The sequence below is a fragment of the Ochotona curzoniae genome, unplaced genomic scaffold, assembly GCF_017591425.1.
Source record: "Ochotona curzoniae isolate NIBS_2020 unplaced genomic scaffold, NIBS_Ocur_1.0 scaffold_4701, whole genome shotgun sequence".
Classification (NCBI taxonomy): Eukaryota; Metazoa; Chordata; class Mammalia; order Lagomorpha; family Ochotonidae; genus Ochotona; species Ochotona curzoniae.
The window spans coordinates 42,595,165-43,634,410 of NW_024467122.1; the positions used below are offsets into that span (position 1 = coordinate 42,595,165).

The following is a 1,039,246-nucleotide window of genomic DNA, read 5'->3' on the forward strand; positions in this document are numbered from 1 at the left end:
AGCAGGAAGAGTGAGTGTGCTGAGCTGCTCATCACTGGCATAGAAGGTGATGGGGCTGGCGTGGTGTATGCAGCTTGGCAGTTGGCATTCCTCAGCTCCCTGCCCCTCACTGCCCATCTGCCCACTTGTATCACTAGGAGGCAGCAGGCAATACCTCAAGTACTTCAGTCCCTGTCAGCCACATGGCTCAACAGGATTGGGTTCCAAACTCTTGGCTTCCGCTTGGCATAGCCCTAGCTGTGTCAGGGATTTGATGAATAAACCAGTGAATGGAAAAATCTGTGTCCTTGTCTGCCTTTCAAAGAAAATAAAGGGTTTTGGGCCCAGCGGCGTGGCCTAGCAGCTAAAGTCCTCGCCTTGAACGCACCAGGATCCCACATGGGCACTGGTCTAATCCCGGCAGCTCCCTGCTTCCCATCCAGCTCCCTGCCTGTGTCCTGGGAAAGCAGTTGAGGACGGCCCAAAGCTTTGGGACACTGCACCCACGTGGGAGACCCAGAAGAGGTTCCTGGTTTCTGGCTTCAGATTGGCACAGCATTGGCCATTGCGGTCACTTGGGGAATGAATCATCGGATGGAAGATCTTCCTATCTCTCCTCCTCTATGTTTATCTGACTTTATAGTAAAAATAAATAAATCTTAAAAAAAATAAAGAAAGTAAAAGGTTTTTTTAATTCCAAAGAAATTGCTTTTTAAAAAATGAAACAAAACTAGAGTCTGAGTGGGCACTGTGGCATAGTGTGTAAAGCCACCACCTACACCAGCATTTCATATGATTCCAGTCTCCCTCCACTCCCCACTAATGCATCTGGGAAAGAAGTAGGGGATGGCACAAGTCCTTGAGCCCCTGCACGCACAGGGAAGACACGGAAGGAGCTCCTGGCTCCTGGCTTTGGACTGGCCCAGCTCCGGCCATTGCAATCATTTGGGAATTGAACTAGTAGATGAAGATCTCTCTCCAGCTCTTCCTCACTCTATAACTTTGCCTTTCAAATAAACAAACAAATCTTTTTAAAAATCAAAACTAGAGTCTGAGAACCATGTGTGATTTGTGTGGGGACCTCCATGTTACAAAAATATCCCATTCTAAATATATATGTATTTAAAAAATCCATTCAGCTTGGGAAAAAATATCCCAGTTCTGTTCCCAGGTCTCAAAGGAAGTGTGTGACCTTGCATCTCACTCACCCCGAGCTCACAGCTTTCCCAGAAGCAGATGGACCCAGAGCTCGGCTTCCAGAAGCCAGTGGACACAAACACCCTCAGTGGCAGGAATGGGCCTCCTTCTCCCACACTTGCTTCCTTCAGTTCCCCTAGCTGCCACTCCTTGGCACAAAGCAAGCTTGTTACCCAAGAAAGCTGAGAACAGCAGTAGGTCCTCATCTTCTCCTAAGAAAAGAATTTCAAGGGTGAGCCAGAGATGGGCAGCAGGCGGCAACCCAACCAAGAGTAAGAAAATAAGTATGCCTGGCCGGCCAGGCGGGCACCTCCGCGAACAACAGAGCATTCAGGCTGGTCTTTAGACTGTGCGCCCACAATGCCTGCTTCTCCCTCTCTCTCTCTCCTCTGGGAGATCCCTGGGCGCAGAATGTGCGAAATTCCTCCCCAGGTTTATCAGCACAGTGTTACTGGCCCAAATAGCTCTCCCTTGGCACAGGGCTGAGAAGATCCCCAAGAGGAGTCCCCAGAGGCAGGCTGGGACCCACTCACAAGGCGAGGGGCCTCCCAGGACTTTTGATGCGTAGATTCTGGCTGCTCCCAAGGCCTGTTTCTCCTTTGTTCTTCGGCACCTCACACACACCTTTAGGCCAGTCAGTGCCTGCTTGTAACCCTAACAGGTTGTAGGCAGTTTCTGTCCATGAGCCATGGAGCTTGTAGGTCTTCGTCGGTCGCACGTTATTTATGTTTTATTGTATGAACACCGGTGACGGATCTCAAAGTCCACCCCCAATCCCTTGATCCCTGTTCTCACCTCAGCCTGAAAACCAGGAAGCTGAAAAGAGCTTGAGGGGCGGGGGGGGGGCCGTTGAGTGACGGCCAGCCACATACTCCCTCACCGTCGGACCCGCTCCCAGGGGGACCCTAATGGTCAGTTCTCAAACCAACGACCACTGGCTCGGCGCAGGGCAGGCGGCCGGGGAAGACGACACTGGCAGGCGCCACGCGGGCCGTCAGGGGGCGCCGACGCCGCGAGGCTGCGCGCCATGGCGTCGCCCCGACCTGGAAGCCCGGGTGGCCGGCCTCCCAGGAGGGGCGGCGGCCCCAAAGCATCCGACTTTCCGTACAGCCGCGGGCCTGGGCGCGGGACGCACAGCCACCGCTCGGTTCCCTCCTGGCCGACAGGCCCCCCTCCGAGCCCGCCGTGACCTCGCCGCCCCGCCGAGGCCCTCGGGGCGCCCTCAGCTCCGCGCGCATCTCGCGGCCCGAGCGGGAGACGTGCTCCAAGAGGGACGTTCGCAGGCCCTCCCCTCCAAGGGCCACCACGGCCTCGGCGGAACAATGGTCGTAGGGGCTGCGGGCACGGCGAGCCGCACCGAGGAGCGGGATGCCGGAGCGCTGCAAGCCCCGCCCCGTCGGCCGGCGCCCTGACAACGCGGGCGGGCCGGGCCGCGCCGCCGGCTCCCCGCCCCTCGGCGGCCAGCGCCAGGCGGGGCCCGGGCCAGAGCGCCGCCGCTGCCGCAGGAGCAGCCGCTGCTCTGCAGAGCGGGGCCGGGGGCCGGGGTCGGGGCCCCCTGCCGCCCACCTCCTCCCGCCATGAGTCAGGGAAGTGCGGGCGACTGGGCTCCTGTCGATGCCACCCCCGAGCCCCCAACGCCCCCCAACCCCTTCGTGCACGAGTTACATCTCTCCCGGCTCCAGAGGGTTAAGGTAAGGCGTGGGCAGGGGGCGTCGGGAGGACTTGAGGGCCGAGGAAGACGGGGCCGTTTAGAGCCCTTGCCAAAGGATGGAGTTTGGGGATCCGGGAAGGGGGTGGTTGCGCTGCTCGCGCAGTGGGCGCCCAAAGGTGCGCACGTGGGGGTGGCTGAAGGTGTGAGCAGGAGCCCCTGGAGGGGGACGCGATGGATCAGCTCGTAGGTGCGGAAGATTCGAGTAGATAAGGATGGAGGATTATAGGGGACCCCCTAGGGAATGCGGGCTACATCCTGCGAAGCTGAAGGACTAGGATGGAGGCTCGGGGAAGCCGGGGTAGGGCGGGGGCGGGTGCACGGCCTCTCCGGGCTCTGGCTCGGAGAGAGGACGGTACTGGACCCGAGGTGTGCATCCCCGTGCCCTTCCATCATCCCCTCTTCCTGTCCCCTCCCGCGCTCCCACCCCCTGCACTGCAGCACCTCCCGGTGGGGGCAGGGATGCTCGAAAGGGGGTTGGCTACAGGAAGTGGAGGTGGTGTTGGGGAGGGAGTGTTCAAGGTGCCTGCTGTCATCACCTCCCCTGAGGCGGGCTCTAGGGGCTAGGTCTGTTTACCTGCTGTTTCCCTGGGAGCGGAGGCAGCATCTGGAGTTACCCTGGCTTATGGCAATCCCTGGTGGGGTGGCTCGAGCGCTTCACCGACACCCTCCCCCTTTTCCTCATCTCCAACCCCCAGTACTTCGGAATGGCTATTGGGCAGTGCTAGGACTGACCAAGGCCGCAGCCCTCTGCCTTGCAGGCCCAAAGTGGAAAGAGTCGTGCACCTGGTTTCTCTTGGAGATAGGAGCTATTTATGGAAAGGGATGTGGGGGAGGAGGGCCTGTCTCCAGCCGATTCCACATCAAACCCAGGGCTAGGCGCTCTCACACTGCTTTTCTCATGGATGTTCTTAGTTACAGTTTATGCATTCGCCTTTATAGGCGGGATCGTTACCCTCTTGCCCTCATTGATGTTTTCATTTCACTTGGATCCCTGCCACCTCTCCTGTTCCCATACCACTCATCACCTGCAGGGGATGATGGCTCTCTGCTCCTGGGTCCTTCCTTGTGCGAGAGTGGGGTCCCTGGGGTCGGGTGGAGCATCGTCTCCCAGCTCTGCAGTGGCATTCTCTCCCACCCTCCGCAGTTCTGCCTCCTGGGGGCACTGCTGGCCCCCATCCGAGTGTTTCTGGCCTTCATCGTCCTCTTTCTCCTCTGGCCCTTTGCCTGGCTGCAAGTAGCTGGTCTCACGGAGGAGCAGCTTCAAGAGCCAATCACGGGATGGAGGAAGTAAGTGGGGGTGGGGGGCCGGTTCCAGAGACCCCTTTTTTGTTTTTCTTATTGCTCCCCCTTTGAGAGGAAGATGGGGGAGGGTTTGGAAGCCAGCCTGCCCAGCCTGGGTAGGTGAGATGAGTCAGCCAGCTCCAACCAGGTATCCAGGACCTCTCCTCTGAGCGATGTGACCTGAACCTGTCCCAGAGGGGCCACCGCCCCCAGTCCAGTGACCAAAAATATCCATGTGGGCAAAAGAGGGATACCCAATTCTGCTGGCTGGGTGAGGGCCAGCACACCCCCTCCACTGTCACCCCGCCTCACTCTGGCAGGACTGTGTGCCACAACGGGGTGCTGGGCCTGAGCCGCCTCCTCTTCTTCCTACTGGGCTTCCTCCGGATTCGTGTTCGGGGCCAGCGGGCCTCCCGCCTTCAAGCCCCAGTCCTTGTTGCTGCCCCCCATTCCACTTTCTTTGACCCCATTGTCCTGCTGCCCTGTGACCTGCCCAAGGTCGTGTCCAGAGCTGAGAACCTCTCTGTGCCTGTCATCGGAGGTAAGAGAGTTGGTGGGGGAGAGGGGGCAGGCAGGGTGACAGTTGCAGGCAAAGAAAAGGGAAAAGGCAGCAGCTGAGATGCATGTGAAAGGGAGAGGGGACAAGTTTTCCGAAGAGATACGGAATGTTGCACAGTGAAATGTAAACCTCCCCCACTTACACGCCAGGCTCCCAGTGCAGGGGCCCACTGAGCAGATGTTGGGGGCAGCCCTGCTCACTTCTCTAGAAGGACAACAGGGGTTGTCCCCCAGGGCATAGCAGTAGCTGGGAACCCTCTCTTGTGAGGAACAGAAGGTTATGTGTGTCCATACCCTCCCTCCGCAATCCATGGGAACCCTGTGACTCCTCCCCATATCTTTTCCCAACCCCAGCCCTCCTTCGATTCAACCAAGCCATCCTAGTCTCCCGCCATGACCCAGCTTCCCGGCGTAGAGTGGTGGAGGAGGTCCGAAGGCGTGCCACCTCAGGAGGCAAGTGGCCCCAGGTGGGTAAGGGTCTTCCGACCTCCCCCGCAGACGCCATCCTCTCCTCCGCCTCCACCCTCCTCACCTCTTGCTGCCTCTTTGGGGTTTTTTTTTTTTGCCTCCCAGGTGCTCTTCTTTCCTGAGGGCACCTGTTCCAACAAGAAGGCTTTGCTTAAGTTCAAACCAGGTAAATGGAAGGGAAGTGGGTGGTAGGGCAGTGGGCAAACGGAGGCACAGATGTGGGGATTCCTGGCAAACCCACAGGGTAGGGAGGGTTGGGAGAGGAAGGACACGGGAGCTGCTAGCTAAGGCTGACAAGGCCAGGAGTTTCAGAGAAAATGACTGAACACCACAGCGCCAGGTCTCACTCGAGAACTGTCCCGGCCCCCTGCACTTGGTGCCTCTGACTGTGTCCATGCGCTAACCTCTGCCTTGGGGGTGGGCTGGGACTGGGATTTAGGAGCCTTCATCGCAGGGGTTCCTGTGCAGCCCGTCCTCATCCGCTATCCCAACAGTCTGGTGAGTCTCGGTCCAAGAAGAAATGGCAGGGGGAGGCAGGGGTGCGTGGCCAACACGGGAACCAGTGAAAACTGTGACTGTTGGGTTGGGGAGGAGGTGGCACCGGAAGTGGGCTGGAGGCCTCTGCACAGTAAGGATTGGCCGACTCCACAAAAGGTGCACTCATCTGCCCCAACCTGTGCTTCTCCCCAGGACACCACCAGCTGGGCGTGGAGGGGCCCTGGCGTGTGAGTTCTGGGGTCCTTGGGACTAGGGATGACAGCAGGGTCTGTGAGAATTCCTAGCCCCTCCTCTTTCACTGGGAACTGTGCAGAAGGAGGCACCCCTTTCTTCTGTAGTCTCCCAGAGGAGCCCGACAGTGCTTTCAACAGTCCCACCCCCATCGTGGCTACTGTCACAGCAGCTCCTTTTTTTCCTCCCCAACGTCTCCTAAGGGCTCTCTCCCCTCGGTCAGCCACCACAAGATGCACTGCTTGCCGTTCCCCTAGCCAGCAGCTCGTCTCTGAGCCTTCACTTGCTCTGCCAGCTGCAGCTCCCCCCAGCTGGCTGTGTGACTAGGCATCTGCATGTGTAATGGGCGGGCAGAACTTTCCTACCCCTCTATGCTCCAGGCAGAGTGGTGAGCACCCTAATCTCTGTTCCCTTAGACTCAAAGTCCTGTGGCTCACAGCCTCACAGCCCTGCAGCATCGTGGATGTGGAGGTATTGGCCCCAGCCACTGTGGGCCGGGCGGGAGGAGCCTGGAAAAACAGGGTGGGAGGGGTCAACCCTCACTTTGATAAGAACTGCGTGTGTCTGTGCTTCAGTTCCTCCCTGTGTATCACCCCAGCCCGGAGGAGAGCAGGGACCCCACCCTCTATGCTAACAATGTCCAGAGGGTCATGGCACAGTGAGTATTGCACAAACTATTTCCTGGAGCTGATACCCAGGGTGGAGCAGTTACAAGAAGGGGACCGACAGGCGGAGTTCTGAGGCCGAGAAAGGGGAGTGAGCAAAGGGACACACTAACCAATGGTGAAATTCAGCAGGGGATAATTAAAGGGGTCTGACCTGTCTCCCTGGTCAACAGCAGGCTCAGCCGGAAGCCCTCAGCGGCTTCTCCTGTTTCCCCTCTCTTTCATCCCGGCCTGCTTCATCCCCTAGGGCCCTGGGCATTCCAGCCACCGAGTGTGAGTTCGTAGGGAGCTTGCCTGTGATTGTGGTGGGCCGGCTGAAGGTGGCATTGGAACCACAGCTCTGGGAGCTGGGAAGAGTGCTTCGCAAGGCTGGGTAAGTGGCCTTGAATAGGAGGGGACAAGCACCCCAGAAAAAAGCAGAGAAGTGGGAGGGAGAAAAGCATTTTATAAAGTAGAAAGATAGAAGGATTTTTAAAAGATAATGGAGTTAAAAACGGGGCGTGGGTGGAGAAACAGTGGGATGTGCAATAATGTAAGAGTGTAGCATGTGTAATAATGCAGGTGAGGAAGGCGTAAAGGACTTTCAAAGGACTGTGAGTTGAACCATCTCAGCAAAGCAAGATCAGAGCATGCGCGGGAAGCACTTTTGGGGCAGCCCAGGGTCCTGCTGCTGCACGGTGTGGCCAGAAGGAAACCGAGTGGCCCTTTGCCTCCAACAATCCCGTTGCAGGCTGTCCCCCGGCTGTGTGGACGCGGGGGCAGAGCCAGGCCGGAGCCGAATGATCAACCAGGAGGAGTTTGCCAGGCAGCTGCAGCTCTCTGACCCCCAGACGGTGGCTGGTGCCTTCCGCTATTTCCAGCAGGTAACTGAGCTAGAAGGCAGAGGGCAGAGCTGAAGGCTTGCTCTTCCACTGATACACGTGGGATGGAAGGACCATAATACCCTCGTGGCGTCATGGTCACATGGCCATCCCCTGGCTTCTACGCTGAGTATCGTAGCAGCTGTGGCTAGATGGGCATCTACTGAGAAACACTGGGAGAGTCACTGTTTTTTTAAGATATGTTCTTGGGTCTGGCACAGTAGCCTAGTGGCTAAAGTCCTTGCCTTGCATGCACCTGGGATCCCATATGGTTGCCAATTTGTATCCCAGCTGTTCCACTTCCCTTCTATCTCCTTGCTTGTGGCCTGGGAAAGCAATTGAGGATGGCCCAGAGCCTTGGAACCCTGCACCTGCATGGGAGACCCAGAAGAGGCTCCTGGTTTCAGATCTGCTCAGCTCTGGCCATTGCAGCCACTTGTGAAGCAAAATATATATATATATATATAATATATATAATATATATATATATTTTTTTTAACTGGAAAGGCAGATTTTAGAGAGAGGAGAAGAAGAAAGACAAAGATTCGGCATCTGCTGGTTCATTCCCCAAGTGCCTGCAACAGCCAGAGCTGAACAGATCTGATCTCTGGTCTCCCATGCGGGTGCAGGGTCCCAAGGCTTTGGGCCATCCTCGACTGCTTTCCAGGCCATAAGCAGGGAGCTGGATGGGAACTGGCTGGTACCCATATGGGATGCCAGCACTCTGAAGTGAAGGATTAGCCTGGACTCTGAGTCTTTTTTTTTTTAAGACTATTATGAGAAAAAAAATGAAGGAGACATCACCAAGCCTCAGTGTCCATAAGTCTCTGAATCCATTTTCAAGAGGCAAAGTTGGGAAACCCTATGGGGCTTTGGGTAAGGGCCTTTTTAAAAACCTGTAAGTTCTCTAGGTGATGCTTGATTTTCTAAAGCATCTTGGCGATCTGTTTCCCAGGAATTAAACAGGTTCTCCTTTCAGATTGCAAAGATAGAGAAGATTGTTAGCATCCATAAGGCCAGCCATGGTCTTCATCTTTCTGCTTTAAGAAGCAAACCGTGCTCCCCAACATGCTCTGAGGAAATAAGCAGTGCCACGCTTATTTAGATGGGGGGCTGATTCTCCTGCTTTCGCCCCTCACTTGCAGCAGAGCGGAACTTCAAACGCAAACGCCACGTGAGAGCTGGTGCAGCAGCCATCCCTCCTGGGTTCTTGTCAGCAGTGGGGCCAGTGGCCTCCTTCCAAGGGTGTTGGACCAGTTCTCCCACATGGGCTGAGTCAGAGAGAACCAGTTCATCCAGCTTGGGGACAGGAATGCCCCTTCTGGGCTGTGTCAGGAAGTTGGTGGTAACTTTGAGGCCTGTCTGAGGGATTCCCTGAACATTCCTGGAGATCCCCTCACGGGCAGCGGTAATGGTGATGGCATAGTCTGAGCAGGCCTGTGACCTCAGACAAGCGTCACGGTTTCTGAAGCACTGTCGGTTTGCGAAGCTAGGAAGAGCAGGCAGGGGCACTGCACCAGTCCCTGCCAAGAAGAGGCAGGGAGATGCCCTGCCCCCTACATTGCCCTCATTTCCCTCCTACTCACAGGATGCCCAGGGTTTGGTGGACTTCCGAGATGTGGCACTGGCACTGGCAGCTCTGGATGGGGGCAGGAGCCTGGAGGAGCTGACTCGCCTGGCATTTGAGGTACTGGATGGGGGGAGGTACCTGGTGATTGTTCATCCCACCCCATGAGACTGGCTGGTGGGTTATGTCCGGTAGCTTATGGAGAGGAGGTGTTTGGCATCCTGCCCAATACCACAGCACTGCAACTGCAGAGCCCCAGTGTCTCCATGCTGAGAGCCCGACAGGAAGAGGGCAGGAGCAAGGAAGTTTGCCATCAGGCAGGACCTTGGCATGGCACTTCTGGAAGGGAAGGAGCAGACCTGCTGGGCAGCTGGAAGCGACAGCATCAGGACAGAATTTGACTTGCCTTCCTTTCTTTTCCAAGCTGTTTGCTGAAGAGCAGGCAGAGGGGCCCGGCCGCCTGCTGTACCAAGATGGCTTCAGCACCATCCTGCACCTGCTACTGGGTTCACCCCGCCCTGCTGCCACGACTTTGCATGCTGAGCTATGCCGGGCAGGACCCAGCCAAGGCTTATCCCTCTGTGAGTCATGGTGCCCCGGGCCCTGCACAGGCACTCAGGTGCATTACTGGTACTGAGGCTTGAAGAAGAAAGCCCTGGGCCAGGCGGGAAGGAGGGGTAGTGTCCCAGGCCTGAGAACCTTGTAGAGGCTATGGCTAGGAGGAACCAGCAGGAGAGGAAGAAACGACCCAAACCTTGGACTGACAAGTTAGATCTGAGGATGGGGGGATGTGTTCATTCTAAGAAAATCACAGGTGTGCCCTCCTCAGGCCCTCATTCTTAGGTCTTTTTGCTTATTTGTCCAGGTCAGTTCCAGAACTTCTCCCTCCACGACCCACTCTATGGAAAGCTCTTCAGCACTTACCTGCGGCCCCCACACACCCCTCGAGGCCCCTCCCAGATGCAAAATGCCTCGTCCCCTGGCAGCCCCAGTGCTCTGGCCAACGGCACTGTACAGGCGCCCAAGCAGAAGGGCGACTGAGCACCTCAGCCCCAGCCCCACCCCCGCGGCTTGAATCCGGCCCCACAGACTCAGGGCAGCGCCAGGAGCCTACCCCATGCCTCAACCCCATCTCTGCTCCTTTTTGAGTTTCATTGTTGATGTTTGTTTGTTTAAGTTGATTTTGATTTTTGTTTTGGTTTTTTTTGTAAGAAACTATTTTATATATAAATATAAATCTATATCTATATCTATTAAAAAAAAAACGAAGCTCAGTCACATTGATGGTATCATAGTTGGGATAAATAGTTGCAGGATACCCTTGGAAGATGCACAAGTTTCCAAAGGTCAGACCCGTTAGCCACGGTTGTAAAGGCAGATTTACAGATAGAAGGAGAGAAAAATCTTCTGCTAGTTCACTCCCAAGTGACCTCAACAGCCAAAACAGCCGATCAGGAACCAGGAGCTTCTGGGTCTCCCGCGCAGGTGCAGGATGGCTCTGGGCCATCCATCCTCCATGGCTTTCCCAGGCCACAAGCAGGGAGCTGGAAGAGAAGTAGAGCAGCTGGGACTTGAACCGGCACCGTAAGGGAGACCCTGGTGCTTGCAAGGCGAAGATTTAGCCACTAGGGTATTGCTCCAGGCCCCTCCTTAGCACAAATTTTTAAAACAAATTTTTCTCATTCCCTGATTGGTCAGGACTCCCTCCTATACAGAAGTCATCCCCTGCAAGAGACTTCATGTCTCCCTCTCATGTTGGCATCTCCTGCCTCATGAACCTCTTTCAACCCTTCCATACTATTCCCTCTTGCTTTGTCTCACAAGAGATTAAAAAACAGCTTTAATACCGTCCTGCCTGAAAGAATCCCATTGAGGCTTGATGCAAATACAGCCTCCTGGCTGGTGGGACCAACTACATAGGATGGCCTCCCTGCCTGCCAGGAGAAAACAAAGCCCCGGAGAGGGGCTATATCTGGACACAATTACAAGAAGTTAGTTAGATTTAGAGAATTAGATTTCTTATCCTAGTGAGACAGCATGAAAAAGAAAAAAGCATATTTTCCATCGACAGACTTAAAGGCAGAGTAAGGCAGATCAGCCTTCTGAGGCCAGATCCAGGCTTGGGAAGAGGCAGCGAGTTCAGTGGTCTCGGGAGATGCCAGACCCCTGTTTGGGGACCCAAGAGCCAGTGAGTCGCCAGGTAAGGCTGGAGGCAAGGCAGGGTGTCCACCGCTACTTCCATGCTTCACACGGCGAAGACGCTCTTCGCAAAGAAAAGCACATTGAGGCTATCTTACAACAGCAAAAAAGATATTTATTTTTCTTGTTGCCACACAACTGTTTCCATAAGTACCATCCCAGTCACTTCTGAACAAAGGAACCACCTGCTCGCCACTTCCACTGGAACAACAAAATCACACTGGGCAGAGGCTGGTTGCCCCTCTACCTGCAGGCTCCAGCTGTGAGCGCTGGCAGGCAGGGCGGGATGGTCCTGCTGCTACTCCCTACTGGCTGCGGCGGCGCTTCTTCCTCCTGCCCGTGACAAAACCGTCACGCCGCCTCTTACGCGGCTGTGACGCTGGAACTACTCCCAAGGCTGAGGGTTCCTCCCCAGAGGCCCCAAGATGTGTGTCTGAGCAGGCTCTCTTTTCAGTAGGGGCTGAACCTCCAACCAGAACTCGCTTGCCAGACTTGGCAGCTGAATAGACGGGCTTCCCAAGGCCTTTAGCCTCTGCCGAGGGAGGTGCACGTGCTTTCTGGACGCCCTGACCTCCTGAGGTGGGCTGAGGGCTGAGCTCAGGGACCCTGGGCTCTAAGCTAAGTTTACAGGCCAGAAGGTTGGCAAAGTGAGTAAGTTCTTCATCTTCCTCATCCAGTTCCTTCCTCTGCTGCCTCCTCTTCTCTTTCTTCTTTCCTCTGGCCCCGTGTGAGCTGTGTTTTTGACTAACAGGAGGGGCAGCTGGGTGTCCCCACTTGGGGGCAGTGCCTGCGAGGCCCTGGGGAGATGTGACGTTGGAAGCCTCAGCTGCGTGAAGCTCTGGATTCTCTTGCAAAGGAGCAAGATCTTCCCTGCCCTCTCCTTGGGCTTCTTTAAGGATGACACATGGGGGGCAGGTAGCTTTACTGAGCCCCTGCTGGAGGCCACAGTCACTTCTAATATCTAGTTTGTCGACCTGGTCTGTGGTGTCTAGCAGGTCCCCTGTCACTTGGCAGGCCCTGGGGAGGGAGGCCTCCGGGGTCTCCAAAGGGAAGCCGTCTGGGCCTGCAGGCACCGAAGACCCCAGGCTGGAGACAAGAGCTGTGCTGGCCAGCAGTGGGGAGCAACCTTCAGGCCAGCAGCCACTGGGATCCTTAAGGGCCTCAGGGCTTTGTGCTTTGTCCTCTTCGGACCTCACAGCTGGGCTCTTGGCCTGCCGCAGGGGTCCTGGGGTGTTGCAGTCATTTTCCTTCTCTAAGGCAGGGGTGGCATCTGTGCCTCCACAGGGATCAGCAGCGTTGCCCATATCCCCTGGTGCTGTGCTCTCGGAGCCTAGGGCCTGGCTGCTTCCCAGGAGCTCAGGTATACATGCCCCATCCTGCAAGCTCTGTATGACCTCTTCAATTTGTAAGGGCAACTCCAGGCTTATGTTGTCCATGTCACTATTCAGCCACAGGTCTAGGCTAAAGGGGGCCCTGTCACCAGCCCTCACCACTGTTGGGGAATGGTTTTGATTGTGCCCTGGAACCACAAGAGGACTTGGGTCAGCTCCCCACCTGACTGTGGAAGAGCTCCCCTGGGACACTTCTGGAAGCTTCTTCCCTTGAGCAAGCACTCCAAGGGCCCCCATCTGTCCTTCCTGCAGCTCCCCCACCTGCTTTTCTGATCCGGGCTCAGGCAGAGGAGCCAGCTCTGTGGATCCAACATCAAAACCAAGAGCTCTCTCAGGCTGGGGTCCTTCCTGCCAACAACCAGGCAGAGCCTCTGAGGTCTTATTGGCCATCAAGCCATACCCAGGCCTCCCAGCACTTCCCACGTGGTCACCCGGATGTGCAGAGAGCTGATTCCCAACCCCTCCAGACCCTTCTCTCTCTGTGCCCAGGGGTGCCTGAACTCCCCTCGGAGCTGCAAGTTGCAACTGCAGGTCCCAGCTGCTGGAGGACAGCGGAGTGGTCCCATCCCTGCGCACCCCCCTTGGTTCCTCAAGGGCTTGCTTCTGCCCACCATGCACCTCTCTCGCCCGCTTTCCTGCAGCAGCAGCAGCAGCCTTCCCAAGACGGACAGCACCCCCAACCCCCCGAGGCCCAGGTGAGGGCCGCTGCCGCCCACCCACATCTTCCTCCTCATCAGAAACAGAAGCACTGGAGTCTGATTGAGCACCACTGCTACTTGGAAACGCCTCCCCATCCTCCTCTTCCAAGGCCAGGATTCGCTTCTGAACCAGCTGGAAGAGAAGAGACAAATCAGCTCTGCCCGTGGCTGCAAGATGGGTAGCCATGTGCGTGGTGGGAGCTGCTTTTTTAGGGCAAGGCAGGAGAGGAAGTGGTTTGAGTGATGATACCTGACCTTTTTGTGCCTTATCCTCATGCTTTGAGCCCTGCCACTCTCCTCTCCTGTTTGTTATAGCCCCCTGCCTTGTTGGTCTGCACCCGGAGCCCAAGCTGTTTGTATCTAGCCACAGCACCCGGGACCATGTGGCATTAGACGAGATCATGCTCTCTCCTCGCTCTAATGCTGCCTGTCTCCCAGGCTTTACCTGTGAGAGAGTGAGCTGTTCCTCCTCTTCCAGCTCCTCCAGCAAGGCCAGGGGATCCCTCTGTTGTTCCGGGGATAACAGATCCTCCAGGAATTGAGGGTTAATGACGGCTTCCACCTGGGGCAAAGAGAGAAAGGTGATGTGTCTGACAGGATTTAACCTGCATGTTTATACCCCTCTTCCACCACCAGGATGGTTATAATCCAGCCAGCAGCTACACACATTCACTTAGTTTCAGGATGAAGCCAAATTCTTACCACCTCTCACAGAATCTCAGATCCTTGGTTCCCCACGGTGTCTACCCCCCCGGATCTGTTGGAAATGAGCTGTTCAAACCCAGCGTACCTGGGAGACAAACACCTCCTGAGAACACAGGTCATCGATATAGCTCAAGAAGTCAGAATCTGGATCCTCCCCTGGCCCTTCCTGCCGCTCCTCTTCCTGTTCCCAGGTTCCACTGGACTCCCCAGGATCATATGTCGGGTGACTCCCCAGTAGCCCTTCCATGATGTCAATATATTCTTTCACAGCTTCTGGGGGGATCTCCTTGGGTGCCTCAGGAGCCGAAGGCTTCTGGGGTTTACGCTGCCGCCGCCGGGGTGCCCGAGCCTTAGAGGTGGTCTTCTTGGGAACGTATACTGAGGGAAGAAATGGCAAGCAGAACAGGAAGTGACACGCGAGCCTTGGCCTCTGCTTCCCAGCTCTAAGGACAGCAGTCTGGGTACAGGATAACTGAGTGCAGCCAGCCGAGGGAGAAGACTGAAAAGCCAGAGAGTCCACGCAGCACTATAGGAGGAATCTCGGAACTCCCTTAGCCAGCCCCCATTTCTAAGCACTTACATCTAGATGAGAATAGTTAACGTGGCCATGATCAATACCTAATTCAGGACAGGGAACCATGGAACCCAGCTTGCTAGGGGGTGTTTTGTTTGGAGCACCAAATGCCAGCCCCTGCCGGGAAGCTGACAAAAGCCAGGGCCATGCCATCCCTAATCTGACTGGCTCCTGTGCAGCCTGTAGTCCACAGCTTCTGCTGGGCTTGGGTAGCCTTACCTGGCTGCTGGCAAACCTCAGGGGCCGGGGGCCCTGGGAGATCACATGTCAGAGGGGCTGCAGGAGGCAGGCTCTGGGCCTCATTCAGCAGCTGTGTGTTCTGCATCTGCTCTTCAGCCTCAAACTCCATGAATCTGCAGAAGGTGAGGAAGCAACAAGCCATGCTGAGATCAGTCCCGTCAGGAACCCAGACACAGGGCAACAGTCACACATGGTGAGGAAGTGCCCCGGTTGAGACAAAGTCCCGCCTAGCTCTGCCACCCAGGGGGTAGTTGCTCACAAGTGGCCCAATAATAGTTCCAGGGAAATCTCATGAAGTCACCCCTTCATACTTGCAGTCATCGCTGAGGAAACTCATTCAGGAGATGGATGATCTAGAATGACCCAGAAGCTTGTAAACTCTAGGACACAACCATGGCTGCCATGTCTATTCCGTAGTTGTCCCATCCAACTAAAGACTGCACACAGCAGTACTTAATACAGGCATGCTGAACTCAGACACACAACAACCAGCAGGGATATCCCCTAAGCAGGCCCCTCTCCTCCAGGCCTCATCTGTACCTGCCTACCACCATAAAGAATGGCTCAATGTTTGAGCCAGGACCTGGGTTGCAATTCCAAGCAATGTCCTCCGGGAGGCAGTGCTGAGACCTGGAAGTCTGGAGGCTGAGAACTGGCAGGGTTAACCTAGGAAGCCTGAGCTGACCCAGAAGACTTGGGGAAGAACGTGGAAGGTGGGCTTGGAGGAAAGGGTTCGTTTTGCTATTCTTACAGCCAAAGAACTGAGGATCATCCTGGAGAAATAGGGGCTAAGCACCAAGGTGACCACCCTGGCCTTCCCTGACCAGTCCCTTCCTAGGATGAGTGAGTGGGAAAGGAGCTTCTATGCCAAAGGGGAGATGGTCCTGAGTTCTGGATTCACAGCCACTTGCCACCTGACCATTGAGAAAAGAAAACACCCTCCCTGGTAGGGTTGACCTCCCATCCTACCCTAAAGCCTGCAGGGTCTGGAGAAAGGGGAGCTTGCAAGAGTAGAGAAGATAGAAAAACAATGACAGGTGATGAGAGCAGGGCGATCCAGCAGACCCTAGCCTAGTCTGCGTACCCTGTCCTCACATCCCTTTAATCACCTGACTGCCCCTGCAGCTTGGCCACACTGCCCCCCTTAGGTGAAAGGGTTCATTGGACTCACTTTTCTGCCATCTCATAAAAGATCATCCGGTCAAAGTTGCTGGTGCGCTCCCACTCCTGTACAGCCCTGGGCAGTCCCTCCTCCAAGGTCATAGTGGGCTTCAGCCGGGCCAGGGAACGAAGCACTGGGCTAAAACCCCCCATTAGGTCAGTCTCAGTCCCATGCTAAAAGTAAGCCTCCCACCCTTGCATCCACCTGCCCCGCAACCTACCACACGCGCACCCCTACCCCACATCACGCCCAGCCTGTTTCCAAGGCTGTCCTGTCCCTCTAAGGGGGAGACTTCAGCCTTTCCCCCATTCATTCACCTTCCTCTGTTCCTTGTGCAAAATCAGATTCCTCTTCCCACCTTTTAAAATCAACCACACTAACCATCCCCTAACTCCCACAGTGCTGTTCCTCAGCTAAACATTAAGAAGAAAAGACTTGTCCTTTAAGCCATAAAATAGGCTTAAGCATGCTTGGAGTCTTGCATTAAAATAATAATAAAGCATTCCCTAAATCACAAGGGTCTCTAAAGGCTTTGTGGCGTTTGTCAGTTTTTCAGCATCTTTGTCTCTAGAACACCAAACACCAATGCTACATACCGACTTCTGGAAGACTCCCGAGTCCTTTTCATGCAGAGAAACTCAGGAGTCTAAAGTCAGACCCTCTGCCCCACCCCCGAACTTCCCTTTGATGTGTAACATTGCGCATGAAAATCACCTGCGGAAGCTTGTTATTAACATGACCTGCAGCACCCTGAGACCCCAGCACCCTGAGACCCCAGCACCCTGAGACCCCAGCACCGTGCACAGAAGCTGAACTATTCTCTGTAGGAGCCCCTACTTTGAACCCCGAGGGTTGAGAGCAGGAATGTGCGAGGACCAACAGTTAAGGGACACCAACCCAACCTTAACAGCCCAGCCCAGAGAGAGGGCGGAGCTGCAGTAAGATGCCCCCTCTCTAGGAACTCAAGGAGGCCTGTCTGTCCCTGTGCTCCAGGGACAGGGCGGCCGTGGCAGTGAGAGGTAGGGGGCAGGGAACTGTTGAGTGCCATCCCTGGGGGAGAGCAGCATTTAGTTGTTTTTTTAATTCAATAAAATGTGTTAATGTGTTATCCAAAGGCTTACATAAACCATTGAGGCTCCAGTGCCTGTTGCAGGGGAGCAAGATGGTCTGGGTGGGAAAGCAGGAAAATTCCCAGAAGATTAATTACTGCTTGATAAATATAATGAGCAGTCAATGACCTCATGCTCTTTAGCTAAGTGGACATTCACTCTTCAGCAAGGACTCTGGGCCTTGGATGAATCCTATTTCTCTTGCAGATTGCCTTTAATTAATCATACAAGTGACCATTTAACAAAGCAGTCCCTCAGCCAGGCACTGTGCATGGGAGTGATTTTCAAAAAACTCAAGGAGAATGTGTATTAAGAAAAAAATCAGTAGATTTAAAAAAAAAAATCCTGCTGCATTCCATTTTTTTCAACAAGCTTCTGGAAGTACCCTCCGGGAATCAGGTCATCAGTCTCCCGGCGACCCTTTAAGGGTTGTATAATCAATTGATCCCTCTTTTAAGAAAATGGAAACTGAGAATGTCCAATGTCTTGCCTGGGATCGCACATCTGCCGGACAGAGCCTGGGTTTTTGAACAGTCAGCTTGACCTTCTTCCCTGTTCTATTCCGGAACAAAACGGGGATGAGAAAAGAAGGGGCACAGCACACAGAGTCCTGGGCTTGACCAGGATGGGCCAGAAGCTGGCTCTAACAGCAGAGGACGACCCTGGCGCTTGAAGCCAGGACCCAAGTTCCAATTAGTGCTGTTTGCTTGAGGATGGAAGGCCTCCTAGAGCTTTAGCCTGAGGAGGTTGGCCTGGGCTGCTGGGGTTCTGGGGTCACTGAGAGGAGACAGCTGAAATTCACCAGGAAGTGGTCAAAGAGGCTGATCCTTATCATTTTCTATTGTTGCTGTTTTCAGCACCTCTATTGCCCTTGAGACCTGCCTCAAATCCTTCTAAACAGCTTTGACTCCAGCCTTGAAGTCCCTGATATTTACCAGCCCTAGGACCCTTCATCAGCGATCACACCCACTTACATCAGAAAGCAGGAAAGAGCTTCAGTGTCAGGACTTTGGGATAAGTGCCTCCCTGCCAAGGCTTTATAGCGCTGCCAGCGACGGAAGTTTTCATAAACGCCCTTGGAAGTATAGGAGAGGGCACCCAGCGGGGGCTTCGATCTGGCCAGAGCAGGCTCTCCTTCCCCAGCTGCCCCTTGGGACCCCAGCCAAGCCTTTTCCAGGGGTACCATGGGTGCCAGATGGGCAGCTGCTGGGGGAGCCTGAGGAGGAAGGGCTGGGGATCCCTCCTGGCTCAGAGCAGCAGCCTTGGCGGGCAGAATGGTCTGCACAGCAGAGGCTTTGACCAAGTGAGGAGCTACGGGGCCCCAGCAGGGGGTGCCTGCAGCAATCCAGTTGAAGGCGGTGGGAGTGAGGACCAAGCTGTGAGCTTGAGAAGACTCAGCTGCTCCTCCTTCTGTCTTGACTGTGAGTGTGACCTTACCAGCCCCCGCTCCAGGGGGGCCAGGTCCCCCCTCCCCCATCATCAACACGGGGCCTGGGAAAGCAGAGAGCAGGTGTGGATTTCCTGGAGAGAATGCTGAAGGCACAGGGGGCTGTGGAGGTGGGTCCCAGGGTGGTGGGTCCGGGGGGCCAGGAGTGGGTGAGGGAAAGGGAAGTGCAGTGAAAGGAGACAGGGCAGCACCAGGTGTCATGGCCATATCCGGTCCCGGTAATGGAGATGCTGTTGAGACAAACAGAAGGAGGGAATGCAGCAGAAGGAAAGGGATGGGAAGACAGGGCACCTGCACTAGCAGCAGAGAGGGCCTGTGCTAGTGGAGCTGCCCCCTTGTCAGCCAGACCCTGCACCCGTGTGGGTCTGACCCTGCCAACCCCACAGGCTGTCCCGCAAAGACAACAGCCCACAGCTGCCTGGGAGCAGTAAGGCAGCCAGCCCAGGCAGGCATGTGGCCCCTCTCCAGGGACCCACCCAGCCCATCAGAAGCAGGTGGTTTCAAGATTAGGCACCCACGTCCGGCTCTTTTTCCTGCTGGCATCTTAGAGACCTCCTTCCTTTGTTACTTCGCCTAAAACAACCAGGAAAGCTGCAGTGGATGAAGCCCTGTCCCCTGACACTCCGCCCACATGCACCCTCCTACTCCCACCCATTCCAAACACAACTCAGAACCCACACACTCTGCCCTGGGATCTTCTGTGGTCCCTACCACCGCTCACGGAAGAGCGGTTCCCAGGAACGGGTATGTGGATTAGAGGTTTGATTCCCAGATAACCAGATAGAGACCCAGAAATGACCAGAGAAGGGACATCTCCAGAGCTTTAAACCACCCTGCACATGTCCAGGTCTGTATGAGGTCCTTTTGCTGGGTGTTCCTAACATCTGAGAGACACAAGACGCTGGGTCAGAGTGAGGAAGGGACCTGAGTGGGGAACAGCCCCTCCTGCAGAGCAGCCTTGTAGTTTCCCGAAGACAGGGGCTACCCACACAACCATATACTTTGTTCATCAGAGCCTGGGCCTCCCAGGACTTTTAACAACAGCTGTAGAAGTGAATTTCAGGGTGCACCCCTCCCCCGTCTCACAAAGATTACTCCTCCAACTAAGAATGTCCAGCTTTGCTGCCTGACCTGCTGAGAGAGTCATGGAAGACACCACAGTCAGAAGCTGTGCACAACAAGAGGCAGGGAAACTATTTTAGGGAAGCCACAGCTCTCATCCCAGGGATGAGCCACCTCCTCCCCTCCCAGATGAGTCATGAAAAGCCGGGGGCAGAGACAGGTGTTTGGCCTAAGGGTTAAGACATCTGCATCCCCCACGGAGTGATTCCAGCTTCCTGCTCCAGCAGTCCCAGCTCTGCAGCAGTGATGGCTCAGGTTAGAGGAGGATCTAGAAGAGTCCTAGCTCTCAGCTTTGCTTGCAGTACGCAGCTGCTATGGGCATTTGGGGACTCGGCTGGTGAATAAAAATCTCTGCCTCTCAAAGAAAAACCGTTCCTACACAGAAAGAGGAGCCATCTCAGAGGCAGGAAGGAACGGAGAGGCTCTGTGCAAAGCCTCTGCCAGTCCTATTTTCAGCAGGACATCTCTCTACATCAGCTAATTCCACTCATGGGCTTTCAAGGCATCCCCCTGCTCTGCCCTCCACCTGCCACTACCACTCTCCCTTCCCCCTGGCATGACCAAAGAGGTGCCACCCAACACAGTTCTCCAGGAACAAAACCCCAGTTCCCTAAAGACAACACAGACATTGGGGCCTTCCCCAGGAACCCTTTCTGTACCACTCCTACACTTATGCCTCTGCCCCTGTGGCAAAGTCATCTCTCCAGAAAACCAAGTTGCAACTGCCATCCATTCTCTAGACTCAGGTGGTTTCCTCTAAGATGCCAGGATCCACCCTCTTCCTTAACCCAGCTCCCTACCCCTCCTCAAGGGGCGGGTGCCTTTGGTAGGGTCTCACATCTTTTAAGTCAGCCCAAAAAGTTTGTGTCCAACGGGAAGTGTCCAATTTGAACGCCCAAGCAGGAGAGCAGTTGTGGGTGGCCGTAGGGCAGTGGGACCCCTCCCTGCCACCTGCAGACTTACTTTCATCTGAGGCCATTCTCTCAGACTGAGCACTAGGGGTGGCTGTCTAGCAGTCCCTGCTCTCCGGGGGGACCCAGAGAGTAACCCACAGGCATCCAAGGAGGGGAGTGTGAGGATTGTATCAAAACAGAACCAGAATGCAGGGCTCCAGGCATTCTGCAGGGGGGAGGGGAGAAGAGCTGGGGAGCAGGGGCGGGGGAGGGGAGGTGTTCTAGTCAGCAGGCAATCCAGGGACTCCAGGGACCCAGAGCATGGCAGCACTGCGGATGTGTACTCCTTTACAGCGCCTGTGAACTCTTCCTCAGATTCCAAACACTGACCCCGCGGTTTTCCCTTTCAGTACCCTCTGCTTCAATTTTCCACCAGCATACCTAGTTTTGCGCCCTTTGTTCTCCACCAGTTTTGTTAACTGACTTGCCATGAGTAGCTGGTGATAGACCCTTGACTTGAATCGGTGATGACTCTATTTTCTAAACTAAATCCAGAGCACAGTGTAATCTACCTAGATAACTTAAGGGCCAAAGAAATAAAATTATTGCGCTGAAGAAATGTCTCAGATACCCGAGGTGCTCAGTACACACAGCATTTCCTTGGAAAGTGGGTCCCCAGCGCCCCTCAGATTATTCTGCTGAAGGCCTCATTATTTTTTCTTAAAAAAGAAAAAACTTCCAGAAAGTTCCTTTTTGTTAAACTATTTTGTTTTAAAAGTTTCAAGTAGGGTATACATTAACGTTTTCCAAAAGCCAAGTTGTGCAAAACAGACTGTACGGCAACACGTTTCCACCCCTTTCCTAGCAGCCTCATTCCCTATGCTGCAGGAGACTCACGGCGTTTCTTCTAATTATTGCAGAGGTATCTGGATCAACTACAAGCAAGCACAAACTACGTTCTTAAATAAACAGTTTCTAGGTCTTTCTCCTTACAAAATTAACATACGTTCGAATGCTTTGGACATTACCAATAACGCCGCGAGGGTCACGTCTTTAGAGTGCTAGGAGAATGTCTACGTTCTTTTACAAATTTTAAAAATTGCTGGACCACACACATCTTACGCTAGTACAAGCTACTTACCGCTCTTAAGAACGAGCGCTGAAATTGCGCTGAATTTCCGTCCGCTAGGACATACTGCGCCCGTCTCATAAGACAACTTTAGGTTGTTTGTTCTACGGAATATGGAATACCCGTCATGCACTTTTTACCGCCAAGAATTTGAAATGGGGCGGAGGAACCAGATATAAAAAGTGGGGTGGTTAGAAAACCTTGTTTCTTCTCTGAGGTAAAGGGACGCCCCATCTGCCGGCCCTCGTTTCTGTGGGCCCTGGAGAACCACTTGAGGGGCTCTGGAGGTAGTTGTGGGTCCTAATATCAAGACAGGAGTGGGTACATCAGGGTGCAGCCTACAGTGGTTCATCCCTACTCCCCTGCAGCGTTTAGCACTGCCTGGCACACGGTGGGCACCTTCACGTGTCCTCCAACGGCCCCCAGGCCAGAGCTGTGCAACTGTGTTACAAGTGGCGTCCCAGGCCCAGCCCCTGCCCCAGCGCGCTCCCTTCTGGCCGCGGGAGGAGGAAACGAGGACTACATTTCCCAGCATGCCTCACACAGACGTCAGGCTCCCGCCGGAAGGAAGCGGAGGAGCGCACGCGACGCGGCCGGCGGAGGAGCTGGGGAGAGCTTCGAAGCATCCAGAACCCGGTGGTCATGTTTCTGCAGTATTATCTCAACGAGGATGGAGAGCGCGTGTATACGCTCAAGGTGAGAAGAGGCGAGGCTGGGGAGTGTGTGTGTGGGGGAGGTGGAGCGATTGGGGCGGGTCCCCCGGAAGAGGATCCCGGTCCCGTCGCGGGGGTGCTGAGTTCGGTTTCTCTCTTCCTCGAGCAGAAGTTTGACCCTCTGGGACAGCAGACCTGCTCAGCCCATCCTGCTCGCTTCTCCCCCGACGACAAGTACTCGCGCCACCGCATCACCATCAAGAAGCGCTTCAAGGTGCTCATGACCCAGCAGCCGCGGCCTGTGCTCTGAGGGCTCCCCGAGACCATGTGTCCTCCACCTCCCGCAGCTCCTCCCGGACTCTGTGCAAAATAAATAAAACCAATGCCCCCATCTCCTCCCTGAGCCGTGAAGCCTTCTTCGGAGTTCGGTCTCTGTCTTGGTCTCTGATCATGCTAGTGTGAGACTAGCATGGTAGCATCCGCCCCAAAGAAAGCTGGTGGAATCCTGTCGGATTGTGAGTGAAGTGGGAAATGAGAGGTCTCGCTTGGTGTGTGTGTTGGAGGAAAGCATAGTAGTCGGTTTTTGTTTGAAGGGTTGGTGGGAGACCTTGCAGCCGCTGGTTCGCTCCTCCCTGTGGTGACACGGGCTCCTGATGGGTGTCCCAGGTGGGTGGCAGGGGTCAGGCACCTGGACCGCCCTCCCCTGCTCCCCCAGACACAGGAGCGGGAAGCTAGATAAGAAGTGGAGCAGCCCTTTTGTTTCTAAAGCCAGGAGGAAGGGATTATGGGGAAGAGGTTGAGTTTCTTCCACGACCATCAGCGTTTGCTGAGAAATACCTCTTGGCACAAGTAACTGGTCTTCCTTGGGAAAATGGCTCGTACCATGGAATGAAGTCGGGACACAGCTGCTCTTTGAGTAGCTTTGGTAAAGTCACTTAACCTGATTAGTCCTCCCAATTTCTCATTTGTCTCCCATCTGTTTAAGTAATACTATTTATATAACATGAAGTGGAATTATAGTATGTCCAACCTTGTGAATCAAATGGGTTTATGCATATTCATTACTCCTCTAGAAATATTCCCAGACTTAAAATTCACATAGGAACTTAAGTTGTTTTTCATACTACTGTTAGGGCTTTTTTTTTCTAAGATTTATTTTATTTTTATTGGAAAGGCGGATATACAGAGAGGAGAGACAGAGAGGAAGATCCTCCGTCCGATGATTCACTCTCCAGGTGGCCGCAACGGCCAGAGCTGTGCCTATCTGAAGCCAGGAGCCTCTTCCGGGTCTCCACGCAGGTGCAGGGTCCCAAAGCTTTGGGCCATCCTCGACTACCTTCCCAGGCCACAAGCAGGGAGCTGGATGGGAAGCGAGCTGCAGGAATTAGAACCGGCGCCCATATGGGATCCTGGGCGTGCGAGGCGAGGACCTTAACCACTGCGCCATCGCGCCGGGCCCTGTTACAGCTTTTTTAAGAACTACTTTTATTTGGAAAGTAGGTTTACAGTAAGAAGGGACAGAATGAGATTTTTTTCAAGATTTGTTTATTTTTATTGCAAAGTCAGATATACAGAGAGGAGGAGAGACAGAGAGGAAGATCTTCTGTCTCATGATTCACTCACCAAGTGACTATTGCAACGGCCAGTGCTGCACCGATCCGAAGCCGGGGACCAGGAACTGCTTCTGGGTCTCCCACACGGGCACAGGGTCCCAAAGCTTTGCGCTGTCCTCGACTGCTGTCCCAGGCCACAAGCAAGGAGCTGGATGGGAAGTGGAGCTGCCGGGATTAGAACCGGCACCCATGTAGGATTCTGGCGAGTTCAAGGCAAAGACTTTAGCTGCTAGGCCACTGCGCCGGATCCAGAATGAGATCTGCTAGTTCATTCTCCAAATGGCCACAATGGCCAGAGCTGAGCCAATCTGAAGGCAGGAGCTTCTTCTGGGTCTCCTGTGTGGGTGCAGGGTCTAAAAGCTTGAGCTGCTTTGCAAGGCCATAAGCAAGGAGCTGGATGGGAACTGGAGTAGCTGGAACTAGAACCAATGCCCATATTGGATACTGGCACCTTCAGGTGGAGGATTAGCCTGTTAAATCACCATACTGATCCCCAGGGTTTTGTTGATTTTTCAATGTTTACTTTTTGACAGGGCAACAGAGAGAAAGGTCTTTCATCCACTGGTTTGTTCCCCAGATACCCACAACCTGTGCTGAGCTGAGCTGAGCTGAGGTCAGAAGCCCTGATGTATGTAAGAGCCCAATCACTTGGCGTCATCATCTGCCTCCCAGTATAATCGGCAGGAAACTAGATCTGTAGTGGAGTAGCAGGATTCCAGCCTACTCTCAGATTTAGGTTTTGGGTCCCAGTAGCTTAACTCACTGTACCCCAAACCAAACCTGGGAGAAAGACTGATTTTAGGGAAAGAAGCAGAGACAGAAAAATCTTCCATCCACTGGTTCACTTCCCAAGTGTCTGCAAGAGCTGGAGCTCTGGAGCTGAGCTGATCCGAAGCCAGGAGCCAGGAGCTTCTTCCATGTCTACCATCTGGTGCAGGGTCCCAAGGCTTTGGGCCATCCTTGACTGCCCTCCCAGGCCGCAGGCAGGTAGCTGGATGGGAAGAGGAGTAGCCAGGACAGGAACTGGTGCCCATATGGAATCCCTGTGCTGGAAGGGGGAGGACAAGCCAGTGCAGCCATTGCTCTGGCCCTGGGAGATTTTTTATTATTATTAATTTTTGATGATGATTACTGGTGTTTGCTGCGGTTACGGCAGTTGGGCAGAGTTTGCATCAGACCCGACAGGTCACTCGGGCCGGGTCCTGAAGGGGCAGTAGGGATCCATCACGTCACGAGGGCAGCAAAGCCTTTGTGGACCAATGACAAGCTCAGGCCAACACTCTACCTAATAGGATCAAAGCGACCCCGCTTCAGCTTCTGCATCAGGAGGGGTTTAAAAGCCCTTGCCTGCTTTTTCTCTCACCTTTCTTAATCCTTCGCAGCCCTCCTCTGCACGTTTGTCTTTCCACTATGCAGGAGAAAACCCCAAGAGCATGGTTCCCTAAGTAAAGATCTTTTGCATTCTTTCATATGTTCGGCTGATATTTCTCTTACATGGGTGGTCAGCAAATCTAACATTTACATGGGTGATCAGGGTGGGAAGGATTGAGGGTTAGGGAAAAGTGGATGAAATCATTATTTCCAAATTTTCTGTTTCTTCTTGTCTCTGGGGGAAGGGGAGAGATTAAGGGGGAAGCCACATCCAGCCTCCCAAATGACCTGGGCTGGGGAACCACCACCCAATATCAACCCAGGGTCCTGATGTGGTACTTCTGACCAAGTAGTTTGGATAGTTCTGAAATGCTGTTGTCACTCCAAGGGTGAGGCAGCCCTCCCAGTGTCCATTGGCTGACATAGTTGACCTTAAGTCTCCATTCACCTGAATTTTTGCTGTCATCGTTTGGCTGGGGTAGTTTTCCAATTTGATCAGTTCTTCCTCTGCTCTGGTACCCAGTGAGCTGCCATATTCTCCATGTGCATCAGGGTCTGTATCCACTGATCTGCCTTTTTCATTCATAGGTGGGCCCAAACAAGCCCAGCATCCACCTCACGGGCTGGCCCAAAAACATGGGCCAGGTGACCCAATGCCTGCCGGATCCCCTGGGAGATGTTTCTTAAGACTTGCATTTCTCATGGAAAAATCATGAGTTATTTTTAATCTAATTCCTTGATATTATAGGGGTTAGAGGCGGAATGGTAAAATACAGCATACAGGCATCCAAGAGATGCCAGCTGGCTTCTTCCTTTTTATCAAGTTAATGCTGTTTCCCAGTTACCTTATTTCTAGCTTTTAGCTTTATTTATTTGAAAAACAATTTTTCCATCTGCTGGTTCATTCCCCAAGTGGCTGCAAAATATAGGGCTGGGCCAGGCCATTAGTCCGTCCCTTCCTGAGAGTGGCAGGAGTCCAGTCATTTGGGCCATCTGCTTCTGCCTTCCAATTTACATTAGCATGGAGCCGGCACAGAAGGCCAAATAGCTGGAACTTGAAACTGGTACTGGAGTGCCAATGTTGCAAGTGGCACTTTAACCCTCTGTGTCATAACACTGGCCTGGTACTAGAAGGATTTTTTTTTTAAAGATTTGTTTATTTTTATTAGAAAGATACATCTATAGAGAAGAGAGAGAAACATCTGTCTGCTGGTTCTCTCCCTAAGTGGTTGCAATGGCTGGAGCTGAGCTGATCTGAAGCCAGGAGCCAAGAGCTTCTTCCAGGTCTCCCACGTGGGTACAGGGTCCCAAGGCTTTGGGTTGTCCTCTACTGCTTTCCCAGGCCACAAGCAGGGAGCTGGGTGTGAGGTAGAGCAGCCAGGACATGACCTGGCACCAAATGGGATGCAGCTCTTGCAAAGCAAGGGTTTAGCCACTGAGCTATGCTAGGTGCTGTGAGGATTTCTTAAGAGTTATAATAATGACTGAAAAGGTGATATTTGAAAATTTTTTTCTTACTTCCAAGCTTTCTATTTCTTCTTTCCATTTCTGAGGGGTGTGTGTGTGTATGGGGAGTGACAGCCCCACAACCATCCCAGTACCCGAGGATGGGGAAAGGCCACCCATTATCAACCCAGGGTCACAAAGTGGCGTACGCACCAAGCATTCTGCCCAGGTGGATGTGATAGTTGTGAAATGCTGTTGATCTCACCGATCTGTGGGTGAGGAATCCCTTCCAATGTCCGTTGGCTAACACAGTCGACCCTGTAGACTCCATCCACCCAGATATTTGCTGTGAACGTTTGACTGGGGTAGTTGTCCCTATGTTCTGTTCTCCATTCTCTGCTATGGTACCAAATGTGCTCTGCAGACCTTCCCCAAAAATATAAGAATTTTCAAATAACTAGCAAAAAGGATTTGTTATTGAAGTTTCCCAAGTCCCAAAGTCAGTAAGTAAAGTCCACTTTTTTAAGTTGAATCCATTCCTTTCTTCTTTATTACTTATTGAAAGGCAGAGTTACAGAGATCTTCCATTCATTGATTTACTCTCCAAGTGACCTTACAATGGCAAGGGCTGAGCCAGGAACCTGGAACTCCAGCTGGGTTTCCCCGGAAGGTGCTTGGTCCATCTTCCTCTGCTTTCCCAGGCGCATTTTCCAATGCTGGACCCAAGTTGAATCTATTTTTATATTTTACAAAAAGCAAAAAGGATTAGCATTTTCCATGTTACCAGCTGCATGACTAAAATGAAAAGACTTTTTTAAAAAAAAGATTGATTTATTTTATTGCAAAATCAGATATATAGAGAGAGGAGGAGAAACAGAAATATCTTCCGTCTGATGATTCACTACTCAAATGACTGCAACGGTCAGTGTTGTGCCGATCCAAAGCCAGGAGCCAGAAGCTCTTCCGGGTCTCCCACGCAGGTGCAGGAGCCCAAGGCTTTGGGCCGTCCTCCACTGTTTTCCCAGGCCACAAGCAGGGAGCTGGATAGGAAGTGGGACTACTGGAATTAGAACTGGTACCCATATGGGATCCTGGCAAGGACTTTAGCTGCTAGACCACCAGGCCAGGCCCGAAAAAACCCTTATTTTATTTTTTTTTTTTTTAAGATTTTATTTGGGACCTGGTGTGGTGGCTTAGCAGCTAAATGCCTCACTTTGAATGCACCAAGATCCCAAATGCGTGCCGGTTCTAATCCCGGCAGCTCCACTTCCCATCCAGTTCCCTGCAGTTGAGGACGGCCCAAAGCCCAAAGCCTTGGGATCTTGCACCTGTGTGGGAGACCCAGAAGAGCTCCAGGCTCCTGGCTTCGGATCGGCGTAGCACCAGCCATTGCAGCCACTTGGGGAGTGAATCTCAGATGAAATATCTTCCTGTCTCTCCTCCTCTCCATATATGTCTGACTTTCCAATAAAAATACATACATATTTTTAAAAAGATTTTATTTGAAAGGCCCAATTACAGAGAGAAGCCTTGCATCTGCTGGTTTACTGCCTAAATGGCTGCAAAGCTTCCATGGAAGCCAGGAGCTTTTTCTGGGTCCCCCTCATGGGTGCAGGAACCCACACTCTTAGACCATGGTCTACTGATTTCCCGGGCACATCAACAGGGAGCTGGATTGGAAGTAGAGGAACAGAACTGAAATTAGAGCCCATATAGGATGTGGCCACTGTAGATGGTGGCTTAACCTTCTGTCCTTCAGCACTGGCACTCCAGAAACCTGGAGGTCTTTTTCATTAATATAGAGGAAAAAAGGCATATTTGCATTAGTATTCCCAGGACTTTTTCCTTAAGAATTTGCCTGAATATGAACATATGAGTCATAATTTAATTAGTGCTAGGAGACAAGATGAGAGGTCTTAAGAAATAATACATTAGAATTAGGCGATATATATAAATGATTTCAAACACATTATGGTAGGAAACCAAAATTGAATGTTGTAAAAATCCATTTTTTTCTTTTATTGTTCATTTGAGACAGATCCCATCCACTGATTCACTGCACAAATCGCTGGAATAGCTGGGTTGAAGTCAGGAGCCTGGGACTCCTGCTGCTTGGGCCAACACCTCCTGCCTTTCAGTAGGAAACTGACATGGAAAGCAGACCCGGGAGAAGGACCCAAACACTCAGATGTGTCACAAGCATCCCATGCAGTTCATCCAACCGGTCCAGCAGTTCTTCATAAAGGAGAGCAAAGTTTGAATACATGGCAGCTTGCCCAAGAGAAAAAGATGATCTTCTGAAAATGTCTTCCTCAAAACCGTGAGCCTAGCTCAGGAATCCCAGGCTGTAGGGGCCTACTTAGTACTGCCAGCTAAGTCCCCACTGCTGTGCTGCTTCTGATCCAGCATCCTGAGGATGTGAGTGAATGTGCTGGATAAAGCAACAGATGATGGTCCAAATGCTTAGGCCCCTGCCCCGGGTGTGGGAGACTAGGATGGAGTTACGGCTTCTAGGCTTTTTTCTGGCCCAGACCTGACTGTTGTAGCCATGTGGAGAATGAACCAGCAGACACAAGGTGTCTTTCTCTTTTGTCATGCTCCAAATTAGGGCTTTTCCATCTGCTGCTCCTCTTCCCTAAAATGGCCGTAACAATTGGAGATAGGCTGGATCACAACCCAGACATCAGGAGCTTCTTCTGGGTCTCCAATAGGAGTGCATGGTCCCAAGGCCCTATGCCATCCTCCTCTGCTGCCCTCTCAGGCCACAAGCAGAGAGCTTCCTGAATGGGAAGCAGAGCAGCTGGGACATGAACTGGTGCCTGTAAGGGACTCTGGTGTCAAGGCAGAGGCTTAGCCTGACCCATGCCGGCCCTATAGCAATTTTTAAAGAAAAGTTAAGCTTGAAGAGATTTTTATGTGTATGAGAGTTTCTCATTTTGTGACCAGAACTGAACTTTGTCAGTTGATAGAAGGGAATGTATTGGCTTGAGCCTTAAATACAGCTCTTAATATATTGCTGGGGGATGATGCTTAGACACTGCCACTTGTGAGAAGCAGGATGCTGGTTTCAGGGCCCAGGGGTTGAATGTAGATGCCCTGATTTACTATAGAAACATTTCAGAAAACTTTGATGGGCAGAGAGGCTGGACTTGGGACATAGGGTTTGAAGCAGCTACATTACCTGCAATGCCAGCATCTCGTATGGGTGCCAGTTCACATCCAAGTTGCTCCATTTCTGACGGAATGGCCTGGGAAACCAGCGGAAGACAGCCCAAGTCCTGGACCTGCCCAACGGGGGATACAGAAGGAACTCCTGGTTCTGGCTTCCTTAAATGGCCATCTGGGGAATGAGCCAGCAGATCTGCCTCTGATTTCAAAATATATACGTAGTGAAATATGCTGAACAAAAATTTATTGAACATTTGTTCATCCATTAAATAAATACTAAAAATATTCTAATGACAATAAATTATAGTAAGGAAAATATTGAGGGTATGCATAAAAGTAAAAGCAGTTTCTTTACTGGAACTTACAGTTAGACTAGCAAGTAAGCACAGCAGTTTTTAAAAGGACAAAAAGAAGGGAAAAGGCATGTGTGGCAAAAAAAAAAGTATACCTTTAAGGGAATGGAGCTTCAAGCTAAATCTCTACATAAAGATTACCCAGAGGGTCATACCTAAGTATATGGAACTGGGAGCTTTTTTTTTTAAGCATCCCTGGTTAGAAGGAAATAGATCTCCAGGTTCTGAGGGAAAGAGGCACCGCCTGCTCCCCGAGAGCGTTTGGCCAACACAGCCCATCCCAGCAGGGAAGCATGTTTTCTGGGGAGCGCGCAGGTCTGGCCCCGCAGCGGACTACAATTCCCGTCGTGCTCCTGGCCCGCCGCGGCCTCCGGCGAGCGCAGACGCGCTGTCCTCTCTCGCCGCCGGCTGCAGAGGCTGGGCGGGGCGCCCGCCGTGCGGGGCCGCCCTCCCACTGCTCCCCGAGGCCTCTCTTCGGACGGTTGACCTCGAATGAGGAACGAGCGGGGCGGGAAGGGGAGGGCTGCGGCGGCGCGGACAGAGCCCGCCGGGCCCGGCGCGGGGGGCGGCGAGGTCACGTAACGGCCGCTCTCCCCGGCATCCCGAGCGCGCGCCGCGGCTCGGAAACAGTTACCGGCTAGTAAACAACAGCTGCGCGCGCACCCGCCTCAGCTGGCGCCGGATCCCGCACCTGCGACCTCCTCCGCCCCCCGCTCCTGCCCGGTCGGGGCCGGCGTGCTGGGCCGTCTCCTCAGCCGGGACCCCTGGGAAGACCTGCGCCCGGGCCGGGGTCGGGCAGAAGGCGCCTCCCGGAGAAACGGGGTGGCCCGCTCTGTCACGCGCCGGAGCACCCAGCGAGCCGGCCGTGGGCTCAGCGGACTAGCTGCGACCTGCCACGACCCCCGAGCTGCAGTCGGAGCTGTCCTGACCGGCTAGCCGCCTGCCGCCTGATCCCGGGGACCTCTCTCTGCCAGAAGAGCGGGCGCGCCACCCCCGCAGACCTCCCCGAGGCACGAATCGGCTCCGCCGTCGCAGCCTCCTCCTCCCGTTCTCCTCCATCCAGTAGTGTCGGTTATTTTTCCCGTTATGCATGTGCACCTCTCCCACCAGACCCAAGTGGATTATCGACCTCCAAAACACCGGGTGGCTCTGCACACTCCTCCTCCCAGCCAGACCTGTGGGGTGTTCACCTGATACACAACAGGTGGCCGGGTGTACACCTTTTCGCAATCCGATCCACGCTCTATTCACCCGGTAAAAGGGTGGGCTTGCATCCTCCCTGCTCTGCTTAGAACTGGGGAACACTCGGCAGATCCAGGACTGCCTACCTCGGAAGGAACTGGGGCGGAGGGCGGCGGGGTTTCTGCAGCTGCTCTGAGGCCATGGCCCTGTGTCCCCAGCCCCGGGCCAGGGGAGACAGCTAGGTCGTGCTAAGGAAGGATCAAGGCTACTTGACATTGGGATCGTTTCAGTATTTGTTTGTTTTTTTTTCTCAAAAGGAAAAAAAAAAAGTCTTAGCTATTGGGGTTGCACTTTTTAAGACAATTGGCTTGAATACTTAATAGGATTCTTATTTGGGGCTCTGTGGTGTGAAGGTGATTGAGGGTTGGTTTTTCTCTTTTTTAAGTTTTCTATTTTTGTCATCAAAAGTAGCTAGTGTAGGAGCAAAATTCTTGTGAGGTTTTTCCTCTTTTGTTCTTCAAAGTAAGAAAGGAAAATGCATCCTCCGGAAACGACCACCAAGATGGCTTCAGTTCGGTTCATGGTGACACCAACGAAGATCGATGACATTCCGGGCTTGTCGGACACCAGCCCGGACCTCAGTTCTCGATCCAGTTCCCGGGTACGGTTTAGCTCCCGGGAAAGCGTGCCTGAAACCAGTCGGAGCGAGCCCATGAGTGAGATGTCGGGAGCCACCACTTCTCTGGCCACTGTTGCCCTGGATCCAGCCAGTGACAGGACTAACCCCCAGGATGTTACCGACGGTAAGTAACAGTGCCATCAGAGGATATGCTGGGCTTTGGCTGCTGCAGCGCGAGCCCCTGGGCTGCTGTTTGCCCAAGGCAAGTCTCCCCAAGTCTTGGAACCTGTTGAAATAGTGGTCTGTGCCCTGGGTAGCCGTGGTGTTAATCGGGGTACAGGAAGCTGTGTGGCAAGAAGGAGAGCAGAGTGTGTGTATGGGCTTCCTCGTTTTTGTCTCCTAAGACTGAATTGAGGACTTTGGTGAATCTCCACACATTCGTGAATTTTTCAGCTGGAGAAGTCTGTGAGTGGGCTCTGTTCCCTAGGCAGCCCTTTAGACGCGTGAAATGAGGCGTTTCTGGCCATACCCCAAATAGCTTTCCCTCGGAGACTTTGGAGGTGCGTTGCAAAGTTGCTTTTTGAGCATCTGTACTTTTACAGAGACAGTGGCACCAGGAGCTAAGCTCTTGGTGGATGGACAGTGGATCCACCAAGTGGATCCACAAGGTGTGAAGCTGCTGAATGGTGGAGTGCTGAAGGGACTTTGAGGGCCACGGGACTCCTTCACCTTGAACTTTGAGGGTATCTTGAGGAATTTCCTGAAGGTTTTGGCTCAGAAAGTAGCCGAGCCCACCCCTGGCTCCCAGGAGCCCCGCAGACTTGCAGGTGTGAAAGCTGTTAGAGTCGGCCTGCTGAGGAGTCTTCATGGGATCCAGCGGAGAGAGGTGGGATGGCACTGGTGTTTCAGATCTGCTGTCCTACTTCATGTATTTCGTTCCATGCTGTCTTCTAACTAATGGAGACTGTCTAGTTGTGCGGGTTGGCCCTGAAGAGTGAGACTCTCAGAATGGTGTTTGCCCGCCCTTCTAGCCTCAGCTACTTTCTTGTGAAAGTGAAGCTGACTTAACATTTTCCGGTGTCAGGAAATACCATTCCTCCTAACCCAGAGGGTTCAGGAGGGCTCAGTGATTTTAGTTCCTTAATTCTGTTTGTGTTTTTCATGTCTGCAAGACATGCTGGACCTGCTGAGTTCATAGTTCCAGAGTTCACTCAGGCTTGACTCATCATTTCTTCTTTTATGGAGATAGAATTGGTTTGTTTCTGAGCTGTTTTCAGCTTCCTGAATAAACATACATTGTTATGTATATTATGTTAAAATCATAGTACAGTATAAAAAATAATTTACCATTTCCTGTTCTTCCAAATTAATTCTAGATACTAGATTTTTAGCTTTTGTTCACCATTCTGCACCTAGGTTTTTTTTTTTTTTTGTAAAACAAACATGGTAAACTCAAACCAATGTGAATTTTTTCGTATTGTAGTTGTCACTGGGTAACTTAGCTGAGTATTGTTTGACTTGTGACTTAGTGTTATGGAATTGTGTTTTTGCTCCCTTAAAAAATGGACTTGCACCGGTAATGTGTCAGACTTGAAAAACAGGATCCTTGTCTAGATTGCCGTGTTTTCAAGCATTCTTTACAGTCTGCAGGTCTAGTTTTATGCCATAAGGGTAAGAGGTTGTTGGGTTGGGTCATGTCTGGGTCAACCTTTGTGTTTACACGAGTGTGAAGTTAAAGCTGGGCTCTCTATCCCTTTCTTATTTAATGTTTATTTTATTTCTCTCAGTTTATTTGTATTTGTTTGAAATGCAAAGAGAGGTCTTCCATCACTCCCCAAATGGCCTCTGCAGCTGGTTCAGAGCCAGGACAAAGCCAGAAGCCAGGAACTATTTCTAGTCTTTCAAAGGCGCAGCAGGGGCCCAAGAACTTGAACCATTTTCTAGCCCCCAAGAGTACACATTAGCAGGAAGCTGGAGATCAGAAGCAGAACAGCCAAGACTGAAGCTGGAACTCAAACCAGCACTCTGATCCTGCCGTTTAGTGCAGCAGACTAACCCAGGCTTCACCCTATGGGCCCCTTAAGTAACTAAATGTTCTATAGTGAGGAGATGAGAAGAGGAAATTGACAACTCAGCCCCTAGTCAGCATTTCCCTCTTTGAGAATATCTTTCTGCTTTGCCAGGGAGCTACCATTTCTCTTAGTTTCTTTAAAAAAAAAGTTCTTAGGATGGAGTCTAATTGTAGCAGGTGAGACTGCCACCTGCAGCACTGGCATCCTATGTGGCTCCAGTTCGTGTCCTGGCTGCTCCACCCTGGAAAGGGTCAGGTAAAAGCAGCAGAAAATGGCCCAAGAGTTTGGCCCAAGTGTCCCTGCCACTCGTATGGAGACCTGGATGAAGCTCCTGGCCCGGGCCGGCTGCTGTGGCTCTCTGGGGAGTGAACCGGACACTGGAAGATCTCCTGTCCCCTCTCTGCCTACCTCCCCCCACCCCCCACCAACCCGGCCCTCATTTCTCTTTCTCCCTCTCTTTCTCATGTCTCTGTGACTCTTTCTTTCAAAATAAATCTTTAAAAATATTCTTAGGAAGGTTATCATCCTGTGATAAATTTCCCTAACCATTAGAGGTAACTGATCATACATATACTTAGTTCACCTTTGGCTCATATTATGTGAGTGTCCTTGTTAAGGCTACAGGGTCACATATGAAGGATGCTGCTATTAAGAAAATCAAGCATTTGATGTTGATCTCCATCTGTCTCTGGGTGCATTAAGTACAGAAAAACAACTGCCTTTCTACAGTTAACTCTCTCCTTTAGCTCACAGTGTATTTATGAATTGTTTACTATTTTAGTGTTTATAGTCATGTGATTTTACACTTGATCTTAGCCAAAAGGCCGAGAAGCAATACAATCATGTGATTTTTTAAAAAATCTTTTCTACATACTTCTGTGGTTCTAATATTGATATGATTCTCCTTTCCCTACAATTCTCATTCCTCCCACATTTCTTCCCATAGAGAAACTTGCTGTCAGAAGTATTTTTTGTTATCATTTGTCTCACATTATATCAAACAAACATGGGGCTTTTTGGGCCCGGCGCGGTGGCGCAAGTGGTTAAGGTCCTCACCTCGCCTTGCACGCCCGGGATCCCATACGGGCGCTGGTTCTAATCCCGGCAGCCCCCGCTTCCCATCAGCTCCCTGCCTGTGGCCTGGGAAAGCAGTCGAGGACGGCCCAAAGCTTTGGGACCCTGCACCCGCATGGGAGACCCGGAAGAGGCTCCTGGCTTCAGATCGGTATAGCATCAGCTGTTGCGGTCACTTCAGGAATGAATCATCGGACGGAAGATCTTCCTCTCTGTCTTTCCTCCTCTCTGTATATCTGACTTTCCAATAAATAAATAAATCTTTAAAAAAAAAAAGATAACAAGCAGTTAAAAGTAGATGCTTCTGGAAATTGAGTTATGGAAACAGAGTGGATAGGAGACTTTGCATTACCTAAATAAATGCCTGAAAGCATGTGAAATATTTTATATTTAAAGTGTCACCTTTAAAAAAAAGCACTTATTTATTTATTTGAAAGGAAAAATGAAAGAGGAAGAGAGACAGTCAGATCCTTCATCTGCTGGTTCACTCTCCAAATGATCACAACAGCTAAATCTGGATCAGCCCAAAGCCAGAAGCCAGGAATTGCATCCTTTCTCCCATATATTTGTAGTAGGGATCTTGGTACTCGGATTGATTTCTGCTAACTTCCCAGGCAGTTGGATTGAAAGCTGGGTTGCTGGGATTGAACTGGTGCTGGATGTATAATGCCAGTGTTGCAAGCAGTAGCTTAACCCACTGTGCCACCATGCTGGTCTCCAGAGTGTCTCACTTAAAAAGTTGGTTTTGGGCCCGGCGCGGTGGCGCAGTGGTTAAGGTCCTCGCCTTGCACGCCCGGGATCCCATATGGGCGCCGGTTCTATCCTGGCAGCCCCGCTTCCCATCCAGCTCCCTGCCTGTGGCCTGGGAAAGCAGTCGAGGACGGCCCAAGGCTTTGGGACCCTGCACCCGCGTGGGAGACCCGGAAGAGGCTCCTGGCTTCGGACCGGCATAGTATCGGCCGTTATGCTCACTTGGGGAGTGAATCATGGGACGGAAGATCTTCCTCTCTGTCTCTCCTCTCTGTATATCCGCCTTTCCAATAAAAAAAAGTAATAAAAATAAATCTTTTTTTTAAAAAAAAGTTGGTTTTGTTTGTTTGTTTCTGTTTAAAGGAAGACAGTCTGAGATCTGATTAGTTGGTTCACAGTCACAAATGTCTGCAGGAGCATATCCTGGGCAGGGCTAAGTGTGCAGCTGGAGACGATCCAGGGGTCATACATGGCTCATCACTGCTGTCTCCCAGGCTGTGCAGCAGGACTGCAGGCTGAAAGCTGGAGTACAGGCCTCCTGAATTCTATGCAGTGCTTTTGCTCTTACCGTGATTGACATTTCTTCCATTTGCTTAATAATCATTTATTTAATTCAAATTAGTATTAAAACCCAAAATAGCAGGTTAGGCCTTGTGACACAGCGTGAGAGCTGGCATCCCATGTGAATGTCTGTTCAAATGCCAGCTGCCTCACTTCTGCTCCAGCTTCCTACTAATGTGCAGTATATGATGACAGATGCTTGGAACTCTACGCCATCTAGGAGACCAGGATGGAGTTCCCGGTTTCTGCCTTGCATCTGGCTCGGCTGTAGCCTATGCAGCCGTTTGGAGAGTGAACCAGGGGTGGGAGATGTCTCTCTCGGTGTCTCTCCCTTTCTCTCAGTAACTCTGCCTTTCAGGTGAGCAAAGCTGTAAATAGTAATAGTATTAAAAACTAGTGCTTGCTTCAGCAACACATATACTAAAATTGGAACGATACAGAGAGGATTAGCATGGCCCCTGCGCAAGGATGACACGCAAATTCGTGAAGCGTTCCATATTTTTGTAAGAATCAAAGCTGTTCTATTCAGTTCCTTGTCTTTCCCACCAAGTTCACTCAGGCTTTTTTTTTTTTTAAATACAGAGAATAAGACCTAACACATTTGGGAAATCTGTCACCATAATAGATTGTACATTGTTATGTTATTGTATTTTAAATTTCCCTAGAAAACTTTAAATACAGATAGAACTTTTGAAAGAAATTTAAAAATGTTGTGAATATGTGGTTGTCAAAACATTCTTCTGAATATAGAAAAAAAATAATGGGAGGCATATGTTTTTTAAAGATTTATTTATTTTTATTGGAAAGTCAGATATACAGAGGAGAAGAGACAGAGAGGAAGATCTTCCGTCCAATGGTTCACTCCCCAAGCGTCCGCAACGGCTGGAGCTGAGCCAATCTGAACCCAGGAGCTAGGAGCTCTTCTGGGTCTCCCATGTGGGTGCAGCGTCCCAAGGCTTTGGGCCGTCCTCAACTGCTTCCCGGGCCAGGCAGGGAGCTGGATGGGAAGCAGGGCTGCCGGGATTAGAACTGGCACCCATATGGGATCCCGGTGTGTGCAAGGTGAGGATGTTAATCACTACTGCTATGCTATTGCGCTGGGCCCAACATCTGTCTCTCTTTTTTTTTAAGATTATTTTATTACTACTGTAAAGTCAGATATATAGAGAGAGAAAGAGAGGAGGAAAGACAGAAATATTCTCTGTCCGATGATTCACTCCCCAAGTGGCTGCAAAGGCCAGTGCTGTGCCAGTCTGAAGCCAGGAGCCTGGCACTCTTCTGGGTCTCCCACGCAGGTGCAGGCTCCCAAGGCTTTGCGCCGTCCTCGACTGCTTTCCCAGGCCACAGGAAGGGAGCTGATGGGAAGCAGGGCCACCGGGATTAGAACCAGCACCCGTATGGGATCTCGGCAAGAACTTTAGCTGCTAGGCCACGGTGCTGGACCCTATTTTTACATCTCTTAAGACTCTAATACAGTTCAGTCTTTCTTTTTTATTTTTTATATTTTGGCAATCTTTTATTTTAAAAGATGTATTTTATTTTGATTGCAAAGTCGGATATACAGAGAGGAGGAGAGAGAGGAAGATCTTCCATTTGTTGACCCCAAGTGGTCACAGTGGCCGGAGCTGAGTTGATCTGTGGCCAGGAGCCTGGAGCCTCTCTGAGTCTCTCACACGGGTGCACGGTACTAAGGCTTCAGGCTGTCCTTGACTGCTTTCTCAGGTCACAAGCAGGGAGCTAGATGGGAAGCAGGGCTGCCGGGATTAGAACTGTTATCCTGGGCCCGGCAGCATGACCTAGCAGCTAAAGTCCTTGCCTTGCACGTACCGGGATCCTATATGGCGCTGGTTCTAATCCTGGCAGCTCCACTTCCCATCCAGCTCCCTGCTTGTGATCTGGGAAAACATTCGAGGACGGCCCAATGTTTTGGGACCCTGCCCCCGTGTGGGAGACCTGAAGGAAGTTCCTGGCTTTGGATCAGCATAGCATCGGCCGTAGCGCTCACTTGGGGAGTGACTCATTGGACTGAAAATCTTCCTCTTTGTCTCGCCTCCTCTCTGTGTATCTGACTTTGTAATAAAAAAATAAATAAATCTTAAAAAAAAAAGTACTGTTATCCTGTGATATACCAGCATGTGCTAGGAGTTTAGCCATTAAGCTACCACACTGGGCCCCAGTTCAGTCTTTTACAATTCAGTAAATAATACACAAGACTGTGATAGGTGAATAGAACACTCATCTACGCAGTAAGAAGTATGTACGCGAGCATGTAGCGTCTGTCTTTGGTGATCACATAGAGTAGCAGTAAAAACGATTCCCACATTATTGTCCCTTTTCAACCAGTATTTATTATGGACTAGGGATTGTACTAAGTGGATGTAAGACTGAGAACAGCAGTCTATTACCTATTTTGAGGAAAGTTACTATCTAATAAAGAAAGCAAAATAATTTTCTGTAAATTGTAGCTATGTATGGTAAGTGCAATAATAGATGCATGCAAAAAAAAATGATGAACTTAGTTTAAGTGAGGCTAACAAGAGGCTGATATTGAAAGATGAGGAGGGCCCGGCGCGGTGGCACAAGTGGTTAGGTCCTCGCCTAGCACGCCCGGGATCCCATATGGGCGCCGGTTCTGGTCCCGGCGGCCCCGCTTCCCTTCCAGCTCCCTGCCTGTGGCCTGGGAAAGCAGTCGAGGACGGCCCAAAGCTTTGGGACCCTGCACTCGCGTGGGAGACCCGGAAGAGGCTCCTGGCTTCGGATCGGCATAGCATCGACCGTTGCGGCTCACTTGGGGGGTGAATCATCGGACGGAAGATCTTCCTCTCTGTATCTCCTCTCTGTATATCCGCCTTTCCAATAAAAAATAATAAAAATAAATCTTTAAAAAAAAAAAAAAGAAAAAAAAAGAAAGATGAGGAAAGATTACAGACTGTGGTCGGACTGTTGAAAGCTGGAGTGAACAGTGTCAGAGGTGGGGCACGTCCTGTCTTACCATGGTTTGGAGCAGAGTTGAAGCAGAGCCAGTTGTATCAGGTTGTTCTGAGTATACCAGGTCTAGACTAGCTATTATGTTTTTGATGAGAGGTCTTAAGAGTTGCAGAAGTAATTTAAGTCCCTACAGCAACTGTACAGCAATGGTACAGCAATTGTAGAAGACAGACATGGAGAGTCCTCAGAAATCTGAAACTTGATCTGTCCTGTGACCCAGCCATCCCTCTCCTGGGAATTGACCCAAGTGAAGTTAAATCAGCATATTAAGGAGTTATCTGGACTCCCATCCTTATCGCAACTCAATTCACAATAGCTAAAGTATGCAGTCCACCCAGATATGTATCAACTGATGGCTAGATAAAGAAAATGTGGGGGCCCAGTGCCATGCCCTAGTGGCTAAATCTTTGCCTTGCATGAGCCAGGATCCCATGTGGGCACTGGTTCGTGTCCCAACTGTTTTCCTTCCAACCCAGCCCAGCTCACTGCTTGTGGTCTGTTAGAGCAGTGGAGCAATTCTTGGGACCCTACACCTGTGTGTGAGACCTGGAAGAGGCTCCTGGCTCCTGGCTTTGGATCTGCTTAGCTCCAGCTGTTAATGGCCACTTAGGGTGTGAAACAGCAGATGGAAGATGTTTCTCTCTGTATATCTGCCTTTCCAATAAATATAAATAAATCTCTTTAAAAAAAGAAAGAAGAAAGATAATGTATGTGGTATGTAGGCATACCTACTTGGTTGTAAAAAAGAATGAAATTCTTGATTGCTACCACAGTAACTGGAGAAGGGTGGAGTTTGCCTCCAACCAAACCTGGAAGGGATGGTGGGATTCTGGCAGGCCCCTCAGGCAGCGAGACCAAAGTCGTACTGATGAAGGTCTCAGACCCATATCCCCCACCAACAAGGGCCAAGGCAACCCCGCTTTTGGCTTCTGTGTTAAGGAGAGTTTAAAAGGGCCCCTTACCTGTCCCTTCCACGCTCTTCCTCTGCAGCCCACTCCTTCACATCTGTCCTTTCTGCTGCACGGGGAAGGGAAGCCCGTGACCGTGGGTCCCTGAAATAAAGGCCATTTCAATTCTTTGCATATATTTGGCTGAGTTATTTCCCTGGTGGCCAGCGGATCTAACATTTGGCCAGCGGCGAATCTAACAATTCTGCCTTTTGCAAAAAAAAAAAAATGGTATAACTGGAAAAGATTATGCTAAGTGAAATAAGCCAGTTTTAAGAAAGTATATCATATGCTTTCTCTGATATGTGGCAGTTAATAAACTACAGAAATGAAACAAATCTTGTGGCGTGATTATCATTTTTAGCTCTTGTTTACACTCCTGTGGAGCAGTGTTTGTCCTGCTCTGTACTTGTTAAATATCGTGGTTAGTGGTGAGTTATACCTATGATTATGGAGTGGATTAAAATTATGTCTTTGCAAAAACCATATATATACTTAAAAAAAATAGCTTCAAAGAAACTTCTAATTTTCTTGCCTAAAACCAAAATAAGCAACTTAAATTATATTGCCAATCCAATGTGACTTTTTCCCTTCTTCTTAAGTATACTTTGGAAATTATATGAATTTTTTAAAAAGATTTATTTATTCTTACTGGAAGTGCAGATTAGTAGAGAAGGAGAGACAGAAAGAAAGATCTTCTGTTTGCTGGTTCACTGCCAAAGTAGCTACAACAGCCAGGGCTGAGCCAATCCGAAACCAGGAGCATCTTCCAGGTCTCCCTTGTGAATGTAGGGTCCGGAGATTTGGGGCCCTCTACTGCTTTTCCAGACCACAAGCAGGGAGCTGGATGGGAAAGTCGCTGGGACACATATTGGTACTTATATGGGATCCCAGTGCATGCAAGGCGAGGATGTAGCCACTAAGCCATCATGCTGGGCCCAAATTATATGAATTTTTGAATTTATTCCTGTCTTACTTTGCCTCACCAATATTAAGACATTTTGTAAAGATTAATGTGGGTTATTAAAGAAAGAACTATTTGGTGCCTTTTTTTGGAGTAAAGAGTATTTGTTTGAAATGCAGGGCTGTAGAGGAGAGGCAGAGAGAAAGAGAGCAAGTGAGCACGAGGTCTTCCGTGCCTTGGTTCACTCCTCCAGATGGCCACGATAGCCAGGGCTGCGCCAGGCCAAAGAAAGCATCTGGAGCATCTTGTGGGTCTCTCACGTGGGTGCAGGGGCTCAAGTTCTTGCATCATCTTCCGCAGCTTTCTCAGGCCTTCAGCGAGGAGCTGCATCAGAAATGAAGCAGCTGGGGCTCACACTGAGCACCATATGGGGTACCATTGTTGCAGATGGCGACTTAATCTACTACACTACAAAGTCCCCTCTTCCCTCAATGTAGTGCCTTCTTAACTGGTTGGAAAGCATCTTTTGATATTGTTTTTTTTTCTATAAAAAAGGCATAACAGTATCATGTGTCCAGAACGTGCTTGTTATCTACCAGAGCTATTTTTCTCCTGTCCGGACTTCATAATCAATGATTTAATTTTATAGTATTTTTAGTGTAATACTGTTTTCCAAAGGTTTATTTTATTGTATTTTTTTTTTTTTAATTGGAAAGTCAGATATACAGAGAGGAGGCGAGACAGAGAGGAAGGTCTGTCTGTTGATTTACTCCCTAAGCATCCAAGCGGCTGCACTGGCTAGAGCTGAGCCAATCTGGAGCCCGGAGCCTCTTCCGGGTCCTCCATTTGGGTGCAAGGTCCCAAGGCTTCAGGCCACCTTCAACTGCTTTCCCAGGCCACAAGTAGGAAGTAGATGGGAAGTAGGGCTGCCAGGATTATAATCGGCATGCAAGGCAAGGACTTTAGCCACTAGGCTACTGCACTGGGCCTTAGTGTATTACTTTGTACTATGAGAAGCGGTCAACCAAATCCAGAAGATGTGAAAATTTACTGAATAACTAGATTTTTTGGCAAATAAATGGTTCGAGGTGGAAGAGAAGTGATGGGAGTGTAGGGAAATCTTACAAATAAGAAGAGGCAGGTCATCAGATGCAGTGACGGATCTGGTTCAGGTCCTGGCTGAACAAAACAATTGTAAACAGTCACTTTTAAAATCGCTGGAGGGCACTCACACCAGCAGTGCCAGGTAGTACCTGGCCAAACCTTAGTCCACTGGCATGTGCAGGAGCCGGGCTAGAGTGCAGGCCATGCTGGGCCAAGCTATCACAGTGACCGGTTTGCATGAGCCAGGGATGAGGCAGACTGAGTAGGACTAGACTGCAGCACCCCCAGCGGGAGTTGGGACTGGGATAGGCCAGGACAGGGAATAGGCTATGCCAAACTAGGTCAGAGCAACCACATGTGAGGTCTGTGGGAGCAGGTCTGGTTAGGGAGCTAAGGGGATGCCTCAACTGGTGAGTACGAGAGCCGGAATGTGGGTAATGGTCCGGGCTGGACATGATTGCAGTGTCCCTTGGCATATGTGTGGACTGGGTCTGGTGTGTGTCACCAGGCTGGACTCCAGCACTCACTGGTGTTTGTGAGAGCCAGAGTGGGTGTAGGACAGGCTGGGCTAGGTCTTGGTACTTGCTGAACCATGGGAGAGCTGTGTCTGGGCGTGGCCTGAGTGTGGCTAAGCTTTAACACCCAACAATAAGTACTGGAATGGTTTTAAGTTGGCTTGGCAAGGCTGCTGTTCCTGCTAGTACAAGAGCTGGACTAGTCTGGGCCAAGGACCCACCATTGTGCGCGAGATCTGCTACTGGGAAGAGATCTGATAGAGGAGCTTGGGAAACTCCTCCGTCAGGATGCAGTCCCTGCAGGTGAGCGCAAGGACTGAAGCTGGCAGAAGCTCAGACCAGGTCAAATTATAGTACCCACTGGCATATGTGTGGCTCAAGTCTGGGGGATAGACCAGGCTGGGTCAGTTCGTAACACGCACTGGCAGATCTGAGAACCAGGTCGGGGTGTATGACAGGCCAAGTTGGGCCACATTAAGGCCAGCTAGGTCACATTAGGGCCAGCACTGGGGGCCGGCTAGGCCAGGCTGGGCTGAGCTACAATACTCACCAGTATGAGCTGGAACTAGGGCAGGCCAGGCTGGATCAGGCCAGGCTACAGCACCTGCTATCAAATGCCAAGATGAGGAGAGCGTTTCCAGACTGGCACACGTGGACTGGGAGGTGGGGCTCTGAGCTTTGTAGGGGGATAGCACAGGCTCCCCTGCTGGGCCACTACTCCCACTGCTGAGTGTGAGAACTGGGATCAGGGGCAGACCAGGCCGGGCAGGGCTACGGATACCTGTTGGCCTGCATGTGAACTAGGTTAAGGGAGAGCCAGGCTGGGCTAACCAACTACCCACTGGTACATGCATAAGCCAGAGTAAGTGTAAGCTGATTGTGCCTTGCCACAGCATAGGTGGCAAGTGTTGGGACTGGAAGCAAGTCCTGTCAAGCTAGACTGCAGAACCAACTTGAAAATGCAAGATCCAGGACTGGGAGTGGGTCCAGTAGGGAAACTATAGACACATCTCTGATGGGTTACAACTCCCACTGGTGAGCATTAGAACCAAGGCTGGGCGTAGGCCTAGCTGGACCTGTGGTGGCGCTGGCATGAGTGTAGGCTGGATAGTGGGGTTAGTTGAGTTGAGCTAGGCTTCAACGCCCAATGATGTGTATGAGAGCTGAATGGGATGTGGGACAGACTGGACCAGTCTGCTTCACATACTGGCAAGCACAGGAAGCAGGACTGGGGGCGGGCCTAGTGGGGGTCGCTCCAACTAGGCTGTAGCTCCTGCTGGTGTATGTGATGGCCTAATGTGTGGTGGGCAAGGATGTGCTGGGCTGAAGTATCCTTTGGTTTACATAAGAGACAGGGTGGTAGATGTGACCTAGCAATTGCAACTGCTAGTGTGTGTCTAGGGTGATGTGTGGGACAAACGGACCCAGCCCCCGTACTGGCAAGCACACACAGAATCAGGTCTGGGGTTCACTTCTGATGAGGTTACTTTGGGAATCCTCCCAAGTGAACTGCTGGACTCAGAACTCCAACTGTGGGAGAATCACAGGATCTGTGGTCTGAGCCTGGAGTGCATGTGTCAGAGCTGGTCCTCCTCAGTGACTTAGACGGGGCAGTGGGCGGCATACCCAAATGCACATGGAGGACATGGAAGTCCAGTGGAGCCTGCAGAGGACATCTGGCATGATGGCAGGAGGAGGGCAGAACAAATTGGTTAACTGCCCCAGCCAAATGGTGTTAGCAACTATCTGGGCATATAGAGTTGGAGTATGTCAGCCCATGGACCTTGGAAGGATTTCCTCATCCTTGAGTTGACAATATCAACAGCATTTTAGAACTATGGAATTATCGAAACTACTTAAGCAGAACCCCCAGAACATGCTGTGCATCGGGACCCTGGAATGATGGCAGGTTCCCCACCACCAGGTACTGAGGCTGTCGGGAGGCTGGGTGCAGCTTCTGCCCTTATCTCGCCCCTTCCCCCCAGATACAGGAAGAAGAAAAAAGAAAATGTGAAAACAGTGGTCTCACTCATTTTTCCTTAACCTTTGACCCTTTCCACCCTAATCTACTACGTAAACATCATCAACAATAAAATAAAAAAAAAAATAGGTCATTTGGTTTTTTTTTTTTTCACACCAGAGTCTTTATGCAGTGGGGAATCTGTCTGCGGAGAAGGGAGAGAAAGCAAAGCAGAGGAAGATGGTCCTGGGAGGAGTCAGAAGGTAGAGCAGATTCCAGCAGGGGAGGTGGCCACAGCGGGGAGAGAGAGAGAGAGAGAGAGAGAGAAGAGAGGTCCCTTGTCACAGTGACAGCAGAGGGATCCAAGGGAGGCAGGCAGGAGAGCAGAGCCGAGTGCGGGGAGAGCCAAGAACCCAAAGTGGGAAGAGCTGATAGCTGGAAAGCCAAGCCCTGGGGGAATTTTTTAAAAAAGATTTATTTATTTTTATTGGAAAGTCAGATATACAGAGAGGAGGAGAGATAGTGAGAAGTATCTTCCGAAGTGTCTTGATTCACTCCCCAAGTTGCCCCAACGTTCCAAAGCCAGGAGCCTCTTCCGGGTCTCCGACACGGGTGCAGGGTCCCAAGGTTTTGGGCCATCCTCGATTGCTTTTCCATGCTACAAACAGGGAGTTGGGTGGGAAGTGGGGCTGCCAGGATTAGAACCAGCACCCATGTGGGATTCTGGTGTGTGCAAGGTAAGGACTTTAACCACTAGGCTATTGCATTGGGACCCTTGGGTGAATTTTTAATGTGTCTTTTCTTAACATTATGGATCAGTGTTTAAAATATGTTTTTAAAAGATCCATTCAATTATTTCTTTTTTTAAAAAAAGATTTATTGGGCCCGGCGCGGTGGCACAAGTGGTTAAGGTCCTGGATAGGAAGCGGATGGGGAGAGTTACAGAGAGAGACGGAGAGAGATTCAGTTTACTGGTTCACTCCCCAGATATCCACAAAGGCCACGGCCCGGTCAGGCTGAAGCCGGGATCCAGGATCCTGGAGCTTCTTGTGGACCTCCCAAATGGGTGGCAGAAACCGAAGCACTTGGACAGAGAATTGCCACCTTTGCCCTGTTGTTCTAATACCCCATGTGAGCAAGCTGCAGGGCTGCATCTGGTGGGTTTATTGACTCAGAATTACGCAAATTATATATGTTTGAAATTATTTTTAATGTGTGTATTCTTGACAGTGGATGTGAAAGTTTAGATAATTGTTCTGTGGATTTACGAAACTTTATTTTGTGAATGTTAAAGCAATACTATCTTAATGAATTGGAAAAACAAGGTGTTCTATGCTAAATACCCTGGTATTTAAGGCCTGGCATGAGAGTTCAATAGCTAAATCCTCATCTTGGAAGCACTGGGGTCCCATATGGATGCCAGTTTGTATCCCAGCCACTTTACTTCCCATCCAGCTCCCTGCCTGTGGCCTGGGAAAGCAGCCGAGGACGGCCCAGAGCCTGGGGCCGCGCACGCATGTGGGAGACCTGGAAGAGGCTCCTGGCTCTGGATCAATTCAGTTCCAGCCATTATAGCCACTGGGGGAGTGAACCAGCAAATGGAAGATCTGTCTCTCTTCTCTGTAAATCTGATCTGCCTTTCTAATAAATCTTTTTTAATCCTAATGTAAGCGCTTTGGTGTGTTTTGTAGACTCGGCAATTTTATTTGAAGGTATGAGCAGAAAACTATGTAACATGCAACATACATTCAGCACCTCTGAAATTGCAAGGTTCAGTAGCCAAATAAAAATATGGTTTCTGCATTTGCTCTAAGTATAAATCTGTCATTTTAACATTTTCAACATCCAACTGAATTTTACTTTTGAAGAGTTTTAAGCTGTTATAAATCATTTGTGGAACTTCAAGTTAACAAGATTTGGAATTAATTCAGTTATGTAAATAAATTACTGCGAGAGGCTAGGCAAATCTGAGATTTTGCAGTTACCTGGAATGTAGTAACAGAAAACTGTAAGGGCTGCATTCTTTCCCTCTTAAATTTGTAGCTTGAAGGTTAAAAAGTACAATAATAGAAGAAAGTGTGTTATTAGGAAATGACAGGTATGTTGAAGTCTGAATTCTAATGATGTTAGTCTTTTTCCTCCCCTAATTTTTTTTTTTTTATAATTTTGTCTCAGAAATGGGTTTCCATCTAGAGTTTCCTTGCTACATTGGAGAGACAGCTTTTGGTTTGTATTTTTATTTTTATTTATTTATTTTTTTAAAGATTTATTTTTATTATCTTTTTATTGGAAAGGCAGATATACAGAGAGGAGAGACAGAGAGGAAGATCTTCCGTCCGATGATTCACTCCCCAAGTGAGCTCAACGGGCCGATACTATGCCGATCCAAAGCCAGGAGCCTCTTCCGGGTCTCCCACGCGGGTGCAGGGTCCCAAAGCTTTGGGCCGTCCTCGACTGCTTTCCCAGGCCACAGGCAGGGAGCTGGAAGGGAAGCGGGGCTGCTGGGATAGAACTGGCACCCATATGGGATCCTGGGCGTGCAAGGTGAGGACTTAACCACTTGCACCACCGCGCCGGGCCCAATCAGATGAAATTTTTAAAAAAAGATTTATTTTTATAGGAAAGTCAGATTTACGAAGAAAAGGACAGACAGAGTTTCACTGATTCACTCCCCTGGATGGCTGCAACACTGGAGCTGAGCTGATCCAAAGCCAGGAGCCAGAAGCTCTTCCGGATCTCCCATGCAGGTGCAGGGTCCCAAGGCTTTGGGCTGTCCTTAACTGCTGTCCCAGGCCACAAGCAGGGAGCTGGATGGGAAGTCGAGCACCTGGGGTAGGGACCAGCGTCCATATGGGATCCTGGGAGTGCAAGGCAAAGACTTTAACCACTAAGTTACCACACTGGGTCTGAAATTTGTCTTACACATAAGAAAACTGAGGCTGACAAGGTTTAGTAAGCTGCTCAAGATTGGAGAAGTAACAAATTGAAGAATAGTGATTTGAGGCAAGTATGACTCTAATCCTACTATATCACCACGCTGCACCTACTGTTGAATGCTAATAGTGATTGGCCATACAAAGACATTTACTAAGCTGTAGTTGTATAGGAGAGTGGATGAAGTGTGAGAGAAATGCAGTTTTCATATTCTGTTAACATTTTTGTAGTCGTTTTGCTAGCCTTGGATACACAAAGAGAAAATTTTAAAACAAAAGGTTAAAGGCAAAAAAACACAAATGTTATAATCTCTGATTAAAATAGGTTCTGTGTTCCTGAAAGAAAGTCTGGTCTAAAGATGTGCCTTTCACTGTCACTTACCTAAGTGATGTGCAAATAGCTGGGACAGTGAGGTATCTGAGCTATACGAAGGAGTATTGATTTCGTTGCATTAGTGCATCTGACTTGAAGTTAATGCGAATTCAGATTTGACCAAAGTCTCAGGAGGAAATCTATTTTAAAATGGAGTCTTGTTACAGGGGAGGTTGAAAAGAGTGATTTATAAAAACATTTTGTTCTCTGAGATGAATTAAATTAGCAAGGGTATTTTGAAGTGTGTTTTCATTCCTTTCTTTATATTTTTTTAGAAATATGTTCTTAGTGTTGACAGTTGCCTAATGTCAGATTTGTTTGTTTTCATGCTAATTTTAAAAAAGTAGACAATGAAAAATTTTTTAAAATTTAACTAAAAAAACACTAAACCCCTGGTTCACTCCCCAGATGGCCGTATCTGCTCTTGTGGAATCAGGCTGAAGCCTGGAGCTGGGAGCCTCTTCTGGGTCTTCTGCTTGGGTGCAGGAACTTAAGCACTTGGCCTGTCTTCACTGCTTCTCCAGGCATTTTTGCACAGAATTGACCACAGCTGGAGCAGCTGGGATGTGAACTGGCATCCACATGGGAAGCTGGCATCACAGGCAGCACTTTACCACAGCACTGACCCTGAGAAGTTCGTTCTTGAGCTAGCAGGTAGTTCATAGTTGGAGTGAAATGCCAGGTACCAGAGATGATCCCCTGGGTGTGTCACTGAGTAACCCGTGGTGATGGCTGTCAGTGCTGCCTTTTGGTCGGTGACTTTTGGGTTCTGTCGTTCTTAGATCATAATGGCAGTAGACTAAAGACTGAACCTGCAGCCAGGAAAACTGGTAACACTAGAAGTTGAGGACTGAGTGCTCAGAGACATTTGATATTGCATGCTCTAGTATTTGGGTCAGAAACTGCAACAGCCACATAGCTATCAAATTAGCTAGCCATCTCTCCTCCTGCTTCCCTCTAGTGAGGAGTCGCCACTTGAGGTCCCCGAAGGAGCGCCTGGGCAGGCAGTGTTGAGTTGTGCTGTCAGAGTTCTTGCCAGGAGGTGGGGATATGAGACTTGTGGGATATCTGAGACTGTTGATACCATTGGGTCTGGCCCTGCCAAGGCAAACCAAGGCGGGACTTGAAATTCAATAAATCTATAGCAGGCGAATTTCCAAAATGATAGTTTTGTGTGGCCTGTGAATGATGTTCTAAGTATCCAGATGGCCCTTGGCAGGGAAACGTTTGACACTTGGTATTAGACCTGCAGTCAGTGTTAGGTTTCCTTTTATTCCATGATTTCTTGGACAAGGCTGAGAGCTTAAGGGCAGGCACAGTGTCTTACTGTGCACCTCACTGCTCTGTCCTGGCACAGACTGGGCACTCAGCTGTCAATATATACACCATTCCTTTAGCCTCAGCAAAGCAGCAGCTTCTCCTGGTGCTTTGAAAACTGTGTGTTTCTTACTCTGCCATATTATCAATCTCTTATGTTTTTGTCATCTTCCAGTGTTTAGCCCTGAAATTGGTCATTTCCAATTCTTCAACAACCTAAAAATTCGACAACCTAAAAATTCTTTTTCATGTATAATTCCATATAATTTTGAGATAAAGGAGTTTTTTAAACGATTTATTTGTTTTTAACTGGAAAGGCAGATATACAGAGGAGAGACAGAGAGGAAGATCTTCTGTTTGATGATTCACTCCGTAAGTGACCTCAACAGCTGGAGCTGAGCCAAACTGAAGCTAGGAGCCAGGCACTATTTTCCAGGTTTCCCACGCAAGGGGCAGGGTTCCAAGGCCTTGGGCCGTCCTCGACTGCTGTCCCAGGCCACAAGCAGGGAGCTGGATGGGAAGTGGGGCTGCCAGGATTAGAACCTGGTGCCCATAAGGGATCCCAGTGCGTTCAAGGCGAGAACTTTAGCCGCTAGGCCACTGTGCCGGGCCTGAGATATAGGAGTTTTAGATGTTAATTCCTTTCCATTGCTGATAGCTGCTCTTCATCAAAGTAATTGATTTATTCATTTAATTCTCTCTGTAATTGTTTACATAGTAAATTTATAATTTGTGACCATCTGTGCCTGTCATTGTTTCATAGTGAATTTAGCTTCCACCTGGGATGCTAGCATCTCATAAAAGCACTGGTTCCTGCCTCAGATGTTCTGCTTCTGCTCCAGTTTTGTGCTAATGTGCCTGGGAAAGCAGCAAAAGCTGACTAAAGTGGTTGGGACCACTCACCCACGTTAGAAACTGGATGATGCCCCTGGCCCTTGAAGTCAGCCTGGCCCTTTTCTGACTTTGCAGCCATTTGGAGAGTGAGCCACTGGAAGGAAGACATCTTTCTCTCTTTGTTTCTCTTTGTAACTCTATCTTTCCAGGAAAAAAACTAATGTTCTTTAAAAGAGTTTGTGCTGGGCCCGGCACAATAGCCTAGTGGCTGGTTAGTGTGCTTGCCTTGCATGTGCTAGGATCCCCTGTGGGTGTTAGTTTGTATCCCGGATGCTCCATTTTCCATCCCAGCTCCCTGTTTGTGGCCTGGGAAAGCAATAGGGGATGGGCCAAAGCCTTGGGACCCTGCACCTGCCTGGGAAACCCAGAAGAGGCTCCTGGCTTTGGATTGGCCCAGCTCCGGCTGTTGTGGTGGCTTGGGGTGTGGATCAGCAGATGGAAGATCTTTTTCTCTGTCTCTCCTTCTCTTTGTAAATGTGACTTTCCAATAAAAAAAAATAAATAAATCTTTAATAAATAACTAAAAGTCTAAGAGAAAAGTGTGCTTGAGAATAAAGTGTAGCTGGAAGTTTATAAATTCATGTTCATTGTGGCTTTGAGGGTTAAACAGCTGCCCGTAGTGCTGGCATCCCACCTGAGTGCTGGTTAGAGTCCCCAGTGCTTCACTTCTGATTCAGCGCCTTGCAGTGTGGCTGAGAAAGCAGCAGATGATGGTGTGAGTCCTTGGACCCCCACATTTCTTGTGTAAGACCCAGATGAACTTCCTGGCTCTTGGCTTCAGCTTTGGGGCAGTGAAATAATGGATCTGTCCCTTACCTTCTATATCTCTGAGTGGCTACATTAAATATTTTGAAATATTTACTTACTGTATTCAGCAACGGGCTGAGAAGGAGATTCCACTTTGTGATTTCTGTAAAAACATGATTTATAATAAACCAGAGATTATAGATTTGAAATTAATGGTTGTTTCCAACTTTAAAGGATCCTTAGGTGTGGCTAAATTTCAGTAGTGGAGAAGCACTCTGAAGGGTGCCTTAAAACTTCAGGAATTTAGGAATTTGTAAGATTTTTTTAAGATTTATTTTTATTGGAAAGACAAATTTACAGAAGGAGAGACAGACAGAAAGAATCTGCCTTCTGCTGGTTCTCTCTCCAAATGACATCACTGGCTGGAGCTGACCTGGTTCGAAGATTCTGGGTCTCCCACATGGGTGCAATGTCCCAAGGCATTGGGCCGTCTTCCCGGGCCACAGGCAGGGAGCTGGATGGGAAGTGGAGCAGCAGGACACAGACTGGCATCCATATGGGATCCTGGTGCTTGCAGGGAGAGTATTAGCCAGTTGGGCCAATGCAGTCATTCGAAGTCAGGACTTTTCTTCACTCGTCACTCCCACTGTCGTTTGCGTTTGCACAAATATCTCGATTAAAATACTGTTGCAATCCTTGTCCAATGTGTGCTCGTGAGTGACAAAAACTGCTGTACAAACAAACAGAAAAAGTGCAATACAAAGGCACAGACAGGTAAATGAATGAAGGCCACTCTATGTATTCTAGAGTCTAGTCTGGGTTAGACTTTGAAGGACTGACTTATTTAAAAGGCAGAATGACAGAGTCAGAAGGAGGTAACAGAAAGCCTGAGATCTTTTTCACTGGCTCACTTCCCAAATTGCCCCAACCGTCCAAAGCCAGGACCCAGCAACTGTCCCCATCTCCTGCATGGTGCCAGGTGCCTGAGTGCCTGCGTCATCCTGCTGCTGCTTTCCTAGGTGCGTTAGCAAGAAGCTGGAATGTGAGGAAAGCAGCTGAAATTGAAAGTCAAAAGCAGTGGGACACTGGTATTACAAGTAATTTTTTTTAAAGATTTATTTATTTTTATTGGAAAGGCAGATATACAGAGAGGAGGAAAGACAGAGAGGAAGATCTTTTGTCCGATGGTTCATTCCCCAAGTGACCACAGCAGCTGGAGCTGAGTCGATTCGAAGCCAGGTACCAGGAGCTAGGAGCTCTTCCAGGTCTCCCGCGTGGGTGCAGGGTCCCAAGGCTTTGGGCCGTCCTCGACTGCTTTCCCGGGCCACAGGCAGGGAGCTGGAAGGGAAGCGGGGCTGTAGGGATTAGAACCGGCGCCCATATGGGATCCCGGGTGTGCAAGGTGAGGACTTAACCACTTGCGCCACCGCACCGAGCCCCATGTCAGGTTTCTAAAATAATAAATAATCGGATTGTGTAGCATGATCAGTTACAGTTTCAAAATCCTACCCCAAATAGATCCATTCATTTGAAAAATGAACATGTTAGCTTTTTAAAAAAGATTTATTTTTGAAAGGCATAAATAGAAAGAGGAAGGTCTGCTGGGTCATTCCCCACGTGGCTGTGTCAGGGCTGAGGCAAGTGGAAGCCAGGAATCAGGAACTCCACCTGGGTCCTCCACATGGGAGGTGCAGCGGCTTGGACCATCACCGGCTCTGTCAGGGAACTGGATCTGCAGCAGAGCGGCCAGGGCTCACATGGCTCACCAGCATGGGATGACCACGTTGCCAACAGGTGCTTAACTTACGGTGCTTCCCACCATCAGGTTTTAATGTAAATATTTCATACCTCTATGAGGATTCGTGTTTCAAACAGCATTCACGACTTTGAAAATACAAAAGAAGTATCTTACAAAGCCTGTTTATGTGAAATGGGGTTTGATCTTTAAGGGATTTATATTGAGATACAAATGTTTTTGGTTTTCGGTGAATTTCATTTTCATTGCATTTTTATAGTGTTTTTATGAAAATTTTCAAATGTACAAAAAATTTGAATGAATTGTATAGTGAACAGTCATATTTCTGTCCCCTAAATGCTACAGACATTTGCTTTGTAACCTGTTTATCTCTCCATTAATTCATCTATTTTAGGGTGTTTCAAATTTATGTGGCAGACCTCTATATGCCTCACCCCTAAAACTTCAGTATGCATGTAGTTAATGTTCTATACGGTTTATAATATATAATGACTTCAGAATGTATCTAGGTTTTTTCTTTAAAGATTTGTCTATTTTTATTGGCAAGGCAAATATACAGAGAGGAGGAGAGACAGAGGGGAAGATCCTCCATCTGATGATTCACTCCCAAAGTGACCACAATGAGCAGAGCTGAGCGATCCAAAGCCAGGAATCAGGAGTTTCTTCTGAGTCTCCCACGCGGGTGCAGGGTCCCAAGGCTTTGGGCCGTCCTCGACTGCTTTCCCAGGCCACAAACAGGGAGCTGGATGGGAAGTGAGGCTGCTGGAATTAGAACTGGTGCCCATATGGGATCCTGGTGCGTGCAAGGTGAGGACTTTAGCCTTTAGGCCTTGCTGCTGGGCCCTGTATCTAGGCTATTGAGTAGGTCAGTAGTTTTTCTTATTATGAGTCATTGTATGAACAGTAGTTTGTTATGTAGTCAAGTGGTGGATGCCTGGGCTGTTACCTGTTTAGGCTCTTAGGAATAAAACTGCTCAAGGGCCCGGTGCATTGGCCTAGCGGCTAAAGTCCTCACCTTGAATGCACTGGGATCCCATATGGGTGCCGGTTCTAATCCCAGCAGCCCTGCTTCCCATCCAGATCTCTGCTTTGGCCTGGGAAAGCAGTCGAGGACGGCCCAAAGCCTTGGGACCCTGCACTCACGTGGGAGACCTGGAGGAAGTTCCTGGCTCCTGGCTTTGGAATGGCGCAGCACCAGCCACTGCGGTCACTTGGGGAGTGAATCATTGGATGGAAGATCTTTCTCTCTGTCTCTCCTCCTCTCCTCCTCTCTGTATATCTGCCTTTCTAATAAAAATAAATAAATTTTTTTTAAAAAACCTGCTCTATACATACATGTTTAATCTTTGTATATGTGGAATTGTATTTTTGTTTTCTCTTGCTTAGAAAAAATAGAGGATTGCTGGGTTGTAGGCTAGATGAATGTCTTTGATGTAAACCCCTTCCTCCAAAAACTGTTAGAATTTTTCCAAAGCTGTGGCATTTTGTATTGTCAGCAGTGTTTAAATCTTTACCAGTGGACTTTAAATTGTTTCTAAAATTCTATTTAATTTGCATCAGAGTTAGTGTGGTCGAAAATTGCTATCCAATCCAGTTTTCAGTACAGTTTTCCTTATAGGTTGCAGGAACCCAACTACTTGAGCCATCACCTGTACCTGCCAGGGTGCGTATTAGCAGGAAACCGGAAGCTGGAACTGGGACCCAGACACTCTGATATGTGAGCAGCCATTCCAGTTCCATGGCTGGGGCTGTACCAATCTGAATTCAGGAGCCTGGAGCTTCTTCAGGGTTTCCCTCATGGTGTACGGGCCCACAGACTTGGGTCACCTGCTGCTGCTTTCCCAGGCATGTTAGGAGGGAGTGGGTCAGAGTTAGAGCTACGGTCAGTGACTGGAACCAGTTCCCATAAAGGATGTCATACTACAGGCAGAGGCTTAACCTGTGCCGCCAGGGTGGCAGCTCCAAATAGTCTTTTTAACTGAGATTTTAATTTGTATTTCTTTGAGGGTTAATGAGGTTGAGAACTTTTTCTAGGACTTGTTAGCCATTTGCAAGTCTCCCCTTTTTCAGTTATCTGTTTAAATCTTTTGCTCATTTGTATTATTTTTTTTAAGGCTTATTTATTTGAAAGGCAGAGTTAGAGAAGGAGAGGCAGAAATCTTTCCTTGGCTGGTTCACTCCCCATATGGCTGCAGTGGCTGGAGCTGGGCCATGCCAGTGTGGGGAGCTAGGAACTCCATGTGGGTCTCCCACTGGAAAGGGCCCAAGTAGTTGGGCCATCCTTGACTGCCTTCCCAGGCACATTAGCACAAAGCTAGATCAGAAGTGGAACAGCTAGGATTCAAACTGGCACCTGGATGAGGCCAGCATGATGGCTCACCAAGCTAATCTTTTGCCTGCAACACTGACATTCCACGTGGGTTTTAGTTCTAGTTGCAGCTGTCCCACTTCTAATCCAGTTCCCTGATTATGGACTGGCAAGGCAGCAGTGGATGGCCCAAGTCTTTGGGATCCACATGGAGCTCCTGACTCCTGGCTTCAGATTAACTCCGATCTGGCCCATCGCAGGTATTTTGAGAGTACCAGCAGATGAAAGATCTCAATAAATGCTCAGGTATGGGATAGATGTGATGCTGGCATTGCAAGCAGCAGCTTAGCCTTCTGTGGCTCCTGCAGCCCCTCGCTTACATTGTGTCATTAGCATTTTATTGTATTTGTCTGTTCGTGCATCTTTCCTGCTGTATGCGTCTCAGGTAAATTGTAGCTATCAGTTCATTTCCTCCAAGTACTTTCAAGAAACATGTTGCTCGTTAGAATTCATATTTGCTGCTTTCTTTCTCTTTTTTTTTTTTTTTTTCAGGCAGACTTTTTAGGTGGGTCTTGGCTGAGTTTTGACAAATGCTTGTACTTGTGCAACCTTAAACTCTTGGACAGAATATTTTCAGGCGCCTAGGAAGTCCTGTCTTACCTGGTACCGGTTCATCTCTGCCTGTGTTCCCCCACAGGGAACATAGATCCCTCTGTTACTGCATGTATCAGTAGTCCATTGTTTATCTCTCAGTAATGATCTTTTGTTTGATTCAATTATGGTTCATTAATCCTTTATTTTATGGAAAAAACTGGGAAGTTTCTAGTTTGGAGATAGTGTGACTAAACTATTGTAAACATTTTTGTTCAATTTCTTTTGTGGAAATATATTTTCACTTTTAGGGGTAAATACCTGAGAGAGGAGTTGCTGGAGCATAGGTTAGGCGCCAGACCTTTTGCATAGCAGGTATACCAATTTACACCTCCAACAAATATGTATGAAAGTTCTTGTTGTGCCACATTCTTGCCATTCTCACTAGTTGTAGCTGCCCTGGTGTGTGTGTGATGTTTTGTAATTGTGTTTGTGTGTTGTACTTCAACTACTTCTCACATTCCGATCTGTCTAGTTACACCCTGTGTGCAGCACTCACATGCCTCGGTCTCTTCTGTACCACTTTCACCTTTGCTTTTATCTCCCGGGCACTCGAGGAGAGATCTGTTTTGAAATAGCTGATCACTGTGGTCCCAACACATCAAGTTGGCAAATAAGTGACTGTTGCAGTAGGTTAAGAAGAATGTGTCACCTTTCTGAGTTGTTTAGTTTGGAAATTCTTTTTGAAGGAAGGAGTGATGGGATCACATTGTACAAAGGCTAATATACACTAGCCGTGCACAGATTTATAAATGTGACTCATTGTTTCCAACTGCCAACTACAGAAGATTAGCTGTGGTTTAAACTTGTAAAATAAATAGGAAAGGCAATATCTAATGGTACTAGATATTAACATACTTGGAACTTAGAATATAATATTGAAATCTTTGACAGCTTGCTAGTTCCTTTTTTTTAAAAAAATGATTTATTTTTATTTGAAAGGCAGATTTCACAGAGAGAAGAGGAGAGAGAGAGGTCTTCCATTTGTTGGTCCGCTCCCGAAACAGCCGCAATGGGCAGAGTTGAGCTGATCAAAAGCCAGGAGCTAGGTAGGAGCTTCTTCCTGGTCTCCTGCATGGGTGCAGTGTCCAGGGACTTGAGCCATCCTCTGCTTTCCAAGACCACAGACAGGGAGTTGGATTGGAAGTGGAGCAGCCAGGACACTCACCAGTGTTTTTCCGGGATGCTGGTAAAAGCAGAAGGACAATTAACTTGCCATGCCATCACACCAGCCCCAGCTTGGTGGTTCTTTCAAGTAAGTTTCTACAAATGAATCATTAGAGTAGCTATCTAAGTTGTTTAATACAGGAATACCACCATCTTCTTTCAGAGATTAAAGGCTTCTCAGGTGGTAACGCTTCTCTCTTGCCCAGGCAGTAAGCATTCTCAATCTTGGTTGCGGTTAGAACCACCCAAACAGACTTATAGGTGGTGTTGTCCAGGTGCTTCCAGAATCATCAATGAGACTGAGGTGTAACCAAGGCATCAGTGGTTTCAAAAGCTCACCAGGTGGTTCCAGGGTGTAGCCAAGGTTAAGAAGCAGTGCTGTTAGGAACCCATGAAATGTGGTTTCGTTAAGTATGCGTGGGTTTTCTGTCTTTGAACCATGTCTGTATCACCTGTGACAAACAGTGGGGCTCTTACGGTGGGCTTCACCGTTTAGAAGTGTTGTGGTTTGAGGACAGGGTCCTTAGCTGAATGTTTCTGTTGCTGTGATGATTCAAGGAGATCATGATGTGCGGCCCCAATGCAGTGCAGGGCACCAGCTGCGGGTTTTCTTGTTTGTTCACTTGCAAGTCCTGGATTACAAACCATCATTCCTTTCCTGGTAAATAAATTCAGCACAGCCTTAGTTGTCAGGTGGAAAGCATTTCTGACGACAAAGCCCTTATATTACATCACCCAAATGGAAGCAGCACAGGGCTCAGCTTACTAACTGTTGCTGAGTGTAGAGGTAGGACCTCTGGCTGTATAGTTAGGAGTCATCGGTGACGGCCTGGTACCACCGTCTGACGAAACATACTAAAATGAAGAAGCTCCTGGCTCCTGGCTCCGGATCAGCTCAGCTCTGGCCTTAGCGGTCACTTCGGGAGTGAATCAGTGGACAGATCTTCCTCTCTGTCTCTCCTCCTCTCTGTGTATCTGACTTTCCAATGAAGATAAATAAATCTCAAAAAAAAAAAAAATCATACTGAGAGTTAAGTATGCTATATCAAGTGCATGCTAAAAAGAGCTGTATTCCTCTCAGTGGAATTTCCTTGGATTTCAACTCTTTTTTAATATGTGATGTTTAAACTCTGCATAACACTCCAAAAAAATTCTTCAGTCTTCCCTTTAAAATTAGTTTGCTGTTTTCAACAAACTTGTCCTTTGGGGAAAGTTAATTTCTCATTGATGTTCCTTATGTATAAGGTCCAGAACTACACCTCGTGAAAAATATATAATATTTATTAATCTTTGCTGAATGTTTCTGTCCAAAGAATTGCAGAAAGCAAATGAATCTGCCTGACCTTTTTCTCCCATGCGCCTTTAAATAAAGAACAGAAGCTTACAGATAGTGTACATTTCATTTTTGAGGTTGGTGTATTGCTAGTCTTGTTCGAAGAGTTCTTTCCGTGTGAAGCAGGAGGGCAGGCAGCGGTCGTGACGGTGAGGGCGCGCACAGGCTCCGTGAAAGCTGCCGGGTCCCTAGTTCTCCCCGCCTGAACGGTTCTGGGGGTTCCTCAGGTTAGGAACAATAAGCAAGGGGGTGGAGTTGGGAGGATTAACACCGTGGAAGGCGTGTCTTGCAACGCCCCACTCCCGCGGAGCCGTCGGTCACGTGGGCTTACAGTACTTCCCGATTCCCAGGCGCTGTCTCCAGTAGGTAGTGGAGCAGGAGCGCCGGAGGCAGGCAGGGGAGCCAGGCTGCGAGGGAGTCCGCCAAGAGGGGAAGGCATTCCCAACTGCCGCAATGCCACACTTCACCGTCACTAAGGTGGAGGACCCGGAGGAGGGGGCCGCAGCTTCCCACTCCCCAGAGCCCAGCTTAACAGAAATAAAAACCCGGATTCAGGATTCAAACGAAGTAGGTGAGTACTCCGTGTAGGAACTTTGGGGACCTGCACAGCTTTCCGGGAATGAAATGGTGATTAAAGCATGAAGAACTCAACATGCTTTCTTAAGGATGGAGAAGTGTTTTTCAGTGGATTGTTTTACCCCCTCTGTATCAGATAACTTTTCTTGCTTTTTCTTCCCCACGCTGATTTGTTTTCCCACAATGAGTTCAGTGTTCCTTAGCACCAGGTGAAATGAATCAGGTGGCAGCATATGAACAGGGTTGTGAAGCAGCAAGAGAGGCACAGAAGTCAGCTCTGTGGAATTGAGAGTTCAGTTTTCACTCACACAGGTTAGATTGTATCTGGGAAAGGCTGTAAGCCCAGTGGCTGGATGGCACTGAAACTGAGTTTGTGTAATATCATAAAGAGGGGGAGCACGGTTCATTAGTTTCGTACCATGGACTTTGTCTGTACTGGTATCTTCTGAAGTTATTCAGTATTTTTCCTCAATTTACCAGCTAAACAGTATTTTGGTAGTGAGTGATCTAGGAATTCTTTCATGAAAGAACCAAACTACAAATAGCTGGTCATTATGGTGACTAGGGTAGCATCAGGTTTAATAAAATTATATGATGAATGTGATTATGGCTGTTACTTTCTCTGAATGACAACAGTTATATTTTCCATGGAAATTGTGGTTTTGAATTTTTAAATGTGCAATTAAAATCTTAGTTATTACGGTATTAAACAAAGTTGTGGTTTGAAGTCCCTTATTCCTTAAGTATGTGAATCGTGAGCCATTTCTGCAGTGTGTGAATAAAGGCTAAGAGGGAATGAACTCTGGGAATTCCTTTTAGTTCCTTGCTTCCAGCTTTGCCCTGTGGTGAGCAGCACAGTGCAGCTCCTTCTTGTGAACAGCTGTTGACCAGCTTTTTTCTTTACCACATGTTAGAGAATTCTGTGAAGAGTTTTAAACACATGTTAAATCAATTGTTAAAAAAGAAATGTTCTTTTTATTTATTTAACTACTTCTAGTGAGAGAACGTGTTTAGGGAAGATAAGCAGGAAGGTTTCGTGTAAACTTTGTTATGTTATTTTCGTTTTGCTGAATAGTCAAGATGATAAGAAGCTGAGAGCAGGTTTAACCAACTTGGAAGTTACACCGGATTTTGTGCACCTTGAGCTCAAAGGAGTTAGATTCTCTGCCAGTCCTACATGTATCTGAAACTACACCGTATAAATGCCTTACGTTTGCCGCCCTAAACCTCTAATCCCTTCTTTTGTCCTCACTGTTGTCTTCAGCACTTTTGTAAAATACAAATAAACGAAGCACACCTGTACCACATCCCACTTCTCATTGTTCTTCCATTCCCTGTTTTAGTTCATCTTTATGAGTCCTCCTTTGTTTGGGGAAACCTGCTTTCTTTGGTTTAGAGCAGTGTTCAAATAATTTAATCTATATACAGTCACCCAGAAAAGCCATAAAAACTTTGATAGTATCCAGCTTTGTAATAGCTGACATTTTTAGGCTTAATTTATTTTCTTACAAAGTAATTGCCTGGAACAAGGAAGATGTAGCAGACACAATCTTAACTTGATTTTAATAAGGCTCCCCTTTTCGTGTTTTCTGTAATAGCCCAGAAAATATCCATTTGAGTAAATTGTTTAGCAGACGAATAACTGCTGGAATATACTGTCAAAATTACACTTAATTTTATTGTAGGTGTAAATTATAGAGAAGAAAGGAGGGGAATGAATATGGAAAATCTGAACTTTTTTTTTGAACTTTTTTTTTTTTAAACCTAAAAATAAAATGTTGAGTTTGACCTTTTTTTTTTTTCCCCCCGGAGCTGTAGCTTGAAATACAGTAAGTTTTAGCTCTTTGTTTTCCTGAGTTTTTTGTTGTTGCTTTTTGAACGTTAAATTGGTGTTGGTTTTGCTGTAAGTAGTTCAAACACAGGACAGTTATGTAACCAGTAACTTTTTTTCATTGTTTTTCCTATATCTGTGGGAGAAAAAATGTGGTGTCATATAACTCGAACGTATTTAGAGAGTAGCTCTTCCTTTAAGATGTTTTCAAAAGATGAGATTTATTTGAACCAGATAGATGAGTAAAACTTATTTTAAGAAGTATTGGGCCAGGTGCAGTAGCCTGCTGGCTAAAGTTCTCACCTTGTATGTGTCGGGATCCCATATGGACACCGGTTTGTGTACTAGCGGCCCCACTTCCTATCCATCTCCCTGCTTGTGAAAGCAGCTGAGGATGGCCCAAAGCCTTGGGACCCTGCACCTGCTTTGGGGGCCCGGAGGAGGCTCCTGGCTTTGGATTGACTCAGCTGTTGCCATTGTGGCCGCTTGGGGAGTGAATTAGTGGAAGATCTTCCTCTCTATATATCTGACTTTCCAATGAAAAATAAATAATCTTTTAAAAAAAGTGCATTAGTTCCTGCTATGTGAGTACCAATGTAGTATAATCCTGTTTTAGTTTCAAAGGAACTAAAGAAATCCAGTCTTTTTTTTTTTGTTAGAATTATTTATTTTTATTGGAAAGAGATTTGCAAAGAGAGAGAAAAAGATCTTCTGTCTGCTGGTTCACTCCCCAAGTAGCTGCAGTAGGATGTGAACCGGCATCTGTAGGCGATCCCAGCACACGCTAGGCGAGTATTTAGCCACTGAGCCATTGCACGGACTAAAATCCATTCTTTTTAATTAATTAATTTATTTATTTATTTATTGGCAAGGCGGATATACAGAGAGGAGAGACAGAGAGGAAGATCTTCTGTCCGATGATTCACTCCCCAAGTGAGCTCAACTATGGTGATACTATGGCGATCCGAAGCCAGGAACCTCTTCGGGGTCTCCCATGCGGGTGCACGGTTCCAGAGCTTTGGGCCGTCCTCGACTGCTTTCCCGGGCCACAGGCAGGGAGCTGGAAGGGAAGTGGAGCTGCCGGGATAGAACCGGCGCCCAAATGGGATCCCGGGCATGCAAGGCGAGGACCTTAACCACTTGCGCCACCGCGCCGGGCCCTAAAATCCATTCTTTCCTAACGTCTTTCTTGACTGTTTTTCTCCTTTCTGTTGTGTCCTTGGCAATCTGGAATCAGAAGTGAACTCACCACCCACTCACTGTGTTGCACCTATTTCTCTCCCATGGTTGACTGATTACAAACTTGCTGAGGACAGAGGCCTTTGTCAGGTCATTTCTGTATTTCCAGCCCTAAGGAAAATGTCTCACACCTCATGCACTGTATAGTGGATAGCTGGGCCCGGCGCGATGGCGCAGTTGTTAAGGTCCTCACCTTGCACACGCCGGGATCCCATATGGGCGCCGGTTCTAATCCTGGCAGCCCCGCTTCCCATCCAGCTTCCTGCCTGTGGCCTGGGAAAGCAGTCGAGGATGGCCCAAAGCTTTGGGACCCTGCACCCATATGGGAGACCCGGAATGAGGCTTCTGGCTTCGGATCGGCATAGCATCGGCCATTGCACTCACTTGGGAAGTGAGTCATCGGATGGAGGATCTTCCTCTCTGTCTCTCCTCTCTGTATATCCGCCTATCCAATTAAAAAATAAATAAATCTTTATAGTGGATAGCCGTACTCTGCCCTTTCTTTACTCACCAAGCACATGTTCACTGCAAATACCACATCAGCCGGTTACAGTTTTCTTTATAAAGAAAACTTTTTAAATTATTATTATTGGAAAGGCAAATTTACACAGAGAAGGAGATACAGAGAAAAATGTCACCTGTCTGCTGGTTCACTCCCCAAGCGGCACCAATGGCCAAAACTGAGCTGATCTGAAGTCAGGAGCCAGGAACTTCTTCCAGTCTCCCATGCGGGTGCAGGGTCCCAAGGCTTTGGGACATCCTTGACTGCTTTCCCAGGCCACAAGCAGGGAGCTGCATGGGAAGTGGAGCAGCTGGGACATGAACCAGAGTGCATATGGAATTCCAGCACATAGAAGTGAGGACTTAACCACTGGACCATCGTGCCTGGCCTAGGTGTTATAGTTTTTTCCTAAGGCTATAAAGGTATATTTCTCCCACAAAGGCAGCGAAATGGCTTTGATACCCAGTCCTACTAATTATTACTAATTAGTAGTAGTGATAATTTGTAATAATTATTACTTGAGTGACTTTCAGCAAATTGTTTAACTTCTGCAAGCCTTACTTTCCTCATTGATGAAACCAAGCAAATAATAGTACCTGCCTGACAGCATGCTTGTGATTACATGCAGTAACGTATATAAGGCTTTGTGGAACACACTCAGAATTTAAGATTGTGTTCTACTTGTCACTAATCATGATACAACTTCTGGTTTTTTTTAATTTAAAAACATTTTTAGGGCCCGGCGTGGTAGCACAGTGGTTAAGGTCCTCGCCTTGCACATGCCGGGATCCCATATGGGTGCCGGTTCTATCCCTACAGCCCCGCTTCCCTTCCAGCTCTCCGCCTGCGGCCCGGGAAAGCAGTTGAGGACGGCCCAAAGCTTTGGGACCCTGCACCCACGTGGGAGACCTGGAAGAGGCTCCTGGCTTCGGATCGGCATAGTATCGGCCATTGCACTCACTTGGGGAGTGAATCATCGGAGGGAAGATCTTCCTCTCTGTCTCTCCTCTCTGTATATCTGCCTTTCCAATAAAAAATTAATAAAAATAAATCTTTAAAAAACATTTTTAGGGCCCGGCGTGGTGGCGCAAGTGGTTAAAGGTCCTCGCCTTGCACGCCCGGGATCCCATATGGGCACCGGTTCTAATCCCGGCAGCCCCGCTTCCCTTCCAGCTCCCTGCCTGTGGCCTGGGAAAGCAGTCGAGGACGGCCCAAAGCTTTGGGAACCTGCACCCGCGTGGGAGACCTGGAAGAGGCTCCTGGCTTCGGATCGGCATAGCATCGGCCCGTTGCGCTCACTTGGGGAGTGAATCATCGGACGAAAGATCTTCCTCTCTGTCTCTCCTCTCTGTATATCCGCCTTTCCAATGAAAAAATAATAAAAAATAAATCTTTAAAAAAAAAAACATTTTTAAAAATTTATTTTTCTTGGAAAGTCAGGTATACAGAGAGGAGGAGAGACGGAGAGAAAAGTCTTCCATCCACTGATTCAGTCCCCAAGTGGCTGCAACTGAGAGCTAAGCTGATCTGAAGCCAGGAGCCAGAAACTTCTTCCGGGTCTCCCACGCGGGTGCAGGGTCCCACGGCTTTGAGCCACCTTCCCTGCTTTCCCAGGCTACAAGCAGGTAGTTGGATAGGAAGCGGGCTGCCAGGACATGAACCAATGCCCATTTGGGATCCCTGTGCGTGCAAGGCAAGGACTTTAGCCACTAGACTACCACGCTGGGCCCATGATATAATTTCTTAAGGGAAACGTTGGAACAGCATGTGATGAAAAGAATGCTACTGAACGGAAGAGGACCCTGGATGGTATCTCAGAGGGGGAGACATGGCTGAATGTTGGAGATCTGGAAAAGTTGATGACAAGCAAGAGGAATGGTTTTGAGGTTGATGGAGGAAAGCGAAGCATGTGTGGGAAATCAGTGCAGGGTGGTGAGCGTATTGACATGGGGTAGGTAGGTGAGATGAGGTGGAGGAGCATCTTGGCTGTTAATTGAAGTGTTATCAGTTGCATTCTTTGTCCCCTCTGGAGCTGTGTGTGCGTGTTGCCTTTCTACTGAGCCTGGTGACCGTACATGGTTTGTCTCAGGTCACATGGCAAGCAACAGTCAGCCCAAGTACTTGGGTCATATTTTGCTGCTTTCCAAGGCACAGTAGCAGGGTACTGGATGGGAAGTAGAGCAGTCTGGACTTGAACCAGCACCTAAATGTGATGTTGGTGCTATGAAAGACAGCTTTAGCTACTATACCACAGCACCGGTTCCATCAAACTTTTAAAAATTCTACATGCTTCCCACCACATCATGATGCCAATTCCTAGATTTTAAGGATAAGTTAGGGCCCGGCGCAGTGGCCTAGCGGCTGAAGTCCTCACCTTGAATGTGTGCCAGGATCCCATATGGGCACCAGTTCTAGTCCCAGCAGCTCCACTTCCCATCCAGCTCTCTGCTTGTGGCCTGGGAAAGCAGTGGATGATGGCCCAAAGCCTTGGGACCCTGCACCCGCATGGGAGACCTGGAGGAAGTTTCTGGCTCCTGGCTTGGGATCGGCACAGCACCGGCTGTTAAGGTCACTTGGAGAATGGATTATTGGACAGAAGATCTTCCTCTCTGTCTCTCATCCTCTCTGTACATCTGACCTTGCAATAACAAAAAATAATAATAAATCTTAAAAAAAAAAGGGATAAGTTATTAGATACCAATGTACATGGGCCACAGAATCTGATAGGAACATTATCAAGCTTTTGATTTTTATGTGTGCATGTATTATTGTGAGAGAGGGAGCTCCCGTTTGCTAGTTTACTCTGCAGATGCCTGTCGTGACTGGGGCTTGCAGGGCTGAGCTTACCCTGGGGCTGGGAACGGATCCAGGTCTCCCCCAAGGTGCCAAGAGCTCGCTTGCTTGGGCCATCACCTGCTGGGTCTGGAGACCTGTGCAGCAGGAAGCTGGAATTGAGATAAAAGCCCAGGTACTCTAACATGGGATGCAGGTGCTCAGCCAGCATCTTAACCACTAAGCCAGATGTCTGCCCCCCGTGAAGTTTTTCTCATCCAGAGAAAAACTGATAAGACAGGTTAAGTTTTGAATGATCCATAATTGTATATTTAAGTTTTTATTTCCATAAGGGGAACGAATATGCATTTTGTACAGATTTAAAAGCATAATGAGGACTTTCTAACCCATCCTCCCTCACCCCCATCCTGCCGCCTCCTTTGTTTCTTATTTTTCTTCTAATTTTTACAATGACATACTTTGTTTACTTTATAATCACAAACTCTCTACCAAATAAGGACTTAAACAGTACGAAGGAGAAACAGCTGCTGCTCCTCAAGCGTTTAGGCAAGGACGGTAATCAAATCCCAAAATGTCAGTGTCACACTTTTTAAAAACTCTTTTTTTTTCTCCTTTAATATTTATTTTTTGGAAAGGTAGAGTTACAGAGAGGCAGAGGGAGAAATCTCCTATCCTCTGGTTTCCCCCTCAGATAGCTGCAACATCTGAAGCTGGGCCAGTCTGAAGCCAAGAGCCAGAGCGTAGGACTCTCTTAAGCATTTCTGAGAAGGTTAATGAGGGATATCCAGTTTTTCCTTGCATGGGAAGATCTTTTTTTTTTTTTTTTGCTTCATGACTGAAGGATAGCCTTTTTTTGTTAAGATTTATTTATTTATTTTTATTAGAAAAGTGGATATACAGAGAGGAGGAGAGACAGAAAGGAAGATCTTCCATCTGATGGTTCACTTCCCCAAGTGGCTGCAACAGCTGGAGCTGAGTGAATCTGAAGCCAGGAGCCAGAAACTTCCTGTGGGTCTCTCCCACACGGGTGCAGGGTCCCAAGGCTTTGGGCTGTCTTCAGCTGCTTCCCCAGGCCACAGGCAGGGAGCTGTACGGGAAGTGGGACTGCTAGGATTAGAACCAGTGACCATATGGGATCCCAGCGCGAGCAGGGCAAGGACTTTAACCACTAGGCTATCACACCGGGCCCTGAGGGATAGCTTTGCTGGGTGTAGTACACTTGGCAGGCTTTGAGTTCCTCCCCTCAGGCATAGCAATGTTTTACTGTTTATTTCATTCACTTAATTATGTATGAATACAGCATTTGATAATTTGTTTACATGTATATTAGACTTACATGCATTTTTGTTGTGAAACAAGCAATTTCAAATCTTGTTCCTCAAATCTTATGGTATCTATGGATTAGACAGATTATAACTGGTGACCTTGCCCTTCCCAGACGCGTGTGCGAGACTGGGCTGTTTCACTTCCCATTGAAACAGGTTCTAAGAAATTTTTAGAAATGGGTGTGTAGTAAAAAGGGAAACTCGGGTCAACACTGTCGGATAGCTGGTCAAGTCACCACCTAAAGCACTGACATGCCATCGGGGCTCCAGTTCGAATCCTGGCTGCTCCCCTTCCTGCTTGGCACCCTGTTACAGGCCCGAGAAAGCAGCAGCAGATGACCCAACTCTTGGGCTCCTGCACACATGTGGGAAACCCCTGTAAAGCTGCTGGCTTGAGCCTGGCCACCTTGGCTGTGGTAGCCACTTGGGTGTGACCAGCAGATAGACCTTGTCTCCATACCGCCACCCCTCTCTGTAACTCTGCCTTTCAAACTAAATAAAAACCAAACCCTCAGGGTCAAACATTTATGCTCGTGAAGTGTACTACTTCTGCCTTCCTCTCCACCCATCACTATTCCAGTCTCCGAAACCTCTCCCTGAGGTATCTGCCCAGTTCTTTTTACTGTGATTTTCTTCTCTTACCTAATTACAAGAATACAAATTTGAGTCTGATTCATACACTTTTTGCTAAGTCATAATTTAATCCACTCTGTATTTACAGGCTTAGTTTGTCTCAAATCATAACTTTGAACAAGTTGAAAGTAACTTATCCTTCAAAACCAGAAATTGGCACCATGATGTGATAAGCATGCAGACTAGAAGTTCAGCAGGGCTGGGGCGTGGACGGAGTGTAAGCAAGGGCTAAACTTTGTTTAGATCTTGATGTTCTTTGACATTTTATCCTCTGATAATCTCGACCATTTGCCTTCCCTCTCTCAACACCGTCATTACTTTTCTTTTAATCCTAGTGTACAGGCCCTCTGTGTCCTGTCTCCTGTCTTTTGCCAGGAAATTGGCTAAGGGATTTAAATGGCAGGTTTGGATTTAGATGAGTCCTTGTTTTTTCTTTTTACGACACCACACTTGCCTCTGTTTAAAGCATTCTTGTAGTTATTTGTGCTTTCTGAATTGGGCTGCTCTGTTTTCTCAGTAGTTACTAACCCTTCTTGGGCTCTTTTTGTCTTCGTAGTATCTTCCCAACTAGGGGAAGGTCAGTGGCTGCTTCTGACTTTCCCTGTGTTGAATTGCCTTCTTCCTTGGTGGAGACTGCTTCCAAGTGAGTGCTTTCAAATGGTTAGGTGAGGAACTTGGCTTAATCTGCTCATCTTGCTGCTCCTTCACTTCTCTAGGTTCCTGAACTCACTGACCACTCACCAGCACACAAAAACTAAGAGCTTTAGGTACTAAGATTGGGTAATAGGGAAAATGGACATACAGAATGGAGTAAATGGACGTAATTGTATTTTAATATATTTTAATATGTATGCCACTAAAGGTGTGCAAGATGTACTTTAGTGCATTACAAAGTGTGCGGTATTGCACTTTAAGGATCTTATTACTCAGAGCAAAGTAAAAGAAAGCGTGTTGAGAAAAATTATATAATCAAGATACAAACATGACAAAAATTGAATGTGGTGCTGAAGTAACAATTCTGTTAGATTCTAGACCCTCGGTAATCACTACAGCCTGTAACTTTTTGTGAAAAAAGGTTTGACCATTATGTTAGAAATAGTGAAGGTAGGGCCCAGCGCAGTGGCCTAGCCGCTAAAGTCCTCACCTTGAATTTACCTGGATCCCATCTGGGTGCCAGTTCTAATCCCAGCAGCTCCACTTCCTATCCAGCTCCCTGCCTGTGGCCTGGGAAAGCAGTGGAGGACGGCCCAAAGCCTTGGGACCCTGCACCCATGTGGGAGACCCGGAAGAAGTTTCTGGCTCCTGGCTTGGGATTGGCACAGAACCGGCCATTGCTGTCACTTGGGGAGTGAATCATCAGATGGAAGATCTTCCTCTCTGTCTCTCCTCCTCTCTGTATATATCTGACTTTGCAGCAAAAATAAATCTTAAAGAAAAAAAAGTAGCGAAGGTAAAGAATCCTCACAAATGTTGTCTCCGTCTTCCCCCCACCTTGTTGCCTTTGCTTATTTCCCTTCACCTGAGTTCTCCTTGCTTCTTCCCATCCCCCGCCTGCCACTTGCAATGCACACTAATGCTCGACTTGATTGCTTCAGCAGCTCCTCCTAGTGTGTTTCCTCCTGTCGGCTGCCCAGTCCGCCACTGCAGCAGACAGACTGGATCAGTCTGTCACTTTGCAGATACACCGTGCAGTGCACATAGTGATCGTATTTTTATCTCTCCAACTATATTGTGAATTGAACAGGTTAAGAGATTGTGTTTTGCTGTTACTTTTGAAAACTGTGATTTTTTGTTTCTGTTGTGGAAAATATCTGGCACTGAAGAGTTAGTGAGTTTTCTGGTCATCTCTCCTACCTGTTGGTTCCTTGGTTTATTCTTAGTTCTTTGTACTTAAGGGTATCAACCCCCTTTTTATGCTGTGAATATTATTTCCTATTCCAACTTTTACAGTTTTGAGATTTAAGATGAAATTAATTGCATATACTTTAATTGAGCAGTTTAATGAGTTTTGACATACCTATATACCCATTGAAAGCATTATCATAATGAAGATAATGAGCATTTTCATTCCCCTTTAGGTTGCCTTGTACACTTTTTAACCTGATCACCTAATTCCTGGTCCCCAGGGAGTCAGTGTTCTCTTTAATTTTATATAAATGCTATCAGACAATATTCTGCTTAATCTGATTGTTTTTATGTGCTATAAATATTTTGAGATTTATCCATCTACTCAATATTCTTTAATTCTATCTCCCATTAATATTTTTAATTTTAGATTTTTTAAAATTTAAAGTACTAGGTTAAAAGCTATACTTCAAAATTTTGACTTAGTTGCAAAATCTGACCGTATTTTTAGAATGAATTCATAAACAGGATTCGTTTTTTAGGAGAGTTCTAGGAATGGCACTCCAGTGTCTCTCTGCGTTCCTGATTTATCTGTATCTGTGTTGGGTAGAATGGCACTGGATCTAATGCACAGGTGGGTGCAAGTGAGGTCAGAGCTCTGTCAGGGACTGCTGGCGCTGGGCTGGTTCCTCCAGGGCCGTACAAGCCTGGAGAGCCTCGGAGCGAGGCAAACAGTGGCAGGTCCAGGAAGCAGCTTGGCTTGCTAGGGTTCTGTGCATTCCTAAAGGGAAGGGGAAGGGACGGGCCAGGCACTGACTCTCCCTTGTCCCTGAGGTTGGAAGATCAAGACCAAGGGCTGGGGGATGGCTACTACTGTTACTTGTTGCTCCTAGAGTAGAGGTGGTCTGACTCTTCTGTTTTCCTTCTGTTTATACAAAGGGAGAGAGATCTTTCGTCTGTTCACTCCCCGGATAGCCAGAAGAGCTCATGCTGGTCCAGGCCAAAGCCAGGAGCCAGGGCTTCCTTGGCATGTCCCGCATGGGTGGTAGGGGCACCAACACTTGGGCCATTTCCTATGCTTTTTCCAGACCACTGGGGAGCTGGATTGCAAGTGGAACAACTGGGACATGAGCTGGTGTCCATTTGGGATGCTGGCATCTCAAGTGGTAGCTTTATCTGCTATACCACAGTGCCAGATTGTGGCTTTTCTGTTTTCTTGAAGCTGCCACCACCTGTGATCCTCCAATAACTAAACCCAAGCTGTTGTGAGGTGGCAAAGGAAGGTACCCCTTCTTAGAAGCAGGCAATCAGAAAGGGAAAAATTATGTAAACAGTGTGTTAGGCCCATGAAGTAGACATGCTGGTAGAGACACTAACTTGATCATGGAAGTAATAATGGGAGAAGAGTCAGTGGGTTATGCTTTGGTTTGGGAAGCCCAGATCCCATGTTGAAACGCCATTTCATGTCCCAGTACCTCTCCTTGCTGTCCAGTTCCTGATAATATGTCCTGAGAGGCAACAGAGAAGGACTCAAGTCCTTGGGCTCCTGCCCCCCACGGAGGGCTGCACTCCTGGTTTCATCTCCCTGAACCCTGACTGGTAGTGGACATTCAGGAACTGACTTAATTGAGAATCTTGGTTTCTCTCTTCTACTCTGGCTTTCAAACAGATGAAAGTAAATAGTTAAATAATGGAAACATTTGAGGAACTTCAAAGTAGAAATTCATGATTTTCCAGTTAGTATTTATTGCCACCTGTCAACCCAAGCAAATACTTGCACATTTGTTTCTTCCTGAGCTGGAATGTAAGCAGCATAATGACAGGTGTTGTGTTGTATGGTCTCATCTTAGTTCATTTTGTGCTGGCGTAATTATTGCTGATCTGTTGACACCCAGTGCTTAGAACATGATCTTGCATATTCTGGTCATACACTAAGGGAATGGCTAAGCATAAATAATTGTTGGCATGGAAGATCAAGTAAAAGAAATATTATGAAACACAGGGTCAGAAATTTAAAAATTAATATCTATTTATTGGAGCCAGTGTTGTGGCATAATGGATTAAGCTACTGCCGGCAAAGCCAACATTTCATAGGGAAAACAGTTCAAGACCCAACTGTTCTGCTTCCCACTCAAACTCTTTGCTAATGTTCCTGGGAAAGTAGCAGAGGATGGCCCATGTCTTTGGGTCCCTGCCCCTATGTGAAAGACCCAGATCAAGTTCCTGGCTTTGGCCTGACCCAACCCTGAGTTTTGTGGCCATCTGGGGAGTGAGCCAGCACATGGAAAATTTCTTTCCCTGTATCTCCTCCTCTTGCTATGTAACTCTGCTTTTCAAAAACATCTTAGTTTTTTTTTTGTTTGTTTTTTGTTACTTGAAAGACAAATAGTTTTATTGGAAAGATAGAGTTACAGAGAAAATTAGGGATGGAGATCTTCCATCCACTAGTTCACTCCTCTGGTGGATGCAGTAGCTGAGGATGGACCAGGCCAAAGCTAGGAGCAAGGAGTTTATTGTGGGTTTCTGACATCAGTTCCTGGGCCCAAAGACCTGGGCAGTCCTTCTCTGCTTTCCCAGGCATGTCAGCAGGGAGCTGGATTAGAAATGGAGTCACTGATGCCAGTACAATGGTTTAAACAGGCTGATCCTCTACCTTGTAGCACCAGCATCCCATGTGGGTGCAGCTTTATGTCCCAGCTGCTCTACTTCTAATCCAGGTCCCTGCTGGACCTGTTTCTGTTAAAAGAAAAAATGATTTTCAAAGAAAAAAGGGGGGCAGCTTTTGTTTGAGTTGGTGTCTGTATGTGATGCTGGCATTGTAGGCAGTGGCTTCTAGCCTCAAAGATTTTTTTTTTTAAAAAGATATGTGACTTTCTGAATCTAGTCATGATATCTTATGTGCACAATATAGGTTCCGTTAAAAATAAAAACAAATGGGCCCGGCGCGATGGCGCAGTGGTTAAGGTCCTCGTCTTGCACGCCCGGGATCCCTTATGGGCGCTGATTGTATTCCCGGCAGCCCCGCTTCCCATCCAGCTCCCTGCCTGTGGCCCGGGAAAGCAGTCGAGGACAGCCCAAAGCTTTGGGAACCTGCACCCGCGTGGGAGACCCAGAAGAGGCTCCTGGCTTCAGATCAGCATAGCATCGGCCGTTGCGCTCACTTGGGGAGTGAATCATCGGACGGAAGATCTTCCTCTCTGTCTCTCCTTTCTGTATATCTGCCTTTCCAATAAAAAAATAATAAAAAATAAATCTTAAAAAAAATAAAAACAAATGGAAAAGCATTAACCAAAGTGAGCATGCTAACCTGAGCCGAAGACTTCAACGTGCAGTAAAGTCCTGGAGAAAATGAGCTAAGACAGACATTCTCCGTGGGGGTTCGTACATGCTTGGACTTTGGGAATTCGTGTTGGAGGCCTTCAGATTCAGTATGTTATACCTGTAACTGTGTGGCTGACAACAGAATTCTTCAGGAGACAGTAGCAGAATATTTACTGATTGCTTAGAGAAAAAGACTTTAGTGCTTAATCCAGTGAAAATTCCAAGAGTGTATCACCTGCTTAACTCTCCTGAGAATATTCAAGAAGGAATTTCAAACAAACAAGTGAACCAGAACAGAGATCACAAGATGAAAAGGGTAGAAAGATAATGACAAATTCTTTGGAAATGTGTTATGTAAATACTAAATAGATTCTAGCCAAAATGTACATGCCTCTGGAGAAAATCTAAAAATATTTTCTTTGTGAAAGTACTAAATAAGTGCAAGGAAAACCTTGGAAGTATGGGAGGAAAAAAGAACTAACAACTTTCCAGATGAAACAAAAGAAAAAGAGCTAGTAAGCACATATAGAGATGCTCAGCATCATTAACAATCAGAAAAACATACGCAGAGTACACCATGTCTCATCAGCTAGGACGCTGGAGGCGACCAGGTGTTCACAAGGACAAGGAGAGATGGGAGCCCTGCTTCTGTGCTGCTGGGACCGGAACATGCCAGAAGCACTTCAGAAACCAGTTTGGCAGTTCCTCACAGTTCTCTTGTTGTCCCAGTAATTAATGTTTTACACGCAAAAGCTTGTACAAGAATATTTATAGTAGCAGTACTCATAGTTTTTGAAAAATTAGAAGCAATCCAGTGCCTGCCGGTTGATGGATGTATACAGTGTCCATGTTCCAGATAATAGAATATTATTTAGCAATAACAAGAAACGAAGTGCTGATACCTCTCATGACATTAATGAATCTTGAAAATATGACAACTGAAAAGAGCTGGTCACAAAAGACCATATGAAGTAGGAGCCCTTTGATAATAAGTGTCCCCAGTAAGCAAATTTATTGAAATGGAACATAGACCGGTGATTGCTTAGACTGGGCAGGGTAGGTGGGAGTGAGAGAAGGATTTTGGTTACTGATGGGTAGAAGTTTCTTTTGCATCCTTTGGGGAGTGAGTCAGCAAATGAAACAACTCTCCCTGTCTTTCAAATAAACGATTTCTAAAAGCCCCATCCTTATTTGCATATGGCTCAACCTTGTACTTGACAGAGCAGACTATATCTTTTTATTGGTTCAAAGATTTGTTTTTATTGGAAAAGCAGATTTACAGAAAGGAGATACAGAAAGAAAGATCATCTGTCCTCTGGCTCACTTCCCAAGTGCCTGCAATGGCCAGAGCTGAGCCGATTCGAAGCCAGGAGCCAGGGGCTTCTTTTGGATCTCTTTCACAGGCGCAGGGGTCCGAGGACTTGAGCCATCCTCTGCTGCCTTTCCAGGCCACAAGTAGGGCGTTGGATGGGGAGTGAAGCAGTATAGGCACTCTTAGAGGTGGAGGGTTAGCCAGTTGAGCCATTATGCTGGCTCCAGATTGTATATTATTTACCTTCCCCAAATTTGAGTGACCTTTTTTTTTTTTTTTTTTTTAAGATTTATTTTTATTATTTTTTCATTGGAAAGGCAGATATACAGAGAGGAGAGACAGAGAGGAAGATCTTCCGTCCGATGATTCACTCCCCAAGTGAGCGCAACGGGCCGATACTATGCCGATCCGAAGCCAGGAGCCTCTTCCGGGTCTCCCACGTGGGTGCAGGGTCCCAAAGCTTTGGGCCGTCCCGGACTGCTTTCCCGGGCCACAGGCAGGGAGCTGGAAGGGAAGCGGGGCTGCCGGGATTAGAACCGGCGCCCATATGGGATCCCGGGAGTGCAAGGCGAGGACCTTTAACCACTTGCGCCACCGAGCCGGGCCCGAGTGACCTTTTTTGACCCTAGCCCTTACCTTCCTCTTTGTTCCTATTCAACATTCATCATTATGCCTGTGCCATAGGACCTTTCTCACGTCCTGTCTCACTTCTGTGTTTCCTACTTTTTTGTTGACGTTTCTCCCTAGCAGTGCTACTATACTTAACCTCCATGTCTCTTTTATTGTCTTTCTTGCCAGCTGTTCTTGGTCTCCCGCATATTTCCTTCCCCACATCTTCACCGTTGCAATGATTGTCCACTGTTAAATCTCGTCTGGCTGCTACGCATACCCATTATAGTAACTGCCAGGGGAGTTTTCCAAACTGTTCCTTCTGCATTCAGAATCCTTTAATGTCTTCCGCAGCCCACAGAATAGTCCGTCCTGCCTCACAGGTGGTACCTGTGCCCTTAGAGGACAGAGCATCCCCAGGTAACAGCTTTCTCGTCTGTTTTCTCTTTTATACAGGCTGCGCACCAGATGCTAACAAACGTTCTTAAGTGTCTGTTGTTGCAACACATTCAGTCTTCTTAGACTGTGTTTTCCTCTAGTGACTAGCATATATTTCTCCTTTAAGACTGAATTCAGGGCTCAGCATGGTAGCCTAGTGATTGAAGTCCTTGCCTTGCAAGTGCCAGGATCCCATATACCGGTTCTAATTTCAGTATCCCCACTTCCCATCCAGCTCCCTGCTTGTGTCCTGGGGAAGCAGTGAAGGACAGCCCAAAGCGTTGGAACCCTGCACCATTGTGGGAGACCTGGAGGAGGCTCCTGGCTCCTGGCTTCAGATTGGCGCAGCTCTGGTCATTGTAGTCACTTCGAGAGTGAATCATCGGATGGAGGATCTTCCTCTTTGTCTCTCCTCCTGTCAGTATATCTGACTTTCCAAGAAAAGTAAAATAAATCTTAAAGACTGAACTCAAAATCATTTTCTTAATAGCTTCTGTGATTGTTCTGGGAAGTGCAATGTGAATATATACATATGTATATACTTGTTTTTCTCTGTCTGCATTTCTCATATAGTGCTTTACATACCTTTGTAGTCCTTTGTCTTACCCCCTTAATGATAGCTAATGTGCTAAATTCATCTTCGTGTATGCTGGCTCCTAGCACTTAATCTAAAAGGTGTGGTATTTATCAATAAGTTGGTTAAGTAGAAGTACAAAGCAAAATGTTACTAATAGTTCAGGAGAAGATTAGAAAGTTAAGGAAAGAGGGGCTGGCACTGCAGTATAGTAGGTTAAATTGCAGTCTGCAGCCCTGGTATCCTGTATGGTTGCTGGCCCAAGTCCAGGCTGCTCCACTTCTGATCCAGATCCCTGCTAATGTGCCTGGGAACGCAGTGGAGAAAGGCCCAGGTACTTGGACACCTACAACCACATGGGAGACCCGGATGGATCTGCTGATTCCTGCCTTTAGTCAGTCCGTTTGAGGAGTGAACCAGTGAATGGAAAACTTTGTCTCTATTTTCCCTTTCTGTAACTCTGCCTTCAAATAAATAATTTTTTTTTCTTGTTATTGAAAGGGCAGATTTGCAGAGAAGGAGAAACAAAGATCTTCCATCTGCTGGTTCACTCCCCAAGTGGCCACAGTGGCCGGAGGTGAGGCAATTCGAAGTCAGGAGCCCGGAGCTTCTTCCAGGTCTTCCACACGGGTGCAGGGTCCCAAGGCTTTGGGCCGTCCTCGACTGCTTTCCCAGGCCACAGGCACAGACATAGAAAGGAAGTAGAGCAGCCAGGACATGAACCAGCACCCATATAGAATGGCGGCACATGTAAGGCAAGAGTTTAGCCACGGTCCTGGCGGCTTAGCCTAGTGGCTAAAGTCCTTGCCTTGAACGCGCCAGGATCCCATATGGGTGCTGGTTCTAATCACGGCAGCCCCACTTCCCATCCAGCTTCCTGCTTGTGGCCTGGGAAAGCAATCGAAGATGGCTCAGAGCTTTGGGACCCTGCACGCGTGGGGGAGACCCGGATAAACTCCTGGATCCTGGCTTTGGATCGGCATAGCATTGGCTGTTGCGGTCACTTGGGGAGTGAATTATCAGACGGAAGATCTTTCTGTCTCTCCTCCTCTCTGTATATCTGACTTTTTAATAAAAATAAATAAATAAATTTTTTTTTTAAAAAAGTTTAGCCACTAGGCTACCACATCAGGCCCTAAATAAATAAATCTTTTTTAAAAATGAGAAAGTTAAGGAAAGACACACTTGCGTTAGGCCTTTTTTTTTTTTTTTTTAAGATTTGTTTTTATTTAAAAGATTTTTACAGAGGGTAGAGAAAGAGGTCCTCCAAATTTCTGGTTCATTCCCCAAATGGCCACAACAGCAGGATCTGGACTAAGCTTGATCTGAAGCTGGGAGCCTGGAGATTCTTCATGGCCTCCCATATGGGTGTAGTGTCCCAAGGACTTTAGCCATCCTCCACTGCTCTCCCAGGCCACAAGCAGAGAGTTAGATGGAAAGTAGAGCAGCTGGACACAAACCAGCATCCATATTGGACGCCAGCCCTTACAGATAGAGGGTTAGCTTGCTTTGCCACTGCATCAGTGCCTAACTTAGGGTTTTGGAAGAAATAAAACTTAGAGGTGTAGAGGAAGTGGAAGAAGTTTTAGATGAAAAGTTATAGAACAAAGGTGTGGGGTCTGGTGTCAGAGTTCGCTTAGCATCCCCAAGAGTGTGGAGCAGAGTTTACCAAGAGCAGCCAGGATGAGGCTGCAGACGCCAGATGAAAAGGGGCCTTAAAAGCCAGAACGAAGTTTTTCAAGTTCGCCCTATAAACCCAGTATCTATTTGTGGATCTCTAAGCCGTTAGCCTGTCTTGTTTCACCATCCTCACTGTTCCCGGCCTGGAGCATTTGAAGTAGAAGCAGAAGTAAAGCCAGAGAAGGCCGTCTTCCCCTTCTCTTGGGGTGCCCGGTCACTACCCCACGCTCCTTGTCAGGTGATAAATAAAGTGTAAGTTGATCTTCACAAGATGACTGGGGACTTCTGGCCCTGCACTTGGAAACCTTCGGGTCTTTTTTTTTTTTTTTTTTTTTTTTTTAAGCAATAAGCAACTTTGTAAAGACAGAATTTTGGTATTAATACAGAGGAAAATACAGGGTTGTTTGAAGATGGAACAGCTGGTGGCAAAAAAATTCATCAGACTATTTTCCGGTAGAAAGAATGAAAATCGAAATGATGGCAGTGCCAGGGAAAGAAGAAGCTGGAGTAGGAACTAAATGGCCTGCTCTGGTGTTAGGTGTGGAGCACGAGGAGTGGAGGGTCAGAAAGTACATGCACAGACGGCTGTGCTTTTATTGTCAATGGCGACATCCTTTTTCCTCAACCTTGACATTGAGGTATACTAAATCCTGTTGTTCTATCGCTGGAGCAGCTCTGTTAGCTGTGTCCTCCCAGGCCCGCTGCTGGAATGCCTGCTGCGTTTCCTCCCACTCATTCTGCCTGATGAGCAGAATCCTTTGGGACTGGGTTGGGTTAATCCCTTTGATGTCACTCCCAACTGCTGCTTCATTTGCATGCTTGTTTTTTTTTTGTTTGTTTCTTTTTTTTTAATAAATAGATGCGATTTATTTATTTATTTATTTTTCTTTTTTTAAAAAGATTTATTTTTATTTTTTATTGGAAAGGCAGATATACAGAGAGGAGAGACAGAGAGGAAGATCTTCTGTCCAATGATTCACTCCCCAAGTGAGTGCAACGGCCAATGCTATGCCAATCCGAAGCCAGGAGCCTCTTCCGGGTCTCCCACGCGGGTGCAGGGTCCTCTCCCACGCGGGTGCAGGGTCCCAAAGCTTTGGACCATCCTGGACTGCTTTCCCGGGCCACAGGCAGGGAGCTGGAAGGGAAGCGGGGCTGCTGGGATAGAACCGGCGCCCATATGGCATCCCGGGCGTGCAAGGTGAGGACCTTAACCACTGCGCCATCGCGCCGGGCCCTATTTATTTATTTTAAATATTTATTTTTATTGGAAAGTCAGATTTAGAGAGAAGGAGAGACAGAGATAAAGATCTTCCATCTGATGATTCACTCCCCATGTGACCACAACAGCTAGTGCTGTGCTGATCCAAAGCCAGGATCCTGGAATCTCCTCCAGGTCTCCCAAACGGGTGCAGGATCCCAAAGCTTTGGGCTGTCCTCGACTGCTTTCCCAGGCCACAAGCAGGGAGCTGAATAAGAAGTGGAGCTAGCGGGATTAGAACCGGCACACATCTGGGATCCTGACATGTTCAAGGCGAGGACTTTAGCCGCTAGGCCACGCTGCTGCGCCCTACCTCTACTGCTTTTCTAGTCCACAAGTAGGGAGCTGGAAAACAACTGGAGCGGCTGGAACACAAACTGGTGCCTCTATGGGATCCCAGTGCATGCAAAGCTAAGCTACCACACCAGATCCTATTTATTTATTTTTAAAGATTTATCTTTTTATTTGAAAAGTAAATTTATAAAGATAAGGAGAGAGATATCCTCCATCCACTGGCTCATTCCCCAAAATGGTCACAATGGCCAGAGCTAAGCCGATCAGAAGCCAGAAGCCAGGAGCCAGGAGCTTTCTCCAAGTCTCCCATGTAGGTGCAGGTATCCAAGTACCTCAGCCATCTCTGCTGGCTTCCCAGACCTGAAACAATGAGCTGGATTGGAAGTGGAGCAGCTGGAAACAGAACCGGTGCCCGTTTGGGACAGTGGCACTGGCAGGCAGAGTCTGTTGTACATGCTTAAGTCATGGTGATCTAATAGTGAGTGTACCTGCCTAACAAATTTATTTCTTTTGCACAATATGCTCATGTTTCCTTACCTAAAATACTGCCTTCATTTTTAGCCTTAGAGAATTTCAGTTGTTTTCCATATCCTTTATCATTTATTTAAAAAGTCACTTCTTTCAAAGGCAGAGTTACAGAGAGGGAAAGACAGCTCTTGCATCAGCTGGTTCACTTCCCAGTTGGTCGCAACAGCCGGGGCTGGATCAGACTGAAGCCTGGAGCTTCATCTGAGCCTCCCACGTAGGTGTGTGCACCCCATGCACTTCGGCCATCCCCTGCTTGATCAAAAGTGGAACAGACAGGATTCGAACCAGTGCTCTTATATGGGGAAAATCTGTCGGGGGCTGGGAGTTTGGAGGGGGATATCCCAAATTAATTTAAAAAAGAGAACTGGTGCTCTTAGGGGATGCAGTTGCCACAAGCAGCGGCTTCACCTGCTTCGCTACAACACTGACCCTGTCCTGTATGATTTTTAGGGTGTTTGCCAATCCTTCTAAAGTGTATATTGCCCCGTTCAATGTGGCCTCTCTTCTTTGGACCCTTGAACTGCTTAATGCAGGTGGGGTGACCGAAGGCCCTGGGCTTCAGTGGCTGCATCACCTTGGGCAGATCATTTCATCTTTCTCTAAGCAAATTTTTGTAGAGTTGGAAAAATTTTCCTTAGGCTACTCTGTAGATTTGGCCAGATAATGGTGAAAAATATCCCCTAAATTTGTTGTTTAGAGGCTCGGTAAGCTCTTTTTATTTTATTTAATTAATTTATTTTTTAAAGATTTATTTATTGGAAAGTCAGATATACAAAGAGGAGGAGAGACAGTGAGGAAGATCTTCTGTCCGATGATTCACTCCCCAAGTGAGCGCAACGGCCGATACTATGCCGATCCAAAGCCAGGAGCCTCTTCTGGGTCTCCCACACGGGTGCAGGGTCCCAAAGCTTTGGGCCGTCCTGGACTACTTTCCCAGGCCACAAGCAGGGAGCTGGATGGGAAGTGGAGCTGCCAGGATTAGAACCGGTGCCCATATGGGATCCCTGCACGTTCAAGGTGAGGACTTTAGCCGCTAGGCCACGCTGCCGGGCCCAAGCTCTTTTTATTTTTATAGATTACTTTTTTTTTTTTTTGCATAGAAATACATGTATTCATCCAACAGCAAGAACCAGATTGGGTGGAAGGCCAGTCAGGAAAAGCCACAGTTCCTGTTATTACAGGAGGTGGACTGAGTAAGGTTGGCTCATGGACCCACTGGTAAGCATGAAACCTGGCATTGGGAGAGGTTCTGATGGAGGAGCCTGGGCAACTCCTCTGGCAGGACACAGACCCGGCAGGTAAACGCAAGAAACATGATAGGAAACAGCCCAGAAAAGGCCATGGAAAGCTACCCACTGGCATACAATTGGCTGACGTGGGGGCAAGACCAGGCTGAATCTGTCCACATCATCCACTGGCAAATCCAGGCACCAGTGTGGGTCGACCTAGGGTTGGTCGCAACAAAGACTAGTGCACATTATGGAATGCTGAGGTGAGGTGGCCTGTACCGGAAGGGACCGCAGCGCCCTACCAGCCTGAGAACAAGAAAGGAAGTGGGCAGAGCCGGCAGGGGAATAAGGGAGGGTTCCTTTGCAGGACAGCTACTTCCGCAGGAGAGCATGGGCTGGGATGGGGGCAGACCAGACTAGGCAGAGCTACCACACCTGTGCGCCTCATGTGGACTAGATCAGGGAAAAGCCAGGCTGGGCGGATTATTCCTACTGGTGCAAACAAAATTAAAGTGGGCGAGGGTTGTTTGGGCTTAGATGCAGCATCAACTGGAATCTGGGAGTGGGAGAGGCCTGGGAGGGAAATAGTGGGCTCATCCCTCTTGGGTTACCACTTCCACAGGACATAAAACTAAGATAACTAAGATAGCGGCTGGGGTGGAATGGGGTGTAGGACAGACTGGATTACTGCTACACTTACTGGCAAACCAGGGTAGGGGGTGGGCCTGGTGGGGGTTATTGTGGGTCGCTCCAACCTAGGCTGCAGCTCCCGCTGGTTTATGTGAGGGCCAAGTATGTGCTGGGCAGAACTAGGCTGGACTGCAACACCCATTGGTTCCAGTGGAAGTCGGGAGTGATAACAGAACCAACCCAGCAACTGCAACCACCAGCTGATTGGAGCGATGGACGGTGCCGGGACCTGTACTTGTTAGCACATACAAGAAGTTTCTTTGGAGATCTTCCTAATCTAAATGCTGGACTCAAAACCCTAACGAAGAAAAGAGAGAAGACAGAACGGGTCAACCAACCATCTCAGCTATGATGGACTATGTCAATCAGTGGATTTTTCAAAGCCCTCATAGTGCTTGGAGCGGCAAGATTGACAGTGATTCATAACTGTTGCAATATCAAAACCACTTGAGCAAGAACCTCAGCGCATGCCCTACATCCGGGATCTGGGGAGGGTGGGAAAATGGGTGGGCCTTCTCCCTTAAATAACCCCCTTTAAACATGAAGGTAACAATATGGAAAACATACTAGTATTATCCACTTTCATGTAGCCCTTGAACCTTCTTATCCTAATTAACTATGTAAAGAATGTCAAAATAAAATTTTATAAAAATTAAAAAAAAAAAAAAGAAATACATGTATTACATTCTATTGTACACATAGACAATACACAGCATCCTGTATGTGGGTGTGTTCACAACACTTTGATTTTTTTTTTTTTGATTGATTACTTCACAATATCTTATTGCATGAGATACAGGCTGTTTGGGGTTGAAATAATATTACTGTTTCAGATTGACATCAATTCATAACAACCACATCAACAACACCAACAACATCGACAACAAATAATTTTTTCTTGAGTCACTGCTTTTATCGCTTCTTTTGAAAACAGAAAACTTGTCAGTAAATGAAATGCCAGGGACCAGCGTGGTGGCCTAGCAGCTAAAGTCCTCACCTTGAACACCCCGGGATCCCAGATGGATGCTGGTTCTAATCCTGACAGCCTTGCTTCCCATCCTGCTTGTGGCCTGGGAAAGCAGTGGAGGCCGGCCCAAGGCCTTGCGACCCTGCACCATGTGGGAGACTTGGAAGAGAATCTGTGCTCTTGGCTTCAGGTCGGCTCAGCACCGGCCTTTGCGGCCACTTGGGGAGTGAATCATCGGACAGAAGATCTTTCTCTGTCTCTCCTCCTCTCTGTATATATCTGACTTTGCAATAGAAATAAATAAATCTTTAAAAAAAATGAAATACCAGCATGCCTGCCATAAATAGGGAACAAGTTAAAAATAGGTGCAGTATTAGCAGTACTAATTTTGTTAGCTGCTGTTTCCAGGCAGTGGCTCTGAGCATACTTAGATTATTACAGCTGCTTTGGTGCACACTTCAAAGTGGTATTTGAACTTTTCATTTAACTGGGTTAATGGCAGGATCAGAGAAGATGGAAATAAGTCCTGAAAACCCCAAATCAGTTAAAATTCCTGAAGATTCTTAGTGCAAAATGAACTTTAATAAACATTTTATTAACCGTACAGTAAATCTTTATGAATGTATGTATTACAGAAGCAGTTAAAACTAGGGTGAGTATCGTGCCGTAGCAGGATTAGCTGCTGCTTAGGAGGCCTACGTCCCATTCAGTTCGCCTTCTCTCTAGCTTGCTCTTTTGTCTGGGAAGGGAAAGGAGGGTCGCCCAAGGACCTGTGTCCCTGCCATCCACATGGAGGACCTGGATGGACCTTCGCTGTGGCATGGCACATCCTGGCTTTTGAGGTCCATTTGAGGAGTGAACCAAAGCGGTAGATAGAAGATCTCCGTCTCTCTCTCTCTCTCTTTCTGCCTGTCCTGTCTGTCACTGCTTTTCAAATAAACAAACCCTAAGGGAAAAAAAATCAAATGCATAAAAATAGCACAGGTTAAATAGTTTACTAAACCTTCCCCCCCCCCAATGTTAAAACAGAAGTGTATTTACAGTTCTATGTGGATGCTTGAATTCTCCCTAATATCTTTATCCTTTCTTTACTGACTCTGAATTCATTTTATAAGCAGGCGTTTCCCTTCCTTTTCCCACATGCTGTCTAGGGAGGTGGAAGCAGTCTTCCCTGCGTGTGCAGTGTTTCTGAACTGTTGAAGCGGGCACAGGATGGCCATCTCTGGTCTCTGTGTGGTATAGCATAGTCTATACCTTCTGGAATGATTTGTTTATGTTGCTGCTATGTGTACCGAAGATTGTTATATTCGATCCTAAATCTGTGCATGCTACTCGCACACATTTCTTATATTACTGCTTTATTAAAAGGGAGTGTGACAGAGAGGGAGGGGAGATCCTTCCTCTGCGGCTCAATCCCCAAATGGCTACAACAGCCAGGGCTGAGCCAAGCCAGAGCCGAGGCCAGAACTCATTCCAGGTTTTCCACATGGGTAGCAGGGCTCAAACACCTAGGCCAGCTGCTGCCGCTTCCCCAGGCACGTTAACAGGAGCTGGATCATAAGCAGAGCGGCCACCGTTTGAACGAGGCACAGTGCTTACTATTGCACCATAGTGCTGCCCCTGCGTGCGTGTATTTAAGTTTATACGCCATTTAAATATTAGTGTAGTATAAATTGATCCAATATAAATAAAATGTTCCTCTGAAAGCCAAAGCAAATTATTTAGCAAGTCATTGTCAACTAACAGTAAATAAGATTAGCGTATTAGCGGTAGATGAGAGACCTGGAAAAGAATTATGTTGGAGGGAAATATAGAGCTTTAAAAATAATATAGATTGGGCCCGGCAGCGTGGCCTAGCGGCTAAAGTCCTCGCTTTGAACGTGCCAGGATCCCATATGGGCGCCGGTTCTAATCCTGGCAGCTCCACTTCCCATCCAGCTCCCTGCTTGTGGCCTGGGAAAGCAGTCGAGGACGGCCCAAAGCTTAGGGGCCCTGCACCTGTGTGGGAGACCTGGAAGAAATTCCTGGCTCCTGGCTTTGGATCGGCATAGCATTGGCTGTTGCGGTCACTTGGGGAGTGAATCATTGGACGGAAGATCTTCCTCTCTGTCTCTCATCCTCTATGTATATCTGACTTTCCAATAAATAAATAAAATTTAAAAAATATAGATTGCTTTACAAGTATCTTCAATTAGAACTAGAAACTACAGACTTATGCCTTATGTGTATAACTTACGCAGTAAGAGTGAATAAATCAACAAAGTCATGTATCTTTCACCAAAAAATTGGTGAATCAAAGCATACACACACACACACACAATGTATGCATTTTAGGTTAAAGTGTTAATTTATGATTTTTAAAATATTTTTAAACTTATAGGTACTAATATTAATATTTCTATATTTTGCCAGATTTCCTGTTTAATTGCTATGTCTTTCAAATCATATGTCCGATCTCAAAATTAATCGAAGTTTAAGAAAGCAGGGATTTTCCTTATGTCCATTGAATAAATTTCCTTGATGGCCTTTTCTGAGCAGTGTTGTAATGTTCAGTGATTTTCTTAGCTGCATTTGGCGCCGTGATGTCCAAGGTCCTGAAGCATCCTGCGGCATGTACCATCTGTGACTTGGGAGATGGGGTTGCTGGGGCACTGGTGCTTACAGGATTATTTCTATAATGGAAACATGTGACTTCTGATTTCTCTGTTAGAAACATAAAGAGTTAAATGAATTATGTTTTTAAATTGTGCTAGAAAGAACCCATGAAGTTTATCTTCTTTTTTTTTGAGTTGGCAAATTAGAGTTACAAGGACAAGGAATGACAGAAATCTTCCATCCCATGGTTCACTGTCCAAATGGCCTCAGTTGCTGAAGCTGAGGCTGATCCAAGACCAGTGGCCTCCTCCAGGTCCCTCCTGTGGGGACAGGAGGCTGAGCACCTTTTTTTTTTTTTTCAACTATTGTTATTTTAGGCAACGTTTACATTGTCAGGGTGAGAAGGATCTAAGGTTAGGGAGAAGTGGGTGTAATCCCTCTTTCCAAGCTTTCTATTTCTTCTTTCCATTTCTGAGGGGTGTGTGTGTGTATGGGGAGTGACAGCCCCACAACCATCCCGGTACCCGAGGATGGGGAAAGGCCACCCATTATCAACCCAGGGTCACAAAGTGGCGTACGCGCCAAGCATTCTGCCCAGGTGGATGTGATAGTTGTGAAATGCTGTTGATCTCACCGATCTGTGGGTGAGGAATCCCTTCCAATGTCCGTTGGCTAACACAGTCGACCCTGTAGACTCCATCCACCCAGATATTTGCTGTGAACGTTTGCCTGGGGTAGTTGTCCCTATGTTCTGTTCTCCGTTCTCTGCTGTGGTACCAAATGTCCTCTGCAGGCCCCAAAGGTCTACCATGTCCTCTTTGTGCACCATGGTCTGCTGTCCAACACTTTATCTTTTATACTGAGGGGTACTAGTTCTCAAAGGTGGGATCATGGATCCAGGAGACCTGGCCATGCTGAACCCCCTGTCCCTGGGGCTCACAGATCCAGCATGCACCATGAAGGTGGGCCAAAGGCCCCGGGCCATGTGACCCAAAACTCTCCAGACCCCTATGCCCAGAGCTCACAGACCTGCATCTGCCACACAGGTGGGCTCATTGACAAGGGCCATACCTCTCCACCCCTGGGCCTCACGGATCCAGCACCCACCACGCAGGTGAGTGAGCCCAAGAACTTGGACCAAGAGACCCAGGCCCCATCAGATGCCCCACCGCTGGGGCTTACAGATCCTGCACCCACTGTGCAGGTGATCCCAAGGGCCCCTCTGTCCCTGGGGCTCACAGACCCAGCACCTACTGCCCCCAGAGTGGCATGGCTCATTTCTCCTCAACATTCACCAGAAGAGCGCTTCAACTTAGTTTGATGCAACCTGCCCCCAGTTCCAGGTTGTGCTGGTTGGTGCTGCAGCCTAGCCTTGCCCAGTCAGGTCCAAGTCCTGGTTACAATGTGAACTGGCTGATGTTGCAGCCCAACTCCGCCCCTCCTGCACCCTCTCCTGGTTCTCAGATCTGCTAGTGGGTGTTATGAAGTGGCCCTGCCTGGCCCACCCCCTTAACCTGACCCACACGTATGCTGGCAGGTACTGTAACCTGGTCTGGTTTGGGCTGCTCCTTGCCTTGCTTCATCATAGCTGACTAAAGCCTTTCAGTCACACTCGAAAGACTTCAGTCCTGTAGAGCCTCACCTGATCTTTGCTCCCACTCCTCCCATCACCTTATTCTTTATCTTGTCATTTTAATCCAGCTTGCTAAGTCTGGTAACCTGGCCACTTTGCTATTCATTGGATACACCAACATACATGCACCTCTTTTTGGTTGTTGCATCAACTATTCCCTCTACCTGGTATGTTCTTTCTACAGATAATTTTTTAAAAAGATTTATTTTTATTTTTATTGGAAAGTCAGATATACAGAGAGGAGGAGAGACAGAGAGGAATATCTTCCATCTGATGTTTCACTCCCCAAGTGACCGCAACAGCTGGTGCTATGCCGATCCAAAGCCAGGATCCAGGAACTTAGCCGGGTCTCCCACACGGGTGCAGAGTCCCAAGGCTTTGGGCCATCTCAACTGCTTTCCCGAGCCACAAGCAGGGAGCTGGATGGGAAGTGGAGCTGCCAGGATTAGAAATGGCATCCATATGGGATCCTGGTGCTTTCAAGGTGAGGACTTTAGCCACTAGGCCTTGCTGCTGGGCCCTCTGCAGATAATTGTATGTCCAGAATCTTCACTTCAGGTTTGCTCAAATGTGTGTACCAGAGGCCTTGCCCACCCAGCTTCCAAGCTAGTATACAAACCACTGCACTACTAACTTTTCTATTCTCAGAATTTTCTATTCTGTTTGCTTTTTGTTTTGTTAATAGCTTGTTTTTCTGGATCTCCTTGATAACAAAGATTTTATTACTACATTTGTTGTCATTAGAAGTGTTTCATACATACAGTTTGTTGAGCATTTATTGAATAAATGGGTAAAGACTTAAAAATTTGGAAGTACTGCTTGAAGAGCTAGCCCACAGCTCTGCTCCCAGTGTGCTTGTCACCAGCTTTGCTGCAGTCGCCCTTGCTGAGGTGGCCTCGGCGGGCTCTCCTACCGCTGCTCCTTTTCTGTTCTTGACTGCCTTCAGCTCTCCCCAGCGAGCAGTCTGCATCTGTTAGAAGGTTAATCACACCTGTTGATAGTTTTCACGCTCTTTACCGTGCAAGACGGGGAGAGTCAGGTGCTGCCTAATTTGCTGATGTCTTTTCCTGCCCCCTCACTTTTCTTGCTGTGCTTTAGTTAATGATGCACAGCTGTTTCCTCTTCCTGTTCAAGGTCCTCATATGTCAGGCTGTTTTTCATGCCGAGCTTATTTTAAACATTGCCTCCTGGAAAGGCCTTCACAGTCCACCCAGTCCACAGGAGCCTCTCTAGCTACTCTTCTTTATTTTCTCTGAAGCACTTTCCAAAATCTACAGTTACCTTGGTTATTGTTGCTTCTCTGTTTCTCTCCTCATATCTGCCCGAGGACAAGAATCTTATTATTATGTATTCCTTACACATAGAAAAATTCCTGGGACTTTTTAGTCGTTGAGATACATACTGGAGGATTACTGAATGAGTGATGAAGTCTTATAATAGTCATTCAAGGAGCTGGCGTTGTGGCACAGTAGGTTACGCTACTGCCTGCAATGCCAGCACTCCATGTCAGAGCACCTGAATAATCCAGCTCCCTGCTGATGCACCTGGGAAAGTGGCAGAAGATGGCTCAAGTGCTTGGGCCTTGCCGCTAGATGATTTTGATGGAGTTTCAGGCTCCTGGCTTTGAGCTGCTTCAGCCCCGGCTCTTGGCAGCCGTGTAGGGAGTGAAACCAGTGGCTAGATCTCTCTCTCTCTTCCTCTCTATCTCCTTCTCTCTGTCACTCTGCCTTTCAAATAAATAAAATCAATCTGTTAAAAAAAAGAATTAGTCATCCAAGAGACCTGAAAAAATTATTAAATCTCAGGTCTGAGTCACTAAGATTAGTTGTATGACCCTGAAATTTGACTTGGCAATTTTGGAAGATTGATGTACTGGAAATGCACGTGGTGCTGAGTGAGCGAATGAGCTTGTGAGTGAGCACGAGGATCCTGAGAGCTCTTACCCTCAGCATATTGTGTTAATTATTTCACTAGGCATATACTATAGAATATTACCTATTAGATGAGTTGATATAGTTAAGAGTACAGACTAGTCTTCTGGTGAATACCATGTTGAAGGGTATAAAAAATGTTTATGTACCATCCATGTTCCAAACCATTTTCTCACCAAATCCCTAAGAAATAGACACTGTTAGTGAAGTACAGAGCCTCTGCCACAGCCTGTGCAACCCATGAATCACTAAATGCATGTGGTTGGGGCTAAACTATAAATCCAAGTTAATGACATTTTCAAGGAAGAGGCATAATAGGCTCAAAATACTGTTGTGTAATATTTTTAAGATTTATTTTATTTTTATTGGAAAGAGAGATTTGCAGAAAGAAGCACAGAGAAAGATCTTCTGTCCACTGATTCACTTCCCAAGTGGCTGCAATGGCCAGAGCTGAGCTGATCCGAAGCCAGGAGCCTCTTCCAGATCTCCCGCATGGGGCAGGATCCCAAGGCTTTGGGCCATCCTCAAGAGCCTTCCCAGACTACATGCAGGGAGCTAGAAAGGAAATGGGACAGCTGGGACAAAAACCGGCATCCACATGGGATGCTGGTGCATGCAAGGCAAGGACATTAGCCACTAGGCTACTGTGCTGGGACCCTGTTTTTAATTTTTTTAATTTATTTTCATTTTATTTGGAAGAGAAGGATAGACACAAATATAGACCATCTGTTGAGTGGCAGAGACCTGACTACTTGAGCCATTATCTGCTGCCTCCATGGTATGCACTGGCAGGAAACTGGATCTAGAAGCAGAACTAGTACTTGAACTCACGACCCCTGGTGTGGGGTGGGCATCTTAGCCACTGTGCTAATACGTCTGTGTGTTTTAAAAAACTTTTTAATAAAAATTTATTTATTTGAAAGAGTGTTGAGGGTGGGGAACAAGGGGAGAGAGAAAGGGAGGAAGGAAGGAAAAAATTTTCTATCACTATTTGACTCCCCAAAAGCTGCAATTTCAAGGACTGGACCAGGGCAAACCTTGGAGCCTGGAGCCTTGTCTTGTTCTTGCTCGTGGTGGCAGGTCTCCTGGTTTTAGGAATCTCTTTCATTGCTGTCTTTGGCACGGTATCAGGGAGCTAGATCCCAAGTGGCTCAGCCTGTATGTAAATTGGCACTCTCATTTGGGGTGCCGGTGTCACAGGTAGTGGCTTAACCTGTCATGCCCCAATGTCAGTTCCTCCCACATGTCTTTTAGAAACAGTATTCTTATTCTATTAAAATGTAAGATAAGTATTCCTAATTCCTGTTTATGGGTAGATTAGAACCATAAAGAAGCAATGATTGATTAGCTTTTTGCATGCGATTCTGTCTAACTGCTTAATTTCTTTGTCAAAAATTGCCTGCAATTAATTTACAGTGTTCATTTTTATCTGTTTATTCATTTAAAAGGTGGAATCACAGAGGGAGAAATAGAGATCTCTGATCTGATGGTTCACACCCCATATCACAATAGCTGGCCCTGAACCAGGTCGATGGTTGGAGCCACTGACTTTTTTAATCTTTATTTCTGAAATTTACCATACAATTCTGTGTAGTCTGGGACTCTCCTTCCCGCAATTTCCATCCCCCGATTGATTTTTCCCATAATGTCACAACTCTTAATAAGGAGTTACAATTCCATCAGTCTGCTATATATGTGTGCCCCAACATTGCTGGTACAGACAATGTCAGACAGTGCATCCATGGAGCCAGTGACTTCTACCCCCGTGGGTAACAGGGACCCAGGTACTTGGGCTATCTTCTTCTGCCTTCCCAAGTGTATTAGCAAGAAGTAGATGAGAAATGAGGTATCCAGGACTCCAACCAGCAATTTGATACGGGATATCAGCATAGCAAGTGAGAGGCAGCTAAACCCATTGTGTCGCAGTGCCAGCACCTACTTTGACCCGGTTTTTCCAACATCCATTTATTTAACCATTATTAATCTCATGTGAGGTTTCTAGTTCTATTAGTTTTATTGCAGTTAGCTCAGAATCTGTTACGCAAGGAGAGTAGGCTTTTCAGAGTCAGAATCAAAGAAATGTGAATGTTGAATTAGTATAATTGTCTCTTGTTCTATCTTTAATCATCTTTGCCTGATTTTCAGTCTGAATGACTTCTTTTACTAATGATGATGCTTTGGATTTTTAAAAATTTGAGTCCAGAAAATTAATGTGTTATGTTGACTAGTGACTTTGGGAACAGCTGTTGTATTGCAGTGGGTTACTGCTTGAGACGCCTAGCAGAACACCTGGATTCAAGTGGCTCCTGTGTTTCTGATACAGCTTCCTGCTTGTGCATCCTCAGAAGCAATAGATGATTGCTCAAGTGCTTGGACCTGTGCCACCCATGTGGGAGTCCTGGCTGGAGTTGATGGCTCCTGACAGGAGCTGGGCCAACCCTGACTGGTGGTGGGCATTTGATGAATGACCCAAGGGGTGGAAGATCTCTCCCTGTCTCTTTCTCTTCTTTGTCACACTGCCTTACAACTAGATGAAAATAAGCATTTTTTTACCCTAAGGGGGGAAAGAAGGTAACTAATGATTTAATGTATTTGAGGTCCTGAAACAACTTTTGTAGTGCATTTAGATAAGGCAGCCAGTAGCATAATAGTCTCATTGACCTGATATCAAAAGCTTCCTGGTTTATTATTGGCTTGGCCATGCCTACTTCTTAGTTTGCATGATTGACTGTTTTAATGGAATTAGTGACTCATCTTTGATTAAGACCTTTCACACTGGGGTTTTGCTGTAAAGGTGCAAGCTAGTCTGCCTGCTTCAGCCTCTCTAGATGCATGGTAGATTGAGGACTTCTCGAGGAAATTTGGAAAAAGAAAGTTACCAGCAATCTAAGAAAGTAAGGCTCTTTTGAAAAACCTTACAGAGGCAGTTTTCCTAGCTTTATCATTTACCCAAGATAAATTAAATGTATTGAGCAAATGCCTACCTGTAAAACCACTACTGTGTATTATTACTATTACAAGTAGATGTTTTCAGTTCATTTTATGATTTCATTTGTTTTGTTTTATATATATATAGCAATTATATATAATATGTAACATATTATATATATATTAATTTGGACCACCATTTTGACTTGTAGAGTATCTCAGGTTTTGTATTATTTTTTTATTGTGAATTATATTAGCTTAACTTTTGAAGGTCAGTGAAGATAGAAAGCTAAAGATTGGGTCAGGCATTTAGCCCAGTGTTTGAGACATCAGTTAAGAAACCCGTGTCTTCTGTCCCCATGCCTACCGTCAGCACCTGGGTCCAGCTTCCTGCTCTGCAGACTCTGGGAGGGAGTGGTGCTGGCTCATGTGCCTGGGGTTCTTGTCACCCACCTGGGAGACCTGAATGCAGTTCTGATTCCCAGCTTGGACTCCGGCTAGGAGCTAATGGCAACACTTTGGGGCTTAACCAATGGATACCTGCTCTGTGAGAAATCTGTATCTTACAAACAAATAAAAATTAAGAATTTTTTCTAAAGATTTATTTATTTTATTAGAAAGGCAAGTATACAGAGAGGAGGAGAGAGAGAGAGAGGAAGATCTTCTGTCCACTGATTCACTCCCCAAGTGACCACAAGGGCTGAATCTGAGCCAATCCAAAGCTAGTAGCCTGGAGCCTCCTCCGGGTATGTGGGTGCAGGGTCCCAAGACTTTGCACCATCCTCAACTGCTTTCCCAAGCCACAAGCAGGGAACTGGATGGGAAGTGGAGCCACTGGAATTAGAACTGGCTCCCATATGGGATCCCAATGCATTTTTAGGCACTAGACTATCTTATTGACCCAATAATTTATTTTTTTAATTTTTATTATTTTTTTAAAGATTTATTTATTGCAAAGTCAGATATACAGAGAGGAGGAGAGACAGAGAGGAAGATTTTCCATCTGATGATTTACTCCCCAAATGAGCACAATGGCCAATGCTATGCCGATCCGGAGCCAGGATCCAGGAACCTCTTCCAGGTATCCCACGTGGGTGCAGGGTCCCAAAGCATTGGGCCGTCCTGGACTGCTTTCCCAGGCCACAAGCAGGGAGCTGGATGGGAAGTGGAGCTGCCGGGATTAGGGATATGGGATCCCGGGGTGTTCAAGGTGAGGACTTTAGTCACTAGGCCACGCCGCCGGGCCCCCAATAATTTTTTAAAGGTACTTTGTTGGTACAAGATTCCCGTTACAGAAAATAATTTGGTTAAAATAAATGTTGTTTTTAAGTACTGTTAAGGCAACTCCTAGTCTTAGGTAAACTTGGGTGTGTCTTTATATAACCAGGAAAAATGATAGCTGGTAAAGTTCAGATACAGGTATCTAGGCATATCTCAGTTATATTAACTGCACTTGGGTTGCAAACCCCAAAACACCATTCACCCTACTTACTGGCCATGATTTTTAAATAAGGATTTATTTAATTTTATTGGAAAGATAATACAGAGAAAAGGAGAGACAGAGAAAGATCTTCCATCCACCGGTTCACTCCCCAAGTGGCTGCAACAGCAGGGGCTGAGCTTATCTAAAGCCAGGAGCAAAGAGCTTCCTGCAGCTCTGCCATGTGGGTGCAGGGTCCCAAGGCTTTGGACCACCGTCTACTGCATTCACAGGCCATAAACAGGGAGCTTGATGGAAAGTGGAACAGCTGGTGCCTGCCTTTATGGGATTCCAGTGGTTGTAAGGCAAGGATTTAGCCACAAGGTCATCACACCGGGCCATGATTTTTGCAAGCATAGCTAGTTTCGTTATTGTGGGTTTGTGGGTCTCCAATTTACTTGTGTTTTAATTTTTATTTTCTCTTTAATATTGTTTACATAGTTGAAAGGGATGCGTGCACTTGTGGGTCTCTGACTAGAGTGGGTAGGTCAGGTGTGGAGGAAAGGGGGTTTTGTTTGTTTGTTTTTCCCTCTTGTGTCTGCTGGGAAAGAGGAGAAGGAGGGAACCACTCCTTGCTGTAAAACTACATCAACACCAGGTCCTGGGGGTCAGTCCTTTGATCCTTAGAGACCCCAGTTGGTAAGAGTGCTCCAAGATTTTTACTACTGAGTGATTTTAGTAGTTCTGAGAAGTTACTGGCCTTGTGATCCAGGTTCAAGGTCTGTTGTTTGAGAAAGTCCACTTTAGTGTATCCACAAATTTGAGAACATACTGCTTGCTAGCTTGGCCAGGAGAATTGTCCAAAACTGTACCTAACCTCCCTGAGTTATCTGAGGAGCTTTTCAGTTTCTGCTCATGGGACACATCCCATGGCATTTCCAGGAAACTCATATTTAACAATTTCCAAAAAAGTCAGATTATATATGGTATTTAGAAACATGAGCAGAGGTCCTCAAAACAATATTTCTGACCTTTCTGTTTGGCAGTATTGTGATGTGTGTTTGGCCTTTCATTAATCCAAGTGTTGATTTTCTTAGCTATACTTTCCTCAACTTTTTGTGGCCCAGCACACTTTAGAGATGTAATACATTTCCAGTAGTGAGACTAGTTAACGATCAGAGTCTTAAAAGGGGTGTTGCCTTAATTTAGGGAGGGACAGGAGATGAGGTGGTAACTCCTTCTTAGCTTCCCCTAGGGTCACTTGTATAGATCTGGTGATGCCATGCTTCCCCCAGTTCTTAATTCATGTGGTTCTTCCCGTGCCATCTATACATTGGTTTCCCTATAGTTAGCCCAGTATTGCTCCTTTTGGAGGGGTAGGAGGAGAGGGAGAGGAGGGTGGGAGAGACACTGATCTGATACAACAGCTTAATTTAGAACTGCTGGTCACGTGTTCGTACTTGGCCTTATGTGCAGAACAATCAGTGTTCCTCATTTAGATGGGAATTCGGTTGAATTTGAAGTAAAAGTTACTGATATGGTGGGGGGGTGGACATCATAGAAGAAGAGAATTTGGAATTTCAATTTTTCAGGGCCAATAAAGGAGGGATATTTCTCTGAAACCATGTTAAAATGTTCACATAGCATGCAAAACATTAGTTGTGGAAATCAGGTTTCTACCTTGTTTTGTTGATTAGGACATACTGGGAGCCAAGGCTGTGACAGCTGGTGAAGCTACCCCCTGTGTTTCAGCCTCACATATAGGCACTAGTTGGAATCCCTGCTGCTCTGCTGCCCCTTCAGCTCCCTGCTAGTGTCCTGGGAAAGCAGTAGAGATGGACTAAGTCATTGGGTCTCTGCAACTGTGTTGAAGACCTGGAGGAAGCTCGGGCTCCTGGCTTTAGCCTCGCCCAGCCCTGGCCTTATAGCCATTTGGAAAATGTACCAGCAAACGGAACACTGCTCACTTTCTCTGTTTCTCCTTTTCTCTATCATTCTGCCTTTCAAATTAGTAAGTAAATTAAAAAAAAGTATGCATTAGAGAATGGAATTTGGTAAGCTCTCTGATTTATATTTTCTGTGTGGAATGCATGAAGCATTGGACTTAATTATCTAAAAATGTATATGTTCGAATTTGTCTAAAATATCATGTAATGTATAAAAGCTTGGGGGCAAGTGTTTGACAAGGTGTTAATACATCTGCAGCCGTATCTGAGTGCCAGTTTCTGCTCCTGGCTCTGCTTCAGTTCCAGCCTCCTGCAGACGTGCAGGAAGCAGCAGGTGATAGCACAAGTAGTTGAATGTCCCTGCTGCTCATGTGGGAGACGTGGATTGAGTTCCCAGCTCCTGTCCAGCTCTTACTTTTGCAGGCAGTTGAGTAAACCGGCAGATGGGAGATCTGTCTTGCTTGTTTGTCTCTGTCTCTGATGCTCTCTGACTTTCTCTGACTTTCTCCCTCTCAGCTTTTCAAGTAAATAAATTAAAATTGGTAAACCTGAGGCCCCGGAGCAATAGCATAATGGCTGAAGTCTTCACCTCGAATGTGCTGGGATCCAATATATGGATGCTGGTTCTAATTCTGGCAGCTCCACTTCCCACCAAGCTCCCTGCTTGTGGCCTGGGAAAGCAGTCAAGGATGGCCTGAAGCCTTGGGACCCTGCACCCATGTGGGAGACCTGGTGGAAGCTCCTGGCTTTGGATCAGCACATCTCTGGCTGTTGTGGCTGCTTAGGGAGTGAATTATTGGACAGAAGATCTTCCTCTCTGTCTCTTCTCCTCTCTGCATATCTGCCTTTCCAATAAAACTAAATAAATCTTTTTTTAAAAAACTTTACAAACCTGAAAGTGGCACTGTGGCTTAGAAGAGAAAGCCGCTGCCTGTAGGTTCAGCATCCCATAAAAGGACACAAGTTCAAGCTTGGCTGCTTGAGTTATAATCCAACTCACTGCTAATGTGCTTGGAAAAGTGGCAGAGGGTGATTCAAAAAATCCTTAGGCCCCTGCACTCCCATGGGAAACTCAGAGGAAGCTCATGGCTTTGGACTCTCCATCTCCGGTTGTTGCAGCCATTTGGGAGTGAATCAGTGGATGGAAGACCTCTCTTTCTCTGTAACTCTGCCTTTCAAATAAATAAGTTAGTTAATTAAACAACTTATATCATATTTACTGTTGAAAAAACACAGTAATTTTGTGTAATACATTGCCTATATATATATTTTTAAAGATTTATGTATTGGACAGTCAGATATACAGAGAGGAGGAGAGACAGAGAGGAAGATCTATCTGATGATTCATTCCCCAAGTGGCTGCAGTGGCAGAGCTAAACTGAACCGAAGCCAGGATCCAGGAACTCCTTGCAGGTCTCCCACGTGTATGCAGGGTCCCAAAGCTTTGGGCTGTCCTCAACTGCTGTCCCAGGCCACATGCAGAAAGCTGGATGGGAAGTGGGACTGCTGGGATTAGAACCAGTGCCCATATGGGATCCTGCCGTGAGCAAGACGAGGACTTTAGCTGCTAGGTCACTGTGCTGGGCCCACGCTACCTATATTTTAATTGGAAATAATATTAAACTTTGATTTGAAGTTAGTAAAAATATGAGGCCAGTACTGTGGCCTAACAGGTCAAGCTGCCACCTGCTATGCTGGCATACTATATAGCATTGGTTTGAGTATCGGCTGCCCCACTTCTGATCCAGCTCCGAACTAGTGTACCAAGGAAAACAGTAAAGGATGACCCGAATGCTTGGTCCCTGCATCCACATGGGAAATGTGGAAGAAGCCCCGGCTCCTGGCGCAGGCCTAACCTCCCCTGGCTGCCTCGGCACTTGGGCAGAAGGAAGCCATCTCTCTGTAGCTCATTCTCTCTCTGTAAAGTTGCCTTTCAGAGAAATGAAGTATTTTTTTTGGGGGGGGGGAAGTTAGTAAAAATAAAATGTAATTTTATCCCTGTTGTTCATAGGTCCCCAATCTAAAACTTTAAACATGTGGAAGGAAGGCAGATACTATCCTGTGCTTTTCAGCTTGTTTAATCCTCCAGGAGAGTGAAGCTCAGTTCTTTTCCGTATTTAGCATCATAATATTTTTCAAGCCTTCAAAATAGGCAGCAGTTGGTTAAGTGTTAAACAGTAACTGTCAAATGCGTTCCATTAGCAACTTTATTGTCACTGATTTTATTTTTTGGATTATTGATTAGGTACAAAATCCAGTTCGGTCATTTTACTTGCAAATCAAATCAGAATGTATCTGCCAGTAGTAATTAATGCTTTACTTAGGTGTTGACTTTGAGCTTCTATTGCCATATATTCCTTTGTCGTTGAAGAATAAAAATGTAATTTATGTCATATATATTCTTTATTTTGTAGAAATATTGCTTCGTCAGACTGGTTCTTGATTAATTTTATTTAGGTTTTTTTTTTTTTAAGTTTTTATTGGAAAGTCAGATATACAGAGAGGGGGAGAGGCAGGAAGATCTTCTATCCACTGACTCACTCCTCAATGGCTGCAATGGCTGGTGCAGAGCCGGTCAGAAGCCAAAAGCCATGAACTTCCAGGTCTCTGGGACCCCATGCCAGTGCAGGCTCCCAAGGCTTTGGGCTGTCCTTGACTGCTTCCATAGTCTACAAGCGGGGAGCTGGATGGGAAGTGGGGATGCCAGGATTAGAACCAGCGCATATGGGATCCTGGTGTGTGTAAGGCGAGGACTTTAGCTGCTAAGCTACCATGCTGGGCCCATGATTGATTTTATTTGTGTGTGTGTGTGTGTGTGTGTGTGTGTGTGATACAGATGATAAAATTTACCATTTTAATTATTAGTAGTGCATTCATAACTTTGTGGTGTTAATTGCGTTGACAAGTATCGTGCTGCTATTACCGCTGTTTTCGAAATGTCTCATGAACCCAGAATACAGCTCTACATACTACTTTTTTTTTCTTTTTTATTATATGTTTGACAATCTTTACATTGTTAATTGGGGTAAAAAGGTTCAAGGGCTATAGGAAAGTGGGTAAGACTATTATTTCCATATTGTTTCCTTCATGTTTAAAGAGGGGTATTGGAGTATTAAGGGAGAGGGACCACCCAGTTTCCCACCCACCTTCCCCAGGTCCTGGATGTAGGGTATGCTCCGAGGTTCTTCCTCAAGTGGTTTTGATGGTTCACCAGTTATGAATCACTGCCAATCTCGCTGCTTGAAGCACGATGAGGTTTTTGAAGAATCCACTAATTGACATAGTCCATCATAGAGACTCAGTTTGCCCAGTATTTGGCTGCCAACATATAGCTGAGATGGTTGATTGACCTGTTCTGTCTTCTCTCTTTTCTTGGTTAGGGTTCTGAGTCCAGCATTTTGATTGGGGAGATCTCCAAAGAAACTTTGTCTGAGGTGTTCTCAGACCAGATTCTTGTATGTACTAACAAGTACAGGGCCCAGCACAGTCCATCGCCCTGATCAGCTGGTGGTTGTTATTGCTGGGTTGGTTCTGTTTTCAGTCCCAACTTCCACTGAAACCAATGGGTGTTGCAGTCCAGCCTGGTTCTGTCCAGCACATTCTCGGCCCTCGCATAAACCAGTGGGAGCTGTAGCGACCCACAATAACCCTTACCAGGCCCGCCCCCTGCGCTGGTTTGCCAGTATGTGTAGCAGTAGTCCAGTCTGTCCCACACCCCATTCAGCTCTCGTACATGTCAATGGATATTGAAGCTTAGTTCCATCTAACCAGCTCCACTATGCAGCCCTCACAGATGCTGTTGGGTGTCTGTCTAGCCACCCCAGCTCCTGTCCTAGTTTTCATGCCCTCCCATGGGAGTGGTAACCCAAGAGGAAGGAGCCCACTGTTTCCCTCCCCAGCCTTTCTCATTCCTGTATTATGCACTCTCCAGCTAGTTCTGTGGTTTGACTTGACAGAATTAGACTCCAGTACCAGCTTCTGCCAGCTGATGCTGTGGCTAAGCCCAAACAACCCTCGCCCACTCTAATTTTGTTTGCACCAGTAGGAATAATCAGCCCAGCCTGGCTTTTGCCTGATCTAGGCCACATGAGGCGCACAGGTGTAGCCCTGCTTAGTCTGGTCTGTCCCCATCCTAGCTCACCCTCTCCTGCGGGAGTAGCTGTCCAGCAAGGGAACCCCCCAATTCCCCGTGCCATCTTTGCCCCCTCCCTTCCTAGTTCTCACGTGTGCTGGTTGGGCGCCGTGGTCACATCCAGTACAGGCAACCTCACCTTGGCATTCCGTATTGTGCACTAGTTTTTGTCGCGACTGAACCTGGCTCAACCCACACTGTTCTGGTGCTTGGATTTGTCAGTGGATGACGTAAACTGATTCAGCCTGGTCTGCCCCCGACCCATGCCAGATATATGCCAGTGGGTAACTTTCCATGGCCTGTTCTGGGCTGTTTCCTATCATGTTTCTTGCGCTTACCTGCCAGGTCTGTGTCCTGCCAGAGGAGTTGGCCAGGCTCCTCCATCAGAACCTCTCCCAATGCCAGATTTTGCCCATACCAGGGGATCCATGAGCCAGCTCTACTCAGTTTTCCTCCTGTCCCAGCAGGAACAGTGGCTTTTCCGCTTTTCCTGACTGGCCTTCAATCCAAACTGGTCCTTGCTGTTGTATGTTTCAGCCCAGCCATGGCTCGTCCATATCCACATATGGCTAACGCATGGCTCAGTAGGAGTTGAGACCTAACCTAGTCCATCCCACATCTACCCTGGTCCTCCAGGACACCAGAGGGTGTTGGAGTCTGGCCCAGCTCGGTGCATCCAATCCCAGTCCACACTTGTGCCAAGGGAGACTACAACCGTATCCTGATTAGAATGCAGCCCCCAGTCCAGCCCATGCACCCTTTGGTTGTCCCTTTAGCTCCCCAACTGGGTCTGTTCCCAGCCATAGATCACGTGCATGCCAGTGGCTCTGACTCAACTTGGCTCAGCCCTTCACCTGTCCTGACTTCTTCCTTAGACATTGTGGCTCCGCATTCCTGACTCACACAGACCAGTAGGTGCAAGAGCCTAGCTCGGCATGACCTGTGCTCCATCCTGGTCGCTAGTTTCACTTGTGGGCTAAGGTTTGCTCAGTCTTGCCCAGTACATCCCAATTGGCACATTAGCCAGCTGTTGCAGCTACTATGCCCAGCTTGTCCGTCCCCCAGGTCTGGACCACATGTTCACCAGCGGGAGCTATGACTCACCAAGGGAGTTTCCCAAGTTCCTTCACTCAATCCATTCCCAGACCCAGTTCTCATACATGCCAGTGGGTTTTAGGCCAGGTTCCGGCAAAGTCTGGCCCTCCTTTGGCCTTGTATGAGCTGGTGAACATTGCAGCCTGTTGGCAACGCCCGCGTCACCACGTACCCCGAGTCGAGCCGAGGGACTAGGGTTATGAGACAGACAAGACAGACAACACACATAACACTCCGAGGCTTATTCTTGTGAAGTGAAGCCCTTTATTCAAAGTCAAACTGCTCTTATATAGTCTGTTTGGCCCCTCCCAGGATTTTCCCAATGCTTAAGTAACACCTAAGCTCCCCCGAGGATGTGCAAAAAGGGGAAGCAGGAAGGAGGGAAATTGCAGTCAAGCCAGGGGCTAAATGTATCAGGCCATGATTTCCCTTCCTGTTACACCTTGAGAACCAAGCTAAGCTGTGGAGTTGACCCTTGGGAGACCGGGGCCTACAGCAGCCTGGCCCACCCCACACCCCAATCAGGATGCACAATTGAGTGCTGCTGCCCTGACCAGTCTAGACTATTGGGGGTTCCTTTACCTGTAGTTGATGGCAAGCTCCTTGGTCACACCTAGCTTAGTCCATCACCACCCCAACTCTTGAACTAACCAGTGGGGTTAGAATTTCCACAGGGTTTAGCCCACACATCCCCCACAGAATCTACCCCGGATATAACTCTCGAGTGCTAGTTAATGTAATGGCCCTGCATAATGTGACCCTTCTCCTGATCCATCATCATGTCAGGTAACAGGATATGACTCTGCTGGACAAGCCCCGAGCCATAGCTTTTCTGTGGACTGGTGTTTGGTGATCAGCATTGTTCAGTGATTTCAAGTTCTTTCAAAGGAAATAGTTACTGTCATTGGGAAACTTTAAGATTGATTCACGTCCCAGAAGCACAGTGGTTTCAACCTGGAGTTACCTAAGCAGCAATTCAAAGACCCAAAACTCCAGAGCTCCCCGGCCAGGTGGCCAACAGGTGTAGCCTGGCACCAAATAGCTCACTGGCCGCTTGGGGACAGCTCACCACGTGCACATGGTGGCTGGCATTTGGGATCCAGGCATGAGACGCCCCGTCCTGAGACCCACCCAGCTCTATATACTTCTAAAGCAGTGGTCTCAGATGCTGCTCCATGTGGCCTCCGGGAACCTGTAATTACTTGGTCTCCATGAAGTTGCCCTTTCTTGAGATTTCATATGAATGGGATCGTGCAAGATACATCTTTTTATCTGGCTTGTTTCCCTTAGCCTGAGTTCGTGCCACTTATCCGTAGTGTGGCTTCTGTGAGACTCCTTTGTAGTGAATATGCCATTATATGCATACACCATTTTCTGTTTATTTGTTCGTCTGTTGGAGGACATTTGTGCTGTTTCCACCTTTGACTGTTGTAATGCTGCTGTAAACAAAAGTCTGAGTCCTTGTTTTCATTTCTTTTGGGTATATAACCAGGAGTTGAATTAATGGGTCGTGTAGTAATTGTTTCATTTTTTGATGAGAGTGATTTTCTTTATTATTCTTTCATTAATGTTTCTTAAGTTTTGTTAATATTTTTAATTATTCCTTCTTTGGCCTTTGTTGGTAATTTTTAAAAAATTGTTTGTTTTAGTCATTCATTTTTTCTTTTTTTTTCAATTGTTTGTTTTTCAGACCCGAGTCAGAACTCCATCACAGGGGAGCACAGCCAGCTGCTGGGTATAGTATTACTGTTGGGATTGACTCTCTAAAGCCATCCTTCACGCATTTGTACTAACAGACACTACCCGCCTGTCTAATGTTATTTTCTGCCCCTTCTTTTTCTAGTTCTCCTCTGCTGTTTACCCTGAACTTTTTCTTCCTGCTATTCCTAACTGTATGAGTTTCAGAAAACTGTTTCTTTGCTAAGATTCAGTTTTGTTACTTTAAAAAGTAATTCTGTGTCATGTGTAGCTTGGAAAAAATCTAAGAATTACAGGCCAGTACAGTGATGTCACAGGCTTGTCTTCTGCCTGTGGCCACGGCATCTTATCTGAGCTTCGTTCAAATCTTAGCCATCCCACTTTCCATCCAGCTTCCTGCTAATGCTGTTGGAAAGTCTTGTAGAATGGCCCATCCTCTGCTTTTTCTCAGGTCATTAGCAGGGAGCTGGATCAGAAGTGGAGCAGTTGGGACACAAACTGGCACCCTTAAGGGATGCCAGCTCCACAGGTGGAATCCTAGCTCTCTATACTACAGCGCCAGCCCTGTACCCTATAATTAAAAAAAAAAAATCTTTTATTTATTTGAAAGGCAGAGCGACAGCAATAGGGGAAGGGACAAAAGAGAGCTTCCATCCACTGTTTCACTCCCAAAAGGCCACAATGTCTGGCATGTTGGTGTTATAAATGCTGGCTTACCCTATTGTGCCCCCTACACCATAACTCAAGTTAGACAGTTATCTTCTGCGTGAGAATTTTAACTTACTTCCAAGTGTATTACTGTTGCACATACTGTAGCATGAGTGCCTTGTACTAAATTCTCAGAGTATATGAGGAATTAATTCCTTACTCAAAGAGTATTTAAATTTTCACAAAAATGTATCAGTGTAAGTTCTCCACAGTAAGGTTATGGAAGAATGCTTGGTACCCTATCTTCCAAAGTAGGTATTATTTGTCTGTTTTTAATGCATGTATAAAGGGAAATGTTTTCAGGTATATTATATATATTTTTTTCAAAACGTGATGATGTTTCTCAATCAACCCTCCCCTTCTCTCGCTAAGACGCTACCTTTTGTGTTCTTTCTTATTCTTTTCAATGATTTTTTTCAATAGCATACTGTTTACATTATAATTACATCAAAATCCAACACTGAAGAATTCAACAAATATTAACTAGGAAACCACCACTCCTCAAAGGTATAGACAGGGGCTGTAATAGAAACAATAATCAGATATCAAAATGTCAGTTTCATGAGTGCTCTGTATATTAGTTGCTCTGTATATTAGTTATTACAGATCAGAAAACATGATGTTTATCTTTTTTTTTTGAACTAGCTTATTTCACTAGATATAATGTTTCCTAATAACCTCCATTTTGTTGGAAAAAACAGGATTTCATTCTTTTGAAGGTTAATGCTATTCCTATAGTTTCTTTATTCTTTTATCAATGTATGCTCATCTGGTTTACTCTGAATCTTAGCTTTTGCAAGTTGAACTACAGTAAATGTGGGAATAATTGGTCCAGGAAAAGGGTTTTTATTATTATTATTCATTATTAGTTTCCATTTTACAGTTTCATAGGTCCTTTCCCTCTCTTCCTCCTCCCCTCTTCTGCTCTCTGCATTAGGGGGATCTTTTTGGTGTGTTGTTGGATTCATTTGGGTATTATTTTGTTCAGTATTTTTGCATCTGTTTTCATCAGGAAGATTGGTCTTCAGACCTCTTTTTTGTTGTTATCTCTTTGTAGTTTTGGGATTGATAAATGCTAACCTCATAGAAGGAATTAGATAGAATTCATCCTTTTCAGTTGTTTCAAATAATTTAAGGCAAATTGGGATTAGTTCTTCCTTAGAAGTTTGGTAAAATTAATCAGTGAAGCTGTACAGTTTTTTTTTTTTTTTTTCAGTCCTTTACTTTTCTTGGGAGGGTTTTTGGTACTGAATCAGGCTCTGTCTTGGTGATTGCTCTGTTGAGGTTTTTTATTTGTCTTTGTGCCTCAGTTTTGTTAAGATATCTGTCCAGTTCTTGTTGATTTCCCAATCTGTTTGTAGTAATTACTGATGATTTTTTTTATTTCTGTTGTATTCACTGTAACAGTTCCTGTTTCTGATTTCATTAATTTGGGCCTTTTTTGTTACTTTGGCCAATGATTACCAATTTTTTTTCTCAATAAAAAAAAAGCTGTTCATTTCATTCATCCTTTGTATAATTTTTAAAGTCTGATTTCATTTATTTTCTGATTTTTTTTGTTTCTTCCTAATTTGTGATTTGGTTTCTTGTTTTCTAGATCTTTGAGATGTGTTAATAGATCACTTATATGGTGGCTTTCTAATTCCTTAATGTAGACACAAATTGTAGTAAACTTTCCCCTTAACACTGCTTTTGCCTAATATCATGTATTTTGGTATGTTGTGTGTCATCTTTATTCATTTCTAGGACTTTTTTTTTTTGCTATACCCTTTTGATTTCTTGTATGTCCCATTGTTCATTTAGGAGCATAATAATCAGTCTGCATAGGGTCACATATTTTCTAGTTTCGTAAGTTGTTAATTTCCAACTTCATTTCATCATGGTCAGAAAAGATGCTGACACTTACTTTCTGACCTAGCATGTGTTGTGTTTATTCTGGAGAAAGTTCCATGCAGTACCAAAAAGAATGTTTTCTACAACTGTGGAATGAAATGTTCTGTAGATATCAGATCCATTTGGTCCATAGAGAAGATTAGTTCCATTGTTTCTTTGTTGATTGTCTAGTAAATATGTCCATTGATCAAAGTCTCCATTACTGTTGTGTTGAAGTTTGTGTCTCCCTTTAAATCCATTAACACTTGTTCTAAATAGCCAGTTGCCTTGGCATTGGGTACATGTACCTTTGCTGTAGTCACATCTTCCTTTTGAATTGATCCTTTAATCATTACGTAGTACCTTCCTTTACCTCTTAACAGCTTTTTTTAAAAAAAGATTTACTTTTTACTCTTTTAGTGTGGCTGAGTGGTCTATGATTTATTTATTTTTTTAATTGGAAAGGAAGATATACAAAGAGGAAGAGAGACAGAGAGGAAGGAAGATCTTCCAGCTGCAACTGCTGGAGCTGAACCAATCTGGGATTAGAACCGGTGCCCATGTGGGATCCTGGATGTTCAAGGCGAGGACTTTAACCACTACACTATCACGCCAGCTCCTTAACAGCTTTTTGTGTTAAAGACTGTTTTGTCTGATCATTAGAATGGATATACCTGCTAATTTTTCCTGCTATCATGGGATATTTTTCCTATCCTTTTATTTTCAACCTATGTGCATCATTGTTAATGATGCAGATTTCTTATAGGCAGAAAATAGATGGATCTTGCTGCTTAGTCTGTTCTATCAGTGTGTATATTCTAATTGGAGAATTTAGGTCCATTGCCTTTATGGTAATTGTTAATAAATGCTGACTCCATCATAGCATTTCCCCATAAACATTCCTATTGTTTGCGTTTCCTTTGTGCTATCACTAGATTTTATGCCTTTATATTTGTTCATAATGATGACTATCATTCTGTTTCTCTGTGTGGCACATATTTACAAATCATTTGTAGAACTGAACAAGTGGTGAAAATTTCTTGAAGGGTTTTTATTTCACTTTCATTTATTTTTTAAATTATTTTTTATTGAAAAGGCATATTTACAGAAAGGAGAGACAGGAAGATCTTCCATCCAGTTGTTCACTCCCTAAATGGCTGCAATGTCCAGAGCTGAGCCAATCCGATCTGAAACCAGGAACCGAGAGCTTCTTACAGGTCTCCCATGTGAGTTCAGAGTCCCAAGGTTAGTTCACTCTCCAGATGGCCACAGTGGCTGGAGCTGAGTCAGTCTGAAGGCCTGAGCCAGGAGGTCTCCCATACAGGTATAGTGTTCCAAGGCTTTGGCCGTCCTCCACTGCTTTTCCATGCTATCAGCAGGGAGCTGGATGGGAAGTGGAGCAGCCAGGACATGAACCAGTGCCTATATAGGATCCTGATACTTGCAGGGGAAGGATTAGCAAATTGAGCCACTGTGTTGGGCCCTTTACCTTCATTTATAAATGAGAGCTTTACTGGGTGCAGTATTCTGGATTGACAGTGTTTTTGTTTTTTTTTTTTTTTTTAAGATTTATTTATTTTTATCACAAAGTCAGATATACGGAGAGGAAGATCTCCCTTCCGATGATTCGCTCCCCAAGTGAGTGCCACGGCTGGTGCTGTGCCAATCCTGAGCCAGGATCCAGGAACCTCTTCCAGGTCTCCCACACGGATGCCAAGAGTCCCAAGGCTTTGGGCTGTCCTTGACTGCTTTCCCAGGCCACAAGCAGGGAGCTTGGTGGGAAGTGGAGCCCTGGGATTAGAACTGACATCCATATGGGATCCCAGTGGTTTCAAGGTGAGGACTTTAGCCGCTAGGCCATGGTGCCCGACAGGACAGCATTTTTCTTTTAGGACTTTGATTATGCGTCTTCATTCTCTCCTAACATGTAGGGTTTCTGATGAGACATCAGCTGTTGGTCTTAATTGGAGATATTCAAAAGGTAATCTGATATTCATGCACATTATAGGATCTTTGTTTTACTTTTGACATTTGAGTGAAATGTGTCGTGGTGGAGATCTCTCCTGATCATGTTTATTAGGAATTCTGTGTGTTTCCTGTAATTGTATGTCTAAGTCTTTCTCCAAATTCGAGAATTTTCTGTTGTTATTTCACTGAATAAGACTTATAAGCCTTTCTGGCTTTCTGTATCTTCAGGTGCTCCTAAGCCATTTGATTGTTTGATAGGATCCCATAAGTCTCAAACACTAATTTCAGTTTTTTAAAATTTTCTTTTTTGTGTGTTTGGGTTCTTTCCAAATATTTGTTTTTTAGATGGAATATTCTTTCTTCTGGCTCACAAAGTCTGTTGTTAAGGCTTTCTATGCTGTGTTTTAATTTGAAATATTGAATTCTTCATTTCTAATATTTAAGTTTCATTCGTCAATATTTCTGTCTTCTGGTATAATTTCTCACTGTATCATGTATCTGTTTCTTTAGCTTATATATTTGCTTCACTGTGTCTTTTATCTTACATTCTTTTGAATTCCTTTTCAGGAGCTTCATTACTCTCTTCACATTCACATTCTAATATTGATGTGTTGTAGTGTTCCTTTTGTGAGTCATATTTTCATTGTTCATGTTTCTTGTATTTCTGCATTTATTTTTAAGCATCTGTGGAAACACTTGCTCATTTTCTTCTCTGAGAACTTTATTCTTTATAACGTCCTTTGTGTGAATTGGTGCAATATCTGCTCCTTCAGCAGATATCTAGAGGTATGTATTGGGTGGGGTTAGGGAACTGGGCCAGTCCTCAAAGGTAGGGCACGTATCCAAGTGACACCCAAGTTGAGCATGGTAGGTCTCCTCTAACGTCGTATGACTGTACTCGCCAGGGAGTTCTCAGCCCCACCCCCTCTGCCAAGGTGAACACAGCACACCCCACCCACACGAGCACTTGAACTGCACTTTTCAGTGTGAGCACAAAACCTTCCGAGATTGTCCTCCCAGCATACAGGGAACTCTGAGCCTCTAGAGCCAGCCCCGGTGATCACCCAAAAACACAGTCACAGGATTCCCAGTGACAAGGTGCAGGGCTCTCACAGGCCTAGGGGGCAAGGGATCTGTTCTCTGTCCTGCGAGGCTCCACATCTGTAGACAGAGCCAGCTGCCGACCTGGCAGATGTTTGTCAGTGCTCTACTGCAGCCAGCTGAATCCAGCTCCTTGGAAGGGTGAGGGAAGAAGGGCAACATGCCCTTGCTTCACAGACCTAAGTTGGCACCCATCTCTTCCCATTCGACTCTCCCAACTTAAAGTCAGTGGGGACTATGGATTTATCCTTCTGACAAAGTTCCCCCACGACTCGCAGACCATGGTAGCCTTCTCTCATCGTGTTAAGATGGCTCTGCTCCCTTCTCGTTGCTGAGCACCTTAGTCAAGAGAAAAAGGAGGAGCAGTGTGCACTCTCTTCACAGGGCTAGATGGACAGACACCCCGCTGCTTTCAAAGACAGCATGGACCCTGAGCTGCTCCGTAATGCAGCATCACTGGTGGCATGTGAGTTGCTACAGGCTCCACTCACCTTGCTCCAGGAAGATGATATCCCAGTAGCCAGCAGCTGTGAGAGTCACCGATGGTCTCTAGCTGCTGCATGATTGTGCTGTCCGCACTGCTCCACTGAGTCTCTTCTTTCTGTGTGCCCTCCACTGCAAACTGTTTTCTAACTGTTCCCTGGGAATGCGGATCCTCCGCTGTTCTGGTATCTTGCCATGGTCAGAAATAACACTGCTTTTCCCTATTCAGTCATCTTGTTTCCTAACCTATCAGTGTTGTCAATCTTAACATTCTTAATTTTACTAGTAAGTGAAAATGTCATCTCTAGTTCTTATTTATACTTCTTTAATTATGATATTTTGTATTTTTTAACATGAACAGCCATTATATATGGACATGTCTTTTGCTTTGTACATTGCTGAATTCTTAGCTGCTTGCATATGTACAAAGCAAGCATGAAAAATGCAAGCTATCAAAAATTCCATAGTAGGAAAAGTACCTGATAGGACTTTTCTGCATATGAAAGCTTCAGGGTGTTAGTTGAAGAAACTGAGATACTTGGTCCTTTTGTTTGTTTTTTTCTTTCTGTGTTAGGGACCTAGAAGAGTCTTGGAGTTGATGTGAACTCTCATTCCTTTGAATCAGTTTTTGTTTTGAACAGTACCTGACACCCTCAGTACGCAGCCTTTTTACGTAAATGGCTTGGCATAAACATAGAAATCTGATCATCAGGGTCCTAGCCTCGTGGTTTTGGGGCTGACCCTGTTGTCTGTTTTGTTGAATAGTTTGTTTCTAGTGTTCCAAATTTAGTCTGTGTAAAAATTTCATTGGGTGTCAGGACCGGGTAAGATTTCATCCAAACATTTTGTCATTCCATGAAGAGTACTTCTTTTCTAGTATTGTTTCTGTCTCTGATACAATACATGATGGAGAAGTACGAGTCGTTGATTTTCTGGCCAGGATCACATCCACAATGGATTTAGACAGGGTAGAGTTGGTACAACTTTGTGTTAGCATGCTAAATTTTGTTCCCTGTTAATTCTCTGTAGTAAAAGACACCAGAACTGTAGGCCAGATGAACAGGTGTATGATTGTGAAAGAAGAGTTTGTTAGTATTACCCCAGATCCTCAAAGTATTCATAGGATAGCACTGCAGGACATCTTCTCACTTGACAACACACAGCTGCATTCAGTTTTACTTTTTTTTTTTAAAAAAGATTTTATTTTTATTGGAAAGGCGGATATACAGAGAGGAGAGACAGAGAGGAAGATCTTCCAACTGATGTTTCACTACCCAAGTGACCGCAACAGCCAATGCTATGCCAATCCGAAGCCAGGAGCCTCTTCCAGGTCTCCAACACGGGTGCAGGGTCCCAAAGCTTTGGGCCGTCCTGGACTGCTTTCCTAGGCCACAGGCAGGGAGCTGGATGGGAAGTGGGGCTGCCGGGATTAGAACCGGCACCCGTATGGGATCCCAGGCGTGCAAGGTGAGGACCTTAACCACTGCGCCACCGTGCTGGGCCCAGCTGCATTCAGTTTTAACAAACCTAAGGTTTGCCCACGGTCTTGTGTTCAGTTTCTTGGGTGAGTCCATCCTGCTATCCTAATTCTTTGTTCTGCATTTATCGGGTCAGATTATCTATTTTGTTCTCTGATTCCCTGAAGAGTGGTCATCTTTTCTGTGTCCTGTCCTAAGTTTCAGCCACAGCTTCAAATTTTTTAAAAGACCAGTTTATTGAAAGAAATTTGAGTTTCTAAAATAGTAAAGGATGATTTGGGTTATATTTCAAAACATAGCTTCTTAGAGACAGCAATGTTAGCTTAAGTAAACCTTTTCGGAGCTCTTGGTTTAGAGTAATTTGGCCTAGTAGGTGAAAAACTGGCTCAATTACCTTCCCTGCTGAATTTAATTTATAATAGCATCTTTCAGGCTTTCCTGTTGAATTGTATTTATAATAGCATCCTCCAGACCTGCTCAGTGTTTTTCCTGTCAACAGGGTACAGTTATTTCAATGCATCTACTGTTCCCACTGGCTGATCAAGTCTCTTGGAAAACTCAGGGTCAAGCTGAGGAGATATATGGGAGGGTGAGACTGCTATTACAGTGAGTCAAGCTGTACACTTAAAATTAATGAAACTTTCCTGTGTATGTGTTTGTGTATAATTTTAATTTTAAATTTTGCAAAAAACATCAGGCAAGTAGTGGGTGTTGATATTTTTACATGAAATTATACAAAATATTGAAGGAAAAAAATTCATCTTCTGCAGTCACAAGGAATAGAAAGCTAACTCAGTACTGCCTCAGTCTGAGGCTTTCAGAACATTGATACTGAAATAGTGGCATCAGATTTCTAACAATGACATTGAGAAAAGCCCAGGCCAATCTTACTTATAAACTTAGAACCTAAACAGAATATTTGCAATCAGTTAAGCAATGCATTTTAAAAAAAGATTTATTCATTTTTATTGCGAAGTCAGATATACATAGAGGATAAGAGGCAGAAAGATCTTTCGTCCATTGATTCATTCCTCAGACAGCCTCAATGGCTAGAGCTGAGCCTATCTGAAGCCAGGAGCCAGGAACTTCCTCCAAGTCTCCCACAAAAGTGCAGGGTCCCAAAGCATTGGGCCATCCTCAACTACTTTCCCAGACCACAAGCAGGGAGCTGGATGGGAAGCAAGGTCACCAGGATTAGAATTTGCACCCATATGGGATCCCGGCGCCTGCAAGCTGAGGACTTTAGCCACTAGGTTATTGTGCTGGACCCAAGCACTGCAGTTTTGAAAATCATTATCACCAAATTGCTTTCTGCTAGAAATACATAATTTACTTAATTATGGAATTAACATAACTCACTGTATTAAAGGAGTAACATTTTAAAGGAGTAACATATAATTTGCTTTTAGATGTACTTATTTCTTTGAAAGTCAGACTATGCAGAGAGAGGGGAAGAGAGAATATCTCCATCCACTGACTCATTCTGCAGGTGGAGAGGACTGGGCTGTGCTGAAGTCTGAGTCTGCCACGTGGGTGCAGTGGCCCATGCACTTAGGCCATCTTCACACTGCTTTTTTAGGCACATTATCAAGGAATCTGGATCAGCAGAGCAGCTGGGCCTCAAAGCAGTACTCATATAGTATGCTGGCATAGTGGGCAACGGTTTAGTCTGTACGCCACACTGCCAACCTCTTTATTATCTAGGAAGGTATAGAAATAACACTGGAATTGAAATATGCCCATTGTTTAAATTCATGAGTTTATAACTATGCTTAAAAATCTGATAGGTTACCATTGGAGTGTTGTAATGAACTGATTTGTTATTCTGAGAAGTGTTCAGTAACAGAAAATAATGAAATATTCGTTGTGCCTTTAACTGTAGCACTGGCTATTCACACAGTTGGTTAAAAGGAATATCTCTTTGTAGAGGTATGCAGCTAATAAAGAATAATAGACTGAGGATATCTCCATTGTGTTACTTTTCATAAATCAAAGAAGCTAGTTATTAACAGTAGTGGCTAACATCTCAAGATAACACTGTCTTCTGCCTGCTTCATACTAGCCAAGACTAGCTGGAAAGAGCAGGAGGATAAAGGAGAATTTTATCTTGGGCCCCAACTATATTAATAGTAACCTTCAAAAGCACTGTTATAGGTATAACAGCATCACAACAATAAAACATTTATGAAGAGGAAAATTTGGTGTACCATTCTTCTGTTAGCAGTGATGCATAAACAAATTACGAAAAGCAGAAATCCAAGCTCCTGAGTAGAACCAGTGTTTCTCCTGCCACTTTTCATTTGAATTATGCAGTGAAATACCAGTAAGTTTCCCAGAAATGCCAGCTTTTTTTTTTGATAGGCTAATGATTCGAAACTTAGATAACTGCAGCCAGTATGAGGTGTCCTCCAAGGAATCATCTTAAGATTCTAGATAATTCTGAAAGAGCCCTGGAAAATGGATTTGGTTCTTAGCTCTTACAGAGTAAAGATTATTTGCTATTTAGACACCTCAGAGGCACCCCTTCCTCTCTGTTTGCCGGGGTAGAGTAGTGACCCAGACTTCTGAAGGCTGTACTTTTCCAAAACACAGTTTCCCACAAAGAGATTTAGGCTGAGAACCCGTTCTAAGCCTTTCCATGTGCTATTAATTTCATGCCTTTCAGTATAACCAGGCCTATTGAGATTTTTGTTCCTTGCCTAGAAAGTCATGACCCATTGTAACTGTCCTTACGATTTACGGAAAACTCTATCAAGCTTTTCCATCCCAAAACACCACTACAAGCTGACCTTGAAAAGGACAATTGTTAGCATACTGTCTCAAACAGTATAAGCAGTCTCCAGGGACATTATTCTCCCCTCCAAAAATATTACACAAACAAATAAATGAAAGCTGGGCCCAAAACAACTGGGAACTAGGCATCTGAAGGTGCTAGCAAATGACTTGGATGAAGGCAGCAGGATGAATCAGGATAGGCTTCTGGCCAACACTGTAAAAGATATGTTGGAGCTTGTATTAATCTGCTTTTTGTTACTTTTACTAAACATCCAAAAGGAGTTTCCTGGGAGAGAAAAACGTTTATTTCAGCTTACAGTCCAGTTTGGGTCAGATAATCCATAGTCAAGTGTATGTGGAAGCTAATCAGTCATGTGAGTGCTGGGGGGGTGACCACGTCATGTGCCAGGAAGCAGAGTGAGCCTTTAAACTCCAGTAATAAGCCATGCCGTTCTCAAGAATCACCCTCTGAGGGCACACCCAGTGACCCAAGGACCTCCACCAACTCCACTTCTCAGACACCATAATTAAGTCAACTCTCCACCCTTAATTCATCAACCATTAACATTGAAATATCAGTTTAAACATCTGGGGCCAGTTTTGTGGCACTGCAATTTAAGCCATAGTCCACAGCTCTGGCATCCCATATGGATGCCTGTTTGAGACCCAGCTGCTCGGATCCAGCTCTCTGCTAATGCACCTAGGAAAGCGACAGCAGATGGTGCAAACCCTTGGGATCATGCACTCATATGGGAGAGATGGAACGATTTTTTAGGCTCTTGGCTTCGGCCTAGTCCAGCCCTGTCCACCATGGCCATGTGAGGAGTGAACTAGTGAATGAAAGATCTCTCCCTCCCTCCCTAACTGCCTTTAAAATAAGTAAATTTAGGGCTCGGCGGCGTGGCCTAGCTGCTAAAATCCTCGCCTTGAATGCGCCGGGATCCCATATGGGCACCAGTTCTAATCCCGGCAGCCCCACTTCCTTTCCAGCTCCCTGCTTGTGGACTGGGAAAGCAGTCGAGGACGGCCCAATGCTTTGGGACCCTGCACCCGCGTGGGAGACCCAGAAGAGGTTCTTGGATCCTGGCTCCGGATCAGCATAGCATCGGCCATTGTGCTCATTTGGGGAGTAAATCATCAAAGGGAAGATCTATCTCTCCTCCTCTCTGTATATCTGACTTTGCAATAAATAAATAAATCTTTAAAATAAAAAAGTAAATTTAAAACTTGGTAGAATTCTTTGCAAATGTATCCATTAATAAGGTTGATAGACTTAACTTGATGGTTAAGACTGTCAGATTTTAAAAACTATAACCTACAAAATTGTGAGGTAATAAATGTGTTTTGGTGAAGCTTATAAATTTAAAGGTAACTTATTATGAAGAAATAAATAGCCATAGATATGTTTGAAATGGTTATACATTCTTGGTGCATTAAACATTTTCTTAAAATGTAATCTCTGGTGAAATTTTTCTCTAAAAGGCAAATTTATTTGATACCTGTAAAATTTTATTAGCTTTCTTATGGTTAGTATTTGTATGATGCATCTCTTTTCTCAGTTTTCAACTTTTGCATGTTCCTTACACCAGTTATTAAGAGTGTGCATTCGATCTTGTTCATTTCAATCTGTCAGTTTTTAAAAATATTTATTTTTAGTGCAAAGTCAGATATATAGAGAGAAGAGGAGAGAGAGAAATGCCTTACATCCAATGATTCACTCCCCAAGTGACCACAACGGCTGGTGCTGCGCTGATCTGAAGCCAGGAGCCCAGATCCTCTTCTGGGTCTCCCATATAGGTGCAGTCCCAAGGCTTTGGGCCGTCCTCAGCTGCTTTCCCAGGCCACAAGCAGGGAGCTGAATGGGAAGTGGGGCTGCCGGGATTAGAACCGGCACCCATCTGGGAACCTGGAGCATTCAAGGCGAGGAACTTTAGCCACTAGACCATGGCACCGGGCCCTGATCTGTCAATTTTTAAAAGATTCTTTTTTGCCAAAGAGTTATAGAGATGAAGAACAGAGAAATAAATATCCCATCCAGTGGTTCACTCCCCAAGTTGCTTTCATGGCTGGGGCTGGGCCAAGTGAAAGCCCAGAGCCTGGAACTCCGTTCTAGTCCCCTGTGTGTCTGGCAGGAGCCCCAGCACTTTAGGCCATCTTATGCTGCTTTCCTAGGCATATTAGCAGGGAGCTGGAAGTGGAGCAACCAGAGTTGGAACTGGTGCTCATCTGGGATACTGTTGTCACAGACAGTGGTTTAACCTACTGCACCACATTCCTGGCCCCAGTGTATTTTAAATTATAATTTTTACTACTGATACATTTGAAGCATCTTACCATCTTTAATTGTCTCACTTTGCTCCTTGTCTGGTCTTCTTCGTTTTTCTAAAATGATGTCTTTGTCCCCAGATAAAGAAAAGAGCATTAGGCACGCTCATATCGCTCTCTTCCTGCTCCGAAGCCCATCATGTTATTTGTACCTAGACAAGGTCAACCAACAAAGAAGGAGCTGATCAAAAAGGATTTGGGAGAACTGTCACCTGCTAAGCATGATGTGATCTCACTCCTTCCTGTCCTGACTGCTCCCCTCCCTCGCCTGACTTTAGTCGTATTACCTTCTCTGCTTTAACAATCTGCTAAGATTGTTTCTGCTTTGACATCTATTGACATTGTGGTTCCCTGTGCCTGAAATGCAGGCTTTTCCTCACAGTCCTCTGCCAGCGATGTGCCCAGCCAGCCCACCAGCAGCTAACAGGAGCAAACTAAATCTTCCCAAGCCATGTTTAATGTCTTCACATTCGTATTTTGAAATAGGCCTCATGTGAATGTTAAGCCACAGAAATTGCATATACCTTCGAGGCAGAGTTGTTGGTTCATTGTGGACAGCTTGCTACTGAGCACCACACTGATCTGATCTGAGGTTGTTTTCCTGTCCCCCTCTTCTAGTCTGCCCAGTACCTGTTTCATTTTCCTTGTTGAACTTAGCACTTCGTAAATGTGCTCCTTTTCACTTGTGTCCGTCTTCTCCAGTACTCTTCCAAGTACCTGGGCCCCAACACCCACGTGAGAGACTCAGGTGGAGTTCCTGGCTTCAGCCTGACACAGCCCCAGCCATTGCAGCCATTGGGAAGTGACCTAGTGGGTTGAAGATTTATGTTTATTCAATTCATTCTCTGTCTTGTCTTTTTGTTTTTGTTATTTTTCACTGGTTACTTTATTTTTTAGTCCAACTTTTTTTATTGTTATTACTATTATTGTTATCATTTTATGATACAATTCCATAGGCTTCTGGTATTTCCCTTATCCCAGCCCCAATTCTCCTCCCCCTCCCCCACCTAGTTCCTCTGTGTCATTACTAAAGTATAGTTCTTCATACACAGTCATGTGTTCATCATTGTGGGCATGGACAATGGCAGAGAGTCCACAATCCTATTGTCAAGATATAGTAAACAGTTTCATTGTAAGTCCATCTTGTCTGGAAGTAGAAATGCATACTACATTGTATCCTTACATCTGGATATGTTAGTCTCCACTTCACAACTACTGTACATCCCCTCAAATGAAAAGTCATAATGCAAAATCAACAATAGAAAGAAAAATAGAAATTTACAATGCGATGAAGCTAAATAACATGTTACTAGATTTGACAGTCTCTATTACACAGCTACTATACACCCCCTTAAATGAAAAGCCACAAAACAAAATCAACATCAGGAAGAAAAAAGAAATTAACAACACCATGAAGTTAAATAACATGCTACTAAATGACTAACATGTAGCTGAAGAAATGAAATCAAAAACCTTCTTGCATAAAATGATGCTACTGATTGATCTGTAGTCACTGAAGAATTTAATCAGAAGGAAGTGTTTTGAAGAGATGAAACTAACAGAAAACATCAAAATTCATGCGATATAGTTTCCACTGATTTTTGTTGGTGAAATGTGTCTCTTCTAGACAATAAATAGATGGGTTTTGTTTTTTAATCCAGTCTATTAATCTGTGATGCTTGATCTTAAGCCGTTTACATTCAGGGTTAATACGTATGGGTGGTACTTTGATCCTGTCATTTTAGGAATGGATTGTTCATCGGTTTAGTCTTCTGTTGTCATTTTACTGGGATGTTCTTCCCGTTTGCCTTTGATTTTCGTAGGTGCTATTCCTCTTCTCTGTCAAGAGAACATCTCTAAGTATCATTTGTAGAGCAGGTTTGGAAGAGGCAAATTCTTGTAACTTTTCTTTGCCGTGGAAGAATTTTATTTCATTTTCAAAGACAAAAGAAAGCTTTGTTGGTTATGTTATTCTAGGCCAACAATTTTTTTCTTTTAGAATCTGGAATATGTCACTCCATTCTCTTCTTGCCTTATAGAGTTTCCTGTGAGAGATCTCTTGTGAGTTTAATTGGCATTCCTTTATATGTCAATTGATTTTTTTCACATGCACATTTCAGGATCTTTTCCTTATGTTCAATTGAAGAGCTTGATGATCATGTGTCTTGGTGAAGATTGCTTTTGGTCAACCCTGTTGGGAGTTCTATGCCCCTCCTGGATGTTGTTTCCCAATTTGTTCTCTAGATTAGGGAAATTTTCCTTTATTATTTCATTAAATATATTGGTAAAACCAGTTTCTCTCTCTGCACCTCCTGGGACTCCAATAGTGTCTTTCAATTCTTGAATACTTTTTTGGCCTGATCCAACTCTGCTTTCAGCTTCTTGTTTGCTTCCCCCAATGACAGCAAATACCTTCCAATTCTGAGATTCTTTCTTCTGCTTGCTTCATTCTATTTTGGAGACTCTCCACTGTACTTTTAATTTGCTTTACTGTGTTCTTAATTTGTGCTATATCAGCCTTGATTTGCTTTATTGCTGCTATTGCTTGTGTAAAATATTCCTTAAATTCTTTGAACTCTTGTATATGCTTCTCATTGTTGATTAGAAGCTTTAAAATGAGTTTTCTGAATTCTGTGTCCCCCATTTTCTCGATGTCTTCCTCAGTTAACTCAGGTTGGCATTGGGTTTTGCTCCTTTGCAGAGGAGTTTTCAGTCATATTCATTGTGTCTTTGTCTCTTCTTTTGCTCTTGGTCATTGTACTTCTGGTTAGTAGAGTCTTCTCCTTGGGGCAGGTTTCTAAGCTCTGTCACCTACAGGTCTACAATGCAATTTTAATTAGAGTTGGTGCAGAACTCTTTGCTTGCAGCCAATTGTGCCACTCCCTCCAGCAAGTTCCAGGTCTGGGTTCTTATGTTAGATTTCCACAAAGAACTCTGTAGCCCCAACTCCTGACTCACAACTTTCCACCTCCTGTGATACCATGCTGAGACTGCACCATTGTCTGCAACCTTTCTCCCACTTCCGGTTGGGGTAGGTCTCAAGATTAGAGACACAACATGTGTCCTATTTAGCTAGATTGTTGGTGATGCTGATCCTGCTGGAACCTGTTGGACGTTAAGTCTGGGTGCAACATGGACCTATTTTGACCTGTACGAAGCCACAGTCTGTATTATTTTCCTGCGGGACCAGAGTAATCCACGAAACTCAGTGAGTTCCTGCAAGCTCAGTACATGCGCAGTTCACTGTTGTCCCCTGCAGTCCTAAAGCTATTGCCACAGTGTACAAAATGGTGCCTGATGTACCACCACTACTAGAGTTCTTGATCTGCTGTCTGTCAGGTCTGAGGACTACCCAGGCCTGTCTTGGGTGGACCCTGTGGAATGCCACATTGCTGCAGTTCACTGAGCCAGAAATGAGTTCACTCTCAGCTTAGCGTATGCTCAATGCTTTTCCTTGCCTTTGCCTCCTTAAGCAAAGTGGTGCCTGATTCGGCTCTAGGGGTTTGACTGGGCTGTGAAATCCACCCTGTTTTCACACTGCCCATCTGGGATCTGCTGCTCTTGTCTCTGCTCCTGATAAAAATCCAACAGACCAGCAATATGGATGGTTCTTTGTCTGGTTTCACCTCCCAAACTCCCAGTGAAAGTCCCTTCCCACCTGGTGGCTGGTGGAGTTCAGATCGCCATTAGCTGAATTCTGCTGGAGTATCAGTCACTACAACACCACACCATTGTGTCTGCTGCTTTCCTGTGTCAGTCTCCAGATATCCCTCTGCTGTTGTTCTGTCCTTTCCTATTTCCTGGAATGTGCCCTCTCTGCTTCATCCTGATTAAATGTTTCTCCATCTGTTTAAACGTGTCTTGAGCGTAGTCTGCCATCTTGATTCCTCTCTTTTTCTTCCTTTCCCTCCCTCCTTCTTTCTATTCCCTTCTTCCCTTCCTCTGTTCCTCCATTTCTTCCCCCATCTCTGCTTTTTAAGTGAGGAAATGTTTGAAATAAACACATGTGGACAAATAATACTTAGAAACCCTGATGTCACTTACAAAAGGCTTGACTGCCCTGGAGGCAGATAGCTTTTACTGCCATGTCAGCAGCAACAGTCTAAAGAATCCATGCCTAGCACCGTATTTTACACTGAATAGGAAACTCAAACACTTGTTTTTCATCCCAGATTTGGAAAACTTGAAAAGTTGGATCATAATGGGCTGGAATCCTAAAGGAATAGTGTCTCCATATTGACTTCTGTTGGACCATATTCTCCAAGTAATGCTGCCTGAGTTGTGCCACACTTAAATAAGATTTGCACGTAACAGTGAGTTATGTTAACAGCAGAGGCAATGAGCCGTTACCTGGTGCTGGTGCTTCTTCTGGTATGAATAAAAAACTAACACTTTACTTTTTTTTTCTAGATGATGGGCATAAGAAAGCTCGAAACGCTTATCTCAATAACTCCAATTATGAAGAAGGAGATGAATATTTTGATAAAAACTTGGCACTCTTTGAGGTAATATTTGGGAGAAGGCTTTAGAACCTTAGGAACAGATATTTCAAGATAGCCACTTTGTACTTCATTTATTTTTAATTGCGCAATCTGGATAATGTAATTATTAATTTTAAAATAGAGTAGTTATTGCTATAACTTGTCTGTAGTTAATTTTGTCTGTATAACCTAATTATGTTCAATAGGCATTAAATCAAATTTCTATGAGGTAACAAAGAAGGATGTTGACTTCTAAAGTATGTGCAACCTAATTCAGCTATGATTTAAATGTTTACATTGGAACAGTGTTCCAAAGTGCACAGCAATGTATTTTCCAACCTTAGTTTGGGCAAAGCTGTCATTTACCTTAAAATTAACTAAACAAAAAAAAAGTATAGGAAGCAGGATGCCATATTAAGAAGATCTGTTTCTTTTTTTAGTTGGCAAATAATGTGTGTATATATTTCAGGAGTACAGTGTAATATTTAGATGTATTGACATGTTGTATAATGATTACATCAAACTAAATGTTTATTCATTTACCGTTTTTGTGGGTAGGGCATTTCAGTTTCACTTTTTTAGCACTTTTGAGATGTGCAGCACGTTATTAAGTATAGTCCCCATGCTGTGCAATTGGTCTCAAAAGCATTCCTCCCCTGTGCCTCACGTTATCTCGTTTCCCTTCCTCCCATCCTCTAATGAACACTATTCTACTCTCAGTGAGTTTAACTTTTTTTTAGTCTCCACATTTTTTAAAGAAGATTTATGTATTAGTTTTTATTGGGAAGACATATTTACAGAGAGACAAAGATCTTCCATCCACTGGTTTGTTCCTCAAGTGACTGCAATGGCCTGAGCTGAGCTGAGGTGATCCAAAGCCAGGAGATAGGAGCCTCTTCTTGGTCACCCAGATGGGTGCAGGGTCCTAAGAACTTGGGCCCTCCTGTACTGCTTTTCCAGGTCATAAGCAGGGAGCTGGATGGGAAGTGTAGCAGCCGGCATAGGAACTGGTGCCCATATGGGATCCTGGAGCTTGCAAGGTGAGGATTAACCAATTGAGCCATCACGCTGGGCCCCAGTTTCCACATTCAGATGTGGAAACAGAGTATTTGTCTTGTTGTGCCTGGATTACTTCATTTAGCATAATAGAGAGGATCTGTTACATGACTGCTGTAGTTAAGAGTTTGATTGGGTCCAAAGCTGAAAGATGACTGGCTTAGTCTAGCCTTTCCTAAGTCCTGAAGGACAGATATTGTAGTTAAGGATCCTATTTCCAGTAGAATGGGAATTATGGGGTAAAGGGATAGGTGCCAGAGGAGGGATATTAGTCATAGGGTGCAAGATTTCAGTTAGGAGGAATACAGTTTTTACATTCTTTATGCAGCACAGTGACTATGGTTAATTTATACTTGAAATTTGCTAGCAGAGTAGATTTTGAATGATGTTACAACACACATGAAAAAATGGTGTTTGAAGGGCTTGTATTGTGGTGCTATTGGTTAAGCTACAGATTGGAATGCCCAGTGACAGGGTTGTCAGAGTGCTTGGGGTCAGACTGAGCTTCTGCTTCATTCCTGCTTCCTGCTGATGCACCTGGGAGGTGGCAGGTGATGGCTGTGGTACTTGGATATCTGCCACCCACACGAGAATGAAATTCCTGCTTTGGCCCAGCTCCAGTCCCAGCCGTTCCTCTCAGGCACTTGGGAAGTGAACTAATAAATGAAAGTTGTCTTTCTTCCCCTCTGTCACTCTGTCTTAGAAACATACAAACAAAGAATTATTTTTTAAAAAATTAAGATGATAGATGTAGTAATCCACTTGATATAAGCATTCTGCATTATGTATACATAAAAGCATAAAGGTATACACCATAAATATAACTTAAAGAAAAAGGTGTTACTTTTTTGAGAGGCAGAGTAGGCAGCAGGAGCATGGAACTGCAATCTGGATCTCCCGTGAGGGCACAGGGGCCCAAGCACGTGGGCCGTCGCGTACTTTCCCAGGTGCATTAGCTGGGAGCTGGTTCAGAAGGGAAGCAGTTGAAACTCAGTTGATGCTCATATATGGTGTTGGCTTCACAGGCAGTAGCTTAACCCATTATGCCACAGCACCAGCTTTATACAACTTAAGCTTTTTAAAAATGTGTTGAATGGATTCGTGTTGTCTTAATTGTGAGGAAGAGGAATAAAATGTCATTAATTTTCTTAAACTTTTAACCAGTGAAATAATTCCTCTTTTGCCATACAGTTTTGTAGGAGACAAGTAATTTTGGTGCTTTCGGTATTTTGTGTAGCTCACTTCTTCCATACTTCTGGCTTTGTAGGAAGAAATGGACACCAGACCAAAGGTGTCTTCTCTCCTCAATCGCATGGCCAATTACACCAATCTGACCCAAGGAGCAAAGGAGCATGAAGAAGCAGAAAACATCACTGAAGGGAAAAAGAAGCCCACCAAGGTGAGACCTTAGAGTGACAAGGATAAATAAAAACAGTCTACAAACCCAGGGCATCACTCTGTGTCCTGTGACAAATGCTTGCTGTATGCTGGGTGCTGATCTGGTCACCAGGGAGAGTGTACAATGAGCTGGCTGCCAGATAGACTAAATTCTAATGAGAGGAAATGGTTGTTAGGCTCTTCTTGCTGAAAATACATAGCATGAAGTGTTAATAAATGCTATAACAAAACTTAAGAGGAATAAACAGACTACCTATTAGCAAGGGTGCCAGGTGGAGGGGGCTGCCACGTTGGACAGACTGGACAAAGCCAGGACGAGTTGATCCTTGAGAAGAGTCCTAACTAATGTGAGGGAAAGAGACGAGCATTCCAGGAGAGGGAAGGCCCTGCCACAGGAGAGCATCATGACTTCCCGCCTCCACCACCTGTCAGAAAGGTGCTGCGTGTGCAACGAGAAAGTACCAGTTTTTCCCAAAATGAAAAGATCAAAGATTGTATGATGCAAGAAGTTCAGCTCTTTGAAAGGTATAGAACATCCCTGGGATTTTTAATTTTGTTGGGTATTTTACTTGCCAACTACTGTGAAAGTGTTACACCAAATTCTGCAGGATTTCTATCAAGTCACACTGTTCCTAAGTAAAAAGGAAATGTTAACAGCTTTGAAAAATAGAAAATTTTTAATTGTTGGAGACACATTTAAAAGTTAACTTATGACCACATGCTTATGTATTGTAAAAAGCATGGAGCTTAAACATGTATACATTCGATCATAATTAAAGTATAGTGGTAGACTTCTGTAAGTTAGAGATTTTGAAGATTTTTTAAGCGTCATTTATTTTTTATTGGAAAGTGATATTTACAGAGAGAAGGAGAGACAGAAAGATCTTTTATTCACTGGTTCACTTCCCAAGTGGCTGCAATGGCTGGAGCTGAGCTGATCCAAAGCTAGGAACTAAAAGCCTCTTCCAGCTGACCCACATGGATGCAGGGTCCCAAAGCTTTGGGCCATCCTCAACTGTTTTCCCAGGCCACAAGCAGGGAGCTGGATGAGAAGTGAAGCAACCAGGATACAACTCAGCACCCATATGGGATCCCAGCATATCCAAAGTGAGGACTTTAGGTTACGGCCCCGAGCGTAAAGATGTTTCTTAAAATTGTTGTCTCTGCTTTGAGATTCATGTTTGTTAGGGTCCAAGTTTTTATGTAAAAGAATAAAAGTGTCTCTCATAGTTGACTATATAACTTTAAATTTGTAACATCTTTCTTTTCAGACCCCCCAAATGGGTACTTTCATGGGTGTCTACCTCCCTTGTCTGCAAAATATTTTTGGAGTGATCCTCTTCCTTCGCCTCACGTGGGTTGTGGGCACAGCTGGCGTTCTCCAGGCCTTTGCAATCGTCCTTATCTGCTGCTGCTGTGTAAGTTCTGCATGGCTCTGGGAGATAAGCTGGAGCATCCTCAAGAGCACATGCACTGACCTATTTGTCAAGAAAACAAAGAATGTTTGGGAAGGACTCATTCTCAACATAGGGGAAATTCTCATGTCAGAATCTGAAGGACTGCCAGTTATTGAGTGCCTATTACTGTCTACTATCTTGTATGTTAGGTACTGGAAGTTGTGAAGCAAGACTTCAACTAAAAGTAGACAAAGTTGTCCCTTCAAAGAATTTGAGATCTAAATCAGTTGATCATGAGCATCAAAGTTGTGACAAAATGTGTTGGAAAGTGTGATGTACTACGTACCATATATGCTGAGAATGAAAATGCAGAGCTACCTAGAGGAGAATTGACTGTCTATTTTGACTTTTGTTGTTTCGAAGGCTCCTTATCCTTTTCCTTATAACAAGAAAGCCTTACTTATTATTTGTAGATCTTCTGCACTTAATACTTTTTGCTCATCCTGTAGTTTCAAGTCCAATTTTTGCATCTCAGCTCTGTGATGTCTCTTACATTCAGCTTTTCCTTTCCCCCAGCCACCACTGTAGCTTGTAAACTGTCATTTAACCAGTTACTCACTGTCTGCACTGCTTTCTGTTAAGCCCAGCAGTATTTTTAAAATACAGTTATGTGATCTGAAGTCTCACATGGTTCCCTTTCTTAATGAACATTATTATTGTATCATAGCTAAACTTTAGTCAGGGTTTAACCTTTTTTCCATGTTTTGTATTTATCCCTTTCCAGTGTAATATACTTTATTTCCTGTTTAACTAGGGCCCAAGATTTTTAATAGCACCTAACCTACTGATTACAATTTAGGGCATTTTAACAGAATATTCCAGATGATGCTGGTGGCTAATGCAGTGAACTGGAGCACATCGTCTCATTTCATGCCATTAGGTTTGACACACAACTCTCCCTGAAACAGTCACTCTGAAGTCCGCAGGTGGGAACTAGCACAGCAGTGTGTAAACACAGTGACAGTCTTCTCCTTTCCCTTTCCCTGCAGACCATGCTGACTGCTATCTCCATGAGTGCCATTGCCACTAACGGAGTGGTGCCAGGTCAGTGGGTCAAGGTTGGATTTCAGGGATTATCGCTGATGACTGTGGGTATATTCTACAAAGCCCACTGTGCAAACTTTAGGGAACAAACCATAGACCACAGTAACAAAATATAGGCCCATAGATATTAATACTGTTGATTGTCAATACTGTTCAGCTGTAAAATCATGTTTTCTGAAGTTGTGATTGTTTTTGTTTCAGTTATATACTTAGTTTATAGTTAGAATGTATTGGCATGGGGGGCTGTCTCATGCCTGTAGTAAAAATGGCAAAGTGCTTTATGTGACACATTAGCTATGCATCATATTCTGTAAAGGTTTAATCTTTTAATTTTAATAAAGGAGAATGCTAGCATTTTAAAAAGATTTATTTATTTGAAAGAGCTAGGGGGAGAGCCTGAGTTTTTCCATCCACTGGGTCACTCCCCCAAATGGCTACAATGGCCATGGATGGGCCAAGCTGAAACAAGGAGCCTGGAACACTATCCATGTCCACCAAGTGGGTGCAGGGGCCCAAACACTTGGAATCATCCTCTGCTGCTTTCCCAGGCACATGAGCAGGAGCTAGATCGGAAATGGAGAGCTGGGACAATATGGTATGCCAGTGCCATAAGTGGTGGCTTAGGCCACTGCACTACAACTTTAGTCCAAGGTTCATTACTTCCCACTGGCAAATCCTTTTGTCATCCTTAGGATTTTTTGAGGCATGAAAAAGTATCTGTCATGCATGCTTTTGTTGTTATGTCTTGTTTACATGTCTCTTACTAATGTACTCACTTTATCCTGTTCACTTTTTATTCTGTCTTATAGCTGGAGGCTCATACTTTATGATCTCCCGGGCTCTGGGCCCAGAGTTTGGTGGCGCTGTTGGCCTCTGCTTTTATCTCGGTACCACATTTGCGGCAGCCATGTATATCCTTGGAGCCATTGAAATTTTTCTGGTAAGTCAGGAATTAATTGTGGTCTGTATTGAGTTTAGCTTTGGGTTTGTTTTGTCCTTTAGCATCAAAGTTCTGAGAGGTGAGCCATAGTCATCAATTAGGTGGCTGACTGCTAGCCTGTTACTGGCCACAAACTGAATGAGGCAGAAAGCTTGAGGTGTCCTTTGCCTGCACAGCTTGTCCCTCCACCCTGTCACTGCCACTCTCCCAAGACGAATTCTTGGAAGCAGCACTTCTGCCAAGGAGGAAAAAAGTAAAATAATGTTGACTTTCTTTGATATCTTTATTGTAATGAAATAAGAATGTTTTTTCATTTCTGTTAACTGGGAATATCAGATAGGTAGGTCTCATGTTAATTATAATTTAATAGAACACTTTGAGTAAAATTATTTAGTCCCATTTCCCCCCCCCCTCTGTTTTGAAATGTAATTTTATGTACTAGCATGTGGGGGAAAAAAAAATCTGTGACGTTCTGTTTTGATAGGCATGGTGAATCCAAACAGGAATTTGACTGGTTCTCCAGCCATTTTCCATTTGTTGTCCTTTGTGAAAGCAATGCAGACCACTACAGACTTCATTTGAACTTACCTCACTTTCTCCTCCTTCTACCTGGCAGGTGTATATTGTTCCCCGGGCTGCCATCTTTCGCAGTGAGGATGCTCTCAAAGAATCGGCAGCCATGCTTAATAACATGCGTGTCTATGGCACAGCTTTCTTGGTTCTCCTGGTACTGGTGGTATTCATCGGCGTGCGCTATGTGAACAAGTTTGCCTCTCTTTTCCTGGCCTGTGTCATTGTGTCCATCTTGGCCATCTATGCTGGGGCCATCAAGTCGTCTTTTGCCCCTCCACACTTCCCGTATGTGCCTGTTCTTTTACTTAGCCATCATGATGCAAAGCCATTGATACATTGGGTGGTGTGATAATTTCCATCAAAATTTCTCAGTGTCTGTGAGATTTGCCCCCGTTAAGTCCCAAAAGCATTCAGGCAGTCTCTTGATAAACTGTCATATGAACCCAGGTCCTTATGTTCCTGTGTAAGAACTAGCGGCTGTTAACCCCGCTTAAGGCAGAGATCAGAGGGATCTTCCCTCCGGAAACGACTGTCTATATTTGTACTGCTCATTAAGGGCTTTACAGTGTGGGTTGTGGCTAATAAGCTTTGTAAAATATCTAAATGCTGGAGTCAGAAGAAACTTACATAAATTTTTCAACTAATTATATGTTTTTATTATTAGTAGTGTAATGAACTTTCTCATAAAATAAATGGAAACAGCCTGTATTATTTGCAGATATTTATGCATGTGGGTAATACTATATCCACAGTAGTACAGATCATAAAGTATTGAAGAAGTAATGGATTTGTGCGGATTTGTGAAGCACAGGCTCCCGTCTTTTCGCTTGGCCAGTGGCATAGGGACCCAACACTAGCTGGTGTTTGTACTCTTACTACAGAGATTGTCTTTGAAAAGTCATCTGAATCATCTTGTCAGACTTACCAGATCGATGTTGACTAAGCCCAGAGTACAGAAAATTAGATTATTCAAGATGAAAAAACAGGGACATTGAAGCTTAATGACTTGCCCCACGTTAGACTCAAAGCAAAAATGTGAACCCTGCGATTTCCTGATTCCCAGTGCAGGGCTGCTTCCATGCCATGCTGTACGATATCACAAATAGATTCCATCACCAATTTTTATTGTGCTCATTAAGGGACTGTGAAGTAGCTGAAGATCCTTTTTAGAGACATAATATTCTAAAAGCAGCATGCTAGTTATAGCTCAACATGGCTGATTCCGTCCTGCCTCGGGTTCTCCTTTGCTTATCCTCTTCCTCTTGGTTGGTAAACAGTCATGACACAACACATCTTCTCGAAAATATTCAAAATAAGACCGAAAATCTAGAGTTACACGTGAGATGAGTCTGGGAAATACTGAGTTATCTAAGCTAAGAAATAGTTGTTCGGTTCATTATGTGTGTGTATAATTAATTTCCAGATTTTAAAAGTAGCTTTGTTACTCCTAAGAGATATTTTACTGTGGGTGTATTACCCCTTTGTTCACTTTATGTCTCTGGGATAAAGAAAAAATAAGCAGTTATTTTTTGTGTTATCCTTAAATACCCTCACTTCCACTGAGTCTAGGCTTAAGTTCAAAAAGTATTTTTTCTTAGGCCATAAAAGTTGTGATTTTTTCGTTGTAGCCGCACTGTCCTTCTCACAAGAGTAGCCAAAAGTTTGACCTTTAGAACACCATTTCCAAGGGGATTATTATAAACATAACTTTTATTTTTTAGGCTCCCCCCCCCAAAAAAATCAGAACATTTAAAAAATAATAACAAGATGACTACAGGGAATTTTAAAAACCAACAATTGCTTAAAATTTTTGGAAAATGAGCCAGCAATGTGTCATTGAACCATTCTGTTTGAATTCTGTCATTGCTACCCTACCACCTGTATAACCTTGGGCAGATAATTTCCTAAATTCAAGGTTTTTTTTTTTAAATAGATTTATTTGTTTATTTTTATTGTAAGGCAGATATACAGAGAGGAGGAGAGACAGAGAGGAAGATCTTCCGTCCATTGATTCACTTCCCAAGTGGCTGCTATGGCTAGAGCTGAGCCAATCCAAAGCCAGAAGCCAGGAGCTTCTGGGTCTCCCATGTGCCTGCAGGGTCCCAAGGCAGGTCCTCAATTCTGCTCCCAGGTCACAAGCAGGGAGCTAGATGGGAAGTGAAGCAACCAGGATTAGAACCGGCACCTATATGGAATCCTAGTGCATTGCAAGTCAAGGACTTTAGCCATTAGGCTATCACACTGGGCCCAAATTCCAGTTATGATCCACAAACGTAGAAATATGTTAGTAGTAACATTATGAGATCCCGATAAGCATTGAATTAACAGAAAATGTAAGTTACCATTTACAATGCTAATTAATAAGTATTAGATCCTTTCCCATGCAGGCAGCAAAAGCTCTTAGGAATAAGATTTTCTGTTTGTTTTTTGCTGTGATAACCCAACTGCCTTTTTAAAGAATGTGCTTTCTTTTCCTTCCTCTTTCTCCCTGTTTGTCTTCACTTAGGGTCTGCATGTTGGGTAACCGCACTCTTTCCTCAAGACACCTTGATGTGTGCTCTAAAGTCAAGGACGTTAACAACATGACAGTCCCATCAAAGTTATGGGGCTTTTTTTGTAACTCAAGCCAGTTTTTCAATGCCACCTGTGATGAATACTTTATTCACAATAACGTCACTTCGATCCAGGGCATTCCTGGGTTAGCTAGTGGTATCATTACAGGTAAGTTAAGAGGGTATTTAGCTGAGGAGATTTGTTGGTTGAGGGGATTTGTCACATTAGCCTTCCACACTGTCTAAAGGTTCTCAGCCATGATGTCACGTCCCTCCTTCAGTTCAACACACGACTTTTAAATCAACGTTTCTGCTTTTCTCTTAGTCCAATTATCCTTATTTACGACTTCCTTGCACAGTGTTGTCTACTAAAATTTACCTCCCTTTAAAAACAGAACCAAGGAAATTACTTTTTTAACCTAGGATAAGCTAAAATATCTTGTTTATTTTTATGAAAGTTCCCTTCTTTTTCTTTCCTGCATTGAAATCTAGAATAGAACTAAATTAGTGTGACCATGTCCACACATGTTTTTCTTTAAAAAAAAAAAATATTTTTTTTTTATTAGAAAGGCAGACATACAGAGAGGAGGAGAGACAGAGAGAAACATCTTTCATCCAATGCTTCACTCCCCAAACGACTGCAGCAGCTGGAGCTGAGCCAATCCAAAACTAGGAGCCAGGAGCCTCTTGTGGGTCTCCCATGTGGGTGCAGGGTCCCAAGGTTTTGGGCCATCCTCGACTCCTTTCCCAGGTCACAAGCAGAGAGCTGTATGGGAAGCAGGGCTGCCAGGATTAGAATTAGCACCCATATGGGATCCTGGCAAGTGCAAGGTGAGGACTTTAACTATTATGCTATTGTGCCGGGCCCACACACACTTTTTTCTTAACTAAGCTAAATTGCTGAAACTCTTTAGATGACAGCTGTCTGAACTGTCTGGTCCTTAAATCTCATTACTTGTAAGCAGTTAACTTTAATGAGTTAGGAAAAGCATTGGCAAGTAATGGCAAATAGCTATGATTTGCAGGAAATTCATCTTTAGTCTCCTGCATTTCTACTACCTTGTGTTACTAAAGTTAACTGCGTTCACCTGAGCCACAGCAGGCTTTCTGTTTTTGTTCATATGTGTTTCATGGTGCAGTACATGTGAGCACATGTGTACATGAGCTCATGTGGAAGAAGCAACTATGCCTTTACAAATTACATAAATGCGAAGGCTAATTTGGAATACTGTTTGAGTAGCAAATGATGTGATTACCTTCGTTTACCACTGCTGCTTATGGCAACCTTTTTTCCTCCCCCACTGCAGAGAATCTTTGGAGTAATTACCTACCCAAGGGAGAGATTATCGAAAAACCCTCCGCGAAATCGTCTGATGTTCTGGGCAGCTTAAACCATGAATATGTCCTTGTTGACATCACCACCTCCTTCACGCTCCTGGTGGGAATCTTCTTCCCCTCTGTCACAGGTAAGCCGAGGCACCATTGTCTGTTTTGGAAGCCGTGAGACCCTGGAAGTTGTTTTTCTCAGGAGACAAAATTATATTCTCAGCGTTTCTACGTGTGCCTGCAGTCTTTGGTAACAGCATGAATACCAAAGTGCCCAAGAACTGAAAATGTTAACTTTCCTTCCCTCTCTCTCCAAAGGGATCATGGCTGGATCAAACAGATCTGGAGATCTGAAGGACGCCCAAAAGTCCATCCCCATCGGCACAATCCTTGCCATCCTGACCACATCCTTCGTGTGTATCCTTTTCCCAGACGCAGGCCGAGCTTTGGTCACGGGGCTGCCCAGTAGGACCAGGGCGGTGAGGATTCCTGTCCTGCGAATAAAGATAACTGCTTCCTACTGCCCTTCCTGCCACATAAAATGACCCCCTCACACACAAAATTCAGTAAAGAGTTTATAGAATTAGTCTATTTATCATTTCACTGATAAAAGGAAATATCCCAGGTATCTACTTTCTGTCGTAGGTAAACAGAAGGTAAACAGCCATTTTCTTAACTCTCAATATGGTAGATTTAAGCAACGTTGTTCTTTTTGGTGCGTGTATTGAAGGGGTTGTGCTCAGAGACAAGTAAGTACTTAAGTTCTGCATAATGGTCTGTCTTGTGAAACATTCAATCATCTCACTTGACTCCAACATCTCAGAAATCCAACTTGAAGCTTTAATTATGACACAAATTAGAAAATACATATAATGCTCCAAAAGGCTGTTGACAAGTAAGGGCTAGTGTGTTGTTGTAATTATGTTAGATGCAGTGAATACAGCGTTGGGAAAACAGTGAGTTTGGATAGTAAAAGACTTTGCTATACATTAGTGTTAGAAAACCAGCCAAAAAATGAAGGAAGGCAAATAAATAGACTAAAAATCTTTAAAGCACTTCTAGCATCTCCTCAGTGATTTCTAACTCTGTTTGACATTCTAAATAAAATCCTAAAAATTGCTTTCTTATTTCCTTTACGGAGTCCACTGAATATGTTTTTCCTTTCCTTCACCTTGGAGTATAAAAAATATTTTGTAGATATTTTATCTCGACAAATATTTCTGCCAAACTTACTGCTGCTCATCACATTAGCTGTGTGTTGGTTGATGGCCTCACCATTCTTCCCTCTCTCAAAATGGAAACATAGCTCTCATCCTAGATATTTCCCATCACATACTTCCCGCATCCATCTGGTCGCTCTGTATATTTCACTTTTCAATGCTGGTAGATCTCACTTTCTGTTCTTTTTATCTCCATCACTTTGTGAAGGCCTTCAGAAAGTTTTGCACACATTACTGTCATTTCCCTTTCTGTTAATAACCTAATCCTTGTACAACTCCCCCAGATTGATTTCTCTAAAACACAAAATGTTTTCAGACAAATGTGTCTGCTTATAAGAGCTTGCCTGAGCCTCTTAAAGACCGATCAGTTTGGTGCCGGCTGTGTGTGTGCTGGATTCAGCCACCTCCTGCAAGGCAGGTGTCCTGTGTAGGTGTCGGTTTGAGTCCTGGCTGCTCCACTTCCAATCCAGCATTCGGCTAATGCATCCTGAGAAGCAGCAGATGATGATTTAAGTACTTTGAGGGTTTCTGGCACCACATGGGAAATACAGATGGAGTTTGGGCTCCTGGCTTGGTCTGGTCCAGCCCTGGGGAATGAACCAGCGAATGGAAAATATTGTTTGTCTGTGTCTGTCTGTCTCTAATTTCCTGCTAAAGCAGACCTTTGGGGATATCAGTGAGGACCCACGTATTTCAGTTCCTGCCACTAATGTGAAGCCTGGATTGTATTCTCGGCTCCTGGTACTTGCCCAGACCTAGCTCTTGTGGGCCTTTGGGGACCCAGCTCTTGTGGGCATGAAACAGTAGACCAGCCCTCTCTATCTTTCTTTCTGATTCTCAAATGAATAAATAAATAGTTTTAAAATGTAACCTCAGATTAGAAAACAGTTTGTTAGTCATTTTGAAATTTTTTAAAATACTGGGTCTTTCTGTAACAAGTAGAAATCTGCCATAAGGAAAAACAATCTGAAGTGTTAATGTAGATGAGTGCAAAAAGGTGTTAGTTGTGTTTTGTGTGGCAGAAAACCAATGCTAGAAGAATGGATTGTGTAACTAGAATGCAGTGTTATTCAAGCCACTGAAATTTTTCCATAGTTTTCAATTACACAGAAAAATGCATCTACTTTAAAAGAAGACATACTATAGGCACACTGAGATCTCACTTTTAAAATAATAATAATAATAATAATAATAATGGACTAAAATATGTGAAGTATTTGAACTGTTAAGATTATGGGTTTTCTTTCCTTTAAAAGATTTGTTTATGTATTTGGAAGGCAGAATTACAGAGAGGGAGAGAACAATCTTCTGTCTTCTGATTATTCCATAAATGGCCACAACTGGGATTGGGCCAGAGCCCAGAGCCCAGCACACTGTCCCTATCTGCTGCATGGGTAACAGAGGCCCAGGCACTTAGGCTGTCTTCTGCTGCTTTCACTGTTAGCAGTGAGCTGGATTGGAAGTGGAGCAGTCTGGACTCAAACTAGGGCTTACGTGGGATGCCAGTGTCATAGGTACTGACTTAAGCTGCTGCGCCACAATAGCTCCCCTTTTCTGTTGAGTGTTTTGTTTTTGTATTTTTCTCTACTTTTTCAAATTGTCTTCAAAAAAAGATACCTTATCTGAACAGATAATCTGTAATTGACACTTAGCTTCTTATCCAACCGTAAGTCTGTTTTTTCTCAGCACAGGTCAAAGGTGCCTTTAAAATTTTTTTTTTTCATGTACTTATTTGCAAGGCAAGAGGACATAGAGGTCCAATACACTGATCCATCCCCCAAATGCCTACAGCATCCAGAGTGAGCTGGGCTGTATCCCTGAGCCAGCAGCATCACTGATGCCTTCCAAGGTTCAAATAAAGATGAGCTGGAATATGGAGCCAGACCTGAGAATCAAATCCAGAATCCTGATGCCAGGTTAAAAATGTAAATGGTCGCCAGATGTCCATTACAACAGTACTTTGATCAAATCTATCTTTACATTTTAAAAAAAGATTTACTTATTTTTATTGGAAAGGTGGATCAGATTTATAGAGAGGAGAGACAGAGAAAGATGTTCCATCCACTGGTTCTGTCTCCAAGTGGCTACAATGGCTAGAGCTGAGCTGATCCAAAACCAGGAGATAGGCGCCTCTTCCGGGTCTCCCACTCAGGTGCAGGGTCTCAAGGCTTTGGTTCATCCTCTGCCGCTTTCCCAGGCCATAAACAGGGACTGTATAGAAAGTGGAGCAGCTGGGACATGAACCAGCACGCCAGCACTTACAAGGGGAGGATTAGCCATTGAACCATCGATGCCAGGCCCTATCTTTACATTTCTTAATGTTCAGTTCTACCTCAATTTGGGATTCCCTATAAAGTGTGAATAGAAAAACTGGGTGAACCTCTCTCCTAAATCTCCCTACTCTGATTTCTTTCCCAGGTTTGGGGATGCTGTGAAGGGTAATCTGGTGGTAGGCACCTTATCTTGGCCATCCCCATGGGTGATAGTTATTGGCTCATTCTTTTCAACATGTGGGGCTGGACTCCAGAGCCTCACAGGTGCACCAAGGCTGCTGCAAGCCATTGCCAAGGATAACATCATACCATTTCTAAGGGTGAGTGACCTTCTCCTGTGCCCTGTTTCTCCTCAGGCTTTATGAAAAATAGGTCTTTGTGAGACTTGGAATTAATTACTAGATCATAACTTCAGAGATGTATGCTTTTAGTTTTATGTGATTGGTATATATGTGTAAAAGTGTAGAATAAAGCAGTCAGGGAGCATTTGCCCAGTATTCCTGTGCCTGATGCTTTCTCTTCTGTGAACAGGTTTTTGGTCACAGCAAAGCCAATGGAGAACCCACCTGGGCTTTACTTCTGACCGCCGCCATTGCAGAACTAGGAATCCTTATTGCCTCCTTGGATCTTGTGGCTCCGATTCTCTCCATGTAAGAACTAGTTATTCTCTTAAATTGCTCTTGCTTCAATGATATTAAAATATATGTTGATTCTCATTAGTCATATGACAGTACTAGATAATAATAGAGCGGATCAAATACAGGCATAATTTCACTTAATAAATATTCCTGAGAACTTAGACGAAAGGTTAACTTTTTAGATTGTCTTTTTTGTTGTTGTTGTTGTTTCTTCTGTACCTATATGACTTCAAGAGTTTGTTGGGTGGGTGACCTTTCTGAGTCGGTGGCTGTGGGTTCAGGCTCAACTGTTGTCCTACACCATGGTGCATCAATGCCTTGATAACAATGCCAGCCTTGGTTAGGGGTGGGGATGTTAGTCCACCACTAGGATTCCCGAATCCTGCATTGGAGTGCTTGGTTCATACCTTGTCTGTTCTACTTCCTGTTTTTGTTTTGTTTATAGTTTTGATTACATAGTTGAGAAGGATATGCATACCCAAGAGGGCCTCTGATTAGGGTGGGGAGTTTTCAGGTGTCTAAGAGGGCGGGTAGATCAATGTTTCAGGTTTTTTTTCTCTCCAGTGTCCACAGGGGCTTGGTGGAAGGGAGGGGAACGTTAAGCTACATCGGCACCCAGGGATGGGAGATGGTCCTTTGATGATGCTTTAGAGACCCCAACATGGAGAAGAATGTTCAAAGGGTATTGACTTAAGTGGTTTTGATAGTTCTGAGATATTGTTGGCTTCATTGCACCGGGGTTGAGAAAGTCTTTCCAAGGTCTATTGGCTGACCTAAGTCCACTAAGGTGCATCCACAGGCCCAGCAACATGTTGCAAAGCTTGGTCCAACCTCTTCTACTTTTCTGTCCTCTGATGAGGTACTCAGTATCCGTTGCTGGTCTAGATGAGCTGGTTATCATGTCCCCTGTGTGCATCTGAGTATGTTTTCCATTTTAGGAGTAGCTGAGAAGTCCTAACCCTGGTACATGCACTCCAGGTTGGATCATATATCTGTGGTTTTTCCTGAGGATGGAGTTTGAGACCAGTGGTCTAGGGGGGATTCTGCCAAGAAACTTCACCTGGGAAGTCCTCGGACTTGATTCTCATGTGTGCCAGTTAGTGCAGGGTCAGGTTCAGTCCATCTCCCACACCAGCCATTTCATGTACTGGTGGGTGCAGTTGTCTAGTCAGTCCCGCCTCTGGCTCTGTCTCCCATGCAAAGCAGTGGGCACTACAACCTAGCTTGGCCCAGGTCCAGCTCATACGCACCCCAGCAGTTGTTGCCGCTTAATAGGGGAGACTCCCAGTAACTCCACCAGGCCTCCCCTGTTTTTGTGCATGCCAGCAGGTACTGTGGCCTAACCCAACCAAGCCCAGGCCACCCTCCATCCCAACCCTTGCCTACAGATGCTTGGCTGCTCCACTTCCAATCCAGCTTCCTGCTAATGTTCCCTTGGAGACAGCAAATGATAGCTCAGCTAGTTGAGACTTGCTGCTCCATAAGGAGACTATTGGAGTTCTGAGCTCCCAACTTTTGGACATTTGGGGAGTGAACCAGCAGATGCAAGATTCAGTCATTCTCTCTGTCTCTCACTCACACACACACACATACTTGAACTTGCTCTGTCACTCTGCCTTTCAAATAAGTAATAAACAGAAAATGAACATTTAAAATACTTGCATTAAGACCAGTGTTGTGATACAATGGCTTAAGCTGCTGCTTGCAAACCAGCATCCAATGTATTTGAGTTCTGGCTGCTCCAATTCTCATCCAGATTTCTGCTAATGCACCTGAAAAAGCAGCAAGCACTTGCCATCTACAGGGGAGACCCACATGGAGTTTAAGCTTGAGTGTCAGCCTGGCTGAAGCCTAGCCATTGCTGACATTTGGGGAGTAAGGCAGTAGGTAGAAATCTCTTTTTCCGTGTCTGCCCTACTCTCTCTCAGCTTTCTAAGTTTTAAATAAATAACTCTTTTTTTAAAAAAAATTAAATTCTATAAATTCTTGAATCCTCATGAAGCTCTGTTATATTTAGTTTTACCAGGAGTTTTGAGTAGGAGTGGAACTGATAAGCTTTCCTCATCTGGGAATTCTAATAAAAGAAGTAAATAGGGTCATCATTGGACAACTTGCAGTATGTGTAAGAAGTGTCAGTCTGCCTAAGACGCAAGCACGTTAAGTTAGATGGCAACGTGTGATTTTACCACACACTGGTGTGCATACCATCTACTCATGATATGAATAGATGTGTTAGCACAAAGAAGAAAAAAAGTTCTGCGCCTTCATTTGTAGTAGTGTTTACTACTGCTGTGTTAGCTTTCATTCATTCCTTCATTCACCTGATGACTTCTTGCCTACCTTACTATGACATTCTGTAATATAACAGAAATACATAAGCAAATGAGACACAGTCTCATAAATCAGGAAACCAGTGATGCCCAGGCAGTGAGGCAAAAGCTGTAATAGCATTAGATATCACAGGAACTCTGAAGCAAGGCATCCAAATAGACTGAAACTCAAGAGAGATGTCCTTCAGAACGCGACATTTGGATCTTAAGTAGTGACCGGCCAAGCAAAGAATGAAAGGAGAAGACTCCAGGCATGGACTAAGCATGAAGACATTGAGGAGGGGCCGGCATTATAGCATAGCAGGTAAAGCTACCACCTGTGATGCCAGCATCCCATGTGGACATTGTTTTGAGTCCTGGCTACTCCACTGCTGGTCCAGCTCTCTGATAATATGTCTGGGAAAGTAGCAGAAGACCACCCAAATATTTGGACCTCTGCATCTACACAGGAATCTTGGAACTTTGACCTGAAAGCAATGGATAATCTTTTGAAAACAAAATAATATTGTGTTCATATCTATGTTTTAAAATGCCCAGGTTGGTATAAAAGGAATATTAAAGAGGCATAAAAGTTGATTACAAAAAAGCTAAATTTGAGCTAGAAATGCTGTTTGGAAAGGGGAAATAAAAGTGTGAACTAAGAAGGTGATAGTAGTAGAGTTAAAAAAGAAGAAGACAGGTTTGGAGATTTTTAAATAGGTTGAATCTTTTTTTTTTAAAGATTTATTTTTATTATTATTTTTTTATTGGAAAGGCGGATATACAGAGAGGAGAGACAGAGAGGAAGATCCTCCGAGTGCAACGGCCGATGCCATGCCAATCCGAAGCCTCTTCCGGGTCTCCCACATGGGTGCAGGGTCCCAAAGCTTTGGGCCATCCTCGACTGCTTTCCCGGGCCACAGGCAGGGAGCTGGAAGGGAAGCGGGGCTGCCGGGATTAGAACCGGCGCCCGCATGGGATCCCGGGCTTGCAAGGCGAGGACCCCAACCACTTGCGCCACCGCGCCGGGCCCAATAGGTTGAATCTTTATGACTGTGTAAGTGAATTTGGAACAAGGGTGAGTAAGGAAGAAGAGACCGTGATGAGCCAGAAGCACTGGAGAGAATGGCTGTGCCGCTGAGAACGTGGGCAGGTGAACGGGTACGTTTATAGCCTGTGTTACCAAGGATTCATGTCAAGAAACAGACTTCAATATGAAAACTTCTCTAGTTACCTAAAATAACCCTCAAAAGAATCACTTTACAATAACAGTCACTCTTATTCTTTGAATTACTATTTTATTCTCACAGGTTTTTTCTCATGTGTTACCTCTTTGTGAACTTGGCTTGTGCCTTGCAAACCTTACTTCGAACACCCAACTGGAGACCCCGATTCCGCTACTACCACTGGTAAGTCCGCTTTGCTTCTTTCCCACGTTTGGAAAGAACCCATCATTGACCTAAAACGCTAATAAATGGTGAGGTGTCAGAATATCAGCAGCTCTCATCCAAAACTCTACCCTCATAGTGAGCTTTTCACTTCATAATGACTTATAACAGCTGCTGAAATTAAAAACCAAAGCCAGGGCCCAGCACGATACCATAGTGCTTAAAGTCCTCAGATTGCACATGCTGGGATCCAATATGGGCACCGGTTCTAATCCCAGCAGCTCCACTTCCCATCCAGTTCGCTGCTTGTGGCCTGGGAAAGCAGTCCCAGGACGGCACAAAGCCTTGGGACCCTGCACCACGTGGGAGACTTGGCAGGAGCTCCTGGCTTCAGATTGGCGCAGCTCCAGCCATTGCGGTCACTGGGGGACTGAACTATCAAATGGAAGATCTTCCTCTCTGTCTCTCCTCCTCTTTATATCCGCCTTTCCAATAAAAATAAATAAATCTTAAAAAAAAATAGCCTTCCTTTTTGCATATTTTATTTCCTTATTTCTCTCTTTTTTTAAAGTTTTATTTTTAATTTTTTTTATTGAAAAGGCAGATTTAAGAGAAGGAGACAGAAAGATCTTCCATCTGCTGGTTCACACCCCAAGTAGTTGGAATGGCCGGAGCTGAGCTGATCCGTAGCCAAAATCCAGGAGCCTCTTTGAGTCTCCCACGTGGGTGCAGGGTCCCAAGGCTTTGGGCTTACCTCGACTGTTTTCCCAGGCCACAAGCAGGGAGCTGGATGGGAAGTGGAGCAGTCAGGATACAAACTGGCGTCCATATGGAATCTCAGTGCATGCAAGGTGAGGACTTTAGCCACTAGGCTGCTGTGCCTGGGCCGTCCTTATTTCTTAGCGCTGGACTTCTGTTGATTTTTGTCTTTACTTGGATTTTTTTTTGTTTTCATTCTCACACTGTCTTCCTTGTGACAACTTCATTTAGTAGCTGGAGTATGAGGTTTAGAGTAACATGATCCAAGTTTGAATCTCAGCTGTTTTTCTGCCTAGTTGTATGTAACTTTCAGCAGAGCATGTAACCATATAAACTTTGACTTTATTTTCTATTGATTTAATTATTTACATGAAGGACAGAGCGACAGAAAAAGAGTGGGAGACAGACAAGTCTTTCATATGCTGATGCATGCCCCAGATGGCCACAGCAGCCAGGACCAGGCCAGGAAGAAACCAGAAGTCTGGAACCCCATCCAGGTCTCAGTGACAGGGTGACAGTGCCCAGAGAGTCTACCACTTCCAGTGCTTTCTCAGGCATTTAGCAGTAAGCTGGATTGGAAGTGGAGCAACTGGGACTCAAACCAGTGCCAATTCCAGCATTGCAGGTGGCAGCTTAGCACTGAGTGGCAATGTGCCCAGGCATCAATATCTCTTTATAAAAAAGATTTATTTGTTTTATTTAAAAGGCAGATTTACAGAGAGGAGAGTCAGAGGGAGAAAGAGACCTTCCATCCACTGGTTCACTCCTCAAATGGCCACAACAGCCAGAACTGAGCTGATCTGAAACCAAGAGCCAGGAGCTTCTTCATGGACACAGAGGCGCAAAGACTTGAGGCATCCTCTGCTGCTTTCCCAGATCGTTAGCAGGGAGCTAGATCAGAAGTAGAGCAGCCAGGACATGAACCAGAATCTGCATGAGATGCCTGCACCATAGGTGGAGGACTAACCCGCTTGTCACCATGCTGGCCTCAGAACCAGTAACTTTAAAGTGCTACATGTAGTGCCTGGTTCTTTGTGAAGTTCTCTCCAACCCATAGAAGCCATAAATGTGCATGCATGTTTAAAAAGTTATCTATTTGGGAAGAGTACTTACAAGGAAAGAGATCTTCCATTTGCTGCTTCACTCCCCAAATGTTTGCACTGACCTGGGCTGAGCTGGGCCAAAGCCAGGAACCTGGAACTCTATCGAGGTCTTCCAGCAAGGACACAAATACATTGGCACTGTCTTCCCCAGGCACATGCGCAGGGAGCTGGATGGGAAATGGAACAGCTGGATACTCAAATTCTGGTGCTCTATGGGATGCTGGCATCTCAGGCACTTGCTTTAATCTACTGCACCAAAATGCTGGTGCCTGTCTTGTTTTGTACTTTTTTATTTTCTCTCATAGCTAAGGATTTTGAGAGTTTTCTAAAAAATATTTGTTTGCTTGGGAGGCAGAGAGTGACAGCTCCCATTGGCGGGTTTGCCACTCAGGTGCCCTCAGTGTCAAAGCTGGGAGCTGAGGTACTCATTCCAGTTCTTCCTGTCCAGTAGCAAGAACCTGATTTCTTGAGCCATCGCTGTTGCCTCCTAGGGTGTGCGTTAACAGGCAGCTGGAGTCAAAAGCTTGAGCCAGGTATTATGCTGAGGTACTCCAATGTGGGGCAGAGGGCACTTAACATGGTCCCTTAATTATGTCCTGTGTGTCCCAGCTGCCATATTTTTGTTGCTAACTTCTTGATCCCTTTCTGGCCTTGCCTTACCAGTGGTGGTTAGTGACAAGACCTTTATCTGGAAAAACATTAGAACTTGAGCTGATGATAAGATAACATCTCTGGTCTTCTTTCTAGCTTTAGCTTGAGTGCGAAGTTCATTGCAAACTTTGTATGTGTCTTGCTATTTTGCTTCTCTTACTGTCTTTGCTTTTACCCTATTTTTCATTAGAACTAGATTAAGCCCCAGTTTAACAACTTTCCTAGTCGTTGTTTACAGTTATCCTAAACCTAGGAAATTAATTCTATATGCAGAAGAACTCCAGTATATGTAGTTTACCTGATCAAAATAAACACTTCCTTGCTCTACCAAGTTTCTCTTGGATACAGTAAGAAAATCAGTGGTAGTTTTTTTCTCACAGGCTGTATTTACAGTTACACTGTCAAATTCTCCTAAAAGTTTTGGGAATATTTGGATGAAATCTGTTATAAAAGATCATAGTTGTTAATACATCTGGCCACATGCTGCTTCCTTGTAAGCAAGTATTAACTGTATTGCTTGTATTACTTCTCTATAACACAAGTAAGTATTAACCATTCTCATGGCTTTCATAGCATCCCTGTCCATTTCTGTTATTCCAGCATCCACTAGTACAAACGATGGGTTGGGGGTCAGTGCACACTCATGCGTGTCTCAGTCATTGTTGTACTTTCTAAAAAATCTTTCTGTAACAGATTGAAATTTTTCAGGCAATCCCTCATCAGCCAGTGTGAGAAGTACTTCTAGCACAGACATTTTTTCTTAAGAATTATTTATTTTTATTGGAAAGGCAGATATACAGAGAGGAGGAGAGACAGAGAGGAAGATCTTCCGTCTGATGGCTCACTCGCCAAGCAGCCACAACAGCTGGAGCTGAGCGAATCCAAAGCCAGGAGCCAGAAGCTCTTTCAGGTCTCCCATGTGGGTACAGGGTCCCAAGGACTTGGGCCGTCCTCAACTGCTGTCCTAGGCCACAGGCAGGGAGCTGGATGGGAAGCAGGGTCACTGGGATTAGAAGCTGTGACCATATGGGATCCCGGGTGTGCAAGGCGTGGACTTTAACCATTGCGCTATCACACCGGGCACTAGGACAGACATTTTTTAGCTGCTTAGAAAGACACCTTTGTGTTTTTGTTTTCCATTTTCTAGGACCCTGTCTTTCATGGGAATGAGTATCTGTCTGGCTCTGATGTTCATCTCTTCTTGGTATTATGCCATTGTTGCCATGGTAATAGCTGGCATGATCTACAAGTATATCGAATACCAAGGGTGAGTGTGGATTTTACCTTGCTCTCTGCTAAAAGTACATAAATGCACTGGTTAGAATAAATCAAAGAGGAAATTTTGAAAATCTCTTGAAATGAATGAAAATTTCAGTATGACATACCAAAACCTATAGGATTCTGCCAAGGTAGTGTTAAGAGAGATATTTTTTGCAATTAGCACATATGTTAGGAAGCAAGAAAGGAACTAAGTAAACAAGCCAAATATTCATCTGAAGGAGTCAGAAGGACAGTAGCAAAATAATCCTAAAATCAGCACAAAAAGAGGATCAATCCTGAATAAAGGGAGGATTTCCAAAGAAGCTATTAAACATACCTTAACAATGATACTAGACTTTCTATCATTGTCTGTAATGCCATGATACACTTAAATAGAATGTTATACTTGTGACTGTTGCTGAAGGACTACACTATTGTAATAATATGGAGAAAAGCAATGGTGGGAGGAATGGGAGGATGCTTATGGAACCGTATCATGACAAATTTTAAAGATGTATATAAAAAAGAGTACTACACATGCCATCAGTATGCGCTTCAATCTTCTACTAAGTGCATATGTCACTTTCAGATTAAAGAACAATTTGTTTCTTGAAATTGTAATTTAAATGTGTGTCTTTGCTCTTCTGCTTTGTCTGCCAGCGCTGAGAAAGAGTGGGGTGATGGTATCCGCGGGCTGTCCCTCAGTGCAGCCCGGTTTGCTTTACTTCGCCTGGAAGAAGGGCCTCCACACACTAAGAACTGGAGGTAAAGGAAACAACTTGACCGCAGCGCTCCATGGCGCCCAGCACACGGGCAGCAGGCAGGAACAAGCCGTGCGGCTCGAGACACTGGTGTAAAGGGCCTGTTCTGATGCATGATACCAACCTCGTGGTTCTTTGGGGCCCTTTTCTCCACGGGATCTGTGATTTTAGTATCTGTGTCTTAACTGTTTTCCCTCGAAGTCTGATCAGTTTCAGATACAACTGGAAGCGTTAAAAATAACCCAAGTGTGCTGACCCTATCATTTCCTCTGATTGCTTCTTTTAGCCAAATTATATGCTTTACTTGGATATGCTGAGTTAAAGATGGACTTGCCCTTTTATTTCTCGAAGCTGACGTGTTTCCTTCCCTCCTTCTCATCTCCCACCCCTCTCCTCCTCTTTCCCCTTTTCCTCACAGACCTCAATTGCTTGTGTTACTGAAACTAGATGAAGACTTGCATGTCAAGCATCCTCGCCTGCTCACTTTCGCCTCGCAGCTCAAAGCAGGAAAGGGCCTCACTATTGTGGGCTCAGTCATTGTGGGCAACTTCCTGGAGAACTATGGTGAAGCTTTAGCTGCCGAGCAGGTAGGAGACCAGACTCACTGGCTCGGTGGTTGGTAGTTAATCCCTTTCCTGAGTGATCTAGGAGAATGCCTGCTTACTGCTGCTTTCGGAACATTCCCAGCCACCCAAATAATAAGATGAACCAGAAGGTAGCTGTTCCCTTCTTTTTCCCATGTAAAGTGTTACTAAACTGTCAGTGTCTTGAGGCTGTGAGCATGTCCAGTAGAGGGCAAGCGCTGATCAGAGCCTCAGAGCAGCCGTGGAAAGAAACCTCTCACCTGCACTGAGGGCAGTGTTCTTCCCAGCCCTCCGGCAGGAGGCAGGAAGCAGCTCCTCTTACACACAGGCAGCAAAAAGAGCAAGCTCCCTTTCCTATTTCTGATTGGCTGTACTGAGTATTAATATTGAACCCGAAGAAGCAAGTAGTTTTCACAATGATGTTTAAAATAATAAAATTAGTTCTGCCATTTGATGAAACTTTCTACTAAGTGTTGTTTTGGAATGCTGTAATAATCTAAAGATCTAGAAATGCTAAGAAAACTTAGTCTGGAATGGTGGTGAAAATCAAAAAGCATCAGATTTCAAGCCAGGACGATTTGGTCGTTACCCCACTGACTTGGTCTGTGCTTTTTGGAGGATGAAATCCACCTCCATGCCGTTGTTCCCTCCCCTTCCCCCTGGGAGGCAGTGAGATTCTCTCCAGTTAGCTTTGCTACATGGAAGTCAGGAAGAATGGCACATAAATAGAAATGTCATTAGTAGTTCCCATTAGATTACAAATAAAAGGGACTTTGTAATTGGAAACTGAAAAAGGAAACTTACTGAGACAGATCTAAAATGAAACTGAATAATCAGATTGAATTTCTGCTAAGATCAGCCAGGGCATGCCTGGGGCTGAGGAAGGCAGAAGACAGCGTTCGGCCTGCTGACTTCACCCTGGCCGATTAAACAGAATGGTGAACACTTACTTCATGCTGATCTCTGTTCTCATTTTTTTTTTTTTTAGTAGTTACACAGGAGGGAAAAAAGCAAAATAGGGGAAAAGGTAAAAATGTAAAAATATGTAGTAAGCCCTTAATAAAAAAGTGAAAAAAGATAAAGTTTCAATGGGCAGTTTTCCCTTTGGGTCCTTTTCTATAGGACGTATAGTGTTACGGATCCTGGCACTTGCAAGATAGGCTCCAGGCCCAGGAAGCAGAGTGTTGTGAACAGTTGGGCAAGAGTTTGGAAATATATGTGGAGAGGGACTACTGGGTTAAAAGGTCTGGGGTGAAGCAATTCACTGTTGTGGTTCTGTGACTCTTTCAGACCATAAAGCATCTAATGGAGGCAGAGAAAGTAAAAGGATTCTGCCAGCTGGTGGTGGCTGCTAAGCTGAAAGAGGGCATCTCCCACCTCATCCAGTCATGTGGCCTTGGGGGCATGAAGCACAACACGGTGGTGATGGGCTGGCCTAATGGCTGGCGCCAAAGTGAAGATGCTCGCGCCTGGAAAACTTTTATTGGTATTAAAAAACATTTGCCATACTAACTGGGGGGACCAAAGAGCAGAGGTAGTTTAACCCTTGTCATTTTGTCCCCACCCCCAGCCTCCTCTGCCGTTGTTGACACATAGTCCTAATCAGACACCACACTTACTGGTAATAATAATAGGATTTTACCCACCTCCTGCAGCTTTGTATTACATTTGTGAATTGTTGATCTCTGTCCAGTCATTCGGTCATTCATTTATTTGAGACAGTCAGAGATCATCTGTCCACTGGTTCAGTTCCCAAATGCCACAACAGCTGGGTTGTACCAGGCTGAATCTAGCATCTGGGAACCAAGTCTAGGTCTCCCACATGGGTTGCTGGAATCTAACCACTTGGCCTGCTGCCTCCCTGAGGCTGCACTAGCAGGAAGCCGGAATAGGAGCCGTGCCTTGGGCACTAGCACTCTAACATGGCTTGCAGATGCTTCAGCTAGCATTCTGATTGCTACACCAAATGGCCAGCCTTCCCAATGGCCATGTTCACATTGATGATTTCCTGTGCTACCATCCTCACAGGAATTGGGAGGATTATCCTTGAGCATCCTCCTGAGACTGCACATACCCACCTTAGAAATGTCATCAGAACATGTAAGGCAGCATACACTTGCTTCTCAATCTAATTCTGTTACCTGCTTGGATTTTCTCAGTGTTTTTTTTTTTCTTAAACTTCATGAGGTACAGTCTGCTAGGTAAATGAGATGCCTTGCTCATCGAATTGTCTGACAGCATTAGCTTTGCTTTGCTGGCGAGGTGGGAAGCAGAGCAACCCTAAGCTCAGCCTGATTCTTTTTTCTCTGCAGGCACAGTTCGAGTGACAACAGCTGCTCACCTTGCCCTACTGGTGTCTAAAAACGTCTCCTTCTTTCCCAGCAATGTGGAGCAGTTTTCTGAGGGCAACATTGATGTGTGGTGGATTGTGCATGATGGGGGGATGCTGATGCTATTGCCATTCCTACTGAAACAGCACAAGGTATTGCAGACAACTTTTTTTTTTTTTTTTTTTTTTTGCTTGCAGGTGGGGAGAGTCAAATACACAGAGAGGAGGAGAGCCAGAGGAAGATCTTCCGTTCAATGATTCACTCCCCAAGTGAGCGCAACAGCCAGAGCTGAGCCAATCTGAAGCCAGAAGCTTCTTCCAGGACTCCCACATGGGTGCAGGGTCCCAAGGCTTTGGGCCGTCCTTGACTGTTTTCCCAGGCTACAAGCAGGGAGCCGGATGGGAAGCGGGGCCACCAGGATGTGAACCTGTGCCCATATGGGATCCCGGCGCACAATGCAAGGACTTAGGCTGATAAGCTACCACACCGGGCCTGCAGACAACTTTTAAAACTGTTCCTCCCTTCTGTCCTGGTTTGTTAGATTAATTCTTCTTTGATGGTGTAATGTTGGGACTAGAATCAGAATTGGGGATTATTTTTGACTCTTCCATGATCTGTTTCACCCTTACTTAGCATCCCATATGGGTGTTAGTTAGTCTTGGCTGCTCTGCTTGCAATCCTGCTCTCTGTGCCTAGGGAAACAATGGAGAAAGACTCACGTCCTTGGGCCCGTGAGGGAGACCTGGAAGCTCCTGGACTGGCCCAGCTCCAGCCATTGTGGCCATTTGGAGAGTGAACCAATGGATATAAGATCTCTCTTTATTTCCCTCTCTCTGTGTAACTCTGCCTTTCAAACAAATAAATAACTCTAAAAATAAGTTAATAGATGCTCAAAAGGCAGTGTAAGGAAAGGGGTTCCGTCTGTGTGCTCTGCCTTGCTGGTCTCAAGTTTGGCTGACCAGAAGCTCTCTGGTAACCACTTCCTTGATGGAATCTCCGACTCCTATAGCTTCTTTCTCCTCGCTGGGATTGGAGAATGAAGTCCCAGCCTGCTAGTCCAGTCTTGGTCATTGTTGTGACCTGTCCATGTCCTGATGATAGCAGGCAGCTGTCCTCCATTAGCATCAGAAAAGACACATACTACTTTGACGATTTCTGGGATTTTAAGAATGCAAGGAAACTGGGACACCAACCAAGTGTTTATTTCACAGTAGCACACCAGCCTTTCTCTTTTCCTTTTTGCTTTTTTTTTTTCTTGTTAGGAAATTAAAACCTACAGTATTGCTCAGTCTTTTGGCCTACTGTAGTTCAGTAGTTAGGAAGCCAGGAACAAACACCCCTTTACTAGAGCAGGGTTGTTCTAGACCCAAATGCCTCATATTTTAGAAACTAACTCCCTTTTTTGCCTTCTAATTCTTCTGTCCATCTGGTGCTCTCTCAGGTGTGGCGAAAATGTAGCATCCGGATCTTCACCGTAGCCCAGCTAGAAGATAACAGTATCCAGATGAAAAAGGACCTGGCCACCTTCCTCTATCACCTGCGCATTGAAGCAGAGGTGGAGGTGGTAGAGATGGTGAGGAATATGAGTTTGAGACAAAGGAGAGTGTCAGTCCCCCACCCTCCACCCTGTCTGCCTACAGCCTCTTCTGGCTTGGGAAATTATTTAGCTAGAAATGTGGTTGAATGTCCTAGTTCCAACAAGACCCTAGTTTGTTGCTTATATAAGTAATGCATGGGTGTGCTGTATTTTTTGATGTTGCTTTTCGATTTTGCCTTTTTTTTTTTTAACTTCATTGCTGTTACACCAAAGCTCAGTGGGTTCTTTCCTCAGCTTAGTGTAGAAATAAACATCCAGACAGAGTTTTATTTACCAAGTGAGCAGGTGAATGTGGAAAAAAGAGGGACGGGGAAGGCATCTCCCAGGAGAGGGCCAGGAGATGGGCTGCCTCTTAAAAGGAGAAGGGGAGAGACTGAGATTTTCTGAAAGGTCTTGGGATTTTAAACATTCTCTGACCCTTCCTGCTCTGTGCGGGAACCTGCAGGGAAGATGTTCCCCATTGGTTGTCTCTCAACCAATCAGGAAGTGGCTGGGCAATTCTAATGCCACTCACTTGAAGGCGTGGCTGAGATTTTAGCATATTTGGATGGTCTCACCAGCCTTTGTATTTTTCTGCTTAATATAGCTTAATTCATGTTTGTGAATATATATGACTTTTTTTTTTATTTGTATAACCTTAGAGTATTTAAAAAAAAAAAAACCTTTTTTTTTTTGCTTTGTATTTTGAGGAGGCATGCTTGTGATTAGATTTTTAAATAAAGTCCTTCAGGGCTTTGGGATTTTATTTACAGCCCAAAATGCCATGTTTCTCAAAGACCGGACAAGACAAAGGTGGAACTTAGGTTGCTACTTTACTTTTCTGCTTTGTTATTGAGTGGGAATACAAACGTACGGCTCATCAGTCTCTGTCCTTGTGCTTTTTGCCCACCCGGAACACTGGCAGCACGACAGTGACATCTCCGCCTACACGTACGAGCGCACGCTGATGATGGAACAGAGGTCGCAGATGCTCCGGCACATGCGGCTGTCCAAAACAGAGCGTGACAGAGAGGTGAGACTGCACTTCCACCTGCCCCCGCCCCGTGACGCCAGCCAGTGAAACGATTGCCATTGTGCTGTCTTCATGGGATACAGTCTTTTTCCATCTTATTTAGCCGTTATTCTACTATAACCCCACTTTGTTTAAAAAATAATTAAAGATGAAACATGAGACGAAATTGGATAGAATACTGTGTTGGACTTTTTCTTAGGCACAGTTGGTAAAAGACCGGAACTCGATGCTGCGACTGACCAGCATTGGCTCGGACGAAGATGAAGAGACGGAAACCTATCAGGAGAAGGTGCACATGACTTGGACAAAAGACAAGTACATGGCATCGCGGGGTCAAAAAGCCAAGTCAATGGAGGGATTCCAGGACCTGCTTAACATGCGGCCGTAAGTTCTCCTCCATACACAAATGTGACTTTGCCTAGACACAGGGAATAGGGTGTTCTTCAGCTTACCCCACATCCAGCTTTCACTGTTGTTTGCCTATATATATTAATTGCGAGTTACCACTGTATACAAGGGAACTATCCTTTCTCCCTATTGTGTGAGTCTGTACTGTGGTCCCAGTATAAAATAAGCAAACATTAAATGAGAAAACCCAGGATGTGGAAATTATTTTGTCACATCATGCCTATCAAGAAGAAAAACTCTGGACCTTGAGATTGACTGTGGCTAGTTTCCTTTTTGCCTGAACTCTCTCTGTTTCTCCCCGACCCAGGGACCATTCCAACGTGAGGCGGATGCACACGGCTGTAAAGCTCAATGAGGTTATAGTTAACAAGTCCCATGAAGCAAAGCTGGTTTTGTTGAATATGCCAGGGCCTCCTAGAAACCCTGAAGGTGATGAAAACTGTATCTTTTCCAAGAGTGGAGCTACTAGTTGGGCAGATCTTAGCCTATTTGTTAGATAAGGTAACTGGGAAAGTCCTCGTGGATGCCCTAGTTTTCTCTTTGAAGAAGGAAACTTTAAAACTTACGCATGGATTCTTGCAGAGCTGTAAAATCAACTAATTTTGGGGGGAATTGGGCATGTAATACATCTTGTTACCCTGCAGACTTTTTAAGGTAATATAATTGCAAAACCACTTCCTCTATTCAGTATAGAATCCTTTGTGACAGTATAGAATCCTTTGTGACAGTTCGAGAGACAGGACACACACATTCTGGCTCCTTTTCAGGCCTATCGACTTGGCAAAGCGTTTCTTTTGGGTGGAGCTGGACAAGAAGCAGTTGAGAAGGAACTACTGTTAGCTGGAGAGAAAGCAGCGATTCTTCAGCAGCGTTAAGGTTTACAAACGGGGAAAAGAACTGGCAGGCGAGTCAGACTGATGAGCAGCTCTTAGAAAGCACTTGGGTTCTCTCCCCGTTGTGGGTTTAGATTACTATTTGGCATTTTTGTCATTTAGAATATTACTGAGTGTCCCAATTTTTAAGGTTTAGAAAATGCCTAACAAATCAGAACGTTGTAGTAAATACACAAAAGGATTATTTCCTAGGGTAAAATAGAATTCAGAATTTCAACTTTTCTGAGTATTAAAGGTAAGTGTGCTCATTCAGCTCTGTGACTAGAAAGATTTGGACGATGATGAAGTCAGGCTGTAAGTGTTCTGCCTGTGTCTCCTTGACAACTGCTACAGATATGGAATTCCTCGAAGTGCTCACGGAGGGCCTGGAGAGGGTCCTGCTCGTCCGAGGTGGTGGCAGTGAAGTGATTACCATTTATTCATAATCGGCTGGAGAACTCTGCTTGACCTCACCTCTCCTAAACGCTTCTGTCCTCCATGGAAGTGCAGCTGTTTGCTACCACTCCCATCCAACCAGATGCTATGTTCTGTACACAGCACACTCAATTCTTGATTAGCTGAGCCTCGCGTTTTCTGCAGAACAGTGATAAAGGGGTCTGCTGTGTGCACCCAAATGATCCGCTGTCCTAACAGAAGCAAATATTCCTTCAACGTCAGAACAATGGTCAAATCCTAAAAGCCATGTCTTTATCAGTAGAAGGCAAGCTAGAACTAACAAGCTGAACCAACAGATGACTTGCTACGAGATGCTAGAATTTCAGCTGAAGACAAAGAGCAAGTACATAACCAAGGTTAAAGCTGGGTCTCAGAAACCACGGCTTGATGACAACACCGCAGGCCTGATAACCTCATCCTGCTAAAGAGATCAGAGCCAAGTGCGAGGCTCCATTATATTTGTGGAGATGGCCCTTGGCAAACCAAGATGGAAACATTTTTAGCAATTTCTTTATTGTACCCACTGCACTCCAGGACTCAGTAATTTTCTAATAGGTACTACTATTTATGGCAGAGACATGGCTGCAGCCTCTACTTCCTCAAAGCACCAGGCTTGCGTATCCAGTGCGTTAGTGTATGTTTCAGCTGTTTCCCTTATTTCAAAACTTACACTGTGGCAGATGTTACCATGGGAATTGTTTAAGGGTGTAAATTATTTCAGGTTCTGTTCAAATGACTGAACCAAGGGGAATTCCAAAGTAGCTGTTTAAGATTTACTGAAATGCAGTCTGGTTTTCTATGCAATACAGGCAAAACATACATCCTATTCTCTAAGAAATACAGGGCATGGTGTGCACAATCCATAGGTTCCCCCTTACTTTCTTTGGATGCTCTTTGTTAGCACAGGTCAAAAATAAGGTATGCTAGGAAGACTAGCTAAAATTCCCCCCAGAACCTCAGACCATCTTTTAAAGGATGAACTCAGCAATGGAATTGGAAACTTTAGAGCCATACACTTTCCATAGTGCCAAAGTTATTACTGAGCTGCTGCTCTCCTTACCGTCCTCACTAAAGTGGTATGAAATTGGCACTGGCCGGCTGCAAGGAAGTGTCTCATGAAGAAACCCATGGCCTCGCCTCCAAAGCCATAGTTAGACCTCGAGGCACTCACCTAGACACACCTAGAGTCGTGTTGTCTGCTTTTCGGTTTTATTCCTCAATTCTGACTACACAAACTGGGCTCTGACCTAAGACGTTATCCGGTCTTTGGCAATTTTTCTTTCTTTTTTTCAAAGTTCTAAACGTGCCAAGGAAACACTTGTGCAAGCTCGGCTTTTTAACTACTACACTGATCAGACATCTGGTTTAGAGGCAGAAGGCAACTCCCTCTGTTCTGTGTGGCTGAGCAGGCCACATATTTAGAGAAACTCTACATGGATGTTTTTGAATTTTGCTCTGTTAATAATAATAAAGTGCCAATCTTTGATTGCCCAATAGGATTTAGAGCAAACTGACCTGTAGGTATCACAGATTATTAATCTGACCCATAAGAACAAGGAAAATCCTTCATTATTGTTAAAGAAACTGAGTTAACTCTCTTAACCTCCAAACCCTCAGGGTAGCAGAGCAGACAGGCTCATTTTTCTGTTCCTTCAGGATAAGGTAGAAACATTGTTTAGCACTGATTGTAACACCCCATTGCTTAGCTGGGGTACAGCAGCAGCAAGGGATCAGCGCCCCCTAGGACCTCAGATCTTACAGATCACCACGGCCAAGGTCAGCCTGACCAGGAATTCCCCAGCATTTAGACACACACCCTGGCCAGAGGACAAGTATGAGCATAAATAAGGCTAGTTTTAGGACAGCTATTCACGGTCAGAACTCTGTATTTTAAAGGGATAAGGGAATCAGTGGCTGTTAAGATAGCCACTACTTCAACCCCTAAAACACAAAATCACTGTTACATGGAAAAAAGGTTATTGGGCCAGACTTACCCTCATCTCTGTCTAGAGCATTTCATGATTGTGTTGCTTATGTTGTCTGCAAAGTGTCTCGTCTCCTAATCACTGCAAATAAAGCAATACTGAAAACTCAGTGAGAGAATGCACCTTAGGGGAAGGGGCTTTGTGTTTCAAGAGGGAAGAGAACAAAGACCTCCTGCCTTTGGAGTAAGATCCAGCTTGCACGTCTTTGACGACTTCACCAGGGCAGGCTGTGGTGTCTCCGTGGTCCTGCTCGCCCTCTGCCTCCCACAGCTGCTTAAAAGCCGAAGGTGGAGCTGCAGCATCTGCTCCATAGGTGCCAGTTCCCTCTCGGCAGGCAGGTCACCGCTCTGTACCTTCCATTGCCTCAGGCTCCTGTGGCCCTTGGATCCCCCAAAGCCTCATTTCCCCCTAAACATGTTAAAATCCCTTATTGTGGGTATGAAAATAACAGTTACACTGTAAGCATATTGACATGCTTTTTGTCTGGTTTATTTTCCTTTTCATCATGTATTATCTGAATTGAGCATTAGTTTCTTTCACATGTGTCTCCAACAGAATTTTTATATCCCAGCTTGTGTTAAATAGGAGTGAAATATTAAGGAAAATAAAGTTGTGCAACATTTTTAAAAGCATTGTTCTCAAACATTTAATTTATTGAAAGGAGATGCTGCTCTAGCTATTGATTTAGCAGCAACTGTTCTTTTGTTTACATAGAATTCTGGTCATGTTGTTTTGCTCTGTACTGGAAACATAAATAAAGTTTTCTACATTATTTTCAGCCAGGGGTTGTGGTAGTTTCTTTGTGACGGCGGCAGAATGCACACTGTCCTGGCAGGAGCTGTCTGCTCTCCGGGGAGGGAGCTTCGGGTTGCTGAAGGAGGAGGTGAAGGAGAAGCAGATCCACAGGCCGCGCGTTTCTCACTCGGGTTATAACAGTAATCCTCCGCCACTGAACTCCATTCTCTGAAAGAAGAAGCAGTACACAGGTGAAGACAGATTGCTCAAACAGCTTTCAGAATCGCTGAAGGTTTGTGGCAAATTCCTTAAGACTCTTAAGCAATAAGTCCTAACTCCTCTGACCATCAAATGGACATGCTACTGTCTGTATTCACATTACAGCAGCTCAGTACACATCCTTTCTTGTGCCTCACCTCAGGGGGTTCAATGAACGCTAGCCAATCTGACGCATGCGTCGGCAGTAATCCCATAGACTGGCACTTGTAAACCGCCAATGCCAAACCCATCAGGTTCCCGATAAGATAGACCAAGCCCTGTAGAAATTTCTGGCTTGAACTTTCTAGCATCTTGAAAGCTGTTGGGATAAGAGAAAGTGTCAGAACCAAAGTAACCTTTTTCCAGTTTGAATCAAGCCAACCATATCTTAAAACAATAGAGACCGTAGAAAACAGGGCCACTGAAGGTGAGCAGAAAATCAAGCTGATTCTCCCATCCATGCCACCAGTGTCACCACCGCCCGGCACGCTCTGACCAGGATCTGTATCCAAGGATTACTTTTAATTCTTAAAACGTAAGGAAGGATCATTATCTCAAGAATACTTACTGGCTGAAATAGCCATCAGTGCCTGAATGGGTCGCCAGGCCATCATACACACCATCATGGTGGGGAAGATGGAGATGGTATTGCCTGCCATGTACATGATGAAGAGGTTCATGGGGATCTGTTTCAGGGGACCCAAGGCAATGTCCCAGCAGCGCTGAAAGAAAATAGGTCATTTTAACCTCTGATCAGGTTACTCTATCACTGATATTAAATGAATGGCATTCATGACTCCTTGCTTGTGACGCAGCTGCCTCCTCAGCCCCCCACCTGCAGCTTTTGGAAGCTCTCTCTTCTGGAGACAAGGCACTATTCACCATCTCCGAGGCTTTGCCTTGTAAGTTTCTGTACATTCTGTTCTGATTTTGGCTAAAGAAAAAATTTCCCTGTTTTGTCTTACACTTCCGCATTTAGCATTATCTCAGCTTCATTTGAAAAAAAACTTCACAGAATGGGAAATTAGCATACCTCAGTAATACAAGGATACAAGACGCAGAATATATGACTAATATTAACAAATGTAACTATGAATATAAAGACATCGCACCCAACAACTGCAGAATTCATTTTTTTTTAAACATGCAGGATACTTACAAAAACTAACCACCTGCTAAGTCTTGGAGGAAATGCCAATAAATTGCACGAGCTCAAATTACACAAAGCATGATCTTTGTTTACAATGCAATTAAGCAACAAATCAATAACAAAAACAACTACAAAATTCCCACATTTGGAAATTAAAATGTACTTTATGATTCAAAGAAATTGCAATGGAAATTAATACTGTTACCTAATAAATAGCACATATGGTGAGACACAGACCTTTGAGAAATGTGTATTCTTACAAAGTATGCCTTAATTTTTTTAAGATTTTGTTTTTTTTGGAAAGGCAGATATGCAGAGAAAAAGATCTTCTGTTCACTGGTTCCCTCCTCAGGTGGCTGCAACACTTGGAGCTGAGCCAATCCAAAGCCAGGAGCCAGGAGCTTCTGGGTCTCCCACAAGGGTGCAGGGTCCCAAAGCTTTGGGCTATCCTTCAGTGCTTTCTCAGGCCACAAGCACAGAGCTAGATGGGAAGTGGAGCAGCCAGGACATGATCAAAGCCCATATAGCAAGGATTTAGCCACCAGGCTATTGTACTGGCCCCCCCAAAATAAAAATTTTTAAAAGTTGGGGCCTGGTGTGATAGCCTAGTGGTAAGTCCTCACCTTGCATGTGCAGGTTCCTATCCTGGCTGCTCCACTTCTCTTCCAGCTCCCTGCTTGTGGCCTGGGAAAGCCTTGGGACCCTGTACATGTGTGGGAGACCCAGAAGAGGTCCTGGCTTTGGATCAGCTCAGCTCCAGCTATTGTGACCACTTGGAGAATGAATCAGCAAATGGAAGATCTTTCTTTCTATAAATCTGCCTTTCCAATAAAATAAGTACATTTTCTAAAAAGTTTAGGAAATGGGTAAATAGGGAAAAAATGGCATCAAGGTGGCAAAAGAAATTAGAAAACTTACAATCTTTTTTTTTTTTTAAGATTTATTTATTTATTGGAAAGTCAGATATACAGAGAGGAGGAGAGACAGAGAAGAAGATCTTCCATCCGATGATTCACTCCCCAAGTGAGCACAACGGCCAATGCTATGCCGATCCGAAGCCAGGAGCCAGGAACTTCTTCCTGGTATCCCACGTGGGCGCATGGTCCCACGTGCAAGGTGAGGACTTTAGCCACTAGGCCACGCCACCGGGCCCGAAAACTTACAATCTTATAACTCTTACAGAAACAACCTATTTTAAAACTCAAACTTTTCTCGGTAAATCTAAGGCAAAATAAAGCTATTCTTACATAAATTCTTCTGGAGAATAAAAACAAGCATCCAACCACCGATATGAAGGGAAAATGTGTATGTCAATTATCCTAAATTCAGTTCTTAAACTGCGTGGGTGTTGGGGAGCAGTAGCTTAAGCTGCTGCTTCAAACATACGGGAGTGCTGACTCAAGTCTCGGCCTCTCTGCTAATGCACCAGGAGCCCAGCATACAAGAGCCGATCGACTGGGTCCCTCCTGCCCCCACGGAAATGTGGGAGAACTCCGGGCTCCCAGCGTTGGCCTGCTCCAGTCCAGCTACTGCAGGCATTTGAAAGTTAGCTGGCAATTCCGTAAGCAATCCTATTCTCATTCTGCCTTTCAGATAATCTTAAAGAGTACATCTTACATGACTTTACAATCCTGGGAAACTGCCTCCTGTGATGTAGGCATCCCACATGGGCACTGCTTCATGTACCAGCTGTTCTGCTTCCCATCAAGCTACCCATTAATGGCCTGGGAAAAACAGTGGAAGATGGTCCAAGCGTTTGGGACCCTGCCACCCAAGTGAGAGATCTGAATGAGGCTAGCCCAGCCTTGGCCATTGCAACCATCTGGGGAGTGAACCAGCAGATGGACAGTCTCTCTCTGTAGCTCTTTAATTTCTAAAATAAATAAATAAATAGATAAATAAATATTTATGTGTGGCTGGCACAGTGGGCAAGCCGGCCATTCCCCTGCCTCTAGTGCGGTTCACGTCCTGCCTGCTCCACTCCCAATCCAGCATCCTGCTTATGGCCTGGGAAAGCAGTGGAAGATGGCCCAAGTCCTCAGGCCCCTGCACCCGTGAGAAGGGACCCAAGGGAAGCTCTTGGCTTCAGACTAGCCCAGATCTGGCCTTCACAGCCATTTAGAGAGTGAGTCGGGTCTCTCTGACTCCCTTTCAAATAAAAATCCGTGTTTAGATGTATAATAACAGCCATCTTCATGAAACCAAGATCATATGGTACTGAATAGCACTAGACTGGCAGAGAGACCCAAGAGGGAAAGAACAGACTAGGCACTATTCTAGGCCTTAGGATGCACCAAACAGAACCCTGCTCCAGGGGAGCCTCAAAGAACAGTAATGTAGATGGCAAGAGTATGTAGTATTTTCACATCATAAATGAATGATAATGGAGAAATAGAGAGAAGGGAAACAGCACACACCATAAGGTCAGGCTGCACTGCCATTTGAGAGAACTAAAGGAGATGAGCATACCATGTCAGGAAGTTATCTGAGGGAGAATTCCAGAAAGAGCAAATGCTAAAGACCCGGGAAAGCCTGGAGCTTGCCTGGCCTCCTTCAGACACAGCAAGGAGGCCTCGGTGATTACAATGTAGTCAACCCAGAGACTAGGTCAAGCCTGACTATGACAACATGAGGGAAGAAAAAAAAAAAAAACTACAAATTTTATGCTGAATGGATGGGAAGCTAGGATGCAAGGTGGAAGGAGCAAGACCAAAAGTGTGCAAGTGGGGACACAAGGAATCTCGGGAGTGAAAAGTAGTCCTCTCAAGGCAGCGACGCTGCCACGGGGGACATGGTCATAGCTCCTCCGATGGCATCTGCTCAGTAAGTGCTTCTCAACTGGCTTCCCAGGAGACACTCAGTAAATCTGAAAACTGTCACAGGCGGCGAGGGGCACTATCGGCATCTAATAGAGGCCCAGGGTGTGGCTCAACACAGCCCCCCACGGCACACGAGTACTCAGCCAGCAGTGAGGCTGAGGTTCAGAAACCACGCTTTTATGGGATGCACTCTATCGCAGCAGTGTACACAGTTGTGCTGCAGAAATCCGCACGAGGGATGGTGCCTGGACGACAGGTGGAGGCGGCGGGACGTTGAAAACAAAGCCAACAACAATCTGACAGTTTGGATGAAATGGTGTAAAAAAGGAGGACAGTACAAGAGGATGAGAAACTGAAGAAACATCACGTTCAACACCACCTTCTGAGCCCTTGCGCTCTAAACGTCTCTTACTTGCCCAGAGCTGTGGTGCGGACATTCATGAGGACCCGAATCCCAAGCAGGCCAGCTCACTAACGTTCAGGATAAGGGCTGCTCTCTGGAGTCACAACCCCCTGGAGGGGAAGACAGGTCCACCTGCCCAAGGACCACTGCAATGCCTAATACCCTGTACCTTCTCCACCAGGATCCGGTCTGTCTCCTGCACGCTGGTATCCGGCACTTGCTTGTCCAAGTAACCGACTGGGTACAGGTTGTCTCCCTGGCCACTACTCCGGTCACTGCGGCCCCTAAAAGATAAGCCCAAAGAATTAAGGCTGCAGCCTCCCACGCTTACATCCCGTTGTCTTCTGTTCTACCGGCCACTGGAATGGAAAACTCTGAGATGCGTGGATACAGGTGAGACCAAGGCTTCAGTCCCTGGCTCATCACCAGGGCCTGCAGGACAAAGAAGCTGCACCGTCCCCCAGCCTAAGGGCGCAGGGGCCACTGTTCACCCTGTCCGGCATCCCTCCCTCATCCCTCACCTGCTGCCTCCTCCAGGCCCGCTCAGCTCAATGGCCCACTTGAAGCGCCGGCCTCGGTTCGCCACCAGGCTCCCTTGGGCCGTCATGACAGCAATCGCTCAGAAAAGCCTGGAAGCGTCCCTTTCGGGACCGTCCACCGGCCACTGGCCCTTAGGCGTCCCTGACTTCACGGTCTCGCTCGGCAACACCACTTCCGGCGCGAGCGTTTAGACGTCACTTCCGCCGCGGGAAAGGCCGCCCGCGCGGATTGCAGGTGGAGTGCGGGGAGCTGGGACGTGTTTCTGCAAAGTTCTGCAAAGTTCAGCGCGTCTGAAAAGCGACTCCTGCGCGCTCCCGCCTTTCTGAAGTGGCTTGTTGTGTGTTCCCTGACCTGAGGGCGAAGTCCGTCCTCAGTACTAAAATGCTTCACCTCCTCGCTCCCTGGGAGAAAAGATTGAAACCCTCCAAGTGAAATCCTGGCTGCGCCACGGATGCTGTGACCCCGAGCGGGCAGTGTGGCCGCTCCCGCCGAGTGAGTGGCCGCCTTGAGTGACCGCTGGACGGTGCTAGCCAGCCCCGTGCTGCACCAAGCCCAGGTGGCCAGTCCAGCCTTGGAAGTGTTCCGAGAGCCTTCTTGTGAATCTGGCTCCGCTGTCTACTAACCTGCTGACCGTGGGCAGGTTAAAAACATTGTTTTAACTGGCTAGGTAAAAGGTGAATACCCACCGCTTGCCTTAGGTGGTGATGGTGGTGGTGGCTGGGTGTTACTGAAAGATCAGGTCATTGTGTGTGGAGATTGGGTTTGGTACTTCTTTGTAGGCACGGGTTATATTTTGGACGTTTACGTTCATTCTTTTTTGTTTGTTTATTACATTTTATGACATCGTTTCATAGGCTCTGGGGTTCCCCCAATCCCTTCCACCCCCGTGGTGGATTCCTGCACCTTGTTGCAGTGTTACAGTTCAAATCAAGTCATGAGTCTTCCATTGCAAGCATGTACCGTGCATAGAGTCCAGCCTCTTATTGTCCAGATAGATTCAGCAGATTCTTGGGGAGACCATCTCTAGTCTGAAAGCAGAGCTGACAGAGTATTATCCTGTCCAATGTAAAGCCACAACATAGCGTTAACAACTAATTACATCATTAAGGGGTTAATTGCCATGGTTTTGAGTGGCTGATATGTTAGACAATGCAAGTTCTTAACCCCAACCTGTGACTACTTCATCGACAATTTAATTTTTAGTTTATACACATCCGGCTGCTATACATCTTAAAATGGTTATAGGGTGCTGTTTCAGCTGTCTCGGGCCTGTTTTCATTTTATATTTAATAGCTTGTAGTATTGAAGCATGATTTAACTGAACTTGGCGTGTTTTAGGGTAGCCCAAACAGGCTTATAACTCTAACAAGGCATTTGTTAGCAATAAAGGTGCAGAATAGTTTTAGGAGGGGTGTGCAGAGAAGTCTTCACCTCCCCAGTGAGGGGTGACTGGTCTTTGTGACCTGCCTTGTTAGGTATATGTGAGTCCAAGCTGACCCTATTCTTGTCTGCTCTAAGCTTATTTTATTGATATGTCTATCTAATCTGATTTTTTTTGAGGGGGGGAGAGGGAGTCTTCAGAGCAACCCTGATGGCCATTGCAAGAGAGGGAGGGGATCCAAAGTTGGAACTGAGTAAGGACCAGAGAAAGCTCCCCTCCTGGGATCCGAAGGAGGTTTCTTCTGTTTCTGAGGACTGACCAGGACTCCCAGCTGTTATTCCGATGTTGAGATCCTGTGAGGAAGGATCTGGGCTTCTTCCATCCCATGTGGGAGATCTGATAGGGAATGGATGAGCTCCGAGTTCTCGGCCTGCGAGGGCACTCCGATTCCCTGTGGTCTCCTTGGCTGTTGGCACACAGTCGTTGGTGTCCCGTTTGCGTTCATTCTTGACCGGTCGCTTTTTTTAATAACTAATGTTGCGATGAACACCCTCTTTTGCCCCTCAGTATAGTCTTCCAAATAATACTTTGCACCTTGCATTGTGCCTACTGTAAAAGTTTGTAGGAAAATTAAATCGCAGGATAATGAGCGTTTTTCGATGAACTTCTGGAGGCTGCTGCACCCCCGTACCTGGGTCTACATGCCCCAGGGCTGAAGATTAAAAGATCGTTAGAAATAATAGACCCTTTATCGCATGGCATTTCAAGTTGAAATGAAACTTCAGAGGATTTAAGTGTTTGCACAAAATGGGTTTTTCAAAGGAAAACCAATATAAGGTTTTCCTATCAATCTAGGAAAGTGGGATTCATTCTAGTCCCAATTCCAAATGATATGGGAAGTCTTAATTTCCTCAAGAAGCAGACACTGACAGATTATTTCTAAGAGAGTAACAGTTCTAAAATGTATTATGGATTTTAAAAACTTGCATATTTTTCTATGTACATGCAAGTATACTCAGAAAAAAATACGGAAAAGTGAACGTAATGAGATATTGGATCATCTCTTTGATTTTTAAATGATTTGCTTATTTAGAGAAGTTACCTAGAGAGAGGGAGAAGAGTCGTTCCCCCACCGCTTCACTCACATGGCCACAGTTGCTGGGCCTGGGCCAGGCCGGAGCCAGGAGCCTCTTCCGTGTTTCCCAGGTGGGTGGCAGGCCTAGGCAGGTGGGCCGGCTGCTGCTGCTTTTTACCCAGGCCGTTATCAGGGAGCCGGATCCGAAGTGGAGCAATCTGGACACCAATGCCCCTATGGGCTGCCAGTGTCTCGGGTGGGGGCTTTTCCTGCTGTGCCATTAGGTCGGCCTCAGATCATTGTTTGAAAATGTGTTTTCCCATGTTTTCTGAATTGTGCCAGTTCTACATTTGTTTTTAGAAAAATGTTGGTATTATTAATTATTATTTTAATCCTAGAAGTCTAGTGTCTTGTTGCTGTTCTAAATACACAGGAGGATCAACTCATGAGCATTTTTAAAGGATTTATTTATTTTATATTAGAAAGTCAGATATACAGAGAGGAGGAGAGCCAGAGGAAGATCTTCCGTTCAATGATTCACTCTCCAAGTGAGCGCAACAGCCAGAGCTGAGCCGATCCAAAGCTAAGAAGAGCCTAGAACCTCTTCCAGGTCTCCCACGCAGGTGCAGGATCATAAGGCTTTGGGCCATCCTTGACTGCTTTCCCAGGCCACAAACAGGGAGCTGGATGGGAAGCGGGGCTGCCAGGATTAGAACTGGCGCCTACATGGGATACCGACATGCGTTCAAGGCGAGGACTTTATCTGCTAGGCTACCACACCAGCCCCTCATGCAGCTGCCTGGAAGACTCCAGAGAGCCTGAGTGATTCGCTAAGGCTGCAATCTGAGCACTGTTACTTCTTCTGGTTCTCCAGATGATTCAACCATGGTAAGAACTGAGAACTACTAAAACCTGTTCATTGCAAAATAACAAGGTTATGTGTCTATCTCTACCTGTGTGTTACAAAGTGAAGTGAAAGGGCCCAGCACGATGGCTCAAAGGCTAAATCCTCACCTTGCAAGCGCTGAGACCACATGGGCGCTGGCTTGGGTCCCATGACATCAACTGTAGGGTGGTTCTGCAATAAGTTGGCTCTCTAGTAACACCACCCTTTCTCAGCAATTACCTTTTCTTCATTCAGGGAACTGTTGTGCAATTTACGTTTTAACAAGTTCTCATTACAGCACGCTTCCCTCCACCTCTTGCTTAGGAAGCTGGGAGGACTGCCATTCCCACAGGTCCCATTTAAGGCTAAGCATGGCAATCACGCATGAGTCATAATGGCACATTACTGCAGCCAACAGGTCCCTAGGTGTGCTCTGCCTGGATTCATTCTGGCTTTCTGGAAAGCAGACTTAAATGTCTCCACATCCAGAGCCTGGAAGACCGATCCAGGTCCCTTGGGTTTGTGTGTTTGCTTGTTTTTTGTTTAACCTATGTGTCAGTTTTGAAGAGCCCAGTCAGTTTTGTCAGTTTGGATGTAAGCCATTGTTGTATAACCTGTGGCTTTTGGAGAATTGTGTCAACGTGGTATCTGCTTCCTCTTCCTGCCCCTGCACCTCTGATGTGGAAACCTTAGTCCTGTATGTTACAGTGTGTGCAAGCAATTAGGGGTAGATGAGCTCACGAGGGTGGGGCCATCGCGATGTAATTGGTGCCCTGTAAGAAGGCACGCCAGACAGGGCTCTTCCACCTTCACCCCCACCCTGCAAGAATGCAGTGAGCCAGAGGCCATGGGCAGGCCAGGAAGGGAGCCCTAAGCCTGCAACTTGCCAGCCTCCTCAGCCATAGGCAACTGAATGTTCTGTTATGGCAGCACAACCACACTAATAAAAGGATGAAGTGGAATTCAGAAGAGTTGAAGAAAGACAAGACGTATCTTTTAGAACATGAAAGAAAGTCATCTTTTAAAATATACATAAAGGGCCCGGTGTGGTAGCCTAGCGGGTAAAGTCTTCACCTTGCGCGTGCCAGAATCTCATATGTGTGCAAGTTCTAATCCTGGCTTCCCCACTTCCCATCCAGCTCCCTGCTTGTGGCCTGGGAAAGCAGCAGAGGATGGCCCAAAGCCTTGGCACCTTGCACCCACGTGGGAGACCTGGTAGAGGCTCAGCTCTGGCAGTGTGGCAGCCTGGGGAGTGAATCAACAGATGGAAGGTCTTCCTCTCTGTCTCTTCTCCTCTCTGTATATCTGACTTTCTAATATAAAATAAAGTGGGTTTTTTTTTAAGATTTATTTTATTTTTATTGGAAAGGCAGATATACAGAGAGGAGAGACAGAGAGGAAGATCTTCCGTCTGATAATTCACTCCCCAAGTGAGCGCAGTGGCCGATGCTATGCCAATCCGAAGCCAGGAGCCTCTTCCGGGTCTCCCACGCGGGTGCAGGGTCCCAAGGCTTTGGGCCGTCCTCGACTGCTTTCCCAGGCCACAGGCAGGGAGCTGGATGGGAAGTGGGGCTGCCGGGATAGAACCAGCACCCATATGGGATCCAGGGCGTGCAAGGTGAGGACCTTAACCACTTGCGCCACTGCGCCGGGCCCTAAAATAAAGTGTTTTAAATAATAATAAATAAAACACACATAAGTGGAAATTTGACTATGACAGAAATAGGAACATTACAGTCCACTCTCTCCTTTCCTCTTAATCTATCCTGGATGTCTTCCGTGTGTGTTCTACAGAGTCACAGAGAACACACGGCATGGATGTGGGATAATTCAGTCCATCAGACCCTGCTTGATGGGCATTTCACTTCTTCCCATTTTCTACCTTGTCCAAAAAATCTCGTTAGGTTTGATACTTGTCAGCAGTTCTGTAGAATCATACAATTAGAATTATTTACTAGATAGTTTCTACATCTAAAACGCTGATAGGTCCAAATAGGCCTTCCAAAATAGCACCAGTTTACATTGCTCAAGGGTTTGTGAACTGGGTTATTTCTAGAGTGTTGTAAATTGTTTGAATAGTGTCCCCGCTATGAACTTCGTATCCACTTGCAGCTTCTGCATCTAACCGTGTTTGGGGCCGGGATCTTTGGGCTATCTTTGTGGATATCTTTGATATCGGTTAAGGTGAGGTCAGAGGGAACTATCGTCTCTGTTAAGTGACTAGCACCTGATGAGGAGAGAAGTCCTGCTGACCCGGAGGGACGAGTGCCATGGAACTGCGAGGTTCAGAGATTGGCATGACAAAGCTGAGGAAGCAAGGGAGCCAGGAAGATGCCGGAATGGTTACTTGCAGAGCCTCCGGAGCATTACCGATGCATTCAGATTGCACGGTTAGCCTCCAGAACTGTGCAGGTCTTGTGTATTTCTGTTTGTTTGTTAAACCACCCAGTTTGTTGTATCTTGTTATGGCAAACATAGTAAATGAATATGAGTGCAAGTCTCACCCTAAGAGACTCCACTCATGTGCACTAAGTTACCTACTTAGAAAGTGCAGTTAAGGGCTGGCATAGAGGGTTCTGCCTCACCTGTGACATGGGCATGCCTTACGAGCACTGAGTCCCAGCTGCTCCTTCTAATGAGGCTGGGAAAGCAGATGACCCACATACATGGGCCCTGCACCCGTGTGGGAGACCTGAATGGGGTTGCAGGTCCCAGCTTCTGCCTGGCCAGCCCTGGCTGCTGCAGGCATTTGGAAAGTAAACCAGCTGCTGGAAGATCTCTCTCTCTCTCTCTCTCTGTAACTCTGCCTTTCAAATAAATAGATTTCAAATAAATGGATTTTTTTACAGTATCCATATGGGCACCAGTTCTAATCCCAGTAGCCCTGCTTCCCACCCAGCTCCCTGTTTGTGACCTGGGAAAGCAGTTGAGGACGGCCCAAACCTTGGGATCCTGCACCCGCGTGGGAGACTCAGAGGAAGTTCCTGGTTCCTGGCTTTGGATGGATGCAGCACCGGCTGTTGTGGTCACTTGGAGAGTGAATCATCGGTCAGAGGATCTTCCTGTCTCTCCACCTCTCTGTATATCTGACTTTACAATAAAAATAAATAAATCTTAGAAGAAGAAGCAGCAGCTCCTGGCTTCAGATCTTCCCGGTTTTGACAGTCCTGATTATTGGGGCCATTTGGGGAGTGAACCAATGGAGGGAAGGTCTCTCCTGTCTGCCCTCCCACTGTATCTCTGCCTTTCAAATAAACAAATTTTTTTAATTAAAAAAATACTCAGCGTATTTGAATATCTCAAAAGTAGAAGTGTGAAAGGTGATAAATTGTGAGATCGGGGGCCTGAGCCACTCGTCACTGGTGTGAATCTCTGGGTCTGGGAGATGATCCTGCTGAGGCTGTAAGCCTCACAAGCTACAGAAGTAACTACACGAGCTCTGAGAGCCGGCCAAGGCTCTGAGCGCTCCGTTACTTGTCTTACCACATCATGCACCTCCTTTGAGGGTCAAGGCGCGTCTGACACTCTTTCACCCTCTTGTTGCAACCACAACGTTGTTTTGCATAGTGGGTCATCAAGAAATTCCTGTTTATAGTGATGAAGAAACAGCTTGAGAGAAAGTGACTGCACCCATACATACTGAATTTTTGTATTGTTGAGGAAGACACGCCTACTTGACCGCATTCACTCTCAGGAAGCATCTGTTAGACGCCCCTTGGTCCGCTGGGATCAGCTCCTGTTGCCATTGAAACAGCATTCAGCCGCGCCCTAGCGTTCTCCTGTGCAGCCACCAGGGTGCGCTGTGGGCTTTCGGCCTCGTCCCCCTCACGCCTGTGCTCCGTGACCCGCGAGAGGGGCGGAGCCAGCGTGGGCGGACCTGCGCGACGCCCCAAGGGGAGCTATCCCGGCGGGCCGCGCGCACGGCGGCGTTTGAATGGCTGTGAGTGAGGCCCGGCCAGGACGCCGAGGGACTCCGAGCGACACCGTCGGCGACCGGGCGCGCGTCGCTCTGCGCCGGGATACCATGAGGCGGAGGTGAGGGCTGGCCGGGCCTTCCAGGGCCTGTGCAGCCCGGCCTGGCGGCGCCGGGGTGGGGCTCGAGGCCCGGTGGGGCCGCCCGGGGCCGGGGTGGGCCGGGCTGGACCTCCAGAGCGGGGCCGGGGTGGGGCTCGAGGCCGGGGTGGGCTGCCGGGGGGCCGGGGGGCCGGGTGGACCCTCGGGGTGGGCCGGGTGGACCCTCGGGGTGGGTGGGCTCGGGGCCGGGGTGGGGCTCGAGGCCGGGGTGGGCTGCTGGGCAGCCGGGGTGGACCCTCGGGGCGGGCCCGGGGCCGGGGTGGACCCTCGGGGCGGGCCAGGGGCCGGGGTGGACCCTCGGGGCCGGCCGGGTGGACCCTCGGAGCGGGCCCCGCTGTCACCTGCCGGCTCCTCTCGGGGTGGAGCCTGCATGTGCGGGCTGGGCAGAGGCCCGGACGGGATGGAGGACGGGTTTTCCGAGAGCCGCCCAGGCCCCGCCGCGGCATTTCCTCCTTTTCCGATGGCTCCTCGGTTTCCTGACAGCTGAGCTTTTGTCTTGCGACACAAAAGCTTGGCATAGCTGTGCCGGAGTTGGCGATTTGGGCTTGAAAACGTGCTTGTGTTTTCTGAAAAGTTGCTCTGTAACAGAACCCAGGGGGTTTCGTTTTGTTTTGTTTTTTAACTACCCTTTAAGTTGGGTTACATTTGGAGATACTTTTTTTCTCCCCTTCGGTATCTTACAGAGTTCCTTTAAAACAGGGATGTCAGTGTTAGAACCTTGGCACGTTAAAAAGTAATTGTCAGAGAAATTCGTTCTTTCACCAGTTTAACTTAAAAAAAAAAAAAACAAACAAACTGTAAGGAGCGAATCCCCCTGATATCTTAGTGTGGGAAGTGGCTTCTTGATTTTCTTCTCGCGTCAGAATTGTAGACGTTGTGGCTTTGGCGGTGATAATAATGGGGATTTATTGTGGACTGGTGCGCCGAGTGGTGTTGGGGAGCTTGGGATAGATACGGTGGTGACGTTTTGACAACGAGGAAACAGGTGACATAACTAAATAACTTGTTTGGGGTTAAACATAAAGTATTTCGAAAAGTTTGTGGAAAGTAGTTAAGATGTGTTTATGTTGGTTCAGTTTTGTTTTAAACCATGCGTAGTTTTTTTTGTTTTTTTGTTTGTTGTCATACTACACGTTTTTCATTAACTTTGGAAGATCCCTGTATAGCTATAATTGGAAACCAGGTAGGCGGACTCCAAACTTTACACTGGCCTGCTGCGTTCTTCATTTGTGGTGCTTTTTTGGCTTACAAAATGCTTTGGTTTACTCCGTTTGTAGATATGTGTGTGAGCCCTAGCTTGCATACACCGGCACTCATTCACTATCCAGTTGCGTTCTTTCTTGCTGACCATACTTCCGTTTGTGCCTGAGTGAAAACCCCATAGAATATTTGAAGTGGAAAATATAAGGCTTGTGTGTTTTCGATGTTAACTACTATGTTATTTCCTATAAATACAAAGAATAGAAACTTATCTTTGCTTGTTTAAATAAGCCGTTATACATTAGTATTTGATTCTTCACACTTATTGAGTCATTATTCTGTTCTTGGCAAGATTATATTCAGCTACTAACCCCATGACAAGAAATAAAGATTCAAAAATTACTTCATAAGAAATGAACAGTTAAGGAGTTAATTTGCTTAGTGATTAAGACATCCAAAAACTCTGCTTATTTGTGTATTTTTATGGGAAAGGCAGATTTACAGAGAGAAGGAGAGAGAGAAAGATCTTCCATCCACTGGTTCACTCCCAAAGTGGCTGCAACAGCAGGAGCTGAGCCAGTCTGGAGCCAGGAGCCGTCCTCCACTGCCCTTCCAGGCCACAAGCAGGGAGCAGCCTGGACACAGCTGGTACCGTTATGGGATGCTGGTGCTTGAAGGTGGAGGATTAGCGTGCTGAGCCACAGCTGCAGGTCTCACCCATAAAGTGTTGAGAGCCTAGGCTTGCTTCACAGCTCGGGCTCCTGACTGCAGCTTCCTGCTGCTGCAAACCCTGGGAGGCAGCAGGCGGTGATTGTATCTCTGACCCCTCTGAGGAAGACCTGTGTGAAGTTCCTGGTTGCTGACTTTGGCCGGTCCTCAGTCCCTGGCTATTGCTGGCTGCTGGGGAATGAACAGTGGATTAGTGCCCTTGAGTAACATCTCTGACTCTTCAGTAAACACTTAGAACTTTATTTGAAAGATGAAGAGACAGAGGGCTTCCATCTGCTCTTACACTCCACAGATGGCCTCAATAACCAGTGCTGGGCCAGGCTGAAGACAGGAGCCAGCAGCTGCTTCTGGGACTCCACATGGGTGGCAGGGGCCCAAGCACTTGGGCCATCTTCTGTTGCTCTACCCAGGCCATTAACAGGGAGCTGGACTGCAACTGGAGCAACCAAGGCAGTAACTGGTGCCCATATGGAATGCCAGCGACGCAGGCAATGAACGGCTTTACATGTTAGGTCAGCGTGTGTGTGTGTGTGTGTGTGTTGTGATGCTCTCCATTAGAGCAGTGAACACAGGCTGACCTGCACCGAGGGCAGCTGCAGAGAGCTCACAATCTGGAGGATTTACCTAGGACACAGAATGGAAATGTGGATGTGAATTGTCGTGAGGGAGCAGTGTGTGCAGGCTTGGGAGTGAAGATGACCTTTCTAGGGATCCTTAGGTCTGACCTACTTGAGGCTCCGGTTGAGTCAGGTTATGCGGGCAGAACTGTGAGGATTGTTGTGTAAGACACGAGAGCTTTAGGCTTGATTTATGTGACCATAAGCCCAGTACAGAATACACTTTTGGAAATTTAAAAACTTTTGAGTTTTCAGCTAGCTACATTTCCACCCCCTGGGTGAATCCCCAGTGTCACACTGTGGGTGAGGGCTGCTGCTGGCATCTGCTAGACGGAGGGCAGGGGACTGATAACCCTTCCACAAGTGGACGGCCCCCCCTCGTTGGAGCTGGGGTTGAGAAGTTCTGACTTGAGCTCAGCTGTGCAGCTAGTCTCTGCTTGCACGTGGGTAGATGAGTGTGAATTATGGATTCTAGGGGCATTAGTTGGGGAGGAGCTGGCAGAGACCTCAAGAAGGAGGCCTTTGTTAGAATCTGGGACTGGAGAGGCAGTGGGAGTGGGAGGAGAGAATGGTGGTGCACAAGTAGTGGTAACGAGAGTCACTTCAATAACATTTTGTCCTTTTTTAAAGTAAAACAACTGATTGATTTTTCTTTATTTGAGAGCAGAATGGAGGAGAAAAAGAGAAGTACAAAAAAAAAGAGAGAGAAAGAAAGCCCTGTCTTCCATCTGCTGGCTCACACCCCAAATGCATGCAGCAGCTGGGTGGGGCTGGGCCAGCCCACAGCCAGGAGCCCTGCCCTCCGTGTCCATGTCCCCCACGTGTCTGGGATCCAGATCCTGGACCTGTCCTCTGCTGTGTCCCGGCGCATTAGCCGGAATCTGCATCAGAAGCAGATCACAATCCAAGCACGTGAATGTGGAACATGGCAGCCCCAGGGGCAGCTTTACTGCTGGGCCACAAAGCCTGCCCCTTTAATAGCTTATGGTTTTTGTGTTAGATTTAAAAGTGATATATGTGTATTGTAGAAAATTGAGAAAGTATAGGGAAAACAAAAATAAAAATCACTTCTAAAACCCCTCAAGTAGAAAGAACAGTGCAGCCGTCCCATTCAAGCCTGTGTATTGATAACTGCTTCCCGGAGGAAACTGGGACTGTGGGCTGGTGTTGTCATAGCTGGCAAAACCACTGTCTACAGTGCTGGGTTCCAGTGTTTCAGCTTCCAGTCTGTCTCCCTGCGAATGGTCTGGAAAGACCTTGAAGATGACCAGAGCACTGGACCCTGCCACCTACTAGGGAGACCCAGGAGAAGCTCCTGGGCCCTGGTCATAGTGGCCATTTGGGCAAGTGAACCACTGGGTCGAATCTCTCTCTCCCTCCTGCTGTGTCTTTCAAATAAATAAAATCTTTTTAAAATATTTTATTTATTTTTATTGGAAAGAAAGATTTATAAAGAGGGGAGGAAAAGGAAGATATTCCGTCCACTGGTTCACTCTCCAAATGACCATAACAGCTGGAGCTGAGCTGATCCAAAGCCAGGAGCTAGGAACTTCTGGGTCTCCCACATGGGTGCAGGGGCCCAGGAATTTGGGCGATCCTCCTGTGCCGGAACAGGCCACAGACAGGGAGCTGGGTGGGAAGTGGAGCAGCCAGAAAGCGAAGCAGCACCCATTTGGGATGCTGGTGCTGCAGGTGGAGTCTTAGCCTATAAGGCTGTGACACTGGTCCTAAGTGCTGAAATGTTAATGATATGTCTGTGGGCTTGCACTCTTCCTCAAATTCCTAAAAAAAAATTTTTTTGTATTTATTTACTGAAACTTATTTTTACTGATTTATTTATTTGCTAAGCTGAATTTCCATTCTCAGCATGACCACCCCTTCCCTTTTAGAAAAGTTTATTAAAAAGCTTCTTCTTGGGCCTGGTGCGATAGCGTAACGGTTAAGGTCCTTGTCTTGAACGCACCAGTATCGCGTATGGACGCCGGTTCTAATCCCGGCAGCCCCACTTCCCACCCAGCTCCTGCCTGTGGCCTAGCAGTCAAAGATGGCCCAAGACTTTGGGACCTTACACCCGTGTGGAAGACCTGGAGGAGGCTCCTGGCTTCGGATGGGCTCAGCTCCAACCATTGCGGCGCTTAGGGAGTGAACCCTTTGACAGAAGATCTTCCTCTGTCTCTCCTCTCTGTATATCTGCCTTTCCAAAAAAAATAAATAAATCTTTTTTTTAAAAAGCTTCGTCTTTTTCTATTAAAATTTAATGAAGACTTAGATTAATTATGGATCTCCACCTTAAGAGATGATAGGGCTACTTTTGGTTTTTCAAACATAGACTAGAAGTCACAGCCCTAAGCTCAGCAGTCACATCAGTAACCACGTGGCTCACTTACCCTTATCTTCTGATTAATGTCAGCAAGGTCCTTTCCAACGGATTATTCCTCAAGGAGAGATCTGTCAGGAGGAGAGAGTTTTTTTGCATCTTAATATGAATTGGTGTATTCCTTCTAAAGGCCTTTTTAAAAGATCGGGGGAAGGATTTTAACTGGAACTGAAGTGCACTAGAATATAAACTTGAGGAGGACAGGACCACTGTTGCGTCTGCCTTGGTTTCCCTGGTGTTTGAAATGGGAGTAACTCAAGGAACTCAAAACAAACCAGTTCATGTGTAACCTAGCCACTTCTCGTGGTAGTGGTAGTAAAGCATGTTACCCACTTTGCTGCCTTGCAGAACTGCTAAGCAGTTATTGCCTTGCTGTGCCTGCCATTGGCAAAGTGTTATCCACTACTTTGTATTCCTTTAGTGCCAGTTATACTTTTGTTGTCCTTTTATTTAAAAAAGCTGTGCCCTATCCATTTCCCATACTACTTAGTATCAAATTTGATATTATGTTTTTACTCTTGTAGAAAACAATAAATCAAATATTGATTGAAATTTGACCCTTCATCTGTGGTGATTTGTGACAGAACAATGGGAAACTAGTATTTTGGCCATTTTCTTTCGATCATCCTGTTTTTACGGCTACCATATGAATAATTAAGTGTGGTTTTTCATCAGAAAATTCCTCCACAGACGCAGTCATTTGGCACAGCTGTCTAGAGGTTGCTTGCGATGCCCACTGCCCGAGTCAGAGTGCTTGGGTTTGAGACCGCATTCTCCATTTCCAGCTTCCTGCTTTGGAGCCTGCAGGAGCAGGAGGTGATGGCTCAAGTGCTTGGTCGCTCACCATCACCTGGGTGGGAGACCTCGATAGAGTTCCAGGCTCTGGGCTTCAGCCTGCCCATAGCCCTGATTGTTGTAAGCATTTTGGGGGAGCAAATCAGCAGATGGAGATCTGGGGCTTTTTTGCCTGCCTTTCAAAAGAAATAAATAAACCATTTTTAAAAATTGCATCACAAATAATCACTTGGTGGAAATGAATCATTCTGTTCCCACACCAGTGCTTGATGACTTTCAATCTGGGTGGACAAGGTTATTTTTTGCTTAATAAATAGCCCCATATCTTAGTGTATTCAAAGAACAAAGGTTTATTCTCACCTTGCAGAACAAGCAAGTTTTCTGTGTTCAGGAATGTGGACAGATGAAGTCTCAGCTTTCTAACCTGTTGCTGCTTACTGTGACACAGGCAAAAGGTGATGGCAGAAGGTATCACCAAAATCAATATTTTAAATAGTCATTTTAAAGGCAGAGTTAGGGAGGGAGGGGGAGAGATTTTTCATCTTCTGGGTCCCTCACCAAGTGACTGTAGTGCCAGGGCTGAGCCAGGCTGAGGCCAGACGCCGTAGGACAGGAGCGGGCGGTGCTGCAGGGCCTCCCCAGGCACGTTGGCAGGAGGCTGGAGTTCACTGTCCAGTGACAGGCCGTGGACAAAAAGCACATCACGTGATTTCCTGACCAGTTCAGGATGCGTAGAGAATGATTAGAAGAAGGTAGTTATTCATGAGGGGCTCGTTTGGGAAGGTGACTTCAGAGCTGAGTATGGGCAGGCTCACCGAGACATGCTGTGATAATTGTCATCAGCTTGAAGGTGTGAGAAACCTATCAGTTTTCCAAAGGTTTAGATGTTTGTATGGATGTTTAAATTAGGACATTTTAATATGCTTGAAAGACTTGATAACAAATTTGAAAGGCCCAAGTAGGAAAAATACCATTCTTACCTGTACTGCACACCGTCTCTCCAGACCTTTGTCACATTTCTTGTGTAGCCTTGTAAAGATTCTCAGTGAATGTGAGGAATCACTCATCCTTTTTTCCCAAGTGTAGCATGTTCGGTATCTTACCTGCCCAGCCTCCACCCCCCCATTTTCTACTGTAAGTTGAAGCCAAGTAAAAACTAAGTTCTTTAAGTTCAAAATGACTAAAAAATATGATGAAAACAACCATTTAGTCTTCCAAATTTTCTTAACTAACTTCATTTTCCTAATATTACTCCCAGCAACTTAATGGATATTCGATCAACTTGAGTCTTAAAAAGAGTGGGGGAAGAAATCCCAGAGCATATGAACTGTATCAGAAAAAAAAAAAAAGAAACTGAAAAAGAATTGGTAATTCTTACTTAGCATCTATTTTGTAATTTTTATGTCAGGATGATTCATTCATAAAAGAGAAGTCTGTTTGATCTAAATTCATTGAAATGCTGTGTCATTATATAGTACCCACTGATTCTCTACAAGCCTATCTTTATTTTCGTGCGTGGTGCCTTCTCATGTTTGACATGACTTGTCAAGTCGGCCTCGGGGACAGGGTGGTGAATCATCGCTCCGTGGGTCAGCATTTTGCACATAGTGAGCCACCGTGGCGGTTAAGCCAGGGGATGGGATTTGTGCGTGTTTCTGAATGTGATGAGAGGGCATAATTTCATGATTTGAACATGAAAGGCTCTGGTACCTTGGTAAATCTATTCCTTAATAGTGGAAAGCAAGTATATAGAAACATCCAGGTGACCCGCGAGAGCATTGGTTTTGTTGGACAGTGTGTGGAGGCACCCTTGTATTTATGTCCATCTTTCTCTTTATTCTTTGTTGTTACCTCCTTACGCTGACCCATGCTCTGTCTGATGTACAGATGCTTTCCAGATGTTGAGCTTTACTCAGATAACACTCTAGCAGGGATTAGAAATCACTATACAAAGGTAAATAAATGAAATGAATTTGTTCTTGCTGTTGCAGTATATAAAAAACATAATGAAATACTTTCTGAGTACAAGTCTTCATTGGGACTCTGAGCTGCCTCCAGCCTCCCACCCCTGCCACTTTACCAAATGGACTTAGGAAAGGAATGTAAGGTTTAGTGAATCGTAATTTTTTTTTATTACGGTTTGACCTTAAACTGTTTTGTTTTTGTTTTTTCAGTTCTTATTCGTCAGGTAAGTTTTACCAGCTTTGAACTGAATCGTAGAGATCTGTGTGTGTTTTGAAAACTTTAGTAGTAGTTATGAAAGTAAATTTTTAAAAAAGATTTTTTTTTTTTATTGCAAAGGCAGATATACATAGAAAAGGAGAGACAGAGAGGAAGATCTTCGGTCTGATGAGTTACTCCCCAAGCAGCCCCAATGGCTGGTGCTGTGCTGATCTGAAGCCAAGAAACCAGTCAGGAGCCTCTTCCAGGTCTCCCACGCGGGTGCAGGGTCCCAAGGCTTTGGGCTGTCCTCGACTGCTTTCCCAGGCCACAAGCAGGGAGCTGGAGGGGAAGTGGGGCTGCCAGGATTTGAACCAGCACTCATATGGGATCCTGACTTGTACAAGGCAAGGATTTTAGCTGGTAGGCAACCATGCCAGATCATATGAAAATAAATTTTTAAAAGGGTTTTTATTTGAAAGGCAGATTTTGCAGAGAGGAAGGATACAAAGAGATCTTCATCTACTGGTTCACTCCCAAATGAAGCAGGGCTTAGCCAGGGCTGAGCTAATCTCAAACTGGGAGCCTGGAGCTTCCTCTACGTCTGCCACATGGGTGTAGGGGTAATTCAAAGAATTGTGCCCTTTATTATCTCTGCTTTCCAAGGCCACAGGCACAGAGCTGAATGGGAAATGGAGCAGCTGGGACCCAAACTGGCACCCGTATGGGATGCTGGCTTTGTATATTGCTGAAAGTTTAATGAGAATCATTGGGTGGGTCTTGAACTATGAACTGTTAGTGTCTGTAAAATGACTGTAGACAGCTTTGTTTGAACTGCTGGCTTCTCTTTCATATTTTAACAAAGCAAATTATAACTGCTGAAAAACATACACAAATCCAGAAGTCTGACTTCAGGATTCATAGTTTCTTGCTGCACCATACTAAATAAGTTTTATAGTTCAATCATATAAGAAAAGTGCAGCTTCACTTGAATTGTCTTAAAAATAAGCCAAAGTATATTATTACCTGTCAAATTTTCAACAATGAAAAAACCTGTGTGCTCATTCTCTACCTCCGTTGGTAAGTGGCTGAATTTGTCTGTGTCTGCCACATTTACCACGTTTATTTAGTTTCCAATTTAGCAAATATAACCATTCAAAATAGGAATTTAGGTAGGCATTGTGCTTGTCCGCATCCCATATTAGAATGTCAGTTCATATTCCAGCTGTTCTGTGCTTCTGATCTCAAAGATCAAGATACAGAGCATGTCTCTCTTCCAAAAAGTTATCCTTTTTCCCTTTGTAGTAAATTTCTTCCTTTTTCCCTCATACTGTGGTATCCACTGATCCTTTCCTTCCTTCCTTTTTTTTCTTTTGTCCTAATTTGAAAGGCATGGTTACAGTTAGAGACAGAAGAACTGGGCAGCTCCGAAGCTGGAAGCGGGCACCTTCTTATGAATCTCCCACGTGAGTCCAGGAGCCCAAGGCCTTGAGCCGCCCTCCACTGCTTCCCAGATACGTTAGGAGGGAACTGGATCAGATCAGCAGCAGAGTGGCTGGGACTCAGGCCTACACCACGTGGGATGCCAGGGCCACAGGCGGAGGTTTAGCTGGCTGTGTCACAGCACAGGCTTCTTGGCTATTTCTAGAGTGTCATAAAAATAAGATTATATAGCATGTAGACATTTAATAATTTTATTTATACATACATATAGAAAGATACATGAAGTGGCACATAGGCTTTTGAGTCTGGTTTCTTTTACTTGGTGTAATTTCTTGAGTCTTGTTGTGTATAGCAGTAGTTCATTTGTTATTAGTGAACAAATGATATTTTTCTTTTAAGGTTTATTTTATTTTTATTGGAAAAGTAGATTTACAGAGAGGAGAGAAAGAAGGATCGTCAATCTGCTGGTTCACTCCCCAAAAGGCCCCGAGGACCAGAGCTGTGTTGATCTGAATCCAGGAGCTTCTTCTGGATCTCGCATGCAGGAGCAGAGTTCCAAGGTTTTGGACTATATTCCTCTGCTTTCCCAGACCATAGGCAGGTTACTGGATGGGGAGTGGATCAGCTGGGACATGAATTGACACCCATATGGGTTTTTAGTGCTTGCAGGATGAGGATTTAGCCATTGAGATACCAAGACAGCCCTTAGATAATATTTTTGGGATAAAAATGGCTTATGCCTATTAGCATGATTTTTTTGTTTTAAATAATAATTTAAAATTATATTTATTTTTAATCATAGTTGATTAGGGTGTTAAGGGTCAAGGGCTACAGGAAGGTGGGTGAGATCATTATCTACACATTTTTCCTTCCTGTATCTGGGGGAAGAGGGAAGCAGAGAAGCCACACCCAGCCTCCCAAACACCTCTGCACCCTGGGATGGAGGACAGCCACCCGGCACCACCTCAGGATCCCCAATGTGGGGTTTGCTCTGAGAGTCCTGCTCAAGAAGTTTCAGTAGTTCAACTGTTCTGAATTATTGCTGTTCTCGCCACTTCAAGCAGGATAAAATCTTTCCAGAATCCACTGGTTGACATAGTCCACCTTAGAGTCTCTGTTTGCCCAGATATTGATTGCCAGCACTTGGCTGGGGTAGTTGATCAATTTGTTCTGTCCTCTGCAGACTCCAATGAACTGCCACATCCTCCATATACATCTGGATATGCTGTCCACTGCTCCATCTGAGCAACTGAGGAGGCTTAGCTTTGACACATATACTCCACGGTCAGACCATGGAACCTGCAATTCTCTTCAGAATCCAGCAATTCAGTTGAGGGGATTCCCATAGAAACTCCATCTGAGGTGATTCCAGACCTGATTCTTGGGTCTGGTATAATCCAGGGTCTGGCACAATCGGTATATCCTAGGGATTGCAGTTGCCGAGTTAGTTCTATTTCCAGCCCTGTATTCTACACAACCGAATGCATGTTGGAGCCCAGTGTGATCCTGCCCACCACACACTTGACCCTCACATACGCCAGTGGGAGCTGCAACCTAGTCAGAGCGGCCCACGATAACTCCCACCAGGCCAGCCCCCTGCATTGGTTACCGTGCCTGCCAGTATGTACAGAAGACTGGTCCAGTCTGTCCCGTATCACATTTAGCTCTCATACATGTCAATGGGTATTGAAGCCTAGTTCAATCCCACCAGCCCACTATCCAGCCCACGCATGTGGTGGTGGGTGCCACTCTGTTTAGCTGTGACTGCCCCAGTCCTGGGTCTCCTGCTTCCTTCACTGGCAACTAAAGAAGGAGGTGCCACTACTTGCCTACTGGACCTACTCCCACCCCTGGATCATGTTCTATCCTGGTGGTTCTGTAGTTTAGCTCGACAGAATTTGCCCCTCCGTGTCAGCATCTGCCAGCTGATGCTACAGGAAAGACCAAATAACCCACACCCACTCTGGCTTATGCATGCACCAATAAGAACAGTCAACCCAGCATGGTTTCTCATTGATCCAGCTTACATGAGGCCAACGGGTGTTGTAGCCCTGCACAGACTTGTATGCCCTCATCCCAACTCACACTCTCCAGTGGGAGTAGTAGTCCAGTGGGGTAGCCCCACGCAGCACCTTTACTGGGTTTGCCCCTCCCCCCTTGGGCTCATATGTGCTGGTTGTGCTGCGACCCATTCTGGTATGGCTTGCTTCACCTCGGCATTTGCCAGTAGGTGCTCTAGTCTGGCCGGGCCCAACACACCTCCAATTCCAGCTCAAACTGGTGGGGGCTACATTCGAGCCCAGCCCAGCCAGCACCCAGTCCCGGCCCTCATGTGAACTGGCCTATGTTGTGGCCTGACCCGGCCTGACCCACACTTTATTCTGGTGCTCGGGTTCACCAGCGGGTGATATGAACTGGCCCTGCCTGGTTCTCCCCCGACCTACACCAAATCTATGTTGGTGGGTACCATTACCTGGCCTGGTCTGGGCTGCTCCTTATCAGCTATATCCCAACAGAGGAGTTTCCCAAGCTCCTCCAGAAGAACCTCTCCCAATGCCAGATCTTGCGCACACTGGTGGGTCCATGGGCCAGTCCTACTTAGTCCACCTCCTCTCCTAGCAGGAATAGTGGCCTTTCCTGACCAGCCTTCACCCATTCCAGTTTTTACTGATTTACAACTAGACACAGCTCACACCTGTCTCAGCAGGGGCAAAGATCTAGCTTAGCCTGTCCTAAATCTACTCTTTCTCTCACATGTACCAGTGGGTGCTGAAGCCTAGCCCAGTCTGACACACCCCATACCCAGTTCACACTTGCGCCAAGGGACACTGCAGCCATATCCAGATCAGAAAGCAGCCACCACTCCGGCCCCCCATACTCAATAGTGGGAACCACAACCCAGGCAGGGCGCCCCCTTAGTTCCCCAACCAGGCCTCTTTCCAGCCATAGATCCTGTGCATGCCATTGGTTGCTCTGATGCAGCTTGATGCAGTCCCTCACCTGACTTGGCCTTTGCCTTGGGTGCTGCAGCCTGGCCTGAGCTGGCCTGCCTCTGGTTCCAAGTCTCGCTGGTGGGTGCTGGAACCTGGCTGTGCTCAGTCTGCCCTTTCTCCTGCACATGTAGACCGCTAGCTGTGGCAGCCTAGCCTGGCATTAACTACACTCCAGCCTGATTTCTGCACTTACTAGTGAGCTGAAGTTTGCTTGGATCTGCCCAGGCCACCCTCTTCCAGAACCAATGTACACATTAGCCAACAGTTGGAGCTATCCTGCCCAGCTTGCCTGACCTGGATTCTGTGGTCACCAGTGGGAACTATGACCCACTAGGGGAGTTCCCCAGGTTCTCCCATTTCGCCCACTCCCAGAACCATATCTCATGCATGCCAGTGAGTTTTAGGCCCTTGCCCAGCATAGCCTGCCCCTCCACCTTGGCCTTTGTATAAGCTGGTGAATATTACAACCCCACCTGCCCCACTCCCTGTTTTAGGATGCACGTGCAGGTGGTACAGCCTAGAGCTGCCCAGGTTATATTTGGCCTCAGTACCTGTCAGTGATTGTAGGTTCCATGATCACACCTAGCTCAGCCCATTATCACCCCAACTCTGGAGCTAACCAGCAGGACTTTTTTTCCCCACAGGGTTGGGCCCACATATTCTCCACAGATTCTATCCCTGGACCTGGTTCTCTTACTTGCTAATTGGTGTCATGGCACAGATCTAGACAGTCTAATGTAACCCATCCCCTGATTTAACATGCAGTCAAATACTGCGATCTAGCCCTACTAGACAGGTCTGCAGCCCTAGCTTTTGCGTGGGCTGACGTGTGGTAGTCAGCAATGTTTCATGCTAACAAGCTGTACTTAGGACTACCATGTGGGCTGGTTTATCAGTCTGACCCACACAGATCTGGTTTCTTCCCTCCAAACCACCAGTTCTCAGTTCCCCCACTTACCTGCAAATACAGTGGCCCTGTAATTGTTAGTCCCTCAAGATTCATTCCTCATCTGCATGCACAGGGGCCTTATCCATGGATATCCCTAGGCAGTAATTCCATCCCCCCAAATTTAAGAGCTCACTGCTGGGTGGCCAACAGATGGAGACTGGCACTAGTAGGTGCTATGGCTGCTTGCAAGTCCAAGATGGCAGTAGTGAGTGGAACCAGGGACCAACTGGAGCTCCCAATAGACCCTTTCACAGTGTACCTACCATGAAGGGAGAAAACTGTGAGGGCTAGGCAAGTCTAGGACTTACTCACCACTTGGCAGCAGTGGCTTGGGCTAGGGTCCAAAGCAATGAGTCCAACCTGGTTCAGGTTTCCATAGCAGCCGCCATGCTGCTGGAAGCTCCTTCCACCCAAGCCCCGAGGTCGAACTCCCCTTAGTCCCTCCCGCAAAGATGGTGGCGGCTGGTAGAGCCAGGGACTGACCCGAGGTCCCGAGAGATCCCTTTACAGTGTACTTATGTGAAGGGAGAAAACTCTTGGGCTTGGCAGCGGTGCCTGGGGCTAGGGCCTCAAGCATTGAGTCCAGCCTGGCTCAGGTACCCTCAGCAGCCACTATGCTGCTGGAAGCTCCCTTCACCCAAGCCCTGAGGTTGAAATCTAAGCATGATTTTTTTTAATCTCTTTTTTTGAAGATTTGTTTTTATTTTTATTGGAAAGGCAGATATACAGAGAAGAGAGACAGAGAGAAAGATCTTCCGTCCGATGATTCACTCCCCAGGCAGCCACAATGGCTGGAGCTGAGCCAATCAGAAGCCAGGAGCCTCTTCCGGGTCTCCCATATGGGTGCAGGGTCCCAAAGCTTTGGGCTGTCCTTGACTGCTTTCCCGGGCCACAAGCAGGGAGCTGATTGGGAAGCAGGGCTGCGGGAATTAGGACCGGCGCCCATATGGGATCCTGGCGCTTTCAAGGCAAGGACTTTAGGCACTAGGCCACTGTGCCAGGTCCGCAAGCATAATTTTTAATTGTATCTCCTGGCCAGGGCTGAGCTGATCTAAACAGGAGCCAAGAGCTTCTTCCAGGTCTCCCACATAGGTGCAGAGTTCATAAGGACTTGGGCCATCACCTGCTGTTTTCCCCCACAAACAGAGCGAAGGATCAGCCCGTTGAATCATTGTACTGGCTGCTAAAATTAAATAATTCTTATAGTAATTAAGGCTTGAAATGTTGGGGCTGTAGTTATAACAGTCGAAATGAGAAGATCAGAATGGATCCACAAAATATTTTGAAGGAAGGTTCAAGAAGACTGATTTATTGGAATGAAGGAGACAGAGGAATCATATAGCTCCAAAATTTCTAGTTACACTGATTTGATGCCCACCATTGTGGGCAGTTGTGGGAAGTTGTAGCTAAGATGAGCAACCAGCTAAGTGGTTGGTTTGAGGGGATTGAAAGTGCTTGTCGGGCCCGGCGCGGTGGTGCAAGTGGTTGAGGTCCTCGCCTTGCACTCCCGGGATCCCATGTGGGCGCCGGTTCTAATCCCGGCAGCTCCCGTTCCCTTCCAGCTCCCTGCCTGTGGCCCAGGAAAGCAGTCCAGGACAGCCCAAAGCTTTGGGACCCTGCACCCGCGTGGGAGACCCGGAAGAGGCTCCTGGCTTCGGACCGGCGTAGCATCGACCGTTGCAGTCACTTGGGGAGTGAATCATCGGACGGAAGATCTTCCTCTCTGTCTCTCCTCTCTGTATATCCGCCTTTCCAATAAAAAATAATAAAAAAATAAATCTTTAAAAAAAAAAGTGCTTGTCTTAAGTATGTTGATTTGGACCTAGAAATGGCAGCCCAAGAAGCCAAATATGAAGAAATCAGAGAACTGGGTCTAGAGGAACCAAAAAAAAAAAGATGAGGGAACTAGATACTGCAGGACAGTCATGCTGTCCTGTGAGCAGAAACCATCAGGACCAGGCTCCGGAGTGATGAAAGAGCCACATGGTGATGAAGGAGGAGCGTGGCTGACGTGGGTGAGCATCAGGGCCATAAAGGCTCCCGTATAGCTCCAGCTGACAGGAGAGAGCAGAGTGAAGGCAGGATCAGAAAGGTGAAGAGAACAGGGAGACTAAAGGGAACTCATTGTAGAAATTTGGCAGGAAAGGGCAACAGAGAAAGAAAATGGGAGTTGATAGGGGAAACCTGAGTGTGTTTGAAAGCAGAAGGGGAGGAATCAGTTCAAAGAGAGAATGAAATCAAAGATTTAAAGGAAAAATGTGTGGAGCAAGGCTTAAATCAAGTTCAAGGTGAAGATTGAGATGATTAGATGAAGTCCTAATTTTTAAAAAGCTAAAATAGATTCTTAATGTAACATTCTCCCTGTGTATTGCCATTTCCACCTGTTTTGCTTGTTTGCGGTAGGGAAGTTAATTTCAATAATCCCATTCAAGTCAGCCTGGCTGTCTCACTTCTGTCATTGCTACCTTATTTTTAATTTGATGTAGAGTAAATTTCATTTAAACATAAATACTAACAGGTCATAGCAGTTACGGAGGCTGACAGCTGTTCAGCAGGAGAAGCAGGAGCTCCTGACCCTGAGGGTTGTCCCAAGGAAATCTCTTTCCCTTCCCCTTCATCGAGACCCCTAGGGAAAGGGGTACATGTTTATTCTTTTTTTTTTTTTTTTGACTGCGGTGGGGGGGGATCTGCCTCATGGAGGAAGCCTATGATTTGTCTTTTAGCCCTATAAAGCAGATGTGCCTAATATGTGCCCATGAGATGAGAGAAGGTTGGGAAGTTGCTGATAGCTTGTGTTCCTCTGTCATCTCCTCAGGAAAATTAATAGGGTCATTTTCATCTTTTTAAAATTTGGTAATTCAGGATTGAAAATGCTGACTCTTGTGTGCTTGGAAGTGGATTGGATTCAATTAATGGAAACAGATGAGGGAGAGCACAGTACTCTCCTAGCTGCTGCAGCGGTGTGTGCTGCACACGGGACGTGTTCTCGCCAGGTTCAGAAAAGGTGCGAGCTTTACATTTTAAAACTCTTTAGTTATTTATGTGGAAAGTCGTGGTTATTCATATGCCACACTCTTCAAGATAACCATATTCAGCACTGGAGAAGGGTTCTTAGCATAAGGCTTCCTGCTTAAGTTTTCAGGAAAAAGAATGAAATTACCTAGTGAATAACTATTAGAATGTAAATAATTAGTGCCCTGTGAAACAAGAAAGCCCAAGTGACCTTGATCTGGAGCTGTAACATAAGGTAATGCAGATGGAAAAGCCAGACAGGTTTCATTTCTTTGAGTTTTTCTTATGAATAGAAAGGGTACGTATTTGAACACTTGAAGCTGCTTGTTCTCTTTGATTTGACAGCCACCATAATGTGTTACATGAGCAGGTCCCTTTTTATCTTTTGGATAATAGGAAGTAACTTACTATGTAAAGAGAATTTATCCCTACATTCTATATGCCACAGTTTCTTTACATTCTGAAGAAAATGTTCATAGCAGCACTGTGCTGCCTCTTATTTATTTTTTTGCTTTTTACATTGTAGGATTTGTTGTCCTAAAAAGCAGGTAGAGGTATTTCATCCATTGTTTCACTCCCCAAATGGCTGCAATAGCTGAAGCAGGGCCAGGCTAGACCAGGAGCTAGATGCTGGAGCTGGAAGCTGGAAGCTGGAAGCTGGGAGCTGGGAACGCTGCGTCTCAGTGTGGGAGTACTTGAGCCATTATGTGCTGCTTCCTGGGCACCTTAGCAGTAGGGCTGCATGGGAAGCCGGAATGGCTGGTTGAACCACCACCCTGATTATTGGATGTGGGTGTCCCTAGTGGTGGTCTAATATGCTGCACCACAACACAGGCCCCCTGTGGTTTATTTAAGCAAATTTAGGTTATGTGAAGTATATGGAATATTTATAAATAAAGTTGATATTTTGGTTTCTTCTCAACTTTGTTTCTGTTCTCCTGCAGTTTTTTTTTTTTTTTGGCTGTTTTTAAATTTTAAAAATTATCCTTTTAGGGCCCTTCACAATAGCCTAGTGGGCTAAAGTCCTCACTTTGCAAGCACTGGAATCCCACATGGATACCAGTTCGTGTCCTGGCTGTTCCACTTCCCATCCAGCTCCCTGCTTGTGGCCTGAGAAAGCAGTACAGGATGGCCCAAAGCCTTGGGACCCTGTGCTCATGTGGGAGACCCGGAAGAACTCCTGGATGCAGTGGATGGAAGATCTTCCTCTCTGTCTCTCCTCTCTGTATATCTGCCTTTCTAATAAAATAACTACGTCTTTGAAAAAAAAAGCAAACAACTTTGTACCCACATTCAGTTATTCCCACTCCTGTCCTGGGCCTAGGTGACTACTAATCTGTCTATACATTGTACTTTATGTACATTCATATAAATATAGTCATATAGTATGTAAGTATTTTGTATCTGGGTTCTTTAATTTAATGGGATGATACATGTATTTCATTCTTTTTTGTTACTGTATGATATTCCAAGCAGCTGTACCATATTTACTCATTCATCACTTGTCATTTGGATTGTTTACACTTTAGGCTTTTCAGTACAAGGTTGTTTTGGGGTCAGTATTAAGGTGCAAGGTTAGCCTCCACCCACAGTGCCAGCATTTCATATAGACACTGGTTCAAGTTCAACTGGTCCATTTCCAGCCCAGTTCCCTGCTTGTGGCCCGGGAAAGCAGTCAAGGGTCCTTGGGACCCTGCACCTGTATGGGAGACCTGGAGGAGGTTCCTGGCTCCTGGCTCCAGATCAGCGCAGCACTGGCTGTTGCAGTCACTTTGAGGAGTGAATCATCGGACAGAGGATCTTCTGTGTGTCTCCTCTTCTCTGTATATCTGACTTTGCAATGAAGATAAGTAGATCTTAAAAAAAAAAGAGAAGTACTTGTAGATTTCAATTTTTTACCTATCAAAACAATTTAATTCCATTTATTCACAAACGTTTTTAAAAGATAGTTTATTTGAAAGTTAGAGATAGCAGGAGAGATAGTGAACCATCCACATGACCGTAGTAACCAGGGCTGGGCCAGGCTGAAGCCAGGAGCTTCATCTGGATGCCAGTTGAATAGTAGGGACTCAGGTAATTGGACCATCTTCCACTGCTTTTCCCAGGCCATTTGTGGGGAGCTTGATCTGAAGTGGAGCAGCCGGGACACGACCTGGTATCGCAGTAGCAAAACACCAGCATCGATTCTTCCACAGAATTTAGGAATTTTTTTTTTTTTACTTTTATTTTAAAGATAGAACTAGAAAAAAAACTAAAAAGAAAAAAATGAAAGATAGAGCTAGAGATATGATCCACTGGTTCACTCCCCAAATGCCTGTTAAATCCGGAACTGAGCCGAATTGCAGCCAGGAACCTAATCTCAGTGTGGATCTCCCTCCGTGTAGATGCCAAGTGTACACATGGAGTCATCTGTACACACGGCAGCTGGCGCCTGAACCCAGGCGCTTTGATGTGCAGTGCAGGAGGCATAAGTGGTAATTTAACTGCAATGCCAAGCATCCACACCGCCACAGTTTTTGAAGTGGCTTTGTATTTCACCAAATGCCATTGTTCTGAGTTTTAGGCTTCTAGATACTAAACTACTTTGTAAATTTCCATTTTATAACTCTTACATTTGATAATTGTTGGTAACAGGGAGATTGACACTGCTTTGGTAAGTGTGTGTGTGTGTGTGTGTGTGTGTGTGTGTGTGTGTGTGTACACATTGTTTGTAACTGGTTGCTGCTACAGAATGAGACTGGAGAGTCTTACATTGCTGAAATATCCTGTGTTCTTTGTGTTTAAAGTTTCTACAAATGAATAAATGAGAATTGTATTTTCTGGTTTTTGTACAAAACTCTGTTACGGAGCCATTGTTGCTTTTTTATATACCTATTAAGGAAATAGTTATTTTACCTTTTGCATTTCCTAATTATTATTTGTATTTTGTTGTCTAGGTACTTAAGAGATTATGGCATCTGAAAACCACAATGTTAAGAAACGGAACTTCTGTAATAATATTGAGGATCATTCCACTGATCTTCCTAGAAAAAGGATTTCTAATTTCACTAATAAGAACATGAAGGAGGTATGTTCATGGGTTTTAGATGAAGGACAAAATGGCTGACTGACCTAGACAGTGAGAGGGTAATGGTTCTGCCTGCTCTCCCTGAAATAAGCAGATTAGTGACATGTCACCATTTGAAATACCCAAAGCTCTAAAATCTTTCTGGCTACTGTACAGTTTTGATGTATTTGACTATTTTACTTTAAGTGGAATTTAAGAGCTGTTTCTTTTTTTAACCATTGCAAGACTCATTAGCACTGCTAAAATTCCTTTTAGGCCCTGTCAACATTCAATTATTAAGCATTCTTGTAGGTTGTAAGTGACTAGGGAAATGAATGTGTTGCTTTGCCAGAAATTCCTGTATACAGTGTCATTGTACTTGATGTCTGTGACTGCAGCATTGGAACAGAGAAAGCCTTACCTGAAACCCTTCTTGCTGAATTTTAGTTTTGTTGATACCAGTCACAGAGTTTACATAACTCTGCTAAAGAACTTAAATATATTAAAATGATTTACGTTCATTTTTCAGGTTAAGAAATCTCCCAAACAGTTGGCTGCTTACATAAATAGGTAAGAGCATCTTTATAGTCTGTGTGAAGGGTGAGTGTTTGTTCTAGCAGCAGAGACAGCCTTGTCCTCAGGCGGAGAGCCCAGGCTGCTGGCCACCTCCTCTCCTGAACCCAGCTTCCTGCTAAGCGGACCCTGAGGAGCCGGGCGGAGCCTGCCTCTTACATGCTGTACCCGGATGAGTGCCCACCTGGGGCTCTGACAGCTGTGGGCATTTGGGAGTTGGCCAATGAGTGGGAGCTCCCCGTCTCTGGGAGTCTCTCTGCCTCTCAAGTAAATAAAAATGGTAAAATACAACCGAAAAGATAGTTTGTGGGAAGCAGCAAATATAAAAAATTGGGTAAAGGTGAGAATAGTAGGGAAATGAAAGTTCTTTTATTAGGAGAATAAATTTATTGTCCAGGTTTTCCCTGATAAAAGCTGTACTTTTCCTTCTAAAGCTGTATTTCATATGTGTTGTCCTCAGCAGTTGATGAAAAAACTAAGTCACAGAAGCTGAGTGATAGGTTCTGGATCATACATCTGTGATTGAATGGAGCATTCATCTCAGATTTGCGTAAAATAAAAGGCACTTTCGGGCCTGGCACAGTGGCCTAGTGGTTAAAATGCTCACCCTCAACGCGCCATGATCCCATATGGGTGCCGGTTCGTATCCCAGCAGCCCCACTTCCCATCCAGCTCCCTGCTTGTGGCCTGGGAAAACAGTCGAAGATGGCTCAAAGCCTTGGGACCCTGCACCCATGTGGGGTGCACCTGGGAAAGCACCTGGCTCCTGGCTTTAGATCAGTGAAGCTCTGGCTGTTGCGCTGCTTGGGGAGTGGATCATCAGATGGAAGATCTTCCTTTATATGTATCTGCCTTTGCAATAAAAATAAATATATCTTCAAAAAACAAAAAGGCACTTTCCATACACCCACTGGTGCTCAAAGTATAACAGGGGCTTGGTGCAGTAGCCTAACGGTTAAAGTCCTCGCCTTGCAAGCACCAGGATCCCAAAAAGGTGCTGGTTCTAATCCTGGCTGCCCTGCTTCCCATCCAGCTCCCTGCTTGTGGCCTGGGAAAGGAATAGGGAATGACCCAAAGCCTTGGGACCCTGCACCCAATCGGGAGACCTGGAAGAGGCTTCTGGCTCCTGACTTTGGATTGGCTCAGCTCCAGCTGTTGTAGCTACCTTGGGGGTAAATCATTGGACAGAAGATCTTCCTCTCTCCCTTCTGTGTATCTGACTTTGTGATAGAAATAAATAAATCTTTATAGAAAAAAAAGCGTAACCCAAGGACGCAGAGGTATCTGAAAGCCGGGTATGAGTGTGTGAGGTCAAGACTGTTTTTGGCAATACCAAGATATTACTCAGTTTTGTTTTGCTTTCTTGCATAATGATTTTTGATATTTGATATCACTGTAGGTTGTGTGCACATGTAGAAATGAGAATCCAGCTATTTGCTCTTAAATCAGACATTAGAGTTTTGGAAAAATACAAAATAGTACCCTTCTTACTGTTTTGATTATTTTGGGCAATAGTATTTTTTGAGTCTTTCAAATTAACAAGTATTTAAACTTTTTTTTGTATTATTCTAATACAGTAAACATCAATAGGTAGTCACATAAAAACATTTTTTTTTAAGATTTTATTTATTATTGGAAAGTTAGATACACAGAGGAGGTGAGGCAGGAAGACCTTCCATCTGCTGATTTCATCCCCCAAGTGGCTGCAATGGCCATAGCTGAGCCAATCCAAAACCAAGAGCCGGAGCCTCTTCCGGGTCTCCCACACAGGTACAGGGTGCCAAGGCTTTGGGTCGTCCTCGACTGCTTTCCCAGGCCACAAGCAGGGAGCTGGATGGGAAGCAGGGCAGCCAGGATTAGAACCATCACCTATTTGGGATCCTGGTGCTTGCAAGGCGAGGACTCTAGCCACTAGGCTACTGTACCAGGCCCAAAAAACAATGTTTTTTGAGTCCTAAATAACTTTTTTTCAAAGCATCTTAACACTAAAATATTTGAGAACAGCCGAACTGATACTTGTTCTGTTATACTCTGTTCAAATTCAATGTATTTCAACCTAGTCAAATAATTTTTAAAATATTCAAACTTGTGGGGCCAACCCCATGGCTGGCTATGAAAGCTCTTCATCTCTCCTTTTCTAACTCTGATTTTCAAATAAAAAATAAATATTTTAAAAGTTATTTAAACTTGTACAGTATGTTTATCACTTTGTTAGACAAAGATTATGTGTTAAGAAAGTGTTCACAGTTTTCTTACTTCCAGAGTGGCCTTTAACTTTTTTTGTTTTTAAGAATTATTTTATTTTGAACGGCAGAATTTGGATGGAAAGAGGAGAGACAGATCTTACCAGATCACTCCTGAAAATGGGCACACAGCTGCAGCTGGGCCTTTCCAAAGCCAGGTGCCAGCAGCTTCATCTGGGTCTCCCAAGTGGGTGCAAGGGCCCAAAGGCTTGGGTCATCTTCTTCTGCTTCTCCAGACTTTGGAGTCGAGCAGTTGGGATTCCCACTGGCACGCATGTGGAATGCTGACATTGCAGGCAGAGGCTTCGCGTGCCACACTACAGCTTCATTTCATTTTAAAGCATCTAGCTAGTTTGACTCTGTTTATTGTATTTTTAAGTGTCGTTTATTGTATTGCTTCTAAATAAATGATAGCTTTTCCTTTTCAAACCTAGTATTTTAAGTTATTGCTTTCAATTCTAATTTTAGTAGACTACTATATTCACAAAACATGGCCTGTTTAAATTTTTCATTTAAAAACTTAGATTTTAATTTTTTATACTTTAAAAATTCTTTTTACAGAACAGTTGGACAAGCTGTGAAAAACCCAGACAAACTACGTAAAGTGATCTGTCGCAGAAAGAAAGTTCATCATCCCTTTCCGGATCCTTGTTACAGAAAAAAACAGTCCCCTAGCAGTGGGGGCTGTGACATGGCAAATAAAGAAAATGAACTGGCTTGTGCAGGCCACCTGCCCGAAAAGTTACGTCATGATAGTCGACCATATTTGATTAATTCCAGTGACTCTGGTTCTTCACAGACAGAAAGCCCATCATCAAAATATAGTGGGTTCTTTTCTGAGGTAAGTAATTTTTCTGTTACTTCTAGTTTGCCTTTAGTTCTACTGTGCTGTTGGGGTCTGTGTTGCTGCGTTCGACCAGCAGAATAATTTTTGTTATCCATTTAATTCAGACTTACTTCAGGATAATAATTCCCCAGAACAATTTTCTAGATTAATCATATTTGAGTGATTTATTCATTTTTCTGTTAGAGATATCTGAGGTGAAATGAAATGTCTACTTGTGGCTATAAATATCCAGAATGACAAGTTGGCCACAGTAGAAATTTAAAGTAAGTTAAAATGAAATATTGCTTGGAAGGTGGATCCCTGGGCCTAGCGTGATAGCCTAGCAGCTAAAGTCCTTGCTGTGCAAATGCCAGTATCTCTTATAGGAACTGGTTCTAATCCCGGATGCTCCACTTCCTATCTAGCTCCCTGTTTGTGGCCTGGGAAAGGAATAGAGAATGACCCAAAGCCTTGGCACCCTGCACCTGTGTGGGAGACCTGGAAGAAGCTACTAGCCTCCTGTCTCCTGGCTTCAGATTGGCTCAGCACTGGCCGTTGTGGCCACTTGGGAAGTGAATCAATGGGTGGAAAATCTTCCTGTCTATCTTGCCTTCTCTCTGAAAATCTGCTGTTCCAATAAAAATAAATAAATAATTTTTTTTTGTAAAAAAAAAGTGGACCTCTGAAGTGGGTCATCTAGACACATTTTGCTGGGCCCTCAGAATTGCCAGGTAAAGGTTTATTAGCAAACCTTCTAATACCTTTAAATTGTAAAATTAATTTCAGAAAAAAGTTTTGTCCACTGTATTCTTAAAACGATATATATCAAATAAATATGTAATGTTCCCCTTGTATAATTAGATCTGTCCAATTCTGAATTAATCACATCAGGATGTTGACATAGTTTATTAAGTCAAAAACTAAAATCTAAATAAACTGGGATGTGAAAGCTAGAGAAGATGATAATTGTGTTTTTAAAGAATTTTATTTTTAGTATTGTTTATGTAGTTGAGAGGGATGATTTCCCATGTGGCTTCTGATTAGGGTACAAAGGGTTGAGATATGGAGGAAGGTGGGGGGTGATGTTTCCTTTTTTTTTTTCTGTGTGCACAGTAGGGAAAGGGGTAGACACCACTCCCTGCTGTTTAAAACCTACACTGTTTTTGTTTTTAAAGATTTATTTTTATTGGAAAGTCAGATATACAGAGAGGAGGGGAGACAGAGAGGAAGATCTTCCATCTGTTGACTCACTCCCTAAGTTTCTGCAACAGCCATTGTTGAGCTGGTCTGAAGCCAGGAGCCAAGAGCTTTTTTCAGGTCTCCCACATGGGTGCAGGGTCCCAAGGCTTTGGGCCATCCTGGACTGCTTTCCCAGGCCACAAGAGGGAACTAGATGGGAAGTGGTTTGCTGGAATATGAACTGGCGCCCTTATGGGATCCCAGCATGTGTGAGGTGAGGACTTTAGCAACTAGGCTACTGCGCCAGGTCCTAAACTGTTGTTTTTTTAAAAATGATGATGATTTGTGTTTGTTCCTTTGAACATTCTTTGTTGAAAAGGCAGATTTACAAAGAGGAGAAGCAGATGGAAAGCTCTTTCATTCACTAACTCACACCCCAAGTGGCTGCAACAGCTGGAGCTTAGCCAATCCGAAACCAGGAGCAGCTTCCAAGTTTCACACGCGGGCACAGGTTCCCAAGACCTTGGGCCATCCACTGCTGCATTCCCAGGGCACATGCAGAGAGCTGGATGGGTAGTGGAGCTGCTGGGACATGAACCGGTGTCCATATGCAATCCCAGGACATGCAAGGGAAGGATTTAGTCACTAGGGTATCATACCAGGCACATGATCTGTGCTTTGACATTAAAAAACATTCATATAGGTAAAAACAAGATTATAAGAAAATAAATAGGGCAGGCATGCGAACTGGAGCCTCTGGTGCATCGGCTGCTTTTGGCTGACGGGCGGGGGAAAAAGCAACTGGCTTCATTTTAGCTCGGGCAGCAAGTGTACCTGTTAGCACCAAGCTTTGCCCATTGGCCGCCTACCGACAAGCTCTGGGAACTTGGGGTTGAATAATTACTGCATAAGGACATCCATGCATAAGGCCACCGTATATATAGGTAAGGATTGAATCTTGAGACAGATAGCCAACAACAGGGTCACTGTACTCGCAGGTAAGTGAGGAGACAGAGAACTGGTGGTTTGGAGGGGAGAGATCGAGAGATCTGTATGGGTCCGACTGTTTACCAGCCACATGGTAGTCCTGAGATGGGCTTGTTAGCGCAGAGCATCGCAGACTGCTACACGCCAGCCACGCACATGCTAGGACTGCAGAGCTGTCTAGTAGGGCTGAATCCCAGTACCTGACTGAGTGTCGGAACATTAGATAGGTCACGTTAGACAGGGCCATGACACCAACCAGCACGCAAGAGAATCAGGTCCAGGGATAGAATCTGGGGAATATGTGGGCTCAACCCTGTGGGGAAAAAAAAGCCTCGCTGGTTAGCTCCAGAGTTGGGGTGATAATGGGCTGAGCTAGGTGTGATCATGGAACCTGCCATCAGTCACAAGTACTGGGGCCGATTATAACCTGGGCAGCTCTAGGCTGTACCACCTGCACGTGCATCCTAAAACAGAGTGTGGGGCACTAAAACTCACCGGCATGCATGAGATGTGGTTCTGGGAGTGGATGGAGTGGGATAACCTGGGGAACTCCCCTAGTGGGTCATAGTTCCCACTGGTGAGCACAAAGTCCAGGTTTGGGGGTCAGATAGCTGGGCAAGATAGCTGGAAAGAGGCCTGGTTGGGGAACTAAGGGGGCGCCCTGCCTGGGTTGTGGTTCCCACTGGTGAGCATAGGGGCCGGAGTAGTGGCTGCTTTCTGATCTGGATATGGCTGCAGTGTCCCTTGGCACAAGTGTGAACTGGGTATGGGGTGTGTCAGACTGGGATAGGCTTCAGCACCCACTGGTATATGTGAGAACCATGTGGGTAGGTAGGGTAGGTGTAGGACATGCTAAGCTAGATCTTTGCCCCTGCTGAGATAGGTGTGAGCTGTGTCTAGTTGTAAATCAGGCTTGGCTGGGCTATAACACCCAACAGTAAAAACTGGAATGGGTGAAGGCTGGTCAGGAAAGGCCACTATTCCTGCTAGGAGAGGAGGTGGACTAAGTAGGACTGGCCCATGGACCCACCAGTGTGCGCAGCATCTGGCATTGGGAGAGGTTCTTCTGGGGGAGCTTGGGAAACTCCACTGTTGGGATATAGTTGATAAGGAGCAGCCCGGACCAGGCCAGGTAATGGTACCCACCAACATAGATTTGGTGTAGGTCGGGGGAGAACCAGGCAGGGCCAGTTCATATCACCCGCTGGTGAACCGGAGCACCAGAATGGAGTGTGGGTCAGGCTGGGACAGGCCAGTTCACATGAGGGCTGGGTTGGGTGCTGGTTGGACCCAGCCACGCTAGAGCACCTACTGGCAAATGCCAAGATGAGGCAGGCGATGCCAGAATGGGTCGCAGCACATATGAGCCCAGGAGAGGAGGGGTAAAGCCAGTAGGGGGGCTGCATAAGGCTTCCCCGCTGGACCATCACTGCCACTGGAGAGTGTGAGTTGGGATGAGGGCAGACCATGCCATGCAGGGCCACCACACCTGTTGACCTCATGTGAGCTAGATCAGGGGAAATCAGGCTGGGTTGAATGTTCCTGCTAGTGCATACACAAGCCAGCCAGAGTGGGTTGGTTTGGTTGGGCTTTGCTGCAGCATCAGCTGGCAGATGCTGGCACGGAGGGGCAAATTCTGTCAAGCTAAACTACAGAACCACCTGGAGAATGTAAGGTCCAGAAGTGGGAGTGTGCCCAGTAGGGAAGTGGTGGCCCTTGCCTCAGGTTGCCACTCAGACTGGTGAGCACAAGAATCAGGACTGGGACAGGCATTGCTAGAGTGGCACCCGCTGGCAGGTAAGTGGGCTGGATAGTGGGCTGGTTGGGTTGAACTGGACTTCAGTGCCTATTGACATGAATGAGCGCTGAATGGGATGGGAACAAACTGGACCAGTTTACATACTGGCAGGCATGGGAACCAGTGCAGGGGGCCATCCTGGTGGTGGTTATTGCAGGTTGCTCTGACTAGATGCAGCTCCCACTGGCATACTTGAGAGTCACGTGTGTGATAGGCAGATTTAGGATGGGCTCCAATGCTCACTGATTTGCATTCAAGATAGGGCTGGGGAGAGAACTGACCCAGAAGTTGCCACTATCAGTGTATGCAACCAACTGTGCCAGGCCCTGTTGGCAAGCACACACAAAAATCAGGGCTGGGATCACCTCAGATGATGTTTTTGTGGGGATACCTCCAATTGATTCACTGGACTCCAAATCCAGCCGTGGAGATATTTGGCATTTGAAATAAATAAATATTACTTTTAAAAAAAGAAAACACAAACTTCTAGGAATTTCTTCCGGATCTCCCACATGGGTGCAGTGTCCCAAAGCCTTGGGCCAACCTCAACTGCTTTCCCAGGCCACAAGCAGGGAGTTGGATGGGAAGTGGAGCTGCTGGGATTAGAACCGGCGTGCATATGTAATCCCGGTGCGTTCAAGGCAAGGACTTTAGCCGCTAGGCCACGCCGCTGGTCCCAATACAAACTTTTTTTTTTAAGATTTATTTATTGTTATTACAAAGTCAGATATACAGAGAGGAGGAGAAACGGAGAGAGGAAGATCTTTTGTCCAATGATTCACTCCCCAAGTGAGCGCAACAGATGGTGCTGTGCCGATCCAAAGCCAGGATCCAGAAACATCTTCCAGGTCTTCCGCATGGGTGCAGGGTCCCAAAGCATTGGGCCGTCCTTGACTGCTTTCCCAGGCCACAGGCAGGAAGCTGGATGGGAAGTGGAGCTGCTGGGATTAGAACCGGTGCCCATATGGGATCCTGGTGCATTAAAGGCGAGGACTTTAGCTGCTGGGCCCCAAACTTTTTTTTTGTATGTGCGTACCAGGTCTTTGAAAATGGTTTGGAGATACAAATGTCAGTCTGTAAAATGTTTTTATTTCTCAGGAATGATACTTGACTTTTTTTGGCTTCTAGAGAATATTTACTTTATATGTACACACGTGTGTGTGTATATAAGTAGTTCTGTTTAAACTTTTTACAATAAATAGGATTATACTGCCACTTTATGTGGAAATCATGTCTCTTCATTTAATCTGGAAAGGTGCTAAGAGGGAAAGCTTTAAGTCTGCTGTTTTTATTCAAATGGCCACAGGAGCAAAGGGTGCGTCATTCCTAAACCCGAAGTCCCTGCAGCTCAATCCCAGGTCTCATGTGACAGGGACACAGCACCTAGGTCATCATGGGCTGCCTCCCAGAGTACACCTTAGCAGGAGGCTAGGTCGCAGGCAGAGGCCCTGGGATGCAAACTGTGCATTCCCTTGTGGGCTGCAGTTGTCTCATGTGGCAGATACTGCCTCTCCCTCTTTCATAAGTTACTGAAAATGGAAGAGAAAAACAGTAGTTAGTGTTAGCAAAAGTACTGATAAACAGTAAATCATTTGTTTATTGTTTTCACCTGTGGGTATTTCCAATAAAAAGGATTAGCCTTTGTATAATTTGACATTTCTACCAAATGATTTAATTGAAAAGAGTTTTCATGTAATTCCTTGTGTTATTTAACAAATAAATTATCATATTTCAGGTTTCTCAGGACCATGAAACAATGGCCCAAGTTTTATTCAGCAGGAATTTGAGATTGAATGTAGCTTTAACTTTTTGGAGGAAGCGAAGTATAAGTGAACTTGTAGCCTATTTGGTAAGGTAAGTGTGGTTGTTTATACTCAGTGCAGGTAATTTTGAGTGCAAAATTGAAAGTGCTTCTTAACGTTATTACTGGTTAAAATTTTAAACCTCCTATACTTAGCTTTAATAGAGACAGTCTGGCCTAATTTATAGTTCTCACTAATCTATGAATAACCAAAATACAGAATACCTGTTTTTCTAAGGTTTTTGTCTGAAAAACTAACAGATGTCACTGTGAAAAAACTTCTTTAAAATCCTCTTTGAGGCTGGTATCATCGTGTAGTAAGTAAACTCCTGTGAGAGCACTGCTTTGTGTATTGGCTGCTCTGCTTTCAGCTCCCTGCTTAAGTGCTGGGGAGAGCCTCCAGAGGCAGCCCTTGTGGGAGACCTGGATGGAATTCCAGGTTCCTGCTTCAGTCTGGCCCAGCCCCATCATTGCAGCCTTTAGAGGAAGTGAACCAGTTGCTGGAGGATCCACCCCCTCCCACCATTACTTGTCTGTAACCCACTCGCTTACTCACACTGGAATGCATGCCCTATCTGGTATTCACTTCTTTGTCTTGAGCCTCCTCATAGACACTGGGACTGTTTGTTAAATTTGTGAATCCCTTGAAAGCAGTGTGAAGATCATAACATGAAAGTAAATTTGGAATTCCTTTTTGTGCCCATAGGATAGAAGATCTGGGAGTTGTAGTAGATTGCCTTCCTGTGCTCACCAATAGGTAAGAGCAGTAGTTTTGCAATGAAATAAATTTAAAGGACAAAGTATGACTTACTAATGTACATATTTTTTAACTTAACATTTATTTCAGTTTACAGGAAGAAAAACACTATATCTCACTTGGCTGCTGTGTGGACTTGTTGCCCCTAGTAAAGTCATTACTTAAAAGCAGATTCGAAGAGTAAGTGCTGATCGAATCAATTTGTTTTTTTCTTCCAGTGTTCCTTTTTATTTTTTTTTTTAATTTATTTATTTTTATTGGAAAGTCAGATATACAGAGAGGAGGAGAGACAGAAAGGAACATGTTCCGTCCAATGATTCACTCCCCGAGTGGCTACAACGGCTGGAGCTGAACCAATCAGGAGCCAGGAGCTCTTCCGGGTCTCCCCCTCAGGTGTAGGGTCCCAAAGCTTTGGGCCATCTTCAACTGTTTTCCCTGGTCACAGCAGGGAGCTGGATGGGAAGTGGAGCTGCCGGGATTAGAACCAGCACCCATATGGGATCCCGGGCGTGCAAAGTGAGGACTTTAACCACTATGCTATCATGTCGGGCCCTCTTCTAGCATTCTTAATGTCTGAGTTCTTATTAGTGCATTGGGCTTCATGAAGCCTTAATAGTTTGTTTTTCCAGGAATTGATAGTATAATTAAGAATACAAAATAATTAAAGCATAATCATAAAAGCATTTGTAGGCCCGTACATAATTAGTTTTGTGAAATAGATCGTGAAAATAGTGAAAAAATAAGTTTATAAGAAGGGAAGAAAGATCAATGTCTGTGTTTTTGGAGAAGAGTATTATCTTTTGTAAAAAGGGTTCTTAGATGAAAATACTTAAATCTGGTCATGTTGTTGTTTCAGATATGTAATAGTTGGTTTAAACTGGCTTCAAGCAGTTATAAAACGGTGGTGGTCAGAACTGTCATCCAAATCAGAAGTCTCCAATGATGGGTTAGTATGTCTAAAAAATATCTCCCACCTAGCCCCTTAACATTTAAAGTTTTCTAAATTAGTGTAGCTTTCTCCTGGTAAATATTTGAAAATTTGAAACTGAATTTACTAATAAAGGCTATATACACTTATATTTACTTTCTCATTTTTCTTTTTTTTCTCCTCCTAGAAATATTCAAATTTTAAAACAACAATTAAGTGGGTTATGGGAACAGGAAAACCATCTTACTTTGGTTCCAGGATATACTGGTAATATAGCTAAGGTAATCTATATTTAAACTTAAATCAGGAATAATATATGGTTCAGATTTCTAACCAAAATAATTGGGTAACGTGCTAATATGTAACGTGCTAATTGGGTAACGTGCTAACATAAAGTCAGTTTCATATTTGCAAATGTTTAAAATCCTCTGAATGTGAATGTGACCTTGTCAGGAGGAACAGGAATTACCTGTTGGATGTTTCATATAGAGCCAAGGAAATGCTATGCTGCAGGGTATTTAATGATCTAGTTCTAATGATTGAGAAATATGAAGTCAAGATTCCAGAGTAGGATGATGCCTGAACTTGCAACATAAGTCAGAAACAAGGAAGGAGGAACACATTCCAAAAAGCAAACTTTAATCACAGAAGAAATTAGACATTGTTGAAGAAAAGAATATGTTGCTGCTATGGATTTTAATACTTAAACTCTTGAAAAATTTTATTGTACTTAAAATACAATTGCAAATAAAAATGAAGAAATATTTCTGCCCTATTACCGGGCATACTGTCATATATAGACATCAGCCAGGAATAGAAAAGTGATGTATGTTTGATTTTAAAATTTCTTAAATGCAGTTTATGTTGTGCACTTACAAAATTCTTTATGGATACCCTTTTAAAGAAGCAAAATAGCATAAAATGTTACTCTGTATGATTTTACTCTGTATAGTCTTTTTTCTTTTTGATTTATCTTTTGAAAGTGAGTGAGAGAGAGAGTGCATTTCAATCACTGCCCAGATTATTGCAAACCAGGAGCCAGGAACTTCATCCTGGTCTCCCATGTGGGTGACAGGGATCCAAGGATTTGGGCCATCTTCCACTGCTTTGCCCCAGTCATTAACAGGGAACTTGATCAGAAGTAGAGCAGCTGGGATACAAACTGATGCCCAGAGGGTGTGTTGGTGTCACAGGTGGTGATTGTACCTGCCACCCCATTACACAAGCACCTTCTTTAGAATTCTTAGTGATAAAAATCTTGGAAATCAGGGCTATTGCCTTGGCGATGCAGATGAAGCCCCTCACATTCGAGTTCTGGCTGCTCCATTTTGATCCAGCTCCCTGTTAGTGGCCTAGGAAAGCAGCAGAGGCAGAAGAAGCTTCTGGCTTTAGATGGGCCCAGCACTTGTGGCCCTCTGAGGAGATCCTGCACCTGTAGAGGAAGAGCCCTTTTTCTTTCTTTCTATTACAATTCTGATTTTCAAATAAAAATAAATCTTTAAAATAAAATTTTAGAAATTAGTTTCCTAGAAGTTTTTTTGTTTTTGTTTTGTTGTGGTTGCTTTATGTTTTTAGAGCATACTATCTTGTCACCTTGCTTCCTGGCGTTTTGTATTCTGGATAATGGCACAAAGGGAGAAGCTTTATCATGACCATGGCTTTAAAATGCCATGTTATTATTGAGGATCAAAGAGTAACTTATAAGTCCAATATGAAGTTCCTTAAGCTACAGTAGAAGCTATATTTAAGCTCTCAAATAATTTGTAGGTCTATGAGGGTAGAAATCAGAAAGACACTGTTAGGAAATTGGCTTTGAGTTTATTTAATACTGTTAACAGTCCTGTGATTGCAGGTTTGTGTGAGTACAGAAACCACAACATTGTCTCAGCACTTAGCAAACATTGAGTAGATGATGTGTGCAAGGCCCTTTGCTAAACAGGTGCAGATTAAAAGTTAAATGAATCATTGTCCTGTCAAAAGGTCACAAAGAGAAACTAAAGTATATAAAGCAACAAAAAAGGAAAAGAAAATGAGTTATAAATATGTATACTTACTATCCTGGCTAATGAAATGTTTTTGTTTTACCCTCTAAGGATGTAGATGCTTATTTATTACAGTTGCATTGAGAGATTTCTACTACTAAAGGAGCATTTGGTTTTTCAAGACATCCTGGGACTATATGATTTTCAAAAATGGGCCTCTTGAGAACTGTGAACTATGGAAGAAATCAAAATGATTTTTTTCTTTTACGAAGCCACATAATGAAACCACTAATGAAGCCCTAAGCATCTACTTCACATTGAAGTGGAATAGTATCCAAAAGGAGCAGCTTCAGCTTCAGTGAGGTGGAAGTGCACTATGAAGATTTTTCACCCTTGCTGCAGTTGAGATCTGTATGGTTATTTGATAACATTGTTGAAGAACTACTGGGTCTTAATGCAGTTATGCATAAGAATATAATTTATACTCTGGAAAAGTAAGACAGGACTTATTACTAGAAAGTACAAAGACCAATCATAGTGGTTTTTCTTTTTTTTTTTTAAGATTGTTTTATAAAAAAACTTAAATGTGTGCAGCTATTTTCTTATGTTAAAAAGACTTTTAAAGTGAAAATATCAAAGCAAATAATCAATATTAAATTTTTGTGTTCATATTGAGATGCTCTATATACAAAATGCCTTAATTATTACTAAGCCAATATCAATATGTTATGATACCAATATCTGTTTAAAAAAATTAAAACTGACCATGCTTCTGGCATGATAAAATCCTGGAATTAAATCAGGGATTTACATTCACATAGAATGTTATTGTTCAGTGTATTCCACTCAGTTTTAAACTTGAGAACATTTTTAGTATCTCTGATTTTTTTTTCTGGCTGGAATCATCATGCCATGTATGTATGTATGTATGTTTTCCTATATAAGAAAAGGTGAATATGTGTTTGTATGAATGTGTAATTGAAAATGTCCATGAAATTAGCTAATTTATATTCACTTTTTATTGTATATAGATTTCTAATATTTTCATTTCTGTATCATTTAAGCTTCCTTCATTTGAGTAAATTCACTAAATACTCCTATTTTTTGCTTTTTTTACTTCTGAGTTTATATGAATTCTAATAATTTCTTTTTACTACATATTTTAAAGAGTTACATACAATGCTTTAGAATTGTTTACAGTTAATACTGACTTTGTACTTTAATTTCCAACACTTTACTACCTCTACTGGTTAGTATAAAACTCCGACAGACTGTATGAGGTCATAAAGTTCCACTTTACTCTCAGCCTGATTTGAAAATGACTTAAGAACTCTAAATCTTACCTATATTGTGGTTCATACATCATCTCATCTCTAATAAACCTGAAAGATGCTGAGCACAGATTCTTTGGAATCAGATTGTTTAGTATTCCTTCCAGCACCTGAATTAAAAGCTTTCCTGTCTATCAAGTTAGTGAGTGCTGATAGGAATCTCCAGTATCTGCCACATTTTAAGAAGGTTACCTTTCACTGAATTTTGTTAAGTGTTCCTCACAGTGAATGTTGGTTGTAGTAATTTTGTTGTTTTCTTAAGTCTTTAGATTTCAGATAACTGCACTTCTTTGATTTGAGGGGTGGATTATTTAATAAACGATTTCTCAGGATGTGCAATTAAGATCACAAACTTGTTTCATCTCTGTGAAACCATAAGATGATGAATTATAACTTTTGTGTGTTGTTATTTTGTTACCACTGTATTATCTAACAGTTTGAACGAGTTAACTCGGTTGAAGTATGGTGCTATGAGGTTAAAGGCAGGAATTTAATCCTTTTATAGGATCGTTAACTTTACACACATACAGAGAAAAAAATACTTTCACAACGAGAGTTCACCTTTCCTCAGGTATCCATCGTGCACATCCAGTTCTTTCCCAAGGGAAGTGGTATATGGAGCTAAGTGTAAAACACTAATTTCAAATAGAAAGCTATGCCAGGTTGCTGGTGTATGTGCTACTATGGACTTTAATATTTGAGATAATATATTCAAAATAAGATACATAAATTCTTTGTAATTTTTAGTTTGAGAGTGTTAATTGGGCAGGAGTTGTCAGATCATTAAATAGTATATTCAGAAATCAAATATCAGTAATCGAACATAAAAAAATAAGGACAAATGCTACTGGAAGACTAAGAAAAAGTATGTTAACACTGAAATTTTATGCTTAAATTTAGGCTTTTTGAAGGCAACTAGACAGTGTTCCATTTTGTGTATTCAGAGCTAAGGAAGCCAGCAGTCTTTAGCTCAAACACAGTATTCAGTAGCACACGATCTCTTCCTGGTTTCTGCAGTTCCCTTAGCACCTACCCCTCACAGTTACTGGGTTGTGATTAGTATTAGATGATTTTAAGATTTTTACACAAGTTATTAGGTAATTTTTGAACACCCTGTTGCTACCAAGCTCTTCTTATGCTATAGCATTTCAATTAGAACAGTGTTGATCTCCAAAAAGAGCCAAAGTGAGTGTGTACGAAGTGTGACTGTTACACTGACCTAGATTGGGACAGTTACTGTCATTGGTCTTTCATTGCTGTGCTGCCAAGCAGTTTACAGCACTAAACTCCCATCCCAGGGTTCTGTGCCTTTTGTGGCTCTTCTGCCTGCTTAGATTTTTTTTTTTTCTAAACTTTACTAACTTTGCAAGCATAGGGATAGGTAGTTTATTGTTTTGCTAAAGGATTTTAATCAAGGAATTTATTTCTATTAGGGATAAAGTGAGTTGCTGTTACAATGAATGATAATAGTGAAGGTTACAAGTTAGGAAGCAAGTACTTTCAAAATTAACTTCTTGGCAGTGATTTTAAAGGAAATTGACACCGGTTATTTACATGAGTCCTAATATGTTAGAATTTGGAAATGTATTTCCATTTCAAAACTCTTAAATACCAATACTGAGCTATGAGGGTTGCTAAGGGATTAAATCCAAATGCCTCTAACCATAGTTGGTGCATGCCACGTTTTAACCTTAATTATGATTCTTTGGTTTAAAGCTGTAACTCTGATCTTTAAAACAGTAATTTTCTCAAACTTAGAATATTAACTTATTTTTTAAATCACTGTAATTAATGCATAATTGATTGGAGTGATGTTTATGAACTATTAAATAGTGACAATAGGAATCATTTAAGTGCTTAGTTGTTTAAGCGGTCTGAAAAAGCAAGATTTAAGTTATTCGCAGTTATTTTTCTTCTTTAAGAATCAGATAGTACTATTATCTTCTGATAATTTAAAGAAAATAGAGTGGCAAGCAGCTGAGTCAGCTGAATCACTATTCATTTGGACTTACTACTTAGCTCTCACTGCAGATGTTTATTTTCTAAATTCAGATGAAAATAGTATTTCTGGATTTGTCTTGGTAAGTATTTACTCCTGCTATAACCCTTATCACTAAATCTAATTCTTCTAACTATATTTTTAAAAAGATTTATTTTATTTTTATTGGAAAGGCAGATAAACAGAGAGGAGGAGAGACAGAGAGGAAGATCTTCTGTCCGATGGTTCACTTCCCAAGTGACCACAACAGCCGGTGCTTCGCCGATCCAAAGCCAGGAGCCAGGAACTTCCTCCAGGTCTTCCATGCAGGTACAGGGTCCCAAAGCTTTGGGCCATCCTCGACTGCTTTCCCAGGCCACAGGCAGGGAGCTGGATGGGGAGTCGGGCTGCTGGGATTAGAACCAGTGCCCATATGGGATCCCAGTGCGTGCAAGGTGAGGATTTTAACAATTACATTACCTTGTTGGGCCCCTAACTACATTTTTATGAAAGTATTTAACACTATTCCTTCTTTTTAATTCTGTTACAGAAGTATAAAAGTCCATTTCTAAACACTGTACACTTAATGTAATTTTATGATTCAGTAATAGTACCAAATCATATTAACAAAAATTAACATTATATATTGGATGCCCATTGTGTATTGAGAACATTCTTCAATGCTGCATCTGCAACAATATATTTAAACATTATCATCATCATTTTTTTAGGTCAAATCATGATTTAAAAGTATCCTCTAAAATCAAACTTCATTCAGTGTTAAGTACAACTTCATGTAAACAATCATACGGCAGTATTTTTTCTTAAAAGTATAAAGTCATAAAATACAAAGAAATGGTTCCTGTGTGCCCAGTAATTCTATAAAACAGCCTCACAGCTGCCAATTTTTTTTAATAGCAAAGCTTGCTATATGTTGTTGCTTTAATGTATAGAGTAGTCATTCTCTGAACTAAGTTTTCAGATGGAAGTCCAGATGAGGTTTCAGACCCCAAATACACTTGAACCAGCTAATGTTGGTCTTAAGCTGTATTCTGTTTTCATTCAGATTTAAACTTGCATATTTTTTATGTTTGGCACCTGCTCAAGGTTGTTGTGACACTGTGAGTTTGCCCAAAGCTAGGAAGAGGTAGCTGAGCCAAAGCACTTTCTAGAGTAAGAAAGAAATAGTGTGGGGATCTGAAATACATTGCACTGCCACAATTACTTCCAGAATTATTCTATTGAAGTTATCAACCAAATTGCAGTGTGGTGCTTGATCTAGAACTAGACATGACATTCTGGTAATCAGGAGTGAAGTTAGCATCTATTTATTTTTATATTTCTATTTTTTAAAAAAGGAAGAAAAACTGATTAGCCGTTTGTATAAACAGCTGAATGAAGAGCTGTCCACCTCTCTTCCTTGGGCATCTCTATATACCTGCAGTTTTGCCTCAACCAACAACTGTGGGTTACAGGACAAGTGTGCTTTCTTTCTTTCTTGAAGAGACTAATCTCCCTTATTCATCCAGATTCCTTTTCTCCCACACAGTAGATTTTAAGAAATCAATTAAGAGGTGAAACCAAATCATTGCAGTTCTTTCCTCAGTGATTCAGAGAATGCATTCTAAGTTTAAAACTCTTATATTTCAAAACGTGAAAAAGTTCTATGTCAAGATTATAGATAGCTTAACAGCGTATTTGTGTGTTCTCTTGGTATAGGAAAGCTCTATTTTGGACTCAGCTGCTCTGATGTGGTGTTCCGATCCTGTGACCACCCCCTTCCTCTGCCTGTCCTTAGACATTGGTGCTCTTCAGAGTTGCTCTTGAAAGCCAAATTTCCCTTTTCACTCTAAGATTATGCATATGTATAGGTTTTAATTTTTAAGCCAAAGTAAACATGTCCTTTAGTTCTATTTTCTGTAAGGTTTTGAAGTATGCCTGTATATATTGGCTCCTGGGAACACTCATTAGGATGCCTGATGGGCATCTTAAATTCAATGTATAAATAATTGACCTAATTTTACAGTCTCCCCTCCATCCATTCTACCTCCACCACTCACACAATGTCTAAAACTTCCTAAAAAGGACTGAAATATCCTAGGTGCTGGGTTTCTGTTCTCGTGGAATAGTCCTAATAACAAAAGTAAGACTACAAACCTCTGAATATTTTGGTCAGTTTTGAGTCAATCATTAAATTTTCCTGATGCAGCCCCCTAAGCTTCTCTCATCTTTCCACACAGTTTCACTTTTTCTTCCATTAACCTAAAAGGTTTCCTGCTTTATTTTTATTTATTTTTATTTATTTATTTTTTGCAGCCTCCTAACTGGGTTCTCTGGCATTGGTCCTGCACTTCTTTTTGTAAGATTTATTGATTTTTATTGGAAATCCACATATACAGAGAGGAGGAGAGACAGAGAAGATCTTCCATCTTCTGGCTCACTTACCAAATGGCTGTAATGACCGGAGCTGAACTGATCTGAAATCAGGAGCTTCTAGGTCTCCCACGTGGGTGCAAAGTCCCAAGGCTTTGGGTCATCCTCTAATGCTTTCCCAGGCTACAAGCAGGGAACTGGATAGGAAATTGAGCATCTGGGACATGAACGAGCAGCTATATGGGATCCCTACAGTTTGCAAGGTGAGGATTTAGCCACTAGGCCATCACGCCGGGCCCCATCGTGCACTCTTAACAACCCATTCTCTGTGCATGCTACCCCAGAACTGTTAATGAAGTACAAACCCTATAATGCCTTTGTTAAAAAAAGATGTATTTATTTATTTGAAAAGTAGAGTGAGATAAAGAGAATAAAACTCTTCTGTATGCTAGTTCATTCCCCAAATAGCCACAGTAAGCCCAAGTTGGGCCTGTCAGGATCCAGGAACTTCTCCTGGAACTCCCACATGGGTACAGGGATCCATGCACTTGGGCCATATTCCACTGCTTTCCCAGGGACATTAACAGGGAGCTGGATCAGAAGCGGAACATACAGGACTCAAACTGGTGCCCATATGGGATGCTGACCCTTCTAGGGAGCAGCACAGCACCAGCCTTAATGGCATTCTTTTTTTTTTTTTTAAGATTTATTTTTATTATTATTTTTTTTATTGGAAAGGCAGATATACAGAGAGAAGAGACAGAGAGGAAGATCTTCCGTCCGATGATTCACTCCCCAAGTGAGCGCAACGGGCCGATACTATGCCGATCCCAAGCCAGGAGCCTCTTCCGGGTCTCCAACGCAGGTGCAGGTCCCAAAGCTTTGGGCCGTCCTCGACTGCTTTCCCGGGCCACAGGCAGGGAGCTGGAAGGGAAGCGGGGCTGCCGGGATTAGAACCGGCGCCCATATGGGATCCCGGGCGTGCAAGGCAAGGACCTTTAACCACTTGCGCCACCGCGCCGGGCCCCTTAATGGCATTCTTTAAGGGTTCTGAAGAAGAGAGTGAATTTGTTTTTTATCCATTCTCTGTTGTTATAACACAATATTTGAGATTGTGTGATTTATAAAGAAATTGATTTCTCCCAGTTCTGGAAACTGGGAAGTCCAAGGGCATAGCATGAACATCTGCTTGCCAGCAGGGAGAGCACCTGCTTGCCACCTCTGGTTCAGCTTTAAAGCTGCCAAGGATCATGGGAATCCTGCACTCTCCCTAGTGCAACTTCCAAAAGCCTACTTCCAAGGGCATAGGAAGTTCAGCACTAAGTTTTCAACACGGAAACTTTTGGGTTATCCAAAAGTTAAACCATACCATACACTTGAGTTTCTCTATTTCTCCCTTACCAGCTGGAATTGTCTGTTTCTGGGAAACAGCACACACCCTCTACAAATACCAGATTGCTGCCCCCAAGTTCCTGAGTTAACACTGTCTTAGCCTTTGGATTCCTGTTACTACAACTCCTCTGGAAGGCCACTCCAGCGCTTGGCCTTTTGGGGGTCGGGGTGTCTGCACTGCTCTGATCAGCTCTGTTCTGCTCCTACACTGCTTATCCAGGTGTTGTGTATGATTTTAGTCCCTCTTAAGCTAGATTTATAACCCCATGAATGCCGATAATGTTCTGTCACATCCCCCAGTATCTAGCACAAAGTGTGGCAAGGAGTTGGCATTTATTTTGAGTAAAATAAATGTGAGATGAGGAAATAATTTAATAGTGCAGAAGCATTTGTGGTGCCATAACAGGTAAAAAGTAGTTCCAGAAGAAAAATCTGGGTTCTCACTTTTTTTGTTTTGGGAAATTGGTTATAGCTGTTCATGGTAGAACCTTAGCTAAAATGTTTAACTTCTCACCCCTTAAGATAGATCTGTAAAGATCAGTAAAACACTAATTCCCAACTGGTGCTAAAACGCTGTCCATGGGGTTATTATCTGGAACATTCTTCTCCTTCTCATCTCTCATTAAAATTAAATTGAGCAGAACAAGATACCAGAGAATCCTCTTAGCTGCCCCCAAATTCTGAAATGAACAGCTGTCTGACTCAATGTCCAACAATCGGGAACATTCTAGAGTACAAAAGGATTCCAGCAAGCCCAAGCCAGACCCTGAGATGGGATCTTATTCCCTTTGACGCATGACAGTAATTATATTTATCATTGTATTGAACGGCTTCTATATTACATCCACTTAGATCCATACAATTCGAGGACCATCCACAAAGCACAGAATCCGAGCAGGCATTTGGCCCCAGTGCCAGGACAGCACTCGAGACCCTCATCCCATGTTGGGGTGCCTCAGGTTCAGTCCTGGCTCTGTGGCTTGCTCCAGCTTCCTGCTCACATGAACTTTGGGAGGCCGCAGGTGAGGGCTCAAGTGGCCGCGCACATAAAGGAGACCCACAAAGAGTTTGCAGGCTGTGGCCTTGACCTAGCCAGTGTCAGCAGTTTTGTGTGTTTGGGTAGTAAACCAGCAGATTGGGAGTGCAAGGCAAGGACTTTAGCTGCTAGGCTATCGTGCCAGGCCCCAATAGCCTTTCTTAAAACATTTTGTTTAATGAGATGCTTCTTTAAAAAACTGTCCTGCTTAAAATATTTTTAGATTCTGTGTTCTTAATTATAAAACTGATCATTGCATTCTGACCGGAAGTAAAAGTCAGTTAGTGCTAGGAAGGAATAAAACAATGATAAATACTAGAAATTGAGATAGGTAAAGTAAATAATTATACATACATATATAGAAAACAGGACAACCTTTGCCCAACCAGTTGCCATAACCAACCGGAAGAATTACTGTATCTCTACGGAATGAAAGGAGAGGTGTTTTTTAACAAATGCTCATCTCTGTAGTATAGTATTTTGACACACAAACTAGGCAAACTTACTCTGCATTGATGAGCTTAGGAGCCCACTTGGGATTGGCTTGCTTTTGTAAAGGAGCATTTAAGTACATGTTCTAAAGAGCTATGGTAAATGCTGCTGTCTGCATTCATGTACTTTTTGCTGATTTTAACCTGGCGTAGTTGGTTTTTCCTTACAGTTATTAAGCCAATTAACACCAAAAGAAATCAAAGAATTACAGCAAAATAAGCTATTATTATTACTCTAACAATTTTAAAAATTGACCCTTTGTCTTTTGGGATTTGTCATGTATGTACTTTTTAGGGTAGAGACAAAATTGGTGTGTTAAAATAACTGCATGTGAGTGTAGCAGTTAGGCTGAACCTAACACTTTAGAGTTTTAAGAATGTATTAGGGCCATGTTATGCCTGCTTAGTCTAATCGAATCATTTTTTGCTGTGTCAGATTCCATGTAGTTAATGAGAGCAATGATTTCATTTTATAAATCTTCAAAATTTGAAATGGAAAAAAATCATTTTGAAGGTTTCTTATAACTCCCAGATGATAATCAGAAGCTATACTAACATTGTTTGAGCTGCAGTTATTTTCTAATTGTTTCATCAATTCAATATTAAGTTTACAACTGAACAATAAAAAATTACAGTGATCTGTTGACATGTACGTGGAGTATTCTTCCAGTCAGTAACTGACGTTCTAGAATACCATTATGCCATTTTAAAATACTAATACACGAATGCTATTATCCATCTTAAGATTTGTTTGGACAAATTATATACTTGTAATTTGGGCTAAGTGGAATAAAACTTTGCTTTTTCTAGGTCTTTGTTAGGCAAGATCTTAATTCTTGAAATTATAAGTTTATATGGAAATTGAATTTGTGTTTAAATGATGTGAAACAGTGCTTTTGTTTTAAATGTTAATGTAGCTGTTAAATAGTGTGGCATTTGAAAAAGTCCATTACTGTCTTTGAAATTAAACACTTTAATTAAAAGATATTTATGAAATGCACAGTTTCCCTGAGCTCCTTGTAGCAGCTGGCATAGTCCCCATTTGCCATATCACATGTGGTGTAACTTTCAAGTCCACTACTTTTGTCTCTTCATCAATCTTTTGTTCTGTCTTTTAAGAAGAAAACAACAGCTGACTATAAAGAAAAGGCTTTCTCTAGAATATCCCAGGAATGTTTAATATAAGTAATCCATGTAAATTGTAAAACAGAGAGCTTAGAAATATGCAAGGGCACTTTGGAAAGTGAAATAAGAAGTTTATTTTGGTGTGCAGATTCTGAAATCCATGCATAGTTTCATGAAGACTTTTCTTATGTACAAAACCATTATAAGATAACTCAAAAAAATTAGTTGGGTACCCAGCACAATAGCCTAGTGACTAAATCCTCCCCTTGCATGCATAGGGATCCCATATGGGCACCGGTTCATGTCCTAGCTGCTCCACCTCCCATCCAGCTTCCTGCTTGTGGCCTGAGGAAAGCAGAGGGGGACGACCCAAAGCCTTGTGACCCTGCACCTGTGTGGGATACTTGCAAGAAGCTCTTGGTTCTAGGCTTCAGATTGGCTTAGCACTCACTGTTGCAGTCAGTTTGGGGGAGATGAACCAGCAGATAAAAGATCTTTCTCTATTTCCTTCTCTCTGTGTATTTACTTTTCCAATCAAATAATTTTTTCCTTGATTTTTTTGGTTTGGCATTCAGCAATTATGTTGGAACAAGTACATTATGTAGAACGGAAAAAAGTTGAATCTGGATTTTTTTTTTAAGTTAGACTAATATAAATCTCTTTTCTTTTACTCATTCTGATTATGTAGTTCTTTGAAGTCCTAGTTCAAATTTTCAAAATTTTAATAATTTTTTTAAATGGTACATTAGGAAGCTGATTTTATACCCCCAGTGAATGTAAGCAGGTATGGTCAAGGTCATGTGTAAAGTTCTCTATTGCATGTTGCTTTGGGATGCTACGGTTAAATGCTGAGTTGCCAGGTACCCAGTAGGCAATAAGATGTTAAGTTAAGTGAAGCTGTCCAGTCAATGCATTGCTTCCTGTAAATTTGTCAGTGTTGAATGCAAAAGTACAGTGTCTGCTTTTAGAATGTTTCTCTATACTAATTTGATTTTAAGCTATTCTAATGAAGAAGAGTTTAAAAGTTTTATTTCTATCCTGTACTTTTTAGGAAAATCCAGATCTAAGCAGTTTCATACTCAAATGTAAAAAGAGTGTGTTACACATATTTTTTAACTCACTTATTTTGCTTAAAAGAGTGACAGAGAAAGGGAAAGAGAGCATCTTCCATTTGCTGGTTAACTCCACAAATGGCCACAACGGCCAGATCTGGGCAGGTCTGAAGCTGGGAGCCATGAGCTTCTTCCATGTCTCCCACATGGGTGCAGGGGCTTGGGCCATTCACTGCTTTCCCAGGCCATAAGCAGGGAAATGTGTCAGAAGTACAGCAGCCAGGACCCCATGCAATGGCTCAACTGGATAATCCTCCCCCTTCAAGTGCTGGGATTGCATATGGGTGCTGGTTTGTGTCCCAGCTCTTCCACTTCCCAACCAGCTCCCTGGTTATATTCTGGGAAAGCATTAGAAGATGACCCGAAGGCTTGAGATCCTGTACCCACGTGGGAGACCCAGAAGAGGCTTATGGCTCCTTGCTTCGGCTAACCTCAGTTCAGGCAATTGCAGTTGGGGCATGAACCACTGGATGGAAGATCTATCTATCCTCTCTGTAAATCTGCCTTTCAAAAAAAAAAAAAAAAGTGAAGCAGCCAGACCTTTTTTACCCAGTACCCTTATAGTATGCTGGTGCCATTCCCTGAGGATTAGCTTGCTACACCACTACTCCAGCAGCCCCAGTGTGTCTTACGCTTTTAAAAACCAATTTCTTCTTTATTTACTGCATGCTGTGTTTCAGTAGGTGACTGATTATAAAAGAGGGACGCTATTAGTTATGGAATCAATAGATCCCAGACATTTATACTCAAAACTAAAGTAATAATTGGGCTTATCAGGGAGTTTTCTGGATATCATCATTTCTGAGTTACATATCTGAGTTTCATACTCGGGTATTAGTTCACTGTCCACACAGTGTGATGTCTTCAGAAGTGGTGACATCCAGTGTGTTAAGGTACAGCTTTCAAAAGGAAGTTGTTGCTTTCTTCCCAGCAAGGTAAGACGAGCAAAGTATGAGAGCTACCCAGAAGGTTTCCTTATGAGAAATTCCAATTACTGCATTTCTGGATCTTCTTATTTTCTTGTGTGGATTAAGAATTTCACAAATTATTTGCCATCCTACTGTTCTTTGGTGTCATACCACTGTTAGTTCTGAGGCAATGACTTTGTTGTTTAACCTTTAATAGCTTTTAGTCCTAAAATCAGTGGCCCATCACAGAGAAATATAATTCACAAAGTGATGCCAAAAATACAGGTTTTTCTCCCTCAAGATGCTTTGCCTCTTGTTATCTTCTGCATGCCGTGTGCATCCTTGTTCCTGTTGAGAATGCGTGTCTGCTAGACCACACACCCTGCAGTGCTTGTAACTACAATCATTCTGAGTCAATGATCGGTAAGTCTGAAGCATTGCTTTTTCATTTTTCCTTTCCTAGGTTGTGGTAGCAGCATTCTTTCTAAATTGTACTTCTGCTTCTTCAGGGCAGAGTCACATTATAATTGTAAACGATACAGGAAAAGCAAAATCAGTTCTTTCAGTATTGTGATGCCATTGTTTTATAGACCAAAAAAAAAATCATTTTTTTACATTTGTGTGTTTTTATCGAAAGACAGATTTATAGAAAGAAGGAAATACAGAGAAAATGATGTTCCTTCTGCTGGTTTCGTCTGCTGGTTCACTTCCCAAGTGGCTACAATGGCTAGAGCTGAGCCCATCAAAAGCCAGGAGTTTTTTCCAGGTCTCCCATGCGGGTACAGGGTCCCAAGGCTTTGGGGTGTCCTCCACTGCTTTCCCAGGCCACAAGCAGGGAGCTGGATGGGAAGTGGAGCAGCTGGGACATAAACTGGTGCCCATGTGGGATCCCAGTACATGCAAGGTGAAGATTTTAGTTACTGAGCCATCGTGCAGGGCCCGACAAAAGATTTATTTAAAAATTATGTGAGCAGCTTGGTACAGTAGTGTGGCAGCTAAAGTCCTCATCCTTGCACATGCCAGGATCCCATAGGGCACTGGTTCTAATCCCGGTGGCCCTGCTTCGCATCCAGCTCCCTGCTTGTGGCCTGGGAAAGTAGTCAAAGACTGCCCAAAGCTTTGGGACCCTGCACCCATATGGGAAACCCAGAAGAGGCTCCTGTCTTCATATTGGCTCAGCTCTAGCCATTGTGGCCACTTGGGGAGTGAATTAGTGGATAGAAGATCTTTCTATATTTGTTCCTCTCTATATATCTGGCTTTCCAATAAAAAAAAATCTTTAAAAAATTATATGAAGGTTGTTGGGGGGCAGTAATTTTGTGAAACTAGCTTTTAAATGTATTCCTCCCACATATACTCTCTCCTCATGCTGCAAAGCCATTTGAGATAAAATACCATTACCTGGTAAAATTGGCAGTGGATAGGGGGTTATGCAATGACTACAGAGTGCCACACAAGATAAAGTTCTGTGTGATAAAAGCTCTGGGGAGGGGTGTGGTTAGCCTAGGAGAAATAGTTTCCCTGACGGTCTGAAATGAACTTGCTGAACTCCAGGCAGTTACCTCTATCCTTCCTTTTCCTTTTAATGATCCAGAAGGAACGATTGTTCAACATATGAAGAGTCACAGATAGAGTGATGGGGGAAAAGGGCACGAGTAGACTGCGGGATCTAGTTTTAGACACTCCAAACTGAGGCTCACTCAGAAAAATAATCGGGGGAAGTAGAGGTCATTTCGTTGGGTTTTGCAGAATGAGTCTGACTATGAAAGCTGACTTCCAAAACAGCTGTGGTCCAAGAGGTCTCAGAGAATTGTACAACTGCTGCCTTGACACCACAGTGGAAGATTTTCTTGAAAAAGATATCCAAAGTCCAGTTTGGAAAGACATTTTGGACAACATTTTGTATCAACTGAAACCTTTCTGTATTCCTGTAGGCTGGGCCAGAGGCTGAGCTAAGTCCTTAAGCCTTAATAAGCCTAAGCTCCTTCACCACAGCCTGACCTGCCCCCAAGACACCTTTTTTATACTTCAGATATTGAAGATTGCAGTATATAAACAAAAGCGCATTGATTGCAAACTCTGACTTTGTGTTTACAGAACAGTATGCCACTTTGTTTAGAAGAGCACCCAGTACACAGCATTGCCTTCTAACAGGATTTGCTGTGTCACTTGATTGCTTGTAATCCATTCAGCACTTTTTGAGAACATTTGTGCGAAGCACCAGCAAAGCTGTAATTGTGTCCCAGAGGCATATTTTTGACTCCCACATTCAAATCTTGTTTTCCACTCTTGAACTTTCCCAGGATTTCGTACCCCTGCACCCAAGACAGCTGGCCTACGTCAGAGCTCTTGCGTCATCAGGCGATTGTATTTTCTCCCCCTCTCTCCACTAAGGAGCTGTATCTGTATTTAAACTCATAAGCAGTTTTCTAATTGTTTGGCTTCTTGATATGAAACATATGTATGTACCGGAATTGTGACATTTTATACGTTATAGAAGGAAGCTGCTGCTGTAATTAAGGACCCATGAAAGAAAAAATGTTCCTGGAGATTAGAATAATAACTAACACTGCACACTAACTATGTGCAAAGAAGTGGGCTGAGAGTACTTACGTGTTAGCTGCTTTTGTCCTCACAGCCACCATGTAGGTATTGTAACTATCGTGACAAAATGAAAGTACAGAGAATATAACTGATTTGCCCAAAGTCACATAGCTAAGAAGTGGCAAAGCAGGCGGTCTGGCTCCAAATTCTGTACTCTTAACTGCTAAGCTAGATTCCTTTCCCAAAATAGAAAGAAAAAGGATTAGGGCAGGAAGAGGATTGACAGTGGAATAGTCTCAGCAAAATTCAGCCAATATGGCATTTGAATAAGCCACGTAAATGTAATTTTAAAAAATCTGTATTCTCCATTATATGTCTAATCTTGTTTCTTTTGTATGTATGTTAAACATTATATAATGTTTTAAATTTAGCACAGTTGCAAAACTTGCACTTTGAAATCTGCAAAACATGTTGAAAGTACTTAAGGATCTACATAAATGGAAGAATATACAATTAACAACTTGAATATGTGGGGTAGGCATTTGGTTCAGCAGTTACATCGTTACTTGCGACATCCCACCTTGGAATGCCTGGTTCAAGTCCCAGCGGTTCTGCTTCTGATCCAGTTTCCTGCTAATGCACACTCTTGAAGGCAGAAGATGGCTCAAGTACTGCCATCTACGTGAAACCAGAGTTGGCAGCTCCAAGAGGTCCCAGCCTTGGCTGAGCAGCACGCATTTGGGGAGTGAACCAGTAGAGAGAAGAATGCCTGTGTCTCTCCCATTTCAAATGAAAGAAAGAAAGAAAGAAAGAAAGAAAGAAAGAAAGAAAGAAAGAAAGAAAGAAAGAAAGAAAGAAAGAAAGAAAGAAGGAAAGAAGGAAGGAAGGAAGGAAGGAAGGAAGGAAGGAAGGAAGGAAGGAAGGAAGGAAGGAAGGAAGGAAGGAAGGAAGGAAAGAAAGAAAGAAAGAAAGGAGAGAGAGAAAGAAAGAAAGGAGAGAGAGAGAGAGAAAGAAATTGTAAATAACTTGGAGTACTTAACTTGGTAGTACTCCCAGAATTATTGAATGCATGTTCCCTCGGAATTTCAGCTGACTGCAGAAGTTGACAAACTGAAACTTGTTTTTATATGGAAGTAGAAGAAAGCTACAGTGACCAAAACAGTTATTAAAAAGAAACAAAATTGGGGTTGCAGTAACAAGCTAATCCTCTGCGTGCTGGCATTATATGGGCATCAGTTCTTGTGCCAGCTGCTCCACCACTAATCCAGCTCTCTTCTGATGGTCTCAGAAGGCAGCAGAGATGGATGGCTCTGGTCCTTAGGACCCTGCACCAGCGTGGGAGACCCTGAAGAAGCTCCTGGCTCCTGCCTTTGGATCAGCTCAGCTCTAGCTGTTGAAGCCATTTTGGGGAGTGAACCAGTAGATGGAAGATCTTGCTGTCCTCCTCTCTGTAAATCTACCTTTCCAATAAGAATAAATCTTTTAAAAATATATAATGGCATAGAACAATTTTATTCTCACAGTTCAGAGAACTAGTAATGAGTAGGGACACAGCAGGAACATTCCTGTGACTCAGGAATAAATCGTTGATTGAAGTAATTGGTATGGTTCAGCTACAGGTGGTGGTGTGCTGAAATCAACTTCTAGGAAAGCTGAGTGGGCACAGCCACAACTCTGCTTCAAGTGACATGATCATGGAGGAAGTGTTAACATCAGGGAAATGGAACAGTGCTACAATTCAGGGTAAGAAAATGCAAAGGGAAGGAAATGGAATGGTGTCAAAATCCTGTAGGCGCCTACAATCATTCTGTGCTTGCTTTTTGTTTCGCAGAGATTTGAAAGTGAGGAATAAGCGGCCGATGTGTAGCCTTGCCTTACCGTAATGGACAGAGTAGGCATCCTTTTGCTGCAGGAGAGCAGCCATCTACCAACCAGTTTCTTTAGGCTTGCCATGTGACTGTCACCGCATAACCTGCTAGTGGCACGGCCAGAAGCACCACAGCACTAGGAGAGCCCTGGGAATGGGCACTGGCGTTCCAAGAGCAGGCATGGGGAAGCCTGGCAGCAATTCTTTTGTGCATATTAAGGAAAAGATCCTTTGGTTATTGTATAGAATTTCTTAGGATTTTGCTTTTTGTTTCAACATAGAAGATTGAAAGACTTTGAATCAAAATTTCAACTGTATTGCTGCTAACAGACTATTTTCTACAATCTTTTTTGTAAATTCTGTTTTTAATTGACATAGAATTTTATATGTTTAAGGGGTGCAACCTGACATTTCATCAAATTGGGCTACTTGATCAACCCACACATTTACAATTCTTGTGAGATGAGAACTCTTCCAGCTGTTTGGAAGCATCAGTACAGTACTGCACAATCTTGAAATGCAGAGAATTAAAGCCACACCTTCGCTGGAGAAAGCCACTGCTGCTGTGTGCACACACTTGCACTACAAGGAGAAGCACATTGTTTAAGGTGGCATAACCACATGCAAGGAGTGTGATTGTTCACATTTCTTGTGTTAATGCTTTTCCTTTTGATGGATATGGCAGGATGGTGGTTGATTACTTTGGTCCGAAGAAAACTAAGAAGGCATGGGCTCTGCTCTGGGACAGACAGATTGGTCAAATATTGATCACCTAGCCATGGGTAGGATTTATTTACTGTCTTCTGGTTAAACAGTTTTATTGTAAAAAGACTATTGCATTCCTGATATTTTACAGTTAATTGAGATTTGAAAGGCTTTAAGGAGAGTTGAAAGCACCAACATGTATGGTAGAAAGAGCCAGACCCTGTTCAGTTTAGCTCTGACTTAACGACTAACTCCTGGTTGCTCCTGGCACCTTCATATGTTTTGAAAAAATTTACAAAATATGGTGGGCTGCTCTTTGGGGTGGTAAAACTTTAAGAACCTATTTAACATATTACCTTTCAGACAGAAATTTCAAAGCATTACTTTCTTTTTTTTTAATCCTTCATAGCAGCTTGAAGGAACCTTTCTAGTGTGGAAGATAATTATATTATTTCCTGATTTAAAAACACTTTGGTAGTTGTCTAATGCCCCAGGATAAAGTTCAGATGACTGACGTGGACATACCAGCCCCTTCATGTTCTCGGCTTTGTTTTTTATCACACCTTGCGATCACATGGCACATGCACACGCCCATCTGCACTGGGCGCTAGGGTTCTCCTTAACCAGCTCACCTGACACTCCCTGCACATCTCACCCCGGGTTGTTAGATGTACTGTTGTCTCAGCAGGAAACACTCCCCCATACCTCTTCCCTTCAATCATGTTCCTGCATGCTCCCCAAAAGAACTCTTCCTTGAAACTTCAAAATTTAGCTCATTTTCCCCTTCTGGTTCTTCTTTGTGTCTGGTGTTCCTCTTTTGTTTCTGAGGGCACCCTATCCTCTCCCCTTTCAGGCACGGGAGTATAGTTGACTACAATGGATCTCACCTGCTTTTAAGTATCCTCCTACTACTTACTATTCAAGGTCTGTTTCACTCATGTTGTATATTTCACTCCCATTCTGCAACATAAATAAGATAGCTGTTGAGTAAACTAGTAAAGAACAAAGAGCTGGGTGTACTAAACCAGAATGTTCTGACAAGTTCCACATGCTTATTTTTATCAGTCCTCCATCCTCTGTGACCACAGCCAACACCTACCACCTGTTCATTCATTCAGAAATAGAATCTCTGTAATGAGACCTTGCCATGCTGTCAATGAGCACATCGTTAGACCCTCGGTTACAGACAAGGGATTCCTGCCTTACACATGGATCATTAGTTGTAAAGCTGCATATTTGGTTGCAGAATTGATGCAAGATACTTGCTCCAACACAATGCTCCTCACAGTTGCATTACTTGATAGATGTGTACTGGTAAACAGTACAGTACTCAGGGGATCTCCAGCAGGTCATGAGGCTCTCAACCAATAGAGAAGGTCATTGACCCCACCATATGGGTTGCACCCCTGATGAGTTTACAGAAATGGCTGGGAGTAGGAAGCCCAGCACCTGTACAATCAGCAGTGACTCCACTGTTAATTCTGGGCCTTTTTCTGTCATCTTGCCTTCACCCTTCCCACTTGAAATCAAAGTGGGAAATAAAAAAAACTTTTTACAGATTAGTGACATTTGAGAGGCAAATATGGGTAAGCCTGAGGAAGGAGAAATGAATTTCTCTATTAGAAATATAGTTGCTGGGCCAGCGTGATAACCTAGTGGCTAAATCCTCACCTTGCATCTGCTAGGATCCTGTATGGGCACCAGTACATGTTTCAGCTGTTCCACTTCCCATCCAGCTCCTCTGCTTGTGGCCTGGGAAAGAAGTGGAGGACGGCCCAAAGCTCTGGCACTCCACATCCACGTGGGAGACTCGGGAAAAGCTCCTGGCTCCAGCCATTGTGGCCACTTGAGGAGTCAGCCAGTAGATGGATGTTTCTTTCTCTCTGTAAATCTGCCTTTCCAATAAAAATAGGCAACAAAAAAAAAGTATATTTAAAATGAAATCATTTGTGGATGCAGCCAACCCACTGCCATTCTTGTACAAGTGTAGCCAGGGTTGACCAGCTTGCAGAAGTCAGGGGGATAGCACCAGTGGTGGTGTCTGGGGGCCTGGGGCTCACGTCCAGGCAGGCAGAGCAAGCTTGGGGATTTTCCTAGGTGCTTCGTCCCTGGCACAGCTTGACATCCCATCCCATCTTGGCCATTATGATCAGATGCTTCAGCCTGACCTATCCTGGCTTCTCACCCCCCACTATTTCCACCACAGCCTAGCCCTGCCCAGTCTGCTCCCATCCCTGGCTCACGGAAACTGGTAGGTGTGATAGCTTAACTCAGCATGACCTGCACTCCAACCTGTCTCCTGCATATTCCAGTGTGCTAAGGTTGACCAGCCCTGTCCAGTCCGTCCCCTTCCAGAACCAACCACACACTTGCCAACAGGTGAAGCTACCTTGAATGGGCTGACCAACACCCAGGCTTAAACCATATGCTCACCAGCAGGAGCTACAGCCCACCAGGGGGTTTTCCCAAGTCCCCCCACCAGGCTTACTTCCAGACTCAGATATCACATGTACCAGCAGGTGCTAGGCTCTTACCCAGCATAGTTTGTCCCCTCCATCCTGGCCTTTGCATGAGCTAGATGTTGTGGCCCAGCCCACCTCACATCCTATTTATATTATCTCATTTTTCTTTTATGATTTATTTTTATTGGAAAGGCAGATTTTCAGAGCGCAAGAGTGACAGAAAGATTTTCCTTCTACTGGTTCCACTCCCCAGGTGGCCTCAATGGCCAGTGCTGAGTTGATATGAAGCCTAGAGCTTCTTCCAGGTCTCCCACACAGGTGCAGGGTCTCAAGGCTTTGGGCCCTCCTTGACTGCTTTCGCAGGCCACAAGCAGGGAGATAGAAGGGAAGTGGAGCTGTTGGGATTAGAACTGGCATCCATATGGGATCCAAGCTTCTAAAAGGTGAGATTTAGCTACCAGGCTATTGTGCATTATCTCATTTTCAAACTAAGTCCTACATTATCTCATTTTCAAACTAAGTCTGTGAGATAAACAGGTACCCTAGTTTCTTTTTCCACATGAGGAAACAGGCTCTGTAAGGTGAAATCACTCAGCCAAGAGTAACTGACATAGTCAGGATTGAAATTCCTATTTACTACCAAAGCTTGTGTGCTTTTTGTTCTTTCTTAAACTGTGCTAAGTGCTAAGTCAGACATGCGCAGAAATTTGCTAGTATTCTAATAGATGACCTGTACTTTACCATTTTGAAAGCTTGCTGATAAGCAACAGCCACACAGGATGCATTGTGCTTAAAAATAAATCTCAGCACTTAGACTCCACTTTGTAAGAGCTCTGCTAGACTGGCTACTGAATCCCAACGCTGCTCAACTGCTCTGAACTCGCAGCGCAGCAGCGCCACCTGAGGAACCTGTCATTGTGCAACTGCCCAGCGTGCTGTCCCCGGCCGACTGAGCCACAGCCTCTGTGGGTGGGCACCTGTCAGCTGATGTTTCACAAACTCACCAGGTGGCTTTGACACACTCACACGGAAGTTTGAGAATCACCATGATCTGTGGATAGTACAGGCGTTTTTGGCTTTGTTTTTTCAAGAAAAGATAATTCTCAGATTTGCAGATTCACTCCAAGCTTTATTCAGGAAGTTTGGAAATGGCTAAATTACAACTCATAAGTTCTGAGTAATCAACCTGTCTCTATTTAGACTAATTGTCAATATCTGTGGTATGATCCTCGCAACTATCCAGTTTTCATTTGTTTCTGCTGACAGACTGTTAATAATAGCACCCCATTCTGCATGCATTTAATCTTTTAACCTGGCATGTGAGAGATGATAGTTGCTTTTCCTGTAACCTCTAGTAAAAAAATCTCAAGCAGTTTAAGACAACTGTTCAGACTCCAAATAAAGAATCACAAAATCCAAGATTAAAGTTACCATGTACAGCCATATGTTACTTTATCTTTTCTGGGATTTCACCCAAGTGTTTTAATGGCCTCTTCCTGTTGGCCACCACATCAGAACAATTACATCTGTCTTAGAGCCTCGTTAAGGTCAGGTAAAAATCTAGTTCTCAAAAATATCATACTTCAGTCCTTCTTTCAACCTCTTTATCAGAACTCCTTAGATATCAGCAAAAACTGGGCTCAATAAAATGACTCCTTGGTTGTGCTTTACTGGAAGTTGGTGGAATGTCTCATATGATGAGTTTTCTCCAAGACTTTATCTGTCAGGCTTCTATAGGTGCAACAGTACCTATAATTATAGGATTTAAACTTATGATTCATTATGCTTATTTTTAAATTTTAGTAATTCTATTCATAGATTTGCTGTGTGATATTCAATTGTAGGAGCTCATATGACAGCAAAAGGAATGTGATCTTACATTTCTATCAAAGCATTCTAAGTATTTCATTTATATCAGTGTTACTAGCATGATACATAGCTGTGATAATCAGACTGAAATCTTTGTGTGGCCAGTCCAAATATTCAAGGAAAACCCCCAACAAATGTTAGATATGACTAGAACCATTCAGAAAGTCCAGGCAAGGAGAACTTTTAAAACTGGTCACAGATGGAAACAATATGACATTAGCACAGAAGAGCATCTGCAGTTCAATTTTAACTAATGGTACAGACCTGGCACATGCAGAGGACAGCGCCTTCTCCAATATCTGTATTCCTGGCACAAAGTAGGAATCCAACTAACTCCTTCCTTCCCCTAATACTTTCAGACTTTTGTCCAGTGAGGTACCTTCTTTTCTGGAATTATAGTTACCTGTTTTTTTTTTGTTTTGTTTTGTTTTGTTTGTCACTCTCATCCTACCTTTACAAGGTAATTTTGCCGCCATGTCTTCAGCGCCATAGTCTCCCAACGTCATCGTTGATGACATTGACATTCAAGTTGATTCTTACAATGTCAACATAGACTTGCATTTACTTTATGAGATGAGTGATGATAAGCATGCTCTAAAAACTAAAAATTGAGCCCACTGGGAAATCGTACACAGTCTGCTTTAGCAATAAGGGATGGAACAACTGACATTTGAACTGAAAAATCCATGTCTTAAAATCTGACTTTTGGGAAATTGTAGGCAAATATAACTCAAATTATATGAAGATTTCTAGTTAGCTGCATCCACATTAACAGATAAAGTATGCAAAGTATTAAAAACCAAAAAGAGCAACAATCGAACATGATGGCCAGCTCTGCCAACACTGGGTTTCAGGCAGCTCCTCTGAAAGCGAGGAATTCTATCTGCCGCAGCCTGTTCCTTGTGGGAGCTCTGCAACCTGCCAGCTATTGTACAGCTGGCATTCCTACTCCTGCAATTCCAAATCTGAGTTTCAACAAGCCAAGGGCAGCTTCTTCCTTATGCACAGTAGATTCTTCAGAACAGGGACCATGACAATAAGAATCAATAAAGCAATAATGAGTATTAATGACGAGGAGTCTGCCTAAGCCATGTTTTTCTGCATACCAATGTAGTCATAAATGTTTTTGTGGAGGAAGAGGTTTACAGACAGGTGATGTCTAGGACCCATGGAAGATTGACAGACTTCTGGTAAACTCATATTGTGAGATAGCTTGTGGGTGCCAAATTTAAATAGTCTCACTAACTGAAATGTAGCTTTGAGCATTGCATGAAGCTTAATTTATTTTTAAAATTATTATTTATTTCTCTTTATCCTGGGAGCCAGCTCCTGGAGAAGGCAGGCCCCTTTTACATGAAACTTCAGAGAGAACTGCTTTGTGTGTGATCCCAAAAACTAAAGGAAAAACATATCTTTAAAAAAAAAAGTAAAGCTACAAAAAAAAAAAATAACAAAAGAAAAAAAAACATATCTTAGCACCTGGATTGGAGCACCAAAGAACCATGCTTTAAGGTCCTAAATGCCGGCCCCTTCTACTTAGCATGTAGTTTGCGAGCCCACAGCGTGAAGCAGTGTCCACTGACAGGTACATGGATAAACAAAAAGACTGTCTTTCATGAGCTGCTGAAAATTAAAGAAAAAACACATCTCTCTATATGTGTGTGTGTATAAATTTGACCTCATGAATGGCAAATTTTGCCTTAAAAAGGAAAGTTAGGGCCCGGCATGGTGGCGCAGTGGTTAAGGTCCTCGCCTTGCACGCCAAGGATCCCATATGGGCACTGGTTCTAGTCCCGGCGGCCCCACTTCCCATCCAGCTCCCTGCTTGTGGCCTGGGAAAGCAGTGGAGGACGGCCCAAAGCTTTGGGACCCTGCACTTGCGTGGGAGACCTGGGGAAGAGGCTCCTGGCTTCGGATCGGCATAGCATTGGCCGTTGCGCTCACTTGGGGAGTGAATTATCAGACGGAAGCTCTTCCTCTCTGTCTCTCCTCCTCTTTATATCTGCCTTTCCAATAAAAAATAATAAAAATAACTCTTAAAAAAAAAAAGGAAAGTTAGAGGCCACTGATATAAAGTCACATTTTTTTAAAGATTTATTTATTTTTATTGGAAAGGCAGATATATACAGAGGAGCAGAGACGGAGAGAAAGATCTTCTGTCCGATGATTCACTCCCCAAGTGACTGCATGGTTGGAGCTGAGCTAATCCGAAGCCAGGAGTCAGGAACTTCCTCCAGGTCTCCCACGTGGGTGCAGGGTCCCAAAGCTTTGGGCCATCCTCAACTGCATTCCCAGGCCACAGGCTGGATGGGAAGTGGGGCCGCCAGAATTAGAACAGGTGCCCATATGGGATCCTGGCGCATTCAAGGCGAGGGCTTCAACCACTACGTTATTGCGCCCGGTCCATAAAGTCACAGTTTAAGACATCACCTGTGACACCAGCATTCCATACTGACATCCATCTGTGATCCAACAGCTCCACTTTTGATCCAGCTCCCTACTAATGTTCCTGGGAAAGCAGGATCATCTAAGTCCTTGGCTTCCTGCCACCTATGTGGGAGACTTGGAAGATGCTCCTGCCTCCTGGCTTCAGCCTGTGCCAGCCCTGGTTGTTATGGCCATTTAGGAAGTGAACTTTTTTTTTTTTTACCTAGGCCAAAGCAAGAGCTTGTAGCTTGGAGCTCTATTCTCAGTATCTCTGTTCTGTTTCTGTGATTCTTACTTTCAAATTATATTATTTGAATCAGAATTTACACAGGATAAAGAGAGGTCCTCCATCGACTGGTTCACTCCCCAAAATGGCCACAATGGCAAGAACTGAGCTGATCCGAAGCTAGGAGCCAGGAGCTTCTGGGTTTCCCACATGTGCACAGGATCCCAAGGCTTTGGCCTGTCCTCTACTGCTTTCCCAGGCCACAAGCAGGGAGCTGGATGGGAAGCGGAGTAGCAGGAATCTGAACTGACAACTGAGAACCTGGCACTACAGGTGGAGGATTAGTGCACGGCACTAACAGCCCCTCAAATAAATCTTTAAAAAACAAACAAACACAAGGCCTGGAATAATGAAATTTTTCCTTTATAAGTTACTTTTTTTTTTTCAGGACATTGAGGCAGGTTACGATGTCCCTTGAACTCCCTCTGACAGCAGTTCATGGTCAAGGACTTCCCGAGGAAACCTCCGAACACCAAATTCAAGGTCTTACGCACGTCAGGCACTCTTTAAAAGTAAAGGAACTGGCTCCAGTCTGTGTGAGTGAAAGATTAGTTAATCTACTTGAAGTAAATGAAAGCCAAAAGATAAAAATCTCTTAAAATAAATGCAGATTGGTGATTAGCACAGCTGGAGTCTCCCAAACATCATCCCACTAGTATTACTCTAATGTCACTCCAGAGTTACTCTATGGAAAACAAAACACTGATTTACAGGGAGATAAAATCCTACAAAAGAGAAGTAGCTGAACATAAGGCCCTTGTTACTCTGAGTCAAGCCATTTAACCCATTACGTCTTGTGCTCACACAGCCAGCAGGAGAGGAAGGGCCTGAGAAGCAACATGATACAAGAGACAGTGGAAGGCCAAAGCCCTCTCCCAAGAGGCCACTTCCGAGGGGTCATGGAAGCTTCAGGAAGGGAGATATATTGCTGAGTCAAACTGTGAGTGATCAAATTGTACTGTAGTTAGCAATTTCTTCTTTTATTTCAAAAAAAAAAAAAGTTTGTTTTTTGATTCTAAGAATGTTGTCAAAAAATTTAGAAACAAAGAATGCTTAAAAAGAGGAAACATTATCTTTTGCTTCTGCTGCTGTAGCACAAGCCTTTATGAACATTCTTGAAGCACAGATCCTGCGCTTTGCTGCTGGCCCTACCCTTGTTCACCCCCTTGTGGCCAGGAGCCAGGCAGCAGGAAGGAAGGAGTAAAGGAGCCTCAGGAATCAACTGACCATTTCTCGTTTCATCTTTGTAGTCATTAAGTAGGTCTGCCTGAATCCATGTGGGCAGGGAGCATCTTGGTAAAAACAGATGAAATCCTTGAAATGGGGTGACTATAAACTATTCCCTTCTTAAATTTCGTTTGGAATACGGGCTGTGTTAACAAATGGATCAACTCCTGCAGCCAAGTGTTGGCAGTGAATATCTGGGTAAATGGAGACTCTAAGGTGGACTATGTCAACCAGTGGATTCTGGAAAGATTTCATCCTGCTTGAAGTGGCGGGAACAGCAGTAATTCAGAAGAGTTGAACTACTGAAACTTCTTGAGCAGGACTCTCAGAGCAAACCCCACATTGGGGACCCTGAGGTGGTGCCGGGTGGCTGTCCTCCATCCCAGGGTGCAGAGGTGTTTGGGAGGCTGGGTGTGGCTTCTCTGCTTCCCTCTCCCCCCCAGATACAGGAAGGAAAAAAGAGAATGTGAAGACAGTGCTCTCACCCATCTTCCTGTAGCCCTTGACCTTTATCACCTTAATCAACTATGTAAAAATCATTTAAAAAGAGATAAAATGAAAAAAAGCAGGGGCTCCGTTAAGAGAAACCTAAAAGGGGTGTCTTGGTGTCTCCCATTGAGCCCAGCTGGAAGCCAGAAGATGGGGACACTGAACTTCTGCAACCTTCTCAGATCCATTCTTCCAGGACAGAAAGCTTAGTTGGTCAGAGCAAAGCCAGCAAAAAATCTTTCTAAAATATTTCAGTATAATTTCTTTTTAAAGGCTTCAGTCCTAGAGCTACATTTCTGAATAATCCTGATATCATTTGGAGTTGAATAGCTATGCATTCCTGTGTCCTACATGAAAGGAGACAACAGAATTTCACCCTAGTCTGAAAGTGGCACACGTGTTTTTCTCCTGTACCTATTGCCTGCAGAAGTGTAACGCTGGCATTGGAGGGGTTCAAAACCCTGGATAGTTTGGTATGCGTGACGGTAAGGTAAGGAAAGAGAGGAAGTCATATGTGCAGACACACAGAGTTCAGCTACTGCTTGTTATTCGTCCTCTTCCACCCCCTGTCCTACTGGAAAAGGACACTTTCCAGCCCCTACCTGGAGTGTTGAGACCAACTGTCTTGGGTCAGCCCAAATATGGGTCTACTTGGCCAGCAAAGAAGGATTACAAAAGGAAAAAATCAGAGCACTTGGTTATAAAGCTATTGTCGTTTCGATACATTTTAACTTTTATACAGCAAAATTAAACTCTAATGGTTAGTTTAGATAGCTATAAGTGGAGTGGTGGGGAAGGAATAACACAGTGTAATCTTTTTTTTTAAGATTTATTTATTTATTGGAAAGTCAGATATACAGAGAGGAGAGACAGAGAAGAAGATCTTCCATCCAATGATTCACTCCCTAAGTGAGCGCAATGGCCGATGCTATGCCGATCCAAAGCCAGGATCCAACGTAACAGGGACCTGTTCCAGGGTTAAACCCAACATACCCTGAGGTAAGAACAGAATGAGCAGATGTTTTCCACCCATTAGCTTGCCTCAGAAATCCAACAGAGTGAAAGTTGGCACTCGTGTTGGATGATAAATATCAACATTACAAAGGCACATGCTTCTCACTAATCATTCTGTTAACAAGAAGTGTACCAGTTTTTTAACCAGTACCAATTATGCTACCTAAAGCAGTTCTCCTTATCCGTGGTTTTTATTTACAGTTTGTTGGCCGCAATCAATTGTGGTCTCAAAATATTAACTGGAAAATCCCAGAAGTAAACAATTAATAAATTTCAGTTTTGAAAACATTTTTTTTTCCTGTTGTTGATTTTGTTTCATGACTTTTCATTTAAGGGGATGTACAGTAACTGTGTAACAGAGCCTCACGTCCAGATGTGAAGGCACCATACAGCATACATCTCTACTTCTAAATTAAGTTGGACTCCCAATTAAACTCTTAAATACATCTTGACAACAGGATGCTGGACTCTGCTACTGTCCATGCCCATAATGTCAGTATGTATTTAAATAGCAGAATGATGCTTATAAAGAACTATACTACTGTGTAAAATGAAGGAAATAAATTGGAGGCGGGAGAGGAGATTTGGAGAGGATGGAAGGGAAATCCCAGAACCTATGGAACTGTATCATAAAATAATAAATTAACTTAAAAAAAACACACACACATTGCTTCACACACACACACAGTTTCTTCTATCCCATGTTTATTCTGAAAATCTCTATAATGGTGGTGCTGAGCCAGGCCATTACTAGGAGCCAGGACCTTAACCCAAGTTCCTCATGTGAGGGCAGGAAGCACCCACCTAATCTACCATCTGAGTTTGCATGACTGGGAAGCTGGAATCTGGACCCAAATATTCCAATATAGTATGTGGGTGTCCCATGTGGCACCTTAACCACTAAGCCAAACGCCCACCCTAAGCCATACATTTTAAACGTCATACTGTTCTGAGCTGTGTGACTGAAACCTCTAGCTGACTCACTCCACCTTGCTCAAGATGTGTGAATCTCCCCTAGGCCAGTGTGTTTGCACTTATACATGTTATCTACCCATTAGTTGTGCAATCTTGTTATCTAATCAGATGTTGTGGTATCACAGTGTTCCTGTTCAAGTAATCCCATACGGGCACCAGTTCATGTCCCAGTAGCCCTGCTTCCAATCCAGCTCCCTGGTAATATGACTGGAAAGCAGTGGAAGATGGTCCAAGAGCTTAGGTCCCTTCCTTGTCTAACTCAGCCTTTCAAATTAAAAAAAAAAAAATCCCTTTCAAAAACCCTAAAAAACTGTATATACTGAGCATTTAAAAAATCATTATCCCGGGCCTAGCGGCTAAAGTTCTTGCCTTGAACGCCCCGGGATCCCATATGGACGCCGGTTCTAATCCCAGTAGCTCCACTTCCCATCCAGCTCCCTGCTTGTGGCCTGGGAAAGCAGTGGAGGACGGCCCAAAGCTTTGGGACCCTGCACTTGTGTGGAAGATCCGGAAGAGGTTCCTGGTTCCTGGCTTCAGATCAGCACAGCACCGGCCGTTGTGGTCTCTTAGGGAGTGAATCATTAGACGGAAGATCTTCCTCTCTGTCTCTCCTCCTCTATGTATATCTGACTTTGTAATAAAAATCATTATCCCCAAAGTAACAGAGTGTAACAACTACTTATATAGCATTTATTTACACTGTGTTTAGTACTAAAAGTAATTAGAGATGATTTAAAGCCACTATACAGTATGGTGTAAAAAGAATCCACCCTGCATCTGATCCTGTGCCTGCGCGGTGGCACGCAGATCTTCGTGAAGACCATCACCCAGGAGGTCGAGCCCAGCGACACCATCGAGAATGTCAAGGTGAAGGTCCAGGATAAGCAAGGCATTCTTCCTGACCAGCAGAGGTTGATCTTCACAGGCAAGCAGCTGGAAGACGACCGTACCCTGTCTGTCTACAACATCCAGAAAGGGTCCACCCTGTGCCTGGTCCTCGTTTTAGGGGTGGTTATTAATTCATCAGGCTTACTAATCCGATTGCCCAGTAATGGCATCACTCCATGATAGCATCTGCCCACCCCAATTTAAGTTTAGAAGTTACCAGCTTCAATAATAGCTAAATCTGTTCAAAATACTAATAAAGGTTTTGTTGCATGGTTAAAAAAAGAGAGAGAGAGAGACTGTTTGGAATACCAACATCTTGTAACGCAGCAGTGCCTGGGTTCAAGTGCTGGCTCCAATCCCAGCTTCCTGCTAACGGGCGCCGTGGCAGGTGACGGCTCAGTCCAGCGCCCGGGTCGCTGTCGTCCAACGCTTTCCACCCAAGTTAACCCTAAGCATTTTCCCAGCTCTTCTGCACACAAGCACTACCTCGCCTCGCAAACGCACACGCCCGAGCGGGAGAATTTACATCCATCCCTTCTGTCTTGGGAAACCTCGAGAAGTTCCTTTCGCCGTTTGCCCCGCGCCAAAGGAGGCGCACTACTTAACATCCTCGCGCCTGTCTCGGTCTCATCACCCTTTACCCTTGTAAGCTGTGACGTCCGCTACGACGCAACATTGCTTTCCTCCGCACCACACACACCTTCTCCACACCGCCTCCAGCCCACACTTCCGCCAGTCCCGCACCCTGCTTCCGCCGCCTTCACCTCGCCAGTCGATTGGCCGAGACGTCCTCCCTGTGATTGGAACCGGCAGCCGTCTCCTGAGTCGGACGCGCGGTGATGACGACACGGGCCGGCGGCGGCGTCTGGGAGACCCGGAGGGCTGCCGGCCTTCGCTGCTAGGTGCTGCCGTCATGGCGGTGTCTCTGTGGGGCTTCCTTTCCGTCGTGTTGCTTCTCTCAGGAACTGCCCAAAACTCAGAGTTGCCTGGGGCTTCTGCCGAGGGAGCGGGAGGCAGTGGGGTCGGAGATCGTTTCAAGATCGAGGGGCGCGCCGTCGTCCCCGGGGTGAAGCCTCAGGACTGGATCTCGGCCGCCCGAGTGCTTGTAGACGGAGAAGAGCACGTCGGCTTCCTGAAGTGAGCGTCCCGAGGGCGGCGGGCAGGCTGGAGGGCGGTCCCCCCGGAGAGCCGAGGGCAGGGCAGGTGCTCTAACGGTCCGTGTGGGGAGACCCGGGGAGGCAGGAGGGCCTTCTCACTTCCTCGGCCCCGCACCCAGAGGTGAGGGCTGACAGGCGTGACCCCAGCCCCGGTGCTCGTGGGCTCAGGCACCTCGTGCCCATGACTGCTCTCGGACCCCGGGGACGAGTGGACCCCGTGTTTCTCTTGCTTTTGCCTCTCGGGTGGCTTTCCTACAACCCTGTCGCCTTTTGCACTCGTTGCCGTGTGTTGCAGATCGATGTTGCGTGGAAAGATGCTAAACAAGTGGGAATACCCAAAGCCCAGAGGACTTGTGGTGATGAGACACGGAGAGCCTAATGTCACTGCTTCTGAATTTAATGAGCCTTGCAGTCCCTGATCGCAGCACCTTTTTGGCTTCGGGTGGGACTGTTGTTCTTTTCGACACTGGAGGGCATCAGGGGATTTGCAGTTTCGCAGTTGTCATTGACATAAGACTAGGATTTCGTCCTCGCTTCAGTCTTTTCTAGCTTTTCCTGGAAATGGAATTTCTGTTGCCATTAAAAGGCAGGGTGAATTTGTTAGCACTCTAGTTTATAAGTAGCCTGCTTTTCAAATGTCCAGGCAAAGTGTGATTTAAATCTTTCCATCACTACTTAGAGAATGGATTTGGAAACGGAAAGAAAGTGTTCAGTGAAGGAGGATGGTTCATCTGCAAGTGGTTTTTGAAAACCAGACAGGTGTGCATGTGCTAAACCCGATTCGCAGATTTGTTCAGACCATCCGTGGGCTCTGAATGAGAGTGCCAACCTCAGATTAATAACAAGTTTTCACCCAGTGTTTTCATGCTGTCATTAGTAACCTGACAGTGTGTTCCTTAGGGCTTAGTGTGATTAGCGGTGCTTTCATGATGCGGGTGTGAGGGATCCTTACAGAACTGTCATGAGTTAACCACTTGGCTTCTCTAACACAGAATGCAGGTATTTTGAAAATCAGCAGAAAGAGAGAAAGGGAGGGAGGAAAGAAGGAGGGGAGGAGGGAAAGAAACGACAACAACGAAAAAAACATTTACCGTTTTCACATAAGAAAGCATGTGTTGGGGCCAGTAACCCACGTCAGAGTGCTGAGCCTTGCCTGCACTCAGGATCAGGCCTTCTGATGTGCCTGGAAAGCGGGGGCCATCCCTCAAGGAGACGTACCCCTCTTTCCCATGGGAGAGACTCGGACCAGGCTCTGGGCTCCTGGCTGTTGTGGATATCAGATAGTGAGCCAGCAGATGGCAGGCCTCTTCATCTCCCCCCTTCCTTCCTGTTGCTCTACCTATCAAATAATAAAAGTCAAATTTTTAAAAAGTAATATATTAATGTTTATTGAAGAAAGTATTAGTAAATAGAGATAACAACCCTTAACATTTTATTGTTTTGTCTTCCCATTTCTATATAGCAGGATGGATTGAGATACAGTGAACTTGAAATGAGTCTTATTGGAAGGAGTGTGGGTAATTTGTACTGTAGTTGCTTTGAATAACTAGCACACAATTTTTTATCCATGCTTGTTAGACTTGACCTATGCTTAGGACTTGACTAATACAAATAAGAAGAATTGATGTTGAGGACTTCTCATGCCATTTCTTGCTGAAACTTAAGCCTAGGCACTCCAATATGGGATGTAGGCATTCCAAGCAACATTTTTTAAAGATTTATTTATTTATTGGAAAGTCTGATAAGCAGAGAGGAGAGACAGAGAGGAAGATCTTCCATCCGATCATTCACTCCCCAAGTGACTGCAACAACTGGTGCTGCACCAATCCAAAGCCAGGAGCCAGGAACTTCCTCCAGGTCTCCCACATGGGTGCAGGGTGCCAAGGCTTTGGGCTATCCTCGGCTGCTTTCCAAGGCCAAAGCAGGGAGCCGGATGGGAAGTGGAGCTGCCGGGATTAGAACTGGTGCCCATATGGGATCCCAGTTTGTTGAAGGCGAGGACTTTAACATCTAGTCTACTGCACTGGGCCCGATATTTTTTTCAAGATGATGTTTTGATCAGAGTGGGAAGTATCCAGGGCTAGGGAAAATTGAGTGTAATTGCGTGTGATCATTGTTTCCAAACTGTATTTTTCTCTCCATTTCTGGGGGAATGGGAGAGATAAGGAGTGAAGCCATACCCAGCCTCTCAACTGCTCCAGGAACCAGTGATGGGGAATGGCCACCCGATATGAACCCGAGTCCTGATGTGGCACACGCTCCGAGGGTTCTGCCCAGTTGGGTGTGATAGTGTCGAGATGCTGTTGATCTTGCTGATCTGTGGATGAGGAATCCCTTCTAATGTCCACTGGCTGACGCAGTCGGCCTTAGTCTCCATTCGCCCAGATATTTGCTGTGATCCTTTGGCTGAGGTGATTGTCCAATATGTTCTGTTCTCCGTTCTCTGCTATGGGACCAGATGTCCCCTTGGGCTACCATATCCTCTATGTGCACAAAAACCTGCCAACCACCACTCCATCCTTTACACTGAAGACTAGTTCTCTCAGCTTGGCCAAAAGATCTGGGCCAGGTATTCCAGGCCCCATTGGACCTCCGTCCCTGGGGTTCACGGACCCAGCACCCATTGTACAAGTAGACCCAGTGACCTGGGCCCTTCCAGAGCCCCCCACCCCTTGGGCTCACGAATCCAACACCCACCTCACAAGAGGGCTGATGGTTCCAGGGCAGATGACGAAGGGCCCGCCAAACCCCTCAGTGCTGGAGCTCATGGGCCTGATACCCATTGTGCAGGCCCAAGGACCAGGCCAGGTGACCCTTCATGCCCAGGACTCACAGGCCAAGCATCCAGCTCACAGGCAGGCCCAAGGACCGGGGGCAGGTGACCTGGGCTCCATTGGATCCCCCGACATGACACGCCTGGTTTTCATGGATTTAGCACCCATCTTGAAGGTGGACCAAAAGACCCAGGCCAGGTGACCCAGCCCTTCAAGCAGCATCTTAATTGCTGTGCAAGATTCCAGGACTCCTGCCCTGTGGAATATATATCTTTTTTTTTTTTAAGATTTATTTATTTTTATTACAAAGTCAGATATACAGAGAGGAGGAGAGAGAGAGGAAGAGCTTCCATCCTATGATTCACACCCCAAAAGACCACAACAGCCGGTGCTGTGTCGATCTGAAGCCAAGAGCCAGGAACCTCCTCCAGGTCTCCCACACGGGTGCAGGGTGCTAAGGCTTTGGGCTGTCCTCGAATGCTTTCCCAGGTCACAAGTAGGGAGCTGGATGGGAAGTGGAGCTACCAGGACTAGAACCAGCGCCCATATGGGATCCTGGCGAGTTCAGGGCAAGAGCCTTAGCCACTAGCCCACGCCACCGGGGCTTCCAGGTCCGAAGCCAGGAGCCTCTTCCAGGTCTCCCATGCAAGTGCAGGGTCCCAAAGCTTTGGGCCGTCCTCGACTGCTTTCCCAGGCCACAGGCAGGGAGCTAGATGGGAAGTGGGGCCGCCGGGACTAGAACCAGTGCCCATATGGGATCCTTGGCGTGCAAGGCGAGGACCTTTACCACTGCGCCACCGCACCGGGCCCTAGAAGGTGAATCTTGAGGACAAATGAAAGATGGCTAGCCCAGTAAAACATTATGTTGTTGTTTACTCTGATGTAACAAGGACATTTTGTCATCATGTTAAGTAAACAATGTGGATATAACCACTATCAATTATTGCTGAATGAAAGAACCTTTTTTTTTTTTTTTTTTGGAAAGGCAGATGCACAGAGAGGAGCAGAGACAGAGAAAGATCTTCCGTCCAATAGTTCACTCTCCAAGTGAGCCGCAACGGCCGGTGCTGTGCTGATCCAAAGCCAGGAGCCAGAAACTTAATTCTGGGTCTCCCACATGGGTGCAGGGTCGCAAAGCCTTGGGCTGTCCTGGACTGCTTTCCCAGGCCACAAGCAGGGAGCTGGATGGGAAGTGGAGCTGCCGGGACTAGAACCGGCACCCATATGGGATCCCAGTGTGTTGAAGGCGAGGATCCTAACCGCTATGCTATCACACTGGGCCCATGGCCTTCATGTTTTAAGAAGCATGATTTCAATTTCTTTCTGTTTAGGAACTTTCTGATGTTATTGATCCTTTTATTTATTTATTTTTTAAGATTTATTTTTATTATGTTTTTATTGGAAAGGTGGATATACAGAAAGGAGAGACAGAGAGGAAGATCTTCCGTCCAATGATTCACTCCCCAGGCGGCTGCAACGGCCGATACTATGCCGATCCGAAGCCAGGAGCCTCTTCCGGGTCTCCCACGCGGGTGCAGGGTCCCAAAGCTTTGGGCCGTCCTCGACTGCTTTCCCAGGCAACAGGCAGGGAGCTGGAAGGGACGTGGGGCTGCCAGGATTAGAACCAGTGCCCATATGGGATCCCGGGCGTGCAAGGCGAGGACCTTAACCACTTGCGCCAATGCGCCGGGCCCTTTATTTATTTTTTCATAATTTTATTTGATAATTTTACGTAGATGATTATGGCACAAAGGGTCAAGGACTACAGGAAAGTGTGTGTAAGATCATTGTTTCCACATTTTTTTCTCTCTCTCTTTTCTGTATCTGGAGTAAGGGAGGAGATAAAAAGAGAAGCCCCAGCCAGCCTCCTAACCATCCCAGGGTGCCCGCCGTGGGGCATGCTCTGGGGGCATTACTCAGGTGGTTTTAATAATTGAACAGTTCTGAATTGCTGCCCATCTCTCCATTCCAAAGCACGATGAAATCTCTCCAGAATCCACTAGCTGACAGAGTTCACCTGTGGTACGAAATCATCACCACTTGATAGGATAATTTTCTATGTCTAGAAGATATAGAAGAAATTAATTAAAAAGATGGATGGTTTTAACTTCATTCATATCTTATAGTTCTGCAAAGCCAAAAAGTAGTAACCAAAGTCGATGGGGGCCTGTTTATAACAAGTAGAACAAATGGGACTATACAACTTTTTATTAAAATTTTATTGTGGAAAAAAAAAAACAACCCAACAAGGTGCAAGTTCAAAGTAAAACAAAATACTGTTTTTTTAGTAGTAAAAATTGTTGGGATTGGCAAAATTAGGGCTAATATTGTAACAAAAATGTATATTGGTATTTTCCCTTGCTTAAGCACTTGGCTTCAGAATAAGGGCTGCACTCCTGTCACCTGTCATATCACTGCTCAACGAAGAATGGAAGTAATTGGTATCAGGGTTCTTTAGCTCAGGTATTTTTTTTATTTATTTTTATTGAAAAGACAGGTATATACATAGTGGAGGAAAGACAGAGAGGAAGATCTTCCATCTGATGATTCATTCCCCAAGTGACCGTTGCAACAGCCAGAGATGCACCGATCCAAAGCTGGGAACCAGGAACCGCCTCCAGGTCTCCCATGCAGGTGCAGGGTCCCAAGGCTTTGGGCCGTCCTCAACTGCTTTCCTAGGCCACAAGCAGGGAGCTGGGTGGGAAGTGGAGCTGCCAGGATTAGAACCGGTGCCCATATGGGATTTCAATAACCCAGTCAGGATAATTAGGGAGACCAGGCTTTAATTCTTTAAAGTGTTATTTATTTATGTGTTTGCAAGTGAGAGTAACTGAGAGAAATCGATCTTCCATCCTCTGATTCATTTCCCAAATGGCCGTAAGAGCCAGGCCTGGGAAACCAGGAGCCTCCCCTGGCTCTCCCCTTGGGAGTACTAAAGGGCTCGGGCCATCTGCTGCTGCTCTTGGAGGTACACCAGCAGGGTGCTAGAGCAGAATGGGGCATCGGGGACTAAGCATTGACTGTGAGGGGTGCTGGCATTGCAGTGGCAACTTAGCTCACTGTACCACAACTGTAGCCCTAAGCTTGCTTTTTTTAATTTTTAAAGCTTGCTAGTATTGCTTTTTGGTCTTTTGGCTAAAATCAAGTGTTAAAGCTTGCTAATTATGTTTATTATCAATTTTTTTTTAGGAATTTATTTGGGGATTATTGGATCAGTTAAAACATAAGCAGATTAAATTATTAATCAAAAAATGACTAAAATAAAATCTTTGTTCTTTCAGGACAGATGGGAGTTTTGTGGTTCATGACATACCTTCTGGATCTTACGTGGTGGAAGTTGTATCTCCCGCTTACAAGTTTGATCCTGTCCGAGTGGACATCACTTCCAAAGGCAAAATGAGGTGAGGGCGCCTGATTTAATGTCACTAAAGGCTAGACTGCGGAATGCCTCATTATGTATTCTTTTTAGAATTTACATTTAAAGTTGACGAACTTTCTTGTATAGACTGAAAATGTTCCTTAAAACGCCCGAGGAACATATTACATATACTGGTTTAAAATAATTTTCAAATTGATCACTATGGTGGAAATGAAAGTTATAAAGCAAAAGAAATGCTTATCTACTAAAAGTGGCTTTTAATTATTCTTTTTACTATTTAAAATTTGAATAAAATTGACTTGGCAAATGAAATATTGTTCTAAACGTAAAGGTTTGTTCTTTTGTCTCTTGGGTTAAGTGTACATGGGTTTAGCACTGAAGAACTGCTGGTCAGTGGGATTCCTGTTTTCAGGTACATTTGTAGTGAATGGATGCTTGAAGCATAGGCTTTAGGAAAGACCCTTATTTTGATGAGGGGTGAGAGTAGAGAGCAAGGTGAGAGTCGCATAAGATCCTCATTTTGATCAGTAAGCGTGCATGGTAAATTACTTTTGAGTGTATATGGAGCTTTTTTTTTTTTTTTTTTTTGACATTACAGCAGAAGAAAATGTAGTGCAAATATGACACGTTTCTTTTTCAGCTCCCCCAAAATAAGGGAAATCCCCAGTGGATAAACTAGAGGCCTGCTCCCTCACCTGGGGCTTTGATACTCTGTAACCAGAAGGCTTAGATTAGCAGTGTGCAGGTGAGATGTAAGCCTTGAGTCTATCCAAGACTTCTTGACTTTGAGCTACTGGGAATAGAATCCAAAAGATCAGACTCTCCGTCTGACTCTCCCCCGAGGGCGAAGCATCTCTGGATAGTGGCGGCCTTGCCGTCATTCATGGGGTGTGAATTCATTACTTTCTGCTTAATCAGGGTACTTTGCAGATGAAGAGCTAACAAGATGCTCCCTGGTTATAATGCCAGACTTTCTGGCCAAGACAGAGGCATGACTGTGGGAGGAGATACACCCTTGATGTCTAGTTACGTAGGTAAATAAAATCGCTGATGATGTACTCAAGGAAACAGTCTGCCTTGAATCAGCAAACATGCTAGACTTCTGAGAACTTTGGATGATGGAATTATGGAGACTGTAAAAATAGCTTAAAACACTTAAAGAAATAAAAGACTTACTACCATAAGAAATGTATGCCAAAATAGACAATGAACACTCACAGAAAGGATAAGATATAACTTCTACAATGGATACGGGCATTGACATTTCAAACTCAGTGGATGTTGACCAAGCAAGCAGAAGTTTGATTGCATAGGGCACAGACCAGAACAACTGTCCAGAATGCAGCACAGACTCAAAAACAAACCTTGAGAACAGCGGAGACAGTTTTTAAGAAGTAGGATGGGTTAGGGTTTTTATGAACTGTAGTCCCATCTGTGCAGCAAATGTAATATTGCCCAAAGCTACTGCAGGGCTTTCTATAATCATTATCGTTTCCTGCGGTATAGCTGTAAGAACTGCGTGCATCCAGTACGCACATTTCAGATTGTCTAAAACATAAAATCCAGCGTTTTTGTATGCTTATAGTAAATTCATTACTAAAAATAACTGAGAGACTTTAAAGGCTTCTATTTTTTAAGAGCATTTATTTGAAAGGCAGAATACACAGAGAGAGAGACAGATCTTCACCCACTGGTTCACCCTTCCCAAATGTCCACAATGGCCAAGGCTAGGCCAGGCTGAAACCAGGAGCCAGGAGGTCCCTCTGGGTCTCCCACATGTGAGGGGCCAACTACTTGAGCCATGCTTTGCTGCCTTCCCAGAGTCACTAGCAGGGAGCTGGATCAGAAGTGGAACAGGAACCAGCACCTCTTAGGGACGCTGGTGTTACAGGTGGCAGCTTAACTGGCTGCACCACAGGCCTAGCCCCAGAAAGGTTTCTAAGAGAACTTTAAATACAAGTTTAGGCGCTTGTCTAACCCCACAGACTGAGTAGTGACAGAGCAAGGCTAAGATTCCAAGTCTGGTATTTTCTTCTTTAAAATTTTATTGAATATTTTAGGCAAGCAGGTAATTTACTTTGATCATATTTTTATGATTATAAAAATAATCAGGAGTTCAGGTCACAAAGCATTTTGGAAAAGACAAAAGCCAAAAATAAGGCTGTTAGTGAAATTACTGATTGTTTTCTTATGTTGCTTTATCAGGGCAAGATATGTGAATTATATCAAAACATCAGAAGTGGTAAGACTGCCCTATCCTCTCCAAATGAAATCTTCAGGTCCGCCTTCGTACTTTATTAAAAGGGAGTCCTGGGGCTGGACGGACTTTCTGATGAACCCAATGGTATGTGTTAGCAAAGTAAAGCACTTTACCAGTCCATGATCTACCTCGGTGCAGTTGATCATTTCAAATTCTTATGAGATAGAAATGTGATGGTTAGATTTTTGGATGAAAGGATGATTTGCAGATTTCAAAGAAATCATGGCTTTGGTAAGATACAGAAAAAAATAGAATTGTCCTGTAGATTTGACATTGAAATGTACAACAGAAACTGAATAAACATTTATGATGATGATTTTGGTGAGTCATACTTGGAGCTGTCGCATCTTTTGTACTACTGGTACTGTCATTTGTTGTCCATCACCTGTTGATGATCTGTTTTGACATCTGTGATAAACAGAGAAGTTCATCTGTGGTAATTTAAGTAGTTGGTACCATGAAAGTGGTCGTAATACAAGGTACTCATGTGCATTCTTTATATAAATGATCTCTTTCTTTTTTTTTCTCTCTTTGAAGGTTGTTTTTGGAATTGTCTGAATTTTGATCATGTTCTCTTCTTTAAATCACAAACAGGAATGTTTGGAGGTTGTTTAGTACTTTATCAGAGGTCTAGGGAGGAGAGGATAGATTGTGTAGGAGACATTACCAGTGTGGCTGCATGTCTTACCTTGTGTGTTCATGTGTTCAGTGCAGAGGCTTGTAAGTCATTTTTCAAAACTTACCTGCTATAGCAGCTGCTTCCTGCTGTAATGAAGGCTCCAGAGAACGTATGTTAATGGGAGGCGGGGTGATAGGGTGTTTTATCCAAGAACCAGAGTCGTAATGGAAAGAGTATCCTACCTGGTTGTCAGGATCGCTAGTCCCAATGCCAGAATGTAGTTCCGAGAAAGTGCCTGGAGAGTTCCATCGTGGACTGTTGTGTCCAAACAGAGTACTCGGGCGCACTGTGCAGTCCGCGGCAGACAGCACCTTGTTATCGGAGTTCACACAGTAGGGTTGAGGTGGTTCATGCTCACTTTGTTCTGCCTACCGTATTTGAATCTCTGATTTTGTTGTTTATTGTCAACCGCAGTTTCTGCTGTAAAGGTGATGCAGAATGTTTTCCGAATTTTTGTCTTCCACAGGTTATGATGATGATTCTTCCGTTATTGATATTTGTGCTTCTGCCCAAAGTGGTCAACACAAGCGATCCTGACATGAGACGGGTAAGGGGCCACTGTCTGCCTGTGGGTTTGTGAGCCATGTGCTGCGTCTGCTTCCTGGGCTGTCCTTTGGCTGAATGCTTGAGTTTTTCATATTTTACTCTAATTCCCATGCCAAACTAAAGATTGTGCTCCTGGTATTTAATTAGTCATTTCTGTGGGACTGCATACATTCATTTGCTTCTCCTTAGCTAAATGGATCTCTTAATATACATAAAACATTTTGTTAAGTCCTAGCTTCCTGTCCTGCCTCACCTGTTAAATATGTGAAATGTACCTTAATTGTGCTTTATCTAATCCAAACATAATGCAAAATGACTGTTTCTTTAACCTAAGTTTACAAAACTCTCTTCAAAATGCATACTCAATTAAAAAAAATTAAGATTCATTTCTGTTTATTGGAAAGGCAGACATGCAGAGCGGAGGAGATACAGAAAGAAAGTTCTTACATCTGCTGGTTCATTCTCCCCAAGCGGCTGCAACGGCCACAGCTGAGCCTATCCGAAGCCAGGAGCCAGGAACTTCTTCTGGATCTCCCACACGGGTGTAGGGTCCCAAGGATTTGAACCATCCTCGACTGTTTTCCCAGGCCACAAGCAGGGAGCTGGATGGAAAGTGGAGCAGCTGGGTTACAAACTGGTGCTCATATGGGATCATGGGGCTTGCAAGGAGAGGACTTCAACGACTAGGCTACCTTGCTGGGCCCTGCATACTCAGTTTTTATGTCAGATACCCAAAGGCAATTCAGCTAGACCAAGGGGGATGAATAGAATAGTTGCTTTCAAATTCTGAACTACATAATTAGTTTGTTCTGTAAGAAAAGAGGAAATTTTGAACTAGGTGATTCAAATGCAGTGACACCAGTGCAGGCACTTGGCTTTGTGGTTGATTAGCCTGATGGTTGAGGCACCAGTGTTCCACTTTGGAGTGCTTGGTTTTGATTCTGGACTCTGCTCCTCACTCCAGCCTTTTCCTGCACCGTCGGAGGCAGCAGTCAGGGCTCGAGGGATTGAGTTGTGCTGCCTGTGTGTGAAACCTGGGTTGAATTCTCGGTTCCTGACTTCGTAGCTCGGGACCTCCGTGGGTACTGGGGAGTGAACCAGAACAGAGGAGTGCTCAGTCTCTCTGTCTCTCCTCTCTGTGTGCCTCTGTGTGTCCTCTCTTGTTCTCTATTGTCTCTCTACCTCTCAAATAAATAAATAAATACTTTGAAAAATAAACCATAGGTCATTGCTGTTATCAGGACACTGTTCTACTCTTCTTCATTAAGAATTGTTAGGTGTGGGCCTGGCGGCGTGGCCTAGTGGCTAAAGTCCTCGCCTTGAACACACTGGGATCCCATATGGGCACCGGTTCTGATCCCAGTAGCTCCACTTCCCATCTAGCTCCCTGCTCGTGGCCTGGGAGAGCAGTCGAGGACGGTCCAAAGCCTTGGCACCCTGCACCCGCGTGGGATACCCGGAAGAAGTTCCTGGATCCTGGCTTCGGATCGGCATAGCATCAGCTGTTGTGCTCACTTGGGGAGTGTATCATCGGACAGAAGATCTTCCTCTCTGTCTCTCCTCTTCTCTGTATATCTGACTTTCCAATAAATAAATAAATCTTAAAAAAAAAAAAAAAGAATTGTTAGGGGTTTCATCATTCAGGGAATTCCAGTACCTTTTCATGGTTTTTTGCTGTCTCCCTGCAGGAAATGGAACAGTCAATGAATATGCTGAACTCCAACCACGAGTTACCTGATGTCTCTGAGTTTATGACAAGACTCTTCTCTTCAAAGTCATCTGGCAAATCTAGCAGTGGCAGCAGTAAAACAGGGAAAAGTGGGGTTGGCAAAAGGAGGTAGTCGGGTGGCTCTGCAATGGCCTTTGCACAAACACAGTAACACTGGGTGACATCTGAGTCTGGAGGGAAAACTGTGAAACAGCTGCTGTATGCTTGAATCATCCCGAAGGTTGATCTCTTACAACTGTTGTGTATGCTAACTTTTTAGCACATGTTTTGTACTCGGTACATAAGATCCAGCTTTCATCCTTTGTATGAGGTCAATATTGATGTCACTGAATTAAATGCAGTGTCCTATAGAAAATGACATTAATAAATTATATGAAAATACTATATGTTATATTAAAATGTCTTAATCCAGAGATCAAATTGTTTTCTGCCTTTTTTTCCACTTAATGTGCCTTTTTTTTTTCTGACAGTTTTCTGCCTTCATTATTTGAGACTTAACATTGATCTTTTCTATTTAAAAAGAAAGAAGTAGTTATTTTTACAGCAGTGTACACCATATTTCTCTGTGTGACCGTACTTTGGAAAGTGTCAGCCCTGCACTGCTATTTGCCATTCCTTCCTGTTTGAGGTGGAGTCATATGATCCTGGTATAGTTTTAGTTTTTGGTGTAAGAATATAGATGTATGGATAAGTCCTGTAAATGTTATTCTGATTGTTATCTATGGCATTCATTTTATTTGTACTGAGTACCAACTAACCATTGTGATTTCAGGTAGAATACAGACATGGGTGATGTTGAAGCCCCTGTCTACAGCAGAGCTCCTTTTGGGTGGGATGACAAATGATAACAGAGAGCAGATGGCCAGGGGAAAGATGCAGCAGGCGGAGCACCTGCTGGTGTCTGAAGATGAAGTGGGCCTCAGAACCCTGTGTGGTAATATTGGTGATCTTTCTCAGAATCGATTCTTGGAGTTGTTGCAATGTAAGTTGCCACTTTCCAGCTAGAAGTATGTCACAAAATTCTTACTTCAGCGAAGTTTTCATTTAACTCTCTATGTTGTAGTGTTACCTTGTTCTCTCCTGTCAAAGAACTTACCTGTTTCTTTAAAATGTTACTACATCAGCCAAAATAACAACAGCAGGATTGGTTCCAAACTGTTACGTACCATTGTTGTTGTTTTATTTTGAAGATTTATTTTACTTGAAAGATGCAGAGAGAGTTTTCTATGCACTGGTTCACTCCCCATTTGACTGCAACAGGCAGAGGTGGACAGGTCCAAAGCTGGGATCCAGGAGGTCATTCTGGGCCTCCCACATGGATGCAGCAGCCCAAGCCTTTGGGCCAGTCTCTGCTTTCTCAGGCTGTCAGCAGGAAGTTGGATTGGAAATGGAGCAGCTGGGACAGGAACCAGCACCCTTATGGGAAGACTATAGCACAGCATAGAATTAGCCACAATACTGACCCCATCACTGTTCATTTTGAAATGAGATAATACAATTTCCATTTAGGGCCCAGCACAATAGCCTAGCGGCTAAAGTCCTCACCTAGCACGCACAAGGATCCCATATGGGCACTGGTTCTAACCCCAGTTGCCCCACTTTCCATCTTTCCATCCAGCTCTCTGCTTGTGGCCTCGGAAAGCAGTTGAAGATGGCCTAAAGCCTTGGGACCTTGTACCTGCATGGAAGACCTGGAAGAGGCTCCGGGCTCCTGGCTTCGGATGTGCTCAGCTCTGGCCGTTGCAGCCGCTTGGGGAGTGAATCAATGGAGAGAAGATCCTCCTTTCTATCTTTCCTCCTCTCTGTGTATCATTTTTTTTTAAATGATTTATTTTTATTGGAAAGTCAGATATACAGAGAGATGTGGTAGCCTAGTGGCTAAACCTTTACCTTGCTTGTACCAGGATCCCATATGGGTGCCTGTTTGTGTCCCAGCAGCTCCACTTTCCATCCAGCTCCCTGCTTGTGGCCTGGGAAAGCAGTTGAGGACAGCTCAAAGCCTTGGAATCCTGCACCCATGTGGGAGATCTGGAACAGGCTCCTGGCTCCTGGCTTTGGATCAGTTCAGCTCTGGCTGTTGCAGCTACTTGGGGAATGAATCAGCAGATGAAAGATCTCTCTTTCTGTCTCTCCTTCTCTGCTTATCTGACTTTCTGATAAATAAATAAATAAATCTTTTTTTTGAAAGTCCTAATTTGAATAGGTAAAGTTTGCACATGGAATAATGACCAAGAAATTAAAACACATTTGGGCCCAGTGTGGTAGCCTAGCAGCTAAAGTCCTCACCTTGCACTTGCTGCCGGAATCCCATATGGGTGCTAGTTCTAATCCTGGCAACTCCACTTCCCATCCAGCTCCCTGCTTGTGGCCTGGGAAAGCAGCCAAAGACAGCCCGGAGCCTTGGGACCCTGCAACTGCATGTGAGAGCCAGAAGAGGCTCCAGGTTCCTGGCTTCAGATTGATGCAGCTCTGGCCATTGCAGCTGCTTGGGGAGAGAGTCATCAGGTGGAAGGTCTTCCTCTCTGTATATCTAACTTTCCAATAATAATAAAGTAAATCTTTAAAAAAAAAAAGAAATTAAAATATATCTGCAGGAATTACCATTTCACTTGGAATTTCACTTGCTAATCTTTATTTGACATCAATTCTAATAGCATATGAATATCACTTATACTCCTTATATTATAGAAATATATTACTTGTGTATGACAATCTTATAACCTCATCAAACGCCTAGGGTGCTTGCAGGTACAGTAATTGTTACAGATTATTTGTCAACACAGGTTGTGGCACGAAGAGCTCGCTGGCTGCTCGCTGGCTGTGTGACTTTGGGCAAGTCACTTTCCTGCCCTGGGCCATTCTTGCCATGTCCTTTGTCGTATTTCCAACATTATAAGCACCACAATGAATGTTGAATGAATAAATAAATGGGCCTCAAGTTTCCTCATCCATAAATTGAAAGATTTGGATTTTTTCCACTTTTTTTTTCTTATCTCAAATTCTATTATAATATTTACCCAGTCTTATTAGTTACTTCTTTCTGTTAATCTTGTGATCATTGCTGACTTCCTGTCTCTTTTACTACCTAGGGTTCTTTCTGCTGTTTCCTATTTAGGACAAAGTGTTTGGCTCTTCTTTAGGGTGTCATTTTAGATTCATTTTATGTATATCTCCTTTTAATCTGATAGTTTCTTTGGTAGCTTTTCACACATGTGAAATTAAATCTGAGTGGTGTCTTTGTGATTAACAAACCCTAACTTCCTGTTCGGGCTCCCTGCGTGACTTCTCCGGGTCAGATGGGTTGCTCTCAAGTTGCAGATAGTCTCTTAGGAATTAAAATGTCTGGATTTGTTTTGAGGAAAATCGGAATGTTACATAACTTGGCTTGAGCAGGGAAATACCTTAACCATTTCTTTCTTTGCGTCTTCCATGACAGAAAAGAAGAATCAACCTGGCGACAGTGTATCACTGGTGCCCATGAGAATGGTCAGCGAAGACAGCTCCTCAGACTTTCAGGAAGTTGGGGTTTGTATTTTTTCTAGAAGTTTTTTTTTTTCTGTTTAAAAAAAATCTATTGAAAATATGCAGTATTTTACAGAAAGATCTGAAAACGATTGTCCTCTTTGTTTATTGCCTTTCGGGTCTCATGGAGACACTTTTGCATAGTTATACAGGTGTGTGTCCCGTTTGTGTTAAACCCAACTAAAGTTGCCCTAAGCACTAAGTTCAGGGATCACATCAGGAACTGGTAGCTGAGTCACTTACTACAATGGAAGGGATGTGTTGAGACAGGCTGTGGTTGTAGAGTGGCCCTCACTGTGTGATTTTTTTTCTCTTTGGTAAATACATCCGTGTTTGTTTTTTTTTTGTTTTTTTTTTTTTTTACTATTAATTCACTTGGGACATAGATGAAAAAACAGACTGCTGCTGTCTGCTCCCACGAATCCCCATGACGTTCCGGAGCAGGCCGGGGCTGGAGCTGGGAGCCGGAAGCAGTCCAGGTTACTGTCGTGGGTGGAGGCAGCGCAACAGCATGAGGCTCTTGACTACTGCTGGTGTCCTCATGAGCAGGAAACGCAAACCAGGAACTGAGGCTGAGACTGAAACGCAGGCACTCGCAGGGGCGTAGGCATCCTCGCACCTGTGCCAGTGCCAACCCCTCATCTCCATCTTACGTGTGATCATTCTTGGGAAAATAGTCATTTATTTCTTAATTTTTAAGGTATGTGGATAGTCAGGTGGTAAAATGTTTTTATTCAGGAAAACTTCAATATAGCTGTTGTGAAGTTTAGATGTTACCTACAAATTATCAATATATTTTTTTTTAATATTCTTGAGAGAAAGATTGAAGTATTTGCAGAGCTGTTTGAGAAAAACAGGCCTCCCAAAATACCAGCAACGATGAGCTCATCTTTGTTCTCAGTAACATAATCCTACTCTGGGTGCACAAGGCAGCTGAAACTTGACACAATGACTTTTCTGTCTGGCAGCACTGAGCTAGCCAGGCAAGCAAACCTGAGACGAGGCAGGAGTAAAGACACTCAAGCCGTAAACAGGGCTAATGACTGAGGCCGCAAAAACTAGAAAATTTTGCCAAAGTGTTCATCTCACTAAAATTTACTAAGTCATTATTAGAGATTCATGCCTGTAAGTCTTTAGGTAATTCTGAAATTTAATCTTCCCATCTACATGAATAGTTCCAGTCCCTTTCTAAAATTTTTAGAAGATTTTACTTATTTATTTGAAAGGCAGAATTTCAGAGGAGAGAGAGAAGTTGTCCATTGGCTGGTTCACTTTCCAAAAGACCATAACAGCTGAACCTGTGCCAGGCGGAAGCCAGGAGACAAATTTTTCTGGATCTCCCACGTGAGTACAGGAGCTTGAGGACTTGGGTCATCCTCTGGTGTTTCCCCAGACACACTAACAGGGAACTGGATTGAAGTGGAGTATGTGGCACTCAAACTGGCACCCCATATGGGATGCTGATGCCACACAGTGGCTTGACTTACTGTGCCACAGTGATAACTCCCCTCTCTCTGATTTTGTTTTTAAATATTGACAAAGATTGGACATTGCAAGTTTACCTTGCGGGATTCTTAGGAGGAGATGTGACCAAAAAGAAATGGGGGGACAGTGCTCTCTTAGGCAACTGACAAAATTGATTTCCAGGGTTCCAGTTTATATACATAGTTTAGCTCAGACATTGGTTACAAATGATCAGGTTTGATGTGCAACTCGTGTCACGTGTGTATGCAGGGAGTTCCAGGAGAGCTAGCGAGGCACCGGGATCGAAGCACCACTGGTGAGACAGTGAGCAGGAGCACTGTCTGCTCCTCAGCACGAGCCTGCCGTGTCCCTTGTGCGTGAGAAGCCTTTTGCCACTGTTCCGCAAATTGATGGGTCTGGATCGATGAATGAAGGGCCGCTCCAGAGACCGCAGCTGAGGCCGTAAGAGCAGTAAGTCCAGTTAGCCCCCAAATAATCCAGTCAGCAAATCGTTTACTCCAACACAGGAGATGTTGTAACACTTGTCGGATGAGTCCTGCCACAGGACCCTCCTCTCAGGGCCTGGTAAGGTTTACTGGCAGCCAAATCCCAAGTCTTTGCTTTAGGAGAAAAAGTGTATCAGAGGTAAAAATCAATAGGTACAGAATCCTTAAGACGTGCATTAAGGCAGCAATAGTAACAATCCAGGCTATCAAGAGTAAGGTTTGACTCCACTTGACCAACAGCTATATCATAAGGAAGTTTTGCACAGGCTTATAAATATCTGATAACATTTTGGCGAAAAGTGTAATCTGTTGGCTTCCACACTGAAGTTGTTCCTGACCAGGTAGAGAGAAAGCTTGTAGGCACAGACAACACAGGCCATGCAAGAAGTTCAGTATCCTGCTTCCAAAAATTTGAATTAGAGGTAGTGTTTATTATTGCAGTGTGGTAGCTGAGAGTCATCAGTACAGCTTGTAGCAAAGAAACCGCGAGGTCCCCAATCAACAAATTGGTATCCTGCATGAATAGAAACTTCACATTTGTCCTCTGCAAGTGGACTAATGTATATCAGAAATATTATAGTATTTCCAGGTGACTATTTCACAAACTGGCTCCCTGCTTGTGACCTGGGAAAGCAGCCGAGGACAGCCCGAAGCCTTGGCACCCTGCACCCACATGGGAGACCTGGAGGAAGTTCCTGGCTCCTGGCTTCGGATCGGCATAGCATCGGCCTTTGCGCTCACTTGGGGAGTGAATCATCAGACGGAAGATCTTCCTCTCTGTCTCTCCTCTTCTCTGTATAGTCATATCTCACCGTGGGCGAATAATTTTGAGAGGGGGGTAAATAAAGGTGAGCATTGGTTGGCTGTAAGAAATCTCATCTTCAGAAATTAGTATTAACGTCAGTCATTGGTGGAGAAGGCAATCACCAATCACACCACCTGTGTGTCCTCAGGCCCCACACAAGGCAATGGCTGTCGGGCCACACTTGAGAATGGCCTTTTCTGCTAAGCCAGTGAAACCTATAGTTGCCTCCTGAAGAGGCCCGTTTTCAAGCCAGTCACTTTCCCCAATGACACACACATCAGCTCCAATGTCAAGTAACCCAGTAAAAGTCCTTCCTTGTATTACCAGATCAAGCAGCGTTTTCTCAGACTCTCGGAGCATAGCGCTGCCATTCCTCCCTGACGCTGACAATTTTTTTCTTTTCGGGGGAACATAAGGTAACAACAGAAGCTGTGCAATCTTATCTCCCCCTTTCAAAGTCTACTCCAAGGGAACAGTCATCACAACAGCAATTTCGTCAGTATAATCTTCATCAGTTATTCCTGTATGGACTGTAATGCCCTTGAAAGAGAAGCTGTTTTGACCCAAAATCAGACCCACAGTCCCAGAGGGAATGGGCCCCTTAGCCTAGAGGAATCTTACACAGACATTGAAAAGGATGTATGGGCAGATCACATGGGGCAGGCAGATTAACAACAGCGCTGCCTGCAGTGGCTCCAGACAATTCCATAATCTTATTGTCCCTTAATTTTGATTGGGAACCAGGGACTTGCCCCGCCCCCCCAGGAGTTTTCCACCAGCACAAAATGTTGCTGCGGTGGTGGTATCTGGGTCCTGGGAGCCAAATCAGGAGTGAATAGGAGAGTCCCATCCTTATCAAGCTTACAGTGGCATTTTTTAACCCAGTGATTGCCTTTTCTGCATCGGGGACTCAGCCTAGTGGAGAAATGTTTATACTCTTGCCCCCTTTTGCCGCGTGTCGCTGTAGGCAGTAGAAGGGGCACGGTATTGTCTTCTAAAATGTCCGGGCTTGTCACAGTTAAAACACTTAGTTCTCTGTTGTTTATTAAGGGCTAGTTTCTCCAGGGCAGCAATTCTGCCCTTATGTTGATCCATTAAATTTCCCTCCTCCTTTTAAGGCTTTGTGATGCTCTGGCAATCTGAATTTGTATTATCATAGGCCAACTGCCCGAGCAGAGAGTTTGTAAATCAGAGCCAGGTACTTTCCCACAAAATCCAAATAACTTTCCTCGGGCCTTGTCAAATTTTTGTATGACTGCCAACATGAGCAGATCCTGCACCAATTTTTTCCCCAAGCCTTTAAATTTACTTCTTGGATGTGTCAGAGCAGGGCCAGAACTAACAGGCTGCTGTGGCACATTGGCCCGTACACCATTGTAAGTATATCAACAGTGATCCCAATTTTTCTAGCCTGTTGACTGAGCTGATTTTTCCCCCCTAGCTTCATCACTAAGCCACATTTGCCATTGTAAAAACTGTGATTTTGACAACACCATTTTTTGCCACAAGATAAAAATCATAAGGAATCCGTTTACCCTGATCACTCCTGTTTGAAAGAAACTCAAACCAAAAGGAGAGGTTGATCCAAAATGAGCACATGCCTTGTTAAAAATCATACATCATGTTAAGATCAAGTCTTGACCACACAGTGTTCCCTTGCTGGTTGAAGGTAACAGGAAAGATTAATTTTAATTCATGCAGCTGGAATACCGCTACGCTGTGTGAAGGCTGAGCCGCAGAGTGTGCCTTCGGAGCCTGCCACACCCTGGGGTGCTGCCTCCATCCTGGCTTTTTTTTTTTTTTCTTTTAAAGATTTTATTTTTATTGGAAAGTCAAACATACAGAGAAGAGGAGAGGCAGAGAGCAAGATCCTCCATCCATTGATTCACTCCCCCAAGCAGCCACAATGGCCAGAGCTGTGCCAATTTGAAGCCAGAAGCCCGGAGCCAGAAGCCTGGAGCTGTGCCAATTTGAAGCCAGAAGCCTGGAGCCTCTGCCACTTGGGTGCAGGGCCCCATGGCATTGGGCTGTCCTAGACTGCTTTCCCAGGCCACAAGCAGGAAGCTGGACGGGAAGTGGGGCTGCCAGGATCAGAACCGGTGCCCATATGGGGTCCCTGCATATTCAAGGTGAAAACTTTAACTGCTAGGCCACTGTGCCGGGACCCTGTCTTTTGTTTTCATCATCGGATGTAATTGTTAACTCTTGGAAAGAACTTTCCTCCCACTCCTCCTTAGTATCACTAGATGGTAGTGGGGGATAAAAAATGTGAAAAGTGAGGCAAGCTGGGCTTAAGGCCCTCATTTTCGCTTTCAATTTCAGGAGCTAGCTACGCTGGCAAGTTTACTTTTGTTTTTCTCTTATAGCTCACTGGGAAAATCTCCCTTTTTGCTCTCTCTACTTCTTTTTGAATTTTTAGGAGCATTGAGGCCAAATAGGGCCACTTAAAATAACAGCCTTTTTATTTTGCAAAATACGTCCTAGGATACTGTAAGAATAGTGTTCTGATTATCAGTTATCTTGGCACTGGACTTGTTAAATGAAACAGTTTTAACAAAAAGACATACATTAAGACAGACGTAGGTGGGCACCACACTCACACAGTTTAGAAACCTGATGGGCCATAACATCTCATATGGGCCTGACTCAAGGTTGTGCTGTGTCCAGTCTTCCTAAGTCCCATCTGAGTACTCCAACAGATCAGATGGGGAGATACCTGCATATGCACAACGGGCAGTGTAGATCCTGCGAGCCAGGAAGCCAGGACTGGCAGCTGGGCTATGTTAATCTTCACAGTGGTCCCCTCACACTGCTGAGCTGTGTTCCAGAACACAGGATGACCACTGCCCTCTGACTGAGGCCTCAAATCTGAAACTTTTGAGTTTTTGAATGCCTGTCAAGAATGCCAGAAAGGCTTAAAATATCTGATAGAAATAGGATTGTTTTGTATGACACAATATAGATTAAACTATTAACATAATGCCATCACTCAAATACTTCTAAAGCAAGAACATAACTTTTTGTTGATTTTAAACAATGAGATCTTAATGAGATGGAGAACATAAAGATTACCTTAACATAAAAGTTTGTAGATAAGAATTACCGCATTGCTTTAGCTATTATTCATGTAATCTTCAATGTCTTTTTCTAAATGTTTAGCCTTCATCCCGTTAATACTGAGAAGCATCACTCGGACAAAAGCCCAAGTGATCAAAAATTGTCCCAGAGATGCTCATCTTTTCTATCTGCTTTAAAAATATTCTGCTTTACTCTCTCCCCAGTGTCTCAGTCTAAGGTCCCTTCATCAGGCAACCGAGCATTATATTCTGACACGGTGTCCCAGCGCTGCTGCAGCTGTGCCTGTGAAACCCCAGCACTGTCCCGCTTCCACAAGCGATGAAGCAGCTCAGTGTAGGGAATATACCTCCCCTTTCCTACTTTCTGCCCCATTTTGTTCCTCCTGCAGCGATTGTCTCTGCCTGCCTGCCTGCCTGCCTGCCTTCCTTCCTTCCTTCCTTCCTTCCTTTTTCTTTTCTTTTTTTTTTTTTTTTTTTGTCTTATTTCAGGTCCCCTATTGTGGCTCCAGTTGCAAGTTTACCTTGCGGGTTCCTAGATCACCGTGTGTCATGGAAGCATGAGAGCACATCCAAGGACTCAGGGGGCAGTGCACTCTGGGTGACTGCCCCTCCGCCTCTTCTTTCCTGGAACTTCTCAACAGGATCCCATGGGCCTCTGCTGTCCCAGCTACCCTGTTGGATGTGTTCTGGCAGACATATTCAAGGTGTACAAAGTGAAGTTTTATATAATATATATTTTGTAATGGTTACTACAGTCTAATTAATTATGCTATGCGTTAGAACCCCAGAATTTATTCATCTGATAGTTTGTAGCCATTGACTGACACCTTCCCCTTTGCAGTTCTCCGAGCTCCTGGCAACCATCATTCAATTCTTTTCTTTAGGAGTTTGGCTTCTTTAGATTCCATATGTAAGTGAGATCATGCATCTATAATCTTATTAAATGCTCATAAATGTTAATATTCTTTTGGCGGGGGGAACTTTCTCTGAGTCACCAATGGGTAAGTGGTGTTCAAACAGAACAAATGCTTTAACTACTTCCCATAGTGCTTCTCTCACAAGATAAACTAGAAAAACTGTGTCTATCCTTTATGCCTACAGGCGCCACATAAACAGCTGACTCTTGCTACCTGTCCGCTTCTCCCACCTCCGTTGGCAGAACCTAGAGACTTGCCCCTTGCCCCTTCCCTGTATGCCTCAGAGAGAAGCACTGGTCCAGTGAAGAGAAAATGGTTTCCAAGAAAACGTAGTTCTAAGCCTAGCTCCCCTCTCTGGTGCCCAGAGCTTCAGGTATCGTGATCCTAAAGATGCTTCTAAAGGCAAGTTTGGCAGAATCTTCACTGACTCTCCACAGGCTTCAAGGTAAACATCTTTGGCCCTGACCACAGTTCCTCCAGGCGCCTCTTGCCACTTTATTCCCACATATATCCTGAATTATTCGGGGTTCCCTAAAACTTTATGTGTTCTCTTGCCTCTGGGCCTTTTGGACTAATTTTTTCTTCACTCTCTACCCCATCCCGTTCCCTTCCCTGTCTACCTTACACCTTTTTCAGACTTTAGCGTAGAAATCACCTTTTACAGATATCTTCCAGGTCCTTATGATTGTGATAAGTGCCTCTGTCCCCTATGCAGTGCTGTCCATCTCAGCACTTGGGTTTACTGGATGACTCGTTCCTCCAGACCCGAAACCCCTTGGTCCGTAGAGCACAGTGATACCACAGCCCTGTGGCCAAGACAGTGCAGGAGGAGATGTCATCTCTGTTTAAAAGAGTTCCCGGGTGCCGACATGCACTGGAGTACAGCTCTGCCCTAGGTGACTGGGGTTCAATCCTTACAGACGGGTAAAGATTAGATCTCCGTATGGAACGAGAAAGATCCTGTGACACTCTGAAGAAAGCAGAAACCAGGAAGCTTACCTTGTAACTTCCCCCTCTTCAGCTATACACATACTATTTATTAATTTTTTTAAAGATTTATTTATTTTTAATGGAAAGGCAGATATATAGGGAGGAGGAGAGACAGAGAGGAAGATCTTCTGTCCGATGATTCACTCCCCACATGACCACAATGGCTGGTGCTGTGCCGATCTGAAGTCAGGAGCCAGCAATTTCCTCCAGGTCTCCCACACGGGTGCAGGGTCCCAAAGCTTTGGGCTGTCCTCTATTTCTTTCCCAGGCCACAGCAGGGAGCTGGATGGGAAGTGGAGCTGCCAGGATTAGAACCGGCGCCCATATGGGATCCTGGCGCATTCAAGGCGAGGACTTCAGCCACTAGGCCACACTGCCGGGCCCCCACATACTATTTATTAAAGAATGTACTGAAACATCTAGACTAGATGTGCCAAGGGCTGATAAGTGATGAATATACCAAGAAGCAAAGCAGTCATGAATGCTGGCTTCAGAGCTAGAGTGAAACAAAGACAGTAAGCAGCCAGACACACTATGCCACCAAGGAACCAGCCAAGTTCCTATAAAAGCTCATACATGGGGAACCGGACTGTTACATAGAGGACATTACTTTCCTAAGAAAGTGACTTACAAAGTAAGATCAAAAGACCACCCATATACAGAAATTACCTATGTTGACAGAAGTGGGATAAGAGCAAGGAGATTCTCAAACCTGATGCTTGGGACAGTAAGGAAGGAGTTGGGCCCAAATGACTTGAACCATGGCCAGTGAACATGAATAAGGAAGTCCAGGGGCAGACATATTGACCAGCATGTCTTCTGACTGCCAGACTCTGAGTGCCAGTTTAACTTCTGGCCTTGGTTTCTGCCTGCCTCCAGCTAGCTTCCTGGTGATGCAGACCTGGAAGGCAGCAGTGGTGGCTCATGTGACTGGGTGCTTACCACCCATGGGGGCAAACCTGGATTGAGTGTCCAACTCCTGGCTTCAGCTCTGACCTAGCCTCCCAAATAGGTAAATTATTTTTAATTATGGAGGAAAATGGTGAAGCCGTAAAGTTTCTTTGTCAAGCTTAAGTGATGAAGTGTAGGAAGTGAATTTTGTATTCATTTTGCTAAAGCATTCCTCTCAGGCTGCCCTTAAGTAGTGAGTGTCCCCTAGTGTACTCAAAGGTAGCCAGAGTAAATTTGTTTGATGTCGGGCAAGCTATTCCATTCTGAAGGAACTCCCTGTGGAAACCTGAACCTGGCTGTGGCTGGCAGGGGTCACCCACCGGCCATGACTGACACTGATACCAAGTCTCTGAAAGCCCCGGGGAATGCGAGGATCCTGATCAGAAAGCCTAGAGTCTACAGTAAACCTCAGGACAGGATGTGAACTGGAGAACAAACAAGCCTTGCCTTTCCCTGTGCCTTGTTCCCCGCCCAGCTGTGGGATCTGGCCATGGCCAGTGGCACAGACAGCGACTCTCCCTTGTCCTCTGGAGCTGCTATGGGTTGGCTGGAGTGGAAGTTTCCACTTCTCAAGGGAAGGTAGTTGGCTCAGCCTAGCTGTTAAACTCTGCTCAAAACAATTTGATATACCTGGGTGTATTACCTCGCTCTGGCTCTCAACTCGGACTTCTTGCTAATCTGTGTTCTGAGAGGTAGCATTGATGGCTCACATGATTAGGGTCCTCCCACCAACAGAGAAGGCCTGGACTATTACTGCCTCCCAGCTTTGGCCCTAGCCAAGGCCTGGCTGCTAGACATTTAGGGAGTGAACCATCAATGAGGACTCTGTTTCTCTTTTTCTTTTGTCTTAAGCACAAAAGAATTGAAAGCAAATATTAGGACTCTACCTAAAAGGTTGATCAGTGTTCACATCACCAGTCATGTGACAGAAACGCATCATGTACCTCCTGAAGTGATGATGTCCTCTCCTGAGGACACAACTCTCATGGCTTTCCTGCCCCAAACAAGAAAAGTAAAACAACAAAGGAACAACAGATAGTCCCAAACTGAGAGTGATACTGCGAAGTTGAATAGCAGGTGCTGATGAGCAGGTCATCAAAGACAGATTAAATGTGACATCTAGTGTGACATGACAGTAGATCCAGGGTGCATTAGATTCTGGTGCAGTAGATCCAGGGTAGATTAGATCCTGGTCCACAAAAGACATTCTTAGAATGAACATCTTATGGATAATTGATAAAACATGAGTACAGATTACCATTTACCTAATAATATAGCAATGTCAGATGTCCTGACTTTTTATTTGTACTATAGCATATAAAATAATCTTGCATTTGAGAAACACACACTGAATGAGGTAGAGGTGTATGGACGTGATGCTTGCAACTTACAACTGAGAAAAAAGGGGCGTGTGTACATACATGTAGCAACACAAATATCGTACATCATTAACAAACGTGATATGTACCAGCTCCCTGCTTATTTCCCGGGAAAGCAATGGAGGATGGCCCAAAGCCTTGGGGCCTTGCACCTGCGTGGATACCTGGAAGAAGCTTCTGGCTTCAGATTGGCTCAGCTTTAGCTGTTATGGCTATTTAAGCAGTGAACCAGCAGATGAAAGATCTTTCTGTCTGAGTTTCCTTTTCTCTGTAAATCTGCCTTTCCAAATAAATCTTAAAAAAAAAAATAAAACAAATGTGGGATGTAGCTGAAGGATATGGGAGGTTTTGTTTTTGTTTTTCTATTGCAGCTTTTCTGTCACTTTAAAATTATTTCTCAGGTTTTTAAAATGTTCGCTTCTGGATCCTTCCCTGTCTTTGCAGTTCTCAACCTGGAGTCCTCACTGAGAACTAACGAAGCGTGGTGTTTACTGGTGAGATGTGAGGGAGAGGGAAATGACTGGGCTGAAGATGAAACACGGAGCCTCTGCCTGATAAAGGGCTGTGACCGGAGCTCTGCCCATCACATTTTGTCACAAACCTATTGTTCCTGCGTGGGGATGGCACTGTGCAACCATCTGGGGAGAGAACCAGTGAGTAGAGGGAAGACTTTCTGTCTCTTTGTTCCGTAACTCTGACCTTGAAAAATACCAGAATAAGTCAATCATACCCTCACAAGCCGGAACATGGTGAGATCCCAAATTCATCTGGATCAAACACACTGAGACCACGTTCTTGTTTAAATGTTTTTCATTGGACCACTGTGTGGTTAAATGTAATGCTATTCCAATACAGAAAACAGCCAAGTTCTCATATCCTTGGCTGTAACTTAGTATTTACAGTAGACAACTGGATATACGAATCCAGAGTGTTAGGTACAGATTTCACAACTGGATATTCCAATCTGGAGGATTAGGCACAGATTTCACAATTACAAAGGGCCAACACCAGCGTTGTCCTCAAAAGACATCAAGGCAGCAAAGCAGAAGCCAGCAATAGCAAGAAGAAGCTTAAACTGAAAATTACACAGAAAACAGATTGCCTGGGAAGCCACCAGACTCAGAGTGGTGGAGAAATGAATCACATGTTGTCAAGGTTACAATGGCCAATAGGTGACTACTGTACATAGCTTACCACAGACAGCTAGAGAGACCAGGGGCTCGGGAGGCCTAAGAGCTCATGTCGGTTCATGCCCTGCCCACTCACCCACCCCCAGGGCCCTGTAGTTTACAGCTGAGGTCCCCATGGAGACCTTATTCAGGAAAGTCTAGTTTCTCTCAGTAGTTTGGGGGTATTTTTGGTCTGAGTCAAGGTGTGTGAGTTTTCTATAAATCATGCTGCCTTTCAAAGCCATGATAAACAAGCAGAGACCACCCATTCATTTCACATGAGATGGACACCGAAGGCTGGGGCCTAAGCGCCTGTGAAGGGTACGAGGGTGTCCCTCTCCGGCTCTGTGTCTTTTTGTTTGCTGGAGCTTGGTCATCTGTCTCCTGAGAACAGTGAATGCCCAACGTGAACTTCAGTTGCCCTTCTCTAGAGGAATTTTCATTTGTGTCAGGAAGGAAAGCCTTTAGCAGAAAGAACTGTTCATCTAGAGCTGGTGGAGCAGGTTTGCTTGTGTGGCCACACCCTGCTGGTATCAGGAAGGGGGGAGTCCGTCTGCCAGAGAACTGCCAGAGAACTGAGCCAATTAATTCAGCTCTGCTAAATGCTTGGCAGGTGTCAACCTGTGCTTCAGAAAGGCTCAGCAGCTGCAGGGCTGTTTCATGTCAACGTCAAGGCCCTGCAGGGCTGGACGAGAGGCCCAGCTGGACCAGCCCTGTCCTGTCTGGGAATCTATCGCCCCGAAGTCTCCCTGGCACCTCCCGTAAGAGGCTGAGTGTGCTCTGCAGTGCCAGGGTGCAGCTCTCCCACACTCAGACTCAGACCCAATTCCCAGGACAATTCAGTCGGCTGTTCTTCCACCCCCTTAGCGAGCAGAGCTGAGACTGAGCTGGCCTACAGTAAAGGACAACGAAGGCTGGGGGCTGTAGAACTCAGCTGCAGATGCAATCAACAGATTCAGCCCTGGGCTTAAGCCCCGCTGTTAATTTCCTGGCTGTGTACCACAGTGCTGCTTTCTTTGTGGCTCTTCTGTTGATGTTATGCACCATTTAATAGTTTCAGTTTCTTGTACAATGCTTTGTTTTCAGAATCACCAAAAAGAAGTGTCTTAGACTATATACACTTAGAGATTACAATTGCTTTTGGTTTTTAATTCTCTTGAGTCTGTTCGTTGTTTTCTTATGCATTACTGTGATCTATGCTTTGTTTTCAAATATGCACTTTTTATTTTTAAGGGGTCATAGCCACATTCACTGCACCTTTCCCAGGCTTCTCATTTTGACTGGATGTAGAGAGGAATGAATGGGTAAGTTGCTTCTAGGCCTTGGTTTGAAAAGCCTAATATAAAGAAAACTTTTCCCATTTGTTTACCACCTCTCTGCTCTTCCTCTCCCCTCTAGCCCTAGCATTGCACTTGCCCTGGAGGTAGCATGGTGGCCTGCTTGTGCCTCTGTGTGAATTGGGGATCTGCATCCGGGAAATTGGGGGCCTACAGAGGGGTTCTTGAAGTTCAAAAGCAATGTCTGAAACTGAGTTCATTTCTGTGGGGTGAGCATTTAGCGGTTCCGATGCCTCAATCCCGTATCGGAGTACACGGATTCAATGCCCAGTTCCTGCCCTGACTCCAGCTCCCTGCCCATGCAGGCAGCGGTGACGACTCAGCTCGCTGGGCTCTTGCTCACTTGCGAGACCGAGATAAAGTTCCCTTCTGTTAACTGTGACCTGGCCTAACCCCAGCTGTTTGAGCCACTTGATGAGTGAATCTGTTGAGTAGGAACTCTGTGCGTCTGCTTCTGAGAGAAGCAACAGTACAAACATTTCTTTTCCACAGTTTTGTTGCAGGTTTTGCCTCGGGAAGAGGTTAGAAAACAGGTCCTCTGAAAACAATGCCAGAAAATAGTGCTTAGATGCCTGCAGAAGGTCTGTACCCAAGGAAGGCCTCCTGAGAACACAGTAGCAATAACCGAGTCTAAGTGGGTACATTAGACTTTTGTAGACAAAAGTTTTCAGTAGTAAAAACAAATTGTGCAATTTGATCATCTTTATTAGCAGACTGGCAGCCCTCCTAAAGGATGGTGTGTGACCAGGTCTCCCAGGATTCTGGGAGAAAGGATGGTTCTGTGGGCATCAATAGCTGTGAGGAGTTGGCACTGGGAATGGAAGGGAAGCGCCAGAGTGCCACCCAGATGTAGGGACAAGAACATACACCCCGCACAGAGCACAGGATAGCTGCAGAGTCAGACCTGATCGGCTTATGAAGGTAATGTGTCCTTAGAAGCCAGCTGAATGTCACTGGAGCCGACAGTAGCCCCGAAGTCCATTCTGCTGTCTGTCCCTTGCACAGGACAACAGACATACGTACTGCACCCTGGGACAGATTTCACGAATGCCCACTGTTCCCTACGTCATGGCTCAGAGTGTCCCACGTTTGCTTCCAATGAAGGGCCATGATTCCATCTGTCTGTGTGTCATGCAAACTCCAGTGACATCAGGTGGCCTTGGTCATAAACAGGAATCGTTCACTGTCACAACCTTGGCTGCTGCTGACTCTCCTTTTGGTAGCAGATCTGGAGATTTCTGAAAAGTCCTCAGGGACTCAAAATAATTAAAATTTTTTTTTAATGGAACGTAAGCAAACCATAAGTAGATGACGGTCAGAGCTGTGAACTGCTCAGGGTAGCTTGCTGTTCCCCTGCCAGTACAGCTTCTCTTCTGCCTTTTTCTTTTTCCATCGACAGAGCAGCAGCATCTTAAAGGTCTTCCGGAAGGTTCTGTTGCAGAGGGCATAACACATGGGGTTGACAGTGCTGTTGACGTAGCACAACCAGTAGCCCAGGTGCCACAGGGTGACGGGGACACACTTGTCGCAGAAGGTGGACACCAGGACCATGATGTTGTACGGGGTCCACGTGAGGATGAAGGCCAGGAGAATGGCACTCAGGGTCTGGGCTGCCTTCCTTTCTTTGACCAGGACCATCCTCTTCCGTTTGGTCATTTGGTGGCTGAGGCTGGGGTCAAGGCCCCTGGCTGGAGGGTCCTTGGACACTGCGAGGGAACAGGGCATGACTTTCACCTTGCGACAGCCGTTACTGGCCTCCTGGGACCCCTCAGCTTTCACCACCAACCGGAACTTGTAGGCCACACATTTCTGACTCTTGGGTCTGTGAGAAGCAGCTGGAGACAGGAAATATTTTGGGGTGTCATAGTCATTTTTTTCAGCCTGAGCTTTCGTGAAAGTTTCCTTGGCCTCCTCAGCACTGAATTCTTCCTGGGGGCTCTCCTTGGGTTGACTCTTGTAGACCACTTGGCAGACAGAGCCACTGGAAGACTTGTCCTCATCCTCTGAGGAGGGGCAGCTGCTGCCAGCGGTGAGTTGCTCGGGTCTGACCCAGTCGACACTAGGGCCAGGGCCTTGCGAGGACTTCCCGGTGGTGGAGGTGCTCCTGCGGGAGGATGACCAGGACACCTGGCTCCTCTCCCTCTGGCCCAGGGGTGGTCGTGGGCAGCGGAAGCAGGACCGGAGCAGAGCCCTGTGTGCTGGCTGCCGCTGCCTCCCCACCTCGGCCACAGAGTCAGAGCCTTGGAGATCGGCCAAGTCCTTGGTCCGCTTCTCTGTTTCCCGGTAAATTCGGCAGTAGAGGATCGTCATGACAGACACGGGGATGTAGAAGGCAGCGATAGCCGTGCCGAAAGTGATGGTGGGCTCAGAGAGGAACTGGATCTGGCACTCATGTGGGGGCACTGTCCGCTTCCCGACCAAGTACTGCCAGCACAGGATTGCCGGGGCCCAGAGCAGGAAGGAGATGAGCCAGGCTAAGCCGATCATGATGCCAGCTCTCTTGGGGGTGCGCTTGGCCCGGTACGTCAGCGGCCTTGTAATGGAAAAGTAACGATCAAAGCTGATCACCAGAAGGTTCATGACGGAAGCATTGCTGGCCACATAGTCCAGGGCGAGCCAGAGGTCGCAAGCCAGACTCCCAAGCACCCAGCGGCCCATGAGGATGTAGGTGGTGTAGAGGTTCATGGAGAAGACCCCGATGATGAGGTCTGCGCAGGCCAAGCTGAGCAGGTAATAGTTGTTGACCGTCTTGAGCTGACTGTTCACTTTGAAGGAGATCATGACCAAGACATTGCCCACGATGGTGACCAGGCTCACCACAGCAGTTACAGCGGCAATGCTGATGACTTCCCACAGCCCGTGACGTTCCAAAGGCTGCTGATTCACGGGGGTGCCGTTGACCGTGCTCGCGTTCTGATACGGTTCCCCTTCCATCCTGGCGCAAGAATTTACATGAGGCTTGAGTTGTAGGTTTTAGATTTTTCTCTCTCCTATCTCACGTGTTAGCCAGCATCTGGAAGAGAGGGAAACATGTTAACTCCATTCATTAGCATGAATTGCTCTTCCACCCATGGCTTACTGTGCGGAACAGTTTTGGTGGTTACCAATGCCCGAGGACCCTTCTTGTGCATGAGGCTGCTGCCCTCTTGTGGCCATTTTTAAAAAGGGGTTGAGATGTTGAGAGTGACAACTAAAAAAACCAAAACCCAAAACGAAAAAACCTGAATCACTGGGGAGCACAAAAGAGGTGCGGGCAGGTGCCTGGGCTCAACAAGCTAATCCTCACACCTGTGGCACCACCACCCCACATGGGCACTGATTTGTGTCCCATCAGCTCCCTGCTTGTGGCCTGGGAAGGCAGCGTCCCCAAAGCCTTGGGACCCTGCACCCATGTGGGAGACCTGGAAGAGGCTCCTGACTCCTGGCTTCAGATCAGATCAGTTCTGGCCATTGCAGCACTTTGGAGGAGCGAACTAGTGGATGAAAGACCTTCTCTATCTTTCCTCTGTAAATCTGCCTTTCAAATGAAAACAAATCTTAGAAAAGAGGTGAGGGATGTGAAATCACCTCAGATTACAATGACCTTCAGGGCATAAACTGTGTTTTTGGTTGTTGTTGTTTAAAGATTTATTAATTTTTTCATTGGAAAGGCAGATTTAGAGATAAAAATCTTCTGTCTGCTGGTTAACTCCCCAAGTAGCTGCAATGTCCGGCACTGTGCCGATCCAAAGCCAGGAGCCAGGAACTTCTTTCCGGCTCTCCCATGCGGGTGCAGGGTGCCAAGGCTTTGGGCTGTCCTTGACTGCTTTCCCAGGCCACAAGCAGGGAGCTGGATGGGAAGCAGGGCAGCCAGGATTAGAGCTGGTGCCCATATGGGATCTCAGCACGTGCAAGCTGAGGGCTATAGCCACTAGGCTATGGCACCGGGCCCAAAATTTGCCCTGTTTGAAATCAAGAAATCTTTGCTTTCCAATTGTGTTTCCATTTATTGTATGTCTTTTTTTTTTTTTTCTCCTTCGATTTTTCCTGAGAATGAGCTTCTCCAGTTCCTAGGCTGCTGCAAGTCAGTTCTCTGCATAGACAGAGGCATTTGTGAAAGGTGGCAAGCTACATGACTGAAGGACTCTTCTCTTTCTTGGATGACAGTTGAAAATGAATATTGGGTTTCAGGCATTATTGTTTTCTGTGATAAACTCCCTGAATCAGTAACAAAATGTTTTTGAGTAAAAGGTGATGTTTATGGAGAGGCAACTCCTGTTTTGGGGGTGGGGCTCAAAGGCCAATGCAGAATCAACATTTATCTGGGATGGGAATCCTGAGCTTACTTGCTTAATTCAGCTTCACAAGATTCCATTGGATCACTGTTGGGTGTGCATGTGTTGCTAGGGCTCTGGCGTTAGCCAGGAGCGGAAGGGCTCATGTCTCCCTTTCAGCAGAAGGCCGTGCATGCAGCAATGGAAGCCCCCATGTTCCCGCCTTGGCACATTCCTTTGTTGTCAATAAATTACAAAGGACTCAAATCAACACAATAACCGAGAGAGGTGACCAGGCCTTGCAGATGCAGGCTCTCCCTCCACAGGTGGCCTTGAGGGCTGCTGAGGCTTTGCAGAAGGTGGGCTTGGACCTTTTCTGAAACAGCTTTTTTCTCTGAGAAGCTTTGTGCCTCAACCTGTCCTTGCCATTCTTTGCTGTTTCTATAGCAACCAAGCGGCATGCTTTGGAGCATCTCCAGTGCAGTGAGATGGGGACAGTATCAAAGCAGCTCACATTGCCAGGAAGAGTGTGCCTGAGCCACCTTCCCCTCCTTCCTGTTCAGGGACAAACCAAACGCAACTTGGCTTGGAACACCAGTGGTGACACCGGGTTGGGTATCAGGAAGAACTTCCAATGATCGCATGCAAGAGGAAGGCAGGTTCTGGCCTTGCCTTTTTAATGTTTAGTCATTTTCATATACTTGAGTTGAAGAGTGACCGAGAAATGGCTTCCCTCTGCAGGCTTACCCCAAATGCTGGGACACAGCCACGGCTAGGCCTGCCTGAAGCCGGGAACCAGGAACTCCTTTGGGGTCTCTCAGATACTTGAGCCGTCATCTGCTGCCTCCCCATGCTGCAGTAGCAGGAAGTGGAATGAGAAGCAGAGTAGCCAGGACTTGAACTGGGCCTCAGCTATGGGATGTGAGTTTCCCACGCAGGGGCTTAACTCGAGCTACCGCGCTCACTCTTTGACTTGCCTTCTTTTGAGAACTGTTTTAGAACAAGATATATCAGGGTCAGTGTGGTGGGGCGGTGAGTGAAGCTGCCGTTGGCAGTGCTGCCATCCCATATGGACACTGGTTCAAGTGCTAGCTGCTGTACTTCTGAACCAACTCCCCGCTGCAACCCGGGAAGGCAGCGGAAGACTGCCACTGTGCTTGGATCCCTGCTGGATCTGGGAGACCCAGTCGGCTGATGGGCCAATAGATGGAAGATCTCTCTCTCTCTCTCTCTCCTCCTTCATGCCTCTTGTTTCTCTTTCAAATAAATAAAATAAATCTTAAAAAAAGAGAGAAGGAAATGACTTTTCAGTGCCTCTGAAGCAGTAACACTTCAAGCAGGATTCTCATGCTTTTGTAACATACTCTATCCTTTGCTGTATTAGATGCCGTGGAGCTATACACAGGGGCCAGCGTGGTGGCTCAACAGGCAGTGCCAAGATCCCATATGGGCACCGGTTGTAGCCCCAGTTGCTTCACTTCCCTCACTCCCTGCTTATGTTCTGGGGAAACAGCAGAAGATGGTTCGAGCCCTGGGGCCCCTGCATCCACATGGGAAACCTGGAGGAAGCTCCTGGCCTCGGGTCGACTCAGCTCTGCCTATTGCGGCTGTTTGGGGAGTGAACTAGTGGATAGAAGGTCTCTTTCTTGTTCTGTCATTCTGCCTTTCAAATAATATAAAATTTTTTAAGAAAAAGAATTATGCAATGGTTCTTGAACTGAAGGACTTAATGTTTTACAGTTCTTAGAATAAAGAGAACATAGGAATAAATTTCAGCCTTTAGATCAGTTTAGGTGAGACAGACCTACTGCTAAGAACACCACATGAATCCGTTGTAATTGTATCCCAGGAAGATGGGTGGCACTGCTTTACGAGAAGGCATAAACTGGAGCTATGTGATCTCTGCATGGTGTCCCCGGCCTAGCAGTTGGTTAAGCAGGGCCCCTTCTGTTGGGGTAGTCTTGTTTTCCCAGAGTACTATGCAAATATTATAATTTTCTTTTATTATTTTTGTTTGAAAGGCATAGCTATAGAGCAAGAGACAGCGAGCGACCTACCGCTGGTTCACTCCCCAAATGCTGGGGCTGATCTTAAGCCACAAGATTGGACCTTCTTCCAGGTCGCTCCTGTGGGTGCAGGGGCCCAAGGGCTTGAGCCATTCTCTGCTGCTTTCCCAGGTGCATTAGCAAGGAGGTGGTGCAGCCATGGATTGCTGGCACTTGAGCTGGTGCCCATCCTGGTACCACAGGCTGCAGTTTTACCCACTCTGCCATAGCACAAGCTCCAAGTATTGTAATTTTATATTTAGATGACATGAGAAAATCTGATAAAGATTGCCAGAAATAGATTTCTGTGACAATCTGGAAATCCAAAACATCTTGACTACATCTCAAACCTAGGCAACAGGTGTAAGGTCAAGAATTATAGGCACTCTTCGTCTTTGAATTCCTAGGCACAGCCTGCTCTTCTGGAAGCAACAATGAGAAAATGCTTTCATGAGGTGGGAGTGTTCAACGGTTATCAAGTGAAGCTGAGAAATCAAGTAAGATTAGGACTAAGCCCTGATCCCTGAATTTAGCTAGCTAGCCTACAGATCATAGGGAACCTTGGCAAGTCAATTTGATGAACTGTTGGGTGTATAACCCTTGGGGAACACCTGAAAAAGGGAAAGGGAGGGGAAAAACACCCCCGTAGATAGCTCCTTTGGGGAGGTTACTATAAAAGGGAGTAGAGAAATGGAATGAAGAATGGGTTAGGGTGTAGGGTAAGTGTGTTTTCCTTTATTATTTTTTTCTTCCTCCTTCTCTTCCTTCTTCTTTTCCCTCCTTCCCTCCCGTCTCTTCCCTCCTTTCCTTCCTTCTTTCCTTACTTCAAAACGCAGCACAATAAAGAGCTGGAGAGGAACAGAGAATCCTTCATCTGTTGCTGGTGTACTCCTCTGGAAATAGCCAGGTTTGGGCTAGGCTGAACTCGGAGCCAGGATCTCCATTCTCATCTCCCAGATGGCGGGCAGGGGCAGAGGCCCAAGTACTTGGGCCATTTTCCGTTGCTTTCCCAGGCACACTAGCAAGTCAGCAGCTGAATTGGAAGCAGAGCAGCCAGAACTGGCACTCTGATACGGATGACAGCATTACAAGCTGTCATTTAAAGAAAGGCAGACATTCAACGTGCCATATGTTAAATGTGGAAAACCCAGTGGAGGGTAAAAATCTGAAGTGCTGGAGAGAGTGAAGGCAGTGGTGGGCAGGCGTCCTCAGATAGGTCAGCAGGGAAAGGAGTGGGCCTGGCCCCAGACCAGAGCAGGGATCCTCCATAGCAGCAGGGGGAGAATTCTCTTCTAACTGCCTCCCTTCCTCCATGAGTGTTCTTACTGTCCCTGCAAGGTAAGCAGCCGAGAGGGGACGGTAGAAGCAGAAAAAGTATTAGGTCATGAATTGTGTACTTTGGGTGTTTGCTCCATTCATTTCTGGGTTCCTTCTCATCCTGACCACAGCCCAGGAAGCCAAAATACCATGAGGACCTGGCGGGCTGTTCACTCTCCCTCATCTCTGTCAGCACAGGGCTGTGGATTCTGAGCTCAAGGACTAGCCCGTGCCAGAGTCCCTCCCACTAAGGCCTGTGAGGATGCAAAACACGTGTACAGGAAAGAAAAAGACAGCTTTTTGAGAAAACATATCGGTGTCTTCCAGCCTGCATTGTTCATAAGGGAAGCGTCAGAAACCATTTCAACTCTTGAAAATCTGCCTGCGTAGAAAGAGGACATTAATTAGGTGACTGTGTCTGTCACAGAAAACTTACATTTGCAAGGAGACGGTACATTTTAATTTTCAGTCTTATCATTTATTTTTCATCAAACAGTGAAAACCTGAGTGTTGTCTTGGATGAGGAAGGTTGTGATTTTTTTGTGTTATTTTGAGGCCTCAAATGCTACACAGAGACAATGTTTCACCTGTATCAGAATCACTTGGAAAAGCAGGCATTGCAGGTCTCTCATCTGCTGAGTCATGCCTCACATGCCCACAGCGGCCAGGCTGAGGCTGGGAGCTGGGAGCTCAGTCTGAGTCCCCTCTGAGTGCCCAGGCCCAAGGATTTGTCCCATCACTGCTGCCATCTGGGTGGGCATTAGCAGGAGGCTGTACTGGAAGCAGAGTTAGCAAGGACTAGAACCAGGCACTCCCATGTGGGATGCAGGTTCCCGGGCACCATCTTAACAGCTAGGTCAAACAACTGCCCCATCTGGTGTGTTTATTAAAGTACAGGTTCCTGCACTGCACCCTGAGTTCTTGAGCCTAGAACAAGGACCAGCAATTTGCATTGGTAACAAGTTCTCAGTCTTTGCTATGTTGCTAGTTCATGTTACAGAACCATTACCTTTTTTTTTTTTTTTAAGATTTATTTTTATTGGAAAGGCAGATTTAGAGCGAGAAAGATCTTCCATCTACTGGTTCACTCCCCAAACAGCCACAACAGCTGGAGCTGAGTCAACCCAAAGCCAAGAGCCAGTAGCTTCTTCTGGGTCTCTCATGCAGGTGCAGGGATGATCCTCTGCTGCTTTCTCAGGCCACAAGCAGGGAGCTGGATGGGAAGTGGAGCGGCTGGCACCCCTATGGGACTGGCACAAATATGGAGTCCTGGTGTGTGCAAGGCAAGGATTTAAGCCACTGAGCCATCACACCAGCCCCGAGAACCATTACCTTTAGGAAATTATTATCTTTTTTTTAAAAAAAAAGTAGGCCATATTTACAAAAAGTATGCAAAAAGTATAGCTTATGTTCTTCCACTAGCTCTGTAATTCAGTACTTCGCTTTCGATATCTCATGAAATTTCATGAATCCTGCCAAGAAGAGAGCATGGAAGTTTTTATTCATGCAATAGCATATGTTTAACATAGGACTGTCAAGTCAAAGCAACACGGGAGCACGCTCCTTCCCTTTGTTATTCATGAGCTTCAGTGCAGGAGGTGCTTGAGCGGCCTTTTCATCCCCTGTGACAGACACTTCCTCCATATGGATCGAGGAACGCGTACTCCGCATGGCTGCTGGAGGAGCTGCAGCGGTGGGCTCCTCCAGGAAGCCTCAGAAGGGGGCCTTGGAATGTTCTGCATCCTAAACACACATGATTGAACTGCAAAACCTTGAATTTACAGGGGGCAAAGGCATTTCTGGGCTGCTTACGGCATCTGCAGCACACACAAGAGGCCATGAATTCAGCAAGTGCATCTTCTTGTCCCTTAAGAGGCTGTGCAAATTAGCTGCTTGATGATTCAGTTTTCTTCAGTGTAAAACAGAGGCAGTGATAGCATTCTGAAAAGTTGCCATCTTAATCACTGAAAATGTATATTTTTCATCGATTCCAAAGGCCAGTGGGGAGGTAGGAGAGTGTGAGAGAGAAACAGAGGCAGAGAGGATGAGAAAGAAAATGAATCTCCATCTTGCCATCCAGGAGTTCACGTCCTAATTGCAACAGTTAAGGCTGGGCCAAGCCAAAGTCAGCAGTGTCCCCTCATATGAATAGTGGCAGGGTCACCTGGTCACTGAAGCAGTAAACACTTCGAAATTAGTATTTAAAAGAAAGACTTGAAAGGCAGTTACAGAGCGGGGAGAGCACACAAATCTCCATTTGCTCACTTCCGACACCCACAATGGCCAGGCGCAATAGCAGGGGGCTGGATGGGAATCGGTGGTGGGGGGCAGCTCACCTGCTACCCTTCAATGCTGGCACAGATTGGCGTTAAGGTGGGCTTCTCTGTCTGGAAACTACCCTCTCCTCTTACCAACCTGGCACGCTCTAGCTCTACTATCTGGCTTTAGCTCAGGATTTTTTTTCCCAAAGATTTATTGCAAAGGCAAATAAGATTTAGAAAAAGGAGCGACAGAAAGATCTCCCCAAACGGCTTCATCGGCTGGTGGCAGCTGAGCCAATCCGAAGCCAGGAACCCTTTCCGGGTCTCCCACACGGGTGGGTGCAGGATCCCAAGGCTTTGGGCCGTCCTCGACTGCTCTCCCAGGCCACAAGCAGGAAGCTGGATGGGAAGTGGAGCAGCTGGGACATGAACCAGTGCTGGCGCTTGCAAGGCAAGGATTTACCCACTGAAGCCTGGGTCGTTGGGAGGGAGGGTGGGAGGAGCAGGATTTATTTCTTATGAAGCCTCAGGCATTTCATTTGGGCGGACTGTTTTTCCCTTGAGAGTTCCCCGGAACAATCATCACTGTATTCACAGCACCTAACTCATCTGTTTACTACACTGGCTTCCTTATGGTCGGGGAACAGCTCGTGGGCGGGGCATACTTTTTTTTTTTTCAGGGCATATAGCTTTGTGCCTGACTCAGAACAGACGAACATCATGAACACTATATACACAGTGCAGGAAAGGGCCAGAAAGGACCGGAAAGACAACACTTGTTGGGTTTTATTTCCAGATCACTTTTTAGTACTTCAGCCGGACTCTCATGCCTCTGCATCAGCAGCTGGTCCTTCTTCCTGTCTTCTCTTTGATTAAAAAGGGGGCTGGACTGAGACTGCCCGAGTTACCACGCCAGTCCCACCATTAACTACACACGCGTTTAACCTCTCCAGGATTAAGCTTTGCTGCAGAGTTAGGACAACAGAATCTCACAGGGTGTTAACAGAGTCGCATCCTCACCTGCCCAGTGAGCCTAGGCTGCTGCAGTCCCGGGCAGCCTCTCCTGTCCCTCCACACCCTGCTCTCCTCTCGGGATCTGGGTCCTGAAACCGCAGACACTCCCAGAGGAACACGTCGGCACAGCCTCAGCCTTGCTGGCATATATGCGTACACCAATAATCCTTTTTCTTATGCAAATGATTTTTATTTATTCTACAAACACGAGTTCCTATTATACAAACTTTTGATGTTTTTTTTTTTACGACCTTCCCCGACCCATTTCTCATGCGCTGAGGCTCCCCGCGGAAGCCCCTCCGGTCCCCCGACTTCGGCGCCCACCTGCGCGGCTCTGCAGCCCCCCGGGCTCCCGCAGGCTCCAGCCCGGCCCCGGGCCGCCCCGCCCCCGCCGCCCTCGGCCCGCACCCGGCGCCTCGCCGCCACCGGGGGCCGCAGGTTCGTGGCTGCTCCGGGCGGCCCGCTTCCGGTGGGACCCGGGCGTCTCCTCGCGGCCCGCGCGCTCGGTTCCGTCGGCCGCGGCCCAGATGCAGGCGGAGCGGGGAGCTCGGGGCGGCCGCGGGCGGCGGCCTGGCCGCGACCGGCCCGGCGGAGAGCGTGACCGCGAGCGGGCCGGCTCCTCGGCGGCCGGGACGAGAGGCGGCTACGGAGACGGAGGCGGCCGCCGGGGTCGGGGCCGCGGCGGCCGGGGAGGCCGGGGAGGCCGAGGAGGAGCTCCCCGGGGCGGCCGCCGGGATCCGGCAGGCCGGGGCGGCGGACCCAGCGGCCCGGTAAGGCGGCCGGGTGGGCCGGGGGACGCGGGTGGGCGGTGCCTGCGCGGCGCGGGAAGGCGGGCCGGGGGCGCGGGCGGCGGGGGCGCGCGCAGGGGCCAGCCTCGCTCTGCACGTGGCGCCCCTGCCTGCTGGCTCCTGGGAGACCGCCTGCAGCCCTGCGTCCTCGGCGCGGGCTCGCCTGTCACAGCAAGGCTGCGTGCCAGGGCCCGCTGCATCCGGGGCGCTGTTTCCTTGATTAACCTGTGGTGGAGTGAGGACGCTGCCAGCAGGTGTAGGTGCCAAGGACCCGGGTGGCTCCACCGCCCAGGCACGTCCGTGCTACTAGCAGCAAAGCTGCCGGTTTTCAGGGGTGTTTGTTTTGTTCACTGTTTGTGCCGAGCCGGGCTCACAGCAGGCGAATAATTAGAGTTTGTGAAATGAACTCCCATATATAGGAGCTTTAGTCGAGAGGGAGAGGATCGGATGTATGGTTCTTTTTTTCATTAAGAGTTTCTCTTTTATGTTAACACGTGTGTGTGTAAGTCAGCTGTTGTCAATTGAGTTTAAATGTTCTGCAGTCAGATCTGAGTGTCAGTACTAACATGATACATGTTATTCACACGCGCGCAGAGGAAGTTTTCTCAGTTTGCATCAGGAGATGATGGATAGGGCAAACTTACCCTTCTTACTGTACATAAAGGAGTGAGATTACAAACTCTTCTGTTACTTTAACATTGGCAGTACAGTACAGTGTTTTCCATTGTTATGTGTACAGATGAAAAAAACACTTTTTAAAAAAGATTTATTTATTATTATTGCAAAGTCAAATAAACAGAGAAAATGAGAGGGAGGAAGATCTTCCATCTGATGCTTCACTCCCCGAGTGAGCGCAACGGCTGGTGCTGTGCCGATCTGAAGTCAGGAGCCAGGAACTCCTTTCCGGGTCTCCCATGCGGGTCAGGGTCCCAATGCTCTGAGCCGTCCTCGACTGCTTTCCCTGGTCACAAGCAGGGAGCTGGATGGGAAGTGGAGCTGTTGGGATTAGAACCGGTGCCCATATGGGATTCTGGTGCATTCAAAACGAGGACTTTAGCCATTAGGCCACTGTCAGGCCTGAAAAATTCTTTTGATGGTGACCAAATTTTGATACTAAAAATTGTACTATGTGAAAGGCCTAGAAGATATCTCTTAAGGTAGTATTATAAAACTTGCATTTAAAAATCTATAAACTTTGGGCCCTGTGCAGTAGCCTAATGGCTAAAGTCCTCGCCTTGAATGCACCAGGATCCCATACTGGCGCTGGTTCTAATCCCAGCTGCTCCACTTCCCATCCAGCTTCCTGCTTGTGGCCTGGGAAAGCAGCCGAGGACGGCTCAAAGCTTTGGGCCCCTGCACCTGCGTGGGAGACACGGAAGAGCTCCTGGCTCCTGGCTTCGGGTTGACTCAGTTCTGGCATTACATCCACTTGGGGAGTGAATCAGTGGACAGAAGGTTTTCCTCTGTCTCTCCTTCTCTCGTGTATCTGACTTTACCAAAAAAAAAAAAAAAAAAAGAACTTGCATTTTCTAACATATTGGCCAATCAATACCTTGTCAATTAACTCCATAATGTTGTAAATTGTTAATGTTATGTTGTGGCTTTTGATTGGACGGGATGATATTCTGCCAGCTCTGCTTTCAGACCAGAGATGGTCTCCCCAAGAAACTGTTGAATTTATCTGGACAATAAGATGCTGGACTCTATGCATGGGACATGCTTGCAATGAAGGAATCATGACTGTATTTGAACTGTAATACTGCAACAAGGTGGAGGAATCCACCATGGGGGAAGGGCATGGGGAAGGATTGGGGGAATCCCAGAGCCTACGAAACTGTCATAAAATGAAATGAACTTTAAAAAATTTTTAAATAATTATAAAATTTAATTTTGGTAAAGTGAGGTAGAAAGCAAAAGTGCAGTGAACTAGAAACTCGACATTGTGAGGGAGGAGATGAGAGAGGCTCATACCCTCCTAGTAGCCACTACACATCACATTTTGTCCTGCAGGCACTCGTGCAAATATGTCCACACCTGTGGAATCACCTGTGCTCACAGCCAAAAGGCTGAGACGTGTTATGCTTTTTGATGAGCAGTTGGCAAAGTGGAAGTCGATATTGGCAGAGTGTTTTTTTTTTTTTTTTTTAATAGCCATTTGAGTTACTAAGCTCACATTAGTTGAGCACTTAGTTTGAGACAAGGGCTGTGAGATAAATAAGTTGCAGTTAGGAGAGGTTAACTGGCTTTTACCCACTGCCATCCCTCAGCCAGGGCATGGCTGAACCTAGATTCTCAAATTGGACTCAAATTGGACTGCGAAGCCTGTTGTTTGGGTTAGTCCTGTGAACATCCCTGGAAAGGCTTTGGGATTGGAAAGGGGGCCGTGTGTGATCCTTTCACATGCCCCTTACACCCCCGTTGTGTCAATCTGGTTATCAAGCTCTCGGGTGAAACCAGCACCGTTTTGGGTTATTGTGGACCTTTGCAGAGCTTTGCTGTTTCTCTCCTCTTTTTTTTTGTCTGACATTCAACTAAATAAATCTTGGGGGAATAAAACTCAGACCCGAATGACAACCTCTGGACTATTTTCCCATTTTTCATAAACCTGAAGCAGATTTGGTGAGACACTAGCTGTATGTAAGTATCTCACCGGAACACAAGTGGGGGGCCAGCACACTGGTTCAACAGGCTCATCCTCCACTTGTTAGCATTGGGATCCCATGTGGGTCCTGGGTTGTATCTCAGCTGCTCAACCGCTGATTGAGCTCCCTGCTTATTGTCTGGGAGAGCATTGGAGGATGGCTCAGATCCTTGGGCCCCTGCACCCCCATAGGAGACCCAGAAGAAGCTCCTGGGTCCTGGCTTTAGATTGGCTCAGTTCTGGCCAGTGCAGCCATTTGGAGAGCAACCTAGCAGGTGAAAGATCTTTGCTTCTGTAAATCTGCCTTTCAAATAAAAATACACCTTTTTTTTCTTAAAAAAAAAAGATTTATTTATTTATTATTGGAAAGTCAGATATGCAGAGGAGACACAGAGAGAAGATCTTCCATCTGATGATTCACTCCCCAATTGGCCGCAGCGGCTGGAGCTGAGCCAATCTGAAGCCAGAAGCCAAGAGCCAGGAGCTTCCTCCAGGTCTCCCACATGGGTGCAGGGTCCCAAGGCTTTGGGCCGTACTCAGCTGCTCTCCCAGGACACAAGCAGGGAGTCGGATGGGAAGTGGAGCAGCTGGGATAAGAACCAGCACGCCTATGGGATCCTGACACGTGCAAGGCAAGGACTTTAGCCATTAGCCCATTGCGCTGAGCCCCTCCCCCCCGCAAAAAAAAAATCTTTAAAAATACCATTTAGAAATGTGATCTGTGGACTCGGCCACTTTTCCTGCTTGAAGCCGTCACGCTGCTTCGGCTGAACATTCTTCACCCACGCTGTCTGGAGGTGTGCCTTTCTCAGTGATCAGTGTTTATCTTCCTGATCCGGTGATCAACGCAGACACCTGAGTTCCCAACTTTCTTGTATTCTCTTTAACACAGTCTTGAGAGATCCTGTGTGATGGCCTTTAAAGCTTATGTCTAACATTTTTACAATCAGTGGTTCAAAGTTTGAAAATGTAAAATTGTCCAACCTATTGGTTTGCTAGTGATCTTGCACCATTTAGTCACATTTTCACACTTTTTGGTGAGGTGATTTTTATTGTTCTTCTTTTAACCTTGTATTTCAAATCCAATCTCCCACAGAACTCTATCCAACATATTTTATACTTGAAGTTATTTTAGTGATAAGCCTTGTGTGTGCTCCTATAATAAATTTAGATAAAAATGTCTTCTGGGGCATTGTGAGGTAAAGTGCCATTTGCGACATCAACGTGCCAGCCTGCTTGTGTGTGAGAAGGCAGCAGAAGATGGCCCAGGTACTTCTGCCCTTGCTGCCCATGTGGGAGAGCTGGATGGAGCTCCTGGCTCCTGGCTTCTACCTGACCCAGCACGACTGCTGTGGCTGTTTGGAGAGTGAACCAGGAAGTGGACGGATGATCTCGCTTTCCCCCACTCTCTGCTCTTCAGATAAAAAAATAAATCTTTTAGAAATGTCTTATTAAGGCTAGGGCACAACTTTTGTTTTAATTTGAATTAAGATTACATTGACATAATTATTAGGCATGATCTCAATATTTTACTATAAAGCATCTCATTTTTCCCAATGAGTTTAGATTGCTATGGATGAATATTAGTGCTAGTTCTCTTCCCAGTTTTTTATTTTATAGATTTAAGCCCCAAGAAACATTGTTCACACATGAAGGTGGATGGCAATGTTGGCGCTTTGCCATACGAATGTCACTCAGTGCTTTGAATATCTTTCTAGTTACATGCTGAACTCATTATTATAAGACATTTAAAATGATCATTCAGCTGACAGCTGGATTAGATTCCTTTTCAATTCTGTTGAAAGCCAAGAATTGGAAACTACCTGATTTGCAAAAGGACTGACTTTTACGTTTTTTCCCCCGTTAACTTCGAGGGGCTCTGTACCATTTGCAGAATATGGTTTCCAATTTTTTGCCATTTTAAAAGATTTTGAAATATTTATTTGAAAGCTTGAGAGGCTTTTATGAAAGAGAGGCAGAGAGAGGGAGACAGAGTGGGAAGGGGAGAGACCGATTTTCCATCCTTAAATGGCTGGGGCTGGGTCAGGTTGAAGCCAGGAGCCAGGAGCTTCTTCCAGGTCTCCCATGTGGGTTGTACGGGATGAGACACTTTGACCAATGATGCTGCTCCCCTGGCTCGTTAGCAGGAGCTGGATGGGAAGTGGAGTAGCCAGGATTTGAATTGGTGCTCTTATGGGACGCTGGTGTTGCAGATGGCAGCTTAACCCCTGTGTTAGAATGCCAGCTCCAACCATTCTTTCTTTATTTTTGAAGTTTATTTATTTATTTATTTAAAGATTTATTTTATTTTCATTGGAAAGGCAGATATACAGAGAGGAGAGACAGAGAGGAAGATCTTCTGTCCGATGATTCACTCCCCAAATGAGCGCAACGGCTGATGCTATGCTGATCCGAAGCCAGGATCCAGGAACTTCTTCTGGGTCTCCCACATGGGTGCAGGGTCCCAAAGCTTTGGGCTGTCCTCTACTGCTTTCCCAGGCCACAAGCAGGGAGCTGGATGGGAAGCAGGGCCACTGGCATTAGAACCGGTGCCCATATGGGATCCCGGGCGTGCAAGGCGAGGACCTTAACCACTGCGCCATTGCACTGAGCCCAAAGTTTATTTATTTGAAACGTAATGACAGAGTTCTGCTGGTTTACTCCCCAAATGGCCGTAAGAGCTGGGCCAGGCCAAAACCAGGAGCCAGGATCTCTATCTAAGGTTCTCCTATAAGTAGCAGGAGCCAAATTAATTAAAAAAAAATTAGGTCATCACCATCTGTTCTTTTTTCCTGGCACATTTAGTAGGGAGCTGGATCAGAGGCTGACGTGGGACTCCAACACAGGCACTGTGATATGGATGTGGGAGACCCAAGTGGCAAAAACATGCTACATAGAATCCCATCCCATTTTTGTCACTTGCCATAATGCCACTGTCTTTATTTCAGCTATTGGTAATAGTGATAATCTAACTGGGGGTGGAGGGGCTGCCTCCACAGGCTAGTCCTCTGCTAGTGGTGTTGGTATTTCATATTGGTGCCAGTTCATGTCTTGGCTGCTCCATTTCTTTTTTTATTTCTTAAAAAAATTATTTTATTTTGGCAATTTTTACATAATTGATTAAGGCACAAAGGGTCAAGGACTACAGCAAAGTGGGTAAGACCATTCTTTCCACATTAATATTGTTTTTTTTCTGTAACCGGGATAAAGGAAGAGATAAAGGGAGAAGCCCCACCCATCCTCCCACCATCCCAGGTCAAGCAGTTTTGATAATTCAACAGTTCTGAATTGCTGCCAATCTCACTGCTCCAAGCGTGATGAACTCTCTTCAGAATCCACTGGCTGACATAGTCTCTTCATGGTTGGGGTTCTGAGATCAGCAGTTCAGTTGGCGGGATCTCCAAAGAAACTTCGTCTGAGGTGTTCCCAAACCAGATTCTTGTGTGTTCTCGCCAGTACAGGGTCTGGCACCGTCTGTCACCCCAATCAGCTTATGTATGTGCTGGTGGTTGCAGTTGCTGGGTCGGTTTTGTTTCCAGCCCAGTCTTCTATGTGAACCGATGGGTGTTTCAGTTCAGCCCGATCCTGCCCACTTCATACTCAGCCCTCACACAAACCAGTGGGAGCTGCAGCCTAGTTGGGGCAACTCCCCATAACCCCCTCCAGGCCTGCCCCCTCCCCTGGTTCCCATGCTTGCCAGTGTGTACCGCAGACTTGTTCAGTCTGTCCCACATCCCATTTAGCTCTCATTCCTGTGAATGGGCATTGAGGCCTAGTTCAGCCAACCAGCCCTACTATCCAGTCTACACACATACTGGCAGATGCTTTTCTGTCTAGCCATCCCTGGCCCTGTCCTGGTTTTCATGCTTTCCAGTGGGAGTGGTAACCCAAGAGGAAGGTGCCCACTCTTTTCCTCCTAGGCCACTTCCACTCCTGGATTATGCACTCTCCATGTAATTCTGTGGTTTAACTTGACAGAAATAGCCCCCTGTGCCAGCCTCTGCCAGCTGATGTTGCGGCAAAGCCCAACCAACCCTCTCCAACTCTAGGTTATGCTTACACCAGTTGGTACAGTCAGCGCAGCCTGGCTTTTCCCTGATCTAGCTCACATGAGGCCCGCACGTGTTGTAGCCCTGCCTGGTGTGGTCTGCCCCCATCCCAACTCACACTCTCCAGTGGGAGTGCTTGTCCAACAGGGGAGCCCACATTCTCCCTACCATCTTTGCCCCCTGCCTCCCTGGTTCTCACGTGTGCTATTTGGGTGCGGCGACCCAGTCTGGCATGGTCCACCTCACCTTGGTATTTGCCAGTGGGTGTTGTAATCTGTCCCGGCCTGGCCCACCCCCAATTTCAGCTGATGCTGGTGAGGGTTATAGCCTAGCCCAGCCCAGTAGGCACCCAGCCTCAGTCGTAATGTGCACAGGTATGTATTATGACCGGTCCTGGCCTGACCCACAACTCTATTCTGGTGCTTGGATTCGCCAGCGGTTGATGTGAACTGGTTCAGCCTGGTCCGCCCCTGACCTATACCAAATGTATGCCAGTGGGTACCTTTCCCTGGCCTGGCACGGCTGCTCCCTATCGTGGTTCTTGCCCTCACCTGCAGGGACTGACTCCCTCTATCTGGGGTCAGGGAAGAAACAAAAGGAAAAGCCCCACCCAGCCTCCCACCCTGGATGTCTGTACTTCTTTGTGAGTTAAGGTTTGCTCGGCCCTGCCTAGTCTGCCCCCTTCCAGTTCCAGCTCGGCCCATCCTACATCCTGTTTTAGAATGTACATTTGAGGGCTCAGCGGCGTGGCCTAGCGGATAAAGTCCTCACCCTGAACTTGCCAGGATCCCATATTGGCACTGGTTTTAATCCCTGTGGCTCCACTTCCCATCCAGCTCCCTGCTTGTGGCCTGGGAAAGCAGTCGAGGCTGGCCCAAAGCTTTGGATCCTGCACCCATATGGGAGACCTGGAGGAAGTTTTTGGCTCCTGGCTTTGGATTGGCATAGCACTGGCCATTGCGGTCACTTGGGGAGTGAATCATCGGACGGAAGATCTTCCTTTCTGTCTCCTCCTCTCTGTATATCTGACTTTGTAATAAAAAGATAAATAAATCTTAAAAAAAAAAAAAAAGAATGCACATTTGAGTGCTACTGCTTTGACTTGCCCAGGCTGGTGTCGATTCCTGTATCAGTAAGTGATGGCAGGTTCCATGGTCACACCTAGCTTAGGCCATCGCCATCCCAACTCACAAGCTAACCAGTGGGACTTGTATTTCCACAGGGTTGGGCCTACATTTTCCCTAGAGAATCCACCCCCAGATCTGGTTCTTTTGCATGCTGGTTAGTGTCTTGACCCTGCGAAGTATGACCTGTCCACTCTTCCACCACTCAGTCAGGTACTGGTACCTAGCCCTTCCACACAGGCCCCCATCCACTGCTCTGGTGTGCACTGGTGTGTGGCAGTCAGTGATGCTCTATGCTAGCAGCCCATCTCAGAATTCCCATGTGATTTGATGAATCAGTCTGACCCAAACAGAACTTATGGACTCTCCCCTCCAAAACCTCAGATCTCAGTCCCCAGGCTTGCAAGCAAGTTGGTGACCCCATCGCTGGGAATCACCCAGAATTCATCCCTCACCTACACTCACACTAGCCTTATCCCTGGATGTCCCTAGGCAGCAATTACATACCTTGCAAACCCCAGAGCTTGTCACTGGGTGGCCAGCAGGCCTAGGACTCACTCACCATGTGGTGACGGTGCCCATGGGCCAAGTCCCAGGCATTGGGTCCAACCTGGCCCTGGGAACTCTCCGCCAGTGGGTTACCACCACTGTGGAGGGCTACTGTCACCCAAGCCGCCAAGAGCGAACTGGCTGCTACATTTCTGATCTTGCTTGCTGCTAATGGCCTGGAGAGGTAGTGGAGGATGGCCCAAGTTCTTGGATCTCTGCATCCATGTGGAGACCCAGAAGAATTTCCTGGCTCCAAACTTCAGACTGTTCCAGCTTTGGCTCGAGCAGCCATTTGGGGAATTAATCAGCAGGTAGATTTCTGTCTCCGCCTTTGTGTAATTATTTTAAGTGAAGTAAATAAACGTTAAAAAAAGAAAAGAAATCCTAGCTCGTGGCTCCATGTCCCTGGTCTGTCTTTCCTAGGGTACTAGAACTAAACCTTGCTGTTTTTCTCATTCCTCCCACCTGACAAATAGTGGCTATTTCCAAAGTACTGGGCAGGGATCTCTAGAAAGGTTTTCTAGGACATTTGACCCGAACCATACCCAAAATGATGTGTTAGCTTCCTTCTCCCCCGCCGGAAGTCAGGTGGTTGTGCATGTGTTTTCTATGAAATGTCAAGCAAATGGGACGGGTGTCTGGTCCATCAGTTAAGTCGCTGTCTGGGGTGTCTGCTTGCTACATCAGGGTGCCTGGGACAGTTTCATATTTCATAGGAGAGACCTCTGGGAGTGATCACATAGAGTGAGCTGTTATCAAGGAGGCAGAAACTAGTGATGCAGTTCTTTAGTGAGATGTGCTGGTTTGTCATTTCATCAGACCAGTTTTATCATTTCTCTGAAGATTTGGTACCTGATATGTAGTTTATTAATTAATTTTTTTGTATCCTGGGTGATGACAGCTTATTTGTGATTAATATGCACAGCATGGTGATCTCCATTCTGTGGTTTATTAAATTCCAGACTCATCTCAAGATGATCTGTGTCAGTCTGCCTCTCCTTGCTGTCAAAATTAACATTGTCCTTCCTCCCCTTTTATATCTGTGTAGAGGATACAGCCTAAGGTTCAAAGTTCTGCAGATTCTGCTGATAAATAACAGAACAGCTCAAGAAAAATAGAAAGACTTTAATATTATCATGCAGAAATAACCACAGTTAATATTTTGATGTTCTTTCATTGTATATGTTTCATTGTATAGCTGGGAGATCCCATAGACTTGTCAGTGAGAAAAGATAATACTGTATTTATGTGAAAACTACAGGATACCTATGGATTCATTTAATGCTGTGTCTTAGTTTTTGTTACTATAACAGAGTACTGGAGGCTGGGGACTTTGTACTGAAAGGAGGCTATGGAAGCTCCCAGCTCTGTTAGCATGGCGCTGCCCGTGTGTGGCTGTGGTGAGGGCCTTGGTGCTGATGGCAGCATGTGCAGAAGGGGGATTCAGGCAGGTGTCAAGCTCCCTTTTGGCAGTATTTTATTTTATTTTATTTTTTCTGGAACTCATCTAGTGCCATGAAACCGCTCTAACCTCTCTCAAGTGGTGCCCTGTGGCCCAATCACTGCCCCTAGGGGCCACCCCTTAAAATCTCCACCACCTCAGTGTCACCATGCTAGAGACCAAACCTCCTGCACAAAAAGGGAACTTTGCAGGGACAAACTGGATCCGAGTCATAGGATGCTCAAAGGATGCAGGCATACGTACCAGGGAATGGCCACTGTCCTGGATCCCATTTTGAAGGGCCTTGGCTTGACTGCTGGCTCTGTCTCTTGTTGATGCAGACCCTCGGAGGCAGTTGTGTGGTAGGTCAAGCTATTGGCTTGCCCCTACCCACTGTGAGGGTTACCCTGGCATCTCAGCTAGTCTGAATTTCTTAAATTACTGTGGCTCCTTTGGCTCAGTTCTCAGACACCTGCTTCCTGCTTGTCTTTTTAATCCATTCTGGGGTTCTGGTCTCTGTCAATCTTTGGATCTATTTGACATTCTCATAGTAAATCCCGTTTCTGCCCAGTTTGCAGCCGAACTCTGCTATGCTTTCCCTCCCCTGCCCTACACTTCCCCTATTTCAAAGCCTTACTTGTCTTCACATGCACTGGCTTTCTCCGTGAAACTTGTGATTTTCCTCAGCAGTGTCGTGTTCTGTGAGTGCAGTATGCGTTGTTTTGTATTTTATCATAGTTGTTTGCTTTGATGTAGTCTTCATTAATTGTAAACCTCTTGGAAGGCCTGCATGTGAGACAGCACTGTGATTGGTTGGCTAATGAGGGCGAGCGTTTTGAAGGTGATTTCAGAGTAAGTAGGGAAGCTAGAGGCAGCGTGTGTGTTTAGGCAGTGCCATCGCGGGCGTGTTGGTAGGGGAAGCCTTTGGGTTTCATTTACCCTTGTTACATTATTTGAAATACTTTTTTTGGTGGTTGACAGCTCAGCAGCTAAAAAACAATTGTTCTTGCAAGAGCAAATTTATATAAGAGCATTAAGTTACATGGAATTTTTGCTGTATTTTTTGTTCTGTTTATTAAGCTTTCTGGTTTAATGCAAACAACCACTTTTGAAAATTGTGACAGTAAAACAAAAATTATAGTGTTTTCTGGAGGTCTTATATTATTGAATCTTTTCTTACTATTTATTTCTGTGGGTGAGGAGGAACCGTTTTTTGTTTCATTTTTATGGTGACAGACTTCAGGTTTCTCTTTTTGTTTGTTTGCTTTAGTACAAAGCTAAACCCCAAACAGGTACAATGAAGACCTGTTTTTGTGGATTTTCACTCTGTCGGGTCCTGCTCCATCCTGCTGAGCACCGAGCAGCCCAGAGGTTTGAGCTCACTGGTTTGATAAGTCCTGAAAACTTAATTCTCATTTTATCTACACCTTGGAGTCCTCGCCGCTTTCACCTTTGCTATATGTGTCTGGGGGTAATCATAACATCAAAATCTTTTCTTTATTATCTATTATCTGCTATGTTTAAAATGATCTTTGAAATATTGAGTAGTTAGTAATTTTAGTATTTCTTTTTTGGAATTGTTTCTGAAATAATTTGCTAAATTTCAATGAGAATTTATTACTGTGTACTATTTGTTCTATAGATAAGATGATAGGATTTGGGAAAATTTTTTTCTTTCTTTTAACTTGAGAATTAGAGTATACTGGCTTAAAAATATGTGAAATTTGTTTATTTTATATAAATACATTAAAAATAGAACAAAAGTATTTGAGAGGCAGAGAGGTGGTGACAGCTCCCATCTGCTGGTCGCTCCCCAAATGCCTGCCGTGGTGAGGCCGGCCAGGCCAGGGAGCCACATGTGGGATTTCTCACAGGTGGCTTACCTGCTGGGCCAGATGTCTGCCTCTCTTCCTACTTCATGGTGTCCCTTCCACCTGTCAAAGAAGCTCAGGATCAACGCTGGGCAGGTCGTTCTGTGTGTCAGTGCTGAGACTGATATCATATATTGTGTTTATTTTGCCACATAGAAAGTTGTAGGTTCTTTACTTGCTTGAAGCAAATGGTGGAAACATAAATTTGGTTCCTTAAGAATATTTAAAATGTATGTTAATTTCCTTGGCTCAGCAATTTCCTGATGGAGACTATTATAGAAAAAAACCCCTCATATAGTATCAAAAAGCAGTATCATATTCAGTATTCACTGAATTCTCTCCTGCTGAGAGTTGATAACACATCCAGAAGTAGAGCAATTTGTCTTTTTGTTAAAATGAGGGAGAGCCTTAGTGACAGAGATGGAGACAGAGGCACACAGACGTGATCTGCTGATTGACTCCCCGAATGTCCACTGTGCTAGGAGCTGCATCTGGGTTTTCCATGTGGAAGACAGGGTTCCTACTCTCTGAGCTGCCACTTGCTGCCTCCCATGACTGCACTGGTGGGAAGCTGAAGCTGGGTGCGAGATTCAGGAACTGTACTCAGACTCTTTGATGTGGGGACTGGAGCACTTAACTGCTTGGTAGTTTGACCTCTGAATTTAGCCTGTGGCCTAGCTATTTGTCTCATGTGTCTGAATAGGTCAGCAGTGTTGTTTAACATAAGGAAAACTTGCAGATTTCAATGTTTTATGTTGGAAGAATTAATGAACAAAATTATGGTATGCCCCTGTAGAGGAGTACTGTGCAACTGTTTTCAATGGGAAAGGTATGGAATAAATGCCCAATGTAGCTGGGAAGGGATATTTAAGTAGTATGGTGTGATTGGCCTTGACTTTGAGACTTCTAACCTCTGGGATGGGATTTAGCTTTTTGTTTATGGCTGATCTGAATGAGTAATGGCAAATGTTTTCTCTCTTAGAACCAATTAAATAATGTATTCCATTAATGCCTTGCTATCTCTCTCTCACACACACACACACACACTGTCCAGTGTGGCAGGTGGCTGAGCTGTATTGAATTGTTTAGCTCTACTGATGTCAGGTTTTCTAGTTTATTCAATCTGTATATATCTTATTACCCTTAAGAAATAGTAATGTATAATAAAATGTGGAGGTGGGAATTAAAAATTTCCACCAAGTAACAGAAGTTGAAGTCTCTTGCCTGGTATTCTGGAGTAGACAGATGTGTCTGCACCACAGCAAAGATATAAAATCACTCTACCTATTCCTGAAGTCCTTGTTCCTTAAACATCGAGACCCCCAAACTGCTGTGCTGTGTGATTTTTAAAAAGACTGGGAAGGGCTCTTTGGCATTGTGGGTAAAGCCACCACCTGTGGTGCCGGCATCCTGTATGGGCACTGGCTGCTCATGACTTCCTGTCCCGCTCCCTGTTAATGGTTTGGGAAAGCAGTGAGAGATAGACCAAGTGTGTGGAGCCTTGCACTCACATGGGAGAAGCTTCTGTCTCCAGGCTTCAAATGGACCAGCTCTGGCCATTGTGGCTATTTGGAAAATGAAGCAGTGGGTACAAGAAATCTCTCTCTCTCTGTAACTCTGCCCTTCAAATAAAAAGCATATGTATTTTTAAAGGCTGGGAAACCTTTATATCCTATTTGTAGCCTCTTCTTTTTTCCTCTCTAAATGTATGGGATATCTTTAGCAAATAAGTATTGATTTTAATTTAGCCTCTCTCTCTCTCGGTAAACATTTAAATGTGAAAAACGTGGAGGAGACTATTCAGTTTCCAGATGGCATTCTTACAGTTTGTAATCAATGAAATATCTTTAATTGTTAGATTCAAATGCTCTTAATAAATAGACCTCCTGGAAAATGTTGGCTGCTTAAAAACGACTGTGAAATGTTGAGCCTTAATTTCTTTTTACAAACACTGAAAGTAAAGTGTTCTTGCTTTGTTTATTTGTTTTTCCAAGAAGTGAACCCTCGGGTGAGCAGTGCCTGCATGAGGCTGCGGTCAGAGCGGGGGTCCTGCAGGCCAGTTCCTCTGTTTAAACACAGCCAATAGCAATCCGGGGTGCTTGAGAGGAGAGCCGCAGAACGTGCGGCCTTGCTCCGAACAAACACCCAACAAGCGCGTGCCAAAGAGTGCTTCCTAGCCACATTCAGCAACGGACAGTTGATCCATCTGTCATAGGAAGACTGAGCCAGACGTTTTAATCCTAAGAGCCTTTTCTAGTTTGAATGGAAGATTTGCGGGCCATCTTAGATGTTTCGCTGACAGCTGCTATGCCGCCAGCAGCCGGAGCCATTTCGGCAGTGAACAGCAGGTGGGGCACACGGGCCAGCATTTTCCCAAATGGGAGTGACATTCATTTCACACTTTGTTATCAATTGAACAGCCATGGAATGCTCACAAAGCTGAGCATGTGCAAACCTTAGCTGATTATGTTAAGGCAGCAGCAGATTTTGACAGAGACTATAATTCTTTGCTACTGTGTTTGACTGTTTTTGATGTTACTTAAAACTGGAAAAATCTGAGAAGCCATGTGTATTTCTCATTCTCTTTTGTGTTACTCCTCCTCTTTTTTTTTTTTTTGAAAAAAAAATTTCTTCATTTTTTTTGGAAGGCTGAGTGACAGAGGGGTAGAACTTTCATCCACTGGTTCAGTCCTTAAATGCTTGTAACAGCCAGGACTGGGTCAGGGTAAATCCTGGAGCTCCCATGTGACTGGCAGGAACCCAAGGACTTCCCTTCCAGGCACGTTTGCAGGAAGTTGGATTGTACACCAACTGGCACTCTGACAGGGGCTACCGATATTAAGTAGCAGCCAAGCCTGCTGCATCACAGCACCCAGCCCCTTGCTCTCGATTGCTTAAAATAATGCATTCTTACCTGTAGAGGAAAGAAGAGTGAGGATACAGAAGAAAAGGAGACAATTCATTTTTGGTGGTGGAGCTTGTTATCTGATGGGTGTAGGAGGCCTTCTCTGCCCGGTCGCCACGTGTTTATGGGAGCCTCCTGTGATAGTTTGCATTTTATCCTTGGGGGTGGTCATTTGGCTCACCAGGACAGCTGGCCTGGGACCCCTGTATCCCGGATCAGAGTGCCTGGGTCCAGGTTCCAGCTCTGCTCCAGAGTCTAACGTCCTGCCACTGTGCACCCTGGGAGCAGCCGGGGATGCTGCCACGCGTTTGGGTTCCTGTCGCTTGCAAAGGAGACCCAGCTTGAGTTTCAGCTCCTGGCTCTGGCTTGGCCTGGCCCTGGCCCTGGAGGACATTTGGAGGTTAAAGCAGAGGGAGGGAGAACTTTTTTGATCTCTGTCCATGTCTCTTCTCTCTGCCTTTCAAATAAAATGTAGCTTCGTTTATTACTGAACAAGGAAGGTCGGGAGTCAGAGTCAGCTTATGTGTACAGTATAGATTTTGTCTCACAAATGGCAAGCTTTGAGAATTGTTCTTTCCTTTGGGGTTATGAGCCCCTTATGATATACTGATTTCTGAAGCAATGTTTATCTTCACAGTTTAATGTATAGTGACTTATTTGGTACTGCAGTCACCGGTACCTCTTGTTGTGCAAACTGACTTATCTGTAAGTACACATTTATTTTAAAGGAGCAAATTAAACAGGTACCTTTTTTAAAATACAGAAATTGACTGTATATGATACAAAAACACATATAATTTGGTCATGTTATTGGAAACTCAGATATGCAGAGAGGAGGAAAGACAGAGAGGAAGATCTTCTGTCCATTGATTCACTCTGTAAGCGGCCACGATGGCCAGAGCTGAGCTGATCCTAAGGCAGGAGCCAGGAGCTTCTTCTGGGTCTCCCACACACAAGTACAGGGTCCCAAGGCTTTGGGTTGTCCTCGATTGCTTTCCCAGGCCACAAGCAGGTAGCTGGATGGGAAGCGGGACTGCCGGGATTAGAACCGGTGCCCATATGGGGTCCTGGCAGCATGTGCAAGGCGAGGACTTTAGCCGCTAGGCTACTGTGCCGGACCTAGGACTGCCATTCTTGACCCACGTGCCTACCTTATTCTGATAGTGTGTATTACCACCAGAAACTATTGCATTGTAGTTTTGCCATGCAGCACTGTGTATTTATTTATTCGTCTGTGTTTGACTCCTGCAGTGAAAGCAGGCTCCCTGAGGGCAGGCAGTCTGTTTCGCTCCCTGTGTTATTCACTGCACTGTAACACTGTAACCGGTTCAAGGTAGGCTTCTCAGTACTTGTTTGTGATTGAATAATGGACCTCTTGTTTTAGCCAAGAATTGCTTCTGATATTCTGGACACATTCATATGTTTTTCTTGTAGCAGGCTGAACCCTTCTCTTTTTTCAGTTGAAAGCATTGAGGGAGGAAGTGGGATCAGGTGGGGTGGGCAGTTTAGCCCTATGTCTGAACCCATTCTACACTTTTGGTACCTGGCTGGACACAGATGGCTGTGTCGCCACTAAGCCATAATACTGCTGCTAAAGAGGCACCTGCTGGAGTTTTACAAGCTTGCTTTCTTCAACTACAGCATGGAGATGTGTGCATTGGGTCCTCTCAGTGGCAGTTGGCATATCTGATGAACATTTGCTTACACTTAATAGCCAAGTCCTCCCAGCTTCTTAACCCAGCATGACTGATGGGATGGCCAGTGGCAGAGATGTGCAGAGGAGTGACTAGAGTAAAACCGCCTCACAGAGATCAGGTAGTTTCAGTTTTCTTTCCTTCCACTTTTCTTAAGAGCAGAAATAGTGACAACGAAGAGCTGAATAAAGGATTGTGTATGGAGTGTCATGGTTTTATAAGAGCAGTGGGGAACAGGCTGGAGCCCCAGCCTGGGTGTGTGTAAGCCCTTATACTGGGAAGGGGCGCCAGAGAGTGGCTGCTTCAGTGAGGCTGAGGGCAGGGTGCAGCCCAGAGGAAGGGAGCCCACTGCTGTCTGTTCCTTAGATTACAGCTAAAATCTATGGTCCAAGGCGTGTAAGGCGAGGACCTTAACCACTGTGCCATCATGTCGGGCCCTAGGCAAATGTTTCTTAGGTGTGGTTGCAAAAGACGCAACTGGACCAAGTGGGCCACCCTGAAGATTCCAAACTTCTGCCCCAGATTGACAACTTAGAAGAAAGTGAAGCCCTGGGTCTGGCTCAGTGGCTTAGTGGCTTAGTGGCTAAAGTCCTCGTCTTGAGAGCGTCAGGATCCCATATGGGTGTAGCTCCACTTCCCATCCAGTTCCCTGCTTGTGGCCTGGGAAAGCAGTCGAGGACGACCCAAAGCCTTGGGATCCTGCACCCATATGGGAGACCTGGAGGAAGTTCCTGGATCCTGGCTTTGGATTGGCATAGCACTGGCCATTGTGGTCACTTAGGGAGTGAATCATGGGATGGAAGATCTTCCTCTCTGTCTCTCTTCCTCTCTGTATATCTGCCTTTCCAATAAAAATAAATAAATCTTTAAAAAAAATTGAAGTGTCATTTGTCAAACTAGGGAGAATAATTCTAATGCAGATACAACAAAGAAAACAAAGAGGAAAATTAAAAATATTCAAATGCCATATCTGTATGTGGCTCCTCCCTCTTGGGTTACCACTTCCACGGGAGGGCATGAAACTAGGACAGCGGCTGGGGTGGAATGGGGTGTGGGACAGACTGGACTACTGCTACACATACTGGCAAACCAGCGCAGGGGGCGGACCTGGTGGGGGTTATTGTGGGTCGCTCCAACTAGGCTGCAAGCTCCCACTGGTTTATGTGAGGGCCGAGTATGTGCTGGGCAGAAGCAGGCTGGACCACAACACCCATTGGTTCCAGTGGAAGTCGGGGTTGAAAACAGAACCAACCCAGCAATTGCAACTACCAGCTGATTGGGGCGATGGACTGTGTCGGGCCCAGTACTTGCTAGCACATATAAAAATCTGGTTTGGGAACACCTCAGACAAAGTTTCTTTGGAGATCTCCCCAATCGAAATGCCGGACTCAGAACCCTAACCAAGAAAAGAGAGAAGACAGAACAGGTCAACCCAACCATCTTAGAACCTCAGAGCATACCCTACATCCGGGACGTAGGGACGGTGGGAAATTGGGTGGGCCTTCTCCCTTAATACCCCCCTTTAAACATGAAAGAAACAATATGGAAAAAATAATAGTCTTTCCCACGTTCCTGTAGCCCTTGAACCTTTTTACCCTAATTAACTATGTAAAGATTGTCAAAATATAATAATAAAAAAAGAAAAAGTATGAAAGTATTTTTGTCCCGTAAAATACTCGTGGGGGCAGCGGTTGGCCTGGTGGTTGGGATGCCTGTCTCCCCCCTGGAGTACTCTGGCTGTCGATCCCCACACTGGCTGCCGTGGACCTGGGGGCCCCACATGGCAGCCCCTGAGTACCCGGCTCCGTGCTTTGCTTCTGACCCCTGGTACCCTCACCGTTGTGGTCACCTAGGCAGTGAAGGGAATTCGAATGCCCCTCTCTCCTTCTCTCAAATATCTTCTGTTTTTCAAAGGGTAAATCATCCATTAAAAAAGAAGGTTGAGATGGACACTGCAGCAAAGGAAGCATATCGATAGCAGACAAGTAGAGGATGGTGCTCCGTACCTTTGTTATTAGGCAGACGTGAATGAGAAACCATCATGGGAGCATGTCTGTTGGAAAGGCGCAAAGACACCGCACCGAATCCTCACAGTTTCTTATTCAGTCAGACACGCACTTGTAGTGTGGCCTGGCCATCCTTTCTTAGGTGTGTATGAGGATACTTCACCAAGTTTACGAAAAGTGGAACTAAAAGATGAGTCTATTTTGAGGCCATAAAACGTTTGAAATGTGCGCACAGGAAAGGACTTTGAAGTGTATGTCATTTCAACCTGGTGATTTTTCCTCTGTAGAAATTCCCAATTGGGGCACTTTTTGAGGCAGATGAGCAGCCTTTTTGTGCCTAACAATATAGCAGAAAGACACCACATTTTTGTTCCTCCATCACTAGAATGTGTATCCTGATAGGATTTAGCATTTTCAGGTCTAATCAGCCTGAGGATTTAGGCCAAGTTTTAAATTCATAGGCTTCTTGTTAGTGTAGAGCAATATTGGAATTTAATTTGTACTTCTTCTCCCATGAAGTGTATTTTGGGAGCATTGGTATGGACCAAGAGAAGGTAGAATTAAATGTGGATTTATGTTTTCAATGAAGCGGAGAGAAATCTCATATTTATTCAAAAGGTAAGGCACGTGTAGTGTTAGTATTGCTCATGGCATGGGCATTTTGCCAAAATGCGGATGGATATTCAGGCTTATGAGTCCTGTGGAGCAGCTTCCAGCGCTTGGCATGGAAGGCCCACTAAATACATAATGCTGGCCCTGGGATTTGCATTTTGTCTATAGCAGAAGCTTTGAGAAAATCCACCATTCCCCAAAGCAAGGTAAAAGCTTCCTCCCTTCCATCGGCGTGTTGGCTGCCCTTTGTTTTAATTAAAAAATTGTACTCTCTAATGTGGGAAGAGCTTCCTAAAGGTCACACTCAGAAAGAGCTGCGTAGGGGAAAGGCCGACGAGCGGATTCTGTCCTGTCGTGGGGGAGAGCAGCTCTGGACTCGCTCGGCCTCCGGAAAGGGCACCTGCCTTTTCTGATCTCTCAACACCGGCTCAAGTAATGGGGATGGGAAGGAAGGACTGGCTGCTGACATGGAGCCGTGCTGTCACTCAGGGACTGAATGGCCAGGGAGCAGGAGAGTCAGCCAAGCACCCCCCAGTGCATTGTGGGGCAGCAGGAGGTTCCAGTGCACGGGCTTATCTTCCTTGCAGACGGCACTGTTACGTTTCATCTATGAAATCTTCGCACTTCAAATCGCCAAATGCAGCTTGTGCAGTAGTTGCCAACTACCTTAAGAGCCGCTTACAAGAGGGTCATTGAGAGCTGCTTTCTTCCTTCATGTTAATGTTGTGCATGTTGAGTGTGGTTTTGGAGATGAAGAAAAAAAATCTCATATTTAAAAAACAGCCCAGCCAGTCCACAAGATGGAGAAGAGATGAATTTTATATACTGAGTTCAGGGAGGAGGAACTGAAAAGGAGGATGAGTTTAAAAGAGGGGCTTTTAAAGGCTGCAAAGCTAGAGAAGGTGGAAGGATACATGGACTTAGTTTATGAAGGTCAGATAAAACATTCAGAAAAGAAGGCATTTTAGCTGATTGGTTTGCGCTTCAGTGGTGACCAGTTGGTCAGGATGTGTATATATCGGCTGTCCTCACACAAGGTAGGCCAATACAAGGAATGGAATTATGATGAATCCATTTTTGTTTCATGTGAAATGGCAAACCAAGGCCTTACTGTCCAGGGCTTGAATTTGGCCCTTGTCTGAAAAAAGAGACCACTAAGACTTATGTGGATGCTGTGTCTCGTGTCGATCCCTAATGAAGCTTACTGCCTTCGGGCACAGGAGAGGAGGATTGTAATTCAGTCCCGGGGCTGTAAGCAGCTGTGCTGAAGGTGCTCAGACCATCTCGGGGCGCGTCAGTCACGGCGAGCAGTGCTGATGGGAGTGCAGTGACAGCTGCAGATGGTGACATTAAAATGCTGATTAGCCATAGGTGCAGAGAGACCTGGAGCGCACCTGTTTTGCATTGTGGCCTTTTTTCCTTCACATTTTGTCCACTTATCACCAGCTGATATCTCTATTTCAATTTGCTCTGAGCCAATTTTGACAGTTTTTGCAAATATTCCTCAACTTCTTTGGTTAAGCATTATTTTTTTCTTTTACTCTTCACTGATTATGTTTACTGCTCTCTTCCCCTGTCCCTGTTCATCTTTTTTAAGAAAAGATTATTTGAAAGGGGATGAGAGAGATAAAGGAGAGGGAGAAGCTGGCGAGGGTAGGAGAGGCGACCTGAACTAGAGGTCACAGTGGCTTAGCTTGTTGCATGGCAGTGCCCACCCTCTGGCCACTTTGATCTCTTCTTTACTGTAAGTGATTTCTTTCAAATTTTGGAGGAGGCCATGGATTTGGATTGAGCCCATCAGACCCAATTTCTATAGACTCAGTAACTGAATCTTGCTGGCTGCTTGTGCAAGGCCCAGTAGTAGCCAGTCAGTTGATTAGGCTGCAAACAATTAACTAGTTAAGCTGTGGCCATTTGGCTGGCTCTCTGACTAAGCTGTAGCCAATTAAATGATCTATGAGTCACTTCTGCTAACCTTTAAATGTTGTCTGATTCCCGTGTAGTTTGGAGCTCTCAGATCTTGCTTGGGTTGTGAGAGCTGCTCGATCTGTGAATTCAATTTCTTTTTGCTTGGGCAAGACCTAGTAAGTATCATTGGTCTAAGGACTTTTCCTAACACTCTTGTCTGTGAACTTTGAAGTTTTCCATGACTGTTATGAACAGTATTCATGTGAGCAAGTATTTGGGTCAGAGCTTATTTACTTGTGGAGTTCGTAAGTTTTGGAGTGGGTACATGGCTTTTTGGTGTGTATTTCATCTGTGTACATAGAACTGTTACGTGAAAGTAAAGACCTGTGTATCCTTCAGGGTTTTGTTAAAATGGAGATAATTGAGTGAATTTTGAAGCGCTAGAAAATGACGTAGGAACAGTGGCTTCTCAACTGGGAGGATTCTTAGGTTGTCCTGCTCTGGCTGGTATCCTGTCTTATGCCAGTCCAGTGTTTTCCCTTTATCCCCCATGGGCAGTCATGACTTTGACACGCATCTTAGTAAGAGCTTTGGCAACTGAGATTGTTTAAGATTTGGCTCAGTGAAGAGCCAAGCTCACCAAAGCCCTGGTTTGCGCATCAGGAGCTTGTTGTTCAACCTGTGATGCGCAGGCCTCGGCTGAGTCCCTCTCTGAGCTTCATCTTCTCCCCAAAGCCCAGGGCCTTCAACCAGGATGAAGATTTTTTAAAAAAAGATTTTATTTATTTATTTTGGAAAGTCAGATATACAGAGAGAAGAGACAGAGGATTGACTCTCCTCTGATTGACTCTCCAAGTGACCGCAGTGGCCGGAGCTGTGCCAGCCTAAAGCCAGGAGCCCAGAGCCTGGAGCCTCTTCTGGGTCTTCCATGCAGGTGCAGAGTCCCAAGGCTTTGGGCCATCCTCGACTGCTTTCCCAGGGCACACAAGCAGGGAGTTGGATGGGAAGCAAGGCTGTTGGAATTAGAACCGGCACCCCTATGGGATCCTGGTGTGCAAGGCAAGGACTTTAGCTGCTAGGCCACTGTGCCAGGCCCAGGGCGATGATGTTTTAAGGAGAATTGTGTCAGTATAACCAGATGCCTCTGGGGGTAGTGCTGTGGAATGGGCTTGTGAAGGCTTCGGTAGAGAACCCTTTCCTACGAAGCAAGAAACGATGCTGTGTAACACTAAAATCTAGTTTTTGCGGCTTGAAAAGAAAACTTAAAGACTCTACTGAACTTGTATACGTTGGAAAAAAGTGCTTCAGTGGCATTAAAAAGAATGATACAAGATGTTGCAGTTGATCCTTTTTTGTTTTGCTAGACTTTGCAGTTGCTGGGTAGCAGTTTTGAGTCATCTTGGAACATTGGGCTAACTGAAATCACATATCTTGTTGGTACTTGGCATCTTGGTGGAATTGAGTACATGGTAACAGGAACAATATATAAAGTCTAAAATGATAGATGTGAGAACAGAGAAGAGGGAAATTCTTGGGGGAAACAGCTTAAAGTCATTGGAGCAAAGATGAAATCTCCATGCTGTCTAAAACGGCAAGAGCGTGGTCTCTTCGACCTCGTTCATCCGATTTGCAGGTGGAGTGAGTGGGAGGGATGGGCGGGGTGGGAGGGAAGGGCGGGGTGGCAGGGATGGGCGGGGTGGCCCACTGGAAGGGAGAAGATGTTGGTAGATGCTGATACTGCCTTGGCTGTGAGATTGTTTTGAAGGTGATGTTTAGAAGTGTGCATGACCTGTTGCCTTTGAACACTTGTGTTGCTTTAAAATGGGACCACTCAGCAGAGGGACCTCTGAAGATTTCAAATGTTTATTTCTTACTATGTGTCTCATAGCTCATGAGCATGCACACTTGGGCTTAGCTGGCAGTGAGTTCACAGGTGTGATCAGTATTGACCTTTTTCCCTAAGGTATTTCTAACAAGAGTAAGTTACATTTTGTAACCCAGAAGATAAATACTGCTGGGATACCTGTGAAGGGAGAGGAGGAAGCATCCAGTGAGTAACCTTACCACACACTAGAGCCCACATCAGCAGCTGGCAGTTTCATAATGGTTGACAGCACTTCTTGGAAATGTTCTGGTGATCTGGTACCTTGTACATCTTTTTGATTCAAAAAAAAAAAAAAACAAAAACAGAAAACCCTGTGACCCGGCGTGATGGCCTAGTGTCTAAATCCTTGCCTTGCAATCACCGGGATCCCGTATAGGTGCCTGTGAGTGTCCTTGCTGCTCCACTCCGATCCAGCTCCCTGCTTGGGGCCTGGGAAAGCAGTGCAGGATGGTTCAAAGCCTTGGGACCCTGACCCGTGGGAGACCCAGAAGAATGTCCTGGCTTCGGATCCGCCCCGCTCTGGCCATTGTGGCCACTTGGGGAGTGAAGTAGTGGGAGATCTTTGTCTCTGTATCTCCTTCTCTCTGTAAATCTGCCTTTCCAAGAAAAATAAATCTTTAAAATGGGAAGTCCTTCCTAGTGCTGTGTGCTGGCTGCTGTTTGGATCTGAGGGTGTGTTAGCCGGGGAAAGTGAGCAGCTGGAGGCATTAGTGCTCAGATTGTTGGTTCTGTTAGCAGTAATGACTTTCATGCCTTTGATTTTTTAGCTGGCTCTCTGAAGCAAAGTAACACCTGTGAGAAAGCGATTACGAACTCGGAAGGAAAGGGCAGATCACGGAGACGCTTTCATCACCCAACAGCAGCTTTGGGGGGATTTTGTTTTTCTCCATTCTCAGTGTCTCCTCCCACTTTTTCATGTGCTGGAGTGAGATTTGACAACTGTTCTTTTTCTTAGCTTGTGGAAACATGGTGGAGTTTCTAGGTGCTATTTGACCAGTGAAACTGTGTCGCAATGAAATGCGTTCTGATGACTTGTAGAATTTATTAGGTATGCTTCTATCCTTATTGTATATATATGTATATGTATAACAGTTTTGTAGGGATTTTATTGGTCGTTGGCCATCTGTTAGTGGGATTGTTTCCCAGCTCCTAGAAGGGAGACACAGCAAGGCTAGCTCTCGGGCCTCACCGCTCCAGAGCACTCCTTTCTGTTGATGTGTGTACAGACACGGACTTTCTTTTGGGCGTTTGGCCCAGCAGTTAACACAAAGGTAAGATGAGCCTGTGTCCTACACTACCATGCCTGGCTTTCATGCCCAGTTCTGCTCCTGATTCCAGTTGCAGCTAATGCAGACCTTGAGAGCCTGCAGGTGATGGCAGAAGTACTGTGGGTTCCCGCCATGCAGTGGGGACGTCTGGATTGAGGTTTTGGCTTCTGACTTCAATCCCATTCAGAGACTTGTGGTCATATGGAGAATGAGCCAGTGGATGGGAGCTCACTGTCTAACAAAAAATTAAATGTTAACATTCTGAAGTCTGGTGTTCTCCATGTGAGCTTTCTTCTGTTTTTTATATTCTGCCCCATTTCCCCACTTGGATTCTATAATTAGCATTACCCAGCAGATTTTCTCCAGAATGAGTTTTGTTTTTTCCTTCACGGCAAAGGAGCTTTTGGCCAGTTAGTATTTGAGAGTTGCCATTGCCTAAATCATTTCGCTCCTTCAGGCACTGCACTCACCAACTGTTGCTGTGTATTGCAAGATGACTACTTGAAACATCTTTATTGTAGAAACTTGAAGAAGGGCAGGGAAGGCACTGTTCCAGTGCCTAGTACAGTGAGTCTGTTTTGGGCATAGCTGCTAACAAAGGTCATCAAGAGTTCAAGAATTTTCCATTTTTTGAATCACACCCCAAATGCCTGCAAGAAAGAGCTGGGCCAGGCCCAGACACCAGAAGCCAGGAAGGCGAAATGGATTTCATTGGTAGCAGGTGCCCAAGGACTAGAGCCATGACCTGTGCACATTAGCAGGAAGCAAATTGGAAGAGGATGCAGGAATTGAACCCGTGTACCTCTGTGTGGGCTGTGATGCTCCAAGCACCATCTTAACAGTTGTGCCAAATGCCTGCCTGTGATAGTGTATTTTTGTTTTTTGTTTTTTTTTTTGGATGCACCTGCACTCCTTATGAATGCTTTTTAGTGTCACATTATGTATGCTGACTGGCCTGGCTTTTCCACTGGCCTCTGAGTTCTTAAGCTTAGGGACTTGTGTTTGTGCACCAAGTACCGGAGCCAGGGCCTGGCACCCACTACTTATGTGGGAAATACATGCTGAGTGACTGTTGGCCATTGAGTAGTACAGGAACAGTGTGTCCCTGTCATACATACATGAATGTACACATCAAGGACCGGCTGTCCTCATCAAACACACATGCATACATTTGGCAGGACAGACATGTAAGATGAGTGCCACTTGGAGTTTCGAAAGGGAGAAGGAAGTCCCCCAAGAGAAACTAGCAAGATACGTGCTTCTACAACATTATCTTAAATGTGTGGTAGGGAGGACAGCACTGTTGAAGCCCTTGGTAGACTGAATCCATTTTGAGTGAAGTCACTAAAAAGGTCTTAGGGAGTTAAAGCAACTTCGGACAAATGATGGTTGTGATTAAGAAATGGGAGTGTGTCCTCATGAGTTACATGCTCGCTTGGGGTGATGACTGAAGATCATCAGAGAACCTTGGGCCCAAGACAGACCAGTCGGCTGTGATCCTCTGATGGCTGGCGAGGATGGGACTAGCGCTGTCTAATTGCCTTCTAGCTCAGTGATTTTTTTAAAAATTTGTTTTATTGGAAAGGTGGATATACAGAGAGAAGGAGAGACAGAGAGGAAGATCTTCCATCTGATGATTCACTCCCCAAGAGGCTGCAATGGCTGGAGCTGAGCCAATGGCTGGAGCTGAGCCAATTCGAAGTCAGGAGCTCTTCCGGGTATCCCACATGGGTGCAGGGTCCCAAGGCTTTGGGCTGTCCTCAACTGCTTTCCCAGGCCACAAGCAGAGAGCTGGATGGGAAGCAGGGCTGCCAGGATTAGAACTGGCGCCCATATGGGATCCTGGCAGCACGTGCAAGGCGAGGACTTTAGCCACTACGCTATAGCGCCGGGCCCTCAGCGATTGTTTAGTTTCTTCTCTGCATGCCTGGAGATCAGATCCAGGCCCTCCTGTGGGTCCTGGAGTCTGCAGATGCTTGCTGTAGTGTTCCCATGTGGCCTTTGCAGTCCTCGTGTGTATTTGATCTCTAGCCTTCTCATAATGCCTACTGGATGTAAATGCCATGTACATAGCTGTGCTTCAATGTTTAGGGAGTAATGACTAGAAAAGCCTATTCATGTTCGGAACACAGGCGGCTTCAGAAATCATTTCCATTTGTGTTTGGATCCTTGATGTGGGCCCGATGGACACAGCAGGCCAATTGCCCTTGTTAATTAAGTTCTCTCCCTCTGGTGACTTGAGAATATTGGGAGTATCTTAATCAGATGAACAGCTATTTAATGCTTTGTGATTTTCTTAGTTTTTTTCCCCCTATTGGAAAGTGCAGGGTGACGACAGACATCAAAACCTGAGTAACCAAGGAAACCAGACCATGCTAGTGGAAAAGGGAGATGAAAATTTCACTGACACGGTTGGGAGGAAATAACCGCCACTTCCACCATTAAGTACATGTGGTGAAACTCCAAGATGGAACAAAGAAGCAGGTGTCATTGAAGCATCCCTCTCCCTTAGGTAATGAGTGATGTGTCGGTGGCTCTGGGAGAGATCAGTGTTTTGCACAGCAGCATTATCCGGGAGTTGTCCAGCTATTCATAAAAAAGGTGGATAATATTACTGTGTGTATGTATAGTTTATATAACTAATTTCAGAAGTCTTTTTTTCTTTTTTTCCACTTTTGGTCTGGTTGCATTGTGTGTGTTTAAGTATTAAGTGGATCAACCAAGTGCAGCCCTACTTTTCCTTCCAGCTCACAGCTGCATCAAGAAGCAAATTGACTTCCTATAGTTCCATTTAGTGCCTTATTTACTGGAAAAATTGTTTATTAATCTTGTTTATAGACTTCCACCTGGCAGTTGGGAATTGCAAGATTGCTTAATTTGGTAGCTTTCAAATGTTTTTAAAAAGGCAAAAAAGCCCGAATTTGTACCTGGAGTTCAATTTCTGAAGCAGGTAAATGGAAAATTCTCTTCTCTTCCCTCTCCTTTCTGCAATGACTCCTTCAGTAGTTTATTTTTTTAAGATTTATTTTTATTTGAAAGACAAACCTACATAGAAGGAGAGACAATGAGATCTCCCATCTGTGGTTCACTCCCGGAAGGCCACAGCAGCAGACTAGGGATCTGAAGCCAGGAGCTTCCTCTGGATCTTCCATGCGGATGCAGAAGTCAGAGGGTTCAGGTCACCTTCTCTCTTTCAAGGCCAGTAGCAGGGAGCTAGATTGGAAGTGGAGCCTCTGGGAGTCAAACTGGCTTCTATATGGGATGCAGGTGCCATTTTGCCATGGCGCTGGCCCCTCAAAGTATAATTTAAAATCACTATTTGTCAGGCTCAACGCGGTAACCTAATGGCTAAAGTCTTTGCCTTACATGCCCAGGATCCCATATGGGCACTGGTTTTTATCCTAGCTGCTCCACTTCCCTTCTGGCTCCCTTCCTACTTGTGGCCTGAGGAACCAGTCAGGGATGGCCAAAAGCCTTGGGACTGTGCACTTGCATGGGAGACCTGGAAGAAGCTCCAGGCTCCTGGCTTCGGATCAGCTCAGGTCTGGCCATTGTGGCTACTTGGAGTGAACCAGTGGTCAAAAGATCTCTATCTCCTTTACTCTGCAAATCTGACTTTCCAATGAAAATAATTTTTTTAAAAAGATTTTTATTTTCATTACAAAGTCAGGTATAGAGAGGAGGAGAGACAGAGAGGAAATCTTCTGTCTGATGATTCACTCCCCAAGTGAGCACAACAGCTGATGCTATGCCGATCTGAAGCCAAGAGCCAGGAACTTCTTCAGGGTCTCCCACACAGGTGCCGCGTCCCAAGGCTTTGGGCCGTCCTGGACTGCTTTCCCAGGCCACAAGCAGGGAGCTGGATGGGAAGCGGGGCTGCCGGGATTAGAACTGGTGCCCATATGGGATCCTAGTGCATTCAAGGCGAGGACTTTAGCCGCTAGGCCACTGCACCAGGGTCGAAAATAAATCTTCAAAAAAAAGTCAGCATTTGTCTAATCAAGATTGCTCTAATTTCCCAAACTACTCTTAAACTGTTGAAATACACAGTTCTCAACAACTTGGTATACGGAAATCCCACCGTCTGTCCCTGTGTGGACCGTCAGCACATGCTAGTGTGTTATTGGTGTATGCTGCCTGTGTCAGCCAGCTTGGAAAGATGAGTACTTGATAGAGACTCAAGGACTTGGGGAAAGAGAGGGGTGTTGTGAGAGGAGTTAACTGAGCGGTAACTTTGCAGGTGGGTTTACCGTGTTCTCTGTTCCGGGCTCCTGCTCTTCCCTTCACCTCCCGCACAGCGGCTGAAATGTGAGGAGTCTGCGTTTTTTTATCCCCATTCTTGCCCCAGTATTGTGGGTCTCTCACCTGTTAGGTATGCTGTTCTGGGACCAAAAGATGATTTTTAAAAATGCCACATATTGTACTGACTTGGCTTTTCACATATAAGGATCGATTCGTGCTTTAATGTGTATCTTATTTACTTAACAATGCTAAATGAAAAAAATCCTCCTTAGGGCACTCATGCTTCTCTTATTCAACCTTTTATTGAAATTTAGCTTCTTGCAATTATTTGGTTAGCACACATTACTAACCTCCAAAGCTCACTGAACTCCTTAGAATGGTATGATTGTTCAAAATTTTTTCTTAGAGTTAACATACTTAAGTGGCTGTTTGTTCAGATGAGTATGTAAGTGACCTTAATTGGGTTAGATACATAAAATAGGCAGTTAAGTATTAATATTAAAATTATTTATTTGAAAGAGGCAGAAAGGACCCTTCATTCATTGGTTCACTCCCCAAGTGGCTACAATGGCTTGGCTGGACCATGCTGAAGCCAGGAGCTTCTTCCAGGTCTCCCAGATAGGTTGCAGGGGCCAAGAACTTGGGTTTGATTTTGCTTTTATTACTTTTTTAAAATGCTGTTTTTCCCAGGATTAACAGTGAGTTGGGTTGGAAGTAGGGCAGCTGGGAATAAACTCAGACCTCTGAGATGCCAGTGTACCTATGACACCATGGCACCAGCCCCTCTCAACTAACGTTGAACCTTAGACTCTTCCTTCAGGTCTGCAAGTTTTGGCTTGACATATAATGATTTCTTTCGTTAGTGAATACTTTTTGTATCCTTATACTTGTTGTTTTTGACCCACTTTTTCTACAGTAGCTTTTTGTCTTGCAATAATTTTTTTGTTTGAAAGTCTATTTGCTTTTTTATATAGTCATTACAGCTCTTTTGGTTACTCTTGACAAAGTCTTTTCTCATCTTTTCATAGCTCTTAACTTTGAATCAGATGTCTCATAGGCAGCTTATAGCTTGATTACTTATACAGGGTGAACAAGTTTCATGTACTTCACAATATAAATTGAGAAGCACAGTGATACTTCTCATCTAACCTCTCCCACCCTGTCTATCCTTATTTTCTAAAATTTAAAATATTATTTATTAGAAAGGCAGATTTACAGAGAGGAGACAAAGATTTTCAATCCACTGGTTCACTCCCCATGCAGCTGCAACAGCTGGAGCTGAGCTGAACTGAAGCCAAGAGCCAGGAACTTCTGGGTCTCCCACACTGATGTAAGGACCCAAGGCTTTGGGCCATTCTCCATTGCTCTCCCAGACCATAAGCAGGGAGCTGGATTAGCAGTGGAGCAGCTGAGAACAGGTGCCCATGAGGGATCCAGGTGCATGCAAGTCGAGAATTTAGCCACTGGGTCATCATGCTAGGCCCTACTTTTAAAATTTTGTGAGATATTTTCAGTTTGGATTTGTTATGCATTCTGCCAGTCTCTGCCTTGTGATTGCATTCCTTGATCTATTCACATTTTTACATTACTAATAGTTGGAAATTCATTTACCTTTTAAATCTTTAATGTTCAGATCTTATTAATAATTTCTTTACTATTTTCCTACACTAAGTAAATATTCTAAATATAGCATTTAAATAGATTATTTTCACTTTTTTTTCAGTCATTGTTTTGGTGACTGTTTCAAGTTGACGTGCATTTTAACTTGCCAGAGTTTGTTTTAGCTTTGTGCTAACTTAATTACAGTGATGGTCAGGAACTCGATTCCTGTGTAGCTCTATTACTGGATTCCTCTTTCCGTGGTACTTGTTACATATTTTGTTACAAAGCCAAGTATGTGTTGTTACAATTACATCATGTTACTTTGTAATGGAAACAAAAAACTAATACCTATCAGGAAGTGAGATTCTCACACAGATACTGAAAATTGTACAAAAAGAGTTTGAAGCTATAATGGGTAAAAACTAGAATTTTGGGGCACATGCTAGAAGTGACTTAGGTACCTGAACCTTGAAGGAAGTTCTGGGAAGGCCTGGGAAGCCAGGAGTGTGCTGCTGGATACAGAGGGAAGGGCGGGTCTTGGCTGGGACTGGTAGGAAACCTAGCCGAGTAGTGTTCCCTTCCCTTGCTCTTTGTTGCTCTTCACCTCCCTCCCTTTCCTGCTGTGTGTTTATGGGGTTGCTGACCTGTGAAAATGCGGAATTGTCCTGTCAGTCCCTATTAGGAGGTTGATGGCCTTTTCCTGACTATTTTTAAAACAACTTCTTAAATTTATTTCTATTGGAAAATATATATCTTCCAGCTGCTGGTTCACTCCCAAGACAGCTGCACCAGCTAGGGTTGAGCAGATGTGAAGCCAGAAGCTTCTTCCAGGTCTCCACCTGGGTACAAAAGCTCAAGAACTCAGGTCATCTCCTCCTCTTTCCCAGGCCATAAGCCGGGAACTGAATCAGAAATGGAGTAGCCAGGATTTGAACCAGCATCCATATTTGGGATACCAGCATGGCAGGTAGAGGCTTAACCCGTATGCCACCATACTGGCCCTTGACTAATGATTTTCCTGCTATTACTTGAGGTGAATTAAGAAGTGATAAGACTAATCCTGTGCTCTGCTGATACACAGCTTGATTAAGAAAGAGGTTGTAATTATTATGATACTTTCAGATATTTGTGCATTTAATGGGTCTGAGTCTCATTTGTCTGCCTGGATAAATGAAGGTTATAGTTCCTTGTGGTAATACAGTGCTTTTCTCATTTTGCTCACACCTTTTTTTTTATAACTGCCTGGGATAAGAGTAAAAATAAACACTTTGGAGAAGGAAATTGGTAGTTTGGCTTAAGGTTTGATTGGTCTCATGTTTAGAAATGCTTAGAAATACCATATTCTGTGTTTTAAAAACTTTCACCTTAGCTTTCTGTAGAATGTAACACTGTTATCCAACTGATATTTTTCTCTTCTTCCTTCTACAGTGGAGGCAAAGTGAGATTGACTCTTGATTATATAAAGAACTGCATAACATCAAGTTACTTTTACTGATTAGAAATCTTTGCCCTAAGTGTGTGTGTGTGAATGTGTGTTGAAGATGATAGCTCCACAGTAGTTTGATTGTATAACAGGTATCTTGCTTGTTAACCAAATCGCGTTGCTGTCATTTCAGGAACACTCCAACCAGTGGCCAATGGCCAGGTATGAAGTACATTCAAAGCTGAGCTTGTAATGGTACTAGCATTATTTACAATTCTCACATTGTTTTTGTCTATTTTTGCATATGCTTTCTTGCCTCTCTGCATCTTGAAGTTTTGCCTACATAGTAGAGTGTTGTCTCAGATCTTTGCCTAATGAGCCAAATATGAAGTCTCCTGGAGTTGCTAAGAGAGGTGTATTTTTCTTGATGTTACATCAGGTGTCTTCTAAACTTGTCTTTTTTAAAATCACTTTTACTACCCTCGTGGTAGAGACTAATGGCAGCTGCTCTTGTCATTGCGTTTGTGTCTGGGTAATGAGCTCCTTGTTCGGGGATTGTTCTGTGGAGTTCAGTGAGTCATGGATCGGCATGAGACCCAGTCCATCATAAACACTTGTGACTACTAAAGGACTATGGAAGGCTCATGAATTCCTGCTGGGTCTCCTGCCTTCCATTTCCGTGCCTGTTTCACTGCATCCATAGCTCCCCAGGCCTTTCAGATCATAATGGTCTTTCAGACCAAGATAATTATTTTGCCCAGGGTTACATTTTTGTCTTGTTTCATGGCCATGTTCTGAGGTTTTATACTAATCAGAGAACCCTCTGTGGATTGTATTTACCCAGTGGCCCAACAGGAGAATATTGAATTTTCCCAGACTAAGCTCTGCTAGTATTTTTACTTCTAGGCATCACCCCTGCCCCCAACACATACTGCCCACTACAAAGCTGCTTTCTTGAGAATGTTCTTGGTATATGGTATTTGTAAGGCTGATCTTGTTCAGTCAGAGATTTTAGTCTGCCAGCATCTTTGTTCTATGAAATTTACAGAGTGGCAGGAAAACAGCAGGTTTTGGGAAGTCTTTGCAATCTTAGTACTATAGTGTCAATTACTGTCTGATTTGGCAAGGGCGTTTTATGATATGTGAGGGCTGAAAGTGATCTTCAGAGTGATCACACCATCGTATCCCAAGCTTATGAAACCTGATAAAGATGATTATTGACCAGAGTTAATTGTTAGATGATGGCTGATGGGAAAATTCTGTGAACTGAAACAATCCCACACCTACACGTTTTTGCGTGAAGGGGTCAGAGTGTATCTGTAGGGAATGGACAGACTTCATCTGAACCATGTGTCCCATTTAGCAAGACTTACGCTGGTTCAGCCACTCAGCTGCCATTTGATGTGAACTACTGTAAGGCTCAGAGCACCACTTATAATGTATTTAAGCTGAAAGATATTCTTCTGTGTTGAGCGTGTATTCTTAAAGATTAGGTTTTTAAAAATTACAAATGGCACCATGGGGAAGCAGCCGCACAGAAGGGGGGTTCTTTACGTTTTACCTGGCTCTGCCTTGTCAATAAGTTACCACTACAATATTAGGGTCTGTGCTACATATAGAGGATCTTAAGGGGAAATGATGCATGGCCTGAATGGGATAGTGACCTGGAAAAAGAAGCTGTATAGCAAAATTCAAGAATTAGGGAAATTTGGTAATAGTTTGACATGAGATGAAACTTATTGGAGAGATGGGAAGCACTAACTTAAACGGCAACATTAAAACTTGGTTTCCAGGAAGAAAGGACTTGTCAGTGTCTAGAAGGCCTGGCAGCATATGCAGTTAAGTGTTAATGATACTCTAGGTGATGGGAATGTTGCATTTCTATTTCAGAATTTAACTTCCTATATTTTTTTTTTTTTGCAAAGCACATGATTAATTTGTTTCTTTTTTAAAGACAAAAAATGTCCATGTTATTAAAATGTCCACTTTTTTACAGATGGCTTATAATACATTCGACTGTATAATACTCCTTCATTCCCCAGTTAATAAAATTTTATGATCTCTTTAGGGATGTTTCTTGGAACTCTGTCTTTAGATGCTACATGGATCTCATGTTAAAAATATGGTATTTGTTTTGGAAAATTTCAAACACACACATAATTGGATGCAACCAGTTTCCGTGTAGGTTCTGCAGCCTCAGCCACTGTGTTAGTTGATTTCACTTTTCTCTACCATTGGGCTTCACTTTCTGTTTTGCAGCAAACCCCACATGTTACTATTTAATTTCCATAGAGCTTAGTATTTACATTTAAAAGGTGACAACCCTTGAAAGATCCAGTACCAGTATTTATTTACTGGGAGCAAGTAGGCAGTGGCTGTACTTCTTCAGTTGACACATGGTGACTGTTTTCTCTGGCTGGGTTGTTTGACTCTGGACCCAGAAAGGTTTGCTGCATTGTATAGGTTGCAGGTTGTGTGGTTAAGTGCATTGCGTAGGTTATGCGCTTGGTAGGCTCTTCTGAGCTACTGGTTTCTCCCTATCGCATACCATTTTTTTCCCCCCTGTAATTTTCATTGAACAAATAGGTCTTCATCTTGTGGAATTTCTCAATCTGCATTTTTCTGCTTACTGTCTTTTTAAAAAAATTTATTTATTGGAAAATCAGATTTACAGAGATTGTCCATCTGCTGGATCACTCCCCAAGTGAGCCGATCCGAAGCCAGGAGCCAGAGCCTCCTCCAGGTCTCAAGGTAGAGGGTCCCAAGGCCTTGGGCCATCCTCGATTGCTTTCCCAGGCCACAAGCAGAGAGCTGGGTGGGAAGCAGGGCCGCTGGAGTTAGAACCAGCGCCCAATATGGGATCTTTTTTTTTTTTTTTAATAATTTAAGCTGTTTTATTTATGCAACATGAGCACAATTCACATATTTCATAAAATTTGGAAGCATAGTGAAACTTTCCAATCTCCACTGCACGGGCACATTTCAGTTCACTTTGCAATCACAAGTTAACACGTACTAGGTAAACAAACAAATAGCAAATAAAGTAGAAGAAAACCCATTTTTCTTTGAATACACACAAAATCTATTAACAGTAGTCAAGTATCAAAATATCAGTGTTGCTCACATAGGTTACAGTTTTTCTGTGCTTTGTGTATTAGTTACCAGAGTCCAGGGAAAACATATTTATCTTTTTTAGGCCTGGCTAATATCACCAAGTGCAATGGTTTATAGTTTGATCCATCTTTCTGTTCTTTTTAATGGCTAAGTAGTACACCATCGCATAAAGATTTGATTAATTAGGCAGTGAGAAAAAGGCAAAGTGAGTGTATTTGGAGAGTTCATTGCTGAGGAACAAAGCACCAGTCAGAACGTCTAATCCTCACTTGAACTTGTATGTGAGCACATGTGTTGTTTCATTCATTTGTTTCACAAATTTTGCTGCTGAGACACAAAAGGACTAGGTCTGAAAGCAACATTTAAAGTACACACCATTTACCTGTTCTCAGTTTGAAAGTATGATTCAGGGTGACGCATAAACAAAAATGTCTGTACTAGTTTGCTAAACTATGCACAAGGAATGCTATATATGTTTATATTTGCTTTATGTGAAACATGCTGATTGAAGGAGACGTATATAGGGCTGGGATTGTGGTGCAGGGGGTTTAGCTCTTGGCTACAACACAACCATCCCTTAGGAGCCCTGGTTCAGGTTGTAGCTGATCTGCTTTAAATAGCCTTCTTGCTGATGCATATGATAAGGTACCAAAAGATGCTCCAGTTACTCTGGTCACTGTGACTCATATGGCAGAATTTCTGGCTCCTGGTTTCACATGGCCCTGGTCTGGCCTGGCCAGAGTGGCTGTATGGGGAATAAAGTCTTCACTCGCAGCCTCTGTCTCTTCCTCTGTTACTCTGTTGTTCAAATATTCATCTTTTCACCTTTCAAATACATTAAATACATACGAGGACAAAAATGTGCATCTGCACACACACATCATCGTCATCATTATTTATGCTAGTTCACTCCCCAGCTGACCACAGTGGACTGTGCTGGACTGGGTTGGGCCAGGATAATGCCTGTATCCTAGAGTTCCATCTTAATATCCAATGCATCAGGAGCCCAGGCAATTGGACAATATTCTACTGCTCTCCTAGGTACATTAGTAAGGAGCTGGAACAAAAGTGGAGACGCCAAAAATTGAACTGTTCCTCTGATGGGGATCACTGACTTTGGAAGCAATTTAACACACTGCCATAATCGTGCCCAAAGAACCTTTAGACAATAAGGGAATTTGCCTTCCTTCCTGAAACTGCCTTGGGCCATCCTCCATTGCTTTCCCAGACCACAAGCAGAGAGCTGGATGGGAAGCAGGGCCGCTGGAGTTAGAACCAGCGCCCATATGGGATCTTAGTGCATGCAAGGCGAGGAATGTAGCCGCTGAGTCACCACACTGGGCCCTGCTGTCTTAACTTTCTAATACCCAAGACTGGAAACATTTCTAGAACACCTCCTAGCTAGATCTTCATTAAAAAGTGTAGAACACATTTATGGAGTATTTATCTGTAAACTGAAAGAGATTTCATGTCTAACCTACAGCCCTTTGCATTAAAGACTTTTAGCCTTATTTAAACTAAATCATGCAGCTGTTAAGATTGAAACAAATTTTTTGTAGATACCAGTTACACATTTGGGCAGGAACTTCTCAGCTTTTATTCTTGATGCCTATGGAAGAGTTCATCCTGAAAAATGACACTGGTATAATGGGTATAGGGGTGCTCTTGAAATATAATTCAATATTCTCAGGTTGGTCTGTGAATTTGCTCTTTTTTGTGGAAGCTGTGTACTTTTTTCTTGAGCTCTGCGAGCTACAAAGGTCAAGGATTCCACTGCCTGCTTATTGATTGTGTCTAATGATTGCAGGTTGGAGATGACAGCGATGCAGAGTCTTACGGAGAAGAGAATGAGGAGCAGGGAAATTATTCTAAAAGGAAGATCGTCTCTAACTGGGATCGATATCGAGACAGCGAAAAAGAGGTCGATAATGAAAGTGGAGAGTCTCAGAGGGGCACAGACTTCAGTGTCCTCCTCAGCTCTGCAGGTACGACTTCCAGTGGCACGTTGTGAACGTTGCCTAGATACCCGTCTTGCCTTTCAAAATGTGCTTTTATAACTGGGAAAACGGGCGAAATGCGTAAGATCTGTTATTTCCTTATAACTGCATATGAATTTATAGTTATCTCCAAGGGTATTATTACCAGGGTAAAGATTTAAAGGATAAAGCTATGAGAACAGAGATACAAAACGAAAATATTTTCAAATAGTTTTGAATTCCTCTTCCCCACACCTTTATGTTGCTGTTGGACTCAGCTTTTCATCTGCCTGTGTTTTTTGAATGCTGGTACCAGAACAGTAATCAGAAGGTGATGCGTTTCCTCCCAATACTAGGGGATAAACTTGTGAGTAGGAAAGAAGAATGTTAAGTCCTGAGCCCCAGAGCAAGGTGTTCAGTGTGGTATCACGATGCCAGGATTAGGTGACACATAGAGCCTAGCCCCTTCAGATAGAGGTTGGGAGATGACATTGGACAGCTGGATTCTGCCAGGGTTGGGAATGCTACATTTGTGTCAAGTGAGTGTTGCTACCTTGTTCCCTGTGTTCTGCCTGCTTATGAAGTTTATAAGCCATTTTCTTTCTAGGTGGGAGAATGGAAATAGGATAAAATGTGGACTGATGAGTTTCAGTTCTTACTGGCTGTCCTGCTAAAAAAAAATGTAGGAGGAAAATTGAAGTAATGTAGTGAAATTAGCTTATGTATTACACGTGGTTGGAATTCAATTAGGTCTATAGTCAATTAGGACAGTATTTGGTAATCAGGTACTACATAAATGCAGGAAATTAAAAAATTCTAACATAACAGATGTGTCCGGTTTGTGATTCTGGTGATGGATTTTGGTTCCGTGTGTTGCTGCTGTTGTCCGTGTTTGCCCCTGCTTTCTGAAGTGCCTTGTTTCTCTGTGATTGGTTTATTGGAAGCCTGTGGCCATCCCAGCTTTAATATGTGTGCACACTGCTTTTCTGCTCTGCTGATGTCTCTCTCGGTTCTCAACACAGCCTGAGTTGTCTTCATGCATGTGGCAGTGTTGGTAATGCTGACTTGAGAGATTTCGTTCTTTGAAAAAAATTACTGAAATGTCCTTAGGTTGCTCTCCTGCTTGGAATGAACTGATTTTCAGAATATTGTCCTTATTTACTGGCTGTGAAATGTCATACTTTTCTAGGTTTTGTGAAATTGCTCCTCAAAGTAGAGATGACTTGGAGTTCCTAGTGTTTCCCATGCTCCTAATGTATGGTGCTGTTTGCCTTTCAAATAAATCTCTACAATTAAAGTCTGACTTACAGGAGGACAGACAGGTCTTTCATCAGCTGGTTCACCCCAAATGGCTGGACCAGGAGCTCTCCCTGGGTCTCCCAGCTGAGTGCAGGGACCCAACAGTTGGGCCATCCTCCTGTGCTAATGCAAGCCAGGTGCATTAGCACAGGACTGAATCAGAAGTAGAGCAGCTGGGACTTGAACCTGCTCCCATATGGGACGCTGGCATTGCAGGTGCCAACTTTACCCATTATGCTACAGTGCCGCTCCCCCACCCCCATCCCATTCGATTTAACTGTGACAAGTTGATTGAATGGTATCTGATTGTGGTTCATGCAATGAATATCGAAGTGGCTCCTGTTTCCAGGCATGGTTTTTAGAGGCTGGTGATGCAATAGTGAACGGAACAGACAAACACTTGCCTCATGGAATATATTTAGAGGGTTGAAACAAAGAAAAGGAAAGCCCAAAATGGTGAGTGGTGATGATAGATTAGGGCATCAGTAAAGTGAGAAGAGCTGTTAAATTTTAACAGAGGTTGAAGAAGGTTGCATTGAAGTAACCTGAGGAAGGGGAGGGAAAAATTGAAGTGACTTGCAGGAAGAATGTTACAGGCAGAGGCAGCAATAAGTGAATTACAGGGAAGGGCAGAGTAGTAGAAGCAAAGTGAACAGTAAACAAAGAAAGAGTGGTTTGATGTGCTCACGACCAGCTATTTATGCTTCTGCCTAATGTGTTAACATGGTGTCTAGGTTCAATACTTGTCTAAATTTTTTGATTGAAACGTAATTATGAAGTGTAATTATTTGTTCCAGTCTAATTTCTCTAATACCTTTTTTCTTGACTGTTATCCAGCAATATTTGACATAATCTCTTTTTTGAGAGGCTTTCTTTCACAGCTCTGGGTGTAAAGTCACTGATGTTGAGTCTGTTCAGTGACTGCCAGTGGTGCTGTCCCGAGTCTGTCTGTCACGTCAGCATTTCCCTCCACCCCAGCAGATGCTGCCGTGTGCCACTGAAGGGTGGACGGTGCCCTCCCTGTGTGGTGTGATCCAAATCTTTTCTCAAATGAGGCCTGCTTGCTTCAAAGTATGCTTCCTACTTTGTTTCTCCTTCTAAATGAGCTGGGCCATGCATCTGCTTCTGACTCAGTATTTTTGGCAAGAGCACACCTAGGTTAATGTGTGTGTTCTAAGGAGGATTTCCACCGCAGCAGTGAATTGCGAAGGCTGGTGATTAGAGTGGATTCCTGTCTCTCACACGGTTGGCGTATGCTTATGTTGGTGTTTTCCCTTCACAAGGTAGTTTGCCTTTTCCCAGTAATGCTGAAGATGCAGCCCTGACACCCTGGAGGCTCTTTACGGATTGTGGGGTGTGTGCAAGGGTGTTTACGACTGCATCCTGTGAAAAAGCCAAGAATGGAAGCTGCTCAGGTGGCCATGGATAAGAGTGAATAGACTATCAGATGGATGTTTTCCTAACATAATAGAGAAAAACACTATATATTCACAGAATGCATCAATATAATTCTGTTTGCATTGAGGAAAAATACAGAAAAGTAAAGCACTGGAGTTGGTACATTTAAATGATAAAACTAAACCCAAGGGCATGGTCATTGTGAAGGTCAGGATGGTAGACAACTGTAATGGGGAAGTGAACAATAGTGTTTGTGGAGGGGAACAGAACTGGTGTGCGTGTGGTGGGGGGTAGGTCACTTGTGTGTGGTTGGTGGTAGCCGAGGTATTGGCCTGGATGCTAGCTAATTGTGTTGCTTTAACAATTCTTTAAATTGTTAATATGTATTATCCATTAAAATAGATCTTAAAATCTCCCAAGAAAAGTGACATCAAAATATTGAAATGGATTTCTAATGCTAGAATTTCAGTTGGTACCGATGACAAGGAACCGTTCAGGGAGAAAACACCTTTTCCTGCACCCTCACCCCAGGCTATGCAAACCCTACCATTGGACTTTCTGGCCATGGGCAGTGGTGTTCTCATTTTGCTGTTGCAGTCGGTATGAGAGGTAGGTGATTGGCTTGGCATTGTATCTTTCTGGTAGCATTGGGCGTGTAGCTGTCCTCCTGGAGGACATTCATTCCTGTAGGGCAGATATTCATGCCTCGGTTTATCTTTTTCAATGGTACTCTTGGAGTTCTAAGTTGGGCTTCAAGAGCTGTCACTGACAGATCTTTAGGCAGTTTCTTCTGCCCTTCACTCTAATTTTTTTTCAAGTGGCGAGTCACTGAATTCATGTCAAGTGCATAGTCTGTACAAGACGTTGCTGATAATGAGCAATAGGAAACTTTGTGGTGTGAATAGAATGTGCTGGAGGAAAGTTGTAGATACACGTGGGAAAAATCTATGTGCAAGTCTGTGGAACAAATGAAAATATTTAGGTTACAGTTAGGTCAGCATAGTTCTATGCATATTTGCATTAAACTTTTAGATATCTTTCAATGTAATGTCATGAAAAGTTGATTCTGGGGGAAGATGACAGTAATGAGCGTGAATAATTTGAAAGAGCAATTAAATGTTTTCCTGGCAGCTGTGCTTTTCTTTTTTTTTTTTTTTTTCAAGATTTTCATTTGAAAGGCAGATTTACAGAGAGAAGAGACAAAGATCCTCTATCCACTGGTTTACTTCCCAAATGGCCACAACAGCTGAGCTGAGCTGACCTGAAGCTCCTGGCTCCTAGCTTTTTTTGGGTCTCCCATGTAGGCACAGGGTTCCAAGGACTTTGGTTACCCTTGCTTGCCCTTTCCAGGCCCCAAGCAGGGAGCTAGATCAGCAGTAGAGCAGCTGTAATAGGAACCATATGGGACGTCGGTGCTTGCAGGCAGAGGATTGGCCTGTTGAACCACCGCACCAGCCCCAACCTGTGTCTTTAAGACCTTGAATCTTGTTTTCTGCATTTTGGGATGGTATTTGCCTTCACTATTGGCTCCTTTTTGCTGTATGGTTCGTAGTTTGTAGTGACAGAGGCTCCTATTACAAAGGCTATTTAGAAGAAGAGGTTCCTTTTTGGTATTTGAATCATCTGACAAAACAAATAGAACTATGCTCACAAAGTATAAAAATTCATTATGATAACCAAAGTTCAGTCTTTCTTACAACTGGATACTCAAGTGGGCTTAGCTCAGTTTTTTCTATTTTAAAGCCTCAAAGATAACGGCAGTTGCGTATCAGCTGTTTGAACGCTGCCCTGTTGGTGTTCAGCACCATTTGGTATGCTCGGCTGCCTGCCGGCTCTCTCTGGCTTGACTGGTCCGATTGCACCTTGTTCTTCACCGTGGTCTACTTCCATTTCCTGGCCCTGGAGCTGCCCTTGGCCTGCAGCAGACCCAGCCTGGGCAGCCTTCTTTCCCCTTTCCATTTGCTTTCAATCTGACAGCACTAGCTGAGGGAGTCATTGCTGATCCTCAAGCTTTCTGATTTTCTCCTCTTCTTCCTCCCCTCTTGTTCTTTCTTCGTCTCCTCCATGGTCTTTGGCTGTAGGTTTACTGGATTGGCTTAATTTAATGTTCAGCTTCTTTCCCAAGTACAGTTATTCCCCACTTCTTTGAGGAAAAGGAAGGTGAAGGGGGTGGGAAACGTTGCCAGCCACTGCTTCACTCCCTAAGTGGCCTAAGTGGCTGCAGCCGGGAACTCACTCCAGGCCCCTGAGGTGGGTGACGGGAACCGACCCACTTGTCATATCCCAGGAGGTAGCAAAGATGGCTCATCAGCAAGAAACTGGAGTTGAGAGCTAGAGCTGGTTCTTGAACCCAGGCAGTCTGGCCTGGGGCGCGCCTGTTGTAACTGCTAGGTCAGAGAGAGGCCTGCTGCCACCTTTTGCCTTTTGAGGAAAGAATGTGTGGATCTTGACTGAAAATCTAGTTGTCTTAGTCATTCAAATTTCAGAAAACATTCAATTAAAGACTTAATCTCAGCATTGTCAATGTTTTTGTTTTCCTTTATTTTCTTGTTCAGCTCTTAATTTAGCTTACACTTGACTTTGCTCATTTCCTTCATTCTTTTGCGTAAAGTAATGGGAGGTCTGTGTCTATGCCAGGTGTCAGGTTCAGTGATCATGGTAAATATGTTGGGCAAATTGAGTATTACCAAATTCTACAACTATTGATTCCTTAGATGCTTGTGCATTCCCCAAGTCTGAATGCTTTCACTTGACCCGTGGGTCTTTCTGTTACATAGTTGGGAAGCCTTTTCTATAAATAGATCTATTTCTACATTATTTTTATATTTATTAGCCATCATAGAGATATTCTTAACAAAGGTTTATTGTTTTGAAAGGCAGATTACGAAGAGAATAGATACAGAAAGAGGGTGAGAGCTTCCATCCACTGATTCACTCCCTAAACACTTCTAATGGCCAGAGCTGGGCTGGCCCAAAGCTAGGAGCCTGGAGCTTTTCATGGGTCTCCTGTGTGAGTATGGGGGCCCAAGGACCTGGGTCATCTTTTGCTGCTTTCCGAGGTACGATAGCAGGGAGCCATCACAGAGGTACTTGGGAGATATTCTGGATCTAATTTTAATCTGTGCTTGTTTTCATGACTTCTGCCATTGATTTGTTTAGTGCTTCCATTAAATTGAAGTCTGTTAGATGGTTTTAACATGTTGAATGTTATTGTCTTCAGAGGCACCCAACTGTGGTTCAGTTTGATTTGTTCCTTTAAAAGTTTTTTTCCCTAGTAAGTGAAAGTTACCAAAATGATACTTGATTCTGTGATGCATTTTGTCCTCCAAGGCAGTCGATGTTTTTGCCATCTTCTACTTTTGACAGCTGAGATGATCTTTGTGGTCCCAGCCTCTAAGAGCTGAGCCAAAGGATCACCAGCAGGGACCATAAGTTCTCAAGCTCCTTTTAAGGCCTGAATGTTTTTTTTTTTTTTTTGCACAGATTATTTATTTAGATTATTTTTTACTGGAAATAAGAGATTTTAGCGAATCTGTTTTTGGGGGCTTAAGTTACATTTTGGTTGGTCTGTTTCATCAACTCTGGGTGCTACACTCCAATAGCTTTTAGTACATTCCTCTCAATTGCTCAGCTCTCTGGTTATCTTTCAGATTCCAATTTCCTTTTGCCAAAAAAGTCTTAATTTTAGGGGAATTGGAATGGAGAGTAAATGGTTAAGATAAATGTGATCAACGGAAGTTGGTTCTGTACTTGATCTAGAAAGCATCTTTTGGAAAGTCTTGAAAGTTAGTATAGAACAGAACCTCTTCCAAAATAAGTCTTAAACTGGGTGAATTCAGAGGCCATGCAAGGGGCAACTCTAACCGTAGGACGCTGACAGCAAGGTCCTCTGTTGGAGCATGGTAACTGAGGTTGTGGAATGAATGTTTAGGTAGTGGGACAGAAGGTGTTTGTCCTGAGTGTCAGATGACTCCCTTGGGTTCTGGTTGCCTGTTAAGAGCCACGTGGCTCTGAGAAAGTGAGTGAAACTCTTGGAACCTTTGTTTCAATAACCAAAACTACTAAATCAAAGCGAACACCTTGCATTTAATTTAGTCTTTTCTGGAGATAATGTGGCATTATTTAAAAACTGATAACCTATTACACAAATATTTTAAAGGTGAAGAAAACGGGTAAGGGTGTACTGTGGGTCGTCTGTGAAGTCTCACCATCAACAATGGGGCTGTCATTAAAATATCCAATCATGTCCTAAAGTGAGTAATTTAGAATGTGAAACACTAGGCCCATTAACTTTTTTGGCAGAATTTTTTTTTTTTTTCAGCAGCCACAGAGGGACAGGCAAGGTTATTTGACCTTTTCTCATTCTATTGCATCTTACCCAAATGTAGCAAGGTAGTGTAACTAGTGATCTTGGAGGGTATGCTTCAGTACAAAAGGCCACTAATGACCCTGTGATAACAAGTGACCTGAAGCTAATCACCTGGCAGGGATATCAAGTTCTGTCATTTGCTGAACATGTACCAAGTTCAGGCATTGTACTGAAGTAAAAAGTGTTATGTAGGAACTTAAAAAATCATATTTTGGTTTAAATACAATAATTGCATGTATTTGTGGGAAACAATACAATCTTAATACACATGCACTAAGCAATATCAGATTTGGGTACTTGGTATATCTGTCACTTTAGGCATTTATCACTTTGGGAATATTAAATCTTTAGCTATTTTGAAATACAGTTAATTGTCAACAAAAGCTATCCTGTGGATATTTGTTTAAATTTCATTAGCTTCTAATCCAGTAGGTAGGATACATTTCATTATTTCTGTACATGTTGATACTAACCCTTGGGCACAATATAGCTGGAAAGCAATTAACCAAATGGCTTTATTAAGTTTTTGCCTAGAAATTCTTCAGATGTAAATAAATTCTCCAATCAAAAGGCATAAAATAAGGTTTTGCTTTTCAACCCATTCACTAATTGTATACTGCATAGCAGAGACTTACTTTACCTTAAAATTCATCTATAGGAAGTGAAGGAATGGATTTTCTACACACTTGGAAACAGACAACACAGACAACAACAAACTTCAGGTTAAAAGGAGACAAATAACAATGATAACGAGCCAATGTATCAAGATAACAACAATTAAGGTATATATGTATATCATTCCCAACACTGGTGTCTAAGTCAGTAAAGCAGCTACTTGGATGGAAGGGAGAACACTAGTTGTCATGGATTTCAGTGCGATAGTTGCACGTTATTCATGGTTTTTCTTCCATGGTTTTAGCTACCAGTGTTCTGAAAATATGAATCTTTCCTGGAATTTTCCATTTAACAAGCTTTTAACTGCATGCTGGTTTTAGTGTGATGGAATCTGGTACTTTTTTGTCCCATCCTACCTGGCATGTGGATTAGCCTTCTGTGCAGAGTCTGTGCTCTGCATACCACCTCCCTGCCAGTCACTTGGCTGTGTACATCATCACACTGGCCGGTGTGGATTGCAGCGCATTAGCTCAGGTAACCGTTACGTAGTCGCCTGACGCTGCATCACAGTGACTGCAACATTTATTTTGCTTCATCTCATTATACAGGTATTGCGTAATCTAACATTGTGTGTAAAGTAAAACGTTTTGAGAAACAGATCACATTCACTTTAATGACAGCATATTTTTGTGATTGTTTCATTTGTGTCCAATTTATAAGTTCTACATACATACCTATGAAAGTTTAATAAAACAATATACAAATTAGTTTGGTATTATATATACTGTGAGGCTCCTGCTAGGGGTACTGAAGTGTATTCCCCATGGATAAGGGGAGACTAACCCACTTTTTACATTGGACAAGTCATTCCGACAGCAAATCAGACAGCAAATCTATAAGAGGTATTTGAATACACTTGAGACTCAAACATTCTATCCAACAGCAACATACTCAAAATATATATGGAACATTATTTTAGGATAGATCACATTTAGGTCAACAAAATTTATACCATCGTGATATATATTTGTGTGACAGCAAGTATACTTAATCACTACAAGTTACAGGAGGAAGAATGGAAAACTATCGTGAGAATGTGGAAATTAAACTGTATACTCCTCAGTAATAGTTGGGTAAAGGAAGAAATTAAAGGAGAAATTAAATACCCTGAGACAAATAAAGATGGAAATACAATGTGAAAACATGGAATACAGCAACAGTAGTAAGAGAGCGGTTTATAGCAACAAATGTTGTAAAGATTTCCGTATTCTACTCAAAGTTACTAGAAAAGGAACAAATTAAGCCCAAAATTGTCATGAGGAAGGCAACAACAAAGATAAAAGTAGAAATATGGAATAGAATGATAGGCTGCTATATTCTCCAAGTTTTCTATTTGGTACCATTGCAGAGGAAGGAGAACAGAGCAAATTAGATAATTACCCCAGCAAGCGATAAAAATCTGGGTGAATGGAGACTTGAGGTCAACTATGGCAGCACATGCACATTGGGAGGGTTGCCACATCCTGGGATCTGTGAAATCGACGGCATTTTGGAGTTGTCCAAATGGCTCCCTGGGTTGGTACTGGGTGGTGGTTCCCCACCCCTGAGTACTGGGACATTTGGGAGGCGGGTGTGGCTTCCCCCTTTGTCTTTCTCCTTCCCCAGAGATGAGAAGAAATGGAGAATTAGGAAACAATGATTTCGCCAATTGTCCCTAAACTTCAATCCTTCCCACCCTGATCAACCATGTAATCATCATAAAAAAATATTTCATTAAAAAGGTTAGAATTGGATTTATAAATATGAATGGAATGGATAAATCCTTTGCTAGACAAAAAGGTTCAAATCAGTGAAAGGGGAGACTTTGTGATTCAAAAGTTTACAGGAGATTACTGTGAACAATGGCTAGATTCCTAAAAATAGGTGACTTTCCAAGTCTAAACCATGAAGAAAAGTCTGAAGAGACTGATAAAGTGTAAGGAGATGGAATCAGCATTTGAAAATCTCTTATCACATGAAAACTCAATACCAGATGATTTCATGGCTGACCTCCATAAACCTTTAAGGAAAAATAATTCTCTTGAAACAAGTCACTGAAGAAGGGAAGATACTTTCAAACCCATTCTATGAGGTCGCTAGTATGATGTATCAAATCCAAATACCACAAGAGAAGAAATTGTCAGGCCAATGTCCCTGATGAACGTAAGTTTAAAAATCCTCAAAATACTAGCAAATTGTATTCATGCTACAACAGAACATTCATCAAGATGAAGTGACATCCCTGGGATGCAAGGTTGGATAACTTACACAAATCCATAAACATGATGTACTATGGTCACAGAATGACGAAAACCAGATCATCTCATTAGATAAAACAGATTTATATGGAAGCTCTTGAGTAGCTAAAACAGTCTTTAGCAAAAAGGCATCACAATACCAGATTTCAAGACTTAGTGCAAAGCAGGTGTCACAAAATTGCAGGACACTGACATCAAAGCGGACAGGACTCAGTGAAGCTGTATGGCGCTCCCCGAAGTCCAGACGTCTACAGCTGACTGACTGGACAGAGGCGCCACAAACACTGAAGACATGATCGTCTCTTTAATAGTTCGGGAAGACTAGATTGAAACTTGCTGTCTTTCTCTACAACTTGGCACAGTCTGGAACATCTGTCCAAGAAACATTCACAGCAGAACAATGAACCAAATACAAGAGTATCTAACAGAATGGGAGAAAATATTTGATGCATCTGACAAAGGGTAAATAATCCAGAATGAGTAAGAATTATCTCAACTAAAATAATTCAGTTTAAAAAAGTGGATCGTCTTGAGTCTTGGCTGCTCCACTTCTGATCCAGCCGTCTGTCAATGCACCTCGGGAAGCAGCAAAAGATGGCCCGAATCTTGGGCCCTGACAGCCGCAGTGAAGACCTGGAAGCAACTCCTGGCTCCTGGCTTCTCATTGGTTTAGCTGCAGCCCTTGCAGCCATTTGGGGAGTGAATCAGCAGATGGAAGGTCTCTTTGTTTCTCCTCCTCTAACTCTGCCTTTCCAATAAACTTTCTTTAATGGACGAGTACAGACAGACATTCTCAATGTTGACAAATGCTCAACAAAAACATGAAAAAAAAAAAACTCAGCTAATCATAGGGAAGTGCAAATCAAAATCACAGTGTGGTATCCGCTCACTGCAACTTGTTATAAAGACAAATGCTAGAGGAGATATGGACAGAAGGGAGCCTACATACACTTGGTGGGAATTCAAATTTGCCAAGTATTGAGGAATGTTATGGAGGTTCCTCAGAAAAGTAGATCTAACACATGACCCAGCCATTCCTCCACTGCGTCTATATCCCGAAGAAATGGTACAACTCATCCCTTCCTCCCCATGTTGATTGCAGTGCTATTCTCTCAGTAGCCAAGACAGGAACTTTTCAATAACCTAGGAGTGAAATTGATGCTAAGAAATATGTTTATTTGCTAACCTGCCAATCTTGTGAGAATTCTTGAGAAATTCAGTATTTGTGACAGGAGCCTGACTGAGAGCGCCACCATCTATTTAACATTCCCTAAATAGTGCGTCCTGGAACTATTCCAGGAGGAAGGCGAAGATTAAATCTTTAAAAACTTTTTTTTTAATTTTTAGATTTTTTAAAAAAGATTTATTTTCATTACAAAGTCAGATATACAGAGAGAAGGAGAGACAGAGAGGAAGATCTTCCATCCGATGATTCACTCCCCAAGTGACTGCAGTGGCTGGTGCTGTGCCGATCTGAAGCTGGGATCCAGGAACTACTTCCAGGTCTCCCACACGGGTACAGGGTCCCAAAGCTTTGGGCTGTCCTCAACTACTTTCCCAGGCCACAGGCAAGGAGCTGGATGGGAAGTGGAGCTGCCGGGATTAGAACTGACATCCATATGGGATCCCGGGGCGCATTCAAGGCGAGGACTTTAGCCGCTAGGCCACTGCGCTGGGCCCAAGATTCAATCTTTAAAATGGTATTGCTGGTGTTTAAAAACAGTGAAATTTTGCAAGGCTTGTTTCCTTCATCTTTTACTTGCTGCCTTTGAATAATAATATGGCCCTAGTATTTACCTTTAAAAGAATAGTTGCAGTCTTGTGTTTAAAAAAAGACGTGGCGTGGTAACCCAGTGGCCAAAGTGCCTTGCCTTGCATGCTCAGAGATCCCATATGGGTGCCAGTTCTAGTCCTGGCAGCCCCACTTCCCATCCAGCTCCCTGACTGTGGGCTGGGAAAGCAGTCAAGGACAGCCCAAAGCTTTGGGACCCTGCACCCATGTGGAAGACCCAGAAGAAGCTCCTGGTTTTGGATTGGTTCAGCTCTGGCCATTCTGGCCACTTGGAGAGTGAATGAACAGGCAGAAGATTTTCCTCTGTCTTTCCTCTCTGTATATCTGATTTTCCAATAAAAATAAATAAACCTGAAAGTTTAATTCTTATAAGGTTTTATGTTTGGGTTATTAAAAATAATTTCATGAATAATGTCAAATAGCAAAAAGTAGTGCTGTGGATTTACTATGTTAACGTGAATTTCCATCCTGATGGCTGGAATACTGTGTGATGTCTGTCAGGAAGGTGCTCAGCACTTGAGTTCTTTGGCAGTTTGAAAAAAATGTATATACACGGTCCAGTGCAGTAGCCTAGTGTCTGGAGTTCTCGCCTTGTATACACTGGGATCCCATTTAGGTGCCGGTTCATATCCTGGCTGCTCCACTTTCTATCCAGCTCTTGTGGGCTGGGAGAGCAGTCTAGGATGACCCAAAGCCTTGGGACCCTGCACCTGCATGGGAGACCTGGAAGAAACTCCTGGTTTTGGCTCAGCTCAGCTCAGCTCCGGCTGTTGTGGCCACCTGGGGAGTGATCCAGCAGATCTGTCTCTCCTTTTCTCTGTAAATCTGTCCAATAAAAATCCACTAATCTTTAAAAAATATGTATGTTGAGGCCAGGACTCTGGTACTGCAGGCATAGCCTCTCCCCTCCCAACCCCCACACCGCCAGCATCCCATATGAGCACTGGTACAGGTTGCTGTACTTCAGTTTCAGATCCAGCTCGCAGCCAGTATGCCTGGGAAAGCAGTGAATGGCCCAAGTGCTGGAGAGATCTTGAAGCAACCTCAGGTTCCTTACTTCAGCCTGGCCCAGTCCTGACTGTGAGGGACAACTGGGGACTGGACCAGCAAGTAGACGATCTCTGTCCTTCCCTGTCTCTAACTCTGCCTGTCAAAATATTAAAAGCCCCTACATTTAAAAAACAACAAACATACTTATTTTGAAAGGCAGAGTGACAAAATAGCTGCACTTTGATCTGCTGGGTCACTCCCCAAACATCAGGGACTGGGCCGGGCTGAAGCCAGCAGCCTGGACCTCCATCTGGGTCTCTGATGTGGGTGACAGGAACCCAGGGACTGGGGTGGTCATCCTCTGCCTTCCTAGCCCATTAGCAGGAAATTAGATTTTAAGTGGATAGCCATGAATGAACAACTTACTTGGGTAATTGGATGTACTGTACTATGTCAATGGTCCCAAGCATTTCCTACCAAAGTTTTTCTCCTTTTAAAAACTTCAAGTCCTGGCAAGATAGTGAAACCAGCAATTTTAGTAATCTAGCATGAATCTGTTGCAAAAAAAAAATAGGAAAAGTGGTTGAGCTTTCACAATATTTTTTTTTGTAGATTAAAACTGACGTTAAGGCCTAATTTTAAAATGCTTAATATTGGGGGCTGGCGTTGTGGCGTAACCAGCATCCCAGATGGACACTGGATTGTGTGCTGGCTGCTCTGACCAGGTTCCCAGCTCATGTGCCTGGGAAAGCAGAGGAAGATGAACCAAGTACCTGGACCCTTGCAACCATCTGGAAGGCCTGGACAAAGATGGCTTTGCTTTGGCCCAGCCCTGGCTGTTTGCGACCATGTGGGGAGTGCATTAGTGGGTGGGTGGTCTGTCTCTGTAACTTAACTCTTCCTTTCAAATCTAAAGTAGATTTTTTTTCTCATGCTTGTTGGATTCTTTCAGAGAAGTTGCAAAGACAATACAGAGAATCCCTAGGTATCCTGTATCCAACTCCCTTTGTGTTAGCATATTTTCCATCTCAAAAATTAACACTGAACATTGGTATGGAACAGACTTTCTTTGAATTTCTCCAGTGTCTCCCACTGAGGCCCTTTCTTTTCCAGCTCATGATACCACATTGTGTGTATTCACATCTCCTTGGTTTCTTCTAAATCTGCGACTTTGTCATTCTTTCCTGAACTTGATGCTTTTGAAGAAGAGTGTTCAGATATGTTTGTAGGACGTCCCTCCATTGGGGGGTTTTTCTGCTTTCTTATGGTGTTTGGGCAAGAATAGCGTCGAGCTGATGTGCCTTTCCTGTCGAGTCATGGCAGTGGGCGAGTTCATCCACAGGAGTCGGTCGCTGATGGTGGTAGCTGAGATCCCTCGGGTGAGACTGAGTCTGCTAGGGCTGTCTGTGCTGAAATTCCCGCTTGTCTCTCCATTCTTGTTCCCAGAAGGGAGTCACTAAGGCTCACACTCAAAGGGCTGGGAATTAAGCTTCACTTCCTAAAGGATGGCTGTCAAGGAATTTGTGGGTGCACGTAGAAACAGTTGAACTTGGGGAAAGATTTTTGAGGCTAAGCAAATATTGTTGCTTCCTGGAAGTTCAGAAGAATCGATGATCTCAAAATGAGGCCAAGAATTGCTTCAGACCAGAGGCCAAGCCACACTGACTGAATATTTGGATCTTTGTGTTTGTATTTTAATTGCAGTTATTCCTATTACATGTGGTGCAGTTTTTATGTCAGTTTTATGAGGCATGAAGCATTTTTACAAGGATACTTGAGAAAGTTCACGGACGGTGGGAATAAAAAGAGAAATTTATGTTGGTGCAAAATTTGAAATCCTCACACAGTTGTTTTGTCATAATACACAGTTCTTATAAACTTTTTGAAAGCCCCTTATAACTGAATGACCGAAGTACATTTTTGAAGTGAGGTAAAATCAGTAATTTATTTTGGTTTATTTCTTGTTACAAAAATGTATTTTATCTTTTACTATTTGCCTATAAAGTAAGAGGCTAAACATATAGCTATATTTGACAAATAAGTGTGTGTGTGTGTATATGATTTTCATATACGTGTCTAAAGTCTATTGCTTAGGAAAGTCTGCCCTAAAGCAGTGTTTCTTGTGTAATTAGGAGTTACAACTTGTAGAAGTTATTCCTGCTGGGTGAGAGGCAGGCATGTTCCAGGATCCAGCAGCTATCCTAGCACTTGGCAAACATTTGGTCTGCCTTGAAGGTGGTGTTTCAGGGCTTTTGTCCAAACTTGTCCAGGAAGGTGATGTGGTTAACATGCTTTTCGATTCATAAAAAGCTAAGCATCATGACATTTTGATATGATTTTTTACTCCATTCCACCATTCAGCAATCTCATAATCTACATATGTTTTTGAATTATTAACAGAATAATTATTTTGGGGAGTGCTTGGGGAGTGAATTATTGGACTGATGATCTTTCTGTATGTCTGACTTTACAGTAAAAATAAATCTTAAAAAAGCAATACTTAGGAATAAGATGTTTAAAAAAAACTTGAAGCATTTTTCAAAGTTTGTACAATCTTTTAGAGAAATTTGGAGATTTTGTTGGTAGTAGGTCAATAACCATCAAATTGGACCGTTGGTACCGGGATCTAGCCTCATTACTGTATTACCATTGTACTCCACAATAGATTCTAATAGTTACTGTCAGAGATGCATTCTTTTCTTTTGTACTGAGCACAGCACTTCCAACCCTTGGGGGGCTTTATACTAGAACTTGGGTGCAAAGGACATGAGTGTTTACAGGGTATGACTTACAGCTACTTGAAATTGAGGTGGCAGTATTCCTATAAAATATATTGGGACCAACTTCTGAATTAGGTTGGCCAATAACTACCTATATTTGGGAGAGAGTGGTCAGGAGAGACATAGGTGTAAACAAAGGTGTTGAAATAATTCATTTACAGAGTGTCTGACTGGGTGTTTAGTACTTGGTAATGTTTTATCTAAATCCAAAATAACTACTGCTGTTAGGTTGCTATTAGGGTATTTTGCTTGTGAGGTAAATTAGGCTCAAGGAAGTTGAGTAACTTATCCAAGATCACATGCCCAGTCTGTGCTAGAACTACAGTAGAACTTCTGTCTGATTCCCCACATCCATTACCAGTTTCCAAATGGTATGGTTGCCTTTTGCAACGTGCAGTTGGCTGTACCCAAATCAACTCCTTTGATACACTATATGGAAAACAAATAATTTCCTTTTTTGGTTGGAACAGTCAAATGATCCTCCATGTCTCCATCCTTTTTTCTAGTGTATGTTGCGTTTAATACCAATAAATGTTTGGCTACTAAAAAAAATGTTATGCTTAGTTGGTGGCTTTTGATCTGGTCATGACAATGGAAACATTACTCCTATCACTTACTTCCTTTAAACCAAAAATCCTGGAAAACAAAAAAGGGATTATTTCAAGCTAGCATTGTGACACAGTGGGTTATGTTATTGCCTGTAATGTCGGCATCCCCTATAAGCACCAGTCTGAGTTCTGGCTGCTCAGTTTCCAATCCAGCTCTCAACTATTGTGTGTAGGAAAGCGGTGGAAGATGGCCTAAGTGTCTGGACCTCTAACACCCATGTAAGAGACCCAGGCCATTGGAGCCATTTGAAGAGTGAACCAGCAGATGGAAGACAGCTCACTCCTTGTCCCTGTCCCCCCATCTCTGTAACTCTGCCTTTCAAATAAGCAAGCTTTATTTTAACTGACTTGTTACTATAGAGATAGATATTCAGGAGTTATAACATGTAAATGAGTTTTCTTAAGTGTTGATAATTAAGCAGGAAGATAATTGTATTAGAAGCTGTGTGTGCTGAAAGTGAAATTTTTCTGGGTCGTATTTCCTTGGAAAATTGATAAGGCATCTGTATTAATAACTTTGATAGCACCTCTTGGGTTTCTTATTCAGATGTCCTCTGCCCACAGTTTTGACAATTAAGAGGGGCTGCTGCCAAGGCTTGGCAGAGGTTTAGAAAAATTTGTTTTGGCAAATTCATACATAAGCTCAGTCTGACCTTAGTAAACATGGCATTTGTTCTTTTATTTTGGCGATCCCTATTTTAAATCTTTAAAAAAAAAAAACTTATTTGAAAACCAGTGCTGGAGAGAGCACTCCCAGCTGCTGGCTCACTCCCCAGAAAACTGCGAATCCAGGACAGGCTTGAGCTGCAGTGGGAGTTCCACCTGGGTTCTCCACGGGAGACAGGGGCCTCAGCTCTGGAGTCATCACTGCCTCCTCTCAGGATCGGCCTGAGCAGGCCAGCAGAACCGGGAGCTGGGAGTGAAGCAGGCGTTCCAGAGAGGGGACTTGAGTTTATCGTTCTTTTCTTAAAAATTTATTTTTGATGATGTTTATGTAGTTGATTAGATTGGGAAGGGTTGAAGATTAGAGAAAGGTGGATGAGACCATTGTATCCACTATTTCTTTTTTCTTCTCCCTGTATCTGGGGAAGGCAGGGGGTTAAAGGGAGGAGACATGTTCAGCCTCCCAGCCACCTCAGTACCCGGGGCTGGGGAATGGCCATCCAGTGTCCTCCCAGGGTCCCTGGTGTGGAGCATGTTCTGAGGGTTCTGTTTAAATGGTTGCGATAGTTCTGAAATGTTGTTGATCTTGCCACTCCATGGATGAGGAAATCCTTCCAAGGTCCATTGGCTGATATAGACCACCTTAGCGTCTCCGTTTGCCCAGATCTTTGCTGCCAATGCTTGGCTGGGATAGTTGACAGTTTGTTCTGCCTTCCTTCTTCTGTTATGGTTCCAGATGTCCTCTGCAGGCTCCAATAGATTTCCATATCCTTCATGTGCATTTGGGTATGCTGTCCACTGATTTGGCTGTCATTGAGGAGGACCAGCTCTGACACATGTACTCCATGGTCAGACCATGAAACCTGCAGTTCTCCCCATGGTTGGAGTTCTGAGTCCAGCAATTCAGTTAGTGGAATCCCCAAAGAATCCTTTTCTGAAGTGATCCCAAACCTGACTCCTGTGTACTTGCCAGTATGGGGTCCAGCTCTGTCTGTCACCCACATCAGCCTTTGCATATACTGGTAGTGGCAACTGCTGGGTCAGTTCTGTTCCAGCCCCATCTCCTATACAACCAATGGGTACTGCAGCCAATTTGACCCTGCCCACGACACATTTGGTTCTCACAAACACCAGTGGAAGCTGCAGTCTGGTTGGAATGACCCAATAATCCCCACGCCCCCAGCCCTGGTTCCTGCACTTGCCAGTATGTGCAGCAGATTGGTCCAACATATCCCACATCCCATTCAGCTCCTGTACACATCAATGGGCATTGAAGCACGTGAGGCTGGGTTAGGGGGATAGTCAGGCTGGACTGACTGTACCCACTGGTGCATGCATCAGCCAGAGTGGGTACTGGCTCGTTGGGTTTTTCTGTAGCATCAGCTGGCAATGCTAGGATTTGGGGGCAAATCCTGTTAAGCTAGACTGAAGAACCACCAGGAAAGTTCAAGATCCGGGAGTGGAAATAGGCCCAGTAGGGAAACTGTGGGCACCTCCCTGATGGGTTTCAACTTTCACTGGTGAGCATGAGGATCAGGACGGGGGCAGGCCTGGCTAGACTGGAGTTGACACCTGCTGGTGTGAGTGTGGGCTGGATAGTGGGATTGGTTGGGTTGAGCTAGGGACATGAGTATCACATCTTGTGGCTTCTTAACTGCTAGACCAAATGTCTGCTTGCTCTAAGGTGAGAGTATGTATTTGCAAATTGTATTTTAGCTAAGTTTTTTTTTTTTTTTTTTTTTTAACACTTTGGAGACTTGAGTGATACCATTTTCAGGGTAAGCTAGATTCAGGTGTCTGAAGGCTATTGTTTTGTAATCAGAATGCTTTTACAAGTTAGTCATTTTCATATTCTTCTTGATGGTTTACTTGCATGTGGTGTAAATGGAATTTGGGGAAATTAAGGTATTTTCCTGTACCTTTGGGCAGAGCAGGGGTAATTTGGCTCTCTGTGCAGTTGATGAGAAATGGGCTGTGTTCTAGGGCAAGGTGTTTTTTTAGGGTTTGCCTCTTTCTGTCGCTTCCTTTTCTTTCCTGTTTGTGTACTTGATTACCTATTAAAACGCCCAAGTGTTTTGTGAACTCACTTATGCTTTGCCACCTCTCAGGCTATCCTTCTGTGTGTTTTTATGAATCACATTTAGTGTTTACAAACTGTGTGGAGACATCCAGGGGGCTTGGTCAGGGCATTGGTCAGGCTGTGGGTTTGGAGTGCTTGTGCAGGGGCCTGGGCTTGCTGCACATCAAGTGGAATCCTTTTAGAGAAGGCTGTCCCACAGAGGACCTGTCAAGTTAAGACATTCTCAGTGTGATGGAATTGCTAACAAAATGATGATTACGTGTAATCTGTGTGGGAGTGTACATATCTGTCAGCCATACAGTGTAATTTCTAAATAAGAATTTGCCACACTTGTTATAATTTTAATGTAACTTCAGCTCCACATGTTTGATTTCCTTATACCTCAGCCTTGCCATGTCTGCTTGCTATGAGCTATACTAGTTTCCTGTGGGATCATGAGGGGGAAAAAATACACTGATTCATCTTGGCTATCTTGAAACTTGTTTCCTGTTATCTTTTTTTTTTTTCTTTAAAGTTGAAAATCACCATGTAAAATTGAGTTGGCTTTCCCATTTTTTTTAAAAAAAAATTTATTTCATTTTTATTGTAAAGTGAGATATACAGAGAGCAGGAGAGAGGAAGATCATTTGTCCAATGATTCACTCCCCAAGTGGAAAAACAGCTAGAGCTGAGCTGATCTGAAGCCGGGATCCTCTTCCGATTCTCCCACGCAGGTGCAGGGTCCCAAGGCTGTGGGCCATCCTTGACTATTTTCCCAGGTCTCAAGCAGGGAGCTGGATGGGAAGCAGGACTGCCAGGATAAGAACTGGCACCTATATGGGATCCTGGAGCATGCAAGGCGAGGACTTTAGCCATAGGCTATTGCAGTGGGGGACTTTCCTTTTGAAACTGAGGCACTAGAGAATTAACTGCTGTTATACACTGAACTCATAGGTAGAATGAATTAGGGGATCAATCTTGAGCTCTTAGATTTTTTTCCGCTACTCTAATCATTAGCAGCTCATAGAATAACAATATATAGCCATGTGCATGTTGTCTTTTTTCTGGGCATTGGAGATCTTCTCTGCATCTGTCCTTGAGTGACACTGGTATGTTACAAGCAATTAAGTCTTTTTCCTTATTCTCAGGGGCACCATAGAATGTTCATAGTGAAGGCCGTCTGGTAACATTTGTGCTGACTTTTTATTTTTCAGATGGGGAAATTGAGGTTCATGAAACTTTGGAGTTTAACCTAGGAGCCTAGAGACGTCTATCTGTTGGGGACTAGTGACTCAAATGAGATACTCCCTGCAGGTTCTTAGACCTTGGGGTTTCTAGAAAGTTCATAGCTGGAGGACCTCCATTGGGATTCCAGATTTTATGGCAGAGTAGGAGTTAGTTCCATTGAGGGGAGCTATAATCAGATTGCTATACAGAGAATAACTAGAATGTTATATTTATTAAAAGGATTTTTTTTCAAAGTTAGATTTTAGAATATTTAAATATGTGAGACCTTCCAAAACAAAGAAGCCCGGAGTGCCATACAAACCAGAAGGTCCATTACCGTGCCTGCGTTTCGTCTGTCTTGTTCTGCTGCACCTGCTCCGTATTCTTGGCCTGGCCTGGCCACTGCTTTGTTTCCCATGTCTTTTTTTTTGTTTTCATATTTTCTCTTGTTACACTTAGGAACTCAGGAGAAAAGTGTTACTCTCTGGTTTTTGTATTGTGGCTCATATTCTTCTTGGAGTTTGAGAGCCATGAGAAAGATGAAAGGAAACCAGATTACTGTTTTACTCAGGTCCTTTGGAGACTAATTTCCAATAGGGCAATATTCATTTGGAGTTTTTCTTTCTCTCCCCGCTCCCCCACCTTTTTTGTTTCCGAATTATTTGTTTGAGAAGTAGAACCACCACTTGGGGTTCATTCCCCAGGTACTTGCATTGGTTGGGATTGGGCTGCATCAAAGCCATGTGGCAGTCGCCCAGGAGCTGCTTCAGCTTCAGCTTCACCCTAAGTTGTGTATTGAGCATAATGAACTGTAGGCGTTCTCATTAGTAGGCAAAACCCTCACTCTCTGTTTCCGTTCTTCTTTAGTTGGGAAGGAGGGAGCTGTGAGGGGGAAAGACGGGGAGCATGAGAGAACCCTCCCATTCGCTGGTTCACTTCCTGAAAGATTGCAGTGAACCCTCCCTGAGGCTGAAGTCAGGAGTCAGAAATTCAGTTTGGGCCTCACAGGTGAATAGCAGGCATTCAACCTCGTTAGCTCTCTCCTGCTGCCCCCCATCTCTGCATTATCACTCCCAGTGGCATTGGGAGCAGGGACAGCATTTGAACCTAACTATTCTGATGCAGAGTGTGGGCATCCCAACAGGGCTCTTAGTTGCTAAGCTAAATGCTTGTGCATCTTTGATCTTTATCTACTTGTACGTTTTTCTGGACCAGTTCATTTGTGGTTTTAAGTAAGAATAGGGAATTTAAAATGTTGACTTCTAGTTTAAACCTGGCTTCACTTATAGGGCTAACCAACTCCAAGATTGTACACTGGATTATAAAGGATTATGGAGAATCTGTGATTCTTCTAGAAATAGTCACATAGTTTCAAGGCTCAAAACTTCAGAGCTGCAGGGATTGACAATGTGGCATAGATTATAAACACACCGCCTGTGACACCAGCCAACCCCCCGGTGGTGCTTGTTTTCTATCTGCTCTGTTTTTGATCCATCTTTTTGCTAACGCACCTAGGCAAAGCAGTGAAAGATGGCGCAAGCAGCTGAGATGCTGTCACTCATGCATGACACCCAGAGAGAAGCTCCTGGCCCAGTCTGGGCTGATGCGGCTGTTTGGGAGTTAGCAGATGGAAAATCCCTCCGTCTCCTTGTTTGTGCTTCTGTCTGTAACTCTACCTTTTGAATAATTTTTTCTTTTAAATTTCACATACATAGAGGGCTGTAATGAGAAGGAAAAGCGGCAGGAACTTGCTATGCTTTCAACGTGGCCTCCAAGGAGAGAGAGTGTAAGGGCACCAGCTGGAATCCAACAGCCTGAACAAAGCTCGAAGTAATTGTGTTGTGCAGTGCTGTTGGTGCCATGTACACAAAGAAGAGGGCAGAGGGGAATTGGGTAACTCCATTTCCTACATTTCTTTTGAAATGTTAATCTGAGGATGTTTCTATGGTATCTCTGAAGGTGAGGCTGTTGGAGATCATTCTGATTTGTTACCTTGAAGGAAAGCTGCTCTGTCTCCCACGGAAGTCCAACCTTTTGTATTCCCATTAAATGTAGATGTTAGGGCTTCTGTTTTTCTTGTTTCTGTTAGAGGAGATGGGATTTTATATTTATTTAAAAAAGATGCATTTATGTGAGAGCTCAGGTGACAGGAGAGAGAAAAGAGAAATCTTGCAGCCACCGATCTATTCTACAGATGATTGGCTGGAGCACAATCCCGTCTGGGTCACGTCAGAACCAGGATCCTGCAGCTCCATCCCTGTATCCCACATGGTTAGCAGGGCCATAAGCACCTGAGTCACCTGCTGCCTCCAGACACATTAGTAGGAGCGTGGATCGAGTAGAATAGCTAGGACTTGGTCTAGCACTCTGTTAATGGAGTGGTAGTGCTATAAGCAGCAGCTTAACTCACTAGGCACAGTGCTGGGGAGGGGGAGAAACAGAGAGGGGGAGAGACAGAGTGAGGGAGAGACAGAGAGAGGGAGAGAGAGTGAGGAGGAGAGACAGAGAAACACTAATGAACTTTGATCTGATTGTTCACTCTGGAAATGCTGTCAAAGACCGGGACCTGAAACGCCATCAGGTCTCCCACACCGCCACCATTTGGGGAGTGACTCAGCTGACGTAAGATCTGTCTCCCTACCCCTGTAACCAGCTTTCAAATGAAATAAAAGTAAAAAAGTGTAAATATTAGGGCCCAGCAGCGTGGCCTAGTGGCTAAAGTCCTCGCCTTGAACATGCTGGGATCCTATATGGGCGCTGGTTCTAATCCCAGCAGTCCTGCTTCCCATCCAGCTCCCTGCTTGTGGCCTGGGAGAGCAGTTGAGGACGGCCCAAAGCCTTGGGACCCTGGACCCATGTGGGAGACCCATACTCCTGGCTTTGGATTGGCACAGCACCAGCCGTTGTGCTCACTTGGGGAGTGAACCATCGGACAGAAGATCTTTCTCTCTATCTCTCCTCCTCTCTGTATATCTGATTTTGTAATAAAAATAAATAAATCTTTTAAAAAATATTAATTCAGTATATAAGACTATTTTAAAACTGTAAATCAAGTGAGCCTTTCCTGTCTCAGATGTCTAGTCCAATAGTTGAAACCAACACCTGGTCAGTGGAGTGGTAGGGTGCTTTTCCCCCGGCCTCTGAGTGAGGCTGCTGGGCTGAAATACTATCCTGGGTGGGAGTAGATGGATTAATATTACAGCATTCATTGGGAAGCAAACCAGCTCTGCCAAATTACTTCTTTTACGAAGAGAGAGATGGTGAGACTCATGGTCACAGCAGTTTGAATTAGAGTAAGACTGTGATTCTATACATAAAAAAAGAATTTCTGGCTGAAGATGACACCAAGGAGCTGGGAAGGTCAGAGGTGTCTATTACAGGGTGGGCCTTGTGCCAGAGCAGGTTTAGTCATTGCCTGCCACAGCCCTGACTGGCATGCCCGTTCCACCCCTGGCTACTGTACTTCCAGTACAGCTTCCTGCTGATGCATCCTTGGAGGCAGCAAGTGATAGCCCACACGTTTTAATGAAAACTAAATCTTAAAAGTCTTGATAAAAGAATAGCAAAATTGATATATATTTTTTTAAAGCTGGGGGATAAGTATCAAAGTGCATTATTAAAAATCAATGCGATGGATGCTGGCATTGTGGCATATAGGTCAGGACACCACCCAGAGCATTGGCATCTCAAAAGGGGCACCAGCTGTTCTACCTCTGATCCAGCCTCCTACGAATGCAGCTGGGAAAGAACCAGAGAATGGCCCAAGTGTTCAGGCCCCTGTACCCACTTAGGGGAACTCGAAGAGGCTCATGGCTTTTGACTTCCGTGTGGCTCAGCCCTGGCTGTTCCAAGCTGTCTGAAAGTGAATCAATGGATGGAAGACCTCTCTCTCCCCCTCCCTCTTGCTGTAATTGTCTTTCAAATAAATAAATGAAATCTTAAAAAAAAAAATCAATAGATGGATTAAAACATTTTTTACTTTAAAGTGAACCTACTTTTAAATTCTATTTTCCGTGAACTTTTCAAAGTAAACTCAGACACTGGTGTTTGAAATAGTTTATTGTAGATTACTTAAATACAATCTCAAGAATATATTTTAAAATGTCTTAAAACAGTTTGGTAAAAGAGACATTATCATTTATGAGATTGTTTTCAAAATAGAAATGACTCAATTTTTGGAGAATAGTTACAAGAATTCCTGACCTACTGGGGCCCTGCTTGAGATCATGACTGTCACAATTATGGAGATTTTTTTTTGAAGGCAGGGCATGATGGTTCTTTTTAAAAGTTGGTTTTATCTTTAATCCGGTTGGGTATATTATTGAGCTGTGCCTGGAGGCTCAAGTTGAGATACTTGATCTGTCTTGTTCTCATGTCAAGTACATGGCTGACTCCACAAACCTGGATTTGGAAGCACACCTAAAATACTTGGAGCAATTAATGGGTAAAATAATGTGAAGAAATCCTGACCAGTATCCAGCGGTTATATTCTAATGATTTCTCAAACTGGATGCTGAATCCTGTTAAGACAAAGTCTCACTGTCTCATTTTTATGCATTATTTCTTGATTGCAAGTGATAGAATTTTCTGTGACCTAGCTAATTTTAGTTAGTGCAAACTACAACCCAAGTTGCAGGCTTCTTTTTAAATCCACTTATAGGGCCTGGTGCAGGGACAGTAATAAAAAACAACCCTGTGAAAAAATGGGCAAAGGAAATGAACAGACATTTAAAAAAAATAGATTCAGATGACTCACAGACATATGAAAAGATGCTCAGGCTCCCTAACCATCAGAGAGATACAAATGAAAACCACGTTGAGGTACCACCTAACTCCGGTGAAACTGGTCTACATTCAGAACTCGAGTAACAACACCTGCTGGTGGATGTGGGGAGAAAGGCACCCTCCTTCACTGCTGGTGGGAGTGTAGGCTAGTACAACCACTGTGGAAATCAGTATGGAGAGTGCTTGGAGAAGTGCAAATAAACCTGCCATATGACCCAGCTATCCTGCTCCTAGGACTATACCCAATAGAAATGAAATCTGCATATGAGAAGGGGATCTGTAATCCTATATTTGCAGCAGCACAATCTACAGTAGCAAAGACATGAAAACAAACCAGATATGTGTCTAAAGAAGAGTGGTTAAAGAATCTGTGATACATCTATTCCGTGGAGTATTATTCAGCTGTTAAGAAGAATGAAATCATGCCATTTACAACTAGAGACCATTTTGCTCAGTGAAATGAGTCAGTCACAAAAGGACAAATACCATATATTCTAATATAAGGAAACTATCATGGAAAGTGTAACTTTAATAACCCGATCTGTACTGGTTGTTTTCTTTTTTTTTTGACTGCATCCTGTGTGTTTTGATGTTTTGATGTTTTTTATTTCAGTGTCATTTATCCCAAACACTTAACTTTTCTCTTGTCAAATTCATTACTGGCTCATGGATTACATGGTAGCATCATTTTTCCCAAGAGATTTTTGTGTTTCCCTTTGTCACCCATGTGTTGGTTACTCAGAGGCACATTTTTTCATGTTGCTGTAATTTGTTGTTGTAGCTGTTGTTCTAATTCATACCAGTTGTTGACCTTGTTTCATGGCTTCTCATTTATGGAAATGTATAGTGATGGAGTACTGGGGTCTACCATATCTAGATGTCGGGGCACAATGCAACATGCATTCCTGCTTCGAAATAAAAGATGGACTCCCAGTGAAACTGTTGGAAATGTGTAGACAATGGGATGCTGGACTGTCTGACACTGTCTGTACCAGCAATGTTGGGGCACACTTAAATAAGAGTGATGGAATTATGACTCCTTAAGAACTATGCTATTGTAGCAACATGGGGGAAATCTGTTCGGGGTGGGAGTTTGGGGGAGAATCCCAAATAAAATAAAATAAAATACAATAAAAATAAAATAAAATAAAAGGGCCTGGCACAATGACTTAGTGGTTTAATCCTTATCTTGCAGGGCCAGGATCTCATGGGCACTGGTACATGTACTGGTTGCTTCATTTTCCCATCCAGCTCCCTGACTGTGGCCTGGGAAAGCAGTTGAGGATGGACCAAAAGCCTTGGGAACCTGCACCTGCATGGGAGACCTGGGGGAGGTTCCGGACTCCTGGTTTCAGATTGACTCACCTCTGGCTGTTGAGGCCATTTGAGGAATGTACCAGTGTATGGGAGATCTTTCTGTCTCTCCTACTCTCTGTAAATCTGATTTTCCTTTCCAATAAGGAAAATATATCTTTAAAAAAATCCACTTGTTTATTTAAGTCCTGGCTCTTGGTTGCTGTACTCCTGTTGAAACAACAGAATAATTAACATTCTACATATGTCAGCAACACTGTTTTGCAAGCTGCATCCTCTTGGGCTAGAAAATGCTATTGCTTGGTACCACTCATACTGGTAATTTCAGATTAGAGTATTTGACATTGTGTGAAATAAAGAAAAAAGTGTATTAAAATGGAGTATAGGCACTGCTGTTTTGGCACTCTGAGTTAAACTGCTGACTTGTGATGCGAGCATCCCATATCAGACTGTTGGTTCTAGTTCTGTCTGCTCCGTTTTCAATCTGGCACCCTGCTAACATGCATGGAAAGCAGCAGAAGATGGTCCTTGGACCATCTTGGACGGAGGTCCTTGGCCTCCGTCACCCATGCTGGAGACCTGGACAGTTCATGGGTGGGTCCTATTTCAGATTGACCTGGGCCTGACTGTTATAGCCATTTGGGAAGTGAGCCACTGTCTGGTATATGGATCTCTCTCTCACATGCTCCTTTAAATAAACCAACCTTTTCTGAAAATAGAGTAGAAGGCATTTGTCTGTTCATCTAGCTAGTAGAATAGTTAGAACACATAGACACTTTGAGGTTTCTGAGAAGTGCAGATGAGATGTAGATCTGTGGAATGTGCAGCTTTCTATCTCAACTCAGCAGGCAGATCTGTTTGTATATGCTTTTTTAAAAAAGCATTTACTTATTTGAAAGGCAGAATATGAAGAGGGAAAGACAAAAGTAGAGATCTGGCACAGTGGCCAAGGCTAGGCCAGGCCGAAGCCAGGAGTCAGGAGCTTCATCTGTATCTCCCATGTGGGTACACCAAACATTGTACCATCTTGTGCTGCTTTCCCAGGGAGCTGGATCAGAAGTAGAGCAGCTGGGATTTGAACTGGTGCCTGTATGGGGTGCTGGTGCTGCAGGCAATGACTTAACTTGCCACACCACAGTGCCAGCCCCTTGTATATGACTATATCTGAGATTTTGTTTGAAAAGAATGTAACACTGCCTAGAAATGTTATGATGTAAATGCTAAAAATATTGAGATATATGCATCTCAAATCAGATATCGGTGAATTTGAGTGTATTGATCTGTTTGCAATGTGTGCCCCTGGGCTGTAGCTGATTATACCCCAGCATGTGTGTTGATGAGTTCTAGAGTGATGCAGACTTGCTGCAATTACTCTGCTTACTTGGAATCTTCTTCTCTCACAGAAATTATAGTACAGCCTTTGGCCTCTGTTCCTGCGGCTAGTGGTCACCATCATTGGCATAAATCTAACAGATACCAAAACCTGAACACCTGGGGCTGGTGTGGTGGCTTAACAGGCTAATCTGCTGCTTGCAGCAGTGGCCTTCCATATGGGCACCAGTTTGAGTCCTGGCTGTTCCATTTTTTTTTTAAGATTTATTTTTTATTATTTTTGTATTGGAAAGGCGGATATACAGAGAGGAGAGACAGAGAGGAAGATCTTCCGTCCTATGATTCACTCCCCAAGTGAGCGCAACGGGCCGATACTATGCCGATCCGAAACCAGGAGCCTCTTCCGGGTCTCCCACATGGGTGCAGGTTCCCAAAGCTTTGGGCCGTCCTCGACTGCTTTCCTGGGCCACAGGCAGGGAGCTGGAAGGGAAGCGGGGCTGCCGGGATTAGAACTGGCGCCCATATGGGATCCCGGGTGTGCAAGGCAAGGACCTTTAACCACTTGCTCCACCGCGCCGGGCCCTGGCTGTTCCATTTTTTAACCTAGCTTTCTACTTATGGTCTTGGGCCCCTGGATCCAGTGTGGGAGACCTGGAAGAAACTTCTGGCTCTTGGCTTTCGTTTGGCTCTGTTCTGGCTGTTGTGGCCATTTGGAGAGGGGAATGGTGCAAGATCTCTTGCTGTCTTTTGTTCTCTGTATATGTGTGTGTATCCTCTCCCTCTCAGGTAAAAAACAAAACAAAACAAAAAAAACAACAACGCACTTTTTAAACATTATCTGAATAGCAAGAGATTGACTTAAGAGTATTGCATAGATTAATGAGAGAATAATAGAGAATAATAATAAAATTATAAGTTTCGTGTCTCTTGCTCTCATCTTTGGATAGAAGCTGATTGCAGTAATTCTTGAATTTCTTTTGCAAAATGCATTCCAAAATTCTCCTGGAATTGCTTTTAAATAAGAGCAATGTAGATACTTTATCTCAATATACTATGGTCACGATGATTTTTATCTGAAATGCAGCAGAAATATGAGGGATAAATTTACAATCTTATATTTGCACAGCTCATAATATATAATATCCCTACCAGATAAGGACTTTTAAAAATAGATGTTATTTTAGTATGACTGCTCCAAAAAAAAAAAAAAAAAAAAAGATTTTTCTGTAGTTGACCTACTGGTGCTGAGGTATATTTTGGATTTTTTTTTACCTTTTTGAAGTTATACTTGTTACCAGGCCTGTATTAGGATATATTTCTGCATTCATTTCGTGCACCTGTAGACTGCCAACTAGTTTTCAGCTTTCCTTGAGAATAAATCGGAAATGGTCTTTACTCTTGTGAGCCTTCACCCATGAGAAATGAAAGTTTCCTGGGAAGGTAGATAAATAGACCTAACAAGATGTTATAAAAGAGGTATTATTATCAAAGTGCTATGGAAATTGCTAGATATGAAAAATTCTTTTGTAGATATTACTATCAGTTACAGGAATTATTGCATACAAAGGACTTTGTCCTTGAAACACACATGACTGGAGATACACAATTGATGAAAGATTAAATATTTGTAGTAACACCATGTTATGTATTAAGCCTGGTGGATTTGGATTATGTACCAACCAGTGTTATCTAGATTATTGTGCCAGGAAAACTCTAGACAGTTAAAGATTTTTTATTGGGATAACAACTAGAAACCAGTTCGACTCAAGGAGCACATTATTCAAAGATATTTTTCTATAGTGATAATCAGTAAGTAAGAAGGCTCATATATTCTGATAAGTGTGACATCAAATAATGGATCCATAGGAGTTTTGGCAGTTTCTGGGTGGTATGGCCTGCATTTCACTAATACTTCTGATGTCGTATGAGACGTGGGGATATTAGGATCTTCAAACAACTGTTGGCTAGCACAGTGGTCATCAGTAACCAGGGTGTAGGACCGAATAAATGCTCTAAGACTTGTCTATCACGTGACCATTTGAAGCAAAGTGTAACTGCAGGTAATAACTCCAGTTTGGTTTATAATATTGTATGGTGCGGTTCCTATTTTTTTTTTTTAACACATAATAAAGGCTCTGTGTCTAGGAGGTCAAGTCACAAATAATTGATCTTTTAAGTTGAAAGTATTGCCAATGTAAGCAAGGGATAAACCATACGTGTGTTTAGTGTGGACTGATTGGTTGTTCTGCTTTGTTCCTGCAGTTACAAAGCAAACAAATGTGACAGACACAGGCAAGATGGTCTGAATATGAGTAACCCGTTTGTAACAGGTTTTATGTTTTCTTTCCCCCTCTCTGAGTCCTGATTTCCAGTTTACTTTTTGCAAAATGTTGTCAGACTTTTGTGGAACACAGTGGTTCCACTGATTAAAGACACTTTTCTTGTTTTACCAGTAAGTTAGTGTGTCTTGGGAAGATGGTGTCCAGCCGCTCCCACCCTCATGTACTTGGTATGCCACATACACATGAGTCTGTGTTGTGACTGGAGAGGAAGTCCCAGGGGTGCTCCCTAACGTCTGTGTAGTAATGTCATTCTGAGACCTTGTTCTCTTCATCCCGGGTCTGTTGGGGATTTTTTTTTTTCCTGAATTCAGTCTCTTGATGAGAATTGGTGTTTCTGATTTGAATCAAGGTGAAGCATTATGCCTATTTCTGTTCTCTTGATTCCTTTCCCATCCCTGCCTGCTTGCTTACTGGTAATTTCCTCTTAGCATTTTTTATCCTGTGTGTGAATCTCACTACCACATTGCTTGTTGCTGCTTGCAGATGATGAGTGAAGTAAACTCACTTGGTGGTGCTTTTCTCCTTAATGGTGCCAAGAAAGAGCCAGATGCAATCTGAGCCTCTCTGTCTAACTCAGTTCCTGTCACAGTACTTTTGTGGCTTGATGAGAGGACATGAAATGGTGGTGCTCACATCTTGCAGCAAGTTTTCACTGATGGGCTGTAATCAGCTGGTTGGTGTCAGAGACCCCTCCCTGATCGCTGGATGTGATGGCATGAACCGAAGGCTCACTCACAGCATAAAAAGCTGGAAAGCAGATCTGCTTTCCTTTCTCAGAGTTGGCCACTTCATCAACAAAACGGACCATAGCGAGGAACAAAGCGAGGAACAAATATATTGGCTCATTGAACTGTTGACTTAAGCTGGAAACACTTTACCATTATGCTAGGATAAATTCATTTTCCCCAAAATGTAAACTAAACATTTGAAAGTTGTAGTAATGCAGAAATAAGCAAATATACATTTAATTCATTTTAGAATAATATGTAGTTCTAGTTTCTTTACATGTTTCCACATAAAAAAATTTCAGGTATATTTAGAAAATTATATTGCTTGCTCTTTCAGACAAAAATGACAAAGATTGATATATTAGGATATGTTTTATGATCTGCAAACCAACTTTTATTTTCCTGTGGTTTAAATAAAAAGCTTGTAGCCTTTGATGATTCATAGCGACCAGAATCTATGATATAGTTAGATGTGGTAGGATGTGGTAGCCAAAATATTTGTTCTAGTTCTGTGAAAGAAACCAGTAGTACATAATCAAACTGATTTGGGCATGTAGTAATTCTCTGTAACAATGCTTCTCCAGAACGTTCAGAATCTTTAAGTGTATTCACACTGATGGGGAAAACTCCCATCAATAAATCACACGGCAGGTATGTGCAGAAAATTCCTTACCGTTGGTATTCGTGAAATGCTAAAACTGAAGTGATTTTTCACTTTTTTGATATGACATTTTAAATAAAGTGATGTGTTAAAAACTAGTTAATGTGTTTTTCACCAAGCTGAAGAAGATGTAGGTGCTTCCAATTTGCTGCAGTCTGTCCTTTGAAAGCTGCTCTTGACACATGGATGATCGATGAGCAGAGTGACTGATGGAGAAGACGGTGGAGACTCGCTGGGAATGAGTCTGCCACAGGTTCATTGCCACCAGGAGACAATGCCAGGAGCAGAGCGCCCAGTCTAGGGTGCTGTGAGTGCGTATGTGACAGCGAGCGAATGAAATTTAGGATACCTCAGATATTACTTTATTAGAAATATAGTATATCTCATTTTTGCCCATGTTAACTTAAAAACCTTTGTGATTTAAAATAATTGGTTAATACTTTTCATTTAAAGTATCCACATTCTGAATCATATTAGTTGATATAAAAAGAGGAAGGAGAGGAAAAGAACCCTTAAGGATTCAATAAAGTCCCATGACAGGAAAAAAAAAAAAAAACCTAAAAAAACCAAACTTTTAGTCATGGCTGGTGTACAAATGAAATATTTGGATGTCTCGAAATATTTTTCCTTGAAACAGGTTGGTATTTTACATCATTGCTGCTTGTGTTTAAATTGCTGATTTCGTTGGTATTGGAAAATGACGGGTAACTTTCTGTAATGACTTGCAGATCCTAAAGATTTATGATATTCAAGGTCATTTATAGCTGTCTTGGAGAGAGAGAATCATATAATTTACTCCCTTAATTAAAATTTGAAGAAGAGCCTTCAGTGAAATGGAAGAATTTCAAATTAGATTATATTTTAGACAAGTATTGAATCATTACTTCAAATATCTTTATTATCAAAGTATTGATTTGCTTTTACTGTTTCTGTATTGTCTCCTTAGGTAATGGAAATATGATCATTTACTATAGAGTTGCTTTGTGATAGCTTTAAGCTTTGAACCCAACTTGCTGACTTTATGTAGATAAATTATTTCCCCATGTAGGGAAGTAAATTCAGGTGAGAGAGGTTTGACAGTTCTTTCCTGCCTCTACACCAGCTAGTCTTTGTGAAAGACTTGCTCCAGGAGTTTTCCAGCAGTTTCTAAAAAGGCACTGTACCCTTTCAAATTTTCTCATGGCTTCACTGGTTGTCTGGATTTTACAGTTAGGATCATGGATGGGAGTTAAAGCTTTTGAGGTCTGACGGCACCAGACCCTTTCTGTTCTGTTGTTAAGTTAGAAAAATGTCACCATCTAATCTGTTCTAAAAACACGCTTGGTGTCGTTGGGTAGGTCAGCCCCATCTGTTGGAGTGTTCTTCCTCAGTTTACTAGAGATTGTTTTCTGTTGTGCGATTGAACATAACATTATAGCTTTTCTCTCCCAATAATTAGAACCAGCCATAGAGCTTTGTTCTTTTGCATTGATGGAAATATTAAAAATGCCTATTTTTGTTTTGTTTTATCATTCGCCCCGGGAAACAGTTTATTTGCAGTCAGTGGCTTTAATGCCTCATTCTGGTCTCTCATGTTCCACCCCCCCACAAGCTATTAATTCAAACAAAATTAAGAAACTGCAAAATGAAGATAAAGGCGAGACAAATGCAGTGAAGAATGAATGGGATTTAACTGGTTACTAGAGAGATTGAGAGAGTCATTTGTGTAGTCCAAGTAAAAGCAAGTGTTTACCTCGGAAGGGTTAAATCTGCATAAAGCTTACAGGAGGATCACAGGAAATTACAACCTGCTGGCTCCGTCTCAGCATCCACAGATTTCATTTTAGTCATCAACATCATATACATTAATGTGAGAAAACGAGCTCTTACCTGGCAGGGGTTTGTTTGAAGCTCAGTAACGTGAACTCTGCCTGGACACCTGGAAGCCTTGTCTACGTGGCTGTCCTGTGTTCTCTTAGCAGTGTCTCTGTGTCCCTGATAATCCTGTTGCATCTGCAAGGATGGCACGCGGTAGAGGAAGACTCCATCAGAATAGGATTATAGAAAAAAGAGAACGCTGCCTCTCCTGATCCCGGCAGCTGATCGCACCACAGACAGTTGTGTTGAGAACTTATTAAGAATCCATTGAATGTTTCATGCATGACAAATGTAGATTGTCTATATAGATGTTTTGCCCTCTGGAAAAGTTCTTGTCTGTGTCTCGGGATCACACACGGTCCCAAGTGTAGGAGCGTTGAAACAGTCATCCGACAGAAGCGTGCATGCTTTCATCCCTGATTTGCTTCTTCTCTTCACCAACTTCTCAGTCCGTTAGCAGCTTCCTTTCTGCAGAGAAGATGAAGCGCTTTCTTCTTCAGTCCTCCTTGGGCGTCTGTGCCACATAGCTGCGGTGCGCTGCTTCATGAATAGTGAGGGAAAACAGATCCAGAAGGAGGCACGGCTTTATCCTGTCTCCGGCCAGGGAGCCTACTTGGCATGAATGAAAAGCTGATAGGAGCTATTCAAACCAGACAGCAAACTGATGGGGTGACGCTTTCGTACATAATAAACCCATTAATTACTTCTGATGGACAGCAGCGTGCCCTGCCAGGAAAGCAGAAAGGGGCAGATGATCGCCCGCGTTTGGATAGGTGCTCTCTGAGCAGCTTGCCACGGGGAAGTGAATCCAGGAAAAGCGGCAGGCTTTGGACTGGGATCAGGTAGAGCGGGCAGGAGTTAAGTGACAGTTAAGTGACGTATTTTTTGGGGGGAAAAAAAGAGCTTAGCACAGAGCTAACTGGAATAAGGTTCCAAAATGTTGTTTTGAAAATGTTTTTCTTTCAGTTTCAGTCTTTTTGGCTGCAAGTGTGTGTGTGTGAAGCTTTGCTATGTATTTTATGCAGATTTTTACTGGCATTGTTTTCATATGACATAGTTTTGTTAAAGAGGCAATTTGAAAAATTTTGTGGTACATTAGATTGAGTTTTATAGGAAGAACAGGACCATCCTTTTTTTTTTTTTGTGAAAGGCACACTTATATATCTTTGGGGCACATGCATTCTGTTGCTTTGGAATAAAGTTTTATGAATCATTATTTGATATAAAAATTTAGAACAGATCTTCATGAAAATTTGTTAATGAAATTCTGATTATCTATAAAAAGTGTAAATGTCAGTGTCATAACTTTTGTGCTTTTTAAATGTCACAAAGCCCTTTCCCTTCTTGTCTGTGCAGTTCTTTAGGACTGCATGTAGATGATATGGTGTTTCATAGTGAAAAATAGGCAAAACTGAAATACATGAACTTCTAATAAACACATTATCCAGATTTAATAATTATCAAATTTTTTCATTGCTGAGATAGTTTAGAGCAAAGATCATGTCAATCTTCAAACCTTAGTGTGCATATTTTAACAATGTGAACACTTGCCCACATGACCGCTGGGCCAGTATCACAATTATTGGGGGTCGTTGCAATCTTCAGTCTAGAAGCTATGTTTCTTCCAATTCCTCCTCAGAAACTGCATATAGCTTGTACCACCCCCCCCCTAGTTTTTACTTATTTGAAAGATGGAGATAGAGGAAAATCTTCTGGTTCATTCTGGAAGTGCCTGCAAGGTGAAAGCCAGTTGCTCCATTTGGGTCTCCCCATGGATCCTGAGGCGTCAGGACATCCGTCGGGTCTCCCCTGTGGATCCTGGGGCATCAGGACATCCGTCGGGTCTCCCCGTGGATCCTGGGGCATCAGGACGTCCGTCGGGTCTCCCCCGTGGGTCCTGAGGCGTCAGGATGTCCATCCGGTCTCCCCCGTGGGTTCTGAGGCGTCAGGATGTCCGTCGGGTCTCCCCCGTGGGTTGCGGAGGCGCCAAGACCTCCATCGGGTCTCCCCGTGGGTCCTAGGGCATCAGGACCCACGGACATCCACGGACGTCCGTCGGGTCTCCCCGTGGGTCCTGAGGCGTCAGGATGTCCGTTGGGTCTCCCCGTGGGTCCTGGGGCGTCAGGACATCCGTCGGGTCTCCCCCTGTGGGTCCTGAGGCGTCAGGATGTCCATCCGGTCTCCCCCGTGGGTTCTGAGGCGTCAGGATGTGAGCATCACTTGCTGCTCCCCAGCATGTGCGTTAACAAGCTGAGACTGGAGCGGAGCTGGGACTTGAACTCAGGCAGTACAGCCAGTGGGTGTCTAAGCAGTCTGTTTAACCCACTGCTCTGTGGGACTTTTGTTTTTCACATCTAAAGTGAATGTGTTGTATTTAATTGTTAGGCATTAGATTTTTAAACATTGACTTCGATGGGAAAAATGAATCTCAGTTGGATAGTATTCATTTATGCACATTTGTGATAGGTTCTCTTGGGTAGATACTAGTATCTCTAGAAGATTATCTTGAACTTTTCTAAGTTAACATTGCATGAGACCAAAAAAGACTCTTAATTTCTTACGTCAAAGATTGGTCATTGCATTGTATCATATTCTGTTGGTTTTTTTTTTTTGGTTTTTTTTTTTTTTTTTTTACACCAAGCAGTAGAGCCTGTGTTTTGGGCAAACTCAAATCAAATGTGTTGTTTTGTCAGTTCTACTTCAGTTGCTGGAAAACACTGTCTTCCTTGCTTATTGTACTTGCTTATCCAAACATTAAAATATTTCAGTGGTGCTTTCACTTTGCCATTTGAATATGATTTAGAATTCTTTACATATCTTAAAATGAAGACTAACAATGTGTCAAATGCAACACAATGTTCAAGAGAACCAAACACTAAAATATTGTATATATTTTTTCCTGAGTGTCTAGTTTTCTTCTATGATTTTTTATTTTCCTATAAAGTTTAAACTCCCAACTGTTTTTTATTTTATTTTATTTTAAAGATTTATTTATTTATTGGAAAGTCAGATATACAGAGAGGAGGAGAGACAGAGAGGAAGATCTTCTGTCCGATGATTCACTCCCCAAGTGAGCGCAATGGCAGATGCTATGCTGATCCCGAAGCCAGGAGCCAGGAATTTCTTCCGGGTCTCCCACGCGGGCGCAGGGTCCCAAAGCTTTGGGGCGTCCTCGACTGCTTTCCCAGGCCACAAGCAGGAAGCTGGATGGGAAGTGGAGCTGCCAGGATTAGAACTGGCGCCCATATGGGATCCCAGGGCATTCAAGGTGAGGACTTTAGCCGCTAGGCCACCGCGCCAGCCCCCAAATGTTTTTTAATAAACTGGAATATTTGGTTGCTAAACTTTTCCAGGATTATCAACAGTATGCGGTTGTGCAATGAATTACTGCTGAAATAGTCATTCAGTTTTTATTCATATTTTTAAAAAAAGATTTATTTATTTTTATTAGAAAGGCAGATTTACAGAGAGAAGGTGAGGCAGAGAGAAAGCTCTTGCATCCACTGGTTCACTTCCCAAATGGCTGCAACAGTCAGAGTTTAATTGATCTGAAGCCATAGGGGTGCAGAGGGGCCCAAGGACTTGGGCCATCCTCCACTGCTTTGCCTAGGCTGTGAGTATGGGGAGTTGAAGTGGAAGTGGAGTAGTTGGAACACCAAATGGTACCCGGATGGGATATCAGTGCCGTTAGGTGGGGGATTAGTCAACTGAGCCACTGCCCTGGCACCTTGTTTCCTCTTTTTCTGTCTCTTATTTTAGCTTCCAATCCACCAGTGAAAATGGGGAAAGTAACATAAGGGGGACTGTTGAAGCATGGATGGCAGATATATTTTCCTGTGCCTACTTAGCTCAAAACACCACTGCAGACGGTTCCCATTCGTTGGGATGGCTGCAGTCTTCTCTCAAGGTGGTCTCTCTTGGCTGTGTTTCCTAGCATCTGGCATGTTATGGTATGAGTGCTTGATAACATTGTCCTACACTTTATGTTCTCAAATTATGCCTGCCCCTTAGATTAGGCTAAACAAGAATAAATGTATGTGTTACTTATGCCAATCATTTTTTTAAAGTTTTTTTTTTTTAAATTTGAAAAGCAGAATTAGAGAAGGAAAGACAAAAATATCTTCCATTTGTTGGTTAACTCCTCAAATGATGCAGTGGCCAGAGCTGGGTTGGTCCAAAGCCAAAAGCCAGAAGCTTGTTTCTGGATCTCCCACATGTTGTGGGGGCCCAAGGACTAGAACCAGCTCCTGCTTTCCCAGACTGTTAGCAGGGAGTTGGATTGGAAGTGGAGCAGCCAGGAATTGACCTGGCGCCGATATGGGGTGCTGATGGCACTGGCAGAGTCTTAGCCTTCTACACCACTGCACTGGCTCCACATTTGTGACACTTATTTGTTGAGAGGTCAGTAAGTAGTTAATGTGACCATTGTATATTGATAAATTGGTTGGAAACTTTGAGCCAGAACGTTTTTGTCTAAGTCACACCTATATTTTTTCTCCTCAGTTGTTTAAAATGTGAGTAGCTTCAATAGCAGCATGATGGACTGAGGACTGTTCATGAAGGAGCACCATTGTAAAACTAGAGGAGGGAAGGAGGGAACTTGAGGGGCGGGGAACGGGAAATCACAGAGCCCGTGGAACTGTATCATGAAATGATAGTAGTAGTAGTAATAATGATGATGATGATGATGTGTGTAGGAAGCTGATGTGCCCTGAGTAGAGATCTAGAACAATGAATGTATTTTGGGTGTAAACCTCTATCCCAAATTACTTGCAGTGGGTAGGCAATACGTGGACTAAACAGAAAAACACTGACTCAACTGGTGACAGATTCAAACCAAAAGTAGGTGCACCTCAGCCATTGTCAGACGTGTTTTTCTTGAAGATTTCTCTCGTTATTCATGGCAGGGATGTTTGATTAGTAGAAAGCTACATTTGATTTTCATAGGATAGGCTTTCAGTTTTGAACAAGGTTATGTCTAGGGGGAAGAGCGTCTTCAGAGACTTGATTGATTGGATGATTGGATGGCTGCTTGTTCTCCCTTGCCTCTTAAATATAAGAAGAAAGAGGAAATGGATTCTTATGTTCTCCTTGCTTATAACAAAGCACAGTTTTCTTTAGTTTAAAAGTTGCAACTTTCACCTCCTAATTTGCAGCTCTTTTTCTTATGTTTAACCTAAACTCTCCGATATATACCATAATAAAGTTTAACGAATAACTTAAAAAGTTTAATAAACTATGCAGATTTTTCAACAATTTAATTTATGACAAGATAGTGATTTCTCTTGTTGCAGGTTTCTTGGTCCATACCTCAAAATATGCTCAAAACTATTTTGAATCTTTGCAACAATTATAATTGCTTCCATAGGGAAAAAAAGCAGTCCCCTCAGTATGTTTTCCTACATATAGTTGATTAGAATTTCTGATTAATGATTGCTTTTCTAGCCACTACTTACTTTTAAAGGATGTTTATGATATATATAACCTCAATCAAGTGTGATGATTTTAAATTAATAAACCAGGAAGGAAAAGTTGCTTTTTAGAAGAATATCATAGATTCACATATGCATTATGTAAAATATGCATTTTGAAATTTCTTGCTGAAGATGCCACATCTTTGTTGATTTAGGTGGGTCATGCTGGGTGCTTTGTTGCATGTTCATTGAAATGCCTGGTGAACAGTGGGTCACTGCTGGCTAGCTAACACTCCTCTGGTACTCACTTCTGATGGCTCTGAGGCAGGGACCGTTACTCTGCCTTGCCAAGGAGGACATTGAGGTTCCTGGAGGTAAAGTAACACGTGCCAGCCCACCTCTCTAGGCAGGTACTGACCAGGGATGTGCATCCGGCCAGGTGCTCCTTTCACTGTGAGAACCCCAGCGTAGTTGGGAAAGGTTTGTGCTACTCCAGCATAACCAATATTCTTTTCAAGTGAGAGCTACAGGTGATCTGGAGAGCAGACAGTATCTGAGAAGCAACGTTTGAACTTAGGATACAAGTAATCTCTTCTTCCTGTCTTTTGAATTTAAAAGGGGGAGATTATTTTTTTTTTTCCCAAAACTGTATATTTTGTGTATGGGCTCTGAAACATTTAAAAATACCAGCAGTTAATGTTCACTTAAAATTTTTGAAAGCTAAATGGGATGCTATAAAAGAATATGAACTGGATTGGTTGTCCTTGAAAATCAGTGATTTGGAAGCAGTTTCTTCATGTATCCCATCCAGGTAAACTGATCGCATTTTTTTCTAATTCAGACCTTTGAAAGGATCATTTTTAAACTTCCCAATTGATTCCTCCATCCAACCATACACCTGTCTCTGTCGCAGGACTTAGCCTGTGTTCTGGGATCTGGCGCTTGCTGTCTAGCCTCCTTCAGGTTTTGACTTTAGCCACTGCAGACAACCACTAGAGGGCTCCAGACCACACTGGAGGAAGGTACGGTTTTACACGCCAACTCCAGGAAGTGGAATAAATGTGGTCCAGCCGAGATTATTAATATTTCTCACGAAATGTTTTTATGTGCAGCTTATGTTCTAGGCCTTAGAACAATACCATATCCTATGGTAGATTAAAACCAAAAAGGTAAGTAAGGTCTCTGCCCTTGAGAACTGTACAGTCTAGTGGGCACAGTGACTCACCAGCACTCCAGTACACACAGTTCACATACTTGGAGATCCCAATTACCAGGAGCCTTCAGATATCCAGGCTTCACAAAGTGCCAGCAGTATGCTTGGTAATTTTTAATGCATAGGAAGTTGGTCCTGCTCTCCCTCCCTCTCTTCCTACCTGTATGCAGTAGCCTGTATTTGTCTTCCAAGTGCAGTTGAATGGGTTCCTTTCTGGTGACTGGTCAAAGAGATGAAATCTCATCTGCTTATATAGTGTCTGCAACTCTTGCTGGGGCTCTGCCAGGGGCAGCTGACAGCAGCCACACGTGCAAGTGGGAAGGTGCCCTGAGAGTCCACAGGGCAGAGCCAGGTCCTGTGCCTCCCACTGCTGGGAGACTGGCATACTGATGCAGATGGACCTGATGCCTGCAAGGTGCCGTCCAGAAAGTGAGGATGCAGCTTACTTTGTGATGTCAGAGCCCTTTGCGTGCTGCTGCTGTGGATCCCCTGCTGGGGAGTCAGCTTGAAGGAGAAGCTGGGAGGGTGTGCTGCATGCTTGAGTAGCCTTTCTACTCCCATGTTTTTGTCACCTGCACTTGTGAGTAGGGGTTTCACAGGAGCCCTTGGTGGTTTCAGTGGCGATGCCTAGAGCTGCAGACTCCAGACCATGTCTGCACTGGCACAATGACTTCACGTGGGGAAGTGGCAGCTGGGGCGTTATTGGCCAGCACTGCATCCCCAATCTGTGCTCTCCTCCTTGGAGAACTAGAGCCCACTCTTCGCCCTGCCCTCTGCCCCCAGATGAGAGCCTGGCTTGTCCAGGAACGGGCTATTTGGCAGATGCCCTGGGATGCTCTTGCGTGTTGTCATGTCCTTGCCCATTCACACCCGGCCTGTTGTGGGAGGATGTTTGGTTCTACTTGAAGTTCAGTTGGTTGTTCCCACAAAGAAGCGTCTTGGGTAGTCAAAAAGGAGATGAACTTTGAGGTCACCCTACCTTCACGGATACTGTAGCTGAGGTCAGGGATTACCTCGCTGGCTGAAAGCTGACGTCCTTCTCCCAAGGATCCCTGGTGAGAATGAGCTGCGCTTGCTTTCTGATAATCCTCATTCCTGCATCTTCATCACTGGCAAGGCCTATTCTCTGGCACAAATAGGGTTATTTATGGGGGGAGTGCTCTGGATTTTGTCTTGTGATATTGTTTGCAGCAACTTTCTCAGAGTCTATTATTTTTAGGGAGACCTAGGGCTTCCCATTCACATTGTACTTTGCACTAGACTTTTTTTTTTTTTTTCTTAAAGCATCTGAGTGTCAAATCGCATCTCGTGTCTGTTAGGGGTATTTGAATAGAGAAGTGCCTCATGGTAATGTATGTATTGAAAGTTTCTGAGTAATCTGTGGACAGCACATAGCCCAATGTCTGGCATGCAGAGGGTAAGTACTCAGGAGAGATCAGCAGTTGTCTTACTGTGGGGCTTAGTTTTACTGCTGGAAGAAACGTTAGAGATAGTTTAGCCCAGGCATCTGTCTCATACAGTACATTTCATGGTCTTTCTCATGCAGGCGGTATACATGTTTGGGGGTCGTTCTCCTTAATGTTACATATTCAGTAAAAATGTGACTTAGTCATGATCAACTTGATGATTATATTGACTCATAAGAACTTTTCTGTGATTAAGTATCTTCAACAAAATGATGATTGTCAGTTTTATTTAAATTTGAGTGACATCGAGCAACTAATAAGCAAAATACTGTACCATAATTAGTGTGTAGAAGACCCAGCAATTTTAGCTTTTTTTTATCTGCAACAAGGATTCCAGAGAAAACCTGAAAATGATAGATTGGTTGCCAAACAGTCTAGAATTGTGGGTGAGGCACTGCAGTGTAGCTGCTGCTTTAGATTCTGGCATCCTACACTGAAGTGTCTGGTTTGGGCTCTGGCTCTGCTGCTTCCAGTTCCTCCTCTGGGATGATGCCCCTGGCGGCGGCAGGTGATGGCCCAAGTGTTTGAATTCCTTCCATCCACACGGGAGATCTGGGTGGAGTTCCGGGATTTGACGTTCAAGTGATGAAGGCATTTGCAGAGTGGACTAGTGGATGGAAGGTCTCTCTCCCTCACACCGCCTTTCCTCCTCTGCTTTTTAAAATAGTGTAAAATATTGAATGTACATGCAAGTTAAGCAGTTGGCCCCCCAAGACTCACAGTTGAATAAGTAGGAGCGTCAGGATTCAAAGCTAAACATGCTGACTATGAAGATGTTAATTTCAGAATTTTGGGGGCCAGTGTTGTGGTATAGGTTAAGCAGCCACCTGCAATGCCAGTTTGCCATATATGGGCTCTGATTTGAGTCTCAGTTGTTTTACTTGCAATCCACCTTCCTGTTAATGGACCTAGGAAAACAGTGACAGATTGGCACACGTGCTTGGGCCACTGCATCCATGTGAGAGATCGGAAAGAAGTCCCTGGCTCCTGACTTTGGCTCAGTGTGGCCTCGCCTCGGCCATTGTGGCCATTTAGGGAGTGAATCAGTGGATGGAAGATCTGTGTCACTCTATCTGTAATTCTACCTTTTAAATAAATCTTAAAAAGAAACCCACACATTTTTAATATTTGTGAACAAGTGCCATTAATCTAAGCAAATACCAATAGTGGTACAGGCAAATAAATCCAACAGAATAGTGTACCAATATCAGATTCTAAAAAATAAAAAACTACAGAGCTTTGAATGCTAATAATTATTAAAGAGGAGATTGATTTTAGAAATAAATATATGGATGAGCAGAAATAAGTGAGTTTTTTTTGGCTTTAAAAATATTTTGACAAAATTTGTAGGTAGAGGTGTGTTTTTTGAAATCATTTATTTAAGTGTGGAAATAGCCTTAGGGACCTTAAAGAGAGGGGTCATTGCCTGAGAGGGAGACACCCACAGGTGTGGGCATCAGCTCCTGGAGTGGAAGAGGTTTGGGGAGACTTTCAGAATTGAGGCAGTTTTCATTTAACAGTTCCACAGGCAACTTGTCAGAAGATAAGAAAAACCCCAAGATTAGGTAGAAAGGCATAAAGCTATTAGATCATGCCTAGAATGGAACTGTAGCACTAACATGGCGTATACGTTTCAATCTGGGCAAGGATAAGTCATCATAATTTTTTGATGATATACAGTAAGATAAGGACAGGATTATAGTAAGGTTTGAAGGCATGCAACCTCCAAATTTTGATATGCTTTGAAAAGGGTTCTCTGAGTTCCGTGAGCGTTAAGAAGCTAAGGCATTGGCTGACGAGTGAAGAGGTGATTGTGATGATCCAGGGAAACTGATAATGTGCTAGACTCAGGTGAAAACAGTGCAAAAGAAAGCAAGTGGGCAGGCAATAGGCATGCTCCGAAGGCACCAGTGCTAGAATCAGCTCATGAGTCAGATGTCTGGGTAAGATGGGTAACGGAGCGTAAACATGACCCCCAAAGTCTGGCTTGACTGAGGACAGGGATGGACTTGGCTGAGTTTGTTGGAGCTGGACAAGGAGTAGGTTTGGGAAGAGGAAGAAGAGAATAAATATTGAAGAGGGTGGGTTGGAGCTGGCCATTCTTCTCCAACACTTGAGGCATGGGAAGAAATACCCCCTTGTGTGTTATCTTTGTGAACAGGCCCGTGCCTACCCTATCCTTTTGTTTTTAAATAACTTTAAACCTCATTTTGTTTTTTTTCCTTTTCCCATTCTTTTATACGTAAAATAATAATCTCCTTGCAAGTATTTAAATAACGATAGAAGATCTTCTATGAGTAGTTTTTCATAAGTCAGATTTCTTAAAAATATTTGTTTTCTTGGTCACACTGGTTCATAAGCAGAGAGGACTGTCCTCGGGGGTCAGGCCCCTTGGTTTCTTGGTGAGATGCCCAGCTTTGGAGGCACTGACCTTGACCGGAGGATGCGGAGCTGGCAGCTAGTTGGCAGTAGATAGCTTTGAGCAGTAGCCCAAGGGCTCAGAACCTTAGCTGATATTTCTTCCCCAAGGAATACTGCTTACTTGGTCTCCCACAAGAGAAAGTTTTTAAGGATTTATTTCTTTGAAAGGCAGAGTTACAGGAGGGAGTGGGGCGTGGAGACACATGTAGGGGTTTTCCATCTGCTGACTCGTTCTTCAAACTTCTCTAACAGCCCAGGCTGGGACAGATCAAAAGCAGGACCCAAGAACTCTGTCCAGATCTAGTGGGGGCCCAAGCACTTGGACCATCATCTGCTAGCTCACTGGCTCATCAGCAGGAAGTTAGATGAGAAGTGGAGGTGCCAGGACTTGAACTGGCATTCCTATGTGGAATTTGGATGGCCCAAGGAGCTGCTCCTCTTTCTGCTGTGCTCCACTGTTTGCCCCTGGGTAGCATCTGAAAGAAGCTTTTGGCACCAGAAGGGTAAATTTCAGTTGTTTTGGGGAAGATGAAAGGCTTGCTGTGTGCTAATAATAAATATGGTCCTGAGGTTATACATGAAACAATTTCTGATGCCTCTAATGGAAGTAGTAACAGCACCTGACACACACACGCCTGGCTTCTCTCTCTTCCCCCTTTAACCCAAGTGTTCCAGTTGCCATACCAACCTGATTATGGTGGTGCATTTGCTGCTGTCATCGAGGTGGGATCAGCACTTCCATGATAAGCTGCAATTTTGGGATTTTAAAATTCACCGTCACGTTCATGGACGTGACATAGAAAATTCTGCCTGTCTTGATTTGATTTTCCCCCTCCTGTGTTGAATAAGGGCCTGTGCATCTGGCATTCGAGATTCTTTTGTAAACATTTTTTATTGCTGGAGGACCTCCCTATTTCTGTGAAAGGTTCTTCACTGCGTAGGGAGGCAGTTGAGAGGCTCTGGAGGGCCAAATGCCAGGCATAGGGTTGCATTGCTCAGTGACTCTCACAAATGTTGGCAGTCGGCGACATCTTTTGCCTCGTGGTGCTCTTGAACTCCAGCTGCCCCTGACTGGGTTTGTGTCACTGTGTATTTGATGTGCATCTCTTCTTCCGAATTAGCTTTCTGTTGTCACATACTGCATTGCAGAGGTTGGTTTGTCCCAACTCCACTACACCAGGCAGACACCATGGTTTCTCCAGGACAAGTTAGCAGCACTTGCTGAGCAAGATCAGCTTTGCCTCTTCCCACTGTTCGCTGTCACTGCAGTCTATCAACCCCTTGACCTTTTTGGTTACTTACTCCCGGTGCTTGGACTTAGTGACCTGCTACAGGTTTGCTGCTGTTTGAATAAATCAGCACTCCACTTTCTGACTGATCTGGACATGGATGAACAGGGAGATCCAACAGGGGAAAGGAGAGTGTTCTAAGCAGAAGGAGAATCCCAAGGACTCAGAAGCTTCCTGCTGCTCGTCCTCACCTCTGCTGATTTACTCTCTAGATGGCTGCAATGACTGTGGTTCCCCTGGGAGACTGGAACTCTATCCGTATCTTCCACATACTCGGTCTGTCGTTCACTGCTTTCCCAGTCCCATTAACAGGGAGCTGGATTGGGTGCAGAGCGGCCAGAAATTAAACCAGTGCTCCAGTATTGGGTCACAGCATTGCCAGCAGTGACTTAAGCACCACGCTATGATGTCAGCCCTCAGGGAGGATGCTTTGGCAAAGCTAAGATAAAATGTCACTGTCACTCCAGAAACACTCTCTTCTTTCCTTCTGCCCCCTTCTTCAGGCCACCACAGTTCTGATTTTAGATACTATTGGTTAGTTTTTTTCTATTCTTGGACTCTATACAAACGGGATTTTCTGTATTTTATCTCTGGCTTTTTGCATACAATGTAATGATTTTGAGATTTGTTATGTTGTTGAATGTAGTTTATCTCCCCTCCTCCCTTTTAAAAATTATTTTACTTGAAAGTCAGACTTACAGAGAGGAAGTGGGGAAAGAAGGATCTTCTGTGTGCGGGTTCACTCCCTAAATGGCTGCAATGGCCAGAGCTGGGCCTGTCTGGAGCTGGGAGCCAGAGTGTCTTCCATATCTGGATGGGAATGTAGGGGCCCAAGGCCTTGGGCCATCCTCAGCTGCTTTCCCAGGCCATAAACAGGGAGCTGGATTGGAAGTGGAACAGCTGGGGTTAGAACCAGCACCCTTATGGGATGTTGGCACATGGGCCTAGGATTAGCTTGCAGTACCATCATGCCAGCCCTGTTTTATTACTGAGTATTTTTGTATCATGGGATTAAAGCACAGTTTATTGATGTTGTGGATAAACATTTGTTGGTCCAAATGCCTTGGGCCCCTGCCACCCTTGTGGGACAGCTGGACGGAGTTCCTGGTTTCTGGCTTTGCCTGGTCTAGCCCTGGATGTGGTAGGCATTTGGGGAACTGAACTAGCAGATGAAGTTTTTCTCTTTCGTTCTTTGCCATTGCCTTTCAGATAACTTAAAAATATAGCTTATCATTTGCTTGGAGGACATGTGTTAGACACTTTCTGCGTGCCAGCCTCAGCACAGCCCATCGCTCTCAGGAGCTCCCGGGGAAGACCCATTCCTGTACTGGAAGAACATACACAGTGGTTCTGAAAACTGCTCTTAATCCTAGCGCATCCGAATGCTGTTATTTTGCGAAATTCTAAACATCTGAGACTCAGGAGCAAAGAAGAAGAAGAAAAAAAACCCAAACCACCCCATTTGAAATCACTGGGGGAAAAGATGAGTTTGTCAATGAAATAGCGTGGAGCCACATGAACTTTTCATCCGGGGAAATGTACTTCAAACCTCAAACCACAGAACAGAATCAAGTCTCTGCTGGAAAGGTTACTGTGAGTCAGTAAACTCAAATACAGGGACCAGTCATTCACAGCTTCTCTGCCAGCAGGGTGGGGAGGGTATCTTTAAGTGTGATGCACAAAACCTAGAAACCTTGAAGGAAAAGGTTAATTTGGGTAAAAATGGAGAATGTCTATATAGTAAAACTCACTATAACCAAAGCTGAAAGGGGAGTGATGTGGAGTGAGGGGGTGAAGGGGGGGTGGGGCCGTAACTCATGTTGCAGAGAACATGTATGCAGTCAGTTTGACAACTTTGTTTAACAACGGGCCAAGGTTCTCTGAGCAGACTGTTCATGGATCTGAAACATGTGAAAGATGTTCAGCCCACTCTTGAGAAAAGATGCAAATTGATGAAGCTGAAACACGGATCTTTGGTGATTAGACTGATAGGCGTCAGAAAGACTGATGAGGCACTGTGTTGGCTAAGGTGGAGTGTGTAGGGTTAGAGAGGCACAGCAGAGAAGTAAGGGCGGCTGTCAGAACCAGGCAGCTGAGGGGAGGAAGGAGCCAGCACTTTGACAGCAACTGGGATCCATGGCTGGCAGACCAAGGGAGAAGGGAGAAGCAGGGAACAGGTTCATCACAAGTGGGAGCTGGGGCCCGGTGCTACAGCCTAGCGGCCAAAGTCCTCGCCTTGAATGTGCCAGGATCCCATATGGGTGCTGGTTCTAATCCTGGTGGCCCTGCTTCCCATCCAGCTCTCTGCTTGTGGCCTGGGAAGGCAGTTGAGGACAACCCAAAGCCTTGGGATCCTGCACACATGTAGAAGACCTGGAAGAGGCTTTGGATCGGTTCAGCTCCAGCCATTGTGGCCGCTTGGGGAATGAATCATCAAAGATCTTCCTCTCTTTCCTCCTCTCTCTATGTCTGACTTTGCAATAAAAATAAATAAATCTTTTTTTTTTAAGATTTATTTCTTATTATTTTTGTTGGAAAGGCGGATATACAGAGAGGAGAGACAGAGAGGAAGATCTTCCATCCTATGATTCACTCCCCAAGTGAGCGCAACGGCCGATGCTATGCCGATCCGAAGCCAGGAGCCTCTTCTGGGTCTCCCACGCGGGTACAGGGTCCCAAAGCTTTGGGCCATCCTCAACTGCTTTCCCGGGCCACAGGCAGGGAGCTGGATGGGAAGCAGGGCTGCCGGGATTAGAACCGGCGCCCACATCGGATCCCGGGCGTGCAAGGCAAGGACCTTAACCACTGCGCCACCGCGCCAGGCCCAAAATAAATAAATCTTAAAAAAAAAAAGTGGGAGCTGAAAATGCCAGTCACTATGGAGCAGATGGCCCATGCCGGTGGGGGGAGCACTTCATACTTTGTGGTCTGGGTCACTACAAAAGAGGAAGTTACTCTTTGTTTTCTATGTAAGAAAGTTTGAAGATTGGACTTTAAATTCAATGAAAGCTTAGCACACTCAATGACAATTTAAAGATGTTTTTCAGTTATTCCAAGTTTGATGTTTGGAGAATGTATTTGAAGATGTCGAGTAAATGAAATGTGTCTCTGCTGGTCTGCTTATTGCTTTACTTAGGCTGTCATAGTGTGCGTTCTAAAGCTCAAGCAGCATTTAGGATGAAGGTGGCCAGTCATTCCCTTTTGCTGAATTGGTGGCATAATTTTCTATTCGGAGAAAGATAAGCTTCAAGTGTTTGGTTTTAGAGAAGCAAATAATATGTGTAGTTGAATAGTGTGCTCTTCAGCGTGGGTGTGGGATGAGCTGGGCTAGGTCGTGGCTCCTGCTGAACCACATGACAGCTGTGTCTGGGTGTAGACCAGGTATGATTGGGCTGTAGCACCCAACAGTGAGAACCAGAATGGGTGTGGGCTGGTTGGGCAAGGCCACTGTTCCTGCCAAGACAGGAGATAGACAAAGTCTACCTGGGCTAAAGACCCATCAGTGTGTACAATATCTGCCATTGGGAGGAGACCAATTAGAGGAGCTGGGGAAACTCCTTTATCAAAATGCAGTTCTTATAGATGAGCACAAGAACCAAGGCAAGGAGCAGCCCAGACCAGGCCAGGTTATAATACCTGCCAACATGCATGTGAGCCAGGTCAGAGGGGCAGGTCAGGCTGGGCCAGTTCATAACATCCACTGGTGGATCTGAGAACCAGAATGGGTTGCAGGAGGGGCTGGGTCAGGCTGCAACACCAGCCAGTTCACACTAGGGTCAGAACTTGGGCCTGGCTGGGCTGCAGCACCCGGCTGCAAGACCTGCTAGTGGATGCCATGATAAGGTAAGCCATGATAGTCATGGATGGGTGGGTGCTGGGTCCGAGATCCCCAGGGGTCTGGCAAAGCTCAGGTTTCCTGGCCCAGTCCTTGGCCCTCCTGCATGGTGGGTGCCGAGTTCATGAGCCCAAGGGGTGGAGATTCTGGTGGGGCCCTGATTGCCTGGTCCTTGAGCCCTGGCTGTTTGGGGGATTTGGTGGGGCCCTGGTTGCCTGGCCGGGGTCCTTGGCCCCTCTATGTGGTGGATTCTGGATCCATGTGCCAGGGTTTCTGGCAGGGCCTAGGCTGCCTTGCCTGGGTCCTTGTACCATCTACGTGGTGGGTGCTGGGTCCATGAGCCCTAGGATTGGGGGGTCTGGCAGGGTCCGGGTTGCCTGGCCCAAGTCCTTGGTCTGACTAGACAGTGGATGTTGGTACTATGAGCCTCAGGGGCGGTGGGGTCTGTTGGGGCGTGGTAGGGGTCCCTGGCTCACTTGTGAGAATTTGATCTCATCAGCAAAAAAGATGGAATAGTGGACAGCAGCCCAGATCCAAATGTAGGGTATGGCAGCCCACTGAGCTCTACAGGGGATGTCTGTGCCATCCCAGAGGAAGGACAGAACAAGTTGGACGACAACCCCAGCCAAACAATGACAGCAAATATCTGGGTGAATGGAGATTCTGAGGCCGACTGTATCAGCCAATGGTCATTGAAAGTGCTTCCTCGTGCTGGGTTGGTGAGATTGACAGCATTTCAGAACTATTGATACCAGCTTGGCAGAACCCTCAGCGTATGCACAATATTGGGACCCTGGCTTGATATCAGGTGCTCAATTGCTGGGTACTGGAGTGGTTGGGATATCCCCCTCAACTATCCCCTCACTCCCCGCCCTGCAAAACAAGAATGATAAATATAAAATTTGAAAACAATTATCACATTCATTTTCCCCTAACCCTTGGTCCATCCCACTCTGATCAACTATGTTATCATCATCTAAAATAAAAAATAAAAGAATAGTATGGTGCTCCCATCTGATTCTAAAATTCATAATACTTTTAAAAATGGAGCTGTTATCTTTTTCTGAGTAGTTTATTATTGGGGGCAAAAGAGGAGATTACTTAACTGGTTGAGATAACCTTTGATCTAGGTTATTATTACTCTGCTGAATAGCATGGTTTTAAGCATTGTCTACTGTGGATTATGTCTTTAGATTTATGCACAGTTGGGGGCAAATAGGGCCAAAAATATTTAATGAGATTTTTGTCTGCTTTAACATTCTTAACAAAGAATGTAATTATATGCTCAAACCAAAACTAACTTGATTTGAATTTTCCTTCTCATAATTTAGTTTGCTAGATTAAAAAAATGAATCTTATGCCCAGTTGTATTTCATTTATTACATTCTGTTTATTTGAGCCAGATCAGGAGAGGTCCATGTGCTGGTTGGTTCCCAGATGGCCAATGCAGCTGAGATGAGAGTGAGGCGCTGGGAACAAGCTGACTGGCAGACACCCAACTCCTCGAACCATCACTGCTGGCTGTCAGGGTCTGCACTGGTAGGGAGCAGGAGCCAGGAGCTAGGGCTGATACTCAAACAGGGTGCTCTGGTAAGTGTAAAATGAGCATCCTAACTGCAGGGCCAAATGCCTGCTCCCCCAAGTGTAGTGTAATTATCCCTTTGTGTCACTAAAGCAAAAGTTTAAGCAAAACGTGCAGGTAGTAGAGTACTTTCAGCGGTGATCAGTATAGATCCTGAAGTGTTTTCTGATTGGAAAGGCTGTAGGTTCTGTTTTCTACCAAAGGGGAGTACCATGATGTGCTTGTAATTGGTATTCTCTATGACATCTGAAAAACAGATTTATTTTGCAGTCAATTCTTGTGTAGTTTTCATCCAACATGTCTTGTACATAATCTGGTGGAAAACTGTGCAGCTAGCCATTTGAAACTTTTTCATGGCCCTTTCATTGGTTTGCTTGGGTAAAAGGTCTAATATTTGAGGAATATTGATCTTCATGACTCAGGTAATTCAGTCGTGGGAGTAGAAGTGCCTGGGATTACCTTGTTTTTTAATACTAATGCTGGGATCCTTGGATGTATGTGGATTATTGAATTAAGTGTATATTTTAATTTCTTTCTTCAGCCTCTTATAGACAAGGATCATGTTGAACTTAATGTTATGGTGTATATGTAGGTGTTTTCCTATAGTCTGTATTAAGCAATCCAATTAATTATTGGCTGATTGTCAAAATCTTGTCCATGTCTTTTCTCTCAATTGTAGTTACACTTCCATGTCTAGTTCAGCCATCTCAGAAAATGAGGTATAATTGTATTGTACAAAAATCTAATGTGTTTAATCTATTTTTTAAAAAACATTTATTCTGCTTTGGGAGCTGTTGTTTGAAAGTTGATATTCTTTCATCATTTATGCATTTTCAAGTGTTTTTAGAGATTTGTTAAAATTTGATGCCATTGAATGTCTGAGAAAGGAAAGAAATACGGGATTGCAGTGGAGGAGTCTTAATTTCTCATTACCTTTAACCAAGTGAGTACTCCACGTGTTACCAAATAAGGAGATGCCTCTAAATGGACAAACTTAGGAGTCCTGTTCAGGGAACAGGTTGCAAGGTGTATTGCTATCCTCTCCCGTGTTTTGTCTACTTTCTACATATGTTCCCCTGTAAAGTGGATGTTTTCCTTTTGACATGGAAAATGGATATAACGTGTAATTGAAGATGCTGTCATTGCCTTTATGACAGCTGCTGACCTGTTACAGCCTGACTAGTAAAGCTAGGTTGTTAGAGGACACAGTTCTTCAGTATACTTTTGTTCCTTTGTTGTACAGAAGCTTCTTGGTTTGATGTGATCCCAGTTGTTTATTTTGGCTTTACTATATGCGCTTCAGGTGACTTTTCTAGGAAGTCTTTGTCTACACTTAGATTTTGTAGAGTGCTTCCTATATTTTCTTGTAGTAGTTTGGTTTCTGGGTGTAGATTTAGGTCCTTTATCCATTTAGATTTGATGTTTGTATATGCTGAAGGTGGGGGTCTTGTTCCTTCTACATGTGGCTATCCAGTTGTCCCAACAACATTTGTTAGAGACTGATCTTTTGGGCCTGGCATGATAGCTTAGTGGTTAAAGTCCTTGCCTTGAATGCACCGGGATCCCGTTGGGCGCCAGTTCTTATCTGGGTAGCTTCACTTCCCATCCAGCTCCCTGCTTGTGCCCTGGGAAAACAGTTGAGGACAGCCCAAAGCCTTGGGACTCTGCATTTGTGTGTTGGAGACCCGGAAGAAGCTCCTTGCTTCAAATTGGCGCAGTACCGGCTCTTGCAGTCACTTGGGGAGTGAATCATTGGATGGGAGATCTTCCTCTCTGTTTCTGTTCCTCTCTGTATATCTGACTTTCCAATAAAAATAAATCTTAAAAAAAATAACCCTTTTCCTTGGGTTCTTTTCCTTTCTCTTGTTGATGATTAGTTGGCTGCAAATGCGTATAATTAAAAAACAAAAACAAAAACAAAACTTTGGTTGCTGCAACCACTGAAACCCAGAATGATCTAGAGATCTGGCTGTCAAAACTGAATGAATTTTGAGCTCAAGAGCTGTGTCTACTCAGATGGAGATGGCGAATTGTCTGTGGTGGGTATTCAAGAAATTACTGTTTGGCCTTGATCTTACCCAGCTTTACAGGCCGACTTGAGAGTTATTTCTCTGAGGAACAGAAAAATCTCAGCTAAGATACATTTAGCTTTTCACTTTCGGTCTTCTCTGCTGAGCTATATCTTTTCTAAATCACCTCTAGTAATCATTTCTGCTTATTAGATATGTGATTCAGTGCCGTTAAAGATGCAACTAAACTTGAGGAATAGCTGTTACCCTTGGCTTCTTCTATTGTGACCTATTTGAGTAGATCCCTTTTCCAGCCTGGCTGGCAGAGAACTAGCAATATTGTTTCCTGTTTTAGGGGTGCTATGGATGCTTGTCCTAAGAAATGGTCATGATTTAGCTTTTGAGGGCTTCTTGGCTAAAGGAATCCTTTGGTTAAAGGAGTGTTGGTAACTTCTTATGACCTTTAAGATTTAAAGAACTGAGTAGAGGTCAGCATAATGAGCTATAAATCCTGTAGCTTTTATTATTTGGTTTAAACGTTTAAAATTCATGTATGGCCTATATAACAATGAATATTTCATGCATATATACTTTAAAAAGAAATACACACACAGAAGACAAACAGATTTTCATCTACTGCTTTATTCTCCAAATGTTTGCAACATTAAGGGCTGGACCGGCTGAAGTCCAGCAGCAAGAGCTCAAGCCAGGTCTCCCATGTGAGTGGCCAGGGATGCAAGTCCTTGAGCCATCACCACCACTTTTCAGGGTGCACCTTCATTGGAGGCTTGGCGTCAGGAGCTGAACTGCATCTTGAACTCAAACCTACACACTTGAACACGGGGCACTGGCATCTTAGCATTTTCACTGCTAGGCAGGCCAAATACTCACCCCAGTGCACACTTACTTAAAAAAATATGGAGTAACTTGGAGTACTTGAATAATTTATTGTTCATGCTAGAAACATCTGTTGATCAGTACTGTGCTTTGGAGCACTGTGCTGGGAGCTTGGGGATGGTGGTGGTGTGGTGGGAGTTGGCGGGGCGTGGGATGAGACCTAGTTCCTGCCTTAGAGAGGCTTACTGGGTAGTGGAGTGGATGGCTATGTTAGTATGTGGCCAACATCTGACAGCGGTGATAGAATGTGTGCAAGAGCTTAAACCCTAAAGAAACATGTGAAACTTTGAGCAATCAGGAGATTGAGCTGACAGATAAGCAGCAGTGTAATTCCTGGCAAGAGTACAGAAAGGAGCAGTCAAGGGCCAGCACTCAGATTTAGAGAATTAAGCTACCACCACCTGTGTGACACGAGTGTCCCATTTGAGTACTGAATTGAGTCCTGGGTGATTTACTTCTGACCCAGCCCCCTGTTAATATGCCTGGGAAAGGCAGTGGCTAATGGTCCAAGTACTTGAACCCGTGCCACCTGTGTGGAAGAATTGGGTGGAGTTCCTGGTTCCTAGAATCAATCCGGCCTGGACCCAACTGTTGTGGCCATTTGGGGAGTAAACCAGTGGATATAAAATATTTTTCTTCCTCCCTTCCCATCTTTATCTCCCAAACACTCCTTCATTCTCCCTCTCTCTGTAACCCTGCCTTTCAAGTAAAATTTCTTAAGGGGAAATCAGAAAGGAAATGAGCTAGAGACTTTGCACAGAAGTTTCAGAATTATAGGATTTTGCAGGGAAAACATGCTGAAAGAGATGGAGGCAAAGCTACTGTTTGAGAATTTGTGTCTGGCTGGGTGGATCGGGGAGTGAATTTGTTTCATATATCTGAAGTCTTTGGACCAAATGTCTCCTGCCATGGGGGACACAGGTTTAATGAAAATGGAAGCATGTGGGCTCAGGTACAGCGAGACTGAAGAGCCTATGAGTAGGAGAAGGAAAGTGAGTGGTAGGATTGAAAGGTTTGTATAGGGCTTTTGGGTTCAGAGAATAATGGCTGTAATTAAATTGATGTCAAATATGAGTATTAGCAAATGTAGAAATACTCTGAAGAATGACTTAAAGTAAGGGAAGTCTGGAAGGAAAGACATTTGCTTCCTCCTTACGTACAGGTAGGTCTTTGCAAGGATTGCCAGGAGGAGCTGCTGCCTGGACATCTCGGGGGTCTGACCGTAGACGAGGCTCCCATGTCTCTCCCATGTCTCTCCCACAGGTGCACCATTGGCTTATGCACAGATTGCTTAGGCTTTCTGAAGCCCCATTCCCCGGTCTTCCTGTCTGCTTTCTCTCCGGTCAAGTGCTCCATTTTCCTTCAGAATGCCCCACGTAAGAGTGAGTTTGCCTGATGCCACAGTGGAGTTAGGCAAACCTGCTCTCTGGTGTTGCCTGTTTCTTGGACCCATGTTTTCCCAAAGATTGTAATGCCTTGTTAGCTGCCTGGCTCCCTAAGGACAGGATGAATGCATTTGTGGTGCCGGTGTCAGTGCTTAGCAGATACTAGACATGTACCACAGCAGAGATACATGTTTGTTGCAATAAGTCTTTGTCGTATTTTTTTAATGAAGGTCTTTGGTATTTTTAAATGGAGGTATTCCAGAATGTGCATGTTGTAGAGGTGGAGTGGTGAGTTGAGAGAGAATGTTGGGTAGGCAGCAGTGGGTGGCTGAAGTAAAAGATGAAAGCAGAAACAGTGTTGAGGTGAGACATTTATATAAGGGATAACCTCATGATTATATTGGCAAAGTGGAATTATGGCTGCTAATCTTTAACAGGATAGAAAAATTAATAAATGTCCAGGCATATTTTCTGGATAAGAGGCCGAGTTGCTATGGAGAGGCATTCATTGTCTAAAAAATGGCAAGAAACCTGTTACAGAGTTGGAGAGATTATAAACATAAATATTTAAAATACCGGTTTGGGCTCGGCGCGATGGAGCAGTGGTTAAGGTCTTCGCCTTGCACTCCTGTGATCCCATATGGGCGCCAGTTCTAATCCTGGCAGCCCCGCTTCCCATCCAGCTCCCTGCCTGTGGCCTGGGACAGCAGTCGAGGACGGCCCAAAGCTTTGGGATCCTGCTCCCATGTGGGAGACCCGGAAGAGGCTTCTGGCTTTGGATTGGCTCAGCTCCAGGCGTTGCGGCCGCCTGGGGAGTGAATCATAGGATGGAAGATCTTCCTCTCTGTCTCTCCTCTCTCACTGACAATATCAAGACAGTGTCATCATCATAGATGCTTTTGCTAAAGCAGCACTCCACTTGAGTGACAAATACTACCACAGTCAGGATTTAAAAATTTTTTCCCCAAACTGATATAATCAATTTCCCCCCTGTGTCTGGGGTCAGGGGAGAAACAAAAGCAGAAGCCCCACCCATCCTCCCACCCATTCTAGCTCCCTGATGTGGGGCATACTCCGAGCGTCCTGCTCAAGCAGTTTTGATAGTTCAAAAGTTCTGAATTGCTGCCAATCTCGCTGTTCCAGTAACAATGAAACCTATTCAGAATCCACTGGCTGACATAGTCTCTTCATGGTTGGGGTTCTGAGATCAGCAGTTCAGTTGGAGGGATCTCCAAAGAAACTTCGTCTGAGGAGATCCCAGACCTGATTCTTGTGTGTTCTCACCAGTACAGGGTCTGGCCCCGTCTGTCACCCCAATCAGCTTATGTATGTGCTGGTGGTTGCAATTGCTGGGTCGGTTTTGTTTCCAGCCCAGTCTTCTATGTGAAACGATGGGTGTTTCAGTTCATCCCAATCCTGCCCACTTCATACTCAGCCCTCACACAAACCAGTGGGAGCTGCAGCCTAGTTGGGGCAACTCCCCATAACCCCCTCCAGGCCTGCCCCCTCCCCTGGTTCCCATGCATGCCAGTGTGTACTGCAGACTTGTTCAGTCTGTCCCACATCCCATTTAGCTCTCATACCTGTGAATGGGCATTGAAGCCTAGTTCAGCCAACCAGCCCTACTATCCAGTCTACACACATACTGGCAGATGCTTTTCTGTCTAGCCACCCCTGGCCCTGTCCTGGTTTTCATGCTTTCCAGTGGGAGTGGTAGCCCAAGGGGGAGGTGCCCACTCTTTCCCTCTTAGGCCACTTCCACTCCTGGATTATGCACTCTCCATGTAATTCTGTGGTTTGACAGAATTAGCCCCCTGTGCCAGCCTCTGCCAGCTGATGTTGCGGCAAAGCCCAACCAACCCTCACCCACTCTAATTTTTGCTTGCATCAGTTGGAACAGTCAGCCCAGCCTGGCTTTTCCCTGATCTAGCTCACATGAGGCCCACAAGTGTTGTAGCCCTGCCTGGTGTGGTCTGCTCCCATCCCAACTCACGCTCTCTAGTGGGAGTAGTTTTCCAGCAGGGGAGCCCACATTCCCCCTACTGGCTTTGCCCCCTGCCTCCCTGGTTCTCACATGTGCTGTTTGGGCGCTGTGGCCACATCTGGTACGGCGCACCTTACCTTGGCTTTCTGTAATGTGCACTGGTTTGTGATTTACCAGTGGTTGATGTGAATTGGTGTAGCCTGGTCTGCTCCCCCACCTATGCCAAATGTTTGACGGTGGTATCTTTTTCTGTCCTGGTCTGGGTTGCTCTCTATCGTGGTATTGTGTTCCCCTGCAAGGACTGTGTCTTGCCAGAGGAGTTTCCCAGAACCACTCCCTGTACCAGATCTTGCACATACTGGTGGGTTCATGGGCCAGCCCTCCTTGCTGGCCTTCAGTCTATTCCAGTTCTTATTGTTGAATGTTTCAGCCCAGCCAAGACTCGTCCTTACCCAGACACTGCTCACACATGGCTCAGTAGGGGCAGAGACCTAGTCTAGTCCATCCTGCATCTATCCAGGTTCTCCAGAGCACCAGATGGTGCTGGAGTCTGGCCCGGTTAGGTGCTCCCAGCCCCAGTTCACACTTGTGCCAAGGGAGATTGCCACCGTATCCCGACCAGAATGCAGGCCTCACACTGTCCCGTGGGAACTCAAACCCAGTTAAGATGTCTTCTTAGCTCCCCAACCGGGCCTGTTCCCAAGCAAATATCACACACATGCCAGTAGTTGTTCTGACCCGGCTTGGCAAAGCCCCTCACCTGTCTTGGCCTTTGCCTTCGTTGCTGTGTCCTAGTATCCCTGGTTCACGCAGACCAGTCAGTGTAAGAGCCTAGCTTGGCATGACCTGTGTTTCATCCTGAATTCTGTTTTTCCTTGTGAGTTGAGGTTTGCTTGGCCCTGCCCAGTCTGCCCCTTCAAGTTGCAGCTTGGCCCACCCTGCATCCTATTTTAGGATGCACATTCCAGTGCTGTTGTCTTGACCTGCCCAGACTGGTGTCGATTCCTTTACCAGTAAATGATGGCAGGTTCCATGGTCACACCTAGCTTAGGCCATCGCCATCCCAACTCACAAGCTAACTAGCAGGACTTATATTTCTACAGGGTTGGGCCCACACTTCCCCCAGAGAATCTATTCCTGGACCTGGTTCCCTTGCTTGCTGGTTAGTGTCTTGACCCTGCGAAGTATGACCTGTCCACTCTTCCACCACTCAGTCAGGTACTGGTACCTAGCCCTTCCACACAGGCCCCCATCCACTGCTCTGGTGTGGACTGGTGTGTGGCAGTCAGTGATGCTCTATGCTAGCAGCCCATCTCAGAATTCCCATGTGATTTGATGAATCAGTCTGACCCAAACAGAACTTATGGACTCTCCCCTCCAAAACCTCAGATCTCAGTCCCCATACTTGCAAGCAAGTTGGTGACCGCATTGCTAGGAATCACACAGAATTCATCCCTCACCTACACTCACACTAGCCTTATCCCTGGATGTCCCTAGGCAGCAATTACATACCCTAAAATCCCCAGAGCTTGTTGCTCGGTGGCCAGTAGGCAGAGCTTATTTAATTACGTAGTTTTCATGTGTGCTTACATGTGAGGATACTTTAGAAAAATCATGGAGGATTGTAACTTAGAAATGTTGAGTGGATTAAAAAATTTTAAAAAGTTTTCTGCTTATTTAAAAGGCACAATTATAGAGAGGAAATCAAGCAGAAAGAGAGAGAAAGAATGAGTGAGTATCTTCCATCTGCTGATTCACTCCCTAAATGGCTATGATGGTCAGGACTCAGCTTGGCTGAAGCCAGGAGTTAGGAACTTCTGGCTTTTCCACATGGATGGCAGGGACCAAAGGACTTGGGCCATCCTCTGCTGCTTTTCTAGATGCATTAATAGGGAGCTGGATCTGAAGTGGAACAGCTGGGTCTCGAACCATTGCCCATATGGGATGCCAGCAGTATCAGCAGGAAGTTTAGCTGGTTACACATTTGTACTGGTCCTGGCGAACTTTGATCTAATGTTTTTCATCTACTTTTTGATGTCCCCTTGTGTTATAGATGTTTATCTTTTCCTCTCAACTTTGTGATAGGTTTTCACTTGGTCTATTCTGTCATTGAGCTCTCCTTTTGCAGGGAATTCAAGCAGTTGGGAGCACCCCAGCTTCTAGTCCTTTCCCTTCCTCAAGGTGGAAGCACTTATTGCTGGCATTTTCCTATGCTGGTTTTCAGCTGAGACACATAAGAATTCGTGTTTTCAGTAGTGTTTGGGGAGTTCAGTGGGAAAAGAAGCTGGTGGGGCTAGGAGTGTCACCCTTGAATGTGTCACCATTTGTCTTCTGTTTTCAAGGGAGGACCCTTGGTCTTGTGCTTTGGCTGGGCTGGAATCCCCAAGTCCAGACTTCCTCATGGTGCGTGGTTAATTGTGTGCACCTATGAGCTGCTTGGGGGAAACTGTGAAAGTGCTGCTGGCCAGCCACGCTCTATACCAGTCAGAATTTCAACCAGAAGCGTTGCTTGGGACTTGGGCATAGGGTGTTTTTGTTTTTGTTACTTTAAAGGCTCTCCATGTGATTCCAGTGTTGGGTGAGCTCAGGTTGTTTTCTTTTGGAGGCCTGACCCTGACCAAATCTCGGGCTTCCCTGCTGGTACATGCCCTGACCCCCACACCCCATCTCAACCACCATGCTGCTCCCCGGCTGAGAGTGCATGCCCTTCTCTGGGCCCCTGCACCTGCAATCTGGATTGTCACAGCCCTTGGGATGAGCACAGTGCTTCTCTCCCTAGTTTCTGGCCTGTGCCCTCACCCTTGGGTAAGAGCTGGACTGCATATCCACGCTAGCTGGCTTCCCCTTGTATCTCAGCATCCATCACATACCAACCACCACAGACCGCTGGTTGGCAGCTCTGCCTAAAGTGTCAGCTCCACGAGGAGGGCAGGGCCGCTTTGTGCCTTTAGACATTTCTGGGCATCGAGGACTGAGCCTGGCACTGAGAGCTGTTGCTGACTCTGAGTTTAATGACCTTCTGCAGAGAAGGTTTCCTACTGGTGTTGGAGGGTGGGCCAGTGGAACCGTGTGGGGCGGGAGGCCAGGAGGGGGATATGTGTTCTCAGGCTATTCTATGATTTTTCCAACTGGCTTTTTAATTTTCAGAACCCACCTGCACCTGCGCCTGTGCCTGCTGTTTCTAAATTTTTCTTCTGGGCTTTTCTCAGAAGATGAAGGTGCCAGTTGCCAGGTCATTCACCTTCCCAGATTTGACTGCTCTCCTCTATTCTCTTCGTCCTCAAAGATCTTGCTTCAAAGATCAGTCTTTTAGCAGTTATTGGATGGCTCGGGAGGAAGCAGGTAACATTTGTATTCCATCCACTTTATTTAGCTGGAAGTAAGGCCAGGGCTCTTCATTCATTCTTCCTTCATTCATTTAAAGATTCATTTCTTCTACAGATTTACCAAATGCCAGATGTGTGCCAGATGCTGTGAATAGAGCTCACAGATCTGCTCTCGTTGAGGTTAGCAAAAGGTGAATTTCAACGAACAGGATCAGGAGTGCATTTCACTTGCTCAGTATTTCTGTAAATTGGATTTTATTATTTTCTTAAATGAAAATTCTGCTAAGGATGTGCCACACAGTGGCTAAGTTGGTGTCTCCTGTGTCATGCCTGAAATTCTAAAGGCTTTGTGAACCATTGAAGGATTAAGGGAGGGAGCTACTGTGAAGTCTGGAATTTCGAAAGATTAACCCTGAGTGTAAACTTGGGTGAGTCGAGGCATGTAAGGCTGGAGGCAGGGAAACCGGGTAGGAAGACTTTGCAGTAATTCCAATGTGATGAAGTCTTAAGATGAGACACAGAGGATGAAGAAAAGCAGCTTTCCCCCGTAATACCCTTGTTATCAGCTCTCCTTGGAGGTAAAGCTGTTTCTGTGGTAACACACCGGCCGCTGCACCATTATTAAGGAGACTGAGCTCGTTCTTGCAGGCTAAATGTCTCTTGCGGTTGCACCCAGGGACAGAGTCATAGGATTTATGACGAAACTGACATTGCAGTACACAAAAAGACTTCTGTCGTGAAGTTGCAAGGGCTGTTAGTATTCAGAGAGCTGCTCCCTCTGTTGTGATTATAGACATTGCTCAGGACCTAGTTCATCTGGTCTGATGGATAAAATGTTGGGATTTGTGATAACGAATTTCTCCGTGGTTATCTCGCTCATGAATTTGCTGTTTCATTGGGCTCGTGTTTCTGTTTCACTGGGCAGCTTCTGCTCTCACTGGTTGCCATGGAGAGCCTTTCCCTGTTCCCCAGCTGCTGCAAACCTTGAGGACCCACTGTGTCTCTGCTTTAAAGGCAGGGCCTGTTTGTGGCTTGTACTTGAAGTGCCTCTCTCTCTCTCTTTTTTTCTGCTACCTTTGTATTTATTTATTTTTTTTTTTTTACATTTTTATTATTATCATTTTATGATACAGTTCCATAGGTTCCTGGTATTTCCCTTATCCCAGCCCCAATTCCCCTCCACCCCCACATAGTTCCTCTATATCATTACTAAAGTATAGTTCTTCATACACAGTCATATGTCCATGATTGTGGGCATGGACAATGGCAGAGAGTCCAGCATCCTATTGTCAAGATATAGTAAACAGTTTCATTGTAAGTCCATCTTTGTCTGGAAATAGAAATGCATACTGCATTTTATCCACACATCTGGATATGTTAGTCTCCATTTCACAGCTACTGTACATCCCCTCAAATGAAAAGTAATAATATAAAATCCACAATAGAAAGAAAAATAGAAATTTACAATGCGATGAAGCTAAATAACATGTTACTAGATATGACAGTCTCCATTACACAGCTACTATACACCCCCTTAAATGAAAAGCCACATACAAAAATCAACATCAGGAAGAAAAAAGAAATTAACAACACCATGAAGTTGAATAACATGCTACTAAATGACTAACATGTAGCTGAAGAAGTGAAAATCAAGAACCTTCTTGCAGAAAATGATGCTACTGTGTGAGCTATGAGTCATTGAAGAATTTAATCAGAAGGAAGTGGTTTTTTTTTTTTTTTTTTAATATCTTGGGAAGTTTATTCCAGCGGGGTAGGAAAAGGGGATGGGGAAGGGAAAGGGGGAGGGGAAGGGAGGCTAGAAGGAGGAGAGAGGGGAAGAGCTAGGAAGAGGAACCAAGAAGAGAGAGAGGAGAGAGGAGAGAAGAGAGGCAGAGAGAGAGAGAGGGAGAGAGACAGAGAGAGAGAGAACCGAGTGGGGAGGAACAGGGGAAGGGGGGGGAAGGGAGGCAAGAAGGAGAGAGGGGAGGAGCAAGGGAGAGGAGCCAAGGAGAGAGAGATGAGAGAGGAGAGAGACAGAGACAGAGAGAGGGAAGTGTTTTGAAGAGATGAAACTAACAGAAAACATCAAAACCCATGTGATATAGTTTCCACTGGTTTTTGTAGGTGAAATGTGTCTCTTCTAGACAAAAAATAGATGGGCTTTGTTTTTTAATCCAGTCTATTAATCTATGACGTTTGATTGAGTTTAAGCCGTTTACATTCAGGGTTAATATGTATGGGTGGTACTTTGGTCCTGTCATTTTAGGAATGGATTGTTCATTGTTTTAGTCTTCTTTTGTCATTTTACTGGGATGTTCTTCCCGTTTGCCTTTGGTTTTGGTGGGTGCTATTCCTCTTCTCTGTGAAGAGAACATCTTGAAGTATCATTTGTAGGGCAGGTTTGGAAGAGGCAAATTCTTTTAGCTTTCTTTGATTGTGGAAGAATTTTATTTTCAAAGACAAAAGAGAGCTTTGCTGGATATGTTACCCTAGGCTGATTATTTTTTTCTTTTAGAATCTGGAATATGTCATTCCATTCTCTTTTTGCCTGTAGAGTTTCCTGTGAGAGATCTCCTGTGAGTTTAATTGGCATTCCTTTATATGTCAATTGATTTTTTTCACATGCACATTTCTGGATCTTTTCCTTATGTTCAATTGAAGAGGGCTTGATAATCATGTGTCTTGGTGAAGATCGCTTTTGGTCAACCCTGTTGGGAGTTCTGTGCCCCTTCTGGATGTTGTTTCCCAATTTTTTCTCTAGATTAGGATTTTCCTTTATTATTAAATATATTTGTAAAACCAGTTTCACTTTCTGCACCTTCTGGGACTCCCATAACTCCTATATTTGGCCTCTTAATAGTGTCTTTCAATTTTTAAATACTTTTTTTTGGCCTGATCCAGCTCTGCTTCCAGCTTTTGTTTGCTTCCCCCTCTTGAGAGGAACTATCGTCCAACTCTGAGATTCTTTCTTCTGCTTGCTTCATTCTGTTTTGGAGACTCTGCACTGTACTTTTAATTTGCTCTACTGTGCTCTTAATTTGTGCTATATCAGCCTTGATTTGTTTTATTGCTGCTATTGCTTGTGTAAAATATTCCTTAAATTCTTTGAACTCTTGTATGTGCTTCTCATTGTTGATTAGAAGCTTTAAAATGAGTTTTCTGAATTCTGTGTCCCCCATTTTCTCTCTCTTCCTCAGTTAACTCTGAGGTTGGCATTGGGTTTTGCTCCTTTGCAGGGGAGTTTTCAGTCATATTCCTTATGCCTTTGTCTCTTCTCTTGCTCTTGATCATTGTACTTCTGGTTAGCAGAGTCTTCTCCTTGGGGCAGGTTTCTAAGCTCTGTCACCCACAGATCTACAGTTTGATTTTACTTATTGCAGTTGGTACACAACTGTCTGCTTGCAGCCAATTGTGCCATTCCTTCCCAGCAAGTTCCAGGTCTGGGTTCTTATGTTAGATTTCCACCATGGTCTCCGTAGCCCCAACTCCTGGCTCATCAATCTCCACCTCCTGTGATACCGCGCTGAGGCTGCACCGTTGTCTGTACAACCATTCTCCCACTTCCGGTTGGGGTACGTCTCAAGATTAGAGACACACCATGTGTCCTATATAGCTAGATTGTTGGTGGTGCTGATCTTGCTGGAACCTGTTGGATGTTAGGTCTGGGTGCCACATGGACCTATTTTGACCCGTATGAAGCCACAGTCTGTATTATTTTCCTGCAGGACCAGTGCAATCCATGGAACTCAGTGAGTTCCTGCAAGCTCAGCACATGCACAGTTTACTGTTGTCCCCTGCAGTCCTAAAACTAGTGCCACAGTGTACAAAATGGCACCTGACGTACCACCACTACTAGAGTTCTTGATCTGCTGTCTGTCAGGTCTGAGGACTACCCAAACCTGTCTTGTGTGGACCCTGTAGAATGCCACGTTGCTGCAGTTCACTGAGTCAGAAATGAGTTCACTCCCAGCTCAGCATATGCTCAATCCTTTCCCTTGCCTTTGCCTCATTACACAAAATGGTGCCCAATTCAGCTCTAGGGGGCTGACTGGGCTATGAAATCCACCCTGTTATTGCACTGCCTGTCTGGGATCTGCTGCTCTGTCTCTGCTCCTGGTCAAATCAAACTGACCAGCAGGGTGGACAGTTCTTCATCTGGGCTCACCTCCCGGGCTCCCAGTGAAAGTCCCTTTCCACCTGGTTGCTGGTGGAGTGCCGGCTGCTGGTGGAGTTCAGGTCGCCATTAGCTGAATGCCACTGGAGTATCAGTCACTGCAACACTACACCATTGTGTCCACTGCTTTCCTGTGTCTGTCAGTCTCCAGGTACCCCTCTGCTGTTGTTCTGTCCTCTCCTATTTCCTGGAATGTGTCTTCTCTGCTTCATCCTGATTAAATGTTTCTCTGTTTGTTTAAACGTGTCCTTATCCTATTCCGCCATCTCGATTCTCGAAGTGCCTCTCTTTTTACAAAACAACTTTTGGCTATTTATTTATATTTATCTTACCCGCAAGTAATGTTCTTTGTGTTTACTGTGAGGGAGATTTTTGTCCCAAGAGACTTGAGTCCAAATAAATTTTTCCTCCTATGAGTTAGCAGGTGGTCAAGAGGAACTATAGAATTTACCAGTGCACTGAATGCATTGCACACACGGTAGGTTGCCAGCACTGAGCTGCTCAGGGCAAGGGTCACGGTCTAAGCCCCTGCAGTCCCCACTCAGTTCCCACAGTCGGGTTTGCTTGCCTGTTAGCCCATGGCAGGTGAGAGAAGTGAAAAGCTTTGTTCTATGAGCTCCAGGCAGACTCGGCTGGGCCTTTAGTCAGCTTCATCCAGTTGGCTCCTGTTGCATGTTGGGTGCAAATGGCAACATTAGTGTTATTTGAAATTGTGGGACAAATGTAGAGAAATTAAAAACATTTAAGGAGTAAAGCACAGGATATGAAAAATATGTCATTTTAACAATGCTTAGTACTGTTCAGTGCAGGTCTTTTTCATACTGCGAATCTGAAACTGGGGCCCTTAAAGAAGTTCCTCTTTGGTCTCCCTCAGGTCCCTGAAGCCGTCTTCTTTGCGCTTTTGGTTTCCACGAGTTTGATTACTTTAGGTACTTGATGACAGGGGAATCATGACATATTTTCCTTTCTGCGATCAGCTTATTTTGCTTAACATCATGTCCTCCAGCTTCTTCCATGTTGGAGCACGTAACAAGATTTGCTTCCTATGTAAATGTGTGTGTGTCCATTTTGTTTACCTGTGTGTCAGCAAGCAGTGGGGTTACTTCTGCCTTGTCAGTTGTGAATGGTGCTGCTGGCTCCGTGAGCATGCAGACATCTCCCTCTGGTGTAGTCTACTTTTCATTCTTGTAACAGATACCTGAGAGAGAAGCTACTTAGGAGAGAAAAACTGTTGGCTTTTGGTTTTGGAGCGTCACGGTCCACATGGCTGGGGAGGTCTGCTGGTGTGGTGACTGAAGAGTGTAGTGGTTGGTGGGTCACGAGCTGAGCCAGGAAACCAAGGATGCAGCCGGCCTGACTCGGATGTTGGTCATCAACCCCCTGGCAAGCAGGGCCTGATCTGGTCCCGCCTCAGTGACCCCAGGACACTGTCGGCGGGCTCACCTCAGTTCTCTGCCCTTTTCTAGCACTACCATCCTGGGCCAAGCCTTTACCACATGGGCCCTTGGGGGACCTGAAATGAGGATCCAAGTCACAGCACTCCACTTTCAGCCCTTCTGATTGTCTACCCAGATGTGGGATTGCTGCAACATATGGCAGCTCTATTTTTAATACCTTTAAAAACATCCATAATGTTTACATTGAGATTGTATCCTTTCGCAGTTCCAGCAACAGTGGACAGAGAGTCCAATTTTTCCCATACCCTTGCCAACACTAAAAATATTTCATGTTAAAGCAAATGTGCAGTAGTGTTGATTGTATATCTTAAATGAATTTTAAAGGTAAAAGGGAATGCTTTGCTTTTCTGTGGCAGATCTTCTCTAAAGAAGGAGTTTTCAGGACTTGGTTAAGTTAGACTGTCTGAATTCATGTCAGTAGTAGATTTTCTGAATGTGACACATTTTGAAGGTTAAGTGTGAATTAATGACAAGAGTATGCATTAATTATGAGGAAAATGAGGTCTCATACAAACACAATTTCATATTGGGAGCTAATATTAAGCTTTTCCTTATTTGTATTTCATAACACTTGTAATTGGAAAGTAGTAAGTGTGAGTTTGCTTAATAAAAGCACATTCATTGTTTCTCTTAAGATTTTTTTTTTTTGCAATCTAAGTCAGCCTTAAAATACTACAATCATTTATGTCACAAATTTCCTAGGTTGGATTGAAAAGACTACTTGGTAAGTGCTGTTTTGACACAGTCTTCTGGAATCCAGGGATTTCAATAACTGTAATTTTGTGGGGGGTGTTCATTGATTTTCTTTCCCTTGGACACAGCTTAAATGAGCCAAAGCATTCCAACTGCAAGTGTCCGCTTTGACAAGTGTTGCCCCACGTGTGTGCTTCTAGGAGGAAAGCAGCCTTGATGCAAGTGATGAACTAGGTTTCCTTTCTTTGCTTTTCTTTGTTTGCTTTGTCTTTTTATCTCCCTCCTTTCCTCCCTCCCTCCCCCCTTCCTCCCTCCCCCCCTCCCCCTTCCTCCCTCCTTCCCTCTCTCAGCTCTCTTTCCCCTTTCCTCTTTCTCGCTCTCTCTCCCTCTCTCCTTCATTTCTTCTTATTTTTTTTTCTTAAGAGGTTTGAAAGGCAGAATTGCAGAGAAAGGAGGTAGGGAGACAGAAGTCCTCCAACCCCTGCTTCACTCCCCACATGGCTGCAACTTTCAGAGGAAACATATTTGTTAAAGCATTTGGCATTTTACTTGATTTTGAAAAATTACTAAGTGTCTTCACCCCCCCCCCCCCCAAGATTGTTTTTGTTGTTGTTTTTAAGAATTATTTTTACTGGAATGGCAGATTTACAGGGATAAAGAAAGAGAAAATCTTTTATCTCACCCCCCAAACGGCCACAACAACCAGAGCTGAGCTGATCTAAATCCAGGAGCCAAGAGCTTCCTTTGGGTCTCCCACACAGTTGCAGGGTCACAAGGCTTTGGGCTGATCTCCTGTGCTTTCCCAGACTACAAGCAGGGAGCTGAATGGGAAGTGGAACAGGTGGGACATGAGCCAGCATTCACATGGGATCCCAGTGCTTGCAAGGGAATAATTAACCAATTGAGCCATCACACCAGGCCCTCTTTCCCAAGGTTGTTAAAAAGGGAAGTAGGTGCTGTTCTGTATTACCCACTGAGCCCAGATGATTATTTCTAGCTCTTTGTTTCTCACAGTTGTGGAGCCTGGGAAGTTGAAGGTCAGGGCTTCACAGGATTTGTTTCTGATTAGGGCTTCTGGATCACGGATAGCTGTCTTCTCACTCTGCCTTCTCAGGTCTTGATAAAGAGAATGCTCATCCTATTCACAAGGGCTCCCGCCTGTGACCTCCGCTCAGCCTAGTCCTTCCCAAAGCCCAGGCTCCTATGGCAGCATAGTGGGAAACGGTCTCCCACCCACAGGTTGTGAAGAGGACATGATTATTCAGAGTGTTCATTCCACAAAAATTTGTAGCATTATGAAATTTTATAATTTTGAGGACTCTTAGTGTCATTTCACTCCATTTTTAAACTATGACAAAACTGAAGACCTGGGATATTGTATAATTCACATAATTCTCAGCTGTTTTATGGCAGGGTTTACGTTAAAATCCAGGTCTTCCAATTCCTGTTTTGATGTTCTTCCCATTGTGGTTCTGCAGCTCTCGAGTGTGAGTATGAGATATCTGTGTGTCTCTCCTTGTCTGTACCTTTCCGTCTCTGTTTTATCTGAAGAAACAAGGAAGCCTGTGTGGGAGAGTTTGTCATTAGTTTGTGTTTAGATGTACACTACTCCATAAACAATATGTATTGAATTCTAGCCTCTGTTTACTTAAAATGGTGCCCTTTCATGCTCTGGAAATTTATCAGTTATAATTATTAAAATTTAAGTTGTGTTGATTTCACTAATGCACAGAGATGCTTTGTACAGGATTAAAGGAAAAGCACAAAGGGAAGACTTCTGAGGTTTTTAGTCTTTACTCCTGTGAGAATGATGGTGTCTTTAAAAGAAACAGGTGCCGGCTATCTGACACTGTTGGATAGGCATATTAACTCATGTCCTTCTCTTCAGTTGCACAAATAATGCATCATTTTAGTTGTTCTCATTTGCCCCTCACAGTTGAGGCAGTAGGTTTTATGCAATCAGAAGGTAATGGAGAGTTTGAGGCTACACCAGCCCGATTCTCTAGCCCATGTTCCCTTCACAGCTGCCTGCCTTTCTGGGAGGCTATCAGTGGAATCCCACATGTCTGCAGGCAGGTTGCTTCTGCGATGTGTTGACTTCACAGTGTTGGAGTACTTTATCACTAAATCACCCTCTGGAGCCAGCGTGTGAGCCGGCGTGTGAGCCAGCTCTGTGTTACAAGAGGAATGAGCTGGCATTTGTGTTGCCTGGAATGGCTGTCCAGGGTCGTTCAGAGGGAGATCAATTGTTTAAAGAGCCAATCCAAACAAGAAAACAACCTGGGGATGGACTGTGTTTGGTGTGGTCCCTTCTGCTGCTGCCACACATGCTTTTTTCTTCCTTTGCTTCCTAGAGGAATTGCTTGAACTCCAGTTCCTAAAGACCTTTCAGATCTTATTATCATGATTCTGTTGGGTGTTTGTGTTAACCCACAGATGAGACTCAGCAACAGGAGGAGAAGAATTCCTTTAACAAAGAAAATTCCTGTCCTGGAGCCAGTCTTCTTACATGGTTGATTTGTTCCCTCCACTTACCGATGCTTATTCTTTTTTTTTTTTTAATTTACTTTTCATTGAAAAGTCAGATTTACAGAGAGGAGAAGAGACAAAGATCTTCCATCCACTGGTTCACTTCCCAAGTGGATGCAATGGCTGGAACTAAGCTGATCTGAAGCTAGAGCCTGCCCCAGGTCTTCAATGCAGGTGCAGGGCCCCAAGGCTTTGGGTCATCCTCTACTGCTTTCCCCGACCACAAGGATGGATGGGAAATGGAGCAGGTGTGACAAGAACCAGCACCCATAAACGTTCCTGGTGCTTGCAAGTTCCAGGATTTAGCCATCGAGCCATTGTATCTGGCTCTAATGCAGGTTTTTAACTTTAAGCATATTTATAGGTAGAATTATAGTGAATTCATCTTGTCTGAATAATTTGTCATCCAAGTCTTCATTGCAAGTAGAAATCACTTATTAACTGACTTGGTAATTAAAAATACAGTTTCAATGAAGCTTCACTACTTTCTCTTAAAAATTTTTTTTGTAGCTTTTTCTGTCAGTTTGAGGGAATTTGCTTAAAATTACGTGAAGCTCTAAAAAATATACAGGCCATACACATTTGAGAGACTTGAGAATTAATATTGAATATGTTTTATGACAAGGAGGTAATCTGTCTTGTTATAGCAAATTTGCATCTTGGAGGTCACTTGGAGGCGGAGCCATTTGATTCCCCCAGATTCTAGAACCATGACTTGACTTTCCTCAGATGTATTCATTCTAAAACTAGGGGTAGTGTTTGACTGATTCTGTTGGGGATAATGAACTTCCTTTTGATTTTCCACTTTGAGCTTTTAAAAAAGGAAAAATGGTGTCTTTCCTAGACCTTCATCACAGCCAGTGTTGGAAGGACACACCCGGATGCTAGAGTGAGGGAACTGCAGGCAACGTCTTGCCAGCACTATAAAGACAGCCAGGGAGTGGGAGAATTCTGTGGGGCAAGAGAGCAGTTGTTTCACTGTATTGAAACTGTGCAGCTGAAAAACTTCATTTTCATTTTGAATTACCAGGTTTGTAGACATTCATTAGATGTGAGTGGAATGTTCTTCTGAACCGTCATAACAACCGACTTTCCTGTGTGGCTGTAGCCTGTCTTACTGATTATCTAGGCCCTGAAGACTTTGGTTGGTAGCCAGTGTGGTGGTGATATGTCCTGGCCTAGGGTGAGACTATTTTTAGGATTGATTTACTTAACTTTTATGGTAAGATTTATTTTTATTGGAAAGGCAGATTTACAGAGAGGACAGAGAAAGATCTTTTATCTGCTGGTTCACTTCCCAAGTGGCTGCAACAGCTGGAGCTAAGCTGATCTGAAGCCGGGAGCCAGGAGCTTCTTCCAGGTCTCCCACACTGTTTCAGGGTCCAAGGCTATAGGCCATCCTCTACTTCAGGGAGCTGGATGGGAAGTGAGGCAGCCAGGACACAGACCAGCACTCATATGGGGTTCCGGTGCTTGCAAGTTGAGGACTTGAGCAACTGAACCATCTTGCTGGGCCCTAGGATTTATTTATTATTTGAAAGATAGAGATTGATTGGCTGATTGGCCTTGCATCTGCTGGTTCCCTCCCCTAATAGTTGCAATGACCAGGGCTGCGCCAGATGAAGCAAGGATTGTGGGACTGTATCCGGGTCTCCCACATGGGTGAAGGCCTTCACACTCAGTCTATCTTCTGCCTTCCCTGGAGCATAAGCATGTAACTAGATCAGAAGTGGAACAGCTGGAACGCAAACCAGCACCATGTGACATTCCTGGCATTGCAAATGGTGTTTTAAAGCACTACACCACAACATGGGCCCTCAGACTACTTGTTGTAAAGCTAAGCCTATGCCGTACACGCCCTCGCATAGCACACAGGCAGGAATGGGAGACTCACTGGAGCTGCAGAGGAGGATGCCTCTGTTCTGGGTTTGGAGATGTTGTTAGTAGCCAGATGTGGCCTCTGGAACCTACTACTGAGAGTGTGCGGGGAGGGATGCTGTCTGGTTCTGATGGGAGTGGCACATGTGTGTCAGCATCTCCACTTGAAGCTGTGCAATGGCTCACACCTACCTGTGTTCTCCCAGGGCATCACAGCCTTGTTTCTGTTTCCAGAAGACCATTTTACTCCAGCACTGTGTAACAACTGTGTCACAACACAGAAGGGGGTGGCCTTTAGGTCTCAGAGCTGCCAGACTGAGAGGGAGCAAACATGCTCTATTTTGTGAAGGCAGAGCCTGAGCCTGTGGCTCTGGATTTTTTATGCCAGGTGCCAGGAAGAAATAGATTCTATCACTGTATCCTTCCCCACCTGCACCAGAAATAAGAGATTCATGGAGTAAGTATTACTCATGCTTTGCTCTTTGCTGTGATCTGTTCTGTTCTTTGTGCCATTTCAAAATAGCCACCAATACAGGAGGGTCCACCCTTTAAAACTAACTCTAGCTTAAGGAGAACATCAATCATTTTTCTTGTGTTTCCTGTTACAGAAGTAACTCTACCAGGATGTGTGTGTAGTCTAGTCCCTGTACACAAAGTTATTCCAGGAGCCAGTTTTGTCAGCTTGATATTGTCTTTTTTTTTTTTTTAAGATTTATTTATTTTTATTGGAAAGGCAGATGCACAGAGAGGAGGAGAGACAGAAAGATCTTCTGTCCAATGATTCACTCCCCAAGTGACTGCAATGGCTGGTGCTGAGCTGATCCGAAGCCAGGAGCCAGGAACTTCCTTCTAGGTCTGCCACATGGGTGCAGGATCCCAATACTCTGGGCCATCCTCGACCGGTTCTCCAGGTCACAAGCAGGGAACTGGATAGGAAGTGGAACCACTGGGATTAGAACCGGCGCCCATATGGGATACCAGTGCGTTCAAGGCGAGGATCTTGATCGCTATGCTATCGTGCTGGGCCCTTGTCATTGTCTTCTTACTGCACACTTGGGACTGACTCTTCAGCTGCTGGGAAAGGGGAGGCCCAACCGTGGGGTTGATTTGGAAGCAGTAGCCACTGACTTGGCGTATTGGGTGTGTACTGTCAAGCAGTGTTCTGTATTACTAAAAGGATGGAAGGTCCTGTGTTCCAGCTGTCCTTGTGTGATCCTGGAGAGTTCTCCTTTTTGTGATGGACTGCCCCAGAGGTCAGGCTCCCGGTGAGTGTGAGGGTGTCGGGTGTTGTCTTCTTCCTTTGGTCTCTGTCTCTGCTGTGAAGATTATTTTGACTAAGGTGGCAATTTTGTTTGTTGCAAATTTGCCTTGAGAAAGAGATCTTTCTAATCAGTTGGATTTTGTCTTCTGCTTAATGTTGAAAATTCTAATGACCAAGGTCTTGAAGAGAAAAAGACGAAGTAAGATAATTAATTCCTTGGTTTTGCTATAACACTGTTTATTTTAATGAGCTTGATACAAATTTTAATAATTTCCTGTGCAACAGTACAAAGATTTTAAAATGTTCTTTAATTTGATGGCTATGTGCTGACTGAAATAATTGCAAAGTAAAATCAAACGAATGAACCTAGAAATGGAGTTAAACATTTTAAGTTTCAAATTTTGAAAACTACCCCTCTTAAAAGAGGACAGTGGCTTTTCAGGCTGTGTGTGATGTCCTCACTGTAGCACACCTGACACAAATGGTCACTGTGAAAGATGAAAGAAAAGCATGGGCAGGAAGGAGTGGCTGGTGTGTACAGATCTCTGTCCGGAGGAGGGAGTGTGAAAATCCTGAAGTCACAGGCACCCAGCAGTCAGCCCCCCAGTGACTGCAAAATTAAACAGTGATTCTTCATTCAAATTTCATGTGAACATGAGTCTCAATTTTGAGCTTTTACCAGACTATTCCCATGGAATTTTTACCTTGAGCAAGAAAGCATGTTAGAGGTTGTTTCATATGTAAGGGAGAGGGAATATTTAGCTCTAGAGAAAAGACTAGTGGATTATAATTTATGCACAAAGTCACATTTTTTTTAAATGTTAGACTGTCTCTGGACTTGAAATTTGTGTTTAGTTAGTCAGCTCTTTATAAGGATCACCAAAGAGAGAGAGAAAGTGTGTGTGTGTGTGTGTGTGTGTGTGTGTGTGTGTGTGTGTGTGTGTGTGGTCACAGGAGGATTCAAGAGATTGACTTCTTCTATGCCTGGATGTCCAGATGCCACACAAAATCATATCTATATCCCTTGTAGAGATCTCAGGTTTGGGGTGTGGCTCAGCTCATCCCTAGATGATTAGGAAATGTGGGAGGGAGGGAAGGAGGGAGACAGGAGTGTGAGAGTTGGGGATCTACCCTGTCATGGTTTCCCGACCCATTCAGCCAGATGCCAGCGTGTAGGTGGGCTCCCTTGGGCATATCCGAAGCACGGGACTGGTTTGGCTGGCGTTTCTTTTAGCAGCAGTTATGCCTCATATAACTGAGCATGCTGATATCTCATCAGTCTGGTATATACTTTCTATTTAGTTCTCTACTAGTTTAATACCTTATGCTTCTGTTTGTTCTGAATTAATTTCCCTTCTTAGATATGTAAAGATTAAGCTGATCTGCTTCACTGTGTATTTAGGGACACTGTGTTTCCCATTTATCACCTGCTGCTAATCTCTAGCAGTAAAATTAAATTGACATTTGTTAAAGGATGTTTTGATCTATCTTTGAAAAGGGTAGTAAAGAATAATTAGTCACAGTAATGACTTTCTTTTTCATTTTGTGTGCAAATTTAGGTTGCTTGCTGAAACCGATTCTAATTTTGTACAGAATTCTCGCTTTAGTTTCATGATTTACTTAAATAGTTAAAAATCTGAAGAATCTTTGCAGCACTTGGGAATATTGCAGCCTCCAAAACTAACCTTCTTTACTTGGATAGCTCACAGTCTACTTTTGTTCCACCCAGCCTCTGACCCAGACCTTGGTCCCAGTGAAAAACTGTCCACAGCTGTAAGATCTATCCACAGCTGTAAGTGACAACTCACTTGGTAACTCAGATGCAATTGGGACAGCAATGCTGTGACTTTAGAGTTGGTAACTGACTGGGGTTATTAATCTTTCCATGCCTTAGTGATGCCTTAGCAGTCAGCATAAAGACTAAGCAGGGAATAAAATGTGTGTGGGAAGAAGGTGTCAAAGGGCTGCCGGGCAGGGGCTCAGATGATAACGCATGCACTCATCGGGCGCTGAGTAGAACTCATTACAATACGCTTGGCCGGGCTCCTGTGTCTCAAGCCCCATGGTTCTGAAACTCTGCCAAGCCAAGCTTTGGTTTTTCCGGGAGCGATAACTGTAACTGCTGTGACACTCAGAATTTCTATTCTGTTCCACAGGGCTGTCACTTTAACTTCTGGCACCCATTATGATTAGATAGGTCACCGTCTAGCAGAAGGTCCTCAACTGCAAATGAGAATATTCTACGTAGAATCCTACAGGGATCAGTATTTAACATCCTCGCAGGAGAGGAGAGAAAGGAGTTCTATTTGGATTTTCACATGGGTCCTTGTTTGTGGGGCAGGTGCCTTTGGAAACTACACACAGACTGGTTTAGGCTGTGTGCTACTGTGTTTAAAGGCCCTGCCTGCCTGGGGGCGCCCCTCCTGGGCAGCTTGTTGGTGTCTGTTGACCTCTGTGCAGTTCCTGGGGAAGGTTGACTGAGCTTCCTCACTTTTGGGTTCACGTAGCAATCAAGTTGGCATGGCCATGTGTTCTCATGCCCATCCCTGGACACAGGCCTGTTTCCTCCTATCTTTTGGTTACTTCTTGAAATGCCTTGTGCGTTTCCCGACTCCCCTTCCCCCTCTGCCCCCATTGATTCTAGCCGCCCATGGTGTTTCTCAGTCCTTTAGGGCACTCTCGGGCCTTGGTTTGGCTATCCACCATGTCCTTTCCTGTCAGTTTTCTGCAGGGTCATCTTCACCTCTGTCCCCATCAGCTTGATCTCTTGCTTTCTCTTTGCCAGCCTGGTTCCTGTCATCAAGCTAGCAAGCCTCTCACAGATTTCTCTTAATATTAACTAAGATTTTGTTGCTTTGAAGTTTTCTTGTGCAAAGGGTCATCTTTTAATTAACCATACTCAACAATGAGTTGGTTCCTGTCTCTGTTTCAGTGGTTTGTTACCAATTCCATGTAACATTCTTTGTTAGTAGTGCTTTGCTGTGTTATTCAACAATTGAAACTTTCATTTTAAAAAGGTGTTGAAGAGAACTGGACTTTTTATTCATTGGATGGTTGGCAGATTTTTGCATGAATTAGCTTCTGTCTTTATGCATTCAGAACTTGTCTCTTCTCCGCCACCCACTTTCTTTTCCTGGAAAGCATGGTAGAACACACAGTCAGCTCTCCACATTATACCTGTTTGTGTCCCAATACTGGTTTGACATAGTGAACGGCAGGAATATTCATAAAAACTACTCCTAAATTAAAATGATGGGCATTGCAGAAGCCACATGCATAGGTGTCCGATTCATATTCCCTTCTCCTGATACTCCACAGGTCCAGGGCCCCACCAGAGCTGCTCTGTACCAGGGTAGCAATGAAGTTGAAGTGGAGGAACAAAGAGCTTTTGACAGATTGTGTGGAAAATATCCTACTTGAATTAATTCTATGAAACTATGACATATAATACATTGCCAGGACCTTCAAATTCTGCAAAAACACATGATCATTGAATTTATTGCTGCAACTCCTGAGGGCCTGGAAGAGACCTATGCAAAAGAGGAGCCCCGAAGAGCGTTCTGTTAGTGTGCGGTAAACTGCCTCCACTCTGTCTTCTTGGGTAAAGATCCGAATGTCAAATCCAAGGAAGCTTGGAGACACCGCAGAATTCCCCTACAGAAAGGACTGTCCTTGTTCTATATGGGAATTGCATATGTACGATCATTATACACTCTGTGATAATGACAGCCATTTAGGTAGCGCTGGACACTGTTAGGAACACTTAACACATTAGTCCAACTCCAGGAGTTGAGTGTAATTACTTATTGTAATCTGAGGCACAGATACCTTCTATCACCTGTCACAGTCAAGAAGCAGGAGAGCCGGGATCGAGGCTGGGTCTGCGGTTCCATGACCTGATGCTTGGCACCGCCTGGGCAATTCCGGCCAAGCCCTGCTGACATCCTGGGTGGCTTTTCCATGGCGTGAGGCCTGGGTCTCTTTTCTTCCTACTTGAGGAAAGCTGTGAAAAAGATGCATAGCAGACAGTCTGAGATGAAGAAAATGGTGTGAAAAAGATGCATAGCAGACAGCCTGAGATGAAGGAAGTGGTACACAGTGTTCCTGAGGAAACCCGAGTGGAGGCTCATCAGCCCGAGGAGAGGGCAGATTCCGGATTATCCACTGAATTGGACTATGTGTTCCAGGTGCTGAGAAACACTTCTTGTCATATCCTTAATGTTTCCAGTCTCTCTGTACTTTATAGTTTTATAGGAGTGGTAGTACTTCTCCCTATCTAAAAAATTCTGTTTAAGCCATGGAGACATGTGGCAATGTACGCAGGACAATCAGCACGTGATGAGTTGCTACGGGAAGAGAAGTGTTCAGATGCAATAATAAAGAAGCAGGCTAGATGGAGTGTGAGGAATGCTTGCTCAGTGAGAGTGCTGAACCCTTGCTCACAAGGGGATATAAAATTCTGATGAAGTTTTCCTCTAAATAGGTCTGGGGTTGACATGTAGCCATGATTTGAAATTCTTCCCTTCACTACAGAGACACTAAGCATATTAATGATCCTTCCTCTGGTACCTTCTGGATACAAATCTCTTAAATTATGTGGCTCATTCACTGCAGTCTCCCAAGCTGTTATCATTTAGTCCTCAACCATGCTTATGGGCAGAAATTAGCTTTGAGCGTCTTATGCAATTAGCAGTTATTAACTTGCATGCTCATCTTTAAGGTGCTGCCTTTGATTCCCTGGGTCAGTAGTGCCACCACAGTGACTGGAGCATAGGGACATTAGCGGCAGGGGGATGAGTCCATCCCCTCAATCCCCAAAGCGTCTTCAGCAAAACTTTTCACCAGAGGTTTTCATTTTTGATGGTCAATTTCATGTTAATCCTACTAGGGTCAGTCGGATAGTGTTGGTTTTGTCTTAGAAAATGTACCAGATGGGATGGGAGATGTGCAATAGGAGTCTGCCTGTCCATTGCTGGCGCAAATAATTTCTTCCTTAGAGTTTGCAGAAATGATGTTAGGTTTTTCCTGATAACTGATTTAGGAAACAGTAGGAATGAGAAGACAGGGGACTCGTGTGAAGTTCTCCATCAAGTAGCTTCATAGTCCAGAAGGTATGTGAAAGTTAGTGTAGTTAGCACAGGCTTTAGTGTCAGTGTAAGCCAGCAAAGGGAGTGTTTTGCCAGCACTAAGTCCAGCCTGGCACAAGGTAGGTATTCTGTGTTTCTTGATTTGAGAGTTATCTGCAGGAAGGTTGGACCAGTCACTTTGCCTTTTGGCATCTCAAAGAGAATAAGATTAAAAAAAACAGATTTATTTTATAAAAAAATATGCAGAGATGAGGAAATAGAGAAAGATCTTTCATCTGCTGCTCACTCCCCAACTGTTTGCAATGGCCAGAGCTGAGCCAATCTGAAACCAGGAGCTTCTTCCGGGTCTCTCATGTGGGTGCAGGGACCCCAGGCTTTGGGCCATCCTTGACTGCTTTCCCAGGGCATAAGCAGGGACTTGGATGGAAAGTGGAGCAACCAGGATATGAACTGGTGCCATTATAGGATCCTGGCAGATGCAAGACAAGCATTTAACCACTAGACTATTGCACCAGACCCAAGAATAAAAATTTTCAGAATAGTTTTATTTGCTTGAGGGGCATAGAGACAGAAAGTTCCTGGTAGATTCATTCCCAGAGGCTGGTTATGGCTGGGACTTGGGCTAGGCTGAAGCTTGGAACCAGGACTACAACAAGGGTACCCATGATGGTGGCAGGCTCGACTTACCTGAACCATCACTGCTGCTTCTCAGGGTCTGCATTTGCAGAGAGCTGGAATCAAGGGCTGGAAGTGCCCTGAAAGCCAGGCACTAGGCTAAAATGCTTGCTCTCAGGATGAGAATTTTTTTTTAAAGATTTATTTATTTGAAAAAACAGGGTTACAGAGAAAGGGAGAAGGTGATAGAGAGGGAAGGGAGAGGGAGATCTTTCATTTGCTGTTTCACTCCCCACATGGCCCTGATGGCTGATACTGGGCCAGGGTCAACGCCAGGCTCCTGGAACTCCATCTGGATCTCCCATGTTAGTGGTAGTTGTTCATGCACTTGGGCCATGTTCCACTGCTTTCTCTGATGCATTAGCAGGGAGCTGGATTAAAAGTGGAGCAGCAAGGACTCCAACCAGTGCTCGTATGGGATACTGATGCTGACATGGCGGCTTAACTGCACTATAGCATGGCCCCAAGAATAAGAATCTTAATGTGGAGAAGCCACTTGAAAGAATCAATTCATTTGGAGGATATATGGTCATAATTAGAACATAGGGAAATATAAATTCAATCATTGAAACTAAAAGATGAGGGAGTATATTTAGAAAATTAATCATGAAACATTGCGGCGTCTCTTCTGAACTTGCCACTGTAGCAGAGATCTGAAGCCGACTCAATAGGTGCGCATCCTGCAGAGCCCGGGTGGTAAAGCAAGCATGCATGCACGCACACACACATGCATGGATGTGAGGGATTAGGAAACCATGGGCCAAGTCCTGTGGCGGAGGATGGGCTAAGCTGCTAATGTTGATCGGAAGAGGGGTGTGGCAGAAGGATGAAAAAGGGTGGTGGTGGTTCATTGTAAGCAGAGTAGGAGCTAGATAAGGCACAGCAAGAACCAAAAACATCAGGGGTGTATTTTGGGGTGCAGTAGCAGTGGGGCTCAGTGCCCATTGCTGGAGGTGGTGGTAGGGCTCTTGCTGAGAAGGTCTTCAGAGACCAGATAATAGTGCTCTGTAGTGTCTAAACATCTTAGAATTTATTAGTTCATAGTGGCCATTATAGGTTGACTGTTTAGGTGGTAGGAATTCAGAAACCAGTAGTGTTCATCATTAATTTTCTTAGTGAATTATTTTTTAAGATTTATTTTTATTGGAAAGTCAGATATACAGAGAGGAAGGTCTTCCATCTGATGATTCAGTCCCCAAGTGGTTCCAATGGCCGGAGCTGAGCTGATCTGAAGCCAGGAGCTTCTTTCTGGTCTCCCATGTGGGTGCAGGGTCCCAAGACTTTGAGCCATCTTTGACTGCTTTCCCAAGGCACAAGCAGGGAGCTGGATGGGAAGCAGGACTGCCGGGACACAAACTGGTGCCCATATGGGATCCTGGCATGCATTCAAGGCAAGGACTTTAACCACTAGGCTACTGTGCCAGGCCCTCAGCATTACTTTTGTGATCAGAAATGGACTATGTTCGTTTAGGAGAAAGTCAAGTAAGCCTAATAGGGTTAAAAGTCAGATGTAGGAATGAGATTGCTGTAAACAGGTATATCATACAGTGCTGATACAAAGAAGGTAGGATCAGTGAAATAAGCCAGTCATAAAAAGACTAACACTGTGTGATTCCACTGATGTGAGGTATCCTGAAGAGGCAAATTTCATGGGAACGGGAAGTAGAATGGTGAGGATAGGGAGGAATGGGGAATTATTGTTTGATGGGAAGAGTTCTAGTTTGTTAAAATTATTTTATTTTGTTCATCTTTACATAGTGGATTAGGGCATAGAGGTCAAGGGCTACACAAAAGTGGGTAAGACCATTGTTTCCACATTATTATTTTCTTCTCTGTATCTGGGGCAAGGAGGGAGATAAAGGGAGAAGCCCCACCCATCCCCCCACCCAGCCTCTCACCCATCCCCCCACCCAGCCTCCCACCCATCCCCCCACCCAGCCTCCCACCCATCCCCCCCCACCCCCCACCCATCCCCCCACCCATCCCCCACCCAGCCTCCCACCCAGCCTCCCACCCATCCCCGGTCCCTGACGTGGGCTGTGCTCTGAGGGTCCTGCTCAAGTGATTTTGATAGTTCAGTAGTTCTGAATTGCTGCCAATCTTGCCATTCCAAACACAATGAAATCTCTCCAGAACCCATTGGCTGACACAGTTCACTCTAGAGTCTCCATTTGCCCAGATTTTCCCTGCCAACACATGGCTGGCATAGTTGATTTGTTCTGTCCTCTGTCCCCTGTTGTGGTACCAGCTGTCTGCTGCAGGTTCCGATGGACTCTAGTTTTATACAGTGAAAATGCTCAGATGTGTCATGTAACATGAATATACTTAATGCTCTTGACTATGTGTTTAATATCAAAGTTTGCAAATTATACATACTGTGTATTTTGCACATAGCAATTAAAAAAACTGTAGAACGAGTGTATATCACACATTGACCCTGTAACCGTGTTGCCTACAGAAGCTGAGATGCCATAAATGTAGATTTGGGGTTCTGACTGACCAGTAAGGTGTGAGGTGCACTGGCAAGGGCAGCTCATGTGGTTTTGGGTAGAGAAAGAATGAAAGGATCATGTGACATGATGGGAAAAATTAAAAAATGGCGAAAAATGGAGGGAGGGGAATTCCAGATTATACAGAATTGTATGATAAACTTCAAAAATAAAACATTGAAGAATGAAGGGGCCAGGAAGCGCTCATGAAGAGCAGGTGTCCTCCCTCTGCGCTGGGGGAGAACGGGTTCCAGGACCTTTGGAAACCAACATCTGTCGATGCCCAGTTGCCTTCTGTGAAGTGGCGTAGTGTTCACACACAGCCTATGCTCCGTCTCCTGTCTTGATGTCTTACAGTGAAAGCTCTGCAGGCAGTTGTATTGCCAGGGAGTAATGGTAAGAAAGGAACCTGTACGTTTACACCACAGATGCTTCCCTCACTGCCCCCACGTCCCACCCTGCCCTGACTGTGGTCCGTGTGCAGTTGAATCTGTGCGTGTGGACTCGGCCACACAGGCTGACTGTATTTGGGGGGAAATGCCAAAAAGATGAGAAACTCTTGCTAGAGAGGACAATTGGCCGAGCGAAGAAACGGCCCGCCGATGGGGACACAATCTTGGCAAGTTGTTCATCAGAGGAAATGGGACTCAGCACCAAGGATGTGTCCTCTGTCAGCTAAAGAGCATCTCACGGACTTGGAAGTTACACTTATTACATTGAAAATGTCTGCTCCTTCTGCTCTCTGCCCTGTGGTCCTGCTCTGAGCCATGGCTTTCTGAGGGTGTTTGCCAGGCACAATTACAAAGGTCCATTCCTGTACCCTTTAATTCTGTCTGAAGGGCAGCTGATGTTCTGTTGGGCCTGGGGGAGGACTGGGTGTGGGGGCCACCTCTTGCATATATCCTGGTATAGTTATTTCTGGGTAAGGCCTGGACATCTTAATTTCTAATAATCTGTTCAGATGGTTCTGATATTCACCCAGGCTGTGTGACTGCTGCTGTTGGAGAAATACCAGTTTTGTGTTTCTGAGGATTTTCAACCTTGTACTTATATTTTGATTTTGTGTTTGTCATCTAATATTACCACTAACTAATGGTTTGGGACATAATTGAAACAGATGATTGGATTTCCTCCTCCTTTTGTTAAGCAAACTTATGTCAAGAAGAGAAGAGCATGGATCTTAAAACGAAATGTGGGCCTGGGCCACTTCACTTATTTGAGAAGTCCACAGCATGAACTTCCATTAAAAAGGTAGATTAACTTTCTCCACATTGAGGAAATTCAGCTTAGTCATTCTAAACCTTATGATTTAGAAGAGAAAGGGTAATTAAAAAGGGTGCTGTAATTTAAGACTGTGAAAACATGCTTCATTAAATGCTGTTTTTCTTGGCAGTGTTGAACTTAGGTTGTCTGATTTATTAATGATATTTAGAGAGGATTATTAGATTCTTATCAGAATGGTTTTAAATGTGCATTCTAGGAATGAAATGAACTTAATTTTTGTTATTTAAAAAAAGCTTTAAGCACTTTTCAGAAGCCAATTAGGTTTTTTTCTTGTTAAAATGAAACTGCTTATGTTTTTCTCTTCGAATAACCTTATTTTAATATAAAGCATCCAGATGTGAGGATACAATGTAGTATACATTTCTACTTCTAGACAAAGATGGACTTACAATGAAACTGTTTACTATATCTTGACAATAGGATGCTGGACTCTCTGCCATTGTCCATGCCCACAATGATGGACATGAGACTGTGTATGAAGAACTATACTTTAGTAATGATATAAAGGAACTATGTGGGGAGGGGGGAGGGAACAGGGGAGGGGATAAGGGAAATGCCAGAAGTCTGTGGAACTGTATCATAAAATGACAATAATAATAAAAATGTAAAAAAGTATGGAAAACTGCTCCACTACTTAAAATACATAATCAAATGTGGAGTTCATAAGTTTGTTGAATTAGTTTTGTGTCCCTCTCATTCTCCACCTGTTTTGTTAAACAAGCATACTTCAAAAAAGTTCATAGGAAGCCTATTTTGCTGCAAAGAAAGTTAAAATTCATGAAGTTTTTTTTAAAGTGATATATATTTTCATGACTTTTGAAAATCTACTTATATTTTTAAAAGTATAACAGGGTTTGTTTATATTTTGCAATTTTTTTTGTATCTTCCCAACCTATGCTTATTGATTAAAGCGTATGTATAGCATTAACATGCTTTCAAAAATCAAAGCTGTATGCAGGATAATCCACAGGAGTTAATTCGGCCGTCCTCTATTGGTGGACATGCAGGTAGCTTGCATTCCTCCCCAGGTGTAAATAGAGCTACGTGACTGATCATGCCTGCACAGATGTTCGCGTGGTTGAAGAGCTTTTTTCAGGGTACATGCTTAGAAGTGGGGTTGTTGGATCAAAGGAAACATGCATGTGGTTTTATTAGTCACTGCTAATTTTCCTGCATAGTGATGGTCATGCCCATTATTGATGAATAAATGCTTGCCGCTCCATTATGTTGTCAACAAAATTTGCTGTTGAGTTTGCTGGTTTTTGGCAAAATGATGGCTGGAAAATGACATCTCATTAATGGTCAAATTCACATGCTTTGAGTATCAGGTTGCATATACTTTCCTATTTTAAGGACTAAAAATATTTTTATGTTTCTGAATTGTCCTTTCATGTTTTCTGCTAATTTTTCTGTAGGGTATTTTTCTTGTTTTTTTTCCATCTTTGCAAAAATGTTTGTAGTTTAAAATTAGTCCACCATATGTTAGGTTGCAAATTTTTTGTAGTTTCTTTTTTTTTTAAACAGACTAAAGAAATCTTAATCTTGAGCCCAGCCCAGTGGCCTAGCGGCTAAAGTCCTCACCTTGAATGTGCCAGGATCCCATATTGGTGCCAGTTCTAATTCCGGCAGCCCTGCTTCCCATCCAGCTCCCTGCTTGTGGCCTAGGAAAGCAGTCGAGGATGGCCCAAAGCCTGGGATCCTGCACCCGCTTGGGAGATCTGGAGGAAGTTCCTGGCTCTTGGCTTTGGATCGGCGAAGCAGCGGCTGTTGTGGTCACTTGGGGAGTGAATCATCAGACATAGGATTTCCTCTCTGTCTCTCCTCCTCTCTGTATATCTGACTTTGCAATAAGAATAAATAAATCTTTTTAAAAAATCATTAGTTTACTTGAAAGGCAGAGTGACAGGAATGTGTGGGGATCAATATTTCATCTTCTAGTTCCTTCCCCAAATTGCCACTATACCCAGTATGAATCTAAGATCCAGGATTCCTGTGGTTTCCCACATGGGTGGCAGTAACCCAGGTATTTGGACCATCTTTAGCCATGTTCCCAGATGCATTGGCAGGAAGGTGGATTGGGGGCAGAGCAGCTAGGACTTTCTGACAGCGTTCACATGTGGAATCTGGGTGTGGAAGCAGGCCTCAGCCCTCTGCATTGGCTGCCTCAGTATTTTGATTTTGTTTTTGCAAAGATTTTTCTTTTTTCAAATATTTATTTAGTTATATGAGAGGCAGAATTACAAAGAGAATTACACAAGGAGAGTTAGACACACACGTATCTTCCGTCACTGATTCATTTCCCAAATGGTCCTAAAGGCCAGGGCTAGGCCTTACCAAAACCATGAGGTTCATTTTGGAGTTGCAGGAGGTTTTCTTATGTGGTTAATTGTATTGCACATCTGGATTATGTTTAAATCTATCTGAGAAGAGGTAAGTAGGAAGCCAGATTTGGGAGTGGAGCTGGGACTTGAACCAGGTATCCTTATGGGATTTGGTTGTCACAAGTGGCATTTTCCCTCTGCCACATGCCTGCCCCAAGACACATCTTTAGTTTGTGTTAGATCTGGGCCGATTTGTGAATCTTCTGTTTTATCCTGTTGGTATTTCCCAGTGGCATGTGTTATACACTGTTTTATTGAGAGGCTTTTAATGTCCTGTTATTTCTCATGGATCTTTTCAGTGTGTTCCTCACTGTACTTGGGGCTGTTAAACTGTTACAAGGGCTCCTATTGTGATATAGTGGATTAAGCCTCTGCTTATGTCAACTGGCATCCCAGAAGGGAGTCCTGGCTATTCTCTTTCTGAGCTTGCTGATGTGCCTGGAGAGGCAGCAGCAGCTGATGGAGTCCCTGGGCCCCTGCTGTCCTTGGGAGACCTGGATGGAGTCCTGGGGACTCTGGTTGTGGCTGTCTGGGGAGTGAAGTAGTGGATGGAAGATTGCACTCTCCCTCCCTTCTCCCTCCCCCCTCCATGTCACTCTGCCTTACAAATAAATAAATGCATTTTTAGAGAAATTGCAGTTTTGTAAACACCCTTTGTCAGTAATATCCCACTCACCTGCCTCTTTTTGTGCTGTTGTTGAAGCTGTAGACTCAAAGGAGCCTTGCTTTATGATGATACTGATTGCTACAATATTGTCATTTTGGTGTAAACAATTGTTTTTTAAGATTTATTTATTTATTGGAAAGTCAGATATACAGAGAGGAGGAGAGACAGATAGGAAGATCTTCCTTCTGATGATTCACTCCCCAAGTGAGCGCAATGGCTGATGCTATGCTGATCCGAAGCCAGGATCCAGGAACTTCTTCCGGGCATCCCACACGGGTGCAGAGTCCCGAGGCTTTGGGCCATCCTCTTCTGCTTTCCCAGGCCACAAGCAGGGAGCTGGAAGGGAAGCGGAACAGCCAGGATACAAACCGGCTCCCATATGGGATCCTGGCACATGCAAGTTGAGTACTTCAGTCGCTAGACTACCGTGCCAGGCCCCTGTGGTATTTCAGTCTATGTTTACAGTGAGTTACTTGGGGATTAACATTTCCATCCCTGTGTTGTTACTTTATGCTTGGGAACGTTGAACTCCTTTCTTGCACTTAAAATCTACCATAGGGTCTTGTGAAGCTTCTTCATAGGGAGCACCTGCTCTGGTGCAGGCTGCCTTCCACCCGTGGCTGTTGCCCTTGCAAAGGGACAGCATGTGGGCAGCATGAGTGCTTGGGTCTCTTCTAAAGGGCAGGCATGTGCTGTCACTCAACTCCGTGAGAGCTGTGCACAGCAGACGCTATTAGATCTTAATTTTACAGCTGAGAGAGTTGAGAGATTAATTAACTCCACTAAGGTCATAGAGGTTTAAACATGTCTCTTTGCTTTCCATTACCTCATGCAGCTTCCGAGGATCAATAAATACTTTACATAAAACAGGGAACCTGTAGGTGACACGAACTTCCCTTGATGCCTGGACTTTGCCTCATCCCCTTATCAAAGCTGGCTATTGGACGATAACAACATGAAGATGCAAACTTCCTGTGTTTCCTCTCTTCCCCCTGCACCTGCTTCTGAGTCCTTGTGTCCACTGAACTAACACCTCTCACCACACAGATAACCAAGAAGAAGCAAAGGAATATATTTATGGAAGTTGCTAGTTACTTGTCATCTCCTAAGTAGCTAGGAAGTTTGCTGAGTTGATTCTTAATTGCTATTCCAATTTCTTGTATAATTCACAACACATTAGCTTTTGGTGTTTTATATTGGCAATTAGAGTGTACAATGACTTTTAATGGTTAATAAGTGCTTTTATTTCCAGAGCTCTGTACTGCTAACCATTGTATTAGCTTTCGTTGGTGTCATATTATGACACAGAAATTCACTTTTACAGACCCTTGCCCTGAAAGTGCCTTGCATTTCAGATGCAGTTTATGCTTGTAACCCAGAGTAGCTCCTCAGTTTGGTCTCGTGGGACTGAAAAGATGTATACTACTTTTCCCAGATGTTGCTCGATTTCAAAAGCTCACTTTGGCAGGAAGATGCTTAGTGCCCTGTGAAAAGGCTGTATAAAAATTTGATCACCTAAATGTGTCTCATCAGAAAGAACTGGAAGCACTGGACCAAACACGGGGGCGCGGGGGGGTGGGTTGTAGCTGGTGGTGTCCTCGATGCTGTTGTGCGTGAAGCACACCTTGTCCTCCCACGTCCCTCGTGGGCCTGGCTTTTGTCTGCTGCCATCCTGGTGATGTCTGATCCACGGAACAAGTTTCCATCGTGTCACACTTGGCTCATAGGCAATTCTGATAATGGCAGTGATGAGGAGATGGAGTTCGTCGGCAGAGGAAGAAGGCCTGTGCGTGCACTCGAGGTTTGTGACTGTTCTGAGACTGTTTTGTGGAGCCTGTGCACTTCAGCTTCTGCACTTAGGGTGGGACCACTGTGATTTGTGGGTTTGACACTGCTTTGCTTCCAAAGAGCTTGAAGCACTTTCTTAGAGTATTTATAGTCTTGATAGCTCTTGAAATAGCGTTTGTTCCTCTTTATGTATGAATAAGGCAATGAGCACAATCGAACAGGAAAATAGTTGGCAGTGGTACTAGGACTGGTGTGTCTCCTCCTTGGTTGGAACTGGATTTGCTGCTAGCTTAATTTAGTAAGCTGGGCTTCTGTCCAGACCCACCTGTGGCCCATCTGGAGCATGTTTCAGTGGCTGTGACCTCACCCCCATGTCCATTAGACTCATCTCCCTGCGTACTGTGCAAGCTGCCTTTGTGTGCATTGGGCACGTAATGAGCATCATTCATTCTCGCTATCACTTTTTAATGTTTGTTTTGCATTTTTTCATCTACTTGAAAAGCGTAGCAATGAAGACACACAGAGATCTTCTGTTTGCTGGTCTGCTCATCGAATGTACACAACAGGCAGGGCTGGGTCTGGCTAAAGCCGGAAGCCAGGAACTCCATCCTAGTCGGCTACGTGGGCTGCATGGATCCAAGTACTTAAACCGCCATCTGATGCCTCCCAGGTGCCGTAGCGGGGGCTGGTTGGGGAGGCACAAAGTAGCCAGGACTCCAACCTGGTACTGCAGTCTGGGATGCCAGTGTCCCAAGCCACAGCCTTGCCCTCTGTGCCGTGACACCTAACCACCTAACCCGCTGTGTTACTTCTTAGTGATCCTGGAGCAGACACTCCTGCTGGAGCTTGGTCGGAGTTGAAGACTGTAATGAGCTGCTTCAGCTGTGGGGTAAATACACTCGGTTACTGGTAACCGTCATTTTAGACCCCACATTCCTTCCACCCACATTTTGGTTTCTTAGTGCTCTTAACAGCGTCAGGTGGTTAGGTGTGGTGCCTTTTGCAGATACCAGGCATGTGGCAAAATGTGTCTGCTGTGTATTGTTTTGTTTTGTTCTTCCATGCTAGTGATTTCGAAACAGATACCTTGTTCACTGGCCAGCAGAACTCACAGCTTCCCTTCTTGTCTTTAAAACATCTCCTTTAGTTCCTCATTGACAGATCTCAGAGAACGGATAACTGTGTGTCCTACACAGATGCTTAAGGGAACCCCTGTCAGCAATTCTGTTTTGACAAGTGTTGCTTTGCTTCCTAAACAGATGTTTTTAATGTGTGGAAAAAAAAATCCTACATAATTGCAAAATTGTAGTGCTTATAATTTTTTCTACCTTGCAGGTTATAACTTTAGTCATTTTAGACATCTTAAGCATGAAGCCTGAGGTGGATTTTAAGAGGTGATTAGGAGAAGGCAGAGGTGTCGCTGACAGCTTTGCGTCTAACTGCACGTTTCTTTTCCTCTCTGAAGCTTCCTCTGCTAGTTCCCTGGAACAGCGTTCTGTTCCGATGGGCAGTGTGCTCACCCCTGTGTTAGTTACATCGTTAACTGGAGGAGAAGGCTCCTGCTTGCTTGTTCAAACCTTGAACCAGCAGCATGAGTGTTTATGCAATTGCAGATGGGCAAATGATTTGCTCAAGGGAGCTCGTGTGTGCGCGTGCTCGGCAGGTTTTACTTTGTCTCTTATTGGAATGTCTAATGTATTGCCCAGGTGTGTTTTAATCTCTGTGAGGAAGTAGGCACAAATGTCTTCTTTGTCTCCAGAAATGGAAGATAAAGATATCTCTGTTACATCCCTGAGGAAACTGGCATTCCATAAACTCCCACACTAAAAATGGGGCTTAAGGGAGACATAGGGGCAGGTGATAGCCACTCACAACTTGTACAGCTTCGCAGCAAGAGCACTGAGGAGCACACACTCGGACCCCAAGCCCGGAAACTAGCACTTGGAGACTTTCAGGCTTTGGGTAGGCAGCTTAGAGCGATGAAGATGGCCGCGGCGGATACAGACACGGGTAAGACACTGCAGGTGGCCTTTCTCTCTGGTAACATCATAAGACTCCTGAAAGGAAAAGTGATCGTGCTTCAGACCCCAGTTTTGTCACCCTGGACTTACAGCCTGCTTCTGTCATTGCCAGTTTATCTTTGTGCAGTGCCTTCTGCATGGACTCCCCTCCCCCTGCCCTGCCTTCTTGTAGCTTGTCCGTTAAATGGATTATTTGTCTTTTTGCAATGCTGATTTGTACACAGCAGCAAGCATACAGAAACAGTACAGATGTCCACTGATGGATAAATGAGTAAACAGGAAGTGGTGTATACACGGACATATTACCCAGCCTTAAGGAAGGAAATGTGGTCCTTGGCTGCAACATGAATGAGTCTTGAGGGTGTAGACTGTGAAATAAGCCAGTGGCAAACAGTGGTTAATCCTTGGTGATTCTACTTGCATGGATTACCCAGAGAAGCAGATTTGTAGAATGTGGAGATTTATTCCCTGAGCCAGACCAACAGATGCGCAAGGGACTCAGAATCTCAGACATTCTTGGCACACTGATAATCCTGCAGGAAGCCAGCTTGGACTGCGGGTCACCTTGCTGGCCAAGCGTGCCTGGGGAGGTGTGAGGCGTCCTCACCATCTTCCTCTTCTTTTAGTGATTGTGGCCTAAACGTTTCTGAGTACAAACCAAGTTCTGTTAGATTCCTTTTCTATTTAGATCTGTTTGTTTACCAGTTTTGGTTCATGTAAGTCATGTTTACTTATCCTGTTGCCTGAGACCTGGTGATTGTTTTCCAAATCCCTTGTGGTTCTATTGTTAGAATAGCTTGCGTGCTGTTATTTAGTTAACTAGTAGCTTTCACCTGCCTGCTTGCCCTGCAAAAATCATGATATCGGTTGCCCAGTAAAACTCAATAAAGTGCATTGGCTCATCTTGCCTTTGCATCCCCTGTGTCCGATGCTTCTTGGCGCGGTCGTAAAACGGCAGGGGACCTCTTGTTATTGCTCTTTGAAAAATTGATTTGCCAAGTCTGCCTTGTCAGTGCAGAATGACAACCTTTTATCTGTCTTGTTGCAGGTATTGAGCCTATGCTGCTACTTTGACTTGGGTAGGTTTTGGTCATTCATATGTGCTGCTTCTGTGCAGTTGTATTCACTTAATACTGTGTTGACAAAGGTCTTCACCCCTAGACAATCTTGATGAACTTTACCCAGGTTTTCACCTCGCCCTTTACAATTTTGTAGTTTATGTCTAAATCTTTGCTCCCCGGAGAGTTTATTTTGGTGTTGAGAGCTTTTTGGTTCAGGCCAGTACAGCAGGGGTGTTTCTAGCGCTTTATTGCTTTCAAGGATCATTAGCACTTGAGGGAAACATCCTTGGCTCTCAGGCTCTTACCGTGTTGCTGAATTTTAACTTGTCGGCAGTTGTCAGGAAGGCAAGATGTGGGGGAAGAGCAGACAGCAGCAGGAAATCCATGCTTCCAAGGCAACCACATAAAGCCCTGAGAGACTGTAACAGGCTGACCCAGAGCAAGGCTGTGTGTGCTTCCTTCTTGGTGAGACGAACCCAGTGAGAGAATTTGTTTTTTAAAAATGTGCAATTATTTTTTTTTAAATGTGAACTTGATTTTTAAAAACACATAGGTTGAAAATATCTGAACAAAAGTGTTTAATTCAAAAAGCCTAGCTCTGTTTGGAAACAGAATAGCTGACCTCGGCATGCCAGGCTTTCCTCCAAGATGCCGCCAGCAGTGGGGAAAGAGTGGTGTGATGGCGGGCCTTCTGGAGGCGTGTCCATGTCTGCCTCTGTTCAGAACACCTGAAAGCTTAGCTGCATTGAGTCTTGTTTAAACTGGTACCCAGAGGTGTCGGCCAAGAACTGGATTTGGAGGAGCAAGGTATGGCAGTGTGGTATTTGGAGAATTATTGTCATGCTGGATCAGAGGTTGACCAGATGCCAACATGGGGCAGCATTCCGAGGCAATCATTCCCTGTTGGATGGAACAGGCTGTGCACTGTAAGGTACAAGAGCATGGTTTTAATTTCTGCTCTGCCACTAATTAATGTTAGGAAGTCACTTCAGAAATTTTATTCTTTTTCCTAATAGGTGAACGTTTTTTTAAAAAATGTGGTAATATATTTATAATATACAACTTGCTATTTTAATCATTTTGAAGTAAACAGTTTCACAACATTAAGAACATTTACATTGTTTGCTGCCATAACTGTCATCCAATTGCAGAATTTTCTTTCATTTTCCTGAATCTGTACCCATAGAATGGCAGGTCCCTGTTCTGTAGCACCATGGCATCTGGCAACCACCATTCTATTTTGTCTCTATGAATCTGAGTTCCCTAGATAACTCATTCAAAAAGAATTATATGGGATCCAGTGTGATGGCTCAGTTAGCTAATACTCCCCTTGCAAGTGCTGGGGTACCATATGATCACCGGTTCCTATCCTGGCTGCCCCCTTCCCATCTAGCTCCCTGCTTGTGGCCTGAGAAAGCAGTGAAGGATGGCCCAAGTCCTAGGGACCCTGCACCCATGTGGGAGACCCAGAAGAAGCTTCTGGCTTCAGCTCTGGATGTTGTGGCTATTTGGGAAGTGAATCAGTGGATAGAAGATCTTTGTCTCTCCTCCTCCTCTGTAAATTTGCCTTTCCAATAAAAACAAATACATCTAAATACTATTTACCTTAAAACTTTAAAAAATTAATTTGAAAGGCAGAGGTGGAAAGAAACAGAGATCTTGGACCCGTTGATTCACTTTCCAAATGACTGCAATAGTGTGGTCTGGAGCAGGGAGAACCAGGAGCTCTGTTTTGGTCTCCCACAGGGATGGCAGGAACCCAAGTACTTGGAGCCATCTCATGCACCTGCCAGGGTACATCGACAGGAGTCAGGAGTGGAGCTGGGACATGAACACAGTCATCCTGTTGGGTACTGGATATGGGCATCTCAAGTACTCTCAACAGCCATACCTATGCCTGCCCAATACTTACCTTTCTTTGTGACTTGTTTATTCCCCTTAAAATGCCTTTTAAGGTTGAAAAAAGTTAGATATGAGTTGGCCACATGATCACCAATCCCACTTGTTGCTATGTGCTCAGAGTCGAAAACAGGAACTTGAACAGATGCTTGCCAGTGTAAGCCCATAGCAGGGAGCATTGTTCATGTTGCTCAGAAGGTTAGAGCATCTCCAAGGTCCATGGATGGATGAATGGAGAAGCAACATTTGATGCATATAAGTATATTTCAAAAATTTGAAAATGAATGAAAGGTAATTTTATTTGGGTACAAACATTTTTGAAATTTATACATAGGGGAGATCTTCAAAAAGTGCATGGAAAATGTGTATCATGAAAACAAACTGCACCCAAATAGATTTATTTTAATTCCACGTCTGTGTGAGCTTTTGGTAATACCTGGGCATGTGGAATCTCATACTGTCTTGCCTCTGAAAAGGATGAGCCTGCTGCTTTTATGTCTATATGCCAGATCATATCTAAAATGTATCCAATATCTCCAGTGTTCTGTATAACACATCGCTGAGGGGTTCTGGTTGCTTTTTGGAGCATGCTTTGTTTCCTGTTCAGTGTTTGTTTTCCCTTCCCTTGTCACCCCGGTTGTCCCACCCACCTGGAAGCAAGCCCGCACATGTGCTCCGACCCTAGTTCTGATCTAGAAGTTCAGGGAAACTCAAACCTGTTCTTAACCTTCTAAACAGATTTAAGCTTGACCTTTTTGAAGGGCAGTGGTAGTAAAAAAAAAAAAAAGGAATTTAACAGCTTAATGTGAGCTTTCATGGAAGTGTAGGCAGTAATTCATGTGAAGAGTAGGCACTCAGAAAAATCTGGAAATACAACAAGGATGACATACTAGCAATATAAGAAAGATGATGCACAACCAGAATACTAAGTGGAAGGATGCTGTTGTTTCATGGGGTTTCATACATTTAGTTGAAGTGGTTGAATATTAAGGGTCAAGTTTTGCTTATCTTGTCTTTACTTTGAAAGAAATAAAGCATCCCAGAAATTAGTTTGGTTTGGGCTTTGAGGAGTGGGTTGTGTAAGGATAGGGTTATAGGAGTTTGTTGTTGAACCTGTGATATGCACATTTCAAGTGCTGGGCAACGGGTTTTATGTACAGTACCTCTCATCCCAGAAATATTCTTGTAGAATGAGAAAATGGGCTCTCATCAGACTTGGGTTCTTTTGGGATCAGAACTTGGGCTTGACAGCATCCAGAATCCAAAGCAATACGCCTTCACTAGCTGCCCAGGTTGTGGCAGGCCTTTAAAAATTTATTTACTTATTTGAAAGAGAGGGAGAAGAAGGCGGTGGAGAGATCTTCCATCTACTGGTTCGTTCTCCAGTTGGCTGTAATGGTTAGGTCTGGGCCAGGCTGAAGCCAGGAACTCCATTAGGGCCTCTCAGATGGCAGGAACCCAAGTACTTGGACCATCTTTTGCTGCTTAGTTAGGTACATGTGTAAGAAGCTGGATTCAAAGCAGAGCAACTAGGACTTGAGCTAGCTTTCTGCTTGGAATACTGGTGTTACAGGCAGCACTTAACCCATTGCACCAAAATGCTATCCCCTGCATTCTTTTGCATAGCAAAGAAAATGGATTTATACATCATATATTACAAGTTGGCAATAAAAAGTGAAGTACAGGTGCACACTACAATATATAGGAACCTTGAAAATACTAAATGGAAGAAACCAGTTACTAAAGACCACCAATTTTGTGACTCGTTTGATATGAAATTTTGAGAAAAGGCAAATCCATACGAAGAAATCCTCAGTGGTTGCTTGGGGGATAGTCAAGAAAGCAGGGTGATGCAAGTAGGTAGGTTTCCTTTTGGAATGATGAGAATGCAGATTGACTCTGAAAAACACAGTGTAAATGGAGGAGTCAGTGCGTGACACCTCTGTACAGCTATTAGAGGGAAAACATTGCAGATTAAAGTAAGAAATTTTGAAAAACAAGCTCTTAATTGAGGTCAAGAAAAGTTAACAGAATTATCAACCAACCAGTGGTTAATCCTTAAGTGATTTGTCTTTGCTTTTGAAATATAGCCTCCAGACAATACTGCACCTTGCTTTGCTTCCTCCTTCGGGGCCCTCACTGTTAGCTCTTTTCGGCTAAGCTCTTTTCCGTTTAAGCTCTTTTTGGTTAGCTGCCACAAGCCAAAACACCAGATGCAGCGAATCATGCAGGAGGTTTTATTCCAAAAGGATGAGGGCCATGGGGACGGGAGCAGAGAGAGAGGGAGAGACACATCTGCTGCCATGGCAGCAGCAGAGGGCTTCGGGGAATTGGTGAAGGGGACTAGCAAGGTGAAGGAGAGCCCCATGCAGGAGGGAGTGTGCCTTTTTGTGGCCGGGTGTCATGGCGTCCCGAGGGATTGGTGGATAGGGCCCTGGGTGGGCCCCGAGGGATTGGTGGATAGGGCTGCTGGGGCTGCAGGGCTTGGTAGGTGTGATGGTGGGCAAGGACTGGTGGGAGGGACCACAAGGGGTTGGTGGATAGGACCATCAGGTATGGTGCCATGTTACAGTGATTGGTGGGAACAGGGTTACGAAGTTACAGCGGATTGGCAGACAACAAAATGTAAATCTAAAGGGCACTCCAGGGGAAGCAAATATTGAAAACGGTGCAGAGACCAAAATGGCTGGGGTCTTAATTTAAGGGCCGATGTTCGAGTCACTCCTCACACTCATGAGAAATCTGTGTGGAAAAGGTAACACAGGTGTTTCTGGGTTACTGCTGAAGGAAAGACTACAAACATTTCACTGGTAACTAATGATTGAGTATTGCCATTTGTGAAATTGAACAATTATGGTTTGGAGCATAATTGAATTTATACTTGTTACCTACAGGTAAATGCCAGGTCTTAGACCTCAAGATAATTACTGCATGATTGAGAAAGAAACATGACACCCGAAGATATTTTACTTGCCCTGATGAGCTATACAGTCAGACTTTTTTATCCTTAAGTTTTAAAACACTATCTTCCTGGATCAGTTTTTTTCTGCTGGAGTGGTTATAACCTGAGATGGTTGAGAACAGTTAAATGAAAGTGGCTTGTGGCTTCCAGATCCCAAGGGGTTTCATGGACTCCTTTCTAAGGGAATAATTGCTATTTCAGAGTCCTAGGAGAGGGTTGGGGCAGGGGAAGCTGGTTCTTGAATATAGATCTGGATGCTAGACAAGTATCCATGCAGTGACTGTGACCGTGGTAATATTTGCTGTAAATTTCCACACAATCACTGCCCTTCACATTTTCTTTTTTATGGGTCTATTTGCACATGACTTTCTTCTTGCCTGTAAAAAAACAAAAAACAACAAAACAATGACTCATGGACCTTTAGTTTTGACTCTAGAAAGTGAGCTGGCATGCAGTTGCTTTGGGACACACTTTTGGGGAGAAGAATTACCTGGGAAGAGTGTGTGCAGATCAGATCTTCAGTTTTGTGTGCTGGGTTGTCAAGTTCACGGTAGAAAAGGTTCCCACTGATGGAAGTCAACGTGAACACTTTGCAGTCAACACTGCTTTTTGAAACACTATGCCTACAGATATTGAACTAGATTAAACACAGTGGCTGCGTCTTTGGGAGTCCTCCAGCTGCATCTAGTTTTAACATCACGTGGTAGCTGGAGCACTAGGGGAAGTGTGGCATGGCATCAGGAATTGCCACTGGGGTGATGTGAGCCATCTGTAGAACTACAGCTGGAAAGTCGCCCGTCACAATGCACGCTTGTGAGAAACGGGGATGTGGGTGGCTGAGTCTATTCTGATGCTCGCCTCAGTGCCCCGCTAAGTGCCCACTGAATTAGGTACAGACCCCGATTTAGGCGCTGAAGCACCTGCTACTTGATTCCCCTTACTGTTCTAGCGTATCACACTTGAATGCTCCCATCCAGTAGTCCTCTTTACCCCTTCCTGTCCCTGGAGTGGCACTCTCCTCCACCCTCCTTCTCTGGGATGTCTTATCGATTCTTCTGGTACAAACTAAACTTTCTTTTTAGTATCATTTCAAATATTGTTCTTCTAGCTCTGAAGTTTTTCTCCTGAAACTTCTGAACTGTAACTTTGAACGTGTCTTCCTGTGGCGGGTCAATTTGTTTACTTTTTGTTATAGCTGTCTCTGTCAGGGTTGAGTTGCATCCTCTTAGAAGAAAAGCTCGTGTCCTAGCTCCAAGTCCTAGGAGTGTGAACTGGTGTATGAAACATGGGTCATTCCTTTAAAATTGATTGATTTTTTTGGGGGGGGGGGGGAAAGCCAGATTTACAGAGAGAAGAGACAGAGAAAGATCTTCCATCTGCCAGTACACTCCCCAAATGGCTGCAAAGGCTAGGGCCAGGAGCTTCCTCTAGGTCTCCCATGCAAGTGTGGGTGCAGGGTCCCAAAGCTGTGGGCCATCCTCTTGTTGCATCCACTCAACCACTAAAACAAAATGTTACATTCACCAGTGACAGTCACAGCAAAGCTTTATTACAATGAAAGGCAGGGCAACTCACCAGCTGGCTGACCGGCTGGGACTGACTCCTTACAGGAGTGTGGCCCCAAATGGCACATTCACAGGGTTTTTATAGGGTCAGTTTGCAACAGCTCTGAAGGGGCAACTTACAATAGCTTGTTAGGGTGAGGGAGGAAAGGCCGCACATTCCCTGCTCATCTCAGCTGAGCAGCCTCTGCCTGGCTCTTCCGTCCGGGACTCCAGCCTGGGCGCCACCTGTAGTTTAGTTAGGCTGGGGCCTTGATTCTTGGGGATTGAGGGCCATGGACACTAAAGGTCATGTCGGTGGTTAGGCCTGCAAGCTCACACAGTTTCTTAACCAAGTAAGCAAAGAAGAAGTCAGAAAAGTGAAAATTAGAAAAACACTTGATAATGAACCATGTTTACTCCATTTTGATTTCAACTCTGCATTCTAATGCTTTCCCAGGCATAACAGCTGGATGGGTAGTGGAGAAGCATGAAACATGGGTCTTAAGAGGTTGTATGGGATTCGTGTGGACCTTAACACAATGCTTAGTGTCCACAAATGAAGAGGGACATTTTTTTCTGAAGAGAAGGCAGCCCTGCAGCCACAGGGGCTGAGATTGGAGTGAGACCGCTGTGAAGCACCACGCGCCAGGCATTGCTGACGGCAGTGGGACTCAGAAGAGATGAGGGTTTCCCCAGGAGAGCCTTCAGCAGGGAGCTCTGCCCTGAAGGAACCCTAGCTTCCAGAACCACGAGAAAAGCTATCTTTCTGTTTTGTTTTGTTTTTAAAAGATATATTTATTTTTATTAGAAAGTCAGATATACAGAAAGGAGGAAGACAGAGGAAGATCCTCCGTCTGACGGTTCACTCCCCAAGCGGCTGCAACAGCTAGAGCTGAGCCAATCTGAAGCCAGGAGCCAGGAACCTCTTCCAGGTCTCCCATGTGGGTGCAGGGTCCCAAGGCTCTTATCTGTCCTCAACTGCTTTCCAGGGCACAGGCAGGGAGCTGGGTGGGAAGTGGGGTTGCCGGGATTAGAACGGGCTCCCATATAGGATCCCAGTGCATGCAAGGAGCTGTCTGTCTTATGCCTCTGGGTTTGCTTGTCCAAAATCGGAGGACATCCTGTGAATGGAATTGCAGATCTGATCTGTTGCTCGGTATGTGGAGTATGTGATGTACAAACATAGTACAGGTGAAGGCTTTGTCCTCAGACCCAGCTCTAGTTGGGGAATTCATGTGAGGAAGAATCAAATAGAGGGAAGACACCTTCGACAGGTTTGTAGGTTTTTTCTTTTTTTCCTTTTTGAGGTGCAAACCCTATCACCCCAACTGTGTGTGTCTTTCAGTCTTAAACTTACAGTTGGGATTTTAGTATTAGCTGTCGGTGGTTTTGGTTTTTCCTGATGAGGAAAGAGAAGTGAACTCCCGGTCCCATCCTGCTCATGGCTTTCTGGAACCACATTGCCCAGGGCCTGTTCCTCTGGCACATGGGAGGTGCTCTGGGGCTGCCGGATCTGCTCTCAGGAGCCCGGGAGGAGCTGCTTAAAACCCTGGACTGTGGCTCTGCTTCCCTCCTGGTGTTTTCTGCATGAGGTCGGGGGCCCTCCCCCCCCCCCCCCAGCAGGCATGTGGCGCCCTGGCTGAGGTGTGTGGCCCTGCCCTGCTCCACCTGCCTTGGACCACTGAGCCAGCAGCAGCTACTGGGAGCTGCTGCTCACGTGCACCCCGCGTCCCTGCATGCCCTGCCTGCTTTCTGGGAATCCGCTGGGGCTCTGGTGATGCACATTGGCCTGGTATTAACCATGGATCTTATTTGCGAAGGATAACGTGCAAAAGAAGAAGAGTGAATTTTAAAAAGAATTTATATTAGGTTATTATCTATCACAAACAGTAGTTGAAAAACAGAGAATCCACAGGAAAATACTGCTGTCCAATGCACTCAGCCCTGGCGTTTGGATGGCTCTCTTCCTGGCTGTTAAAATTTCTCTGGGGAGGAATTTCTGAGACTATGTATTAATAACAAGGGAGAATATCTTAAAGCTTAATTTTTAGTGTTTTTCTTGTTTTTAAGGTAAAACCTAGCCATTTGAGAGGGGAGGTGGGGAAAGAGAAAAGGAGCGAGACTGAGCTCTCCCTGCACAGGTTACTCCCCGGAGGACCACGGTGGGCTCAGACCGAGGCTGCGGAGTGCGGGGACAGGCGGGTCTCCCCCGCCATGGCAGGAGCCCGCGGGCATCACAGCCGCCTCTGGGGGTTCGTGTTAGCAGGAACTAGATGCCGTGAGGGAAGCTGGGAGGGAGCCTGGACACTCTAATACAGGACATGGGCATCTTTAGCCACCAAATTAAGGACCCACCCCTAAATTATTTAAAACGTAGGTCTGTCTGGAAGACAGAAAAACAGCAAGAGTCAGAATGTATGCTCGCCTCCCCCAGTTCACTCCCCCGTGCCTGCCCGTGACGGCTGATGTTGAGATGGAGGCCAAAGCTGGAGCCTGGTAGTGCAGCTCAGGACTGCGCGCTGAGAGGAGCAGCTCAGTTCCGGGAGGCGCCACGCCGCCCAGGGGGAACACAGTTACAGGAAGCTGGAGCTGAGAACTAAAAGCAGGTACTCTGATGCGGGTGCAGATGTCTTCGTCACTAGACCCAACTTCATGGCACTTTTTAATTTTTAAAGATACATTTGAAACACAAAATGAGGGGGCCAGATCCTCCATCCGCTGTTCACCCCCCAGTGCCTGCAAGCAGGGGGAGCCAATGACCGGGGGCCAGGAGCTCAGCAGGGTCTCCCGCCTGGGTAGCAGTGATCCCAGGACTTGGCATCACCCACTGCCTCCCAGGGTGCACAGGGTAAGCTGGAGCCTGCATTGGAAGTGCAGGTGGAACTTGAACCCAGGCACTCTGCTACAGAGGTGGCTTAACTTATTACAGCACAAATGCCTGCGCCTGTTACTAAAAGTCTAATTCATAGATTAAAATCTTTGTAGCGAAACAGTCAAAATATATCCATTTTCTGATTTTTAGAATTTTGACACTTTCTAATTTTTATTTACAATATTTAAATAAGGTGAACAAATCTCATGTATTTCCCAAAGCATATTTAGGAGCATAGTGCTACTGCCCACCCTGTCCTCCCCTCTGTCCATGTTCCTCACCCAGCCTTCTCCTTTTTTCTAAAAAGATGTATTTATCTTTATTGGAAAGTCAGATATACAGAGATGAGGAGAAACAGAGAGGAAGTTCTTCCATCCATTGATTCACGTCCCAAGCAGCTGCAACAGATGGAGCTAAGCCAAACTGAAGCCAGGAGCCAGGAGCCTCTTCCAGGTCTCCCACGCGGGTGCAGGGTCCCAAGACTCTGGGCCGTCCTCGACTGCTTTCCCAGGGCACAAGCAGGGAGCTGGATGGGAAGTGGGATTGCTGGGATTAGAACGGGCTCCCATATGGGATCCCAGTGCGTGCAAGGTGAGGACTTTAGCCGCTAGGCTACCTCACTGTGCCCTTCCCTTTTTTATAAGTAATTGTTACAATTATATACTTTCAGTGGACATTATAGTCCAGGCTTAATAAACTCCATTAGGTAAAGAATTCAACAAATAGCAAGTAGGAAGAAAAAACAACCGACTGTTCCCCAAGAATAAACAATGATCAGATCTCCAAATATCAGGCTTGTTCTGTAGGTTGCTTTTTTGGTGCTCTGTTAGTTCCCATGGACCATGGAAATCATGTGTTTGTCCTTCTGGGACGGGTTTATTTCACTAAGTGTAATGGTTTCCGGTTGCATCTAATTTTTTTTAGAGAAGATAGAATTTCATTCCTTTTTATGGCCGAGTAGTCTTGCATACACATATGTATGCATGTGTACACACCGTGTTTTCTTGAGTCAGTCATTGGTTGACGGTATTTAGGTTGATTCCGTATCTTAGCTATTGTGACTTCAGCTACAATAAATGGTGTGCACATACATCCTCAATAACTGATTTTTGTTTGAGTAAATTCCCAGGAGCGGGGAGGCTGCTGCATGATGCATCTAGTTTGAGGTCTCTGAGGAATGTCTGTGTGGTCCTGCACAATGCTGGTTCTAGTTTCCCACTGCCGACAGCGGGTCAGGGTACCTTTCCCACACCCTCGCCAGCATTGATTGTTGTTTGGTGTTTTTTGGCTGTTAATAATCCTAGCCGGGGGGAGGTGAAGCCTTGTAGCTTTGTTTGCCTTTCCCTGATGGCTGCTGGCCCTGAGCATGTTTTCATGTGCCTGTTGGCCACTTGTGTTTCATCCCTTGAACACGCCTGTTCATATCTTTGGTTCATTTTCATAACTGGATTGTTTCGTTGTTGTTGAGTTTCCTGAGCTCTTTTTGGAACCTGGATATTCTCTATAGTTGTATACTTTGCAAATATTTTCTCCCATTCTGTTTATTGCCTCTTCACTTTGTTGGTTTCCTTTGCAGTGTAGAAACTTCTTAGCTTGATATGATCCCATTTGTTTATTTTGCTTTATTCGATGCTTTGATTTGTTTTATGGTTTTGTTAGTGTTTTGATTTAAACTTCTGGAAAATGTACAAAACAATATTTGAAGGATGTGTTTACAAATATATATGTAAATTAAAGGAATAATCTTTAAAAAATATCTGTAAGGAATATAATTTATCTTGTTATAGCAAAAAAGAATTCCCTAAATATTTTCTGTAGATTATATGATATTGCATTGAATATAAAGATTATATTAAATATAAAATATTACTATTCATAAGGTTTTTGTTGGAAGTTCGTTGAATTAGAAGTTAATGTTGGCGTATTTATGGTTGTAAGGTTTCATCAGGAGGGTTTCATTTTTTCACTTTGAACCTTTGTTTTTATTTTTTGTCGCTCCTCCACAACATATGTTGTGTTACCCCAGACTCCTTGCAGGTCCCCATGGCACCTGCTCCAGCTACGTTCTGATTTCAGCTCTGCCCTGGGTTACAGTCCTCCGGCTTTCTGCCCGCTCGGCTCTTAGTCATCCTGCAGGCTCAGCTCAGGCATCATCTCTCCTTGGAGAGCCCAACCTGCATTAATGATCACCCCACAAAATGAGTCCAGGAGTCTGTCTTTCATTGTATGTTCTGTAATGATGAACTCATTCATAGTGCCTGTTCTTGGTACATTTTTTTGTTTGGAGAATCCTGTAAACTTGCATGTTTTCTTCCTGTAGATCTCAACAATTTTTGTTTTGGCTATTGTTGTGTAGGAGTTCATTTCTGCTCCTCTGATTGTCTGAATGCGTGCGGTAATATGAGAGGTCTTGATGTAACTTGCTTTTCCTCCTGCTCCCTGAGAGTGCATGTGTGTGATTGCAAGGTTGCTTGTGGGATTTGTAGACTGTCATCTTCCGAAATTAGACCTGGGACCTTTGCTGCCGGCTGGTTTCACCATGAGATAACCGAACAGTCAAAATCTGAGGTGTTAAATAAGTTACAAATGAAATACAAATAAGCAGACTAAACCTAACTGAATCTGCACCATGAGCATATCATTGTGTGTATTTGCAAATGTACAACTTAACGCAGTGAAGTTTTTTTAACCCTTTGAAGAGGGAATTTGAATTTTCTTAAACATCTGTTATATATGATTCTCTCTTGTCTTGCTCAGCTCAGAGTCGGATTGCACAGACAAGGTGTGTTGTCTACAGTTACGTGTTCAGCACTTGGTAGTATTTGCACATAGTTGTGTTAAAGGAAAATGGTGTGGAAAAGTGAGCACGCTAATCAAGTGGCCATGTCTCCCTGAAGAGTTTCTAGGCTGTATTTGCTTTGCAACTGGTATTGCGTTAGGCTTGAAAGCAGAATTATACTCCATACTTATCCCGTATTAGAACTCAAAAACAAAACCAAAAAATTTAGAGGCACATTCTCCAAGATTAAGTTTAATCTCAATTGTGAAGTTTGGGCATTTTCAAATATTTCAGGGAAGTAGGCACAACCCACACTTCAGGGAACATGGTCCCTGTCCTGGAAGCTTCTACTTTAAGTAGAACCTTCTTGAAGCTTCGTGTTCTCCAACACCTTATTTACTCTCCATTTTTCTCTGTTAAGGGGAAATAGAACTCCTGCTTCATACATGGACAAGGGGCCACCTGGAAATAATTTACTTTGTTTTAAATTTAATATTTAACATTTTAATATTAATATCCACTTCATTTTAATGATGTGATACAGTTCTGGCCTGAAGGGAAATAAGTGGAAATGCATGGTTTGTCATTGCTCGGAAAGCTCAATGGACAGGTGGTGCACGCCTCTGCCTCGTTTTCTCCGATTCTTCTCCCTTGTGTCTGGAATTCTGATGGGTGGACAGGAGTTTGAGTTACTGGGTTGTAATGAGAGGGGCCTCCCTGGGTAAGGGAAAGCGATGAGCAGCTTCCACTGGCCCTAACTTTAATTGGCCTTTAAATGACAGAGACATGTCCCCTATCTCGTCCTTAGCTGAGATTTCCAGGTCTCCCTTGTAGGCAGCCAGTCCTAATCTAATTGACAACAAGCTGTGCTGGTGCAGAGCAGTTCAAGGTCTTACCACCATGTCCTCTCTGTGAAGCTGGGATTTTATCTCCATTTATTCATTCAGTTTTGTCAGATTCTTCACTCTGACCTTGGAGATCTGCGTCAGGGCTTGATGTTGGACTTGTCCTGAAAATGATGGCTTTGAGGAATTTTGGTTCAGGGTTAGCACGGATGCCTCTCCCACAGTTTTAGGGGGGAACAGCTGGATTCTGAATTCCAGAATGCAAGCATCGTTCTTTTCTCATAAAGCCCAGAACCCTTTTCTATACCCGAGGATCCCTGGCTGTTCCTTGGCCATTGTCCTTGCAGATGGGAGAGCAGCTTCTTAGGGGCTTGGGAAGCTAGGCACATCCTACTATGCAGTACTCAATGTGGACGTTTGATGCTCAGGGGCTTTGGGAGCCCCGCACCTGGTGAGAAAGTAATGATAAGTCACTGTTGAGCAGTAACAATGATTTTCACTCACTCTCTTTTTTTTTGTAACTCAGCCTTTTAATCTTGTAGCTCTGCCTCTGTAGTAGCTCGTGTCATCTTTATTACAGTCTCAGTCTCTGCTTTGTCTTAGGGACCCTGCTGAAGGGAAGGACTCCCACAGCTGTGGAAACTAGGACTGGGAGTGGTGAGGGAGATCCTTGGTCCTGCAGTTGGACCTGTGACTCCTCCCTGAGATGATCTGCCTGTGGACCCTAAGTCCACTCTGACCTTCTACCTATGGCATCTCTCAGTGAGGACATTTGAACTATTTGGAGAGGGCAAAAAGGAGTTTCATTTTTCTGTGGCAGCCCTTGACTCTTTGCATAGTCGATCTCTTTCTGTGAAGGTCAGAGTCTGAGCCTTGTCAGCCTCAGAAGTTCAGCTGGGGTCTTTCGGAGGCTTGATGTCCTGCTGGAGGACCCTGGACACTCTACTGAGGGCTGGGGGGGAGAGCAAAGGGGGTTGAGCATGATAAAGAAGTCGCAGGAAATGGAGCTTAAAGTTAAATTTACCTCCAACCATCTGATATGTTCTCCCCTTGTTTTCTAGAATAAATTTCCTAAAGGGGGCCTTCGCATGTATCTGGGTCACTTGATTAAAAGATCAAATATCCAAGATAGAAATCAGTTATGGGAGTTTACACAACCAAATTGTTGGAAGTTGGTAATAAGCTCAGGCACATTTTCCATCTTTCCTGGTTCATTCTCTACCTGATCTTCATTGTTCAAACTTTGTGTTGACAGGTTTCTTTCTGCCCAGTTAAGTAAGATTGTTCTTCATAATCCCATCTGAACTCTGACTGGAAAGCTCTGATTGTTAAGAACTTTTGTATAGCTGAAAGATCTTTTTGTCTGATGGAGCTAAAAGAATTAGCTTAGCATTAAAAGCTGTATTTTCTATGACTAGATGGCAAGCTTTTTGAAAGTATGTTGATAACTGAGAAATTTCAGCAGATTTGGTGTTCATTTGCCTCTAACCGTAAGACGTGTTAGACCAGTTGGAGAAGGCAGGTAGAATGAGAATCCTGGATAAAGTACAGAGATTACATCAACACTGTTCTTAGAATATTGAGAGTTTTAGCAAAAACCATTTTTACTTTTTGAAAGAAGTCTTTCATGAACTGGTTCGCTCCCACATCCCTACAACAGTTGTGGGCATGGAGCAAGCAAAGGCCAGGAAACCGGGGCTCAATCTAGGACGTGGGTGTGGGTTTCAGAGACCCGACTGCTTGAGCCCACACCTGCTGTTTTGCAGTGTGTATACTGATAGGAAGCTTGAATTGGAACAAGAGCTGGGTCTTAGCCCCCAGCACTGCGATATGGGATGAGGGACTCTCAAGCACTATCCTAATCACAGGCCCAGGGCACTTTTTTTTTTTTAAGATTTATTTTTACTGGAAAGGCAGATATACAGAGAGGAGGAGAGACAGAAAGGAAGATCTTCCATCTGTTGACTCACTCCTCAATCGACCACAACAGCCGGTGCTGTACCGATCCAAAGCCGGGAGCCAGGAACTTCCCACGCAGGTGCAGGGTCCCAATGCTGTGGGCCATACTCTGCTTTCCCAGGGCACAGGCAGGGAGCTGGATGGGAAGTGGAGCTGCTGGGATTAGAACCGGCACGCATATGGGATCCCAGTGTGTTCAAGGCGAGGGCCTTAGCTGCCATGCTACTGTGCTGGGCACAGGACACTTAGTTTTTTTTTTTTAATTTTTTTTTTTTAAAGATTTATTTTTATTATTTTTTCATTGGAAAGGCGGATATACAGAGAGGAGAGACAGAGAGGAAGATCTTCCGTCCGATGATTCACTCCCCAAGTGAGCGCAACGGGCCGATACTATGCCGATCCAAAGCCTCTTCTGGGTCTCCCACGCGGGTGCAGGTTCCCAAAGCTTTGGGCTGTCCTCGACTGCTTTCCCAGGCCACAGGCAGGGAGCTGGAAGGGAAGCAGGGCTGCCGGGATTAGAACCGGCGGCCATATGGGATCCCGGGCGTGCAAGGCGAGGACCTTTAACCACTTGCGCCACCGCGCCGGGCCCGAGGACACTTAGTTTTAAAAGTACTTTAGGAACTTTTAAAAGAAGCCCCTGAGGTCATTTTCATAAGTAAGGAAGGCTTTTCTTTGTGTTAGGTTTTGGTTTCATCTGAATCTGCTCTCCTATTCTCTTCTGTGCGTGCGCGTGCGCGTGCATGTATGTGTGTGTGTGTGTTAACCTGAATTGCCAATAAATTTCCTTACTTGCATCAACAGAGGAGAAGAAAATACTACAATTCTCAGTAGATGGCCATGTCTGCAGTCCCGACTTGTTTAGCTGTCTTTCAAGAAACATGTTAGGTGGCGGCTGTTGAACTGCATGAAGCAGTGAATGTTAGTTCCACCAACATGCCTGATTACCCACCAGGAGTAGATGTATACCAGGCCTGGAAGGCAGAACCGTGCAGTGTGCTGTTGCTGAATTCGGGAAGCTCTTCAGAAATGGCGCTGCTGTTCCAGGAGGGATATTTAGAGAGCTAAGCATTTTCTCTTTGCTCTTTGCATAGAACTGTGTATTTTCTCTTTCCCTAGGGGACTCCTTCTCACAGTTTCGGTTTGCTGAAGAGAAAGAATGGGATAGTGAAGCTTCAAGTTCAAAACAGGTAAGAGAACACTCTCTGTGAGTGTGAACTGGCTCTTGTGCATGCTGAAGGCTAACACCTTTGCCCGAATTGTTGAGCTAATGCAGTTGGTTAGCTCTTACGTAACATGATTGGGTGGATTTTCAGGAGGCCGAGGTTGCACAGGTCCTTGGAGCTGGTGCACCTTCCGTGAGCTGTCCGTGTCCCCTGGGTCACTGAGGGGAAGCTCTGAAGTAATGATTTGACAAAGTGCATGACTGCCATTTTCTTTCTCCTTTAGCTGTTTTGTCAATGATAGTTCCTTTACCCGAGGTGCTTCCCCAGCTTCTTCCCATCTGTATCCTTCTACAGGTTAGCATCTGAGCCTGCAGGTGGCCCGTTTCACCTTTGTATTGATTTTATGCTTGCTTATTTGGGATGGGCATGTGGAGAGACAACTCACTTGTAAATAACTTCTTGGCACTTTTAAAAAATGAGGAATGTATTATATATAATATAGAAAAAATTGAGCAATAAAATTTTTTCCTGTGGTTGAGTCCACCTGGGAATAAGCCTCAGGCACAGTTTAAAATTCCTGGGACAAACTGAAGGCAGACAAAGTGAGATTGTGGAGGGGTATATTTTCTATAGGATACATAGGGTTTTGCCCCCAAATTTGTGCACACATTTAAATCCCAAAGTCGTGAGCTAATGGAATTAGGAGAGCTAAGATGTAATCCAGTTATGGCACTTAGGAGGGAGTTCAATGGGGCATCCTTAGGTCACTGGAGGCACAGCCTCTGAAGGTGCTCTCATGAGAGAGCTGGCTGCAAAAGTCTGAGGTGGCTGTGCCATTCTCCGCTCCCCAGCCCAGGAGGTAACTGCTCCTGCCATTTTCATCTGTCACCCCACCAGAGGCAAAGCAATGATCGCACTCAGTCATGGACCTTGAACTTACAAAACTGAGCTAAATAGAGCTTTCCTCTTTATCAAGTTGTCTCGGGCATTTTGTCGTAGTGAGTGACGACAAGCTAACTAATACAACCCTCAAGATCAAACAAATCACATCTCAGCTCTTAGAATTAAGTAAAATATCAGAGTATTTAAAATATCTTGAGAATTTCAGGTTTCTTTTCTTTCTTTTTTTTTTAAAGATTTATTTTTATTATTTTTTTATTGGAAAGGCGGATATACAGAGAGGAGAGACAGAGAGGAAGATCTCCCGTCCAGTGATTCACTCCCCAAGTGAGCGCAATGGCCGATGCTATGCCGATCTGAAGCCAGGAGCCTCTTCCGGGTCTCCCACGCGGGTGCAGGGTCCCAAAGCTTTGGGCCTTCCTCGACTGCTTTCCCGGGCCACAGGCAGGGAGCTGGAAGGGAAGCGGGGCTGCCAGGGATAGAACCGGCGCCCATATGGGATCCCGGGCGTGCAAGGCGAGGACCTTAACCACTTGCACCACCACGCCGGGCCCAATTTCAGGTTTCTTTATCCAAAAGTGAATCATGTCATTCACGAGATGCTTGGTTAGATGTAGCATATTCAGGCGAGTAGGACGGGTGTTCATTGCGCCAAGTCCCACACATGAGCACCTTGGCCTACCTGAAGTAGATGCTCAGCTGATGTTGGCTTGTACAGGACAAGAAAAGTAGCCTAAAGTCAGCTGTGCAGAGAGGGACTGCTGCCTGGGTCTGGAAGTGGTTAAGAACAGTGCTGTGGGGAGAGATGATTTGAATGGGTCTTGGTAGATGAGTACAATTCTGCTACGTCCTGTCTGAGAAATGGGTGTGAGAACCATGAAGAGGTGGGCAGTGGAGCTGGAGGGCAGGAGTTCTAGAAGAGTGCCCTGCTCCTGTTAGTACAGGCAGTTTGATCTGCACTCCTTTCAGGGGCGACTTCGTATGTGGGTGACAACAGACCCGAGTGTGAATGCTAGTCTGATGACTTGGGCAAGCTTCATTTCCTTCTGTCTTCTCACCCGTGAAATGAAGCTTTAAAAACCATCAACTAGAGTTGTAATGAGGATGAAAGTAGATAACAAATATAAGGCCTCCATGCAGTTTGTGATGCATATGAGTCCCGCATATTACTAATATTGTTTGTTAACAATTGTGTTGAGTAAAACATGGCAATGATTACATTTGAGCTCTGCAATCCTGGGAAGGGGACAGCACAGCTGCAGGGTCGGAAGCAGGAGCACCATTTACGCAGCTGGTAGGAAAGGAGCAGGGCAGGAGTGTGACTTCGTGCAAGAGAGATGGAATAGAAAAGGAGGTTACAGATGGACTTGAGCAGAGGACGACCACGTGCGAGACGCAGGGTGAAGCAGCTTTGCAGCAGGCCTGAGCTTTGCAGCTTGCATAGAAGGATGAGAGGTGATGCCATCCATGGGATAAAAGCATAGAAAGAAGCTAAGTTTGGCTTTGAACAATTGACTTCCAAGGTATGGTAAGATATGTCTAAAATGGGATTCATCATTCCCCCAAAAACTACTTCCTGTTGGACTCAGCTCCACACTCTCCACACTGTTTTTTTTTTTTTTTTTTTTTAAGCTTACTTGGGAGAGAAAAGATGAGGGACAGATTAGTATTAAGATTAAAAAAAGATATATTGTTCCCAATGGCCTCCCAGACTCTCTGCAGGACCAGTCATGTAAGATGGTGAAGGGAATGGGGGAAACAGGAGTGTTTCGATTTGTAGCTGGAAGGAAATGGGATTTGGGTTGAAGGACATGCTGCCCAGAGAAGGACCCAGCATCACCACCTCGACTGTGCTCCTTCCTCCGACTCAGGGACCAGGTGGGAAGAAACCAACCTTGGGTGGGCTTATAGATGTATTCAGGTAAAAATTGGCTCTATTATCTGTAAAGCCATGTGACATTTTAATTCTGTTTTTAATTTTTCTTTGGTTGACCTTTCTTGAACAGCTAGCAGGTGCTGGGTGATCAATTCCGTGGTTCCTGAGTGGCTTTCAAAGGTGTGGATCCCCAGGTCTCAGCTCCATCCCCGGGGGGAGGCTGAGTTCCCTGAGCCAGGCAGGAAAAACACAGGTGCCTTCATTTACTTTCCTAGCTTATTCCAAAGTGCTATGCGCTTTGAGCATTTCCACCATGTGGTCTACAGTTGGTCCCAGAGCCCCAGGCTTGGGGTCTGAGGGAAGGCAGAATGGTCTCAGCAAAGACCATCTTTCAGCTGTGAACTAGGGTTTATAGCAGGTTCTTTTCTCTCCCAACTGTGTGCTTCCCAGGGCCTTAGCCTGAGAGCTGATCGAATTCCTGCGCATCCTCACTACCCTGTGGGGTTCTGAGCTTGCTGCTGGCGTACAAGTAGGGTGGGCGACCTTGTTCTGACAGCCCAGCTTGGCTTCCTTCTCCCAGCCTTGGAACATACAGGCAAGAAGGCCTTAGCCTGTCTCCCTCCTCTCGCAGCCCTCCCCCACAGCATGCTCAGTGAGTCTGCCTGTTGGCGGCCACGTCGCCTACTCCTGCGGTGAGTGGCTAGTAGGGTTGACCAGTTGATGTGGGGGCCGGACTTTCCAGGCAAAACTGACCCAGCAGTTATTTTTAAAAGGGGTAATAAAAAGCTGATTCACAGCTAATATCTAGATTAAACCTGCTTTTAAAATTCCTGCTTCAGTGTTACCAACAATTCAGTCCAGCTCACCAAGGCATTAGCCCCCCACCAGACCCAGCCACTGACCACAGAGAGCCTGCCTCACATGAGCAGCGTGGAGGTGGGTCTGCACCCGGCGAGGCGGGGGGTCACTGTGCCGCGCAGTGCTGTGAAGGCACCGAGGACGCAGGGCCCTGGCCGCTGGGTGTGGGCTGATCAGCTGGGATTAGAGAAGGGGAAGGAGACCACGCTGGAGACAGAGCCGAGCTGTGTTCACTCATGGAGTTCAGCTCATGGAGTCAGGGAGACGGACCCTGGATGTCTCTCTGGCCTCATAAACTGCTCCTTGTTAATGATATCCCTCAGGATCACGTGCTGTGGTTTAGAGGAGGCCAGAGGACATTGGAATGCTCCCCACATGTCTTGGCTGGTAGGAATCACCAGTCAAGTTTTCCCTGTTCCCTAGAGAGGATGGGTGACGTCGCACACAGTGTTATGAAGGGTGAGCGTGGCAGTTTCTGGGACTTCCCTGGGAGCTCGGCACTCAGGATCGCCAGGCGATGCAGCGGTTTTTCTAATCTGGAGAACGACGGCTTGGCTGTGTCGCTCTCGGTCCCCCGCGTGACATGCTACGTTCAGCATGGACAAGTGGCCTGGCCGTATTTAGAATCTTAAATGTTCTTGGCAGGGCCTCGTGTTTCACCATCCTGTTAAACACACCATATGTATATATTTTTAATGTGAATCTTTTACTCCAGGGCACGAGGGCCACAGTTGGTGCTGGTCAGTGTTGCTTGCCTATGAGCCAGCCATCTTGAGACAACTTTAAGAAGGGCAGTTGAAAAGCCAGATTATTTCTTTGAATCCCCATAGCCTCCCATTGTGTGGGGACCCTTAGTTAGGGTGAGTCTTGCTCTAGAGAAAGGGCTCTGGGCCCCCAGGAATACTGTTCCCGCCCTGGTCATGATAAACCCTTCTATGTGGGGTTTTCCTGCACTGTAGTGATGCAACTACAGGACCTGTGGATTTGGTTTAACTTGAAGCAGTGGTTTCAGATGAAGCCTTGGTCCTAGCTGGGCCGGGGGTAGTCCCTGGGAGGCCAGGTGGTCAGTGGCATTTCCTCTGAATGTGTGGGTATTATGACCACATTTCCTTTAATTATTGTTAAAAAGATTTACTTATTTGAAAGCGCTGGAGAGAAAGAGAGGAGAGAGAGATCTTCCCTCTGCTGGTTTACACCCCAAAGAGCCACAGCCAGGAGCTGCTTCCAGGTCTCGCACATGCATGCAGGGTCCCAAAGGCTTTGAGCTATACTCTGTGGCTTTCCCAGGCACATTAATAGAAAGCTGGATTGGAAGTGGAGTGGCCGAGACTAGAACTGGTGCTCCTACGGGATCTTCAGGTAGTGAGGTAGAGGGAGGGGTGGAGAGAGTAATCTCTTCCATTTTCTGATTCATGTTGCACATGGCTACACCAGCCTGGACTAGGACAGGCTGAGGCTACAAGTGTGGATTTCCATCCAGGTCTGCCACATGGATGCCTGGAATCTAAGTGCTGAGGCCGTCGTCTGTGGCCTTCCCAGGTGCATAAGCAGGGAGTTGGATTGGAAACAGAGCAGCTGGGACTCACACCAGCATGCTGGTGAGCTGCTGGGGGCACAAGTGCTGGCTTAACTTGCTGTTCCTCGATGTCGCCTCGACCAGCTTTTCATGTTTTGCTTCTCTTGTGTGGCCAGGACACTTAGAGGAAGTTGTTTAGAGCCATGGGTCATCTGGGTGTTATCTCACACAGTCTGTGAGCTCAGTGCATCGACATGACTTCTATGACGGGACCATCAGGGGAGAATTGCAGTGAGGCTGCCAATCTGCTTTCTGGCTGAAACACATGTGCCATACCTGCTCCTTGCAAGGCCTCTAGGTCCCTTGCTGCGTAGCAATAGCCCTTCCCTCTTGTATCTAAGGCTAGCAACAAAAAAATTGGGAAGGTGTCTAGCTCAGTTCTTTCCTCTGCTGGGGTCCATGCAGTGGGTTTGGATGGCATGAAGGTGTGAAGAGAACAGCTCCCCTGCTTGGCAGGGCCCGGGGGAGCTTCCAGCTGTTTGGCAAGGCCTGGCGGATTTCTCTGTGACCACCTTGACACTGTTTCAGCCCCTGGCTGCAAGGACACTCAAGCCACCCTACTAAGAATTCTGTAATCTGTTGAGGCATTATTGTTTGCCTCTGTAGGATGGCTTTTGTCACCAATGTGAGCTTGAGAGTTAATGTCACTGATAATGTCTTGGTGAGTGGGCCTTTGACAATTTACCATTTTGACAATTTGCCATTTCTGGACACCTTATTGGGTACTTAACCATTGTCTTAGAATTTGGCCCGGACATGCAGCACACCTTCTGGGAAGGGGCTTGAAAATATCCTAACTATTAATGCAAGTGATGGGAGTGAGAGCTGAAACTGCTATGGCAATAAGTATAGTTATTGTTATCTCAAAGGCTAGCCCGTCTTTGCAACTTTTTGGAACATAGAAAATGTAACTGTTTTAGCCGCTTTTATAATTTTTAGCTAGAGGAATTAAGGATGCTTTTATTAAAGAAAAATGCTTTTGATTATTGCTTTATTGTTTATGGGGTTGTAGGAGTCTATAGTTGTAGGGAGATTTAACATTTGAAGTTTCTGTTTTAGATTTTAGGTTTTTTCCCTTGTAACCTATTTTCCCATTAAATGATGGATAAATTGTAGAAGTAGAAATGTGGTGGGAAAGTACTACTGATTAGCATGTGCCTTGGCCTTGGAGTCCTGGCTGTTGCTCCATGGCTACTGTTGAAAAATAAATAAAAGCTTGCTTTGAAGAATATGAATACAGTATTTTGCAGAATTATCTTTAGGGGCACCTGCTTAGCCTTGAAGTGCAGACGGAGTGACCAGATGTCTGTACAGGCTCCCCCCACCCTAGTCTTGAAGTAAAAAATAGAACAATTAGTTGTTTGTGTAGAAGCTTGAAAAGGTTTTTGAGAAAATAAAAAGGACAGCTTTTTCTGGAGCTGTGGTGAGAACGCACCAAGTGTCTGTGTCTGTGTCTGTCTTTATCTTTATGCCGACTGCACGCACCCTTCCCGAGCTCCGAACTCGGCTGGAGCTGGACTCCGGCATTCCTCTGCTTATTTTTCTCCCAGCTTGTCAGTAGTAGAGAAGCCCCACAGTTTGCGATGGCTACCTTGCAGTTGGGGCATGAGGATGGTCACGGGGCTGCTGCTGCTGTGCAAGCTGTGGCCCAGGAAAGTGGTTTCGGTTTTGCTGATCTTGACACTGAGAGGAAAAAACTTCAGTGCATCAAGTGTGCTTTGTGATCTTACTCTCAGCCACAACTCCGCTGCATGATTTATTTACGGTTTCTTTTTCTTGTTTGTTGCTTTTTTTATTTTCAAAATGTTGCACTTAATCATTACCTGATAATTTCTTCCTTTCTTCTTTAAATATATATAGAATTCGGCATTTTATGTGGATAGTGAGTCCCTGGTTCGAGCTCTTCAAGAACTGCCCCTCTCCCTGCGGCTCAATGTTGCTGAGGAGCTGATCCAGGTAACAGCCCCAAAGGCACCGTTAAGATGGGGGGATTGGGGTATGGAGAAGAAAAGCAGGAGTTTTATCCCTCTGTAGGATTCTCAGACTCAGCCCTTCCCCCTTTAGAAGAGTCATTTGCTTGAATGGCACAATTAGAGAGCAAGGGAAAGAGACACACGGACGCACAAACACCCCACTCCCACACCCCCTCTTCCATCCACTGATTCACTCCTCAGATGGCAGCAATGGCTAAAATTGGGCTAGCCCAGTGGGTTGAGGTGCCCGAGAACTGATACCATCTCTGTTGCTTGCCCAGACACATCAGCAGGATACTGGATTGGAAGTGGAACAGCTAGATTTTTTTAAAAGATTTATTTATTAATTGGAAAGTCAGATATACAGAGAGGAAGATCTTCCGTCCGATGATTCACTCCCCAAGTGAGCGCAACGGCCGATGCTATTCCGGTCCGAAGCCAGGAACCTCTTCCGAGTCTCCCATGCGGGTGCAGGGTCCCAAAGCTTTGGGCCGTCCTCGACTGCTTTCCCGGGCCACAGGCAGGGAGCTGGAAGGGAAGCGGGGCTGCCGGGATTAGAACCGGCGTCCATATGGGATCCCGGGTGTGCAAGGCGAGGACCTTTAACCACTTGCGCCACTGCGCCAGGCCCAAGGCTTTACTTTTAAATGAAAGTATAATACCTTATAGTTAAGGATGCAGGACTTGATTATCCTTGTTGGAGTGACAGTCCTTTATATGGGGTTTTAACCCAGTTAGGTAATTGCACAAATACAGACCGACTGCATGTCCTGTGACCCACCCCGTATGTGGAATTGATCTGCCGTGGTGGGCTGGCAGTGACGCTCCTGAAGGTGTGTCCAGTGAGCAGAAAATTAAAGTCTAAGGACAGTGGCCCAGTCAGCTCTGCATGAACACAGTGGTACAATGAACATGATGAGGGTCAGCATTCTGGCTGCGAGTAGAGCAGACCGGGGTGCAGCATGAGTTTCTAGGCGGGGCTGCCCGTGCTCACAGGTGCCAAGGCACAGCTATGGAAGAAGCTGTGCTGGGAGGTGAGTGGCTCTGTGGTTGGAGTAGAGGTGACAAAGGAGGGGACTTGACTTGAGACATTTCAGAGGTGACTGATAGCGTTTTACATTGGAAATGGAGAGAAAGCCAGCAAGGAAGAACCCGACTTGGCAGCGTGTGCAGTTGAGTGGTGGGCAGGGACGGGCAGGGACGGGCAGGGTTTGGATGCCCAGTTTGTGCCTGTGGGAGATCCAAGTGTGGAGATACTTGTTACTTACATGCAGAAATTTATGGTTCAGGATTATGGACAACAAATCCAAATTGGGGTGATGCCAGGGGCAGGTGGCAGTTGATGACTTGGCTGGAAGAAGAGGGGAGCCGAAGGCCACATCACGAGGAAGTACATCATTTAATTATGGTTCAGTTGAACTTTAGAAAAGGGAATCTCTGGGACAGTGTTCATTTTTAAGTAGCAAGTAAAATGCTCACTCCCTCCTGGGGCAGGATGAGATGCTGCACTCAAGCAGGGCAGGGCATTGGCTGGCTATCCAGTGGCTGTTCCCATTGCATTTCCCAGCCCAAAACATGGGGCAGAAGCAGAATTTGGGATTGGAGGATGGTTGGGGACAAGGCAGAGGACTTCCAGGGAGGTGTTTGCTTCTAATGGGGGAGAGGGCGGTTGTACTGGTGGTTTTTTGTTTGTTTTTTAAAATTTATTTTTATTGTATTGGAAAGTCAGAGTTACAGAAAGAAGACAGATCTCGCATCTGCTGGTTCACTGCCCAAGTGTCCACGATGGCCAGAGCTGAGCTGATCCACACCCAGGAGCCAGGAGCCTCAAGCCTCCTCCAGGTCACCCTCAAGGGTGCAGCATCCCAAGGCTTTGGGCTACACCCCCCGTTGCTTTCCCAGGCTACGAGCAGGGAGCTGAATGGGGAGTGGAGCAGCTGGGTGCCCACATAGGATCCTGGCACATGCAAGACAAAGTTTTAGCCACTAGGCTGTCACACTGGGCTCACTCTGGAGATTCTTTAGGAATGTTTGGGGGTGTTTGGGAGAGGGCTATTGATTTTTTTCCTGCCAAGTGTCCAGGGCCAGTCAGTGTTCAGACGTGATCTCTCTGATCCCACATAGAGGAGTATGATCTAGAGAGTGGCAGCGGCAGCATTTTATTACTCAAATAACACTGCTGAGAGTTGTTATTGGTGAATTCTTCACCCAGTGAACAGGTCTGACTGCTGGTTACATTTCCGGTGAGCCGTACAGCTGTTAGTGTCTCACAGACAGATGTATAGTCAGCCTTGTGGTAGTACTAACTTTCTGGCCAGTGTCCTCCTAAAACCTCTTAATTTCAGCTCTGGGCTAGTGGGCACATGGCTGAGGCTGGGTGAGCGGAAGGCAGGGTCCTGTCGTGCTCCAGGGAGGTGTCCCACATTGCCCCGGGTCAGGGGTGATGTCAGGGCGGCTCCCAAGCAGCAGGTGCTTTGTGAATTGTCTGAATCTGTTCTTCAGCCCCACACAGTTTGAATGGCATCTTCAGCTTGCATTTTATTTCCACCTCAGCAAACATGATTTACATTTTAAACTCTGTCTTTGCAGAGCACTGTTCCTTTAGAGCTTCCGCAAGTGAAACCAAAGAGACCCGATGACAGCAAGGGCCTTGGGATGCAGTTAAAGGGACCCTTGGTCCCCGGAGGAAAGGGGTCCCTCTCTGAGCTGCAGTCTGCCACAGCCTCCTCCCCGAGGCCCCAGGCTCCTTCAGTTGGTCCTCAGAAACCTGCTGAGTCCATGGCAGACCCCTTGGAAGAGGAACTAGATCTGTTGCTCAATTTAGATGCGCCCCCAGCAAATGAGGAAGATGACTTCCTAGGCAAGCCATCTCACGACCTGACGTCTGAGGAAGTTGAAGAGATGGCCCAAGATGAAAAAGGTAGGGTTTGGCTGCAGTCTGCATCACGCTTCTTGATCCTGGTGTCATTCTGGTAACAGCCCCCACACATCCCCCTTGGTGTTGGACACTGACCCCGTGGCTGTCTGCAGACATCTCTGCTCGCGTCACCACTCCGCTGCCCCACAGCTGGCCTTTCCGACCACGGTCCCCTGACAGTCCACCGAGCTCCCGGGGCCGCCATCAGCCCGACTGGGGGGTAAGCCTGGGGCTGCACATTGAACTTGTGCTCTAAAAGGGCATTAAGACACCTGAAGTCCTTATTCAGCAGCAGAGGCCTTCAAATCGACTGCAGAGGCTCAGAAACCAGCTCTTGATACCTTTTTTTGCCACTTCAATCTTATTACTTTGGCAAAGAGAAACATTTTGTCACTGGTAAGTATTCTGTGAGATGCTGACCAGTCAAGGTCACTGCCACAGACCCTTGAATGATTTTATTGACAGGATTGCTGCACTAGTAAAAAGGAACATGAGCTACTGTTCTTTTAATAACAAGCAACTACTAGTGAGCTTTGACTGGAGACTAAAAGAGTGAATTTGTTCTCACTTATTAATCTGTTCAGGTATTATTGTATCATCTTAGGGGCAACGATAAAGAGAATGTTTTGTTCTTGCTCGAAGAAAAGTAGTAAGGACTGAATTATGTCCTGAAGCAAATGCTTAGGATGCTTTCTCCTTTAATTCTGGGACTGCTCTAATGTTGTTAACATTGCTTTTATTTCCCCAGTTCTTGCGAAGCCATCTGGGACCGAAGAAACGAATGTGCAATCTGAGCAAGCGAGTACATCGAAGCGCGTTACCGAGGAGGAGCTGGAAGACTGGTTGGACAGTATGATTTCCTAACACAGAAGCCAAAAAAGAAAAAGTGCCTGAAGACAATGTCGGTTGCCTTCTCAGTGAGTGCAGGGGTGGGGCTGGCCTCCTGGAGCAGCTGGTTACAGGGAAGCCCGTGGCCAGGGTGCTCCATTACACTTAACTGCAGCCAGTGCCTGACCTCTGTGCTTGACAACACCTGAAATCACACACTGTAATAGGTGCACTGCATTGGTTTTCGGGATTAATGATGTATTAGGCTGCCTAGTGCCCTCTGTCCCCAGCCTTCTTCCTCTCAGTGTTTACAGCTAGCAGGTGCTGCTGCTGAAGGAAATAGATGCAAGCAACATTGGCCAAAATAAACAAACCCTGGTCTGTGGAGTCCCTTCTCACTTTGGTTCTTCTGTGACGCCTCAGGCTCTCGGGCTTGTTGCTTTCCCCAACCATCCCAGTGCGGCTGTCAGTCCAAGCGTGAGTTACAAGAAGCCAAACCGTGGGTTGGTATGTATTACTTTATTGCAGTGGGCACTTCGATTTGAGGAGACTCACTAAACATAGCAGCTCCACTACTTATATGATTCCCTAAAGCATTGCTCGATTTTGGCATAAGATCAAAAGTTTTCTGATATTTCAGTACAGTACTTTTCTTCTAATAACAGCAGTTGACAAGCTGTTACTGGAAAAAAAATTATACGAAGAACTTTCAAGTGAAGTTTCTTAAAGACAGAGGATCAACACAACTAATTAATGGAACTGTCTCTCTGGAACATATTTAAAAAAACCTTGCATAGCTATATCTAAATAGGTTTTAAGGCACTTAATCGATAGCTCAGTGTCGACAAAGTGGTGGTGGTGGTTTCTAGTTCTTTTACTGCTTAAGCTTTTCAAGCTGATTCTCAGTATGGTCACTAGTGGGAACCATGGGGAAAATTGGACTGCAGTTAAATGAGACTTTGAAATTCAGACAATGAGTCACTGGTTGGATACAGTCATATGACATTCAGGTGTTGAGAATTTCAGGTATTACACAGTCAAGGCGTCCTAGTGCTCGGGCTCTTTCCTAAATGTTACCCGTACCAACAAACTAGTTACATCAGCAGCAGTTCCTCCATTCTTCATCATACTTTTAACATTTTGACAGATACTGCCCACGGTGAACATCCATCGGGTCGGGTCTGAAAGGCAAGCCAGTTTCCAAAGATACATTTAGAAAATGTACCACTTCAAAAACGTTGCAGAGCTGTTTAGACATGGGTTCTAATTTTACTGGAACGGATCGTCCAGTATTGTTACCATTGCTTCCGCCCAGATTTATCCAAGCTGATCTTCATACTGTTTGCGAAAGCAGTCCCCCGCTGGGAAGAAATCCCAGCACCTTTCCTGGTACATCTTCCAGACGTAGGATTCCTGAAACAGTGAGCACAGAGAGTGAGGGTGCTGGCGGGAGAGGCGCACACCCCTCCCCCCAGGAAGCGGAGGCCACCTCAGGGCTGGTCGCCGAGAAGAATCCTGCAGAGCTGCCGCCTGAGCTGGAATCCGTCCCAGCTCCTCACTCACTCAAGTGCCTGAGCTGCTTGGCGTTTTGGATGACTGCCTTCTACCTGCTCGGCCTCTGCCTCCACATTTGTTTTCTGTACTTAGTCACAGAATCTCCTGACACATCTTTCCATCATCCTCTCCAAACGCACACCTCCGGGCTCCCTTTGTCACGCACTCGGAAGGTCGTTATCTTTCTTACGCTGTCTCACAGTTTCCCTGTGCCGCTCCTGCGCGCGGCTGCAGCCACCCACTCCATCTCTCCTTTTCCTCTGTACTGTCTCCCCCACCTCCAGCAAGTGCACTCCAAAGCAGGGACCATAATGGTTTAGACATCAGGATGGGTGGGGAAGGATTATCAGGAAGATGTCTGGGATAGAGGGAGGTTCGCGTAGAACCCTGGCTGCTCAAGTCCCAGACATGAAAAAGCCACACAGGAGACTGCTGGGTTGTCTGTCTCAAACAGTGCATGTGTTGCTAAGACTCAAGACTTTGGGGAGGGAAGGCCTGTCGAGGGTGTACGATTCTAGTTCAAGGTGTTTCGTCTCACCTGACCCGTGTGCTCGGTCTCGTCTTTATTAATCAAATACATCAGAAAGAACCTGGAACAAGGTAAAATGAGAAAAAATATTTATGCAAGTAAATGAACCTTTTCTTCTTAAGCTAGAAACAAGGTTTAAATGTTTGCTGTCTTTATCAGTGCTGTGCTTCAGAGAAATGGTGCAAAAGACCACACCCTACAATGTTTAGTTGTAATACATTATGTATGTTAATTAATTTTCTATAATTTATAATTATTTCAAGTTTTTAATTTAGAAAAGGTAGTGATTCAGTAATCTGAAAATTGGCCTCTTTGTGGAAGAGATCATTTTTCCATCTCCAAACCTTAAGCTTTAACCACTTGCAAGATGGTGTTTTGGCTATTATTTTATGAGGAAAATTCCCACTAAAACAATAAAGTGGTAGCCCACATTCTTGCCATTTTATCATCTCACAAGATTGCAGAAATTCAAATTTCAAGACTATCTGGCGTGAACAACATAGTATTTGCTCTGTTTTTTTTATTACAGCTGGACAATGCCTGTGTGGTTTTCCTGGCTCTATCTGCTATAGGGCTTTAAGGTTTGAGTCTGTGATGCAAGAGGACCCCAGGGGATTGAACTCTCCACTCCAGTGGGGTGCTCTCAGGTGGTTTTCAGGCTGGTATTGAGGGAGAGAAAGTGGCAGTGATGTCCTGAGGGCGGCAGGGTGGAGGCTGGCCTCCGCAGGGGCCCTAACGCTGTTTCTCTCTCCCTTTGGCTTTTTCGGGCTTAACCAGGGTGCAGGTTACCACTCTTGCCAGGTTGGAGAGCTTCGCATATTGGACATGATTCCCTTCCTGGCATATTGACGGACTTAGCCAAGCTGGGTTTTGTTTGGGTAGGAGGTTCAAATGTTGAATATGTTGACATTTGTTCTTTCAGCCTGGTGCCTAGATGGGAACATGACATAACACAAAGTGTGACAGGAAAACGAGGAAGAGGGCTCCACCCAGATCGTGTAACTTTCCTGTAACCCTCTAGTACTGATGGTCAGCCATGTGCTTACCGTTCCTGAGAGCTTTCTGTTTATTAAGATGGAAACTTCATCAGGAGACATCAATGACAAATACTCAGGCATGAGGAAAAAGATATGCTAAAACTGTTTTTTTTTGTTTTTTTGTTTTGTTTTTTTTTTTTTTTTTTAGTGAAACTTGTGTTGTTGATGTAACAGACTCCTAGCCAAAAGACCTGTTTCTGTTGCTTCTTTCCACAGTACATTGACTGTCCCTTACCTGGAATGCTTGGAACCAGAGCGTTTTGGGGTTTGGATTACCTGCTGTATACACGATCTCTTGCGGAATGGGACACATGTCTAAACACAGAACTCACTTATGTTTCTATGCTTGTTAAGGTTTGAAGGCGATTTGAGAGCCAGCAGTTAGCATAGTATAAACCAAGTCTTATTTCTCTCTCCCCAACCATCCACACCATAATTCCTTTACACAGCCAGGAAGCAAGTCTGTGGCATGTGCATGCTGACCTCTGATGGGCCCAGAGAAGGTCATGCTGGCACTGGACAAACACCTGAATGCTCCCTTTGGCTCTCAGATGAGCACCAGGAACCTGGAAGGTAGGAGCTCAGCTCCTGGCACCCTAGGGTTACTCACAGGTTTTCCTTGGCTCTTTTTCGTCCGGTTCCCTCTGCAAACAGGGCCTATTGTCCCTGTACATGGTGTCTAGGCTGATGCAAGGTGAGCCAGCAGATTAGAGAGCAGCGGTCCTGGCATGAGGTCAGGTTGTCCATGAGGTCATGTGGGGCATTCTAAGGGCAGAGGGTCCCAGGATCCCTTTAATCCCAAGGCCTTATCGGGGCCTCATATCACTCTCTGTCTTCCATATTCTGTCCAGTGACCAAAGTGGCCACTCCTTGAGGCTAGACCACTGCACAGCCATGGGGTTGGCTGTTGAGACTGTCCCTGTGCATGAGTGAGGGGCCTGAGGCCCACAGGGAGTAGGCACAAGGTGGTAAGATCTGATATTAAAAACTTCTCCTGGAGCCCTGGTTTCCCAGGAGATGTGAGCACGCATGTGTGGTTTGGTGATGGCCCACCACGTGAGATCACATGCCAGTTTTCCCTTTTGGCATCATGCTGGTACTCAAAAACTTGCAGATTTTCTACCGAGGTTATTTAACTTGTAACATCTTTCCCCAAAGCTGGGTGTGTGCCGTCCTAAGAAGCAGTAGGACATTCTCAACAACAGAATGGAAGGGAAGCCGAGCCCACCACTTTTCTTCCTTGGAAATAATAAGGAAGTCTGAATTGTCAGGTAAAATCGATGAATTCCATTAACTGTAGAAATTCTAACTTTGAGTGCATGTTTCACCTTAGAAAAAAATCAACGATTGATTTATTTGCCCTTTTTGGAACGAGGCATTGGCTCTATGTGCATATAGCAGGGTGAGACCACCCACATCCTAAATCCCTTCCTACTCGAGGAGCTGAGGCAACCCCAAGGTACAGTCACACACAGGCCCCCCTCACCAGCCCCCAACCAGGAGATGGGTGATGTGACAGGGAGGAGAGCTCGGGGAACAGTTCACAGGAGAATGGGGTGAGCAAAAAGTGGGGGCAAGGGATAGAAAGGGAAAGAGAAGTAGCTGGAATTAAAATGGGGTCACTGCCTTTCTTTAGGATTTAAAAACAAAAAAGGCCTGTTTGTAGGGTGATAGTAAGAATCCATTTGAGAACGAGAGATTGCAGCAGGCGTGTGGCCTTGAGAGGGTGTGGGGGCTACTGCCAGGCTGTTGCTGGAACAGAGAGGCAGAAGAGGCCAAGCTACAGGCTTCTGGAACCCTTTTCTAATTACATCTACTTTTCCAGAGAAAGAAAGGACATCAGCACAGAATGGACTTTCCAACGGCCTTTCACCCCAGGATTCCCACCTCCCCCACCAGTCACTTCTGTTAAGGACACTTACAGGTAGTTCGCTAAATTGTGCTCTTGTAATGTATGTGTTTCAAAGCCATGAGGGGTGGTGTCAAAGTAGTCATTGCCAATGCCACAGATGAAACATTTAGTCTAAAAAAAAAATCAGAGGTAGACAAAGCATCCGTCAGTAGGCAGGACTGAGGCCGGAGGAAAAAGGGCGGCAGTGAGTTGATGATCCATCAGAACAATTTCTGTAGCTTTTGACCTTAGCTCCCTCCAGTCAGGCCAGTGGTGGAGGCAGCAGTGCAGCTGGTCTGGTAGCTGGCAGAAAGGCTCAGAGAGCAAACTTTGTGATTTTGCCTAAGTGGGGGCTTAAGGACAGAACCCAGTGCTTAAATCATGCATTTGTGGTGGGGGATACACAAACAAGAGTTGGACTTTGTAGAAGGAGGGGAGGTTACCTCCATATCTTCTCTCACTTGTTCCTGCTGGTCTCTCAGCTCTCCAAAAGCATCAATAATGAGACCTGGAATTTCAAACAATAGCAAAGCTCTCTTTATTCTGTATGGCAGTTTGGGGGAGAAGAGTGATGGAGGGACAAAAGCTACTTTAACTTGTTAATTCGCCTTCTTCATAAACTATTCAACTAAAGCACAATTAGTAACAAGATACCTGTCTTAGACATGCTATGTTCTGGCTAAACTCCCTCCACCCCACCCTCTGCACCCAGTGCTGCCTTTACCCTGCTCCTGCTTGACATGCTTCCCTCTCAACACTCCCTTCTTGTCCCAGCTTGCTAGGCTGTCGCACGTCTGCAGGCTTCCCGTGGGCTCCTTCTCTTCTCCCAGACCCTTAGATGTTGATGGGCATCAGGGCTCCTGCTGAATTTCTTTGTTGCTTACCCTGCAGTGCCTGCTTGTCCTATAGGCACCTCAACTCGGCATGACTGCAACTTAATTAATCAGCATTTTTTTCTAATGCCTGACAAATTATCAACTAAAATACCAGTAAGATATTTCCCCCACCCTCACCCTTGTAAAGAGGGAAAACAAAACAACACATGCTCTCCTCGCTGTCCCTCGCTTCCCGAAGAAGCAGGGCCAAGAACAGCCCCACAAAGTCTCCAGGAAGCAGAGAGAGAACTGAGTAGGTCATGAAAGGCAGAACATCTCTGTGGATTCTCAAGTCTCATCAGTGCCTCGGTATATTTTTAAGTATTATGTATGCATATTCTCTCTCTCTCTCTGTGTATATGTGTGTATATATATACACACACATATATATATCGTTAAGCCCTCACATGAAACAATAAATGTCAGCTAAAATAATTACTACAAAATACAAACTTTTTTTTTTTGATGAAGCAGTGAAGTCATAGATAACAGGAAAGCCCCCCCCCAAATAAAACCTTTATCCATCTCTTCTCATACTTAATATAACTGGAAACCTTACCTTGAATAATGGCCAGCAAAATGACAATGACAAAGAAGAAAAAGGTGATGTCAAAGACGATGCGGTACATTTCATAGGGATCGCCAGCAGGGTCTTCAATCTCATCGCCAATGCCACCTCCTGCTCTCACTCCCACGTACATGTGGAACAGGTAACACTGGAAGAGAGAGAGGGACCACTTGGGCAAAGCCATGGGGCTCTGTTTGCTTCTAGCAATGGTGGTTAGAAAACTCATGGGATTAGGTTAGACCAGGAGAAGGGGACTGTGTGTGATATCAGTATTCACATAGCTAATTTCTGTTCACTGCACCTTCTAGTTAGTTTTATGTCTGCAAAGAGATTCTTGGTGCCTGAGTTGCTTAAAAGTTTTCTTGGAACATTTAAAAAAATGTAGCTTGGAGTCATGTACTTCATCAGAATTCATTACAGGTTAAAAGGCCTTTAAGCCCTGGTGAGTATGGCATATGCCAGGTAGAGTGCCAGCCTGGCCTTCAGGCTGTGCTTTGCACTGTGTTCAGGGCCTCCTCTGCTTCCGCATTCCTTGTCCACCTAGTGGGTGGGGATTTCTGCAGGATCTGGAACCATCTTCTATCCAGTGTAGACACTGAGTCCCCCAGGAGGGCACCTGGCTGGCTGGGTTTGACTCCAGCAGAAAGCACCATCTCACTGAAGGTGAGGTCAAGGCAGTCTGAAGCCGGGCGCTGGTGCTCTGAGGACCAGAGTTACTCAGGAAGGGACTTGTCTCCAGAAGGTCTGAAGCAAGTTTGTAGCCAGAGACTGCGGGAGTTCACTGCTACCTGCTTCTGAGGCAGGTGTTGTGTTCTTGAGCCCTGGTCACTACACACTTGTGGAGAGACTACTGTAGTGGTTCAGGCTCCCCTGACCTGTGAGGGATGCATTCCCTAGCCTGTGTTGTAGGAACTGCCCCTGGCTGGCTGAAACCCAATTCATGGGACATTGCTCAGTGGTTCCCTGGGGCACAAATCAGCATGGCAGCTCTGACATTAAGCTACAGGTTCCTTCACTGGATGCCCTGCCTCTGCGGTAACCCCCTTCCCATAGGCTTAGGTGCATGGAAATGGATCCCGGTGTCCTCATGCCATCTTCTGAGGACATTTCTTTCTCTTGGTTGAGACACGCGTTCTCTAATTCTAGTCTTACAGTGCTTGCTTAGAGGCCCTTGAACACCTGATCCTGGGCCCTTCTCGTCCAACGACGGGGCATGATGGGGTGGGCCCTGGACTCTCACCGTCATCATGTCGTCACACTTCATGTCGGGCTCGTCGTCATCCTCACTTTTGTTGTAGAACTTTCGGAAGAAGTTGAAAGCCACCACAGTATAGAGGTAAACCACTACTGCCAGGAGACCGACTGTCAGCACCAACTGGGAGCAAGAAGATAGAGAAGAGGAGGTGAGACCTTCTCTGCCATCTCTTTACGGATGACTTGAGTAAAAGAGAGGTCCCAAGAGGTTCAGCAGGGACAGAGTGGCAATGAAGGCCATCTTCTAGGGTAGGCAGGGAGGGGGAGTCAGACCCACAGTTGAGCAGAAACATACATACAGGGAGAAAAGCAGGTTGTTTGGGGCTGAGTTAGTTTCTCTAGAATTAAAAAATAATCCAGAGCAAGAAAAGGAACACTGCCCTCTGCTGGTTCACACCCTTCATGTTTGCAATGACTGAGGCTAGGCAGGGATGATGCCAGGAGCTCATTCTGGGTCTCCCGCGTGAGTGGTAAGAATATAATTACTTGAGCCATCACTATTGCCTCCAAGGCTCTGCACTAGCAGGAAACTGGAGTCGAGCTGAGTTGGGGATGGAACTTAAGCACTACCTACCATATGGGCTGTGGGAGGCTTAACTGCCTGGCCCAGCCTTTCTCCTAAATTCATACATTGAAATGCTGAACCCCAGGATCTCAGAATGTAAATGGGTTACGAGATAGCTGCTTTAACGTGGATGTTAAGTTAAAAAGAGGCCATAGTCCAATCTTAATGCTCTTACAAGAGGAGAGAGAAGGATGCAGAGGGAGACCCAGACAAGTGTCTGCAGAGGGAGGACCATATGAAAGGAAAGCAAAAGGGCGGATGCCTACATGCCCAAAGGAGACAGCTCTGAGGTACAGCCTTGCCAACAACTTGACATTAGACTTCAGGCCTCCAGGACCAGGAGAAAATGTAAGCCACCCGGTGTTTAGCATTTTGTTATGAGGACCTATCAAAGTAGTACACGAGGTATGGGACTGACCAAGTGTAAACTGCACGGGGAGCTTCAGTATTGAACAGAAGAGCTGCACGGCAGAGGGCCATGCTGTTTTAAAAGACCTAATAAAGTTTCCTGGGGCTTTGCAATGCAGTTTGTTGTTCTTTTTACTACTTTTAAAAACCACCAAAGGTTCCTCAGACTGGTGGGTGCCTCCACATGACACTATTTTCCAAATAACCATGAATCAGATAACTATGACAGCTTTGACATTCCTGTAAGAATTATTTTTATAAGTCTTTTCCCAGCTCTTTGAGGGGTCACAGGGCATATCCATGTCCAGGCTCTATCGGATCCAGCAGGGTCCAGAAGCAGTGCCCAGGATGCACACATCTGTCTGTCCCTGGAACTAGGTGCTGAACTAGAGATACAAAGAGCAACCAGACTGAATCTTTGCCTTGCAGGAGCACCAAGTACCAGATCAGCCAGCAAAGGGGATTATGCAAACCTGGAAAAGAGGCCTTACAGAGGACAGTTGATAAAGGAAAGAGAAAGGCTCCATGTGGTTTGGGGTGAGCTACTTTGCCTCCCCAAGCCTCAGTGGTCTGTAAGTACTGGTAACATCTCCCTTCTGAGGTTACTGTGAGGGCCCCAGGACTTCTCACGGCATGAGCAGCTCCTACCATTGCTCCATTTCCCAAACAGATTTAGAGCTAAGAGGGAGACTCATTACACAGAACTGTCCTAAGTGAGGAATAAAATCCCAAAGAATTTGGACTTGTAGAGAGGTGGTTCTAGAGGATGTTAATGTGGCTATAGTCACTGCTATATCCAGTCTCATCAACAGCCCATCTTCTATATGTCCACCAACTCTATCATTTACATATATTTTAATGTATGTGGCCAAACTACGTGTGACAGTTAGATCATTGGTTCTTACTTGGAGGCACATATCCAATACCTGGGTAGTTTTCTCATTGTATTTATCTACTTGCTAAACCCCAGAGAGTATATCAGGCCCATGGAGAAAGATGTAGACCTACAAGAAGTCTCTGCTAGGAGTCTGATATATCCATAACTTCACTGTTAACTTCCCTCTTAGTTGGCCTAAATGTTAAGGTCTCTCATCAGTGGCTTCTGTCTCAAGTAATGGCTAGAGTTTTTGTTTGCTTTTACAAAGTTATATCCAATCAATCACATTAATTCAGTCAAGCAAGGTGCATTATACACTAAGACTGATTTCCAGTACCTGTTTGCCATTGTGAGTCACAGATGAAAGAATGGTCCTCAGTGTCTTGAAGCCCATGGCAATATCCAATAGGTGAGCAGCAAAGAAGAAGTTGTTGTAGTGGCCCAAGACTGACATGGTTGTGTACCAGGCAAGGTAGAGAAAGGACTGTGGATATTGAAGAAATTTAGTAGCTATTCTGATTTTCTCATCTTTGGGAATAGAATGAGGACAGAAGGAACTTTAGTGCTGAGATGCCATGAACTGGCCAAGTGGAGCCCTCTTGGCCTTTGCACAGGAGAGCTCTGTTTCGCAGCTGGTAGGAGGCTCTGGGTGTCTGATAAGCCACCCCAGAATCTTCAGGGACATCTAATGGGCTCTCTAGGGGGGCAGCTAAGGGTCTCCCTTGGCCTGAGGCACAGAATCTTAATTTTTTTTTTCAGAGGCAATACTTACATTGTCAGTAAAAACAACTCCCAGTTTCCATATGTGGTACTTCATGTCAATGGAACTCAGCCTAAAGGGGAACAAATCATTTCAGGATTTATAAATGTCAGCCTAAGTGTTTATATTAAAGGAAAATTTTTTTTCTTTCAGTTTAATAACCTAAATATGGATCTGAGCTTTATCAAGTTGTATGTGTTACCCATGAGACAGAGAAAGGGTGAATCACACATCTCAGGATTTTTAATTAGTCTTCAGGTTTTAAAAGCAGTCCTATCTTGATACGATAGAATACAGATGGGACACATAAGCGAGACCAGAGTCTGAAGGACAAATGCTTGATCGCAACTTCCCCCTCTAGCACAATGAAGTGGAATCAGCAAGGACCTCTTGTGGCTACATTGGAGCTTAGCCCTTAAGATACGTACGTACCATGACACCAGTGAAGCTGCCTCTGCTTTGGTCTCTTCTACTGGACTGAAGTCAAGGGCGTTTTTGTCCAAGCCCAGGAGTTCAGCGATGCGCTCTGCTCCGTACAGATCTCCATACTTGTTGATCACCTGAATCGGAAGGAAGTCAAGGTGAGCTAGGGCCACAAGGCACCACCCATGGCTCCTGCAGTGCCAGGAGCTAAGCTTTGCCACCCCTAGACTCTTCCAAGGGATTAACACATTACTCACAACACAACAGGAAAAGAGCACTGGTAAGGACAACTGAGTGAAAAATGTTTTTCAGGGTGATAACTTTTTGAGAGAAAAATCCTAATGTGCTAAAAATGCAAGAATGTGTTGCATTTTTAAGGCGGAGGGATGAAGCAAAAACAAAAAACAACAAAAACTACCTCTAAAGGTTCCCACACAATGCAGTGCCTTGGTCTTTTGGAAACACTGTTTCCAAGTATCGTCACATCCTTTTATTCAGGTTTAGGGAGACTTTGAAAGAATACTACATTTCACCTCTACCGACAAGGCTTACCTTTCTCTTCACAAACTTGTCCCAGTAGTTATTAGGGAAAGATCTGGGGGGTGAAAAAAAAAAGAGGTTCTTAATTCTTAACATGAAGGCAAGCACATCAAGAAGCCGCGCAGTTGGAGTGTCTGGATCTGTGATCTTTTTGGTTTGTGTCTGCTCACTGAAGACTTCAAGACTTCATTGAAGTTCAGAGTCATCATGGGTTCCTGGACTGACGGCTTCACTACTTTGTACTGACTTCTGAAACAGAAAGCTGCCCTGCATTTCCTCTATAAAATAATGGGTAAGAAGCAGGAATTAGGACTATTCAGAAACAGGTGTTCCTTGATGCTTTCCTTCAGCCCAGTGTAACCAGTAAGAAAAGCTTGCAGGAACCTCCTGTATTGTACTCTTTGAATCCCTAACTTTACATCAGTATCTGGAGTAGGGATGTGGTGGAAAGTACAGAAGTTTCTGCCCCTAGTTATCCTATACAGGATTTTTCTTGACCTGTGTACCCACCCACTCTGTTTTCCATTCCCATACAGCTCCTGTGAGACCCGCTCATCTAAGGGGTAACAGTCCTCATTCTTTCAGAATTGCTTTCAGTTCCATACCATCACTAACTTCCCCAGAAAGATCATTCAGCCTGGCACTTTTAGCTGCAGTGAAAACTGCTGCTTATTGGGCCCGGCGGCGTGGCCTAGCGGTTAAACGCCCCGGGATCCCATATGGGTGTCGGTTCTAATCCCGGCAGCTCCACTTCCCATCCAGCTCCCTGCTTGTGGCCTGGGAAAGCAGTGGAGGACAGCCCAAAGCCTTGGGACCCTGCACCCATGTGGGAGACCCGGAAGAAGTTCCTGGATCCTGGCTTTGGATCGGCATAGCATCAGCCACTGCGCTCACTTGGGGAGTGAATCTGCGGACAGAAGATCTTCCTCTGTGTCTCCTCCTCTCTGTATATCTGACTTTCCAATTAATAAATAAATCTTAAAAAAAAAAAAACCTGCTGCTTGTTGTAAACGTGAAGGAAGAAGTGTCATCTTCAGGTACATTGCCAAAAACGTGACCATGTGTTGCTCCTGTCTGGGAAGAAGGACTCCTGGCTAGGAGAGCTCCTTGCAAGGCTGGAACGTATACATGCATCTTGATGTTCCTTTGTGGCTTTGGAACAAACCAGTCCTCTATGCTGCAGAAATCCCCCGAGGAAAGTGATGAAGCAGGGACCTGCCTCTCAGACCCCTCAGAAGAATATCGCTAAGCCATTGTCTCCTTCCCCACTCAGCAGCTGCAATCTTAGATTTTTTTTTTTAAATTGTTGAAGCAATTTGGTTTTAAACATCTAAATGGCACTTAAAAGCAGAAACAAAAGTTGGTGTCACAGTAATCTAACATCTCAAAGTAACAATTAGTTTGACTTCTTTGACATTTTTTCCACTACATTTTTTTTTCACATATTGAGATCAGAGTGTAAACAAGTGAGAATCATTCCATGCCTCCACTTCTCCAGATAACATCTTCCTCTTAAATCCTTTATACAGGGGTGGGCGAGGGGTTAGTGGTCAGGACACCACCAGGGGGATCCATACCCCATATCAGAAAGTCTTATTTCAAGTCTGGCTCCATTTTCCAGTTCTAGTCGCCGACTGATGCACCTACTGGGAAGCAGCAGCGGTGCTCGAGTATCTGGGTCCCTACGTGGGAGACTCGAACTTAGATCTGGCCTCCTGGCTTGTGGTCTGATCCAGACCTAGCTATTGCAGGTATTTGGGAAGTGAACCAACTCTCTTACAAATACAATGAAAATTACAAAATAAAGTCCTTTATAAAATGGTTGTAACATAGTTAAGGCTTGGTCCTTTTTTGGTTCTAAGAAGATTCCACAAGTAACACTAAAATGTCAGTGACTTCAGGCTTTGGGCAGAAACCTTTCACCGACATGATCTGATGTTTAGAGGCATATGCCAACTTTGTTATCCTCTGACTAACTCCTTGCAAGTAGAAAATATTCTGTTTTAAAGGGTGGCACAGAGCACACTTTTATATATGAGTGATCAGAGAAGTGTACAAATGAGGTACTACTGCCAGAGCAGTAAAACTGTCTGACAAGTGCTGGCAAAGAGGTGGACAAGCAGAAATTGTCATGTAGTAGTCTTCAGAATAGACCAGGACAAGCACTTCACACTACCCAGCACTTTCCTCTGCTGATCTATAGAGAAACTAAATGTAAGAATGTTCCTTTTAGGGACAGTAGTGTGACTCATACGGATGCTGGTTCATGTCCTGGTTGTTCCACTTCCCATCCAGCACCCTGTTTATGGCCTTGAAAAGCAGAGGAGGATGGCCTGAAGCTTTGGGACCCTGCACCTATGTGGGAGACCTGGAAGAAGCCTGGTTCTTGGCTTCAGATCAGCTCAGTTCGGGCCATTGTCCCTCCTTCCCTCTCTAAATCTGCCTTTCCAATAAAAATAAGTCTTTTTTTTTTTTAAAAAAAAAAAAAGTTCACTATAGCCAAGTTGAAGTTAGGAGTTCAGACATCACTAGGAGTCCCCCACAGGTATGGTGGGGACTCAGCTACTTGAGTCTCACTTGCTGCCACCTAGAGGACACATTAGCCGGAATCTGAAGTGGAGCCAGCACTTGAAATCTGGCCTTCTGATAGGAATTCGAGCATCCCAAGCATTGTCCTATCTGCTTACTTGAATCTTTGCAAATATCTGCCCTAAGGCTGAGATGGTAAAACTGTAGATTCAAGTTCCAAAGACTAAAAGAAGGTTGATATCAATCATTTTCCATGACTGTTCTATTCGCAATAGACTTTTTTGTTTTTAAGTGGGGGTTGAAGGGGCACTTACGGTGTGTTGATTACCAAGCGGTCCCATTGTCCCTTGATGTCATCCTCAGATGGCTGTTCAGTGATGTAGAGGCCATCAAACTCCAGCTTCCTGGCAATTTCTTTTTCTCTTTTAAATACCACCAAAGGGACCTAGGAGAGAAAAGTCACTGGGTACTCAAAGATGGCTTTGTAGTTAAAGCACCTGTTCTCAGGAATTTGTCACAAATCACCTTTCCGAGCATCATGGCAGTAACGTCCTTTACTGGCTTAGAGTGTACAGTTGTGGCAACAGACTCAAAACTCTTCTCATTTCTTGGGCATATAGACCTGCCTTTTCAAAAACTGACCTAATTTGGGCTACCCTCTTAGGTTTGAGCTTAATAGCTGATTTTAACATAAACTGGATTCCTGTCCTAGTCTAATGGAAAGCTATATTTAGATGAGGCCCAGGGCCACATGAGTTATGTCTCCTAAATTCTCCTAAATTTAGGACTGACCAACACGGGAGTCTGATAAGATGTTCACCCTCCTATTACTACCTAGGGTCATACTTATCTCATGGGGTTTGATGTTCAATTAATAAAGCAAGTTTTTGATATTGAGGCTTGCTTCTTTCCATAAATAGCTCCTGCTAGCGAGGTATAACACATTTGTTTCCTTCAATGCCAACATAAATTCAGGTTCCCAAAGAACCTGAAACTGAATCGTACCCAGCCTTCTGCTTGCTTTTCTTCCCTGCACATAAAACCAGCATTTCAGTGCTTACTCCATGATACCTAAGCACTTACGTATTGTGGCCAAGACTTTTACAACTGTATAACTAGCATATTTTGCCGCCTTCACAATCTTACCCAAGGCTCATTCCTTCTAGACCTTAGCAGCCACAGCACTCAGTGTTTTCCCTTTCCTTATCAAGAATTTCCACTATTTTGACTTCAAGCACTCATGGCATCTCTTTGACATGTCCTAACTGCAATGACTACTCCTGTGTTTTGAGATATGATTACTGAAATAAGTGTTACTTGAAAACAAGCACCCTGATACCAAGAGAACTGCGATCTGATAACAGAATCTACTAAGTGATTAATAGTTGGATATGATAGCGGCATAGCTATGTTGGACAAAGGGATGATTCACATCCCAGGTGGGAGACAACTAGCAGACTAAGATTTCTCTATCAGAACACTGCATATCTTAAAACTTATAAACAGTTACTGGATTTTTCCATGCAATAACTTTGGACCATGATTGTGATTTGGAGGCATGGATATAAAGACCTACTACCAAAGGGAGATATAAAAAGGGATGGGAAAACAATCCACTTGTCTAGCTGTCGCTGGACTCACACACTTCTGCTATGGGACTGAGTGAGTTCAGAGGTTACTGCTAAGTCACAGGAAATGTGAAGTCAGAATAGTTAGAGTCCCTCCAGCCAGAAAGGCTTAATTCAGACAGAAGTCAGGGTTTCCATTCAGATGGGACACCACAGGTTGCCTGGTGCCATCTTTGAGACCACCCTCTCACAACTGATTCTTCCTATAACTCAAAGCTCATATGCATATACCCCACTTCCTCCTGTATTCCCAAACAAAAAGGTAAAACATAGTGAATTGTCCGGAGTTACCTCTTGTCCTTTTCCTATAAAACATCACTAAGGAAGTAAGAACACCACTGAGGAAATATAAAGTAATGATAGCAAGGTAGAAAAGGCTATGAATAGCCATTTTATACTGTGGGAAATCAATGACTGCTCTTAGTTAATGGCTGATGTAGGAGGGGAAGCAAAGCAAAGCTAAAGTTACTTTGACTAATGTCTGCTTTATTTCAAAATGACTGTGAAGAACAATCATTACACCCAGTTTTAGAGCAGCTCTGACTTCTTGGAATAACAGCTGTTTCCTTTGGTGCTCTAGGAGTCCTATTAATGGTTTTTGTTTCCTTAAGTTACCAATATTTCTTCAGCCCCTCTGACAAGCTGAGCTCTAGGATTCTGAACCAAGGGGCAGTAGCTAGCATGCCCCAGGGCTTAGCATGTTCACTGATCTGAGTACTTTTGTATGTTTTAATCCATTTAATGCCCTGGCAACTTTAAGTATTATAACGTGCATTTTTATAGACAAGGAAACAGGATGAGGTTGAGCAGTAGAGAGATGGTTCAACTCAGGAAGAAAGGTTGCATGGCTCTTGAATCCTTGCTTCTCATGGTTAAGGTGGAGTCTTTATATGCACTTTCCCTTAATGGTTCCTTTAATTTCAAAACAACAAAAGCAAATTTAGAAATCGCTTGCCATCACCTCTCTAATTGGAGCTTCTGGATATCCTATATGATAGTTTAGTTTACCAGGAGAAGAAAGTGCCACAAGATGACTTAGTGACTTGATGTATGGTCAAGGAAGTTTTCAACTTAAGAAAAAAAAAGTAGTGAGGAATAGATCGTGGTGCACTTGAAGCAGATATGGACTTAGAACACCAACATGTGATAGAAGATGGACATGTATATCTATGCTGCTCCACAAGTCTTGCACTATTAGCAAAGTCTTAGGGAACAAAGGGCTGGCTGGAATCAAAGATGTTTCCTCCTCAAGGAGTTGAGCTAGAGGTCAAGTGGCAAGTAGCTCACCTTCAGGCAGTAGTACCCCACCACACAGACCAGAGAGATGATGGTGTGGACAACGGCCAGGGCCCGCAGTGTTGGCGCCATGTACCCAGTGCTCTCCTGCAGGACAAAGAACACCATGGCTTCTTCCTCCTCCTCTTCATTCAAGGAATTCCACAGATTTGCAACGTCCTCAGTCTCTTCTTCTAAAGGTTCTTCTGTGACCTGGTCCAAGACATAACTCCCTTTATAAACATAAGGAAGAGCTTCAGCCACTGGGCTCTCCCCCCACAGATGATGTTGTTAGCGTATGGTGCACAAAGAGTACCAACTCAACATTACTTGCTGAACGAAGTTTCTAGATAACTTATACATGAAATTCCTTAGTGTTTCTATTAATTGCAACCAAATATTTCAAGAACAGATAAAAGCTGCCCATTAAAGCAAATTAAGGAGCTTTCATTACACATTATATAGTCTTTATGCCACAGGAGGTAATTGGTATCACAAGACCAGACTACTGCATGCATACCACAAGTACATGTATACATGACAACATACATATACACTGGATATCTCCCAGTGTTTCTGAGATTCCATAAAATCACGGCTTCAACTGCCACTGTTACACAGATGACTCTCAAATCTACATGTACCTTGGAGGCTTTTTCTCTGTAGCTCCAGGTGCCTTCTGGCTATGTCTCCTTGAATATCTGTTTGCAGTCACCTCAGTCTCAGTGTTTAGGATCAAGCTATGCCATACTTCACTACAGGCCTATTTTTGGCAGTAGTGAAGGCAGCAGAAAGCTTTACAGTTGTCACATGTAAGGTTGATGTGGATAAAGCAATGTTTCATAAAAGTTGGGGTTGGTAGTTTTACATAGGAAGACAGACAACAGGCAGAAAAGCCAGTTAAAAACTTTGTCAAGAGTCTAGGACCAGGAGCAGGCATTTGGCATAGTGATTAAGATGCCCAACTCCCACATTGAAGTAGCTGGCTTTAATTTTCAGCTCTGACTCTTGACTCCAGCTTCCCATTAATGCAAACTCTGGTGGCAGCAGTGATGCCTCAGATAACTGGATCCCTGCCATCATGTGGGAGATTAGAAGCGAGTCCCCTTTTCCTGGTTTTGGCCCCAGTCTAGCTCCAGCCACTGCAGGCATTTGGGGAGTCAATCAGTGGAGGGAATTGTCTATTTGCCTCTCTCTTTTCAAGAAAACATCCTGGCCATTCTTTAACTCATTGCATTAATAACTGTTATATGGTCTCAGCATACAGGGCCCACTTAACCAATATTCATAATCTCCATTTAAACTAGTTCCTTTCTTTATAATAGTTCTAATATATGGGCTAATTTCCAAAGGTACTGTCACCTAATTCCTGAGGGATATAACTGTCTATCGTATAGTTGGATATTTCACAGTTCCTAATATAAGGTTTGAGCACATAGTAGACACCTCACAAATATTTTAAGACTAAAGTAATGACCAAAATAAAACCTGAAATATTTAAATAGTTTCCCAAATAGCTTCACTTACCAGCAGAGTCTATTCTTCCCATGGCTAAAGGTTGTGTGTTTTTAGAAGTATCTTAGACACATTTTAAATTTTTTTCTAGTACTGCAAGCACAGCTTTTGTTAGGGTGTGTGTGTAGCATACTTAGTATTTGGTGTGTTTAGTAAATAACCCCTGAATAAAGAATCACCTTATAAAAAAGCAGGATAAAGTTGATAGCGAAGGCTACAAACAGAGCAAGGAACCTCAGGTTGTAGAAATTCCTGGCGAGGTAATGCTGCAAAGAAAAGGATAGGCAGATGCAGAAGACATTTGGAAAGAAAGAGCAACTTCCTTCTCTCACATAGATCTATTCCGGTTAGAAGTTTCCATGGGACTAGCCTTACTCTTTGGTTACTGCTCTTCTAGCACAGTCCTGGCTTTCAAACATAAACATGGCTTATGTGGAGGAACCAGAGTGTTGATTTTTTTCAAAGTTGCTTAGATTCTCTCAAAAGAATCCCATTTCTGACTTGTCCTTCAGGGAACTCATGTCTAAACATGGCATTAACATAGGACTCAAGCACTGTTGTGAGGGTTGTGTGTGTGTGTGTGTGTTTATGATGTTTCCATTTAGACCATTACCTACTTGGAAATGATGAGTGATCTGGGCTCATAAAAAGGTTCCAATAGCTGCCACTCTGGATACAGGCTGACTGTAGCCTTGCCTGCTCATCCTCATGAAAGAAGCCTTCCCTATTCCCTTCTTTCTCCCATCTTTCCTAGGAACATCAATGTTGGAGGCCTGGAATGGTAGCTGCTTGGAAGAAAGTTCCCAGTCTCTCTTTGGGTACCTCACAAATGGTGCCAGGCAAGGTGCAATTCTGGCCATTAGCAACTATGCCTCAATCTCAACTGATTAGAGAAAGGATGTGGCAAGCTGTATTGAGGTTTGCTCTCATCTAGAACAATAAAGCATCTGAGGGTAGAGAGGGAACCTAACCTAACCAGGAGAATTCTGTCTGTTTTCCAAATAATCAAGGCACTTGCGTCATGTCCCCAGAGAGAATATGGAAATGATCAACCAGAGAGAGTGGTTTCCACTCCCATGGAGAGAGAGCATCCTACAGTTTTGGGAAGGCTACTCTTATTTCCAGAGTATCTCCCTTTTCTTTTGCTTTAATACAAAAGAAACAGATAAATGGGGGAAAACAGGAGAGAACTCAAGGATGAAACAAGTCAGCAGCCAGATCTGAGATCTGTCTGGGCCAACACCTATACCAGGAAGGAGAGCAAGAATGAAGTGTTTACCAGTAACTTGGTCTGATAGATTTCTAGCCCCTTAAAGAAATTGGCCATGAAAGCTTCAGGTTTCTCAACTTTCTGACCACGCCGTCGCTTCTTCTTTTTTGTCACTTCTGCCCACAAGTACTCAGCCTGTTCCTCCTCTTTGGCTTTGTCTTCCTTTTCCCCATCTTCCAGGCTGTAAGGAAGAGGAATTGAACTTAGTAGGGGGAGTGGGAGAGAGGTCTGCCCCAGAGAGAGATGGAGAGTTCTGGGTTGAGAGGGCAGAGGATATAATCATTCCCGAGGTATGGAAATCTCAAATCTATTCATTCACAGTGGCTGGATGTCAAATTTACATTTCATGAGTGTTGATCATTGTTGATGACTCATGATCATCATTTATACATAAGTTTGTATTCTTTTGAAATTAGGCTTAACTTTTTTATCCTTCATTAAATTTGTCCTTTAGTTCTAAACCTTCTTAGCAGTTAGTAGTAGTATCTACTGTTCTAAACTTGTGTTAAAGGGCTTGCACTTGATGTGCAATAACTACTCAATTAATATTAGATATCATTATCATTATTATACAAAGTTGCCCATGACCAGTGTTTGATAATTTGGCCAGACATGGAAATTATGATCTATTAGTGAGACTGTAAAGTTAGTATAATTGAGATCTTAGTAAGATCTATTAATAAGGTTAATAGAGTTGAAGTAAAAACACATATACCCATGATTTGAATATCTACTGTTTATATTAATGATGCCACATTTTCGACTGAATGTGGTGATAGATGTTAGCAATCGGATGCTATTAAGAGCCACCTGCAATTGCACTTGGAGTACTAGGTGCTTCCCAGAACTCACTCTGCCTTCTCAGAGTCTGCTTTTCCTTCTGCTTCATGTGCTGCCTTCATCTCTGCTGCCTAGACAAAAACAACAGTCAGTCAAGGTTTCCTCAGAGAAGTGAGTTCACGGTGAGCCACATCACTGACCACAGGTCCCAGTGCCCTTTGCTCTTAATGTTTCCACTGTCTCAGAATAACAGAATGCAAGTGTCCTGCTATATTCCAAGCTATTTTGGAGAGAGGCCAAGAAAAAATATTTCTAAGTTGAAGACTCAACTGCCCTTCTATTATTTATGCAATTCAAAAAGGAAAGTTGTTCTAGGACATTGGGAGAACACTGTGGCCATTGTCCATGGGATAAGACAAAAATGGAACACAGATCAAACCAGTTGAGAACCTGCTTCCACCTACCAGGCTTACTGGTTTGTCATCAGTTCTCTTACCATGATCCCGATATCTCTGGCTGATGATCACACTACCATTAGAATCAAAGCCAAGCTCCTTTCTGAGATCAACATGTCTTTTACAAAGTTCTCTCCCACACAATCACATAGTACCTGGCATTTATTCCTCTCATTTTTCATGCTTGCATTAACTTGTCCAATGTTTGACTTTCGCACAAAGCTACAGGCACAATGTGTTGCTCATTCATCACAGTATTCTTATAGCCCAATACAATGCCAAGTGCAATGAACTTTTCAATAATTAAATTAATGAACAAAAGTCCCCTTTGGGCTCTGATCGTACGCCTTTCAACCCTTTTTACACTACAATCATGTTTTGAAATGGATCCAAGAGAGTAATACTTAAAACTTTCTATGGCCAAGGGAATATGAATTATTCTACCTTATTCACTTAATTATCCAGTTGACTTATTTGAAGTGTGAGTTGGATAGTGGGTACATTACAAGGAGAAAGGTTTCCTAACTTTTATAATGAATCATATGATGTCATCTGGGTTTTAGAGCGCACTACAGAAGTGTCCTCTCACATGGCAAGTCCCCCTCTTTATGTATACTCGGCTTCCTATGCTTTTAGTGTATCAAATGAACCCTGCACCTTTTAATAAAAGTTTGAAGCAAGGTGAGGGTAACAGATCATCAAGTTTGAAATCTATGGTGAAAACTGGAAGATAGCCTAGCAACTAGACAACAAGATAGCATCTAAGTCTTAATATTCCCAGCATGGCAGAGCTGGGATTGTAAAATCACGGTAAAGCCTAGGGGATTGGTGCCAGTGGCTGCAGCATACAGTGTTAACCTGGGGTAGATAGAAACAGAAGAGCCTCACCTGTGCTTTCCTCTTCTTCCGTACAGTACTCTCTAATGTAGGGGGTTCATCCTTTCTGATAATTTCAGAGAGGTCGCCCAAGCCCACTTCAGGCCCATGCTTTAAGCCACCTTCTTTCTTTGAGTGGAGCCCAAAGAGGTCTGACATGATATCTGTATCTCCCTTCTCACTCTTGGCAAAGTGTGCAAGTTCAGGTGTGATGCCTGCCTCAGTTACGTCTGTCCTCTCAGCCTCCATAGCATCATCATGTATACCAAATTGAGTTGGATCAGGCATATCACCCAGGATCTTAGTCACTCTGATGTTTTTCGCCCCTTCTACTAGGCCCCCTCCGAACACTGTGCTCCAGAGGATCTGGAAGATTCCTCCCAGTATGGTGAAGAACAACTGGAACAGCCCCACGAACAACATCCAGAAGAAAGAGAAGAACATCTTCACCAGTTCCTTCATGGTCATCTTCTTCACATTCCGGTATTGCTTCCTGAGGTTTTTGAGGGTGGCCTTCCTCAGGAGGTTGGTGATGTTTCTCTTCACTGAGGCGCAGGCCATGGCAAATGCAGAGGCAGATTCCAAAGATTTCTCTTCCTCCTCCTCCTCGTTCACTTCTAACATGTAAGAAGGCTCTTCATCTCCCTCCTCCTCTTCCAGCCGGTCAGCTGAGTCAGACTCCGAGATCTGAGACGCTAACTGCATTTCAAAGATCGTATCCTCACAGAAATTCACAAACAGTTCCATCTTTTCTTGTTCTCCACCTTCATTGACAACATCAAATATGAACTGTCGCTTAGATTCCTTTACTTGTGGCTTCTCCCATTGAGTTCGACTGGATTCACTGATCTCAAAGTACACACGTTCAATTTTCTTGGCCCCACCCATGATCTCAATTCGACCTAGGTATGGCTCGAAGTAATTCAGCACACTTTCTGCTGGATCTAACAGACACTTCAGGCGAGAATCATTTGGCATGTGTTCTGAAAGATTTGTCAATAACACTGCCACATTAAACCCTATGTCTTTAGCCGGCTCATGGAACCGGTCTACAAAATCAATGTAATTAAACATGTCATTTTCATCAGCTTCTGCACATGAAAGAAGAAAGTCAATCTCTGACTGTGTGTACTGTTTTTGCCCTTCCATGGCCTTCTGGAATTCTTTTTTGGAGATAATCCCTTTACCATCTGGGTCATATTCTTTGAAGGTATCTGAGCTGGTTAAGTCCTTAAGTTTCAAGAACATGTCAAAGAATTTCAAGATCATTTCTACATTGGTAGATGATTCTACCAGGGTGTCAACCATCTGCTTGCCAATAGTTCCATTTACCACATTCCCTGTGAGGCAGGTTCAAAAAGACATACAAATATATAAATAAACTCAAGCCATCATGTCATTGACCAGGTTGCTATTTTTACAAGACTTACAGGAAAAATTCATAGGCTTTCCCCCTTTTTAACTGTAATGATTTGGAATGGATAGAAGGGAGCAGCAAGCCATAAAGACCACACCACTAGGTGCTAAGAGGGAAACAAAGGGAGGAACGCACTGCCAACAGCATTGCATTTTCTCTGGCCTGGGGTCTGGGACGTGGTTTCATTATTAGATCACTGGGGACATAGGAATATTTGGTGTCCCTCTTATCCCCTTAGACGTAGGAGGGTGCCCAACTAGATGGCTGGCATATACACTGGCAGCCAGATGTATTGAAAAGCAATGGGGAGAGGGAGAGGATAGGGAAGAGCAAAGCTTGGAGGTTTCCCCAGTTCATTCTGGCTTTCCTATTGATAGAAAATGGTTGGCTTCTGGCTTTGTCCACCAGACAGTGTGCCCCTCACTCATTTTTGGCTTCTGAAAATTTGGCATTCCAACCAATATCATGGCACCAATGATCTGCCAGAAGAAGAATCTGCACAATTAGTAAAGTTAGTGTTCAGACCAATTACAGTTGTGTGAATGCCTAGTTATACCAAACAGCCCAACCTTCCAGGAGGGACAGAAGCATCACCACCATGTCCTGAAGGAGATCCAAGAGTTCCTTCAGCAGCTCGATCTGACTGGAATCCTAGAACAGAAACAGGAGATACCCCTGAGCTATCTGATCCCTCTGCACAGTACAGGGCAGTGAGCAAGAAGAGCCTGCTCTGGAAAGGTTCAGTGAAAGCTGTGTTCGGGCCAGGAAGGCACTCTCCTCATTGTCAATGTGCCTGCTGCAGCATGGGAGTGGGAGATGCATCTAGGTGGAGCTCCCTCATGTTTTCCCTTTTCCAGGTTTGGTGAGGCAGATAGAGAGAACTGTTGTCCAAAACACTGAACAACCCAAACCAGCAAACAGCTTTGAATACCTAAGAGTACTTTAAGTTGCCATTTTCTACATAGAGGGTAACCAATGATCTCTGTGGAGTTACTATTGCAATTCAGTTCTGGTACTAAGCTCTAATTGCCAAGTAAGCTCTCCTTCCTGGATTAATTTAGATTCTCCTGATACCCATTGGTGGTGGCTTGGGTGCCATGCTTTTCTTGTGGATGGTTTTCCTACTTGTTTGATTGGTTTGTGTTTCAGCAATACAGACAAAATTTTTGCTGAGTCATCTCTGTGCTTTGTGTTAGGGAAGGATATAGTCTTTGGGAGATATGAAGTGGGTGACTTGAGGTGGAATTAAAAGTGCATTAGGTACCACCCTTCCTTTACAGACTCTTGCTAAAAAAGACTCTTTGCCTAGCTCTTCCGGTATTAGAGGAATGAGCCACCTCTTGTGTTGTGCATTAATAGTTATACACAAAATATCATAGGAGGATAGAAGGTAGAGTTGCAACAGAAATTTCAGAAATCATCTATTCTTACTACCACTATTTCATGGATGATAAAACCCCAAACCAGGCAGGGACATGACTTTCTAGACACCACTGCTGAGAATGGCTCCTGTTTCCAGAACCTGTGTACCACTCCATCGCAGGCAAGACTGCAGTGCACAGACCATGGCCCAGGTAGTAGCCTTTTCAAGAGCTCTCTCCATGTGTAGGGCCAGAGTCAAAGGGAAAAATAAAAAAGAATGTTCTGGAACACAGGAGGCAGATGTGACAGCCTTGAAAATTTTAGAAACAAATTATTTAAATCAGCGCTGCAAATGTTACTCTAATCAGCCTGAAACACATCCTGAAGTTCTCCCTCATGTGTTGCCATGGAGAGAGGTGATCCACTACCACATATGCTGCATTTGTTTGTTTGTAATAATAATACGCTCTGAGTGGTTCTGATTCATCTTGCCAGAGAGATGGGGAGTGAGAAAGAGAGGCAGGGGAAGAGAGGCAGGAGGGAAGCAGAGGAGAGAGAGAAGGGCTGTGAGGGTTACAAAGACATGCAACATTTGACAGATCAGACAGGACTAATACAGAGAGTGTTTAAATGGACAGGGAGCAAAGGAATTAGTACCATAGAAAGCATGGGTTGAAGCAATTTTAAAAGGGTAGGTAGATGGGACACAGGGAAGGAAGCTGCACACATGCAAAAGCCTGTCGGGGACACCCCTGGAGCATTTGTTTCTGACTTCCATTTTGGCCCTCAGCTTTTAAAACATGATCTAATTTGCATGACTTTTCTAGTCTTTGACCAAGCAGCCATATCCAACACACAGGGAACTGGAGTAGCATTTCACACCACTGATACGTGCAGGAACGGGCCACAGTACCTGAGAAAGTTTCATCTGCATGTTAGCAAACACATGGAGGAAGCCGACCACTGCATCCCACAGCCTACTGTGAGCCAGGCTCTGCTGGTTCCCGATGCAAGGGCCCTGTGGAGAGCAGGACATCCTTAGGCCACTTAAGCATCACACGTTGCTCCAGCTGACACTTTTGTATATGACGAGGTAGCTGAAAACTTCCCTAGGATAATATTATTTTCCTCCCTTATCATAGGGCACCATTTATAAGAAAAAGTAATCTTGGATTTCACAGTGCGGTGATTTTTCAGAGGTTTTCTTTTAGCCTCAAAAAAATCACTATGCAAATGAAATTCATATTGAAGTACAACAGGAATATTTAGCTAAGTACTGTGGTTACAACACAGCTGAAGGGCATTCCTGCCCATCCTCACTCACACTTGGTCTAAGAGGCAGTCTGAGAAACCCAAAGGTGTGGCATAGTTGGTTCTCTATATATTGCCCACAAATTATTTTCAGATTAAACTTCATATAACAACTATGCCCTTGCAGCTATGTGATCATATGAAAAATCATCTAATCTAGTATTTAACTTATTTGAGACTTTAAACTTCCAATTTTAAACTTATTAAACTTCCAATATAAAACCATCTCTTAACTATCTTTCCTTAAAGCCACGTAGAGGGCTGAATTAAAGACCAGCTTGTATGTTCCTTGTGTACAACTTCCCTGCTTTTGAAGATAATCATTGACAGTTTTTGTCCTTAACACTTCTTAGGGTATATTTTGCTACCTTTTAGCTAATCTCCAAACCACTCTTAAGAACTTTTTTAAGGAGATAGACACTACATCTCAAGTTCTGGAAACATTTTTGTCAGGATTCCCAGAAGAGAGGTCAACAGGAAAATTATTACCTGTGGTCCAAATCACGCAAACTTGTTAAAAAGTCACTGTGTGTAATCAGTATCTGATCTGCAGACATTGATAAATTCTTTCTAGAACAAAGTTGACTGTTAAAAGAAACTCACATCAACCCCAAAATGAGCTTCTCCTGTATTTTTGTGTCAGTTGTTGTAATATATCCTGAAGCTTAGGACAGATGCTGCAGCGGTCACACAGCTGTCTGTGCAATGTGTGCAGTCACCTGCTCTTTCACATTTCCTGCACATCAGTCACCTGTTTCCAGGTTTCTCTCTGTGTGTCCCAAGCACAAGCTGGTATTCTTAGTTTTGGGTTTATTGTAATTAGCAAATGTGATCTAAATGTGCCAGTTGGTGCTTCAATAAGGATCTTTTTAAAATGAGATTTTAATGACTATCATAGAACAAATTTTGGCTCAATTATATTTCCTGCACCAAGAGCCCCTGAAAACCCTTGCGCTCTTGGAATACAAAATGTTCTTTGGAAAATAAGTGAAGGAACGCAGGGAAGGGAATGACATAGCTCCTATGTCTTTGTTTTCCTCATTTCAGCAAAACTGACATTTTCCTCATGAATCCATGTGTGGTGTTATCTCTGTTGCTTGTCCATGTGACAGATGACCAGAAATACACTTCCTTTTCTGTATCCATTCACAGCCCTCATGTCTCCGTGAATACCTTTTGGTTCAGCAGGACTATGTCCTTCCTCTGAACTCAGACATATGTAATTCCTAAGCATGGTATATATGACTATTTATATCACATCTGACCAACATGTATGAAGTAATTTCCTCAAGTTCATGCATTCTTAAATTGCATTGTAGGCTCTTAAAAGGTACAGGCCGTACAGTAACTTTATATCAATCACAGTGCAGAACCCAAGCTAAATATGTTGCTAAGTGAACAAATGAATGAGATTGTATTCATGAGTCTCCTGATTGTGCAATTTGAAAATGAGGTTTTATCTTTGACGTTACATCACACAGATCTTTATTATGGATAATGATTTCATAACAAATTAAGCATGAATATGTCTGCTATATCTTTTCACAGTAACTAGAGATAATGCAATGAACAGAGTCCTGCTGTTAAGTTCTAGACATATAACCTGAAATTCATTTGTAGACATGAGTGTAACTACATGTAATTTATATGTTTCTGAAGTTACTTTTTATAGGTAACTTCTGATAAGTTAGAATTTCCATAAATTCTGTTTTTAAGCTCTAATGAAGATAGCATTTTTTGTCCCCTTTACTCCTTCATTCTGTCATTCATACATCTGCTCTAGCAATGAATACCTATGACACACGGGACATGTTTCACACTGCATTATTATAAATTGAGTAAGACATTTTTCTGTGCACAAAAAATTTTCAGCCTGGATGGGGAAGCAGTAAAAAGATAAATGGCAAAAAGATGTGACAGTGCTGTGAACAGATCCCACTGGGGGACCACAAACCATGGCTTCTTGTACAGTATAGGAACTACTGGTGCCTGTTTATAGACAAAAAATATTGTCAGTGTTGGGGGCTGGATGCACGGACTACCAGGTGCACCCAAATGTACCATAGCGAAATACAGAATGAGGAATGTTGAAAACATCCTCTTGTTTACAAGCATGCACTCTGCAGCACATACCTGGATGTATTCTGTAAGAGAATTGAAAATCTGCTTGGTGACTGCTAGAGCTTTGGAAAAATTGTGCTGTCCAGATTCATCAATGATGTCTTTCCCTGAGTAATACCAGTAGAAATCACTGATTGATTCCTAAAAACAAATAAATAGCATGTATTATTTCTCAGGCTTCAGTAAGACAGGATCCATTTGATGTTCAGGAACCTGGAGTGTAAGGGAATCCTACATCTCCATGACATGTTCACCACAGCAGGAGTTAGGGACTCTGTGAGGAAGTACAGAAACAGTTAATCCCTGGCATTTTTCAAGCACAAATATCCCTCTACAGGAAGGAGCATTTTGGAGACATAACAGCCTTCATCTGAACTTGGGAGACTAAGCAAGAGGACAATTCATTCAGAGTTAGAAGCCTGTGGCCCGGGAAAGCAGTTGAGGATGGCCCAATTCTTTGGGACCCTGCACCCGCGTGGGAGACCCGGAATGAGGCTCCTGGCTTCGGATTGGCATAGCGTCGGCCATTACGCTCACTTGGGGAGTGAATCATCGGATGGAAGATCTTCCTCTCTGTCTCTCCTCTCTGTATATCTGCCTTTCCAATAAAAAAATAATAAAAATAAATCTTTAAAAAAAATGAAAATGCTTGTCATCCAAATAATAACAAAGCAGCATAACAAAAGGCCATGTATATGCCAGACATCATTCTGAGCACAGCACCTCTAACTGCATCTCATGATCTTTACTGTCATTCTGTGAGACAGGTCCTACCCGTTTAACAGTGAGCAAAGTAGAACACATGGAATTACCTAGATTTCAAACCAGTAAGTGGAGGAACCAAGATGATGAACTGGCAACAAGAAAATGGAGTCCTTATTCACATCTGTTATACTTATTAATATAGTTTGGACTTTTCTTGAAGTAATTAGAGTGAGTGGCTCTTAAACACCAGGAACTTGTGAACTCATCACTTTCCAATTGTTACGTAACTTTTTTTCCTAGAGAAATTTGTAGTTCTCATTCACAAGTTGTACTACCACTCTTGGGCACTAAAGATAGGTTCTCATTAGAAAAACTAATACAATCCAGCACTTTATAATAGATGGTTTGGTATTTAATCACTCCCTTTGGTTTTATTCTATACTTTTTAGGCATTTGATTTCTCATTTCCACGTGGACATAGAACATATTAATGCCTTCCACAGGGACCAGATGGTCCCCAACGTGTAGTTCGACTTTCACCTTTTTCTTCATTATGATGTGAAATCAATGTACATGTAGTAGAAACTGTTGTTTGAATTTTGGCCCTCTCCTGGGGTAATAGTACCATGCTTTCTTGTGGCACTAGGCAGTGGCAGTAGGCACAGTTACCAGTCAGTCACCCAATCAGAAGGGAGAAAAAACTGACTTTCTACAGTATACCAAGATGTGGTTCTAAGTGTGGATGTTTGGAAGGTGCATTAAATGCACTTTCAAGTTTTAGCTTATGGGCTCACTGGGCTGTGACTTCATTGCAAGCCGAAGAGCATCTGTAGCCTGGGGCTCCCCTGACCCTGGGTAACAGGTTTCACCTTTTGGATATACAGTTGAGAGATGCCACCCCTCAAGGCCCACCTGCTCACCTGCAGACGCAGAAGATAGTCCACAGTGCTGATGATGACATTGACGGTGGTAGTGTTTCCCATCTGAGTTCGCAAGAAGTTCTGAAAGTCTGAGAGCACCAGTTCTGGGTCAGAGTCTGTCATGCTGAGGGAGCCAGACGCATCCTCTCAGCTGAGCTTAGGAGAGATACTCTGTGAGAAGTCTTACAGGACACCACATCTGGATTCTGGCAGATCCTTTAAGTAAGGGCTCTGCTTTGGGTCCTCCTAAGCTGATGACACCAGGAATGAGACTTAAGAAGCCTTTAAGGGGCTAGATGAAAAGGACTTGACATCAGATTTACTATCTGAAGATTCTGGAAGCAGTTTAGCTTAATGACACTAAAGACAATGACCCTTAAAGCTAAAGATCATCTTACATTGAACACCTTATCAACATTACTTTCTTAAGTAATATCCCAAAGGTACCAACTGGTTATATCAGAGGACCACACTAAACTGAATGATAATTTTGCAGCTGAATATCATTTTTCCTTGACAAACTGATCTGTTCCACTTACCACTGTTATGTCCTTCACAGAGTAGCTGTAGGAATCTAAAGAGATCTCGTGTGAATTCATCATTCTGGAGCACCTTTTCACCTTGAAAACATATAATACTCATGAGCATTTATTTGACTTCTCAACACAAAGCACCTTCTGACGCACACGACTGGAGAAGTGATGTAGGAGTTGTGTGAAAAGGATTGGAAAATGAATTACAGGGGGATGGTAATAAACTTTATGAAGGTTGAACTGAGACTGCAGGGCACAGAGGCCAATGAAAATAAAATGTTTAGCCACAGATCCATTTGTGCTGAGAACAACCAGGATAATGGCAGTAAATGTTTCACAGTCCATAACCCATGCTCTTCACAGAGAAGACACTTCTTTAATTAAGCATCAAACTGTTGAGTTAAACTCGACATGCAGCCACTAAGCCTAAAATGTATCTACACTAAGACAATTAAATTAGATATTTTTTAGGATTCACACGTATAATAAGATGGTAAGAACTCAAGCCAGAACTCAAACTTACCACGCTCACGAACAATGACTGTGATAAGAGAAAAATAGAGAATGCCAAATAAGAAAATAGTAAATATCTCAATAAACTGTCTTTAGTTAAAATTGACTCTATAAATATGTCCAGGCTGGATGTGGGCTTTATCAAAGCTAATGAGGGAAACATTTCACAAAATGGAGCAAATATTTGCAGATTATGAAGCAGTGAGCATGGGCTCTAACCAGAGAGTGTTACTAAGATTTTCGTCAGGAAGAGAAAATGGCCTTGACATTCATGATTTACTTACGTGTTCCTTCCTCAGTAACCATCCCCAGGCCTTCAGCTTTATTCTGCCTCTCAAATGCATTCAAATCAAGGACGCTTTCAATAGACAAAAGGAAACAAGGTTCAGGGCTGTGCAGGCTGGGAAGATGGATTTCCAATGTCAGAGTATTTTGACTAACAGAATCCTATCCTTACATTATTTATAATTTTTTTTAAGAAGTTTTGTATTAGTTGACAGGCAGAACAACAGAGAAAAACAGAGAATGTGATCTTCCACCTGTTGCTTCACTTCCCAAGTAGTTGGGATGGGGTCAGGGTAGAAACAGCAATTTTGGTGTGAGTGGCAAGGGCCCAAGGGCTTAAGCCATGTTTCACTGCCTTCCCAGGCATTTAGCATGGTACTCGATGGAAAATGAAACAGCCAGACTTGAACCAACACTCATAAGAGATGCCGGTGTCACAGGCAGTGGTTTAACTTGCTGAGCCACAATGCTGGCCTGCATGACTATGTGGTTTGCATAAACTTATTGAAGTCCCACCATATGCATGGATTTCAGATTTTTGTGCTCACAAACTTAGCATTTTCATGACCTTTTGGAAGTACCTTTGTATGATGGGAACTAGTTTTTCTAGTTTGAGTCCTTCTTATGCATTAGAATTTAGAAAAGCTTCCCAGAAAAAAGAAGGAATAATCTGTTTCTGCAGTTTCTCAAGGCAAATCTTATTTTATATAGTAATGACTCATGTTCACTTCCCACCATTACCGACCTTTTGTAAGAATCTGGTTTCCAATGCTTCAGAGACAGAGTTACACATCTCCCCTCTCTTCAAGGGTCCCATTTTATGATTCTTGCATCCTTGAGGAGTCAGTAGCAGCCAAGGTTAATCTTTCTATAGGAGATGGTGTCCCTAGAGGTTCCTGGATTTGTAGGAGGCTAATCTTTGGTTTTATCCCTAAACTTACCTTAATCATAGTCATCATCAGATCTTAGTTAGGCATGAAGTCCTATAAGAGCACTGAATGCTCAGGTTATTTCCATGTTGGGTTCATTCTGTTATCTAGCTCTTTCTACACAGTGAAGGATCTCAGAGAATAGAGAATGTAGGCTTCACAAGAAATAGCTCTAAGATCATTATGCCTAGAGCAGAGACCATGAAGATGTAGGGTCACTAGCTTTCTTCTACCACTGAGCCAAGGAATCCAGTGTCCTTTTTCCATTTTAGGGGATCACTTAAGTTTTGTAATCTAAGTGAACTTGAAATAAAAAATGGTGCAATTTCCATTACCATTTTTGTTGCTGCTCCCCTGCCCCAAAGAGCCAGCTCCACAATACAAACTGTCCTATTTTTGATTTTGCTGTCAGAAGAGGGTAACACAGAAAAGGACATTTGGACATAGTTACTTTGAAGTAGCAGTTTTGATTTTAAATCTGTATAACACACATTTCTGATCTTCATCCAACCCTAAACATCCATTCTGAATGTTTTAATTTCTTTATTGCTCAAATTTTATAAATATGTATTATTTGATAATCATTAAAAACATTAAGATATCTTAAAACTTCTGCCAGAACTCGGTTAGCCTAGAAGTACATGTCATTTGTCTCTCCAAGCCATCGTTATAAACAGATTTAGCAATATTAAAAATTACATAATGCTGAGAGAACCCTTAGTCATTTAATAGGAAATTTCATGAGCAAAGTGGAACTGAATGGCCTTTATTTTTGCCATCTGTGGACCCACCAGTATTATTTGACCCTCAGTGAGTCAAGTCTGGCATTTTCTTTTACTAACAGACAATAAGTAGGCTATTGGTTGGAAAAATATGGGAGGAACACAAGGGCTATCATTGCCCTAAAGTATAATATAATATTAAATTCAGTAAAGGGTAGCAAGATTATGGACACCATCAAAAGTAAAGAGAGTATGCATTGTGACAAGGTGGGTTAGGTCACTGCTTGGGGGTACCTCCTGCTATCAGAGTGTCTGGTTTGAGTCTTGCCTACTCTGTGCTTCCTATTTAGCTTTCTGTCAGTAAGTCTGGACGGCAACAGTTGATGGTGTGAGTAACTGGGTTCCTGACTTTCGCTTGCTCCAGCTTTGGCCCAGCCCAGCTCCAGCTGTTGTAGGAATTTTGGCAAAGAACTAGTGGATGGAAGATTTCACTAGTTTTCTCTCTCTCTCTCTCTCTGTCTCTCTGTCTCTTTATCTCTCTCTGCCTCTCTCCCTCCCTCCCCTCCCTACTCCTTTCTCTCCCTCCTTGCCTTTGAATAAACAAGCCCTTTGCCAGAAAGCAAATCAGGATTTCTACTCTCCAGCTTTTCAAATGGAAAATGTAATGTTCTATTTACGGGTCATTAGGAGTGAGTAGCTGAATAACCTTGATTTCTTGTGGAGGGAGTTGCAGACTATTCAAAAGACATACAAATTTTATAGAACGAACTGACACTTTTCTGAGAAAGCCTGCTGGCTCATTTCTGAATGAGTGAGCATGGTGACCTGGTGATTTCTGACTATAGGTTACTTATGTTCAGCCCTGAGAAGCAGTTTTCACAACTTGGTAATGTAAATGGGAAGTTTAATACTTTCTGTTTGGACTATGTCAGAATGTTCCCATGGCAGGATGTACCTCTCTCAACATAAGCACGCCCAGAACTCCCTGTCAAGCTCAAAATATGAAGGTCAGCGATAAACAAAGTGCTTTATAAGTCTAATGAAGACACAGCCTTGAATCACAGTGAGGTATTCCTCCTCCTTTTCATTCTTTTCTGTTTGACTTTCATGGGAATATGTGTTTTAGGAGAACTCAATGTGTACACTGGGAGGGAGGAAGGGAGGGAGGGAAGGAAAGGGAGGGAGAGAGAAAGAGAGAGACTGATGACAGTTACAACTTCTCTGTAGGCTGGAGCAACAATACTCACCTTCTCAGCTTTCTACAGCAGGTGAAATGCCACGAGAAGCTAGTATTTTTGCTACACCTTTTCCTTTAAGTACTGAAGAATGCTTTAAAATGCTGAGTGGTTTGCTTATATTTACCTGCAAGACTGCATAAGACCAGAAAGGCTTTGAAAGAATCCAGCATCCTTTTTCTCCTTTAGATAATCTAGCATTTTCTGCAAGCAAGACACGTTAAAGGAAAAAGCAATGAATACCATTCTACAAGTGCTAACTCTCCTGATTCTGATGAAGAAATGGCATACTGAGTCAGATCCAGGGCTTTGCATCAGAACCACCAATGGACTTGAAACCCTAATGTGGACCTGAACTCTACTCTCTCAGGGTGGAGCCTGCTTACCAGTCCACCTAGTGCTCCGGCTAGGGGAGCAGAATGACCTTTTGAAGTCCATGAGCTTACTGTTTGAAGTTTATCTATTTGGGACTAGACACCAGGACCATGATGGAGTAATATTTGAGGTTGCTGAAGCAGAAGCTAAACTCCTACTATTTTGAGTTTCTCACAGCAGAGCAAGGAACTTAGCCAGTAATGAGCCTCATCAAAAGCTCAGAATTTGTGTCACACTGAGACTCGTGTTCTTTGTTACTGGCAAGGCTAGAACTCTTTCTGACATAATACAAATTTTAAAAAATTAAATGTATATAAGGTGAACACATTTCATAGCTATAGATGTAAGAGCACAATGATACTTCCACTCATCCCAGCTCTCACCCTCCCTCCTCCTTTTAATTTTACTACAAATTTCATTTATTAAAAAAAAGGTCCTGCAAGACAGTGAACTGATAGATAGGTGGTGGTAGAAAAGCAAGCGAGGACTGGCTTAAACATGAAGTTCTTAATGAGAGACTTGCTTGGTATGAATTGGAAACATTTTGTGTAAACGTGGTACCCAGGAATCTGGAAGTTCTCCAAGTCCCGGGAGTATAACCTGCATGGATGATAAGGGTCTGTTTGAAATGTCACTTTTCTGTGCACAGAGGTGACTTTAGTCATAGCCTGGAGCACCTGGAACACCCCAGTGCATGCTGACATCTCTAGTGAGTCCCAATCCAGAAAACTCACTGGATAATCATCATGAGGCAGGTCCTCAAGCAGATGCTTTGGCTGTTGTCTCACTAGCAAGTAGGCTGTACGATGTTGGGGTTTCCACTGCCTGCTTTGGGGCTACATCCTTTACAGCCAAGCCTGGCATGGCTGGCAACCAGCATGCAGTTGTTCAATAAGTAAATGCGTGAGTGACATGCAGGCAATCGTTGAGCCTACTTAGCTTTGAGCTGCCTTTTTCTGAATAAGTAAACTAGTAAGTGAAAGGGCTGAAATAAAAGCCTCAGGTTTAGCCAACTTCCTCTAGAGTAAATTTCTGCAGAAACTCTCTACTGCTGACAAAAGTCAATGTTTTTCCCATAACCCTGGAGTAGCACCTCAGTATTAATGACAGCACCCATCTGTTGACTTGCCTCCCTGGTTTCCTGTATGTTTCCAGCTACTCTGAGTTAACTGGCCATGAAGAACAAATAAGAGAGTGATTCTGGGTGACCTTCCAGTGTGTTGGTCAACACCTCCCCTGCCCAAGGCATAACAGCTCAGCTACAGGAATACCCCAAGCATTCTGCAGAAACACCTGCTAGTCCCATTACCTGCTGCACACCGGCGTTGCCTCCATTCAGAATGGCAATCCCCAGCTTCAGGGTCTCAACCACCATGGGGCTCATCTCACCTGTCATGAAGATTTGATTGAATCACCAAGGAAACAGAGGATGAATCACGCCTGTTGGGCTCTATCAGGACTGGCTAATACTGCCTTCCTGCCATGGTGTGCTAGCCAGAAATCAGGGCAGTCACCTTTGCTGGCGCTTATCATCTGAAGGACCATCTCAGCAGCACCGCGCTCATGCAGACGAGCCTGCTGATAGAGGGTTTTCTGCTTCTCCATCTCTTTCTCCTAGAAAACAAAACAAAACAAAACAAAGAGAAAGAGCTGCTCCTCTTCTCACTTCTGCTATTTGCACTTTCTGTCCCTGTCACCTGCTCGGAGAACTCATTGTGGAGATGCACATTTAGACAATCTGTAATTGACTAAGGAAGGGAATTTATGTTATTTAGGATAAAAACCTCCTCTGGGGCCTGGCTCCAATGTCTCAACAGTTAAAATTCTCTCCTTGCATACCAGGATCCCATATGGGCACCAGTTTCATGTCCCAGCTGCTCCCCTTCCTATCCACCTCCAAGTTTATGTCCTGGGAAAGCAGTAGATGACGGCCCAAAACTTTGGGACCCTGCACCTGCATGGGAGACCTGGCTCCTGGCTTTCTATTGGCTCAACTCCAACTGTGGCTTCTTGGGGAGTGAACCAGCAGATGGAAGATCTTTCTGTATATCCTTCTGTCTGTAAATCTGCCTTTCCAACAAAAATAAATCTTAAAAAAAAAGGACTCCTTTGAAGTTTGTTCGTGGGCATTCTCAGATTTCCAAAATGGTCTGTACAGAATTCACCCATAATTTGATGATGAATTTTTCCACTTTTAGTGGAAACAGTAACAGCAGGTAACTCAGTAGATTGCTCTTTAATACCATATTTTTAGGAATCCATCCAAGATTCAAATGTGTTTGCTTTTAACATCCTAACACACATGAGAACTTCTGAGGAGGTCAACCTGAGTCTCAGTCTCTCCCTGTCTCTGAATGTAGGAAATGCCTGCTTATCTTGAATGCTTAGGACAGGCAGCAGGCACTTTGTATCAGACAGGAGTTGCTAGAAATGCAAAGCTTTCCAGGACTACACTTGTATCCACTCCCTTCTGTTGTGTCCTTTACAGTCTGTAAAGGAATTTAGGTAGCCAGATGTTCTTTAATCTGGGGGAGTCTCAGAGTCCTGCACACTCTCGAAATCGAAATCTACATCTATGGACATTTAAGCAAGAGTGATGCAAAAACCATCCCAGAGTTTTCATGGTTCTGATTGTCTATTTTTGAAAGTCTGAATTTGTCCTCCTATGGCTCTTTCCTACAATGCCTGGGCCCAAGCTGAGAACTTCCCAGAAGAACAAACTTAACTGTGGTGGTTTGCTTACTGACATGCTACCTGCTATCCTTTGTTAGGCAGACCACAGCCAGGGGGTGATTCTTCACAAGGCAAATTTACTAACACATGGCAAGTGAGCTACGTGGCCTAATGTTAGCACCCACCTCCAACAGCCCAGCCTACAGACCTTGTCTTTATTCTGTCTGAAAACTTACTTCAAATGTCTTTTCCTTGTCTTCCTCTTCTTCATCCTCACCACTTTGACAACTCTGGATTCGATGGAGGTGGAGGTGGAGGAAGAGAAAACAGACAATCAAATTTATGATGAGTCTGCCTAATAAAGAAAAAATTATATTTCATGTTGCAAGGGTAGGGGACAGGACATAACCTATAGGTATTTAGTGCTTTGTAAAGCCAGGAACACTTTGGTCACTGCAGGGTATCACTCTACTTTGATGATGTTTGCAATCATCAAAAGGTTCTGATATGAAACCCAGGAACACCAAGATCACATAATCAATGGGGACCTATCTGGTTCAACCACAGACCTGAATTCTCTTTCCTAGTAAAACCATGATAGAAACAGAAGTCAGGAACACAGGCAACTGTCTAGCTACATCACCGAGGTAATGGCAGTAACATTGGGACATCTAAGATATGAATCCTAAAATGCCCCTTCTTAATGAGGCCCTGTGGAGCAGCTAGACAAATGAGCAGGTGCTCCTGTACCCAAGCTATTCCCTTGCTGCCTGAAATTTATTCCTTGGAGAAGTAGTAGTTTTTTCGTTCTTTCAGTATTCGAGTTCACTGTTCCTGTGTCAGACATCCTCCAAATGTTCTGCCTTTCCCAGAATACTTTGGGATTCCCTCTGGTTTCTAACCCTGTTTGCATAACCTGCAAGTATGGTTGAATGGTCTGTCTTAAACTAAACACTGACTGGAGATGCAAAGTCTATAAGCCCAAACCCTGTTTGATTGGCTTTGCAACTGGCATGTGAACCCAGCCATGGGAATGCAATTTTTCTAACAAGTTTGCATTCTCCTTGTGTAACACATGGAATCAACTTCAAGGCTAAGTCCCAGTCTTTCTGTCAATCCATTGCTTTCCATGTGTCTGAAGAGCTCTAAGGGAAGGCAGGCAGTCCAGGTGTACCTTAGCCATCATGCTGGAGTAGGAAGTGTACAAAGGGTCATCTTCCAATTTGCTGCAAAGAGAGGAAATAGTTGGCAAGTTGCTTGGACCTCATTAAAACAAACAAACAAACACACCCTAAGGGCCATACAAATCTCGGATGCCATGCACTTGTAAATGAGTTAGTACATATCCTCTCTTACTCTAAATCTTGGAAACCAGCCTAAAAATTGGAATCAGCTCTGGCTTAGGATAGAATTCCAGGACGGTTACAGTTGCAAGCTGTTTAATCCTGAGTTACAAACAGAAGGCTGTGGCTTGATGTAGTTGGCTGATGGTGAGCAACAGGACTGGTCAAGTCTGACATCCATTCCACCCACTGTCATGCGTACAAGGAAGGTTGGAGTGCCTGGGAGCAGAAGGATAATGCTGGTAGAGCTGACCTCCTCTCTGTGAGAGCGTTGCGGCTGAAATGGAGAATGATCTGATGCAATGGGTCTGGTTGCTTTTGCATCTCTTCCTCCTCTTCCTCTTCCACCTTTGGAGATTTCTACACAAACCAACACAGATAGGTTTTAGGCACAGATTTCAGTACATGTTACACAACTGCATGCGAACAAAGAGAAGGCCAAGCGCAAGGCACAGAGTGCATCATACTGAAAGCACAAAAAGAAACCACCACATCATGTATGTATTTCAGGATAAAAGCCCTGAGGATGCAAGGTTTGGGATGTGTATATATATACATATATATATTTTTCCAGCTAGTCAAAGAAACATTCCAAATTTTGAGTTAAAATGAAATAAAAAAAAAAAAAGCAGAAGGCTGGCCACAGGGGGAGTAGCTCCAGACCCCAATCAGCAGAATTGTCATGCAAGCTCTGGGCACCTGAGTTCAGGAGGGAACCCCTGAGGAGTCACCTGAGAGACCGGGTCTCTCTGGCCAACATCCGAAACAGCTCTTGGAGAGCTGGGCTGGAGACAGGGGAGGGTAAGAATTACAAATCTTAGAAGTCATTTCGGGGGTATGTTATTCTCAATTCAACCCAAAAATTGTCTGTTAGCCTTGCCCTTAATTCTAAAAACTCTTCATTGTTTCCAAGAGCTGCTGTCCTGGAATTGTAAGCCTTGCATTACTCTTATTAAACCTCCTTCTCTATCACCTTTTCCAGAAAAGGACATAGCAGCTGATGCCAGAGGTTAAAAGTGATTATTCTAGCAGTGGGAGAGCAAACAGGATGGTCCGTATTTCGTAAACTGGCAAGAACTACATAGATTGTGTGAATGGTAGAAGAAGTAAAAGGCCAAATCAATGCCCGTTGCCTATTTTACCTAATCAACAAGCATAAATACTAGGTTTTTTCTTTTTCACTGACAGAAACATATGGGCACAATCAAAGACACATGGGCTAATGGAAGACAGATGGGGGAGGAAAACTTAAATAAGAGGTAAGAGAAAAAGAAAGAAGTGGAAAAAATTGACCAAAAGAATGACTAGTGTTGAGAAAAGGTGATGAGAGAAAAAGCTAAATGGGAGAAGGAGAGAAAAGAACCAAATGCTGGCCAAGGGAGAGGGGCTTTATTTTCTTTCTGATCCAGAATGAGGCTTTGCCCCCTTGCCTGCCATCTTAAGTGGTTTTAGAGCATGAAGTTTGTTAGAATTAGAACATGCTAAATTTTCTGAAGGGTCAAATATAGAGATGTGAGATGCAGGAAGGGAATTTATTTAGATGTGGCTTCCCCAAAGCAGAGCTATTGATTAGGAATGTGGGTCTTGGCTGAGGTGGGTGGCCTCCTGCAACCAATGGTGCTCAAAACTTAACTTGGCATGAACTCCCCATGATGCAGCTGCACATTTAGTAGTGCAGTAGTAGTGGTGCAGCAGTGCAGTAGAAATTAGTAGTTAATGATGACGATGATGAGGATGATGGCAATATTACTAGCACCTCTAAGTGAAAATTCATCCTCTGGCATTAGTAAGCATTAGCAGGGCGTCCCCTGAGAACTTTTTTGCAGTTAATTTCTTTCTAATTTATACGCTTGAGCCTTTGTAAAGGTTTGTCAGTTAAAACACACACATACACACACATACACATGAATACAAACACCAGATTCATTTGCACCCATATCTGCTCCCAGTTGAATCAGTACTTACAGCCAAATCCTGTACTAGTTTCTCTTCAAAGGAATATTCCTCTGTTTCTATCCAAAATCTCTGATAGCCATGGAGGAAGAGGTTAATAGAGCGGTGCCTGAGCGGAAGGGGCGAGAGTGAGGTCAAGAGGGGTCCGTGAAACTCGTTATTTTAGATTGGGTTGTTAATGGTTTAGTAAGCAGGACAGGCTTTTGTACAATTCTTAGCATCTGATTGGTCAGGGCAGAACTTTCTGAAAATAACAATTGGTTCAAGATGTGCAGTGAGTGACCATTACTCTAACCTGATCTCACGTGTCTCCTCTAACCAGAACGAATTCCTTAGGCTAAGTAGCCATCTTGAAGTATCTGCTTCAACAGATAATTCAGTTTTTCCTTTTAATAGGTCACCTATGTTTGAATCTAAGTGAAGCTGACAGTGAGTGGCTCAGAGCTGGATATAGCAGGAACACTGAAGTGCAGCTTCTTTTCATCCTTGAGGAAACCACACTAGCCAGATGCTCAAGCCTTCACTGAAGGAAGGTTGGACTTGGGCAGGCTGCGTTAGCAGCACATTTTCAGTGTGCCACTTACAGGGACGCTGAATGAATGACAGGAACCACTCACTATAACCAGACTGACTTCTGGAGATAAACAGCAAATATCAACCAAGAATTTACCCCTTATGAGGCGGAAAGCAGAGGAAAGGAAATAAAGGACAACACTAGAGTTAGTAAGGCCTGATCGTGGTTTTCACAGAACATAGCCCTTGCCAGCTTCCTTTTAAATCTGACCAATCAGAGTTCTTTTAACAAATTGTACAAATTTGTGTTTTTATGGTAACGTTAAGTCATGGTCAAGAAAAGAGTGTGCAGAGGATGAGCAGGTCTCTCCACAGGTTACATTACCATTAAAATGGGTATAAGCCTGTCATACTGAGTTTTTTCATTAACCTTTTCCAGCCAAACCCGTTGAAAGGTGCTCAGGAAGAAATTGTTAATTTTGTGTCTGGAGAAAAGCATACAGGTTTTCTTTTAAAAACTAACATCAGAGAAACAGTTTCCACATATTAAAATAAATCTATTTAGCCCCTGAGTTTGGAAAATTCCATGCACACTTTGTGTCATCACACAAGTTGAGGAAGAAGAGTGGTCACCACCATCAGCTTTTTAGGGATTTGTTGCTGCTGTTCTGAGACCATTTGAAGTCCTCCATGCTAGACAGAACACTTAGGGCAGTCCTAACAGCCCACTGGGTCAGATATATCCATGTTTCATCAAGGGCAGAGTGCATTTCTAGACTTATTCATACTCCTACAGGGAGCAGCCTAAATCTGAAAGGGTGGTAACTAACATTTTCAGTGGATTGAGTAAACAATGTTTATTTTTCAGAGATTTTATTTCTTCCTCACTGGCTTGGCCCTGGAGACATGTGCTTGGTTAGAGCTAAGTTCTGGAGACCAAGTTATCACGCTGTATTAGGGAGGGGTCTCAGCCAAAGGGTGAAGGCTTTCTCATGCTTCAGCACTTCTAGAAAACACAGATGCTATGTCACTGGACTATACATTTCACTTTTCTACCACAACTTTACTTCTCTGGCCTTTTAATTTGTGAATTCTCTTTGACTCAGAGGTGCCTACTTCCCTTTCAAAGATGGGAATTTTTTCTCAAGAGCAAGTGTGTATCCCGGAAGCCATGTTTCTCAATCATTTCAAGATTTTAATTAGGAAAGCTCAGTTGGCCAGCTGGCTCAGGATAGGGTTACAGGACGCTCTGGACAAATGATGGCAAAGTAAAATGTTAAGTATAGAAATGCTACTTTATTGGATATTCCAAAGAAACACATTTACATGGGATTCCGAATACCTGTCCCTGTCAGTTGACCTTCCCTGACCTGGTAAGAACAATTCCTACTGACCTGAAAGTTGATGTGGTAGAGACTGATACCCTATCGCCAGCTTTGTTTATTGATCACAGACTTTATCAAGTCTGTGATTAGTGTGGGGATGGAATTGTTTCCCACAGCCAGACACTGAGTTCATCTTGATGACCATGCTGGCCTGGTCCGCCACTGGTACGCTTCCACTAGTTGATGCAGGTTTTATAGTTTTAAAAAAATCACTCACTTCAAAAAATGGGCTAAAACACTAGATTCAGGTATTGGGGCCCCAAGTAATCTCTCGGATGCATCTTTAGCTTGGTTTCATCTTGTGCTAGATGCTATGCTAAAAGATCTCAAGTTACCTATCTATACCTGCCAAAGAAACAGTAATGTTAGTTTCAAGTGTTTGTGTAGAGAAATATTGGTTTGACCTGTTGGTGGAATTTGGCATAAAATGCTTTAGAAAACACATCTTTTTCAGAAGAGTTTACATCTTCACAATGAATTCTAACTCAGCAAAAGTAGACAGCCTCCACATGCTCACCTGGCCAACTTACGGTGCAAAATGGTGATCTGCATTAGGCATGGGGAATCTTACTGGATTTTAATTTTGTGTTTCCCTATGGCTTAAGTAGGCCATTGTACTATATGGACTACATTGCCTCCAATGGGTCAAGGAGTCCAATTTTACTTCTTGGAACAAGAATGTAAGGTCCAGAAAAGAGTACAGGAGAATACCTTATGGTATTCTTACAAGGCTCACAAGTAATGGTTCACAAGGCAGAAGACAATGGTATAATACTGACCTGGGCAGATTATAGAGAGGGGCCATCCTGAAACAGGCCACCACTGCCCGTTTCCGTTGCTTTGACAACAGCTTGTGCCAGACGGCCTTCTTGGATCTCAAAGGCTGCTCTACCTGAGAAAAAGATCACATAGAAAGGTATATATTAGGCTGATGTGGATGACATAAGATACTTATCTGTGCCCTAGACTTTCCAATGCTGGAAGAACACTGACTTTTAATTATGCTTAGCAAAATATACCTAGCAGTAGATGGTTAAATGTGTAAAGATCTTAAGTTTTCTCTCTTCTTACAGCTGTTAGTGATATATTGCTAAACAACAGCTTTGCAAATGGTACGGTATTTGAATGAATGGTGACAATATGTAAACTACTGGGAAGGGAAAGATAAAAGGGTGTACTACCATGAGGCACCATTTTTGCCTCTTGTATCTTTAGTTCTGGGAAGGAATCTGGAACGGAGATTAGGGTGGCAGGGGCGGGAGGTGGGGGGGGGACTGTATTGTGCAGGATAGTCGTGCAGCTCTCAGGACAGATATTCCTCACCTGTTCCAGGTGGAAGACAGCTGCTGAAATTCTCTGTACACGTTCCACTGTCTTTTCTGGATTGGAAGGTTCTTCAGTCTTCAGAACATCCTTGTAGAGATTTAGTTGCCATTTTACAGCTGGGTCATCAGACTGAAAATTGAAGCATCCCGTGGGATGAGCAATTTCCACTACTTCTTGTGCTATAAAGGGCTTTTACTTAAACCAGACTTTCACGGTAATTGAGGCTGTCATTTACTGCCTCTTATATTGTCTTGTGGAACATTGTAGATGTTATGTGAGAACTAGTCTCAATGTTTTTAAACTGTCACATGGTCCATTCTTGTATCTTTCTGAACTACCTTTTGGTGGTAGTACCTTCCACTTCAAAAGTATTTGTTTTCAGCTGTATCTAGTATACTTTTAACCTATTAATTTGGGTTTTTAATTTGAATGACACTTTTAAAATTTTTATAATCATTATGAAGTATTTAAAAAAACTTTTCCTTCAAAAAATAATACCTAATTATTACCTTTTAAAATTATATCGTCCCCCTTTAAAAAAAACTCTTTGAATGTTTCAACTATATTTAAATCCATTTATTTAGTTTTTGGTTACTTTTTAAAATATTTCTTTAGTTTTTATTGGAATGGAGAATATACAGAGGGGGGAGATAGAGAGAGAACATCTTCTGTCCGCAGTTTTTGGCTACATTTGTTGACCTTCTAATGATGGTGGATTGTTTTTTATGTGTCCTATAAATACAAATATTTTGTGCGAGTTTGCCTTTGGGAGTTTTATTTGTTGGCATCCTAGCTTATATTTTAGGAGGAGAAGACTCCCCAAATTTTCAGTTATCTGTGTAGGACATTCATGGCTTTTACAGGTTCAAAGCCAATTCTATCCAAGTTTCTTGTATTGCATTTAAGTACAGTGTGGCTAATTACGTCCAAAATGCAACTTAACCTCTAAGTTTATTAAAAACTATTGCCCAGGGCCTGGCACAGAGGCCTAGCAGCTAAAGTCCTTGGCTTGTTCTCATCAGGATCCCATATGAGTGCCGGTTTGTGTCCCGGCAGCCCTGCTTTCCATCCAGCTCCCTGCTTGTGGCCTGGGAAAGCAGTTGATGACAGCCCAAAGCCTTGAGACCCTGCACCCACATGGGAGACCCCAAAGAAGCTACTGGCTTCTGGCTTTGGATCAGCACAGCTTTGGCCATTATGGCTGCTTGGCAAGTGAATTAATGGGCAGAAGATCTTCCTCTCTGTCTCTCCTCCTCTCTGTATATCTGACTTTCCAATAAAAATAAATAAATCTAAATCTAAAATAAAACAAACAAACAAAAACCAAAACTAGTGCTCAAAGATACATTTCTGGCCTGGGAAACACCATGAATTCTCCCTAAGTACAAATTAACTAAGTGGAAGGATGGACCCTGCAGCTGAAAAAAAAAGCCCAGCTTGAGTTCTTGTGTCTTCCTGCAACATCACCTTTTCCTGCAAGTGCAAGTTATTCCGCAGATGTTCCTTGACCTCTTCATCTGTGTCCCTCTGTGGAAAGAAATATCCCATTTTATCCCTAGGATCACCATGGAAATGGCAACTGGGGCACAGAGAGTCCGGGCACTGTGTTGGTGGGATCTTTAATTGGAAGAACAGAAGAAGGAAAATCAGACACCAATCCACAGAGTACACACGGATTCCCAAACTAGCTTTAAAGATGAGCGTGGATTGTTTCTGTACATCATCTGTTCTTGCCTCTACCACCTAACCCTTAGGGAAAGGATTATCAGGGACTCAAGTTCTATCACTGCCATCACTCATATCACATGCATAATCCAATCAGGGCAGCTTACATAGCTGTATCGGGATTTAGCGAGGGAGATCAGCTCTTGGTCGCCTGGAGTGCACATATTCAAGCCAATGGGCAGCATTTTCTTGAGTGCAGCCACGATGAGGGAGGTCTGGATGGAATACAGGTCTCCTCTCCGCTTTGTCTTCTTCCGCTCCTGGTCCTGGCCTCCAGACTAGGAGATGACGTTGGAGTAAACAGAGAGGGGCTCAGTGATTCTTTGAAATGAACTGCCTGCACTCAGGGGCAGATTGCTGCTTTGTGGCCCTGCCAGTACGGGACAGTACTTAGCGCACTTCAGAGGAACAGCAGTCTGTTAAAGCTAAGCTAGTGGTCACAAACGGCTAGCCCTGACCTGGAGTCTTCTGCACATGCACACAAAATGACATAACTAGACACACAGTACGGACATTTACAGTCTTTGCTCATTTACTTCTGGACCACACAAACAAATATACTGGTATTTTACAAAAGGAAAATTGAAAACTGACAAATGCCATTTCTGGGCAACCTGCAGAAATGTGAAAAACATCTACCATAGAAGAATTTGGCTGTGCTTCCAGGGCTGAGCAGTGGCCTGGGGTCCAAGCATTCCACATGACCTTCCCGCCACAAGGCAATGAAGGTGGGTGTATCTCACAATCCACCGTGACGCCTCTGGACGGCAAAACCCAGTTTGGCCAGACATTGCCTATCAAATCTATGTACTGATTCCATGGACCCCTTCAGCTCCACACTTCAGAACACCAGGTCAGCCTCCAAGTCAGCAGTGGCAGGGGGAAAGACTGACTGTGTCCTAGCATTTAGTGAGCACTTACTAGCTTTCTTACATTGATATATAATTCTAAAGGTTGTGCCTCAGAGTGAGACTCAATTATAATCTAAATTACCTTCTAACATGCCTCAGACCATCCATTAAGGACAGAATCTACTCAGATATAAATATGTGATATAATGGATGTATAGATGTACAATACAAATGCTAACATGTAGGTTATCACTAAGGAAACAGGCTTGAAATGTGAACAATGTGAATTGCATTATTTCCTGTCACTCTATTAGATCTGACCAACCTCATGTTTTTCTAATTATAAATGATGTCTATATGATGAGTCTTCAATGTGCTTGCTACTTATATAAAACAATTTCAATCCTCCCAAAAACCTTGACAGATTACCAAGTCAGCTTTATAAATGAGAATAATGATGTTCAGAGAAAATAAGTAATATTTCCAAGGCCACACAGAACTGGAGTGCCTTAGCCAACATCCAGAGGCAAATCTGTCTTGCCGGGTATTTTTCTAGGAACTATATATATGGCTTGATTCCTACATCTCCCCCCTTGGGACAATGACAGAGGACAGACACATAGCAAGATCAGAGGATAAACATTTCTATTTAACAATCTCCCAGTGTTCTACCATATACATATTTCATGCAACAGCTCAGGACTGGCTGCTGAATTCAAGCCCTTGAGTCAAGTCCCTGGAATATTCTCTTTAAATCGTGGGAGCCTTGTACAAGAGGCAGAACACATGGATAGTGTGAAGGGTTGGAACCATTAACAGAAAATAGGAGTCTGATTATGGATGGAACTGTAGAAGTGCATTTCTCTCAGGCTTTCAAGCCCTGTCACTCATTCTATCTTTAGGAATATCCTGGCTGTCAAATGAGAGGGCAGCTCGGGATTGGAGCAGAGATGACAAAGAGACCTCAGTCAGGGTGAGGCTTGGCTGGCTTCCCCTTTCCAAAGGAGAGTAGGCCCTACATTCACTCTTCTGGCAGGCGATTTTCTTTCCTGTTGCAGGACTGGGGACCTCCAGGTGGGACAGATCCATTCTATACCACCCCCATGGTAATCATAGCGCAGAAGGAGTCAGAGCCTGGCTCTTCTAATACTAGGACAGAAAGACACATCATGCATTTGACCTGTACCTTTACTTGCATGGCCTGTGTGGAAAGGCAAAAGAGAAGAAACAAGGAGAAGAGTCAGTCAATAAAGGCAGGGCTCCAAAAGCATAGATATGACACACTAGTCACACAGCTTCTTAGCCCTAGTTTCTCAGCCAACACTGCAAAAACTTAACTGTTCTGTAAGTCAGTTGAGCATGACATGAAGAACAAGTGGGAGGTTAGGATGGAGGTTAGTTTGGTCATAAGGCCTTACACCTAGGTCAAGCAGTCCACCTCTGGTAGAGGGTCAGCTGTCAGACCACCCATCTCAAGTATGTGACACTGAGAGTTGACCCAGGGTAGTCTTCACATCTGGCCACTAGGATTAATTCACCTCAAATCATTCCCCTTGTCACCAGGGTGGGCTACCCACAATGAGTCACATAAGCAAAGACCCAGATTTTCTTTTCTTCCTTTCACCTACCACATAATTGACTCTAGCAGATATACAATTAGAGAAATAAAAGGGAGAGAAAGCTGAGCAAAGGGTCAAGGCTTGAGCTTCTGCTAAAACAAGCTGTCTAAGCACATCTTAGATGATTCAAAATCACCCACATCCCAAAGGATGGAGGATTTTTCTTCTATTGCTGCGACCTTCAAACATACCTTAAAGACTCCTACATGTTACAGATGCCTCTCACGTTGCCTAGATATTATAACGCTGCCCTTAAATTTCTCAAATTCCAATTTCTATACCTTCAAAATAATTTTATATTCCTACACATAGATAAACATTTTCACCATTAATTGATGATGCAAAGATGATCTTATATGTCAATCTTACAGCAAAAAACTCTTTTAATGGATATTGGCATTTGAAGACAAACCATATAGTGGTGTTTTGTACAGTCAGGGCAGGGGAGCGTTTTATCAGTTCCTGAACAAAGGCAAGCCTGTGCCACCAGAGCTTCTTGTCCCCTCTTAGAGGGTGCAGTGCAGACAAGTTAACTTAATGATTTATGCAAAGTTGTTTGTGAATGAGGAGGAGAGAAAAAAAGTGGGAGGGAAGGAGATGCAGAGAGGGGGGCGAGAAGGCGACAGAGAGGGCAAAGGGACAGAACATAGGAGAAAGGAAGAGGGAGGGAAGGGAGTAAGAGGAAAGGGAGAAAATGAGCAAGAGACAGATAAGAATAAGAGTAGGGAAGAGGGAGCGTGTGAGGGAGGAGACAGATGGATGGGGTAGTGGGAGACACACAGGGGGATGTGCATGTATGAGAATGAGAGAGTAGGAAGAGAAAGCATAAGAGAGCTAGCAAGCCCGAGCTTGCAAACTACACAGATACAAAAATAAATGCAATGAAAACAGGAGGAAAGAGTTGAGCAAAGGAATGAAAGAGAGGAATGTGAACCAGAGGGGAGCCTAGGGCCAGAAGGATGCTCACAGATCAGGCTCTGCATATTCTTGAGAAACTATCTTCTAAAATACTTCCTGTCTTATTTGAACCCACAGAAACCACACTCCATGGCAGGAACTGACTTTAAACTATGAGGCATTCTAATATATCCTGCATCACAACTTTTTAAAAAATTTCGTTGTTTGCAATAAATTTGGCCAAGAAACTGGTATTTCTTGGGCTAAACATGTTCTAACTTACCATTCCCTTCCGAGGAAGATGCTGCCATTTTTCCAGAAAACAAAACAATTTAGAAAAGAGAATAATACTCTCTCAGCTTAGTTCTGATTAGCTTAATACATAGCTGTGAACTGGTTTATATAACCAAAATATACAATGAGCTCTCCAAAATAAGATCTGCATTAGCTGCCAGAAATATAAGTTGAGCTGACCCTCAGTTGATCAGGTGCAAACTTAAGGCCCACTGTATATTTTCCATTCACAGTGGCATATGCAGTGCGTGTGACATGCAGCATTCACAAACACATCCTCCACGGAGGCTGCCATGTGCTCTGAGGCCCGTTGCCTTTATACAACACCAGCATTCCAGTGAGTGGAGACAGATAAAGGCAAACACAGGTGACAATTCAGACCAGGTAGGAGAGAGGATATAAAATTGCAGAGAGGCCAAGGAAATAGGGATAGAGAAGAACATCCCTTTCTAGGCTCTGCAACATGTAGTACCATGTTCAAAACATATCAGAAATGTTTGAATTGTTTGTTGGGGACATGGCATCTCTCTGCAAAATAATGCACTGTACTTATCCAATATCTTTCTATTCTAGAGATATTGCTGAAGATGGATTTTTAATAAGTGTCTTAGAGCTAGAGAAAGGATTTAAGCTCAATTTCATTGTATAGATTTTTAAATTGGAGTCACAGATGGTAAATCAATAGCTGGGCCAATGATAAAATTTGGCTTTCTCTAAGTTTCCAATGCTATACTATACTGTGTTCCAACTGGAGCAACAGGCACAATGTGAAACTATTACCTTGAGCAATATTGCAAATATTATTTAGCATCCAGGGACTATCCTCATATTCCTTATATTGTAGCTCTGATCCTATTCCTTCTGGCTCAGAAAGAACTGTCATACAAAATCAATGAAACAAAATGAAGAGTTCATATCTGCAGATTAAACTTACCAAGAGAAAAGATGCCCAGATCCTGAACATAACTACCTCCTGACATAACAAATTCTCTTTTCCTTATTCAGTGATGTGTGAATGAACAAGGTGTCTGGTTAGTTATTTAGTAGGTGAGTTTTGAAATGGCATTTTCTGTCACCTTATCTCTTTCCAAAAGAAAACCAGGGACTCTGAGTATTCATTCCTCACCACATGAGATAGTTATTTCTGCTCATTTGTGATTCACTCCTTGTTACCAAAGTGATTTCTATTGCTTTGCTGTCATCCCTTGACAATCACAACAAATGCTAACTGATTCTGTCCTGATCCAGTGCACCTAACCCAAGTTGAAGACAGCATGGAAACTGCCTAGAATTTGCCGACTTTATAAGTTCACATGTTAAGGAACTTATAATGGATGTAAGAAGATTCTGAAGAGGCAGCTCAGGTGAGCTCGACAGCCTAGGGAGATGGGGTCTGAAAAACACTACCTCATGTACATCACACAAGCAACACCTGCTTACCAAAAGGGGAATAACTATGAAAAATCAAGTAAAAGTTTCTGAAGCAGAAAAGAATCCATCATAAGTTTCCTTTGCAGTCAAGATTCCCATTGAAGGTCATTCTTTGGCTTCACATATGTATAATATTGTTAAACTTTGAGAAGCAGTGTATATTAAAAATATATATATTCGGGTAAACTTGAAGTATGTTCCAAATTCTACTGTCAATGTTTGGAGACTGGGAAGTGTTAGTACAGCTAAAAGATGGAAGAGATGGAAAGTTCAGAGTCATTGCCACTGACCAGAACTAGACATGCTTGGTGCAGCTCTAGGGGAAATTTTCATTATTGTTGTTATACCACTTTGTCTGTAGCTCCGCATACACAGGCTCTCCATCCCAAGTGGTTATTTCAAAATATACCCAAGGTATTCACTACAAACCCATGATGTACATCTTTCCAAAACAGACTGATTTCTCCAGCATTCACACCCCCTAGCTTAATGTTCTTCAAGAGTAGCACTGCACCAGCAATCAAAGAGCTATGTATCTCAGGCATTTCTTGTCACTTACACTTGACATATATAGTCAGTCATTGTGGAAGAACATTTCTCAGAGTCCAGGGTATGCCATAATAACATTTAAGTAGGGTTGCTTTGTTGTGTATACCTAAGGAATGAGTCTGAGGAGTCTTTCTAGTCAAAATAATAAAGTCTCATTGTGCAGAGCTGACTTAAGAGGAGCTGGGAGGCCAATTTGTCCCTCTGTATTCCTGCTACATTCTACCCTACAGGTTACTCTGTTTTCAGACAGATGTCTGTTGTGCCCTCTTCCAAACATTCCTGCAAGGAGATGGAGAAATATTGGCCTTCTGAGTGCAACTTTCATGGGAAATAAATGGAAGGCATCAAGAGGTCAATACAACTACAAGTATTGGGTGCTCCAGATAGAAGGGAGCCAGGTATAATGTCGGAGTACACACTGCTGAGATCATCAAAGCAAGATCATTTCCTCTTAGCTAATCAAAAGGTTAGGGATCTGTACTTTTGTAGTTTCACTACATAGGAAGTAGTTCTATTTTAAAATCACCGAGAGTAGTTTTGCTTTAAGACCTCTTGAATGCCTTAGGCAAGTCTTGAATCAACTTTTTTTATATACATAAACAAGCAGCTATTTATTCATAAAATGTGATGACCATGCTTATTTGAGAGCAGTTTCTTCTGGCTCATTCTCAAAGAAACGACAGTAGAGACTGTGGGTTATGTAGTTTGACCTAATATACTATATAGTACCAATTCCTACAAAACAGCAAACAGATCTAAGTCACAGGTAAGGACAAGATTGAAGAAATTTTGAAGTTGAAATCTAAGGACTTACTTTTGACATCTTGCTTTTGCTATCTCCAGTTAAAAATGCCAAGTTATTAATTTCATTCTGAATCACAAAATTTTGTTCTTCCCTCTTAAAGTTCTAGAAAGAACAGAGATTAAAAAGTGAACATTACAAAAACACTTCCTAAAGTTTATACCCTTCTCATCCAAGCTAAATCCCAGGCACAAAAGTATCCTTACATGAGATTTACACCACAAGATGAAGACCTCTGCCACCATTCGAAATAGCTGGTCAGAATCTGCATCAGGGCTTTTGAGCCAGTTGGATCTGGATTTAAAGGCAAATGAATAGGGACATGAAACTCAACAAGGGTTAAACTGTTCACACCCTCACAATTATGTGTACATTTAGCTAAAACCCGATTCCCTTAGGAAGGCAATCATTGGATCTGTCAATATGCTCCTTATACATGGAGACAGATTCTGGAAATGTTTTTGAAGGACATTCAATGATTGTTTCCCTTTCACTGAAGATTGATCTTATCAAACAGGTGTCAGAAATCAAAATTTGAAAACTGTCAGTGGAAGGTTTTGTTGTCTCTTTAAACTGATGAGTTAATTAAGGCTCAAGTTCCACATTTTAGGACAGGCTGTTTTTAATACATGAGCTGCCAAAGCTAGAGAAGTCTTCGTTATTATAACATCTGATCTTGTATTTGACACATCATTGTTAAGTCTCTGAATTCTGAGCACAATAAATAGAATGTCACTCCTTTCCCCCATTCTCTTGAAGCCAGTCTTATGAATGGAATTTGAAGACAGTATGCTTTCCACTATGATTAACCATATGAGATCAAATATTTCTCATATCCTCTAAATAGTTCAAAAATCCCCTAAAATAGGTATTAAATCTTTTAAGATAGCTTCAAAAACTAGCCTATGTTAACTTGTACAGTACCAGCAAGAAAGCCACACTGCAATAGAATCCAGGCACTCTTCACAAGTTGTTTTTTGCTGCAACATCTTACACATTTTACTGAAGTCTTATTTTAAAAGTGCTAGATCCGTAGCCATGTCCAAAAACTTGCAGAGTAACTCAAACAAGCATTCTGGTACTTAAACCTGGTACGTCTGACCCTAAATGTGTGGGTTCTTTCATTACATTAAGCAATACTTTGTCTCTGCAGGGAGAAACCAACTGGATGTCCTACAATTTAGTTTTGATGGTGTCTGGAATTAGAACACAGGTTAAAGGATTAGTTCCACAAAACTGTCTTCCAATTTCTCTTGTCAGTTGTAAGTCCCAGGTTGTGGCGGGTACTTCTGATAAATGCCTATAAACTATGGATCCATACAGCCTTCTGGGACCAATAATTTGCAAGACTAGCTCACAAAACTCAGGGAAACACTTGACTTACTGTTCACAGTATGTTATACAGGATACAACTCAGGAACAACCAAATGCAAGAGAAGTTATAGGGCAAAGTTTAGGGAAGGAAACATGGAGCTTCTACGCAGAGTCCAGGTGTGCAAACCTCTCAATACCTCCATGTGTTTGCCAGCATAGAAGGTGTCCAAAGTCCATGCTTAGGAGCTTTGATAGAGGCTCCATAAAATAGGGTCATTGGTTAAATAAGAATCATCAATTATTAAACTTCGTATTCAGTCTCTCCTGCTGGGCAATTGAAAGAGGGAAGAGATGTGAGGCTAAAAGTTCCAACCCTTTAAATCACATGGTTGATTTTCCGGGAAACAAGTGCCTAACCTTCAAGAGTCATCTTGTTAAAGCAAACTCTGGTATGGTTAAAAGAGTTTTAGTATAAGCAACAAAAGATGCTCCTTTCACCACCGTCAGAAAATGCAGTGCTTTAGGACTTCACTGACAGGTGTCAGGAATAAAGACCAGTATAATTTCTAGTAAATCACAATATCATGGTCACATAGAAATTTTTATCATCATCACCAGACATGATTTGGACTTTTTTGTCTCATGAAATATCACACTGCCCTAGGTTTCAGGCTCAGGAACATTCTTCCTTAATATCTCCTGTTTTTCAAGTCACCAAGCTTCTGTTTTACACAGTAGATATCACTGTCTACACAGTACTGGTTCTCCTGCAATAACAAAAGCCCATTTTGTTCGTGGTGGCACAGTGGCCTTGTAAAGATCATGGTATTTGTCTTCCCTGGAGCTGCACCTGTGAGTCTAATATCTAACTGAAACAAAGCCCCATAGAGTGCGTTGATGAAGACAGCAGATAATGTTAGGCTTTACTCTCCAGTCTCCCTTCTTTAGCTTAAAGTTTCCTTGCAAATCAACTGCTTACTAACATTAACTCAGCAATTTGAGGAAACAGGTATTTTTGTTTCCTACGTGGAATCTCCCATCCCAAAATTTATTTATTTGAAAGGCAGAGTTAGAGACAGAACACACACACACACACGAGAGAGAGAGAGAGAGAGAGAGAGAGAGAGAGAGAGAGAGAGAAAGAGAGAGAGAGAGAGAGAGAGAATGAGAATGAGAATGAACATCTTTATTCCATTTGTTCTCCCCCTACATGCATCAAGGCTTAAGCTGGGAGCTTGGTACAGAGGCCCTAGTACTCGGACTATCCTCTGCTGCTTTCTGAGGCAGGGAGATGGATTGGAAGAGGAGCAGCTGGAACTTAAACTAGTGTCCATACTGGATACCAGTATCTCTCAAGTGGCAGCTTACTGTGCTGCACCAAGAGCCAGCTCCATACAGACTGATGCTCAGTCTTGTCTTAAAGGGTTTTTCCAGGAAGTTTGACCCCTGAGGGGGAAGAAAGGAGCATATGACACTACTGACCAAGGGAGGGCAGCACACACTGTACTAACCAGGGCCTTGCACACAAAGGGAACATGTAGTCCTTCACTTCCACATCCATCTATAAAAAAGTCTTGACTCTTCAGTTATTTCTTCAAGAGCAGAGTGGTGAATGTGAAGAACACCCCCTGAAATATTGCCTCCCTGGAAAACAAACTCTCTGCAACCCTGTTCCAGCAGATCAGCTGATACTCGCAGGAACAGAAGATGTGAACTCCACTTTTCTTCTGTTCGCCCACTCTTTCTCTCTCCCCAAGTGATGCTCCTCTCCCTGTTCCTAGATTTTCATAGGATTCATTTTGCATGTTAATATTTTGAGATATGGGTTTCTTTTATCATCTGCACCGCCTATCTGTCAAAAGTCAGAAAATGCAAGACTGTAGGATGAGAAGGTTCGCTTTAGCGATAATGACCTGGGAATCTGCCACATGAAAGCGCCAGTAGAAGCAAGCTAAAAAAGAAGAGTATGAGTAGACTCTCAGGTGATGGCCAGAGCGAGAAGGAGCTGACTCCCATCTTTAGCAAGTCGAGTTACCAGGCTCTGCAAAGAATCCACTCATCCGTGTTCATGATCTGGTTGTCTGACCTAGGGTGAGCGTTTTGCTCAGCTTTGTTATGATGTCTCTTGTAGAAGACTGAGGTTTTCCCTGTAAGGCTTTATTGAGACTCTTCAACAGTTCAATAGCGGGTTCCCATCAAAACTCACACTATTTGAAGTTCATTGCTGTGTTCCAAAGGTCTCTGATTTCTAGAAATGAGGATAAGAAGCCTTTGCTTCCTACACAAGGACATGCTCTGTAACTTCTGGCTCAAGGAGGGAGAAAGCTGATTTTCCCTGTGCAGATCATGCCACATCTGGAGTTCTTGCTTGTTCTAGGTCAGCTTCAAGGTAAACACTGAGTAACAAAAGCTTCTTTTGGGCCCAGCACGGTGGCCTAGCAGCTAAAGTCCTCACTTTGAAAGCACCACGATCCCATACGGGTGTTGGTTCCCATCCAGCTCCCTGCTTGTGGCCTGGAAAAGCAGTCGAGGATGGCCCAAAGTCTTGGGACCCTGCACCTGAGGGGGAGACCTGGAGGAAGTTCCTGGCTTCGGATTGGTGCAGCTCAGACGTTGCACTCACTTGAGGAGTGAATCATCGGATGGAAGAACTTCCTCTCTGTCTCTCCTACTTTCTGTATATCTGCCTTTCCAATAAAAATAAATCTTTAAAAAAAAGCTTCTCTTGAGGAGAACATACTGGACAAAAGAGAAAATTTTAAACACTATCATGATGGGGCTGACAAGGATATAGCAACTTAATAGGATAAGAAAAATAACAGGAGACAAGCATAAGATGGACTCTGTTTAATATTTAAAGATCTGCCACAAGTGAGATTAACATAATTTTTGTGTGGCCCTAGAGAATAAAATTAGAGTCTTTAGCAGAAGTTAGTGCCTTGAGCTCAAGATGATTGGAGCTGTCTGAGCCTAGAAAGGAAGCGAACACAATGCTGACCCTGTCGCTTCCTGCGCTCCATCACCCTGATAGAACGGTGGACGAGCAGGCAGGAAACTGTCTTCTGGAGGTACGATGAAGTGACTTTCAATAATTCCTAGTCAGCCAATGCTTTTGGATGAACAAAGAGCCAGAAGAAGGTAAAGGCACTCAACTTGGAAAGAAGCATTTTTAAGCAAGGCTCATTTGACTGTGGTGCTTGGGGAATAGGCTGAAAATCCGCTATGAATGAATTAATGATGATCTCAGACTCTCTGACATTGCCATTTTTAGTACCTGTCAAACACCGGCTAAGCAGAACATACTCATGCTTGATTCTTGATCAATAGTGACAAAGGCAATTAAAGAACTATCTGAGGAGCAACCTTACCCTACTTTTCGTTTTTGTCTAAACTCTTGCTGAATTTCCTCTCTAAATTGCTAACATAATTATGTCATAGGAAATGACTAAAATAATGCCCCTCAAAGCAAGCTTGCTTTACAAAAGGGTGCGATCAATTTCCATAGATAATGATATGTGTGTTTAGACATACACTAGCACATGCACAGAGGTGCTTAGTTTGAATACTAACTGTAAATATCTTAAATAGTTTTCAATAAAAACAACTGACATAAAGTAAGTGTTAAGAGGAGTATATTTAGGCCTATTTCCTGTCTATGACAAAATGGAATACTACTTGAAAAGTTAGCCATGCTTTTTCAAATCTTACTACATCCCTGTGATACCTACAGTTTTTTTTCTTTCAAAGTTAATTATTTGAAAGGTGGAAGAAGAGTGGAGAGCGAACACAGAGGACACTTCCCAAATGCTGACAACAGCTAGGACTGGACTAGGATAGAGCCAGAGCAAGGACTCCACCTTGGTCTCCCGCCGTGGGGAACAGGAGCCCAGGTACTTGGGACTATCATCTAATGCCTCTCAGGCACATTAGTGGGAAGCCGGATTGGAAATGGAGTAGCAAAGACATTAAGGATCACCCCAACATGTAATGCAGACATCCCAAGTGGTAGCTTAACCTGTTTCGTCACAGCACCCACCTCTACGATAATTATATTAAAATAAATAATCCCTAATTTATACTTAGGCTTTTAAACTTTAGGAGCATGATCTAAGACAAATACATATATATTTGGCCTTTGCCTGTGGTTCCAGGCAGAGTGCTCATAAAATTTTTGGAATTTTCTGAGTAATAGAAGCAGTTTTTGTTTCTCAGCCTGAGCCCCTTTGACCATACTTAAAACTTATGCTGATAGCCTGTTGGCTGCTGACAGGTCCTGGGCCAGGTTGGACTTCATGTTTGGGCCCTGATTCCAGCCACTGTGAACATGCGGTGAGCTGTCCCTGGGCCTGCCTGAGCTCCAGAGGCTGTTTCCTTCCTGGTGAGTACGCCGAGAAGGGAATTCTAGAGAACAGGGCAGCCAGTGAGCCATTGGGTAACCTCCTCCAAATTCCTAGTATTAAGTTTAGGTATCTAACTCTGACCATTATGCTGGATCCTAATAATCATTTATCCTTTGTTCATGTTACCCTCCTGTGTGTTCACAGCTCTTGTCATCCAGCTTAAATTCCACAATCATTCTTTATACTTATCCTCATCAGTACAGCTGTACATCCCTAACACATTTTTTGTCACACTCTGTAAAACCAAAACCTTGGATAAGTTGAACTCCCTTCCTGTTCTGAGCCTATACCTGACAGCTGAATTTGGCTAGGGGGAAAAAAAAAGATCATATGCAGAATATGCAGATTGGCTTCACTCTCCATTCACAATCCTGTGTCTCCAGTGGGGCACCTGAACTTCCTGATAATCACACTTCCCTGGTCCATCTACTCTTCTACGTTATCCAGCAACTATTTCATAATTTTTCTTTATACCCCAAATCTCCAAGCATTTTCTCCTCACCTTCACTTCCAGTTGATGATCTTGCTTCCCACTTCATTGAGAAAATGGAAGCCATCAGTGAAGGACTCCCTCAGACCACCATCGCTGTCTCTCTCAACATATCGTTCGCCCCACGTATTTGGAAGCAGGTGTATGTATATGTGTACCAGCATCATCAGCATCCACACTCTGCTCTCCTGTCTGCTGCCATAGATGAACTAGATAAGGCTGACTCTTCCAGCTCAAGGGTGTTGCTGTAGACATTCTCTCTCACTTGGATCGTTTACAATAGCAAAGAAACAAGCGGACAAGTGTTGTCTGAAAGACTCCTTTCTTAAGCATACGTCTACATACTGTGAGAACCCTGTATCTGCCCTTCTTTAAAGTAAAACTTGAACAAGTTGCCTCTATTGCTTCCTCCACGCACACACTCTTACCCCAGACCTTGGTAGCTCCCAATCTGACTTCCTTCAGGTCTTTGCTCAAATGTTGCTTTCTCATAACACATGTTGTAAAGACTGCCAATTCCCATCCCTCTAATGCCCTTTACACTGCTCTAAATAATTTACTTACAGATTTTATACATTGTGTATGCCTCCCTACCCACATAAAAAATGCTCCCGTGTCCAGAGCGCTCTTCTGTCTCATTCATTATTCCCCAACGCCTAGAGAAACAGCTGTCACACAAAGTCACAGACATGACTGTGTGAGCAAACAGCAGCAGTGGGAATGAATCAGTGCTGCCCTTATTTGACCAACTCCCTTTTACCTGTGGCAGCCTGTGAGGATGGAGGAGGTAAACATTCCACAGACTTCTCAGACTAATTAGTCAAGAAAGGCACTGCTGAGGGGGCCTGCTCCAGCAATTACTAGTGCAAGGCGGGGGTCAGGGTGGAGAGAGGAAGCTGGTGATGGCAGCTGTGACCTTCCTTTGTTGCACCATCAACACAGCCCGATGCCATGCTTTCATTCTATTTGACTGCTAAAGTTCATGTTAGAGAGGATCAGACTTCCAGAGGTCACAGCCCTACCTGTTGTTGTCCACATAGCGGATGAGCATGGGATAGAAGGCGTAGAGGTCTCTGCAGAGGATTGCAAACTCATCTAGGATGAGGAGCTCGGCCTCCTGAGTGTCCCCTTTGCCATCGGCCTTCAGCTGCTCCTCCTCCTGCACCGTCTTGATGGCCTTTTTCTTCAGCTTCTCCAGAGTCGGGATGAAGTGACTTCTCAGCAGGTCAGGCCTTGCTTTGCTGATGATGGGCTGGGCATACACTGGGTGCAAACACAGGGTATCCTTCATTTCTCACATTACAGCTATCAATGAAAGTGAGTACTGAAGGGTGAGGCTGTGACACCTACTCAGCATGACACGTGTCCCTTGTCCCCTCCTTCAGTCTTCCAAGCATGCTGCCCTCTCGCAAAGCCACAGTGCAGACTATGATGGGAGAAGGTCCACATACCCACTCAGCTGCTCCAAGGCCCAGAGAGCTCCTTTCACCCTTACATCCTGCATGCATGCATGGCTTACACGGCACCTCTTAGCTACCTGGTATTATTTTATAACACTTCTGTGTTGGTTTTGGCTTGCTGGGCAGATTATAAATAGAAGGAAGTCTTCCATTCATAACAACCATGACAGAGTTGAGCCACAATATGAACCTAATGTATGGACTCTAGTTAAAGAAAAATCTGCTGCTGAAAGCACATTAACTCAACTACAGTTTTCAGCCTTTCAGTTGAAAACTGTCAAGGTTCTGCCTGTATGCTCTCCTGAGCCCTGTGGGAGGCAGATAAATCAACTCTAAGTGAACAGAGAGGGGGTGGGCTACCGTTTTAGCATTCTAAAAAAGGGAAAGCTAAAAAACCTACATTTTATCCTTTTTTTTTTTACATCCTACTTATTAGCTAATGAGTGTTCTTATTATAAAGGAACTGTTATTTTAAATATTTAAAATGTTTATTTTTTACTTATTTTAAAGGCAAAGTGTCTGAGAGAAGGAAAAAAGATCTTCTGTTTGTTGATGTACCCTCAAGTGCCTATAGCTGCCAGGGACTGGGTCAGACTGAAACTAGCAGCCAGAAACTCTGAGTCTCTGAATTGGGTGGCAGGGCATCCTTATCCGCTGCTTCCCCCGGGCACGAAGCAGGACGAAGCAGAGATGGAGGCAGCTCTTACTCCCAGGCCGTCCGCCGTGGGGTGTGAACACCACCAGCACCAGCTGAAATTGCTGCAACAAAATGCCCACCCTTGCTTTTCGTCTTTATGAAAGACCAATGTGTAAAGACAAATATAACAGTAATTTAAGAAAACAATAAGTGAAGTAAAATGACTCAGGGTCATGACTCATTGACAACATATATGCAAATGTATCTTTCCCTTAGTTTTTACTTTTACAAAAGAATACAGATTTAGAAAGGGAAAGATATGGGTGCTGATGAGATGGATTAACTAAGAAGCTATGACTTATTAGCCCTCACCCAGGAGCAACTCTGCTTTAGACCTGTAATCAAAAATGCTGGGCGATTCTGGGTGACAACTTACAGTTGACTTTGTGGAGTCCCCAGGGACTAGTGACCTGATTGGATGAGATCTGTATTCTCTTGTGGAATGGCAGGCCAACAATCAACTTTCATCAGTACCTCTGTGCTATGGCATTTTTCTTCTCTGCCCTTCTAGCAGATTCTTTGATTCTCTTATTTCCGGTAATTTGGATGCATAAATTAGAGCTTATAGAAATTGCTTTCTGGTTAATACTATTGTAGGGCTAATGAGTAAGAATAAAACATTAACTCTATTGACTAACGTATCTGCAGGACAGTGCCTCTCAGCAGTCCTCAGCACCCAGATATCTATACTTTCAATCACAGTTCATTTTGGATGGGGCCAAATGAGGGGGACAGGGGCTTTTCTTTCCTGGTCCAGGTAGGAGATCCAATCACTTGTCCAGAAAGGTAAGTACCCAGTGCTGGGCTAATAGCACTCTCTTGGCACTGTATTTTATGGTTCAGGAAATGATGTTGGGAATAATTACTGGTGGACTTCAACAACTAAAGTGTAAATCCATCAAATGCCATGACTTTGCCTTAGCATCTTGTCTCCAGAGACTCATGTTTGAAAGAGAGGACACTAAATATTCATGGTTTCCTAACTGGGAAAATATGGCTATTACTTTTTTAAAGCCTGTCCTTTCTTGAATTTATTTTAGGAGCTGAAAATACGCTGGCAACATACACAAAGTTTTAGAGGGAAGCAAAAGAAAACAAAAACAGCTGCTGCTACTCTGAGCCTACATTAAGATATTACCCGGGAGGCATAAAGTGATACGCACATGTGGAGTTCAGTTCCTTAATGGAATTTCCAGTGCCATCTTGATATGTTGAGTTTATATATTTGGGAAACACACAAGACTGTTTACCAAGAAAATTATGGGCAATTATTACTGTGAGAGCAAATGGGGTTGTTAAGTACCTAAAACAATAATTGCTGGGAATCTACTGGAATACATCTAAAGGGTTTCCTGGTACTCTGAGGGGTTTGGATTAGCAGAATAGGATGGAACTCCAGGAAGTTCTACAGGTAAACACATTGGTTCTTTTTACTGTTCAGCAACTGAGATGAGCAGAGGACTAAAGTGTAATGATAGAATAGAACTTGCTCACAATCACCTCTGAATTAATAGGAGAAGTCAAACTCCCTGATTCATAAGCTAGGACAGAGGGGAAATGCACTGGTACCTGCAATGCGCTTCATCCAGGAGGCCTCGTCGATGCCCAGGTTGTTGTTGATGATTTTCAAGATGTTACCCAGGATGAGGCTGAGATGTTCGGAGGTGACCTTGCTGCAGCAGGGTCCTGTACTTGTGTGCAGGTTCTCAGGGCCCCGCTCCCACCAGTAGGACAGGTAGTTGCATAGCATGGGCAAGATCACCTCAATCACATGGGGCATCTCTGTGTAGCGTGCCCCTGACTCAGCCAGGTCATTGATTTCCTTCATTAGGCCGTCCAGCTGGGGGATGTCAGGGCACATCTCTTCCACTGTGTCTGGCATCCCCAGAACTGACCAAAAGAACACAGGAAGAACAGAGGCATAGTGATTCATAAGCAATGGCTGCCACCTTCTCTCCTCTGCCCCATGCTTGCTTTGGCTTGGTCATTGTCCATGCTGGTCACTTATGGGGAATGAACATATACTGCACATTTCAACAAAATAAACAAGATAACAAAGATCATGGGATGACAACAACCTGAGAATCCAGAAAGAGCTGAACAACCAAAACAATTTTACATGGACATTTCAGAGTAAATACATAAAAGCAGAGAAGTCAAACTTCCTACTCTGAGACTATGACCATGAATATTATCAACTGCTTTAGATGCACTGAAGTTTGTGATTATTTGCTATGAGACTACAAATGAGAAAGTTCAGGTGTGTATGAGCATGTTTAAATGTCATGCAGAGGATACATCACGATGGAAACATTTTTCCCATCCTAAGAAAAATACAGAGTTGCTGGAGGTTGCTGCTCCGGAGTCATTACAATGACCTTTAAAAGTTATTTATATATACAGTAATTGGTCCTTGAATGGAACAAACACTTGGAATTCAGAAGGTGTCTTGTGTATCAAATGCCACAAAATAACAATGAGGTGTGAGTTAGCTACTTAAAAAAAATACCCTCATCTGAGTCCTATTAGAACAGGACATAAGACTGTTAGTGGGTAATCATTACAATACAATGTCTTTTCACTTTTTAGATCAATAGTGAGATCTCCCCACTAAAGCAGAAGCATTACTTTGGAAACTTGTTACAAATACCAATTCTCAGGCCCATTCTAGACCTAAATGAAATGTAAAAATCCCAGGGGAGGGGCTCAATGATCATCAACAAGCCTGCTAAATTACTCTAGGGCAATCTGGAGTTCAAAGGCCAGTGGGTCAGTTCTAAATCAGCACCCCACCTAGTGGATCCAACCTGCGGCAGAGTTGGATCTCTATTTCAATAGAGTATGGGAGGATAGTAAACTGTCTGGTGATGGGACATTTTAGCCAACCCAATATTCTGGTTAGTAGATACTGTCACACATTATAAAGGAGTTATCTTGTTTTGAACAACTGCTGCCTAAGAGTAGTAAACCTTTTTTTCATCTTATACTCTTCAGAGGGGTAGGAAAATGCTCCAGGTTCTTACAGTGCACTGGATATATTAATATTTCTGTTGGTAAGGACCAGTGATCAACATCTGAAAGGACAAGTAGACCAAAGCCAAGATCCATCAGTTCTGTATTCTGTATTTCCGAGCCACAAGCTCACATCATTCACCACCCTACATACATTTCCTCCTCTTCTCTCCCTCAGGCCACCCAGTTTTCTATGAATGGAGGCTACCTTCTTAAAATCCACTAAGCTGTAAGTCATCCTGTGAAGAAGCCAGATTATCTAAGAATTCATGTTCATACATTCACTACTTTTCCAGAACCATAGTTAGCACTCACTTTATTGTGATTAATCTACTAATGAAAAATATGGACTCAGGGGGACTTGGACATGGAATTCCACAGTGTGTCACTGAGGAATGAAGGACTCTATCATCTTTAAGCACAAACTTGTCTCTTCTTCCTTTGGAGTATGTCATGTATTTTCCATTTATGAATATCTGAGTAGACCATGGGAAAAGTACCATGGGAAATAAGAACACTTTTCAAATAGCCCTTGAGAAGGAGAACAATGGGAGAGTCATTCTTTTTCCTCTCAACATCAATCAAAATTTTCTCATCCTCTTTGTCTCATCCACATATTGCCCTGCTCTGGAACCTCCACTAACTCGAGAGAAGATTAGCAGGATGTCTTTTTATAGGCTCTGTGGTTTCTCAAGTCACAATGGGAACAGAATAAACATGAACACCCATAATGATTCCAACTGTGCTCCATTTCTCTTCGGAGCTGGGGAACACTTGGCCTGGTGCCTTTGCCCTGCAGATGTCACATTCATTTCTCAGTCACTTCTCATGTAAGCCTGTTCTGTTGCTTAGCTCTGATGTTAGAAGCAGATTCTCTGGTTCATTTGGAATCATCAGCGTGCAGCAAACAACAAGGTTGAAAATGCATTTTCTGCTCATCTCTAAGGGGAATAAAGGTGCATCAAGGCTTGGGGGTGGTGGGGCCAGAGAAAGGTTAGCTTTCAGACATCAATGGGACATCAGAAAGGAGGCATGCCGGGGAATGTTTCTCTCAATCAGCTCTGTGAGCACTGGTTTCCACTGAAATCATATCTCAGTAAAGAATTTTTACTAGAAGGTTTACTTAAATTAGCTAGGTGATCATTTCTGGGGTAATGTGAGCCTCATGTGAAGTAACGAGAAGCAAGTGGGAACAAAACTATCATAGGTTGGCATTCTTGGATGAAATGAACAGTGGTGATGAGGAAATTATTCTTTCACCTAACTTTCTCCCTTAGGATCTCATGGAAGTCTGAAAAGTGGGACTTGAAGTAAATGGAATGGCTGAAGTCCAGCTACCCTACCTACTGGTTCTATTGACCCTGGGGCAGGTGTTTGATGCAGCAGTAGAGACTGTGATTGAGATACCTACATTCTATATCTGAGTGTCTAGGTTTGAATCCTGCTTTTGTTTCCAACTTCAGTTTCCTTCAAGGCAGCAGATGATGGCTCAAGTGCTTGGGTTTCTGCCACCAGTGTGAGACACCTGCATTAAGATTTGGGCTCTAGGTTTTGGACTGGCTCAGCACTAGCTATTGTGGGCATTTGAGGAGTGAAATCAGGATACAGAAGATTTTTGTTTGTCTCTCCAATGTTCAAATACATTTCTTAGACAGTTAAAAACAAGGTGGGAGGGAGACTGTCATTCTGGTATAGCAGATAAAGCTGCCAGCTGCAACACTGGCATTCCATTTGGGTGCACCAGTTTGCACTTCACATCTGATTCACCTCCCTGATGATGGCCTAGGAAAAGCAAAGATGGTGACTTGAGTGCTTGGTTCCCTGACACACACATGCAAGGCCCAGATGATGCTTCCAGCTGTGGCTGTGGCCTGATTCAGCCCTGGCTACTGTGGCTGCTCAGGGAATGGATGAGCATACTTAGGAGCTCTCTCTGTCTCATTCTGCATTGCAGGTAGAAAAATGAATTCTAAAAAAAGTATAAAAGATACTGATTCTGAGTAAGATGATTCTACTTTGAAATTATTTTTCAAATTTATTTTTCACTTATTTGAAAGAGAGAAGATGCAGAAGAGGAGGAGGAGAAAGTAGAAAGGAAGACGAGAGATAACTTTTATCTACTGCTTCATGACCTTAAGGTCTATAACAGCCTCTCTCCTTATCCCTATCCCAACTCTTCACCCAGGTTTGACCAGGCCAAAGCCAGAGACCTTGAAGACAATGTTAGCTTCCCATACGGATGGCAGGGATCCAAGCAGTTAGACCATCACTTGCTGCCTCCCAGGACACACCTTCACAATAAGCAGAATTGGAATTGAAACTGGGATTCCGGTGCAGGGACTCTGGTATGGAATGAGTGCTCCATATCTTAACTGTTACGCCAGTGTGCACTCTGGTTTATTATGGTTTCACATTTTCTGTAACACTGATTAGTTTAATGGTTTGGTAATTTTACTGCAGGTCGAATGAGATTGTTATACTTCCTTCTAGCTGGAGTCCAAGCTTACCGGAAGGCACTACTTCCATTTCCCTTAAGCAGGATCACATTGTTCCTGTTATGAAGGACCTACCTTCCACCTTATAGAAAGAGATTTACAAGTGGCTTTTTTTGCAACTTAGCTTTTAACTCTAGGTTGCACTAATTTAAAGTGGATACGTTCTCTGTAAAGGGCCAGTGTATAAACACTTTAGGTACTGTAAGCCAGTTGTTGTTGCCTCTATTGAATTCTGCTAGTGTGGTGCTCAACATGTGAGTACAGTTATAACCAGGAAAATTTTGTTAGCGAAGATAGGCAGGGGGCCAAATTTGTCTTATATCCATCCATGGTTATGGGCCAATCATCCTTGGAGAATTTATATTTTTACAAGAAATGGCTGTATGTATCAGTTTTATTGCAACTACAGCATTTCACCAAACTTCAAGTTTTTATTGAGATTATTAAGAATTATCCATTACTATAGTTTTAATGATTTTATGACTAAAATTCACTTTATGTGAATGAGGTTAAACATCTGTTCATTTGATTATTACTTACAGCCCTTGCCTACTTTCCTGCTGAACTAAGGGCTTTTTATTTCATTTGTTCAACTCCTCCTTTATTAGAGCAGTAAGCCTTTGATAATAAGTTAAACATATTATCTCAAAAATAAGAAAATTTTAACCTAAAGAAATTCAATTTCTCACATAATTTGAATGCCTTTTCTATGTCTTACCCTCTACAAAGATGGAAATTATGTGGTCAGCAGCCTGAGAAGGACAGCTTCTTCTTGGACTTGCAGAGGACAATTAGGTTAATAATTAGCTTATTGGTGCGAACGTGCTCCTTCTAATGCTACTCTGGAGAAGGACTAAAAAAAGTAGTAACATCGCGAGTGTGCAGGAGGAATGCAGAGGTGGAGATATCTTAGAATGGCAGAAGAGGAGACCACATTTCTTCCTCCAGTAGGATGAGATGTACAGTCCAGCTGCTACCCCTGACCTCCCAGCCCTTCCAAGACCAAGTGAAACAGTGCTGCAAGGCTGCTACTTCCCACCCCGCAGTCTTCCTGGCTGCTCCCTGCCATGGCTGACACTCCCCATGGCAAAATACTTACTAGACCTTTCCCTGGGGGTTTTAGTGTTGAAGACGGAGAGAGGATTGTAGCAGTTAAGAGTAGGCTCCAGGAAGGCCACGGGTATGGCGGCTGCCAGAGATGCCAGACATTCTCCAAGGGCAGGACGTTGCCTGGAAAGAGACGTTCATTTAGAAGTGTGACCATCTACATGCTGCTGCTTGTATGGTTGGCGCAGACCCATGTCCCAGGTGTTTCAATCCCACCCAGGTCAATCCCCCAGACGTCCCTGGGTTCGGCAAGGCTGCACGCACTCTGCCTCACCCCCATTTTTCTCCAGGCATTAGTAATAGTTCACCATGGTCTCACTACTTAGAATCTAGTTCTCAGCTGTCTAAGGCACATAATATATTGTAGAACTCTGCTGCTTTCCCCCAGCATATCTGAGAACAAGTTGAGATTGAAACTCCATGTTTTCAGCGTGTTTTGGGCTCTTCTGTGTAATTGTTCCATGTCTATTCTTTGCTACAGATATAGCCTGTGTTCACTACAGGGATTAGGTGTTAGTAGGACAAATCACCAACAAGACACGCATAACAATCATACCTTATAATGGAAGCAGATTCTAAAACACAATGCTTGATTTAAAAAATAAACTTTTAATACCTATTCTCTACTTCCATGAATTTTAGCATTCTATGTGGACTAAGTTATGGCTTTTAAGTCTTTCTGTGAAATAAGCAGACAAAAACAAAATGCCCAGCACTCTGAGTTCTCCCACTGAGAGAACTTGCGTTTTCTGGAAGAGTAACTAAAGACTGCAAATGAAAGGAATGGAATGTCACCACTGTCTGGTCAAGGCAGAGCAAGGATGGAAACAGTGCTTCCACTTTCCAGATCTGGGTTTTGCTTTGGGAATAAGTCTCTTCTATCAAAGAGACAACACAGTGACAGCGCTGAATACAAGGACCCTGTGTGGGAGATAACGTTGTTCAATTTATGTTGAATGAGAAACCAGGTCATGTTTCCATCAGCATTATCTTAGTCACTCACTGGTATTACGTAACAGATTATTAACTTGTCCTGTGCATTGTACATGTGATGTCAGTCCTCCCCAAAGGGGCTTCTTAAAGAAATAAACCAATCTGAGTTCTTGTCTATTTCAACATACAAAAATAACAAGTGGAAAATGCAGGCAATAGATCTGTAATGATGAACTAGAAGAGGTTTGCAATGTTCCAGCCTTTTTGTCACATTTTATCTTCCTTCATGACTGATCAACTCTAATTGAGTTCGAGTGCCAGTTTACACATTTGAGTATAATTGTTGAGAGTTGAGGTGTTGGCTGAGCCTTAGGGGATATTACAGAACCATCACAGACACAGGCATTAGCTAGAGCAGATGGAAACCAAGAGGTCACCCAACACTGCCCAATTCTGTCCCAACAGCAAGGCAGTCATCTCCCAGGACTCATCACTGAGATCTATACTCAAGAGTTTGTGCTAATCGCCTCTCCCTGTGACATCACCAAAAAGTTCAGCAGCACCAAGAATCCAAAATGTTAAGAAGTACTGATTTTCTGAAGGTAGATAATGAACACTTATCATAGGAAAAATAACTTGGAGAAACCATTATTAATATTTTTGATAAAGTGCATGTTAACCTTTGCTCTCAACATGAATAAAATGTTTGCTCAGTGAGTGCAGAGAAAATACAGAGCCATATTCTATTAGGAACCCTGAAGCATTGGGATAAAATAATATACTTAGGAGAGAATCAAAATGGTGAAATAGGGTAAGGACATACTTAACCAATAGCCAAGGTGAATCATTAGCCAAGGTGAAGCAGAGGGGCCACGTTCTAGGAAATAGGAGAGGACAGGCCAACGGCAGAGGGGCATGTGGAGACTGACAAACACAGAAAGCAATGAAGGCAATCATGTGGTGTTGCAGTGAACAGATACCACAGTGGCAGTCAGCCAGTGGTGAACTGAGCTCCACCAGGGGCCACAGCTCAACCAGAAGCTAGGTGGGAAGGGGAGTTCACTGGGAACCCAGGAGGTAAACCCAGACAAAGAACTACCCATCCTGCTGTTCTGTTTGATTTGACCAGGAGCAGAGATAGAGCAGTAAACCTTACAGGCAGTGCAGGAACAGGGTGGATTTCATAACCCAAACTTCCACCAGAGTTGAATCGGGTGCCATTTTGTGAAGGGAGGCAAAGGCTTTGGAACAGGACTGTGCATATGCTAAGGTGGGAATGAACTCACTTCTGACTCAGTGAATTGCAACAACATGGCATTCTACAGGTTCCACCCAATATAGGCGTGGGTATCCCTCAGGCCTAATAGCCAGCAGATCCAAAACTCCAGCAGTGGTCCATCAGGGGCCATTTTGTACAGTGATCTTCACCACAACACATGATAATCAAGCTCTTGTCAATCAGATGTAAGAAAAAGATCCTCAAATGTGAACGTGAAAAAAGTCAATTGACATAGACAGCAATGGCAATTAAATTCACAGCTGATCTCTCATAGGAAACTCTATAGGCCAGAAAAGAATGGAGCCACACATTCCAGATTCTTCAGAAAAAAAACTGTCAGTCCAGGATAACATACCCAGCAAAGCTTTTCTTTGTCTTTGAAAATGAAATAAAATTCTTCTAAAGCAAATAAAAGCTCAAAGAAAAAAATGCCTCTTCCAGACCTGCCCCACAAATGATACTTAAAAATGTTCTCTTGACAAAGAAAAGGAATAACACCCACCAAAATCAAGTTTAAATGTGAAGAACATGCCAGTAAAATAAAAACAGAAGACCAAATCAAACAATGAACAACCCATTGCAAAATGACAGGACCAAATTACCACTCACTCATATTAACCTTGACTGTGAATGGATTAGTAGACTGGATCAAAAAACAAAACCCATGTATTTGTTGCCTACAGGAGATACAGCTCACCAACAAATAACAGCAGAAACTATATCTCAGATTGATATTTTTTCTTATATTGCATTCTTCACTGACTCATAGGCCATACAGTAGCATCATTTTCTTCAAGAAGGCTCTTGATTTCCTTTTTTATTTCTTCAGTGACACATTAGTCATTCAGTAGCATGCTATTAACTTCATGGTGTTGTAAGTTTCTATTTTTCTTCCTGTTGATTTTGTATTGTGGTGTTACTTTAAACGGATTGTATAGTAACTGTATGATGGAGATGATCATATTGAGATGTGAGGATATTGTGCATTGTGCATCTCTACTGCCAGATCAAAGATAGACTCCCAATGAAACTGTTAAATATATCTTGACAATAGGATGGTGAACTCTCAGCTATTGTCCATACCCGCAATGATGGATTTATGTCTATTTATGAAGAAGTATTCTATTCTAATAATATAGGGGAAATCAGTGTAAGGGAAAGGGCTTAGGGAGGGAGTTAAGGGAAACCCCAGGACCTATGAAACTATCATAAAATAATAACAGAGAAAAATAATATACTTAGAACTAATCAAAAGATTAGAGCCACTCTCTACGTTTCTTTTAATGTATAGAAACAGACGTATTTGAGTTGGGTGATAAACATAATTATAACTGGCTTTGAAAACATTACTGGATTAAGACTATTCTTGAGAGAATTATTCTGTATGGAACTACTCTGTGATGCAAAATGAGACTGCTATACCAGAGGCAGGAAGGAGGGGACAGGTGGGTGATTTGGTAGAAAGATGTATATTTTTTGGAAATTCTATCAATTCTTCATTTAAGTCAACAAACTTATGACACAGTGATCTTTGAAAGGACAAGTAAGATACATAGGTCTTATTTCTTAGCTGCTTCTTACATTTAATTTCAGGAAACCAGTTGACGGCTTATTTGGTCATGAAAAATGCAAGGGATAACTGGAACATCAGCCCCCAACAAGCAACAATAGGCAAACTGACAGATCTTCAACCTTGTCATTTAGGTGGTTTTATTTTTTGAAATACCCCTACCAGGTCTATTTCTGAGCATAGCAGGAGCTCTTATTTAAAAAAAAAACATGACTGTGTCCTGGGGCTCACTGCAGGTGCGCCAGTGGGAAGAGATTGGGGTTAAGACCATTGATTCATGGAGACCCCATTTCCATCTAAGAAGGGCTCTACTAGGCCTTTTACCCCTATCATTTTCCTTCTCAGCACCTGTTGTTTCCAGGATCCTTCACATGAACCAAGCACAGTGATAGACAAGAGGGCAACTGTAACTTCAGATCTCGTTTGCCAATACCCTCCTTAATAATTAGGGAGGCTGGGGCCTGTGCACACCAAATCTGAGGATTCATAAGAGACCTTTCTGTTTCTCGGCTAAGTGTTCAACTTCCTCCTCCAACCACAGCAGCTAATCAGGAGAAATGCAGTATTTCCCTTCTTTTAGCTTTTTTCCCTGTATTTGAATAGCAGAGAGAGTGAGAGGAAGAGATCTTCTATCAGATGGCTCACTTCCAAATGCCACCCCCAATAGCCATGGGTGGGTAAAGGTAAACTCCAGAGACTGGAACTCAATCTGGACCTCTCATGTGTTGGCAGGGACCCAGGTACTCATGCCATCACCAGCTGTTCCCAGGCTGTGTGTCAGCAGCAAGCTGGACAAAAAACAAACTAGGAACTCAACCCAGCCCCTTCCATATCGGCTGTAAATGTTTCAAGCACATCTTAGTCACTATGTCAAATATGTCTTGCTCCCAAGAAGGAAACAAGGATTTAGTTGTGAAGCAGAAAGAAATGCCTTAGAAAGAGCATTAATGCATGCAAATCTGTGTGAAAATGAGGGTTCACAAGGGATATGATTGCAAATCTGTTCATAACTTTCAGTTGGCACAAGGAAATGCATCCAAGAAACAGATATCCCTCAACTGCCTTGGTGCTAATTTGGTCCGCTATTCCTTTTCTCTGTTTGTCCAAAGTTAAAGTCATGAGCTCCCAAAAGTGGGTTTGTGGAATGTTAGCCACAAAGGCAAGCCTTGGGAGCCAAAGACAGTTGACAGACTTCGGCACTCTATGCTGAACTCACGCAAGGGACATAGCCTGTACTCTCTGATATTAATTACTGACATATCTTAGCCTCAACAAGCTCCACAACAAGGCATTTTCTCATCTGGAGCACAGTGATGTTAATTAGCTGCCTAGCCAAGGGAGATAAACAACAGCTCACTAGCTATTGGAACAGTTCTGAAAAAGTGAAGCCCCAAACTGCCAATTAATGCTTCTGGCTGCGATATACCAGAAGGAGTAACTCTGGTCTCCGGGCCCAAGGGGGGACTCAGCTGGGCAAAGACCCTCCTAACAAGGCTTTTTGACCATTAGCAGTCCCCAGGGGACACTGTAAGTGTGGGCCAAGCATCCAGGAAGATCTACTTGAAGAGTAAATCGCTGTACATGGGTATCCTTAATTTTTCTCCCCTCCAGTTCGTGCTATGAGGTACAATGCTTTAAACATAATAGGCATTTGATTAGTAGCAACAGACTGAAGTGGGTTCAATTCATATTTCACTATTTGTCACTTGTAATTTGACAAGTGTCAGCCTTTTCCTTTTGGATCCTTTAAGTTTATTTCCTGGTGTCTGGATATCTCAACTCTCAAATTTCTGTCATGGATACAGGCAAAGATGAAGTTATCATAGAAATAAAAATAAAGCTTACAATTTTATCAGTTTCTTCCAGAACATTCCATAGGATGTTTAAGAGAAGCAATAATACACAGCAGAGAGGCAGAGTGCCTGGCAGGGAAGATCATGTTCTGTGTAGCAGTACTAGTAACCTTAGCGCTTCAGGGAACATGTGCAATGCCTGAGCAGAAAAAAATTGTCCAAGAGAACCAGGCAAGATGGAAGAAACAAATATCTTTACAGCATGCAGAGGAAACTGCTTTCCCATTTCCAATGAAAATGAGACCGAGTCATATAATCAAGTTCCAAATTCCCCTTTCTTGAGTAAACCTCATCAAATAGTCTTTCACGTATCAAAGCATCTCCAAACTAGAGAATGTAAAGAATCTCCATGATTGGTATAGTTTACTGATCCACTGCATGCTGCAACAGCATATGGGTGCTGGTCTGAGCCCTGGCTGCTCCACCTATGATCCAGCTCCCTGCTTGGTTCAAGGCCTTTGGGAGACTCAGAAGCAGCATATGGTTCCCAGCTTCAGAACTACTAGGCTCTGGCTGCTGTCAGCCACTTGGTAAATGAACCAGTAGATGAAAGATCTACCTCTATTTCTCCCACCACCCTCTATAATTCTGATTTTCAAGTAATATAATAATAGAAAAATCCACCAAACTTGTTTTAAAAAAGAATCTACATGATTAAATGCACAAAAGCCTTTATCTTTCTTGGAAATTTTTGAACATTTCACTTGTCAATGACATTCTCAGTGTCCTTTCCATAGGAAACATTCCAAGAGAAATGTCTCTTCTCTGTGTCAAAGGCATTCCTCCCCCCCACCCCCCAGACAACCCCATCACAAAGGCGTTCTGGGATCTTTGTTGCACTTTCCAGGAACAGCCAAATGAAATACTGAGTGACTTCTTTCCAATTGTACAGACATTCACTGAAAGGTGGTAGAGAAGTGGCAACTTCACTGCACTTTCCTTTATAAAGTAAGGACTAAGAGTGAGATTGGGAGGAAGTCAAGATCCATGCTGGTATTAGAGTATTGTGATGACTTCAAACCAGAGAGCATGGACCAAAGGAAGTCAAGACGCAGAAACCAAAATACACTATTCAGACCCAGAAGTGAGTGAAGATATTTTGGAAGTCAAAACGGCGAATATTTGCGGCCAAAAGATGCATTTTTGCTTGAAATCATGACAATTAAGTTTGAGCAGGCCATGGGAGACCTGGAGGACAATACATATGTAGGATCAGCTCCCACACTGCAAGGTGGCAGGGGACACAAAACAGAGAAGACTAGCCACGCAGCTGTTATTCCTAGACTGTGGACTCCTGGTCAGGAGAAACTATCAGAGGTGACACGAATAGAGGAGTGGCAAGTAGCTTGCTGTGTAGCTGCTGCCCCAAATTCTCTAAGCAAAAGACCTGTGACTACAGGATGCACCAAGAATTTCACTCATCTCTTCCCTGGACCAGCCACTGCAGGCTGTCGCTGAGGAAGCACAGCAGAGTCTGAGTGTAGATTACTAGGGCTAAAGACACTGCATGTTTAGTGAGAAAAAAGCAGTCCTGAGCCAGCTTCTCAGATTGGAAGCTGCCCGATATCCCTTCCCCATTCATTCTCCTTCAGCACACACACACTTCTCCATCTGCATTCAGTGTTCCCAGAAACCAAAGACAAATATTAGAAACATAGATCGAAGGATTACCTAGAAAAAATGCAGCTAAATTCTTTCTTATACTTTAGTGGAAAATAAACAAAAATAGAAGCGTAACATGAAGGAAAAACTCACAAATGCTAAACAGAAAAGAACAACCAACTCAAAGTCCCTAGAGAGAAAATGAGACATTGGGTAATAAGGGAAAACTCACCAAATGCACATAATTGTTCTTTCCGAATATCACATTAGAAAAAAAAACAACTACCTGTGTGACAAAACGAAACTTTCATATAATAATGGACGAGCCAAAACCGAAGATGAAGGGACACATTAGGCTCTGAGAAGTAGTACAGGGGACAGATGATTTCTAGGACATATGTTGCAGTGTAGAACTTCAATACTAAAGAAAGAGGCACAAGAATAGCCAATTTTTCCTCTCCTACCGCAGCTGTGGTCGTGTGGAAAAATGTTTCTGTCCAGAACTTGTCAGAATATAAAGAAATAACACCTACACACGTGGAAAGGCAAAAAATTAAGACCCAAGAATTTTGAAAAATATTCACTTTTCTTTAAAAAAAAAAAAACTTGTTTGAAAAGCAGAGAAGGAAGAAGGCAGGAAAAAAAAGAGAAAAGATGAGAGGAATCAACTGGCCAATTTTCTGACAGTGTTCTTGCAGGGGTGGGGAACATAATTTTTGCCAAGGGTCACATGGATATTGATTACATAGGTTATACAAAATTATCAACGTAAAGGTTAGCATGTTAGGGGCACACCTGACAGTAATTTATTCCTCCACCTGAGGTGCTGCCCCCATGTGGGCACCGTTTGAGACCCAACTGTTCCACTTTCCATCCAGCTCCCTGGGATGACCTGGGAAAGCAGGAGAGGATGGCCCAAGTCATTGGGTCTCTGCACCCATATGGGAGATCCAGAAGCTGCTCCTGGACTTTCAAGTAAAATATATACATTTTAAAAAACCAGCAAGTAATAGACTTACTCAAATTTGAGTCCCAGCTGCAGTTTTCCTTTTAGGGTCAGACCACATGATTTTGTGTGTCTGTGGGCCAGAGGCTTCCTGCTCCTGTGTACAAGCACTTCGGATAGCATCTTAACCTGAAATCCCGCAATGCTGGCCCTGAGTCAATAATTTTATACCATGGAAATGCTTCATATATAAAAGTCAAGGATGATATTCAAAATATATGCAGACTGCTTAATGATAGATGCAGTCAGTCAAAAGATAAAATAAAAAGTTAGGAATGAGAAAGTCATGGTCCAAAGGATTGGTTATGCAGTGAGTAATTTAACTACAAACTGAGGTAAACCATTCTAGGAACAGTGGTTCTAGAACAGAATGTGACTGTTCCAAAGGATTTTGCAGCACAAACAGAAGAGGGCAGAGAGGATAGGGGATAGCTATGCATGTAAGTGCAGTGAATTTGCCCAGCTTTCCCAGCAGGCAATTAGTAGGTACTATATCTAAGTAATTAATTTTTAAAATATGACTTGTGTGATAAAAAATTCAGTTATCTGTTCATTTAACAAGACATAGTTGCACAGCAATACGGATATTATGATCCCATATGTGAAAATGTGCATGTAGAAATTGTTAGGAATAGTTTACAACAAACTGATCCTAGCAGCCTGCATTAGGGACTGAATTCAGGGTTACCATGAAGGAGAAAAATAACAGTTATGTATTTTTTAAAAACCTTTTAAAATTATTATTTACTAAGCATTTCTTCTTTCATAATAGTGAAATAAAATTAACAAAAATTCCCAACTCTAGGATGTTAAGTCTTCAATTCCTCAATTATTTAGCCACTAGAGAAGTAGAGGCAGCCGCCTGGTCTTGGGTTTGGTCCAGCCCTGCTACCTCAGGAATGGGAAGAGCAAAGCAGCCGATGGGAGAGCTCCGTCTCTTTGCCTTTCAATTCTTTTTTTTTTTTTTTTTTTTTTTTTTTTTTTTAGATTTTTATTATTTTTTTTATTATTTTTTCATTGGAAAGGCGGATATACAGAGAGGAGAGACAGAGAGGAAGATCTTCCATCCGATGATTCACTCCCCAAGTGAGCGCAACGGGCCGATACTATGCCGATCCGAAGCCAGGAGCCTCTTTCGGGTCTCCCACGCAGGTGCAGGTTCCCAAAGCTTTGGGCCATCCTCGACTGCTTTCCCAGGCCACAGGCAGGGAGCTGGAAGGGAAGTGGGGCTGCCGGGATTAGAACCGGCGCCCATATGGGATCCCGGGCGTGCAAGGCGAGGACCTTTAACCACTTGCGCCACGGCGCCGGGCCCTTGCCTTTCAATTCAACCAAGCAAGAAAAAACAAGGGGAAACGTTGACCTCGGGGCTTCCCAGCATTGAATGGGACACACCCAGGGCTCTGGATACACAGCAACCCTGCAATGAACACGTGGATACACTATAAAAAGTCATAGGAAGAGCAATCTTTTGATGCCCTGACATTTCAGAGCTGACCTTTCTTTGAATTTTTTCCAAGAGAACAGGCATAAGCTTTGAGAAAAAAATGTGCAAACGCACACACACACACACACACACACACACACACACACACACACACACACACAGGTAGATACATATTTATGAATATAAACCGCAAGAATAAGAGAAGATACTGAGGAAATATCTACAAATGTTCACTGGGGAATGCACTAAATTCACTTTCCACAAATAAAATTCTGCATTAATAAAAACGTTCTCGTTACTTCTTCTGTTGGTTTGGTATAAAATATAGTAAAAAAAAAAAAAGCGTCTCCCCTCCCAGTATTTTCTATTCTTAAGTGACAAAATCATTTATTCATATTTCATATAAAACAGTAAGGAAAGCTGGGCAATTTTGAGGGCCTAAAAGCAATCAAAACCAAAACGAATTTAATCACCAGTCTTCTCAAATCATTTCTTTAAATCCAGAAATCACTTGAGAAAATGTGATTGTAAAGAAACAGACTTTTCTCCAACACTTTTTGGATATTTGCACATCATTTCAAGTCAGTCTTTTTTTTTTTTAGTTGTTTATATATTTTTATTGTTATTATTGCTTTCCATACTATGGCTTTGTAGGCACAGGCATTCCCCTCTGCACCTCCCCTACCTTCCTCCTCATCCTCTCCCCATAATTTCCCCCATATTATTATAACAATATAGTCCTTCAGCTACAGGCAAGTCTAAAATTTTGGTATTTCTTAAGGGAGCTAAACTTCCTTTTTTACTTCATTGATAAGTTGCAATTTTAATTTATACAGGCTTTAGCATTACATTGGGAACTCTGGTTGGTTGGTTGATCAAAAGGCTCATAAATAAAGGTAGCACATGAAAAAATGCTACCAAGAGGTATTTAGATGGAGGCCCTTTAAGCATGGATTAAAATCCTTCTGATTTGCTTATTGGAAGTGATAAAAACAGAAGAAAAATCTTTGCAGAAAAACAGTAAATTCAGAGTTCTTGTAAGACTCTTTTTGTTGTTGTTGTTGTTAATACTTCTGTTTATCTTTCCAATCTTTCCATGGATTAAAACAGAGTACAACACAACACAAGGCATTTGATGCTGAAAAGCCCGGGCTACCAAAGGCCTGCACTGTTGTGGGCAGATTAAAGAGGCAAATCTGGAACCCATGTACCTCTGCAAATAAGCCTGTTTGGAGTACAGATTAGTGCACAGCATTTCTGCTAGCAAGTGTGCACTTGTTCAAAACTATTGCTGATCTGACAGCTGAGAATGCCAAAGGTCCAGGGTTGTAGCACACAAATTCGTTAAACACCAAAGAAACTTCAGGTCCCTTGAGCTTCTCAGCGAGCGTTAACTGCAGGACCCTGGGAGGTTGTGTGGAAGCTGCGACTATGAAGAAACGGACTTATTTTTTACATTTTATGGTCACTAGCACCTGCTGTAGCTTTGCTATCTTGCTCCACCAGCCACACACCAGCTATTGCGACAGAGAAGTCACAGATCTCATTACACTTCTTTATGTTGCAGTGAGCATTCTGGTTTTGCTATATTGAAAAGACATTAAGTGTTTAAGAAAATTGCAAGTAGCATCTTGGAGCCTGCTTGATTCTTTCGTTCATTGGTTACCTTTCCACATAGATGTTTTTTCCTGTCCCAAGAGAGTACAGGCTGCACAGTATGTGGTAGCATGAAATCTGCACGTCACCCACTGAAACAGAGAAGAGAAGGTATTATTGCATATCAATGCTAGCTCCACTTCTCATAAACAGGAAGGGCCATGAGGAGGAAAAAATATGCACTGGCATTAGCCAGTAGCAAAAACATCTTCTCTCTTTTTTATAAACAAACATACCCTTTCCCCATCTAGTTGCTAGCCTGCTGGTTGCTGAACATGGGAGACAGAACACTGATAGAACATTCTTCAGTGAGTTACACCAGTTCACTGTGGGGTTCATGATTTGAATTGGTGTTTTACAGGGAAAGGAATGATCAATTGACCCTTCCACAATGGGGATTTCTTTATTCTAATAGGAAGAGATGTTATAGTCACATTTTATCCAGCGCCATTTTCCCTTTCTCTGGAAGGCAGAATGTAGAAAATGTGAAACCTGATAAGCTTCTGCTCATTTCCTGGGAGAACACACTTCTATTTTCTTGCTAGACGGAGTGAAATGCATTAACTGTGTACTAAATTCTCTGCTGGATGTATTTCCAAAAGGCAACTAAATGGTATCATGGTTTCATCATGTTCCTGAAGGCAAGGCACGATCTGCTTAGAGACTTGTAGAGCTTCATCTGCAAGCTATGTGACTCTAGCTTTGCTTGGAACTCACACTAAGGCCGGGTCACCTATACTATCCAAACTGATTTAGGATTTTATTGCACTGCTCCCATGCCACAGGATACTGAAGTTGCATGTTCCCTCAATGTAAATAACGGATTTTCAGTTGCCTAGGGAAGAGGATGACGCTAGTTATTGACAACTGGCTAACTTAAATCATGCCCCAGAATTTAAAGTACAAAACCAGAGCTTGGTGTCAGATATCTGTGAACGGGGACTGAGTGTGTTCAACGAAGACTAAAATGAAACTGATTTTGGCCTCTCTCTGAAGTTCAGATAATGGAAATGTGAGGATCTTTCCTTTGCTTCTGGTGTCCAATGAATAAATTAAGGCTTAGCAGGAAAAGTAGAAACTGAAAGGTCCTAGGAGCCAACCTCTATCTCCCACTGTGCTACTTAGATAACATTTTTAAATTAAGCAGAAGCAGAAGAACTGAGCATTTGACTAGCAGGTAGAAATTCCATTCCACAATAAAAGTAAGAAAGGATCAAATGTTATATATTCAAACTAGGGGATTTATTTCACTCAGGGTTCTTTGCTTCATTTTTTTTTTTTCTTAATCTAAGAGGGAAAAAGCATGAAGCTCTGTGCTCTGCCCTCAGCTTAACCTCAGTGTATAAGCCAAAGCTTCCTCTGAGTGGCTGTGTACACATACAGCTATACCAATGGCAGTGACACTCACAGAGCAGGTCCACCCCAAACTGATGCTGAGCCACGTGCTCGAAGATGGAGGTTAGGATGGGGAGCAGAGCCACTGTAGTGTAGTTAATATTCTGAGACACGCCTTTAATCTGCGTTCTGGAATGGGTAAACTTGCCCAGCTTCAGATTTTCTGAAGTCTTCTCTAAGTCCTCTGCGGCATTTTCAAAGAACGCTCGTAGCCCAGCCTTCACCAGCTCTGAGCCGGACTTCATGACAGTCCTGAAAGCAAACAATGTTCAAAACTGGATGCATAATCCCAACATTTGACCACCTTGCCCCCCGTCTCCTCTCCCTGTAACTGGCAGGGCAATGTGGGCAACATTTGGCCTTGTAGTCATCCAATGGCACTGTGCCATGAGAAAATGGGGAGAGAAATTAATTTGCAGACAAAAAATATGCTGGGTCAAACAATCCCAAAGTGGCTAGCAACTAGACACTGTGCTCATTTTGAGGAATTACTGCACAGCTCTTCAGTACATGTACAGAACAATTGAGAATGAAGCTGTGACTGGTTGCCTGCTTGCTGTAGAACATTGCAACTGGCTGTAGCCAGTTAAAACTCAATTACAGGGATGGGTGGTTAGCTTACTCCAGAGAAGTAACTTTCATAAGCTAGAAATATGAACTCTTTATGTAGGATGAGACAAGAGATTCAGATTGCAGGGATGTCCTAGGTTGGAGGAGGGGAGAGAAGGAGACTGTTGACATTTTTATGATAGCTTAAAAAAAAAAAAACCAGCTTGGTCAGAACACCGTGGTTGCCAACCAGTGAAATGTGGCCTGCAGAACTGGAGATTGCTATGGGCACCTGAGACCTTCCTCCAAGACTACTGCATAAAACAGAAGTGGAGTGAGACTCAAAAGCAATCCACAGTTTCGCTGTAGCCCAACCATAAGAAAGTCACAGACTGACTTCAAGGGCAGATGCCTTTTTATTTTTACCAGCTTCCCAAGAGACATTCTGCCTATCTGGTCAACAGCAACTAGGGAATGAGGTCCGTGGGGGTCTATCTTCCTGACGTTCTAGATGCAGATTTGTCAGGAATGATCACTAAGCCACTGTTTGCTTTAAAATATTAACAGCAGACTATAATTCCTCCTAAAGCTTCCAAGGGTTCTGTCAGTGAAGATGCTTCAGCCCCACTGCAAGGGACTTCAGTCACCTGGGATGGTCCAGCCTGATCCTACAGACTCTGAGTTATCCTCGTGTCTCTACAACACAAGCTGCTCTCAGAAATGCTACCGTTAGAGGTTCCGGAATCCTTTCGTGTGGTTGGACCTGCCCTGAGACTTTCATCTTGGCAGTACTCTCAGGTAGGTGCCTGTCTTGGGAGGCATATTCTTCGAGTCTCACAGACCCTCCTTACTCTGTATATAAGACACCATCTGCTCAGTTGGCTTCACTATTTCTCCTTTAAGTTTCCTCCTTTATGTCAATACCAGAAGCGCTTTCAAGTACTAATGTTCAAATGTATGGTTCCCTGATTAGTAATATTCCTCCCCGCCCCCCAGCACCTTGGACTCCATGGCCATCCTTGTCCCTGATCTTCTGGGAACTAGATCTTACCATATTTTTCCTTCCTTGGTTATTTTGACCTCAGAGTGATACTGTCCATTTTTTCCAGAATGTTTATGGTCTGTCTCCACCCCATTGGGCAAATCTTTTTTATTTGAGAGGCACAGAGCGCTCTCATCTGCCGGTTTATTCTCCACACATCTGCAATGACCAGGACTTGACCAGGGCTGAAGTTGGAAGGTGAGAACCCCACCAAGGTTTCCTCTGTGAGCAGCAGGAACCCACCCACTGCTGCCTCATAGGAAGTGTATTAGCAGGAAGCCGGAAGCCAGAGGCAGAACCGAACCCAGGTACTCTGAAGGGGATGCAGCATCTTAACCGGGAGGCTACATACCCTACCTGTAACTCCTTTTGTTGTGGAGAATTAGGTATGAAGTGCTACATTCCCACATGATATACTTCATCTTTGGAAAAATGAATTGACCAAATGTCCAACCTATAGCTTCTAGAATATGATATGACATAGGCTCTGTACCAGGTGAACTGGAAGCAGAGTACTAATTTTCTCCTTGTCCTGTTTCCCCTCTAGTTCAACTCCAGTAATGACTTGTCTTCAGTACAGCTATCAGCGAGATGTAGGACTCAAAGAAGGGGTCTTGAGAAATGATCAGAAAAACAAAACAAAACAAAACAAAACAAACTGGGCAGACTCACCTTGTGTCAAGCGTCTGTGCTAAGATGTGAAGACAGCTCACCATTGTAGTAGAATCACTCCCTAGAACAGGAAATACCACCTGTGATTCCTTGAGCCACCCCACCTTTCTTTCAAATGCAGTCTTCTCAGTATGCACCAACTGCAGCTTAGCATAATTAACTACCAGCGCACCAGTGCCAGGCCTGTATTTGGGGACAATGCATTTATCTCCAGTCTGACACGGCCTCTGCTTAGAGATGGATGCCAGAGGCAGAGTCTGAAACACTCATTGGTGTGGAAAATCAGAGCTGTTAAAGGGGTAGAGAGGTCATTTATCATGCTTCAGACCAATTTTCTGTGGCAAATGCAGGTGACACCTTAGTCCCCAAGGCTCAGGTTGTCTGAAGGAGCCACAAATAAAGGCAAAATACAAGCAGGGGATAATTACAGGGAGAAGTACAGCCTTCAGCACTTACCGAAAAGGGAAATTCTGTGTCTGACAAGAGCAGCAAGTTTGCAGAATAGGCTGAAGCAGGAAAAAAAATTAACAATTCAGAGAGTCATGGAGGCTCAAGAAGTACTTTCCCCCGTTTCCCCACAGCACCAGTTGGCGTCATAGGAAGCTGTGCTATGTTCCTCTCAAAGAATCTTTTGGACTGTACTCAGGAAAATGTGAGGGTCATCCTATCCTGCTGGGGAATCTCAAAAGTAGCTTGCAGGCAGCTCCAGCTTCCTGAAAGCAATATTTTAGCAATACATAGAATATTTTACAGTGATCCAGTGCAAATTATCTGTTGCTATGGAGAACCATGTGTGGAAATGTTCATCTTCAATGTTTGGGAAAAAAAAAGAACATTGAAAGAAAGCATGTTACAATGGGTTATACACCATTTTGTAGCCATCAATTGGAGCTGTAAAACCAGTAGGAGGCTGTTCAAAAGTTGGGTTGGAAAAAATGCTAATGGTTCAGGTATGGGGTAGGACACATTTTAGGGGAGATATTTTTCTGTCTCATCTCATTAGCTATGGGCCTGACTAGGTTGCTGTCCCAGTTGGGTTGTGGGACACCTTGACCTTTTCTTTTCACCTACATTTTCTATCATGAGACCCTCTAAAGGTTCAGCCATGTCTCATTGCTTGACCTCTCCACAGAGGGTCTTGTATAGTTATAAAGGAGCTGTCTCAATGCTTCTGAACAAGCTGCAGACAGACCCCAGCTGGTGTGCTATGGCTATCATGAGACCTGTGCTGCTGGTTCTCCAGGGAGGAAATTCCTAGAGTCATGATATAATCTGACCCAAGCATGGCTAGACAAGAACTTACCAATTCCTTCAGAAAGTACCGGAACAGAAAGAAGCAAAGCAGAAAAAACAAAACCAAAACCAAAACAAACAAACAAAACAACCAAACCAAACACCTGTGTATAGGCCATGGGCTCTCCATTAGTGAGAATGAGCTGAACTCACTCCCAGCCTCTCACTCATAACTTGCCATGGTTCTTTCTCCTTGACTCACATAGGGCAGTGCCTTGTTTAGGACAATGAAAAAGGAGAAGAAACACATCGTAAAGGTTGGTGGGGATGACAACTTGCTCATCTTTAGATTTTTTTCGCCTTAATGCCCTGGCTGGCTCCTTCTACACTATTGTCCACTAGAAAAATCACAGCCAAAGTCCCCATGGTTTGTCATTAAATCTTGCATGGAAATTGTTTAGAACCCCCTAGGCTCAGAGCTTAAGAGTTAACATATTTCCTAATATGTTAGCAGAAATTTGCAGCCAGACAGTGTGAAATGCAATGTGGATGGCTGCTTTTGTTCTCTTTGCACAGTGCTTGTTATTTCCAGAGATTCGCCTTGGAGGGGAAGCCGTGATCTGGAAGAGCGAACAAACCACCCTGAGGAATGTGTATCTGTGCTGTGCCCATGAGTGGCTGGGTGTCTCGGCAAGGTCCCTGAACTGATTTGCACCTCAGCCTTCTCATCTGTCAACAGAAAGGAATCACATGACTGTTAGCTTTCAGAATTAGGGGTGGACAAACACCTATTGCAGCTGTGAGCTTGCAAGTGGACACATGCTCTGTATAAACAACAAATCATGCTTCTCTCACTAAAGCAGATGGTTGGGTTGCTTGATCCTAACACTAACATGGCTCTTGTGCCCGACAGAACTGCTTTCTCTTGCAAGTTGAGCCCAGAACCTGAAATTTTCAACAGCGGATCCCCTATGGAACTCATGATTTAAGTGGAAACATTGCTCTTAGTCCTAAGTCATAAAGGCAGAGTCCCCAGGTGCTTCCCCTCCATTTCAGGGTTTTGAGGTGATAAAAGCATCCCACAGAGTCTACAACCTGCAGGTGAATGAATGGCATCTTTTGCAGAAGAGGTGCAGCCAAGATCACAAGCAAGATGAGTGTGGCAAAGGTGAACACATCCTGGGCAAACACGACTGCTACTATGGAGGGTGGCAAGCACAGTAGTGTATTTGAAAGCTATTTGCAAGGTCTATCAGCTCTATGTCGTACTCCAGCTGTGACAGACAGTGCCTGGCTGAACCAATGTTACATTTCCATGAATTGAGAGTCTAAGAAAAACAGATGAAGTCAGACACATCTGCCCTCTGTTGGACCTTCTGCATATTCTGCTTCATCCCTCATGTTCCTCACTTCTTACCAAATACACTGGTGTTCTCTGAAAAGACTTACATCTTGGGTTGGAACCTTGTACATAAGGTATCTCATTTTGATCACACAGGATTTCATCTGCCTTAAACGAGATCAAGTAACTATTTGGAGCAAACAGCACAGCCCATGGATAGAGATAGACTGGGTTCTGCCTTAACTTTCTACCTGGGTCACTTTGGGCTTTGGAGAAAAGCTGGTTGAGTTTCATATTGGAGACAATAATACATGGACAGCTGGTAGAATTTTAAACACTGTGATACTTTATAATGATGTTTATACAAATGAATAGTAACTTTTGTGAGAAAGTAAGCCTAGACTCTAGCCATGATAAAATTCTCATAAATATAAGGTTAGCCTTACAGTTGAAGATCTTCCAAAAGACAATGATATTTAATGGCTGAGCTCTTGTAAAGTACACCGATCCCTGCCAGTGGGTGATGAGGAAAGAGTGAATAGAAGATTTTCTTTAGCATTATTAACTCTTAACTATTTAGAAGTGTATTCTATTCCTAGTCTCTCAAAAATCAGAGACAGAACCTAAGACGGGGTAAGTCCATCTCTTAGGCTGATCATGAAGCAACTCCACTGTTCCATCAAGGTATCCACACGTTATGGGCAGATGGATGGACAGGGAGAATGTGGTGTTTTGGTGGGATTTTTTTTTTTCTTACTAGGAACTTACATGGAATTACACCTGTTTTAGATTTCAAATCCAATTTTTCACACCAGAACTTGTAAGATCTGCTCTTTTGTCTTCTAAAGCCTTTAGGATGAGACTGAAAGCAGAGTCTACCTGTTTCCAACGTTGTACATTCATTTCTCCCAAGTTTTAGAATGACCTTCACTTTCTTCTAAATGCTGTTGTGGGACAGAGCTGAAGTGCATTTTTAAACCTTTCCAAACAGTGATTTCTCTTAGTTGCTGAAGTATTAGAGATAGGCAGGAATATAATTTCTTTCAAAGTAAGAATGATAGCCAAAATCTTTGAGCCACCAACACTCAGGCCTTGCTTGAAGACTCACCATTTAGTCCCCAGAATCCTGGTATTGTATGTGACTCCCTTCAGCATCATGACTTTGTTTATTGGGCAGACTCACCTGGCCACCATTTCTTTCTCTTTGTGGGAGGCATACCCACTGCTGCTGAGCGGCTTCAGAGGGGATGACAGGAAGTAGAGGCGGTGATTGGTGAAGTATTGGTCAACCAGTGGGAGGAGAACCTGGAAAAGCCATGGTATATCAACATCCAAGAAATCAGCTGAAGTTCTTCTGGTGGTTCTTTTTAAAGTGTTCATTTCTGAGCAACAAGTCTCTGAATGCTGGTCTTGTGATGTCCAGGAAACCCTATCGTTGGGTCCCTGTGCTGCAACATTTTCTCTTTATATGCCTCAAATAAGAGACCTTGGTAATAAATGAAAGGAGAGGGATATTGACAAATGGCCAACGCACTGTGTGTGCTGCCCCGAGTCAGCATTGTAGGGGAGGCCCACTGGGATTCCTGCACTCAGAGGGGTGTGTGTGTGTGTGTGTGTGTGATTGTTTAACACTGCCAGCATTCTGTTTCTGCTTCTCAGAGCAAGATGACTTAATGTCCTCTGTGTTTTTAGTACCCTTAGGATGGTTGTATAGATGAGACTAATCACTGGATCCCCTCGCATTTCAGTTGGATGGAGGGCCAGCCACTTAGAGAATGGGTTAATCGGCAACCCATGCAGCTAAATGAAGCTAAAATGACTAAGTTGTGGACACGTGATTAGAACTTCAAAATTGAATTAGCTTGTCCTCCATTTTCCCTTTCTTATCCCCCACAGATGTGTTATGAAGATACCAGTTTCGGCCCCCTGTCTGGAGTTGTCAGAATCCCAGGAGAGAGAAAACTTGGGTCCCTGGGTCATGGTGTGTGGCTAAGAGGGCTACATATCTCCTTGGACAACCATCTGCCTCAGGACTGTTCCACAATGGGGAAACAGGCATGTGTCTCACGAAAACCATTGCATTTTTAGAAATGTTTGCCGAACCAGCCTAACCTATACTTTAAATAGTAGAGATCTTAAGGAGAAGATAATTGGATTAAGTACAGAGAATCACTTACTTTGGCAAAAAATTTGATCTCTTGGTCATGAGGAGATTTTTCTGTTTTCCCGCTGCTGACAATGGCTTCTACAAAGACACAAGCAACACAAAACTGGTTGGTTAAAAAAAGAACAGAAGAATTACAGCATTTTAGAAACACAGCAGCTTTCCTAAAGACCCCTAAAAGCCTTATGCGATTTCATAAAGTATTTTATATTTTACAACGTGCTTTATAATCGTCATGGTTAGTGATTGTGTCAATTTTCTAAGGCCTTTACCCTCTTCTCTACCCATAAGAAAGCAACTTCAGGGAGTTTGAGTCATAAGTCCACAGTAACAGCACAAAAACCATGAGTAGCTTAAAACAGGCTGTTACAGGGAGAAATGACAAAATATTCAAGAAAATCCAGCAAGGAAGCCAAGGACTTGTGTAAGTGGAGGGAAAGCATGCCAGCTATTGTTTCCTCCTCAAAATCACAGGTGTGCATGAATCATGAATGGTAGAAAAAGGCCATTCTTTTGTGGTATTCCACAGCAATACTTACCCAAATGGGCAATAAACTCTTGAGCAGAATCAACATATTTCAGGATCTTCTTCAAGAACTTATAGGCGAACCTCTTTTCCATGGAGAAGGCATCCAGCTCCATGTCCTTTATACCTCTAGGTTTGAGATGGCACACCCGAGGAAGTAACAGAGACAACCATGTGACTTTGGGTCATCATCCATCCTACCCAGGTTGACTTGAATCTCCAAACACTCATTGTTTTTCTGGCTTAGCAACACAACTCATCATTTGACTGATGTCCCTTGGCTTGCAGAATCTTACTTTATGAACCTCTACCACTGTGGTTACAATGTCTGAAAAGATGTCTCAGAAAAATCTCTAACATTCATTCTACAACTACTGAGATGGGGAGAAATCAGAGAGAAAAACAGAAACCTCTCCTCTTAGGAGAGTTAAGTTATATGATGAACATGTTTTATAAGTAGAAAATAAAGGTCATGGTGTTAGAGCAGTACATTTTATGGAAAGAAACCAATTAAAGCAAGTTGAAAGGGCCTGGGAGTAGAGAAGAGAGGGTTTTGCGGATTTTGGTGTTAAAGTGGTCAGGGTTGGTCACATCAGGAAACCAGCACTGAAGTAAAGGCTTGAATGTGATGAGCTGTGTGGACATATGGGGAAGGAGCTTTCCAGGAGTAAGAAGCAGAGAATGACTGTGTTCTAGATAGGATCTTGTATACCAAATAGAAGAAATATGGTAGAGAAGATAATTTGGGTGGACTAAGACAGCAAGCATCCAGAGGGCTGTAAGGAAGGCAGTGCAGTCTATCCCTAAAATTTTATTCTTGCTCTAAGATGAGTAACTATTGGAACTTTGGTTAGAGAAATGACTTACATTCCGACAGAATTATTCTGGTTGGTATGTTTAAAGTTGACCATGGTTATCCACCATGGAGGGAGGGTTGTGGGAGGAGTCGGGGGAATCCCAGTGCCTATAAAACTGTATCACATAATACAATGTTATTAACAATAAAAAAAAATAAAGTTGACCATGGTTGGTAAGGTCATAAGCATGGATCCCAGAAAGGTTATCTTAGCATAGTGGTGAGAAATTGTCAGATTCTGTGTATATTTTAAAGGTAAAAGCATTAGGGAGTCCTGAAGGATTAGATGTGGTTGGGAGAGTAAGAGGAGTCAAGGCTTGAACAGTTGGAGAGTGGGTTGCCATCCATTGATGGGAAAACTGAAGATACAACAGATCTGAGGAGGTGGTAGGACCCAGGAGTTCTGGGTGACAGGGATTCTGAGCAATCCCCTGTACACCCACATACTTATCACCGGGTCTGGCACATGGTAAATAGCTACTCAGGATATGATTGTAGAATTCACTGATCTTTCTCCTTTACAACCCTCCCTGATTTTTTTTTTAGTTAAAAGAGAATTTTCACTTATGGGATCAAGTTAATTATCATCAAACCACACTGCACATTGCTCTTGGTGTGAAGGACAGGATTAAAATGATGAGGGGAGTCTTTCTTGAATGCTTCCCCGGAGGCTGTCTCCTGCTGGCTGACCTTTCTGGTTCGACAATACAGCAAATAACTCTTGTTATTTTTTCATATGAGATACAATAGTTATATTTATATAGAATTTTATTTTTATTTTTTTGACATTCAATGGCAAGACTGCTGTAGGAAACCAAGAAGATGAAAGAAGAGCTTGCTTAGCAAACATTTTCTTGAAGGAGGAATGGTTCCATCAAAACAGAAAATACGACCTTGTTTCTCATTCTGCAAAGGGCTCAGTGAGCATGAACCTATCCAGCACAGCCCACTGCTGACATTTGACCCGTAAGAAAACAGACTGTTCCTTAACTACTTCAGACCCAAATCATCCCCCAAAGACATTCCTGCACACAATTTTGGCTTTCACTCTTGAGATCAAATGTCCTAGGAAAGCACACGCATTTAATCTCCCTCACGGAGCTGCAGTTCATTAGAATGAATTCTCTTTGTTCAGGCATATTTGCCACTGCCATCATGTAATTTAATCAAACATATAAATAATAAACTATGCAGAGAACTGATGGTTTATGAAACTAGGCAGCATCTTTAGTTAAGACCAACAACTGTGGGCGTCCAAATGTACAACCTTTAAGTGAGGTATGTGTGAGACAACTCTCAAACAGAGGAAACTTAAAAAAATTAGAATATTGTCCTTAAATTATTTTGTATGCACTTCAAATTCTCAGCCTCAAATCTGAGGCTTTTAATGAAGTACTAGGGATGTGGTTTATAACTCCAATGGCTAGAATGATGTACAACAAAGAAAGGCTTTGCTCCATAGCTTTATAAATGAGTACATATGCAATGCTTTTAACTCATTTTCAAAATCTCAGGTGCTATCCTTCTCCCGGTGAGCTTTAGCAGGCGGTTAACTTAGAGCATGGAAAGGAAGAGACCTCATCCACAGGCTGCTCCACTGACAATCACTCGGTTGATGACTTACTTACCTAGAAACTATAACACCATTCACTTGAAGGAATTTGAACAGGTCCTGAGCTTTTTCCCGGTCTCTGAATTTTTCCTTGGCAGTCAGGGTATCATATGGTACCAAGAGAGGATGAGTGCCACCACCTAGAGTCAGTGAGGTAAGTGATGACGACATGTTTGTCTCTTCCTTTGTGTCTCTGGGAGAATACACCCGCCCCCAGCTCATCCTCCTGTGAACATACCCACCCCCCAGTTCATCTTCCTTGGGGGGATGCTGTGAACCAGGCTTACCTTTGCTCTCCAGCTCCAGCTTCTTCTTCTTGGCCCAGATATTGTGATAGTTCTCAGCCACAACTTCCACCATTCCCTAAATCATGGCAAGGAAACACAAGTCAAAGAGAAAATAGGCAAGGAGAACGGCTCACTATCTGACAGGCTATTTTGGGTAGTTTCAGAGACAGAACACCATAGAATGCTAACTGCATCACTGCTGAGAGCCTCCCTTCATTAATTAGTCTGTGCTTATGCACCTCATTAGTTTTATATCTTCCTATGCACACAGACAATGATTTCTAATTCCATCCTTCCCTTGTAACTTATTATCCTGGCAGTTTGATGCATTTATGAGAAACACATTTCCAGTAGAAAACACAGGCTGGCAGCTTTTTACTCATTCTAAGAGTTCAGTATCAAACTTTTGACCTGAGACAGGGAGCAGTCAATGTTGGTCAAGCAAAGTCTAGAATTTCTTAAAGCCTTTAGCCAAACAAACTCTAAATAGCCACATCTTTGAGAAAATTATGGTACATAAAATTTGCTCATTAGAATTCATGTTTGTATGGTTCATGAAACATGAACCCATTATGAAGGATGCATTTTGGGAAGAGACTTTCTAGAAGGTACCAGTGGTTGGTTGATAGATTTTTGCACCTATCACTATGTGTAAGTAAGGAGCAGAGAAGGAAGCAGCTTAGGGTGTTTAGATTTACCTCCATGTTTCTGTGTCCCTTTGTTCGGCAACAGTTGCTAATCTGTGCTGTTACAGGGAACTTGAACAAATCTGTTACAGGATATGTATGCTGTCTTTACAGTTTGGTGGGTTCACCTGGACCAAGCAAACACCTCAAGTCAGGGATCAAATGCTGTGGGCTTTCTTAGTGAGTTGGGCTTTGAGTTTTGCTAGAGCAATTTGCTGACTGCCCTTCTTCCTGAGACAGCACCCCTTTTAGCATCCTCGAAAAAAGTACCCAGCACTCAAGGGGTTCTGCCATAGGGAAGGCATCAACACTGACCTGGAGTTCTCTGGAGAGCACAACATTTGACAGGTCGAGGGGGACAGGATTGTAGCTATTACCCTAGGAAAGCAGAACAGGATTTATGGGGTTTGCCACTGTTTTTTTCATCAGCACCCCCAGCTTCAGTTGTCAAATATGTGTCCCCCCTCCAGATCTCCAGGGTTCACCTTAGAAGTTTTCACTTACATTACCCCAGGGAGGTAGTCCCCAGATTCTCTGTTTGTTCTATGGGCCTGCCTTGGCCTTGGGGTGTGGCTGTCATACCTGGCTGGTCTGGGACACACTTCGAAGCTTCTCATTTTCCCGCTGTTGAACCAATGCTTCACCCTCTTTGGTTCTCTCCACTGTCCAGCCCACAGCCAGCATGGTTTTCAGGGACTCTCGGGCAGGCCAGCGATAAATTTCCTTCTCCTGGAAGACAACTGGGCTAGAAGAGCTTTGCAGAGCACATCTATGCATTCTGACCGGCCTGTCTCCCCATGGTTGTTGGATCCCAAAATGAAGAGGGTGCTAGAAAGCTCTGGCTCTTTCTTACCAGGTCAGACTAGACCCAGCGGAGTCTTACTTGAATCATATAGTTAAACTTCTTGATGCTTTAAAGACTAAGATCCCATGGTTTCTTGGCTTTCAAAGGAATGTATCAGGGATTATAGATAAGATCCACATTTTGTGGATTAAGAGGAAGCAAGAATACCAGCATGATTCTTCACATTCTATTCATTGCTCAAGATAGAATATTGTCAAAATGTATTGGGCAAAGCTCTACTTTGAGGTTGGGAAACCCAGTTTTTTAAATTTAGGCTTCCTTTATCAACACTGAAGTTCCTAAATGGTCAGTGTGCATCAACACACACAGTGCCCTATGGGCTTAAACCATACAAAAGTTATAGAACTTATTGCAAAATGGGGATTTAGCATTGATGTGAATCACATTTCTTAATTTAACAGGAGCAGACCTGTTCTATTTCCTTGGAGTTTCCCTTCCTGTATCAGAAGTCATTTCCATCTAAATTTTCCTCTAGCAATTCATTGCTTCTGCCCCTTGTCCTGCCCTAAACCCAATTCAGGTGTGCAAAAAATACAAGTGGATTTTGGACCAACAAATGAGCAGAGCGCAGTGCTTCTTCTACCAAGGGTTCTCAGAGTCAAAACCAGAACACAAGACTGGGATCTTAGAAGCTGGGTGTGGGCTACTGCTCCCCTGGCAAGTGCATGAGCAGTTCACTGAGTCCTAGAAAGATTCTTAAGGACTTGAGCATACATGCACTCCATACTCCTCTGAGGAATGAGATGGACAGCTACCCAGAGTGTGCTACCAGACGTCCTCAACTTACCTTCTCTGTCAAGGTCTTGAAAGGCCTTATTAGTGGGTGGGTCTTCACATTTTCATCCAGGGAAATTCCATATTTCCAACCACTCTGACTCTGTAGAGACATTCTCAATTCAAACATCCATGGCACTCAAAGGGTCCTGCTGAGAAGATCCCTGCTTCTATTTTCACTGAATGAATAGAATAATGGATGGCGACAGGGCTTGGAAACCCCATCTAATTGATCCTTCAAGGTCATCAGGCCCTCCGCCTCCCAAACTTGAACTCTGCTCTTTTATTTCCTCTTGTTTCAGTGGCTGTTCCCTCCACTGTTGTGCTTGTGTTTCAGGCCCACTTAAGGGGCCTGAGAACAATGCTTTTCAGATCAGAGTGGAACACTCATTGGAGGAACAGAAGAAAGGGCTGAAAGGTCTTCTGCCTGCTGTATACCGGGTGGGGATGGGTTGTCTGGTTTGTATTCTTGCCTGTCAACCTCAGAATAAACATTTTATCACTGATAAGTGACAAATAGCAACATTTCCAGCCTACCCTGTCTTCCTATTTCCCAGTTATATCCAAGATTGGATGCCACACAGCTACCTCTCAACATCCCTGAACTTGGTAGTCGACTACTCTGAATGACTCCCTACCCTTAAGAATGAGGTGATAAAAGACCTATATCTGAGAAATCGGGGGGGCAGTGCCACACTGGAGTTCATGTATGAATGGATGTTTAGCAGATGAGTTGCTGAATGGCGAGTCACATGTCTGACTGCTGAAGGGCTCTGGCACAAATGAAGTGTTCATACATGTGCAGTGTCAGTAAGAGATGGCGTGTGGCTAGAGGGAAAAGATGAAGGGACAGATGAGGCTATAGATGGTAGCAGAGGTTAGATTAACCAGCATCTATCAGGTCCTGATAAGGATTTTGATTTTCATGTTAAGAAAAGCTTGAAGTTGTTAAAGGAGTTTAACAAGGAGAAGCAGCAAAGGTGAATGACTTGTTCTGCATTCTGAAATCGTCACTGGCTTGCAGTGTGAAGAACAGAATGGAGACAAACACATGGGGGAAACCAACAAGGAAAGTTGTTTTTATTTTGATAAAATATTTTGATAAAATATATTCAATATTTTGATAAAAATAATTATTTTGATAAAAGATGATGATAGCTTGAACTAAACTCACAGTGTGGGGATAGAGAGAGTAGATAAGTTTGAGGGAGGTCAGCCTGTAATATCTGCATGGTTTAGTGATGGATTGGGAACTATGTCTTCCTTCCACTTCATGGGTTAGCCAAATCGAAAATATTCTTAGATGCTCTAGGGTAAAGTTCACTAACCAGTAGCCTTGGACCAAATCTATCTTTCTTGCTCTATTTTGTAAATAAAGTTTTCCCGGAGCACAGCTATCTTCTGTTTGTCTAGAGCTAGTTTTGTGCTGCATTGGCAGAGATGAGGAATTCCAGTTCAGACTGTATGTCCTACAGAGCGTCAAATGTTCACTAGCTTGACCTTCTGCAGAAAGAGGTTTTTGACTTTCGCTGTAGAGCTATGACATAAGAGCCCATTCCACAGTTACAGTGGGTGCTTTTAATACCAGTCCCAAAGGAGGATTAATAAACATGAGCTGAGCCCAGATCCATATGGTAGTCCAAGACTTCCCCTATTGAAGACATTGCATTCTGCAAGGCTGTGGCTGTCTGTGGCTTGGTGATGAAGCCACATCCACCATTCCAAGCTGGAAGCTGCACTGCAGCTGAGCAATGTCCCTAGTCCTTAACTGGCTGCCCACAGAAATCCTGGATATCTTTGGCACCGGCTTTCTATGATGCCTGCCAGCACTAAAGGGCTGACATAGCAATTAAACTTATTAAGGCACCTTGACCTCATGTGGTGAGGAATTTTAAACACCAGATGGGCAGGCTTATTAACAAGGGAATATCTGGAAGTTCTATTGCTGTCCACCACAGGATGATGCTTATATGTTTTCCCTAGAATAAAATTCAACTTCCTAGAAAGGGTAAGGTTTTCAATGTCATTTCTCTGTTTTCAATACTCTATACAAAGAAAAAAAATCAAACAAAACCTTCCTCATCCCCAGTAAGCATTTACATAAAACTCATACAAGTACACACTAAACACTCCAGGAAATACAATGTTAAAAAAAGAAGTTAAACTTCCAAATTAATCCTTTTCTTGAGAAATACAGAAACAGCATTAGCAGCTGCCACGGCCCATGTTTCTGACCTATACCAACTCTGGGAAATGGCTGCTAAGAAATAATGAATTCTTTGGGCACCGTGAGCTGTCACTTAGACAAAGCAGGCAGATTTCCAGGATTCAATCCTTTAATGTTCTTGGGCTGTTTCTTCTCCCTGACAATTGCCACTTGGATGATAATTCCTACCTTGTCACAGGCCCATTTATCATGTGAATGCTCAGCATACTTGGTGACAATGTATTCCAATTTTTCTGGCAAGGAAAAACTGAAATGAGAAAAAAAATTATGATTTTCTAAGTACTTTAACCAGGCATGGTAGAAGATGGCTGGAATTAACAGGCAACTTGTCAAAATGTGGATTTCATCAACTGGTTATCCCCAGTGCTAAAGCTACACCAGCCACGGTTGTGACACCACTGAGCAGAAATGGCACTGCAGGGTGAGGTCACAGACATGTCTAATCACAGGGCATCTATGCAAATGGACACTCTCCAGCTGATGAAATATTTCCTGGTCCTGGAAGAACCATGCTGGCTCTTGGGCCAGGCCTGTCCAGGTTAGACAGTGAGATTGTCTTCCGAAGTAACTGGCCTGCCAATCTGTACCTTTGAGGTAGGAATGGCAGCGATCATAGCTAGAGGATCATATGCTAGAAAATAGTGATTGTCTTCCTTTTTGGGTTTAAGGAATGGTTAGACAATAGAATTTTGGAAGTACAATAGGAGCCTCCCGTTTCTGTTTTCCCTGTAGGTCTTCATCCTTCCCTATGTTGGCAGCAGCAACTGTACTTCCCTTTGCATTGCATGGTCTTCTTAAGTTGCATGTGGTATACTGGGAATTGTCACCAAGGACAGGTTGACAACTAGGAAAAGTAAACTCATTCTCTGTGGGATCTGAATCTTGCATTGGGCAAGACAAGGGTAGCAGACTTCATGAGGTGATTCATCCCGTGAAGACAGTGAAAAATTTCCCTTTTGCCCTCTTGCCTTGGGGCCAGGCCTTCCACGATGCCTGTTCTTGCTGAGGTTAATCAGCTTCTCATTACGTTTTGTTAATTCTGGTAATAAAATGTTTTCTCCTTAAGTTATCCAACATTAGACCTAATTTCTTATGATTCCCAAAGAAGCACACTGATGTCAGAAGTACATGTAAAGAAATCAGACCTCAACATCACTGACACATTTCATAGTAGACTGTTAACTCGTGTTAACAGTCAGACACCATTGGAAGAAGACACCATTTTCTCTTCCTTTGACACACGAGTATCGGGCAAAGTTCTGCACAGACAACAGCAACCTGCTCTTTGGTGCCAGCCTGGTGTTTCACCATGCCCCTTATTTTTAATTTCAGGAAGGTTCAATTCTTCTTCCCATCATTCTCTCAGCTCAAGGCTCCATCTGATGAGTAACTACTAAATTATCTAAAGATGAATTTCATATTATCAAAGCTGAGAAATGCAACAAATGGTTCAGACTCTCATTTGAGAACTACCAACACGAACTGCACAAGGTTCCTATGAGACCATCCTTATTTTTCTGCTCATTCTGGAGTAGTTTTAGAAATTTTCATTTAAAACACAAGTGGGGATAAAGTGGATAGCACATATTCACAACTGGTATCAAATCACTACAAAGCAAAATGGACCAATATTGTTTCCCAAAGGATAAGTTAAACACACCTGCATGGCCTATTCAACATCACTGAGGAATGTTAGAGAATCAGAGAGAGAAATTTAAAAGTTGTATTGTATCCAAAGCCCAGCATTCCTTAACATGGCAAAGAGAAGGTCCAGTCTCTTTCACAAGGATCTTATCCTATTTTGCCATAAAATTTGAGAACTTGCTAGAGTTCAACTGAGTATTAATTATGGAGTTGTTTTAATGTATGATGTTATTAGAACCAGTCTAATTCACAGTGAAGATTTTGTTTAAAAACTCATTGATAAATTAGTTGCATCGTTTGTCAGCGTGGTTCCACAAATAACTGCTACCTAAGGAAGCACGTTTGTCTTACAATTATGAAAATCAACTCTATTCTCCAAAATAAAGTTGCAGGGTATATTACAATACAACGGGAGACTTGAAAAAAGGAAAATGGAACTGAGACATGCGCTTATCTTAGTGTAAATTCTTTTTCTTAAATTCACACATAGGTTTTCAGAATACACATTTCCCAAGAACTTTTTGCAAAATGCTCCTATAATCAGACATGCATGGATAAACCCTATGTTTGTTGATCTGTGATGATTTATGATAGGACTTGTGGCATCAGGAAAAGATGAACAGTATTGGCATGGTGGAGTAGTATTCTTGTTCCCTTCCGAAGGGACAGAACAGAATACCCGCCTAAAGAGGATGCTGGACTCACTTTACAGTGTTGATAGGTTTGGGGTCAAAGTTGCCATCAGCATCCACTGAGACCTGTTTTTCCAACGTGGCTGTGATCCTGGTATCTAAATAATCAGGTGGCAAGGCCCCCGCTATGGCACTGAGACAAGGGAGGGACATTCGGAAAAGATCCGGATCGTATTTCTGTGAGGAAAGACAAAGATCATGTTAGTAGAGAAACCAGAACCATGGCTACCAGGCACCACTATCAGCTGAAAATAAAAACCAGATATGTGAAACTGTGCAGTTTAACCAAAAGTGGAGGATGCGTAAGCCCTTTAATTCTCTCTTGTTGGAAGAAAAATGGTAAAGCCCTCAAGACACCATTTCCTTTAGGGAGGAAAGTTTTGAGCCAAGATCTGAATTATAACATCTCCCAAATAGTTCATTTCAAGACTATTGAAGGGCTCAGGTGGCGCTTATCAGGTCAGAAAACTTGTCTGCCAGTCAGAGGTTATAGAAACCGATCCAACCTCTGACTGGAGAGGACTTAGCAAACTCCAAAGTCAGGAAGGTCATATGCTGATATCATCAACAGACTGCATACATTTTGAGATCGCATTCTCCCTCTTGAACCAGGTCAGGAATGAGTATCTGTTCAGTTACAGAGTTAGGGACAGCTTCTTATCTGCTCATACCAGGCCAGGGGAATCGGGGGTAAAGGGAATGATCAAGTGTGGGTAAATAAGTTAGACACCTGCTCCAGACTTCTCTGAGAAAATCAAACCAACTCACTTCCTATCTGCATACCTGGAGACCTCAGAGATATAAACAAACAGGGTTAAGGGAAAGTGTGACCAAGTCTGAGAGTCGGAGCTCTATTCTAATCAATTGTTCTATAAATTTGATTTCTCAGGCTCTAAGATCTTACTCAGGGGCTGGTGTTGCAGTGCAGCAGCTTAAGCCACTGTATGTGATGCTGACATTCCATTTTGAAGTGCTAGTTTGAGTCCCTGGTGCTCTATTTCTAATCTACCTCCCTGTTAATGTGCCCGGGAAGGCAGTGGAATATGGCTCAAGTGCCTGGGTCCCTGCCTTCCATGTGGGAAATGTGATGGAGTTCAGGGCTCCTAGTCTGGCCTGGCCCAGTCCTGACCATCATGGCCATCTGGGAAGTGAATCAGCAGAGAGAAGATCTTCCTGTACTCTTTCTCTCTGTCACTTTGCCTTGAATAAGTAAATCCTTCAAAAACCTCACACAGTGTTCTCCCAAAATGGGTGTGGATGAAGAGCCGTCCCAGAATGTGCTCCAACCTCCAAGTACAGGCCAGGTGCTTTTTTCCTGTTGGCTTGAGACAGTCAGGTCAGGTCAGGTGGAAGAGAATGAAGGCAAGCTTAGTCATCAAGCCTGGAACCAGGGAATCGTTTTGCAATTGACTTTGGGAAGTGTTCTCACACAGCTCTGCAACTCCGGCAAGTTGGACACCTGTTCTGAGATTCTACCTCCTTGTGAAATGAGGATGATAGCTCTTATTGCAGAGGGTTGGGTAAGAATCAGCAGGACATGAGGGTGAGGCACTTGGCCCATTAGCTAAAGAGATGCTTGTCCTTATCTGTGCATGGGTCACGGGGTACACCTGTCACCTTACCTTGTGGGAAAGTGAGTCAAAGATCCCCCAAAAGAGCTTCTCCGTTAGGTGCAATTCTTCCTCCACGGCAAGGCCGTAGCTGCCCCAGCCGGAAGGCAGACAGTAGTACTTCCAGCACTGCTCAAAGTGGTTGGTCAGAAGCTGGGAGGTTCCAAACAGGATCGCACCAACAGGATGAGGCAGAGGAAACCCAAAGGGCATCAGAAACATGGAGGGAAGAAGACAGTGGGAAGAAATCACCAGCCTGAAATCAACACTAGAAGTGGTTTGGGGTGTGTGTGCAGAGGTCTCTCGCACACCACAGGGAATCATCATCTGCCATGCCTGGGAAGCTCCAGCCTACCAGCAGTTTGCATAACTAATTGTTGTGTCCCCAGCGCTGTGCCCACAGCAGTTACTGGGAAATGAAGGACTAAGTGTCCTTACTTCTGATGAGGAAATGCTACCCTTTGGAGTTGTTCTAGAAGTCAGGGCTGGGAGGAATTGCTAGCTTATGATTCTGGACAATCCTACAGAGGGGACGCATGGTAGCAAGTTTTGAGTCTGAAGGTTGTTCTCTGTGCTAATGACTCCAGCAGGGCTCCCACCTTGCCTGAGCCCTCTGATAACCTGGTGCTGTTTAGGCAGTTTCACATCTGGCCAGAAGAGGGCAGAAGAGCATTGATAAAGTTGCATCTCCCCCCCCTCGCCTTCCCCACTGCTATGAAATGTCAAAGGGAGCTTATTGAGTGGCATCAACGATCTCTTTTTAGGAGCCACCTCCTGTTGACAGCAGGGGCTTACAGCCAAAACGATGTCACACTGAGCTGTGAAAACAGTGGCTGTTAGCTAAAGTACCTTTGGAGATTAAAACACACCATGGAATCTCTGCAATCAATCCCACGGACTGCTTTATGCCTAGCACGAGACAGAGGATAAAACCCATGTTTCTGGGAATTCTGGCCATCCTAATAACATTCTGGAAATCTTGCCTTGATCTGGTTCTGAATAGGAGCAGTTCAAATCCCTAGGCAGAGAGTGGGCATTTTAGTGTAGTGGTTGACACCTGTGCCTTGAATTGGCACCTGGGTTCCTTTCCTGGCTCTAGTCCTAAAACCGGCTCCCTATTCAGACTCCCAGCAGCAGCAGAAACAGCTGCAGGAATTGGGACTCTGCTCCGTGCTCCTGACTGAACTCCCTGCCCAGCCCCACCCAGGGAGGTGGTTGTTGAGTGAGCCAGCAACTGGCACTGTCTCCACTTCTCTTCTCACAGATAAAAATCACTTGGGAAACTTTTCTAGTGTGTCTGGTTACTGCTGACACTTTGAGAAGTACTAATATAGTAAGAGTCTTGGCATAAAAGATGAAAACATTGTCCTTTTTGGTGGGTGGTTGATTCTGGCACCACTTGGGTGCAGATGCTCCCACGAGTGATGAAATATTTATAACTTATCAGAAACACCAGGAATTAGGCAACAAGGAGTGGGTTTGGTGTTTTTTCATTAATGAAGAAATGGAGGAAAAAAGAAGTAGAAAATCCAAAGAAATGATCTGTTACAAAGACACACAGCATGAAATGATAGGGCGTGCAGAAGACACAGGTTAGTGTAGTTGAGTGAAAAAGCACAGGGTCTTCAAAACTTTTTGAGACTAAAAATATTCTGGAAACACGATTAGATTAGGAAGCTCAAGATCCAAGTCCTCTTGTCAATCTTTGCTGAGTAATAAGCAGTAAGTAGAAACTATTCAAGGGAAATTGGAGTAGCTAGTTAATCTAGAGAAGGGGTTTGGTTTTATGTGTTGTGTCTTGTTAGCTATCCACATACAGCAGCAAATACCATGAAAAAATTTCCTTCCTGGGCCCGGCGGCGTGGCCTAGTGGCTAGGGTCCTCACCTTGAATGCCCCGGGATCCCATATGGGCACCGGTTCTAATCCTAGTGGCCCCGTTTCTCATCCAGCTCCCTGCTCGTGGCCCGGGAAAGCAGTAGAGGACAGCCCAAAGCCTTGGGACCCTGCACCTGCGTGGGAGACCTGGAAGAGGTTCCTGGTTCCTGGCTTCGGATCAGCGCAGTACCGGCCATTGCGGCTCACTTAGGGAGTGAATCATTGGACAGAGGATCTTCCTCTCTGTATATCTGACTTTGTAATAAAATTGAATAAAATCTTAAAAAAAAAAAAGAGAAAAAATTTCCTTCCCAAATTGCAAGCACCTCATAACATAGCTGGTTTCCTGCAGAACGGACCGTATTTCTGTGATAATAGTGATGTTTACCTTGAGAGGCATTTTGCAGTATTCATTGAGTTGTGGCACATCAAAAACGAGACGTCGCAGGAGTTGCTGTAACATGGAAGGCCTCAAGTGACTGCAGCATGGAATTAGAAAAAACAGAGTAAGAAAAATCGTTAGAAAGGGAGAAGGACTGAAACATTCAGTGATAAGGACAAACTAGGAACAGATTTCAAGACAACTGGAATAAATGACAAGAGAACTTTAAAACTGAATTTGGCAGAAATTCAGAAGGAGGGAGATGTGCTAACAATTTGGGACAGCTAAGATTCAGTTCCAGTCACCTGTGACAAAACGCTCCAAGGTCTGTGCATAATTACAATATAGTCACTGAATACATAGACCATGAGAAGAGGAAGTTAACCCTATTGTCATCTCTAACAGCTGGTGGCAGAAGCAGTGATCAGCTGTACTGGTGGAATCTGAGGCCACCTGCTGGCGTGACATCAAGTCTGTAGCCATCCAGACACTGATTAGCTCATGAATTCTCACTATCAGAATCATTATAAAGGTGAAGGCTTTGTTCTCAAACCAACAATTAAATTACACTGTTAAAGAAAGGAGTGGAGTTTGACTTAGCAGGTAAGCTACATATTAAGACGTTCTTGGGTTTGATTGCAGACTCTGCACTCGAGTTTCCTGCTAAAGCAGACTCTGGAAAGCAGTGGTAACAACTCAGGTGGTTGGGTCCCTGCCATTGGAGACCTGGATTGAGTTCCCGGCTGGGAAGTAGACATCTGAAGAGCAAACTGCCATGTGAGAGTATTCTCTCTCTCTATTCCCCTTTCTCCCCCTCCCGACAAACTTTTCTTGAGCCAAAGAAAGAACTGATAAGCAACACTGACGTAGCTTTTATTTTTAGGTTTCTAAACAGAGACAGGAAGATCTTTCATCCACTAGTTCATTCCCAAATGGCCACAATGGCTGGGGGTGGGCTAGCTTGGAGCCAGGAGCCATAGGCTTCCTCTGGGTTTCTTGCCTAGGTGCAGCGCCCCAAGCTTGTGGGCCATCTTCTACTGCTTTCCCAAGCTACCAACTGGGAGCTGGATCAGAAGTGGAACATCTGAGGCTTGAGTCATTACCCCTACAGGACAGGCAGCAGCTTTACCCACTACACCACAATGCTGGCCCCAGTTCCTAAACTTGTAAAAACCTAGCAGAACCTATGGATTCTCTGCAGAGGAAATGGCTTGCGGGTACTGCACGTCTCATACACACGACTTGCCATGTAAGTTCATTTCATGACCTCTTGCATTCCCTCCATAGATGCAGAACAAACTATGGAAGCAAAGTTACCAAACATGGTGTTAAAGGTCACAATGCTAGGTAAGAATTTCTTGGGGGCATCTACAATCACAGGACAGATACACGGAGAGCAAAACTCCTCTGTTTAGCCATGTTTCCTACGGTTGGCCTTGTGATAAAAGGCTCTGAGGGTGAAAAGGCTAAGTAAAAATATACCAGGCAGTCATTTAGTCGTGAGTCTAAGTTGAGTGATCATAATGCAAAATTAGTCAAGAATTTTCCACAGTATTATTCAGCTGGCTAGCAATTACCAACTAACTTGAATAAAATCAAGGAGTTACTATTAACTGTTACTATTAACTTATGATTTATTAAAAATAAACAGTAAAACAGTTTATTTTACTGTAAAATATCAGTTTGTCAGCTGAGTTCAGTTTTACCCAAATTTATACAAGATTTGCAGCCACGACTGCTCCAGTTCCAGGCAATTAGAGAACTAACACTGATAGGAAGCAGTTCTTTTTGTGTAAGCTCATTCTTTTATTCCCTTTGTCAACACAGAGAAGAAAGCTAAAATCCCCGAAACACAAATAAGCCTCATGCTTCCTTTTGAAGTGGCAGAGTAGAAAACCTAGGTGACCTATAAATCCCTAGAGACTTAAGAATATATTTGCCAGAGACCAGTGCAAAAGTGTAGTGGTTAAAGTTTTTGTCTTGAACGTGCCAGGATCCCATATGGGTGACAGTTCTAGTCCCGGTGGTCCTGCTTCCCATCCAGCTCCCTGCCTGTGGCCTGGGAAAGCAGTTGAGGACAGCCCAAAGCCTTGGGACCCTTCACTCACGTGGGAGACCTGGAGGAAGTTCCTGGTTCTGGCTTTGGATTGGCTCAGCTCCAGCTGTCGTGGCTGCTCTCTGTCTCTCCTCTCTGTGTATCTGCATTTCCAATAAAAACAAATAAATCTTAAAAAAATATATTTCCCAAGCATGGTATCTCTTCTGAGTCCAAAACCATTCTAATCAGCTTGATTTTTGCTTATTATTCTAGTGTTGCTTGAATGAATGAAATGGTGTTAGTTAACCCACTGCCTAGAACAGGTGCCTCCCATATTGAAGTACCAGTTCTAGTTCCAGCTTCTCCACTTTGGATGAAGCAACTAGCTAATGTAAAGGAAGATGGCCCAAGTACTCTGGCTTCTGCCACCCACTGGACACACCTGGGCGGAGTTCCTGGTTTCTGACTCTGGCTCAGCCCTGGTTACTGCGGCCATCTGGGAAGACAGTGGATGAAAACTATCTCTCTCTGAGCCACTATACCTCTCAAATAAATAATATGAGTCTTAAATACAAAGAAAACAGATATAAATTAATAAAGCATTTATGTAATGTGGGGTTGAGATTTCCCTTTTAAAGAAATTGTATTCCTAGCAGACACTTTTAGATGCACAGTAACCTTGAGAGGAAGGCACAGAGTTCCCATGTAACCTGTTTCAGCACACCTACAGCCTTCCCCACAAGCACCATCTCTGCTACGGCGGTACATTTGTTACAGATTAGCATGTCATTATCATCTGGAGTCCATGTTTTACATAGGGTTTGTTCATGGTATTGCATATTCCAAGGGTTTACATAAATGTGGAATGACATCTGTTCACCAATACAGCATCATACAAGGTATTGTCTCTGCCCTAAAGCTCCTCTGTGATCTGCCTATTCATATTACCTTCCCTCATCCCTGAAAACCACCAGTCTGTTTACTGTTCCCATAGTTCTGCCTTTTCCAAATGTCATGGAATTGGAATCATGCAGCAGGCCAACTTTCACTTACTAATATGCTTTGAAGGTTTCTACATGGCTTTAAAGCTCCCTTCTTTTTAGCTCTGAACAAGATACTATCCCCTAATCTGGAAGGACTGTAGTTTTTCCATTTGTCTACTCGAGAGAGTTCTGGCTGCTTCCAAGTTTTGGTAACTGTGAATAAAGCTGCTGTAAGTACCTGTGTGCAGGATTTTGTGTCAATGTGATTGTGAAATCCTTTGGTAGACCCTGGGGAGCACCATCACTGGACTGCATAGTGAGGGTATGTCTAGCTTTTGAAGCACTTGCTAAAGCTGTCTTCCAAAGCGCCTGTACCATTATGCAATCCCACCGGCAAAGAGTGAGAGTTCTTCCTGGTACATGCCTTTCCCAGCAATTGGTGTTGGCAGTGTTCTGGAACTGGGCTCTTCTAAAAGGTATGTACGTCATGGCCCCTTGTGGCTGAGGGTACTTTTCAGCTGCTCTCCTAAAAGGACTGCTGAGTTGTAGCTTCAGCTCACCAGTGCAGAGAGTCTCCTGGGGACCAGGAAACAACTCACTCAGTTAAAATTGGAACTGCAGCTTACATGGTCTCTAAGGGGCAAGCCTGTTGATCCTCTTCCTCTCTCTGGGGCAACTTAAAACAGTGATTCTCAATTTTGGCTGGAAAATTTCAAAAGGTAGAGGCTGGAATTTGCACCCCAGAAGTTTTGAGTTTGGGTGCTGGGTTGTAGCCTGGGCGCTGGGATGCTTACTGAGGAGCTCACATGTGATTCTGAGATGCGTCCCACGTCAGATCATGGTCCAAACTATGTCCCCGACACCTGCTACTGAGAAGATTCCTCTTCTTTTGATACTATGGCTGATGTGAAGTCTGGACGGTCCATGGCTCTCAGGGTGATTTCTCTATTGCAATTGGAGATTCGTATTTTTGTTCCAGGTCTTGGGAGGCCTGGAAGTGGATCCTTCTGATTCACACTCTTAAAGTCTGGCTTCGGTGGAGAAGTTCACTCATTTACATGGCAGAAAAATCTGTTTCTGGCTCTAACTTATGATCTGGACACCGCAAGCCTGAAAGTAGCCCACTCTAAGAGCTAAAGCCTGAACCATGACATTCTCTTTCCCACAATGCAAGGAACCTCAGGAAGGGCTTGTGGCAAACTAGCTTTGGGATAGCTCATCTTCCTGCTGAGGGGGACAGCCAGTGGGTGACAAAGGCTGGGGCACATTCTTGGGTTGTATCACCAATTTTTAGCTATTCACTTAAGTGTGTTTACATGGACACAAACATAGAAGTCAAAAACCCACAAGGGGATACTTACTTGCAAATGGCAAGCAGACATTCTTCTATGGTGTCCCGCTGTGCTTTGGTGAGGGATCGTCCCTTGGAAAGCCTGTATATTGTCTGCAGTGTGGAATCGATCAGAGAGGTGTAGTGTTCCGTTCCGGCAAAGAGGGGGGCACACCTTGTAAGCAGCGGGAGCACAGCGGAGCAGATGTATCTGTTGAGTGCCAGCGCGGCCTCTGTGGTGCTGAGGGCAACCTAGGGGATGGGGTCGGGATGCTGTTATCTCCCCAGGAAGCAGCCCGACCTGCCTTTGTGCCCTGACTTTCAGAGCATGCAGGTCTCTGCTTTACAGCAAAGGACTGAAGAGCTTTCTACTGTGTCAGACTTACTTGCTTTCCACATTTCAAAAGAAAAAATATTTCGATTTAAAGGGAAAAACAACAAAAAAGAAACAAAGCATGGCTGGCTGGTCCTTCGTCATCCCAAACCATCCTGTAAACACTGATTTCACGCAAAAACCCACACATCTATACTAAGGCTACTTGATGGCATGTTTAGTCCAGCAGCCTTCGTACTTGCAAGTAACGATGCTGGGCTGTGTGTTCAGTTGTAGGTCTTTCTTCACCTGTGTGGGACTTACTGATTGTTCTCTCGTGCTGTTATGATTGGAGGCCACACGGACCCAGTTACGGATTTTGTGATAGCTTACAGGGAGAGTGAACTCTGACCACGCTCAGTTCATTTATGAGAATTTGACACATGACACAAGAGCACACTCACCAAAGGGAAGCTAACTTTGCATGGGGAAAGGCATGAACGGAATTGAAGAGAGGCCTCTAAAACTCTGCTGTAATGTTTGCTCACAGTGTTCTCTTTCATTTGTTGGCAAAGAACAGGCTGATTTTGTGCTCACTTCGGCAGCACATATACTAAAACAGGCTGAATCCAAGAACAACCCAGTGAGTGGCACTGAGGTGGCCAAAACATGCTTTAATTACTATTTTCAAAACTGGGACAACTTCAAAAGAAGTGTTGAGATCTGCAGAGATTAGGTAAATATTATTTCCTGTGATTACCATAGTCATTCTCTAACACTTTTTCTGCAACTTCAAAATATAAAGACTGGTTTCTTTGGCCTTTTCACATTTCTGGGTATTCAGACATTTCCAATGTCTTCAGGAAGCTTCAGTAATTATGCTAGAAGAAGCATCTATCACTCTTAAAATGAGGAAGAACAGAATCATGATTCTGTTGGCTTGTTTGCTTTCAAAGGAGAATGGAAATGTCTGCTGCAGGACAGAACACAAAACCTCCATATCATTGACTGTGCTGGGACAGGCACGTGACTGAATGCCACATGCTAGCATGGTAGTGACGGATTACCTGGTCTATACAAAAAAATTAAATGCTTCGATGCAGAGGTCCCATAAACATACTTCTTAAGACAAATAATTTATAGAATAGAAAACTTCTAGGTAGTAATAAGAGCCTTGTAATTACCTCAAGGCCTCGTCTGCCCCTAAGCCCTCCACACAGAGACCATTCTGTATCTCCATGCTAGATTGGGATGCAGCGCCCATTGAGGCTGGGACTCAGGTGGTTCTCCATTTCCAGCCAACTCATTGTGATGGAATCCATCCCAGTGAGATTACTGGACCCATCACAGAGCTCTGACTTCTCTTTAACACTGAATGGATGGAGTCTTGAGAAACCTTATCGTTACTGTTAAACACTTGTAAACTGGCCAGTGATGTTTAGATTTAAGTGGATTGAATTTTTCTTCTCCCCTGGGCTGAGGACTCCTGGTACACTGTTTCCCTGCTTAGTCTTGACTTCTGTTACCTCTGGAACTTCCTGTCTTAGTGCTGAGGTTGGATTACTTTATTCATCCTAGAATTCCGAACTTGTTCATCACCTGTAACTTTCTGTCACAATTAGGCTTCTATGTTATGGATCCTGAAGGGTAAGTACATGAAAACCAAGGGAAAACAATGGGAGGCCCATGGCCAGCCAATGCTGTTGCCAACCAGTATTTCTCATAAGCAGTAAGTTCCTTGAGAGTGACTGAGGCTCAAAGGGAACATCTAGTAACATCTAGAATCAGTTCAGGTAGAGACTGTGGGGATGAAGATTGGGGTATTATTGGTATCTAGTGGATAGAGGCTGGGGATATTGTGAAGAACTCCAAAGTACACAGGATACCCAATCCCTCCCTGCCAACAAATACTGCCGAGATGGAGAAAATACAAACGATGGAGCTAGACTGGCTATCTGAGGACACAGGTACCCATATCTAAATCTCTAGTCAAGGAAATTAAGATCTTCTATGTCTTTGCTTATTTTCTCACCCTTTAAAACAGGCTACTAAAATATAGTCAGCATATGGAAAATATTTACTGCTAAGCCCAATGTTACTAATTTCATAATGATGAGAACATGAAGTTTTCTTATTTTATCCACTTACTGTATCTAGGGAGGCAGAAGCTCTTAAGTCTGGTAAAAATCCAACCTCCAGCAAGTGGAGGAGAAAAGTTTGATCCTTAATACCATAAACACGGTCCAAGAACAACACCATGGGGGCCTTGTGGTCAGGGCAGAAATTGGCCGCCATGTCTGGCTCACTGACTGATCCATCTGAAAGACATAGAAAACATCATTCCCTTTTTGTATCTCTACCAGCTTCAAAAGACAACATGGAGTCTGTCTACAGTGTGTTTGAATAACAGGAGTGTTAGAAATAATACAGTATTGTGCTGGAGTTAGCATTTACTGGATTAAAGAGCCAACTGTTCAAATTCCAGAAATTTGCAAGCCAGTTGTGAAACATGGATGTTATGAAAAATCCAAACTTATAAGTGATTTACATTGAAAAAAGTAACCAATTTTCATAACTCATCATTTCTTACTTATTATTTTATCATACACTGTGTTCTTAAGGTCATTTGCATTAGTTGCATGTGTATATTGGAAATACAATATGATGATGGGTGTGTTATCTATTCCCAACTCTGTTCAGTGACACCATGTTGGTAGCTTAGAATTTCCCATGGTAGAAGTATTTATACCACAGAAATGGGAAAATTATATGAAACATTAAAATTATATGAAAATTATATGAAATTGATTGCTTGGTTGAATGAAGACATATGAATGTAAGAAAGAAAATGTTAGTAAAGAGATGTTAAATTTAACAATATTATTATATCCTATACAGCATGAAAATCAAGGGAACATTCTTTCAGTTTTGGAAACTACTGTCTTATTCAGCTAAAATCTAGTTCAGAGTATTCAAGAGTTCTATTATTGTAGTAGCGAGGTTCTCAGATGAAGAAGAGACCTCAAAGAAAATAAAAACTGGTTAACCTGGGATCTTCCTCCTGTTTGTTTGCACCAAAAATTAGGAAAATAGAATCCTCAAATGATCAAACTATACTTATAGCATATTTAAATTTTTTTTCTTTAAAAAACTGTTTATTTTCAAGAGAGAAAGAGATAGAGATACAGCTGTAGTGAGGGACAGAAACAGAGGTCGAGATGCTATCTGCTGGTTCACTCCCAGAGGCCTGCAAGCCCTTGGCGGAAGCTGTGAACTTAATCCACAGGGACACAAGTACTTGGGGCAGCACCTGCTGACTCACAGGATGTGTGTAAGCAGGAAAGGGGAATTAGGAGCACAGAGAGGCTATCACCCCAAGCACTCTAATGTGGCATGTGAGTGGTCCTAATCACCAGGCCCTTACAGTAGCCTACAGGCTGAACAGGCAAAGCGGGAGACTTAGAAGTCCCCGGTAGAGACGCAGGGATTCAGTGTTGTCTGTTCTGGAGCTACACTCCGCCCGGAGAAACAGGCTGAACAGGCAAAGCGGGAGACTTAGAAGTCCCCGGTAGAGACGCAGGGATTCAGTGTTGTCTGTTCTGGAGCTACACTCCGCCCGGAGAAACAGAGGAGGGCTCTAGAAGGGCAAAAAGATGAGGATCACTCAGACCTGAAGCTGCTGGCCTGTCTTGCCTAAACCACCAGTGGGGAACTGGACTCCAGCACTGAAGCTGACTTGATCTTTCACATGCCTGGGATTCTCAGGGACATTATTTCTGCGGGACAGGATACGCTTTGTGCTCAAGAACACAGGGTGCTTGGAAAACATCAAGTTCAAACATTTAATTTCTTTATCATAGCTTTTTTTGTGCTTCATGCAGTTACAAAAACATGATGGATTTCACAGTGTTTTTGCAAACGTATTTGATCTTAAAATCCTTATGAGTATGCATTCCTATCAATATCTCCTACAGAGATGTTTCAGTTTGGTAATACTGCAATAGACAGAATCACGCTATTTTTAAAATTCTGGCACAGCAGGAAAAAATGACTCAGAGAAGCAGGGTACTTCCGCGAAGACAGTGTGAATGATGTCACATGTAGCATTGCAGAGAAACCATCATGTGGTAACGTGAGGTTCTTGTTTCTTTGCAAGACAACTTGTGTTAGACCCTGTCTGCTGCCTCTGCTGCCAGTGCAGTCTGGCAGAGAAGGGTGGAAGGAAACAAGGGAGTCTGGGATGAGAGCTTGCCTTGAGCCCATTCCATCGCTCTCCTAGAGTTCAGAGGACGTTGGAGTTTGTCTGCCCCTGCGGGACATCATGAGCAGTCATCTTGCCACGAGAGAGCAGCAAGCTGGAGCCTGGAGGATAAACTTCATCACAGGGGAAAGGGATGTGCTGTGCTTGTTTGGGTCCCCCTCTCCCTAAGCATGCAGGTGGCTGGAAACTGGCAGTGTCAGCCAGCAGCTCTTCTCCCTACCTTTGTTTAGGGAGGGCAGTTTTAAGGGGATGCTGATGATGCCGACCAGGTCCTCCGTGGGCACCAGGGAGCGGAGGATGGACCGGATCCGGATGGCTTCCCCTTTTCCTGTCTGGATGAGCTGCAATGTAAGATTGGAGAATTAGGCCATTGAGGTCCCTGCATCCCTGCTCTATGTCTCCCTATAGGCTACAGACCCCATGGGCACAGGGAAAGAGGGGTGCTTTCTCTCAACTGTCCAGAAGAGGTGCTTCTGAGGAAATTGCTCTGGCTATAGGAGCATCTTTATTGCTCTGCTGTGGATGAAATGGTCATGTGCCTATATGGGATGAGGTTTCAGCAGTATACTTGTAGCCTCTTGGTGGCTTATCAATGTCCATGCACTATAGGGAGCTATCAGGGATCATGACAAAAGCATTGCCGATGTGGCCAAAATGCCAGATTCTAGAATTTTGATTAAATTACGTATACATTTTTTCCCCCCACCAGATAAGAAGTTTAACAAGTAAAAAGCCAAAAGACCTCAGTTGAATGGGAATCAGATCATGTCTATAAAAACAATCAAATGGAAACATAACTTTCACTCATTTGTAGTAAATTTTAAAGTAATTGCAGATCATGAAAACTATAGTAGTATAATATTATTAACCATTGCTTTGACAAAGGTATAGAAAAATAAAAATAAATATGGGATACAATCGCCTTAAACATGATTTGTGTATTTCAATTGCCAAGAGTTCAGTTGGTCCTGGGGCTAGAGAAGAGCTGAGAGAACTTGAATTTGTCAATGGAATTATCCCCGAATAAACAACGTGATCCCAACAGCCACCAGGGGCCAGACAGCATGTACAGATATATGCATGCGTGTCCCAGCATGGGCGGTCTTTGACATGAGACAGCAGGCCCTCAGCAGTGGCAGGTGGCAGGGAGCTGGGATGGGGTGCTGGGTGACCCCAGGAAAAGCAAAAGCTTGTACTCCTCTGCTGGCAACCACCTGCTATTCCTGCTGGTAGAGGAGAGACTGTTGGTAATGACGATCTTTCTCTTCCCCATCACCGACAGAGCAGGGACCCACCAGGGGGTTCTCAGAAGTGTGCATGTGTGTGTGTGTGGTGTTGGAGTACCAGGTGGGCTGATGGCTCTCCACTGCATACCACCTTCCTGAGGGATAATTAGAAGCCCTTAGAATGAACACTCCCTCCTCTAGACCCCAACTCAGATTACAAACCATCTTCATATTTCCTATGGCTTCTTTTTAATTTCCTTTATTGCAGGCCTGGTATGATGGCTCGGCGACTTGCCTTGCATGTGATGGGATCCCATATAGGTGTTGGTTAGTTTTCTGGCTGCTCCATCTCTGATTCAGCTCCTTGCTTGTGGCCTGAGAAAGCAGTGGAGGATGGTCCAAAGGCTTGGAACCCTGCACCCACATAGGAGACTCAGAAGCTCCCAGCTTCAGATCGGCTCAGCTCTGCCCTTTGTAGTCACTTGGGGAGTGACCCAGTGGATGGAAGAAGGAAGATCTTTTTCCCTGTCTCTCCTTCTCTCTGTAAACCTGACATTCCAGTAAAATTAAATAAATCTTTACAATTTTTCCTTAATTGCTTAAAAGGCACAAAAATGAAAATACATAGATACAGGGCTGATTTATTACATCAGGAAGGGGCATTCTAAGAATTGTGATCAGCTTCCCTTACTGAAGTTCAGACCTTTTTTTGGTAAGAAAAGCAATGAATTTCTCTCTTTCTTATGGTATAAGACATTCTATGAAACAAGGTAAAATTCTCTTGACCTTCAGCAGAGGTCAAATAGAAACAGAAAGAACAGATTTTATAGTTCAAAATTGGAAGTCTGGGAAGACATTCCGCAAAAGAGTTATCTTTTTGTGTATGTAAGATTCTACCTCTGGAAAGCAACATATGAGCTAAAAGAGACAGTTTTCCTGGGGCATAATGCTATAGCCATCAAGAAAAGAGGGTTTTCTATGCAAAATGTTCTCATGGTCATGGTCATCAGTTAAGCTTGATTTCAGCCAAAATGAGGCATACTGAAATATAATTTTGGGAGATTGTAAAACAAAAAGTATAGAGGATATACTCAACTAGCGCCACCAGGAAATCCCACAATGCAAGGATCTCTTCAGGAGTCCTTTCTTTTTTTTTTTTTTTTTAAGATTTATTTTTATTGGAAAGGCGGATATACAGAGAGGAGAGACAGAGAGGAAGATCTTCTGTCTGATGATTCACTCCCCAAGTGAGCGCAACGGTCGATGCTATGCCGATCTGAAGCCAGGAGCCTCTTCTGGGTCTCCCACCCGGGTGCAGGGTCCCAAAGCTTTGGGCCGTCCTTGACTGCTTTCCTGGGCCACAAGCAGGGAACTGGAAGGGAAGCGGAGCTGCTGGGATAGAACCAGCGCCCATATGAGATCCCAGGCATGCAAGGCGAGGACCTTAACCACTTGCGCCACCGCGCTGGGCCCTCACGAGTCCTTTCTTAGAAAGATCTAGAGTCAGGTATTAGAGGTGGCAGCTACTTTTGAATTCCAGCTAAAAGCAGCCTAGTGGAAAGCATGTTAGAATAGTATACACAGGCTATCTAATGTTGCTGGCTCACGGCTCTCAAAGTTTCTCTCTGGGAACTCCATAACTTACATGCATTTCAGGAGCACAGCGGCCCAGCAGATCGATGAGAGCTGAATAGAAGGACATAATTGCATTGCCCATGTGCACAATCTCTTCTTCCTCTTCGTCGTCTTCTGAGCTGCTGAAAGAGAAGCAACCCAGAAAAGGTGTGAGGATGCCCGGCAAGTGTTGCCCTGGATTAGATCTGAGCTGCTCGATATGGAAGCACTGCTTGTCTCATTTTTCCAATGGAACTATCTCCCCCTCTGGAAATCTAGGAGGTGGTCTTAGTCACAGAGCTCCTGAGTGTTACCCTGAGCTGATCCTGAGGACCATGCCTCCTATCAACCTGTTTCATTTTTGTCTGTTTTCTCCTCAATATACATAGAAACAACATTGCAAGCGGAGGGCTAATGTCACGTCCTAGCTCTGTCACTATCAAGTCATACGGCCTTGAGCTTCAGGCTTTCTCATGTGTTATGAAGAAGTTGGGAGAGCAATAGTTTTGGGTTCTTTCCAGCTCTACTAGGTTATGTGAACTGATGGCAAATAGTAAAGCCAGCTGGCTTGAGAGCCTCATCTAACAGAGGCTGTAATAAGACAACAGAAACAATCTTAAGACATGATAGAGGACAGAGAAGCGAATCAGGCAGTTGACCAACTGTATGCTGGGTCTTTTAATGTTCTGTAATTCTTCTGCCCTTCCCCATGCTAGGGCGTTAAATCAAAAACTCTCACTTTTTCAAAAAAGGAAAGGGAGGGCCCTACTCATCTTTACAAGTGAGACAGGATGAGATTGTTATTCTAAGTGGTCTAATGAACAAATTAGACCATCACTGTGGCCCCTGTCCAGGCATTCTAGGTTCCACACGTCTTCCTCCTGTGGTAATGCTGTCTGGAGGTGCACTGGTGGCCGAGAGCTCGCCACTGCTGTGCTTTTCCAATGGGGTTAGTGGGGTAAAGGCATAGAACGGCGCAGGGGATACAGATTGGCAGGTTTACCAGAGGAGTCGAGACAACATGCTTGATGAAGTTAAGTGTTTTAAGTAGAGCTGGAAATAGCCCGTGCTTCCCCTAACAGGGAGAGCTTTTCTGAACCTCCTTACTCATCCAAGTACTGACAACATGCAGCAACTCATGAACCACACCCAAGCCAGATGGCAACTGCATCCACTTACACTTCCCTCTTGTAGCCCTGAGAGGGGAGGTCAAGCGCTGGGCTCTCGGAGATCTTAATGGCAGCTTGCATGGCTGCCAAGAGGCCATTCCCACCTTCACCCCGCAGGGCCGGGCCAAAGCACTCCGGACGCCTGATGAGCAGCTTCACCACAACGCTAGCATTTTCTTCCACGCTTTCACCTGTGGAAGAGAGGCACTGCTTGCTTCTCTCAGCAAAGGACAGAATTTCTTTCTAGTGTCTGAGGTTGGGACAACAGCGTTTCATTCGACTTGTCACCTACTCTGAAGTTTAGGGGTTGAAAGTTGTGGATGGAAAGGTAAACTCTGACAAACTAGGTCAGGCTCTGTTTATTTGAAATATGGTAATTATTATAGAATGGCATTTTACTCTCAAGGTCATGATTTTATACTGTTAAGATGATTTCACCGTATTTGGCCTTCAGAGGGGGCGGGTAATACATAGTTGGGGTTGTCTACATAATACTAATGGACTCACAGGGGACCAGACAATGAAGTTACTGACTCTTTTTGAACTCTGTGATTACATGCCAACCTGCTCTCCTTCAAAGCAAGGGAGATGGGTAATCCAAGCCGGAGTGCCTCACGGAACACCTGGGGCATGTTATCCAGACTCAAACACTCTTGTGGAGGCTAATATTATTTAAAACCACCATGTGTTTAGACAAAGACTCAGGGCTTTCCAAATCACTGGTCTAGATGAAACATCTCATTGGTTCTTTCTAAAATAGCCCTGAGGGAAGGCACGGGTTCAGATAAAGTACAGAGCAGCAGAGGGGGGCTCATTTTCTGAACAAGTGATTATGCAAAATTGTGATACCTAGGCAGGTACAACCATTGTTTCTTTTCATATTCAAAAGCAGGTTTAAAGTTTATTCAGACAACTTCATAAAAAATATCACCTGTCTCTGGCGAGATCTTCATTTATGCTTGAGAATTTATCTCTGAGCGAAGACTTAAAGGCAAGATTTAAAAAATGTTGTACACTGGATGAAGCCTGAGGAATAAGCTTTCTACTAAACCCTAAGATATTTTTGGGAGGATTGAGCATGTGACAGAAGCAGTATTTTGATAAGCTGAGTTGCAGCAGCACAGTCTACAATACTGAAGACATGGAAACAACCCTGATACCTGTACAAAGAAGAATGGATAAAGAAACTGTGGTAAATTTACTCTGTGGAATACTACTCAGCCATTAAAAAAAGAAATTCTACATTTGCAACAAAATGGACGCTACTAGAGACCATTATGCTCAGCGAAATTAGCCAATTCCCATAGAACAAATATTGCACGTTCTCTCTGATATAAGGCAATCTTCATGCAAAATACAAGATCAATACATACAGAGGTAAACATGTATATAAGTATATTTATCTAGAGGAACTGTACAATGGAGATTAGCATGCTGAGAAATGAAGATACACTGCAGTATGCATCTCTACTCCCAATATAAGGAGGACTTCCAGTGAAAGTGTTAAATCTTTAGTATGTCCAGAGGTCCGGGATTGTGATTCCCCCTGCTAATTTCTTATTTTTCAGGATGGTTCTAGCTATTCGTGGTTTTTTGTGTTTCCAGATGAACTTTTGAATCATTGTATCCAGTTCCGTGAAGAATGTTTTGGGCAATTTGATTGGAATTGCGTTGAAAATGTATATTGCTTGTGGTAGTATAGACATTTTAATGATATTGATTTTGCCTATCCAGGAGCACGGGATGTTCTTCCATCTTTTGAGGACCTCTGGACATACTATAGAGCAGTGGTTATCAAAACAGCCTGGTACTGGCACAAAGACAGAAAGGAAGATCAATGGAATAGAATAGAAGCACCAAAAGGGAATCCACACAGATACAGCCAATTAATCTTTGACAAAAAGACCAATGACAGCTTAAGCAAGTGGGAAGGACTCTTTAGTAAATGTGTTGGGACAACTGGCTGATAGCCTGTAGAAACAAAAAGATAGACCCACATCTATCACCATACACTAAGATCCAATCTACATGGATAAAAGACCTAAACCTACATCCAGAAACCTTCAAACTCTTGCAAGAAAATGTAGGAAATACCCTGCAAGACCTAGGAGTAGGTACCGACTTTCTAAGAAGGACACCAAAAGCAATAGCAGTTGAGAACAGAATAAACAAATGGGACCTCATCAAACTAAGAAGCTTCTGTACAGCAAGGGAAACAATCAACAAAGTAAAAAAGCAACCCACAGAGTGGGAGAAGATCTTTGCACACGATATAGGCGATAGGAGGCTAATTTCCAGGATATACAAAGAACTTCAAAACAACCAAAAAACCAAAACAAACAAGCCACTCAAGAAATGGGCACGGGAAATGGGCAAACATTTCACAAAGGAACAAGTCCAAATGGCAAACAAACATATGAAAAAATGTTCCAGCTCCCTAGCAATAAGGGAAATCCAAATTAAAACATCGATGAGGTACCACCTAACACCAGTAAGATTGGCCCACATAAACAAGAACACCAACGACGCTTGCTGGCGAGGATGCGGGGAAAAGGGAACCCTACTCCACTGCTGGTGGAGCTGCAAATTGGTACAGCCTTTATGGAAATCAGTCTGGAGAACACTCAAACAACTCAAAATCTGCATACCATATGACCCAGCAATAGCACTCCTAGGAATATATCCAAAACACCTGTTTTACGACAAACCAACATGCATCCCTATGTTCATTGCAGCACAATCAGTAATTGCGAAAACATGGAAGCAACCGAAATGCCCATCAGCAGAAGATTGGATAAGAAAGCTTTGGTTCATCTACTCCATGGAATACTACTCAGCTATTAAAAAAAACAAAATGCAGTTCTTTGTGGCTAAATGGGCACAACTGGAAACTATAATGCTAAGGGAAATGAGCGAATCCCAAAAGATTAGATACCACATGTTTGCCTTGATTTAACCTGTAATTTTTTGTTTGGTTGTTATTTTTTGAACCTGTCATTGATACTGTCTCAACCCAGATGTTTCGAAGAATGGAACTTGCATTATTTTTAACATATTGTTTACCCAATACTATGTCAATTAATTCCATAATGTTGTATAATGATACTGAGGCCTTGTTGGGGCTTTTAACTGACTGGATCTTTACTCTGTTAGACCTATCTTCAGACCATAGAAGGTCTCCCCAAGAGGCCACTGAACTTATCTGGACAATAAGACGCTGAACTTTATGCTAGGCATGTGTTTGCAAGCAATGAATCTCAACTGAACTTGAACTATGTTTATGCAACAAGGTGGAGGAATCCACAATGGGGGGAGGGGTATGGGAGGGGTGGGGGGGGATCCCCAGCGCCTATAAAACTGTACTACATAATATAATGTAAGCAACAATAAAAAAAAATAATAATAAAAAAAAAAGAAAGTGTTAAATCTTGACAATAGGATGCTGAACTTTCTACCATCGACTATACCTACAATATCATGATACACGTAAATAACGAATGGTATACTTGTGACTGTTTTTAAAGGACTCTACTATTGTAATTAGATAGGTAAAATGGAGGGTGAAATGGGAAGGGTAGAAGAGAAAAATCCCTGAACTTATAGAACTGTATTGTAAAAATAAGAGAAAAAATTTAACATACCAAAACCTCAGCAGGTTTAAACAAGAAACATTTGCATCTTTGAATTTCTGTAGATCAGGAATTTGGGAACAACAAAGCCGGGTAGTTCTGGTTTGGGATTTTCCATGAGATTGCAGTGAAATTGTCAGTAAGGGCTTAAAGTCTTGTAGGGGCTGGAATGGGCCTGGAGGTTCTAATTGCAAGCTCACTCACGTGGCCGCCAGTAGGGGGCCTCAGCTCCTTAGCATTTTAACTTCTCTACAGCATTGCCTTGAAGTTCTTGGGACAGGCGGGCGGCTTCCATTGGAGCAAATAATCCAAGAACGGAGTAAGGCAGAAGCTATGGTGTTTTAATAACCTGGTCACCCACTCTGACTGCCATTAGATGTGATTCACTAAATCCAGTTCACCCTTAGAGGGAGAATAATTTAGCTCTATCTTTGCAGAAAGAAGTAACAAGGAAATTGTAGATGTATTTCAAAGCCATCCAAGCAGTGCAAGTTCTGTTTAATGAACAGCTTTGTGGATCAAGGTAGAAGTGTTGTGATTAGAGAATTAGAATGGGAACCCAGAAGACGTGGCTATTTGTTTCAGCTTTTTTCTTTTTAAATTAGAAAGTCAGATATACAGAGAGGAGACAGAAAGATCTTCCACTCCCAAACAGCTGCAGCTGCTAGAGTTGAGACGACCCAAAGCCAGAAGCCTAGAATTTCTCCCGGGTCTCCCACATGGGTGCAGGGCCCCAAGGCTTTGGGTTGTTCTCAACGGTTTTCCCAGCCCACAGGCAGGGAGCTGGATGGGAAGCAGGGCCACCAGGATTAGAACTGTCACCCATATGTGATCCCGGCGTGTGTAAAGCGAGGACATTTTAACCGCTAGACTACCGTGCCAGGCCCCTTGTTTCAACTTTTTAATCTATTTTAATCTCTGTGTGGGTGTGCATCCTGCCCAGTCTCATGGGCTCACATTTGCCTTGTTGGGATACTCGGGCTGCTTCCAATGTTAGTACGTATCTAGCAGTCTAGTCTGTATGCATGCAAAGTGCTTCCACCACGTCCAGGGGGAATGGAGGGCTGTGCTGGCCACCTAGATGCTTGACCTTGACTTGGGCTCCTCTCATGATTTCATCTATAAGCATACCTCCCAGTCTGGTGAGCTTACCGGAAACCACAGCTATCAGTCCTGTCCTAAAGCGTGGCTTGCCTCTCCTTAGTTAACCTCCACACTGCAGGTCAGACTCAAGTTTGCAAACATGTATCACAATATGTTTTAGAATTGTGTAATTTGAAACAGAAATGTTTCCATTCAACTTGATTTTAACAGCTTATCAGCATGCATTCATTATTATTTTAGTCTGATCTTTGAAGAAAGATCAATTTCTTGTGAAGTAGTTGGCCTTTAAGTTTCACGCAATGTACATCAAAAAAGGATTCATTCTTATTAAGCCAGATTTTAGGTAAAGAATATTTTCAGAAAGGTGTTACAAAATAAAATGATCACAACAGTGGTATGGTAGGAAGAATCAGCATATTCTCAAAAGATTTGATCAAGAGGAGGTTGTGCGACATTGTGTAGAGAAGAGATCAAAGGGATGACATTAAGTGCCATGCCCGTGATGCCCAATTAACTATACTTGATACAGATTCCTAACAGCAGAGATAAAGAAAAACAGTAGGGGGTAAGCCTGTGGGTTAATGACTAAGACACTGGTTAACAGGCTCATGTCCCATATCAGAATGCTTGGGTTTGATACCCGGATCTGGCTCCTGACTTGGCTTCTTGCTAATTCAGACCTCAAAAGGCAGAAGTGATAGAGCAAATCACTGAGTTCCCATCAAGGTTTCCACCTTTGGCCTGGATCAGCCCTCGCAATGAACATGCAGATGGACAACCTCTTTCTCTCACTCCTGGTCTCTATTCCCCATCCTCTCTCCTCCTTCTCCCCATCTCGCAAATTTTCAAAAAGTACTAGGAAATCAACATATTTAAAAGCAAATATGCTTAGTCATAGATGTAACTCACAGTTCTCGCTCATTTATGGCTTCCAATATTTATCAGGTGGTACACACATCTGTCATCTTGGCTGTCATTTTTTAAAAAGATTTATTTACTTTATTCAAAAAGCAGATGTACAGAGAGGAGGAGCAACAGAGAGGAAGATCTTCCATCCAATGATTCACTCCTCAAGTGGCTGCAACGGCCAGTGCCGCGCTGACCTGAAGCCAGGGGCCAGGAACTTCTTTCTGGGTCTCCCATGCGGGTACAGGGTGCCAAGACTTTGGGCCATCCTGGACTGCTTTCCCAGGCCACAAGCAGGGAGCTAGATGGGAAGTGGAGCTGTCAGGATTAGAACTGGCACTAATATGGGATCCAGGCAAGTTCAAGGTGAGGACCTTAACCATTACACTATCATGCCAGGCCGTGGCTGTCATTTTTGCATTGAAAAAATTATAAGATCATAGGTAGGTAAGTGGCACAGCGGTTAGGCTACTGCTTGGCATGTCTATATCCTACATATCTGAATACCTGGTTCAAGTCCTGGCTACCTTGAGTCCTGAGAAGTAGCCATGATGGATCAAGTTGCTTGGGTCCAGGCTGTTCATGTGAGAGACCGGGATCAATCTTGGCCTTCTTCTGGTTTCGGGTTGACCCTGCCATGGTGTTTGGGGACATTTGTGTGGTGAACCAGGGGACGGAAGATCTCAGTCATTTTGCCACTCAAAGAAAATGAAAACCAATAAATAAAAAATATCTTTGATAAGAATAATGAAGCTAAAATTTTGAAATTCAAATCAGTAATATAGAAAAAACAGTCCTGTTTATTAAGGTTCTTTAAACACTGCACTGACTCTGTCCATTGCCTGATGGAAATAATTGCCTATGGGCCAGGCACAATTTTCACAGCATGCTGAGTTTCACTTAGCTTGTTCCATAGTGACCAGTTGAGTTCCACTTAGCTTGTTCCACAGTGACCAGCATCATGGAGTTTGACAGGATATGGAACCTCAACGTGCATCAGAATTTGAAAAATTAGACTGAGTTCCATATTGCTTGCTATTGAAATTCATTTGCCGAATTAGCCTCACTTTATCTGAACCTCTGGTGTGCAGAAGCTGGTTAGGCTGGCTCCTGTGACCGATTCAGTAGCCATTCCTTGATTACGAACTGTGGACATTGAGGTGCGTGAGCACAACCTGCAAGAGGAAGGAGCTGACGTGCAGCTAGTGCTGCTGATCACAGGAGACCAAGGAAAGGCTTTCCAGAGTGTTCACAAGGTAGCGAGGACAGCCTGATTAGAAAGGGGGAGAACATTCTTAATTACCTGTAACTCAGCAGGCTTGACTGTCAACCAAATTGACTGTGTGAAGCTGAAAACTGACCTTGGGGGCATTTTTCAAGGGAAACAGACTTGGAGGTAAACTGGTTTTGTCTAAGAGCTTGCAACAATGCTTTTTTCTTGAGTTCCAAAAATGAATAATGAGCTACTGTTCAAAGCATGAATGTTCACAGCGTCTTTCTTCAAAAGCTCCCAACACTGTTTTCATGTTAGCACTTTTCCTTAACATTCTAAACGTTTGGATGGACATGAAATGGTTTGCTGTATTTTACGCTGCTAAAGCACTACTAATCACCACAGGGACAATGAGTAGAACTGCAAAAATGTGATTTTAAGTCCATTGATTTCCTTATTCTCCATGTTCTAATAACAGTTTTGGTTTCAAAGGGCCTTCAGTTGCAATGCTGTCTTTTCACACTAGTGGCACAACCCTTGACTTAGGGAACTCCACCCTCCACAACAGGTTCAACATCGCAGCCCCAGAGGATCTGTTCTTCGCAAATATCCTGCTCTTTTTGTTCAGCTTTCCCAACCAGGCCACATATTCTATCACTGCAGAGCTGTACAAATTCTCTAACTATGCATGCACAGATCTTGCTGGTCTATAATAGATATTCAAGAATATTTCTTAAGTAAGTGACTACACTTAATAGAGCCTCAAGGTAGATCCTGAAAATGACTGGATGGGACGCTAACGGTAATTATTGCTCACTTCATTGCCTCTGGGTACAAGAATCTGGATTGATCACTTCATGTTTTGAAGTCCTGAGGAAAACAGCATATCTTTATTCAAGTTCCAATGCAGTAGGAAGAACCCTAGGATTCCAGCATGAACGAATCCAGTCAGAGAATTAGTTGATTTAAGAGAATCACAAGGCTGGGTTATGGCTAGGATTTAATACCTTACGTTGAGGGTGGCAAGTCCCAACTTTAATACAGGGTTTAGGGAACTGGTAGAAACCAAGTCATTGCAAGTGCTGAGAATGCATTCTTCTCAGAGCCTTGCAGAGTGGGAGTGGAGAAGCTGGGGATTCACAAACCACTGTGAGAGCACAAAAAGCAAGGCAGACCTTGTCTACTCATTTTCTCATCAACTCCGCCATTTATTGTGCCATTGAGCCCAGAATACGCATATGTCACTAACAGTGGACAGATAGTGAATCAGAGATCGAGTTAGCACCCCAGAATGAGACAAGTAGATCAGCCAGTCACTGCAGCAGACCCCAGGTCAGCAGATTTTTCCAACTCTTGCAGATAAATATGAAATAAACACTTGTCATTCTATGTATTGAATTATAATGTTATTTATTATATAATAGCTGGTAGATGGATACAGGAGTGGGAGCAAGAATAGGGATTTGGGGCCTAGCGTGATGGACTACTGTTTAAAGTCCTCACCTTTCACACTCCAGGATCCCATATGGGCACTGGTTCTAATCCCAGCTGCTCTGCTTCCCATCCAACTCCTTACCTGTGGCCTGGGAGGGCAGTCAAGGACAGCCCAAAGCCTTGGCACCCTGCTCCCACATGGAAGACCCAGAAGAGGCTCTTGGCTCCAGATTGGCTTGGCTCTGGCTGTTGCAGCTGCTTGGGGAGTGAACTAGCAGATGGAAGATCTTTGTGTCTCTCCTCTTTGAGTATCTGCCTTTCCAGTACAAATCAATACATTAAAAAAAGGGGGGGGGGGTGAATTTTCTCTGTTTTTGGCTTTGTTTCAAGTGACTATTCAGGGCAGAACTTCTAGAGCACAGCTCATACTTTTAAAAAGAGATTTATTAATTTTTTTATTGTAAAGGCAGATATACAGAGAGAAGAAGATACAAAGACCTTTCATCCATGGATTCACTCCCCAAGTGGTCACAAAGGCTGGAGCTGAGGTGATGTGGTGCCAGAAGCCAGGAACTTTTTCCAGGTCTCCCATATGGGTGCAGGGTCCCAAGGCACTGGGTCTTGCACCACTGTTTTCCCAGGCCACAAGCAGGGAGCTGGATGGGAAGTGGAGCTGTCAGGATATGAACTGGTACCCATATGGGATCCTGGCGGATGCAAGTTGAGGATTTAGTCACTAAGGTATTGCGCTGGGCCTGTCAGCTGATACTTCTTACAGCCCTGCATATGTTCTTCCTTTGTCATTTGAAAGACACCTAAGTTATCATTACTGATAACTTCCTAGCAGATTCAACAAAACCATGAAAAACTATGTTCTTCACAATTCACTTTGAACCCTCGGAAGGTATTGCTGAAAATACCCTGAAACAACTTTTCCTTTTTTCTTGTGAACTGGTTGGAGATCATTTCCTTCTCAGAATCTACAGTAGGAAAAGATAAACCCAGAAATTTAGACACATCTGTGTTTGAGTTTGCAACTTCTAGGTAAGGGGAACGTCTCAATTGAATTACTCCCGAGTTGAACACCCTGGGCTTCTCTGCAAGCTGATAGAGGAGAAAAATTATATGCTTCAAAAAGTTCTTTCAAAGACAAATCTAGTTGAGCAGGATTTAACACAAAGAATCATGAGTAAGGTCTACAGTCATACCACCCTGAATGTGCCTGATCTCATCTGATCTCGGAAGCTAAGCAGGGCCGGGCCTGGTTAGTGCTAGGATGGGAGAATCACGAGTAAGATAATGTTAAGTGCTTTTGCTGTATCAAATATCAAAATTGGAAAATTTTCAATCTTATTTGATATAGTAAAAGCATTTAATTTGGCTTCTTAGTTTAAAAAGATTAACACTAAACAGCAATTAAATAATGCCACATTTTGGACAAGCTCAAAGTGAAAAATCTCCTTGTTCATTTGGGATACAATCTAAGAAAACAGCAATTGCACAATGGTGAATTAAGTTTTGCCCTGGAATCATACTGCTTTGTTTAAAATTCTGGTGTCTTTTCCAGCTATCTATGTGACTTTGGGGAACATATTTAATTTTTTATGCACCAAACTCCTCATTTGTAAAATGAAAAAGATAACATACTATAGTATAAATGTCTGTGTCTCTCCCACCTCTGTCAAATCCACCTGTTGAAGTCCTAATGTCCAATGTGATTAATATTAGCAGAGGGGGCTTTCATGGACAATGAAGCCATAAGAACAAAGCCCTCATGAATCGAATTAATGACATGAAAAAGACACCCAGAGAGCCCAGAGAGCTATCCTACCCCTTCCATTATGTGAGGCCATGGCAAGAAAATCATCTATGAACCAGGGAATCTCACCAGATATCAAGTTTGATAGCATCTTGACCTAATGATTATTAGAACTACAAGAAATAATTTTTTCTTGGTTTGGAACTACTCAGTGTATGGCATCTTGGTTAAAGCAGTCCAAAGAGACTAAGGTATTATTTCACTGGATTGTTGTAGAGTGTAAATAAATTAACACATGTAAAAGTGCTTTGAATGTTGCCTGGCAGATGGTAAATGCTTAGTATATATCAGCTATTATCACTCCTTACCACCTATATCACCACTAATACTTTTACTTATTGCCATCCAAAACCTACCTTTATCAAATTTGCCATCATTAACCCTCACCCATGGTAACAGCCTGCCATCCCACCATGACTAGGACACAACCATCATGTTTTGCTATCACTGTTATCACTGTTCACCATCCAGTGTTAGAACCAACATCATCACCTACCATGAACACTTAGTATCTACCATAATCTGCAAAATCCTTTTTCATCTTCCACTGATGGGTAGAGGCTATGAACGTGGCCAGAAATTCCCTTTTTAAAAACAGGACATTAGTGTTGGGGGCTTGGGATCTCCCAACATCTATCAGAGTCTTTCCACTTTAAATGTTCTAATAGTCTTACAACAATTGGTAATAAAAATGAAATGAACACAAACTTAAGATTCCTGTGTTTGTTATAATGTCATTCTGAATCTTCCATGGGTTATTTCATTGATGCATCACAAAAATGCTGTGACCCACATACTATAATTCTCTCCAATAAACCAGTTAGAAAAGTGCTCAGATTAGGAATGACTTACAAACTTTCTTACATTTGTATAACCAGTGAATGACAAATATAAATTTGAGTCCTAAATATTCAGTCCTCTAGTCCAAATTCTTTCCTATCCCTCTTTTACTAAGCCTCTACACCTCACTTTTGTAGGTATTAAGAAGAGAACCCTCTAATTTTTCTTTATGTTTTCTTCTCTGTGACAATATACTTTCAACCTTTCAGCTGTAAATGGTCTGAAAATCTATTCGGTTCCCATCTGTTGACAGCTGCTCTTTAAAACCAAATAGGAGCAAACATGTGGTATCTAACCTTTTGGGATTCGCTCATTTCCCTTAGCATTATAGTTTCCAGTTGGGCCCATTTAGCCACAAGGAACTGCATTTTGTTTTTTTTAATAGCTGAGTAGTATTCCATGGAGTAGATGAACCAAAGCTTTCTTATCCAATCTTCTGCTGATGGGCATTTTGGTTGCTTCCATGTTTTTGCAATTACTGATTGTGCTGCAATGAACATAGGGATGCATGTTGGTCTGTCTCAACCCAGATGCTTCGAAGAATGGAACTTGCATTATTTTTAACATATTGTTTACCCAATACTATGTCAATCAATTAATTCCATAATGTTGTATATTGATACTGAGGTCTTGTTGGGGCTTTTAACTGACCGGATCTTTACTCTGTTAGCCCTACCTTCAGACCAGAGAAGGTCTCCCAAGAGGCCACTGAACTTATCTGGACAATAAGACGCTGAACTTTATGCTAGGCATGTGTTTGCAAGGAATGAATCTCAACTGAACTTGAACTATGGTTGTGCAACAAGGTGGAGGAATCCACCATGGGGGAAGGGGTATGGGAGGGGTGGGGGGAATCCCCAGCGCCTATAAAACTGCACCACATAATACAATGTAAACAACAATAAAATTAAAAAAAAAACCAAATAGGAGCATCTCTGTATGAATATCGTGCGTTGTAACATTAGTAATGACCAAACCAACACAAGCTTGTTTTGTATCCCAAACCAGTTTCCAACTGATATTCTGGTTTCCTCTCTTCCTACCTGTAAATCACTAAGTTTGTATGTGACCCTTGTGGCTTTTCTCTCCACACACTCAGTCATTGCCGACAGCACCAGCATCACTACCATCACAACTATCCACTCCAGTGAATTCTGCCTTGAAAACATCTTTCACATGTATTTCCTCCCATCCAGTCTTAACACCACTGTTTCAGTTCATTCCAGTTTGAGTGCAATACTGCTCAATTGTACCCATCACTCTGCTGTTGAAACGTTTTCCCAGGTCTTTACATACTGAACCAGTACTAACCTTTTCAGCTTAGCATCCAAATTCTCCCCGCTCTAGCCACTGACCTTTGAAATCATATTTTTTTTACTACTGCCTCCAGACTGCAAGATCACTGTGTTTCCTGAGCCCAGAGTGCTTTAGCCCTTAGGCCTCTAACAGGCTGGATCACCTCCTCTCTATCTGGAAACCCAACTCTTCAAAGCTCACCTCTCTCATCACCTTCTCCATGGGGCTTCTTATGATCTTCTCAACAGAACATGAGCCTCTCTCTTAAAACCCATCAGTGTTCTTTCCCTGCCTTACTCCACTTGCTTTTGTTACAGTGATCTCTGTCCACCTCCTCTCTCCTAAAAGGCCATGGATTCTTTGAGAGCAGAAGCTAACATCCTTTGCCAAAATCAAATGTGTCCTTTAGATTATACAGACACAACAAACACCAAATCAAAACGCATAGTATCTTCCTATGAAGATTTTCTAAAGCTTATTGCATTTTGAAATTATACTATAAAGAACATGTTAGCATTTCTGGCATTGTGGTATGCTGGGTTAAGCCATTGCTTGTAATGCCAACATCTCACAGTAGAGTGTAGGTTCAAGTCCTGGGTGTCCTGGTTTTGATTCAGTCTCTCACTAATGTGGTTTAGAAGGCAGTGCAAAAATGATCCATGTGTCTGGGCTTCTATTATCCATGTGTGAGTTCCGGGATCTTGGTTTTGACCTTGCTCATTCCTGACTGTTGTAGCCATCTGGCAAGTGAATCAGTAGAATGAGCAGCTTTTCCCATTCTCCTCCCCTCTGACTCTTTAACTCTCCATTTATCTTTTTCTATATCATATGTAGTTAGATATAAACTATATATTACATATATAGTTAGATATAAACAGAAAGAAAGAAGAAAAGAAAGTACGAAAGGGAGGGAGGAGAGAAAAAAAGGAAAAAAGAAAAGGAAGGAAGGAAGGAAGGAAGGAAGGAAGGAAGAAGGAAGCCAGCTAATCAACCAACCAGCCAACCAGTTAGGGGCAGGCATTTGACCTGGCAGTTGTCAGATGAAACACCTAAATTCCACATCAGAATGGATTTAATTCTTAGACCTGATTCCTGACTCCCAGTTTTCTGCTAATTCACACCTTGATAAGCAGCAAAGAGAATATAAGTTATTGGGTTCCTATTAGCCTTGTAGAGACATAGATTGAATTCTCAGTCCCAATCAAGCATTTGAAGAGTGAGCCAGAAGATGGGCTCTATTTCTTTCTGTCTCTCATTCTTTTTATGCCTTTCAAATAAATAAAATAAACAAACAACAAATTTAAGGTAATGTTAATAATATATAAAGCAACTTGAAAGTAAAAGGAACAGACCAAGCATTTTCGATCAAAGTTCAGGTCAACACAGTTGTATCTAGCCAGTAAAAATATGTTGAAGTGTGGACAACACAAATGGGGGCACCATCCCTTCACCTTCATAATGTATAGTCTTACAAATGACTCCTATAGTGCTTGACCTTGATTACAAAGGTGGCAGAGACAAAAAAATTGATCCTTCTTTGATCTGGATTTTGATGTAGTGAATCTATATGAATTCTTAGTAATCCTCCACAAAATCTTCTCTTTACTGCCACAGTAACTTCATTAATTCTGCATATGTAATCATTTGGATAGCAAGTTGAACAGACTTTAAAACTGGCCTACAGAGAAGAAACTGGAATTTAGCAAAGTTGGCATTAATCAGATAGGAAAAAGCAGTGAAGAAAACACAGAGAAAGTGAGTAGATTTCGGAACCTGGCTGATGAGGCACTGGGGGCACAAAACAGCTCAAGGTCTGAAATCTAATTAGGGTTTCAGGAAAGTAGAAATCATTGATGTATTAACAACACAGTATAGCATGGTGTAGAAAATTAAACAGGCAGGGTAGGAGTGGAGGGAAACAGTAAGTAGACCTAAGGGGAAATGGTGACCACATAATGCCAATGTACTGAGATAAATCTGTACACTTAGAAGAATTAGTATGATTGCATCTCAGCTACAATTCTTCTTGTGATTACTTAACCAGCTGAGTTGGATTTGTTACCTGAAGCTCCAAACTGAGGAAATATAGTACTAATGTGAATGCAAGTAAATTAGTATTATAATGAAATACTGGTAAACAAGGTACACTTTTGAGGAAGCTGCTCACTTAGCCCACTTATTTTATACAATTATTTTGCTCATTATTTTGATAGAGTTGGAAGGAAAAATGACTTGTAGTAAGAGGGAGAGTATTTTAGATTACTACTGCAATTATTGTCTCCTGAAATTTCAGTTACCTTTGAAACTTATCCAGTTACTCCTAGCTTATTAATTCATTGATGTGCCCATTCATTAATTCATTTAAAATGGTCCCAGAATCTATCTGGAGGCATGTATGCATGTAACTTTGGGTGGGATGACTGCATTAACAGGGGTCTCTTTTACAGATGGAAGAGGCGCCAAGAGCTTCCGAGTCCAAACCCATGCAGTTTCTCGCTGCTCTTGGACCAGAGTCCAGTGCTCTGCTCTATTCTATTCTATTCTATTCTATTCTATTCTATTCTATTCTATTCTATTCTATTCTATTCTATTCTATTCTATTCTATTCTATTCTATTCTATTCTATTCTATTCTATTCTATATCTTTGTCTGGCTTGATTCTACCCTATATTTCCACTGCCAACCACCAAGGACCTGTGGAGTCTGTCATATTTATGGCTAAGAAGCAAAGGAAAGTGTCCCTTTCTTGTATGTGTGCATGATTGTGCTACTGTAGGTCTGAAAGGCATGAAAACAAGGGACTCACTGTTCACGAAGACAGCAAACCTCAGGAAGGACAGGTAGCGTTCCCCTTCTATAGGATTCCAGCCGACATCAGGGTATCCTTTGGCTAGTAGCATGGGACAGCTCTGTAGGCCGCAGCCTGCCAAATAGGTCACCACCTGCAAAGGAGTGTGAAACTGTGACTGTCTACTCACACATCAGGGTGACCACTTTAACAAACAAACAAACAAACAAAAGCCCAGGAAGTAACAAGTACTGGCAAGGATGCAGAGAGGCCAGGGAGGTAGGAGATTTGCTACGCTGTTGATAGGAATGTAAAATACTTTGGCTTCCAGGGTGAAACAGTACAGTGGGGTTCCCAAAATTTAAACATGAAATTACTACGTGATTGAGAAATTTCACTTCAGGATACCCCAAATAATTAGAAAGATCTCAGACAGCCATTTGCACAACTCATAGAAATTTTATTCACAACTGGCAAAGTGTTTACTGACAGATTAAAAATGGGCATAAACACAGTGGGACATTAGTCGGCCTCTAAAAGGAAGGAAATTCTGACGCATGCTATGTGCATCAAACTTTAGAATATATGTTGAATGAAATAAACCCATCACAAAAAGATAAACAGTGTATGATTCCATTTATGAGGTAGGTGATGTAGCCAAAATCATAAATGTACAAAGTAGCATAGTGGTTGTGATGGACTAAGGCATGGGAGGTTAGGGACAGAGGAGTACAGACATTCAGCTGAATAAAAAGCTAGAGATGGATGGTGATGGTTACACAACATTTATGCAAGTGATACCACTAAACTCTATGCTTAAAAATGGTTAGGATGGTAAGATTTTGGTGTATGTTATCACAACAGTAATTGGAAATCCATTTAAAATGAGCCATCCATGAATAATAAAGGCAAAAAACAGTGCCCAAGTTTTTGGTGATAAAGTCGGTGAAATTCTGAAAACTGAAGCTCATGTAATATTTCAGACTTGTGACCAGAATCTGGAATCCATTTGTGTTTCCAAGTAATCAATAAGGTTGACTGCTATTGCTACATAAGGTATATTGCTATTTTGGAATAAACCTGTCAGCAGACTTTTCAGGTTCTGGTAAAAATGGAGCTGGGATTTCAAAATGAACCTATAGGCTAGACATTTAGGGGTAGGGATTCTCAAACCCCATGTTGGCACACCTGGGTTCAAGTTATGGCTCCAGCATCTGCTAATTTGTACCCTAGAGAAAAACAAGGGCTCAAGTTGTTGGGTCTCTCCCACATGCTTGCAAGACCAACATGGAGTTCTGGGCTCCTGGCTTTTGGCCCTGACTCCCATAGGAATTTGAGGAGTAATTTGAGTAGATGGAAGGTCTTTGCTTCTGCTTCTCTGTGTATCCCTTTCATAAAAATAGAATGAATAAAAAATCTTAACAAATGGTTAACCATGGTTACCTGGAGAGATACAATGATGAAAAGACAAACAGCCATTAAGGAACCTAGGAGGGCTATATAAATATATATATATATTTATATATTACACACATATTAAATATATATTTATATATTATATATATTAAAAAATATATATATATATATTTGTTAGCATTGCAAGTTCAAAACCTTTAATGGTGGGCCCTGAATAAACAGGATACCCTACTTTAAGGGGTCCGTTGACAATAGACAGGAAGAGGCAAAAGTCAGGACAGTAAGGTGGGAGTGGCCTATTGAGAACTGGGATTGGCAATACTCTATCTGCTGCCAAATAGGGACACTTATCATAGGAACTAAGCCAAGGGTATTCTTTTAAAACCCCTCGATTTATTTGAAAGACAGAGGGAGAGGAAGAGGGAGAAAGATGATACATACACACACACTGAGCTCTTCCATCTGTTGATTCTCTCTACAAAAGCTTGTAACAGCAGGGGCTAGGTCAAACCAAAGCCAGGATCCCAGAGCTTTATGTGGGTCTGCTATTGATGTTACAGGAACTAAAACCCTGTGGCCACCTCTGGGTGCCTCCCAAGCACATTAGCAGAATGATGGGTTGGAAGCAGAGGTGTCTTGATGCCAGGGACTCCAATATGTGGTCCAGGTGTCTCATAAGATGCTTACTGTGCCACAAGCCTCACCCCTGAGCTTGAGCGCTTATAGATTTTAGTGTCTACCAGGTATCAGGCAAAAAGCCAGACAAATAGATCGTTGTTTAAAATGCAGTTTGTCATACCTATTTTGCCTTAAGATATTTTATACTGGGCCCAGTAAGGTAGCCTCATGGCTAAAATGTCCTTGCTTTGTACACGCCAGGTCCCATAAGGACACCAGTTCTAATCCCAGTGGCCCTGCTTCCTATACAGCTCCTTGCTTGTGGCCTGGGAAAGCAGTCGAGGACGGCCCAAAGCCTTGGGACCCTGAACCTGTGTGGGAGACCCAGAGGAAGTTCCTGGCTCTTAGCTTCGGATCGGCTCAGCTCCAGCCACTGCAGCCACTTAGGGAATGAATCAATGGATGGAAGATCTTCTTTGTTTTTCCTCCTCTCTGTATATCTTACTTTCAAATAAAAATAAAATAAATCTTAAAAAGATATGACTGTACAAGTGGAGGAGGACACTTGACTGTGTCACAAAACCCTGCAAGTCTTGTGTCTTTCAATTCCTCATCCCCACAGCCTAGCAAGAGTAGGTGTTCAATAGCAGTAACTGTTGGACATATCTAGACAACAGGATGCTGGACTGTCTGACATTATCTGTACCGGCAATGTAAGGGAATACTTAAACAACAGACTGATGGACTTATGACTGCTTATGAAGGACTATACTACTGCAATAATATGGGGTAAATCAGTCAGGGGGTGGAAGTTTGGGGAGGGGGTAGGGAAATTCCAGGTTGTATGGAATTGTACCATTAAATGCAAAATTAAAACAGAAACAAGAACAAAAAATTAAATGTTTTAGAATGTTTTAAAATGTATTTACTGATGTGTAACACTCAAACCAATTCTGCAAAACTCAGAATCTAACTTCCTGTTTTCTTCCATTTGAATCCAGGAAGGATATTATTTTACTTGGAGTTCAGATTTAATTATCTTGTCTTAAAAATTTTAGGGAAACATCGACACAGGCCAGAATTAAGCAAAGTTTTCAGAGCTACAGATTCAGACATTCACAGGCCACTGAAACACGAAGAGTGTGTGTGTGTGTGTTGGAGGGTTCTTGTTCAATCTAAATTAAATCAATTTCTGTTGCAACCAATGGAAAGGAGGAGCCCTAGCACTTACCAGTCCTTTGCCATTTTTCCTTCAAAACAGAACTTGGGTAATCTCTTGATCTAGGTATGCACAGTCTGTGCTATGGTGCTGAGCCATGCCACCCACTTAACAACAAAGCAGTGAACCCGACCCCATTCTTTCCATCATCCTGAACACCTGCTTCTGCCCTCTGCTGGCGTGTTAGTCTCTATCACATCCTACACCTGAGAGGGAAGCTCTTTCTGTCCAGCAGCATCGCTTCCAACAATCGACCGAGGCTGAGGACCGAGTTCAAGACCCTGTGACACTGCCTTCTCCTCGGAGACTCATTATATGTTTTCCACCAGGCAGTGGTTATTGTTACACTACCTAAAATTTTGAGTTATTTGTAACAATTTAAATGTCACTGAGTCCTGTCCCACTAGAAGCATAGAGCGGCATTAGAGACAGCACCCAGGGCAGCTACCATGAAGGCAGCAGTGGGAGCCGGACCTTGTCCTTCAGCACAGGACGATGTGGCCTACAGCAGCAACTTCACAATTACCCTCTGATCATTTTTTCTTAATCCTCTTGCAGCCAGCAGGTCTATGAAAGTTAACTTTCAGTTATGTGGAACAAAAGCTTCAAGAGTGGTGCTTTTCCTCTGTTGCACTAAGCTGTTCGACAAGCTAAGCATTTAGTCTTTCTCTGACTTTTGCCATTAACAGTTTAGTAGGGAACCAATGAGGTCCAACAGCAATGTTTATTGAATTTGACAAGATAATAAAATTGTTTTTACTCACATCTTTTTTCTCTTCTCAGAAAAATATTATCATTTGAAAACACCTCTTTGATATTGAAAAGGATCTTACAGTATAAAACAAAACCACTAACTCAGAGGCAAACTCCTTTGCTATGAACTGTGTCCTTGAAAATGTCCCTTTTTTTCTAAGTCTTCACTCCCCCTTCGTGCTGTGCCTCCTGGAACTTCAAGATGAGGCCTTTACAAGGGTAATCGAGTTAAACCGAGGTGGTTAAGGTGGAGTCCTCATAAGAGGAGGAAGTTTAGACAATGACACAGCAGCAGCACAGGAGGACACAGGGGCCAGGTGCAAATCAGGAGAAACCAATCCCACTGACTCTTCTAAACAGTAGGTTTCAGATGTCTTACTTACCCAACCTGGGGAAATCTGTTGCCCCAGCAAATAAACACACCCTCTGACTACAGTGTAAGTTCCTCTCAAAAACAAGCTGTGTGTACCCAGCGTTTTGTTCATAAATGTCTACATATTCGTGTCTGTTAATGGGCTGTCCCCGACACAGGACATCCTTTGCCCCTCAAGACTGTGCTGCTGCAGGTTCTTACACTCCCCCAGCTTTTCACCCCCAGCCCACTGAGATGAAAATGCTCCCTGGAAGCCCCAGACTTTGCTCGACTTTTCCTTGGCTTGGTTCACCAGAGGCTGTGGAAACATTGCTTCCACAAAGGTCAGTTACCTTCTCAAGATCTGGCTCTTCTAAGCCCAGTGCTAACTCGTTGTTGTCCATCACAGAGGAGGCTGCCACATCCAATGGGGTGGACCCTCTCATCGACGGGGAGGCTAAGGAAGGAGGAGAGGAGAAAGGAAAAGAGACAGGGACAGAGAAGCCACCCAAGGGTGAGCAGAGATGCAGGGCATACAAGTGGACAGCAGAGGGCAGCAAACACATTGGAACCTGATCCACAATCGCCGTTCAATTTCAGTACCACTTTACTTGGTTAGCCTGTCTCACACTTATCACCGATTGCGAATATGAATTACTAGAAAAAAAAAAGCACAGGATTCACTGAGATTGTGTACTTTCAAGCACCTTCTTAATAAAAAATTTCCTGGGGTCCCGCATTTGGTAACCAAGCCAAAGATTCAGCTGCCACTTGACCAGTTGAATTCAAGTGATTTGAACACTCCTGAGGCAACCTCTAGAGTTTAAAAATAGCCTCAAAAAGCATTATCTCAAAAAGTTACACTAGGTCACCAAAGCTGTCTTTGATTTTTCTTACTTTGGCTGTTAGACCAGAACCAAGAAGAAAACTTTACGTGAAAGTTTACAAAAAGTTTGGTAGCATCAGGTTGTACCTGATGAATTAAAGATTTTATAATTCCAGTGTGTGTGCTAATTCATTCCATAAGTTCATTTGGTATACTACCAGAACAAACTCCACATCAACCTGCTTTTCTAGTGGTGATGCTATTATCATGCTATTTATTCACAGTTGTTTGTGACCAGTCTGCCTTACGAGCTAAGGAAGACACCTGCTGGTTGGCTGATGGATTAAGCATGCCACCCTCCAAGAAGGGATCAGACCCATCACTTTTCTCTTATTAGCACTGGTCCATTGAGAGTGCTTGAAGAAGAGTGTGTCCCCAGAATATTGCTGCAATCCAAGGCAGCATTTCATAAACTATAGGGCACTAGTCCCAAAAGAGAGAAGGCAAAATTGTACTGCCAGGCAAGTATGTGTCACAATGATAGTTGGCAGCAGTGTCTGCTTAGATTAAAGGACACAGGCATCCTGTCTTTACTTGTTCTTAGATTGGCCAGAACCCCCTTCTGTTCTGCACTTAGAAATACCACATCACACATCTGGTTTCTTTCATGTGCAAAGTGGTCAGCAGAGGCAGTGCGACCCCCAAGTCCAAGGTGTACATACCCAGGCCGACACTGCTGTTCTCCAACAGATAACTCAGGTGCTCAAACATAGCCTTCTGATTTTGTCGGCTAATGCGGCAGAAATAGCAAAGGAAGCGGCAGCAGCTAGCGACCATCTTTGGAAACGCAATCTGTAAGAGAGGTAGGAAGCATCGGAGAAAGGACAAAGACTGAAAAGTCTCACAGCATAGAGTTTTAGGTTGGAGAAGTCTTTGCAAGATATGGGCAGTTTGGAAAATAAATTTTCTCCTTATGTGCATCTTCCCCTCAAGACTTACTCATAGGAGGGCAGAGTGGAGGGCATCCAAAAAAGGTTTCCCAAAATACAGTAGGCTAATTGTAGTTCCTGAAACATTTTGCCTCCAAAGGAAAACAGTTATCAAACATGAATTCTAGTTATTACTGGAAGTCACACGAAACCGCATGGCTTTGCAACTGACTACTGCTATTCTCACTAAGGAAGGGGGTTAACAGAACCCTGAAGGGAAATATCAGAAGGGGAGATGGGTGAGACGAACAGGCCACTAGCACATCACATTCTGAGTCCCCTCAGTTGAACCTGGCTCCTACAGTTACAGAAACCCTGTGACTCCCACTCCACTGACTCCTTGATAACTATTCGTCTTTGGGCTAATTTAGGCAACTCAGCATGGAGACGCCACCTTAGATCACTGCTGATTATGCTGGGTTTCATTGCTTAACAAAGTCATTAGCATTCCTAAGCTGGCCCGTATCTTATTTTTGATGCTACAATTCTCCACACAAGTGGTCAGTGTTAAGTTTGTTCAGGATCCAGTGAAAAACTTTTCTTCTTTGGCATCAGGGAAGCTGTTCTAAGTCCCACGCACACTGAAGTACCCAGCTGTTCACTTTGTGGGTGTTTCTAGAGGGGTTTCCTTTTTGTAAAGAACAGACAGAGGCCAGTGAGAAGGAATGTGAGCTTGACTTCAGTTCTTCCTTCACATTCACAACCAGCATGAGAAAGAGCACATGAGAAACCATCCATTCTTAGCAATCTGGCACTGTGGCCTGCCCAACATTTGAAGCCATAGCACTTCTACTGCTTTAGAAGGCTGCTGACTCTAAAAGGATCTCAGTTAAGTTGATAAATGCCCAGTTGTACGTGATCCCCTGTCCTTCTCTCCTTGACTGCAAGTTCCTTAACCGGGGAAAATTGGCTTCATCAGGATCTCAGCTAGCAGAGAAAACTTGAGCTCCTGAGAGTGACTGCTGGTCTATTATTCAGATCTCATTCTGTTTCAGAGCAGCATTAATCTTAACTCGGGTCAAAGCACAACAGGTTCCCAAATGGAATCCAGTTATTTCCCCCCGGAAGTCAAATGGTCCAATAGGATGAGCAAGAAAATCCCCATACTTTAAAAGCCAGAGTTCTTTCATGGCTGGATTCAACTTGTCTCTGGGGTCCTGCCCAGCATGGTACATGTTCCTCCCTCTGTCCATGATGAGTAACTGAGGCAATGGACTCCAGCTGCTTCTGAATAAGCCACTTTACAGATCCCTGGCCCGAGGGTCAAGTTCTGGCCAAATTCTTGCAGCCTTACCTGAGACTTCTCTGTGCCCAATACATTCACCATCACCTCCATCACCGTCTCATGCATGCCCAGCACTCTCATGAGGTTAGGATGCTGGTAAAACACCTTGTTGTTCATTATGTCCCTGGGATAAGGGTTAGAGACACGTCAGTACTGCTTTAGCTCTAGGCTCTAAAAATTCAGGCATAAACACATTAGAGGTGAAGTAATATGAAAGTGACAGGTTAAAGAGATGATAAGGCACTAGGATAGCTGGAATATATGCGGAATGCCTTCATAGCTGGTAAAAATATTTTGTGCTCCCCTTCACTTTGCGTTCTTTTGAGCTGTCTCTTTCTTATGACAAATACATTTTTTTTGTTGTTGTTTTGAAACAGATTGTTTATGTACTCAGGATCTCTTCCCTACTTTGGCCTTAGATCTATGTATTTATACTTCATTTTTCTTTTTTTATAATTTCTTAAACAAAAATTTATATATTTTAATGTAAAGGGAGAATTATAAAGAGAGAGAGAGAGAGAGAAATTTTCCATTCGCTGGTTCACTCTCCAAGGTTGCAACGGCTAGAGCTGAGCCAGGAGTCAAGAACTTCCTCCACATCTTTCATGTGGATTCAAGTACCCAAGGACTTGAGCCATCCTCTGATGCTTTCCCAGACCATAAGCAGGTAACTGGATGAGAAGCAGAGCATCTCGGACCTGAACCCATGCCCATATAGGATGCCAGTTCCACAGGAAGAAGCTTAGTGTATTATGCCATTGCACTTGCCCTTATAATTTTTCTTAATGTCAGGACGGTATCCTTTTCTTAACTAATAGCTATCAATGAAGTTTTTAGCCATCAATCTTTAAAAATCAATGGCTTGGGACTGGCACTGTGGCATAATGGGTGAAGGTGCTTCCTGTGATGCTGGCATCCCATAAGTGCCAATTCAAGCCCTGGCTGCTCCACTTGTGATCTAGCTCCCTGCTAATGCCTCTGGAAAAAAGAAAAAGGTGGTCCAAGTGCTTGGGCTTTAGCACCCTTGTAGTGAGCCTTCGAAGTAGCTCCTGGAATGTGGTTTTGGAGTGGCTCAGCCCTGGTTGTTGTAACCATTTTGGTGGGTGAGCCAGCAGATGGAAGACCTTACTTTCTCTCCTTACTCTGCAACCCTGGCTTTCAGATAACTACATAAACCTTTAAAAAATGCTTTTAGGGGCTAATGTTGTGGTGCAGTGGGTTCAATGACTATTTTCAATTGTGGCATCCCATATCAGAGTATCAGTTGGAGTACTAGATGTTCTGTTTCTGATCCAGCTCCCTGACAATGTACTTGGGAAAGAAGTAGAAGATGGCCCATCTATTTTCGTCCCTGCCAACCATGTGGGAGATTCAGATGGGCCTCCTTGGTATTAGCTTTGCCTTGGCCCTGCCCTGCCTGTTGTAGTGAGTGGGGAGTAAACCAACATTGGGAAGATCTTCTCTGTCTGTCTCTAGATTTAGCACTCTTACTCAGTCTTCTGTTCAAACAGATCTTAAAAAAATCAATGGTGTTAGCATGTATGAACATTTCTGTATTTAAGTCATTCAAGATAAATGCATGTAATAAAACTGTGGGGAAATAAAAGGAGGCTGTCAAATGCTTGTGTGCTTCTTCACTCTGTAACTATTTCCTGCCATTCCTGTCCACTTCCGCTCTCCCAAGGTTTAAGGAGATACAGCCATGAAAATCCACATTAATTGTCACTAAATTTATTACAAAGGCTTTTGGGTTATTCTCTCTTCCCATAAAGGTTTTGACTCTTATTGTAAGAGTCCTTTTTGGAAATGGATCTAACACATAAAAATTGCCTCTTACATCCGTAGCCAAAGCACTCTTTACAATCCCTCCATGGTCATGTTCCTTTGGTTTGCCAGCAGGATGGAATGTTGACTGGGAACAAGATTGTAGTTCTAGCTCTTCAGTTTAAAAAATATTATTTACATTTATTTGTTTGAAAGATATAGTTATATATCCGTATATCTATATATCCACATATAAAGAGAGAGAGAAAGAAAGCAAATGACTTCTATACCCTGGTTAATTCCCCAAATGCCCACCACAGTTGGTGTTGAGGCAGCTGGGAGCCAGGATCTGGGAACTTAACATGGATCTCCCAGATAGCTAGCGCCCTACTTGGGCCATGAACTGATGTGTCCAAAGGCATTGGCTGGAAGCTAGGATTGGAAACAGCTAGAGCTTGCGCCCAGGCACTCTGGAATAGGATGCGGACCTCTGAAGTAAGTGTTTTAAATGCTACACAAATGCTTGCCCCTAGTTCTGGTTTTTAGTCAAGGGAAATTATGGGCTGGGTAATGAATCTTTTGAAACCTTGGTTTTCCCGCATTGGAAAATGGAAATTCTGTGCTACATAATTAAACAAAATCCTTTTAATAGCTAGAAGGCCCTATGGATCTTGGCAACTACATGGCATTCAATTCAGAACTACTAAGTCCAGCTCACCTTTAAACAGAGAATAATTGGGCTCTGTCTTTGAAAATGGAAGCACCAAGAAAACCATAGAGATAGTTAAAACCATGCTAGTGGGATCAGACAGCAATTTCTCCTAGGGAAGTCTCAGAAAGTTTGTGTTAAGAATATCAAGCACTTAAACTGTTTTTGTCTTGGATTGAATACAGGGCCTGTTCCTCTGTATTCTTCATGACCCTGTAGGCTATTTTCATAAGATTATAACTAAATAACTACTTTTATGTAAGATTCCTCCATACTTCTTTTGGTGATAAGCAGTAGGTAGTCTGGTCTCTGAGGTTACCAAGGTAACTCATTGGCAAGGAGGTAATCCCACTGGGAATCAAATCAGAATTGCACAAGAAACATTTCAAGTCTTCCCATTTGACACTCGAGAAAGAGTGACACACAACAGTGAAGGACCTACCCCAGTCCATTGATCATGAGCAGCTCCTCTTCCTTGCCCATCCTGACGCTCAGAAGGGAGCGAATCTGGCCTAGGGCAGCTAGCAGGTTGATGGTGTCGCTCACAGAGGCATGGCTGATGGTGTAGGTCTTGCGTAGGGCCTGTAGCAGCTCCCCGATGCTGTCATACTGCCTCCGGAGGAGGTTAAACATCATGCGAACCAGCTCTGCATCCTGGATCTGGTCCTCTTGGGCCCAGCGGATCATCGTCTGTGAGATGAGTTCCTTCAGTGTTGCTGGAAAAGCAACAGGCAAGACTGGTACTGTCCTGCTCAGAGAAGGCCAATGCCTCAAGCCATGTCACTCAACGTTAAGCACATAATCAATTGGTCAAGGTTACCAAAAAATGCTCATGGAGTATGACAGGCACAGAATATGTCCTTGAGGTTCAAGTATAATGGCACTTCAAAATCATGGCAGAAATGCCAGTTATGAAGAAAAAAATACACACAGGTGGTGGGGTTTTTGCACCAAATATTTTTTTGCACCAATAATCTTATGTTTTAATTGCCTTTTCTAAGAACATTTGAAAATACCCACATATGCCAGCCACATGACAAAAAAATTCTGAATTCTGAATTAGGCATGCTGAATATTCTATTTTGATTAAATGGCATTTGAATCAACATTGGAAATAGAATAAGATTCTGCTCTTGTCTGCCGGAAACTCACAAGTCAGCGCCTCACACTTTATGATGAATCATTTTTACCTTTATTTTATAATGCATTTCAGTGGCATGACATGGACATAATAGGCAACATTTGATTCTGGTGGATAAAGGCAGGCATTGCCAACACTTCTTTAGGGAAAGCAACATTAAGCCTGGATTTCTGTACTTAATTCTGTTTCCTAGTATCTTAAACTACCTTCGACATTCTGATAATGTCATGCCACTGATTTAAGAATAGCTCAACACTGATTCAAAATCATAAAATGCACTGCTAGTTGAAAAGAAATAGACTAAAGTGCAAAGGACTTGCAATTGGACATCTGACCGTCACCATGGATCTGACGTCTTTGCCCTGGATTTTTGGCAGGAGCCAAGCTCATGTGCATTACCAACTGCTTTTAAGAGCAATGAGAGAAAGAAACAACAGTGACTTTGAGTTCAGAACTGACCACTGTTTATGTTGGACACACAGAAATTCCATTGGCTATCCAAATTAACACCATGGACATGAGAGTGGAATTAATCACGGGGTCCTTCCATGGCTTTTGAACTAAGTGACCCCATTGCCCTGCCATCACTGAATTGCTGATTGGTGTGGGAAGATGATCAGAGGGAAAAGGCAAATCTGAACAGGAGGAGAAATCTGACAGGGACACTACTGGTATGGTATGCAAGGCACTGCACAACTCCCCACCAATTGCTATGTATGCTACCAAAAGGTGGTGTCATGACAGAGGCAAGAAATGATACTCTTAAATTCAAGTGTAGTACAATCTGATGTTGCCTGTCATGTTTCTGCAAGGTAAGATGAAGATATGTTACAGTAAGCATCTCTATTCACAAATTAAAGGGGGATTCCCAATAGCATGCTGGATGGTGAAGAGTACTGAGTCAATCAGTGAAAGAACTGAATATAAACTAAGATTGGTTCTGCTGGCCCTAACAGATGAGCTTACTGTAAGGTACTACTCTGTATGGATAATATCTACACCACGTACATTCTTGGCTCAGCATAAAGATATACAATTAGAACTCAGTTATAAAATCTGTGAAAGATTTAACTGTAAAGGATCCTTCACTGGCCGGTGTGTCTATCAGCCTTTCAGGTTCAGACGGAGACACAGATGATTGGTTTATGAAAGGATACTGAAGTCACAGAGAAGTGCTGTGAAAAGATGTTCCTTAGACAACAGTTACTAAAGGACTATACTGCTACAATAAATGAAGGAAAACGGTGCGAGGGGCAAAGGGGATTGATGGGAGGGGAGGAAGAGGAACCGCTATACCTCACAAAACCATATCATGGAAAACAATCATAAAAGAAAGAAAAACCAAATACACAAAAAATCAAATAAAAAAGACATTCCTGTGATTGTTGCGTTAGGTTAGAAAATACCTGTACCCAGTCTATTTGCGAGTGTCTGTGTGTGTTTATGCGCTAAGCTGGCTTTTTTTTTTTTTAAGGAAACTTGTTTTCGCAGTTGTCGTCAGAGATAAGTTTGTATTTCTCTCAGTAAATACTCATAGAATGAAAATAAGATAAAAACTGAAGAAGCTTGGATCAACATGTTTTTCTAGTCCTGCAAGTGTAATTTCCTCTAAAGCCTATACTCTTGACTTGACAGAATTACAGCTTTCACTAGAAGCAATCAGATTCTCTGCAGAGAAGTTAGCATCATCACAGTCCCAGCCACTCACAAAAGGCAATGATCAGGCCAGACAGTACCGTTCATTGAGTCCAAGACCACCCTTTTGTTCAACAGGGAAGTTTACAGAGCCCTAGAGAGCCCTAGCAAGACCAAACACACACTAGCATTCTCCTTGCCTTGTGTTCACACTGATTCAGGGTTTAGGGCGAGCTTTCATCCCATGCTGACTTGAAACTCCACATCAACACTCATGGCCAAAGGGCATGAAGGGGAAAGGAAATAGCCTAAAGCATGGGCTAGGAAGCCCTCCTTCCTTCTCCCCAGTTCTCAGTCCAGATGAGTCTTCAGGGGAACAGGTATTGTGGCATAGTATGTTACGCCTCCACTAGTGATGCTGGCATCCTTTGTGGGCTGCTCTACTTCTGTTCAGCTCCCTGTTAGTGCACTTTGGAAGGAAATGAAGGATTGTTCAAGTGCTTGGGCCCTTGCACCCCCATGGGAGATCAGGAAGAGGTCCTGGGTTACTGGCTTTGGCCTGGCAAAGCCTTAGCAGTTGTCACATTTGGAGAAAGAGCCAGTGGATGGAACACCTCTCCCTTTCTCTGTTCCTTCCTCTCCTTGTAGTTCTGCCTTTATTTAAATAAAATAAGAATCTTGAAAAAAGAAACACAAACAACACCTCAAAAGACCCCTATGTATCTGATCAAGCTCCAGCCAAGTTAAAAATGTGGCCCATAAGGTCCTGCCAGAAAAGGATCTATCAGGCACTGCCGATGGGCTGATTTCATTGGGGTTAATAAGGCATCTATGGCATTCAGGTTGGACAGGGTCTCAAACAGGAGACCAAGATCCGGTGATGAAGGAAAAAGGATAACCACAGGGATGAAACAAACTGGCAGGTGGGTGGGGAGGATGAGATCTCCAGGGCTTTGAAATGCATCTCATGTTCTGAGGTCATACATACGTGGGAGATTCAGCACCTACCAAGTAAACCTGGGTTAAATAGATTTCTCAAAGTCTCAACACTTTTGGGACTTGGAAGATGAAGCTTTATACTCCTAACAGCCATGCTATTGAAGATTGCTCATGTTTTAGTTCCCACAAACCAGCAGCAGAGCAAAGTGTACCAGGATAGAGGTTAAAAAGAGCACATTTTTCTAGGACATGTCAGACTTTCCATATATTTTCACATCTGAGAATTAAAATTTAGCATTCAACAAGGCCTAGTACATAGTATGGACTTATTCAAGGTTAACTCTATAACTGTTAGTGCAGCTAACCTAAGAGGTGTGATCAACAGACTTTTAGGAACCCAAACCCTTCAGGAAGGCCAAACATAGTTTTATAACTGCCCCGAGATATTACTTTTGTCATTTTCATTGTTGATAGCTGTACTGATGGTCACAAGCAACGATGGGTAAGAGGCTGATGCCTTGGCACATGACAGGTGAGAAACAATACTTAACTGTGTTATTTAACTGCCACACATCCTGAAAAATGACCAGTTTCACATGATACAGTCCCATGCAGTAGCAAGAATGATTAATATTCCCTTGAGTTTACAGGTCTTTACTATCCTACATTCCAGGATAGCTGAGATGTGTAAAGCATGTCTATGATATAGTGTTCCATAACTTTATTTTTTTGGTTATATATGTATTTGTTGGAAAGGCAGAACATATGGAATGCTGAATGTCATAGGGTGGCTTAAGTTGCATGGCCCCAGCAAATACAATTTTGAAAAACATTGCTTAAGGAAATATACCAACATTTGAAAGTTCTGCCTAACTCGTTAAGCCAAGCCAATAATTTCCCAATGACCAATGCTTGAAGTTATAAAAACATTCATTCATAAGTAAAAGATGAATTTAATGTGCAAACATTCATAAGTAAAAGATTAATTCAATGTGCAAGATAAAAGAAAGGATTTTAGGTATGGGAGTATAAATATTTCTTAAATACGATTTCAAGTTCCATATTCTAACTAACTTGAGAAAATATTACTTGTGCAATTTTATATCAGACAGTCTCAGGAAAGAATATGCCTAATTATCTGATAAGGCTTTGCAATGATTCCTTGTCATCCAACTATGTATCTGGGGTCAATTTTCTTCCTATTTTTAAACCGGATATATGAATCTATCTGCTTTTTTATTAAGCCAGAAATTAAAAGAGATTTATAAAAATTTAAAATCATCACTCTATTTGTTTTCACAAAGCTGTTGCATTTTCACAAAAGCATGCTATTTATAAAACATGTAATAGGGTTCTTCAAAATACAAATTAATAAAAAATGTTTTTAAGATTCTTAATCTTAATTTCTCATTCAGTAAACAATGATAGATAAAATCTACATGAACTCAGGATCCTGTTGGATCAGCAGTAATTTCTAAGACAGCAAAGAGGGTCCCAAGAAGGAAAAGTTTGAGAACCAGTGACCTATAAAAAGGGGCCTAGACTGAGGTGGAGCCATGACAGGTCAGAAAAGGTTTCCCTCTGATGGTGACTAACCCTTTCCCACTAGGCTATGGGATTCCAGTCAGGTCACTGAGAACTGGGCCTGGAAAGCTGTAGCGTAGGAAGCATTCTGTTTCTGGTTGGGTGTGAGACTGCATGTGAGTGTAAGAGGGAGATATTTCAGATGGAAACAGAAAATGAAGATTAAAGAATTGTGACTCTGGAAATTGAATCCTGGTACTCAAAGGCCTTGTTCACTATTCATTCATTACCAAAGGACTCTTCACTGGCCTGAAGGACTCCAAACGCTGCTTCTCCCTTAATTTTGGCTTGAGAGCAGTAGTCTTCAGGTCAAGAAGGACTGGGCCTGGTGAGGCTGCACAGTCTTCTCTAGCCTCCTCTGCAGCTAGTGCCATGGGGCACACAGAGCACAGGAAGGTAGGCTCCTGGCTAGAGGGGCAGTACTTAATTCTTTGTCCTTAGTGTCTGCTAACCCTTTTGTAGCAACTTGGCTTCCAGTAATTCTAAAATCCAAAGTGTTTAACTGCGGAAGAACTGGCCCTGGGGTCCATGTGTACTCAGGATTTATTTCATTTGGAAGTTTTCACTTGTTTTCATCAGAGTCACTGAGTTACCTATAGTTGTATTTCTTCTATATTAGCTTTTTAATTGAATGGTATTTTCTGAGGACCTGATAAGTGCTGGGGACTCAAGCCAAAGCCACTGATGAAAGGCAGTGACTGAGTCCTTGCCTTTCGGAGGCCAGTGCACTAAATGGTGCTAGGCTCTGCCTGCTGGCCACCCAGCAACGAGCTCTGGGGTTTTTACGATATGAAATTGCTGCTTAGGAACACCCATGAATAAGGCCAGCTTCAGTGTAGGTGAGAGATTAATTCTGAGTGATTCCCAGTAACAGGGTCATGAAATTTTCGGGCAAGTGTGGGGACTGAGACCTGATGGTTTGGAGGGGAGTGTCCATAAGATCTATTTGGGCCAGACTGAATCACCAGCCAAATTAGGAATCCTGATATGGGCTGTTAGCATAGAGCATCACTGACTGCCACACACCAGTCCACACCAAAGCTATGGATGGGGTCGTGTTTGGCAAGGCTAGGTACCATTACTTGACTGGGTGGTGGAATAGTGGACTGGTCACATTTGGCAGGGTCAAGACACTAACAAGGCACGCAACAGAACTTGGTCCGGGGGTAAACTCTGTGGGGGAATTGTGGACCCAACCCTGTGGAAATTCAAGTCCTGCAGGTTATCTTGCGAGCTGGGGTGGTGATGGGTTAAGATAGGAGTGATCATGGTACCTGCCATCACTTATAGGTAAAGGAACCGATGGCAATCTGGGGAGGTCAAGGCAGCACCACCTGAAGGTGCATCCTAAAATAGGATGCACGGTGGGCTGAGCTGCAACTGGAAGGGGGAGGACTGGGCAGGGCAAGCAAACTTCAATTCACAAAAAAGGAAAGAAATCAGGATGGAGCACATGTCATTCTGACCTAGGCTCCCACCCCAGGGATACTAGGCCACAGCATCGAAGGCAAAGGCTGAGACAGGTGAGGGGCTAAGCCAACTGGGTCAGAGCATCCACTGGCATGTGCACAATCTAGGGTTGGGAATAGACTCGGTTGGGGAGCTGTGAGTGTATACCCTTGCTGGGTTGAGATTCCCACGGGAGGGTGCAGGGGCTAGAGTGGGGGCTGTGTTCTGGTTGGGATATGGCTGCAATCTCCCTAGGCACAATGTGGACTGGAGCTGGGCACATCAAACTGGGCTAGGCGCCAGCACCACCTCGTACTCTGGAGAACCTGGGTAGATGTAGGACGGACTAGGCTGGATCTCTGCCCCTACTGAGCCATGTGTGAGCAGTGTCTGTGTATGGACAAGCCTTGGCTGGGGTGAAACAGCCAACAGCAAAAGCTGGAATGGATTGAAGGCCAGTAATGAGGGCTGGCCCATGGAATCACCAGTATGCGCAAGACCTGACATAGGGAAAGGTTCTGAAGGAGGAGCTTGGGAAACTCCTCTGTCAGAACACAGCCCCTACAGGTGAGTGCAAGAACCACGATATGGAACAACCCAGATCAGGTGAGAGGAAGATACCCACCATCATACATCTGGCATAGGTGGGGACAGACCAGGCTGAACCCGTTCACATCAACCGCCAGCGACTAGCTTTGAGATGCTTGCCACCACCAAGGCAGAGTCCTATGCTTAGCAGCTGTATGCTTTCAGACTGTCAAAGAAAAGAATCTTTTCTTTTCCAATTTTGGGCTACAATCCAAGTGGTCATCAACATGGGCCACTTACTATGTTTATTATTATAGAGTAAGTGATGGTCCTTGGCAAAGCAAATCCATGCCAGTTATACATCCCACATTCTTCAGTCTGGGTCAACTTGGAAGACAAGGTTTTTCAATAACATGGAGGAGGAGCAAATGATATTGGACTGCACTTAGATTAAACTTAGAAAATGACTTATAATGCTCATGTTACAATGTAAAAGAAAAAGTTATGTGCATCTATGTTACATACACTTATCTTTGAAGTCCAAGTGATTAAAAATTGTTCTTGTGGTATGCTATAAGTGATCTGGATCATTTACAAGCATAAAATAACAAGTGTATTTCAACTTCTGCTTTTTTCCCCCTCTTTGTAGAAGGCTTCTCTAAAGATGACTGTGTCCTAATGGGCAGAAACTATGGATATTGCCTTGCACAGCAAAGGGACATCTGCATATGTGATTATGTTAGGGTCCTCAGGATGAAGAGATTATCCTGGATTGTCCAGGCTCTATGCAGTCACAAGGCCTTTTAATAAGGAGGCAGGCAGAAAATGATTTGTGATGACTGATACAGAGATTAGAGTAATATCATTGCAGAAGGCCCCACACACACTAGCCTAAGAATGCAGGAGGCAAGGAGGCACCCTAGAAACTAAGAAAGGCAAGACAATGATCTGTCCCATCGAGGCTCCAATCATATGCACTCCTATGAATCAGTCTTAGCTTTGTGAACTTTTCCAGAATGGCATGCAATTTGCGTTCTTGGTTGTACCATGAAGCTTGTAGTCATAGCAGGAACTGGGAAATTATCCATTCTGGCTGAGGTAGGGACTGTCATGACATGGCAGGTAAAGCCCCTTCCTATGACACTTGCCTCCCACATGGGTGTTGGTTCACGCCCTGGTTGTGCCACTTCCAATATAGCTTCCTCTTAATGGTCTGAGAAAAGCAACAGATGGCTCAAGCATTTAGGACCCTGCTACCCACTTGAGTGATCTGGATGAAACTCCTGGTTCCTGGCTTCAGCCTGGCCCAGCCCTGGCCATGGTGGCTATCTGGGGAATGAACCAGCAGATGGAAGATCTTGCTTGCTCTCTTTATAAACTGTCTTTCAAACAAACAAACATTAAAAAAAAAATTAAGTCCTGGCTTGAGGGCATTTGATTTTTTCCTGAAAGGCAACTGGAAAGTCTCAGTGATGTAACTACCATACTACAGGAGTGCCCAAAAAGCTGAACTGACAGCAGGTTCAGTTTCTTACATTCTGCTCAGGAAACTGGAGTAAAAGACAGGACTACTGACTACAGCAGTTCACTCAGAGTTCCTGTAAAGGTACAGCCAATGTTGAACCCAGAAAGCACTGACCAGACGGCCGCTGCGGCCTCTCGGGTGGGACATGCACATCCCAGGCAGCCTTCTTGTCAGGTCCTTCAAGTTCACGGTCCCCACTCACCCTGGAAATATCAAGGGCTAGAAATGGCTACATCTTCACAAAACCCCAGTCAATCAAATTTGCTGAGGGTGATAACCATTACACAGACCGAATGCCTCTGACCACGTACCGAGCACCACTTGTGTCTTTCCCCTCTCAACACAATCCTGATTTTTGCCTAGGTTGTTGCCTTTCCACCTTACGGCCCAGGTTTCTCAGATCCAATCTCATTTCTAAGAGGAACTCTGCTGAGAGATCAGAAAAAACTCCCAGGGCCCAGAACTTGAACTGAACACCATCTTATTGAGTGCTTATATTCCCCACCCTGCCCTATGTTGTAGGAGCTCTCATTGCTCTCATTCTGGAAACAACTGAAGCCTATATACAGAGGTTATCAAACTTGCCAAACTTTACAACTAGTAAATGGCACAGTTAGGATTCAAAGCCAAGATGCTACAGTCTAAATCTATCCGCCTGCTTCACCATCTCGATCCGTTTTCAGTTGCTTCATGAAACTGAGAAGACAGTTATCTTTCATACTTTTCTTATTACACTGTCTAGATGTCCTCTTCATAAACAATGAAATAAATTCAGAAATTACATCCTGGAAATGATCAAACTATACTGATTTTTCTGATTCTCAACTAGGAATTGATTTCTTCACCAACAGAATGGAATTAGCAACACAAAATTCCCATTGAAGAAAATGAAGTGTGACATTGTAACAGGGGTATCATGCATAGCAGGATGATGATCCAGCTTTGGTGGTGTGACCCTACATTTGTGTGTCTGTCCAGTTCTGTGAAGTTAACTTCTTTGGGGTTCACATGCTGAGATTCTATGTATACTTAAAGCTCACTGGACTTTTTAAAGGGTTGTCCTAATTTATTAAAGTGGCTGATTAAAACCACTGGGTTTGTTGGGTTAAACTGATGGGCACAAGGAATCTTACTATCACCTTTTAATATCCTATTTTGATGTGACCTGGTCTGCTTTTTCCTAATAGTAAAACCAGAGATTGAGGATAAAACATAAACTGAAAATTCCAGTGGTTCCTGAGCAGGTAGGGTAAATGGCTATAACCAAAGTATTTGTGCAAACCACTGACCACTGGAATGGAGATTAGCTATGCAAACTCAGTGGTCTTTTGAACAACTGTTATGATGGCTGACGGAGACAGGAGTCACCTGCTGTCAGGGGTCTAATGGCACTGTAACACTATCGAGATTTATTGGGGAGACTTGCTGGGGTAGCCTTCAAGCCCTCAGCATTCTGTGTCTCAGAGCTCCCTCTAAGGCAGAAATCTGAGATCTGAATTACAAAGTCATTCAGCATCTACTCTTTATTAGCAGAGAAGGTCAGGGAGAAAGCTAAATCCATTGACTTCAAGGAGAATTTTCTAAAAATTCATCCTGTGTATTTCTTTGTGCCTCCCTAGTGCCCTTCTGGTCTAGCCTGTGCAGTTGGGACCAATTTAGCTCATTTCACTAGAACAAGGATGCTGTCAGGATCATTGCAAACAAAGTTACAATGCTCCTGCAGTGAAACAAAGATTATCTTGGGGGATTGTTTTTAAAAATTAAAAAAAAAATTATCGGGGGCGGGGTAGGCAGGAGGGGACATTATAGGAGCATTCTCACCTACTGCTTCATCCCTAAATGCTGGCAACAGAAAGGAATGCAGCCAGGGCCACAGCTGGGAGCCAGGAATGCAATTCAGGCATCCTATGTCTGGTTTGTCTACCACCATTGTCTTGTAGGGTACACAAGAAAATTGACTCAGGAGCTAAAGCTGGCCATCAGACTAAGGTTCTCTGATGTGAAATACCTAAGTTCTAACTGCTAGGCTGAATGTCTGCTACCTATTGTACTGTTTGTTTGTTTGTTTATTTGTTTGTTTATTTATTTATTTTCTATAGCACTGTTTTAGAGGGGCGAGAATTTCTCTGCTTACTCTGTGTCATCAGGACGCAGAGAATAGGTGCTAGCAGCCAGATCCGCAAGGATGGAGACAGTTTTGGTGTTAGTCCCAGTTCACACACCACAGCCAACACATCCTAGCTCTGTATTTAGCTTTTGGACTCACATATTTGTTTGTTTTTATATTGGCTTCCTTGGCTCTGAAATAAAAGTGCAAGTTCAAACTGCTGGTTTGAACTTCCTACTTCTCATTATAATAATAATCACCAATTCCTACAAAAAAACTATGTGTCAGGCTTCACTAAAGTCTGTGTTTGCATTATCATTCAATCTTTGCAAGTATTAAGTCAGAATACAAATGACAAAATAGCAGAGGCTTAGCTTTCCCAATGATGGCCCTTCTTAGCCTAATCCTAACTCTTTTTTTATTTAGGTAAAAAACAAACAAAACACTACAATTAAATAAAGCCAGGTTCTTATAAAGAGGTGTCCTTTAAAGGCAGCTGTGAGAGCTGTACAGGGGAAGCTGCCCAGAAAGCCAAGCCTTTTGACGCTGTCCACAATTGGTGATGACCCAATAAAGCCGCCCCAGTCATACTGGCCTGGCAGCCCTAGAGCTTAGCTCTCAGGGCAGGTTCTGTTTAGGTAACTATCTGGCAGTTACATTCTTCTGCTAAATTTGTTTGTTTCCCTTCCTTGTTGGTTTTCTACCTTTGCCAGAGCCTCTGCACCTGTAAGGGCAGAGACAACCATCAAATCAGATGGTTTCCCTAGCCAGCTGGACACTCCTAATGGACACAGGCATCTTCGCCAAGCCACCAGCAGAACTGCACGCCAGCATCTGCAGACGGATTTTGCCAATCCTTCTCTATCGCCCCCTGGGGTCACATCCATCTTCCGGAGATAATTAGCCTGTTGTTCTTGAAATCAGTCAAGCAGCCTCATAATCGCTTTCTCAAAACATTCAGGCGATTAAATGACCAATAATGATGACAACGGGGGGGGGGAGGGGGAAGAGGACAGGGGATGTTTGCAGATACGTGAGGGAGGGAAATTCAAAATGAAGATGAAACTGAGATGAGGCTGCCAGGGACAGCAGGGACACCAGGGACTAGTGGACCTGAGGCCTTTGCTGGCAAGAGAATCCACTGGAATTTTAGTTTTTGTGTCTACACAATATGGAGACTAGAGTGATTATGAAGCAAGCTACTAGCCATTCATCCTAAATACCTATACTTTCTTGTCCCAGTCCTCCACCCCCATATTCTCTTTCCAGGCATTGTTGTATCATTGCTAGAAATAGCAGGGACCCTAGATGCACAGCATGATTCAAATTCTGGCCTCTGTCACTGTTACAGACCTCATTCAAATTATTTTGCTTCTATCAGACTTAGTTGTCCAATATATGAAAATGGGAATCTGCAGGCCACTATACTCAGTTGCTTGTTGCAAGGATAAAATCAAATGAGAAAATGTAAAGTGCCTAGTTTAGCCCTTGGCACAAAGTAGGTAATCAATGTTAAATTCTCACTATCCTGAGAACTAAATTCTCTTCCCCTTACTAACAGGCTGTCCAAGAGCAGGCTTGGCACTGATTAGAAAGACTGCAGAAAACATTGAGCATTTATTACTATGAAATTCTGGACCAGGAGCCAAATACAATGGGTTTGGATTCCTGCTTTAACACCTGTGATACAGGATGCCGTTTCACACCTCGATTCCTGCATTTCTTTACCTCTAAACTAGGACTGATGATTTCTTCTTTGTCTGCCATGAGAGATTATCCAACAATGAGACTGTGTATGAAAAAAAATCTTCCTGCAACCTTAATGGAGCTCAATAATAGTAAGCCCATTTTCCCCATCTCTGTGCCTGTCAACACAATTGCCCAATAATAAAGCAATATAAGCTGACTAATACAGGGCTCATGACATAATGTTAGTAAGCTTACTGGAAAGCTTCAGGGTTTGAATGGAAGAGCACAGTACACTGTAAAGAGTCTGAAGACCTGGGCCCAAGTTACTGCTTTACTCACTTAGGTACCTTGGCCCAGTGACAACCAATCACCTAGGGGAATCAGCTATGGGTAGAAAGAATAAGTCAATGAACAAATATTCCTTGCATTTTTTTACACAAAAAAGAACAAACAAAGTCATGTGTAATAGTTGATAAATCGTCAGCTCACTATAGAATATTACTACCATCATGTAAACCAATTTTTATTAAATACAAAGGTGAGAAAAATAAGACAAGCCACAACATGGACGGAGTTACTATCAATTTACAGGATTTTGAGCCCTTATTGTTTCTTAGTTATGGTCTCAAAAATATCGTCCCCATTTATCAAATTATAAATATTTTTTGGAGCACAGTAGTTAAACTATTCCAAAGAATCTCCATGTGGGAGACCCAGAAGAGGCTCCTGGCTCCTGGCTTTGGATCAGCTCAACTTTGGCCAATGCTGCCACCTGGAGAGTAAATCATCAGACAGAAGATCTTCCTCTCTGTCTCTCCTCTCTGTGTATATTTGCCTTTGCAATAAAAAATAAATAAAAAAAAAATCAACTGAGGCAGAGGGCCCATTCACTGAACACTCAGAAGAAATCCTTATGTCGACAGCCAGACATATTTTCATCACTTTGTCCACCACTTCTTGTACTTCTGGGCTCTTAGAATAGAACTGTTTTGATACAAATCTTGAATCTCCTAACTTTACTACAAAAGGGGAGCCTGGCTGGGTGAGGATGGTTGGTTTTTCCGGTGTACACCTTCTATCCAGACAGAATATGCTCAATCTGTCTGAGACCAGCGGTCCGAATGTGATTTTTAGAGTTACAAAGACTTCAAAGAGTTAGATGCTGATTTCTTCTGAGTGAAATGGTAAGTAGCCTTGCCTCTGTATTAAGCCTGCTTCCCACAAGCACCCCCCAACAAATCATGACACACCCTCTGTGAGAAAGTTCATAAAGCATCCTTCACTTTCAAAACAATTTCCTAGTGGCGAATGTAGGTAACTAAGGGCCACCTGTTTCCAGCTATGCTTCAGATGTAACCATAGAGAGCATCAAACTCACTGTGTGTGTGGTTTTAGAATCCTTCTAGCATATCATCACTGAAGACCTAGCCTTCCTATGGTGAATGCTAGGACTGACCAAGGACTGCCACTGCCAGGTCCCCTGTGCATTCGTGTTGAGCTTCAACAGTTCTGCCGACAAATGGCAAGGCTTCACCCCCTTCTGACAAAGATGAGATTTTTCTGACAAAGATGAAAGGTCAATATATAAAGGCCATAAGATGGATAAATCCCAAAGTAGTGTTTCCAGACAAACCAATCATCTCTTGACAGACTATTGCTCTAATCTGCGTTCCAGGATGGATGGGAACTGGGAATAAGATAAAAGGCAACTATGTTAAAGCTAGGAAGTTCCTTCCCCACACCAATGATAAATTGGCAGACTCTACAGCAAGTAGCGGACAGATTACACACAATATTTGGACAATCTCACTCTTGAAATGTTAATGGTTTAGAGTCAGTTGCCTTATAGAACAAACTATGCTCTGTTTCAACAAGGCTTGAAATTGTAGGAGTCATCTATTACATTAGATTAGGAAAATGAATCTGGACAATACTCAGTACTTCCTAAAAAAAGAACAAAAGTCAAATTCTGCAGGCTTATCAAAAGCACAGTGAAAACACAACCTCTTCCAACACTTCACACCTTATTTCCTTTATAAACTTGCCTGTTTCTGCATGGAAATAACTTTCTAAGCTCAGGAACCACAAACAAGAAGAAACAAAATGGTTAAAAGAGAAAGACTAGAAATATAAAAGGAAAAAGAGCAAGAACAGGAATTTGTTAGCTTGTATTTCTAGGGGCTACCTCAAGTTTCATAATGCTCAAAGAGTTCTTTCACCAGAGGGAGGTGGGACAGAGTTCCAAGAACATAACGCTATCTACCAGAAGTGAGAACATTTTTCTCAGATGTTTCCTTCCTTTGAAGTTAAGCAGTCCATACATGTCTTAGAGCATTTGTTAGAGAGGCAATGGCCTTAGTCAAGACCTAGGGGGGCACAGGGTTGGGGCACTGTCACTTACTAGGGCATCTTTCCTCTTCCTCTGTTGGCTGCTCCTTCTCTGGCTTAGGAGGGCCTTTGACTTTATACACCAAGGTGCGGAGCTTTCCTGTCCAGGAAGTGTCTTCTTCCTCCTCTTCCTCTTCCTCCAAGGGAACCCCTAGGAAGCCACAAAGCAGAGTGAAAATCCCAGTACAGTACATGACCACCACGAATTAAAAAGAACATAAAAATTCCATTTCTCCTCTGTCTGGAACTTTCTAAAGTTATTATAGGCAGCCTTCCATGCATATTATCTATATGCTTGCATATTATCTATATCTTCTGCAAAGTTTTAAAAAAGATTATTTCTACATACAAGACCATCATGTAATTTTCATTTCAAAACAACTTTTTCTAACCTAAAAGGGCTCTTGGTATCTGTAGAAATTGAACGCTTACCCTGATGAAAACTTCAACCATCACCTGTGCTTCATCCCTTGTGAACATGTGACAATATTGAGATCCACTTAACAACCAGCAGGTGTGAATCAAGGCAGAGATTGCTCACATGAAGTGAATTCTGAAGGGCAGAGGTCACTACGCCCTTCTCCTGTACACAGAGTCAGGGCAACGGCTAAAAATCAAGGGGGTCAGATTACGGCTTCTCTGGGAGCAGAGCTGTAACTAGTTAACTCTAAGCAAATTAAAATTTACAGAAAAATCACCATTTTCTTTCTTTCGTTGAGGAACTTGTTCCCTCTCTATGTGACAGGCAGTACCTGGGTGATAGCACCCCATAGCAGTGGGCAGATGTGACTCCACTTTGGTTTCTTGAGTAAACCTCCAGCACAGCTAATCACAGCTATATGCTTCTGTAAACACACTTGCTGAGTGGCTTAAGATGTGGTTTGAACTTAAGCTGACTGGGTGATTTGTAATGTGCATCACCTGAGTTGACTGGATGAGCTGCAATGTGTACCCCCTAAAATGATTAAATGGGAGTTTAATTCGGCCATTGGGTGCAGTGGTTCCGGGAGTATAGTGGGAGCTGCCACCACCAAACTTGTAATAGACTCCTCCTTGCATTCTACACTGTGTCTGGTGTGCTCGCTCTCTTTAATATCTATCTCCACAGTATGTCTCCTAGGCATAAGGAATTGTAGTCACATACTTTCCATAGGGTTATTTCTTTGCTGACCTGAGTAGCTGGGATCAAGTCTTTTTTTCTTTTGAAAATTCGTGTTATTACTTTAAATGCAAAAATAACCTCCCATTATCACATTGGTTTCATAATGAAGGAATCATGGGCAGCTTTCTCTTTCTCTCTCTTTAAACAATTCTTACTCATTTTTAATTTGAGAGGGAAAGAGCGAGAGAGTGAGAAGCACACGTCCCCAAGCACTACTGTCTCCTATCTACTCTGCTTTACCTTCTAAAAGCCTGTAGGAGCCATGTCAAGACTATGCGGGTGGCAGTGATCAAGTACTTTAGCCATCCCCTGCTGCTTCTCAGGGTGCCCATTATTAGGAAGCAGGAGTCAGGAGCAGAGCCAGGCCTTGAATTCAAGCCTCTAGAATGTGAACGTCCTTAAGTGGCATGTTACATGAAGCGCCCTGCAACCACCACCCACCCTACGCCACAGACACAGGCAGTGTCTCAGCTGCTCACCACAGTGAAGGAGAAGGTCCTCATGGAAGTCATACAGCTCCTCCCGGATCTCCTCTGGGCAGGGGCAGTTTTCTCCCAGTTGAAAGTTGAGCAGCATGTTGATCTTGCCGCAGGACAGGTGGGGTTACAAAAGGAGAATGGCTAATTGGTTTTCAATGTCAAGTAACTGTGTGTGTGCCTATTGTAAAAGCAGCTGGCATTTGAAAGTAGCTTTTCTTTTTCTGATTGTAAAAGCTATTTCATGAATTGTACAAAATTTGAAGACCACTTGAAGAAACTACCATGATTCTACCACCCAGTGATAACCACTGTTAACATTCTAGGGAATATCCTCTTGACTTTAGGTGTTCACACACAGATTTGGATCATATTCTTGCTGTACTTTCTGAGAACCAGATTTTCTGCTTAATTTATCTTGGATATTTTCTTAACCTGCTTCTAATTGCATTAATTTTATTACTTGCATTCTCAAATTGCATTTTATAATATGAATAACATTTATAGTTATAAAACTTTTCCATTTTTGCCTTTACAAAGTTGTTTTAAACTTTACTAATTTTTGCTAACATCTCTGATAATTTTCTTTTATAATTTAAGAATTGATTGATTTTTGCTTAAAAGATTCAGAGAGAGGAGGCAAGACAGAGAGACCTTGCATTCACTGGTTCACTTCCCAAGTGGCCTCAGTGGCTGCAGCTGAGCCAGTTCAAAGGCAGCAGCTTCATTTAGGTCTCCCAGACAGGTGCAGGGCTCACAGACGTGGGCCTCCAGCCACTGCTCACGGAGGTGGGTGGGAAGTGAAGCCGGAATTAGAACTGGTTTCCATAAACAGATGCCAGTGCCGGCAGATTAGCCTGTTGAGCCAGAGCATTGGTCCCTGATCATTTTCTTAAGATGAAGTCCTAGGAGTGAAATCACTGTTCTACAGGTTTGGACATTTTATTGGCATTTGATATGAATTGCCTGATTGTACTCTAGAAAGCTCACAACAATTCACATTATTACTAGATTTATATACCAGAATGTGTTACTTTGTAATGAGAGTTAACACATTTTCAACCATTTTCCAATTTTATGGATGAAAAATGTCATATCCCTGTTGCTTTAATTTGCATTTAATTGGTCAGGTTGAACTTTGTTTTTCCAAAAATAAAAATCTATTTTGGTTTAGACTTTTAAAATTTCCTGAGCATGTTATTCTTCCATTTTTTTATTGGGGATTTTTTTAAAGGAAATTAATCAGTGAGTTCCTTAAATAATTCTCAATTTTTAACTTTTCATACTGTATTTTCCAGTTTGTAATGACCTTTCAATTTTGCTTACAAGGCTTTCAAAATAATTATTATATGCAGGTTTGCGTTTCGTAGCCAATTTACACTTTCTGTTACAGAGTTTTCTTAGGAACTTATTTTAAAAAAATTATAAAAAGTTATTTTTTAAATTGCCAGAGATAAAATTGTATGTATTTATGGATATCATGTAATTTTTTTATATGCATAGTCTGTGTAATGCCCAGAGTAAATGTAGTTACCTTTTAAAATATTTAATTTTTTTTTCATAGTAGAAACATAGCAAACTGTTATTTTCTAGTAATTGCAAAGAGGATCAACACTACTGTTCAGAAGTCTAGAACTTCTTTCCTCTTCTTAAATATAACTGAGGACCTGTCAATTAACCTTTCCCAATCCCTAACTGGTTTTGTGTCTTTCATTGTTGAGAGAAACTATGAGATGTTTCTCAGATTAGTATTTGAAACAATGAAAAATAAAACATATAGGGTTACAAAGAGGAAAAAAATTAATGGAATAGTAATATATGCACTTTATCCGTTGTATAAAAGATCTCATAACTACAATGACCTTGAAATAGTGATGGATACAGACAGCATTCCTAAATATGGTAGCCACTATGTAATATGAAAAATGTACAATGCTTGCTGGTGTCAAAGTTAAACACTTGTTTTACTGCTTACATGGCAATGAAAAGAAATATTATCTCAGTCTAGTAGACATAAAACTAACATTTATTTCTCATGCTGGTTTTTAGACCTCTGACTTTTTCCTACAGGCCATAATCCCAGGTCAGCGAACATCTGGAGATGGTGAAGAATTAACTGCAGGTAACGTTGCTCATACATTGCAGCCTCAGCTACAGCAATCCCAGCATCAGGTCAAGAAGTATTTTCTCCTGTAAGGGTTCCTAGTTTGGAAAGTATTGTATCTTACTACACCATGAACTTATTTCCAATTATTAGAAATAACTTCATTTAAAGGTTCTATTATAAAAATGGTTCTATTATTAAAAGAATCTACAAAACATGCTAAAGTAAAGTATTTTTTTCTGGTTAATTCTCAGTGAAGTTAAAGTAACTGTATCAAAAATATGCACTGGTAAGTCAATTATTAGATTAATATAAGATCTGAAGATTGAGTTTCAGAATCAGAAAACTAATTTACTTTCTGAATGGTGAAATCCTTAGGAAGCAGTGGACCTCCTGCCTGTGTGGCATGAAGTGGAAAGACAGATTGAACTGAATTTTCTGTTGTGGGTCACACCCTTCAACAAAGTTCCTTTGGAATTGAATGGCTGGTTCTGGTTGCTAGGCTCCTTTGCTAACAACCATGGGGCTAACCCTAGTATACAGTCTTTTGTGCTTTGTTATATCCCTCACATGCTTTTTCAGTTTTCTGAATATTCAGACATATTCAGAATATTTTATCCTCAAAAGTTGTAGAAAGATATCATCATTTAAGTATCTTCCTTCCCACGCATTCCAGTGACTCGGAATTTCTAACCTCCACTATTGATCTAAATCTTCCACAGCTTTCAATGACAACATGTTTTTCTATACTGAGAACCCTACGGGTAGATGCTGCCTATAAGTGGACACCCTGGAGGAGTGGCCAGTGGGATAGCTGGGTTTCATGTACCCCGGAGGAGTAGCCAGTGGTATAGCTGGGTTTCACGTCATGTAGTGTGCCTTTTTCTCTCTTAATTCTAGAGCATTAGTCAGCATTACTTGAAAACTTGCTAAAAATGCAAATTCTTGTAGCTATTGAATTAGAAACCTCAGAGGTATCAAGCAATCTGCATTGCTCCAGTGGCTCTGTTGTCTACTAAGAAACCCTGGAATAAAGTGTTAGGGAAGAATTTGACTTATAGATTTATGAAATGTTTGCTCAGGGGACTAACAGAGGAGGTAGTAGAGTTCCTGGGGAAGGCAGAAGAGAAGGCCAGGAGGCAGAATAGGGAAAGGAATGGTGACAGCCAAGACATTCAGGACAGTGTGGGATGGACTCTCCCAGGGCTGTCTGTGTTAAAGAGATACCAGACAACATGTGTGAATGCTATTCATTGGATCACTGACAGAGGACAAAGGTCCTGGTGGGAGGCAGACAAATACTGTGAACAATGGCATACTGTAGCTTCTGTAGTGCTTAATGTGTAAGCGAGGCTAACTCTAGGACAGCTGTCCTGTTGGGCGACCTCAGTGAATTATCTCAGGGTATAGGACTCCACAAGAAATTTGGGAAGCAGGTAAAAGCATCTACATTTTGGAGCTGTAGAAACAGGGACATAATGTGCCCAAGACTATACAGCAAGTGATGGGCATGCCAAGTGCAGTGTCTGTGGTCTGGAGCAGACACCTTTGTTCTACTCGTCCCATCATTCTGACTTCCAATTCTTCACAAACATATGAAAGAGCCAGCCACTGCTCAGTCAAGTAGGGGAACAGTCATATTTTGTCAGTTTAAAAGAAGCCTACAACATATGCGAAGTCTTCAAGGGTAATTCTTGGGAGGTGACTGGAGAAAGGGCACACTCATGAATTTAGCATAGCATACATCACATTTTCTAAGCAATCCAAAAGGTCTTCACATTTGCATTTAGCAAAGGAATGATAATCTTTGCCCGGTCTTCAGCAAGGGCAATATCATTCAAAAAAATCTGTTAAATGCTAAGACATGTGGTTCATTTGATAAAAATATCTATGCTCTATAAGTTAGGAAAAATAATTGGATGAAGTTGTAATTGGGGCCATTAATACAAAATAGTGGTAATAATGCTGAGAACAATTTATGAATAGACTGCATATTAAAAATACATAAGATCTAAAAATCTGATTTCAGAAAGAGAAAATTTCTTCCCTGAAAGATCTGTTTTCTCTTTTTAACACTCATGGAACAGTGGCCAACCAGCCTGCAGGGCATAAAGTGAGTTGCTGAGCCGTGTGAATAAATGGAAACTACGATGCTACAAGATGTTACTCCCTCATTTAGAAGTTTCCCACCAGGACTCTGACTCCTCTCACAGAAGCCTTCCCATCTGGGTAAAGATGATCACACATGAGGTACTCCCAAGAATCAACCCAACCCATCAGAAGAGAGGATTCATTTGCACACAGGGTCCTATTGTCCAGGCTTCACCGGGCTGAGAGGAGCTTTGTGAAAGTCTCAACCCATGGGCGTGGAGGTTTGAGCACTTTAGAAGACGGAGATCAAGCACCAAAGTCAGAACACATTAACTACATTCTGATGGAAAGATAGTAATGTCTGGAAAGGTTGACAGATGTTCTGAGCAGGGTGTCCTTCCTGAGGACAACTGGATCCCAATAGTCACCCGGTCTTTGACTTACAGTAGAGGGATGGATAGGAGAGAGAGGGGAGGAAGAAGCCCTGTGTGCACTTCAGAATGGGTTCTCTCTCCACTCAGTATAACTTGTACAAGATGTCATTAGCTTCTTCTGGTGCCTTGCTTTTGAGGTTGCTCCAGGCCACATAAGTATTTTCTGTACCCTCTCAGTAGGATTCATGTTCCTCCTTAAGGACCGGGTAGAGGCTAGGCAGGGACTCTCACCTGCTCCTGGGGGGGCGACCGGAACTCCCTCGTCTTGCGGGCGGTCAGGGCTGCAGACATGTTCAGGGCCTGCATGAGCTCATTGTAGCGGAACTTCTGATTTGCCTGCAGCTTGGAGACATAAATGTCACCGAATGCCACAATGGCTTCCACCCGATGCTGCAGCTCACAGTCACAGAGATAGCTAAGGAGCTCACACATCTGCAATGAAATGGGATGTTGCTTATATGCCTACAGGATGACACTTTATATATACCCGTGAAGCTGCTAGCACCCCCGTTTTACAGATTTCAACATGGAGGCTTAGGCCAGCCTCCATGAAAAAAGTAACTCTTCTAGTGGAACCAAGAAATAGGACTATTACAAGTCGGACTGAACTCAGAGATGAACTCCTCACCATGATGTCCTGGGCAGCAACAGGAAAAGTCGCTGACCAAACCACTCACCTGAGCATCTTCTCCTTTTCTTATAGTTTCCAGTCTTGGAGTATAGACAAAAAATCACATTTACTTCCCTCACCATCTTTCATTGTTTTTGCTCTTCTGCCTTGTTTTTCTGTGCTCAGTTGTTTTTGAAACTGTTATTATTAGTCATCTTGTTACTGTCACAACTTATACTAATAATAACCATAACCACCAAGCACTCTTTGCCAGATGTGGTGCAAAGCCCTGGCCTACTTCATCTCCATTAACCTTCAATGTGTTCCTGATGCCTTTATTAAGGCAGCAGTTCTATTAATCCACCTCACTTTACCACTTCCAGTGATTAACAGCTGTTCCCCAGATTGTCAGATGACAAATGCTGCTGGAAGGCTGTCCTTCAGCAGGATACTCCAGCAAATGTGCTCATTTCTGCCCCTGCCAGGTAATTCAGGGCCCAAAGCCTATGCCTCTTAGACTTGTGACTATAGCTATTCATTTAATTAAAAATCACATAAGCCCATTTGAAATGGGAAAACTGAGTTGAACGACAAGAAGACATCTGCAAAAGGCAACTTGTTGAAAGTATGAGACAACTACAAACAAGAGGGAATAAGTATAAACATCTAGAAACATTCTACACTCACATTATTCAAAAGTTACCACCCTCCAGACTGGCCGTCATAGAGGCAAGATTCCTGGATCATTCATGAAAAAGAAAGGACTTTGGGCCCAGCGCCCGCAGTGGTTAAGGTCCTCGCCTTGCATGCCCGGGATCCCATACGGGCGCTGGTTCTAGTCCCAGCAGCCCCGCTTCCCTTCCGGCTCCCTGCTTATGGCCTGGGAAAGCAGTTGAGGACGGCCCAAAGCTTTGGGACCCTGCACCCACGTGGGAGACCTGGAAGAGGCTCCTGGCTTCGGATCGGCATAGTATCGGCCCGTTGCGGCCGCCTGGGGAGTGAATCATAGGACGGAAGATCTTCCTCTCTGTCTCTCCTCTCTGTATATCTGCCTTTCCAATAAAACATAATAAAAATAAATCTTAAAAAAAAAAAGAAAGGACTTTATGTGCTCATCAGGGGCCTCACATTGAAGAGAAGGTTTTGCCTAACACTGGGAAAACACGTTTATATGTTTCAAAACATTGCTTAAGATACTAAACATTTTGTTGTGTTTATCCTATATTCTCAAAATTTTAACTGCCAACCTACAAGTCCTTTCACATTGAACAAGAGAACAAGAGTGCTTCTTCTACAGGATTTTTTAAAACTATTGAATATTCATGATAAAACATATTTCATACTGCTTAAATTTGAATATTTTATCATATTATCACCCAGCACTTACAAATATTAAAGTGAGGGCTCTGGACTGGCTACTGACTTGGCAGGTTCATTTAGCTAGTAAGTGGCCAAGAAGCAAGACTCACAATACAGCGCTGGCTGACCTAGACTCACTGTACTGCGGCTGACTCTATTCATCTTCTCTCAGTGTCTGGAAGTCATTGCCCTCAGTGCATTAACTGAAACTGACACCCAGAAAGCCTGCTTTAGGCAACAATGACAGAGCCAAGAGGAAGGATCCAAGACCAGGGCTGTCTTCCTTAGCTTGACTGGCAGCTCTCTGAACACTGGGTCAGCAGGTTCATTTCAGTGTGGTAGTCAAAACATAGTGCCCAGTAACCTAGAGTGAGCCTGTTCCTTCAGATTATCCCACAGCCAAGGCTCCTTCCACGCTCCAGTTACCTCACACATAAGTGCCTGGGGCCCAGAGGGTAAGATAAAAGGGCAAATTTCCTACTTGTACCACAGATACAATCATAACGTATCTCTTTTATTGGTAAGGGTTACTTAGTGAGACCCCGGGAGTACAGTCCATGACAGAAACAAGCTCTGTGCCAAAGCAGTCTCTGTGAGCATCTCTATGTATCCCTTCAGCATCAGCCCCAGGTTCACTCCCAGGCTGCACCCTCTCTCCTCCCGGGCTCTCTCCCATAGCATGATCGTTGCTGTCTGGGATTACCTGCAGCTTGACGGACTCGGGCAATCGGGTCTGCAGCAAGCCTTTGATTGGAGCCTCCTTCCTGGCCTCCTTGCTGGTCTTTTCCCCAGCCTCCACTGCCTTCTCCTCTACCTGTGTCACTTCCTCCTTCTCTGTTCCCTCCTCTGTCTCTGCACTGTGCTCCCCAAACACAGAGGGGTCGATGAGGAGGAGGATCTGCCGGACATCATCGTCGCCAAACACACCCATCACCAGCAGGGTTCCGATGAGTTTCAGTACAGGCACAAACTGGAACTCTACAGAACCCCCAACAGGGTCTCGGATGTGGGCCCCACTGCAATGCACTGCCTCTGTCAGCATGCTCAGTGCCTTCGTTTTTAGAATCTCCAAGGGAATCTCAGGGCTCTGCTTCTGGTGGTCCTCATTGGTCATGACAAAGCAAGGAGTCGAGAACCTGAAGCTTGGCTTGAGGCATGTTCTTGGGCCCACGCCAGGCAGCCCATGTCTCTTGGACTCGTCTGGGTACAGGCGGATATTCCTGGTGGTGCTGGTAATGGGAATGATGTACTCATTCTTCATCATCAGCTTCCTTTCCTTAGCATTGGCCAGGTGGATGCTGATGAGCAGGTCATAAAAACCAGATCGAAGCAGGCCGGGCAGATACTTGTTGTCGATAGCATAGAAGAGCTGGGAGAGGTCCACATGACTGCACAGGGCGTAGGCTACTCGGCTGTTCCCCAGTGCACACACGGCACTGTACAGTCTCAGTGTGTGATAGTGGAACTGCATCAGGTCCTGCTGCTCACATAGCTCCAGAATGTCCACACACCTGAGAATGACACAAGCCATCAAGCATAAAATGGGGGAGAAGAATCAACACGACTGAGTCTCAAGGGATTCTACCCAGTCCTAAGGAAGGCAGAATGGGTAGAAGATGGAGGAGTCTAGGAGTCTCTGCTACACATCCTGTCATTCTGAACCATTTCTTTCTCAGTTCTCATTCCATCTCAGGTCCTGGTAACCCATCATACCTAACTACAGGCTCTCAAAAGCCTAGAAGACTTAAAAAGACACTGCCTCACAGTATGAAAGCTCTTGTTATTGGGAAAAGTGCCAAAGTCACAAAACAGAAAAACATGTACTTCTGTGGCAGGAGGGCCTGGTCCTCTGATGTGTAGAAGCCATACTAAATGTTGCTTATTCAATCTCATTTTTCTGTTTCCCCCAGCAACTCCTTGTGTGAGCATTCCTCTCACAGTACGGATAAGGAGACCAAGGCCAGAGTACATGGAGCACTTACTCAAGGTCAGACAACCAGAGAGTAATGGTTCTGGGGTTGAACGCAGGGCATAATCCAAGAACATATCGTAATAAGGGAAGACCAGGGCCCTGATTCCTAAAGTTTAAAAAAAAAAAGGCATGCCCGATTCTCCTTCTTTTTCTAGACATAATGTATGTTTCAGGGTCACTTGGTTTTTAATTAAAGATATGAAAATGTTCCCGGATCCCAACACATCATAGTACATCTCCCGACATTTCTGCTTGAAGAATGAAAGTGGAGAAGAGAAAGAATAGTAACTGAGTCATGGGGGAAATCAACAATCATCTTGCACCTGACCAGGATACAATGAAGATGCTTCTAGTTTTCTTCTGGGCTTCTTGGTCCTGTCTCACCTGCTTCCCAGAGGCCTGCCCCTTTATCTGTGGGCCCGTCCATTACCTGTTCTCTTCTGGGATGTGCAGGGCCATCATCTGCAGTGGCTCCAGGCACTGCACCACCCAGCCATGGCGCTCGCTCACCCGTTCTGTTTCCACCTTTAGGAAACTGTTGGGCATGCGGCTCCATAGCACTGGCTGGATGGTTTGGACGTCCAGCCGTGGTGGGCACTGTGGGACTGGGTTCTTCTCTTCACTCTTAAATATGGCCGCTGACAAGGGCATTGCATTCTAGGCAAAGTGGAAAGGCATTAGAGAGGAAAGCACACATGTGGTATGGAGATTCCCAGTTGTTAGATAATGCACTCAGCCCATGATGACCAATACTGTTAGTATGAATTAAAGTAGATGCATTCCGGGATCTCTGTGGTCCTTACAAATATTAATTAGGACCTGCATAATGGGATATAAAGCACAAATTCTTTAGGCACCAAAAAGGTTGGAGAAGGATAAAATGAGGCTGCATGTCTGTCCTCTGAAATCTATGGGCACAGGAGTGCATGAGAAGAGAGGGCCTCTTCTTCCGAGGCCTGAGATTTGCCTCCACCCCATCCCACCCTTAAACAGGAAGTGCTGCCTTCTCCATCATGATCATTACATGAGAGGACAAATACCTTCAGCTTCCCAAGTTCAAACTGAAACAAAGATGTGCTTGTTGGTTGCAGGAAGACTGCTGGGAACACTTTGGTATTGGGCTCCACCTAGAAGCAAAAGCAAGCTGAGAGGTCTTCCATGAGCTAAACCAGACTTTTCCCCCAGATTGCTAAACCACTGGGTCTTTCATTTTAATTTTAGTTGAAAGAGAACAGCTGGCTAGTTGGTCATTCTCCATTGCTCAGAAAATTCTCAGAAACCAGATGTCTATTACTGGAGATTGCTTCCCCACCTTAAATAGTCTGTATGCTGGGGAATGAATAATCTTACATCCCTTCATTCTGTATCTTAGGTATTTGGAGCCACAGCTTATTCTTAGGAGGTCAGTCATAGGTAAGAAACCATCATCTCACCAGCAAGTTTCAGGTCTGCTATTGGCCACTGAACACAAGGTATAGACTTTTTATACAGTAGAAAACACTGGCCTTAGTCAATACCACCATTCATCACACCTGCCAATAGGAGATAATAATGATGGTGGAGTTGTTGATTCAGGATTGTTTCTGGAGGCAAATAAAAATTGGCCAGGCAAGCCCAAGAAGACTTTTCAGCAGTTTCTCAGCTTTCATGGTCCTGGCATTTTTGAGCTAGATGACTTTTCTTGGTGGGAGTTGATCTTTGAAATATGGGACACAGAAAATCACCCCTGCCTTCTTGTATATGACATTTCAGCTGCGCACCCCACACCCATCTTAGGCGTAGCAGCCACCTTCTTCTCCCCACATTGCCAGGTATATCAGAGAAGACAGCTAGCTCCCATTGAGAACTGCTACTCTATAGGGAGAGATCATGAAGATCTCTGCATTAACAGATTGTCTTCCAAGCTCATGCCCTCTCCAAAAAAATCATCTTCATCTTGGTTTCTCTAGGCTGCTCTCTACCCATTTCCTCACTTTGCACCTCCAGTTCTTACAGTGAAAGGACTGGGATACAATAGCTGCCTTTTGAGTGCATCTTTGGTGACATATATAGATTTATTTACTCATCAAATGCTCCACTTACTAGTCTGCTCACTTTGATGCAGGAGCCGACTTGGAGCAATGTCTGGATCCCCTGCACCACAGGGCTTCTGAGGGCAAGTCCCTGGAAGACCACACGAAGAGGCATGCAGCCTACTCATGCCCAGGGACTTCAATCCATTAACTCAAACCTTTTGCTTTTGAACAAACATGGACATTAGGAAATTCTTAATCCTTTTACCTATAAATTAGGGAAAAGTACGTTGGATATACCCAAAAGGGGTGCCAATGAGTCAGCCTGCTGCTGAACCTCCTTCCTGAGAACCTGTGCTCTGTTTATAGCAAACAGAATATGGCCAATGTAAATGACCGTCACTTCCTCAACTAGATCACATTACCTAGAACTCCATCCCAGGGATCGACAATGCAGATTCCCCAGCTGACCTTGGGAAGTATGATGTCACAGGGTATGATGAGAGGGCGTCAGAAAAAGAAATTCTAGGGGCTCTGTAGTGACAGAGGAGGTCTTTTAGCTGTGGTTGGCATGAAAACAAGCTCAGATCTCCTATGAGCGTGAGGATCCTGAGTTCCTCAGGGGGCCTGGCTGGTTCCCTGATGGCAGCATGGGAGTCTCTGAGCAAAGGCCCCAGTCTAGCCGTACCCAGATCCCTGACCCACAGAAGTTGCTAGGTAATGATTTAGCTGAAGCCAACTGTGTTTGAAGTCACTTTTAATGTAATGATAGAAAATTTAGGAGTTTTACTTCTGTCAGAGTATGTGTTCCAAGCTCCCTTTAAATAAACTTCCATTACACATTTATATATAACAAAATCTAAAGATTTCATGGTCCAGTGTTATCATTTGGTCATGCTGAGACAGATCAGGCCATAGATCCTAGACTTGGGCCCAGCATTGGGTTGCATTTCATAGACCAACATTTGCTTTATACTTGATGTTGGATGTATCTATGAATGATATGAAGGAATAAATGCCTATAAAACCCAAATGTAGACACGGGCTGCTAGAACTTCATGGCTATGCCTGACATAAGCTGTGTCAATCACATCTAACAACTGTTTATTCATTTCTGTTACATATCTGCTTTGTGCTAGCGTCCCATGGGTGGGGAATGTCCTGCCCATGGCACATAGAAGCCCTGCTGAATCATTTAGCCTGATTCTGCCAAGGTAACTGTAGGAGGGACTCGAAATTCAGTCAATCTACAGCAGGCTAATTTTTAAGTTGATCATTTTATATGGCCCACCACTGATGTTACAAATATTCAAATGTCCCTCTGCAGCAAAAGAAAATTCCTTACCCCCAAGCAAGTTTACAGCTGTGAGATATAAATAGGAAATTCTGATTTGATACTGCTCTGCCTTGGCCATAAACTGACTGGCATGCAGACTGCTCAAATACCCTATGTGAGCTATCCAGATCAAGTGCCATCCTCATGTCATCAAAACTTCAAGCAAGCAGAGCTCTGGTGGCTGAGAAAACTCCCAGGGCAGCAGGAAGGTCATGAGTGCATAATTAAGGGAAGAGAGAATGTTTTCATAGGAAGGCTTTCTCTGCCAACAGAAATCCTGCCTGAACCACTTCAAGTACCGCCTGAAGAGGACAGTATATTTTCAGGTCACTTAAGACTGGTCCTTGGTAAACTACATCAACTATCCCACCAAACATCAGAACCCCCTGAAGTTTCGCTGAAGGAAACAGGTGTTTTCAAAGTATTTCAGATGCCTTGGGATAGGTTTTCACCATGCCGAGGAGAAGCACACTTGCAGTATGATTAACAAAAAGTAACTTTCAAACAGGAAAAGCAGCAGCACATACAAAATGGGGACTCATAAAGTATACATGTAGATACAAACAACATTGATGGTATGGGTGTAGAATTCTAGAAAGCCCTCAGTACTCAAGTGCTCCTCATGTGATCATGATATGTGATGGGGTAGCAGGGATTTGCATATAGAGTCAGGCTTATGATTAGATGACCTTAAGACAAAAAACCTTGCTGGTTTCAACTAACTGTGCAAATCCTCTCAAGGGGGGTATTTATACTGCTGGGGCAGAAGGAAAAGTCAGATCAGAAGCATGAAAAGAGCTGGATGTGCCCTTATGGGCTTAGACGATGGAGGGGAAGACATGAGAAGAGATGTGGGTACCCTGTGGGAGAAGAGAGATCACAAGCAAGGTAAAAAAGGGCTTTGAACCCTCTCATCTAGGACCTGGAGGAAGTGGATTCTGCCAAAAACTTGAACAAGCCCAAAAATGGATTCTTTGCAGAGGTCACAGATGAGGGTCTGACTCAGTGCATAAGACACCTTGACTTTGGCCTTGTGAGACCTGAGTAGCCAGTCAAGCTTGCAGAACTGAGAGATAGCACATGTTGCTTTCAGCTGCTAATTTTGTGGCAACTAATTGGGCAGTAACAAAAAACAAATACAAGTAATTTCCTAGCCAAGTCAATTAGTCTAACAACAAACATTCAGCAAGCACTCATTAGGTGCCAGGTACTGTTCTGTGCATTGGGGACATAGCCTCTGCCCTTAGGAACTAATCTCTCAGATAAGGAGCTTCCATTCCAAAGGAATGGCAGTAAGCCCAGAGTCAGAGCTGCTGTGATCTATCCCTGCCTTTTTTGCTTTTATATTTAAGGCACCCCGCCCCCCCCAACTCCCTGCTTTTTTATCACTGGCTGTTGTATTTTGTCCTTGTAATATTTCCGATCATGCATGAAGGTCAAAGCATGAGAATTGGTCTGTATTGAAAGCTAATCCCTCTCATAAATCTGAATCTCACAGCCAGCCTGTTTTCAGAGCCATGTGGCTGGTGTGGCCACTGCTGACGCATGTCTCTTGAATGTATATTTTTCTCTTTTCTGTACAGATTATATTAAATGCAACACAGAAAGGTCTTCAAAATTGCATAGCACTATTCAATGAGGAAGTCTAGAAACACTGTTGGAGAGAGTTCTCTCATTATTTTGGTTCCAGAGGTCCTTTCTGAATTGAAAGCCAGTGTATAAATATTGCTGGCCTGTTCCTCTTGAGATAATTGAAAAATGAAAACGGTTACAGCTTCAGAATAATAATGATCCCAGTGCTGAAGGCCAGACACACACTGGACATGTTCTTGTCTGCTGGTTCACAGAAGAGGCTGCCTGGGTAGGAGCTTCCTGAGGGTTAGGAGAGAGCCCTGACACCTTCTCACTCACAGCAACACACCTTAGGGTGCCATGCAGAACTGGGACTCCAGAGTGGAGTAGGCGGGATGGAGATGCATGGAGTAAGGCTTGCAGGATGCAGGGAAAGTATGGTTTGCAGACCATAAGATGCCCATGAAATCATTTGTTCTGGCCCTGCCAAAGCAACTGCAGGGTGAGTCAAAATTCACCATATCCACAGCAGGCTAATTTTCATGTTGATCATTTTGTATGCTCTGTGAATGATGTTATAAATATCCAAATGGCCCTTGGCAGAAAAAAATCTCCCCAGCCCTGGAAGGTGTTCTGGAAGGTAGATGCCAACATTGATCTCAAAGGGGACAATTTACTTGTTCAGTGTCAGTCAGGAACTACCATACAAGGTGGGGTAGCACTGCCATGATGCCTGCTCTCTCGGTTAAAATGTTCCCTTGACATCATGGACACTTCCCCGACGTAGGCCAATCACAGCAGTTGTGAATGCCATCTCATTCTGCTTTTTAATTAAATAATCTTTTGGACCTCCAAAGGCCAACTAGACTTTAAAGTTATTTGATGTTTCAGAGTTTTCTGCAGCTCAGGGAGGACCCTTTAGTCAAACTCATTTCAGAAGTTAATGGGAAAAAACTAATGGATTCTGAAGGATGCAGTAACGTATATAAAGCATTTTCTCAGGAGGATTTGGCAAGTGGAGGAGGTAGGATCACAAGAAAGTTACAGATGAATACTTTACTTTCTGCCTCAACATCTGGCTCCATCAAGGCCGCAGTATGGAAATGGGATGGACCGTGGTTCTTGGACCATGTTTTTCCAAGTGTATGTGATGATTCCACTTTCTCCCAGGAGGAGAGGCAGTCCCAAGGGCCTTTTTCTTGAAAGAGGTGCTGGAGACACAAAGGAGCTGGCTCCACACCAAGAGGCTCTTGTAGGTCCCAAGGGATGGTCTGGCCCACCTGTTCATACTCAATGGAGCTCTCAGATTTGGGTTAGCTGCTGTCTCCTCACCACCTGATCCTACATCTCCAAGGGTTGCCAAGAGACTTTTCAGTTCAGAAGCTCCAATGTGGAACTTATTGAAGAATCAGGAATTTTATCCATTTGCACAATTGCCTGCTCAGAAACCTTCAGTGGCTCCTCATTTCCTGTATTTACTTCCACAGTATCCCAAATGAATTTCTCCCCACCAAATGTGAAAATCCCATGTCATTCTGCCTATTGTTCCTCAAAAGCATCTATGCTTTCCTGTTACCACAATGTCTGTTGGGTCACTTGTTTAACCTAGGACACTTATGAAGAATTCCTTTATTTTCCTTCAGAAGTCAATATTTATCCATCGTGAACCACTTCGCTGACTGTTCAAAGGAAGTGAGCACTTTCTTTCATTTTGTATAACACCCTTCTCTACCCATTCATGTGATTCTCTGTTCTTTGCTTGGATTGTCAATAATGTTTATCATATAAATTTAAGTCATCAATGTAGCCTTCCTTTGACAATCTTTAATTCTACATTCACACAATGTGATGTTAACTTTTAGAAACTTTTCTTGGACAGATCATCTAAGAAATGCTTGGCTAGACAGGTGTATTTCCAAAGCATTACTCAAAGCGTTTAGTAGGCCTTGCCAAACTTCAAAAAGAAAATATAATATGTGATATTTCCCCAAGATTATCTGGCCATCAAGAATACATAACAGACTTTTTGTGGTTAATGACTGATAAGTTTATCTGTGTAGAACTGATGGCTTTCTTGAATAGTTCTATGGAAGTTCATGTCCCATGAAACAGGGAAACACATTATTTATACAAATACATTTTTTACATGGAATGTGAATAGCCTTGTGGCAAAAGAAATACTCCAGCAAACGAATCAGTCACTCAGATCTCTGTTTTGAGTATTGAAGTTTCTTAAAGAAACATTTTTGTGCACTTTTCTAAATTTTAATTAATTTTTATGCATTTAATTTTTATCTACTGAAAAGGCAGAGCCAACAGAGAGTAAGAGAGAGTAAGGGAGGGAATGAGGGAGGGAGAGCGCGTGTGCGTGAGAGAGAGAGAGAGAGAGAGAGAGAGAGAGAGAGAGAGAGAGAGAACATGAACACTTCGTTGACAGTACCATGGCCCAAACACCTGCAACAGCCACACCAGTATAGTGTGAAGGAATGGCCTCACCAGCTGCATCACAATGCCTGCCCCACACAGGGATGGAGAATCTTTTTTTTCCCGACCAGGGCCATCTGGACATCATTTGCAACCTGTACAAAATTCAGCAACCTAAACATTAGCCTGCTGAATAGTACTACTAAATTTTGAGTACTATAAGTAGTTGCCTTGGCAGGGCCAGGCAAAAACGATTTTACTGGCTTTATACAGCCCACAAATCATAAGTTGCCCACTCTTGTACCTTGCATCTTCTCAACTGTAGGTAACAACATAATAGTGGCATATAAACATTTGTGGAATAAGTAACTATTTAAGCCCAATCAACAAGACAAAGTCCTTTCATCTTCCAAAAAGGTGATCAGAATGTCTGATCAGCCAGTAAATACGATATTGCCCCCACTATTCTACCCTTTTCCCTCTGCACAAAATAATGCAACTTTGTTCTTTCTCTATTGTTCTAAATAGCTCATGGACCATCTTCGCTCATCAGGTGGACATACTGAGGTGGGAATGCTGAATAGGTAGAAGCAAACCCATAAGCACTGGGCTAAGGTCATCATTGTCTCAGCTCCAGAACCCGTCCCTACCTGGTAGCAAGTGCCAAGTTCTTTCCCATTGGCTGAAAAGGACAACATGCCCATTGCAAGATCCACAAGGCAGCCGATCTCCAGGTCCACGTTGCTTCGGCTTGATCTTTGGGAATTGGCCACAATATCCCCACCCCAGACCATGTAGCAATTGCTGCGTTTGACACTGGGAGCCAGAGAAAAAGAAACAGAATCTGGATTAGTCCATTTGTAAATCAAGACTCAGGAATGAAATACCCCTCTCCCCTCCCTATGAAACTTTCTGATCTTTCCACATTTTCTTTTCCTAAATGTATTTACTCATTTTCAACCAGGCATGAACAACTCAGTTTAAGGACATGGGCATCTATTAGGCTACCTCTTTTTAAAGTGCACACTGGTTAGATAATGTCAGGAATTAATGTCAATTTGCCTTTGTAAAACAGACAGTGTAGATGGTAGTAATCCCAAGGTAGAGAAGGAAACCAAAACACAGTGGGGGTAATCACCTTAGGCAAACCCTAGATAGGGATTTGATATTTGAGGCAGAAACAAAACTCTGGGTTCAGTGACTTAATTTGACAAAAGGATGCAAAACACTTGAAAACTCAGGCTCATGTTCTTTAGGATGGCAAGTGTGGGCCAGGAAGACTTATCAGGTATGTAAACATGGTCTCTGAGTTCCCCTTTCACCTCCCTGTGTTTCCTAACATTCTGTATGCTAGGAAACTTCTGTTCCCACACAATCAGCCATGTGGATGTCTTACTGCTAGCTGTCTACACATCCCAAGAATGCAGAACTCCATTACAGGTATTAACCCTGAAAAATCCTCAATAATTAACAGAAGACCTGTAAAACCTTTCCCCTGCCAAAGCCCGATTCCTTAGTTGTAGAAATTCAAACCCTGGGTGACCTTTGGAGAAGAAGTGTATTTTCAGGGGTGACTACCAGAGCCTCTCACAATGGCCTGTGGAAAATAGCCAGTCTATTCTATGTTCTCCTAGGACTAACCTGGTCAATTATCTGAGGAACTCAGTCTTTGGGAGTAAATGATGTGATTTTCCTAAGGTCAGATAAGAAAGGGACTCTATCTCATACAAGGGCAGCCATTCTAAATTCCATAAGGTCAATATGATATGACAGCTTGGTTTCCTCTTGTGCTCAGCTGCTGGCAGGGAGAGTACATTCAATACTACGTGGTGGACAGCTCCTGGACCAGGTGCTAAGAGAAGCCATTTCACCTGCCTAGACTGAGCTCTTCTTTGGAAGGAGTTAGACTAGGCGTCTCCAAGGTTCCTTCTGACTCAGTCTACCATTTTACCCTGTGAGTAGAAATGTCCCATGTAAGCGGACACTTGTCTCCTCTGCTCTGAGGTGACTGTTTCCTTAGTATCACTGCACCCAGGCAAAGTGCAAAGCAAATGGCTTCTTTCAAGGAGTGCCAGTCACTGTTAGATTTCTATAAAGGTTTCATGTTACTATTCCTTTTCAGTGATTAAAGTACTAAATAAGTTTATGGCTAATACAGAATTCAATGAATAATGTATGGAAGTTGAGGGAATGTTGAAGTGGTAGGCTTCTGGCATATTTTAAATTGCCTGAATTAAAAATTTCTTAAAACATCAGAAAATCAATCCCATTTGTATTCCTTACTATGTAGGACAAGGAATTAAGATGCTGAATACCTACTATACATTGAATATTATCGTAGGTGCTAACAGCTTTCATGGCAAATATGGTCACAATGATTAAGATAAGCCAGATGATCTGTCTGATGAGATAGAACCAGAAAAATTGGAGCAATAAACCCAAGTGAAGTAGAAATTTGGCTTTTTCTCCCCTTCTGGATGAAGAATAAAATCTGAACTGGTCAACTGCTTTGTGTACTTTCCTATCTAAATCAGTCCCTGCATACAGTATCTATTCTGGTTCTCTCATAATAACATAATGGTCATTCAATCATGAATATGACAATAATAATAGCTAGTATTTATCAAATACTTGAGTTGAGGCATTCATTTTTACACTCATTTGACCTTCACAACATTCTCTGGGGTTAGAACTCATCACTACTCTCATTTTATAGATGTGGAAACTGAGGCCCAGTGGGGCTAATGAACTGGTCCAAGGTCACACTCCTAGGAAGGGCTTCAACTTTCTTTAAATCCTACGGACTTGTTTTTTTTTTCTTTTTCTTTTAGACCCTGTACCTTCTTTTAGCATGTGCCCATATGGGTTCCTGGTGACTTCCCTCTGGCACTAGTCTTTGGTAAGTCAGTATAATCTAAAGAGCAGCAATTGCAAAATGTAACAGATTTTGTAGAGAGAAGAGGCTAGCTCAAGAAGCAACGTGTACCTGTACACAGGGCTGCGAGAAAAAGACACTCTTATACCTCAGAAGACACACTAACACCTCCATGACACATATGGAGACCTCAAAGTCTGGTGCTGGTGTCCTTAGTCATTGTGGGACACATCTGGCCAGAAACCTACTCTCCACCTGCAGTACCAGTACAGTGGGGGAAGATACAAAGTTGCCTAAACTGAAGTTTCTCTAAAGATTATAAACTGTATTCAACTGTTATTCCTTATTTGCTATGTGTCTTCTATTCTTTATGTTCTCTATCATTACAAACTCTTGGGATGAAGAGTTCTAAGGCTGCTAGCTGCTACGTGACATGGTACATCTTTTTATTTCTTCTGAACTGATTTATCCCAAGCAGTTGGGAATTTTCTGTGCATCATTATTATGTTGAGGAAATTGAAGCTTGCCTTGGAATCATGGATAAAACAGAGAGTTCTGATCCCAGTTTTCTGTGTGTTAGCCCTGAGTCATGGTTTATACATGATAAAATAACCCTCTATTTTCACAAGCACTTTTTTGCATTATCACAATGCTCACCTTTCCTAAGTTTACTTGCAAATTTTAAGACTTTGCTTTAGTTTTTCTAAGAGAAGTTCAGATGTTGCTTTCGTTTGAACGGGAGGTGCAGTGAAAGGGAGCAGGCCACTCGGGAGAGACAGTGAGGAGTCCCCTGGCCAAATCTACTTCTTAGGAGTCCTCTTACCTTTCATGGACCCGGCCTCTCTCATCCCCTAGGGTGACAGTCACTGTACAGTTTTTATTCAGGTCAAACTTTTCACTGTACAGGTGATAGTCCGGAGTCACCCAGCCAACCCAGACGCAGGAGGGGTCCTGTCCAGCGAAGATGCGGATGGAGTAGTAACACTGCTGTGGAGAGACCACAGAGGGAATGAGTGGGGGAATGGGGGCATGACAGGTGGAAAATACAGCAGTCTACTTGCTCCTATTTTCTAAAAAAACATACACTGAATTAGAGGTGTGCTGCACTCTAGACGTGGAAGGGGGGCTGATGAGCATATTGGCTTTCTACTTTTCCCATTTCTGCAGAAGCAAACACTCAGCCTATCATAGTTTGTCTACAGACTCTGGTGATGAGGTCTAGAAATGCTCAAGATGGCCTTAGTGGTTGCTGCTCAGAACATTCAGCACAGAACCCTAACCTTCATTGGGGCAATAGAACAGACCTAGATTTCTCAGCCTTATCCTACAAACAAAAGCCATGGGTTGGAGCACTTTGGTTATACTTTCTGCTTCTACAAGTAAGTCTAAGGTTTTGTGAAAGTCTTGAAAAGGGCTTCAAAAGAAAACTTGCCACGTCCTGGCCAATGGTGGCCTACCCAAAGGCAGTGTTGAGAAGTGTAGCACTTCATAACCAGAGTCATACAATCTAAGGTTTATTATTATGTTCCAATAATGGCTTTCGCATAGAGGATGGTAGTTTTTTAAAAAATGTGTTCAAGAGACAAGCAGAGAAACAAAGAGTGCTCCTAACCACTGAATCACTCCCCAAATGTTTGTAATGGCTGGGAATTGGTCAGGCTTAAGCCAGATGTAAACTGAATTCACATCTCCCATGTAGGTAGCAGGGACACAGCCATTTGAATATCACCTGAGCCTGCATGAACCAGGAACTAGAGGTATGCAGGACCAGGAATCAAACCCAGGCTGTGTGTCTTTACTGGTATTTGGATTGCTATGTCAAATGTTTACCCCTACTTCATTTAGTTTTTTGAGAGGAAATGTACTTTTTTTCCCTTACTGATGTTAACTGTCACTTGTAGCCCACCAAATTTCCTTGCTGGAAGAAAAAAAGCGTGAGACAAACCTGGTCTTGAATTTTAGTACTGTCAATTATTAATCATGTGACCTTGGACAAGTTATTTGTCCCCTCTGTGCAAAATTTTGTCCAACTCATAGATTGCCAATTAATCCTTATAATCCTTATATTATTGAAACTGCAATTAAATGGGAAAGTGATGCGATGCGTCAGTGTCTTATATGTACTAGTTATGTGATTTGCTATGTAGTGAGAATCTTACTGTTGGTGTTTTTAATCTAGAAATACGAGATGATAGGACCTTCATATAATCATGGACTCAACACATATTTTTTCTATTGATACCTTTGCCAGGTGCTAAAGAAATAAAGAGGTTAATGTTCCTTTTGACTACTGTCCAGAAATGTAAAGAGCAACCCAAAGTAACTTCCGTCTCCTGGCTGCCTTCCTGCTCTGTCTCGTTTGATTGCTCTCAGTATTACTCCTGGCACTGCAGGGAGGCATCGGGGAGGCGACTCATGGGTGTTTACACAAAAGAGCAAACGCAAAGATTTAATTCAGACCCCTCCAACTGCGGCTCATTTCAGTTGGAAAGGCAGTGTTCAGTCCCTAGGGGCAAATGGGCCACAAGTACACAATGATGCCCAATTAGGAGCTCCAGGTGGAGCTTCTGCTGTGCACTGAATAACTATTTGTCTTTCTCCAATTTGAGAAATGCCACAGACATGTTCTGGAAACATCAAGTTGACTATTAAAAGACACAGTAATTGACAATTAAAGAGGATCTCTAGGCAAATCTTTACTGTAAGGGGCATATTACCAGGCAAAACAAAGAAGTAAATAATTAAAACCATAATTGAGCACATTTACTTACTGTTGTTGTATGAGAGAGTATTTCTTGCATCTGTTTCCTGAGGGGAGGGAGAGATAATGCATACTTTACTTCTTCAATTGTAGAGTGAATTCCACAATTCTGACAAGCAATTGATCTACCTTTAACAATCAAGGCAAGTTTAGCAAACTGCTATTTCCTACACACAAGTGATTGCAGCTTGTTCATTTGTATGCTGCTACCAGCAAGCAGGGTTGTGGCTCCCAATCCTTTTACCTTAGTCTAGACTGTAAGTTAGATAGCAGATGAGGAAAGGGGGATGGCAATTACGTAAGACGGGATAATATCAGATACAGGTTATTTTGCTTCCACAAGTGGCTTTGCTTGCTTAAAAGCTGGATGGATAGCAAAATGCTAGTAAAACCTGGACAAGACAGTTCCACATGGCAGGCATATATCAATGGTTAAAAATAGACATCAAAGGAAAGAAAGGCAGCAAGGAATATGTTCTTTATCAGGAACGAGGAAGTCACATTTCTCGGGAGTCACACAGCTGCAGTGTTGGACAATGTCCAGAGCTATGCAAAGGAGGCAGGAAGTAGCAGTTGTGGCACCCCCTCATGCACTCACATTCATTTTATTAAACAAGAAAACTCAGGAGTTATAGGCAGCCAGGAAGCTAGCAGCCCAGAGACATTGAGAAGAACAGAATCTTTTCCATCAGATGTGGGTTTGTTTCCCTTGATGGGTCACAGAATTATGCATTGTCCAAATAGGCCCATGTAAGCATGCATGCACATGAATACACACACAACCCCATTTCTTTACCTGACTGAAAGTAGAGGTAACCCTATTTGCTGCACCCTTATGCTGAAGTAGAGCAAAAATCAAGCAGAAACAATGATTACCCCTGAAACCTGGGGTCTTGCCCTTACCTTTTCTGGAAAGCTTCACTGTCCAGACAGGGGCTGTGGCTGAAGGAGGAATGGCACTCGACGGGCATGCTCAAACGGCAGTAGATCATGTTGGCATTGCTGTTCTGTGTGCCAAATGTCTTGTGGGTCACCTTGAGGCATGGGGGGCTGTCCATGGTGCCATCAATCCTCACCACCTGGGAACACCACAAGTCCTTACACTTTGACACTGCAGAGCCTGACTGTCCCTTATTCTTCCCTTACATGTGTAATACATGGCCAGGCATTCTGCAAAATGCAAAACTATGTTGTCACCTGTGATAAGTATCTCTTATCATTACTGGGTTTCTGCCCAGTAGAAAATAACATTTGATTCTGAAGAAAGAGATTAAGAAGCACATCCAGGGAGTACTCTCCAAGGCCAAAGCTGGAGAATATTTATCAGAAGGAGGGCTGGTAACTTGGTAATATAATCCAATGTCCACAAAAGCTGACCCTCTGGGTTGGGGCAAGCAACTGAAGGAGGAACTCTTTGTAAGACTTCCTTTGTCATCAAACATAAGAACACCTGAGAGAAAGGAGCCCAAAGCTCAGGAAAAGATAGCCAGGTTCCTGTGGAAGACACCCCTCACCCAACCCTGGATCCCCATCTTGACCACAATGACAGGGTGAGGCTTCCATAGTGCCACCTCCACCCCTCCCCCAATCCTGGAAAAATGCCTAATTCTGGGTCACAAAAATTGCAAGAGGAAAAGAAAGCCTCAAAACTGCCATTTTAAAATCTGTGTGTTAAACATTGGTGGGGCAAAAGCAGTAAGGTGAGACCCATAATAACAGTTGTTAATCTCAACTTCTCCACTACTACCCAGGTTCTAGGAGTGTGTTTATGCATGACAGTAGTCCTCCAGATTCTATGTTTGCCAAAGCGGTTCATACCCTTCAAAAGCCCAAGAACAACTTTCTCAGGCAATGGTCAGGGAGGAATCAGAGAAACAATACCAAAGTTTAAGACTTTTTGGGCCAAGAGTAGATGTTTCTTGAAGTCAGACTGCAAGGAGGGTTTATGAAGCACAACAGGTGCAAGTGGTTCATGGAGTCTAGCTCAACTAAAGCTAAAAGTCAGCTATTATCCTGCCTTTCCACCTGCACTCTCCTCCCCTGAGCCACCATGAGAACACAGGGTAGATATGAGCAAAGCAGAGGCAAGAAATGAGACCCAAATGAGATTCCTTTCTATTTCTAGGTCCTGCCAACTTCTGCATAAGGTAGTACCATAGTCAACTGCTGCTTCTTAATTTGAAATCTTTGGAATAGTGCCAAAGAAGTGAGGGCCTACAAGACACTAAGATAGGAGTATATCGGAAGATGTCAGGACCTATGATCTTGAGTTCACTTTTTAAGTATTTGGCTTTTATGGGAAATGATGCTAAATGTCCCTGGAGACTATTACTATGACAATATCAGCAAGGAAATGTCTGGAGAAACTCCAGTGCTCAATGGTTGGGAGTGGATGTACAAAGCTTTTTGTATAAGGGTATCTCTTGTAAGATGCTACTGAGCTGCCCCAGTTTAGGTGCCTGTGACTTGGAGGCCAGCAGGAAGATGGCTGGTGGCTGCCAGGACATGGACTTATGCACACCTGTTGACAAAAGCTTAGTGCCTTAACCTACCTGCCATGTGAGGCTCTCCAACAGTGTGTAACATTACCTCAATGTGTGGATGATCCTTTGGCACATTGACAAACGTTGGGAGGCGCTTGCTGAACCACATTGCAACATCTCGGTTCATGTTGACAGCGAAAGGCTCAAAGCCCTCCTGGAGACCACACATGGTGTAAAACTTGAAGGTACTAGCATCTGTCCCAAGATTCATGCGGCCAATCTGAGACAGCCCCAGGGAGCAGATAGGCACAAATCCTGCAGAACAGGAAGAGATAGCTCTGATTCAGCCCACAGATACCCATCCCAGGATCATGGAAGCCAAACCTTGACTTCATTAAGAGCTTTGAGTCTGCATAGGGAAAAGAGAACACATCTGTTGTCTTTATTTCTGGCACATAAAATCAATAAAAGGAGGCTATCCCTGTCTTGGTATACTGGAAAAGATTTTGGTTCAAAATGACTTGGGTTCTGTCCAAGTGGTTTGAAGAGTAGAACCCTTGGAATATGCACACACTGAAACTCTGGGTTGATGTAATTTGGTGGATCCTCAGCCATGGGTGTGGAAAGTCCTAAGTGGTCCCCCCTTTGTCTCTCCCGTTCCCCCAGGAACAACAAGAAGAAATAGCAAATTTGGAAGCAAAGCATTCATCTAACTTTCCCTAAACCTCAACCTTTCCCACCCTGACCAACATTTTTTATTTATTCTATTAAAAATAAAATAAAAAAATGACTTGAGAAAAACAATCACCCACTCAGATGAGATGTAAATAAACTCAAAAAGTAAAATCAATAAGAGCAAAAGTAAGTCCTTTACCTATGTTTAGTAAATACTTAATTGAAATACCAGTAAAATCAAAAACAGCACAATCAACCTAAAGAACAAGCAACTGCATCATAAAAACAAATTTCCCCAAGTAGATGCATACGGAATTAATGGATATTTTGGTTTATCCTCACTAAAGTAATCTTTCATCTATTTATATATATATATATCCCATGATATCATGCTATATGACTTAAAACATTTTTTAAAAGGATTGGCACACATTATCTAATATTACTGTGTCTTAGCACCCTTAACAGTGATTGACAGGTCTAGTGGTGCTTCAGAATCTAAGTGTGACTCTAAGAAGTCTTAAATGTCAGCACTAGAGTTCTTACTCACAAACTCCCTTCTTCTTAGCCCATTTTCTTCCCGCTTCAGCTACCGAGAAATGCAAGTGCTTGAAGAGCCTGAGCAAACTCCTGCCTTCCTGTAGGAATCACCTGTGTGCATTCCCCTCTATCTTGATCATACGGAAAAATTACCATTCAGGGGCTCCAATCATCCGACAGTCCTGTTTGTGGTCTATTTATAAATCATAATTGTGGACCAACAAATCAGCCAAGCAGGGAAAGCGCTAATTATGTTGGGTTTGGGAGGGTGTAGGAGGCAGTGGCCGGAGGATAGCTGATCTCACAGAGTGCTGTGGAGGGAAGGAAAGCTGGGAGGCCGCTGGCTGAGGCAGGGGCTGGTGGCGCTCCCAAACAGCACTGGCATCATTCCTAGAGCAGGTGTGTTCAGTCAGGGGGAAACTTGCAGGCCATGCTGGGGGGTATTTCCACCCAACTTGCAACTACTTTCCTTCATAGACATCAAGGCCTAAACTCACTCTTCCCAGGGCAGTCTATATTGGGACCCAAGTCATTAAGTTTCTTTGTAAATCAGTCACGTTGATAAAAGTGAAAAGCCAGTATCTCCCAACTCTAAAGAATGGAACTTGCATTATTTTTTTTTTTTAAAGATTTATTTTTATTATTTTTTCATTGGAAAGGCGGATATACAGAGAGGAGAGACAGAGAGGAAGATCTTCCGTCCGATGATTCACTCCCCAAGTGAGCGCAACGGCCGATACTATGCCGATCCGAAGCCAGGAGCCTCTTCCGGGTCTCCCACACGGGTGCAGGGTCCCAAAGCTTTGGGCCGTCCTCCACTGCTTTCCCAGGCCACAAGCAGGGAGCTGGAAGGGAAGTGGGGCTGCCGGGATTAGAACCGGCGCCCATATGGGATCCCGGGGGTGCAAGGCGAGGACCTTTAACCACTTGCGCCACCGCGCCGGGCCCGAACTTGCATTATTTTTAACATATTGTTTACCCAATACTATGTCAATTAATTCCATAATGTTGTATATTGATACTGAGGCCTTGTTGGGGCTTTTAACTGACTGGATCTTTACTCTGTTAGACCTATCTTCAGACCATAGAAGGTCTCCCCAAGAGGCCACTGAACTTATCTGGACAATAAGACGCTGAACTTTATGCTAGGCATGTGTTTGCAAGCAATGAATCTCAACTGAACTTGAACTATGGCTATGCAACAAGGTGGAGGAATCCACCATGGGGGGAGGGGTATGGGAGGGGTGGGGGGAGTCCCCAGCGCCTATAAAACTGTACTACATAATACAATGTAAGCAACAATAAAAAAAAAAAAGAAAAAAAAAGAAAAAAAAAAGAATGAACATATTTTGCCACAAAACCACCTTCTCCCAAAGCAGGTAAGTATGTGGGATGATGGATAAGCCAATGCATATTAGAATATAGGGCATTCTGCTTTATTGAACTGTGTGTGTTTAAGGGGGATGACTATAATGCATGATAATCTTGCTTTCAAAAGGGTTTCAAAACCATTGAACTTGAGATGCAGATGAGTTTAACACCAGTTCTAAGTAAGTAATCCTAGGAGATTAATAGTAATGTGTACACCAAGAATCTCCTTTCAGGGACACTTGTCTCAGACTAGACCAACCCTGGCTGTCAGAACAGAGGATGGACTTGTCCATCAAACAAGCCCTCACTCACACTGAAATGACTGAAAGCATCTTCTTTTTATAGACAGAAGTTGTTTTAACAAATAGGAATCTTTAGAAATCTCACTGCGGTGTAGAATAAGGATTGTTTTCTTGGGCCCTTATCATGACAGCAGGCTCTACTATGTGTTATAACAACATACAGTGAAAAGAGAAGCAGCTATTTCGGTCCCAAAGAGCTTACAGAAATGGGGACAAGGAAAGGAATACAAAAGGATGACTTTTTTTTTTTTGCTGTAACTGATCCTTACTCTCAAGTCAGTATTTTACTTTTCCTAAGGGGAAACCTAAGCCCAGAGAATGACTCCTATACCAGTTTTGATGTGGGATAAATCAGGTAGCTAGACTAGGGCTACCAGCTAGAAGCCACACCTCCCCACTTTATGTAATCTTATTCACCTACTTGCCAGTCAAATAACCCTTTCCCAGGATGTAACTCCCCTCACTGAGGACCTGGGAACAGTATCACATAAAAGGACTCTTGGTCCTCTTACCCATGGACCAAGAGTAAGAGGAGGCAGAGGACACAAACACTTCTCTCTCTCCATTTTTCCCTTCCAGGTTCCCTCTATTCCTGAAAAAATGTATACGTAGTGTGATTTTGTTACCTTTTAAATAAACTATCACTTCACATGTGGTCTATGTTCCAGTACTTAGAATGCTTCTCCAGGTAAGAGGCAAAGAGCTGGGAATAGCAACTAGAGTCCAGGGTTGTGATGCTTTCTAGTCTTGTTGTGTGCAGAGATTGGAAGGCCAAGAAATTCTTTTCTCTTCTGCTAGGGTCTGAATGGTAGAACAAATGGGAAGCAGGTGTCAAAGCCTGAGTAGGAAGCTGACACAGGAGACAGCCTTGGGACTCTGAGTAACTTCCTGGTGAAAGGTTCACCACTAATGAGAGGGGAAAGAATACATGCATGAAGCCTTTTGTTTTGGTTCATGAACTTCATCCATCATTATTCACAAACATCACAAAGGTAGCCACACTTCACTCAGGATAAAAATGAAAGCTTGAGGAGCTCACAGACTTGACCAAGGTCACAAGAACAGTGAGTGACAGAACAGGATGAGCTCCAACAGCCTGTGAGTCATAAGCCAGCTGCCATTCTGTGCAATGGAGAGAGAGAATGTTACAGGGGATGAATGGCTCAGATTTAAGCAGCAGTTATGTCCCATGGCATTGAACTCCGCTCTTGTCAGAGTTAAGTGCTGTCCCTGTGGGGCAGGAGCCCTTTCCACTGCGGGGAGTTCAGCAATGTCCCTGGACAAGAACAGTGGGAGGCAACCACTATTGGAGACCTCCTGGGGGTTAAGTGCCTGAGGGTGGATGCATCTGCAAAGCAGCAGAACAGAAGCTAAAGCCAGGAAAGGAGCCAGAAGAGAGAAAGCTTGGGAAGGACAAAGGAAGACAGGAGCCCAGATAAAGCAGCAGCACTTTCTCCTGGGGAAGGTGATGTGTTGACTGGGTACACTTCATCAACTCCCAAAGAGGTTTTGGTTAGCAATCTTTCCATTTCTAACACTATCTGACTTAAGGTGTTTATAGTTCAGGTGATTCGACAATAGTGCATATTTGATAAAAAGTGAAGAGCAAAGACATAATAAATCACAATTTTGCAGTTACTTTCTAAAGGGTAGCTTGTGCCCATTTTATAGAACTGCAGAGCCAGCATGTCAACAAAGTTGCCTGAGCAGGGGCAGAGCAAGCCATGGGGACCTGGGCCAGGCTGGCTGGCTCTTTTCTTTCTGATTCTCTGCTTTGTGATTTTCAGCTTTGTTTTGCTTTGCAAATGGTTGTGTCACAACCTTTTCCCCTCTAATTCCAGTAGCTGGAAACTCATGACCACAAAGCATTCCAGGGGTGACACGGCATAATAGTTTCAAAGTGCTCAATTGTCCACCTGGATAAAAGGACCCATTTGGCAAGGTCATGTGACAGTACTATGAGCATACCTGTTGTAAACAGGTATGTGCACTGGATGCACAATTCCATTGACCTACAGCCTCAAATAAAACTGGAGAAGCAGAAACAATGGGGGTGGGCAGGAATACTTCCTCTTCACAGGCAGCCCAACAGACATAACTATGCTGATACAATTAAAGTCTGAGGACAAAATCTGCAAAGGACATTATCTTGAGCTGATATATCGAGTTCTTATGACAGGAGAGGAGTAATAGCACATTTAGATTTTCTCAACGGATTCCAGGCTCTGATAAAATGGATATTATCAGGCCTTGGGCTGGTTTGTGATTAGCAAGGGAAGGAGCACGAAGGTCACTTTCTGTAGAACTCAGGAGCCTGGAAAGAAATCAGTTCTCTAGAAAATCCAAATACACCCATTTCTATCCACTTAAAACGGAAGAGAAGTATGAATCATAATCACCTCTAGGAACCAAAAACCCGAGATCATGAGGAGAGCAGAGTGGTGACTACCCAGATCATTGCTAGGCTGTTTCTGTGTCTCAACCTTCCCACTCTCTGCTAATCCTCAGGATGGTGGAGTTGAGAGTCAGTGCCAAGGAGAAATACAGGAACTAAGAGGCCATTCATCCCTTGCACAGCCACTTCCTGGAGCCCAGCATCTAACTGGAGACAGAACAACAGGGCCGTGTGTGTGTGTGTGTGTGTGTGTGTGTGTGTGGTGTGGTGTGGTATGTGTGTGTGGAGGAAAGCAGGAGGCCAACAGTGAAACTTTCACCTGGGAGGCTCCTAAGCTGTGAGGCTCAAGGTCAGGGACGAGGGCAAGGAACAATGGCTGGGAAAATCTAGATGAGGCAGGTAAGAGTACAGCTTCGGCTGGGCGAAAGGTTTGAATAAAAGCTAAGCTGCTGGTGACCAGCAGAGTACAGGCACACAGGCATTTTGCCTTATGGAGGAGGAAGTTAGGCTATGACATGTAAAATGCTTCAATAGATGAGTTTTTCTAACAACTCAAGAATTGCTGGTGCTTTGTATCTTCTATAGAGAGCAAAAAGGTGCTGTATGGTTATTTCAGGTCCCTAGGCTACTGCTGTCTGAGAGTGGCTGTCACTCCTGAGCTGTCCTAGAACTGAAAGAGCCTTCCAGTGATTACATCTCTGTGTTGTTAAATTATATAACATAACACAGTGTGTTTCTATTGTAACACAGCTTCCTATGCTGGACTTTCTACCATTGTCCATATTTACAACGTCATGATACACTTAAACAACAGAATGATTGGCTTGTAACTGAGGCTGAAGGACTATCTACTGTAATAATATAGAGGGAAACGGTGAGGCAGGGAGTGGGACTGGAAGGGGAAATCACTGAGCTTATAGAACTGTATCATGAAAAATCAAAATTTAAAAAAGCCCAGCATCCTAATGGTAGAGACTAACAGTTCTGAAGGTCAGACCATGTCCGTAAACAAAAGGCGGATGAGGCATCTCTTTCATTACAACATAGGCAGTCTCTCAAAGCAAGGCTATCCTACAACATCCCTTTCCTTTTCACATTCTGCTCAAATGCTATATTAGCTCCTGCCCTGTCCTCATTTCCTAGAAGGTTTAAGTCCAAGGGTGTTTAGCACATAGCAGACAATAGCTGCTCGAATGAAAAGGCCAAGGTCTGGTACTTGAGGCTATAATCTGCATCTTGTCTATGTTTCCAGTTTCATCATGCATGAAATCCACTCACAAATCTTTCAAACTCTTCCATTCTTTCCTGAAACATGCTTATGCCATATGTCACTCTGGTTACGTCTCGTGGTGAGAACGATCTTTAGAGGCAAGTATCCCACATTCTTTAACATCTAACGAGAGTCCCATTCTTACAAGGTTTTTGTTTTGTATTGGGCACATGCCATTTGTAACTGACTTTGTGGCATAGTCGATCATCTCTGATTTATTTTACAGCTAGAAAATGACTTAATTATCCTTGTCAACTCTGCCACACTGTTTACACGTGTGTGCGCTTTAAGCCTTGCTTCTCATACTCTAATGTGCATACAAAGTCCCGGAATTTCCCATCAGAAAGCAGTTTCTGATGCTGGTCCACAAGAGGCTTAGCTTTTGCAGTTGTTGGACCAGACTGATTACCCAAGATGAGGGCTTTAAAAAAGTCCATAACTGCAAAACATACAAGATTCTTACTTCTTCCTTACTGTGGAGCAAGTGATGCACAGCTCAGTATCACCCCTTTAGTTAACACAGTAGTAGAGGGAGGGCAAGGTCCCTCGTTCTTGGGCATTTTCTACTCTGGAGAGCTACTTTCCTTGGGAATGCACCCGAATAATCCAGCTCCTTTTTTATTTCCCCACTTGAGAAGAGGGCAGTGGATGTGGTGGGCATGTAGGAAACAGCTGAAGGTGCTTTCATGCTGCTTTGCTGCCCACAGCAGCCCTCCTTCTCTGCCTCTAAACCAGAACAGAGGGCATTCCTTCTGCTGGCAACATCCTTCTCACTTGTCTCCAAAAACAGGATTCTTCCTTTAAAAATTCAATTTGAAATGTCTTCAGAAGACACTAAAATATGACCCCATCTGGGTTAAGTCATCCTTTCTTTCTAGCAAAACACATTGACTTGCAACCTTTCTAATTCCCCAAATAATTGGGTCTTAGAAAAATCTTTAAAAGTCCATTCAGATATGGCCATTGCATATAATAGATATTAGTAAAAAGTATTAAAAGCACTTATTCAGCTACAACAATCTGCACACAAAGAACCTCATACCTATAAGTACACAGTTTGATGTATTTGTGCTCTCTTGCCTATGCTGTTTTGTCATCAGGGACCATTTCTTTCTGTAAAGCTGTAGATACTTCGAGCCACAAGGGTCCTTAAGCATGTGCAAAGGGGGAAATGAAGCTCAAAGAGGTTAGGTAATATCAACAAAGATGTTGCCGATGAGCCATGGCCAGGGCAGGGTGATGTCCCCAAGTCTCCTAACACAGATTAGCCTCTTCCTTATCCATGATGAGTTAGAAGAGAGTGGCACAGCACCAAGCAGGTGGGTGTGCACACAGCAGGACATTAAGTCATTGTCATAGGATTGGATATGTAGAGAAAATGCTGGAGTCTATCTCATCTGTCTTACTACTTTCTGCAACAGATGAAGAAAGTAAAGCTGGAGAGGCCAAGCAGAAAAGGGCCTGGGTCAGAGTTGGTTAGGAGTGGATCCACTGACTTGCAGTCAAGTGCCCTATTTGCAGCGATTCTTGTGTATATAATGTAGACAAGAAATATGTAAGAAATAATAATCTCCAATTCCTTTGTGTAGGTGGAAGCACTACCCTGATTATAGTCTATTCATAGGCATTAAGTGTAACTTAATTAACTTAATGTCAATGAGTGTAACTGTGCTTAGGCTTCACACCATGTACGAATTTCAAAAAATTATGGTTCATTCAAAACAACAGCTAAGTCTAACTTTTGTGTTTTAGTGGTTCTCATCGAAGCAGCAAGTTCAATTACACAAACATCCATACTGACAATTCAAATTGGAATAAAAAAACAATTCTTTAATTCACTGATTTCTCTCTCCCACCAAGAACATTAGTTCATATATAATTACTTTTGCCTTTGTAATACTGGGAAATCTTACACTGCCAGGACACTAAAAGAGTGTTTCTTGGCCAATCTATTTGGCAACTCAAAATTTACATTTATACTGAACACACTAACGAGCACAATTGATTCTTCAAAAATGACAGCATGAAGGAGAGTCCCAACAGTAGGGTTTCATATATGCAAAGGGCAGAGGGACCTAAATAAAGAGGGAAAAGAGTACCTCTACCTCTTCCTATACCACACTTTTCCTTCAAATTCATGGAATTGGAAGGAGTGGAAGGTACTAGATTTACCATTTTCAATCTCGTAGTCAGCAAAGGCAAGTTCGGAGCCTTTATTGGTGATCAGTAGCTCCCCATTCAGCGTGAAGATCATTGAAGCATCATCCAGATTAATCATACAGCCGACCACATCTCCTGGCTGCCAAGTACGCCCAAAATACCCACTACCCTGGTGCCAACGCTGGCCCTAGAAAACAAGAGCCCAGGGCTTAGTGAAATGGAGGTCCTACATGTCTCCAATAGATGGTGAACAAAACATCAATAACAGATCTTAAAAAGTAGTGATATTTAATTTATATGGATATTCACCCCTGTAAGGTTAACTCACATGGAGTAGGCAGGTGGGTGTAGTATACATATCAATGAAATAGACACACACCAGGCTCATCACAAAAGGTAGTTGGAATTCAGATTCCTAGCCAGCTATGGCAATAAGCAAGCTGCTGTCCCAGACAACATGCCCAACACACTGGCTATGGAATTTATGTTGGTAAAATTCCCCTTACATGACTACAAGTTGCTTCTGGAGTGCAATGAATGAGCACTGGTAAACAAGATGGCAAGTTGAAGGCAGAAACTCCTTCCTTTCACAGAGCAAAGAGAAGGCAAATGAGGTTTAGGTGATGACCATTCAGTGCCATCATTAGCCAGTAGTGATGGCCAGTCGTGTTGAAACATACTTCATTCAGACCCTCAGTAATTCCAGTTTCCAGGAGAAACTTACCCTGCTGCCTTCAAACACAAAGGCTTGGTCATCGGCTCCCAGTTCAATGTCAGGCCGACAGCCTGGCCTGGCCCAGCCGACCCGCATGTCTCCTCCAGTCACCACTTCAAACTCAAAATACCACTTTCCAGATCTCACTGCATAAGACCGTTCCACCCGGAAAAATCGTATCTTGTCTATGCTCACTTTCTCCACAGCTGGGTCAGCTATTGTGAGAAGGAGGGGAACAGAGGCAGTCAGGGAGAGACGGGTAGCGGGTAGAGAGAACACAAACCTTCAATAATTAGGTGACATTCTTCAAAAGAATTTGACAACAAACACTGACCTTAGATCTTCTACTGATCCACAGCATTTTGCTCATATAATAATCATTAGTATTTTCACCATAATCATACAAACAATGCAATCATTCACCAAGTGATTACTTTGTACCTTTAGAGTCCATGCCTCAGTTTTCCCTCATAGCAATCCTTTGAGGTCAGTAACATCATCATTTTATTGATGGAGAGAACATTGGGGCCCAGAGGCAAAGCCAATAAACAAGCAGCAAAGGTTCAAATCTAGACTTTCAGTACTCCCCTTAACCACTTGTAAACCCACCCTCTGCACCTAGGACACCCCTGGGTATGGGATGCCAATGACATGCTCATTTGTTGTGAAGTCGGAGATCTCAATCAACCCTGGAATTTAATTTGGACAAATGATGAACTGATCCCCAAGTAAGCTGTTGTTTACAATGTTCAGAAAAATATTTAAAATGACTCTTTTTTTAAGCAGGTATCTTGAAAAGCCCAGCTACAGTGAAACATGAATTTCCTGGGTGATTGAGTTATGAAAGTGTTGGTCAGATGATGCTCTATATCACACACGGCTTCTCCTTATTAAAAAATTCCCTAACATATACTATTTATATTAACCAAGATTAGACCCTTGTCCCATATTAAAGGTTTCCTGTCTCTGGAAGAGGAGTCATTGAGTAAACTGAGGCGGGAATGAACAACCTTAGCTTGTTACCTAGTTCTTGGTCTGACGGCTCAATGTTGTATCCATAACCAACAAACGTCCGAATAGCTTCACGCAGGCTGTCCCTGTTTGACTTCTTAGTTCGCTCATCCAGTAATGCATATGGCACCAGACGGGGATTTCTTTTGTTCTTTAAATCCTATGTGAAGCCAGAGAAAAAGAGATGTGGAGTGAACACATTTCAGCTTTACAAATAGCTCATCCCACTCACATATTCCTGGCTTTCTGGCTGGCTATATAGTCTGTTAGCTTTTCCCCCAGTGCCTTGATATTTAGTAATGTACATATTTGTTACTTCTGTTCTGCATTAAGTGAGATTGGAGGAATTTTACTAATGCTCAAAGCTATCATTAAAAAAACACGTTTTAATAATGCCAGCCTGCAAATAAAATTAAGTGTCACAAAATTGGTTAGAAACCTCCATTCCCAAAGCAAGACAGGATTTGCGTAACTACTCCCATATGGAAGATCAGGCTGTGATTTAAACTGTGATAGTCGGCTCTAGACAGCCTTTTAAAAGTCTTTACTTGGAAACACAAGAGGTGGCAGAGTCTCAGTGGGTCCATGCAGAAGGCCCAATTCTGTCTGGATGGGTAGGGTCCTTTTGATTCCTTAGGAGGGACCAAGATAGCATTAAGGACAGTTAAATTGGTAAGATGCAAAGTAATACACACGCCATGCTCTTTGAACCTTACTACTCCACTACCTTGCCATGGTTCCCAGAGTTACAGTTTTGGCTCTTAGGATGTGTGGGCTTAGAAGATATGAATTAGTCCATAAGACCACAATCACCCCTGAACTTTCTTTCCTTTAAAAAAAGATTTTATTTATTTATTTTTATTAGAAAGGCAGATATATAGAGAGGAGAGACAGAGAGAAAGATCTTCCATATGCTGGTTCACTCCCAAGTAGCCACAGTGGCCAGAGCTGAGCCAATGCAAACCCAGGAGCTCCTTCCAGGTTTCCTAAGAAGGTGCAGAGTTCCAAGGCTTTTGGGTCATCCTCTACTGTCTTCCCAGGCCACATGCAGAGAGCTGGATGGGAATCAGACCATCCAGGATACCAACCAGCACCCATATGGGGTCCTATGGATATAAGATAGATTTAGCCACTAGGGAATCATGCGAGGACCACTGAACTTTCTGGATGCTAATCTTGCCACTGGTCAATACTGTAACAAGGAAACATTTTAAGGGAAGAGCTGTGATCAGATGGCTTGGGGCTGATTCCTGGCAGCAAAGTCTGACCAGGTCCTTCTAGGCCCAGATGCAAAGGCTGTCTCCTGCTAACTACAAGATATTTGTCCAGAAATCCTTGGTCTGATGAACTGAAGTAAAGGGGTGCAGCCTGCAGGACAGGCATATTGGTTCCCCTCCTGGGGTAGGTTCCCCTCTTTTTTTCACCTTCACTGGTAGGTATTTAGGAAATAAAAGGGACTTCAAAATGCCTGTAGAAAAATTGAAATAAAAAATAAGTTTAGTTTGTTGCAATATGTTTTGAAAATCCATGCATAGTTTTACTTATTTATTTATTTTGTAATATATATTGTCCATCAACTCTTTGGAGACCTCTCACACTGTTGACTTACAGCATTTATTCGGTCATGAAGAGTGGTGTGAAAGTTCAACTCTCCACAGTGTAAACATTAAGACAGGATGAGATAAGATATGGCTAATAGCTAATATATGCAGGGAAACACCTGTCATAAGTGAACACCTGACAAAAGGAAAGGTAAATCTAGTTTTGCAAAAACTGGAATGGTGCCTAGAGCCAAAGTCAATATGACCATTACAAATTCCATCCAGCCCATGATTCTATAAATAATTAATGTGCTGTGACTTGAGGGATAGAGTGCAAGGGCAATTTTTACATTCCAACTTTACAGCCACCAAAGTACAATGAGAGTTTTGACAGATGATCACATCTCTTCACTGTCCCAGCATGCCTTACCCATCCACATTTCTTACCTGTTGAATGCCATAGGTCCATCCTTGTTTTATTCTATCTTTGGCCCAAACATTGTGTGCATTTTCTGCAAGTTTATCCACTAGAATTTCTTGTGGAGGTAACAGCTTCACATCAGACAAATCCAAAGGGGCTGGCTTATAGCCATTAGACATCATGTAGCTACAAATGAAAAGGAAAACCACACTGAATGGAACTATTTGATGCTTTCATTCCAGATGTTAGACACAGAGTATATGGTAATCACATTGTGTAAATGAGAATACAGCTAGAGATTGAAATGGGTAGCTCAGCTCTATTTCTTTTTGTTTGCTCTAAGTGTGTATATATATATATATATATATATTTTTTTTTTTTGGAGAGAGATACAATATGAGATTTGCTGATTTGCTCCCCAGATACCTACATCAACTAAGGATGGGTCAGGCTGAAAGGCTGAACTTAGGAGCCTAGAAGTCCATACAAGTCTCTCATGTGGATGGCAGGGACTGAATTACTTGAGTCACTACCATTTCCTCCCACTGCGAGCATTAGCAGGAAGCTGGATAACAAGCAGAGCCAGGACTTGAACCCAAGCACTTTGTTATGGGATTTGGTCATCCCAAGCAGCATCTTAACTAGTGTGCTAAATGTCCATCCCCTAAGAAAACTCATGCATCTTATAAGCAACAGACACAGTCAGCATATTGCAATACTATCAGAAGTGCTGCAAAAAGAAAAGTGAAAACAGATTGGTAAGGACAAGACCTTGAACCAAACCTTTAAAATTAATCAGCATAGGCCGATTCAATCTATATTGAAATCTAAGAATATCATTGTGGGGAGCCATGCAGTTGGGTCGGATGGCATGGGTGTGTGATGAGTACTGCTCTTCGGTTAGCAAGGCTACGAGGAGTTTCTGGCTGTGTGGCAAAGCCCGGCAGAATGTCTCTGGTGACCTTACTGCTGCCTCACCCCGTTGTATGGACACTCAATCACCTCTCTGATGTTTCATAGAATTCTCCTGAGGGTGGTGGTGTTGTTTTTCTGCTAATGTGAAGTGATTCCTGTAACTGGTATAACACCTCAAATTGATCAATCATGTTATGATGAAAACATCTTTAGCAACAAAAGGTTATGACACACAGCTAAAAGTATACAATAGTACAATCCAAACATCTTGTTATGTGCCCACTTTTGTCTTGAAGTTTCTTTTGTCCTGAAGTTTGCCCTAAATCAATAATGTTTTCCTTAAGAAATGGCTTGATAATATCTTGGAATAGATGGCAATCATGGAGGTACAAAGAATTTGTTTACCATGCACCTTGAACTGTTACAACACATGATATGACTTGTTTTAATTTCTCACCATGGAAAGCAAAAAGTATATGGGGCATCTTCTAAAGGGAAACAAATGTGAACCCTCCCGTCCCCCGCCAAAATGGCTTTAAATCTCAACCTTATATTGTCACTTACATTTAGGGAAAGAAAACAATTTATAAAAACTTCTATCTTATATTGCCAGTCATATTTAGGGAAAGAAAACAGTTTTTAAAGATAAAAGGAAGTTTCTTGTAAAGGCCCTCTGTATGTAGATTGGCTGAGTTGCCTTGATCCCTTTCACTGCCCTTTAACAAAAGAACAAAAAACAAATCAACATTAAGAACAAAAAACAATTGAATCAGCACTAGGTGAAGGTGACGGTAATTAATACATGATTTGATTATAAGAGTTAGCAAAGAATCTGTTATATGCTTTTATAAATTCCTTTCATTTATGATTTTCTTTTAACTCTGTACTCTTAATGTTTTAAGCAATATTAGTTAGTTTGTGTTTAGTAAAAGCTGATTTTGAATATAAGTAAACCACTTTTCACTATGTAACCGCCTGTGCTGCCAACCGTGGAGTTCCTGGTTTTTGCCAGGTCACTGCAGGTTTGAATGAGTAATAGCTTGCTGAAAATATTTTCTCTAAAGTAAAATAATAATAATGATTTTTAGGATTAATTTTGTAATCATTCTTTTGTAATGCAGTAAAAATGAAACAATTGGGTATTGTGCAAAAGCTTGTGATGATTTCTGTATAAAGAATGCAACTTTTCTGAGTTGTCCGTTATCAGCATCATGCCGTAATGGTCCATGCCTCCTCTGCCTCCTCTCCTTTTCTCTTCTTCTTATCCTCTCGCCAATCCATGCATCTTTTGCAAGCTCTCAAGTCAGCCAGAGCAGGCCTTTGGCATATCATGATACTAGAGAATTTGTGAGCTTGAAGTGACCTTAGCAGCTAGCAGTCACATCTAAATTATGAAATCTTTAGTTTAATAATGTGTATACGTGAGAGTCCAGTAGAAGTCCAGGTAGATACACTATGTGAGTGGATGGGGCACCCCATGGAATGAATTCCATTTCAGCAATCAATCACAGCCATGTTGGAATCTGAGTCTGGAAGCCAACTGTCCAATGCAGGGCAAGAATCTAAATATGATGACTCAGACTAGCATTATTCTACCTAGGAACTTCTGAGCAATAGGAGATGCCAGGTCTAATATAGGCATACTGTATTTTCCCATGTGCATCTTAAGACACCTGCTATTTGGCAGAGTTGCCCTTCTAGCTTCTGCCTTTCAGATGTGTTTTTCTAGGCACTGGGGGTTGTATGTGAAAGTGGAGGGTGGCAGCTTGAGAACTTAAAGGGAAGGGGAACACTATGCTTTTATTAAAGCTGGTACCTAAGTATTGACAACACTGTATGTGAAACATGTGTGCACTCAAGGCTGCTGTGCATGGAATGGATGAGAGCAAGTGAGCAAGGAAACCAGCAGATACTCCTGTGAGTATCTGAATGTGTGAGAATGCATCCCTGTGTTTGAATGAGGGGACTAAAACGGAGAGTAGGACACATGCAAACTGTGGGGCCAAATTAAATCTTGGCTGAGATAGTCATTTCCACGGAGGATTTATCAGACTGGCCCAATGCCAGAGGAGGAAATCTGTGCTGTGGTTATGAACCATTTCTAAGCTTCTGAGCCAGCTGCTATTCACAGCTACTCTCTAAGACCAAGACAGTGCACCTGTCTGAAGCCTCTGCACTGCCTGGCTCAAAGCCAAAATAGTAGTATGAGGTTGTGCAGAAAGAGTAAAAAGACAAGTCTGAAACATTTCAATTTCAGCAGGCTTCTGTCTGAGGTTTTAGGGTGGTCTAAGTAACTGCAGAAGCCATATGAGTTGATGTTAGCAGCCCCACCTCAGCACATGGGCTTCCCATTTTTCCCAATTAAAAATTCAGGCCAGAACTTTAAGGCTTCGAACCCCTGAAAATCACCTACTTTTTGGGCAGCTTGACCTTCTTGAGATCCTCCTCAGCAGCTGGGTTAACATGAGCTATGTGGCAGCCCAGGGCCAGGAGCGTTCTGTAACAGAGAGAGAAGATTAGGGTCAACTGTCAGATAAAGAATGACAAGAACCCCGACACATGTTGAAGCTGACACAATGAGACAGCAGTCATTCTTTGAGATCAGGAATCAGCAAGATTTTTTTCTTTCAAAGGGTCAGACAGTGAATATTTTAGGCTTCATGGCCATATGTCTTTATCTCACACTACCATTACAGAACTAAAGCAGCCACAGAAATATGCAAACCAATGAGACTGACCTTGATAAAATAAAAACAGGTAGCTGAAGTGATTGTCTCAGGCTGTAACTGTTCAACTCTTAATTTAGATGACAGAAAGTGTAAGAACACAAAACAGAGAAGTGTTTGAATTGCCCTTTTCAGTGACATTTTCCAGCTTAACAATTCACACTGGAAATGTATCCTACTTCTCATTCAGTGGAACATATCAGATACCAGCATCAAATCCACACATCAGCAAATATCCATGGTGTGCCACCTGTTTAGTGCCTTGAACTATTCTTGACACCATGTGGTACAAAGCTGTCCTCACAGGACTTACAGCAGTGTAATTAAAGTTACCACATGCTTGAACCTGTGAGACAAAACATCTTCAAGAGCACCAAGGAGTGAACAGGTAACAAGTAGCATCAAAGGCATTTAAAATGGGAAGCATCAACTTGAGCCTGAAAAGTCAAGGTAGGATAACAGATAAGTGGAAAATTGTCTCAAAACTGACAGAACCAAGTAGTGGGGGTGTGGGGAAGGCCAGCACTGGGCTTGCTCTGGCACCAAGTGCCAGGCTGCATGCTGGTCAGGTGCGACCTGTTCTGAGGACAGCGACAGGTGGGCCCCTTGACTGGGGCAGTATGCCTGTCAAATGGTAACACAGGTGGCCTAAGGTGAGCTTAGGGAGGACAGACATCTCCTGTGGAGAAGGGCAAAAGCTCACTTGATCTTGATTTTCAGTATGAACACAGACCAGGAAAGCAGGGCCTCATAATCCTTCTGAGTTTTTGGGTTTTAAGCAGGAAGTCTCAGAAGAGTTACGACAGGGATAACAGGCTTGTGGTGGGCATGCACTCATAGTGACATTGCTTTTTGATCCTTCAATGTCGGCTCTTGCTGTCATTGTGAAGCAGAATTCACCAAGCATTGGCTTGTTTACTCAGTAATAGCGAATGTGAGCTGGGATTACAGCGGCACGAGACAGAAACAAACACTCAACCACGGGAAACTGTATTCAGTGTAGAATGATGACCTGCCTGCTGGCCCCATCCAGTGTCACAATAGCAGCCCTGGCTTCTTCCCTGCCTCCTAATAAAACTTACTAGTAAGACTAGACACCAAGATGGGAGAGTGGCTGCTATGCGAGTCACACACCATGAGGAGGGAGCAGGTGGTGAATGAAGAGGGCATGTCTTCCCTGCTGCAGCCGAAGGGACCCACCCTGCCTCCAGCTATATGCTCCCAACCTGCGTTCAAAAGCATGCATGCTTTTGCTTCCTGAATGCCCCTACACCTCACTGCTGCTGTTACTATGGAAGCCTGATATTCCTTTCGCCATCTACTTCCCTTACAACCCCCGGTAAATAAAGCTTTCCTGTGAGCAACTAAAAAAAACAAAAATGCAAAAATAACAAAAACCCTGAAATTCAGTGAATCAGAATATACAATCATTAAAAAGAATGAAATTTTACTATTTGCAGCACAAAGGTCCCTAATAGGGAATATCATGCTTAGTGAAATGAGCCAATCCCCAAAGGACAAATATTGTATGTTCTCCTTCTGATTTTAGGCAACCTTCATGCAAAATACAAAAGCAATAGATATAGAGGTAAACATACATGTACATATATTCACTTAGAGGAACTGTATAATAGAAACTATCATATTGAGAAGTGAAGATATAATGAATGTAGTATGCATCTCTACTCCTGATTCAAAGATGGACCCCCAATGAAACTGTTAAATATATCTTGACAATAGGATGCTGGACTCTCTGCCATCATCTATATCTATAATGAAACACACAGAATGATGGATTTGTAACTAGTTTTGAAGGAATGCAATTGTATCATAAAATACATTTTTTAAAATATAAAAAAATCCACATGAAAATAAAACACAACAAAACAAACAGAAAGAATATGTCAACCCTCTGTTTTTCAGAAATGCTTGATCGTTTTTCCTTGTTTTAATTAGGACTAAAAGCAGCACTTGGTTCTGTGACTCTAGGTTTTGTTTTTCTGTTCTTCTGACTCCTGCCTTTTCCATATCCTTAAAAATAACAGATGAGATGTAACAAGGCATATACATTAAAAATAATGGGGGATCTGCTATTCACTATACAGCTTGTTCAATCCTCTTGTGACAAGAAAAAAATCACTATTCATCTAATTTATCAGAAGATGTCACATTTTTAGGCAAGAGGCATATCTTTGCAGTTTAGATACAATGCATTAAATCACCCACTTAATATTTAGTCCAACCGCAATTCAAATTAAACACTCACTTTAAGGTTTCAGTTGACATTTGCAGGTTATAATTCTTCTCAGTTTCAGGGAGCTTTGAAAACTCCACAAGGCAGGGGTGTTGTCTTTTATTGTCATCCCGTATCTAGGTGACAAGAAAAGAAAGAATGTAATTTAAGTTCTGACAGCTGGTACTGCAATGAAAAACAGAAAGGAACATACTCTGAAGCATGGACCAGGCAATCCAATCAGTAGGACAAAGAAAGCAACTTGCTGACAAGCAAAGAGGCTGTCATCTCCCTAGCAGATGACACATCCTGTCCCCAAGTTTCCAATGGCTTGTATTTCGTGGATTTATTTCTAGACAGGTGTCTGCATTTAGAACATATTTTCCTAGAGAAGCAATTTTATATATGGTGGCCATGCTCTAATTTGCCTAAAAATATGTGTAATAAGTGTTAAATATCAGTAAGCTTATTGAAGTGGAAGCATTTTTTTAGTAAACCAAAGGACCACAGAATCTGGACTAGGCTTTAAAAGTTTTAGAGAAATGTAAAACCAGTCACAAATGAGAAGAACCACATTTGTAATTTCAAATTAGAAGGGCAAAAAGAAACAGATAAAAGTAACAGTGTATTTCACTAAACCTAGTAGAGACAAGATAGTATTATTTTAGTACTCAGGAAATTATTTGAGTCATTTTACAGAATTTTTTTTGTGCCAACTCTTTTAAACGCAGTATTTTGTACATAAAGCATATCCAGCCTAATTATTTCTTGAAGTGCTCAGTAATCACATGTAACTCACAGTTATAGTATTGGACAATGTGAATTCAGATATTAACTAACTCATTCATCCATTCAAAATAATGCCGAGTGCCTGTGCCCTAGGATAGGCACTGGACTAGATATTAGGAGTTCAATGTGAGCCCAGATAGCTCCAGGTTCATGAAGCCAACAGCTTAGAGTAGCATTAAAACAATCACAGAAATAAATGTGAAATTGCAATTGTAAATAAATAGTGGTCAATTACAGGGAGAATATTTCATGGTGGCTATAGAATCATGTACTGGAGTGCAGGGACCTCTACAGTAACTAAACTGGAATGTGTACCCTCAAAGTGTCAGGGTCCTGGAAGCATCAGAACTCATCTGTTCTTATGTCTTCAGACATGACCTTATACAAATCACAGGCCAAAGTAAATTTATACCATCTCTGAAAGATGCTTTCTGGTGAAGGTGATTTTCTAATCTCCTCTGAAAGTCCATTGATTTTAGGGATGCAGTAGACGAGCACCCTGGACAAGTTCTGAACTGAAACAAAGAATTGATCTGTTTCCAGCCTCCATGCAGGAAGCAGCTCTTTATGAAGGGAAGACAAAAAGTGAGTGTTTGAGGGAAGTGTGAAGAAGTGACTGTACCTGGAATTCCTCAAATAAAAGAAACCAGCCTTTGGCATTAAGGCAGGACATGGATGCCTGGTTTTGTTTGTGAAGAACTAATCTCCTAGGGGATCCTTCCTTTTGAATTCAATGAAAGCCATACAGGTGACAAGAAGGCTTTGGTTCATGAGGTTCTTGTACTCACTTGTTGAAGACCCCTTCCAGGTCACAAGGCAATACAACCTTCCATCCTGGCCATGTCTGGCCAGTGAAAACACATACCTTGCCAAAAGTCCAGCCAAGCTCTATTTTATTCATCCCCCAAAGCTCATGGATGTTTTCAGCCAGTCTGTCTCGGATCTTCTCTAGGTGAGGTGGCAATACAACCTAGAAGTCAAAATCAAAACTGTAAGAATCAAATTGTACCGAAATTTGTTACACACAATCTCTGGGAATCAGGTGCTATTTTTGCCTTCACAGGTCTGTCACCCCCTAGAGGCTGCATGGTTCCAAGCACACTCTCCTCTCCATACTTTGAGCCTCCTTGCTGCCTCTCTGACCATCTCCTCTGACTTCGACTCTGCAGAGTTTGGGTTGTACAACATTTTGTATGCTTCCCTTGTCTTATTTCCCCACTGCAGACACTGTCCTTGGGAGATCTCGCTGCTCCCAACTGCAGATAATCACAATTTGTTCTATCTCATGTCATGGTTTCTCCAGAAGTTGGCACCCATGGTTCCAACTTAAGTTTGTTTTTTTTTTTTTTAAATCTAAGAGAACTCATGTTACACACAAAATCAAATTCTCCACCTTCACCTCAGAACTTCTCTCTTTCAATTTTTGGAAAGTGGCCCACTTCTTGGAAGCTTGGAAGTTGCCTCTTGGAAGAATCCTCTCCTATCTACCACTCAATCCCATTGTTTTCTCCCAGGACAACTGCAAGAGTCTCAAAATCGGCCTCCCCATAAACTCATCAATCTGCTATCCCCACTGCAATCAGAGTGAGGAGTGTAGAACAGCAGCAGAAAACTACACTAAAGCACTCTTCTATTTAGTGTTTCTCTAGTGTTCCGGGACATTTCTCTGATGAGACCAGACGCAATTACTGAGCATTCAGCATTCCTCAGTCCTCTCATTAGAATCTCCACAAACATACACTGTTCAGAACTCTTGCAATCACCCCAGAAAATCATATTGCTCCATGGTTTTGGGTGCTGGGATCTGAAACTTATACTCTTGCTGGTCCTCCCCCATCACACACCTCATATACCTCTGCTTGCCACTTGGCAATCATCCTCCGTATTTATGCTTCTCAATTTCTCAAATGTCAGAAACTTTAGGAGGCCACCCATGAGTGCCTTCAACAAGGGCAGAAACTTAAAGCCAAGTAACGTTCTACTTTATCATCATCATGATTGTGTTATGCTTATTGGTTGATAAATCACAAGAAGTTGGAAATTTCAAATAAAAATCCTGATGTGCACTTTATTGGACCGTTTGCAAATTAGGAAAAGCTGGATCTACACTTTTTGAGAAGCAGCCATCCACAGTGGAAAGTGCATGTGACACCTGCTTCAGGTCTGCATCACCTGTCTGGGCCCGGAATTCTCTGCCCTTTTATCAGATACTGATATTCTCATTGTTAAAAACAAAATCCTGGGCCCGGTGCGGTGGCGCAAGTGGTTAAAGGTCCTCTCCTTGCACGCCTGGGAACCCATATGGGCGCTGGTTCTATCCCGGCAGCCCCGCTTCCCTTCCAGCTCCCTGCCCGTGGCCCGGGAAAGCAGTCGAGGACGGCCCAAAGCTTTGGGACCCTGCACCCGCGTGGGAGACCCGGAAGAGGCTCCTGGCTTCGGATCGGCATAGTATCGGCCTGTTACGCTCACTTGGGGAGTGAATCATCGGACGGAAGATCTTCCCCTCTCTCTCCTCTCTGTATATCTGCCTTTCCAATAAAAAATAATAAAAAAATAAATCTTTAAAAACAAAATCCTGACTATTTTGGGTGGTAAGGTGCTTGTGGAAAAAAATACTGGTGAAAGGAAGAGTATATCAAGCTAGTGATATCTAAGAAGATTGCAAACAGCAATAAGAAATTTTTAAAAAGTTAAATAGTATTCGTCTTTCAATAAAAAATCCTTTTATAAATGGCTTAGTTTGTAAAAATTAAATCAAGTGGCATGTTTCCATAAGGAGAAAAGTGAGGAAAGTTATTAGCAAGTTACAACTGCACTTGGACTGTCCTAGTTATCTTAGGCAATCTGTTTATGTGCTCCTTAGCTGAGCATAGTCAGAAAGAAGGTGGGTTTGTACAGGTCAGAGGAATTACATTGCCTCTGTGGGTGGAGAGAAAGGATGTGGTCAGGAAAAGGCATCATCCACAAATAACCCCCAGGCAAAAATTTAGTGACCTCGGCTGGTGACTACTTAGAACAATGTTTTGAAAACTGCTTCTTGGCAGTCTTCATGGAACCATGTTTGGAGCTGGGTTCTTTTCTCCCTGTGCTCAGAAAGGCACTGGAAGAAAGCTTGGACAGGGCGAGGCTTAAGTGTGCTAGTTAACAATATTGTATTTACAAACTGATAAATGTGCTCTAGGGAGGAGAGAGGGTACCTAATATTTGACTTCTCTCTTGATGAAAATTTCAGAGAATGAGATTCTAAAAAATTATAGAGACAACAGATCACACCTACCATTTGCTTTCCTGGCAGCCAGGATCCATAAAAATTTAATGTTGGGTCCAGACATCAAAGGTGTTCTGGTTTGCATGTTTATTCCTGCTCATTGAGATCTAAATCTTCAATTCTCCATGATTGGAGGATTCAATCTTGGGAAGTCTTCTTTATCTTTCTCATCAAAAGATTCCCTCATCCTTTGAGTTCTTTTGGGCTAATTTCTTCCAGGAAGCCTAGTGCACATGGCACTCACACGTCTGGTTACCTGGTAAGAAGAGGCAGCCACAACAGGGGTAGCCCTCCTGGTCCTACCATCTCCTGATTGGGCACTGGCTGCATTGTGTCTACAGAGCCACTCTGGCTATATTGTGCTCTCAAGCTTGTGATCCAGGAAGGAGAGTAGATTCTGCCACCATGGCACAATGAATAGTTGATCCAAAAGCATTTAAGAATCAACTGATGCCTAAGAGGGCTTTTTCTGAGCTTTGTTCACTAAAGGAAGAGCCATCTAAAGAACTCAATGGGTTCAAAGAACTCAAGGGAAGGACTGACACATCTTACCAGGAAAAAACACTCACCTAAACAGGTGCTGTCTAAAAGCTACTGTAGTCCCATCCATTCTTCTATTCTTGATCATCCCCAAAGGTCATTTGTTTTCCCCTCCCTTTCTCTATTGAAATAGGATGTGAAGCTCCATTTTTTGTCCTCTTTCTGAATCATGTTGGTTTATAAACTCCAAACTAAGCAACTAAAATCCATTTTAAAATTTTGTCATTTGCTATTTTTTTAGCCTATTAAATTTACATGTTTCCTGCAGAACTTATGAGAGTAGAAGAAAAATTTTTCCTTCTTTGTATCTATAATACACAAAATGAGAGACTATGCAATTCTTTACCATGTCTGGCTAACAAACTCTCCCCATTTCCTGTCAATATTCACTATCCACTCTACCCTTCTACATTTAAATTGCTGCAAGCTGAGAAATGCTGCAACTACTATTTTATGAGAATCCACAGTCATTAACTGCAGGAGGTAAAAGGAAAATGCAGAAACATGTATACATCTGAATATTATGAGCACATACATACCACAGATATTCCACAGGCAAAAAGAACTGCATTAGTATGCACTGTTAACCTCCAATACCTTTTCATTTATTTTCTCTTACATCTAGAATAGTGACTCAAATAACACTGATATGTAGAAAATGGTATTGCATGCCCCTTATCGTAATATGTTTCTCAGATTAGCATCTAGTCTAGTGACTAAGAATTTGATTTAGTAGGTACCCATATCCCATACCGGAATACCTTGATTTGAGTTCTAGCTTCCTGCCAATGCCTATTCAGGGAGATGGTAGAAAATAGTCTAAGTGATTGGATCTCTGCCACACACATTGGAGACTTGGATTGAGTTCCTGGGTTTTCTGGTTCCAGCCATCATGGGCACTTGGGAAGTGAACCAACCCATGAGAGCTCTCATTCCTGTTACATCTCCCTAGGTGTTCCTCCCTACTTAAGATTAAGGGCTCCGAATTAATTCCATCACCTCCACACAGATTCTGGAAGCATTCATGACTCTAGCATTTATCTGTGCATTTAGTCCATTTTGCATTTGTTACATTCAGCATTTTAATACATTTGATTCTCTCAACTCAGCTGAGAATGGTCAGAGGTACTGAAAGATTTTTGCCTGTCCAACACAGTACAGTGCTTTACATGTAACAGGTATATATATGTTCATGCATTTAAAAATCTTGTAAAGAACCCAACCTGTACTTCTGATAGAAATGAGTTATAAAATTTGTTCATGGGGCATGCAAAGCCTGTGAAGTCTATAGATGGCATGCAGACAACACAGAATGAATTGAACATCACCTGCATGGGTGCCTCTCATTGACAATGTGAGCCTACCTGACTGGTGTCTATGGGGCATGGAATGAAGGAAGCTTGGGAGAGGAACTGGGTGGTGCCCAACAGATCTCTAATGCCCTCAGCATCACGTTTATATTCTTTGACAGGTTCCAATCTCATCTTCTCTTTTGGAAGTAATGCTTCATAGCAAGGGGCATAGCCAGAAGGAGGCAAGAATTTAAATTCTCCATGACGTCCACCCATGAGGAACCGTACCCTGTGTCATTTGAAGAGAAGAATAGAGAGGTCAAAAAGAGATACCAGCCCATTTGGAATAAATGAAAAATCAAAGATGAGATTCCGCCTTCCATCCCCCCCAAATGAGATTGTTGGGAAGCTGAATGCCGATGCACCATAAAGTATGTAATAGAACCGTAGACAGATAATAGAACATTAATGCATGACCCACAGGTGACACACGCCATCTGAAACTTAAAGTTATTTGGGGTGGTATGTAGTTATGGTGCCAGGCTTTAGTACCTGGTTCAGCTCCTGACTTTACCTTCTGCCTATGCAGAGCCTGGGGGGCAGCAGGTAGAGTAGTTGGGTTCCTGTCACCCATGTGGGAGACCTAGATTGGGTTCCTGGTTCCTAACTTCTGCCTCCCACCCCAGGAATGTGGGAGTGATCCAGTACACAGGAGCATTCTCATTTCTCTCTCTCTTCCTCATTTATTGTAAAAGCTATTTATATGCATACATAATTATCACCAGGTTTTCATTTTATTTATTTTGTAGAGGTTTAGTTAGCTTGATGAGACAGAGAGAGATCTTTCATCGGCAGGTTCTTGTCCCAAATACCTGTAACAATCAGTTCTGGCAAAGCTGAAGCCAGAAGCCAAGAGTTTCATCTGGGTCTCCCATGTGGGTGGTAGCTGCCCAAACACTTGCAGCATTTTTGCTGTTTTCATCAGACCATTAGCAGGGAGAAGTAGAGCAGCTGGGACACAAATTAGCACCCACATAGGATGACAGCGTCACAGGCAGCAGCTTTGCCTGCCATGCCACAATGTAGGCCCATCACTGGGTTTTTAAAATCAAGTTTATCTTTACTAAGTGAATATTATGGGTATCACTACAACAATGACAAAAATAACAGCAATAATGATGACTACTTTCTTTAAAGGTCATATTCTGTGAAGATCATACTGAAATTACAGTAGGAGACTTGAAAATCATCTAGCTATGCATACAGGAGCTAATGGAAATGTGATGCATCCACCTGAGAAAATAGCAAATTCTTATTTTAAGATACATACCAAAGAAGCAACAGCAGAGTATGAACAAAAATGGCATACATGGTGAATGATATTTAATAAAAATGATACACTGTAGGGGCTGGCATGATGGATTAGCATTCTAATCCTCTGACTGTGGCATTGACATTCCATATGGGTACTGGTTCAAGTCCTGGCTGTTCCATTTCTAAGTCAGCTCCCTTCTAATGGTCTGGGAAAGCAGCAGAGGATGGCCAAAGTCCTTGGGCTCCTGCACCCACATGGCAGCCCTACAAAAAATCTGTCACTCCCAGCTTTGGCCACATGGGTAGTGAATCAGCAGATGGAGCATTTGACTCTCCTGTCATTCTTTCAAGTAAAAAATGAATCTTATATATATCATATAGTATATGATACACTGCAGATAGAGCCAGCAGTTCTCCAAGGTAGGCTCCCACATCTGGGTAACTCTGGGGAGGCAGATGTAGTGGGCAGGATGGGCGCAAGAGTTTGCTCAGTAGGATGCCAGGGCCTTTCAGAAAGACACATTCTACAGCTGGTATCCTGGCCTAGCATCTTGGCCCACACTGGCAGTGCTTGCTGAGTCCTCCCAAGGAGCAGAGAGGTACTCTCAGTAGCTCATAGTAACGGAAGGTAGGCACAAATGTTCAACACAGAGAGGTCTTCAGTAGTTTAATTCAGCATCCTATCTAAATCTGAGTTTTATGTACAGAAGTTAAGCTTGGTATTAGGGTTAGAAACCTGCCAGGGAGAAGGTGGAAGTCAGGTATTTCAAAAGGATATGTTTATGATCCCTGGTTTGTAACTAGACACAGGTTTCACAAATCAGCTACAAACCCCCAAACTGCTAAGGAAATACAGCCACAGTTTTAAGAAAGCAAATTATATAAGACAGGTATCCCTTTAGCTACACAGAAAAAATTTCACACAGGAAAAACCAACATATACCTTATGTCTTCACACAGCATCCTGCCCTTTCTCTCTATCCCTCCATTTAACAAATACTTACAGAGGCCACACAACTTGCACTTGTTTTTTGCTGGCAATGAATGAGTTACATAGTGGCCCTGGAGTCACAGAGCAAATCTTCTAGCAGGCCCACAGGCAGAGCGACCAACAAGAGATAGCCAATGAAAGTAAAGAGGGCAATGGGAAGTAACTTAGCGAGAGGAGTGGCTCCTGGAAATGGTGCCAACAAAGTCCTCCCAAGTTCACCCTGAGAGCTAGAGAAGTGTCATGTTGGTGAATGCAAGATCTCAAAAAAGTAGATTCTTGGTAGAGGAATGAATGCCAAAGCCCTGAGCTAGGGAAGAGCCAGAGTGGTTAACAGTCAGAGGGGCAGGGCATGAGTGTGATGACACGAGAGGTGGGAAGGGCAGGGCTGTGTCAGGCAGAGATCTGTGGGCCCTGGCAAAAAAATGGGAATTTCTCACCATGCCAATGGGTTTTCAGTTGAGCAATTAAAAAGGTTCTTGTAGCTTCTTTGTGTAGATAGGCCAGCGGACCAACTGGGAGTTTGTTCCTGCTTAGTCACAGGGAGATGAGAATGGGTAGACCATGGCTATCTCAGGTATGTTGTGGAACTAGAGTCGTGAGGAATGGCAGATGAATCTTCTCAATGTGTGGATGGGGTTAGGACTTTGCAGAGCTCTCACACAACACTTTCTACTAGATCCAGTCTCTTTAATTGGAACCTGCTGGGAGGGCACTCTCACAAGACAATCTCAGTACTGGCTGCCCAGTTGTGATTGTGGGACTAGCTTAATCATGAAAATGGGAAGCAAAAAACCTCTCCAGCCTAGAGATGTCTTTCTTTTCCTTCTCAGTAAGAATAAACACTCCATCCAACAGCACTTTGTGAAATCTTGCTTGAAATTAATTATGCAAACCATACAAACCTCCCACCTTCCAATTTTAATGTACTACACAATGAAATAGAATTAGAACCTACATTGCCCCTAGTGAGTGCTCCTACACAAAGCATTACATAATAGTGCATGATTTATGTGTATTAAGCATATGAACAATGACATTAAAATGAAATTGAGTCATTAGCCTGCAGTGTTACTAATTTTGTGAACCTTCAGAAAATACTGAGCTTTGAGATTTTTGTTGAGAGCTTCCAAATTCAACTGCAAAATAATGGAGAGTGTTACTGACAGGTTGAAACCACACGATAAAACTGGATCTTTGGAGCAAAGAATTTGTGTGGGAAGTTTTCTTTCTTCCTCTTACCACTGAGCCCCCTTCCTGTGAGAAGCTGAATGCTGGGAGCATGTCCAGCAACACATTCTGTTACTCACTAGGATAGTGATTCCAAGAACATATAAATGGTTTCTTATGAGGGCTTCTGAAAGAGCTTAATTATTCATGAGACCTCTTGCCAGTTCTGTTTAGTTGCAAAATTCCTCTTCTGTTTTAAAATCTGCTGAGTAGATAACAAATCAAGAAAGATGGAGTTTCATGTAGTACTTAAGGAGAATAATATTTTCTGTTTTTATATTCAGTTATTATAAAGGAGAGTGCTTAATTTAGCTGTAAATCTTAATCTTCTCTTAATGGCCATGAAAACTGTGAAATGAAAAATTAAATAGGCAAAATCAATGTTTGCTGCTTGCTGAAGCTTTTGTCATCAAGCACCGTTGTTATACCCTGCCCAGTGTGTGGAAGAGAAGATCCTGCTGGGGTGATTAAAAAGGTTCACCCGGCAGGATCTTTTCTTGCACAGGTGCTGGTCCTAGTTTAGTCTGGGGGAAGGGATCTAACAAATTCCCTCCAGCACTGGTGGTGGTTCCTGCACATCTGTCCCTGGAAGACTCAGATTGACAAAGTTAAGGGAAATAATTAGGGACAAAATGTGTGTTGGAAGGGAACAACCAAATGAAGGAAACAAAAGAATCAAACCCCACCATCATTATTTGAGTATAATATTTAAGTGGGCTCCTCGCTCTCAGAGTCTTGGCAGGGATCTATGGTCTATGAAACCTCAACTCAGATAATGCTATCTTCTTACCCTAAAGTGAGGTACAGAGCTTAACCTAAATGTCATAAAGTCGGGTCTACCAGCCCCAGCTGACCACAGCACTCCAGGCTGCAAATGCAGACTCTGCTTGGAAAGCAAATTTAGAAAGACAGGAATGTTCTGCAACTGATGTCACATGATGTAGACTTCAAGGAGCTACTCAGAGGCTTTGGAAGTGTTCCTGGAGCATAGTGTGGGACACATTTGCATGGTGACAGAGTGAGGAAGTGCTGTTTGTAGACAGCTGCCCTTCTACTCAGAATGCTGCCAAGGACTGTGCCCTAGGCTCCCCGCAGGAGTCCACTGCAGCCATTCTGCAGGGGCTCTGCTCAGAAAGGCAAATGACTGAGTGGTGGAGGACTGCAGAGGGAGGTCTGGGGCCAGCTGCACAGAGCAACCAGCTGTGTCAAAGGAACTGCGGTAGGTTGAAATTCACCTATTACAACCACTAAAACACTCCAGCAAAGAACTGGGCAATAGTTACACACCTGTTACTTGAAGACTGGATGCCACATGACCACAGCACCAACACTGTAGGATACACCTATCCTCCAGTCCCTCTCTTCCTCCAGACTCAGTTCTAGAATGCTCTGAAACAGAACTGGCCAATGCAAGGAGGCAGACCAGAGGGGGAAAACACTTGACAATATTAGCAGACCTCAGCATGGCAGGGTTCAAAACCTTATCTGCATACAGATCAGAATTTCTAGTTCAAACAGAGGAACTTCTAAATTCTTGACAAGATGGTTCTTTCTAAAAAGAGCAATACAGTCTACATATTGAGTAAAGCAACCAACTGTGATGCTGGCATTCTATATGAACACTGATTCATGTCCACCTCAAACCAGCTCTCTGCCGATAACCCGAGAAAAGTAGAAGAGGTCTCAAATGTTAGGACTGCTGCCACCCATGTGGGAGACTCAGATGAAGTTCCTGGCTTTTAGCTTCGGTGTGGACCAGCCTTGTCTGTTGTGATCATCTGGGGAGTGAGCTAGTGGATGAAGATCTTTCTCTAACTCTGACTTTCATATAAATAAGTCTTTCAGAAAAATTAAAAGGACAAGTCAAGCCCCTGGATCCAGAATTGATGCAGGGTCAGAAGCAGCTATCATGAATTTACAGGGAAAGGAGAAAAAGTAATAGTTGCGCCTCCCTAATTCACTTTTCTCAATAACTCTACTATCTGGCACTTTGGGTTTATCTTCCAAATCCTTTGCCTCACTTGCAAATGAGAAATGTCCAATTAGGATGTAAATCTCCCATCTCTAGATGTTCTTTCCTGCTCCTTAGGTTTTACTGAATCTCCCAGCTTCTCCCCCAAATGACACCTAAAAAAGAAAACTGGAGAAATAGGTTCATTAAAATTAGTTGTTCTTTATCTTCAGATTTTTCTGTTAATGGATTTAAAAAATCAATTGCATTAATCAATGCAATCTCTTCCACTAAAGCACATGTTGTGTCATCTTACAGGGTTCTTCCTAGAACCCAGACATTCCATCAACTCCTAAGGAAGATGTGCTTCTTCCTGCAGGATTTACAGCAAGTAGCTGTGCCCTTGGATTTTTTTCACATGAGATAAATAATTGCTTCAGTAACAGCCACTTGGGAACAGTTATGTTTTAGGATTCAAAGACAAAAGATTTTATTTACTTGATTAAATTTGAAAGTATAGTGCAATTTACATTGAAAAAAAAATACCCCTAATATTTTCAGGTTCATTTCTTGCGATTTGCACACTTTTCTCTTGCTATTTTCCAGAAGACATTAGCATACCTATTGTCAATTCTGAGCTTGGAAAGCCTGACCCATGAATAAAAACAGCAAAAATCAAAGGCAAAACTTTGCAGGTACTACTATTTTTCCTTCTGTTGGGCTACAGTAATACAGTTTCTTTCAGAGCATAGAAGCAAACATGCAAGTTACCTTATCCTTACTGGATACTTTATTGATCTATCAGACATTGAATTCTTTCCAGAGCTGGGAAAGGATAGGGTACCAAAGAAAAAGATACAAACTGTGGTTGAAAGAGGAAAGAACTACTGAGCTTTTGCTGACTTGGTTTCAATTCGTAAGTCATGATCCACAACTGCATCTTTATGACTAAGCCTGGAGAATTGAGCTATGGACATTCCCACACCCATATTTCTTTTTGGCTGGTGTCTGATGAAAGCCAAGGGCAACCCAATCAGTGCTCATCATGTTTTCTGCACAAGTATATTTATCTCAGCAATAATTTTTACAGCGTTGACCACAGCAAGCTGCAAACAAATAACCTGGTGGTTACCTGAATTTTAGCCAACCCTGGGAGATACCAAGAGAAAATAGACAGCAGCTGCAAATACCAGGAGTCTTTGATTATTGCTTCTATAAATTAGAAAGTTGGTAAGCTACATAAGATTATTCAATAGACCTAATGGGAATTTAACTATAGCTATAAGAAATATCCTACTATCATGACTAATTCATCAGCTTTCTGTTAAAATAAGCACCCCTAATTGCACTATACAGTGCACTCTCTATTGTGCTCTATGTGAGTCACATCATGATGCCATTGGAGTACTGGTTGCAGTGTAAGGATATTTTTGTTGAATTTTTGCCATCTAAGTTACTCAACCTTTTGGCCAGGCTCTAAGGTACATAAGTTACTCAACCCAAATCCTGTACTATAGTGTACAGGGCTGTTACATTAAGGACCTGTTACACTATGACATTCAGACTCCTCTAGCCACAGGCAAATCCTCTGGAGAAGAAAACGACAGAGATGCACTCAACTGCCGAAAGAGACTGCGTATTGATTTATAGACTTTGTCAGCAATTACTCGCACTGTCTTTGATTTCACTGTAGGTCTAATTGAAAAGGGTTTTCGCTCTTTTTTTTTTTTTTGGCTTTGCTCTTCAGTGACTGCCTGCAGGGACATCCTAATCAGGTATTATTAACTTAGTTTGTAATTATAAAAATAATCAAAAGATTTCAAGATTATGACCACATAAAGGCCAATAAGCAGGAGGAAATGGGACTGTGAGAGACAAATGTAATTTAGAAGCCACATGGAAGTTAAAAATAAGCATTTCTGAAAACATGTATGATGAAAGAATCATTCTAAATGCGCATTAGGTCTTGCATTCAACTGGAGAGAGGCTATAAAATAAAGCAATTATTCAACAGTTTTGGATGAATCAGTAATTTTATTATGAAACATACTTTCCAGTAACATGCTTTAACTTGGAATTACTCGTTTGGTTTCTCTAACTTTTTGTGCAACCTAACTTAAATAGAAAAGAGAAACACTGCTGGGTCTCGGCAACAAACCTTAATGAACCAGCTGATGCAAGCAAAAGTTTTGGTGTATATTTATCTCATTGACATATAAATAATAATAATAAAAAAAACCAATCCAGCTGACTACTCTCTAGTAGGGCTAGCATTGACTTTGACCTGGGAAATCATGTACTTCCAGCTATGTAGGCACTGTGATCCCATCTCTCTCTGAATCATTTCACACAGGGAGGCCCAGAGAGTTTCCTGGGAAACAGAAGACCAGCAGGACACCAAGCCTCCTGGTGCTCCTCTTGAGTATCAATTACTCAGCTGCTATCAGCAGACATGTTTCCAAACTTAATCTGTTTACTCTTCTGGTCAAATTATCTGTATCCTTCAGTTGGTTAAATTCAGTCCACATTTGTGGCTTATAACTGATTCATCACCCCATTTTTCTTACCTTGTAACTGTGCATCTTTTTTACCTGTGCCCCTGCACTATCTGCTGACTTAGACACAAGGCGTTAGAGACATCTACCACATGTGGGTGACTTTAAATCACCTATTTTTTCCCATGATAACTACGTTTCTGTTAAGATTCTCTACCTCCCCCCAAAAATCCAAGCAAAGGGAAAAATATCAGACACAAAACTTACATCACCTTACTCTGAAGGAGACTGGAATAAGGAACTAATGAGTATGGATTATTATGCAACATGTGAGAGATCAGATGTATTGTTGCTTAAACACAAAATATATGGAAAAATCTACTTGCCAGTGGGTTGGAGAAGGCCTCTTTTTCAAAGATAAGAAATCAGCTGAATCATTTTCTCAGATGAGATGTTTGGACTTAGGTATTCTCTCTTTTAAAAGAAGTAAAAGCTAAAGTAAAAACTAGTGAATGGGACAAGGTCAGAACAAGTAGAGAATAAGAACAGCAATGATGATGGGACACCTGCCTGCCCAGGTGAAAAAGTGCTGCAGTGATCGGGGACCGGGGTGCCTGTCCAGGCACAGTGCTAGGCGATGGCTGCTCACTGGGTCCTTACTGTCCTGGTGTCTGAGAAAGGCTGTGCATCAAGGTGTGGATGATCCCTGTGCTTTTAGGCATCTTTACATTTCCAGTCACTCCTTTTGCATGCAGTGGGCTGGATTGAGGAAGAAGTATAAATGACAGCTAGAAGTACCTTTGCTCCAATCAATTTTCCTGTTTAGCACCCTGCTTTTCAATAGCATTCCTTGTTTCCTCCATGTTCCTCGGGGAATCAATGAGGACATCACTCTGTTAGATCACACTGAGATAGAGAACTGCAAGGGACATCCTCCATACAGAAAACCCCAGGAAAGAACTCTCACTTCTACAGACTGTGGTATTGGGGTTAACAGAGGCTTCTTTGCCTTGAAAGAGTGATGAGGAAAACTTCACTATGCTTGCTTGTTTCTTGCAAGTATTTTAAACAATATCAGTCCTTAGTTTCAATGTATAGTATCCACATATGAGGACACATTCATTAATATGCATGCATATATATGAAGGATCTTGGAAAAATTCATGGAAAATGCATATCATGATAAAACTGTGCATGAGTTTCAAAACTTTTAAAAATAGAATAGATAATAATATCTCAAAAAGTTATTTAATTGAGAAACAGAGAGAGAGACAAATGCATGGTGAGCTCCCATTATCTGGCTCACTCCCCAAATCCTGGTCATGGCTAGGGCCAGAAGCGGCAGCCAAGATCAGAACTGAGGTCTGCCAGTGGAGTCAGTTGCTCAGTGGCTTGAGCCATGACCATAGCCTTCCAGGGTATGGATTAGCAAGAGGCCAAAGTCAGGAATCAGGGCTAGGTACCAGATCCAGATACTCCAGTATGAGATACAAGTCTCTCAGCCAGTGATTTAACCAGGAAGCCAAACACTCACTCCCAAACTTGTCTTTTCATTTTGTTTTCCCATGAACTTACTGAAGTACCATTTTATATAAAAATGTAAATACCTGTTCTCAAGTTCCAAAGACTGAATATCATTTTCAAACTGTATCTCTTATCCCTAAGTAACATGTTTAACCAAAACATAACCCATTTTTACATCACTTTACATCATTTTTACAAACATGTCTTGGTTTCTCAATCCACATGAAGTGCTCAGGCCTGTTGCAGTGTCTCACTCGGGAAGCCCCATGAGTCAGCTGCTCGGTGTCTGAGATGATTTCTTAGTGGCCCTAGCTCTAAAGCAACCATTCTCCACAACCCTCCTTCCACAGCCCCTTTCAGTGGCTTCCATCAACACGAGTGTGATTCTACGTGACTCCAGTCTGCTGCTCTATCAATTATGATCTCATTAAGGCAGAGTGGAATGGAAAGGGGGCAAGGCAATTCTTCAAAAGAAGAGTTAATGCTGTGTCTTACCTTACAGAAATTAAAATTATGATAAAACTAAAAGGCAAGTTGAAAGAGCATCTAACCGATGCAAGGAAAGAGGAACAATGACTACAACAGTTATCAGGAGTATATAGAAAAGCACCTACAACCTAAGCCCACTTTAATAAATGTATACACAAAAACGTAACAAGGTCTGAGTGGTATCATTCTAGTGTCTTGGAGCTTATTTGTTTGTTTGTTTTCTAGTTACTTTGGCTAAGGGAAAGACAAAAACCAGAAAAAAAAAAACCTAAATGCAAAAGCATAAACCAAACACTCAAAGAACTGATACCAACAAGATAGTTCGGCCTATAAAATATATATAATGAAAATACTGAGAACATACAGATTATGTTAGTAATAAATAAGAATCAGCAGACAAAAATGCTTCTTGACACTGACAATGCAAGAAAAACTCTTTAAGATAAAATTTTCCTAAATAGTAAAAATTAAGAATAATGAATAACAGGGACAAGCATTTGACCTAGAAGTTAAGATGCTGGTTAGGATGCCCAAGGCCCTCATCAGAGTGCTTAGACTTGGCTTCTGATTCCAGCTTCCTACTCAGGTGCACCCTGCAAGGCCATAGTGATGGCACTGGTAGTGGGTTCCAGCCACTCACGTGGGAGACTGCAGTTGGTTCCTAGGTCCAGGCCTTGGCTCACATTCATTATAGACATTGGGGAACTGAACCAGCAGATAGGAGATCCTATTCACTCTTTCCCTATCCTTCTTCCCTTCTAAACACACACACACACACACACACACACACACACACACACACACACACACACACACACACACACACACGAAATCTCTAGTAGCAGTATAAATGCATGAATATTCAGTATGTTGAATTTGCTCTTTACTTTGAATTACACTACAGGATCAAACTCAATCTGAAATCCTTGGAGATGTATTTCTTACTTCAGAATTCTTACAGAACTTGGATAAGAGAGAAAGTACATGATGTACATACTGAACTTCCAGGCAGGTGAGGGTCAGTCTCCATTATCAAATGTAACATCTCTGCAGTTTAACATGTAGATATTTCTGATTACAGTTCTGTTACAAAATTAGTTCTTGCTATATGTTTTATTATATATATTGTATCTTGTTATAGTATGAGCTATAAACAAACTGAGGGTTTTTGGAAGTTCACACATTTTGGAACTGCTAAGGAATTCTGTACTGTTAACAAAATCCACCTAGAACTCAATTTGGCCACAGACTTTAAAAATTTGACTTAAAAAGTTTATATATTTTGACCTACTTTTGGAGGGACAAAAAATAGAAATAGAGAAATAGAATAATGCACATAGATATTAAAACTTGTAGTTATAGCAATAAAATAAAATTGGCATGAAGTATACAACAAAGCAAAGGTTCTATTATGGGAAATCAAATAAACGCACAATATATGGCCATAAAACTCATGGGATATGAATGATTCACGAAAAGGCTCATTACTTACTATTGAATGAAATATAGTCAAGACATAAAACTTTAAACTCAATGTGATATTAACTAAAACAATGCATACATTTTCAGGAAAGTAGAGAGGCTAGCATTAACTAACAGTGAGTTAAGACCCCACTTGTAACTCTGGCATCCCATATGAGTTCCGGTTCTTGTCCTGGCTATCCTTTTAATCCAGCTCTTTGCTAATGGCCCGGGAAAAGCAGAGGAAGAGAGCCCAGTGTTTGGGCTCCTATTACCCACATGTAAGACCTGGATGATACTTCCAGCTCCCAGCTTTGGCTTGGCCCAGCCACTGGCCACCCACCTGGGGAATAAACCAGTCAGTGCATGAAGGACCACTGTCTCGCTTCCTTTCTATATAGCTCTGGCTTTTAAAATAATAAATCTTTTTTTAAGTAAAAAGAAGACTTGAAAATAAAACTCTGAAATTGTAATAATGATTGCAACTAAATTTTGGAATCAAGTGTGATTTTTATGTTAATACTTATAACAAATACATAAAATAATTCAATTTTTTGAATGTGTCTTTTAACATATAAACCCCTGGCAGGAGAACAAGCCCAGGAAGTACAGACAGAGGGAAATACTCTGGTTGGCCCTTACCCTTACACCACCACTTTTTGGGGGACGTTTGGCCCATGTTTGCTGAAGCAGAAGAGATGGTGGTAGGGGGCAACAGCTACGCTCTGGGCAATCAGCCATGACTTACTTGACACCTGCTGAAAAGCTCATCACAGGGAAGAAGAGCCCATCTGTGTTGAAGTTCTCAAACATCCCCTGCACAGGCTGCCCATTGATACGGAAGGAGATGCTGGGCACTCCAAGGTCAAGGCAACAGCTTACCACATCTTCTGACTTGAGGAGGTGCTGGTTGGTGGAAGCCACAGCTCTGGGTATCCGTCCTGACAATCAAAAAAAAAAAAAAGGCAAGAAAAGGCAATGGAATTTTTGCAGTTTTTTAACAAAGGGAGGAGATGTCAGAAGCCAAAAATGGAGATTGGGGAGGTGTGATTGATACATATGAGATATGGATAGGTTATTGTATTTGAAACACAACTTTTCTGCCTATGCAAAGATTTCCTTATGAGTGGGCAGGCACCACATCTGAGATGAGCCAAGTGCTGGGAAAACTTTCAAGTTGCTACTAGTGAGAACAAACAGGAACTCAGCATGCTCAGGATGTGCTCTGAGTCTGGATTGGTGTCTGAATGAATGTCATGCTTCTCTTCATTAAGGTCTTTGGGATGGTGGGCGACAGTTGTGGGGTGTTTGTGCACACATGGGCTCCTCCTTAGCCACAGGCACACAAAGAATTGATGTCTCCAATTTTCTCCACCTGCCACTCCAGGATTCCTACAGATGCTAGCAAAGCAAAGAATGGCAAGGCCATCTAGCCAGTAAACTGTGCACCTGTTTTAAAGAACGTCATTACTTCAGGGATGTAGGAAAACACATCAACTTTGTATTAAGGACTTAAGCATTTTTTCCCTCATATCTCTTTCATGAAATGATTGAACATTTCCTGACTTAAAATAAGGAGAAAAATTACTTCTCTCATTTCAATCTTGTACCTTATTCTGGAAAAGCTAAAAGCAAATGATCATAACCACTCCATCCATCCTCCTACCAGGAATATATTTTCTTTCAGAAAAAAAGAAATGAGTGGGGCAAAACTTATAGATATTAAAATAGAGTTTCAAATAGAAAAGATACCTTGTTTCTTGATTACAGAAGAAACATACAATCATTATATGTATACTTTATATAGAAAGGTATAAAAAAAGGAGTCTAACTGCAAAAGAATGCTTTTAGTCTTACACACACCAATTGAACACTGGAGTTTTTAATGCATCATTTTCTACTAATCATACTACATTTCACTGTTTAAGAAAGTCTTGGAAATCATATTTTAATCACTTTACAATATGCCATAAGCTAACTTAAAAATACCTTATTGATATTAGTCATTTGTAAATGTTACACCTATACATGTCTTTGCTAAATAACATTTGTAACATCAGTTCAGAATAACTTAGAGTTTTTCATGGTTATTCTACTAACAGATTCTAAACAAAGCAGCACGTTTTACAACTGTGGAAATACTACCCTCTCCTTAAGCAATATTAGGTAACTTCTCTCGAATTATTCTGAGTGACTAACACCATCATCCTGCATTCCCCCAGTTCTTTCCAGCCAGCACTGAGGCTCCACTCTCTGCTAGATACTGAGCCTGACATTGGGCAGCAAGGACAGAAGAGCCTGTTTCCAGTCTCATGATGTTTATTCTCTGGTGGGTGAAGGACCCCCAAATAAAAACTAGAATACAGTATGATAAACACTAGAATGAAAATGCACAGTGTTGTCTAGCATGGAAAAAGCTCGAAGTCTGCTCAGGAACATTGCGGCAATTGGAGTCTTGGAGAGGGAAAGAGTAAAAGTGGTGTATTATGTGCTTGTAAAATGCCTGGGGTTTGGGAAATCTAGAAGGTGGAGCTGGATAAGGTTTGGGTGAACAGGACATGGTGGCACTTTAAAGTCACATGGGAGCACAGAACTTGGACCACATGCATAGCACAAGGGCTACAGCATACAATGAAATTCCTACTGACAAATTAGTCTGGGGTGACCATAAGTTCTGTTTTTCTAACTTTAGTACTTTGATTCCCTACTGAGAATTAGACGCAAGTCCTTTATTATGAAAGTCATAGCCTAAAATTATTTAAAAATAGAACAAAACAGCCAGAATGGAGGAGCATGTAGGTTTGACATGTTTTTAAATGTCTTCATTTGGCGAGCCTGGGTCCTCCCAGCTCACTGTGCAGGGTTTAGATATTCCAGATCCCAGAAATTTTTCTTCCTTCTGTTCAAGGCTGTTATGAAAGAAACCTATGATATTAAAACTCAGCAAGGCTTGCTATAATTGTCTCTTAAGATTTTTTATTTCCCCATTGAAAACAATCTTTCCTACAAACAATGCCTCTTTCTTGCATTAATTTACCTTCTGGAAAATATCACTGTCGTCACTTGAGCAAATCTTAACAGATTTCCGGGAATTTGGGTACACCATGAAGTAACTGCAATTCCACCTTGCACAATTATGTTTACAAGTACCCAGATCTCTGCAGTCCCAAAACTCAAATTATGAGGTTCCCGATCTTTCTAGAACCAAATAAGCCAGAACGCAGTGGGCGATGCTCAACTGTGACTCTAGAGTCCTTTCTTCCCCTCTTCCCACGGTCCACTGCAGACTCCTCAGCTGGCCTGAGCCCCGGCCATGGGAGATGGAAAGCAGCTGCCATGGGGGATGTTCTCCATCTACAGCATAGCTCAGGTGATGCCAGAAGCTATCATTGGCTTTATGTTGCCTTTACTAATGCACTGCTGCCAAGGGCCTTCCAGAAGAAAGATGGTTGGCTGATGATCACTGCCACTGCCTTTTACCTTCCACGTACTAAGAGACTGGGCCCAGTCATACGCCTCCTTCAGAACACTTGTTAATATCATCTGTAGACAGCTTGGATTCACAGGCTGAGTCTATTTTTAAAAAGCAGGCCTGGTCGAGAACATGGCATCAGGGCAGATATTTAGAAACTAAAGGAAGACTGTTGACAATCCTGCACAAATGAGAGCACCTCAGAAACTTTGTGCAGGGGCTGGCACAACGGGTTAGGCCACCACCTGAGTTGCTGCCATCCCATATGTGATTCAGCTTTCATCTCAGGTGTTCCGTTTCAGATCCAATTCCTTGCTAATGTGTCTGGAAAAGTGGCAGAGGAAGGTCCAAGTGCTTTGGTCCCTGCACCTATGTGGCAAACCCAGATGGAGTTCTAGGCTCCTGGCTTTGGCCAGACCCAGCACTGGCCACTGAAGCCAGTTCGGGAGTAAAACAAGAAATGAAAGACCTCTCCCTGGCTCTCTCCCATAGAAATGTAGTTGTTATTGCTTCTTTAAATTCTAGAAACGTTAATTACCAGTCTAATGCAAGAAAAATAAGGTAGAACATTGTAGAAATATACTTCCCCAGATTTAGGAGAATATGGACAATTTTAGCACTGAGGGCTGAGATCCAAAAGTGATTTCAGATCTTTTTCCTCAATAAAAAAATTGTTTCCTCTATTGAAAGTGATCAAAAACATACACTTTCAATGAAGCTTAATGTATTTGATCAGAGCAACCAACTGATAGGTGATGCTGTAGAATGTTAATGCTACTATATTTGAGAGTTTTTCTAGGATCAGCCTAACAATTCCTTAAGATTTCAGGAACTGTGTCTGATCCAAGTGTCCATCCCCTGAGAGACTGGGGAGTTCCATTGCCTCCTTTATTCTGAAGAAGAAATGAAATATCCCTTGATTTAGAGGTCCTGCACAAGGCTATCCCAAGGCCAGCATTGTAAGATCAAAGAACAGGCCATTTAATCACCTGCTGTACATCTTCACATTAGGTCAGAAATCTATTATTGCAGGATTTAGCATCTTCTGATGAGTGATGTAAGCAATTGAAAACAGTGCCGCTCAGCATTTCCATGGCCCCAGGCAAATGCAGGGTGTGGCATTATAAATAAACACAAGTATTTAGGTTCTGGGAGGAGAGAGGATCTGAAGGCATACAATGTTGATATCCTTCAGCTACTCCTTGGCTTGTTTTCACAAGCCCTGTAGTTGGAAAGCTGTAAGTCTCAGTAGGTTATGTTGTGAGAGCTATGACTCATCTTGGTAGGGAGTCAAGCTCATGGTGTGAGTTTGGCATGGCTAAACTACCCTGTTGAGTCAGTAGTCCTAGGAAGTCCAGAAACCCAGGTTTACTCCATTCACTCACTTGTCTCACTAATCTCCTAGAAAGGTGAGATCCTTTGCTAATATTGCAGGGAGGAAAGTGGCTATGAAACTGTGCCCTAGCCAATCCTGCAATCCTGCATTACAGGCTGCCCTGAGTTGGAAATTGAGTTCTAGCCACCATGCTAGGGGTTGCATCAGGAGGAGAGGGTGATAGCAGCTCAAGAAAACAGTCATTCCTGCAGAAGCAAAAATCACAGAGGCTCAGCAGAGCCAGGGATCTGTAGTGAAGGCTGGGGGATGTTTCCAGAGCTGATGCCTGAAACTGACCTCCATGGCTTAGAGAACTCTTTTAAAGCTGCCTCACCCATACAGAGACAAAGCTCATTCAAGCTCCCTGGGTGTCACTTTCAAATTTCCCTTCCCCTTTACTACTGGACATGGGCATTGCTGGGCGACTTTAACTGGGGTAGTCTCAATGGCCTTGAATTAAAGTATCCAAAGGCTCTCAAATCAGCTTTTATGATTACACTGGGTTTCACACACAATGAGGGGTAAAAGGAAACCACATTTTATGGGTTTCTAACATACTTCAGAGGCTTTATACTTCTTCTCACTTAAATTTCATAAGAGCCTTATAGTGTCTACATTTTACCAAAGAAAACTGGGTCTCAGATTAAGTAATTTGCCTAATGTCAGAAGCTAGTAAAGTGGCAGAATTAGAATTCAAATCCAGGCTTAACTCCAAATTCACATTACTTTTTTTCTTGATTTCTTTTTCTGTTGACAAAGTGTTGGGGACACTGCAATTCTCCCCAGGTATTGTAATATCTCTACTACAACATCTGTCAGGCCTTAATAGATAAGTCAAAGGCCAACTCAAGGCAGTGGCTTAATTTATGCATGCAGATAACTCTGATGTTAATGGAGCTGGGCATTTAAATCCCAAGAAAGAGGAGGAAAAAATGGCATCAGTGATTTCCAACATCTTTTCCTAACCACCATTTTCTCCCTCCTAGAGTAAGAGAGTTTTTTTTTTTTCATCAGACAATTACTCCTCCATCAGATAGCCTGAAATTCACTGTGTCCTGGTGGGAGTCATTAACTGAACCCTTATTTCTTGAGCCAGAGCACACACTGACATATTTACTTGCACAGCCTTCTGCAAGACAAATGATCCCTGTGTCCTGCTTGGAGAAGTCAAAATGGTACGCAGATCCAAGGAAGTTTGGGTTTTAGTGAGAACAAAGATGTAAATCTTACAGATATTGGTTTTTCTACATCTCATTGGATATCACCTTGCGTGTTCCTGTTAGCAATTTTGAGTAATGCTGGAAACCACAACTAGCCTTTGAAATATGAGTCACTAGCCCACTTCTCCCATCTCAAATAGCGACTGCCAGTGATGACCTGTAGGGGCTTGGACTATTTGGCTTCCTTGCCTTTATAGACAGAGGAAAGAAGGCATGAGGAGGCGGGATGGGGCACTGCACTGTCCTGGAACGATATATAATTAGATGGGACTTAAGTTATGAAATACAGAGAGAGAAAAGGGACGAAAGGAGGGCTGAAAGGGAAGAAGGCAAGAGAGGGGAAAGATGGAGAAAGACAATGTGCAAATGACAGCCATTATGGATGTGCCATAAGTTTGTTCTCTGCTTCTAAAGTCAGTAATATCTTCATTCTCTCAAGTTCACAGATGGAGACAGGGATGCCGTAAGTGTTCCATGTAAGTACTAGACAATCTTGAAAACACTAAGCACATTCGTTTTTCTTTTAAGAATCACTGAATTCTCTTTGAAGGGTCCGGATATGCCTCACATTTCCTTAGCCAGTCTCTGTGGAGTCTTGCTTATACACAGCATGGGCTCAGGAGGACAGGAGCAGCAATCAGCAAACAACATGGAAAGGGTAGCCACAAGTCAGTACCAGCCACCTCTCACCCATCCCCCAATTTAAGCTCATCAAACTCAGGAGCTGTAAATGTGCAGGAACATACTGATTCTTCCCAAATCGATTCTGCAGAGACATCCTTCTGAGAGCCTGATAACGCCCGAAGATGATCTCAGCAGAAAGATACAAGTATATAGCCCAAACTGAGCAGCTCCATGATGACAGTATGAAGACTAAGAAAGGCATGCCCCTGTTCAAATAAAGAATTAGGGAAGGCTAATTAGGGAGGAGGGGAGGACCAGGAGACTCTCACTTCACCCTATCCCACCATCCTGCCATTCTCCACCTGCTCTCCTCTATAGCATACTGCCCCCTAGCAAACAGTGCAAAACAGGGGAGACTGTTTTATCATCCCCCAAATGATCCAGGATAAATAAGAACATAAACAAATCATTTGATGACATTCCACAAAAGTTTGACTGTTGAAAATGAATGCAAAACAATAGATTATTTCCTTTTTTAAAAACTCACCATACTGAGTCATTGAAAATAAATACTAAACACAGGACACACATCATTAACACACAAGCTGACTCACTTAATAATCACCACCAGGCAACTGGATTTTTGGTCTGAAATCTAAGAGAGCAAGGAAAGTTTACACAGTCCCTAGTTGGAAAAGAAAATATATAAGTTGGACTTACAGATTTTTCCCTCATACTGGATTTAAGGAAGAATGTATGCCATGGTTAAAGAAGCCCACAACACAATGCTTACTTAAGTGATTTTTACAAGAGAAATAGTAGTTCCAACTGCAGTTCTGCACAAAACAGAGAAAAGACAATCCCTGCCTAACAGACAGAACACAACTCCTGTTGTGGTGAAAGCCTGGGACTGTGCCCTGCATTACCACCCAGACAGAATTATTCTACTTCTCCACACACATGTTTGGGAAAAGCATCAATATTTATCTTAAACAGCCAATTATTTGGGGCGGGGGAAAGAGGTTAGCACCTAAATGTGTGGGACACTGATCCAGGTATTTTACAAATTGTATCATGTAAGAGCAGACTATTGAGTTAGGAGATGGGCCCTTCCCAGCGTGACTTAGTAAATTACTTCAAAGTGTCAGTTTGGGCATCTGTAAGAGGACACCAATATCTTCTACCTCAGAAAGTCTCAGGATAAGATGAAATAAAAATGTACAAAGCATTTGGAACTCACCATTTAGTAGGTAGATTTTGAGTATCACCCTGCCTGTCTGCTCAGATAACAATCATATGCAAGGGGGATAGTGCAGATAAATGATAAACTAAAAAAAAAAAAGTGAAGTGATCTGCATTAGACTCTACTAGGAACCGTCAGCGTAATGGTGTAAATGAGTCTCTTCTAAGCCTGATGTTCATTTCACCTAACTGCTGAATTAGGTGACACTCTATCATTTTAACTTTAAGTGGCAATTTTAGCTTGAATAATTTGAGTTTCATTGACTTTCAGGAACAGATGAGGGGCCCAAGTTTGGATAAAAATACTTACCGGACCACAGGTGAAGTCCATCAAAACCATAGGAGTATAGGTCGTCACCAACACCATTGCCTCCCCATCCTTCTCCACCTCCTGGGTATGGGGCGTAGCCCGAGGAGGAGGCCCAGCCCACTCGCAGGTGTGTGGGCTCTGCTGTGAGGAAGGGGTCCACCTGATCAATGATGAGCTCGAAGTACCACTTTTTGTACTGGGCTGAGCCCTCAGCGACTCCCAGGAAGATGTTTGGTCGGATACTGCAATTAAACACAGTGTGGGGTAGCACCGATACATGCTTAAAAACTCAGAAAATAAGCTGAATTTAAACACAGGAGGCAATGCCCAGTTAAACCTAACAGCATTTTTTTTTTCATATTAGCCAGAAACAGAAAAAGCTTTGAGCTTTCCACACTTGGTCAAGTTCTTTATGAGGCATCAGGGCAATGTAAATTCATTATGAAATATACAGGATGAGACTAAAATATTCTATTCAAAGTAACAAATATTTAGTGAGTGCCAAGTATAGGTAATGATGGAGAGAATCTTATCCTGCATTTTAAGATTATTTTAAGACTAAAAACTTTTTTTTTTCCTTGTAAGTATAGCCTATTGCCTGCCTACCTCTATCTTTGGGCAGTTTGTTTTAAATACACTCATTTTCCACAACAGCAGCTTTGTCACCTAAGCATTATTAATAATGGTCCCTTACAGACATTTGGAGTTCACTATTACACAACCTTGTTAAGGGCAAGAGGATTCAACGTATTCAGCAAGGTGGTTAAAAGCATGTGGCAGACCACTTAGGGTGGTCTGATGTTTTGAAAAGCTCTTGGGATGTGGCTATGTCCTATTTTGAATGAGGAAGCACCAAGAAGTTGGTGTGATGGTTCATGTCTGTGAACCACTCTCTTGTTCACAGGGAAGGTTTTTTCTCATGCCAACATGGATTTAAGGGAAGATAGAAGGCTGAAAGTGGCTAGATAACACCCAGGCCCAGTAAGTCCATGTGACTCACATGTGGCCACATGTATGCACCAGCAGACTGGTGACCACTTGGGGGTCCACGCAGGGCAGCACAGCTGTCACAAGGAGGTGTGGGGCAAAAACACCAGATGATACCAGATGATACATGAAAACATACGAACATCACAGGATATCTATTCTGTTAACTCCTTTTAAAAAATAAAAAAGTTGGCATATTGAAATAAATCACATTATGAAGAAAATACAAGAGCTGAGCTGTTTAAGTAAAACATGACAGGCTACTCCAGGTCAAACTCTTTAACATTCAGAGTACATTTGTTCTATCCACTTCAAAGGAAAAGTTTGAAATACTTTTGCTAATGTGCTAATGTGGTTGGAATATGAGGCCCTAGTCAAGAAAGGGCACATTTGCCTGGCTTTGTTGTGTAGGCTTGCCATCATCATGGAAACTACAGGTGAACGATTCTGGAGCCCACACTGGCCCTGTGTTTCCTGCCTGGAGATGAGATGGGTAAAAGGGCTCAGCATTTGGAATGATGCTGGTGCTCTCACCTGGTCACATCATTAATCAGTCTTGTCTGCAGGAGCAGGTTTCTCCTGGGTAGCAAGTTGTCACAAATCAGGTTTTGGTTGGCTCTCACTGCAACCCCATTGCAGAGACAGAGGGAACACAGGACATCCAGAACCTGCAGCAGAACATACCCACCAAGCATCAGGCCTACAGAAGGGCATAAAGGTTAGGACTCAAGCACCTAAGTACCTGAAGATAGCAGGAAGAGTGAGGGTGAAGGAAGAGTGATGGATGGAGAACCAGCTCAGAACCACAACATGACCAGACAGGGAGGGGTGATACCCCAGGGTCTGTTTCTTTTCAGGGATATGAGGCAGAACTTCTTTATAACCCCTCTGATTAGTTGTTGTATTCCTAACCTCCCACCTATGCATGCCACCTATGGTTATTGTCCAAACACAGATTTTAAGAGTTTGAGCTTTGTAGATAGATGGCCTACATTACGAGCTAGGGTGTGGCGAGGCACCTAGGGCACATGACTCAGGCACCAGTCATGTTTGGAGCCATGGAAATAGTTGGGGGTGAGAAGATGAAAGATCTTGAAAAGGCTTCACACTACAGTCTCATGCTTTCCCCAGCCCTGATGGTGCCCTGCACTGAAGGCTAGCAAGTGCTGTTACTACTCTTCATAAAAATCTATTGAGAGCCACCCGCCCCTCCCCACAATGGGATTCTAAAATCCTTCTATGCTAGGGATAATGGTGGGAGGACTTCTGTTCTTGGGTTTCTGGCTGCAACAGCAATGAAAACTCAATGATACCCTTCTGACTTCCTGGAAATAAGGATCCAAGCTATTTTACCTGCTCTGCTCCTTCCAAGAGGGAGAACAGCAAATATACAAGAGATCAGGTGACCAAGGAATTCAAGGGATGTGTCACCAAACTGTTTCTGCTCTTGTTTCCTGGCTGCTGGGAAGAGGCTGCAGTCCCTGCACCCCACCCTCATGCCAGCCACTCCTCTGTCCTGTCTCAGGCTGCTGCAGCCTTGTTTATTCAGATTTTGTGTTCCTTCCATGGCAGAGCAAACTGTGCCAGGCTAGCCACGTCCCTCTTTCTTCTTGCCACCAGGAGGAATGTGCAAATGGCAGTTGGTAACATCACAGCAATGATGTGGCAGGTGGCAGTGACCGAGGTGAGCAGTTGCATTTCAATCTTTCCAAGTGGCCACTGAAGACTTTCTGCTGCTTGGGGTTGGGGAGCTGCAGGTTGCTGACAGCGCTTCGAATCCATAATTCTCCCAAACCAATTTTCTTCCTGACTCCCTGAATGTCAATTTTGTTGCAGATAAATACAAAACACATTTATGGGACAAGCAGAAGAGAATCCCAAAGGCAGTTTTACGGAGGACTCTTACCATTAGCCCTCTGTGAAAGATATCAACTGTGGAAACTCAAAATCCAGAGGACAATTTCTCACACTAAGAAAAGAACCATAGATGGCCAGGAAATTAAATACTTTTCATCCAGCCTATCGCACATTTTCATCTGTTTTGCCTTGGAGTGATAGTTGTAGAAGCCTTGCTATCACAGCCAGAGGAAAAGCAGAACTTAATCCAAACACAACAGGAACAAAAAAGCAAGAAGAAAGACTCTGAATACAGCAGAGAGCCTAATGGAGCAGTTCCTCATCTCTAAACAAATGATGCCATGAGGAATCACAGTTAACACTGTTTAGACTTTTAAAAGGCATTTGAGTAAACAGCAGGATAGAGCACATTTCTCTTTCTAAGTAAGTTTAAATGGTTGTTTTAAAAGAGAAAGGGAAGACCAGATGTTAGGCACAGCAGTTAAGATGCTGCTTGAGAAGTCTTTTGGAGGGCCTGGATTTGAGTCTCGGCTCTGCTCTCAACTCCAGGTTCCTGCTAATGTACACCCTGGGAAGTTGCAGGGGATGGTTGAAGCACTTGGGTACCTAGCTGGGAGATCAGGGTAGAGTTCCAGGCTCTTGGAATCAGCATGGCTCTGGTTAAGCTGTTGTGGGCTATGATCGGCAGATGAAATGTCTGTGTTTCTATTTCTATTTTTCAAATAACAAACAAATGAAGGTAAATGAGAGAAGGAGCATAGACAGGGCCAGGAACAGGCCTAGAGGTCATCTGTGCTTTGACTCCAAGAGCACCATAGTAACCTCTCTGTGGTTGGCTGGTGAGACAGGCACTGCTGAGTGTTCAGTGTCTGCTGTTCTTCCTTCTGAGCACACAAAGAGGTGACAGTCTCCTTTACAGGTATATGGGATCCTGTGCTGGGTGCTTGTCAAAGGGATGGATAGAGGTGAGGTACATCTCACTCTTTCTGTCTTGTCCCTAAAAACCTCTTTTAGAAACCTGTGTATTTGGATACCTAAGCCCAAGAATCTTCTTACTCCAACTGTGATACCTGGACCCGCAGCATTGGCAGGAATTAGGAGCTTGCTGGGAGTACAGGTGCTCAAATCCAGCTTTATTGAATCAAAGCCCTCACATTAATACCACCTGTGGAGATCCACTGGTGACTGATAAGCACATAGTGTGTGAAGCCCTGCCTTGAGGGATGCTGGAGGCACTTAGCAACCTGCATCTCTGAATGACCACAGAGAATGGAACTTGGATCTCCCCCAGTTTCTACCCCAAACACAGACTTATGTGGGAATATGCTACATTAAAAAAATGCATATTACCAATCCATAGAAACATTGCTTAGCTATTGTCATTTTGTTATTTGTAGAAGTAGCATTTTTCCCTTTCCCTTCAAGATCTATTTATTTGAGAAGCAAAGTAATAGAGTGACAGAGGGAGGTGGGATCTTTGATTTGCTGGTTGACTCTGCCAAACAGCTTTATCAGCCAAGGCTGGACCAGGTCAAAGCCAGGAGCCTGGAATTCCATCTGATTCCAGCATGTGAGTGGCAGCAGTTTTGGATCATCTTCCACTGCTTTCCCAAGCACATTAACACGGTGATGGATTAAAAGTAGGGCAAGGGCTGACATGGTGGCATAGGCAGCCCTTGATGCTGTATCCCACATGGGTGCCAGTTCATGTGCCAGCTGCTCTGTTTACTCCCCAGATTCCAGAGTATGGCCTGAGAAAGCAATGGAGGACAACTCAAGTCCTTGATTGCCTGCATCCAGCTCAGTTCAAGCCACTGTGGCCATTTGGGGCAATGAACCAATGGACTGAGGATCTTTCTCTGTCCTACTCAAGTCTTTGGGCCCATCACCCATGTGGAAGACCCAGAAGCAGTTCCTGGCTCCCAGCTTTTGACATCTCAGCTCCCGTCTTTGCAGTTTATTTGGGGGAGTGAACCAGTAGATGGAAGTCAGATTTACACACAGGAGATAGAAAGGTCTTCCATTTGCTGGTTCACTCCCCAAGTAGCCACAATGGCTGAAGCTGAGCTGAGTTGATCTGAAGCTTGGAACCTTTTCTGGTTCTCCCATTTGGGTGTAGGGTCACAAGGCTTTGGGCCATCCTTGACTACTTTCCCAGGCTACAAGCAGGGAGCTGGATGGGAAGTGAGGCAACCAGGGCTTAAACTAGCACCAATAATGGGATCCCGCTAGGCTACTGTGAAGGACCCATAAAATAAAAAATAAATCTTACAAAAAAAAAAGTAGCTAGGACTTAAGTTTGCACTCTAAGGAATAGGGTATTGCAAGTAACAACCCTCAGTGTCACAATGGTTGTCACAGAAGCAGTTTTGCTCAAAAACAAAACAAAAAACTACTAGTTGTCCTTATTCTCTTGTTCTTTTGTCAGGTCCTGTAAGAGTACCTTGTAGGCCTCAAGGAACTGATTTTGCCCCCTCTATAGATAAATGCAGAGTGTCTGTGAATGTTTTTATATTGCCCTGACTGCATGGAAACTCAGAAGAAATTTCCTGGAGCTACTGTAGCAACTGTGCAAAAGTTAGTTTGCCTGCTTGCAATCTATCCTTTCTGTAATCCAAGATTTATACTTGCTAGAGACCAACAACATTTTTATTATACATGCCTCTCACAGACGCCTTCAGACCTATGTGAAACAAAGAACAAATATTTATTTGTGACACAACTGAACTGCTTTGGAATATGGTAGCTTTGGGAGTAGACAGATGTTAATTAAAAGTCTGTGGGGAAAATTATATGACAAATGCTATAACTTTCAAAAATTATTCTCAGGGACAATATTGTGACATAGTGGGTTATTGCTGGCATCCCGTATCAGTGCTGATTCTTGTCACAGTTGCTCCACTTCTGATCCAGCTTCCTGCTAATGTACCTGAGAAAAGCAATGAAAGATTGCTCAAGTATTTGTGCTCCTGTGTTCACATGGTGTAAGGATGGGCTACTAGGCAGATAGGGCCAGGTTACTGGTAGAATGAGAAAGAAGAGGCATTTCTTTAAAAATGTATAAGACCCTTGTTTTTCCCCAAATGCTTCATTTAGCTAAACCAAACTGCAAATCTCACTTTGGAGTTTCTAGTTTTACCATAAAAATAGCAACTGATAGGCAGTTAGGTGGTGTTCCCAACGGAATGGGAATCTTGCTCCAGAGCTGCTGGTTTTATCATAAGCATGGCAAGGGAGTAGTAAGTCTCTTTAAGAGAGAGGGACATGCCTGTCATCCTCCAAAGCATTCTTAGGCCAGAATGCCAATCCCCATTCCTTTGTGTTTCCAGGTTCATTACAAGCAGGCTAAGAGACAGGGATTCCCAGGAGATTTCCATTGGTTCTGAAGTACAAGTGAGAAGGGCTTACTCACTCACATCCTTTTCACTCCAAAGAATGTATTTTTCTTTTTAACTTGTTGACCTCAAATTGGTTAACAGAGTGATGATGCCTTTCATGGAAGGTCAGGGTTAACACTATTACAGAGCGACAGTGGGAGTATAATAATTACTTCAAATATGAGTACATACTCTTGATTTTTTAAGATGTGATCAAAGGCAACATGGCATAGGGAGAAATTTCTCAATTCCACAGGTATGTAGACCTCCTTTTTTTTTTTTAAAATAACGAAGAAACATGACCCCAAAGACCCTTCAAGATCCCATACTCAAATTCTGAGGAACAATTATTTATATGGAAATGACTTCTAGTTATGTATTGTTCACTACCAAGAGCTTTTTGTTTAATTACAAAGTAAAAAACACAGAGGTAAACTTTTTCAGAGGACACTGGAAGAACAGGTTCACAGACTGCAGCTTAAGAACTACTGGAAAGATTGTAAAACTTGTCCCAAGCTGTCACGAATCAGCTGTGTGGCCCCAGAAAATGGCTTAACATCTCACGGCCCTGTCCCAGTCTTCTCTGTGCCTACATCAAGCGGAAATAACAGTTAATGCTACACCAGTGGAGCATAACAAAGACTAAGGAAGCGGCACCTAAATGCTAAGAACTGTACCTGGCAATTATTAAAAGCACAGTAAATAGCATTATCATTATCAGCAGCAGATTAGAGGATTTCTGAAGTCCCCAGTGATTCTAAAATTCTGTATATTTGTAATCACTGTCTTCATGAAAAGTTAAATGAATGGATCAGACTTCTGAAATCCTAGAACTAGAGAAAACCACAGCACTCAGTTTCTCTTCGAAAAGATATCTAATTCCAGAATCTCCAAGGGAGTATCCAAATGCATGGGAAGCAAGCCTTCACTCAAAATAAAATTTATCACAGAAAGGTCATCCTTGGGAAGTTGCCCAATGTACCTTGAGGTACCAAGATCCTGTTGCTTCCACTTTTGTGATGTTGCCAAAACATCTAAAACTAAGGTGTAAACCTTAGTTCCCCAAGACTACTCTGCTGGTGCATTCAGATTGTATCAGGTATTGATTTGTACAAAAATATTTCAGTTTACTAGGCTACATTTTTTCTCACCTGTGGAACAGACAGAACTGTGGTCAACTGAACCATTTGCCAATCACTTATGCCTTGTGGCTTTTGGCTGAGAGAAGTCATAACAAAGACGTTCTGCATTAAGTGATATCATCATAGAGAAGCCTTTGCGACATGGAAGTGGGAACATCTTTCTTGCCCCAGGGTCCCTCAAATATCAACACATGATTCAATGGTGCCTCACACTGGTGCTTGCTAATTATCCTTCCTATGTGTTATGGACAGGCAGAAACATGTTAGACCAGGGACAAGCTGGAGCTTTAAACCTGCTTTGGATTTACCACATTTGGTAAACTAATTATAGCCCCCACATATTTCTTTCTATTTTTTGTCGAGCAGTTTCACACATACTAAGCACACAGCTTTTCTGTTTCCTAATGATGTTGCATTTTATGTAGTCAGTGCTGCAGAAATAATCCTCAAATATGCAGTCCTCCAAACCATGGTGAGAGAGCCAGTTTGGCTGAGTTCTCCCCAGTGCACAGGAGCACAACTGCTGGCCCAGATGTCCACTTATGCCATCATTCTTAAAACCTAACTCCCCACCTCTGCACCCAAGTCACCTGTTCACTGACTAGTGAGCACCATAGCCACCATGACTGGTGCAAGTATGAAGTATCAGACTAAAACTCACTATATTTTAATAGACCTTCCTCATGGATCACTGTATCTGAGATGCAATTTCATAAAAAGAAACAGAATGAGAATAGATTTTATAAAAATAACATATTTACTTTGGAAAGTGATGTGGCAATGCCTCTGTCAAAATAACTTAATTCTTAAGTCACACAGCTGTTTCTTTCAAAGGGAGGAGCAGCTTCTGTTTTCTTGCTTGCTCATGGCAATGTTTATTTACTTTGTTTGAAACAGGGCAAATCTGATTTCATTGAACACCATCTATGTTGTCAACACTTCACTCACTACATTAGATTTCTGTCTTCCTTAGATAGCATGCTTTTAAGTGCTTTACTACTAAGATCCTAGTCCTTAGAGTGAGAACCAGTCCTATGCAGCTGTCCTTGTACAAAACTTAGCCAAGGACCCCACAGTGAGCTTGTCTGAAGGGCTAAGGATGATGATACGGGCATAGGAAATATGTGGAGACCATCCATGACACAGTGTGACTTGTGCTGTTGAAGCAGAGAGCAGCCTGTGTGGGGGCAGAAACAATACTTCCATGAAGGACACAATCATTCAGCAAGAAAGCAGGTGTCCCAAGAACAAGACAAAGATCAAGACAAGATTAGCAAATATAAGGAAGGAGATAAGGCAATGCTAGGTGTAGCAACTTGGGATGTTTCCAGGAGTATAACAGTCCAAAAGCTAACCACTATGCATTTGCCTCTGTATCCCCACCTGCTTGCCCTCACCAGTGCTAAAAAGCAGCTTGTTGCAACCACTCCATAAAAACTCAAGGGAATGGACCGTTGTGGTCTACACATCATGGAGTGATCCAGGCTGATAGCCTTGTGGATCAATGCTACTTCCTTTCCACAAGTGGTTACTAAGTCTCTGCTGGTTAGTATGAGCACATAACAATGTGCTTGCAGGAAAGCAGGACACCCAGTTTCCCAAAGTCTTTACCCAAGTAAACACTTGCAATAACAAGTGATTATTTAATGCTGCAAGACAAAAGTCAGGTAGTCAATAACTGCTACTAGCATTCCTTTTCCCAGGCCCACCTTGTGATTCCGTCCATGCTTATCCAACAGGGAGATGATGGACTTGATGTGGCCCTCTGCTATCAGATTTAAGGCTTCTGGGCTTTCAATCAAGATGCAGTGCAAAACTTCCAAGATACCTACAAGAGCACGACAAAAACCATTTGGACAGTAAGTAGCCTGTATAAATGACATAATTTAGAGAGCTCAGACTGAAAAGACCATACTGCAGGGACAGAACACTATCATTTCTTTGAATCTATTAAATATTCCCAGCAAGAAGAAAGATACAATCATCTATTTGTACTTGACTTCAGGTGACCTCAAGGGCCAGGTAGTCTGTAATTCAGAGTTGAGTTTAATTTAGTAAAAACTTCATCCACCTCTTTCTCAACAAAGGAACAATTTTTGGATGTGGAAATACAGAGAAAAAAACTGCTTAATGGAATTCTGAGTGTGACTAACTGAAACAATATTTCATTTAAAAATAGACGTAAAATGAGATAATCCATTTGTTGTAAATTGTAAAGATCATTCAAGGCATTTAGAAAATATTCTGGGTATCTCTTATGGAAGAATTCTTCTATAAACCACCCCCAGACATTGAGGTGACTTCAAAAAGTTTATGGAAAAATGGAATGAAAAGATGCTGCACCTTTTCATGATGTTTTGAAGATGTTTAGTATTTCTTCTTTTATGTAACAAGTGTATCAAACAAACTACAAGATTACCCAAGAGGGACTATCTAGGATTTTCCCCTCAGAACATTGAGTAGTTTTCTGTACTAAGTGAAGGATTAAAAAAAAAAAACACCAAAAAACTAGGCATGTCCAAAGGCCATATCATCACAAAAATTCAAGGAAAGTAGTTTTCCAATAATTTTACTGGTGTCTGTTCATCTATGAAGAAGCAAACTGGTGGCCCCTCTGGCATGGTCACTGATCCACAGTGATCACTCTCCTGGCTCAAGATCTCTGTGAGTCATCAAGAAATGGCCATAGATGATGTGAAGGATGGTTCAGAGGAGCTAGGATCACTTCCTCCTCCTCTACAGTCATCCTTCATTTCTGCCTATAAAATAGTTAGGACCAAATCACAACAATACTTAAAAAACACCAGAGCTACTACAAGAAAACCAGCATGGGAGTCAGAGGATTCTTAAAGGACCCAGGCAGTGAAGTTGGAGGCGCAAAGGTAAACTCAATCAAAAAAGGGAAGAATTGTTGAAATCTAGGATAGAGTTGTTAAATAAAGCTGTATAGTTTCCAGAAAGTTTTAGGGTTTTTGTTTTCTTTTTGTAGAGTTATTTGAGAATATTTTATCCATGGTAAATGATTCAACCTTGTTTCCTTTACAGAAAGAAAAAAATTTTTTTTTTCCTGTTATAGAACTGTTGCTTCTTACCTGAGGAAGATTCTAGTCTGTCCAATTTGCTGATTAGCCAATCAAGGTTGTTGGAGAATTGAGCACAGTTGTTTCTGTTGCCCCTAATGAGAGCAGCTGTAGAAACCGAAACAATGGATTGTAAAGGTGGAGTGGGATCTGGAGAGCAGTTGGATGCTTCACCTCTTTAGTTACTAAAAGCAACTGAATAATCGCCTTACCCTGCCTAATCTTTTGATACAATTATTTAGTAAAAATCCAGCAGTTACTCACTCCTGCAATATGCATTTCTCAAGAACCTGCTATGTATCATGCACCTGTCCAGTATGGGAATACAGTAAGAGGTGGTTTCCCTCCTTCCTCAAGTAGGGACTAGAGACAGTAAACATGTAACTAAAATGACTTCAGATAGCAATAAGAGTATAATATAACATACACATAGATACTGACTTAAGAACTTGGTATCTTCTTAAAAAAAAGATTTACTTATTTGTTATATGGAAGGCAAAGTTACAGAGAGGGGAGCGATGAAAAGAATGACAGGGATATTTCATCTGCTGGTTCATTCCTCAAATGGCCACAACAGCTGTAGCTGGGCTGGTTCAAAGCCGGGAGTCAGGAGCTTCTTCCCTGGGGTCCCAAGCACTTGGGCCAACTTTGTTGCTTTCCTAAATGTATCAGCATGGAGCAAGATTGGAAGTGAGGTAGCTGTTACTCAAAACTTTCATTACAGGTGGAGGCTTTGTCTGATATGACACAATGCCAACCCTAGAACTCAATATCTTACGTTGTTTTCTTAAATCAAGCTAGAGATGTGCTATTCTTCAGTGCTAAAGGAAGTATTCCAAGGCTAAGCATGGCTTAGGGGGTTAAGCACTGCCACCATCCCATATGGGCACTGATTTGAATCTTTTCTATTTAACTTCCAATTCAATTCCTGCTAACATGCCTGGGAGAGCAACAGAGAGCATGGCCTAAGTCCTTGGGCCTCTGTATCCACATGGGAGACTCAGAAGAAGGTCCCGACTCCTGGCTTTGGACTGACCACTGTGGTCATGGCAGCCATTTGACAAATGATCAGCAGAGGGAAGCTATAGTCTCTGTAACCCTGCCTTTCAAAGAACTAAGTAAATCTTTAGAAAAATAAAGGAAGGAATCCCAACACATACAGCTGGAAAGGTTGGTTAAACTAATGGAAAAACAATAGCAAAACCCAACTACACAATGTCTATGACATATGAACATGTGACAATTGTGCTCAACACATAGTGCCTGGATCAAGAATGTTAGTGTTACCTTAGAACCTGTTAGAAACACAAATTCTCAGACCTTCTCCCAAACCCGACCCAATGAGAGACTCTGGGGATGTCTCCACATTTGATCTAACTCTCCATCCAGCTGACTCTGATGCCTGCTCATCTTTGAAAACCACTGGCAGATGGTATTACAGAGAGGGAGAGAATATGTTGTCATTAGAATTTTGCCACTCTAGACAAGTTATCTTTCCACTGGGAAAAACAGTAGATATTAAATCTATCCATGTGAACTGATTAGAGTCCCTAGTCATTTGCCTTTCATGTGCTTGGTTTCTGGGTTTCTGAGACTGAGAGTTAGTCAATCTAGGACAAGGAAAGCCCTTGGTCCAGAGCCTCAACTTTGTATCTCTACTGTCAGTAAAAGGCAGATCAGAGGTTCATCTCCTAAGCTGCTTTTAACCTGAGAAGAATGAGTTCTGGAGTTGGGTCTTAAGCTTCAACTCCATCATAAACATGTAACTGTGGCTTATGAGGATTTCTGCGCATCCTTTATTTCTTCTAGAGTAAGACAAAAGAAATGGGAATCCCACCAAATCTTTTTCTCTCTGTCAAATGAGACATTTCACAGAACTCAACAGACTAACCATCACTGTTGGAATAATAACTATTGGCTTTGAGCCATATCATCTCCAAACTAGAGTCTGAAGAGACTTTACAGTGTAATTGTACACAGTGACAATCAAATTGGCTTGACCAGTAACAGAGAGAACAGGTTCAAACTGTTTTTCTTGGGCTTCTCTGTAACCTTCACAACTTTCTGTGGACTTCCTGCCAGTGGGGCAAAGGAGCATACTTCAGAGCAAGGCCCTAAAGTGATGCTTTGTCTCTATGCCTGAGCAGTTTTGCTGGGCACTTTCTTGCATGGGCTGATTCTAGGCCTATTGGATGGAACCTGTCACAGCAGACATGACAGCATCACAATATACTTGATATTGATAGAAAGGCTGGATGCTGGAACTTTATTGTTCTCTGCCAAATAAGTAATAGGCCAAATGTTCATGTGAGTCATGACTAACAAGTGAACATCTGAAAGATTTGAGAGAACACTGGTTCTCAAAACACAGGTGATGCTTTATAGATGTTTAAAACTACAAGACTTGTCAACAAGCTGTAGTCTGCTTTCTTTATTTCAAAGACAAGGAATTGAGGTTCAGAGAGGGCAAATGACTGTCAGGGGTTTCACAGGCAGTTCTGACAAAACTGATCATCATCTGCTTTGACTTGTTTCTGGCTTCTCACTGCAAGTTTTGAAAGCACAATAAGCTATTAGTTTAGCAGAGTGGATGGCTGGGTTAAGTCGCATGGTTAACAAAGGTTTCCAAGGAAGAAGGTCAGATGGCAATCTTGAGAGTTGATGTGATGATCCCATATATAACTTCCCAAGGGAGAGCACTGAATGTTCACTTACCCAGCAATTTGTACAGCAGATTCAGGATTTCTTTCCAAGCCATGCCGCTCTCTTCCCTGGCAATTCCTGCAAAGTGTGCTACGCTATTGTAGATGTTTAAGCGATCAATGCAATTTAACACCAAGGCCAACATTCCCTGAGAAGGAGAGTGGAGGGAAAAGTGAATGTTGTACTTGACACAGCATGTTCCCTCCTTTCTCCTCTTTCCCCTCCCATATCATTTACCTCTCCTAGCTGATAGTAATAATCAGACATGGTGCTAGTTTTTGTTGTTTTGTTTTACTCTGGAAAACAGAATACACATTTTCATGCCTCAGAACCTAAATATTAAATAGCATCCACTTTTGGAATGCACCAGCAATCTCTTCTGACAGATTTGTTTCCATGTGTTGTGTTCGACTTAATCCGAGGACATGTTGAGGAAGAGGCAGCTTCAGTGAGTCTGGTCTCTGTCTGGTGCAAAGCCATTCTAACTCATCCAGAAGCAGCTCTAGCTACAGTACCTATTTCTGTCTCAGATTTCAAATAAATTAAAGAGCTCCATTCAGATGCATAAGAATTTTGTACCCCTCACCAAAATCTCCTTTCCAAAGTGGTGCAATTTGTAGACAGATACAAAAAGGATTTTCAAGTGCTTTTTCAACTAACATATAGTAGAATTCCACCCAAAATATCTGTACCCTGAAATTCTTAGAGTAGGGGATAATGAATGCAGTTTCAGTAGCCTAACAGCCAACAGAAGAATCTGGGCCAAAGTCTGCATGGATCAGAAGACTAAGCAGGGGATGGTTTCTTATCCCACATCACTAGGAAGTGTACAAGGGACAAGCCACGTGCCAAGGAATGTAAGGCCCAGCCTATCTTGTCCGGGTTTGGAGATCAGTGAATTATAATTATGCACAGCCTGGATGGGGTCAGAATTACAGCTTGGGTTGCCTGAGCTTCTACTTGGTGGTTCCCTCATATCCACGTTCCAATTCCTCCCTTACCCCATGATTCAGAAGCATAAGTTCTAATGTAAGATCCAGGGTCAGCTAAAAAAAAGTTTCTTAAGTAAGCCTGGATTTGGTCAAATCTAGGTATTTGTGTTCTCAAAGAGGTTTCCTAGGTGATTCTGACATTTCCCAAAATCTGAGAATCGTGGCCAATGCCTTGCTCCTAGAGCTAAAATCTACTGGAAATGGATTTTGGAAGCATGTGTGGCACTGCAGCTTTGAAGTGTAATCTGTTTTGAATGTGTCCATCATTGCTACTGTAACCAGAGGCAGCTGGCCTGGAAGCTCAGCCTCCATAATGTCCTTTCTAACCAGTCTCTGAATTGCTTTCTTGTTCTCTGGCTCTGTTGTAAACATGCACAGAGACAAAGCTAATTTGCAGGCACAGAGATATTGTGACTCTGGAAACAAAGATAATCACAGCCTCTTATTTTTTGGACTCACCTCTTCCTTGAAAAGATTCTGTCTGTTTTTCAGAGAGCGGAGCTTGTTCTGCTTGTCTTCATGCTGCATCTCCTCCTCTGGGGGCTGGAAGTAGGCAATCAAGTCCTGGAGGGTCTGCAGGACCTCTTCTATAGGCAGGGTGACAGGGGCAGCTGTGCGATTGTTGCCACTAAAAACCACGAGATGGACATGATCAGGCCTCAAGCATTCAGTAGGGTCCTGACCATCTCTAGTCAATCCTGGCTCCTAACAGCCCCACACTGGATTCTGTGAGCTGTTTCCCAGCCACTGTTCCTATGCTAACAGCGACAGAAGGAAGTTTTCCAACCAACTAATAGAGCAATAAGAATAGTCAAATTCAATTTCAAAGCTATTTCATAAAGGGAAATAACTTCTTTCAGTCTATTTATTTTCAAGTGATGTGTAACTTATTCCGGTAAAATTACTGTGATATTTCACCGTCTAGTATCAAACAGGTATTCACTGGATGTCTAAAGATTTTTATATAATCAAGGAGGATATTTTAACTGTGATTAAGAAAGTGACTTTTCTATGTAGCAAATGCTTTCCTTCCATCTAGCCTGGTTGTTGCACTTAAGAAAACAAAAATCCTTAACACCTCCCTCCCCCTGAGTAACCTGTAACTATTTAAAACTACTGTATCTTCCTAGAAGAGATTAAACAGGAAGCTAGAAGGGTTTTTATCAGGTTTCTCTGTGCATGTTTGTTTTTTCCTTCATATGACAGGCCAAATTACAGAAATGTAGAGACAGATTCTACATGCTAGTTTGTTCTGTGAATGGCCACAGGGGCTGGGGCATTGCTAAGTCAAAGAGAGGAGCTCAGAGTTCCTCTTGGGTCTCCCATGTGGATGTAGGAGCCCAGGCACTTGGGCTATATTCCGCTGCTTTCCTAGGCATATTAGCACAGAACTGGACTGGAAATGAAGCAGCTGGATCTTGAACTAGTGTCCAGCCCATGTAGGATGTGGACATTGCAGGAACAGTTTAACCCTCTTTGCTACGAGACCAGATCCCTATCATTGTCTTCAGTTTGTCCCATGTACATCTCTCCCCTTGCTCAAGACTCCCAGTGTCTCTGCCTGTGTATATGTGCACATGCATACTACCTTCTCACTCACTGCAGATTATCTTCCTCAAATCGTCCTCTGTATTCCATCTCTGTGTTTAACATCCTTCCCTGTCTAAATGCCCGCTCCTTTTATTCATTTGTCTCCTCATTCCATGTCATTTGCTTTACAACCATAGCTGTGTTCTTACCTTGGACATACTGGATTCTATTTTTAATTTTCCAAAAGATTTTATGATTAAGTCCTTTCAACACAGAGACCACATATCCTCCTAAATAACAAAGTCTTCATTTCCCAATTCTCATGAGGGGTATGCTTGTGAACCCCTCAGAAGACAAAGGTGAAGAGGAAGGGGAAATGAAGCCATATTCTGTGGAATTGTATTGTTAAAGTCTCAGTGACTGAGAAATGGCTGAGTCAGTAGATAATGGCAGGGTTTCTCTTGGATAGTCAATGTTTTAAAGATTTATTTTCATTGCAAAGTCATCTATAAAGAGAGGTGTGGGGAGAGAGAGGAAGTTCTTTTGTTTGAGGATTCGCTTCCCAAGTGGCCGCAATGGCTGGAGCTATGTCAACCTACGGCCAGGATTCAGAAGCCTCTTCCAGTTCTCCCATGTGGGCGCAGGGTCCCAAGGCTTTGGGCTGTCCTTGACTGCTTTTCCAGGACACAAGCAGGGAGCTGAATGGGAAGCAGGTCCACAGGGATTAGAACCAGCACCCACATGGGATCCTGGCACATTCAAGGCGAGGATTTAGCCACTAGGCAGTTGTGCTGGGCATGGTAGTCGATTCTTAATTAATATACTTGGTTAGGCAATAGATGTTATTGATACATATATAAATTATATATATTTACATTATAAATTTATAAATTTGTATAAATGTAACTATATATATGTATAATTTATTTGAAGGACAGAGAAGCAGAGAAAAATACAGATGGGCAAATATTTACTGGTTTACTCCCAAATGGCTGCAACATGTAAGACTATGCCAGGCCAAAGCCAAGAACCTAGGTCTTAATCTGGGTCTCCTGCATGTGTAGCAATGACCCAAGTACTTGAGCCATTACCTGTTGCCATACAGGATATGCATTAGCAGGAAGCTGGAACTGGAAATAAAGCTGAACCATAAACAGAGGCACTTTGATCACAGAATGCTGGTATCCCACGAGCTATCTTACCCACTGCATGAAATGTCCACACCAAATTCCTGGAATATATTTATAATACAATTATCTTGACACATGCCAAGAAAGGACAATCACTTGGGCCTAAAACAAAGACTCAACCAACTGTGAGACCACTCAGGTTGTGAGATGGTAATGATTCCAATGCTGTGCATTTACAAAAGCACCTTTTGCTTGCCATCAGGGCCCAGCACTAGGGGACTATAAACATAGTACAGGCCAGGAAGCATGTCTCATCAGTGTTTTTAACTCCTGGCAGTATCTGCCACCTTTCAGTCCTCAGCAAACATTTGAAAATGACATTCTGGGGTATGACCCAGCGAAAAGATGGTGGAGCAGGGACTGTCACAAGGACATGAGGTGAAGGTTTGAGAACCTAAAACCTGATCTGGTTTCCCACTTTTAGATTCAGTGAAGCAGTGATGACACTTTCTTTAGTACTTGCTCCAGTTTCAGGTGCTGTGTAATTTAAAACCACATTTTTTTAGGGACAATCAAGTGGGTTAACAACAATTCCTTACGTGACAGGTGAAGATGAAACATGAGGTTTATAGGCTTACTGTAGCCTGAGGGGACTGTCTGCACCATCCGCGGGTCCGCAATCCCAGGGTTTAGTCTTGACACTGCTCTGAACCTTGTGAGAGTTCTACTGCCTTGGAGCTTTGTGCTCCTACATGTGACTTCCTTCTTAAGGTGAAACTCATGAGGGCAGCTGGGAGTGTTTCTCTTTAGACTTTCTGAGACTCTTTATTACACTGTTCATTTATTCTACCAGGTAATTTTCAGTGACTGTGTCAGAGGATGATGAGAAAATGAAGTTCTGGTTTTTTTTCTTCATTGTTCTGTCTTGCTCCTTGCTTATTGCTCTACCTTTAGTTTACTCTCCAAGAAGGCTAGACCACCTGTGGTTTTTGTTTTCATCCAGCACGTATTCTCAATACTGCAGAGGTGGCAGAGAAGAACCTGTTTACAAACTACTCTGTCCTCCTTCGTTTCCTAGCTCCATACAAATAGAAAGTAATATCCAGGATAGAACTAGAAACTGTCTGAACTTCGATGGTATGATTCAGCCCTCACACAGGTGCCTCAACAAATTGCCACAGACTTACAGGAAGTACCAAAGGAGAATCTTTACATTGAAAGAAAATAACAAAAAGTAACTATGTGATCATCTCAGTAGGGGCGGAAGAGGCATTTGATAACAACCAGTACCATTTCATGCTAAAAATGCTAAGACAGGCATAGAAGGAACATTCCCTAACACAATCAAAGCAACATATGAAGAACCCAACACCATATTGAACAGGGAAAGGCTGGAAGATTTCCCACTAAGATCTGGTACTAGACAAGGGTGACCATTTTTACCATTGCTATTCCTTCAGTAAAGTAAGATGCACTCTACAAGACAGAGGCATAGGTAAAGACTATTTGGAAAAGTCGTCAGAGGCACACATGGTCAAAGCCAAAATAAACAAATGGGACTACATCAAACTAAGAAGTTTCTGTACAGCAAAGGAAATGATCAACAAAGTGAAGAAGCAACCAACAGAATGGGAGAAAATCTTTGCACACTACACAATGGACAGGGAACTAATATCAAGGTTCTATAGAGCTTCAGAAACTCAATGACAGCGAAAACAACCCTGTTAAGAAATTTATGAAGGGAATGAGCATTTTCTTTCTTTTCCTTTTTTCAGATTTATTTATTTTTTAATGAAAAGTCGGATATACAGAGAGGGGGAGAGACAGAGAGGAAGATCTTCTGTCCATTGATTACTCCCCAAGCGGTCATAATGGCCACAGTTGTGCTGAACTGAAGCCAGGAGCCTGGAGCCTCTTCTGGGTCTCTCACACAGGTTCCAAGGCTTTGGGCCATCCTCGACTGCTTTCCCAGGACACAAGCAGGGAGCTGGATGGGCAGTGTGACTGCCAGGATTAGAACTGGTGCCCATATGGGATCCCGGAGAGTACAAGGCAAGGACATTAACCACTAGGCTACTGAGCTTGGCCCTGACATTTTCAAAAGTAACAAATTCAAATAGATAATAAACATGAGAAAATGCTCAGACTCCCTAGGTCTTAGGAAAATGCAAATAAAAACCACATTGAAGCTCCCCCTGATTCCCGTAAGAATGACCCATAATAAAAATCAACTAACAACTGCTAGCAAGGATGTAGGGGAAAGAGTTGCCCTAATCCACTGTTGATGTGATTGAAGACCTGTCAGGTATTACAGAAGTCACTATGGAGAGTGCTCATTGAAAATTAATCTGCTTGTCCTAGCTATCCCACTCCTGGGAATATATCCCAAGAAAGTGAAATCTGCGTTTAATAAAGCAACCTGTAACCCTATATGTATACAGAACAATACATAATATCAAAGATACGGAACCAACTCAAATGGCCATCAACAGACATGGATAAAGAATGAAATCCTACCATTCACAACAAAATAGTCCCAACCAGAGATTATTACGCTTAATGAAGTAAGCAAGCTTCAAAAGGACAAACATCATTTTTTTCTGATATGAAGCAGCTTTCATTCAAAGTACAAAATGAATATACATATATTCTCATAGATGGATTATGTAATGGAGACTATCCTAACAGGAAGCAGATATGCTGCAGTGCCTGTGTACTCCTGAATAGATATAGGACTCCCAGTGAAACATTGAAATCTATTTTGGCAATATGATACTAATTTTTTTAACCTTTGCATATACCTACAATGCCATAATATACTTAAACAGCAGAAAGTTAAAGTTGTTATTGTTGTGAAAAGACTGTAGTACTGTGATAACTTAGGAGAAAATAACAGAAGGGGAAATTTGTGCTGGACAGAGGAGAGAGGGAGGGAGGCATCCCCATACCTACAAAACTGTATCATGGACAATAATAAGGTTATAACCGGAACACACAGAAAGGAATAAACAGCAAAAGGAAATATAGAAATAATAGTAAATATAGTGTTAAGAAGAAATTCATAAAACAGTAATTATAAATCTGCAATCCTGGGCTTACCACATAGGGAAATGTGATACCTGGCAATACTTTCAGAAAGGAGGAGAATATAGAAGAATTTTGGAGTAAACTTATTTTATTCAGCTATGTGTGATGCTTGCACCCTTTGGGTGCCAGTTCCTGTCCTGGCTGACCCTCTTCTGGTCTAGTTCCCTGCTAATGGCCTGGGAAAAGCAGAGGACGATTGCCCAAATTTCTGGGCCCCTGCCATTCATGTGGGAATCTCAGAGGACACTCCTGGCTCCTGGCTTTGGACTGCTGCAGCTCAGCCACTGCATTCATCTGGGGAGTGAACCAGCTGATGGAAGGTATCTCTTGTGTGTCACTCCTTTTCTCCCTGTATTGTTCCCTATAACCTTGACTTTAAAATTAATAAACAAATCTTAAAAATAAAGCCAATTGTTACAAGGGAAATTCCTACTTTGATAAAGGGCATCTGCAAAATCCCTGCCATCAACATCACAGTGAAAGGTTAAAAAACAAAACAAAACAAAAAAAACAACACACTTTCCTTCCCTAACACCAGGAACAAGAGGAGGATGTCCATTTGTATTACCTTTATTCCACTTTGTGGTGAATGTTCTAACCAGTGTAATCAGGCAAGAGGGACCAGTGTTGGCATGGTGAGTCAAGCTGCTGCCTGCAACACTGGCATTCCGTATGTGTACTGATTCCTGTCCAGGCTGCTCCAATTCTGATCAAGCTCCCTGCTAATGGTCTGGCAAAACAGCTGAAGATGGCCCAAAGGTTTGGACCCTACCACCCACCTGAAGACCCTGAACCGTCCCTTCCTCCTGGCTTCACCCGGGGCCTTTGTGGCCATTCGGTTGGTGGAGCAGCAGAGGGAAGATCTCTTTTTGCTTCTCTATCTGTAACTTTTCAGTTTCTCTCTTTTTCTTTCTTTCTTTTTAAAGAATTACTTATTTTTATTGGAAAGTCAGCTCCAGAGAGAGAAGGAGATATATAGAGAAAGATCTTCTGTCCGCTGATTCACACTAAAAATGGCTGCAACAGCTGGGTCAGTTTCAGGAGTGTCTTTTGATAGCTACCTGGACTATCTGTCATTGCTTTCATGGACCATGAGCAAGCAGATGGATCACAAGTAGAGCAGCTTGGATACAAATTGGCACCTATATGACACTGCTGGTAAATGTGGTACCTCAACTTTCTTGGCATAATGCTGGTCCCTTTGACTTTTGACTAAGGTGGCAAGAAGATATGAAAGGAGATGGTGCTCCTCTGATCAAACTGTCCAGAGACAACCTAGTATATGATCCACATGCAAAGAGATGAATTTAAGCCCTTCCCTCATAATGCATGCAAGAATGACTAGAATGGATCACGAGCCTAATTGTTAAAGCTACAGTCATAAAACAGAAGAAAACAAGACTGATAATTTTCTGTGAGGCAAAGAGTTCTTAGATCTTACACTAAAAGCAGATATGAGCAGACCATAAAAAGAGATGCTTTGAGACTTCCTAATAATGAAAAACTATGGTACATCTAAATACATTAAGAAAATGAGAAGAGAAACTACCAACTAAGGAGAAAATATATACAGATCATAGGCTTGGTAAAGAACTTGTCACCAGGACCCAGTGTAGAGGCCTAGCAGCTGAAGTCCTGGCCTTGCACATGCTGAGATCCCATATGGGCACCAGTTCTAATCCTGGCAGTCACACTTCCCATCCAGCTCCCTGCTTGTGTTCTGGGAAGGCAGTTGCGGATGGCCCAAAGCTTTGGGACCCTGCACCCATATGGGAGACCCAGGTGAAGCTCCAGGCTCCTGGCTTCAGTTCAGCACAACTCTAGCTGTTCCGGCTGCTTCAGGATAAATCAATGGACAGAATATCTTCCTCTCTGTCTCTTCTCCTCTCTATATATTTGAGTTTACTTATAGATCATACATTAGCATCATTCCCTTCAAGAAGGTTCTAGATTTTCTTTTTCATTTCCTCAATTACACATTAGTCATTGAATAGTATGTTATTTAACTTCATGGCATTGTATATTCTATTTTTGTATTGTGGCTTTTAATTTAAGGGGATGTACAGTAACTGTGTAATGAAGACTATCATATCTAGATGTGAAGATACAATGCAGTATGTGTCTACTTCCAGACCTAATATGGACTCCCAATGAAACTGTTAACTATATCTTGACAAGAAGATGCTAGACTCTCTGCCATTATCCATGTCTACAGTGATAGACTATCTTCATATGATACTATAGTAATAATAAAGCAGAACTCAGTGAGAGGAGAAGGGATTAGGGCGGAGATAAGGAAAATTCCAGGGCCTATGGAAATTTATCATAAAATCATAAGCAAGATTTTAAAAATGTATAGCCTAAACACACACAGGCAAATTAAATAAATCTTAAAAAAAAACTTGTAAACAAAAGTTAACTAGTTCTCAAATTTCAACATGAACACAAGTGAACCATTTTTTTAAAAAGCTTGATTATATTTTACTGAACAATATATATGAATAATAAGCACATTAAGTGACTTAAAATATCAATAATCATTTCGGAGTTGAGATTAAAATGGAAAGGACACCTCGTCTCATATGTGCTGGAATGGCTCCAACCACTAAGTGGTCATGATACACTTAAATAGCAGAGGTTGTGGTGGGGTGGGGATGGGGGGAGGTGGAAGATGAAATCCCTGAGCCTATGGAACTGTATCACAAAAAATAAAAATTAACAATATTTCGGGGTGTTGAAAATGTAAAACAAACATGATTGTGCAGCTTTGTAAATATGCTAAAACTCCACCATATACTTGTTGCCAGCCGCATCTGTATGTACTGGCCACATGCCGTACCCAAAATGGCGCCGGCCGGAAAAGCCACACCTTGGTTCCTGATGGAGAGTTACGTAGCTTTAACGGTACTGCGCAGGCGCCTAGCGCATGTGCAGTGAGCTGAGGCGTGGCCGGCGCATGAACACTGGGACTGACGAATCCAGTCGCCCAGGACCCTGCGTAATCATGACGCCGACCTATCATTGGCGGAGGCGGGGCCAGTCAGCACATAAGAGCAGACAGCCTGCCGGGGTCGGAGCCTTTCCCTCCTCATCTTGGTGCACGCAATAAAGATTACCACAGAAGACTTCACTCGCGTCTGCATCTTATTGCGGGGCGATAAGACACGTGGGCGCGACATATACTTAATAAGATGAATATAATGATACACAAATCCTACTTCAATAAAGTTGCTTAAAATAATTATTCCATTGTCAGGCATATAATTTCCACTGATTTTAACATAACAGCTTTATGGATAATTCATACATCATATACTTATTTCAAAAGTATAATTTTCTTACATATTCAAAGAATTGAACAACTATTACTACAATGTTTCTTTTCCATTAGTGCTTCAAGAAACGCTCTCTATAGTAGCAGTCTTCTGTCCCCCTAAGATGTTCTAGCTGTAGGTGACAACCAATGTTCATTGTGTCTGTAAAGATCTGCTTATTCTGGACATTTCACATAAATAAAAACATGTAACATGTCATCTGCTATGTCTGGCATCTTTCAATTGGCATGCTATTTTTCAGGGTTTATCCATAGTGTAGTAACTCTCAGCTCACTCCCTTTTATGGCCTATTAGTATTTAATTTAATGAATAAAGCACACTTTTACTTATTCATTAGTTGATAGACATTTGGATCATTTCTCTTTCCTGGTTGTTATTAATGATGCTGTCATGAACACCTGTGGATAACTTTTGTATGGCTACATTAATTTTTCTGTGCATTTACCTAGAAGCACAATCCATGAGTCATATGTTAACTACATTTAACCTTTTAAGGAACTGCATGATTGTATTCCAAAGTAGCTGCAGCATTTAATGTTTCCAAAAGCCATGAATGAAGGTTCCAGCCCTTGTCAGTAGTAACTTCTTAGGTTAGCCATCTTAGAGCAGTATCTCATTGTAATTTTACTTAGCATTTTCTGATGATGGCATACATTTCTTCATGTGCTTTTTAACCATTGTATGTCTTATAGAATTATCTACTCATCTGTTGTGTCCATCTTAGTTCATTCATTTGCCTTTTCAAAAAATCATTGCATAAGAGCATTTTATTTTAGATGCAAATCTCTTGTCCAATATAAGAGCTGCAGAATATCTTCTACCATTATGTGAGTTGTCTTTTTATTTACTAGGCAGTGTCTTCTATAATGAAAGATATACTTTTAAAATTTTGATGAAATCAAGCACAATTTTTCTGTTGCTATTTTTATATTTGATATGGGTGCATTTAAAATAATCACTGCTAAATCCAAAGTCATGAACACTTGTGTCTAGGTCTTCTTCCACAGGTTTTATAGCTTCAGGTATAACATTTCAGTCTTTCATCCCTTTTGAGCTAATTTTGCATATATATGAAATAGGGGGTTACTGTCTTAAAAATATTTAAGGTCAGAGGTCAGAAGAATTTGGGGCCAGATAAAAACAAGCATCTATCTTGAGGGCAATGACTTCAGAGGCTAATCAAGGCTGTCTGAAAAATTCATGTTTGTACACAGCAACCTTTTTGTACACATACCAAGCTCTTCATTCTTACAACCTTTTTTTGAGGAAGGGGAGTAGGATCTAGAAAGAAATGTTTTGCTCAAGGATTACAAGAAGCCAATGGTAGTGTCAAAAATAAACTAAGAATTACCATTGCATGGCAGAAGTATGCCAGCCATTCACTCTTTGTCCAATTTGAGTAACAAAACCTCTGAGATTTAGTAGAGATATTTTTCTCAGGCTCCCTAAAGCTAGGTATGACCATGTGATTCAGTTTAGTCAATGGATGCATGATAAAATGATCTACCTGAGTCAAATCCTTTCAAATATATTCAAATATATTGTCCTCCATTCCCTTTCTTGCTCAGTTTTTGAAGGACTGACCACATGCCTGGAGCCAGTAGTCCTTAATGATCATGTTGGATGAGGAAAACATACATGGATGACAGTACTCAACTGTGACTGAATTTTACAATCACCTAGAGGGTATCAATAAAGCACTGATGTTTGGATTTCACTTCCAAAAATTATGATGCCGTTGGCTTCAAACATGGCCTAAGGAAAAGGGTGTTAACCTCTCCCCAGGTGAACTTGCATGTAGTCAAAGTTAAGATTTCTAGTCCAGGACAGTGGGTTTAAAATGGCATCAAGCATTAGCATCACCCAGAGGACCTCTGGAAATGATTTACTGGATCTTACTGCCAGGATGCCTGATTCAGTAGGTCAGGGGAGAAACTTCAGAGTAGATTTTTAGCAAACTTGCTGCTGTATTGATTCAAGTGACACACTTTAATATGCCATTATTATGCCTGGCATTATGGCATAGTGCATTAAGCCTCTATGACACAGGCATTCATATGAAAGCTGCTCCACTTTTGATCTAACATTACGGTTACTGTATCTGGGAAAGTAGAAAAACCTGATCCAAGTGCTTGAGTCCTTGCCAAACATGTGTGTAACTCAGATGGAGTTCTAGGCTCTTGACATCACCCTGACCCAGCCTGGCCAGCCACGTCCATTGTGGAGTGTATTAGCATCTGGAGGAACACTCATCTGTGTACTTTTTTTTTTTTAACAATAAACAAATCTCCAGAAAGTGTCATTAAACAGATGAAGTGAGCTGCAGGGGATGGGTTACCTGTTTTCCTTAAACTACCCACCTATTCTCAATTAACTTAGAAGATAAATAAAACTTATTCTGTATTGTCTAAAATAGCTTATCCTATATTCTAATGTGTATCATCTGAATTCAGGGTTTCAAGTCAAAGAAAAGAAAAGCTATACAGAAGTCCTTACTTCATGTAACTTCAATCATGCAATTTATACCTTCCTGGCTTCTTACAAGAGAAGAATGCTTTGGAACACTGCACTGTTTACAATGGAATCAGTTCCTCACAGTAATTGGGGAAAGCAATCCACAGGGTTCTTTTTGGCAGTACTGCTTATGCTAGAGGGATTGCAATCCAAGCAGGCATTTCAGTTACTTTTCCCATTTAAGTTTTAGCCATAGTTGGGTAACTCAAGGCTTCCAATGCAAATCCCCTTTGATCCAAACTACAGCAGCAATTCTAAATGATACAAAAACCCTTTCCAAGCAGCACAGAGAGGATGTATTGGTTCTTCCTCTCACCTTCCCTATATACACCCTAAAGCAAATTGGGCATAAAGCACTCCAGCTGTTAGTTTTGTTATGAAGATATTGTGTCCTCATGACACCAATCTGAAAAACCAATGGGGGTTGGGCTTTGTCAGCCAAAGAGTGAAGCTGGTTGATGACTGTTGAAAGCTCTTCATGGGTGTTTAGATTTTCCTGGAAGCAGTATTAAAAGGGGGAGGCTGAATGGCTTTAGCAAGTCACTTCCAGGAAAAAGGGAAGGAGCAAACATACCTGACAAACTGGCTGAATAAGGCAGTCGTGTTCCGGATGATACGAGCAGCTTGGGACTCTTCACGCTGGCATCTCTGCAGTGTTAAACCATCATCCATATGACCTTCCTGATGCAGTATGACCTACCCAAAGGGCAACGGACAGAGGGGCTAGGTTATACCTGATTCCACAACGGGGCACTCAACATTTCCTGCAGTATTTCCTTCTTATTCCTTTCCCTAACAGAGCTCCCCTGGGTCCATTCTGAAAATGGAACATTAACAATGGTATTTCACCCATATGCCCTGTTCCTGACATATGAATCATTCCTGAGACATGGTGCTTTGATGAAAATGAAATTTTATGTTCCACCATAGTATCAGTTACAATAAATTCTGTGGGCCTAGATTACAACTTTGAAAGGGTGAAAACATACTGTATAATAGATGCTTTTTCCTACTGAAATGAACATTGAGCCTTATCCTTGGTTAGGGGAAAAAGTCACTTCTTTCCGAGCCCTCCAGAGAGAAATTGGGAAAAACAGAAGCACAATTTAAAGCAAAGCTCTTCCCTGGGATCAGGCTTGGATTTCTCTACTAAAGGGGAGTTCCCGTGGGTGTGTTACCTCTATTCCTGGGGAAAGCACTCAGGATGGAGGTTACAGAGAGGATTGGAAAACACGGGTTCTATAGTCAGTTGATGTTAGTTTTACTCCTGCTGGGCTTCTTAAAAGCTGTATGACTCTAGGTAAGCTACTTAACCTCCTTCTGCTTAAAGAACACTATCTGCAATGTATTTCTCTTAAGTTATTATTAAAATTATATAATTGACATGTAAATTATTTGAGCATGGTTGTTAGAATAAGATGGGTATTCACCAAGCAGTTGTTGCAAGAGATAGTACAATATTCACTTTAGCCCAGTTATCTGAGAGTTATTCAATGATTATCAAGGGCTTCAGCACATAATTTTTGATTGCGGATAGTAGCTTCAGTGAGGAGGTAAACATTTCCCCTTAATAGGGTTGATATGCATAGAGATATTAAGTAAAATGGTTGGACTCTAGTTCAAGTCGGGACCAAATCCTGATTCAAATTCCCTGATAAAAAAATAATTAAAAAAATAAATCTTTAAAAAAAATAAATAAAAAATCAAATTCCCTGATAACGATTCATTTCTATGAAAGGAGAGATCATTTGTAGGTCCTGGAAGCCAGTCTGTATGTCAACATTAACTGAATATATAGCTCTAGAATAAGAATCTTGGTTCTTATTTTAGCATGAACAACTTATTTTACTTTCCATGTGAATTTTTTTTTTATTTTGAAGATACACGCTGATTGAATAAAGTCACAACAGCAAGCAAAATAAAATTTTAAAAATTAAACTTTAAGATATGATTTAAAGATTTTTCAACTGACATCAACTGTTCATAATTATGTGGTGCCATGTAATGTTTCAACAGATACATATATAGTATAATCTATGTTTATTTTTGACAAAATACTTGCTGTCCTCTTCTATGGACTGTAGCTTAGGTGCTGGCAAAGGATGGTCTTGCCGTTGGAGTTACCAACTGCTAGAAACATTACTTTGTTAGAACTTCATAGCAACTCATTAAAGTACTACAGTTACATTTCAGTTCAAGATTTTTGGTCCCAAAAGATTAGAAAACTTGATAAGAAAAGAAGTGTAAACTGGTCAGCTAAGGGAAAAAGAAAATTGGGGGAAATGAGGGTTGTTGGAATGTTGGTATTACATGTTCTATTGATTTCAGAAGCCCAGTCCGTAGGCTTCTCTAACATGGATGAATTTTCTAATCCAAGGACAGAAAGAAACACCCCAAAGTGACTTAGCCATTCAAGTGTTTCATTGTTTCTTCTCCCATGGTTGTGGTTTGCCCAGGCTCCTATTGCATTTATTTCACCAAACAGTTAAGAGTTGGACATCAGCGTATTTTTATGGGAGTGGATCTATCCCATCCTTATGAGAAGTACAGCTTATCAAGGGCTGGGCATTAATATTAGAGGGGTTATCTCTCAAATCCACATGCACATCCTAGCAGCTACATAGATCAACTATTGTCCCAGAAGAAAAAGGCAAGGACAGGCAAGAGGAGTCAACAATTACATCTGGGATCGTCCCACACCGGAGTGTATTACATCACACCCAGAATCGCAGGCAAAGTCTATTCTTTTCAAATGTTGCCATTGTCTCAGCAGGGTTGAAAGCCTACAGAAGAGCTACATGATATGATTATGCTGTACAGAGGGTTTAATTTTTTTTAAATGAAATACCGGTAGCTAATTTTTTGGCATCTATTTTCTATTTTCATTAATCTCAGGGAGTAGCCTCACTGCTGGAGTGTAGACCCTGTATGAGTCAATTGAATATTCTGTTTTCTAAGGTCATTCCATTTTGGGGGGACCCTGAATCCCAGCTTCTGCTGCCCTAGTACTGAACTTCAGGCACCATCTTTGGTTTTCTCTTCTCCATCTCTGTTGCAGTTTTCTGATTACTTCTTTGACTTCTCATCTCGTCTTTGCTCAGTCAGGATCCTAGGGAAATTACAGATATAATTCAACTTTGTGTATCTAAAGGTCCCCTGGTGCTGGAATCTTGGCTTCTGAAGTCCCAGAAACTTTGATTGATCCTTTGTCTGGTATTTCTCCAGCATAGTGCAGCTAACCCAACACTCCATTTCCTAGGTCTGAAAATCAGCAAGTGTACTAAGGGAAAATCGGAGATGAAGGTGGGTTTATCTCAGTACATTATTTACCTTCCATGCACAATCTTAACCTTACCTGTTTCAGGTGCCTTGCTAATCAAATCCTTCAAGCATTTTTCCCTTTTGTGACTCGCCTGTCTTGTGTAGTTTTTACTGGAAACATCATGTTCATATAAGCTAAGTCGGTGTAGATTCACTTAATCTATTGCTTAGGCCCTCCTGATAATTTCTATTTTATATTTTTTGAATGTTTTCCTAGAATGTTTTTCTTCACATAAAATTAGCACCTTATGATTTGCTCTTAACATCTTTTCAGAGAAATTACATCATTAAATTATGTTCTAACTGTAGTGTATACTCCCTCCTAGAACTTTATTCTCAGACTCCTTGACTATTGAAATCAAGCTACTGTAAGGGTTTTCCAAGAATAAAGACATTATATGCTTGACATTCATTCCCTGATTCATATCAGAAGAAATACTGCTACAACAATTGATTTTATGGCAAAAAGATGCTGCATGTCTCCAAATCTAAACTAGTTTCCCACTGTGACACTTTATGATGGACTACTCAAATTTGGAGATATTCTCTGCGGATATAGCATTTTGTTTCTGCATTTGGTTCCTGTGAGCTTGTTACTATGCAATCTACATTTTCTCTCTAGAGACTCTATTCTATACCCACATTATAAAAATTGTGCAATAACTCCATTATCCAAATAAATGAGAAGAGCAATGATGTAGATAATCCCAAAACAGCAAACCACTGGAAGTCATTTAGATCAGATTTTAGGGTACATTAAACAAATCCAACCCCTCCTAACAGAACTGCCATGCAGCTGACTTTTTCTTTTATTGGATATGAGGACAAAATAATCAAGTAGACTGATGAACCAGAGGAACACCATATAATGTCATAGGATTATTCTTTAGGGTAGCTAAAAAGAAAAATACAATCATGATCACCTGTTGCTCAGAATCGCTTCTTTTCCTAGTCACTTTCAACTCTAGACAGGCTTCCTGGCCCCTCACCTTTCTTTTAAGAGGTCCCAGGCGGGATGTTTTGGCATCTTGTGCTTTGTAAGTCACCCACAGACCACTGGCTATGTGCTGAACAAAACAGACAGAGTCTCCATATTTGATTTCTGGAACTCCCATGCCTTCTATATCACGCTTGTGACTGGAATCCAATTTCTCCTTGATTTCCTATTTCACACACATGGAAAGAAACAAACACAAGCATCTCTGATGAAATGTAAACTCAAGACAGAACAAATTATCAATGAATACTTTGTAATTCAGGGAACTAATTACCAATATCACAATATTCCTGTCCAAGTCAGGATTTTAGGAAACTTGATTTTTTTATCTGTTGTTAATTATACATATACACATATAGGTATATATATTTAAATAATATATGTCTCTATCTATCTATCTATTTATCTATATCTGACTCAAGTTCCAGAGGATGAGAAGGCAGGCAGTAGTACCTCTATTTTGATCTGATTTTATATAAATCTCCATTGTATGTATTTTTCATTTTCCTCATCGTTGGTACCTTTACAAGCTAATCTTTTACTAGTCAATTAACATTTTCAGCAAGTGATAGCTTCTGTAATCTTAATGATCATTTTACATAAATGTCTTGACTCAGGAGTTTTAAACTTACTAATACACAAATCTATGAAATTCAGCTGCAAAAGGAGACTTTGAATGATAGGAGGTGCAACTTTACATAAGCTAATACAGTCACTTGCATGTTAGCCTCTTAGGGCCTCTTTAATTGTGCATCATAGTCAATGGGTTCCATTATTCACTTGTCATTGTTTCACTACCTATTCACTGTGTAAAAGATGAATATTTCCTCTGCAGGTGATAACCACTCAGCGCCCCCTGACGTGCCTGCCTGTTGCAAGGGTGTGTAATGAAATAGATGCTTAATTCTCACCTTCTTATCAGCCAGAGACTGTGTGGCTGAATTCTGAATGGTTCTACTCTTTCTACTTCTTTTCTATACCTTGCATTAAGTTGCTCGTTTGTAAAAGCCATTAACTAGATGGCATTTTCAATTTTTTTTTCCAGAATAGAAACCCTCATCAGAAGTCACTTATCCACAAAAGTCAAGTCAGTTTCTCCTGCTGTGTTTCCCTGTTGAGCCCTCAGCATATCATAATGTTTGTTTATACGACACTTTTTTTTTAGGCTATACAAGAATCAGGTCAAATTTCAATTAACTTTGGATTTTTAATACAGAGAGTTTAGCACCAGTTATCTGATGGCTACATATTGAGGTAATAAATGTATATAATGGGGTAATTTTTTTTTAGTAATCCAATGATTATGTTTCTTGCTTCAACTCTCATTTCTCTTAACCCTTCATAAAAGCAAAATTTTGTATACATGCAGAACATCTTCAGCAGTATTAATATAAACAAATTCTTTAAAAATATGTATGTTGAAACATTATCTGTGTTATTAAAAGTGACTTATTTTCAAGATAAACATTTCTAGTAAAACTCATTTCTGACTTTATGTAACATAAGGCTATGGGAATATAGAATTTGATATACTGGGATTTTCTTAATAAGCATTTGGTCAAGAATGCACTGTACCACAGAAGCTGTTGCAACATCAAATATTAATCAAAAACTGCAAAAACAATTTAATATAAAATAATGAATTTATTCCATAAAATAGTGATAACTGATTTTTGTTTGATATATTCATATTTATTCAGAACTCAAGCTACTAGCAAGACTAGATGCCAGCAGCCTCCATGTCCAACCACAGCCAAGTATTGACATAAAAACACATAATGCAGCTGTGAAATATGAGTAACTCCACTAATCTCTAATAAATACTGCCTAAAATAGTGCAAAATTCCAAACTATCCATGAACATGTCTACTTTATATTTTCACTTTTTAGTTATTTAAATATGGCTTTTCCAACAGTAAAAAATATTGGAATTTCTTTTTTCTAGAGTCACTGAAATGAATCCTTCTGAGTGGAATGAGAGTCTCTCTGTGCCATTGCATTGACTGGACATCTTCCAAAGTTCTTTGACAGTTACTGGATGATACTGGAAACAAGCAAAACTAAGACACAGAGACAAAAAACAACCAACACTAAAAGCAATCAACCTAACCCCAAACAGCAATAATGGTACATCAGGAAGGAAACAGAGTTCAATATCAGAGAAATCTGGTTTGGTTCACAGAAGTGTAGTGGTTTCCTTCTGACTTGGGCATGAGCTAATAATCTACTTTTGCTTGACCATGGCACCAAATATGGCTACTTTACTGCCAGAAATCAAAGCTTCCTAAAGATGATGGCTAATCTAACTACCTCCTTTTAGATTCTTCTGCATTCTGTGGAACATCTCATTTCTGAGGTTCTTACATACTGCATGCTTTACCCAAATTGGACCGTGAGTGCTTATCTTGACAAACCAAATATTTCCTTTCTTTGGCCCTTTTCTGACAATTATACTCTTTGCTTAGAATTCCCCTACCTCATCTCTGTATCTTGCCAGTTATATTGTTTATAGCTTAAGTTATTCTGTATATTATGATGTTTTCATATCGCAAAAGCTTCTTGGCTGGGGAAAAGATTATCATTCTGAGGGCTAGCTATCCGTAGAGATAAAAAAGGGGACCCATTACCTACTTTTTTGAAATGGAAATCAGCCAATCCAGAACCACAAACTCTGGAACAGGACACTGCTCGGCTAGCATTCCAGTGCCAAGGACCAGGTAGTTAGAGACCACTGCTTAAACCCTACTGAAGTTATTCTGACTAGCAAAGACTAGGCTGCCTACTCTGTTCTGCTTAGACTATGGAAATCCAAATAAAGGTAGAAGCTTAGGCTCTTCCCCTAACAATGTCCCATTGTCCTGTTGCTAGTCCTGGGATTATAATTCACGTTATTTTCTGAGCCTCTGCTGTGATAGCATCTGACCAACTATCACATTAAAATCAAAACAGAACAAAAAACCAGAACAACTCATCCATCAAGCCTTCCCCAGGTTGAAAGCTGGAAGACATTTTTACATCTGTACTGATCTCATAACCTGGCTGAGACCACAGGACAGCAGTTGTGCAATTCTTACAAAAGTGAAGGATTCATTTGGGAGCACATCTTTCATATGAAAATCAATCAAGAATCCATAAACCAATCCTCTTTCTTACATATTTCTTGCCCTCTAGGATACAATTCTCTGGCCCTCATCACCCATGACCAGTAATCATGTATCTAGTAACAATCTTTCCTTGCTCCAAAATCATTGAAAACATTCAAACTAGCCAGTGCTGCTATTTATCCTGTCTTAACCAACAGTTTTCATTGAAACCACAAAAACACTTTTTTCTACATTTCTCTTCATCCATTCATCTGCCTGGGACTGCTTCTGGCATTTCCTCATGTGGACCTTCCTCTTGGGAACCATGGAGTGGGGGTATATCCCTTCCTCCTGGGAACCATGAGAAACTAATTGTCTTTTCAATACCAACCATTTCCTGACTGATTTGCTCTAACACAAATGAATAATATCTACTTTTTAAAAGATTTTATTTGAAATACAGAGTTATAGGAACAGGGGAGAGAGGGAGACAAGAAAATGTGAGAGAGGGAGAAAATGGGAGAGAAGGAGAAAAGGGGAGAGAGAAAGAAGGGGAGAGAGGGAAAAGAGAGATGAAGGCAGGGAGGAAGAAAGGGGGAAGAGAGAGAATTTCTAGTTTTCACACCCCAAAGGGCAGCAATGGCCTATGCTGGGCCAGGTCAAAGTCTGGAGTTTCTCCTCTGTGTCCCATGTGGAAGTTGGGGCCCAAGTAGTTGGACAGTCCCCTATTGCTTTCTCAGCCACATTTGCAGAGAGCTGGAATGGAAGTGGACCTGTCAAGTCTCCAGCCAGCACCCCTATGGAATTCTAACCCTGCAGGTAGCAGTTTAACCCACTATGCCATAGCACTGGTCCCTAAAACTGACTTTTTCAAACAGGTATAATACAGCTGTCTCTATCAGATTCCCAAATCATGAAGCACAAAACAGAGATTTGCTCATCTTTGTGTTGCAATAGTGTTCTGCTGAAAACAGGTTGCTATTTTATTGTTTTGCTGGCATTCAATTTGTGCATCTGTTTTTATGCATCAACACTGCTTATGTTAGATAATGATGAGCTGATCCAAGAAGGAACCACGACTTTGCCCAATAGATATTGAAGGGCAATAATCATTATCCTCTGCCACCAGTGAGCTTATTAACAAGATGTTTGTAACCATAAGTGCTCACCAGTACTGATCAAGTTGGGTTAAGATTCCTTGAAGGACAAAGATGGGAACTAGATTATTTGTTCAGTGTTTAGCCTGAACCAGGCATCCTGCAAAGTTCTTTATATTGACAGCTGTATCACATAGATTGTCAAGGACCTAGAAACTGTAAAGTATGCATATGACACATGTCAAACATTTTCTCTAAATTTTCCAGTATCTCTATTGTTTCTTATTATTTTGATTTTTATATGACATATGGAGGCTTTCAGAACTTGAGCAACTCATTCACTGCTGCAGAGCTAAGTGTTAATGAAAGAGAATCCAAACTCAGGTGTAATTACAACGCCCCACAGTCACTTGAACAGAACTCTGAATCGTTATTAGCATCATTACTGTAGTCAAAAAACTAAGTATGATTAAATATATAAAAGCATTATGAAGAAAAATTAAAAATATACTATTATTTGGGAACAATAGCTTTGGGTTCATAGAAGCTACAGGAGTTGTACACATGTGTCAATAATCACAGCTAGGTGAGACAGTTTATTCCAATTGTGATTGGAATTTGGAAGGGAAGACAACGGACAAGAGCAGTAGAGATGGTTTTATACTAGGTTTATACTTCACATGGGCTCATCCCAGAGAGAGAAAAGGGAGAGAGAATTTGTTAAGAAAATGCTATGCTAGTATGGTGAGCCTGGTATGCAAGCGGGATGAAATCCAGTTAGGCACTTGAACAAAAAATCATGACTATGAGCTCTGGCCTATCAATTCAGATTTCTCAAACTCAATATCAATAGACTTTACATGGCAGAAGGTGGCACAAATACTGTATCGGACTGTAAGAGAAGGAATATGATGCTAATGTATGCTCCTACTAATCCTACAGTACAAAGCAAACACAAAAATCCAAATGAGTGCCCGAGCTCTTGTTTAGTGCAGTATTTTTGCCTCTTTCCCTCAAATCACTATCTGGAATATCTGTTAGGAAAAGAAAAGCAGGTTACAAAAAGCCTCTGATACACAGAGAAGTAAGACTAACAACCTGAAAAGAAATATGGTTAGAGATGTAGCATTAGTACTTAGGATGATATCCTAGATAAATTACCTGTTAATTCATGCTATTAGAGTGAAATCTATTATTGTTATTCATAATTTAAAACATTTATACCCAGAGAAGCCTGTAAACAGTTTTTTTTTTTTACATTGTCTATATACACCCACAATTTTCAGAGGAAAAGTAGAAAGGGAAAGAAGGGACAACCATTCATTGCAGACCTGGGTAAGCCTTTAATAAAGTCCCATTTACCTATTCCTGAAGGAAGCATTCAATAACCTCTGGTTATTTCTACTCCAGCACAGTACACTTCTGAGCGTATCATTTAGAATCTGAGGCCTTGCTAGTGCCTTACATAAGCATACATTGTAAGACACTGGCAGCCCAAAAGGCTGACTGTGAATCCTGTTAGGCAGGAAAATAAGGAAGACCCTCTGCTGCGTATAGCAGGTCGGGGGCGCACAAGTCATAGCAGTGGCCTCTTTTCCCTATACCTTCACTTTGAGGTAGGTAGCACTGCTCCCAGGAACTTAGGTCATCGTTTTGGTGTTGTTTAACCCTCACAGAAGCCCTCCAAAACCTGTGATTTTCATCTGTATTTCCACCAAGAATGCTACCACTTAAATCTTTAAAATTCCTTGCAGATTTTGCTTAAAATTCAGCTGCAGCTCATGATGTTGTCTCTAGATATTTGAGTTTTTAAAAAGATTTATTTGAAAGCTAGAATGATAAAAAGAGGGATAGAAAGAGAAAGAGATATTTCATTCACTGGTTCATTTAGAAAACACCTGCAATTAGCCTGGGCTGGACCAGGCTGAAGCCAGGTACCTAGAATTCCATCTGGGTCTCTCATATGGATGTCAGGAGCCCAAGCACTTTTGGCCATCTTTTGGTTTCCCAGGCACACTAGCAGGAAGTTGGATCAGGAGTAGCTTCCAAGACTTTAACCTGTGCTCCAAGGTGGGATGCTGACATCACAAGTGGTGGCTTAACTTGTGGTTTCACAGTGCTAATTCCAACACTTGAAGCTTTTTGAAAATACTTTTTTATTTGAAGGGGGTGATGAGAGGGACAGGGGGGATAAAGAGGAAATGTTGGGAGGGACAGGGGGAGGGAGAGCAAGAGCATATACAACTTCGATTTTCCACCTGCTGGTTCAATTCCCCAAATGGCTACAATGGCCAAGGACTGCCCAAGACAGAACCAGGAGCCCAGAGTTGCGTCTGGTTCTCTGGCATGGCTAACAGTGGCCCAAGCACTTGGGCTACTCTCTACTTCTGTTCCAGGCACATTTTCAGATAGCTATGTTGGAAATGGAGCAGCTGGGACTCAAGTGGGTGCTTCTGATATGGCATGGCAGCAGCTTAGCTGCTGAATCTTAGTGTTCACATTTTCCCTGTTTCCTCTTTTGCTATCTACTCGTCTTGTCTCCAGCTAATGACTGGATGAGGAAATACTAGTCAAAGCAAAGGGACTGGCAGAAGAGAACTGCTTCTGTGCTGAAGTTTTCATAGCCTGATGTACCATGAGCCTGACTGCCACTTCTTTTGGAGTTGCTGAAGGTTATTAAGGCTGAAGGGTATATGCAAAGTAGGTAGCAAAGTCACATTTGTCCAGAGAGATAGTGCTTAGTATATGTAGAAATTTGGTAAATGTGTATTAAATTGAACTGGACATTTTTGTTTATTGAGAAAAAATTTTATCTAATTGGGAACAGTGATAGCTCTACGTCCCTATACAATAAAATGAAAAATGTGAGATCCTATGTCAATAGTTTCAGGACTTAATGTATAATCACTTAAAATATGTTTCCAAGGCACTTTGAAAGAAGATATAAAATAAATGGCTAAACATAATAGGCCCTGCTATAACTATTAATTCACCCTTCCCTGAAAGGAATTCAGTGCTATAAACCTACATTGAGACATGACATCTAAATAGTACTGCCATGCCAGAGTAAATATTAAATCACATTATCTGACAATCCTTGGGGAATGGCATTGCAATGTCAGGACCGTAGATAAATGATGTGAAATCAAGTTCACAGAAATTTGCCTTAGATATCTAAAATAAAACGAATCTCTTTTCTTCAATGTGTACAGTGATGGGGTGATGATAGCAAGATGAGAATACTCTGATGACAGAACATTTCTGTAATGATGGAGGATGAAAGGGAACAGATCTCACTGCACTTTGATGCGTGACCGACCACATTTAGGCACCCCTCCTTCAAAAGCAGTTTTCAAGCTTACTATTTGTTATACACTCTGTGATAATCAGGATGCAAGAAAAGGAAAGGCAGGGGTCCTTGTTATCCAGGGGATCCTACTGGAGGGAGGGCATGAACATGGTTTCCTCCCAAAAGGGTCACTTGGCACCTGTCTGGCAGGTATGAGAATGGAGCTCACCAGTGGCAGTGTGAGGAGGGTAAAGGCATTGCAGGCATAGTTTTGGTGGTGAGGAAAAAAATTAACACATCAAAGGCATAGATATTTAGTATTCTGGAGCTCAACACAACTACAAACAAGCGGCAGGAGACATCATGGGAGGGCGGGTAGGGATCAGATCAGAAAGCAGCTTTTCTAGGAGACTTCTGATGAGGCACCAAGAGATGAAGAACTGCATTTTGGGTTTCACAGAGAGCAAGTTGGAGTCACAGCCAGATTTAGGAAACTGAACCCTTACCATGTCTCATCCCATTTGGCTTTCAGATGAAAGGAACTAAGTTGGGATGCTACCTTTTGGAGGTAATAATACATCCCAGACCTCCAGTAAGGTTTGGCCCACCCTGTTGAAATGTGTGTGCTGGATGCAGTGGTTGGCAGGGGGGGACCCTGGCCAAGATCATATTACGATAATTATGCTACAGACTCACACAACTTGCTGAAAGGCCTCCGTGTGATTTCATTTGATTCAGGCCCAGCAGCTGCATCTTGTGTGCACACAAGATCCAGAGGGACACCTGCCATCTTCCCTGTAAGGGAATCTTGCAAAGGCTGTTAACATGCACCTGTAGCTGTCCCATGGCCCCCGATTTAGCAGCCATGGTTGTCACAGGCTAATACAACCTGACAGAAAACCCCAGAATGGGATTTCATCATTACCCAGTGCTCATGGCCCAGCTAATGCAGCATCCTCCTAAAATATGTGACTGAAATCCAAACAGCACATTCCCCAGGAGTTGCTATTTTTCTAGTCTTCAACATATGGATAGGATTGGATAGACAGCATGTTTCTTCCCCTGTACCATCACTTATAACATGGCACACCATCTCCACCTTTTGGTATTCCTTTCCACCAACTTCCCTCAGCTCCTGTGGACACTACTTCAGGCAACTGTCTGCTGTCTTCTGTATTACTCTTATTGCCATGACATAACAGGTGAGGTCTGGCAAGAATACTCAATACCACAGCACTGTTGAACAGCAAAGGAAAGCAATGTTAAACCTCTGTCTTCTGGAGCCCTCCCTATCGCCCAGAAGGGAAACACATATGAATGCATTGAAAGATGATCCCCTGTGCCTAATAAGATAAGTATATGTTTATTGGGAAGGCATGCATGGATCCTGAAAAATTACAGCATCCCCAGTGTTCTTCTCCCATAGCTAAGTGAACTGTGCTTGGTGAGGCCTCCCACTGAGTCTTCCTTTCCTATGATGTTTCACAGTCTAAGATGCCCAAATTCCATGTTCCCACAAGCTCCCAAGGAAGGCCCAGTGTTTAGTGTTAACACAGTCAGTCATATCATATCTCTGTCTAATGTGGAGCATAGTCAATTTTAATTCTGCTTCCTTACAAATTGAAATGAAGGTACTGGGAAAGAATGGAATTGCCCAGAGAATTCTTTAAAGCCTCTAACATACTGACTCCAAAGAAATATAACCACACTGCCAAGTGCACAGTGTGACTCATGGGTGACTTTCACCTCCAGTTCTGCTATGCTGGTGAATCCCATGGTATCATGACTTTTCAGCCATCAGTTGTTTGTCTCTGCATGCATGGAAACAACAGTGAAATGGGAGAGATAAGCAATAGGCCTTTGGAGGGTAACCGAGAGTCTAGAGTAGTGCCAAGTGCAAGGAATTTTGTAAGAACTCCATGATGCTCTGAGCTTTTCCAGCAGCCCCTGGAGACCATGACACAGTGATGAGCTGTGCTCCTGCAGTCTGAGCCAAGAAAGGAATGCAATGGTGAGGATCTCCTTGGGGCAAGATCCTGCCAGCTGCCTGGAAGGTTGCCAGATTTCTTTGCTATAAAAGCAACCTCTTTTTGAAATGATGAAGGCCCCGTAGTCACTATTTTGTCTTAGGAAAGCGCATCTAAAGCAGGCCAAAAAGAAAGTGATAGGGTGCTCAGATAAAAGGGCAAGTTGGCATTCCCAGGAACACACTTGGCTGGTGATTACCTCTGACAAATCATTTCCAATTTTTTATTTCCCACTCTACCCCTCACTTGATCACACCCCCTGCTCCACAACCCCGTTGCATCCCTGGGAAGAAAGTGATTGTGTCCATCTGTGGTCTCACAACTCCACTGCTGCATCATGTCTTTGATTCTTTTACCAAATTTCACTGTCCTAACCCACTTCCCAGAGGTAAAAATGTTTACTAGACAGTTTAAAATTTGAATTTAAACATTCCATGTGTGCTGGAAAATGTAGAAAGAAATGATGGTGACTTGAAGGACATGTTTTCTGAAAACCAGAATGAAACCAAGGAGCCAATGCACCCTTGGGGAAGGAAACCAATGGAAGGCTTCATTTGAGAGGCATTGGGAAGATAGGGGAAGATAAACTTTCAAATATTTGAAACATAGGTGCACAAAAAAACAGTCTACATTGGGCAACTTGACGAAGGAAAAATATCTGTATGCCAGAGTTTCTCTGCATAGACACCTTAGAACAATAAACAGGAGGGGAAAAAGCATGTTGTGCCTCATGTTCAAGAAAAGGCAGAGCCGAAAGATTGTTCTCTGCTAATGCGTTTGGAAGCAGACCTGTCCGTTTCACTCCTAGTTTTATAGAAACAGAATTGTCAATAACCCTTTACTGAAGTTGTGTTTAGAACATATATCCAGACCTATTTCTGGAAAAGAACAAAGAAGAATGCAACAGGAGATGAATCTCCCGAAGGAGATGTTGAGCTGTCCTCTGAAGAAGCGTAGGCTTCCTGGTAACGGTGCACACGTCTGTCCAGAGCCTCTCTCAATGCTTGGATGAACTTCCCAGAACAATCATAAAGCAACAGAGCATCCAGCTGTCCATCAGAAGTTAGTGCAGCATGTAGCTGTGACCATTCAACCAGATCCAGCTCTGAGTTATGTGAGCAAAATCTGGCTGCTCATTAAATATGGAGCTTCAGAAAGAAAATAGCTGTCCATGGACACATCAAATGGCAAAGCTATTCACTTGGGTTTAGCTTGAATGTCATAGGATCCATTCACAATGAAAATGGATATATATAAGAAAAGGGCAACCTGTGGAATAGAGATAGCCACAGAAGAGAAGTAAATGGGGCAACTTTTTATAAGAATCTCAGGATGTTGATTTATGTAGAATTATGTCTCCTTTGCATTTTTTTCTGAAGGAAGCCGCATTCTTGATTTCAATGAAATGACTTTCAGATTGATACCTCTATGTCACCACTGCCGAACAGCAGTGAGTAAAGCATATAATTTGGAAGCTATTACACTCCTAATGCATTAAACAGCAACAATAGTTTCCACTCCTCTCTGCATAACAGTGTTTATTTCTGTGATGCTTGTTTCCAGTCTTACTAAGGCCTTTAACCTTAAGCCAAGGTCCACAATCCTCTATGAACTCAATTCAAAACCAAGCAAAAAGTGTGGATCGTGAGCCTGGCTTCCAGTTTCACATGGGTCACCTACTTTGCGTTTAGTCAGAATTCTACACATAGGTTTCAGGTCTTTCACTTTTAGAACACAGTCAAAATCCACTTGGTCATACCTTACCTTTGATGCCCGGAAGGAGAAGGCTGTGGACTTTGTGTCTGACTTTCCCCTGTCTTGCAGTAGGAGGCCTTGGTCTTCTGTCAAGGCCAGGTAGTGGCCTGTGGTGAGATGCCGGAGTCGGAAAGCCTGGCCCCACCGGATGTTACTCCCACTCCAGCTGCACAGATGAAATAGACAAGAAGCTGACTTTATATGAAAACATGTCCTTTTCAATATTTATTCTGTGATTTTTCACACAGGCTGAGTTCTTTCATAAGCGATAGTACACCCATCTCCAGTCTTGCCCTAGGAATCACATCTGCTTGTAATGCATCACTGTGCTCTCTTTTGACCCCTCTTAAGAATGCCAACAAGGAACATGACCCTGATGGCAAGTCAATGGTTTAATATGACCAGAAATCCCACAGTTTCCATTTTTGACTCACGTTACTACTAAAGAATCTTGATGCAAAGAATCACGAGACAGAAGGAAGCTTGCCTTTTAACAGAAACCAACTTCTGGGAGGGCAAAACATTTCCAAATTTACCACCTGAAATCAAATATCTCACCACCTCAAACAGGCATGTTTTTTAAAAACCTGTCCAGTTTAGCAGCTTAAATTTACAAGGGAGACAACGAGCATCAAACCCAGCAAATATTGTATTGTGTCCCAAGGGGATAAACCGTATGGCAAAAAGGAAGGCTTGTAGGAATACTGAGACAAGGGCAATCTTATGTTGAACATCAATCTTGTCTCATTCTAAGTCCAACATATTAGTATTCAACAACAGATGCATTGTTATGGGAGGAAGTAGCCACTGAACAGTCAGAAGCTCAAATTTTATCTTTAATTTATAATAAAATGTGTCAAATTCTAAAATCACTATCTATTTGAACTGAGTTTTTGGAGCATCAAAGAATCCAAGTCACATTGATAGTAGACTTAAATTCTTCACATTCAGGTCTCTAGGGAGAAATGAACAACCATAACTAGAAAAGTCTAAATTCAGTTATTTTGATCTTTAAAAAGTCTGTTAAGAATACATTGCTGTCAGGTCTTTAGGAGGGATGGAAACAGAATGTAAATGTCTCTGGGAAGTTAAAGAGTGTGTGTTTCTTAAAGTAAATATTGCTCAATGGGGGGTGGCATTGTGGTATAGCACACTTAACTGCCACCTGTGAGGCTGGCATCCCATATAGATTCTGGTTTGAGACCTGGCTGCTCCATTTTTCATCTAGCTTCCTGCTAATGCACCTGGGAAAGGGTCAGAGGATAATTCAAGGGCTTGGATCGCTAGACCCACATGGGGGACCAGGATGAAGGTCTTGATTTTGGCCTAGTCCAGCTCTGGCTGTTGCAGTCACTTGAGGAGTGAATCTGAAGATGGAAGATTCTCTCCATCTCTATCTATGCCTTTAAAATACGTAACTCTTAAGGAAAACAGACTATGATTTTTCAGTAAAGAATCTAGATGAGTGAGTGTGTGTGTGTGTATGTGTACACGCAATTGTGTATGGAAACATTTTCTCTGTATCCTCCATGAATTAGCTTCAGACCCCAACCCCACCGCTGGAGGCATATAAACCTCATGAGAAAACACTTTTTTTTTTTTAATGTTCAAGTCCATGCAGAGAATAAGGAAGCAGAGAAAGGAAACTGATGACCACATTTCACCTTTCTTTTTCATCCCAAGCAGTTTAGTTCCAGCCTACCTGGCAAAGCCACTCAGCAAGATAAAGGTCCTGTCGGCCACTGCCATCACCCCCGCAGAAGTCTGGCCTTCTCACTTTTCTCATCCAGGCTTGTGGCAGAAAACTCTACCTGCTGTTCGCTCCACCCAGGCACAATGCTGTTGCTGCACAATTCTGATCACTGCTGTTATCTTCATAGCTATATTTCCATAGATCTTTCAGCATCCTGACCCTGTGCTGTCATACTACGTGCCTACCTGTCACTGAGACCTAACTGCACTCCAGCCAATAAAGGAGACAAGAGGAATGATAAAACTTCCCTGAGTTCAAGGGAAAACAAACAAGAGAAGAACACTGATGGATTTCAGGGCCATTTCTGAGCTTGTGGTTTCTAACTGGTGTGTGGCTGTGGTCTTGAAAACCACTCATCCTGTGTCTATGTGTGTACATGTGTTTGGCTATGTGTGCTTTAAAACCAAAGCCAAAGAAATTTACAGCTGAGGTTTAAAACAAGGATTTTGAGTGCATTAGTGATATGGAGCAAATGAAATATTTAAGAGAATAAATACTGCTTGTAAAAAGAGCAAGCTTGCAGTGAGAACTGCTCAGTTGTTCCATTACCTTATCCGAAGGGGTTCCACTCTCCACAGTGACCTGGCTCGTGTCCCAGCTCCCCCAGCTTCGTAGAATATCCTCCTGTGGGCAGAGTTGGTGATCAGGACCAGCAGGGAGGGACAGCTCCCTGCAGAGGCTGCCGCAGCCCTGCTGTTTTAAAAAACTCACAAGACAAAGGAAGAGACGGTTCCCTAGCCTCACCCTCTTAGGGAGCCAAAATCAGGGTAATGAGGAAGAATTGCTCATTATTTGTCATGGATGCTCATATATCATCAGGTTGATTGGGGGGGGGGGGGGGGGGGGGGGGAGGGGGGGGGGGGGGAATGAAAGTTGAGGAAAAGTCACATCTCATGTCACGGAAGGAGGGGTACCAGCCAAGCATATACCCCCAGACCACCACGCCATAATCAAATAAAAAAAAAAAAAACTCTCTACATAACCAAGCATAACCACAACACCATAGAATTTGACCCCAAAACCCCCACACCACATACCGTGAGCACACATTTCCAATGTACAAGTGAACCAATGGATACCGTCAATATGCTCATCACACATGAAGAAAACAAGATTAACCAACCACACCAATAATGCCACCAAAACCCACAAGACAAACACCCACAACAGATACCACCGTCCTCCGCAAGCCCACCACCTCACATCCCTGTCCCCTACCGATCTTCCCATCCCCGTACCAGGTAATACACAAACCCATAATACCAAACATCCATCCTTACTCACGAAGTGTGTACACACAACTGACAAATACTTAAATATCACCAATATAAGCGTTTACCATCACTTGCCGCAATTTTTAAAACAATACATTTACGAAAAGTACCGTAATGCAAACGACATACTAACTACGCATTTACCCGGGCCCCCCATTTTAAAACATGCTCCCACCCCGACAGTACAAAATGATCCATAACCCACACAGCTATACAGCATCTTCCCCCCGCCACAGCAACCTCCACAGCCCCGAGCGTCATCCCAGTCTCCCTCCCAACACATAACCCCATTCCAACACGCCATAATTCGCTAAACCTAACCTCGTCCACCCGCGCCCGTCTTGCCTGCCTCCAACTTACGCACTCATACCCACCACCCTCCCCATAACGATCTCCACCAGCAACACCACACAGCTCAAGACTGATCACTTTACCATAGCTACATTCACAGATCCAAAGGCCACTCTGCCCTACAGGATTTGTCTGAATCACAGCAGATTCACGCAAGCCCAAAGCAGTCCAGATGAGGATTTTGGAGACAATAATCAGCAGAGCTGGGAAGCAAAGTTATCAGTCTTTCTAAAGCTCATAAAAAAGATTGTGTGAAATATGTACAGGGATTTAAAATTTATATATAAAAATAAAATTACGTTTTAACTATTTCCATACAAACCTTTTCAGGTTCCCTCACATTTATTTTTAAAATAAAACTACAAATTGGTTCAAAATATGGGTTTAGAAGTCAGGCCTGAATTTAAGTCTGCTAGTTGGAAGGCCCTTGTCTTCTCTGTGCCTTAGCTTCCTCAGTGCAAAACAGGATTCATGAGGGATATGAGGGATTTACATCATAAACAGCTGCAAGATTTTAACAGGATTCTTAAGGTACTCAATATTCAAACATGTTTGTATATACATAATCTAATACAGAATACAGATTTTCCCCAAAATTTTGTTCACACACACAAATGTTTTTAAAGATATTTTTAAAACACCACATTTTGATGACACTTACATTGTAACATCACATTAACCATGATTATCTCTAGGAGGAGGGTCAGAAGGGACATTTTTAAACAGCCTACGTTGTCCATAGTTCTGACACTCCAGATGTTTCTGCAAAAGGCCGAGAAGAGAAGGAATAGAGCAGTGACCCGCCGACCACTGCGGGTGATGCTCTGGGATTGTCAGTGCTGCTCTCCCCTTTAGTGGGGTCCTAAGGGTTGCTCCAGTGGAGCACAGGAGAGGTTCCCCCTAGGTCACAGGTGGGACTAGCACCAGAGCTAGCACTAGAGGGCTCTCTACCTCTGACAGCTGAAGGATTCTGAACTGTTCATTTCTCCCATTTGAGACATATGGTGAGTTGCTCCGTTTAATCTGACAAGGCTATCAAGGTTGAAACAACCTGTTCCCGTTCTCTAAAACAATTCAGAGGAGAGGTGTAGAGTGGGTGGTGATCTGAGACGCTTTTGGAAGGTTGGCTGACAGCTTAGCCTGAGCTTCGACAGGTTAAGTGACTTATCCCTGGGTGTCTGACAAGGCAGAGACAGAGATGAGGATCTGAGTTTAGAATCATGGGCTTCCATGCTGGGCCTCTCCACATGGCTTGGATTCTGTCAGGCTTTGGAGAAAATAAAGATGATTCCCTGTGGAGAGTCAGCACCAAGACGATGGGCAGCCTGCATGCCTTAGTAAGATCTCTTAGCAGGACCTCTATCTCTTGGTTCTTCATGTTCCCTCAGACTTCCGTGTTACCTGATCGTCTTAACTAGCAATGATCTGACAACAGAACACGGCAATGAGGCTTGCCACTTGTCTCATTTAGGCATCACATAACACCAGGGCCTGCTGATTTGACTGGGAGACCACTTGATAGAAAAATTCACATCCTGATAATACTAATGATTAGCTACCTACTTGCCTCACTCTGAAGCCCTTCAAACATCCTTAGGAAAGAAAAGTATATAAAAGCCTTCTGATAGACACTTGCTAGTCTCTCCTTTGTAGAAAAAAAATATTAGAGCCTATGAAATCCCCAGGTAAGGGAAGACCTCATCTGATCTTTGTTCATTGATAGCAAGCATCCCTGCTTCAGTGTGGCCTGGAAACTTATCTCCATCTACTCCATTCTCCCTTCTCCTTTTAAGCAGGATGTTGCAGAATCCCTTGACAAGAATATCCAACAATAACAAACTTCTCAAAGCAGCATTGTTTCTGACTAGGCTACTTCTGAGTTAGCTAATTTTAATATGTCAGGGATGTCACTTTTTAAAAAAAAAATTCCTATTCTTTAAAGTATAAGGGATTGAAAGATAAGTTTATTTTCATCACAAAATCTTTGGAGACTGTATAGCTTCCAATTTTTGCACCTAAACAAAGTTATTATTAATTCTGTTCTCCAGGAGCTTTCTGACATATCCTTGTAGAATAGACATGTGAAGAAACAACTGGTGAAGGTCTAATCTATTAGTAGACAATATGAAGAACTAGCAAAACTTCAGTTCTTCATTCACCTGTTCTTGATGCAGTAAAACAAGATATTAGTGCACGGCCTAAACAACAACTGAATAGGATCATAGGATATAGGGTAGTGAATCCTTAACTTCAAGTAAAATCAGGTCAGATGCTCATTTCTTTTTGGAGGTAACTTTCAGCCACTGGACTGAGGGTCAGAGAGGGAACCAGTGAGTTTGTCACAGCACTTCACATAGGTTTGTGCTTTACACAGCCTGGGCATGATTCTAGGTCACATAAGGTTCCTATGAAAAAGTACTTGGAGGACAACAGAGGTAACTCAGATGTATAAGGTATTCACATTGCCTTCTAAGATGCGCCAAAGTGCATTCAAGCACATCCTTTAGTGCAGAACACAGCAGTGAGCACTGTTGGGGAATTGGCAGCACTAGGTTTCAGGCTTCCAGCTGAAATCAGACCACGTGTAGCCTCTGGCAGGACCTTGACCTAGACGATCTCCAATTGAACTTGTATGAAAAGAAATGTAGTAGACAAATTTCCTGCAGGTGACACATACACAAACTCAAGCATTGTCACCACAGCAAACTCACTGCTATGTCAAATTCAGTCTGATCTGAATCTAAGGCTAGGTTTTTAAAAATATCATACTTCCTTAGTTCTAAGGCCAAGACCTTTATGCTCTGTCCCTTCAGTGATAAGCAGAAGACAGAAGGACTCCTTACTATGAATTTAAGATCTGGACAAACACCTTCCATTTCATGGTTTTGAATTTCTGACAAACATTTCTTGAGGAATCAACTTTAGGAACAAAGAAATATCACTGACAGCTGCACCTGTGCGAAAACCAGCTGCTGCTGGACACTGACACATTGCTTCTTGGATGTTATCTACTAATAACACCAAACCACATCAATGAATCCACTTCAATTGCTGAGCACATGAAATGCGAATAATGGATTTGAGAAATCTATTGAACAATGTGTGTTGGCATGCAGATTCACCAGAGTCTGGGATGATTAGGCTTCTGTCCACCTCCAAAACGGATGCTCCAATCTACAGTCAACACTTGTAGAACTCCTTAGGTTTAGGAGCAACCAAAGAAAACAAAGGAACTGGACAGTGGTGTAGAATTGCCTAAGAAGGATGGGTGGGAAGTTCTTCTCTTGGGCAAGCTGGAAGCCAAGCTGCAAGCAGGCTTAATGGCTGGCTGCCAGTACACAAAGATCAACTCTTGAGTGCATCTCCTCTGAGATGGGAGACAGCAAGGAGAACAACACCACTGGCTTACCTGTGCTGGGAGTCATTCTGATCTGTTGATGGTATTGTCAAACACTCATCATGGCCATGGAAAAGACGTACCACATGCCCACCAAGCAGGTATCCTAAAAAAAGAACGGCATTCTGCCATAAGCTGATGGGAAATTTAGTAAGGAGAACATTTATTATTAAAAAAATAAACTCAAGAAAAATATGAGAGAGTATTGAGAAACACCAAGAGAGGAGCATTTGGGATATTACAAATTCTATGAATTCAAGCCTTAGGCAGAAAAGACCAGAAAGTCAAAAACAGTTTCTAACATGTAAAGTTAAACGGAGTTTCAGAGATGAGTAAGTTCATTATAGAAAGGAAAGGTGAAAATAGTGTTGACTGAAATCACAAAGAGTTTCAAAAGGAAAGTTGCCACTGTGTTAGGGCAACAAGGGTTTTCTAATTGGTTAGGTTGCAAATATATCTAACACCAATTTCCTCAGTAAGCTCCTGTGATCTTGCTACGTATTCTCTGCAGCAAAATCCACACCCAACTGCAGTCATGGGAGAGAAAGGAGGTGCTGGGAAGCAGGATAGCAAAAAGGTTTTTCAGAGCTGTCTTATGAGAAGCTCATCTTCAATGCATTTTGAGCACACACAGGCAATACACACAGGATGTTTCTCCTGTAGCCCAAAGGGGAAAGCAGAACTACTCTCCAGCATCATTGCATTGACAGGTGTAGGTGCTGCTCTCAGTAATAATTCAGCTTTCAGAACATGAGCAACAATCTCTATAGCAGCAGAGTTCAGGGATGGGAAGGAAACACTGCACTCCAAGGACATGGTGATGCATGTCGTCTTCAAATTAATTCAAGAACCCAGTAGCAGGACAGAGACCTCTGTTGGAGCTCACATTCTATGAAGAAATGGGATTTTCTCTTACATTCTTTTGGAGTGAAACACTGTTCTCAGGAAACATATGGACTTAATAGTCTGCAGGAAGAATTAAAAAAAAAACCCTCACATGATTCAATCACTTGAGGGACTATCCTAGGCTATTTTGAGTATTGGATTTAAAGAATAGGGGTAAGAAGTCATGCCAGAGGAAAAAAATACATTAGTGCATCACACAGTGACAGTGTGATATTCCTTAGCCTATTTGTATCGCTTTTAACCAAGGGAAGCTTTTCTAAAATGTCTCTCAGATATTCAGAAAAAAAATATTTTCCCTTGTCTTATTCTCTCTCTGCATCAAAAACAATGTTTGAGTCATGCATTTGGCATGATGGTTAAGATGCCACTTAGAACACCTGTGTCCCATACCAGCATCATTAGCTTTAAGTTCTGCCTCCATTTTTTACTGTAGCCTTCTACTGCTGAGCAGTCTGGGAAGCAGTAAGTGGTGGGCCAAATTCCTGGGTCCCTGCTGCCCATGTAAGACACCTACATTGACTTCAGCCTGTCCAAAACCAGCAGATGGGAGATGTTAGTTACTGCTGTCTTTCTCTGCCTTTCTAAAAAACATTTTTTTTCCTGAAATTAAAAAATATATATACTGTAAGAGAATTCTTACCAGCCATTCTAGTTAGACAATTAAACTTGCAGTGATCATATCCTTGATAAAATCTTCCATCTCATGATGGTGAGGCCATGCCCTGCCAGCAGGTCATCAATCACAGCATTTGGGCTCTTTCAGTCAATATTCCTCTCACACCGAGAAAACTACCAAGTGCTGGTGCACAGAACTCTTCCTCATGGAAATCTATTGGGGCCATCCTCAGGGCAGGAGGAGGGTCACTTACATTCTCTAAGGCTGAAGTGGACTGCTCACCAGCAGATGCTCAAAGGGCATTCTCTAGAGCCGGATGACTTCTGTGGTGAGCCAGAAAGGCTTGTTCAGAAGAAGGGCACTCAGCACCTCAACAGGAACCTTCCTAACACGATTTGCAAACACTCCTCAATTAATCTCCACAAGCCCTCTGTTGACACTTGAGAAATAATTCTATTCCTACTGTGAACATTAAAAATAACTTGGAGATTGACTGAAAACTTTCCAGGAGAAATTTAAACCCCTGGTTTCCTGAGTCCTGATAGAAGATTGAAGACAGACTGGGGTGTTGGGTCACTTTTGACATCAAGGGCAAAGGACAAGTCCATTCTGACTATTAAAAGCTTCCCACAAGTTGCTCAAGCAGTTGAGAATTTGTCATTTCCTGATCCTTCGGTTTAGCTGTGATGCCCTCTGAAGTTGGGGTATCACCATGACAATTCTCGTTTTCCCTTCTAGTTTCTTACATAACAGTAAAGAAGGCATTCCTAGGTTGAAAGTACTAGACACAGGATGAAAAATAGGGCTAGAGGCTGAGATATGACTATGTAAAAAAATTTTCCCTTCTGTTACAAAGGGCTAAAATGTAATGCCATTGCTCTATACATCAATGACATCTAAGAAACAGGATAGGAGAACAAGATTTAATGGTCTTCTTTCAAAGAAAAAATAAAATATTGAGAAAAAACTTCCTTACTATCATCTTCCCTAAATATAAACACAAATGACGAAATATACTTTTATTATAAAGGAAGTCCTTCCTCCATACAGAGAGATGCTTAGGGAGAAATAGAAACAACATCATCAACTTGGTAAATACTTTCTTCTAAGTAAGCCATCACTGAGGTCTGTACTTTTATAGCCAGTAACCACAAATAAAATAAAAATTCAGTGAGGGAGAGAAGTTGTAGTAACAAAGAGTCCTGGTTGGTTGCATACATTGTTAAAATAGTAATGGGATCCAAAGAAGGAGAAACAATGTTAGAGTTGCTCTTGTAACTGGAAATCAGGCCTTGAAATAATCTATTCTAACATCAGAGGAAAAAAAGATCGGGTGAACTGAATCATGCAACCTGTTACCAAGACAAAGGTGGGAGCTAAGTACCAGAAAATGTCGATATGTACAGTATTAGAGACAGTATCAATCTCAGGCCTGAATGAATATAACTAACAAAGCACACCTTCTTCGATGCTACTTCCTGAACACGTGGGATGTACATTCCAGAGTGTTTGCATAAAGGAGGCATCCACTTGTATGTTACCATTTGATATTGAGAGATGCTGTAGCAAAAACAGAAATGAGACATGCTTTAAATTGCTGGTTCAATCTTTATAGAAGCAGCTCACCTAGAATTCTAAAGATTAAATTAAACACCTTGTCATCTTGCTGTTTCTACATAGTCTGTGAAAAAATTTCTTTAACCCATCTAGAAGCAGCTTCGAAATGAGACACTTTATTCTGGGAGGAGAGCCACAGCTGCAGAGGTGGCAGACAAGTGTTGACTTCACGCCCTCAGCTGAATGCCTGACTCAATGCGAACTCACAAGTGTCTACGCTCTGGAGGTTAAGAAAACTCACAAACGGGAAAAAATTACTCCAGCCTTTGGACATGGCAAAGTAAAATCTGCTGACAGGATTGGCTCCAAGAGAAACTGTTGAGAAGCTTATGCACTAATCTCTGACATTTCTCTGATCTTCAGTCAACTCAACCACCTGCCAGTGGCTCATTGTCAATGACATTTGCTTCATACGCTTCCCCATCTTCAAAATTTCACCTGCACCTTCCAACGTTGGCAACAGCCCACATAGTGAAACATTTTTAAATCTGTTAAGGCAAATTTTATATTTTTTCTTCACTGAACAGCCAAACAGTGTAATAAATGCACAGGAATGATAGTGTGTCAACAGTGCCTGGGGCATTTTACCAAAGTTTGCCTGACACAGTACCATAATCCACAAGAATAATTCGCAATGCAATTATCTGACAAGGGGAAGAAGTTATTGCCTCTCAGCTATACTATGTAAAGGCATCTCACCCTACCCAGTTTGTGGCTCAGTTCTCCTCAGCCATCTCTTCTTATATGAAACACTTCTGAAAGTCAAAGATGCCAGTGTTAGGTGGTACTTACAAGGTATCTCTCAGAGGACACACTGACGAGGATGAGGTCATCTCCAATTCTAACTTTCTCTCCCTCGGATCTCTGTTTGGAAGCAGGATGTATGGTCCACCAACAAGCTTCTCCTAAATAAAGGCTTCTTGAGTTAGTTGTTGTTTCATAGGAACTCAATGTCCCCAATTCTGCCCCTTGTTCTCTTTCCTCCTGATGACAATGCTACATACATACGTACACACACACACTCACACATCCCTACTGTCTCCAGCCTTCAATTTTTATTGATCTATAATTAGAACTTCTCTTATCCATATTTACCCTTTTCATTTTCTCCAGAGAAGTATAGGGTGTCATGAGGTGTACAAACCCTTCAATATTTTTTAATATGTATAAAATGCTTTTTTCATAGTCCTTTTCAAATCTTTTTTTTTCTTTTAAGCAGTGACTTCACTGGTACACTGAACAAATACTTTGATATTTGTTCCATATATGCCATAAAATTCTATTGAAACATCAATAAAGGTATATTTAAAAGGCCTAAATGCATAAAGATTCAGATAACAGGTCAAAAATTCACAGCAAGGAGGAGAAATAGACATTTTGGCCAAGAAAAGCAGATGGATACTTTCAGCCAGGAGAAAGCTAAAACTTAAGTTTCTGAGTTAGAAAATGGCAGAGAAGTTACCAATAAAAATAGCCATTTCTCTTATGGATTCCCTAGAGAAGTATCTGGAATTGGAGGCAGAGGTGGTAAGTAGGTTGAAAAAAGAATGGTTTGAAAACCTTGAAAGTGTATTCAAACACCTAGGTCCCTTTATTCTGCACATATCTCTTATTACAATCTAGCATATGAAATTTAATCCATGCAATGGCCATCCTTTAATGCCTTGGTTTTGGATATGTCAGGTGCTGCCAAATAAAGGAGGAAAGACCCTTGATGAAAACAGAATGATTGACTGTCTACATTTCATTAGGAAAGCCCCAGCTCCTCTCCCTCTGCTTCTGCTTCTCAGCTTCCAGCATGCCAGCTGCAAAGGACTTCCCAGACTTGAGCAATGCTTTTTAGGGAAGCAAAAGCACTCCAGGATAAAAGATACTTCAGTGAGGCGCGTTTCCAGTGAAATGCCTGGGTCTTTACCAGATTACTCCAAAGCAAGGTTTATCATTGGCAAATTAAAGTTAGCTGCCAGTCTTTTGGTTGCCTGACCTAAAAATGAACAAGAATCCAGAGTTACCTAAACACCTGAGAAACCTCTCCAACAACAGGAAGATGACAAGGAAACGATGGAAGGGGCTTGAAGGAGGTGAAGTTAGTAGATAACAAAACTGTAAAAACAAATCTTGCAATTAATAATTTGAGAGAGTCAAGAAAAAGTTACATTTGTGAGACAGCCAGGAGCATATCCAGAAATAGTCCCTTTAGAAAAAAAAAAAAAAGGAAAACCTGGAAAAAATAAAGAAACAAGGCTGTGGTAGAATTAAGTTTAAAAGTCCTCCTAGAATAAATGTGAAAAAATGTTAGAAAAACCATTTCAAGAGATTGTGATACAATGGTTTGAAAAAACGTGGCTCCTGATCTCACTCGGATGTTGAAGCATTGAAGACACAAGCTAACGGTACTAAGAGGGTAGAAACTTCACCCTAAGAGGGTAGAAACTTCTGGGTGAAGTCCTTAGATCCCTGGTGTGCACCCTCATGGGATATATCGTTCTTGTAAGAGGTTTGCTTCAAAATTTCAAATAGACCCAGTCACTCTGCTTCCTGGTTCATTGGGTGCTCATTCTTTGATCCGTGTGCCAGGCCCACCACTGCTACCCTCATCAGATGCTCAATCACATATGTTTTGGTCTGTGTACCTCCAGAATCATGGAACAAAAATAAACTCCCGGCCTTCCAAAATAGCCTGCATTTCATTGTAGTAACTAAAATCTGATGGATACATCCAGATAGCAAGAATGGAGAAAACAAAGGATGGAATTAATAAACAAAAGTATTAAAACAGATCTATAGGCATTCAGAGTCCCTGGCACAGGAAAGAACAGAGACTCACACCATAGTCCATTCTTGTGAGATGTCAGGACAGAAAGGATCCGAGCCAAGACAAAAAAGCACTGTGGGATTTCAGACACCAGTACAGATGAGATAACCATAGTAGTTTAAAAAAAAAAAAAAAACAACAAACAGATCATATACTCAGAACTGGAATCAGAACATAGACTCAACAGCCAGACTATAAACTTTGGAAAACTAAGGCAAAAATATTTTTTCATTACAAAATTATACAACTACGAATTTCTCATAGAACTGGAATTGAGAAATTGACAATTTACTTTTCCCAATTTTTTTTCCTGTGAAAGCTTTGGATGATGTTCTTCACCAAAATGAAGTGATGAATCAGGAGAAAAAAATATGAGACCCAGGAAGCCTGTTCCTAGGAAAAAGACAAGGAGTTCTCTGGATGACGGTAGGTATTTCAAAAAAGAAAATTGTAATGTGAATTATAGGCAATGTGAATGTATCCAAGCAGTCATTATTTACAATTATACAGGAAGGTTTGGAAATAAATGGTCAGGTCACAAAAAAACTGAAAACACAAGACAATTATTATTTGCTGAAAAAAAAAAAAACCAAAAAGTAATACAAAAACCCTGATAGTGTTTTATATTGCTTATTTGCAAGTAAAAGTTAGACTAATGTAAATTATATTTGTTTCAGAGTTACATAAAAACAGGTGTCTATACACTGGACATGTGGGAAGAGGAAACAAAAGAGTGGCATGTAACAGCTGCATTTGAACCAGGATGTCAGTAGGTAATACCTAATAGGAAAAAAGCCATAGAAATCAGTATGAACATATTATTTATAAACAAATGGATAACAATGCTAGGACAGCTTAAGTGGATGCCCACAAGAAGTAGGTATACTATATAGGGAGTTCTAGGATAGAAGACTGCTATTTTCAGAGCACAATTTACCTAGTTATGTATGGATATTAGTATGATTATATTTAAAGCTACATGGCTACATTACTGACTTTTGCATTTGAAAAGCAGTGTGATATGCTTATCTTTCATGTATTGTGCAGGCTCAGGAGGGCATATCTGGGGTTAATACAGCCCTGACAAAGTACAATAGGAAGAATGTATTGGTTTCTCACCACTGTACTCTGGAGCCCAAACATGGAGTAGCCCTTCCCTGATAGGATGGGCCCATCAATGACCCTATAATATATAAGAGAGCTGTCTGTGGGGCCCAGCAATGGTGAAGGTCCTCACCTTGCACGCCCGGGATCCCATATGGGTGCCACTTCCCTTCCAGCTCCCTGCCTGTGGCCCGGGAAGGCAGTCGAGGACGGCCCAAGGCTTTGGGACCCTGCACCCGCATGGGAGACCCGAAAGAGGTTCCTTGCTTCGGACCAGCATAGTATCGGCCGTTGTGCTCACTTGGGGAGTGAATCATTGGAAGGAGGATCTTCCTCTCTGTCTTTCCTCTCTGTATATCTGCCTTTCCAATAAAAAACTAATAAAAATAAATCTTAAAAAAAAAAGAGCTGTCTGTGTGATTAAAAAAAAAAAATCTTTCCTAAATTTTAAAGGGCTATCCAAATCTTAAAAACAATAAAATAAGCTTTAACAAGAATAGAAAGCATTTTACCAGCATTGACTGTAAGATGTGATTATCAGTTAAATTTAATAATTCTTATCCTATCCATGTGCATGGAGAAAAGAATCTAGACTTATTCAAGAAATTACCTATATGGTTCACCTTTCACAGCTCAGTGACTGAGCAGTCTAGTTGTTTACAACTCTGAAGAGGTTTCTAAGCCAAAAGTACATTCATGGAATTATCCACATAGGCAACAGGATACTATTCTCCTTCTGGGTGAATCGCCTCCAGTTCTGAGGAGGTGTGAAGTAAGTTATTTTAGGCTCTAGGCTTTCATGAAGACCCGATCCATCCTTTGCCACAGTCAGCTTCTGATGAGACACCCCAAACTGGGGCTGGCTCATGTCCTGTCCTGGCTCATAGGTACAATTCACATCAAGTTTGGTTTCCACAATTTAGAAAAAAGTGCTGAAAAAGGTAAAATTTGCTTTGATTTTTTTCCTCTGTCTTTTTTTGCAGTTCTATTAATCAAACAAACTAAATTTCTTTGAGGCCAGTGTGGTGGTATAGCTAGCTAATCTTCTGCGGCCTCAACATTCCATGTGGGCACTGCTTTGAGTCACAGCTGCTCCACTTCTGATCCAGCTCTCTGAGATCATATCCTGGGAAAGCATTGAAGGATTGCCCAAGGACCTGAGCCCCTGAACTCATATGGGAAACCTGGAAGAAGTTCCTGGCTCCTAGCTTCAGATTAGCCTAGCTCTGGCTGTGGCAACCATTTTGGAGAATGAACCAGCAGATGGAAGATCTCTGTCTCTGCTTCTCCTTCTTGAACTATGGCTTTCAAGCAAAATAATTACATCTTTTTAAAAAATATTCTTTGAACATCTAATGAGGAAGTAATATTTCTTCCAAACTCTCGAAAAGTACAGTCATTAAACTGATTGAGTGGAACAGTAATATGAGTTTTCTATGTTCCAAGACTGATGGCTGGTCTTATGTAGAGAGGCCAACTTACATTGAAATAGTGGCCCTGGACTAATTTTGTCATTTTCAATGAAGATGACAGCATCTTATAGAGGAAATTGTTTTTAGACAGATGCTAGGTGTATACGAAGAAATCTCAAAATCAAATGCAGTATTATGTGGGCAGAGGTAGGTGCACTCTTTAGCGCTGCAGAAAAATGGGAGGTTCTTTCACACTCTTTGGATGCCACTGTGTAAGCTGCATAAACAGGGGGTGCATGTGGCTTACACTCCACACTTCTAGATCAAGTATACAATCAGCTGGTCTAGTGCTTTCCTTTATGATATGACCAGTTTTAGAACATAGGCTTTCATTTGTTTGCTACTCTATTTACTGAAAAATTATTTTTTGAAAAACTCCACGATACTGAAAAATTAGGTTCTAATCATATTCTTCCCAAAGTGGGACACATTTTCTCTTCTCCAGTCTCTTTCCCTTGCCTGCAACTCCAGTGTAGGTTCTATGTAATGTTTTTTTTTTCCCCCAGTAAGTTCTTATTCTTCTTTAAACCAGAACCAGTTTCTCGTGTTGGCAGTCAACAGTCATAATTGGCACATGGCCCAGTCTTTAAATGGAGCAAAAATTCTATATGTAACGCATTTGACAGGTGGTCAAACTTAGTCACACAGAGTCTTTACATCCCAAGACCAGTTGTTCCTCTGTAGGCTACAAGCAGATGTTGTAAGATGCTTTTATTGGGGGACACGATGCAATAAGTTAGTGGCTAAGTCCTTGCCTTGCATCCACTGGGATTCCGTATGGGTGCCAGTTCTTGTCCCAGCTGCTTCACTTTCCATCAAGTTCCCTGCTTTTGGCCTGTGAAGGCAGTAGGGGATGACCCAGAGCCTAGAGACCCTACACCCATGCGGGGGACCCAGAAGAAGCTCCTGGATTTGGATCAGCTCAGCTCTGGCCATTGCTGTCACTTGGGGAGTAAACCAGAGATGGAAAATCTTTGTCTCCTCTTAGTAAATCTGCCTTTCCAATAATAAAAACAAAATCTTTAAAAATGGTTTTAACGGAGTGAGAAAAAGTCTCTTTTAAACATCTGTCCATTGACCTGTTGTTCTTTGGGATAATCCACAGAAAGATGTGCCACCTTTATTATTGCAATTTTTGAGTATTTGTGGGTTGTATCTTAGTCCTCTGTTCTTTATTTCTAGTTCTAGTGAAAAGCAGAACCATCTTCGTCACCTCCTTCCCTAGGGCCCCCTTCTTGCCTGTTAGTATTTTAACTGCACCCCTTCTTTCCTCTCCCTCCTCCACACTCAAAGGAACAAAACAAAAGCAGTTGCAGCGCTGAGTGGTTCCCAGAATGTACAAAGGATACTCTTGGTGGTGGGATGCAGTTAAAGAAAAAGTTATTTTTCTTTTTACCACTCTTTCAAGCCTTCTGATTCTATTGGAGAAAATTTTAATTTTTGAACTAGTGTATCCTTGTCACTTTTCTGATCTTTGCCAATATCTCCTTAATTATCCAGTGGCATGGTTTTCTTTTCATTGTATTTACTTCTAGGACAAACAATGTCACCTTTGCTGATGGCAAGGATACATTTCTTTCTGTAAAATTTTAAGTACAAAATTAGAAAATACAAAGAAAAGTTAATATAAAAGGGAATCTCCTTTGACAATTAAAATAATATCAATAATCCAATTAATGTTTGAAAAGCACTGCTTGGGCCTGGCGTGATAGCATAGTGGTTAAAATTCTCGCCTTGCACGTGCTGGGATCCCATATGGGCACCGGTTCTAATCCCCGTGGCCCCTCTTCCCATCCAGCTCCCTGCTTGTGGCCCGGGAAGGCAGTTGAGGATGGCCCAAAACCTTGGGACCCTGAACCCATGTGGGAGACCCGGAAGAGCTCCTGGCTTCGGATCGGCACAGCACTGGCCGTTGTGGTCACTTGGGGAGTGAATCATCAGACAGAAGATCTTTCTCTCTGTATTTCTGTCTTTCCAATAAAAATAAATAAATCTTAAAAAAAAAGAAAAACAAAAACACTGCTTGAGAAACAGTTCATTCAGTGCTGACTAAAATGGGTAACCTTGATTTAGACAGTATGCTTTATTTCCCAAGTCCTATTGTGCTGCCTTTATTTATTTGGCAGTTATTTAGTATTACTGGTTCCTATCAGGAAAAACATGTCTACTTACTTCTAGTACTGAAACCTAAGAATTGTTTTGACAGACCCTTGGCAAAAGCATTATGTTTTCCTTTTCAGTTGCTCTGTTTCAAGTATACTTTCATTAATGGTATGGGACTTGTTGACCAGACTGCTTTCGAATACCAAGTAAGTAACATTCATCACCCATCTCAATCCCTCTGCCCAAGACCTCAGTGAGCTGAGATGTGGGAACACAGACTCACCTGTGGCATGTTCCCGCAGACCTACATCAAATGCAAGTTTATCTGTCTGAGATCTTGACGTAGTCAAACAGGTTAGATACTGTGAAAGCAGAGCAGATGACAGTGAAGTCACGTAATTTGGCTGGGTCTTTCTCACCATTAGTTAGCATCCGCTTAATTTCAGGAATGACCTGCTGAAAGTTAACTGGTGCCAGGTTTTTGGGAGACAACTGTTACAATCTGCTTATGTTTCAGACATTCTTATCTGATGACCCAGTTATGTAATTTATAAGGCCAAATGTTCTAGAGATAAATCTGAAATACTAAAGTGGTTTTAGCTCAGAAATTCCCTGAGTATCTTTAGCATGGAGAACAAAGTAAATGGGACATCAATGACCAAGAACAATGGTAAAGCTTGATAAACACTGCCATTTCTTTTTACGCAATATTATATAACAAAATGCACTTACCGAGGTGTTTACTCACATAGCATAATGTTTACGGTACATTGAACTAAGAGGTAATATGAACAACACTTGCATAGTGACAAGTACGAATGTCCAGAAAGCATATTGAAGGGATTTATACAACACTGGTTACAGAAGCCGTCTTAGGATGGGGTAGGAGGGGCACACCATGGGTAAGCCCTTCACTTCTATTTGTTTCATTTTCAAATTTTTCTCATGAGATTTGTAACTTAGTAAAGGTGATTTTTTTTCTGATTATAAAAATACACGTGCAAATACAACTTAAAATGATTTGAAAAATATTTTGGTAAAGAGATCAACAACAGCCTGTTGGCTTCCTCTTTACTTGATGACCACAGTGGCACATTCTAAAGTGGGAGGCAGCTAGGTACTTGGAAAGCACTTTCCGAGTTGTGCTTCTAACTGCTTTCAACAAAGAGCTAGGAAATCACTGTATTCTACAAAGTCCAATGTCACATGCTTTATTCCTAGAACTGCTTGTAAGAGGAATTAGCCAGAGAGAGTGCATGGGACTGTTTCAGAGGAGGAGTTAACTTCCATCATCAGTAATATAAACCTTCATCTCTCTGCCAGGATGTGAGCTTGAGCTGTTAAAGCCAGTGACAGTGTGCTGTTCAAAGTTCTGTTTATCCTCTTTGGGAAAAACAAATGGTGTTAGATTTTGTGAGTCTTAGTGGAAGCCCCAGACTTTGAAATAAAAAAAAAATTATCTCTTTATTCCAGAGATTGTAAGGAAATAAAGTCCCTCCCTTTCCACTCCAACTCAAAATACTCTCCCCTCCTACTCCTGCAGATTTCTACTTGGTCATCTTTGCTTTGTCTTTTGCTAGGAAGGACTACAATGGAAGAATGTTCAAGTGGAGAAGGTCAACTTCTTACTAGTGCTCAGAAAAAAAGTGCTGAGATAAATTATTTAAGAGGCAGCTGCTGATCCTGCTGCCAACTTGCTAGTTTAAAGATTGAAATGAACTTTGCCTCATGTTGCAGGTGTAAAAGTGTGAAAATAAAGTATCAAATTAATGTGCCTGTTTTCCACCAGGGCTAGACAAAGATGACAAAATCTTACACTGACAGTAAGCTAGGGGAATAAATTAAGGGATTGAGAATAAATGGTAGGTGGTGTGGCAGCTATTATGCTTATTTGAGATCATAATATTCTTAGTACTGCTTGCAAAAGATCTGCAGTATCTGTATTTTATAAGCTGCCTTTTTTTAAGCTCTTAAGTTTGTTTTAGGTTATAGAAACCTGATTGCTAACCTGATCATATTTATGCAACTATCTTGTCTGTTATCTTTCTCTTACCTCTGAATTAGCATAATACCTTAGAATTCTTCCAAGATTGAAAACAATACATATTACTCCATTTCTTCTAGCTAGGTAAAAGGAGAAATGTTTCAAAAAATCCCACTGAACATTTTTTTCCTTCCTATGCTGGTTATCCTTGTATACTAAAGAAATGTTATTCCTTGGCTTATTTGGTCATTCATAATTCTGACAAATATTTATTGAGCATCTAGCATGTCAAATGCTTGCTGCCCATGGCATTGTTAGGTTCAGTGAAATCAAAAATGACACAGTTCTTTTCCTCTTAGAGAGTCAGATGTGAATTGAATGGCAATACATAATTAGAGGTAATTATGAAGGAAATTCTAGTACAAGAACATGATATTATTGACATCCTGATTTGTTCCTGTAGTTCAGCTGGTATTATTAGTTTCCTGCATTCCTCTCCCACCCCTCACCTTTCACCTCTCTTTATGGTGAAGGCAGATACCCAGGTGTGCTTACCATTCCGCTGAAAGAGTGACGCAGGAGTATTGCATGGCCATAAAGCAGGGTCCTGTGGCCCCCTCCTTGAGCTGCCTGTGGCAAGGAGGAAAGAAAACTGTCATTTCATGCCAGATGAGGCTTCTCTGACCACAAAGCAGCACAGCAATTTTGGGAGGCAGACTACAAGGAAAAGACCCACGACAAAGCTCCCAAGGAATTCATTCTAGAAGCGAGTGGCTGGTGGATGGGTAGGAGACTCAGGATCGCAGCCATGCAACATCTTTGGGGAGAGGATGTGGGGGCCAAGCCTCTCCTCCTATCAGGCCCTGCCCAGGATCAGCAGAGACACAGAGCTGTTCTACCGGAGAAGCGTGTAAATGACATGATGCTGCTTACCTTCCTTTGAAACTTCTCAGAAGCATTCAGAGTGAGAAAGAGAAACACACGTGATGTAACCACAGCCTAATGACAGAGAGGCAGCATGGCGGGCAGGTTGACTGGCACGTTCTGCACCCTTTGAGACACTAGTCCCTTCAGCCCACTCACTTAAATGGATCATCTTTACACAGATTTCACCCACTGGAGATGACTCTAAAATCCAGGATGTTGAAATGATAATGACAAACAGGCCTTTCAGTTGAGAGACCACATAGGTAACTTCTCTGGTTGCTTGCTCAGTGGCTACCCAAACAGTGCGCAATGCAGCCATGAAAGGAAGCCACTGGTGTCTATTGCTTACTTTTCCCTTTAATTATAGTCACAAAACACAATGCTGAATTGAAGTTATTACAGGGCATGAAACAAATCACATTTTTTCCCTAATTATTGGTGAGTAGGTGGCCTAGAAAATTAGTCTACAGAAAGTTCTAGAATTTTCTGTCATGAATGTTCTCATCCTCTTACCTAAAATCTTTCCTCATCATGCTAACCTGTCCTGAGGTAGCCAAAGTGTTTTGATCAAATATTCATTTGGGAAGAAAGTATTTGAGCACCCTTCCATCTTCAGATAGGTTCAAAAAGATGACACATGGCCTAAGATAGAAATTAATTACTGGGAGAAATTCTAACTTTTTTATGGGTGTGTCAAAGTTATGTTTTATACTCAGAATTCTAAGCTGGTAGCAAACAAGCTATCTAAGATTCTGTTCCTGTCCCACTTCAGCCTCCAGTGCAGCCAAAAGCAGTGCTGGTTTCATTTCCTCTTTAGATTAACAGAATCTATCAAAGAGATGGGTTCTTATGTCATACAACAACTCTGGAGAAAGCAGATAAATACGATATGCTCAAAAAGGGTTGATAATTAAACACAGACATGGTGGTGTTTCCCCTACAGCTATTGAGATATGTAAGTTATCGTGTTAGAATTACAGTATTCTTCATAACATTTTCAATCTTCTTGAAATCACTTGTACTAACTTGGGTTTCTGTGTTTATAAATGTGTCAACAGCTTGTGTTAAAATTAGACATACTAAATGTTTTCACATCTTGTCACACTGACTGCAATTGTGCCTATATGCTTGTATTCTTACCCATGATGGCTTACATTAAAGGCTTAACACACTGGCTCTATGTGTCAAGTTAAATGATTGGATTGGATTGTCTAGTGCTAACCATGGGTCACATCTTCTTCTACTGAAAAATCAGGAGTCAAGAGTTGCTGACCTAGGCATTGCAGCACAGGAAGTGAAGATGTTCCATAGATTGTCTGCATCCCACATCAGAATGTCTGGTTCAATTCCTGGCTGTTCTGGGCTTTGGCTCCCAAATTCCAGCTAATGAACCTGGGCAATAGCAGGTGATGGGTCAGGTGCTTAGCTTCCTGTCTCCCAGTGGAATACCTAGATGGAGGTCTTGGCTCCTGGCTTCAGCTTAGCTGAATCCTTACTGCTGTGAGCACTTGGGGAGTGAACCAGCAGATGGAAGATTTGTCACTCCCTTATCACCCACATTTGTACACTTTCACATAAATAAATCTTTAAAAATTGCTGACATCAAAAGTGATGCAAAGGAACTTTTATTCTTTCTTCTCTGGCACTGAGACTTTATATGCCTTATTGACAGTACTACCAAAGAACCAGAGGAACTTATTGTCCCACTGGGAGTGGATGGGAGGTCTGTGCACAGAACCGTGAGGCCTTCACTGTGGGCAGACACATTCTGAATTACACATGCATTTGTGTGTAAAACCACAAGGGAAGAATAGAAGATATCTCCTTGGTTCCTTCATGGTGACCAACTTAGTAACTTCCAATCATATGACAATGGTCTACGTGTTGTACAGGAATTGCCTCAATTTATCTTCTTCATCATCACTTCAGAATGATTACATTAATTGCCCTTTTCTTTACAGCTATGTAAAACGAGGGTTAGATTGAAGAATTTATTTAAAAATCTTTTAAGTTCAAATGTAAGGCGCACATTGAATACCGATAAAGATATCAAACCATATCATACACTATCTCTTTTACTATGCTTTTGGTAGGAGAATTAAGACTGGTTTTAATTTGAAAAAAATCAAGCTGTACATTAAAATAGCACATCCACCGAAGGAAGTGAAGATCAATAGTACTAAAATGCATGTTGGGGAAAGAGGGTGTGTTAAGGAATCATTTAAGAGTAGACTGCTGACAAGTAGGTGGGTAGTTCAGAGAGTGTGTGAAGGGTGGATGTTTAGTCTTGTGGTTTAGGTGTTGGGTGAGTCACCTGTGTCCCATACCATAGTCTTGAGTTTGAGGCCTAGCTCTGGCTCCTTATTCCAACTTTTTAGTGATGGGGAGGAGGCAATGGTGATGGTTCAAGTAATAGGGCTTTTGCCCCCTATAAGAGCAACCTGGATTGAGTTTCTGGTTCCCAGTTTGGCTTTGCCTCAGTTACTGTGAGTATCTGGGACATGAAGCAATAGATTGCTGGTCTGTCCCTGTCTTCCTGCCTCTAAGAAAAATAAAATTTATTTTAAGTTTTGGAAAATTTAGAAATAAAAGATGCTTATTTTGGTGCAAGAACTGTCTGAAATCCGTGCATAGTTCTTTTTAAAAGAGATGTATTTTTTTATTTGAAAGGCAAATTTACAGAGAGAGGGAGAGACAGAATTCTTCCATCTCCAAATAGCTGCAAAGGCTGCAGCAGAGCCAATTTGAGGCTAGGAGTCAGGGGTCTCCCCTGGGACACTCAAAAATTTGCAGGGGCCCAAGGCCTTGAGTCCTCCTCCACTGCTTTCCCAGTCCATAAACAGGTAGCTGGATCAGAAGTGGACATGAATCAATGACAGAAAGGGACGCCAGTGCTGCAGGCAGATTAGTGTGCTATACCACTGTGCTGGTGCCTAATTTTTTCATAAAATACATTCTGCATAAGCTTCTTAAAGATTGCCTCATATGCCTCAATTTCAAAATACCTTTGGGATAAAAATAAACCTGTCTTTGAATTCTCTTTTCTATAAATATTTGAAATACTGTCATACTGGTGGCAAGAAAGAAAAATCCACATGCAAAAAACTCTGGAAGTGGAGAACATGAAGTGCATGTAGAGATGGATGTGTTGGAATCAGTGAATGCAAGCAAGTTATGATGCTGATGCTATGGTAGAGTATTAAGCCACCACCTGCAGCCCCAGAATCCCAAATGGGTCCAGTTCAAGTCCCAGGTGTCTTGCTTCTCATCCAATTCCCTGATAGTATGTCCGGGAAAGCAATGGCCCAAGTCCCTGGGACCCTACACCCATGTGAAGATGCAGATGAAGCTCCAGGCTTTGGCCTGGTCCATTTTTGACTGTTTTGACCACTGGGGTAGTGAACCATGTAATGGAAGATCTCACTCTCTGGTTCCGCCTCTCTATGTTTTTGTAACTGCTTTTCAAACAAATAAATCAATCTTAAAGATGCAGGTCCAGGGCATTTGGAGCACACATACAGGGTTAAGACTGATGGACTCAGTGAGTGGATTTTATCTAATGAGCAACAGAACATGGGAGGTTTCTGAAAGAAGAGTGTCACCATAAAAGATGTACCTTAGAAAGGGAATATAGAAGGTGAAATGGTAGGAGAAATGGAAGAGTCAGACCCTTGTTGACTACAGGAGGAGGGCTGCATTTGACAGACCCAAGGATTCATTCTTACTCCTCTCTTACACCCCACAGTCAATCCAAAGTATTTTCTCATGCTGCTTTCAAAACACATTCTATATCCAACCACTCACCCTGCTGCTGCTACCAGTCTAATCTACTTTCATGCCTGGACTATCACAGTGGCCTCCTAACTGTACTCATAGATCTGTTCCTTCCTCCTCCAACAGTATCGGCTAACATGGCAGTCAGAGCCATCCTGTTAAAACTGCAGGTCACGTTACATTATTTCCTTGCTCAAAATCCCCAATGGCTTCTGTAACACTTAGAACAGATATATGAAGTCCTCATTACGGTCTCCAAAATTCTGAAATTTTAGAAAGTCCAGATAGAAAATGCTGTAAGCTTTGCAGGCCAAATATGATTTCTGCCATGGAATTCTGTATTTTAAATAATCTCAACAATGTGAAGCTATTCTTACAGAGAAGGCTGTATATGAAAAAACTGTAGACTTCGCCTAGTCTGTAGGCTGGGTTTGGCTGATAGGCCATCCTGCCCTAGTAGACCTGGTCTCTCATACTGACTTTACCTTCCAATAATATGATTTAAAAAAAAATTAACTTATTATCCCAGGATTTCTTGCCCTGACCCCAAATCCCTACCAGTCCTCAACTCCCCCATATCATTAAATAGTATAGTACTTCTTAAGCAGTCATAAGTCTATCATTTGGCTATTCAAACATATCGTGATATCGTAGGCATGGACAATGGCAGAGAGTCCAGCATTCTGTTTTTAAGACACATTCAACAGTTTCATTGGGAGTCCATCTTTGGTGTGTAAGTAGAGATGCACACTGCATTATATCTTCACATCTGTATGTAATAGTCTTTGCTACAGTTACTATACATTCCCTTAAATCAAAGTCCATAAAATAAAAAATAGGAAATTTTCAACATGAAGTTAAATAACCTACTACTGAATGACCAATATGTTGAAGAAATGAATAAAGAAAATCAAAGTCTTTCCTGAAGCAAGTGACATATGTGTAACCTGTGTCAATGAGGAAATTAATAAAACTTTTGAATGAATGAAAACAAAAACAAAACTATCAAACCCCCTGAGATGTAGCAACAAACGATTGGAAGTTATTCATCTCATATTTTGCATGAAGTTTGCCTTATATTAAAGAGAACATATGATATTTGTCCTTTGGGTATTGATTTGTTTCACTGATTATAATGACCTCTAGTTGGAATCATCTGGTTGTAACTGGTATAATTTCATTCTTTTTAATGACTGAATAGTATTTCATATGCCTCAATTTCCTTAACCACTCTTTTGGTGGGCATCTGGGTTGTTTCCCGTCTTTGCTATTGTAGATTCTGCTGCTGTGAATGTAAGATTACAAATCCCTTTCTCATACACAGATTTAATTTCCTTTGGATATATTCCCAGCAGTGGGATAGCTAGGTAATACAGCTGATCAATTTTCAGTTCTCTTAGCACTCTCCACACTAACTTTCATAGTGGTTGTACTAGCCTACTCTCCCACCAACAGTGAAGGAGGGTTTCTTTCTCTCCACATCCATGCCAGCAGGTCTTATTAGTAGAGTTCTGAATGCAGGTGAGTCTCCCTGGAGTTAGGTGGAACCTCAATGTGCTTTTATTTTGTTTTTGTCTGACAGGTAGGGAGCCTGAGTATTTTTTTTCCTATGTTTATTAGGCATTTGAATTTGTTCTTTTGAAAAATGCCTGTTCATTTCATCTGCTCCAGACACATGAGTGTTTTCTTTTTAAACATGCATGCTCCTACCACAAAGCTTTTGCACAAGTGTGTTTCTCTGATTGGAAAGCTTTTCTTTTAATGTCTTCATGACTAATTTTTATTACGCATTCATTTTTTTCTGGTAATTATGGAAGTCTTCTCTGATTGCCCTTTCTAGAAGATCACTCTTACTTGCAGCCCGTCTTGGGCCTAGCGTGGGCGAGCAGGTACAGCTAATCCGACCCCCGGGCTGAGGCCGCCAGGGGCAGGGCTGATGCCCAGGGACGTGACCCTCGGCCGCATGGCTGTGACCGGGGTCCCCAGGCGCAACCGAGTCTCCTGGGAACCTACCAGCAGTCTTCACGCTCACTTGGAAGACTGCTTGGGGCGGCCAGTGCGCCAGTTGGCGCACGGCTTCGCCTGCTGGCCGCCTGGCCAGGGAGCCCTGAGAAATTGGTTCTCTGTATGCTGCTCAAGACGGCTTCATGCTGAAACTGCGGTGTTTTGGGGACACCAAGCAACCCTAAAGATTTCCAATGTCTGTAAATCTCCCTCAGACGAATCTGCTACTATTATTGTTTCACTCCATAAGTTCCGAATGATTGTAACTCCCAATATAATGCCAATTCCTTACGATACACAGTAACTGGGTGGGAACACAGAGAAATCTCTCATCTCCCTTGAAAAAGCCAGGAATCCACATAGTGTAACCTACAGGAACTGGATAGGTATCTTAAAGTTGATAGATCCAGATCAGCATTAGACAATAGCAAAAGCTACAATGACACACAGGGGGAATTAGGAACGACCCAAACAGTCTATTAACAGGTGGTCATATGCACAGAATAGGGGAGAACCCCAGAGCAGAACAGAGGGACTGGAGGAGGCTTATCCCCCACCCACTCCTACCAAGGTCTATCAGAACGGACACCAAGAACGTCATCACAACTGCCAAAGAGAACACAGGGATCTGGAATGCCTCCAGATGCTGTGAACCCAGAGGACAGACATCCCCCCACTTTGGATAAACTACACAAGATGGAAGAAGCTCGAGTCCTTCCACATAGGAACTAACGACATCAGAACAACAGCCAGGAACCACGATCGGTCATCAGAACCAGAAGATCAATAAACTTCCGGAGGGACAATGGGAGAGGAATCTTCTACAGTCCTTACTTAGTTCCAGCTCTGGGCCTCCACCCTCTATAAAGACTAACAAGGTTCCTCCTAAACCCCCTCTCCCCCTACACACACACACACACACACACACACACACACTCATATACACACACTAATAGGATGAGATAACCAAAGAACAATAAAGATAGGTCATCAAGGACTCACTCATGTACTATTAGATGGAACACAAAGAACAAGTACCCATCAGCAAGGTATGAGAGATTTCTCTGCAACACCCCCCACAATCGTTGCACACCTCAATTGAGGAGGTGTCATTGAAATAGTTGTAGAAGGTAGTCAAGAACTTACATGTAATTTTAACATATTGTCTACTCAATACTATGTCAGACATCACATGTTTGCCTTGATTTAACCTGTAATTTATGCTTGGTTGATTGTTACTTTTTGAACCTGTCACTGATACTGTCTCAACCCAGATGTTTTGAAGAATTGAACTTGTTTTTTTTTTTTTTCATATTGTTCCCTCAATACTATGTCAATTAATCCCATAACATTGTATATTGACGCTGATGTTTTGTTGGGGATTTTAACTGACCGGAACTTTACTCTGTTAGCTCTACCTTCGGACCAGAGAAGGTCTTCCCAAGAGGCCACTGAACTTATCTGGACAATAAGACGCTGGACTTTATGCTAGGTATATGCTTGCAATGAAGGAATTTCAACTGAACTTGAACCGCGGTTATGCAGCAAGGTGGAGCAATCCACTATGGGAGGAGGGGTGTGGGAGGGGTAGGGGGACTCCCCAGTGCTTATAAAACTGTATCACATAATACAATGTTAATAACAAATAAAAAAAAAGATCACTCTTACTCAACATTTTTCATGTTTACTACTTTTCTAAATACTACTGAAATACATGTGAAAACATGCTATTTTAAAAATGCACTTAGTTTTTACCCAGAGAATACATACTCCACGAACACAGTCTTTGCTGTATTTGCCAACATACCACTTTTATCACTGTCTGGAACATAGGAGGTGCACATTAACTATTTCCTGAATGAGTGAATAATTTGAGGAGGCCTTCTTTATGTCTCCATCTTATAGCTGGGAAAGAAGGATCACATTTCTATGGTTGGCTCATAAGCAGTGAGTTCGGGTTTGAATTTTGGTGTAATTATAAATTCTATTAATTCTTTGCACTGTTTAGTACTCTGGAGTAACATTTCAGGAAAGATGCTATATACAGAATATTGTGTAGATTTTATAAGGTCTAGACTTGAAGACCAAAATTTTGCAAGGATGAGGTCCTGTCCACACTGAGTGACCTTGGCCATCACCACCAGCAACAGGAGAGTTATCTGGGACTCTCTGGATGGGAGAGAGAAAGGGAAGAGTATTGAAAGGCCCTGATGCCATGTTCAGAGGGAAAATGCTCACCTAGACCATTAATTCAATCAGTTAATCAGTACTTGCAGCACTGATTTTTCTAACAGACACTTCCTTTGGGCAGTTTCCAGAGGACACAAAGGTACCCAGGAGTATAAACCAGATAAAGCAACCAAAGGGGGGGGGGAGTTCTGCCTCTCTCCAGCCATAAACAAATGCCTTGAACCTGTTAGAACTCTAAGCCATCAACATGAGCTTTCATACCCAGAGTTGTGTTTGTGAGTCCCACAGTCTAAGAAATATTTCCAGCCTCCAGGCTGAATGTAACAGAAGGTATAAGCCTTGTAGCCCTGTTGCTGGGAGGGCCTGCAGGGTGAAAGACCATTTGCTGCTTTGAGCTGTGTGTGTGTGCTTTACTTTTTGCTTCCTTTCATTTGCCCTTCCATCCCATGCTTTCAGGTTACGGAACAAAGAGGGCCACACATTCTTGATCATGCTGTGGGTCCCTGGAGGTTTGCATTTCTTCTGCTACAAGTAACAATGAAATAATAATGCTGCCTTATAAGTAAAAGCGGTAACACCAAATAGAGGAGGCAAGCAAAAACAAGTGACCCATTGTACTCAGAGAACATGATGAAAGCATCTACTCATGATAGCTACAAAGTACTACCTTACTAGTCTTTTGGACCAAAACCAAAAACACAAAGCAAAACCTTAGTGTGTAAAATAAAACTCAATTTATGAAATGAAAAGCTGTAACAAGTTAAAGAGTGAGAATAGGAATGTTTGCAGATGCTTATTTGCCTATGTTTGACTTACAGTTTTAATGTCATTTTCATTGAAATAGTAATGGAATACTTAGGAATTTAACAGAATTGTTATTTATAATTAATCTGGAAATGCAAACAGTAAGAAATTGTTATGATGAAAAGGAACCAAGAATTAGGAAACATTAGGAGCAAAATGAGATCATTAGCTTTGGGAATGATTCAGAAGGAATATAGGCAATCCATAAGCAGAATCTGACTACATGAATATATAGCATGATTAAGCAGATTTTTCAGTAAAACACAAGAAAAGGCATGGTTAGGAAGCATACATATTTGTGATATGTGGAAAAAATTAGTATCATTCACTAAGGTCCACAGGAAACAGAGATGAATTCTGGGTGGATAATATTAGGTTACCTTAAGAGGTCCTGGGAAATGTAGTAAATGAGTTTATTTTGATGCAAAACATTTTGACATTGCATGCTAGGGGTCTTCACAAAATTCATGGAAATGATACATTATGAATCTGTGGGTGAATTTTAAAAACTTTTGTATCAACTTTTTGAAGGCCCCTTATATGTCATTTTTAAAATAAATTCTAGAAGTAACATGAAATAGAATGCATAGGCTACATCCTTCATAGATCTACAATTTATCCATCCTTGAAGTAACAGATGCACTCAGTAACAACAAAAAAGAGACAATTGCATGAATGTTACTGGTCAGTGGTGTTATGGTTGCAGCATGGATTGTTCCTGACAAAACAAGAGTTGAGTCTGTGTTCCAAATGCAACAGGTTTGAGAGGTGGTGTGTGGGTTATAGGAGGCACACCCTTCACACAAGTGCTCATGTAGAGTGTTGACTATGGAGCAAGTTCAGCTTCCTGTTTGACTTCCTCTACTAGCTCTCTTAGTTTCTTTCTTACACATGTGCCTGTTTTTTCTAACATGCATGGAGCAGTATGTGGAGCTCATTTGAAGTCAAGCAGATGCTGCTGCCTTCTCAGCCTCAGTAATTGTGAGCCCAAATCTACAGCTTTTCCTTATAAATCACCCAGTCTTGGGTACTCTGCTACAGCAATAGAGAACAGATAGAACAAATGGAAACACTGACATTTAGTACAAAAATTTGTTTCACTCTGACGAAAGTGTTACAGCTCACTGAAATATGAAAAAAGCCTCAAATAAAGGAGGTAGGCAAAGAATATGAATAAATGATTCATATAAGAATAAATTTAAAGCATACAAAGATATTTTACCTCTTCAAGTAATAAAAGAGGTAACGATTAAAACAATCTGGATGCATCAACTTTGCCTCAATGAGATTTGCAATACTTGGGGTGTGTGTAACTTCATGCTATCAGAGTTGCAATTAAGCTGATGTGATCTTGGGCAAGGTGGCACTGAATGCTACATTTTTGCAAAGCAATGTGGCAATATATAAAAAGAGCTTAAAGAAGTCCATAACCTTTGGTGTAGTAATTCTATTATTGGGAATAATTCAAGAGCAGCAGGGAAGTAGGCACACAGTTGTGATAAGAACATTATAATGGGTGCAACAAAACAAAAAGCCTGGAAGGAAGCTGAATATCCAAAAGAAAAAATTGTCTAGTAAATCATGAGGCTTCTTCAGTATGTTCTCTTCTGCAGCCATTAAGGAAGGCAATTACAGAATCTATGTGCAAACAGAAATATGTTTATGATATGCTACTGTGAAAACAGTGGAATACAAAATGCCTGAGACTATTTTATATTTATATGTATGAATGATAAGGAAACCTATAAAAATGAAATAATAACTTTGATTGAAGAGCCACTGAACTTCTTTCCTTTCTCAAATGCTTTTTATACTCTTACCAATAATCATTTTAGTAAAAATGGTCAACATGTTGCATGTGTTTAAAGGGATGGAATGCTATTGAAGTGTATGTCTGCTCAAACCTTAGTTGCTGGGGTAGACATTTGGCATAGCAGTTACAATGTTGGTTGTAAATACAGCATATTGGAGGGGCTGGGTTCATGTTCCAGCCCTGTTCCTGCTTACAGGTTCCTGCTAACATGTGTCCTGGGAGGCAGCAGATGATGGCACCAACCCAATGGGAGACCTGGATTGAGTTCTGAGTTCTTGGTTGGCCATGTCCAGCCTTGGCTGTTGTGGGCATCATGGATTATCCTAGTAGAAAGGAGGGTACTCATGATCCTTATGTCTCTCTGCCTTTCAAAGGAACAACACCACTACTTCTTGAGAGTGCAATGTATTTACCAGTCTTCTTGATCAATGGCTTTACCACCCATCTGAAAGGAAGATAGGAATGGCTATCTAGCATTCATGCTTGCTTTCATGTCCTGATTCCAGAGTCCAGCTTTTCCCTGGTGTTACCACAAATTTCACAAATTAAAATTTATTTAAAATACCTCTCTGCCTCTCCTTATGGCTCTCTCATGTTCAGCTACAGACTGAAAAGGAAAAATCTCTTGCAATAGTGGTTTACTCCAAGTACCATTTGTGCACATACCTCTTGTATCTGGAGACTTGGTTTATATGGATTACTCTATGTGTTCCATTGTGCACTTCCTTAAACTTTTGGATACCAGATCTATTTTTTATCTTACCTGGAAAGCTGGACCATCACCACCTATGGCAAAAATCCTAAGGACCACTCTCAAGTGACCTATTTTTCTTGGAAGATGAACAGATGGGGCTAGACCTAGACTGCTATGTGCCAAATAACACTGAAGGAATAGACAACATATTTTCCAAAGAGGTCTTGGTTATAAACTCCAGAAAACAGAGTCTTATATTAAAGCAAGATCTTGTTGTATACTCTGGAATTTGAGAGTACAAGTCTAGGTGGGAAGAGCCCATGGCTTATGGACATGGCTTTGTCACTAGAGTGAAAACCACTGAATATGGGAACAGGGAGTCAATAGGTATATGACAGCCTCTTCAGTGGCCTAAAGGTGGGGAATTCTGAAGAGACCAACATGGGACACCTCAATTGTCTCTGATATCTTTTGTTGGAGAATCACTATACTTCACTCCTCAGTGAGCCAACAGCCAAGTCGTGCTTTTCCTGAGCTGAACCATGACACTGCTTACCTCCTGTGGCTCTGAACCATTGCATTAAAACACAGCACCCATATGTGCTGTATTCTTTAAACCGGACATCCTGATTTTTCTACCTACAATGTGATGGTTACTATGAACCTAAAAGCAACAACCAGAGGTGCCACAGATAACTTTGTGATGGGACCCAAAAGAGACTTCTCTTTCAAAAATCCATCAGGTGAGCCTGAAGCAACTCAACCTTAAGACAGGTGAACTCAAGGATGTGAGGCTATTTTCTCCTTGACATTATTCCTAGCCCCCTCGAGGTATTGTTAGAAATGAAAATCAAAAATTGGATTTTAACGAGGTTCTGCTGTTACCCTTGTAACAAGGGTTACATCCATATCTTCACTGCTGCCTTCTCCCTAATAGGGGGTTCTAAAAACTCTGTGCCAAAAGTTTACTCTTTAAAGGATGTCTATTTTGCCATGAATCAGGGAGATCACGCACAAACTCAACTTATTCATTCTCCACCACCCAGCACTGAATGTCCAATTTATTATTCCTGTGTTTTTTCACGAATGGAACACAGCCACCTCTCCCTCTTGAAAGAACCCAGACTTGTTATTTTTCCTGGATAACAATTCTGTGCAACCTCTATTATACTTGTATTATTAACTTCACAATCACATGGAGATATTTCGGGACAAAAGGATGAAAGGCCAAAGGCTAATTTGAGAAACTGTAAATTCCAGGTCATGAGCGTCCTTTGAGGCAAGAGTATGCACTTCAGTGAAGTGCACATTTCCAGGATAACACCCACCTGCTTTCTGGTTTGTGTAAATGGAACCCAAAGAGCAAGTAAAATCTGAAATGGTCCAGCAGATTTGGGGACTGCAAGCATCCACTATAGCAACCTAGACATGATTCTGTCCTGTGGGCATTTAGCTGTGCAAAAAGGAAGAGTCCTTGGATGGTGAAAGCTTAAGTCATAAATATACATCAGAAGACAACTAAAGAGTCTCCTCTATTCCAGGTCTATAAGAATCTAAACAGACGTGTACAACAATTTTGTTGCCTTTCCATTTCAATGCATAATGGTTGGGGAACAAACTAAATGGCTGAGGCCATCAGGATGAAAGAGGTAGCTGAGTTGGACATGGATGGGGTCATCTGGTAGACATTTGGGCCTTTCTTTGAACACAGGTGTCACCAGGAAGGCTGAGATTCCCAACTTCAGTTCCAACCCGTTTCTTACTATGTTTTCTTCTAAAAGAGAAAACTGATAGATGTTTGCCAGGGTACTAATCACACTGAGATTGATGACAAATACACTTTGGAAAGAGCTGAGGAATGGGAAAATTCCCTTCTCCCTCCAAAACACATACACACCTCCATCTGCAGTTCATAGTCTGCAGTCTAAGAATCAAACATTTCTGAGTTCGGTTTTTACATAAAAAGATACTTTGAGTCTATTATGTTCTACAGACAGTGCTCTGGAAAATATTCTCATGCTACTCCACCTGAATTGGGTCTCTGACAAAAAATGGTGGGGCCAGTGGCAAGACTAAAATGCTCCAATGCTTTCTCTCACACACCAAATATAACTACCTTGAACATTTCCTACAAAAGTTTAACATTTGAAAGATCAGATTACCTTGACATGAAAAACTGGAGACTAATCCATGTTTTCTCTATCTTTTAAAAAAATAATTGTCATCCTAGGAATTTGCAGATAACAAAATAGGGGTATGGTTTTATTGTAAAACCCCAGTTGAGTCCTACTGTGTACAAGCTTCTAACTTTGTAGATTATAAGGCAGTAGATCAACTATATTTTGTTATTTGATCCTCTTCTTCACACCTTAAATCTCTTGTTTCCTTTATCATGAATGTCTTCCATCAGCCGTTTTCTGTGGGCTTCAATCCTGTTCCTGTTGTACTCATCTTACCGGATGGAAATTGACTCATCTTGTTCTCTCAATATTTGCCAGAACAAGCCTGGAGCCAAGTTTGTATTCCTAAGCAAACATGCTTTTTTTCTGGAGTATGGGGCCTTAGGTGGAGAGGCTAACTCTCAAGTATTCTGTTTATGTGTGGCCTGTGCATGGACAGAGGAAGAAATGCACCTGATACCTTCTGCCTGTGAATGGTCTAAATAGCTGCTCGGTAGTAACTACATCATTCTGTGAATATCTCATGCATTCATTCCACGAAATGGTTTTCAATCTCAGCTACAGTCCATAATCACTATTGGAAAGTGGAAACATGAGAATAAACATAACAAAAATTCTGAGTCATTACCCTACCATTCTGACTTGGTAGGCATGCAGAAGGGCGTAGGCTGACAGGTAAAGTGATACACTGTGAGGCTTGAAAGTCACAACTAGGACTTCCTCAGTCACAATGGATCTCTGAGCAAGTAGTTAGTATGCAATTCATAGTCAGAAGCTACTTGTCCATTCTCAGAATCATTCTTCTGAACCCTTGACTTTACTTTTAATATAGAATTTCACAGATGCAAGGAACAAATATGATAGCTTCCCTTGGCCCTTGATAGCTTAAAACTAGTCTAACTTTCTACCTCTCATTCTTTCAGCTCTGCTGCTACATATGTGACAGAGGGAAATCCACACATCCCCACTATAAAATCTATGTTGAGATTGCTAAACAACTCAAGCTTGACAGAGGAAGGGTTCCAGGCACTGTGGTTAACTCTGAGTCACCCATTCTCACATCCTCAGTGATCAACTAGACCTTTCTTGACCTGCCTCACGGGCAACATAGATCTCCTTTCCTACATGTCAGGACTCTATGAGGCACGGGAATAGATGGAGGAAACTCCCAAGAACCACAAGTCAGAAGCACAGGGAATTTCACTATTTCTTCTCTTACCACTTGGTCACCCACCTGAAATCATTACCTCTTGTCCTTTACTCTCACTGATTGCTTGTCCCTTGAGGTTCCTAGTCCATTGGGGTATGCCTCAGCATTCTACATTGTCATTTACAAGACCCTACCTCTCTGTGTGTCTGCAGGGTGATTAACATCTTGTTTTGAATCATCCAACACTTGTGTGGATGATTCACATGGTTGTTCTATTCACATGGTTGCTTTCAACATCCCACCTTCCAAAGGTCTGGCTTAGGTCCAAGCACTGCTTCCATCAACTAGCTCTTCAATCACATGGAAAAATAGAACTGTATTTTTTTAAAATAAAAAGGTCTCCAATGCTGATCTGTGAATAGAAGCTGAGGCCCAGATAAAACAAGAATCAACTGATCTATTTTTCTCTCCATTGTGCAGGCAGAAAATTTATCACAGTGACATAAGAAAGATAACCTACTGGGCTGATGGCAAAACCTGAATTCCCCTGAGCTTAAGACATCATGGTGGGCATGTGGCAAGGGAGATGGCACATCAATAGCAGTTCCCGTACAGCAAGCTCCTGTGAGTGGAGAAGGAAATGCCAGCATAGAAACACTGAGGACACAGTGTAAAAAACATAAAAATTAACAAAACTAAATCCCAGTTGTGCTGACGTTTGCCTCATTCAATGGGTAGAGAAAAAAAAAATGATGTCAGTCATTTCCCTGTGGGGTTGGTGGATCCCATTAACATAATTTGGTGACCTGGTACCAAAAAGAGCCTTGTAGCTGATCTCTGCTCTATCCAGGTCACTGCTAACTGGAAACCAATCTTTAGAAACCTGAAGGAGCAAAAAGGTCCCCCAAGATCATTTCTGAGGGTCCACAGAAAGATGGGAGAACCAGAGGAAGATACTGACTGACTTGAGCCAAGGCAGGCTACTGTACTCACTGAATGTCCGGTTTTCAATATGCACCACCAGCTGTGTGTACATCTTCCAGAATCCAACAACATCTTTTTGACATTCTAGACAATTATGTCATGAAACCAGGAAATGGAAAGAACCTCAGCATGAACACTTGTAAAGTAAGAAATGTTGGGGGAAGGGTGGGAAGCTTGCAATGTAACCAATAGGTTACACTGCTGGTTGAAAGACCAGCATCCCATATCAGAATGTTGGTTTGAATTATGGCTGCTCTTCTTCCAAACCAACTTTCTGTTAACACAACTAGGAAAGCAATGGAAGATGGCTCAAATTCTGGACCCCTGACATCTATGTAGGAGACCAGGATGGAGTTACAAGCTCTGGCTTTGACCTGGCCAAGATCTGGCTGTTATGTTCATATGGGGAGTAAACCAGTGGATAGAAGGTATCTTTCTCCCGCATTTTCTATTGTTCTGCCCTCAAAATAAATAAATAAATAAAAAATCATTAAGTAAATGGACAATTCAGTATAATATGCTGTTTGTACAATGGAAACTGTTCCTTAAGAAAAAAAACAGGATAATAAATCTCAGATTTAAGCAATGTAAGAGGGAAGCTAGAAGTATGTTGGAGATATTACTTTTAAGTTTAAATTCGTGCTTTTCAGAATAAAGTCTCACTTCATCTCCAATGTCATGTAGGTTTTATCCTACTATTGTTTCCTCCAATCTCAGGCAAATAGAGAAAGCTCAAATTTGGCCTAAAATGGTTATGCCAAGGACAATGGAACATGCACCTCTAACACTAGAATCTGGTCTGTAATGAGCCAGTGATACAAATGGGTAATTTGGTTACACAGCTCGTGACAAAAATTACGGTAGGTCCAGGCTAACCTGTCTCTTGAAATGCCAGTTAACACCTGATCAACAAGGGAGGTCTGAACATTCAGGTGTCTTGAAACCTGCCTGGGTGTCTGAAGAAAGCAATAAGCCCATGTTAATGCTAGAAGAGGAATGTGCTGACATATTATGTGAACCGTTACTATAATGCATGTGTGAGTTTCCAGCACTGTTTTAGAGCAGTGGCTTATAGAATTCAAATCCTTATAATCTATAAAGTAATTTTTCAATCACTAGATTGCAAAATGAGTTCTTAAACTAGAAGGGCGATGTAGAAGAAAGAAGAACACTGAACTTCTCATTGATTTCATTAACAGGGTGACCCAGACTGCCTTTGACTGGGGATCATATTTTCTGTTAACCCATTTTTCTGTTAACCTTGCAGGAGTTCCTTCTGGAACCCAAGGCTGTATGTAATATCACATGATATACACGCTGAATGGTATGAAGCCACTTGGACATCATTTCAGGGAGGTTTGGACAGAGATGGCAAATTCTCTGACTTTGGAGCCTACTGTGATTTATAAAGATTAAATTGAAGCTAACCTGATAGTCTTGTCTAAGAAGTGAATACGTTTAAAGCTCTAGCAGATATAAAAGCCTTTTGGCTTGGGAGGATGCAAGCAGAGATTTTGAAATCCATGACAAATTAGAAACAAGTTTACGTAAATCTATGCGTGAATCTCAATTTTGTTTTCCACCAAAAGAAACATGTTCTGCCAGGAAGTCTGAAGCACCTGTCAATGGATGCATGTTCATTGTAAGCAGCATCCTGTGCTGTGCTGCAACCTGAGAATAAGTTAAAGAAGGCAGAACGTATTGAATAAAACATGAACATAAAATGCAGAAATACCTTGGCTATTTTGAAAGTCCATAAGAATCAGCAAATGGGACAACACCCTGCTTAAAGTATTGAAACAACTGATTTTTAAACATAGTTTACCATAAGACATCAAACTAACAAGGCTATTTTTCTTCTGTAGAATCACATTTTCGTAGCTGAGCCCATAAATAAAATTTTAAAAAAACATAGACACAAATAGATTTCTTTTATATACGGGAGATAAGTTTGGAAGCATTTGTCTTTCCAAATGTTGAGTGATACGTATTATGCACAAGGAAGAAAAACATATGAAGGGTAGCAGTGTTAAAATGAAGTCAATATATTTAGAACCAAGTGTATGTCAAAGAGTTCATAATTATGGATAGACAAATGAAAGAAAGTATTGGCAGCACTAAGGAATATAGTTATGTTCCTACAAGGAAAATTCCTACAAGGATAAAAAAAATATGTAAAGTAAGAATTGGACTTGTTAAGACCAAGGAGTTAGCATTGTGAACTCTGAATTCCTGGTTGTCCTGGCAACGGCTCAACTGAAGAAATCTAATGAAACGCTTCAAAGTGTAGGTGAAGCAACCCTGGCCTATGCAGCTCTACTTGGGGAGAGTTCAGAAGGGATTTGGGCCAACCAAACAGGGTGGGCTTAGGAGAGGAGGGGCTAGAGTTCCACATTCCAGGTCTATTCCTGCAGGTCTATTATTCTCCTGCTGACTGAAATCAGTGAAGAAGTCATGCATCTGTGTATCACTGTTGCTTTGCCAGCCCTTCACTGAGCAGCTGGCAGGATCAATGAAATGGAAAACAGCAATCGTTCACTCTTCTTGAGACCCAAGCCAAATATCTGGGGTCAGGGGACTGTGCCTTCTGCTGCTTCCACCATTCCCACCTCCTGAGCATGGCCCAGGGTGTCAGGTCTGCTTAGGTAGGAGAAAGGAGAAGATCAAAGAGTCAAGCTTGCCATAAACTGTACAACCCCAGGCAAAACAAGTAGTTCTAGAAAGCTAGCATCTGGTTCATGTTCACTTTCTACTTCCTCTCATTTATACTGATGAAGATGCATGGTATTGGGCTGGTTTCAAAACTAAACAGTGAATATGAATTTGAGGTATGATGCTATGTCAGGTCGTTACTCCTGAAATCCAAATAAACATAAAAGTTGGATCAGAGGTTGCAGTAAGTCCCTTTATCAGGCTGGTGTGAGGCAGGGCAGAAGGGAAACTTAACAGGGTTGTAAAGTATGAGGCAGGGTACCAAAGACCCCTGTGGCAATATCTTTTTATCCCCTGGGTTTGTATTCTACATGGGAATAAAGAGTAACACACTCAGTTTTACAGAAGCAGCACCATAGCTCTCTGCATAAATAATTGCAATTCAATTATCTCTACATACTGAAAAATAAGTAACAGATTTCTATAGTGTAGGATAATTTTGAACATACTTCAAGTCATACCTTTAGGAAAAAACCAACATATGCATAGTATAAAGACACACACATTTAGTAGGGAAGCAACTTCTGCAGCCAAAAGATTGTTCTTAGAAGCAGCTTCAGTCTCAGCATTGCACCCTTTTGGAATGTTATTCAAGTTCTGCCTGTTGCCCTCCACCTTATCAAAGTAGATGAAAACCAGAAACACAGTCCGGGAGTACCTCATCCCCAAGAGCACAGCATTAGTGAGAAGACAACAGGAAGCTCTTGTTCATATGCTGGTGACAATGCATGCTTCTCTCAGTAATAATAATAATAAAGAAGCAAAACTGATGACCATAACTCAAAAGTGACTTTCCCCTTGCACCACTGAGGTACAACCTGTAGGGTAAGCACAAAGAAATATGTGAAGAACCACAAGGGAACGCATGCGCTGTATATAAGAATGGATTTTGCGAGTTTCACAAGCCTGGGAACCTGTACAATTGCCACAGGGAAGAAACCTGATGATCAACAAGGAAGGGACTTTAAGAAAAAGCTTTAACCTGTACAAATTACTGAAAATTCTAATAAAATAAAACCACCCTATAATTCTAACAAGAAAACATAAAAAGGATAGTTTTTTTTTTAAGAGAAGGTAGACATCTCCACTTGAAAAGCTAGCTTTTATGAAGAGACTTTCCTCATTTCTCTGATGACTCAAGACAGATATCAATCCCAGCGCAGGTGTCTGGGAGCCACACTTTGCACAGGGGCTAAGACTCAGAGAAAGGCTTTCCCTGTATCATTCAGGCCCGCTAGGTTCAACTTCCTGTCCCAGAGCAACAGCTCGGAACATGTAACGGAAGACTTGGCCCTCACCCACGAGGTACACACACAGTCAGCCTTCTGCTTTCCTCTGCAGGTGACCAGCTCTCTGCAGAGCACGGGCCATTTTTGTCTCATTGCATCTCTTAATGGATCTCTTGTTCCTTTCCCCGCTTTCTGGTCCCACAGATTCTACATCATTCTCAGGTCCTGCATTCTAGAATCAGAGAACAGTTCCCATAAGGTTGGGGTTTCGGTTGCAAGGATTTTACTTGTAAGGATTAAAATGACAGCTAGAGTCAGATTTTTCAGGCACCGAGTTAATTTTTCTTCACCAGAATGTCCAATTTATTAAATTTTCACAATCAGAAGTTGGCTTTGTCTCCAGTTCATTCAATCCTTCCTATTGCTATATATAATTTAAACTGCTAGCTATTAAAACTGTATTATATGAACAAAGAAAATGTCTAATAAATGAACCAAAGGGTTTCTGTTCTTATACATTGTCTTGAATTCCAAAATGTTTTATTTTCTCTTAATTTAGTAATCTTTCCCAATATTTTCATTTTTAATTTCCTTTTCTGAATTTTTGCATTACCCATAACAATTAACACACATTTATGGAGTTACATTGTGAGATTTTTAAAAAATAGCAAATGTGGTAAAAGATTTCCTCTAAATTAAACATCTTACAACTTATAAGTAAATCGTTTCTAAAAATTGAGGCAAAACTCGTTTTTATAATCCATCTGAGTTTCTGCCCTCCAATTAAACAGCTATTGTTTTTATTAATCCAGGAGAATTTCTACCAAGGCATTTCTCTGAAAGAGAGGCATCATCACATATTAGGTGCTGAATAAAGTATAGACAGCCCAAATCCTGACCACCACTCTAGCAAATTTTAATAAGGATATTTACATCTTGTACAATTAAAGTGTACAAAGACTTGGTACAGCCACGGAGGAAAGCCCAGACTTGCTAAAATGAGTGAAGCTGTTATGGCAATGCTGTTGTAGCAGAGCATTTTGATGCCCAGCACAAGAACGCAAGGAACTCCCGAGTATGTGACATGAGCAGAGCTAAATGCTGTCACATTTGCAAAGTAACACCAGGATCATTCTGGCATCCTACTTTTAAACATGAGGTGCCTGCTTCAGAATAAGCCAGTTTCACCTAAGAAAATTCAAGTGCATAATTGCAAAGTATGATATTCACAAAGTAAGAGAGACGAAAGTTTTCTGCTTTAAAAATCCATTCTTTCACGTGAAAATGCTTCAGCTAGGATATGAAGAAATGTAAAAAAATACTGGTTGACATTAATGGTTATATTCTTAAGTGTTGAAATGAACATTTGCTCTCCTGCTGGTTCACTGTGAGGATATTGCATGAGGGAGGGAAAACATTAAACTAGCTTTTTTCATTTTTATTATGAATTCCAGCCTTATGGCAGAGCAGAGCTGGAGCTGTGCAGCAGAAGCCTGAATAGAGGGTGAGGCTGCACACCCCATCATCTCACCAGGCTGAAACCAATGGCCACAGGCCATGTAGACCAAAAACCAAAGGCACACACTAAGAACGTTGTGTCACCATCTCTGTACTCATGACACTGGCATGTGTGGTTAAGAAAGGACTTTGTTTTTAAATCGCAGAGGCATGAAAAATGGAAATTGGTCTGACTGTTCACAAGTGAAAGACTCAGTTCATCACAAATACAGCTTGGAGTCAATTGACCATTCAAAGTACTTGTACATGCACCAATAACATACCCACTTTGAGAGGTCACTGAGCTAGCAAACCAAAAACAAAATAGCAAATGGTATTTTAATGTGTACAGGTCTTACTCAAAAAAATTTGAGGATTCTACTGGTGTTTACTGCAGAACAAAAATTCGTTGAGAGTAAAGAGATTTCCTACCAGGTAAACATTTTACCTAAGCTAGAGGGTAGTACTGACTAAGTTTGTTTTTGCTTTTCCCAGGATAGTGCTGATGTCATCAAGAAAACTAGAAGCAAGCGATGTTTCCTAGCCTCAATTCACTTGCACCTCCTCATAATTACATTTATACTCATATTAGAAAACCCTCTCAAGGTCTCAAGAATAGTCATTATTTACATCAGACTATTTTAAATTTCTTATTTAAAAATGCAATCAATCACACTTCTCTTTTACCAAAGATGCCTCTAACCATGAAGTGTGTTCTTTCAGAGAGATTGTTTTTTATGAGCCTATTTGTTTATTGAAAGTCAGAGTTACAGAAGGAAGGAGAAACAGCAACACATCTCCTATCTGCTGTTTTTTTTCCCTCACATTGCCAGAAGCGGTGGGGTTGTACCAGGCTGAAATCAGGAGCTTCTTTTGGGGTCAAGGGATACAGCACTTGAACCATCTTCTGCTATTTCCCTGAGTGATTAGAGAGCAACTGGATTAGCAGTGGAGTAGCCAAGTCCCAGGCCATAGGCGATGCTGGTTTTGCATCCTGCAGCTTTACTGGCTACACCTCAATGCCAGGCCCGAGAGTGTTTATTTTAAACTAAAAATCTCGTCATCAAAGGGCCAGCTCCAAAGCAAAACATAATGTACTTGTACTTACTTTCATACATCTTATCAAGGAGACATATCTAGCATGTCCAAGTAAATTCGAAAATCTGCACAATGTAATAGGAAGGAGGCAAAAGGAAAGGAAAAAGAGGAAAGGGCATGCTCAGTGGCGATCTAGCCTGTGCAGAAAGAAGTGGAGACTTCTCATGGATAAAATATTTCAATTTTGGAACAACAGCTATTTCTCTGAGGAAAGAAATCCTACAAAAACCAAAGAATACATATCCCATAGTTTTTCAAAGTTTAACACTTAGTGCCTTATTATTGTGGTTTGGAGGGACATGGGGAAATTCTCCAACAAATTTCAAAACAGAAAGTGAAAAAACACATTTATTCATTCTACCTAAATGTGTGGGAGCCAAGGTCTGAAGCATAAGGGGTAATACAAACAGGCTAACGTCCCGGGATACAACTGAAGATACACAGTAAAGGAAGAGAGGTGGTGCTACTTCTCCATGCTAACTCAGTGCATCACAACCATCACAGAACAGGAAAAGGACTTTCTTATCTAAGTGGTGGTGTCATTTAATGATGGTAAAATCAAAGTCTGGAGGTGTCATTTGCCTGGAAGTCAAGTTCCCAGCTAGCAGGGTTATAAGTACTAAACAAACTTCCTAACTTCCACTTTTGTCACCAAAATCGGCTGACCTCCCATGAGCAAATTCATAAGGCAAGCTTGAAATTCAAGGCAGATTTTAAGTAGTAGGCTTTGATATGCTTTTCATCTGGGAGTGATTGTACCAAATAATTTGTTTGTTATTTGGTGAATAGAAAACATTCTTTTGCAGCAGGCCAGGGTAACCAGTCACAGGCAGAAAAGGGAGGCATCCAAGAAGAGAATGTACTTTTAGTCCTTTTCTAGAGGAAAAGCAGGATCAAGTCAAACAGGCAGGATGAAACAGCATCCTTTCATTACCAACAGGATGGTAGGCAAAGGGAATTCAAGGGTAGTAAACAGCCAAAAAGACTGTTGCTAGAGGTTAGAAGTCTTTAGTGTGGGTACCAAGGTGGTTTTAGATGGTTTGAAGTAGTGATTTTTACCAACCAATACAAAATTCACATTTAATATATAGTCAGTATACTGGTGTGTCATAGTCCCCCTGACTTTAGAGCCTGGATATATTTATAGACAAATCACAGGGTTTATGTCACAACAGGAACACAAGTGGCTTTGTCCCTTTTTTCCAAAGGAAATCTTTTTTTTTTTAATCATTTTATTTTTATTGAAAAGGAAGACATACAGAGAGAAGATGACATAGAGTGAAAGAGCCTCCACCCTCTGGTTCACTTCCCAAGTGGACACAACCGCCAGAGCTAACCCAATCCAAAGCCAGGAGCTTCCTCTGGGTCTCCCATGTAGATGCAGGGTCCCAAGGCCTTGGGCTGTCCTTGACTACTTTTCCAGATGGGAAGTAGAGCAGCTAGGCCTCAAACCAGCACCCATATGAAATCCTGGTGCATGCTGGACAATGATTTAGCCATTAGGCCATCATGTCAGGCCCCAAAGGCAATCTTGTAAATGGCTTTACATGTGTAATTCATGCCTATTAGAACTAACTCATTACACGATTTACTTTTTTCTAAAATGTTGTGTTTTTGAAAAACGTAAGTTAGGGTGAAGCTGATGTAGAGTTGCCAATGTAGCTTCTTCCTCACTCTTGCTCCCTTCCTACACACTTGCCTGAATAAAGTCTCATTCTGGATTTTTTTTCTCTGACAGTTACAAAGGAAAGGTGAAAACTTCAAACTGAGGTGCTAAATCTGGATGATGATGACTTCCTTCCTCTTCTTTCATGTGGAAATATTTGAGGGAGCCGGACACGAAGCAGAGAGATGCAAGAATATATTAGCCCATAGGTCTGCAAGAGCTCACACAAGAGGACTAGATCTGGACACAGCCAGAGTTCTTGTATGACTTGAAATGAGGAGCTCTGAACGCCCTCAGCAGCATCAGATTGATTTGTGCATCCCTGGCAGCATCGAGGTAGATGCATCTGTAGTAGGTTCATTTCTAACAATGTTGTTACTTTACCTCCGTGACATTTCCTGTGATTTTATAAGACGTATGAACTTGGCTACCATGATGCAACTGTGAAATATCTCACGATGCTGACCTGAAGAATCTTTATCCTAAAAGAATACATACTTATGCTTCATTGGCTGTTTACAGGTTGATTTGATACCAGGAGACTCCCCAGCTCCTCAGAAGATGTGGACATGTCTTCCTCAGGTGTGGGGAGCTGTAGGGAGCCTGCATCCTACACCCTAGACCGCCAGACTGCCGCTTCCTCCTGTGCTAGAAAAAACAAGCTACAAGAAGTCTGCTGTGATTGGCCCAGGGGTGCGTGGATGGCGCGTGGACAGCGCGTGATCTGTGTGATGATTGGCCTGCCCACTGCGTGCACAGGTGACCTTTATGTCGATTGGCCGGGTTACCCAGTATATAAGGGAGCCAGAGAACTGGGGCGGGGGAGGGGGGGGGAGAGAGCGCACCTCGGGGAGAGCGCACCTCAGAGAGAGAGAGCGCACCCAGCAGACGGAGAGAGCGCACCCCGCCGAGAGAGAGAGAGAGAGAGAGAGAGAGAGAGAGAGAGAGAGAGAGAGAGAGTGCACCTCGGGGAGCGATGGTGTGGCTGCTCCGCGGCTGCAGGGCGGCTGCCGCACGCCCACCGCGCTGGTTTTGCTGTGTCTTCTCCACAATAAAGGCTCCGCAAAGACAACAAGTGTCCGGGTTTGACTTGCTGGCCAAGGGACCCTGACACTCAGGAAGCAGTAACACACCACACAGCTGAGGGCAAAAGCACAGGCAACACAAGCCAAACCAGGCGCATACAGGATCCTATCAAATACAGAAGCTTCTGCACAGCAAAGGAAACAATGAAGGAACTAAATGACATAACTGGAGAAAATGTTTGCAGTCAATGTTTTTGACAAAGGATTAGTATCCAGAATTGATCAGCAACACAAAAATCTCAGCAGTAATCAAATAAATAATCCAGCTAAGAAATGGGGAAAGTCAGGAGCAAACAGTTCTCAAAAGCCATCCAAATGGCCAAAAAATGTATAAAAAAATACTCTAGATCACCAGCCAACTTGGATATGCAAATCTAAACCACAATGAGATGTTGCCTCATCCCTGTGACAATGGTTATTATCCAAAAGACAAAGAACTACAAAATCTGGCAAGGGTGTGGAAAAGGGGCCACCTAAATTACTGCAGCCACTGTGAAAAACAGTATGGAGTTCTTTAAAAACTAGAAATAGAACTGCCATATCACTCAGCATTCCCAATACGAGGCCTTTACCCAAAGACCCGAACAATGTCTTGATAAGATATATCCACTTCCATGTTCATGCTACCTGCGCTGTTTGTATTGCCAAAACACAAAATCAACCAAACTGTACTTCATCAGAACTGGATAAAGAAACATGGTAAGCACACAAACACACATAGAGGAATATTATTCAGTTGTAAAAAAAAAAGAATTTTATAATTTCCAGCATAATGATTAGAACTGAAGGACACCATGTTGAGTGAATTAAGTCAGACACAGAAAGAGTTACCATATGTTCTTCATTATTTGGAAAAGCTAAGTTTTTTAAAATGCCCAATGAATATCACTTGTGCTGCACAGTATTTTGTAAAATTGATAAGAATTGGGGCTGGCAAAGTGGCTTAAGCATGCTAATGCTTTGCCCACAGTGCTGGCATCCCACGTGGATGCTGGTTTTAGACTTGGCTGCTCCACTTCTGATCCAGCTCCTTGCCTATAGCCTGGTAAAGCAGAAGAGGATAGCTCAAGTCGTCAGATCCCTGCACCAACATGAGACCTGGAAGAAGCTCCTGGATCTTGGCTTCAGACTGACACGTCTGGCTAGTGTGGCCATTTGGGGAGTGAACCAGCACATGGAAGGACAATCTCTCTCTCCTCTTTGTAAATCAGCCTCTCAAATAAAAATAAATCTAAGGAAATCAAAAAGTTCAAGAGAATTATACGCTTCTGTAGTTTTAATGATTTTATAACTTTTAAAATGTTACCTTATATAATGAAGTGAAACATCTTTAATTTGAATATTTATAGCTCTTTTCTATTTTCCAGCTGGACTATACTCTTTCTTTTCACTTGAAAAAAAAATTTTAGTGGAACCATTAAGCCTTTGATTATAATTAAAAATATACTACTTCATTAAAATTTTCAAAAATAGAATACATGGAATAAGGAGAAGGGCAAAGGAAAGGAGGCTGAAGCTATCATGGCAGATGAAGGAGAACCTCTCAATGAAGGCAGCCATGACAAACGACATCATTCCAGGCCACACATTCCAAACATGTTAGCGTCACATTTCCCAATCAATTGAAAAGGCTGATTATAAATTAGCATACCAGGAACCTGGCCCTTAAAGTCAAGCAAGATTTCATGTGTTCCAGATGTGGGTAAAGTGTAATATTAATGTGGTAACTGGAGTGTCACTTCATCCTATACACATAATTTGTCCTCCTTTTTAGCCTAAAGGTCAGACACTGACCAGGCTGACTCTTACAGAAGGCCAGAGTCCTCACTGGAAGGAAAGTGGTTGGTAATTGTATTAATCAAAGTATTTCATCTCTAGAAGCATATGCCACTTCATGACAAAGCCCAATTAGAGCCACATAGCCCCAGATTTTATATACATCTGATAATGCAGCGTGGGACTCTCCTTCCTTGGGGACAATCTGAATATTGCTGAACAATCTCAGTTAGTTGGAAGTGGGGCAGAAAGGAAGAAAAAGATACTCATTTTCATTTCTAAAGGTAGCCCTGATCTCATTTAATTCTTACTTAATCTTATTTTGAAGACAGAAATAATTCCCCCCAGAGGTCACTTGATCCAACATAGACTGCATTGAAAATACATCTGATTCTGAAGACTGAGCTTTTCATATTATAAATGTCACTTACTATGAAATTGTTCATTTCTACAAGATTTTGAGCACTGAGGGTCCAAAAGAAGATGGTAGCATATCTTTTGACCTTATGTACTGCTGGATGTTGATGTAGACTCCATGTTTTATATGTCCAAACAACTGAAAATGTGAAAACTTTAAGATTTGAAATGTGGAGACTTCACTTACAACTCAGCCATCACACGTGCCTCAGTGTCAGACATCTATCCCTTGGTAATTTTCCCCAGAATAGAATTAGGCAAGCTTATATCAGAGGGCAAAATGACCCAGGGATTAGTTTGGGGAGGTCAGGCTCTGAGAGGCAGCACACATCTTTTGTCTCCAGGTCTTCCTCATCATTTATTCTTCTTTTCAACATAAAGTTGGCTCCCACATGCTGCTGGCTGTAACTAAGAACATTTCAATAATAAAAACTCTGCTGTTAAATTTGGCTGGGAACCTTTTGTTTTCTTTGTTAGTGAAATTGCTGCAGAATTATGAATCTTTGCAGAAAGACCTGAGTACACTCATCACATGAAGGGACAAACAACTGACGTCATTTTTAAAACTGTCCAGTTGCTTCAAAGCAGTGAACAGACACACCACACAAGGACTAATTTATGACTAAAAGGGAAAAATTACACTCTTCAAAGCATGCAGTTTGGTGGAAGCCATGATCATAAGTGAAAGCAATATCTATTGAAAAGCAGAAAATTGGCTATTTCCAAACAGGATGGAATGGCATGCAAAGGAAGCCACATCCCACTCAAACACCCTTAGACAATCATTAGGTTCTGCCATCTTAATTTACTTCCTTCTTCATTCTCCCCCTTTTGCTTTCTCTTTCCAGTTGAATATTATTTTCTAAAATCAAATTCAATATTAATAGTAAATGTATGCAATAATCACTTCAGAAAAGCAGAACCAACAGGCTCAAGAGTATAGCAATAGCATTTCTTATATTAAAGACTGCAAGTCCAGATGGAATGGTGACAGGCTTCCAGAGACTGGGGTTGCTGTCATGGGCACTGTGTGGTGGCAACACAGACCAAGAGTAAAATAAGAGTAATTTTCCTACATGTGTTCTGTCTCAAGTCCTTTTCTTCAATCTCTAGGAATAATAGTAAATGTACCAAGATTGGAAATAACTTACATTTGTTTTTGACAAAACAGCACACAAAAAATAACATGATATTTGGAAGACTTCAGAGTCTAATCCAACAGGATGGCTATTGCCCAAAAAATCCTTAACAAAATGTCATGCATCATTCATTTGAAACTCAGTTTCCCCAAAATACTTCATTTTCCCAAGTAAAAATTAATGTACTGGTTTCTAAATATTGCAAGGTAAAGTTGGTTCTTGAGGCACATAACTGTATCAAATGAGCTTCTTTCATAATGTAGTTGCCAATTTGGACAGGTTTTATTCATGTTTTCCAAAACTAAGTTAATTTTCAGTAAGTTTGTCTTTCCATTCTTATTGGAAAATAAATTATTATTATTTTTCTTTACAACAAGTTAGGACTTAGTTAAGTTTTTGGCAGCAAAAGAGGACCAACACTTATTTTCTCATCTAGAGGACACCTCAATCACTAAAGCTAAAGGGTAAAGAAGTTCTTTGAAATATGACTTTAAAAGAATTTTAATATCCAAGAGCTACTTCTCAGATAACATAGCCTATCTCTATCTTCCCAATTTTTATGCTGGGGCTGTAGTAAAGCAAGGTCTTCTGAATCTTGCTAGAACCTGCAGGAGATGGTACTTAGTCAATCAGGCCCTCTTCACTAAAGATCTCTGCATATGACATTTCACTGAACCAGAAAGATTTGAGGATGTGCAGAACACATTATGTGCTGACATTAATGTCAAGAAGTGAATGCAGATTGAATCTCGCCCGTGTTCACAGCTGTCAGAGACAAACCATTCTCAGATGCGAGACTAAAGCAGTTTCTTACAGACCAGAAGTGTGAAACATCAGGAACATTTGCTAAAAGGCTAAAGATTTATGTGACCTGAAGAAAAACCAGAGCATATGAGCATTTGGTGTTAGGAATCCCAGAGAACTAATTAAACAGCCCCATTTTATAGGTCATCACACTGTAGCCCCAAGAGTTTAGGAGACTCACCTATACCGTATTGAGAACTGGAAGATGAACAAAATGTCAACACTGATTCTCTTGATTCTTGGCATTGTTTCCTCTACCACCAATGAGACATTTCTGTATTATAAATTCATTCAGATCAAGTAAGAATAAACTATGCTACTAGGTCATTGCAAATAGTTCTGAAGCATAAGTGGCCTATTACTGGCCAGTATCGAAAAAATTAAAGTTTTTATTATGATAGAGTGGTAAGAACTATGAGAAACACCTAATATTGCACAATCAATGGACTTGTGGAGGGCTGGCCCCATAACACAGTGAGTTAAGTCCCCATTTGCCACACTGACATCATAAATTGAGCACCAGTTTGAGTCCCAGCTGCTCTGCTTTCAATGGAGCTTCATGCTAATATGCCTGAGACAACAGCACATGATGGTCCAGTTCTGGACACCTGGAGACCTGCTACCTATGTGGGATACACAGATTTCTTGGCTGCTAGATTTACCCTGGCCCAGCCTGGCCTATTGCAGCCATTTGGGGAGTTAACTAGTGGATAAAATATTCCTCTCCCTCCAACATTTTGCCTCTCAATAAATTGACACACAAATAAATCTGAAGGGATTAAAAAAGAGACCTGTGGAGTCAATGTAGCTGTTCGGCTTTGGGAATATCTAAGCTGCTTACTTGAAGGGTAAATACATAGAATAGAAGAGGAAGACAGTGAGGAGGAAAAAGCATTCCATGTGAAAGAAACAACTGGAACTCATGATCAGGGACAAAGAGTATTTAGCATGTTTATGGCAGTGTGCATAGGACATTGAGGGGTTGGTGAAATGCATGGGTAAGTGATAAAAAGACCCAAAAGGCTCTGTACATCCTGAAAGGTTTCATTTCATGTTGAGGACTTTGGAATTTAGCTCAAGGTAATGAAAGGAGAAAGGATCTCAAAATAGCAGAATATGATCATTGGACCTGCATTTTAGAAATAACATGATGACTACTGCGTGCAAAAGAAAAAGCCAACATGGGAGAAATAGTTAAGTATATAAGAAATCCATCAGGGAGCAGATTGTTGCAGCAACCCAGAAGTTGGAAGGCAGTTATCTAGCAGGGTGTAGGGAAAGTGGCAAAGATGGAGAGAAATACCTGGGTTGGATACAGTCAGGTAGCAGAATTACAGAACTTGTTGATAAGTGAATGTTCCTCACTTGGGGAAAGAAGGGCCAGTGTTCTGTGATACCTAGCCAAAGTCTTTCACAGGACACTTGGCATGAATCACTCTTCCTCAGTGAAGCATTCAGAGATTGTCTTATTGACAACACATATCTAAGACAGTTCTGTATTTGCCATTAGTGAAACCACTGAGTTATGGCCAAATGTCCAAGCCTCTGAATTCTGTAGGCAATCTTCTTTGATCTGTAACTTGGGTGTGTTCCTTTGGGGCTGTCAAGAGTCCTCAGGGAATTTAGCAAGGAAAAGAAAACCTGCCAAACAGTTATCTTCCATCTCAAGCCCCTTCAGCCTCTCCATATTTCCTGACGGATAGTGAGGTAGGAGGGGAGGGCTGGTTCAGTATCCTAAGCCTGGGTGACACAGCATGAGCTGTGTGATGAAAGCTTTCTGATGAAAGCTGGTTAATCTAGAAGGAAGCAGAATCAGGGCTGCTGAGAAAGAATTATCCAAACTCCCTCCCAATCATCTGCAGTGTCCTACTATTCTCCAGTTCCAAACTAGAGTAATGAAAATGCAGAATATGCTGATGAGCTGTGGTGTGTTCCAATCCCAAACTAGGAAATAATGTGGGTACTCACTCCTTCGCCGCCATTTTCACCTGTGTTGGCAAGCATTTCCTGCAGGGCTCTGACTGACAGAGACTGTTCCAGCACAAAATTGCAGACACAAAGATCGGGAGGAATCAACTGTGAAAATAAAGCCAGAATGAGGTATCAGTCAGGGATCCATTGTGCAATAACATCTCAAAGGTGAAGAGCTTCTTTGTCAGCATGGTAGTTGGGTGAATGAATATGCACATAAAAAGGCACATTTCCCATTCACGAAGGACACACATTATGAATCTGGAGGCGAGAACAGAGTGGAGGGGAGGGAAATTTGGTGGGTATGGGGGAGAATCCAGTGCCACTAAATTGTATCAAAAAACAATTTTAAAAGGCAGATTTTCCTTATGTAAGACGGGCTTTAGGGTGGATTATTTGCAATAAGAAAAGTCCCAAGTCTCAAGGGAGCAAGGACCATGACATCAGAGTTGAACTGTGTGAGGCCTGTTACACATGGGAAAGGAATACAACTCCGTGTTGAGGGAAGGACAAGTAGGAAGGCTGATCTACATTCAGGTCAATAGAGTTTGTTGGAGGGCAGTGGACTGATATTTGGCTCTGGATAATAGTGATCAAAATAGGTAATTCACTTTTGTTACAAAAACCTGGATATTACAGTGTTAAAAGAGACAATAAAGGAAGCTACGGGATACATAAATACAAATCTGAACAAAGAAATGTCCCAAACTGTAAGAACTGATGACTTCTGTAATAATCGTTCCAATTTATTAGAACCACTTAACAGTGATCAATAGTATTCATGCCCAATTCTGAATAGTACAAAAGGATAGGTGGAGACAGCTTTTTCTAACGGGCTAAGTAGTAATAATACTCCATAGTCACTGAGTGCTTTCTCTAGGCCTGGAACTACTCTATTTTGCACTCATTAACTCCTGTAATCCCACATATAACCACACTATAAGATAGAGTGGTTTATATTTCAGTTTATGGCCAAGGAAACTAAGACAGAGATCTTGGGTTCCCTGCCCAAGCGTTATATTTGGTCGAGTTAGATTTAGATCCAAGTAGTCTGTATCAAAGTACAGGTGCTTCACTTTGATATTTTCACTAGAGGCAAGAACAGTGTAAAGATTTTTTTTTTTTTGCAACTAACACATTCAAGATCAGCAAATATTTAAGTGTTATAATTATGTAAACTGTAGTGGTTAATACTGGCAAACATAAAAAGAGACATAAATCAAGACATTGCTCTTTAAGAATTTCAAATCTAGTTTCATGCTATACCAGTTTTCTTGAGAATAGTACATTATCACCTTGAAGGCCAATCCTTGTGACTGGCATTGTGGCAAAGAAGGTTAGGCGGCCTCCTGCAGTGCTGCCACCTCATATGTGGACCAGTCCAAGTCTGGAACTGATTAATTTCTGAATCAGTTACCTGCTAAGCTGCTTAGAAAAGCAGCAGAAAATTGCCCAATTGCTTGGATCCCTGCACCCATGTGGGAGATTCAAATGGATTTAGCCTGGCCCAGTGCAGGCTGTTGTGGCCTTCTGGGGTATTAACCAGGGGTTGAAATACTCATTCTATATTTTCTCTCTCTCTTCCACCCCTCTGTCTGCCTGTCTGCCTGCCTGTCTCTCTCTCTCTCTCTCACTCACACACACACACACACACACACACACGGACATTCCTTTCCTCTGCCTTTCAAATAAAAAAATCTTTTTGTTTTAAAAAGATCAATCCTGGGTTCCTACATGGTATCAGCGCTGGACATTCTGAAGTGAACAGGAATTTGAAATAATGCCCCATGGCCCTGACAGCTACATTTAACACTTCAAGACAGGTAAGGCTGTTTCTGTGGTGCTCTAATTTAAAAGCCACAGTAAGCTTGTAATTAAGATGTAGTTAACCTGACTTAAGCACTTTCAGTTTCAAAATACACATCATGGAATTATCCATCTTTAAGTTCTTTTTCATTTCTAAGTGTTTGTACAATCCTTATCTTTTCCCAGCCTCAACGTCCTCAAAAACAAGATGATGTCCTACCTCCTGGATCTGCTTATAATTGTCCTTTATTAAAGTTCCCAGGATCCCCTTTGGAAAGTGGCAAGCCAGAAACAAGTAATGCCATTGCACCTTGAGAAACATACATTTTAATACTTTTTTAACCACATATTTTGCTAAGTATTTCAATGAATAATTTCATATTTAAATATAGCTTTTTGAGGTCTCTGTCAGAAAGCAAAACAAGCAACAAACAAACAAAAACTAAAAAACCCCAGTCTTCTTAAAGACTGGCATTTTAGGAATCTTCTACTCTTCCAAAACAATATCCCCAAACAACAACAAGGAGGACTGCGACTGTTCTTTCATAATCTTCAGTTGATGTTCAAAGTCTGTTCCTGCAGCAGGTAATTAACTAATTTGTATGGGCCTTGAATAAGCAGGCAGCTGGTGATGCAGGGCAGAGCTGCACCTCCAGGAAATGTTTTCAGTGTACATATAGCATCATTACAAAAAGCAGACAATTATATGATAGAGCATTTCCCTAAAGACCTTATGCTGTAAACTCAGTCTCCTAAAATGGGATGCCATCTAAACAGACTTTATACAACATTTTTCTACTATTTGTAGTCTATTTGACTGCCATGTTTCCATTAGGAAGCATAAAGGTCAATGTTTGATAATTTTTTTTAATCTTCCACTTTATCAAAGTGCTTGCTTTGGAGTTTTTCCATTCAGGAATACCCACAATTATGACTGATAGTTCAAGGTCTGCTTTTATGGCTGGTCAATGGTTTAATATTGATGCCCACTTAATAATAAAAGCAGCTGGTCCTCTTGTTCTAAGAAAGTTTCATGGCTGCAAGTACTGGAGAGCCTGCTCTTCCCTGAGATTCTAAGACTCAGTCTGCTGGCACTCCTCCCTGTGGTCAATTTGCTTGTACAGGAGATAGGGCTCTTTTGCATTGCCATCATTCAATCTGATGGAGAATCACCAATGCATAACACAAGATAAACTAAGAACATCTTCCTTTTCCCTCCATTTGAAAAGTCATCAAATGGTTGTGAATTCAGGACTTGTGTGCATGGGTAGGAAGTATCTCAAATGGAGGTAATATATTTACAATTGATTTGTACAATTCCGGTTTGGTTTCTTTGTCCTTAGAGTGTGGCCTGTGGCTGGATTCTCTCTACTGGGGAATAAAGTCATACCACTTCAATAATACAGAGAGCAATATGTAGTTAGTGGCAAGGGAGTGAACTGGGCAACTGGGGTATCTTGGAAACAAAATGCAACTAGCGACTTGCAACATGAATGGAACACATAGCACAGAGCCATCTGACCTGCTATGCCAGCTGCCATCTTTAATTAAACTCTAAGTTGGCCCGAGTTCCCACCTCTGCACTTCTGAAGAACCAGCAAAAGCCACTCGTCCATCAAAGCTCATTTATTTGCAGCTGTGAAAGTCTCCACAGAGACTGGTTCATTGTCTGTGCTCTGGAGCCTGTGACTGTCACTCCACCTAGCAGGCGTGAGGCATGGTGATTCTCAGCATGAAAAGAAGGGCTTTGTTGACATCTGTTCTAAAATAGCATTCATCATGCCCCCAGCCCTCCTCTATGCAAGAGAAGCATTTTCTTTCACATGTCCTACAGAAAACCTTGAGATGCTAGGGCCCTGGGCAAGCCCAGAACCAGCATTCATTTAGTCCCATGATGCATGAAGTAGTAACAGGGAAGGTCTATCCTCCTTTCATGCTCCATAAGTCTATTTATTGCTACTTATTTTTAATTGAAATTCAGAGAAATATATAGAGAGGGAGAGATAGAGATCTTCCATCTGCTGGTTCATTTTCCAAGTGTCCACAACAGCTAGAGCTGAACCTGTCCAAAGTCAGGAGCTTCTTCCAGGTCTGCCACATGGGTGTAGAGGCCCAAGGACTTGGTCTATCTTGTGTTGCTTTCCCAGACACTGCCATGGAGCTGGATCAAAGATAGATCAGCTGGGCCTTGAACCAGTGCTCATATGGGATAGCAGAACCACAGGCTGAAGTTTAGCTTTCTATGCCACAGCACTGCTCTCGACAAATCTATCAGCATACTTTTCTGAGGTTTACTAAATTGATGATGATGGGAGTCTGAAGTTGCTGTAGTGGTAGTCATTGAGGATTTCTCTACCCAGCACTTCACTCACCATAGATACTAGGCGCTGAACTAGTACACACAAGATACCAACTGCAGTGGGGGTGGGAGAAGTTATTCACAAAAAGGACTGTCACTTCTCTACCACCCTTTTAGGCATAGTGAGTGTCTGTTTAGCTCATATAGTTTAATGCCACCAGGAGTATTTGTTTCAGTAACTCATGGGTCCCTTGAAAAATCCATGTATTATTTGATGTTCCCACTTTGCAAAACAATAGGAGCTCAAGTCATCTTGAACAGATTTTCTATGTCCTCTGAGATCAGCCAGGAGAGTGAGACTGTGGCTACTGATAAATTGCACTAAGCCCACCTGGCTGAGCCTTTCACAAGACTGACATTTTATTCAAGTTTTCCTACTGCCATCACCATAGGTTTCTTTTCACCTTTGCTAATCTACCAGGTTCACACACATACACACCTCAGTGAAGACACCTCATAAATGCATCCATTACAAAGGCAAAATAGGGCTTATTGGTTTAGAATGGATACTCTGGGCTAGGAGTATCTGAAAGCAAATATCCGTTCAATGATTTAACAATTAAATAATAGTGGGCAGATAACTTAAATCTCTGTTACCTCAATTTTCTTATATAGACACATACTAATGCTTTATTATGAAAAACTTAATTTTTACGTTTTAAGAGCTTAAGATATGATCTAGTTTATGGTAAATACTTAAATGTCAAATAACAAAAATGAAATCTATATTCTTCATTGAGTAATTCAGTGATATCAATAATTCACTGAAGCAGTGGCTTATATATCTATTATCTTAATATCTAATTGAGAGGCAAAGACAGAGTAGGAAGGTGAGAGTAGGGAAGTGTGCAGTAGATGTCTGCAAGGGTCGGGGCTAGGCAGAGGCTGAAGCCAGGAGTCATCCATGCAAGCCAAGTGTCCCATATGAGTGGTGGGAACTCCATTACTTCAGTCATCACCAACTACCTCCGAGGATCTACAACAGCAGGAAGCCAGAGTCAGGATCTGCAGACAAATATGGAACTCACATACTCTCACATGGAATGAAGAAATCTTTTTTTTTTAAAGATTTATTTTTATTATTTTTTTTTATTGGAAAGGTGGATATACAGAGAGGAGAGACAGAGAGGAAGATCTTCTGTCCGATGATTCACTCCCCAAGTGAGCGCAACGGCCAATACTATGCCGATCCGAAGCCAGGAGCCTCTTCCGGGTCTCCCACGCGGGTGCAGGTTCCCAAAGCTTTGGGCCGCCCTCGACTGCTTTCCCAGGCCACAGGCAGGGAGCTGGAAGGGAAGTGGAGCTGCCGGGATAGAACCAGCGCCCATATGGGATCCCGGGCGTGCAAGGTGAGGACCTTAACCACTTGCGCCACCACGCCGGGCCCGGAATGAAGAAATCTTAAACAGCATTTTAATTCTAGACCAAAACCCACTCCTATTTAACTTCTATTTTGTGTAAGGCAAAAATACTTGCTCTTCAGGATTGTGCGTTATTTTGGGTGAAGATTTTCAAAGAATGAGATAAAAGGCCCAGGGATGAAGAGTGAGACCTGTACCATTTGAGAGAGGAGAGAAAGTAGAGAAGAAAGCAAGAGCGGGGGATCAGGGTGGGAGAAGGCCCGAATTTCAGGTGGGGAAGGGGATCAGGCATAAGTAGGTATTGGAGACAAGCCTTGAGTTCTATTAAGGATGAGCTTTTACTTATCTTCAGAACAAGGGGCACCATTAAAGAAAGTGAAATAATTAAATGTTCATCTCTGAAAGGTCATTGCAAGGGAAGTGTGGAAATGGCTATACACAGGCAAAAACAAAGTAGGCAATTGGTGCAATCAGCTGATGAGAGGTGACCGTGGCCTGAGCTAAAAGTGATGCTGCGAGAATGGAGTTAAACGATGGATGATACACATCTAAAGAAGTTAGGAGAGATAAAGTCTGGTAATTAATTGCACGTGGAAGATGACCAGGATTTGTTGGCTGGTGCAGAATGCACAAATGATACGACTCAGTAAGAATGAGTCATGGTTAATAGTGAAAGACCTCAGAAACAGCAACTCCACTTGACAGATTGTTCACCACAACGTTATTCGGACCAGGAGAAAGGTGGAGAGAGCATGAAGAGCTTTCTGCAATAATGCAGACAGTCCTTGTGGAGGAAACACAGGTAGGCTCACCTGGGAGAAGAGTTGGAGTCTAGACAACTGATGTACCTGAAAGAGAATTCCTGGAGGCTCAGCAATTCAAGTCAGCCTGATTTGCCCCACTTTCCCTTCCCATGCCTAGAGGCAGCTACTCAGTACTAACAGAATACAACACTGTACATTGAATGCTTCAGCAACTGCTGTGTTATCAAAGAGAGAGAGACATAGTTTCTGTCCTTCAAAGAATTCTCATCTATTTGAGAATTGATGAAACATTACAACTGAGTACAGTCAGTATGAAGTTGAGAGGTATACAAATCTTTCAGGAGGCCTCATGGAGATAGGATTTGGAAAGGCCAGCCAGGCAGAAGGCTGGTCTAAAATGGTGCAGACACCTTGTCCTCCTTTGGACAATAAGGATCTTCCTGGACACAGAAAGAACTCAGGTTTTTGTAAAATGAATGAGCAATATGGGACAGTCTTTCCATTTACTGTGGTGTGTTTTTCCTATTGTCTAAAATTTCATTAACTGATTGAGCACCATTTTGAGGTTAAGAGCATTATAGAACCTATCATAGCCTCTTTTTCCCACCCAACTCATGCATGTGGAAAGGGAGAGAGAGCTAAGGAAGAAATGTAATAAATAATTGTTCTAACTGTATTTCCCACTCTAACCCAAGTGGTGAACAGTTAAGATGAATACTGTCAATATGGTATTACACTATTATAAGCTGAGGAATCCACCTGGATTAACTCTACTGCCATTGATATGTACCCATAAGTCAAAATTATATGTACCTGTAAGACTCAGGGGAAGGAAGTGATTTGAGAAAAGGTTGCAGAAATAAGGAAGAATAAAGTTTGAGGGAAGGAGGAATTGCATTCTTGAATCAAGTGATGGAGAGTCAAGATCACTGCTGGCACACTTGCTATTAGCACATGACATAGAAACCTCTAACTGGAGATGGGTCTGAAGTTAAGCCACTTGAGTAGATCATGCTTTTCTCTGAACTCCTACGTAATCAGTGATAGAAGTGGTGAACATAAGAGTTAAAAACTTTAAGGCAGAATGTTGGAATATTTTGGACCTTCTCTAAAATATTTTTTGTTATTCACTAGTGTTTAACAAAATCTTTTTTTCTAGATTCCAACATGTTTGGTTGTGTCACAAGAAACTAAAAATTTTGGCCTGTGAGACAAAACATTAAATAAAGCAAGGTGTCTCCCTTTGGTCAACAGAGTTTCAATTGTAGTCACCATGCAGGACAATCAGAATACAGTGGGGAAAGTCAGAATAGAAGAGTCCCTAGTCCAGCCAAACCTCATCAAAAGGATTTTCCTATTCAGGGATAACTTCTGAAGCTTCTGAATTCTATTAAGAAGTGTCTCAATTGTCCCTTCTCTGCTCTACATATAATGCTTCAGCCTGCCTTGTCCAGGAATAAGTCAACATTCATTAACACAGCTCCAGATTCCAAGTCATATAGACCAAGGAGTCCTTTTTCCAGGGGAGCTAGGTCTGCAGGTAATAGAGCCAGGGGCTTGGCTTCTATAGAAACTGTGATTATTCATCTTCCTGCACTGCTTCAAACAGAACTGATAGTCACTATGCTATGACTTGTGGTACTCCTACTCAAAGACATGGGTGAAAAGACTTCCCATATGCTCTTAGGTGGAAAGTTGTTCTCTGCTTTAGGAAATGTTGAGCCATTCAAGCCCCATTGGGAATAAAGCAGAATTGGGTGAGACCAACATCTTATGAGAGAACATCAGGATAGCATGCAATGGAATGTGTAGTTCGCATTTCAGGGGCTTTGAGCGCTTTAAGCTTTAAGCATTTACAAGACATTGTTTCATTTATCAACAGTAGACATGAACTCATGAACAGACGGCAGATCAATTATTGATAATACCTAACTATTCATATTGTGCTTACTCTTCAAAGGCACAGCCAGAATTGACCAAGATAAAGCCCACACCCCAACCTGATTTTTATTTTAAGTGTGTGTTGTTAAGTGCTTTTCAAGTCTATCGTTGTCACTTCTGGAAAGTTGTAGATAAGTTATAATGAAAACTACACAGTAAACTTGTAAACCTGCTTCTTACAAAAAACAGTTGGTGATTTTACAGTAATCTTAGAAGGGGGTCAAGTGAGACACAAATGAAATTGTGTGTGTCAGTTATGTGGGCAAGTAAAGAAAAAGTAAAACCCACATACACATTCTGAATGCATCTGTATTCCTTCCTATCTGTGTAATTGTATCAGGCATTGTATTTAATACTCTGATAGTTCTTATTTAACCCTTACCTCAACCCTTCCAGGGAAGGGATAATAGTCACTGTATGTATGAAAAAAGATTGATTAAGTTCAGAAATGTTCCCATAATTATAGGGAACATCCAAACTGATTTCCAAACTTAACTCTTGTCCTTTGTTCTGTTAGAAGACTTATTTGCTTGAAAGGCTGTTCTGTTTCCAATTCAAACCCAATTTGCTAATTCATCCTCTACCAATATCCCTCAAGAGAGGGTTCTCATCCCAACACTGAGGTTGCAGATTTCTAATCCCATTAGGCTCCCTCCCTGCCAACTGTTATTAGATTATGACTAGCTCCAAAAAGGTTCTTTATTTTGGAATGTCATAGGGAACTCAAAGACCATGGATTGAAATTATTGGGACTTTCAAGAACCAAGAGCTTTACAAGATCTAGATTTCTGCCAAGTGACAGCATTTCTATTTCATGCTATTTTAAAATCAGAGACCAATAACCCCTGGAAGCTTTCTCTTCTAAAAGATCTTTCAACTCTGGGCTTGATGAGGTAAGTTGCAGCCACGGACATGCTAGGATACTTCAGAGAGGATGGACTTTTTCAAGACGTCTCACATGCATGTATACTTTAGGCAGGTCTTTTTCCAAAACTATTTTGAGGGAAGAGACTTATTTGCAATGTGGAGCTATGATCATGCAGTTAGGTCAAAATGTGTAATAATTTTAAAAAATGTGTTGTAATTAAAAATATTTTATTATGACAAATAACATCAGGTCTTTCTGGAGAAGACAAACTATTTGAAATAGTTGAGCTCTGATTTTTTTTTTTCAGCTTGTCCAACTAATTACAAAAGCGATTAGGCCCGGTGCAGTAGCCTAGTGGCTGAAGTTCCCATTTTGCACATGCCAGGATCCTATATGAGCGCTGGTTCATGACCCAGCAGCTCTGCTTCCCCTCCAGCTCCCTGCTTGTGGCTTGGGAAAGCAGTTGAGAATGACCCAAAGCATTGGGATTCTGTGCCTACATGGGAAGTCTTGGAAGAAGCTCCTTGCTCCCAGCTTTGGTTCAGCTCAGTTCTGGCCATTGTGGCCACTTGGGGAGAGAACCAGCAGACAGAAGATCTTCCTTTGTCTGTTCTTCTCTCTGTATATCTAACTTTCCAATAAAAATAAATAAATCTTTAAGAAAACTATTAGATGCAAATAGTAACTTATAAAAAATTAAACTTACAGCTGGAAAACATTACTTTTTGGAAGTGTGGATGTCAGTATCTTTTAAAAGAATTAAGTCAGGATAATCCCCTTCTGATGTCTGAGGAACCCACACATGAACGTATGCATGAGCGCTCACAGTCAGAGCAACACAACAGTGTTGTCTAGATGCATGCTGAGCCAAGCCTTCCCACAAGAGGGTTCAGATAGAACAGAGTGCAGTAAGTTCATCACATTAAAAAAAAAAAAGAAGAGAAAGTTATCTACTCACAGAAAGTTTTCAACATTAAAAAAAAATGCTGTAAGCATTTGGTAGGGAACTTAAAACACTGGGAAGTAGGTGTGTTGAACATTTTTTTTTTCTTTTAGATGCCATCCGTCCACTGGTTTACTCCCATAGGCAAAGGCTGTGGCTAGGCCAAGCCAAAGCCAATAGCTTTCTTTGGGTCCTCCAGATGGTTTCAGGGGCTCAAGCATTTGGACCAACTCCTGCAATGTACCCAAGCACAATAGCAGAGAGCTGGAACTTAAGTGGAGCAGCCAGGGCTTGAACTGGGAGCCCAACCAGGATGCCAGCACCACAATCCTGGCCCATGAAGCATTTCTTACATAAGAGGCTTTATTGCCACTCAGACCCCCTGAGATCCGAATTGGAGGACAAACATTCTTTGATAAAAGACTTGCTAGGGAATTCTAGCCTAAAGTGATGAAGATTAAATGAATACTTATGACTGTTTCTGTGCCCATCCCTCAGAGACCTAGACAGATTGGCTAAGCAAGATATTCATTAAAATCTAACATTTCATAGAGAGAATGTTTATTATTTCAAGTGAAAGCAAAGTTACAACATCAATTATTCTTTTGATGACATTCAGGGATTTCTCTCAAAAGCTAACACAAACATAAGCATTACATGAAAGTGCTGATGCAGAAATGTGGTGGGACAAAGAATTTTCTGGGTTGTATTGCTGAAACTTTCAATTCCTGGGACCCTTCCTCTATGTGTGAGCTTTAAACAAGTATCTACAGTGTGAGGAAGCAGTAGGGCCTCTGAACCCTGTTTGGGGGCCACTTGAGAACAACTGGACCAACAAGCAAATTAAGGCACCTGACAGTAACTGACTCTCATTGCAGAGTCTACTTTATAAAAATTATTTAGAGACCAGTCTGGCGCGATGGCTCAGTGAATAATTCCTTGCCTTGCAAGTGCCAGGATCACATATGGGTGCCAGGTTAGGTCCAGCTGCTCCATTTCTTATCGAGCTCCCTGCTTATGGACTGGAAAAGCTGTAGAAGATGATCCAAAGCCTTCAGGCCCTGCAGTCATGTGGGTTACCAGGAATAAGCTCTGACTTCCAACTTTGGATCAGCTTGGCTCCAGCGTTTGCAGCCACATGGGGAGTAATCAGTGGATGGAAGAGATAGTTTACTGTTTCTCCTTCTCTCTTTGTGGCTTTCCAATAAAAAAGTAATACATGTTAAAATAATAAAATGTCTTAAAGAAAGAGACTGGCATTGCAGCACAGCAAGTTAAGCTGCCATTTGGCAATACCAGCATACCCTGTGTCAGCTGGAGTCCCAATTGCTCTGCTTCCCCTTCAGCTTCTTGCTGATGTTCTTTGGATAGCAGTGGAAGATTGCCCAAGCACTTGAACTGTTCCAGGGTCCTGTCTTTGGCTAGGCCCAGCCCCAATCATTGCAATTATTTGGAGAGTAGATGGGAGATCTCTCTTCTCCTCTCTCTAAGATTTATTTACTTATTGGAAAGGCAGATATACAGAGAGGAGGAGAGACAGAGAGGAAGATCTTCTGTCTGATCATGTACTCCCCAAGTGACCACAATGGTCAGTGCTATGCCCGTCTGAAGCCAGGAGCCTGGAACTTCCTCCAGGTCTCCCACGTGGGTGCAGGGTCCCAAGGTTTTGGGCCATCCTCGATTGCTTTCCCAGGCCACAAGCAGGGAGCTGGATTGGAAGTGGAGCTGCCAGGATTAGAACCGGCTCCCATATGGGATCCCAGTGTGTTCAAGACAAGGACTTTAGCTGCTGGCCATCACGCTAGGCCCTCCTCTCTTTGTAGCTCTGCCTTTTAAATGCTTAAATCTAAAAACCATTGTTCATTTGAAAGAGCTATAGAATGAGCAATGGATCTTTCATCCACTGTCACCCTACATGGCTGCCATAGTTATGGCTGACCCAGGACAAAGCCAGGAGGCTGGAACTCTATCTGGTTCTCCCATGTGTGGTACAGGTCCAAGTACTTGGGCCATCTTTCTTTCAGGTGCATTATCAGGGAGCTGGATTGGAAATAAAGCAATAAAGACTTGAAGCAGCACTCCAATATGAAATGCTGGCATCAGAAGCAATGGCTTAGCCTGTTGCTCCAAAATGTTGGCCACCTAGGTTCTTCTTCTGAAGAATTCTATGTATCAAAATACCAGAATTTCCTTCAAATGAGTAATCCAGTAATCTGAGATTCGCATGACTACTGTTTTTATAATCTTGCCTGACACACAACCAAGGAAAAGTAATGCTGAAATGCCCAGGATACCTCTTTTCTGCCAAGAATCAGCCATTTTTGGCACAGTTAGGAAGACTGTTACCAAAAGCCTGGTGGAAATTAGTGCTGCAAAGCTTGTGTTCTTTAAAATAAGGAAGAGGGGGCAGCCAAAAAATCAGAGACAAAATGCTGGGCAGCTGGTTTGCAAAACTGCCTGCTGGGAAAAAGCCTAAGTGACAGGTTGGATGTTGATTTTGTTCTCAACTGAGCCAAGTTTTTCTCTCTGCCTGGCAGTGTGTGTTTGGCATGTTAACTTACTAAGGTGACAATAGGTAGAAACTTATATTACTTGACATGGAAAAACAAGCCTTGCTTGTTTTCAGTAATACCACTGATGGACAGAGAAATCAGAAAGACCAACTCTTTCTAGTATTGTAAAATTATATGGTCATATAATGAGTAGCACAGGTATTATAACAAGCACCTGAGTGCTTAATGGGAATCCAGCATTCTGGAATTTTAGCTTTCATAAAGTGCTATCCTGAGGCACAGTGTAGATGCTATTCAGAAGAAATTGCATATCAGCAAATTAGCAGACACAAGCATAGAAAAATGGCAGAATGTCAAATAAGAGAAAATCAACCAGAATGTCCTAAGAGAAAGTGAAGATTGAGCACCAGTTAGAGGAGAGACAGGGATAGGACAGCTGAAGTAGAATGAAGCAGGATTAAAGTGCCTCCTGAGTTCAAAACCCAGCTCCAGTTCCTGCCTTGGTTTCTTGAATTATGCACCCTGGAGCCAGGAGGAAAGCTCACGTGATTAGATTCCTGATACCCTTATGTCAGACCTGGGTATAGTTTCCAGGTTCTGACTTTGGTCTTTGGCCCGCCTGTTGTGGGCCTTTGGGGAATAAGTCAATAGGTGGGAGCATTCTGTTTGTTTCTATGTGTATATGTAAATCTTTCTTGGCTCTTCAAGTGAAATCCTTAAAAATATTTCTACAAAGTTTGACATAAGAGCAGAAATAGATATTGAGCAAACATGGAGGGTGCAGAGGACAAAATTCTAGTCTGAAACTAATGTTCATGCTTTATTCTTAAATTGTTTACTTTTGAGGTATTTCTTTGCTTTTTCATGTGTCTTTTTCTATTTTAGTGATGTGTGGCTGTTATTACAGAATTCAGAAGCCATAGTGAGTTGTTTTTTTCCTCTTTGTTACAAAGATAGTGGTTATCTGGCAGCTGCATGGGATAGTGTGTATTTCTTGGCCTTTCTACTGCATAATAGGAAGGGAAAGATTGAGAAAAGCATTAGGAGGCACCCATCTCAGTGGAAGAAATGCCAAGCTGTAACCAAATGGGTGAAGAAAATGCCCAGAGGTGGTGCAGTTGCCTTAGCTGCAATGGCCTGTGCTACGCACCTGCTGGGACCCCCATCATTATACAGGGTCCTACCTTGACTGCAAGCTTGGGTTCTTAAGGCTCATGGACTCAGGATCAGAAGTGGACAGCAAATATTAGGATAAGGGCCAGAACAATGGTATGACTTTCAAATTTTGTGATTGTGTTGTTCCAATGTCTTCTTTCTACTCTTCAAGTGACTCTGTACTTTTCACTGTGGACACTGTGCTTGGAGAGAAGTACATATCACTATAACTTCATTCAGAAGTTTAAAAACTTGGCAAGAGTACGTGGAAAGACATTCCTGAGATTTACAGTTGTGGAAAGCCTTTGTAGAAATACATTCGTTTATTCAACATGAAAAACTCCTCTCATCTCTCCGTAGAGAACTAGATCCAATTCTTTCTAATTGCCTCATAAAGATGCTTACATGTGCAAACATTAGTACTGCATGCACCCTTGGAAATGGGGCACTTGTCACATATATTTCTTTGGCACTGCTAATAAGTTGCTGGAGAAGTTAGAAATATTCACTTAGTCAAGCAGTAACAGAGATGCCAATTACTTCTTTGGGCTGTGTCCTCATGTTATGTGTCCAATGTTATCCTGACCAGGAAAGATAAAAAGTATGAAAGGTGGACAAGGTAGAAAACATCCATGCAACTGTAGAGTTCCCCCAAATGTTTCAGATGAAGTCTGATATGTTTCATCCAGAATATGGACCGGCTTCCATCAACACAACAAGCAAACCCCCCCTTTTTTTCAAGAGACTTGTTCTTTCATTTAGAACCCACTAACCAATATCCAATGGGATCACCCAGGATTTAACAAACCCAGGTCCCGTGGGTTCCACATCAACAATAGGATATGACAGATAATAATTTTCTTTTCCTTTTCTGTATAACCAGGAATGATGTCCAGTACAGAATGACTAAGTTAATTTGCACCAGAGAGAAGGAACACATTGATTAAAACTCAGCAATGGCATGCCTCAAAACTGGAAGTCCTTGTTCATGGGGACCTAAGGGAAGTCTGCCAGGCCCTAAGAAGATAAATGTTTCAAATTAGCAATTGACATTGTAATGACATTTGTCCTTACATTCTGTAAGACAAGAGATAAAATCAGATTAGGCTTCCTATTAAACTTGTATATTTTGAGAAGGCAGGGCTTTTATTCATTACTATAGCAAATGGAAATTTTCTGTAGAAGACTATAGGTAAGCTGGAACATGATATTAACACATCCAAGTTATAGCTTTGCTCTATTTTGCAAAGACACCAGCACACCTAAATTGGTCAGTTACTTTGTCATTGAAAATACTAGTCAAATACTTTTGTAATCGTAATAATGGGGAGGCTCTGAGGGGAAATCCCTAACTTATGAAACTGTATCATAAAAAATAAAAAGAAAAAGGAAATACTAGTCATGAGGAATGAAGAAACAGGTGTTTCAAGTCAAAAACCACAAAACCAGCACTGCCAAAATTTCTCAAAGTGTGGGCTGTGGATCACCTGCTTAAGAATTTCAAGGGATTTTTAAAAAGCATTTTGTTTTTTGCTCCATGCAAGACAAGAATTGGAACTAGTGGCTGTGCTTACTTGGGATTGAAAACTACTGCCTTATTTATAAGCTATGGTTCAAGCTCTACAGAGGCTAGTCAGGCTTAGCCCTTTCGTTCCTGGGTGGAGCATGGGCTAATCTTGACACAATTCACTTGGCAAACTGAGCAGTGAGCAAAGCCATAGCACTCAGTTTTCAAGTTAATAGGTGACCAGAGGTAGCTGCAGAAATTATCTCAAACATTTCAAATTCCTCATCTTTCTTGGCTATATTTTTGACATAAAAGTTTAACACTCTTCAGTTTGCTACGAATTTTGCTGAAAGGCACTATTACATCTTCTTGGACACACTCAGTTTCACAGCTTGTTTTGCATTCTAAATTCTCTTCATCTATAGGTAAAAAAAAAAAAAGTGAAATGATTTGAACCTAAATGCCATAGCTTAGTAGCACAACAATTCAAAGCTGATATGAATGCTCCTGGGATTGAAGAGGTGGTGGAGATATCCATTATTCTACCCTGTGTGCCTTTAGGCAGGAGTGCAGCTGAACCACCCCCAAAGAGATGCTAATCTGTTGTTTTGAAGTAGAAAGATCTTAAGGTGTACAGTTAAGTGCTAAAGCAGGGCTTGAAGCAAAACTCCTGGATGAAAGTGCTCTAAACAGAAACAGACGATTAGGTCAAGGGTTTCTTAATTTTGTGAACCACTCTGTAGTTGAAAAATAGCTTTTTTAAAAATAGCTCTTAGTGAGGGGCTTACAGATTTCTTGTTCCAATTGTTCTTACCATCTAAAGGCATTGGACAAAGCTCATCTTAGTTTATATGAAATGGAAAAATGATTTGAAGATATAATAATAAAGATTAATCCTGAAAAGACTAATTCAGGAGCCCTTTATTATTCTCCAGAATAGTTCACAAGAATATAAACAAATGAACTCTAGAGTAATGTTTTGAATTATTTAAAATCACCTGTTCGTTGCACATCATGCAATTACAAATAAGACACTATTTGCAAGTGATTCAAACATGCTTCAGCTCAAATAGTTCATACCCACACTTAAAAAGAATGATCCATTAAATAACAAATGGGCACAATCTTGAAAAGGAGAAACAAAGGAGTGGACTTCAATGTCTTGAAATATTAAGTTCTGATCAAATTTTAAATGTATCTCTGGAGACCAGTGCATGGCATGGTGGGCTAAGTCTGCACCTGTGTCACCAGTTTGAGTTCCAGATATGCCATTTCTGACCCAGCCCCCTACTAATATGTCTGGGAAAGCAGCACAAAATGGCCCAAGTCCCTGGGCTCCTGCATTCATGTGGAAGATCCAGAAGACGCTACTGACTCCTGGTTTCAGACCAGCCAAGCTTTGGCCATTGTGACTATATGGGGAGTCAACCCAGTGGATGGAATTCTTTCTCTGTCTATCATTGCGCTGTCTCTCCCTATTGTAACTCTGCCTTTGAAATCTTTAAAAAAAATCTCCTTTACAAATGCTTCTCCTATGTCAGATAATCTTATGTCTGAGAAGTTATTCTGTATAATATTTTGCATATTGGGGAAAGAGAAAAAAGCTTATCTCTTACTGTAAATAAGGATGGTTTGTGAATTATGAATATCTATATAACTTCAAAAGATCACTAAAAAAGACAGAACTGAGGCAACCCAAGCCCACTAAAATGTTGTGTCATACCTTCAAGTGGGTGGTGACACAACAACTGTCCAGCTATTTCCTAACTGGTTGAGAGACCACCAGTGGGGGACATATTCCCCACAGGTTCCCACCCAGACAAAGAGGGGTTAGGGAACACTTCAGATTCAAAGACCATTCCTCAAACCCTTGGCGTCTCTCCCTTTCTGCTTTCAGGAGGCACCCCATCTTTCGGCCCTCTCCCGGGAAATGCTTTCCCCTTCCCTTTTCTGTCCCTGTTCATTTGGTCACTTGGCAAATAAAAGTTCTGTCTGCAATCGATTCCATTTTTTAAAAATTTCTATACTAAGCTGAGGAAAGAACCCACACAGTTTTTCTAGTAACAGAACCAAGGCTTAAGCTTCTTCCCCCCGTTTTAAAATACCTATGAGAAGTGCCAGCATTGTGGCGCAGTGGGGGTAAGCCAGTCTTATGTAGCACTGGCATTTTATACGCACCAGCTTGAGTCCTGGCTGCTACACTTCTGATCCAGCTGCCTAATAACATGCCTGGGAAAGCAATTCAAGATGACCCAAGTCCTTGCGCTCCTGCACCCATCTGGGAGACTTGAAGAAATTTGACTTTTGCCTATGGCCTGGCTGAGCCCCAACTGTTGCAGCCATTTGGGGAGTAAACTGAAAGATGGATGATCTTTCTGTTTCTCTCTGCAATTCTGCCTTTTAAATATATATATATATATATATTTAAATCCATAAAGAATAAAGATGATAAATATGGCTTGTGTTCCTAGAAATCAAGTTCTAATACAAACGCAATGCATTATTTTTCTTCCTTGGAAAAGCATCAGCTTGAAAGCAGATGTTCTTTTCTACATACACACATACACACACACACACCAGCAGCAAGTCTTTGTGATCTAATTAGTAAGTGTAAGAATTGGTGGAGGGAGAAAAAATACTGCTAATCAGGACTAAAATAGCAGCTATTAGGTCTTAAGAGCAAAGCACTAAGTACTGCAGAGGTGCTTGCCTATGAGTAATACCTATTCATAATTCACCTGGGACCATTTGCCTGCTGCGAACAAGTAAGTGACAAATGAACAGCCTAACTATGGTGTTTACACACTGCATAAAATGCTTGTGAAGATTTCCATCACAAAGGTGCAGGCTGCCCCTAAATGCAAAGAGGGGGCTGCTCTTGCCTAGAGATGTTATCACTACAGTATTAATAACTCTAGAAGGAAGACAATATAGATGAGGAGAGATTTTAGTTAAAAGGTTGGTCTTTTTCTTGTCTCTTTAACTATGTATTCAGGAAATGACAAATGCATTAGTAAACTTGACATGTCCTGCACTTAGCTTCTCTGCTATTTGTTAGGTTATCTCTTTCCCTTTCCCATTTCTTAACTGTTAGAAATGACCTAGCAAGAGGCTCAATGTGGATATACAGAATTCAGGTGGAGAGGAATTTTCTGAAAGTAAACAATCTACTTACTAACTGAAAAATTGGAATGTGTGGCTATGTTATACAGAATTTCAGCCATTAGTTGATTAATTCATTCATTCTGCATTTGGTCCTTATAGTCTCTGGTTTAGTTTGAGTAACTCAATGTAATTTATTAGAATAATGCAGAGTGTTTACCTTCGTCCCAAAGGATCCCATCATTGGCCCACGCCACCCATTCCTTTAGGATCCTAAAACATGTCCTCACCAATGCTCTTCTTTCCATGCAGCAGGCAGCAAAACTTCAACTTGCAAATAGCCACTCTGACAGCGAAAATTATAACTAGTATCTTTTCTGACCACAATATAACAAAACTACCAGTCAATAACCAGTCAATAACCAGTCAAGAAACTATACAAACATATAGAACTGAAATATATTCATGATAAATGAATAGATCAAGGAAATTAATTAAAAGTTTCTTGAAATAAAAGTAGAAGTGCAACACACAAAAATCTATGGTATTTAATAAAAACAGCTAAGAGGGAAGTTTATAGCAGTTATGGGCAACAACAACAAAAAAGATTTTCCATAACAATCTGTTGCTGTACCTGAAGGAACTCAAGAGAAAAGAAAAGGAATGGGATTTATACAAAGCTTTGACCCAGATAGAAAACAACAACAAAAAATTCAAATCAAAATTCAACAGAATGAAAAGATAGCCTTCAAAAATGCAAGAAATTATCTGTTGCATATCTGGTAAGGTGTTAACACCCAGCACGTGTCAGGAGCTCAATAGCAAAGCAACAACAAAAACATTGATGAACAGTGGTTTTTCCCTACTTGCTATCTGTTGAACTCATGATCTAATGGAGGGCTAAGTCTGGGATTATAAAAATGAATAGGAAGTATGTCATTGCAATATGGAAAAAGGAGGGAGCATGGCAACACAGATGAAAGGGAGTAGAGGGTGGTAAGTACCACTACGCTCTGATCTGTATGTGAAATGAAATCTGTTCACCTTATATAAATGAGTAAAAAGTGATCAGTCGGTATAGTAATACTTCTCAAGTTACACAAATATACCAAATACCAAATATACTGGTATTTTCATATACCAGCAGGTATATGAAAAAGTAGTCAACATCACCCTTCTTCAAAAAATGCAAATCAAAGCCAATGAGATACACTCACTGTAATTAGAATGGCTATTACAAAATATTAAAACATGGCAGGCTGTGAAGGAAACATATCCTACTTGTGGTGATGTTAGTAAACAATAACCATTGCTATAAACGGCATGCTGCCTCTTCAAAACAAAACAGGAAACTATCAGGTCTTCTAGCAATGTCATTTGGGGTATACATTTGAAGAAAATGAAAATTTTTGAAGAGATCAGCATTCTCATGAGTATTGCAACACTACTCACAGTCTAGAAATGAAAACAACTTGTCTTTCAACTGATACACAGATAAAGGTAATGTGGGGGGGGGGAGAGAGAGAGAGAGAGAGAGAGAGAGAGAGGAATATTGTCCAGTTATTTAAAAAGATGACAATCTTGACATTTACAAAACCATGGATGGAAGTGGAGGTTATTTTGCTGAATGAGCTAAACGAAACTCAAAGACAAATATTGCATGATCATTCATACATCAAATTTTTAAAAGTAGACCTAATAGAAATTGACCTGATAGAAGTTGGCAGTAGAAGGGTGGTCACCAGGGGCTGCTGAGAGAAGTGGGCAGGGCAAGATGGGATAAAGGCATTTGATGGATATGAGGTTAAAGTTAGATTTAGTGCTCTATTGCACACCATATTGACTATAGGAAATGCTAAATTACTGTATGTTTCTTTAAAGCAAAAATATTGTGAAAACTTTGATTTTTACCTTAAAGAAATTACAAATGTTTGAGGAGATAGATGTAATTACTCTCATGGAATATTACAAAATACATGTATGAATCAAAGTATCACATTGTACCCATAAATATGTATGATTTTAATTGTTCTTTAAACTTTCAAAAATTTTAAGAGCAAAATTTAATAAACATATCCTCTACTGTATCACTTTGCCTGTTCTCTATTCTCAACTGTTTAATTTTCAGCTGAAATTCTGATGCCATTTCTTGTCCCTCCTTACATCCACCAGAATACTCTGTGATCAACTTGTTTCAGCATTCGCTGACTGCATTCTCTTACAGCACGTCACTCGTTACCTGAACAAGCAGAACATGGCACTGGGACTCCTCAAGAAACCCACTTCCCTGGGGATAGTTAAAGCAAGATGTTTATTCCCTTGTATCTGTCATAATTCAAGCTTATGAGGTGGAGGTCTGCGTTCTCCTTCCTTCCAGCACAGTTTCCAGATCATTACTCTTTCAGAAGCTGTTAACTCCCTCTCCTTTTAGCTCTAAACACCTAGCAACATCATCCTCCACACCTCTCCTTTTTTTTGCCGCTTGTATAATCTCATGACCTTTTCTTCCTTCACTGAAATCTGGCTTCTTTAATTTCTGTGCTTGGCAATTTGTACATTTTCGCTGCTATGTGCTTTATTTGGAAATAGTATCTCTGCATAAGTAGTCAAAATGAAATCATCAGGGTTATCCCCAGATCCATAATTATTATATTATTTATAGAAAGAGGAAAATACCATGTGAGAGCAAATGCATGCTCTCACATGGAAAAAGGCCATGTAAAGATTGAGATACAGGGAACCAGCAAGTAGCCTAGTGGCTAAAGTCCCTGCCTTGCATGCCCCGGGATCCCATATGGGTGCCAGTTTGTGTCTCCGCTGCTCCAATTCCCTTCCAGCTCTCTATTTGTGGCCTGAGAAAGCAGTTGAGGTACCTGAATTGGCTCAGCTCCATCTGTTGTGGTCACTTGGGGAGTGAAGCAGCAGATGGTGAAAAAGAAAAAAAGAAAAACAAAAGTGGAGGTAGAAACTTTAGTTATGCTTTTACAAACCAAAGACACCGAAGCTAGCAGAAATTATAGGCAATGAATTATCCTCTCCAAGATGTTTGGATAGAGACAGGTTTAGGAATTCTGGCCTCCTGAGGTGTAATGAAAAATTTTTCTATTGTTTTCTTCCATATTTTTTTTGTTGTTGTTGTTAGGTTTATTTTTATTGCAAAGTCAGATATACACAGAGGAGGAGAGAAAAAGAACTTCCGTTCAATGGTTCACTCCCCAAGTGACCATCGTAATGGCCAGTGCTGCGCCGATCTGAAGCCAGGAGGCAGAAACTTCTTTCTGGGTCTTCCACATGGGTGCAGGGTCCCAAGGTTTTGGGCCAATCTTGACTGCTTTCCCAGGCCACAAGCAGAGAACCAGATGGGAAGTGCAGCTGCAGGGATTAGAACTGGCGCCTATATGGGATCCTGACACGTCCAACGAGAGGACTTTAGCCGCTAGGCCACCGCACCGGGCTCTGTTTTATTCCATCTGGATCGTGTTATTTGCTACATCATTTTTAAGAAATCAACACATATGTGAATATCACCATCGGATATGAATAAATTTTTTCAAAATTATGGAAAATGTTTTGATGCAAAAATTTTAAAGTTATATGCATAGGTTTTTCATAATATAATTTTCAATTCACTTGAAGGTTCCCAATATGCATGGTCTTCACTTAAAAAATAAACTTACTCATTCTAACTGAATTTGTATGAATTTCTTGAAGTCCCTTCATATCACAGGTTCAGTGATCTTGCTTTCCCTTTTAGGTGTGATTTCCAAGGCTCCATTTTAGCCCATTCTTTTTTGGTCATGCATGTGAAGCGTGATTATATTCAAACTGCTCTACTCAAGCTTCTGAACAATACACTCTGTTGTCTAACCATCTACGCATCTTCCTGCTTGTTTGTTCATGCTACTAATTTATTATTTATGCTCATCTTTTCACTTCTAATTTGGCTCTCTCCTCATTCAGTTAAATTCCAATATACTATAGTCCAGTAACACCTGCTCTTTGACCTTTTTGGTAACACCTTGATTCGGTGTGAATTTTAGTACCTAGCGTCATTACTTTGCTGGGACTGATGAAGGTTGTATTAGAACACGGCATTATCCATTATCCTGGTTGCTCTAAAAATTCTTGCTCCTTGGCTCCAATGGACCCTCTGTCCCAGGCTCCCTACACTGCCAAGCAGTTCTATTTTTCTCCACGTAGTACACTCTCCAAGTTTTCTGCACAAAACTTCCACCCTTGTGTTTTCCTTTTCTGTTATATGGAATCTGGGTTCCTCTTCTTTTTGAAGGTTCAGTCCTCCTTTCTCAACACTGTAATTTTGCACTTCACATCTGTTCTCTCCTGTACCTTCTTCCTTTTCTTCACTTAACATTTTCTCATGAACATTTGAAGATGCTAAAGGTGTTTTCCTATACAGATGTCCATGCATGCTCAGACCCTCACTCTCAGAGTAGTCTTTATGGGCTACCTTTTATTTCCTTATTTCCTTCTTACTCTAAATTGTATTCTATTCTCATCACCTCTGTGAAGAGCTTTCACCAAGACTGCAGATGGTCTCCATGTCATTGCGTGTAATAGCAGTATTCTATTCTCGTATGACTTGACCTCCAAATGGCATGCTACCCTATTGGCTGTGAACCTCCTGGGCACTCTTAATGTATATGGCTTCCCTGACACTACCCTTCACTGTTTATCTTCTCTAAAGATATTTATTCACATTCTCTGTTGTCTGCCTGCTCCTTCTGCTTATTTTAAAATACTGACATTTTCCCACTCATTTTTATGGCTTGATTTATTATCTTTAAGTCAGTAACTCCTAAATGTTATCTGCATCGACCTTTACTTCCGAATTCTTGTTCCATTTTGTAGATTCTTACAAAAAATATTCTTGGCTGTCTTTCAGGCCCTTTGGATTCAACATGTCCACCCCACCCTGCTTTAATAGATCCCTTTTCTAATATATCACATTTCTCTAGGTGATACGCCAGCTCCAGGCAGCTGAAGCCTGTAACTCCAGAGTTCTACTTGATTCTAGCTACTTTGATCCCTTTACCTATTAATTACATGACATATACATGAATTTGATTTAATGCTGGTCTGCCCATCTCTTTTTTATGGGAAATCTGTAAAATTTATGTAAGTTTGTTTTCCTCTCAGTATGAGTCCCACACATATTTAGCTCCCATCCTTGTTACTTCAAATCTATGCCATCACCGCCTCCCCATTCTCTTGCATATGCCAAAGCTGCATCCCATGTAATCTCCTCACTAGTGGTGTGCCCTAGCACTTTTTTCCATTTGCTGAGGGTTTTTTTGATGGTACTATTTCATCTTTGAGATACTATTGCAATTAAGTTGGATTTACCATTTTTGCTCTTCTGCTATAGTTACATGTTAAACATCACAAGCCAAAAGCATTTATTTTTGTTTCTGGTGGAAGATACTTTGAGTTTCCACTTTGTGTTTTGACTAAACAAACCACTGAAGTACATAAAAAAGTGGTAGCAAACTTGTCATCAGAAATAGGTGTGAAAACACTATAAAATATCCACTTTTGTGCCACTGTGATGGCTCAGTTGGCTAATCCTCTCCATGAAAATACTGGGATCCCATAAGGGCATGAGTTCATATTCCAACTCCTCCACTTCACATCCAGCTCCCTACTTGTGGGCTGCAAAGCAGTAGGGGATGGCCCCAAGTCTTGGGACCCTGCACCCATGAGGGAGAAGCAGAAGCAGCTCCTAGTTCCTGGCTTAGCTGCACTTGTTGTGACCACTTGGGGAGTGAACCAGTGGAAGATCTTTCTGTCTCTCCTTTTATCAGTGAATTTTCTTTTCCAAAAACAATAAGTAAATCTTTTTTAAAAATCACCTTTAAAGCACTAAAGGAAAAATTAATACATAGGCAAATGATATCTTAAATCTGGAGGAAACATATTTCAAAAACTTAGGACAAATGAACATGATCTCAGGGAAACAAAGCTGGAAGAGTTTCTGCAAGGGGCCTTTGCCAAGACATATTCTTTATACTAATGAAAAAAGATCCTCCAGGTGGACATCTAAATCTACAGGAACGAATGAATAGCAGTTAAAATGGTGAATATGTCAGGATAATAGACAGTTTTCCTCTTTATGAATTTCTTTTAAATATACTCTTTAAGATAAATTTTAAGATATTGCATAATTTATAACATATAGAACTGAAATACTCCAAAGTGTATCACAAAGGATACAAGGAAAGTGATGTAGTATTAATTCAAGGGAGACTGTGAGAAGTTAAGAATTCATATTCTAATTCCTAAAGGAACTACTCAAAAAATGAAGTAAAGGGGACAAGGTGTTGCAGTATAGCACATTAAACCATTGCTCCAAACACTGCCATCAATTGGAGCACTGGTTTGAATCCTGGCTACTCTACTTATGGTCCAGTGCCCTGTTAATGTGCTTGGAAAAGCAGAAGATGGCCCATGTATCTGGACTGATGCTACATACATGAAATCTGCATGGAGTTCCTGGATTCTGGCTTCAACCTGACCATCCCCAGCTAATGGAGGCCTTTTGGGGAGTAAAGCAGCAAACAACAAATCTTAAAAAAAAAGATACAGATTCATAACTGTAGTAGAGACTATCACATACAGATGCAAAGAAACAATGCAGTGTACATCACTACTTCTAAATCAAAGATGGACTCCCAATGAAACTGTTGAATATATCTTGACAACAGGATGCTGGACTCTTTGCCACTTTCCATGCCTGCAATGTCAGATATACTTCAATAGCAGAATGATGGACTTATGACTGATTGTGAAGGTATGACATGGAGGAAATTACTGGGGAGGGAGGAAGGGAAATCCTGGAGCCTATACAATGGTATCATGGAATAAAAAAATAATTAATCCAAAAAGATACAGCTAAAAGGCCAATAAGGGAATACTTTGTGAATTTTTTGATTTCATTAAAGGTAGGAAAGTAGAAACAGAAGATTTATATACAAAGGGGAACAAAAGAAATAGCAAGATGGTAGAATGAAACTTGATATCAATTATTACTCTCAGTGTAAGGTAACACTGCAATTAAGGAATAGTGATTATAAAATGTAAGGGAAAAGCATATTTTAAATAAAATATGTAAGTACACAAATGAGGTGGAAAAGTGCTGAAAATGGTGTCTCTCAAGCAGTAATAATGAGAAAGTTTACAGCTATATTAATAACAGTAAAGATGTATTACAAAGCAAAGGGTTTGATTATTTGATAAGGAGACATTAATTCCTCAAGAAAACAAAACAATCCTAAATACAGAAGTAACCATCAGTAGAGTCTTAAAACACTGCAACTGATCGAACCATAAGGAGACATACAAATCTTCAGTAAACATACAGAGTATTTCAATAATATGAACTATTTTGGCTTTCCTAAGAACAGTATAATCAACACACACAGAATACAAAGCTGGCTCAGGTAGACACAAAGTACTCATGAAGTCAGATCACATACAAGGTCAGAAACTGTTTGAAAAAATTAAATATAATTGAAACTATGGAATATATCCGAAGTTCATCAGAATTTAGAAATCTGTAACAAAGCTTATATTCCATTGATTCCTTTTATTTCTTCAAATCATCCATTAATTATCTAATAGTTTTCTTCTGACTCTTCACCATTTCACTTTAAATGTCCAAATGTCCTGATCCCCAAAACCCAGGTGTCTATGAGATTTAATTAACCTACTTCAATACATGGGCAATTTTATGGAGTCATACAACCTGTGCTAAGGCTCATGAAGACTATTGCATGCATGCCACTTTGGATGTCCCAAGCATTGTTGTAAAGCATTTTTCAACTATGAACACATTGTACTGAATCTTGATAATTCTACAAGACATGTACAGTATTACGGATGAAAAAAACTGAGGCAAAGAGAGGTAAAAGAATGTCCACACAGATATAAGGCTATAAAGTGGTGGAGCCATCTAGAGGTCTTTCAGTGCTCATCCACTGGTGGCAGGCAGACATGCAGGTGAACCACCCTAACCTTGCAGCCAATTCTCAGACCCTTCTCAATTTCACCATGTCTGTTTGTACTAAGACAGAATGCCTTATACCCTTTATAAATCTAGCTGAAAAAATGCATGGTAATTTCCAACTATGAAAATTAGCTGTAAAAAATTAACAATTTCATATGCTTGCTTGGAGCATTTGTACTTTAGTAACTCCTGTTTAAGAAAACTAATTCCAACTATGGAATGGCAGGCATTCACAGGAGACATAGAAGTTTGTGGCAGGGGAGTGGTTATTGAGACATGCTTGTGTTCTTGAAGTCCAACTATATAAAGTCATATGGTTTCTCTTTTCAAATAAACTGAATCCATGAAAAATTAAAATTTGAATATAAAAATTCATGATTACATTTTAAAATTAATATTCTCTAGAAAGTCACTTCACTGTATTTGAATTCCTACACCTTTCTTCCCTGTAAATGAGGACAGTGTTTCATAGGCGTATCAAGATTAAACAAGGACAGCAAATGCGTGTTAAATTCACTGCAGAAACTGACATGTAGCACATGATACCTGATAAATGCTAAAGTAAAAATTCCTTTAAGATCAAAACACTAACTTATTAGTCTCTTCATTCTATGGTGGGGAATAATATGAAAAAAGTTTTATGACAGTTTAGTGTTCTGTAAGATCTCAGATCCGTGGAGAATACAACTTACTAATATAAATCAGAGATTCAAAGAAGAATGTATAACCTCAGGCTGAGCTTCCGCCTCTGCCAATTTGCGCAAATTTAGCTTTGCAGGAGTAAACAGTAAAGTCCCTTCTGGGAGAAAGATTACAGAATTAGAAAATAATGCTATTTTTAGCTTAGAAGTTTATCTAAATTCATGCCATCTACAGAATGTTTGTACAATAGCTTACGGTTAATCCTGGGTTTTGATGGTCTATACAACTTCCATAAGTAATAGCAGACTCCTTTCTCATTTGCAAAACAGGAGGTGATAACAATGGGAATAAAATTTCCTCAGGATATGTTCAATTTGAAAATTGGATTTTTCAGTTTAAATTGGCCGTGATCAGTAAGCAAAAGTATTATCCAAGAGGGAGACAGCAATTCTTGCTCAGACACCTAGAGCCCAAGTATTTCAGACATGCTAGCTTTGAAAGAACATTAAGGCTAAACTGTTTCTATCTTGTCTCATTTTCCTCATCATTCAAATCAGTGAAACAACTCAACCTTTGCTTATTGAAACTAATTTTGAAGAAAAAGTTCCTACAATCTTCCCACTTTTTGATCATGAGCACTATTATGAAGAAAGGTGGAAGTTGGGATTTGGAAAGCACTGGAGTGCCAGGCACATCAGAAAAGGTCACAGCAATCAAATAAGCATCATCAGTGAAGATTATGGGATAGGGCTATGAAATCCTTCTCTCGTTTGGCGTGAGAATTTGATATTCTATCAATGCTCCAGCTGTCTTGAGGACAACCTGACATTGTTTTTGTTGATTATGATATCTAGATACAATACTTAGAAGAAAATGATCTCTAAGTGGTAGATTGTACCTAGACTGAAGCAAATATTAGTATCTTATGGCAAGCCCTTACAATCATTCAAGTGCAGATCTTACAGTTGGGGCTCCCTGTGTGGGGTCCCCAAAGCTGTGCTTGTGTAATTTTTACGATATATTCACTCTTACAGTGCATGAGATTTTAATAAATGCAGACTTTCCACACATGCCTGTTGTGGACTTTGTTCCTTTTACTGCAGCTCTTATGAGGGGATGGGGAATTCTGAATTCAGCATCTTGACTAGTGCAAGACATTCTATAGAAGAGGGGTGTCTGAAGCTTTTCCAGCTGGCAAGCCCTGGTTCCTGTCCTATGCTCCTCTGAGAAGACTAGTGGCAAACTTTCTAGGAATGTCTTATGAATCTAGATGTTTAACTGAAACAAAAGTACTATCATCCTCCCTCTCCTATCCTCCGCATACCCCCTTTGCTGCGAGCACTGCTCTAACAAATAGGCAAGATAGCAAGGATCTCAGAAAAGACATGAAATACCTGGTACCCCAAAGCACATTTCTACTGAAAACAATGACAAACATTGTGCTATTAATAAACATTCCCTCTCTATTCCCTGGTTTCTGGTAATAGCTCTGAGTTTTCCTTGTAAAAGAAGATCTTATAATTCCTAGACCTGTGCTTACTTGAAAAGGAGGCTGGATAATACTAACTCTGTCAATTAACAACATCAGTTTCAGGAGACCATTTAAGAAAGGGACAGCTACTGCATACGACAAAAATCAGTCAGCAGAGCCGTCTTAAGTACTGAACAGTCTCCATGTCTGTAGCAGCTGTTGATCTCAGGATTTCACTCCTTCTCCCCCCTTTCACTCCTTGCTTCTAAACACTTTCTTTCAGGTTTTATAGACTAAGAATATTATCTGAGCATCTTATCTGTTCTTTCTCAGAGATCTTCTCCCTAGAGTTTATCTTGATTTACTTTCTCAAGCTTCACATACTCTGTACCCTTGACTAGGAATGCCCAAGGTTAACAGTTAGCTCTGTCCATGCCTGGAATTAGTCCCAGGCTTTGGAATATTTTTGCCTGCCTCATACATGATTTAATCAGGCTCCAAAAAAACCAAGAATGACTCCAATTAGTTGTCAATTTTGAGGGTAAAGAATTATGAAAAATATTTAGTAAAATTTTGTATACATACACACACAATTATATATATTGGTTGAGGACAAGTAGTCCAAGCATGCAATTTTATAGCTGACTACTTCAAGGATGCTCCCAGCAAATTGATTCTTCTAGAAGGTCAATCTCAGATTTGCTGACAGAAAATCCTCCATAGCTACTATGTCCTTTGTATGAACTTGACCTTTCTCCTTGTGAGATGTCTCATGGTAGGCTTCCCTCACGCTATGTCAGAGTCACATGTTCATACAAGGACAAAGAGAATGCCAACTGTAATATCTTAATTTTTTTTAAAACCATTCAATATATGCTTCTGACACCATTGGTTCTATTCCTGGACATTCAATGTAGGAAGCTAAAATAAGTCGCGAAAGTGACCTACATGTTTTTTTTCTTAAACAATTTTTTAATGGGAAGGTCAGATACACAGAAAGGAGGAGAGGCAGAAGGATCTTACATCTGTTGATTCAGTCCCCAAGTGGCTGCAATGGCCAGAGCCGAACTGATCCAAAGCCAGGAGCCAGGAGCCTCTTCCAGGTCTCCAACATGAGTGCAGGGTCCCAAGGTTTTGGGCCATCCTCCACTGCTTTCCCAGGCCACAAGCAGGGAGTTGGATGAGAAGCAGGGCAGCCAGGATTAGAACCGGCATCCATATGGGATTCCTGATGCATTCAAGGTGAGGGCTTTAGCTGCTAGGCTACTGCACCAGACCAACCTACATGTTCTTTGAAAGCTACCCATGAAGACTATATAGTGATGTAGAAATGTTTGAAATGAAGAGAAAAGTATAACTTCTGAATATCTGCTGGGAATGTACCTTTGAAAACATACAAACAGATGCACACAAGGGCTAGAATGAAATTCTAAACTGAAAATAGCTGTGACAAGGTAATTAGGTATAGCACAATAAACTCAATGATCATCCAGTCATGCTATCTTGTTTACATTTATGATATATAACAATAACCATTTAATCAAGTGGTAGAGTATTTTCTTAGCCCTAATGCATTCGTTATGAGTGAAATACATCATTTGTTATACTTGGGGGGGTTAAAGCATTGTTTCTCTAAAAATGTGTATTTTTTACATGAAAGGCTGAGTGACACAAAAATGCAGAGATAAGGGGAGAGACAGATCTTGCACTCACGGTTTTACTCCCCAGCCACTGATACCTCAGGGATACACTGGGGACAGGAACCTATCTAAACACTTGGGACATCATGTACTGTCTCCCAGGTACACTACAAAGACGCTATATTAGATGCATGACGTCAGGACCAGTATTCCAATATGCAATGTAGGCATCCCACTGTACTGCAACACCTGTCCCAAAGCATTCGTTTTTCTAAAGATTTGTTTTTTTATTGTAGAGGCAGATACAGAGGAGATGCAGAGAGAAAGATCTTCCATCTGTTGGTTCACTTCCCAAGTGGCTGCAATGGCCGGAGCTGAACGGACCCAAAGCCAGAAACTTCTTCTGTGTCTCCCATGCAGGTGCAGGGTCCCAAGGCTTTGGGCCATCCTCCACCGCTTTCCCAGGCCACAACCAGGGAACTGGATAGGAAGTGGAGCAGCCAGGATACAAACCACATCCATATGGATTCCTGATGCAGGCTAAGCGAGGATTTAATCACTAGGCCATCATGCCTGTCCCAAAGTACTCTTGCATTATAATGCACATTTGTTTCTAATATAACGGATCTGATTACAGAGATTTATAAAACCATGTAATTTTACAATTAAACTCAGCTTTTACTTTCTGTTTATTAAAAGCTGAGAGATAGAGGCAGAGTAAAGATGTTCCTTCCTCTGGATCACTTCCTCAATGCTTGCAACAGTTGCTGCTGGGCCAAGCCCAAGCTAGGGACTCAGAACTCCATCTGGATCTCACACGTGACAGGGACTTAACTACTTGAACTTTGATTTCTGCCTCCCACGGTTTATACAGCAGCAGGAAGTTGAAATCTAACGTATAGCCAAGACTCAAATTCCAAGTGATGTCTTTTTCAAAAAAGACTTGAAAGTCATAGTGACAGAGGGTGGAAGAAGCAGAGAAAGCTCTTTCATCCTCTGGTTCACTCACTAGATGACTAAAAAGGCTGGGGCTAGGTCAGGCCAGGCCAAAGCCTGGAAACAGGAGTTTCTCCCAAGTCTCCCATGTGAGTGGCAGGGCCCAAACACATGGACCATTTGCTGTTGCTTTTCCCAGGCCATTGGCGTGGAACTGGATTGGAACCAGAGCATACAAAATACCAATAGGTACTCACATGGGATGTCTGTGTCACAAGTGGCCAATTTATCCTCTGTGCTGCAGTACCATGCCCCAAGTGATGTCTGTTACACCAAATGCTTGCCTCCAAAGGAATCTTTCATTCAAAGTGTTCATTTTAAAGCACAAAATGTAATGTTGTGTTCAGGTGCTGATCCACAATGCTTCTGCCTTTTACACAAAATGAGATATGACGTCTAACTGCTACGTTTGTTCCATTGCGCTAAGTACTTTATGTTTTATATGTACTAGTTCCATTTATTTTCAATTATACTGAAGTGTAATTAGTTATCTTTAATTTGTATATCAAGAAACTGAGTCCTAATTCAAATATTTTCCCAAAGTTAAATTTCAATAACTGATGGTTGTACACAGCTCGCAAGCTAGGCAATTTGTATGCATGAGACACTTCAATTCTTCAAATAATATTTCAAAATAGAGAACAGCAAATTCACACGATGAGGACGAGGAATGTAAATGCAGAAAGGTGAGGTATCTTGCACAACATCTTGGCTTAGGTAGTTAATGGCAGTGACAGTATTCAAACTCTGACCTCTAGTTCCAGGGTCTTGCCTTACATCACTGCCTTCTGTGTCACCGAAGAGATGACCAGAATATTGTCCTGACTGGCTTCTCACTCAGGTCAACATCATTTCCACTACAATGTATTTTACTTGGTTTGGCAGATGAGAAAACAAAATCGGTAGAGTGTTTTGTCTGTGGTCAGTCATATCACTTATTAACAGTTGAGGGTCAACTTCTGATCATGACCTTCCTACTATCTAGGCTATAGGATACCCGGCTAAGAATGAAAGCAAGTAAATTAAGACCCAAGGGAAATCAATTCTAAGACTTTTAGAAAGAATTCTTCTTTGTCCCTCCTCTACCACTTATTTTCATGTGACTCCGTCCTACTGGCTGATGCCTATTCTTAACAATCAGCCACTATATGGGGATAGAAGCACAGCGAGAAGGAAAAGGGGCTTCTAGGAACTATGGCTATCACTTGAAAAACTGTTCTTAGATACAGCCAAACTGCATGCGTGTCTGTATGCAGGCTCTACACTATGTGGAAAAGGGAGTATCAATAGGTGGACCTTTTAATATATAACCATTTTTTTAAAAGCATCTGTGATTAAAAGCAACATATGGTGGTTAATTTGGTATCAATGTAGCGAGGCTAAATCACCCAATTAACATCTGTGGTCAACTGATTTTAAGTGAGCAGTGACTGGAGAACTTGGGTGTACCTTAATCACCTGATGGCCTTTAGAACAGCAGTTGCCAAGCCAGCAATGTGTGACACACCGAGTTAAGCCTCCCCACTCATGAAATACCACCAGTGTCAAATACCGGATTAACTGTTGAGTGCTGGCTACCCTACTTGCCACACAGCTTCCTAATAATGTACTTTGGACGGCAGTGGAAGATGACCCACGTACTGGGGCCTCTGTCACCCAGACGGGGAGCCAGGAGTTCTTAGCTCCTGGTTTGGGGTTGTTCCAGCCATCATTACTGTGGCCATAGGGGAAATGAACCAGCAGATGGAAGAACTCCCTTTCTCTTCCCAGCCATTGTTGTTCTGATTAATAAGTAAAAGCAATCTTTAACCTAAAGAGTAGCAGCTGTATTTTCCTTAAAAAGCAAAAATGGAGCCTCCAGAGTACAGCATTAACTTCTCAGTTTTCAGCCTAATGATCCTAATATTCTGATTTGAAGATCTCAGCTCACTAATCCAAACAACTGCATGAGCCAATTTTAAGATTTGTTTTATTTTTATTTTAAAGGCAAAGTTACAGAGAGAGATATTGAATGATTGATTCCATCTATTGGTTTACTCCGCAAATGACCACAATAGCTGGAGCTGAGCTGATCCAAAGCCATGAGACTCCTCTGGGTCTCCCACAAGAGCACAGGAGCCCCACGCACTTCATCCATCCTAAACTGCTTGTTCAGGTCACAATCAGGGAGCTGGGTCATAAAAACAGCAACCAGGACATGAACCACTGCTCATCTAGGATGCCATCATGGCTGGTGATGGCTTAGCATATTATACTACAACACCAGCCCTGAGCCAATTTCTTAAATCCTTATCTACCCATCCATCCACCCCACCCATCCTTCTATTCATCTACCCACTGATATATTCTGTTAGTTCTGTTTCTCTCAATAACTGACCAATATAAACATCTCACCAGGGTTGTCAAGGGTTGCAAGAATGTGGAGCACGCAGATCAGAAAAAGCAGACACAGAATCGAAATGGGGAGAAGGAAAGTTCAACCACAGAGACGTGAGGTTACATGCCACCACGCAGGCAGGGACCAGAGCAAATGGTCCCCTCTGTCTCTGGGTCACAGCAGGAGTTACAGTTATCTCGGCACAGTCAGAAGGGAAAGGAGTGTGCATGCTGTGAGAAACAGGCTCAGGCAGCTGGGAGTCCCTGTAGCAATAAAATGACAGCTGGGAGTACAGAACACACATTCAGACTTCTAGGAATTAGCAACAGCAAAAGAGGCTTATTAAGAACAGCTCTTGGGTGAGCTGAGACAACTCGGCTTCCCTGGTGCCATGAAGATCCCTGGGAGGCAAGAGTGCGTCTCCCATTCTCACAAAGCTCTAAGCTCCTCCCTAATGCTTAATATATATTTTAAAAAACAGACACATACAATTGTATGTATTTATGGTACATATGTGGTGTTTTGATACATGTATACATCCCATTATATCCAATCAGGGTGAATAAATCTATCTGCTCAAACCATTACCATTTCTTTATTGTAAAAACAAAATCTCATTATCCACTCTTTGAACAGACATCCTATGGGGTAACAGAACTCCAAGACTAGGATAAGCCTTGTGGTCCAGCGAGTTAAGCTCCTACTTGGGATGTTCTCATCCTATGTGGGAGTCCTCATTTGAGTCTTTGCAATAATAACAAAGGTGGAATAGCCAAGTGAGATTTACAAAGAGAAGGAAAGACATTTTTTCCACCCATCAGTTCCTTTCCTAAGTGGCTGCAATGGCCAGAACTGAGCCAATCTGAAGCCAGGAGCCAGGAGCCTCTTCTGGGTCTCCCGCACAGATATAGGGTCCCAAGGCTGTAGGCTGTTCTCTACAGCCTTCTCAGGCCACAATTAGAGAGCTGGAAAGGAAGTAGAGCAACTGGGATATGAACCAGTTCCCCTATGAGAACCTACCACATGCAAGGTACAGGTTCTAGCCATCAGGCTCTCATGCCAGATCTGGCTACTCCACTTTTGCTCCAGGTTCCTGTTAATGCATCCTGGGACAGAGAAGTTGATAGTTCAAGAGCACAGACCCCCATCGCCCATGTGGGAGACCTGGACGGAGCTTCAGGCTCCTGGTTCGAACCTGTCCTAGCACTGGCCTAGGGTGTTGCAGACATTCAGAGGGTAAATCAATGGAATCTCTCTATTTTTACTTACTTGAAGCCAAAGAATGAAAAACAAAACATTTAGGTAACGTAGAACCTTTTCTTAACTAAAACTTAGTACACAATTAATGTTGCTCCATTTCCCCCATCTCTCTAACCCCAGACTCTGGTAACCATCACTAACTTTTAGCTACGATTGGGTCACCGCTTTTGTTTTGTTTGGGTTTCTTTTTTTTTTTTGAGTTCACATATGAATGAAATCCTACAGTACTTATCTTTCTATGCTTGGCTTATTTCATGTAACACAGTGACCTCTCGTTTGTCACATTGTTGCAAATGACAAAATTTCATGCTTTTTAAGTCTGAGTAGTATTCTCTGATATATGTATAATATTTTTTATCCATTCATCAGTTGGTAGGCACTCAGGCTGCTTCCATTTCTTGACTATTATGAATAGTGTGGTGGTGAACCTAGGGGGGAAGGCACATGTCTTCAACAGAAAAATTTCATTTGCCTTGACTATAAATCCAGTTCTGGGATTGAAGGATTTGTGGTAGTTTCACTTTCAGTTCTTTGAGAAGCTTTCACACCATTCTCCACAATGGCTCTACTGGTTTACATACCTAGCAGCAGTGTATAAGGGCTCGTTTTTCTCCAAATCCTCACCAGCATTTTCATCTTTGTATTTTTAAAAAATGATTTATTTGGGGTTAATGCAGTGCTAATCATCCACATGTTAGCACTGGCATCCCTTATGGATGCTGGTTTGTGTCATAGCTGCTCCACTTAAAAATTCTTTATTTTTCATAATACAGTTTCTTAGACTCAGGGATTTCCCTTTCTACCTTTCCCCTAACAGTTGCAAGTCCATCATTCTGCTAGTTCAGTGTATCCTGACATTGTATTTATAGAATGGTATAAAGTCCAGCAATCTAGTGTCAAGATACATTTAATGGTTTTATTAGCAGTCCATCTCTTATTTATAAGTAGAGATGCATTTCAGTATGCATCTCCCTTCTTGCTACATGCACCTGCATTAAACCTGACCCTCTGGATAAATGTGTGCATATTTGCTTATTTATATACTATTGATCTTGTATTTTGCATGAAGGTGGCTACACTGCTGATTTAGGTCTCTGCTTACCATCCGGGAAAGTGGCAAAGGAAGGCCAAGTCCTTGGGCCCCTGAATCCCTGAGGGAGACTGAGAAACAGGTTCTGCCTCTCAGCTTCAAATTAACTCACTCCAGCTGTTGTGACCATTTGGTGGAGTGAACCAGCAGAAAGAAGACACCTTTCTCTTCTGTGTCCTTCTGTAAAATCTACCTTTCAAATAAAGTCTTAAAAATGTTTCTTGTTGTTGTTGTTTGGAAGAATTCCAGAGAGACAGAAAAGCTTACATCTGCTTGTCCACTCTCTCGATGGCTCAGAAACCAGAGCTGAGCGAAGAGTAAGCCAGGAGCTTCATCTGTGTCTCCCACCTGGTGACAGGAAGCCAAACTTGGGCTATATCCTGCTTTTCCCAGGTCATTAGCAGGAAGCTGCATTGGAACTGGAGCAAGCAGGACACTATCACCCATAATGGGAAACAGCTTTACCCACAGGCTGGTCCTTTGTCTTTTTGATACTATCCAGTCTTTCTCGAGTGGGATGAAACCTCATTGTGGTTTTGATGTGTGTCTCCCTGATAAGTGATTCTCAAAATTTTTTCATAGACCTGATGACCATTTAATATATCTTCTTTTCAGAAATGTTTGTTTAGATCTACTGCTAGTTTTTGGTAACATATTTGATACGGAGTTGCTTGGATTCCTTGTGTATTATATACCTACAATAATTAAAAAACAGAGACCAATTGAACAGAATAGATACATGCATCTGCTTATGAGGTTTCTACACCCAAACTGTCACTGACAAAGATGCTAACAGTATGCACTGGAAACAGGATACGTTTTTTTAAAGAGAAAGACGTTCTTGGAAATGTGGATATCCACATAAAGAATGAACCTGGAATTCCCTCAACATATATAAAAATCAACTGAAATGCATTAAAGAGATTAAAATGTAAGGTCTGCAACTTGGATACCATTAGAATAAAAGAGGAAACATTCAGAATGTTGAGCCTGCAAGGACTTTTTAAACTGTAAACATACAGGAAACCACAGAAAATAAACACAAAAGGGATTTCATTAAACTATAGGTCTTCTGTACCACAAAGGCAAGAATGAACAAAGAAACAATGTTTGCAAGTTACAGATCTACCAAGGGACTAATAATCAGAATTTTAAACCCAATTGACTTTGCATTTTGATAGTAAATGAATGCTTTTTAATGCATCACTCATTACCACCTCCTCCGGATGACTGTATGGGAGGCCAAGCGGAGAGGTTGGAGCAGGTGTTCAACCTCACCTTTGCCTCTGAAGTCGGTTCCAAGAAGCACAGCCGGTTGCCAAGTCCCTCTGCTGCCAGGCAGAACTTCCTTTGCTCCTTGTGGACATTCGCAATGCACTGGAGGACCACCTCATCTTCCTGCCAGGATAAAGGAGAACCAAGTGTCAATGGCATGTAGTTACCTCTACTGCATCAGGTCATCTGAACTGAGTAAGATAACTATCTCTAATCACAGGCATATGATTTTTTTTAAACCTTAGAGAGATTATCTGTATCCATATGCTTGATTCAAATGCCTGCCTGCAGGTGGCATCAAAATTTATCATGAGTCTGAACTTAACTCGGAGGTGAGTTTAGTGGGAGCAAGTGGTGACATATGTATTACAGACCCTCCCCTCCTTTCTGAGATGGATACATGGCATATGATTCAGGGAGGCAATCATTTCAACTCTTGAGGAAACAAAGGCAAACCTAAAAATATCTCTAAGCATGGAGTGAAGCAGTTAGATGTGACAGAGAGACAGGGAGATTTTTTTTTTCTATTGGAGGTAAAGTTAATTTGTGTCAAGATGTGTCAAGATGTAGAAGAGGCGATAGCTTTTGTAGTGCAAAAGGAATATACGTAGTAGGCAACACATTTGCGAGGGATGGCAGATTGAATACATAGAGGATCATACAAGAGGAGTTTTAATTCTTGGGAAAGGAAAATTAAATGCAACTCTGAAAATCTAGCCTGGGAAAAGGAGCTGGAAGCTCAGCAGAGCCATGTCTCCAAACTCCCAAAGAGACCCTCTCAACATTCATCCTCAAAATTGGACCTCATTGGGCTTGGCACAATGGCTAAGTGGCTAAATCTTCATCTTGCGAATGTTGGGATGCCACATGGGTGCCAGAGTGTGTTCTAGCTGCTCCATTTCCTGCCCAGCTCCCTGCTTATGTCCTGGGAAAACAGCTGAGGATGACCCAAACCCTTGGGACCCTGCACCCATGTAGAAGATCTGGAAGAAGCTCCTGGCTCATGGCTTTAGACTGATTCAGCCAGCTCTGGTCATTCTGGCTACATGAGCAGTGAAACAGCAGATCAAAGATCTCTTTCTCTGTAAATCTGCCTTTCTACTAAAAATACATAAATCTTAGGGAAAAGGGGACTACATCAAACTAAGAAACTTATGTACAGAAAGGAAATAAAGTGAAGCACTGGAAGACCTCTATAATGAAAATTTTAAGTAAAAGACATTAAAATGTGGAGAAATATGTGCACTGAGCTGGGCTAGACTCCAACACCAACTGGTGCCCTGGAAGACCAGGGTAGGTGTAGGATGGACTAGACTAGGTCTCTACCCCTATTGAGCCATGCGTGAGCTGTGTCTGGGTGTGGACCAGCCTTGGCTGAGCTGAAACATCCAACAGTAAGAATCAGAATGGGTTGAAGGCCAGTCAGGAAAGGCCATTGTTGCTTTGTAAGTATGGCTGGCCCATGAACCCACCAATGTGTGTGATATCTCACACTGGGAGAGGTTCTGATGGAGGAGCTTGGGAAACTCCTCTACCAGGACATAGTCCCTGCAGGTGAGTGCAAGAACCATGATAGAGAACAGCCTAGACCAGGCCAGGGAAAGGTACCCACCAGCATACAGTTGGCATAGGTCAGGGGTAAACCAGGCTGAACCAGATCACCCACTGGCATATCTGAGCACCAGAACACAGTGTGGGTCAGGCCAGGCTCGGTCACAATACATACCAGTGCACATTATGGCTGGGACTGGGTGACAGCTGGAATGGGCTAGGTTGTAAAACCCACCAGAGGGAGCTGGAATTGGGGATGGGCCAGGCAGACTAAGCCAAGCTACAGCACCCAATGGCAAATGCTGAGGTGAGGTGGGCCATGGCAGACTGGGCCACAGCACCCAACCAGCACACGTAAGAGCCGGCGGGGAAGGAGTAAAACTGGTAGGGGTAATGTGGAGAGCTCCCCTGCTGGACCACCGTCCCTCAGTGTTGGTAGGAGTATAGGCTAGTACAACCACTACGGAAGTCAGTATAAAGAGTGCTTTGAGACCTGAAAATTGATCTGCTGTATGACCCAGCTATCCTGCTGCTGAAAATACACCCAAAAGAAATGAAATGAGCATATGAGAAAGGGATTTCTAATCCTATATTCACTGGCAACATAATCTACAATAGCAAAGACTTGGAAACAACTCAGATTCCCATCCAAAGAGGAATGGATAAAGTGATTGTGGTACCATCTACTCTGTGGAATGCTACTCAACCATGAAAAAGAATGAAATTGTATTATTTGCAGCAAAGCGGTCTTAACTAAATATGATTATGCTCATAATGAAATAAGTCAATCCCAGAATGACAAGTGGTATGTTCTATTCAATAGCCTGTGTTCTCTTCATGCAAAATACAAATAGGCATATACGCAAACATGTATATACATATACTCACAGATGAACTGTAGAATGGAGGCTAGTATTTGTGAAGTGAATGATACACTGCAGTATCATTTGTAGAATGCCACATTGCAGAAGTGAAGATACATTGCAGCATGTATCTCTACTCCTGAAGAAGAGGGCTCCCAGTGTAGCTGTTAAGTATATCTTAACAGAATGCAAGACTTTCTATTGCTGCCTATACCTATAATGCAATGATACTGTTAAGGACTTGCGTTTTTAGCTGAAGGACTCTACTATTCTAATATGGTGGGAAACAGTAGGGGATAGAGAGTGGGGTAGAAGGGGAAACCCCTTATCTATTGAAAAAATTGTGAGTTTTTTTTTTTTTAAGTTAGAGTCAGTATTAGAAAGTTTTTTAATGATGTTTCTTTGTTTAGTTTCCTGAAAAAAAGTCAGACCTCCAGCTGGTTAAATGCTCATTTCCTGCACAAGCCTATCAGAGGCTGAGAGAAAAAAAAGCTTTCCACCAGTTCATCTTAGCTCCTCCAGCTTATCCAGCTCCCACCCTTCAACTTCACATTTCAAATACCAAAAGACATACAGACATGGTTTAAGATGGAATCAGCAGCAGACATTCTGGCACAGCAGGTTAAGTTGTTGCTTGGGACATTGCTTATCAAAGTACCGATTCCAGTTCTGACTACTCCACTTCCAATTCAATTGCCTGCCAAGGTGCCTGGGAGGCATCAAGTGGTGGCTCAAATGTTGGGCCTCTGCCACCCACGCGGGAGAACCATATGGAACTCTGGGTTCCTGGATTCATCTTGGACTAGCCTTGACTGCTGCAGACATTTGCGGGAATGAACCAGTGGAGAGAGGATACCTATCCAACTCTGTCTCTCCTTCTCTCCTCCCTTTCACCCTCTGTGAGACGCTTTCCAACTCTTAAGTAGATGCAAATACACATTTTAAGAAAGATATAACCACAAAGAAGAGGTAAGCAGAGCTTCTCCCTTAGACATAGTTTATCTATTTCTTTATCTTACCCTCATGTCCCCTTAGTGTCTAAAAAACAGAACACATGCCCCTCTAATTACCACTCTTTCCTAGTTTACTCATCCCCACACTGATCTGCATTTTCTCTCTTCTAGGGTTATTATCCCTCTTCTCAGTCTCTTTTTAATCAGTTCAAGGCATTGCTACAGGGTCCATTTCCAATGAAAATCCCTTAAACTTACTAATCTTGTATCTCTTCACCCTGAAACCTTGTATTCAGTGCATATGCCTCAATATCAAACTCATAAGATCACTCTTCCATTTACTTCAGAAAATATTCAGCTGTGCTCCCTATTTTTTTTTTTAGAAAAAATGAACAGCCTAGTGAAACTTTGCTCATTATTTCTCTCTCAATTACAATAAGACCTAATGAAAATATTTCTGCAAATGCAACACCTATGTATTGGCTTTCTTCTTAACACAAAGCCTTCTGTCAGGATACACTGGGATACATAGATTCAAAAAAGCCAATTACACTAATACTGTGATGATGTTGCTGTGGGATGAAAGGCCAGCTCACAGCTTTCTCCACTCCACTGTTGGCTATCAACCAGGTAACCTAGATTTAGGCATATACACTTTTTAAAATAAACATGTTCATTTAATTATTTCTACTTGGTTTTAGCAGTACTCTGATGAATTTTCTTTGTTGTAAGCCAGTTTTACTTCTAAAATGTAATATAGAGCATCCCATTGCTTTACGTCAACTTCTTTCTTCCTTTCTCATTCTCACCATTTTGCTTCAAGTCTCTGTTCGTAGAAGATATCCAAATTCCATTATTTCTTCTGTCTCAAGGAGGACAATGGCTGGTTTTTCAACAAAGTAATCTACTTTTAGGGTTTTGTGTCATTGTAATTGTTCCCTGGTAACTTATTTTCAGTTTATTTTACTCTAATTTCACTGGAGTAAGATTATAAACTGCTCTTCTTGTCATTAGAACTCACAGCAAATGTATTTCACTCAACATTATAAGCATGCCTTCCACTTTTAAGAAAAGTGAAGCTGAATAAAAAGGTGCTGCCAGAGAGCACACATTCAGGAACGGTGAGGGGTATAAAACCTTCCAGGGCCACCCTTGGTATGTAAGAATGGTATGAACCTTTCCGGTCTCAAGGCAAAGGACAAACTGTCTTTGAGATCACATAGGAGTTCTCTGCTTTTTACTGAAGAAATCCAGGAGTGTCTGGACTTTAAAGTTGAGCTCCATCTGATAGCTGTTTTGCCTCTCCATTCCCCACAACCTTTTCTAAGAAACGTTCCAGTTCCCTACGATGCTCCTTCCTGAACCACCTGCATACCTCCGTTCAGCTCTATTCTAGCACTCCTGTCTTTCTGATGGGTCCTTCTTACGTCCATTTTCTTGTCGCCCGTTAATACAGGGACTTACCAAAGATCCATCTTTGTCATTTGCCATGGCAATTTTACACATTCCTCAGACTTCTGATGTGATTTCTGAGGAGCTGTTATGCAATCTATACATTTTGCTTGGTGGCTTCTACAGTTCCAAACCTTTACCGATCCCTGAATTTATTCCTGTATTTATGAACACTCAGGTCCACATATCCTAATGTACTACAGGGATTCTTTTTTAGTCTCCCATTCTTTTTTATTCCCATGTTTGTTACTGCCCATCTAACTTCTGGGTAATACAGGTCTGAACCTCATTCTCCTATTTGCTGAGTATCTCCTCACTCCTTCCTATGGCAAATGGGCAACAGGAAGCAGAGACCGAAAGTTTAGAAACCAAGACAAGGGCACCTTAATGCTCAGAGCATTCCTTTCCTGATCTGTTACTAGAAGCACACTTCAGATCTTATTTTCCTACTGAAAATCCTCAATGCTTCTCACTTCATTATTCACAAAATACAAACTTCATGAAGTACCATTTGAGAGCTTCCAATTTCTCTGCCTATTTCCCCCACTTCAATGGAGTCCCTTGGATTTCTTTATCTCTATGCCCTAATGATGCTGTCTGTAATATTAGAGTTACCTTTATTTGCTCTAATTTTCCATGTTTATATATTATCTATCCACCTAAGTTTATTCAGATAAAAATTGCTTTTATGAATTACAAGTACTCTTTTCTTCAATTTCCTTGGCAGTATCACTATACTTTCTTTTGTTAACTTATGGTTATTTACATGCATACCTTATTTCCAACTATATTAAAAGTAATTCAAAAGTTCATGGAAGTAGAGTTAAGAAGATAAATTTAGTGCAAAGTTTAAAATCCATGCCTAACTTATTCTCAATACATACTTTCTATGAACTTTTAGAAGATTCATCTCTTTTGCACCAAGATTACCCTTATCTTTGCATGTTCCATCAAGTTTCAATGTCATGTGTATTTAAAGATTTAGTTACTTTTATTTGGAAGTCAGATTACTACAGAGAAAAGGAGAGACAGAAGTCTTCTGTCAGCTGGTTCACTTTCCAAAAGGCTGCAGCAACTGGAGCTGATCCGAAGCAAGGGATTTCTTTTGGGTCTTCCATGTGTGTATTTGAGTCCAGAGCCTTGAGCCACCCTCCCATGCTTTCCTAATCCACAGACAGGGAGCTCAATTGGAAGTGGAACAGCGGAGACATGAACACGTGCCCATATGGGATGCCAGCACTTGCAAGTGGAGATCAACCCGAAAAGCCACTGCACCAGCCACTTTTGTGCATTTTAAAATGGTTCACATCTAATGATGTTGACCTCATAATGGGGCACCCTGTGTTATGTGTAACACAAAATAAAGATACTGCTGTAGCTTCCATGTTACAGATGAGGAAACCCTGAATAGAACAGTGAAATAATTTGCTTATGATCTCATATTGGCAATGGGTAGAGCCTGATAACCCAGTCTAGGAAGTCTGCATCCATGTTCTCTCTACAACTACTCTTAGCTAGTTTCATATGCCCTTGAAGTCAGGGCACACCTGATTCATGTCTATATACCATGGCACTAGCTAGCATAATGTTTGATGCGTATTATACATCCAACTGTTTATTTTTACTTTATAACCCCAGTTAATTATAAACCCTGAGTGCAGAATTTATGTTTCTCCATAAAAGCCAGAAAGTTAACATGTTTGGCAAAAAGATGTTAACCGACCATGGTTTGGAATCAGATTAAAAGATTTATGGGCTGGTGTTGTGTTATAGCACGTTACTCCACTGCATACAACAGAGGCATCCCATATAGTTACTAGTATAATTCCAGGCTGCTCCACCTCTAATCCAGCTCCCTTGCAATATCTGTGAAAACTGCAGAAGATGCCTCTGCTGGTGGGATTGCACCACTATGGAAGTCAGTGTGGAGAATACTTAGACAACTAAAAATCCAACTACCATATGACCCAGCAATACCACTTCTAGGAATATATCCAAAAAATGTTACATGAGAAAGCAACATGCACTCCAGTGTTCACTGCAGTATAATCAACAATCACAAAAACATAGAAGCCTAAATCCCCATTAACAGAGGAATGGATAAAGAAACTGGTTAATCTATACTATGGAATGCTACTCAGCTATTACAAATTAAATACAATTCCTTGTGGCCAAACAGGCCAAAGTAGAGACCATTATGCTAAGGGAAATGAGCCAATCCCAAAAGGTCAGATATCATATGTTTAATATAAGATAATATGATGTCAAATCTAAGGATTTTACATGTGAATTTTACCTTATTTCACTTTCTAGTTACTTGTATCTTTCATAAAAAAATCTTGTGATGTAATTCATTCACCATTCATAAGAAACTGTTCATATTCACCTGAGACTGTTAATGGCCCTTTTATCACTGTTATTGCTACTGTCCATAAGTAATGATGATTTAGTCCTCATTGTACCTTCATTAGTGGCTTGGGACACACACTGACATCTATTCCTATGCAAAGATGTTGGACACTCTTTCACCAACCTAGTGTCACTTTGATACCTTTGTTATAAATTCATTATCCTCATGTAGATGAAAGTTCACTATTTTTTCTCCCCACAGTGGACTGTACTCAAGGGGTTACATCATAGAAATGTAGCAGAAATTGATATGTTCACAGGTGGAAACAGAAGTAAGCCCTCATGCATGTACTACAAGGATGGACTCACAACAAAATGACTGACCATCTCCTGCACTGATGGGAGACACCTCCATGGCAGCATGATGGACTTGTGAAAATTCACAAAAGATACCCATTTTAAGACTGGAGGGGAGAATAGAGGGAAGGAAACTTGGGGAGGGAGAAGGGAGGTCCCGTGCCAACTTAACTGTATCAAATAATAATAATAAAACTTCTTTAAAAAAATAACGAAGGATGGTCCAAGTCTTGGCCCTGCACCCATGTGGGAGACCCGGATGGAACTTCTGGCTCCTGACATCAATTGTCCCAGTCTGGGTCGCTGTAGTCATTTGGGCACTGAAGTAGCAGATGAAAGATTTCTGTCTCTTCCCTTCTCTCAAAAATTGTACTTTTCAGATAAGGTTTCTTGGAAAAAATAGGAAAATATTTCTGTACTCTCATGTAACAGTAGTCATTGCAAAGGGTGTCACTGTTCAGTTAAAGAGTCAGAACACAATAATCAAATGAAAAAAGGACATTAACATAAAGTAATATTGAGGCTTTGTATTTTCTATCAACATGTGTGATTTCCGTTGAATTATTACTATTATTGATAATAGTGTTCCCTCTTCATTATTACTAGTTACCTTGCTGACATTTTTCCTCTAGATTATGGAATTTAACCTTTGCAACAGTACAACCTCTTTAAGAATGAGGAAACAAAAGCTCAGAAATCAAGAAATAACAGAAAATAGTAAGTGAACAGTTACAGTCATTTTTTATTGCATTTCAGTTGAGTTCTCCAATCAGCTCATGAGGTAAGTGCTACTGTGCTCACTGTATGTTAAGCAACTGAGGCCCAGCAAGGTGAAGTACCTTGTCCTGTGGCACACAGGTTGTAAGTGATAGATCCAGACCTTGAACTTCAGACTGTCAGAATCAGAAATCTGTCCTGTTTACCGTGGTGTCCCAGTGGCTGTCTTACCATCATAGACTGACCTTTATGATAGGTTTGAATTTGTGTCTGCTTGCCTTCAAGACCCATCACGATAGTGCTGATAAAAATAGATAACTTTTAGCCCTCTCATGTGGTCAAACATTGAAGGGTAACCAAATCGCAAAGCACAATGCTGGAAGCAAGAGTGTTTAAGCACTCAAATTTCTCAATGCCTGATGAGAACACTGGAAAGAGTGACCATCAGCCCAAAACTTGCAGTAAAAGGGAAACATGATTAAAATCCAAATTATATCATATGTCAGCATCCTTCCAAGTTATGTGGTTCACATGCACCAGCTATTCCTGTCATAGACTTAGCTTAGCGTGGTGTTGAGTGATTGTCCCTGAGCAGGGACAGCAAGCCTTCAGCTTTTGCTTAGATTTTGTATTGCCAGATGTTCTCCCTGACAAAGTACACCCCCTTTCTACACCCCTGTGCTGAAGAACTTTGAACTTGAAAATGAATGAAGCTGACTTATTTAGACTTACTGCCTCTTCTTTAACCCTGGCTCACAGCCCAAAGGCCAGACAAATAGGACAACACATCTGCCATCTCTGATTTGATGAGTGGGGCACCCTGGCTCTTCCTCTTACCTCTGGGACATTTGTGAAGAACATTTGGGGACAAAATAAAACGGCCAGCAAGCCTATTTCAGGGAGACCATCAGGCAACTGATGACAGCCCTATAGTTAGATCTGCACATCACTGATACTGAGAAGCTCGTGAGTAGGAAGCACATGGGATGCAGCACACGCCAGCAGATTTCACAGTCCACACTTAAGTGCAGATAACATTTCAGAGGAAAATCTGGAGCCAATTAATGCCTTTAAAGGAAAGGTATTTCCCATTCACAAATCTCAAACATCTGTACTGTTTTAGGGAATGGATGAAGTTAGAAATACTTGATAAATGTTTCCAAAGGCACCAGTGCAAGCCGATTCTAAGGCTTTATTGAAAAACATCTCTTGAGTAGGAAACAATATTTTGGAATGCTAAGACCCCACAAATTATTTCACAAGGATTAATTGTACTGGTTGACCCACTTATATGTTCTAAACAGCAATCATTTTCTTTGTTTGTTTCCTTTGATGCTAGTATCTTTAAGGGCAAGAGCTTCTCATTCATCTGCAAACCCTTAGTTCCTAATACAGTGCTTGGTACTGAGTAGAAAAGCAAAAATAACGAATTGGTGAAAAGAACTTACATACTATAAACTATCATACTAAAAATGGTTATGCAAAAATAATTTCATAATAAAAACACTTCTTAACGAATCTGTGATGCCACTTGCTTCTATAAGGCTTTGAAGATGTTCAAAAAAATTCCTGATCTCAGCTTATAAACTATGTACTGAAGGTTATATATTGAGGGAGAACTTGTCCAATGTCCAACTCCCAAAAGCTAAGCTTATATCTACAGTGAGAAAACTTGGATGTTTTTAAAGATTTTGAAATTCATAATTATGGGTGGAGGGAACAAGGGAGGGAGAAGGAAGAGGGGAGAAAAAAAAGAAATAGATATTTTACTTGCTGGTTCACTTCCTATATGGCTACAATAGCCAGTATTAGGTCAAGACAAAGTCAGGAACCAGGAACCTCATGAAGGTCTTCCATGTGTGCAGGGGCCCAAACACTAGGCCATCCTCTGCTGCTTTTCTCAGGATTAGAAGTGGAGCAGTAGAGACTGAACCAGCACCCTTATGGGATGCCAGTGTTTCAGAGAAAAAAAAAAAAAGCTTTACTTAGGATACCACAACTCCTGGCACCAATATTTACAGAATTGTTGTCATCTGTCTTAATGCCTTAGTACTGTTAGAATGCTAGGCCTGAACCCCCAGGCCTGATGAAACTGGGTTCAATAGTTACTCTAAAGGTTAGTGCTCTGGTAAGCTCTGGGGACATTCCAAATAGCTAAGATGAGGCATGTGACTCCACCAAGGAGCCATTCTGCAGTCTTCTTCCCCCTTATCAGGATCTTAACACCTCCCCTGCCCTCAACAAGCTGTGTGAGAAGGGACTCACTGCTGCCTGGAGTAACTGAAGCCTAGTTTTATTCCCTCCCTGCCCTCTGTCCAATCAGGATGTACCCCACCTATCTTCCTTTACCCCATTCTGCAGCCCCCAATAATAAAGTCTTCAACTAATCACCTCCTCTTCTTTGTACCCTAAAATCCTAAAGCTTGCCATAAACCTAACAGGTACTGCTTTATTGTTTCAGAATCCATCAGAAGTGAGAGATGGCTACCTATCCTTGGCAACTTGCTACTGAAGGGCTACTGAAAAACGCAAAAAAAAAAAAAATACTGCAAATTTTAGGTAACTAAAGAAACGAAAATAATACCATTTTATCTTCTTTCTTTAAAGCATGCTTTTCTCATTTGGCTGGTAGGGTATAGTTCCCCTCAAACCGCCTCTCCTTCCCCACTGTCCCCACCCCTTTTGGCCTATTTACTAAGAGCCCCTACTCAGGCTCCTTGGCTGGCTTCTCATCTTCCTCCCAAATGCTCAAATAGTCCTCCAGAGTTTCCTTCATCTTGAATTGCCACCTTCATTACATCACAGGTTTAAAGATTAAGCAAATTTTAGCCACTCCCCAAATTTGTGGCACTAGACAAAATTTCACCCCTGAACTTGAGATTTGTGTTTGTAACTGCTCACCTAACATCTCTACTTGGATGTCCAAAGAGCAACTCTAGCTTAATAGTTTCCATACACAGCTTCTGCTCTTTAACTCCCCCCATCTACTATTCCTGCAGTCTTCCGTCTCAGAACATTGCAGCTCCATTCTTCAGATTATTTTAGCAGAGAAGAGAAAAATCAGGTGGAAAATGTTGAAGTCGTATTAACTCCTTTTTCTCTCTGCTCACATCCGTACCATGAAGATCCTGCCCATTCCACCTTCAGAATCCATCCATTTATATCACCGAGCATCCCCTTACCACTATTCCCTGGTTCATGCTAGCAACTTGTCACAATTACCATAGTCACCTCTGAACCTACCTACCACTCACTTCTCCTCCATACAAAACAGAAGAAACCAAAGAAGGTCTTAAAACTCTCAAGAATGTCATTCCACTAGGCAAAACTCTGCAAAGCTTCCATCTCAGAGGAAAAGTCAAATTCTTACCATGGCCAATAAGGTCCTAAAATCATGCTCTTTGAAAGAAAAAAATCACAACCAAAGTGAAATGGTACCTAATATCTGCAAGAATGGCCATTACACTAAGAAAATTAAAGGATTACATATAATGATGAAAATATGTACAGAATGCAGCTCAGGGATGCTAACATACATTGGGTATGTGCTGGGAAACATTCTTTAGGTGAAAATGCAAAATACAGTCCTCAAGGAAACATGGTACAGAAGCTTCTCAAAGAAATAAAAAATAGGGCTAATATGATAAACTAGTCCCTGCTTTTGATTATATACCCAAAGGAAATGAAATCAGTATCTGAAAGACAAATCTATACTCACATTCACTGCAGTATTATTCACAATAGTCAAGACATGGAGATAACCCAAATGTCCACTGGCAGATAAATGAATAAAGAAAATGTAATATACATGCACAATGGATTATTCCTCACCCTTCAAAAAGGATATCCTGCTATTTACAATAAGAACAAATCTGGGAGACATTGTGGTAAGCAAAATAAGCCAAAGATGCAAAGACAAATATTGTATTTTCTCAATTATGTGTGGAACTTAAGTTATTCAATTCAAAGAAGCACAAAACACAATGCCAATGGCTAAAGGTGGGGAGAATGGCGGGGAACAGATGCTTAGTTAAAGGCTAAGAAGTTGCAGTTTTACAAGATGAATGCAATAGGGTTCCTATAATTAATACTGTATTACATACCTGAAAATTGCTAAGAGTAGATCCAAAAGATTTTACACAAACAAGCAATGCCAACTATGAGATGGAAAGTTAATTAAGTTGGTTGTAGTGATCGTTTAATAATATTTATGTGTATGTATGGAAACATCAAACTGTGCACCTCAAATACATGCACAGGTGAATGTCTACATGTATATTCAGTTCCCTACACTCTCTTACCTATGACTTTTGTTTCCTTAGTTTTGGCTGTACTTTCCTCCTCCTTGAAGCTCAAAGTTTTGTTACGGAATTTTCCTTCATTCCATGGTGTTGGCGTAACCTTTACCCATCATACTCTTCAAGGAATACCTGGAGGGCTTCCTTCCTCACTTCTTTTATGCACCTGCTCAGGTGTAACCCTATCAGAAAGGCTTTCCAATTCCCTAATATAAATTTGTAACACAATTACATGTCTACACTTCTCCTTTGGCTTAATTGGCCTTATTCTCCAAATAGCACTCACCCTGTACCAATACATACTTGTTTCCTATCTTCCCCAACCCCATCAGAATGCAACCTTTGCAGATATTGTTTTGTTCACTCCTGTAGTCCCAGTGCCTAAAACAGTGTTTGTCATGAGAGATACTTGAAAGTGTATCTCGTTTTATTTCCTGTTAACCACAGGGCCCACAAACACTTGGGAGCCAATTATGCTCTTTTATTCTTGGTCTTAGCTGACAACTTTTTTTTAATAGTGGGGACTGACACAAACAACTATAGGCAACTGGCATTTTCTATTCTAGCAAGGGGGGGGCACAGTGTTTCTTTTTTTGTAACTTTCCCATTGCAAAGAAGGTAGAGTTCTGATCTTAACCATGGATTTGTCTCTTTGTAACTTGCAGGGATCAGAGCAAAGGGGCAAAGCCTTTCCCACATACATTAGGTAGACATATACAGGAGAATTCACATCTGCAGTTAGTTCTGTCTTAGGCAGAGTATATTGAATACAATGACCTGTGACATGTTTTCCTAGGAATAATGTTCAGTGACTTTCCTGTTCTCACAGGATGGAGGAGTTAACAACCCAGTTGGTAAGGTGATTTCAGACCCTCAAGGGGATTTCCTATACAATGCTTTGTGACTAATATCTTGTGAGCTCTCCTTTCTTTATGACCTAATCAGAACACAGTGAATGACCACACTCATGCACATGCACACACAGCCAGAACACAAAGTGGCTTACTCTGTCCTGTTCCTCTCAGCATGAATATTTTTAGATTTTTTGACTAAAAGCTAACTGACCATTCAACATGAATTGTGTGGTCGAAGGATGGCAATGAGTGGGCAACATCGAGAATCTTATAGAAACTCATTAGGCTCACTGTGTACTCCTAGAGGTAAGGAGGGCTGACACAGTTTGGGCAGGGAAATTTGGACTCTGGATTTAACACTGATCTTAAGATCATTGTTTTGAGGCTGAAATAGGATCTTCCCATATTTTTATCAAATTTGTGACTGTCTTTATTTTGATCTATTATTAAGCACTTCTGCCCACAACAACCCTTTACTACACAACTGAGAAATCTTGTTAGGTCTATACTTTGCTAAGCCCATTCCTTTGTTACTGATTTGAGGTAGAATATCTTCCCTGGCTCACACAAACCATTTACAAGAAAGCATTCAATTTTCGCAAGAATGTCTAACAATATTTATGATCCAGGGAACAGAACACTAATCCACTTTTGTTTCTGGGAATTAATTAATGCTCTTTCTACTTGCATAGCCACAGAGACGGCACTTTCTGGAATTTTATCCACAAATGTAGAAAAAGTATTCAAAACTAAAATACGCAACATGTGGGACACTCTCTAAATATTGGGTAGATACAATTACTCCAGCTTACTGACAGATGTTGTGAAATGTGAAAGCAAGAACAAAGCATCCACCAATTTCCATACAAAATGTAATAGCTAAGGAACACAGTGACTGTCAAAAAAAAAAGGAAACTTGATATAGTTAAATCATAATGAAATTTATGAGATGACTTTTAAATGAATAAATCTTTCAAAAACAAGTCCTTAACAAGCCAAAAGAAAATGCCTTTATAGTTTAAAGGTAGATAAGGCCCTGTGAACCATCCTGTCCAGGAATACTGTCCAAAAAGAGTCACATACTTCAGCTTCATTCAGGAATAAATCATACATTCATTCAAGAAACATTTACATGCATATTTATGCTCTGGATGTTTATGTTTTCAGTGGATAATTACCTCATCTTTCTACATAGCTCATAGGTTTTGGGCTATGGTGGTTTGCGTAACATCAAGAATCAGGGAACCTGATTAAGACAGCAAGTAGAACACAAGGATGTTTGAGCCACTTCTCTCCTTTCTGAGAATTGTTACTGCTCCAGGTTGAGACCTTGTGAATATAGATGCTCCTAAACTTAACCATGGGGCTATACCTTAATGCATGCATTATTAAATTAAAAATATAAAACAAAGATTCATTTAATATGCCTAACATGGCAAACATCATAGTTACAATGCACCATCGAGGACCAGTTTGTTTTTTTTTTAATCTTGTGATGGGTTGAGAGCTATAGCACACTGCCACCGTCCAGCAGCATGAGACAGGATATTGTACCATAGATTATAAGCCCAGGAAAAGGCCCACATTCAAAATACAGTTCCTGTGGAATGTATATTGCCTTTTCACCATCAGAGAGTTGAAAACTGTAAGTTGAACCATCTTAGGGCAAAGACTATTGAACACTTTTTTGCAGAACTTCTCTCTCACTACTGTAACTCCTGAACTTAGTTAAAATTCCTTCTCAACAGTTATTTCACGCTTTGGGGTCAAGGGTTATACCCTCCTTATTTTGCTTCTCTAATACTTACTTTGTGGGAAGCTTGTATCAACTGGTCACTGAATCAAAACAATGTTTAGAAGAAATAGTACCTAAGAGTGGTACTATTTTGCAGTGAAAAACTGGAGGTCAAAAGTATCCCCAAAATAGGGATCAAAGCTAACACTGTATTGTAAGACATACCTTATGAATAGACAACCCATGGAATTGAAGCAAAGCCTTTTTCTGCTGTTTTCCTACTGTCTCCCAAGTGCTTTCCTACGCGTACTCATTAATTAGTTCCCAGGATCTAGTCTGGGGTGAAAAATCATGTGTATGATATACCACGAACAGCAAGTTCCTCAAGTTGAAGGTTATGATCTAGTGAGACGTTTGTCATTACAAAGCAATGAATAAACAGTAATTAGGGAAAGGGTGAACCAGCAGGAAATGTATATTTAATGACTCATCCAGGTACTGCTTTGCACTATTTCACAGTGCTTCATAAATTCCTAAAAATTCAAGAAAGTAGTTATCATTATGTCCTTTCCAAGGTAAAGATATTTGGGTTTAGGATCACTGTAGAGTGAGATGTCCATTTTTTCATTAACTTAAGTATTCATTGAGTGCCCATTGCATGTCACTGGCTGCTGAATCCTGAGAATAAAGAAAATGCTTCAAAGCTTGTTAAATGGTGTTTTAAATTCAGATCTCTGCAACTTCAAACTCTAACTTTTTCCCACTATACTGATCTCCTTGGTGAAAACAGCATTCAGTCACATGCGTAATTGACACTCCAGTTGAGTAACATTGCTTGCTCACCTGCTCATCTTATTGTGAGGTAAAACAGCAGCTCGAAGTTTTGAGCTGAAGGAAAAGCTCTCCTTTCCCAAGATAAAATATGAACAACCAAAGACTTCCTAATTTTATGTCAAGAGAAAATGCAAGTTCAAGCATTGGGGTTAGTGATTCTGCCGCTTTACCATTCCCAATCACACTGCTGATTGTTAGCTCTGAAGCTAGAGATTCTGGAATACATCTTTATTAATAAACAAAAAAATGCACCTTTCCTGAGCACAAATCCTCAGAATTCCTGTCTAACCAAAATCTGATTAAAACCCAATAAAGTGAAAAGCATATAATAAAGGGTTAGTCAATTTAAGTATGACTGCTTAATTCTTCTGTAACAGATCAGATTTTTCTCCAGATCCTTACAATGAAAGCAATACTACATTACTTAAAAAAAAAAAGTCTTCCTCTAAAGCCTAAATTGAAATAAATGCAATTTTAATGTTGAGAGAAACTTTACTATACTCGAAGGCTGCAAAATCCAGATTCTTACAAAGAATGTCAAGAGAAATCTATGCATTATTTTTCATAATACTTTCCATTTTTTTAAGACTTCTCATAGGCATAGATTTCATATTGTCACACCCAATAGAGTCTTAATTCCATTGCCAAAACTTCTAAAAATCTTCTGAAATATTATGAAGGGTCTTCAGAATGCTCTTTCTAAATGTTATGAAAACAATGCATGGCTTTCAAAAAGTCTGCACCCAGATAAACTCATCTTTTAATCTATGCACTTTTTGAAGTTTCCCAATGCACAGGTCTGGAACATCTGTGTCTTCAAGACTACTGTCAAAGTGCCCACATCTAAGCCTGGATTGCTCAAACAATGGCTGACAGGTATCCCACCACTTCATTACATTTCCTAGCTACTCTACAGATACCACAATCTTGATTACTTCGGGTTCAATGCCAACATCTCTAGCATCTTGACCCTTACAGGAGCCATCAGATTCTGAGGATGAGTTTGTGGGCAGTTTCACATTTCTGCACTTATTAAACTCCCAATACGCCTTTACCTGAGTCTACAAAAGGCATGGTTTCCCAAGATCGGGCACTTAGTCTCATCTATCCAAGCATTAGGGCCTTCAACCTTCCCCTAACCCCCTTCACCCCATCCCTTCTTCTAACCCACCCTTATCCCACCAGTTCCACCCCTGCTGAAAAGAAGCCTCATATCTCCAGGATACAAATCTTTATTTCTTAGTGAGGATAGTCAGAAGAACACTTTTTTTTGTTGTACTTTGTCTTTCTGTATTTTTCTCATTTAGAGTCTACAGGAAAAGAACAAGCTTACTCATGCTATCCAGCAGTAGGGATGGACCTCTTGTGAATGTGACCACCTGGATCACTGGAATCCTATGCCTGGTCCTGGGTCACTGAGGTAATTTGGCAGGAACAGGTCTCAAGAACATTGTGGGAGACTGCTACACAATGAGTTTGGGTACCTCTTCTACAGTCTCAAGTCAGAAATGATATCCAAGGAAGTCAGAGAAGGCTGGCGAAATTAGTGCATCTGAATGCAATAAAAGGAAAATGACAGGGGAAAAATGAGATACTGAGTACTCATTTCAATTCAATTAAGGAGTGAAAGGGTGGTCTACTATTGACCATAGACCTGCTAATCACCAAAGGTTATCATATGTTGCTTTTATTTTATTTATTTTTTTAAGAATGCATTACCATAGTTTAATTAGCAGTAAATTTTTTTCTGAGTGGTACATAAAATCACAGTAAATTTTACAACAAATGATATTTGAGAGTAGATGGAATGTGATAACTTATTTACAGACAGATATTCGCTATGTGGCCCATTTGTGAGTTTTTTTTATTATTGTTAACATTGTATTATGTGATACAGTTTTATAGGCACTGGGGATTCCCCCCACCCCTCCCATACCCCTCCCCCCATGGTGGATTCCTCCACCTTGTTGCATAACCACAGTTCAAGTTCAGTTGAGATTCGTTCCTTGCAAACACATATCTAGCATATGTTGCTTTTAAACTTACTTGTCCGTTAAGGCCTTTATAGTACTTCCCCATGGATTTTCTTTTAAACATGAGGATTATAGGAAGATGATACATCAGATTTAAGTAAGTCACCAGGACAATCAAATTTATGATGGACTAGGAAGTTTAAAACAGAAAATCCAGCTGTGGTACTGTTCTCCAGAGCTGTAGAACTGATAGGAGACAAGCACACACACTAATGGGCACATATAGTCATGTGCATGCACACACGCACACATGGATTTTATTATGTGGACTGGTTCATACATTTAGGAAGGCCAACCAATCCCATATGTGTTGGCTGCAGGTTGCAAAACTATGGAATCTGTTACGCACCTTGAAGGCTAACGTCCCGAGAACCAGTAACACTGAGGTCTCAGGACAGGAAAAACTATGTTTTTGAGTTAGCAAGGAGGGAAGCAAAGAAAATTTTCCCTTCCTGTGCCTTTTGGTTCTACCTGTGACTCCCCCAGAGAGAATGATATCAGCTCACTCTGGAGAGTGGATTTTCTTTATGGACCCCGATTCAAATTATACCTCATCCAGAAACACCCTCAGATGCTTCCAAACCTGTTGTCTTAAAGTATTTTACCTTAGCCCAGTCAACAGGACACATAAATTAATTCTTAACTTTAGCCAGCCTGCAAGCACTGATTGAATGTTCTCAATAGAGCAACAGAGTGGACACTAGTCACACCATCACACTAGCTGATCCTTCTGTTCCTTTGCGTGTTCCATTCTCAAACTGCTCCATGTCAAGTGTGAATGACTTCCTGAACAAGTCATTCGATGTAAGTTCACAAGTGAGTTTATTTTGAATCAATAAAAACTTTTCCTCTATATGGAAACTGCAGTGTTTGATACCAGTAATAGGATTATATTCCTAATCCTCATGTTTCTATTCCTATCATGTATTCTTCACAAGGTCTAGGAGGACTGTTTGCTATTGCAGAGTGGTACATCTTTGAAAAGAACCAGGGTCTCTTAATTTCTAAATGTACTTTCTTCAGCAGCAAGAGTAATCTGGACACTATTACAAAGCAAATATGCACCCATCTTACTTTCTCTGACACATGCTTTTCCATCTGGAAACAATAAATTTTAATCTTCCTTCAAAAATGTCAGAAATATGTACAGTTGATACACAATGCTGAATAAAGCGTGACTTTTAAGTGAAACAATCCATACGTTTGAAATCCTGGTTCCTCTACAGGTAGCTATCCTGATGTTGAATACAGATAAAACTCGAATCCATCATGCAATATGCATGGTACTTGAGATGGAAAGTTTTCCTTTTATAATTTTACACTGCAAATCCCTGAGTTTAGAATTAAGCATCAATGTCCATTTTTCTTATTTAAGGGCTCTATTTTCTCACAAAGCTATAACTAATTGTTCTGATAGTTTGCAATTCAGCATTGATCTGTTGAAGAAATACACATCATGGAATCCCACAAGGCACAGCTTACTGCAGCACTCATCTTTACCATCAGGACCCTAAAAAGGCACTTCTTACCTCACTTCTTAGACTTTGCCATTATCAGAACTTTTTTTAAACAAATAAGCCTCCAGACCTTACAACAGAAAGAAAACAGTTTATGTAGAATCAAGGGTTGATCAACACTATGGCACTTCGGAAGTCACTGAATGAAAACATCAAGAGTTTGACGTGGATCCTGAGTCTGTTCTACTTGTGAGGGAAGCTCACATGCAAAGGCCCAAAAGATGGGTAAAAGCCAATGGGAAGATGTAACATACTATTTTGGACACTTTACCAATTAACTTCATGCTGATGTATGTGCCTGCACTGCTGGTGAAACGGGTTGGGTCCATTAGTTAGTTACTCCACTTGGAATTTGGTGAAATCCAGTCGTTTGGCTTTACCAGAAATATTTAGTCTGGAGAATTCCAAGCTGCACAGAAATTTGTTATTCATCTGGGAAGAAGAGGAAGATTGATATATGGAAGATGGTTACCATCTCTTATTCACTGAGGTCAGATTGAGACAGAAAGTCCCTAAATATATAGCAGAAGAGATTGAATCAAGATTTGAGAAAGGACTTACTGAAAGTGAGGGTGAGATACTGCTGTAAATTATCAAGATTGAATTACACTTATTTACACACAGAACTCAGAATTATCTTCTCTGATATTTTAAGTACCTTGAAATTGGTATTCTGGAAGAATATATTCTCTAGAAACACTTGTTTTAGAAAGGTTATATTTGGTCAATTTTTAGACCCAATTTTTAAGCCTTGAGGTCTAGAGCCCCATCAACAACGGTTAAACCAATGTGTTTGAATGGCATTATACACAAATAAGCAATAAAGCATTTATAAGATGAATACACAGCAATTAGACTTCTCTGGCTCCATCACTTATGAATATGTCAGGAGACAAAACTTCATTTGTTCAACAATGTGTAATTTTATCTCTGTTCCTGCAGGCCACTGTTTTTACTCTGGGTCACCAATGACCTCTAATTAATTCTATCAGGGGGATATTTTCCCAACTTTGACTTGCTTGACTTTTAGATACAGACACACAACAAATTTTTTTCTGCAGAGGCTTGCCTTTCTGCATTCATGGCAATGCACAACTCTCCTGGTTAGCTTCCAACATTTTCCTGCTTTATTCAGTTTCACACACACCTCAGGCTGTCCTCAGCCTCTGCTTTTCTTCTATTTGCTGAGTGACACTATCCATGTCAATAACTTCAACTCAAGCTATTTCATTTATGCAAGCTCCAGACTCAGAATAAAGGCTGCATTTGGATGTCCCTGACACACTGCAAATCAATTTACCCCAAAACCAGGTCATTATCCCTCCTTTAGTACAGCTGTTCCTCCTGCAATTCGTACATTGTGACAGGGAGTCTCTCTCTCTCTCTCTCTCTCACACACACACACACACACACACACACACACACACACTCCCTCCCTCCCTCCCCAGCTGCGGAGAAACCCAGAGTCATGCATGGACAGCTTTTCTCTTTCACACATTCAATTAGAATGTATTTCTCTCCCCATCCATCCCCCGCTTTCATCATTGGTGGTACCTTAGCTTAGGTACCTGTGTTGCCTACAACAGATTCCTTATTGAGCCCAGCCTTCTGTCAACAGTTCTCCATGAACTCCGTAAGCTCAACCCAGTGGCATTCTACAAGACAAATCTGAAAAGCCTACTATGTTACTTGAGACTCTCCTATAGTCTCCACATAATTTTTTAAATCTGTGCATGCAATTTTAATTCCTTCTTATTCAGATGCTACTCTGTTCTCTAAATCACTATCCCACTCCTCCTCCATAAGGCCTCACTGAAGTGCTAGATTTCTGTACTATGGAACCCCTGACTACAGTGCCACGCTTCCTCCAATCTAAGACTCTGCATACACTTTGGCCTAACACACATGTGTATCACACGCCTCACTTTATAAGACTTATCATGTATGTACACCACTTAACTTTGGGAGATTCACCATGGGATTCCATAGTACTTTCTTCCTACGTCTGACACTGCATTTGCTCCTGTGTACCTTCGCTCCTGTTTTATCTGTCTGTAAGATCCGTGAAGATGACAACTATTTCAGGTTCATTTTTGTGTTAAAGACAAAGCCAATGCAAAACATATGTTTAATGAATGCTTAAAGACTGGATAACTTGAATTTAGCTAGGTTAGGGTCATAAATTAAAACTCACCATGTTATACAATCACAGATTAAGTTTGAATTTTTATTTTTATTTTTAAGTCCAGGCCCCCAGATGGAGAATCAAGTGGAAAGAGAAAGCCAGTATTTTAGGTAATGGAAAGAAAAGATTGATCTAAATAACTGAAAAAAAAAAAAACAAACCCTCATCTGTTTTCTCTGAACTGTTACTTTTAGTTTACAGTTGCTTTTTTAGGTTTCTTTATTGCATGCACTCTGACACTGAGAGCCATGTTATTCAGTACTCTAGTACATGCTTCATCAGATAGAATCTTTCGTTTCCCCACCCCACCTCACCTGGTGGTGCAGGAAGAAACAGACTGCTAGAATGTTCCACCTTGAGCTGAGGCCCTGGTACATGGTCTACTCCACTAGCTTCAGGTTGGCAACATCAGCACATTTTTTACATAGTCCGTGTCATAAGGGTCAAGGGTTACAGGAAGGTGGGTGAGATCATTATGTCCACATTTTTTTTTCCTTCCTGCAGATCTGAGGGAAGGGGGCAGGTAAGGGGGAAGCCACACCCAGCCTTCCAAATATCTCTGTACTCTGGGATTTCAAGTGAGTGACATTCATTTACCCAGTGGATACCAGGAAAGGATTCAGGGAAAAGCAAAGGCTTTGACTGACTTGCTGGTCTCTCCAACTAATTTGAAGGGCTTATCACTGTACAGTCTGGCTTGGTTTGTAAAATAGCTATGTGTTCCCCTAGAACATAATACCTCTCAGAAACAATGCTTTTATTTCTTTTTATTGACCGAAAAAATCATGTGCTTGAAAAAAAATACCATGTACTATCTGTCCATGTATTGACTTTTGCAAAAACACAAAGATGAAATACTACTTGTTCACTTCCCTGGGTTGTGTTACAATGAAACAGTCAACATTTACATGCAGACTTACATGCTTAGGGAGCTCAACTATCATTATTCACATTACACCAGTAAGTCCTTTTTGAATTGACCCTACAAAATTGGCATTATGCATTACTTTGTCTTTTAATGGGCAATTAATATGTGGGATTTTATTGCCTAAGGAAATAGCATAGAAATAGCATAGAAATAGCATCTTTCTTCCAGGTGCAATGCTAAACTTTCTATGGAGAGATTGTTCTGGAACAGGAATGTATAAAATCCAAAAAAAAGCACAAGTAATAGTTACTAAATATGGAAAAATCCATGTGTCGTTTGATGCAGCTTCACCAGTACCAGATGGAAATGGACAGTTATTTGAGGGGCTGGCACCATGGCTCAACATGCTAATCCTTAAGCACCTATATCATATACAGACACTGGTTCATGTCCTGGTTGTTCCACTTCTGATCCAGCTCCCAGATTATGATCTGGGAAAGCAGGAGAAGTACAGGGGTCCAAGGACTTGGACTATTCTATGTGGGAGACCCAGAGGGGTCTCCTACTTTGGATTAGCTAGTTCCGGTCAATGTGCCCATTTGGGGAATGAACCAGCAGATGGAAAAATCTTTATTTCTTACCCATTCTGTAAATCTACCTTTCAAATATAAATGTCTTTTAAAAAGTCACCTGAATGGGAATCAGGGTTTATTTTGTCGATAGTTTCTTGCTTTAAAATGGCATGTAACTTTTTCAAGTCTCTAAATTGACCAGTGAGTGATTTTGTGAAGATTTTATTTAGAGCTTCAGAACAGGTCTGTGTGACTTCACTATGGTTTAGAGGTAGGCTCACAAAGCAATTCAACCCTGGAGAAGAAAACCCTGGCTTCAGTAGCAGCAAACTTCTCTGGAATCCTCAGAGGGTAGGCAGAAGATAGAGCCAGTGTGCAACTTTCAACACCACTATGAAAATTTTCTAATAAGCAAACCATTCAGAGATTAAAAACCTGCATTGACACTGACATATTGCTGTAGGGTTTTATGTAATCATGCTAAAGATCACAGTGTGTTTTAGGTTTGAGTGTTGATTGACCTGGCCACATTAATTTTTATATAAAATCCATTATAGTAGAATGGTGCAGAAATCTTTCTTCCCGCCTCCTTCAGCAGACAGCAGTGCCTGTCTTTATCTTTATATCCATCAGTGTCTCATTCGAGCTCTTGTCCTCCTTGTTCCTCCCCCACGCACCTTTCAGGTTGTATCCCATCCCATTTGCTTGGCACAGGCCCAACAATAGAACACTAACGGAGGAGAAACCTCATTGTCTGCAGAGCTGACAAAAGTTGTCAGTGCTGCCAGGAAAGCCGAGTTAAAGTTTTACAGAAGAAAAACTGGGCAAAACGTGCTTCATCAGGCTCAGACATCAGTGTGGCAGGGGTTGAGTCTGTATCTACATCTAGTCAGGGGACTTTAAACATTCCTGTCAATCTCTCACCTGTTTTTTCACGTTGAGATGGAGGAATTGTAACAGTAACTTCTTAAAACATTGTTTTGAGAATTAAATTACTATGAAACTCCCCAAAGAGTATTTGCTCACAAGAAACATTCATAATGCTGGTATTTCGTTAATATTCATTTAAGAAACCCTTTAAGAATCAACAGTCTTCAACTGTCTACCTCCTTATAATAGTTCGATCTTTGTAGACCTCTTGTTACTGTTTAAGTTATAAACATGATATAGAAAAGATGGAGCCAATTTGTTGTGGTTTTTCTCTGCCGAGATATAGCTTTATGCCAAACAATATAAACTTTATGCCAAACCCTCAAGTGGTTTATGATCCAAAGCCACAATACAGCCTTGCTTAGGAAAACTAGAATTCCATTAAGACATGTCTCATTTCTGTCCAGCAGGATTCTAGTAGAACTCTGGGACAACAGGGCTGAACTCAACAGGAATCATTCCTCATCCACCCTTAGTCATACCCTGTACTTGTTTTCTCATCTGTGTAATGCATTTGGTATGATTGTCAGTGTTTAATGAAGCATTGTTAAACAAGCTTCTAATCCAGAGCTGGTAAAGATACTCCATTAATGGTGGCTTTCTTTCCCTCTCCCCAAACAGTGACTGTAATTACCTATATTCAATGATATCCTATTCCTCACTTCTCCCTCCTTACTCCTATCACATGTACCTTCCAGGAGAGTAACATATCATTTCCCTGGGGGAAGCTCAACAAAATAAAGCTGAGTGTGTCTACCAGTTGCACAGCTCTGTTAGAAGTTGTGAAGTTTGGATTTGCCTCCAAACACTAAGCTGCTTCAGGCTCTGGGAGTGTCCACACTAAGGATCTCTGGACCTCCTTCTGCATCCTTAAGGAATCACAGTGCAACTCAGCAGGATCAAGAGCAGGCACAGAAACCCATGAGCCATAACACCATTATAGATTCTTGTTCCTTAGGACTGTAAGGAGCAATAAGGATGGCGGAACTGCAGCACTCCAGTTTCCCAGGGTTCTGAGCAATGCTTTGGATACCCTTTCCCTTTTGGCACATGCATATAAACTATGAATGACCAAAATCCTTTCCCATGTCATGAAATTCATGAAGCCAGGACTCAGTGCTTCTGCAAAACTAATGATCCTGCTGAGCCTGCAAGCTAAATAAAAGTGATGGATATAGTCTATAAGCTGACATCGTATTGAAAAAAAAAGCCCCTAAACCTCAAGATTTTCTAAATCAGCTCTAAAGAGTAGAGAATGCTGGAGCTCTGCCCAGGAAGAGACAGTGCCTCTCTACTGCAAACAGTCTGATCTCAGCACTTGGGACCCTGTAAACTGCTGCGTGGTGATACTTGACTTGGAGCAGTGTGAGATGCAGGCGGGGTGAGAACACTGCCGCTGTTTATGCGGCTTAAGGGCCTGGGATTTAAAGCTTGGTGCTACTGAGATCTTGCCTTCTCTGCCTCCTAGCCTTAGGAGCCAACCATGTGCTATAAAGTTACAATCAGACTTTCCCCAAGTAAAGTCCTGCCAATAGAAGACTCTAGCACTAATTATTTAGTAGAGTCTTATCTAGAAGGGCTTTGCAGAATCTCATGTTCACATTCAGATGTCTGAGCCTTTGAGATCTGCCTATGTAACAACCTGTAGGGTATCCACAGCAGTCTCTCATTACAGAGATGGTCCTAAGCTTCTAGAAAACCTGTTCATTGCTGCTAGCTAATCCTTTTAGGTCTTAGTGCTTCAGCATGGTAGAGACAGGATTAAAGGGGCAAACCATACTGTGCTGTCTGGTAGGGAAGGGCAGAGCTTCCTAGGAGAAAATAGGCTTTCCTCTTGGTACTCTCCTTTGTCCAGTCCCTAACTCTTCTTCTCTAGGTGCCTTTGTCTAACCTCTTCCCTCCCAAAATTGTGATGGGTGGCTGATTGCTTCTCTGTGGTTAAACACACTTCCTCTCAAGCCAGCATGAGCATCCTCTTTGAAGCAAGGAGATCTATGCTCCAGAATGATAGCAAAAACTTCCCTTCTGTTGATGTCATCGCACAAACTGATCTGATTAAACTTTAGAAAATGGCAGACTTATTCTTGATCCCATTGTGGCATTTGTGTTTTTATATTTAGCATGGGACTACACACATGGCACTGTTGCAATTCAATAGGATTACTGAGAAGACAATGGTACTGCTGTCACGGATTCTGCATCTTGTCCTGATCTAAGTTATGTAGGTTATCTAACATCTCTGTATTGATCCGTGCCCCTTGAGTGTGTGCTGGACCTAGTGCCTCACTTCTGATGAGAATAATGCGGCAGAAATGATGTGATGTGGTTTCCTGGATAAAGTCACAAAGTGCCTGGGAGTTCTCTTTGTGGCTTGTCCTCCTTTGCTTTCCTACTGGCGCACCCTGGTGGAAGAAGTTGCCCAGTAGAGGGGCCCATGTAAAAAGGACTGGATATCTGGCCAACAACCAGTGAGGACAAGAGTTCCTGCTCACAGGGCAGTGAGTTTGAAAGTGCACCCCTCGGGGATCAGGGAGACGGCTGCAGCCTGTGTTGACACCCTGCTTCTGACTCCTTAGACGCACTGGGTCAAAGGACCTGGTTAGATCATTACTAGGTTCCTGACTCAGTGTGAAATAATACAAAAGATTTGGGTGCAATTTGCAATCCAGAAATAAATTTGTTCCTAAATCAGAAATATTAAGTACTGAAAGATCCCCAGGATATTCTCTTCATGTCCTTCAGCCACAAATACCTGACATGGATACCAGGGAAAGCAGAGAGAACTGGCCGTAGTGTTCTGGTATTCCCACCCTGCACCCAGGCAGCCTCTATCAGTCTCTCCTCATCGAACGCAGCCTACAATCAGCCTCCTGGGACCTCAAGCCCCTTACTCTTTGATTTTCCCCCAGGAGCCCAACTATAATGAATCAGCTAAAAAGATAAAAAAAGAACTGATTTCTGGGCAGACCTCACCTTTGCACTAGCTGTGAAAGGCCTCTCATCAACCCATCACTAGTAGAAATTCCTGTCTGTGCTTTTTGTTTATACACATTTGTTGGTATTCAGCCCCTCCTTCACATCTCACTCCATCAGAAATATCTATCCCATTCTTCAGAAAGCCTGTAATCGTGTCTCCTGGTCTGGAGTAATACCACACAGAAACAACAATAAAAACCGGTTCATGCAGCAAGAACAGGTTTGACCTCAGTAGATTGGAATGGCTCAGGACAAAAGGCGCCATTCAGCTCTTACTCCCAATTAGATGGTATTCCCATCTGGAAAAGGAAAAGGAAGGAAAAAAAAAAAACAGTCACTGGACTCTAATCTTCTCTTGGGGTCAGAAGCCAAGCTGCTCCCATGAGGGCTGCTCATCTTTGGGGAAACCCTCCTAAGGAAGACTCAGCCACCAACGGCATTTGAAACCAAGACAAGGTCAACAGCAGGAAATCAAGGCAGAGTAAGTCCAAGAGAAATGTCCATCCCTAACAAATTTACATAGCTACATGTAGCTAGTGACTATCAGTAAGACAATGAAGCTTTGGAGGAATCCCTTGTCTGTGCAGACACCTGGTGTTTGTTTTTGGAAAAGGTCTCTGTAAGAAGAAAGAATGCTTCTGATCTACTGCTGATGGTATTGTAGTCCCAGTTCTGAAGAATGCTAGTCCTTTTGTTCTGGGTTATTCCCATTCTCATCTTGTCACTTTAATGGCTGTTGGTTCAATGAAGCTAAGAGTTCTCAGTAGAAAGAGTAAAAATAATGGAAAGTAATTAATACCAAGTTCAAAGCAATCAAGAGAATTACCCTTATTAACGATATGTAGTCTCTAATGCAATACTAATTTCTGTACATGTTTTATCTTTCATTTACTAACCACGATCATATGCCTGTTTAAACACTACAACGAAAATAGTCTTCTTTATTTCTCTCATTCTAATCAGTGCTAGATCAGTCAGGGTAAAGAGAAAAATACAATGGCATGAAAGAGACTGCATTTGTTGGGAACTTGTGTAAAAAAGTCCTCAAAGCAGAAGAGTGTGAAAGCAATGTAGCTAGCCTTTGCCCTCTAAAATACATAAAGAGCAAGAACCGAAACTTTTGAAATAAAGGAAAGCTGTGAAGGAAGTTCCTACTCTAGAGTCAGGTTTGTGGCGGGCACAAGTAAGACCAATTATATAAGTAAGACAATTATATTGTCCTCAAAATTCCTACGTTCAAGCTCTAACTCCAGCACTTCTTGCCTGGTTCTTTTGAAGCAAATACTAATTGAACAAGATCATCAGGAAATCAGCAACCAACAATCAGTGAAGTCAACAGTAATCACAGAAATTTCCCTTAGGCTGCAGAAGTTCCTAGTTCCCATTCCTGAGCCTTCCCTTACCAAGGCAGAAAATACTTCTTAGGAGTGGGAACACCCTGGAAATTGCCTACATGACCCTTGGGGCTCTATCCTGACTTGCACAACTGTGCTCAAAGGCTATTGGGAAAGGTAGAGGTTTAAGACAAGTAGGTGGTGGTATTCCCACTGAGGTGCCTCAGGCCTCAAAACTTTTGGGATTATGTAACAAAATTCATTCTGTTGCTACTTACATTAGAAAAAAATCACTCATCTTCATCTTTGGCTGTAAAATGTACAAATCCAGTGTCTAACTGATGAAACAAGAATAAATCAAGCTTTTAAGTTTCATAACTATACTTACTAAATTCTTGACCTTCTTTGAGTCTTGGAGGGTGGGAGAGCGAGTGAGTGTTAATTCTTATGGAACAGTGAGGTAAGGAAAAAAATGGATATTTGCTAAGAGTCTGAAAAACTGAGGAACATGTCCTCCACAGTTTAATGGTGCTTTATATACCAGGACCTATCATATCTGCTATGGTCCCTGGATTTGAAAATGAGAGTAGTTTAAGAAGAATTGGGAATGGGCATTAAGTTGTTAGTTGAAATATCAGTATCTTGTATCACAGTGCCTGGGTTCAAATGCCAGTTCCATTTTTGATAATAGCTTCCTGCCAGTGCACATCCTGGGAGATAGGTGTTAGCATAAGGACTTATGTCCCTGCCCCCTGTGAGATGTCAATAGAGTTCCAGGATCCCAGCTTCAGCCTGATTCCAGTATGCCTTCTGTGGGCACTGGGTAGTGAAACAGATGGAAAATCTTTCCACGTCTCTTTCAAACGGACTGAAAGCAAGTTTAAAAATACGAGTGGGAAACTGAATTAAGAAATACCAAACTAACCCCATATACAGCTTTTCCTAATTCACATTTCACATGAGTGTGTGTGTGTATGTTTGGCATTTGTTTTCCTATTTGAATGACCATCAGCCATTTCAACATTAAGTCAGCAAGTCAAAAATACATCTTTCCTTTGAGGGTTCTCCATCTCTGGAAATGCCACCATTCATGCAGTTGTTCAAATCTTAAACCTCAGACACATTCTCAGCTGCTCCCTCACCCTTACTCTCCACCATCCAACCCATCATTGCAGCCATCCCCATAAACACAGCTTCTGCGACCTATCCCATCCAGCCCCTTATGTCACTTCTGATCCAACTCTTCATCCTCAACTTGAACCACCTCTGCTCCGGTCACCATCTATCACTACTTCTATTCTTATCCCCTAAGTCTTGCCATTTTAACAGTCAAATTAATCTTTTCAAAAAGATTATCATATGATACCACATCACTGTTCCTTTAAAAACTCAAACAGCACCATTTTTCTTAGGACCAATTCAAGCAACTTTCCTGTGAGGTCTTAAAGCATAATTATTTGTCTTCATCTCAACCTCAACTACCAGTACTCTCCCATCAGTTCACTTGGTCCACTTATGCTGGTCTTCATTTGTTTCTTGGGTGGGAGAAGTCTTTTTTCCATTCAGGAGTGAACTTCTAACTGCAATGCCTTCTGTAAGCTTTGCGGGCGCCTGGCAAAGCTCCCTGTACATGTCCCTCACTGTACATGAGTCAACTGCCAAGGTAATTTCAAAGGGCTTGTTTTTCTCATTGTTAACATATCATGACTTCAAAAATTAATGGATAATAAAATAAAATAGGGGTGAGTTTAGGAGTGCATACGTAGCCTAATAATGAAGGTGCCCGCATCCCACATCTAAAGCCCTTGGTTTGATGCCTGGTTGCTGCTCCTGGCTCCAGCGTCCTGCTAATACAGGCACCAGGAGGCAGCAGTGATGGCCCCAGTGACTCGGTTCCTGCTGCCCAGGGAGGAGACCTGGAGTGCATTCTTGACTCCTGGGTCTGGTCCTGGCCAAATCCCATGCTTCTGCAGATACTTGGGGGGGGGGGGGGGAAATCAACCAGCAGATGAGAATTCTATTTCTGCTTCAACTAAAACAATGATATACATTCTTAAACATATTAGTGTATTTTAGTGTAATTTTTTTCATAGTACCTGGTAAATACGTTTTATGAGAAATCTATGGATTTCAAAATTGATTTTGATAACACCAGAGTAGCATCTGGCTCTACTGCATGATGAGTCTAAGTTTTTCTATAGCTTTAAAAGTACCAGTAAAATTAGCAAAATAAGACTTTGTAAGCCTTTGATTTTTCAGAAAGCAAACTGAAATGCAAATCAACTCAACGTGAGGAGCTGCTGCGAAGACTTAGTGTTCTAACAAGCTTCCAGTTTCCAGAGCAGAATAATTAGCCTCACTTACCTGTCTATTGAGTCTGCAAGTTTGAGTACAGACCCCATTAGCAACCAAGGAAATAAAACAAAATCCCACAAAATTTTATTACTGTGGGTCCCAACTTAGTTTTCCTGACTAAAATTTAATTTGCAAACGGTGCTAACCACAAAGCCCTCAATTTCGTTTCAGGCATACTGGGCACCTTGCAATTACCACTTCAATATAACCTACAGGGTATGAGATAACTAGATTTCATGCAACAGCTACCTCTTGCAGTAACTCTGCTATGTTGCAATGGAACAGATTTTTCAAGACATCTTATAGAGAGCCCCAGATGCTCTGTCTTCACATAGACTGAAAGTCACTACAGACCAGAGTAGGAGCTAGGATGAAAGCACAGAGGGAACTCCAAAGAAAGCCCAGTGGAGGTGATTACCCTTTTGGCTGCATGTGTTAGAGGAACTACCAGTCAACTCCTGAATGAACGAACAAGGTGAGGATGTTTATTTTGTGCCTGTTCTCACCCTTCCTAGATTCTGGAGTTGCATGCCTTGTAAAACAAGGAAGGCCTTGACAACCTGACAATTAACTGTGTTGAAAAATGTCAAGAGCGCACCCCTTGACCTGCTTACATGAGCTACACTTATTACATACCACATGAGTAGGGGCTATTATCTAACTCAGGAGCAAAATAATTTTTAAAATGGAGTATAGGCTTTTGCCGTATTGAACACCACTGCACCATCAGTAAGAGCTTAGGCCCATCATAATCAAGTTAATGCTGTATCATACAAAGGCTGTGTGCCTGTCTTACCAACTCTAGAACATACAGCCCTTTCACTTTTTCTTATTTCTACAGTTTGGTTCATTTTTAAAGAAGTGCTGCGCTAAGTTTTAGGCAATATAAAATTCTCCATTTTCCCACTTCCGTGTTTTGGTGTGGAAATTTTAATCACAGAAATAATTAAAACCTTAGAGCAAATTCATTGGTTTTGTTTTGTTAAAATGATATAACTTAAAAAGAATTAAGATTTATTTTTATTGCAAAGTCTGATATACAGACAGGAGGAGAGGACAGGAAATCTTCCATCCAATGTCCCACTTCCCAAGTGGCTGCAGCAGCCAGAGCTGTGCCGATCCGAAGCCAGGAGCCAGGAACCTTCCCCAGGCCTCCCACGCGGGTGCAGGATCCCATGGCCCTGGGCCATCCTCCACTGCCCTCCCAGGCCACAAGTAGGGAGTTGGATGGAAAGTGGAGCTGCCAGGATTAGAACTGGTACCCACATGGGATCCCGGTGCGTTCAAGGCAAGGACCTTAGCCACTAGGTCACCACACTGGGTCCTCACTGGCTTTTTTAAAAATTTAATGATACAGTCCATAGGCTCTGGGATTTTCTTTTCTTCCTCTCTAAATCTTCTCTACACTGATTTCCTTTCTATTACAATAGTATAGTTCTTCAAAAACAGTAAGTCTGTCATTGTGCTATTTAAGTGAATCCTGACATTGTAGTATTGCCAATGGCAGAGAGTCCAGCATTCTATCATCAAGATATAATTAAGTTTCAATGGGAGTCTATCTTTGAGCAAATACATTTTGATCATAGCCCTTTTGAGAATAAACATGTAGATTCAATTTTTGTGGCGTCTATTGTTCAAATAGTGCTGAGTTGAATAAGTTACCTCCAGATAAATGATGTACTGCTGAGGTTGAAACTTTTGTCTACAACATATTTGGCTTAAGGAAAAGATGTAAACACACAAATATGTTTTTTTTTCAGGCTATATGGTCCTAGCCTGCAGCACTGTTTGTCTGCTATGAACAACATAATTGATGTTACTGCTTTGCCAATTCACTCTTGATCAAGGAAAGATCATGGAAAACCATTTCATGGTAAATCCTCCATTTCTTTAGAACTTTGAAAAAATTTTTACAGTAAACAATACATCAAGTATATTTAACATTTTAGATTAATTAATATCAAGTAAGATAAAAATAGTCAACAGCGATGATCAAGGAATTGTATGAAAATTGTTCTTGTATTTGGGCTGCCACCATGGTGTAGCAGATTAAATATGTTAGCTTTATCCTGCAGCACTGATATCCCATGGGGGAACCAATTTGAGTCTTGGCTGCTCCACTTCTGATCCACTTCCCCATTATTGGCTTGGAAAGCAGTGGATGATGGCCCAAATCTTTGGGCTCCTGTACATATGTAGAAGACCTGGAAGAAGCTCTTGGCTTTGGGATGGCCCACCTCTGGCTGCTGGAGTCATTTGGGAGTGAACCTGCATATGGAGGACTCATCTCACCACCTCTATATGACTTAGCCTTTCAGGTAAAGAAATCTTTAAAGACTGCTAATGTGGTTTTCAGTAAATAGAAAAATTAGATGATGTTCAGATGGTATATATAATGTAAATAATTCATAGTAGAAATTCTAACTGCTTAGCTGAATATTGTTTTCACAACCATCTTTTAGCAACATTTTCTCTTTTGGACTGAAGAAAAATCTGAAGGGTGTAAATTACATGTATTACATCATAATAGCCAATTTCAAATACAAATATAAATGGCAGATAATAACAAGTTTGAGAACTCTAAACTTATTTGTATTTTGGCAGAACATTCTGTGACACCAATACCAATTTTCAGCTTTGATCTCTCTGGCTTCATCCTATACATAGTAACCTGTAAGGTAGCAGAGTGGCTGAGTGACATACAACTTGGAAATTCTTAAGATCACTCAAACAGCAAGAATTGACAATTTTCTGAGTGACACTCCACTGATATCACACAAAGATAAAGCATTTGGGAGCATATTTTTCTTTTTGCTTTTCACCAGCACAGGACTCTATAATCCAGTATGGTGATCCTGGATGGATTCAGAACAAGTGTTTACTGCTCTACAGCAGTAAAGTGCAGAAAACATTTGCACAAATACAGTGAAACAAAAGTGCCACATGAATAAGTTTAATTAAAAGCAGAGGACTGTAAACAATGAAATTTTGAGGTCATAGAATATGGGAAAAGCTTTTAAGAGAGTTGGTTTTTAAAGTGCCTGAGAATATGGACTGTAGAACCAGAAAATCTGAGTTTAAATGGAGACTTGTATGAGTCATGTAACCTTAGAAAAATCACGTATGCCTCTTCCAACTCACTTTTCCTATGTATAAAAATAGGAACTGGTTTACTACCCATTTCATCTGCTTGTGAAAATTAAATTATCGAATACTGAAAGTACCCAGAAATATCTTTTTCAAAAATTCCAAGTTGTATGTAGATACTGGCCAAAAAGTATTTGATACAAAAAAGATGATCCGTAAAATGAATTTTTTTTTTTACCAAAGTGACATCAGTTAACCATGTTATCTAAACTGAGTAGGCAGGAGAGCACAATGAACAATTTGGCAATGGAGTTTAGGTAAAACTTAATGTGCAATTTTCCCCAGGTAACCCTAGCTTTAACCTGGACTTCAAGAAAATTTTCTATGAACAGCACTATAAACTGTATCAACAGCACTCAGCCTGGTTTGCAGCTTGCCTAGCATGTCAGATTCTTACTACTGAAGTGATCCTGAGATGCAGTTGGCTGAGCACCAAGTGTTTGATCATGGCAACCACTATCGTGCTGTGCTGCGTATAGAACCAGGATAGGCAACCACTGCAATGCAAGGTAAGTGACCCAAGTTATTTTACCTCCACATGAAAATGCCAAGGAAAGCCTGACTGATCCTGAACTTGGAGCTCTCAGCCCTAGCACTGTTGGTTGCTGCTCAAAAATTCCTTTCCTGATGGCCCCCAGCTCAGGAGGGCAACTTCAAAATGTTCGCAGAAACATGCAACTGAAGAAGTGAATTTCACGGGCCAACCTTGCAGGCTGGCCTCTGCCTGTGGCATCAGCATCCCATATGTTTCCAGCATTGGCTGCTCCACTTCTTTTCCAACTCCCTGCTAATGCTCCGGGAAAGCAGCTGATGATGGCCCAAATCCTTGGGCACCTGCACCCCTGTGGGAGACCTGAAAGAAGCTCCTGGCTCCCAGCCTCAGACTGGCCTACCTCTGGTTACTGTAGCCTTTACAGGAGTGAACCAATGGACAAAGAGTTCCATCTCTCTCTTCATAGCTAAGTTTCAAGTAAAATAAGCCTTTTTAAAAAAAGTATTTTGTTGTAAAATATGCTTAAACCCATAGTTGTCTTAATACATTTCTATGAACTTTCTGACCTAACCTTGTATTTAACAAATGCATTTATTAGTGTACTTTCATTATTTGCATTTTCAGTGTATCTTACAGTGAACTTCCTGCACCACCTACCACAAATTCACCCATATGTTCAACAATCTGAATTTTGGCATTCTATCAAGTTGAAAAAGAAGGTCTTAAAGTTAGTGCTGCTGACATCCCATGTGCTAAGTGATCATTAGAAGCATCCCTAACACCTACCCACTTTGGACCCTACAACACCGCCGCTCCAATGCTATCAACCAATACCACCTCCAAACTACATAGGCATAATCATGTTCAACTGACAACCACTGGGCTTACTGCTGTCAAACAGGATAGAGACCATGAAGATTAGTTCTGAAGCTGTGAAGTTCAAGAGCTTACCTACGTGTTTCTGCATATAAATGGGCTCAAGTTGGCAGCCAATATGTCAGGTTGCAAATGTCTTTGGCAGCTTGCTTTCCATAAGGAAACACCAAGCTCAAATTTATGGGTGAAAAGAGACTAGTGGTAATAACATGACTGTTTTATTTTCTTACTGTATGTCAACCAGTGAGCTAAGTGTTTCTTATGGTTATGTCAATCTATTCTCTTAGTAGTTCATGGAATCAGTTCCATTGTTATCCCCATTTTATTTTTAAGAAGAGGCTTAATGAGACCGAGTAATTTGTGATCACACAACTATTTTATGATTATACTCAAGTGGGTAGTATTAAAACACTAATAAAGATCAGAAATTAAAAATATTTCCCAGCTAATTTTATGATATTAAAACTACCTGGGAGAATATGGCAAAATACTGTTAAACAATACTCATTCATAAGCTTAAATTTAAAAATAATGGCAAATTGAACCAGACAGAGCAGGAAGAAGTTACATAACTTGAATATATTCCAGGAAATAAGTTCACTGTCACATAATATTCTTATACTCAACTATATAAATGTAACCGATTTTTAAAATATTATCTTCAGAGATTAAAGTATTTCAGTACTTATTCACCAAAAAAAACCAAAAGCCCAACCAAAGCATCTAAAGGGAACTACTTGAGTCAGAGTCAATGAAAAAAAAATGTTGAAAGTCGTTCTTTTAAAAATTAAAATAGACCAAGTATAACCACTATCATTAGTTGTATTCAATGTGGTACCACACAATATGACAAAAGGAAAAAAATACCACATTTGCAGACTTGCAAAGATAATTGCTTATATAGAAACTGCAAATGAACCTCAAGATAAGTAAATATTAAGAATTTTGCAAAGTGGCTAGTTTCAGATCAACACACACACAAAAAAATGTTTTCCTATTTTTTGCATCTCAGCAGCAAAAGGTTACAATCCAAAATTTTAAACATAGCAAGATTTAAAAAGCAACAACAAAAAGAAAACCAGAAAAATATTTGTTTAGTAAAGATTTCTGCACATTTTTAAGTTATTTTTAACATTTGTTTTGAGTCAATATTCAGCTGTTAACCCAAAAGTCAACACTGATACATTCTCACTATTTCTTTCACAGCACCTACAGAGAAACAACCAATATGTTTGATAAGCAGCCTTCTAAGAGTTCCTCTGTATAACAGATGTGGGGGAATAATGGAACAAGCATCCCTGCTTTCACACGAAGGATGGAATCCCAATGAAACTGTTGGACATGTACAGACAATGGGATGCTGGACTGCCCACCATTGTCTGTACCAACAATGTCTGTATACACTTAAATAAGAGACTAATGGAGTTATGATTCCTTATGAAGGACTACACTGTTGTAGTAAAACGGAGAAAATCTGTCGGGGGGTGGGAGTTTAGGGGAGGATGCCAGCCTATAGGAAATTAGACCACATAAGTCAGAATTCAAAATAAAAATTTATTAAGAATTTGTATATATAATAGTAATCCACATGTCAGAAGTTTACTTATCTGATGTAAATGGTAACTAAAGACTGAAATCAATAGCCTGTTATATTTTTAGTCTAAATCAATTTAAGGGGAAAATCATTACGTTTACTGAAAGACATTAAAGATCTAAACATATCCTACTCCACTGCTGGTGGGATTGTAGGCTTTTGCAGGCATTATGGAAGTCAATATAAAGAATGCTTAGGCAATTGAAAATTTACTGAATATTACCATATTTTCCAGCAAATCCACTCATGGAAATACGTCCAAAAGAGTAATACCTGCATATTTAAAAGCAACTTGTAGCCTTATATTCTTTGCAACACAATCATAATCTAGGAAACAATCTAGATGTCTATTGGGAGGATTGAATAAAGAAACCGGTCTACCTATTCTATGGAATACTACCCAGCTATTAAAAAGAATTCTACCATTTGCAACAAAGTGGTTCCAATTAGAGACCATCATGCTCAGTGAAATAAACCAATCCCCAAAACACAAATATCATGTCCTTGCTGATACAAAACAATTTTCATCCAAGATGCAAAATAAGGTATAAACATAAGTATACATTTGTAATTTCATAAATGAAGGATGTGATGGAGCCAAGAGTACCAGGAATCAAAGGACTACAATATGTACCTCTACTCCTGAATAAAAGTAGGCCCAATAAAACTTAAATATACCTTGACAAAATACTAGGTTCTCTATCAGTGCTTCTACAAACAGTACCTTGACACATGCAAATCAAAACTACAGATGAAGGACTGTATTATAGCAAATCACAGGGACAGTGTGGAGAAGGGAAGGAGAGGGGATGGAGAGGGGCAAACCCTATTCCTGCAAAACTGAAATGGAAAAAAAACGAAAAAAGAAGGCGTAAATAAATCAGGATGATCGAGGATTTTTAAAGGATTTATAGCTTCATAGCTTAATGTACAAATTCAGTACAATAAAATCAAAGTACTCGGCAAGTTGATAATTATCAGGAAGATAAAAAGTAAGAATACTGAGACACTTGAAGTAATGGTATTGGAAAGAGAAGACTTGCCCTGCTATACAGAAGTGTATTTTTAAAGTCAGAGTTAGTGAAAAGATTCCATATGCAGAGAAATACTTCATGCCTAGTGGCTAAATCTTCACCTTGCATGTGCCGAGATCCCATACAGGCATCAGTTCATATCCTGGCTACTCCACCTCCCAACCAGCTCCCTGCTTGTGGCCTGGGAAAGCAGTCAAGGATGGCCCAAAGCTTTGGGACCCTGTACACATGTGGGAGATCCAGAGGAAACTCCTGACTTCTGGCTTCATATCAGCTCAGTTCTGGCTGTTGAGGCCACTTGGGAAGTGAACCAGTGGATGGAAGATCTGTGTCTCCTCTCTGTAGATCTGACTTTTCAATAAAAATATATGTATTTTTAATTGTCCAATTCATAGAGGCTGAGTAAAGTGAAAGCTATCAGGATTAGAAATGTGTGGGAATGGGGAGATACCATTACAAGGAAAAGAATTTCAGTTAGACAAGAATTAAATTTTGATCTTCCAATAGAACAGCAACCAAAATGAATAATGCTTGAAAGTTGCTAATAGTAAATTTTAAGGAATGTCCTCACAGAAGATTAAGTGGAATGATGAGTTAGACTTTGATTCCATGAGCTATACATATATCAAAACACTGTATATCATAAATGTATACCTCTTATTACTTATTATATAAATTAAAGTTCCAGGAAGAAAATATGCTAGCAGGGCAGTAGTGTGTATTCCAAAGGAAAATTATAATTCCCCCAAACAATCCCCAGTGGGTTGTGATTTACTCAATATTTAGTCATCGCCATTCCTTGTTTTCCATCATACTGGAGTGCAGGCTACACAACTCAATAGTCTGAGCAGAAAATGAGGCCGGGGACTAAACAAAATGGTGCAACAATTTTACACAAAGGATTTAGGCAGAAGTCCTCAGGGTGTTTGTCATGCTTTATATTTTAATTTGGCCTAAGATCAAGATTTTACCCTTTGTACTCACCCCTCTTTCTGGATTATAAATAGATACAAGGAGTGGGAATACCCTGTCCATCCTGTAACAGTGAAGAAAATGTTAAGGATGATAACATTGTCATGTACAAGGATCCAGACTTGGACTACTCATTGCAGAAGACAAATTCTATGTTTAGTGGTCAATATGATATCTTCTATTTATGAAATTGCATTTGAATATACATGTGCACATACACACCAGAGAATGTTGATATTGGTAGAGATCAAAGTATAGATTATGGTAAGTGGTGTTACGTTCAGTCTTTGGCACATGAATCTCAAAAACTCAGAATTCCAGTGGATAACTATTCAACATTTGCACATTTTTACTTGTAAGTGAAAACTTGGGCTGAGATGAGGGGGAATGGAGAAAGACTGACTGGTCTTCCATACCTGGTTCACTCCTATATGCCTTCAATAGACAGGGATGGGACAGTTTAAAGCTAGGAGCCATGATCTATCTGAGTCTCCCACGTAGGCAGTAGGAACTCAAATCCTTGAGCCTAGGAGTATTTGCTCCCAGAGTGCAAATTAGCAGGAAGCTGGATCAAAAGCAGAGGCAGAACTCAAACTCAGGTACACCAATATGGATGAATATTAACACACTATGCCACAATGGCTCCTCAAGATTGAAGTATTAAACTTTTGAATAAAAAAACAATACTATTATCAACATCCCTTAAGAAAAATGTCTTAATGCATGATTGGATTTTTTTAAAGTTTTCCTAAGAGATAAAGGAAAACAGAAAACTTCTTTATGATCTGTGCAACACAATCAACAGGTTACCAGAGTAAATGTCCAAAATACTTTCAAGTTGTTCAAATATGTTAACCAATGTGAAAAGGGAGAAATTATGAGCAACTACGAGTACAGCCACAAGTTAGCTTTTTCTAGGTCTCCCACAAGGGTGCACAGGGATGGCCCAAATCCTTCCCTGCACATTTGTAGGGAGCTGGGTCAGAAGTGGAGCAATTGGGATGCAAGCCGGTACCCATATGGGATGTTGGCACAGCAGGTGGTGGCTTAACCTGATTCCTCATGACACTGGTCCCAAGAGATCATTTTTATACAGTAATCATAGGCTCATTATAAAATATAGTACAGAATATATGAACTGACTACCTCTCATTTCTGTCTTTGTGCATACTCACATTTGAACACTGCATTTCTTTACTCAAATACCTATTTCCTTAATGTCCTTGCACCTCTGCAACAATCGGTCTTTAAAATCTTTACCCCCCAGTTTTGTATAATAATATTCTTATTAAATGAAATGAATGATCAAAATAGCTTTAGATACAAGTGCCAAGATGCTTTCATGATCTAATGGAATAATGTGTCTTAGAGGACAGAAAACTGCTGATACCAATCACACAAGGACTCTAACAGTACACAAATGGGCTGGAGGGAGACAGCAAGCACAGGAGGAGGATGTCTCTTAATCCCAGTCCAGGTGGCAGCCTTATGCTTAGCACACAATGAAGTGCACACTTGAGTATGTAAAACAAAACATCTCTGTACAGCAGATATCACTGAGGTAGAGTGTCCCATTTCATCATCTTCCAGAATATTTGCATGAGTAAAAGACTAATGAAGGTCAATATTGGTTTCAGGCGAAATTAACTGGAGGATTGATCAATAAACTAATTTGATGCAGCCAACACAATGTGCATTATTTCCAGAGTTGTAAGACTAGATTAATTTAGGCCACAGAGCTGGAATCTATCGATTTTTCTATCCTTACTTCATTGCCAGACATGGAGAACCTAATCAATTTTATATGAAGTTGTCAGGACCACAAAAAGCTTTAACATCATGGTATTTGAGGCATTCTTAAAAAGCTCAAGGAAAATACATACTTATTATGAAAAAATTATGCATTAACTTAATTCTTACACCAAAATGTATTTCTTATTTCCATTGTCCATAAACTTTCTAGGGTACTCTTGGCAAGCAGTTTTCATGACCACAAATTACTGGAGAAATTACTGGAGAAATTAGTGCCTCCATCTTAAGTCCTGTTCATAAACACCTGGACACAAAATTTAGTGGGAAGATTAAAGGAAACTTGCGGATGGCAATTTTGTCTTTAACAGATGAGGTGGCTCCAGGATGAGGGCTAGCAGGTTAAATGCTGTTTTTAAAACCTCACTTATGTATTTCAGGAATATCCTGTGTGTTCCCAATATCAAGCTGTTCTTCCACTGAAATAAATGTAGACAGTTTTTCTGCTATACTTACCATCTTCTTCCATCAGTACTCCTGGATTTTCATGAGTTTTACAAATGCCTACTTGACCCTTGTCTTGGCTTTCTCAGAAGAACTGTTCAGTCATGACAGGAATATGAACTTACTCTCATTGGAAACTACATCAATACTGGTGAGGTACTTAGAAATTAAAAATCCACCCCTTACCAGTGGCCAAATATAAAAGAGGTAAGGGTGAGCAATAGGAGTGAGGGTAACCCAGGGCCTTGGTGGTGGAAAAAACTCTTGCCTCCAGCAAGTCTTGTCGTTTGTTGTCTAAAACAGGTCAATTATTTAAGGATGCAAATACCACAAGAGTACTACAATCAACCCAGTTCCACATGGAGAAAAGCTTTGTTCATTTTATTTAGTTGTATTGATTTGAGATACAGCAGAACAAAAGGAGAGACAACCAAAAATAGAGTTGCTAATTCACCTCTCAGATGCTGACAACAGTGAAGTTTTGGACAGGGCCAGATCCAGGAGCTGAGAACTCAATCCAGGTCTCCCAAATGGGTAGCAGAAACTCGATTTTCTTAGCCATCACCACTGTTTGCAGGAAACTGGAAGCAACAGCCAGAGCCAGCACCACACCAGGTGCTCTAGTACGGAATGCAAATGCCTTAACTACAAAGCTAAATGCCTCTTTCTTAAGCTTTAAACTAAATCACTGAAGTACATGACCAAATATTTAATTTTTGAAGGAATTTCAGATGTTAAGTGTTATATAACTAGTCCCCATTTCTGTTCCTTATTTTTTTTTCAGGGGCAAAAATTGTGTCTCCTTTCAGACACACTTACACATTCTTAAAAATACATTCACATGTAAGAAAGCACATATGTAATATATGTATTATATGGATATAGCCACAGAAACACCATGGCATATACATGCACCTGGAAATCCTTCTGTGTCTACCCAGAGAAGGAATCTAACCCATTCCCTTTAATGGCTACATGGTTAGTATCCCACTGATGTTGGAAATGTCTTTGTTATTTGGCAATAAATACCTTTATGATTCTGTCCTGCTAGGCAGATAAAAGCCCAAAACACTGGGTGTGACAAACATCAACATACTTCAAATTAGTGCTACTAATTTATAATGCCACCAGCAACTTGGCAGAGTTTGTTACCCACTCACTCACTCGGGACAGTGTCTACATTTATTTTTTAGGGAAGCCCACTTTGAGCCATTCTTTGTACCCCAAGTCTAATCATTCCTCTAAGTAATGAGAGAGAAGGTGGACCCCAAAACAACTGAGAGCATAGACTCTCTGAACACTTCAACATTTGAAGAACTCACCTGCAGTCACATCAAGACAAGTAGTACACACTTCCCACTTTGCAAGTTTTTGGAATGTCAACTGGAAATCTCATCATTTGCCCAAGTTCCCCTCTAACTCATCATTTGTGTGTGTGTGTGTGTGAAAAGAGAGGGAAAGAGGAAGAGAGAGAAGGTTAGGGAAGGACAATATACAATGAGTTCTCACCCACTAGTCTTCTCCCCAAATAGCTGAAACACCCAGGGGGTAAGGCCAAGCTGAAGCCAGGAACCAGCAACTCAATCTAGGTCTCCCACATGAGTAGCAGGGCCTCTGCTTCTTGGGCTGTCACCTTCTGCCTATCAGGCTGCATGCTAATACGCAGCCAGAACAGAAAACATATCTGAGACTTACGAGGAGGCTGACAGACATAAGATTAGGCATCTTAACCATTAAGTCAAATGCCTGCCTCCTTCCCTCACCTTACACCAGCACCCCACCCAGCAGGCCCTTTGTGCCATGGAAAGACCTCTGGTTGCAAGGGATGTTGAAAATCACTGAAGAAAATGCCTTTTCTTTTCAGTACTGTTGTTCCCATTTCACAAACAAACACTAATAACATACCACCTCTTAAAAAGCAACCTTGTTTGTGTCATACAATACTTAATGGAACTTGGCCTTTCCAAAAGCTGTCAGAGCTACCCAGTTGCTCAGAGCAGCTTCCTAAATAATTCAATAAATTTCGTGATTTTGCTGTACATGTTCAAAAAGTTCTCAACAAGTCAATTAAGGAAAATGAAAAAAGAACTCCTTTAAAACAGTGTCTGATTGCACTGGTATTGGAGGTGTTCTGAGCACTGCCCAGTGCTTCCCCTCTTCAAAGTACCTCATTAAAGTACAATGAAAACATCAGACACATCAAGGACACATCTTAACCAAGAAATTACAGCCCCATGAAAAGCTCAAATCTGATGATCAGAGCCGGTTTTACACAAGTTAAGATGAAGAAAGAGCAGCCAGAACCATTAAGTTCCTAAAATTGATTATCTAAGGTTTGTAAACCCTTTCTGAAGAGGCCGACTTGATTTTGTAAGGATGGCAGTTCATAAGAAAACAAGCAAATCTCCTTCAGTTCCAAAACAATCCAAGCGACTCCTATGCTTGTGTATGGTACTCATTAGGCTGAAAAAATTGTGGTTTTGCTTTGGTGCTAACTGAGCGGAATTAAAATAAATCCTCTAGGGATCCCAGTGGCATGCTCAGACATATCCAAAGAACAACCTCCTGGGCTTACAGCAGTGTGCTTCTGAGACAGCTCCAAACCTTGGATAGAAAACACAAAGGAGGGGTCTGGTGCTTAAAGTTGCTGTGTACAATGCCAGCATCCCACATGGGTTCCAGTTTGTATCCCTGCTGTTCTTTCGATCCTGCTCCCTGCTTGTAGCCTGAGAAAAGCAGAAGATGGTCTAAGTGTTTTGGTCCCTGCACCCATGTGGGAGATCTGGAAGAGTATCATGGCTCCTGGCTTCAACCTGACCCAGCCCTGGACAATTGGGTCCATCTGGGGCATGACTCAGTGAATGGAAGTTCACTTTCAAATAAGTAAATCTTATAAAAAAGAAAAAAGGCAACCACAAACATCAGAGTAGAGAAAAGGAGATACAAACTCCTGCCAGGTCTAGTCAATAAACAAGAAGTCCAGGCCACTGGCTGATTCGATAGCTGGAGGACTAGACTCGTGAAGGAGTTGCTCTTGGAATTCTGTCTTCCCCAGTGAAGGATTAACAGTTTAAAGCTACAGAAGTCAGAGTGCTTGAGTCAACCACACTTCAGCACCTGGTAGATGGCATTAGCTTATGTATTTAGGCAATATCCCATAGAATTGTGCTAATAACTTCAAACATTTGCTGTAGTAAAATGTCTTCCCTAAAATATAGCTGACTATTCTTTTGTTTTCATTTTATTTGAAACGCAAAAAAACATACTGATCTTCAGTTTGCGGATTTTACCCCTAAAAGCCTGCAACAGCCAGGCCTGGGCCAAAGCCATGAATTCAAGCTCAGGCTTCCACAGGATGGCAGGAACCCATGTACTTGAGCCATACCTACTGCCTCCCTGGTAATGTGCACCCTGGAAGCTGGAAGTGGAAGTGGAGCCAGGACTCAACACAGGCACTCTGATGCAGGTGGGATACAGTTTCCCAAGTAGAGTCTTCACTGTTGAATATTGGCCCCTTTTATACACTTTGTAAAATGAAGTAACTGGAAAACAATTCTAACAATTAGGTGTAAGGATGCTAGAAATAAGGAATATAGTAATTTTGCAATTGATACAACCCTGAAAAGTTTTTTGGCTCATCTTCTTCAAACAATGGAGCAGAAAAGTTGGTGTTGTGTTGCCAACAACTTTAACCATTATTTGACACCCCTGGCTGCTCTCCTTCCATTCCTACTCCCTGCTAATGCCCCTGGGAAGGCAATGGAAGATAGTCCAAATACATAGGCCCCTGCCACCCACACACGGAAGTCTCAGATGGCCTACCCAGACAGGCCTGGCCTTGGCCTTAGTGGCCATTTGGAGAGTGTCTGCAGGTGGGTGAGATCGGGGAGAGGCATGGATAGATCTTTGTCTCTCCATGTCTTTCACTCTGCCTGTGAACAACTATATCTCTAACAAATTGTTTTTATTTGGAAGGCAGATTTTCCAGAGGGGAGACAGAGTGAGTCTTCCACCTACTGGTTCACTCTCCAAATGGCCACAAGAACTAGAGCTAAGCTGATCTGAAGCTGGAGACAGGAGCTTTTCCTGGGTCTCCCATGTGGGTGCAGGGTCCTAAGTGCTTATTGCCTTCCCAGGCCACAAATACAAAGCTGGATCAGAAGTGGAACAGCCAAGATCTGAATAAGCACCCATATGGGATGTTGATCCCATAGGCAGAGGATTAGGCTTAAGCACAACTGAGTAACTGCATCTTTAAACAAGACAGGCATGAGAAAAAGTTCTCTAAAGACATCTCTATTAGGTTTTGTTTCTACTTAGGCATTTACATTTGCCTTTAATGGATACAGAAACACTCAAAAAGATCTTGGGCATTTTGTTTGTTGTTTGTTCAACAAGATTTTGTTTATAAGATATTTATGTGATGGTTATTAAAGTCAGAGTGCAGATATTAATATTTGCACAGAAATTTGTAAAGGAAATTGAGATAAAAAGCTAAATCCTTCCTTGAGCATTTAAGCCTGAGATAGCACCTGTCATTAACAAGCAAGTGCTCCCACATTATCACTGTGCATCTGGTAAAGAATCAGAGCATTGAGTCAAACGTGCTTGATGTGATGCAGACAGAAGCACAGATGGAAGAAAATGGATCATGGATGTATTGTGGTAGCACTTAGGCAATGGAAAACAGGCATATCTAGAAATTCCAGGTCACCCAGGAATTTCTACCAATCAGGGTCATCTTCTATGGACATAGGGCCAAGGCACAATTTGTTTTCCTTGAGGAGCATATTAATCAAGGACAGTGCATAGAAGTGCATTACACCTTGTACTGGGATAGACTAGGGGATTGGGGAAGAAATGAGGTCCGTGATATCTCTAAGATGGGATTTCAGAAGAGCTTCCTCAAAGGATGGTATTTTCTGTACAAGCATTCTGATCCACTCCAGACCTGCCATTTGCTATTCTCTTGATTCTCAGCTTCTGTCCAGAAGAAGGCTGCCTGGCAGAACAGGGGTAGGAAGTGCCGTCATCCTATTAATGTCAGGCTCCAGACTCCTGTTTTAGATGAATCAGTCTCAATCCTGGCTTTCACTGTGATGTCATTCATTCGTTACTAGTCCTATTAGGAGATGTGAAAGGAACTTGGCTCAGGGGCATAAATATTTATTTCAAAGAGTGCCATGAATAAACTTGCAGTGGTGCAATATAACACCCAGTTCCAGAAAATAAAATCAAGCTTCAAAATTGGCATCCCAAAAAGTATTTTTCGGGGAAGAAAATGGTAGCCATAAATCTGTACCGACTAGAACACATACTCACACACACACCACAGCTGTGAGCAGCATTCTCCATTACTGACTGCCAAAGTTTTATTCTTTTTCTGACCCTTAATCAGAAGCATCTTAACACCCACTTTGTAAAATTAGATTCAAGCCAAAACCAAGGAACTATGGAACATTAAACTTTGATACCACTGTCCTTTTATAATGAACGCCCACTGACATCCACTGAATGCTTTGCTGCATGTTCTACATCCTTGTGTTCTCAGACAGCCACTATGAAGCAAACCTGTTATGGATACTTGTATTTCCTGCTCTCCCCAAATCTATATGGTGAAGCCGAATTCCCCCACACTCTTGCCCTGCCACCATGTAATAGTACCAGAGGTGGGGCCTGTGGGAAGTGATTAAGCTATAGGAGTAGAGTTCTCTTACGTGGGGTTGATCCTTAGAAGTGGATAAATAGACCACATGAGGATATGGGAGAGGCAAGACATCTTCAGTGCAGGAAAGGGCCCTCACCAGCACCTGACCATGCAGGCACCTACACCTCAGACTTCAGTCTCTCCTGTGAGAGAGAAGCCTCTTGTGCAGAAACTACCCACAAGTTGGTATTTTGTTAGAGCAGTTAGAACTGAAGCATCAGGAATAAATGGCCTGACTGTCATGCAATGGAAGCAAAGAGGTCCCACATTCTCAGAACTGAGTTTCTAACCCTGCCTCTGTCAACCAGCTGGTAACACACTTAACATGAGCCTAGGTGTCCTTGCGAAATCTAAATGGATAATTATACAGGGTAATACGTATGTGGAAACAGATCTGAAACCTTGGGATTCTTGTGTATAGTTTGCACTTACTGAGCCTGCCTCTAAAACATTCTCTCACCATGTGGAAGAATTGCACGGTGCCACTTCCACGAGTAATTTTAAAAAGCCAGCTAAAGAACATAAAATAGTGTTTATAACCTGCCATCTTCTTCATTATCAATTACAAGGCCTGGTCAAATGTCATCTTAAACCTAGAAGCAAGCCTGAGGGCATGCAGGACCACTATGGATGCCTCCAGCTCTTACTCTCATAAGAAAAAATAAAAGTAAGCAATCTCAAAGTGCTGAAATCAAAGCATTTCAAGGAGCTAAAGAAAAGTAAATGTCAGAAAAATGTTTAAAAGATTTATTTTTATTGGAAAGTCAGACATACAAAGGAGGAGAGACAGAGAGGAAGATCTGTCCACTAATTCACTCCAAGCGCCACAACAGCTGGAGCTGAGCCAATTGGAAGTCAGGAGCAAGGAGCTTCTGGGTCTCCCATTTGGGTGCAGGGTCCTAAGGCTTTGGGCCGTCCTCTACTGCTTATCCAGGCCACAAGCAGGGAGCTGGATGGGAAATGGGGCTGCCAGGATTAGAACCGGCATACATATGGGATCCTGGTGTTTGCAAGGTGAGGACTTCAGCCACCAGGCTACTGCACTGGGCCCATGACATTTACTTTAACTGCTATGAATCTCAGAACTGTTATTTCCATTTTAAAATGACAGGTATCTGGCACTAGTTGGTGTAAGACTGTATCAGTACCCAGAATCAAGTCCTAACTCAGTTCCCCACTCCAGCTTCCTGTTAACGCACACTCTGGGTGACAGCAGATGGGAGCTCAAGTACTTGGCTTTCTGCCACTGTCACAGGAGACTTAGATTGTGCTCTTGGCTCCCAGCTTTGGGCTTTGCCCAGCCACGGCCACTAAATTTGTGAAAGTAAATCAGCAGATGGGAGTTCTGTCAGTTTCTTGGTGTTAGATTTGCTGACCATCCATGAAGAGAAAACATCAGCTGGTTGTAAAGAAGATGTACAGAGATTTTTATTGGGATTCACTCTTGGGCCCTTCTCCACGCCGGAGGAAGGAGAGCAAGGTGTGGAGAAAAGGCAGGCAAGATGGTGACGGTGAGGGTTTTATACCTGTTTTCACATGGGTGTTGGCACAGTCTCTGCTTGAGTCCTAATAAGGTGAGGAATGGCAGCCTAGGCTTATCACTGGCTGGAGCCCTGCTAGGCTGGTGATGTATCTGTCTCCTGCAGCCCTTTCTGGTTCCGGGCTGAGGCCAGAGTGACATGTTGGGTCTGAAATAAGCCCAGTCCCACTTGAATTAACAAAGTAAAAACAAATTGCTTAGGTTTTATGGGTTTTTTTGTTTCAACTTGTTTTTCCTGACTCATCCCTCCTCTTTAATATTTTTTCCCCAAAAGTAAATGGCACTGAATTTGTAGTTTTCATTCATCTCTTTAAATGTGATCAGAGAGTCAGGGAAGCAGTTTCCAAACAATGAATATGTTCATTAAAAATTAAGAGAAAGCTATGCATCTCAATCTAGTAGGAGCTTCAGACTAAGCATGGGGTCAGAAGACATTGAGGCCTGCTGAAGAGGACACATGGTTATTCTGCTGAATGTTTACTTCTGAATTGTTACCTACTGCGATCTCCCTCTCCCCTACTTTGCAAACAGCAGGATTTTTCCTGTCTCTCTAGTTTCAGATTTCACCAGAAATTCAAGGGCTGAGTCAGGACGGCAAGCGGTTGCATCTGCCAAGTGAAAGAGCTGAAGTGTTCTGAAAATACAGGGACAAGGGAAGTCAGAATTTCCTCAGACCTCTGCAGATGAAAATGGACAGACTACAATTTCTCCTACTCTATTTTACATTGCTCAAAGCCATGGGACGAGCGAGAACATTTATCTTAGGAAGGCTCATTAACAGAAGCATTTTATGCCATTCTTTGTCTCCCTCAGTGAACTATTAAGTTACTTACACAACTGGGTATTCAATGAAGCTGCTGGATAAATCAGACAGGGTCCCACTCACAATAGCAGGTAAAATTTAATCAGGGTTCATTTTCAGGAAGCCTAGTTTGACGATTAGATGCCCATTTGAAAAGACAGGTACACATGAAGACATACATACTCAATGCATAGTCCCAACTAAGCCAAGCTACAGAACAAGGAAGTGTGTGCGGTTGGTTTTAATGACTTGCATAGATGAAGTAATCCCCATACTCACTACTTGGTCAAATCCATATAGTCTACAGTTATAAGCAATGAGATACATCACACAGAAGGGTGTCTACAGAAACACTGAGGGGCTGATGCAATGAGTCAACTCAAGAATCTTCTATCTGCCAGTGCCTGCATCCCATATGGGCACCACGTTATGTTCTGGTGGCCTTACTTCCCATCCCAGCTCCCTGCTCACGGCCTTGGAAAGAAGCAGAGGATGGTTTGAAGCCTTGTGGCCCTCTACCCACATGGGAGACCCAGAAAAAGCTCATGGCTTCTGCTCAGCTCCACTCTGGGCACTGTAGACATCTGGGGAGGAAAACAGTGAATGGAAGCTCTGTCTATCCTTCTCTGTAAATCTGCCTTTCAAGTAGTAAATTAAAAAAATGCCCACTGAGTGACCGATGATTGCTAACACAGATAAATGAGCCATGATCCAGTCTAGCATGCCAGGTGGGGCTTCATAAAGGTCTTTCCAGAGGTTTCAATATCAAGGACAAATTCCTTTCATGAAGTTCAATGAGGCAGAGGTAAGAACATGCATTAAGTCAAGGCTAGAGCCTCAATGGATCCATTCTGGTCAGTGGTTCAGGCAGACAGTGGCAGCAGACAAAGCTAGCAACCTAAGCTTGGGTACTGCCAAGCAGTTTGTATTATGTTTTGAAATAGCAGGAGATTTGAAGTTGCTCAAGCAGAGAAATTCCAAAATCTAGTCTTTAAGTATTTAGGTAGCATAATAGGATATCAATGATCAGGATGCTTTGCCTTCCACAATAGCCTGTCAGGCACGAACTGATGTTTCTCCTTTTTATGGATGAGGAATAGGTTCCATGAGAATGATTCACATATCCAAGGTGCCATGCTAGTGGCATACCTAGGGAACTCAGACCCGAGTCTAAATTCTAATGCCTGTGTTCTTAACCAGAGACTTGCACCACCTTCAGTGTTTTTAAGGAGAGAACAGAGAAATAAGAGTAGCTAGCATGCCGATATTCCAGTTCAGTTCAAAGATGAGGGAGTATCTTAATACGAGCAAAAAGAAAGGAACTTGTATAGCTATGAATATTGACATGATCAACAACAGCAGTTCAGCAAATTATTCGTCCTGAATGAATTGGAAGATATTTATAAAAGGATTTTTGCTCTTAAAATGTTTTAACCTCAAGCCTTAACTTTGGAACATAAGTTTACAATCAAATATTATTTTCCATGGTAAAAAGAGAACACTTAGGAAGACTCATGAACAAAATATCTTTAACCTTGGTATAAATTCCTGGGACATATCTGTACATATCAAAAAGCAAATATGTATTAAATTCTGCTGAACCACTACTTCATCCACATCAGGATTCCTATAATACTTGTGAAAAAGCTGGAAAATAGCCAAGGTTGTCCAAGATGTAGAGAAATTAAAATCTTAATACATTGATGGTACAGCTACAAAGTAAAACAATTTGACAGTTCCTCAAAAAGGATTATACTGATAAAACTTTCTTTTGTCTATGGGTCAATGTTAAACTTGATGTGGGAAAGGCTGATGATACATGCTAATAACCAGAGAACATGCCTTCAAATTACATTATTCAAAGTAACCCAATGGCTTTTTACCACCTACAGGCTAATATTTAAACTCCTAAATAGGATAAAAAGTTTCTCTGCTCACTCCTAATTGCTTGTTGAACTCCAAGCGTACCTCTCACATGGCCTTTGCTTTCTGTAGCTCCATGGTCCCACAAGTTTGCTATGTGAAAGAAGCCAGAAACAAAAGGATGAATACTCACTGTGTATGATTCAAATTATAGAAAGCACCTATACCAGGAAAATGCTGACACAGGAAGAAGTCTTGGACCTGCCCAGCTCCATTACAACTTCCCGTTTGTTCATGTAGTTCTGTTTGCTTTCAAAGGGCTCATGTACTCCTCTACTCCCAACTTTTATCATCTAGATAATCAAGCAAATGCCTAATTAATCCATCATCAAGTTTAGTTCCATGAAACCTTCCAACTTCTGGGGTTCCTTTATTCATGGTCCATTACCCTGATTTATCCCTCCATAATAGCAATTACACATTCCAGTCGCTTACCTACATGTCTATGTTCTACAAGACATTTTATTCAGAACAGGAAATGTGCCATTTTGTTTATGAAGAGACTACAGTTCCATCAATGGCTATAAAATAAATGTGCAAGACAGTAAGGCCAAAACCCAGCTATGGAGTGAAGGCATTGACCATTCAGCCCAAGAAGCCTTCACTCACTGGTGCTTCAATTATCACTGGACATCACATTTCAGCTTGAATACCAGGTATTTAGCAAAACACTAACTAAACTAAGATGAAAGAATCACCCCACCATTAAGACTTTAAGAACTATAAACAGGGGCCTAGTGTGATAGCCTAGTGGCTAACACCAGTTCTAATTCTGGCAGCCCCACTTTTCATCCAGCTTCCTCCCTGTAGTCTGGGAAAGCAGTAGAGGACGGCCCGAAGCCTTGGGATCCTGCACCCATGTGGAAGACCTGGAAGAAGCTCTGTTCTCCTGGCTTTGGACTGGCTCAGCTCCAGCCATTGCTGCCGTTTGGGGAGTGAACCATTGGATGGAAGATCTTCCTCCCTCCTCTTCTCTGCGTATCTGCTTTTCCAATAAAAATTAATCTTTAAAAAAAAAAGAATTACACACAGGGCTAGGTATTTGGCACAGAGGTTAAAACGACACTTGGAATGGCCACATCCCATAGTGAAATGCCTCAGTTTGAGTCTTCTTAATAGACCTGTCAGTTTATTCATCTGAGAAGCAGAGAGAATGCATTGACTGATGGTTGTTTCACTCTTTTTGCAGTCACTGGTTTACTCCCTAAATTCCTACAACAGTCAGAGACAAGCCAGACCAGAAACAGGAGACCAGATCTCTGCCCTAGTCTCTGTGTTAGTGGGCAGTACTCAAGAACTTCAGCCATCATGATCTACTGTGTCTCAAGTCCATCATCAGAAATCTGGATAGAAGGTATAACACAGAACTCAAACTAAATTGGTACAGGATATAGCATACCCATACCAAATCCTGTGCCACAACACCCATTCCAACTCCAGTCTCCTGCTAAACTGCACACTGGAGAGACAGAAGATGATAGTTCAAGTTCTTTGGTTTCTGCCACTTATGTGAGAGAGCTCTGGTCTCCTGGCTTCAGCTTGGTCCATCTTTCTTTGTTGTGGGCATCTGAGGAGTGAACCAGTGGACAGAACCAGTGGATAGCACTATCTGTGTCCCTTTCTGTGTGTGACTTTTAAGTGGAAAAAAAAATTAAAAATCTAGAAATCTACTTATTTGCAGTCTGGACAAGGTTTCTGAGAAAGCAAATAGGATACAGCTTATTAAAAATGTGCTCCGGGTGAGATCCAAGTATTCAATTGCCAAGATGAACTAAAGTTGCATTGCGAAGAAATGATCAGAATTTTAAGATGAACAGTGAAAATATAATCACCCAAGGGGCACAGGTTACACTGCCACTTGTGATATCAGCATCCCATTCCATTTCCATACCAGATCCAGTCCTGGCTGCCTCACTTCCAAACCAGCTCCATATGGATGGAAAGGCAGTAGAAGATGGTCAAAATACTTGGGCCCTTTCTACCCACGTAGGAGGCCAGGATAGACTCACAGGCTTCGGCCTGATCCGGCTCTGGCCTTTGAGACATGAACCAGCAGACAGAGGATCTCCCTCAATAGAATTCTTTTAAATAAGTCTTAAAATTTCTTAAAATGTGAACAACCATCCAATAGTGCCAACTCCAAATAACTACTTTATTTAGGAATAGATGTGAACAGATCATTCACGTTTGTGATCCAATTAAACCCTTAAAATCCATCCATTTTCCTTTGTTCTCCTTTTGAACTCATCTGATAATTGTGTTACTCTGAAGCTCTACCTAACAGATTGAATTGATGTTTGTATGGCGATTTCTCAGTCACCCCAACAGTAAGATTCTAAACAAAAATGAACAAATTCATACTTGGGTTGATAAAACTCGTACAAACATAGTATGAATTAGTTTAGTCAGCCTCCACGATCATAATTAAAAGATTTCATCCTCTGGGAATGCGAATTAGGTGAGGAATAAGGTATTCCAGCGCCTGCAGTGCCTCCTTATGGCCAGCAAGATGGTCAACTAAAGCAAAACATCTTCCCAATCACCTCCTTTCTTCCTCTGGTTCCAACAGATTGACTACCTGGAGTTTTTCTCCCCTTATTTAGCATTAGAACTCCAATGCTGCTTAATTACATATAGTTCTCATTGCTACAATTATTTCTGCTGGACAATGTTTCCTTTCACCAATACCCAGCTTGAAAACAAACTTTTAATTCCGTGCAAGTTGGAGTTCATTTATCACCCTTGGGCTTACTCCACCTCTGCTGGGCTACTCTCATTCTACTAACAAGACCCCCACTTTTGTGAGGATGCTAGATCCCCCTAGAACAGTAGGATATATGAATTCATATCAAAACCCCATCCTCCTTTCCCAGCTTCTAACTAGCAAGGCACTGGGAAGTCAGCCACTGTTCTTTTATGGCAGTCTGGGCCTCTGCACAGCCCTCGGGAGTGACTGATGTTCTAAGCCTTATATTATGGAGACAATATCTGACACTGCAGAATGCACCTTGCTGGCCTATAGGCATTCCCAAGAGAAAGCTGGATGCTGCCATGACTCAGTCCTGAGGCCTAGCAGGGAAGCCTACCAATGGTACACTTTAATGTTTTTAGTATTATTTACACAGTTGAGAAGGACACAGAACTTTTCACCAGGAACTCCCCTATAGCTTTACCACACTCATTTCAGAAGGATGTGGCTTGGCCTAGTCCTAGGTGTGTAGAGTTAGAGAAAATCCCTAAACACCCTTCAATTATGTAACTCCTTTCTTCTAAGGATAGAACCTATCTTGTAGTGATGCTCTATCAAGAAAGGCGGCTAGTTCCACATCAGAGTCAAGGTCTTGGGTTGCAACTTCCACACCCTAATTGAACCACATGTAAGAACTGGGAGTGCTATCCATTCTTCTGTGTGTTCTGTTTTTAATACCTGTATATTTAAAAGGTTAATTCAACTATCAATCTGCTAAGAACTGATCATTAAAAAACAAGAGGGTCAATAACTTGTGCATGTTTCCTAAGATCCATGAATAAGCCTGGCCCATGTACTCAGACTACCCATCTACCTGCTCTCATGACTGCAGGGGTTCTCTGAGTCTCTTCTAGATTGACCTCTGCATTTTAACTTGCAGGAGAGGTTCTGGAAAACAGAAGCAGTAAGGAGACAATGGCCCAGCAGCAGCACAGACAGATGGACTGAAGGCAGAGGCCAAGTCCACTGGAGCTATATAATGGAATAAAAGCTGTTGGATTTTTAGCGAAAAGATTTGAAATAGCCAATTTTGCATGAATAGGCTCTGATTAGTCTGTGGTTCAGTCAGGAATGATGTGAAAAAAATTATGGTAATTCAAAGCCATGGGTGCCTCTGAGCCTTTCCACATTGCAGGTGCTATGTGCTCCTTGGACCAAGGGAAATACCAGGAAGAGGCCTCCGGTTTTGCAATGAGATTTCCTGCTCATATTGGTCTGTCGCTTTTCATCTAATACGCAAAATTTTAAGTGTAGGTTTCTAGGAAGGAGCAACCTAGGAGAAAGAGAAGGGCTGGCCTGATCCTTGAAGGATTTGGGGGGAAAAAAAATCAAGTCAAAAGTACTTTGACATCCCTGTTCTTTCTGTAATTACAACATTTAATTGACAACGCATTTCTTTTCCATTGGGGCTGACTGGGCTAAAAATGCACATATTACACGAGTTACTCTGTTCAAGCATACTTCAACAGTTTTTATATATTTACAGCATTGTGCAACTTTCACTACAATCTAGATTTCACATATTTCATTATCCCTTTACCCAAAGAAGGGCCATTGTCATTAGCCAACACATTCTACTCCCATCTCCCCATGGCAACCCCTTCTGTACTCTGCAAGGATTTGTTTCTTCTCGCCACTGTGCACCTGTCATCATATACCGCCTCTTCTGTGACTGGCTACTGAAGCTCTTTACCAAACCTCAGCTTCACGCCTTTCCTCTTTTTCCCCTTCATAGTATACACTGCTGTCTTCTAGGACCCTACTCATTCCACTCTATACTGTTTCCAACCTGGACAGCCATATCGCTTCTGCTGAAGACTCCATTTTGATTTCCAACTTACTGCCTCCTGGCCATCGTTGAGTTTCTCGCAAAGACCTAAAAGCAAGGTTACGGTCTTTCTTCCATCCAAAGTTGCTTCCTTCTTTATTGCCAGTACCTCCAATTCCTTCTACTTTTCTTCCAGTTCCCATACTACCTGGTTTTCACAACCAGAAATTCAGATGTAGTTCTCAAAACATTCTTTGGGAGGCTTTTCTCTACATCCAACTACATCCTTATGTCTTTCACAAAATGTCATTATCTGAGTCCAGGCCTTAGCTTTTAAACAGACACTCCAAATTGGAGTCTGTCTTTAGTGTCGCCTCTCAACCTATCACTGGTCTGGTTACAAATGTAGCTCTGATGGTACTCCCTCTAACATGAGGGCTTTCCAGTACCTCAGACAGTCAAAGTATTATTACATCTGACCTCTCATTTCCTCATGTAACTCTGGACTAAAAGCTCAGCTTCCCTTACTCCTCTCCCCCACTCCACTGTTTCTGCTGTTACTCAGGAGAGTCATTCTTAGCTCCAGGGCTTTGCAACAGGTAGAGTCATAGTTTCATGCCAATCCTTTGACCTTTTGATGGGACTACCTATTCAGGTCTTTTCAAGGCAGCACTTCTTGCAGAAGCAAGCCATCCAAGAAACTGTTAGTAACACCACTTTTGTGTTCTCCTGACATCAAATGCTGCAGTGACCATGGTATATTTCAGATAATTGGAATTAACTGTTCATTTCTTCTGTTTCCCACTACACTGAGTTTCATGAGGGAAGAGCTTGCATCCATTGTTGACTGTGTATCCTGGCACAATACAAGTGGCACAAGAAGTGTTCTTATGCTTGTGAAGTGACAACTGCCTGTTGCCATCCACAGGCAATGGGCATGGTGGCATCTCACTTTCAGTGGTAGGCACTGATCTAGACTATATTTGCTTCCTTATTTCTTCTATGTGGACATTTTTTATCATGGGCACTTCCCAGAAGCAAACAGCTTCCTTTCTTATAAAGGTAGAGAAAGAACTAGGAAAATGACTCAAACATCTGAATTCTTTTTTTTCTTTCTAATGGAAATGAATATGTTGCCGATTCAGAGACTTTATCCTAATGTTCTATCTGTCCCTGACCTTCTTTGCTTAATTTATTTTTGTGCATTAATTTCTTCATCTGAAAGATAATAGATTGTGCCTTATGAGGAGATTGTGGGGAAAAAGACATGACGAGTTATCTCCATTCTTAATGGAATGGCCTACAAAAAAAACATATCAGGGTGCTTTTTCATGTCTATATAAAAATATTAGCCTAGGGGGCTTTCACTTTGGCTTAGCTCCCACCAGTCTTATATGGGTATCAATGCAAGTCCCGGTTGCTCCGTTTTCAGTCCAGTTCCTTGACAATGGTATGGAAAAAGCAAAAGATGCTCCAAATATTTGGGCTCCTGACACCCATGTGGGACAGCTGGAGAGGCTCCTGGCTGCAAACTAGCCCAACACTGGCTGTTGTGGTCATTTGGGGAATGAACCAGCAGATGGAAGATTAATCTCTTTGAAAGGACAAATTACAGAAATGCACTTGTTAGTATTTGCCCAACTGAAATATCACTACAAGTACCATTGAAGCAGGAGTGAGTTATACCTAAATCCCAATGTCAGAGTTGCTACTAAATGCCAAACACCTTCATACTGATTCTTCTTTCTTGGTCACTTTACTGCAGGTAAGAAAACTAAATCAAAATTCTTTTCAGCTTTGTCAAATGAGCAACACATATTTCTTGTATTCTATCCTCTGATTCTTAGCTTAATTCTCTGAAGAAGAGTATGATCATGATAACATGTTAAAGATGGCTGTGGAAAGTCACCTATTGTCTGATAATTCATAATTATAGGTTGTATCTATGCTTTCTTAGAGGCACCATAACAGTCTCTTCAGTTCTAATTCTGTGGAGGGGAAGGCTTTAAATGATTTAGGAAGCCAGCTGTGTTGTGCTTCAGCAGTAAAACATGAAAGTTGTCAAGTGTGCTTGTCATGTATTCTGAGCTAAAGCATACACTGCTGATGCTGGCCGAACGTGCTGGTACCAGAAACACCTGCTGCATGGGAGATCTCATACATATGTATTGCATTGTTTTCAGTGCCCTTACTGATCCCTTTTCCCTTGTTTCACATCTGTAAATGGGCCCTAATTCAACTTAGTACCACATCATCATGGAATTTTGGAGCTAAGAGGAGCCTTAGAAAATATTTTTAAAACTTGGGCATTAAACTGGATAAAGAAAACAAAGCTCAAAGCCTGGGTGTTTCATGTGGTTACCTCCTCAGATCAAGGTACTGCTTTGCACCTAAAGTCAAATAGAACCCTTCACCAGAAAGTTGATTTACATCTTGCTGAAGTAAAGTCCAAATGAAGGCACAGACATTAAAATAAACAAACTAATGATGGAAGCCAGGAAGGCCAGGGTCCAAGCATCTCTGATGAAAAGCCCTTTGAGCTCAGTGTCTCGCTGACTGCTTTGTTGCACAGCCCATCTCCAATTACAGTACCGGAGCAGCATTCCTTCTTGGAGCAGACACCCTCCCTTTTCAGCAGCGCCAGCGATGATCAGAACCAGGACTGACATCTCTGAGACGCTGGTTTTAAGTCGAAGACTTCAAGGTCTGCAGAGCCTCTGTGACTAAGCGCACTGAGGATTTGAGCAACTTCAATTGTTCACTGTTTAATTTACCTAATGTTGATTCTCAACCCCTTCCCATATTTCCTCTGGTAGCTCTCCCTCATTATTTATTCCTTGCTCTTACCTTGAATCTCCCTCTTCATGCGACTCCCTCCTAGTTCAAAGACTTAAATTTCTCTTCTAACCACATACAGCAAGATAGGTATGTAGAGCCTCCATCTCATTTTTCTGTCTTTTCTGGCTCCTTAAAGCTTCTGTAAGTAGAGTCATTACTCCTCCTGGCTGCCTCCTTCAAGACTTATTTTTTATTGGAAAACGCAGGTTTATAGAGAAAGGAGGAGAGAACCATCCACTGGTTTACCCCAAGTGGTCGCAACTGCCAGAGCTGAACTGATCTGAAACCAGAAGCTTCTCCTGGGTTTCCTATGCAGGTGCAAGGTCCTAAGATGTTGGACCACCCTCTACTGTTTTCCCAAGTAACAAACAGGAAGCTGTATGAGATGTGGAGCAACTGAGCAATGAATCAGTGCCCATACAGGATCCCAGCAGATGCAAGCTCAAAATTTAGCCACCAGGTCATCATGCCAGGCCCAACCCTTTACTTTTTCATTCCCTAACTCATTGCTTTCAGTTTCTATTCTTCCTCAATCTCGTGCTAGCTGAATCACAAGATGCCCTCTCCCAACAGTTTCTAAATCCTCTTTTCCACGCCATCTAAGTATTGTCTGATTCTGTCACCTGTCTTTACCCCTAGTCTCAGTGTCTGAAGTTAAGGTCACTACCCATTCTGGCCACACTGAAATTCACATGACTCAGTATTTCTAGCTACTCAGTATCTTGCAGTCTTCCTTATGCTTTTTTCCTCAACCTGGTCCACTTTTGCTTCTCCTTTAAAGTCTAGTTGAAGTGCACACTCTTTTCTGAAGCCATTGCCTATTCCCCTTGTTTACAGTAGTCTGTCCCACCTCTGTTCACTTAGCCCAACACTCTTATAGCGTCAGGACACTTCTCAGCAGCATAGTATTTAAGAATTGTATTTTTAAGCATTGTATCTTATCCACTAGATGGTAAGCTGCCGAGTACAGAGACACACTGAATCTTTATTCGTTTTTGTAACCTGGGTCCCTTCAGGCACTCCAATGTTGAATGAAAGAAAACTATGGATACAGACGCATGTATGTATTATCTAGATCAGCACTGGCCTATACAAACACACTGCCAGATGCATAGTTTTAACTTGTTTTAGTAGCCACAACCAAAAATGAGAAAATACGGAGTTCTTCATATATTGGCAACCTAAAACATCAGAATATTTTAACTTAAAACCAACAAAAATGTATTCTTATTATACATCCTTTTCCCCATGCTAAGTATGAAGTTCAGTGTGTCATTTGTACTTGTAGCATATCTCAACTTGGACTAACACTTCCCAAGTGCTCAAATGTTCCATGTGACTAGTGGCCACCCTATGGAACAGGTGGATTTTTATCCCAAATACATGCACATCTTTGATATGACATCCATTTATAACAGTTATTGTGAGGACAGAGAAGATCAGCAGGTAAGTGGTAAGTCACACTACCTGAATAAGACTTCTAGGCTTTTCTCAGGACATGTTCTATTCCCCATTTCTGAGGCATGACTCAAATACAGTATTAACTAGCCCTGCGCATACCCCAAGTGTTGAGAAAGCAGTCTTTGATCTAAGCACAGAGATATTTTCATTTCTAAAAGGTTTAGCAATATATTAAACTATGCATGGACTTCAAGAACTTCCGCACAAAAAGTACCTTTTTAATTTAGCATTTTTATTCATTGGAGAGATAGAGACAAACAAGAGATCTTTCAATTGCAGATTTGCACTTAACCCAAACGGGTGCTATAATAGCTAAAATTTGGCCAGGTTGAAGGTAGGAGACAGCAACTACAGATGGGTCTCCTTTGTGGATGGTAGGGAGCCATCTCCTTCTATCATTGACTGCCTCCCAGTCAATTAACAGGAGGCTGGAATCAGAAGCGAAGCTGAAACTTGAAACTACACATGAACATAAGATGCAGCCAACCCAAACAGTGTCATAACTGATAAAAACATCTTTAAATTCCATTTTCCTTGGGCCCGGCACGATGGCGCAGTGGTTAAGGTCCTCTCCTTGCACGCCCAGGATCCCATATTGGTGCCGGGCTTCCCATCCAGCTCCCTGCCTGTGGCCCGGGAAAGCAGTAGAGGATGGCCCAATGCTTTGGGAACCTGCGCCCAAAGGGAGGCCCGGAAGAGGCTCCTGGCTTCTGATTGGCTGAGCTCCAGCCGTTGCAGCCGCCTGGGGAGTGAATCATCGGATGGAAGATCTTCCTCTCTGTCTCTCTCTGTATATCTGCCTTTCCAATAACAATAAATATCTTTTTAAAAATTCCATTTTCCATTAACTTTTTAGCAATCACTCCATGCTTGTATAGACGGTCTTTTTTCCCCCAAGACTTTAGGTGTACAAATCTAGTATATGACACAAATTTACAACTCCAGCTCATTGTATCATTTGCCAAACCATTTAAAAAGTCCTTCCTCCCAGCCAGTATTTTTCAGCATGTTCTTAATAGTTTGGTTGTTTCCTTGGCACACTTTTTAAAATATTTGAGAAGCAGAGCAATACTTAGATAATTTCTTTTCTTTTAATATGCTTTATAATTGCGTCATGTATTACTTTTAAATCAGTGAAACTTTAATCTTATAGTGTGGTTTACTCCTGTGGTTTAGGGGTGTAGAGAAATCTGGGATTCTGGGAAGTAGCAATTACAAACAAACGGGAATAGATTCATTAAGTTGACATTTTATTTCCATGTTAATATGGTATTGTAAACTTTAAAGTTTGTGACTGGTACTCAAGTCCCTCCCCTTAAAGACTAGGAGGACCAAAGATCTACTCAACTACCAATATGGTAGCACTCTAAGTTACTAAAACTATTATCAAGAATCACACACTGTGAGTCAAAAAATGAATCCCAGATATGTAGAATAAGACAGGTAAGCTTAGGAGGGAGACTGGCCAGGCAGGGTTAAGTCAGGAGGGACCAGGATGCCATTACACAGCACAGGCCCAGGACAGCATCATTTAACCAACTCCAGTTTTGTGTGGGGCAGATACTGTAAGTGACTGGAAGGACCACCTTTGGTCTGTCCCAGATCATAGGTTTGCAGAAAACATACTTCCAGCCTGCTGCACTCTTCCTGACCCTATTTGAGGCCATGATCTTTGCCTGTTCTTCCAAGAGGACTCCAGTGCCAAGGGAGAAGGGGAGGAAGAAGGTGGAACACATGAGCTTGATGGCACAGTGCTGGGTTAGCTGTTCTGCTCTGCCATCTTCCCTCCCATGGCTCCTCCACTAGGAATTAGACCATTTTTCTACTTCTGGTTTGAGTTCTTCCACACCATTTCAGAAGTCACAATTGATATTCATCTTTTGAGAAGGTTGATAAACCCTTGCCTAAGATCTAACCTATCTGAGAATCATCTACAGAGATTAGATCTCCTGCACAATAAAAATGTGTTTTCACCCCTTCCTAGTGTTGAGTCACGCAGAAGTGACTCCCAAAGGAGTTAAGTGCATCAGAGGACAAGAGAGCTTATCACAAGCCAGGAACACCTGGTAATCTTGCAACACCAAGCAGCAGACCGAGTCAGGATGCTATCTTTCCTTCCTGCCTCCCCCTGTCCACAAACAGAATAAAATCTTACCTACCCTCAATGCTACCTTTGCCAAGATCAAGCCGATATTCCCAACCAGAAATGTTTCAAATGCCGAGTCCACCATAATGCTATGTCTGTCACAGGCTTGTGCAAACTGAGGAACTGCTGCCTGCCCCTAACCCCTCCCCCACCTAAAATGTATATAAAAGCCCATCATTGTATATCCCGGGCGGCCACTTCCCTCTCATAGTCACTTGGCCGTGTGGTAGTGGTCCTAGGCTGTCTCTCACCAGGGAACAGGTCATCACGTTCCCACTGCCGATTCACTGTCTCTCCCAGTAGCCACCTTTGTTAAAATACAGACCTCCTGTGTGACTCGCTGCAGCTGGCGTTGGGTTTATGACAATAAAAGCTAACACCTAAGATGTATGACTTACCTCTTAGAGGGCACAGGAGGACTCCTCCTGTAAGTTCAAATGACAGAAATCAAGAGGTTGCCAGAACACCTCATTTTTTTCAACACAGTCATTTTATCTGTGGAACAACATCTTAGCATTGCACACTTATGATTAGGATGGTATACATTTCTTCTAGGCCCAGAGATGGCTTCAGACCACTCCATCCCAGAAAGGGCAAAGAAAAAGATGAAGAAGCTAGACTATTTTCTTGAGCAGAATTTTTTCTCATCAACACTCAACCCCAACCGCCTTCCCCCAGGAAGACTGGCTTCCCTCCTCCTCTCCCTGACATAACTGCATACAAACTTGGTTTTCTCCACTTAACAAGCAACTCTGTTTGCAAACAGGAAGCTGCAGAAGTGGGAGGATGTGAAACAGGCAAACCAGAGGACAGTTCTGAAAATGCAGCATTGGAACAGGAGCTTGATTTAGCCAGAGGGCTCAACTGTAGAGAATTTCAACCACAGCCAGTTCACCCTCTAGTAATGCAGATAAAACTCCCAGTCCAGTCCTCCTAGGCTCTGAAGGGAAATCATAGGGGTTCCCTCCCCTTTTCCAAGAGGGCAAGGGGACTTCTGCCAACAGAGACAGGGTGGCTGAAAAGGGATCCTCTTGATGACAACTAAATTATTTGATGGAATCCACACACTGCCACCACCTGCTGTCTCTCCAAAGTCCTTAAATAGAGCTTTGGTTTCCTCTGTCAGCATGCTCTCCTAGGGAGAGCAGCATCAAAGCCTAGATGTAGCTTACGAACATACCTCTGGCACTTGCAAGAGGTCACTAACAAGTCACTGCCCACAACAACCCGTGGCTTTCCCAGACTTATGCCAATGGAATTATGAAACTGAAAAGCTGCATTCCTCCTCCAGAAACTACTGCATCTAGAAGCCCAAGGTTGAGACATGTGAGTCTGTTTTTCATCTCATTTTCAATGTTTATCATTTATTTTCCTAAATAATTCTTATAAGTAACTAACAAACTACTCAAAGCAGCCCAATGAATGACAACAACAGGTGTAACTGACACATAAGACACCAAAATTGGACATAGCATTCACGGTAATATGAGATTTCTTTACAGATAACTGTGACAAATTCTTCCTTGGGGGTCAATTTGGCCCCGAGATACCTTCCTGGATCTGATTACTGCACAGAACATCCAAAAGATGAGAAAATCAGACTGGAAGTTTGCACCAAGTCTGACAGTTTTCTATTTCTTGAAAATTCTTGTTTTAAGAAGCACTGCTGACCAGGCAGAAGATAATTGTATAGAAACATGATTTCCCCATGAAACACAGGATTCCAGAGAGCATGAACCCTCAAATACCTTCTAGATCTTGTGTGTGTTAATAGGGCAAAACAACCCTTAAGGAACAATTGATGTTGCCTCAGAGCATACCCTACATCCAGGACCTGGGGAGGGTGGGAAATTGGGTGGGCCTTCTCCCTTAATACCCCCCTTTAAACATGAAGAAAGCAATATGGAAAAAATAATAGTCTTACCCACTTTCCTATAGCCCTTGAACCTTTTTACCCTAATTAACTATGTAAAGGTTGTCAAAATATATATAAAAAAAGGTACAATTGATGTTGTGATTAGTATTGCAATTCAGATAGTGGCAGTTTTCACATATTGTAAACTACTAATAATAATAACTAAAAATCTTGTTCAAAGGTGCTTAAGAATGGACTTTGGACAGAGCATGTGGCCATGGAAACTCCTTTCACCATACACATTTAAGCGGACTGTATAGCTATGTTTGCCTCAATACTTGCAATTGCATGTGGCTTCCATTAGACATTAAAGATAGGAAGCAAATTTACATATATTAATGATGCTAAAATGAGTAAGTGTTGCATAAAGATAAACAGGCATTTCTTATAAAGCAAATACTCTAACTTTGGGGCTTGGCAAAAGCTGCAGCATTAGGCAAGTAGATTTTCAAAGCAATACAAATTCAGGTGTGTTATGGGGTAGGAGGTGAGTAGTGCAGCACCAGCCAGAAGCCAAGCCTGGAGGGTGGTAAGTTTCTTCCTGACTTCTCCACTAACTGCTGTGCTCTGCAGGGACCATGTTCACAAAACTAGAAAACTAATAATTTACAGTGGGGAACAGACGCCTCAGGTATTTATACAATTCTGACACTCTGTAGCAATTAGATTAAAATAAGCAATTAGGTACACAGAGAGCTCATGGCTTTCTGCATCTGACAGATTTCCCTCCTTGCGTCTACTATAGATGGATGCATTTAAACTTGCGGCTGCATCTTCAGAGGTAAGTATACAACTCACAATCTGTTAGGTCTTAATTCTATTTTTCAAATCACTTTCAACATCTTGACGTGGAATGAATGAGTTATCCTGTGTCCTTTTGGATTCTTGTTAGGCTATAATTCTCAAACCTAGATCTAATGGAGAAAAAGGTTGGGACTTACCACATCCTGACTCCCCGAACAACCTTTGGGCCTTCTTATTCTATAAGTGAAGTTCTTGACTTCCTCTAAAGCAGAAGAGTAATTCTTGGATTCTAGCTGCATTTGAAAAATAGAATTAAAACCTAACAGATTGTGAGTTGTATACTTACCTCTGAAGATGCAGCCATAAGGTGCCGTATGGTAAGAGCAGTCCATACCAGCTTAACAAGCCTGCACCAACTTGACTTTTAGAATTCACAGCATCCAGAAACTAGGAAGATCAATGCTTATAAATTACCCTATTTTCTGAAGTAGCACCAACAGATGAACACACCCATTTTCCTTTTCTAAACACTTATTTGTGGCAGGAACTTTATTCATCCATGTATCCTCAAAATATGGAATAAAACCTGACATGGACAGTGAGTTAAATACACATTTGATGAAGGGATCAATGAACTGGCCTGAGGCAGCTCCTCACTCTTGTACTTCACGTCCCTCTCTGACAGCAATGTCCAGCCATGTCTAGACTGATCCTATATAACACATGGCTGGAGATTGTTCTAAACTTGAAGTAGCCATCCATACTGTTACCAGAGGATTATCAGGGCAGGCTTGCTGCACAGCGCCAGGGGACACTTTGCCCAATGTTTCATGGTGTGTTTTTTAAAATTCTTTGGCTTTTTAAAAGCTCATATTTGAAAAAAAAATCTCCAATGTAAATGTTAGTGGGAGGAAATTAAGCAATAGCTCACAGAAGGAAGTTTCATGCAAATGGTTGTGACTATAGGTAGGGGAAAGACAGTTGGAGAATTCCCAAGAGAGCTATAACATGGAGAAGGTCTGATACGGCCAAAGGGAACTAGCTGTCATCAGTTGATCTACTCCTCCTCTAGTCATTGAGCTCCTCAGATAAGGTATTAATCAGAAGAAAAAGTTTCCTTGGTACCCAATGAGATCATTGTCATATTAATGATAAAGTATGGAAGATTCTCTACTAAATAATGGCATCTTTTCCAACCCACTTCCACTTGATATTCTTTCTAGCCACAGGGGTAGACAGGTTAACAACCTGGACCCTGGAGTAACACACCTCTGAGCATACCACTTAGTTCAAGGGTAGATACAGGACCTAAGCAGCCCACTAAGAAGCCACTTATATCATTTATACAGATGCTAGAGGAGGCAGTGACACATTTTTCTATGATGTACAGCTGTGAGAATGCTATGGTTCTTAAGCCACTGTGAGCCTTTTTGTCCACATGGAGAAAAGGTGTCTGGAAAATGAACTGAAAAATATCAGAGTCAAGCAAGGGAAGGAAAACAGTGTCCTGATCACATTGTCTAAATCCTCAGATTAATTGGGTCTGAACTCAGAATCATTGCTTGGACTGATGCAAGCAAGTTTCCCTCTTCACAAGCTCTTGTGATTTGAGGTAACATTTTCAACTAAGTGAGCCTTGATTAATGTGCTCACATAAATCATCTCTACCAATAGACCTGACTTGTTAGTATCTGTGAGGCATTAGTTTATCCAATGAATTGACTACAGTGCTTTCCACTAGAAGTCATTGGATACAAACTATAAATAGGTCAGAAGATCATGTTGGCATGCCATAGAGATTTCATGGCATTCTAGAATTGCTCAACTCTACTATGAAAGCCCAGGCAACCATCCTGCTTGGCCACCTCTAAGTCCAATATAATAGTCTAGAATCTTGGCCAGAAAGCTCAGTGAAAGGACGCAGTGAAAATCCCTAGACAGTGGACAGACAAGTTTACCAAGTCACATCATACCCAGCTAAACTTCAGTCTGCATACTTACTGCAGTGTATCAGGAGGCCGATTTAGCTCCTCCGTCTCTGATGCCAGCACCATGGCCTTAAATTACAAGAGCCATTCATGGTTGCTAGTTCAGGTCACCAAGCACTACCCTCAACACTAAAAATACTCACCCCAGAACACCAAAGCGTTCTCTTGTTTGTTTGGGAGTTGGAGAGATGGAAAGCATCACCATTGATTCAGAGACTATTTTAAGTATTTCTGTAGACATCTTCTTGTCAGAGTCTTGACAGTAATTGGGAGGTTAATACAATTCATGTTTTCTAAATGGCCATGGCTTTTCATTTGTCCAACATGCCATAGAACAGGATTTAAGTTTGGGTGATCTGATTGGGATCTTCTTTTTCATATGCTTCTAAGTGTCCTCAGCAGGTAGCCCCAAGATATCCCACATCTGATACCAAAGGGACAGATCTCTTTAAAAAAAAAAAAAAGACAACCTGTACAGACTAGAAGTATTTGCTTTAACTAGAAAAACTGCTTAGTGAGCCTTGATTAATGTACTCATATCATCACTACCAACAGGTCTGACTTATTAGTATCTGAAGTATCTGTAGACTTAAGTCTACACTGTTCAAAATGCAGATGAGCTAGTTTCAGGTCTATGTACACTTTTATTGCAAACTATCCATTTTCCATTTGCATTAATTTGTTATAGTGGTTAACACATCCCAGTTTGGAGAACTTGCAAGGTTTGCACATTTCTGAAAGAACCTAAGCTTAGTGTTTATTTTGATAAAAGCTAATGCAGCAATAACCATTCTTCATTGAAAATTATAAATGGATCTCTATTTTGTTGACATGCTAATTGTGCCAATTAGCTATTTCAGTGACAATAGTGGTATCAGTTATGGTAGGTGGCTAGATGGATCAGATGGCACAAAGAATCTGAGCTTTCATGGTGGAGATAAACTCGATTTCCAGCCATAGGCATTCCTGTCTATTCGACCATGGCAAAAATAGGTCTTAGTCCCATTTCTTTTTAATTGGCAAAGAAAGGTTGGATATTTACCACAGGATCATAGCAAAGACTAAATGAGCACAAGGACATGTAAATGCTCAATAAAAGTGCAATCTCCCTTCTAAAGAGCATCTGTTTTTGTCATTTATAGTCACTAGAATAAGCTTTTAAAAAAGCATAAGCAGTATTTTTATTTTATATCCGGTCATCATTTCTGCTAATAAAAGCACCACTCCAGATGTAAGCTAACCATCATTTTACTACCACATCCACTTCTGAAAAGGAGACATAAAGGCACTCTGAAAAAATAACATGTGGTTTGCTATCATAAGCAAGACATAACCATGTGAAACAAGTGTTTATATCTGTGTTGACAGGGCATCCCATGTGTTTTTAGGCAACTGCATTTATTTTGTACAACAACTCTAAAATTATAGCTGGCCAAGACTATTCTGACTTTAATTTGGAAACTGTTCAAAACTTGCTTAAAAGACAAACTCAGCCAAACTCAAGAGTAAAGACATTTTGAACAAACTGAAATAATCAGTATATTTGATTATACACAAATAGCCACTACATGAAGTTAAGTGTTTTATGCTAAAGACATATAGGAATACTTAGGTATTATCACCAGCCACAAAACTAAATCACAGCTATTGATTTCACTGTAAAAATAAACAGGACATTTGAAGTTTTCAAAAATTAAATTTAAATAAATACAGATATTTACCAATCATTTGTCACAGAATTATTGTTCCATAGCAAAATGTCATTTTACAGGATCTCCAAACTATTGCAGGCACCTCATCTGTATACTAAGGATGTTTGTATTTTCTATAAATGAGACATGGACATAATAAGAAAAAATACTTTTGATATTTGAATTGTATTTTAGCTCATCTGTCTGACAAAAAGTCTGAAATCCACCAATGTAGAATGAAATGTAAGTCTATCCCAATATAGCATGACATTAGTTCTGTCTATATGACTTTAGGTATTCTTATTGTTCCAGATTTGCAATTACTCATCTTCACAAACGTTTTGTTAACTCCAAATACTGGCCCAGCATTTAATACAAAGTGTAAATGCATTATCTGATTTCCATCAAAATGCTTATTTTCAAATAATTCTACTTTCCACAAGGTTTTTGAAATATGTCTGCACATGGTTACAAATGCAAATGCAAGAAGAGGCAATGGAGAATGGTCAAGGTCTCTTTCATAAGTTACTGAGTTTCAAGCTTCTTTATACAGTCCTGGTTCAGAAACAAAGTCTTCAAGACTCTCCAGATCCATATCAGCTGTCCTGACCACCCATTCATACTCACACTGTGTTGTAATAAAGATACAAACTGAAGTAGTTCAGTGGCATGCCATTAAAAACTTACGTAAATAACTGTCTCTAGTCATCTGATGGTGGACTTGGCTGCTCATGGCAGGGTCATGGCCAAGGCAGAGAGGCTGGCACTGCCTGTCCACATCCATCTGTGGTAAGGCTGTCCACCCCTGCATCTCTGCAGCTGACACTATAGTGAACCATATTAGTCCTGGCCCCATTAGAGCTATAATTTTATAACAAATAGCACCACAGCCTACAGAGACCTGACAAGACATAAATATGGTATCCTAGCAGAGAGTATTCAAGTCCTTGAGTAGAATTCCTAGGGCTCCTCTGCCTAAGGTAGTTCTCACTGACTTGCCCTTAGTCCCCCCACTTATACTGCAGGGATCAACTGCAAAGCCAGGTGCTGAAAATTGAGCAAAGTCATCTAATATGTAAACTTGAGGTGAATATTAACAAAAACAGCAATACCCTAGTTGTTCATGCTGCTGCCATAGATGAGTTCTCAGAGATCTAGGTTAAGCTGATGAATAAAAACATATCTATCCCAACTAACTTGTAAATCTACAGGACCAGAGTGACAGAAATACCCAGGACCTAATTCACATTTCTCTTATGTTTCACTCAACTGGTTTACGAGAGTTTCCTCTGTACCTTAAATACTTTGGAATTGATCATCAAGTTGGGAGACAAGTTCCACAGCTGTTCACTGCCCCAGCCATTTTAGCTGGCTAGCCATCCCCCTTCCTCATCCATAAAATAGAAGTTAGTAGACTCACCTTGTTCTACCAGGGATGCCCTTATGAATGTATCAACCAGATTCGAGTAAAAATGTACCCGTATCTCGACATTGTTTTCTGATATTCTCACACTGTACAAAAACATCTAATGCCAAGAAAAGGTTCCTGATATAATCTTTAATCTGAGTTCTATTTCCCTTTCCCTCAAGCCTACCTCTTCCAAAATGCTTTGAATCATTCTTACAGGAGATTTTTGTGGATGCCCTGCTTCTCCATTTGTTTTTACAATACTTAATAGAAAGTATCTTCTCTTTATGGCCGATCAAGGGGTCCTTAGGTACTGCCTCTCAAAAACTCCCTAGTTCAAATTAGTACATATTCACTTAGGAAATTTGAGAAAAATAAGGAAATTGAATCACAATCCTCCCCTTCCTGCGATAATCAATGTCAACATCAAATATCCTTTAAATGACTTGAATAAATACACACTTGGGAGTTACGGAAAAGATATTTGGTTCTAAAATTTTGTCTCTAAAGTGTTGTCAGCTAAAAAATTTACCATCCAGATAAGCATTTTTTGTAGAAATGGGGTACTCCAATAACATTTTCAAAACATGAAATGATGAAAAAACTAAATTCAATATATGACCTTTTTTCACATGACATTACACCATTCATACAGTAAGGATACCATAACATTTTTCACAAAAAAATAACTCTCTAAGTCAGAACCTACAGAATTTCTACAGCATTTCAATGTCTCTATAATGCACAGCTGGGGAAGGAAGGGAAAGCCGATTACAATGTTTGGAAGACCTGCTGCAGGATTTTACCAGGAGGCTTAAACTCACACAACACAGAGCTTGTGAAATTAAACATCTGAGATGACAAGAAAGGTACAACACGACCTGACCAGGCTAGTGCCAGGATAAACTAGTCATTGTGAATGAGTTTTCACACATTGCTTCCTTCATGGGAAGGAAGGCATCCAAGAATGTTCTCACTCTATTCCCCTTCAGAAGGGCTACCTCAGCAAGGCAGCACTGTTTTGAAGGTTTTGTAGTAACTGAGAAGATGCTGCTGAGGCTCTCTAGGGGCACACCTCACACGGTACAGCAAGAAGGACGTTACCTCACAGTTGGCTCCAGCTTCCTAATGCCTGTAACACGTCCTGGTAACCAGAAAAATAACCGTCCAGAATGAACAGTTGTTTCAGGCTGAGCAGATCTCAGTGGGTAGTCCTGCTGGCCTTCCAAATCATGTATTTCAAATATACCTGCTCAGGCTTTCTCAAGGATAGGATAACTAACCCAAACATCACCTCAAAGGTAAGAAATAAAAGGTAAGAAAATGTTTTTTTTAAAAAAACGGGGGGGGGGACTACGTGTTCATAAAAAAAAAAGAAAGAAAAATTTTCCGCATTTGGTCACACACACCTTTCATGTTATCAATAGGGGGCGGGGGAAGAGCAACAATGCCTTTCGCAAAACCACTCCCCAATAAGGGGACCGTCCTACATACAAGCAAGGACATTCTTTTAAGAACCTGAAAAAGCAAGTACCTCCACTTCACCGCTTTACGAAATTGCCGCTTCCCCCTTACCTTGCGCCACAGGGCTCACCGCAAAGGAAGGGAAACTGCGTAGAACTCCGCCCTTTATAGTTGCTGCGGAATTACTCAGGGCCTCACCTGCGTTTCCCCTGCCTGCCACTGCAGTCAGGTTCAATCAATTAAGCTCATCAACAGGAGTGGGCGCAAGGGGAGAAGGAGGTACAGAAGGCAGCCTTTAGTGTGTGGGGGAGGCAGAATCCTCTCACCTTGCTTACCTGCCAGAGTGGATCTTTTCGTTCCCAGGGCACGTCTGGGAATGAAAAGATGTACTATTAATAATTACAGCGAGACAAGAGCATAAACTAGGACAGTCTCAGAGTTTATGTATTTCACCTTAGTGTTAGGATAGCATTCGTGTGCTTGACTCTCCCAATTACAGGCTGAGTAGAAGAAGCCAGGTACTAAACAATACACATGTGATTTCATTTAAACAAATTTCAGAAAGCGCAAAGCCTATCCAGGAGATTAGAAGTTAGATGATAGCTCATGTTGGAATAAGGGGATCAGATGGGGAGAGGAAGTACCAAGAGAGGCCTTGGTATTCTGATAGTATTTCATTTCTTGATGTGGATGACGTGTGGGCTTTGATAATTCACTGAACTATATTGTTATAACGTGCATTTTTCTTTCCTCCAACTTGAGAAGTTTACCAAAAAGGAGGACTTGGTAGGTGATTGTAGGTGGGTCTATACACCTGCAAACCTCCATCATTATAGACACAGCTGTAACAATAATAGACTAATATCTTTCTTTAAGTTTTATTTTAGCTTTAGCTCCTACGTTGCCTTTCTTCCCACCTGTGGGGTTAGGCAGTATAGGCAAAACAACTGTAGCCCATGAGCAATTCAGGGCTCTTTTGGTTTTAATTTAGAGAAAAGAACTAGGTTTGTGTTTCCACTAGTACTTTGAACCATAAGATTGCAGAATTTAATAACAATCTAAACACTACCCTCAACCTAGCTAGCAAGCAAATACAATCATGCAATGTAGGAGTCATCACGACTCAGTTCCATGTGGGAGGTAGCTTATTAAAACATTTATGCAAGGATTTGACCCCAGGTGATAGGGGTTCCAAGACTTCTACTGCTTACCTTGTTCTTTACCTTCTCAGGGTTTGTTCCTTCTGCATCCTAGCCTTTCTGCAAATCCAGGATTATAGATTTACATCTGATGAGGCAACTTGGGGAAACTCAACACTCAACCTAGAGATGAAATGTCAACCTGACCTGTGTAAGGTGGCGGCTTTCAGTCCCAACCTACATCCGGGTACACAGGGCACTAGAGATACTGCCAGCATCCATTATGAGCAAGAGCCCGCTAGCTGGGGCCTCAATCTCCTCACTGTCCTCACTGAGCATGCCCAGTAGGCTCTCACTTCCACAGCAAGCAGCCAAAGCTCTCTGGATGGAAGAGAACATGGGGCTCTCTCAAAATACATATCCTGAAATCCCTCCCACAGAGATTTCTGATATATATATCAGAATGTGTGTATATATAAAGCTGTTACAGGTCTGTTCTCCATTTAAAGACATTCTATCAGGCTAGAGCATTTTAACACTATCAAAGGTTCAATAACTTAATTTTTAACCACTTTGACCTGGACATTCAAGTTCTAATTGTGAGGTTGATAAATACAGCTCACTATATCCACGGAGGAGTTCATTGCTTATATTCTTGAGAGTAAAGTTGCTAAAAATTAGAAATTCCTCTCACTGCTTACTTCACTACAGTAAAGTATGTCTAAAGCACAAAGCACTGTTAGTGGACCTCTTGACAATTTCTAACAACAAAAGGAATTGTTAACTTTTCTTTGATTACTAATAATACACACGACTTGTGTGCCTATGAAAATGTATTTAACTGCTTATTTTCATCTCTTGAAAGGTAGTGTCACACACACACACACACACACACACACACACAGGGGCAGGAGTGGGTAGGGAGACGCAGAGAGAGAGTGATTTTTTTTTCTTTGCTGGTTCATTTCTGGCAAGTATATAACAGACAGCAATGGGCTAGACTGAAGCTATGAAGCCAGAATTCCATCCAGGTCTTCCTCTTACAAGGCAAGGATCCAAGCACTTCAGCCATCATCTGATGCCTTTCAGGTGACATGTTCAGGAAGATAAATTAGAAGTGGAGTGGTTGGACTCAACCTAACACACTGATACAGGGATGAAGGTGTCCCAAGTGGTAGTACAGTGTGCTGTACAACACTCACCCTTGAAAAAAAAATTCTAAAGGCATATCCTCAACAGTTTCAATAAGTGTTGAGTGCCCATCACACATTTATAACTATTTACATTATATAGAATAGTTCTTTATAGAGCCCCATGTTGAGAATTTTATCTTGAAGAGATTATAGAAAAAGTTGAAACATATTATACTTTATAGATCTTGTATTTGGCACAACCAGGATTTTGACACATAACAAAACCCAATTGTATTATGGTCCCTTCTCTGAGATATAGAAGCTTCCATTGTCAGGCCCAGTGCAAAGACTCAGGGGGTCAGTCCTCACCTTGCATGTGCCAGGATCCCATATCAGTACCAGTTCATGCCCCGGCTACTCAACTTCCCAACCAGCTCCTTGCTTGTGGCCCGAGATAGCAGTAGAGGATAGCCCAAAACTTTGGGGACCTATACTCTCATGGGAGACCCAGAAGAAGCTCCTGGCTCCTGGCTTTGGATCAGCTCAGCTCCAGCCATTTGGGGGAGTAAATCAGCAGATGGAAGATCTTTCTGTCTCTCCTCTCTTTTAATATGCTGTTCCAATTAAAATAAATAAATCTTTTAAAAAATTAAAAAGATATTTTAATTTTCTATGGACATTATTCCTTGCTTTATTATAGTGCTATTAACAAATATATCTGGCTTAGTTTCTCACCATGGGAATAAAGACTAGTTTGTGCTATTTGGTCCTTGATGTACTGATGTCTAAGAAAGTGTTTGACAGAGACTAGGCCTCTCTTTTTTCTTATAGCACAGGCAGCAGGCATTAAGAGGTTGCTTGGAAAGCCTGCACCCTATCAAAGTGGTTGAATACTCAGGAGGACAGTGGTGATAGCTGAATTACTTGGATCCCTGCAACCCACAGGAAAAACTCTGACTAAATTCTGATCTCCTAGCTTCAGCCTGGCCCAGTCCTGGCCATTATAGGTTTGGAGGAGTGAACCAGAAGATAGGAAATTTATTCTCTGTCTCTCTGTCCCCCTTTTCTTCTCCCTCTCCTGCTCCACCCAGATTTTCAAACACACACTTTTTTTTTCCAATTAATTAGAAGATGCCCCTGGAAATCTAGACTCAGGTCACCTGTCATGTCACTGACTTTGTATAACATCAGGATTGGACCCATTCCTGTGTTCATTCATATTGTTGAGAATTAGGGGAGGCAACAGTGGGAGCTGAGGTCTCAAGGAACCCAAAGGCGCCAAAGGTATAGAAAATGGTTGCCCCTGAGAGAGGGTCGGAAATGGCAGCCCACCTTTATCTGAATCAGAGTTTTTGTCTGTCTCAAACAGTCTTCATAATACAAAATGTGCTGTCAACATTTAAAATCAGGCCATCTCTAATAATACCCTGTGCTTACAGTTCTCTTGCCACTCCTAGGCCTTAGATCTCTCCTGGTAACAACCATCTGGAGCTGAGTAACAGGTGATCTCTATAGATGGGTCATTTGTCCTTCAGGTTACCACTACCCCCAGCACTCCTGCTATTTCTCACAGAGGTTTCTCTCAAGTCAGTGAACCCCTGAATTTAAGAGAAATTCTGGTCTAATGAGAGAGGAATTCAGATCAGGGGCTGGAAAATCTGTGGGAGAATTCCCCCTGTTTTATTGAAGGGCAGAGGAAATGGCTCCCAGGTGGGTGGGAAAAGGCCAGCAGAAAACCATGTGGGTGAAAGCAGCTGCCACTGTTGGGCAAGGGTGGGAGACGACCTTCAGAGGTCAGCCACAAGATGCTTAAAGTGTTGCAAGGTGCTCCACTCCTCACCCCCACATACCAGATATATTTTATGACTCTCAACCTAAAGTTATGCTGTTCTAAAGAGGACCAGTGTGGGACTGTCTCAGGGAGGCTTTTCCTGCTGTGTCAGAATAAGTTCAACTTTCATAAGGACTCAAGTAGGCCAGCAACTGAATATGAGATTGCTGCAGACAACACCTGCATTCCTTCAGGCACTGTGAAAAAGGCACCAACATGAATCTGGAACAGCTGTGCCTTTGAACAGGCATCTCTTCCCACTCTGGTGGGAAATGCAAAGGGCACAGCCACAGTGGGATAGTTAATAATTCACTTTCAAGGCAGGTGATCCCTGAGATAAACCAGTCAGCTAACCAGGAAGGGCTGAACAGGTAGGATGTGCACAGTGAACCATGATCACACATGTTCATCACCACACGAAGCAGCCAGGGCTGATTTCCAGGATGTCTCATAAACGTAGAACACCAGCTCTAGAGGAAGGACTTAGCAGAAGGGCCCTCTATGTCTCTACAGGGCTGCCAGTCATCAATCTGGCCCAGATTCCATCACCAGCTCAAATTTCATGTTCTGTCTGTTTCTCTAGTTTGCCTGTCAGTTATTCAAGAGCCTCCAGGCTGACATTCAGAAGTGCCCAGGGTCAAACTAGTTCTGTGCATTGCGCTATGCAGCAGATGCCAGAGATAAAGGCCCGCTGTTTGTAATTTTAAGTTTCTGTTATTAAGAAACTATCAAAAAAAAAAAAAAAAAAGCAATGCTCCAGGGGTGACAGATGAGAAAGAACAAAGCATAAAGCACCATCTCTGCCTGCATGGGGACAGGCTCAGCAGGGCAACTAAGAACTCTCTTATCTGATTATGGAAGTGCCTTGCTGGAACGAGTTCACTGCTTAAAGTATGCACTCCAGCTCCAACCCCATGTGTGTGACTAATAAGGAAAGCCACACCTTGATGTGTACACAGCTATGAGGGTGAGCACTAGTTTTTCACACAGTATGGCAATAAAACTGCTGGCCTTCCTTATGCCGTTAAGCACATTTCCTTGCTTATCTTCTCAAAAATCAGCTGTATGATCAGGATCTTTGGAACAATACACTTCATTTCATAGTCCAAGAGGGACTTATGAAATCCCAGTGTTAGTTCCAGGCCATTCCGATTAGACTGGCCCCTCCACCCCATGGGCTAAACTCCAGGCATTGGTATTTAGAAGGAAAAAAAAAAAACTCCCCCAAACTGCTATCATACTAAATATCCATTCAGTTCTCCCTACCTTTCACACTCTAAATTTACTTCCATTCATCTCTCAGGATTGGCTTTCAAAATCAATCTCCCCCTCTCTTTGTATTGCCCTCACTGGTTGCTACATTATTTGGAAATTAGCTTGACTTACATTAAAAGAGAGAGAGAGAGAGAGAGAGAGAGAGAGAGAGAGAACTGGTGTGTGTTTGACCAGTGAGAACCCCAGAGATTCAAAGATGAGCTTTTCTATATAACATCATTTCAGAATCAAATTAGTTTCAGGCTCCAGCTAAGAATCTCATGGAATGAAAAGAAGAATTCTTCCACTGACATTATAGCTCTCTTTGCAGAATAACTCCCAGAAAAGATACCAAGGAGAAAGTCAGCTTAGCAGCCAAAGTGACAACTTGTGACTAAACAGGATGGAGAATCAGCATCTCTTACATCCCCCACTCGCCGCCCTATAAACAAATGTATGAAATTGGGCTAACCTGATCCACATGGGAAGGAGGACATAGAATTATAACTGTTTCTGTCGTTCTCAGGTTACTGGTCCCAAATTACTACATGTTCTGGTTTTCTGACCACCCATATCTCTTTGGCGCTTGGCAGAAAATATTTTTAAAAATTTGAATGCAATGAAATACACATGTATCCTGTGGTGATGTTCTCTATTCCCTACTGTCTCAGCCCATTTTAACGCTGGCATTACTTCACACTGATGACTATTTTACACACTGATGTCATCAAACAGCGTTAAACATCTTGCTTTCACATTCCCCAACACAGAAAACAAGATGACATTGTAACTAATTTGCCAAGGTCACAAGAGAATAGAGAGCTGACCTAAGGCCCTATAAAGCACAAAGAATTTGAGATCAGATATACCGAAGTTTGGCTCTGCTACCTACTAGCTGACAACCTCCAGGTATTCTCTGCTTTAGTTTCCTCATCTGAAAAGGTAACTATGAAATGTAGCTCACAGGGCCACTGCTTCTGTGAAGTGAGGTAGTACACTGTACAGTACCTAACATCGGGTCTGTAGTTGCTTGTTTTTCTTCCCCAAAAAGATAGGTGAACTAACAGGAAATACCATGCTGCAGTCCAAGGATCCAGTTCAGTTAGCTGGTCTTGAAATCCAAACCCAATATCCTTAGCCTGCCTCCCAGACAGGCCCTGAGAACTCAGCAAGCTGACCACATATCAAACTGAAAGATACAATAGAGCGTGCCCAATCCCACGTCTTCCCAATCACTGAACATCAAACTGGAACAGGCTCAAGTGGGCTTGTAAATCATAAACTTCCTTTGTATAAATAATGAACATTGCCTATTTTCTCTCTCCACTTTTTGAACTTGTGGTTTTTTTTCTCCATCTCGCCAGAAAGGGCATTGCCTCTTATGTCACTCCTCTATGTGGTTTCCAAGGTCTTTGTAACATCCTTGCTATGGAAATCTAATTGTCACACAGAGGGGCAAGGATCTAATATGAAGAGAGTTCCTGTGGTTTTTATGCTGAAGTTTTGAATGCAAAAAGTATTATGGAACAACACTCAATGGGTATCTTTCAGTCCTGAGATGTTTCAATTCCTCATTAAGTCCTCTATTATATACATGCCACTGGTTAAAATTCACAAGGTAGAATTGTTTCCTGGAAAATGTTTAACCAATTACAAAAGAACACACTCAAAGACAGAGACTGCTGATCACATCCCTCTCTACAGAGATGATTCCATGCAGCAAAGGTGAGGTGTACCACAGGATCCTATTTCAGGTTTACACGAGCTTTCTTCTTCCCATACTTACATATTTGTAGAGTGATAATTTTTCCAGGCAATTTGGTGCCCTTAAATACTTACTAAAATGCATTTGGCCAGGAATAACAGCAGCATGCATACATACAACATTCTATTTTCTTACTTTTTCCTCAACATGTGACATAATTAAAAATTCCCCTTGCTTTAATTTCATCCTGTTGAGTTTCTGAATATAACAGATACTGTTTCTGATTCACTCATATTCTTTTAACACCATTCTAGCTGCTGTCTTGCTATCACAAGCATTTTTAATTTGTCTACTTATTTTTGCCTACTTGAAATGCAAGGAGAGGCAGGGAGAGAGCAAGGCCTGCATGCAAGAGTTTTCTTCCACCCACCAATCTACTTCTTGAATGCCCACAATGCCTAGGGCCAAAGCTAGGACCCCAGAACTACATTTGGGTTTCCAATTGTAGTGTCAGAGATTCAAATAGTTGAGCAAGAATTCAAACCAGGTACTTCAACACAGGGATGTGTATGTCCCAAGCAGCACATTTACCACTGTGCCAAATTCCCATGCTTAATCCAAGTATTTTCTACTGTGACTATTTAGTCGCAAGAGCTTGTCAGGCTTTCAGCAGCACAGGCTGAAAACGTGAGGGAGCTAATGACCCAGGGAGTAGCACTCAACTGGTGGAGAAAATTAGGGAATAAATACTCCATGCATCAACCCTCACTACAAGTCTAAAGCATATTCTTCAAAGCCTCACAGATCCTGGAGCAGGATGGCATCCTGGTTGCTCACAGAGGTAATCTGCTATCCATTTATCCCAATGCAGCTTCCTTTCTTGCTGTGCCTTTCTCCACTATCCTAAACTACTGTTTCTTGGGATTACCCATCACACAACAGAGCTCATATTCTAACCTTATTTCAAGGTATACTCATGAATCAGCCTAGCCTAAGATGCTGACATAATGAGAGCCACCATCATCCAAAGAGAATTTCTTCATTTCTTTACTCAACATAGACAGGCTTTCTATGTGCTAGACTAGGGCTGCAATGATTAACAAGACACACCATGCTTTCCTTTTTTGTTGGTTTTATGTGAAGTAGAGCTTCCTATCTGCAGCCTTACTCACCAAATGCTCCCAATGACTGACACGGGGTCAGATCTGACACTGACACTAGAGTCAGAAGCACAATCTACCATATGAGTAGCAGGAATTCAATCACTTGAGCCATCAGTGCTGCCTCCCCTCCTCTGCCACCACCACCAGCACCACCGCCCATCCCCCTGAGCCTTTATTAGGATAAAGCTAAAGTCAGAAGACAATGCAAAGTACTGTGCCCAGGCACTGTGATACTGGACAACAGTGTCTCAACCAACATCTCTACCACTAGGCCCATCATTTTGTCATTAAAACTTACATTCTACTTGGCAGAAGATGAGAGGGAGAGACATAAAGCATGTGAGAATCCTATTGATGGCTGCTGTGAAGACAGAGTGCAGAATGCATCACATTATAATGTAAGGACACTTATCCGCATTCACAGAAAAGATTTCCTTTACAAAACAGCTTTAAGCCAAAAGCTAAAGGATGGGTAGGAGGAGAAAGGTAAAGAGTGGTAGACTGTTTTTCCAGGCAAAGGAAAACAAACAAACAAACAAAACCAGAGAAGACACTACCGTAAGAAGACAAATGTAGCAGAAATCCTACGTTCACCTCCAATTCTGTGTAATTGATCAGTGGGGTAAAGAATTTGATTTGGGAATTAGAACAAAAGAGTTTAATTTTGGATTTAGAAGAAAAAAGTCAGCTTCATCAAATTATCATTTTATCCATGTAATCAATTCTGACTATTTGCAACAGACTTTAAAAACATCAGTGCTTTTAAACATCGCCAAAACAACACAAAGCAAAAGTAACTGAAATCACGAAGTTGTTCAAAATTAGAATTAGTTGATTATGTTACAGCATACCAGTTCCTTTTATAGAAAGGCATTCTCTGTTTGAGAATGCCTGGAGGGGAGAGATTACAGAGGTGTGATTAATCTATTCCCTGTCTACTCTCCCATGGGTCCCTTTAGAAATCCACTAGGGTTCACATGACTCGGAACACGTGCTATGAGGATTGATTGGCACAGCAGTAAACAAAAAGTAGTAAGAGGGGAAAATGCAGCAGAGAAGTCTATTTCTGGCTTCCTTAACCTCCCGACCTACCAGCTCCACCATGATGGGCACATTTGAGCATGTTCTTTTTTTCCCAAAAGTTAGAAAGGTAGCAGTGTGTGCAAGTACAAGTGTTTCTGGCCGTGATCCCAATAGAGGCTCAGTGCTCATGGTTTTTATTGGGGTCTGGTCTCCCAGTTACCTTGTACTTTGCAAGAACCACTCTTAAATTCCCAGAAGGAAGCAGATGCTCAACATAAATCACACGGTTTGCACCAACAGTCTAGGCACAGTAGATCACCCTTATCTTTTAGTGAATGGTTCATATGTCAAGTTCCCAGATGCCAGCCAAGGTCTTGCCTCACAAGGAGAGCCTTTCAAACACAGCAACTTCAGACCTGCCCTGTTAACTCTTTTGCCCCAAAGATGAGAAGCTGTGGTAACAAATGAACCAAACATTCCCTTATTTTCAGTATCATACATCCAATAAACAGATACAAGCAACTTAGTAAGAAATAGTATAGGAACTTTCTGCAGAGGTTTTGTTCTAAGTGGTTTGCAAACATCAGTGTTCAGTAGTTTGAATATAATTCAGACACCTCCAGGTATTATAGGTATTGAAGCCCATCTCAGATGAAAGAACAGGCCAACCAAAACTTCTTACTTTTTCAGTCTCAGACAGTACAAACTGACTCTACCTAATGATTGCTTTCATTTAAAAAGCACATTAAAATGAAAGCTCCATCTCATCTCTGTTCTCACAAGAGCAAAGTTCTGCATGGAAAGGAAGCACAGGTTTTCAGCATGAAGCCAACTGATCCAGTGATATAAAATCTATTTACCACAAACATAAACCACAGCTTCAGCAATAATTTACACATCTGAGAGAAATTGGAAATTCATCAGCATAGCCTAAATAAATGGCCCTCTTCATTACAACTCTTTTATAGCCAAAATGACCTTTCTCAGTGCCGAGGTAGCATTTTTATAGGATGCCATTTTCTCATGTAATTCACTGTCACATTACATTTTCATAAATATTCCTGAAAGGTAAAACTGCTGCATATGATAATAACCAATAAATACTAAACTATATCCTTGAGAACAATCTAAAACTATTAAACAAAATTCTGCAATGAGAAAATCATTCACCATTTCATATAGACACTTTATACATATATATTAATTTTTAGCTTCTCTATATACACATATATATTTTATGAAATTATGGTCATATTTTACATCAAAGCTCTTATTTCTCAGATACCTTTCATAGTTATTACTATATTATTTGCCATACAAGGATTCAGTTTTAATATACCAATTAAGTAAATTTATATTTTTATTCAATGTAACATATATCCATGGTTAAAAATAGTCAAGAAATGATTTATAATGAAGAGTCACAGTTCCTAACCATTATAATTCCCTAGCAATAATGACTTTTAGTTACCTGTTCTTATTTAAATTTTACTGCATAGAATGCCTATATCATTACTTCTCCATCTATTGATTTTAGACATATATTGTTTATTAGTCTTAGTTTATTGGTTTCATTTATAAATAGAAACCGTACATATACCTTAACTTCTTCTGTCTACTATGGATAGGATTTTCCTAAATATTCCCCATTCCATAATATGTCCTTCCCTCCATTCTTTCTCCACAACCTTAGCCCTGGACTATTATTTGCAATCATGTTACCACGTGCAGATTGACATAATCTGAATGTTGTTCTGTAGCCATGTTTGCCTTCTATGCTTTTTGTATAGGTTCATTTTAAAGCTGGGATTGTAAAAAAAAAAAAAGTGTCTATGTAATGGTGTCTCCAAAATCATTGCTTATTCTTGGAGGAGCCAACAGTATAATGTGGTGATATTTTCTTTCTGTACAGCTTTTAAATTTTTCCTGGAATTTCTAGTTGCCTTTGTTTTACCTTTGCCAGTGTTTGCATGTCTTCTTTATATGAACTAAAGATTCAAGAGCAACAATGTAATTGTAAAATCTTCTTCCCTCACCTATTTTTACCCTCTGACACCTTCTTCTCAAAGCAATCTTTTCTCCTGCTCTATTCATGAAGAGTTAATAGCACCAGTTGTCATCCTGAGAGTCTCCTTCATTCATCTCCTGGGTTGGATTTTTTTTTTTTCAGGATACTACTTTCCTTGTTTCTGTCTTCTAAGAATATACATGCATTCTACCATTACAATTACCTGATGGTTTTTTGGTGCAGAGAAATCTAAACTGAAAATATTGTTCACTCAAAATTTTTAAGTTTTGCTTCACTAACATGCCATATCCACTTTTACTCTAAGTCTAGTCCCTTTGCGGATGACTTGTTTTTATTGTTGTTTTTGGTGGTGGTGGCATCTTCTTCCTCATAAAAGTTTCCATTTATTCCAAGTATTCAAAATATTCAGAAGCAGTGCCTTTTCTCTACAAGTCATGTATTATTCATGTGTAGTAGACATTTAGTGAATCATTTTTATTCTACCGTTTTAGAAATTTATCTTAAAATAGTTCCTTAATTATTTCCTTCTCTCTCTCTTTTCTCAGTTGTTTTTCATACCCTCCTGGATTTGTTATCTCTGATGTATCCTTTTTCTCCTCTCTTCCATCACTGTATCTTTTTATTCTGACTTGCAAGAAATTGCTTCAGTTTTGATCCTACCCTTCCAGTGTTTATTATCACAGCAGTCCTATTTAAAGCATTTTATTCTTTGTCCCTTTTTCAGAGCACCCTGTCTTATGGGTGAAGTATGCACTCACATTTTTCTGAAAATCACAAGAGCAAAAAAAAAAAATCATCCTTTCTCTAGTTTCATGATTTATTTCTATTTTTTCTCAAGTTTTTTTTTCTGCCCAATCATATAGTGTTCTTTTTTCATTTTTCAGGTTTTTTTTCAAATATATGATAATTCTCACTTGTTTACATTTAAGGACTGAACAACAGAGGATGGCATTGTGATATAGTGGGCCAAAATAACATCTGCCACACCAGCATCCATGGGAACAATAGTTCATGTCCCAGATGCTCCATTTCTGATCCAACTTTCTACCAATTGCCTCTGAAAAGCAGATGATGATGATGATGATGATGACCCAAGATGGTCATGTTCTTGAGTTTATGATGACCCAAGTTCTTGAGTTTATGAATTACTGCTCCCACACGGGAGATTCCATGGCTGTTGGAACTTCAGTATGGTCCAGTCCTGGCTGTGGCAACCATTTGGGGAATGAACCTACAGATGGAAGATTTCTCTCTCACTCTTTTTCCTCTTTTTCCTCTTTCTCCTTCTTTCTCTATAACTCAGCCTTTCAAATAAATTAATTAATTTTTTAAAAAATATGGGAGCAACTTACAAGCAATATCCTCATATTCATCAGGATGGTTACCAGCAAGGAAGAAAAAAAAAATGGCAAGCAGTGCCAAGTATATGAAGAAATTACAACCCCTATACAGTGCTATTAGGAATATAAAATGGTATAACTGCTATGAACAAAGAGAATAGTAATTTGTCAAAACATTAAAAATAGAATAACCATATGGCCCTGCTATTCTACTTCTGAGTATATACTTTCACAGATTTGGAAGTTAGCTCTCAAAGAGATATTTAAACATCAATGTCCATAGAATCACTACTTACAATTCAAAAGTTTGAAGCAACTCAAGTGTCCATCACTGGAAGTTATTCATATATATATTTAAAATATACCATAGAATTAATACATATAATATATTCTATATTATAAATTATATATATTATATAATTAAATATGTATTTATATATAAATATATACTGTGTATATATATACTTTTAAAAGGAAGGAGATTCTAACATATGCTGTAACATGAACAAACCTTGAGCATGAGACTAAGTAAAGCAAGACAGTGACAATGAAACAAACACTGTATGTTTTCATTTCGATGAAGGAGTTAAAGTAGTCTGTCACAGAGTGAAAGTAGAATGGTGTTAACAAGAGCTGAGCAGAAGGAAACAAAGTGAGTTGTTTAATGAAAATAGATTCATAAAATGAAAAAGTTTTAATCATTTATGTCATGACAGTGTAGAGTTAACACTATTGAACTGTATACTTACAACTGGTTAAAAAGAGGGAACATTTGTTATCAGTTAAGACACTGTCATCCAATACCAAAGTGTCTAGGCTCAAGTCTGGCTTCAGGTACTGACTCTAGTTTCCTACCAATGCAACCATGAGAGGCAGTAGGAGATAGTTTTAAGTAATTAGGGCTCTGCTGCTCATGGGAAGGGAAGTATGGGATTTCGTGGGAGACGTGGATGGAGCTTTCAGCTCCCAGGCTCAGCAGACCACTGCAGGCATCCGGTATGTGAACCAGCAGAGGGGAATGCTCTGTGAGTCTCCTCATCTTTTTTCTCTCTATCCTTTATCATTATTGATATTCTAGTAGTATAATATGGTATCATTACTGATATTACAGATACAAATTTCAATGATTATGATTAAAAACAGAACAATCTTTTTCAAAAAGCAGGGACTTGATAGGAAACTAAAACAAGTGTTGGAATCCTAACTGATCACATTGTCATAATTACTACTCCAGCACATGCCAACGGAATTCCAATTCATTTTAGCATCCCAGTTTATGGCAGGGTTTTCAATTTTGGATGTGAGAATAATGTTCATAATACTCATCTATATAAGCTCCAAGATTTGAGATCATTGCTATCTTACAAGTTATTCTGTTTTCATAAATGGCCTTGACAGAATTGATCAGTGAATAAAATGCCAATGAGTTACAGAAATAGCCCAGAAATGTAGTTGTGATTCTTGCTTCAAATCTTCTAGAAAGATATAAGGAAAGGCAAAAAGGTGTTGTTAGAAAAAAACTATGAATAAAATGCTAATAACTTATGAAATGTTCCAAAGATTTAAGTGTTTTAAATCCCCAAATCCTTTTGTTCTTGAAGAGTATTGTTTCTATTTTACAGTAGTAAACATTGATGGAGAAGAGGACACTGGTATTGCTATTTCATGAAAATTATTGATGGAGAGAGAGTATGTGTTTAGCTTTGTTTTCAGAGTTTAAAACTCCAAGGTGCTTTCCTTTCTGTTATTCTAAGGTATACAGATCAGCACTTTTAACTTCAAGGTTTCCTATTTTTACGTAAAATAGCAGTAGTACAGGCAGCCACAGGGAAAAATAATTGGCTTGAGTCAAAACATTCATCTCTCAGCTAAAAATAATCAGTGGGGGTTAAGTGACCTGGCATTGATAGGGCTAAAACAGAAGATTTCCATTATCAACATTGTAGCAAAAGAGAATATATTTCTCTATCTTGTACAGACTATCATTGAGCACAAAGTGAGAGCACCTGGCTGTAATTCAGTTCTGCAGAAAGTTCCCAAAACAATCAATAAACACTTATTAACTAGTGACACAGCCTCTTGCTTCTTTGATAACTGAAATGTTGACTGTTGTGCAAATACAGAAAACAAACCTTGAATATAGATGAAAAAGTTGGGGAATAATCCAAAAGCCATGAGAAGTGCCAGCTTTACAAAAACTTTCCTAACAAATTTGATTTCTTCTTTCCATGAAAGTCCCAAAAAAAACCTCCCAGAAAAGTCTATTATATTTTTTTAAAAAATTCATAGAGTTCAAAACTTCCTAGTCCTAAAGTTATCTTTTAATTCAATTTTTTTTAACCTTCTAATTCTACTTCCTCAAACACTTTCCTGGGACAACTTAATTGTGAAAGTGATAACACACCAAGACTTATAATATTAGCATTGCTACTTTACCCTTCCTTCTGCAGGTACCCTTTATCTTTAAACACTCATGAGATAGCCTTGGAAATTCTATACTACATCCAGTCAACCTTTAGAATACCAATTGGAATATATGCGTCGTGTGAGAACATTGATTGGAGGAAATAAAATTTTACTTAGGAGGATTCTACTTAAGGATCTACTGTACAATATGGTGATTACAGTTAACAACAATGTAGTACATTCTTACAAACTGCTTGGGGTTATAAGAGCAGATTTTATTTCTTTGATACTTTGTAAAACTTAATTTAATTTAAATTCAGAGAGACACAAACAGAGATCTTTGATCTGTTGGTTCAATCCCCAAATACCCACAACTGCCAGGGTTAGGCCAGGCTAAAGGCAAGAACCCAGAAATTGAATCTGGGTCTCCCTCATGAGGGGTAGACACCTACATATGGGAGCCACCCTCTGCTGCTCCTTCCAGGAGCATTAGCAGGAAGATGGATCAGAACTGGAGCATGCAGAACTCAAACCAGGCATTCGAACACAGGATGAGAACAACTCAAGTGGTGGCTTAGCCAGTGTACCAAATGCCCATTCTGAGAATAAATATCAAATGTTCTCATTAAAAAGAAGAAAAAAAAAGTGTGTGCGGCATAACGACTTGATTTATTTGTTTGATGTAGTCATTCCACAATGTATACATATGTGAAATCATGGTACACTTTATACAAACACACACACATAAAATATACTTTATATATATATATATATATGGTGATTTATTTTTGTTAGAAAGGCAGATTAGACTTATGGAGAGAAGGAGAGACAGAGAGAAAGGTCTATCTGCTAGTTCAGTCCCCAAATGGCATCAATGGCTAGAGCTGAGCCAGTCTAAAGGCAGCACATAAGAGCTAGATCTGGGTCAGTGATCTGGGTCTCCACATGGTTGCTGAGTCCTAAGGCTTTGGGCCATCTCCTGCTTTCACAGGGCATCAGTAGGGGGATGGGAAGTGGAACAGCTGGGATATGAACCAGCACCCATTTGGGATTCCAGCACATGTAAGATGAGGATTTAGCCATTGTGCCAGGTTCTAATACATATTTGCATTGGGTCAACTAAAAACTAAAACAATAACGACAAAAACAAAGAAGTAGTTAATCCCTGTCTGCAAAGTAAATTACAATCGGAAAAGTCAATGCATTGCTCAGATAACAATGATGTCTCCAGCCTATATCAATACAATATAAACCTAGAAGCCATGCTACAATCCCCAGGAACTTGGCTTCCCTTATGTACATCCTAGACCAATCCCCCCCACCTGGTTTAGATCTGAGTTCTCACTGCCATAACTGATGCCTCTCCTTGAGGTTGTGTCCTGCACAACCACCTGACCCACTCTGTCTCCATTCATGATCTTTATGAAATGTAATTATCCCACTCTTCTATTTCAAATATTTCACAAATTTTAAGTAAACATATTTTCATTTATTTGAATTGCAGATTGAGTCTGGATCTGTCCTATTTCACAACCATCCTTTTAATTACTGCCCCTTTTCAGCTGTTTAAATGGCAAAGTGGTTTTAGGGAAAAAGAATTGTTTATTTTTCATGGTTTTTTTTTTATACTCAAGACAATATAGGCACAATACTTCAAATATTATCAAAGGTTATGTAATGACCCCTATTGAAGTGTTAATATGATTTTGAAATCTGTGCATGTTTTTCTGAATATGCATTTTTCCATTAGCTTTGTGAAGTCCCTCATGTATGTTACATAAATATATAACTATACATTGTGTATAGCATTTTATCTTAATGTCTTAATGCCATTTATGTTAAAGATTATGTCATATGAACTCATTCATTCTTTTGCATTGTATGCAATTGGAACTGTAGAACATAATTCATTTAGAAACTTTCTGTGAAAATTTATGTTTTTGTTCTTTACTCTATGAAACAAAACTGTAAAAAATACACAATCATACTTAACTACAGTGGGCCAATCCCATATCTCTGGCTCCTGCCTGCATACTTTTTTTAATCTCCGTCACTTCATCAAATACAGTTTTCTTTAAAGCCACCCCAGACTATTTGCAGTTCCCCCAAATACTGTCTTGCTAGGCTACAACTCCCTGTGGTTCTATTATTGTTCACTTTCTTAGCCAACTCTGGCTAGTCTTTAAAACTAATCAGATTGTAATCTAATTTTGATGCCACTTTTGTGAATATTCTTGCAGCACACTATATCCTATGAACTTTAGAAATAAATGGTTTTTTCTTAAGATTTATTTATTTTTATCGGAAAGACAGATCAGAATTACAGAGAGAGAAAGATCTTCCCTCCGTTTACTCACTCACCAAACGGCTGCAATGGCTGGGATCGAACCATTCTGAAATGTGGGTGTGGAGTCCCCAGGTTTTGGGCCATCCTCTTCCACTTTCCCAGGCCACAAGTAGGGAGCTGGATGAGAAGTGGAGCAGTAGGACACAAATCGGCACCCATTTGGGATCCCAGCAGATGCAAGGCAAGGATTCAGCCACTGAGCTATCAAACCAGGCCCCAAAATAAATGTTTTACTTACCATTGCCTCAGCCCTCTTCATGAAAGATCAATGCAGGCATGAATATAAATGATATAACAGAGACTTTGAAGGCTAAATGAAGATGTATGAGGCTTGCACATATCTGAGTAAACATTAATAGCACATCTTGTGCCATTGCAATGCAAATGGAAAGAACACTGGTAAAACTGAGGGCACTGGTATGAGTGGTCATGCATGAAAACTTCAGTACAAACTAGCATTACTTGTGTAACCAACCTGAGTTTAGTTACCACAGGGACACAATGGAAGGAAAGAGAGACCTTGAACTACCAGGAATAATCCAGAAAGAATTAGGATTGAATGATCCTTGAGGGAAGAACTCAATTTGGAGGTGTAGTCAAGGTCAGAAGAATGCAACATGAGCAAACACGTGGAGGACAGACTACTGGCCCACTGGGTGGGGGTAGCAGAGGTTTGTGGGGATGATGAAGGAGACAGAAAGAGCGATGAGGGGATTCTGAGGAGTGATATTCCGGGTTTGGCTCTTTGATGAAGTGATTCACTAAATGCACTTTGAGCATTCACTGTTCAGGACATTGGGAGGACATCAATAAACACAATCATGACCCCCTATTCTCGTACTGCTTCCACTCTAGGAGTTCTGCTAATTCCTCATGTAAGCTTCAACAATTCACTTCACTGTTCTTTATCTGCCTCCTTATCTATAACATATGGGCCACGGACAATTTTCTTTCCAATATTTTAAGGTTATTGGGAAGAGGTTGGAAATTTCACTGAAACCAGATGGCAGTAGGAATTCTTCATCCATCTGTGTTCTGGGAACTTTTTCAGAGTAGAGATCCAGATAGATCAATCTGACAAAAGTAGAAGGGAGGGCATGGAGATTGGAATCAACTTAGACAATTACTAATCCCCACAGAGTAATGAATGTTTGGACACAAAATTCAAGAATCAAAATAGTGGATGAATAGCACAAGATGTGATAAAGCATGAATAAGATACTTCTTAAAAAAACTATTTTATTAAATAGTTTTATCAAGGCTTCATTGACATGGCAATGACCACGGTGTGCAAAACTGGGGAGAGCTCTGCAAGCTAAAGACATTGTTGGATCTCTGTGTAAAACCAGGCTGAAGTGTTCATGAGCTTCTTCACGGGCTCCAAAGAAATGTCCAGAGGAAAACTGCAGACCCCTCCTCACAGGTGAAGCACTAAGCCCGGCTTGGCTTGGCAATGTGTGTAGAAATCAATGGTCATATCCTTGGAAATGAATGGAGCCTAGGTAATGTTAGTGATTCAACTCTGTGACATCCTGATAAGCCCAGCATGTGGAATTGGCTATCTTTAGTCCTTTACCTTGAAAATTCTAGAGTGCTTACCGCCCTGGTGGTTAATCGCTCAGCCATCTCTAGTTCAGCCTTCCCATAGTTAAAAGATCTTTAGAAGTCACTCAAAATAAATGCTCCCTGTCAGTAAATGCCTTAAAATAGAAGGCTGTGAGGGTTTCCCTGGAGTGGGTAATAGGCACTTACTTTAACTATTCCCATCCCCATCCCACTTGTTGCCTCCAACAGAGTCTCTGGTCAGTCCCCTTCACTACACCTGGTGCAATGGGACCTATTTACAGACAGTCCTCAGGGAGAGAAGCCACCAATTCAGAAATCAGAGCAGAGTTCAACAACTTAATCTCAGTTTCATTTTTGATTTATGAATTCCATTATTTGCTTCCAATTGGGTGAAAATCAAACTGAAGAGCAATGAAATCTTGGGTGGCAAGAAAATTCAAGTCAGAAGCAGGCAGGCTTTGCTCACAAAACAATGATTAAAGGGTATTTTTTTCTTTTCTTTTTTCTTTTTTAACAGACATTTAATCATTGTCAAATACCTATCCAGGTGCAGTATTTACTCAGTTCTAATCCCCCAACACAGCCCTTCACTTTCACTTCTACAATGTAAGGGCGGGGAACAGCCCACAAGAGCAACCACCGATAACCACATGCCTCTCAAAGTCTCGACAACCATCACAACTCACATCAGACGACCAGTTTATTGCATTTGGAAGCAGTAATGAGAACTGCTGGTGCCCCTTTTCTCCTCAGCAAAACTAAGACGTTGTTCTTTAAAACTCTGATTTACTTCTTTTCACTTTATTTGAGAGACACACTGACAGTGATCTTCCATTCACCCCCAAAAGGCCCTCGACAGCCAGGGCTGAGTCAGGAACTCCATCCATGTCTCCCATGTGGAGAGCATTGCTTCCCCCAGTGGTGCACATCGGTAGGAAGCTGGGAGGGATGTGGGCATCCCTAGCAGCCACTGAAGCCAAACACCTGGCCCAGCAGAATGTTCTCTTTATCCATAATCTTAGATGGGTGTAAGGAAATCAACACTGAGAGGAGTGAAGTAGTAGCCGTTGTCATTAGGAGATAAAACAAACCTTCTTAGTAACCTAAACAAGGTTTTCACTTCAATTACACAAGATTATAATCCCTACCTAGTTTCTGTCTAAATATTACATTCTGACCAGAGAAGCAAATACTCAGGAACAAACACTTTCCTATTTTAATCTGAATAGAAACCCCAGGCCCTTGCTCCTCATTTGCTTCTAGTTTGAACAAGTTTGCTTCATTCACTGTCATTGCTAACCAGTTTATCACTAACTGAAGGTATCAAAGACGAACAGAATGTCTCAAAATACCTATAATCTAAGTTGGTTTGGACTAAGAACTTTTTATAAAGTGTGTGCCCAAGAAGCAACAGGGTAAAGCTTAAGGTGATCTGAAGCTCAGAGGCTGCCAGAGGGGACACGGAGCTGCTGGAGTATTCATTTTATGGTAAGAAAGTATTAGACTGAGAAGAAACTGGGCTGGTATTCACAATCTGAACTCTTTGAAGTAACGCCTGTCCTTCTCTACAAATGTGATAGTAATAGCTACAATGAGTGAAATAATCACTTTAGTTAGGTTTTATGCAAAGGTGTGAGTATAACAATTCTTTAAATTACCCTTAAGAGAAGAACTAGCTTCCATTGAATTGTATAAAGAACCCAAGGTATTTAAAAAAAATGTATGCTGTATGCTCAAGGTCACCCACACAGGTAGTGTCAGAGAAGGAACTGAAACTGGAAGAGACTAGCTCAAGAGCGCTGGTATTTTACAACTCAATGGCTATTAAGCCTCTCCTGTGGAAGTTGTCAAGCCCTAATGCATTCCTGTCCCATTTGTTCTTAGACTCACTCCTCTTGCTGGGACAAGGCTGATGCTTAGTAAAGGCCACAGTTCCTTCCAGTTTGGTTGGGTTGTGTGCCTGGGTATTAGACAGTTAGCATGTTAGATACTAGGCCAGACACTTAGAAACTTTCTTCACTTTCACTTCGTCATCCATGGGGACTTGGAAGGCACAAGTTCCAGATGGCACAGATATATGATGTTAGCAGCCAAGGTGTAGGAAGCTTGCTAGAAATGGAGCTGCCAGGACAACCTACCCAATATACATTAAGTGATAATATGAACCAAAAGCACACTTGTCTGGATTGTGCCACTGAGATTTCAGGTTTAGTCACTAATAATGTCACACACTGTTCAATTCTAAGCACCTGCTACTCAATTTACCTCTGAATTTCACCACTAGAGTCTACTATCTACATATGCCTACTACACACATAGCCTATTGTCTGTGCTTGCCTGAGCTACAAAATTACCTTCCTGAACACAAAGGGTTATACTTTTTCTGCCAGATTTTGTTCAAAATATTGCTTCATGTAAGGAAGGACAGATAAATAGATCAATGGAACAGAATAAAGGGTCCAAAAATAGGCACACACGTATGTGGCCAATTGATTTTCAACAAAGGCACCAAGCAATTCAATAGGGATTGGAAAGGCTTTTCAGTAACTGGTTTTGGAACAATTGAATATCTATATTGCAAAAAAAAGAGTGAACTTCAACCCTTACCTAACTCTAAAAATAAATCTGAGGTAGATCACAGACATAAATGTGAAGGATGTAACCATGACATTTATAGAACAGATGAAAACATGACCTTGTTAGGGGTGCTTGGTGCACCACGCGGGTTCCTCCCTTCAGACTAAGAGCCTCATATCCCAAGACAGATGTCACTGTTGTGGCTCACAGCTGCTTCTGTCCTGAGCAAGGGGGCCCTACGTCACTTTGGGATAGCCTGATCCAATTATTTTTCAAACTGAAGAGACAAAGACTTATACTTCCTCTCAATTTGGAAAAAGTTTTGAAGGTTGGTTCATGAGAAATGCAGCATACATCCATAAAAACTACTTAATAGAGTAATTGGAAGATAAAATGTATAGCAGAGAATGAATAAATAAACTATAGAATATTCATACAAAGGGATATCATTCACCAATGAAAAAGAAGAAACTATTAATATACCTAATGCCATAGATGGTCTTTTTTCTTTTAATTTTGACAGTCTTTACATAGTTAATTAGGGTAAAAAGTTTCAAGGGCTACAGGAAAGTGGGTAAGACTATTATTTTTTCCATATTGTTTCCTTCATGTTTAAAGGGGAGTATTAAGGGAGAAGGCCCACCCAATTTCCCACCCTCCCCAGGTCCCGGATGTAGGGTATGCTCTGAGGTTCTTGCTCAGGTGGTTTTGATATTTTAACAGTTATGAGTCGCTGCCAATCTTGCCACTCCAAACACTATGAGGTCCCTCTCTTCCTCCCCGATTTCTTCTCTCCCTCTCATTTTCTTGCTCTCTCACTCTTGCTCTGTCTTTTAAATACATATATCTTAAAAAATATTAAAGCAAGAATGGGCATTTAAGTACATTGGTTAAGATGCAGCTTGGGATGCCTCATCACATATTGGAACATCTGGTTCATATCCCTACCTCTCTGCTTTTGCTTCTGATCCAGCTTCTTGCTAGTGTGCACTCTAGCAAGCATCATGTGTTGGTTCCACTGCTTCGGTCCCTACCCTCCATATGGGAGACCCATAGGAGTTCCACATTTCTGACTTTGGTCTGGCCGTGTTCTGGCTGTTGCGTTCCTTTAGAGGATGAACCAACAGAGGAAAGATTTCTTTCTGTTTCTCTCTCTCTGCCATTCAAATAAAGTAGAAATAAATAAATAAACCAACTTAGATAAAACCTGTAAGGTGGGTATTATTGACTACATCTTACAAAGAAAGAAACTGTGACTTGGAGACATGGTGTAACTTGTATTTGTAGAACAACAAATAAAATATACAAGATTGAAACACAACTCTGTTACCCTAAAGGATGCATTCCCTTCACTGAAAATCGCTTGCTTTAATATATGTTTAATAAAATGTCTGGCTTTAATAATGAAGAGCTGTCCTATTAATAATGTAGTGATTGTAATATTCAAAATAGTTCTTTAAATAAGAGAATGTTTAACTTTTACAAACAGGATGTAACATTTGCAAGCTTTGACTTATCCTGAGTAAAGCCCACCTCAGACTTCGGCTTTGAATTAGCAGATGGCAGTGGTTAAGTGATGTTCAACAGGTCTCTAAAGATTTACCAAAAATGTCCCAAAGAGATAATATCATAATTAATTTACAGCTCATTAATGTTTAGTGCAATTTACTTCATCTGCTCTCAATTATTACATTATCATCTGCACCAATTTCCTGTCAATTTTTTTTAACTCCAATGAGGTTCAGCTTAGGACACCAGACATAACTTTTAATTGTCCCAAAGGGGCAGGTGTGACTTAGTGTGTTGAATCTTTCTTGATGCCATCAAACCATGAATATTTTCCATCTATCTTTGTTAAAGCCTGTTTAAAACAATGAATAGAGAATTGACACTATGATTGAGGAGTAATGGGACTTGGCTGGTATGTATATGCATGCGCATTTTTACATACACTTTTAAAAAGTAAGTATGGAGTTTCTCCCAGAAAATGGAAATAGAACTGCCATATGATCTAGCAATATCACTACTGGGTATATCCAATAGAAAATAAATCATCTGTCAAAGAGACACATGTGTTCCCATAATTATTGCAGCACCATTCACAATAGCCATGAAATGGAAGCAACCTAAGTGTCCACTGGCTGATGAACGAATAAGAAAATGTGTCACATACACAATGGAATATTATTCAGCCATTATAATGCTGGAGAATGGGAGATCATTAGGTTAAGTGAAACAAATCAAATACAGAAGGACAATGCTGCATGATTTCATTCATATGTGGAATCTGAAAGTTTTAATCGCTTAGAAGTTGGGAGTGGAATGGTGATTACCAGAGATAGGGAAGAATGGTGGGGAGGGTGAGATGGGGTGACGTTATTCAATGGGTGCTAAATTACAGTTAGGAGCACAAAATGCTAGTATTCTGCTCCACAGTGTGCTAACTATAGGTAATGATAATTTACAGGCTACTCTTTAAAAAAAAAGTTGGAAGAAAGAGTTGAAACTTTGCACTATAAAGAACAATAAATATTTGAGAAACAAGATATATTTGCCCTCATTGGACATTACAAAATATATGTATATCTTGAAAATCCCATGATACCTCATAAATACAAACAATTTCTATCACTTAAATTTTCAAACCCGTGTGTGTGCGTGTGTCTGTATAAAATAAAGAACAAGAGGTACAGACAGCAGGAAGATAAGGGTGGAATGGAAGTCATTGATCAACCAGAAGGAAGAGCTTAGGCTCAGTCACAGGTCAGTCAACCTGGAAAGGCAGCTACTGCTGATACTCAATTTATTCAGAGATGCTGTGGATGCTGGGTCTGCATCTGGCAGCTCCCCTCCCCCGCTTGAAAGTGTCCTTTTCACTCACCTTCTTTTCTCTCAATTACCTATCTTCTTATCACCACTTAGCTGCTTTGCTGAAAATTTAGCAATGAAAATAAAAGAATGCCAAATTAAACCAGTCGATTTTCTTTTCTGACAAGCATCCCTGATTCAAAAGCCTGTGAGAAAAGTGTTTTAAACCATCAGGTAAAAACGTGATTTCTTTTCCTTAATTACTTGTACATCTCAATTACTCTTTCTAGCTCCTGGCCTCTGATTCTTTATTTCTACCTCAACACATGACAAAATGTGTTCCCTTTTCTACCTTGCACTCTTAAAAATGCACTGAATATTGGCATCTCCTGAGGAACAGCCATGAGTCAGGTTTAAAACACTTTAGTTTTTGGAGTCAGAAACAGACACTGCGAAAGCCCAAATCCCTTGCCATGAAATCACTGCTCAGTAACCCTGCGATGTATATTGTATTTGAAAGGTTGCAGTGTCAGATCTCTTAGCTGTGTATTAGAGAAACAGTATGTTTTCAGCTTCACACACCATTAGAGCTGCTTCTCAATCGAGTCATTGGGGCACTTCAGGACATTCTCTGCCCTGGAAGTGATGGGGGTCCTCTGAGCCCCAAGGGTTGGGCTGCGCTGTCTTGAAGAACACAGTGCCCCCACTCTGCCTGCCTCATTATCCATGCAAACACCAGGACCAATAGCCTTTCTACACAGGTGCTATAATCTCGAGATAAATTAGACTATCAGTTACTTTTTTTTCTCATGTGGGTTTGCTCCTCCTAATGGTGCTCAATTTCATTATTTTAAGGAATGATTTGAGAGTATCTGATTTAATTGTTGTAGGTTTGTAGCAGACTTAAGTATTGTGATGCCTTTTGCTAAGATTATATGCAATTTTACTTCAGAACATAAAAATCATAAAAAGTAACATATTGAGTACACAAACAACAAGTATAAAAACAGAAATTTAAAATTTGTCTTGTACCACTATAAGGCAATTGCCAGAGGGAGGGAGAATATTACATTTAGCCATGTGTCACCAACATTATTTTTTTTAAACGTAAATCAATCACCAGATTCTTCTCATATTACATTTATTTGAAAAATGCAGAGAGAGAAGGAGAGAGAAACAGGGAGATTATTCCATTTTTTGGCTCAATCTGCAAATGGCCAAAGCTAGGATCCAGGAGCTTCTTAAACGTTTTTCATATGGGTGCAGAGATCCGAGTACTTGTCCATCCTCTGCTGATTTCCCATAAACGTTAGCAAGGAACTGGATTGGAAGGAGAGCAGCTGAGACAGCAGCCAGCATTTACACATGATTTTCATGTCCCATTAGGCCACAATGCTGGGCCCAAAACTGGCCCATTTTACAAATATATAAATATGGTTCAAAGGAGATAAGTAATTAAAAGTCTATCGTGTGGTAGATGAGTTAGAAATCAATATATCGCATCATTTGGATATTTTTCATATTCATAAGGAAATGATAGAAAGGAGACATGGACACAAGCAGGGAAGGCAGGAACACCAAGTGGAGAGGCAGTTCTAAAAGGGAAATTGCCGAACTAAGAGCCCCAAATCAGGGCCAGCCATTTGCTGATGCTTTTTGGTGAAGGCGAGAGGATTCTGGAATCACTCCTGTGATCAGCAATGCATGCAATATTCCTGGAAAACTAACTCAAAGTGAATTCATATCTCACTAAATTGGCTAATAGGAGTAATGGAAGAGATATGAGAAAATTGAGATGATGCCCCTTCCGGCAAAAGCTGCATCATCTGCAACTGGATGCCAGCAAAAAACGGGAGACAATAAGTGATGCAAGGATATCAATGCGTAAAGTTCTCGTGACTTTGGCCAAGGCAACATTTCACACAGATTGAAGTAGTCAGAAAGGACTCAGGAGCAGGTGAAACATGAGAAGCCTTAACGGGTCAGTTTCCCGAGCCAGGCAGTGACATCAGCAGAGTTGAAGCTGCTTCATTTCCTTCCCAGCAATGCCATGAGGATGGAAGAGAACAGCTCATGTGGAGTGGTTAGTTTGGAGCCTGGCCTATGGATAGCATCAACAGGTAGAAGTGATCAGCCACAAAGCAGTTGTGTAAAGGCAAACGCGTACACGGCTAGGATGGGTAAACTTCCATTGAAACCCTGTTTGCCTTTACATCTTGGCAGCAATTCCTAAGAAACAAATTGGCTCCTGTTCAGGAGGATCCCCGCAGAGGCCAGTCATCACTTCTGCCTCTCTTCACCCTCTCTCTGCAAACTCCCCATCTGACAGCAGGCCCTGGACTCAAGCAGCAGTCTGGAACTTGCACCAGGTTCCTTATGGCCATTAGGGTATCAGAAGCTGCTGCATTTCCAGCCCAGGCTGCCTCAGTTGCTGAATCAGGCATTAGTTCCTAAAAAATAGGATGAGAGTCCTCCTCTTAAGGATGGGTCCATCCCTAGCTCCAGCTCCACTACTCCCCAGTGGCTTGTCTGCAATTTCAAATTGTAGAAGGAGCTCCAGACTTGAAGTCGAAGCCTGCAGTACCACTTGTCAGCTGGGTGACCCTTTGTCCCTCAGCTTCTTTACCTCTCTGCCCATTCCCTCATTGACAAACACTCGTGTGACCAGGTTCACATAAGATTGCATGTGAATGACCTTGTTGAATGTAGTCTTTAAGATAGATATTAAAAATACACAATGTCCATCCTAGGCCCACCTATTCATTCCCCAAACACTTCCTGAATATCTTCTATGTAATAGGAACTGTGTTTGAAGCTGAGGATCAAGTAGGGGACAGCAAGATCAAATTCCCTGCCAGAGTTTGCACTTGGGGTCTCCTTCTCTCTAGAATGTGGGTGATAGATGGTGTGATAAACCACCTCCTAGCTACGGCTCTCTCTTTTCATTTCTAGCATTTCACGTGTCTTCCCTCCTTGCCTAAAGTTGTTTTCAGTCCCATTTTGCCTTAATTCCTACCTCAGTTCCAGTTTTCCTGTGGATCTCCTAGTTGCTTTACTGACTTTTCTTCATTCTGGCTCACAGTTTTGCTTGTCTTGCACCAAAGCTGCCAACATCCTGGCATGACAATTCCCATCCAATACCCAGAGGTGATATGGAAATCTGGGTACATAAAACAAACCCAGTAAGTTTATTTTTTTTCCCTCTGGGCCACAATATTCATTACCTGTGTGAAAGATGAGAGCCCTGGCCAAGAACTGAGAGTCAGCATTCCAGTTGGCCAGCTGTGTCCAGCTGTTTTCCCAGCAGCTCTGTCCTTGAAGTTCTGGACTTGCACTGTGGATTTTCTGACATCATGATTACAGTCCTCAAAATAACTCATTAGGAACAGGGTGAGAGGTGGAGGTGGGGCAGGCTAGGTGGAAACCATGTCAGGAGGTACAGAGTGAAAGGCACCACCTACTCAAATCTGCTCAGATGAAAGCATTAGCCATTTTGGGGAAGTGTTTCAGTACATGGTTGTTATAGCAGCAGGAAGAAGGAAAAGCCTTCAGCTCCTCAGACATACTTTCAAGTCAAACCAGTGTGGTTGCCATGGTACCAAAGCTCCATGGAGTGGGGGAGAGGGAATACATTTTAAAACACTTTTTTTTCCCTTAGCAAGAACATTCCAATAAGTGGCAGTGGGATGGCTGAAAGTGTCATGAGGCTCTTTCTAGTCAAGTGAACCAATATACACTCAAGAGCACATTCTATGTGTTAGGCATACTGTATCATGTATAGGATGGATGCTGCAACTAACAAAATATTGCACTCACGCTCTAGGACTTAAAATCCAGGGTTTTGTAGTCAAGTCTGGCAGAGAACTATTTCACAAAGGGAACTAAGACATAAGGAAGAATGTGTTACCTACAAATGGTAAAAACATTATTCATTTACTCATTCATTCAAAACATATTTAAGTCCAAGCTCTGTTCGAGGTGCTCAGTGTCCAGTATCAGTATAATCAGTATCAAGAAAATCAAGAGGAGGCATAGTAGTACAGTTGCTAATGCTATCACCCATATGGGAGTGCCTGATCACTTTTCTGGCTGCTCCATTTCAGATCCAACTTCCTGCTAATATACATCCTGGGAGGCAGCAGATGGTGCCTTAAGTACTGGCTCCAAGGTCTGGCCTGAGCCTGCCTTGGCAGTGGTAGGCATTTGAGCAATGAGTCAGCAAATAAAAAATCTTTCTTCCCCTCCCTCCATCCATGTCTCATTCCCTTCCTCTGTTATTTTCCAACAGATAAACATTTTAAAATAAGAAAATCAAATAGGATGTCTTCTTCCAAAGTGGGAGACAGGGAGAGACCTGACCAGTAGAAGGAAAATTACACAGATAAGTGATGATGTAGACAAATTAGATTAGATAGATGGATTACAAATTCCTACTTGCCATGAAGATAACAGATGAGATATTATGATAAAATTATTGCTTATGTAAGAATGAGAAATTCATGATAGGAAGAGGAGGGTAGTCTTTATGGAGGGAGGCAGCAGGTGAGCTCAGCCATGGATGATGAGTAGAACTTTAGCAAACAGGGGGAGGACCAAGGCCATTCAAGGACAGTATCTGAACAAGCACAGAAGCAGCTTGCTCAGGTGAATGCCTGGGTTCAGCTAGACTATATATGAAGAATGGCTAAAGGAGGAAGGAATCTGTTTATAAGAGAAAACCCATGAAAAAACAGTGGGTAGGACTTGGCCCTGGAACCACACTGCCTAATTCTCCCGCTTCTGGATAAGTAACCTTTATCAAATTACTGTCTGTCAATTGTGTTACCTTCCCTGTATATGAAGGATCAGAGAGTTGTTTTAAAGATTCATTGATGATGGGCCTGGTGCAGTAGCCTAGCAGCTAAAAGTCCTCACCTTGAATACACTGGGATCCCATATGGGCACTGGTTCTAATTCCATCCAGCTCCCTGCTTGTGGCCTGGGAAAGCAGTCGAGGATGGCCCAAAACCTTGGGACCCTGCACCCAAGTGGGAAACCTAGATGAAGTTCCTGGATCCTGGGTTTGGATTGGCACAGCTCTGGCCATTGAGGTCACTTGGGAAGTAAATCATTGGATGGAAGATATTTCTCTCTGTCTCTCCTCTTCTCTCTGTATCTGACTTTACAATAAAAATAAAATAAATCTTAAAAAAAGATTTATTGATGTCATAATGCCAATCTGTGAAGCAGCATCTATCACATAGCAATGTATGTCAACATTAAGCAGAGTGACCACTCTACATGTTGCCCTTCTAACAGTGCAGGTACAAATCAGTAGCTCATGGAGGCCCTTTCCCAACCAAAGGAGTCTGAGGCTGACCCAGAATCCCTATTATTTTGAGCTGATGTGACAGAGCCTTGGGTTGCAATTAGGTCTTATGTGCCAGAGCTTGCTGTTTGTGCTTTGTTGTTGTTTATTTTTAAATTTTTTTAAAAGATGTATTTTTATTGAGAAGGAAGATTTACAGAAAGAAAAAGAGACAGGAAGATCCTCCATCCGCTGGTTCACTACTGAAGTGACCGTAACAGCCAGAGCAAAACCGATCAGAAGCCGGTAGCTAGAAGCAGCTTCTGGATCTCCCATGTGGGTGCAGGGTCCCAAGGCTTTGCACCATCCTCTACTGTTTTCCCAGACCACAAGTGGGATGTTTGATTGCAAATGGAGCAGCCAGGACAGGAACCAGCACCTAAATGGGATGCTGGGAGATGCAAGCAAAGGATTTAGCCACTGAACCACGACGCTGGACCCTTGGAGTAAGTTTGGGCCTTGAGGCTCTTCAGGCTTTGCTCATTATTGTTCTCCCTGCTGACTGAGTATGGAAACCTGCAGACTGCAGTGAGAACATGCCCTGGACCTTCCAGTTAGGCCCTGACAGAAGGGACTGCACATTGCACTTTTCTTGGCATAATGTGCCTCACTCAGAGGGAGGATGATCATTCTGAGCATCACTGCTGATTGAACACCACTAACATTAGACTGGGGGACTTAGACATCCATCCAACCACCTTCCTACAGGTTCAGGAGGACCTCAAAAGCAAAGCACATCAAACATGAGCCACAAAGGCCAGTGTAGAAGGCTACTGAAAGCAACTGCTGTCCCTGTAGGCAACAGACCTCCTCTAACTTCAAAGGAGAAGCAAAGCAAGTTAGTTGGGCCTCAGGACAGGACACCACAATGGAAAAGGAGAGAAAGAAAGGTTCCAGTGGGGAAACAGAACTGCTCTCAAGCTACAAAACCAGGCTATGACCCAGAATCTAGACCTGCGTTATATATTTGGAGGAGCTGAGCTAGTTCAACCTCGGCAGGGGTTTGCTCTTTGCACCAGGTCCCTATTCACTCTGTGAATTGGTATTCTATTTGTGAACTGGTGGCAAGGCTGGTTTTTCCAAAGGGGATGATTAGGTAGTCTGAGGAAGGTTAGAGCTTTGGCAGACTATTGGCAAAGTAACAAAATACAAATAAATCTAACCTTCCACTCCTCCCACCCAGCTACTCTGTCAAGAATACCTCATCACAATTATCTATCATACAAGCAAGGGGAAAGAAAAACTCCTGACGGAAGAGAAGCAAGTCAATGTAACAGGTCTGTTGGCCTTGATCTTCACATCTGTATAATGCTGAAGGTAAACTGAGAGTCTCTGGGCTACCCTTCCATTGACATGGACCTTGTGAACATAGGGCAAGTGTTATCACCAGATCCACCGACACTACTGTTGGCATTAGTTTCAGGGATATGAGTCTGATCAGAAAATTGTAATCAAACTATACTATGAAATAAAAAACAACTTTTAAATTATGGTATGTATGCTCCTCTAAGGGAAAAGTCCTTTGCCAGCCAGCATGGTACCCAATTCATAACTGCGCTCAGTAGAAGTGTTAGTCATCCAACTGAAGCTGGGGCAGGATTCTGGATTTGCTTTCTCCTGACCTCAGGGTTCATTCTGTGTATGTGTGCTTACAATGAGTTACAATGAGAAGAGCAGTGTACAGTCCAAAATACCCCTTTGTTCAGATTTTTTTTTTAGTCAGCCTTCTCCACTCATGAAGCTAACCAACTATATAAAGTATCAAAGACTACAAAAGAAAAAAAGAATTCTGGGCAATGGTGGAAAAGAGTAGGGAAGTAGAAAGGTGGGAAAGAAGGCTCAGAGTGAAAAAATGGGAGCAGTTAGAGAAAATAAAGATGATGTCACTATAGTAGTTTCTTGGTGATTTGCTGTATGCTTTCTGAACTTCTTTCAGAAATGCAATGTGACAGAATTTAGCATTGGTAATAAACTTCACACTTTGTTATGACACAGCCACTGGAAGTTATCATAGCCCCTGGCTGTTGAAAATAATTTACTTATGGAAATAAAAATAAGGTTATGCTATTGATTTTTCATGGTTCTTAAATTGTCAGCAACACTTCCATAGCAGTTAAGTGAATGAGTAACTTGTATTCCCAGAGCTAGATCAGCCACCCGCACAGCAGACAGACCCAGTGCCTTCCAGACATTCTTGCATCCTGGTTTCCTCCTGTGAGATCCATATAAGCACTGAGAAAATACTTCCTGGAGCCTGTAGTAGGTGGCAGCATCCCATATGGGCACCACACTTGAGTCCTGGCTGCTCAACATTTGATCCAGCTCCATGCTGATGTGCCTGGGAAAGCAGTGGAATATGGTTCAGGTGCTGGGGCTCCGAACCCATGTGGGAGACAGATGAAGCACCTATTCTTGGCTTCCAAATGGCTCAGCTCCACTGGGGAGTGAAGCAGAAAATGAAAAACTTTCTCTGTCTCTTTCACTATGCCTTTCAAAAAAATAATTATAAAGAAAAAAAAAAAGAAAGAAATGCTTCCTTCTGTTGGGCTCAAAACCAGTTTCCTCGTTCTCTACTGACTGGTCTGTGCTTCCCTGCCCAGGCCAGTTAGATCAAGTCTTGCATACAGCAAAATTCTATTTTGTTTTGAGGAGAGCTGTCAACTCTATTTCTCCAGACTCAACCCTCCCAGGGTTTCTTCTAGCACAATCTTGCTCAGGTCCCTGACTGTCCCAACCACTTTCCTAGCTAAAGTTTCCCACATCCATCATGTATCTTTGTCTGTCTCAGGGTAGCTCAACTTTACATTAGTCCTTCAACAAGCACTGGACTCTTTTGACTCACATGTTGTCTGCTGTCACCTTGAGGCCTCTGTGTCTGGTTCACGTGCATTGCACTGGCTGGTTCTCTCTCTCTCTCTTAGTGTTCTGAAACCAGGGGAAGTGACTTACATGTATTCCTATTTAAAATCTGTCCTCTCAGATACGGCCCATCATTCCTAATTAACAAGATCATTACTTATAGTCTGCCCTTCAAATTTTTAGTTACTTTTAAAAGTTTTATGACATTCACAAATTGATAACCATGCCCCTTTTAATCTACCTAATTCATTGGTAAAACACATCAGCAGTGAATAAGCAAGCTATCATTTTCCAACTAATACACTCCTAAAAACGTGAGGTCATTGTGCCAATGCAGGTGAGGCATCCCATGCAGGCACCAGTTCTAATCTTGTCTGCTCCACTTTCAATCCAGCTCCCCTATGATGGATGGCCTGGGAGAGCAGCAGAGGGCAGCTCAAGTCCTTGGGCTCCTGTACCACAGGAAACCCTCAAGAAGCTCCTGATTCCTGTTTTCGGGCTAACTCAGTTGCCAGTCATTGCAGTCATTTTGGGAGTAAACCAGAAGGTGGAAAACCTCTCAGTCTTCCTTTCTTTCTGTAACTCTTTCAAATAAAAATAAAATAAAACTTTAAAAATTATCAGTAAAGTGTGTGTCGAGTAATAAAGTAGGAAACAAAACAAAAACTCTGGGACAATGTGGAGATTGGCAGCAATTCAGAACTGCTGAACTATCAAAAATCACTTGAGCAGTGCCCTTGGAGCATGTCCTATGTCAGGGACCCTGGGACAGGTGGGAAATTGGGTGGGGCTTCTCCATTTATCTCCCTCCTTACCCCGGATACAGACAAAAAAATAATGTGGAAACAATGATTTTGCCCACTTTCCTACAGTTCTTGACCCTTTGTGCCCTAATAAACTATGTAAAGATCATTAAAAAAAAAAAAAAAAAAGACTCTGGGGCCAGTGTGGTGGTACAGCACACTAATCCTTTACCTTTGACACTGGCATCCCAAACGGGTGCTGGTTTGTGTCCCACTAATGACCTGGGAAGGCAGAGGAGAATGACCCAAGGCCTTGGGCTCCTGCACCTAAGTGTGAGACCTAGAGGAGGAGGCTACAGGCTCCTGGCTTTGGTCTGGCACAGCTCTGATTGTTTCAACCTTTTGGGAGTCACAGGAAGGAAGATCTTATTCTTGGTCTCTCCATAATTCTGACTTTCAAGTAAAATAAACAAATCTTAAAAACAAAACAAAACAAAAAACCTCTTTACATGGAGTTGGCACTCTGGTAACAAACAGTTGATGTTCATTATTTATGGATCTCAGCTATAGCTATCAAGCCCAATTCTGATATCATTTAGGATACACTTCTCAGTTTGGTTCATAATACTTTGACAATAGAGGTTATAACATGCTTTGTGGACTGCAGAAAAAATATGTAAAATGCTGTCCCAATATTCTAAGTCTGATAAGGCTATTTAAGAAAAATCTTAAGTTTTTAAGAAACCACCTTAATGAGGTATGATTGGCATATTAAAAGCTGTGCATATTTAATGTCTGCAACTTAGTAAGTTGGGAGATAAGTATACATGATGAAACTATTGCTACCATTAAGTTCATAGACAGGTCCATCACCTCCTAAAATCTTCTCTCCTGTTTTATTATTATTGTTGGTATTATTACCAATTTTTGAAAAGAAAACTTAGCATAAGATCTATCACTTTAGAAAACTTTAAATATATAACAAGACATTGTTAGCTGTAGGCACTATGTTGAGTGGCAGATTGAAGATCTAGTGTTGCTGAACCTAAACCAGCTCCTAATGGCCACTGGCAGCTTTTCCAGGATTTGTTCTAATGTTTATAAACTGTGCTGAAGTTGGTGTAGGACTTACCATTTTGGAGCCTTCACAATCCACCTTCTCCACTTCCCAACCTGGAAATGCCATATGTTCCCTTTCCTCCTCCTCCAACTACTTTCCCCAGGCAGTAACATCTTTCTTGTCCTTCCAATCCCTTACCAGTTCTACCATAAGCTCAATGATCTTACTGAGGCTGTTTTGGTCCCAGGGAATGTAATCCCTCCAGGCTAGGCAGAGCTTCATGAGCTCTCAATTCTGTTATTAATTATCATTCATCCTCTTAATCTCAGGACAAAGATGAGCATAGTGGCCTCCAAGTGGAGGATTACCCAGACTCTCTGTTCTCTCCTTCCGAGCCAGCTTCACTCACTAGAAGGGCTCTTCCTGTTGCCATTTGTTTTCACAGGTGTCACCTAATCTGACTCCTCAGCTTTCTGAGTACTGTTCTGTGTTGCTGCTATTCTGCCACACTCCTCCTGGCAATATGTCTTTCTAAGTCACCCTGGAATGTGTCTTCTCTCTCTGAATTCTGGGAAACTCCCTGAAACATTCATGATGCAATGGCAAATGATTTCAGGAAGCAAGAAAGAAGACAGGTTCTTAAATACCTGTTGTGAAACATCTTCTGTCTTTCTTCCTGGGTCACTTGCAAGTTATTTGGGGAATTTCCTTAATAGTTCTAAGCCCTCTTTCCTGCTGTAACTGCATCCTATGGAGGCCAATGCTGTGACATTGTGGTCAGGCCCCCACCTATCACCCTGGCAAACCACAGCAGCACTAGTTCAAGTCCTAGCTGCTCCATTTGTGATCCAGCTCACTGCTAATGGCATAGGAATAAACTACAAGATGGTCCATATATTTGCGCCACTGCTACTCATGTAGGAGACCTGAAAGAGGCTTCTGGCTTCTGGATTTGGACCAGCACAGCTCTGACCATTACAGCCATCTGGAGAGTGAATCATATGGAAGACATCCCTTTCTGGCTCTCCTTCTCTCTACCTTTCAAATAAAAATAAATCTTAAAATAAAACAAACGCTTCATGCCGTGGAATCACATGTATCACTCTTTTCTAAAGTTTCTGAAGGCTGCCTTGCCTGAGTCTGTGGCTCTTATGCCTTGTCATCTTTGTGTTCTGATAAACTCCACCCACAATCTCTTTCTTCAAGGACTCCCTTCTTCTCCAGCAAATCAACATAAGTTGTTCTAATTGAGCAGATTCCTGCTCACCTTTGTCATTTCTTCCACATCTTAGGGGTGACTTTTTTTTACAGAAGCCTGTCAAAGCGCTGCGTGGGGCTCTGCCTTTTAATTGAGTGAGCTAGCTGCTTGCTATATAGTCCAAAATACTTGAAGTCTTTCACTGCTACTTTATCTTGTGTTACTCTTCAGCTTGTACCCATGGTTTTTTACAAACTGCTCACAAAAATCATGATCTGATTAAAATGAAGAGTTAGGAGAGAGAGAGACAGAGAGAGATGGGGAACAAAAGGTTCTTCTAAAGACTGCTAGTGAAGTTCTACATAACTAAGAGCAATCAGATACAACCTCTGATTTTTAAGGTAATTGCGTAAACCTGTTCTGTACCAGATAAAGCTCATGGAATAAGGACAGTGAACAGGTTTGTGCTGGAAGACTTAGCTAACCCCAGGCAGACACAATTTAATGCTATGCAGTCAAACAGAAATACAATTTAAGAACATTTACTGTAGCTATTTCAGCTGCCACATTTGAAAGCATAAAAATAAACAAATGAAATTAATTTCAGTGACACTGAGCCCTGTAAGTCCAAAATGTTACTTCAACACATCATCATTACAAAAGACTTTTAATGAGATACTACATATTTTCATGCTAAGTCTTTGAAGTCTGGTATAAATTTCCACACTCACCACACCCTAATTTCAGATTTTACGTTTTTGCCAATAATATGTGATTCATATTCAAGTTTCATAAAGTTTCTAGTTGAGAAAGTAGATTCATCTAGCCAAGTCGTTTTATATATATTTTAAAAGCCAGCTTTTATAAAAAAAAAAAAAACTGAACTTACTTAAGGCTGAATAAAAATGTAAAATTATATTCTTCAATTGCATCTGCCGCATTTTAAATGCTCAGTAGCCATGTGTGGCTGGTGGCTGCCATGCTGGGCTGCACAGTCCAGAGATACAAGATTGAGTACTGAGTACTCAGTAACAGTACTGAGTAACAGTACTCAGTAACATTACTGAGTAACAGTACTCAGCAAGATTGGAGAGTGAGGTTCCACTTTTCAACTAAAAATTTCTTATAGTCAACACATAATAGTCATTTTACATTAATAATCCATGATTCAGAAGATATAAAATGACAACTGAAATATAATCCCTAATTTCTTTCAATGAAAACACTTTACTCATTGTACTAACTACATGTATTTTTTAACTACCAATGTAAATATCTCAAGAGACTATGTTTATAGCCAACACATACTTCATAGTACGCACATGGGTTTGGGAACCTGCTGCAGCTACCTGTCATACCCCATGAGTCCTCAAACTACAAGCTAGCCTATGCGGTCCAGGGCACAGGCTTTATCCCTAAAGGCAGTGTTAAAAATCAGCATGGTACAAGACAGAAGAGAGCTTTGATCAGTACACAGTACACATATATTGAAATACCACATTGTAGTCCATAAACATGCACAATTATTGTCAATAACAATGTTGCTAACAAATGGGAGAGAAGGCCTTTAAACTAGTATTGATTTTTAACATGCTGAGCAAAATTTAGTTATCTGCAGTTAGCAAGCCAGTGAGTTTTACTCAGAGCCACAATGTTTTGATTGTGAGGAAAGGAGTGGATAAGAAAGACTTTGGGGGCACAGAACATTCTGGATGACTAGGCCTGTGTGGAAGACGAAGAGGGGGCACTGGCTGTAAAAGCGTCTGCTCGCTCCGCTTTGCCTGAGGATGACTGATACAAGCTGCACCCTGCAGTATTTGCTATGGTTTTATTTCTGATTGTTCATGCAGATTCCACCACTGTGTCAAGGAAGTGACAATGTGACAGAATGAAGACAAAAAGACGTACTTGTAGAGTTCACAGTTGCATCCAGTAGCTACCACTCTCATTCTGTAGAGAGGATAGAGATAAATTACGTAGTATCTCTCTGAGGTGTTGCAGGAGAAGACATGAGTACTCCCTGAGGGGTCGGAGAGGTCGCATGGGAGGCAGTGACTTTTGTACTTTGTCCTTAGCACTAAGGATTCTCATGTGCGTGGTATTTCAGGGAAGAGCTCTCCTAGGATGCGATCTGATGTATGAAGAGACATGCAAAAATGCGAGAGGGAATAATAAGCAATTCAACTCAACTCAAACACAGAAAGTGAGGAACAGAAAGCTGAGATTTACAAGGAATGCGGGGGATAGCCATAACCACCAGACTAGGAGCTGAACCTTCTGAAGTAGAACATTGGGAACCATTTAAACACCTGAAGAGGACATTTAAACAAATGTGCAATTTATGTGCATGTGCAAGTTGATAGTCATGCAAGGATGCTGATGATAATTAGAACAGCAGCAAATAACAATAGCAACTAACATTTACTGAGTGAATACTGTATACCCAATCCTCTTCTGAATACTTAAATCCTCCCAATAACCTTGTGATGTAGAGGAGAGGAAAGGCATTGGGCTGTTCATTTCAGAACACAGCGAAACAGAGGAGAACAGAAGAGAAAAATACCAAACAATAAATGCCATAAAACAGGCCAACAGGGAGTTCTTATTTGCAAGAGCTACAGAACACTTGCTACCAAAAATGAGAAGCGTCACACTGCAGGCGGCGAGAGTGATGTGTTATAAATAACACATTAAGCTATTGGATGCACCTCCCGTGAGACACTGCAAAGCAGGTTCTGAAGAGCATCAGGCCTGGCTGAGGACAGCCATGTGCCTGCCAGGAGGCTTAGCCCCAGGCACCCAGTCCCCTTGGCTGGCCACTCAGCAGGGGCCTTCCTGGGCTCCCACCGAACTCTGCTCAGAGAAAGACACTGGGATGAGCTCAGTCTGTCTCTAAGGATAGTTCCAGATAGCAAGAATTTGAGTCATCCTAGAGAGGCTGCAGTCCAGATTCTCAGGCTATGTTCCTAAGGGATCCCTGCGAGATTCAACCCATCCTGTGTCACAAGTTCAGCAAGCACCCAGTGGAAAGTCCCAGGTGAGGAAGAATGGAATTTCTTCACCCAACAGGAAACCAACATTGGACTCTCACTACACCCACAACAGATGCAACAATGGACTCATCTCGGACCACTGATGATAGCACCAGGCCATGAGCAATGTGCGTCCGGCTGCTTGCAGGCTGAGACCCCTCCAGCAGCAGAGGATCTGCCACATCCCACAACTAAAACAGGAGCTACAGCAGCAGCTGCCCTTCCATAAGTCACAACTACTGTTGGCTCATAGAGAAATCTAGGGAAGAGGAACAGGGAAAAAGGAAACCAACAGGTTAACTGTGGATACTCCTTCTGCTTGCACAGCAGCCTCCTCCAAGAGCCAAGGGCATGCTTCTGTACGGTGGAAGCTAGGCATCTAAGCTTCCCTAGGCTATAATTTTTTAAAGGCACTTTCAACAACGATTCAAAACTCTGGGATTTTGGTGTTAAACGCTATCTCCCACACTTACTGGGGAGATTTCTCTGAAAGTTTGCTACCTTCCACAAGGCTTCAATTCTCCACAGGTAAAATTCACTTAGAATATTTGTTAGCCACCCCTAAACACAGGAATCCCTGCCCTGCAACTTCAGCTTCCACACTTCCAGTTACCCACAATCAAGTGACATCAGCATGACTGTATGGAAAATCTCCAAATGAAGGTCAGAGTTCAACAGTAGCCCGGATTCACATTCTAAGGTCTATGCCATGCCTCTAATTTCTTCTATCACAACAAGGAGGAAAGTACAAGATATTCTGAGAGACAAAATTCCCATAAACCTTACTACAGCATGTTGGCCAAATGATTTTTTTGATTAATTCTGATTGTTAACTCTAACTATGCTTAACTTAGAAGTTAAACAATATCATGTGCATATATGTACAGAAAGAAAGAATATATATATATACGTTTGCTCTTTTCCACAAATTCAAGTAGGTATTGAAGATCTTGGAACAAAGAGAGAAATGAAACCCTATTATCTCCAAGAAGAGGTGCACATAAACATTCATAGAAGCTTTATTTATTTTGTCAAGGTTTACAAATAAGAAAAATATCCAGCATCAATGGGTAAAGTGTGCATCCATTCAATGGAATACTACTCAGCCACAAAATACAACAAATCAGCATGCACAATAACCCAACTAAATCCCCTCTCCCCACCAAAAAAAATCACACTGAACAAAAGAAGCTAGATGCAAAAGAGTACACCTTGTATTTTGCGTTGCAAATTCTAAAAAAGATGGGCCTGGTATATGATGCTAGAAAGTGAGTAGTGATTGCCTGGGGCAAGGGGCAGATGGTGGGCAGGGATTGATTATAAAGGAATGGGCAGAGAACCATTCTACCTCATGACTGCAGTTATTATGTAGACTCACATACCTAAGAGAACTCATTCAGCAGTGAGTTTAAATGTATGTCACTGATCAAAGTACCTCTAAAAATGTATTAGTATGTGGTACTGTCAGGTGCCAGGCATTGTTTTAAAAGCTGAGATGCAATAATGAGCCCAAGAAAAGTTCCTGTCCTCATGAACCTTATATTCTAAATTGGGTAGACAGATAATACATAAAAATAAAGTCAATTCAGAGAGATCAATGCCATTTAGGAGGGAAAAAAAGCAAGGCAAGGCAACAGAGTGACAGAAACACTATTTTAATTGGTATGTGTTTACTTGAGAGGTAGAGAAATAGATGCAGAAATGCAGACAACAAGCTCTTGTCTGCTGAATCACTCCCCAAACATTTGTAACCATAAAGGCTGGTCAGGAGCTGATGGTTGATCCAGGACTGTCATTCAGGCCTTCATATGGGGACAATAGTTTGGTTTCTGCAGACATTATTGTTGTCTCCCAGTGTCTGCATTAGCAGAAAATGAGTCACTTGTCAGAGCTGGGCATTATACCCAGGAGCTCCAATGTGGGACTCAAGAATTTTTTTTCCAAGATTTCTTTATTTTTTACTTGAAAGGCAGATTTTTCAGAGAGAAGAAGAAGAGGCAGAGAGAGAAAGAGGGAGAGGAGTTCCATCTGCTGCATCACTCCTCAGCTGGCCAAAAAAGCCAGAGCTGAGCCAGCCCAAAGCAAGAGCAAGAACCTTCTCTGGGTCACCCATGTGGATGCAGGGGCCCAAGGACTTGTGCTATCCTCCACTGCCTTCCCATGTCATAAGTAGAGAGCTGGATCAGAAATGGAGCAGTCGGGACTAGAACCTATGTAATGCCGGTGTCACAGGTGGAAGATTAGCGTGCTGACCCACTGAGCTAGCCCCAGGACTCAGGAAATCTAACCCTGATCCTAACTGCTAGGCAACAGGACAAGCACAGAGTTACTATTGAGCATAGCAGGTGAAACAGTGCCTCTCTGAAGAGACTGAGCAGAAACCACTATGAAGTGTGTGTGTGTGTGTGTGTGTGTGTGTGTGTGTGTGTGTGTGTGTGAGACAGAGAGAGAGAGACAAAGAGAGAGAGAGAGAGAGAGAGAACTTGTGGTGGTATCTGGAAGAAGACCCAAGTACTGGAAACAGAAGTAAGAAGGCTCCAGGGCAGGATTATATCCCCTGTGGTTGAGAAACATCGAGGAAGCTTCTTTGCTAAAGCTAAGTAAGGAAGGTCAAGAGAATAGGAAATTAAAACCCAGATGTTGCAGAAGTTTTGAAGGCTGAGTAAGGAATTCAAAAGTCAAGAATGTTGAAAAGTGAGTTGGCTTTGTTGTTGTTTTGTTGTGTTACGTTGTTACTCCTTTTGTGTTTCTTCTGAATGAGAAGGAAAATGGTATGTTATGATTAATCTCTTAAAAACGTCATACTAAAAGCTGTGGGGAGTGAATCACTGCAGCCTAACAGGGAACTATGACTTGGGCAGGCTGTAACATCAGGGTTGCAGAAGGCAGTCATGGTAAATTCAGGAAGTAAAGAGCTCAGGGGCTGGCATTCGACCTAAAAGTTTAGATGCCCAAATCCCAAGTCAGAGTACCTGGGTTCAAGCTCTAGTTTGTGAACTAGAACTGTGGGAGACAGCAGGTGATGATCCAAATGCTTGGGTCCCTATATCTATGTGGGACTGAACTGGTAGATACTGGCTTCAGTCTCAGGCAAGGGCTGTGGTGAGCATTTAGGAGAATGAACCAATGGGTCAGAGCTTCCTCGGCTTCTGTCAGTCTGTCTCCTTCTGCCTCTCAAAAAAAAATGTAAATAAACAAATGATAAAATTTAAAGAGTGCTTACATCATAGGATGGTTGTGAGGAAAAACTGAAAGGCACTTAATATACTCCAAGCACCTAAAATAGTGCTTAGAATGGTACTTAGAATAGTCTAAAGTAAGTAGAATGGAAATGTGCTTAAAATATTCCAAGTCCGCAAGAAGTGCTTAGAATAGTGTCTGGCACTTGGCTAAGCATGCAGCCCTGGGAGCTGCTATCACCACTCCTCCTCAGTGTAAGAGCACTCACTCTCCCTGAGGAGAAGCAAGTGGCTCATCTCTTGGGTCAAATGGCTGTAAGAGAGAGTCTCCATCCTACAAATCTACCTACTGCTTTATTGAGGTGATCCCAGACTACTGCAAGTGTTAAAAAATAAGTTAGAAAAACTCAAGACAATTTCTATCCCCCTCATGCCTTAACCTTATTTTATTATTATTATTTTTTAATTCTTTATTTTTCATGCTTCAGCTCCTTAGGCTCAGGGCCCTTATTTTGGCAGGTGTTACAAGGGGGCTAAGCTGTTTCTTTTGCAAATAACAGATCTGGGGCAGAGATGAAGGACCAGAGTTCTGTTGAGAAACTGGGCTGAATCATGGCAAGTCCTGTATTTCTGAAGCCCTTTTCACAAAAGCACAACAAAGTGCTTTATTTGTGGAGACAGGAGTGAATTTGATCATTCCAACCTTGTCTAAATCCCTTTCTTTATAGGTCAGCTAGAAATACTGTCAAACAAATTTCAAGCAAGCCAGGCAGAGGCTAAGGAGCATTGTCAGTGCAGACAGGCATGTCCCCTTATGGCTGTTACAGTCTAGGACCACAGTCAGGCTGCATAACCCCAAGGGTAGAGCACCCAGCACAAGAACCAAGCTGTCGTCTTGCCAAGTACTTTCTGGGGAACCTAGCAGCTTGTAGTTAAACTAAACCAGTCCATTACCAATGATGAGAGCAAGGCTCAAGACAGATCATGTGAGTTGCCAGTGGTCACTCAGCCTAAATTTGGACCCAATCTGACCCCATACTGCTTGCAGCACCCCATTCTGCCAACAAAGACAAATAATTAGATGTAGAAGATGTGTTCTGACACATGCTGTAAGTTACTCTTCTGCCCCTGGCAGTTTCAGGTATCACTTGACATGTTGGTATAAAAACACAAGGGACACAGTCCTCATTTTAGTGGAGTTCAGACAAGTTTCTCATTAATGTAAAACACTTCTCATCCAAAAGACCCAAAACATAATCAATTGGTGGTGATTGCTGGGGGAGAGAAAGAAGGAAATCCTGTATGTTTGTTGTAAAACAGTTATGAAAGTTTACAAAAACAAAGGTTATTTATTAAAATATTCAATAAGGAATTCAATTTTCTAGCATATTCCTAGATAGACATTATAAAACAAAATGACAGACAAATGTATCAAGTTGGGAAGCCTGTATGGGCTAGGCTGCAGAAATAAGATTCTGATTTTAAATCTGAAGGGTTCTGAAAATCAGAGAAGTTTTAAGGCATAACCAATTCTTGACCTGCCACAAGGGGGTGAAAGTAGGAATAAGATCATATCCTCATTTACTTAACCTTATTTATTCTTTATTTCAGTGTCACAATTAAGTCTCCAAACCAGGTCATTCCCTAAAGAGAGGATTGCTCTTGTTTTCATATTTTTCCAGAAATTTTTCTTGACCCATTCAAGAGCAAAACTAGGATTATTTTAAGAAACTCAGCAGATGCTAAGTAATTTAGATTTGTTAAGTAGCAGTAAAGCAGGGCTGGCTACTTTTTACAAAATACGTCAACTTTTGTGTGTTGCGACATCACATGCGTTCAGTATCAAGTCGTGTGGGGAGAAAAAAACTCAGAGATACTGAATAGACAACTCAAGGGGGTGGTATATACAAGGGAAGGATGGGATACTCTATTTTCCACTTTGGAAAGACTCTTTCAAGAGAGTTGGAGAATGAATCCCTAGCCTTACGGAATCACCCCTTCCCAAAGAAGCATTCAGACAATATAATGAATGATATTGATCATTTACAACCCCACCCCAAAGCCCTTTTTCCTTATTACAACTTCCAGTCTCTGATTTATTGGATGCTTACTAGTTGCCATTTTGAAGGACATTAGAGTCAATGCTGCATTGGTTCGCAGGAAACAAGACTACCTTATCTTGCTGATGAATTTCCTTAAGACTTAAGAGATACGTTGGTTTTCCAGATGCCAGAGTTTGCATGAAAGCTCACAAGTACCACTGAAAATACATCTGAAACCCTCCCTAGCACGTCAGAGTTACCTCTCCCTTTGCTCCTCACCAAGGTTTTCACACACCTAATTTCCAGCTGTGGGCTCCTTCCCCTTGACCCATGCTTTGTGATCAACCCTGCCTGCTCCATTCTCTGCTTTTCCAGCAGGGCAATCCCAAGAGCATGGCACCACAACCATTGGAACTTGGATTACAAGAAAGCATACACTGCCATTGCTAATTTCATGATTTAGAATGAGTCTCCTTTGTGTCAAGGCTGCCCAAGGGTAACAGTCTAGTCTAAGTTAGCATAGCTTAAAAGAATATTAAGTTTACAAGTGTTGATATTTTTTTTCATCTATTCAGTTCGAACCTGGTGGCTTTTTTTTTTTACACACACAGCAATTTCTGAAATTACCCAGTCACAGATTCTGACAAAACATAATCAGATTTACTAATAGTAACCCCCTCTCCAAAGATTTTGGTGCTTCTTATAGAACAGTACGAAGATTCATTTCATAAACTTACAACTTTTATAAATTAGTTTTTATGATCTGTGACTTACCAAAACCATCTATCATCCTGATTATTGTTTTGAAGCTAATGGTTTTTGCTACTTGACAGCCTAACTTTGATGCTTACTAAAGTTAATGAATCTGTAAGCTTATAAATCTGATATTTCATTTAGTTACATTCTTCCAAGTGAGTGAAATGAACCGATCTCTCCTTTCCTCTACAGTTTAGAGCAGTAAACTCAGCTGATTTTGGCTTCTATTGCTATGTCTTATCTTTTACAAAATAACTCAACAGCAGCCATTCAAGCTTTCTGTCCTTTTAGGTCCTGTATCTCTAGCCCTGTTGGTCACCACAATGGTGAGAAGCAAACCTTAATAATGTAGTAGTCTAGACAACTGGTCCTAAGTAATGAAAACACAGATGGGAAATTCCCATTTAGTCCTGTCTATCTAAATAATTGGCTCACATGAATTTCACCTCCACATAGTAACTCATTATATAAACTTTTTATTGGTCATAAATACCATTATTAGATTCTGATTATCTGTCAGGCACGGTCGCAATAAACTTCCATACATGAGGAAACACAGGGTTGAAAACTTGAGTAACTGGCCCAAGCAAGTGTTAGCTCTTATCAGCCATAATATTGGGCTGCTTCTAAATGGTAATTGGGACGATTTCTTGATATTAATACAGCCATCAAGTTGACCTACTATGTGCCAGAAGCTATTGCAGGAATTTTAAATCTGATTTAATATTTAAAAATAAACATTATGTGTATATAATCACTCCCATTTTACTGCAGAAGAACCCAAGATCCAGAGAGATTAAGTGACTTAGCTTTACATACATTTTTCATCTTGATATATTCCTAATTACCATGATATCCTCTGTTTCATTACTACTGTCCATTGGGAAAGGTCCCTTAATTAAAATTCAGATGTCAAGCTTAGCTCCAAAGCAGCAGACAGTACACGGGAGTTGGTTCCATATGGATATACCTTACTGTCTCACTCACTTGTTTATAATAGTAATAGCAACAGTTACAACACAGCAACTACAATTTTGAAAGCAGCCAGCTATCTTTCTGACAATGCCACAAATAAGTAATGATAATTACTGTGCTTAAAGAGATAAAAATGACATGTAAAGTTTAACTGAGGTGACAGAGATTGAAAGAGCAGACTAGAAAGAGGTGGAAATGAGACTCCACCACTGACTTTCTCCCTCGGAATTCTTCGCTGCTTACTTAGATTAACCAAATTTCATTAAATGAAGAGTCACAAATCTATTTTTATTGATTTACCTATTTCTCACATTCAGGTTTAGCTCTGCCATTTATCTGCTGGGCATTGCCACCCAAATGTCTTGCCTGAAAGTCTTACTCCTTTGTTTCCCCCACAGTATGTACTCTAGGCTTTGCACAAAGCAGCACATAGCAATTTTTTATTTTATTAAAGATTTCAAAGGGAAAATGGAAAAAAGTTCAACAGCTTAGTGGCATGGGAGATGCCTGGACAAGCGTAGGGTCTCAGGTGAGGTGACAGGGTGCCCAAGTTCCTCTCTTGTCCACCCAAGATGAACAGTGGCACCGTTTCGGCCAATCTGGGAGATTGGGGGTAGAAGCAGCCATTTCCCTCTGACATCCCAAATAACAAAGGCACTACATGGAGCCAACTACAGTGAGAGCAACAGTAGTCTGGAGGTGTAGACACTCTTTAAGATTTCACGAGAAGGGCCCGGCGGCGTGGCCTAGCGGCTAAAAAGTTCTCACCTTGAACGCGCCAGGATCCCATATGGGCGCCGGTTCTAATCCCAGCAGCTCCACTTCCCATCCAGCTCCCTGCTTGTGGCTTGGGAAAGCAGTCGAGGATGGCCCAAAGCTTTGGGACCCTGCACCCGTGTGGGATACCCGGGAGAAGTTCCTGGATCCTGGCTTCGGATCGGTATAGCATCGGCTGTTGTGCTCACTTGGGGAGTGAATCATCGGACGGAAGATCTTTCTCTCTTTATCTCCTCCTCTCTGTACATCTGACTTTCCAATAAATAAAATAAATAAATCTTAAAAACAAGATTTCTTGAGAAAAGATGCTATATAAAAAGCCTCTTTGTGGTCATATGTTATTCACACTGGTTGTAAACGCATCACAAATGTTTATTAGCACTGTGACATTGCAGAAACACTAAATTTTCCAATATTAGTTTGCATACCTGTTCAGTAGACAGTATTAATATGTACTCCTGGTGTGTAAGATATATAGCAATCCACAATACTGGTGTATAATATATGGCTGATTGGGAGGGAAGGCTGCTACATGGGACATCATATGATGCTAAGTAAACATGTATATAGTAATATGAATAAATATTTTTATAAGCACACAAGCGTGAGTTTTATGCTTCATTCCATTTAACAATGACTACAAGCTAGAAACTTTCACACTGAAATAGTGAAAACACAATTTTCTCTAACCACAGGCTTCCTTTGGAAAATGTAAGAATGACAAGCCTGTTCAACACAGTTAATGGCAAGATTTTCACTGTCAGGATCTAGGATGAATGATGCTCAAAGGTGAATTTGAACTATTCCTGTCAGTGACAGACCAATAAAGTTGAACTGCTTTACCTGTGAATGGCTACAGAAATCAAAGATCACAGAAAAGAGTAAGCTTCCAGATCAGTCTTGATAAAGCACTTCCTGGAAGAAAGATCTACTTACGTTATCAAGGGCATATGTGAGAATTAATAAGAAACTGCTTCCTAGCTCCACTCCCACACCACAACTCCTCACCTTGAACAGAAAACTGATTAAATAAACTCCAGAGTAGGTTTGTGAAGCAGATGAAAGTCCTGATATTCTTGAATAATAAGAAGTCAAGTGCTGCCTTATGAAGTGATACTTGACGCTTAGCAGTTTTTCTTTTTTTGTAAAGATGCTCTCATTTACAGGATTTTGAAAAGGCTCTTAATATTCTCCCTTGGGTAGGTTCAAGGCTTCATAGATGGCATTAGTCAAAATGTTTGCATTTGTTTGTGCAGTTTGCAGAAAGAAAAGCGGGTAGGAGGTGATGTCGGGAGAAAGACAGAGTGGATTCCACAGAAAAATACAAGTGAGCTGACGGGAACGCTCCTGGATGAACAGTTTCTTGGCAGATGCTGCAGAAAGACTCAGTTTAACAGCTTCAAGGTTGCCTGCACCTCCCAGGAATTAACTTGAATGCCACCTGCAGCTGAGTAAATGTGATGTTGAACATTTATGTTGGGTAGGGTCAAATATATGTCAAAATTAGTAATTGTCAGCTTCTTTTGCTGTACAACTAAAACTTTCACCAAAGAGTGATGGAACAATTTCAAGAGACCATTCAACCTTGCCTTTGACTCTGAGCATACTTCAGATAAATGAGCGTCCAATTTGCGTTTCAAAACCCTTTCCAGGTTCTGGTATTGGGTCTCTGCACTCATTCAGAAAACCCAAACGAAGCTGCAGGCCCCTGGCTTCTATCTGGCCCAGCTCAGGTCCTTGCAGCTATTTGGGAAGTGAACCAGCTGATGGAATATCTCTCTTGTGCTCTCTCCCTCTCCCTCCTTCTCTCTCTCCCTCCATCCCTCCACCCTTCCCTCCCTCCCTCCCTCTGTGTGTATGTGTTTGTGTGTCTCTCTCTCAAATAAAAATAAATCAGTCTTTTTAAAAAGGTCTTTCTTCCATACAAACTAAATTCCCCCCTGTGAATAAAGAACTTTATTTCACATAAGTGTTAGAAGAATGGGATATGTTATTCTTTTTCTGTCTCTAGCAGAAAAACACCAAGATCACCATTCAACCTTCTGTTAGTTGGGAATCAAGACATCAAGTGATTTTCTAGCTAGGAACAATTATGATTTGTGAACCTGTCCCTTGATTTTTAAAAAAAAAAAAAAGAGTATTTCCCTACTAAGATGACCTTCATCTCAGGTGGGTTTCCAGGATATAAAACTTTCAATGGTACAACTGGGAGAATCTTGGACAAACTAAGGTTTCAAATCGTCCTCGAAGTTTCCCCCTTGAAATCTTCCATGAGGGTTCCATCTATCAACCAGTCTAATTGGCTTTATTTCCCAAATACACTGCAAATCTGATATCTTCTTTCCAACCCCACTGCCACTGGCTGATCAAACCTGTTTTCTGGTTTTGTCTATTGTAATTACTCTATGATGTGATAGCTTGTTTTTACTCCATCCCACTGAAACCCCTTTTGTATATACAAGCAAGGGTAATCTCTTCGGAAAAGAAATCATATCATATCAAAATCCTCCTTAAATCCTTCATACACTTTCCTTGGCAGACAGAACAACATAGAAAAATCTTATGGAGGCAAAATTCAGAGTTGGCTGTAATATTATTTTACCCATAGCTGACTTAGGCATTCTCATTGAAATTCAAGCTAAAAATAATTTTTAAAAATACATTCACATACCTTAGAAAGGAAGAATTAAAGACTTGCAACAAGAGTAGGACTATTGCTCTCAACCTCCATGCTTGATCTAGTAAATGTCTGAGGACCTCATAGAATAGTTCTCCATTTTGGAAAGCGCTTTCAAAAGGAGATTAAGTTATGTCCAGAGAGGGCTTCTAAAGCCCGCAGTAAATTTAAGATGAGCTATCAGGTCCTTAAAGTCTTGGTGTGTTAAGTGAAATATGAGCAAATGCATGAACTTACTTTCTACAAATGATCTAGTTAAAGCGTTAACCTTGTCTCTTGAGAGGGTCAGCGAGAGTGGACAGAAGTGAGGCTAGGCTTTCGTTTTAAAAGTTCATTGTATTGGCCCACTCTGAAACTCAGTGAGGGTGATCAGCTGCCTTGGCACAATAGCTTTTGCTCTTGAACAATGTCTCATCTATTATTAATTTAAAGAGAATCAGATCCACAATATAGAAGGCACAGAGAAACATCACTGTCTCTTCCAAGCCTTGCTTCCAGTAAGTAGCAGAGACAAAATCAAGTCAAACCTCCCATGTGACTGAAACCTACTGCTTCCATATATCATTCAATCAGCTAGGGGAGGCTCAATCTGTGGTAAGCCTGGCCCAGCAGTGGGCACTCAGGCCACCAGCTGTCATGAGAAGAAACAGTAGAAAAAGTACAGATTGTAGCAGAATGACTTAAGTTACCTACCACAAGAGGAAAAAAACTGACAATAAAATGCAATACTATATGAAGGACACTGTGACAGGAGAAAGGGGAGATACTGGCAAATCACATTATGTGAGAAGGACCTGGAAATAAGGACTTATGTGTAAGGGTTTGGTAACAATCAAAATTAAGGGGAAACTCTGGAAACTCAGCAACAAAAACTATTAATCAAATATGGGCAACAAAAATAAACAGTTAGGTTGGTGTTTGGTGCAGCAGTTAGGTTGATGTCTGAGATGCCAGCATTCCATACTGGAGTGTTTGGATTTGAATTCCAGCTCCTGCTCATGATTCCAATTCCCTGCTAATGCACACTCTAGAAGGCAGCTGGTACTTGAATCCTGCTCATTCAGGAAGATCAGATTAAGTCTCAAGCCCTGGCTTTGGCTTGACCTGGTCCTGGTTGATATAAATATTAGGAGAGTGAACAAGCAGCTAGAATATCCCCCACTATCTAGTTCTTTGTCTCTCTTTTTCTGACTTTCAAATAAATAAAAATTATTTTTTAAAAATCTGAAGTTACCTTTATAAGGACAACAGTAAAATAGAAAAAGAGAATGAAAAGTTGCTCAGTATTATTTGCCATTTGGGAACTGCAGATGAAAACAACGCTGAGACATCGTTACACACCCAGTAGAGTGACTAAATCCCAAAGGCTCACATATTCTAAATGCTGGGAAGAATGTGAAGCAATAGGCACTCTGACTCATTGCTGGTGGGAATGTAAAATAGCATGGCCGCTTGAGAGACAATTTTAGCAGTTTGTTATAAAACTAAACACACTCTAACCATATAATCCAGCACTTTTGCTCCCAGGTATTTACTCTACTGAATTGAAAGTTTATATCCAGATAAAAACCTGCACATGAATATCAATTATAGTAGCATTAGTCAAATTGTCAACACTGAAGTAACCAAGATTGGCCTTGGTTGTGTGTGTGTGTGTGTGTGTGTGTGTGTGTGTGTGTATAAAATAACCAAGATGCGCTTCAATAAACTGAATTAACATTTATCCACACAGTAGAATATTTGCCAGCCAACAAAAAGAGCTATCAAGCTACAAAAAGATAAGCAGGAACCTCAGGTGCATATTGTCAAACAAAAGAAGCTGATCTGAAATAGCTACCCACTATATATGATTCCAACAGTGTCACCTTCTAGAAAAGGCAAAGCTATATCAGTGGTTACCAGGAGCTTGGGAGGAGGAAAACAACCAAATACAAAGGACTTATAGGGTGCTGAAATTATTCTGTACCAGTATATATATCTACATATACATATGTGTGTATGTATATACATATATACAGTATATATATACATATGTATGTGTGTTCTTACATATGTATAAGTATATAAGTGTGTGTGTGTATGTATGTATATATGTACTTAAGTATATACTTTTATATATCTATGTATTTATAAGGGTGGAAAGATGATACTACATGTACACCAAAGTACATTGAACTTGACAACACAGAGATTGAAGCATAGTGTATATGCAATTTTTAAAAAATCATTGAGGTCAGAAGACATCAGCAAACAATGAAGAAGCTGGCAACAAAATCTAACTATTACAAATGTATGAAACAATCTCACAGATGGGAGGAAAGAAAAGATGCTATTATAAGCAGATCTGGAAACCAGTGAAGTCTGTAAGATGAAAGGCAAAAGGAACTGCATATAAGCACTGCATTCCTCCTAATTGAGTTGCTTCCCATAGGGATATGAGTCCGCAATTCTGATGCTGATATCTCTGTACAATGGAATTCAACAATTAGGTAAATGGATGGTGGGTGATGGAAGGCACTTTTTTTTTTTTTTTACTGTAAGAACAGAAACAGATAAGCAAGGTGAGAGCTACAAAAATTCACACGATCCTGTATTAGGGTGTAACAATACAGATACAGATTGTTATATACAGAAATGTTCTTAGATATAAGGATACTTCAAAAAGCTAATGTCAATGAATTAAAAGTTAAATTTATTTTGATGTAAAAATATTTTGGAAACTATACAAAGATTGTTTTAAAGATTTATTTTATTTTTATTTATTTTTATTCTCCAGATGGCCACAACAGCCAAAGCTGGATTGATCCAAAGCCAGGAGGCAGCAGCCAGGAGAAGGCTCTCCCATGTGGATGCAGAGGCCCAAGGACTTGAGCCATCCTCCACTGTTCTCCCGGCCATAAACAGGAAACTGATTGTAAGTGGAGCAGCTAGGACAGGAACTTGTACCCAAATGGTGTGCCAACACAACAAGTGGAGGCTTAGCTTGTTATACCACAGTACCAGCCCCCGCCTCCCCCCGAATACAGTTCTCAAAGCATATTTTCTCTTAAATTCTTGAAGTGCCCTATATATGTTTATAATTAGGTCAACACACATATATATTTTTCTTTTCTCTATTGAAAGACCTCAAAAGGAAAAATAAAAGTCAATAGTCACAAACAACCCTCATGCCTGCAATTTAATTTTGTTTCTAATCCATTCTCCAATAAGAGGAACTAAGATTCTTTAGAGAAATGATTGATTCTAAATCTTGGTCAGGAATTATTAGGGTACTTGAAGATTTTTATGGGAAAGCACATTTGCTAAAAACTAAAGGCATCCGAATAAAGCATGGCCATTGGTGCTCATCTTGTACAATGCTGATTCACTCATCGTAACAAATGCACCATAGTAGGGAAAGATACTGGCAATAGAGGAAACTGTGGGGTGGGAGGGAATAAGTAACATGGAGACTCCCTGTATGTACTCTCTTTATTTATACAATTGTTTCCCCCCCAAAAAATTTTATTAATAAAGCACTAACATATTCTAATATGATTTTAGGGCCTTAACAAATGAAGCAAACATAGTTATGTTGGTTGCCTGTTTATCTAGTATACATACAAACAGAAGGTCAGAGAAAAACTTCTATATTTTATGATGCCTAAAATTCCTGTGATAAAATGCTCCCCAAAGGATGGGCCTTTAGTCTGGTAGTTAGATCCTGCTGAAAATACCTGCATCCCACAGTGCAGTGCCATAGTTCTGGCTCTAGATTCCAGATTTCTGCAAATATAGACAATAGGAAGCAGCATTGATGTTCTTGTCACCAACATGGGAGACTTGGTTGTACCTTCTGCCTCTGGATTTTCAACCCAGTTCACAGTCATTGCAGGTATGTTTAGGGAATAAGCCGGTAGATGGATGCATTCTCTGTCTGTCCTTCACTTCCTTCCAATTCCTCTCCTGTTACCTTTCTCTCTTTCAAATGTCCCCCCACCCAAGAGTAGGTAACACATGCTTAAAACCATTCTACTCTCCCACCAAATAAGTCCCTGATCTTGCAGCTCCATTAGTTATAGCCACTTTTTTGATGCAGGTTTTACTTGGGTATTCACATAAAATATAATCAGTAGTAAAGGATTCTCCTTCAATTATTCTTATAGCATTACTTTGAAATCAATAAGATCAATACGCAGGGATAATAGACTATCACAATACTCTCTGAAGAGAAATTACTATCTTCTTTTGTGCAATACATTTTACGGACAACACTTACTGATCTATCCTTACACATGCACACTAATTTTTTTAAGATTCACTTATTTTTATGCGAAAGTCAGAATTATGCAGAGAGAGAGAGATCGATCTTGCATCAAATGGTTCACTCCCCAAATATCCAAAACAGTTGAAGAAGGGCCAGTATAAAACCAGGAGCCAAGAATTTCTTCTGAATCTCCCACACTGGTTCAGGGCCCAAGGTCTTGGATCCTCCTCCACTGCCTTCCTAGACCATTAGTAGGAAGCTGAATCAGAAGTGGAACAGCCTGGACAAGAACATAGATAGTGCCAATGCAGGCTGTGGATTAGCTTACTATGCCACCATGCTGGCCCTCACATGTACACTTTTTAAAATATAGTTCTCTATCGCTCATATCCTAAGAATCACCTATCAACATCTTTCAAGCAAAAAAGCCAATAACCTTTAGAAGTCAGAAAAAGATGTAAATGATTATTTGAAATTATGGTATATTCATTCAATAAAATAATACTTAACTTTTAAAAATAAAATTTTTTAACACAGAAAAATATCTGACATGCATAGTTTTAAAACCTGCAAAACAGAGACAAGGCATAGTAGGCTAATCCTTCACCTGCAGCACTGCCATTCCATATGGATGCTGATTTGGGTCTAGCTGCTCCACTTCCAATGTATCTCCCTGCTTAAAGCCTGGGAACGCAGCAGAGTATGGACCAAGCCTTGGGTCCTATACCCATGTGGGAGATGAGGAAGAGGCTACTGGCTCCTGGCTTCAGATCTGTTCAGCTGTAGTCATTGCAGCCATTTGGAGAGTCACTGGAAAGTGAATCAATGGATGGAAGACTCACTCTCTCTCTCTCCCCCACTACTTTATTTCAGCTCTGTAAATACAATATACCTTTCAAATAAAAATAAATATTTTTTAAATTGCAAAGCCTAATTTAATTTTTATTAAAAATAGAACTGTTAATATAAAGGAAAATATCTATGGAAATGCACACCAAACTTCTTCATAGAGAAGTGAATGACAAAGATTTTTTCACTTCTATGTAGGTATTTCTATAATATTTGAGCTTTCAATAAGTAGAACATGTTGATATTTTGATGTTTCATACACTTCTTCTTGAACCTGGTGTGGCCTGATGCAACGAGATGCTGGCATTTCTGTGCAGATCCTGCTACTCTTCCCTCTCCCTCTTTGCTAGGACCCAGACTGGGTCCATAGGCAACAGAACAGAAAATCCAAGCACCTCTCCTTACTCCTAGAGTTGACCTAGGGTTCCTATCACCTTTCCTGTCTTTAATCTCTACATCCAAAGCTCTGTCTTGTAAACATTTACAGAATCTTTTGTAGGAATCATGGGCCTTTACAGGTGCACAGAACCATCTCACTTAAACCTCTACTCATTGCAGAAAGGCTCTGTCTGAATGCCTAACCTGGTGGCTATCCGACAATGCTAGATGTAGATACATATCCTCCCACCCAGCCATTATTAATACTGTGCCTTAGCACCATGCCTGGCATATTGTGGTGACACAATAAATATTTATGGAATGACTAAGCTGATTGTTGAAAGTAAGTCAGGCTAAATTTTGCTCCAGATTTCTTTTAGCTGATTTTGTAATATAATTTTTGGCAAATAAACACCATTACTTCATACTGAACTTGAGAAAAAAAAAAAACAGTGGATTAGAAATCAGGAAATCTGTGTTCTTATTCAGCCGTATAAACTTGCATTTCCTATGTGTGAACATTCCTATCATTCACAGAAGTCATTTCCTATCCATGAACACTTTTTTCCTTCCATCTATAAAATGTGGGAGAACAGATATGGTGGGTTTTAGCCATAAAAGTTTGGAAACAAGCTGTGGCACTGGGACTTTGGCCATTCTGTGTAGCCATGCCCCTAAGTCCTAGACTTTCAAACTAACTAAATATGACCTTATTAGTTTGGGTCTTTAAAAAAAAATTTTTTTTTTTGGTGCTGAGTCACTGCCCCTATCTCTATTGCTTGAGCTTTATAGTAGCTGGAGCATTGACAAGCTATCTTTATATAAACAGAAGGTAAAACTTATAGATCTAAAGAAGGTTTACTTATCTACAAGCATAAAGTAGACCTAAAGAAAGCACCTTCAAAATATCAGTATTACTATGTTTATCAATAGTCTTAAGCTTAGCACCAATTTTTCAAGTTAATCAAGTGGGAACACTTAAGAAATATTTTAAATGTTGGAATAGTAAGAATCACCTAAGAGAAAACACACCTCCACAGAAAATAAATTTGCATTTTTCTGTGGGGAATAGATGCCACCAAAACCTATTTCAGAACAAAATTAACTGCTGGCCAAGAATCAATCATCAGGAAGTACTTACTTAGTGTGTGGACATATCCATGGTCGGGTCTGATATTTTAATTTTCATTTTCAACTGACAAAGGGTCAATAGTAGGGAACATTTCCTAGGATGAAACACTTCTGACTTCTCAACTAAATGCTACAAAGCACATTTTTCAACTGTTAGGCAGAGTTCAGTTTGAGGTGCAAGCTCTTTCATGACATCAGTAGGCAACTTTTCCAGTGCAGACTTACCTATCCGAGCTTAAACTTTATCTCCAGGAGGGACAATATGTTTTTATTTTCTTTGACTGGCACACAGGTGGCCTCCCCTTGCTCTGCAGGAGCACTGCTTTGTAAAAAAGCAACAACAAGTGAATGTGCATTTTTTTTTTCAATTTAAGCTTGCCACAGCATTTCAGAATTTCTCTGGCAGAGAATAATCTCAGTTAAAAAAAATTAATAAGACTGCTGGTGCTGCTGTCTTTTTAATCTTTCCCCATTGCATAGATCACTGCTCCAAAGGTAGAAGATATCAAAAATTACTCTTGTATAGGAAAAACACAGATGCCCGGGGCATCTTTCTAAATCATTAAGTAATCAGTCCATCATATGCACCAGATAAACTGATGAGAAAGCAGCAAAAGTCTGCTTCCCTCCCTGGAATGTGACACTTTCAGTTTTAGTTTTATCTCATTTGAAAAATGGAATTGAAACAATAGGGACTGAGTTAATACTCAGTCGTTAATAAACGACATCTATTTTGAAAATATCAACAAATGTGGACAAGAAATAGTACAAAATAATAGAATGTTTGTTCTACTGATAACAATAATCTTTTTTCGGAGACAGTGAAAAATAGGCCCTTCACTCTGAGGATGGAAAGGGTAGGGAAAGACAGTGAAATAAGAGCATCTGGAAGTCAAAGTGGGAAGGGGGAGCAGGGCACAAAATTGTGACAAAATAACCCAGAATAAACTCTCTTGTGTGATTCAGCAGGAGGTGGCATAAAGAAGACAGTTCAGAGAAAACACAAAGGGAGGTGTTTGTGAGCCTGCAGGAGAGAGAGCGAATAAAAGATGAAGGGATTTCTTTTTAACTTTGCATTTGTCAAAGAAGGGCAGGTAAGTGAAATCCGGAGCTTGTGAGGTAGCAGAACCACCTCCTTGTTTTCAAGAACTCAGAACTTTCAGAGAATGTGTAAACAGCTTCTCTTCACCTATACCATGCAAGGCCATAAAATACTATACTCCTGCTAAGGGGGACTATATGCATTGGAATCTAACTTAGATCAGCAGCTGCTCTTCCTTTGAATGTAATGTAAATTTCAAAATGTTACTATAAAAATAAATTAATCCAAAACTAAGTTTATATGGGAAGTTTACATTGGGATGGCCCCCAAAAGTTCCAGAAACTCTCAGTTCTTTACTGAGATGCCTGCTTGGTCTGTCGGGTGTTCTCTCTTTATTAATTTTCTTCATTAGGCATTGCTAGCACGCTTACCGCTAAAAAAAAACAGACAAAAAGCTGAAACAAGAATTATGTATCAAAAAAAAGAATTATGTATCATGCAAAAACTGCGGATGGAAGTAAAAGATGTTTGGAACCAAAATGAAATTACCTTTTAATTCTAAGAAAAAGGACTGCTTTTAGTTTTTTGTTTTCTATGGTAGGGATGTGGGAAGGTCTGAAAATTATGTTCCCTGACTCCAATTTCTCATTTCCATGATTAAAAGTAGCATTGTTGTGGACATAATTTCTATTTCCACAAAGAGAAGCAAGAGAAAACATTAAAACAATCATGTTAGGGTAGAAGTTTGGCCTAGCGGCTAAGAAAACAGTTAGTAGCCTGCATCCCATCTCAAAGAACCAGCTTTGATACCGGGCTCCCCTCCACACTTCAGCTTCCGGCTGCTGCAGATTTGGAGGTATTTCAGGTGATGTCCCGAGAGACGGGCTTGCTACCATCCATGTAGACGTGTACCGAGTTCCCATGTGCAGGAGAGTGACCCAGCAGATAGGAGCCCACTGTGCTGATCAACTTCTCTTTTCTCTCTCTTTCAAATAAATGAAATACTTAAAAGGAAGGAGTCAACGCTGTGATTTTTTTCAAGGCTGCATGCTCCTGCCCCAGTGGAACTTCAAGCTATCTACGGACACATCACATTCAAAAGTACTTAAATGTTTGTCCAAAAGTAATTTTTTAAAAAATAAGTTTATTTTTGTGCAAAAAAAAATCTTGAAATCTACTGCATTGTTTTTCATAATACACATTTCACATGAACTTGTGAAAACTATTTGTATTGCACTTTGTCCTCTAACCCTGGGAAAAAACTATGGACCAGAGTTTGAACAAAACTTGTGAACTATAAGCTAATGCCCATAAGAAAAGTATTTTGCCATTGAGAATGGCTTTGAGGTATGGTCTTAATATGTCATGGTCATTCAATGTTTGATCACAAGAATAAGGAGAAACAGAAAAGTGATGCATAGCTGTGGAAAAAAAACAAATGAAATCATGCCATTTTGAAGAGAAGTATCTTTGGTGTTTTGAAGGAAAGGGAGATGAACTCTAAATCAGGAAACTGGCTTCAGGGGCTGGCCCTGTGCACTGAATTGGCTGCCCCTTGCAATGCCAGCATCAAAAAATCATTTGAGCAGATTCAAGTCCACGCTGCTCCACTTTCAATTCAGATCCCTGCTAATGAATCTTGGAAAGCAGTGGAAGATGGTCCACATGCTTGGGTTCCTGCTACTCCTGTGGCAGACCCAGACAGAGTTACTGGTTCCTGACTTCAGCCCTGTCCATCCCTGACCCTTGTGGCCTTCAGGCAAGTGAATAGCAGATTGTGATAATGAATATTTTCACTGTTGCAGATTGTGTAAATCTCATCTATTGAAATGATTGTAAAGCTTAGTCAACAGCTACCAGCTAATCACACAAATATGGAAGGGAAAACTGGCATCAAGCACTGTGATTTTAGTATGAAAGTCTAACCCAACATCCCACTTCCTCTGAGAAGAATGAACATGACTCAACTGTCGATGGGTATACATCTCCTGATAAATAAGACTTCTTCATTTTGCATTTTATCCATAATTTATAAAAACCTCATTTTAAGGCTGATGCAACAAAATGTTCTAGATCCTACGTCATGGAAACCCGTGGCTGGCAAGGATCAGCATTCAGTGAAGGCCCCCAGGAGGATCACTTGTGTAGCATACATAGCCTTCTTCACTGCTGATGTGGCCACCTGCCACAGCTGTAGGGACAGGCCTTGCTGGTCCAGTAGATTCCCACCCTCTCATTGACACTCTCTGCTAAGTCATTCCTTTACCATTATAAGTAGGGATGGAGCCCCTGGATTGGCCAGGCCCCAATCAGCATGAATTCTAGTTCCAACTCAGCCACTGACTCTTATGTAGCTTGAGGTAGAATCATCACTGTCATCTTCCAAACTCAGTTTCCTCCTCTGGAAGAAAAATTCAGCTTGGTCTAGAAATGACTAACAATCCCTTTGAGCTCTAACATATTTTTCTTTCCTTTCCTCCCTTCTTTTACTCTTTTACTTTATTGACAAAAGGCAAGGGAAAGCTAAAATAGGATTTCTGTTCTGTTGCTATGGATATCACTTTGAAGGAGAGAAGTGCAAAATGGGGGTCTTCTGCAAGATTAGGGCTCTGATATCAGTCTTTCCCAACAGGGTTTCTGCTGGGAATTGAGTTTTCATGTCCTAAGACATCTACTTTCCGTGATGAGTGAACTTCGCTCCTCTGTACCTTGATGGTACTAGGTTTGTACTATTTGTACCTCAGTTAAGAAAAGATGCAAGATGTTATCTTCCAATGAAATTGTTACATAATGAGAAAAACAGGGAGGGAAAAAAAAAACATAGATCACTCTATTCCAACTGTAGCTCTGAGGGCAGCAGTAGTTCCCAGAAACATGTTCAAGTGCAAGTTTCAGCCATCCCAATCCACTGAATAAGAAGCTTTTGAGTGGTTTAACAAAATGTGCAACATATGGTTCAGCAAATCCTGCAGGTGATTTTAAAATACATAAACGTTTGAGAACAACTGTCCTAGTCTCTGGCTAGACCTTCATTCTCAAATGAGCAACACAGTCATGCAGAAAATGTCACAAGCCCAAGACCACATTGCTAGTGTGTGGTTGGGTCATGATTAGAATCCAGTTGTCATGACCTGAATTGTGGCTCCCCTTCCCCTAATTCCTAAAGCCCAAGCCCACAAAGTGACCATATTGGGAAACAGACACAGTAAAGAGGTGATAAAGGTTAAATGAGGTCATGAAGGTGTGATCCTAATTCTGTGAGTATTACTTAAAACATAAATTTTGCTACCTAACTCTTCTAACCTAGTGTTTTGTAATATCTAGTAGGATTTCTTTAACTCATAAAATTTATGTAAGGTCATTTAGAAAGTCTGTTTCTTAAATGCCTAAATGTATTGGGGGGGGTTAATGTATCTTTTTTGTAATTGATTCTAACTTAAACTCTCTTGTGATTATAGGTAGATGTGTATTATTTCAATTCTTTAAAATTACTACCTGTTTAATTTTTGTAATTTTTATATTTGCTTGAAAATGAGGATACTAGACAAAATCCATTAATAATTGTACCTTTCAACTCTTTTGTACTTTTACTGATTATGCATTTGATCGATAAATTACTAAGAAAAGTGTTAAAATCTATCACTAAAAGAACAGATTTTTATCAGTTTTCTTTTTATACCAATTATTATTTTGTTTTGTGTCTTAAGTTACAACTGATTAAACTCTTTATAACTTTCCAGTGAATTAATCATCCAAAAAGAAGAGTCCCTATTCATTTATACTAAAATGTTTATGTAAGGTGTTTTGGATGTGTTTATGTGTTTCTCTAAGGATCTTTGTTTCTTTCTTCATTTTTAAGCTTTTGTGATTTCAATTTTTAAATTTATTTCATAATCTAAGGCTTACTACTATACTAAATAAAGTGTTCAACAAGCAAAATGTAAAAAAAAAAAAAATCCAGAATAACAAAAAGAAAACTAGCTGGAATAGAAGCAAGGGTTATAGACAAAAAAAAAAAAAAATGTCCATTTTAGTCATATACAGTAAATTTTTAAAGAAAAAAATTTAAATGGAGTGAATTGCTGTATTCTTAGAATTGCAACTATGAACTACATTCAGTCTGTTTGGTTTTTGTTATAATCACATTAACATGAGAGTTGATGAAATTCCTTTTGCAGGAATTATCATAAATTTGCTATCATCCTGAGAATTTAATGTACTACTAAATTAGTTTTTTAAAAACAAAATCTTTGGATTTAAGTGGAAGTTAAGTGCACTAAGGTGATTGTCAGTTAATTGTATATGGACATTTTGATCCCCCAACTTTGTCCTCATGACATCTTCCCTCTTTCTTCCCTTTCTTTTCCTCTCCCTAGCTCCCTCCTTCCTCTTCTCTCTTCTCTTTTTCCTTGTTCTTATACTTAAGGTCTAAGTGTAATATATTGTCCTCTCCACAATAACAAAAGGACCTAGGATTTCCTTTTTGCCTTAATTCAAGAGTTATAGACAGACAGAGAGATCCCATCTGCTGGTTAATTCTTAAACACCTGCAATAGCCTGGATTGGACCCGGAAGAAGCTGGAAGACTAGAACTCAATCCAGTTCTCCCACTTAAATAGCAGGGACTGAATTGCTTGAGCCCTAATTTTGTTGTCTTCCAGGGTGCATAATATCAGTTAGGAGCAGGAGCCAGAGGCAGAAATCAAATTCTGGCAAGGTTGTCTGACATCCTAACAGCTACAATCAAACACCTTTTTCCTCTCGCAGAATTTATACATAATAACCCCAAATTATGATTACATGGCTCATTTTTTAATCTCAGAATTTATATATTATTACTAGTTCATATAAATGTACATTTATCATTTTGCTTCAGATTTGTCTCTTTCTTCTCTCTTCTTTCCTTCTTTCCTTCCTTCCTTCTTTCCTTCCTTCCTTTCGAGATCCTCTTGCCAGGACCACTTTGAACCCTCTTGAAATATGTCCTTTAGTTACATTTTCTTGGTATAAAATTCCTTAGGCTTTGTCTGAAAATGCCTTTATATAGTCTTCATTCTTGAAAGATAATTTCACTCGATGTCATCTTCCCTCTCAGCAATTATAGTATAAATGTATACGCATATGTCAAAGCAGAACAGCTAGATGCATTATTACAATCAGCTCAAACAAGGAAGCCAAGAGACTATTTCTAGTTAAACAACTAATTTGCTATCCTAAATTACTTAATTAAACTAGACTATGCTTCAGTACATCCTCTTAAAATGTGGAATTAGCTAGTGATCTACCTTGTAAGAACATCAGCAAATTAAACAGCTATAATAGGTGAAGCAAATTTAAGGATGGGTTATTTTGCCTTAGTAACTATATGCCCATATCCTAAAGTGCCGTGGCATCAAGAATATTTGTAATTATTATATAAAAGAGAATGCATCAATTTGCAAAAATTATTCTCCCAAAAGATACAAAGTACAAGAATCTATCAAGAAGTTGCTAATTCTGCTTATTAAAAAAGCATACACTAAGATGAAGAGACTCCATTTTGAGCATCGACTTTTACTCTCACAACTCGGCTCAAAAAGCTCCAGAAACAATGCTGTGATTTGAGCACGCTGGTAGAGGGAAAGTGGCTCCTTGGAAACACGGTGAGAGCTGCATTCCCAGAGCATTCATTTTGGACATGCATTAACAGCAGACCCAGTTCGCAGAATAGGAGACAGAAATAAGACTACAACCCAAATGCTGTGTAGCAGTGTTACTTCAAGAGGGAATCCTATAGGAATTAATATGACCTTGCTTTTAAGTTTAAACTTTAATCACGCGCAACAAAATCTTCATGAGACTCATGAAGGTATTCACAACCTTGGGAATAGGGCAGCTTTCAGAAGCAGCAACGTATACAATTCTGTCACTATTCCCTTACATGAATTAATCATGAAGATTCGTTTTTAAAATAACTGGTGATTAGGATCTGTTACTTGTTGATACTTGAATTCGAATTAATTCATAAAATACCAACAACATAGCAAAGAGAACTGAAGCCTACACAGAGAGCACTGTGGGTGAGCCTTGTGGGTGAGCTGGGCTTCTGTGCAGCATCTTTTTTTTTTTAATAAAGATTTATTTATTTTTATTGCAAAGTTGGATATGCAGAGAGGAGGAGAGACAGAGAGGAAGATGCTCCATCTGATTCACTCCCCAAGTGACTGCAACGGCCGGTACTGTGCTGATCTGAAGCCAGGAGTTAGTAGCTCTTCTGGGTCTCCCACACGGGTGCAGGGTTCCAAGGCCAAATTTGGGCTGTCCTTGACTACTTTCCCAGGCCACAAGCAGGGAGCTGGATGGGAAGCAGGGCTGTCAGGATTAGAACTGGTGCCTGTATGGGATCCCGGTGTGTCCACGGCGTAGACTTTAGCTGCTAGGCCACCACGCCGGGCCCTGTGTGCAAGAAGGCACAACAAGGGAGAGGAAAACAAGGAGGCAAAAATGGCATAACGCCAACCATTGGAGGAGCCTAACTGTTAAAAGGGGTCAGAAGGATGGAGCAGACAAAAACAAACCCCTCCTTTAGCTTTATATATACTATAAACTCTAGGACTAAGCAGAAAGCATGAGAAAGGAGTATAGGTAGTTTGCTTGCTGAGTGGAAGACACTGGAGCCCATAGAAGGGTAGACTTCAGTTATTTTAACAAAAGGAAAAGGTACTCTGAAGTGAAAGGCAAGAAGTGCTTCCACCCTGAGCTACACTACTCATGAGACACAGCACTGTCACTGTCTCTCTCACACACACACTTTTTAAAACTACGGAAATGCAGTCATTTCCATTAGAAGTTGACATTATTTAATTCCAAATGGGACCTGCAATGTTCCAAAAGTCAAATCCCTCCTTGTGAGTATTTTGGTGAGAATATACCATTTTGGGGGTTCTGTAAGTAATATTTGCTAAATATTTAGTATGCTCAATAAAATCTGGCAGAAAACAAAGAGTGAAAAATCATTCAAGTCATCACTGAGTCACTGTGTACCCGAATATGAGCACTATCAGGAACTATAAGAGGCAAAGCTAAATAAAGAAAGACTCGGCCCCCAGGGAGCTATTCAGTCTTGTGGAGAAATGTAGATTTACACACCACGAAACAAAATTGGCACACTATGATCAAGTGCCAGATTATTTGGTTCAGAAAATAATAATTAACAATTACTTTCTAAGCATATTTTTCTAAACTCCTAATAGAATTTAAACAAACAATCTGAATGTGTTTATTTGAATTTCAATTTCCAGTTTTTCCTTGTTATTAGAAGTGATGAAGTGGCAAATTCGAAGGGTTAGAGTCAGGGTTTACAAATGCATATTCAACAAATGGTTGCATTACTCAATGACTAGTACCATGGACATTTGGCCTTCAGGCAGGAGTGGAGAAGCCATGCATCTTTAAAGATCTGCGGAATGAAGGACACGGCTCATACTCAGCTCTCAACAGCCAGAGTCCTCAATGGGGCTTCAGTGCTAATCAGTTTCTATTTTCTACATGTTCCAAAGAAGCCACTTCTTTTTTCTGCCACCTTAAGCCTCTTGGCATGAACCAAGGTGAATCATCTTGTATGGCTGTAGTTCTATAAAGAACTGCTCAGTTCTCATTCAAATAAATGTTCAGGCACAACATGAGAATCTTCTTTCATTTCCATTTTAAGGGTGAATCCAGTTCTCTGCTGGTGGAAATTCTTTCTCATTGACACACTAAAATATCTCAAGTCCTGTCTTCACAGGTGCAATTGCGCAAGTGATCTATAGATATCATTAAATGGCTAAACAGATTTGTAAAGTATCAGAAACACATCTATGAATGCAAGAAACCAATACAAAAAGCATCCTGAGAATCTAAATAGACCTTTTAATCAAAACCATACAGCAGTAAATGAATATGAACATATTTTGTAATTTTTATACATTATTATATGTTAGCTAGTTCTGTATTATGTAAAGAATTAAGGTGAGGCTGTCTTGACTTTTTTTTAAGTTTTCTAGTCTTATCTCACAACAGTAACTTCCATGTACTCCCTATGCTTCTATATTTATAGTCCCAAGAAAATGTCCCCTAGACTCACCTCTCTGGACTTTTCTTTACGATGATCCTTCTGTTTGAAATACCCCTTTAGCCCATTTGCAACCCATCAAGCCCCTAGAGAATCCACTTAGCTCAAATGTTTACTCTCTTTTTCTAATATTTCCTGACTGCCTGCTCAAAATTAACTATATCCTAGCTTTAACTTTATTTAGCATAGTTTCTTCTACTTTGTTGTGAAATCTTTAGATGCCTAATTCTCTGACCATAAGATATTTGAGAATGGGACTAAGTATTTTTTTTTTGCTCACTTTTAAACCTTTTTCATTCCCTATCATATGTCTTTCACATTGTAAGGCTTGCTAGATGGCAGATGGATAATGGATGAGGGGATAAAGAATAGCAAATCAGCTTCCAAACACAAAAATTAACAGATGATTGCCAGATCTTTTCATCTAGGTATAAATGTCTTAATGAAAAATCATACCTCAGTATGCTTATACAAGAAGGAAAGAGGCCTTTGGCATAGCAGTGAAGGTGTCCCTGGGGTATGCCAGTGCCTTATACCAGAGTGTCTAGGTTCAAGTCTTGGCTCTACTTCCAATTCCACCTTCTTGCTAAATTCATCCCCTTGGAGCAGCAAGTTATGGCTCAAGTAGTTAGATCCCTACCACCCGAGCAAAAGAGATCTATTGCTATATTTCTCTCAAATAAATAAAATAATCATGTTAAATGTCAGGAAATCCATATACCATATCACATGGTGACACAGAAGCCTGGAGTGAAAGGTTCAGATCCTCCCCAAGAACATAATACACCTAACTTCCGGGTTATCAGAGGTGTGAAACACCCAGTCCATGGGCCACTTAAGGTCTACAAAATCATTTATTGTGGTCCGTCAAGTAAACTTCAGGTGGGCCTCAAAATTCAGTAAATGTACATCAGAATAAACTTTAAGTTGATAATTTTGTACATGCTGCAACTGATAATATAAATATCCAAAAGACCTCTGGTAGAAAAAAATATTCTCCATCCTGTTAACCCTAAATTACTCTTACTCTCAAATCCCAATAAGCATGCCTTTTAATTTTCATTTAACTGAGGCAGTTTTAGTAGTTCTGGCAGTCTCTGCCAGACTGGCAAATTATTTGCCTTCTTACATGTTTTCTGGATGTCTTATCAGGACATGAATGAGTGACATGCACTTAGCGCAGCCAGAGACTACAACAAGCCTGGGAATCAAGCTATTTTCCATACCTATGAAACAGTTGGGAGTCAGGAACAGGTTGCTGTTGTTTGTTAAAAGCATGACTTAGGACTGAAACCTTCATATGTTTAGAAAATCAGGCATAAATGTGTGCACACCCACAGCTTTCATTTGGGTAAGGCTTCCAGGGTGCAGGTGGGAGAGCTGTTTAGATTTTTTTCTCCCAATTAATTGAGTTCAAAATCATAGTAAATAAACAGTTTAAGTACATCTTCTACCTCCTTCTCCAAACCTTTCCCAATAATTGAAAGACAGCTGCTTCTGGATCCTAGGTGGCTCTTAGATGCATGAGCTAAGCAAGAACACTGGATTCTGGCAAAGAGAATCTGCTGCCTTGAGTAGCTGGATGCACCATTGAAAGAAGTATCATATATCATGTCATATATTTCAGCACAGAAGAACGAATCTGAAAGGTTAAGTCAGCATTAAAGCTCCACAAGCATGAAAAGGTCTTAACGTCTGCATTTAAATTTTGCTCATTTGAGAGGCAGAGAAGTAAATTCAGAGAGGGAAAATGAGGGAGTGAGAGATAGACAAAGAGAGAGAGAGAATGCTCCCATCTGCTGGTTCACACCTCAAGTGCCCACAACAGCTAAGGTCGCACTAGGTTTGAATCTGGGAACTCAGTCCAGGTTCCCACATGAGTTGCAGGAGCCCAATCACGTGAACCATCACCACTGCCCCCTAGTATCTGCATTAGTAGGAAGTGAGAACCAGGAACTGGAGTGTGGAATTGAACCCTGGTACTCTCATTGTGGATACAAGCGTCTTAACCAGTGTCTTAACTGCTATAGTAAATGCTGTCACAATGTCCTTATTTTAGAAGAGAGGAAACCACCAAGGTCTCATAGCAGAGGAAAAATTCAGACTTCACAGGCAACTCTGTCTTGCTTTAGTGTTTTACCACTCTTTTATACAAACCTCTATGTGGAAGTAGTATTGATATTGATGACAACAATGACAATGTTAATCTGAAAAATGTTACGTGTTACCAGAAAAATGATCAACTTTAACGTTGATAATAGGAGAAAAGTAAAATAATCAGGGAAGGGAAAGAAGATGGCCGACGTAGGAGGAAGGCTGTGAGGGAGTCTCCAGTGAAAGAGGGATAGAAAGTCACAGAAGCAGCAAAGAGGAACAGCAGGGAATCGCAGGGAGAGGTCCGTGAGGCTCCCTGGGACAGTGTGGAGCCAAAAAGATCCACACAACTCGGAAGAACAGCGAGAACGGAGCAGGGCAAAGGTAGAGAAACCGACATCCCACTCCAGACCTGCTGAGTCACTTTTGAAAACGGCCTGACGGGAGACGCGGACAGCCCGGAGGCGGGGAGATCGGGCGGATCGTCACCGGCGGGAGGCCTTCAGCAGCGGTGGAGGCAGACTGCAGCGGCGGAACGTTTGGTGAGCCGGGGGGTTGACGTGGCAGCCTCCGCATTCCTAGACCCCTGCCGAGGTTTTAGCCTCTGAGAACGCGGGGCAGACGGACTGAAACTGTTGGGTTTGTGCCTTGGGAACTGCGTGCAGTGGTGTTGGTGGCAGAGGGGGCCCCGGGGGGGCGCCTCAGGTGTTCCTACACTGGGGGGGCCAGTGCGTCTCGGTGCGCAGAGGCTGCTGGCGAGGATCTGGAGTCCTCCACATCCTGCCTGGTGGAAGTGAGATAACATCAGGAAGACCCTGGTCGCCGCGCCGAGCGGCTGCGCCGAGCGGACTAGGCGGCCCCGCCTGCAGCAGCCGCCTCCACAGCGCAGGTGTCAGGTGTCAGAAGAGCTCTGCCCAGCTTTGGGAAGTGTAGTGCTGTGTGTCCCCGACACGCAGGTACCACTCCCATAGGGTGAACTGCTCACCTCTCGCCCCCCACCCTGCAGTTCTGAGCGTGGGCGTCCCACCAGGAGAGCTCTGAAAACTCCTGCATCACACTGACACGGTGCGAACCTGCCGTGAAATTATAACAGGGCGCCTGGGCCACTCCTCCGCTAAGGGCCGGTGTGAGAGAGCCACACAGGAACAGGGGCTCTGAACATCCACACACCACGAGTGGTGGATTCACTGCACAAGAGCCACGCCTGGAAAGTGCCTCACCCACAGTCCCGTGTGTGGGAGACGCACCAGGTGGGCTCTGAAAAACCTTGCAGTCCCTGACACGGAGAACGCAGGGAGAAAGCACATAAAACCTTCTAAGTCCTGCGGATTCCCGTGCAGGGGGCACACCCAGAGAGCGCCTCCATCCCTCCACGCCCTGGGGTGTCACACCTGTAGAAGAGGTGCCCAGAGTGTGCCTGGAAGCCACTGGGCCCCCAAGGTGGTGCTCTACAGCCCCGGGCCCTGAGAACGCACCAACGGTGCCTTGAAAATTACCACGCTCGACAACACCACATCTGCAGGCTCCAATCTCTACAGGAAAGCATCTGACAGCCCCTCAACACACAGGTTCATTTGCCCCACCAGAATTCACCAACGCAATGGGAAAAACCACCAGAAAGAGCTGTGCTCCAGATGAAAGAGCCAGCACCCCACCAAACATGGGCCAAAAGCCATTATCAATATCGGCGATGCGAGATGAAGACATGGACGTGTTACCAGCAAAGGAATTGATGAAAATAATGCTAAAATTTCTCAGAGACGTGGACACAAAGCTGGAAGACTACCAGAACCGCATAATCACCGAAATACAACAAATCAAAACCAAACTGGATGCCCAAGAGAATAAGATTGAAAGCCTCATCAACAGAATAAATGCGGCAGAGGAAAGGATCTCTGAAACAGAAGACACACAAAATGAAAGTGCCCAGCGAATTAAACAGCTGGAGACAAACCTCAGCAAAACTAATAAAATGATGCAAGAGATGAAGGATTACCTTAGAAAACTGAATATTCGGATCATCGGCCTCCCTGAGGGAGTAGAAAGAGAATCTGGGATGCAAGCAGTGCTTGATGAAATTATACAGGAAAACTTCCAAAACACTTGGAACACGAATCCACCCCGCATACAGGATGGACAGAGAACTCCCAACAGACATGACCCAAAGAGATCTTCACCCAGACACACGGTGCTCAGGTTCTACTCCAATGAAGACAAAGAAGGAATCCTGAGACAAGTACGAAGTAGAGAAAAGATCACATACAGGGGAAAACCCATCAGAATCACTGCTGACTTCTCCGAAGAGACCCTACAAGCAAGGAGAGAATGGACAAAGATCTTCCAAGTCCTGAAACAAAACAACTGTCAACCAAAAATAATCTACCCAGCAAAGATCTCATTTGTATATGAGAACGAGATCAGATACTTCAATAGCAAAGAAAAACTAGAAGAATATGTCTACACAAAACCAGCTCTGCAAAGTCTCCTTAGAAATGCGCTAGTCCCGGACAAAAAGGAGGCAAATCACAAACAAAGATGGCAAATAAGAAGGTCTCCAAACTAAAAGCTGCACAAACAAGACAACTACATAGGCAACAACACACACACAACACAATCACATGGCAAGGCAAAATTGCAAACTCTCAATTTTAACTCTCAACACAAATGGTCTAAATTCACCAATCAAAAGACAGAGATTAATAGAATGGATCATCAAACAAGACCCAACCATCTGTTGCCTACAAGAAACGCATCTAACCAGAAAGGATGCAAAGAAACTGAAAGTGAAGGGATGGAAAAAGATATTTCACGCTAATGGACGAGGAAAAAAAGCTGGGGTAGCTATCCTAATTTCAGACGAGATAGATTTCATTCTAACTAACATCAAAAGAGACAGGGAAGGCCATTTTATACTGGTGAAGGGAATGATCCATCAAGAAGCAATCACCATCATTAATGTTTATGCACCGAATCTTAATGCACCTAGTTACGTAAAGCAATTACTTACAGACTTAAGGGAAGACATAGACACCCGGACAATTCTTGTGGGCGATCTCAACACACCTCTAACAACAATGGACCGGTCTACGAAACAAAAACTCAACAAAGAAACAACAGAGCTCACACAAACAATAGAACAACTGGACTTAGTAGACATATATAGAACTTTTTATCCTAAGGCCACAGACTATACATTCTTCTCAGCGGTACATGGCACCTTCTCCAGAATCGACCACATGATAGGACATAAAGCGAATCTAAACAACTTCCAAAACATTAGTATCATACCATGTACCCTCTCAGACCACCATGGGATGAAACTGGAAATCAACAACTCAAAACTCCCCAGGAAGTATAGGCACTCTTGGAAATTGAACAATATGCTATTAAACGAACATTGGGTCAGAGAAGAAATCAAAGATGAGATCAAAAAATTTATGGAAACCAATGAAAACTCTGATACAACACTCCAAAACTTGTGGGACACCGCCAAAGCAGTGCTACGAGGTAGATTCATCGCAATCGGAGCACATGTCAAGGCCCAAGAAAGACGCCAAATACAGGAACTAACCTCACACCTCCAGGATCTGGAAAAACAGCAGCAGAAGAGTCCCACGCACAATAGGAAACAAGAAATCATCAAAACAAGGGAGGAGATAAACCAAATAGAAATCAAAAAAACTATACATAAAATCAACAAATCAAAAAGTTGGTTTTTTGAGAAAATAAACAAAATAGACACTCCACTGGCCCGATTGACCAAAAAAAAACAAGAGAAAGTGAGAATCAATAGCATTAAAGATGAAAAAGGCAACATAACAACAGACACTGCAATCATTAAGAAAATAATTAGAAATTACTACAAAGAACTGTACTCCCACAAATTTGAGGACCACCAAGAAATAGAAAAGTTCTTGGACTCCCACCACGTACCAAAACTCAGTCCGGAGGCAACTGCAGAATTAAATAAACCCATAACCGAGGTAGAGATTGAAACAGTCATCAAGGATCTCCCAACGAAAAAAAGCCCAGGCCCAGACGGCTTCACTACAGAATTCTACAAAACATTCCGAACAGAACTAACCCCAATCCTCTACAAGCTCTTCAAAACAATAGAGGAGGAAGCAACCCTCCCAAACTCATTCTATGAAGCCAACATCACCTTAATCCCAAAACCGGACAGAGAACCATCAGAGAAGGAAAACTACAGACCTATCTCTCTGATGAACATTGATGCTAAAATTCTCAACAAAATCCTAGCCAATAGAATTCAAAAAATCATCAGACAGATCATTCATCCGGATCAAGTAGGATTCATCCCTGGAATGCAGGGATGGTTCAACATTCGGAAATCCATAAATGTTATAAACCATATCCAAAAACTGCAAAACAAGAACCACATAATAGTTTCAATAGATGCAGAAAAAGCTTTCGACAAAATCCAACACCTCTTCATGCTAAAAACTCTAGCCAAAGTAGGCATAGATGGGAAAATCCACAACATAATTAAAGCAATTTATGAAAAACCCAACGCCAGTATCATACTGAATGGAGAAAAGCTAGAACCCTTCCCACTGAGATCTGGAACAAGACAAGGGTGCCCGCTATCACCACTGCTATTCAACATAGTCCTAGAGGTACTTGCAGAGGCCATAAGACAAGAAAAAGAAATTAAAGGCATACGTATAGGAAACGAAGAAGTCAAGCTTTCACTATATGCAGATGACATAATCCTATACATAGAAAAACCAGGAGACTCAATACAGAAACTGCTAGAACTTATACGAGAGTTTGGCAGAGTGGCAGGGTACAAAATTAACGAACGAAAATCAACAGCCATAGTGTACGCAAATAACACCAAGATGGAAGAAGATCTAACCAACAGGATACCATTCAAAATAGCAGAGAGAAGTATGAAGTACTTGGGAATAAATCTAACCAAAAGCGTAGGAGACCTATTCGAAGAAAACTACAAACTATTTAAAAAGGAAATTGAACAAGACCTCAAAAGATGGAATAACATCCCGTGCTCCTGGATAGGCAAAATCAATATCATTAAAATGTCTATACTACCACAAGCAATATACATTTTCAACGCAATTCCAATCAAATTGCCCAAAACATTCTTCACGGAACTGGATACAATGATTCAAAAGTTCATCTGGAAACACAAAAAACCACGAATAGCTAGAACCATCCTGAAAAATAAGAGGTTAGCAGGGGGAATCACAATCCCGGACCTCTGGACATACTATAGAGCAGTGGTTATCAAAACAGCCTGGTACTGGCACAAAGACAGAAAGGAAGATCAATGGAATAGAATAGAAGCACCAAAAGGGAACCCACACAAATACAGCCAATTAATCTTTGACAAAAAGACCAATGATAGCTCAAGCAAGTGGGAAGGCCTCTTTAGTAAATGTTGTTGGGACAACTGGCTGATAGCCTGTAGAAACAAAAGGATAGACCCACATCTATCACCATACACTAAGATCCAATCTACATGGATAAAAGACCTAAACCTACATCCAGAAACCTTCAAACTCTTGCAAGAAAATGTAGGAAATACACTGCAAGACCTAGGAGTAGGTTCCGACTTTCTAAGAAGGACACCAAAAGCAATAGCAGTTGAGAACAGAATAAACAAATGGGACCTCATCAAACTAAGAAGCTTCTGTACAGCAAGGGAAACAATCAACAAAGTAAAAAAGCAACCCACAGAGTGGGAGAAGATCTTTGCACACGATATAGGCGATAGGGGGCTAATTTCCAGGATATACAAAGAACTTCAAAACAACCAAAAAACCAAAACGAACAAGCCACTCAAGAAATGGGCACGGGAAATGGGCAAACATTTCACAAAGGAACAAGTCCAAATGGCAAACAAACATATGAAAAAATGTTCCAGCTCCCTAGCAATAAGGGAAATCCAAATTAAAACATCGATGAGGTACCACCTAACACCAGTAAGATTGGCCCACATAAACAAGAACACCAACGACGCTTGCTGGCGAGGATGCGGGGAAAAGGGAACCCTACTCCACTGCTGGTGGAGCTGCAAATTGGTACAGCCTTTATGGAAATCAGTCTGGAGAACACTCAAACAACTCGGAATCTGCATGCCATATGACCCAGCAATAGCACTCCTAGGAATATATCCAAAACACCTGTTTTACGACAAACCAACATGCATCCCTATGTTCATTGCAGCACAATCAGTAATTGCAAAAACATGGAAGCAACCGAAATGCCCATCAGCAGAAGATTGGATAAGAAAGCTTTGGTTCATCTACTCCATGGAATACTACTCAGCTATTAAAAAAAACAAAATGCAGTTCTTTGTGGCTAAATGGGCACAACTGGAAACTATAATGCTAAGGGAAATGAGTGAATCCCAAAAGATTAGATACCACATGTTTGCCTTGATTTAACCTGTAATTTTTTGTTTGGTTGTTTGTTATTTTTTGAACCTGTCATTGATACTGTCTCAACCCAGATGTTTCGAAGAATGGAACTCGCATTATTCTTAACATATTGTTTACCCATTACTATGTCAATTAATTCCATAATGTTGTATATTGAAACTGAGGCCTTGTTGGGGCTTTTAACCGACCGGATCTTTACTCTGTTAGACCTATCTTCAGACCATAGAAGGTCTCCCCAGGAGGCCACTGAACTTATCTGGACAATAAGACGCTGAACTTTATGCTAGGCATGTGTTTTCAAGCAATGAATCTCAACTGAACTTGAACTATGGTTATGCAACAAGGTGGAGGAATCCACCATGGGGGGAGGGGTATGGGGAGGGGTGGGGGGAATCCCCAGCGCCTATAAAACTGTACTACATAATACAGTGTAAGCAACAATAAAAAAAAAAAAAAAAAAATCAGGGAAGAAACTGGTCTGGAGAGGCAAAATTGTCCTGAGTATAGCATTCGTGTGAATTACATACAGTTGTACCTAATTATAAGCCATTACAATGATATTTATTGACAGAGATAAAAATGTCATAGTAACTTGGCTCTAAAATTTATTTAATTAAATCAGATATCACTTGTGCCCAAATCCTCATATGTATGTTTGACATCTCCATTGCATCATATATTTTACAAAGTATACTTTTGGGGGACATACTCAAGTACCAAACATCACATGCCAGGGCAAGGATAGAGAACAGTAATACAACAGGTTCTTGCTCCACAAACTCTCCAAATCTGGTCTTTTCATCCTGACTTCTCCCTGTGAATTAGTTAAGATTTTCACAACTGCAAGTTGGGATTGGTGAATCAGCACACTCATAAAGTTTACTTTTCCATTTGCAATTTTCACAGCAAAAGAGATGGCTAGTTACTAAAGAATCTATATTTAGCACCAAAAGAAACATGCTTTCTGTAAGGGAATCAAAAGCCCACCCATTCCTTATTGTCTAGAGAAATCTTGACTTAATTTTTTTCAATTATATTTTCAGCTTTCAGTTATTGGTACCAGCTTTATGAATGAAATGAAGAGCCCATCAGGATGACATAATGTGATCAAAGCTAAGGTACCATTGCTCTTCCCAGCACCTTCCCATGCTCCTGTCACTCGTGAAGGAGCACAGCGTTTCAAATAAGTAAACACTTTGTAAGGTTAAATATCCAATATGAAATCAGAGGAACAAGAAAGAAATGTGTGACAGAGAGAAGGGAGTAAGAATGTGAAGCCCAGATGACCGCCTCCAGCGGGACCCCATCAAGGAGAAGACAGCAAAGTATCCAACATGCCTCACATTTTACTTTAGACTCATGATCTGTATATGAAAAGGATCACAGAACATGAATCACCAGACTTTTGCAGTAAGGTAGTCTTGGAAATACAATGAATCCTCAGAGAGTTGAACTTTTCTACACTTGAAAACACAGTTTGAAAAAAGTATATAAACTTCACTCAACCAAAGACAATGGGTTGCTTGTGACTGCGAATCCTCCAAATCATATTGTCCAGTCATGGGTTTGGTAACTAAAGATTGTCAGAGGAAACATCAATTAACCTTTTTGCATTAAGGGGCTTTGCAAAGCAGACTGTCTGAGCACTGAGTTAGCAAATGGCATCCCTGGGACCACAGCCTTGGCAGTTCATTTCCATTCACAGGGTCTGTTGGTATTTATGGTTAAGCAGAATGTCATGAATTAAGATTTTTGAATAAGCACAGGGTACTATCCCCTGGTACTTTCCACTATGAGTTGGATGTGCAATGACATTTGGAAAAGCTAGTATCACGAATGTCTATGCTTACTCTGTTTGTTAAAAAAATATTAATAGCTAATATTTATTGAGGGCTTACATTATGTCGGGCACTGCTCCAAGTGCCTTCCATGGATTAACTCATTTAATCCTTACAACAACCCTTTGGAAGAAGTACTGTTAGTACCTTCATTTAACACACGAGAAAACAGGCATTTAAGTAAAAACAAATAAATAACTGAAGCCCTCCTCAAGGTTATACAATTTTTTTAAACCTTTGTATGATACATGATACAAGGATAGAAAAGTTGAAATGCTTGCTAAAAAAAAAAAAAATTGGAACTGACTGCTCTTCTCGATACTTCAAAAATATTAAACTCACTTTTGACTTTGAGCTGTCAGAGGCATGCCAACATTTAGATGTCTTGCTATTTTATGAGACTTTTAGTCACTCGTTCAGGGTGAGGGAAAAAGAAGTTGGTCAATAATTGTTTAATGGTTATGATTCTTCCTTTAAATTTCATGATATCTGTATCCACACTACAACCTACAACCTTAAAGAGTGTCTAAAGACCAGCAAATTCTAAATTTATTTTGATGATGAAATCTATCATTTATTAAGCCTGCTAATGTATCTGCCTGTAAATTTCTCTCTTATATACTGTGATAAATAAGTCACTTCTTTTATGTTGACAATTTCATCCAAAGACCTCTACATGTATTGTGAGTGTGATCCTGTTCATGAAAATGTTCATGCATTTTAGGGAGTGTATTCATTCAAATAGATTTTGTAAGATTTGTCCGCAGCCACAAACTGACAGCTTAGAATCTAACTGCAGATGTGTTTTGCTCAGTTGGCAGAGTTTTAGGCCTTTTTTTTTCAATTGAATGTGTAGGTCAGGCCCATCTCATTGCAAGTAAAATCTGATTCAAATTTTTAGCTAGCTCTGTAACTCCACAAGTGTTTAAGTTTGTGATTTCATTGATCTATAATACCTAGGGACTTGGAATACACAGAATTTAAGACCTTTGTGTTTTCTGAGTTTATTAGATATAGTTCATGCTTTTGGTTATGAGGAACTTTCGTATGCGATGGGGCAACTATTATTCCAAGCTACACCCTCCATATCTACATTACTATTTCTCTGCTAGAACACTTTGGAATCCCTTCAAGGCATTCCTGAGACGTAATCATCATCATCATCATACCTTTATAAATATATGAACTACAAGGTCAAGGAGGGTAGGCAACTCTAGAAATACATGACATTAGAAATGTTATCCAAATGTGGTAAATGTTTTATATTTGAATTTACCCGTTTGATCAGTATGTTCCCTACTGCGTTTTTAAGTGTGGCATGCCTTTTGCATAGAAACTGGATTTGCTTAAAACCTCACTATAGCTTATTTTTAGATTCCTCGGTTACAGCTAGCTTGGACTGGAGGCAGCAGGCCTTGAAGGTGAAGCTTCTGCTATGGTTCAGCACAGTAGTCATGAGTTCTGGGTGCCTGAGATGTGATGCTTATGACCTTTTAAGACTGGCTGCCCTTGTTCACTCTCACCTCTTGGATTCAGCTTCTAATTTAATGTGGTGTTATTACCAACTGGACCCCTCCTACTGCCCTAGTATTATCTATATTCTGGACCTGGTCCATAACATAGAGTACAGCAGTGCCAATCAATACTTCTTAGACTATGGACATTTATGTGCCACTGATGGAGAACTTTTCCATTTCTTTCTATGGTCTCCTTGACTAGCTGTTTCTGCTTAGGCCCATTAGAGAACTCAACTGTGAAATTATCACAGAAGTAATGCCAGGCCCTGTCACTGGAGGGCTGGAGGGTTTTAGTGCCTACACCTTCCCAGAAGAGCCTTTCCTGTTTCCTTTGTTGGAAGGCGGGGGAGCAAGCTGCTCCCCTTTAAACTATTTTCTTGCTTTAAAAATATTCTGAGTTGGTTTCAGGGACTCAGGAGTATTTTCTTGGGCCTACAATGACTAACACATCAACAAATACAATAACTGATAATGGGGTTTTGTCACTTTGGTACTTTTCTACTTCAGGAAGATGTACCTTAGTTATCACTTTGATGTCAATTCACTTTGTCGTATAAAAAGCTGAAATATTTGTGTTCTTGGTGTTGTCTCTGTGAACCATCTAACTCATGTACACAAAGTGAGTCCCAGTTGCAAGTGTTCTCATACCTGAGTAGTACCAGCACTTTCTCCCAGGTATCCTTGACCATTTGCTCAAAAGTCTAAATCCAGATGGAGTCTCTATCCCACCACCCCACAGCCCAGACTCCTGTGCCCTTGTGGATCTTCTTCTACCCAGGATTCCCTTCAAATTAGTGCAAAGCCCACCCAGGCATGCCCTCTCCGCAGTGCTCCCGGGTCTCTTGCCTTTCTCCAACCTAATTCCCATTTCTTCAGGAACTGACTGAGCTCAGCTGTTCCTGATGCTAATCACTAATGGTTCATGCTGAGCGCACCATTTTGCACTTTAGTATTGTAGTAGAGGAAATTCCTTGAGGCAATGCCTCATCCCCAAAGTATACAAAGAGGACAGACATTTTCTTCTGACACCAACCCTAACTTTTATTTCTGCACTTGCCTTCCAGCAGTGCTCTTTGCTCATCACATGGGCAGGTTCCTACAGCAGAACATAGAATCATCACTGCCCCCTCCCACCCCCCGGTAGAGAAACTGGCGATGGTAGGATTCTGCACAGACAGCAGCTGCTGTGTCTCCAGAGTGCTCTGCTGCCTCCTTTGCACTCTGAAGCAAGCAGCAGCAGCAGGCAGTTGTCACTCCTGAGGGAGGGACGCATGTTGAGCATAATTCCTGGATCTTACTATCATCTGACTAAGGAAATGTTTTCTTTCCTTCTTGGGCACTGAATCCAGTAACAAGAGCTCCTCAAGTAGACATGCCTGGGAAAGCCTGGGAGTTCAACAGTCTGTGGAGGTGGAAGGTGACCAAACCAGTGAGAGCTAGGAGGGAGGGTAGTGCTGTAGTGCCTCCGACCTACAATGTTGCGCTCCCTTCTACCCAGAGGAAAATAGCTCAGTGGCTGACTCTGAAGGCAGGCCTTGTTCTGTGCCAGAAAAGGAAAGAAGTGCATGTGAGGAGAGGAGACACAGTCTTCCACCTTTGAATCTTGCACCATCCACCCAGGGTTTATCTGAACTTTGTTTTCCAGCAGCCAGGAATCAGATGAGTTGCAGGGTGTGGGGAGGACATGGATGCTGCAGGAGGTTCATCTCTGCAGCAGGATCAGGGTGAAAGCACTTTTTCTTCCTTGTCTGAATTTTTAAAGGTACTAGGATGGCAAAACTCACTGCAGTGGTTACAAGTGTCTTCATCTCTCAAGTGCCCCCAAGAAGAAGATGGCTGATAGGAAAACCAGCATGGCTTCCTGAGGAGAACCACAGCCCTGCAGCCTCAGTGTTGCCTCTGCTCCACATGGCTATAGCACCTGACTCATGCAAGTGTGAACACAGGAACTTTTCAAAGCTCCAACCTCCCAAGCACCCAAAACTGAAGCAGTGAAATCTCTCGAGAAAAGTTGCCTTGGTTTTTCCAGAAAAGTTGGTTCCTAGTCTGGGGGGACTGGAAGAATAGGCTCATAATTGAAGCTGAAAGGGGAATTGGAGAGAGAGCTTTGAACAGAAGAGCTATGGGATTCAATAAGAAAAGGTGATCCTATGGGAAACAGTAGCACTGGTAATTTCTGAGAGGAGAAAAAAATAGCTCTGAATGAATTTTGTGACTGGAATTCTGGGAGCCAATTGAACCAACTGATTTGCTTTATCAAGCCTTTTAATCAAAAGGTTGCAGAAAAGCTGGAGCTTATTTTAGTCAAGTAAATTGCCCAGATATACTAGAGTTAGACCAACCCCTAACACATCCAAAAACTCTGGGATGGAGAGAGTGTGCAGCATATAGCATATTAGGGGCAAGGACAGTGCTTTTGTGGAAAGCTTCATCAAGCAGTGCCAAATTCCTAATACAGGAGAAACTCAAAGACAACCCCCTGTGAAACACATCTGCTGGCATTGGGGGTTTCCTTGTATTTACTGTCACCTCTCACCAAAATTGTTAAGGCCATTTCTGTCTCTCTACAGCAAAATCTCAAGTTTTCTCAAGCAACTCATTCAAAGTCACAGTGAGTTAGGACTAGAAACCAGAATTCTGCCTCCTAGTTTGATTCTGTTCTTATGGCATTCCACTCCTACTTGATTGTGTTAAGAAGAGTTTTAAAGACACATCTAGTTGGGCCTGGTGTGGTAGCCTAGTGACTAAAGTCCTCGCCTTGCAAACCTGGCAGCCCTGTTTCCCATCCAGCTCCCTGTTTGTGGCCTGGGAAAACAGTCAAGGACAGCCCAAAGCCTTGGGTCCCTGCACTCACATGGGAGACCCAGAAGAACTCCTGGCTACTGGCTTCAAATCAGCTCAGATCTGGCTATTGAGGACACTTGGGGAGTGATTTAGTGAATGGAAGATCTTCCGCTCCATCTCTCCTCCTCTCTGTATATCTGACTTTCCAATAAAAACAAATAAATCTTAAAAAAAATAGCTAGTTTAGGAAGGTTTATACCAATATGAAACTGTGGGAAACAAGCTAACATTTTGGGATCTAGACAGAAAACCTCCAGATTTTCCACAAGAATCAATCAGAAGATAATAGAATCAGTGGCTTCTAAATTTTAAACTCTTCAAGTAGTATGAAGGAAGAACCAAAGAGAAAATAAGCAAAGAGGTAAATAAAATATTGATAAGTATGAGACATTTAAATATAATTTTTCAAATATTATTATCAAATATCATTATATTTTGCTCTCCAAATAAATTTCTCTCTTTTTTCTTAACCTTCCCCTTCCTTGGACCAGTGGTCAGGAGCTACAGAAATACATGTTTTTCTTCTAAACCAATATTAGAAAATAAAGTATATATTTCCCTTTAGGTGCCCTCATCTTTGCTTAATAATTAAAATAGCATAAGAAAACAGCACACATATACACCAGACACATACACTCCAACTGTGGGCTTGCTCAGTGTTCCCAGTTTGTAGGGAAGTACAATATATTCCCAATATTTCCAGGTTTGCAGATGTCATCATCCCCTTTCCCGGGAGCTCAGCAGCTCCACATCCTTAGGATGATGCCTCACCTTGCCAGAGGTGTGAGCCACCACTCCCTAGTGCTGATGCTGCCTTTCTTGCTCAAGTTAATTCTGTCCCAGAAAGGATCCAACTGGGACACTGCCCTGCAAAAGAGGGGCTAGCAAATTCCCAGCTCTGCTCACAAGCATCTTTCCTCAGATCAGTTCTGAGAACCCAAAGAAGAAAGCATGGAGAAGGTGGGAAGCCCTAAAGTGTCCTCAGAAGGCCCAGAGTGTGAGAATACTCTATTTTATCATTTTAACCATCCGAGTCAAGTGGCAGGAGCATCACCCTTGGCTCTGTGAGAACTCACACTTGGGTATCTGGATTGTACATTCTAGAACTGCCTCTTTCACTAAGCTCCCAGAGCGAGTTGTTCATAACCACCTCCTTCTTTACCTCCTAATGCAAAAATCTACCAAAAGACTGGCTTCATGCAATTACTATGTAAATGGACCCTGTGAAGGGGAGAAGCTTGCAGGAATCTAGAAAACCCTGGTAAACGTTCACCATCACCCCAACCTGGAACAATGTCCTTCAGAGGACTTGTGCTCCTATCAGCACTACAGCTCAAATCAGGTGTTTTACCTAAGCACCCTGGAGAAGGACCCCACAACAAGGCTGGAACCCTCAAATGTCTGCCCCCCAATACCTTCTCCTGTCCCTCAGGAGCCCCCAGCTTTGAGGAAAGGGGACAACTGTTTACGTGGAGGGCTATACTGGGATGCCTAGGACCAATCTTTAATTCAAATGAATGAAAATGAATGTCCATTTCACCCTGAATTTTGTTTCAACTGCCTCTGTGCCAAAAAAGCGGATAGCAGGAATACTGTGGCATTTCTTAAAATAATAAGCTAAGGCTGGGAGTTTGTTCTGTTTCTCTTTTTAAATGAAGACATAGTCTAGGGGGAAAAGTGAGGAAAACATCTCCCTGGCACTCTCAAAGCTGGCTGTGGTGCCAGCCGCACCACTGACTGTCTGGAGGTAGGGTAAGTGTCACTCTTCTCGCCATAACTTCTTGCTTTCAGATCAGTGGCTGGCAGCTTTATCTGCTGCTGAGCAGCTTCAGAGCCACGTCAGTGACACGGGCTACGTCAGCAGGAGCCATCAGGAGGAAGGATGATGGCACTGCCACCAGCAGTGGGAGGGCAAGTTTAGCCTGAAAGAAGATTCTTCCATCTGTCTAACCTCTGTAATTGGCATTCATAACTGTCAGTTATTTCAGAAGGCAGAAGACAGCATGTAGAATTTGCATCATCTTTTTAAGGTTTAGGTATGGGAGTATTTACTTAATAGGATATTCTTAAGCTTCCAAAATACTCATTTAGGACCTATCCCTGATTTAGAGGGGGTGGGCTTAAAGTGCATCAGAGGACATGACCCTGATGGACATCAACATCAAACAAGTCTCCAAAACCAAACCACTCATACACACACACACACACACACACACACACACACACACACACACACACACACACACATTCATGATTGCTGCAGCAAATATGCCTCCCTTCATGTCACAGACAGTGCTGGATGCTTCCATTAGCAGTATCACAACAAACATGCCACTATAACTACCTACAATTTGAGTGGTATCCCTGACATGATGTCATTCTATGATCTATTTTCCAAAGTCTAAAGAAAAGCCTCTTTTCTCTGAAATAGGAATCCTCAAAGTTCACGATTGTAAAGATACATTTTTTTCCCATTGTCACATTATCAATCATTGTGTGATGCAGAACATTGTGAAAGTGAGGAGACATTATATGACTAACATGATCAAAATTCTTTCAGAGACTGGGGAGAAAAACAGTAACCCCAAGGGAAAGATTAGCTGGTAAATTCCAAGGCATACACCTTCTGTAACCGACATATTCAAACAGGAGCGAAATCTCATTCCTGGCATAGCCTAATAATTCCTTACTCCTCTACAAGACAAAAAAAAATTAAAATGTTGGGCTGAGGGGCCCGGCACGGTGGCGCAAGTGGTTAAAGGTCCTCGCCTTGCACACCCGGGATCCCATATGGGCGCCGGTTCTAATCCTGGCAGCCCCGCTTCCCTTCCAGCTCCCTAACTGTGGCCCGGGAAAGCAGTCGAGGACGGCCCAAAGCTTTGGGAACCTGCACCTGCGTGGGAGACCCGGAAGAGGCTCCTGGCTTCAGACCGGCATAGTATCGGCCTGTTGCGCTCACCTGGGGAGTGAATCATCAGACGGAAGATCTTCCTCTCTGTCTCTCCTCTCTGTATATCCGCCTTTCCAATGAAAAAAATAATAAAAATAAATCTTTAAAAAAAAAATGTTGGGCTGAAACCAAAAGTGTGTGTTGCTCAGGTTTTAAGAAACTGGTTCACAAATGAAAAGAGAATCTCAAGTTCAGAGAGCTGCCACTCTTAACACTATAGCCTCTGGAATAGTGCTCAATGTCAGGCTCCAGTGCATCTTTAACTTAACATTATATAATGAAATTACCAGTAACTTGTTGGACAACTGTGGCCAAATCACTTCATTTTCTGGACTTCACTCTCATCACCTGTTATATCCTCAATAAGGCCAGCCAGTCCCACCCACCAACAAACTCACTGAAAACATGACTGCTGGTGACTGCTGGATGGAAGAGAATCAGTAACCTCACATTTGGAGGCATTTGTCCAGTGGTGACTTCCAGTTTTCCCTCTAAGCCACAACTAATAGACAGCACTCTGTAATGAGGGCTGTAAGCCTGAGTCCTCAAACCCTACCAGGGGCCATGGATAGGCTTTCAAATAAATCTACCTGATCTGATCTCTGCTTCCAAAAACTTTGGCCATGGGTGAACCAGCAACCAGTCACACTGCCCAAAGGAGGGGAAAAATCAGGAAAGGTGGCAAAACATGCTGACAGAGACAACCAAGAAAAAGACCTCCAGAGAACCCTGAGGTTCCTTTAATTCCTGGCCTTGTATTCAGTGATATTCTGTCCAGACCATTAATAAGAAAAAGACAAAAATTGATTGAGAAGGGCACCAGGCAGGGAATACTTGAGCTGCCATCCATCCAACACTGAGCACACCTGTTGGAGGGAAAGCTGAAGCATTCCGCAGGGCTTTGGGGAGACAGCCTTACAACTGCCTGGTAATGAGCTGCAACTCTGGGGCCATCTTGTGTGCTCAGCCAGAAGTGAGGATGGTGTCGGGGTTTACAGACCAGAGGGAAGACAAAGAGATGATCTGGCCTCTGGATACAGTGTTAGAAGCTGGCAGGTCCTTCTCTATGTCCTCAATCAGATGTTGGCTGCAGCCTTGACAAAGAAACCACATTTAGAAGAGAAGCTGAAGAAAATTGGAAGGAAGCCCTTGGGGTAGGGTGGAGTGTGGAGTAGGACAGCCTGTGGAAGGGGGTAATAGCTCAAAAGATAACCAGAACTAACTCCAGATCTTCAAAGACCACGTCATGGAAGAGGTACTTGAAGAGGAGAAAGGGTGAGAAAGAATTCCATTCCATTCCCATGAGCTAGACATTGCATATAAAATTACCTAACACTTACAGAGCAATTTACAGTTTACAAAACATTATGACATTCACTATCTCATTTAATCCTTTTCACCCCGAATGACTGGTTAGATCGTCTTCATTTTTACACTTGAGGAAACTGAGACTAGGGATGAAGGATTATGCGACTTGCTCAAGGTCACGTGGCTGAAATCGGTGCTAGGACGAGCCCCCACACTCCCTGCCTGCCCGGGGGTATTGCACCCCAAAAGGGCTTTAACTCCTAATGACAGGACTCAGGCTGATTTGTCTGTCACAGTCTCCGTATCCCTTCCCGCTAACATCTAGGGTGGATCGGCGCCTCCGGTGCCAGGGAGGAGACCCGAGTGACGCGGAGCCACATACAGGGGTTTCCCTGTCCTGCGGGCTCGCCAGAGCCTCGAGCAGAAGCCACGGCCGGCGCACACCTGGCTACCGGTCAAGTAAGGATCTCGCAGCAATGGCCAGCACGGGGCTTAAGGAGAGAAGGGCAGCGCTGTGTGACTTTCCTTCTGGTTCAGCCCAGGACTGGGACAAACGCCGGCACCCACTTCTCCGACCAGGCTCCCCACTCCTGCTTCTGCCCCAGGAGGGCTCCTTCCTGGCGGTTTCTTGGAGCGGTGAGGGGCACCTCGTAAGAGAAAGAGGCAGGGGCAGAGGGTGGGGGTGGCAGAGGGCCGGCTCCAGGGCCAGGTTCTGATCTTCTGGGTCAGGACAAACACGAGCAAACCTCAGCAGGAAGTTTGGGCATCAAAGGTTTCACACCAAGTAGCAAGTTGGCAGGAGAGAGAACCGTAGGGATGGGAAGGTGTGGAGTGGAAGTGGTGGTAGGAGAAAAAGGGAGAATTGGAAGAGGGTGCCCCTTCTCACGCAGCCCCTCACGGATCAGCGGGTAGGTGGCCGGTCCGCCTCTGCAGCCCGCGGGTGCGGAGAATGCGCCTGGCACGGCACCGGTACCCCGGCGCAGCGCAGCTCCTCCTCGGCCGGCTTCGCGCTCATCCCCACCTGCCAGCCACCTCACCCAGCCGGGGAGACTCACAGTCCGCAGAAACTGGATCTCGTCCTCGCCTCCTTCGCCCCCTTCGGCCATGGCTCCCGAGGCGTCGGCGGCGACCCAGCCTCCAGAGCCTCTCTGGTTCCCCCGGCAGCCGCTCGGCGTGCGCTGACTGCTGCTGCGCTCCTTTTCTTCCTCCTCCTCCTTCTCCTCCCCCTCGTCCTCGTCCTCCTCCTCCTCCTCCTTCTCCCGATCCTGGCTCAGCCTCAAAAGCGCCGAGCTAAATCCCCGACCATATAGGGAGCTGGGCTAACACTCCACTGCACTGCAGAGCGCCAACGCCAACCAAGCAGCCCGCCCACCCCTCTCGCCTCTCGCCCACCGCCCCCCCCCCTCGCCTCTCGCCCCAGCCAAGTGCGCTGCGGCCGCCGGCGGGTGGAGGCGACGCCGGGGACTCAGGCTGGAGCTGTGAAGCCTCCCCCACACCACACCGCCTAGCTCCGCACCGCCCGGGCAGCTGAGGTGCACGGCCAGCAGCCACAGGAGGATGCCCCCGCTTCCCCCCGACCCCATACGGATTCACAAACAAAGGCCAGTTGCTTTTGCTCCAGTGCACCTGAGCTGGCACCAATCTTCTGGTTGTGCCAGGGTATGTGTGAGATTGACGGTACTGCTAGGTTTGTACCCCAGCTGTGTTCAGGCTGAGCCATTGTGCCTTGGTTTTCAGAGTAGCAAGCAGAGAACAGTGCCATGAGGGAGGCTGTCCATTCATAACAAAGTTTGCAACTCTGTAGACAACTCTTTCTGAACCTTAAGCGAATCCCTCCTGTCTTCATAATTCAATCAGTTCACTTTTCCAATCTCTCAATTGTCCAGAGTTAGAAGAACTTCTCTCTTTACTCTGGGAGGTTCCAGAGGGCTCCTGTTAACCCTCATTTATTTAGGAAACCTCAGGACCTTAGTACCTTTCCTCTCTGCACACCCCTGACGGTAGGCTGCATTGATTGGCGTCAGGCCTGTGGATTCCAACGGGAAAAAGATGAAAGCAATGCAGAGGACCCCTTTCCTGGAAAAACAGTGGATACCTTCCCACCCCCACCTCAGGTAGTTGTTCTGGGTTTGTGGGCCATCATATTGGTCCTTGTGGAAGCTAAGGGTGCAGGGTGCCCCCTTCTGTCTGCTGGCCACAGAGTTCTACCGTAAGAGAAGCAAGCATTCAAGAGAGGGGGCCCATTAGAAAAGAGCCACAGACTGTGGTTGAGCCACCTGCAAGGTAGTAATTCTAGGGTGGTGCTGACAGAAGACACCAGAAACCCCTGCCAATTTCACAGCTTCACATGCAGTCTCCTTGTGGACAACCTTTGTCTCTCCATTCTGCCTTAATACCTCTTTCCTGTGCTGCAGACCCACATTTTGTACTGGATGTCACAAATACTAAGGGGAAAAGAGGCTTTTGTTATGCCTTCCTTGCTTCCATCTAAATGCTAGTGCCTCTTCTGAAGCCTGCCTGGAATGAATCAAACTAACTGTGCACTGTGACCCTTCATGCTTTAGAAGGCACCTGTCATGTTTGCCTTCTGTGAACCTGCTGAAGAGTCTTCTTGCCCCTACCATCCCTAGGCGCATGACTTCCAGAACCTACATTGTCTTTGATGTCCGAATGACAATCCATTTGTCTTCTCCTTAAATTACAGTGGTCTTATTTCTTGCTTGGAACAGTCTTTAAATACAGCCTAGCATTAGATAGGCTTTTGGGGAAACATAAATGACACACATGTGACTTATTTAACTAGAATTTCAAGGTATGTTTCCCCCTCCCTCTTTAAACTGCTGATGTCAAGTCCTCCCATCCTCATTGTGTATAATCACTTGAACACCAGCTTTACAAAGTTTCTTTGTATTACAATTCCTGTACTGGTGTCACTCTAAGTGGACATTCAAAACATTTGTACTCTGATTCTGCCACTAAATGAGCTAATTATCACTAAGCCATGATATGGCACTCATAAAATACCAGCAGAGGCATTCTAGAGCTAGCTTTTATATTTTTGCATATGATTTTTTAAGAAAAAAATATTTATTTCAGAAACAGACAACTCCCATTCATTGGTTGACTTTTGAAGTGCCTGCAATGGTCAGAGCTGGATTATGCTGAAATAAAGAGCCAGTAAGTCAATCTGAATCTCTCATGTGGGTGTCAGGGACTCAACTACTTGGGCCATTACTTGGTCTCTCCCAGAGTGTGCATTAGCAGGAAGCCACCATAAGAAGGATGTCTAGGACTGGACTCTAGGTACTCCAACATGAGATCATCTCAAGTGATAACCACTAAGTGAAATGCTCACCCATAGTTATGACTTACTTAAGAGGTTAAGAACTTATCTGAAAATATTACTGTTTTGAAGCCCAAATTTCTTTCTGCTCATGAGATGACTACAAATTCTCTTTTCACAGTTCTGAGTGGTACACTGCCTGTTTCATTCAACAATTAAATAGCCCACAGAAGAAAGTGAGAAAGAAGTGTTGTACCACTCTATTACTGCATTCACTTGGTTCTTGATAATCCTTGTATTCCTCTAGGGATGCTCAAAAGTGAATTCTAGGATTACACTGGAACTCAGAATGCAGATTTTCTCACAGAGATTTAGCCCCAAAAAATTGGGGAAAGGGAACATTGAACTGTGCCTGAAATCCTTTCATACCTATTTTATTCTTTGAGATTTCCCCCAAAATAAAAAATGATACTGTAGTCACATAATCAAATTGTTTAACCACCTTGAGATTTAATTTATCCAGGTCTGCAAATACAATTTTGTTTATGACAACCAAGTTCCTTTTCCTGAGGAATGGTTGAAAGAAAGAGAACAAAGAAAAACAGATAGGAAAGTAAATAGTATTGTGCCTTGTTTCTTGTTATGATTTGTTTTATTCACCCCACCAAATCATGGAGAGAGTTACACTAAGTTACTAGTCTGCATTCATACATCTACTAAGAGATAGTGCTGTGATTCACATTTACACTGTGTTACTTCAAATTCGATACTTATCAGTGCATTTTACACTGCCTTGGCTCACTTCTGGAACAGCAAATGGGAAACATTAGGCTCACCCAGCTCCTCCATGCCCCATGTGGCTTAGGTTTACTCATGGTCACCTTGTATTTTGATCAATTTCTCTCAGGACCAGGCTTCTCCTGGTAAAGAGCCATGAGACCTGGGCTTTGGGTCATAGGGAATATTGTAGCCGCTACATTTCCACAGTAAAAGACAAAGCCTCACTGGTTTCTAAACCCCTAGAGAAAGTATCAGCCATTATCAGGACTTCAGTGAGGTGCCTACAGAGCAACAAAGTACCCTCGGGGTTCTTGAATTATTTAGCATCTGTCCTGAAAGCCAACAGCATTTGTGTGTTAGGGTACTATGTAGCCGAACTCCACAGCAGCTGGAAGCCTTGTTGAAAAAAACCCTAAAGCTGTGGGGTCAACCTAAGAAATTTTCATTTTATCTTTTTGGCACTGCTGTATATTTTACATGCATGACTTTAAAGTTCTGACAAAATCTGAAGCATAATTAGTACTATGAAAGTCATGTATTTATATTCTTTTCTGGCAAGGTCCAAAGAAAATCCCAAGAATTTTCTCACATAACAGAGCCTCTTATTTGTGTATTAGCACAGCAATTGATATAGCTTTAAAATACACTGAAACATGGCCACAGTCATAATTTCAGTATTTACTTGCCATGCTTTATTATTCATGATGGCCAAATGCCCAAGAGGTATTAATGAGGCCATCGTTGTGGATTCAATTCAGACAGGGTCAGTTAGATTTATCCTATTTGCTGACCAAAGACCCTGGACCCTTCACTCTGGCCAAAAGCCTCATAAATCTTTATTTAGCCACAAGGGAGGCGATCTAAAGCCTGGAAACTAGCTAGAATCTATCATACTTGGGGCCACAGACGCTAAGAGGTTTCACTTGATAAAGATAGCCTTCCCTGTACCACTGGAGGTACTTTAAACACGGCATATCACTGAACCATTCTTCAACGTGCATGTCCGCTCCACCCTCTAACTAGACGAGGCATCCGTTTGCTGCATTGACTCAGGTTCTGCTCAGAGTACAAAGGCAATGATGGAAAGAACCGCTGCATTGAGGAAGCTGACTGTGCTGGCTAGAGCCTTTCAAAATATTATATCCATATCTACATATTGACTGCAGATGTATTTCTTTTCCCAGTAGCAGAGGACAAAAGAAAAACATCTTTTAGTAGTTTTTGTTCAGGTATTTAAATTGTGAAGTCGTTTTCCTGATGCTGAAGCAGGATGGTTATGGTCACCAATTAGGGACATGAACAGAAATAACTCCAAAGCTACACCTGGTTTTGATATAATGACAATAGAAGAATGGCATACACATTTTTACTGAAGTCTTTCTGTTTAATGTTAAGAAGTGATTGTTATTAGTTTTCAAGATGTGTCCTATAAGCTTTAGAGTACTTGTTATAAATGTTTGGTCTCTAGATATGTGGCCACACTAAAAAGCCTTGACCTAAATTTCTTTCTTCAATTAAAGGTGGACAAATGTTTGGAAAATATATTTCTGTTTCTGATAAAATCATCTTTCCATCTCTTATAATAGCCACAGATATTGTGACTGCAAAACACAGGCACAGATCCAAAGTTACACCTGCCTGAAGATGAACACATGAAAGTGGTTTTTTTTCTGTTTGCTTAAGATTTAAAGATTACATTATAATGCCAAAATTAATATGCTACCCTGTTTTTTTTTTTAAGACAGAAACAAACAAAAAAACTCCTAAACTAAAACCCTCAGAGGGAGCTCTTTCTCTGTGTGTGTGTGTGTGTGTGTGTGTGTGTGTGTGTGTGTAGCAAAGAACATGTGTGCCTGTGCAGTTCAGGCAGCCTATTTGCTAATGCAGAGAAGGTAAACTGAGAACACCACCAGATGCCTGAGACTCAGACCTTATCACAATGTGCTTTCCACGGAGCTGATTCATTTTTGTTTTTTTAAAGTCTTAGGCTGGAACATGTTGAGAAAGTAACAGATTAAACCACCATAAGTATCGTAACTCATTTGAATTTGCCTGCAGGTCAGCCTGTATTTAACCAAGAACTTTTTCTACTCTGGCAATTGTATGTGGCACTAGCGTTGACATCAGAAAGATGGAAGTTTGAGTCCAGAACAAGACTCTACCATTGAGTCTGAGCAAGTGATTTAAACTCTCAAGGTTTGTTTCAACTTCTGGAAAACAAGTTTTAAAGTATTTCTTTTTAACTTTTTTTTTATTTTAAGGTTTAAGTTACTTAGTGTTTAGATAGTGTTTAGCACAGTGTCTTGTGAAAGTGTTCAACATAAAATCCTGAGCTATCTTTGCCATTCTGTCCCCATTCTTCTCCTTTCTATTGATTTCCAATGCCTTCTCTTTGGGTCTGCTTGTTTCTGACTTCATTCTCATTTGACTTTTCATGAGGCCTTTATTCATACACACATTCGCACACACACACACGTGCGCACGTGCACACACACACACACACACACACACACACACACACACACACACAAAAGTTACTTCAGAAAACAATTTCCTATCCCAATAAGCAAACCATTCTGGACAAATCTCATATACCACAAGGTAATAGTAAACACCCATACTGCATTTTGCATTTTGTCTCTCAGGGAGTTTTGGACTATATTATATCCACATCTTTAATGAGAAATGTATTCTGTTGCTAAGGCATATTGAAATTTATAGCTTCCTCTGGAAGGCACAATTGTCAGCACCCATTCCTCTCCCCTCTGGTTTTCCTGTGGGCCTTATGGGATTGAGATCTGGTGGTTGCTAAAACTACACTTAATCAGATAAGTCTCACTTACACTAAACTCAATGCCTTTGATGTCTAATTTTTGCATTTTAATTCTTCCTGCAATTCAGTGGCACAGATTTATTGAAGCTGTTGCTAGCAACAACTTGCTCTGAATAGCTTCGGTTTTAATAGTTCTTGCTGAAATAGGTGGGGACACAGTGGGTGGGGAGACAGATGAAGCTTTGTGTCATTTATTTCAGATGCCAGGGCAAAACTTACATTTCAGTAGGTGAGGATGTTGACAAATGATTTTCATTCTGGTTCCATGGTAGTGATTCTGTGACCAACCCTTGCTTCAATTTGCCTCTACAGCCTGTTGTGAGCAGATCTCATTTTCAATATCTCCGAATTGTGTAAATTTACTTTAAAATAATGCAAGGAACTTAACAAAGCAGATTTTCACTCTCTCTACACCAAAAGAATGCATAGTTCTGTCAGTGTCCTGGGATGTGAACTGTGCTTTGAAATTGCTTCTCAATATATGACAGTGGCTGCCAATGTGCATGCAGAATACTCCAGATGCTGAGAGCTCAGAAGATTTGCAGTGATGCTGAAATAAAGGAGAGTTTAAATTCCATCCACCATATTTGCACCTTCTCACACATCTTAAAAGTTAGAAGGAAACAAGCACTGTGGTCCAGTGGATCTATAGAGCAGTAAAATTGCAAATAAATTTTCAGCAGTATTATGGGAGTGTCAGCTTTTATGCTTCTAATAAGCACATTGAAAATCAAACAGCAAAGATCTGGCTGCAACCATTATATAAAACAGGACACAAGAAAGTTTTGAAATTAATTAATTAATTTGTTAGTCTAAATTTATGTTATTTCCACAACTCAGAGATATTGGAAATGAGATCTGCTCACAACAGGCTGTAGAGGCAAATTGAAGCAGGGGTTGGTCACAGAATCACTACCATGGTCAGACATACAGAAAGACATGCTCCATCCTCTTGTTCATAACCCAAAGGCCTGCAATATCCAGGGCTGGGCCAGGCTAAAGCCAGGATATTGAATCTCAAACTTGGTCTTCCATGTAGATAGCAGAGATCCAAGTAATGGGTCAGTACCTGGTGAGTCCCACAGTACATGTTAGCAGGAAGCTGGAACTGGAAACTGAGGCAGAACTCAAACACGGTCATTTTGACACAAGATGTGGATGTCTTAACCAGCATTGCAACTATTATATCCAATACTTATTTCATAAAAGAAATTTTAACATAAAACAGTGGAAAGTACAAATCTTAGAAGGTAGCAGCTAATAATGCAAGTACTTGGGTCCACACCACCTACCTGGGAGGCCTAGAATGAGTTCCCAGACCTTGGTTTTGGCCTGACCTGGCTCTAGCCATTGTGGGCATTTGGGGAGTGAACAGACTTTATCTGTCTCCAGTCTCTTCTCTTCCCATCTCTCTCTCTCTCTCTCACACTTCCTTTGCTGCCAAGGAAATGAAAGTATCATCAGAGATAAACACAACTGATTTGGGAGTCATGATAAAGCCAGCCCCCTCCTTCTAGGATGAAATAACGCAGGCTCCCTGAAGTGAACTGCAAACTGAATTAATAAAAACTAGAACTAGAGCCCATACCTCCAGGTTCATTGTCTAGTATTTATTTGCTCTGCCTTTTTTATTTTCTAATTGAATTCAATGTAATGGCTCAGTTGTACAGCAAGATCAGGAATGAAATTATTTTGTCTTCTATAAAGTTGTAATGTTAAGTGAATTTATTAAGGGCTAGTTCTTTAAAAATGGATAATAGATGTGTGGGAATTCTCTAGAGTCTAAACAAGAGTGCTCATTCTCTTAAGGAATATTTACTATTTTTTTACAAACATCAAATAATTGGAAAAAAGGAAAGAAAATATAATGACAGCATTAAAAGAATCCTCACTTAAATACTTATCACACATTGAAATAGTGAATTGCAGAGCTAGAGCTTCTGTGTTGGGTTATTTCTAGAATGGCCATTCACAGAACAAAAGAGCCAATTTGTGAAATTAAATGACTTCCACACTGCTTTTCACAGTTTGTAACCAACTTTTGCTATTCTTTATGCCTATTTCAACTTTTATGGTTTCAGGTATCCTAAACACCATCTTGTACTTTTGGTTCTTATTTTCCTTGACTTTTGGTAGCACTTGGTCCTATTGGGTAGTTAGTATCTCTGAGAATCGCTTCTGTCCATGGAGTACAGACCTGGTACTATCTTGGCTCTCTTACTTCTCCACCTCTTTTATGGTTTCGCTTCCTCATCCTAGCATCAGAAGAGGGCATTCCCCAAGATTCCCTCTTTGAGTCTTCCCCATTCTGAGCAAACTCAAGCAAACTCTTCCATTACTGAAGCAACCATCTCCATGACCAGATCTTTATCTCTAGCTTTTCCAAGTTCAAAAATCACTTTTTTGATTTCATACTCATCTATCACCTGTATTTCCAATGCAGCATACCTAAAACAGAACCCATCCTATAAAGATGAGCTGTCTGTACCAACTCTGCTCTCCCACACTGGCTGCTGCTCTTGTCTCTCAGCATGCCTGTCTCCATTAGCAATAGCACTATACTTGGAGGAACAATGACTGGAACCAATTCAATGTCTTCTGTGACACTGGCAAAGGAACAAGCAGAGATAATGAGATTCATTTTGTCAAGAAATCAGGACACACTATTCTTGCCTGTTGTGTTGTCCCTCTCTACCCTGGCCCCCATAACTGAGTTTATTGTGCAAGTAAGCAAACTAAGTACCTCTAACAAAGAGCCATCTTCAATTATAGACCAGGGCCATCTAGACTTAAAACATTTTTTAAAAGACTCGATTCAAGAGTTAATGATGGCAAATGAACATTACCAAGAGCTTTTGGAGGACACTATGGTTCTTCAGTGAGCAGAGTATCTACCTGAGTCAGCAAATTCCAAAGTGTCTTTTGGAAGGCTCTGTTTTGCATCCTGGCATGGTTTTGTGAACTTGGGCAAGATACCTACATTCGCCTTGCCTTAGTTTTCTTATGTGCAAAATGAAAATACAATGTTTAAAAATATTCAGAGAGATATTGAAAATTTGAAGAAAGTATGTGTAATGCTTTCGGGATGGTGATTGGTAATGAGCACTTGCTGATTTCACGTCTGGTTTCTCCCAGAGCAAGCCCTGAGACGAAGATTTGGGAGATGATCCCAGGAAGCACCAGCAAGAATTGAGGGAGTGGCACAAAAAAAAGGGAAGGAAGCTAGTAAGTTACCCAGCAAACTACCACCTTCAGTGGAGCCTAACCCTACAAGGGTACTCTGGGAACTAGTGAGGAGCATTCAAGAGAGCCACACTCACTTTTACATGTTATCTCCAGCCAGCCATGGGGCTAAAAAGCTGTGCCCAGGAATGTTAATTTTCTGGCATGTCGAGTTTATAGGCTGACAGAAGCAGCAGCTGGAAATTGAGCTGGCAAGTCCCCTACCATGGTAGAGTCCCTGGAGACAGAATGCTCAACATGTGCACTGCTATCATCACCATTGCTGAAGTCCCAAGGCAAACAGATAAAAGTAGCCCATTGTGACCAAAACAGCGAAGGAGAAGTTGGCTGCTGAACACAGGATTTGGCATTGGGAACCCAGTCCTCCCATCCCAGGTAATCTGCCTGAGTCACCCTAACAGAATCTAAAGATCTGCAGAGCAGTTTGTGGCACACAGTTCATGACATTTGCCAGTGGGAGATATTAGAAGAAAATAAAAATCTCCCTGCCAGCAAGGAGTTTCAAAAGCAAAATACAAACATAGCAGAGTAAGGTAAGCAGCAATGGAAGTTAGAATTTGGCTATGTCCAGTGAATAGAGCAGAAGGTGATGGGACAGCGTGATTGCTACTGCAGAAGCAGAAGGGGCTCCATTGGATAGCAGGATTGAGCCAAAGGATGGCTTGTTTTCAGATTGTCAGAACAGAGCCATGGGAAGCTTAAGGAAAGAATAACACATTGACAGGGTCCCAGATCTTCCATGATCCAGAGGCTTGGGGCTGGACTTGCTGCTTCATACAGTCATTCAGTTACTCTAGAACATGCAAAGTGCTTTATTCCAGTGGTGATGCCATTCTTCCAAAGCTGTCATGGCCAGAAGCAAGACCCAGCTTTCAGTCTTCCTCCCGTTCTTACCTTAACATTCCATCTGACACATTATTTCTTACAAAATAATAGTAGCTATCAGCAACTCATGAGACAGGCAATTTTATCGCCATTTTACAGCAGGGGGAAACTGAGGAGAAGGGATAAAAAAGCCTCAAGATGGTTTCTCAGCTGAAATGAGTTTTGAACTCCAGTCTATCTGATTTCAAACTCAAGACAAATCAGTATTTTTGATACTTTGATTTCAAACAAAAAGAAGAAAAAAACTCCTTTAGTTTCTTAAATTTGAGATAGTCAAATTAGATCCTTCAGACTGACTGAACACACACACAAATATTTTATATATATATATATACACACACATATTTAAGCCTTTTTTTTTCAACACAATGATGGTGTCTATTCCTAAGGTTGCCTCTATCCCAGCAGCTGCTGAAAGCTTATAAACAACAAATTGAGAAGGGACAAGGGATAACAGATTGAAATCCATTTGAGTGACAAATTCCTTGCCTTGGTCAACAGATGGTAGTTTGTGGCATTCTTGTATTTCTAGGAGTATAAAAATTCCTTGAGTTGAGCACCATTTTTACAAAATGTCAAGACTTGCTCAGTTAGCACTTAACATCTAATCTATTAACTTTTGGGAGGTTTTCTTTTTAATAAAAAAACCAAAGATCCTTTCTATCTGCAGGATCCTTGCTTTATAACAAATGTGTTGAAGAAGCCACCATTCATTCATTTTACTTTTTTTTTTATCATTTCTAATAAGAAATCTTACAGAAGTACAGAGAGTAAGATATTGGCCATGATTTAAAGATAAGACAGATGACCAATAATGAGCCTTAAAGTTGGCCTTTCCTGTGAAAGATAGTCCTCCATCCTCTGTTAGAGTCCTTGGAGAAAAAAGCTGCACAGGTTTTGGAGTCTACAGGTATAGTCTCTGTTTAAAGTCCCATTTAAGTGATGCTTCACCCATCCCTGTGAGAGCAATGAACCTTTTTTTTTTTTTTTTAAGAAAAAGAAAAAAAAAGGCAATTCCATGACCAGGATTTGGAAATCCTTGAGTTACATTTGAACATGATAAAAAAGAAATAATTAGGAAATGATATTTATAAGGTTATTTCTAAGATACTTTAGAAAAAAAAATTATTCTAGGCCCAGGGAGATATTGGGCTCCCCGGGGCCAATGGTGTATAAGGACTTGCTATTCCAAGATTAGGATTGCCTGAACTAGCAGGAGCCTGGAGTTACTATGAAAAATTTAAGACTAACTCTTAAAGTGACAGCAGTTATTCTTAATTGCTCAACAATAGCATGTGATTTTCTACAAAAGGATATGGCACTGCGATCTTTTCCTGCGTTTTCAGTGATGATTCTGATGACAGTTGTGGTAGTAATAATAAAATTTATTGTACATTTACCTTGTGCCAGACCCTGTTCTTTTTTTTCTTTCCCACATTCATTACATCATTTAGTCCTACTATAGGCCAGCCTCATTATTATCGCTCGTTCTTTCAGGTGTTAACTCCTTGGTATTAGTTCTTTTCAATTTGTTGCCAAAAACTCAAAATACCAGACTCAGGGAGTCAGGCATGAGGTTTTAATCCAGCAACAAACATACCCACGGGGATGCAGCAGAAGCAGAGAGAAAAAGAGAGTATGAAGGCACATACTTTTATGACCACAGGGTGGGTATTGGGTCCGAGAGATTAGAAGGGATTGGGAGACAGGGCCGAGGACGGGCCACAAGAGATCAATGAATAGGACTGTCAGGGCTGCAGGGAGTTGATAAGTGTGCTGCTAGGTGGGGACTGGCATGGGGTGGTACGCAGGGGAGCTACATGGGATTGGTGGATGGGGCTGTCAGTTAAGGTGCCAGGAGGTTACAGCAGTTTGGTGGATGGCCAAAGTTGAACCTAAAGGGTGTGAAGTTTGCAGAAGCAAACCACAGGAAAGAGGATGAGGAAACAGGTATGCCCAGTGGTGTCAGGCACCAAATGATGGAGGCTTGTCGATATTCAGGGCAAATATTTGAGTCATTCCTCATAATTATTATGACCGATGATTTACAAATGAATTATTTGAAGCACAAAATGTAAGTTGCTTGGCGTCCTCAAGAGCTTCTTTAATAGGGCAGTTCACATAATGGTTTTACACTTGCTTTCTTAGAATTAGACAACAGGAATATTCAGAGAGACAGAGATGATGCTGGAAAGATGGTTCAGTCATTTGTGACCCAATCTCAAAACATTAGGTTCAGCCGGCACTCATGAACAAAAAATAAAAACAGCAACAGGTGGAGATCACTGGGTCCACCTTGAAGGATGTCTCCCACCCAGACTGATTATAGAGCCTAGACCTTGACCAACAGAGGAGGAAAGTCACACGTTTTTCCTATGGCAAATTTATCTCAACAAAGAAGTTTTTCAGCTCTGAGGCCAGCTTCTTCTACAATGTAAAGTTAATAACTTTCAGGTCATTTGAGCCTGAAGAGTTATATTATTTTCCTACCTGGAAATCTCTGATAGCTACTTCAATCAGCATTAAGGATAAAGAAAATAAAGTGTGTGAGCAGTGATTATTTCTCCAATTTGAAGTTAGTGATAAAAGCAGTTCGACTTAGGAACAGTCGCCTTCTCTGCCTCCCTCTCTCTGCTTCTTGCCTTCATTACTCTGTAGCATTACATGTGTCTCCACATCCATCGCTCTGCTTGACTTCTGTATCTCTTCTCTGTTATCCTCCTATTTGACCAACCATTTTTTCTGCTTATTGCTCTGGATTTTCCCTCTCAACTCCTAGGTATAATTTTTTAATGTATTAATGTTTTTAGGAAGGAAGAAGTTGACCAAATAAACTCACAGTAAGATATGATGCTGATTGTTTAAAAAAAAAAAGATTTTTAAAGTTACTTTGAAAGGCAGAGGTACAAATAAGAAAAAACAGTGACAGAAAGAAAGAGATCTGCCAACTGCTGGTACACTGCCCACTAGGCCACAACAGCTGGAACAAGCGAAAACCAGGAGCTAGAAGCTTAATTCAAGTCTTCCACATGGATGCAGGGACCCAAGCATTTGAGTCACTTTCTGCTACCTTCCCAGGCATGTTATAAGAGACCTGGATTGAAAGTGGAACAGCCAGGACTGGAACTGGTGCCATATGGGATGCTGGTAGTATGCAGTGGCTTTATTCACTATGCCACAACATTGGTCCCTGTGATAGCCATTCTGTTTCAGCTTGGCTAGGCTGTATTCACTCTCTAGTTATTCAATATACTAATAAATGCAGTTGGGAATGCACTTTGTAAATGTGATTCAGACCCATAATTAATAGATGTGACTGAATTTATGATTTGCTGACTTTATGTAAAGGAGATCATTCTGGATAACCTGGATGAGCCTGGTTGATGCAATTAGTTGAAACTGGTATTTCCCTATAGAAAATGAAATTTTGTCTGTAGACTATAGCATCATTTCTTGTTCAAGTGTTTCCTGTCTAATTTTCCAGAATACTAGTCCTGCAGATTTAGGACATGCCCAGACAACAATTATATAGCCAGTTCCTTGCAATAAATCTCTCCCTTGCGCATTCTCTTGCTCTCTCGCATTCAATGTGTGTGGTGTGTGTGTGTGTGTGTGTGTGTGTGTGTGTGTGTGTGTGAGAGAGAGAGAGCAAGAGAGAGGGAGTGCGAGAGAGATTGCTGGTTCTACTACTTTAGTAAAATTCTAAATGACAGCAGGTAGAAATGCCCAATACTTCTAAGAGTAGTCTTCATATTGGTTGAGAAAAGAATTCACATATTCAGTTTAAGAGACTTGAATAATTCAAATGAATGAGTTTTAGAGGCAGTGTTTTTCTAGACTAGAATTCTGAATGTATCTCATTATGCCATGCTGGCTATCTCTACTTTGATGTGAATCAGACTTTGATATCTTTTCAGACATTCTCTGCTGCTTCATACTGCCAATTTTTATCCCATCTCCCCTTTCTTTCAGCCTATTGGCTAACAAATTGTTCTGCCATTCTGTGTAATTCACGTTTATGTTCCTTGCTCTGGCTCTTACCAATTTTGTCATTTAATACCTGTTTTTTATAAGACGATTGACTCACTCACATTTAAATAGGAACATTCAATATTCTAACCCAAAAACTAGTGTTTGGGTCCAATGCGCCACAAGGGGCCAGTGAAAGGGAGCTGTTTTGATACTTTTTCAGATTCTACCATTCAGGTAGTTGCCTAATTATTAGACACTTGTTGTCAAAATCAGTATCTGGTTGTAAACTGGTATTATATGAATAAGTCATGCATTGCCTGTGCCGTATCCCTGCCTAGAAATCACTGATCTCATTGTGTGATCTGAGGACATCTCCATATGTCCCAGGGAACTTTAATGAATTATGCAAGGTCCTCCTTTTCTAGCTCTATTCCTATGTGAAGCGTATTCTCTGTATACACTTCCATTAAGTAACACATCACCTGCTATGATATCATCACATGTTACCAAAGAAGCAAATATAGGAATTGTGTTTTTATTAGGAGACCCATTACAGATACCCAGAAGAATATAAAGCAATGCCGTTTTCTCATTGATTGGGAAGGGGCTAAATATGTTATGAATTTATGTTAAAATAAATAACATGCAGGTTTCTAAAGATGTAAGTATCTTGCCTTAGTTTCTAAAATGCAAGTATCATTGGATATGACCCAAATAGGCTAGGCAAGACCTCTTTCTGTTTTTCTTTTTTTCTTATTGGAAAGTCAGATATACAAAGAGAAAGAGAAACAAAGAGGAAGATCTTCTGTCTGTTGACTCACTCCCCAACAACAGCCAGAGCTGTGCCAATCTGAAGCCAGGAGCCAGGAGCTTCTTCCAGATCTCCCATACAGGTGCAGAGTACCAAGACTTTGGGCTTTTCTCAACTGCTTTCCCAGGCCACAGGCAGGGAGCTGGATGGGAAGTGGGGCCACTGAGATGATAGCTGGCACCCATATGGGATCCCAGCCATGCAAAGCCACTAGGTTTTAGCTACGAGGCTACCGTGCCAGGCCCCAATTTCTATTCTTGATAATTTAGGGATACAAGGAACCCTAAAATCAAAAAGCTTGCTGAAAAACCACTGATACAGATAACTGATTATGTTGTTGCTGAAACAGCAAATAAAGTGTTCTCCTAGGGTGAATGGAACAATTTAGAGTGACCATGGAACTCTGAGTCCTGTCACTTTTGTTAAAAGTCAAAGCCGCAAAGGTGACCATTTTTCATATTTTTTCTTCGTCTTCTACAAAGCCCAGCTGGGCCTTGATCATGTGATACACACTCACTGCTTTTTTACTGATATTCATAAAAGCTGGTGAAAATAATCACTATAATATATACCAAGTACTTAGCACAATGTGTCCAATGGAGCGAAACACCTGAAAAAAAATGCTTATTTACTAATATGATGCATCTGATACTTTTCGTGTAGAGAAGGATGGAGGGGGCTGGGCAATAGTCTTGCTGCTGCTTTTTGGTATTCAACACACACTGTGCTGAGCACCAGAGGGGTTGCACAGTCCTTGTCAAAAAAAAAGCAATGGAAAAAAAAGATCTTGCTGCTTCTTTTTCATTCTTAAAAAAAAAAGTTAAAGATTTTGTCAAGACAAAGAATAGTAGAAAGAACTATTAATTTGCTAAAGGAAATATGGGAAATATGGTTGCACGGTGACCTGCTGCTGCTACTGCTGAGTTTGTGATAGTTTCCTTTAACCTGGCTAGATGTGTGGCTCTCAGCAGGACACAAAGGCACAGCACTAACCACGCAGCCTGTTTACCAGGAATCCCTGATCTTGGGGGACCAAGTCAGCTTTCTGTTCCGGAGCCAGGAGAACACACTTTTTAATGCCTGCGCATTTGTGGAATGGCATGCAAACTGCAGTAGCCACCTGATCATCTCCAAGGAAAGATTTTTCATTGGAGATTTTTGGGGATAAATACTAGGAGTGACATGCCTGCCCTTGAAGCAGAAGCCTCCTGCCTTCAAAGGATCCTCCCTCCCATGGCGTGTAAGCTCCTTCTGGGCCAAAAGCCTGCCCAGAAAATGGCCTTCAGGAGGGAGCCGCTGTGACTTGACCATTGCTTGCATTTCAAAGTCAAAGGCCTGGTTTCAGGCACTGATACACTGTTTGGAGAGGAGCCTGGAGACTACTGTTATGTTCTCCTGTGGAAGGAGTAGAGCTCAGCATGAATTCAGAAAGGATGGCTGGCTCTGGGATGTATTAGAGCCAGAGTAAACAAGAAGGCACTAGCATTTCACTAGTGAAACACAGGCAGCCCCCTACTTGTCACCAAAAGAGACAAGCTAACATGAGGGGGTTGAGGCAGAAGGTGCTAAAAACAAAATCACAAAGAATAATTAATTTTGCTGTTCTACTTATTTTAGAAGAAGAAATCAAAATAAAAGGAAGCATGGAAAGTGGCAATCATGATGTCTGAAAGGAAGTTAAAACAACTGTGCATTCCTTTATGAGAAGAGCAAAAAGCCAAACAAAGGGCTAAGCAAAATATTCAGTACAAGGGTACTCATGAAGTTCATAGAGCACACAGATAATAAAAAACGAGGCATAGATTTTACAATATTTGAATAAACCTATGTTATAATTGTACTTTCTGAAGTTCTCTTGTCTGTGTCACAAGGTATTTTCATTACTACTGAAAACAAAAGAGGGGTAAGTGATTTTCTACCCTATTGTTAGGAATTTGGGTTGGAGGACTGACAACTATTGAACACTCTGGCCATAGTAAAGAATGGGGGAAGGGGGAGACAGGAGATAATGGGATGAACGTGGACTGGAATGGCTCAGGATTCCCTTTCAATTTTAGGTGAGAGTTGCAAACATTATAGCACGTTACTGCTAAGTAATCTTTTAACTTAGAGAAATACTTCAGTTCTGAGCCCAGACAACCATGAGGCAATAGCAGGCATTAAATACAACCAGGCAAGCCATGAAAATATCAGGTAGCAAACAGGAAATATATCCTTAATGAATAAGGTAGGTGTTTTAAAAGATACTGTGAATATTTTACAGGCAAATTTAATTTTCACTTTAGAAATTCCTATAATTTTTCTCTGAATTGTTTAGGGCTCTGAATTCGCCTTGCTCTTGAGTGACAAATCCCAACATTAGATGATGTCGCCCCCTGGTGGCAGGGAGCAAATCTAGTTTCAGATGAAGCAAGTAGATCCTGGTGATTCTTAGGTTTGAGTTACATATTGTAAGAGTTTTTATATGTAGCCAGTGAGAACTCGTGGGTTTTTTTTCCCACAAATTAACAAATTGTAAACACTCAAAGTTCCTGTTCCATTTCTAATAGAGACGTCTGACAGAAATTTGGAGATCTTGAAGAACTATAACAATATTTTGCTCAAAGAGGTGTCATAATGGGATTCTGTGTTAGAGACTGATAGGATGTCCTATGCACAAACTCTCCTTAGTTATTGCAAGTAACAGAGAGTTGCTCTCAGCTAGGAAAGTCTCCATGAACTTACATAAAATGGATGTAAAAAGAGGTGATGGAGGGGGAACCAGCCATTGTTGAAAACACCAAAACACCCAGGAGCTGAGAACAGGTTTAGTAACCGGAACGCCTAATTTCAATACATTTCCAAGCAGCAGGTTTAGAAAGAGAGAGGGTTCTGACCCTGACTGTGATTAGTTCTGTGTTCTCAGATTTCATTGGGCATTTTGTTGCAGGGTACAAGCGAGACCACACCAGACAAATCTAGGGTTTATTAAGGAGTCTTTATTAACCAAGCTTGGTGATAGCAGGACCTACTAGAAGTAGCAAATCACAAGTCCATATAACTGAAACCCCAAGAGAACAAATGGTCATTACCCTCAAGTCCACCCATTAAACTGAGGACCTATGTTCCAGCTTCTCCAGAAATGTAAGTTATCCTAAGAGACATTCAGTGAACAACCTGGAAACACTTACAAAGCTGCACACATTCACCTTTCTGCCTCTCTGTCCACATTCCATTACTGCTAGGCCTCACCTCTCCTGGAACTCTCGAAAGCACACAAATTAGAAACATAAAGCGTCTTAGCATTACCATCTTCACTGTCTTGTCCAAGCAGTGAACAGAGGATGAGGAATACAGACACACAGGGGCCATGCTCAGGGGCTCCCTGTCCTCAGAGTCTGTCCTTGGGAAGCCAGAGAACAAGCAGGTAAGGGGAAGCCAAGAGTCAGAGTGCCAGAGCGATGGAAGAATGCGGCCAAGACAGCAAATGTCTGCCTGCCATGGGCCTTTATAGGGGCTTATTGTGGGAGTGGTTACACAACAGTGCAATATTGTCTCCTCTCGGGTTCCGGGTGTTGATAGGTGAGTGTCACAGGTAGGAAGGAGAGAACACCAAGGTGGGGATGGGCAGGTGGGAGGGGGGGCGGAAGTGGCTTCCAAGCTCATGACCCTGAATTAGTTGTCCACCCTACCACAATTTCAACAGCCTTAAAATACATTTTCAAGTTCATTTTTTTTTCTTGAACTGCCTTCATTTTTATTTGTAACTTAAAAAGTCTCAGTTACTGGGCCCAGCGCAGTGGCGCAGTGGTTAAGGTCCTCGCCTTGCACGCCCGGGATCCCATATGGGCGCCAGTTCTAATCCCGGCAGCCCCGCTTCCCTTCCAGCTCCCTGCCTGTGGCCTGGGAAAGCAGTCGAGGACGGCCCAAGGCTTTGGGACCCTGCACCCGCGTGGGAGACCCAGAAGAGGCTCCTGGCTTCGGACCAGCATAGCATGGACCGTTGCGCTCACTTGGGGAGTGAATCATCAGACGGAAGATCTTCCTCTCTGTCTCTTCTCTCTGTATATCCGCCTTTCCAATAAAAAAAATAAAATAATAAAAAATAAATCTTTAAAAAAAAGTCACAGTTACTAAATACTCCCAAGAGACTGAAATCAACACTGACATGATAATATATACGTACACATTATAAAGACAGAAACAATGGAAGCAAAGTCTTCCCTTGATTGCTTAAAAGACATTGGGCAGAAGTGAGAAGGTTGACAAGTTACAGGCACAGCTGCCAGAAGACAACGTGGCTTTTAACCTCTAGTTCAGATATCTGGGGAAGGGTCTGTGATGGAGTTAACTTTGCTCACAGACCCATCCAGGTATAACGTAACTGTACCTGTGAATGTAGAGATATGGCAGAATTAGGGGTCAATGATATGAAATGAGAGAACAAACTCCTATCAATCTGAAAAAAAGTGAGGGAATAATCACTTGCTTTCAGCCTCGATTAGTCTGTGTTCATCCTGTTACTGATAATTAACAGTGACACTTTCTATTTATTACATTGAATTTAAGAGGTATAACTAAAACTCTATTATTTAGTTAATGCATTCTAACCCACACCATAGGAAGACTTTATGGACCTGTAAAGATTTCTCATAAAAAGTATTGCATGTTTAAGGAGATTAATACTTAGATGAAAATATACCTGAGCCTTAATGTCTGCTATAAAACTCCACAATCTGAAAAAAATTTAAATTTTAATAGACATGAGATGGAAGCAAATATTATTAATGAAGTATACTTAGACTACATTTTTACCTAATATTTTTGTGTTTCCATGTCTCTGAATTTATGCATTGATTTTCCTCTTATACTCTAATTGGTATAGAACACGTAAGGATAATCTTATTAGTCAGGGGAAAATTGAGGGATCTCTCAGGATCACAGAACAACTGTTGGAAAAGTCCATATGCATTGGCTTCATCTATCCATTCACATATCACTTTATGACGCTGTTCATCAAATGCCTACTGAGTAAATCTATGAATTATGCACGTGTCATTATAAAAGTAGCAAAGATAAACTCAACACACTGTCCCTGTGTTAAAGAAGCATGTAATAAAGTAGTACCAAAATAACTGTATATACAAATACAGAAAATATGATCCTTAAAGGTGATGCCTGGTGAGATCTATCACCATGTGATATTTGTCATATCTACAAAAAAGCAGGTGCTTGTCCTGTATCTCTGGCCCATTGATGGCTCATCTTACACTGGAAGTCAACTAAAACCTAGATACATCATTGCTTCAGCTATCATCCTGGACAAGAAGAGGTAAATTGTGTAGTGGAACAAGAAAGGGGGTGGGTGGAGGAGAGATAGCTAAGGAAAAGACTTTGCGGGCAGAGGTGGTTGCAGGAGAGAATTGGTGCTAGGCTTTGGGGAACAGGCAAAGGAGAAAAGTAAAAAGGTACTTCCGGCTGAGGTCATCCTCTTACACCTGGCACCAAAGGAGCAAGTGTAGGTAAAAATTAAAATCCAAAGGACAAGATCTTCAGTAAATGACAAGCATGTTTCTGAGGTGAAATCTGGAAAGGCAAGCTTTAAGAGGACCAAACCTGCCCCAGCATCTTCAGCCATTTAATCAACATTATTATGCTCCTCACTAAGCACAAGAGAAACACCATGGCTTGAGTTTTCACATCTTCAGTTGGGAGATGGATAGGGAAGGAACGCACAGAGGCCACATAAAGCAAATAGCAAATTGGTTAACCTAATCTGGAGAGGAGATTGCCTGAGTCTTATAGGATGAGGAGGATTAAGGAATGGGAAAGGACTTTTTAGATGGAATAGAAAAGTCAAGTCCATGCCAGAGAATAAGACACACACAATGTTAAAAGGAGTGGTGTGTGGTCTGTCTTGCTGGATTGTCGGGTGTAAATATCTAGAACAAGGTTTTTTGTTTTCCTGTGTCTTAGAAAGTACGTTTAAAAGCCTAAGCAAAGGTCTTCACATCTACTTATTTTAATTGGTATATCTGCTTCACTCATAGTATTCTTAAAGTAGTAAAGGATAATTTCTTCACTCAACTAGAGATAATATGAAAATTTGATTTAAAACAAGTGTTTTTCTAGCATTCTTTTAAATCTTGATTAAAAGGGCTGAACAGTGTAGCACCAAAGCCAGAAATTTCTATTATTTTTTTCTGGCTATTTCCTGTCAAATTGACATTGATCCAGCAATCAACAGCTCACACATATGGTTGTTTAATTAGTTAAATGGTCTGCAGTAGTGAGAGACGCTCTGATTATGTGTGGTCAGGAATAGCAGGTTAGGACAATCTGGAAAGGATTCAGGAATAAAAGTGCACCTGCCAAAGGGGAAAGCAGATGTTAGGAATGGAGCCACATGTTAATGCTGAGGTGAGCCCAGTCCAACAGGCAGCAGCATGGTGAAAATAAGGAAGTAGTCAACTGGGGAAACACCAAATGCTACTGTGGACTTAACCTCAAAGGTGAAGGGAATGGTTACAGGGAATGCATGGAGCACATATTTGGAAATCTTTGGGGACATTAATCATTTTTTAAAAATCTACAACCTGGTAGAGCCTTACCCACTAATCATGACTCCAGTTGCCAGAAGAACATACATTAAGGTTAAAGCATTGTCTTTGAATAAACAAGGATCAAGAAAGTAACAATGAGCACTAGACCAGCTAGAGGCCAGAAAGAAATGGATGTAGTCACTGGAACTTGCACATCAAAAAGGGCTTTGTTTCAGAAGCAAGACCTCAGATTTAAATCAGCACACAGAGTCAAAGCTGGACTGGCCAAAAGTGTGGCCTGGGCTGGACCACTTGACAGCCTCTTCCTTAGAATCTGCGCAAAGGGGATGATCAGTGGTGCAAGTGTTGGAAGAGAAGGAGTGTTTGGTGATCAAGAATCTCTCAATAGTTGCCAACAGCTCACATTTGTATACCAGGTCTGTGATGCAAGACATCACACACCTTGCTCAGTTGCAAATATTTTTATTATTCCCTCAAGTCCTCAGACTCTCAACTTATCACAGAATGAAATGGGACTATGCTGATGTAACTTGTCCTGACTGTGGGAAAGTGGCTGCATCTGATTACTGCTTCCTTTTCCTAAGCACTCATAAGTTATGAAATTTGTGTTTCATAATCCAGGAATTCAGTAAAGGGAAGGGATGATTCCATGACTGTGAAGAAAATGTGGGTGTTTTCAAGTGGCATTCTGAATAATTTTTGAAGGAAAGATGTTAGGTACCAGCTGGTAGAGAGTAAAAAGAATGACCTTGTGTGAAGTAACAGTTTAAGAATATCAAAGAGAATCATAATTTTGTAGTCCAGCATAGCTGATGTATACAAAGTTGACCTAAGACAGGGGTGAGGTTAGAATCTCAAGAGAATGTGAACTTTTCCATGGATGTAAGAGAGAGTAACTGAAGCTACTTCTCACCAAGATGGAGCTTCTAAAATAATGATGTTAATCATAAGAAGGCTATAGGTAAACACAAGGGGAGGGGGCACTTTATAAAATAACTGGCCTATACTCTCCAAAGTATCAATGCTGTGAAAAATAAAGACTCAGAAACTTTCCCAAAGTAAACTAAATATACATGAACACTGAGGCTGCATCTGTTTTTTGTTGTTGTTGTTGTTTGTTTTGCTTTGTTTAAGCAATAAAAATATTATTGGAATTACTGCCAAAAGCTAAATCAAGTCCGTCTGTAATTATAAATTAATGTTGTGTCACAATAATTCATATTTTTGATCTGTGTACTGTGGTCATGTAGGAGCCGGTTCTTACTGGGGGAATTGTACACTGAATTGTTTAGGGGTTAATGGATATCATCTACATAGCCATCGAATGATTCAGAATCACAAAATACATGAACATGTTCAAGCATATGTATGTGTGTGTGAAAGAAACATGGAATGAAATAATAAATGTAGCAAAATATTAATATTTCCATAATCTAAGACATTTTTTAATTCTTCATACTTTTCTTGAAACCATCGTGCATATTTAAAATTACATCAAAATGAGAACATAACAGTACCGGAATATAATGCAGTGACTGATTAGCAGGTTCCCAAAAGGCTATTGTAGTTGTGCAAGTGAGAGGTGAGAATGACCAAGGGGGTGGCAGGAATGGACAGGAGAAGGAGGTGCAGCACATTCCACAGGTGAAGACACCCACGCCTGGCAACTGAGTCTATGTGATACAGGATCTCTGGTGACCTAGACGTTTCAAATCACAATCCCAAGGGAAGGGCATCAGCTTTCCTTCTAGAACATCTATTTAATGATCAGGATAAAGAGACACTGATAAGATTTCAAAACAAAAGCTGTAATTTCAGAAAAGAGGTGTAATTGGAATGAAATAACAGGAACTAAGACTGGAATCATTGAGCACTTAATACATAACTGGAATGCTTTTTGTTGTTAAAGTTTCCAATTAAATTTAATTGTGTGTCCAGCTGGTAAATTTTTATTTGTGCAACCAGCCAGAAAATAATTGTATCAATTCCCACTTAAGATACAATAGTGCTGAATGCCAAAAGCTTTAAAAAAAAAAATAAGCACCATCATTGTGAGATAGCTTTCTGAAAAGCGCAGGAGTAGGGCTGGACTGGCCATCATTCTTGGACGTACAGGCTCTCTCCTTAGAATCTAGTACCCAACCAAGTTCTGTGTCTTATTGGGTGGTTCACAGGACTGGCCTCTAGTACCTTCTCTAAATTTCGATATTTAAATATCTATTTTTTGTTTTTCTCAATTATTTTTTCCATCATCAATTTTTAAATTATTTAGTATTTATATTATGAAAATTTTCTCTGTTAATTTTTCTATTATCTGGTATTATTTTTCTATTGTTAATTTTTCTATTATCTATATCAACTTTGTAGTAGGGTATATAATTTGATCTCTCTCTTTTTCACCAAGTATACTTCCCTATTCCATTGACTCTGGACTGTACCATGTACAGAAAATAACAAATGCAAGCTTAGAGCAGAGACATCAATTGTTTCTGCTTCCTCACTTATCTTGCTGTCTTATATCTAGTACTAACCAGTGGATCAAGCTTTCCACACAATGAAAGAAAAGTTGCATATATATGGCAAATTATCAGACCATAATAAAGGAGATTATTATTAGTGGTGAATTACAATCACTGCTATTTTGTTTTGGGTGTACTTTTACACCCAAATGAATATGTATATATTCTAATAGGGTTAACATTTTTATCTTTACCATTTGAATTATGATATTTGATTGATAACGATTATATAGAAACTTTGTAACTTGAAAGCAGACTATGCTCTGTGCAAATAAAATACATATTGATTACTATACTGTTCCAAATTAGAGTTCTACTCTTTGTGAGGAAGTGAGGCAGAATCTGACCCAGTGTGGTGCTTAGAAGCATACTGCTCACTGGGATTTGGACTCTTCCTCCCACTCCTGAAAGCTGACGTCCGGGGTCCTCGCTTGGACACAGGTCCCAATTGTTTCCCATCTTCCACTCCTAGAAACAGGCAGTTTGACTGCTTGAACCCTGATGAGGGAAACTTAAAATCTAAAACTAAGGCAGACAAGGACAATGAAACTTCAAGAGACAACTTTCTAGTAGAATCGAGGTGAGGAAGCAGACACTTATTTGGTGCAATAAATTTCAGAAGCTAAGTGACTGAATAGTGCCAGGCATCCCGTAGATGATGCAGTGGCTTGTGTTAGAAAGTATTTACTGAAACTTTCTCCAGTATTCTCTCAGGAAAGCAGCCCAACTGAGGTAAATGCTTCAATTCACACCTTAGCAATCCCCACTCCCATTTACCCAAGGTATGGGCTTCAGAGGAGAGAAAGCCCAGAGATTCTCTGTTTTTCTTTAAAAAGGAAACAATACAGATTATGACACAGAAAGGAAAACAAAAGGGGTCCATCTGGGGTCCATACTTCCCTGGTGGAGTTCCTACCCAAGCTGAAGGCTCTCAATCGTTCCACTCTGAACTGGACAAGCAATACAGGCACAGGAGTTGGAATAACACGGAAAGGGGGGATGACCATGTGTTGTTCATACCATACTAATTACACTGAAGAGAGTTTGTTAGGCTTCGTGTTAGTAATTCAGTTACCCTTGCCAGTACTAAACTAGGAATAGACTTGTGACAAAATTTTGCTAATGAGACTTGGGAGAAGTTTGCTGAGGGTTTTTGGAAAACACAGAAAGAGTCTCACTTTCTCAACACGTTGCATGTGTATATGACTCTGAATGACTATAGCTGTCTTGTACCAGTCGATGAGCAGAGAGATAGAATAAAATCAGGTTTCTTGTAGCGTTACTGAATCACTGAATTCAAAATGCCTGAGGTCTGCACATTTTCTTTTGTGGGATGAATATCATTTAATCCACCAAGACTTGGGAGAGCAGAGGCGTCTAGGAGGAGGATTCCCTGTGGGGTGACAGGAAATAACCTCAGAGGGTAGACTGTGAAGCCCATAGAGAGGCAGTGGATGACTAGGCCGACTGGATCCACCCAGCCCTTGGTCTCCCTAGCACAGTTTGCAACAAAAGCCAAAGTGAAAGGAAGTAGGATTACTTGAGTGCCTACCAAAACCATCGAGCAGGGTTACAAATAACTCAGACTATATACCTAAACATACAAAGAAGATGTAATTATTTTTCTATAAGCCTCCACCCTCACCTGGTACCAGAGGAACTTACTAATTAACTTCGTAATTGAAGCTTCTGTCTCTTAGGATTTAACAATCTCCTTTTGGTTTGGTAGTCATATTAATTGAAGTTTAATTTTCTATTGGGACTTACATAAACCGTAAATTTTTGGAGACTCTGTGACTCTGGGTAAATTTTCAGCCTTCCACACTGCTGCTCTACTCCTGTTCTTCCTCTTAGGAGGTTATTTAGTTCCCTTACACTATACATCCTCTGAAGGCTTGTTGATGTCTGTTATAGTATGGCTCATCTGATCTGTAACCCTAAGAGGTAATTACTGCACTGTAGACAATCTCATATGACCCTCCAAGGTTATGCTCCAGTATCCATTCCGTTAGACTAGGTCCCAGCCACCTTCCTTTTATGAAGACTTCCTCTCCTGCTCCTGGCAGCCCCATCATCAGCTCCCTCTGGTACATTAGTTGAATGCTAAGAGAGTGCCAAAGATCACAGAAAAGATGCAGTTGCTTGTGTTAGGAAATATTTAACTGGAAGCTTTCGCCAGTATTCTCTCAGGAAAGCAGCCTGACTCAGGTATATGCTTTAATAAGCACCTTAGTAATTCCCCATTCCCATTGGCCCAAGGCATGGGCTTCAGAAGAGAAAACAAAGATTCTGGTTTCTGAAACTCTCCTTTTATTTCCTTCTTTCCACAAACCTAAGGCCTGACAAGTTCAGGTTTACCACTTCTCCATCTTCCATCGCAAATTTCCTTCCATGTAAGACTTTAAGGTTAAGACCACCAGACATCAATCTGGTAAAGAAGGAAGCCTTATGATTTAGAAATCCCATCTCTATCTCCATAAAGCTCACCTTTCAGGACTTTGTAATGTACTGAATTGCCTAAGCAAAAATCCTCAGAACTGAAATTCAAATGGCCTCTTCCTGTGAAGTACCATTTTATTCTCTGTATTACAATAAGCCTCAAGGTCGCTTAGTGGTAAGAGGCCACTGGATATTAGAGTGTAAGTTAAGTATCTACAATATTTGTGTCACATTAATTTGTAGTGTACTATTTTATGTGTTCCTATTTATAATTATTTTTATTTTATCTGAGAAGCAGAGACACATAGACCTCCAATCTACTGGTGCACTCTTCAGATGTCCACAGTGGCCTTGGGGCAAACTGAAGCTGAGAACTCAGTCTAGGTCTCTGTGGCAGGTAATCACAAACACTTGAGTCATACATGCTGCCTCCCAGAGTCTACATTAGCAGTCAGCTAGAACAAGAAATTGAGTCAGGACTCAACCCAAGTACTGTCATAAGCATCTCAGTGTCTTACTCACTAGGTCAAACATTAAAGCAGTGAGAAAACACATTAGGGATTGAGTGAAGACACTTGGGCTTATCCCATCAGTGACCCAGTAAGTCAGGCACACTGCCCATTCTTTTTTTCCTTCTGTAGCTTCATTTCCATAATAAGAAATGTAGGTTATTTGGGCTTTTTGATCAGTTATACATTCAAATTTAACAATTGGAACTATTTCTGCAGGTTTCTTATTTATTATTGCAATAAGAAATTAAATTCAAAATGCTATTAAAATAATCTTTGGAATTCTACCTAAATGAAGAAGGGTTTCTATTTAGTTAAACTTTTTTTATTTCTTGACATGATTCCAATAAGTCATTTGACCTTCTGCAATAATTCCAATAACTGGTTTAACTATGGCATGAGATTTAGACAAAGCCCTTAGTATCAGACAAGAAGCAAAGCCGGTATCCACCTTAGGACACAAAGAGCCAAACACATTTGCCAGGCTGAAATAGAATTTTTGAATGAGATGGCTTTCAGGATACATTGTTCTCAGCTGGGATCTGAAAAAGAAATTGCATCAACCTACAAACAAAACCCAAAAGCTAATGTATTAATTTTTAATGAAGAAAATGTAACTATCAGGAGGATGGATGCGTGTATTCAGACAGTGCACCTATCCCTAAAGACAGTTTTCCTGTGATGCTAAATGACATCAGATTGTTGCTTGCTCAGCATGACATTAGAGCAAATGGGGCTATAGGGTGATCCTAATCCCTGTTGCTGAAGCTGATGCATTCTGTCCCTCTTCAGGCATAAAGTTTAGCCCAGGTCATAGATGTTACCTCTGGGGTGGAGTACATTCTGCCAGGACATTTTCAGCTAACATTCCAAACACACACACACACACACACACACACACACACACACACACACACACACACACACACACACACACACTTTCCCAGTGATAACTACAGTTAAGTTTCTGGGGATACTTCCAGAGGTTTTATATATATATATATACCAATAATTTTTCTCCTCTTTTCTGAGCTCAGCTGCTACAAGCCCTGTCCCAACCAAGGAAAAGTCCCAAATCTGGATAAGAAGCTGCCAACAGGGAAGAGCAAGGAGTTCTGTGCCCTCTCAAAAGCAAGATGTAGATATTCTAAACATGATTACAGCAGTTGAGCAGCCAGCAGAGTGCTGCCAACAGCAAGATAACAGGAACTCAGTACACTCTTAGCTCATGTTCCATAAACGAAAGTTCTACCTTATATTTGTGAAAATGAGGGCTAACATTATTAAAATATCCATATTACCCAAAGTGAACTGCATATTCTACACAATCTCTATAACAGAAATATAAATAAAAATAATTATAGCATTCATATGAAATTATAAAAGACATGCAATAACTAAAGCAATCCAGATCAAGAAGAAAAAAATCTGGGAATATTACACTCTCTCATTACAAAATAACATTACAAAGCTATAGTAATCAAAAGAGCATAACACAGGCATAAAAACAGACATGCAGATAGATGAAGAAGAAGAGAGAGCACAAAAGTAAGCTAATACATGTGTGTGCATAGTCAGTTGATCTCTGACACAAATGCCAAGAATACACAACAACAAAAGGATGGTTTGTGGGATATCTGGATGCAAAAAATTAAACTAGATATCTAGAAGCGAAAGAATTGAATTTGATCCTTAAGACATATACAAAAATAAAATCAAATAACTATAAAACTTCTAGAAGAAAGCATAGAGAAAATTTTTCAAGTCATTGGTCTTGGCAATGATTTCCTGGACACAACACGAAAAACACAGACAGCAAAATCAAAAATAGACAATGGGATTGCATCTAACCAGAAAAGTGTCTACACAGCAAAGGAAATAATCAACATAATGAAAAGGCAACAGGTAGAAATGGAGAAAATATTTTCAAGTCAGGTATCTGAAGAAGAGTTAATTTTCAAAATATAGAATAAGCTCCTACAACTGAATAACAAAAAAATCAATTTGAAAATGAGCAAAGGAAATGAAAAATTTTTTTTTCTTAAAGAACACATGCAAATAACTGCAGATTGAGAAAAACAGAAAGTCAAGAAATATACCAGGGGCAGAGAGCCCTTGCTGAATCCTCTATCTCTTGGCCCCAATCTAGTTAGATTTCCCACAAGCTCACATATTTCTGATTTTATGCCAACTATCACTTTTTTATAGCTACTGTACAAAGGTCCTAGTCACTTAACTAGGACCTTTCCTAAGAAATGAAAGTGACTATTTAAGTGAAATGAAAGAGAATTGGAATTTTTGCCTTCTGATCCTTCAAGTTGATCAAATTTGTATGAGCCACTTCTTTGACCCTAATTTGGAAAAAGATTTATAAGTATTACTCAGTTTTCCAAATAATAAGAGTATTTTCTTTATTATCACCATTCATTACTTTTCTTTGGTTTCCAAGTTACAATTTTACCTTCATGTGTTAATACAAATGGTAACAACTACTGATTTTGTTGACCTTTAGTCAGGTTCCAAACACTTCAATCATAACTACATATAGCCACATGTATCAAGTGGTAATTAAAATAATGTTTCCACTGCATCCCTCAATTGAAGTAGTACTTATGACTTTAGTATGTGTCTTTCAGAAAAAGAAATGCTGAATTTTCTGGTTTTGGAGCAATACACAATGAAAGATATCTTTGGTGCCTTAAAGTAGCCTAACTAAAAATTTGACATAAAGAGCCTCATCCAGATTCCTGCTTTGGTAGGTCACCCCAAGCAATCGGAATTTGATTTGGAAAAGCTTTTTTTCTGGCTCACCTCAGTCTAGAGATATAAAACCAGAAATGTTATAAATAAGGCAAGCAACTTTGCCATAACATGCCCTTGGAGGAAAACCTTCCTTTTCATGACCAGAAACCCCAAATCCTTTTTCTTCATTACCATCTGTTTTTTGGAATCCAAACTAAACTGAAAATAAGAGAAGAGAATAATATTTTAGGATTTTAAATGGCTCCCTTTACATCCATCTGTTCTCTAAGAACAGCTTTTTAAAAAAATTTTTTTATAATCTTAGTTTATTAGGGTATAAAGGGTCAAGGGCTACAGGGTGAAAGTGGGTAATATCATTGTTTCCACACTAATATAATCATTTTGCCCTGTATCTGGGGTTAGGGGAGTAACAAAGGGAAAAGCCCTACCCTACCTCCCACCCATCCCCAATCCCCAACATGAGGCGCTCTCCAAGGGTCCTGCTCAAACAGTTTTGATAGTTCATCATTTCTGGATTGCTGCCAATCTCACTGTCCCAACCGCTATGAAACCTATTCAGAGTCCACTGGCTGACAGTCTCTTGATGGTTGAGGTTCAAGCTTTTTAAAATTTAATTTTGAGAAATCCCAATCACTATTGAAAAAAAAAAGGCAACACTAATATCAACTCTTCTGCAAATAATGAGACTCAAGTAAAAAAACAAATTAATAGACGTCATTGTTATACCAACAGTTTTACTGTATCACATTTATTATGAACAGCAAAATAGATTATGTGCCCATCAACAAAGCATGCACTTTCTTTCAGTGGTTAGCTGAAAGGGGTTATGGCCATTCTTCCTTCACTTATTCATACAGTGAATCCTATATGTTAGCAACCAAACCATTAACTGAGTATACAAAATTAAAGAAAATGCATGCTTGGAAAAATATAAGCAAACTCATAGAAAGACACTCATGCCTAGGAAAAAGAATCTTCAAGAAAAAAATGCTTATGTAGTAGACTCATTCCAGGCATCAGAATTTTTATCTCATTTGTAACTTTTAGATCAGTTGAATTGAATAAAATAGCTAGCTATCATAATACTTGAGAAGTTATTCCTAATTTTTTCTCAAGTTTATCAAAGAATCGAGAAAGTTTGAAAATGCAATAATGGAGAGGAACAGAATATCATCTGGTTAATTTAGACATATCCAAACAATACATTGATACAGAGATACAGAAAGATAGAAGCAGAATAAGCAGGAATGCTATGTCATAGTTGTGAGGGATTCACTTCCAAAATGTTTTACTATGAATAGTACATTGGCTATTTGCTACTCTGGATTCTTTTATTTTCACTGAATTTCTATTTAACTTCCCATTAAACTTCCGTTTTATTTATGCTTCATGCTGGCCTGGTCTTAATTAGCTACTTCCTTCTGTCAAGGTATTTGTTGCTAATTTTAAAGAATTTTGCCTTTTGGTTTGCAAATATGCAGATTCTAGGATTATGTAACAGAGTTAGCATCAATCTTTTTTCTTAGGAGACTTGTTTTGTTAAGTAAGCTTGGCAAAATGCTTGCCAATATGCACTCATTAATTGGGAATAGTTTCTTGATTTGCATTTTGTTGATGCTTTCTCTCTACTTCTATTCTGAATATTTCCAAAGCTTCTCTAGGGAGAATAACATATGGTTTGCATTTGAACTGAAAAAAATTTTTTATAGATGCCATGATTGTTCTTTGACCTGTTAACCATTAGATATTCTTCTGTTGTTTTACTTAACCAATTTTCTAGAGCCTATTTCCCAGCCAGTGGTTACATATTTATAAGGGAGACACATCTGGAATTCTATGAGATTAAAAAGATAAAGTAATTAATTACCCTAAGAATTGGAGAATTCCTGGAAGTCTTCACAAATGGGATGGCACCTAATTTAAGCATGGAAAAAATGCTTTTTATGCAAACAAATGTAAAAGGACTTTCAAAGAAGACATAAAGGAGACTAATTTTTCCTACATTTAAGACATTTTGCTTTAACATTCTAAGATAATTTTTATCTGAAAGAGTTTAAGATAAATTATTTGTATCCACTTATGAAGGATATGGTACTCTTTCCAGAAATAATATTTCAATAGGTTGATTCTTAGAACAAAAAAAAAGCCAACAATTTTTCCTAATTAATGAATCTTTCTATAGTCAAATTTAGTTATTTGAGTAGACTGGTGGGGATGTATGTTGGTATCATAACTATAATTTTTATTATTGTACAGGAAGCAAAGAAGTATTTGACATATTATCCGTCCTTTGAGTAATTCGACAATCCATTGGTATTTCAAGCTGTCTCTTTTTTGTTGTTGACAGGTTTTCTTCTTTTAAAAATTCTATATCAAATGAGTTGATTTCATAATTCTCATGATACAGATTTGGAAGCACAGGGATTCCTCTCACCCTCCCACCTCCTTTCTTCCCTACTCATCCTCTAATTGTTTTCATCTAAATTATTATAATAGCATAAGCATCCATTTCATAGTATTAGGCTTAACTTTCTGATATACAAAGGTATCATGACATGCAAGCAGAAAGATAAGAAAAAAATAAAATAACATAACATAGATATATAATAAAACAAAAATGGAAACCCTACTATTACTCAGCAATTAATTCCCAGTATAATAACTCTTCATACAGAGACTACGTTTTTTGTGTTCTCCGTATTAGTTGTCACAAATCAGACAGAACACATGATATTTGTCTTCTGGGGACTGGCTCATTTTATTAAGCATAACCGTTTTTAAGTTGGTCCATTTTGTTGCAAATGGTAATAAGATGTGTTATTTTGTGGCTGAGTAATACTCTATAGTGTTTATGTACCACGTTTTGTTAAACCATTCATCCATTAAAAATATTTGGAAAGTTACACATCAGAGAGTGGACTAAGAGCCAGGCTTTACAATGAATTCCAGAAACAACAAAAGCAAAACAAACAGTTCAGTTAAGAAATGGGCAAAGGACTTGAACAAACATCTTTCAAAAGGTGAAGTTCAAATGACTGGTAGGCACATGAAAAAGTTATCAGGTTCTCTAGCTGTAAGGAAAGTACAAATAAAAACTGCAATGAGGTTCTAGTTAACCACAGTGAGAATGACCATCATAAAGAAATCAAGAAGCAGGGTCCGGTGTGATTGTCTAGTGGTTGGATCCTTGCCTTGCTTGTGCCAGGATTCCATATAGGCACCAGTGTGTATACTGGCTGCTCTACTTCCCACACAGCTCCCCGCTTGTGGTCTGGGTAAGCAAGTCAAGGATGGTCCAAGGCCTTGGGCCCTTGCACCCACATAGGAGACCCTGAAGAAGCTCCTGGCTCCTGGCTTCAGACCAGCTCAACTCCAGCCATTGCAGCCACTTGGGGTGTGAACCAGCAGATGGGAGATCTTTCTCTCTCTCTCTCTCTCTCTCTCTCTCTTTCTCTCTCTGTCGATCCTTCTCTCTGTAGATCTGTTTTGCTGATAAAAATAAATACATCTTTAAAAAATAAAAGTAAGTTAAGAAGCAATAAATGTTGGTGAAGAGGTGTGGGAAAAGGTACCCTATTCCACTGCTGGAGGACTGTGAATTAGTGCAATCGCTATGTAATGCAGAATGGAGATTCCTCTGAAACCTGAAAATGTATCTGCCATATGTCCCAGCTTTCCCACTCTTGGGAATATATTCAAACAAAATGAAATCTGCAAATGAAAGAGTTATCTACAGCCCTATGTTTATAGTGGTGTGGTTTACCACAGTTAAGACAGCAAGCCAACCCAGATTCCCATCAGGTTGCCTCTCAACCAAACAATCTTCATTCCAGGTATCCATTATATGCAAAATTGTATTTCCCAAGTCCATGACAAACTGATTTTAATAGAATTTGCAATAGAATTTTGAGCCTTATTTTATTTTGAAGATTTCTTTCTTTTTATTGAAAGGCAGATATACAGAGAGGAAGAGAGACAGAGAGGAAGATCCTCTGTCCGATGGTTCACTCCCCAAGTGACTGCAACGGCTGGAACTAAGCCAATCCGAAGCCAGGAGCCAGGAACTTCCTCCAGGTCTTCCACGCGGGTGCAGGGTCCCAAGGTTTTGGTCTGTCCTCAACTGCTTTCCCAGGCCACAAGCAGGGAGCTGGATGGGAAGCGGGGCCGCCAGGATTAGAACCGGCAACCATATGGGATCCCTAGCGTGCAACGCGAGGACTTTAACCACTACGCTATCACGCCAGACCCTTGAGCCTTATTTTTAAAACAGGAATGCCAGTTTTAAAAACTACAGTGGAGCATTTTTGGTCATCTAAGAAGATTACATTAAGAATGTTTTAATAATGAAGTTTAAAAATGGTAATTTACCCAACTTTTTTCTTTTCTATGAAAAGACTTCCATCACTGTTCTGATTTTCCCCCAGTAGGCAAAATATAATGGCAATATGTTAATTAAATTCACTTTTAAGATTCTGTAACTATTGAATTTAAACTCTAGGGAAATCTTAAGTCCCTAATTACCACTTATCAATTATAATTAACTCATCAAACTATTTTCTGGGTGTACTGAGGAAAAGAAAAAGAAGCATTACTAATACATTTTAGGAAGGATTGACAGATCTTCCCAATGGTTGTCAAGGGACTGCCATTCACCTGTGGGAGAAATCCCTGGCTTGCACTTGGGAAATCTATCACTCAGTAGCTGTTGTTGCAAAGGACCATCTTGGGATTGGGTGTGTTTTTCAGTGACTCTTATGGGGTTGGATTGGTCTTGAGCATGATGGCTGCAATTGCCTTTGTTAGCTTATGTCTATGTTACAGAAGTTGCATATTTAATTACTTGGAATTAAGCACACACAGAATGGCTGGAAGGTGGTGTATAAAAAAATCAAAGAAGCAGGGCAAAGCTGAGAAGTCATTGTTAGTATAAAGGGCAGATGTAGAATTCAGGAGGTTCAGGAGCCAAGTTCCTGGAGCCAGTGCTGTTAAATAAGCGAGGCTGCTTTCTTGCACGGAGCCTTCTTGTCTACACTATACCTTCACAAAATTTTTCTTCATGTGCCAATTTCCTCTTGAAAAGTTAACATCTGAATTGCTATTTTAAAAATTCCCTTTAAATTAACATACAGATAAATTTTATTATTTGTAAAATTAAGCCACATGAGATAATTTTATAGGTCCCTTGAGTACTAGATTCTTTCTCTCAATTAAGATTGCATATAACCTATATATTATGCACTATCATTGTACACAATTGTATCATTGCATACCATAATTAGCTTATTTTTTTCAAAAATATTATAGTCATAAAAGGAAAAATAAGTCAAAATTGTTTCATATAAAAGAGGGACTAAAGTCACAGGATGATTAATGTATTATGTTATCTTCAGAACAGGAAAAAAATGCCATTCATGGCACAATTCAAAAAAAATGCATATGCTTTCAGCATTATGCAAATTTACATTGCTTAAATGAGTATATTTTAATGTATTTGAATGCCAGTGTTTTAGAATGGCATAATTAACATCATAGCAATCGTAAGGATGAATACTCATCTGTACTCCCATTTAAGTACTCCCATATAAGTAAGTTCCACCAATTAGCCATGGGGCATGGTCAGGTTAGGAAAATAAATCAGAGGAATGTAATAAAAAATGTACTGATCCAATAACAACTGATTTGACTTTACCTGCTAGCATCTGCCATCCTTCCCTCTCACTCCTTCGGATATTAGAGGAATGAGGGAAAGAGCCATTGGCCTTTGCTTTATCCCCGATTGTTCACATCACTGTGTATACAATCCAGGCTGACATTTTCTTAGATTCAGAATTTTCCTGTCTATACACCACTTGTCAAATTATTATCTGTTGCATTGGAATTTACTCTTTTGCCTGTTTTACTCCATATTTGGACAGGCTTTTTCCTCCCAACTTCACTGAAAGCCCACTCAGTGGGGGATCTGTTGGATTTTACTCTATGGGGGTAATTGCTATGAATCCCAGATCTTAGTGTTCTTGTTTCCTCTAAGTATTAGCATTGTGTTCAAAAAAGCATAATTCAGTCCCCCTTCCCTGGTTGCCTGCCAAACAGCAATTCCAATCTGTCACAAATACTCAGTAAATCCTAATTGTTGAGGATGCTAACTTCTTCATGAGTAGTGCAATCCTTGAGTGTACCCTTTCATCCCTCACAAACTTCTGACTCATACCAGCTCCCAGATATATTCACCTATTTTGTTACCTCCCAGTGTTTTCCTCTTAAAGTTTTCTTTCCCCCATCTGCACCCGCACCCCACTCCAGCTCCTTTCTTTCTCAATACTTTATTTTGAATTTTAATTTGGCTTCATTCCTAAAACTGTCTCCTCCTGTTCTTTCAGCTGTTTTCCTGCCCATTTCTGATTCTGCTCTGGCATCTGCAAGTGTAAAGATTTTCTGGCAGCAAAAAGCTGAGGGTGGGAAGGTGGTAAAGGTGAACTAACAAACACAAGATTCACTTTTCTGAATGAGAGGAGGAAATGAGATGAGAAACACTGACACATTAATCTTTATTTAAAGCTCCCATCAAACTTGTAACAATAAAAAATTACCTAAGAGGCAAGGATGTTCATAACCAAGTTGCAAAAAAGAATATATATATATACTTTATATATATGCATTCTTATGTATATTTATATACATGCAAACATATATTTACACATAGCATTATGTGTGTATATATGTGTGTATGTGTGTATATACAATTATATATAATATATGCAATTATATATAATAATACATATTATATATATAGTTTTCTTTGTCAAATAACAGCTCTTTCAGTGTCCAGGATGAATAAGATGGCCAATATCAACACATTCCTTCCTTTGCCACCTACCCTCCTAAGGTAAAAGCAGGAATAGAAGATTTCATCATCTAGTAAAGATGGGAGAGAGGAGTTAAGCATTGATCATGGAATCTATTGGCACTCTGCTTGCCCAGGCTGATATGTCATTTGTAACCCAGTTCCTCATGCTAGATCCATAGTAGACTGGGAACAGAAGCCCTCACTAATTCAGAGATCATGTCACCTAGTGCCTTGCCTCCATGGGCATTCCCTAGGCTTCCTCCATGGTCAGCCTTGCATCTGGAGCACAAGAAGCAAAGCATTTTATTTTTATTCCACTCACAAAACTAATAAGCCACGCGTTAAAAATGTGTCAGTGTTCAGCCTATCAATGTAAAGTGAGTTATAGGGGATGAAAAACAGGAAGTGAGTGATCCACAATGAACTGAACAATGAATATTTAATTTTTTCAGTGCTATCAGATTTCATTTTTTAAGAAGTACTGAAATTCAAAATTTTCACATGAACTCTCTTCTTTTTCAATTTCTACCAATGAACAATTATAAATACATGTGAGCCCAACTGAACATGTATGACCAATTCATATTTGACCCCCTCCTTGGCATTTTTTCAACCTAATCCTAGAACCAAGTCCTTTTGGGAAATAGTCTCCTCCCTACCCCCGCTGAAATCCAGGAGCACCATCATTTTCCCTACTGATAAATGGGTTATTGTCAGAAGGGTTATTTCAGTAGGTCAAGAGCAAACATGCACTAAAGGAAGGAGTTAATTTGGGGGTTGCCTTGTCAAGGGACCATTGATCTCCTTGGTTGAACTCCCTCCCCCAGGCATAAGGAACTCAGAGGTCACAAACTTGAAACCGACATATGTTTTCTTTGAGGTAGAACGGAACACTAACTTAAACATCTTCATTGTTTTTTTTAATTGCATCGTTTTATGTGAAATGTAACATAAATGTACTACAAAATACTTGTAAATCTTTAAGGCATAGAAAGTAATCAACCCAAGAAAGAAAGCGAAATATACTGCAGGTCTCCTTTTTCAACCCTAATCTCTTCCTCTTTTTTTCTCCAGACTAATAACCATCATGAATTTTATGATAATTATCCTTCTGCTTCTCCTATAGGTTTATCAACTGCATATGTACACTAAAATACATTTAGTTGTGTGTATTTTGTATTTTGCATATCATGAATTAAATGGTATTAATTTTCCCACGATCTGCCTCTTTTAAGCTTAGGTAGGGACCTAAGTATTGAGTCATAACCTATTGCCTCCCCAAGTTTGTGTTTGCAGGAAACTGATATTGGAATAGAACCAGCACCCACACCCAAACTCAGTCACTCTGATATGGGGTGTGGGAGTCCCAAGCAGCATTTTAAGTACTACCACAAACACCTGTCCAACGCCTCCTTAGATCAGTTTTATTATTATGAGATCATGTAAAATATTGAGTACAATTATACATTATTTCTTCTGATGTGTACCACAGGGTGTTTTTCCCTTTTATTGTTTATACACATTTGGATGGATTTCATTGTTTTTGCTATCTATGACAACGCTGTGTAAAAATTATTATATGTTTTGTTCTGGGATATGAATGCGAAACTTCTTTGGGGTAAGTTTTAGTGTTATTCTTAATTCACTGCCTAGGTACATGTGCTATTGTGCCATTCTCCATTTACAGAAGTGTTTTTGCCAAAGTGACTTCTCAAAATTATTTTCTAAAGGTTTTATGTACAGATAGTATAAGATTTCTTGCTGCTTCACATGAATTGTTACATCACACCTAACATTCATTGCCTGACTGAACATTTTATTTTTCAAACATAAAAGACAATACCCCAGATGAGTTTTTTATTTTTTAAGCACTCTTTCACAGAGTTCTAAGTTGTCTTTAACCTGATCATGATTGATCCCAGTTCCTAATCAAAGTTCTAGGATACTTAGAGTAAAGAGTGTCCGTAGATATCAAGAATATTAAGAGAAAAATCTTTCTCTCCTGTTGGGTTGAAAACATAGTATTCTTTTTTGGTAGTTATTCCTTTTATTTCCATCCTGGCTATAGAAACTTTTATTACAAATTGTGCAATTCAACCATTACCATGTGAAAAGTATTTCTCTTTTAACGATGGAAGAATTGTTTCTTTTATTGTATTAGTTGTGACTGACAGATGGCGTTATGAAAAGTTATTAAGGTACAAAATAATTTGCTCTCTTCTTACCTCTCCAAAGGTTTCATTTTCACATATTTGCATATATGTGAACTTGGGAAATATTTTGAAACAATTCTTTTTCAAAGATTTTTCTTCACTGATTTGAAAGACAGAGTGACATACACACAGAGAGAGGAAGAGAAAGAGAGGGAGAAATCGTCCACCAACGAGGTTACTCAAAGAGTGTCCATAACAGCTTGGTCTGGGCCAGGCTGAAGTCAGGAGACAGACAGCTCTCCCCTGTGGGTGGCAAGAGTTCAAGTACTTGAGTCGTCAACTGCTGCCTCCTCAGAGCATTAAGATAAAGTTGATAGGGAAGCAGAGTATCCAGGACTCTAACTATGCCTCCAATATGGAATACTGTACACACCCCCCTGAAACATGTATAAATCTATATTTTTATCTTCTATTCAATGCAGTGATTGAAATTCTCCCTAGTCAGTCAGAAGACATACACTGCAACAATTTGTCTTGTCATGATGTGATATTTGGAGAGAACTAAAATAGCACAATAAAACAAAAGCTTTTCACTTGTGCAATTTCAAACAAAAAGGTTAAAGTTATGTTCTGCAGCTAGACAAATCAGCATAGAGCTCCACTACTGCCTCAGGTACTGCAAAACACAATTCTCAATAAAACTAAACTGTTGAGAATAAAAAGTAAAAACCCAAAACAGTAAGTAGAAACTTGCAATTCTGTTTCTCTAAGAGTTCCCTGCTATGCTCCTTTAAATGCACTATTAGTGTAGAGAGGGTCATGGGAAATGCAAGTGGATGGTTAATTTTAGACCCATGTGAAATAGTCCAGATTTAAAGGTCTTTGTCTTCTTTATACAAATGATACCATTCTTGTCATTTGGTAAGATGGCAAGAATGAAACTCTACCAAGGAGACACAGGGGCATTCCAGTATGTATTCACAGCAAGTGGTTCATATTCATGGATAAAATGCTGTGTATTGATAAGTCCAGGAAAAAAGGACACATCATCCATATTCTAAAACACATTTATGGGGACCCATGGCTTCAAAATATGTTATATGCCATAGAAATATTTCAGTAATTTAACTTTTAAAATTAATCTTGTGTTCTGCAATATTATAGGCTACTAAAGTTACTTGATAATACTTTCCCCTCAAATATAATTAACTATATATTTCTAGTTCACTTATGCCATTAAAAAATTTTTAAAATTCCCACTTATCAGACCATTTGTCTAGGAAATATGGAAACTAATTGCTGTATTACGACTGGATCTAACTAGCTGAAATTGCTAAAAGATCATGATCTGATCAACAGACCTTTGACAAAATTGCAAAAGCATATCCATGGAACCAAGATGGTTGTTACAACACATTGATGGAGCAAATGGACATCTATAAGCTAAATGGATACACCCTTTGATACAACTCTCACATCATACAGAAAAATTAACAAGATGATCTTGATTTAGATATAAAATATAAAACTGCATAATTTTAAACAGGAAATACATGGGGAAAATACTAGGTACTTAGAACTTGCTGAAGAATTCTAAACCAATAGCAGAATTTGTGAAAGAGAAAAATCCACAAACTGATTATAAAAATTAAAGAATTTTGCAATATTAAGACCTTGTTAAAATAATGGGGAGAGGGCCCGGCGCGGTGGCCCCGCCTCCCTTCCAGCTCCCTGCCTGTGGCCTGGGAAAGCAGTCCAGGACGGCCCAAAGCTTTGGGACCCTGCACCCGCGTGGGAGACCCAGAAGAGGCTCCTGGCTTCGGATCGGCTATGCATAGCATCGACCGTTGCGCTCACTTGGGGAGTGAATCATCGGACGGAAGATCTTCCTCTCTGTCTCTCCTCCTCTCTGTATATCCACCTTTCCAATTAAAATAAAATAAATCTTTAAAATAATGGGAAGATACAGAACTACAAAAAATATTTTCAAGCTATTTACAAAAGATTCTTATTTAGAAAAGGAATTTCTTGAACTCAACAATAAAAACAAATACAACTAGAAAATGGACAAAGAACATAAAGACACTTTCACCAAAGAGGATGTACAGATGACAAATATTCACTTGGAAAAAATGTTTAACATTATTAAGCATCATGGGAACGCAAATGAAGATCATAATGTGAAATCATTGAAAACATTAAAATACCTAAAATAAAATAATGACAATAATACTGCAATGCAGGATACAGAGACACTGAGTCTTTCATGCATTTATTTATTGGTGGAAGGTTAGGTATTCTAACCATTCTGAGAAGTAGTATGACAGTTTCTTAGGAAACTAAATATATATTAGGATATTTTAAAATCTCATGGGAAAATGGAATTAAAATGTTTATTTCACAAAAAAATTTTTAATCTATGCATTTTTTCATAAGACTTCTAATATCTGTGATACAAACCTACAATCTCACTCCCAGAAATCATAACTGAAAGCTACACAAAATCTTGTGTACAAATGTCTGCAGCACTTCTGTTTATAATAGTCAAACTCGGGAACAATCAGAATGTCCTTCAATAGGTGAATGGTTAAATGAACTGTGGATCATGGAGCACTGCTACTGGGCAATGAAGAGTAGTGAAAAACTGATAGCTGAAGTATCTTGAGGGAAAGAGTTTTAAAAAGTGAAAAAAACCTCAGATATCACATACTACATGATTCCAATAATGTAACTTTTAAAAATGCCTGCTTAATTTTCATTTATTGGAACAAAACAGAGACAGAAATTGGGGGGAGGGTCTTCCATTCACTGGTTCATCCCTTCCCCAACTCCAGTGCTAGAAACAGCCTGAGATAAGCCAGGCCAAAGCCAAAGCCAGAAACACCTTAGGGATCTCCCACATGGATGACAGGGACCCAAATACTTGAATCATCATCTTCTGCTTTTCAACATAAATACTGGCAGGAAGCTGGGGAGAAAGCAAAAGCAGTACTCAGGCACTCTGTTATGGGATGTATCAGTGTCTTAAACTGCTCTTATGTAACATTCTTGAAATAGTAATATTATTAAAAAAGAAAAACACATTTGTGGTTGCAATGGATATGAGATAATGAAACTGATTGAATTGGATGAATTGGTGAGGGGAATGAAGATTTACATGGCGGTGAAATAGTTATTAAACTTCATTGTACTGATGATGTTTACACAAACCTAGAGTTATGATAAAGTCTCCTAGAAATATACCAATGTCAACATTTTGGCTAGTACACTTTATGTAAGTTACTTTGAAGAAAACTGTGATGGATACAAGCGGCATTTTCTACGTTTTCTGATTTTCTACGTTTCTATCAATATTTCAAAATGAGAGTTTTTTTTTAAACACTATCATATTGGAGCAATCCACCAAATGAGATGACAAATGAAGAACCTGAAGGGATCCCTATATGCCAGACCCTTAATGGAACAAATTGAAAATACTTTCCTCATCAATAAAAAAATGACATTTGTTTTTATATACAGTACAAATACATAATCCATGTCTCCCTTTCCACAGTACAATATTCCCTTCTGTAGAAAATTTGAGACAGCCAGTCAGACCGCCACATATTGAGATATTGTCCATGCAACAGTTCAGTCTGCAAATACCCACCCCAGCCTAGCCAAGTCCAGAGCCAGGACCCCAATCCAAGTATCTCATATGGGTGTCAGGAACTCAGCTACTTGAGCAACCACCTGCTGCTCCCCAAGGTCTGCATTGGTAGAAAGTTGGACTCAAGAGTGAGAGCTGGGAGTCACATGTGTGTACTGCCAGAGCAGCAAATTTAGTCATTAGTCCAAATCCCTGTCCCCAAACTTTGTATTTTTCAGTTGCCATTATTCCTTTTTCTAACAATAAACTCAAAACTTTGTGCTGAGTCTCTCACTGGTCTGTGTCTTATTCCCCGGTTGGTCTCACTCTGTTGACCACTCTAGTGGCCATGAATACCCTGCTATTCAGGACTTGATACATCTGATGGTCCTTGTGCCCTGTCTAAACAATTTGGTGCTTTTAGCTCCCAATACTGGGGTAAGGACAGAACTGGAAGAGAACTGGACTTAGGTGACAGAAAATGTACCTAAGAAAGAGTGCTTGGACTGTGTCAAAGAGAAAAGCCAGCCCATCTAAAATCAAGTAGTTGGGAGGAGAGGGGGAAGTCAAGCAAAAGCTCTACAAAGATGATCAGAAATTCAAAATACGAAGTATGAAGGAAATTGTAGTCGGTCAGAACAGAACTCTGATAGTTGATAGAAATGCAGGCTGGAGGAATGCAAACATGGAGGAAGAGGGGACCATTAGTGGTACTGGTACATTGGTAGGTGCTTTTCATCATGATAACAGGTGCAGGTATTCACTGAGCATTTGTCTTGTGTCAGGACTTGTGATGCTTCTTTTTCCTTTAAATGATTTGCTTATTTATTTACATTTTTATTTGAACGGCCAAGTTATAGAGAGGAAGGAGAGATAGACAGAGAGGGAGAGATCTTCCATTCTCCGGGTCACTTCCCAAATGGTATCAGGGCCAATTCAAAGCAAGGAGCCTGTAGATTCTTCTGGATCTACACATGTTTATATCTGCTGCACTCAACCTCTCCCTGCTCTCACATCTATTTATACAGTCTATGTTTACACCTAGATTTACTTCTCTTTCTGTTCATTTGTATTGGTCTCAAATTTATCTATAGCTATACTTAGCAGAAAAATAAGTTAAAAATCAGGACCATATGAAATGAGAGAACCAGAGAATAAGAGAATAAGATTAGAGAGTATATGTGTGTGTGTGTGTATGTGTGTGTGTGTATCTTGATGTCAAAACAGACAAAAAACATGGGTTTTCATATTTTTATGAGACTTCTTGGTATGAAAGGTAACAGAAAAACACGGTCATTTAAAAAGCCAACACTGTGTACTTGGAACAATAAGCTAAAAAGGATTCATTTTGGAAGGTTTTGTGCTGCAGCTTTACAGAAGGAAGGAGTGCAAGTTGATGGGAAGAATACATTTTTTTATCAGTGATTCTCAATCAGAGGCACCTGCTACCTGAGATATCTAACAAAGGCTTCCAACCTAAATCCCTGCCAGTTTATAGATCAATTTCCTAGGGGGTAGAATCTTCTGTTAAGGATTCTGTCATGGTGCACTATATGCTAATGAGATTTTACAAATGAGGCTGTATAACTGAGAGTTTTTTTAGGTGTATTGGAAGGAGAAAAGAGAGAAGATCACCTAATCTAGAAAGAGGAAATAGAATGAGTCATTTAATCATGCATTGATACTAAAAGCAGTCAGGACATGTCATGTGCAAAGGTAATGAGAGATAGAAAATGAAATACACATTATGTTGGACACAGTGAAGAATAAATGGATAGCACTGTATTCTGGGCATATGACAACTTTACATATATTATTTCACCACAACTTGGTGAAGCAAGAGTAATACCCAATTTACAGGTAAGGAGATTTGAACTCCAAAAGAGCAAGTAGTCTGGCCAAGGTAACTCAACTTTAAAGTGCCAGGATAAAATAGAGTTAAAGTGCGTCTGTAGCTGAATTTATTTCCACACTGGATTCTGAGCAATCAGTACACTTGGAATATAACTGGGGGTGTGAGGAATCAAACATGAGTTATACAATCTCATTTGTAAAAACAAGAGTACGATTAAAATATACTCTTTAAGACTCAGTGGTGAGATGCGTACAAGATTAAAAACAACATAAAACATCAGGAGAGGAACAGGTATTGGAGGGATTCATTTTGTTGGTATTAGGATGTTGGTTTCTAGGGAGAGGTAGACACAGCAGCATTCAGGCCAACTTGTGAAGCATGGGTAACAGATATTCCTCAAACAGAATGATGTGTCCTAGAAGGTGTTTTCCAAGGGACTTCAAATTACTGTAATTTATCTGGAAAAAGTTTGACTTAGATCACAAGGGAGTGAATTGACCTTAAGAAAAAGAAATCAACATATTTGAAGTCCAAGAATATGCCTATATTGGCATTTCTCCAATTCTGTGATTTGTGTCAACTTCTTAGTCAACACATAAAGGATTCCAGGCATTCTTGGAAATGACACACTGACAATGAAGCCTTCTGTGTTGTGCCAGTAATTTAAGTCTCTGAAGGAATGGACAGTACAATTGGATTCCTGAATTCCAACCTCCCCTTTTTGCCCTTCTGCTCTACCTCCACACACTCCCTTCACCTCTGAAACATCAGACATTCTTTTCTCAATGACTTGAAGAATGAAGTAAAAGAGTTTGCTTTTCAGCTCCAAGGACCCAACTTGTTGAGAGTGAGGGTTTATTTAACTCGAAAGATAAGACTTTTTTCCCAAAAGATTTATTTAATTTTATTATAAAGTCAGATATATAGAGAGGAAGATCTTCCGTCTGATGATTCACTCTCCAAGTGGCTGCAACGGCTGGAGCTGCACCAATCCAAAGTCAGGAGTCAGGACCCTCTTCCAGGTCTCCCACACAGATGCAAGGTCCTAAGGTTTTGGGCCGTTCTTGACTGTTTTGCCAGGCCAGAAGCAGGGAGTTGGATGGGAAGTGGGGCTTCCTGGATTAGAACCAACACCCATATGGGATCTTAGTGTGTGACAGCAAGGACTTTGGCCACTAGGCTACCACGTCAGCCCCGAAAGGTAAGATTTCTTTAAGATTCTTCTTGTCCTGCTCTCTGATCAACACTTAGCCCTAGGATGCCATGAATAGAGATTCATAATTTGAATTCTGGAACAGTAATTTGCATGTATGCTACAGAAATCCCAGAAGAAAAATCAAAGTAAACACAATCACTTGCCTAGCCAAGAGATTCAGGGAAATGGATTGTGGTCTCTAGAACTGATTGCTGCTTTAGAAGAGATCCAATTGTATCTAGAAGACTTTGAGATCTATACTATGCTAAGGTCCTGAATTGTACCTTCAGTCAGCCTACTGGCATACTGATGCATTGTTGCCATCCCACCTATCATCAGCCACTATGACATACTGCCCCACCCAGACCAGAAGGACAGGTACAGCTGTAATTGGAAAGTTCAGTCAGCAAGGCAGTGCCTTTTTGGAAAGTTCTGGTATTCAACTGGAAATCTCCATTGAAAGTAGAAGAAATCTTGGTTGGGAAAACAAGGGTGAGCCCAGAGAGCATTATCATAGCTTGGGACACCTTGAGTGTAAAGAGAATAGAAAGAAAAGGGAAATGCATGGAGAAAAGGGAGGAGGAGGTGAGAAAAGGGATTAAAATGGAAACCTGAAAAAGGGCTCAGAGAAAGCAAAATAATACAGAATATGAAGGGAGAAAGGTTTTGTATTCTACTCAGATTGTATTTGGTATCAAACTTCAGTTTTGTCCAAATGACTATGAGAGACCATTTCTGACATCTGGATTGTTGTTTCTCCCAGGAGCTGGACCCGGTTGCCCATGTTGTGGTTTCTTCTGCTGTTTTGGAAATAACTCAACCTGAAGTATTTAGAGCTTGTTGAAAATAATACAGCAGTGAACTAGCAGGTATTCAGCCAGCCAAGAATTTTAAAAGATTCATTATTTACTTATTTAAAGGAGTAACAGGAAAAGATGGAGGAGGGAAGAAAGGAGAGAGGGAGAAAGAGCCAGAGAAAACAAGAGGAGGATATAGAAGAAAGAAGAGGAAGGAGAAGGAAGAGGGGAAGCAAGAGGGAGGGGGGGAGGAAGAGATAGTTTCTATCCACTATTTCATTTCCCTAATGAGTTGAGCCAGGCCAAAGCCAGATGTCTGGAACTTCTTCCAGATATCCCACCTGGGTGGAAAAGGACCCAGTTACTTGAAGAATCATCTGCTGCCTTCCAGGTGCATTAGCAGGAAACTGGATCAGAAGCAGAGGAGCTTGGCCTAAATTCAGCACTCTGGTTTGGAATACAGACATCCCAAAGTGGCTTAACCTGTCCCATCACAATGCCAGCTCCAAGCAATCAATTTTCTTACTCTTAACTCCTCTACTTTTATCTAAGTTTTCCTGAAGCTTTGGGTAAATAAAACTGCTCATGAATTGTCACTAGGTGTACATGAGTACTCTTTATATTTTACTGGTCACAACATAAATGTGGGAAAGGGTGAGGGAGAATCGGAGAAAAAAAATAACCAAAGAATGAAAATATCCTAAAACAAAAATGTTTCTATACTCTTGTGGTATTCACTTATGACATTTTAAGTAAAAATATGACAATGTTCCACTGAAATTTAGTCTTTTAGTCTCTATAGAATATTGCAGTTGGTCTTCGGAAGTGGAGTATAGAAGGCTTGGTGTCTGTCTTGTCTCTGACTTGCCTGAATATATTTACCTTTCACCTGACCCTTTCTATGTTGTTCATTAGGGATTTCATTTTGAATAACAGCTGTTTATACTTACATTTCAGGGAATCTAACATGGAAGAAGTTGGGCAGAACTCATTGAATGATGTGTAAGTACTGACATTAGCACACAGTTTGGTAGAGGAACTACTGTACTATGGGGAGAAATCCCAAAAATTCAAGCCTGAAGAGGCTGCCTGGAGAGAAGAACCTTTAGTTCTTTGTAGTGCTTTCAGATTAGCAGTGGATTTTTCAGAAACAACTGAAATCTTAAATAGTATGTTAGTCTTATTTGTCAAAATGACCCATCTTTTTCCAGCTCTGCATTAAGCAGATACCTCTGCCTAATTTGGTCCATTGGTCAAGTCTAAAACTAAGGGAAATAAAAAATTCTTCCCTTTCAGATGTTTAAATACTTAAGAGGAGTCACTGGATTCCACATACTTTATAAATAAATTTTGGAGGCAAGTTAGAGTATAATTATGCATATGAAAAATATTTATTTTACATGATAAAAGATTTGCATTGTATTAGGCTCACTTGTAATATTTGAAAATAAAGTGTAATTTAACTCCAGTAATTTTTCTTTATGCAAAACATGATAGAAGTGAATTTATCATGAGAAAATGAAGTATAACTGGTTAGGCTTACTCAAAGCAGCAGGTGGGAGAATGAGTGAGATAACAGGGAAAAGCATTCCCTATATGCTCCTGCATTTTCTTGGCTTGGGTTTAATACTGAAGGTAATTTTTCTGCAGGTGCAAGATGATGGAAATACCAAATTTAGAAGTCACAAAACAGAATCTTGACTACCTGAACTCAGATCTTGAACAGGACTTGCAGAAACTGGATGAGGCTAATCAGATTCTTCTTAGAAAGATCCAAGAGAAAGAAGGAACTATTCAAAGGTCAGACCTTGCTGTTGGTGAGGGAAAGGGTTTCTCTTTATCCTAGTTCCTTTGGACTAGAGAGAAAATTGGAAGAAGGATAATTTCTTTGGATGACTAGTGGAATCATGTATTTAAAACCTGAAAAATGAACTGTCATGCCCTCAAAACTTCTATAATAAATTTATACATTAAGTATGCACATTAGGTTAAAGTTTTGTCACCACTGGCCCAAGTAGTAGGCACTCCAGCACTGTGAAATTAGTAACACCTTAAGCTAGAGTCCTTTTTGGTGGCTCCTTCGGACTGCCTGACACTTAGGTAATTTTCCATCTTTTTAGTCTGGAAGCAGAGATCTCCTTGTCACTAGGACAAATCAAAGAGAAGGAGGAATTGGAACACATTGTATCAGAGAAAGAGGAATCCCTGAAGGACCTGGAACTACAGTCAGGGAAGCTGGTAAGTGAATGTGTAGTCAGACATCTTTGGCTGTACTTTGCTCACATTCTGCTATGTCCTCATTCCTATGAGATCATTGCATTCTCATCACTTCTATACTATAAAAATCACAACTGGTTAAGGGGGTGTTCTGGAGATGTAGTACTCAGCATGAAGGCTGATACCTGGGCTCTGTTCCCAGATTCACCATGTGGGGCCACTTGATGAATGCATCCCCAGATTTCATTCCAGGGTCCTGGTAAGGGGGAAAATAGGAGAGCAAAAACAGATTTGTCCCCTTTGCTTTCTTCTCCCTACAGGAAAAAAAGAATAAAATTCTTAACAGAAACATAGCAGAGCTTCAGAAAGAGGTAAAACGGGCCTGGAACATACTCTTCATAAAAGATGGAAGATGGGGTGTGGGCATACATTCTCAGAAAGAGGGATATGAATGAAGTAGCTGATTTCCATATCTCAAAGCCATTTCTGAGGATTCCCATAGAGTTACTTGTCTTCTTGGACTCTACAGTCAGAAAGACTGGAGAAGGAGTAACCAGTAAAATCCCTGTGTGGATTTTGACTCTTGGAACAAACTGTCCAAGGTCTGCATTTCAAAATTTCTGATTCTGGAGAGAAATGAAGGACTATAAAGAGAGAAATGATCTTTCCCTCTTTTCCCAGTCAGTTTGTTCCATTCCCTTTCTCATCTCCCTCTTCTCATTGTGCCTTAGTTTCCTCAGGCTATGGGAACAAAACTCATGTCCTTTAGCATGGAATCAGACAACTTCCTCAGGGAAATGGAGACACTTTTTCACTAATTTTCAATTGACATCTGAATGACTAAACCACCATTCTTGTGGTCTCAGTCACATGAGTCTCCATCACCCAAGCCTGCCATATCCCAAGTTTTCATGTTTGTGTGTCTTAGTTCATAATATGGGGAATGATATTTCAGATTTCGAGCAGATTTCAGAATGTTGGCCCTGATCAAGGAAGGCTGAAGCAAAAGTTGACAGAACTGAAGGTGAGCAGAAAAGCAGAACTAGAGACTTCCTTTGCTGCCAATTCTAGATTTTGGAAGGAGTTGTTTTCAAGGGTTCCCTTGGGTGAGATGTGAAGGGCCTGTGGTGAATGCACTTGTACCAGTGATGATTATCATGGCATCAAAATGGAGGTAATTGCTTGAGAAGCCTCGTCATCCATTAGTCAATGTAACACATGTTCTGAATGCTCATCAGGGCATGCCACCAATAAGCGAGGACCTTAGCGAGGACATACAAGTAAGATATTTGAGGAAGTAAATAGTAACTTCCATGATTAAAGGGGGATTTGTCAACAATCTGATTTTCGAACCCCTGACTTACAGGACTTAGGATTAATAGTCTGTTTTCCCATGCTACACAGTAAATCCATTAGCAACATGATTTTTTTCCTGTTTCACATAAATTTTCTGACCTGTGGTGTTCACATATGAATGTTCAGAATAGTCCCTGGCACATGACAGATACACAGTAAACATTTACTGAATGAATGAATTGGACTTCCATTATTGGGAGGCTCCTTGTTGGTTTATGTGTTAAATATGGCCAGTTGACTCAATCAAAAATGCAAGAGTCCCACAGTCTTTTTTTTTTCCTCTGAAAAAGTGCGGCAAAGTTTTCCTTTGCTCCTTGTGTGGTTCAGAGAAAGTGCCAGAGCATCTTATTGATTATGAGTGGAGAAAATGTCTGGGGAATTTTGGTGAACAGCATTGGGGGAAGGACAGGTAACTTTCATTGGGGCATCGGGCTTTCTGTCACTTGGTGACCCACCAAAATTCCAAAATTTTTAACTGAATTCATGCTTTTTTGTTTTCCCATTTATATAATGAGGGCCGTATCCTCAATGCCTATCCTCAATGTACCATAGTCATCATTATGTTCCTTGCTGGTCTGGAGAGGGTAATAATTACTGATTTACCTTCTCCAAAAATGCTGTTAACTTCCTGCTGTCATTTATTTTCTTCTGTAGGTAAAAGTTCAGAAGTCAGCAGAGTCCTGTGCAAAGCAAGAAAAGAAACTGGCCAAGGTAGAGGAAGTATCTCTCTTATTAAGCAAAATAACAGGACAGGGGCAAGTGTGTTGATTTACCCTGCTTACAATGCTTGCATTTATAGGAGTACTTGGTTTAATGTCCTAGCCTCCTCTCCATTCCAGTTTGCTACTCATGTGCACCTTGGAAAAAAAAAGAAGTCAATGGTTCAAGTACTTGAGCCCTTGTGGACTGACTTCCTAGCTCCTACCTTTGGTCCCTGGCTTTTGGCCCCTGGCTTTGGCCTGGCCCAATCCCGCTATTGTGGGTATTTGGATAATGAATCAGTATATCAAAGATCTCTTCCCATCTCTCTTTCAAAAAAGTATTTTAAAGGTAGAAAATTCCAAGGATCTTATAAACAGAATCACTTGAGGTAAGGCAAGGAGAATAAAGTAAAAAGTACTGGCTTTGCCATTTCTGAAAAATATTTCTCTGCCTCAAATATCATCAAATCCCAAGCATAACTGCCTCAAAGTATTTCTTGAGGTCCCATCTGAGAGGTGTATGACAACATAGGCAGACAGTTTTCTTTATTGAAAATTAGATGCTCTGTGTGAATTCTGAGATCATGTCTTTGGAATATAGTTATCTTTCAACTAAGGAGTTGCTTGGAAACCAGCCAAATGTTTAGGGTACCAAGTAGGGTCCCAGAAAGCAGCTCATGCTTGGTTCTGGTTTGACTGATGGTGTGTGTTAATTTTCTTTTCTTTCTAGGTAGAGAGTGACTACCAATCTGTGTACCAGCTCTGTGAGGACCAGGCCCACTACATAAAGGTAGCACACCTTTGGGGAAAAGGCAAAGCAAGGACAGATTTCCCCCAAGGGCCTGACATTCTTGGTTTCTCATTAGGAAAGTATTTGTCACTGGGGAAAATGCCTTTTACATAGCAGTAAAAAGACAGATGCTCATAAAGATTTTTGTTTTGTGCTGAGCCCTGTGATAAGCTCCCAATTTATCCATTACCTTTGTTAAAATGATAGCTTTGTAAGCAAGAGAACCCTGCATACACAAAGAGTTAGCTAACATGCTCTGGGAAACACAGCTAATAAGCTTAAGAGCTGGGACTTGAATATGAGCAGAATCCAGAACGAAAACTCTTTTTGTTGATATCCATCCATTCTGGTTACCAATATCTCTTACTTTGTATTTGAACATCTTCCTTACTTTTATGTGCACTCATTTAGAAGATTAGGACTGAGTCTTTATAGAATATGATTTATCAATGGCATTATAATGAAATATGGAAATTATTTATGGCCTTTTTTTCATTCCCATGGGAAGAAATATCAGGAAATTCTGAGGCAGATGGAAAAGGAAAAGGAGGTGCTGCTTCTCGAAAAAGAAATGTAAGTCTGAAAGAAAGACCTCTCTGAAGTGGAATTAAGGCAGATTCTGAAAGGCAGAGTAGTTCTTGGCAGAGCCAGTGTCCCTGTGTGAATGACCTCCTAAAAGTCATTTCTGGCAGCCTTTGCCCTGTGTTACAGTCTGAAAAATCATAACATTCAGGCTTTTCTCCTCTTTTCCTCAGCTACAGGAACTTTAAATGTCTATTACTTTTTCATTTGCTCTCTGCACAGTGTCATTGCTGCAAACTGACTCAAGGTATGTTCAGAGAGGAAGGGTCAAGGGGAAAAAAAAGAGGTCCAGAGACACAGAGCTATTTCTGCCGATACATGCCCTGTCCTTCTATGTGTCTTGTCTCCAAGAAATGGTGGGGTTATGCTGAAGGCACAAGTGAGGCATTCTTGTACTTTGCGTTGATAGACTTGTGTGTCTTAGGATTTGTTATATTTTTGTTTATGCTTTAATTACATATGATTACATTATATATATAAAGTACACAAATCTTTACAGTTCTGATGTTTTACAGCTTTTTCATAATGCTAAGTGAAAAATGTGGGTGTTTCCTTTGTCTTTGGCCTGCATTTGTGAGGTTTTCTTTTTCTTGTTGATTTGTTCATGTTTTTTAAAATATTTTTTTCACATGGTTTTTTGTCACATGGTTATTTGTGTCATGGTTTTCTTTCCTAACTTTCTTAAAGAATGTCTTTTAAAAAGCAGTAGATTTTAACCTTAAGGAGCTTTAATTTATTAATTTTCTCAATCTTTTCCCTTTTCATTTTCAGCTTGCTGAATATTTTTATCATGACACATATTAAACTTTGGGAAACACTTTTGAACAACTGGTTGTAAGAGTCATGCCCTTGAAAACATGCCCATGACTTCTGATCCATGCACTGTATGGCTATTCAATTGTTTACTCAACCCTTTATCTTTTGTCTTCTGAGCTTTCTTCGAATGCTTTGCTGTAGACACACAGCTTAGGATCCTGCTGTCTTGAGAGGAACACCCCTACAGATGTTTGAACTAATTCTCTGTACCTCCCTCCTCCTTAGAATTTTTTTTCCCCCAAATCATAGTCACAGTGATGGCCTTACTGTGTGCTCAGCCAACTGATGCTGCCACTTGCTGACTGGACTCAGTTTCCCTGTACCACAGACTGGCAAATACTGTTCTAGGAGAAAGCCTAGATGAATGAGTTGCTCTGCTAAGTAAGCTTCATGGATCTGTATCTCCATGATTTCTGGCTACATTCACCAAGGCATTCCAACAGCTGCCAGGCACTTTGCCCAGTTTTCATAGTTGCTTTTGGAGGTAGACTTGTCTGACACAAGCTAATCCATTAAGGCAAAAATCATGAGTCTGCCACACCTCTTCCCTTTCATTTGATGACTACAAAAGAAATTCCCATAAAAGTGCTGAGTAAGCTTTTACTGGACTCAATCCCTCTAGGGAGAGGAAAATAATTATAAGCTATGGACAGCAAAACAAAACAAATGAAAACAAATGGGCAATAGTGAATGAATAAATAAACAATGAGTAAACTTGCTCTGTAAGAGGCAGCTAAATAGTCATTCTGGGATAAAAAGAAGGAGGAGGAGAAGGAAGAGGAAGAGAAGAAAAAGGAGGAGGAGGAGGAGGAAAAGACGGCGACGACAGTGACAGTTTGGGGCAGGCAAAGATGCTCAAAGAAAAGAAGGAGCCAGTCATGGGAAGCGTCAGATTCCAAACTCTACCCAGATTTCCAGTTGATCTACAAACCATGTACACTGGGAGTAGTCTGTGAACAGCCAGCTAGGGATATAAGAACAAAACTGAGCTTTGAACTGCTACCAAAAAAACAAACAAAAAAAAGACTTTCTGTTTGAATTCAACTTCATGATTATTTCAGTCTTTGTATTATAAATTGTCTTTCTTTTGAGATGGGTTCCATCATCTTGGTTCTTAGTATGCTGAGAAACTATGAATTCTGAATATGGAGCACAGCAATTGTTATTTTGAATCTAGGAAATAAATCATGATCATAGCTGATATATGACTCAGAAGTCACATTTTATCAGTCCATTGGATGATTTTACATAATTATGGATGCTGAGCTTGTTTTGTTTTGTTTTAACCTAGATCCAAGGTCCAAAATAACTCATCCCAAATTGTGAAGTCTGGGTCAATTCTGGTGGAGACCATCCAAAGCAATATGGTAGGTCTTTCCTGTTCTTCTCTCTCTGGCTCCCCCTTTTTTTGTCTCTCCCTACTTGTGTTTATTTCTCAATCACCCTGGAATTAGTAAACAATGATGTTAAGTGATGTGCTCCATACAATAACAGAGTGATAGATCCAGACTTATCCAGACAACTCGAATCCAGGTGGCCCCTCTCCACTCCCCTGCTATAGGACCTCTGTGAGCACATAGACAGCAGTAACTGAGCTTCGATTAATCCCCCACCCCAACAGGAGAAGACCATCATGAGGAAACAAAAGAGAATCTTTTGGTACAGGTAAATGACACATTTGCTCTTTAGCTGACATAGTAAGGGAATAAAGGAAAAACACATCCAGATTTTTTTCTCAGTCCTTGCTTCCTTTCCCAACCCAGAATGATAACACCAGAATTTTACAGTTATAAATAGCTGGGAAAATTCTTAGCTTTTTCTGTGAATTTCAGATAAAGGTTCTATGTTGCATTTCACCTTCAATACCCATGTTCATGAGCTTCACTGTGACCCTTCTCTGTTTTCTAGATCTTGAACCTGTCAAACTGTGCTCTAGTCGCTCTTCAGGAGAGAACACAGGCAGCATTAATTTTCATCGTTTTTTGAATTTTACTTATTATTATTCTTGTTATTATTATCATTTTATGATGCAGTTCCATCGGACTTGGGATTTCCCTTATCCCCTCCCCAATTCCCCTCCTCACTGGATTCCCCTATATTATTACCATAGTATAGTTCTTCAAAAACAGTTATATGTCCACCATTGCAGGTATGGACAATGGCAGAGAGTCCAGCATCCTATTGTCAATATATTCTTTTAATGCAGACCAAGAAATTTTAGAATTATATTGAACTCTGTGTCTTTTCCCTTTTTGATTTTTGAAATATGAAGATGGACCCTGAAGTATTTCATGTATCATTTTAAGGAAAGACTTCTATTTAAGACATCTCAATATAACTAAAGAACAAGAACCTCATATTAGTTGCCACAGAATTTTCTTGTGGGTGTACTTAACACACACACGCGAAACTTTACTTGTTTGAGTTGGTCTCTCTGAGCACTAGACATTTATAAAAACCTGACATTATTACATTGATGCAACAGTGGCTAAATCATATATTTCAAATTCTAGAACTACTTGCTATAAAAGGCTTGGTAAAGCACACTAATGATGAGGTTTGCGAATGTGACATTTTGTGACAACATCCAAAGGCCATGCTCAATATACAGTACCTGGAAAGTCATCTCCTTTTGCAGCTCTAATCTCTGGTGTTTTTTGTTTTGTTTTGTTTTGCTGGAAGACTTAAATGATAGGAGGCTTGTCATCAACTCCTAACCGCTACATCACTTTTTTTCTATATTAACCTGCCCACTACCCTCACCTTCTGTACCCTCTCACCTCCCACACATAGTTCATAAGACTGGTTTCAACAAAACAATTCACTAGCAATTTGTGATTACACTGCTTTAACACCGAGCTGTTTCCCATGTTGTAATAATAAATGTCTCTTTGCAGGAATTTCCAGTGTCTTGTCTTCATGGCCATGATCTTCATTAGGCTGCTGGGCTACATGTTTTTCCATCTACAGTACATAAACCCAGATCTTTTTGTGGATGCCCTGCCGATGGTAATGAGCAGGGACACCTTGACAAGACTCAGGGATGTCTTATTTCCCTCCCTTACTCTTGAAGTGGAAGAAGTTCTACCACACTAGTCTGGGACGCCCGGGGCATCTCACCCTACTCTTGAGTAGGGGCAGGTGTAATCATGGCCACTGTGTTGAAGGACGGCCTTGGAGGGAAGTAGAAGCTTTTGACTCAGATCTGCTACGTGGTGTTTGATATCTTCATTCATTCTTTTCTTGCTTTACCTGTAGAATAATGCCCTTTCAAATAAAAAAAAAAAAACCTGTTTGTCAAGAGACCACAATGTTAGCCTATGTATTGGTTTGGGGAGTCCTGGAGTCTCACTGGGCATTCAGGTTCTACCTTGTATTGTTGAGAAAAGCTGCACTTTAAGTAAGAGAATGAAAAACTCCCCTAGGATGTCAATTTTCTGCTCCACATTTTTAAAAAATGTAAAGAGAAAGTCCATGCGCACATTTGTTAGATTTTCCATCATCTTGGACTAAGCATACTAAGCACTCCATTAAGAATTGAGTAGGTGAATAGGCAGTTTGTTCCCTTTTATAATTTTAATGACACATTATCTCTCCTACTGCACTTTTTATTTTATGTGTTATAGGAGTGGAATGTGCTTAAAAGCTGACCTTTTTCACATGCACATGTGGTTTTATTCATTCTTAAATGAGAAGAAAATTACCTTAAAATTCAAGCATGAATAAAAGGCAGTGTGTAAAATCGGAAAGTGCTTTAGACGGTCCAAAATACCTTATATCAACCTCTTGTTCAAAACCAAATGTCATCACTTCCAATAGCTCTTCTGTGAGCTCTGCAGGCTAGACTGCCTTCTCTTGCCTTCTTCCCTGCAAATGTCTGTCTTGTGGTGTCATTATGTATGTGTTGATCTTGTGGTTTATGATGCCTTTATTTTTATATCATCCTTCACAGCCACTTAGCCTGGTGGCCTTATAAACTAGGACTTGGTTAAAGATAGAAGGATTCCAAAGATGGTTCATATTTCTATTCCAGAGCCCCTGGAGGGTGATAACTGGAACCATGGGTCTACACTATACAATAGAGTAAACCCTTTTGCAGGGACTGGGTATTGGGAGTTAACAGTACAGAGAGAAGGTAGGTGAGGAATGTGGAAACAGGATATGAGATCTTCTGGCTAGCTGGTGTTGCCATTGTTACTAAAGCTAAATGGTTGAGGTACCTTTTTTGGGCAATCACTTCCTCTATATTGCTCATGCTCTTGCTTTTCAGTGCCCTTGCCTTCTCTAGAGACCCTTCCATATTTTAAGTGGATTTTTTTTAAAAAGATTTATTCATTTTTATTGGAAAGGCAGATTAACAGAGAGAAGAAGATACAGAGAGAAAGCTGTGGCAAGTAAGGCCAGAGTTAAGTCAATCAGAAGCCAGGAGCCAGGAGCTTCCTCCCCCTAATTCCGCCTCCTCTCTCTGTGCCCTCATCACCACCATCTTCCACGCAGGTGCAGGGTCCCAAGGCTTTGGGCTATCCTCCAGTGCTTTCCCAGGACACAATCAGGGAACTGGATGGGAAGTAACACAGTAGGGACATGAAACAGCATAATTTGGGATCCTGGTGCATGCAAGGAGAGGATTTTAGCCACTAGGCCATCATGCCAAGCCCTTAAGTGAATTTTACTGATTGACAGGGTCTGTGTGCTGCTTTAACTAATATATGGCCCTTTCCAGCTTTTGCTGCTATGGTTTTAGGGATAGGATTTGCACCAGGCCCTTTACAAAGACTGATCAACACCACCCTCTTGTGGCCAAATGAAAATCTCCGTGTTTGAGCTGCTTTAGAATTGAACCAGGCAAGGTGTGCAGTTCTCTATATATACTCTAGTGAGTCTGCTTAGTTATCATTCATTCATTCAACCAATACTTATGGAGCATGTTCCTTGGGCTATGTAGTATTCTCAGTGACAAGATTATAGCAATGTACAAAACCGACAAAATTCTCTCCCCATATTGTAGTTGGTAGGGGTAAAAAACAAACATAATTAAATATGTAAAAATTGCAAGAGGGTTTGTTGGGGGCACTGATCATTTCCTGCCCTGTGATTGGCCCTTTGCCCTGATTGGTCTGCCTTGGTTATCTTTAAGCTGATTGGACAAGTTTGACAGATAAGCGGGGGGGCTTGACGGGGGAGGGGCTGGAGCGTAAGGGACTTAACGGTCATAAAGTTTTTTTAAGGGAAGATGGGAAGATGGGAATAAAGCGCCTCGGAGACTCTCAAGTGTCGGGTGATTTCTTCCGCGAGACAGGAGGACCCCCAATAAGGGTTGATGATTTAACAAATGAAAAGGAACAGGACCTCATAATGCTCACTGACAGGTGGCATGATTACAAAGCCTGAACAAGATGAAGCAACCACGTGGATGCCATAGGAGCAATATGGCAGATAAGGAGACAGCGAGGACATGACCTTTAGGTTGGAATTTGCCAGGTCCTTGAGGCTCTCTAGTGGATTTCCTTCCCACCCCTCTGTAAGTGGCCCCTCTTTAAAACTCCCTTTGAGGATTGAATACTTCAGGCTGAATTTGGGGTTCTACCAGGAAATTATCATGGCTAATACTCTGTTCATTTGCCAGAGAATTCCTGAAGCAGAAGGACTTCAGAATCCATGGTCTAAGACTACAGATACATGTGAGGGAAATGGCTGCAAGTGAACAAGCAGCATCTTCACAGGGTACTCCTTGACCCATTCCATCTGATCGTATAATCTGCTGTAAGTTCTTGAGCTCTCCATTACCAGGCCTTTCCCAAAGACACAATCATGCACTCCAATATGCAAAACTTAGGAAGACTGCTTGCAAATGCAGATTGAATAACCCCACATTTACAGTCAACTATCCATCAGAGTCGTGAAAGCTTGAAACTGGTTTGGATCTCCATTGCAAAAAGCACAGACACTTTTGTTGCCCAAAATAATCTGTGTCCAAGAAGAAAGATGTGACAGAAGGGCTTTGCTGGTGCTCCCAATCTTGGAATCAGAAAGGGGGATAGCATTACTGCCTCACAAACAATGCTGAACTGATTTGTAGTAAGAGCTAACTACTCCCTCTCCCCAAATATCCATATATTTTCAGAACAACTTTCACGATGCTATGCACTTAGCACAACAAGGGACACAAAATTGTTCAAGCAAAACTAATTTCCCCCCAACGTTACAAAATAGCTTGCTTTTGCCTAAAGTTACTGTTACAAGCAATACACACACACACACACACACACACACACACACACACACACACACGTTTACAAGACTGTTTTCTTCCTATTCAGTTCCAAATACCTGAGAGAAGTTGACTCAGAAAGGAAAGAGGTTTATTTTACATATCATTTTTGGCAATTCACAGTCCGAAATTGGACAGACCCCACTAGTTGGGCTGTCTAGTGAGGTCATGGGATAGCACTGGATGATTACTGCAGAAGAAGCATTGCACAGTGATTGAGGAGCAAAGGGAGCAGGTGGGCCCAGTGTAGGTTTCCATAACCAGCCCTTTCATGAAAATTGTCTTACCTTCAGTGACCTAAGGGCCTCCTTGTAGTTCTACCTCCTAAGTACCATAATTGGATTAAATATCCACTTTCTTAGTACACCGAACTTAAGTCTTTGGAATTCAACCATCTGCATGAATTTGGGAACCCCAGACCCCAGCAGTCTTAAAAACTGGGCAGCCATCTGCTCTCCGAAATAAAAATTTCCAATTCCATTCAACTCACATGACCTTGGGTTCTAGATATATAATCTTATTTATCCATCTCTGTACACCTATGAAGTAGAACAGAACACTGAGGACAGTTGCAGCTGGCAGACAAGAGTAATTCTATTCTTTTCTGAAAACTATGCCATTTTAGAAAATGATTCCTAAGATTTCATGAACTGGTTTGACAGCTTTATCACCCAAAGCAAAGTGTGGAGTCCAGCAGGAGTATGTGAGTTACTTTTATTCTACATATTTTAAAATGTTAAATGTGGAACTTACTGCTTATTTTGTTAACTTTCATTTTGTTGGTTTCACTGCTTCATTTACTCCACAGAAATCTTTCAAAATCCTGCTTCTATGAAGGAACTGCCTCCCAAGTTAGTGATCAAAGAATAGATTCAAAGGTAGAGTGGAGGCCAAGTAACACCAAATGTGGAAAGGAATAAGTATAAACTTTTTCTTTGGCCTGTGAGAAATGTTGACCTCAAACAGCTATCTAACCCTTCCTTGGAGTGGTTACTACTTAATGTTAAAACCCAAGGCTAGCATTACAGCATCTGTAAGCCCTCTCAGCATTCTGAAATGGAACTTCTAGTGTAGAGGCTTGAATCCAATTAAATAGATTGGATGCTTGGTTATCTTCTCACCTGTGTTAAAACTTAATCACCTGTTAACTATTTTGGGCTATCATACTTATCACACTGATTAGATTCCTTTGATAGGAAATAGGATTCTTTCTCTCAACATTATACTCTATGTCCCACAAAATGACCAATTCCTTTCCTTTCTCCTCATTTCAAACACATGAAAAGTGTCATCTTCCATAAACTATACCCATATTCTTTTTGGAAAGCCCAAGTGTTTTCTAGAAAAATAAAGGGCAGCACAACATGGTAAGTTTCACATTCTTGTCCCTGCTCTTGGCTACTGTACACAAGCCCCACATACCTTCTGGGTGCAGGTTAGATTTCTGGGTGAATAATATATTTTTCGCTGACAGTTTTAGATTTTACGAACTCTAGTCCATTCAAGCAGTAAGGCAAAGCCTAATGTCCCTATTCACTGTGGATGGGAACCAGCTTGAAAGAAACTCAGCTGTACCCTTTCATAGATTGTGTATGCCCCTCCAAAATTCATATGTGAAACTTAGCCCACAATGTGAGGATATTTGAGGTGAAGCTTTTGGAAAGCTATTAGGTAAAGAAACTGGAGAGACTTCTTTCAAAGGACTTCTGATGGTTCCCTTGATCCTTCTGCTGTAGAAATACTGTGCTATTTAACCAGCCAGAAAGCTCTCAGCAGACACCCTTAATTTAGATTTCCAATATCCCAAAACAATAATACATTACTGATATGCATAAGTCACCAAATCTATAATTTTTGTCTACAAATCCAAATGGATTAGGATGGCTTTTGGGTTTTTGGAGCATTTGAGAGCCAAAGGGCTCTGCGGTCCCCAAGCTCAACAGCCACCAGCTCTGTCACAAGGACCATAAATGGGCAGGTACTACTTCCTCTATTGCATAGGTTGGTACAGGTTTTTCCTTCCAGGAAGCTGACCTCAGAGCTGCGAGTGGCAAAGCTGCCTCAGTGCGGAACCATCTACCCTTAACCAGCAGAACAATCTACAGGAAGCTGACGTCCTGCTTGGAGCTGGGGTTTATTTTGCTTTTGAGAAGTATATCCACAGATTGTTGAAGCCTGGATCTAATCTGATGATTTTCGGATTCCAAAGGGTTCAGATCTATATCTCTAAAGAATGGAAGGATGTGCAGTAGTAGATTTTAGTAGTTCTTAGAAGGTTTATGATGCAGAGGGTGGTGAGATGGAGTGAGGGTAAGGGATGGGGTGACATGGCAGATGGTGCAAAATGGTGTGCAGGACAAGGGATTAGATTCTCTGGATATTAATCCTTCCCTTTCCTGGAACTTCTCTGCTGTAAAAGCAGGTGCTTGGGAGCTTCTGTACCTTTCAAAACCAGTTAGACTTGGAACTATATGTGCAGTCAGATTAAAAAAAAAAAAAAACATGGCAGTTTAAGTTTTATACAGCCAGCAATCAGTTCTACAGTCCAAAAGTAAATAAGTGTAAATCTGAAATTAGATGCTGAAGGATTCACCTTTCTGTCCAGGCATGGTTTTGAATATTCCCGGAGTAGGAAACATGAATCAATGTGGGCCTACAACCTACTCTGCCAGTGACGTCCTGTGTAATGGGAAACCTATCTTTCCACCAAGGTTTCAGTCTACCAGAAAGACCACCAATATCCAATCTTACTAAAGAAAGTCAATTAAACAAGTGTTCATTCCTCTTTTCTGCTAGGGATGACAGAACAATGTTTTTTGTTTGTTTGTTTTTGCTATGTAATCCCCACCTTGGACAGAATTTATTCGCATGAAAAAAGCAGAGAAGTTTGAAAAAAATGCCATGAAGAGAACACAGAGTCAAGGAGTCCCAAAGGAGAAACATTGCTTCTAGACCAGGAAGGCGCTAAGAGGACAGGTGTCACATGACACAGGCTTGGACACAGCGATGCTTCCACCCCAGCTGGCTGGCGGATGAAGGTTCTTCTGAGAGGAGACCAAACAGTCCCCCAGACTTTGTAAAGAAACTAAACTGCCCAGGAACAGACTAGAGATATATCATGCCTTTGGAAGTCAAGAGAAGGTTCTCTCAGCAGAGAAAACCTTACAGAAGGTTCCTTGATCACTAAGTATTAAAGAAACAATTATTCACTTACATTTGGTATGCAAGAAAGAAGTTGAAATGGTATTTAAAAAAAAGCTTTTGTCTCCAGTGGATTCATTATAAACTTGATTATAGAGAGGAGAAAAAAATAGATAATCCTGAGGGTCCTAGCAGGTAGAACTTTATAAAATTCTTAAATGTTCAATGCTCAAAGAACTGAGAAACAGTATTAGGGGACGTAAGGGAAAGAGGGAGGGAGAGAAAGGCACAGATACTGAGAGAGAGAGAGAGAGAGAGAGGGAAAGGCAGGGATGGGGGAGGGAAGGGGAAAAGGAGAGGAAGGGCAGAGAAGAGTTGGAGGGGGAATTGTGCGGCATGTGAAAAAGAGATTCAGTTACTTCTTTATATCAAATTAGAATCATCTGGAAGATATTTGAAAATATCTATGCCCCAACACTAAGTAGCCTAATTTTATTTAGGAACATTGATATTTTTAAAAGGTCCCTACAGATTATTAAAATGTACAACAAAGTGCTCTAAAAGCACTTTTGGTAACCTCTAGGCCATTTATACAAAAACAAGAGAATTTGATGAGTTACTATAATGAAAAGGAATGTTAAATAACTCATTAATAATTTTTGTTGACTGTCACTAAAGTGATTATGTTTTAGATATAATGAGTTAAATTATATCTAGCATCAAAATTAATTTAACTATTTCTATTTTTTTCTTAGAGCTATGAATAATATACCTACTGGGTAAAACAGTGTAACAGTTATGGAGTTATAGAACTACTTTGTATCTCATAAAAAGAAGACACAAAAATGCATAAAATTCAAGGCAGAATGTTATAAGTTAGTGTGTATACCCTAGTATACACATTTGTGCAAGGTGTTGAAGATGGAAGCATAGGGCAAATGGTCCATTTATATTTTCATTTTGTAAAAACAAAAGTTAACTTCTTGTTTTTATTGTGGTCAAATATATACAACATACAATTATCATGTTAAGTATTTAGGTATATAATTCAGTGGCACTAAGCACATTCACAAAATTGTACAACTTTCACTACAATTCATTTCCAGATTTTTTTCCTAAACTGAAACATGGTATCAATTAAGCAAGATGTCCTCCTCCAATATCCTTTCTCTTAGTCTTTGTAAACCTCCATTTTATTTTCTATTGTGAGAATTTGGTCTAATAGATACCTAATTGTATTCATGTGTGAGATGTCTGGCTGATTTCACTTGGCATAAAGTTTTCAAAGTCTAGCCTGTGTACTATGTATTAGAATCTCCTTATTTTAAAAAAACAAGTGGTATTTCATTGTATATGTGTATATAGATACTCCATATTTTGTTAATTCATTCATGTGTTCATGAATGGAATATACCAATTTCACTTAATAAATTGCCTATAAATGTTCTGTTTTTAAAATTTTGTTTTTAAATGACATAATAATTGTGCATTCTAACGGGATAGATTTTGATGATTCTATACACACATTCTTTACAATAATCAAATCAAGATGTTTAGCATATTTATTATTTCTCTACAGTGAAAACAAAATTCTTTTTTTGTCTGCTATAACACTGTCACTACAATTACAATACTGTGTAATATTTTGCCAGAGCTTATACTATATATCTAAAATTTATTCTCAGTTGAAAATCTTTATCTCTGCCACCCTCTCTAGCCTTCAAATAACCACTAATCTATTCTCCACTATCAGAAAAACTTACTTAGATTCCATACCTGGTCGAGATCATAGGATACTTTTCCTTTGATACCAAACTTGTTTCACTTAGCCTGTTGTCTTCCAGGTTCATTCATATTGTGCCAAAAAAGAATATTTAGTTATGGTTGTGGTTGAATGATATTTCATTGTATATATATACAACATTCCCTTTATTTATTCATTGAAGCTGGGGTCACAGGCCTTGGCTTTACCTGCTATGCCACAATATGCTGACTCCCCATATTTTCTATTCTGTTCAATTGTGCTTTGTGTCTGTTTGTATTCCAATAATACACTGTTCAGCTTATTCTAACTCTGCAGTGCATTTTAAGATCAGAGATTTGTCTTTTTCTTAAAGATTGCTTTGGTCATTTGAAGCATTTTGAGGTTCTGCACAAATTTTAGGATTTTTTTTCTTTCTTTGAAGAGTGCCTTTGGAATTTGTAAACAGGTTTTTTCTGGCTCAGTAGACTGCTTTGAGGTCTACATGGTTAGGTAGAAATGGCCATGGCCATTTGACCAGTTTTAGTTGCGCCAATCCATGAGTATAAAATATCTATCACTTATTTGTGTTGCTTGCTTCTCTCATCAGTGTTTTATAGTATTAAGTGCAGAAACCTTTTAGTTCTTTGGTTAAATTTATTCTTAAGCATTCTATTTATTTTTGTAGCTATTGTAAATGAACTTCTTAATTTTTCTGAGATAGTTCCATAGTACTGATTATTGCCATGTTGACTTTTTTAAATTAAAACTTAATTTATCGTAATAGAGCTCTGAAAAAACTGTACTTGTTTTACTTTTCATTTGGGGACCTGGCTTTCCATTGGGGATTTATCTTGTATGCTTTCATAGCTTTTATTTGGAAGCTTAGAGCACAGGAACTCTATAGGGCTGTCTTTGAATTGTGCTGCTCAGAGTCATTTATATGCAGCACCATTTTCAGAAGATTTAATAGCACAAATTTTCCACCACAATATCAGTAAATGTTGACCCATTAGAAGAAACTTCGTTAACAACTGATTTGATCCCAGGTCAAACATAAAGACACTCCTACTGAACGATTGAATTTTGAAGATAGAACTTAAAACAATAGTCCAGTAATATTCTGGTATATTTATTCAATGTCTCGTTCCTGCAGACTTGGGGTAATCATTCTGTGTGGTTACTTGGCTCTAATGAATCTGGGAATAGCAAACAGGAACAAGGAAAATCAGATCTATTCCATAGTTAATGTCTCTCTAGTGCCCTCTATTGACAATGGTTAACATTCGGCCAGCTAGAAAAACATTGTGGCACCGAAAGTCTCATATAAAGAGACGTAGAATCTATACAGTCCTCCCACATATTTTAAATCATATTTAGGGTTTTTTTATAGTACCTAATATAAGTGTAAATGTAAATAGAAGTAGTTGTGAAACTATACTGTTTAAGAAATAAGAAAATCTACATTTGTTTAATACAACTGTTTTTCAAATACTTACAATCTTTTGTTGCTGAATTCATTGATATTGAAGGACAACTGTATATTTAAAGAGCTAAATGCATTTTTACACAGGAAACAAAAATAATTTAGAATTCAGACTTAATAAGACTTTTAATATGGGACAACTTCAATGGTATGGAAATACTGCTATAATTTGGAGTGATACAATTAGAATTAAATTGAAAATAAGACTACTTACTTTTAATTTTACCAGGAAGAGCCAAATTTCTAAACATTTAAGCATGTTAACTTGTCAATAGTTTTGCAGATAAAAATTTTATTTTGAAACTCATTTTACTAACATGCTTTAAAAAAAATCATAAGTGATTCTGTTGGAAGTTGAAAGATCTAATGATACATGAAGAAATATTTGTATTGTTTTGAAGAGTTTAATGACAACATCATGACCTGAAATAAATAGGAAAATCATGCTGCTGTAAATCGTAATGGTATAATAGTGCTATTGTAAGAAGGACCATGGAGTCTGTATCTCCTGCCCAATGGGTGAGACCACATTTCTTTCAGCAAATATATAATGAGCTCATACAAGTGCTACTGTACTTACCAAGAAAGTTCTTAATCCTTAAAATAAAATAAGACAATAATAATAAACCATAACAACAATAAGAAGTTTCCAGACTGTGAAAAATTGAAGGTCAGGAAAAAAATCAAAATGTCACCAAAAATGACAGGACAATGGTCAGTTGAATTAGATCTAGTAGATTAGAAGGGTTTTTCTGATGATGTTACATTTCAGCTGAGAATTGAATGAGAAATAGATGAGCAAGGAACCAGGAACTAGCACTCCAAGAAGAGAGAAGAAGGGAGGAAAAAGCCTAATGCAGGAGACAACGGACTGGGTATGGAGAGCCATGGGCTGAGATGAAAGCAGGTAAGGGGTAGAGATGAAACAGGAAGGAAGGCACTGCTTGCCAGTGGCGGAAGTGCATTAAAGCCAGTTCATATCCCTGCAGCAACAGAGGTTGTGAAACAAAGAATAAACATCTGTAAAGTTCCTTTAAAAAGGAGAAAGCATCATATTGCAATGTCTGTAAATGTCCTTGAGATACTTCAGCACAGACTATGATGATGAATCTGTATCAGGCTAGCTTAAGCTACCGCCCTGCTTCACCTGCCATTCCCATAGGAAATGTACCTGCTCAAGGCAACCTGCATGCTAATCAGGAAGCCAGTTCTCCAAAGGTAAAAACTCCAGGCACTTCTCTTACCCATTAGCCAATCAACACTAGAAAGTCAGATAATAGAATGAGTTTCAAAAATAAAATATTATCTATAAAATTATTACAAACCAATACACTTAAATGATCGGAATTTGGCTCTACCTGGTAAAATTAAAACTATGCCATTGTATTTTAAACTTGATCCCTATTCAGGGTGTATAATTCAGTGAGATATAAAGACATACCCATAGATGGAACCAAAGGCTTGATTCCAACTGGCTCTTGTTCTCAGCCAGGATTGCTCTTTCCCTGACACTGCCTGCAGACTGTTGTCAGTTAGGCTTTGGTCAAACCACCACCCACAACTGTTGGCATCAGAGAGTGGGTTCTATCACAATGGCCTGGATGGGAAGCAAAGCTTAAAATAAATATAGATGTGTGTGTGTGTGTGTGTGTGTGTGTGTGTGTGTGAGAGAGAGAGTACAATGTTCATTATTCAGTGTGTTGTGCTGGGTATTCTCCAGGGGGTTATAAGATACAAAAGACAAATAAGAGTTGTAGTGTCTATCTGCCATAAAATCACTCATGTCCCATCCTTCTTTCACTGACCCTGGAGGTTGACTTGTATGGACAACATAAACTAGGTTCTGTTTTTATGTGGGTCTAATGAAGTCAGGGCATTCACCCCCATGTGTGCTTCTTGAAGGTTGCCTCCAGTGAACTGTGCTCCTCAGCTACAGTAGAAGAACCCAGCTGCAGTCCTCCCTGCTCTCAGTGACTTCCCTGTGATCTGCGACCTCATTATTTAGTGGAATGGAGAAGAGACTGGCTGCACTTTGTTGCAGGGAGGTTTTGGTTGAATGTTGCCAGGGTTCTTTCTGTGGTTCAATGGCTGGGACTCCTGGTGGAAGATTGAGTGGGTAGTGAGAAAATGAAAGGAGGAAACTTGGCTGTGAAAAAGAGAAAAATGAAGAAAGAAACCTAAAGTTTAAGAACCTTGTGGATAGGATTTGTTTACAGGCATGAACATTTATTGGCAGACGGAAATTTAAGTGCCATTTGACTGGTAACAAATGAGCAGAGAATCAATCCAACACGTAGGTGTGGAAGCATTTGATTAAACAGCTGGCACTTTCAAGGATGCAGGTCATGGAGGGAGAACATATGTTCTTAGATAACACCTTCAAATGTTTGTATGTGGGAGAGTTGGTGCAGTTGTTTCCTTGGAATTCCCATGCTTTCCATAAAACAGGACATTAGAGGCAAGGAGTTAGAGAAAGGGCTTAGAGCAAATTGTGCAGTTTTAGCATCTGCAGAAAATAGAAGAGCTAGCTAGCTACCCAATGACAAGCCAAAGAAAGTCACGATGTCACTGAAGGTTCTGTTAAGACTGGTGTTGGGATTTTCAATGTTGGGATTTTCAATGACTGCGGACAGAGGGCTGCTCTCACAAGCACAGGTGTGGAAGAGTCTAACTGGGCTTCATCCATTTCTGTGGGCTTTACTTGGAGGTTGCAGGGAAGCATTATGGAGTTGGAAATGCTAACAAGAGAACTGACAACTGAATCAATTATTAGTGTAATGCAGGGAAGTATGCCCATCAGAGCACTAATAACTTCAGAAAAGTGAAATGTTTTTATGAGGAGTGAATGTGTTTGTCAGTTTATAGACTTTTTCAGGAACTCCATATGCAGAGTTTCAATATTACCCGGCTCAAAAATAAATAAAAAAAAAAAACACAGAAATTAGGTTGTCACAGGATGCTGCCAGAGGAAATGAGACTACTGGAGCCAAAACAAAGGTCTAGGCTATTCAGAACAAAAGCAATGGCTAGAGCTTCATACTCATTTTCACTAGTTTCATGAGGGTAAAGTAGTTATGCATAGTGGCCTGCATTGCAGCAGGATATGGACCATAAGCATGGGGTTCCAACACGTTAATTTTTATACATTTATTTGAGAGGCAGAAAGAGGAGAAAGACACACATGCGGGGGGGGGGGGGCATTATCTACTTCTACTTGCTGTTTTGCTCCCTTGTTCCACAAAGCCCACACTAACACCTGAAACCAAGAGCTTCATCCAGATCTTCCACGTGGGTGTCAGAAACTGAATTATTTGAGCCATTCCCATTGTATTAGCAGGAAGCTAGAGTCAGGCACTAGAGTGGATGTTACACCTAGGCACTCTGAGATAGGATGTGGGCATCCTAACTGATGTCTGAATCATGAGGCCAAATGACCGCCATGGACATTTTATGGTAAGATTAGTAAGAGAAAAAGTATGGTCTTTGTCCAAGAAAAGTTGTTACCTCATCCTCAAGATTTCTTGCTGCAAGCACAGCACTGAGAAATGGCCTGGCTAAAGAGTGGTCGAGCTTTGTATTCTTGGCATACATAAGATGATGTAGAGTTGCTCAGAGTCTATAACAAATCATTGTGTCCAGTAAGCATAGTGCCTGGCAGATAGTTGGTTTTCAATAAATCTTAGCCACATTTGATAATGATGTTGATATTCATGATACAGTTGATTCCTAGTTAAGACTCAAGGAAGATAAAATCATGGAGTCAAAGACATACAGTCAAGATTATATATATTTTCCAGTGATAAAAGATTTGATGTTAAGCTCCAACAAAATAAAAATTCAGGAGTTGCTGCTTTATTTGGAAATGCAGTACAAAGAAAATAAGTACTGAGAGATCTTGATATATATCCTGTAAAAATTATTTTGTATATTTTTGAAACATGAAAATAGAACATATTTAAAGGTAAAAGAATTCATAATGTATTTTTCAGCATAACAGATAGAATGTGAGGTACAGAGAAATAAACACAAGTGGCATTAAGAAGGGTATGCTTATATCATACAACATTTAGCTTAAAAGCCCTGAGGGGCTAGTGTTGTGTTTTAGTAGACAGGGCAGCAGTGGCATCTCATGTAGGCACTGGTTCGAGTCCCAGTTGCTCTACTTCCAATCCAGCTCCCTACTAATGACAGCAGAATGTGACCTAAGTGCTAAGGTTCTGCTATGTAGGAGCCTGGAAGAAGCTCCTGGCTCCTGGCCTTGACTTGGCCCAGCCCTGGGCAGTAAGCCATTTGGAAAGCAAACAAGTAGATATAAGATCTCTCTCATTCTCGTTCTCTCTCACACACTCTCTTTCTCTCCTCCTCTTTCTGTTTCTCCCTTTCTCCTTGTTACTCTTAAATAAATGAATATATCTTTTAAAAGAAATGAAATAAAGGATACTAAATAGAGGAAACTGGGGACATAGAGCCGGCACAATAGCTCAACTAGCTAATCCTCCACCTGTAAGTGCTGGCATCCCCTATGGGTATCAGTTCATGTCCCGGCTGCTCCACTCCCTATCCGGCTTCCAGCTTATGGTTTGGGAAAGCAGTGGAGGATGGTTCAAAGCCTTGGGACCCTGTTCCTCTGTGAGAGCCACAGAAGAAGCTCCTGCCCTCCCAAGCTTGGGCTCAGCACAGCTCCAGCTGTAATAGCTTTTTGAAGAGCGAATGGAAGGTCTCTTTCTCTCCTTCTCTCTGTAAATCCACCTTTCCAATAAAAACAAGTAAATCTTTTTATTATTATTATTAATGGCTTTTGATACAATTTAGCTGGCACTGAGCTTTCCCTTTTCCCTCCCTCAAGTTCCCTCTCCTCCCCTATCTTCTCCCTTCCAGTTTTAATAAATAAATCTTTAAAAGAGAGAGATAGAAACAAAAAAGGAAAACTAGGAAAACTGGAGACAAACCTTCCCAGTTCCCAGGTTAAGGGAATAATTTGTATAATCCCCTCAGACAACTGAAACAAGATCTTTTATGACATAATTTGATGATGAAGATTTACACAATTTTAAACTCAACTTCTAGCTATTTTCCAAAGATCCCCGTGTGCCTTCCTTTCCTAAACTTATCTGGTCTGTTCTTCTGCTCTTTTGCTTTCTAAATTAAAATCTTTGTGAGCCTGAGAAGGCGTTTATCTTGTAATTGAGTATCAATGAAGCCATTATCCTTTATGTGCTCTGACATTAATCTTAATTGAGGGGCTATTTTCTCAGGCTCTCTAGAAGAGACCACTGCTTCTGGAGGCACTGGGAAATGCTGTTGCTAATGCAGTAAGATTATTCCTCCTGTTAACCTTCCCCATTCCAAACCAATTTTCAGTGTCTAATCCCTAATGGGACCCATAACTACTCAAGCTCTGCTCCTCCCTAGCTAAAGGTGAAAATAAAACAAAACGAAACAAAACTCCTAAGCACTAAGAGCAAAAAAGGATTACAACTAACTGCTTCCACTCAAATGGGTCAAACGGTGGTGCAACTGTCAAGTTTCTGATTCTGGCTGTTAGTTTTTTTTTGCCCAAGTGATGTCAGTTTTAATGATCCAGGTAGTTCCATCTTCACGATCAGGTTTGTGCAGGATTTGGGACAGCTAATTTGTTTTAACTGGATTTGTCAGCCCATATAGGGCAGTGTCGATGAGGGTAAATCATTGAGGCCTAGGTCTGGGTGAGCACTTTCCCCTGGGTTATCTCCAGTTTGCTCCCACATTGCTATGCGCTTAATGACCAGTATCTTCCCTTAGGTATTATTATGAGGATGAAGGAAAAGGAAGAGGGAGTGATCTCAATTGCATCACTATTAAAACGTTTTCATGTTGGGGAAATGTAATTTATTGTATTTCTTTTTCAAAGATCCACTTATTTATTAGAAAGGCAGAGTTCCAGTGACAGAGAAAGAGATCTTTTATCTGTTGATTCATTCCTTAATGGTTGTAACAGATGGTCTGGACCAAGTCAAAGCCAGCATCCTGCAACTTCATCCAGGTCTCCTATACAGTTTTCAGGGATTCAAGTACATGGACCATCCACTGCTGCCTTTTTAAGTGCATTAACAATGAGCTGAATTGGAAGTGGAAGGGCTGGGTCTCAAAATGGTGTTCACATGGAATGCTGCATGTTAGATGTTAGCCTAACCCCCCCCCCCCCATGCCACAATGCTGGCTTCAAGGCTAGAAATTTTTAATCTTACACACACACACACACACACACACACACACACACACACACACACACACATTATAAAGGTGGTTTAAGAAACATCAGGTTAGTATTAAATTCACATAATTGTCATTTATTTATGTGGGGCTTTTTAAAGACTTATAAACCTTTCCAGCCATTTCCTCCAAGAATTCCCTCAGCTACCAGGAACCCTTGTTAATTACCTTAATCTGTTTCATTTGCCAATAATTCAAGTGACTTACTAAGGGCAGTTTTTCAGAAACCACAAACAAGGAGCCCGTCTCTATTCCCCCTATTTTGCTGAATACAAATATTTTATACGATCAAATTAAATATCTTAGGTATCTAGTCTGGCCTTACATTCTAGTTTTAACAACAGAATGATCTCATTGCAAGATAATTTGCTAAGATAATGATATACATATTCCTGAAATGAAACTGGAACATGAAGAAGATTCCAAGGGTGAATGTCATTTTCCTACCGATTCATTGTTTCCTCTCTCATACTCTAGATTTGCGTAACCTGTGGATATTTCAGTCATGTGACCCCTGGCAGAGACCCAGTGAGTCGACTCCAGCCTGGGACCAGATGGCTGGACTAAGACAATGAATTCAGATGACTAGCAGAGACATCTGGTCATCTAATTTATTGCTCTATTCCAGGTGAGACACAACATCTGAGAGCTCATGGTGTACAATGAGTTAAACTTTGTTAATTATCACATTTAGCAGCTGGCTTGTCAATATCATAGGAGCAAACACACTGTCCTTCCATTGTAATGCGAAGCGAGGCTACCTGCTAGCTTAGAAGGAGTGGCAAATGTAACATGGCTGGATGGAAGGAAAGATCAGATCCCTGTTAGCTGTGCCTTGTTCTTGCTACTATTTTCCCTTATCAGTGGTAAGTTCCAGTTCAGTAGTCAGCATTGTATTCTTCCTGGCTAGGAGCATACTTATACCTCATGATATCCATATCCAGGCATTAGATGCTTCTATATAACAGAAAAACCAAGCTGAACATCTTGTTCTAGAGATCTGTGAAATCCACCCCAAAATCCAATAAGTAAGAATGATATCTGTTGGTGACTGAATTTGCGTTATCTGAGGTGAAGCTAAGGTAAATAAGTGGCAAATGAGATCAAGAAGAGAGCAACCTGGAAGAACTAAATGCACATCCTGGTTCCTAAAAGGCAGGGTTGGCAATGCAGAAAGAAATCCAAAGAAGCTTGGCTGTGTAGCATCATAGCACTTATTTTAGACAGCTGAGGTATACTGGATAATGGAAGATTTGGTCTTGGAAACAGAAGACATGTTGAAGTCTATTTGTAGCTTTATCTCAAATTTTCTCTCTGAGTCTTAAAAGGTTGATACAAGAATAAATGATATGATCTAATGCTAAATCTCATTTTTTCCTCCTGCAAATCATTTAACAATACCTGGAGATGCTCTTGGTTTTTAAAGTCTGAATAGTGGATGTGTTGTTGGCATCTAATGAGTGGAGGCCAGGGATGCTGTTAAACATTCTAGATGCACAGAAAAGCACTCAAAACAAATCTAACATTTCAATAGTGCAGACACTGAGAAATTCTATTCTGGTTCATCTTGTTTGTTTGACTTTGATAGGAAATATGACAAATCAAAGTTTGTTAAGGATGTATTTCCTAGTAGATAGCTAGTTTGGGGAGGGGCAGGAGGGAAAAGTTTCTATGTCGAAGTACTTGGACAGATCTGAAACGTATAAACAGTAATGTTGCAGCTCTCTTGTGGACAGAATTCATGCTTGATGGTTTTATATAGAAATTGTCACAGAGTGAAGTGAAGTGGGTGAGGGTAGGAAATGATCCAAGAATTCACAATCCGTTTCTAGCCCAGATTCAAATCAAGGCGTTTTTTTCTTTCCCTATTTAAAGTAGCAGAATAAAAATCATTTTCTCATGGACACAACAAGAAAACAGATTACTGAATGGAAGAAAACAGGAGAAGACTCTCAGCAACCAATGGCAATGTAACAAAGGATGCAGATCGAGGAGTCGGGGATGGGATACCAATAGGACCACAAAGCCACACTGTTACTATGGTAAGCAGTAACAAATTCTCAGCTGGTTGTGTTGGAGAAAAGCAAAGTCTTCATTAAATAGCAGAATACACATACACACACACAATAAAACATGCTTAATTTTATCCTGCTGTTATTTTCATGCACTGTGCCTTGCAGAGTGCTAAATACTTCGCTACATTTTAGTTACGTAAGAAATAAAAAATCAAGTTATGAGGCAGACACAGATGAGAAAATTGAGTGTTAGAATGAATTCATGTCTCAAAACACATTATTAGGAGGTGGCAGGATTAAGACATGAACTGTTGTCTATCTTATTTCCATCATACTCACCTATACAATGAACCTTAAAAACTTGCATATTGGAAGAAGAGACTCTTGGTAATAGAATATTAGGATTAGCTATGCAATTTGTAGAGCTCACACAGAATCAAAATTATTAAGAATATGAAGAAAGCAACAATATTACATTACACAAAGTGTGGAGTCACACCATACTTGAGCTATGTGACTGCACATGTCAGACTCGAGTGAAACCACACTTGGATATATCATTATAACATGGAATACAGAATCAGAACATCACCTATAGAACAAGAGCCAGGCTTTAAGACAATACCTGATGGCTCTACCAGCCTCTTTAGCAAGTCATAGCCATAAATTTATAAAGAAAACACACTTTACTGTATTTGTAATTTGTGCCATTTAGATTATATAGTAAAATATATGTGAAATTCAATGTTTAGTGTGTTCTCAATCTTTCTCAACTTAATTGTTTCATACAGTTCTCAGGTTAAGAAGCTGTTATTGAGTCTCTGTAACAAGTTTTCTGGACTGAATCACTTCTTATATTTGTTGTGAAGATTCTGGTGTCTAATGGATCAAAATAGGTGAGCTTCTCTATTCCTATGCCAACCCATGGAAGTGGTTTTTGCCAGCCTTATTATTTGATTTTAGTACCAGGGAATGCTGTATATATCACATAAGTATGCATAAGCCCCAGCAGTCTGCACACAGCTTCAATCATAGTCTTGATCTTCAGAAGACAAAGTCTGTGCAGAGGGACATGAGGATACCTTGGAGGGGAGCCAGTGAGTCCGCCCACATGACGCATGCATGGGAGCACAGCCCCTCCCAGGCAGATGGGCCAAACTGTCAAACCTGTGGTCAAACCACGTGTCTTGGCTGTCTCCTATTCCCCTGGTTTACCTCCTTGCTCTTTTGCTCAAAGCCTCCCATGTGGTCTCTTGTTTGGGTCCCAACATTCCTCATGTCTTTGAACATGTTGTCTGACAAGCCCAGATCTGGCCCTTTCCTCTCCTTTGCATTACTCTTAGAAATTTATTTATTTTTATTGGGAAGGCATATTTACAGAGAGAAGGAGAGATAGAAGGAAAGATCTTTCATCTGCTGGTTCACTCCATAAGTGGCTGCAATAGCAGGGGTTGAGCCAATCCAAAGGCAGGACCCAGGAGGTTCTTCTGGGTCTCCCATGTGGGTTAAGGTCCCAAGGTTTTGGGCTATCCTCTGCTGCTTTCCCTGGCCAGAAGCAGGGAGCTGGATGGGAAATGGAGCAGCTGGGTCATGAACCATTGCCCATATGGGATCCTGGTGCTTGCAAAGGAGAGAGAATTAGCCAATTGAGCCACTGCATCTGCCCAAAGACTTTTCTCTTTGCCTCAGGACTGCCCTAAGTAATTGCGCAGCAGGAAGTAACTTGGTGTGATATTTTGCACAAGACTAGTGTCTAGTGGTACTTTAGATTTTTGTCTACATTTTAATACTAACAGGTAAGGATGAGCAATAAGGGAACTTTTGAAACTAGGCTGCATCATTGAAAGACATATTTCCAAAAGGAGTTATTATAGTTGGCTCTAGCTTATATTAACAATGTATAGGATCTTTAAAAAGTTCATGGAATAATTTTAAATTGGTGATGGAGTAAGTTGTTGGGTCCCTGAAACCCACATTAGAGTACTGGATTGAGTTCTTAACCCCTGTTTCAGCTTAGATAGTTGTGGTCTTTGTTGGCAATTGGGAGTGGAGGAGGTTTTGCCTGTGATGGGAGATCTCTCAAACAAAAAAAAATTAGTTTATTTACTATTAGATGAAAATGTAAAATATATGCTTTTTGATTATCAAATGTCAAAGTTAGAAAAAAAGGCAAATATTAAATATGAAGTAAAATGGACACTAATATAGTACAAGAGTATAAAAATTACATGTATGCTTACCTCCTGGGAGGAAATTTAGGGGGTGATATACATTCATATCTACATTTTACACATAATATATATAGAGAGGGGTGTTTGATGGTGACATAAATACATATGCATAGATATCAACAATACATATCTATGATTTGATATTCCTAGATGTATCAGATGTACCTATATATAATTACATATATATACATGCTACATATACATATGAATAGATACATAGGTATATACCAGATATCTATAAAGCATCTGAAGGACTTCTCTGAGTGTCTGCAATGCCCTGTAAGATCTGACCCTACCTCTCAGTCTTGTGTTCCATCTACTCCTTTCTGCCCTGTGACTTTATTCACACTGGCTTCTCTCAGTTCTCCCACACATTTCATGTTCCTCCCTGTCATGTCCAGGAGCTTGTGCATGTGTTCTCTCCTCCTGGCAGGTTCATCATTCCTCTTTTGACCATTTAAATCCTCAAAATTCAGTTTAAGGGGTCACCTCTCCTGGAAGTCTTTTCACAAGCTATCTCACTCGTCTCTCCCCCACCAATGAGGTGAATTAGCCTTCCTTAGTTTCCCTCTGGTCCTAAGCCTGGGAAGCAATAAGACACTCCTTTGGTTGATACAATCATCTATTTCTGTCTCATTTTGTGGACTGTTAAGTGTAAAGAGAACAGGTGTACATTCATTTTCTGTTCTCTAGTGCCTGGAAAGGGGCCTGGTATTTCCAGAAAGCTTGGGGAAAAAAAAAAACTTGCTGATTAAATAAGTGAATGGCAGGGTTATAATCAATTTATATTTCTCCTTTGTGTATTCTCTGTATTCTTATATTTTCAAATTACATTGATCATATGATACTTCTTTAAAAAATGCCGTCCAGAAAGACTCTCCTCTCTGATTTGCTGCTGTATCTGGCCTCTGTACAGCCTGCTGCCTGTGGTTCTGCTGCTTCTGACAGCTGCTGCTCTAGGCTATCTTATGACACGGAGCATGACTATGCTGCATTGCCTGAAATTCTGCCTAGCTGGTGTGTTTTTTCCTGCCCAACAACTTTGAGTTTTTCATCACAAAGCAGGTAGCTTGGAAGTCTGCTTTTCTTCTGTCTTCAGGGGTGCAGCTAGGTATAATTTGTGACTCAGCAAATGACCCTTTGACAAAGCAGCACACTGAGACTGTTTTGCCAGCTACTGAGTGCTAATTCTACTGTAATGCCTGAGGGTATGTTTCCTGACAAAAAACCCTCACATTTTAATTTCACTTTGCTCCCCCTATATTCAAGAGACCTTTAATTATGACTTTTCCTGTTGAGCAAAATCTAAGCCTTTTCAGGTAATTAATAGAAGTGGCTTATTTTTTTCAGCATTTAAGATCCAAATTTTGCTTTCTCTGTATAAAATGACAGCATAAAGTAATTATGGTTGTAGCTAAGTAAGAGTACTTTCTCCATATGTTGCTTCAGGTGGCACAGAAACTATTTTAAGATTTCTGTAGGCAAGTTGAAAAAAAAAAAAACCTGACAGTCTACAAACATTTTATCAGCCTCTACAATGTTCACCCGAGCATTACAATATTATAAGATTAATTTGTCATCTCAAATGTTCTTCAGTATGAATCTGGGATATGCAAACACAGATGATGCATTGGGAGAGAATGAGACCACTCAATCTAAAGTGGTTTTATTAGGTGATCTGATAAAGTGTTTTCAATTGTTACTTTAAGTTCTGACTTCTTAGTCCAGTGTGTCATGTATCTCTTTCCAGACTGTGAAACTATGTTAAGTGAGAACATTGCAAAACAAAGTCTGAGACACCTGGCTATGTTGCAGAGATTGGTACTCTGACACCATTAAGTATTTTCAGGGAGTTGGGGGGGGGATGAATAATTATTGATCAGTAAAATAGCATCCATATTCAAACGAATGTGACAGTGGGCAAGTTGCATTTATCTGGCATTGAGCTGAAAAGCTGATTATACAGCAGCAGGCAGATGAGGTGGAAACATCTTAGAGATTAGGTTTGCTCCCAGTGTCCTACATTTCAAAGGGATGCGGCCAGTGGTTTCATGTTTATTGTCTCCCACGAATGACCCTTTCTCCCCAGATTGTTGGTCTTGAGATTGAAATTAATGCAAAATTGGCTGGAGAGAATATTATAAAATCAGCGCAGCCCAAAGGATATTAACATAAATGGCCCTGTGACTTTTGTTTTGCATTGTTTTATTTGAGATGTCATTTCCCATCAATGACAGATGAAGAAACTGAGGTCTAAATTTGCCAGCGTGACTAAGGCAAGGCCACATCACCTGTTGGTGGGATGAAATGTAGGGAGCCCTTTCTGAAACTCAATGCTCTGCTCTTTGCTGGCATTCGTTGGCATCCCTGTAACAGCACAGTCCTTCTTGTAATCTTTCATTCCACTTCTCTGAGAATGCTGTCTGGGATGCCCTTACTGTCACTGCTCCCTTTGTACCTCCCAATATTCCCTTCCAATGTCTACTCCCTTCTCCACTCCAGTTGGCCTCTGACATCCACACACTCATGGGTTAAAGATTAACCTTGATTTTGACTGGTGACATTGTGCAGAGGAAGGATCCTGAACCACAGATGATGTCACTTGCCATTGACCATTTGTTTTCTCAAACAGGGAGTTGGATGCGAAGTGGGGCCGCGGGGATATGAATTGGCACCCATTTGGGATCCCAGGTGTGCATGACGAGGATTTAGCCACTAGGCTATTACATCAGGCTTAATGTTTGTATTCTTCTTCCTCCATTTTGTCTCTATATTTTGTTGTGCCCTCCTTCCTAGTACTTTGGCCACCTTTTCTGATTTTCTAGGTCACATATTAAGTCAAATTCCCAACTCAAAATGTGAGAACAACGATTCAAGTCAACACAGGATATCACTTATAATATGCAAGACATTGTGAGTGGTGAAAAGTTAAACCAGATAATCCCATCCTTCAAGTTGCTTTGAATTCAGAGGTGGGAAACTCACCTGCAATCCTTCATGAAGAACAATAGGACAAGAGATGTACAATCAACATGCTGAAGTATAGAACCAGGAAGGAAGACAGGTTTATTGGAGTGAGTGGCATTTAAGCTGGAGCCTAATTGTGGAACAAATGAATTTACCTTGTTCTTTGAAAGGAAGCACTTAGCAGCTGACCTATAACAACAGTGGCTTTCATCGACTGTGAAGATCACAGTGATTGGATTGGGTTGCTGTTCTCTAGTCTCATCCGTGAAATGGGGACAATACCTACCCTGCTGTGTCCTTGTGAAGACCACTCGTTATGTTGATAAAGTAATATTTTTAAGTCTGGTCCAGACTGGCAGTCTTCAACTAAATTATACTTCACAGAGTCATGAAATGAGTTTTAAAAAACTGGATATCCTTAGAGTCTAAGATCATTTCTAACATAGGAAAGGCATTCAATAACTTCTTATTAAACCAAGCAGGTGTAAATACCTTTCCCACTGACTTGTGACTATGTAGTCATTTATATTCTAAATTTATATTTTACCTACATAAATTGGCTTATTTTTCTTCTCCTTTCCCTTTACGCCATCTCCTACACCTTCTCACCACCACCAAGCTTAGAGTAAGGATATATTTCTGGTCTGATTAAAAGTCAGACTAAGGTTTAGGAATCTCTTCAGAAGTCTGCTAAAACAATTCAAGGATGAGGCTGGGTTATCACCCTCTTTTTCCTTTTAGGACTAAGCTCACACGGTTATAATGGGCATTATTTGGTTGGTACTTTAAGATTCCAGTATCAATTCAAATCTAGTTGAGCTCAAGCTCTGAAAACATTTACCTTTCCCATTGATCCCAAGTCACTGCTCCTTCCTAATAGTCATTGCAGCTCAGAGGTGGTGCTTCAGCCGTGGGAGGGTTTCCGTGTAGTGTCACAAGTCAGGCATTTGGCATTTAGGTAGCTCTAACACAGGTTTTCAGGCAAAGAGGATAAAGCTGCAAAAAAATGAGTTGTGCAAATGCTCAGTCTTCTTTAAATTTACAATGATGGCTTTGAAAAGAGAAATATGCTCGCTTCAGCAGCATGTGTAGTGATAAAAAAAAACTGGAATGATACAGAGAAGATTAGTATGGTCACTGCACTAGGCTGAGAAAATATTGACCTAGTACTGACATTGACTTTGTGAGTCCTCAAAAAGGTCATGGATAAAGAATATTATGAAAAAAACACTACATATAAGTTTAGAAATTTTTTTTCTCTGAAGATGTATTTATTTTCATTGGAAAGTCAGATCTGTAAGCAGAAGGAGAGACAGAAAGATCCTCCATCCGCTGGCTGGCCCACTCCCCAATGGCCACAATGGTCAGAGCTCCAGGGCTGAGCTGATATGAAGTCAGGAGCCAGAAGCCTCCGCCCCCATTCCACTCCCTGCGGCCCCCCTCCCCGTCTCCCATGCCAAGGCTTTGGGACCCCCCTCCCTGCCCCATCTCCCATGCCAAGGCTTTGGGTTGTCCTCGACTGCCCTCCCAGGCCACAGGGCCACAGGCAGGGAGCTGGAAGAGAAGTGGAACAACTGACACAAACCAGTGCCCCCCTGGGGATCCCTGTGCACAGCAAGGCAAGGACTCCAGCCACTAGGCTAGGGCACCCAGGCCTGAGTGCAGAACGGTTTTGCACCCAGGTAAGCTTATCTTAGATTTTCCACGAACTTTTCCAGGTACTCTTGTATGCGACTGAGCAACACTGACACAAGACCTCTGGGAAACTATTTCAATAAGTGAAATTTATGAAGCAAGTGTACAAAATATCCATCAGTATCTGGCTAATATTATCAATAATAATAATAAATTCCCCAAAGGTGTTATTTGTAAGAAGGGCAGAATCTTTGGGAAAGCAAAGACAGTAAGATACTGTCTTTCTCCAGTTACTGGGTCATTTTCCCAAATGCCTGACGCACCAGGCTGTCCCAGGCAGATGCCAGAAACCGGGAGGGAACTCAGTCAAGCTGTGCTATTTGGCTGTCAAGGGCCAATGGCTTAGGCTATGGTCTGCTGTCTTGTCAGCGTGCTTGTCTGGAAGCCGAGGCGAGACCCCCTGTGGGATCCAGAAACCCATGGAGAAGCCTGGCCGCGGAGTCCTGTGAGATTATCAAACAAGCCTGTCCCCTCGTCCAGACTCAGTCTTTGGTTCTTTTTCTGCCTTAAGAGATTCAGAGTTTAATCTTCGAAGTGGTTTTCTACCCACCCACCTTGCTAGTTCTATGTGGAGGGAGGTAGAAAACATGCAGGCCTCGGGAGTAGGCTGCTTAAGGAAAGACAAGGTGCAGGTGTGCGTTTACGTGTGGACTCTATTTCTTGCCCTTTTCTTCCTTAGCTTCTCCTCAAGAATCGCTAGGTTCGGAGCAGGAGGCGCTGACCCGGGTCACTGGAGGGAGGGGCACCGCCTCTCAGGCGTGGGAACCCCCGGAAATATGGAAGACTCAGTCTCGTTCCCCTCCCCCATCTTTGCCACCCAACCCAGAGCCTGCACCCTTCATGTGACCGGGGACAAAGATCCCGCGACTGCTGGTTGCCCTGGCTGCCCACCTTAGACCAAGCCTAGCGACGACCGCCTTCTGACCAGGCAGCCCATTCCCTGAGGCGCCCGGTGACCGCCGGCGCCCCGGCCCGGCCCAGCGGCTCGGGTGCTGATTGGGCGCCGCTACCTCTTGTCCCGCCTCTTTAATCTTGCGCGGCGGCGCTGCACGTTTTCATTGGTCAGGCGTTCTGCCCATCAGTCGATTGCTCACCGCCCCTAAACAGCTCGTCGGGCCGGCGCGTGCTAGGAAGGCGGGGCCTCTGGCTGGGGGCGGGGCCTCGGCGGAGTTGGGCGCCGCGGCTGCCTGGCGCTTCGGCGCTGGACTGGAGCGCGGCACCCAGCCGCAGCCGACAGAGCCGTCTCACCTGGCCAGGTAACGAGCACCCGGGCTTCCTCCTGGCCGTCTGTCCCGCCTCTTCTTCCCGACCGCAGGCTGTCCGCTCCGCCTCCCCGGCTTCAGGGTTCTTCTCAAATCTGTTTTGTCCCGCTATCTTACCTTTCTTCCCTTCTGCGTCCGTTCGTCCAGCTGGTCAAGTCAAACTGCTCCCCCGAGTGCATGACTGGGCTCACCCTAACGCTTCTCGCTGCAGAATTCCTGTCGTTAGCCCTCAGGTCCCATCCGTACTGAACCCATGCAGTGCCGGTTCCTTCCCAGCTTTGGCACAGAAAAGGTGGACAGGGCTGAAGGGTGAGGACGAGGGCGGGAGGGTGGCTGCGCTCTATTTTGAAGCTGTCTGTGTGCTTGGCTCATTCGGGGAGCGCCGCAGTGGGTTCGGAATCGGGGTGGAAGCTTCGTGATAAGGATGGCAGATGCCTAGAAGGATATCTGTTGCCGCTTCGGGCTTGTTTATGTGGGTGACATTCACCATCACCATTTCTATCACCACCATCACTACTACAGCTGTCCTCCTCCACCGAAGCTGTCCTCTGGCATGTAAGTGCTAACCTGCCCCCTCCCCACCATGCCACCACCTAATGGCTCCATAGCTGCAGCGGAGCCCTGTTGTAACTCAAGGACAAGTAGCCAGGAGCAGTTCTTTGACCCTACTTGCAGTTAAGATGGGCCAAGAAAATCTGTACAGGCCTGTGCAGTGTGGAGCTTCAGTCCTAAGAGGTCCGTGTCCAGACTCAGGGTTTGCAGAGCATCTGACTGGCTTCCCCAGTGGCCCCAGTTGATATGAAGCATGTTTGAGTAGAGGATATGTGTCATCGTGTGCTCTGCCAGCCTGGGGGAATCCAAGCTCCTGGGAGCGACAGTTATGTTCTCGTTGTCTCCGCCAGGTAGCATCTCGCAGGTGTGTACTACTGACATCCAACAGCCATTGCTCAGCTCTTTCTAGGGTTAACTAAAAAAATGCATTGGAGCTGAGCCTTAACCCCTTTCCAGGAGGGAAAATAAGCTGGGAGTTACATATCAGATTGACTGTCGTTGCAGAAGATGTGGCTATAAGAATATTTTGAAAGTTCCAAGCCTCCTTGGTTAGAGATATTGATTATTAGTCATTCGGTGAGCTTTACCATAGTCCGTAGTAATTATAGTGAGTAAAATGCCATAGATGAACCAAGGAAAAGTGGCCTCATGGATTGAGTCATGCGTTAGGAAGTAGTATCTCAGTGTGGTTAAACTTGTAAACTTCTTAGACTGGGTTCAGATCCTAGATCAGCCAATAATAACTGAGTGATTTGGGCAAAATGCTTTCCCTTCTTGAAGTTTATCCCCTTCTGTGTAAAATGTGGATAATACATGCCTCCTAGGAAAGTTTATGAGAATTAAATGAAATAATACAGGTAAAATGTTTAGTATTTCCTGTCATATAATCTGTGGAAGGTGCTGTCAGAAAACCAAAACCAAAACCAAACACCCCCCCCCCCCACACACACACACACCCCCCACACACACACACACCCCCACACACACCCCCCCCACACACACACACACCCACACCCCCCCCCCCCAGCAGCCAAGAACAGGAATAAAGGCCAGTGTGCTGTCTGGAAAAATTGTGTCTTCTTTCCCATTGTCATTCTTTCCTTCATTTTTTAAGTCTTGTGCCAATGGGGTGGGGTGGTGGTTTTCAGGTTCCTCTTAGTACTGCAAATTAGAGGGGTCATGCTGATGATAGCCATTTGTGTTGACCAGCCATTTCTCTTGCCAACCTGGGCAGGGGCTACACCTGCTCTGCGTGGAGATGTGTTACAGATGTAGCCTTGGAGAAGGCATTTGGTTCCCTAGGCCTCTTTTAGGCTGCTGCTCTCTCCCTGACTGTTCGGTGCACTAGCTTGATAAATTGTGCTTTTAACAGAAGCACTGGTGAATGTGTTGGCTTCTGCCCAGAGGAGGCATAATTACTTTTCTGCAAATGCTCCTGGGAGTAGGAGAAATCCTAACTTGTCATTATGGAAAAACTTGTATTTTGAAGTATTTTGCTTCTTTGAAAATAATTTTTTTTTCATTTTCCATGTAGCAAACAGCAAGCGATGTCTACATTTAGAAACAAGGGTTAACAGCTGTGTCTGATTTAGAGAAGCCCTTTGACAGAGTGTATTGGCAGTAATGTTAGTTACGAATCTTTCTGTTGCATGTGATAGCAATCCAGCAGAGAGAGTTCTGAGCGAACAGTGAGCGTTTTTGGGTCTTGTGATAGAGCTGGTCTACCCTGGGGAGGCCCTGAGACTCAGATGTTTTGAGGTTGTTTTTGCTTTTTGTCCATCTCTTTGGGTTCTGTTCTTGTTTCTGTATGTTGGTCTTACTCTTTCCTGTAGCAGACTCAGTCCTTTTACAACCTTCACAAGCTCTAGATTTACATCCTTCTACCTCTGTGATCCAAAGGAAGCATCTTTTTCCTCCAACTTCAAAATCTTAAGATTTCAGAAAAGCACAGCGATGAATGAGGACTCTGTCACAGGAGCCACTTGGCTAGTCTAAATGTTTTGGTTAAGGTGTGGAGCCTCATAGATTCTAGGATTGTCTGAGGGTGGCTCTCAGAGTCTGGACTTTCTCCTTTTGTTCAAAAACTTTATCCACCCCCCTCCAAAACATGTCCAAAAACCTTTCTCCTTTTCTCCAACTTTTATTTGGAATTGGTGGAGCAGTCCCTAAAGGAAGGGGAATGAAGGCAGAGTGGAACATGATGTGATGATTGTCAACAACTGAGAGAAGTGCTTCTCTCCTAGCTCATTTTCTGTGCCTCAAAGTCGAGTTTTGTGTTAAGACTTTGGACTGTACATATCTTAGTAGGCTGTGGTATGTTTTAGATGATCTTACGTAGAATGTTTTCTTGCTAAAACTTAGTGAAAATTCACCAGGGATAGTTGATAACATGTAGTCTTTTTACTGTTGGTAGTTTGTTCGTATTTGGAAATTATTCATAATCTCTGATAGGGACATAAACAGCAGCTATTATTTTTAGATGTGCATGGTCTCTGTCCTAAAATCAGCTTAATTCTCAGCAGGCCCAAGCCTGTGTGTTGACAAAGTTATAGCCCTTAATCAGATTTGCTTGATCTTGCAGGGATGCTGAACCATGGGAATTATGTTCTCATGCAGCAAATACGAGCTTGCACCAACAGGCTAACCTAGTGAAGGAACTGACACATCCCTGTGTTTAGTGTGTGTGTCTGTGCTGAAGTGCTGACAAAGCAGTCATCTGTGGGTGCCGAAAATAATAATTACTGAAGTGAGAAGACATAAAGAAGGTTACAAACCATCTTACTTTGTCAACATAAAGAAACAGGGATCAGTCTGGGAGATTGGCCATTCCCTCAGGTTTCTCAAGTCCTCTGGCTAGAGAAAAACATGTCCAGCACAATGTGGATTTCTGTGTTTCTCTATATGAATGCATTCTGCTTTAGTATATGGTGAATGGTGGGAGAGAGTGAGAGACTTGGTCTTTAAGCTCTCTCATCATTTTTCTGAAGTAATAAGAACTATACAGGAACTCCCTAGGTTTTTGTTCTTAAATTAACCCACCTCCTTTCCTTACCTTGATCAAAACTGACTTTGGTATCCCACCTTACTATTTCAATTTTGCCTTTTTAAAGTGTCACAGTTCACTGTTTAAAACTCATACCCTTTAAACTAAACTCTTTTTGCCTTCTTGGTATACCAGTGCAGAAAAATACCTTGGAGGTGGCAGGACTTTTTAAAATTCATGTTGGTCCTCGGGATCTAGGCATTCACTGAGAGGTAAGAGACAAAGCCACAGGCAGGGGAGGATAGTGAGTCTGTGAAAGGAGGACAGGAAACATCATTATGCTGCTGCCAGGGTCCCAGGACTAGCATCATTGCCACAGGCTTTCTGTATCACAGTAGGAGTGCTCTAGTACACCTGTTTGTGGAGGAAGTCCAGGAACACAATGTGACCTGAAGACCAGTGCTTTACAACCCTGCTGAACAGACCAATGCTTGTTAAAAACTTTTTGAGCCACAGTTGCCATTTTTACCCATATGGGTATCCACAGTCACCCAGCCTCAGGTACTTTTTCTATGATGTCCTCTAGGAAAAAACAGAAAGAAGAATGCAGACAAGAAAAACGTGTCTGGTTGTTAGGAGAAGCCCTCTCTAGGGATCCACACACTGGTTATTTGAGCAAGGGGTATCAGGCTTCCCAAACTTTGGTGTTATGCAAATGAAGTCCATATGAAATTGTGTGAATGACGGTGTTGTCTGTGGGTAAGAGAGACCCTTTCTGAGCAGTATAGGGATGATCATGTCTTATGCTTCCCAAGAGCTCTTCCTTAGGGGCCTAGGACTCCTCAGGGTTTCAGTTCATTTAAGTGTGGAAGAGCAGGTTTACTGCTGTTGGATGGTGTTGGGATTGTTTCGAACTAGGATGGAATTATTTGTAATAATTGCTATTTTGCATATGATTACCTTCCTCCTCCATGAGAACTGTCACTGGAGAAATACTGCTATTCAATAATGTCCTTAATATCTATTCTAAGAATAGGAAGTAAATATGAATGACATGTTCTTTCTGTTTCCAGCATGGGCTTAATATGGAGGATTTAAAGACTCCATACCGGTCTGCTGATGTTTCTATGTAGTAGGTAAATGGTGCCATATCTCCTGTATGGATGGGAAAGTTAGGGCTCATGGAGCTCAGTGTATTTGCTTGAGGACATAGATCCAAAGGGAATCCTGGTAGAATTTACTGCTGAGCCTGTATTCTGTTTTCTGTGTGTACCCTGGTAGACCTCAAAGAACATTCCTAGTTTTAAGTTTTTAAAACTTTCTAAGCAGGATAAACCATAAATATAGCTCAGTATTCTGAGTGTGGATCTAGTGGAAAGTAAGAGTTGCTTTTTTTAGGCATAAAAATTGTTATCCGTTCTCTTTTTAGATGAAGGCAGCCACTTCAGAAAAAAATTAAAGCCTAGCTCACATTTGGAAGGCTTTGCAAATAATTTTTTTAAAAGCCTACAAGGTCTGCAAGAACTGGAATTCATCTGCAGAACTGGCATCAGCTTTATGCTTGTTTGCCAATGTCCTTGTCTCCTTTTATCCCTGTTTCTAATGTAGTGCCTTCTACCTTTTATCTGTGGGACCCTAAATGTTTTTCTGAATCCTCTATTTCCTTTCCATTCATCCCTCTTCCCATAAATATGAATGATTATATCATACATAATAGGACATCCTCTTCTTGTATTGAGGTTATTTTCTGATTTGTCTTAAGCTCACTCTAATTCATGCTTATTTGAAGAACTGGAAATCCACAGGGTCTTCTGGAAAATCGTAGCAAATTGATAGAAAGCAATTTCCCCCAAAATTGTAGTTTCTTATTTCTTACCCTGTAACTCTTGTTCCCAAATATTCTCTAGGCAGGTGACAAAATATGTATCTACTTGTATGGTGGAAAAAACTAAGATGAGACAAAAAGTGACTTACTCAAGGCTACTCACCTTCACAGTAGTACAGCTAAGAATAGATTCAGGTCACCCGACTCCCTGGGCTTTGTCCATTACATCACTCAACTTGTCTTCAGGAAGTAATAGCCCTGCCAACTACAAAAATTTAGAGAGTAGACAACTCTCAATTTGGGTGTTCTGCTCCCCCTGCACCTCATCTTTGGTACATATCTGCCCATATCTGCCAAATTGTTATGTTATTAGCTAAGTTCAGCTAATCAGAATTTAATCATCACAGAACATATTAGGAAAACAAAAATCCTGAAATCACAGTCATGAATTGGGTGGATGACAATGCAAAGTGAAGAGATGGCTGAGTGCACCAAAGCGGTTGTATAGGGAGTTACTGCTCCAGCCACATGAAAAAAAGGCACAAATAGAAGAGGGCAGTAGGGATGTATTATCTACGACAGTGTGTGCAGAGCTGTGACATGGGCCCTGCAGAATAGCATTAGGAAAATGTCATAAATAGACAAAGAAGTTTAAGAAGTGCTAGGCCATTTTTTTAAAGGACTCGAGCATCGCAATCAGTGTGGAATATATAAATCCCATGGCTTGGAAAAAAAAAAAAGATGAAATGAAATCCATAGAGAGCACGACAGATACACAGAAAAAAAGCAGAACTACTCTAGTCTTGTTTTGCTCCTGTCTTTTCCATTTAAGTAAGAATCCTCATCTTGTTTGAGATAAGAAATATCTAATCTGTTTATTTTATTTATTTGACAGGCAAAGAGAAATAGAGCAAGAACTCTCATCTGCTGTTTATTCCCTAAATACCTGAAACAGTCCGTGCCAGATGTCAGCCTCAGGTGCTGGGAATTCAGTCCATGTCTCCCACATGAGTGACAGCAATCCAATTACTTGAGCCATTATCACTGTCTCAGGGTCTGCATTAGCAGGAAGCTAGAGCCAGAAGCTCCAGGGTGGGATTCTAACATCTTAACTGGCATCTTAACCACTAGACTAAGGCTAAACACTGGCACCATCATCATTTCTCTCCCTTTTTTTTAATAAACACTTCATGTTAATTTACATTTCAGGCTGTTGTTTTGTTTTAGTTTAGTTTAGTTTTGTTTTTGCCTGGGGGGTGGAGGGAAGGTGGAAAACTTGAACAAGTCTTTCTTAAGGTTACAGCCCCCCAGAGTCAATGAAGGCTCCAGGGTACTGACTTGTTGCCACAGCATTGGGAGGTATGACTCACTTGGCCATCTGGGCATCAGACCACAAAGGTTTCACTGCAGTGCCCATCTAGCTTTCTTGGTTATTGCCAACTCTAGCCTTGGACAGATCGTGCTTGATCCACAAAAATCTTTTGGTGCATTTCTTATGTTACTATCAGCCTGGGTATATCACAAATGTTTTTTGATGTGTCATGTCCCTTTTGGGACACTGCCAATAATCAGGGCCTGGATGTGACCCTCTGCGAGTTTACATGGACTTCTTCTTTTTGCAACAGCCCAAAGAAAATAATTCTGCCATTACATTTGTGTAGACTTCTCGTATCTATCAATATCATTCCAAGCAATTCCCCGTGCTCTTCTAAAGAGCATAGCATTTTAGAAAAGAAATCCAGAAATATTCACAAGCTACTTTTCTTTTTCTTTTCTTCATCGTATATTCTAGTGATAAGGGTGAGTACCAGTTTTAAAATTTGCTTTAGTGAGACTCAACTAAATAGGGAAAATATAGGGAGAAAGAAAAATAAACATAGGTTCCTATCTGTGAACATTACTGTAGTAGTACAGTGATTTGGGACATTTGTATTGTCCATATTGATTTTCCTTTCCCTGGCCAAAACTAGTTACACTAGATTAGAAATCTGAAATCTGAGGTTCTGTCACTGTAGCATATTAGGCTAATCCTATGCCCTCTGGAACCAGCATCCCGTTTCAGCACTGCTTTGCATTTTGATTGCTCCATGTCCCACTCAGCTCCCTGTTTATTATCTGGGAAAGCAGTGGAGGATGTCCCAAGTCCTTGGGACTAGGAGTCCCAGAAGAAGCTCCTAAATCCAAGCTTTAGGTCATCTCAGCTCTGGCTGTTAATGCTATTTGGGGAGTGAAGCAGCAGATGGAAGACTTTTTGTCTATCTCTCCTTCTCTGTAAAATCTGCCCTTCAAGTGAAAATATACAAATCTTTAAAACGAAGTATGAAATTTGAGACCAATATTGTGATTTATTGGATAAAGTCACTGACTGCAATACTGGCACCCCATGTGGGCTACAGCTTGAGTCCTGAGTGCTCTTCTTCCCATCTAGCTCCCTGCTAATGTGCCAAGGAAAGTGGAAGATGGCCCAAGTGCATGGCTCCCTGTACCCACATGGGAGAACCAGAAGAAGAAACACTTGGCTCCTGGCTCCTGGCTTTGGACTGACTCAAAACTGTCCATTGTGCCTATTTGGTGTTTGACCCAGCAGATGGAAGATAGATCTTTCTCTGTAACTCTGCCTTTCATACAAATACACACATATGAACATCTGTGAAATTCATGTGTGTGTGTAAGGGGGAGAGATAGGTAAATAGATCTGAAATCTGACCCAAGATGGGTTGTTTTCCCCAAATTAGTTTGGTACTGAAGGATAGTAATTGGTGGGGGAACATTTGTGTTAAGTCAAACACAGAGAAATGTCGTTAAGGCCTACAATGCTGTATTTCTTTTTCTGTCTGTTCTTTCATTTCACAAATTTTTCCCCCAAATTTTTTTATGTCAAATTTGCTTTTCTTTTGCTTAGGGTAGTCAAAACCAGTTTCAGTTGCTTGCCAGCAAAAGTACTTTAAGAATGGCCTCCAAAGGGGCTGGCGTTGTGGCATGGGAGGTTAAGCTGCTACCTGTGGTACTTACATCACATATGAATACTGGTTTGGATCACAGATTTTGAACTTCTGATCCAGCTCCTTTCTCTCTGTCCTTGGAAAGGAAGGAATAGCCCAAGTATTTGAGCTCTTATACCTCACATGAGGGACCGTGATAGAATTCCAGGCTCCTGGCTTTGCCAGGCACCTAGCTTTGACATGGCCTGGCTGCTGCAATTATTTAAGGAGTGAACAAGTGAATGAAAGATTATCTCTTTCTGTCCCTGTACCTCTCTCATGTTCGAGCTCTTACTCTCACTTGCTCTCTCACAGCCTCTACCTCTTTCTCTGTAACTCTAAATTTCAACAAATAAATGAATCTTTAAAACAAAAAAATAGTCCTAAAGCTTCAAATGCAGGAAACAATGATTGAGAGGAAACAAAGTCAATAATAGGTAAAGAATATTTAGAATGTACTCTTCTAATGACTTAGTGACGGTTGCAAGAACTATGCTTAACTGTTGGCACTGCTTTTTAGTAGAGTTATTGACATACTATAGTCAGATGATGTGCAGGACTTTAAGGGTGTGCTGAAGATGCTGAAGGATGTCTCAGGAAAGGTGGCTGGCTCCAAAGTGTTTAAAAGAGTATTAAACCAAATAGGAGTTGGATTTGCTCATTGCAGCTCTGGAAGAACCAGCATCAATGAAAATAAATTAATGGAAATCAGTTTGTAGAGAAATTTTGTTTGCATTTAGAGCTACTTGGAATGCCATGAGGTTTCTACTTAAGAGAGCAACTACACTAGATGCTCAGGATGACCCTGAATGGTCATCTCAAGTGTTGCAGTGCAGGAGAGGTACTGGGTAACTGAGGTGGGCCAAAAAGGGGATAATGTCTAAATTTTCTTCAAATGTAAGATCTCACTGTTTTTGCAAGATGGTGGTATAGGATGAGGTCATGTTTAAAATGGTAGGGAATAATTAGGGTGAAGAGGGAAGACAGATTTCAAGAACTGGGAGAGGACAGTCAGTGGCAGAAGGGCACCTGGAGACCCACAGACACGGGAAAGCAACAGAAACAGTGGAGCGGTATTTTAGTGACCAAATCTAGGTTCTCACCTTTAAACTTGAAATACCAAACTACATTTTAATAGAATAAAAAAGGCATTTCATTCACATAATTTTTTGAAGATCTTCCCTAAAAAAATTAAGCATTACATATAGAGTTTCATTGAAAGAAGATATTTCCAAAAGGTGAACAAAAAATTACTTTATTGTCTCTAAATTGGGATTATAACAGTGCTTAAAGTTTTCATGGCCTTTGACTTACTGTCACTGAAAAAAACTTAGTGTGATATTAATACAATATAAAATAACGGGAAATGTTGAATTTCTACATAGAATTGAATGGATTTCTTTATATTTAAGGAACAAATGAAAATTTTAACTTTCCTCCTAAATAAGTGGAAAAATGTTTATTGTGGTCCTTTTGACCAAATCCTAACAGGCAGCTCAAACAGTTTGCTTGCCACCTCTAAAGCATCATGCATGAGCTAAACCCTTTAACAGCCATGTTATCATTGTGTTCTTCAAATAGTTATCCTTAACTAGGATATCAACACTGAGTTAGTCTAGCTTGTCACCTACAGCAAACAGATGTTGACATTCAATCATTGTTCGGGGTTAAGAAGAGTAACTTAGTTTGAAAATCCTGGTCTGAAAGACTCTACCAGAAGTCACATGACATGGGAATGTCATAATCTCTTTTATAATCTCTTGTTCTTGCAGCTGAAAACATTCAAAAAAGTCAGCATCCATATAGCCATTTATTACAAGCAGATGGCAGTTATAAAGAGCATGAAAAGAATTATGCCTTGGATTCTCAAGTAGTTTTTAAGAGACTCCAGCTTAAGTGAAAATACACACTCTATTAGTAACGGAAATAGAAAAACAATGGATGTAAAGTCTAAAATATGGAATAGTAATATAAAATTCCTTTAAAATATTTTCATAATGGTAAAATACAACACAGAACGAAAATGAAAATTAAAAAATGAGCTCTGTTGCTACTAGAGCATGTTACTACTTTGTGTATTTGTAATTTTTCTCTGTTTCAAGGAATCACACGTTTTATTTTATTTTTTTTTATTTTAAAGATTTATTTTTATTATTTTTTATTGGAAAGGCGGATATACAGAGAGGAGATACAGAGAGGAAGATCTTCCATCCGATGATTCACTCCCCAAGTGAGCCGCAACGGGTTGATACTATGCCGATCCGAAGCCAGGAGCCTCTTCAGGGTCTCCCACGCGGGTACAGGGTCCCAAAGCTTTGGGCCATCCTCGACTGCTTTCCCAGGCCACAGGCAGGGAGCTGGAAGGGAAGCGGGGCTGCCGGGATTAGAACCGGCGCCCATATGGGATCCCGGGCGTGCAAGGCGAGGACTTAACCACTTGCGCCACCGCGCCGGGCCCGAATCACACGTTTTAAAATGACATGATGATGATCAAGTATTCAAAAAAGGTAGAAATTATAAAGGTAATTAAAAATAATTTCAATTACTACAACTCCCATTGTTAATAGTAAGTTGAACGTCATTTCAGACATCTATCAATCTGAATAGATGTCTAGGTAGAAATTGTTTTGTAAAAATGAATCAAAATGCTGCTTATAACAAAAGTAGTACATTATTTTTTCTTGTGTTTCAAGCAACAGAAAGAAAAGGAACTGAAACCAGAAAAAATTATATATTTGGAGTCATTTATTATTGTATTTTAATTTTATCAAGTTATTTCTTAATATACTATCAGTTAGCTCTACTTTATTTTTTACTTTTTAAAAAATTATTATTTTATTATTTTGCTTATTTTTAAAATTAGTATTATCATTTTGTGAAACAGTTCCATAGGCCCTGGGATTTCCTTTACCCCTACCCTGCCCCAAGTTTCCCTATATTATTATTATAGTAGAGTTTTTCATAAACAGTCATATGTCCATCATTGTGGGCAAGGACAATGGCAGAGAGTCCAGGATCCTATTGTCAAAATATAGTTAACACTTTCATTGGGAGTCCATCATTGCCAACAAGTAGAGATTGCATACTGCATTGCATCCTCACATCTGGATGTGATAATCTTCATTACACAGTTACTATACATCCCCTTCAATGAAAAGCCACAATTAAAAATCAACAACAGAAAGAAAAATAGAAATTTACAACATCATGAAGTTAAATAACATGCTACTGGATATGATAGTCTCCACTTCATACACAGTTACTAATACATCCCCTTAAATGAAAAGCCACAAAGCACAATCAACAACAGGAGGAAAAAAAAGAAATTAGAAACACCATGAATATAAATAACATGCTACTGAATGACTAATGTGCTGCTGAAGAAAGGAAAAAGAAAATCAAGAATTTTCCCTTAGAAAGTGATGCTACTGTATGATCTATGAGTTAGTAAAAATTTAGTAAGAAAGTGTTCTGAAGAGATAAAAACTAAAATAAGAAATCAAAATCCATGAGACTTAGTTTCCACTGATCTTTGTTGGTGAAATATGTTTCCTGTAAATAACAAATAGGTGCGTTTTGTTGTTTTAATCCATTCTGCTGATCTGTTTGATTGATGAGTTTAAGTAGTTTACATTCAGGGTTAACATGAATGGGTCCTAATTTGGTCCTGTCATTTAGCAGTGGGTGTTCATTGATTTAGTCTTCTGTTGTTATGTTACTGGGATGTTCTTCACATTTGCCCTTGTTTTTGGTGGGTACTATTCCTCTTCTCTCTCAAGAGAATATCTTTAGGTATCATTTGTAGGGTAGGTTTGGAAGAGGCAAATTCTTTTAACTTTTCTTTACTGTGGAAGAATTTTATTTCATTTCAAAAACAAAGTAAAGTTTTGCTGGGTGTGTTATCCTAGGCCGACAATTTTTTCTTTTAGAATCTGAAATATGTCACTGCATTCTCTTCTTGCCTGTAGAGTTTCCTGTGAGAGATGTCCTGTGAGTTTAATTGGCACTCCTTTATATGTCAGTTGATTTTTTTCATGCGCACATTTAAGGATCTTTTCCTTATGTTCAATTGAAGTGCTTGATTATCATGTGTCGTGGTGAAAATCTCTTTTGATCAAGCCTGTTGGGAGTTCTGTGCCTCTCCTGGATGTTGTTTCTCAATTCTTTCTCTAGATTAGGGAAATTTTCCCTTATTATTTCATTAAATATGTTTTTGAAGGTTTATTTTTATTGCAAAAGCAGATATACAGAGAGGAAGATCTTCCTTCCAACAGCTCATTCCTCAAGTGGCCGCAATGGCTGGAGCTGAGCCAATCCGAAGCAAGGAGCCTCTTGTGGGTCTGCCACATGGGTGCAGGAGCCCAAAGCTTTGGGTCATCCTCAACTGCTTTCCCAGGCCACAAGCAGGGAGCTGGATGTGAAGCGGGGCCACCAGGGTTAGAACTGGTGCCCACATGGGATCCCGGCATGTTCAAGGCCAGGACTTTAACTGCTACGCTATCACACTGGGACCTCACTAAATACATTTTAAAAATCAGTTTCTCTTTCTGCACTTTCTGGGACTCCCATAATTCTTATATTTCATCTTTTAATAGTGTCTTTGAATTCTTGATTACTTTTTTTAGCTTGACCTAGCTCTGCTTCCAGGTTATTTGTTTATTTCCCCCTGGTGACAGGAAGTATCTTCAAATTTGAAATTCTTTCTCCTGGTTCATTCATTCTATTTTGGAGATTCTCTTCTATACTTTTAATTTGTTCCATTGTATTCTTCATTTCTAATATATCAGCTTTCATTTGATTCATTTCTTGTGTGACATATTCCTTAAATTTCTTGAACTTCTGTACTATGTGCTTCTCGTTGGTGATAAGAAGCTTTATAGCAAGTGTTTTGAGATCTGTATCTCCATTTTCTCGACATATTCCTCAGTTAACTCTGAGGTTGGCAATATTCATTGTGCCCTTGTCTCTTCTTTTGCTCTTGGTCGTTATACTTCTGGTTAGCAGATTCTTCTGTTTGGGGCAGGTTTCTAAACTGTGTCACCCACAGGTCTACAATTTGATTTTACTTATTGTGGTTGGTACATGGCTCTTTGTTTTCAGTTATTTGTGCCACTCCCTCCAGTGAGTTCCTTGTCTGGGTTCTTATGTTAGACTTCCACTATGGTCTCTGTAGCCCAGCTCCTGGCTCACCAGTGTCTACCTTCTGTGATACCATGCTGAGACTGTACCATTGTCTGTACAACCTTTGTCACATTCCTGAGGTATCAGTCACTGCAATACCACACCATTGTGTCCGCTGCTTTCCTGTGTCTGTCAGTCTGCACATGCCCCTCCACTGTCGTTCTGTCCTCTCCTATTTCCTGGAATGTACCCTCTCTGATTCATACCGGCTAATGTTTCTCTGTGTTTAAATGTGTCCTTACCTAATCCACCATCTTGATTTTCCAGTCAGTTCTATTTTTTTTTAAAGATTTATTTCATTTATTTGAAAGGCAGAGTTACAATGAGAGAGAGAGGAAGGTGTCTTCTATTTGTTAGTTTAGTGCCCAAATGGTCCCTAGCCAAGGTTAAATCAAACTAAAGCCAGGACCATGAAACTCTATGTGGGTTTCCCACATAGGTGACAGAGATGTAAGCGCTTGGGCTATCTTCTGCTTTCTAAGCACATTAGCAAGCAATTGGTTTGGAAGCAGAGCAGCCAGGAGTCAAACCAGAGCTTTGATAAGGGATTCTGTTAACATCAAGGATGGCTTGATGTGCTGTGCCACAGTGCCAGCGCCTCAATCCTCTTTTGTGAAAGATAGCAGTTTTCAGTTTTTACCTGTTTTGATCTCCTACCTCCTGAATATTAGAAAATGTATTTCTAATTCTACATAATTCAGGCCTTAACAATAAATTTTTTCAGTACAATTTTGAGAATTGCTTAGCAGTTGTTCTGTGCTTAAATGAATTTAATGTGTGGTGAGACTGGTATGATGGCTCAGTAAGCTAATCCTCCACTCTGAAGTGCCAACATCCTTTATGGGCACTATTAGTTCATGTCCCAGCTGCTCTATTTCTGATTTAGCTCTCTGCTTAGGGCCTGGGAAAGCAGCGGAGTATAGCCCAAGACCTTGGGACCCTGCATCCAAGTGGGAGACCTGAAAGAAGTTCCTGGATTCAAATTGACTTGTCTCTGGCTGTTGTGACCTTCTGAGGAGTGGACCAGTAGATAGAAGATCTGTCCCTCTCTTTCTCCTCTCTGAAAATCTGCTTTTCAAGTAAAAATATATAAGTCTCTAAAGTGAATTTAAAATATGCTACCTCTGAATATGGCATCTTTGCACTTTCATTTATTTTATCTACTATGTGATAAGTGTCTGCCTGCTAACTTGACATAATCATTCACAATTCCTAGTACTTTGCGTATCTGAAGTTGTGTAAACCATTATCATTGATGCACTATTGTGTTAATGAGTATCTACTTGGAAGCAGACATTGCTGAACTATAGAAATTCAATACTGAGTAACCCACAGTCCTGTCTTCATGAAATGAGAGAAACTAACACATCCTAGGTTTCTAAAATGTTATCTCTGTACCAGATATTTTATTACTTCTTTATCTTCAGTGCTCACCATAACACCTGGCACTCCATAGGCTCTCAATTAAAACTGGTTTAATTGAATATGCCTTTATATGTCATTTAACTTGGGTAAATGCTTTATAGGTTATATATAATTTTATCTTGGTAACAAATCTGTTACATGGGCATTTATTGTCTCTATTTTTAGATAAAGAAGCTCATTCTCAGTAAATGATGTCCTGAAGTTGTACAGTGGAATTTTTTGTAAAATTCACCTTTATAACACCAGGATTGGGTTGCTTATATTGTCAGAAATAGGGGAAAGAGGTACTTGGAATGCTGATTATGTAACCCATAATAGTGTTACTCTGTCAAGAGGAAGAGAGGTTGCTTGCTGTTGGATCTCCATTATGGTCCTGGCTTTACTTATCACACTTTATGCTGATCTGTTTCAAGCAAGATCTTACTTTTCTAAGCCTCAGTTTCCTATCTGTTGAAATAGAACTAATAGTACAAGGATTAAATGAATACAAGTAAAGTGCTTACCATAATGCCCACCATGAGTGCTCATGAAGTAGTAGTCAGGAACCAGCACTATAGCATAATGGGCTTAGCCTCCACCTGTGGTGCTGGGCATCAGTTCAAGCCCCGGGTGCTCTGCTTCCCATGCAGCTCCCTATCTATGGCCTGGGAAACCAGTGAAGAATGGCTCAAGTACTGTGTGTGTCCATTCACCCATGCGGGAGACCCAGAGAAAGCTCCTGACTCTTGGCTCCTGGCTTCAGATCAGCCCAAATCCAGGCCTTTTGGGGAGTGAACCAGTGGATAGAATATTTCTGTGTCTCTCCTCTGTGTAACTCTGTTAAGAAGTCATAGCTTGGGCCCAGCGCGGTGGCGCAAGTGGTTAAAGGTCCTCGCCTTGCACACCCGGGATCCCATATGGGCGCCGGTTCTAATCCCGGCAGCCCCGCTTCCCTTCCAGCTCCCTGCTTGTGGCCTGGGAAAGCAGTCGAGGACAGCCCAAAGCTTTGGGAACCTGCACCCGCATGGGAGACCCAGAAGAGGCTCCTGGCTTCGGATCGGCATAGTATCAGCCCGTTGCGCTCACTTGGGGAGTGAATCATCGGATGGAAGATCTTCCTCTCTGTCTCTCCTCTCTGTATATCCGCCTTTCCAATAAAAAAATAATAAAAATAAATCTTTAAAAAAAATAAAAAAAAAGAAGTCATAGCTATTCCTGTCATTTTACCACATGCTGTGGATGCACAAAGGCTAGTTTTTCTTTCTGAATTTCTAAGGGAGCATAATCTGTACTTGGGCTTTGCTAAAAGCATAGGAATTCATCTGGTAAGAGGTAGATGGAGTCTTGGGAAAAGAGAAACACAAAACATAGAACAAGAGGTTCCGATGAAGTGTACGATACCTGCATTATGCTATGCAACTCCTGAAACTTCCTTCCTGCACTGAACATCTTGAGAGTGCCCAAACAGGAGTATCTGTGTTCAGAGAGGCCAGCTTGCAAATAGACATCTTATCTTACTGGACCATCTTGCCATTGAGAAGGTGAATGAGGCAGTGTCTGCATAGTGCTGAGGAAACGTGAGGGGATAAGGTAGTTTTAGAACTGATGGTCCAGGAGGCCAGAGGCCATCCCAGGCCAGCATTAAAGCAATCAATGATCCAGCGAAGGAGCCTGTATGATGCTCCCAAAACATTTCATAGTCATTTTTGTTTTTTTCTTTTTTCTATAATCTCCCTCTTTTAGATATTTTTCCCCTGGTTTCCTCCCCCATATGATTTGTTCATACCACAGATGCATTGTATCTGTTTACACATTATTTATCCCTGCTTCATATATATAAACTGTAAGATCAGTACAACTTGAACCCCGTTCTGAGAACCAGGTTGGTTGAACTTGATGTCAGGCCTTGTCAGTGAAGTCATTATTGTACAGCTGGCCCTAACCTGATGGCCCCAGCTTCTGTGCTAAAAACAAAACAAAATAAACCCAAAACTGTTCTCATTACGCTTTCAGTTGTCCTTCCAACGATTCCCTCTAGAAAAATCATCTTGGTGACTGTAGTAACCTCTCACTGTTCAGTCTTTCCATGCTTGCCCTTTTCGCAGCCTATTTTCCATATAGTGAGTGACCTTTAAAATGTAATCAGATTTTGTCTCTTGCCAGCTTAAAAGCTGCCAATAGTTTCCCACTGGATTTAGAACAAAATGTGGACTCTACATCAGGGCCTTCAAAGTCTGCCTGATCTGGTTCCTGTCTTTTACTCCAGTCTCATTCAATACTAGTCTGTTTGTACGGGATGCTGCTACAATGGCGATCTTCTACCCATTGGTGGGGAAGTGACAGGTGTTTGCAGCAAGCAGTGACTGGGGTATAACTGATGTGGAAGGCACAGCACAACTCCAAAAGGGCATAGAGGAGCTGTGTGTGCTGTGGGAAATCAGGAGAGACATCTCTGAAATAGTGTCAGTGATGGAGCTCTGGTCTGAAAAACGTGGAGATGAAGCTATGGGAAACAGGGAAGTAGATCATGTTCTGTGCAGAGCAAACAGCATCATGGAACCCCCTCAGCAGCAAGGGGTGGCCTGTAGATGAGGCACTCAATGAAAGGTTATCTGGCTGTGCAAGTGCCAAGTGAAGCTGTTAAAAGCAGGTAGAAGCCTGACGGCATAGGCCTTTGGAGGTCATTGGGAAGGTTGAAATCTGCCTGAAGAGCAAGGAAGCCACAGAGAAAAAACTAGTCTGGCTGAGGTAGGCGGTGACAAGTCAGATTTTCTCTTCCAAGAAAATTGCTCTGGTGTGATCAGTTAGTAGTGAGAATAGACGGCCGCGGAGGTGCTTCAATGGTAGGGTGGCCAGCTTGAGGCTCATTGGCTTGGGACATTGCTGGTTTTGAGGGATCTGTGTCTTGGAAATCCCTCGTTCTCAGGAAAGGCAGTGATTCAGGTGAGAGTTTAAGGTTATCCCAAGGAAGATGCAGGGTTTCTCTTTCCTCTTTGCATTCCAGAAGAAAAGAGTTGGCATTATGATTCCTTGGTTTTCTGACATCCTCTTTGGATTGATCTCCCAGCACATAAGAGCCAACCCAAAACAATGTCCCCTGATGTACAAATGGTTTTCAGTAAACCCTGATTCTTATCAATATATTTACTTTTTTTACACAGGCATCACGTTTTTGATATCTTAGTACCTGGAATCTGTCCAAGTGAAGACCAATCTAGGTAAGAAGGTGGATGAACTGGATTTCCTCAGTGTCGGCACCGTCTGCTCACTGTCAGGTTGCATGCTGTCCCTGAGCTCCTGTGCCCTGCCTCTCCCCAGCCTCCTGCTTCCAGCCTTACTGTTGTGCCCTCCATTGCATCCATGCTTGCTGTTCATTTTTCTGTACCAGAGGATATTAGTAATTCTTAGCTACCTACTAAATATTTCCACACCCAGATTTGAGAGCTTATCCCCCTCCGGACATGCTTATCTGACTCTTCCTACTTTTTTTTACTAGTTGCTTAAGGCAGAAGAGTTTGTTCCCAAACAATCAAAAGGAATTGAGAGAAGAGAGAGGACTACATCTACTTCTGTTCCTACTGGAAATGACTACCTGGGCTTACCTTGTAGCAGGCACTACTATAAACACTTTACATATATGTATTTGTACTAGATTATTCAGCTTGCACATTCTAGATTTATTTATTTTTATTGCAAAAGCAGGTTTACAGAGAGAAGGAAAGACAGAGAGAGATCTTCCATTAGCTGATTTATTCCCCAAGTGCCCACGATGGCTGGAGCTTAGCTGATCCAAAGCCAGGAACCAGAAGCTTCCTCTGGGTATCCCACATGGATGTAGGGTCCCAAGGCTTTGGGCTGTCCTTTACTGCTTTCCCAGGCCACAGGAAGGGAGGAGAATGGGAAGCAGGACCACTGGGATACAAACCAGTGCTCATAGGGGATCCTGGAGCAGGATTTGGCCCCTGAACCGTCATGCTGGGCTCTCAGCAGGTAGATTCTTATTAAGCATCATCTTTCTCTTTCTTTTCTTTTCTTTCTTCCTTCCTTTCCTTCTTTCTTTCTTTCTTTCTTTCTTTCTTTCTTTCTTTCTTTCTTTCTTTCTTTCTTTCTTTCTTTCTTTCTTTCTTTCTTTCTTTCTTTCAACATTTGCTTACTCATTTGAAGGTTATTGCTACAGAAAGAGAAAACAGAGACCTTTAATCCATTGATTTACTCACTTCCTAAATGGCCACAATGGCCAGGGTTGAGCCAGGCTGAAGCCAGAATCCCAGAGTTACATTTAAATTTTCTATGTATGTAACAGGAATCCAAATACTTGAGTTATGTCCAATTTCAAGAAAGTGAGCCAGGACCTAAACATAGCCAGTCTGATATGGGCTGTAGTCATCCCAAATGTCATCTTAATCATTGTGTCAAAGGCCTGCCCAAGGCTCATCTTGTCATAACAGTTACATTCCATAGTTGTGGAAAGAGACAACAATCATTGGTGATGTAATGTAGCAGATGACAGTTTCTGTTGGAGACAATTGTGTCAGGGTAAGGGACTCAAGACTGATAGGGGGAAGGACACTGTTTATATTAGGTGACCAGGGAGGCCTTTAATAATGAACTGTCACTTGAGCAGAGAGTTGAAGGTAGCCAGACACTGAGTCATAAAGATTGTAGAAGCAGAATAAGCACAAATATATAGAGAGACTTTAAGTTAATGCTAGAATTCTGAAACCTTACTTCTTTCAGAGATGGGTCACATTTTCATAAATTTGTTTCCCTTGCTTGCTCAGTATTAGAACATTTTAAAAAAAATCTTTTTTTGGGCCTGGTACAGTAGCCTGGAAGCTCAAGTCCTTGCCTTGAACACGCCGGGAACCCATATGGGTGCCAGTTCTAATCCCAGAAGCCCTGCTTCCCATCCAGCTCCCTGCATGTGTTAGGCAGTAAAGCTCAAGCCGTCCTGAATCACTAATATTGGCTACAAACACTAGTATGGTTAAATTTTCTGAAAGAGACGCAAGGTAGACTTGTATTTTCAGTTAAAGATATTTAAAATATCCATGATTTACTAAATATCTGCCATTTTAAAGGCATATAATGTAGAGAATATAATGATGGTGAAACTTTGATTAAACAGAATAGGGAAATTTTGATTAAACAGGAAAAATACATTAAGGCCTGTTCATTGGCAGTAGGAGGCAGGGTTAAGTGGTAACCCTAGTGACCTTGTTCTTGAGTTTGCTTCCCTTGTTTCTGAGAGCCTGAGCCTGAGACAACAATAACACAATAGTTACTGAAATAGCCATTACTATTTGTGAGATACTGTATTCTAAATATCAGTGTGTCTCTCAGGTATTGTTGTTTAACTCTATTGTAGGGATGAGAAGTTGAGACACTTGAGATGACCTCGTTGTGTGCAAATACCATACTAAGTAGGGGAGCTGGAGTTTAACGTAGGCATAATAATTCCTAAAGCTGTGATAATGGCTGGGAGGAAGGGATATTCTGACAGCAACATTGTGAGATGGGGAGTCCAGAGACAGCTCACAGTCTGAGTTGATGGTCACTGTTAGGATGGAGCCAAGCATTCTGACAGATGGCTATCAAGATTTGAGACCTAGAGCAGTGTCCGAGGAACTGTAACATGGTTTAGGGTGGCAGGGAAGATCATGAGAAAGATCAAAATTTGCTCGTTGAAGTTTTTTGCCTTTATCCATAGTCTGGCAGGAAATGACTAAAGGCACTTCTTCAGATGGTATATTTAAGGGCAACTGTTTGACTGAAGCCAACCCAAAAGCCTAGGGTGTACTTGGGTGCAGCAATGGCTGTGCCCTCAGTCTCATTTAAGGCTAACTGAATTTTCCTTGGGATTAGCGGTGGAAATAATATGCTTTAAGTCGCTCACTCATTTTTCAACCATGTAACTCTTTTTACAGTCAGTGCTATTACTTATTTTTAGTATTCCATTTGCTTTTCTTTTAGTTCTTACATGACTGATGATTCCTCACACCACCACCCCCTGCATCTAAATTTCTTAGATCATTTCATTTGCCTGCTTCCACCCTTGCCTGTCTCCTGGTATCTTTTCTAGCTCTAGAAGTCTGGTTTCTGATCGCATGTGTGTTCTGAGTTTAATCCACTTAGAGCAGTAATGTGGTGTGTGGACTCCGTTTCTCTGTCGGGAGGCATTTTTTGGAACTGTACCAGAAACGGGTGAGTGAAAAGGTATTTAACGGATGAGGTGCAGGGAAGTTGATTAACTAGGCAATGCTTGACTTGAATCCAAGTCTTTTGACTCCAAATTCATTGCTCTTTTTCTTGATTTTCATTGCTAGGGTGGAAACTATCTCTTGAAAAGATTGATCTATCCTGGACGAGTGGTACAAGGGATGAGTGCTCTGTATTCTGTGACTTGCATTAGAATTAGTGAATGACAGAATCCGCAATCCAAATGAGACTCATAGACCTGGTTAATACTGTAATTGATTTTTAACAGCCATTGTTCTGGCTATGGCCAGCTGGATTCAAATTGTAACTCAATTTGCTTACCAGCTGTGGGATCCTAGGCAAGTTATTATTGTTATTGTTGTTGTTAAATGAGGCTAATCATAATAGTTTCTACCTCAGATTTTTTGATATGTGAAAATCAGTGTGTTAGAAGAAAAAAGTGAAGACCAATATGTGATGAATGATCACTAAGAGGTAATAAATTATCTTAACTATTGAAAAATAAAAGTTTGTTCCTTTGGCTTTTATCCAAGAGCCCAAATTTAGAAACACTCTTGATATTCCTACTTGGCGCTGTAGGCTCAGCATTGGGTGAAATGTTTTGCAAGGGTTTTTTTTTTCAAGACATTCCTCTTTATTATTTAAATACAAAGAAAATGGAGAATATGGAGAATAGAGGTGGAGAACTAGGGGCTGCCTTTTTGGACTTCTTGTAAAACAGAAACAATGAAAGATGAGAACAAGTGATACAATGGCTTGGAAGATGGGCTGAGGTTTTTTTCCCCAAGAAGTAAGCTAAGAATTCACCATGATTGGCATTTGGGATCTTTTTTTCCTCTGAAAGGCATCTAGTTTTACTAATCAGAAAGTTCTCTTTCATGGAAATGAGCCCCAGAAGTCATAATCCAGAGTTTAAGATGGAAATCCTGTTTGAACCAAGGCTTGGGAGTGTACAACATGAAAGATTTCTGATTGTCCATCTCTTTTCACAGAGAGATCTGTCATTAGTAACATCCAGAGAATATAGTACTTGCAAACATGAAAAATCACATGATATTTGCTGAATTTGATCCTATACCCCCATGAATCTAATGGCTTATATTGATCTAAATACACTTAAGATATCATGGAGCAAAGTAAATGTGCTCAGGAATCAAATTATCTGAATAAATAATATGTTAATGGATATAGGGTCCAATTTTTGGGACTAAAGATTTTGTAATTCGGAACATAATAGCACATCGAAAGAAAACAAAGATTCTTTGCCTTTTCAAGAATTTATGTTCTTGAATTTAGAGAAGGTTAGCGCAGGTTGGATATGGTTTTTTTTTTTAAAAAGATAATCATTCTGTTTTTATTGGAAAGGCAGATTTACAGAGAATAGGAGAGACAGAGAGAAAGATCTTCTGTCTACTGCTTTACTGCTCAAGTGATCAAAATAGCCAGAGCTGAACGCATCCTAAGCCAGGCACTGGGAGTCTTTTCTATGTCTCTCATGTGGGTGGAGACCCCCTAGGATTTGGGAAATCCTCTAGTGCTTTCCAGAAGGGAACTGGATGGGAAGTGGAGCAGCCGAGACACAAAACAGCGCCCATATGGGATCCCAGCATGTGCAAGGCATAGAGGCAAAGGCAAGGATTTTAGCCACTGAGCCATTGTGCCATGCCTGGACATACCTTTAAAGGCAAACTCTTTTGAACATTCAGACATTCTGGGAGATAAAGTCACCAGAAAGTAGAAATGATGGGAGTTTGAGAAGGAAGAGGATTGATGTGGAACTAGTTGGATAATGACTTAATCCTAAAATCTTGTATCAAACATTCAGTAACATGTACTTGAAAGTGTCTAATAGTAACATTCCAGAGAAACCTATTCCTTTTTGATGTTTTTGTTTTATCTTTATTTGTATGAACCATATGTTTCATTGAGTTTTTCTCACTCGTTGCTTCTTCATCCTATGCAAATTTAATAGTGCACCAATCATTTTATATATAGGTCTCAATGAGTCCTCATTAATGGCACTAATAATACCTTATGTTGGACCTTAGCCCTTTCCTATTTATAAAGGGCTCCATCAACCACTTAAAACTTCCTTTATTTATTTTCTGTCGTTTTATGTGCATCTAGTAATTAGACCAACCACACTCTGTCCTCCTCCAGGCAACTTGTCCCATCTTCTGCTGCAGGTGTCCTTCTAAAACAATTCCCTGCTGTGCACAGTGGGCTCATGCAATGACCGTTTTGAATTCTTAGGACACCAAAAAACACAATGCATGGGAAAGTATGGCTCCCTCTCCAATACTGGGCCACACTTTCTCCCCTAGGGCCTGCTGCAATGCTGCTTACTTTATAGGGTCACAAATTCTTCTGTCAACACCAATGTATTTCCCACCTTCTTGTCTCTGTCTGAGTTAAATACTGTGCCTTTTTCCCCATTGCGTGCATCTTTCTCTTTCCTCTTCCCTCTTCCCTTCCCTTCTCCAAATTTCTGTAACCAAATGTGTTCTCTTTATTCTCCCTATTTCTTCAATCAAAAACTCTTCTACCTGTATATGCAGTTGCATAAGAAATTCATGAACAGATTCTCATCCACCGTGTTCCCAGATAGGTCCAAGATGGTTTTAGTAGGTCCCTGTGATGCAATGATGTTCTCTGCACTGATGTTCTTCAGCTCTTCCATCTTTGTTCTGTGGCAAACATGATGTTGCCCTTTTATCGGAAATCCCCAGAGACAATTATCCTTGTACTTGGAGAATTATTTCTGTGATAATGGCTCTCTCCCATTCTTCCACCTCATTCTCATCTTCAAAATCATCATCCTTAATATTTCCCTTAGCGTTACTGAAATCACATACTGTTCTTTCCGCTTCTTCTCCATTTTTTTTTTTACAATCTTTATGATAAGTTTGTATGTTGAGAGATTATTTTCAAGGACCTCTTCAAATGTGTTGTATCGTGAAGGCTCTTGTTTTGGAATTAGAATGACCTTGTACTGAAGGCCATATCTTCCACTTCTTTCTAATTAACCTCATTCCACCTTATGAGGCCGAAGAAAATTTCTGAAGTTAAACAAGCCCAAACCATAGAATTTCTGATCCATTGTCAGATCACACAAACACTCTCTGTCTCCTCCACATCTTTTATTTTCTGTTGCCTTATTGGGCAAATTGAGCCACGTGATTGTTGCTTATCACACTGAAGACTCACATCACACTCTTATGCTCATATATTGTGCCTTCTTCATCCTTAAGTCCTGCTTGCAGATGAGCATAACCAAGGCCTATGCCTTCACTTTCTTATAAACTCATAAGTTAGTATGCAAGTTGGTAATTTAATCATAAATCCACATTTCTACTTATTTCTACCTTAGTAATAGCAGCAACTTTTCATTAATATCATAAAATCAGTCAATACCCTAAAAGGTAAAACAAATCTGTCTCATATTAATCATTGCATTTTAAACACTATACATGGCTGTACATTATAATGACAGTTCATAATCTTTATACCATTGGGTATCTAAACATCACATTTCTAATTGCATTTGTGAACATCAGTATATGCAAAAATGGATTAAAAAGATTTATTTATTTTGTACTTGAAACTCAGAGTTGTAGAGGCAGGGGAGAGAGAGAGCGCGAATCTTCTATCTGCTGGTTCACTCCCCAAATGGCCATAAATGTCCAGAGTATGGCCAGTCCAAAGCTAAGAACCAGGAGCTTCTTCCAGATCTCCCATGTGGGTACATGGGCCCAGCTGCTTGGATTTCCCTCCGCTGTTTTCACAGGCCATTAGTCAGGAGCTGGATCATAAGAGGCGCAGCAAGGATTAGAATTCACGGGGATGCCAGCACCAGGATGAAGACTTAGCATGTTGTGCCATTGCACTGACCTCACAAAAGCACATTTTCCTAAAGCACCTTTGATTGAGGAAGGGTTAGCTACTACTTACTAGTCATAATAGTGACATTTTGTGTCTGAAAAGGCAATTAAGCATGAAGAAAGGGAGTAGGGAAGTATTACATCTTGTTTTCCCACATCATGATTTTTTTAAAAAAAATCATTATTCAATTTTCTTCTATTAATTAGTAAATTCTAAGAACCATTGGTGGAATTGAATATGTATACCCTAATGTTGTATCATAAAGACTAGTATTTGCTGAAACATTTAATGTTGAGGGTTTTTAGAAGACACTGCTGAATGCTGTAGATTTATTTGACTGAAATAGGCGCTCAGTGCAGCCAAATAGGCATGTCTCCAATTGTTGAGTCAGCTGAGGATTTTCTTGTCAAGTCTTGATCTCTTTAGTCTACACAGACTGTTCCACCTAGAAATTGATTGATTATGTAAGCATGTGTGTACTTTAGAGAAAATTATCATTTGATCTGATAACAAAAGATTATTTAATAGTATGCTCACTAGCGGCCTAATGTGGTTCACAAATTTGAGAGACAGAGGGTTCTGTCCATTGCAACTTTTTATGAAAGTCTGTAACAATGAGAAAAAGGCTACTTTTCTTGCCCTTCTGAATTCTTACTACCAGTGCAGACCTTTCTGCTATACATTTTACATATTTGCATTTATTTCAAACTATCTTTAAAATTTGCCATACACAACATGACATCTTTTTGACATCAGAACTGTATTCCCAAGTCTAAATTCCCAGATATTCTCCAGTATACTCAAAGAGGGAAAGATGTGTTTTGAATGCCAGAAATTTTGTAGATTTCTTGGAGAGAACATGAAGTTGCTATTAGAAATTATCTGAAACAAGTTCCTGCACCCCAAGCTTTGATTTGTCTGTCAGCCTTGGAAGAGGATATTTATGTTCCCCTTTATTCTTTACAAATCTGTCTTTTGGTTGGGTGTCATTTTAATATTTCTGATCCAGTAACATACTTTTTGGTTTTGCCTTTCCTATTTGAGATCAGTTAACAGATTGCTGAGAGTGAATTTGTGGAATTATCTGGAAACAGTTCTAAAATTGTGTATAAATAGTGTGAAACTTCCTGTGTAACACCTCCATCTGCAGGAATAATAGACCTGATATTTTTGCATTAAGTAGCAAAATTGTGGTCAGTCAAATGGGAAAATCTCAGAAAAGCTCAGTTATTAAAAAGAAGATAGGTACTGTTGATCTTAGAGTTGTACTGTTTCCTGTGCTGAGTCTTGAGTCATACTGCAGCTGCTGTGATATCTAGGTGTCTGTCTTGGCACTTGTTAAAATTAGGGATATGTTCATCTCCCTCTGGTTGAGCATTTATGTATTTATTTTTATTTCTGTGTCAGGGGATAGCTGTAGTTTACACATTGCCTTTAGGACTTGGCAGCCTTCTGCTGAATCTGACATTGGTTTAAATGTTTGAGGAGATGGAGATCAAGTATTTTTGAACCTCTAAGGTAATGCTCCCTGAATGCTAGCAACAAAGGAGAAAAATGGAAGGCATGCCTATGGAACTATTGCCTGTAAATGATAGTCCCTGGTAGGATTCTGAATAACCAGACATATTTCTAAATTCAGATCTGCTTCAAGATTTAATACAATAATATTTAAATGAAGCCTTTAAAAAAAAAATAAACCAAGCAGGGGATTTGAGCTCTGTTACTCCACTCTCTGTAATACTATAGTGTCTTTTAAGTCTTATCTGATAGTAAATGCCCTTTTCAAAGTGGTATTTTGTTCCTTTAAAAAAAAAAAAAAAGACTACCAATACTAACGGGGAAAGAGCGCTGGGAGTTCAGAGACCTGGATTTGACTCCCGTGCTTATTGCTCACTGTTGTGTGACCAGTAACTTACACAAGTCCAGTTTCCATTAGCCTCTTGTATGCATGGTGATCTGACAGCACCTGCTATGTTTGTTTGCAAGACAGTTGTATGACTCAAGTATGATAAAGTCATACAATATCAATTATTGAACTTTTATACAGATGTCACATGTTTCTGTTTATGAAAGTATTTTCAATATCTTGTAAAATGTAAACATACACGATGGGAGGCATGTAAAATGGTTTTCTTCCATTATAATTCACCCTAGGGGAAGTAGGAGGTGGGCAGAGCAGCTTCACATCTGAGTCTTCACATTCTCCCCCTCCTCAGGAGTTGTTCTCTGTGGCAGACAAGGAGAGAATGCACAGAGCACCCTGCCTAGGTCTAAGATCTTCCATGAAACAGGACTGCAATTTTCTGATGAACAGAAAACACCCCTAAATCTCCGTGTTCTGTCTAATTAGGTAGTCATTGTACAAGAGCAACTTTTTAAATCTGGAAATGCAAATTTGTCTTAGCATAGGCGATGATTGTCCTTGATTTGGAGTTCCCATAAAAGCGAACTCCACAGACTGAACACACGTAACTAAAATGATATTGCTAGATTTTGAAGAGGAAGTTATCTTTGTCTTACCAACTGTAAAGATGTGTGTGAGTTGCTTGCAGTCAAACATTGCTGGTGTGTTGGAGCACACTTAAATAGCAGACTGATGGAATTATAACTCCTTATGAAGAAATGTACTGTTGTGACAATATGGGAAAAATCAATTGAGGGTTAGAAATTGGGGGAGGGGAATCTCAGACTATACAGAATTGTACGATAAAATTCAAAAACTAAAATTAAAAAAAAACATTGCTGGTAAAGCATTGGGCATTCAGTAAGAATGTCTTATACACATGTTCCTTTTACAACACAAAAAAGAGGCTTATTACCTTTTTATATCTCCCACAGATGATTATGTAGAACAGATAGTGACATGAACCTAGAAATGTGTTGAAGATCTCAACAGCTTACTTTTTCAGATTTATTTATTTATTTATTTATCTCAAAGGCAAAGAGAGAGAGAGAAAAGGCGGAAGGAAAGAAGGAAGGAAAGATGGTAGAAAGGAAAGGAGAGAAGGAAGGTAGAAAGGAAATAAGGAAGGAAGGGAAAGAAACAAAAAAAGAAAAACAAACGGAGCAAGGAAGGTGGGAGAGAGAGATAAAAGAAATCCTTCACATGCTGCTTCACTTCCCCAAATGGCTACAGGACTGAGTGAAATTGAAGTCAGGTGCCAGAAATTCGGTCCAGCTCTCCCACTTGGTGGTAGTGGTTTGGGGCAGGATGGGGGTGTGGAAGGTGGGGTACAGGGTTTGGAGGGGAAGGGGCAAGCACTTAGACCATGATAAGCTGCCTGCTATGATACATTGTTAGGTAGCTGGAATATAACAAGATTAGCTGACACATGAACAGGCACTCCAAAATGGAATGGCAGCATTGTAACAGAAAGCTTAAAGTATTGCACCACTATGAGAGTCGCTGGATCTCAATATCTTACATTCTCATAAAGGTTGTGTGGAAAGCCAACACTCATTTGCTTTTATGTAATGAAACACAAAAGGTAAAGGAGAAATGAAGTAAGGATTCTCTGAAGTGTTTGAGAAGTTTCCCAGTGTTCACATTGTATATCTGGCTAACTGGTAGGCTCATAAGTGAAAAAAAAAAAAAAGATTTTAAAGAATCCCTTAGGTTAACGCTTGTGATTTGGCTAGACATTTATTGACTAAAATAATTCTACTGAACAAAATTTGTTTCCTACCTTGTTTTTGTGGAGATTGGCCAATATGTTATAGTAAAGTCTTCTTGGATTGTCAACAACTTTCCAATCAAAGAGGCATTTCAAATGTTGACTTTTGCCTCTAAAGAATAGACTGATGTCATACTCCCTTTATGGTCACACTGTAGATTATAGAATTAAGTCCTTATGAAGAAAACAAAAAATTATTCAGAGAATATGTAGACTCTTCCATTTTCAGTGCTGCCCATCTCATATTTATCCTCTCTGCCTTGCTGAAGTGTTTGTGCATGAAACAGCCCTTATCAAGGCTAGTTCTTCCCCAAATGTAAGCGAACCCTGCCTTCTTCCCCTGGTGCTCTCCATCCTTTATTGTCTCATTTTATGAGTGCATTGTAATCAGTTTCTCCCATCTAAGTATAAGTATATCTCTCTTAACAATCTATTTTAGAAACCAAAACAAAAATAGTATCAAAGACAAAACCTTGATACCCTCAGCCTTCCCTCTTAGTCTTTGTAGTACAGTTGGGTGTTTATTACTCTTTGAAAGTTACTGCCTAAAACTCTATAATCTTCATCACTAACTTACTTCCTTTCCAACCTCTTTTCAGAATTTGGTGATGTCCCAGTTCCTCAGTATGGCTCCTGATCTCTTTCTTTTTTTTAAAAAAAGATTTATTTTATTTTTATTGGAAAGGCGGATATACAGAGAGGAGAGACAGAGAGGAAGGTCTTTCGTCCGATGATTCACTCCCCCAGTAAGTGCAACGGCCGATGCTATGCCAATCCAAAGCCAGGAGCCTCTTCCGGGTCTCCCACACGGGTGCAGGGTCCCAAAGCCCCGGGCCATCCTCGACTGCTTTCCCAGGCCACAGGCAGGGAGCTGGAAGGGAAGCAGGGCTGCCGGGATAGAACTGGCGCCCATATGGGATCCCAGGAGTGCAAGATGAGGACCTTAACCACTGCGCCACCGCGCGGGGCCCTGATTAATCTTTTTCTGTTCCAATCTCTTCTGATGTTACTGCCAAATTAATCATCTTTAAGTATTTCATTTAGTGATGAACATACTACTTCTCTGTTCAAAATCTATCAATGGATTCTTAAATCATTTGTGTATGAAGTTAGTGTTAATTTTATAGCAATATAGACTCCAATCTTTCTACAGTACAGTCTCACTCTTGATATGGCTTGAATGTGTCCACCAAAGTTTATGCATTGGAAAATTAATCACCAAAGTGACAGTGTTGGGAAGTGGGGACTAACAAACAAAGTCTGAAGATCATGATTGCTTTAGACTCATAAATTAATCAGTGTCATTACTGAGGGTGTATGTTTGTTCTAAAAGCAACCAGGTTCAGCCACTTCTTGCTCATGTACTGTCTTGCCCAATCACATTCTGCCATAGAATTATGCAGCAAGAAGACCGTTGTTTGATGTCACACTTATTAGATATTATCTAGTCTTGGGACTGGCATAATGGCTCAACTAGCTAATCCTCTGCCTTGAAGTGCTGGCATTCCATATGGGTACCAGTACATGCCTTGGTTCTTCCAGTTTCAATCCAGCTGCTTGCATATGGCCTGGGAAAGCAGTGCAGGATGACCCAAAGCCTTGGGACCCTGCACCCACATGGGAGACCCAGAAGTCTGCCTTGCCAATAAAAATAAGGAAATATTTTTTTAAAAAAATCACTTAGTCTCAAGTATTAGCAGCACAATATGGAGCAAGATGATTCTTTATTTTCTCTGACATATGTCACAAATAGAGATGTATCCCTTACCTGAGTTCCTAATTTTATAGAATATCCTATCTTCTCAGAATTCCATTTTATTAATCTGTATAACAGTCCTACTTTTTGTAAGAGGCTGCTTCAAAAACTTTTCTTATTTCAGTGGATTGTTCTTCTGATCGTACAAACGTAATATAGTGTTTCCACTTTTTTTTTCTTGGAGCTCCTCTGATTTACTCTATGCTATTTTATGGGTTAGGTCTCTTTCTGCTTTGTATTTTGATAGTTTGTCTCTCCCCTAGTCCTACTCCTCTTATGTGGGTTCTTTGAAGAAGTATTGCTCCAGAGAGAAAGGATCCAGAAAGCCATTACACCTTTGGCTGGAGAGGGATTAGGAAGATACTTCCTTATCAAAAATCACATGAGAGACAGAATGCAAAGCTGTCTGGGGCTGAATGATCAGTGGGAGGGTGCACTAACTGCAATCCAGGGAAAGTAGCTACAGCCAGAAGGCTGTAGAAAAAGCTATGATCTGCATCAGGAGCACAACTGCTTCAAATCACAGCCCAGGAAGGAAGGATCCAGGACAGAAAGATCTTTGACAGATCCTTGACCCTCTTCCATTCTGCCCTCTAATTGACTGTTTCTGTTTCTCAGTGACTAAACACAGTGGAAGCCAAAGTGTGAGGAAGCATGTTGAACGAGTCCATAAAGGTGCTTTGAATGGTATGAAGGGCAGAAAATAAATCCAAGTGAATTAACAGAAAATGTTGAGTTCGATAGTGGAAGTTACAGATAATCTCTCAACAGTATCAGGTTCAGATGGAATCACACACAGCATGGTTGTGCCAATGGCAAAGAATGCTTTGCATTGGCCTTTTAGGGCCAGAATCAATTAAATCTACAGTCAGCACAACAGAATGACTGCAGCTAATTCTTGGATCTTGTTCTAAAAATTTATTGTGAGCATGGGAGAGCATTTACTCAGAGGCAATCATTTCTCATTATGATGAGTCACAACAGATATTTCTAGTTTGGGTAGAGTGAAGTGATATATTTGGTTACTAGAAAAAGGGTCAAGGAAGAAATCAGCTCAGCAGCCTTGTCGTGTACAGAATATCAGCTTGAAGCTTGCCAAAAATGGAAGACAGGAAGACATCTCAGGAAAAAAAAAAATGCTTTCCTTTGCGTACAACCATAGAAGGTCACTTTAGACCAAATTGAGATGGGTAATTAGGAACACTGCACCTGAGTCAAAGTAGAGGAGGAAATGCT

General features: G+C 42.6%; 12 protein-coding genes and 3 non-coding genes across 20 annotated transcripts; 10 read left to right on the forward strand and 5 right to left on the reverse strand.

The window, feature by feature from the left end:
* The first annotated feature begins 2,648 nt into the window (after positions 1-2,648).
* LPCAT4 (lysophosphatidylcholine acyltransferase 4) lies at positions 2,649-10,287 on the forward strand. The gene is made up of 14 exons (XM_040969562.1): positions 2,649-2,867; positions 4,032-4,174; positions 4,489-4,709; positions 5,081-5,193; positions 5,300-5,360; positions 5,634-5,692; positions 5,885-5,919; positions 6,340-6,394; positions 6,499-6,581; positions 6,836-6,961; positions 7,319-7,451; positions 9,037-9,135; positions 9,440-9,596; positions 9,881-10,287. The coding sequence occupies exons 1-14, from the start codon at positions 2,754-2,756 to the stop codon at positions 10,054-10,056; spliced, it is 1,575 nt and encodes a 524-aa protein (XP_040825496.1). The 5' UTR covers positions 2,649-2,753; the 3' UTR covers positions 10,057-10,287.
* Positions 10,288-11,519: 1,232 nt separating this feature from the next.
* On the reverse strand, positions 11,520-20,641 carry NUTM1 (NUT midline carcinoma family member 1). The gene is made up of 7 exons (XM_040968435.1): positions 20,626-20,641; positions 18,068-18,770; positions 15,994-16,122; positions 14,802-14,935; positions 14,094-14,386; positions 13,749-13,865; positions 11,520-13,436 (listed from the first exon to the last, which is right to left on the reverse strand). Exons 1-7 carry the CDS (start codon positions 20,639-20,641, stop codon positions 11,520-11,522), a joined length of 3,309 nt encoding a protein of 1,102 aa, XP_040824369.1.
* A 1,585-nt stretch (positions 20,642-22,226) lies between these two features.
* On the forward strand, positions 22,227-22,740 carry NOP10 (NOP10 ribonucleoprotein). Its single transcript, XM_040969017.1, has 2 exons — positions 22,227-22,380; positions 22,507-22,740. Exons 1-2 carry the CDS (start codon positions 22,327-22,329, stop codon positions 22,645-22,647), a joined length of 195 nt encoding a protein of 64 aa, XP_040824951.1. The 5' UTR covers positions 22,227-22,326; the 3' UTR covers positions 22,648-22,740.
* Positions 22,741-30,797: 8,057 nt separating this feature from the next.
* On the forward strand, positions 30,798-151,386 carry SLC12A6 (solute carrier family 12 member 6). 3 transcript variants are annotated; one of them, XM_040969631.1, is made up of 25 exons: positions 30,798-32,273; positions 101,458-101,502; positions 118,586-118,680; positions 120,980-121,111; positions 122,382-122,528; positions 123,557-123,611; positions 124,421-124,551; positions 125,168-125,409; positions 127,631-127,845; positions 128,984-129,142; positions 129,321-129,419; positions 129,694-129,751; positions 132,641-132,815; positions 133,027-133,145; positions 136,753-136,851; positions 140,491-140,610; positions 141,264-141,368; positions 141,783-141,951; positions 143,239-143,434; positions 144,261-144,430; positions 145,720-145,851; positions 146,780-146,887; positions 147,087-147,271; positions 147,603-147,736; positions 148,522-151,386. In XM_040969631.1, exons 1-25 carry the CDS (start codon positions 32,006-32,008, stop codon positions 148,611-148,613), a joined length of 3,450 nt encoding a protein of 1,149 aa, XP_040825565.1. In that variant the 5' UTR covers positions 30,798-32,005; the 3' UTR covers positions 148,614-151,386. The 3 variants fall into 3 exon arrangements, with proteins under 3 accessions (XP_040825565.1, XP_040825566.1, XP_040825567.1); XM_040969633.1 differs by lacking the exon at positions 30,798-32,273 and adding an exon at positions 58,642-59,014; XM_040969632.1 differs by lacking the exon at positions 101,458-101,502.
* LOC121149525 lies at positions 36,943-37,049 on the forward strand. The gene has a single exon (XR_005882685.1). It is a non-coding gene; the product is annotated as a U6 spliceosomal RNA (small nuclear RNA).
* EMC4 (ER membrane protein complex subunit 4) lies at positions 151,229-156,687 on the reverse strand. Its single transcript, XM_040969634.1, has 5 exons — positions 156,495-156,687; positions 156,143-156,257; positions 152,170-152,323; positions 151,760-151,920; positions 151,229-151,571 (listed from the first exon to the last, which is right to left on the reverse strand). The coding sequence occupies exons 1-5, from the start codon at positions 156,578-156,580 to the stop codon at positions 151,536-151,538; spliced, it is 552 nt and encodes a 183-aa protein (XP_040825568.1). The 5' UTR covers positions 156,581-156,687; the 3' UTR covers positions 151,229-151,535.
* A 6,993-nt stretch (positions 156,688-163,680) lies between these two features.
* Positions 163,681-165,280, reverse strand: LOC121148377 (basic proline-rich protein-like). Its single transcript, XM_040968436.1, has 2 exons — positions 165,179-165,280; positions 163,681-164,508 (listed from the first exon to the last, which is right to left on the reverse strand). Exons 1-2 carry the CDS (start codon positions 165,278-165,280, stop codon positions 163,681-163,683), a joined length of 930 nt encoding a protein of 309 aa, XP_040824370.1.
* On the forward strand, positions 163,714-197,780 carry KATNBL1 (katanin regulatory subunit B1 like 1). The gene is made up of 10 exons (XM_040969093.1): positions 163,714-163,890; positions 183,141-183,271; positions 183,780-183,820; positions 186,628-186,907; positions 192,592-192,710; positions 193,364-193,414; positions 193,505-193,594; positions 194,271-194,360; positions 194,530-194,623; positions 196,436-197,780. The coding sequence occupies exons 2-10, from the start codon at positions 183,155-183,157 to the stop codon at positions 196,466-196,468; spliced, it is 915 nt and encodes a 304-aa protein (XP_040825027.1). The 5' UTR covers positions 163,714-163,890; positions 183,141-183,154; the 3' UTR covers positions 196,469-197,780.
* A 27,889-nt stretch (positions 197,781-225,669) lies between these two features.
* EMC7 (ER membrane protein complex subunit 7) lies at positions 225,670-237,760 on the forward strand. The gene is made up of 5 exons (XM_040969340.1): positions 225,670-225,960; positions 232,036-232,155; positions 234,339-234,477; positions 235,539-235,619; positions 237,307-237,760. Exons 1-5 carry the CDS (start codon positions 225,737-225,739, stop codon positions 237,457-237,459), a joined length of 717 nt encoding a protein of 238 aa, XP_040825274.1. The 5' UTR covers positions 225,670-225,736; the 3' UTR covers positions 237,460-237,760.
* A 16,982-nt stretch (positions 237,761-254,742) lies between these two features.
* CHRM5 (cholinergic receptor muscarinic 5) lies at positions 254,743-256,398 on the reverse strand. Its single transcript, XM_040969203.1, has one exon. The coding sequence runs from the start codon at positions 256,396-256,398 to the stop codon at positions 254,797-254,799; it is 1,602 nt and encodes a 533-aa protein (XP_040825137.1). The 3' UTR covers positions 254,743-254,796.
* An 8,483-nt stretch (positions 256,399-264,881) lies between these two features.
* Positions 264,882-418,173, forward strand: AVEN (apoptosis and caspase activation inhibitor). 2 transcript variants are annotated; one of them, XM_040968647.1, is made up of 6 exons: positions 264,882-265,124; positions 301,284-301,461; positions 406,814-406,884; positions 413,931-414,026; positions 416,633-416,963; positions 417,709-418,173. In XM_040968647.1, exons 1-6 carry the CDS (start codon positions 264,882-264,884, stop codon positions 417,822-417,824), a joined length of 1,035 nt encoding a protein of 344 aa, XP_040824581.1. In that variant the 3' UTR covers positions 417,825-418,173. The 2 variants fall into 2 exon arrangements, with proteins under 2 accessions (XP_040824581.1, XP_040824582.1); XM_040968648.1 differs by lacking the exons at positions 264,882-265,124; positions 301,284-301,461 and adding an exon at positions 404,071-404,186.
* LOC121149697 lies at positions 278,844-278,971 on the forward strand. The gene has a single exon (XR_005882831.1). It is a non-coding gene; the product is annotated as a small nucleolar RNA SNORA11 (small nucleolar RNA).
* Positions 418,174-418,911: 738 nt separating the features above from the next.
* Positions 418,912-926,180, reverse strand: RYR3 (ryanodine receptor 3). 3 transcript variants are annotated; one of them, XM_040969180.1, is made up of 104 exons: positions 926,035-926,180; positions 770,057-770,176; positions 732,958-733,065; positions 701,602-701,676; positions 699,346-699,424; positions 692,361-692,473; positions 691,412-691,511; positions 688,442-688,535; positions 683,957-684,031; positions 681,664-681,820; positions 670,396-670,569; positions 666,660-666,781; positions 654,949-655,117; positions 653,510-653,645; positions 650,807-650,902; positions 649,424-649,542; positions 641,873-642,006; positions 640,352-640,593; positions 632,857-633,049; positions 620,729-620,945; positions 616,422-616,526; positions 614,801-614,904; positions 612,222-612,305; positions 608,920-609,079; positions 606,944-607,091; positions 605,930-606,135; positions 605,218-605,392; positions 596,599-596,807; positions 594,913-595,088; positions 594,020-594,056; positions 592,072-592,235; positions 589,024-589,189; positions 582,070-582,156; positions 581,460-581,686; positions 579,761-580,568; positions 577,320-577,520; positions 572,463-572,565; positions 570,835-570,972; positions 556,279-556,552; positions 553,373-553,487; positions 551,812-551,941; positions 550,617-550,720; positions 545,924-546,059; positions 530,887-531,067; positions 529,739-529,847; positions 527,088-527,208; positions 524,755-524,924; positions 522,325-522,545; positions 517,949-518,039; positions 515,696-515,836; positions 514,087-514,250; positions 511,906-511,984; positions 509,524-509,613; positions 508,454-508,600; positions 508,187-508,249; positions 507,186-507,261; positions 506,915-507,038; positions 504,444-504,559; positions 503,918-503,985; positions 502,924-503,045; positions 499,622-499,671; positions 499,166-499,226; positions 496,916-497,154; positions 495,518-495,599; positions 484,154-484,284; positions 479,117-479,437; positions 476,413-476,653; positions 469,393-469,480; positions 469,199-469,291; positions 464,781-464,795; positions 462,851-463,021; positions 462,486-462,545; positions 461,016-461,147; positions 460,472-460,584; positions 457,807-457,903; positions 456,095-456,201; positions 455,673-455,724; positions 454,735-454,788; positions 453,340-453,439; positions 453,135-453,214; positions 451,578-451,654; positions 448,564-448,637; positions 448,290-448,307; positions 447,773-447,853; positions 447,234-447,322; positions 445,621-445,749; positions 443,090-443,194; positions 441,384-441,465; positions 439,410-440,737; positions 438,139-438,197; positions 437,296-437,467; positions 436,196-436,282; positions 434,514-434,714; positions 431,913-432,043; positions 429,082-429,124; positions 428,539-428,666; positions 428,119-428,179; positions 427,684-427,830; positions 425,483-425,617; positions 424,234-424,390; positions 423,243-423,307; positions 422,831-422,931; positions 419,881-419,932; positions 418,912-419,201 (listed from the first exon to the last, which is right to left on the reverse strand). In XM_040969180.1, the coding sequence occupies exons 1-104, from the start codon at positions 926,083-926,085 to the stop codon at positions 419,106-419,108; spliced, it is 14,619 nt and encodes a 4,872-aa protein (XP_040825114.1). In that variant the 5' UTR covers positions 926,086-926,180; the 3' UTR covers positions 418,912-419,105. The 3 variants fall into 3 exon arrangements, with proteins under 3 accessions (XP_040825114.1, XP_040825113.1, XP_040825115.1); XM_040969179.1 differs by having other exon boundaries at positions 529,739-529,850; positions 926,035-926,166; XM_040969181.1 differs by lacking the exon at positions 464,781-464,795 and having other exon boundaries at positions 529,739-529,850; positions 926,035-926,166.
* A 45,439-nt stretch (positions 926,181-971,619) lies between these two features.
* LOC121149312 (transmembrane and coiled-coil domain-containing protein 5B-like) lies at positions 971,620-981,793 on the forward strand. Its single transcript, XM_040969831.1, has 12 exons — positions 971,620-971,725; positions 972,988-973,032; positions 973,681-973,830; positions 974,151-974,268; positions 974,568-974,618; positions 975,203-975,271; positions 976,258-976,314; positions 977,035-977,094; positions 977,603-977,667; positions 979,784-979,859; positions 980,114-980,157; positions 981,390-981,793. Exons 2-12 carry the CDS (start codon positions 972,998-973,000, stop codon positions 981,586-981,588), a joined length of 924 nt encoding a protein of 307 aa, XP_040825765.1. The 5' UTR covers positions 971,620-971,725; positions 972,988-972,997; the 3' UTR covers positions 981,589-981,793.
* Positions 981,794-1,005,668: 23,875 nt separating this feature from the next.
* Positions 1,005,669-1,005,778, forward strand: LOC121149569. The gene has a single exon (XR_005882720.1). It is a non-coding gene; the product is annotated as a U6 spliceosomal RNA (small nuclear RNA).
* Positions 1,005,779-1,039,246: the final 33,468 nt, after the last annotated feature.

Coding starts and splice junctions, on each gene's coding strand:
- LPCAT4 (XM_040969562.1), top strand. CDS start 2,754: ATGAGTCAGGGAAGTGCGGGCGACTGGGCTCCTGTCGATGCCACCCCC. Junction 9,136..9,439: donor TGACTCGCCTGGCATTTGAG/GTACTGGATGGG, acceptor TTCTTTTCCAAG/CTGTTTGCTGAAGAGCAGGC. Junction 9,597..9,880: donor CAGCCAAGGCTTATCCCTCT/GTGAGTCATGGT, acceptor TTATTTGTCCAG/GTCAGTTCCAGAACTTCTCC.
- NUTM1 (XM_040968435.1), bottom strand. Junction 16,123..18,067: donor GCTCTTTCCTGCTTTCTGAT/GTAAGTGGGTGT, acceptor GGGGGGTTTTAG/CCCAGTGCTTCGTTCCCTGG. Junction 14,387..14,801: donor TGAGGTTTGCCAGCAGCCAG/GTAAGGCTACCC, acceptor TTCTTCCCTCAG/TATACGTTCCCAAGAAGACC.
- NOP10 (XM_040969017.1), top strand. CDS start 22,327: ATGTTTCTGCAGTATTATCTCAACGAGGATGGAGAGCGCGTGTATACG. Junction 22,381..22,506: donor AGCGCGTGTATACGCTCAAG/GTGAGAAGAGGC, acceptor TTCCTCGAGCAG/AAGTTTGACCCTCTGGGACA.
- SLC12A6 (XM_040969631.1), top strand. CDS start 32,006: ATGCATCCTCCGGAAACGACCACCAAGATGGCTTCAGTTCGGTTCATG. Junction 141,952..143,238: donor AAGCTTTAGCTGCCGAGCAG/GTAGGAGACCAG, acceptor TGACTCTTTCAG/ACCATAAAGCATCTAATGGA. Junction 146,888..147,086: donor AAACAGAGCGTGACAGAGAG/GTGAGACTGCAC, acceptor ACTTTTTCTTAG/GCACAGTTGGTAAAAGACCG.
- EMC4 (XM_040969634.1), bottom strand. CDS start 156,580: ATGACGGCCCAAGGGAGCCTGGTGGCGAACCGAGGCCGGCGCTTCAAG. Junction 156,258..156,494: donor GGGCCTGGAGGAGGCAGCAG/GTGAGGGATGAG, acceptor CTTATCTTTTAG/GGGCCGCAGTGACCGGAGTA. Junction 151,921..152,169: donor ACTGATGGCTATTTCAGCCA/GTAAGTATTCTT, acceptor TTATCCCAACAG/CTTTCAAGATGCTAGAAAGT.
- LOC121148377 (XM_040968436.1), bottom strand. CDS start 165,280: ATGGTCAGCAAGAAAGAACGCAACTGGATAGTGAATGAGTGCCGGTGT. Junction 164,509..165,178: donor GGAGTAAACCAAAGCATTTT/GTAAGCCAAAAA, acceptor GTTCTGTTACAG/AGCAACTTTTCAGAAAACAC.
- KATNBL1 (XM_040969093.1), top strand. CDS start 183,155: ATGGCATCTGAAAACCACAATGTTAAGAAACGGAACTTCTGTAATAAT. Junction 183,821..186,627: donor TTGGCTGCTTACATAAATAG/GTAAGAGCATCT, acceptor TTCTTTTTACAG/AACAGTTGGACAAGCTGTGA. Junction 192,711..193,363: donor CTTGTAGCCTATTTGGTAAG/GTAAGTGTGGTT, acceptor TTGTGCCCATAG/GATAGAAGATCTGGGAGTTG.
- EMC7 (XM_040969340.1), top strand. CDS start 225,737: ATGGCGGTGTCTCTGTGGGGCTTCCTTTCCGTCGTGTTGCTTCTCTCA. Junction 234,478..235,538: donor ACTTTCTGATGAACCCAATG/GTATGTGTTAGC, acceptor TGTCTTCCACAG/GTTATGATGATGATTCTTCC. Junction 235,620..237,306: donor GCGATCCTGACATGAGACGG/GTAAGGGGCCAC, acceptor GTCTCCCTGCAG/GAAATGGAACAGTCAATGAA.
- CHRM5 (XM_040969203.1), bottom strand. CDS start 256,398: ATGGAAGGGGAACCGTATCAGAACGCGAGCACGGTCAACGGCACCCCC.
- AVEN (XM_040968647.1), top strand. CDS start 264,882: ATGCAGGCGGAGCGGGGAGCTCGGGGCGGCCGCGGGCGGCGGCCTGGC. Junction 265,125..301,283: donor GCGGCGGACCCAGCGGCCCG/GTAAGGCGGCCG, acceptor TAATGATTGCAG/GTTGGAGATGACAGCGATGC. Junction 301,462..406,813: donor TGTCCTCCTCAGCTCTGCAG/GTACGACTTCCA, acceptor CTCTTTCCCTAG/GGGACTCCTTCTCACAGTTT.
- RYR3 (XM_040969179.1), bottom strand. CDS start 926,085: ATGGCCGAAGGGGGCGAAGGAGGCGAGGACGAGATCCAGTTTCTGCGG. Junction 514,251..515,695: donor TTGACTCACTTTCCCACAAG/GTAAGGTGACAG, acceptor CTTTCCTCACAG/AAATACGATCCGGATCTTTT. Junction 484,285..495,517: donor AAAAACATCTATGTGGAAAG/GTAACCAATGAA, acceptor GTCTCTTTCCAG/GCAACGTCCTGCCCTTGGAG.
- LOC121149312 (XM_040969831.1), top strand. CDS start 972,998: ATGGAAGAAGTTGGGCAGAACTCATTGAATGATGT. Junction 976,315..977,034: donor AAGAAAAGAAACTGGCCAAG/GTAGAGGAAGTA, acceptor TTTTCTTTCTAG/GTAGAGAGTGACTACCAATC. Junction 977,668..979,783: donor CTGCTTCTCGAAAAAGAAAT/GTAAGTCTGAAA, acceptor GTTTTAACCTAG/ATCCAAGGTCCAAAATAACT.